Source organism: Ranitomeya variabilis, chromosome 1 (assembly GCF_051348905.1).
Source record: "Ranitomeya variabilis isolate aRanVar5 chromosome 1, aRanVar5.hap1, whole genome shotgun sequence".
NCBI lineage: Eukaryota > Metazoa > Chordata > Amphibia > Anura > Dendrobatidae > Ranitomeya > Ranitomeya variabilis.
In genome coordinates, this window is record NC_135232.1 from 741,966,245 (window position 1) to 743,022,003 (window position 1,055,759).

The 1,055,759-nt window shown below is 45.6% G+C and overlaps 7 protein-coding genes and 1 long non-coding RNA gene across 26 annotated transcripts; 4 read left to right on the forward strand and 4 right to left on the reverse strand.

The window, feature by feature from the left end:
* Positions 1-230,355: 230,355 nt before the first annotated feature.
* BEGAIN (brain enriched guanylate kinase associated) lies at positions 230,356-485,540 on the forward strand. 6 transcript variants are annotated; one of them, XM_077269311.1, is made up of 8 exons: positions 230,356-230,655; positions 318,629-318,718; positions 364,609-364,770; positions 368,104-368,170; positions 470,213-470,320; positions 479,658-479,741; positions 481,005-481,028; positions 481,125-485,540. In XM_077269311.1, exons 1-8 carry the CDS (start codon positions 230,642-230,644, stop codon positions 482,382-482,384), a joined length of 1,809 nt encoding a protein of 602 aa, XP_077125426.1. In that variant the 5' UTR covers positions 230,356-230,641; the 3' UTR covers positions 482,385-485,540. The 6 variants fall into 6 exon arrangements, with proteins under 6 accessions (XP_077125426.1, XP_077125397.1, XP_077125404.1 ...); XM_077269282.1 differs by having other exon boundaries at positions 481,005-485,540; XM_077269289.1 differs by having other exon boundaries at positions 364,612-364,770; positions 481,005-485,540.
* On the reverse strand, positions 458,265-503,639 carry LOC143782173 (uncharacterized). The gene is made up of 3 exons (XR_013216881.1): positions 503,005-503,639; positions 496,254-496,377; positions 458,265-459,241 (listed from the first exon to the last, which is right to left on the reverse strand). It is a non-coding gene; the product is annotated as an uncharacterized LOC143782173 (long non-coding RNA).
* Positions 503,640-524,584: 20,945 nt separating this feature from the next.
* WDR25 (WD repeat domain 25) lies at positions 524,585-702,169 on the reverse strand. Of its 3 annotated transcripts, XR_013216909.1 has the most exons (8): positions 701,948-702,169; positions 698,869-699,507; positions 622,717-622,864; positions 594,576-594,706; positions 541,621-541,791; positions 534,636-534,776; positions 525,756-526,045; positions 524,585-525,423 (listed from the first exon to the last, which is right to left on the reverse strand). XR_013216909.1 is itself a non-coding variant. In XM_077269513.1 (7 exons), the coding sequence occupies exons 2-7, from the start codon at positions 699,481-699,483 to the stop codon at positions 525,824-525,826; spliced, it is 1,428 nt and encodes a 475-aa protein (XP_077125628.1). In that variant the 5' UTR covers positions 699,484-699,507; positions 701,948-702,169; the 3' UTR covers positions 524,594-525,823. The 3 variants fall into 3 exon arrangements, 2 of the variants coding, with proteins under 2 accessions (XP_077125628.1, XP_077125620.1); XM_077269513.1 differs by having other exon boundaries at positions 524,594-526,045; XM_077269505.1 differs by lacking the exon at positions 701,948-702,169 and adding an exon at positions 701,838-701,916 and having other exon boundaries at positions 524,594-526,045.
* Positions 702,170-702,181: 12 nt separating this feature from the next.
* On the forward strand, positions 702,182-717,583 carry WARS1 (tryptophanyl-tRNA synthetase 1). Of its 3 annotated transcripts, none has more exons than XM_077269542.1 (11): positions 702,182-702,319; positions 706,534-706,717; positions 709,424-709,637; positions 710,219-710,327; positions 711,833-711,952; positions 712,219-712,401; positions 713,662-713,762; positions 714,061-714,173; positions 714,424-714,597; positions 714,993-715,133; positions 717,314-717,583. In XM_077269542.1, exons 2-11 carry the CDS (start codon positions 706,610-706,612, stop codon positions 717,470-717,472), a joined length of 1,422 nt encoding a protein of 473 aa, XP_077125657.1. In that variant the 5' UTR covers positions 702,182-702,319; positions 706,534-706,609; the 3' UTR covers positions 717,473-717,583. The 3 variants fall into 3 exon arrangements, with proteins under 3 accessions (XP_077125657.1, XP_077125667.1, XP_077125677.1); XM_077269552.1 differs by having other exon boundaries at positions 702,186-702,319; positions 706,549-706,717; XM_077269562.1 differs by having other exon boundaries at positions 702,198-702,319; positions 706,591-706,717.
* Positions 717,584-718,275: 692 nt separating this feature from the next.
* On the reverse strand, positions 718,276-734,257 carry LOC143782274 (cholesterol 24-hydroxylase-like). The gene is made up of 14 exons (XM_077269577.1): positions 734,044-734,257; positions 733,679-733,756; positions 730,484-730,565; positions 730,296-730,366; positions 730,110-730,196; positions 729,706-729,844; positions 722,713-722,869; positions 722,552-722,614; positions 722,391-722,463; positions 719,413-719,497; positions 719,231-719,341; positions 718,832-718,920; positions 718,641-718,707; positions 718,276-718,493 (listed from the first exon to the last, which is right to left on the reverse strand). The coding sequence occupies exons 1-14, from the start codon at positions 734,178-734,180 to the stop codon at positions 718,344-718,346; spliced, it is 1,389 nt and encodes a 462-aa protein (XP_077125692.1). The 5' UTR covers positions 734,181-734,257; the 3' UTR covers positions 718,276-718,343.
* A 51,786-nt stretch (positions 734,258-786,043) lies between these two features.
* On the forward strand, positions 786,044-799,282 carry LOC143782280 (extracellular tyrosine-protein kinase PKDCC-like). Its single transcript, XM_077269590.1, has 7 exons — positions 786,044-786,570; positions 789,872-789,994; positions 791,867-792,138; positions 792,336-792,415; positions 792,507-792,608; positions 795,201-795,380; positions 799,162-799,282. The coding sequence occupies exons 1-7, from the start codon at positions 786,070-786,072 to the stop codon at positions 799,266-799,268; spliced, it is 1,365 nt and encodes a 454-aa protein (XP_077125705.1). The 5' UTR covers positions 786,044-786,069; the 3' UTR covers positions 799,269-799,282.
* A 68,595-nt stretch (positions 799,283-867,877) lies between these two features.
* Positions 867,878-903,983, reverse strand: LOC143782260 (cholesterol 24-hydroxylase-like). Its single transcript, XM_077269530.1, has 15 exons — positions 903,754-903,983; positions 903,230-903,307; positions 902,898-902,979; positions 902,742-902,812; positions 902,540-902,626; positions 902,250-902,388; positions 899,960-900,070; positions 899,643-899,799; positions 899,200-899,262; positions 878,944-879,016; positions 878,648-878,732; positions 878,313-878,423; positions 877,745-877,833; positions 876,004-876,070; positions 867,878-868,112 (listed from the first exon to the last, which is right to left on the reverse strand). Exons 1-15 carry the CDS (start codon positions 903,888-903,890, stop codon positions 867,966-867,968), a joined length of 1,497 nt encoding a protein of 498 aa, XP_077125645.1. The 5' UTR covers positions 903,891-903,983; the 3' UTR covers positions 867,878-867,965.
* A 14,278-nt stretch (positions 903,984-918,261) lies between these two features.
* EML1 (EMAP like 1) lies at positions 918,262-1,026,917 on the forward strand. Of its 10 annotated transcripts, none has more exons than XM_077269377.1 (24): positions 918,262-918,390; positions 987,951-988,133; positions 995,815-995,935; positions 997,528-997,578; positions 998,141-998,275; positions 1,000,374-1,000,402; positions 1,001,778-1,001,804; positions 1,006,263-1,006,392; positions 1,006,699-1,006,848; positions 1,007,380-1,007,449; positions 1,009,768-1,009,878; positions 1,010,734-1,010,829; positions 1,011,711-1,011,845; positions 1,013,029-1,013,128; positions 1,013,343-1,013,494; positions 1,013,628-1,013,753; positions 1,014,609-1,014,740; positions 1,014,829-1,014,896; positions 1,015,953-1,016,041; positions 1,016,585-1,016,682; positions 1,021,388-1,021,475; positions 1,021,639-1,021,734; positions 1,022,649-1,022,779; positions 1,024,708-1,026,917. In XM_077269377.1, exons 1-24 carry the CDS (start codon positions 918,363-918,365, stop codon positions 1,024,831-1,024,833), a joined length of 2,472 nt encoding a protein of 823 aa, XP_077125492.1. In that variant the 5' UTR covers positions 918,262-918,362; the 3' UTR covers positions 1,024,834-1,026,917. The 10 variants fall into 10 exon arrangements, with proteins under 10 accessions (XP_077125492.1, XP_077125511.1, XP_077125455.1 ...); XM_077269340.1 differs by lacking the exon at positions 918,262-918,390 and adding an exon at positions 932,661-932,739; XM_077269357.1 differs by lacking the exon at positions 918,262-918,390 and adding an exon at positions 962,555-962,869.
* Positions 1,026,918-1,055,759: the final 28,842 nt, after the last annotated feature.

The window sequence follows — 1,055,759 nt, forward strand, 5'->3', positions numbered from 1 at the left end:
GGGTCGTTTATTTAATCTGTCTGTGCCTGAACACGCTGCTATGCGAGAATATATAAAGGAGTCCTTGGAAAAGGGACATATTCGTCCTTCGTCATCTCCCTTAGGAGCCGGTTTTTTCTTTGTGTCTAAGAAAGACGGCTCTTTGAGGCCGTGTATTGATTATCGACTTTTGAATAAAATCACGGTTAAATATCAATATCCGTTACCACTGCTTACTGATTTGTTTGCTCGTATAAAGGGGGCCAAGTGGTTCTCTAAGATTGATCTCCGTGGGGCGTATAATTTGGTGCGAATCAAGCAGGGGGATGAGTGGAAAACCGCATTTAATACGCCCGAGGGCCATTTTGAGTATTTGGTGATGCCTTTTGGTCTTTCAAATGCCCCTTCAGTCTTCCAGTCCTTTATGCATGACATTTTCCGCGATTATTTGGATAAATTTATGATTGTGTATCTGGATGATATTCTGATTTTTTCGGATGACTGGGACTCTCATGTCCAGCAGGTCAGGAGGGTTTTTCAGGTTTTGCGGTCTAATTCCTTGTGTGTGAAGGGTTCTAAGTGTGTTTTTGGGGTTCAAAAGATTTCTTTCTTGGGATACATTTTTTCCCCCTCTTCCATCGAGATGGATCCTGTCAAGGTTCAGGCTATTGGTGATTGGACGCAGCCCTCTTCTCTTAAGAGTCTTCAGAAATTTTTGGGCTTTGCTAACTTTTATCGTCGATTTATTGCTGGTTTTTCTGATGTTGTAAAACCATTGACTGATTTGACTAAGAAGGGTGCTGATGTTGCTGATTGGTCCCCTGATGCTGTGGAGGCCTTTCGGGAGCTCAAGCGCCGCTTTTCTTCCGCCCCAGTGTTGCGTCAGCCTGATGTTGCTCTTCCTTTTCAGGTTGAGGTCGACGCTTCTGAAATCGGAGCTGGGGCGGTGTTGTCGCAGAGAAGTTCCGACTGCTCCGTGATGAGACCTTGTGCTTTTTTTTCCCGTAAATTTTCGCCCGCCGAGCGGAATTATGATATTGGGAATCGGGAGCTTTTGGCCATGAAGTGGGCTTTTGAGGAGTGGCGTCACTGGCTTGAGGGGGCCAGACATCAGGTGGTGGTATTGACTGACCACAAAAATTTAATTTACCTTGAGTCTGCCAGGCGCCTGAATCCTAGACAGGCGCGCTGGTCGTTGTTTTTCTCTCGGTTTAATTTTGTGGTGTCGTACCTACCGGGTTCTAAGAATGTTAAGGCGGATGCCCTTTCTAGGAGTTTTGAGCCTGACTCCCCTGGTAATTCTGAGCCCACAGGTATCCTTAAAGATGGAGTGATATTGTCTGCCGTTTCTCCAGACCTGCGGCGGGCCTTGCAGGAGTTTCAGGCGGATAGACCTGATCGTTGCCCACCTGGTAGACTGTTTGTTCCTGATGATTGGACCAGTAGAGTCATCTCTGAGGTTCATTCTTCTGCGTTGGCAGGTCATCCTGGAATCTTTGGTACCAGGGATTTGGTGGCAAGGTCCTTCTGGTGGCCTTCCCTGTCACGAGATGTGCGAGGCTTTGTGCAGTCTTGTGACGTTTGTGCTCGGGCCAAGCCTTGTTGTTCTCGGGCTAGTGGATTGTTGTTGCCCTTGCCTATCCCGAAGAGGCCTTGGACGCACATCTCGATGGATTTTATTTCGGATCTGCCTGTTTCTCAGAAGATGTCTGTCATCTGGGTGGTGTGTGACCGTTTCTCTAAGATGGTCCATCTGGTTCCCTTGCCTAAGTTGCCTTCTTCTTCCGAGTTGGTTCCTCTGTTTTTTCAAAATGTTGTTCGTTTGCATGGTATTCCTGAGAATATCGTTTCTGACAGAGGGACCCAATTCGTGTCTAGATTTTGGCGGGCATTCTGTGCTAGGATGGGCATAGATTTGTCTTTTTCGTCTGCTTTCCATCCTCAGACTAATGGCCAGACCGAGCGGACTAATCAGACCTTGGAGACATATTTGAGGTGTTTTGTGTCTGCGGATCAGGATGATTGGGTTGCTTTTTTACCTTTGGCGGAGTTCGCCCTCAATAATCGGGCCAGCTCTGCCACCTTGGTGTCCCCGTTTTTCTGTAATTTGGGGTTTCATCCTCGATTTTCCTCCGGTCAAGTGGAATCTTCGGATTGTCCTGGAGTGGATGCTGTGGTGGAGAGGTTGCATCAGATTTGGGGGCAGGTGGTGGACAATTTGAAGTTGTCCCAGGAGAAGACTCAGCTTTTTGCCAACTGCCGTCGTCGTGTTGGTCCTCGGCTTTGTATTGGGGACTTGGTGTGGTTGTCTTCTCGTTTTGTCCCTATGAGGGTTTCTTCTCCTAAGTTTAAGCCTCGGTTCATCGGCCCTTACAAGATATTGGAGATTCTTAACCCTGTGTCCTTCCGTTTGGACCTCCCTGCATCCTTTTCGATTCATAATGTTTTTCATCGGTCATTGTTGCGCAGGTATGAGGTACCGGTTGTGCCTTCCGTTGAGCCTCCTGCTCCGGTGTTGGTTGAGGGTGAGTTGGAGTACGTTGTGGAAAAGATCTTAGACTCTCGTGTTTCCAGACGGAGACTCCAGTATCTGGTCAAATGGAAGGGATACGGTCAGGAGGATAATTCTTGGGTCACTGCCTCTGATGTTCATGCCTCCGATCTTGTCCGTGCCTTTCATAGGGCTCATCCTGATCGCCCTGGTGGTTCTGGTGAGGGTTCGGTGCCCCCTCCTTGAGGGGGGGGTACTGTTGTGAAATTGGATTCTGGGCTCCCCCGGTGGCCACTTGTGGAATTGAACTTGTGTGCATCATCCCCTCTGTTCACCTGCTCCTATCAGGATGTGGGAGTCGCTATATAACCTTGCTCCTCTGTCAGTTTCTTGCCGGTCAACAATGTAATCAGAAGCCTTCTGTGCTTGTTCCTGCTACTAGACAACTCCCAGCTAAGTTGGACTTTTGTCCTTGTGTGTTTTTGCATTTTGTTCCTGTTCACAGCTGCTGTTTCGTTACTGTGTCTGGAAAGCTCTTGTGATCAGAAATTGCCACTCTGGTGTTATGAGTTAATGCTAGAGTCTTAAAGGAATTTCTGGATGGTGTTTTGATAGGGTTTTCTGCTGACCATGAAAGTGTCCTTTCTGTCTTCCTGCTATCTAGAAAGCGGACCTCGATTTTGCTAAACCTATTTTCATACTACGTTTGTCATTTCATCTAAAATCACCGCCAATATATGTGGGGGCCTCTGTCTGCCTTTTGGGAAAATTTCTCTAGAGGTGAGCCAGGACTGTCTTTTCCTCTGCTAGGATTAGGTAGTTCTCCGGCTGGCGCTGGGCATCTAGGGTTAAAAAACGTAGGCATGCTACCCGGCCACTTCTAGTTGTGCGGCAGGTTTAGTTCATGGTCAGTATAGTTTCCATCTTCCAAGAGCTCGTTCTCATATATGCTGGGCTATGTTCTCTCGCCATTGAGAATCATGACAGTAGGCCCAATGTAATGTAAGGCCCAATTCCCCAATGTGGGGTCCTGTTTTTACAAAATAAAATAGTGCCTTCACCGCCCCCGTGCCAAAAATGCATCGGCCTATAACAGTACTGAGCACGTTCACCCTGGTCATCTAGTGGTTCTGGATGATGTGGATGAGGAGGATAAGGAGGAGGAGATCAACAAACAGACCAAATGTGGAAGCGTATACCCATGTGTGGTGGTGAAGAGGTGCATGAGAATACACCTCCCCAAAAGAGAGAATGTATTTGAGGTTTGTTATGATCCTGGTGGTAGGATCTCAAACTGACCTGACACATATACCCTGAATATATAGGACAAGTTCTGGGGATGTGGAAGCTATACTGACCGCAATCCTGATCCTATCCAAACACACTAAAGGCAGCTGTGGAGCGTTACCTGAAAACCGTCACAGCCTAAGAAACTGACTACCCCTAGAGAGAAAGCAAAGACCTCACTTGCCTCAGAGAAATATCCCCAAAGTTTTAGATAGCCCCCCACAAATAATAACGGTGAGTTAAGGGGAAAACACAAACGTAGAGATGAAACAGGTTTAGCAAATGAGGCCCGCTAATACTAGATAGGCAGATAAAGATAGGTGTCTGTGCGGTCAGTACAAAAACTATCAAAAGTAAACCACGCAGAGAATACAAGAACCCCCACACCGACTCCCGATGTGAGGGGCGCACTCTGCACCCCAGAACTAACCAGCAAGCAAAAAATCACATGAAAGCAAGCTGGGCTGAACTCATCATATAATGAGAAACGTTTTCAAGGAAATAATGAGAAACTGAACAAGCAAACTTAGCTTCTCATAGCAGGAGACTGGTCACAAGGAATATTCAGGAGAGCACAGGATCAGGACTGAATACACCGACAGCAGGCGACAAGTAAAGGTCCAGGTGAGTTAAATAGGCCCAGCCTAGCAGGAGATGAAACAGCTGAGCCCAGCCATATCGCTAAAGGCCACCAGAGGGAGCCCAAGAACAAACTCACACAGTACCACTCATGACCACAGGAGGGAGCCCGAGAACGGAATTCACAACAGTACCCCCCCCTTGAGGAGGGGTCACCGAACCCTCACCAGAGCTCCCAGGCCGATCAGGACGAGCCAAATGAAAGGCACGAACCAAATCGGCCGCATGGACTGGACATCGGAGGCGACAACCCAGGAATTATCCTACTGACCATAACCCTTCCATTTCACCAAGTACTGAAGTCTCCGTCTCGAAATACGAGAATCCAAGATCTTCTCCACCACATATTCCAACTCCCCCTCGACCAAGACCGGAGCAGGAGGATCAACAGAAGGGACCACAGGCACCACATATCTCCGCAACAATGACCTATGGAACACATTATGAATGGCAAACGATGTTGGGAGGTCCAAACGAAAAGACACAGGGTTGAGGATTTCCAAAATCTTATAAGGACCGATGAAACGAGGCTTGAACTTAGGAGAGGAAACCTTCATCGGGACATAACGAGAAGACAACCATACCAAATCCCCCACACGAAGTCGGGGACCCACACAGCGACGGCGGTTAGCAAAGCACTGAGCCTTCTCTTGGGACAAAGTCAAATTGTCCACCACATGGTTCCAAATCTGCTGCAACCTATCCACCACAGAATCCACCCCAGGACAGTCAGAAGACTCAACCTGATCCGAGGAGAAACGAGGATGAAAACCAGAATTGCAAAAGAAAGGTGAAACCAAAGTAGCAGAACTAGCCCGATTATTGAGGGCGAACTCAGCCAATGGCAAAAAGGTCACCCAATCATCCTGGTCAGCAGAAACGAAACATCTCAAATAAGTTTCCAAGGTCTGATTAGTTCGTTCGGTTTGACCATTCGTCTGAGGATGGAAGGCTGACGAAAAAGACAATTCAATGCCCATCTTAGCACAAAAGGATCGCCAAAATCTGGACACAAACTGGGATCCTCTGTCGGACACAATGTTCTCCGGAATACCATGTAAACGAACCACATTCTGAAAAAACAGTGGCACCAAATCGGAGGAGGAAGGCAACTTAGGCAAGGGTACCAAATGGACCATTTTGGAAAAACGATCACAAACCACCCAGATGACAGACACCTTCTGAGAGACAGGAAGATCCGAAATAAAATCCATGGAAATATGCGTCCAAGGCCTCTTCGGGACAGGCAAGGGCAAAAGCAATCCACTGGCACGAGAACACAAAGGCTTGGCCCGAGCACAAATCCCACAGGACTGCACAAAGGAACGCACATCCCGCGACAAGGAAGGCCACCAAAAGGATCTCGCCACCAAATCCCTGGTACCAAAAATCCCAGGATGACCTGCCAACACCGAAGAGTGAACCTCGGAAATAACTCTACTGGTCCATCTGTCTGGGACAAACAGTCTCTCCGGTGGACAACGGTCAGGTGACGGTCTATTGGCCTGAAACTCCTGCAACACCCGTCGCAGATGAGGAGAGATGGCAGACAAAATCACCCCCTCTTTGAGAACACCAGTCGGTTCAGAAACTTCCGGGGAGTCAGGTACAAAACTCCTAGAAAGGGCATCAGCCTTCACGTTTTTCGAACCCGGAAGATATGAAACCACGAAATTGAAACGAGAGAAAAATAACAACCATCGAGCCTGTCTCGGATTCAACCGTTTGGCAGACTCGAGATAAGTCAAATTCTTGTGATCCGTCAAGACCACCACACGATGCTTGGTTCCCTCAAGCCAATGTCGCCACTCCTCAAATGCCCACTTCATTGCCAACAACTCACGATTACCAACATCATAATTCCGCTCGGCAGGCGAAAACTTTCTTGAAAAGAAAGCACATGGTCTCATCACAGAGCCATCAGAGCTTCTCTGCGACAAGACAGCCCCTGCTCCAATCTCAGAAGCATCAACCTCAACCTGAAAGGGAAGAGAAACATCGGGCTGGCGCAAGACAGGAGCCAAAGAAAACCGATGCTTAAGCTCCAGAAAGGCCTCCACGGCCACAGGAGACCAATTCGTCACATCAGAACCCTTCTTGGTCAAATCCGTCAAAGGCTTAACCACGCTAGAAAAATTAGTGATGAAGCGACAGTAAAAATTAGCAAAACCCAAGAACTTCTGAAGACTCTTCACAGATGTAGGTTGAGTCCAGTCATGAATAGCCTGGACCTTGACTGGATCCATCTCAATAGTAGACGGAGAAAAAATAAAGCCCAAAAAAGAAATCTTCTGGACTCCGAAGAGACATTTAGAGCCCTTCACAAACAAGGCATTGGCACGCAGGACCTGAAATACCATCCTGACCTGCTTCACATGAGACTCCCAGTCATCAGAAAAGACCAAAATATCATCCAGGTACACAATCATAAATCTATCCAGATACTCTCGGAAGATGTCGTGCATGAAGGACTGAAACACAGAGGGAGCATTAGAAGGCCCAAAAGGCATCACCAAGTACTCAAAATGGCCTTCGGGCGTATTAAATGCTGTTTTCCATTTATCGCCCTGTTTTATGCGCACAAGATTATACGCTCCTCGAAGATCTATCTTGGTGAACCAACAGGCCCCCCTAATCCGAGCAAACAGATCAGACAACAGTGGCAAGGGGTACTGAAATTTGACCGTGATGTTATTTAGAAGGCGATAATCTATACAGGGTCTCAGAGAACCATCCTTCTTGGCCACAAAAAAGAACCCCGCACCCAAAGGGGACGAGGACGGGTGAATATGCCCCTTCTCCAAGGACTCCTTTATATAACTCCGCATAGCGGCATGTTCTGGTACAGATAAATTAAAAAGTCGTCCCTTAGGGAACTTACTACCAGGAATCAAATTTATAGCACAATCACAATCCCTATGAGGAGGTAGGGCACTGGATTTGGGCTCATCAAATACATCCTGGTAGTCTGACAAAAATTCAGGGACTTCAGAAGGAGTAGAAGAAGCAATTGACACCAAAGGGGCATCGCCATGAATTCCCTGGCAACCCCAACTTGACACAGACATTGCTTTCCAATCCAGGACTGGATTATGAGCCTGCAGCCATGGCAGACCCAACACGACAACATCATGCAAATTATGTAGCACAAGAAAGCGAATCACCTCCTGATGTGCAGGAGTCATAGACATGGTCACTTGAGTCCAGTACTGAGGTTTATTCTTGGCCAATGGCGTAGCATCAATTCCCTTTAGTGGAATGGGGAATTGTAAAGGCTCCAAGATAAAACCACAGCGCCTGGCAAATGACAAATCCATCAGATTCAGGGCGGCACCTGAATCCACAAAAGCCATAACTGAGTAGCATGACAGAGAGCAAATCAAAGTAACAGACAGAATGAATTTAGGTTGTACAGTACTAATGGTGACAGATTTGGTAAACCTTTTTGTGCGCTTAGAGCATGCTGAGATAACATGAGCAGAATCACCACAGTAAAAGCACAACCCATTCTGGCGTCTGTAGTCTTGCCGTTCAACTCTGGTCAGAATCCTGTCGCATTGCATAGGCTCAGGTTTCTGCTCAGAAATTACTGCCAGATGGTGCACAGGTTTGCGCTCCCGCAAACGCCGATCAATCTGAATGGCCAAAGACATTGACTCATTCAGACCCGCAGGCGTGGGGAACCCCACCATAACATCTTTAAGGGCTTCCGAAAGACCCTTTCTGAAAATCGCCGCCAGGGCGCACTCATTCCATTGAGTGAGCACAGACCACTTCCTAAACTTCTGACAGTAAACCTCTGCTTCATCTTGACCCTGAGAGAGAGCCAGCAAAACCTTCTCTGCTTGGTCTACCAGATTAGGTTCCTCATAAAGCACTCCAAGCGCCAGAAAAAACGCATCCACATTTAGCAATGCAGGATCTCCTTGCGCCAGAGAGAATGCCCAATCTCGGGGGTCACCACACAACAAAGAAATAACAATTTTAACTTGCTGAACAGAATCACCAGAGGAGCGAGGTCTCAGAGAAAGGAATAACTTACAATTATTCTTAAAGTTCAAAAACCTAGATCTATCTCCGGAAAACAGCTCAGGAATTGGTATTTTAGGCTCTGACATAGGACTGCGGACTACATAATCCTGAATGCACCTGTACCCTTGCAGTGAGATGATCCACACTAGAAGACAGACTCTGAATGTCCATATCTGCAACTGAATTCAGAACCACCCAGAGATTAAGGGGAGGAGAGAAGCCAAACACAGTGCAGAGGAAAAAAAAAATGACTTCAGAATTTCTCTTCTCCCTCTTCTGCTGCATTAACACTTTGTGGACTGCTGTACTGTTATGATCCTGGTGGTAGGATCTCAAACTGACCTGACACATATACCCTGAATATATAGGACAAGTTCTGGGGATGTGGAAGCTATACTGACCGCAATCCTGATCCTATCCAAACACACTAAAGGCAACTGTGGAGCGTTACCTGAAAACCTAGACGCCTCGTCACAGCCTGAGAAACTGACTACCCCTAGAGAGAAAGCAAAGACCTCACTTGCCTCAGAGAAATATCCCCAAAGTTTTAGATAGCCCCCACAAACAATAACGGTGAGTTAAGGGGAAAACACAAACGTAGAGATGAAACAGGTTTAGCAAATGAGGCCCGCTAATACTAGATAGGCAGATAAAGATAGGTGTCTGTGCGGTCAGTACAAAAACTATCAAAAGTAAACAACGCAGAGAATACAAGAACCCCCACACCGACTCCCGATGTGAGGGGCGCACTCTGCACCCCAGAACTAACCAGCAAGCAAAAAATCACATGAAAGCAAGCTGGGCTGAACTCATCATATAATGAGAAACGTTTTCAAGGAAATAATGAGAAACTGAACAAGCAAACTTAGCTTCTCATAGCAGGAGACTGGTCACAAGGAATATTCAGGAGAGCACAGGATCAGGACTGAATACACCGACAGCAGGCGACAAGTAAAGGTCCAGGTGAGTTAAATAGGCCCAGCCTAGCAGGAGATGAAACAGCTGAGCCCAGCCATATCGCTAAAGGCCACCAGAGGGAGCCCAAGAACAAACTCACACAGTACCACTCATGACCACAGGAGGGAGCCCGAGAACGGAATTCACAACAGAGGTTATCTTTCGCTGGTTTCACTTGGTGGTGTACAGAAGTCTTTCCCAATCCAGGCCTTGTTCATTTTTATAAGAGTCAGCCTGTCAGCATTTTCAGTTGACAGGGGGATGCGCTTATCTGTGATAATTCTACCAGCGGCACTAAAAACCTCCTCTGACAGAACGCTAGCAGCAGGGCAGGCCAGGACCTCCAAGGCGTAGAGAGACAGTTCATGCCACGTGTCCAGCTTGGATACCCAATAATTAAAAGGCACAGAGGAATCACAGAGGATGTTTGTATGATCTGCAAGGTACTCCCTCAGCATCTTCCCAAACATTGCACTTCTTGTGACAGTACCCCTTGCCTCTGTGCCGCCACGATGTGAGGGTCTGAGAAAACTGTCCCAGAACTTGGCCGTTGTTCCTCTGCCTTAGCTGGATTGTACTTCTGTCTCTCTCGCTTGGACTCCTTGGTTGTTCAACAAACTCTGACGTCTGCTGCCAGCATTCTCACATGAGAATTTTCTAAGTAATTCCGCTACAAGGGCCCTCTGGTACCTCAACATTTTAGTACACCTCTCTGCCTCAGGCAGAAGAGAATGAAATTTCTCCTTGGTGAGTGGGTCTAGAAGTGTCACCAACCAGTAATTAGTGTCACCCAAAATTTTGATAATCCGAGGGTCACGTGAAATGCAGCGCAACATAAAGTCAGCCATGCATGCCAGACTGCTAACAGGCAAGACTTCCAGGCCCTCACCAAGAGGACGACTGACCATGCTGTCCTCCTCATCCTCCTCCTCCTCCTCCCTGTCCTCAGGCCATCCCCGCTTAACAGAAGCTAATACAGATCTGTTTGTAGTACCGTCTATAGCGCATGAAAGTAGCTCCTGTTCTGCCTCCTCCTCATTGCCTACCAATCCACGTTGAGAAGACATGAGGCTGGGCTGAGTGTAATCCCCCTGTATGTTTCCTTGCTCCATGTCCTCGTGCTTCGCCTGCAATGCATCCTCTTTGATTGTGAGCAGAGAGGTTTTCAGAATGCTGAGAAGCGGGATGCTAATTATGGCATCATTGCACCATCTTGGTGCAGTCCTCAAAGTTTTGGAGGACGCTACATATGTCTGACATCTATGTCCACTCCTGAGGTCTTATGTGTGGAGTCTGACCTGAAATTCGACGGCCTTGTTGATGTTGGTAGTCAAAAACGGCCCTGCTCACAAATCCTTTCCAACATATGCAGCATAGAGTTCCAGAGCGTGGGGACATCACACAGCAGTCGGTGAGCTGGAATCTGAAAACGCTGCTGAAGCACGGCAAGGGCGGCTGAAGCTGACTTTCTAAAATGGGCAGACAGACGGCGTACTTTCACTAGCAGATCCGGCAGCTCCAGGTGGCTTTTCAGAAAATGTTGAACCACGAGGTTAAGCACATGGGCCAAGCAAGGTATATGTGTGCTCACCTTGCCTCAGAGCCGCCATCAGGTCACACACGACCATGCCTGGCTGTAGGTTCAGCGGTGTCATCCAAACATCTGACTGCTCTTTCAGCGCTGTCCACAACTCTTCTGCATTGTGCGGTTTGTCACCTAAGCAGATTAGCTTCAGCACAGCCTGTTGCCGCTTGGCTGAGGCAGTGCTTCCAGCTTCAGACAGATGTGTTGATTTCAGAGATGGAGGATGAAGAGGAGGAGGAGGCGGTGCAAGAGCTGTAGACTGTGGGGGCAACCCTGATTGACGTAGGGCCAGCAATCCTCGGCGTGGGGACGATGTGTCCCATCCCAAGGTCCAACTGGGTCCTGGCTTCCACTATGTTAACCCAGTGTGCCGTCATTGAAATGTACCGTCCCTACCCACAAGCACTTCTCCACGTGTCTGTGGTTAGGTGGACTTTCCCTGAAACAGCATTGTTGAGGGCACAGGTAATGTTGTGGGTAGGGTTGAGCAAAACGGATAGGACAAATTCAAAAATCGCCGATTTTCGGCAAAGTCGGGTTTCATGAAACCCGACCCGATCCCAGTGTGGGATCGGCCATGCGGTCGGCGATCTTCGCGCCAAAGTCGTGTTTCATATGACGCGTTCAGCGCCATTTCTCAGCCAATGAAGGAGGACGCAGAGTGTGGGCAGCGTGGTGACATAGGTCTCGGTCCCCATCATCTTAGAGAAGGGCATGACAGTGATTGGCTTGCTTTCTGCGGCATCACAGGGGGTATAAAGGGGCATGCACGCCGACCGCCATCTTACTTCTGCCGATCTTAGCATAGGGAGAGATTGCTGCAGCTTCGTCAGAAGAAGGGCTATAGTTAGGGAGGGAAGATTAACCCCCAAACTGCTTGTGCTGTAGCGATTTCCACTGTCCAACACCACCTTTTTTTGCAGGGACAGTGGAGGCTAGATTTTTGTGCATCAGCTCTGTAGCTTATTAGGCTGCCTTATCAGGCTCCCTGATAGCTGCATTTCTGTTTGCACGCTGCTGTGCAAACGAACTGCTTTTTTAAAAGCAAAAATCCTGTTGGTCCTTTCTGCACAGTTATCTTGTTTATTTGTCCACACTTTTGTGTGCAGCAGTCCTTTTTATTGCTGCCATACTTGTCCTGAGATCATTGTAGGGAGATTGAAATTGTACTACAGTCCTTTTTTTCAGATATCTTCCAGCCACTTTCTGCCCTTACATTGTGTTGTGTTACACACTGTGCCTGAGTTGTGGTGCTGTCTCCCCCCCAAAAAAGGGAGATTCAAAGTGTCACAAAGTGGATATACGTCAGTTCTGTTAGTTTGTCGTATATCAGCCAGCCACGTTCTGCCACTTACATTGTGTTGTAAAATACACTGGGCCTGAGTTTGGGTTAAGGTATAGAAAATGTCCAGCACAGCCTAGGAGGGGAGGTGCACAGTCATAGGTTCCCAAACCTTGATGTGTAAGATATAAGTGACTAGCACACTCCAAAGTGTTGTGATGCAAAAAGGGGGGGGTTTATTTACATACAGTGAATCACAAATGTTTCGGTCGATACTGGACCTTCATCAGTGTGCTAAAATTAGTAGTATGCTTGTTGGAGCCCCAAAGTAGTTAGTTTAGTTTGCATACAAATAGTGCCTGGAATTATAGGCGAGAAAAAGACAGTGGAGGCTGTCAAACCACTGAGACAGGATATACGCGGTATCCACCGCAAGTGTAATTACACTTTGGAGTGTGCTAGTCACTTATATCTGAGTTTGGGTTAAGTCTCCCCCCAAAAAAGTGAGATTGAAAATCTCACAAAGTGGATAAACCTCAGTCCTCTTAGTTTGTGGTGTATCAGCCAGCCACTTGCTGCCACTCACATTGCGTTGTAAAATACACAGGGCCTGAGTTTGGGTTCAGTCTCCCCCCCAAAAAAAGTGAGATTGAAATTCTCACAAAGTGGATATACCTCAGTCCTCTTAGTTTGTGGTGTATCAGCCAGCCACTTGCTGCCACTCACATTGCATTGTAAAATACACGGGGCCTGAGTTTGGGTTCTGTGTCCAAAAAAAAAAAGTGAGATTGAAATTCTGACAAAGTGGATATACCTCAGTCCTCTTAGTTTGTGGTGTATCAGCCAGCCACTTGCTGCCACTCACATTGCGTTGTGAAATACACTGGGCCTGAGTTTGGGTTCAGTCTCCCCCCCAAAAAAGTGAGATTGAAAATCTCACAAAGTGGATAAACTTCAGTCCTTTAGTTTGTGGTGTATCAGCCAGCCACTTGCTGCCACTCACCTTGCGTTGTAAAATACACAGGGCCTGAGTTTGGGTTCAGTCTCCCCCCCCCAAAAAGTGAGATTGAAATTCTCACAAAGTGGATATACCTCAGTCCTCTTAGTTTGTGGTGTATCAGCCAGCCACTTGCTGCCACTCACATTGCATTGTAAAATACACGGGGCCTGAGTTTGGGTTCTGTGTCCAAAAAAAAAAAGTGAGATTGAAATTCTGACAAAGTGGATATACCTCAGTCCTCTTAGTTTGTGGTGTATCAGCCAGCCACTTGCTGCCACTCACCTTGCGTTGTAAAATACACAGCGCCTGAGTTTGGGTTCAGTCTCCCCCCCAAAAAAGTGAGACTGAAATTCTCACAAAGTGGATATACATCAGTCCTCTTAGTTTGTGGTGTATCAGCCAGCCACTTGCTGCCACTTACATTGTGTTGTGTTATACACTGGGCCTGAGTTGTGGTGCAGTCTGCCCCCAAAAAAGGGAGAATTAAATTCTCAACAAGTTTATATACACCTTCTACCTTGTTTTACAGTACCATATAACGGTTGTTATTTTGGTTAGATTTTCCCAAAAATGAGGAAGTCTGGTGGAAGAGGCCGTGGGCGGTCGTTGCCAGCTGGTACTGATGGTGGTGGTGGTGGTGGAGCATCTGGTGGTAGTGGGAAAAGCAAAATAGCAGCTAAGGCTGGAGGTGTTGAGCCAGCGTCATCGTCTGCCTACACAAGGCCTCGAAGGCTCCCTTATCTGGCAGTAGGAAAACCGCTTTTAAAGCCGGAGCAGCAGGAAAAAGTTTTGGCTTTCCTTGCTGACTCAGCCTCTAGCTCTTTCGCCTCCTCTTCCAACAGTTCGAAATATAAAAGCAGTGAGTCATCAGTGGATGCTCCCGGTCAGGAACAAGTCGCTTCCTTGTGTCCTTCACCCAAACCTAAAGTGAAGGATGCGGCAGGCGACACTACAGTTTACTCCATTGAGCTCTTTACACATACCGTGCCTGGGTTAGAAAGGGAAATTGTTAACAGTCCATTACAAGATGAATCGGACATGGAGTGCACTGATGCACAGCCACAGCTAGATTATTATGCTGTTCCCTTGACTCAGATCACTACATTGCCCTCGCAGTGTACTGAGCCAGAAACTGACCCTGATGAGACTATGGTGCCCCGTCCCGAACGCTATAGCACCTTACACGGTGACACAGAGAAAGGTGCACATGACATTGAAAAGGAGGTGATAGATGACCCAGTTGTTGACCCAGATTGGCAGCCATTGGAGGAAGAGGGTGCCGCTGACAGTAGCTCAGAAGCGGAGGAGGATGATCCGCAGCAGCCATCAACATCACAACAGCTTTCATCTGGCAGGCCCGTCTCAGGCCAAAAAAGTTTGTCAACCAAAAAAACAGTTTTAGGACAGCATGGCCATCCAGTGAAAGTAGCACAGCATGCAATGCCTGAAAAGGTATTGCATAGTAGGAAGAGTGGAGTGTGGCAATTTTTTAACCAAGATCCAAATGATCAGTGCAAAGTTATCTGTAAGAAATGCTCAAAGACCTTTAGCAGAGGGAAGAATCCCCTAAATTTAAATACAACGTGCATGCGTAGACATTTAACCAGCATGCACTTGCAAGCCTGGACTAACTACCAAACGTCCTATACCGTTGGTGCACCTGCTCAGAATGAAGGTAGTCAGCAACGCTACATTGCTTCCCTCAGGGTATGTGCACATGTCAGGATTTCTTGCAGAAATCTCCTGAAGAAAACCGGAAATTTTCTGCAAGAAATCCGCGGTTTTTTTGCGTTTTTTTAGCATTTTGCAAGCGAAATTAGCTTGCAGAATGCTAAAGTTTTCCAAGCGATCTGTAGCATCGCTTGGAAAACTGACTGACAGGTTGGTCACACTTGTCAAACATAGTGTTTGACAAGTGTGACCAACTTTTTACTATAGATGCTGCCTATGCAGCATCAATAGTAAAAGATAGAATGTTTAAAAATAATAAAAAAAACAAAAAAAATGGTTATACTCACCTGCAGACAGCCGATCTCCTCAGCGGCGTCCGTTCCTATAGATGGTGTGTGTGTGCAGGACCTTCGATGACGTCACGCGACCAATCACAAGACCGCGACGTCATCGCAGGTCCTTCTCACACACACTCTATAGGAACGGAAGCGGCAGCATGCACCGCTGAGAGGCGGGAAGACTCCGGGGCCATCGAAGGTGAGTATATCACTACTGTATTTTTTATTTTAATTCTTTTTTTTTTACCAATTATATGGTGCCCAGTCCGTGGAGGAGAGTCTCCTCTCCTCCACCCTGGGTACCAACCGCACATGATCTGCTTACTTCCCGCATGGTGGGCATAGCCACATGCGGAAAGTAAGTAGATCAATGCATTCCTAGGTGTGCGGAATCCCCGCAATTCCACAAATTTAATGAACATGTTGCTTTTTTTTCCGCGATGCGATTTTTTCGCGGAAAAAAATGCAACATTTGCACAAGAAATGCGGAATACACTGTAAATAATAGGAGGCATATGTAAGCGTTTTTTTCACGTTTTTTTCGCGTTTTTATCATGTTTTTATAGCGAAAAAACGTGAAAAATACTGAACATGTGCACATAGCCTCACTGTAAGCCCACCAGTTAGGATACCACCTGCAGCAAATGTGGAGGTATCGTCGCAAGGCCAAAGCAGTCAGGGAATCACAAGGTTTTTGGTAGGAAACAATGTATGTAGGTCAACATCAAGAATACCATTACCAACCCTCTCTCAATCGGCCATGTCCACCACCACCACCACCTCTAGTTCCACCATATGCACCTCTCCAGTCCAGCTCACCCTACAAGAGCCTCTCGTTAGGAAAGGAAACTACTCATCCTCTCATCCACGTACACAGGGTTTGAATGCCTACATTGCTAGACTAATCTCATTAGAGATGATGCCCTACCGGTTGGTTGAAAGCGAAGTTTTCAAAGCCCTGATGGCCTACGCAGTACCACGCTATGACCTACCCAGTCGACACTTCTTTGCGAGACAAGCCATCCCAGCCCTCCACCAGCATGTCAAAGACCGCATTGTCCATGCACTGAGGCAATCAGTCAGTAGAAAGGTGCACCTCACAATAGATGCATGGAACAGTAGGCATGGCCAGGGACGATACGTGTCCATTACGGCACACTGGGTTAATGTGGTGGATGCAGGGTCCACAGGGGACAGCCATAGTGGGACAGTTCTGCCTAGCCCACGGTCTAGGAAACAGTTGGCTGTAGGCGTTTGCCCCTTCTCCTCCTCCTCCAGAAGCGAGAGCTCGTCCACAGAGCGCAGTCGCACGACCACTCCATCTGCAGCTGCCAGTGTTGCACACGAGGTGTCCCATTATGGAACAGCTAGTGGTAAGCGTCAGCAGGCTGTGTTGGAAATGAAGTGTTTGGGTGACAACAGACACACCGCGGAAGTTCTGGCTGAGTACTTGCAGCAAGAAACTCAGTCATGACTGGGCAGTGTGTTGTGAATTCTGCTCTTGGGCTCCCTCCGGTGGTTATAAGTGGTAGTGCTGCTGTCTCTGGATCGCAGCATTCATCAGGTGTGTCAAGGTTTTGCAATCCTGACTGGGCTATTTAGCCTTGCTTGACCCTTTAGTCAGTGCCAGTTGTCCATTGTTCCTGGAGGATTCACATCCTTGCCTGGTCTCTCCTGCTTTGCTGTTCATTTCAACAAAGATAAGTTCTGGCCTTGATTTTTGCTGTCCACATGCTGTGGCCTTATTGTTCAGTTCTTTTCCATGTTTTTGTCTTGTCCAGCTTGGTCTGTATAAGGATTTGTTTAGCCAAGCTGGTATCTCTGGAGATGCAGATATACCCTCCATATCTTTAGTTAGCTGTGGAGATTTTGTATTTTCTGTGGTGGATATTTTCTAGTGTTTTAATACTGACCGCATAGTACTCTGTCCTATCCTTTCTATTTAGCTAGAAGTGGCCTCCTTTGCTAAATTCTGATTTCAGTCTGTGTATGTTTTTTCCCTCTCCTCTCACAGTCAATATTTGTGGGGGGCTGTCTATCCTTTGGGGATTTTCTCTGAGGCAAGATAGTTTTCCCTTTTCTATCTCTAGGGGTAATTAGTCCTCCGGCTGTGTCGAGATGTCTAGGGAGTGATAGGTACATTCCACGGCTACTTCTAGTTGCAGTGTTAAGTTCAGGGTCTGCGGTCAGTACAGGTACCACCTTCTCCAGAGTACGTCTCATGCTGCTCTTAGGCCACCAGATCATAACACCTCCCCTTACAGAAAATTCACATTTGTCTGGTACTCTACTTGCCTCTTCATTCCTGGCACCGACAAGGCCTACCTACCTTTTAGTGGGGTTGCCTTTGGCTTTATCTGACTGAACTGAGACACAGTCCAAGTATAACTCAAAATGCAAAACTTTACTTTCGGATCCTTGCAGCACATCTAGATACATTCCATCAACAAGTTTCCATGTTACACGATACTGCATCTCTCCCTTCTCTTTTCTCCCTGTCACACGGCTCGAGATCGGGTCATACCTCTCTGTACGTTTTCCCGCCGTCCTCGTTGTGTACGCTCACTGTATGCAGGGGGTCCTTCATCCATTTCACCCTGGCACCAAGGGAGTCCACCCATGCTATCAATCTCCACATCCTGAGTGACCCGCCCATCTGTCCTGCCGTATTCTGTCCTGCAGTATTCTTCCTGGGAAACTCAATCCTTTGTTCCTTCAATCTCTTCTCTTTTTATCTGTCACTCCGCTAGGCTGTCTCTGGATGGCTGAGCTTCTGCTTCAACATTGCGGGGTGCTAGGTAGCTTGGGCATATCACCCACCCGAGCACTACAGGCTACCCGCCCCTGACTGACTAAATCTAGGAAGTCCTGTTACCTTACTCCCCAGCTAACCCCTCCTATGTTAACTATCTACAGGGTGGCTAACACTCAAGAACTCTGTGCCCCCATCTAGTGTCTAAACTCTAAACTACACTGTCCCTATAAAATACACTGTACAGCAGAAAATATCTTTTATATATATGGAGCGCCCCAGACGCAGGGCCGCGAGGTACTCGGTACCGGGCCTCTCTGTCTCGGTCCTGGGGTTGTCACGGTGGCTAGACCCGGTCCGTGACCCTGCTAAGGGGCGTCCAATGAAAGGTGTGATGATGGTGCTTGGTGCAAGGTGCGATGAATAACGAGGACACAGGGTTGCAGTCTCTTTACCTCTTTACTGAAGGCTTCAGGGTCCGCAATCCAGAGCACTGCTAACAGGGCTGGCTGAGACCGGCTGGTCCGAAGGCACATCCAGAGTTTCCTTAGCAGGTGGAAATCAGTGCCTACCTTCTAGTGCCTGTGTGTTGTAGTACCTCCCTGCTGAGCACCACGGGATAGTCCTCACAACTGTTGTGTCTGTTTCTGATGTTCTTTCTCACAACTCTCGTTTCTGTTCTGATGTTCTTCTCCGTCCCCCAGATGATTTGGCTAGGACGCACCCATATGACGGGTAGCCCTGGAGTTCTTCCGGGACCCTAGAGTCGCCCCTCTCCCACAATTGCCTCCTATGTCTGCTTAGGTGATTTAGGTGAGACAGCCAACCTAAAGTCAACTGCCCTGCCGCTGTTTGAAGTAATGCTTGGAGCCCAATACTTCCTCGGCGTTCCGGCCACCGGCTACGCGCCTCAGTAGGATGTTGCCACGATCTTAAGGCACGACTCCTACTGGTTCTATTCTCCTTTGTGCTGTGATCTCGTTTCTCACTTCTCCACAATAAACCTCGCTTCTTATCCTTTCTTAAGATACCGCCGCAATCAGGTGCAGGCGCGGCTCCGTAACGATCTGTCCTTTTCGCTAGGCCTCTGTCAGGATCCCACCCCTGACAGGGACCCCCCTGAATCCTCCCAAGCAACCCCTTCTCTCACTAGGTGTTGCCTTGGCAAAACCCAGTCAGCTTTCTCCCTAACTTCCTATCCAACCCCCAGTTTTACCAAATTGTGAGGAGTGGCCTAATACATAGAACCCTTTGCTCCCCCTGGAGGCCAGAGTGTGAAGTGTAATGTGTGACTGTGATACCTGGTCAGGTGAACTCCTTAAGTGCCATCAGATGTACCATCACTCCCCTTAGTGGCAAAGCAACAGTACTGCAACGACCAGGACTCTGGGGCGCTGCACTCCCTCCCGGTTAAATCCAGTACTCCCGGACTGGGAAGAAGAACAACAATACATGTTAGTAAAAGACATACAAAATTTTGAAATGCAATGAACAAGTAAATTTAACAGTGCTTCCCTTTATGGGAGGTGAGGACACTTGAACATTACAAACAGAAACATATTTCAAGTTTTTAAATAACACTTATTAAATGACTGACTATAAATAACCATCTTTACCCAGCCGGGTATTCTATCTACTAAGTGCAAATTCTGGAACAATAATTTAACTTTTCCTTTAAGGGCGTATAGGCTGAACCCACTAAAGGCTTACTATAAAACTCGAAAATGTAAATTAACTTTGTCTTTATTTTTCTTTTCTAAATGCAATATTTTCTCTTTACTCTCTGATTTTGGAACATGCAGGACCGCCTGGCTACTCGTCCGTGCCTACTGCCTCTTTTGTTTTTGCAAGCTTAATCTTTATTCACAGTATAAGGTCGATCAACCATCTCTCTATGGTTTCCAGGAGGACTCACTAACCCCTACGGGTTCACTTTCATTGAAATTCGGCTTTCAACTCTTTCCTGTCCTCAATCTCTAGTAACATCATTAAACATTTTCTATTTTAAATAACTACACACTATCTATTATCATTCAACATTCTCAAAGTAACATTATACTTAAGTGCAACATATGAACATTCCCTTTAAGAGGGACTCAAGTCTCTTTGAGGTAGTGCAGACTCTCTATCTGCAAGTCCGTTTAAGGCAAGAACTTCTGCGCTGTATTCAAGAACAGTCTCTTCAAAAAGTTCTCCCTCTTGTAAAACCAGTAGGGGGCACCTTTAAGAAGGTGCGAACTATTTACAACACAGTTTGTGAACCATTCACTGTCCATGATTCGGCAGTCTTTAAAACAGTGATGAACAAAAGCAAAAACAAAAAGCAAAAACAATAGGGATCCCGGGTAAACAAAGGGATCTGTTGTGAAATTGGATTCTGGGCTCCCCCGGTGGCCACTGGTGGAATTGAACTTGTGTTCATCATCCTCTCTGTTCACCTGTTCCCATCAGGATGTGGGAGTCTCTATATAACCTTGCTCCTCTGTCAGTTTCATGCCGGTCAACAATGTAATCAGAAGCCTTTCTTTGCATGTTCCTGCTACTAGACAACTCCCAGCTAAGTTGGACTTTCGTCCTTGTTTGTTTTTGCATTTTGTTCCAGTTCACAGCTGCTGTTTCGTTACTGTGTCTGGAAAGCTCTTGTGATCTGAAATTGCCACTCTGGTGTTATGAGTTAATACTAGAGTCTTAAAGTAATTTCTGGATGGTGTTTTGATAGGGTTTTCAGCTGACCATGAAAGTGCCCTTTCTGTCTTCCTGCTATCTAGTAAGCGGACCTCGATTTTGCTAAACCTATTTTCATACTACGTTTGTCATTTCATCTAAAATCACCGCCAATATATGTGGGGGCCTCTGTCTGCCTTTTGGGGAAATTTCTCTAGAGGTGAGCCAGGACTGTATTTTCCTCTGCTAGGATTAGTTAGTCCTCCGGCTGGCGCTGGGCGTCTAGGGATAAAACGTAGGCACGCTACCCGGCCACTGTTAATTGTGCGGCAGGTTTAGTTCATGGTCAGTTTAGATTCCATCTTCCAAGAGCTAGTTCTTATATATGCTGGGCTATGTTCTCTAGCCATTGAGAATCATGACAGGGATCCCTTTAAGGACAACCCTGGTCGGGTTTAAAGCAGCTAAACATCAGGAAACCAAACAGTTAACTATTTACATCCTCATGGCTCCGAGGTCTATTCTCACAGTAGGTTACACCGCAGCAGCTGGTGGCGAACGCCTCCTGACCGGTAGGGCTGCGGTTCTTTGTTCTCTGCTGATGCGGGGTCGGTGTCATTGGTTTGTCTTCCAGGTGCGGTCAGGTCACCCGGTGTCTGGATTCGAATGTTGGCTTTAGTTGCAAGTTCAGTAGCAGCGATAATGCACACCGTAGTGATAGTGGTAGAATTTGTCAAATCAGGGCTAGTCATAGTCGGGACAGCAGGTGGCGCTACTGCCGGCTCACATTGTTGGACGTCTCGAGCGCACCACCCCTGCGCACTCCGGTGGCGAGTGTAGGTCACCTGGTCTCCTCTGCATAGTAGCTGATTGTCACATCTATTGTGGAACGGGGTCTTCACATTGTAGCTGGTTAAGAAGATTTCAGTCGGCAGTCCCGGTTCTTGTATAGAGCCCCAACCCCGTTTCGGGTGAAAGGCTAGTACAGTCCCCCGTTTTACCAAGTCCTTCTTACCGCGTACAGTCTTTGGGTTTTGTACTTTCGGTGGGTCACTTTGTTCAGCCTCTTTTCGGTTTTTCCAGTGTAGAATTAGGCATTGTTTATACTGTTCCCAGGTGAGCACAGCAATGCTGATGCCCTCCTGTCTGGCCCCGTCTGGCCAAATCCTCGGGGTATCCCACTGGAAGATCACCCCCTCTGAGCTCACATCTAGCAGTTCTCCCATAGTCGTCGGTAGCAGAGGCACCAGCTTCTCCATAGTGTCGGGGGTTACCACTACCAGCTCAGCGGAGAGGAATCGGTCACTGTCGGGACGGGGAGCGGTCACGGGAACAGGATCGGTCGGGAGAGCAGGGGCGCTTTCCATACCTGCGTCTGATGTGGTTCCATCGATGCCGATCTGTTCCACTGACGAGGACACTGGAGTCGGCAGCGGAGCGGACCGCGGTTCCTCCCAGGCGTCTCTCTGGTACGGCTCCGCATTCCATTGCTTCACATCTGCCGACTCCGTGTTCGGGATAGGTTGACTCAGCTCCTCCGCCTGCGGCTCCGAGAAGTTCGGACCCTTCAGCTGCGGTGTGTCCGGAGCCACTTCTGACCGGTGGAGATAGTCCGGGATCACTTCGTCGTCGTTCAGGTACTCGCTGGTCACCTTCGCGGTCTCGAGGTCGGTAGCTGCACATGCACCTGGCTCCGCCATTTCTCCGAGGTGGGGCTCCTTCTTGTCTTGGTTCCCACCGTTGCAAATCAGGGGGCGGTTCTCCTCTGCTTCCGGGCAGGTCATCATCTTGCAGCAAGAGTCGGAGGGGGCGGTCGCCACTTTTGGCGCCGCTTTGATAGTCTCCTCCCATGGCACGCCCTTCTTCCTCTGCGCTGTAATGGCGGCGATTTTGGCGGAAATTTTTGGCGGCAATAGCAATACACAGTCTTTGCAATAAATCACGGTTCAAGCACAATTCAATCACAGTTCGAAGGCACACATGACGTGATTCTTCAGGCTTAAGTAGATCCTGTTCGTTACGCCAAATTGGAGCGCCCCCAGACGCAGGGCCGTGGGGTACTCGGTACCGGGCCTCTCGGTCTCGGTCCTGGGGTTGTCACGGTGGCAAGACCCGGTCCGTGACCCTACTAAGGGGCGTCCAATGAAAGGTGTGATGATGGTGCGTGGTGCAAGGTGCGATGTATAACGAGGACACAGGGTTGCAGTCTCTTTACCTCTTTACTGAAGGCTTCAGGGTCCGCAATCCAAATCACTGCTAACAGGGCTGGCTGAGACCGGCGGGTCCGAAGGCACATCCAGAGTTTCCTTAGCAGGTGGAAATCAGTGCCTACCTTCTAGCGCCTGTGTGTTGTAGTACCTCCCTGCTGAGCACCACGGGATAGTCCTCATAACTGTTGTGTCTGTTTCTGATGTTCTTTCTCACAACTCTCGTTTCTGTTCTGATGTTCTTCTCCGTCCCCCAGATGATTTGGCTAGGACGCACCCATATGACGGGTAGGCCTGGAGTTTTTCCGGGAGCCTAGAGTCGCCCCTCTCCCACAATTGCCTCCTATGTCTGCTTAGGTGATTTAGGTGAGACAGCCAACCTAAAGTCAACTGCCCTGCCGCTGTTTGAAGTAATGCTTGGAGCCCAATACTTCCTCGGCGTTCCGGTCACCGGCTACGCGCCTCAGTAGGATGTTGCCACGATCTTAAGGCACGACTCCTACTGGTTCTATTCTCCTTTGTGCTGTGATCTTGTTTCTCACTTCTCCACAATAAACCTCGCTTCTTATCCTTTCTTAAGATACCGCCGCAATCAGGTGCAGGCGCGGTTCCGTAACGATCTGTCCTTTTTGCCAGGCCTCTGTCAGGATCCCACCCCTGACAGGGACCACCCTGAATCCTCCCAAGCAACCCCTTCTCTCACTAGGTGTTGCCTGGGCAAAACCCAGTCAGCTTTCTCCCTAACTTCCTATCCAACCCCCAGTTTTACCAAATTGTGAGGAGTGGCCTAATACATAGAACCCTTTGCTCCCCCTGGAGGCCAGAGTGTGAAGTGTAATGTGTGACTGTGATACCTGGTCAGGTGAACTCCTTAAGTGCCATCAGACGTACCATCACTCCCCTTAGTGGCGGAGCAACAGTACTGCAACGACCAGGACTCTGGGGCGCTGCACTTATATATATATACACTCACCGGCCACTTTATTAGGTACACCATGCTAGTAACGGGTTGGACCCCCGTTTGCCTTCAGAACTGCCTCAATTCTTCGTGGCATAGATTCAACAAGGTGCTGGAAGCATTCCTCAGAGATTTTGGTCCATATTGACATGATGGCATCACACAGTTGCCGCAGATTTGTCGGCTGCACATCCCAAAGATGCTCCATACAAGGCAGGATGGATCCATGCTTTCATGTTGTTTACGCCAAATTCTGACCCTACCATCCGAATGTCGCAGCAGAAATCGAGACTCATCAGACCAAGCAACGTTTTTCCAATCTTCTACTGTCCAATTTCGATGAGCTTGTACAAATTGTAGCCTCAGTTTCCTGTTCTTAGCTGAAAGGAGTGGTACCCGGTGTGGTCTTCTGCTGCTGTAGCCCATCTGCCTCAAAGTTCGACGCACTGTGCGTTCAGAGATGCTCTTAGGCCTACCTTGGTTGTAACGGGTGGCGATTTGAGTCACTGTTGCCTTTCTATCAGCTCGAACCAGTCTGCCCATTCTCCTCTGACCTCTGGCATCAACAAGGCATTTCCGCCCACAGAACTGCCGCTCACTGGATTTTTTTTCTTTTTCGGACCATTCTCTGTAAACCCTAGAGATGGTTGTCCGTGAAAATCCCAGTAGATCAGCAGTTTCTGAAATACTCAGACCAGCCCTTCTGGCACCAACAACCATGCCACGTTCAAAGGCACTCAAATCACCTTTCTTCCCCATACTGATGCTCGGTTTGAACTGCAGGAGATTGTCTTGACCATGTCTACATGCCTAAATGCACTGAGTTGCCGCCATGTGATTGGCTGATTAGAAATTAAGTGTTAACAAGAAGTTGGACAGGTGTACCTAATAAAGTGGCCGGTGAGTGTATATATAGTATATATATATATATATACATACACACACAGCAGCATACATTAATACATTACACATAGTTTAAGGGGTTACATGTCTGTGTCTTGTAGGGTCAGTGTTTTTGTCTAAGTTATATATTGAGATGTAATCTTATTACATTGTGTCTACTTAATATTGATGACAAATTTGTTTATTATTAGAACTTGCATCCATTTTTGCTATCTTAAGAAATGTTCTTGTATTGAAGGATTTTGACTTTTTTGTTTCTGTAATACTATTTTGAAAGATTTAATAAAATGCAATTATAAAAAAAAAGTTTTGGAGAAGCGCACAGATGTGAGACATTCATGCCCACTCATCAGGTCTTATGTGCGGAGGCTGACCAGAATACTGACAGGCATGTTGTAGCTGGTATAAAACTACTTCTCTCTGCTGTTCACAAAGCCTTGCCAACATAAGTTACAACACGTGGTGACTAGTGTTGAGCGATACTTTCCGATATCGGAAAGTATCGGTATCGGAAAGTATCGGCCGATACCGTCAAAATATCGGATCCAATCCGATACCGATACCCGATCCCAATGCAAGTCAATGGGACGAAAATATCGGAATTAAAATAAACCCTTAATAAACTTGTAGGTTCATTCTACATGAAGGAAAACAACTAAGAATAATGTAGGATGTATTGGGGGACGTGGCGGAGATATTAAAGGGACAGAGGTTTAGCCCAATGTAATAGAATAGCAGGATTTTTTATTTTTTTTTATGAAGTTCGGCGTTAGAAAGAATTTGACTATGTTATTTTTTTTTTTTTTTATGTCAGATATTGATGTTTCACTACTTCCACGCCCTTCACCTTCTTTTTTACTTCTCCCACGCTTTCTTCTTAATTATCCTCATCATCAGCTTCTTTGACATCAACTTCTTCACCTTATTCATCTTCTTCTTCATCTTCTACCTATTATTTTTTGGGTTACATTGTTCATATTCTTTTTATTTTACTATTATCTTCATCATATTCAACTTCTTCATCATATTCTTATTTGTGACAGGCATTCCCGTAGTTGTTATCTATAAAAGTTTGAAGATTACACCTTCCGTTCTGCCTGTCACAAACCAGTTACATTTGTCCGCGTTCAGTTTGGCCTGCAGCATCAGGCTTTATCCAGGGGCACCACGAGGAGGAACGGACTCACCCCCATACACTGCTTAGTCTTCTTCTGCTTATAATTTACATAATATTTTTTTGCTCTGATATTTTGTGTTATGCTTAATGTCCTTCTGCTCTTTGTTCTGCAGCCTCTTGTTCTTCTGCTTCTCGGTCTTCCAGGTCGTCGTCGTCTCCAGGGTCGTCGTCTCCGGGGTCGTCGTCATCGGGGTGGTCTCCGGGGTCGTCGTCATCGGGGTGGTCTTCAGGGTCATCGTCTCCAGGGTCGTCGTCATCACGGTGGTTGTCGTCTCTGGTGTCGTCGTCATCTTAGGGGTGTTCTTCCGGGTCATCGTGTTTAGTCTCTTGAACTTGGAAATGTAGCAGAAGGTACAAGAAGGCTGAGAAAATGCCGAGAACCAGCTGATGGAACTGGAACTCGGATGGCTACCCGAAGGTCCAAGAGCCAATGGAACTACCGAGGACCAGCTGACGTTACTGGAACCCGGTTACTAAGCAGGAGGTACCCGTGCCTGAAAGCACTACCAAGGACCACCTGACGTTGGTGGAACTCGGATACCCAGAGGGAGGCACCTAAGCCAAAGGCTCTGCCCGGAACCAGCTGACGGTACTGGAACCAGGATGGGGAGCAGAAGGTACAAGAGCAAAAGACACTGCCGAGAACCAGCTGACGGTGCTGGAACCCGGATGGGTAGCCGAAGGTCCAAGAGCCAATGGAACTACCGAGGACCAGCTGACGTTACTGGAACCCGGTTACTAAGCAGGAGGTACCCGTGCCTGAAAGCACTACCAAGGACCACCTGACGTTGGTGGAACTCGGATACCCAGAGGGAGGCACCTAAGCCAAAGGCTCTGCCCGGAACCAGCTGACGGTACTGGAACCAGGATGTGGAGCAGAAGGTACAAGAGCAAGTGTCTGCGTGGCTTTTGCAGGACACGTTGCCGGCTGCACAGCAGGGGAACAGCTGGCGGTGCTGGACCCCACTGACACATTGGCGAGGTGTTTGGCTCTGTGCAGCCAGCACTTCCGGACAGCAACGAGCGGTGTTGTAGCCCGGGCTCTGCAGGGGGAGCAGAGTGTAGGCCGAAGCCTACTTGAACCAATTTCAAAGGTAACCTTTAACCCCCCCTCAGGGGTTAGAAAGTAGAAGAGCCACAGCTTATGCAGCAGTAGTGCTGCACAAGTCAAAGGTTGCTCTTTTAATTTCGCTCCTTGCACACGCTGAATGAAACACGTATAACATTTAGCCCTTTATACAGTCAAACTGTGTTGGAGGCGCGAGTTCCCTTTGTAATGAGACGCAGCACAGATGTCAAGAATCCCACCTTGGTGCTGGGTGCAGCCTCCTGAGCGTTGTTATTTGCTGTACAGGAGTCTGCGCTGTCGTGTTATCCCCTGGCCTAGCGCCGTTAGCGCTGCCCATCTTCTGACCTCATTTAATGTTGGCCGGTGCGGTTCGCGATGCCCATGAATCACAGCCCCGCAGTGTATTGACATAGTTTAAACACTGCGGGGCTGGGATTCATGGCCTGGCGCAGTACATATGTTCGCCTCTCGCTTGGGTTCTTACACCCGCTTCAGACTATGCGGCGTCATCTGATCCCTTATCGCATGCCACGGCCATGAAGCCGCACAGTCCGAAGAAGGCGGAAGGAGAGGAGGGACAGGCGAACTGATGCACTGATCCTGCCCATCAATCACACCCTCGCAGTCCCAATAAATAAGACACCGAGGGGCGTTGTGTGGGTCAGGGCGGCCGCAGAGGCGCAGGCAGCCAAACCATGATGCCAGAAGACGGGCAGCGCTACCAAGGGGGTTGCAGCGTGTCATTACAAAGGAAAGTCACACCACCGGGACGGTTAAATGGTCACACAGAGGACACATTGCAGACGTGTTTTCAGTTCCACATGTGCGAGGAGAATACGTTTCTGAGCCACCTTGCACACATGCAGCATTACCGCTGTACAAGGTGGCTGGATAACGTAAAAACGCCTGGGGGAGGGGGGACAGGTTCCCTTCAATTTCAGTTCTTGTGTCTGCGTGGCTTTTGCAGGACACGTTGCCGGCTGCACAGCAGGGGAACAGCTGGCGGTGCTGGACCCCACTGACACATTGGCTGGTGTTTTTCTCTGTGCAGCTAGCACATCTGGGCAAAAACTGGCGGTGTGTTAGAGCCCAGGGACAGCAGGAGGAGGAGCAGGAGGAGGAGGAGCAGGGGGAGGGGAGTGTAGGCCGAAGCCTGCACAGGCGGCAGCTTTGGGTGTGTTGTGTCTGCGTGACTTTTGCAGGACACGTTGCCGGCTACACAGCAGGGGAACAGCTGGCGGTGCTGGACCCCACTGACACATTGGCGAGGTGTTTGGCTCTGTGCAGCCAGCACTTCCGGACAGCAACTAGCGTTGTTGGAGCCCGGGCTCTGCAGGTGGAGCAGAGTGTAGGCCGAAGCCTAATTGAACCGATTTCAAAAGTCACCTTTAACCCCCCCTCAGGGGTTACAAAGTAGAAGAGCCACAGCTTATGCAGCAGCAGTGCTGCGCAAGTCAAAGGTTGCTCTTGTAATTTTTCTCCTTGCACACGCTGAATGGAACACGTATAACATTCAGCCCTTTAGACAGTCAAACTGTGTAATGGAGGCGAGAGTTCCCTTTGTAATGAGACGCAGCACAGGTGTCAAGAATCCCACCTTGGTGCTGGGTGCAGCCTCCCGAGCGTTGTTATTTGCTGTACAGGAGTCTGCGCTGTCGTGTTATCCCCTGGCCTAGCGCCGTTAGCGCTGCCCATCTTCTGACCTCATTTAATGTTGGCCGGTGCGGTTCGCGATGCCCATGAATCACAGCCCCGCAGTGTATTGACATAGTTTAAACACTGCGGGGCTGGGATTCATGGCCTGGCGCAGTACATATGTTCGCCTCTCGCTTGGGTTCTTACACCCGCTTCAGACTATGCGGCGTCATCTGATCCCTTATCGCATGCCACGGCCATGAAGCCGCACAGTCCGAAGAAGGCGGAAGGAGAGGAGGGACAGGCGAACTGATGCACTGATCCTGCCCATCAATCACACCCTCGCAGTCCCAATAAATAAGACACCGAGGGGCGTTGTGTGGGTCAGGGCGGCCGCAGAGGCGCAGGCAGCCAAACCATGATGCCAGAAGACGGGCAGCGCTACCAAGGGGGTTGCAGCGTGTCATTACAAAGGAAAGTCACACCACCGGGACGGTTAAATGGTCACACAGAGGACACATTGCAGACGTGTTTTCAGTTCCACATGTGCGAGGAGAATACGTTTCTGAGCCACCTTGCACACATGCAGCATTACCGCTGTACAAGGTGGCTGGATAACGTAAAAACGCCTGGGGGAGGGGGGACAGGTTCCCTTCAATTTCAGTTCTTGTGTCTGCGTGGCTTTTGCAGGACACGTTGCCGGCTGCACAGCAGGGGAACAGCTGGCGGTGCTGGACCCCACTGACACATTGGCTGGTGTTTTTCTCTGTGCAGCTAGCACATCTGGGCAAAAACTGGCGGTGTGTTAGAGCCCAGGGACAGCAGGAGGAGGAGCAGGAGGAGGAGGAGCAGGGGGAGGGGAGTGTAGGCCGAAGCCTGCACAGGCGGCAGCTTTGGGTGTGTTGTGTCTGCGTGACTTTTGCAGGACACGTTGCCGGCTACACAGCAGGGGAACAGCTGGCGGTGCTGGACCCCACTGACACATTGGCGAGGTGTTTGGCTCTGTGCAGCCAGCACTTCCGGACAGCAACTAGCGTTGTTGGAGCCCGGGCTCTGCAGGTGGAGCAGAGTGTAGGCCGAAGCCTAATTGAACCGATTTCAAAAGTCACCTTTAACCCCCCCTCAGGGGTTACAAAGTAGAAGAGCCACAGCTTATGCAGCAGCAGTGCTGCGCAAGTCAAAGGTTGCTCTTGTAATTTTTCTCCTTGCACACGCTGAATGGAACACGTATAACATTCAGCCCTTTAGACAGTCAAACTGTGTAATGGAGGCGAGAGTTCCCTTTGTAATGAGACGCAGCACAGGTGTCAAGAATCCCACCTTGGTGCTGGGTGCAGCCTCCCGAGCGTTGTTATTTGCTGTACAGGAGTCTGCGCTGTCGTGTTATCCCCTGGCCTAGCGCCGTTAGCGCTGCCCATCTTCTGACCTCATTTAATGTTGGCCGGTGCGGTTCGCGATGCCCATGAATCACAGCCCCGCAGTGTATTGACATAGTTTAAACACTGCGGGGCTGGGATTCATGGCCTGGCGCAGTACATATGTTCGCCTCTCGCTTGGGTTCTTACACCCGCTTCAGACTATGCGGCGTCATCTGATCCCTTATCGCATGCCACGGCCATGAAGCCGCACAGTCCGAAGAAGGCGGAAGGAGAGGAGGGACAGGCGAACTGATGCACTGATCCTGCCCATCAATCACACCCTCGCAGTCCCAATAAATAAGACACCGAGGGGCGTTGTGTGGGTCAGGGCGGCCGCAGAGGCGCAGGCAGCCAAACCATGATGCCAGAAGACGGGCAGCGCTACCAAGGGGGTTGCAGCGTGTCATTACAAAGGAAAGTCACACCACCGGGACGGTTAAATGGTCACACAGAGGACACATTGCAGACGTGTTTTCAGTTCCACATGTGCGAGGAGAATACGTTTCTGAGCCACCTTGCACACATGCAGCATTACCGCTGTACAAGGTGGCTGGATAACGTAAAAACGCCTGGGGGAGGGGGGACAGGTTCCCTTCAATTTCAGTTCTTGTGTCTGCGTGGCTTTTGCAGGACACGTTGCCGGCTGCACAGCAGGGGAACAGCTGGCGGTGCTGGACCCCACTGACACATTGGCTGGTGTTTTTCTCTGTGCAGCTAGCACATCTGGGCAAAAACTGGCGGTGTGTTAGAGCCCAGGGACAGCAGGAGGAGGAGCAGGAGGAGGAGGAGCAGGGGGAGGGGAGTGTAGGCCGAAGCCTGCACAGGCGGCAGCTTTGGGTGTGTTGTGTCTGCGTGACTTTTGCAGGACACGTTGCCGGCTACACAGCAGGGGAACAGCTGGCGGTGCTGGACCCCACTGACACATTGGCGAGGTGTTTGGCTCTGTGCAGCCAGCACTTCCGGACAGCAACTAGCGTTGTTGGAGCCCGGGCTCTGCAGGTGGAGCAGAGTGTAGGCCGAAGCCTAATTGAACCGATTTCAAAAGTCACCTTTAACCCCCCCTCAGGGGTTACAAAGTAGAAGAGCCACAGCTTATGCAGCAGCAGTGCTGCGCAAGTCAAAGGTTGCTCTTGTAATTTTTCTCCTTGCACACGCTGAATGGAACACGTATAACATTCAGCCCTTTAGACAGTCAAACTGTGTAATGGAGGCGAGAGTTCCCTTTGTAATGAGACGCAGCACAGGTGTCAAGAATCCCACCTTGGTGCTGGGTGCAGCCTCCCGAGCGTTGTTATTTGCTGTACAGGAGTCTGCGCTGTCGTGTTATCCCCTGGCCTAGCGCCGTTAGCGCTGCCCATCTTCTGACCTCATTTAATGTTGGCCGGTGCGGTTCGCGATGCCCATGAATCACAGCCCCGCAGTGTATTGACATAGTTTAAACACTGCGGGGCTGGGATTCATGGCCTGGCGCAGTACATATGTTCGCCTCTCGCTTGGGTTCTTACACCCGCTTCAGACTATGCGGCGTCATCTGATCCCTTATCGCATGCCACGGCCATGAAGCCGCACAGTCCGAAGAAGGCGGAAGGAGAGGAGGGACAGGCGAACTGATGCACTGATCCTGCCCATCAATCACACCCTCGCAGTCCCAATAAATAAGACACCGAGGGGCGTTGTGTGGGTCAGGGCGGCCGCAGAGGCGCAGGCAGCCAAACCATGATGCCAGAAGACGGGCAGCGCTACCAAGGGGGTTGCAGCGTGTCATTACAAAGGAAAGTCACACCACCGGGACGGTTAAATGGTCACACAGAGGACACATTGCAGACGTGTTTTCAGTTCCACATGTGCGAGGAGAATACGTTTCTGAGCCACCTTGCACACATGCAGCATTACCGCTGTACAAGGTGGCTGGATAACGTAAAAACGCCTGGGGGAGGGGGGACAGGTTCCCTTCAATTTCAGTTCTTGTGTCTGCGTGGCTTTTGCAGGACACGTTGCCGGCTGCACAGCAGGGGAACAGCTGGCGGTGCTGGACCCCACTGACACATTGGCTGGTGTTTTTCTCTGTGCAGCTAGCACATCTGGGCAAAAACTGGCGGTGTGTTAGAGCCCAGGGACAGCAGGAGGAGGAGCAGGAGGAGGAGGAGCAGGGGGAGGGGAGTGTAGGCCGAAGCCTGCACAGGCGGCAGCTTTGGGTGTGTTGTGTCTGCGTGACTTTTGCAGGACACGTTGCCGGCTACACAGCAGGGGAACAGCTGGCGGTGCTGGACCCCACTGACACATTGGCGAGGTGTTTGGCTCTGTGCAGCCAGCACTTCCGGACAGCAACTAGCGTTGTTGGAGCCCGGGCTCTGCAGGTGGAGCAGAGTGTAGGCCGAAGCCTAATTGAACCGATTTCAAAAGTCACCTTTAACCCCCCCTCAGGGGTTACAAAGTAGAAGAGCCACAGCTTATGCAGCAGCAGTGCTGCGCAAGTCAAAGGTTGCTCTTGTAATTTTTCTCCTTGCACACGCTGAATGGAACACGTATAACATTCAGCCCTTTAGACAGTCAAACTGTGTAATGGAGGCGAGAGTTCCCTTTGTAATGAGACGCAGCACAGGTGTCAAGAATCCCACCTTGGTGCTGGGTGCAGCCTCCCGAGCGTTGTTATTTGCTGTACAGGAGTCTGCGCTGTCGTGTTATCCCCTGGCCTAGCGCCGTTAGCGCTGCCCATCTTCTGACCTCATTTAATGTTGGCCGGTGCGGTTCGCGATGCCCATGAATCACAGCCCCGCAGTGTATTGACATAGTTTAAACACTGCGGGGCTGGGATTCATGGCCTGGCGCAGTACATATGTTCGCCTCTCGCTTGGGTTCTTACACCCGCTTCAGACTATGCGGCGTCATCTGATCCCTTATCGCATGCCACGGCCATGAAGCCGCACAGTCCGAAGAAGGCGGAAGGAGAGGAGGGACAGGCGAACTGATGCACTGATCCTGCCCATCAATCACACCCTCGCAGTCCCAATAAATAAGACACCGAGGGGCGTTGTGTGGGTCAGGGCGGCCGCAGAGGCGCAGGCAGCCAAACCATGATGCCAGAAGACGGGCAGCGCTACCAAGGGGGTTGCAGCGTGTCATTACAAAGGAAAGTCACACCACCGGGACGGTTAAATGGTCACACAGAGGACACATTGCAGACGTGTTTTCAGTTCCACATGTGCGAGGAGAATACGTTTCTGAGCCACCTTGCACACATGCAGCATTACCGCTGTACAAGGTGGCTGGATAACGTAAAAACGCCTGGGGGAGGGGGGACAGGTTCCCTTCAATTTCAGTTCTTGTGTCTGCGTGGCTTTTGCAGGACACGTTGCCGGCTGCACAGCAGGGGAACAGCTGGCGGTGCTGGACCCCACTGACACATTGGCTGGTGTTTTTCTCTGTGCAGCTAGCACATCTGGGCAAAAACTGGCGGTGTGTTAGAGCCCAGGGACAGCAGGAGGAGGAGCAGGAGGAGGAGGAGCAGGGGGAGGGGAGTGTAGGCCGAAGCCTGCACAGGCGGCAGCTTTGGGTGTGTTGTGTCTGCGTGACTTTTGCAGGACACGTTGCCGGCTACACAGCAGGGGAACAGCTGGCGGTGCTGGACCCCACTGACACATTGGCGAGGTGTTTGGCTCTGTGCAGCCAGCACTTCCGGACAGCAACTAGCGTTGTTGGAGCCCGGGCTCTGCAGGTGGAGCAGAGTGTAGGCCGAAGCCTAATTGAACCGATTTCAAAAGTCACCTTTAACCCCCCCTCAGGGGTTACAAAGTAGAAGAGCCACAGCTTATGCAGCAGCAGTGCTGCGCAAGTCAAAGGTTGCTCTTGTAATTTTTCTCCTTGCACACGCTGAATGGAACACGTATAACATTCAGCCCTTTAGACAGTCAAACTGTGTAATGGAGGCGAGAGTTCCCTTTGTAATGAGACGCAGCACAGGTGTCAAGAATCCCACCTTGGTGCTGGGTGCAGCCTCCCGAGCGTTGTTATTTGCTGTACAGGAGTCTGCGCTGTCGTGTTATCCCCTGGCCTAGCGCCGTTAGCGCTGCCCATCTTCTGACCTCATTTAATGTTGGCCGGTGCGGTTCGCGATGCCCATGAATCACAGCCCCGCAGTGTATTGACATAGTTTAAACACTGCGGGGCTGGGATTCATGGCCTGGCGCAGTACATATGTTCGCCTCTCGCTTGGGTTCTTACACCCGCTTCAGACTATGCGGCGTCATCTGATCCCTTATCGCATGCCACGGCCATGAAGCCGCACAGTCCGAAGAAGGCGGAAGGAGAGGAGGGACAGGCGAACTGATGCACTGATCCTGCCCATCAATCACACCCTCGCAGTCCCAATAAATAAGACACCGAGGGGCGTTGTGTGGGTCAGGGCGGCCGCAGAGGCGCAGGCAGCCAAACCATGATGCCAGAAGACGGGCAGCGCTACCAAGGGGGTTGCAGCGTGTCATTACAAAGGAAAGTCACACCACCGGGACGGTTAAATGGTCACACAGAGGACACATTGCAGACGTGTTTTCAGTTCCACATGTGCGAGGAGAATACGTTTCTGAGCCACCTTGCACACATGCAGCATTACCGCTGTACAAGGTGGCTGGATAACGTAAAAACGCCTGGGGGAGGGGGGACAGGTTCCCTTCAATTTCAGTTCTTGTGTCTGCGTGGCTTTTGCAGGACACGTTGCCGGCTGCACAGCAGGGGAACAGCTGGCGGTGCTGGACCCCACTGACACATTGGCTGGTGTTTTTCTCTGTGCAGCTAGCACATCTGGGCAAAAACTGGCGGTGTGTTAGAGCCCAGGGACAGCAGGAGGAGGAGCAGGAGGAGGAGGAGCAGGGGGAGGGGAGTGTATGCCGAAGCCTGCACAGGCGGCAGCTTTGGGTGTGTTGTGTCTGCGTGACTTTTGCAGGACACGTTGCCGGCTACACAGCAGGGGAACAGCTGGCGGTGCTGGACCCCACTGACACATTGGCGAGGTGTTTTTCTCTGTGCAGCTAGCAGTACCGGGCCCCAACTGGCGGTGTTGGAGCCCAGGGTCAGCAGGAGGAGCAGGGGGAGCGGAGTGTAGGCCGAAGCCTGCACTCGAGCAAGTTGAAAGGAAACCTTTAACCCCCCCCCCCCCCCAGGCGTTTGTAGCTGAAAGAGCCATTGTGTACAGCACTAATGCTGGAAAAGGTAAACTTAGCTCTTTTAATTATGGTCCTTGCACATGCGGAACCTAACAGTTATGAAATGTGTCCCCTCACAGCGTTAAACCGTCCGGTAGGTGGAACTTTCCTTTGTCGTGTGACGCAGCACAGCCATCATTTTTACCCCCTTGGCGCCGTGCGCCGCCTCCTCAGCGTTGTTTTAATCTGTCCCGGAGCCTGGGCTGTTAGGTTAGCCCTTGGCCATGCACACATTTTGCGCTGCCCGTCTTCTGACATCATTTGGTGTCAGGCTGGCTGCGCCTGTGCGGGTGCGCTGGCCGAGATCCCGCCTCGCAGTGTCGTCTAATGTAATCCCACCGCGGGCCTGTGATCCGTGCCCGTGCGCAGTGCATATCCTCTCCTCTCACTCCCCTCCCTACGGCTTTTTCAGACTGTGCGGTGTCACGGCCGTGGCATGCTATTAGGGACCAGCTGACATCGCACAGTCTGAAGAAGCCGTAGGGAGGGGAGTGAGAGGAGAGGATATGCACTGCGCACGGGCACGGATCACAGGCCCGCGGTGGGATTACATTAGACGACACTGCGAGGCGGGATCTCGGCCAGCGCACCCGCACAGGCGCAGCCAGCCTGACACCAAATGAGGTCAGAAGACGGGCAGCGCAACATGTGTGCATGGCCAAGGGCTAACCTAACAGCGCAGGCTCCGGGACAGATTAAAACAACGCTGAGGAGGCGGCGCACGGCGCCAAGGGGGTAAAAATGATGGCTGTGCTGCGTCACACGACAAAGGAAAGTTCCACCTACCGGACGGTTTAACGCTGTGTGGGGACACATTTCATAAGTGTTTGGTTCAGCATGTGCAAGGAGCATCACGAAAAGAGGCACTTTTTCCCTTTGCATCATTACTGCTGCACAAGGTGGCTCCTTCAGTAACAAACGCCTGTGGGGGGGGGGGGGGTCAGGTTCCCTTACATTTAACTTGTTGTGCCTGCGTGGCGGTCGCAGTACACGTTGCCGTATACACAGCAGGGGAACAGCTGGCGGTGCTGAACCCCACTAACACATTGGCGAGGTGTTTGGCTCTGTGCGTACAGCACTTCTGGACGGCAACTGGCGGTGTTGGAGCCCAGGGGCAGGTGGAGGAGGAGGAGGTTGGAGGAGGTAGGAGGAGGTAGGAGGGATTGCCACACACACAGCAGGGGAACAGCTGACGTTACTGAACCCCAATAACAGAGGAGGGACTGTTGACTGTGCGTACAGCACTTCTGGATGGCAACTGGCGGTGTTGGAGCCCAGGGGCAGGTGGAGGAGGAGGAGGTTGGAGGAGGTAGGAGGAGGTAGGAGGGATTGCCACACACACAGCAGGGGAACAGCTGACGTTACTGAACCCCAATAACAGAGGAGGGACTGTTGACTGTGCGTACAGCACTTCTGGACGGCAACTGGCGGTGTTGGAGCCCAGGGGCAGGTGGAGGAGGAGGAGGTTGGAGGAGGTAGGAGGAGGTAGGAGGGATTGCCACACACACAGCAGGGGAACAGCTGACGTTACTGAACCCCAATAACAGAGGAGGGACTGTTGACTGTGCGTACAGCACTTCTGGACGGCAACTGGCGGTGTTGGAGCCCAGGGACGGTTGGAGGAGGAGGAGGTTGGAGGAGGTAGGAGGGATTGCCACACACACAGCAGGGGAACAGCTGACGTTACTGAACCCCAATAACAGAGGAGGGACTGTTGACTGTGCGTACAGCACTTCTGGACGGCAACTGGCGGTGTTGGAGCCCAGGGACAGGTGGAGGAGGAGGAGGTTGGAGGAGGTTGGAGGAGGTAGGAGGGATTGCCACACACACAGCAGGGGAACAGCTGACGTTACTGAACCCCAATAACAGAGGAGGGACTGTTGACTGTGCGTACAGCACTTCTGGACGGCAACTGGCGGTGTTGAAGCCCAGGGACGGGTGGAGGAGGAGGAGGTTGGAGGAGGTAGGAGGGATTGCCACACACACAGCAGGGGAACAGCTGACGTTACTGAACCCCAATAACAGAGGAGGGACTGTTGACTGTGCGTACAGCACTTCTGGACGGCAACTGGCGGTGTTGGAGCCCAGGGACAGGTGGAGGAGGAGGAGGTTGGAGGAGGTTGGAGGAGGTAGGAGGGATTGCCACACACACAGCAGGGGAACAGCTGACGTTACTGAACCCCAATAACAGAGGAGGGACTGTTGACTGTGCGTACAGCACTTCTGGACGGCAACTGGCGGTGTTGGAGCCCAGGGACGGGTGGAGGAGGAGGAGGTTGGAGGAGGTAGGAGGGATTGCCACACACACAGCAGGGGAACAGCTGACGTTACTGAACCCCAATAACAGAGGAGGGACTGTTGACTGTGCGTACAGCACTTCTGGACGGCAACTGGCGGTGTTGGAGCCCAGGGGCAGGTGGAGGAGGAGGAGGTTGGAGGAGGTAGGAGGAGGTAGGAGGGATTGCCACACACACAGCAGGGGAACAGCTGACGTTACTGAACCCCAATAACAGAGGAGGGACTGTTGACTGTGCGTACAGCACTTCTGGACGGCAACTGGCGGTGTTGGAGCCCAGGGACGGGTGGAGGAGGAGGAGGTAGGAGGAGGTAGGAGGGATTGCCACACACACAGCAGGGGAACAGCTGACGTTACTGAACCCCAATAACAGAGGAGGGACTGTTGACTGTGCGTACAGCACTTCTGGACGGCAACTGGCGGTGTTGGAGCCCAGGGACGGGTGGAGGAGGAGGAGGTTGGAGGAGGTAGGAGGGATTGCCACACACACAGCAGGGGAACAGCTGACGTTACTGAACCCCAATAACAGAGGAGGGACTGTTGACTGTGCGTACAGCACTTCTGGACGGCAACTGGCGGTGTTGGAGCCCAGGGGCAGGTGGAGGAGGAGGAGGTTGGAGGAGGTAGGAGGAGGTAGGAGGGATTGCCACACACACAGCAGGGGAACAGCTGACGTTACTGAACCCCAATAACAGAGGAGGGACTGTTGACTGTGCGTACAGCACTTCTGGACGGCAACTGGCGGTGTTGGAGCCCAGGGACGGGTGGAGGAGGAGGAGGTAGGAGGAGGTAGGAGGGATTGCCACACACACAGCAGGGGAACAGCTGACGTTACTGAACCCCAATAACAGAGGAGGGACTGTTGACTGTGCGTACAGCACTTCTGGACGGCAACTGGCGGTGTTGGAGCCCAGGGACGGGTGGAGGAGGAGGAGGTTGGAGGAGGTAGGAGGGATTGCCACACACACAGCAGGGGAACAGCTGACGTTACTGAACCCCAATAACAGAGGAGGGACTGTTGACTGTGCGTACAGCACTTCTGGACGGCAACTGGCGGTGTTGGAGCCCAGGGACGGTTGGAGGAGGAGGAGGTTGGAGGAGGTAGGAGGGATTGCCACACACACAGCAGGGGAACAGCTGACGTTACTGAACCCCAATAACAGAGGAGGGACTGTTGACTGTGCGTACAGCACTTCTGGACGGCAACTGGCGGTGTTGGAGCCCAGGGACAGGTGGAGGAGGAGGAGGTTGGAGGAGGTTGGAGGAGGTAGGAGGGATTGCCACACACACAGCAGGGGAACAGCTGACGTTACTGAACCCCAATAACAGAGGAGGGACTGTTGACTGTGCGTACAGCACTTCTGGACGGCAACTGGCGGTGTTGAAGCCCAGGGACGGGTGGAGGAGGAGGAGGTTGGAGGAGGTAGGAGGGATTGCCACACACACAGCAGGGGAACAGCTGACGTTACTGAACCCCAATAACAGAGGAGGGACTGTTGACTGTGCGTACAGCACTTCTGGACGGCAACTGGCGGTGTTGGAGCCCAGGGGCAGGTGGAGGAGGAGGAGGTTGGAGGAGGTAGGAGGAGGTAGGAGGGATTGCCACACACACAGCAGGGGAACAGCTGACGTTACTGAACCCCAATAACAGAGGAGGGACTGTTGACTGTGCGTACAGCACTTCTGGACGGCAACTGGCGGTGTTGGAGCCCAGGGACGGGTGGAGGAGGAGGAGGTTGGAGGAGGTAGGAGGGATTGCCACACACACAGCAGGGGAACAGCTGACGTTACTGAACCCCAATAACAGAGGAGGGACTGTTGACTGTGCGTACAGCACTTCTGGACGGCAACTGGCGGTGTTGGAGCCCAGGGGCAGGTGGAGGAGGAGGAGGTTGGAGGAGGTAGGAGGAGGTAGGAGGGATTGCCACACACACAGCAGGGGAACAGCTGACGTTACTGAACCCCAATAACAGAGGAGGGACTGTTGACTGTGCGTACAGCACTTCTGGACGGCAACTGGCGGTGTTGGAGCCCAGGGACGGGTGGAGGAGGAGGAGGTTGGAGGAGGTAGGAGGGATTGCCACACACACAGCAGGGGAACAGCTGACGTTACTGAACCCCAATAACAGAGGAGGGACTGTTGACTGTGCGTACAGCACTTCTGGACGGCAACTGGCGGTGTTGGAGCCCAGGGACAGGTGGAAAAGCAGAGGAACACAATGTAGGCCGAAGCCTGAGAAAGTCGAAAGGGAACCTTTAACCCCCCCCCAAGGCGTTTGTAGCTGAAAGAGCCAGCTTGTGCAGCACAAAAGATGCAAAAGGAAAAGGTGGCTCTTTTCATCATGCTCCTTGCAAACACAGAACTAAACACTTATAAAATGTGTCCCCTGCAACCGTAAAACCGTCCCGGAGGTGGGACTTTCCTTCGTAATGTGACGCAGCCCAGCCGTCATTCCTACCCCCCCGGCGCCGCGCACCGGCTCCTCAGCGTTGTTTTATTCCGTCAAGGAGCCTGCGCTGTTATGTTATCCCGTGGCCAGGCACACTTAGCGCTGCCCGTCTTCTGGCATCATTTGGTGTCTGGATGGCTGCGCCTGTGCGGCCGCGCTGGCAGAGAGCCCGCCTCGCAGTGTCTTCTGATTTAATCCCACTGGGGGCCTGGGATCCATGGACATGCGCACTGCATATCTGAACCTCCACCTCTCACTCATCTCCCTATGGCTTCTTCAGACTGTGCGGTGTCACGGCCGTGGCATGCTGTTAGGGACCAGCTGACACCGAACAGTCTGAAGAAGCCATAGGGAAATGAGTGAGAGGTGGAGGTTCAGATATGCACTGCGCATGTCCATGGATCCCAGGCCCCCAGTGGGATTAAATCAGAAGACACTGCGAGGCGGGCTCTCTGCCAGCGCGGCCGCACAGGCGCAGCCATCCAGACACCAAATGATGCCAGAAGACGGGCAGCGCTAAGTGTGCCTGGCCACGGGATAACATAACAGCGCAGGCTCCAGGACGGAATAAAACAACGCTGAGGAGCCGGTGCGCGGCGCCGGGGGGGTAGGAATGACGGCTGGGCTGCGTCACATTACGAAGTAAAGTCCCACCTCCGGGACGGTTTTACGGTATCAGTGGACACATTTTATAAGTGTTAAGTTCTGCGTGTGCAAGGAGCTAAACAAAAATAGCTACCTTTTCCTTGGGCAGCATTACTGCTGCACAAGGTGGCTCTTTCAGTAACAAACGCCTTGGGGGGGGGGGGACAGATTCCCTTACATTTCAGTTGTTGTGTCAGCGTGGCGGTCGCATGACACATTGCCGGCTACACAGCTGGGGATCAGCTGACATTACTGAAACCCAATAACACTGGGTCGTATGTTTTGACTGTGCAGACGGCACGTCTGAGCCTCAACTGGCGGTGTTGGAGCCCAGGAATTTAAGTTCAGGTGGTAGAAAGATGAACACAACAGGAGACCTGGATAACGTATACAGTGACCTAATTATTCAATCAGGAGGAGGAGTGGCAAATTCCGGCGAGATCCAGGCCTTGTTCATTTTCAGGAAAGTAAGCCGGTCAACGTTATCGGAGGATAGTCGCATGCGACGGTCAGTTAGTACACCACCTGCAGCACTAAAGACACGTTCCGATAATACACTGGCCGCAGGGCAAGACAGCACCTCCAATGCATACTGGCTTAGCTCTGGCCATGTATCCAGCTTTGAGACCCAAAACTTGAAAGGGGAAGAGCCGTCTGGGAGTACAGCAAGAGGGCAAGACATGTAGTCTGTCACCATCTGACGGAACCGTTGCCTCCTGCTGACTGGAGCCGTCTGTGATGGTGTAGACTTTTGTGGCGGGCACAGAAAACTGTGCCACAGTTCGGCCATACTGGTCTTGCCTTGGGCAGAGGCACTGCTTCTGCTCCCTCTTTGTGCAGAGCCTCCACCACGGCCTGGACGCACTGAGCTGCTTTGGAATGCACTAGCAGCACTTCTCTCAGTTGGAATGGAGAAGATGATGGAATTGACCAGTGTGTCTTGGTACTCCCGCATTTTTCGCTCCCGGTTCAACGGTGTGATGAGGCTTTCTACGTTGTCCCGGTAGCGAGGATCGAGGAGGGTGAACACCCAATAATCAGACATGTTGAGAATGTGGGCGATGCGGCGGTCGTTTCTCAGGCACTGCAGCATGTAATCCACCATGTGCTGCAGACTGCCAACTGCCCAAGAAACGCTGTCCCCTGCTGGAGGCGTGATCTCTGCCCGCTCGTCATCACCCCACCCTCGCTGTACACACTGAGTACTGGACAATTGTGTAACTCCCTCCTCTGGACGGATGTCTTCCTCCTCCATTGACTCCTCCTCATCCTCCTCACAAACGGTCCCCTGCCTACGCGTTTGTGAGGAACCACGTGGCGCTGACTGTCCAGAAGATGATGGAAATGGTGAATCCTCATCCTCCACCTCTTCCACAACATCATCCCTTAGCGCTTGCAGTGATTTTTCAAGCAGGCAGATAAGGGGGACAGTCATGCTGACTAGTGCATCATCTGCACTCGCCATCCGCGTGGAATAATCAAAGGGACGCAAAACCTGGCAGACGTCATTCATAGTGGCCCACTCTGTGGTTGTGAAGTCTGTACGGCGCTGACTGCGACTTTTTTGCGCCTGAAGCAGCTGGTACTCCATTACAGCTTGCTGCTGCTCACACAACCGCTCCAACATATGTAACGTGGAATTCCACCTGGTAGGTAGGTCACATATGATGCGATGTTCCGGCAGGCGGTGTCGGCGCTGCAGAGCCGCAATGCGCGCTTTTGCCGTGCTGGAACGCCGCAAGTGAGCACACTCTAGGCGGACCTTGTGCAGCAGTGCATCAAGATCCGGATAGTCCCTCAAAAAGCTCTGCACGACCAAATTGAGCACATGTGCCAGACATGGGATGTGAGTGAGGTTGCCGAGGCCCAGAGCTGCCACCAGATTTCGGCCATTATCACACACTACCATGCCTGGCTGGAGATTCGCTGGCACAAACCACACATCGCTCTCCTGCTTGATGGCATTCCAGAGCTCCTGCGCTGTGTGGCTACGATTCCCCAAGAAAATTAATTTCAAGACGGCCTGTTGACGTTTGGCCACGGCTGTGCTCATGTCGGTCGTAACAGGTACACGTTCATCACGGGTCCATGTGGAGGTGGACTGTGACGGCTCCTGCAGCGATGATTCTGAGGAACTGGTGTAAGAGGAGGAGTCAATGCGTACAGAATGGATTCCTGCAATCCTTGGAGTGGGCAGGACACGTCCTGCGCCACTCGCACGGTCTGTACCCGGCTCAACGACATTAACCCAATGGGCAGTGAGGGAAAGGTATCGCCCCTGTCCATGTTGACTGGTCCACGCATCGGTGGTGAGGTGGACCTTGCTACTGACGGCGTTCAGTAGCGCGTGTTTTATGTGTCCCTCCACATGCTTCTGCAGGGCAGGGACGGCTTGCCTGCTGAAGTAAAAGCGGCTGGGCACTTTGTACTGTGGGACTGCCAATGACATGAAGTCACGGAAGCTGTCAGTCTCCACCAGCCTGAATGACAGCATTTCCAGTGACAGAAGTTTGGCAATGCCTGCAGTCAGAGCCTGTGCTCGTGGGTGGTTTGACGAGAAAGGCCGCCTTTTCTCCCATGCCTGTACTACCGATGGCTGTAGACTGGGCTGGGAGTGTGTGGATGACTGGGAAAGTGGCGCTGCGGGTGGAATTACAGCGGGTCTCTGGACAACAGGGGCAGAGGTTCTTCCACGGCGATCCTGGGAGGACGCCGAACCAGCTGCGTGTGAGGTAGAGGAAGAGGCAACACGAGCTGAAGAGGTGGTAGCTGCCGCTGTTGGTTGGCCTACCTCTTCAGTGTGTTTTTCTAACTCCGCCGGGTGCCTGTTGCGCACATGTTTCCACATGTTGGAGGTATTGAGGTTGCTGACATTTCGACCTCTTTTGACTTTTTGATGACACACGTTGCATCTGACATAGCAAATGTCATCTGCAACTGTGTCAAAAAAGGACCAGGCACTGCAAGTCTTGGGAGCGCCCTTTTTGGCTTTTGGAAGAGACATGCTCCTAACGGGTGCCAAAGCGGAGGCTGCAGGATCCGCAGTCTTCCCCCTCCCTCTCCCTCTTTGGGCCGTACGGGGAATCTCTTCCTCAGAGCTGCTCCCACCACCTTCCTGTCCCTCACGCCAAGATGGGTCGAGGACCTCATCATCTACACTACCCTCTGCCCCCAACTGCTCCTCCTGGGTAGTCTCAGCAGCAGAGCACGCACCAGTAAGTGGCACCTGAGTGTCATCATCAGCTGATGCGGCCTGCGATGTGGTGACCGGAGCCACTGGCCCACCCGCCTCTTCAGAGGAAGACAGAAAAAGCTGTTGGGCATCACTGCACCCTGCCTCTTCTTCCATTTCTCCAATGCTGCTTGGCTGGCCCCCTGTTTCCAAGCCAAGAGATTCAGAGAACAGAAGTAGAGACGGCTCCTGTCCTGGGCTCTCTGTCTGCCTGGGCAATTTGGCAGGTGGTGAAGAGACAGATGGCTGCTCTCCAGTGCTCTGTGTCTGAGAGGATGTGGCACTAATGGAAGTTGATGCATTAGCTGCCATCCATCCGACAACAGCTTCAATTTGTTCTTCACGCAGCAGCGGTGTACGGCGCTCGGACACAAAGCTTCGCATGAACGACTGTTGCCTGGTGAAAGTGGGTGCTGATGAGTCACCGGTGCCCGCAGCAGGCACAGAATCCCCACGTCCCCTCCCTGCTCCGCGACGGCTCCCACGCCCCCGTGCCTTACTCACTGCCTTCTTCATCTTGGTTGACTGATAAAGATAAGCAGAAAAGTACTAACGGATTTGTGTGCTTATTCCTGAGCAACTCCTCCTAACAGGTATAAGAAGCACTAATTATCTAAAGTGTGGACTAGACACAAATATGAGCTAATGTGGCCTACAGAAATGTAAAGTGGTGTAACTGGTGTGTTTGGTGAACTTTATTATTTATTTATTTTTTGGGGGCTGAACTGACAACAGATAGAGCTGCAGTCACACGGAGACCGTGCAGACAGACGTAAACGGCGCTACAAGGCCCAAAAACCCTCCTCTACTTTATCCTATGTAGTGTTTTTCCACAAATTAGCTGGAGACGGGTGGAAAGACACTAATAGGATTTTTTTGAATAAATTAGCAGCAGACTACACTATTTTGAAAAAAAAGAAAATTGATTTGGCGGTATGACGCAGTGAAAAACCCTGAGCTGGAGACAACCAGGCTATAGCTGCTCACAGATTACAGGGCGAGCTGCAGTCACACGGAGACCGTGCAGACAGCCGTAAACGGCGCTGCAAGGCCCAAAAACCCTCCTCTACTTTATCCTATGTAGTGTTTTTCCACAAATTAGCTGGAGACGGGTGGAAAGACACTAATAGGATTTTTTTAAATTAATTAGCAGCAGACTACACTACTTTGAAAAAAAAGAAAATTGATTTGGCGGTATGACGCAGTGAAAAACCCTGAGCTGGAGACAACCAGGCTATAGCTGCTCACAGATTACAGGGCGAGCTGCAGTCACACGGAGACCGTGCAGACAGCCGTAAACGGCGCTGCAAGGCCCAAAAACCCTCCTCTACTTTATCCTATGTAGTGTTTTTCCACAAATTAGCTGGAGACGGGTGGAAAGACACTAATAGGATTTTTTAAAATTAATTAGCAGCAGACTACACTACTTTGAAAAAAAAGAAAATTGATTTGGCGGTATGACGCAGTGAAAAACCCTGAGCTGGAGACAACCAGGCTACAGCTGCTCACAGATTACAGGGCGAGCTGCAGTCACACGGAGACCGTGCAGACAGCCGTAAACGGCGCTGCAAGGCCCAAAAACCCTCCTCTACTTTATCCTATGTAGTGTTTTTCCACAAATTAGCTGGAGACGGGTGGAAAGACACTAATAGGATTTTTTAAAATTAATTAGCAGCAGACTACACTACTTTGAAAAAAAAGAAAATTGATTTGGCGGTATGACGCAGTGAAAAACCCTGAGCTGGAGACAACCAGGCTACAGCTGCTCACAGATTACAGGGCGAGCTGCAGTCACACGGAGACCGTGCAGACAGCCGTAAACGGCGCTGCAAGGCCCAAAAACCCTCCTCTACTTTATCCTATGTAGTGTTTTTCCACAAATTAGCTGGAGACGGGTGGAAAGACACTAATAGGATTTTTTTGAATAAATTAGCAGCAGACTACACTACTTGGGAAAAAAAAAAAAAAAAGGAACAGTATGAGGCAATGAACCACCCTCCCTGAACTGAATACAACCAACTATGGATGGCCTATGTGGCTGCACTCAGACTGGAGACTGGGCTGCACTCACACACACACACACACAGACCCTGCAGATCGCTGTGAAAACAGCGCTACAAGGCAAAAGCAAGGTGAATAGTAGGTGAACACAGCGGTTGCTAAATTAGCCTTTGGAAAGCACAAAGAAGCAAATCGCTATCTCTAAACTGTCCCTCAGTCAGCAAACAGCGTCCTGTCACTAACTGAATTCACAGCAGAGTGATCGCAAAATGGCGCCAGCGACTTTTAAACTGCATCATGACATCATTACACCAGCCAATCACAGCCTTGCCAGTAGTTTCATGCCCTCCATGCTAAACAGGATGTGCCCACACTTGGAATCAATCTCATTGGCTGAATTTCTGCTTTTTGAATCTTAGAACTTCCGATTCCGGTATCCGATACGCGGCAAGTATCGGAATCCCGGTATCGGAATTCCGATACCGCAAGTATCGGCCGATACCCGATACTTGCGGTATCGGAATGCTCAACACTAGTGGTGACATCACACACCAGTCGGTGAGCTGGAAGTTGCAAAGGCTGCTGCAGCATTGCCAGGGCGGCGGCAGCTGTAGCTGACTTGCGGAAAAGGGCACTCATGAGTAGCTCAGATCTACGTAGGTTTTGAGAAACCACTGAACCACCAAGTTGAGCATGTGAGCCAGGCATGGTACGTATTCAAAGTTGCCAAGCTTCAGAGCTGCCACCAGGTTATGGCCATTGTCACACACGACCATGTCTGGTTGTAGGTTCATGGGCGAGAGCCACAGATTAATCTGGTGTGTTAGACCTTTCAACAACTCTGCGGCGATGTGAGGTTTGTGGCTTAAGCAGATTAGCTTCAGCAGAGACTGTTGCAACTTGGTGGAGGCAGTGCTGCAGTGCTTTCAGCATGAGACTGATGTTGACTTTTCTGAGATGGAGGAGGAGAAGGTGCAGGAACTGCTGTAGAAGGTGGGGGAAACCCTGATTGAACCAGGGCCCGCAATCCTTGGTGTCGGTAGCACGTGTTCCGTCCCAGGGTCAGACTAGGACTCATCAGGAAAATGTAGCGTCCCTGGCCATAAGTACTTGTCCTGGTGTCCGTGACTAAGTGGACCTTCCCACTCTCACAGCATTGGTCAGGGCACGGCTGATCTTATGGGACACATGCTTGTGTAAGGCAGCAACGGGACACTGGGAGAAATAGTGGCGGCTGGGGATGGAACACCAAAGGATGGACACCGTCATGAGGTTGCGGAAAGGTTCTGTGTCCACAAGCCTTAACAGCAACATTTCCAGGACAAGCAGTCAGGAAATGTGGCCGCTTAGTACTCCAATATGTGGGTGGGTGGCTGCGTATTTACGCCTGTTTTTCAAGGATTGGGGTAAGGACAATTGAACGCTGCACTGGGAAATGGACATGGACTTGGTTGCTGCTGGTGGTTGCAAGTCTGCAACAACCTGTGGAGGGTGGATGTCATATTCGCCTACATCATGGACAGGAGATTGGCTTGCACATAGAACAGGGAAGAGGCAGTGGTGTCACCTGGAGACACTGTCTCTGGACCCTGGCGTTCAGGAAGACGGGTGATTTGCTTGCATGTGCCTGAGCATGCTGGTAGTGGTCAGACTGTGGTAGTTGTGGTGCCCCAGCTGATGCTGGCATGGCAGATGTTGCAAATGGCCTTTTTTTGGGTTAACTGGACTGTCTTTCATCCCTTAACCCCCAGAGCTTTTTTCGTTTTTTCATTTTCACTCCCCTTCTTTCCAGAGCCATAAGTTTTTTTATTTTTCCATCAATATGGCCATGTGAGGGCTTATATTTTGCGGGATGAGTTGAGTTGTACTTTTGAACAATACCATTGGTTTTACCATGTAGTGTAACAGAAAACGGGGGAAAAATTCCAAGTGCGATGAAATTGCAAAAAAGTGCAATACCACACTTGTTTTTTGTTTGGCTGTTTTGCTAGGTTTAAATGCTAAAACTGACCTGCCATTATGATTCTCCAGGTCATTACGAGTTCATAGACACCAGACATGTCTAGGTTTTTTTTATCTAAGTGGTGAAAAAAAATTCCAAAATTTGCTAAAGAAAAAAACGGAAATTGCGCCATTTTCCGATACCCGTAGCGTCTCCATTTTTCGTGACCTGTGGTACGGTGAGGGCTGAGCTGATGTTTTTAATTATACCACTTTTGTGCAGATACGTGGCTGGCAGAAAGGGGTTAAAAAAGTGACACACTCGGGAACAACTAATCCTTTGCTCAGCATCTTCACCCGTGTTGGTGCTCTGGGGAACAGTTGCCCGCCTTGTGTCTCTGGCCATTCCACTGCCTCTTCCTGCCTGTTGTGGTGCTGCGGATCTCTCCCACTGTGCGCTGCTGTCTTCGTTCTGAATGTCACATTCTCATGTTACATTTGAATTTTATGTTCCAATTATTATTTTTTTTCATATACGGTACTTACATTTCCATGGTAATATTTCTTATTTTAATAAGCAGAATATAATTACATTTTAAGTAACGTAACAAGTCTGTAATTTACAATATGAAGCTGGGAAATTTTGATAAAGATGTGAAAGGTGATGTGTTTCCCTTTGACATCGCTGAGCCTTTCATTACATCCACATGGTTCTCACGTACTAATACAGATGGGTTTAAGGCACCTGCAGTGTATTTTATTCCAAACATTTATTGATCTGAAATTACCTAAATTGATCTTTAAATCCGTGTCTGTACTACCAGGATCAATATAGAAATACTGTATATCCATTGTTCACAGTATACAGCGCCAGGCCACTTTTGTGTATTATAACAGCAACATTTCCGGGACATGCAGTCAGGAAATGTGGCCGCTTAGTACTCCAGCATGTGGGTGGGTGGTTGCGTATTTACGCCTGTGTTTCAAGGACTGAGGTAGGGACAATTGAACGCTGCGCTGGGAATGAAATAATACATATTTGGACTTCATAAAACAATTACAGCTCAAATATTCACTCTTTCAATTAGTGAAAATAAATTATTTTTCACAGAACGAGAAAGTGTCACGAGCTCACGACAAGGTAAAAATAGATGTGATTAATTTGATAGCACTCGAGAAAAACAAATCAGAAGACTCTCTACTTCATCCGCCGAGAGGAATAATTTATCACTTACTATATAAAGTGTCCCTTGCAAACAACAAGCACAAATTTTACACCAATAAAGCCAAGAAGTGCCGAGTTCTCTGCATATACCAAAGAGTGGGACTGCTATGGCACGCTGCCGCCTGTCCCCAATTTACCTGGAGGCTTATTGGGTTTACTCGCTTACTGCAAGATTATTCACCATAAAATGTAAAATAGTAATGTATGGACCCTGAACAAAGATCTTTGCCATTCAGATGTCTGGAAAAGCTGGATATCTTTAGGAGTTACAATAGTGGCTATACTGACAGGGCAAGAAAACTAAGATTCCCCTAACCCTACCTGCCAAGTTTGGACATTTTTTTGTTTTATTTCAGACTATGATACACTGCCATATAGACAGTCAAGTAAATAAAGTTTTATGGACCCAGAGCCAAAATTTGGACCTGGACTCCCCCTCCTCCCCACCAGCCTGTTGCTCAGATGCTTGGCATTGCAATAGTCTATTTTTCTACCTAAAAGAAATAAATAAATCAAATCTGATATGTAAATATTAGAGTAAATGCAGCAAAAAGTTTTTTAACCCCTTAACGACCGCCGGTATGCCTTTTAACGGCGGTAGTTAAGGGTACTTAAACACCAGCGCCGTTAATTAACGGTGCTATGGAAAACGTGTATAGCACACATCAGAGGACAGAGAAATGGGGTCCCCGATCCCCCCCGGTACCTCCCGGTGCTCCTCGTGCTTCCCCCCCCATGTACACCGCCATCTTCTTCGAGGAAGAAAATGGCGGGCGCATGCGCAGTTCACCCGCCGAGATCTGCCGGCCGGCACCAGGCAACAATAGGAAGATTTTTCTTATTGGTTCATTTTGGTCACTATGATAGACCCTATTTTAAAAAATTGTAAATAAACCCTCCCTTTATCACCTCCTTAGTTACCTTAGTTATGAAAAAATAGTGAAATAAAGAAAATGTATTTATTTCTATTTTCCAATTAGGGTTAGGGTTGGGCTAAAGTGAGTTGGGCTAAAGTTAGGGTTAGGGTTGGGTATAAAGTTAGGGTTAGAGTTGGGGCTAAAGTTAGGGTTGGGGCTAAAGTTAGGGTTAGAGTTGGGATTAGGGTTTGGATTAGGGTTTAGATTAGGGTTAGAGTTGGGATTAGGGTTAGGGTTGGGATTAGGGTTAAGGTTAAGATTAGGGTTAGGGTTGAGATTAGGGTTAGGGTTGGGATTAGGGTTAGGTTTGGGGTTAGGTTTGGGATTAGGGTTAGGTTTGGGATTAGGGTTATAGGTACATCAGGGGGTCTCCAAACAGGACATGGCGCCACCATTGATTCCAGCCAATTTTGCGTTCAAAAAGTCAAATGCTGCTCCCTCCATTCTGAGCTCTGCAGTGCGCCCAAACAGTGGTTTACCCCCCACATATGGGGCATCAGGGTACTCAGGACAAATTGGACAACTTTTGGGGTCCAGTTTCTCCTGTTACCCTTGGGAAAATAAAAAATCATTTTTGTGGAAAAAAATGATTTTTTTTATTTTCATGGCTTTGCATTATAAACTTCTGTGAAGCACTTGGGCGTTCAAATTGCTCACCACACATCTAGATAAGCTCCTTAGGGGGATCTAATTTCCAAAATGGTGTCACCTGTGGGGAGTTTCTACTGTTTAGGCACATCAAAGGCTCTGCAAACGCAGCATGATGCCCGCAGACCATTCCATCAAAGTCTGCATTCCAACATTACTACTTCCCTTCCGAGCCCCAATGTGTGCCAAAACATTAGTTTTCTACCACATATGGGGCATCAGGGTACTCAGGACAAATTGGACAACTTTTGCGGTCCAATTTCTCCTGTTTCCCTTGGAAAAAAAAATTGGGGGCTACAATATAATTTTTGTGGGAAAAAAATGTTTTTTTATTTTCACGGCTCTGTATTATAAACTTCTGTGACTTGGGCATTCAAAGTACTCACCACACATCTAGATAGGTTCCTTGGGGGATCTAGTTTCCAAAATGGAGTCGCTTGTGGGGGGTTTCTACTGTTTGGGCACATCGGGGGCTCTGCAAAAGCAACAAGACGCCCACAGACCATTCTATCAAAGTCTGCATTCCAAAAGGGCACTCCTTCCCTTCCGAGCTCTGCCATGCGCCCAAACAGTGGTTCTGCCCCCCATGTGTGTGGTATCAGCATACTCAGGACAAATTGCACAACAACTTTCATGGTCCAATTTCTCCTGTTACCCTTGTGAAAGTAAAAAATTGGGGGTGAAAATATCATTTTTGTGGAAAAAAATGATTTTTTCATTTTCACAGCTCTGCATTATAAACTTCTGTGAAGCACTTGGGGGTTCATATTGCTTACCACACACCTAGATAAGCTCTTTTGGGGGACTAGTTTCCAAAATGGGGTCACTTGTGGGAGGTTTCTACTGTTTAGGTATATCAGGGGCTCTGCAAATGCAACATGACGCCCGCAGACCATCCCATCAAATTCTGCATTTTAAAACATCACTACTTCCCTTCCGAGCCCCAACGTGTGCCCTAACAGTGGTCCCCCCCCCCCCACATATGGGGTATTGGCATAACCAGGACAAACTAGACAACTTTTGGGGTCCAATTTCTCCTGTTACAGTTGCGAAAATAAAAAATTGTGGGCTAAAAAATAATTTTTGATGAAAATAAAAAGATTTTTTTTATTTTCATGGCTCTGCGTTATAAACTTCTGTGAAGCACTTGGGGGTTCAAAGTGCTCACCACACATCTAGATAAGTTCCTTAAGGGGTCTAATTTCCAAAATGGTGTCACTTGTGGGGGGTTTCTACTGTTTAGGCACATCAGGGGCTCCCCAAATGCGACATTGCGTCCGATCTCAATTCCAGCCATTTCTGCATTGAAAATGTCCCTTCCGAGCTCTGCCATGCACCCAAATAGTGGTTTACCCCCATATGTGGGGTATCGGCATACTCAGGACAAATTGCACAACATCTTTGGTGGTCTAATTTCTCCTGTTAACCTTGTGAAAATAAAAAAAATTGGTCCTGAAGTAAAATATTCATAAAAATAAGTTAAATGTTAATTTTTTCCTTCCACATTGCTTCAGTTCCTGTGAAGCATGTAAAGGGTTAATAAACTTATTGAATGTGGTTTTGCTCACCTTGAGGGGTGCAGTTTTTAGAATGGTGTCAGTTTGGGGTATTTTCTGTCTTGAACACCCCTCAAAGTGACTTTAAATTTTGTTGTAAAAATGGGAAATCTCTGGTCAACTTTTAACCTTATAACTTCCTAACAAAAAAAAAGGTTGTTTCCAAAATTGTGCTGATGTAAAGTAGACATGTGGGAAATGTTATTTATTAACTATTTTCTGTGACATGTCTCTCTGATTTAAGGGCATAAAAATTCAAAGTTTGAAAATTACAAAATTGTAAAAATTTTCACCATATTTACGTTTTTTTTTATAAATAAATGCAAGTAATATAGAACAAATTTTACCACTAACATGAAGTACAGATTCAGCAGGATCCATTAAAGCGCTCCAGAGTTATAACCTCATAAAGTGACAGTGGTCAGAATTGTAAAAATTGGCCTGGTCATTAAGTTGCAAATTGGCTCCGTCACTAAAGGGTTAATTAAGTGATACAGTTTTCCAAATACTATCATTATACTGATACTGTGAATAAAACACACTATACCAGGACCAATATTACTAATAATAATGCACAGAGTGATGTCACAGCACAGAGATGATATACACAGTGATGTCACAGTGTAGAGATAATACACAGTGATGTCACAGTGTAGAGATAATACACAGTGATGTCACAGTGTAGAGATAATACACAGTGATGTCACAGTGTAGAGATAATACACAGTGATGTCACAGTACAGGGATAATGCACAGTGATGTCACAGTGTAGAGATAATACACAGTGATGTCACAGTGTAGAGATAATACACAGTGATGTCACAGTACAGGGATAATGCACAGTGATGTCACAGTGCAGAGATAATACACAGTGATGTCACAATACAGGGATAATGCGCACAGTGATGTCACAGTACAGGAATAATGCACAGTGATGTCACAATACAGGGATAATGCGCACAGTGATGTCACAGTACAGGAATAATGCACACAGTGATGTCACAGTACAGGGATAATACACACAGTGATGTCACAGCACAGGGATAATGCACACAGTGATGTCACAGTACAAGGATAATACACACAGTGATGTCACAGTGTAGAGATAATACACAGTGATGTCATAGTACAGGGATAATACACAGTGATGTCACAGTGCAGAGATAATGCACAGTGATGTCACAATACAGGGATAATGCACACAGTGATGTCACAACACAGAGATAATGCACAGTGATGTCACAGTACAGGGATAATACACAGTGATATCACAGTACAGGGATAATGCACACAGTGATGTCACAGTGTAGAGATAATACACACAGTGATGTCACAGTACAAGGATAATACACACAGTGAGGTCACAGTGTAGAGATAATACACAGTGATGTCATAGTACAGGGATAATACACAGTGATGTCACAGTGCAGAGATAATGCACAGTGATGTCACAATACAGGGATAATGCACACAGTGATGTCACAGCACAGAGATAATGCACACAGTGATGTCACAGTACAGGGATAATACACAGTGATATCACAGTACAGGGATAAAGCACACAGTGATGTCACAGTACAGAGATAATACACAGTGATGTCGCAGTACAGGGATAATGCACACAGTGATGTCACAACATAGGGATAATGCACACAGTGATGCCACAGCACAGAGATAATACACACAGTGATGTCACAGCACAGGCATAATACAGACAGGGATGTCACAGCACAGAGATAATACACAGTGATATCACAGTACAGGGATAATACCAGTGATATCACAGTACAGGGATAATGCACACAGTGATGTCACATTATAGAGATAATACACAGTGATGTCATAGTACAGGGATAATGCGCACAGTGATGTCATAGCACAGAGATAATAACACAGTGATGTCACAGAAGGATAATACACACACTGATGTCACAGCACAGATATTTCACACAGCGATGTCACAGCACGCGAATAATACACAGTGATATCACAGTACAGGAGTAAAGCACACAGTGATGTCACAGCACAGAGATAATATACTCAGTGATGTCATAGCGCAGGGATAATGCACACCGTGATGTCACAGCACAGAGATAATACACACAGTGATGTCACAGCACACGGATAATACACAGTGATATCACAGTACAGGGATAAAGCACACAGTGATCTCACAGCACAGAGATAATACACACAGTGATGTCACAGCACACGGATAATACACAGTGATATCACAGTACAGGGATAAAGCACACAGTGATCTCACAGCACAGAGATAATACACACAGTGATGTCACAGCACACGGATAATACACAGTGATGTCACAGTACAGGGATAATGCACAGTGATGTCACAGTGTAGAGATAATACACAGTGATGTCACAGTGTAGAGATAATACACAGTGATGTCACAGTACAGGGATAATGCACAGTGATGTCACAGTGCAGAGATAATACACAGTGATGTCACAATACAGGGATAATGCGCACAGTGATGTCACAGTGCAGAGATAATGCACAGTGATGTCACAATACAGGGATAATGCGCACAGTGATGTCACAGTACAGGAATAATGCACACAGTGATGTCACAGTACAGGGATAATACACACAGTGATGTCACAGCACAGGGATAATGCACACAGTGATGTCACAGTACAAGGATAATACACACAGTGATGTCACAGTGTAGAGATAATACACAGTGATGTCATAGTACAGGGATAATACACAGTGATGTCACAGTGCAGAGATAATGCACAGTGATGTCACAATACAGGGATAATGCACACAGTGATGTCACAACACAGAGATAATGCACAGTGATGTCACAGTACAGGGATAATACACAGTGATATCACAGTACAGGGATAATGCACACAGTGATGTCACAGTGTAGAGATAATACACACAGTGATGTCACAGTACAAGGATAATACACACAGTGAGGTCACAGTGTAGAGATAATACACAGTGATGTCATAGTACAGGGATAATACACAGTGATGTCACAGTGCAGAGATAATGCACAGTGATGTCACAATACAGGGATAATGCACACAGTGATGTCACAGCACAGAGATAATGCACACAGTGATGTCACAGTACAGGGATAATACACAGTGATATCACAGTACAGGGATAAAGCACACAGTGATGTCACAGTACAGAGATAATACACAGTGATGTCGCAGTACAGGGATAATGCACACAGTGATGTCACAACATAGGGATAATGCACACAGTGATGCCACAGCACAGAGATAATACACACAGTGATGTCACAGCACAGGCATAATACAGACAGGGATGTCACAGCACAAAGATAATACACAGTGATATCACAGTACAGGGATAATACCAGTGATATCACAGTACAGGGATAATGCACACAGTGATGTCACATTATAGAGATAATACACAGTGATGTCATAGTACAGGGATAATGCGCACAGTGATGTCATAGCACAGAGATAATAACACAGTGATGTCACAGAAGGATAATACACACACTGATGTCACAGCACAGATATTTCACACAGCGATGTCACAGCACGCGAATAATACACAGTGATATCACAGTACAGGAGTAAAGCACACAGTGATGTCACAGCACAGAGATAATATACTCAGTGATGTCATAGCGCAGGGATAATGCACACCGTGATGTCACAGCACAGAGATAATACACACAGTGATGTCACAGCACACGGATAATACACAGTGATATCACAGTACAGGGATAAAGCACACAGTGATCTCACAGCACAGAGATAATACACACAGTGATGTCACAGCACACGGATAATACACAGTGATATCACAGTACAGGGATAAAGCACACAGCGATGTCACAGCACAGAGATAATATACACAGTGATGTCACAGTACAGGGATAATGCACACCGTGATGTCACAGTGTAGAGATAATACACTCAGGGATATCATAGTACAGAGATAATGCGCACAGTGATGTCACAGCACAGAGATAATATACACAGTGACGTCACAGCACAGAGATAATACACACAGTGATGTCACTGTACAAGGATAATACACACAGTTATCTCACAGCACAGAGATAATACACACATTGATGTCACAGCACACAGATAATACACACAGTGATGTCACTGTACAAGGATAATACACACAGTTATCTCACAGCACACAGATAATACACAGGGATATCACAGTACAGGGATAATACACACAGTGATGTCATAGCACAGAGATAATACACACAGTGATGTCAGAGTGCAGAGATAATACAGTGATGTCACAGCCAGGGCTGCCACTAGGAATTTTGGGGCCCCATTGAGACTCCACCCAGGCTCCACCCATCGAACCTTCCAGTCCCGAGACTCCGCCCAGGCTCCACCCCTCGAACCTTCCACAGTCCCACTCATAGAAAAACTCATAGAAAAACTCCACATCTGCACCACGAACTCCCACATTAACAGTTCCCATCACCAGATCACACATATAGCTAGCAGCATTAGCTTTGGCCAAAATATTTTTTAAGCCGCCACCACAGCAAGGTAGACTCTTTTGACTGGGCCCTACTCTACTCTAACCTATTAAACATTTGTTAAAATATGCAATATAATTTAGATATATTTTTATTTATTTTTCAATTTTTAAAATGACCAATAATATCACATACAAGGGACAAATACCATCACACCATGACAAGATCACATATTACCACCACAGTAAACGGATAACATCACATACAATGGACAAATACCACTGTACCATGTCCAGACCACACATTACCACCACATGGTGACCAATAATACTACATACAAGGAACAAATACCACCACACCATGATCAGACCACATATTATCACCACATAGTGACCAAATAATAGCACTGTGACGGGGTGTATGGCAGAGCAAGAAGGGACAACAGGCCAAGGGATGATTCAACAGATTTATTATCCAGAACGCTGGAGCAACACATGCAGGTAGATCTACAGAGTCCACAATTAGTCCAACGGAACAGATTCGGCGGCACCTCCCGATAATCCTTGTGCCAGCTAACAAAGCAATAGTCCACACGAGTCCAAGGGATCCCAAAACAATCTCACGAACGACAAGATGTCCTCAGCTCAAGTCTCGCCCCGTTCGCTTCCGCAGTCACAGATGGACGTGGGGTCTTGCCTCAGCTAAGAATCCCCACTCCTTCTCCTTTAAGGATCAACTCACATCTGATCTCAAAAATAAGAATGGATTGTCTGAGCTCCTGGGATCCGCCCATGAAGGGGGGTAGGGGTCACACCTTCTATTCAATGGTTGGGTCCATCAGAAGATTCTAGACTGGTCGGCTCCGCTTAGGGTACCGTCACACATTGAAATTTCCATCGCTACGACGTTACGATTCGTGACGTTCTAGCGATATCGTTACGATATCGCTGTGTCTGACACGCTACTGCGATCAGACACCCTGCTGAGAATCGTACGTCGTAGCAGATCGTTTGGAACTTTCTTTCGTCGCTTGATCACCCGCTGACATCGCTGGATCGTTGTGTGTGACAGCGATCCAGCGATGTCTTCGCTTGTAACCAGGGTAAACATCGGGTTACTAAGCGCGGCCCTGCGCTTAGTTACCCGATGTTTACCCTGGTTACCCGGGGACTTCAGCATCGCTCCAGCGCCGTGATTGCAACGTGTGACCGCAGTCTACGACGCTGGAGCGATGATCATACGACGCTGCGACGTCACGAATCGTGCCGTCGCAGCGATGAAAATTTCAATGTGTGACGGTACCCTTAGTCTATCTAGTATGTACATTTGACTAGGCACCTGCTGTGAGGAAGAATGGCTATTCTTTCACTAGTGGTGTTGACAAAGCTTAATTACATTATAGCTTAGGGCTGCAAGTATTGGGGGAAGGAGACATATTGTTAAGCCCCCGTCACACTAAGTGAGTTCGCTAGCGAGATCGCTGCTGAGTCACAAGTTTTGTGACGCAACAGCGACCTCAGTAGCGATCTCGCTATGTTTGACACGTAGCAGCGACCAGGCCCCTGCTGTGAGATCGCTGGTCGTGTCGGAATGGCCTGGACCTTTTTTTGATCGTTGAGGTCCCGCTGGGTAGCACACATCGCTGTGTTTGACACCTTACCAACGACCTCGTTGACTACAACGTCACACAGGACGTCCCTCATCGAGGTCTGAATTGTCATAATAGCTGCCATGTGACAGGGTCACAACGACCAACGACATCGTTGTACAGGTCGCTACAGGTCGCCGCATCGCAGCTGCGTCGTTGGGAAGATCTCACTGTTTGACATCTCACCAGCGACCACATAGCGACACAGCAACGATCCCTGACAGGTCGTATCGTTGTCGGGATCGCTTTAGCGTCGCTAAGTGTGACGGGGCCTTTACAGGTGAACTCCCAGCACAAGAAAATACATTAATTACAGCTAATAGAAACCAGAGAACAGTTACATACATCAAATGGCATATTATTCAAATACAGGACAGGGCAAAAGTACATATCATGACAATTCCTTCCCCTCCCAATTTGTGTACGTACTAGGGACCTCTACAGGTCGCTGGTTAAGTACACACAGGCAGAGTGTAACTTACATGTGGCTTCATGCAGCCACGAATTGGCATCGTAGCTCTCCCACATCATTGCCCAGGAGAACATCTGCAGGCAGACCACCCCACACCCCAACCACACATCGCCTGACCCCAAAACCAAAGTTCAGATCCGCAGTGGCTGTGGGAATAGTCCTCCATTGTCCACCAGCCAGTTTAATGACAATCCCAGGTCCTCTATGAATTGCCTCAGGCCGAACCACTCGGGGATCAGCCAGTGTGAGGAAAGCCCCTGAGTCACAAAATCCAATAAGTCTCTGTCCATCCAGCACGACCTCCTGCAAGTGCTTACCTCGATGAGCAGAAGTCGTCATAGCTGCGGGTCGCACACCATAAACTCCTAATGGTGCAACATGGGTGGGTGAGGCACTAGGCCAGTCCTCACGTAGTGGTGACACATCTTCCTCCATGGCACTTGGCTGTACATAATTAATAATATGACTGGGTACAGGATCAATCCTCATTTGAACAGCTGGGCAGGAGGCTTGCAGATGCCCCGGCTGCCCACATCGATAGCATCTGTGCTGGGTCTCACTCCATCCAAAGGCGTCCTCTTGGGCGAAGGGTAAGGGAATCTGGAGGCCAGCTCCCTCCTGAAGGTGCTGTAGGGGTTTGAGGACGACTCCTCCATGGGCTGGCTGGGCATGAGGCCTGCAGATGCCCCGGATGCCCACAACCATAACACCTGCGCTCTGCTACTTCCTCTCCTCGTCGTATTCCAGAAAACGCAGTAGAAGCAACTGGAGGCACATTTACACGGGTATCAGCATGAGGTGGTGGCTTAGAGGAACGGGGAACAATGGGGACAGAAGAACTGGGGGCCACCGGTGTTGTGGAGCTGGTAGGCCTCTCCCGATCCTCTAACAGAACCCTCCACTGAGGATTGATGGTGAAAGCCTCATCAGCGAGAGATGCAGCTTCTTCCACTGTCGCTGGTCTCCTCTCACGCACCCATTCCCTGATCTCAACGGGGCACTGGGCAAAGAATTGTTCTTTTAGGATAACCTGGAGAAAGGTGTTCCAGGTTAAGGCCTCCTCTGCCTCCAGCCAGCGATGACATATTTGTTTGAGTCTATGAGCATATATCTTAAAAGACACTTCCCCATCACAGGCTAAAGTACGGAACTGAGTCCTGTAAGTGTCTGGCGTCACAGCATAATGTTCTAGAATAGTCTGTTTAATCTCCGCATACTCACGGTTCCCCCGAGGGTCCATAGCTCTATAGGCTTCGGCAGCTCCACCCTCTAAGAGCCCCACAAGATGTCGGACTCGCTCCCTTTCCGGGACTTCCATTAATCGACACTGATGCTCAAAGTCCTGGAAGAAGCCCTCAATGTCGCCTGCAGCCTCATTAAAGGGCTTAAAGTCTTTGCGGGACACTCTGGGGAGTTCCCTCATGGTGGGTGCTGGGGTTACAGTCTGTCTGGAGCTTCTAGCTGCTTCCAAAGCGATCTGCCTCTCCAGCAATGCCATCTCCTGAGCTCTGTGAATGGCCTCCCTCTCCTCGGCTCTGTGAATGGCCTCCCTCTCCTGAGCTCTGTGAATGGCCTCCCTCTTATCATCTATGGTGGCCTCTTCTCCCAGCAATGCCATCTCCTCCTCGTACCACACAGCCCACTGACTTTTTTGGGTATTTACCTCCGGCTGCAGTCTTTCCTCCATTTGCTGTGAGGATCCTTCCTCAGCGTCATCTTGCAGGCGAACTCCTTCCAAAGCCTCAATTAGCTGCTCCTTGGAGAGTCCTTTAAAATGGACTCCTACTTCACGGGCCTTTGAATGTAGGCTCCCCAAAGTCCAGTTCTTGTACTCTGCGGTGCTGGTTCCCGATGTTGGGCCATTGTCCTCCATTCCTTCTGCTCTGATCCCACGGCAGCCAACCAGTTTGTGACGGGGTGTACGGCAGAGCAAAAAGGGACAACAGGCCAAGGGATGATTCAACAGATTTATTATCCAGAACGCTGGAACAACACATGCAGGTAGATCTACAGAGTCCACAATTAGTCCAACGGAACAGATTCGGGGGCACCTCCCGATAATCCTTGTGCCAGCTAACAAAGCAATAGTCCACACGAGTCCAAGGGATCCCAAAACAATCTCATGAACGACGAGATATGTCCTCAGCTCAAGTCTCGCCCCGTTCGCTTCCGCAGTCACAGATGGACGTGGGGCCTTGCCTCAGCTAAAAATCCCCACTCCTCCTTTAAGGATCAACTCACATCTGATCTCAAAAATAAGAATGGATTGTCTGAGCTCCTGGGATCCGCCCATGAAGGGGGGTAGGGGTCACATCTTCTATTCAATGGTTGGGTCCATCAGAAGATTCTAGACTGGTCGGCTCCACTTAGTCTATCTAGTATGTACATTTGACTAGCCACCTGCTGTGAGGAAGAATGGCTATTCTTTCACTAGTGGTGTTGACAAAGCTTAATTACATTATAGCTTAGGGCTGCAAGTATTGGGGGAAGGAGACATATTGTTAAGCCCCCGTCACACTAAGTGAGTTCGCTAGCGAGATCGCTGCTGAGTCACAAGTTTTGTGACGCAACAGCGACCTCAGTAGCGATCTCGCTATGTTTGACACGTAGCAGCGACCAGGCCCCTGCTGTGAGATCGCTGGTCGTGTCGGAATGGCCTGGACCTTTTTTTGATCGTTGAGGTCCCGCTGGGTAGCACACATCGCTGTGTTTGACACCTTACCAACGACCTCGTTGACTACAACGTCACACAGGACGTCCCTCATCGAGGTCTGAATTGTCATAATAGCTGCCATGTGACAGGGTCACAACGACCAACGACATCGTTGTACAGGTCGCTACAGGTCGCCGCATCGCAGCTGCGTCGTTGGGAAGATCTCACTGTTTGACATCATAAATTACAGCTAATAGAAACCAGAGAACAGTTACATACATCAAATGGCATATTATTCAAATACAGGACATGGCAAAAGTACATATCATGACAAGCACATACAAGGGGCAAATACCACCACACAATGACCAGACCACATATAACCACCACATAGTGACCAAATAACAGCACATACAAGGAAGAAATACCTCCACCCCATGAACGGACAACATATTACCACCACATAGTGACTGAATACTACAATACTGATCATTAATAAAAAAAACCACAATACTAATATCACCATAAGTGCCATTATACACAGGAGATTTGTACTTAGTATGCAGTGTCCTGGTACAGGTAATACAGTGATTACCGATGACATAATACAAAGGAGCTCTGTATACAGTATCAGTGTACAGGTTATACAGTGATTACTAGTAACATTGTACTCAGGACATCTGTATATAGTATACAGTGTATAGTGTCAGTGTACAGGTAATACACTGACTTACCAGTGACGTCTCTAGGTGAAGTTCTTCATCTTCATTTTTCATCTTCATCCAGCACAGACCACCATCACTTCTTTCAGCCAGGGCTTGTCTCTGCAGAAAATAACACAGTTATCTACAGAACCGCTTGCAGAACACATTACTTAATTTTTTCCCAACTTCCACACTACACCAGATGAAGAAAAAAAAGGCAACATAGTGTCGTTCTGCACGGTAACAGGACCGCCCCCCCCCCCCATTTTAAACAGTATCCTCAAAAAAAAAAAAAAATGCATGACTGCAGTAATAATATCCCTTAATTAGCCCCTATGATAATAATATCCCCCATCCTGGCCCCAATGTGTCTCATTCCTGGCTCCTGCCATATGTTCTCCCATCCTGCCCTCAAGAGTATCCATTCTGCACCCATGTAATGTCCCATCCTGCCCCATCTGTCCCATGATCCTGCCCCATGATCCTGCCCCATCTGTCTCCATTGTATCCATTCTGCCCCATGATTCTGCTTCCATTTCTGCCCCCTGTTTCCATTCCTGCCCCGTTTCTCCATTATGCCCTCTGTGTCTCCATTCTGCCTCCTGTGTTTACATTCCTGCTCCGTGTTTACATTCCTGACCCCTGTGTTTCCATTCTGCCCCGTGTTTCCATTCCTGCCCCGTTTCCATTTCTGGCCCCTGTGTTGCCATTTCTACCCCCTGTGTTTCCATTTCTGCCCCCTGTGTTTCCATTCCTGCCCCGTTTCTCCATTATGCCCTCTGTGTCTCCATTCTGCCTCCTGTGTTTACATTCCTGCTCCGTGTTTACATTCCTGACCCCTGTGTTTCCATTCTGCCCCGTGTTTCCATTCCTGCCCCGTTTCCATTTCTGGCCCCTGTGTTGCCATTTCTACCCCCTGTGTTTCCATTTCTGCCCCCTGTTTTTCCATTCCTGCCCCTTGTGTTTCCATTTCTGCCCCCTGTGTTTCCATTCCTGCCCCTTGTGTTTCCATTCTGCCCCCTGTGTTTCCATTTCTGCCCCGTTTCCATTTCTGCCCCCTGTGTTGCCATTTCTACCCCCTGTGTTTCCATTTCTGCCCCCCTGTGTTTCCATTCCTACCCCCTGTGTTTCCATTTCTGCCCCCTGTGTTTCCATTCCTGCCCCTTGTGTTTCCATTCTGCCCCCTGTGTTTCCATTCCTGCCCCGTTTCCATTTCTGCCCCCTGTGTTGCCATTTCTACCCCGTGTTTCCATTTCTGCCCCGTGTTTCTATTCCTGCCCCGTGTTTCTATTCCTCCCTGCTGTTTCCATTCCTGCCCCGTCTCTCCATTCTGCCCTCTGTCTCTCCATTATGCCCTCTATGTCTCCATTCTGCCCCCTGTGTTTACATTCCTGCCCCGTGTTTCCATTCTTACTCCTTGTGTTTCCATTCCTGCCCCTTGTGTTTACATCCTGCTCTGTCTCCTTTCTGCCCCGTGTTTCCATTTCTGCCCCCTGTGTTTCCATTTCTGCCCCCTGTGATTCCATTTCTGCCCCCTGTGTTTCTATTCCTGCCCCCTGTGTTTCCATTCCTGCCCCCTGTGTCTGCCATTCTGCTCCCTGTGTCTCCATTCTGCCCCAGGGCTGCTTTCAATGAAAAAAAACCCAACTTTCTCATTACCTGGCCGCACTCCAGTGCCGACATCCACCCCAGGAATTGCAACTGCATACGCACTGGTGAATGACAATGACGTCATACGCCGGCAACATGCATGCCACGGCAATAGAGTTTAACTGAACCTGCGTCTCGGACTCTCATTCAGAGTCCTTCGTCTCGTTCAGTTACCGCAGCGGCAAAAGCCTGCCGCTGAGGCCCGATGAGCGGAAAGAGAGGGAACCCGATGCGGGCCCCCTCTGTTCATCGGGCCCCATACGACAGTCAGGGCAGTAATGACCTGACGGCGGCCCTGGACACAGCACAGAGATAATACACACAGTGATGTCACAGCTCAGGGATAATGCACACAGTGATGTCACAGCTCAGGGATAATACACACAGTGATGTCACAGCTCAGGGATAATACACACAGTGATGTCACAGCACAGAGATAATAGACAGTGATGTCACAGGACTGCAGAGCAAGTGCGGAGCAGGGAACCAGTAGCTTTCTGCTCTGCAAAAGTTTTTCAATTGGAAGTGCATCTGAAGGCATATATGCAGCTGAAAATAACACTGGTATAGTTAGTTGTCAAAATCAATAAAAATACCCCTAAAAAATATTAACTTTATTAATAATAATTACACATCAATATATGTTTAAAAACACCCGATTAGAGATAATGACTAGGGAATCAGAGTAAGGGTCTTATGATGGCTGAAGGATGATGAGAAAATGATGAAAAAAAGGTTATAAATAAAATACTAACACTCCCCCTGGTAGGTCCTAGGATCTGATGGCCTACCAAGAAGTGGAGGTTGGCACTCTAATATTGCGATATGGCGCCTCCGCTCCACGACGGCTATCCCTTCAATCCCTATACCAGGGGTCCCCAAACTACGGCCCGCGGGCCGCATCCGGCCACCGGAGGCCTTTTACCCGGCCCCCGCCGCAATTCACATGTTCCTCTCGCTTCTGAGCGCCCGGCGCTATGCAGAAGCGAGAGTTCGGCGCTCATCTTCCAGACTGAGACTCCAATGCAGTAGCGTAGCTACTGGGGGGGCAGAGGGGGCCATCGCCCCGGGCCCTGTCACATGAAGGGGCCCACTGGGAGCCAGGGCCACTTCTGTGACGAGGCAGAACACCACATAGGAGCAGAGCAGTATAAGGGTATGTTTCCACGGTAAGTAAACGCTGCTTGTTTGACGCTGCAGCGTCAAACAAGCAGCGTCCAGGTGTTCCAGCATAGTGGAGGGGATTTTATGAAATCCCGTCTCCACTATGCGTGGAAACCCGCACGCGGCGGCCCTGCGACTCCGGACATGCTGCGCGTCTTTTCAGATCGCAGCATGTCCGTACACCTTGCGGGGACGCAGCGTCCCCGCAAGGCATATCACAGGGCCCTATGGCGAGGGGTGCGATGATGCCGGATGTGTACTGTACACATCCGGCATCATCGCGTCCCAGAAAGGGGGCGGGGCTTCGCCGCTGCGGCGATAACGTCGGCCGTACGGAACGTGGAGACATACCCTAAGGGTATGTGTCCACGTTCAGGATTGCATCAGGATTTGGTCAGGATTTTTCATCAGTATTTGTAAGCCAAAACCAGGAGTGGGTGATAAAGTGGTGCATATGTTTCTGTTATACTTTTCCTCTAAGGCTGGAGACACACTGCTGCGAGATACGGCCGAGTCTCGCTGGTTAAAAGCAAGCTGTGGCACCGGCACTCCGGAGCGGAGCGTGCAGCTGCATAGCAATACATGGAGCTGCACACTCCGCTCCACAGTGCCGGTGCCACAGCTTGCTTTTAACCAGCGAGACTCGGCCGTGTCTCGCAGCAGTGTGTCTCTGGCCTAATTGTTCCACTCCTGGTTTTGGCTTACATATACTGATGAAAAATCCTGACAAAATCCTGATGCAATCCTGAACGTGGAGACATACCCTTAATGTCTGCTCCCTTCTGATGTCTGCACGCTGCTAGGCTAACACCCTAAGCACAGTGGCCGGCTGCAGAGTCTCCCTCCTGCAGTGAATGGTTTCGCCAGTCTGACCTGATCATGAAGCTTTTCCTGGCTGCAGTTTTCTTCACTCTGTGCACGCTGGGATTGGCTCAGGCACGCTGGGTCCTAGTGCCCACCTGCATTTCACTCACACTTCCTGGTCCTGCCTGCAGTGCAAACGTTATCAGTAAGTGCTGGGGATGGAACTTATTAGGTTTATTAAATTCAGGTATGTCACTGTGAGACCGTTGGGGTATTGTGGGGGCTGAAAGTGAGTGAGGGGAGACAGAACACTGGGGGGTAAATGTGACATGTGAGACCATGGGGGTATTGTGGGGGCTGAAAGTGAGTGAGGGGGGACAGGGTACTGGGGGGTGAATGTGAGACCATGGTATTGTGGGGGAGGGGAGACAGGGCACTGGGGGGTAAATGTGAGACCATTTTGGGGTTGTGAGGGCAGAAGATGGGTGAGGTGGGACGGTATTGAGGTGGTGGATGTGAGATGATGGGGGCATTGGGGCTGAAGTGGGGGAGGGGGGACAGGACACTGGGGGGTGAATATTATAATATTTTGTTATGATGTTATATGTACTCCATCACGTAATATTTGCTGTCTGGGGAGGCTGGAGATGGGGGGGGTCGGGGGCTTTGATACGGACCACCTGGGTCTTTTATGAGTATTAGTATAAGGAGCCCGCATACAGTAACCAAGAGCTGCATCACATTTACAGCACCACTCCAGCATTATTTTTTATTTCATTGCTGGAGTGGAGCTGAAAATCCCCGTCCCCTGCCCCCTGTCTGATATTCACCTTCCGGCGTTTTCATCTGTTTTAGTCTCCGCTCGGCTCCGTCTCCTGCAGTGTGTGACCCATCCGAGGCTCCAGTGTTTCATGGAGCGGCGCAGAGGTCACTAATCAATGTAAGTCTATGGGAGCCTCGTTCTGGCCTCTTTCTCACTCTCAGGCTATGTGTACACGGTGCGGATTGGCCGCTGCGGATTTGCAGCAGTTTTCCGTCTGGTTTACAGTACCATGTAATCCTATGGAAAACCAAATCCACAGTGCACATGGTGCGGAAAATATCGCGCGGAAACACTGCGTTGTATTTTCCGGGCCCATCATACTGTGTATAAGGGAGGTGTGAGTCCATCATGCTGTGTATAAGGGAGCTGCGGGCTAATCAAACTGTGTATAAGGGAGCTGCGGGCTAATCATACTGTGTATACGGGAGCTGCGAACCCATCATACTGTGTATAAGGGAGCTGCAGGCTATCATACTGTGTATACGGGAGCTGCGAACCCATCATACTGTGTATAAGGGAGCTGCGAGTCCATCATACTGTGTATACGGGAGCTGCGGGCCCATCATACTGTGTATACGGGAGCTGCGGGCCCATCATACTGTGTATACGGGAGCTGCGGGCCCATCATACTGTGTATACGGGAGCTGCAAGCCCATCATACTGTGTATACGGGAGCTGCGGGCCCATCATACTGTGTATACGGGAGCTGCGAGTCCATGCTGTGTATAAGGGAGCTGTGAGTCCATCATACTGTGTATAAGGGAGCTGCGAGTCCATCATACTGTGTATAAGGGAGCTGTGAGTCCATCATATTGTGTATAAGGAAGCTGTGCACACATCATACTGTGTATAAGGGAGCTGCGGGCCCATCATACTGTGTATAAGGGAGCTGCAGGCCCATCATACTGTGTATAATGGCGAGTTTGTTGATTTAAATGTGCTAGTTCTTTATTTTGAATATTGTATTTGTTCCCTGTATGTTTTTTTTACTTTAAAATGAGATATGTGTAGTGTACATAGGGATTTTCACAGTTTTTGTTATAGTCCGGCCCTCCAACGGTCTGAGGGATAGTGAACTGGCCCCCTGTGTAAAAAGTTTGGGGACCCCTGCCCTATACTATACAAAAGGACACACAAAACAAAAAAACAGAAATACATTTGGGTCCAAATGGATCCAGTGTATCTGTATCAATTTAAGCACATCTAGCCTCTAAGCTTATAAATCTCTACTGATAATTACCCACAACATGGGTTTCCACTAGTGTGGCCTCAGTGAAAAAGGATTGATACTTGTTTAATTTTTGATGGATATATAGTGACAGCCTATCATCTAGACCAGTGTTTCCCAAATTCCAGTCCTCCCGGACCCCAACAGGTCATGTTTTCAGGATTTACTTAGTATTGCACAGGTGATGGAAGTATCAAGAGTAGTGATGAGCGAATATACTCGTTACTCGAGATTTCCCGAGCACGCTCCGGTGTCCTCCGAGGATTTTTTAGTGCTCGGAGATTTCATTTTTATTGCCGCAGCTGAATGATTTACATCTGTTAGCCAGCATAAGTAGCAACCAGGCAACCCCCACATGTACTTATGCTGGCTAACAGATGTAAATCATTCAGCTTCGGCAATAAAAACAAAATTTCGGAGCACTAAAAAATACTCAGAGGACACCCGAGCGTGCTCGGGAAATCTCGAGTAACAAGTATATGTAAGAGGGTGGTGCTGTTATGGACAGTAAGGAACACGCTGTCACTTTAAGAGGCTGCACCCCATTGTCTGGCGTGATGGAATGTTCTGCTTCTCCCCTGCAATAGTCGGCGTAATGAACTAGTCGGTGCAGAGTGCAGGTGTGGAGCTGGAGCAGCGTGTGTGAGCTGAGGCTGCTGCAGAGAGGACTTTTTGTGCTGATAGCTGAAAGAGAGAAGAACTGTGTCCTGATATAGCTGCAAGAGAGCTACGAAGATACAGAGAAAGGGATTTACAGTTTCCAGGAGCATCCCTAGGATCCAGAAGCAAGGAGAAGACCACGCTTCACAGAGCTGACAGCCGTGCTCACCACCATATTAGACTGCTGGGGGCCCCCCTGGGACTGGAGCTGATTCTCCAACATCACCGTGAGTCTGTTCCTGTTTGGTGCCCCTGTTAGGGCCTAGTGGAGGCTTCAATAGTCAGTACACGGCAGCCATGTGGCCTGCTTAGTAAAGGCCAGGGAGGTTATATGTAGAGTAGCATCATCACCTGTTTATTGTTTACATTTGCTTGTTAGACATATTTTGAGTCTGCAATAGTTGTAGCACCTTGCTGTTTTACGGAAAAGTTAAAGTTCATAACTCTTGTAAATTGTCTGTTGCCATTTTATACCCCTGTTTGCATCTTCCTCATTTCCTTCATTCCTTGCCCTCCAATAAATCTACCCTTTGTTGTTTGCACCTCATCTTGTGTACAGTAGTCTTCCTGCACCGTGGTGGTCCCCCGGCCATCACTTCAAGTGGCGCTGCGAGCAGGGTACTGTCACCAAGATGGAGGCAGCAGACAGTAATGGTGGGAATGCTAATGTTAATGGAGATGCTGTCGGCATTGGTGGAACCCCTGCAAGGACACTCCCTATGGGCACCATATTTAGTGTGCTACCAAAGTTTGACGGCAAGAATATGCCACTGTCTGACTGGGTGTCCCGGCTGCAAAGCACCCTGAAGATTTATAACATCAAGCCCAGACCTTGAAGTGGACATTGCGTTAACTGCCCTAGAGGGAAAAGCCCGTAGAAACGTCTGCCTACAACCAGAACTCACCCACAGTACCTTGAAGGAGCTAGTGAAGTTCCTGGAAGAGATCTACTGCGAGACTGCTAGCGCCGGACACCTTCGCGCCACATTTTTCTCTAGGCTGCAGCGGGAAGAAGAAGGAATCTCTCAGTATGCAACAGCACTGCAAGAAGTGTTAGCAGGGGTGCAGAGAAAGGAGGCGGATGGATTTGGCGGCATGGGCTCTAAAGACCGGATACTCCGAGAGCAATTCATTCTGGGACTGCACAGCACATCCTTGAGGAGAGCACTGTCAGAACGGGTCCGGGCAGATCCGTCTCTTACGTTTCGTCAAATCCTTGCGGAAACAGTGGCCCGAAGTAAAGAACAGAGCTACGCGTCTGGGGTGATGCGTGTCCAGGGTGCCAATACCAGAGAGGACCCAAACCATCAGGTGGTGCAAGACTTGCAGCGGTCCCTTGTCAACGTGCAAGAGAAACTGACCCAGATGGAACGAAGAGTCGGGGAATTACAACAGTCTGACCCACCGTACTCATGCAACCATTCTTCAGCCCGACCGATAAGGGATCAGTGGGAGAAAGCCCCCTCCCATCAGGCATCGGAGGCACGAGGACAGGCTCAAGGTACCCCCCGGCGAAGAGTAGGCATCCAATGCTGGGAATGTGGAGGACGGGGGCACCTTGCCAGAGTCGGAACTATACTCAAGGCCAGCGGAAGCCACCGTTAAACTACCAATCCCTGCAGTAGTGCGGCACTCTGCGGGGGAGGCGAGAAGAGAGGCCGCTCCATATCAAAACGAACACTTGATTGCTGGGAGCCCCATCCTACGTGCTGAATTCGAAGGAGTTCTAGTGGATTGCCTGATAGATACCGGGTCACAAGTGACAACGATGCCAGAAGCGTATTTCAAGCAGCATTTCCAGGACCTGGCCAAGCCAGAAAAAGAGACATTGATCCGGTTGTTTGCTGCCAACCAACAACCGATCCCGGTCACAGGGGTCGTGTGGATGAATATTCGAATCTGTGGGCAAGAAGTTGGGAGAAAAGGGATCCTGCTAGTCCCTGAGCCTATCAAGGAAGATGTGCCTGTAGTACAGGGAATGAACATCCTACGTGAACTCGATCAGATTATGTTTACCAAACGGGGACCTGGATATTGGAAGAAGGCTACTAAACATAAGCTTGCTCAAGAAGCCCTTCAACGACTGATCCGCGTCTGTGGGACGCAGAAGAATGTGCTATCTTATTAGATGGTAGGGGTCATCAGGGCTCCTGGTAAAGAACCTGTAATCCTACCTCCCGAGCAAGAAACTAGCAAGTATACCTTCCAGTGGGGACTCACCGCAACCTTGACGGGTTGGAAGTGGTTGTTCAGCCTGTGGTAGGTGGAGGAGTGGAACAAGAAGTCATGATAGCTCGTACAATAGCTGTGGTCCAGCGAGGACATGTCCCCATAAAAGCTTTGAATGTGGGCCCCGGGGAGGCCACCTTGCCAAGAGGGACAGATCTGGCCCTGGTGTACCTACATAAGGGTGAAGTGGTGAGTCAGAAGGAGATGTCTTTATCACTGAAAGAAGGCGCGGGGTGGACCCTAGCAGTTGCTGCGGGGGATGAAGAGACGCCATCCCCGGAGTGGAGTGGACGGGTCATCCTTGATCAAATGGAAGTGGATGTGAAGGCTCTGGGCCCTGAGCATGTGCAAGCAATAGAAACTATGCTGTGGGAAAATCAGGCCGCATTCGCCCGTCACGCCGAAGATTTCGGCTGTACTGAAGCCATCACACATGAGATATCGACTGGGGAAGCTCGTCCAATACGAGAACGATAACGGCAGATCCCGCCCAAGATGTATCAAGAGGTGAAAACATTACTGAGGCAGATGCTGGATTCAGGAGTGGTCAGAGCCCTTGGGCAGCCCCGGTGGTGCTCGTCAAGAAAAAGGATGGGACCATTCGGTTCTGTGTAGATTACAGGAAACTCAATGCCTGCACTGTTCGAGGCTCGTATCCGTTGCCCGCATCGAGGAATCCTTGACAGCATTGGGGAAAGCCAAGTACTTCTCCACCCTGGACCTAGCAAGCGGATACTGGCAAGTAGCCATGGCAGAGAAAAGACAAAGAGAAAACCGCCTTAATCCTCCCTATGGGGCTGTTTGAGTTTAACCGGATGCCCGTCGGGCTCTCCAATGCTCCAGGCACATTTCAACGGCTGATGGAAAAGTGTTTGGGAGACTTAAATTTTGAGGCTACCCTGATCTATCTGGATGACATCATTGTGTTTTCAGCCTCATTCGAAGAACACCTTGCCTGGCTTGGACAGGTACTCGGAAGACTGCGGACTCATAACCTGAAGGTGAAGCCAAAGAAGTGCAACCTCTTCAAAAGAGAGATCGAGTACCTAGGCCACATAGTGTCACAAGATGGAGTTCTACCCTCGCCAGAAAAAGTAGCTGCTATCCAGAAGTGGCCAGTCCCTCGAACAGTGAGAGAACTCCAGGCCTTCCTGAGACTCGCTGGGTACTACTGCCGGTTTGTTAAAGACTTCGCGAAGGTGGCGGGTCCTCTCAATGAGTTGCTGAGGGGGACCGCTGGAGTGCTGAAGACCCAGCACATCCCCTGGGCACAGGGACAAGACGAGGCCTTCCAGGCTATAAAGAATGCCCTTACCTCAGCCCCGATTTTGGCCTACGCAGACTTCGATCAACCGTTCCTGTTGTACACAGATGGTAGCCTTCATGGACTCGGTGCAGTACTTTCTCAGATACAGGATGGACATGAGAGAGTCATCGGGTATGCCAGCAGGTCCCTGCGAGACAGCGAAAGAAACCCTCACAATTACAGCTCCTTCCGGTTAGCGCTCCTGGCCCTGGTGTGGGCCATGACCGAAAAGTTTGCAGGCTTCCTGACAGGTACCAAGATTCAAGTTCGAACAGACAATCCCCTGGCCCACCTTGAGAATGCTAAATTGGGGGCCTTAGAACAAAGGTGGGTGGCTCGCCTAGCCAAGTTTAACTTTACCATTTGTTATCGCTCTGCTACCGAAAACGCAAATGCTGATGGGCTGTCAAGAGTGACTGTGGAGACTCCAGTGGGGGATCTTGATGAGCAACTCAAAGAGGAGGAAACCCCCGACTTTTGTAAGCTTAAGCCACCAATGGTTGCGGCCCAGTCAAGAAGGGAGGCCTGCGCATTACCCCGGTCCCTGGGGAGAACCAATGAGGAATGGGGACACGTTCAGGATGAAGACAAAGGGCTAAGACAGATGAAATGGTGGGTAACGCAAAAGCAGAAGCCTGGCAAACAAGAGAGACATGATCTGGACTCTGAAATGAGGAGTGTGTTACACCAGTGGGATAGACTGGAAGTGCGAGAGTCAGTGCTATATCGTAAGAGGCAACAGCCAAAAGATATGGAAGTAAGGTGGCAAGTGGTCATCCCAGTAAGAATGGCTCAAGAAGTAGCTAAAGAAGCCCACGAATTTGGAGCGCACTTCGGCCCCACAAAGACCTACCAATGGTTACAGCGGTATGTGTATTGCCCCCGGTTGGAGCTTGTGGTGGAAGGGGTTTGCCGGCAATGTCGAGTATGTGACCTCATTAAGTGTACCGAACAGGATGGGGCATTTCCTAGCTGGCCATGTGAGCGGACGCAGGGAAGAGCGCTCCCGCTGCTAAAGGGGCAAATATCCGGTGCAAACGCTGATTACCGGTCTCTTTTGCCACAAACCGGTTAGCTGAAGGTCTGGGGAGCAAAGCAGTGCTGAGTGGTGGATCCGGCATCAGAGGCAATGACCAGACGGCGGCAGATGGATGCAGGTGCTTGCGATGCAGAAGCCAGCCAAGATGGCGCCGAGGTCAGAGAAGAAGCTTACAGGGAGAATTCCACATGTCAACGGCGTATGGAGGTGGCGGCGAAGCTTCAGCAGTATGCCAGAGTGGAAGCTGCGGAGGAGGCAGAGCAAGGAACCGGAGCTGGAGCTGATAAGGAGGAGGAGGATACAGTCCTGGCTGCAAAGCATGAGGTACAGAGGGGGAAGGAGAGAGGCAGCATGGCAGGGGCAGGAGGGGGACCTGAAGGCTTAATGCAGAAAGAGGAGCCGACCCTCAGAGACGTTGTTGTGCTGATATCCTCGTGTCAGCAATCCTTGAATTCCCTGGCCCTGCAGATGCAGGAGGTAAAAGGGGACACAGCACAGAATAATGCAGCCCTGCAAAAGATGGACAGACGTATGGGAGCGGTGGAGGAGAGGGTGAGCATGGCAGAAGACCACATAGATAAACTGCAAAAAGCTGAGAAAAAGTTCGCCCAAGCAATATCAGAGCTCGCTGCCAAGAATGAGGATCTGGAAAATAGATCCAGAAGGAATAATATACGTATAGTGGGTCTGCCTGAAAAGACTGAGGCGAGAAACCCCACAGAGTTTGTTGAAAGCTGGCTGCTGGAGAAAATTGGGGGCACAGTGCTGACAAAAATATTTGCTGTTGAAAGAGCTCATAGGGTCCCGCCGCAGCCCCCTGCCCCAGGAGCGAATGCCCGTACCATGCTTGCCAAAATACTGAACTACAGGGACAGAGACATTATCCTCAGAAAGGCTATGAAATGGAGGATCTGACGGCTGGAAGTCAAAAGATTGCCATCTACCTGGATTATTCTGCTGCAGTTCAGAAACAACGGATGAAATTCACTGGGGTTAAGAGACGACTGAGGGAACTAGGAGTGCAATACTCTATGCTGTTCCCCGCAAAGTTGAGACTGGTGGCTTTTGATAAGATCCACTTTTTCCTGACACCAGAGGACGCTACCCAGTGGATTGATACTAATGCGAAAAAACTTAAGGGAAAGGGCGATTGACATTTCGGCGAGATCCGGATGGGAGTTGTTTCTCTGTTGCTGGAGGAGGGATTTGCGTTTAATGGCACATTGGTTAAAGGGCTGAGCAGCTGTTGAGGGCTCGGCTGTGCCATAATGAGTGATTGACCGGAGGGGATAGTAACGATTAATAAGTATGGGGGAGGTGGGTTATGCCGGGTACTGCAAATTGGTTTGGTAATTTCTCTACATGTTTATTTAAGTTGGAATGTTGGAAAAAACAAAAATTGTGGGAAATTCGGATTTTTACTGCAGCGGGAGGCGCATGGAGAGGCTTAAGAAAGGGAGAGTGTTCGCAATGGGTGGTGGAGCCCCACTCTTGATGAGAGGAAGAATGTGTTGTATTGGGTGGGTTAGGGGGGTAAGTTGGGAGTTGGTAGGGGGGTGGGAGGGGTTAGACAGCTCATACTTGGAAAAGTGGATACTATGAAGGATGATGAGCCATATGATGGGGGACCGCATTAAAATATTGAGTTGGAATGTAAGAGGCCTAGCGGATAAAACTCGGCGGGCGGCAAGTCTGCAGTATGTTCGAGAACAGAGGGTCTCAATGATATGCCTGCTGGAGACACATTTAGTGCGGGAAAAGGTGGATGTATTGAATAGGCGCTGGATACAGAGGGTATACCATTCTACCTTCTCTATGTACTCCTAGGGGTGTGTCGGTGTTGGTGCCTGTGGGAGTGCAGTATGAATAGGTGATGGTACAGGAGGATGTGGATGGTCAGTAAGTGGTGGTGCAATGCAAAATAAATGGAGTGTTGATGTGTATAGCGGCAATGTATATTCCGCCTCCATATTCAAGTAAGAAAATTAGAGAGGTGCTGGAGAGGGTGGAACGCTGGGGCCCGATACCATTTCTAATTATTGGGGATCTTAACCCTTTCACCCCCAAGGGTAGTTTGCACGTTAATGACCGGGCCAATTTTTACAATTCTGACCACTGTCCCTTTATGAGGTTATAACTCTGGAACGCTTCAACGGATCTTGGCGATTCTAACATTGTTTTCTCGTGACATATTGTACTTCATGATAGTGGTAAAATTTCTGTGATATTACCTGCGTTTATTTGCAAAAAAAATGGAAATTTGGCGAAAATTTTGAAAATTTTGCAATTTTCCAACTTTGAATTTTTATGCCCTTAAATCACAGAGATATGTCACACAAAATACTTAATAAGTAACATTTCCCACATGTCTACTTTACATCAGCACAATTTTGGAACCAAAATTTTTTTTTGTTAGGGAGTTATAAGGGTTAAAAGTTGACCAGCAATTTCTCATTTTTACAACACCATTTTTTTTTTAGGGACCACATCTCATTTGAAGTCATTTTGAGGGGTCTATATGATAGAAAATACCCAAGTGTGACACCATTCTAAAAACTGCACCCCTCAAGGTGCTCAAAACCATATTCAAGAAGTTTATTAACCCTTCTGGTGCTTCACAGGAATTTTTGGAATGTTTAAATAAAAATGAACATTTAACTTTTTTTCACAAAAAATTTACTTCAGCTCCAATTTGTTTTATTTTACCAAGGGTAACAGGAGAAAATGGACCCCAAAAGTTGTTGTACAATTTGTCCTGAGTACGCTGATACCCCATATGTGGGGGTAAACCACTGTTTGGGCACATGGGAGAGCTCGGAAGGGAAGTAGCACCGTTTGACTTTTCAATGCAAAATTGACAGGAATTGAGATGGGACGCCATGTTGCGTTTGGAGAGCCACTGATGTGCCTAAACATTGAAACCCCCCACAAGTGACACCATTTTGGAAAGTAGACCCCCTAAGGAACTAATCTAGATGTGTGGTGAGCGCTTTGACCCACCAAGGGCTTCACAGAAGTTTATAATGCAGAGCCGTAAAAATAAAAATAAAATTTTTTCCCACAAAAATTATTTTTCAGCCCCCAGTTTTGTATTTTCCCAAGGGTAACAGGAGAAATTGGACCCCAAAAGTTGTTGTCCAATTTGTCCTGAGTGCGCTGATACCCCATATGTGGGGGGAACCACCGTTTGGATGCATGGGAGGGCTCGGAAGGGAAGGAGCGCCATTTGGAATGCAGACTTAGATGGAATGGTCTGCAGGCGTCACATTGCGTTTGCAGAGCCCCTAATGTACCTAAACAGTAGAAGCCCCGCACAAGTGACCCGATTTTGGAAACTAGACCCCCCAAGGAACTTATCTAGATGTGTTGTAAGAACTTTGAACCCCCAAGTGTTTCACTACAGTTTATAACGCAGAGCCGTGAAAATAAATTTTTTTTTTTTTTTCCCACAAAAATTATTTTTTAGCCCCCAGTTTTGTATTTTCCCTGGGGTAACAGGAGAAATTGGACCCCAAAGGTTGTTGTCCTATTTGTCCCGAGTACGCTGCTACCCCATATGTTGGGGTAAACCCCTGTTTGGGCACACGGGAAAGCTCGGAAGGGAAGGAGCACTGTTTTACTTTTTCAACGCAGAATTGGCTGGAATTGAGATCGGACGCCATGTCGCGTTTGGAGAGCCCCTGATGTGCCGAAACAGTGGAAACCCCCCAATTATAACTGAAACCCTAATCCAAACACACCCCTAACCCTAATCCCAACAGTAACCCTAACCACACCTCTAACCCTGACACACCCCTAACCCTAATCCCAACCCTATTCCCAACCGTAAATGTAATCTAAACCCTAACCGTAACTTTAGCCCCAACCCTAACCCTAACTTTAGCCCCAACCCTAACTGTAGCCTTAACCCTAGCTCCAACCCTAGCCCTAATGGGAAAATGGAAATAAATACATTTTTTTTTTCCCTAACTAAGGGGGTGATGAAGGGGGGTTTGATTTACTTTTATAGCGAGTTTTTTAGCGGATTTTTATGATTGGCAGCCGTCACACACTGAAAGACGCTTTTCATTGCAAAAAATATTTTTTGCGTTACCACATTTTGAGAGCTATAAATTTTCCATATTTTGGTCCACAGAGTCATGTGAGGTCTTGTTTTTTGCGGGACGAGTTGACGTTTTTATTGGTAACATTTTCGGACATGTGACATGTGTTTTTGATCGCTTTTTATTCCGATTTTTGTGAGGCAGAATGACCAAAAACCAGCTATTCATGAATTTCTTTTGGGGGAGGCGTTTATACCGTTCCGCGTTTGGTGAAATTGATAAAGCAGTTTTATTCGTCGGGTCAGTACGATTACAGTGATACCTCATTTATATTATTTTTTTATGTTTTGGCGCTTTTATATGATAAAAACTATTTTATGGAAAAAATAATTATTTTTGCATCGCTTTATTCTCAGGACTATAACTTTTTTATTTTTTTGCTGATCATGCTGTATGGCGGCTCGTTATTTGCGGGACAAGATGACGCTTTCAGCGGTACCATGGTTATTTATATCTGTCTTTTTGATCGCGTGTTATTCCACTTTTTGTTCGGCGGTATGATAATAAAGCGTTGTTTTTTGCCTCGTTTTTTTTTTTTTTTTCTTACGGTGTTTACTGAAGGGGTTAACTAGTGGGCCAGTTTTATAGGTCGGGTCGTTACGGACGCGGCGATACTAAATACGTGTACTTTTATTGTTTTTTTTATTTTATTTAGATAAAGAAATGCTCAATACCCCTGATGAAGCCACTCTAGTGGCGACACGCGTCGGGCTTTCGCTTTTTAAATCATGTCTGGTACTACTTGAGGGATATTGGGTCTGTTTGTCTCACGGAGGTTTCTTGGACTTACTGGCTCTGGTCCTAGTTTATTTATGGGTAACTAACGCAGTTGGAATGCTACTTTCCTGTTATTTCTAAGTTGTATCCCCGCATGGGACCTGGTGGGCATTGATATTTGTCCTTTTGATTGTATTCTGGGGGTGCATCATATGCGTTTTGGTACCTGTGGGCACATGCACTTTATGGTTGCTCACTTGAAGGCCTTACAATAGATTGTTTTTCAATCTTTCCAAGAAATACTTATCCTTATACATATATGTATATGTCTTCCACACTTGTTAGGGTCGGGTGTTGACTATTCATGTCTACACAGCTCTGGTTTGAATAATATGCTGTCCATATGGATCCTCCATGATTAGATATATATGTGTATGTACTACTTATATTTCCTATAACATTGGTTCCAGGCATGTGCCTCATTTTGGGCTATGATTTTTCCTCTTTATAACTGGTTTTAAATGTTTTTAATATCTTCACCATCTATGTTAAACCTTAATAAAATTGTAAAATTTTCTTCATACCATCCTGCTGCCTGGTGATCCCCATTCTTTATGACCAATGCTTGTTTCTTTTGAGTTGTAGTTCCTATTTTTCATTGGTCAAGATTGGATCCCAGCATTATACTATCCTTGGTGCCCCCAAAAAACGTTTATATGTAGATAAAGAAATGTATTTATGGGAATAATATTTTTTTTTTTTTTTTTACACATTTGGAAAAATTTTTTTTTTACTTTTTTTCTTTGCCCCAGGGGGGGACAATACAGATCGGTGATCTGCCAGTTTGCATAGCACTCTGACAGATCACCGATCTGAGAGAAGTGCAGGCTGCTTCACAGTGCCTGCTCTGAGCAGGCTTCTGTGATGCCACCTCCCTCCCTGCAGGACCCGGATCCGCGGCCATCTTGGATCTGGGTCTGGAGCAGGCAGGGAGGGAGGTAAGACCCTCGCAGCAACGCGATCACATCGCGTTGCTGCGGGGGGCTCAGGGAAGCCCGCAGGGAGCCCCCTCCCTGCGCGATGCTTCCCTGCACCGCCGGCACATCGCGATCATGTTTGATCGCTGTGTGCCGGGGGTTAATGTGCCGGGAGCGGTCCGTGACCGCTCCTGGCACATAGTGCCGGATGTCAGCTGCGATAGGCAGCTGACACCCGGCCGCGATCGGCCGCGCTCCCCCCGTGAGCGCCGCCGATCGCGCTGGACGTACTATCCCGTCCGTGGTCATGGGGGCCCACCCCACCTCGACGGGATAGTACGTCCGATGTCAGGAAGGGGTTAATAATATATGTGATGACTTTTGGAATAAAAATAAAAACTCCCAGAATAGGACAGTGGGACACATTACTACGTTTGGGACTTATATTCGTGAAGTGGGTATGACTGATCTATGGAGAGTTAGGCATGTTGGGGAAAGGGGGTACTCATGTTATTCACCGGCTCATGGTACTCTATCCAGAATTGATTTGGCACTGGGCAACCGTCTGTTGGACACGATGGTAGGGGATGTGAGATATTTGCCTAGGGCCCTCTCGGACCATAGTCCAATTGAGGTGGAGTTTCGACCGATGGGGACATGGGCCGTGAACAGGAGAGAGTGGAAGATTCACCCTAACTGGCTGCACAGTATAAATCTAGATTAGATAAAACAGGAGTTGGTGGAATTTTTTGAGCTGAATGATGGGAGTGTAGATGCTCTTATTGTATGGGAAGCCATGAAGGCGTACTTAAGAGGGCTGTTGTTTAGAGACATTAGAAGATGTAAGCGGAAGTCGAGAGAGGCAGAGAAGGCAGCGATTGATGGGTTGAGGGCAGCGGAGGATGAGATGGTGACACTGGCTACTTCGGAAGCTGGGAAGAGATTAAAGGCAGCTCAAAGTCATCTGGAAGAAATTTTGCTGGGTAAAGCTGAAAGGAAGCGGGAATTCATGAAGCTGGCTTATTATCAGGAGGGTGAAACTGTAGGTCACATGCTGTCGCTGGTGGCTTCTGCCCAGAGAAGTACTTCGTTTGTCCATTCTCTGGTTTCCAGAAGTGGTACGAGTGTCTCTGAGACTCCAGAGATTTTGGAGGTTTTTGCGGATTTTTACAAGGACCTATATTCCTCTCAGGTGGATGGTGGGAGACACAGTGGCGTTCCTTGAGGGACTGGAGCTCCCGAGGTTGAGTAACGCAGATAGAGAGGGCTTGGAGGCTCCTATCAAGGAGGAGGAACTGGGTCAGGCATTACAGTCTATGGCTAATGGGAAGGCACCTGGAGTAGATGGGTTTCCTGCTGAGATCTATAAACATATAGGGGAAGTGCTAATTCCCAGATTAAAGGCGGTCCTAGAGGAGGCTAAGAGTAGGGGGTGTCTGCCTACATCCATGAGAGAGGCCATAATAGCGGTGATTCCTAAGGAGGGGAAAGACTTGGGGCAACCTGAGTCATATCGGCCAATCTCCTTGCTCACTATAGATGTCAAGATTCTGGCCAAGGTGTTGAAGATGAGGTTGACAAGTGTCATCTCCGGCCTGGTGCACCCAGACCAATCTGGCTTTATGCCTGATAGATCCACGGCGGTCAACCTACAGAGGCTATTTATGAATCTGCAGCTTAGGTCTGATAACTGTGGCCAGAGAGTTATTGCATCTTTAGACGCCCATAAGGCGTTCGACAGTGTGGAATGGGCATATCTCTGGCAGGTGTTGCAATATATGGTGTTTGGCTCGTGGTTTGTGTCCTGGATTCGGCTGCTGTATTTGCAGCCGATGGCCAGAGTCCGGGTGAATGGGGAGTTATCACGGACTATACAATTAGCTAGAGGGACAAGGCAGGGGTGTCCACTCTCTCCTTTTTTGTTTGCTCTGGCCGTGGAGCCATTGGCTCCTAAACTTCGACAGTCTGACGAGGTATCTGGGTTTAAATATGGGATGATTGAAGAGAGGGTGGCGTTGTATGCAGGCGATATTCTCCTGTTTCTAGCTGACCCGGTTGCTTCCTTGGGGGGGGCTATTGGGCTTATTGAAAGATTTGGCTCACTGTCAGGACTGACGATAAACTGGAGTAAGTCTATTTTGTTTAAAGTGGACGACGTAGGGGAGGAGCGGAGTGAGCCGCTGGAGGATGGGCGACTGAAGGTGGTAAGTCAATTTAAATATCTTGGGATATGGGTATCTATGCCGGTTACGGATTACATACATAGGAATCTGACTCCGATCTTTAGGTGTTCTTAAGGCAAAAGTGGATGCTTGGGTTAAGCTGCATTTATCTGTGGTTGGCAGGGTGAATCTTATCAAAATGATTTTGATGCCAAAGATTCTGTATGTTCTTCATAATGCGCCAGTTTGGATACCGCGTGGGAAATTTCGGCAGATTAACTCCCTGTTCAGGAATTTGGTATGGGGGAGACAACATCCACGTCTCAGACTGGAGACACTTCAGCGACCCAAGGAAGATGGACCCGATGGTGTGCTTGTTGGGGTGCGTGGATGAGATTGGAGTGGATAACAACCTGAAGACAGCTATTGCCAGATTGCTGTATATGGCCCGGAAGGTAATAGCGCGAAATTGGATTAAGGACGAGCCGTCTTCAAGAAGAGAATTCCTCCAATATGTGAAGCAGGGCCTGAAACTGGGAAAGGGGTTTTATCAGAAAAGAGGGAAAATTGAAATGTTCGATAAGTTGTGGTCTCCGTGGCTTGCCATGGGATAGGTTTGTTATAGAGAACGGTCGAATCAAGACCCTGAATTGGTGAAAACATAACACGTGGCCTATGGTCCTAACTGAGGGGATAGTCATCCTATAGATTTGATGGAGGAGTTATTAAACAAGGTGGGCTGTCTTATTGGGCGGGATAAGTTGGGATTGCGGGGTTCATTTGGGGGAAAACTTTGTACTGAAAACAAGAATGTAACATGTCAATTGTAATGTTATTCTTAATAAAAATTTATTTGAGTTAAAAAAAAAAAAAAGTACCGAACAGAGGGCACCCATCCAGACCATACAAACTAAGGAACCGCTAAATGTCTTGATGATCGACTATCTCCTCGTGTGACACTCGGCTCGGGGGCTGCAATACTGTTTGGTGATGACCAATCATTTCTCTAAGTTCGCAGTAGTCACTCCGACTAGAGATCAGACTGCGGAATTGGCGGCGCGAGCCGTCTGTCAAGGCTTCATCCGGGTGTATGGGTGCCCAAAGCGCATCCACTCCGACCAAGGCGCATGTTTCCAAGGCAAGGTAATGGAAGAATTGTATCGCATGTATGGCATCCATCGAGCAGTCCCGGACCACCCCTTACCACCCTCAAGGCAACGGAGCTTGTGAACACTTCAACCAAACCTTACTTCACATGCTGAGAACGTTGGAGGAGGATAAGAAGGCGTGTTAGCCAGACTATCTGCCGGAATTGGTCTGGACCTACAACAATCGGGTCCACTCCACCACGGGTTATACCCCCTATCTACTGTTGTTTGGAAGAGCTGGACGAGAGATCATTGAGCTGAATTTGGAACAGCCAGAGGAGCTTATGGAGCAAACTGTAACTTCATGGGTGAAAGAGCATCGGCAATGATTGCAAACGATACAGCGGTTGGCAGGTCAGCAGCTGCAAGAAAAAGTACACACGGGCCGCAAACCGACTCAAGAGTTACCGCTCCAACCTGGAGACCGAGTATTAGTCAGAGAGAAACGCCCCAAGGGAAAACTAAGTGAGAGATGGGAAGTACAGCCGTACAAAGTTATCGAGCTAGTGTATGCTAACGGCCCTGTCTACAAGGTACAGATTGAGACTGGGGCATCCACCCCTAGAGTACTTCACAGAAATATGCTGCGGCCTTGCCGGTCTGAGGACTGTTCTACAACATTGTTGCCCGAAGGCGCTACTCCACTTCCTGAATCTGTCATGCCTGATGGTGAAATCAATAATGAGTGGTGGACCGTCCCTGACACAGTAGGGGGTCCTCAGCCGCACAGAGATGGTAATCCCATGGATGTACCAGTACCGCCATGCAAGGACGAGACCAGACAAGAGCTCGCAATGTCTCCTGCAACAAGTGGTCCTCTGGAAGATAGTCAAGCCTTGCCTGACAGCCAAGAGCTTCGGAGATCTCAGAGGTGTTATGCAGGGGTTCCACCAGTCCGATATGTAGAAAAGTGTGCTCTGTCTGTTTTTACACCTTTGTTGCCCCCTCTAAAGGTGCTGTTTCCGCATTGCACGTTCCTCCATTACACTTTGACCCTGATGCTGTGATGGCCGCGGACGACCATCATTAAGAAGGGAGGCATGTAAGAGGGTGGTGCTGTTATGGACAGCAAGGAACACGCTGTCACTTTAAGAGGCTGCACCCCCTTGTCTGGCGTGATGGAATGTTTTACTTCTCCCCTGCAATAGTCGGCGTAATGAACTAGTCGGTGCAGAGTGCAGGTGTGGTGCTGGAGCAGCGTGTGTGAGCTGAGGCTGGTGCAGAGAGGACTTTTTGTGCTGATAGCTGAAAGAGAGAAGAACTGTGTCCTGATATAGCTGCAAGAGAGCCACGAAGATACAGAGAAAGGGATTTACAGTTTCCAGGAGCATCCCTAGGATTCAGAAGCAAGGAGAAGACCACACTTCACAGAGCTGACAGGAAGCCGTGCGCACCACCATATTAGACTGCTGGGGGGCCCCCCCTGGGACTGGAGCTGATTCTCCAACATCACCGTGAGTCTGTTCCTGTTTGGTGCACCTGTTAGGGCCTAGTGTAGGCTTCAATAGTCAGTACACGGGAGCTTTGTGGCCTGTTATGATCCTTAGTGGTTGAGGATCACAAATTACTCCAGCTAAGTAACAAACATAGGACAAGCTCTAGGGAGGTGGCAAACCTGGACTGACCGCAAATCTGAACCTATCCAACACACTAAAGGTAGCTGGTGAACGTGTCTAAAATCCTAGACGTCTCGAGCCAGCCTGAGGAACTAACTACCCCTAGAGAGAAAGAAAGACCTCTCTTGCCTCCAGAGAAATAATCCCCAAAGATATAGAAGCCCCCAACAAATAATAACGGTGAGGTAAGAGGAAGGCACATACAAAGGGGTGAAAGCAGATTCAGCAAATGAGGCCCACTAATACTAGATAGCAGAAAATAGAAAAGGAAATCTATGCGGTCAGTAAAAAACCCTTACAAAATATCCACTCTGAGATTTCAAGAACCCCCACACCAACTAACGGTGTGGGGGGAGAAACTCAGTCCCCTAGAGCAACCAGCAAGTGAGGAAATCACATTTTAGCGAGCTGGACTAAAAACATAATGAACGCTGATAATCAAAAAATGATCAAACAAAAACTTAGCTTGTCTTGGAGAGACTGGGAGCAAGGTAGACACAAGGAATCTGAAGAGCACTGAATACATTGATAGCAGGCAAGGAACTGAGTATCCAGGTGGGCTAAATAGGAAACCAACCAAGGATAACGAACCAGCTGATGCTGCAACCTGCAGAAAGACAACACTACACAGTACCGCTTGTGACCACTAGAGGGAGCCCAAAAATAGAGTTCACAACAGTGGCCTGCTTAGGAAAGGCCAGTGAGGTTATACGTAGAGTAGCATCATTACCTGTTTATTGTTTACATTTGCTTGTTAGACATATTTTGAGTCTGCAATAATTGTAGCACCTTGCTGTTTTACGGAAAAGTTAAAGTTCATAACTCTTGTAAATTGTCTGTTGCCATTGTATACCCCTGTTTCCATCTTCCTCATTTCCTTCATTCCTTGCCCTCCAATAAATCTACCCTTTGTTGATTGCACCTCATCTTGTGTACAGTAGTCTTCCTGCATCGTGGTGGTCCCCCGGCCATCGCTTCATATATTCGCTCATCACTAATCAGGAGCTCTCCGACTTGTGCAGCACTATGGGAATCCTGAAAACATGACCAGTTGGGAGCCGTGAGGACTGGAGTTTGGGAAATACTGATCTAGACTATCTGACAAACTAACACTTAGTGTGACAATCAATTTAGAACACTACTATTGTATGGAAATCAAAAAACTCATTCATCAGCCGCCGCCTGTGCTATAAATAAATAAATCCCCTGTACTTTTTGATAACCAGCCAGACAAAACTGACAGCTGTGGGATGCAACCCTCAGCTGTCAGCTTGAGCAAAGCCTGTTATCAAGAATAGACGGGTCCCAAAACTGTTTTGTTTTTTTTACTTATTTAAATAAATAATTTTAAAAAATGATGTGGGGTCCCCCCATTTTTGACAGCTAACCTTGCTAATCAGACAGCTGGGGGCTGGTATTCTCAGAACGTCAGACAGCTGAGGGATACTGGGTTTTTTTGTTTTGTTTTTTATTACAGGAGACAAGGACTTCAATGGAATGAGTGTTGTCATGTCGGACGCTGTTCAGACCAGGTCGTTCAACAGACAGCGGTAATTCCGCTTTTGACCACTATGTGCTCATTGGCATCGGCTAGATTTTATCTAGCTGGTCCGGGGTTAATTTACCTGATGCTCGGATTGCAAGCTGGGCCATGCCCATTGCCTTTAAATAGTTCTCCTGAACATTGGGCGTCGCCGATTATAGCTTCTGTCTTGTGCGTTGTTATCTCGGTCTGGAGTGGTGAGCAAGTAGTTGGAGTATCGTTGCTGGTGGTGTATTTCCCTTTGTCTTATTTACTCCTTCCTATATTTGTATTTATTTTGCCCTGCGTATTTATAGTGTATTCCTGAGTGACTGCGGTGTGGTGTATATTTTCCGTTATCCTTGTCTGTTCCAACTGTGGGTATTGGTGTATGATCTTTTCACTGGGTGGTGGGCGGTGGTTTCAGCCTAGGGTTGAAACAGGAGACAGGGCGAGGGTCGAGGCCTAGACATGCACACCATCAGTGTAAACTCTAGGTAGAGGGTCAGTCAGGATTTCCCTTGTCTGAGGGAAATTGCAGGGGCCCGGGTTATTAGCTCTTGCCCACCTAGTCTCCCCGTGACATTATAATCGGCCTTTAAAACAAAAAAAGGCATGTCATGTCGGACGCTGTTTGTACCGCTTCATCTCCGCTTAAAGGTTTTGGTGGAACATCATGATGCTGTCCTGGCTGGCCACCCAGGGGTTAGAGGTACCTTGGAGTTGGTGTCACGTCGGTTTTGGTGGCCCAAGATCCGACAGGACGTGGTCTCATACGTGTCAGCTTGTACCACGTGCGCTAGGGCTAAGACGCCCCGCTCCCGTCCTGTTGGCACACTACTTCCTCTTGAGGTACCTAGTAAGCCATGGACGGAAATCTCCATGGATTTCATCACTGATTTGCCCTCCTCAGCTGGGAACACGGTCATCTTGGTGATTGTTGATCGGTTTTCAAAAATGTCGCACTTTGTGTCTTTGCCTTCGTTGCCTAACGCTAAGACTCTGGCTCAGGTATTTGTGCAGGAGGTGGTCAGACTTCATGGGGTTCCGTCTGACATCGTGTCTGATAGGGGTACTCAGTTTGTGGCAAAATTTTGGAAAGCATTTTGCTCACGGCTGGGGATCAAGTTGTCTCATTCTTCGGCGTTTCATCCTCAGTCAAATGGTCAGACTGAGCGTATGAACCAAAATTTGGAACAGTACTTACGCTGCTTTGTCTCTGATAACCAGGAGGAGTGGTCTACGTTCCTTCCTTTGGCTGAGTTTGCCATCAATAATCACCGCCAGGAGTCATCTGGGGAGTCTCCGTTTTTTTGTGTTTACGGGCTACATCCTCAATTTTGTACTTTGAGTCAGAGGGGCTCTTCCGGCGTTCCGGAGGAGGACCAGTTAGGAGCACAATTGTCATCAGTCTGGAGGAGAGTTAAACAGCGCCTGTTGAGTGTGAGTGCTAGGTACAAACGTGTGGCTGACAGTAGGCGTGTGCCAGGTCCGGACCTGAGTGTGGATGACTGGGTGTGGTTATCCACAAAAAACATAAGACTCAAAATACCGTCCCTTAAATTGGGTCCACGGTTTATTGGTCCATTTAGGGTCACCGCCGTCATTAACCCAGTAGCGTACCGATTGGAGCTTCCTACGTTGTATAAGATACACAATGTGTTCCACAGGTCTCTTTTAAAGAAGGTGGTGGGTTCTGTGGACGCGGCGCCTATGCCACCTCCAGTCTTGGTGGATGGTAATTTGGAATTTGAAGTCTCCAGGGTGGTTGACTCTCGTGTAGTGCGCCGCACTTTACAGTACTTGGTACACTGGCGTGGTTATGGGCCTGAGGAGAGGTCCTGGGTACCAGCCTCGGACATTCATGCGGATCGGCTGGTCAGGTTTTTTCACCGTCGCCATCCAGACAAGCTGGGTCCTATAAGCCGTGAGGGCCCTGTGGTCCCTTGTAGAAGGCGGGGTACTGTCATGTCGGACGCTGTTCAGACCAGGTCGTTCGACAGACAGCGGTAATTCCGCTTTTGACCACTATGTGCTCATTGGCGTCGGCTAGATTTTATCTAGCTGGTCCGGGGTTAATTTACCTGATGCTCGGATTGGAAGCTGGGCCATGCCCATTGCCTTTAAATAGTTCTCCTGAACATTGGGCGTCGCCGATTATAGCTTCTGTCTTGTGCATTGTTATCTCGGTCTGGAGTGGTGAGCAAGTAGTTGGAGTATCGTTGCTGGTGGTGTATTTCCCTTTGTCTTATTTACTCCTTCCTATATTTGTATTTATTTTGCCCTGCACATTTATAGTGTATTCCTGAGTGACGGCGGCGTGGTGTATATTTTCCGTTATCCTTGTCTGTTCTAACTGTGGGTATTGGTGTATGATCTTTTCACCGGGTGGTGGGCGGTGGTTTCAGCCTAGGGTTGAAACAGGAGACAGGGCGAGGGTCGAGGCCTAGACATGCACACCATCAGTGTAAACTCTAGGTAGAGGGTCAGTCAGGATTTCCCTAGTCTGAGGGAAATTGCAGGGGCCCGGGTTATTAGCTCTTGCCCACCTAGTCTCCCCGTGACAAGTGTTAGGTGAGTATAACTGTGTTTGTTATTTTTAAATAAAAATTGAAAAGTGTGTTTTGTTTCTTTTGAATAAAGACTTTATACTTGCTGTGTATTTGTTTACAATAACTATAGGATTAGTAATGGATAGGTGTCTTATCACCACCTCTCCATTACTGAGTCATGGGCTTGATGTCACTGGACAATACAAAGGTGACATCAACCCTGCAAATATGAACCCCAACTTGCCACCGCTACAGGACAATAGATGTGCCTTTTCTGGGCGGCTGCGATCTGCTATTTTTAGGCTGGGGGAAAAAATAGCCCCTTATTAGCCTGAGAATACCAGCCCCCAGCTGTCTGCGTTAGCAAGGCTGGCTGTCAAAAAATTGCTGGGACCCCACACCATTTAAATAATTTTAAAAAACAGCATGGGGACCCCTCTACTCTTCATAACCAGCCTTACTGAAGCTGACAGCTGAGGGTTCGGATTTTAGTTCAAGTTCGGTTACAGTTCTGGTACCCAAGCAGAACTTAATGTTGGAACAGAACTTGGATGTTAAGATCGTACTGATTTGCACGGATGTCCGAATGAGGCCTAAATGGGGTCACGCCAAGTCATAATTGAGAGATTTGATCTGTATAACCTGAAGCTGGTAGTAGCTGATCGGTGAGGAGAGCAGATGTTGTAACCCTGCCCATCTGATATTAATTACCTCTCCTATTAATATGTAATTAATATCATAATGGTGAAAAAACCTTTTTAGGGCTAATTCATACTGTTTAGATATGCTCCAAAAAGTTGCAAACTTTGATTGTTGTGCAAAAAGTTTAGTGACTTCTTGACTTTTTAGGCTTTCACCATTATTTTTATTTAAAAAAATAAGGAGAAATGTATTATAATGTATGGCATTTTTCTAGCTGGAGGGGTCAATTCATCATTTGTTCTTTTTCTTAAGCTACTTTTCTTTTTGTGTCCAATTGTATTATCTGCCGGGTTTTTTTTCATACCAAATTCTTTGAAATGCTCATGTAACTTGTTGAACTTTGTGCACATTTTAAGATGCTCTTTTTTTCCACCTTTTTAGAGGAAAAAGTCACATGATCCTTGAAGAAGTTGCACTGCACAAAAGATAAAATTAGACAGTTTTCGTAGTTTTTGTACTTTTTATTGCACTGTGGGGGGTGTAGGCTGCCTTCACGTTGCTGCCCTGTTCACAGCTGATGTGGATGATTGCAGAGAGTATCGGCATAGCGCAGACCCTGGGAGCAGGTGAAGGTGAGGATGAGTCTCCTGCGGTGCAGGTGCGGGTGCAGGTGAGTCTCCTGCTGTGTGGGTGCAGGTGCAGGTGAGTCTCCTGTTGTGCGGGTGAAGGTGAGTCTCCTGCTGTGTGGGTGCAGGTGAGTCTCCTGCTGTGCGGATGCAGGTGAGACTCCTGTTGTGCAGATGAGGATGAGTCTCCTGTGGTGCGGGTGAAGGTGAGTCTCCTGCTGTGCGGATGCAGGTGCAGGTGAGTCTCCTGCTGTGCGGGTGCAGGAGCAGGTGAGTTTCCTGCTGTGCGGGTGCAGGTGAGTTTCCTGCTGTGCAGGTGCAGGTGATCTGCTCTGAGGGAACAGGTGAAGGTGAGTCTCCTGCTATGCGGGTATATAGTTTAGGTATGCAGCAATGTAATATATTAAATCTACGTATACATATTTGCATGCCACACACATGTCGTCGTTCCATGCCTACTAATCAAAAGAGGCACTAGTGATGCCTGCAGGTAGGAGACGGTCTGCGACGCTCCCACCCGGCCATCATGGATCACAGACAAGGCCACTGGACCTGGGTCTTTTGCTCATCTCTAAGGCATAAGGCAGATGGCACTTGCCTGTAATGTTACAGCTGTGACACACGGACCCCAACCCACATTTGATTATTAACTTTTTTTCCAAAGCAAATTGCAATTTATTTCCTCTCTTCAGTGGAGAGATAAATCCAACATTCCCAGTTAATGGTGCTGCTAGAAAACACAATGCGAGCAATTATAATAATGACAAGTGAGCAGAGGGGCGGTCGGTCCAGCAAACATTGATCCCCTGATGGATCAGTATGATCATTGCGGTGATGAGCGATGGCATCAAATAACCACGCTCTGAAGTGAGATGATGAACTTGTGTGAAGTCCTCCGCACTGTGATAATCATCCCACTCACTGGCATACATTGCTTCCTCCGCATGTGTTCACTTAACTCCTTACTCTCTGATATTTCAGTTCCTATGATCTAGGGAATCGAAATTGTCTTAGCACTGAGAAACCCCTGAAAATGTATCTTTGGGTTCCCCCCTAATAATATGGCAGGAGCTGGTCTGTTGTGGTCAATAAACATACCTGCCAACCAGGACCGTCTGGAAAATCATGCTGTAAAAGGGCTGGAGTGTAGGCACATTCTCCCCAAAAGTGATAATTTCTGGTGGCATTAGGAGGGGCAGGGATTAAAGAATTTAGCAATGTAAATATTTGCAAATATGGATGAGGCCAGAACCCCCACATACCCTCAGTAACACTCACTTTGAGTATTTTGTGTGACTCTGGATCACTTGCAGGTAACCTGGGTACTGCTCCTTTTGGGACACGTTTGGCAACATGCAGCGCATGCCACCCTTTTTCTCCCCAATGTCTGGTGTAGGTGGAGCGGCCCCCAAACGCAGGGCAGCGGGGTACTCGGTACCGGGTCTCTCGGTTCTGGGGATGTCACGGTGGCCTGACCCGGTCCGTGGCCCTGCTAAGGGGCGCCCAATTAAAGATGTAGGTGACGGTTTGTCAAGTGTTCGTGACGCCACCTGTCGTATTCGGTCAGGGTGACCGACGCTGCTAGGGGTCCGCTGGGGTGATGGAATGGCAGCTAGATGTTGTAACTTCCCACAGGTGAAGTATGTCCCCAGGGCTTCCCTTGATGAGTAGATGGTAATGGTGTAGGTCGCAGTAAATGACGAGGACACAGGGTTGCAGTCTCTTTACCTCTTTACTGAAGGCTTCGGCATCCGCAATCCAGAGCACTGCTAACAGGGCTGGCTGAGACCGGTGGGTCCGAAGGCACATCCAGAGTTCCCTTTGCAGGTGGAAATCAGTAGCCTTCCTACTAGCGCCTGGGTATTGTAGTACCTCCCTGCTGAGCACCACGGGATAGTCCTCACAACTGTCGTGTATGTTTCTGTTCTCTCTCCGTCCCCCAGATGATATGGATAGGACGCACCCTGTTGTGAAATTGGATTCTGGGCTCCCCCGGTGGCCACTTGTGGAATTGTACTTGTGTGCATCATCCCCTCTGTTCACCTGCTCCTATCAGGATGTGGGAGTCGCTATATAACCTTGCTCCTCTGTCAGTTTCATGCCGGTCAACAATGTAATCAGAAGCCTTCTGTGCATGTTCCTGCTACTAGACAACTCCTAGCTAAGTTGGACTTTTGTCCTTGTGTGTTTTTGCATTTTGTTCCTGTTCACAGCTGCTGTTTCGTTACTGTGTCTGGAAAGCTCTTGTGAGCGGAAATTGCCACTCTGGTGTTATGAGTTAATGCTAGAGTCTTAAAGTAATTTCTGGATGGTGTTTTGATAGGGTTTTCTGCTGACCATGAAAGTGCCCTTTCTGTCTTCATGCTATCTAGTAAGCGGACCTCGATTTTGCTAAACCTATTTTCATACTACGTTTGTCATTTCATCTAATATCACCGCCAATATATGTGGGGGCCTCTGTCTGCCTTTTGGGAAAATTTCTCTAGAGGTGAGCCAGGACTGTCTTTTCCTCTGCTAGGATTAGGTAGTTCTCCGGCTGGCGCTGGGCATCTAGGGATAAAAAAACGTAGGCATGCTACCCGGCCACTTCTAGTTGTGCGGCAGGTTTAGTTCATGGTCAGTATAGTTTCCATCTTCCAAGAGCTAGTTCTCATATATGCTGGGCTATGTTCTCTCGCCATTGAGAATCATGACAGCACCCGTATGACGGGGTAGGCCTGGAGTTATTTTATAGGGACCCTAGAGACGCCCCTCTCCCACAATTGCCTCCGTTGTCTTCATTAGGTGAAAAGGTGAGACAGCCAACCTAGAGTTAACTGCCCTGCCATAGTTTAAAGTAATGCGTAGAGTCTATTACTTCCTCGGCGTTCCGGCCGCCGGCTACGCGCCTCAGAAGGATGTTGCCGATCTCGGGGCACGACTCCTTCTGGTTCTATCGCCTTTGTGCTGTGATCTCGTTTCTCACTTCTCCACAATATACTTCGCTTCGTGTCCTTTCTTAAGATGCCGCTGCAATGAGGTGCAGGCACGGCTCCGTAACGATCTGTCCTGTGCTAGGCCACTGTCAGGATCCCACCCCTGACAGGGACCTCTCTGTGTCTTTCCAAGCAACCTCTTCTCTCACTAGATGTTACCTGGGCAAAACCAAGTCAGCTTCTCTCTAACTTCCTATCCAACCCCCAGTTTTACCAGAGTGTGAGGAGTGGCCTAATACATAGAACCTTTTGCTCCCCCTGGTGGCCAGAGTGTGAAGTGTAATGTGTGACTGTGATACCTGGTCAGGTGAACTCCTTTAGTGCCATCAGACGTACCATCACTCCCCTTAGCGGCGGAGCGACAATACTGCAACGACCAGGACTCTGGGGCGCTGCACTGGTAACACGGTCTCCTGGGTAGAGGTCCCTGTCCGGATGTCCTTCTAATAGGTGGGGTTCTACATCACGTTTGGTGACAAATACTTCCAGCTGCATGCCAGGTTCTTTAATAAATCCCCAGCCATATTTTCTACGGATCGCTACTAGAGTTCCCTGTCTCCATGGGCCCCGTTCCTCCTGTTTTGTCTTTCAGGCCTGAGCCTTTTCTTTCAAATTTCTTTCTTCTATGGCCCTGCGTCGAAGGTCCCGTTCTCTGTCCTCCTGCTCCTGTTTGAGCGCCTGCTGCCGGCAGTATTCCTTCTGGCTGAAGACCTCCAGACATTCTCCCTCAGCCTGGGCCTCCCCGGGGAACCCCATCAGGTTGGTGCTGGAGTGCTCCCACCGAAAGGTTACCCATTCTCTTTTTGACTCCTGGGTCCCCCTCGTCGGCTGCAGCAGGGCTGCGGAGGTATGTGTGATCTCCCAGGGCTGCTCCCAATCAATTATTCTGCACACCTGGCCGGGTGGTAAGGGTGGCGGAGCATCTATGGGCCCTATCAGAGTGTCCTCGGCTATCAGGGCAGGGTCGGTCTTCTTACCTGCCGCTGCGGCACCTCTGGTGCCGGATTCCTTCGCTACAGGCTGGGATTCCGGAAACTGCCTCCGTCGCTGCTCCCTCGCTTTTGCGGCTGCGCGGAACCAGCGCTGCCGGAGCTGACAGCACAGCTCTTCCACTTCGGCTCCAAGAACCTCCAGGATCATCGCTGACGGCAGGTCTTCTCCCATTGGCTGGGGCAGCTTCCTGCTTCCTCCCCTTCCTCCGGGTGACCTCCGCTCGCCATCTTGCCGGCTGGGTTCTGAGCCGCGTCTTACTGCTGTTCCTTCCACGCCTCCTTTTGTGGGTGGTTCTTTCTCTTCTCATTCCCGCCATCCCAGACTAGGAGGCAGACCTCCTACTGAGGGACAGATCTTTCGGACATAGTAATATCGATGAGGGGTGGCCATAACTTTCACGCTGTTCTTCCAAGCTCCGCCCATGACAACACACCCCACTCCTCCTGCACGCCACATGGTGCTGTAATGGCGGCAGTTTTGGCAGCAATTCACAGTTCAACAATCTCTCAGCACAACACAGTCTCTTAGGCGCACATGACCCACTTCAATGGATCGGTCCATCCTGTTCGTGACACCAAGTTTGAACGCCTGCCAGGGCCATGGGGTACTCAGTATCGAGTCCGGTACTTAAAAGGGATGTCATGGTGGTGGCGACCCGGTCCATGGCCCTGGGTGCCCAAGTAAAAGGGAATGTTCTTAAAGGGGTTTTGAATAAAGTTTGTGTTTGTGACGCCACCTGTGGTTCTCGGTCAGAGGTGACCGATGCTGCTGCTTAAAGGGGTCCATTGGGGTGATGTTATGGCAGCTAAGATGTTATAACTTCCCACAGGTGAAGCTGGGTCCCCAGGGCTCCTGGTCTGTAGATGGAGATAGTGAGTAGTGTAGAAAGAAACGGAGGACACAGGTTTGCAGTCTCTATACCTGGTTTACTGAAGACTTCAGGCAGCCACAGTCCAGGGCACCAGATCACAGGTACAGGCAGGGTCCGGCCGGCTTGGAAGCGAGTTCAGAGTCCCCTTTACCAGGTGGAGTTAGAAGCCTTCCTACTAGCACTGTGGTTTAGTCCCTTGCTGCCTGTGGCTTCTGTCAAGGTCCTCACTGTTCTGTGTCCTCCTTAAAGGTGGGACACTAACCCATATGACAGGCGGCTTGAGCCTTTTTACAGGGTCTCTATCACGACTCGGGCTGTATGCGCCATTGTGTCTCTAGGTGTTATGGCGGACAGGTGACGTGTAGTCCAGCTGTCCTGCCGGTTTCTGCTGTGAGTCTTGAAGTTCCTCACAACCTCGGTCTTCCGGCTACCGGTGTCTGCGCTCTGTAGGGAGGTAGCCCAATCGCAGCTGTCCTCCCCAGTTCTCACTGTCCTGTGCTTCACTTCTCCTATACGCTCTCTACAAATCATTCAGCTTTCTCTTTCTCTTTCTTTCCAGGAGCTGCAGCACTTCTCGTGGCTGCACGGGCCCTCTGCTCCCTTCTTCTCAGTCTCTCTGACAGGAACTCTCTCTCAGACTGGCTGACTTTCCCTCCAGACCAGAATATATATAGGGGAGCCACCCACAAGCTGGATCAGAGCTCCCCCTTCTGGCCTGGAGTGTGAACATGTTGTATGCTTGTGATACCCGATAGAGAAGATCTTCCCTCGCTTCCAAGCGTGGCATCACTCTCCCCGTGAGGAAAGCAATGCCACTGTGACAACCAGGAACCTGGGGTGTCACACTGGCGGCCAACTATCACAGTGGTATTTCCGTCCGGCAGGTTGTCCTCCGCAGAATAAAAAGGGGAAACTTGTGGAAGGGCTGCAGGATCAACCTATCTCAATAAGCAATGTCGAGACCTCAGGTGCAAGAGGAAAAAAAATGACTTTTACTGGAGCAGATGATGATGATGATGATGATGATTATGATTACATCTCTCTTGTCAGTACACTGAGCATACAGCCCCTCATGGCGTGAGGACCCCAGCTTTTCTCCAGAAACATGTAGCCGCTCCTCACTCCTGCTGCTTATAGCGCTATATCTGCACTACGATTTCTCCCCTCAGCCTGGACCTTCTTATCCATGGCACCTCTGGCTTACAGGAAAGAACCTAAGCTCTCCTCCCACTGCTGACAACTAAAGGTACCTTCACACGAAGCGACGCTGCAGCGATAGCGACAACGATGCCGATCGCTGCAGCGTCGCTGTTTGATCGCTGGAGAGCTGTCACATAGACCGCTCTCCAGCGACCAACGATGCCGAGGTCCCCGGGTAACCAGGGTAAACATCGGGTTGCTAAGCGCAGGGCCGCGCTTAGTAACCCGATGTTTACCCTGGTTACCAGCGTAAAAGTAAAAAAAACAAACAGTACATGCTCACCTGCGCGTCCCCCAGCGTCTGCTTCCTGACACTGACTGAGCTCCGGCCCTAACAGCACAGCGGTGACGTCACCGCTGTGCTTTCACTTTAGGGCCGGCGCTCAGTAAGTGTCAGGAAGCAGATGCTGGGGGACGCGCAGGTGAGTATGTACTGTTTGTTTTTTTTACTTTTACGCTGGTAACCAGGGTAAACATCGGGTTACTAAGCGCGGCCCTGCGCTTGGTAACCCGATGTTTACCCTGGTTACCAGTGTAAAACATCGCTGGTATCGTTGCTTTTGCTTTCAAACACAACGATACACAGCGATCGGACGACCAAATAAAGTTCTGGACTTTATTCAGCGACCAGCGACATCACAGCAGGATCCTGATCGCTGCTGCGTGTCAAACGAAACGATATCGCTAGCCAGGACGCTGCAACGTCACGGATCGCTAGCGATGTCGTTTCGTGTGAAGGTACCTTTAGGATTGTATCAAGACATCCATCATCTGATCCCTGACTGACATTGTAGTCCTGATAGCGACCACAGCAAAAGCAATGGCTGGCCTCCTTCATCTTCAGCACCATCTAATCCCAGGGGCACAGGGTTGCTTCTCTTGGGCTTATTAGTTCTTCTATGGGGGGCTGCAACCCAGCAGACTTCACAATAGCCCTTACACTAATTACATCTGTGACACCCCAGGGTCCTGGTTGTCACAGTGACATTGTTTTCCTCACGGGGGGAGTGATGTTACGTTTGGAAGCGATGAAGGATATCTTTTATCAGGTAATCACAATGCATACTGTTATGGATCCCAATGGCTAGGGGATCGCACGGACAAGCAAAAATAACTCAAATAACGGACGAGCTCTAGGGTGATGGAACCTGGGCTGACCGCTGCCCTACTCCTGACAAACACAACTAGAAATAGCCAGGGAGCGTGCCTACGTTGATTCTAGACGCCTCGCGCCAGCCTAAGAGCTAAATAGCACTGCAGAGAAAATTAAGACCTAGCTTGCCTCCAGAGAAATAAACCCCAAAGGTATAGTTGCCCCCCACATGTATTGACGGTGAAAATGAGAGGAAGGCACGCACATAGATATGAAAATAGAGTTAGCAAAACGAGGCCCGCTATAACTAGAAAGCAGAAGGATACAAAAGGGGTCTGAGCGGTCAGCAAAAAACCCTAATCAAAAACCATCCTGAGATTACAAGCACCCATGTGCCAACTCATGGCACATGGGGAGCACCTCAGCCCACTAGAGCTTCCAACTAGCATAGAGTAATATTTAGCAAGCTGGACAAAAAACAAAACAATTGAAAAGCATAACTTAGCTTATCCTGAGAGATCTGGAAGCAGGTAGTCAGAACCAAACTGAGCACATCTGAGTACATTGATAGCCGGCAAGGGAATGACAGGAAAGCCAGGTTAAATAGGAAACACCCAGCCTCTGATGGACAGGTGGAAACCAGAGACCGCAACCCACCAAAGTCACCCAGTACCAGTTGTAACCACCAGAGGGAGCCCAAAAACAGAATCCACAACAGTACCCCCCCTTGAGGAGGGGTCACCGAACCCTCACAAGAACCCCCAGGGCGATCAGGATGAGCTCTATGGAAGGCGCGGACCAAATCAGTCGCATGAACATCAGAGGCGACCACCCAGGAATTATCCTCCTGACCATAACCCTTCCACTTAACCAAATACTGGAGTTTACGTCTGGAAACACGAGAATCCAAGATCTTCTCAACAACATACTCCAATTCTCCCTCCACCAGCACCGGAGCAGGAGGCTCAACCGAAGGAACAACGGGCACCTCATACCTCCGCAATAACGACCGATGGAACACGTTATGAATAGCAAACGATGCTGGGAGATCCAAACGAAAAGATACAGGGTTAAGAATCTCCAAGATCTTATAAGGACCGATGAACCGAGGCTTGAACTTGGGAGAAGAGACCTTCATAGGGACAAAACGAGAAGACAACCACACCAAGTCCCCAACACGAAGTCGGGGACCCACGCGGCGACGGCGATTAGCAAACTGCTGAGCCTTCTCTTGAGACAACTTCAAATTGTCCACCACCTGATTCCAAATCTGATGTAGCCTGTCCACCACCACGTCCACTCCAGGACAATCCGAATGCTCCACCTGACCAGAGGAAAAACGAGGATGAAACCCCGAATTACAAAAGAAAGGAGAAACCAAAGTAGCAGAACTAGCCCGATTATTAAGGGCAAATTCAGCCAGTGGCAAAAAGGCAACCCAGTCATCTTGATCAGCAGAAACAAAACACCTTAAATAAGTTTCCAAGATCTGATTAGTTCGCTCCGTCTGGCCATTCGTCTGAGGATGGAATGCAGACGAGAAAGACAAATTAATGCCCATCTTAGCACAAAACGTCCGCCAAAATCTAGACACAAACTGGGATCCCCTGTCAGAAACGATATTCTCCGGAATCCCATGCAAACGAACCACGTTCTGAAAAAATAAAGGGACCAACTCAGAGGAGGAAGGCAACTTAGGCAAGGGTACCAAATGAACCATCTTAGAAAAGCGGTCACACACAACCCAGATAACGGACATTTTCTGTGAGACAGGGAGATCTGAAATAAAATCCATGGAAATGTGCGTCCAAGGCCTCTTCGGGATAGGCAAGGATAACAACAACCCACTGGCCCGAGAACAGCAAGGCTTAGCCCGAGCACACACTTCACAAGACTGCACAAAGGTGCGCACATCCCTTGACAAGGAAGGCCACCAAAAAGACCTGGCCACCAAGTCTCTAGTACCAAATATTCCCGGATGACCAGCCAACACAGAAGAATGGACCTCGGAGATGACTCTACTGGTCCAATCATCCGGAACAAACAGTCTTTCTGGTGGACAACGATCAGGTTTATCCGCCTGAAACTCCTGCAATGCACGTCGCAAGTCTGGGGAAACAGCGGACAATATTACCCCATCCCTAAGGATACCAGTAGGCCCAGAGTCTCCAGGAGAGTCAGGCACAAAACTCCTGGAAAGAGCATCTGCCTTCACATTCTTTGAACCTGGCAGGTATGAAACCACAAAATTGAAACGAGAAAAAAACAACGACCAACGAGCCTGTCTAGGATTCAGACGCCTGGCAGACTCAAGGTAAATGAGATTTTTGTGATCAGTCAAGACCACCACACGATGTCTAGCACCCTCAAGCCAATGACGCCACTCCTCAAATGCCCACTTCATGGCCAACAGCTCCCGATTACCCACATCATAATTGCGCTCGGCGGGCGAGAATTTTCTAGAAAAGAACGCACATGGCTTCATCACCGAGCCATCGGAACTTCTCTGTGACAAAACCGCCCCCGCTCCAATCTCGGAAGCATCAACCTCAACCTGAAAAGGAAGTGAAACATCTGGTTGACATAACACAGGAGCAGAAGAAAACCGGCGCTTAAGTTCCTGAAAGGCCTCCACAGCCGTAGGAGACCAATTAGCAACATCAGCACCCTTTTTAGTCAAATCAGTCAAAGGTTTAACAACACTGGAAAAATTAGCAATGAACCGACGATAAAAATTAGCAAAAACCAAGAACCTCTGAAGACTCTTAACAGAAGTAGGTTGTGTCCAGTCACAAATCGCCTGAACCTTGACGGGATCCATCTCAATAGTAGAAGGAGAAAAAATGTACCCCAAAAAAGAAATCTTCTGGACTCCGAAGAGACATTTCGAGCCCTTCACAAACAGAGAATTGGCCCGCAGGACTTGAAACACCTTCCTGACCTGTAGAACATGAGACTCCCAGTCATCAGAAAACACCAAAATATCATCCAAATACACAATCATAAACTTATCCAGATATTCACGGAAAATATTGTGCATAAAGGACTGAAAGACTGAAGGAGCATTAGAAAGTCCAAAAGGCATTACCAAGTACTCAAAATGGCCCTCAGGCGTATTAAATGCGGTTTTCCACTCATCACCCTGCTTTATCCGCACAAGATTATACGCACCGCGAAAATCTATCTTAGTGAACCACCTAGCCCTCTTAATGCGAGCAAACAAATCAGTCAATAATGGCAATGGATACTGATATTTGACTGTAATCTTATTCAGAAGGCGATAATCTATACAAGGCCTCAGGGAACCATCTTTTTTAGCCACGAAAAAAAAACCTGCTCCCAGAGGGGACAAAGATGGACGAATATGTCCCTTTTCCAAGGACTCCTTAATATAATTCCGCATAGCACTATGCTCTGGCACTGACAGATTAAATAAACGACCCTTAGGGAACTTACTGCCAGGAATCAATTCTATAGCACAGTCACAATCCCTATGAGGAGGGAGCGAATTGAGCTTAGGCTCCCCAAAAACATCCCGATAGTCAGTCAAAAACGCAGGGACCTCAGAAGGAGTAGATGAAGCGATTGAAATCAGAGGTGCATCATCATGAACCCCCTGACATCCCCAGCTTAACACAGACATTGTTTTCCAATCCAGGACTGGATTATGAGTTTGTAACCATGGCAGACCAAGCACTAGTACATCATGTAAATTATACAGTACAAGGAAGCGAATCACCTCCTGATGAACGGGAGTCATGCGCATGGTCACTTGTGTCCAATACTGCGGTTTATTCATAGCCAATGGTGTAGAGTCAATTCCCTTCAAAGGTATAGGAACCTCCAGAGGCTCCAGACTAAAACCGCAGCGTTTGGCAAATGACCAATCCATAAGACTCAGGGCAGCGCCCGAATCCACATAGGCATCGACGGAAATGGATGACAGTGAACAAATCAGAGTTACAGACAAAATGAACTTAGACTGCAGAGTACTAATGGCAAAAGATTTATCAACCTTTTTTGTGCGTTTAGAGCATGCTGATATAACATGAGCTGAATCACCACAATAAAAACACAATCCATTTTTCCGCCTATAATTTTGCCGTTCACTTCTGGACTGAATTCTATCACATTGCATAGTCTCAGGTGCCTGTTCAGAAGACACCGCCAACTGGTGCACAGGTTTGCGCTCCCGCAAACGCCGATCAATCTGAATGGCCATAGTCATAGACTCATTCAGACCTGTAGGCGCAGGGAACCCCACCATAATATCCTTAATGGCCTCAGAAAGACCATCTCTGAAGTTTGCAGCCAGGGCGCACTCATTCCACTGAGTAAGTACCGACCATTTCCGAAATTTTTGACAATATACTTCCGCTTCATCATGCCCCTGAGAGAGGGCTAATAAAGCCTTTTCAGCCTGAATCTCCAGGTTAGGTTCCTCATAGAGCAATCCCAGTGCCAGAAAAAACGCATCCACACTGAGCAATGCAGGATCCCCTGGTGCCAATGCAAATGCCCAATTCTGAGGGTCGCCCCGCAGGAAAGATATTACAATCTTGACCTGCTGAGCAGGGTCTCCAGAGGAGCGAGATTTCAAAGAAAGAAACAATTTGCAATTGTTCCTGAAATTCAGGAAGGTAGATCTATCTCCAGAAAAAAACTATGGAATAGGAATTCTAAGCTCAGACATAGGAGTGTGAACAACAAAATCCTGTATGTTTTGAACTTTTGCAGTGAGATTATTCAGGCTGGAAGCCAAACTCTGGACATCCATGTTAAACAGCTAAGGTCAGAGCCATTCAAGGGTTAAGAGGAGGTAAGAAGCAGCTAGACAGCAATTAAAGGCTAGGCAGCAAAACTCTGAGGGAAAAAAAAAAAAAAAAAATTCCCTTCAACACTTCTTTTTCTCCTGCTTCAGCCCAAACAATTAACACTTTGCAGGCCGGCTATACTGTTATGGATCCCAATGGCTAGGGGATCGCACGGACAAGCAAAAATAACTCAAATAACGGACGAGCTCTAGGGTGATGGAACCTGGGCTGACCGCTGCCCTACTCCTGACAAACACAACTAGAAATAGCCAGGGAGCGTGCCTACGTTGATTCTAGACGCCTCGCGCCAGCCTAAGAGCTAACTAGCACTGCAGAGAAAATTAAGACCTAGCTTGCCTCCAGAGAAATAAACCCCAAAGGTATAGTTGCCCCCCACATGTATTGACGGTGAAAATGAGAGGAAGGCACGCACATAGATATGAAAATAGAGTTAGCAAAACAAGGCCCGCTATAACTAGAAAGCAGAAGGATACAAAAGGGGTCTGAGCGGTCAGCAAAAAACCCTAATCAAAAACCATCCTGAGATTACAAGCACCCATGTGCCAACTCATGGCACATGGGGAGCACCTCAGCCCACTAGAGCTTCCAACTAGCATAGAGTAATATTTAGCAAGCTGGACAAAAAACAAAACAACTGAAAAGCATAACTTAGCTTATCCTGAGAGATCTGGAAGCAGGTAGTCAGAACCAAACTGAGCACATCTGAGTACATTGATAGCCGGCAAGGGAATGACAGGAAAGCCAGGTTAAATAGGAAACACCCAGCCTCTGATGGACAGGTGGAAACCAGAGACCGCAACCCACCAAAGTCACCCAGTACCAGTTGTAACCACCAGAGGGAGCCCAAAAACAGAATCCACAACAGCATACAACATGTTCACACTCCAGGCCACAAGGGGGAGCTTTTGATCCTATTCCTAGGTGACTCCCCTATATATATTGTGGTTTTGGAGGGAAAGTTAGGCAGAAAGTGCCAGGAAGCAGACTGGAGCAGTCTGAGGCAGGAAGAACGTACGAAGGGGCCGTGTAGTCTGAAGTACTACAGCTCCTAAGGAAAGAGACGTACAGAAAGCCGAACATTGTCCAGTGAGCATGCAGGAGAGTAAAGCACAGGAGAGTGATACCAGGGTGAGGACAGCAGCGAGCAGACTGTCTCCCTGGCAAAGCGCAGATAACCGGTAGCCAGAACACCGAGGTTGTAAGGGACTCTAAGACTTACATTAGAAACCATCAGGACAACTGAACTGCAAGATACCTGTCCACCACATACACCTGAGACACAGTAACATATAGAGTCTGGGGTGTGCTAGAGCCTGTAAAAAGGCTCGAGTTACCTGTCATGCAGGTATTGTCCTATCCTATATGGGGACAGAGAGAAGAACTGTGAGGACCTTACCTGAAGCCATAGACAGAAAGGGACTACAACACCACCGCAAAAAAGGAAGGCTTTTGAAGGGAACCTGTCAACCCCCCCCCCCCCCCCCCCAGACGTTTGAAACTAAAAGAGCCACCTTGTGCAGCAGTAGTGCTGCATTCTGACAAGGTGGCTCTTTTAGTTATTGGTGCTGTAACTGCAGAAATAATCCGTTTTGTAATTTGTCCTAAATACCTTTCTTCAGTCCTGGAGGCAGGCCATTCCCCCCCTGCTGCAGACGCCACACACCAGGCCACTCAAGTCTTCTTGGCGCTGGGCGCCGCCTCCTCAGCGCTGTTTTCAAATCAGCCGGCGCCTGCGCTCTTTTGTCATGCCTTGGGCAGGCGCAGTGAGCACTGCCCGTCCTCTGTCCTCATATGCAGTCTAGCTGACTGCACCTGTGCGGCCGCCCTGCCTGTGAATCCCAGCCCCTCCGTGTCTTCTGATTTATTCACACTGGTAAAGTTACTCCCTTTAACTCCACCTGGTAAAGGGGACTCTGGATTCACTTCCAAGCCGGCCGGACCCTGCCTGCCTTGTGATCTAGTACCCTGGACTCTGGCTGCCTGAGGTCTTCAGTAAACCAGGTAAAGAGACTGCAAACCTGTGTCCTTGTTTTTTACTGCACCATTCACCATCTTCCATCTACACACCGGGAGCCTTGGGGATATTCCTCACCTGTGGGAAGTTACACCATCTAGCTGCCATAATATCACCCCAGAGGACCCCTTAAAGCAGTGTCGGTCCCCACTGACCGAATACCACAGGTGGCGTCACGAACATAAACTTTATTCAATTTCCCCTTTTACATGGGCGCCCAGGGCCACGGACCGAGTCGCCACCGTGACATCCCCCTGTGAACACTGGACCTGGTACCGGGTACCCCACGGCCCTGGCAGGCGACTCATCTTGGCGTCACGAACAGGATGGACCGACCCTGAGAATCGGGTCATGTGCGCCTAAAAGACTGTTGTGCTAAGAGACTGTGCATTGTGAATTGCCGCCAAAACTGCCACATTATATCGCCACGAGGAGCACGAGGGAAGTAGGGACATACCTTCGTGGGTGGAGCCAGCCGGAAACAGCGCAAAGCAGGAGAAATGGGTGCTGCGCTGCGAGAGGAATGCCAGATGTGAAGGCACCGTGCAGCAGGGCCAGAAGTGAAGACGCTGCTAAGTGCTGGACGGAGGACCAGGAACCGCTGCAGACTGCGCACCGGAGGAATCGCTACAAACTCCGGAGGAGAGACGCCGGCCCCTATAAGGTTAGCAAGGGGGAGAAGCTATATCAGACCAGAGGAGAGAAATGGCGGTGGACGCTGCCGCAGCCCCTGTGATGCCCCAAGATCCTGCGGGGGAGGCAGCCGCCGGACTCCTGGCACCCCCGGGCCCCTCCGCAGACGCACCTGCAGGCCCCATATTGCCACTAGGCCCCGCAGCTCCCACCCGCAGGCCGGACCCTGCTGCAGGTACAGCAGGGGTGGATTAAGGGTAGCCAGGGCCCCGGGCTGTTCAGACACTGTGGGCTCCCCGGTCATATGATGGGGTCATGTGACGGGGTCATGCGATTGGGTCATCATATACCTGAACCAGATTATTCCAGAAAAATAGTTGCTGTGTGAAACTATAACCTGTCAAACATCCATTGATCTAGTCAATTTACCCTTCAGTTCAGTATATAGTATACAGTGTATAGTGTCAGTGTATAGGTAACACTGACTCACCAGTGACGTCTCTAGGTGAAGTCCTTCATCTTTCATCCAGCACAGACCACCATCACTTCATCCAGCCAGGACTCGTCTCTGCAGGAAATGACAGTTATCTCGAGCTCCGCTTGTAGAACACATTACTTAATTTTTCCCAACTTCTACATTACACCACATGAAGAAAAAGAGGCGACATAGTGTCACTACACAGTAACAGGACCACCCCCCCCCATTTAAAACAGTGTCCTCAAAAAAAATAAATACATCACTGCAGTAATAATATCCCTTAATTAGCCCCTATGGTAATAATAATATCCCCCATCCTGGCCCCGTGTATCTCATTCCTGGCTCCAGCCATATGTTCTCCCATCCTGCCCACATGAGTATCCATCCTGCCCCATATGATCGCCCCATCAGTCTCCATCGTATCCATCCTGCCCCATGATCCTGCACGATCTGTCTCCAATCCTGCCACATGTCTTTCATTCTGCCCCATGTCTCCAATCATGCCCCGTATCTACATTCTGCCCATGTCTCCAGTCCTGCCCCCAGTGTGTCCAGCATCTCTGCCCCCAGTGTCTAGCATCCTGTCCCAGTGTGTCCAGCATCTCTGCCCCCAATGTGTCCAGCATCTCTGCCCCAATGTGTCCAGCATCTCTGCCCCCAATGTGTCCGGCATCTCTGCCCCCAATGTGTCCGGCATCTCTGCCCCCAATGTGTCCGGCATCTCTGCCCCCAATGTGTCCGGCATCTCTGCCCCCAAAGTGTCCGGCATCTCTGCCCCCAAAGTGTCCGGCATCTCTGCCCCCAAAGTGTCCGGCATCTCTGCCCCCAAAGTGTCCGGCATCTCTGCCCCCAAAGTGTCCGGCATCTCTGCCCCCAAAGTGTCCGGCATCTCTGCCCCCAAAGTGTCCGGCATCTCTGCCCCCAAAGTGTCCGGCATCTCTGCCCCCAAAGTGTCCGGCATCTCTGCCCCCAAAGTGTCCGGCATCTCTGCCCCCAAAGTGTCCGGCATCTCTGCCCCCAAAGTGTCCGGCATCTCTGCCCCCAAAGTGTCCGGCATCTCTGCCCCCAAAGTGTCCGGCATCTCTGCCCCCAAAGTGTCCGGCATCTCTGCCCCCAATGTGTCCGGCATCTCTGCCCCCAAAGTGTCCGGCATCTCTGCCCCCAATGTGTCCAGCATCTCTGTCCCCAATGTGTCCAGCATCTCTGCCCCAATGTGTCCAGCATCTCTGCCCCAATGTGTCCAGCATCTCTGCCCCCAATGTGTCCAGCATCCTGCCCCCAATGTGTCCAGCATCCTGCCCCCAATGTGTCCAGCATCTCTGCCCCCAATGTGTCCAGCATCCTGCCCCCAATGTGTCCAGCATCCTGCCCCCAATGTGTCCAGCATCCTGCCCCCAATGTGTCCAGCATCCTGCCCCCAATGTGTCCAGCATCTCTGCCCCAATGTGTCCAGCATCTCTGCCCCAATGTGTCCAGCATCTCTGCCCCAATGTGTCCAGCATCTCTGCCCCCAATGTGTCCAGCATCCTTCCCCCAATGTGTCCAGAATCCTGCCCCCAGTGTGTCCAGCATCCTGCCCCCAGTGTGTCCAGCATCCTGCCCCCAGTGTGTCCAGCATCCTGCCCCCAGTGTGTCCAGCATCCTGCCCCCAGTGTGTCCAGCATCTCTGCCCCCAATGTGTCCAGAATCCTGCCCCCAATGTGTCCAGAATCCTGCCCCCAATGTGTCCAGCATCTCGCCCCCAGTGTGTCCAGCATCCTGCCCCCAGTGTGTCCAGAATCCTGCCCCCAGTGTGTCCAGCAATCTTCCCCAGTGTGTCCAGCATGTTGCCCCCAGTGTCTCCAGCTTATTGCCCCCAGTGTGTCCAGCATTGTGCCCCAGTGTGTCCAGCATATTGCCCCCAGTGTGTCCAGCATATTGCCCCCAAAATGTCCAGCATGTTGCCCCCAGAGTGTCCAGCATGTTGACCCCAGTGTGTCCAGCATATTGCCCCCAGTGTGTCCAGCATTCTGCCCTAGTGTCTCCAATATTGCCCCCAGTGTGTCCAGCAATCTGCCCCAGTGTCCAAAAGTTCAGCATCTTAATTGGACAATTGATAGGCACAGCCCTAAGAGAAGTGAAATCCTGGTCAAATATGGAAAAAGGAACTGTGCAGCAGATATTTGCTAAACTTAAAACCACCTTTGACACCCGCACCGCTGCAGAAATCAAAATGAAGTTCTTTGGGTGCAAGCAGAGAGCACAGGATAGCATACGAGACTATGCCCTTTATCTTCAGGAGGCACTGTGGGCCGTCAGACAGGTTGACCCTAACAGCGTGCAGGATGGAGACAACAGTTCATTGAGAGTCTCCTGCCAGCACCCACCGGACACAACTGCGCATCCTGGCCCTGCAAAACCCTGACCTGGACTTTGTGCAATTTAAGGACAGGGCCATCCGGGTGCTGCATGAACCTCAGCCCAGTCACCCAGTGCCCCATAGGTGTCCAGCTCTCACATGCCACCAAGAGGTGGCATCATATCATCAGGTCCTATTTGAGGCCGATGCACAGATCCTGGATGATGACTCTTCAACAGGACTACGCCTTCAAGTCTAGGAACTGACTAAAAGCGTAGCTGCGCTAGCTAAAACCGTGCAGTCCCTGCAGGAGTCGCTGAAAAAAAAGATCAAGCTGATTTCCAGAGTGGAGGATGTCCCCTGGCGATGACAAAAGAGGATCCCGCCGACCAGAGGGAGAGACGACAATCGCTTTCATCAGGACGGACGACCCATCTGCCGCCGCTACGACCAGGCAGGACATATCGCAAGGTACTGTCATTTAAAGGAGCGACACCTGGGGCAGAGGGACAACCCCCAGGAATAGGATGACCAGGCCCACAAAATTGGCGAGCCAAGTACGTTGGAGGATGACCAGTCCTCCTTATTGTGATCCACGGCATCCCGATGAACGCTTTATTGGACACCGGTTCTCAGGTGACAACTATGCCTTATATTCTATATAAACGGTACTGGGCTGATACAGACATTAATTGTGGCCCAGATGATGATTTGACAATAGTAGCCAGTAACGGTCAGTCGTTGCCACAGGTGGGGTACAAAGAGGTCACGATTAAGGTGGGGCAGGTAGAATTGAAGGCCCAAGGAATGGTGATTGTTGATATTGACCGTATTGACCGACGTGAACGTAACCCCATGATGACCATTGGTACTAATGTAATAGAAAATTGTCTTGCAGAGGTTATTGTCTTATTGCAACAGGTGGCCGAAACTGCTGGTTCCAGTGAACAATGTGTCCTGCAGAAAGAAATCAGAGCTCTGGTGCAGAGACAGCAGGTAGAACTGTCTGGTGGAGAAATTGGCCGTGCCACAGTGAGTGATTCGATCCCATCACAATACCCCCCAGGAGTGAAATGTTAATATGGTGTCGGGCAGCAATAGGCCTCAGAGGTAAAGACTACCAGGCCCTGGTAGAACCTGTGTATTCAGATAGTGGGCCCACGATCCTGACAGCCAGAGGGGTGGTTGAAGTCCGCAAGGGGAGGGTACCAGTACTTGTCCTTAACTGTGGATAGAAGGAGGCCCATCTAACCAGATATGCCACACTTGCCAAACTGTTTACTGTTGATAATAATGTAATACAGACAACAGAACCCTTGGTCCCATCCAACCAGGTGGAGGACAATGGCTCTGCAGGACAAATGGAAGATTGGTATCAGAAATTATACGTGGGCACTGACTCTACCCCATCACACCAAAAACAAGGGGCTTACCGGGTGGTCCATGAGTATGAGCGAGTATTCAGCAAACACCCACTAAATTTTGGGCAGGTAAAAGGGATTCAATATCATATCCCCACGGGAGATCATCCGCCCATTAAGGAGAGATACCGGCCTGTACCTTCAGCTCATTATCAGTGTGCCAAAGACATGTTACGAGAGATGAAAGAGGATGGGGTAATTAGAGACAGTTGTAGCCCCTGGGCAGCTCCATTAGTCCTCGTGAGGAAAAAGGATGGCACAATGAGAATGTGTGTTGATTATAGGCAAATAAACCGCATACACACAGATGCGTACCCATTGCCCAGAATAGAAGAATCATTAGCTGCTTTAAAATCTGCTAACTACTTCTCTACATTGGTTCTCACCAGTGGGTACTGGCAGGTTCCCGTGGCAGAGGCGGATAAGGAAAAGACGGCCTTCACCACTCCGATGGGTCTCTGTGAATTCAACTACATGCTGTTCGGACTGTGCAACGCACCAGGAACATTTCAGAGGATGATGGAGTGCTGTCTTGGGCACAAGAATTTCGAAACCATCTTGCTGTACCTGGACGATGTCATCGTCCGCTCCAAGACTTATGAGGACCATCTGAAGCACCTGGCCGAGGTGTTTGAAGCTCTGTCCAACTTTGGCCTAAAGGTAAAACCATCCAAATGCCATCTGTTAAAGCCCAAAGTGCAGTACCTGGGCCATATGGTGAGTGCCGAAGGAGTAGCTCCAGACCCTGACAAGGTCACCGTGATCAAAAACTGGTCAAAGCCCAGCAACCTCCATGAAGTCCGACAATTCCTCGGGTTGGTAGGCTACTACAGAAGATTTATTAAAGACTTCATCAAGATAGCCGCACCACTACAAGACCTGTTAGTGGGCCAATCTAAGAAAACCAAGGGTAAGAATACCCCATTTGACTGGGACGACGGGCTGGAGAGGTCCTTCACTCGATTGAAGTTGGCTCTCACGGGAGATGAGGTACTGGCTTACCCTGAATATGACCAACCGTTTGTGCTGTACACGGATGCCAGCAACATGGGACTGGGAGCCATGCTGTCCCAGGTACAGAAAGGCAAAGAAAGGGTAATTGCCTACGCCAGCAGGAAACTTCGCCCCACCGAAAAAACCCCGAGAACTACAGTACCTTTAAGCTGGAGTTCCTCGCTATCGCCTGGCGGTAACAGAGAGGTTCAAACACTACCTGGCCTCCACAAGATTCACCATCTTCATGGACAACAATCCGCTGACACACCTGGAAACAGCAAAACTAGGTGCTTTGGAGCAGCGATGGATGGCCCGGTTGTCCAATTATGAGTTCACCATCAAGTACTGTGCAGGGCTCAAGAACGCGAATGCCGATGCCTTGTCCAGGATGCCCAACTTGCCAGAGATGGGAGAAGATTCAGAAACACTCGAAGAAGTAGAGTTGCCAGCTTTCCATCGCCCTAAGGTAACTCAGTATTCCTATTATGTAAGGAACAGGTACAGGAACAAGCGAGAAGCCACGCTGAACCCATTGCCCCACCATGGGTGGGAAGAGACACATGACAGTGACCCCGCGGTCTGTCTGGTCAAGGAGCTGCTGACGCAAGCCAATTCGCACCCTGGTCCAGATGCTCCACAAGAGACTCAACAGCTGTGGAAAGAAAAAGGCAAACTGTTTATGTACGATGGTAAGCTGTGTCGGATGAGTATTGACCCACGCACTCACAAGCTGGTCTGGCAGATAGTGGTCCCAAGACAAGATGCGCCAATGGTTCTGGAAGTGTACCACAATGGAGCAGGACACTTCGGATGGAAGAAGTTAGAGACCCTACTTCGTGGAAGGTTCTACTGGATTGGCATGAGAAAAGACATTGAAAAGTGGTGCCGAGAGTGTGGTCCATGTAGCCTGTGCAGAAAGGACCATGACAGCCAGAGGGCTCCCCTACAGCCCATAGTCACCAAACAGCCACTTGAACTGGTGGCCTTAAACCATGTGAAGCTAACTCCTAGCCAGTCAGGCTATGTCTACGCTTTTATACATTACCAAAAAAGGGGAGAGTGGTCCAATAATAGAATAGTCACCTCCAATCACTAAATTCAACTCATCATCATCAGAATTTTAACTGACGAAGTACCGAGGCTAAGACAAATATAGGTAAAATAGATATATTTTTATTAACCATAACAATACATAAAAACTTACATAAAAAAGACAAGGGAATTTCAAAAAGTGCGAAATAACTAATGGTCACATCCATGTAAGGGTTCAATACTCCTGGAACCCGCAGATACAAAGCAGTATATATAGGTACATCACTATATCACAATGTGTTTCAAATATATATTCATTTCTATCTAAACGGACAAAACTGAGCACAATTGCTGACCATAATAGCATAACTGCATAGTCTATGTATATATGACACCAGTTTTAAAGTGCCTAATGCTGTAAAAAAATCTTTATACTACGTATAGATACTCAGTATATCTCTACCTAAAATATATAGATAAGGTGCATAATGCTACCTTATAATGCATTTTTAAACAAAAGACAGCAAATAATAGACAGGCATTATATAAAAGTGCTCTGTGCTGTGCAAAAAGTAAGGTGCTTTAGTGCTACATAACAATGCACTTATAGCAAACCCCAGCAAATAATACAGCAGGCACTACATAAAGTGCTCCGTGCTGTACAAAAAATGCATTTGAGTATATATCTATAACTCCGTAGGAACAGGTAGATCTAGCAAAGGTGCCGCAAAAGTGACCGTACCTCAGTATAAAAATCTTGCTACTTACATTTAGAGGACCATTAGTGACCCCGACAGCGCCGTTTCGCCATATTGGCTTCCTCAAAAGGGGGCGTATATGTGTGTTAACAAAACCGCGTTTTTAAGCCCACATGGGGCACAGATCCACAGCTGATTCAGGGGTCGGCGTTACCGGCATTCAATTGCGCATGCGTCGTTTCTCGGACTTCCACTCCCAGACATTGCCTCTTTAAAAACACTCCCAAGGCATTTTAAGTCCTTCCACCAATGTGATCCATCTGGCCTGAGGATTCAAGCCATTGACCAGGTCCATTTAGGACCAAGAGGAGGGAATTTAAGCAAAATCCTTGCACAGAAAGAGAGTAAATGGATTTACCTCTTAGGCACTATGGCCCCGGATGGCCTAAATGAAAACTTAGGATTTACGGCATTTTTGTAAAAAATAAAATAAAAAATATTGCAGGGGAGAAACCTCATAAAATAGGACATATGAATAGTAAAAGGATTATCTCCCATATTCCTGTCCCTTCTTTTAATTTGTTTTTATTTATGTGTGTTTGTGCGTTTGGATTTTAATATTTTTGTTGATGTGTTTTTTAGATAGTAAGAATTTTTCATTTGGAGCACCTGTCCAGTTGGAGATGATGATCTAGAGACGGTCTTTCTATCAATTATTTGGAGAATCCGAACTCTTGGTCCTTGGAAGTGTTCCACTTTGGGGAAGCCACGCAATTTTGTGATAATAAAGCCAATTTAAATATGTTTACCCACATGTGACAGTACTTTTACTGTTATATTTTATTCATTTATGTATTTATTTTCATTAAGGTACACATTTATATTTTGCGGCACGGACTTTTCTTTTCTTTTCACAGTATAATAATTTGTTGATAAACTGTATGTTATTTATTTCTATAGCAACTATTGTTAGGGCCCCTTCACACTGTGCAATCAAAGTCTGAACGAGCGTTCGATTTGTGACGTTTATCCGTCCTCGTTCCGAGGTTGCAAAGTGTGACATGGCGTTACGATCTGCGACGCAGCCCAGCATCGTACGATGTGAAAGAAAGAGCAGAACTTTCTTTCGTCGTAAATGTCTCGCTGTGGCGGTCGAAATCGTAGTATGTGACGGCGGTCATACGAGCTCGTAATGCGACTACGTGGGTTGGGCTTCCGCATACCTGTCTCCTGATTGGGCGTGACGTTTTAGCACGCCCATGCTGGTAATACGTCACGCTCGGAGTCGTAGGACTATGGCGGTGTGAAGGGTAGCGTACGATTGCGACGCGTGACGTTCACATCGCAACTACGTCAGAAAAAGCGTTAACATCGTAGAGTGTGACCGCTGGCTACGAGCTCGTACTGCGATGTCGAATATGACGCAAATGCGTCGTAATCGTAGCAGAATCGACCAGTGTGAAGGGGCCCTTATTGATTAACACTTAAACAATAATTGTAGGCAGACACATATTTTTATATGTTTATTTATTTGTCTATCCTTAAATGTGCCTGGCTAAATTTTATATGGCTATTTATCTGTCAATCTTTAAATATACCTGGATATGTCTTTTGTTCTATTAATATTCTATCCGGTTAGTGTACTTCTATGTTTATCATAATATAACAATTGGTAAAAACGAGTTGTAGGTGATTAAATTGATAGTAAATATCTACGTATATATAATCTAAATTGAAGGCAGGTAAATATTTTACATGTTGCTTCACTTATTAAATGTATCTATTTATATCACTTTTATTCTTTATTCTGCACTGTTCTCACTTTTTTTCGGCACCGGATAATTAATTAACATATTTGGCGTGACATCCCCATAGTATTTTAATTCCCCTGTCTTTTCCTTCTGATGTTCCTTTTGGTTCACTCGGCATACGGCTAGCGCATGCGCAGTTTGGGGCGACTCCGTGACTTCCTACCCCGCCCTCTGCTGGATGCAGTGCGTTTCACGCCTGCGTTCCAGGCGTGCGGCAAGGGAAGTCACTTTTCTGGGAGTGGAAGTCCGAGAAACGACGCATGCGCAATTGAATGCCGGTAACGCCGACCCCTGAATCAGCTGTGGATCTGTGCCCCATGTGGGCTTAAAAACGCGGTTTTGTTAACACACGTATACGCCCCCTTTTGAGGAAGCCAATATGGCGAAACGGCGCTGTCGGGGTCACTAATGGTCCTCTAAATGTAAGTAGCAAGATTTTTATACTGAGGTACGGTCACTTTTGCGGCACCTTTGCTAGATCTACCTGTTCCTACGGAGTTATAGATATATACTCAAATGCATTTTTTGTACAGCACGGAGCACTTTATGTAGTGCCTGCTGTATTATTTGCTGGGGTTTGCTATAAGTGCATTGTTATGTAGCACTAAAGCACCTTACTTTTTGCACAGCACAGAGCACTTTTATATAATGCCTGTCTATTATTTGCTGTCTTTTGTTTAAAAATGCATTATAAGGTAGCATTATGCACCTTATCTATATATTTTAGGTAGAGATATACTGAGTATCTATACGTAGTATAAAGATTTTTTTACAGCATTAGGCACTTTAAAACTGGTGTCATATATACATAGACTATGCAGTTATGCTATTATGGTCAGCAATTGTGCTCAGTTTTGTCCGTTTAGATAGAAATGAATATATATTTGAAACACATTGTGATATAGTGATGTACCTATATATACTGCTTTGTATCTGCGGGTTCCAGGAGTATTGAACCCTTACATGGATGTGACCATTAGTTATTTCGCACTTTTTGAAATTCCCTTGTCTTTTTTATGTAAGTTTTTATGTATTGTTATGGTTAATAAAAATATATCTATTTTACCTATATTTGTCTTAGCCTCGGTACTTCGTCAGTTAAAATTCTGATGATCATGAGTTGAATTTATGTCTACGCTTTGACTATTGTGGATCACTACTCCAGATTCCTGGTAGTTGTACCTGCCAAGGATCAGAGAGCAAAGACAGCGGCCAGAGCCTTCCAACAGCACTTCTGTAGACCACATGGATATCCTGAAAAAGTACTCAGGACCAGCCTTTGAAGCGGAAGTGTTTCAAGAATTCTGCAACCTGTATGGATGCAAAAAGATCAGAACAACTCAGTATCACCCGCAAACCAACGGAATGTGCGAAAAGATGAACCAAGTAGTGATTGACTTACTGAAGACCTTGCCTTTACATGAAAGAAACTTATGGCCAGAGATGTTGCCAGACTTGGTAGACTTGTACAACCACATTCCAGTGAATTCCACCAACTGCACTCCAGCATACCTGATGAGAGGAAGATCTAGTAAACTACCAGTTGATCTAGACATGGGAGTCCTAACCCCAGAAAATACCTTACCTGATGAAGATTGGGATACTGAGAGACAACAAAAGTACCGCCAAGTACAAGAGTGCGTAGAAAGAAGTCTATCACAGGCGAGAGAAAAACAAGAGAGAGACTATAACCAACGTGCCCCTGTAATTCCCTTGTCGCCAGGTGAACAAGTGCTAAAATGTAAAAGAAGAATGCACAAACTTGATGACCAGTTGGAAGCAGAACCGTATACTATCCTACCTTCAAACTTTGACAACACGGAAGTATGCCTTATAAGTAAAGATGGAGGAGAAACTTCTACTGCAGTATCCAGAGACCATTTCAAAGTATGCCCTGATAAACTGAGGAACAAAGAAACAGACCTAGGAACATCTCCACCCATGCTACGTGGGATGTTATATACTATATGGCTGTGTTATATGCTACGTGGCTGTGTTATATGCTACGTGGCTGTGTTATATGCTACATGGCTGTGTTATATGCTACGTGGCTGTTTTATATGCTATGTGGGCTGTGTTATATGCGATCATGAATCGTGGTATGTGTTAAAGGGGGCGGTCAACTGAGGCTCTTTCGCCCGGGGCCCTCAAAAACCTGGAGCAGGCCCTGCACATAGCATATAACACAGCCATGTAGTATATAACAGCCCACGTAGCATATAACCGCCCATATAGTATATAGCTCAGCCACATATTATATAACACAGCCCGCGTAGTATATAGCACAGCCCACGTAGTATATAACACGGCCCACATAGTATATAGAACAGCCATGTAGTATATAACACAGACATGTAGTATACAGAACAGCCCCCCCCCCCCCCAAGAATGGCCCCACAGTCCAGTCCAGCACTCACTGTTATAGTTAAAAAAAGAAAAAAAAAACACTCCTCACCTCTCAACGTGCCCCTGTTGCTCCCTGCTCCGGTCTTGGCCGCTGCACTGCCTGACACACAGCGAGTGAGCGATGACGTCATCGCGCACCCACAGTGTCAGAGGCAGAGCGGGGAATGATGGGAGAGGGAGCGTCAGGTGACGCTCTCTCCTCCATCATTTGCTTTGAACTTTACCAGCAGACGCTGGTATAGTTCAATGCAGCAGGGGTCCGTGTCTCTATGCTGTGGTTTCCAACTCACGTACGTGATGCTGTCCCCATGGCGACCATTGGTGTCCTGCTTCGCAAGCGCCAGGCTACACCTCCCTCAACCTGGCCTTCTGTTGCCGGGGACGCTGTTGCTGTCTGCTTGTTCTGGCCAGGTGTTCTTTGGTCACGTGTCATTCCGCGTGGTCTCAGCGCATCCGGTCTTGTGGGCTGGTTGCCATGGCAGTCCCTCAAGCCGCAGCATAACACTCTACACATGCCTCGCTTCGGGCTCACAACCGCTGGATATCCGCCTGGATCGCCTGTCTTTACACGTGGTCCCTGGATCTCCGACCACGTGGACCTGTTGCCGGCACTGGCGGCAGGCGGGCCCCCCTGCCTCACAGGGGCCACATAGCGGCTGCGTGATGTGCCGCTAGCTGAGGGCCCCCGGGGGAGCGGGGGCCCTAGGCACTGGCAGCTGCCTGCCCTTAACGCCGGCCCTGAATGGGCCCCGCTGTCTCGCCAGGGCCCCGGCGCTTGCCCAGGTACGCCGGGTGCTGACGCCGGCCCTGCTGGGGATACACTTCACCTGTGGGAAGTTACACCATCTAGCTGCCATAACATCACCCCAGAGGACCCCTTAAAGCAGCGTCGGTTCCCACTGACCGAATACCACAGGTGGCGTCACAAACAAACTTTATTCAATTTCCCCTTTTACATGGGCGCCCAGGGCCACGGACCGAGTCGCCACCGTGACATCCTCCTGTGAACACTGGACCCGGTATCGGGTACCCCACAGCCCTGGCGGGCGACTCACATCTGTGTGTGTAAAAGTGGCTGATTAGCCGGCTCCTCACACCGTCCGAATTCTCAGACATTTATGACGTCTGACTTTGCAGGGCGCACACATCCTTGTTGCCCTTTATGTACATGTGTGCTGGAATATTGTAGCTATGGGCAATTTCTCACCTTTACAAATATGTCACCCCGTCCCTCTATTTAACCTGAGGGGACAAGGGATACAGAGAATGCTGCCATGTCCCTGTGTACCGCATTGCTATATACATAAGCGTCTGCCTCCTGCGGCAGGGGTTAATTTCAGCGTCACGGATCCCTATAAGCCTGAATCCTGGAGTGATTCTGAAAACATTCTTCTTCACGGCTTGCTGCATGCGATTCCCCGCTGGTTATCCCTGTGCCGCCGCATCTGTTTAGTTTCCTCCGTGTTTCTCTCTAACAAACTGTTCCCAGGAACCATCATTAAACTGTTTCCAGACTTGCCCAAAAATCGCTGTTATCTCACATACAACAAAGAATGTCACGAACGACACGTTTGTTCTACTTTTGTTTTATAAGAGAAGGAAAGATCTGGACCCCAAACAAGGGAAGTTGGTGGGGAATAGATATTATTATTGTCTTTAGCAAAAACCCCTATGGCCCACCACTGTCACCTGGATGCCATGGGGGGTACCAGGGTGAGACCAGAGCCGGTGAGACTGAGCTCAGGGGTGGACATACCAATGTGCAGCCGCACAGGGGCCCAAAAGGTACGGGGGGCTACATCACCTCCAAAGCAGGTGGAATTGTGCATTATTGTGAGCTATTGGCCTGCAAAGGCCCCATATATTGTTCTTGTGTCCGCTCCTGACTGAGCTGCAGTATCAATACAACCACAACTGTATGTGTGGCGCTGTAGGAAGGCAATGCAGTAAACACAGTGATTGCTTGAGTAATCCATCCTTAAGTTGACTAATGGGTGCCAGGATCAGGAGATCAAAGCACAAGCGCTGTTAGTAATATTTTGCTTATTTGCATGCTCCATTTTTTTCACTGTGCACAATTTGATTTTTATTACAAATTTCGCAAGCTTTTAGCTTATGTTCTACATTATATAGGTGCATTAACAGTTTGCTGTCCAGTGGTACAGGGATACAGTGGCAGAATCATTGGCTTTTACAGTTTTCTTAATGCTTCTGCCCCTTGTGGTAACAATTGAAATTACAGTCTTATTGTGACTGGTGTCTCTACCTAAAGGCTTTAGGATTTTGTTCATATGCCAAAAAAATAAATAAAAAGCTATCCCAAAATGGTATCTATTAAAAATGTCAGCTTGACATGGAAAAAGATGGTCTTTACCCAGCTCCGTGAATAGGAAAGTATAACGTTATGAGCCCTGGAATGTAAAAATGTTCTTTTCCAAGAAGGAGGTGAATCACTTGTGGATATTTGATGTCATTTTTACCCCCACGTCTTACTAATGGGTACGAGTACTTTCTAGGGTAATTTCTATAATTTGGATTATTTGACAGTCCAGCACGTTTAACCCACGGATACTGGACAGAAAATCATGGTGCAATGTTTAGCTCAGCGGTTGAGTGATAACGGGTCTAATTCTCGGGTGAGCGAGTGTGATGAGCACAGAAGCTATGTTTCATGCCGTCGGTGCGCGCCAGGCTTCTGTATGCGGATCCTGTAACGGTGCCACAGAACAGGCGCTGTTATCTCTCGTTCTGCTGCTTCCAGGCTCCGGCTGACAAGTCGCTATGCCAACTGTTGTGTATTATCCTCCAAGTATAAAGGAATACATAGCGCGTCTCCGAATAAGAGATTACACAAGGCGTTACCGGCAAGTTGCAGATTACTGAAGCGTCTGTGATACAGGGAATGCGGCGTATTCTCCATCCGCAGAGACTTTAGCCTATTGATTGGTACGCTCTGTCCTGAAACTTTTACTAAATATTACTTTTTCTCTTTACAGTCCTTTCCACACTCATCCGTCTCCTGGTCAAATTCTATCACTTGTTTTTTTAGCTTACAAATACTTTTTTGTGGAGACAATTAGGAGAAAAAAAAACTTCACCCAACCAAGCCACTTTTTTCATGCCTCTTTTACGACCCTCTAAATATACAATTCTGCACAAGATACAGACTCTGCAAATTTGCCAAATCTTCAAGCGATCCGAGCGGTCTCACTCTTTTCCAAGGCCTCTAAGTCCTCTGAGCAAGTTAGCAAGTACTGTGTGTGTTTAGGGGTCTACACCACCTATCTTTCCTGCCCAAATCAGTTAGATGATAAATCTAACTATCAGTTACATTGATTAACTCTTTAAGTACATATTAATGACCTATAGCAACATACTCTCAGGAGTCAAGGCCTGTGTCCAAATTTAAATAGGCTCTAGAAATTAAAATCCGGACTCTTTCAGAAGTTCTGCTCCTGTTAGTCATTGTTCACATAGGTGATGCATACACTGCTCACCCATCCAGCACCAGGGGTTGTGGACATGGTGAATCCCAGGATCCTCCACCAGCTTAGCCTGGCCCCTATAAAGGTCTCTAAGATTGTGATTTCCATTAAATCTACCCTATAAAGGTTGGTGATACCTCTATCACAGCCTTAAAGTGGTTGTCTAGTGAACACAAGTTATAACCGATCCATTGGATAGGTGATGATTACTTATTGATTGGAGAGTCCCAGCGATTGGACCCCATTCGACAGAATGGGGCACTTTTTATCCCTGGTATGAAGCTAAACTGCGCCTGCTCAACCGCCGCTCCACCCATTCCCCATGGGGTTTCCAAGCTCCTCACTTGGCTTTTTCCTGCAGCTCCATAGAGAATGAATGGAGCAGTAATCAGGCATCTAATCTGCCACGCAACTTGTGAAGGGGATAAAAGTGCTCCATTGGGGATAACATTTCTTCTTTCTACCAGTTGGTGCAGTTCCCAGCTGTCGGACAAACACTGATCAGTAAGTTATGTCCTCTCCTAGGTGATGCTTTCGGTTTTGTCAGACAACCCCTTTGTGACACTATCTCTTCCGGGAGACTTGAATGTTTCCCCTTTTTCCAGGAGCCTACTTGGTTGCTTTGGTAGCATTGGTAAGTATAGGCACAAGAAGACTCATGTGTCCTTTCCTCCAAAGTCCCATTTAGAAAGTTAACACATGGCTATTATGTAATAAATTGGGTTTATGAATACTGTAAGTCCAAAAGTTAACAAAAATATGTATAGGTGGAAATGATCCTCCTGATTCCTGACTTCAGAATGCATCATTGTAAGAAACCAAATTACAGACAAGCAGAGAATTTGGTCTCCAAGCGGATTCGAATATATCCAAAAACGTTATGTGGCACAGACCTCCTGAGAGCTGAGATACCGCATCTATGGACATGTAAATCACATTTCACATGTCTCTGCAGGGATAATGTTCTTCTGTCTCTGGAGAATATTCTTCATCCTGTTCAAGGAGTGATAGACACAGGATAAGGTCACTTTATACGCCAGGGGCTTCTGTTTTCCGAATCGGACTGAATTAGACACACAGTGTTTACATGAGGGATACATGACGTGTTTTGCTGATGGATTACATCGGGACACATGAAGGAGTCACATAGTAAAAGAACAGCGAGAAAATACAGTAAATTATTCTACTAAAAAAAAACCTTAAGAGGATCCCTATGCAAAGACAAAAAAAAAAAATCAAAATCCCAAAACCAGAAGACATATCTTCTACATGTCATTCTCTGGTAGGCCTTTATAAGGAGCCACCAATATTATATCGATGCATGTGTAACAGCAAGGAAATTTGGGCCCTTGATCTATTAATGAGCTTAAATATCTTACAATGGTCTCGAGTAAAAAGTAGCAAAAATATATAGATTCTTGGGCTGGGACTAGTAATTTCACGCTTGCACACACTTAACTGATCCTAAATGGTTGTACAGAAGAGAAAAACTTAACAGTATCACACCTCCAATGGAGCTGAGCTGTCTCTGATACCAACCATGTAGTGATGATTTCTAATCACTGATATTGGCCAAAGACATCAAATTCAGAATGGACAAGAAAAAAAAACTCCAAATGCCCAGCCAACGCTTGTCAATGGCCAACAGAAGGAAATCTGCTTCTCTTAGGCTATGTTTCCACGGTCAGGAAACGTAGCGATTTGGACGCAGCGGATACCCCGCTCCACCCTAAGCGCCGCCCCCCTTTGTACACGCTGTGATTCCGAATGTGTTCATTGAACACATCCGGAATCACCGTATCGTACACATAGACGCACCGTCTCTGCAAGATAACTAGACATGCTGCAGTTTACAAAGACGCGCCGCATGTGCGTAAATGCAGGGCTGCCGGATGCACTTGTAGCGCCCCACTGCCGCAGGGCCGAGGGGTACCAGGTACCGGGCCTCTGAATCTCTGCTCTGGGGTTGTCACGGTGGCGAGGCCCCGGTCCGTGACCCTGCCGAAGGGCGCACTGTATCTGATAGATGTAGATGGTGGTGGTGGTGCGGTGCAGTAAATAACGAGGACACCAGGTTGCAGTCTCTTTACCTCTTTACTGAAGATCTCTGGGTCCTCAGTCCGGAATACGGTTCACCAGGCTACGCAAGTCCGGCCGGCCCAATGGCACCTCCAGAGTTCTCTTTGCAGGTGGAAATCTGTGCCTTCCCGCTAGCGCTATGTGTTGTGGTCCTCCCCTGCTGTGCTTACGGGATAGTACCCCACAACTGTTGTGTCTGTTTCTGATGTTCCCTCACAACTCGTTCGGATGATGTTCTTCTCCTCCGTCCCTCCCTGATGTTCTGGTTAGGACGGCACCCGTATGACGAGTAGGCTCGGAGCTCTTCCGGGACCGTAGAGTCGCCCCTCTCCTAGTGCGCCCCCCATGTCTTCATAGGTGATGTATGTGAGACAGCCCGCCTGAGACTGACTGTCCTGCCGTTGGTTTGAAGTATTGCTTGGAGCTAGATATATAAATACTTCCTCGGCGTTCCGGCCGCCGGTTGTGCGCCTCAGTAGGATGTTGCCTCGGTCTTACAGCACGACTCCTACTGGTATTTCTCCTCTTGCTTTGATCTCGTTTCTCACTCAGCACAATATATCTCGCTTCTGTTCCTTTCTTAGGGCACCGCCGCTATGCTGAGCAGGCACGGTCCCGTGACGTTCTTTCTTGTAGCCAGGCCTCTGTCAGGGTCCCAAACCTGACAGGGACCCTACCGAATCTTCCCCCACAACACCCTCTGCCACCAGGTGTTGCCTGGTTCCAACCCAGTCAGCTTTCTGACTAACTTCCTGCCTGACCCCCAGTTTACCCACACGGTGAGGAGTGGCCTAATAAATAGCACCCTTAGCTCCCCCTGGAGGCCCGACTGTGAAATGTATGTGATACCTGGTCAGATGAACTCCTTCAGTGCCATCAGACGTACCATAGCCCCCCTTAGCGGCGAAGCCACAGTACTGCAACGACAAGGACTCTGGGGCGCTGCACACACAGCGGAGACGGGATTTCATAAAATCCCCTCCACTATGCTGTAACATCTGGACACTGCAGATGTACACAGAGTCCAATCCGCAGCAAATCCTGATATATTACGCCACGTGGAAACATACCCCTATAGCTTCACGGGAGGGTGCACCTGTGACTGTTTAGACCCCCTTACAGGGGCGTAACTACTGCGGTCGCAAGTGCGACCGGGCCCGGCGGGTCAGGGGCCCGGCAGGTCAGAGGCACCCAACACCATGTTGCAGTGCAGGAGATTCCTCCTGCACGGCAACAGTCCGAGGCGTATCTAGGGGGAGGGGGAAGCCGGGGCACGTGAGAGACAGGAAGCAGCTCCAGTCATCACGGTGAGACAGCTTCTCCTGCTCTGCACTCTGCAGCCCCGGGACAGAAGGCGAGAGCAGGGGGGAGGTGCGGGACAGAGCCGCTTTAGTCAGGAGAAGCTGAGGAGCTGCAGCCGGTTTACATCAGCCACTCCTGTACCAGAGAGGAGATTGTGAGTTGTGTACATGAGCTGGTATCTGGTGTGTGTGTGTGTGTGTGTGTGTGTGTGTGCGCGTGTGTGTGTGTGTGTGTGTGTGTGTGTGTGTGTGTGTGATATCTGTATGTGTGTGTGTGATATCTGTATGTGTGTGTGTGATGTTGTGAATTTGGTTTCTGGGCTCCCCCGGTGGTTTCTGGTGGTACTGCACTTGTGTGCTTCATCTCCTCTGCTCACCTGTTTTCCATCAGTATGTGGGAGTTTTCTATTTAGCCTTGCTCCTCAGTCATTTCTATGCCGGCCAACAATGTTACCAGAAGCCTTTCTGTTGCATGTTCCTGCTCCTAGACTACTATCAGCTAAGTTGGACTTGTTGTCCTAAGTTTGTTTTGCATTTTTGTTCCAGTTCTCTGTGATTGAATATTTCTGAGGCTGGAAGCTCTTGTGAGCTGAAATTGCCACTCTGGTGTCATGAGTTGATGTTAGAGTCTTAAAGTAATTTCAGGATGGTATTTTGAAAGGGTTTTCAGCTGACCGTGAAGTTCCCTTTTCTGTCTTCCTACTATCTAGTAAGCGGACCTCAATTTGCTAAACCTATCTTCATACTTCGTATGTCATTTTCCTCTAAAATCACCGCCAATATATGTGGGGGCTACTGTCTGCCTTTTGGGGAAAATTTCTCTAGAGGTAAGCCAGGTCTGTATTTTCCTCTGCTAGGGTCAGTCAGTTCTCCGGCTGGCGCTGGGCGTCTAGGGATAAAACGTAGGCACGCTACCCGGCCACTGTTAGTTGTGCGGTAGGTTTAGCTCATGGTCAGCTCGAGTTCCCATCTTCCAAGAGCTAGTCCTTTTGTATGCTTAATTACGTTCTCTTGCCATTGAGAACCATGACAGTGTGATATCTGTAGTGTGTGTGTGTGTGTGTGATATCTGTAGTGTGTGTGTGATATCTGTAGTATGTGTGTGTGTGATATCTGTAGTGTGTGTGTGATATCTGTAGTATGTGTGTGTGTGTGTGATATCTGTAGTATGTGTGTGTGTGATATCTGTAGTGTGTGTGTGTGTGTGATATCTGTAGTGTGTGTGTGTGTGTGATATCTGTAGTATGTGTGTGTGTGATATCTGTAGTGTGTATGTGTGTGTGTGTGTGTGTGTGATATCTGTAGTGTGTGTGTGTGATATCTGTAGTGTGTGTGTGTGATATCTGTAGTGTGTGTGTGATATCTGTAGTGTGTGTGTGTGATATCTAGTGTGTGTGTAATATCTGTAGTGTGTGTGTGTGATATCTGTAGTGTGTGTGTGTGATATCTGTAGTGTGTGTGTGTGTGTGATATCTGTAGTGTGTGTGCGATATCTGTAGTGTGTGTGTGTGATATCTGTAGTGTGTGTGTGTGTGTGATATCTGTAGTGTGTGTGTGTGTGTGTGTGATATCTGTAGTGTGTGTGTGTGTGTGTGTGATATCTGTAGTGTGTGTGTGTGTGTGATATCTGTAGTGTGTGTGTGTGTGTGATATCTGTAGTGTGTGTGTGTGTGTGTGTGAGACGGGTGTAACTACCACGGTTGCAGCGGTCGCCGCTGCAAGCGGCTCTAGCAGGTCAGGGGCCCGTGTGTCCCCTTGAGCCTGTCTCCCTTGTCCCCTTATGCTTGTGTCCCTTGTCCCCATGTGCCAGTCTCCTTGCCCATTAGTCCCTGTGTGTCCCCATGTGCCTGTCTCCTTTGCCCCCTTGTGCTTGTGTCAGTCTCCTTTGTCCCCTTGTGCTTGTGTCAGTCTCCCTTGCCCACCAGTCCCTGTGTGTCAGTCTCCCTTTCCCACTTGTCCCTGTGTGTCCCCTTGTGCTTGTATCCCTTGTCCCCGTGTGTCCCCTTGTGTCAGTCTCCATTGCCCACTAGTCCCCTTGTATCAGTCTCCCTTGCCCACTAGTCCCTGTGTGTCCCCTTGTGTCAGTCTCCGTTGCCCACTAGTCCCCTTGTATCAGTCTCCCTTGCCCACTAGTCCCCGTGTGTCCCCTTGTGTCAGTCTCCCTTGCCCACTAGTCCCTGTGTCCCCTTGTGCCAGTCTCCCTTGTCCACTAGTCCCCGTGTGCCCCTTGTGTCAGTCTCCCTTGCCCACTTGTCCCTGTGTGCCCCTTGTGTAAGGCTCCCTTGCCCACTAGTCCCCTTGTGTCAGTCTCCCTTGTCCCCTTGTATCAGTCTCCCTTGCTTACTAGTCCCCTTGTAACCTTCTCCCCTGCCTCCTAGCCCCCATGTGTCCCCTTGTGCCTGTCTTCCTTGCTCCCTAGCCCCCCTATGTTACCCTTGTGCCTGTCTCCCCTAACCCCCTTGTGCCCTCTCCCCTGCCCCCTCGTCACCATTTGCTCGTTTCTTTCTCACTGCCCCTGTGTGGAGGGGCTGCATTATACTATGAGGGGGGCTGCATTGTATTCTATGGGGGTTACATTGTATGGCAGGGCTGCAGGGGGGGGGGGGGCATTTGGAAGTTCGCACATAACTTTGTAGTTACGCCACTGTCCCCTTACCCACTCTGATTGCTTCCATTGAATATTACATGGGTTTTACATCTTTCCCTTGACCTGTAGTTAGTTATTATTATGCTTTTTGCATGATAAACCTTTGGAGAAATGTTTGAATGTTAATAATTGTAGAACAACAGGCCCCATTTACTGACATCTCCTCGGCTACAGGAACTGAGCAGCAGGAATGTAGGTATTACATTCATCTTCTATGAAGCCCAGTTTGCTTTATCTGCTGCATGAAAGGAGAGCATTGCCTCGCTAAGGTAATTACATTTAGCAGAAGTTCAGAACGTAAATAGGAAGATAACATATAAGAGAAAAATGCGAGAGCTGCAGCGGGAATGGAAGAATTGACATCTTGGAGAGCGGAAAGGTCAAAAAAAGGGGTCAACAACAAGCTAAAAACTGTTAAAGTTTGAGGAGTATGTGGAGACTATCGCCTTTCTTAAAAGTGGAATTTTTTTGTAGGTCTGCACGATATTTCCAAAAGTTAATTTCCAGTTATTAATATGAACTCCACGGCTTTGGGGAAGAAAAAAGCAGGGGCTGTGCATTTCTGGGAACCCCGGGTAACTCTGTGACCTTAATTATTTCTCATGTTTATTATTTTCATTGCTTTCCCTCTTGACTCCTGTTTATTACTCATCTTCTTCTATAATGTGAGCATGTTTCTTTAGAACTAAGCTGTTTGAAACCAAACACTTATTTAACATTTTAGAGGCACCTATGGTAAGAAATTGACATTGTTTACATTAAGGTTTTATATATATATACTAGATGGTGGCCCGATTCTAATGCATCAGGTATTCTAGAATATGCATGTCCACGTAGTATATTGCCCAGCCACGTAGTATATTGCCCAGTGACGTAGTATATTGCCCAGTGACGTAGTATATTGCCCAGCCACGTAGCATATTGCCCTGTTACGTAGTATATTGCCCAGCCACGTAGTATATTGCCCAGCCACGTAGTATATTGCACAGCCCACGTAGTATATTGCCCAGTTACGTAGTATATTGCCCAGTGACGTAGTATATTGCCCAGTGACGTAGTATATTGCCCAGTGACGTAGTATATTGCCCAGTTACTTAGTATATTGCCCAGTTACGTAGTATGTTGTCCAGTTACGTAGTATATTGCCCAGTGACGTAGTATATTGCCCAGTGAAGTAGTATACAGCACAGAGCCACGTAGTATATTGCACAGCGACGTAGTATACAGCACAGAGCCACGTAGTATATTGCCCAGTTACGTAGTATATTGCCCAGTGACGTAGTATATTGCCCAGTGACGTAGTATATTGCCCAGTGACATAGTATACAGCACAGAGCCACGTAGTATATTGCACAGCGATGTAGTATACAGCACAGAGCTATGTAGTATATTGCCCAGTTACGTAGTATGTTGCCCAGTGACGTAGTATATTGCCCAGCCACGTAGTATATTGCCCAGTTACGTAGTATATTGCCCAGCCACGTAGTATATTGCCCAGTTACATAGTATATTGCCCAGTGACGTAGTATATTGCCCAGTGACGTAGTATACAGCATAGAGCCACGTAGTATATTGCACAGCGACGTAGTATACAGCACAGAGCCACGTAGTATATTGCCCAGCTACGTAGTATATTGCCCAGCCACGTATGTCACAGGTTAAAAAATAAAAATATACTCACCTTCCGAGGGGCCCCTTGTAGTTCTGTCGCCTGCGTTCGGTTCAGGCGGCAGCTTCCGGTCCGAGGGTGTGATGACGTCGCGGTCACATGACTGTGATGTCACGGCAGGTCCTTCTCGCGCAGGGCCTGCGATGGCGTCGCGGTCACATGACCGTGACGTCATGGCAGGTCCTTGTCGAACACCACCCTTAGCACCGGAACCTGCCGCTTGCATGGACCGGTCAATGGAGCGTCGGAAAGGTGGCGGAAGGTGAGTATATAATGATTTGTTATTTTTTTAAAATTATTTTTAACATTAGATGTTTTTACTATTGAGGCTGCATAGGCAGCCTCAATAGTAAAAACTTGGTCACACTGGGTTACTAGCGGCGGTAACGGAGTGAGTTACCCGCGGCATAACGCGGTCCGTTACCATTGGCATTAACCCTGTGTGAGCCGTGACTGCAGGGAGTATGGAGCTGGCGCCGGGCACTGACTGCAGGGGAGTAGGGAGGGACTAATCGGACTGTGCCCGTCGCTGATTGATCACGGCAGCCATGACAGGCAGCTGGCGAGACCAATCAGCGAATGAATATCCGTGACGGAAGTTGCCGACAGAAAGACAGAAGTACCCCTTAGACAATTATATATATAGACTAGATGGTGGCCCGATTCTAACGCATCGGGTATTCTAGAATATGCATGTCCACGTAGTATATTGCTCAGCCACGTAGTATATTGCACAGCCCACGTAGTATATTGCCCAGCCACATAGTATATTGCCCAGTCACATAGTATATTGCACAGCAACGTAGTATATTGCCCAGTGACGTAGTATATTGCACAGCGACGTAGTATATTGCCCAGCCACGTAGTATATTGCACAGCCCACGTAGTATATTGCCCAGCCACATAGTATATTGCCCAGTCACATAGTATATTGCACAGCGACGTAGTATATTGCCCAGTGACGTAGTATATTGCACAGCGACGTAGTATATTGCCCAGCCACGTAGTATATTGCCCAGCCATGTAGTATATTGCCCAGCGATGTAGTATATTGCCCAGTTACGTAGTATATTGCCCAGTTACATAGTATATTGCCCAGCCACATAGTATATTGCCCAGTGATGTAGTATATTGCACAGTGACGTAGTATACAGCACAGAGCCACGTAGTATATTGCCCAGCCACGTAGTATATTGCCCAGTGATGTAGTATATTGCCCAGCCACATAGTATATTGTCCAGTGATGTAGTATATTGCCCAGTGATGTAGTATATTGCACAGCGACGTAGTATACAGCACAGAGCCACGTAGTATATTGCCCAGCCACGTAGTATATTGCCCAGCCACGTATGTCACAGGTTAAAAAATAAACATACTCGCCTTCCGATCCGAGGGCCCCTTGTAGTTGTATTTCTAACATACTCACCTTCCGATCCGAGGGCGCCTTGTAGTTCTGTCGCCTGTGCGCGGTGCAGGCGGCAGCTTCCGGTCCCAGGGTGTGATGACGTCGCGGTCACATGACCGTGATGTCATGGCAGGTCCTTCTCGCGCAGGCGCGCAGGGCTTGTGATGACGTCGCGGTCACATGACCGTGACGTCATGGCAGGTCCTTCTCCCGTACCATCGTTGGCACCGGAACCTGCTGCTTGCATGGAGAGGTCACCGGAGTGTCGCGAGCAGCGGGAAAGGTGAGTATATAATAATTTTTAATTTTTTTTATTATTTTTAACATTAGATCCGTTTACTATTGACGCTGCATAGGCAGCGTCAATAGTAAAAACTTGGTCACACAGGGTTAATAGCAGCGGTAACGGAGTGAGTTACCCGCGGCATAACGCGGTCCGTTACCGCCGGCATTAACTCTGTGAGTGGTGACTGCGGGGAGTATGGAGCGGGCACTGACTGCAGGGGAGTAGGGAGGGACTAATCGGACTGTGGCCGTCTCTGATAGGTCGCGGCAGCCATGACAGGTAGCTGCCCAGACCAATCAGCGAATGAATATCCGTGACAGAAAGAAGGACAGACAGAAAGATGGAAGTGACCCTTAGACAATTATATAGTAGATATACGGTATATTTTTTATCTTTGCTTCTCTATGTCCATGAAATATTACATTTTGCACACCGCCACACTTTTCAGCTTGTGTAATATAAAGGCGTATTCTACAGTTTGAAGGTTATAGTTTATCTGAAGAATTGAAGTCCATTTTCCATTGGCTGCCAGTCCTGACTGCTGGGGCCACAGATCCGGAGAAGTTAATGGAGCAGTGGTCGATATTGGGCACTGCTGTTCCTTTCGCTCTCGCTCTAAGTTCTAGTGGGAAGATCAGCAAAGCGCAGCCCACAAGGTGGATTACAAAAAAGGTAATGCCACTACTATAAAGGTGGAGGCAGATGGCACTAGATCCACGATCCATAGACAATATGTGATGGGGATGGCTAAGCTTCGCACCTCTCTGCAGGTCATGGAGCATGCTGACCACAATCTCCCAAAGAAGTCAATGTTTTTGATCACTGAGGTTTCCTATATTCAGGTGATTGCTGTACTCCAGAGGTGGGGAATCTTTTTTCTGCCAAGGGCCATTTGGATATTTATACCATCCTTTGGGGGCCTTACAAACTCCGCCCACAAAGTACATCCTGACTCTGGCACTGGGGTCAGGATGTAATCTTTCATTGCATGCCTTTCAGTGTTCAGTAGAGAACACTGCGTGTGTGTGCTAAGGCTACTTTCACACTAGCGTCGTACGACACACGACAAATTGCGTCGTTGCGACGTACCGACGCAAGCAGTGAAAGCGCCGCACAACGGGGGCAGCGGATGCTGTTTTTCAACGCATCCGCTGCCCCATTGTGATGTGCGGGGAGGCTGGGGCGGAGTTCCGGCCGAGCATGCGCGGTCAGAAAAGACGGTATCGACGCACCAAAAAACGTTACATGCAACATTTTTTGGTGGCGACGGACCCACGCAACACGACGCAACCGTCGCACGACGGTTGCGACGTGTGGCAATGCGTTGCACTGCGTCGCTAATGCAAGTCTATGGAGAAAAAACGCATCCTGCAAGCACTTTTGCAGGATGCGTTTTTTCTACAAAACGACGCATAGCGACGTGCAGTGCACGACGCTAGTGTGAAAGTAGCCTAACAGAGCAAGAAGAAGTTAATGAGCTTGTGGCAATCAAAATACAGCTCCTTGCCCAAGAATGCGGTGCCTGAGAGTCTGCCCGGGGGGGGCCTGAAAAAAGGTCATCAAGGGCCGTAAATGGCCCTGGAGCCTGAGGTTCCCCATCCCTGCTGTACTCTATAAGCTAAAGCCTCCAGAATCCTTCTGATTTCCACAAAACAACTGTCTTACACACCAAGGTGCATATTTATTATGTGTAGTAGACATTTTTCTTGACATATGCGGCAAGAGAGCATGGCCTATCAGAAAGTAGTATTTAATTGAAAGGATCATTCTCTAAAATTGCACAAAAATTGGCGTAATTTAGGATATCAAAGAAATTCAACTAATAGGTGGTATAAACTCAGACATTAACAAATGTATTATTATCAAGAACCACAGAGATGAATATGGCACATTTTAGGACCGTTTAGTTGAAATTTGGTCTGTCTAAAAGCTAGGCAATTTTAGTATATCGGTGCATCTACCTCCAGCTCAGACAATCTTTGTTTCCCGACTAATTTTTTCTATTGCTACACCAAAGTCTTTGGCTCATATAGGTCTTATGTTGCATATTGCCTGGTAATCTCCTGAAATAATTGTCTCTTGGACTGCTAGCAAGGAAGACTATTTACACTCCAAAGGCGGCTTGCTGTCCCCACCAGGGTAGTTGGATCCATTTGTATGTTGTATTGAGGTGACATTTGCAGTAAGGAGTTTGATGGGGACTCTCCTGATTGGGACACGAGTGTGGCGGTGCTGCTGATGGGGACATGGGTTTGGCAGAACTCCTGGTAGGGACACAGGTGTGGCAACACTGTTAATGGGGACATTAGTGTGGTGGTGCTTCTGATGGTGACATGGGTGTGGTGATGCTCTTGATGGGGACACGCGTATGGCAGCACTCCTGAAGGGGACACAGGTATAGTGGCGATCTTGATGACGACATAAATGTGGCAGAACTCTTAATGGGGACATCAGTGTGGTGGCACTCCTGATAGGAACATGGGTGTGGTGGTGCTCCTGATGGGGACATGAGTGTAGTGGCGCTCTTGATGGGGACATGAGTGGCACCACTCCTGAGGGGACATGAGTGTAGTGGTTCTCCTGATGGAGACAGGGGTGTGGCGGGCTCCTATTGAGGACATGGGTGTGGTAGCGCTCTTGATGGGGACACAGGTGTGGCAGCACTCTTGAGGCCGGCCTCACACTGGGCGTAAGACAATACGCCACGTATTATACGTCCGTACTACGGCCGTAATACGGAGAAATGTTCCCAAAATATTGATCCGTAGTCAGGGTGTGTCAGCGTATTTTGCGCATGGCATCCTCCGTATGTAATCCGTATGGCATCCGTACTGCGAGATTTTCGCGCAGGCTTGCAAAACCGACATCTAATGGATTTATGTGCTCAAATGTTCGGGAAAACATATATACAGTATATATTTATATATATGTCATTGAGACACATATATATATATTCTGTATTTAGATTTCATTCAGCGCGATATGTGTTAAAAGTCGGTAATTCAATTACCGGCTTCTCATTTCTCCTGCACAAACCCGACATGATATGAGACATGGTTTTCATACAGTAAACCATCTCATATCCCCTTTTTTTTTGCATATTCCACACTACTAATGTTAGTAGTGTGTATGTGCAAAATTTCAGCTCTGTAGCTGCTGAAATAAAGGGTTAAATGGCGGACAAAATTGGCGTGGGCTCCCGCGCAATTTTCTCCGCCAGAATGGTAAAGCCAGTGACTGACAGCAGATATTAATAGCCAGGAGAGGGTCCATGGTTATTGGCCCCCCGTGGCTAAAAACATCTGCCCCCAGCCACCCCAGAAAAGGCACATCTGGAAGATGCGCCTATTCTGGCACTTGGCCCCTCTCTTCCCACTCCCTGTAGCGGTGGGATATGGGGTAATGAAGGGTTAATGCCACCTTGCTATTGGAAGGTGACATTAAGCCAGATTAATAATGGAGAGGCGTCAATTATGACACCTATCCATTATTAATCCAATTGTTTGAAAGGGTTAAAAAAACACACACACATGATTTAAAAGTATTTTAATGAAATAAACACAGCGGTTGTTGTAATAATTTATTGTTCTCTCAATCCATCAGGAACACCCTCGCTTGGAAAAATAATAAACGCACAAGATACATACCTTCTGGTGAACCGTCTCGTCCCACGAAGTAATCCATCTGAAGGGGTTAACTAATATTACAGGCAGGAGCCCTGCTAAATGCAGCTGTGCTCCGTGCCTGTAATCCCCGGCGAATCCCACAGCTGCATTTAGCAGGGCTCCTGCCTGTAATATTAGTTAACCCCTTCAGATGGATTACTTCGTGGGACGAGACGGTTCACCAGAAGGTATGTATCTTGTGCCTTTATTATTTTTCCAAGCGAGGGTGTTCCTGATGGATTGAGAGAACAATAAATTATTACAACAACCGCTGTGTTTATTTCATTAAAATACTTTTAAATCATGTGTGTGTGTGTTTTTTTAACCCTTTCATACAATTGGATTAATAATGGATAGGTGTCATAATTGACGCCTCTCCATTATTAATCTGGCTTAATGTCACCTTCCAATAGCAAGGTGGCATTAACCCTTCATTACCCCATATCCCACCGCTACAGGGAGTGGGAAGAGAGTGGCCAAGTGCCAGAATAGGCGCATCTTCCAGATGTGCCTTTTCTGGGGTGGCTGGGGGCAGATGTTTGTAGCCACGGGGGGGCCAATAACCATGGACCCTCTCCTGGCTATTAATATCTGCCCTCAGTCACTGGCTTTACCGCTCTGGCGGAGAAAATTGCGCAGGAGCCCACGCCAATTTTTTCCGCCATTTAACCCTTTATTTCAGCAGCTACAGAGCTGAAATTTTGCACATACACACTACTAACATTAGTAGTGTGGAATATGCAAAAAAAAAGGGATATGAGATGGTTTACTGTATGTAAACCATGTCTCATATCCTGTCGGGTTTGTGCAGGAGAAATGAAAAGCCGGCAATTGAATTACCGACTTTTCACTAACACCGCTGCGTATTTCTCGCAAGTCACACTGCTGGTCAGTGTGGAATCCGTATTTTTCTCGCCCCCATAGACTTTCATTGGCGATTTTTTTTGCGCAATACGTTGACAAACGCAGCATGCTGCGATTTTGTACGGCCGTAGAAAGCCGTATAATACTGAACCGTAATATACGGCTAATAGGAGCAGCCCCATTGAGAATAATTGTGCAGTTTATTTTGCGAGTTTTACGGACGTAGTTTATGCGCTCATACGTCCGTAAAACTCGCTAGTGTGAGGCCGGCCTGATGAGGACATCAGTGTCGTGGCACTCTTCATTGGGACATGAGTTTGTCAGTGCTCCTGATAGGGACCACAAGTGTGGCAGTATTCCTGATGGGGACACGGATGTGTTGGCACCCCTAATGGGGACACAGGTTTGACAGCACTCTTGATGGGGACATCAGTGTGGTGGCAATCCTGATAGACACATGGTTGTGGTGATGCTCCTGATGGAGGTGTTGTGGCGCTCTTGTTGCGCACACAGGTGCGACGGCACTCTTGATAAGAACATCAGTGGTGGCACTCTTCATTGGGACATGCGACACCCGTGTCCCTATGTCTTGTGGTGGCGCTCTTGATGGGGACATGCGTGTGGTAGTGCTCCTGATGGGGATACAAGTGCGGCAGTACTCCTGATGGGGACAGAGATGTGGCATCCTTTATTGGGACACGAGTGTGGTGGCACTCTTCATTGGGACCTGGGTGTGGTGGTGCTCTTGATGGGGATATTAGAGTGGGGGTGCTTCTGATGGAAAAACGGGTGTGGTGCCACTCTGTGTAAAGAAGGCTACTACTTATGACATAACGCAATTTGATTTCAAAGTACAAAATTAAAGGAATATTATGATTGCGTACACTTATTAACAGGACTCTGAACATTTTTTATTACCTTTGGTGCATTACTGCCCTTTTCCAAGATGGCGTCTTCCTGCTATAAAACTCCACCCCAGCCTTCAGTCTGTGCTAGAGTATTCAGCCTTGCATCCAGCTCCTGACCTCTGGTGACTCCCTGGCTATATACCTGCTCCTGTGAACCTGTGGGGTTATTCCTGCTACTCTGCTGAGTTCCTGCTGCATTCACCAGTTCCAGTAATCCTCCTTCATCTGCTGCTCGTGTTTGCTTCCATCTGCATTTGCTGGACATGTAAGCTGTTTCTGCTCTGCAAGAACTTGAGACTATTACCCAGACCTCCCTGGTTGAGCTAAGATATTATTTGAACTGCCTTATAAGCATATCTATCTGTGTTTTGGACTAAGCAAGGACTTATTCGTGTCAAGTATCCTCAAGAATAATTGTGCTTCATAGACTTTCTGCGTGATTGCATTTTCCTCTGAAGTTTACTATAGACTGCAGAGCTGCACTTGATATTTGTGCAGCGCCCCAGAGTCCTGGTCGTTGCAGTACTGTGGCTCCGCCGCTAAGGGGAGCTATGGTACGTCTGATGGCACTGAAGGAGTTCGTCTGACCAGGTATCACAGACACCAAGACATTTCACAGTCGGGCCTCCAGGGGGAGCTAAGGGTTCTATTCACTAGGCCACTCCCCACCATTGTGGGTAAACTGGGGGTCAGGCAGGAAGTTAGATCAGAAAGCTGACTGGGTTGGAACCAGGCAACACCTTGTGGCAGAGGGTGTTGCGGGAGAAGATTCGGTAGGGTCTCTGTCAGGGGTGGGATCCTGACAGAGGCTTGGCAACTTGAGCGAACGTAACGGGACCGTGCCTGCTCAGGATAGCGGCGGTGCCCAAGGAAGGATCAGAAGCGAGATAGATTGTGCTGAGTGAGAAACGAGATCAAAGCAATAAGGAGAGTACCAGTAGGGGTCGTGCTGTAAGACCGAGGCAACATCCTACTGAGGCGCACAACCGGCAGCTGGAACGCCGAGGGAGTATTACAATATTCAGCTTCAAGCAATACTCTAAACAGCGGCAGGACAGTCAGTCTAAGGCGGGCTGTCTCACCTAAATCACCTATGCAGTCTTGGGGGGCAACCTGTGGAGAGGAGCGACTCTAGGGTCCCGGAAGAGCTCCGAGCCTACCCGTCAAACGGGTGCCGTCCCAACCGTAACATCAGGGAGGGACGGAGGATTAGCAGAACATCATCTAATCGAGTTGTGAGGGAACTTAAGAAACGGACACAACAGTTGTGGGGACTTTCCGTAAGCACAGCAGGGAAGGACCGCAACACAGCGCTAGAAGGAAGGCACAGATTTCCACCTGCTAAGAGGACTCTGGAGGTGCCATTGGACCGGCCGGACTTGCGCAGCCTGGTTATCCGGATTCCGGACTGAGGACACAGAGACCTTCAGTAAAGAGGTAAAGAGACTGCAACCTGGTGTCCTCGTTATTTACTGCACTGCATCACTACAGCATCACTACCCGCACCACCACCACTACCTACATCTATTACTGTACGCCCCTCAGCAGGGTCACGGACCGGGCCTAGCCACTGTGACAACCCCAGAGCAGAGACTCAGAGGCCCGGTACCGGGTACCCCTCGGCCCTGCGGCAGTGGGGGCGCTACAACTTGGCGTCACGAACAGGATCTACTTAAGCCTGAAGAGTCGGGTCATGTGTGCCTTGGAACTGTGATTTATTGTGTCTGGACTGTATTTTATTGCAAAGACTGTGCCGTGCTGTTTGCCGCTAAAAGTTACCGCCAAAATCCGCCGCCATTGCAGCGCTAAGGAGAGCGCAGGAGAAGAAGAAGGGAGTGGAGTAGGCGTGGATAAGCTGCAGAGCGCGAACGATAATGGCCGCCCAGTCTAAATATTTCTGTGTCCTGAGGACGTGTCCGTCAACAGCCGAGGTCCGCCTCCTGATCCTGTTTGGAGGGTGGAGACCATGGAGACGGGGCCGCCCACGAAAGAGACCGCGGGAAGAGGACACTGGAGGAAAAACGAAAATGGCGACGCCGGAAACACCGCATGGGAATGATCGGACTCGGAGAGAGGTTGAGCAGCCCGATGCAGCCCAGGATACGCCATCACTGTGGGAGCTATCCCTGGCAGAGCCAACGATGGGTCAACCTCCCCGGCCGCCGTCAGAGAAGTGTATGGCCGCAGCCGAGGCCCGGCGGATAGCTTCCCGCTTAGAAGCCGATGCCCGCGTGATCGCTCGGCTGGGCCAGTCTACGGAGGTCCGCCTGTCCCCAGTGTCCCCTGCCTCCTCCATCCAGGCCGTGGCAGAGTGTGAGCTGCGTGCATCGGGCATGAGGCTCCTGCCAGAGGCTGAACATCTGCGGCGCCTCATGGCAGCTTGGCGGGACAGACCTCAGCCTGCCGCCCAGGTGGATCTAACGAGTGTGGAAGACACCCCGCTATCCCACTGGGGTGTGGTGGTCTCCTTTAACTCCCGACATGGGAAGGGAGTTATACAAGAGATCGGGGAGCCACTGCAGGTCCGCGTTGACCGTGAGGAAGTCGAGCCCTGTGGAAGAAGGTATGATGCCGACCTGGAGCCTGGAGATGCCGTGACCTACACCCGGTGGAGGAGAGAAGCGGGTGGAACCGGCTGGATAGCTCGGGGCGTCCAGCGGTGCGTCGCTCTCCAGGCTGCTGCCGGAACGCCAGAGGACGAGCCTTCTGCAGGGAAGGGGCCGGAGCCCGTCCCCGCGGAACCACAGGAGGTCCAGGTTCACCACGGGCCTCTGGGTCGCGCTCGCCCACAAGCAAGGAGGGCATCCCGGCGAGGGATCCTGTCGCTGCTGGAGACAGGACCGGCCCTTGCTACACCAAGGCGACCCGTTGGTCGGGTGAGGCCTGGAAGAAGACCACCCCCCACACTACAAAAATAAGTAAGCAAGAATGCTCTAGTATATGTATATAGTTACTGTTCTCCTGATCTTTGCTGCTAAACCCGTTCAGGGTAAACTCTTAAAGGGATCCCTTTGTTGACCCGGGATCCCTATTGTTTTGTTTGTTTTTTCTAAGTTTTGCACATGTTTTCAGAACTGCCGCAATCATGAACAATGCATGATACAAACTTTCTGTAAATAGTTTGCACCTTATTAAAGGTGCTCCCTACTGGTTTTACTTCAAAAAGGACTCTTTGTGAAGATACCACACTGGAACCTTTGCTGAGTACGGTCTGGTAGCTTGAGAAGATATGCTACCTCATAGAGACTTGGTCCCCTCTTAAAGGGGATGTTCATTTGTTGCACTTAAAGAATGGTATTGCTTTAAGACTAAGAGATAGCAATGATGTTTTGATAAAGAGAACGTGATGATAATGTTTATGTGAGAAAGTTATATGTATCCAACTAGTTAATTGTAGCGAAATGCTGATGATGTTCCTTGAAAGAAAGTGAAAGCTAGAGGAAGGATGCAGTGGGCCCGTAGGGGAAGACGTAGTGATCAGCATACATGTCAGTAAAGAAATAATGAGAAGGTTTGATGTTCTATAGAAAATGTTTGATAATGTTGATAGACAACGAGGATAGAAGGTGAACCCTGAGTCCTTCAAGGAGCCATGTAGAGATGGCTCGGTGCTCTTAAACTGGAAGTAATGTTATGTTCTATACTGTGTATAGTAGTTGAAAAGACAGAAGGCTCGGGCTGAAAGGAGCGGTCCTATAAGAAAGGAGAGGCAGTAGGTCTGGTGCCGTTAGGACAGGCGGTCCTGCAGATTTAAAGAAGGAGAATGTAAAAGTTAAATTGCCTTATAATGTGATTATAGGAAGGTCTTTAGCGGATTTAGAGTGTACATCCTTAAAGGCGATGTTAAGTTATTGTTCAAAAGTTTGTACTAGTAGAATACCCGGTTGGGTAAGGAAAGTTATTTATAGCATGTTGCTATGATATTTAACCACGTTTGTAACGTTCAAGTGTCCTCACCTCCCATAAAGGGAAGCTTTGTTCAAATATACTTATTGTTATCGCACTCAACAAAATTGTATGTCTTTTTGCTAACCTGTATTGTTGTTTTCTTCCCAGTCCCGGAGTACTGGATTTAACCGGGGGGGAGTGCAGCGCCCCAGAGTCCTGGTCGTTGCAGTACTGTGGCTCCGCCGCTAAGGGGAGCTATGGTACATCTGATGGCACTGAAGGAGTTCGTCTGACCAGGTATCACAGACACCAAGACATTTCACAGTCGGGCCTCCAGGGGGAGCTAAGGGTTCTATTCACTAGGCCACTCCCCACCATTGTGGGTAAACTGGGGGTCAGGCAGGAAGTTAGATCAGAAAGCTGACTGGGTTGGAACCAGGCAACACCTTGTGGCAGAGGGTGTTGCGGGAGAAGATTCGGTAGGGTCTCTGTCAGGGGTGGGATCCTGACAGAGGCTTGGCAACTTGAGCAAACGTAACGGGACCGTGCCTGCTCAGGATAGCGGCGGTGCCCAAGGAAGGATCAGAAGCGAGATAGATTGTGCTGAGTGAGAAACGAGATCAAAGCAATAAGGAGAGTACCAGTAGGGGTCGTGCTGTAAGACCGAGGCAACATCCTACTGAGGCGCACAACCGGCGGCCGGAACGCCGAGGGAGTATTACAATATTCAGCTTCAAGCAATACTCTAAACAGCGGCAGGACAGTCAGTCTAAGGCGGGCTGTCTCACCTAAATCACCTATGCAGTCTTGGGGGGCAACCTGTGGAGAGGGGCGACTCTAGGGTCCCGGAAGAGCTCCGAGCCTACCCGTCAAACGGGTGCCGTCCCAACCGTAACATCAGGGAGGGACGGAGGATTAGCAGAACATCGAGTTGTGAGGGAACTTAAGAAACGGACACAACAGTTGTGGGGACTTTCCGTAAGCACAGCAGGGAAGGACCGCAATACATAGCGCTAGAAGGAAGGCACAGATTTCCACCTGCTAAGAGGACTCTGGAGGTGCCATTGGACCGGCCGGACTTGCGCAGCCTGGTTATCCGGATTCCGGACTGAGGACCCAGAGACCTTCAGTAAAGAGGTAAAGAGACTGCAACCTGGTGTCCTCGTTATTTACTGCACTGCATCACTACAGCATCACTACCCGCACCACCACCACTACCTACATCTATTACTGTACGCCCCTCAGCAGGGTCACGGACCGGGCCTAGCCACCGTGACAACCCCAGAGCAGAGACTCAGAGGCCCGGTACCGGGTACCCCTCGGCCCTGCGGCAGTGGGGGCGCTACATTTGCACCAAGTGTTGTGGACTTGAGTTTCTCTCTGCACCTGTTTGAATCACCGTGTGATAATATAGACTTTACCACTTATAAAACTGTGTCCTGTAGTTGTCTTGTTCCACGCAAAGAGTCTCCTGAGTTATCCCCTATAATTATTACACTTATGCAGGTATCACAACACTGTAAACGTATAAGTACAGGTACCCAACTTTCCACTTTTATCCTAGTCATGTTTCTCTGGCCTTATATAGTGATTTGCACTTTGTAGTAAGTCTGGATAATTCTTGCCCTCCAGTGTCCAGCTTTAGGGATATGATGAATCAGAGATAGGAGGCAAACATCAGGCAATGGGGCAATAAACCCACAGAATTCAAAAGCTTCCAAGATAAAATAAGTCCACAGCAGACAGAGGTTAAATAAACTTCTATGTTTTGCTATAAAAAACAAAAACAGAGAACTATTTGTGAGGCCAGACAATGAAGTAAATAGTTCTCAAGATTGTGTCACTAAGAGAATTGTCTGTCTGTAAAGGTATGACCAGCAATGCTGCTCTGACATGGTCTGAATGCATTCTGTATATTTCAATATGGACTCAAAATATCCATTTTTATGTTCACACTACAGATGGGGATACAGGTATGGCAGCACTCCTGATGTGGACATCAGAGTGGCGGTGCTCCTGATGGGAACATGGGTGTGGTGGTGCCCTGTTATGTAAACACTGGTGTGACTGTGCTCTTGATTGGTACATGGGTGTGGTGGCACTCCTGATGGGGGCATGGCTGTAGTGGCGCTCTTGATGGTAACAGGTATGGCAGCACTCTTGATGGGGACATCAGTGTGGTGGCACTCCTGATGGATACATGGGTGTTGTGGTGCTCCTAAAGGAGACGCAGGTGTGGTGGCGCTCCTGATGTGAACACATGTATGGGGGGACATCAGAGTGGCGTTGCTCCTCATGGGGACATGGGTGTGGTGGATCTCCTGATGGAGACGTGTGGTGGCGCTCCTGATGGGGACATGGCTGTAGTGGTGCTCTTGATGGTGACACAGGTGTGACAGCACTCTTGGTGGGAACATCAGTGTGGCAGCACTCCTGATGGGATCATTAGTGTGGTGGTGCTCCTGATGGGGACCTCGATGTGGTGGCACCCTTGATGGGGACACAGGTGTGGCAGCACTCTTGATGGGAACATGGGTGTGGTGGCACTCCTAATGAGGACACTGGTGTGGTGGTTCTCTTGATGGGGACACAGGTGTGGCAGCACTCTTCATAGGAACATCAGTGTGATGGCACTCTTCATTGGGACATGGGTGTGGCAGCGCTCCTTATGAGGTCACAAGTGTGGCAGTTCTCCTGATGGGGAAACGGATGTGGTGACACCCTGGATGGGGACACAGGTGTGGCAGCACTCTTGACATCACTGTGGTGCCGCTCCTGATGGACACATGAGTGTGGTAGTTCTCCTGATGAAGACACAGGTGTGGTAGTGCTCTTGATGGGGACCCAGGTGTCGCGGCACTCTTGATAGGGACATCAGTGGCAGCACTCCTGATGGGGGCATCAGTGTGACAGCACTCATGATGGAGACATGGTGTGGTGGTGCTGCGATGGGGACATGGGTATGGTTGTGCTTTTTGATTGGGACATAAATTTGGTAGTGCTCCTGATGGGGACATGTTTTGGTGGCGCTCTTGATTGGGACATGGGTGTGGTGGCTCTCTTGATGGGATCACGGGTGTGGTGGTGCTCCTGATGGGGACAGGGATGTAGTGCCACTATTAAAGGGGACATGGGTGTGGCAACACTGTTGATGGTGACGCGGATGTGGCAGAGCTTTTAATTGGGATATGGGTGTTGCAGCGCCTTTAGTGAAATGTGACCAGAAGTAATCCATGATGCATTTGTTTAGTTTCTCCTTTATTTTCACTTTCCAATGAATTATTTGTGTTCCTGGGTTTGTTTGGGCCTGATGTTGTATTCTCACTGCAGAATCTCAAGGCAGCAATTCAATCAAACTTTCATTTATAAGAAAGCCGTCAGTTACTTTCAGGAAAACCTATTCTGACACGTCGGTATTCAGCACCACTGCATAGGAAATCACAAGATATTGTAAAAAAAAAAACCTAAAATTGTGATATATTTGCCATAACCTGAAATGACTCATTTAATTCTGCCCTTTAATGAAAGAACTCGACTACAATTTGCAAGAACACAATTTTCACATCTGCGGAGGGGAAAATAAAATAATTACTTTCCCGCTCATTTGAATCGTCTGTGATTTGGGAAAATAAAGTGCTCGGATTTCCACTTTAAATTGCAAATTGTAGCTTGACTACAGACGGTATAAGTACTAAATCACCTACACATCGCTTTTTTAAAATGTAATCAGACCATAGATGGCAGCGAACAGCGAGGCGCTTACATAATTATCTCGCATGCTTTCAATGGGCGGCTTTCTATAACGGTTGATTACCGGTTTGGATCAAAGGGTTATTATACAGCCCATAAATGTAAGTTTTAGGACCGAGCTGCTGACTTGTCCACAATACACGGTGTTCATTAGCACCGCACTGATGGACAGACTGGTTACTACATCACAGTGGCTGAAATGTGCCCTGTAATGATGGCTATGGTTTGGGGGCCAGAAAGTAGTTTGCTAAAAGTATACTTAAAAGGCATAGAAAAACATAGTTGCTTTTATTGCAAAAACAGCACCACCTTTGTCTACAGGTTGCATGTGGTATTGCTGCTCAGCTCTATTTACTTTACTGGAGCAAAGCTGCAAAATCAGATACAACCCATAGACCAGTGTGGTGCTGTTTGTGGAGGAAAGCAGCCACGTTTTTCTAATCCTGTATATATACCTTTAGTGCATTCTGGCAACAGATTCTGGGACAGGACTGCTCTTGTCTACTAATGACAACAGCACAATAGCGTTCCTCTTTAACTATGGTCATAATTACATACCGTAATTAAAGGGGTATCAGAGGACTTTTAATATTGATGATCTATCTGTAGGATAGATCGTTACTATCAGATCAGTGGGGTCTCTTTGCCAGCACCCCCCCCCCCCAATTAGATTAGTGATGCAGCTCCATACATTGTGTAGTCGCCATGAAAAGTACTACAAGCTCTCTACTATACCATTGAAAGGGACAGAACTTGACCTCGCAATACCTTTAATAGCCACTACACAATATATGGAGCTGTGCTGCAGTCCTTTCAATCAGCTGGGGGTGCTGGGAGTTGGACCCCTACTGATCTGATCTAATAAAGACCTATGCTTAGTAACAAAGTCTTGGAAAACCTAGTTCAGTTCGATTTCTCACTTCCTGATACCGGATAAACCGTGAGCTGCCCGTGTGCCACATCAGTACCACACTCACTGGCGGTGGTGACTGATGGGACTATTACTCCCATCAGACCCATTCACTTGAATGGGTCTAAGTGTGTCAGTGTTTGAATGAAGGAGGAGAAGGTGTCTCTGTATGCTGACGATATTTTGTTATTTTTGGGGGACTCAGGGGAGAATCTGGATAACACGGTGGCATTAGTTGAGGAATTTGGGGAATTCTCTGGACTCAAAATAAATTGGGACAAATCGTGCATTATGCCCATTGATGAGGTAGAAAGGGGTACTGGGGAGGTGGAAATGTCAGCAAAATTGAAGGTAGTTTCGAAATTTAAATATTTGGGGGTACAAATCGCCCTTCCTCTGACGAGGTTTGAAGAACTTAATCTAAGCCCTCTGCTACAAAAAATACGTACAAAAATTTCGGCGTGGAACAAACTACATCTCTCTGTAATTGGAAGAGTGAACCTTTTGAAGATGATTGTGATGCCACAGCTGTTATACGTACTGCATAATTCTCCAATTTGGATTCCACAGAGTAGGTTCCATAAAATCAAATCGCTGTTTGGTGAATTAATATGGGGGGGGGGAAAGCCCAAGGTTTAAACAAGAAACTTTGCAGAGGCCAAAGGCGGAAGGGGGCTTGGCGCTCCCTAACCCTTGGGTATATTTTTTATCAGCACAATGCCAGCATATTGGAGGATGGGGGGAGGAGATGGGAAAAGGGCAATCGCCCAGTAGTTTGAGATATTTGTTTGGAAAATGGCCTCTGGGTGAGAGTTTGGAAGGGGGGCAATTTTTGAAACTGGGTTCTCAGTTTCCTACTGTTCTCCTTATTCATAAGGTATGGGAAAAAGTTAAACAGATTAGGGGTGTCACGGGCCTTACCAAATACTCACCTATATGGGATAATATAAACTTACAAGAATTTAAGCAAATGGAAGGATATGGGCCATGGAGAGAGGCAGGAATTAGAAAGATGGGTCAGCTACTGGGTCAAGTGGGACTTAAGTCATTTGTGCAGTTACAAACAGAATTCCAGTTATCACATTTAAATTTATATCATTATAAAAGAATTCAGCATGCGTATCGGTCGCAATGTCGGAGAAAACTTATTGAGATCCAGATTGATATCACGCTGGCTTCCATTTTGGAGAACAGCGGGACAAGGGGGGCAATTTCAGAAGTGTATAGAGATTTATTATTCACCTTTCTAGTCAAACATCCCATCAAGTCTAGAGGGAAATGGGAAGCTGAATTGGGAGAGATAAATGATGATAGATGGGAATCTATTTTAGAATATGTGACTAAGATCTCTATGAGCGAACCTGGGAGGATGTCTCAATTATATGTGATCCATAGAGCTTACAGAACTCCCGATAGACTGTTCAAGATGGGTTTGAGGTCTGATTCCGAGTGTCCACGATGTTCGCAGGAACAGGCAGACATGTTACACATGCTGTGGCACTGTCCTAGATTGTCCGCCTTCTGGACAATTGTATTGAATCGGATTGAATTGGTATATAGATGTGTCATTCCCAGAGACCCTTTGGTCTGTATATTAGGTTATGCGGAAGAAATAGCAGTGGTATCTATGGTTAAACTGGCGATTGCTAGACTGTTATTCATAGCAAGGAAATTGATAGCTCGGTTCTGGATCAGGGAGGAGCCTCCGACTAGAAGAGACTTTCTTACGCAGGCGGACCATATAATTTTATTGGAAAAAAGTATTTATACTAAGAGAAATAAACTAGATGTATTTCAAAAGATTTGGCAGCCATGGATAGAATGGAATTAGAATTGTGGGGAGGATGCATAATGTTATAGATGATGTTCATACTATACAACTGTATTTGAATTGGGGAAGGAATATCGGATGGGAATTTGGCAAAGCATTAAAGGGGTCTCGAAGGGGGGGGATAGGGAGGGAAAAGGGCGGAGGGAGTTATGTTCATAAAATATATGATTATCTGTGAATAACAGCTTGATGTCATTCGTTATCATTGATTTTCCTTAATAAAAATGTATCTGATTAAAAAAAAAAGTGTGTCAGTGTTTCCGGTATGTGTGAAAATGGTCACCACACGAACCGGAGATGCGGATGTCTGAAAGAGACCTAAGATCGACGCAGAGGTGGGCGTTAGGCCTGAGTCCTGGTACACATAACCTTCTGAGGTCACATAAGAAGAAACCGGCATTAGGGTATACATATACTGGAGCAGAAACTGAGCAGAATCTCTAGAAATCCTCCCAAAATTCTGGAGTTTTTTCTCATTTTCTGCTCTAAAAACTCAACAAAAAGACAAGCCCCAATCCACCCTTGCTGTTTGTTCAGTTTTCTGAAGTAATTTGCTCTTTTTTAGTGGCTTTATTAATTCCCCTTTATTTTCTATAAGTTTTGTGCCACTTTTTAAGTTGTTGGTTTTTTTTTGTTTTATTATTATTATTATTATTATTTATGTTTTTTCTTGAACATTTTGCTTATCCAGATGTTTAGGCAGAATCATGAAATGTGACTTTTACCAAATGTCATATCTCACTCCATTTCATACCTGGTGTAAAAAAGGCTTCTGGAGGAGTTTTCGATTTGGCTCATATGACTATGCCTGCTTGGGCTCCCGTCATCTCCAACTGCTCAGCTGCATCTTAGATCTGCAAGACTTCCCCACCTCCATGGAAAATACATTCTTGAAGAAAAATGCCCACAAACACTTAGGCAGATTATTCGTTTTAGGCCGGGGTCACACTTGCGACTGCAATGCGAGAAACTCGCGCTAGTCTCTCGCCTCAATACCCGGCACTGCTGCCGGCACTCGGAACCAGAGTGTGCGGCTCCATGTATTTCTATGCAGCTGAACGCTCTGGTCCGAGTGCCTGCAGCAGTGCCGAGTATTGATATGAGTTTCTCGCATTGTAGTCGCGAGTGTGACCCCGGCCTTAGGTATAATGTTGGGTGTAAATGGCTGGTTAGTGTAGCTTTCTTTTTAATCCCTGTTTTAGAAGCACTCTACTCATCATCTGCTGAGGGCTCTTCTTCCTGGTGTGATGCTATCGCTCTGCTGTATGCACTCAGCCAATCAGCTGTCTCCTTCAAATGTGGTTACAGATGTACTGAAAAAAAAACCTTCAACTGCATCTCCTTCCTCTCCACCTTACCTCTCCTCTCCTCACTGTCTTTGCACTATATTTTTTTTTTCTGGTTGATTCTTTAAACATTTTTTGAAGGTCCTAATTAATGCTCGATCTCATCAGTGGAGATTGATCTAAGTACTGAGAGATAAGGCTCTGCTGACAGGATTCTGCCTTCATGTACATGGCGAGAGTCCAAAAGCCATATCTCATGAGGAAGATGGAAAATATCTGTAGAGCTCAGGACTGGATCTTACTGAAAGCTGCAAATGAAATAAGGCTTTAATATAGCAAAGATCCCAGCGCTTCCATGGTATTGTCTCCGCATACAATGCTTTTTTCAGTATGGCGGGTGTGTTTTTCCCCATTTCCGCCTGGCGATGCAGTTTCTGATTTGATATTATAATAATCGTGTTTCTCTTGGTGTCATTAGGGCATAGAAAGCGCATTTCTAACACTTAAGCTGTTTCGGGAGGCTCAGCAGGCAGTAATCAGCAGCTTCTTAAGCGTCGCCTCTTTGTGCCGCCCGCTCTAAAGACCCTTCACAATTTCTGTTGAGTAAAATCAAACCCATCACCGTATTAAAAAGATTAATTTCAAATGTTTCATAATAGGGCCGCATGCAAATAAAAATAGTCGTGTTCCCTCGGGTTGTGATTTCTATGGCGAACCATTAGCACTAATTATAGATGGGTTTTTATGACGCTGGCTTTGCTGGAAAGCGTGGCGACAGTACCGTCAACAAGGTGTCACATTTGTGATATCGCAGCAGTAACTAAAGTGTTGCATGGCTACAAATTATAGGCATTGATACAGGTGAAGGGTCATTACTGAGAATAGTGGTTTAATTATTACGTGTTATAATCCTATCCTGTTAAACTATAAGTGCAAATACCGGGCAATATTTACAGTGGGCTCAAAATGAGGTGCCCATTATTCCTTAATGTGTTTTTCCAGCTGTCAGTGCGCCATTTTTCATGTATAAATCATATCCCCCAGTATAATGTACCTATCTGAATCCACCACTAGGGGGAGCTCAGGAGCTTGCCGCATACAGGAAACAGCAGAAGCCTATTACGCTCCCTGCAGTGTTTGCTGCAAGCCCACCATTACTAATAAATATGAACACCTGGGGGGGGCAATTTTTTTTTCAAACTCAGATAAATGTATTGTATTTTGGGCTTAAAAAGTGTATTTTGCAAATGGATGTCATTAAAGATGTTGCAGTTTTCCTACTATTGCCCCTATACTGCTCAGTCTATTGTTTTCTGCAGAATGAGTTAAATCAAAATCCATCAGTGAGCTCGTTCATAGGGAGTTTGTAGCTCTCACCTGTTTATTTTTCTGAGCTCCTATTAGCTGATTTATGACCACATCAACGTTAACATCAACTTTTACATGGTCTGTGGACATACATCAGCACAGATGAGTTCAGAGATAAAAGATTTACAAACTCCCCATGAGAACTAGCTCACTGACAGATTCCCAGTTAACTCACTCTGCAGCCTGCAATATGCAAGGAAGCAAAAAGCCTGTAAAAGCTGAACGATGCAAAACTTTCAACAAAACCCAATTATAAATATTCATATTCGTCCACCCCCAAAAAGAAATCTGCTTCATCATGCACAGTATAGACAGTATATAGTCGCAAGATACTGTTGCCTGTATGGAAATGTGGCACCCTAGGAGTTTGGGTATCACAATGGAGCTGCTTTCCTTTCGGGGAGGGTAATGCCATGCCTGGAGACAGGAGGGATCCCTTTGGCAGCTAATCTCACATTCAACACATTCTGACTCCAAACCAGAAGGGGGAGCTCAAAGCCGGGTTTTAGGGGAGCTTCCGTGATACACATCCTGGTCTGGAAGAGGAGTTCGAAGTCTGGTAGAGATAAGAGACAGTGAAGGAGCAGAGAGGAACAGCGGAGCTTGAGGAGGCTACGATTGGGCCCCTCAAAGCTGAGTACAGAAACCGGGCACCAGGAGCCCTAGGCTGTGTGGAACTGCAAGTCCCACAGCAGAACCGGAGGGCAGAGAGCTGAAACAAAGGTTGAATTTAATATTTTTTCTTTATCATATGAGATCATTACTTCTAGAGGAGTCTGTAGTGGTTTATTGCATATGGTCGCAGAGTGGGGAATGTGTTAGGGGGATCGGAAAGAAGAGCTGTAATTGTCCAAAACAAAAAGAAAAGTGGTTGTTTTTTTCCAGTAAAAATCTCCCTTTCAATTGTGCACGCGTCCTGGTAGCTATCTGCCGACATACCATCATCAGCGCTGCCCGCGGCCACATCGGGAAGTGAGCCGGAAGTGAGCGGCACCTGAAAACCCCATTAAGGTAAAAGATCATTAGGAATTCTGTTCATTAATTCTCCCTTATTAAAAGAAACAGAAATGTGTGTAAGCACAATTATCGAATTTTCTATAGATTCCAAATGACTTGAAGCCAGCCGATATCACAGATCAGTATCGCTAATAAAGACCGGCTCTGATAACCTCCCCCTGAGGATTTAGGCCAGTCTCACACGTCCAGACAATTCCGGTACCGGAAAAATCGGTACCGGAGTTATCCGTGTCCGTGTGCTCACGTAGACTATCCGTGTGGGATCCGTGTGATGTCCGTGAGTACGTTTTTAAGGTCCATGTGCTGTCCGTGTGCTGTACGTGTGCTGTCCGTGTCCGTGTATTGCAACAATTTTTAATGGGTCCGTGTGATCCATGCACTCCCATGAACACTGACATGTCTCCGTGTTTTCCACACGGACACACGGTCCGCGAAAAATCACTGACATCTGCAGAGGCACATTGATTTTAATGTGACTACATGTGTCAGTGTCTCCGGTATGTGAGAAAACTGTCATCACACGTACCGGAGCCACTGACGTGTGAAACAGGCCTTAGGCCGGCGTCACACTCAGCGCATGTAAATACGGTCCGTTTTTTACGGCCGTAATACGCAGAAAAGTCCCCAAAATAGTGATCCGTTTGTCATCCGTAGGCAGGGTGTGTCAGCGTATTTTGCGCATGGCATCCTCCGTATGTAATGCCGTATGGCATCCGTACTGCGATATTTTCTCGCAGGCTTGCAAAACCGACATCTAATGGATTTATGTGCTCAAATGTTCGTTAAAACATATATACAGTATATATATATATATATATATATATGTCATTGAGACACATATATATATATATTCTGTATTTATATTTAATTCAGCGCGATATATGTGAAAAGCCGGTAATTCAATTGCCGGCTTTTTATTTCTCCTTCACAAACCCGACATGATATGAGACATGGTTTACATACAGTAAACCATTTCATATCCCTTTTTTTTTTGCATATTCCACAATACTAATGTTAGTAGTGTGTATGTGCACAATTTAGGCACTGTAGCTTGTAAAATAAAGGGTTAAATGGCGGAAAAAATTGGCGTGGGCTCCCGCGCAATTTTCTCCACCAGAGTGGTAAAGCCAGTGACTGAGGGCAGATATTAATAGCCTAGAGAGGGTCCATGGTTATTGGCCCCCTCTGGCTACAAACATCTGCCCCCAGCCACCCCAGAAAAGGCACATCTGGAAGATGCGCCTATTCTGGCACTTGGCCACTCTCTTCCCACTCCCGTGTAGCGGTGGGATATGGGGTAATGAAGGGTTAATGTCACCTTGCAATGGTAAGGTGACATTAAGCCAGATTAATAATGGAGAGGCGTCAATTATGACACCTATCCATTATTAATCCAATAGTACTAAATGGTTCATAAAACACACACACACATTATTTACAAGTATTTTAATGAAATAAAGACACATGTTGTTGTAATATTTTATTAGACTCTTAATCCACCTGAAGACCATCGTCCTGAAACAAAGTTAAAAAAACAAACAACAATATTCCATACCTTCCGTTGTTATGTCCCACGAAGTAAATCCATCTGAAGGGGTTAAATCATTTTACAGCCAGGAGCTGTGCTAATGCACTCGCTCCTGCCTGTAAAACCCCGGGTACTGAATGGAAAGCAGGGTGACCTGTAGTTACCTTGAGTCGCGGTGATGCGCCCTCTGCTGGATGTCCTCATATGAACTCGAGCGTGGGAACTTTTCCAACGCTCCAGTTCATGAGGACATCCAGCAGAGGGAGCATCACCGCAACTCAAGGTAACTACAGATCACCCTGCTTTCCATTCAGTACCTTGGGATTTACAGGCAGGAGCGAGTGCATTAGCGCAGCTCCTGGCTGTAAAATGATTTAACCCCTTCAGATGGATTTACTTCGTGGGACGTGACTGATCATCGGAAGGTATGAGATATTGTTGATTTGTTATTTTTACTTTTTCACAGAACGAGGGTCTTCAGCTGGATTAAGAGAATAATAAAATATTACAACAACCTGTGTCTTTATTTCATTAAAGGACTTTGGAATAATGTGTGTGTGTTTTATTAACCATTTCGTACTATTGGATTAATAATGGATAGGTGTCATAATTGACGCCTCTCCATTATTAATCTGGCTTAATGTCACCTTACAATAGCAAGGTGACATTAGCCCTTCATTACCCCATATCCCACCGCTACACGAGAGTGGCCAAGTGCCAGAATAGGCGCATCTTCCAGATGTGCCTTTTCTGGGGTGGCTGGGGGCAGATGTTTGTAGCCAGGGGGGGCCAATAACCATGGACCCTCTCTAGGCTATTAATATCTGCCCTCAGTCACTGGCTTTACCACTCTGGTGGAGAAAATTGTGCGGGAGCCCACGCCAATTGTTTCCGCCATTTAACCCTTTATTTTAGCAGCTACAGCGCCAAAATTTTGCACATACACACTACTAACATTAGTAGTGTGGAATATGCAAAAAAAAGGGATATGAGATGGTTTACTGTATGTAAACCATGTCTCATATCCTGTCGGGTTTGGGAAGGAGAAATGAAAAGCCGGCAATTGAATTACCGGCTTTTCTCTCTAACACCGATGCGTATTTCTCGCAGGTCACACTGCTGGTCCGTGTGTAATCCGTATTTTTCTCGCCCCCATAGACTTTCATTGGCAATTTTTTTGCGCAATATGGTGACCAAGGCAGCATGCTGCGATTTTGTACGGCCGTACAAGACCGTATAATACGGATCAGTAAAATATGGCTGATAGGAGCTGGGACATAGGGAATCATTGGGCCGTGTGTAATGCGTATTTTACGGACGTAGTTTATGCGCTCATACGTCCGTAAAACTCGCTAGTGTGAGGCCGGCCTTAGGTGGAGTCCCCATGATACTGCTGTATAGACAGTGTATAAACAATCACTGCCATATGACAACGCAGGGTTAATAAAACAAATATTTTTCCCCACGAACGGTAATGTGAGGTAATCATCATTAGGTCTATATGCAGGATCCCTCCTGAGTGATGTGAGTCACCATGGCCAGGAGCGGAGCACTGAGCTTTTTCTCAGTGACGATAACAGTGACATCTGGACTGTTGTTAAAAAAAGTGGAAAAAATAGAAATATGCCCCACATCAGCGCCTGTTATCTATCTGCACCTGGAAAATGAAGTGCAAGTAACTTGTAATGTAATACCACATTACCCCTGTAGGGGTCTCCGCAGAGCAAATGTACCTGGACCTGCAGCGATCAGATGATCACCTTCCTACCTTCTTTCTTTAAAGGAGCGATCATGGTGAGACAATGGCTTCAAACAAGTATGTTGTATTGTAAAAGGTGAAATCTGCTTTAGAAATTCATAGAACGGATTGACATCTTGCAGATTTAAAATCCACAACGCTGGATCCTTTACACTGGAGACTCTCTTCATAGCATCTTATCTACAATGTTGCTACTTTATAGGGATTGTGACCCCGACGCCCGATTAGCACTGTTGTCACTGTCCCTGCCTATGTATGGGTTTAACATGAAGAGAAAGTCAGAAAGCAGCTGCAGCCTGGACTTCCTCTTCATCTTCAATCAATATGTAGGTGGAGACGGTGACACCAGTGCTGATTGGGCGTCAGGGTCACATGTCAAATCACCGCACGAGAGCCCCGGGGAGAGCAAGTGCCGACACTGCGGAACGTCACCGGCACGGGAGGTATTAGGTTTTCTTATTTTATTGGGGCCAAACACTTTGTTCAAGAAGGGGTTCACCTAGTAGTGGAGAACCCCTTTAAAGAGTTTTGTTTTCTTTACTTAGGGCCTAAAGACTAACAGGCACCGGTTGTACCTAGCACCGGTTCAGAGTGGTCATTGACCGTTCCTACCGATGAGTCAACTGCTCCACATCAACACATCAGCTTTTCTTCTTCCACCTGCTCCGTTGATGGGGTCTGACTGCTGACGTCATGCTGACTGACAGCTGCCTGCAGGTAGGCAGTGGGGATCCAGATGTCAATCAGCACAACGTCGGCTTTAACGCCTCGTCAACCGAGAAAAGTGTAATAAAGGCGCTACGTGACATCAGCAGAAGCCACAGAATCGCAGGCAGGACGGTCTGTGACTGCCCTGTGGTGGTGCCGATAGGTGCTGGGCACAACAGGCTGGAAGTAGCTACTAACTGCCTATTTGTACTTAGGTCTAAAGTAAAAAAATATATAGTCCTGGATAACCCCTTTAATATACAGCTCATTTTCAGCCAGAAAAATCTGCGCTTCCGCCCTGTGTGCGTGCCAGTAAGCTTTCCTGGATGTCTGAACCCCAGCGCATTTACCATGTCTATTACCCTGGCAGTTGCACCCTACATAGATGAGCACAGGCATAAAATAAGTGTGAAATCTGGGCCAACATCTGCAGACTATTACGGACCATTCCTAGTCCTGCTCCCTGCTGAGGGTGGTGGCAATGCCAGGTTCCCATACAAGCTGTCTACTTCCAAGGCTAAGTTAACACTAAGCGTTTTTGCTGTGCTTTTTTTGCTAATTTCAGTTGTGTTTTTCACTACTAGAAAAGCCTATAAGATTTCGGAAATCTCATGCACACACATTCTTTTATTGTCATAAGTATTTTGTGCTTTGCATGTTTTTTCGGAGCATGTCACTTCTTTCAGCGTTTTTCACCCATTGAAAGCAACAGGTAATGAAAAAAAAACAAGTACAGCAGTGTATGAAACCCATTTGTTTTTGTGATTTTTCCAGGTTTACCATCTTGCCTTGGTCACCTGAGATGGCAGTTCGGATTAATATAGCTTAATTAAATTAGTGATGGATGAAAAATAGTGATGAGCGAGCATACTCGTTGCTCGGATTTTCCCGAGCATGCTCGGGAGTCCTCCGAGTATTTTGGTGGCATGCTCAGAGATTTACTTTTCGTCACCTCAGCTGCATGATTTGCAACTGCTAGACAGCCTGAATACATGTGAGGAATGCCTGTTTGTAGGGAATTTCCACATGTACTCAGGTTGTCCAGCAGCCGCAAATCATGCAGCAGAGGTGACGTATACTCAGGGGTGGGATTCAGCCGGTACGACCCGGTACGGGGCAGCCGTTTACTAAAATTTCTATCTGCCAGCGTTCCGGTAATTGAAAAATGGTTACCACGCCCCCGGACCGCCTCTGGTAAGTTGCTGTGTGGTCGCTGGAGAGCTGTCACACAGACAGCTCTCTCCAGCGACCAAGCGACTTCGGCATCGCTGAAACTGTCTTCAGCGATGCCGAAGTCCCCATGTAAAAAAAAAAAAAACACTACATACGCACCTTCTGTCGTCCTTCATGTCCCTCGGCGCTTGCCGCACTGACTGTGTCTCAGCGCCGGCCGGCCGTAACAGCGGTGCCCAGCGGTGAACCGCTGTTACTGCAGGTTCACCGCTGGGCTCTGCTTTACGACCGGACGGCGCTGAGACAGTCAGTACGGCAAGCTCCAGGGGACGTGACCGACAACAGACGGTGAGTATGTAGTGTTTTTTTTTTTTTACTTTTAGGAGGGGGCAGAACGCTGGACACAGGAGGGGGCAGAACGCTGGACACAGGAGGGGGGCAGAACGCTGGACACAGGAGGGGGGCAGAACGCTGGACACAGGAGGGGGCAGAGCGCTGGACACAGGAGGGGGCAGAACGCTGGACACAGGAGGGGGCAGAGCGCTGGACACAGGAGGGGGCAGAACGCTGGACACAGGGGGGGCAGAACGCTGGACACAGGAGGGGGCAGAACGCTGGACACAGGAGGGGGGCAGAACGCTGGACACAGGAGGGGGGCAGAACGCTGGACACAGGAGGGGGCAGAGCGCTGGACACAGGAGGGGGCAGAACGCTGGACACAGGAGGGGGCAGAGCGCTGGACACAGGAGGGGGCAGAACGCTGGACACAGGAGGGGGGCAGAACGCTGGACACAGGAGGGGGGCAGAACGCTGGACACAGGAGGGGGCAGAACGCTGGACACAGGAGGGGGGCAGAACGCTGGACACAGGAGGGGGGCAGAACGCTGGACACAGGAGGGGGCAGAACGCTGGACACAGGAGGGGGCAGAACGCTGGACACAGGAGGGGGCAGAACGCTGGACACAGGAGGGGGCAGAACGCTGGACACAGGAGGGGGCAGAACGCTGGACACGGGGGCAGAGCGCTGGACACGGGGGCAGAAAGCTGGACACGGGGGCAGAAAGCTGGACACGGGGGCAGAAAGCTGGACACGGGGGCAGAAAGCTGGACACGGGGGCAGAAAGCTGGACACGGGGGCAGAAAGCTGGACACGGGGGCAGAAAGGTGAAACGGCATGATTGGAGACACGGGGCAGGATGACAGACATGGCGGCATGACTGGAGACACTGGGGCATGACTGGAGACACTGGGGCAGGAATGGAAACAGATGGGGCAGAATTGAGACACAGGGGGCATGATTGCAGAAATGGGGGCCTGATTGGAGACGGGGCAGAATGGTGATACGGGCATGATTGGAGACACTGGAGGCAGGATTGGAGACAGATGGGGCAGGATCATGGGGCAGGATGGATACGATGGAGACAGATGGGGCAGGATGGGGAGATCATATGGTGCAGAAAGGATACTCATGAGGGCAGGATGGGAGAACATATGGCTGACGCCAGGAATGAGACACACGGGGGCCAGTATGGGGAATATTATTACCATAGGGACTAATTAAGGGATATTATTACTGCAGTGATGTATTTATTTTTTGAGGACACTGTTTTAAATGAGGGGGCGGTCCTGTTACTGTGTAGAGTGACACTATGTCGCCTCTTTTTCTTTATGCGGTGTAATGTAGAAGTTCGGAAAAATTAAGTAATGTGTTCTACAAGCGGAGCGCGAGATAACTCTGTTATTTCCTGCAGAGACGAGTCCTGGCTGGAAGACATGATGGCGGTCTGTGCTGGATGAAAGATGAAGGACTTAACCTAGAGACGTCACTGGTAAGTCAGTGTTACCTATACACTGACACTATACACTGTATACTATATACAGAGCTCCTGTGTATAATCTCACTAGTGATCACTGTATTACCTCTACACAGACACTGCATACTAAGTACAGATCTCCTGTGTATAATGGCACTTATGGTGATAGTGTGGTGCTTTTTTTTTATTACTGATCAGAATTGTAGTATTCAGTCACTATGTGGTGGTAATATGTGGTCTGGACATGGTGTTGCGGTATTTGTCCCTTGTATGTGATATTATTCGATCACTGTGGTGGTAATATGTCATCTGGTCATGGTGTAGCGGTATTTGTTCTTTATATGTGATATTATTCGATCACTGTGGTGGTAATATGTCATCTGGTCATGGTGTAGCGGTATTTGTTCTTTGTATGTGATATTATTCGATCACTGTGGTGGTAATATGTCATCTGGTCATGGTGTAGCGGTATTTGTTCTTTTTATGTGATATTATTGGTCATTTTAAAAATTGAAAAATAAATAAAAATATACCTAAATTGTATTGCATATTTTAACAAATATTTAATAGGTTACAGCAGAGTAGGGCCTCACCAAAAGAGTCTACCGTGTTATGGTGGCGGCTTACAAAATCTTTTGGCCAAAACAAAAGCTGCCGGCTAGATGTGTGATCTGGTGATGGGAACGGTTAGGGTATGTGTCCACGTTAAGTAAACGCTGCGTGTTTGACGCTGCGTGGGGCCACAGCGTCAAACACGCAGCGTCCAGATGTTCCAGCATAGTGAAGGGGATTTTATGAAATCCCGTCTCCACTATGCGTGGTAACACGCACCCGGCGGCCCTGCGACTCCGGACATGTGGCGCTTCTTTTAAGATCGCAGCATGTCCGTGTTCCTTGCGGCAGTCTTTGAATGACTTTAATACCGTATGTCACAACGTATTCTTGTCATTAAGGGAGACAAACTGCTTCCAAAAATATGAATCGTGCCACTGGGCGTGGCTTATTAGTATGGGCGGGGTTATTGAAAATGGGCGTGGCCAAAATTCCGGCCGCCGCGACTTAGAGGACCTGTTGTTAAAAATTTGAATCCCACCCCTGCGTATACTAAATCTCCAATCACGCCAAAATACTCGGAGGACAACCGAGCATGCTCGGGAAATCCCGAGCAACAAGTATACTCGCTCATCACTAGTGAAAAAGTAAACATTGGCCTACAAAGGTGTGGGATTGAACAATGCCTGTGGCTGACCAAGGTGTAACATTGCACAATGTGTGAGCAACTCAATGGCAGACCAAAGTGTGAAAGTTAAACAGTGTCCTACAAACGCATTGCACTGCCAGTGTATTAGGTAAATTATTCCAGACCAATTCACTTCCCTCAGCTGTTACATTTGTACGTGTATTTTTTCATGAATGTATGTCTTATATTGGTGACCTGTGTTCATGCTTCTGTGGTGGAAGCAAAACTGAGCTTTGAGATCCTGGAAAACGCATCAAAAATGCACCAAAATATACGTTTTTGATGCTGCTTCTTTTGTGCCAAGAGTGCAGGTTTTTTCTGCAGAAAGAAACACAACAAAAATGCCCAGTGTGAACTTAGTCCAATAGCTCCGTCATAACAGCTGCTGCTTAGTCTGCTGGTTCAGCAATTGCAAACAGACAAAAATATGCGCATGGGGCGAAATATCAGTGCATCGTATCCAGCCTGGATTATGCCATACACTTTTTGGTGCAAATAAGAAGACTCCTATTTTCTCACTGGGAGGCCCACAGCTGAATTATTGTAGTCTATTCTTTGAACAACAGATGTCACTGTTATCAGCTCCAAGATAAAGCAGAGGCTTCGTCGCTCTCCTGCCGGCCATGGTGAGGTTTGATGATTCCAGTCTCTGAAGAGGTTCAATGCTTGCTGCTAGTCCCACGTTAGGTTTCACATTCTTTTGAAGAATAAAATAGAAACGAGAAAAACTGCAGAATTTTCACAATCCTCAATATGACACATTGGCACTTACACTCCTTATTTTTTTATTTTTGTGATTACCTTTTCCGACCTGCAGTAGGAGAATTTTGCAGTGAATTTCTTGATGGCTCAATCTCTACTTTCCCACCTCTCAGCACATGATCAAGTCTGAACGCTAATGGACACTGATCAGACTGCTGGTGGGAACCAGATGTATTGGTTAATATATTGCTTCTCAAGCTACAAAGCCACCAGCTCCCTGGGCAGCTGTGTGAGGCTCACCAGCTTTCGTGGCTCTTTATCTGTCCACCTGTAAGTCTTTCTGACTTTCTTAGCAGCCAGATGGCCTCTGTGTCCGCTCAGACTAGTGTCATTCCTTGGCCTCTTTACCCAGGCCACTGGCACGTTCTGCCACATTTCACAGCTGCTGGTTACACTCAGACCTCTCTGCCCAGTCTCATATGTACTCATGCACACACAGAGGCAGAACACTAATATTTATGGATAAAAAGTAGGGTTGAGCGAAACGGGTCGATCATTTTCAAAAGTCGCCGACTTTTGGCTAAGTCGGCGTCTCATGAAACCCGATCCGACCCCTGTGCTTGTCGGCCATGCGGTACGCGACTTTCGCGCCAAAGTCGCGTTTCAATGACGCGAAAAGCGCCATTTCTCAGCCAATGAAGGTGAACGCAGAGTGTGGGCAGCGTGATGACATAGATCCTGGTCCCCACCATCTTAGAGAAGGGCATTGCAGTGATTGGCTTGCTGTCTGCGGCGTCACAGGGGCTATAAAGGGGCGTTCCCGCCGACCGCCATCTTACTGCTGCTGATCTGAGCTTAGGGACAGGTTGCTGCCGCTTCGTCAGAAGCAGGGAGAGCGTTAGGCAGGGTCCACTAACCACCAAACCGCTTGTGCTGCAGCGATTTCCACTGTCCAACACCACCTTCGGTGTGCAGGGACTGTGGAAGCTATTTTATTTTTTTTTTCCCCTCAGCGCTGTAGCTCATTGGGCTGCCCTAGAAGGCTCCGTGATAGCTGTATTGCTGTGTGTACGCCACTGTGGAAACCAACTGCTTTTTTCAAAGCACATATCCTCTTGTTCCTTCCTTTCTGCACAGCTATCTTTTTTGTTTGTCCACACTTTTTATTTAATTTGTGCATCAGTCCACTCCTATTGCTGCCTGCCATACCTGGCTTACATTACTGCAGGGAGATAGTAATTGTAAGACAGTTTTTTTTTTTTTTTTTTTGTGGGAGATTAAGATTGGCATTTCTGCTACAGTGCCATCCCTGTGTGTGCCATCTCTCACTGAGTGGGCCATAGAAAGCCTATTTATTTTTTCCGTGATTTGTGTTCTAAATTCTACCTCAACACAAAAACACTACATCAATCAGTGGGAGAAAAATATTGGCCTCAGTCAGGGCTTGTGTGCCACTGCTGTGTGTGCTATCTCTCATTCAGTGGGCTATAGCAAGCCTATTTTTTTTTTTTTTTAATATTATTTGGTTTCTAAAGTCTCCCTGAAAAAAAAAAAAAAACCTAAAAAAACAGTGGGAGAGTAATATTGCCCTTTCAGCTTGTGTGCCAGTCTTGACTCCTGGGTGTGCCACCTCTCTCCCTCTCATTCAGTGGGCCATAGAAAGCCTATTTATTTTTTTTTTTAAATATTATTGGGTTTCTAAAGTCTCCCTTAAAAAACAAAAAATACATAAAAAAACAGTGGGAGAGTAATATTGCCCTTTCAGCTTGTGTGCCAGTCTTGACTCCTGGGTGTGCCACCTCTCTCTCTCATTCAGTGGGCCATAGAAAGGCTATTTTTTTTTTGGTTTTTTTAATATTATTTGGTTTCTAAAGTCTCCCTGAAAAAAAAAAAAAAAACATACAAAAAACAGTGGGAGAGTAATATTGCCCTTTCAGCTTGTGTGCCAGTCTTGACTCCTGGGTGTGCCACCTCTCTCCCTTTCATTCAGTGGGCCATAGAAAGCCTATTTATTTTTTTTTTTTAAATATTATTGGGTTTCTAAAGTCTCCCTTAAAAAACAAAAAATACATAAAAAAAACAGTGGGAGAGTAATATTGCCCTTTCAGCTTGTGTGCCAGTCTTGACTCCTGGGTGTGCCACCTCTCTCTCTCATTCAGTGGGCCATAGAAAGGCTATTTTTTTTTTGGTTTTTTTAATATTATTTGGTTTCTAAAGTCTCCCTGAAAAAAAAAAAAAAACATACAAAAAACAGTGGGAGAGTAATATTGCCCTTTCAGCTTGTGTGCCAGTCTTGACTCCTGGGTGTGCCACCTCTCTCCCTTTCATTCAGTGGGCCATAGAAAGCCTATTTATTTTTTTTTTTAAATATTATTGGGTTTCTAAAGTCTCCCTTAAAAAACAAAAAATACATAAAAAAACAGTGGGAGAGTAATATTGCCCTTTCAGCTTGTGTGCCAGTCTTGACTCCTGGGTGTGCCACCTCTCTCTCTCATTCAGTGGGCCATAGAAAGGCTATTTTTTTTTTTGTTTTTTTAATATTATTTGGTTTCTAAAGTCTCCCTGAAAAAAAAAAAAAAACATACAAAAAACAGTGGGAGAGTAATATTGCCCTTTCAGCTTGTGTGCCAGTCTTGACTCCTGGGTGTGCCACCACTCTCCCTTTCATTCAGTGGGCCATAGAAAGCCTATTTATTTATTTTTTTAAATATTATTGGGTTTCTAAAGTCTCCCTTAAAAAACAAAAAATACATAAAAAAACAGTGGGAGAGTAATATTGCCCTTTCAGCTTGTGTGCCAGTCTTGACTCCTGGGTGTGCCACCTCTCTCCCTTTCATTCAGTGGGCCATAGAAAGCCTATTTATTTTTTTTTTAAATATTATTGGGTTTCTAAAGTCTCCCTTAAAAAACAAAAAATACATAAAAAAACAGTGGGAGAGTAATATTGCCCTTTCAGCTTGTGTGCCAGTCTTGACTCCTGGGTGTGCCACCTCTCTCTCTCATTCAGTGGGCCATAGAAAGGCTATTTTTTTTTTGGTTTTTTTAATATTATTTGGTTTCTAAAGTCTCCCTGAAAAAAAAAAAAAAACATACAAAAAACAGTGGGAGAGTAATATTGCCCTTTCAGCTTGTGTGCCAGTCTTGACTCCTGGGTGTGCCACCTCTCTCCCTCTCATTCAGTGGGCCATAGAAAGCCTATTTATTTTTTTTTTTAAATATTATTGGGTTTCTAAAGTCTCCCTTAAAAAACAAAAAATACATAAAAAAACAGTGGGAGAGTAATATTGCCCTTTCAGCTTGTGTGCCAGTCTTGACTCCTGGGTGTGCCACCTCTCTCTCATTCAGTGGGCCATAGAAAGCATTTTTTTTTTTTTTCCTTGATTTGTGTTCTAAAATCTACCTCAACACAAAAACACTACATCAATCAGTGGGAGAAAAATATTGGCCTCAGTCAGGGCTTGTGTGCCACTGCTGTGTGTGCTATCTCTCATTCAGTGGGCTATAGAAAGCCTATTTATTTATTTATTTTTTTTCTTATTATTTGGTTTCTAAAGTCTCCCTGAAAAAAAAAAATAAAAAATAAAAAAACAGTGGGAGAGTAATATTGCCCTTTCAGCTTGTGTGCCAGTCTCGACTCCTGGGTGTGCCACCTCTCTCTCTCATTCAGTGGGCCATAGAAAGGCTATTTTTTTTTGTGGTTTTTTTAATATTATTTGGTTTCTAAAGTCTCCCTGAAATAAAAAAAAAACTTAAAAAAACAGTGGGAGAGTAATATTGCCCTTTCAGCTTGTGCGCCAGTCTTGACTCCTGGGTGTGCCACCTCTCTCTCTCTAATTGTGGGCCATAGAAAGCCTATTTTTTTTTTTTTTTAAATATTATTGGGTTTCTAAAGTCTCCCTTAAAAAACAAAAAATACATAAAAAAACAGTGGGAGAGTAATATTGCCCTTTCAGCTTGTGTGCCAGTCTTGACTCCTGGGTGTGCCACCTCTCTCTCATTCAGTGGGCCATAGAAAGCATTTTTTTTTTTCCTTGATTTGTGTTCTAAAATCTACCTCAACACAAAAACACTACATCAATCAGTGGGAGAAAAATATTGGCCTCAGTCAGGGCTTGTGTGCCACTGCTGTGTGTGCTATCTCTCATTCAGTGGGCTATAGAAAGCCTATTTATTTATTTATTTTTTTCTTATTATTTGGTTTCTAAAGTCTCCCTGAAAAAAAAAAACAAAACATAAAAAAACAGTGGGAGAGTAATATTGCCCTTTCAGCTTGTGTGCCAGTCTTGACTCCTGGGTGTGCCACCTCTCTCTCTCATTCAGTGGGCCATAGAAAGGCTATTTTTTTTTTTTTTGTTTTTTTAATATTATTTGGTTTCTAAAGTCTCCCTGAAAAAAAAAAAAAAAACATAAAAAAACAGTGGGAGAGTAATATTGCCCTTTCAGCTTGTGTGCCAGTCTTGACTCCTGGGTGTGCCACCTCTCTCCCTTTCATTCAGTGGGCCATAGAAAGCCTTTTTTTGTTTTTTTTTTAAATATTATTGGGTTTCTAAAGTCTCCCTTAAAAAACAAAAAATAAATAAAAAAACAGTGGGAGAGTAATATTGCCCTTTCAGCTTGTGTGCCAGTCTTGACTCCTGGGTGTGCCACCTCTCTCTCATTCAGTGGGCCATAGAAAGCATTTTTTTTTTTTTTCCTTGATTTGTGTTCTAAAATCTACCTCAACACAAAAACACTACATCAATCAGTGGGAGAAAAATATTGGCCTCAGTCAGGGCTTGTGTGCCACTGCTGTGTGTGCTATCTCTCATTCAGTGGGCTATAGAAAGCCTATTTATTTATTTATTTTTTTTCTTATTATTTGGTTTCTAAAGTCTCCCTGAAAAAAAAAAATAAAAAATAAAAAAACAGTGGGAGAGTAATATTGCCCTTTCAGCTTGTGTGCCAGTCTTGACTCCTGGGTGTGCCACCTCTCTCTCTCATTCAGTGGGCCATAGAAAGGCTATTTTTTTGTGTGTTTTTTTTAATATTATTTGGTTTCTAAAGTCTCCCTGAAATAAAAAAAAAACTTAAAAAAACAGTGGGAGAGTAATATTGCCCTTTCAGCTTGTGCGCCAGTCTTGACTCCTGGGTGTGCCACCTCTCTCTCTCTAATTGTGGGCCATAGAAAGCCTTTTTTTTTTTTTTTAATATTATTTGGTTTCTAAAGTCTCCCTGAGGAAAAAAAAAAAAAAAATTAGGTGGGAGATTAATATTGACATTAGTGCTTGAGTGACAGTCCTGCGTGTGTGTCATCTCTGTGATTTTGTGCCACAGAAAACAGAGTGTGTAACATTGTGCCTGATTTTCCTTGTGGTCTCACCAACCTGTTAAGGGATATTGAAATCATACTGAAGTTATAGCTCACCGTGTAAGTTGTTTGACAGCAACAAATAAAGTTACTTTGGTTAAGATTTTAAAACAATGAGGAAGTCTGGTGCAAGAGGTCGTCGTGGGCGTTCATTGTCAGCTGGTAATGATGGTAGTGGTAGTGGAGCATCAGGTGGTCGTGGGGATAAAAATATTCCACCTAAGTCTGGAGCTGTGGAGCCAGTTTCGTCGTCAGGCTACACAAGGCCTCGAACGCTCTCTTTTCTGGGAGTAGGAAAACCGCTTTTAAAGGCGGAGCAGCAACAGCAAGTTTTGGCTTACATTGCAGACTCAGCCTCTAGCTCTTTTGCCTCCTCTTCCGAAACTGGTAAATGTAAAAGCAGCGCGTCGCTTGTGGATGTTCACGGTCAGGGACAAGTCGCTTCCTTGTCCTCCTCAGCAAAAACTACAACAAGAGAGAAGGATGCAGCAGGCGACACAACGGGTCACTCCATGGAGCTCTTTACACATACCGTCCCTGGCTTAGAAAGTGAAACATTTAACAGGCCATGCCCATTACAAGTATATTCTGACATGGAGTGCACTGATGCACAGCCACAGCCAGAGTACTATGCTGCTCCTTTGACTCAGACCACCACATTGCCCTCTCAGGGTACAGATCCACAATCAGACCCTGATGAGACTATGTTGCCCCGCCACGAACGCTATACCACCGACCGACACAGTGACACAGACGAAGTTGCACACGAGCTCGAAGAGGAGGTAATAGATGACCCAGTTATTGACCCCGATTGGCAGCCATTGGGGGAACAGGGTGCAGGCGGCAGTAGTTCAGAAGCGGAGGTGGAGGAGGGGCCGCAGCAGGCATCAACATCGCAACAGGTTCCATCTGCCGGGCCCGTATCTGGCCCAAAACGCGTGTCAAAGCCAAAACCTGTTGGAGGACAGCGTGGCCATCCGGTTAAAGCTCAGTCTGCAATCCCTGAAAAGGGATCCGAGTCTAGGAAGAGTGCAGTCTGGCATTTTTTTAAACAACATCCAACTGATCAGCGCAAAGTCATCTGTCAAAAATGTTCAACTAGCTTAAGCAGAGGTCAGAATCTGAAAAGTCTAAATACTAGTTGCATGCATAGACACTTAACCACCATGCATTTTCAAGCCTGGACTAACTACCAAACGTCCCTTAAGGTTGTAGCACCCTCGGCCAATGAAGCTAGTCAGCAACGCAACATCCCTTCCGTCACTGTAAGGCCACCATTTTCCGCACCACCGGCAGTATCTGTGCAGGTTTCTTTGCCAGCCAAAAGCAGTCAGGGTCAGGGAACCACCAGTTTTGTAGGAGGAAATATTGCATCTAGGGCACCGGCGGAAACAATACCGTCTCCAACCGTCTCTCAGTCTGCCATGTACACCGGCACACCCGAAAGTTCCACGATCTCCAGCTCTCCAGTCCAGCTCACCCTACATGAGACTCTGGTTAGAAAAAGGAAGTACTTATCCTCGCATCCGCGTACACAGGGTTTTAACGCCCACATAGCTAGACTAATCTCGTTAGAGATGATGCCCTACCGGTTAGTTGAAAGCGAAGCTTTCAAAGCCCTGATGGAGTACGCTGAACCACGATACGAGCTACCCAGTCGACACTTTTTTTCCAGAAAAGCCATCCCAGCCCTGCACCAGCATGTTAAACAGCGCATCGTCCATGCACTCAGGCAATCTGTGAGTACAAAGGTGCACCTGACTACAGATGCATGGACCAGTAGGCATGGCCAGGGACGTTATGTGTCCATCACGGCACACTGGGTGAATGTGGTGGATGCAGGGTCCACAGGCGACATCAATTTAGGGACAGTTGTGCCTAGCCCACGGTCTAGGAAACAGTTGGCTGTAGGCGTTCGCACCCCCTCCTCCTCCTCCTCCTCGTCCTCCTGCAGAAGCTACAGCTCTTCCACAGAACGCAGTCTGCCAACCACTCCATCGGCAGATGACACTGTTGCACACCAGTTGTCCCATTATGGGCCAGCTACTGCCAAGCGTCAGCAGGCTGTATTGGCTATGAAGTGTTTGGGCGACAACAGACACACCGCGGAAGTTTTATCCGAGTTCTTGCAACAAGAAACGCAGTCGTGGCTGGGCACAGTAGATCTTGAGGCAGGCAAGGTAGTGAGTGATAACGGAAGGAATTTCATGGCTGCCATCTCCCTTTCCCAACTGAAACACATTCCTTGCCTGGCTCACACCTTAAACCTGGTGGTGCAGTGCTTATTGAAAACTTATCCTGGGTTCTCCGACCTGCTCCTCAAAGTGCGTGCACTTTGCTCACATATCCGACGTTCGCCTGTACACGCCAGCCGTATGCAGACCTATCAGCGGTCTTTGAACCTTCCCCAGCATCGCCTAATCATAGACGTTGCAACAAGGTGGAACTCAACACTGCACATGCTTCAGAGACTGTGCGAACAGAGGCGTGCTGTTATTTATTTGTGGGAGGATACACGGGCAGGCAGTAGGATGGCAGACATGGAGTTGTCAGGTGTGCAGTGGTCTAAGATACAAGACATGTGTCAAGTCCTTCAGTGTTTTGAGGAATGCACACGGCTGGTTAGTGCAGACAACGCCGTAATAAGCATGAGCATCCCCCTAATGCGTCTGCTGATGCAAAGTTTGACGCACATAAAGGAGCAGGCGTCTGCACCAGAGGAAGAGGAAAGCCTTGATGACAGTCAGCCATTGTCTGGTCAGGGCAGTGTACAGGACGAGGTAGCGGGCGAAGAGGAGGTGGAGGACGAGGAGGATGATGGGGATGAGTATATTTTTAATGCCGAACCTTTCCCGGGGGCACAGGAAATTGGTTGCGTGTCACGCCCGGGTTCTGGTTTTTTGAGGGACACAAGTGACGTAGATTTGCCTGCAACTGCCCCTCAACCAATCACAACCGGAGATTTGACAACTGGAACTTTGGCCCACATGGCGGATTATGCCTTACGTATCCTAAAAAGGGACACACGCATTACGAAAATGATGAACGATGACGATTACTGGTTGGCCTGCCTCCTTGATCCACGCTATAAAGGCAAATTGCAAAATATTATGCCACATGAGAACTTGGAACTAATATTAGCAACCAAACAATCAACTCTTGTTGACCGTTTGCTTCAGGCATTCCCAGCACACAGCGCACGTGATCGTTCTCACACGAGCTCCAGGGGGCAGCAGACTAGGAGTGTTAGGGGTGCACACATCAGAAGTGGCGTTGGACAGAGGGGTTTTCTGACCAGGTTGTGGAGTGATTTTGCTATGACCGCAGACAGGACAGGTACTGCTGCATCAATTGAAAGTGACAGGAGACAACATTTGTCCAGTATGGTTACTAACTATTTTTCATCCCTTATCGATGTTCTCCCTCAACCGTCATTCCCATTTGATTACTGGGCCTCCAAATTAGACACCTGGCCAGAATTGGCAGAATATGCATTGCAGGAGCTTGCTTGCCCGGCAGCAAGTGTCCTATCAGAAAGAGTATTCAGTGCTGCAGGTTCAATATTAACCGAAAAAAGGACTCGTCTGGCTACCCAAAATGTTGACAATCTAACATTCATTAAAATGAACCACAACTGGATTTCGAAATCTTTTGCCCCACCTTGCCCGGCCGACACCTAGCTTTCCTATGAAAAGCTCTTGCCTGTGAATTACTTTTCTAATGTCTAATTTGCTGCAGCTGATTGTACAGCATATGACATGTTTACACCTCCCTAAATGGCAAAACTCCCCACACGGGGCCGTGGTATCGCGACTTGGCGCAAGCACCCGTGAGACTGCTGTTTGTCTGAAGAGGTGGGTGTGCTCGCTTTTGGTTGACGGCATTGCTACTGGGTCCCTCATAGTACAATGTAGTGTCTCTGGCGGTGGTGGTGCGCACCCAACGTCAGACACACCGTTGTAACATGAGGGGCCCTGGGGCGGTCCCGCCGGCCTCAAGAGAGTTCCCCCCTACCCCAGCTCAAAATGTGCTCTACCACGTGCAAAATTATGTCGCACAGCTCCACCAATCTTTAGTCTATTCGCTGACATCATTCAATGTCTGGCACTGACAATACAAATTTGTAGACATCTATGATGCAACTTAAAGTAGTCTGTGTCTGTGTCCTATATTGGCACCATTAAATAGTTACTGCCAAATTACTATGTCAGAAACTCAGCAGATGAGCCCACCCCTGTACCTAAGTATGCCACCTTTTTTTTTGTTTTGGTTGTTTTGCGAGACATTAACATCTATTTATATTTTGGGAGTACTGGGACAGACACTCCTTGCACTACTCCTCCACTCACCACCAAGCTGCCCGTGTATCCATGTAACCGCTGTAAAACTGCCATGAGCCTATTGTTTGTTATTTTAGGCCTTTGAAGCCTGTCTGCGGTCCCTCCTTCCACTAGTCCTCCACTGACCAGACCACTGCTGCCCGTGTACCCCTGGAACCAATTATAAAGTGCCTACAGCCAGCCCATTTTTTTATGTTAGGCCTTTGAAGCCTGTCTGCGGTCCCTCCTTCCACTAGTCCTCCACTGGCCAGACCACTGCTGCCCGTGTACCCCTGGAACCAATTATAAAGTGCCTACAGCCAGCCCATTTTTTTATGTTAGGCCTTTGAAGCCTGTCTGCGGTCCCTCCTTCCACTAGTCCTCCACTGGCCAGACCACTGCTGCCCGTGTACCCCTGGAACCAATTATAAAGTGCCTACAGCCAGCCCATTTTTTTATGTTAGGCCTTTGAAGCCTGTCTGCGGTCCCTCCTTCCACTAGTCCTCCACTGACCAGACCACTGCTGCCATACCTCCCAACTTTTGAAGATGGGAAAGAGGGACAAAGTTTGCGGCGCGCTTTGCGCGCCGCGGCAAATTTTAGGCCACGCCTCTGACCACACCCATTCATAATTAGTCACACCCATATCCACATCCCAACCACACCCATTTAGCACTGCCGATCACACTGTTTCATATACAATAATTATAAACAAAAAAATATGGCCACACAGTGCCCCATACTGTATAATGGCCACACATGATGCTCCATACTGTACGATGACCACACATGACGCTCCATAATATATAATGACCACACATGACGCTCCATACTGTATAATGAACACACATGATGCTCCATACTGTATGACCGCACATGATGCTCCATAGTGTATAATGACCGCACATGATGCTCCATACTGTATGACCGCACATGATGCTCCATACTGTATAATGAACACACATGATGCTCCATACTGTATAATGACCGCACATGATGCTCCATACTGTATAATGACCCCACATGATGCTCCATACTGTATAATGGCCGCACATGATGCTCCATACTGTATAATGACCGCACATGATGCTCCATACTGTATGACCGCAAATGATGCTCCATACTGTATAATGACCGCACATGATGCTCCAGACTGTATAATGACCGCACATGATGCTCCATACTGTATAATGACCCCACATGATGCTCCATACTGTATAATGACCGCACATGATGCTCCATACTGTATAATGACCGCACATGATGCTCCATACTGTATGACCGCAAATGATGCTCCATACTGTATAATGACCGCACATGATGCTCCAGACTGTATAATGACCGCACATGATGCTCCAGACTGTATAATGACCGCACATGATGCTCCAGACTGTATAATGACCGCACATGATGCTCCAGACTGTATAATGACCGCACATGATGCTCCAGACTGTATAATGACCGCACATGATGCTCCAGACTGTATAATGACCGCACATGATGCTCCATACTGTATAATGGCCGCACATGATGCTCCATACTGTATAATGGCCACACATGATGCTCCATACTGTATAATGGCCGCACATGATGCTCCATACTGTATAATGGCCACACATGATGCTCCATACTGTATAATGACCGCACATGATGCTCCATACTGTATAATGACCGCACATGATGCTCCATACTGTATAATGACCGCACATGATGCTCCATATTGTATAATGACCGCACATGATGCTCCATACTGTATAATGACCGCACATGATGCTCCATACTGTATAATGGCCACACATGATGCTCCATACTGTATAATGACCGCACATGATGCTCCATACTGTATAATGACCGCACATGATGCTCCATATTGTATAATGACCACACATGATGCTCCATACTGTATAATGACATACAGGCACGCAGCTCACACACAGGCACGCAGCTCACACGCACGCAGCTCACAAACACATGCAGCTTTGACACAAATGCATCACACACGCAGCCATCACACACACACGCAGCCATCACACACACACACGCAGCCATCACACACACACACGCAGCCATCACACACACACACGCAGCCATCACACACACACACACACGCAGCCATCACACACACATGCAGCCATCACACACACACGCAGACATCACACACACACGCAGCCATCACACACACACACACACGCAGCCATCACACACACACACACACGCAGCCATCACACACACGCAGCCATCACACACACACAGCCATCACACACACACAGCCATCACACACACACAGCCATCACACACACACAGCCATCACACACACGCAGCCATCACACACACACACAGCCATCACACACACACACACAGCCATCACACACACACACACAGCCATCACACACACGCAGCCATCACACACACGCAGCCATCACACACACACAGCCATCACACACACACGCAGCCATCACACACACACGCAGCCATCACACACACGCGCAGCCATCACACATGCAGCCATCACACACACACAGCCATCACACACACACGCAGCCATCACACACACACACGCAGCCATCACACACACACACGCAGCCATCACACACAGCCATCACACACACAGCCATCACACACACACACCCAGCCATCACACACACACAGCCATCACACACACACGCAGCCATCACACACACAGCCATCACACACACACACGCAGCCATCACACACACACGCGCAGCCATCACACATGCAGCCATCACACACACACAGCCATCACACACACACGCAGCCATCACACACACACACGCAGCCATCACACACACACACGCAGCCATCACACACACACACACAGCCATCACACACACACAGCCATCACACACACACACCCAGCCATCACACACACACACGCAGCCATCACACACACACACACGCAGCCATCACACACACACGCAGCCATCACACACACACGCAGCCATCACACACACACGCAGCCATCACACACACACACACGCAGCCATCACACACACACACACGCAGCCATCACACACACACACGCAGCCATCACACACACACACGCAGCCATCACACACACACACGCAGCCATCACACACACACACGCAGCCATCACACACATCACACACACACAATCTCCTCTGTGATGCAGGGGCGGCTGATGTCCATGTGCAGCTCTCTGCTGAAGTCTTCAGTCTCCTGCTCACAGCTCTGCACTATCCCGGCACCTCCCCTGTCTCTCCTTCTCTGCCGGGATAGCAGCTAAGAGCAGAAGCCGGAGCTCCGTGCACACACAGCCAGAGGTAGTGAATCGCTGACCTTTCTTCTTGATTGCTGCAGGCTCTCTCCTTCAGCGTGGCAGCGCCGCACAGGGGGCGGGAGGGGGGGGGGTGTTGCGCGGGCGGTCAGGAGGCAGCTTTTATAAAAAAAACAAAAAAACAGGCTCTCTCTACGTCCCGGAAGTGGGCGGGGCTTCACCGGCGGCCGCAAATTCGGGATTTTAAATGCCCGAAGCGGGACAGCGGGACCCCGGTGCCAAAGCGGGACTGTCCCGCTGAAATCGGGACGGTTGGGAGGTATGCTGCTGCCCGTGTACCCCTGGAACCAATTATAAAGTGCCTACAGCCAGCCCATTTTTTTATGTTAGGCCTTTGAAGCCTGTCTGCGGTCCCTCCTTCCACTAGTCCTCCACTGGCCAGACCACTGCTGCCCGTGTACCCCTGGAACCAATTATAAAGTGCCTACAGCCAGCCCATTTTCTTATGTTAGGCCTTTGAAGCCTGTCTGCGGTCCCTACTTTAAATACTCCTCCACTGACCACCAAGCTGCCTGCCCGTGTATCCATGTAACCGCTGTAAAACTGCCATGAGCCTATTGTTTGTTATGTTAGGCCTTTGATAGCCTGTCTGCGGTCCCTACTTTAAATACTCCTCCACTCACCACCAAGCTGCCTGCCCGTCTATCCATGTAACCGCTGTAAAACTGCCATGAGCCTATTGTTTGTTATGTTAGGCCTTTGATAGCCTGTCTGCGGTCCTTACTTTAAATACTCCTCCACTCACCACCAAGCTGCCTGTGTATCCATGTAACCGCTGTAAAACTGCCATGAGCCTATTGTTTGTTATTTTAGGCCTTTGATAGCCTGTCTGCGGTCCCTACTTTAAATACTCCTCCACTCACCACCAAGCTGCCTGCCCGTCTATCCATGTAACCGCTGTAAAACTGCCATGAGCCTATTGTTTGTTATGTTAGGCCTTTGATAGCCTGTCTGCGGTCCCTACTTTAAATACTCCTCCACTCACCACCAAGCTGCCTGCCCGTCTATCCATGTAACCGCTGTAAAACTGCCATGAGCCTATTGTTTGTTATGTTAGGCCTTTGATAGCCTGTCTGCGGTCCTTACTTTAAATACTCCTCCACTCACCACCTAGCTGCCTGTGTATCCATGTAACCGCTGTAAAACTGCAATGAGCCTATTGTTTGTTATTTTAGGCCTTTGATAGCCTGTCTGCGGCCCCTACTTGCAATACTCCTCCACTGACCACAATGCTGCCTGGAGTGCCTGCCTGTGTATCCATGTAACCGATGTAAAACTGCCATGACTGCCTACTGTTTGTTAATTTAGGCCTTTGATAGCCTGTCTGCGGCCCCTACTTGCAATACTCCTCCACTGACCACAATGCTGCCTGGAGTGCCTGCCTGTGTATCCATGTAACCGATGTAAAACTGCCATGACTGCCTACTGTTTGTTATTTTAGGCCTTTGATAGCCTGTCTGCGGCCCCTACTTGCAATACTCCTCCACTGACCACAATGCTGCCTGGAGTGCCTGCCTGTGTATCCATGTAACCGATGTAAAACTGCCATGACTGCCTACTGTTTGTTATTTTAGGCCTTTGATAGCCTGTCTGCGGCCCCTACTTGCAATACTCCTCCACTGACCACAATGCTGCCTGGAGTGCCTGCCTGTGTATCCATGTAACCGATGTAAAACTGCCATGACTGCCTACTGTTTGTTATTTTAGGCCTTTGATAGCCTGTCTGCGGCCCCTACTTGCAATACTCCTCCACTGACCACAATGCTGCCTGGAGTGCCTGCCTGTGTATCCATGTAACCGATGTAAAACTGCCATGACTGCCTACTGTTTGTTATTTTAGGCCTTTGATAGCCTGTCTGCGGCCCCTACTTGCAATACTCCTCCACTGACCACAATGCTGCCTGGAGTGCCTGCCTGTGTATCCATGTAACCGATGTAAAACTGCCATGACTGCCTACTGTTTGTTATTTTAGGCCTTTGATAGCCTGTCTGCGGCCCCTACTTGCAATACTCCTCCACTGACCACAATGCTGCCTGGAGTGCCTGCCTGTGTATCCATGTAACCGATGTAAAACTGCCATGACTGCCTACTGTTTGTTATTTTAGGCCTTTGATAGCCTGTCTGCGGCCCCTACTTGCAATACTCCTCCACTGACCACAATGCTGCCTGGAGTGCCTGCCTGTGTATCCATGTAACCGATGTAAAACTGCCATGACTGCCTACTGTTTGTTATTTTAGGCCTTTGATAGCCTGTCTGCGGCCCCTACTTGCAATACTCCTCCACTGACCACACCAATGCTGCCCGTGTACCCCTGGAACCTATTTAAAAGTTCATAGAGCCTAGTTATATATTTTATTTACTATTAATAAGGCCATGATGGACTACGCTGTACCACGCTACAAGCTAACCAGTCGACACTTCTTTTGCGAGAAAAGCCATCCCAACCCTCCACCAGCATGTAGAAGACCGCATTGTCCATGCACTCTGGCAATCTGTGAGTACAAAAGTGCACCTGACAACAGACGCATGGACCTGTAGGCATGGCCACGGAAGATTACGTGTCCATTACGGCGCAATGGGTTAATGTGGTGGATGCATGGTCCACAGGGGACAGCCTACTAAGTCTGTCTGCAGTCCCTAATTCAAATTGTCCTCCACTGTCTAAATCGGAGCTTCCACCTTCTGGCTTTCGGCCTATAGTATCAGAAATTAAACTGCATTTGGCCTTCAACTTTGGTTAGGGCCTACTAACGGCTTCTGCCCCTCCCTGGTGTTGCCCTCAACTAAATAAAGCTGAGCTTCAACCTTCTGCTCCAAATTACCATTTTAAAAAATGCAATAGGCTTTTCCGGCCTACTAAAGGTGTCTGTCTGTGTGCCCCTGCCTGGTGTTGTCCTCAACTAAATAAAGCTGAGCTTCAACCTTCTGCTCCAAATTACCATTTTAAAAAATGCAATAGGCTTTTCCGGCCTACTAAAGGTGTCTGTCTGTGTGCCCCTGCCTGGTGTTGCCCTCAACTAAATAAAGCTGAGCTTCAACCTTCTGCTCCAAATTACCATTTTGAAAAATGCAATAGGCTTTTCCGGCCTACTAAGGGTGTCTGTCTGTGTGCCCCTGCCTGGTGTTGTCCTCAACTAAATAAAGCTGAGCTTCAACCTTCCGGCTCTCATTAAGTGGTTTTAAAAAAAAAAATGGTGGTTAGGGCCTACTAACGGCTTCTGCCCCTCCCTGGTGTTGCCCTCAACTAAATAAAGCTGAGCTTCAACCTTCTGCTCCAAATTACCATTTTAAAAAATGCAATAGGCTTTTCCGGCCTACTAAAGGTGTCTGTCTGTGTGCCCCTGCCTGGTGTTGTCCTCAACTAAATAAAGCTGAGCTTCAACCTTCTGCTCCAAATTACCATTTTAAAAAATGCAATAGGCTTTTCCGGCCTACTAAAGGTGTCTGTCTGTGTGCCCCTGCCTGGTGTTGTCCTCAACTAAATAAAGCTGAGCTTCAACCTTCTGCTCCAAATTACCATTTTAAAAAATGCAATAGGCTTTTCCGGCCTACTAAAGGTGTCTGTCTGTGTGCCCCTGCCTGGTGTTGCCCTCAACTAAATAAAGCTGAGCTTCAACCTTCTGCTCCAAATTACCATTTTGAAAAATGCAATAGGCTTTTCCGGCCTACTAAAGGTGTCTGTCTGTGTGCCCCTCCCTGGTGTTGCCCTCAACTAAATAAAGCTGAGCTTCAACCTTCTGCTCCAAATTACCATTTTAAAAAATGCAATAGGCTTTTCCGGCCTACTAAAGGTGTCTGTCTGTGTGCCCCTGCCTGGTGTTGCCCTCAACTAAATAAAGCTGAGCTTCAACCTTCTGCTCCAAATTACCATTTTGAAAAATGCAATAGGCTTTTCCGGCCTACTAAATGTGTCTGTCTGTGTGCCCCTGCCTGGTGTTGTCCTCAACTAAATAAAGCTGAGCTTCAACCTTCCGGCTCTCATTAAGTGGTTTAAAAAAAAAAAATGGTGGTTAGGGCCTACTAACGGCTTCTGCCCCTCCCTGGTGTTGCCCTCAACTAAATAAAGCTGAGCTTCAACCTTCTGCTCCAAATTACCATTTTAAAAAATGCAATAGGCTTTTCCGGCCTACTAAAGGTGTCTGTCTGTGTGCCCCTGCCTGGTGTTGTCCTCAACTAAATAAAGCTGAGCTTCAACCTTCCGGCTCTCATTAAGTGGTTTTAAAAAAAAAAAATGGTGGTTAGGGCCTACTAACGGCTTCTGCCCCTGCCTGGTGTTGCCCTCAACTAAATAAAGCTGAGCTTCAACCTTCTGCTCCAAATTACCATTTTAAAAAATGCAATAGGCTTTTCCGGCCTACTAAAGGTGTCTGTCTGTGTGCCCCTGCCTGGTGTTGTCCTCAACTAAATAAAGCTGAGCTTCAACCTTCCGGCTCTCATTAAGTGGTTTTAAAAAAAAAAAATGGTGGTTAGGGCCTACTAACGGCTTCTGCCCCTCCCTGGTGTTGCCCTCAACTAAATAAAGCTGAGGTTCAACCTTCTGCTCCAAATTACCATTTTAAAAAATGCAATAGGCTTTTCCGGCCTACTAAAGGTGTCTGTCTGTGTGCCCCTGCCTGGTGTTGTCCTCAACTAAATAAAGCTGAGCTTCAACCTTCTGCTCCAAATTACCATTTTAAAAAATGCAATAGGCTTTTCCGGCCTACTAAAGGTGTCTGTCTGTGTGCCCCTCCCTGGTGTTGCCCTCAACTAAATAAAGCTGAGCTTCAACCTTCTGCTCCAAATTACCATTTTAAAAAATGCAATAGGCTTTTCCGGCCTACTAAAGGTGTCTGTCTGTGTGCCCCTGCCTGGTGTTGTCCTCAACTAAATAAAGCTGAGCTTCAACCTTCCGGCTCTCATTAAGTGGTTTTAAAAAAAAAAAATGGTGGTTAGGGCCTACTAACGGCTTCTGCCCCTGCCTGGTGTTGCCCTCAACTAAATAAAGCTGAGCTTCAACCTTCTGCTCCAAATTACCATTTTAAAAAATGCAATAGGCTTTTCCGGCCTACTAAAGGTGTCTGTCTGTGTGCCCCTCCCTGGTGTTGCCCTCAACTAAATAAAGCTGAGCTTCAACCTTCTGCTCCAAATTACCATTTTAAAAAATGCAATAGGCTTTTCCGGCCTACTAAAGGTGTCTGCCCCTCCCTGGTGTTGTCCTCAACTGAACAAAGCTGAGCTTCCACATTCTGGCTTTCGCCCTATACTATCAGATATTAAACTGCATTTGGCCTACTAGTGTGGTTAGGCCCTTGAAACAGTGTCTGCTGCTCTTGGGTTTGCTACTCCACTGAACAAAGCAATGCCGCCTGTTTAGTCCTGTTACCAATTTTGAACTGCATGTAGCCTACTTTATTCTTTGGCCCTATATCTGTTTCCTCCTCATCCTGCCCATTGCCCAGCCACTGCTAAATGAGTCTGCTGGTACATTGACCTAGACCACTACATTCCCCTTGTACTCTACACAGCCAGAATCTGTCCCTGCTGAAAGTAAGGTTCCCCTTCCCGCATGTTATACCACCTTACACAGGGACAAAGAGGAAGGTGCAGATGAAAGTGCAGGTTCCTTCATCAGGTGGGGGGGCATACTCGTTGGCGACGTCACTGGCACAGGGCCCCTCAGAGTACGCAAAAGTGTCGCTGCTGGTGGGAGGCGCCCCCGCCATGCAAACACACCGCCGTACTTTGAGGGGCCCTGTGCCAGTGGCAATGCGAACGAGTGGGCCCCCCCCCTGCTTGCTCAGGATCACAGCACTTGCAACTTTTAAATACTTACCTTTCCCTGCAACACCGCCGTGACGTAGTCCGCATTTCCTGGGCCCACGAAAAACTTGAGCCAGCCCTACTCCCCCCACAACTTTCCCCCAATTCCCTATGCCCAACTATTATTATACAGTTAATTAAGATTGGCAAGCTTCAGAAACAAGAATGGATGTTTTTGGCATTAAAATGGGCACTGTAGGTGTTTTCCTGGCCTCCACTCACTGCCGACTATGCTTCCCCATTGACTTGCATTGGGTTTCGTGTTTCGGTCGATCCCCGACTTTTAGCGATAATCGGCCGACTGCACTCGACTCGACTCTGGACAAAATCGGGTTTCCCAAAACCCTACTCGATCTTAAAAAAATGAAAGTCGCTCAACCCTAATAAAAAGTATGTTTCAGGTGGTTTAATACTTCTTGTACCCCAATATCTTCAGTACTTCTGGACTGGCCATTTTTAGAAGACCATGAGTGACTACTATTATTTCTTTGGACATGGTTGGGGATGACAGATACACTTATGTTGGTGTGCTCCCTCAGCACAAGCAAAATCATCTACACTTTATACAGAATATGTTCTTCCTGGATTTCCCTTCAGGCCTAAAGTTATTGAGGTGACCACTGTGGGTGAGAGATGCTCCTGTGAACCCTGGCAAAATGTTTTGTTTTGTTTTCTGAACATAAAAAACATAAAATGTGAAAGTTACACAAGTGGAAATTCCACCCATCTATGCACCACACCCTTGATTGGAGAAGATAACCTCCAAAGCTGATCGGGGTGGCAATTGGTTTTAGAGGTCAACATGACATCCTACTTAGAAACATGAGAATTAATAAGATGTGCCAGTCAAGCTAAAGAAAGAATCCAGGCTTGTCTGTAGTGTGCTCGCTGCTTCGGGCACTTCGGATTGATTAAACCCCATTACACAATTGTGCAATCAATGTTTCCAACCGTTATTGGTCCATTTTAAGAGGTCTGTGGAGATAAGTGGAAAAATACATCATTTATTGAACAAAAAACATTTTAACTATTTTTACTTGCAATGAACCCCACTTAACATATGACATACAGTACAGACCAAAAGTTTGGACACACCTTCTCATTTAAAGATTTTCCTGTATTTTCATGACAATGAAAATTGTACATTCACACTAAAGGCATCAAAACGATGAATTAACACATGTGGAATTATATACTTAACAAAAAAGTGTGAAGCAACTGAATTTATGTCTTATATTCTAGGTTCTTCAAAGTAGCCACCTTTTGCTTTGATGACTTCTTTGCACACTCTTGGCATTCTCTTGGTGAGCTTCAAGAGGTAGTCACCGGGAATGGTTTTCACTTCACAGGTGTGCCCTGTCAGGTTTAATAAGTGGGATTTCTTGCCTTATAAAAGGGGTTGGGACCATCAGCTGTGTTGAGCAGAAGTCTGGTGGATACACAGCTGATAGTCCTACTGAATAGACTGTTAGAATTTGTATTATGGTAAGAAAAAAGCAGCTAAGTAAAGAAAAACGCGTGGCCATCATTACTTTAAGAAATGCCTTCACTGTGAATGTACAATTTTCATAGTCATGAAAATACAGAAAAATCTTTAAATGAGAAGGTGTGTCCAAACTTTTGGTCTGTACTGTACATTCAATCCCATTTCATCCACGTGAACTTTACCTGTCAGTTTATTTGTCCCCCAATTTTATTATACTGACATTTTTTGTAATGTGTGATAAAGCAAGGCCATGTACAGTACAGAGCAAAAGTTTGGACACACCTTCTCTTGAAGCTCATCAAGAGAATGCCAAGAGTGTGCAAAGCAGTCATCAAAGCAAAAGGTGGCTACTTTGAAGAACCTAGAATATAAGGCTAGTTTCACATTTGCGTTTAAATCCGCAGCGTTTAAAACGCATCCGCAAGTGGAGGAAAAAACACATATAAACGTGTACAAACGCGGCGTTTTTTAGACGCATGCGGTATCGCATGCAGTTAAAAAAACGCTGCGTTTGTACGCGTTTATATGCGTTTTTTCCTGCGTTTGCGTTTTTGGTGCTCATGATGTGAAATTTCACAAGAGAAAAATCTAGACAACCAGACACCGCCAATGGGACTACAGAGGGCGTGTATTATGGGATCTCTATATATAGGCCCTTGAACAGCTGAAATCTTCAGATTTTGCTCCTGTATGCTGTGTCATAATGGATCTTCGCATGGAGAGCTTTTATTTCAACCTGGATTTAAGCATCATGCTGTTTCTTGCCTGTGCGTTTGCTTGGGAGCAAGACAGAAATCGCGAAAGATGGAGAAGGAGACAACGTAGGCGTTTTTGGAGACACCCCATTATCGAACTACGTGAGAGCCGTGGAGCCTATCACACGCTGTATGCCGAGCTTAATGCCAACCCGGAGAAATTCCATGAATATACAAGGATGTCGCAAGACTCGTTCCGGGATTTGCTTGCTCGTGTCCAAGGAGCCATACGGAGACAGGACACCCAGCTCCGTAGAGCAAAACCAATGACAGTCCAAATTTTGTGTTTTCTGACATGTATGTTTTTGGTATTTTCCTTTCTTTCTTTAGCGTAATCACACCATAAATAGAATAGATTGTAATTTTTTGGGGGTTTGTTTTTCTTACAGATTTCTGGCAACCGGAGAGAGTTTATCATCCCTCCACTTCCAATACCGGCTTGGAATATCCACCGTGTCCGGAATAGTTGCGGACACCTGCCGGGCTTTGTGGAATGTACTCCGGGATGAGTTTATACCCCTACCCACCTTGGACATGTGGCTTGAAATTGCGGAAAAATTCTGGAGTGTGTGTGATTTCCCCAACTGTTTAGGAGTAGTGGATGGAAAGCACATCCGCATTATCAAACCTGCCAGAACAGGATCGGAGTATTTCAACTACAAAAAATATTTTTCTGTTGTGCTCATGGCAATAGCCGATGCGAACTGTCGCTTCATCGCCGTGGACATTGGAGCTTTTGGCCGTGGCAACGATTCCCAGACTTTCAAGAACTCGGATATGGGCCGCCGTGTGTATGGCAAAAATTTCAATTTTCCACCACCACAACCTCTCCCCAACACTCAAGGTCCACCGATGCCATTTGTTATGGTTGGGGATGAGGCCTTTCAGATGTGCGAAAACCTACTGAAGCCCTATTCCAGTCGGGACTTGAACCACACTAGAAGGATCTTTAACTACAGACTGACCAGGGCCCGAAGAACAGTAAGTGTACCTTTGGCATTCTGGTCTCTAAATGGCGCATTCTTGCATCAGCCATAAATTTAAAAGTGGAAACAGTCGACAAGGTGGTCAAAGCTTGTGTGGTTCTACACAATTATATAATGGCTAAGGAGCAACCCAACATTGAACTGGATGAACCAGTTGCACCCCCACTGCCTGATTTCCAGCATCACCCGCTGCGGTCAACTGCAGCAGTTGGTCACATGCGGGACCAATTTGCTGCCTTTTTTGATTCAGATATTGGACGTGTGTCATGGCAGGACAATGTTGTGTAAATGTCCTGTTGTAATTAGATCTGTACCAGTAATTTTCTGATATGAAAATAATATTTCTCATTAATAAACTTTAGTTTTGGTTGTGTTGACCGTGTCTCCTATCTTTTTCCTCTCCAAACCAAGGCTGTCCTAAAACTGGCAGTATTTGATCTGTATTTAATATCAGTTTTTGTAATCCAAACCAGGAGTGGGTGATGAAGGCAGAGGTGCTAATTATTATGTTAATATCATAATTTATCTCTAATTGTTACACTCCTTGTTTTGGCTTACAAATACTGATATAAAACACTGGCCACATACTGCTAGTGTTATGGCAGCCATGTTGCTTTATTGGTAAGCTTGTTGACGTCATTGCGTCCTGATTCTGTTCTGCTTCAACCATTGGACACAGACTGAAGAGACAATGACTGTCACACTAAAGAGATCTATACTCATCAAGTCAGGTGTCAGAAATAATGTATTCATGATGCACATATAAGCTTCATGAATTCACTACTTCCGACACCTGTGCAGGTGAGCATAGATATGCAGTGTGTGACCACCATTGTCCCTTCAATTTGTGTGTAATAGATTATGTACAAAGAAGAGAAAATGGTGGTTATACAAGGCAGTTCTATACTCACCAGGTCAGGTGTCCCAACTAATGAGTTTTTTGACACCTGACCTGTTCAGTAGAGGTCTGCACTGTATTTCCACCATTTTCTCTTCAGACTGCCACACTAGTCACAGACTAAGCAGAAAGAAGAGATTATGGAGATAATACATCTAATATTTTTGGGCCCACCTCATATCTGTATACTAAAGACACACAAAGCTGCAGTCTTTTTTTTTATAACTACTGGAGATATGATGTGGCCCAAAAAGTAAGTGTGTGGCGAAGTTTCTTAGTTGGCGCACGGTGTGTGTTGCCGGTGGCGATAGACACAATAAACCTAATTTGGGCAAATCAAATTGTATTTATTTTTTTACAACCAAAAAACTTTATTTAATTGCGCCGGCTTGGGGTAGAGTGATGTAAACGTGGAGTGTGAAGCACTGAGGCCTGGCTAACCGTGGACGACGCAGAGGTGGCAGGAGAAGGGGCAATGAAACTACTGGGGTCTGGTAGTTCGGGGATGGGGCTTGACACATGAGAGGCTTGAGACGCACTAGAAGGGTGAGACAAACCTAACATTACAGACACATTGGTAAGTGAAGGGGGTGGAATGCTAAGAGTCCTCTGTTTTGTTTTTTTGTGTGTTTTTTTGGGGGGGTTTGCCTGGTTGTGGGAGGTCTTGGTGGGCTCATATGGCGTGGCGTGGTGGTGGGTGACCTTTCAGGGTCCGGCTGCACTGTGTCAGTCCATTGTGTCCATTGTGTCCATTGTGCTCGTAGATCGTGCCCCTATGCCAGAGTCCATAGTGCTCGTAGAGCGTGCAGCCATGCCAGAGTCCATAGTGCTCGTAGAGTGTGCAGCCATGCCAGAGTCCATAGCGCTCTTAGAGCGTGCAGCCATGCCAGAGTCCACAGTGTTATGATCCCTAGTGGCTGAGGATCACAAATAGATCAGCAAGTGATTAAACTAAGGACGAGCTCTAGGGAGATGGTAACTGGACTGATCGCAAATCTGAACCTATCCAAAACAACTAGAGGTAGCCGGTGAACAAGCCTAAAAAATTCCTAGACGTCTCGAGCCAGCCTGAGGAACTAGCTACCCCTAAAGAGAAAGAAAGACCTCGCTTGCCTCCAGAGAAATAATCCCCAAAGATATAGAAGCCCCCAACAAATATTAACGGTGAAGTAAGAAGAAGGCACATACATAGGGATGAAATCAGATTCAGCAAAAGAGGCCCACTAGTACTAGAAAGCAGAAAATAGAGCAGGGGTCTATGCGATCAATAAAAAACCCTTACAAAATATCCATCCTGAGATTTCAAGAACCCACACACCAACTAACGGTGTGTGGGGAGAAACTCAGCCCACTAGAGCAACCAGCAAGCGAGGGAATTACATTTTAGCAAGCTGGAACAGAAAACATGATAAACACTGCTGATCAAAAAATGAGCAAACAAAACTAGGCTTATCCTGGATGGACTGGGAGCAAGGTAGTCAGAAGGAATCTGAGTAGCACTGATTACATCGACAGCCGGCAACAAGTGGAAGTAAAACAGAGCTATATAGGAACCTCCCAGAGGATAACGAACCAGCTGATAGCCAGAGACCAGCAGGATAACAGGCAAAGCCACCAGGGGGAGCCCAAAGCAAAAGTCACACCATACCACCAGTGACCACAAGAGGGAGCCTGAACACAGAGTTCACAACAGTACCCCCCCCCTTGAGGAGGGGTCACCGAACCCTCATGAAAACCACCAGGGCGATCAGGATGAGCCACATGGAAGGCACGAACCAAATCGGCTGCATGAACATCAGAGGCGACAACCCAAGAATTATCCTCCTGACCATAGCCCTTCCATTTACCCAAATACTGGAGCCTCCGTCTAGAAATACGAGAATCCAAGATCTTCTCCACCACGTATTCCAATTCTCCCTCAACCAGCACCAGGGCAGGAGGCTCAACCGGAGGAACCACAGGCACCACATACCTCCGCAACAACGAGCGATGGAACACATTATGAATAGCAAATGATGCTGGGAGGTCCAGACGAAATGACACAGGGCCAAGGACTTCCAGAATCATATAAGGACCGATAAACCGAGGCTTGAACTTAGGAGAGGAGACCTTCATAGGAACGAAGCGAAGAAGACAACCACACCAAGTCCCCAACGCAAAGTCGGGGACCCACACAGCGACGGCGGTTGGCAAAGAGCTGAGCCTTCTCTTGAGACAGCTTCAAATTGTCCACCACATGATTCCAAATCTGATACAACCTATCAACCACAACATCCACTCCAGGACAGTCAGAAGGCTCCACCTGACCCGAGGAAAAACGAGGATGAAACCCCGAATTACAAAAGAAAGGAGAAACCAAAGTAGCAGAACTAGCCCGATTATTAAGGGCAAACTCGACCAACGGCAAAAAAGTAACCCAGTCGTCCTGATCAGCAGAAACAAAACATCTTAAATAAGTCTCCAAGGTCTGATTAGTTCGCTCGGTTTGGCCATTCGTCTGAGGATGGAAGGCCGACGAAAAAGACAAATCAATGCCCAATTTAGCACAAAAGGTCCGCTAAAATCTAGACACAAACTGGGATCCTCTGTCAGAAACAATGTTCTCAGGAATCCCGTGCAAACGAACCACATTTTGAAAAAACAGTGGAACCAACTCGGAGGAGGAAGGCAACTTAGGCAAGGGCACCAAATGGACCATCTTAGAAAAACGATCACACACCACCCAGATGACAGACATTCTCTGAGAGACAGGGAGATCTGAAATAAAATCCATGGAAATGTGCGTCCAAGACCTCTTCGGGACAGGCAAAGGTAACAGCAAACCACTGGCTCGAGAACAGCAAGGCTTAGCCCGAGCACAAATTCCACAAGACTGCACAAAGGAACGCACATCCCGCGACAAGGAAGGCCACCAAAAAGACCTGGCCACCAAGTCTCTGGTACCAAATATTCCAGGATGGCCCGCCAACACCGAAGAATGAACCTCGGAGATGACTCTGTTGGTCCATCTATCCGGGACAAACAGTCTCTCCGGTGGACAGCGATCAGGTCTATCCGCCTGAAACTCTTGCAGCACACGTCGCAAATCTGGGGAGATGGCAGACAAAATCACCCCTTCTCTAAGAATACCAGCCGGCTCTGAATCTCCAGGAGAGTCAGGCACAAAACTCCTAGAAAGAGCATCAGCCTTCACATTCTTCGAACCAGGCAGGTACGAAACCACGAAATCAAAACGAGAGAAAAACAACGACCAACGAGCCTGTCTGGGATTCAGCCGCTTGGCCGACTCGAGATAAATCAAATTCTTGTGATCAGTCAAGACCACCACACGATGCTTAGCTCCCTCGAGCCAATGTCGCCACTCCTCAAATGCCCACTTCATAGCCAACAACTCCCGATTACCGACATCATAATTCCGCTTGGCAGGCGAAAACTTTCTTGAAAAGAAAGCACATGGCTTCATCACAGAGTCATCGGAGCTTCTCTGCGACAAAACAGCCCCCGCTCCAATCTCGGAAGCATCAACCTCCACCTGGAAGGGAAGTGAGACATCTGGCTGACATAAGACCGGAGCCGAAGAAAACCGGCGCTTCAGCTCCCGAAAGGCCTCCACAGCCGCAGAGGACCAATTAGTCACATCAGAACCTTTCTTGGTCAAATCCGTCAAAGGCTTAACAACACCAGAAAAATTAGCTATGAAGCGACGGTAAAAATTAGCAAAACCCAAGAACTTCTGAAGACTCTTAACCGATGTAGGCTGCGTCCAGTCATGAATAGCCTGAACCTTGACTGGGTCCATCTCAATAGTAGAAGGAGAAAAAATGAAACCCAAAAAAGAAATCTTCTGGACTCCAAAAAGACATTTTGAGCCCTTCACAAATAAAGCATTGTCACGCAGGACCTGAAAGACCATCCTGACCTGCTTAACATGAGACTCCCAATCATCCGAAAAAAACAGAATATCATCCAGATACACAATCATAAACTTATCCAGATATTCACGGAAGATGTCGTGCATAAAGGACTGAAAGACTGAAGGAGCATTAGAAAGTCCAAAAGGCATCACCAGGTACTCAAAATGGCCTTCAGGCGTATTAAATGCAGCTTTCCATTCATCACCCTGTTTTATACGCACAAGGTTATACGCACCACGAAGATCTATCTTGGTGAACCAACTAGACCCCCTAATGCGAGCAAACAAATCAGTTAACAATGGCAAAGGATACTGAAATTTGACCGTGATTTTATTCAAAAGGCGATAATCAATACAAGGTCTCAGGGAACCATCCTTCTTAGCCACAAAAAAGAATCCCGCACCAAGAGGGGAAGAGGACGGGCGAATATGTCCCTTCTCCAAAGACTCCTTTATATAACTCCGCATGGCAGCATGCTCCGGCACAGATAAATTGAAAAGTCGTCCCTTAGGAAACTTACTACCAGGAATCAAATTTATAGCACAATCACAGTCCCTATGAGGAGGTAGAGAATTGAGTTTGAGCTCCTCAAATACATCCTGGTAGTCTGACAAAAACGTAGGGACTTCAGAAGGAGTGGACGAAGCAATTTACACCACAGGAGCGTCACCATGAATTCCCTGACAACCCCAACTTGACACAGACATAGCTTTCCAATCCAGGACTGGATTATGAGTCTGCAACCATGGTAGACCCAACACGACAACATCATGCAAATTATGCAATACAAGAAAGCGAATCACCTCCTGATGAACAGGAGTCATGCACATGGTCACTTGTGTCCAGTACTGAGGTCTATTCGTAGCCAATGGCGTAGAGTCAATTCCCCTTAGTGGAATAGGGAATTTTAAAGGCTCCAAATCAAAACCACAGCGCCTGGCAAATGACCAATCCATCAGACTCAGGGCAGCACCTGAATCTACAAAGGCATTAACCGGGTAAGATGACAGGGAACAAATCAGGGTAACAGACAAAATGAACTTAGGCTGTAAAGTACCAATGGTGACACATTTATCAACCTTTTTTTTGCGCTTAGAGCATGCTGAGATAACATGAGCTGAGTCACCACAGTAAAAGCACAACCCATTTTGCCGTCTATAATTTTGCCGTTCACTTCTGGTCAGAATTCTGTCACATTGCATAGATTCAGGTGTCTGTTCAGAAGAGACCGCCAAATGGTGCACAGGTTTGCGCTCCCGCAACCGCCGATCAATCTGAATGGCCAGAGTCATTGACTCATTCAGACCTGCAGGCGTAGGGAACCCCATCATGACATTCTTAATGGCTTTAGAAAGACCTTCTCTGAAATTTGCAGCCAGGGCACACTCATTCCACTGAGTAAGCACCGACCATTTCCGAAATTTCTGGCAGTACACCTCTGCTTTATCTTGCCCCTGCGAGAGGGCCAATAACGCTTTTTCAGCCTGGTTCTCAAGATTAGGTTCCTCATAGAGCAATCCAAGGGCCAGAAAAAACGCATCCACACTGAGCAATGCAGGATCCCCTGGCGCCAATGCGAAGGCCCAATCTTGAGGGTCACCACGCAAAAAGGAAATAATAATCCTAACTTGCTGAACGGCATCACCAGAGGAACGAGGTTTCAAAGAAAGAAACAACTTACAATTGTTCTTAAAATTTAGGAACCTAGATCTATCTCCAGAAAACAACTCCGGAATAGGTATCCTAGGCTCAGACATAGGACTGTGAACAACAAAATCCTGAATACTCTGAACTCTAGCAGCAAGATGATCCAGACTGGAAGCCAAGCTCTGGACATCCATGTCAGCAGCTGAACTCAGAGCCACACCAAGATTAAGAGGAGGAGAGAAGCTAGCACAGCAGCTAGACACACGGCAACAACAAGAAAAAAAAAAATTCTCAAGGCTTCTTTTCTCCTGCTTCTGCCATGCAATTAACACTTTGCGGGCCGGCTGTACTGTTATGATCCCTAGTGGCTGAGGATCACAAATAGATCAGCAAGTGATTAAACTAAGGACGAGCTCTAGGGAGATGGTAACTGGACTGATCGCAAATCTGAACCTATCCAAAACAACTAGAGGTAGCCGGTGAACGTGCCTAAAAAATTCCTAGACGTCTCGAGCCAGCCTGAGGAACTAGCTACCCCTAAAGAGAAAGAAAGACCTCGCTTGCCTCCAGAGAAATAATCCCCAAAGATATAGAAGCCCCCAACAAATATTAACGGTGAAGTAAGAAGAAGGCACATACATAGGGATGAAATCAGATTCAGCAAAAGAGGCCCACTAGTACTAGAAAGCAGAAAATAGAGCAGGGGTCTATGCGATCAATAAAAAACCCTTATAAAATATCCATCCTGAGATTTCAAGAACCCACACACCAACTAACGGTGTGTGGGGAGAAACTCAGCCCACTAGAGCAACCAGCAAGCGAGGGAATTACATTTTAGCAAGCTGGAACAGAAAACATGATAAACACTGCTGATCAAAAAATGAGCAAACAAAACTTAGCTTATCCTGGATGGACTGGGAGCAAGGTAGTCAGAAGGAATCTGAGTAGCACTGATTACATCAACAGCCGGCAACAAGTGGAAGTAAAACAGAGCTATATAGGAACCTCCCAGAAGATAACGAACCAGCTGATAGCCAGAGACCAGCAGGATAACAGGCAAAGCCACCAGGGGGAGCCCAAAGCAAAAGTCACACCATACCACCAGTGACCACAAGAGGGAGCCTGAACACAGAGTTCACAACACCACAGTGCTCGTAGAGTGTGCAGCCATGCCAGAGCCCATAGCGCTCGTAGAGCAGAAGGCCATGCCAGAGTCCATAGCGCTTGTAGAGCATTAGGCCATGCCAGGGTCCTGCTGCATCGTGGTGGTGGCGGTATGGAAGGCCATGCCAGGGTCCTGCTGCATCGTGGTGGTAGCGGTACGGAAGGCCATGCCAGGGTCCTGCTGCATCGTGGTGGTGGCGGTACGGAAGGCCATGCCAGGGTCCTGCTGCATCGTGGTGTCAGTGGAGGAGGTCCAAGCAGGAGCAGCGGTTGTCGTGGTGGCGGTGGGATGTCCAACTGCACTCGGCATGGTGGTGGTGCTGTAGTGGTGTCCGGCTGTGGAAGGAATTGAGGTGGCCGTGCAGTGGTATGCAGCAGAGGTCGGCATTGAGGTCAATCGTGACAGTGAAGGCACAGGTGGATATGCCGACACTGCTGGAAATACCGACTCTGCTGCATAGCCTGCATGTAAGCAGCATTGCAGGCCTGCATAACACTCAGCTGGAGATCAGGAGTAAGGTGTTCCGACATGCCCTGCTCAATTTGGTTAAAAAAATGATGTGCTGGCCTCTGGAGATCGGCTTTCACTTGGTCAAGGCTTTTGCTGACCTCCTGGATACGTGCATTCAAGAGGCTATGTGAAACATCCATTCGGTCACGCAAAGCCTTGATTGCTTCGTGTAAAACCGAGCTCAAGTGCAAAAACTCAGGCATGAGTGACCTGTCCGAAGCCCTCTGCCACTGCCAGGAGGAGCCCAAAAAAAAGGGGCAGTGGAAGAGGACTGCGAAAGGGGAAGACCTGATGGACCAGCTCCCTGGTCTCCAATTAGTGTGGAAGGCCCACTTGCTGCTGCGCTGCTGGATGGCTGGGACGGGTCCATGGCTGTCGGATGAAGGACCGCTCCAGAACCTGGGCCAACAGTAGTGCTGTATGTGCTGTGAAAAAAGGAAAAAGAAAATACCAAATATTAACCAGACGCAAAATCCTGTGGAATATAAAAATACAGATTATGGCAATACAATACAACCTAATGCACGTGATACTTACGTTCTCTGGGCAAGGACCGGTCTTAAAAATGCCAGAACTCGATGGCATTTGTATCTTCTGATCCTTGCTCCTGAACCACTGGGAACACGGCGCTCTTGACGCAGGTCCTTGTTGAAGGGGTCCTTCATCAAACGCCAACGTGTTTTGACTTTGGCCAATGTTAAAAAAAAATTGTGGTCAGAAAAAGGACTTTTGGCCATGCTCACACAACTGTGTGTGATGACAGAAACTCCTGAGAGTTTCTTTCATCACACACAGTCGAGTGAGCACGGCCAAGGTCTCTGCTGCTTCACACTGCAGTGCAATACTTACCAAATGCATTTCGGACCCGTGTCGAGGCGTTGTCCCAGCCATCCCACATCTCTTTAGCCACCTCATTCCATAAGCGCCGGATCGTGACGTTGTTTGAGTGCAGTGGATCCCGGGTGTCCCACAACGGGACTCGCTCCTGGACCAGCGAGATGAGGAGGTCATTCTCTGATGCATGTAGAAAGAAAGAAATGGCAGAAATTAGGACATGTAGAGAAAGAAAATAGAAAATAAAGGCATTGGCTAGGATATACTCACATTGTTCAGAGGCTTGTTTTCTCCAAGGTGCTGTGGTCTGTCTGCTCTGCTTGGCTGTCTGCTGAGAAGTGACCTGCAACTGTCCACACCCTCCCTTTATCACCTTGTATATGGGGGGTGGCTTATCAGTGTCTAGACATGTTTTTCTCTTGTGGAACGCATGCGTTCATAAACGCAACCAAACGCATGTGCTTGTAAACGCATGCGTTCATATAGACAGCAATGCATTTTTTTGTCGCAATCCTTGCGCAATCGACCGCATGCGTTTCCAGGCGGCAAATTGACGCCTCTAAAAATTACTACATGTTGCATTTCCGCGCCAAGCCGCAAACGACAAAACGACGCATGCGTCATCAAACACGGCAAAATGCAAAAAAGCAAAAACGCATGCGTTCCTAATGTTAAATATAGGAATACAAAACGCATGCGGATATATGCGGTACAAACGCTGCGGACACAACCGCAAATGTGAAACCAGCCTAAGACATATTTTCAGTTGTTTCACACTTTTTTGTTAAGTATATAATTCCACATGTGTTAATTCATAGTTTTGATGCCTTCAGTGTGAATTTACAATTTTCGTAGTTATGAAAATACAGAAAATTCTTTAAATGAGAAGGTGTGTCCAAACTTTTGGTATGTACGGCAGATCAAGACAAACCACCAACTCCTTGTAGTAAACCATGGGAGGGGCAGTCGGGGCTCCAAACCTACATTAGGGTCATTATTAGATTGATGTGACTGATGAATTGATGATTTAAGGGATTGTCTACTTTAGTCAATCACCTTCTTGTCAGAATCCCTTCTACTATATGTGGTCTTATAATTTTTGATTGCTGGGGCCCCCAGTGATCCAAGATAGTGCCACCAAGGGAAAAATGACATACTACACCACACTCATGGCAACAAATGGGCTTTCCAGCTAATTCTGGTATGTGTTGAGTCCTCTAGAGTTAGAAACGCATCTTGGAGCCTCTTGCCACTTGAATTACATAACGACAGCCCCTTTTCATGTAGATTTACAGATATCGCCAATGTTGGACCATATCTCTTAGGGCCCCTTCACACTGTGCAATCAAAGTCTGAACGAGCGTTCGATTTGTGACGTTTATCCGTCCTCGTTCCGAGGTTGCAAAGTGTGACATGGCGTTACGATTTGCGACGCAGCCCAGCATCGTACGATGTGAAAGAAAGAGCAGAACTTTCTTTCGTCGTAAATGTCCCGCTGTGGCGGTCGAAATCGTAGTATGTGACGGCGGTCATACGAGCTCGTAATGCGACTACGTGGGTTGGGCTTCCGCATACCTGTCTCCTGATTGGGCGTGACGTTTTAGCACGCCCATGCTGGTAATACGTCACGCTCGGAGTCGTAGGACTATGGCGGTGTGAAGGGTAGCGTACGATTGCGACGCGTGACGTTCACATCGCAACTACGTCAGAAAAAGCGTTAACATCGTAGAGTGTGACCGCTGGCTACGAGCTCGTACTGCGATGTCGAATATGATGCAAATGCGTCGTAATCGTAGCAGAATCGACCAGTGTGAAGGGGCCCTTATTTTCCTTGTTCTCGCCTACATGTTTTCTCATTTGGACAAATGCCAGACCCAATTGATTGCCTCTAGCACTGACAGCTAATTGCATTAACTCATGAAGACTAATTAAAACATGACCTTCTCTGATATCTGATTTTAAAAAGCCAAGTGACAACTTTTCCATGATGCGCCAAGGAATTGATTCTCGTCTAACGTGTGCATCTGCCTGCAGTTCAATCACTGTTGTGACGTTGCGGGTCTCTACGTTGACACTTTAGACCCCCTTCTTTAGGAGTCTTTCACATTGCACTGTGCCAAGTCTAAAAACAACAGCTATCTGCAGTGTTTGTTCTAGAAGACCACTGTGGAGATTAATGGTTCAAGACCCTATTTCATGAAGTTTATTAATGAGGTGTTTTGAGACAATCATAATCTCCTACAGCGATTTAACTTCAGTTTTCATATAGTTTTAGAATCTCAAAATTAAAGTAAAAACTTTTAACTTCAAGAATCTCAATTTACAACAAGATTGGACGTGTTACCAGGTTGTTCATGAAGATAAAGGATTCTGTTTTCTGTGATTGACTGGATCCATTTGTGAATCTTGGAACCTTCGAGATCATGACTTAATCTGCATCTGGACATTCATTTTCCAAAATTTCATCAACAAGATTGAACTAGGGAGGAGAGTCAAGCTTGTAATTATTACTTGAAATCTCCTAAAGCCAAATCAAATAGCAAAAATGTTTGTGAAAAAGGGAAAGCTTCGGTTCCGACTGAGCTCTTCTTCCTCAGACATAAGTCAGCCGGATACATCGAATTTCAGGGCGGAAGAGAATAGCACTAAACTCCCATTTTCAAAGTTCCTCAATGAGGTTACGGCCAGTGTCCTCAATCCAATCTGTCAGAACAAATTCAACTGGAAGTCTAGTGAAAAGGATGGAGGAAAAGCTGAAGAAACTCTAAGGTACAGCACAAAAAGCCTGGATGATGTACACAGGACAAAGAATAGTACAAAGTGGAAGGAGGATGCTACATGCAGAGGCCACCAAGAAACAGATCCAGATAGGAGGATGGACTATCCATACCAAGAGTCCTCCATGTCCCAGAACACAAAAGGGTTCAACAACGGCCCTACTTATTGCCATGATGGTTTCTTTTCAAAGAGTGGAAGCCTCTGCCGGCTGGACGGAGCATATGAAAGTGATCTCCCCATCTATAGTCATACTTTTATTACTGAAGGACCAGATATGGTGAGTCCATCTGTAATCATTTTAATGTCTCTGTACCCAATAATCAACCACAATTCAGAATCTATGTCTAGTATAAGATCAACCCACTCATTACTATTTCTTACTGGAACAATTTTCTATTCATGTCATCTATACGCAAACAAAAAACAAAGGCAGCACACCTGTTCAGGGTGAAAAAAATGTGGCTATTTAATTGCACAAAATGTCATCTGTAGTGATATATAACTATATGGTACAAGATTTTATTTTCCAGGTTCTCTCTGACTTTGTCTTACTCTCCATGTTATATTATGAGTTCTTAGCTGGTGTGTATCTAGTACATTTGTTTTTGCTGGGGGATGACCCTTTTTAATAGTAGAAGGGAATGCAGGAAGCTTTGTGATCTATCTTATAAGACAAATATGCTTCTTTCTCCACTTATGAGCCACTTCCCATCCCCAACCTCTTAAACTTATTGTTCAATCTGAAATAAAGCTAAAGTTAGCATTGCTCAAGACAAAACCGACTGCCAGCTTACAAAGTGATCAGACAAATTATGCTGCTGTGTTCTAGGAAGTGTTTTATCTTACCCCAGTTTTGGATTCACAGCTACACTGCTCAGTCAGCTCTGTAATGTCATCCATACTGCTGCTTTCTAGTAATTGCTTATCTTCCCTAAGTGCTGGATTCAAAGCTACACTGCTCAGTATTGTTGTATAATGTCCTGCATGCTTCTGCTTCTTAATATGTGCTACATAGAGACTGGAGAGTAGGAATCCCTCATGTCTGGGTTCATTGTGCAAGGGGCTAGTCTTCATCCACTAGCTCAGAGACAACTGAAAATGACAGTCTACAGAGGTGAAACCTGGTGAAAAATACAGGAGACAAGTCACATATAGAGCAGAGATAGTGTTGTTCCTCCTGTCCACACAGGACAGCTTATTCTAAGCAGTCACTTGAAACGACAGTTGGCGGGTGATCTGCTGCCGTGAACTGTATCATCAGATGTAAGAGAAAGTGCTCAGTCTCCCTGAAGTGTCTTCACCAAGAAAATGAATCATTGCTCACTTTCCATTAGAATCCAACAAATCAAGTTATTTAAAACAAGATTAAAAAAAAAATTAAAAACTCCATTTTCCTCCATTTTTAAGTATAAAAAAAAAATCTGACAAGCAATAGTGCAATCAAATACTTACCGGCTGCCCTGTGGATAAGTGATGCATTTTGATTAATTCAGTTATGTCTAGAGCTTGGCCTGAGCAATGGAGCATCACTAATATCTTGTCCTTGCAGCTAAGTGAAGACTGTGTTCCCCATTTCTTTCCATATAAAACGTCTTTAATTCTCCTATTTTCGGGTCTATGCCGAGTGGCCTCATTAATTATGGTTTTGCATAAGGTTGATGAATGCTGTACACTACACAGCTGAGCATCATCAAACGCTGCCACCTCCATCTAATTGGCTGCTCTCTGTTGTTTTCCCTTATGCCCATGAGGCAGCTTTATTTTCTAACAATGCACACAATTATTACCACACACCAGGATTTATAGAACATTGCAGTCATAGGAGGCTTCTATTAATTTCCCTTCTCCGTGGTTATCAAACTAAAGGAATAAAAAATCTGAAATGGCGTATGAGACAAGGAAAACATGACTGCTTTCTCCTAGAAATACAACATTCTTGTCCTCAGGTAGGATGAGGTGTTGAAGCTCAGACGAGCTCAAGTGAAAAGGAATAGCTGACGCCACGCAACGATGGCAATGTTAAATGGAGAAAAAAAGATTCTTGTCTATATAGAACAAGCCATCAAAAGGACTCAGGGTTAAGTCCCCTATGGGGACTAAATAATAAAGTGCCAGATACAAAAAGTTTTTTAAAAAATATATAAATGAAAAAACCATAGAAATAAAACAAAATAATACAAATTATAGCTTAGCACAGAAAAACAAGGTCAAATTTAAAAAAAGGTACAAGTCTGAAATAATATCAGCACAAACCTATATTTTTATTTTTTCTAAATTAAAAAAAAATTTGTTTTGTTTCGCCATATTGTGCTGAGCTGAAAAGTTATGTCGCCAGGCTCATTACACAATAAATGCCTTTAAAAATGGCGGAATTGGGGGGGTTATATTATTTACCACACTTGACAGTTTTTCAGTCTGTGATAAAGTGTTGAAAATCCAACCCATCTTGCAAATAACAAGCTCTCGTTATGGCTGCAAAGACAGAAAAAAAAAGTTATGACTTTTGAAAGAAGGGAAGGATAAAGGCAAAAGGGCAAAAATTATAATTGGCCATGGCGGGAAGGGCATAAGTGATTCCTTAGGTCATTTTGGTTAGATCGGAGATGGGCAGGGAACTCTCTATACCACTGGAGATATGTTCTATAGAAATATAAAGATTTGTGCTTTCCTTACATTGTCTTAACCAGAGGATAATTTTTACATGTGCTCTAGTTACATCCAAAGCTGCATTTAATATAGAGGCTTTTGTACTGCTTAAAGTTACCTCTCTCAAAACAGTCATAGCCATGGTCTTTACTCTCTCTGAAAAAGCAGGGGGAGCAAAGAAATGTGAGAACTATGACTGCTGCTCTGAAGGTCATGTGTCAATAAAGCTGGACTTTTTGGTGGAATATAAAATAATAATTGTATCTTCCATGATCAGTCTAAAGCTGGTAATGCACATGAATAAACATGTTGCCAAGTGGCATCAACTGATGATCCTATGTGTATGGAGGCCTTCCAAATTTCAAGGTAAAAATCAATTGACAATGTTAAATAATAATATTGTAGGAGAAGCATACAAGTCAGTTTATATTACTATACTGTGTATACAGCTCTTGTGCAGACTTATGTGTCTCCATGGTTACAGATTAAACAAAAACCCCTACCATGGAGACATGTAAGTCTGTATTCCAACTTTAGAAGAAAGGTAAAAAAAAGGGGTAAAACGTGGATTTAAACTGCACTGCTGAATGATTCAAGGTCCAAATATGTAGCCATTAGATCGTGGATTTATTCAACGCGTATTGTGGTGTCCTGATGAAGAAGTCTTGTACTTTGAAACGCGTTGAATAAATCCATGATCTAATGGCTACATATTTGGACCATGAATCATTCAGCAGCGCAGTTTAAATCCACGTTTTACCCCCTTTTTTTTACCTCTGTTGGTCAAATGTGGACCGCTGGATCTGCTGCAGCAGGATATATCTATGAGCCTTTCCTTCGGCTCAAATTGGTGAGTAGAATCTGATCTATCTAATCGATTGTATCTCGGATAAGACCCTATTGCGCTCTTTTCTCCAGCAGCAACTTTAGAACAAAAAATACTTTTTTCAAACTTGCTTTTTTATTAAAAAAAATTGAAAAAAATTGAAACAAAAATAAACCTCAAATCTGCATGCTTGAAAATCTTATCTAGAATAATAATCAGGTAAATTGTACCCATTTTCAGCTTGGACGAGCTGCAGTTTGTTGTATACTACACAGCAAGGCCGCATGCAGTTCCATTTCTCTGCTTCAGGTTGTATGTGTTAAGATTTGTCTGGCCCTAGCAAGAAAATAGTGCAAATGTCACGCCGGGAAGTTTTCCCATCTTGTAGTTTAAGTCAAACAATCATTCTCCAACAGATTCTATTAACAGTGATGACCAAGATGTCAAAATAAAGGTCATGAATTGCCAGGATGCCTAGAGGTACATCGACGACGTATGTACCCAACCAGTGAAAGCAGCCACAGCTCCACAGACGCACGACTCCCATTGAGAGCTCATTACTGAATTCTTCTAGGATAGAGAATGTACAGGAGCCGCAAGGATGTAAGAAACCTGAAAATAGTGAACCAATTTACAGGGTCCTGGTCCGATGGCCATGTTATTAGTCTGTGGCCACAAGACTGGAACCCTGTGAACTTCCTTCTACCTGCTGGCATTCCTGTTGCCTCCTGTACTTAGTATCTGTGGCACAACGTTATGCTTGCCCCATGCCTCAACAGTGTCATCACGCCAGAATGAGAAGAGGCACTGGGGCTTCCAGCAAGTAGAAGGCAGTTTGTAGGACTACTATCATGGCTCCTGGGCCAAGGCTCTGCAACTCCATTACCTCATCTGTAGTCACTAGATTTCACAATGCAAAGTGTATTATTAAATTACATTTATTGGACCTGATAAGGCTGATGAAATTAATTTAATAATTCATGTTGGATTGGCTGGATAATTTTTGAAAGTTTAAATTAATTCTCTGCACATTTAGCCTGATAGGCAGCTCCTCGGTGTCCCTCTTCCCTGTTGTTGCTGAATCTCTGCCCACCTAACCTCATAGCCCCTCATGTGTGTCCTCCCTCCTGCTCCTGAATCTCCAACAATCTGGACTATTTGACAGCACCACAATATGCCTCCTCCCTGCTGCTGCATCTCTGCCCATGTAACCTGATAGCTCCTCAGTGTCACTCCTCCCTGCTGCTGCATCTCTGCCCACGTAACCTGATAGCTCCTCAGTGTACCTCCTCCCTGCTGCTGCATCTCTGCCCACGTTACCTGATATCTCCTCCGTGTACCTCCTTGCTGCTGCATCTCTGCCCATGTTACCTGATAACTCCTCAGTGTACCTCCTCCCTGCTGCTGCATCTCTGCCCATGTTACCTGATATCCAGTCAGTGTACCTCCTCCCTGCTGCTTCATCTCTGCCCATGTAACCTGATAGCTCCTCAGTGTACCTCCTCCTTCCTGCTGCATCTCTGCCCACGTTACCTGATAGCTCCTCCCTGCTGCTGAATTTTAACCCACCAGTTTGTCCCCACCTCCTTGCTGCTTTATAGAAGATGCAGCTGTTGGTCAAACTGGGTGGTCAGAGACTGAATACACTTTCAGTAATGAGCTCTCTAACTCCATAGCAGTACTCATGAAATGTTCATTTTAATTTCAGGATTTGAAGCCATTCTGCTATGAATATTTAAAATAAATACACCAGCCTCATCAAGTCTAAGAGATCTATTTAATAATGTATGTAATTTGTACTGGGAAATTTGGTAAAAGATTCACTTTAGGAATTCACATACTGACTAAATACAGAAATTAAGCACAGTGATCTATGACCGTGGTGTTCCAGTCTTATACTACAGCTATAAAAACACCAGTAATTTGCCGGAGGTAGAAATAACCAAGAAACTAAAAATGAGTTCATGGCAAATATTTTTTTCTAAAACTTAAGAGCAGATACAAATGAGCTGACAGATCCTCTATATACTACACCACACAGGACACATCCTCTATATACTACACCACACAGGACACATCCTCTATATACTACACGGGACACATCCTCTATATACTACACCACACGGGACACATCCTCTATATACTACACCACACGGGACACATCCTCTATATACTACACCACACGGGACACATCCTCTATATACTACACCACATGGGACACATCCTCTATATACTACACCACACGGGACACATCCTCTATATACTACACCACACGGGAAACATCCTCTATATACTACACCACACGGGACACTGTTGTGAACTATACTTCTTGGCTCCCTCTTGTGGTCACTAGTGATTTGGCACTTGGATTGTCTTTTACCAGGTTGGTACTCACCTGCTTCGTTAGGCCTGGGGTGTTGCTAATTAAACTTCCTGGATTCTCAGTCCAGTGCCTGGCATCGTTGTAATCAGTTCATTTCTGTTTGCTCCTGTCTTCAGGTCCTGGTTCTTTGCAAGATAAGCTAAGTCCTGCTTTCTTATTTTTTGTTATTTTGCTTGTTCATATTTTTGTCCAGCTTGTACAAAATATGATTCCTGATATTGCTGGAAGCTCTAGGGGGCTGATATTCTCCCCCCTCACCGTTAGTCGGTTTGGGGGTTCTTGGATATTCAGCGTGGATATTTTGCAGGGTTTTTTGCTGACCATATAGGTCATCTTACTATTTTCTGCTATTAGTCAGTGGGCCTCTCTTTGCTAAAATCTAGTTCATTCTTACGTTTGTCTTTTCCTCTTACCTCACCGTTATTATTTGTTGGGGGCTGGTATTACTTTGGGGTCTTTTCTCTGGAGGCAAGAGAGGTCTTATTTTCCCTGATAGGGTTAGTTAGTTCTCCGGCTGGCGCGAGACGTCTAGGATCAACGTAGGCACGTTCCCCGGCTACTGTTAGTGTTTTGTGCTAGGATCAGGTATATGGTCAGCCTAGTTACCACGTCCCTATGAGCTGGTATTTATGTTTGCAGACTTTGCTGTAATCTCTGAGATCCTTGCCATTGGGATCATAACAGTATGCCAGGCCATGAATAGTTAATGCATTGCAGAAGTGGGATTAAAAGAAAAGGAGTTCTGAGGTTTTTTTTTCTCCTCTTTCTTCCTTCCCCTTTTTCTCAGAGTGGCTGTAAGCTTTGCTGCAGACATGAATGTTCAGACCTTGATTACTAGTGTGGATCAGCTTGCTGCACGAGTGCAGAGCATTCAGGATTTTGTTGTTAGCAGTCCTATGTCTGAGCCTAAGATACCTATTCCTGTTGTGAATTAGACTTTTTTGGCTCCCTCTTGTGGTCACTAGTGGTATGACTCTGAGATTGTCTTTCCCTAGTTTGGCACCCACCTGGGTCGTTAGTCCAGGGGTGTTGCTATATGAACTTCCTGAATTCTTAGTCTGGTGCCTGGCATCGTTGTAATCAGTCCTTTCTGTTTGCTCCTGTCTGCTGGTCCTGGTTCATGCAAAATTAAGCTAAGTCCTGCTTCCTTGTTTTTTGGTTATTTTGTATTGCTCTTATTTTTTGTCCAGCTTGTACTAAATGTGATTCCTGATTTTGCTGGAAGCTCTAGGGGGCTGGTATTCTCCCCCCGGGCCGTTAGACGGTTCGGGGGTTCTTGAATATCCAGCGTGGATATTTTTGATAGGGTTTTTGCTGACCGTATAAGTCATCTTACTATATTCTGCTATTAGTCAGTGGGCCTCTCTTTGCTAAATACCTAGTTCATTCTTACGTTTGTCTTTTCTTCTTACCTCACCGTTATTATTTGTTGGGGGCTTGTATCCAACTTTTGGGGTCTTTTCTCTGGAGGCAAGAAAGGTCTATCTTTTCCCTTCTAGGGTTAGTTAGTTCTCCGGCTGGCGCGAGACGTCTAGAACCAACGTAGGCACGTTCCCCGGCTGCTGCTATTTGTGGTGTTAGGATTAGCTATACGGTCAGCCCAGTTACCACTGCCCTATGAGCTGGTTTTTTGTGTTTGCAGACTTGGTATTTATTGCAGAGACCCTCTGCCATTGGGGTCATAACAGTATGCCAGGCCAAGGTTGAATGTTTAATGCATTGCAGAAGTGGGATTATAAGAAAGGAAATTCTGAGTTTTTTTTTTTTTTTCCTCACTTTCTTCCTCCCCTTTACCTCTGAGTGGCTTAAGCTTGCTGCAGACATGAATGTCCAGACTCTGATTACAAGTGTGGATCAGCTTGCTGCTCGTGTGCAGGGCATACAAGATTTTGTTACCAGTAGTCCTATGTCTGAACCTAAAATACCTATTCCTGAACTGTTCTCTGGAGATCGATTTAAGGAATTTCAGGAATAATTGTAAATTGTTTCTTTCTCTGAGACCCCGTTCGTCTGGAGACTCAGCTCAGCAAGTTAAAATTGTTATCTCTTTCTTGCGGGGCGACCCTCAGGATTGGGCTTTCTCGCTAGCGCCAGGAGATCCGGCATTGGCGAATATTGATGCGTTTTTTCTGGCGCTCGGATTGCTTTACGAGGAACCCAATCTTGAAATTCAGGCAGAAAAAGCCTTGCTGGCTATTTCTCAGGGCCAGGATGAAGCTGAAGTGTATTGCCAAAAATTTCGGAAATGGTCCGTGCTTACTCAGTGGAATGGGTGTGCTCTGGCCGCAAATTTCAGAAATGGCCTTTCTGAAGCCATTAAGAATGTGATGGTGGGTTTCTCCATTCCTACAAGTCTGAATGATTCCATGGCGCTGGCTATTCAAATTGACCGGCGTTTGCGGGAGCGCAAAACTGCTAATCCTCTGGTGGTGTTGTCTGAACAAACACCTGATTTAATGCAATTTGATAGAATTCAGACTAGAAATGAACGGAAAAATCATAGACGGCAGAATGGGTTGTGTTTTTACTGTGGTGATTCTACACATGTTATATCAGCATGCTCTAAACGCCTTACAAGGGTTGTTAGCCCTGTCGCCATTGGTAATTTGCAACCTAAATTTATTTTGTCTGTGACTTTAATTTGCTCATTGTCTTCCTACCCTGTTATGGCGTTTGTGGATTCAGGTGCTGCCCTGAGTCTTATGGATCTGTCGTTTGCCAAGCGCTGTGGTTTTGTTCTTGAGCAATTGGTAAATCCTATCCCTCTTAGAGGTATTGATGCTACGCCATTGGCGGAAAATAAACCGCAGTTTTGGACACAGGTAACCATGTGCATGACTCCTGAACATCGGGAGGTGATTCGTTTTCTTGTTCTGCATAAAATGCATGATTTGGTCGTTTTGGGTCTGCCATGGTTACAGACCCATAATCCAGTCTTGGATTGGAAGGCAATGTCTGTGTCAAGTTGGGGCTGTCAGGGAATTCATGCTGATTCCCCGCCGGTGTCTATTGCTTCCTCTACTACTTCGGAAGTTCCTGAGTATTTGTCTGATTATCAGGATGTATTCAGCGAGTCCAGGTCCAGTGCTCTTCCTCCTCATAGGGACTGTGACTGCGCTATAGATTTGATTCCGGGTAGTAAATTTCCTAAGGGAAGATTATTTAATCTGTCTGTACCTGAGCATACCGCAATGCGTTCGTATATCAAGGAATCTCTGGAGAAGGGGCATATCCGTCCATCCTCTTCCCCTCTTGGTGCGGGATTCTTTTTTGTGGCCAAGAAGGACGGATCTTTGAGACCTTGTATTGACTATCGGCTTCTGAATAAAATCACTGTTAAATTTCAGTATCCTTTGCCTCTGTTGTCGGACTTGTTTGCCCGGATTAAAGGTGCCAAGTGGTTCACCAAGATAGATCTTCGTGGTGCGCACAACCTTGTGCGCATTAAGCAAGGAGATGAATGGAAAACTGCATTGAATACGCCCGAAGGTCATTTTGAGTACTTGGTGATGCCTTTTGGGCTCTCTAATGCTCCTTCAGTGTTTCAGTTCTTTATGCATGATATTTTCCGGAAGTATCTGGATAAATTTATGATTGTTTATCTGGATGATATTCTGTTTTTTTCTGATGATTGGGACTCGCATGTAGAGCAGGTCAGGATGGTGTTTCAGGTTTTGCGTGAGAATGCTTTGTTTGTTAAGGGCTCAAAGTGTCTCTTTGGAGTACAGAAGGTTCCCTTTTTGGGTTTTATTTTCTCCCCTTCTGCGGTGGAGATGGACCCAGTCAAGGTCCGAGCTATTCATGATTGGACTCAACCCACGTCAGTTAAGAGTCTTCAGAAGTTCTTGGGCTTTGCTAACTTCTACCGTCGTTTTATTGCTAATTTTTCTAGCGTTGTTAAACCTTTGACGGATATGACCAAGAAAGGTTCTGATGTTGCTAACTGGGCTCCTGCAGCCGTGGAGGCTTTCCAAGAGTTGAAGCGCCGGTTTACTTCAGCGCCTGTTTTGTGCCAGCCTGATGTCTCACTTCCCTTTCAGGTTGAAGTGGATGCTTCTGAGATTGGGGCAGGGGCCGTTTTGTCGCAGAGAGGCCCTGGTTGCTCTGTAATGAGACCATGTGCTTTTTTCTCTAGGAAGTTTTCGCCTGCTGAGCGGAATTATGATGTTGGCAATCAGGAGTTGCTGGCCATGAAGTGGGCATTTGAGGAGTGGCGTCATTGGCTCGAGGGTGCTAAGCATCGTGTGGTGGTCTTGACTGATCACAAAAATCTGATGTATCTCGAGTCTGCTAAACGCCTGAATCCTAGACAGGCCCGTTGGTCATTGTTTTTCTCCCGTTTTGACTTTGTGGTCTCGTATTTACCAGGTTCAAAGAATGTGAAGGCTGATGCTCTTTCAAGGAGCTTTGTGCCTGACTCTCCTGGAGTCGCAGAACCAGTTGGTATTCTTAAAGAGGGAGTAATCTTGTCAGCCATTTCTCCGGATTTGCGACGTGTGTTGCAGAGATTTCAGGCTGGTAGACCTGACTCTTGTCCACCTGACAGACTGTTTGTTCCTGTTAAATGGACCAGCAGAGTCATTTCCGAGGTTCATTCCTCGGTGTTGGCAGGGCATCCGGGAATTTTAGGCACCAGAGATTTGGTGGCTAGGTCCTTTTGGTGGCCTTCCTTGTCGCGGGATGTGCGGTCATTTGTGCAGTCCTGTGGGACTTGTGCTCGAGCTAAGCCTTGCTGTTCTCGTGCCAGCGGGTTGCTCTTGCCCTTGCCTGTCCCGAAGAGGCCTTGGACACACATTTCCATGGATTTCATTTCAGATCTTCCGGTGTCTCAGGGCATGTCTGCCATCTGGGTGGTATGTGATCGCTTTTCCAAGATGGTCCATTTGGTATCTTTGCCTAAGCTGCCTTCCTCTTCCGATCTGGTTCCTTTGTTCTTTCAGAATGTGGTTCGTTTACACGGCATTCCTGAGAATATCGTGTCTGACAGAGGATCCCAGTTTGTTTCCAGGTTCTGGCGATCCTTTTGTGCTAAGATGGGCATTGATTTGTCGTTTTCGTCTGCCTTTCATCCTCAGACTAATGGACAAACGGAGCGAACTAATCAAACTTTGGAGGCTTATTTGAGGTGTTTTGTTTCTGCGGATCAGGATGATTGGGTGACCTTCTTGCCGTTGGCTGAGTTTGCCCTTAATAATCGGGCTAGTTCCGCTACTTTGGTCTCGCCATTTTTCTGCAACTCTGGTTTCCATCCTCGTTTTTCCTCGGGACATGTGGAGCCTTCTGACTGTCCTGGGGTAGATTCTGTGGTGGATAGGTTGCAGCAGATTTGGAATCATGTGGTGGACAACTTGAAGTTGTCACAGGAGAAGGCTCAGCGTTTTGCCAACCGCCGCCGCGGTGTGGGTCCCCGACTTCGTGTTGGGGATTTGGTATGGCTGTCTTCTCGATTTGTTCCTATGAAGGTCTCCTCTCCTAAATTCAAGCCTCGCTTCATCGGTCCTTAAAAGATATTGGAAATCCTTAATCCTGTGTCCTTTCGCTTGGATCTTCCGGTGTCGTTTGCCATTCACAACGTGTTCCATAGGTCTTTGTTGTGGCGGTACGTTGTACCTGTGGTTCCTTCTGTTGAGCCTCCTGCTCCGGTGTTGATTGAGGGCGAGTTGGAGTACGTGGTGGAGAAAATCTTGGATTCTCGTCTCTCCAGATGGAGGCTTCAGTATCTGGTCAAGTGGAAGGGCTATGGTCAGGAGGATAATTCCTGGGTGGTTGCCTCTGATGTGCATGCGGCCGATTTAGTTCGTGCCTTTCACGCTGCTCATCCTGATCGCCCTGGTGGTCTTGGTGAGGGTTCGGTGACCCCTCCTTAAAGGGGGGGTACTGTTGTGAATTAGACTTTTTTGGCTCCCTCTTGTGGTCACTAGTGGTATGACTCTGAGATTGTCTTTCCCTAGTTTGGCACCCACCTGGGTCGTTAGTCCAGGGGTGTTGCTATATGAACTTCCTGAATTCTTAGTCTGGTGCCTGGCATCGTTGTAATCAGTCCTTTCTGTTTGCTCCTGTCTGCTGGTCCTGGTTCATGCAAAATTAAGCTAAGTCCTGCTTCCTTGTTTTTTGGTTATTTTGTATTGCTCTTATTTTTTGTCCAGCTTGTACTAAATGTGATTCCTGATTTTGCTGGAAGCTCTAGGGGGCTGGTATTCTCCCCCCGGGCCGTTAGACGGTTCGGGGGTTCTTGAATATCCAGCGTGGATATTTTTGATAGGGTTTTTGCTGACCGTATAAGTCATCTTACTATATTCTGCTATTAGTCAGTGGGCCTCTCTTTGCTAAATACCTAGTTCATTCTTACGTTTGTCTTTTCTTCTTACCTCACCGTTATTATTTGTTGGGGGCTTGTATCCAACTTTTGGGGTCTTTTCTCTGGAGGCAAGAAAGGTCTATCTTTTCCCTTCTAGGGTTAGTTAGTTCTCCGGCTGGCGCGAGACGTCTAGAACCAACGTAGGCACGTTCCCCGGCTGCTGCTATTTGTGGTGTTAGGATTAGCTATACGGTCAGCCCAGTTACCACTGCCCTATGAGCTGGTTTTTTGTGTTTGCAGACTTGGTATTTATTGCAGAGACCCTCTGCCATTGGGGTCATAACATATTCCTGAGCTGTTCTCTGGAGATCGATTTAAATTTAGGAATTTTAGGAATAATTGTAAATTGTTTCTATCTTTGAAATCTCGTTCGTCTGGAGATTCAGCTCAGCAAGTTAAAATTGTTATCTCCTTTTTGCGTGGCGACCCTCAGGATTGGGCTTTCTCGTTAGCGCCAGGAGATCCGGCATTGGCGGATGTTGATGCGTTTTTTCTGGCGCTCGGATTGCTTTATGAGGAGCCTAATCTTGAAATTCAGGCAGAAAAAGCTCTACTGGCTATCTCTCAGGGCCAGGATGAAGCCGAAGTGTATTGCCAAAAATTTCGGAAATGGTCCGTGCTTACTCAATGGAATGAATGTGCTCTGGCCGCAAATTTCAGAAATGGCCTTTCTGAAGCCATTAAGAATGTGATGGTGGGTTTCACTATTCCTACAAGTTTGAATGATTCTATGGCGCTGGCTATTCAGATTGATCGGCGTTTGCGGGAGCGCAAATCCGCTAATCCTCTGGCAGTGTTGTCTGAACAGACACCTGTTTCAATGCAATGTGATAGAAACCCCGATCCAGCAATGCAATGTGATAGAATCCTGACTAGAACCGAATGACAAAATCATAGACGACAGAATGGGCTGTGTTTTTACTGTGGTGATTCTACACATGTTATATCAGCATGCTCTAAACGCCTAACCAAGGTTGTCAGTCCTGTCTCCATTGGTAATTTGCAGCCTAAATTTATTTTGTCTGTGACTTTAATTTGTTCATTGTCTTCCTACCCTGTTATTGCGTTTGTGGATTCAGGTGCTGCCCTGAGTCTTATGGACTTGTCGTTTGCCAAGCGCTGCGGTTTTGTCCTGGAGCCTTTAAAAATTCCTATTCCTCTCAGAGGAATTGATGCTACGCCACTGGCGGAAAATAAACCACAGTTTTGGACACAAGTGACCATGTGCATGACTCCTGAACATCGGGAGGTGATTCGTTTTCTTGCTCTGCATAAAATGAATGATTTGGTTGTGTTAGGTCTGCCATGGTTACAGACCCATAATCCTGTTTTGGATTGGAAGGCTATGTCTGTGTCGAGTTGGGGTTGTCGGGGAATTCATTGCGATTCTCCGCCGGTGTCTATTGCTACTTCTACTTCTTCAGAGGTTACTGAGTATTTGTGTGACTATCAGGATGTATTCAGTGAGTCCAGGTCCAGTGCTCTTCCTCCTCATAGGGACTGTGACTGCGCTATAGATTTGATTCCTGGCAGTAAATTTCCTAAGGGACGATTATTTAATTTGTCTGTACCCGAGCATGCTGCGATGCGTTCTTATGTCAAGGAGTCCTTGGAGAAGGGGCATATTCGTCCATCCTCTTCCCCTCTTGGTGCGGGATTCTTTTTTGTGGCCAAGAAGGACGGGTCTTTGAGACCTTGTATAGACTATCGGCTTCTGAATAAAATCACTGTTAAGTTTCAGTATCCTTTGCCACTATTGTCAGACTTGTTTGCTCGGATTAAGGGTGCCAAGTGGTTCACCAAGATAGATCTTCGTGGTGCGTACAACCTTGTGCGCATTAGGCGGGGAGATGAATGGAAAACTGCATTCAATACGCCCGAAGGTCATTTTGAATACTTGGTGATGCCCTTTGGGCTCTCTAATGCTCCTTCAGTGTTTCAGTCCTTTATGCATGATATCTTCCGTAAGTATCTGGATAAATTTATGATTGTTTATCTGGATGATATTCTGGTTTTCTCGAATGATTGGGATTCTCATGTAAAGCAGGTCAGGATGGTGTTTCAGGTTTTGCGTGATAATGCTTTGCTTGTGAAGGGCTCTAAGTGTCTCTTTGGAGTGCAGAAGGTTTCCTTTTTGGGTTTTATTTTCTCCCCTTCTGCTGTGGAGATGGACCCAGTCAAGATCCGAGCTATTCATGATTGGACTCAGCCCACGTCTGTTAAGAGTCTTCAGAAGTTCTTGGGGTTTGCTAATTTCTACCGTCGCTTTATCGCTAATTTTTCTAGCGTTGTTAAAACTTTGACGGATATGACCAAGAAAGGTTCTGATGTGGCTAATTGGGCCCCTGCAGCCGTGGAGGCCTTCCAGGAGCTGAAGCGCCGGTTTACTTCGGCGCCTGTTTTGTGCCAGCCTGATGTCTCACTTCCCTTTCAGGTTGAAGTGGATGCTTCTGAGATCGGTGCTGGGGCTGTTTTGTCGCAGAGAGGCTCTGGTTGCTCTGTGATGAGACCATGTGCCTTTTTCTCTAGGAAGTTTTCGCCTGCTGAGCGGAACTATGATGTTGGTAATCGGGAGTTGTTGGCCATGAAGTGGGCATTTGAGGAGTGGCGTCATTGGCTCGAGGGTGCTAAGCATCGTGTGGTGGTCTTGACTGATCACAAAAATCTGATGTATCTCGAGTCTGCTAAGCGCCTGAATCCTAGACAGGCTCGTTGGTCATTGTTTTTCTCTCGTTTTGACTTTGTGGTCTCGTACCTGCCTGGTTCGAAGAATGTTAAGGCTGATGCTCTTTCTAGGAGCTTTGTGCCTGACTCTCCTGGAGTCTCGGAGCCAGCTGGTATTCTTAAAGAGGGAGTAATCGTGTCGACCATATCTCCTGATTTGCGACGTGTGTTGCAGAGATTTCAGGCTGGTAGACCTGACTCTTGTCCACCCGACAGACTGTTTGTTCCTGATAAATGGACCAGCAGAGTCATTTCCGAGGTTCATTCCTCGGTGTTGGCGGGGCATCCGGGAATTTTTGGTACCCGAGATTTGGTGGCTAGGTCCTTTTGGTGGCCTTCCTTGTCACGGGATGTGCGGTCATTTGTGCAGTCCTGTGGGACTTGTGCTCGGGCTAAGCCTTGTTGTTCTCGTGCTAGCGGGTTGCTTCTGCCCTTGCCCGTCCCGAAGAGGCCTTGGACACACATTTCCATGGATTTCATTTCTGATCTTCCGGTGTCTCAAGGAATGTCTGTCATCTGGGTGGTGTGTGATCGTTTTTCCAAGATGGTCCATTTGGTACCCTTGCCTAAGTTGCCTTCCTCTTCCGATCTGGTTCCTTTGTTTTTTTCAGAATGTGGTTCGTTTACACGGCATTCCGGAGAATATCGTGTCCGACAGAGGATCCCAGTTTGTGTCCAGATTCTGGCGATCTTTTTGTGCTAAAATGGGCATTGATTTGTCGTTTTCATCTGCCTTCCATCCTCAGACTAATGGTCAAACGGAGCGAACTAATCAGACACTGGAGGCTTATTTGAGATGTTTTGTTTCTGCGGACCAGGATGATTGGGTGACCTTCTTGCCATTGGCGGAGTTTGCCCTTAATAATCGGGCTAGTTCCGCTACTTTGGTTTCGCCATTCTTCTGCAACTCTGGTTTTCATCCTCGTTTCTCCTCGGGTCATGTTGAGTCTTCTGACTGTCCCGGGGTGGATTCCGTGGTGGATAGGTTGTAGCGGATTTGGAATCATGTGGTGGACAACTTGAAGTTGTCACAGGAGAAGGCTCAGCGTTTTGCCAACCGCCGCCGCGGTGTGGGCCCCCGACTTCGTGTTGGGGATTTGGTTTGGTTGTCTTCTCGGTATGTCCCTCTGAAGGTTTCCTCTCCTAAGTTTAAGCCTCGCTTTATTGGTCCTTATAAGATTTTGGAAGTTCTTAACCCGGTTTCTTTTCGTTTGGATCTTCCGGTGTCGTTTGCCATTCACAACGTGTTCCATATGTCTTTGTTGCGGCGGTACATTGTGCCTGTGGTTCCTGCTGTTGAGCCTCCTGCTCCGGTGTTGGTTGAGGGCGAGTTGGAGTACGTGGTAGAGAAGATCTTGGATTCTCGTCTCTCTAGACGGAGGCTTCAGTATTTGGTCAAGTGGAAGGGCTATGGTCAGGAGGATAATTCCTGGGTGGCCGCCTCTGATGTTCATGCGGCCGATTTGGTTCGTGCCTTCCACGCTGCTCATCCTGGTCGCCCTGGTGGTCTTGGTGAGGGTTCGGTGACCCCTCCTTAAAGGGGGGGTACTGTTGTGAACTATACTTCTTGGCTCCCTCTTGTGGTCACTAGTGATTTGGCACTTGGATTGTCTTTTACCAGGTTGGTACTCACCTGCTTCGTTAGGCCTGGGGTGTTGCTATTTAAACTTCCTGGATTCTCAGTCCAGTGCCTGGCATCGTTGTAATCAGTTCATTTCTGTTTGCTCCTGTCTTCAGGTCCTGGTTCTTTGCAAGATAAGCTAAGTCCTGCTTTCTTATTTTTTGTTATTTTGCTTGTTCATATTTTTGTCCAGCTTGTACAAAATGTGATTCCTGATATTGCTGGAAGCTCTAGGGGGCTGATATTCTCCCCCCTCACCGTTAGTCGGTTTGGGGGTTCTTGGATATTCAGCGTGGATATTTTGCAGGGTTTTTTGCTGACCATATAAGTCATCTTACTATTTTCTGCTATTAGTCAGTGGGCCTCTCTTTGCTAAAATCTAGTTCATTCTTACGTTTGTCTTTTCCTCTTACCTCACCGTTATTATTTGTTGGGGGCCGGTATTACTTTGGGGTCTTTTCTCTGGAGGCAAGAGAGGTCTTATTTTCCCTGATAGGGTTAGTTAGTTCTCCGGCTGGCGCGAGATGTCTAGGATCAACGTAGGCACGTTCCCCGGCTACTGTTAGTGTTTTGTGCTAGGATCAGGTATATGGTCAGCCTAGTTACCACGTCCCTATGAGCTGGTATTTATGTTTGCACACTTTGCTGTAATCTCTGAGATCCTTGCCATTGGGATCATAACAGGACACATCCTCTATATACTACACCACAATGGACACATCCTCTATATACTACACCACACGGGACACATCCTCTATATACTACACCACACGGGACACCTCCTCTATATACTACACCACAGGGGACACTGTTATGATCTGGTGGCCTAAGAGCAGCATGAGACGTACTCTGGAGAAGGTGGTACCTGTACTGACCGCAGACCCTGAACTTAACACCGCAACTAGAAGTAGCCGTGGAATGTACCTAGCGCTCCCTAGACATCTCGACACAGCCGGAGGACTAATTACCCCTAGAGATAGAAAAGGGAAAACTATCTTGCCTCAGAGAAAATCCCCAAAGGATAGACAGCCCCCCACAAATATTGACTGTGAGAGGAGAGGGAAAAAACATACACAGACTGAAATGAGAATTTAGCAAAGGAGGCCACTTCTAGCTAAATAGAAAGGACAGGACAGAGTACTATGCGGTCAGTATTAAAACACTAGAAAATATCCACCACAGAAAATACAAAAACTCCACAGCTAACTAAAGACATGGACAGTATATCTGCATCTCCAGAGATACCAGCTTGGCTAAACAAATCCTTATACAGACCAAGCTGGACAAGACAAAAAACATGGAAAAGAACTGAACAATAAGGCCACAGCATGTGGACAGTAAAAAATCAAGGCCAGAACTTATCTTTGTTGAAAAGAACTGCAAAGCAGGAGAGACCAGGCAGAGATGTGAATCCTCCAGGAACAATGGACAACTGGCACTGACTAAAGGGTGAAGCAAGACTAAATAGCCCAGTCAGATTTTGCAAAAAGTGAACACACCTGACAAATGCTGCGACTCAGAGACAGCAGCGCTACCACTTACAACCACCGGAGGGAGCCCAAGAGCAGAATTCACAACAGTACCCCCCCCCCTTGAGGAGGGGTCACGGAACCCTCACCAGAGCCCCCAGGCCGATCCGGACGAGCCAAATGAAAGGCACGAACCAAATCATCAGCATCGGAGGCAACAACCCAAGAATTATCCTCCTGGCCATAACCCTTCCATTTGACAAGATACTGAAGCTTCCGCCTCGAAAAACGAGAATCCAAAATCTTCTCAACCACATACTCCAACTCCCCATCAATCAACACCGGGGCAGGAGGATCAACAGAGGGAACAACGGGCACCACATATTTCCGCAACAAAGATCTATGAAAAACATTATGGATGGGAAAAGAGGCTGGAAGGGCCAAACGAAAAGACACTGGATTGATAATCTCAGAAATCCTATAAGGGCCAATAAACTGAGGCTTAAACTTAGGGGAAGAAACGGGAAGACAACCAGACCAAATCCCCAACCCGAAGCCGGGAACCAACACACCGACGACGGTTAGCAAAACGCTGAGCCCCTTCCTGAGACAACACCAAATTGCCAACAAAATGAGCCCAAATTTGCTGCAACCTGTCAACCACAGATTCCATCTGTCAGGAACAAACAATTTCCCCACTGGACAGCGGTCAGGTTTATCAGCCTGAAATTCCTGAAGAACCCGTCGTAAATCAGGGGAGATGGCAGAAAGAATCACCCTTTCCTTCAGAATACCGACCGGCTCAAGGACCCCAGGAGAATCAGGCAAAAAGCTCCTAGAGAGGGCATCAGCCTTAACATTCTTAGAACCCGGAAGATACGAGACCACAAAATCAAAACGGGAGAAAAACAGGGACCATCGGGCCTGTCTAGGATTCAGCCGTTTGGCAGACTCGAGATAAATCAGATTCTTATGATCGGTCAAGACCACAATACGTTGCTTGGCCCCCTCAAGCCAATGTCGCCACTCCTCAAATGCCCACTTCATAGCCAACAACTCACGATTGCCGACATCATAATTGCGTTACGTGTTATGGTTCTCAATGGCAAGAGAACATAGCCCAGCATACATAGGAACTAGCTCTTGGAAGGATGGAAACTTAAACTGACCATGAACTAAACCTGCCGCACAACTAACAGTAGCCGGGTAGCGTAGCCTGCGTTTTATCCCTAGACGCCCAGCGCCGGCCGGAGGACTAACTAATCCTGGCAGAGGAAAATATAGTCCTGGCTCACCTCTAGAGAAATTTCCCCGAAAGGCAGACAGAGGCCCCCACATATATTGGCGGTGATTTAAGATGAAAATGACAAACGTAGTATGAAAATAGGTTTAGCAAAATCGAGGTCCGCTTACTAGATAGCAGGAAGACAGAAAGGGTACTTTCATGGTCAGCTGAAAACCCTATCAATACACCATCCTGAAATTACTTTAAGACTCTAGTATTAACTCATAACATCAGAGTGGCAATTTCAGATCACAAGAGCTTTCCAGACACAGAAACGAAACTGCAGCTGTGAACTGGAACAAAATGCAAAAAACAAACAAGGACAAAAGTCCGACTTAGCTGGAAGTTGTCTGGTAGCAGGAACATGCACAGAAAGGCTTCTGATTACAATGTTCACCGGCATGGAAGTGACAGAGGAGCAAGGTTAAATAGCGACTCCCACATCCTGATGGGAACAGGTGAACAGAGGGGATGATGCACACAAGTTCAATTCCACCAGTGGCCACCGGGGGAGCCCAAAATCCAATTTCACAACAGTACCCCCCCCTCAAGGAGGGGGCACCGAACCCTCACCAGAACCACCAGGGCGATCAGGACGAGCCCTATGAAAGGCACGGACCAGATCGGAGGCATGAACATCAGAGGCAGTCACCCAAGAATTATCCTCCTGACCGTATCCCTTCCATTTGACCAGATACTGGAGTTTCCGTCTGGAAACACGGGAGTCCAAGATTTTTTCCACAACGTACTCCAACTCGCCCTCAACCAACACCGGAGCAGGAGGCTCAACGGAAGGCACAACCGGTACCTCATACCTGCGCAACAATGACCGATGAAAAACATTATGAATAGAAAAAGATGCAGGGAGGTCCAAACGGAAGGACACAGGGTTAAGAATCTCCAATATCTTGTACGGGCCGATGAACCGAGGCTTAAACTTAGGAGAAGAAACCCTCATAGGGACAAAACGAGAAGACAACCACACCAAGTCCCCGACACAAAGCCGAGGACCAACCCGACGCCGGCGGTTGGCAAAAAGCTGAGTCTTCTCCTGGGACAACTTCAAACTGTCCACCACCTGCCCCCAAATCTGATGCAACCTCTCCACCACAGCATCCACTCCAGGACAATCCGAAGATTCCACCTGACCGGAGGAAAATCGAGGATGAAACCCCGAATTACAGAAAAAAGGAGACACCAAGGTCGCAGAGCTGGCCCGATTATTGAGGGCAAACTCCGCTAAAGGCAAAAAAGCAACCCAATCATCCTGATCTGCAGACACAAAACACCTCAAATATTCAAATATGTCTCCAAAGTCTGATTCGTCCGCTCGGTCTGGCCATTAGTCTGAGGATGGAAAGCAGACGAGAAAGACAAATCTATGCCCATCCTAGCACAGAATGCCCGCCAAAATCTAGACACGAATTGGGTTCCTCTGTCAGAAACTATATTCTCCGGAATACCATGCAAACGAACCACATTTTGAAAAAACAGAGGAACCAACTCGGAAGAAGAAGGCAACTTAGGCAGGGGAACCAAATGGACCATCTTAGAGAAACGGTCACACACCACCCAGATGACAGACATCTTCTGAGAAACAGGAAGATCCGAAATAAAATCCATCGAGATGTGCGTCCAAGGCCTCTTCGGGATAGGCAAGGGCAACAACAATCCACTAGCCCGAGAACAACAAGGCTTGGCCCGAGCACAAACGTCACAAGACTGCACAAAGCCTCGTACATCTCGTGACAGGGAAGGCCACCAGAAGGACCTTGCCACCAAATCCCTGGTACCAAAGATTCCAGGATGACCTGCCAACGCAGAAGAATGAACCTCAGAAATGACTTTACTGGTCCAATCATCAGGAACAAACAGTCTACCAGGTGGGCAACGATCAGGTCTATCCGCCTGAAAATCCTGCAAGGCCCGCCGCAGGTCTGGAGAAACGGCAGACAATATCACTCCATCCTTAAGGATACCTGTAGGTTCAGAATTACCAGGGGAGTCAGGCTCAAAACTCCTAGAAAGGGCATCCGCCTTAACATTCTTAGAACCCGGTAGGTATGACACCACAAAATTAAACCGAGAGAAAAACAACGACCAGCGCGCCTGTCTAGGATTCAGGCGTCTGGCGGACTCAAGATAAATTAAATTTTTGTGGTCGGTCAATACCACCACCTGATGTCTAGCCCCCTCAAGCCAATGACGCCACTCCTCAAAAGCCCACTTCATGGCCAAAAGCTCCCGATTCCCAATATCATAATTCCGCTCGGCGGGCGAAAATTTACGAGAAAAAAAAACACAAGGTTTCATCACGGAGCAGTCGGAACTTCTTTGCGACAAAACCGCCCCAGCTCCGATTTCAGAAGCGTCGACCTCAACCTGAAAAGGAAGAGCAACATCAGGCTGACGCAACACAGGGGCGGAAGAAAAGCGGCGCTTAAGCTCCCGAAAGGCCTCCACAGCAGCAGGGGACCAATCAGCAACATCAGCACCCTTCTTAGTCAAATCAATCAATGGTTTAACAACATCAGAAAAACCAGCAATAAATCGACGATAAAAGTTAGCAAAGCCCAAAAATTTCTGAAGACTCTTAAGAGACGAGGGTTGCGTCCAATCACAAATAGCCCGAACCTTGACAGGATCCATCTCGATGGAAGAGGGGGAAAAAATGTATCCCAAGAAGGAAATCTTTTGAACCCCAAAAACGCACTTAGAACCCTTCACACACAAGGAATTAGACCGCAAAACCTGAAAAACCCTCCTGACCTGCTGGACATGAGAGTCCCAGTCATCCGAAAAAATCAGAACATCATCCAGATACACGATCATAAATTTATCCAAATAATCACGGAAAATGTCATGCATAAAGGACTGAAAGACTGAAGGGGCATTTGAAAGGCCAAAAGGCATCACCAAATACTCAAAGTGGCCCTCGGGCGTATTAAATGCGGTTTTCCACTCATCCCCCTGCTTAATTCGCACCAAATTATACGCCCCACGGAGATCTATCTTAGAGAACCACTTGGCCCCCTTTATGCGAGCAAACAAATCAGTCAGCAGTGGCAACGGATATTGATATTTAACCATGATTTTATTCAAAAGCCGATAATCAATACACGGCCTCAAAGAGCCATCTTTCTTAGACACAAAGAAAAAACCGGCTCCTAAGGGAGATGACGAAGGACGAATATGTCCCTTTTCCAAGGACTCCTTTATATATTCTCGCATAGCAGCATGTTCAGGCACAGACAGATTAAATAAACGACCCTTAGGGTATTTACTACCCGGAATCAAATCTATGGCACAATCGCACTCCCGGTGCGGAGGTAATGAACCAAGCTTAGGTTCTTCAAAAACGTCACGATAGTCAGACAAGAATTCAGGAATCTCAGAGGGAATAGATGACGAAATGGAAACCAAAGGTACGTCCCCATGCATCCCCTTACATCCCCAGCTTAACACAGACATAGCGTTCCAGTCGAGGACTGGGTTATGAGATTGCAGCCATGGCAATCCAAGCACCAACACATCATGTAGATTATACAGCACAAGAAAGCGAATAATCTCCTGATGATCCGGATTAATTCGCATAGTTACTTGTGTCCAGTATTGTGGTTTATTACTAGCCAATGGGGTGGAGTCAATCCCCTTCAGAGGTATAGGAGTTTCAAGAGGCTCTAAATCATACCCACAGCGTTTGGCAAAGGACCAATCCATAAGACTCAAAGCGGCGCCAGAGTCGACATAGGCATCCGCGGTAATAGATGATAAAGAACAAATCAGGGTCACAGATAGAATAAACTTAGACTGAAAAGTGCCAATTGAAACTGACTTATCAAGCTTCTTAGTACGCTTAGAGCATGCTGATATAACATGAGTTGAATCACCACAATAAAAGCACAACCCATTTTTTCATCTAAAATTCTGCCGTTCGCTTCTGGACAGAATTCTATCACATTGCATATTCTCTGGCGTCTTCTCAGTAGACACCGCCAAATGGTGCACAGGTTTGCGCTCCCGCAGACGTCTATCGATCTGGATAGCCATTGTCATGGACTCATTCAGACCCGCAGGCACAGGGAACCCCACCATAACATCCTTAACGGCATCAGAGAGACCCTCTCTGAAATTCGCCGCCAGGGCGCACTCATTCCACTGAGTAAGCACAGACCATTTACGGAATTTTTGGCAGTATATTTCAACTTCATCTTGCCCCTGAGATAGGGACATCAAGGCTTTTTCCGCCTGAAGCTCTAAATGAGGTTCCTCATAAAGCAACCCCAAGGCCAGAAAAAACGCATCCACATTGAGCAACGCAGGATCCCCTGGAGCCAATGCAAAAGCCCAATCTTGAGGGTCGCCCCGGAGCAAGGAAATCACAATCCTGACCTGCTGAGCAGGATCTCCAGCAGAGCGAGATTTCAGGGACAAAAACAACTTGCAATTATTTTTGAAATTTTGAAAGCAAGATCTATTCCCCGAGAAAAATTCAGGCAAAGGAATTCTAGGTTCAGATATAGGAACATGAACAACAAAATCTTGTAAATTTTGAACTTTCGTGGTGAGATTATTCAAACCTGCAGCTAAACTCTGAATATCCATTTTAAACAGGTGAACACAGAGCCATTCCAGGATAGAAGGAGAGAGAGAGAGGAAGGCTGCAATATAGGCAGACTTGCAAGTGATTCAATTGAAAGCACACTCAGAACTGAAGGAAAAAAAAAAAATTTTTCAGCAGACTTCTTTTTTCTCTCCTTTCTCTGCCAATTAATTTAACCCTTTGTGGGCCGGTCAAACTGTTATGGTTCTCAATGGCAAGAGAACATAGCCCAGCATACATAGGAACTAGCTCTTGGAAGGATGGAAACTTAAACTGACCATGAACTAAACCTGCCGCACAACTAACAGTAGCCGGGTAGCGTAGCCTGCGTTTTATCCCTAGACGCCCAGCGCCGGCCGGAGGACTAACTAATCCTGGCAGAGGAAAATATAGTCCTGGCTCACCTCTAGAGAAATTTCCCCGAAAGGCAGACAGAGGCCCCCACATATATTGGCGGTGATTTAAGATGAAAATGACAAACGTAGTATGAAAATAGGTTTAGCAAAATCGAGGTCCGCTTACTAGATAGCAGGAAGACAGAAAGGGTACTTTCATGGTCAGCTGAAAACCCTATCAATACACCATCCTGAAATTACTTTAAGACTCTAGTATTAACTCATAACATCAGAGTGGCAATTTCAGATCACAAGAGCTTTCCAGACACAGAAACGAAACTGCAGCTGTGAACTGGAACAAAATGCAAAAAACAAACAAGGACAAAAGTCCGACTTAGCTGGAAGTTGTCTGGTAGCAGGAACATGCACAGAAAGGCTTCTGATTACAATGTTGACCGGCATGGAAGTGACAGAGGAGCAAGGTTAAATAGCGACTCCCACATCCTGATGGGAACAGGTGAACAGAGGGGATGATGCACACAAGTTCAATTCCACCAGTGGCCACCGGGGGAGCCCAAAATCCAATTTCACAACAGTTACGCAGGCGAAAACTTTCGAGAAAAGAAGGCACACGGTTTCATCAAGGAACCATCAGAATTCCTCTGAGACAAAACGGCCCCTGCCCCAATCTCAGAAGCGTCAACCTCAACCTGAAAAGGAAGAGAAACATCCGGCTGACGCAACGCAGGGGCAGAAGTAAATCGGCGTTTAAGCTCCTGAAAGGCAGAAACAGCCGCAGAGGACCAATTCGTCACATCAGCGCCTTTCTTCATCAAATCGGTCAGGGGTTTAACCACACTGGAGAAGTTGGCAATGAAACGGCGATAAAAATTAGCAAAGCCCAAAAATTTCTGAAGGCTCTTCACGGATGTGGGCTGGATCCAATCATGAATGGCCTGAACCTTAACCGGATCCATTTCTATAGATGAGGGAGAAAAAATGAAGCCCAAAAAAGAAATGTTCTGTACTCCAAAGAGGCACTTAGACCCCTTCACAAACAAGGCATTATCACGAAGGATCTGAAATACCATCCTGGCTTGTTTCACATGAGACTCCCAATCATCTGAAAAAATCAAAATATCATCCAAATATACAATCATGAATTTATCAAGATAATTCCGAAATATATCATGCATGAAGGACTGAAACACAGATGGAGCATTAGAGAGTCCGAATGGCATCACAAGGTATTCAAAATGGCCTTCGGGCGTATTAAACGCAGTTTTCCATTCGTCACCCTGCTTAATACGAACAAGATTATATGCCCCTCAAAGGTCAATCTTAGTAAACCAACTAGCCCCCTTAATCCTAGCAAACAGATCAGAAAGCAAAGGCAAAGGGTATTGGAATTTGACCGTGATCTTATTCAAGAGGCGATAATCAATACAGGGTCTCAAGGAGCCATCTTTTTTGGCAGCAAAAAAAAAACCTGCTCCCAATGGTGAAGAAGATGGCCGAATATGCCCCTTCTCCAAGGACTCCTTAACATAGCTCCGTATGGCGGTATGTTCTGGCACAGACAGGTTGAAAAGTCGGCCCTTAGGGAACTTGCAGTCTGGAATCAAGTCAATAGCACAATCACAGTCCCTATGCGGTGGAAGGGAACTGGACTTGGGCTCATTGAATACATCCTGGAAATCTGACAAAAACTCAGGAATTTCAGAAGAGGGGGAGGAGGCAATTGATATCAAAGGAACGTCACCATGAACCCCCTGACAACCCCAACTAGTCACAGACATAGATCTCCAATCTAATACCGGATTATGCACCTGTAACCATGGGAAACCCAGCACAATAGCATCATGCAAATTATGCAACACCAGAAAACGACAATCTTCCTGATGGGCTGGCGCCATGCACATGGTCAGCTGTGTCCAAAACTGAGGTTTATTTTTAGCCATCAGTGTAGCATCAATGCCCCTCAAAGGAATAGGACTCTGCAAAGGCTGCAAGGGGAAACCACAACGTCTGGCAAATTCTAAGTCCATTAAGTTTAGAGCGGCGCCTGAATCCACAAATGCCATGACAGAAAATGACGATAATGAGCAGATCAGGGTCACAGATAACAGAAATTTAGGTTGTACAGTACTGATGGTAACAGAACTAGCGATTCTCTTGGTACGCTTAGGGCAATCAGAAATAACATGAGCAGAATCGCCGCAGTAAAAACACAACCTATTCTGACGTCTGAATCCTTGTCGTTCAGCTCTAGACACAATCCTATCACACTGCATAGGCTCAGGACTCCGCTCGGAAGACAATGCCATAGTGTGCACAACTCTGCGCTCGCGCAAGCGCCGATCAATCTGAATGGCCAGAGACATAGAATCACTCAGACCAGCAGGCGTGGGGAACCCCACCATAACATCCTTAATGGATTCAGAAAGACCCTTTCTGAAGATTGCCGCCAAGGCATCCTCATTCCATTTAGTCAGTACAGACCATTTTCTAAACTTCTGGCAATATGATTCTGCCGCTTCTTGACCCTGAGACAGGGCCAACAAGGTCTTCTCAGCATGATCCCCTGAATTAGGTTTGTCATACAATAACCCAAGCGCCTGAAAAAAGGTGTCTACATTAAGCAACGCCGGATTCCCAGGTTCCAGGGCAAATGCCCAATCCTTGGGGTCACCACGCAGCAGAGATATAACAATTTTAACCTGCTGGATGGGATCACCAGAGGAACGGGGTTTCAGAGCAAAAAACAGTTTACAGTTATTTTTAAAGCTCAAAAATTTGGACCTATCCCCAAAAAACAAATCAGGAGTTGGAATTCTAGGCTCTAAAACCGGAGTCTGAACGATATAATCGGAAATACCCTGTACTCTAGCAGCAAGTTGATCCACACGAGAAGCCAATCCCTGAACATCCATACCAGCGCCGAACTCCTGAGCCACCCAGAGGTAAAGAGGGAAGAAAAAAAAACACAACAGACTACAGAAAAAAAAATGGCTCAGCACTTTCCTTCCCTTCTTCTGAGATGCGGTTAACTCATTGTTGGCCAGTTGTACTGTTATGATCTGGTGGCCTAAGAGCAGCATGAGATGTACTCTGGAGAAGGTGGTACCTGTACTGACCGCAGACCCTGAACTTAACACCGCAACTAGAAGTAGCCGTGGAATGTACCTAGCACTCCCTGGACATCTCGACACAGCCGGAGGACTAATTACCCCTAAAGATAGAAAAGGGAAAACTATCTTGCCTCAGAGAAAATTCCCAAAGGATAGGCAGCCCCCCACAAATATTGACTGTGAGAGGAGAGGGAAAAAACATACACAGACTGAAATCAGAATTTAGCAAAGGAGGCCACCTCTAGCTAAATAGAAAGGACAGGACAGAGTACTATGCGGTCAGTATTAAAACACTAGAAAATATCCACCACAGAAAATACAAAAACTCCACAGCTAACTAAAGACATGGACAGTATATCTGCATCTCCAGAGATACCAGCTTGGCTAAACAAATCCTTATACAGACCAAGCTGGACAAGACAAAAAACATGGAAAAGAACTGAACAATAAGGCCACAGCATGTGGACAGCAAAAAATCAAGGCCAGAACTTATCTTTGTTGAAAAGAACTGCAAAGCAGGAGAGACCAGGCAGAGATGTGAATCCTCCAGGAACAATGGACAACTGGCACTGACTGAAGGGTGAAGCAGGACTAAATAGCCCAGTCAGATTTGCAAAAAGTGAACACACCTGATAAATGCTGCGATTCAGAGACAGCAGCGCTACCACTTACAACCACCGGAGGGAGCCCAAGAGCAGAATTCACAACAGAACCCCCAACGTTGGTCTTGGGTGCGCTACAAGACGTGTAATCCTGACCCGGAATTCTGCCACACCAACGGGTTTTTCTTCAGGTCTGAAAAGCAAAGCAGTTTGTTTTTTTTACAATAATATTAACAGCAGTTTCTGTTAAGAGGCAGTCTCTGTAAAAGTCTCCTATGTAAAACCAGTAGAAAGCACCTTTAAGAAGGTGCAAACTATTTACAAGCAGTTCAGGAATCATTCACCGTCCATGATCCTACAGTCCTTAAGGCCATGATGAACTTGTGCAAACAAAAACATAGGATCCCTTTAAACAGGGGATCCCTTTAAGAGTTAACCCTGGATGGGTTTAAAGGAAGGAAAAAGGAAATGTTTGTGAAACTATTTACATTCAGTCAGTGTTTGGTTACTGGAACAGTTCTGGCGGTAGCACTGGTGGAGGTAGTCCTCTTGGATACCGACGGCCGTCAGGTGCTACATAAGAGGCTCTTTCACACCAGATGGGGGTCTGAGTGCCCACGGTGTTTCGTTCAGGGGTAAACTTAGCGCAGATTACCATTGGAGTTGGCTCTGTGGCCACGACAGTTTTGGTAGTGGTGACAGTACATACCGTGGTCCTAGTAACGGTGCAAGTTGGAGTGACGGTAGTAGTCGTGGTGGTTGTCTTAACGCATGGCGGCGCTGTGGTCACAGGAGACGACATAGCTGGAATTTTGGCATGATGTGTCACAGTGTCCCTTTACTTATGCACATTCAGGGCAAACCAGCCTTTTTCACCAAAATGTCTGGTGTAGGTAACAGCGTCTCCCGGGTACAAGTCTCTATCTGGATGTCCTTCCCAGAGATGTGATTCCACGTCTCGCCTATTCACAAAAATTTTGTTGTATAGTCCTGACTCTTTAATAAAGCCCCATCCTCCTTGGAGTTTGAAGGCTACGACTGTGCCCTGCTTACGCGGGGCCTGGTTTGTGGTGCGGTCTGTTGTGAATTCTGCTTTTGGGTTCCATCCGGTGGTAGTAGGTGGTAATGCAGTTGTCCCTGGGTTGCAGTCCTGGTCAGGTGTGTCTGCTAATTGCAGTTCTGACTGGGGTATTTAGGTGTGCAGGATTCATTAGTCCTTGCCAGTTGTCAATTGTTGTTGGGAGGTGTTGGACCTCTGCCTGGTTCCTCCTGTCATTCTGCCAAATCAGCAAAGATAAGTGTCTGTTTTTTTTTTCCTGTGGCACACATGCTGTGTGCTTCACAATTCAGTGCTATTCTTTGTGTTTTCTTGTCCAGCTTAGATTGTGCCAGTATTTTCTCAGTCTTGCTGGATTCTCTGGAGTGGCAGATATACATTCCATGTCTTTAGTTAGATTGTGGAACTTTTTGTATTTTCTGTTGTGGATATTTTTGGAAGGGTTTTAATACTGACCGCCTAGTAATCTGTCCTATCCTTTCCTATTTAGCTAGAGTGGCCTCTTTTGCTAAATCCTGTTTTCTACCTGCGTGTGTCTATTCTTCTCCTACTCACAGTCATTATTCGTGGGGGGCTGCCTATCCTTTGGGGGTCTGATCTGAGGCAAGATAGCATTCCTATTTCCATCTATAGGGGTATTTAGTCCTCCGGCTGTGTCGAGGTGTCTAGGGTTTGTTAGGCACACCCCACGGCTACTTCTAGTTGCGGTGTTAGTTCAGGATTTGCGGTCAGTACAGGTTCCACCGACTCCAGAGAAAGTTTTCATGCGGCTCCAAGGTCACCGGATCATAACAGTACAACTGGCCAATAATGAGTTAAATGCGTCTCAGAAGAAGGGAAGAAAGGTGTTGAGCCATTTTTTTTCTGCAGTCTGTTTTGTCTTCTCTTCCCTCTTTATTTATGGGTGGCTGAGGAGTCTTGTGCCAGCATGGATGTTCAGGAATTAGCTTCTCGTGTAGACCAGCTTGCTGCTAGGGTACAGGATATTTCTGATTATATTGTTCAGACTCCTGCTTTAGAGCTGAAGATTCCTACTCTTGATTTGTTTTTTGGTGATAGGTCCAAATTTTTGGGTTTTAAAAACAATTGTAAACTGTTTTTTGCTCTGAGACCGCAATCCTCCGGTGATTACATTCAGCAGGTTAAAATTGTCATCTCCCTGCTGCGTGGCGATCCACAGGATTGGGCATTTTCCTTGGAATCTGGGAATCCGGCCTTGCTTAATGTAGATTCCTTTTTTCAGGCTTTAGGATTATTATATGATGAACCGAATTCTGTGGATCAAGCGGAGAAAACCTTGTTGGCCCTGTCTCAGGGTCAAGAGGCAGCAGAATTGTATTGTCAGAAATTTAGAAAATGGTCTGTGTTGACTAAATGGAATGATGATGCTTTGGCGGCAGTTTTCAGAAAGGGTCTTTCTGAATCCGTTAAAGATGTTATGGTGGGGTTTCCCACGCCTTCCGGTCTGAGTGATTCTATGTCTCTGGCCATTCAGATTGATCGGCGTTTGCGGGAGCGTCAAACTGTGCGCGCTGTGGCGTTGTCCTTAGAGCAAAGTCCTGAGCCAATGCAGTGTGATAGGATTTTGTCTAGAACGGAACGACAAGGATTCAGACATCAGAATAGGTTGTGTTTTTATTGTGGCGACGCTTCTCATGTCATTTCAGTCTGCCCTAAGCGGACAAAAAGGATCGCTAGTTCATTTACTATCAGTATTGTACAACCTAAATTTCTGTTATCGGTGTCCTTGATCTGCTCATTGTCATCATTTTCTGTCATGGCGTTTGTGGATTCAGGCGCCGCCTTGAACTTAATGGATTTTGAGTTTGCCAGGCGTTGTGGTTTTCCCTTGCAGCCTTTGCAGAACCCTATTCCTTTAAGGGGGATTGATGCTACACCTTTGGCTAAAAATAAGCCCCAGTTTTGGACACAGGTGACCATGCACATGGCGCCAGCCCATCAGGAAGATTGTCGATTTCTGGTGTTGCATAATTTGCATGATGTTATCGTGCTGGGTTTCCCGTGGTTGCAGGTACATAATCCTGTGTTGGATTGGAAATCTATGTCTGTGACTAGTTGGGGTTGTCAGGGGGTTCATAATAATGTTCCTTTGATGTCAATCTCCTCTTCTTCCTCTTCTGAAATTCCAGAGTTTTTGTCTGATTTTCAGGATGTATTCGATGAGCCCAAGTCCAGTTTCCTTCCACCGCACAGGGACTGTGATTGTGCGATTGACTTGATTCCAGGCAGTAAGTTTCCTAAGGGCCGACTTTTCAACCTGTCTGTGCCTGAACATACCGCCATGCGGAGTTATGTTAAGGAGTCTTTGGAGAAAGGGCATATTCGGCCATCTTCTTCACCGTTGGGAGCAGGTTTTTTTTTTGTTGCTAAGAAGGATGGCTCCTTGAGACCTTGTATTGATTATCGCCTCTTGAATAAGATCACGGTCAAGTTTCAATACCCTTTACCTTTGCTTTCCGATTTGTTTGCTAGGATTAAGGGGGCTAGTTGGTTTACGAAGATTGACCTTCGGGGGGCATATAATCTTGTTCGTATTAAGCAGGGTGATGAATGGAAAACTGCGTTTAATACGCCCGAAGGCCATTTTGAATACCTTGTGATGCCATTCGGGCTCACTAACGCTCCATCTGTTTTTCAATCCTTCATGCATGATATCTTCCGGACTTATATTGATAAATTCTTGATTGTATATTTGGACGATATTTTGATTTTTTCCGATGATTGGAAGTCTCATGTGGAACAGGTCAGGATGGTATTTCAGATCCTTCGTGACAATGCTTTGTTTGTGAAGGGGTCTAAGTGTCTCTTTGGGGTGCAGAAGGTTTCTTTTTTGGGCTTTATTTTTTCTCCCTCATCTATGGAGATGGATCCGGTTAAGGTTCAGGCCATTCATGATTGGATTCAACCCACATCCGTGAAGAGCCTTCAGAAATTTTTGGGTTTTGCAAATTTTTATCGCCGGTTCATTGCTAACTTCTCCAGCGTGGTTAAACCCTTGACTGATTTGACGAAAAAAGGCGCTGATGTGGCGAATTGGTCCTCTGCGGCTGTCTCTGCCTTTCAGGAGCTTAAACGCCGATTTACTTCTGCTCCGGTGTTGCGCCAACCAGATGTTTCTCTTCCGTTTCAGGTTGAGATTTATGCTTCTGAGATTGGGGCAGGGGCCGTTTTGTCTCAGAGGGATTCTGTTGGTTCTTTGATGAAACTGTGTGCCTTCTTCTCCCGCAAGTTTTCGCCTGCTGAACGCAATTATGATGTCGGCGATCGGGAGTTGTTGGCTATGAAGTGGGCATTTGAGGAGTGGCGACATTGGCTTGAGGGAGCTAAGTACCGTATTGTGGTCCTGACCGATCATAAGAATTTGATTTACCTCGAGTCTGCCAAACGGCTGAGTCCTAGACAGGCTCGATGGTCCTTGTTTTTTTCCCGTTTTGATTTTGTGGTTTCGTATCTTCCGGGTTCTAAGAATATTAAGGCTGATGCCCTTTCCAGGAGTTTTTTGCCTGATTCTCCTGAGGTCCTTGAACCGGTCGGCATTCTGAAAGAAGGGGTGGTCCTTTCTGCCATTTCCACTGATTTACGGCGGGTTCTTCAGGAATTTCAGGCTGATAGACCTGACAGCTGTCCTGTGGGGAAATTGTTTGTTCCTGACAGATGGACTAGTAGAGTGATTTCTGAGGTTCACTGTTCTGTGTTGGCTGTCATCCTGGTATTTTTGGTACCAGAGATTTGGTTGGTAGGTCCTTTTTGTGGCCTTCGTTGTCACGTGATGTGCATTCTTTTGTGCAGTCCTGTGGGACTTGTGCGCGGGCCAAGCCTTGTTGTTCCCGTGCTAGTGGGTTACTTTTGCCATTGCCGGTCCCTGAGAGGCCCTGGACGCATATTTCTATGGATTTTATTTCTGATCTTCCGGTTTCCCAGAGTATGTCGGTTATCTGGGTTGTTTGTGACCGGTTTTCTAAGATGGTTCATTTGGTGCCTTTGCCTAAATTGCCTTCCTCCTCAGAGTTGGTTCCGTTGTTTTTTCAGCATGTGGTTCGTTTGCATGGTATTCCGGAGAATATTGTGTCCGACAGAGGTTCCCAGTTTGTTTCTAGGTTTTGGCGGGCCTTTTGTGCTAGGCTGGGCATTGATTTGTCTTTTTCTTCTGCATTTCATCCTCGGACAAATGGCCAGACCGAGCGAACTAATCAGACTTTGGAGACTTATTTGAGATGCTTTGTGTCTGCCGATCAGGATGATTGGGTGGCCTTTTTGTCATTGGCCGAGTTTGCCCTTAATAATCGGGCTAGTTTGGCTACTTTGGTTTCGCCTTTTTTTTGTAATTTTGGTTTTTATCCTCGTTTTTCTTCTGGGCAGGTTGAGTCTTCTGACTGTCGTGGTGTGGATTCTGTGGTTGACAGGTTGCAGCAGATTTGGGCTCATGTGGTGGACAATTTGGTGCTGTCTCAGGAGGAGGCTCAACGTTTTGCTAACCGTCGTCGGTGTGTTGGTTCTCGGCTTCGGGATGGGGATTTGGTTTGGTTGTCTTCCCGTCATGTTCCTATGAAGGTCTCTTCCCCTAAGTTTAAGCCTCGGTTTATTGGTCCTTATAGGATTTCTGAGATTATTAATCCGGTGTCTTTTCGATTGCCGCTTCCGGCCTCTTTTGCTATCCATAATGTCTTCCATAGATCTTTATTGCGGAAATATGTGGTGCCCGTTGTTCCCTCTGTTGATCCTCCGGCCCCTGTTTTGGTTGATGGGGAGCTGGAGTATGTGGTTGAGAAGATTTTGGATTCTCGTTTTTCGAGGCGGAGGCTTCAGTACCTTGTTAAATGGAAGGGTTATGGCCAGGAGGATAATTCTTGGGTTTTTACTTCTGATGTCCATGCTGCTGATCTGGTCCGTGCCTTTCATCTGGCTCGTCCTGATCGGCCTGGGGGCTCTGGTGAGGGTTCGGTGACCCCTCCTCAAGGGGAGGGTACTGTTGTGAATTCTGCTTTTGGGTTCCCTCCGGTGGTAGTAGGTGGTAATGCAGTTGTCCCTGGGTTGCAGTCCTGGTCAGGTGTGTCTGCTAATTGCAGTTCTGACTGGGGTATTTAGGTGTGCAGGATTCATTAGTCCTTGCCAGTTGTCAATTGTTGTTGGGAGGTGTTGGACCTCTGCCTGGTTCCTCCTGTCTTTCTGCCAAATCAGCAAAGTGTCTGTTTTTTTTTTCCTGTGGCACACATGCTGTGTGCTTCACAATTCAGTGCTATTCTTTGTGTTTTCTTGTCCAGCTTAGATTGTGTCAGTATTTTCTCAGTCTTGCTGGATTCTCTGGAGTGGCAGATATACATTCCATGTCTTTAGTTAGATTGTGGAACTTTTTGTATTTTCTGTTGTGGATATTTTTGGAAGGGTTTTAATACTGACCGCCTAGTAATCTGTCCTATCCTTTCCTATTTAGCTAGAGTGGCCTCTTTTGCTAAATCCTGTTTTCTACCTGTGTGTGTCTATTCTTCTCCTACTCACAGTCATTATTCGTGGGGGGCTGCCTATCCTTTGGGGGTCTGCTCTGAGGCAAGATAGCATTCCTATTTCCATCTATAGGGGTATTTAGTCCTCCGGCTGTGTCGAGGTGTCTAGGGTTTGTTAGGCACACCCCACGGCTACTTCTAGTTGCGGTGTTAGTTCAGGATTTGCGGTCAGTACAGGTTCCACCGACTCCAGAGAAAGTTTTCATGCGGCTCCAAGGTCACCAGATCATAACAGCGGTCCTTGCGGGCCTGAGCTTTGACTTGTAAATCACGTTTATCAAAGGCTCTACGTTGGGCCTGGTGTCTCTCTTCGGTTTCCTCCCACTTGCGGGCAAGCTGGGCCTGGTAGTCCTCCCAACTCAAAACCTCTACAGTCTCTCCTTTTTGTTGTTCTGCCCCGGGGAACCCCATAAAATCTGGTCTGGGATTCACCCAGCGGTATACAGTCTGCTCTGCATATACCTCACCCAGCAGGGTGGTAGGTGTCATTGGGGCAGTCATAAATCGTTCCATCCCCGTGGCCTGGTCCCAAGGCTCGAGACGCTGTAGTCGGTGAGTACCGCGGGGAGGTGGCGCTGCTACGGGGCCTACCAGTAGGTCTTCTGTCACCGGGGCAGAATCAGCGTTCTTACCTGCCGCAGCAGTGTCCTCGATGTTGGCCGACCTCACTGGCGGCGGCGGCACCGGGAGCGGTGCAGGAAGCGGTGGCGGTGCCGGTGGATCCTCTGCAGGCGTTATCTGGCATGCGGCCTTGGTGGTCACCCGCAGCTGCAGAAGTTGGTCGATCAGCTCGTCCACTCCAGCCTGCAGGAAATCAGCGCCAACTGTGGAGCCCTGGTTGCGGTGCCCCTCTGGGTAGCTGGGGGGGTCCTCTGCTCCGACCCCACGCTCTGGTTCTGGGCGACTGGCCATGGCATCCTCCACGTGGCTGGCCTCTTTCTCGTCCTTTTCCCGCTCTCTTCTTCTGGGGCGGTTTCGTTTTCGTTGTCTCCACCCACCATTGAGGATCAGGAGGCGGATCTCGGCTGCTGACGGACACGTCCTCAAGGTACAAAGATATTTGGACTGGGCGGCCATTACTTTTCACGCTTCTCAGTTCGTTCAAGCCCACCACGACACGCCCTTCTTCTTCTTCTGTGCTCCTCGTGGCGCTGTAATGGCGGCGGTTTTGGCGGGAATTTTTGGCAGTAAATGGCAATACACAGTTCTTAAGCAAATCACAGTTCAAATACAATTCTGGCACAGTTCTTAGGCGCACATGACCCAATTTTCAGGCTTAAGTAGATCCTGTTCGTGACGTCAAAAGATTGGAGCGCCCCCGTTGGACCGTGGGGTACTCGGTACCGGGTCCTTCGGTTCTCAGTGGGGATGTCATGGTGACTGACCCGGTCAGTGGCCCTAGGGAACGTCCGTTGTAAAATGGGGGAAAGGTCTTTAAAGAGATAATGCTGGTGACGCCACCTGTGGTATTCGGTCAGGGTGACCGATGCTGCTTAGGGGTCCGCTGGGGTGATGTGATGGCAGCTAGATGGTATACCTTCCCACAGGTGAAGTGTATCCCCAGGGCTTCCCAGAGTGAAGATGGTGAATGGTGTGAGGCGCAGTGAAGAACGAGGACACAAGGTTGCAGTCTCTCTACCTTTACTGAAGGCTTCAGTGTCCACAGTCCAGGGTACAGATCAGAGGGCAGGCAGAGTCCGGCCGGTCTGAAGGCAAATCCAAAGTCCCCTTATCCAGGTGGAAATCAGTAGCCTTCCTCTAGCGCCTGGGAGTTGTAGTACCTCCCTGCAGAGCTTCTCGGTAAGGTCCACACAACTGATGTTGGTGTTCTAGATGTTATTTCTCTTTCTCTCTGTCCCCCTGATAAAATGGATAGGACAAACCCATATGACTGATGGCCTGAGGCTTTTTACAGGGACTCTATCACGCCTCGGCCCCCACAGTTGCCACCGTGCCTCCTGGGTATGGGTCGGGCAGGTAATGTGGAATTACCTGTCCTGCCGGTCTCTGGAGCAAGGCTTGGAGATTATTACTCCCTCGGTGTTCCGGCTACCGGATTCTGCGCCTCTCAGAAAGGAGGCAGCCTTTTTACAGGACAGAACTCCTTCTGGATTCCTCTCCTTGTGCTATGACTTCGTTTCTCACCCTCTACAATACAATTCTCTTTCGTATCTTCCTTAGGATGCTGCCGCACGTGGGGCAGGCGCAGCTCCGTGGCTTTCTGTCTAGGCCTCTGACAGGATCCCACCCCTGTCAGGGACCCCTCTGTCTGCAGCTCTTTGATGTTCCTCCTTCCCCTCTGGCTGCCCAACAGGGTGCTGCCTGGGTGAAGCCCAGTCAGCTTCTGCCTAACTTCCTATACAGACCACCAGTTTTACCTAATTGTGAGGAGTGCCCTAATAGATAGGAGCGTAGCTCCCCCTGGTGGACTGGAGTGTTAAGTGTGGTGTATGGTTTGTGATACCTGGTAAAGAGATCTCCTTTATTGCCTTCAGACGTAACATCACTCCCCCTGGTGGAAGAACGACATTACTTCAACGACCAGGACTCTGGGGCGCTGCATATATACTACACCACACAGGACACATCCTCTAAATACTACACCACATGGGACACATCCTCTACATACTGCACCACACGGGACACATCCTCTATATACTGCACCACACAGGACACATCCTCTATATACTACACCACATGGGACACACCCTCTATATACTACACCACAGGGGACACATCCTCTATATACTACACCACACGGGACACATCCTCTATATACTACACCATACGGGACACATCCTCTATATACTACACCACACGGGACTCATCCTCCATATACTACACCACACAGGACACCTCCTCTATATACTACACCACATTGGACACATCCTCTATATACTACACGGGACTCATCCTCTATATACTACACCACACAGGACACATCCTCTAAATACTACGCCACATGGGACACATCCTCTATATACTGCCCCACACAGGACACATCCTCTATATACTGCACCACACAGGACACATCCTCTATATTCTACACCACATGGGACACATCCTCTATATTCTACACCACATGGGACACATCCTCTATATGCTACACCACACATCCTCTATATACTGCACCACACATCCTCTATATACTACACCACACAGGACACATCCTCTATATACTACACCACACATCCTCTATATACTATACCACATGGATCAAATCCTCTATATACTACACCACACATCCTCTATATACTACACCACACAGGGCACATCCTCTATATACTACGTCACACAGGACACGTCCTCTATATACTGCACCACACAGGACATATCCTCTATATACTGCACCACACAGGACACATCCTCTATATACTACACTGCACAGAACACATCCTCTATATACTACACCACACGGGACACCTCCTCTATATACTACACCACACAGGACACATCCTCTATATACTACACCACACAGGACACCTCCTCTATATACTACACCACACGGCACACATCCTCTATATACTACACTGCACAGGACACATCCTCTATATACTGCACCTCACAGGACACATCCTCTATATACTACATCACACAGGACACATCCTCTATATACTGTACCACATGGGACACATCCTTTAAATACTACATCACACGGGACACATCCTCTATTACTACATTGCACGGGACGCATCCTCTATATACTACATCACACAGGACACATCCTCTATATATACTACACCACATGGGACACATCCTCTAAATACTACATCACACGGGACACATCCTGTAAATATTACATCACACGGGACACATCCTCTATTACTACATCGCACGGGACGCATCCTCTATATACTACACCACACAGGACACATCCTCTATATACACCACATGGGACACTGTTGTGAATTCTGCTCTTGGGCTCCCTCCGGCGGTTGTTGGTGGTAGTGCAGTTGTCTTGGGGTTGTAATCCAGGACAGGTGTTTCTGCTTATTGCAGCTCTATTAGGTATTTAGGTGTGTAAGATCCATGAGTCAATGCCAGTTGTCCATTGTACTTGGAGGGATTGCATCTCTCTCTGGCTCCTCATGCCCTGATGCCAATTCAGCTAAGATAAGTGTCTGGTTTTTTGTCTCTGTGCACACATTCAGTGTGCTTTGCAATTCAGTGCAATTCTTTGTGTTTTTGTCCAGCTTAGACTTTGTTTGGATTTTTCAGTCATGCTGGATTCTCAGGAGATGCAGATATACTTTCTATGTCTTTAGTTAGATGTAGTATATTGGTATTATCTGCTGTGGATATTTTTAGGATTTTAATACTGACCGCTTAGAATTCTGTCCTATCCTTTTCTGTTTAGCTAGAAGTGCCTCTTTTGCTAAATCCTGTTTTTCTGCCTGCGTGTGTTTTTCCTCTTATACTCACAGTCAATATTTGTGGGGGGATGCCTATCCTCTGGGGTTCTGCTCTGAGGCAAGATAGAATTCCCATTTCCATCTATAGGGGTATTTAGTCCTCCGGCTGTGTCGAGGTGTCTAGGACGTGTTAGGTACATCCCACGGCTACTTCTAGTTGCGGTGTTAGTTTAGGGTTTGCGGTCAGTACAGGTACCACCTACTCCTGAGAAAGTCTCATGCGGCTCCAAGGTCACCGGATCATAACAGGACACATCCTCTATATACTGCACCACACGGGACACATCCTCTATATAGTAAACCACACGGGACACATCCTCTATATACTACACCACACAGGACCCATCCTCTACATACTACACCACCCGGCACACATCCTCTATATACTACACCACATGGGACACACCCTCTATATACTACACCACACAGGACACATCCTCTATACACTACACCACACGGGACACATCCTCTATATACTACACCACACGGGACACATCCTCTATATAATACACCACACGGAACACATCTTCTATATACTACACCACACAGGACACTTCCTCCACATACTACACCACACAGGACACATCCTCTATATACTGCACCACATGGGACACATCCTCTATATACTACACCACACAGGACACACCCTTTATATATGACACCACCCGGGACACATCCTCTATATACTAAACCACACGGGACACATCCTCTATATACTACACCACACGGGACACATCCTCTATGTAATACACCACACGGGACACATCCTCTATATACTGCACCACACGGGACACATCCTCTATATACTACACCACACGGGACACATCCTCTATATACTGTACTACACCACACGGGACAGATCCTCTATATACTGCACCACACGGGACACATCCTCTATATACTACACCACACGGGACACACCCTTTATATACTACACCACACGGGACACATCCTCTATACACTACACCACACGGGACACATCCTCTATATACTACACCACACGGGACACATCTTCTTTATACTGCACCACACGGGACACATCCTCTATATACTACACCTCACAGGACACATCCTCTATATACTAAACCACCCGGGACTCATCCTCTATATACTAAACCACCCGGGACTCATCCTCTATATACTAATACCACTACACCACACAGGAGAGCTGGTAGATCCTCAATATTCTCATCATTTCACTCTTGAAATCTGTGGTGCCAATTTAAAGTAATTGACTATGAATTTGTTCTCGCTACCTAATGTTACTTGCACCTCTGGAATTAGATTTTTTTTCTGATATTATCATTCCTTACTGTCCATAGAGCAGAAATATTATGCTTCTGCTGGGGTTCATCATCTTCATAGACAATATGATTCAACTTTTTTTTTTCCTCCAGCATCCAGCATGCAGTGAACCTGTTACTCGCCTTCTCTCCTTCTCCCTCTATCCCTTCCTTTCGCTCTGTGGTTTTTTATTCAGTCTTTGCTCTACTACTGAGTCATTGTGCTGCTTTTGGCTCGTGGCTCTTACATGGTTTTTCTGCTCAGTGCGGATTTTGCTCCAGAGTTAATCGTTCAATTTTATTTTCTGCTAATGCAGATGTGATTCCCTTCACTGTCGCTTTCTACACATTCGCTTAAAGAGAGACGAGGGAAAAAAAACATCAATAAGGCTTGGGCTATGCAGAAATCTCCAGATTGAAGCTCCTGACTATCATTCATATGAGACTCCTGTTTCATTTCTTTTAGGCCTCTGCTGCAGAGATGGAGAAAATCAGGTAAGTGACCCTTTATTTTCCTATTAAGTGTTGCAGTTCTCTTGCGAGTGGCATTTCTAAGAATGAACATTTGCAATGGGGGAGGGGGATTTATATATTGCGTTGACTTATGCAGTAGGTGATAGACTCTCAATGCAATGTAGTATGTGATATCTGATGTATGCATTTTATTCAATGAATGCATATCTGCAGAAGCCTTTCCATGGGGTCTCAGAGAATAATATCCTTTGCTAGAATGAGGCTTCCAGACCCCCTGCCCTGTGGTCTACTGCTGTCTTTGCTATTTGCTTGCTGCCATGTGTTGTGTGTATTTTTTGTATATTTTTGTAAAGCAGCAGTGTATATGTATCACTGTGTACAAGCGTCTCTTTGTATCATAGCTGTTGCCTTGTGTTTTGACTCCAGATATGATGCTCTATAGGCATAGAAGGCTCTCAGACCGTTGCTGTATAATGAGCATCCTGCATTCTAGCCACCGGAGCCTTCTAGGCTAAACTACTGAATCTACAGACCCTTGCAATGTACACTCATTAACTAAATAGCAGTTAGTGGCCTAATTCGGTGGCATTGATGCCTAAATCACAGTGATTTATAACTCCTGAATTTGGAGAATTTAATTAATTAAGTTCTTTAAAACACGAGAAGGCTGGAACTTTTAGGTTTGGTAGAAGTGTTGGAGTCACTTTGTAATTGGGGTGATTGGTGACTTGTTGGGCAAAGTGGTGAGGGTTGATAATTTCTGAGTTCATATCAAGAGTGATTACTGTGTGGGCATTGGTGTGGTTAATATAGAATGATGACCTGCGGCACTCTAAAAATTCACAAAAGAGTTGAAGCTTCAAATAATTTTCAATTTAATGAAGAGCCAACATAATGGGAAAACAAACATCAATCCACCCGATGTTTCGGCACCATTGCCTTTGTCGGCTGTTCATTAAAATGAAAATTATTTTAAACTTCAACTCCTTTGTGACTTTTTTAGAGTGCAGAAGGTCATTATTCTATATTGTATCTGTTTTCCTTTGAGCACCATTCTCCTATATATAGAGTGCACCACTTCTGACCGGCTCTATTGGTGTGGTTAAGACATGGTGGAAGACCAATGTGTTGGGCACATGGTTAATATGAAGAGTGATTACTGTTGGTGACAGGCTGAGTAATTACTGTTGGTGACATATGGGGGTTGTCAGTGTGCTGGTAAAATCTTTAATAAATGGTGAGTTTATTATTTGTGAGTTATGCCTGTTGAATTTGCAATTTCTTAGAGACAGGGTTGATAGGTGGTGGGCCAATATATGAGGGTGGTAAGTGTGCTCGGAAAAGGTTGGATAAAAGGTGGGTTTTTCCTGGTGAGTTATACCTGTTTGATGGTCAATCTCTTAGGGTTGATAGATGGTGGGTTCAAATTAAGAGTGGTCAGTGTATGTGGGTAATGTGTTGATAGGTGCAGGGTTTCTATGTGATATAATTAGTGTTGGGACAGGCTTGATAGGTGATGGGCTGATGCACGGGGGAGCTCATCGAGGTGGGAAAAGTCGTGATAAATTGTGCATTGGTTCTTGCTGAGTTACTCCTGTTGGAAAATCAATCTCTAGGTAAAAATGTTGATTGGTGGAGAGCTCATATCAGGGGTGGTCAGAATATGTGGGTGTGAGATATGGGAAAATGATATCTAATTGATATAATTTTGATATCTGATGGAGTTCTCTATCAGATACAGTTAGGCCCAAAAATATTTGCTCCAAACTCAGCCACCACCAGGATAAAAGAGAAGTCAAATACACATCAAACAATGGGACCTCATTACCCAGCGAAGGCCCTTCCTTTCTTTAGCTCAAGCAAATAGGCCTTTTAAACTCTCCCCGTGGGGGCCAAAAGGCATAGACCCTGTGTCCCTCAGCGCAAAGTCCAGCAATTATCACAGGGGTGTGAACTCTTGTGCGGTTACCAGCCAACTGGCTTCCTTTGTTGGACTCAAGCTGACACGCAGACATATTGGCACCACAGATTCCAGGCTCAACTGCACAAGGCTCTGAGATATTGAATCTAGAAAATGACCTATAATAAAGGAATGCAATATCTCTGACCCTAGCCGAGCATATAATCGGAATCTGCATTCCTTTCCCAACAAGCCCATACCATTCGGCCACCTCTAGGACTGCCTTATTGAGTTATAAAGCATAACTACCAGGAATTAAATACAGTTGCTGTATTTTGTCTCGATGCACAGATAATATAAAGCAGATCCCAGTAGCGCCGCCGACCCATTTAGAACTTTGGGCGGAAAGTTATGGGCATCCACGGTTCTGGCCAGTAAACCATGCACTCATATATGGGAGGAGAGAGGCTGCACAGCCCAGTGGTTGGTGCAGCATGTGGAAGGGAGAAGCCTAGGGGATTATAGGCAGCTCCTCATTTTGGACTGAGTTTTTTTCTACTGGCAGGAGGCCCGTTGGCTGACGTGGCCAGAGAATTACGTAACAAAGATTTGGACCTGTGATTCATCCGCGCCTCCCTGTGGTCACATGCTACATAATACGGTAATTGTGATCTATATGTATCCTACCCTTGTACTACACTCCTGACTGTTTAATTGTATATTGTTCTTGTATATATATACCTGTATCTTTCTAGTGCGCCTTCCGGAGATTAAATATAAAATTAATCTTGGGCTGCTCTTTTATCTTGGTTCACGAATCTCCACGTCTGCACACTTGGTTGGTTATTATACGCTAACCCAGGGTTGGATTCTGACCCGATATAAGCCGGTTGTCGGATGGGGCGTATATCTAATGAGGAACTGGTGGCAGCATACCATACTGTGTTAGTGAGGAACTCTGACAGTAACGGCCGGGAGGTTTATATATATATCCCCAGCCTCGACTGGTGATATATATTCTGAAAGAGGGAATATAAACCTGCTCACCCGTGATGCATAAGCCAAGTTTCGGGAACATGGACTCGCTGTGTCCAGGCGTGTAGAATCCAAGAGAAGAAAATGTCCAGCTTCACCGAATCCGTGAAAATTTTTTTTCTTTATTTACAAACTTAAACATGGAGGTTACAAACTTCAGCACAAACCATATGGGTAAGAATCTCAACGCGTTTCTGGAGACTAAACTCCCTTAATCCCTTAATCTCTTATATATTCCCCCTCACTGGGAGCGCCTCAATAACTCGTACCTATAAGGGAAGCCTTTCCAGTGCCTATTTGCCCTCAGTGCAGTTCCCTAACTGACCTGGGTTAAGTGGTGGTGCCAGAGAGCCAATCCCTGCTGGGTCATTCTCTCCCCTCCCTAGAGGTGAATGAAGTCGACACACCCCATCACCTGTACGATCCGTCACAGTGGGCAATGGCTAGATAGGCGTTGGAGCCATGGGTGAAGACCAGAGCATTGAGCACAGGGTTTATATGTAGAATCAGTGGTGTGGTTTGATATTTTGTGGGTTGATATCAAGTGTCATGACTGTGTGTGAGCATTAGGGTGAACGACCAATCTGATGGGCACAGGGTTTATATGAAGCATGATTATTGTTGGTGACAGACTTGAAAGGTAGTGGGCCAATATATGGGGGTGGTTGGTGTGCTGGGAAAAGGGGTGATACGTGACTGGTTCATATATGGGTTGATTCTTGGTCGTTTATAACTGTTGGATTATCCAACAGTTTCCTGTGGACAGGGTTGATAGGTTGTGGGTTCATATTTTTAATGATCAGCATAAATCAGTTGATAAATGGTAGAGACCAGTATTTTGATCACAGGGTTTATATGTAGAACAATTGGAGTTCTGGACAGTTTTGACAGGTTGCAGCCGATATAAGGTGGTGAAGAGGCTTGATAAAAGGTTGGTTCACATGTGGCTTAGTCATTATCATTGTATGCCCTATTCACATCAGGCTTTGCCTCCTGTTGAACGGTACTTTTTAGAAAAAGAAGTTCCTACAAAACACTATGCCAACATTGTTGCATCTTGATGCTATTGACTTCACTTTTTCTGAAATCTAGATCTGCCTGGGTCTTTCTCTCAAATAGGACAAAAAAATGAACTTGCCCTGGGTTGGTAAGTGATTGGTGTATATATGGAATGGTCTTTGTTGTCAGTCACATGCTTGGGAAGTAGTGGGGATCCCTAGAAAGGATGGTCAGTGATTTATTGGACACAGGGCTGATACCTAGTGTGTTCATTTGTGGGATATGACTATCAATGTGTTTGGCATAGCTATATGGGTGGCAAGTTTATATTTGGGATGGTTACTGTGTTCTCGGACGCAACGGTGATAAGTGGTGGACTAATATGTATAGGATACTATTGGGACAGGTCTGCTACATGGTTGGTTCAGCTAAAAGATGTGATGATCAATATGTTGGGCAAAGGGTTGATAAGTGGTGAAATCATTTGTGAGATAGTTACAATGTTAGTGGGTTGATGGAACTGGTTTAATATTCATGATGGATGATAAGTGGTGGGTGAGCAGGTTGTTGTATTATAACTGTATTGGACACAGGATTAACAGCTGGTGAGTTCATGTGTGCAATGGTCAGTGTGATATTGGGCACAGAGTTGGTAATTGAGGGGTTCCAATGTATAATTGTCATTTTGGTGTTGACCAAAGGGCATAGGGTTGATTGGTGGTTGATGTGTAAACTGGTCACTGGTGTTGAGCACATGGTTGGTACGTGGTGGGTTCATCTATGAGTTGGCCACAGATGAACCCACCAATTAGCCTGTGCACAAGGTTATGTGGTTAGATTGTCTGTCAGATATTAATTGTGGACATTTGATCTGTGGCATGGTCATTGTGGTGTTTGGAGTAGAATTCATAATGGTTGGTGCCTATGTGAGATGAACAATGTGTTTTTGGGCATAGGACTAATATGTGGTTGATATAATCAGAGTGGTTAATTCATCTCTGGCATAGTTATTGTGGTGATGGGCACAGAGTTACTTATGTGTTTGGTTCATCTGTGGGATGGTCAGTCTAGTGTTGGTCATAAGGTTGGTAATGGTGGGTCTTGGGTCTTCTCTGAGATGGTCATTAATGTGTTGGATGGTGAGTATGATCGATTTATCTGTAGGATGGTTGTGGTAATGATAGGCCGGAGGGTTACGTGTTTGGGTCATGTGTGACATGGTCAGTAATGTGTTGGATTTTGGGTTGGTAGTGGTGACTGTGGGTCATTTGTGGTATGGTCAGTAAGATGTTGGGTATTGGGTTGGTAATGGTGACTGTTGGGTCATCTGTGGGATGGGCAGTAAGGTGTTAGGTATTGGGTTGGTAATTGTGACTGTTAGGTCATCTGTGGAATGGTCAGTAAGGTGTTGGGTACTGGGTAATGGTGACTGTTGGGTCATCTGTGGGATGGTCATTAAGGTGTTGGGTACTGGGTTTGTAATGGTGACTGTTGGGTCATCTGTGGGATGGTCAGTAAGGTGTTGAAAATTGGGTTGGAGGTGAATGGACAGTGCTGCTAGACAGATGAAAGACCCATCAGACTAGGCGATTTTTGTTTTTTTGTTTTTCTTATATGAAATATGACTGTATGAGACTTTAGTAAGGATTTGCTATATCCTTTCAGCTTGGATGAGAAAATCTCAGCACACATACAAAAATGAAAGTACTGATCTCATGGGTCTGTATAGACACCTACCACCCAACCTCCAAAAATTGTTAAACTACAATTCCTTAAAGACTTCAGGGCAACCTGAGGGCTGAGGTTTTGCAACAGATGGAAAGCAATCAATTGTGGATATGTGCACATTTTCTTATATTCTGAAAATATCAAATATTACATTTCTGGTATTTTATTGTCAATTTTAAGCAATAATCTACAACAGAGAAAGGTTATAATCTGAGCAGGGTGCGGGGTGACTTTATAAATCCTTTACTTCATTTATCTCGTAGTGAAGCTACAGAATATCGGGACACCTGAAGTTTTCTGTTAAACGGAGCAAAGCATTGTGGGAAATCAAATGTGAGATACATTTTACTGTATACTGAGCAGTTCAGTCACATGACTGACAATGGGGTGGAGCTAAACAGTTGTCTGTTTCCCATAACAATAGGCAGAATTTTGGAAGCAGCTTTGGCTCTAGAAAAAAGGACGCAAGGAAAGCTCAACTTTCCTGAAATGTTCTGGTTTTCAAAATAACGGAAAGCTCTGCCACGATTTTGTGTACAGATTCTCCATCTATTATTAGAACCATAGATTTAATTTTGGTCCAGCAATTCCTTGGTATAAAGCTATTTAACCCCTTAACGACCAGAGGTATTTTTGTTTTTGCATTTTTGTTTTTTGCTCCCCTTCTTCCCAGACTCTTAACTTTTTTTATTTCTTGGTCAATATGGCCATGTGAGGGCTTGTTTTTTGCAGGATGAGTTGTACTTTTGAACGACACTATTGGTTTTAACATATTGTATACTGTAAAACGGGAAAAAAAAATTCCAAGTGCGGTGAAATTGCAAAAAAAAGTGCAATCCCACAGTTGTTGGGTTTTTTTTTACCATGTTCACTAAATGCTAAAACTGACCTGCCATTATGATTCTCCAGGTCATTATGAGTTCATAGACACCTAACATGTCTAGGTTTTTATTTAAGTGGTGAGAAACAATTCCAAATTTTGTTGAAAAAAATCTGGGCTTATTTTTTGTGCGCTGAAATTATGTTTTTAATAATACCATTTTGGTGCAGATATGATCTTTTGAATGCCTGCATTTTATTGCAAAGTTGTGATGATAAAAAAAAAACGTAATTCTGGCATATTGACTTTTTTTTCTCATTACGCCGTTTAACGTTTTGGTTAATTCTTTTTTTATATTGTTAGATCGGGCGAATCTGAATGCGGCAATACCAGATATGTGTATATTTGATTTCTTTTTATTGTTTTATTTTGAATGGGGCAAAGGGGGTTATTTGAACTTTTATATTATTTTTTAATATTTTTTTAAAAAACTTTTTTTGTACTTTTTGCATTCTTCAATAGTCCCCATGGGAGACAAGAAGCTGCAGTTGTCCGGTCTGCTCTGCTACATACAGGCAATGATCAGATCACCTGTATGTAGCAGAATTGCTCACTAGGGTTGAGCACCGACCACCGGGCGGCACTCATAGCAATCCAGCAGTGACAACCATAGAGGTCTGCTGGAGACCTATGGTTGTCATGCCGGCCCATCGGTGACCCGCGATAACGTGACGGGGTCACCGATGGGCAGGATTTCCGGCGCGCTTTCTGGAAGCGCAAGTTAAATGCCGCTGTCCGAGATTGAAAGCGACATTTAACTAGTTAACAGCCAAGGGTGGATCGCGATTCCACCCACGGCTGAACGGGCACATATCAGCTATATAGATCAGTTGTCATGTGTCTGGAAAGGTGCGGGCTAAGCGCCAAAGCCTGCACTAAACAGGGGGAATCCAACATCGGCGTACTATTACACCCGATGTTGGAAAGGGGTTAAAAATCATTACCCTTTCAAGTAAGAAGGTTCCAGAATGCAGCTGTGAATGTCTATACCTTCAAGTAGATGTTTGAACCCCATTTTAACTTTCCAAAATCTAAATAGATGATTCTTGCCTAACTCATTCTCAATATTTTGACAGTGATTTAAGCTTGACTTCTCACATGCAGGGCTCTAGGTCTCCTGTATAAATAAAGTGCTAACTGATAAGACTATGTCTGTCTGCCACCACCACTAGGGGGAGCTCAGCTCCCTGTATACAGAGATACATAAGATTCTGTCTGCAGCCACCACTAGAGAGAGCTCCCTGTATACAGAGATACATAAGGTTCTGTCTGCAGACACCACTAGGGGGAGCTCCATGTTTATAGAGATACATGATAAGATTCTGTCTGCAGCCACCACTAGGTGGAGCTCCCTGTATACAGAGATACATGATAAGTTTCTGTCTGCAGCTACCACTAGGGGGAGCTCCCTGTATACAGAGAGACATGATAAGAAACTGTCTGCAGTCACCACTAGGGGGAGCTCCCTGTATAGAGAGAAACATGATAAGATCCTGCCTGCAGCCACCACTAGGGGGAGCTCCCTGTATACAGAAATATATAAGATCCTGTCTGCAGTCACCACTAGGAGGAGCTCCCTGTATACAGAGATACATGATAAGATTCTGTCTGCAGCCACCACTAGGGGGAGCTCCCTGTATACAGAGATACGTGATAAGATTCTGTCTGCAGCCACCACTAGGGGAGCTCCCTCTATACAGAGCTACACGATAAGATCCTGTCTGCAGCCTCCACTATGGGGAGCTTCCTATACATAGAGATACATGATAAGATTCTGTCTGCAGCCACCCCTAGGAGGAGCTCCCTGTATACAGATTCATGATAAGATCCTGTATGCAGCCACGACTATGGGGAGCTCCCTTTATACAGAGATACATGCTAAGATCCTGTCTGCAGTCACCACTAGGGGGAGCTCCCTCTATTCAGAGATACATAATAAGATCCTTTCTGCAGCCACCACTAGGGGGAGCTCCCTGTACACAGAGATACATGATAAGATTCTGTCTTCAGCCACCACTAGGGGAAGCTCCCTGTATACAGAGATACATGATAAGATTCTGTCTTCAGCCACCACTAGGGGGAGATCCCTGTATACAGAGATACATGATAAGATCCTGTCTGCAGCCACCACTAGGGGGAGCTCCATGTATACAGAGATACATGATAAGTTTCTGTCTGCAGCTACCACTAGGGGGAGCTCCCTGTATACAGAGAGACATGATAAGAATCTGTCTGCAGTCACCACTAGGAGGAGCTCCCTGTATACAGAGATACATGATAAGATTCTGTCTGCAGCCACCATTAGGGGAGCTCCCTCTATACAGAGCTACACGATAAGATCCTGTCTGCAGCCACCACTATGGGGAGCTTCCTGTACATAGAGATACATGATAAGATTCTGTCTGCAGCCACCCCTAGGAAGAGCTCCCTGTATACAGAGATCCATGATAAGATCCTGTATGCAGCCACCACTATGGGGAGCTCCCTTTATACAGAGATACATGCTAAGATCCTGTCTGCAGTCACCACTAGGGGGAGCTCCCTCTATTCAGAGATACATAAGAAGATCCTTTCTGCAGCCACCACTAGGGGAAGCTCCCTGTATGCAGAGATACATGATAAGATTCTGTCTTCAGCCACCACTAGGGGGAGCTCTCTGTATACAGAGATACATAAGATCCTGTCTGCAGCCACCACTAGGGGGAGCTCCCTGTATACAGAGATACATAAGATACTGTCTGCAGCCACCACTATGGGGAGCTCCCTGTATACAGAGATACATGATAAGATTCTGTCTGCAGCCACCATTAGGGGAGCTCCCTCTATACAGAGCTACACGATAAGATCCTGTCTGCAGCCACCACTATGGGGAGCTTCCTGTACATAGAGATACATGATAAGATTCTGTCTGCAGCCACCCCTAGGAGGAGCTCCCTGTATACAGAGATCCATGATAAGATCCTGTATGCAGCCACCACTATGGGGAGCTCCCTTTATACAGAGATACATGCTAAGATCCTGTCTGCAGTCACCACTAGGGGGAGCTCCCTCTATTCAGAGATACATAATAAGATCCTGTCTGCAGCCACCACTAGGGGGAGCTCCCTGTATACAGAGATACATGATAAGATTCTGTCTTCAGCCACCACTAGGGGAAGCTCCCTGTATGCAGAGATACATGATAAGATTCTGTCTTCAGCCACCACAAGGGGGAGCTCTCTGTATACAGAGATACCTATGATCCTGTCTGCAGTCACCACTAGGGGGAGCTCCCTGTATACAGAGATACATAAGATACTGTCTGCAGCCACCACTAGGGGGAGCTCCCTGTATACAGAGATACATAAGATACTGTCTGCAGCCACCACTATGGGGAGCTCCCTGTACACAGAGATACATGATAAGATTCTGTCTTCAGCCACCACTAGGGGAAGCTCCCTGTATACAGAGATACATGATAAGATTCTGTCTTCAGCCACCACTAGGGGGAGCTCCCTGTATACAGAGATACATAAGATCCTGTCTGCAGCCACCACTAGGGGGAGCTCCCTGTATACAGAGATACATAAGATACTGTCTGCAGCCACCACTTGGGGGAGCTCCCTGTATACAGAGATACATAAGATCCTGTCTGCAGCCACCACTAGGGGGAGCTCCCTGTATACAGAGATACATAAGATACTGTCTGCAGCTACCACTAGGGGGAGCTCCCTGCATACAGAGATACATGATAAGATTCAGAAGATAAGCGCCTTTTAGTGCTGACTGAAGGTAGGCAGAGTATTTTTTTTCGCTCTGATTGCTATCAAACTAAATTCAGAAATGAATCATTACAGATTGCTAGATATCATCATGAGAAATGGTGAACCATATTTCAGAACCTCTTTATGGCCCATGATCTGTACGCTGCATATTTCCATTCAGAATATGGTATGTGGTAAATCTGCAGCCTCACCTTGTTCCTGCCTTGTCGTCCTTTTGGATGGAGCTGCAATAATGACGTTGTCTATTATTTATGCAGCCTGATTCACATGCCCCTGGCTGCATCTGTTTTCCTGCATTAAGTGAACAGTTTAACACCCCATTGGACTCGCCTGTCAGGCCTGTGCACAGTAAATCAAGCCTGATGCCTCTGGAACAAGACACAATTATTTTGTATGATCAAAATAGCCCTAAGATGCAATAAAGAGGAAAATAAGGGGAAAATATGGAAAATATAATTCAGGCAACAGGTCATGAAAAAGATGTTTCTAATGAACAATCCGGCTACAGGAGAAGCTTCATTCTTGAGTAATGATCAGCACGTAAGCTGGTGTGCACCATTACTATGGAAATAGCTGTCACTAAACAGTCGGGAGCGCTTGTGTATGGAGGGGAGAACAACGCCGGATAGCAATCATCACTGGGCAAGTGAGCTGACACTTCATCTATCCATCTATTGCTAGAAATCACATCAACCCCTGTATTATTGCTATCATCTATCTATCTATCATCTATATATCTATCTATTCTCTATCTATTGTCTATCTATTATCTATTGTCTATCTGTAATTTATATATTATCTATCTATTATCTATTATTTATCTATTATCTACCTATTATCTATTATCCATCTATTATCTATTATCCATTTATTATCTATCTATTATCTGTCTGTCTATTATCTATCTATTATCTATTTATCTATTATCTATGTTATCTATTATCAATCTATTATCCTCCTATTATCTATCTATTCTGTCTATCATCTGTCTATTATCTATCTATCTATTATCTATCTGTTATCTATTATCTATCTATTATCTATTGTTGATCTAGTATTTGTCTATTATCTTTCTATATATCTATTCTACCCTTTACTATGTATTTATCTATTCTATCATCTATCTATTTTCTACCTATTAATGTCTATTAATATATATATATATATATATATATATATATATATATATATATATATATATATATATATATATATATATATATATCATAGGAATATATGAGATCTGGAGGTGTGTAAAAAATGGGAAAGTAAAATAGAGATGGATATAGAAAGATAAACAAATATTAATAGTAGTATAAGTATTTAATTGTGATATGAGTAGATGTTATGGGTAGGCTGGTGGACAGGAGATGGGTAGCGAGAGAGAATGGGGAAATGAGAAGACAGATTAGAAGCAGATGAATATACAGATGGATAGGTATGCAGATAGGAGATGGATGATTAGGTAGATATGAGGTAGTCAGATGGCAAATCCGTGGATGGATGGATGGATGGATGGATGGATGGACGGATGGATAGATAAATGGATAGATAGGTAGATAGGAAATACATTGATAGAGAGGCAGATGTGAGTGAGATGCATGTACTGATAGAGGTATGCTGTGCAGGTAAAAGCTAGTGAGATAGGAAATGTAAAAAAAAGACAGGTGTTTCGTAAAATGTGAGTACGATTGAAATTTTCCCTTCTGTTTTTATGGAGTATAAGTGGGTAATTATATAAACAGTGAATGGATGAATCCTAAATTTAATGGACAGACGGTGATTGGGAGGGTAGATCGATATGAGTTGGAAGGGTGAATGGATAGATACCTGAAAAGCAGATGGATGGTTGGTGGATAGTCGGCAGATTTATAGGTTGATGTGAGGATGCTCTTTGTTCCTAGATACGTATATTTATCGGGTTTTGGTGATTATTGACATCCTCCTTTATGTTATGATTTGCTGATTACCTCTATATTGGGCGTACCGACCCTTGTACTCTGCGGGTTATTATGTTTTTGGTGTTAATAAGTATATTTAGCTTCCAGTAGCTGATAATCGGGGTACTGTACTGACAGTTCAATGCTATCATTCGGAGTAGTACTGTCTATCCTGGTCATTAGTGGCCATATTCGTGCTCAATTCCTAATGGTCATGGAGTCTACCGACAAACGATTGTAACTGCACAGGACCTCCAGAAGAGTCACAATGACAAATATGGAGATGTTGTATAGCAGACTGGATATCATTTGGCCAGTTGTTTGGATGAGTGGTCTTATGGAAGTTCGGGTCTTGGTACCAGACCGAACTTTCGTCCAAAGTTCAATTGAGTACCAGAACTGTGCCCTAACTTGATCCCAAACCCCTTTTAAATCAATGGAGGCCCGAACTTTACAGTTGGCAAAAATCTCCCTCTCTCCTTGGACTCCCGAGCTGTAAAAAACACTTCCAGGAGAAGTCCGTGTTCGATGTTCAGCACCAGACACTAGATGTCCGGTACGAACCCCGAACTTTACAGTTTGAGTTCGCTCATCTCTAGCAAGGAGTACGTGTTTCTTCCTTCAAATAAGGAAAGGTGGGCACTAGAAGGGATGTCATGTAGTTCATCGGCCATATGAAGTGACATAGTGTACCTTACAGAATACATGTACAGCGAGCTTCCAGTGGCCTCACTTGGGTCCAGAACATTTCTCATAATGAGCTTCTTGTGTCATACAAGAATTATCTGGATTTCAAACATGTCGCTGTATGAAGCTCAAACAGCGTGTGATCAGCAGTCTGCTGGACGCAGCCGTTGTTGATGAGTAAGACTCTGGTGCATCCCAGGTTGTGATGTCCTCACTGCCGCTGCTGTCATATTGGAATAGATGAATGAAAAGGGTGATTCCCTGCAGATCTAACCCACTCTTATTATATTAGCTACTTTCCATCCCTCAAACAGGGAAGGGCATAAAGGGCAAAGCTTGTGCAAATGTAAGGGTGGGGAAGTGTGTGATCATTCAGTTCCACACACAGGGCCGTATTTGCCACTAGGCACTTGAGGGCACGTGCCTAGGGCGGCGGGATGCGGGGGGGCGCACTTGAGCTAGGTTTCTTCTTTTTTTTTTTTTTTTATAAAACTCCGGGGTCAAGTGCCCGCCCCCCCCCTCCTTCCTGCCCCCCTCCCTCCCTCCTTGAAGATGTAATACTCACCTTCCTCCAGCGGTGGCTGCAACTGCGTCTCAGCACCGGCAGCGCGTCCTGTCTTCAGCGGTCACATGGTACCGCTCATTAAGGTGATGAATATGCGCATATTCATCACCTTAATGAGCGCTACCACGTGACCGCTCATACAGGAAGGAAGACGCTGCAGAGATGCCAGGAAGTTCTGCGCCGCGCGGTGAGAGGTGACCACACACCCTACAACCCGACTCTTTCTTCTATTGAATCAAACACCTGGAGCAAAAACTTGGATTTGCTTAAACTTTGAAGAGCCTTGACCCTTGCAGTACCTGAATGGTTAGAGCATAGGTTAGGAGCACTTTTTTTATCTGGACACTACCAGATATATCATGCCTGGCGATGCTCATAGGGAAGGATTTTTTTCCAGCATCAAGTCTTTGTCACATTGGCTTACAATCAGACCTTCTAGTATGGTCATCATCTTTAGAGAAATGGTAAAATGAACCACGAATCAGCGATATTTCTTGTACATGTTGGAGTGATGGAGTTAGGGACATAGCTGTGGTCCAGGAGGTGGACTACACTGAACAGCTATGTCACAAAGGGTCAATACAGAGGTGGGATAGCCGATCATGAGAATTGCACAGTAGTGCTAGACAGTCCTTCTATGTGGACTGTTAGGCTACTTTCACACATCAGGTTTTTGCCATCAGGCACAATCCGGCGAGTTTAGAAAAAACGGATCCGTTTTTTTCTCATAGAGTTGTATTAGTGCTGGATTGCACCTGATGGCCACACGTTTTATCCGTTTTTTGCCGGATCCATCAAAAATTATGTTTCCAGTGGACGGAGAAAACGTACAGAGGAACGTTTTTTCTGTCCAGCGAAAAAACGCACATGGACGCTTCCAGCGATAAACGGATGAAACATGAGGTGAAATGACTGGATCCGGCCACCGATTCCAGTATTTTTACACTGAGCATGCCTTGTACCTTCGTTTTCCATTCTGGAGTCTCCCTCTCTCTCTCCTGTTCCCGGAACAGGAAGTCCATATTCTAGGCCCGGTAAACAAAAACGGATCCAGCAAAGAAACGGATCCGGCACATCACTTTTTCACAATTTGCACCGGATCCGGTTTTTTCAAAAATAGCCGGATTCTACCTGAAGGCAAAAAACTGATGTGTGAAAGTAACCTTATATGACTGCTTGAGTCTGCCAGGATGGAAGTTGGTTTTAGCGAGTGGCATTACCTAGTGGAGGGGACCCTGGGTGGGAGAAGGAACTTGAGATATCTAGTAGTGAAGCCCCTAAAGGGACGTCTTGACTCTCTACTCTATGAGCTCTTTATGTCATGTTCGGACTTGGGTTGTCTTCATGAGACCCCTGTAAGACAAGCTCCTCCTATGTGTCATCCTACATAAATTATAGAATTGAAGGTAATATAAATTCTTATGAACATGTTTTTCGAATGTTAATCCAGTAAATCAACTCTCTGGATCAGGAGGGAAAAATCTGCTCTCTTCCACAGACTGGATCATGCATTATGGATGCACCTTTACCCCTTCCCTTTTCCCATCCTTTGGTGGAACCAGGACACGGGTCTTTTTTTTTAACTGTTCTCACTATGTAACTAAATGTTTTTGGCATTGCTTACTTTTTTACGATAGGGATAGTGGATTGTAGATGGTAGTACTAAGATCAAGGGAGTAGCAATTTGGAAGGTAGCGGTCACACCAGGGCACTAACGCCTGAGACAACAGTGAAAGCAGGACTGGTTGACCTCTGATGTGTATGGGGGCTTCTGACTCTCCCCTGACAGATGATGTCGAGGAAAGAGAAGGATCGGGCAGTTGGAATTTCGCTACCCGCATCATTTTTATTTTCAAGGCAAATGAGCTTTTCCTAGCTCCTCTCTACCTGGACTGTGGTGACCCACGCAAACACCCCCTGGTGAGCCCCCTCCAGTAACATCCAATCTAACAATAAGGAGGCAAACACAAAGAATTGATGGGTGAAAGTCGGTCACAGCTTTAATTTTTTCATAGAAATATATAACGATAAAAGGAAGCACTTGAAACTGAACAAAAAGAGCAGTAGCAACATCTACAGGGCAGTATCCTGTTTTCTCAAAAAATGACGTATCTCGACGGGAGTACAAAGACGGAAGTGTGAAAGAGGCCTAAACAGTGTCGTGCCATCCATTGAACACACATGAATGCTCTGGCTGAGTGCTCCTATATATGGGGGAGTTGGAAGAAATGGCTGCCTGACAACTATATATATGACCATCCTAAGATACCTACATGGGAGGTATAAACCACAATTATTTGTGTTTTTTTAGATTCATGAGCTTCAAGTTAGACACATGAGTTGCTTCATTATAGGGGTTGTAGAGTTTTGTACTGTCTGTACTCCGGTTTGAGGTAGGCACAGGAAGCAGTTTCATCAAAATGGCCAGGCAGGTTTATTAAGACTGCATAAACCGCTCAGGGAACCAAACAAAAGAATAGCCTTTCCGGCACATAGTGAAAACACAAAGTAAAAAGTCCATACAATATCGTGGGTCCACCCACTCAGGATAGTGTCCGGTTCTTTAGCCCTTAGCACAGACCAACACAGAGGAGATGCACACATCTCCAGCTCCAGATACTGAATGAGATACTCGGCCTCCATTTTATTAGCCAAACCACGCCCCTGGGGTTGGGATATGTGAGCAGTCATTCCCACCCATCTCCTATGACCGCTCATAAAACCAGGCCCTGGAATGGCCTAATAACTCTCTCAGCACTATATGTGCTGGAACTTGCTTTCGAGCTCACGTCACCGCAGCTAATAGCCGCAATGACACATAACTCCCTTCAAGGACTCGTCCAGCTGCCATCTTACAGGGTAGAGCAGTGATGTGAATCCGGTGGCTGTGAAGTTCTGCTAGGAGCTGTAGTTTGCCAACTGCTATAGAGCGGCGGGTGGCAAACACCTGTAGTATATAGAGGTCACATAGCTTTGGGACTTCCTTTGGTAATATTTCTTGTTTCATTTCAGTCTAATAAAACACTAACCACATGGAAACTTGCATCCGCTGTGAGCGAGATCCGCCATCCCAAAGCTCAATGAGCTACTTGCTTTCTCAAGAGGAAGTAAACTGTTCTGCTGCTTGCCTTACCATAGGGAAATCATGGAAACAATGACTAATTTGGTGGAAGGAAAGCTGAAGGCATGGAGGGGCTAGTGCTGCCCTTGGCTGTAATAAGCAGGGCCCCTCTATTGTAGGAGCGCGTGTACTGCTGCCACTCATCTCCATCCCCATATTGTGATGCTATTTTCTCCTTGACTGGGACATGCGAGGTCTCTCCGTACATTTCTGTAGGCGAATCACAAGAGGGATCTAATATGGAAGCGTGCATCGCATTACATAAGGATCGTGAAACAATATCATGGGTGTCACGGCTAAATCTCGCTTTTCTGGGTCATCTGTTTTAAAGGGCATCTGTCAATCCACAGAGAATCTTATATGGTAATAGTAACAATGTGTTTTCAACCAAATGATGAAGATGAGATACAAGAGAGGTTAGATGAGATAGAAGAGAGATGAGACACAGATTGATTCTGATGGATAGATATTGTATTGGGAGAGTATGAGTTGCAATATGGTTTTTCATTAAGAAAAGCATCCATGTTCAGTCTATGAGATCACATAATTCCATTTACCACTTGGCTAATAATTTGGTATGTACAGTCCTGTTCATCCTGATCTCCCTGGGCCATGTATTCAAAGTCAAACATCCAGAACCACTGCATAATGGTGACTACTATGAGCAGTGATTTGTATATATGTTTTCCCTTTAAGAGAAGGTTTTTGTTGCAGTTTGCACCCCATACATTGTTACAGATAGTACATCGGCTTCTGATTTCTAACAGTCTGACAGCAATGACGCTATTGTTGTGATTAGTGTATAGGGGTAGACAGTGCAGCTTGCATTGTCTTAGTCATCAGCGGCCGCAGCCTCAGATACGGCACAATGAATTCACATCAAGTTTCCGGTCATGTCAAGTCTTTTGTGTGGCCCTCAATGCTCACACGGCCTTCTGGAGAACATTGCATAGTTCTGTCCAAAACAAACACTATCTGCACTTCAGTAATGTCAGGATGAAATTCATCATGTTTTACAGAGACAATGAGGTATCCAGATTAATCTCCAGGCCAGGGCGTCCTCACTCTTCAGGGACATATTATTGTGCCACAGACCTGGACCCAAATGAGTCAGTCCCATAAAGCACATTTGCTTCAACCTCAAGTCTTAGTTTCCTAGGAACAAAATTATCATTATTTTGTAACCCAAGTGTTAGCATATTATTATCCTGTTCCCTCAGTGGCCATGTCATCAGCCCATCCCCCAGAGTCAGTGTCATTATACTGTTCCCCTAGTGTCAGTGTGTCATTATTCTGTCCCCCATTGTCAGTGTCATTATCCTGTTCCCCTAGTGTCAGTATTTCATTATCCTGTCCCCCAGTGTCAGTGTGTCATTATACTGTCCGCCCGTGTCAGCGTGTCATTATGCTGTCCCCCATTGTCAGTGTCATTATCCTGTCCCCCCAGTGTCAGTGTGTCTTTATACTGTCCCCCCGTGTCAGCGTGTCATTATGCTGTCCCCCATTGTCAGTGTCATTATCCTGTCCCCCAGTGTCAGTGTGTCTTTATACTGTCCCCCCGTGTCAGCGTGTCATTATGCTGTCCCCCATTGTCAGTGTCATTATCCTGTCCCCCACAGTGTCAGTATGTCATTATACTGTCCCCCAAGTGTCGGTGTGTAATTATCCTGTCCCCCAGTGTCAGTATGTTATTATCCTGTCCCCCATTGTCAGTGTCATTATCCTGTCCCACAGTGTCAATATGTCATTATTCTGTCCCCAGGTGTCAGTGTCATTGTATTGCCCCCCCCACCAGTGTCAGTGTATCATTATAATGTCCCCCATTGTCGGTGTCATTATCTCATCCCCCAGTGTCAGTGTGTCATTATCCCATCCCCCAGTATCAGTGTGTCATTATCCTGTCCCCCATTGTCATTATACTGTCCTCCACAGTGTCAGTATGTCATTATACTGACCCCCAAGTGTCAGTGTTTCATTATACAGTCCCCCCAGTGTCAGTGTGTCATTATCCTGTTTCTCAAGCTGCCATTATTCTGTACCCCAGTGTCAATGTTACTATCCTTTACCCCTACTGTCAGTAACATTGCCCTGTACGCCAAGTATCAGTGTCATTATCTTGTATCACAAGTATCTGTATCATTGTTCTATACCCCAAGTATCAGTGCCATTATCCTTTATTCAAATTGTCAGTGTCATTATTCTGCACCCAAGTATAGGAGTCATTATCCTAAACCCAAAGTCTCAGCGTCTGTCACGATTCATTTTTGGATTTGTGGCAGCTCTGCTCTCATTTAAATGTAGCTTTTTCCTTTCAGGCCAGCAAGGGTTAATGTCATTTTCTTTGCTGGCAGCTGCTTTGTTGTTGGTCAGCTGATGGGTGGTGACCACTCCCACCATCCTTTAAAGAGTCACATAACCCATCAGCTGACTGTCGGTAATAGAGTTTTCTTTGCAGACCAGCTGAGGAGTTTGAAGCTTCCTGGTGTCAGTGGTATAGCTACTGCTGGAGGGTTTTTGGATTTCTGGAGCCATATCCTCTGCTGTCTGGAGCTTGGCAGCAGAGCATGTCCTTGAGTATAATTTCCCTTTGAAATAGAAAAAAGTCCAAATCACCGTAATGGACATCCTTAGGTGTTCGGAGCACAGGAAATGCTGTGTCAAGGTGTGAAGCAATCAAACACAAGAGAAGTCCAGCTCAACGAACTTGTGAACAAACTTCTTTGTTTATTCACCAAAAGTGCTCAGCAGAGGCTGAAACAGCATCAGCGTTGACAGATACATGATATGCAGGGCCGTATTTGCCACTAGGCACTTGAGGACACGTGCCTAGGGTGCCGGGATGCGGGGGGCGGCACCTAAGCAAGGTTTTTTTATTTTTTTAAAGTCTGGGGTTGGCCCACCCACCTCAGTCTTCCGGCTGCTGCAGGGGTCTCAGATCCAGCGCTGTCACCGCTTTGGAGGGCAAGGCACAGGCACTGCTGAGGAGGAGTGAGGACCAGGGGCGCACCTATAATTGGGCAAGTTGAGCACTTTGCCTCAGGCGGTGAGTACCATAACACGGGGCGGCAGTGCGGCGCCGGCACCACCCCCCGCAGTCAGATAACGTGGTACCGACTCTCCCTGTAATCCCTGCTGTGTTGTGCCCGGTGCACGGAAGGTGACTGTTGCCAGGGCTGAGGGGCAGTGGCTGCGCCCCATCTCCCTGGGACACACACTGCTGGGACTCGCAGTTGCAGAGCAGTAAGTAAACATCTCCTGCCCACGCTGCTGCTGCTGCATGGCTCAATGGAGAATGGAGACACGGGGGTAGGATGGGAGGCACGAGGCATGATGGGAAACACAGGGGCGGGATGTGAGGCATGGGGCAGGATGTGAGGCATGGGGGCAGGATGTGAGGCATGGGGGCAGGATGTGAGGCATGGGGGCAGAATGGGAGACACGGGGGCATGATGGGAGGTACGGGGGCAGGACGGGAGACACACACGGGGCATGATGGGAGACACGGGGGGCAGGATGGGAGACACGGGGGCAGGATGGGAGACACGGGGGTAGGATGGGAGACACGGGGACATGATGGCAGACACGGGGTCAGGATGGGAGGCACAGGGTAAGAATGGGAAGCACGGGGTCAGGATTGGAGGCACGGGGCAGGATGTGAGGCACAGGGACATGATAGGAGACACGGGGGCAGGATGGGAGGCATGTGGTCAGGATGGGATGCACTGGGCAGGATGTGAGGCATGGGGCATGATGGGAGGCACGGGGTCAGGATTGGAGGCACAGGGTAAGGATGGGAGGCACGGGGTCAGGATGGGAGGCACGGGGGCAGGATGTGAGGCATGAGGACATGCTGGGAGACACGGGGCAGGATGGGAGGCAAGGGGCTTGATGGGAGACACGGGGCAGGATGTGAGGCATGGGGGCATGATGGGAGGCACAAAGGCAGGATGTGAGACACCCGGCAGGATGGAGACACGGGGCAGGATGGAGACACAGGGGGCAGGATGGAGACATGGTGCAGGATGGAGACAGATGGGGCAGGATCATGGTGCAGGCTGGAGATAGATGGGGCAGGATCATGGGGCAGGATGGGCACAGATGGGCAGGATCATGGGTCAGGATGGACACAGATGGGGCAGGATCATGGGTCAGGATGGAGACAGATGGGGCAGGATCATGGGGCAAGATGGAGACAGATGGGGCAAGATCATGGGGCAGGATGGAGACAGATGGGGCCGGACCTTGGGACAGGATGGAGACAGATGAGCCAGGACCTTGGGACAGGATGGAGACAGATCGGGCAGGATCATGGGGCAGGATGGAGACAGATGGGGCAAGATCATGGGGCAGGATGGAGACACATGGGTCAGGATCATGGGCAGGATGGAAACACATAGGGCAGGATCATGGGGCAGGATGGAGACACATGGGGTAGGATCATGGGGCAGGATGGAGACACATGGGGCAGTATAGAGACAGATGGGACAGGATCATGGGACAGATGGGACATGATGGGGAGATCATATGGGGCAGGATGGGACATCACATGGGTGCAGAATGGATACTCATGAGGGCAAGATGGGAGAACATATGGATGGATCCAGGAATGAGACACACGGGGGATATTATTACAATAGGGGCTAAATAAGGGATATTATTACTGCAGTTATGTATTTATTTTATTTTTTGAGGATACTGTTTTAAATGAGGAGGCGGTCCTGTTACTGTGCAGAGCGACACTGTCGCCTTTTTTCTTCACCTGGTGTAGTTTAGAATTTGGGAAAAAATTAAGTAATGTGTTCTGCAAGCGAAGCTCTAGATAACTGTGTTATTTCCTGCAGAGATGAGCCCTGGCTGGATGAAGATGAAAAGCAAAGATGAAGGATTTCACCTAGAGATGTCACTGGTGAGTCAGTGTGTTACCTGTACACTGACACTATACACTGTATACTATATACAGTGATTCTATGTACAATGTCACCGGTGATCACTGTATTAACCTTCACACTGACACTATATACAGAGTTGCTTTGTATAATGTCACTGGTGATCACTGTATTACCTGTACACTGACCCTATATACTGAGCTCCTGTGTATAATGTCACCGGTGATCCCTGTATTACCTGTACACTGACACTATATACAGAGCTCCAGTGTATAATGTCACCGGTGATCACTGTATTACCTGTACAGAGACACTGCATACTAAGTTCAGATCTCCTGTGTATGGTGGCACTTATGATGATATTAGTATTGTGGTTTTTTTTTATTTATGATCAGTATTGTGGTATTCAGTCACTATGTGGTGGTAATATGTTGTCCGACCATGGTGTGGTGGTAGTTGTTCCTTGTATGAGGTACTATTGGTCACCGTGTGGTGGTAATATGTGTTCTGGACATGGTGTGGTGGTATTTGTTCCTTGTTTGTGGTATTATTCTGGCACTATGGTGGTAATATGTTGTCTAGTCATGGTGTGGTGGTATTTATTCCTTGTATGTGGTATTATTCAGTCAGTGTGGTGGTAATATGTGGTCTGGACATGATGTGGTGGTATTTGTTCCTTGTATGTGGTATTATAGGTCACTATGTGGTGGTAATATGGTGTCTGGTCATGGTGTGGTGGTATTTGTCCCTTGTATGTGATATTATTGGTCATTTTTAAAATTGAAAAATACATAAAAATATACCTAAATTGTATTGGATATTTTAACAAACGTTTAATAGGTCAGAGTAGAGTAGGGCCCGGCCAAAAACGTCTACCTTGTCGTGGTGGTGGTTTAAAAAATCTTTTGGCCAAACAAAAGCTGCTGGCTATATGTGTGATCTGGTGATGGGAACTGTTAATGTGTGACTGGTGAGAAGTGGAGTTTTTCCAAGAGAGAGTGGTGGGACTGTGGACAGTTCGAGGGGTGGAAGCGGGGCTGGGGTGGAGTCTGGGAGGAGTCTCAAGGGGGCCCCAAAAATGTTGCCAGTTTGGGGCCCCAAAATTCCTAGTGGCAGCCCTGCCTGTGTTCACACGGGCAATGTTTGCTCCCAGGAAGGTGAGGAGTCGGGACAAAGCAGGAGGAATCTCCATTATTCTTACAGCATTTATTGCACTATTACTAAGCACTCATTTATAAGATTTATCATCAGTTTTATTCACAAGTAATTTTTGTCAGCAAAATGGCCCCAAATCCTACACCCTGGGTGCTGCTGATATATCCAGATTCTCTGCCCCCTGTGCCATGCGTTTTTCTATATTTCGTCTTTAATATCTGCTGCGAATGGCAAAAATCGCTGATGTGAAAGTAGCCTAAGTCACTGCCGACAGTGTCTGCATTAGTCATACTCGCCAATGGGGGAGGCTGCATGAAAAGTGCCTAGGGCAGCATAAACTGTAAATAAGGCCCTGATAATATGCGACATTATTTGATTTCTGCAGGAAATTCAAAAATTTCTCATGGATGATGGAATTGATTAATTAAAGAAACATGTTAGCCATTGGGTAATCTTATTCGTTTTCATAGATATGAGATGTCAGACACTGGTGTACGGGAGGTGGTCTGCATCAAAATCTCTGTTTTAGCTCATTTTAAAGGTGTTGGATGGGGGCGAGGTCAGGAATCCGTCTGGCCGGTCATGTTCTTCCACCAAACGCCCCCAACTGTGTGTATGGAGCCTGTACACTGGGCACATTCATGGGGGACAGAAAACGGCGAACCCCAAGCTGTTCCTACAGACATGGAGGCTACAATTATCCACTATCACGAATCCACCTATCAGTATGTCTGGGCGCAGTAAATGACAGTTATGCAGTCCAATCTAGGACAGGGGCGTGCTGAGCTGTATGACATCGGATGCTGGGTTATTAGTATTATTATACATTTTATAGCGCCAATTATTCCATGGCGCTTTACACATGAAAGGTGCAAATATAGACAAGTGTGATGGTGTGATAAGCTATGTGGGTATCATTTTTGTGTATATTTCTATTTTATTTTCATGGTGTTCTCTTGTAGAAGGAGTTATTTGCTAATTGATGAATGGCTGTTGCTGCCATCTGATATCAGCCCCCACAGTACTGTATTGTTTGCTAATATGCTAATGACATGTTGACCTAGCTTGTTGAAACAATGAGCCCCTGAGACCTTCCCCCTCCTGACCTGTGAATGAGGAGGGTGACTTTTAAAATATCAGTGAGGTGAGACACAGATCAGTCCTGTGTGGAATGATGATGTGTTCACAGCATCTCAGAGAGAAAGAAGAGTATATGGACTATGCTATCCTCTGTCTGCTGGATTGTTGGACTTTTATCCTGTTACTGAACTGCATTCATGTTCTGGACTATTTTATCCTTTGTGTGGTGGATCGTATATGGACCTTTCGTATTTTTGCCTAAATAAAGGTCTTGGAGGTGCTCACTATTCTCTTGCTCTGTTGATTGTGTGATACCAGAGAAGGCCCCCTTGACAACAAGTACGATAGACATGAGCAAAACAAGGCACACACAAGTACAGAAGGAGAGAGGACCCTGCCTGTGAGGGCTCACAGTTTACAGGGGATGGATGAGGATACACTAGGAGAGGGTTGTGCTGAGCTTTCAGTTTCTTGAGTGACAGTTTAGCCATCCAGTGAGAGCCAAAGTGTCACACACAGTGTGGGAAAGACTAAGTGCAAGGGGTAGGCAACCCAACACAAGGGAAGAGGGTCCCGACCCCTGTGCAGATCTAAAGTCACCTTGTCTGCCCTAAACATCCCTATATAGGTTCTGCACTTGTCGCCGAACAGTAACCTAATCACTGCCTAACCCTGGCAATAAACCCTGCTTAGGTAAGGACAGGGTGTGACACTAGTCAATCTCCACTGAAACTAAAGCAGATGGGGTAGCCAAATGAGGGGAACACTTACCGTATATACTCGAGTATAAGCCAACCTGAGTATAAGCCACGGAAAACTGGGTAAGCTTATTGACTCGAGTATCAGCCGGGTATGGTATGCATGGCTCCCAAGTCCCTGTCATTGAATGCATGGCTCCCTGGTCCCTGTCCTGCTATGCACGACTCCCCCATTCCGTCCTGGTATGCTTGGCTCCTTATCCCCTATCCTGCTCACCTTCCAGCGTACCCTCGCAGCATCTCGGTGGTCCCAGTGCCTTCGCAGCATCTCAATGGTTCCGGCTTCCAGCAGCTCTTCCTGTGCTAAGCGATCACATAGCGCAGGTCATTAAGGTAATAAATATGTGCTCCACAGCTATGGAAGTGGAGACCCGTGCATATTCATTACCTTAATGAGCGGCATCACGTGATCGTGCCGGAAGACCTGCTGAAAGCCAGAGCCATCGAGATGCTGCGAAGGCACTGGGACCACCGAGATGCTGCGAGAACATGCTGGTGGGTGAGTAGGATGTCTTCTGAAAGCTGGCGGCTGTCACTGTGCTTGCTATAAGAGAAATGAATATTCATTTCTCTTTAGCAGTGGGCACAGCGACAGCCGCCAGCTCCTGCCTCCTGTGACCTGCGGCTCTGCCACTCCCCCTTCCCGCCGGCTTTCTGGACAATTGACTCGTGTATAAGCCGAGGGGGGCGTTTTCAGCACAAAAAAAGTGCTGAAAAACTCGGCTTATACACGAGTATATACGGAATCTTGAGTTGACTCAGAGAGAAAACACAGACTCCTCCGACAGCACCAAAGAGGATGATAGCCGACTGCTATAGCTCCAACCAGGGGAAATGGAAATATCACTGGCAATTCCCAAAAGCAGCCAGGAAGTCTATAAACACACATGTCCAGGTGTGTCAATTAGAGCCGGAGGGAGGTTGCCACTGGGTCCAAGAGTCAGAAGGACTAGGAAGGCATCTGCAAAGCCAACCACAGAGACTTTCTGCAGCCAGATGCAGTGCAGTGCTGTTCTATCAGTGGCTCTTTACCACCAGCTGTCACATAGTACTAAAGGCAGAACGCATGGTGGGGGAGACAGTGGTTATACACTGGGAGCTGGATGTTATACATGGGGGGGCAATGAAGCCGGATGTTGTACACTAGGGACAAAGGGGCTGAATGTTGTACACTGGGGACAATGGGGCTGAATGTTATACACTGGGGACTATGGGGCTGAATGTTATACACTTGGGACAATGGGGCTGAATGTTATACACTTTGGACAATGGGGCTGAATGTTATACGCTGGGAGCAATGGGGCTGAATGATATACACTGGGGACAATAGGGCTGAATTATATACACTGGGGACAATTGGGTTGAATGTTATACACTTGGCAATGGGGCTGAATGTTATACACTGGGGCAATGGGGTTGAATGTTATATACTTGGGGCAATGGGGCTGAATGTTATACACTGGGGACAATGGGGCTGAGTGTTATACATTTGGGTCAATGGGGCTGAATGTTGTACACTGGGGACAATGGGGCTTGTCATGATCTCCATGGCTAGAGAACATAGCATAAGCCTATATAGGAACAAGCTCTTGGAAGATGGGAACTGTACTGACCATGAACTAAACCTACCGCACAACTAGAAGTAGCCAGGTAGCATGTCCTACTTTTTATCCCTATATGCCCAGCGCCGGCCGGAGAACTAAATAATGCTAGCAGAGGGAAATATAAGACCTGGCTCACCTCTAGAGAAATGCCCAAAAAGGAGACAGAGGCCCCCCACATATATTGGCGGTGATTTTAGAAGAAATAACAAACACAGCAGGAAAATAGTTTTAGCAAATTTGAGGTCCGCTTTCTAGATAGCAGAAGACAGAAAGAACACTTTCATGGTCAGCAGAAAACCCTAACAAAACACCATCCAGAAATTACTTTAGGACTCTGGCATTAACTCATAATACCAGAGTGGCAATTCCTGATCAACAAGAGCTTTCCAGACACAGTAACGAAACTGCAGCTGTGAACTGGAACCAAAAAGCAAAAACAAACATGGACGAAAGTCCAACTTATCTAGTAGATGTCTGGGAGCAGGAACAAGCACAGAGAGGCTTCTGATAACATTGTTGACCGGCAAGCAACTAACAGAGAAGCCAGATTATATAGCGACACCCAGATCTGACGAGAACAGGTGAACAGGAAAGATGATGACACAAGTTCAATTCCACCAGTGGCCACCGGGGGAGCCCAAAATCCAAATTCACAACAGTACCCCCCCCTCAAGGAGGGGGCACCGAACCCTCACCAGAACCACCAGGGCGATCAGGATGGGCCCTATGAAAGGCACGAACCAGATCGGAGGCATGAACATCAGATGCAGTGACCCAAGAATTATCCTCCTGGCCGTATCCCTTCCACTTGACCAGATACTGGAGTCTCCGTCTGGAAACACGGGAGTCTAGGATTTTCTCCACAACGTACTCCAACTCACCCTCAACCAACACCGGAGCAGGAGGCTCAACGGAAGGCACAACAGGTACCTCATACCTGCGCAATAACGACCGATGAAAAACGTTATGAATGGAAAAGGATGCAGGGAGGTCTAAACGGAAGGAAACAGGGTTAAGAATCTCCAATATTTTATACGGACCGATGAACCGAGGCTTAAACTTAGGAGAAGAGACCCTCATAGGGACAAAACGAGAAGACAACCACACCAAATCTCCAACACAAAGCCGAGGACCAACACGACGGTAACGGTTGGCAAAAAGCTGAGTCTTCTCCTGGGACAACTTCAAATTGTCCATCACCTGCCCCCAAATATGATGCAATCTCTCCACCACCGCATCCACTCCAGGACAATCCGAGGACTCCACCTGACCGGAGGAAAATCGAGGATGGAACCCCGAATTACAGAAAAACGGGGACACCAAGGTGGCAGAGCTGGCCCGATTATTGAGGGCGAACTCCGCCAATGGCAAAAAAGCAACCCAATCATCCTGGTCAGCAGACACAAAACACCTCAGATATGTCTCCAGGGTCTGATTAGTCCGCTCGGTCTGGCCATTAGTCTGAGGGTGAAAAGCAGACGAAAAAGACAAATCTATGCCCATCCTAGCACAGAATGCCCGCCAAAATCTAGACACAAATTGGGTTCCTCTGTCGGAAACGATATTCTCAGGAATACCATGCAAACGAACAACATTTTGAAAAAACAGGGGAACCAACTCGGAAGAAGAAGGCAATTTGGGCAGGGGAACCAAATGGACCATCTTAGAAAAACGGTCACACACCACCCAGATGACAGACATTTTCTGGGAAACAGGCAGATCTGAAATAAAATCCATCGAGATGTGCGTCCAAGGCCTCTTAGGAATAGGCAAGGGCAACAATAATCCACTAGCCCGAGAACAACAAGGCTTGGCCCGAGCACAAACGTCACAAGACTGCACAAAGCCTCGCACATCTCGTGACAGGGAAGGCCACCAGAAGGATCTTGCCACCAAATCCCTGGTACCAAAAATTCCAGGATGACCTGCCAATGCAGAAGAATGCACCTCAGAGATGACTCTACTGGTCCAATCATCAGGAACAAACAGCCTATCAGGCGGACAACGATCCGGTCTATCCGCCTGAAACTCCTGCAAGGCCCGCCGCAGGTCTGGAGAAACGGCTGACAAAATAACTCCATCCTTAAGGATACCTGTGGGCTCAGAGTTGCCGGGTGAATCAGGCTCAAAACTCCTAGAAAGGGCATCCGCCTTAACATTCTTAGAACCCGGTAGGTATGACACCACAAAATTAAACCGAGAAAAAAATAATGACCAGCGCGCCTGTCTAGGATTCAGGCGCCTGGCGGTCTCAAGATAAATCAAATTTTTGTGGTCAGTCAATACCACCACCTGATGTCTGGACCCCTCAAGCCAATGGCGCCACTCCTCAAACGCCCACTTCATGGCCAAAAGCTCCCGATTCCCAACATCATAATTCCGCTCCGCGGGCGAAAATTTACGGGAAAAGAAGGCACAAGGCCTCATCACGGAGCAGTCAGAACTTTTCTGCGACAACACTGCCCCAGCTCCGATCTCAGAAGCGTCGACCTCAACCTGAAAAGGAAGAGCCACATCAGGCTGACGCAACACAGGGGCAGAAGAAAAACGGCGCTTAAGCTCCCGAAAAGCCTCCACAGCATCAGGGGACCAATTAGCAACATCAGCACCCTGTCTAGTTAAATCGGTCAATGGCTTAACGACATCCGAAAAACCAGCAATAAATCGACGATAAAAGTTGGCAAAGCCCAAAAATTTCTGAAGACTTTTAAGAGAAGAGGGCTGCGTCCAATCACAAATAGCTTGAACCTTGACAGGATCCATCTCAATGGAAGAGGGAGAAAAAATATATCCCAAAAAGGAAATTCTCTGAACCCCAAAAACGCACTTAGAACCCTTGACACACAGAGAATTAGACCGCAAAACCTGAAAAACCCTCTTGACTTGCTGGACATGAGAGTCCCAGTCATCCGAAAAAATCAGAATATCATCCAGATACACTATCATAAATTTATCCAAAAAATCGCGGAAAATATCATGCATAAAGGACTGGAAGACTGAAGGGGCATTAGAAAGACCAAAAGGCATCACCAAATACTCAAAGTGGCCCTCGGGCGTATTAAATGCGGTTTTCCACTCATCCCCCTGCCTGATCCGCACCAAATTATACGCCCCACGGAGATCAATCTTAGAGAACCACTTGGCCCCCTTTATGCGAGCAAACAAATCAGTCAGCAACGGCAATGGGTATTGATATTTAACCGTGATTTTATTCAAAAGCCGATAATCAATACATGGTCTCAAAGAGCCGTCTCTTTTTGACACAAAGAAAAAGCCGGCTCCTAAGGGAGATGACGATGGACGAATATGTCCCTTTTCCAAGGACTCCTTTATATATTCTCGCATAGCAGCATGTTCAGGCACAGACAGATCAAATAAACGACCCTTTGGGTATTTACTACCCGGAATTAAATCTATAGCACAATCGCACTCACGGTGCGGAGGTAGTGAACCCAGCTTGGGTTCTTCAAAGACGTCACGATAATCAGACAGGAACTCAGGGATTTCAGAGGGGATAGATGATGAAATGGAAACCAAAGGTACGTCCCCATGAGTCCCCTTACATCCCCAGCTCAACACAGACATAGCTCTCCAGTCAAGGACTGGGTTGTGAGACTGCAGCCATGGCAATCCTAGCACCAAATCATCATGTAGATTATACAGCACCAGAAAACGAATAATCTCCTGGTGATCCGGATTAATACGCATAGTTACTTGTGTCCAGTATTGTGGTTTATTATTAGCCAATGGGGTGGAGTCAATCCCCTTCAGAGGAATAAGAGTCTCCAAAGGCTCTAAATCATACCCACAACGATTGGCAAAGGACCAATCCATAAGACTCAAAGCGGCGCCAGAGTCGATATAGGCGTCCGTGGTAATAGATGACAAAGAGCAAATCAGGGTCACAGACAACATAAACTTAGACTGTAAAGTGCCAATGGAAACAGACTTATCAAGCTTTTTAGTACGCTTAGAGCATGCTGATATAACATGAGTAGAATCCCCACAATAGAAACACAACCCATTTTTCCGTCTAAAATTCTGCCGCTCGCTTCTGGACAGAATTCTATCACACTGCATACTTTCTGGCGTCTTCTCAGTGGACACCGCCAGATGGTGCACTGGTTTGCGCTCCCGCAGACGCCTATCGATCTGAAAAGCTATTGTCATGGACTCATTCAGACCCGCAGGCACAGGGAACCCCACCATAACATCCTTAATGGCATCAGAGAGACCCTCTCTGAAAGTAGCCGCCAAGGCACACTCATTCCACTGAGTAAGCACAGACCATTTACGGAATCTCTGGCAGTAAATTTCAGCTTCATCTTGCCCCTGAGACAGGGACATCAAAGTTTTCTCTGCCTGAAGTTCCAAATGAGGTTCGTCATAAAGCAACCCCAAGGCCAGAAAAAACGCATCTACACTGCGCAACGCAGGATCCCCTGGTGCCAATGAAAAAGCCCAGTCTTGAGGGTCGCCACGGAGCAGAGAAATCACAATCCGAACCTGCTGTGCAGGGTCCCCGGCAGAACGAGATTTCAGGGACAAAAATAACTTGCAATTATTTCTAAAATTCTGAAAACCAGATCTATTCCCCGAGAAAAATTCCGGCAAAGGAATTCTCGGTTCAGATACCGGAGCATGAACAACAAAATCTTGCAAATTTTGTACTTTCGTGGTGAGATTATTCAAACCTGCAGTTACACTCTGAAGATCCATAATAAACAGGTGAACACAGAGCCATTCAAAGATTAGAAGGAGAGAGAAAAAAAAGAAAGACTGCAGCATAGACAGACTGGCAAATGATCCAATTAAGAGCACAAACAAAAAAAAAAAAAAAAAAAACTCTCAGCAGACTTCTTATTTCACTCCTTTCTCAGCCAAGGAATTAACCCTTTAGTGGGCCGGTCAAACTGTCATGATCTCCATGGCTAGAGAACATAGCATAAGCCTATATAGGAACAAGCTCTTGGAAGATGGGAACTGTACTGACCATGAACTAAACCTACCGCACAACTAGAAGTAGCCAGGTAGCATGTCCTACTTTTTATCCCTATATGCCCAGCGCCGGCCGGAGAACTAAATAATGCTAGCAGAGGGAAATATAAGACCTGGCTCACCTCTAGAGAAATGCCCAAAAAGGAGACAGAGGCCCCCCACATATATTGGCGGTGATTTTAGAAGAAATAACAAACACAGCAGGAAAATAGTTTTAGCAAATTTGAGGTCCGCTTTCTAGATAGCAGAAGACAGAAAGAACACTTTCATGGTCAGCAGAAAACCCTAACAAAACACCATCCAGAAATTACTTTAGGACTCTGGCATTAACTCATAATACCAGAGTGGCAATTCCTGATCAACAAGAGCTTTCCAGACACAGTAACGAAACTGCAGCTGTGAACTGGAACCAAAAAGCAAAAACAAACATGGACGAAAGTCCAACTTATCTAGTAGATGTCTGGGAGCAGGAACAAGCACAGAGAGGCTTCTGATAACATTGTTGACCGGCAAGCAACTAACAGAGAAGCCAGATTATATAGCGACACCCAGATCTGACGAGAACAGGTGAACAGGAAAGATGATGACACAAGTTCAATTCCACCAGTGGCCACCGGGGGAGCCCAAAATCCAAATTCACAACAGGGGCTGAATGTTATACACTGGAGGCAATGGGACTGAATGTTATACACTTGGGACAATGGGGCTGAATGTTGTACACTGGAGACAATGGGGCTGAATGTTATACATTTTGGACAATGGGGCTGAATCTTGTGCACTGGGGACAATGGGGCTGAATGTTATACACTGGAGGCAATGGGACTGAATGTTATACACTTGGGACAATGGGGCTGAATGTTATACACTTGGGACAATGGGGCTGAATGTTATACACTGGGGACAATGGGGCTGAATATTGTACACTGGGGACAATGGGGCTGAATGTTATACACTGGGGACAATGGGGCTGAATATTGTACACTGGGGACAATGGGGCTGAATGTTATATACTTGGGGCAATGGGGCTGAATGTTATACACTGGGGCAATGGGGCTGAATGATATACACTGGGGACAATGGGGCTGAATATTGTACACTGGGGGCAATGGGGCTGAATGTTAAACACTGTGGGCAATGGGGCTGAATGTTATACACTTGGGACAATGGGACTGAATTTTATAAAAGGGACTAAAGGAAAACACAAAATTCAATGATTAAGACCGGTGTCCCAATAATTTTCTATATACAGTCTAGATAATACTTTGGAGAGATATGAGATGGACAAATATGACAAGTCCTATGCATGTGCTGCTGTAAATAAGGCGTTCCTGTGAATCTTTCGGCCATGCTAGAGCTTTGTTCTTCTTGTGTAATTATTCGTACCTAGTGTGAACTGCAGAACAGAATGACTCATTGCTGGAGAACGGAGGCTTCCCTGCTGCAGAGACATCTCTGTAGTCACTGATCCATATCCAGAGCCAGCAGTGACTATCAGCTGCAGCCGCTCAGCATCCGTTCTGACACTTATTGAGTTATTTGGCCATAGTTATTGGTGATATACGTACAGGAACAACAGAGTAGGGCAGAGATCCAGCCTGTATTGGGCAGAGATCCAGCCTGTGTAGGGCAGAGATCCGACCTGTGTACGGCAAAGATCCAGCCTGTGTAGGCAGAGATCCAACCTCTGTATGGCAGAGATCCAACCTGTGTATGGCAGAGATCCAACCTGTGTATGGCAGAGATCCCGCCTGTGTAGGGCAGAGATCCAACCTGTGTATGGCAGAGATCCAACCTGAGCTGGGCAGATAGCCAACCTGTGTATGGCAGAGATCCAGCCTGTGTAGGGCAGAGATCCAGCCTGTGTAGGGCAGAGATCCAGCCTGTGTAGGGCAGAGGTCCAGCCTGCGTAGGGCAGAGATCCAGCCTGCGTAGGGCAGATATCTAACCTGTGGCTCTCCAGTTGTTGCCACAATTCAACTCCCAGTTTGCTGAGAGCCACAGACCGGAGGGCCTTCGTTTGGAGCCCAGTATTTGACCAGTATACAAGATACAGATTGTTGACCCAAAATACATTGATTGAGAACATTTGGTGCCATAACTACCACAGGACTATGTCTGCACCAGTGAAGTCACCGTGGGCGACGTGCCGCCACCAGCACTCGCTGTTCTCTAGAAATGAGTCTTTGCAGGTCTCTATTCTGGTTAATGGAAATGGTCTCTGATCTGAGCTCCCTCTCCGCAGAGTAGAACATGTGGAGCAGAATGGTCCTGATCATCCCTTCAAACTAGCGCCAAAATACGAGGTTTTTAAAAATAATATGTTAATTGAGAATATAGACGAGCAAAAGGATTCTGTACTTTGCAAATATTTTGGATATGGCCGGTTCACGGTCTTCTTGCGAAGTGGCTTCTGATGCTGTAGAGGCTTATCGCAGATTACATACACCCTCCACGGTATGTTTCGCAGTGGCTATTTTTACAAATTCCCCCCATCACACCTGCAAGAAGGAGTGTACAGAGGAATACTCGCTCTCACTAATGGCGGAGTTTTCTACTGTGAGACAACATGAATCCATCCCGCCATGCCGATATACTGTTTAAGTTTATGAGTTTGGGTCGGAAAAACTAGAGGTTTATTGACCAGTAAAAAAAACTGGTGAGAATTTAGGGATTGGTGATTATAAGACCTGAGATATCAGTTGAGATATCAGGTACCAGCAGGCAGATATTTGTGGGCTATACTACCATGCATGTGACATGAAACCAGGATCTGGGCATCCTCTGAACCACAGTAGAGATGGCTCTTGGAAAAAGTCATGGAACCAGGTGGGAACAAAGTAGGTCGTGTGTAATCTCTTAAAGGAAGATTCAGCCAAGCGGGTGATAACCTTTTGTAATTGTGGTACAGCAACACTGCCAACAATCAAGGTACATTGGGAGGCCCAGACACTGCTCCCATCGCAGTTTAGTATTAGTGTAGTATTATTTAGTTTAGTTTAGTATAGGCTGGGGGTTAGTTAATTGCTGTGTCTATGTTGGAGATATGACAGGCTAATTAGATAGATAATAGCTATATAGATAATAGAAAGATAATAGATATGGTAGATAGATGATAGATAAAATAGATACATAGATGATAGATAGATAAATGATAGATAAATATTTAGAAGTGAGAGTCCTCAGTGGTTGATACCTTTTAATGGCTAACTGAAAAGATGGTAACAAATTGCAAGCTTTCGAGACTGCTCAGGTCTCTTCATCAGGCATAGACTAATGCAAATGAATCTCACGTCTAAATATTTTTCTATTTACTGGCTAACATGGTGCAAAGACATATATCTTACATGTAGATAAATAATAGATAGATAATAGACAGATAATAGATAGATAGATAATAGTTAATAGATAGCTAGATATTAGATAGATAATAGATAGATAGATAGATAGATAGATAGATAACAGATAGATTGATGATAGATAATAGATAGACAATAGATAGTTAGATAATAGGTAAGTAATAGATAGACACATAATAGATATTAGATGATAGATAGATAATATATATATATATTAGATAGATGATAGATAATAGATAGACAATAAATACTAGATAGATGATAGACAATAGAAGATAGATAATAGATAGATAATACAGTAAATAGATAGAAAATAGATAATGGATAGATGATAGATAGATGATGGATAATAGATAAATAGATAGATAATAGATAGATAACACTGGTCAACAGCATTTTTGGTGCCAAAGATATTTCATCGAATTTGGGGTATTTTTGGGGTGCTGATTCTGAATATGTCATCAGTTTTGCCAGATTGGCTCAAGTTTTTGAGATTTTTGGTATCTTATTTATAGCACTTGTTGGTAAATGCGACGCATCATCTCATTAATTTCTTTGGATTAGTACTTGAACTGAGCAGTTCTCAATATAGTTTTGTGTTAATTAGTGTTCTAAAAGTTTGTTCATAGCTTGATTTTTGCACTAACTTTATGTTGTTGTCTGTTTTCCAGTGAAAAGCATGAACTCATCAAGAAGAAGTTGTCTTAACGATCCAGACTCATTCTGTTACATTTGTGGTGAATACATGCTGCCAAAACATAGAAGAAACATAACAGACTTCGTAAAAAAAGTGTATTTTGCCTATTTTGGGGTTATGCTTGGGGACCAAGACAAGTTTTGGGCACCACACATAGTGTGCAAAGCATGTATCGAATTATTACGAAAATGGAGCAAAGGACAAAGAAAAAGCTTCAAATTTGGTGTTCCAATGGTGTGGAGAGAGCCAAAAAATCATCATGATGACTGTTATTTATGGTAAACACAGGTACAGGCACATCTTCACAATGAGGGACAGGCCTTCTTGCAGATTCCATGTTACTCCCATTTTCGTTTCTTATGCTTATTGAATCCTTGCACTTGCACTGCACAGAAATAACAGTCATCATGATGATTTTTTGGCTCTCTCCACACCATTGGAACACCAAATTTGAAGCTTTTTCTTTGTCCTTTGCTCCATTTTCGTAATAATTCGATACATGCTTTGCACACTATGTGTGGTGCCCAAAACTTGTCTTGGTCCCCAAGCATAACCCCAAAATAGGCAAAATACACTTTTTTTACGAAGTCTGTTATGTTTCTTCTATGTTTTGGCAGTGTGTATTCACCACAAATGTAACAGAATGAGTCTGGATCGTTAAGACAACTTCTTGTTGGTGAGTTCATGCTTTTCACTGGAAAACAGACAACAACATAAAGTTAGTGCAAAAATCAAGCTATGAACAAACTTTTAGAACACTAATTAACACAAAACTATATTGAGAACTGCTCAGTTCAAGTACTAATCCAAAGAAATTAATGAGATGATGCGTCGCATTTACCAACAAGTGCTATAAATAAGATACCAAAAATGTCAAAAACTTGAGCCAATCTGGCAAAACTGATAGCATATTCAGAATCAGCACCCCAAAAATACCCCAAATTCATTAAAATATTTTGGACACCAGAAAAAAATTTTTTTTTTGTTGACCTGTGTAATAGATACTAGATAGAAGATAGATGATAGATAATAGATAATGGTTATACAGATGATAGATGAGAGATAATAGATAGATGATAGATAAATAATAAATAGGTAACAGATAATAGATACTAGATAGATAATAGATCGACTGATGATAGATAATAGATATACAATAGATAAATAGATGATAGATAGATAATAGATAGATAATAGGTAAATGATACATAATAGGTAATGGATAGATGATTTATAGCACTTGTTGGTAAATGCGACGCATCATCTCATTAATTTCTTTGGATTAGTACTTGAACTGAGCAGTTCTCAATATAGTTTTGTGTTAATTAGTGTTCTAAAAGTTTGTTCATAGCTTGATTTTTGCACTAACTTTATGTTGTTGTCTGTTTTCCAGTGAAAAGCATGAACTCATCAAGAAGAAGTTGTCTTAACGATCCAGACTCATTCTGTTACATTTGTGGTGAATACATGCTGCCAAAACATAGAAGAAACATAACAGACTTCGTAAAAAAAAGTGTATTTTGCCTATTTTGGGGTTATGCTTGGGGACCAAGACAAGTTTTGGGCACCACACATAGTGTGCAAAGCATGTATCGAACTATTACGAAAATGGAGCAAAGGACAAAGAAAAAGCTTCAAATTTGGTGTTCCAATGGTGTGGAGAGAGCCAAAAAATCATCATGATGACTGTTATTTCTGTGCAGTGCAAGTGCAAGGATTCAATAAGCATAAGAAACGAAAATGGGAGTAACATGGAATCTGCAAGAAGGCCTGTCCCTCATTGTGAAGATGTGCCTGTACCTGTGTTTACCATAAATAACAGTCATCATGATGATTTTTTGGCTCTCTCCACACCATTGGAACACCAAATTTGAAGCTTTTTCTTTGTCCTTTGCTCCATTTTCGTAATAATTCGATACATGCTTTGCACACTATGTGTGGTGCCCAAAACTTGTCTTGGTCCCCAAGCATAACCCCAAAATAGGCAAAATACACTTTTTTTTACGAAGTCTGTTATGTTTCTTCTATGTTTTGGCAGCATGTATTCACCACAAATGTAACAGAATGAGTCTGGATCGTTAAGACAACTTCTTCTTGATGAGTTCATGCTTTTCACTGGAAAACAGACAACAACATAAAGTTAGTGCAAAAATCAAGCTATGAACAAACTTTTAGAACACTAATTAACACAAAACTATATTGAGAACTGCTCAGTTCAAGTACTAATCCAAAGAAATTAATGAGATGATGCGTCGCATTTACCAACAAGTGCTATAAATAAGATACCAAAAATCTCAAAAACTTGAGCCAATCTGGCAAAACTGATGACATATTCAGAATCAGCACCCCAAAAATACCCTAAATTCGATGAAATATCTTTGGCACCAAAAATGCTGTTGACCAGTGTAATAGATAGATAATACAGTAGATAGATAGAAAATGGATAATGGATAGATAATAGATAGATAAATAGATGATAGATAGATAGATAATAGATAAATAGATAGATAATAGATGATAGATGATCGATGGATAATAGTTAGATAATAGATAGATGACAGATAATAGATACTAGATAAAAGATAGATGATAGATAATAGATAGATAGATAATAGATAAGGGATAGACAGATAATAGATGATAGATAGATAATAGATACTAGATAGATAATAGATCGATAGATTATAGATAATAGATTATAAATAGATAATAGTTAGATAGATAATAGATGATAGATAGATAGGTAGATAGATAATAGAATATAGATAATAGGTAGATGATAAATGAGAGATGGATAGATGATAGATAGATAATAGATAATGGATAATGGATAAATAAGAGATAGATTTTAGATAGAAAATAGATAGATGATATATAATAGATAGGTAATAGTTAAATAATAGATAGATAATAGTAGATAATAGATGGATAAAAGCTAGATAATAAGTAGATAATAGATGATAAATAGATAATAGATGATAAATAGATGATATACAGATAATAGATAATAGACAGATAGATAATAGATGATAGACAGATAACAGATTATAGACAAATAATACATAGATAATAGACAACTGATGATAGATAATAGATTATAGACAGCTAATAGATATAATAGATAATAAATACATAGATAATAGATAATAGGTTGATAGATAATACAAAGATAGAACACAAACATAGTGGGTGAGGTTGGGAGGTCCCTTGTGTTTGTGAGAGAATGATCAAAAATGATCAAAATGAAGAATCTGGTGCATCCTAAAATACTCTGCATCAGGCGCGGACATATTTTTCAATAAGATGTTCTGAAGATATACTTTAGCTGCCTGATGTAAAATATGTTAAAGATGCTAAACTTGTGCCTATCCAACAAGTAAAGTAAGAAATCTGGAGCCTTGGAGGAAATGATGTACTGGGGTGTTTTCTATATGTAGTGAAGGGTTGCTAATAAGTTGGCAGTATGTCTTAAGTGCCTCCACGTTATGCTGGAGTGGTGTGGAACGGGGCTGATTGTTTTTAGATTAAGTTGCAGAAGGTTTCTATACCAGGGAAGTGATGGAATATTTACCGACTTAAGTAGGGAAGCCTCTATATTTACCCACAGGGGATCTCCATATAACTACGAGCTGAGCCAACGGAGCTGCATTATAACAGCGGAGAATATGTGGGAGTGATATAATCCGCCCGGTGTTAGGTGGTAGAGCATTCATTGTTATTTGATTCAAGGTCTTTTATTGGCTCAAATAAATGTAAAGATCGCAGCTCGTTGGATTCAAATATCTCGGGGTTTTAGCGGAGTAGGGAGGCTGCGAAATAAATAGAATATTTTAGGCAAAATGTTCATTTTTACAGATTGGTACATATGCAAAAAAGTTAAAGCATTAGAACACTACATAGGGTGACACTACAGGTCATACAGTAGTGTTTATGCCAATTTTGCATGGACCATAAAATATCTACGACCACATGAGTAATCAGCGGCTACTGGACCACCTCCTTCTGATTGCTCGCTTGTAATTATGGTGTAAGTATGGGAAAAACAGAGGTTGTTAGTGGACACGTCACTCAGAGGGCTGGGGATCAAACGGCAACAAAGCTTCGTTCTGATTTTATTATTTAGCATACAACGCAGTTTGGTGACAAATCACCACCTTCACTAGGCTGAAAACCACTAAGGGTAAAGAGTAAAATGGCTAACATCCACAGACATAGCTATTATAAATTACCAACACAGGTTCGGAAAGAAGTCACCCTAGGGAATTACCACCACAGGTGTGGAAAGAGGTCACCCTAGGGAATTACCACCACAGGTGGGGAAAGAGGTCACCCTAGGGAATTACCTCCACAGGTGGGGAAAGAGGTCACCCTAGGGAATTACCTCCACAGGTGGGGAAAGTGGTTACCCTAGGGAATTACCACCACAGGTGGGGAAAGAGGTTACCCTAGGGAATTACCATCACAGGTGGGGAAAGAGGTTACCCTAGGGAATTACCACCACAGGTGGAGAAAGAGGTTACCCTAGGGAATTACCACCACAGGTAGTGAAAGAGGTCACCCTAGGGAATTCCCACCACAGGTGGGGAAAGAGGACACCCTAGGGAATTATTCCAAGCATCGGACACATAATACATGTAATATACACAATAAAACTACTGCCATCCTACCTTTGTTATATGTATTATGGAGCTGACACTTGGGATTATTGCGGGGAAGGCAGTACTGTCACCCTTGATTGACCTCTTCCCTCACTTGTGGTGGTAATTCCCAATCTTTGTGGATTTTGCTGTTTGACTATTAGGCTATGTTCACACGCTGTGGATTTTGCTACGGATCCGCAGCGTTTCTGCAGCTGCGGGTCTGCAGCAGTTTCCCATTCGTTTACAGTACAATGTAAACCTATGGGAAACGCAATCCGCAGTGCATATGCTGCGGAAAAAAACGCGCAGAAACACAGCGGTTTACATTCCACAGCATGTCAATTCTTTGTGCGGATTCCGCAGCGGTTTTACACCTGCTCCATAATAGAAAACCGCAGGCGTAAAAGCACAGTGGAATCCGCACAAAAACCGCGGTAATTCCTCAGGAAATCCGCAGGTAAAACGCAGTGCCTTTTACCTGCGGTTTTCACAAATCCGCTGCGGAAAAATCCGCAGACCTCAAGAATATGTGTGCACATACCATTAGTGTTTCCTAACCTGATGAAGATGGAATTTGTCCCCAAAATACATTGCCAAACACCTAGAAAAGAGGAAAAAATTAAGAAGTATGCTGACACATAGGGATCATCAATATTATTTTATTGTTCAAACATGGATAAGTAAAAACATTTGAAAGGCTAATAGGCTACAGATACCAGGTAATAAGTATATAAAGTCTTCTGCCCCCTCTGCCAGAGAAATCACAAATTACAAGGTACCTTGCATCATGTGCTGATCACCATCACATTAAAATACAAGTATAAGCACGGATTACAGCACTTATAGTAGATGATATGTAATCAATCGCGTGGTTTCGGAAATAGAGGAAAGCATTATCATAGAATAGTGATGATAAAGTGCACAATTCCCTGTGACATAATTACACCTGAAGTTGTGGTGTGAAGAAGGACACAAAGGACAGTGTTATATAGAACCTGATGTAGGATCAGCACAAGCGACAATCTGATTTGTAGCATATAAGGACCTGTAAAGTAAAGGCAGAGATGGGATGAGGAAACTCCTGTGTGTATCACCGCTAATCTGCTTCTTCAGGGGGTGCCTCTTCACATCATGAAATTACAGGTCCTGGTAAGAGTGAGAGTGTGCCCAGAATGACGGGTGTCGACGTGAAGGCTACCACAGAGGACAAGACTGAACTCCACCAGAAAAAACGCAAATCTTTTTGCTCAACATTACTTTCTTTAGTTTTTCTGTAAGTTCCAAATGACCTGATTGTTGGCACAAATGCATCTAGTATAAAAAGTCCAATGATTTTCTGACCTACTTTGAGAGGACCCTCAGCTTCTTGGCCCCAAGGCATCTAATAATGACTATGTCCCAAGAACAGTGTCACAATTTAGTGGGATAATACAGGGCAATCTGCACATAGCGTGGGCCAACATAGCACGGGCCACCTGAGAATTACCAGACTGGCTCCTGTTTTATGTATGCAGACTATACATTGGCAGAGTTTAGCGATCTGGCAGATACTCGGAGGCGCTGGGGATTTTTTAAATTCGCTTGCTTGTCTTGCTCTATTTTTAGATCACACTTAACGCAACCATTATTAAAATATCCTATTCATCTGCAATTTTACAGAGTCTGGAAACCTTCTAGATGCATTTTTTGTCTTAAATTTAAGCATTTGTTCTTTAAAAAATTAAAATTGTATTTTCTTACAAATTTTGCTGTGTTAGTCCTGTGCTTCCTCTGTGCATATTACATAGCGGACTGCAGAACGAGCTACTGGTGAGTCAGGGACATCGCCTGGGACTAACCTTCACCTCTCTCCTAGTGAACCATCTTGCAAGCTAATTTGTGACCACGTCAAAGTTCAGCTGGTCATAAATCTGCACAGAAGAAGGCTCAGGAGAGCTATAACATTTACATCTTCTCAGTCCAGGTCTATATCTCTCATCAATTTGCGTACATTGTCTGTCTATGACTATTCTTATCAATCAACACAAATGACTCTAATTCCTCTGAACACGTCCATTCCATCCCCTAGAACAAAATTGCCATCTCCAGCATTATTTGTGGCCAGCACCAGATCCCATTTTTCTTTTTCAGAACTGGGGCCCACACACGCTCCATTTTTGCATCCCCCGCTGGAAGTGCCTCCTCTCACCAATCACCCCAATCCTCACATCAACCCCAGAAAAAATTACTTTTTACCTTTCAAACCACTAACCACCAAAAAAGAAAAGAATGGTCAGAGGCAAACGAGGAAAAAGAAAAATGGCAATTTGGGTCCCACCCCTCCCCAAAAAGACCCAGACCATGAGGATATTCAATCGATCCAGATATCCAGTAGGTAATGATGAATTAACACTATTGAGTAACTGTCTACATTTTTGTCCCATCCAGAAAGCGAGTCAGTTTCCTCTATAATATATAGATCTCAATAGATTAATTCATAAACTCATCATTGCCAGACACTTTCAGATGAAAAAATCAAAAAGGATCCTATGGATACTGACACTGATCCATATACACATCAAGAGGATGCACCAAAATCACCCTTTTACCCTATACATCACAAAGGTCACCATCTAGGTACTTCTTATTCCGTAGTGATGGAGGGGTTCAAAAATATAAATGAAAAAACATTGACAATCTCAAAAAGAAGGAAAGAATAGCACTAAAACATTTACAAAATAATCATTAGCCAAGCAGACAAGGGGGGGGGGCAGTTGTACAAAATGGAGAAGAATACATCACAGAAGCTTATAATATACTATGCACTTCCAAATATTATAAACTTATTTCTTCTGATCCCACAGAACAATATTAGAAGTAATAACATTTATTTATACAGGAGGCATTTAAATCTAGAATAAGTAATAAAAAGGAAAATAATAAAGTTTTGAGAGTCCTCAGTGGTTGATACCTTTTAATGGATAACTGAAAAGATGGTAACAAATTGCAAGCTTTGAGAATACCAGCCCCCAGCTGTAAGCTTTAGCATGGCTGGTTGTCAAAAATGGGGGATCCCAGGTCGATATTTTTAAATTATTTATTTAAGTAATGAAAAAATATGGCATGGGGACCCCTCTATTCTTGATAACCATCCTTGCTAATGCTGACAGCTGAGAGTTGCAGCCCTCAGCTGTGAGTTTTGCCTGGCTGGTTATAGAAAATACAGGCGAATGCCACTTGTGACTTGCAGAGCAGCGCGCACGGCGCATGCCAGAATAATGAGCACACAGCACAAGCGCCGGGTACGTGAATACAAACAGAGGAGGCGGCGCCCGGCGCACTGAGGAGAGAATTGACGGCTGGGAGGCGGTTGAGTCCGGGGGAAAAAAACGTGTCCCCCAGACAGAATACAGGTATGGCGCGAAATTTATAAAACTTAATATTTTAGTGTTATTAGGGAGAACAAACATAAGAGCCACCTTCATAGAATGCAGCCTTAGTGCTGCAGAAGGTGGCTCTTTTACTTAAAAACGCCCTGGGGGGTGACAGGTTCCCTTTAAACATCCAGAAAAATCGACAAAAATTGAGGATACATCAAAGTGTAGATATAGTTTTGTTACTAGACTAAATAGGGGCAGTCGTACTATTCGCAATGTTTAACATAAATATTGGTATCTTCTCAAAAAGAATCCAATGCTATAAGATTGGGATCTTGTATATTGTAATATTGTATTCTGGAGGGGGAAAAATAGTAAAAAACTGTGTAGCACCCAATCTCTTACAGAATAAGGAAAAATCAAACAATGGCATACACTGTAAAAATAACAAAGTAGGAATGGCTAAATTGGGAAAAAACAGTCACTGTTGTAAAATCATCGATTGTGGGATCAAAACTATGAAGGTGAAAAATACCAGCAGAGTTTAGAACTTCACACAGGAACTCTCTTGCAGACCAGACTTTATGTAGAGACATGTGATTGCAGGATCCAATGTTGGTCAAATGACACAACCACTACGAACCGCATGGATGGTCACAGACATGATGTCAAACAAGGTTACTTGAAACAGTCTGTCCAACACATAACTTTAGTACACAACACTAATTTTGACTCTGTACGAGTCGCACCTATGGAGCCAATTCCCCCTTCTAGCAGAAATAGAAAAACGGTTCTCAATGCAAAGGAGTGCTCCTGGATGTAGAGATCGGGCAGTTTAAATCCAGATGGACCCAATGAGACGGAATCGTTATAATGGAAATCCTATATACTCACCAGTCTGTAGAGTATTTTGTGGGGTCCCCTTGGTTCCCTCCAGCCATCGGGGTCCAAGACCAGGGATTATCTGGGGGGACACATTGGTGCTCCAGCGGGTTTCAGATCACAGCAGATGTGGTCCATTTTACGTCAGCCGCATGTCCCACTGGTGGAGATGGCGGTGAGTGGCACCGGCGATGGGATAGTGCGGCGGCGGTTGTCTGATGCACCTCCTCTGTGTGGCCGCCCACAGTGGATCGTTTTCGGTGTTTTCTAGTTGTATATTGTGGTCAGTGTAATGGTCGATCACCAACAGCTCTGGTTGATCACCAATAGTGGATCTATATTCACTGTGGAATATTTTGGTCATTTAAGCAATTGATCACCATGATTTAACCCCTTAACGACCGCCGATACGCCTTTTAACGGCGGCAGTTAAGGGTACTTAAACCACAGCGCCGTTAATTAACGGCGCTGTGGAAAAAGTGAATAGCGCCCCCCAGAGTCGGATTTTCTCTGGGGTCTCGGTTACCGGGGGTAGCCGAGACCCCAGAGAACATGATTCGGGGGTTTTTTACTGACCCCCGAGTTGCGATCGCCGGTAATTAACCGTTTACCGGCGGTCGAAAAAAAACCAAAAAACGCGATTTTCCATTTAATTTCTCTGTCCTCCGATGTGATCGCACATCAGAGGACAGAGAAATGGGGTCCCCGATTGCCCCCGATAGCCCCCAATACTCACCTGTCTCCCCCGGTGCTCCTCGTGGCTCCCGATGGGCGCCGCCATCTTCTTCCGGTCAAAAAATGGCGGGTGCATGTGCAGTGCGCCCGCCGGCCGGCATCCGGAAGATCTTTGGGGTCTCGGCTGCCGGGGGTAGCCGAGACCCCAAAGAACATGATCGGGGTCGGTTTTTACCGACCCCTGTTTTGCGATCGCCGGTAATTAACTGTTTACCGGTGACCGCAAAAAAAAAAAAAGCGATGTGTAATTCTCTGTCCTCTGATGTGATCGCACATCAGAGGACAGAGAAATAGGGGGATTCGGGGACCCTGTTATACTTACCGGTGTCCCTGAGTCCTCCTGTGTCTCCTCCTGGCCGCCGGCTTCTTCCTCCAGTAAGAAAATGGTGGGCGCATGCGCAGTGCGCCCGCCATGATCTGTCAGCCAGCAGCTAGAGGAGTTGGGGCTAAAATTAGGGTTAGGGTTGGGGCTAAAGTTAGGGTTAGGGTTGGGGCTAAATTTAGGGTTAGGGTTAGGGTTGGGGCTAAATTTAGGGTTAGGGTTAGGGTTGGGGCTAAATTTAGGGTTAGGGTTAGGCTTGGGGCTAAATTTAGGGTTAGGGCTAAATTTAGGGTTAGGGTTGGGGCTAAATTTAGGGTTAGGGCTAAATTTAGGGTTAGGGTTGGGGCTAAAGTTGGGGCTAAAGTTAGGGCTAGGGTTAGGGTTAGGGTTGCGGCTAAATTTAGGGTTAGGGTTGGGGCTAAAGTTAGGGCTAGGGTTTGGGCTAAAGTTAGGGCTAGGGTTGCGGCTAAAGTTAGGGTTAGAGTTGGGATTAGGGTTAGGGTTTGGATTAGGGTTGGCATTAGGGTTACGTTTGGGATTAGGGTTAGGTTTGGGATTAGGGTTAAGATTAGGGTTGGGATTAGGGTTAGGGGTGTATTGGTTTTAGGGTTAGGTTTGAGGTTAGGGTTGAGATTAGGATTAGGGGTGTGTTGGATTTAGGGTTCTGATTAGGGTTATGGTTGGTTTTGGGGTTAGGGTTGTGATTATCGTTAGGGTTGTGATTAGGATTATGGATCGGGTTGGGATTAGGGTTAGGGGTGTGTTGGCGTTAGGGTTGGAGTTAGAATTGGGGGGTTTCCACTGTTTAGGTACATCAGGGGGTCTCTAAACGCCACAGCCAATTTTGCGCTCAAAAAGTCAAATGGTGCTGCCTCCCTTCTGAGCTCTGCCGTGCGCCCAAACAGTGGTTTACCCCCACATATGGGGCATCAGCGTACTCGGGATAAATTGGACAACAACTTTTGGGTCCAATTTCTCCTGTTACCCTTGTGAAAATAAAAACTTGGGGGCTAAAGTATCTTTTTTGTGGAAATTTTTTATTTTTTTATTTTCACGACTCTATATTATAAACTTCTGTGAAGCACTTGGGCATTTAAAGTTCTCACCACACATCTAGGTAAGTTCCTTGGGGGGTCTAGTTTCCAAAATGTGGTCACTTGTGGGGGGTTTCTACTGTTTAGGTACATCAGGGGCTCTGCAAACGCAACATAACGCCCGCAGATCATTCTATCAAAGTCTACATTCCAAAACGGTGCTCCTTCCCTTCCGAGCTCTGCCATGCACCCAAACAGTGGTCCCCCCCATACATGGGGTATCAGTGTACTCAGGACAAATTGGACAACAACTTTTGGGGTCCAGTTTCTCTTGTTACCCTTGTGAAAATAAAAATTTGGGGGCTAAAAAATATTTTTTGTGGAAAATTTTTTTTTTTTAATTTTCACGACTCTGCATTATAAACTTCTGTGAAGCTCTTGGGCATTCAAAGTTCTCACAACACATCTAGATAAGTTCCTTGAGGGGTCTAGTTTCCAAAATGGTGTCACTTGTGGGGGGTTTCCACTGTTTAGGCACATTAGGGGCTCTCCAAACGCGACATGGCGTCCGATCTCAATTCCAGCCAATTCTACATTGAAAAAGTAAAACGGCGCTCCTTATCTTCCAAGCTCTGCAGTGAGCCCAAACAGTGGTTTATCCCCACATATGGGATATCGACGTACTCAGGAGAAATTGCACAACAACTTTTGTGGTCTAATTTCTCCTGTTACCCTTGTGAAAATAAAAATTTGGGGGCAAAAAGCTCATTTTTGTAGAAAAAATGTGATTTTTTATTTTCATGGCTCTACGTTATAAACTTCTGTGAAGCACCTGGGGGTTTATAGTGCTCACCACACATCTAGTTAAGTTCCTTAAGGTGTCTAGTTTCCAAAATGGGGTCACTTGTGGGGGGTTTCCACTGTTTAGGCACATCACAGGCTCTCCAAACGCGACATTGCATCCGATCTCAATTCCAGCCAATTCTACATTGAATAAGTAAAACGGCACTCCTTCTCTTCCAAGCTCTGCGGTGCGCCCAAACAGTGGTTTACCCCCACATTTGGGGTATCGACGTACTCAGGAGAAATTGCACAACAACTTTTGTGGTCTAATTTCTCCTGTTACCCTTGTGAAAATACGAATTTGTGGGCGAAAATATCATTTTTGTGTAAACAAATGCGATTTTTTATTTTCACGGCTCTACTTTATAAACTTCTGTGAAGCACTTGGGGGCTCAAAGTGCTCACCACACATCTAGATAAGTTCCTTAAGGGGTCTAGTTTCCAAAATGGTGTCACTTGTGGGGGGTTTCCACTGTTTAGGCACATCAGGGGCTCTCCAAACGCGACATGGCGTCCGATCTCAATTCCAGCCAATTCTGCATTGAAAAAGTCAAACGGTGCTCCTTCTCTTCCAAGCTCTGCGGTGCGCCCAAACAGTGGTTTACCCCCACATATGGAGTATCGTCGTATTCAGGAGAAATTGCACAACAAAATGTATGGTTAAATTTCTGTTTTTACACTTGTGAAAATAAAAAAAAATGGTTCTGAAGTAAAATGTTTGCAAAAAAAAGTTAAATGTTCATTTTTTCCTTCCACATTGTTTCAGTTCTTGTGAAGCACGTAAAGGGTTAATAAACTTCTTGAATGTGATTTTGAGCACCTTGAGGGGTGCAGTTTTTAGAATGGTGTCACACTTGGTTATTTTCTATCATATAGACCCCTCAAAATGACTTCAAATGTGATGTGGTCCCTAAAAAAAAATGGTGTTGTAAAAATGAGAAATTGCTGGTCAACTTTTAACCCTTATAACTCCCTAACAAAAAAAAATTTTGTTTCCAAAATTGTGCTGATGTAAAGTAGACATGTGGGAAATGTTATTTATTAACTATTTTTTTGTGACATATCTCTCTGATTTAAGGGAATAAAAATACAAAGTTTGAAAATTGCAAAATTTTAAAAATTTTCGCCATATTTCCGTTTTTTTCATAAATAATCGCAAGTAATATCGAAGAAATGTTACCACTAACATGAAGTACAATATGTCACGAAAAAACAATCTCAGAATCAGCAGGATCTGTTAAAGCGTTCCAGAGTTATAACCTGACATAAAGTGACAGTGGTCAAAATTGTAAAAATTGGCTCGGTCATTAAGTACCAAATTGGCTCTGTCACTAAGGGGTTAAATATGTGCCAAGAGCAGAATGATACGAATATAAAACTAAAACCGATCAGAATTGGGGTTTGGGAACTGCACAGAATTACTAAAGGATAAGATTTGTGTTCATTGTGCAATTATAAGATGCCTCATTTTATTGTGTATTAGTTCTACCAATGGGGGAAGGTTCTTTTAGCAAACTCTGCTTAATCCTATTTTATGAGATCTCAGTAGAATAGTAAGAATGATTGGATCTCTCCTGTGAGAAACGCACCCAAAAATAATGAAGATAGGTAGAAATAGTGTTTATGGGCTACATGTCTCTAGGCACCTGGCGAAGACTGATACAGTAGAAACGAGATGTGCAATGATTTCTAATTAATTGCTCTAATTTTATTACGTTCCGCTTTATTAGTATGTGAATATTTTTTGCACCTTGAAATACAAGAACTTTTTTATAAGTTTGCTGGATTAATTTCTGTATCTTAAACACAAATTGGAATCCCTCCTAGAAACGGAGGCGCCTTTGGATTTCCATACCCTACAGGGGAGCAATAATAAGGGTACAGAGAATGAGCTCACTGATTTTTTTAGTAACTCCTTTTGCATTCTGTTATGTAGAGAATATGATAAATAAGGATGTGACACCAAACAGTCCAAAGTTTTTAACAAAACTGCCAAAAACGACCCTGAAATCGTCCTTATACTAAATAGTTTCATAATCTTCAAGTTGACTGTATTGATGGTGAATCTCCTGTAAGTACGGCATACACGGCATGGGGTCATTGGCGATCTCGTTGCATTTCTTCCAGTACTTGGCTGTGCTTCTCTTTTGTACAAGTTCCTCATTGTAAAAGAGCTTTAATGTGGCACTTGTGAGTCTATGGGGCCTAACTAATCCTCCATATGTCTCTGATTTTTCTTTTGGATTCATACAGAATTTAGCAGAAAAAGAATTGGGAGTGGGAGAATCTCTGAATGAAATAGTGCCATATGGTGCACACAGTGAGCCTCGGGCTGTATAGCGCTAGGCCATCAGGATTCTGACGTACATTTTCTGTGCACATGAGTCTTACGGTGGATCTGTTTTTCAGGGATTGTCCTTCTTTATTGAAGTTAGACTTGATCTGTCAGGCCAGCCTCTTACATAAAGGACACGGACATTCATAATTAACTTCCTTTAAATTCTCCAGACTGAATACTTTGCTGAAGAACATTTCCCCAATTAGACTAGCTGTAGTAATCTATGATGCGGAACAAGAATCAAGACTACATGGATTTCTAATTTGCTTTGTAATGACGGCCATAGTCATTATTTTCTTGAGATACAAAACAGACCCCATGCTAATGCAATAAAAAAAGACCAATATTACCGCCATACAGCGACCACGTAGTGGAAGATAACTCTGTAGACCAAATAAACAAAGACATACAAGTACAAGCAAGTCCAGGGACTCAACGGCTAACATTCTGTCTGATTGAAGTTGAGCACTCTTCCTCTGTTTTCTACTTGGCCCAGACCTCCATGATGACTTCTTCTACCTGGTTCATCTGTTGAGGAGTTTGCAACACAGAAACATTTTACTTCCCATATTCCCAGCATCATCCCCATTGATTAGAACTCGCTATCCTACTGCTACACCTAAAGATGCACTCCTCCTCCATCTCCTCCTCCTTCTTCTCCTCCTCCATCTCCTCCTCATCGTCCTCCTCCTTCTTCTCCTCCTCATCCTACCATCAATATTTGTATCCTTTTAATATATTGCTGTCATTATATTATACAGCCCTATGCACTTACAATTGCTCATTTTGCCTTTCTACCCAGTAAATTCTTCTCTTTTCCATTAGGTCTATGACATCACATGATTAAAAATTGATAAGCTGGATCCTTCTCAGCTCTATATAGAAACAGGAAGCCAATTTTCCCTTCATGAGTCCTCATCACTGCAAAAGTTCCTGGCAGGGCGAGGAGTGGAGCAGCTAGGTCTGGAGTTGAAGATGGGGATGACTCATGCAGGGAAAAGAGACTTCCAGTTTCCACACGGAGTAAAGACGTGAGAAAAAGAAAAGAAAATTGAAGAGATTGTCCACTGCTTTAACATGACCTTTCCTTAGAATATGTAATTAAACTGCTCCTGTCAGCAGGATTGAAAATAAATATTCCACAACAACCACAAGACGGATTTCATCAGCAGGTATCAGTGTAATCGGTATAACGGCGCCGACCTGATACTGCCTGTAGTCACTGAGCACAATCGTGCTGACAGGTTCACTTTAATGTCTGATCGGTGGGGATGTGACGCTTGACACCCCTGCTGATCAGCGGTTCTTGGTGATGGCAGCTGCTGGATCTTATCATTTATGGAGCTGCACAGCACAGCTTTACCTACTGTCTAGTGGCCATGGCTGGGCACTGCGCTTCTGCCTCCTATTGATTTGAATGATTGATGGAGGTTCAACTAGTGCAGTGTTCCCCAAGTCTGGTCCTCAAGAGCCACCAACAGGTCATGTTTTCAGGATTTCCTTAGTATTGCACAGGTGATAATTGCATCACCTGGACAGGCAAGCATTCAATGACCTGTGCAATATTAATGAAATCCTCAAAACATGACTTGTTGGTGGCTCTTGAGGATCGAAGTTGGGGAACACTGAACTAGTGGGACCCACTGATGATGAGAACAGATAGGACGCAGCGCTGGGGTAAAGCTGCATCCCTTTATCATTTTCCCTGCACAGCAGCACTCCAGCCACCAGCCAGCCTTAGCCACTTGAATGGGGCAACATTGCAGTTTTTCTCACTGCTGATTGGTTGGTGGTACTGGAAAGGGGAAAAACAGTGGATGGGATGCTGTGTTAAACCAATTCTGCTTCCTCTTCTTGTTCGGGATCACAGGTGTCCCAGAGGTCAGACGCTCATCACCATTCTTTAAGTGATAGCATATCACAGCACAATGTCATCTGTGTGATAGAAAAAACCAATATAGTTGCCGTTCCTGGAGTCACTTAAAAACATGGCCACCCAAACAGAACAGATCCGTCCTGTAATCCACTAAAAATACCCTCTTGAAAATAATTTTTTTTTTTGGGGGGGAAAGCCTGGATAAAACATCATGTTTTAGTTATACCAAATGGTCACCAAGAGCATCTTTATCTGTGTAGGACCTGGCATGGACATAAATCACATGAGGGCCCATTGATTTTTTTTCTAAACTGTGTAATACTTAAGTTCCTCTGTGGAGGCGCTGCAGGGAATACAACACCTGGTTGATTTCTCAACAAATCACAGCTGATCAAATAACAGTTTGTGATCAGAATGATTGTAATGTGCAAGTAATGCATAAGGAAAATAGTGAGAAAAGCTCCATAGAACTGAAGAATATACAGCTTTTCAGAACAAATGTGGGCTATCCTGAAACTCCTCATCAGAAATCCGGAGATATTCTTACAGGACGGCCGTTCCATGCCCCAGGGCGCAGCTCCCCTAATTACAATTACAGCTCCAGAAATGAGTCAGTCCTGACTAAATTAATTTGATTCTGGTTGGCCGGGCACTTAATTTCATCTTGCCCCAGAGGCTTAACATCAGCGCATGATCCGAGGCCTCGGAGGCGGCCATAAAGCACCCGGCAACGTGCGATACATCAGCCGCAGAACCTAATGCGCTGCTTTGTATATTCGCACCCGGGGACAGAAGTCACAATATATCGTCTTATTATATACTAAATCCTGAAGATGTGCCATCATGTGGGAGCCTGGAAAAAAGAAGCAAAACAATAAATATAAATGTGAAGATAATCTGTGATTTGTATCGACCTTAAAGGGTTATTCCCATCTCAGCAAGCGGTGGCATATGGCTCCCTCAGGGACTGATCCCGAGAATGAAGGGCTGCAGTGCGGGTCCTAATCTGCATACACTTCTCTTCTGCACAGAGGTATTCAGGGCCACTGAATTGAATGGGACTGTCTGCAGTTGGTGGCACAGCTAGGAGGGTGGAAATATCACAGAGTGGAAAAAACACATAAAGAGGGCGCAAAATCAGAGTCTCTTAATGTTCAGGAGCCGGGAAAGGGCAAGGAGCCCCGACGCATCCGCACTGCAGTACATTACTCTGCCTCGGCAGCAAAGAGAAGTGCGCCAGCGCAGGAGCGTGGATGCCGAGGAGCCTGTATGGATGACGTATGGTCGCATCGTCCACACGAAACAAGGAGGAGGACGACATCACAAGAGGAAGGAAAGCGCCAGACCAAAACCAGTGACACCCCCGGACCGAACCGCCCCGCCGGTGAGTATAATAAAAGGTCTTTTTCTTGTCTTGCAGGTCAGGTCGGGGGCAGATATACGCTATTATAGAATGGTAGAATCAGAAAGAAAAAAATGTACGCAAGAACCAATAATAATAAAAAGTACAAAATGTTATTTACCAAAAAAACAGACATACGATTGGTTGGGAACTATGGCACTCCTACAAACAATATAATTGTACACCCCCCGATGTGCTAGTGACGCCCCATAACATACGATTGGTTGGGAACTATGGCACTCCTACAAACAATATAATTGTACACCCCCCGATGTGCTAGTGACGCCCCATTACATACGATTGGTTGGGAACTATGGCACTCCTACAAACAATATAATTGTACACCCCCCGATGTGCTAGTGATGCCCCATAACATACGATTGGTTGGGAACTATCGCACTCCTACAAACAATATAATTGTACACCCCCCTGATGTGCTAGTGACGCACCATTACATACGATTGGTTGGGAACTCTGGCACTCCTACAAACAATATAATTGTACACCCCCCGATGTGCTAGTGACGCCCCATTACATACGATTGGTTGGGAACTATGGCACTCCTACAAACAATATAATTGTACACCCCCCGATGTGCTAGTGACGCCCCATTACATACGATTGGTTGGGATACATACGATTGGCACTCCTACAAACAATATAATTGTACACCCACCTGATGTGCTAGTGATGCCCCATAACACACGATTGGTTGGGAACTATGGCACTCCTACAAACAATATAATTGTACACCCACCTGATGTGCTAGTGATGCCCCATAACATATGATTGGTTGGGAACTATGGCACTCCTACAAACAATATAATTGTACACCCCCCTGATGTGCTAGTGACGCCCCATTACATACGATTGGTTGGGAACTATCGCACTCCTACAAACAATATAATTGTACACCCCCCGATGTGCTAGTGACACCCCATAACATACGATTGGTTGGGAACTCTGGCACTCCTACAAACAATATAATGGTACACCCACCTGATGTGCTAGTGACGCCCCATTACATACGATTGGTTGGGAACTCTGGCACTCCTACAAACAATATAATTGTACACCCCCCGATGTGCTAGTGACACCGCATAACATAGGATTGGTTGGGAACTCTGGCACTCCTACAAACAATATAATTGTACACCCACCTGATGTGCTAGTGACGCCCCATAACATACGATTGGTTGGGAACTCTGGCACTCCTACAAACAATATAATTGTACACCCACCTGATGTGCTAGTGATGCCCCATAACATATGATTGGTTGGGAACTATGGCACTCCTACAAACAATATAATTGTACACCCACCTGATGTGATAGTGATGCCCCATAACATACGATTGGTTGGGAACTATGGCACTCCTACAAACAATATAATTGTACACCCCCCTGATGTGCTAGTGACGCCCCATTACATACGATTGGTTGGGAACTATGGCACTCCTACAAACAATATAATTGTACACCCCCCGATGTGCTAGTGACGCCCCATAACATACGATTGGTTGGGAACTCTGGCACTCCTACAAACAATATAATTGTACACCCACCTGATGTGCTAGTGTTGCCCCATAACATATGATTGGTTGGGAACTATGGCACTCCTGCAAACAATATAATTGTACACCCCCCTGATGTGCTAGTGACGCCCCATTACATACGATTGGTTGGGAACTATGGCACTCCTACAAACAATATAATGGTACACCCCCCGATGTGCTAGTAACGCCCCATAACATACGATTGGTTGGGAACTCTGGCACTCCTACAAACAATATAATGGTACACCCACCTGATGTGCTAGTGACGCCCCATTACATACGATTGGTTGGGAACTCTGGCACTCCTACAAACAATATAATTGTACACCCCCCGATGTGCTAGTGACACCGCATAACATAGGATTGGTTGGGAACTCTGGCACTCCTACAAACAATATAATGGTACACCCACCTGATGTGCTAGTGACGCCCCATTACATACGATTGGTTGGGATACATACGATTGGCACACCTACAAACAATATAATTGTACATCCACCTGATGTGCTAGTGATGCCCCATAACATAGGATTGGTTGGGAACTATGGCACTCCTACAAACAATATAATGATACACCCATGAGATATATTGCTCAAGTACTTAATTTTAATTGAGGAGTGGTCTTTATATTCACGAGGCATTTGGATAGGTGAGGTGTTCAAAGATCTTATGGGTGTATATATAAACCACTCCCCAAACACTATGATCATCAACCCATTGATTTAAATATCAAGTTCCTCTTGTTGATGTTTGACCATTTAGAAGTGCTGTTAGTAAATTTCTCTTTGTAACCCGATTCATGATTGGTCCGTTGTAAACTATATAACCTTGCTCTTGTTGGTGTGATGCCATCCCCAGAAGAAGGCAATAGCCGAAACATGCATAGGGGCAGGCACCTTCACCCACCAGAGGTAATGTTTGTAGCATCTTGACCTTCTTTTATAGCTCTTCACACTCCTTCAGAATGTTTATCCACTAGGATTTTTTTTTTTCTTGTATGTATTACCTTGTGAAGTATGTTATCTCATCAATTCTTATGTACAACCTCTGTATAACGTGTGGTGGGTAGTTGGTGCCAGTTTTTTGGTTTCCCACTTTTTAATAACTTTGTCTGATTTTTTTTAATGGTAAATAAAATTTTGTAATTTTTATTATTATTGGTTCTTGCGTACATCTTTTTCTTTCTGATTCTATTATATTGTACTGAACCTTATACTGTATATGTCCTTTTAGCTTGGCAGTTTATTAGTATTTTTGACACATTGGATCTTGCTTATTTTGACTTGATGCTTTAATTTTGGACCCAACTTCCAAAGCAATTATAGAATGCTGTACATCAGGCCTGAAAGGTGGTGGTCGCATCTCATCTGGTGACAGGTTTGCTTTTAAACATGGCGCTTATGTAGAAGCTCCAAAATCATCACAAGTGAAAGTCTTCCCTGAGGCTCTGGGGCTTTAGGCCCTCATTCAGTAGCCATATATTTTATCCCATCTATACTGGATAGGGGAAGATACAAGTTATCACTTCCTGTTTCTTGATGGTTACATTTTTCCCTTACAGAACAAAGATGTTAGGAAAGGGGGCTGGAGAGAATGAGACACGAGCTAAACTCTTCAAGATGAGGACCCCGCTTGACTTTTGTCTTTCTACACACAGATTATCTGATCCAACAAGCATGCAATTAGTTTGCTCCTCTGGGCACTCTGAGGATGCAAATGTGCTAAACCAAAAAAAAAAAACACGATCATAAATCTGATGGATGCTTGTAATTAATAATGGAAACTTTGGGCAGCCAGAGGCAGAGCGATTCGGGTTCTGTAGCAAGGGATGTAAAGAAAGTCAAAATTACAGATAAAAAGTTCCACTTCTGGCCAGTGGTGCCTGTAGATTAAACTAACCCTAAAAACAAGTGATTGGATCCACACGGAGTGGTCTTCTGCTGGAAATCTCGTCAAAGAACCTTCACCCCCTCAAAGGATCCTCTTATATAGCAATCAGGCCATATAGTGGTGTGATAGCCCTGAAGTGTGAATATAGGGTGCTGTTCATTCTGGATGGAGCATAAAATCTTATTGAAAAACTGCTTTTTTGATGGTTTACATTCCAAAAATATGGCTGAACCCAAAGTAAGTGGTCAGCCATGCAAAGTGCAAACATTATATATCATAAAACATAAAGCTTATTATTACACCATTAAAAATATTAATCAAATAGGCTGACACCCTTAAACATTCTTAGCTATCATAAATTGCAGGGGGCATCCTAAAGTGATACAAAACGCGCGTTGGGGTGGAGGGACACCAGACCTGCTATACGTCTTATCTATATTTCGGACTTCATTATAGGTAATTGTGCTGTTTTTATGGGCTGTTTTATGCGTGCTATGCTCTAATGCATATCTACAATTTATGACGGCTAAGACTGCTTAAGGCTGTCAGTCGTTTGATATAGCATAACTTACAACTTTTTACATTATGTGTACTTAGGTCTTCTGTGCGTCCCTACTTACTAAGATGCCTTTTGATTTTATTGTTAATATTTTTAAAGGTGTAATATTGTATTGTATATAATGTGTTTGTCACTTTGTATGGCTGATCACTTACTTTGAGTTCAGACACTTTTGGTATCTATATTTATTACAAAGTGACTCTCTGACTCTTGGTTGAGTAACTGATTGGACCCCCAATATTGATTTCAAGGTGATGGTTTACATCTGTCATTGGTGGTGGGGATTAAGCACTATTTAAACAGAGCCTTCTCTGTGAAATCTTTGGGTCGGAGAATGCAAAAAGTCACCACTAGGCCTGAGCATCTGAATTAAGATCTATTCTCCCCCTGGTCAGGAGAGAGGTCTGACCACTGCGCATCCTATTCTAAGAATGGTACATCTGTAGGTGCTGTAACCACAAGTCTATTTCCTCTCTGAGATGGACGGTGTATCCTAGAAGTAAACAATGAAGTTTCTTATTTGATTGCCAGCAAGCAGAGGTCTTGAAAATTGTGTGTATTTAATAGTGAAGGTATGTTGGGAAAATTATATAACTTGTACAAAGACTATTACTTGCGGAAATTGGAGAAAGCTTTTAAGATAATGGCTGACTGGTTGGTAATGGGTGCTGCTGCAGATTTACTTGGATAATGTTGTTTTTGAAGCCCATTTTCTGGGCTGCACCACAGTTATAAAATGTGAACCTTATTCCGCTCTGTTATATCAAGAAAGATGAACTTATCAGGGTCTCTAATTGGTGTTAGTTAAAGGGAACCTGTCAGTAGGTCCCACCATGCTAATCTACTGGCGCCTGTTGTTTTCCCTCTTAACAGCCTTCTGAATGTGTCCTTTTCACTACTGCAAGCTGGTATAGTGTTAAAAACACTGCTTTGATACAGTGCCTTGGAAAGTATTCATACCCCTTGAACGTTTCCACATATTTTCACACTACACCCACAATCGAAAATATATTTTCTTAGGATTTTATGTGATATACCAACACAAAGTATCAAGTATTTGTGATGTCAAAATAAAATTGTGCAATTTAAAAAATATCAATCTGAAAATTGTGATGTGCATTTATAGTCACCCTCCTGTAGTCTAATGCCCCTAAATAAAATCCTCAGTGACCAATCAACCTCCAGAAGTCACATAATCAGTAACTTGAGTCCTCCTGTGTATAATTTCTTAGCATACAACTACAATTGTTCTGTGAAGGCCTGAGAAGTTTGAGAACATTACCTATCAAACAGCATCATGAAAACCAAGGAGCCCATCAGACAGGTCAGGGATAAAGTTATGGAGAAGAGGAAAGAAGGGTGAGGTTATGAAGAAAATAGCCCAAACTCTGAACATTTCACGGAGCGCCGTTAAATGCATCATCCAAAAATGGAAGGAGTATGGCACAACTGCAAACCTACCAAGACATTGCCGTCCACGTAGCCTGACTTCCCAAGCAAGGAGAGCATTAATCAAAGAAGAATCCAAGAGGCCCACAGCTCAGGGGGAGAACCTGGACACAGAACAACTATTAAGCTGGTAGAGACAGACCCCAAAAGACTTACAGCAGTAATTGTAGCAAAAGGTGGTCCTGCAAAATATTGACTCAGGGGGATTTATTATTATTATTATTATTATTATTATTATTTATTCAGATTTATATTTTTTAAATATTTAGAAAACCCTGTATAATTTTCTTTACCCTTCACAAATACTTGCTACGTAGTGTTAGTATCACATAAAATCTCAATAAAATACATTAAAGTTTGTGGGTGTAATGTGGAAAAATGTGGAGTATGAAGACTTTTTTAAGGCACTGTATTTGCCTTGAGCTGTATGTAAGGCTACGTTCACATTTGCGGCCAGCGCCGCAGCGTCGGGCGCCGCAGCGTCGCCGCATGCGTCATGCGCCCCTATATTTAACATGGGGGCGCATGGACATGCGTTGTGCTGCGTTTTGCGCCGCATGGCCGCAAGCGTTGGACGCAAGAAACGCATCAAGTTGCATTTTTTTTGCGTCCAACTTTCGGCCAAAAAGGACACATGCGGCGCAAAACGCAGCGTTTTAGCGTGCGTTTTGCCACGTTTTTGTTTGCGTTGTGCGCTGCGGCGCCGACGCTGCGGCGCACAACGCAAATGTGAACGTAGCCCGAACCATACACTGCGCCTTTTGTCCCCTTAGCAATTCAGCCAGTGATTTATGTAGATGACATCCAGGACATAAATCAGCCGCTCTCGTCAGTCACCCAGAGGTCGGTGCATGCGCATTACACATGTAAGGGGGTATGCAGGCGGCTGGTTTGAGCCCTGCATGCCTGTGCATGCCTACCTAATGAAACTGGGTACTTTTTGTGTTTGCTGTGTGCCCTGTGTAGTTTATGATATTTGACACTGTTTAATATGATAATGGCTGACACTGTTCCGATATCTGTGTGTTAGGGACAGGAATAGGGACAGTCAGTGGCAGTGGTAGGTCAGCATTGGTAAGGGTTATGGCAGTGTAGTTACAGGTTAGTGTTAAAGGGGGCGCTGTAGAGTAGGAGATTAGATTGTGTTGAGAACTGGTTTCAGTCAGAGTAGTGACAGTTGAGAAAGGGGCGGAGCCAGTGTAGTGGCAGGGAGAGGGCCTTCCTGAGGTAATTTTCAGTTAGTGGGAGGAGCTAAAGCTGTGTGAGGAGAATTGTTCTAGAAGGAGTTGTGACAGAAAGCTGAACAGAGCAACAGTGTAGAGTTAAGAGAGCGAGGCAGCCTGGAAGAATCAGTGGCTAGTCTGTGTGTCACCTCCTGTGACGTCCGGGACTTACGGTCCAAACAAGAATTGCGGAGGCAACCTGAATTTTCACCCAAGATGGGGAAAGTGGACGGGGAGCACTCAGTATCAGCTAGCTGGATGGTTCAGGAAGCTGCGGGCCTGGGAGCCATGGTGCAGGAAGAAAAGCTGAGGGAGCAGACCAGGGAAAACGCAGGAGATGGATTACTCATGTATTGGGAAAATGGATGGACTGTAACTGTTATGAAGATGCACGAGTTAAGTAAAGTTTTATTGAAAATGAACTCGGACTTTGATAACATTTGTGTGTGTCTGCGACGGATTAGAGCCTTATATGCTGTGAAGGATTCTGACTCACAGGTGGGTGAAACACGTGACACACACAGCACACCACAAAATGGACATGATATTTCCGTAGCGGAGTGTCGGGGTGTGATGAGGAAGCTGCAGCAATCCCTCGGTACGGCTACCACCCTGGCCACTGTTACACACAGATGAACCATTTTGGCTCAGCACATGCCCTAGCCTTTGGGTGAGCGACGACAAAGTGAAATTTGAAGTAGAGGACAGTATTCACATAAATTCAGGGGCAGGAAACCTGTACAGACAGATGTGTCCTTCCCTACCTTTACTCTTGGCTCAAACCATCCAGAGATGACTAGCATTGGAAAAAAAAGTTTTCAATTACTCTGCCGGGTTTTATTTATGCCACATGTGTCTGTGTGAGAATGTATTGTATTTGTATCCTGAGGAATTGGAGACCTTCATTAAATTAGCAGAAACAAGTCTAGAATTGTTCAGCTGAGTGTTTGTAACACTTGCATCCATCCTCTTTGTGCTTTAATGGGTTTTTCAGATTTATTTGTATTTTATGGGCACCCTCTTGTGCTGTATTATTCCCTGCAACTCTGTCCCAACCTGGTCTGCAACAATGATCAGTTGGCTGCTGAGCCTAGTAATCGGCTGCAGCGGTCACATGCAGTAGTCCTGAGGTCACTGATGTGAAGGTGCCAACAAAGCAGTGGAGCATGATGAAGGCTATAAAATAAAAAATAATTAAATGGAAAACCCCTCTAATAGTTGGGACTACACTACATTGATTCTCATCGAAGTGATACATTGTAACAAATTACTACGAATTTGCCCAGCTCCAATACACAGCTCACATAAGATCCTGAATGTTACATTGATAAGCCCACCGGTGAGTAGTAATGCATCTGTGCAGACTTTTCTGAATTGTAGTCATTGCTTCCAGTAACTGACAGATCCTAATAATTGCATTAATAGGTATATACCATATTATTCTATACAAGGAGCCCAGGCGCTTCCTCCTGTATACTGTCGATCTGGGGAAACTTCCATCTCCTGGGAGAACAGATAAGATCAATAACGTAAAACCTCACAGGATATCCTATGATGATTAAAAGTCGCAATAACCGCCCAGGTTTACATATCTCTTATTAAATCAATGCGGTTGTTGCAGCACATCGCCAGGTTGCAATAATTAAGATGATGTATTGCCTATGAACAGAGGTTTCCCAGCTTAGTATTCGCCACCACTTCTGCGGTGCCGCAAGATACCACATCTAGATGGAATCATAAATAGTTAATGAAGAAATCATTGGAACACCTGCTACGAAGCGCAGAATGAGCCAGCGAAGGGGATACCAGAAGTGGCGTTATCTATTCCGGCCATACATAATCACTGCATTATGTTCTGCATGCACCCAGGATCAGTAATGGCTAAAGATTTCATGGCTCTGGCCCTTGTGAGGCAGTGACCAGTGTCATATGTGAGGGTCGCTATGTGTCTCCCCAGGATGCGCACAGAAGCGTATTGAGGACGCGGGAGTGCATTGCAGTCAGAGGCATAGCTGTAATTGCAATGTAAAATAAAAGTAAGTGTTGGTCTTGGGCAAGCTATTTGTCCAAGGCAGATTTAAGAAAACCTGCTCTGGGCTTTTATTTTTGAAGCGGACTACAAGATGGTAGTGAGGCTGTCCGTTTCCTTCCCGGCCGGGTTTTCCATGTGGCCTACGGCCACAAGTTCCGTGTACAAACCACTGAAGCAGAGGGTTGGGTTTGTCAGTTTGGTTTTGCAAGCGTGCAGCGCTGAAAGCTCTGCAGAGCTCCACCTGTGTGAGGCAACACAGGGCCCAGCGGAGCCAAAGGGCCTAGCACCCCTCTCAGCGTAAACAGCGGTGCAGTCACCTTCAGCAACTGGTCTCGGATGCGGACTGTTTTCTTTCCCGGCTGCGATCCGGAGGATATTGTGTGCTGTGTATTTTCTGTGAGTTGAACATTAAAACTCGTTTTACTTTGAACTTTGCTGGCTCGCTGCCTCATCAATGCACAGTGTGGATACCGCTGCACTACACCCTTTCATTTACAGGTTGGTTGGAAATTCCTGAGATGCTTATTAGTAAGAACTTTTTGATGTTTTCAGGTCATTTTCTTATTTGCTTATGACTGCCTTGCTTTTCAGAAAAATTGATCTTTTGGGCAGAACTGATTCGAATGTGTCCCAATCTGGGGATTTTTGTAAGGAGCAGAGAGTTGAAATGTCCCAAAAAATGGGAATTTATTTATTTTGAAGATTTGGATCATGTGGACATGGTAAGATAATATATCCAGGGCTCCTCATTTACCCCATACCTTGGCGGGAGGATAGCGATAGCCTGTGTTGGGGCCTCGGCGCCTTGCAATGTAATAAAACATCAGTATTATACACATACTGGTAGGTTGATGCTTGTATGGCCATCCTCACCAACCCCCATTTTTCTGCCCCATACGTATGCATTTGGAAGCTGAAGATGGTGCATCCTGGTATCAAGCGCGGGGGATCCTTCCAGAAGTGTGGCTTTCCAGGACGTTTGGTAGACTTCTACAGTCATCGGTAGGTTGCCAACTATTCTGTGAGGTTTACTCTTTTTCCGATGATTTCGGAAATACATGTGGTAGGAGGAAAGTTACTTTACTGCCCTTACATATTCTACCACTCCACCCAGGAATACCACAAAATGACCTAGAATGGCCCCTTTGTTGCAAACCTGACACGTTACTTTGTGGCTATGAAGATGGTAAACGTTCACCAAGCTGCACTTTTGCACCTCGCTTGGTTTCTATTCAAATCTATGGGTGCTAGCGTTCCACCAGAAACATGCTTCATGTGCCCCAGGTAATGGAAAAGGGTCCCAAGATGGGGGTCCACCCCTTCAAATTGAACTTCACAGCCCCTTATTAGTATGAGCAAAGAGCATCTCCAACTAAGGGAGGTCAGATCCATAGGATTCAGCTTGCAGCTTTGGCTGGGATTGGATGAGAAAATATATTATTATGACCCAGAATTAATATTTACAAAGTCTTTGTGTTCATTATGTGCCAATCTAGTGGGATAAAAAACATGAGGAGGTTTCCTTTACTGAACCTCAAGCTTTTTATTTGCTGTCATCTATTGATCCATGGAATACACTGGGATAATGACAACCTGTATTATAGAAGATAATCTTGGTGTCAGTATCTGCAGAGATGTCACATGAACCCGGCAAGTCAGCCATTGTATTGAAAGAATATCTGCTGCTATGGCAACCATATATGATTCTTTCGCGTTTGTACAGTTGTGCTCAAAAGTTTACATACCCCGGCAGAATTTTTGCTTTCTTGACCTTTTTTTCACAGAATATGAATGACAACACCAGAACTTTTTCTCCACTCATGGTTAGTGGTTGGGTGAAGCCATTTATTGTCAAACTACTGTGGTTTCTCTTTTTTAACTCATAATGACAACCCAAAACATCCACATGACCCTGATCAAAAGTTCACATACCCTGGTGATTTTTCCCTGATAACATACACAGAAGTTGACACAAATAGGTTTGAATGGCCACTAAAGGTAACATCCTCACCTGTGACCTTTGACAAATGCCTGGAAAATTGTTCGAGATGCAAAGAAAAACCCACAAATAACATCAGCTGAAACACTAGACTCTCTGAAAACTAGCGGTGTGGCTGTTTCAAGACGCACAATAAGTAGGCACTTGAAGAAAAATGGGCTACATGGTCGAGTCACCAGAAGAAAGCCATTACTGTGCAAATGCCACAAAGTATCTCTCCTACAATACGCAAAATAGCTCAGAGACAAGCCTCAAAACTTCTGGAACAAGGTAATTTGGAGTAATGAGACCAAATGGTCCAGTCACCAGAAGAAAGCCAAATGACCCTGATCAAAAGTTCACATACCCCATTTATTAATACCGTGTATTGCCCCCTCTAACATCAACGACAGCTTGAAGTCTTTTGTGGTACTTGTGCATGAGGTTCTTTATTTTCTCAGATGGTAAAGCTGCCTACTCTTCTTGGCAAAAAGCCTTCAGCTCCTGTAAATTCCTGGGCTGTCTAGCATGAACTGCGCGCTTGACATCTCCCGAGAGTGGCTCAATGATATTGAGGTCAGGAGACTGATATGGCCACTCCAGAACCTTCGCTGTAGCCAATTACAGGTCAACATGGCCTTGTGTTTTAGATTGTTGTCGTCATGTTGGAAGGTCCAAGTACGTCCCATGCGCAGCTTCCAGGCTGATGATTACAAATTTGTCTCCTGCATTTGCTGATAGTATGCTGCATTCATCTGTCTTTCAACTTTGACCAAGTTTCCTTTGCCTTTGTAGCTTACACATTCTCAAAGCATCAGCGATCCACCTCCATGCTTTACAATAGGAATGGTGTTCCTTTCATCATGTTGACCTCTCTCCAAATGTAATGTTTATGGTTGTGGCCAAAAAGCTCAATTTTGTTCTTGTTACTTCAAGTTACCTTGTTCAAGAAGTTTAGAGGCTTGTCTGTGTGCTATTTTGCATATTGTAGGCAAGATACTTTGTGGCATTTGCGCAGTAATGGCTTTCTTCTGGCCACTCGACCATGCAGCCCATTTTTCTTCAAGTGCCTTCTTATTGTGCATCTTGAAATAGCCACACTGCTAGTTTCAGAGTCCAGTATTTCAGCTGATGTTATTTGTGGGTTTTTTTGCATCTCAAACTATTTTCCTGGCATTTGTCACAGGTCACCGGTGAAGATGTTACCTTTAGTATCTATTCAAACCCATTTGTGTCAACTTCTGTTCATTTTATCAGGCCAAAATCACAAGGGTATGTAGACTTTTGATCAGGGTCATTTGGATGTTTTGGGTTGTTATTAGGATTTAAAAAGTGAAAACACAGTAGTTTGACAATAAATGGCTTCACCCAACCATTAACCATGAGTGGAGAACAAGTTTTGGTGTTATCATTCATATTCTCGGAAAAAAGGCCAAGAAAGCAAAAATTTTGCCGGGGTATGTAAACCTTTGAGCACAACTGTATAAATCAGGGTTACCCTTGTGACTCGTATGCCTGTTCTTTGAAAACCTTCACTGAAGATGCAGATAGAAAATTACATTTTGGCTGGTTTTATTCATCTGTCAGGCTCATTGGTGGATGATGAAGAGACCTGGACAGGGCTGTATTTAGAGTTTCTGCTGCCCTAGGCACTTTTAGCGCTGCCTCCCCCTTTGGTGAGTATGACACTATCGGCAGTGACTTTGTAAAAAATCGCTGATGTGAAAGTAGCCTTTTGCAGCAGATCCGGCAGTTTTTCCGCATCTGCCACGTAACAGATCACTTACGGCAGCACTGCGTTCGGCCTCATTCATTCCCTATGGGATTTGCGGACATTTGCGGCACTCGCCGCGATCTGGAAACTGCGGTATCATACCTCCCAACTTTTGAAGGGAAAGAGGGACAAAGTTTGTGGTGCGCCACGGCAAATTTTAGGCCATGCCTCTGACCACACCCATTTCACAACTAGTCACACCCATATCCACGTCCCAACCACACCCATTTAGTACTGCTGATCACACTGTTTCATAAACAATAATTATGAACAAAAAAAATATGGCCACCCAGTGCTCCATACTGTATAACGACCCCACATGATGCTCAATACTGTATAATGGCCACACATGATGCTCAATTCTGTATAATGGCCCCACATGATCCTGCGTACAGTATAATGGCCACACAGTGCTCTATACTGTATAATGGCCACATAGTGCTCCATACTGCATAATGGCCCCACAGTGCTCTACACTGTATAATGACCACACAGTGCTCTATACTGTATAATGGCCGCACATGATTCTCCATACTGTATAATGGCCACACAGTGCACCATACTGTATAATGACCACACTGTTGTGAAATTGGATTTTGGGCTCCCCCGGTGGCCACTGGTGGAATTGAACTTGTGTGCATCATCCCCTCTGTTCACCTGTTCCCATCAGGATGTGGGAGTCGCTATTTAACCTTGCTCCTCTGTCACTTCCATGCCGGTCAACATTGTAATCAGAAGCCTTTCTGTGCATGTTCCTGCTTCTAGACAACTCCCAGCTAAGTGGACTTTTGTCCTTGTTTGTTTTTTGCATTTTGTTCCAGCTCACAGCTTCAGTTTCGTTTCTGTGTCTGGAAAGCTCTTGTGATCTGAAATTGCCACTCTGATGTTATGAGTTAATACTAGAGTCTTAAAGTAATTTCAGGATGTGTTTTGATAGGGTTTTTAGCTGACCATGAAAGTGCCCTTTCTGTCTTCCTGCTATCTAGTAAGCGGACCTCGATTTTGCTAAACCTATTTTCATACTACGTTTGTCATTTTCATCTAAAATCACCGCCAATATATGTGGGGGCCTCTGTCTGCCTTTCGGGGAAATTTCTCTAGAGGTGAGCCAGGACTGTATTTTCCTCTGCCAGGATTAGTTAGTCCTCCGGCTGGCGCTGGGCGTCTAGGGATAAAACGCAGGCTACGCTACCCGGCTACTGTTAGTTGTGCGGCAGGTTTAGTTCATGGTCAGTTTAGTTTCCATCCTTCCAAGAGCTAGTTCTTTTGTTTGCGGGGCTATGTTCTCTTGCCATTGAGAACCATAAAAGTTTGACCGGCCCGCAAAGGGTTAAATTAATTGGCAGAGAAAGGAGAGAAAAAAGAAGTCTGCTGAAGATTTTTTTTTTTTTTTTTTTTCCTCAGTTCTGAGTGTGCTTCCAATTGAATCACTTGCAAGTCTGCCTATATTGCAGCCTTCCTCTCTCTCTCTCCTTCTAATCCTGGAATGGCTCTGTGTTCACCTGTTTAAAATGGATATTCAGAGTTTAGCTGCAGGTTTGAATAATCTCACCACGAAAGTTCAAAATTTACAAGATTTTGTTGTTCAGGTTCCTATATCTGAACCTAGAATTCCTTTGCCTGAATTTTTCTCGGGGAATAGATCTTGCTTTCAAAATTTCAAAAATAATTGCAAGTTGTTTTTGTCCCTGAAATCTCGCTCTGCTGGAGATCCTGCTCAGCAGGTCAGGATTGTGATTTCCTTGCTCCGGGGCGACCCTCAAGATTGGGCTTTTGCATTGGCTCCAGGGGATCCTGCGTTGCTCAATGTGGATGCGTTTTTTCTGGCCTTGGGGTTGCTTTATGAGGAACCTCATTTAGAGCTTCAGGCGGAAAAAGCCTTGATGTCCCTATCTCAGGGGCAAGATGAAGTTGAAATATATTGCCAAAAATTCCGTAAATGGTCTGTGCTTACTCAGTGGAATGAGTGCGCCCTGGCGGCGAATTTCAGAGAGGGTCTCTCTGATGCCATTAAGGATGTTATGGTGGGGTTCCCTGTGCCTGCGGGTCTGAATGAGTCCATGACAATGGCTATCCAGATCGATAGACGTCTGCGGGAGCGCAAACCTGTGCACCAGTTGGCGGTGTCTACTGAGAAGACGCCAGAGAATATGCAATGTGATAGAATTCTGTCCAGAAGCGAACGGCAGAATTTTAGACGAAAAAATGGGTTGTGCTTTTATTGTGGTGATTCAACTCATGTTATATCAGCATGCTCTAAGCGTACTAAGAAGCTTGATAAGTCAGTTTCAATTGGCACTTTTCAGTCTAAGTTTATTCTATCTGTGACCCTGATTTGTTCTTTATCATCTATTACCGCGGACGCCTATGTCGACTCTGGCGCCGCTTTGAGTCTTATGGATTGGTCCTTTGCCAAACGCTGTGGGTATGATTTAGAGCCTCTTGAAACTCCTATACCTCTGAAGGGGATTGACTCCACCCCATTGGCTACTAATAAACCACAATACTGGACACAAGTAACTATGCGAATTAATCCGGATCATCAGGAGATTATTCGCTTTCTTGTGCTGTATAACCTACATGATGTGTTGGTGCTTGGATTGCCATGGCTGCAATCTCATAACCCAGTCCTCGACTGGAAAGCTATGTCTGTGTTAAGCTGGGGATGTAAGGGGATGCATGGGGACGTACCTTTGGTTTCCATTTCATCATCTATTCCCTCTGAGATTCCTGAATTCTTGTCTGACTATCGTGATGTTTTTGAAGAACCTAAGCTTGGTTCATTACCTCCGCACCGGGAGTGCGATTGTGCCATAGATTTGATTCCGGGTAGTAAATACCCTAAGGGTCGTTTATTTAATCTGTCTGTGCCTGAACATGCTGCTATGCGAGAATATATAAAGGAGTCCTTGGAAAAGGGACATATTCGTCCTTCGTCATCTCCCTTAGGAGCCGGTTTTTTCTTTGTGTCTAAGAAAGATGGCTCTTTGAGGCCGTGTATTGATTATCGGCTTTTGAATAAAATCACGGTTAAATATCAATATCCGTTGCCACTGCTGACTGATTTGTTTGCTCGCATAAAGGGGGCCAAGTGGTTCTCTAAGATAGATCTCCGTGGGGCGTATAATTTGGTGCGAATTAAGCAGGGGGATGAGTGGAAAACCGCATTTAATACGCCCGAGGGCCACTTTGAGTATTTGGTGATGCCTTTTGGCCTTTCAAATGCCCCTTCAGTCTTTCAGTCCTTTATGCATGACATTTTCCGTGATTATTTGGATAAATTTATGATTGTGTATCTGGATGATATTCTGATTTTTTCGGATGACTGGGACTCTCATGTCCAGCAGGTCAGGAGGGTTTTTCAGGTTTTGCGGTCTAATTCCTTGTGTGTGAAGGGTTCTAAGTGCGTTTTTGGGGTGCAAAAGATTTCCTTCTTGGGATACATTTTTTCCCCCTCTTCCATCGAGATGGATCCTGTCAAGGTTCAGGCTATTTGTGATTGGACGCAACCCTCTTCTCTTAAGAGTCTTCAGAAATTTTTGGGCTTTGCTAACGCTTATCGTCGATTTATTGCTGGTTTTTCTGATGTTGTTAAACCATTGACTGATTTGACTAAGAAGGGTGCTGATGTTGCTGATTGGTCCCCTGCTGCTGTGGAGGCCTTTCGGGAGCTTAAGCGCCGCTTTTCTTCCGCCCCTGTGTTGCGTCAGCCTGATGTTGTTCTTCCTTTTCAGGTTGAGGTCGACGCTTCTGAAATCGGAGCTGGGGCGGTTTTGTCGCAGAGAAGTTCCGACTGCTCCGTGATGAAACCTTGTGCTTTTTTTTCTCGTAAATTTTCGCCCGCCGAGCGGAATTATGATATTGGGAATCGGGAGCTTTTGGCCATGAAGTGGGCTTTTGAGGAGTGGCGTCATTGGCTTGAGGGGGCTAGACATCAGGTGGTGGTATTGACCGACCACAAAAATTTAATTTATCTTGAGTCCGCCAGACGCCTGAATCCTAGACAGGCGCGCTGGTCGTTGTTTTTCTCTCGGTTTAATTTTGTGGTGTCATACCTACCGGGTTCTAAGAATGTTAAGGCGGATGCCCTTTCTAGGAGTTTTGAGCCTGACTCCCCTGGTAATTCAGAACCTACAGGTATCCTTAAGGATGGAGTGATATTGTCTGCCGTTTCTCCAGACCTGCGGCGGGCCTTGCAGGAGTTTCAGGCGGATAGACCTGATCGTTGCCCACCTGGTAGACTGTTTGTTCCTGATGATTGGACCAGTAAAGTCATTTCTGAGGTTCATTCTTCTGCGTTGGCAGGTCATCCTGGAATCTTTGGTACCAGGGATTTGGTGGCAAGGTCCTTCTGGTGGCCTTCCCTGTCACGAGATGTACGAGGCTTTGTGCAGTCTTGTGACGTTTGTGCTCGGGCCAAGCCTTGTTGTTCTCGGGCTAGTGGATTGTTGTTGCCCTTGCCTATCCCGAAGAGGCCTTGGACGCACATCTCGATGGATTTTATTTCAGATCTTCCTGTTTCTCAGAAGATGTCTGTCATCTGGGTGGTGTGCGACCGTTTCTCTAAGATGGTCCATTTGGTTCCCCTGCCTAAGTTGCCCTCTTCTTCCGAGTTGGTTCCTCTGTTTTTTCAAAATGTGGTTCGTTTGCATGGTATTCCGGAGAATATCGTTTCTGACAGAGGAACCCAATTCGTGTCTAGATTTTGGCGGGCATTCTGTGCTAGGATGGGCATAGATTTGTCTTTCTCGTCTGCTTTCCATCCTCAGACTAATGGCCAGACCGAGCGGACGAATCAGACCTTGGAGACATATTTGAGGTGTTTTGTGTCTGCAGATCAGGATGATTGGGTTGCTTTTTTGCCTTTAGCGGAGTTTGCCCTCAATAATCGGGCCAGCTCTGCCACCTTGGTGTCTCCTTTTTTCTGTAATTCGGGGTTTCATCCTCGATTTTCCTCCGGTCAGGTGGAATCTTCGGATTGTCCTGGAGTGGATGCTGTGGTGGAGAGGTTGCATCAGATTTGGGGGCAGGTAGTGGACAATTTGAAGTTGTCCCAGGAGAAGACTCAGCTTTTTGCCAACCGCCGGCGTCGGGTTGGTCCTCGGCTTTGTGTCGGGGACTTGGTGTGGTTGTCTTCTCGTTTTGTCCCTATGAGGGTTTCTTCTCCTAAGTTTAAGCCTCGGTTCATCGGCCCGTACAAGATATTGGAGATTCTTAACCCTGTGTCCTTCCGTTTGGACCTCCCTGCATCTTTTTCTATTCATAATGTTTTTCATCGGTCATTATTGCGCAGGTATGAGGTACCGGTTGTGCCTTCCGTTGAGCCTCCTGCTCCGGTGTTGGTTGAGGGCGAGTTGGAGTACGTTGTGGAAAAAATCTTGGACTCCCGTATTTCCAGACGGAAACTCCAGTATCTGGTCAAATGGAAGGGATACGGTCAGGAGGATAATTCTTGGGTGACTGCCTCTGATGTTCATGCCTCCGATCTGGTCCGTGCCTTTCATAGGGCTCATCCTGATCGCCCTGGTGGTTCTGGTGAGGGTTCGGTGCCCCCTCCTTGAGGGGGGGATACTGTTGTGAAATTGGATTTTGGGCTCCCCCGGTGGCCACTGGTGGAATTGAACTTGTGTGCATCATCCCCTCTGTTCACCTGTTCCCATCAGGATGTGGGAGTCGCTATTTAACCTTGCTCCTCTGTCACTTCCATGCCGGTCAACATTGTAATCAGAAGCCTTTCTGTGCATGTTCCTGCTTCTAGACAACTCCCAGCTAAGTGGACTTTTGTCCTTGTTTGTTTTTTGCATTTTGTTCCAGCTCACAGCTTCAGTTTCGTTTCTGTGTCTGGAAAGCTCTTGTGATCTGAAATTGCCACTCTGATGTTATGAGTTAATACTAGAGTCTTAAAGTAATTTCAGGATGTGTTTTGATAGGGTTTTTAGCTGACCATGAAAGTGCCCTTTCTGTCTTCCTGCTATCTAGTAAGCGGACCTCGATTTTGCTAAACCTATTTTCATACTACGTTTGTCATTTTCATCTAAAATCACCGCCAATATATGTGGGGGCCTCTGTCTGCCTTTCGGGGAAATTTCTCTAGAGGTGAGCCAGGACTGTATTTTCCTCTGCCAGGATTAGTTAGTCCTCCGGCTGGCGCTGGGCGTCTAGGGATAAAACGCAGGCTACGCTACCCGGCTACTGTTAGTTGTGCGGCAGGTTTAGTTCATGGTCAGTTTAGTTTCCATCCTTCCAAGAGCTAGTTCTTATGTTTGCGGGGCTATGTTCTCTTGCCATTGAGAACCATAACACCACACAGTGCTCCATACTGTATAATGGCCCCATATGATGCTCAATACTGTATAATGGCCACACAGTGCTCTATTCTGTATAATGGCCACACATGATGCTCCATACTGTATAATGGCCACACATGATGCTCCATACTGTATAATGACCACACAGTGCTTCATACTGTATAATGGCCCCACATGATGCTCAATACTGTATAATGGCCACACAGTGCTCTATACTGTATAATAGCCACACATGATGCTCCATACTGTATAATGGCCACACAGTGCTCTATACTGTATAATGGCCACAAATGATGCTCAATACTGTATAATGGCCACACATGATGCTCCATACTGTATGATGACCCCGCATGATGCTTAACACTGTATAGTGACCCCACATGATGCTCCATACTGTATAATGGCCACACATGGTGCTTCATACTCCCCGTCCTCCTTCATCCTCCCCCTTCTCCTCCCTGGCTGTCATACTCACCTTTCCCACACCGTGCCGAACATCCCTCCATGATCTCTGTCCTGGCGCAGCACCTTCTTGCTGCGTGAGCGGTCCCGTGGTACCGCTCATTAAGGTCATGAATATGCGTCCATATTCATCACCTTAATGAGCGGTACCACGGGACCGCTCACACAGGATGACCTGCCGGCGCTGAGACCAGGCATCGCTGGAGTAGGGTGAGTATGATGTCTTCAAGGAGGCAGGGGGGCAAGCAGGGGTGCAGGCGGGCGGGCTTACGGCCGGGGGGCAGTCGGTCGGGAGGTGACCCCAGACTTCAATTAATTAAATCTTTTCAATAAAAAGAACATTGAAAGAAAGAAAGGAAATAGGTGGGATTCAAGTTTTTTTCAGAGGATATGTTGTCAGAATTGTAGTAAACTAATCTAGTCTTTTGGTAGATAGTTAGGGAAGACTAACTATCTGCAGTAGGGGAGTTGGCCGCTCTACTCAATGTCTCTAGGCTTCCGTCAGCCCCAAAGACATTTGATGAAGCAGCAGGGCACATGTATGACCATCTTTCTAAAAATGTCTTTTTTCTGTGATGGATGGGGGTATTGCCACTTGCCTACCTGATTGGTGGTGCCCCATAGTCTCCTATCAGGCATGTGGATAGGAGATGTCCTTTGTGGCACCTGTAATTAAGGACTAAGGTGCGTGAAGGTGACTGTATCACTTACAGCCTAATGCGAAGCCATAACTAGGCATCTTTCATCTGTGACAAAGATTCCTTTTTCTGCAGTAGCCAATTAACTAACTACCATAGCCAACGCAGTGGGGTTGCTAGCACTCCCGCTGGCACGTTACCCATACCTCCTGCCCATATAAACATATAGAGGGGAAGAACCTACTTAGGACCTGGTATGTTGTGTTTGCCTGCTATTCTTAGGAATTCCCCACATGTTCCTCTTTGGCATTCTCAATCCCAAGACTCCCATCTCTTACATTTTAGCTGTGTAAGCAGTTCACTGGCACCTGTGCCTGGAACAAGTCAGGAACCTGCCCAGAATGTCACCTGATAGCACAATACTTCAGCCCGGAGGAATTCTAAGCCTGACGCATTCATCAATGTGTCTGTCACTAATGAGAACTGCTCCATGTGACTCCATCCTATGGGGATAATGAGGCTTCACGCAGGAAAGCAGAGACTTCAGTGAGATGCATTGTACGCTTGATTTTGATTACAGATCTGGAACATTAAATCTCTTTGTCTACATAATTTGGGCACATTTCTCCATTTCTGTTTAATTTTAACATCTGTATAGACAAAGAACTCGAGAAGCAGCAACTGATGAGTCTACTTAAAGGATGTGTCCATCCAAGGATTTGCAAAGGATGTTCCTGCTCCATAACTAGTAGATTATGACCATATGTATCTACAGCTCTGGCAAAAATTAAGAGACCACTGCAAAATGCTCAGTTTGTCACAATTTTCTCTTCATAGGTATATTTTTGAGTAAAATGTAAATTGTTCTTTTATTCTATAAACTACTGACAACAAGTCTCCGAATTTCCAAGCAATACATTTTGTATTTTTTTTCTGACAAAGGAAAATGGTGAACATCTAAAAAAAACCCACAGTGCTTTCGGACTTCAAATAATGCAAAGAAAACAAGTTCTTAATCATTTAAAAGCAACAATACTAATGTTGTAACTCGGGAAGAGTTCAGAAATCAATATTTTGTGGAATAACCATGATTTTTAATCACAGCTTTCATGCGTCTTGGCATGCTTTCCACCAGTCGTTCACACTGCTTCTGGCGCAAAAATGTAAGCAGTTCTTCTTTGCTTGATGGCTTGTGACTATCCATCATCCTCTTGATTACATTCCAGAGGTTTTCAATGGGGTTCAGGTCTGGAGATTGGGCTGCCCATGACAGGGTTTAGATGTGGTACTCTCTTAATTTTTGCCAGAGCTGTATGTATCCAGTCCATCTGTATTCAGAGTGAAAATAAGGAGTAAGTGAGTCATTATGCTCTGTTGGTTTAAGGGTTAAACGAGTTATCCAAGGGCTGCACGTGCCACCACCATCTCCAGGGATTTGGCATGTGACCACTGAAGCCAATCACTAGCCGCAGCGTCCAATGCGTCATCTTTGCAGTCAGATATCTGTATGGCAGCCAGTCTCTCTCTATCTGGTTGTAACCTATGGTACTGAAAGAGAACCAGCAGGGGACCAGTAAAGGGAGCATACGCTATGCCAAGACTGTTTGTTTTGAACATTTTTTATAATATAAAATATTTTTTTAATATAACAATGAATGGACAAACTCTTTAACTGCTTAACAGCTCATTTACATATTAGGAAAAATGTGGATTTCTCAAGAATAAAATATCGGATCGTAGATATGAAGGAATTGTTTTATTCAGCTTCTTATGGCCTACATACCGATATAGACGGCTTGGGAGGTTCGATCCTACTGACAGATTCTCTTTAATTTCACCTATTTTGCCTCTTCAGTGAAATTGAACGCTTGCTGCCACAGTTTCTTTCAGATCACAACTGATTGCTGGGGGTCTGAGAGGCCCTTAAGGGTCCACCAACAATGCATTCTTCTATGGTTTGCTAGGTATTTTAAGGATACATTAGTATTCCCGGAGACCTTGGAGATGAAAATTAACCTCACACCCACTCGTGTCTCGATGCATTTACTGCTCACTCTCTCTTCTCTGCCAGTCAACGAGCTAAGACCAACAGCGATGCATGATCTCAAATGTCATGCCATTCTGGGGGGCGCAATGCTGAAATATGACTCAGCCCATGGATGCAGATCTACTATATAATTGTAAAAGGGGTACTTCCGTCTTTCTGTCTGTCCTTCTGTCTGTCTGCAACTTCCGTCACCGAAATCCCGCGTCGCTGATTGGTCTCGCCAGCTGCCTGTCCTGGCTGCCGCAACCAATCAGCGATGGGCACATGAGAATTGGTCCCTCCCTACTCCCGTCCAGTCAGTGCCCGGCGCCCGCTCCATACTCCCCTGCAGTCAGCGCTGACAAAGGGTTAATGGCAGCGTTAACGGACCGCGTTATGCCGCGGGTAACGCACTCCGTTAACGCTGCTATTAACCCTGTGTGACCAACTTTTTACTATTGATGCTGCCTATGCAGCATCAATAGTAAAAAGATCTAATGTTAAAAATAGTAAAAAAAAACACCTGCTATTCTCACCTTCCGTCGAGGCGCGCACGACTGCTACGTCATCTGGGTAATTTCGCAATGCATCCTGGGAACAGAAGATGGCGGCAGCCGCGCGCGCGCATCGACAGAGCTTCGCTGGATGACGGAGGGAGAGTATAGAACTATTTTTTATTTTAATTATTTTTTTAAACAGGGATATGGTGCCCACACTGTTAAATACTATGTGGGCTGTGTTATATACTGCGTGGGCTGCGTTATATACTACATGGGTGCTATATACTGCGTGGGCAGTGTTATATACTACGTGGGCTGCGTTATATACTACATGGCTGCTATATACTACATGGGCAGTGTTATATACTATGTGGGCAATGTTATATACTGCGTGTGCTGTGTTATATACTGCGTGGGCTGTGTTATATAGTACGTGGGCTGTGTTATATACTGCATGGGCTGTGTTATATACTGCGTGGGCTGTGTTATATACTGTTTGGGCTGTGTTATACTGCGTGGGCTGCGTTATATACTACATGGCTGCTATATACTGCGTGGGCAGTGTTATTTACTACGTGGGCTGCGTTATATACTACATGGCTGCTATATACTACATGGGCAGTGTTATATACTATGTGGGCAATGTTATATACTGTGTGGGCTGTGTTATATACTGCGTGGGCTGTGTTATATAGTATGTGGGCTGTGTTATATACTGCGTGGGCTGTGTTATATACTGTTTGGGCTGTGTTATACTGCGTGGGCTGCGTTATATACTACATGGCTGCTATATACTGCGTGGGCAGTGTTATATACTATGTGGGCTGCGTTATATACTACATGGCTGCTATATACTACATGGGCAGTGTTATATACTATGTGGGCAATGTTATATACTGCGTGGGTTGTGTTATATACTGCGTGGGCTGTGTTATATAGTATGTGGGCTGTGTTATATACTGCATGGGCTGTGTTATATACTACGTGGGCTGCGTTATATACTACATGGGCAGTGTTATATACTATGTGGGCAATGTTATTTACTGCGTGGGCTGTGCTATATACTGCGTGGGCTGTGTTATATAGTATGAGGGCTGTGTTATATACTGCGTAGGCTGTGGTATATACTGCGTGGGCTGTGTTATATACTGTTTGGGCTGTGTTATACTACGTGAGCTGTGTTATATGCTGCGTGGCTGCTATATACTACGTGGGCAATGTTATATACTACGTAGGCAGTGTTATATACTGCGTGGCCACTGTTATATACTGCGTGGCATGTATTAACGCATCGGGTATTCTACAATATGTCGTGGCCTGTGCTATATACTATGTGGCTGCTATATACATACATACATATTCTAGAATACCCGATGCGTTAGAATTGGGCCACCATCTAGTTTATAATATTTAATGATAAATGTAGCATAGGACATGAGAAAAATAAATATGGATTTTAAACAGAATAATTAGTCTGATGATTAATTCACTTATTATAGCTTCATAGTGACCAAGGCTCCACTTTACTGATACAGAGGTCAAAATCCCCTGCATATACTGTACCTAGTTAAACGGCAACGACTTGCTACCTGCAGCTACCACAAGAGGGAGCTTAGTAACACACTGTATACAGCTCACACATTGAACTCAATAGTAAAACAGTTTACAGTCAGCTCCCTCCAGTGGTGCTAACAGACAGTAAGAATTTGACATTTAGAAGGGTACTTCAGTTACAGGTGCTAACCAATAGATGGGTTTAGGGTGTCAGGCTGCTAGGAATTCCACAATCACAAGAATGAGGATGCCATGTATTCTGTTTGAATGTGTCCTGCTGCACCAAATAAATGAGATTATAGTTATATTATTCTATGAAGGAAGGGGGCAGTATTATAGTAATTATATTCTTGTACATGGGGGCAGTATTATAGTAGTTATATTCTTGTACACAGGAGGCAGTATTATAGTAGTTATATTCTTGTACATAGGATCAGTATTATAGTAGTTATATTCTTGTACATAGGAGCAGTAGTATAGTAGTTATATTCTTGTATATAGGAGCAGTATTATAGTAGTTATATTCTTGTACATGGGGGCAGTATTATAGTAGTTATATTCTTGTACATAGGAGCAGTATAGTAGTTATATTCTTGTACATAGGAGCAGTATTATAGTAGTTATATTCTTGCACATAGGGGCAGTATTATAGTAGCTATATTCTTGTACATAGGGGCAGTATTATAGTAGTTGTATTCTTGCACATGGGAGCAGTATTATAGTAGTTATATTCTTGTACATGGGGGCAGTATTATAGTAGCTATATTCTTGTACATGTGGGCAGTATTATAGTAGTTATATTCTTGTACATAGGAGCAGTATTATAGTAGTTATATTCTTGTACATAGAGGCAGTATTATAGTAGTTATATTCTTGTACATAGGGGGCAGCATTATAGTAGTTTAAACCCTTGTACATAGAAGCAGTATTATAGCAATGTTCTTGTACATAGGGCAGTGTTATAGTAGTTATATTCTTATACATAGGAGCAGTATTATACTAGTTATATTCCTGTACATAGGGCAGTATTATAGTAGTTATATTCTTGTACATAGAGGCAGTATTATATAAGTTGTTTTCTTGTATATAGGGGGGCAGTATTATAGTAGTTATATTCTTGTACATAGGAGCAGTATTATACTAGTTATATTCTTGTAAGTAGGGCAGTAATATAGTAGTTATATTCTTATACATAGGGGCAGTATTATAGTAGTTATATTCTTGTACATAGGAGCAGTATTATACTAGTTATATTCTTGTACATAGGGCAGTATTATAGTAGTTATATTCTTGTACATAGGGGCAGTATTATAGTAGTTATATTCTTGTACATAGGGCAGTATTATAGTAGTCATATTCTTGTACATAGGGCAGTATTATAGTAGTTATATTCTTGCACATAGGGGTCAGTATTAGGCTGTGTGCCCACGGTTTTTATGCGTTTCTGCTGCATTGTTTGTGGCGGCGGAAACGCTTAAAAAAAGTTTAAAAACGCATTCCAATGCAATCCTATGGGATTCTGCAGTTGCTGTGCCCATGCTGCGGATTTTCCCACTGTGGAATCGCATAGCGGTAAAATCCGCAGCATGTTTATTATTTCTGCAGAATCACGGCAATTACGCCACCATTGGATTGCATTGAAATGCTCACTTTACGCATGTGGCTATGCCCACCATGAGTAAAGTGAGCGCTTCATGTGCGGAGGGTACCCTGGGTTTGGAGGAGAGGAGACTCTCCTTTAGGCCCTGGGTACAATATTCCTATTAAAAAAAAAAGAATTAAAATAAATAATATGGATATACTTACCTTCTGATGGCCCCCGGAGTCCTCCTGGCTCTCAGCGGTGCACGCGGCGGCTTCCGTTCCAAGGGATGCATTGCGCGAATCACCTGAGATGACGTCGCATCACGCGACCGTGACGTCACAAAGATCCTTCGCGCAAAACATCCCTGGGAACGGAATGTTTCGGGAGCGCCGCTGAGGAGATCGGGGGCCGTCGGAAGGTGAGAATAACCTTATTTTTTATTTTGTTATTTTTAACATTCTATCTTTTACTATTGATGCTGCATAGGCAGCATCAATAGTAAAATGTTGGTCACACTTGTCAAGCACTATGCTTGACAAGTGTGACCAACCTGTCGATCACTTTTCCAAGCGATTCTTCAAATCGCCTGTAAAAACGCTTGCCAAAGGCTTGTGTTTTGTGGGAAAACGCATGCGAATTGCGGCAGGGAGTTGCGGAAATGCTGTGAACATTTCCGCAGCATTTCTGCAACTTGGGCACATAGCCTTACACTAGTTATATTCTTGACTATGTGGTTTGCATAGTTGTTATTTATTTTGTTATTGCAATTTATCAGTAGTTTCTTTTTTTTTTACAACATATTGCTTTCTCTTTCTTTACTGCAAATTCCATAACTCTGTAGGGGGTAACACTGAGCTTTGGTTAATGTTCTTACCATGGTAAAAATAACATCAAGTTTGTGCTTCAGAGCTTGGAGAGATGTACTTTGTAGATCAGACGTTTGTGTTTTTTTCATGGTTCAGTCATTTCTGTGTACCTCCCAGAGACCAGCACCTTTGTTTGCCTATTACATTTCATGTACTGCTGTGTAAATGTGTGTGGAGTACAATCCAGAGATGTCGATGCTCTTTACAGTCATCATTACGCCTAGTTAGATCAGCGTGTGCCGATGTTGTGTCTATGGACCAGCCTGCATCTCTGTTGCTTTGTGGCAGTTGCTTTGTATATCAATGTGTGCAAATTAAGGAAAGTGACAACAATGTATCACCTAACACTGTGCTTTCTCCTCATGGTCATCTATGGTTCGGGATTTTGCTCTGCAGATCTGTTCTATCTAACAGTAGAAATCTGCAAATGGTTTAAATTTGATGATTGCCATTTAGTAATAAATAATATGATGTTTGCAAATGTTTCAGTTTTGTTCTAAAATGTTTCTTTTAACCATGTTGTGAGCTGCTCTTTTAGGGAACCTGACAGCTGTTACTTGCTGCTGGATCCAGGTGCGCTTGTAGGGAAAGGGTAGAAGCCATCAGGGACCAGTCTGTCCAAATACTGTAGTCTCTTGTGTCGCTCCACTATTAAATAGTCCCGTGCCCTGTGGGTTAGGCAGCATGTATCAGTTGTCATATTCCCTTTAAATAGGAAGTAGCTGTCTGACAGCGATAATTGGCAGCCATAATTGTTCTCATGGAGCTACTTTGGTTGTCACTAGGTCGTATTAGGGTAAATGCACATGGCGTGTACTAGCTAAGGATTCTCCACAGCATTAAATTGTACCAGCTAAAAAGATGAGAATTAAAAAATTTCACCTGCACCTGATGGATGTTTTTTCTGCAGATTTTCATTGCAGATTTTATTAATCCTAATGCAAAGGGTAAAATCAACATGATATCTTCAGCCTATGGTATAGGGTTCTCTGCAACAGAGTTATTCATTCTCAATTTACTCTTAAAGGGCCTGTGCCCTTTCAATTAAAAATGCACTCCCGTCACAATTTTTGTCCTCTTAATATATTGCAGTCATCATATTGTACAGCACTGTCCTTGCAATGGCTCATTTTGGTTTTCTACCCAGATAATAATTCTCTCTTCCATTAGGTCTATGACATCTCGTGATTAATAACTGACGAGCTGAATCCTTATAAGCTTTATATAGAAACAGGAGGTCAATTTTCACTGTATGAGTCATAAGTCACTGCAAAAGTCCCTGGCAGGGGGAGGATGGAGCAGTCAGGTCAAGAGATGAAAGGGGAATGGTTTATGCAGGAACAAGAGACTTCCTATTCCTATTTCTACATATAGCAGAGAAAAGAAGAATTATCTGGGTAGAAAGACAAGATTAGCAGTTGTACGTACAAGGTGCTGTGTAATATGATGACTGCAATATATTAAGAGGATAAAAACTTTTATGGGAGTAGTGCGTCTTTAAACTTCGTCCCCTAGCACAGTTTGGTATAGAAAAAAATAGACAAGCTGTACTCACCTTGCCTGGATCCACCAGCAAGTCTCCACCGCTGCTTCTCATGTCTGACAATGGCTGTTGTCCTGACGTGACATTTACAGCCAGTCAGTAAGCTGTGTGTCTCTGTTTGGGTATTCCATCTACACTGGCAAGGCCACGAGCTCACTGATTAGCTCCTGCGATGTTGACGAGTTGTCAGCACCACAGATAATTATCCCAGACACCAGGAGCAGCAGTGAAAACACGCCGGTGGACCCGGGGAAGGCGAGTAAAGCATTGTTCATTTTATTTTATTCCAAGTTGCACCAGAAGATGAAATTTAACTGAAAGGGAGTAACCCCTTTAAATTGAATTCCCACTCTGCGAATTTTGTTGTGTAACGTTCTCCAACTGTTCCATTAATCTGAATGAACAATTTCAGTTGCAGAAATTTCTGTAACGTAAATTGACCCAGCATAAAAATGCTAACTTTACTGTGAAACTCAGCAGCAAAAGTAGTGCATTCATAACACAAAATTGACATGCTGTGGATTTCCAAATCCTCTCTGCATGGAAATTCCCCGTGTGTAGACGTATTTGGAAATCTTATGGACTTTGCTGGAACTATATTACGCTGCAAATTTCAGGTCCCCATACCGCATCCACCCCTTGAACCTTCCACAGTCCCACCGCCCACTCTTGGAAAAACTCCACTTCTGTACCACGTCCTCACCAATCACACAATAGCAGTTCACATCGAACACCAGATTACATACACAGCCATAATACAAGGGTCATACAAGGAACAAATACCGCCACACCATGACTGGACCATATATTACCACCACATAGTGACTAAATAATACCGCATACAAGGAACAAATACCACCGCACCATGTCCAGACCACATATTACCACCACATAGTGACCGAATGCTACAATACTGATCATTAATAAAAAACTACAATCTAATATTACCATAAGTGCCATTATGCACAGGAGCTCTGTACTTAGTATACAGTGTATAGTGTTAGTGTACAGGTAATACAATGATCATCAGTGATATTAAACACAGCAGCTCTGTATATAGTGGTAGTGTACAGGTAATACAGTGATCACCAGTGACATTATACACAGGAGCTCTGTATATAGTGCCAGTGTACAGGTAATACAGTGATCACCAGTGACATTATACATAGGAGCTTTGTATATAGTGTCAGTGTACACGTAATACAGTGATCACCAGTGACATTATACACAGGAGCTCTGTATAAAGTGTATTGTGCACAGGTAATAACGGGATCACCAGTAACATTATACACAGGAGCTCAGTAATTAGTTTGAGTACAGGTAATACAGTGATCACCAATGACATTATACACAGGAGTTCTGTATATAGTGTCAGTGTACAGGTAATACAGGGATCACCAGTGACATACACAGGAGCTCTGTACATAGCGTCAGTGTACAGGTAATACAGTGATCACCAGTGACATTATACACAGGAGTTCTGTATATAGTGTCAGTGTACAGGTAATACATTAAATAAAATAAATTAAAAAAGTTGCACTCTGTAGTGCTAAAGCATGTCTATGTGAAATATATGAAATATGAATAGCAATACTGCTTCTGGATACTAGGAAAAAAATGAGATGCCTAGCACATAATTTGGCAAATTCATGCATGCTCATCAACGAACGACAATGCTGCAATTAAAATCCACCATATGCTGATGGGCGGAGTGCTCGGCCAGAAAGCTAATATACAATGACAAAAAGACTGTCTGGAATTTCCAAGCTAATGTGAACAGGTGCCAACTAGGAGCAGCTACCTCCATATACAATATTGTATATGAAGGTAGCTGCTCCTAGTTTGCACCTCTTCACATTAGTTTGGAAGTGTCAGTTAGTCTTTTTGTCATTACAGGTAATACAATGATCAAGTGAGATTATACACAGGAGCTCTGTATATAGTGTCAGTGTACAGGTTTTACAGTAAATACAATAAAAAAAAGTTGCACTCTGTAGTGCTAAAGCATGTCTATGTGAAATATATGAAATATGAATAGCAATACGGTGTACAGGTAATGCAATGATCACCAGTGATATTTATACACAGGAGCTTTGTATACAGTATAAGTGTACAGGTAATACAGGGATCACCAGTGACATTATACACAGGAGCTCTGACACTATACACTGTATGATATGTACAGTGTACAGGTAACACTGTGACTGACCGGTGACATCTCTAGTTGAAGTCTTTCATCTTCATCCAGTGGAGTTCACCATCACTTCCAACAAGGACTTCTCTCTGTAGAAAAATAACACAAAAAAGCGACAGTATTGCCCTGCACATTAACACGACATCCCCCACTGCCCCACTGAAAACAGCATCCTCAAGTATAAAATACATCACAGCAGTACTAGTATCCTTTAATTAGCCCCCTCAGTAATAATGTCCCATAGCCTGGTCCCATATGTACTGCATTATGGACCCCACATGTCTCATTCCTGGCCCCTTGTGGTATCTCATACCTGGCCCCTTATGTTCTCCCATTTCTGGCCCCTCATGTACTCCCATTCCTGGCCCCTTGTGTGCTCCTATTCCTGCCCCCATGTCTTCTCCATCCTGCCCCCATGTCTTCTTCTCCATTCTGCCCCCTATGTTCTTCTGTTCTGGCTCCATATGTTCTCCCATCCTGGCCCAATGTGTCTGAATTCTTCCCCCATGTCGTCTCCATTCTGCCCCCATGTCTTCTCCATTCTGCCCCATGTTGTGTCCATTCTGCCCCATGACTGTCTATCCTGCCCCCATGTCTGTCCATCCTGCTCCCATGTGTCTCCATTCTGCCCCATGTCTCTCCATTCTGCCCCATGTCTCTCCATTCTGCCCCATGTGTCTCCATTCTAACCCACGTGTCTCGATTCTGCCCCCATGTCTCTCATTCCTGGCCCCTTGTGATGTCTCATACCTAGTCCCTTATGTTCTCTCCCATTCCTGGGCCCTTCCTTGTGTTCTTCTATTCCTGCCCCCATGTCTTCTCCATTTTGCCCCATATGTTCTCCTATTCTGGCTCCATATGTTCTCCCATCCTGGCCCCATGTGTCTGAATACTGCGCCCATGTCGTCTCCATTCTGCCCCATGTCGTCTCCATTCTGCCCCATGTCGTCTCCATTCTGCCCCATGTGTCTCCATTCTGCCCCATGTGTCTCCAATCTGCCCCATGTCATCTCCATTCTGCCACCATGTCTCTCCATCCTGCCCTGATGTCTCTCCATCCTGCCCCGATGTCTCTCCATCCTGCCCCCATGTCTCTCCATTCTGCCCCATGTCCCTCCATTCTGCCTCATGTCTCTCCATTCTGTCCCCATGTTTCTCCATTCTGCCCATGTTCCTACATTCTGCCCCCACATGTCTCCATTCTGCCCCATGTGTCTTCATTCTGCCCCATCTGTCTCCATTCTGCCCCATCTGTCTCCATTCTGCCCCATGTCTCTCCATTCTGCCCCATGTGTCTCCATTCTGCCCCCTTGTTTTTTCATTCTGCCACATGTGTCTACATTCTTCCCCCATGTTTTTCCATTCTGCCCCATGTGTCTCCATTCTTGACCCATGTTTTTCCATTCTGCCCATGTGTCTCCATTAGGTCCATGTGTCTTCATTCGGCCCCATCTGTCTCCATTTTTCCCCATGTCTCTCCATTCTGTCTCATGAGTCTACATTCTGCCAATGTGTCTCCATTCTGCCCCATGTGTCTCCATTCTGCCCCATGTGTCTCCAATCTGCCCCATGTCATCTCCATTCTGCCCCATGTCATCTCCATTCTGCCCACATGTCTTTTCCATTCTGCCCCATGTTGTGTCCATTCTGCCACCATGTCTCTCCATCCTGCCCTGATGTCTCTCCATCCTGCCCCGATGTCTCTCCATCCTGCCCCATGTCTCTCCATTCTGCACCATGTCCCTCCATTCTGCCTCATGTCTCTCCATTCTGTCCCCATGTTTCTCCATTCTGCCCACGTTCCTACATTCTGCCCCCACATGTCTCCATTCTGCCCCATGTGTCTTTATTTTGCCCCATCTGTCTCCATTCTGCCCCATCTGTCTCCATTCTGCCCCATGTCTCTCCATTCTGCCCCATCTGTCTCCATTCTGCCCCATCTGTCTCCATTCTGCCCCATGTCTCTCCATTCTGCCCCATGTGTCTCCATTCTGCCCCCTTGTTTTTTCATTCTGCCACATGTGTCTACATTCTTCCCCCATGTTTTTCCATTCTGCCCATGTGTCTCCATTCGGTCCATGTGTCTTCATTCGGCCCCATCTGTCTCCATTTTTCCCCATGTCTCTCCATTCTGTCTCATGAGTCTACATTCTGCCAATGTGTCTACATTCTGCCCCATGTGTCTACATTCTGCCCCACATGTCTCCATTCTACCCCCATGTGTTTCCATTATGCCCCCATGTGTCTCCATTCTGCCCCCATGTGTCTCCATTCTGCCCCCATGTGTCTCCATTCTGCCCATGTGTCTACATTCTGCCCCACATGTCTCCATTCTACCCCCATGTGTTTCCATTATGCCCCCATGTGTCTCCATTCTGCCCCCATGTGTCTCCATTCTGCCCCCATGTGTCTCCATTCTGCCCATGTGTCTACATTCTGCCCCACATGTCTCCATTCTACCCCCATGTGTTTCCATTATGCCCCCATGTGTCTCCATTCTACCCCGATGTGTCTCCAGGACCCACGCTCTGTTACTCAACCGACAGAATTCTGCAGTTGGGGCCCAGTGAGTAGAAGATGGGGCCCGGTCTGGGCCCCGTCTGCAAACCGGGCCCCATACGCCGTTAAGGGCAGTAATACTCTGTTGGCAGCCCTGTCCACATGCAAAACTGTGAAGGAAATCTGCAGTAAAAACACAACGTGTGCATTTACCCGTACAACTCTCCCAGCAGTCTGTCTCAAAAATGGAACGTCTCCCTTCTAAACCATGCAGTAAATCAGCCTCCGATGGATCAGTCAGAGGACACCACACCCTTGACCATTATTTACAGACTATGAATATTGTTACTTTTACTAAATTAAAATGAAGGAATGCTGGGAAGTGTAGTTCATAGATGACTGGTGTGGGAGGAAGTAGCTTGCTTCTTCTCCATTGTATAATTCGTAGACTTAAAATGTGCCACATTTATCATAGTGTTCCTTGCTGCTTGATAAATCTGGTATATCTTTTATCCATTCTGGACCAAGACCCAGATTCATCAATCTTTTTGTGCTTTTTTTTGTGCACCAACATTTAGATTTTAGGCATTTTTATTTTTAAACCAAATTCATTATAGCTTTTGTGGCATTTTTATGCTGTGATTTTTTCCCACCTCTTCTATTTTTTTTTCCGATTTCAGTGTTTTAATTTCACAGATGTTTTCATCTATTTTATCATTTACAAACTTTTAAACTGACGCAAAATTTTTGTGGAATCGTCTACCTTGGTGGAGTACAAAATCTATTTTTCACCCCGCAATTGAAGACTAACTTGTGCCTTATGGAAAGTATCATGCAATATTTTACTAAAAAAAAGGCATACGTAAAGCAAATGACAGACATCGCGTGCCATTTGGAAGTATTTGTCACAAGGTCCACTAGCAAAAACAGTGAAGACAAAAAAATTACTTAAAAGAAAACCAATATTGATGAATCGGGGCCCATATTTGCACCGTAATTTGTTGGCTTACCTTGTACCAGAATTTTGCAGCACAATTTTCATCTTGTATCATATTATAATTTTAAATCCAAATCACATAAAAATATGGTGCAAGTCTTGAAAAATTGGTTTTCTGCAGAGGGATTATTGATCATTCCCAATACTTAGAAAGCTGTGAAATTCCATCAGTCATTCAACCCATATAAATAATAATGGTCCAGCACACTGGGTGTCAATGATAGACACTGAGAGGTTTGCAGAGGTGGCCGTTGTACCTGGGTTCTCGTGCCTATGGCACCAGTAACATAACTGGCACATGGCATGTGGGGTCCTGGTAAATGTTTTGTATTGGGGGCCAGAAGTGACGCCTCTGGAGCCAAGTATGAGGCGTCATCCATCTGAGAGGTGGATAAATGTCATTCTTCAGGAGACTCTCAGAACTTGTGATTAGGAGAGTGCGGTAGGTCCAGTCCTGCCACCACATGCCCCCGCAGACAGAACACTATCCCAGTATACTCCATCACGTCATATGAGAGGCCTCATCATATATTTATTTACTTGCACTTTTTCATTGTGACCATGAATGTTACTGAAGTGCGTTGACCACCACCACCATCTTATAACATGATCTTTTCACTTGGGCCATTATTTTATTAAGGTGTCCCTAAACTGCACAAAGTGGAAGTTCTTGGGTTGGATTCTCTGATGCTGCAGAGCCATACCTGGAAAAAGTCACAATGGATTTTTTTTGTTATGTTTAAGCTAGAAATGTAATTTTGCTGCATGTTGTAATAGGGCTGATTATCCGATCTTGCTAGCTTCATGCAGAAAATACGGACTAGTGCCAAGTGCTTAGATCCGGACTCCACATCTGTAGTAGGGGGTCTCCCAACTATGAGTGTGGGGGAGAAGAGTCGTCACAGTGTGAGGAGGTGTAGTAGTAAGAGCGCTGTACAGGAGCCTGGGTCACTGAGCGCTTGTGGGGAAGGGCCACATCTATGTACTTGGTGATGCACACTTTAACACCTATTTTCTGCATGAAGGCACTAAGGTTGGGTGACTGACCCAATTACACAATGGAGCCAAATTACATTTCTAGTTTAAAAATGAAACCCAAAAATGACTGTGGAGCCAAAGCACAGTGATTAGGAGTCATTAGGAGGGCCTCCACCACCATTAGAATATTGGTGTCTTCTCGTGGTTGGTTTCCCCTTCAGCTCTGGGATCCAGGTGTAACTTCTAGTTCTACATCGGATTTACTTTGGTCTTTTCTTTTTGATCCACTTAAAAAAACTGCATGCCTGAATGCAGCCTTAAAAGGTGAAGAGCATTTCCTTTTAATGCAGGTTTCATCACAGTCCCAGAGTCAGAAATGGAGGCAATTGAAACCCAAGTAAATTTTTTTGCCATTTGCAGTAGTGTCCTTCCTTAGGAAAATGATTTTGGCCACATTTTTTTTAAAATAAGCTATCAAATGTAATTTTCCACTAAGCGAGTAAAGAATAGACCATTGCATTAGAAGTTGAAGTTTATGGTCTGTTACCTCATTAGCACCAAATCGATAAGATGGCCAGATTTATGGAGGACAGAAGTGATTTTAAAAGCCGTTATATATGGACTGATGTATAACACCCTCGTACTAACTTTTATTTTCATGATTTTTGGGACAAGCTTCCATTTTGTGTAAGTAACGGACCCAAAAGATGCATTACGTTATGTCATTTACATGGTGGATCCTGGTGATGGAGTTTGATACTGTATGAGCCATATCTAGCCATGGTTTATCCTTTATGCTGCAGGGTACGAAATTCCTGGGTACCCACCTGTCTGTGGCAACCTAAAATTCTGCAAGACAGTCACGCAAAATCTTCTCCTAACCTCTGGGACAGGTAACTACATGTAATGTTGTGTTGGTGAATTTTGTTGTGACCTTTGCGTTGTTTTTCCTTTTGATACCACTGATGCTTTGTATAAAGGGTGGCACTTGCTCTAGCGATATGTCTTTGTACACACTCATCTCATCAGTCATTATGATCCATGTCCAAGGTGTAGAAAAAGCAAAACCACTAGATCACAAGTCTGCCTGGATAAATGGCATTGTATAAGGTAGTGATCTGAAGTCTGTGGCTTCCATCTATTACTAAGCTGTTACAATTTGATATCCTATTGCTGGGAGAGGAATGTTAAAAAAGGGATTTCAGTTTATAATTTTAGAAAATTTTGCAGGCCAGAGCCCCAAGAAAAAAAGACAGAAGGCCTCTTAAAGAGAACCTGACACCGGATCAAAAGTGTCCAGCTTTTGCTCTTATTCTATTCCCATCACTTCCCTGACTATGCCTTTTTTTCTTTTAATCTACCATACAGTTCCAGAGATATGAGGCTTTTTATTTAGTGCAAATTTATAGTTATTATAATTAGAAATGTAATTTTATAATTTATAAATTTTATAATTATTTTTTATAGTCTTCTCTGGGGGCATTGCTCATAGGTTCCTCTGGGGCGGGTCTTCAGGCTGCTTTTCATTATTACCTTCTGAGCACCGCCCCTTGGTAAAGAGCATGAAATGAGCACAAAATTAAAAGCCATATTGCTATAAGCATGTGGCAAATACAAAAAAAACCCAACAGAATACTCAGGGGATTAGTGGGAGTAATATATAAGCAGAAAATGGTCACTTTTTACATGGCGAAAGGTCCTCTTTAAGGAGCAGTAATGGGGCCATAATTGTTGTCAATTTGAATTTCCATATAACGTATTTAAAATCATTTTACAGGAAAAAAGTAAGTTCAGACATGTAACAGAATCCAGAACTGATTCATGTACTCGCATTATCAGACGTGTCCTGAGGGGATGATTTAGCTTTTTAAATAAGCCAGTCATTTTGTTTTTGTGGACCTTTTAAAGCTGATCTCCTCTTTTAGGTGATCGTTATTAAAAACATTACATTTATTGACAATCAGTGGCCTTACCCAAAACCCATTTGTTATCATACCTCCAATCTGTGAAGAACAGGTAAAGGTGATTGCAGCTCGTCGCTGTAATTTTTTTTGACAGTTAAGTTACACCTCTAAACCAGCCCAGTTTTTTTCCCACACAAAAAATGCCCCTAAAGAAGCCCCTTAGTGTATACATGCAGTTTATGACCCTTTATGGTCTCCATGCAGTTAACACCCCAAAGATGGCCCAACACAATATGAAGTCCCTCCAGTGCCCCTCCACACAATGATGCCTCCACAGTCCCTCCATGCAAAGGTCCCCCTCCACACAACAATGCCTTCACAGTTCCTCCATGGAAAGGTTCCCCTCCACACAATGATGCCTCCACAATCCCTACAGGCAAAGGTTCCCCTCCACACAATGATGCCTCCACAATCCCTACAGGCAAAGGTTCCCTTCCACACAACGATGCCTCCACAGTCCCTCCATGTAAAGGTTCTCCTTCACACAATGGTGACTCCACAGTCCTTCCATGGAAAGGTTCCCTTCCACACAATGATGCCTCCACAGTCCTTCCATGGAAAGGTTTCCCTCCACACAGCGATGCCTCCACAGTCCCTCCACACAATGATGTACTCACATAGAATGAGACCCCTGCTGTAACCCTACAAGACATTATGGTGCCCTTAGAGCCCCCACACACTATAATATCCCCATAGTCCCCCACGCCCCCCTACACACACTCGCTCACTATGGTCCCCCACACTTCCTTTCCCATATTATGATGCCCCTAGAGCCCCACACACTGTATAATGTCCCCATAGTCTCCCACCGACCCCTACACACACTTGCTCACTATGGTGCCCCAGACTTCCTTTCCCCATTATGATGCTTTCACTGCCCCACAGCTGAGCGGAGCAGATCTCCACGCTCTGCTGTCTTCTCCAAGGGCCATGGTGATTCTCAGAAAGCACTGGAGAATGGTGGATGCTCCAGCATTATATTAAACTGCATCTGTGCCCAATAACAGAGCTATGACTGAGCAGGAGATGCACCAACCACCCCAAAAGTCTCTCCAAACTGGATATGGGACAGTTGATTGTTTTCAAGGCTCATTACCAGAGATCCATGATTACAGAGGACCAGGAGGGCGGGTGGATAATATTTGAGGGTTTTTTAATTCCAATATCAAAAATTTTGGACTTAATAAGGAGACATGGGTTAGTAATTGAGACTTTTGATTTTTTTTTTCCTCCCTTCACAATGCCAGAGTCCCTGTATCCTGTGGCCTTTCACAACTGCACAACCGTAGCTATTTGTTTTCATTTGTGTTTCTTTGTAGACTTACTTTTCCACCTCCTGTAAACTCCGTCTCTGGTACAACACAAACAAGATTTAATTGGTCCCGTTGGTGATCGGACTACTCCTGGTTTGAGGATATCTGTTTTATGATGCATCTTTCGATGCTCCATGTAACCGGATCAGTCATGTTTGCTGTCACAATTAAACTGATTCTGAGAGGCATATTTTATTTCTGCTGCGTACAAGATATATAATATGAAATGCCGGGTGTGGGCTCAGCAACATGAGAGACGTGCGGGTAGAATATCAAATCATCTTTCCATTGGTGCACTGGTCCTTTTCAAATAAACCTATGGATGTACATTTGCGCTCAAAAGTTTACATACCCCGGCAGAATTTTTGCTTTCTTGGCCTTTTTTCAGAGAATATGAATGATAACACCAAAACTTTTTCTTCACTCATGGTTAGTGGTTGGGTGAAGCCATTTATTGTCAAACTACTGTGTTTTCTCTTTTTAAATCATAATGACAAACCAAAACATCCAAATGACACTGATCAAAAGTTTACATACCCCATTTCTTATTACCGTGTATTGCCCCCTCTAACATCAATGACAGCTTGAAGTCTTTTGTGGTAGTTGTGGATGAGGTTCTTTATTTTCTCAGATGATAAAGCTGTCCACTCTTCTTGGCAAAAAGCCTCCAGTTCCCGTAAATTCCTGGGCTATCTAGCATAAACTGAGAGCTTGAGATCTCCCCAGAGTGGCTCAATGATATTGAGGTCAGGAGACTGAGATGGCCACTCCAGAACCTTCACTTTGTTCTGCTGTAGCCAATGACAGGTCGACTTGGCCTTGTGTTTTGGATCATTATCATGTTGGAAGGTCCAATTACATGCATGCGCAGCTTCTGGGCTGATAATTGCAAATTTGCCTCCTGTATTTGCTTATAATGTGCTACATTAATGTTTCCATCAACTTTGACCAAGTTTCCTGTGCCTTTGTAGTTGACACATCCCGAAAACATCAGCGATCCACGTCTGTACTTTAAAGTAGGAATAGTGTTCCTTTCATCATAGGTCTTGTTGACCTCGCTAAAAATGTAACGCTTATGGTTGTGGCCAAAAGTTCAGTTTTGGTCTCATCACTCCAAATTACCTTGATCCAGAAGTTTTGAGGCTTGTCTCTGTGCTGTTTTGTGTATTGTTGGCGAAATACTTTGTGGCATTTGCGCAGTAATGGCTTTCTTCTGGCGACTCGACCATGCAGTCCACTTGTCTTCAAGTGCCTCCTTATTGTGCATCTTGAAACAGCCACACTGCTAGTTTTCAGAGAGTTCAGTATTTCAGCTGATGTTATTTGTGGGTTTTTCTTTGCATCCCGAACAATTTTCCTGGCAGTTGTGGCCGAAATTTTCCTTGGTCTACCTGACCGTGGTTTTGGTTTACAGAGCCCCTGATTTTCCATTTGTTAGTCACAGTTTGAACGCTGCTGACTGGCATTATCAGTTCCTTCGATATCTTTTTGTATCCTTTTCCTGTTTTATACAGTTCAACTACCTTTTCCCATAGATCCGTTGACAATACTTTTGCTTTCCCCATGACTCACAATCCAGAAATGCTGGATGAAAGATGCAAGAGTCAGTCTGGATCCCAGAAACTCACTCAGCTTTTATGCACACACACACTGATTACAAGCAAACAGGCCACAGGTGAGGATGTTACCTTTAGTAGCCATTCACACCCATTTGTGTCAGCTTCTGTGCATGTTATCAGGCCAAAATCACCAGGGTATGTAAACTTTTGATCAGGGTCATTTGGATGTTTTGGGTTGTCATTATGATTTAAAAAGAGAAAACACAGTAGTTTAACAATAAATGGCTTCACCCAACCACTAACCATGAGTGGAGACATTTTTTTGGTATTATCATTCATATTCTCTGAAAAATGGCCAAGAAAGCTGGGGTATGGAAACTTTTGTGCACAACTGTATTTTGCGACTTTCTATGACCAGGTAGTGTTACTCATTTACCATGGAACAACTGCTTTGCTTTACTCTTCCTTTAGGGGCGCTGTTGGGATAGTTGTCTTTTCTAGTAGGCCATGGTTTATCTAGTCTACCCATGCAGGGGTTACGTTAGTGAATTCATTTCTTGCACCATAATTCATAAGTTTTAGTTGAGTATAAGTGTGTGAGACCACACTTAAAATAAAGACTCTACATTTTTTTATTGTGAATAACCTAAAATAAGTTTCATTATTTTAATCCATTATCCCATAATCATTCATGGCAGTGAGATGTCTGAGACTTCTCTTGTAGTTGCTCCAGCAAAGACAGAAACTACGATGTGTCAATGAATGAGCAACCGAGGATGAATGGAACGTGGGGAGCAAAACCGGTAACAAGAAGATGAGTCATTGATGCAGACATTGGTTTGGCCCATCGTGGGCCATTGCAATGCATCAATTTTAATACAATTTTTTTTAATACAATTTTCCTACAAGGATACGAGCTACTATTTGGTGTCAAATTTTGCTCGGTCTCTGCATTACTATAGTGCTTGTGAGGTCTGCAGTTTCCATGGAGCCTTTCGTGGCCCCTAAAGTCTTTTTGGACCCTATGAAAAGAGCAATATTATCAAAGACCCATGATAGTTTGAGGGTCTTGTTGGATATTTCACACAAGTTTTATTTTACGCCACAGCAGGCTGCTCTAACTTCTCCACCATATTAGTCATATTATTAGTGTCTACAAGAATATGTTGCGGTGCAGAATCCCTTTAAGAGTTTGAAGGCTCGAAGAATAAAAATGGAAAAAAACATTAGCACAGCAATTTCAGATGTGAATTGAAAATGCATGAAAAGGACTGACTTGTAAATGAAGTCTTTAAATTATAGTAAAGTTTCTGAAGTGCAAGACCGACAGAAGGCGAAGGCTCTGAAGGATTATTAAATCAAAGACCAGATGAATATTATTATTGAAGCTGGAGCTGATGTGCCCGAGCCTAAGAAACACGAGCAAACAGCAGCGCCTCCATTGTATGAGACTTGAGGAAAAGAACCGGATCTTGGCTCGTAAAGTCAAGAATGTGGGGGATTACTAAGACTTTAGGGCCCACACCCCGAGCAAGTCGTGGGTGATACCCATAAAAATAGTTTCTAACTCAGGTGCCTAATGACTACCCCTTAAAGCTACAATATTAGTGAAGTGCCATTTCTCGGCAGCGTACTGTGCTGTGAGCAGAGGAGTACAAAGAGGACAGAGTGTGGCACCAGATAACAAGGCAGAGGATGTCTGCCAAGAAGTCTCCAGAATGATTACCATCTGAGGAGCGCTCGCTCACTGTAATCATGCCATGTAAATAAAACTTTAGGCTAACTATACACATTGAGTATGTGCTTGCAGAAATTTCTGCAAGGTATCTGCATCTTTTGACAGGAAAAACGCTGTGGAAAAAAACGCTCGTTTTTGCCGCGTTTTTGTATGCGTTTTTGTACAGCAATGAAGGCTTTTTTGAGCTAAATACACTGCTCAAAAAAATAAAGGGAACACTAAAATCAAACATCCTAGATATCACTGAATGAAATATTCCAGTTGTAAATCTTTATTCATTACATAGTAGAATGCGCTGAGAAGAATAAAACATAAAAATGATCAATGTAAGTCAAAATTAATATCTCATGGAGGTCTGAATTTGGAATGATACTCAAAATCAAAGTGGAAAATCAAATTACAGGCTGATCCAACTTCAGTGGAAATGCCTCAAGACAAGGAAATGATGCTCAATAGTGTATGTGGCCACCAAGTGCCTGTATGACCTCCCTACAATGCCTGGGCATGCTCTTGATGAGGAGGCGGATGGTCTCCTGAGGGATCTCCTCCCAGACCTGGAGTAAAGCATTCGCCAACTCCTGGACAGTCTGTGGTGCAACGTGACGGTGGATGGTGCGAGACATGATGTCCCAGATGTGTTTAATCGGATTCAGGTCTGGGAAACGGGCGGGCCAGTCCATTCCCTCAATGCCTTCATCTTGCAGGAACTGGTGACACACTTCAGCCACATGAGGTCTGGCATTGTCCTGCATTAGAAGGAACCCAGGGCCAACCGCACCAGCATATGGTCTTACAAGGGGTCTGAGGATCTCATCTCGGTACCTAATGGCAGTCAGGCTACCTCTGGCAAGCACATGGAGGGCTGTACGGCCCTCCAAGGAAATGCCACCTCACACATTACTGACCCACTGCCAAACCAGTCATGCTGAAAGATGTTGCAGGCAGCAGATCGCTCTCCACGGCGTCTCCAGACTCTGTCATGTCTGGTACATGTGCTCAGTGTGAACCTGCTTTCATCTGTGAAGAGCACAGGGCGCCAGTGGCGAATTTGCTAACCCTGGTGTTCTGTGGCAAATGCCAAGCGTCCTGCATGGTGTTGGGCAGTGAGCACAACCCCATCTGTGGATATCGGGCACTCAGACCTTCCTCATGGAGTCGGTTTCTAACCGTTTGTGCAGACACATGCACATTTGTGGCCTGCTGGAGGTCATTTTGCAGGGCTCTGGCAGTGCTCCTCCTGTTCCTCCTTGCACAAAAGCTGAGGTAGTGGGCCTACTGCTGGGTTGTTGCCCTCCTACAGCACCCTCCACCTCTCCTCGTGTAGTGACCTGTTTCCTGGTAGCACCTCCAGCCTCTGGACACTACAATGACAGACACAGCAAATTTTCTTGCCACAGCTCGCATTGATGTGCCATCCTGGATGAGCTGCACTACCGGAGCCACTTGTGTGGGTTGTAGAGTCTGTATCATGCTGCCATGAGTGTGAAAGCACAACCAACATTCAAAAGTGACCAAAACATCAGCCAGAAAGCATTGGTACTGAGATGTGGTCTGTGGTCCCCACCTGCAGAACCAGCCTTTTATTGAGTGTGTCTTGATAATTGCCAATAATTCCCATCTGTTGTCTATTCCATTTGCACAAGGGCATGTGAAATTGATTGTCAAACAGTGTTGCTTCCTAAGTGGACACTTTGATTTCACAGAAGTTTGATTTACTTGCAGTTATATTCTGTTGTTTAAGTGTTCCCTTTATTTTATTGAGCAGTGTATATTTTAAAAAAGAGTTTTGTGATGTAATTCCTTGATTCAACACTACCTTTTTCATGCTGATGCAGTAGCATAAAGGTAATGGGATTAGGGCTTGGTGTCAGCAGCTGTCATTGACACCTAGCTCTAGGCTTAGTAATGAAAAGGTGTCAGCCTGACACCCTCATTACTAAGCCGATAAGTAAACACAAACACACATTCTCACCAGCCTATGTAGGAGCATTAACAGAACGAACATACATAGGCTGTAACCAGATAGCAACTGTTAATTTGAAAGAAAAAAAACGAAAAAAAAAATTGCGTGGGCTCCCACATAATTTTAATAACCAGCAGAGGGAAAGCTGATGGCTGATATTAAGATTCTTGGAAGGAGCCAATAGCCATAAAGGTTCCCAGGCTACTAAGAAGCCCACAGTTTAGTAATGGAGAGGCGTCTATAATATACCTATCTATTAGTAACCCCTTAGTGATATTGTATAAAAACACGCACACACACAGAAAAGTCCTTTTAGAGTTCACCGGAGTTCACACTGCTGTGTGGGAAAGTTCTCATGCAGCAGTGCCGTAAGTGAGAGCACCGGAGCTGATGAACTCCGGTGAACTCTAACGCAGCTCAGTGATACACTGCAGGAGTGATTATCTCCTGCCTGTGTATTGCCGGCGGCCAATTAGAGCAGTTACATGTCCCAATGTGACTGCTCTACACACGAGATTGCCGTGGGACACTTGGGATTACGTGGACTACAGCGGACAGGTGAATATATGTTAGTTTATTATTTTACATTATTTCTAGGAGACGAGGGTGTCTGATTTGGTGTTAAGGTGAGTATAATTTTTTTTATTTTTGAATTTGAATATGTATGTAATTTCACGTCTTTTTTTTTTAACTGTGAGCACAGGTGCCGGGCAGATGAGACTACATCTCCTATCAGCAGCACCTGCTGTCACTGTTATCAGTAACAGCAGATGTAGCCCAATGGGAGCAGAATTCTCATCGGCCCGTGCCTGCGGGTCACAGTCACAGCTGCAGGGTCACGCTGACATCTGACGCATAACCCCATAGCGCTCTGACCAACAGTCTGCGGTAGCATTACCATGGGTCACATTCAAAGCTGCGGGGTCACGCTGACGTCTGCCAGCATGACCCCACGGTGCTGTGACCGAAGGTCTTACCGGCGGTAGCGTTACCGCCGATAAGAACTACCGCATCAGTGTTTCCCACACTGTCACACAGATGACAGCATGGGAAAAACCATAGGAAGCAAAACTCAGCAAATCTGCAGCAAATCCGCAAACCTTTTTATACCAGCGTTTTTTGCTGTGGATTTGACTGACTCCATTGAAGTCAATGGGTCCGTTCCCCAAGTCAGTAAACGCTGCATACATCCGCAGCGTCCAACCCGCAGCTTGCAGATGTTACAGCATAGTGGGTGGGATTTCTTGAAATCCCATGTCCGCTATGCGTCCAGAGACGCCCACGGCTCACCTACGGAAATGGACATGTGGTTTGTCTTTCCAGACCGCAGCATGTCAATTTATCTTGCGGAGACGCGAGTTTCTGCAAGATAAATGTCACCGGTACAATGTATTGGATGCGGTGAATCCGCACGGTTCAATGATCAAATGCAGAATCGCCTGCGTTCAAAAGCCGGCATCACTTTGGACAGTGCGGATATGTGCGTCCAAAGCACTGCCAATAACTGACCGTGGGGACGTAGCCAATGGGTGCAGAAACGCAAAAAGAATTGACATGCTGCAGAAAAAAACTCACTGCAAATTCGCACGGAAATTTACTGATCATGTGTACAACACTTCAGGATTGTCATTGAATAAGCTTGCATAAGGATTCCATAGCGTTTTTGGCCCATTTACGCATGGCAAAAACGCATTAAAAATGCATTGCATGCACATAGCCTTAGAGTAAACATGCGTGGCGTTTTTGCAGTCCCACCTCCCTAATACAGCTCAGCCCTCTGCTCCTTCCATGCCCGGCGGTGCCTGGTACTGATATCGGCTTTACTTACTCAATATTGTAGAATTGTAGGTATATACAGTGATTTATGGCTTCTAGAGGTTTTTTATTCTTCAGATAATCAGCACAGTATCACATCTTTACAAAATGTGCTCCTATTCCCATCTACAATCTGTTCTTGCAGAAATCGCTTTCAATCCTACATTTTTTCGGGGGAAAGGTAACATTCTGTTAATGAGATTCTGAGGGTTATCAATGGCAATGGCTCTTAAAGATTAACTAAACTTTCACCATGTTTACTCATATTTCATTGCCTGCAAATTATTGGGGGTCCGAGTCCTGAGACCCCCACCGATCGCTCAATAGACCCTTGAGAGGTGAGCAGCTCAGAAGGCACACAGAGCAGAGAATGGATTCAGTAGAAAGTATATGCTGCGAGCTAGGGGCGGACATCTCATTGGTGCAACCTGAGCTGCCACAAAGGGGCCATGATGTGCGGGGGCCACATCACCTCCAAAGCAGGGGGAATTGTGCATGATGATGATCTATTGGGCTGCAAGGGGCTCATATATTGTTCCTGCACAGGGGCCCATATCTTGTTCCTGCACAGGGGCCCATATATTGTTCCTGCACAGGAGCCCATATATTGTTCCTGCACAGGGGCCCATATATTGTTCCTGCACAGGGGCCCATATATTGTTCCTGCAGAGGGGCCCATATATTGTTGCTGCAGAGGGGCCCATATATTGTTGCTGCAGAGGGACCCATATATTGTTGCTGCAGAGGGGCCCATATATTGTTCCTGTACAGGGGCCCATATATTGTTGCTGCAGAGGGGCCCATATATTGTTGCTGCAGAGGGGCCCATATATTGTTCCTGCAGAGGGGCCCATATATTGTTGCTGCAGAGGGGCCCATATATTGTTCCTGTACAGGGGCCCATATATTGTTCCTGCAGAGGGGCCCATATATGTTCCTGCACAGGGACCCATATATTGTTCCTGCACAGGGGCCCATATATTGTTTCTGCAGAGGGGCCCATATATTGTTCCTGCAGAGGGACCCATATATTGTTCCTGCAGAGGGGCCCATATATTGTTCCTGCAGAGGGACCCATATATTGTTCCTGCACAGGGACCCATATATTGTTCCTGCACAGGGGCCCATATATTGCTTCTGCAGAGGGGCCCATATATTGTTGCTGCAGAGGGGCCCATATATTGTTGCTGCAGAAGGGCCCATATATTGTTGCTGCAGAGGGGCCCACATATTGTTGCTGCAGAGGGGCCCATATATTGTTCCTGTACAGGGGCCCATATATTGTTCCTGCACAGGGGCCCATATGTTGTTCCTGCAGAGGGACCCATATATTGTTGCTGCAGAGGGGCCCATATATTGTTCCTGCACAGGGGCCCATATATTGTTTTGAATAGGGGCCTCTCCTGTCTTTCTGCTCCTGCTATGAGCTCCTGTCTCCTGAGCTGCATGCTTCTTGGAGGTCTATTGAGAATCTGTGGGGGTCGAAGGACCTGGACCCCACCAATCTACATTCAATTAAAGTGCCAACAAAATTTAAAAAAATGGTATATTGGCTTTTATCCTAAGTCATATTGCACGACTCGTTAGAGGGTTGATTGTGACTTGTAGGATCGCTACTTCCAACAGGTGGCGCTATAGAGTTAAGTCCTCTTCTTCTCAGAAGAGGCAATTTGCATAAAAAATGGTAAAAATTTGGTAACTGTACTCCAATAGTTCTTCATGGACGTTACGTAATAATGGAGTGTGAATCAAAAATGTGTTCATCCAATCGTCCTGTATCTGAATAGTTCATAAGTGGGAAGAAATGCCTTCATAATAGGGAAAAATCACATGATGTTTGGGATCTGTTCAAAACCATCTGACAACCATTATGGCTGTCACCCAGCATCTTCATGGGAAGACTCATGGACTTCTATGTGCAGGTAACCAAGGATCTGCTGTTTATTGGGACACACAGGCAAATTATAATTTCCCACTGTAATTAATTATTAGTCTCTAATTAATCTTTTTTTTTTTTCGAAGCAGCAACTGGAATATGTTCAGGCTTGTTGCCTAGCAACAAACACCGCTACAGGCAAAAAACAATGCTAGATCTCTGCACTTCAGATCCGATAGTAACACTCAGTGCGAGACAAGGGCCCTGCATGTTCATACATTATGTGTAAAGCGCGGCTACGTGCACACGTTGCAGATTTGTGTGCAGAATTTTCTGCTCAAAATCTGCATCTCCTGGCAGAAAACGCAGGTGCAAATTTGATGCGCATTTTTATGCGGATTTTGTGCGTTTTTCCTGCAGATTTCATGCGTTTTCTACCCCTGTGGATTTCTATTATGGAATGGGTGCAGAAACGCTGCAGATCCACACAAAAGAAGTGACATGCTCCTTCTTTCAATTCGCTGCGCTTTCCGTGCAGATTTTTCCACACCATTAGCACAGCATTTTTTTTCCTATTGATTTACATTGTACTGTAAATCACTTTGTGGATCTGCAGCGTTTCTGCGCGGAAAAAAACGCTGCGGATCCGCTTGCTTGTGATGACTCTGACGCTGCAGACGAGTCGTATAACGCTGGAGGAAAGAGGCGGAGGGAGATGGGGACACCTGCAGAGACTAACTGCGCATTCGCCAGATTCCCAGCCCCGCAGTGTGAATAAATAACACACTACAGGGCGGGATCTCTGTCCTCCGCTACACGCAGGCGGGATCTCGGGCCTCCACTTCACGCAGGCACAATATCAGTACATCAGCTGATGTGAGTTCCAGGGCAGCACGCACAGCGCATGCCCGAAAAATGAAAGCACAGGTGCCGGTAACTTGAGGAAACACAGAGGACGCAGTGCCCGGTGCACTGAGGGGATGATTGACAGCTGGGAGGTGGTTGTGTCAGGGGGAAAAACATACACCCCGGACTCATTACAGGTATGACGTGCAATTTATAAAAGTGAATATTTCAGCGTTATTAGGGAGCAAAAACATAAAAGCCACCTTCACAGAATGGAGCCTTAGTGCTGCAGAAGGTGGCACTATTACCTTAATAGGCCCTGGGGGGGGGGGGTGACAGGTTCCCTTTAAGCATAAAATCAATGTTTAAGAGACATAGGTAATATTTGTTGAAAGACAGTTGAAGCTTTGATCGACTCGTTCCTTGTAATGGACAATGAGATGATAGTCTTTGAATGTTTATATATTTTTTTGAGACTTGAATTACTCACATGGTGATGGTGAGGAGGCTTCAGTGACCATGGTATATTCTTCATTTGTAGGCTACATGGTCCAACAAGAAATGGCAAAGCAGGAAAAGGTTCCCATGAAACATTTTGAAAACTTCCCTCCCTCCACCAAAGGAAGTTAAAACTTAGTATTTAATCATATAGGGTAAAAAAATTGGGAAAATGTGCACATATTAAAAAAGAAAACCCAAACCCTTAATCATAGATCCGTGCACCACAGTCAGACCGTAGACCCTCTACCCTGAAAGTCTCCTGGGATACTTATCTCCAATACATACAGTGGGGAAAAAAATATTTAGTCAGCCACCAATTGTGCAAGTTCTCCCACTTAATAAGATGAGAGAGGCCTGTAATTGACATCATAGGTAGACCACAACTATGAGAGTCAAAATGAGAAAACAAATCCAGAAAATCACTTTGTCTGATTTGGCAAGATTTATTTTGCAAATTATGGTGGAAAATAAGTATTTGGTCACCTAAAAACATGCAAGATTTCTGGCTCTCACAGACCTGTAACTTCTTCTTTAAGAGGCTCCTCTGTCCTCCACTCATTACCTGTAGTAATGGCACCTGTTTAAACTTGTTATCAGTATAAAAGACACCTGTCCACAACCTCAAACAGTCACACTCCAAATTTCACTATGGTGAAGACCAAAGGGCTGTCTAAGGACACCAGAAACAAAATTGTAGCCCTGCACCAGGCTGGGAAGACTGAATCTGCAATAGGCAAGTAGCTTGGTGTGATGAAATCAACTGTGGGAGCAATAATAAGAAAATGGAAGACATACAAGACCACTGATAATCACCCTCGATCTGGGGCTCCACACAAGATCTCACGCCGTGGGGTCAAAATGATCACAAGAATGGTGAGTGAAAATCCCAGATCCACACGGGGGACCTAGTGAATGACCTGCATAGAGCTGAGACCACTGTAACAAAGGCTACCATCAGTAACACACTATGCCCCCAGGGACTCAGATCCTGCAGTGCCAGACGTGTCCCCCTGCTTAAGCCAGTATATGTCTGGGCCCATCTGACTTTTGCTAGAGAGTATTTAGATTATCCAGAAGAGTATTGGGAGAATGTCATATGGTCTGATAAAACCAAAGTAGAACTGTTAGGTAGAAACAAAACTCGTGTTTGGAGGAGACAGACTGTTGAGTTGCATCCAAAGAACACCATACCTACTGTAAAGCATGTGGGTGGCAACATCATGCTTTGGGGCTGTTTCTCTGTAAAGGGACCATGACAACTGATGCGTGTACATGAAAGAATGAACAGGGCCATGTATCGTGAGATTTTGAGTGCAAACCTCCTTCCATCATGTCGGGACCACACTCAGTCGGAGCAGCCTTTGGAAGTGGGGAATCACCAGAAATAATACACAAGACACGTCTCGTATAGTATATCACTGGGAAGCCTTTGAAGCACGCCTGCCTTCAAGGTGCTATCCCCTCTTTATATAGCTGTACAGGTAGTTTCAGTGGTTATACAAGTTTTGCTTGTTTAAACAAAGAAAGAAAAGAGAAGACAAAAAAAAAAACAGTTTCAGCTATGTGATAGTTTCACAACAAACAAGACAGTACAGTTTCGCCTAAGTGGCAGTTTCACAAACAAAGAATAGGATTTCACACTATAGCTAAAATGTCCTTGAATGGATAGGTCAATATTGATCACAAATTCTTTTTGGTTCATTGAGGTAACCATTTTTGTTCCGCTCTTCACAATCCCCCCTTTGACATATTCCATTCAAAACCTTGTCATATAGACGATTATTTTAGTCATTCTTTTTGTGATATTGCAAAAAAAAACTTTATATTCTCGCATCCATTACACAAAATTTATTTGTGCATACCGAGATACCCTTGATTACAACCTTAAATAATACATATATAATTACAATAACTATAACTGTATGTATTAGGCTTTGCATAATCCCGGTAACCCACCCACCGATCCCCCTGAACCAATTGGCCGGGTTAAGAAAAGAAAAGGTATCTGACCACCAGCTATCCTTATTTTGGTCATTGTCTTTGTCATACTGATCCCTGAGTCGTTGTACGTCTTCTAATTTAAATCTCATACTCATAGTACTATTCGGGTCTATAACATTATTAACATCAATATCATGAGTCTTATACTGCTTTTTTGCAATGGCTTGCATGTATCCATGATGCCTTTCCTTCAAGCTTGACTGCTGTTGGAGTTGTTAACAGGACTTGGAAAGGTCCGTCAAATCTCGGTTCCAGAGTCTTTCTGGTGTGTCTTTTCACGTAGATTTGATCACCAGGTTCCAACTTGTGGCCTCCTTCGAGGTTTTCTGGATCTGGAAGGGAAGCAAAAACTTGCGAATGCACTTTAGTTAAACGTTTTTGTAATTCTTGTACATAAGCAGTTAAAGTCTCAGTATTCAACATCAGTTGTTGTGGAAAATAACAACCCAAATTTGCTGCTCTACCAAAAAGAATCTCATGTGGTGACAGCTTAGCCTTCCCCCTTGGGGCGTTTCGGATGGAATACAGGGCAAGTGGTAGACACTCGGTCCAAGGCTTTCCTGTTTCTGCCATGGCCTTCTGGATTTTTAATTTTATTGTTCCATTTAATCTTTCCACTTTACCTGAACTCTGTGGGTGATACGGAGTGTGAAACTGGTTTTCTACTCCCAACATTTTCATAACATTCTGGAATATTTCTCCAGTAAAATGGGTACCCCTATCTGACTCGATCACCTCAGGCATGCCGTAACGGGGTATCAGTTCATGTGCTATTTTAATGGCAGTAGTTTTTGCTGAGGCTTTACGAACTGGATAAGCCTCTGGCCACCCTGAGAACATGTCCACACACACAAGCACATATTCGTATCCATTGTACCTAGGAAGCTGGATGTAGTCGATCTGGAGTCTTTGAAAGGGATACAGTGGTCTTACATGATGCTTGGTTGGGGTTTTAATGGTCTGACCTGGATTGTGTGCCAGGCATATAGCGCATGCAGCACACATGTTCCGAGCGAAATTACCAAAGCCTGGAGCCAACCACCTTTCTTTTACCTTGAGCGTCATACCGTTTGCCGATACATGCGTAGGTAGGTGGAGGTCACTCGCCACTGCGGGGTACCAGGCTCTGGGTAAACACAACAAAGTTCCTTTTTTCCATAATCCTTGCTGATCTTTTGCCCCTTTTTTCTGCCACTGCCCTCGTTCTTCGTCGTCTACCTGTTTCTGAGCTTCCTTCAATCTCTCCTCATCATCTTCAGAGCTATCTAGTGTGTGGGCATGATGTAAGGGTTTACGTGCTGCCTGTTTTGCTGCTTTGTCGGCTTTATCGTTACCCCTGGCTTCCTCGGTGTCGAGTCTCACATGTGCAGCTACCTTTATCACCGCTATTTCTTTAGTTTCTTGTGCTACCTCCAGAATCTGTCTAATGAGGGAGGCATGTTTAACAGGTTGGCCTGAAGCAGTCATATAACCTCTGGCTCTCCATATTACGCCAAAATCGAAAATAATGCCATGTGCATATCTAGAATCAGTGTATATGTTTGCTGTCTGATCTTTGGCTATTTTTAGAGCTTCAACTAATGCCGTAAGTTCTGCTTCTTGTGCAGACTGATTAGCAGGGAGAGGTTCTGCTTTCAGCACTTCATGCTGAGTTACTACCGCATAACCTGTATGAAATTGTCCATTCATATCTGCATATCTACTGCCATCTATGAAAAGTTCAAATGTAGCATTACAGAGTGGCTTGTCACGTACATTACGTAAGCCCTGAGTCTCTTGTTCCATTAATTGTACACAATCATGCATTGACTCTGATGGGTCAAAGGAGTTGGAGAGTGCAGTTTCCTCAGGTATGGTACCCCCCTCAGACTCTAAAGGGAGCAAAGACGCGAGATTAAGAGTCTGAACCCTGGCAAAGGAAATGTTGGGCGGCAGTAGTAGGGAACATTGGAGACGGAGGTGTCTGGCCATTGAAATATGTTTAGGTTGGACCTGGTTAAGAATGCCATGTACATCATGAGTGGTCTGAACTAGAAGTGGGTGATCAAGAACAATCTCAGAAGCTTTATCTAATAACAGTGAAATTGCGGCTACTTAACACCCTAGGAAAACTAAACTTTTAGCTAAGGTACACTGACTCTAGTTGTATCCTGCATCAGGTGAACGAAACCATGTTGTCCGTCCAAACTTCAAGGTCAGCACACTGTATAACATGACACTCCATCGTGTACATCCGTTATCTGTCCATGCTTACTCGCCTATCTTAGCTCACGTAACAACACCCTTTATCTAATCTAAGATGCACAGGAAAACAAACAAACAAAGTCAGTTTTACAGCTGAACTTCAAAGCTTAGGTGAACACACACCTCCCTACCTATCTTAGTTCAAGCAACAAATCAGAGCATCCATGGATGTGACTCTATTATCCTGTGATCTGTGTTACTCTTATCATTATGAATTCTATGGAAACCTGGAGTTAAAAACCACAGGGGGTCTGATAGAAAACAGCAAAAAAAAAACCAAAAAAAAAAAAACAACAACTAACAAATCCTATTATCATTGCAATCACATTGCACCTCAGATAAGGCCCTTCTGCCTCCTGTCTAAGGGTACCGTCACACAGTGCCGTTGCAGCGTCGTATAAGCATCGCTCCAGCGTCGTATACTGCGGTCACACGTTGCAATACACGGCGCTGGAGCGATAATTTCATGACGTATTTGCGATGTAGAAGCCGTTGGTTACTGTGTGAACATCGTATACAACCTGTGTCACACAATGCAATCATGCCGCCACAGCGGGACACTAGACGACGAAAGAAAGTTTCAAACGATCTGCTACGACGTACGATTCTCAGCGGGGATCCGGATCGCAGTAGCGTGTCAGACACAGCGATAGCGTAAATGCATCGCTGGAACGTCACGAATCGTGCCGTTGTAGCGATCAAAATTGCACTGTGTGACGGTACCCTAAACCACACTGGTCTAACAATTCATTTCAATAACAAAAGAGCAAACTTAGCAAATAGAAGCAGAATAAAAGGAGCTAAAACAAAAGAAACAATGAAAGACCAGAGACCAGATAGAAACTCTATAATCTGAGTTTACATCAAGACCTCACTATCCTCCCTGGTTGTAATTGGCCATTTTGAGGAGTTTGCCCGTGGCTTGGGACAGACTGAGAGAAAATGCCATTATGTCTGTGAAAATGCCTGTGCTCCCTGACAATATTGCTAGGCCCCTCACAATTACTTGTGCAGTAACAGTTCCTTGCAATATGTCCAAAGTGACCACATTTAAAACATTTCACAGAATAATATTTCCTCTCCTTCATCGTACCCGGCCATTTGCAGTACCTGGCAATATGGCCGGAGCCAGCACAGGCATAACATGTAACACATGCCAAGCCTGATTTATGGGCCCGGACAGAACATACCTCCCTCTGTCTGGAACTTTTAAACTCTTCCATTACTAAGGATGCACTCTTAACAATGTCACGTTTGAACTTTCTTTGTAATTTAGACAGCACATATCTGTCATTACTTTTTATTATTGGATCAAAATTTGATAAAATATTTGATATATCACCTTTTCCATCACTCCCCCCTTTTTGCCCTGCACAGGGCATAATTGGTCGGGGATCTGACCTTGTGTTCAGAGACAAAGAGAAGGCCGGCACCACATTTGAAAAATCATTGATGATATTTTTCAGACTAGTAATCAGTTGGGAACTAGTATCCAGCTCCACACTGCACTGATTAACAATGGCATCACTGGCTGCTGCCATTTCCTTCACAGCTCTGACCTCAGCCCCAGACTGAATCAGCTGGGCTTCCATATCAACACAATGATTTTTCATTTTCAGCAGTTGTGATTCAAGACTAGCAATCTGCTTTTCTCTGTCTACATTATACTGTTCATTCTCTGCCAGTTGTGTCTGTAAGGCACACACTCTCTGCACATTAGTCACACAACACTGGCAGTGGAAATTTGGGGAATCTGCATTACACAGGGATTCCTCATACACACAGATCAGTTTAGCTAGTGCAGCGCCCCAGAGTCCTGGTCGTTGCAGTACTGTGGCTCCGCCACTATGGGGAGCCATGGTGCGTCCGATGGCACTGAAGGAGTTCATCTGATCAGGTATCACAGACACCAATACATTTCACAGCTGGGCCTCCGGGGGGAGCTAAGGGTTCTATTCATTAGGCCACTCCCCACCATATTGGGTAAACTGGGGGTCAGGCAGGAAGTTAGAGGAGAAAGCTGACTGGATTGGACGAAGCAACACCTAGTGGCAGAGGGTGTTGTGGAGGAAGAGACAGTAGGGTCTCTGTCAGGGGTGGGATCCTGACAGAGGCTTGGCATTGAAAAGAACGTAACGGGTTCGCGCCAGCTCCGGGAAGCGGCGGGACCCAAGAAAGGACTAGAAGCGAGATAGATTGTGCTGAGTGAGAAACGAGATCAAGCAATAGGAGAATACCAGTAGGGGTCGTGCTGTAAGACCGGAGCAACATCCTACTGAGGCGCACTACCGGCGGCCGGAACGCCGAGGGAGTATTTCATTAGACAGCTTCAAGCAATACTCTAAACAGCGGCAGGACAGTCAGTCTCAGGCGGGCTGTCTCACCTAAATCACCTATGAAGTCTTGGGAGGCAATTGCGGGAGAGGGGCGTCTCTAGGGTCCCGGAAGAACTCCAGGCCTACCCGACAAACGGGTGCCGTTCTAACTGTAACATCAGGAAGGGACGGAAGATTAGCAGAAGATCAGTTAATCGAGTTGTGAGGGAACACGAGAAACAGACACAACGGTTGTGGGGGACTTTCCATAAGCATAGCAGGGAAGGACTACAACACATAGCGCTAAGAAGGAAGGCACCGATTTCCACCTGTGAAGTGAACTCTGGAGGTGCCATTGGACCGGCCGGACTTGCGCAGCCTGGTGAACCGTATTCTGGACTGAGGACTCAGAGATCTCCAGTAAAGAGGTAAAGAGACTGCAACCCGGTGTCCTCATTATTTACCGCGACCTGCACCCCACAACTGCACCACCAACATCCACACCTATCATTCACTGTGCGCCTCACGGCAGGGTCACGGGCCGGGGCCTAGCCGCCGTGACTACCCCAGAAGCAGAGACTCAGAGGCCCGGTACCGGGTACCCCTCGGCCCTGCGGCAGTGGGGGCGCTACAACTTGGCGTCACGAACAGGATCTACTTAAGCCTGAAGAATCAGGTCATGTGTGCCTTGGGACTGTGACTTGACGTGCTTGGACTGTACTTTATTGAGAGACTGTGTGCTGTGTCGTTTGCCGCCAAAAGTTCCCGCCAAAATCCGCCGCCATTGCAGCACTGGAGAGAGAAAGGGCGTGAAGTAGGCGTAGACAAGCTGGAGAGCGCGAACGGCAATGGCTGCCCAGTCTAAGTATTTCTGTGTCCTGAGGACGTGCCCGTCAACAGCCGAGGTCCGCCTCCTGATCCTGGTAGGAGGGTGGAGACCATGGGGACGGGGCCGCCCACGAAAGAGACCGCGGGAAGAAGACATTGGAGAAAAGGCAAAAATGGCGACACCAGGAACACCACGCGGGGCTGACCCGGTCCGGCCTGAGGCTGCGCAACATGACATAGCCCCAGAAACGCCACCGCTGCGGGGTCTGACCCTCGCAGGGTCACCGATGAGCCGACCCCCTTTGCCGCTATCTGAGGAATGTGTGGCTGCAGCCGAGGCCCGACAGCTAGCCCGCAGGCTGGAGGCTGATGCCCGCGTGCTCACTCGGCTAGGCCAGCCCACGGAGATCCGTTTATCCCCAGTGTCTCCTGCTCCTTCCCACCTGGCCGCGGCTGAAGGTACGCTACAGACGCCGGGCCTGAAGATCATGCCGGACGCCGAACATCTACGGCGTCTGATGGCAGCGTGGCGGAGCCGGCCCCAGCCTGCAGAGCAGGTTGATTTAATTAGCACCCCGGAGATCCCGCCATCACACTGGGGTGTAGTGGTGGCCTTTAACCCTCAGTATGGACGCGGGGTTATCCAAGAAATCGGGGAGCCGCTACAAATCCACGTGGATCGGGAGGAGGTGGAGCCCTGCAGCGGAAGATTTCCCCGCGACCTGGAGCCAGGCGATGCGGTGACTTACACCAGATGGAGGAGGGCTGCGGGAGAGTCTGGCTGGATGGCGCGAGGTGTGCAACGATGCATTGCCCTCCAGGCTGCTGCCGGAACACCGGAAGAAGATGATCCCAAGGGGAAAGCAGCAGAGCCCGGCCCCGCGGAATCTCGAGGAGCCCGTCCTCGCCGTGCTCCGGAGGAACGTGTGCACCTACCCGTGAGAAGGGCGTCCCGGCGAGGGATTTTATCACTGCTGGGACCGGAACCGCTTCCTGGCGCACCAGTGCGATCCGTTGGCCTGGTGATGCCAGACCGGAGACCACCACAGTAAGATTCTACTGTACTTTGTTACTTGTAAAATAGTTACTGTTTTATTGCCTTTTATGATTGCTGCTAAAACCCGTTCAGGGTAAACTTTTAAGGGGATCCCTCTATGGACCCGGGATCCCTATTGTTTTTGGTTACTTTTCTATTTTTTCTATGTTATTCAAAAACTGCTGAAATCATGAACAGTGCATGATCCGAACTTCTTGTAAATAGTTGCACCTTATTAAAGGCGCTCCCTACTGGTTTTACTTAAAGACTCTTTGCGAAGATACCGCACTGGAACCTTTGCTGAGTATGGACTGGTAGCTTGAGAAAATACGCTACCTCACAGAGACTTGGTCCTCTCTTAAAGGGGATGTTCATTTGCCGCATTTCGATAGAAATATTGCTTAAGACAAGTAGCAATAATGTTGATGAGAGAAAAGTGATGATAATGTTTGTACAAGAGAGTTATATGTGTTTAATTAGTTAAATGTGAAGAAATACTGATGATGTGCTCTGAGAATTAAAAGGTGAAAGATAGAAGAATGATGCAGTGGGCCCGTAGAGATAGATGTAGTGTCCAGCATGCAAGAAAGGAAGAAAGATAATGAGAAGGCTTAATGTTCGATAGAAAATGTTTAGATAATGTTGATAGATAGTTGGGATAGAAGGTAAACCCTGAGTCCTCATAGGAGTCATGTAGAGATGACTTAGTGCTCTTAAACTGAAAGTAATGTTATGTTCTATACTGTGTATAGTAGTTGAAAAGGCAGTAGGCCCTGGCTGAACGGGGCGGTCCTGTAAAAGAAAGGAGAGGCAGTAGGTCTGGTGCCGATAGGACAGGCGGTCCTGCAGATTTAAAGAAGGAGAATGAAAAAGTTAAAGTGCCTTATAATGTGATTATAGGAAGGTCTTTAGTGGATTTAGAGTGTGAGTCCTTAAAGGCAATGTTAAATTATTGTTCAACAATTTTGCACTTAAGTAGAATGCCCGGTTGGGTAACAGGAGTTATTTATAGCCTGTAATTTATAATGTTAACCATGTTTGTAACGTTCAAGTGTCCTCACCTCCCATAAAGGGAAGCCTGTTCAAGTATACTTATTGTTATTACACTCAATGAAACTGTATGTCTTTTTGCTAACTTGTATTGTTGTTTTCTTCCCAGTCCCGGAGTACTGTGTTTAACCAGGGGGGAGTGCAGCGCCCCAGAGTCCTGGTCGTTGCAGTACTGTGGCTCCGCCACTATGGGGAGCCATGGTGCGTCCGATGGCACTGAAGGAGTTCATCTGATCAGGTATCACAGACACCAATACATTTCACAGCTGGGCCTCCGGGGGGAGCTAAGGGTTCTATTCATTAGGCCACTCCCCACCATAGTGGGTAAACTGGGGGTCAGGCAGGAAGTTAGAGGAGAAAGCTGACTGGATTGGACGAAGCAACACCTAGTGGCAGAGGGTGTTGTGGAGGAAGAGACAGTAGGGTCTCTGTCAGGGGTGGGATCCTGACAGAGGCTTGGCATTGAAAAGAACGTAACGGGTTCGCGCCAGCTCCGGGAAGCGGCGGGACCCAAGAAAGGACTAGAAGCGAGATAGATTGTGCTGAGTGAGAAACGAGATCAAGCAATAGGAGAATACCAGTAGGGGTCGTGCTGTAAGACCGGAGCAACATCCTACTGAGGCGCACTACCGGCGGCCGGAACGCCGAGGGAGTATTTCATTAGACAGCTTCAAGCAATACTGTAAACAGCGGCAGGACAGTCAGTCTCAGGCGGGCTGTCTCACCTAAATCACCTATGAAGTCTTGGGAGGCAATTGCGGGAGAGGGGCGTCTCTAGGGTCCCGGAAGAACTCCAGGCCTACCCGACAAACGGGTGCCGCTCTAACTGTAACATCAGGAAGGGACGGAAGATTAGCAGAAGATCAGTTAATCGAGTTGTGAGGGAACACGAGAAACAGACACAACGGTTGTGGGGGACTTTCCGTAAGCATAGCAGGGAAGGACTACAACACATAGCGCTAAGAAGGAAGGCACCGATTTCCACCTGTGAAGTGAACTCTGGAGGTGCCATTGGACCGGCCGGACTTGCGCAGCCTGGTGAACCGTATTCTGGACTGAGGACTCAGAGATCTCCAGTAAAGAGGTAAAGAGACTGCAACCCGGTGTCCTCGTTATTTACCGCGACCTGCACCCCACAACTGCACCACCAACATCCACACCTATCATTCACTGTGCGCCTCACGGCAGGGTCACGGGCCGGGGCCTAGCCGCCGTGACAACCCCAGAAGCAGAGACTCAGAGGCCCGGTACCGGGTACCCCTCGGCCCTGCGGCAGTGGGGGCGCTACACTAACATTTGTAGTCGTTTGCTTGATTTATTCAAAACCGACCGTTTCTGTATGCACATGCTGTCATGCCCACATGCTTGTTCCAATAGGGCAGACCACAGCATTTCTGCTACCCTAGAGACATCAATCAACGCTTGGATCTGATCTATCCATTTCTTGTCTCTGATTATGCCCTTTTTTTTTCTCCTGAATTCCTTCCCATTTTTTTCTACTAAAGGCTTCTGCCTTAGTAACTCCAAACTTACTAAAAATCTTTCTCAGCCCCTTAGTGGCATCTTCACCACTTCTCTCCTTTATGATAGTATAGATATCTAATTCTTCTGGTTCCGACTTTGTTTGCTTATTCCCCATTTTCTTATCCTGAGCTTTCTTGCCCTAGGTGGCGTTTGGGTATGAGAATACCTCGTTACCTTCTTCCTAAGGAGCTAGGATGTTTAACGGCTTCTGCGTACCGTGTTGATGTAAGAAAATCCTGATTCCTACACCTATAGCAAACAACACAAATGCAACCAGACAGAGGATCAAAATACAACGTATCTTGTCCCAGGCTAATTTATCTGTCCTAGGCTCATACTATCATACACTTATCCGTCACCAGGTTTTCGTCAAAGACAGGATCAGAGATTGAACATAGGCGCGGAGGTCTCCCCGAAAGGACGCAACCACGTTGCCCAGTGGGACAGTCACTTCTTCTGTTTCAACACCCTGGGCGGCTTATAGGGCTATTCCCAACTTCCACACACCTTCTATTCACATTCACTCTCATTCAATGCCATACTCCATGAGGTGGTCAATTCCTAAGTAGTTCAAGAACCCGAGCTATAGGTATCCTCCTCTACTAGAACTACCCGCTAAAGGACACGACACAGAAAATCTTACGGACAGTGCAGGGCAGATATAAGAGATCTAACAGTGTCTCTTACCTGGCCAGGTTTTTATTCATCTGCCGTCCATTATCCCAGATTCTCTTTTTGTTCGTATTCTGCCGGTGTTCTTGAAGGAGTACACAGACCTCGGGTCCCTGTTCAGGCGCCAGGAAATGTCGGGACCACACTCAGTCGGAGCAGCCTTTGGAAGTGGGGAATCACCAGAAATAATACACAAGACACGTCTCGTATAGTATATCACTGGGAAGCCTTTGAAGCACGCCTGCCTTCAAGGTGCTATCCCCTCTTTATATAGCTGTACAGGTAGTTTCAGTGGTTATACAAGTTTTGCTTGTTTAAACAAAGAAAGAAAAGAGAAGACAAAAAAAAAACAGTTTCAGCTATGTGATAGTTTCACAACAAACAAGACAGTACAGTTTCGCCTAAGTGGCAGTTTCACAAACAAAGAATAGGATTTCACACTATAGCTAAAATGTCCTTGAATGGATAGGTCAATATTGATCACAAATTCTTTTTGGTTCATTGAGGTAACCATTTTTGTTCCGCTCTTCACAATCAGCAAGGGCATTGAAGATGAAACGTGGATGGGTCTTTCAGCATGATAATGATCCCAAGCACACCACCAGGGCAACGAAGAAGTGGCTTAGTAGGAAGCATATGAAGGTCCTGGAGTGGCCTAGCCAGTCTCCAGATCTCAACCCTAATGAAAACCTTTGGAGGGAGTTGAAAGTCCATGTTGCCCAGCGACAGGCCCAAAACGCCACTGCTCTAGAGGAGATCTGCATGGAGGAATGGGCCAACATACCACCAACAGTGTGTGCCAACCTTGTGAAGACTTACAGAAAACGTTTGGCCTCTGTCATTGCCAACAAAGGATATATAAAAAAATATTGAGATTAACTTTTGTTAATGACCAAATACTTATTTTCCACCATAATTTGCAAAATATATCTTGCCAAATAAGACAAGGTGATTTTCTGGATTTTTTTTTCTCATTTTGACTCTCATAGTTGTGGTCTACCAACGATGTCAATTACAGGTCTCTCTCATCTTTTTAAGTGGGAGAACTTGCACAGTTGGTGGCTGCAACCTCGGGCTGGCCCATAGGGTAACAGGGGAATCCCCCGGTGAGCCCCTGTGCAGATCTGGGCTCCCAAACCCACTGTATGGGCAGTACTTGGCATAATTCACTTGATTCACTCTGTACAGAAAAAAAGCAGCATCTCATCATTCACTAACCAAACTACCCATTTTATTATTATATAGAGATATAGGTAAATTTGTGAATGAGGGTAGTGTAATATTTGTATGCAGGTGAAAAGTGGGCCCCAAAGTCAATGTTACTGGTGGGCCCTCTCTCCCCTTTCTCATGCTCTCCCTTTTGTCCCTCTCTCTTCTTTCTCCCTCTCTCTTCCTTCTTTCCTCCATCCTTCTCTCTCCCATCCTCCTTCCCCACTCTGTACCTAACCCTCTGTCTCCATCTCCCTTCCTTTTTCCCTTCTTCTTTCTCCCTTCACCCTTCTCCTGTTTCTTTCTCCCTCTCTCCCCTTTCTTCTCTCTTCATTCTTCCCTCCATCCTTCTCTCTCTTCCTTCTTCCCCGCTTTATACATAACCCTCTGTCTCCCTTTCTCTCTCTGTTTTTCTCTTCATCCCTCCAGCTTGCTTCCTTCTTTCCTTTACCTTTCCATTCCATGTTTCATTCCTTTCTCTCTATACCTTTCTCACTGGGCAGTAGAGACAACATTTTCCTCCTGGCCATTTGACACTTTTCTCAGACAAAGAGTATTGGAGACATACAGTATACTGATGCTTTCTGTAATGTAGAGTCTATTGGAAGTCACTGGCTCAGCTTTAACCATAAGACCCATAAACCTTAGTTCATGTGCCAAGTTGTTATAATGGAGGACTAGAAGTTCTTTGTGCACAAAATGTTTCCTAATAAAGTGGTGAAGCTAAAAAGGAAAAGAAACACCCCAGATCTCATTTTCCTGGACTTCCTATCTGGTATGGCTACCTGGTTTCTTGACGTCTTCAGCCATACCTATCAATGTTTCAATCCAAAACTGCAGAAGACTTTTTACCCCACCACCAAATCTACCCAAGAATGCCCCTTCATCAACCCCAAAATGTCTCTTTTGTGTAAATATACATGAACCACACCCTGCTGAAGTCCTAGTAGTCCCATCAAAAACCACACGATCGTCAGGTAGGTGTATTTGATTAAACTTACAATTACAGGATGGATGTGGACATATTTTTCTAGCCTCGTCTATCCCCTTGTCCACAGTTATGACATTATTCCATAAACTGCTTTCTCTCTACCAACAGGTTGTGTGTTGTATGCTTCACTTTATGTAATTCAATGGACTTCAAGGGCAATGTCACACACAACCTGTAGGCAAGTGTGGCACTGTTTTGAAAGAACGCAGCCATGTTTTTTTCTAATCCTGGAAAACCTCTTTAAAGTTGGACTCACATATGCAAGACTTCAGTTTTGGAGCATGTTTTCCTAGGAAGCTAAGTTTCTCTGCTATTCCTCATGAAAATGAATGAAAAAAATAGTAGAAGTCTGGACGATACCACTCCCTGTGTCGATATGATGTGTCCCGACATAGTGTAACACTGACAGCACTGATTAGACAACGTCATAGAGAGTACGGACAGCCTGTAATAAGGGAGCACCCACATGAGGTGTGATCCTGAGGCTGCTCCATGATAAACAGCTCCGCAGTATAGATTCTGCTTTCAGATGTCTGTAATTTGTAGCGATTTCTTACACTAATCTTTTTGAATTTCGTGCCTATCAAGACCATCCTGAAATGAGTGTTACGTTGCCGATTATCCATGAAAGGAGGTGTCATCTACGGGAAATGGAGGAGGTTTGTTGACTTCCGAGGACGCACTGCATCTCCATTTCGCTACATGGTTCTTTTGTTTGGAGAAATTCCCAGAAATAGTTCTTCATATGACGTAATATCTGGATAAAGTGATTAGTTATAGGGGTTTTAAAGGGTTATTGCTCAAATCAAGTTAACCCCTACATCCTTGTGATGGAAGATAACTTGCTAATCGCTTGGGGTCCGACTGCTGGGAACTGCAGGGATCCTGAGAGTGGGCCTCTGCAGACCCATCCTGAACCAATTTACACATGTTTGGCCCCCACACCGCACCATTGTCTATAGAACTGAGAGAGATAGCTGAGACTAGCGCTCAACAGCCCCATAAACAATGAACGGAGCAGAGGCCAAGGATACACAGCTCCCTCTGCTCCATTCAGGACAAGGATGCAGATCTGCAGTTTTAGGTTTCCAGACCCTTATTTTCAGGAATTCTGGGGGTCTGACTGGTCAGACCCCCTGAAATCAGCAAGTTATCCCCGCTCTCGTAGAGAGGGGATAACTTGATTTTTGAAAATAAGCCTTTAACTTAGACTAGTGGTCAGGATAGAAGAGTGTAGGGGACATCAGCCTTGTCTCCCTGCCTACACAAGGGTGTCTCCGCTGCCTACACTAGGGTTTCTCCCTTGCCTACACAATGGTGTCTCCCTGCCTACACAAGGGTGTCTCCCTGCCTACACAAGGGTGCATTGTCATGCATTTGTAACACCCCAGGTAACCGGTTGTTACAGTGGTATTGCCTTCCTTTCGGGGAGGGTGATGCCATGCTTGGAAGCGAGGAAGGATCCCTTTAACAGGCAACCAGCACATACAACACTGTTCTGACTCCTGGCCAGAAGGGGGAGCTAGAGACGCGGATTCAGGGGAACTTCCCTATATATTCTAGCCTGGGGGAGGAGTTAGTCAGTAAGAGGAGTCTGTTAGAGGAGGTCAGTCTGTCAGAGGGACAGAGAAGAGAGTGGAAGCAGACAGAGAGAGTCTGTGAGAGGAAAGCTGGGGCCGTGCAGACCTGTGAATCTGAAAACTCCTGAAAGGAAAGAGAGGAACAGAGCAGTCTGTAGGAGACTGAAAGGGGAAGAGAAGCATAGGAGAAGTAAAGAGCTGGAGGGAAGCTGCGACTGAGCTTCCTCCACGCTGAAGCGCAGAATTCTGATAGCCGGAAGACCGAGGTTGTGGGGATAACTCTATGCCCCATGGCAGAAACTGGCGGACAGGAGATTGCAGGTCACCTGTCCACCATTAACACCCGAAGGCACAGTAACAGATAGAGCCCGGAGTCATCTGAGAGACACCTGTAAAAAGGCTCGAGTTACCTGCCATGCGGGTAGTGTCCTACCAACAAGGGGGACAGAGAGAACATGAGGACCTTGTGTGAGGCCTAAGGCAGCAAGGTATTACAACACAAGGCAGAAGGGAAGGCTTCCAACCCCACCTGGCTAGGGGGATTCCTGGGTCGCTTCCAACCTGGCCAGACCATACCAGTACCTATGATCCAGTACCCTGGACTGTGGCTGCCTTATACCAGTAAAGAGGTAAAGAGACTGCAACCTTGTGTCCTCTGTTTCTTATTACACCATCTTTAACTACTACATCGGGAGCCCTGGGGACTCAGCTTCACCTGTGGGAAGGCATACCATCCCAACTGACATAACATCACCCCAGTGGACCCCTTTAAGCAGCGTCAGTCATCCCTGACTGAATACCACAGGTGGCGTCCCGAACATTCTTATTCCTAAAAACCTCTTTAAAGACATTTCCTTTTAATTTGGACACCCAGGGCCACGGACCGGGTTACTGCCACCGTGACTACCCCTTTAATGACCACCGGACCCGGTGCCAAGTACTCCTAGGCCCTGAAGGGCGCTTCATATTTCTTGGGCATCTCCAGATTTTGTAAAACTATAACTTCCAGTATAATTTGACAGTTAAACACTGATATAAAATGGCAGCATACAGTGTCAGACGTTCTTGCTATATCCTCCATGGAGGACTTGACGTGATTTATTCGATTGGGCAACAAATACTACATGGACATCCTAAGTCTTCCAGGTCATTGCAGTGACTTTCCACTCTGGCTAATAGATGGTGTCCTAAATGATAACTGTATGATTGTAACATCTTGGGTGTTTCATTTATCCCCATAGGTGTTGTGCCCTCATCATTCTATCAGTCCAGGGTGGTCATTGATTGAGAGGATGAATCCCACCATTAATAAAGAGCACTATAGGAGTGGAGGTGATAAACTTTGCACACGTTTTATACTGAAACCTTGTTATGAAATCATTCAGACGTCTCAGCGGAGAAAGAAATTCATTTTCCTCACGTCATCTTATTGTTCTGTAATCAGAGAAAGACTGAAGAGCTGTTCACTTCATTGTTCTTTATTGTAAGCATTACTTCAGTCATTATTTATGCAATCTCAGCAGGGGAAAAGCTCGCTGAGCAGCCCCAAAATGAGATTAAGTGGCAAAAAAAAAACCAAAAGTGAGTAAAGTTTCCTAATTCCATTAATAGAGTTGGACAGGAGGTCTATAGATCCCCCATTGTGAGAAGGGCCCATATACCTCTGATGGGTCCAATGAATAAATAGGTGAAGGGTTTTGTTGTAGGTGATTGTCAGCCCACGGGTCAGCAGAGGTAATAGTGCAGATTAGGTGTGAGAAGTATGTGCTGTAGGGAACTCGTGGGGAAAGGCGTCTGCTACTCGGACGTTCATAAAGTAGTCTCCATTCAGCATTGCAGATGATTGCGATATGGGTTAATGGCGCTCCCCGACGGCACTCACTTTCACCATGGGAGGTGAGTGTCACTAGTGACATCGCATCTACTGTACACGTACCGGCCAGGATTATCAGCTGGTGTGTATATCAACAACGTCATAGGACAGGTGTAAGATACCTGCTGTCCGTGCATCCGTCCCAACCGTTATGTGTAGCCAGGGTGTCATCGGTGCCACTCCAATCCCAATGCTGAAGTGAATGGCTCTAGAGAACCCCTGTAGATTTGTATAGGGCGTATATTTTCCTGAGGGTTGAAAGGACCTGTAACATCCTGAGAGTTAATCCACGTTCGGTATAATAGAGGACCTACAGTATATGGTCCTGTATATTGTAATTACATAAGCACTGTACAGTACATCACTACACTGCCACCGCATATGTAATCCGCGTGCGTTATAATAGAGGACCTATATGGCCCTGTATATTGTAATTATATAGGTACCGTACAGCACATCCTTACACCGCTGCCAGTGCCGGACTGGCCATCGGGCACTTCTGGCAAATGCCAGAAGGGACGGTGCCAGGAGTGGGCTACTGCCGCTATCAGCGGCGCCAGGGCCAACTCCTCCCACCAGCGCCAACTCACCCCCCCGATCGCCCACCCCGTCCCCCATTTAACTATGACGCCGGTACAGTTGAATGCAATGATGGAGGAGAGAGTGTCCGCTGTCGCTCCCTCTCCCATCATTCCCCGCTCTGCCTCTGACACTGCGGGTGCGCGATGACGTCATATCATCGCGCACCTGCTGTGTGTCGGGCGGGCAGATTGCAGCTGCTGAGACTGATGCCGGGAGCAGCGCGGGGCATGAGGAGTGTTTTTTTTTTTAATATATCAATGAGCGATAACTGGATTGTATGACAATTGGGGGGGGCTGTATTACATTCTATGGGGGCTGTGCTGTATTACATTCTATGGGGGCTGGCGGCATTACATTCTATGGAGGCTGGCTGTATTACATTCTATGGGGGGCTTTATTACATTCTATGGGGGCTGTGCTGTATTACATTCTATGGGGACTGTGCTGTATTACATTCTATGGGGCTGGCTGCATTACATTCTATGGTTGCTGGCTAAATTACATTCTATGGGGGCTGTGCTGTTTTACATTCTATGTTGGGGCTTTATTACATTCTATGGGGGCTGGCTATATTACATTCTATGGTGGCTGGCTGCATTACATTCTATGGGGGTTGGCTGCATTGCATTCTATGGGGGCTGGCTGCTTTACATTCTATGGGGGCTGGCTGCATTACATTCTATGGGGGCTGTGCTGTATTACATTCTATGGGGGCTGTGCTGTATTACATTCTATGGGGGGGCTTTATTACATTCTATGGAGGCTGGCTGCATTACATTCTATGGGGGCTGGCTGCATTACATTCTATGGGGGCTGGCTGCATTACATTCTATGGGGGCTGGCTGCATTACATTCTATGGGGGCTGTGCTGTATTACATTCTATGTGGGCTGGCTGCATTACATTCTATGGGGGCTGTGCTGTATTACATTCTATTGGGGGCTTTATTACATTCTATGGGGGCTGGCTGCATTACATTCTATGGGGGCTGGCTGTATTACATTCTATGGGGGCTGTGCTGTATTACATTCTATGTGGGCTGGCTGCATTACATTCTATGGGGGCTGTGCTGTATTACATTCTATTGGGGGCTTTATTACATTCTATGGGGGCTGGCTGCATTACATTCTATGGGGGCTGGCTGCATTACATTCTATGGGGGCTGTGCTGTATTACATTCTATGTGGGCTGGCTGCATTACATTCTATGGGGGCTGTGCTGTATTACATTCTATTGGGGGCTTTATTACATTCTATGGGGGCTGGCTGCATTACATTCTATGGGGGCTGGCAGCATTACATTCTATGGGGGCTGGGCTGTATTACATTCTATTGGGGGCTGTTTTACATTCTATGGGGGCTACATTATATTCCATGGGGGTTGTATTATATTCTGTGGGGAGGAAGGCTGTATTACATTCTATGGGGTGCTGTATTATATTCTATGGGGGGGCTGTATTATATTTTATGGGGGGGCTACATTATATTCTATGGGGCTGTATTATATTCTATGAGGCATGATTGTATCATACTCTATGAGGGGGCTACATTATATTCTATGGGGAGCTGCATTATACTATATGAGGAGGGCTGCATTGTATTCTATGGAGGGGCTACATTATATTTTATGGGGGGCTGCATTATGCTCTATGAGGGGGCTACCATATATATGCAGGGGCTGCATTATACTATATGAGGGGGGCTGCATTATATTCTCTGGGGGGTTACATTATACTTAGGGGCTACAATATATTCTGTGGGGTGGCTGCATTATACTCTGGAGTGGCATCATTATACTATATGTGGGCTGCATTATACTGTATCGAGGACTATGGGGAATACATTATACTATATGAAGAACTATGGGGTGCATTATACTATGGGAAGTAAATTGTACTACATGGATGACAATGGCAGTGCATTATACTGTATGGAGCACTATGAGGAGAGTATTATACTATTTGGAGGACTGTGGCAGTACATTATACTATATGGAGAACTATGTGGAGTGTATTATACTATATGGAGGACTGAGGAGTGTATTATACTATATGGAGGACTGAGGAGTGTATCATACTATATGGAGAACTATGTGGAGTGTATTATACTATATGGAGGACTGAGGAGTGTATTATACTATATGGAGGACTGAGGTGCACATTATAATATATGGAGGACTATGGAGTGTATTATACAAAACAAGCAAAATGCTGCCTATTCATGGAGTGATTGGATTGTTTATGTGGGAACAGAAATCCTTGTTCTCAGCAGCACATCGCCGGTGTAAACTGTAGTTGTGCTGCTGATAACGTGATACTGTATGGGGACAGATTGATCTAATTGTGATTGTTCTGTCCCCATCATTCTTTCTCAGTTGGTGTAAAGAGGCCGGGAAACAAGCGAACGACTTCAGTATTGTCGATCACACTCGTTTAGCGGCCTGAGATCAGCGCATGTAAATACAGCAGAAGTGCTTCGCAGGGAGACCAGGCAATGATGACAGTTGTAGTTTGCATCCGACGCCTGGGAATAGGGCTAACTCTACTGCTTTTCCCAGCCGCCAAAGCATTTAATTCTGGTATGATTTTTAGGGTTGATGTCATCTGCGTAATGTCAGCTGCTATCAATCCCTGGTGTAAGTGGAGCGGCCCCCAGACGCAGGACGGCGGGGTCTATCGGTTCTGAGGATGTCACGGTGGCCCGACCCGGTCTGTGGTCCTGCTAAGGGGCGCCCAATAAAAGGTGTAGGTGGTGGTGTAGGTCGCAGCAAATAACGAGGACACAGGGTTGCAGTCTCTTTACCTCTTTAATGAAGGCTTCGGCATCCGCAATCCAGAGCACTGTTAACTGGGCTGGCTGAGACCGGCCGGTCCGAAGGCACATCCAGAGTTCCCTTTGCAGGTGGAAATCAGTGCCTACCTACTAGCGCCTGGGTGTTGTAGTACTTCCCTGCTGAGCACCACGGGATAGTCCTCACAACTGTTCTGTATGTTTCTGTTCTTTCTCTCCGTCCCCCAGATGATATGGATAGGACGCACCCGTATGACGGGGTAGGCCTGGAGTTATTTTATAGGGACCCTAGAGATGCCCCTCTCCCACAATTGCCTCCGTTGTCTTTATTAGGTGATTTAGGTGAGGCAGCCAACTGTTGTGAATTCCGTTCTCGAACTCCCTCCTGTGGTCATGAATGGTACTTCGGTGAGTTCTGTCCTTGGACTCCCTCTGGTGGCTGTGAGTGGAGCTGCTGGTTCTGAGATTCCTTCCCCAGCTGCCCTCGTTTAGGGCTAGGCTAGGATTCTCTATTTAACTCCACTCAGATCGTTACTCCATGCCAGCTGTCAATGTTCTAGTACTGGTTCAGATCTCTCCTGGATCTTTCTGAGGACCTGTCTACTCCAGCAAAAGCTAAGTTCCGGCTTGTTCATTTGTTACTTATGGTTTTTCTTGCTAAGTTCTAGTCCAGCTTGCTATCATGAAACTGCCTGGCTAGCTGGAAGCTCTGGGGGTGCAGAGTGGCACCACCGCACCGTGAGTCGGTGCGGGGGTATTTTTTGCACACTCTGCGTGGTTTTTGTAGTTTGTTGTGTTGACCGCAAAGATCCCTTTTCTATCCTCAATCTGTTTAGTTAGACTGGCCTCTCTTTGCTAAAGCCTATTTCATCCTGTGTTTGTGATTTCCTCTTAACTCACAGTCAATACTTGTGGGGGGCTGCTTTTACCTTTGGGGAAATTTCTCTGAGGCAAGTGAGGCTTTGTTTCCTTTCTTTAGGGGTAGTTAGCTCTTAGGCTGTGAAGAGGCGTCTAGGCAGAGTCAGGCACGCTCCACGGCTATTTCTAGTTGTGTTGATAGGAGTAGGGTTTGCGGTCAGCAGAGTTCCCATTTCCCCAGAGCTCGTCCCGATTCCGTGTTTAACTATCAGGTCATTCCTGGTGCACCTAACCACCAGGTCCATAACAGTACAGCTGGCCCACAAAGTGTTAATCCATCTCAATGTGATAGGACTTTGACCAGAGCTGAATGGCAAGAACATAGACGTCAGAATGGGCTGTGTTTTTACTGTGGTGACTCCACTCATGCTATCTCTGATTGTCCTAAGCGCACTAAGCGGTTCGCTAGGTCTGTCACCATTGGTACTGTACAGCCTAAATTTCTTTTGTCCGTTACTCTGATTTGCTCTTTGTCATCCTATTCTGTTATGGCATTTGTGGATTCAGGCGCTGCCCTGAATTTGATGGACTTAGAGTTTGCCAGGCGCTGTGGTTTTTTCTTGGAGCCCTTGCAGCATCCCATTCCTTTGAGGGGAATTGATGCTACGCCTTTGGCCAAGAATAAGCCTCAGTACTGGACCCAGTTGACCATGTGCATGGCTCCTGCGCATCAGGAGGATATTCGCTTTTTGGTGTTGCATAATCTGCATGATGTGGTCGTGTTGGGTTTGCCATGGCTGCAGGTCCATAATCCAGTATTGGATTGGAAATCAATGTCGGTGTCCAGTTGGGGTTGTCAAGGGGTACATGGGGATGTTTCATTGTTGTCAATTTCTTCCTCCACTCCTTCTGAAGTCCTTGAGTTTTTGTCGGATTACCGGGATGTATTTGATGAGCCCAAGTCTAGTGCCCTACCTCTTCATAGGGATTGTGATTGTGCTATTAATTTGATTCCTGGTAGCAAGTTCCCTAAGGGACGACTTTTCAATTTGTCTGTGCCAGAACACGCCGCTATGCGGAGTTATATAAAGGAGTCCTTGGAGAAAGGGCATATCCGCCCGTCGTCGTCACCATTGGGAGCAGGGTTCTTTTTTGTGGCCAAGAAGGATGGTTCTCTGAGACCTTGTATAGATTACCGCCTTCTTAATAAAATCACGGTCAAATTTCAGTACCCTTTGCCTCTACTGTCTGATTTATTTGCTCGGATTAAGGGGGCTAGTTGGTTCACCAAGATAGACCTTCGAGGGGCGTATAATCTCGTGCGTATTAAACAGGGCGATGAATGGAAAACAGCATTTAATACGCCCGAGGGCCATTTTGAGTACCTGGTGATGCCATTCGGCCTTTCTAATGCTCCCTCTGTGTTTCAGTCCTTTATGCATGACATCTTCCGAAAGTATCTGGATAGATTCATGATCGTATATTTGGATGATATTTTGGTCTTTTCGGATGATTGGGAGTCCCATGTGAAGCAGGTCAGAATGGTGTTCCAGGTCCTTCGTGCTAATTCCTTGTTTGTGAAGGGATCTAAGTGTCTCTTTGGAGTTCAGAAGGTTTCCTTTTTGGGCTTCATTTTTTCCCCTTCTACTATCGAGATGGATCCTGTTAAAGTCCAAGCTATTTATGATTGGACTCGGCCTACATCTGTGAAGAGCCTTCAGAAATTTCTGGGCTTTGCCAATTTTTACCGTCGCTTCATCGCTAATTTTTCTAGTGTTGTTAAACCGTTGACTGATTTGACCAAGAAGAGTGCTGATGTGGTGAATTGGTCCTCTGCGGCCGTTGAGGCTTTTCAGGAGTTGAAACGTCGTTTCTCTTCAGCTCCTGTGTTGTGTCAGCCAGATGTTTCGCTCCCTTTTCAGGTCGAGGTTGATGCTTCTGAAATTGGAGCAGGGGCTGTTTTGTCTCAGAGAAGTTCTGATTGCTCTGTAATGAAGCCATGCGCTTTCTTTTCGAGAAAGTTTTCGCCTGCTGAGCGTAATTATGATGTTGGCAATCGGGAGTTGTTGGCTATGAAGTGGGCATTCGAGGAGTGGCGACATTGGCTTGAAGGAGCCAAGCATCGCGTGGTGGTCTTGACAGATCACAAGAATCTGACTTATCTCGAGTCTGCCAAGCGGTTGAATCCTAGACAAGCTCGTTTGTCGCTGTTTTTCTCCCGTTTCAATTTTGTGGTTTCGTACCTTCCGGGTTCTAAGAATGTGAAGGCTGATGCCCTTTCAAGGAGTTTTGTGCCTGATTCTCCTGGGGTTCCTGGGCCGGCTGGTATTCTCAGAGAGGGGGTAGTTCTGTCTGCCATCTCCCCTGATTTGCGGCGGGTGCTGCAGGAGTTCCAGGCTGATAAACCTGACCGTTGTCCAGCGGAGAAACTGTTTGTCCCTGATAGATGGACTAATAGAGTTATCTCTGAGGTTCATTGTTCGGTGTTGGCTGGTCATCCTGGGATTTTTGGTACCAGAGATTTGGTGGCTAGGTCCTTTTGGTGGCCTTCCTTGTCGCGGGATGTGCGTTCTTTTGTGCAGTCTTGTGGGACTTGTGCTCGGGCTAAGCCCTGCTGTTCTCGTGCCAGTGGGTTACTTTTGCCCTTGCCGGTCCCGAAAAGGCCCTGGACGCATGTTTCCATGGATTTTATTTCAGATCTTCCTGTTTCTCAAAGGATGTCGGTCATCTGGGTGGTTTGTGATCGCTTCTCTAAAATGGTCCATTTGGTACCCTTGCCTAAATTGCCTTCTTCCTCTGATTTGGTTCCATTATTTTTCCAACATGTGGTTCGTTTGCATGGCATTCCGGAGAACATCGTGTCTGACAGAGGTTCCCAGTTTGTTTCAAGGTTTTGGCGGTCCTTTTGTGCTAAGATGGGCATTGATTTGTCTTTTTCTTCGGCTTTCCATCCTCAGACAAATGGCCAAACCGAATGAACCAATCAGACTTTGGAAACTTATCTGAGATGCTTTGTTTCTGCGGATCAGGATGATTGGGTGACCTTCTTGCCATTGGCTGAGTTCGCCCTTAATAATCGGGCCAGTTCGGCTACTTTGGTTTCGCCTTTTTTTTGTAATTCTGGTTTTCATCCTCGTTTTTCTTCAGGGCAGGTTGAGCCTTCGGACTGTCCTGGTGTGGATTCTGTGGTGGACAGGTTGCAACAAATTTGGACTCATGTGGTGGACAATTTGACCTTGTCCCAAGAGAAGGCTCAACGTTTCGCTAACCGCCGTCGCCTTGTTGGTCCCCGACTTCGTGTTGGGGATTTGGTTTGGTTATCATCTCGTTATGTTCCTATGAAGGTTTCTTCTCCTAAGTTTAAGCCTCGTTTCATTGGTCCTTATAAGATTTCTGAAATTCTTAATCCTGTATCATTTCGTTTGGCCCTTCCTGCTTCTTTTGCCATCCATAATGTGTTCCATAGGTCGTTGCTGCAGAGATATGTGGCGCCTATGGTTCCCTCCGTTGATCCTCCTGCTCCGGTGTTGGTCGAGGGGGAGTTGGAGTATGTGGTGGAGAAGATTTTGGATTCTCGTATTTCGAGACGAAAACTTCAGTACTTGGTCAAATGGAAGGGCTATGGTCAGGAGGATAATTCCTGGGTTGTTGCCTCTGATGTCCATGCTGCCGATTTAGTTCGTGCCTTTCATTTGGCTCGTCCTGATCGGCCTGGGGGCTCTGGTGAGGGTTTGGTGACCCCTACTCAAGGGGGGGGGTACTGTTGTGAATTCCGTTCTCGAACTCCCTCCTGTGGTCATGAATGGTACTTCGGTGAGTTCTGTCCTTGGACTCCCTCTGGTGGCTGTGAGTGGAGCTGCTGGTTCTGAGATTCCTTCCCCAGCTGCCCTCGTTTAGGGCTAGGCTAGGATTCTCTATTTAACTCCACTCAGATCGTTACTCCATGCCAGCTGTCAATGTTCTAGTACTGGTTCAGATCTCTCCTGGATCTTTCTGAGGACCTGTCTACTCCAGCAAAAGCTAAGTTCCGGCTTGTTCATTTGTTACTTATGGTTTTTCTTGCTAAGTTCTAGTCCAGCTTGCTATCATGAAACTGCCTGGCTAGCTGGAAGCTCTGGGGGTGCAGAGTGGCACCACCGCACCGTGAGTCGGTGCGGGGGTATTTTTTGCACACTCTGCGTGGTTTTTGTAGTTTGTTGTGTTGACCGCAAAGATCCCTTTTCTATCCTCAATCTGTTTAGTTAGACTGGCCTCTCTTTGCTAAAGCCTATTTCATCCTGTGTTTGTGATTTCCTCTTAACTCACAGTCAATACTTGTGGGGGGCTGCTTTTACCTTTGGGGAAATTTCTCTGAGGCAAGTGAGGCTTTGTTTCCTTTCTTTAGGGGTAGTTAGCTCTTAGGCTGTGAAGAGGCGTCTAGGCAGAGTCAGGCACGCTCCACGGCTATTTCTAGTTGTGTTGATAGGAGTAGGGTTTGCGGTCAGCAGAGTTCCCATTTCCCCAGAACTCGTCCCAATTCCGTGTTTAACTATCAGGTCATTCCTGGTGCACCTAACCACCAGGTCCATAACAGCCAACCTAAATTTAACTGCCCTGCCGTTGGTTTGAAGTAATGCGTGGAGCCCAATACTTCCTCGGCGTTCCAGCCACCGGCTACGCGCCTCAGTAGGATGTTGCCGATCTCGGGGCACGACTCCTACTGGCTCTATCGCCTTTGTGCTGTGATCTCGTTTCTCACTTCTCCACAATATACCTCGTTTCGTGCCCTTTCTTAAGATGCCGCCGCAATGAAGTGCAGGCGTGGCTCCGTAATGATCTGTCCTTTTCGCTAGGCCTCTGCCAGGATCCCACCCCTGACAGGGACCCCCCTGAATCTTCCCAAGCAACCTCTTCTCTCACAAGGTGTTACCTGGGCAAAACCCAGTCAGCTTCTCCCTAATTTCCTATACAGCCCCCAGTTTTACCAGAGTGTGAGGAGTGGCCTAATACATAGAACCCTTTGCTCCCCCTGGTGACCAGAGTGTGAAGTGTAATGTGTGACTGTGATACCTGGTCAGGTGAACTCCTTTAGTGCCATCAGACGTACCATCACTCCCCTTAGTGGCGGAGCGTCAGTACTGCAACGACCAGGACTCTGGGGCGCTGCACTAGTAATGGAGAGGTTTCTATCAGACACCCCCAGTACTAGCCCAGACCTGGCGAGACCCAGTGACTCTGAAGAGCGGTGACGGTAGTAACAATACCGCTCTTCACAGTTGCCGAGCTCAGCGCAAGACCCGGAATATCTGAAGAGCGGTGACGTTACTGATGTCACCGCTCTTCAGAGTCACCGGGTCTCGTGCTGCGCAGCGGAACCAAAAGTGGCTGTAGGCAAAGTGTATGGAGCATCAGAATGAGGTTTCACAGCCTTTGGTCGTCTCATCCCTTCATTATCTACGAGATCCAGTTATGTAGGTAAAGTAGCGGCTTTTCTTGGTACTGCAACTAAAAGCAATAAATAGGACTGAGCTGTAATAGTGGCTACAGCTGTGATTATTTGTTATATAGTCGTGTTACACTCCCCTCACTTCTTGTAACCTACAAGTGTACAAAGATATTATACAGTCACCACGTGACAAGTGGGCCTGTGTAACTTCAAATGCCAGGGCTGAATTTTAGTCCCAGTCTGGCCCTGGCCGCTGCACATGTAATCCGCATGCGGTATAATAGAGGACCTATATGGCCCTGTATATTGTGATTACATAGGCACCGTACGGCGCATCACTACACCTGTAATTTGCATTCTGCAGAAAAGTGAGCACTGTACGGAAATAGGAAAGAATGGAGCTCTGCACATAGACATGAACTGTCAGCTAAAGAAATGTCATTTGTAGCCAGGGAAGACCAATATTAGGCCTGAAATGTAGCTAGTAAGGAAGAAATGTATTGCCCAAAGCCAGTCATGGAGCAGGTAGCGTCTATTCACACACTGGCACTATACACTTTACCAGTCCAGCCTTTCCTGATAAATATTTTTGGGCATTATGCATCTTGACAACCTGGTGATTTACCCTCATGGTTTTCCTTCTGATGACGATTGCCGTACCGGTACGTGGTTCAGCTTTTACCCGCACCCTACCGTCATGTTGGGAGAAGACCTGCAGATTAATCCTTCAACATTATCAGCCAGTGGCCAACCACAGGCCGCTATCAAGGTGGTGAACACCCTGCCACCCGCACTTTCACTAGTGTACGATTGTCTGTACACTGCCCCATGTTCTGGCTATGGCTCACACCCATCAGTAATAATCTGGAGTAAAGGGAACAAGTCATCTCTCTGTACCAGAACACGTGTAACCGATGCTGACAACCGGCGTCAGGAGCCAAAGGCCTCCGCTGTCAGCGAGTCGCTGAGGATAATACCAGAACGGTATCACTGGTCATACACAGAGCGAATACTATTACTTGTGATACAATATATATGAGGACAGTTCCAATGTAATCAGGTCACGAATTATATCAACCACTACTGACTGATACAAAACATAGCAGAAGCGTCAGAACCTCTAAAATGATCGTGTCGTAACGTCATAAAAAACACAACACGTATGAAAACCCAAACCCCAATACACAGTCAAGCTGAATAATTTTCTGCGTATTTTTACCATGGCTCATGTGTGGGCTTTTTGTGCATGTGCAGCGCCCCAGAGTCCTGGTCGTTGCAGTACTATGGCTCCGCCACTAAGGGGAACTATGGTGCGTCTGATGGCACTGAAGGAGTTCATCTGATCAGGTATCACAGACACCAATACATTTCACAGTCGGGCCTCCGGGGGGAGCTAAGGGTTCTATTCACTAGGCCACTCCCCACCATAGTGGGTAAACTGGGGGTCAGGCAGGAAGTTAGAGCAGAAAGCTGACTGGGTTGGAACCAGGCAACACCTTGTGGCAGAGGGTGTTGTAGGGGAAGATACAGTAGGGTCTCTGTCAGGGGTGGGATCCTGACAGAGGCTTGGCAACTTGAACGAACGTAACGGGACCGTGCCTGCTCCAGGTAGCGGCGGTGCCCAAGGAAGGATTAGAAGAGAGATAGATTGTGCTGAGTGAGAAACGAGATCACGCAAAAGGAGAAATACCAGTAGGAGTCGTGCTGTAAGACCGAAGCAACATCCTACTGAGGCGCACTACCGGTGGCCGGAACGCCGAGGGAGTATCATAACATTCAGCTTCAAGCAATACTCCAAACAGCGGCAGGACAGTCAGTCTAAGGCGGGCTGTCTAACTTTAATCACCTATGCAGTCTTGGGGGGCAACTTGTGGAGAGGGGCGACTCTAGGGTCCCGGAAGAGCTCCGAGCCTACCCGTCAAACGGGTGCCGTCCCAACCAGAACAACAGGGAGGGACGGAGGATTAGCAGAACATCATCTAATCGAGTTGTGAGGGAACTTAAGAAACAGACACAACAGTTGTGGGGACTTTCTGTAAGCACAGCAGGGAAGGACCACAACACCTAGCGCTAGAAGGAAGGCACCGATTTCCACCTGTGAAGAGAACTCTGGAGGTGCCATTGGACCGGCCGGACTTGCGCAGCCTGGTGAACCGTGTTCTGGACTGAGGACCCAGAGATCTTCAGTAAAGAGGTAAAGAGACTGCAACCTGGTGTCCTCGTTATTTACTGCACTGCACCACTACAGCCTCATCACCACCATCTACATCATACCTATCACTGTACGCCCCTCGGCAGGGTCACAGACCGGGCCTAGCCACCGTGACAACCCCAGAGCAGAGACTCAGAGGCCCGGTACCGGGTAGCCCCTACGGCCCTGCGGCGGTGGGGGCGCTACACATGCGCAGGAGAATTCTGCTTACCTAGAAAGACAGTGATCCCGGGCCATCGTAGGATCTGGACTCTGGTTTGGGGATATTATTAAGAGGAGCCTGAAGAGCCAGGAAGTTTATATCTACAGGCGGCCATGATGATTTTCCAAAGGTTTGCAATTTTTGCAGAACAGAAGCTCACCCCACAGGGGCATAATTTATTAGCTTTTCTGACTTTGATAAATAGGTCACAATATAATCTAAAGTCAGCATTTCACCGTCTGACATCCTTTGGTGTCGTCCATCCTTGGTGATGAATTGGGGCCGTTTAGAGCTAATTCTCAGAGGTAGAGGGATTACTAACCTGTATGTGAGAACTCATGCCTAAAGTATCATCCCAGATCATGTTAGGGGGTCACAATAAAGGCATTGTCAGTGTGTGACGATAGCAGTTAAAGGACTCAGCCACCTGAATGACATTTATACATTGGGATGATGAAGCAAGACACCACAATTTGCTTCATCCTGTGTGTAAATTCCAGAATACCCTTTGAAGACATTACCTTAAGAGTGATGCTTTGCAAAAGAGAGTTTATTTTTATCTCTGCTCCATTAGCTTATGATCAGTGACTCTACCTTAGCTATATTGTCTTTTGGAGTCAAATCCATTTCCTGGCTCAAACTGTTACTGTATAGACCATGCCTTTACACCATAGCTCCCAATGGTTCCAAATTAGGACTGTCCCGATATCAGGGCTCAGACCTGCTGTCCCTGCTCGTCAGTGCTTTGTCCCGGCTTCTAAATACTCACCTCTCTCCAAGGTCTTTATCACTTGGTAGCTCCTCGGGGGCGGGTCCACATCTCACTGCAGCTATGCTTATTCAGATCAGCAGGAAATAATGCATGGCACGTCTTCTAAAGTAGTTGTAGAATTAGTCAGGTGATTTCTAATAACCAATCAGTAGTAAGAACCTGTGTCTCCCTTGCGATACACTTCTTTAAGTTCCTGCTAATCAAGTGTTTGAGGTACAGTTCGGATGTGGAATTTTACCCCTGTACTTCTTACCTTTCTAGTCTTGTAATATCTATTGAAAAATGTTACTCCACATTTCTTTACTTTGGAAGGGGGCACATACTCTTGTTTCCAGCACCATAATGGTTATAATTAGCACATCTAGAAATCTGAGCTGGATCGCTCTGAAAGAGAAGGATCCTCGATGACGGGTTGCCGATTGCTCATACGCTAAATTGATTTAAAGCCTTTTGGTGGATTTTATTGCTGCCTCTTGGGAGACCCAGGAAACTGTAATTATGAAAGACGTCACTATCCTGAGGATGTTTGGCAGTCAGAGTTCAGAAGGAGATCTGCTCAGGGGTCTCCTGTAAGAAGGTTAGCGATTATTACAGACCACCAGAGAGAGTGTTAGATTCTGCAGTCTCACTCTCCGATGCCTGCAGGTTATTCAGACCCATGTGTCGGTGCAGGTTATTCAGACCCATGTGTCGGTGCAGGTTATTCGGACCCACGTGTCGGTGCAAGTTATTCAGACCCACATGTCGGCGCAGGTTATTCAGACCCACGTGATGGCGCAGGTTATTCAGACCTACATGTCGGCGCAGGTTATTCAGACCCACGTGTCAGTGCAGATTATTCAGATAGATAAAGAGAAACAGGGAGCACCACTAATGGGCGTAAAAATAGCTGGAGTCATATATATAGGGGTGCTGAACAATGCACAGGATAAAGCCATGCATCAAAAACAAGAGGAAAGAACCATGCATATTAGGCGCACACCAAAGATATTGAAGAAAAATATATTTTTCTTCAATATCTTGGGTGTGCGCCTAATATGCATGGTTCTTTCCTCTTTTTTGATGCGGTGCAGATTATTCAGACCCACGTGTCGGCGCAGGTTATTCAGACCCACGTGTCGGCGCAGGTTATTCAGACCCACGTGTCGGCGCAGGTTATTCAGACCCACGTGTCGCCGCAGGTTATTCAGACCCACTTGTCGGCGCAGGTTATTCAGACTCAAGTGTCGCCGCAAGTTATTCAGACCCACGTATCGCTGCAGGCTATTCAGACCCACGTGTCGCCGCAGGTTATTCAGACCCAAGTGTCGCCGCAAGTTATTCAGACCCACGTATCGCCGCAGGTTATTCAGACCCACTTGTCAGCGCAGGTTATTCAGACCCACGTGTCGCCGCAGGTTATTCAGACCCACGTGTCGGTGCAGGTTATTCAGACCCACGTATTGCTGCAGGTTATTCAGACCCACTTGTCAGCGTAGGTTATTCAGACCCACGTGTCGCCGCAGGTTATAGATATGTGGCGTAACAAGAAAAAACCTCTGCCCATTGAAAAGTAATAGACCAGAATTTGCATAAATGACTGCATATGTGATTTTTATGTGACATAGTAAAAATATTGCAGTTTTTATACTAAATAATTATCTCATTATCATTAGAGGGTGGGATCAGCAGTCATCTCATTATCATTAGAGGGCGGGGTCAGCAGAGTCATCTCATTATCATTAGAGGGTGGGGTCAGCAAAGTCATCTCATTAGAGGGCGGGGTCAGCAGTCATCTCATCATAAGAGAGCAGGCTGAGCAGTCATCTCATTATCATTAGAGGGTGGGGTCAGCAGAGTCATATCATTATCATTAGAGGGTGGGGTCAGCAGCCATCTCATTATCATTAGAGGGTGGGGTCAGCAGAGTCATTAGCGGGCAGGGTCATCAGAGTTATCTCATTATCATTAGAGGGCGGGGTCAGCAGAGTTATATTATCATTAGAGGTCTGGGTTAGCAGAGTCATCTCTTTATCATTAGAGGGCAGGGTCATTAGGGTAGGGCTATACAGGGTGCAGCGACAGTGCAGCTACAGTGATAAGCTACACCAAGCCATTGCAGCTAGTCATAGCAGTGGGCAGAGTTTTGACCATACATCCGTTAGGCAGTACCATTACAGTCACATATTAAAGGGCAGGGTCTGTAAAGATGTTTTATTATTAGAGAGAGGAGTCAGCAAAGTCATCTCAGCTTCATAAGACGGCTGGAATTATCCCTTATAATAAAAGGGTGGTGTTAATAGTCACCTTATTGTCATTAGTAGGCATAATAGGCAGTGTCTTCTTATTTCTATAGGATGGGTCATCGGAGTAGTTTCATTAGGCCACATTCACAAGCTCAGTATTTGATCAATATTTTACATCAGTATTTGTAATTCAAAACCAGGAGACGAGCAATCAGAGGAAAAGTATAATGGAAACACGTCACCACTTCTGTATTATCATCGTCCTGGTCTTGGCTTACAAATACTGATGGAAATACTGACCTAGTACTGACGATGTGAACGTGGCCTTATCCTTAGACTTGGAGACTTAATGACTGATGATATCTAAATTGTACTGATAGAGGCGTGGATAATTCACTGTGTTACAGCCGTCATACAGCGAACACTCTCCAATATGGCTCTAATTACTATAATATGTAAGATTAGAAGAAACATATTCTTTCTTACATTTAATAAATTGGCTAGAATCCGATACCTGACATTCCCTTTAAGGTATCCATCTTAGTGGTGATTCTGTATTGGTATTACCTTGTACTGTACAAGTTAAGACCTAATGAAGGAATCTGCCACTTACAGCTCTGGAGCATTAATATTTAATGCTAATTTATTTGCATACCTGAGAATGTGCAGTGTCTGAGATCCGCTTGTGGAGGCAGCAGACAGCAGGCAGCAAGCAGACAGCAGCAGCAGGCAGCAGCAAACAGCAGGCAGCCTTTTTCTCGCGCTGCGTGTTTGCTTCGCTGCTAATTACACTTAGTGGAATAATTCTTCCTTCCTTCCAGCAGCTTACAAGACCAGAAGGAAGAGCTGCAGAAACGCCTGTCATACACAACACACAAGCTGGAGATGCTGGAAAACGAGTTTGATTCCACCAGGCAGTACCTGGAAACAGAGCTGAGGAGAGCGCAGGAGGAACTGGAGAAAGTGACGGAGAAGCTCAGACGGTCAGTCTTTAATTTCCTAGCAATCTCAGATATTGTGATACATTGTGGCTCATCCGTACTTCTTTTATAACGGTTTCTGTGCTGCTTGGTGCCACTTGGAGGCTTCAGTCCTTATAATAGGAGCTCTGTTAGGCCGAAAACTGCTAAGTAACAGGTTAATTACCCCATTGGGTCCCTATAAGATCTCTCAATTCATAGAAAAAAATGTAGAATTGCTTCTAAGACATGAGCACGACTTGGAATTTGTTATATTGAGCTCACGTGTTGCTCTAATTTAAAGTGACCCCAAAAGTCTCTAAGACCACGGTGTAATGACCTGCCCAGGAGGACGCCCTCGAGGGACGAAAACTGATACTTAGCGCAAAGAATTCTAGTTTATCAGTGAGCAAAAAGGAGCAAGTCTGCCCAGTGTCCATTAGACAGAAGAGGCCTGTGCCTAGGGGCAGCCACATGCATGAGGGCATGGGCCAAATTATAGTGCATGCACCATGTGGGGTGGGTGAAAAAGTCTCCAATACTTTGCCCCCTCCTGTACAGTAATTATTTCTACTTTGTTATTTTTTAAGAAAAGCTATAAACACCTTTTGGGACAATGTTCTTTTTTTTTTTCTTTACCTAAATGCAGGTATTGGGGGCGAAGATATTTTTTTTTATTTGAGTTTCATTAAAAATTTAGCATTGATTGTCTATTGTAGGCTCTTTGTTTCCTCATTGCTTTCTGCATAATGAGCTCACTAAGAATCCATCAGTGAGTTTGTTACTCTTACAGTGACATGTAAACTTCTGGGCACCCCTGGTCTAAATTACTGTTATTGTGAACAGTTAAGTAAGTTGAGGCTGAAATGATCTAAAAGACCTAAAGTTACATTTCCTGTGTATCTGAAGCAAAATACATATATTTTCATCTTTTACATTTTAAAAAATTACAAAAAGGAAAATGGGCCGATGCTAATATTTGGGCACCCTGCATGGTTAGTACCTAGTAGCACCCCCTTTTGCAGGTATCACAGCTTGTAAACACTTATTGTAGCCAGACAAGAGTCTTTCAATTCTTATTTGAGGGATTTTCCTCCATTCTTACTTGGAGAATTCCTCCAGTTCTGTGAGATTCCTGGGGCATCTTGCACCCTCTGCTATTTTGAGGTCTAGCCACAGATTTTCAATGATGTTCAGATCAGGGGACTGTGAGGGCCATTGTAAAATCTTCAGCTTGCCCCTTTTGAGGTCGTCTATTGTGGATTGTGACTTGTGTTTAGGATTATTATCCATTTGTAGAAGCCACCCTCTTTGCATCTTCAGCTTTTTACAGATGATCTTATGTTATTCGTTACATGTTCTTTTCCATACTTCTGGTGCTAAATTTTATGGTGAGGACACAGGAGAGGTGTTCTACTGATGACTTTTCTATGAAGGCCATATTTGTGCATGTGTTTCTGAATAGTAGAACAATGTAACAACTCCAGAGTCTGCTAAATCTCTCTGAAGACCTTTTAGGCTACGTGCCCATGTTCAGAAATAGCAGTGTTTTGGTTGCAGCGCACTTGCGCTGCATCCAAAACACTGCATTCTACATTAGAAGCACATTGGATGAGATTTATAGAAATCCCATGCCCAGTGTGACTCTATTTACCGCTGCGTAAACTCACCCACGGTGCGGGTTTACGAGCCACAGCATGTGAATTTTTCTAGAGGATTTTGACCAATTGAATGTCATTACATGCGGTGAATCCACATGTACTGACAAATAAGTGCAGCAATTAGACCGCAGCGTTTTGGATGCAGTGAAATATGCTGCTTCCAAAACATTGCTATTCTCGATCGTGGGGACGTAGCCTTGCAGTCAAGGGAGGATTCTGATTTGCCTCTCTAACAATCCTACAAGCAGCACTCAATGAACTTTTGCTTGGTCTTCCAGACCTTATTTTGACCTCCACTGTTCCTGGTAACGGCCATTTCTTAATTACATGTGCCGAGGAAAAAGGCAACTTGAAAACGTTTTGCCATCTGCTTATATCCTTCTCCTGCTTTGTGTGCCTCTACCATTATCGGAGTGCTCGGCAGCTGCTTAGAAGAACCCATGGCTGCTGGTTTTGGCACAAGGTTAGAGGAGGCTGGGTTTTTATAAAGCTGGCAAATTTGCATCACCTGACTTTTCCTAACGATGATAGTGAATGAGTCATAACCCTAACAGGCTAATTAAGGTCTGAAACCTTGGTCTAAGTTACCCGAGCACACAAATCTTCAAGGGTGCCAAAACTTTTGCATCTGCCCACTTTCCTTTTTGTAATTTTTAAAATGTAAAAATGACAATATATACATTTTTGCCTTAAATACAAAGGAAATGTGTCATCTGTAACTTTAGGCCTTTTAGATCATTTCATCTTCAACTTGCTTAACTTTTCACAATAACAGTAGTTTTGACCAGGGGTGCCTAAACCTTTACATGATAGTGTGTATTCCTTCTTCTCATGTCATCTAAGACCACATGAAAGTTCAGATCTACTCTGATGTGTTCTTTGGTCATCAATTAGCACAGAGGGGCTCTGAAAAAGACAGATAGAAGAGTTGCAAACTTCCTGACAGATTCACAATGGACTCGTTCTGCAACCAGCAATGTCCCAGAAAACAATAAACTGATTAGAGGTGAAGCCTGATGATTCCCGATGACTTTCTAGCCTAGTTCAGGACCATTTACCTTTAAGGATTAATCTTTTAGCCCCATTTTGGAAATTACTATATATGCAATTGTCTTTTCTATAGAACGTGGCTCACATTTAGTGTCTGGCTGCCACCTGTACACTTACACATCACATAGCTTCCGTGTTCATTGCTATAGTATAGAGCTGTATTAATACAGACCCCCCACCCCCACAACAAGTCTGTCAGCGAGACTCATCCGAGGCCCTAATGACTCCCGTCTGCCAGAATTTTTCGCCGCCTGACAAAAAACATCTCTGATTCATTGTTTCTGCAATATTAAGAATAATTAGCGGACACAGTAAGTCATTAAAGAGGCGGCGGGAGGTATCACTGCCATCACTCGCTGCGATTCACAAATGCATGATAAATATTCATAACCTGCAGGCGCTAGCTCTTAAAGGCACAGTACAGCCAATCCAGCTCATTCACTGTTCATTACAAAGTTATACAGCACCTCAGAATACACGCTCTGTGTGAGTTCTTCTTTTTTAAAATCTCGGCTTGTTGTCATCTTTTCTGCTCAACATTTTAGGTAGGTTTTATTTACAAACTAAAACAGTGTTCTGGCACTTTAAGAAAAGCACCGATCTGCCAAGTATCGATTCAATTGTTTTTGTATTTTTTTTTTTGCAGGATCCAAACCAATTACTTGTCATTACAAAGAATAAACCAAGAACTGGAGGAGAAGCTGCACAGAATGGTGAGTGCTGGAGGCTTTCATGTCAGCGGCATATAAACCATTTATCAGTGCACAGGTATGAGCGGTCTGCAACTACGGCTGCTGCCATCTGTGCTATTGTATCTGTTTATATTAACTAATGGGGCCATCACTCAGTGTCCGTACTGTAAGTGCTCTGTGACCCCTCTAACACTCCATGTATTACAGAGAAAGATGCAAGAAGAAATGTATATTATTTCCTGTAAACATTAGAGGGGTCTATATATGTAACCATGCACTGCTCTATAGAATATCTCTCCCATTATTCCCCAAAATTAAACTCAAATCTAGGTTCTTTTTTATCGTGCAGCATTTTCCACCACTCAGTGTGAACCTCTTCTGATTCATTCACTTTGCAAGTTGGCTAGAGTCATCAAAGCTGATTTAGGCATAATTGTGGCTTACAAACATGATTGTAACTGCTTAAGATGTGTCCAACTAGATATAATGTATCACTGTCCACTATAATATTGCCTCCTTTATACAAGAATATAACTATTCGTATAATACTGCTCCCTAGGAACAAGAATATAGCTACTGTAATACAGCCCCCTATGTACAAGAATATAACTACTATAATACTGCTTCCTATGTACAAGAATATAACTACTATAATACTGCTTCCTATGTACAAGAATATAACTACTATAATACTGCTCCAATGTAGAAGAATATAACTACTGTAATACTGTACCTATGTACATTAATATAACTACTATAATACTGCCTCATATGTACAAGAATATAACTACTATAATACTGTACCTATGTACAAGAATATAACTACTATAATACTGCACCTATGTACAAGAATATAGCTACTATAATACTGATCCTATGTTCAAGAATATAACTACTATAATACTGTACCTATGTCCATTAATATAACTACTATAATACTGCCCCTATGTACAAGAATATAACTACTAGAATACTGCACCTATGTACAAGAATATAACTACTATAATACTGCTCCTATGTACAAGAATATAACTACTATAATACTGAGGAAAAGCAGAAGTCCAGCGTGGGTAATGTCCATAAAAAATACCTTTTATTCCATTTTTGTTAAAAGCACATAAATCCAAAGTCCATCTTCATATCCATAGACACAAAAACGGGTGATTCCTACCAGTGACAGTCACAGGCTTAAAAGTGCATTAAAATCAAACGCGTTTCAACGGTCTTGCCGCCTTACTCATATAGCTACTTTAATACTGCTCCTATGTACAAGAATATAACTACTATAATACTGCCCCCTATGTAGAACAATATAGCTAGTATAATACTGCTCCTATGTGCAAGAATATAACTACTGTAATACTGCCCCTATGTACAAGAATATAACTACTATAATACTGCACCTATGTACAAGAATATAGCTACTATAATACTGCTCCTATGTTCAAGAATATAACTACTATAATACTGCCCCCTATTTAGAAGTATATAGCTACTATAATACTGCTCCTATGTCCATTAATATAACTAATATAATACTGCCCCTATGTACAAGAATATAACTACTATAATACTGCACCTATGTACAAGAATATAGCTACTATAATACTGCTCCTATGTCCATTAATATAACTACTATAATACTGGCCCCTATGCACAAAAATATAACTACTATAATACTGCTCCTATGTACAAGAATATAACTACTATAATACTGCCCCCTATGTAGAAGAATATAACTACTATAATACTGCACCTATGTACAAGAATATAGCTACTATAATACTGCTCCTATGTACAAGAATATAACTACTATAATACTGCTCCTATGTACAAGAATATAACTACTATAATACTGCCCCCTATGTAGAAGAATATAACTACTATAATACTGCACCTATGTACAAGAATATAGCTACTATAATACTGCTCCTATGTACAGGAATATAACTACTATAATACTGTACCTATGTCCATTAATATAACTACTATAATACTGCCCCCTATGTGCAAGAATATAAGTACTATAATACTGGCCCCTATGTATAAGAATATAACTACTATAATACTTCCCCCTATGTACAAGAATATTGCTACTATAATACTGCTCCTATGTACAAGAATATAACTACTATAATACTGCCCCCTATGTAGAAGAATATAGCTACTATAATACTGCTCCTATGTACAAGAATATAACTACTATAATACTGCCCCCTATGTAGAAGAATATAACTACTATAATACTGCACCTATGTACAAGAATATAGCTACTATAATACTGCTCCTATGTACAAGAATATAACTACTATAATACTGCTCCTATGTACAAGAATATAACTACTATAATACTGCCCCTATGTAGAAGAATATAACTACTATAATACTGCACCTATGTACAAGAATATAGCTACTATAATACTGCTCCTATGCACAAGAATATAACTACTATAATACTGTACCTATGTCCATTAATATAACTACTATAATACTGGCCCCTATGCACAAAAATATAACTACTATAATACTGCCCCATATGTACAAGAATATAACTACTATAATACTGCTCCTATGTACAAGAATATAATTACTATAATACTGGCGCCTATGTACAAGAATATATAACTACTATAATACTTCCCCCTATGTACAAGAATATAGCTACTATAATACTGCTCCTATCTACATGAATGTAACTACTATAATACTGCCCTCTATGTAGAAGAATATAGCTACTATAATACTGCTCCTATGTACAAGAATGTAACTACTGTAATACTGCCCCCTATGTACAAGAATATAACTACTATAATACTGCTCCTATGTACAAGAATATATAGCTACTATAATACTGCCCCCTATGTGCAAGAATATAACTACTATAATACTGGCCCCTATGTATAAGAATATAACTACTATAATACTTCCCCCTATGTACAAGAATATTGCTACTATAATACTGCTCCTATGTACAAGAATATAACTACTATAATACTGTACCTATGTCCATTAATATAACTACTATAATACTGGCCCCTATGCACAAAAATATAACTACTATAATACTGCCTCATATATACAAGAATATAACTACTATAATACTGCCCCATTTATACAAGAATATAACTACTATAATACTGGCCCCTATGTACATGAATATAACTACTATAATACTTCCCCCTATGTACAAGAATATAGCTACTATAATACTGCTCCTATGTACAAGAATATAACTACTATAATACTGCCCCCTATGTAGAAGAATATAGCTACTATAATACTGCTCCTATGTACAAGAATATAACTACTGTAATACTGCCCCCTATGTACAAGAATATAACTACTATAATACTGCTCCTATGTACAAGAATATATAGCTACTATAATACTGCCCCCTATGGCAACGAATATAACTACTATAATACTGGCCCCTATGTATAAGAATATAACTACTATAATACTTCCCCCTATGTACAAGAATATTGCTACTATAATACTGCTCCTATGTACAAGAATATAACTACTATAATACTGCCCCCTATGTAGAAGAATATAGCTACTATAATACTGCTCCTATGTGCAAAAATATAACTACTGTAATACTGCCCCCTATGTACAAGAATATAACTACTAGAATACTGCTCCTATGTTCAAGAATATAACTACTATAATACTGCCCCATATATACAAGAATATAACTACTATAATACTGGCCCCTATGTACATGAATATAACTACTATAATACTTCCCCCTATGTACAAGAATATAGCTACTATAATACTGCTCCTATGTACAAGAATATAACTACTATAATACTGCCCCCTATGTAGAAGAATATAGCTACTATAATACTGCTCCTATGTACAAGAATATAACTACTATAATACTGCCCCGTATGTAGAAGAATATAACTACTATAATACTGCACCTATGTACAAGAATATAGCTACTATAATACTGCTCCTATGTACAAGAATATAACTACTATAATACTGCTCCTATGTACAAGAATATAACTACTATAATACTGCCCCTATGTAGAAGAATATAACTACTATAATACTGCACCTATGTACAAGAATATAGCTACTATAATACTGCTCCTATGTACAAGAATATAACTACTATAATACTGTACCTATGTCCATTAATATAACTACTATAATACTGGCCCCTATGCACAAAAATATAACTACTATAATACTGCCCCATATGTACAAGAATATAACTACTATAATACTGCTCCTATCTACATGAATGTAACTACTATAATACTGCCCTCTATGTAGAAGAATATAGCTACTATAATACTGCTCCTATGTACAAGAATATAACTACTGTAATACTGCCCCCTATGTACAAGAATATAACTACTATAATACTGCTCCTATGTACAAGAATATATAGCTACTATAATACTGCCCCCTATGTGCAAGAATATAACTACTATAATACTGGCCCCTATGTATAAGAATATAACTACTATAATAATTCCCCCTATGTACAAGAATATTGCTACTATAATACTGCTCCTATGTACAAGAATATAACTACTATAATACTGTACCTATGTCCATTAATATAACTACTATAATACTGGCCCCTATGCACAAACATATAACTACTATAATACTGCCTCATATATACAAGAATATAACTACTATAATACTGCCCCATATATACAAGAATATAACTACTATAATACTGGCCCCTATGTACATGAATATAACTACTATAATACTTCCCCCTATGTACAAGAATATAGCTACTATAATACTGCTCCTATGTACAAGAATATAACTACTATAATACTGCCCCCTATGTAGAAGAATATAGCTACTATAATACTGCTCCTATGTACAAGAATATAACTACTGTAATACTGCCCCCTATGTACAAGAATATAACTACTATAATACTGCTCCTATGTACAAGAATATATAGCTACTATAATACTGCCCCCTATGGCAAAGAATATAACTACTATAATACTGGCCCCTATGTATAAGAATATAACTACTATAATACTTCCCCCTATGTACAAGAATATTGCTACTATAATACTGCTCCTATGTACAAGAATATAACTACTATAATACTGCCCCCTATGTAGAAGAATATAGCTACTATAATACTGCTCTTATGTGCAAAAATATAACTACTGTAATACTGCCCCCTATGTACAAGAATATAACTACTAGAATACTGCTCCTATGTTCAAGAATATAACTACTATAATACTGCCCCATATATACAAGAATATAACTACTATAATACTGGCCCCTATGTACATGAATATAACTACTATAATACTTCCCCCTATGTACAAGAATATAGCTACTATAATACTGCTCCTATGTACAAGAATATAACTACTATAATACTGCACCTATGTACAAGAATATAGCTACTATAATACTGCTCCTATGTACAAGAATATAACTACTATAATACTGTACCTATGTCCATTAATATAACTACTATAATACTGCCCCTATGTACAAGAGTATAACTACTATAGTACTGCACCTATGTACAAGAATATAGCTACTATAATACTGCTCCTATGTACAAGAATATAACTACTATAATACTGTACCTATGTCCATTAATATAACTACTATAATACTGGCCCCTATGCACAAAAATATAACTACTATAATACTGCCTCATATATACAAGAATATAACTACTATAATACTGCCCCATATATACAAGAATATAACTACTATAATACTGGCCCCTATGTACATGAATATAACTACTATAATACTTCCCCCTATGTACAAGAATATAGCTACTATAATGCTGCCCCTATTTACAAGAATATAACTACTATAATATTGGCCTCTATGTACAAGAATATAACTACTATAATACTGCTCCTATGTACAAGAATATAACTACTATAATACTGTCCCCTATGTACAGGAATATAGCTACTATAATACTGCTCCTATGTACAAAAATATAACTACTATAATACTGCCCCCTATGTACAGGAATATAGCTACTATAATACTGCTCCTATGTACAAGAATATAACTACTATAATACTGTCCCCTATGTACAAGAATATAACTACTATAATACTGCTCCTATGTACAAGAATATAACTACTATAATACTGCCCCTATGTACAAGAATATAACTACTATAATATTGGCCTCTATGTACAAGAATATAACTACTATAATACTGCCCCCTATGTCTGTCCCCTATGTACAGGAATATACCTGCTATAATACTGCCTCATATCAGGATACTTGGTAGGTGACAGAAGGAGAGCAGTATTCTATAGAGTATTGGATACAGTAGCAATAATGAGGAGATACAGCGATTTTCTGCAGGATTGTTCCCCATCATTTCCTAATGACTGTACACGCTGGAGAGAAATCCTCATTGTACATAATTACTTCACAATCCCGTCTCATTTCTTCCTCTTTGAGTAAGGTTGGGAAGTTGGCTTTAGGTAATGAAACTATCAAAGTGTAGACGTGAAATACAAAATCTTTGCAGGCCTAGAATCTGGACAGAGAATTATGTCGGCATGATGCGTTTTCAGAAAAAGTCAAGGATCATGAAAGCTCAGAGGGATCAATCTATATCTGCCTCCACGAGACCAGACATTCAGCTTTCATTCATCCTTGTCTCAGAAATTGCGCCTTCCCACAACTTTTTTCTACATAAAATGAAAAGTCAGAAATCCTCCACTCGTGATGGCGGCTCAATATTGTGTCTTGTTTGGCTTCATCAGGATATTGGAGTCTTCAACCAATTTATTAAAGCCGGTGTGTGGAGCAGGAGCGTTACACTCCAAGACGCTGTATTGTCTTATTTCCTGCGGCGCTGATACATTGTAGCAATTCAATACCACTCAAGGTGTAGTGGAGCCCCACCAGGGCCGGCAGGAGGCGGCTGTCTGCTCTGCAGCACTTCTAACAAGACGTGCATAATACCAGCTCACAAAGCGTTAATCAGCAAAATATAACTATAGTCAACTTGACAATTCGTGAAACATCCTGTGATTTATCTGATGATTACCGTGACTCCGACTGATGTTCTGTTTTAGAAGAACCAATATTCCTTATCGATAAAACGCTACATTATGATTGGTTCGGGCCACTATAGATAAAGGGAGGGTTAGAAAGAGACAGACAGAGAGATATTGGAGCAGATATAGACAGACTGCAGATAAATGGACAGAGATCAGATACTCTACAGGGTGGGCCATTTATATGGATACACCTAAATAAAATGGGAATGGTTGGTGATATCAACTTCCTGTTTGTGGCACATTAGTATATGGGAGGGGGGAAACTTTTCAAGATGGGTGGTGACCATGGCGGCCATTTTGAAGTTGGCCATTTTGGATCCAACTTTATTTTTTCCAGTGGGAAGACGGTCATGTGACACATCAAACTTATTGAGAATTTCACAAGAAAAACAATGGTGTGCTTGGTTTTAATGCAACTTTATTCTTTCATGAGTTATTTACAAGTTTATGACCACTTGTAAAATGTGTTCAAAGTGCTGCCCATTGTGTTGGATTGTCAGTGAAACCCTCTTCTCCCACTCTGACACACTGATAGCCACACCGCAGAAGAAATGCTAGCACAGGCTTCCAGTATCCGTTGTTTCACATGCTGGGCTCATATGAAGGCAATTGTCTATGCTGTGAAGATACGAGATGTGCAGCATCTGAAACAACGGATACTGGAAGCCTGTGCTAGCATTTCTTCTGCGGGGTTGCTATCAGTGTGTCAAGAGTGGGAGATGTTATAAGACAAGAAACACTGGCGCACTACTAATAGTATACTGTCGGTTGGAGGGGTGCAACAAGAGTGGTAGCGTAGATAGCACAAAAATGGATAGAGAGGACCACTCCAAAAGAGAGCACACCGCTATATAATTATGTATAAAGAGGCAAAACTTTTATTGATACAAAAATATAAAAACACTTAAAAAATACATGTATACAACATCCCCAGTGCAACTGCCAAAATACAAAAAGGTCATGGTATATATAGTAAAAATACAAAGATAATATGCATAGTCATAATGAAAAAACGACCTAGAATATAGAAAATACCATAAACACACACCCCGGGAAGGTATAGAACCGATGGGCAATAACCACCGATAAGACCAACCATGAAGCAACACTCCCTAAGGCAAATATACCCGAAATACCTGTAAGCAGACGCAAGATTACACTGTCAGTGGTCACAAGACAGCAGCATAGAGGACAGCAAAGAGAGGTAAGTATTGCAACAGAGGCCAAGGCACATGAAACAGGAGGTTCAGGATGAAAAATAGTGCCTACATCCACTACCGCAGCCTAGAAAAGGTAAAAATCAGCGGAATAGCCATATATCACAGCTGAAATAAAGGTGCTGCAGCCGGGGGGAGGTAAAGTCAGGCAGAGAGCAGCGTGGGGAGAAGCCCAACGCGTGTCGCCGTTACAAGGACGGCTTCGTCAGGGGAAGATGTTTCACATGCTGGGCTCATATGAAGGCAATTGTCTATGCTGTGAAGATACGAGATGTGCAGCATCTGAAACAACGGATACTGGAAGCCTGTGCTAGCATTTCTTCTGCGGGGTTGCTATCAGTGTGTCAAGAGTGGGAGATGGTCATAAACTTGTAAATGGCCGCCATGGTCACCACCCATCTTCAAACGTTTTCCCCCTCCCATATACTAATGTGCCACAAATAGGAAGTTGATATCACCAACCATTCCCATTTTATTTACGTGTATACATATAAATGGCCCACCCTGTATATACAGCTGGATAGTTGCTGTGTATATAGGGATGGATAGGGTTAAGCCGGCCATACACAATAGATGGCTATCGGCGGAATGATGCCATCTCGGCCGTCTCTGCCATACACAGGAGTGCTCTCTCAGCTGAGTGCCCCTGTCTTCTCTGTGAGAAGCCGCCAACACGTTTGCAGCTTATCACCAGGAGAACAAGGTGAATGGCAGCCTGAAACTGGACAAGCCCGTCCGGCAACCCCCAACCATCAGTTGACCAATGCCCCCATACACATTCGAGTGTCAGCAGAAACTTGGTATCGGCAGGTATAACGGACATTTGGCTAATGTGTATGGGGGTCTGTGGATGCAGACTGGTGTATGTGGATATACTGATAGAAGATAGATATGATATAGATATAAGGGATATAGGCAGGATAGATGGTGTCACGGGTTCCTTCTCCGGTATCACACAATCAACAGAGCAAGAGAATAGTGAACAATTCCAAGACCTTTATTTAGGCAAAACACGAAAGGTCCATATATACGATCCATCACACAAAGGATAAAATATTCCAGAACACGAATGCATTTTCAGTAACAGGATAAAAGTCCAACAATCCAGCACAGAGGATAGCAGTCCATATTCCCTTCTTTCTCTCTGATATGCTCTTCACATCATGGTTCCACATCAGACTGATCTCTGTGTCTCACCTCCCTGATATTTACAAGTCTCCCCCCTCTCATTCACAGGTCAGGAGGGGGAAGGTCTCAGGGGCTCATTGTTTGAACAAGCTAGGTCAACATGTCATTAGCATATAACATAGAACTGTGGGGAGAATATCAGATGGCAAATAACAACTCATCCTACAAGATACAGTAACCCCATGATAATCAGTAAAATAGAAATATACAGAAAAATGATACCCACATAGCATATCACCCCATCACAACCTCTCCCCCCTCATAGTAAGTGAGCACGCCATTAGGCCTACACAGACCACTGGCCTGCTCACTTTAGTCCACTTTGCTCCACTGTTTATAGTTCCTTGTACAGTGGCAGGGGTTGCAATAATCATGAGCACTTGTCCATAAATTCCTGGGTCCTGGCTTTATGGTCATACCAGGCTTTTTAACTGGACTGGGCCGTTCGCTGATGTCCATTAGCCAAGGTAGCTAGCTGGGCGAGACAGTCTCTGAACTCTAGAACGTAGGGAATGATGGGCATTCCGGTATCTGCGATATCTCCCTCCAATTGTTCTTTCAGAAGGGTGAGAGGCCCACGGACCTTCTGCTCCCTCAAAATGACTTTGCAACTCCCCAATGTCATTTCCAAGGAGGATATCTGCAGGAAGTCCTCCCATAACGCCAATCCAACACAGTTTTTCTCCAAAACCGAAATCCAAACGTACCAAAGCTCTCTGTATATATTTGCGGACACCCCCCGCCAGGACAATGGGAATTCCCGGGCCCTGGTGAATTGCCTCGGGTCGAACCACACGGGGGTCAGCTATAGTCAGGAATGCCCCTGTGTCTCTAAATCCCAACACTTTGTATCCATCAATTAAGACATCCTGCAGGTGGCAATGCCGTTGCTGTGTATTTCTGATGGACAAAGGCCGGAGTTTGTACACTCCAGGAGGGGTTTCTATGGTGCCATGGTCGGTGGTCCACTCTGGTGGGGGTGGTGGTTCCTCTTCATCAGGCGGGATGGAGTGCACAAGATGCACTGAACGGGGTGGGGCTGCGTGGGGCTCCCTCCGAATCCTTGAGGGACAGCCAGACTGCAAATGTCCAGGTTGCCCACACCCGTAACATCTCCTCTCTGTGATACCCCCAGGTCGTGGTCGGAACTGTTGGGGCCCAGGATTGTGAGCTGTGATTGTCATTGGCCTGCGGCTGGGTGGAGGGGCAGATATAATCGGAGGAGGACGGGGCGCGGTCGAAGGCCGGGGTTCCTTGTCCAGAAGCCTCCTCCATTGTGGTTGGATAGTAAGGGCTTCATCGGCCAGGGCTGCAGCTCTATCCACGGTGCATGGCGTGCGCTCCCGGACCCATTCCCGGACCTCTGCGGGGCACTTGGCAAGAAATTGTTCTATAAGGAATACCTGTATAACATCTTCCACAATAAAGGCATTTTCTGCTTCCAGCCATCTCCGACATGCCTGGGACATCTTATGTGCATACATCCTAAATGATCCCCCCGTAGTGCATGGGAGGTCTCAGAACTTGGCCCTATATGAGTCTGGGGTGATAGCATGGTAATCCAGGATAGTCTGCTTTACAATGTTATAATCCCGATTCCGCTGTGAGTCAATGGTTCGGTAAGCCTCCGCCAGGCTACCGTTCAGGAGTCCCACTAACAAATGCATCCAGTCAGAGTGGGGCACCTCCATCACAGCACACTGCTGCTCAAAGTCCTTGAAGAACCCCTCCACATCTCCGGAAGCCTCATCAAATGGCTTAAACTCTGTCCGGGTGATCCTTACAGGCTCCCGGATCGTTGAGTTTACATTCCACATTGCGTTACTCCCTCTTTCAAGCTCCATTGCTTCTTGTCTCCGCTGAGCCCGGCGGGCAGCCTCCTCCTTGTACTCCTGAGAGACGCCTGGGCCCAGAACCGCCATCTCTTCTTCGTACCACACCACCCACTGGCCGTTTGGGGTGGGGGTCCTCGTCTCCAGTGCTCATCCTTCAGACATATGGGAGTAGGTGGTCAGGCTAGCACCCACCAGTAGATCGATAAAGGCCTCTTTAGTAAGTCCCTGGTAGTTCAGGCCCAGGTCTCTGGCTCTCTCCTGTAAACTGGATACAGTCCAATTTCTGTACTCACTCTGTGTGTGGTTCTCCATTAGGTTATGCTCTGTTGATCCCTCTGCTTGCCACCAGTTGTCACGGGTTCCTTCTCCGGTATCACACAATCAACAGAGCAAGAGAATAGTGAACAATTCCAAGACCTTTATTTAGGCAAAACACGAAAGGTCCATATATACGATCCATCACACAAAGGATAAAATATTCCAGAACACGAATGCATTTCAGTAACAGGATAAAAGTCCAACAATCCAGCACAGAGGATAACAGTCCATATTCCCTTCTTTCTCTCTGATATGCTCTTCACATCATGGTTCCACATCAGACTGATCTCTGTGTCTCACCTCCCTGATATTTACAAGTCTCCCCCCCTCATTCACAGGTCAGGAGGGGGAAGGTCTCAGGGGCTCATTGTTTGAACAAGCTAGGTCAACATGTCATTAGCATACAATACAGAACTGTGGGGAGAATATCAGATGGCAAATAACAACTCATCCTACAAGATACAGTAACACCATGATAATCAGTAAAATAGAAATATACAGAAAAATGATACCCACATAGCATATCACCCCATCACAGATGGATACATAGATTATAGACAGATGTCAGAAGGATGGAGAGTAACTATACACATAGATAGACATAGCATTAAAATACATGTTGTGTTTGTTCATTTTCATTGTTTTATTTATTGAGAATCATAAGATAGTTGACATCAGCAATCAAAGAATCAATTAGGGTAAACTCGAAAAACAGAAGAGGCATAGAAAATTCACTTTTTTTTAAAAGCCATTGAAGTCTCAAAGGAATAAATGACATCTAGTAGAGTACCTAAAATGCCAGAAATAAGAAATAATTGCCTCCGTCAAAACATCATTTAGGCTACTTTCACACTAGCGTTTTTGGCTGTACGTCGCAATGCGTCGTTTAGGAGAAAAAACGCATCCTGCAAAGTTGTCTGCAGGATGCGTTTTTTCACCATAGACTAACATTAGCAACGCATTGCGATGTATAGCCACACGTCGCAACCGTCGTGCGACGGTTGCGTCGTGTTTTGGCGGACCCTCCGCACAAAAAAAGTTACATGTAATGTTTTTTTGTGCGTCGAGTCCGCCATTTTCGACCGCGCATGCGCAGCCGAAACTCCGCCCCCTCCTCCCCGGACATTACAATGGGGCAGCGGAAGCGTCGTAAGGTTTCTTTCGCTGTCCACGTTGGGCATTTTTTTCACAGCGAGACTGCCCCGTACCGACGCTAGTGTGAAAGTAGCCTAAAACAGAAAATGAAAGATTTTTGATTTCTATTAACAAATAAAGTTGGTTAGCTGAAGCTCTGGGGATCAAAAAGTCGCCATTAGATAGTTATGAAACCAAGTAGAAACAATGAACACATAAGGGGGAAAATGGAACTCAAGGATGGTGTCATGGAAAGGGGGAGGGGGGAGGGAAGATGGAAGGGAAATAGGTCCGCTGGTGCATCGGTCATGTCCAAAATCAAGGTATGGAATCCGGCACACATAAGGATATAAATTTATCCGAGTTCCTAAAAGTTACCCTAATTATGCAAATTGTCTCTTCAGAGCTAGAACTCTAGTGCCACCCATTGGAAGGTAGCAATCCTACAAGTCAATGTTGACCCTTTAACGAGCCTTGTCACATGACAGGATAATAGCCAAACCAGAATCTCAATTTGCAGACACTGTGTTTCGGGGTACTGCCCCTCGTCAGTGCAAAGCAGAGATCTGGTTTGGATGTGTGAGAGGCGTCAGACCGTTATCCAAGAAGTATTGTTTCTCCTTGCGTACATCGACATGCTAAGCATGCCGAGATGAGGAGCCTTAAAGCCGCAACGCTCCTCTGGGTAATATGCTAATTATGCAAATTGTCTCTTCAGAGAGGAAGAGGATTGCTACCTTCCAATAGGTGGCACTAGAGTTCTAGCTCTCTTCCTCTCTGATGAGACAATTTGCATAATTAGCATATTACCCAGAGGAGCATTGCGGCTTTAAGTCTCCTCATCTCGGCATGCTTAGCATGTCGATCTCTGCAAGGAGAAATGATACTTCTTGGATAAAAGTTACCCAGGAATTCCAGACACTTGTGAAGGAGGAAAAATTGTGTGTGGAAAGCGCTGCTAGTTCTTCAGTATAATACAGTTGGTCAATCTTAAGGAATAGCTGATTTTCACTTGGAATATTAGATGTGCGCCATAAAGTGGGTACTAGGAGCTTACCAGCTGTCAAAGTGAAGGAGGCCAATCTAGATATAAGTTTGTTATTTGGAACCGTGGGAAGATTTAGGAAAGCGTGTCCTGGTGTTAGATGAAGTGATATGTTTTCATAAAAAAATAACATTTGAGATATGATTTTCCAAAATTTTTGTATAATGTGACAGGACCACCAAATATGAAGATTTGAACCTCTGTCTTTTTCACATCTCCAGCATATATCAGGTGTCGTAGGGAACCACTTATGCAGCAGGAGAGGAGTTGTGTACCAGTGGGTTATTATTTGTAACTATTTTCTTGAGCTCTCACACATTGTGAAGGGCCGTATGTAGATTTGTAAATTAGGTTAATTTGAGAATTAGTAAAAGAGTGGCCCAATTATTTTCCCCCTTCAGCAGAAAAGCTCTTTTCAGGGGAATATCTTTTATGAGTAGCATATTATAGAGGACAGAAAGCACCTATTCCGGCACACTTGTTTCAGAGCACAAAGTTTCAAAGGTGGTAAACGTCCGCCTTAAGTCTCCACTAATCATGACTTAGCGCAGTGTCTTCCTGAGAGATTCATAGTGGATGAAGCTGTAATTAGACATAGTGGGGAGCTCCTTCATATCTTGAAATAACGGTCCCCTCCTTATATATCTGATCCAGCAGGGGTGACTTATCAGCTGAAACAGGTTTTGCTAGTTTGAGGGCTATTATGTCTGATACCCTAGTTAGTGGGGAGGGAGAAGGAGACAAGTAGGGTGCCACAGATCTCCAGCACCTGACCGCTGCCAGAGTGAGGAGGTTTGGAAAGGTAGTTTTGAGTGGTGTAGCGGGAAATAGGATAATAGATCGCAACTGAATTGGAGACATCTGCTCTTCTATAGTGAGCCAGGGTTTCTCTTTAGTCATCCTGACCCAATCAACCATCCTTGAAAGTATAGCGGCTGAATAGTAGAAATGGACATTGGGGCTCCCATACCTCCATTTCTCCTGGGTAAAGATAGCGTGTGGGAGTTAAGCCTTGGACGATGCTTATTCCATATGTAGTTAAAGAAAACAATTGACTCGGGTCAGGAACAAATACATGTTGTGATTAGTTTTTTATCTTGGGTTTTTCGTTGCCCTTAGTTTTGTTCTGAGTTTTGAGGGACACATTACCCTGCGGCAGTGATTCCCGGTGACGGGTACAATGTGTTATAACCGGTGACAGCGCCTGATTACGCGGTGTGAACTTGTGTTTGTAAAGAATTCAACAGGAGCAATTTAGAAATCCGTCAGTTCTGTCTGTTCTCGGCTTTGTGCTGCAGTTTACATATCAACACTAGAAGCAGGCAATTCTGCAGTGGGAATGAAGCGGAAGGCGCGGCGCTCCGGTCGGCAGTGACCCGCTGGGCCTGGCACTATGTAAAGTGCTTGGCTCGATGAATGCTAGTAACACTGGATTCGATAATTGGGCTGCAATACACAATGTCATAGTCACAATGCGGCCGCTGACGAAGTGACAGCAGATGTGACATCAGGGAATGGTGGAGGGTTTTCCCAATGCTGCCATTTCAATCGGGCCCAGCATGCATGTAGATCAGGGCTGAGAGAAACAGCTGTTGGATGAGAGCTTCAGCAATGGTGTTTGACCACCTTAAAGCTGTTATCCAGGATTAGGGAAAAAAGTATAGCTGCTTTCTTTCAATACAGCGCCACTCCTGACCACAGGCTGTTTCTGATATTGCAGCTTAGCTTTATTTAAATGAATTATGTTGACCTGAATTGTTTTAAACAACCTGTAGACAATGGTTTGCTATTTTTGGAAGAAGGAAATTGTTATTTTCTTTAAAGGGGTTTACGTCCTTTTGTTTAATTTTAATTTTATAGTGTTGCAGAAAAATAAGAAATCCTATACACTCACCTATCAATCCCCTGTCACCCCCGTCCCTGTGGCCATACCTCTTCTCTCCTGGTGTGGTCAGTCGGTAGTTGTGGCCACCAATTGGTTGCAGTTCTCAAATGTCGACAACGTGAGAAGATGAGACCATCAGGACACATGGCCAGAGGGACAGAGGAGCAGCACAGCATTCCTAGGTGACTGTATGCGCTACTGCGGACAACCTCTCTGATTTAAACCACAGGTGAGATATAAGGGGTCCGTCCTCTTTGGTACCCTCAGCTTTGATATTTGGGGTAAGAACTTGTGGGAGACTTCCCACGATAGAGTAACTGCAATACTGGCAGAAGAGTGTAGAGCAGTGTTTCCCAAACTCCAGTCCTCACGGACCCCACGGGTCATGTTTTCAGGATTTCCTTAGTATTGCTCAAGTAGTGGAAGTATCATCAAGGCATTAGGAATTGTCTCACCTGTGCAACACTATGGAAATCCTGAAAACATGACCCGTGGGGTCCGTGAGGACTGGAGTTTGGGAAACACTGGTGTAGAGAATTGATCCCAGGGACATCACATCATTGTAGAAGATGGAAACAATGCAGGCTCTAGTGCCCCGGGGTGCAAAGTTTGGCTCCATGTTGGGGGCCCAGTTTGCTATTTAAGTCTCTGTAATCTGTAGATGCCTGTGTCAGGAAGGTGAACAATTGAGTATTCAGTGGCTAATAAGGTGTTTCTGCAGACATAATCAAAACTATCACGGGTGTTTGCATCGTGTACTGCGGGGCTAAATGACTTCTGAAAAAAAATATACGGTATATATAAAGACACATCTGTATGTTTTTCTCAATATCTGACATGAAATCAGAATAAACTTTTCCTGTTTTAGGTCAATTAGGATTACCATAATTAATTATATTTGCCAAATGCCAGAATAATTCGAGATAGAGAGAATGTTTTTAAGCCTTTAAGGCATTTTTATTACTTACTGCAAAGTCAAAAGTTCCATCAATTTCATTAGTGTTTGGTACCATTGCTCAGTACCAATTTACCAGATCCAGCAGAGACGTGTATGTCACTTGCGCAGGCGCAGTTCGTGGCCGCCTGAGCAAGTGCCACTGTGCCTCATGGGATTCGGGGACAGCGGTTGGAAGTCCCAACTGGCGATTATTATATTAGATGAATTACCGTATATACTCGAGTATAAGCTGACCCGAGTATAAGCCGAGGCACCTACTTTTGCCACGGAAAACTGGGTAAACTTATTGACTCAACTATAAGCCGGGTATGTATTGTCTCCTCATCACTTTCCTGCTATGCGTGGCTCCCCTGTTCTGTCCTGCTATGCGTGGCTCTCCCGTCCTGTCCTGCTATGCGTGGCTCTCCCGTCCTGTCCTGGTATGCGTGGCTCCCCCGTCCTGTCCTGCTATGTGGCTCCCCCCATCCTGTCTTGCTATGCGTGGCTCCCCTTCCTGTCCTGGTATGTGGCTCCCTGTCCTGTCCTGCAATGCGTGGCTCCCCCATCCTATCCTGCTATGCATGGCTCCCCCCGTCCTGTCCTGGTATGTGGCCCCCCGTCCTGTCCTGGTATGTGGCTTCCCTGTCCTGTCCTTGTATGTGGTTCCCCCATCCTATCCTGGTATGTGGCTCCCCCTTCCTGTCCTGGTATGTGGCTCCCCATCCTGTCCTGCTATGCGTGGCTCACCCGTCCTATCCTGGTATGTGGCTCCCCGTCCTGTCCTGGTATGTGGCTTCCCGTCCTGTCCTGGTATTTGTCTCCCCCCATCCTGTCCTGCTATGTATGGCTCCCCGTGCTATCCTGCTATGCGTGGCTCCCCCGTCCTGTCCTGCTATGCGTGGCTCCCCCATCCTGTCCTGGCATGTGGCTCCCCCTGTCCTGGTGTGTGTGGCTCCCCCTGTTGCATGCATAGCTCCGTCGGTCCTGCATTGCTCGGCTCTCCGGGTCCCTCATTGCTCAGCTCCCCCGGTCCCGCATTGCTCAGCTCCCCCGGTCCGCATGGCTCGGATCCTCCCTTTCCCTGGTAATATGCATAGCTCACATTGCCCCCCCTCCCCATCATACTCACCCTCCTCATGCCTGCATCTCCGTTGTCCTGGCGGCTCTCCTCTCCTCTGCGGTCACATGGTACTACTCATTAAGGTAATGAATATGCACTCCACGCCTATGGGAGTGGAGATGCGTCCATATTCATGACCTTAATGAGCGGTACCACGTGACCTCTGAGAGGAGCGGCGCCGGGATAACGGAGATGCAGTGACGGAGGGTGAGTATGACGGGGAGGAGCGGCAATGTGAGCCATGCATACTACCCCTTTATAAATGATGTCCCAGCCTCTTCCTGCCTCTCTCCTCACACCAGTGTGATCCGGAGGCTGCATTGCCCCACGCTCCCTCATCCCTTATTTGTTCACTGTGTTTTGATTGATATGTAGTTTTTGTATTTAAGTCACAGCTGCGGTCAATTGTCATACCATAAGAGTTTTTTGTATGTACGAAGTCGGGAGTCCGGCTGGGCATATCAATTCGTACCTGTTCAGCTGGCCAATTGTGCCTTACCAGTTATTTTGATACTCACATGCTGTGCGTGCCCCTTTCCCTGTGACCGACCTTCACCCATTAAAAGAAAAAAAAAGTGTTTGGTTTAAATATGTGTCTTGTCGTTTATTACATGGGACACCCTGGGTCAAAAACATAGTTTTGGGAGTCTCACCAGTCTACTATATCGAGGACTATTTGTCCCCATCATTGTTCCTCAGCCGGTGTAAAGAAACTCAGGAACAAGCGTATTGTCGATCGCGCTCGTTTAACGGACTGAACTCAGCGCATGTAAATACAACCAAAATGTTTCTGTGTGATGGAACGATAAGCGAGCATTTGAGGCCCCACTTTAAACTTTTGCCCAGGGCCCACTTTGTCTAAAACCTTTTTTTTTCCCCTAGCATCAGTGTCATTCAGGGGTGGGGGCAATTTAACGTTTTACTTCACACTTTGGTTTTTCATTTCCTCTGTATATTTTCGGATCGATGTGTAATCACTGTTTGTGTGTTCATACAGGGACTATAATTCAGCAGCGACATTACAGAGCACACTTGGCCCAGGCTGTCCACAATCCACTTCAGATTTACTACAAGTCCAATATTTCCAATAATGCTGCGATATAACCCGTAACAATAATGATATTGTAATATAAGGTTACGTTCCCACAAGGACTTTCTGACGCTGCAGGTTTTCGCTGCACAACAAACGCAACGGTCTTACAGTTCCAGCAAAGCGGATGGGATTTAGAAATGTCGCCCACTGTGGGGTTTTCACACAGCGTAAACCGACCTGCGGTGCACGTGTGAAATCCGCAATATGTGCATTTCTCCTGCTGGTTCGCCGAGTTCTATGTATGGATTCCCCCGTAGAATTGCCTGAATTGCAGAACGTCTATAGGTAAAAACCGCCTGTGATCCGCACATGATTGTATCAATGAAGGTTAATCAAAGCCAAATACCAGGAAGAATCCAACACAACGAAGCTTTACTGACACACACGAGAAACCAAAAGAGACAAAAACCGCACTGAAAAAGCGCAATGAAATAACGCATGTAACCAAATTTACTTAATAAGTGCAGAAAATCTTCAACCTCAGAAACTCACTAATTCTCATGGTGGGAATGTCGCCTATTGTACAGATACTCCCAGTGGTGCTCACTGATTGTTGCCCCTTGCTTTTTCTATCCATACAGACCAGACCACCATGACCACTTCTTCCACCCGTAACCTGTCCCTGCAAAATGTAACAAGCAGACATCTTTGACTCACTGATTTGCAGCACCCTCCTCACATTAACTACACAAACCACATGGTGCCATAATCAGGACCCTAGACAGTAATAATGCCCCCTCTGCACAGTGATAGTACTCTCCTGCTATGCCCACCATAACAACAGCGCCCCTATGTACATCCTTATACTAATGTTCCCCTGCGCCTCCTTACAGTCATATAGCACCTCATAGTAATAACATCCAATAATGACCCCGCACCTCTTTATAATACAACCCCCCATGTGCTTATAATAACCTCCTCCTGTCCTTCCCTATAATCATAACGATTCCCCATTGTGCCTCCTTATAGTAATAATGACTCTCATTGCCTCCTTATAATGAAGACCCACAGTGCCTCTTTATAGTAATAATGACCCGCAGTGCCTCCTTATAATAATGACCCTCAGTGCCTCCTTATAGTAATAATGACCCGCAGTGCCTCTTTATAGTAATAATGACCCGCAGTGCCTCCTTATAATAATGACTCGCAGTGCCTCCTTATAATAATAATGACCCGCAGTGCCTCCTTATAGTAATAATGACCCGCAGTGCCTCCTTATAATAATGACTCGCAGTGCCTCCTTATAATAATAATGACCCGCAGTGCCTCCTTATAGTAATAATGACCCGCAGTGCCTCCTTATAGTAATAATGACCCGCAGTGCCTCTTTATAGTAATAATGACCCACAGTGCCTCCTTATAATAATGACGTTCAATGCCCCTGAGGGAGGACATAGAAATCACGAAGCCCCATAGCAAAAGTCTTATCATGGCACATAGGCACAGTCACAGAAGGACCTCCCAACTTTTTAAGACACAGAGACAGATATGTATTTTGGAATTCGCCGTCATTTTGCCCCTACTGAAGCTCCTTAGTGTTTTCTCCCACTATGATAACCTTAACATAGCCCTCATAAAGTATAATACCCCTTCCATGGCCGTCTTAGAGTATATTTCCCTCTCATGACCCTAGTAGTTTATGATGCCCCTTCCATGGCTCCCATACAGTATGATGCCTTTTGCATGGCCCCCCATAGAGTATGATGGCCCCCCATAGAGTATGATGCCCCCACATAGAATGATGCTCTCCACAGTCCTCCCTCCATACAGTATGATGGCCCCTTCACACAGTATGATGGTCCCTCCACACAGTAACATGGCCCCTTCACACAGTATGATGGCCCCTTCACACACTATGATAATTCCTCCATACAATATGATGGTCCCTCCACACAGTATGATAGTTCCTCCATACAATATGATGGTGCCTCCGCACAGTTTCATGATCCCTCCACACAGCATGATGGTCCCTCCACACAGTATGATGGTCCGTCCACACAGTATGATGGTACCTCTACACACTATGGTTGTCCCGCCAAACAATATGATGGCTCCTCTTCACAGTATGATGGGCCCTCCACGTGGTATGATGGTCCCTCCACACAATATGATATTCCCTCCGCACAGTCTGATGGTCCCTCCACACAGTCTGATGGTCCCTCCACACAGTATGATAGTCCTTCCATACAATATGATGGCTCCTCCACACAGTATGATGGTCCCTCCATACCGTATGATGGTCCCTCCACACCGTATGATGGCCCCTCCACACAGTATGATGGAGTAATGCTGCTGTAGTGCAGTATAGTGCAACCTCCACTAGGGGATGCTGATGAGGGAAGAGAGGTTGCACACACAGCATAACACCACTGGGCAGCAGCACCAGGTGCCATCAAGTGGCGAAAGAATAGTCAGACGAGCCGAGTCAAAAACAGTCGGGAACAGGAGTACCAGAGGTCACAGCAATACTCATGGTCAAATACAAGCCAGAGGTCAGAGCCAGACAGGAGCAGAGATAACCAAGACATGAGACAGTAGACCATGTCAGAAGACAAGCCGGGTCACATACCTAGAGGTCCAAGCACAGGGAGCAAACACTAATACAAGCATGGTGGCAGGAAAGGGAAGTCATGGGAACAGAGTAAACGGGCAGAGGACAAAACACGGTATCAAGGGGTCAGCTGCTCTAGCCTGGGAGCATGAGCTATTGCTGACATTGGTCTGCAGGCCACAGCAGACTGAAATGGCCACACAGAACCCAAAACGAGGCAGAGGTTAACCCCTGCATGACCAGACCGGGGGGAGAATTACAAGAAACAAACCTCGGCCTGGATCATGACAGATGGTCTCTCCACATGATATGATGGCCCCTCCACATCGTATGATGGTCCCTCACACAGTATGGTCATTTCTCCATACAATATGATGGCCCCTCACAGTCCATAAAAAATGTACACTTCCCTTATCCAGTCTCCCTCATCCCCGCAGCTACCATCTCTTCTTCTATCCTGCCTCACAGAGAATGTGGATGGCGTGATGCAGTTACATCATCGCACTGACCAATGACCTCAGCATGGTGTCAGCCTCCAACACGCCAGAAGTAGCCTGTGTCCTATTGGAGTAGGTGACCGTGGGTCTGTACTCCACCACAGCTGTTATTAGTACTGGCATTTTGAGGACAGTGGTACTGTCAGTGTTCACAGTGTCGCAATCAATGTGGCCCAAAGCCGGCCTGACCCATTTACCATTTGTAGACGGACAGTCTGGCCCTGATCAGTGGCATCTGGAAGAGGGAGAAAGAAGCATACACTGCACAGCACACCCCATGCCTGCAGAGAAGCATGGCAGGGTTTGCTCTTTTGCCACACAGTGGCTCAGTGATTAGCATGGTGGCTCAGTTGTCAGCGCTATTGTGGATGACTGTAATATTGATCACTTTGCAATGTAGTTACTTGTGCATTGCTGTATATTGGTGGTTAGCATTGGTGCTCTGCAACACTGATGTTCTGGGTTCAAATCCCACCAAAGTTGACGACTGCAAGGATTTTCTGTGGGTTTCCTCCCATGTTCTAAAACAAAAGACCTGTTGGGGATATGGCCCCTGATGGGCACAGTGATGTCTGTAAAGTGCTCAACAATCAATATGCTTATTTATTATGCTTCATAAAAAAGGTTTTACTTGGCAGACGTTATTGCCCCATCAGGACTCGCATCCTATCAGTATGTCTCTGGGAGCCGAGCTGCTCATACTTTGTTCCACTCATTGTTTATGAGACTGTTTGAGAATGCAGAGCTCCATTATTTCCAGACAGTCCCATAGACAATGAATGCAGTGGAGGATAAGCCTGTGCACCTCTACTCCATTCAAGAATGGGATGGATCCAGGATACTTGTGCACCGAGCTCAGCAGACCGTGTCATGGAGTTTATTACTTGATGTTTACTAGTACATGAACGTGTCAGAAATGTCCCGCAGTGAACGGCCGCCCTCGCCGGTCTCTGGTCTGAGAACACAGAGACTAAAAGACTTTTTTCCGATCTTCATAGATCGGTGCACAGCCTGCTGTTGTTGGTGGTTAAGCCCCTATGGGGCAGCATGGTAACACTGTTGCTTTCCTTTCCTTGTTGCTGTTTTTATTGGTTCAACTCTGACCAAGAACAATGAGACTCCTCCTCAGTCACATCTCAGAAAATGAAATCAGTGCCCACAAAGGGAACCTGCTCTTCATTTTCATGACCTGTCGGTGATACCTAGCCATCAATCAATGTTTGGGGGGCATGGTGGCTCAGTGGTTAGCTCCCTTAGGCTTCTTTCACACTTCCGTCTTCCAAATCTGCACAGGATCCGTCAAGACGTTGAAATGACGGATCCTGTACAGATTGTAGAAAACATGTGCACTGGGCCCGTCTTTCTGACGGACCCTTCGAGCCTATGTGCACCTGTTGTGTATGCGTCTTTGCAGAGGTTTTCCGCTGCGAAAATACATAGACAACACACACCAGGTTAAGAAAATAAAAAATCGCAGTATTCTCACCTACCGGAGTTCCCGCGCAGCGATGCTCCCGGCAGCTATTGTTCCTAGTAATACATTGTGAAATCTCGCGAGAAGTTGCAGTCTCGCAAGACCGCGACGTCTCGCGAGATTTCGCAATGTATTACTAGGAAGTAACGCTAGCTGCCAGGAACATCAGTGACGCTGCGCTGGAACGCTGGTATGTGAGAATATTGTGAATTTTTTTATTTTTTTTATTTATTTTTAACATTATATCTTGTTACTATTGATGCTGCATAGGCAGCATCAATAGTAAAAAGAGAAATAGAGCGAGCGAGAGAGAATTTCCCTGACGGGAAATTCTTCCACGCATGCTCTCTTTGAAAAGGCGGGAACCGTCGCTGGATTCCTGCTTTTCACAGGCAGCGACGCATCCTGCGCCCATAGGCTTCCATTGTAGCCAGTGACGGGCAGCGCAGGATTCTTCGCTGACCGATTTTCCGACGTGCAGAAAAAATGTTCCTCTGAACGTTTTCTCTGCCCGACGGACCGTTTTTTTTATGCAGGATCCAATGAAAGACGGATGAAATGGATGGCCATCCGTCACAATCCGTCGCTAATACAAGTCTATGAGAAAATGCAGGATCCTGCATTCTCAAAAAATGACGGATTGTGACGGGAGCTGAAAGACGGAAGTGTGAAAGAGGCCTTACCTTTCTATGCTTGGGTCCTTAGTTCAACTCTGACTAAAATCAAAGTATTTCCTCCTCTCATTGGTTAGCATTTATAGTCAGTGGCTGCAAATGGGACCTGCTCTAGTTTTTGAGAGTAAATGTTGAGAGTCCTATTGATGATCTGGCTGGAAAAAAAAACAGGCTGCACAGTGGCTCAGTGGTTACCGCCATTTGACACTTGGGTCCTTAGTTCGACTCTGACTGAGGTCAATGAGATTCCTCCTCTTACAAAATGAAAACAGTGACCTCAAATTAAACCTGCTCTTCATTTTCATGACCTGTCAGTGGTACTGCTAGGCATATTGATTACCTAGCCATCAGGTAATTATTGGGAGGCATGGTGGCTAAGTGCATAGCTCCCTTACTTTTCAATGTTTGGGGTCCTTAGTTCAATTCTGACTGAGGTCCAAGTAATTCATCCTCTCGGGTCTACCTTAGAAATTTCAAATGGACCCTACTCTGGTTTTTCCTGACCTTCCCATAGGTGCTGGTAGTAATATTGATGCAGGGGCGGACATATCATTGGTGCAACTTGTGTGGTTGCACTGGGGCCCAAGAGATAGGGGGGGCATTTCTATCTCCAAAATAGATGCAATTTTGCATTTTTAGGAGCTTTTGGGCTGCAAAGGGTCTATATATTGTTTTTGCACAGGAGCCCTTTTCTGTCTGTGTCCGCCAGTGTATTGATGACTTAGGTTGATGACAGAGGTTTTATTTAGAGTAGCCCAGTGACTCAATGGAAAGCACCAGTGCTTTGCAGAATGGGAGTCCTGGGTTTAAATCCCACCATGGATGACATCTGTAAGGAGCTTGTATGTTCTCCCTGTGCTTGACTGTGTCTCTGCCCATGCTCCAAAGACAGACAGGTAGGGGCTAGTGATGGAAGTGCTGTGGCTAATGATGGTGTTACCTGCATCATGGGCTTGTGCAGCATCCAGGAGGGATACTGGGCTGTTATTGTTTACTAATAATTGGCTACTGCTTGTATCATGACATTCATCCAATGAGGACAGACATTACTCAGGATACTTGCCCTTTTACTCAGGATACTTGCCTAATGAAGAAGTGCTATTGGGCTGTTTGCCTGTCCACTTCATTGGGCAAGTATCCTGAGTAGTGTCTGTCCTCATAGGATGAATGTCATGATACAAGCAGTAGCCAATTATTAGTAAGCAATTGATTTGCTGTAAATATTCAGCTCAGTTGCTGCAACTGAGATGTGAAAAATCATTTTTGGACTTTGAAAAATGTTAAAATCTTCCACCCTAAACATTTTCCTTCCCTTAAAACCTGATATTCATCCAATGAGAGATGACTTGAACAGAGAGCGACTCAGCCTCATAGCAGCTGTGTCCCTCCTGGATGCTGCACATGCCACACAGGTAACACCATCATTAGCCACAGCACTTCCATCACTGGCCCCTACCTGTGTGTCTTTAGAGCATGGCTGAGAACCAACTCAAGCACAGGGAGAACATAGAAACTCCTTGCAGATGTCATCCATGGTGGGATTTGAACCCATGCTGCAAAGCACCAGTGCTTTCCACTGAGCTACTGTGCTGCTCAGAAGATAACATCTTGCAAAGTCATCAATATTATTACCAGCACCTATGGGAAGGTCAGGAAAAACTATAGCATGTCCATTTGCAATTTCGAAAGTAGACCTGTGAGGAGGAATTACTTGGATCTCAGTCAGAGTTGAACAAAGGACCTAAGCGTAGGATGGCAATGGTGGTAACTACTGAGCCACCATGCTGAAAGTTTTTTTTTCTCTCCAGATCATCAATAGGACTCTCAGTATTTGTGGGAAAGTCAGAAAAAACTAGAGCAGGTCCCATTACAGTCACTGATTACAGTTTCTAAAATACACCTGAGTGGAGGAATCTCACTGTCCTCAGTCAGAGTTGAACCCAGGACACCAGCAGCACTAACCACTGCGCCATCATGCTGCCCGAGCACTAACCTATGGGTAAGTCATCTATATGACTCCCGGCACCTATGGGAAGGTCAGGAAACATAGAAATAGTTGCCCAACACATCTAACCAATTGGTTCATTGATTTCATTTTCTAAAGTGAGGTGGAGAATTATTGTCCATGGTTAGATCTGAACCAATAACCCGAGCAATGGAAACCTGCAATGCTAACCTGTCGGAATGATGTTTATTATTGCACATATTACAACTACTATGTACTACTGTTTAATAGCGCATGAGTCTCTGTCTCCAACGATAGTCTTATATTGTCAATGATACATTGTTTAAAAAAAAAAGAGAACCAGGACGTTCCCGCTCACTGTTCACACTGTGTGTAGCTGGAGCACATTCTGCTTTCACTTTACAAGCTGACAGACTAGAGGCTAAGATCACGAGCTGTAAGAAATACCAGTTGTAAGCTGCATTATCTTTGTTCATGAATAAATATATCTTCACTGTTGAACAGCTGGACAGCACAGAGATTAATCCGCTGCCAACATAACCATCCAGCCACTGTGCTGTCCAAGAGCTGTTTGCTGGCTAATTCATCAAAATGACTTCCAACACCTATGAGAAGGTTGTGAAAAGAGAAACTAGTTCCCTTTGCAGCCACTCACTTCAATTTTTAAAGTGTGCCTGAGAGGTGGAACCTCGGCATGCCCTGTCCGAGTTGAACCCATGACTTCAATAACGTTACTAATCACCGAGCCACCATGCTGCCCAGGAGATTATTTATAGGTAGGTTATTCATATGACTACCAACAGCAATGGTGAGATCATGTAAGGGAAAGCCAGATGCCCAACGCATGAAATCAGTTAATTGATTTTAGTTTCTGAAGTGTACCGAGAGGTGGAATTTCATGAGCATCAGTGCTAACCACCGAGTCACCATGTGGTAAAACACCAACCACCACCATGATAATGACACTGAAACTTGGGGTTCTCCTCTTTCTGGCTGGTTGTTCATCTAGTTCTCATCATCCATTAGTGACAATAATCCTGAGTGAAGAATGAAGCTACATTGTTTCTCGTCTTTTGTACCTCCCATACTAGTTTACGTATGGTGAATCTTCAGATTTTTCTTCTCTGTAGTTTATGCTCATCCTGGGGCCGGTCTTGCAGGAGATTTGATCATCTCATTTGTGCTCTTGTATGGAACATACAAAAGGTGCACAATGATCGCAATTATAAACAATCTAAATGTAGACAATGTTTTTTTGAGGTGTGATGTTTCTAGGAGGCCGAGATCTATACTGTCCTGCAGTCTGGAAAATGATCTAATATAACTATATGTAGTATAAAACCGCAGCTCACATACACAACCTGCACTGGAGAATAAAGATATGAGACCGGCCTGACACGGTGGTGACCGTCCACCCACCCAGTGTGAGGATGAGGCTGCCGCAGGGCACAAAGATCTGTATACGGCATTATACATGTGCATTTGCGGGACTGGATTGCTTGACATTAATATGGCAAAAATGCTTCTACTGGGAAGGAATACCCCTTTATTCATTTAATTATTGTGATATCATAAGGTCTGTAGCTTTCTTTATAATCTTTGCTTCAATCCTATCTATCCATAACGCTTCCATCACCAGCGACATCCTCTATCATCCATCCATCCATCTTACAGAGCACAGTGCGGCTGTAGAGGACCTGTCATCTCTCGGGGCCCGTTTTGTCCCTCTTTCTCCCACATGCATTTATACCAGTTTTCTCTTTGCTTCTCTTGGCACTGCTGGTCATGAACACGACTGATGGAGTAACGATCTGACGATCTCTTTGATTGGAATCTGATTGAGGTGTGATCGGAGTGTTTTCGGGGTGTAATCTGAGTGTGATCGGAGTGTGATCGGGGCGTGATCTGTTTTTCTCGGATGTGAGGAATTAAAAATAAAAACGCTTCTCCATCTTCTCCATTCAGTCTCTCCGTGAAGATTGGACTGCACTCGGATGTTATGTAAGTGCGGTCCGATGTTTTCCACGGTCCCATAGACATGAATGGGTGTGTGCTATCCAATTATCGGAGGCAAATTGTGCAATCTGAGGTCTCACCCTAAGTTCAGACATGTGCACGGCCTCAATGAAGAACACTGGTGCGATCTGAAGCTTTGACAGAATGCACTCAGACCAACACTATGGCCGTCTGCTCGAGCTCTTAGGCGCCATAAGCTCAGAATTTAAGGAATGTTTGCAGGTTATCCTTTACACATCTACAGCATCAGCAGCGCGTCTCCATACACAGGCTGGCGCATTATCTAATAGTGATCACGGCAGAAATGGCGGCATGTAATCTCCCCGGAATCATCCTCCTCTAATTGCGCTCACAAATGACACTTATCATACTACAAAGTGGCCAGACGTGAAGGAAAGGAGGAAACATCGCCTTCATGCACATCCCTTCCGTCCCAGGAGGGATTTATTTCTTGTAGTGGTCACTTCATGATGAGGCTGAAAATGATATTACATGAAGGTGTCTGGGGTCATGATACGTAAAACATGTCTGGCACTGAAAAGTCAGCGACAATTATCTGTAAAAAAAATAAATTCAAAATAATTGCTGATTTTTATTATTATGTTGCAGTGATTGGCTGCAGCGGTCACGTGTAGTAGTTGTGATGTCACCGCTGCTGCCTGTCGAAAAATACTGGGGGTGGCGGCAGAGAGTCTTTGTCATTTTTAACATCTGCAAGCATGTAGAATAAAAAGATTTTATTCTTGAAAAACCATTTTGATACATCTAAAATAAAAAAGATGAAGCTGCAAATCTTCTATTGTCGGATGTTTTCTCCGTCACTTTATCATAACAGTCCAAAACAGAAACGTAGAAACATCTATAATCTCCCATTTAAGGGAAAAGGAAAAAACAAAATAATCTGCTCCTCGCTTTCCTGCTGTCCATGGTGCTGATTTCCATCAGGGAAGCGAGTGAGGTGCAGATTTTGCCGTACTGATTTTGGTAAATCTGCAGGAAATCCACACTGCGGAATTACCGAGTTTTTACCACGGTTTTTCTGCTGATTTCACCTGCGGTTTTACACCTGTGGATTCCTATTAAGGAGCAGGTGTAAACCGCTGCAGAATCCGCACAAAGAATTGACATGCTGCGGAAAATACAACGCAGTGTTTCCTTGCTTTTTTTCTGCAGCATGTGCACTGCGGATTTTGTTTTCCATAGGTTTACATGGTACTGTACAGCGCATGGAAAACTGCTGTGAATCCGCAGAAGCCAATCCGCTGTGGATCCGCAGCAAAATCCGCAGCGTGAGCACATAGCCTAAGACTGACTAGAGTACATGTACGTAGCCCTGGGTGTGACTGGAGTATAGGACTGACTAGAGTACATGCAGCTCTGGGTGTGACTAGCGTATAGGACTGGACCTAGCAGCAGAACAATCTATAACTGGACACAAAGTAGCGCAGTTACCCATAGCAACCAATAAGTCCCCAGTTCTTAGAAGCAGCCACTCCTTGTACATCAGGACCGTGCTGAGAAGATTACGCCCAGGTTGTCCTTCGTGACACTTGCTGTTTTGAGCAGGAATGAAGAATAAAATTAAAACTTGTGTTTCGGGGGATGGAGACTCCTTTACAGTGATGTAGAGAACTGCAATTTCTTCTTGTGAAGCTGCAGTCAGTGATTATTTCTCCTCCATTGACAGCCCACTTTAGCTCCCGCGCTTTCTTCTCTGCATAGAAGACATTGGTGCAGATAGGAACAGCTGCCGCCATGTTCTCCTCTCCCGGGTGCAGATGGTTGTATGAAAGGAAATGAACGCAATCAATTCATATATGTGGTAAAAGTTGTACAAAGGCGCTCGCCGTATCCCAGCCTTCTGGAAGGAGCCCGAAAAAAGCTTTATGCAGAGCATACTTCATAATAAGGTTGGTGAACCAAGACCTGAATATGCGAGAAACCCAGAGAAGATGAATACCCCACTGGAGGATCCATCTCTGCGGAGAAGGTTGGTGCAGCTGTGCCGAGAAAAACCTTGTCACAACAAAGGCCGAGCAAATCACCGCCGCGCTCTTCAATATGGAAATATGATAATACAGCGACATGTTGTGTTCTTTGCTGAAAAGAAACACTCCTAAGAGAGAACCAAGATTTGTGACTCTGCATCTGGTCACATAACGATAAAATGGAGTCCACAGGGGTGCACTGACCACAGAGGACAGCGATGAGGCTATCAGGCCCAGGACGTAGCGGAAGATTCCAGTTACTCAAACGTAAATTAAAGCATTCCTATCATTTCAGGCAGCTTTCATGCTGTCCTGTGTGTACGTGAGAAATGACACTATGTCTGGCCGTTATACCACTCGTATCCTGCATTTTTTTCCATTCTTGATTTGTCAGTTGTCGCTGAGCTAGTAGGTGGAGTCAGCTGTGATATCTGCCCCACACACAGACATGAAGGATTCTTGCTCTCCCATATCTATGTAGCACATGTTCAGAAGTGAAGCATCGGCACCAAGCCGTGTCGCTCTAAATTTGGCGCTGGGGTGAGATAAAACACTTATTAGAAAGCTGCAGCGTAGTCCGTGTCTCTTGCTGCTCCTCACCTTTTCTATAGGCTACAATAAGCATCTGATCTCTCGGTGAATTTCCAGTGCAGTTTGTCTTGCGCGCTACTGATTTTAGCAGTCTTTCTGCAATTAGATATATTACAGGAGTTTCGTATATTCCTTTGTCCATTTATCCAGAATTTGTTGAAGTGACAATGACCATTTCCTAGCGGCTGAAAACTAGTACCTGAAAACTAGCACCTGGAAACTAGCACCTGGAAACTAGCACCTGAAAACTACCACCTGAAAACTACCACCTGAAAACTACCACCTGAAAACTAGTACCTGGAAACTAGCACCTGGAAACTAGCACCTGGAAACTAGCACCTGAAAACTAGCACCTATACTGCTCTGGTAAAATGGATTATCCAGTGAAAACAGGTTGTCACAGGATAGGTGATAACTTGATGATTGGGGGGTCTTACTGTTGGGACCCTACACCGGCTGCAGAACAAGGAGCTTTAATCCCTGCTAGGAAGGCGCGGCACTGCACATGCCCAACCGCTGCTCCATTCCTTCCGTATAGGACTGAGGAGCAATGTGCTCTTGTGCTTCCAGCAGAAGACATTCATAGACAATGACTAGAGCGACAGTCGGACATGGACATTGTCGCAGCATTTTGGAACGGGTGGGATATCTACTGAGCAGCAAGTCAGCACCTAACCAGCAGATACATGATAATGTGTTTTATATGGACAACCTCCATAAAGGGGTTGGCCACCATAACAACTTATCACTTATCCACAGGACACATTATCTGACCACTGGGGTCTGACCATTAGAACCTCCAGTAATCTGGAGATTGGGGGTCTGGAGTTGTCACCGCTTAATTGGAGCGATGGTTGAGCTTGCACAAATCAGCCATAAGTCATAGAGACAAGAAACAAGCAAGGACGTCCCCTGTCCAGATATCAGAGGAGAGTGGGGAAGGGGTGCAGGTATCAAAGAACACTCCTTGTAGCAGAGATTTTATTAGGACCAGAGAGCCTTATATACAGTATTTTTCTGTCATGTAATGGATAATAAGCAACGGCTTAAACTCAGTGTTACTGCAATCAGCTCGGACTTTTCCCCATAGAGAAACATTGAGGTTGTAGGACTTTCCTTTTATGTTGCAGCAGCATGAATGGGCTGGTGTTCCTTAATTTATGTGTTTTCGGGATATGGATCTACAGATATTCAATGAACACGATGAAAGACCTTTCTCGGTTTCGCTATTTTCTTCTGAAGCCCAAGAAATCTCAATTACTCTGGTGTGTGGGCGTTTTTATGCCAGCGCAGCATCTGAAACTGAGAAATCTCAAACTGCCACATTGGATTTATTTTTTCCTTTTGGTTTCAGAAAACATTTTAATTCCTGGAGCTGGAGGCGAGTGAGGTGGGGCCTCATCTGTCAGATTTCAATATGGCCTGAAGCACTATTCTCCTAGGACTGGCAGGCAGATGATACATTGTTGTAAATAGGGCAAATTTAATAAATGTTCAGTTCCAAGCGTCTGTCGTTCACTTCTATTTGCGTTCTTTCGCTGACATGTATGCGGGGCCTGTGTGGATATGTATGCTTTCATGGACGGCCTCAGTAGGGAGCTGGAGGGCGGTCAAATCAACGCTGTGCCTTTACCGTACATAGCCACCTTGTATCACGTTGTGCTTAGAGCCAAATTTCAGTATCAGTTGATTTCTGAATTTATGGTTTATAAATAAAATAGGATAACATTTTTCTGATATCGAGATCGAAATTCTCTGTATAACCATAATTACACTACTTACAAAAAGTAAGGGATATTGGGCTTTTGGGCAAAATTTCATGATGATCCTAAAATGCCCTGCAACCTTTTCAGGTGAAGTTAATGTGACCTTCTCTAAACTTTTGAATGCTCATATCCAACTGTTCAATGTCTCAGTACTTTTTGCACAACTTGCTGTTCTCAAACAAGGAGCTTCATGGAAAAATTCACAACAGATGCTTGATCCATGAATCGGCTATAAATTTTGGAGTTCAATTACAATTGGTAATAAACCGTCCTTCAAAACCATCCTTCACATCGTGCTGATCACATATTGACTTCATAAGATCAAGACAACACCTAAAAATTGATGAACAGGACCTCGCCATTGTGAGGCTTCAGGGAGAATGTTCTCAGATGGAAGAGGCCACTGAGCTCAGAGTGACACAGTCATCAGCAGGTGACGACAGAGAGACCGGAAGAGTCACAGACAGCAGAGACATGGACGTCTTTTGGCCACATACTACACTGATGATCACATCATTGTGAACGATGCCCTTCGGAACCAGAAGATGAATGCCATATAACTTTAGGCACGTGTAAGGGAGGTTAGAGGCACTGATGTGTGACATCAGACCATTCAAAACCATTTACATCAGTGTGGTCTGTGTGCTAGATGACGTGCAAGGTACCCTGAACACCACCAGGCACAGGTACATGGACCAGGAAAAATCCATGTTGAACAAGGGACCAATGGCCTCAGTGCTATTCACTGATGAAAGTCGATTCACACTGAGCAGAAATGATGGCGCCAACGATGTCGGAGACGTCAAAGAGAGCACTATGCATCAGCCACGTTGGTCACCAGTGGTGGTGTTACAGTAAGAGCAGGTGTGTCTAGCCAATACAGAAGTGCCCTACACTTTCTGAATGGACCATTGACAAGCCCCTACTACTGAATATCATCATTAATCCAGTCATTGTGCCCCTACATGAACAACACCGTCCTAATTTCATCTTCATGGACGACCATGCTCCAGCTCATCCAGGTCACATCATTCGGGAATGGCTGCTGTAGACAGAAGTATCTCAAATGGAGCGGCCGTATTTTTTGCAGAACTAAATCCCATAGAAAACCCAAGGAATCAGCTCAGTCGACGTGTATTGTCTCATAACTCTGTACCCCAGAACCTCAATGACCTGAGCGCCGCCCTTCAAGAAGAGTGGAGCACCATGTCTCAGTAGACAATAACTCCACTTATGAACAGCAGGAGACGTCATTGTCAGCTGTAATTGATGCTCAAGGCCATAGGACAAGTTATTGAAACATTGAAACAGTTTTGCTGGGGCATACCTACGACTGTTGTTGGCTTTTGTTTCAATCTTTTGATTGAGATGTTGAGATCACCATTGCTGCTTCTACTGAAATACCCTACTTTCATGATAAAATATCACTTTAGTGGCAACTGTTTAGGTTTTCCATAAATGTCGTCTGAAAGTCAAATGTCAAGTTTTTGTGAGTAGTGTATATAATAGCATTCTGTCTACAGCCACCACTAGGGGGAGCTCCCTGTATACAGAGACACATGAACAAGTTGGTTCTGTCTGCAGTCACCACTAGGGGGAGCTCACTGTATATAGAGATACATAATAAGATTCTGTCTGCAGCCACCCATAGGGGGAGCTCCCTGTATACAGAGATAAATGATAAGATTCTGTCTGCCGTTACCACTAGTGGGAGCTCCATGTATACAGAGATACACGATCAGATTTTGTTTGCAGCCACCACTAGGGGGAGCTCCCTGTATACAGACATACATAATAACATTATGTTTGTAGTCACTAGTGATGAGCGAATATACTCGTTTCTCGAGATTTCTCGAGCACGCTCGGGTGTCCTCCGAGTATTTTTTAGTGCCCTGAATTTTAGTTTTTATTGCCGCAGCTGAATGATTTACACCTGTTAGCCAGCATAAGTACTGTACATGTGGGGATTCCCTAGCAACCAGGCATGTACTTATGCTGGCTAACAGATGTAAATCATTCAGCTACGGCAATAAAAACTAAAATTCCGAGCACTAAAAAATACTCGGAGGTCACCCGAGCGTGCTCGGGAAATCTCGAGTAACGAGTATATTCACTCATCACTGGTAGTCACCACTAGGGGGAAGCTCCCTGTAAACAGAGATACATGATAAGATTCTGCCAGCAGTCACCACTAGGGGGAGCTCCCTGTATATAGAGATACATGCTAAGATCCTGTCTGCAGTCACCACTAGAGGGCACTCCCTGTATACAGAGATACATGATAAGATTCTGTCTGCAGACACCATTAGGGGGAGCTCCCTGTATACAGACATACATAACATTCCGTTTGCAGTCACCACTAGGGGAAGCTCCCTGTAAACAGAGATGCATGATAAGATTCTGTCTGCAGTAACCACTAGGGGGAGCTCCATGTATACAGATACATGATAATATCCTGTCCGCAGTCACCACTAGGGGGAGCTCCCTGTATACAGAGATATATGATAAGATTCTGTGTGCAGCCACCACTAGGGGGAGCTCCCTGTATACAGAGATACATGATAAGATACTGTCTGCAGCCACCACTAGGGGGAGCTCCCTGTATACAGAAAAACATAAGATTCTGTCTACAGCCACCACTAAGGGGAGCTCCCTGTATACAAAGATACATGATAAGATTCTGTCTGCAGTCACCACTAGGGGGAGTTCCCTGTATACAGAGATACATGATAAGATTCTGTCTGCAGTCACATCAAGGTGGAGCTCCCTGTATACAGAGATACATGATCAGATTCTGTCTGCAGCCACCAGTAGGGGGAGTTCCCTGTATACAGACATACATAACATTCCGTTTGCAGTCACCACTAGGGGAAGCTCCCTGTAAACAGAGATGCATGATAAGATTCTGTCTGCAGTAACCACTAGGGGGAGCTCCATGTATACAGATACATGATAAGATCCTGTCCGCAGTCACCACTAGGGGGAGCTCCCTGTATACAGAGATATATGATAAGATTCTGTGTGCAGCCACCACTAGGGGGAGCTCCCTGTATACAGAGATACATGATAAGATACTGTCTGCAGCCACCACTAGGGGGAGCTCCCTGTATACAGAAAAACATAAGATTCTGTTTGCAGCCACCACTAGGAGGAGTTCCCTGTATAAAGAGATACATGATAAGATCCTGTCTGCAGTCACCACTAGGGGGAGCTCCCTGTATACAGAGATACATGATAAGATACTGTCTGCAGCCACCACTAGGGGGAGCTCCCTGTATACAGAAAAACATAAGATTCTGTTTGCAGCCACCACTAGGAGGAGTTCCCTGTATAAAGAGATACATGATAAGATCCTGTCTGCAGCCACCACTAAGGGGTGCTCCCTATATAAAAAGAGATACAGGATAAGATTCTTCCTGAACTCACCACTAGGGGGAGCTCCCTGTATGCAGAGATACATGATAAGATCATGTGTGCAGCCACCCATAGGGGAGCTCCCTATATACAGAGATATATGATAAGATTATATCTGTAGTCACCACTAGGGGGAGCTCCCTGTATACAGAGATACATGATATGATTCAGTCTGAAGCCACGCACCCATAGGGGGAGCTCCCTGTATACAGAGATACATGATAAGATCCTGTGTGCAGCCACCCATAGGGGAGCTCCCTATATACAGAGATACATGATAAACCTATATAGGTAACAAGGCTTAATTAATGGCACTTCCCAATAAAACGGAAGCAAATGCCAATATGTAAAAAGATAAATGCTTTATTCAAAACAAGTTTAAAAAGTTTTTTTAACACATACATTTAAAAATGAAGATACAAGTGCACAATATAACTGCCCTACTAGGTAGTACACCCCCGCATATCTTGTAGTACGAATCCCCCAGGAAGAAGCGGAACGCGAAACGCGCGTCGGGGACCCACGCTGCCTAATTAGGTTGTATGCCCTCTTACATTCACACTTATGTTTATTTAGACTGTTCTCCCATTATTGCTGGTGCCGGTAACACTGCCACATTATATGCATATGTTTTTATTGTCTGATATATGCTATATTCCATTTAGCACGGTGCACTTTTTCCTTTGCTGTTATAATTGCATCATATATGGGACGTAACAACGTCTACCACCCTATTAATATATTGAGGCATCTCTGCCCTGTTAATATTATATTTGTATTATATGTGAGAGATTGCTAATCTAACACTATGCACTTTACTATATGCCATCAGTCTTGGTAAACAGTTTACGTTATGTATATATTATGGCAATTGCATATTCTGACAGTTTTTTCAGGCCTGAGAGATTGTTAATTAGCACTATGCACCTTAATATGTGCCACCTGGTTTGGTAAACAGCCTATTCTCTATATATATGCTACGGCAATTATTTTGACAGGTTTTTTTTTTTTTTTTTTTTTTAGGCTTATTAACCTCATATCCCTTATATCCCTGCAATATTGGCCTCACCGGGGCAGTAGACCAGGATTAGTTACCTAAGGGAAATTAGTGGGGCATGATTTGCATCTATAGGAGCTTCCTATGCCCTTATGATATGTAGCTCTATGGATGGCAATCTCTTGGTGGGAGAGTCAAGATATGCGGGGGTGTACTACCTAGTAGGGCAGTTATATTGTGCACTTGTATCTTCATTTTTAAATGTATGTGTTAAAAAAACTTTTTAAACTTGTTTTGAATAAAGCATTTATCTTTTTACATATTGGCATTTGCTTCCGTTTTGTTCAGGTTGGATTGTGAGAGATACATGATAAGATTATATCCGTAGTCACCACTAGGGGGAGCTCCCTGTATACATAGATACATAATATTATGTCTGCAGTCACCACTAGGGGGAGTTCCCTATATACATGATAAGATCCTGTCCGCAGTCATCATTGGTGGGAACTCCCTGTATACAGAGATACATGATAAGATTATATCTGTAGTCACCTCTAGGGGGAGCTTAGTGTGTTATGTTTATACATTGGACATACAGTTGTGCTCCAAAGTTTACATACCCAGGCAGAATTTTTGCTTTCTTGGCCTTTTTTCACAGAATATTAGTGATAGCACCAAAACGTTTTCTTCAATCATGGTTAGTGGTTGGGTGAAGCTATTTATTGTCAAACTACTGTGTTTTCTATTTTTAAATCATAATGACAACCCAAAACATCCAAATGACCCTGATCAAAAGTTCACATACCCCATTTTTTTAATACCGTGTATTGCCCCATCTAACATCAATGACAACTTGAAGTCTTTTGTGGTAGATGTGGATGAGGTTATTTTTTCACATGGTAACGCTACCCACTCTTCTTGACAAAAAACCTCCAGTTCATGTAAATTCCTGGGCTGTCTAGCATGAATTGCGCACTTGAGATCTCCTGTTGTGAATTCTGCTCTTGGATTCCCACCGGTGGTTGCTGGTGGTAATGCAGTTGTCCCTGGGTTGCAATCCTGGGCAGGTGTTCCTGCTGATTGCAGCTCTGACTGGGGTATTTAGGTGTGCAGGATTCATTAGCCCTTGCCAGTTGTCCATTGTTCTTGGAGGTTATTCATCTCTGTCTGGTTCCTCCTGCCCTGCTGCCAAATCAGCCAAGATAAGTGTCTGGTTTTGTTTCTGCTGCACACATGCGGTGTGCTTTACATTTCAGTGCTATTCATTGTTTTTTCTTGTCCAGCTTAGACTGTGTTTGGATATTTTCAGTCCAGTTGGATTCTCAGGAGATGCAGAGATACATTCCATGACTTTAGTTCGATTGTGGTATTTTTGTATTATCTGCTGTGGATATTTTTAGGGTTTTAATACTGACCGCTTAGAATTCTGTCCTATCCTTTCCTATTTAGCTAGCATGGCCTCTTTTGCTAAATCCTGATTTCTGCCTGCATTTGTCTTTCCTCTTATACTCACAGTCATTATTTGTGGGGGGCTGCCTATCCTTTGGGGTTCTGCTCTGAGGCAAGATAGAATTCCCATTTCCATCTATAGGGGTATTTAGTCCTCCGGCTGTGTCGAGGTGTCTAGGATGTGTTAGGTACACCCCACAGCTACTTCTAGTTGCGGTGTCAGTTTAGGGTTTGCGGTCAGTACAGGTTCCACATTCTCCTGAGAAAGTCTCATGCGGCTCCAAGGTCACCGGATCATAACAATCTCCTCAGAGTGGCTTAATGATATTGAGGTCATGAGACTGAGATGGCCACTCCAGAACCTTCACTTTGTTCTGCTGTAGCCAATGACAGGTCGACTTGGCCTTGTGTTTTGGATCGTTGACATGTTGGAACGTCCAAGTACGTACCATGTGCAGCTTCCAGGCTGCTGAGTGCAAATTTGCAGTGCAGTATTTGCTGATAACGTGCTGCATTCAACTTTCCTTCAACTTTGACCAAGTTTCCTGAGCCTTTGTAGCTTACACATTCTCAAAACATCAGTGATCCACCTCCGTACTTTACAGTAGGAATGGTGTTCTTTTCATCATGGGCCCATTTGACCTTTCTCCAAATGTAACATTTATGGTTGTGGCCAAAAAGTTCAATTTTGTTCATCATCACTCCTAATTACCTTGTTCCAGAAGTTTTGAGGCTTGTCTCTGTGCTGTTTTGTGTATTGTAGGCGAGATACTTTGTGGCATTTGCGCAGTAATGGCTTTCTTCTGGTGACTTAACCATGCAGCCCATTTTTCTTCAAGTGCCTCCTTATTGTGCATCTTGAAACAGCCACACTGCTAGTTTTCAGAGAGTCCAGTCCAGTATTTCAGCTGATGTTATTTGTGGGTTTTATTTTGCATCCCAAACAATCCGTTGACAAGTCTTGTGCTTTTCCCATGACTCCCAATCCAGAAATGTTAATGGCTGGATGTAAGATGCAAGAGTCTGTCTGGATCCCAGAAGCTCACTCAGCTTTTATGCACACACACTGATTACAAGCAAACAGGTCACAGGTGAGGATGGTACCTTTAGTAGCCATTCAAACCCATTTGTGTCAACGTCTGTGCATGTTATCAGGCCCAAATCACCAGGGTATGTGAACTTTTGATCAGGGTCATTTGGATGTTTTAGGTTGCCATTATGTTTTAAAAAGAGTAAACACAGTAGTTTGGCAATAAATGGCTTCACCCAACCACTAACCATGAGTGGAGAAAAAGTTTTGTTGTTATCATTCATATTCTCTGAAAAAAGAACAAGAAAGTAAAAATTCTGCCGGGGTATGTAAACTTTCGAGCACAACTGTAATAAAAAAAAATTGTGCTCCTCCTAGTGGTGTCTGTATTACTGCAATTCTGAGTGAGTTATTCCCTGGGGTATAATACATGATGTAACTAAGGAATAAAATAGGATAAGTAATGACTATGAGCAGAATAGTGAGTGCAGGATAATAATTCTGAATTGTTCCATCAAACCCCTAATCAGGTTAGAAATGGGCCAATTTATGATCTTTTTTTATAGTGGACTGCTTCTTTAAATTAAAACTCACTTCATTAAAAGAATAACCCAGAGAACAGAAAGCAGCAAATTATCTCTCAGTAGATAAACCCATACGGGATTAATTTTGTATTCTACAGGATTACTTCATTTATAGCAACAAAATAAATTACTGCCAGTGAGAGAGATTTCATGCTCGGTCAGGAAATGTTCTTGACAACGCTTTATTATAGTTACATTTCCCTCAATCTAATCTCACTGGAAGTCAAATAGATTTGAGAAGAGCGGCGTTGCACCTATAGATGGGGTACTAATTAACCTGTTAGATGTTTACTATGGTCCTGACACCTGGTAGAAGTTCAGTGTAGTCCGGACACCTTGTAGACATTTACAATGGTCCTGACACTTGGTAACATTTACAGTGGTCCTGACACCTTGCAGATGTTCACTATGGTCCTGACACCTGGTAGATGTTCACTGTGGTCTTGACACCTGGTAGTGGTAGAAGTTCACTGTGATCCTGACACCTGGTAAAAGTTCAGTGTAGTCCTGACACCTGGTAGAAGTTCACTGTGGTCCTGAGTCTGACACCTGGTAGAAGTTCACTGTGGTCCTGACACCTGGTAGAAGTTCACTGTGGTCCTGACACCTGGTAGAAGTTCACTGATATCCTGACACCTGGTAGAAGTTCACTGGGTTCCTGACACCTGGTAGAAGTTCACTATGGTCCTAACACACGGTACTGGCCTGCACAGGGCCAAGTGCTGGGTGTAGATGTAATGTGGGAAGGGGTAATTATGGAGTGCTAGCTTTTCCCTTTCCGATTGCCTTCATATAACCTAATACTCTATTTAGAAGATTGTTAAAGGAGAACACGTGGTCCCCTGGATCAGCCTCGTAATGCAGCCATTTCTCTATTTCTTCTGTACCTGGATGGTGCGGTTAACAGCCACCTCACTAGGATGTTTGGGGGACCCCCGTTCTCTGTGTACATGCAGGTCACAGAGAGGGGACAAGTATTTATCATATATTCAAATATCAGGGTAGGAATATTAGGGTTGAACAATTAATATAATGTTCAATTCTCTAGTTGCCTACTCCTGGCCTAATGGATATTGATCATGTGCACTAAAGAAATACACCAGACACAGTCAGCTGTAACTCTCCTTGATCAATGTGTGGCTCAGCTCCAAGAAGGGATTTATTAGTCAAACACAATGTTATATATCTCCTGTAAGGGGGCTCGGTTAGCTCTAAAATGGGAGTGATCGGATGTATTCCATTGGTTAGTGGGTTGGGCATGAGCAAGTCCATGGGCGGATCCATGAGGTCATCAAGGTGGGTTGGTCCGTGAGGTCATCAGGGTGGGCGTCGCTGTGGGTGGATCCATGAGGTCATCAGGATGGGCGTCATCTTGGATACCAGACCATGCGGCATGCTAAAACAGGAATGGCGGCCATCTTCAGTGTCTTCATTGTTCATCTTGGATACCAGAGCACATGGCTCTGGTATAGGAGATGGCAGCCATCTTAAGTGTCTTACTTTGTCTGAGGAAAACTTATGTAAGGTTAAACAATACATGTTATAGGTTGCTTCCCTCAATTACCTTATGTGTTGAGGTTAATTAAGTATTTGATCTTATGGCTCTCCTCAACAGTCCCCCCTAAATACTTTATTAACCTTTTCTTTTATCTTGATCCCACCGTGGTTCCCTAACCCATCGATGTTAAGTGTTATTATGACATCAGAGGCTTCATGACAATATGGATGCTATAGACACCAGAGAATGTGTGACCAATTACGGGTATACCGGAGCGTGTTACCCATGTCCTTGGGACTTTCCTACATGCTGGATCTATTACTCTCCAATCTCCCATCTTTATGGTTACATAAAATACACATGTGACTCACCCTGATGTACACATCCTAGATCTGACCGTCTTGCCCGGGAGGGGGGGAATTGGAGTTTTCACCAGTTTGAGACAAGTTTTCCCTTGTGGAAAACCTCCCTTTGTAGCTGGACTTTGACAAGCAGGTCAGATCCTACTCTGTCTGTTGTGAATTTGGATTCTGGGCTCCCCCGGTGGCTACTGGTGGAATTGAACTTGTGACATCATCTTCCCTGTTCACCTGTTCTGATTAGATCTGGGTGTCGCTATATTACCTGGCTTCTCTGTTAGATGCTTGCCGGTCAACAATGTTATCAGAAGCCTCTCTGTGCTTGTTCCTGCTCCCAGACATCTACTAGATAAGTTGGACATTCGTCCATGTTTTGTTTTTGTATTTTGGTTCCAGTTCACAGCTGCAGTTTCGTTACTGTGTCTGGAAAGCTCTTGTTGATCAGGAATTGCCACTCTGGTATTATGAGTTAATGCCAGAGTCCTAAAGTAATTTCTGGATGTGTTTTGTTAGGGTTTTCTACTGACCATGAAAGTATGCTTTCTGTCTTCTGCTATCTAGAAAGCGGACCTCAAATTTGCTAAAACTATTTTCCTGCTGCGTTTGTTGTTTCATCTCATATCACCGCCAATATATGTGGGGGGCTTCGGTCTCCTTTTTGGGCATTTCTCTAGAGGTGAGTCAGGTCTTATATTTCCCTTTGCTAGCATTATTTAGTTCTCCGGCCGGCGCTGGGCATATAGGGATAAAAAGTAGGACATGCTACCTGGCTACTTCTAGATGATGCGGTAGGTTTAGTTCATGGTCAGTACAGTTACATCTTCCAAGAGCTTGTTCCTATTGAGGCTTATGCTAGTTCTCTGGCCATGGAGATCATGACAGTTTGACCGGCCCACTAAAGGGTTAAAATCCTTGGCTGAGAAAGGAGAGAAATAAGAAGTCTGCTGAAAAATTTTTTTTTTTTTTTTTTCTCTAGTAGTTAGTGTGCTCTTAATTGGATCACTTGCCAGTCTGTCTATGCTGCAGTCTTTCTTTTTTTTTTCTCTCCTTCTAATCTTTGAATGGCTCTATGTTCACCTGTCTATAATGGATCTACAGAGTGTAACTGCAGGTTTGAATAATCTCGCCACGAAAGTACAAAGTTTGCAAGATTTTGTTGTTCATGCTCCGGTATCAGAGCCGAGAATTCCTTTGCCGGAATTCTTCTCAGGGAATAGATCTAGCTTTCAGAATTTTAGAAATAATTGTAAGTTATTTTTGTCCCTGAAATCTCGTTCTGCTGGAGACCCTGCACAGCAGGTTGGGATTGTGATTTCCTTGCTCCGCGGCGACCCTCAAGATTGGGCTTTTGCATTGGCACCAGGGGATCCTGCGTTGCGCAATGTGGATGCGTTTTTTCTGGCCTTGGGCTTGCTTTATGAGGAATCTCATTTGGAACTTCAGGCAGAAAAAACTTTGATGTCCCTATCGCAGGGGCAAGATGAAGCTGAAATTTACTGCCAAAGATTCCGTAAATGGTCTGTGCTTACTCAGTGGAATGAGTGTGCCTTGGCGGCTACTTTCAGAGAGGGTCTTTCTGATGCCATTAAGGATGTTATGGTGGGGTTCCCTGTGCCTGCAAGTCTGAATGAGTCCATGACAATGGCCATTCAGATCGATAGGCCTCTGCGGGAGCGCAAACCAGTGCACCATCTGGCGGTGTCCACTGAGAAGACGCCAGAAAACATGCAGTGTGATAGAATTCTGTCCAGAAGCGAGCGGCAGAATTTTAGACGGAAAAATGGGTTGTGTTTCTATTGTGGGGATTCTACTCATGTTATATCAGCATGCTCTAAGCGTACTAAAAAGCTTGATAAATCCGTTCCCATTGGCACTTTACAGTCTAAATTTATTTTGTCTGTGACCCTGATTTGCTCTTTGTCATCTATTACTACGGACGCCTATATCGACTCTGGCGCCGCTTTGAGTCTTATGGATTGGTCCTTTGCCAATCGTTGTGGGTTTGATTTAGAGCCTTTGGAGACTCTTATTCCTCTGAAGGGGATTGACTCCACCCCATTGGCTAATAATAAACCACAATACTGGACACAAGTGACTATGTGTATTAATCCGGATCACCAGGAGACTATTCGTTTTCTGGTGCTGTATAATCTACATGATGATTTGGTGCTAGGATTGCCATGGCTGCAGTCTCACAACCCAGTCCTTGACTGGAGAGCTATGTCTGTGTTGAGCTGGGGATGTAAGGGGACTCATGGGGACGTACCTTTGGTGTCCATTTCATCATCTATTCCCTCTGAAATCCCTGAGTTCCTGTCTGATTATCGTGACGTCTTTGAAGAACCCAAGCTGGGTTCACTACCTCCGCACCGTGAGTGCGATTGTGCTATAGATTTAATTCCGGGTAGTAAATACCCAAAGGGTCGTTTATTTAATCTGTCTGTGCCTGAACATACTGCTATGCGAGAATATATAAAGGAGTCCTTGGAAAAGGGACATATTCGTCCATCGTCATCTCCCTTAGGAGCCGGTTTTTTCTTTGTGTCAAAAAAAGACGGCTCTTTGAGACCATGTATTGATTATCGGCTTTTGAATAAAATCACGGTTAAATATCAATACCCATTGCCGTTGCTGACTGATTTGTTTGCTCGCATAAAGGGGGCCAAGTGGTTCTCTAAGATTGATCTCCGTGGGGCGTATAATTTGGTGCGGATCAGGCAGGGGGATGAGTGGAAAACCGCATTTAATACGCCCGAGGGCCACTTTGAGTATTTGGTGATGCCTTTTGGTCTTTCTAATGCCCCTTCAGTCTTCCAGTCCTTTATGCATGATATTTTCCGCGATTTTTTGGATAAATTTATGATAGTGTATCTGGATGATATTCTGATTTTTTCGGATGATTGGGACTCTCATGTCCGGCAAGTTAAGAGGGTTTTTCAGGTTTTGCGGTCTAATTCTCTGTGTGTCAAGGGTTCTAAGTGCGTTTTTGGGGTTCAGAGAATTTCCTTTTTGGGATATATTTTTTCTCCCTCTTCCATTGAGATGGATCCTGTCAAGGTTCAAGCTATTTGTGATTGGACGCAGCCCTCTTCTCTTAAAAGTCTTCAGAAATTTTTGGGCTTTGCCAACTTTTATCGTCGATTTATTTCTGGTTTTTCGGATGTCGTTAAGCCATTGACCGATTTGACTAGACAGGGTGCTGATGTTGCTAATTGGTCCCCTGATGCTGTGGAGGCCTTTCAGGAGCTTAAGCGCCGTTTTTCTTCTGCCCCTGTGTTGCGTCAGCCTGATGTGACTCTTCCTTTTCAGGTTGAGGTCGACGCTTCTGAGATCGGGGCTGGGGCAGTGTTGTCGCAGAAAAGTTCTGACTGCGCCGTGATGAGGCCTTGTGCCTTCTTTTCCCGTAAATTTTCGCCCGCTGAGCGGAATTATGATGTTGGGAATCGGGAGCTTTTGGCCATGAAGTGGGCGTTTGAGGAGTGGCGCCATTGGCTCGAGGGGGCCAGACATCAGGTGGTGGTATTGACTGACCACAAAAATTTGATCTATCTTGAGACCGCCAGGCGCCTGAATCCTAGACAGGCGCGCTGGTCATTATTTTTCTCTCGGTTTAATTTTGTGGTATCGTACCTACCGGGTTCTAAGAATGTTAAGGCGGATGCCCTTTCTAGGAGTTTTGAGCCTGATTCACCCGGCAACTCTGACCCCACAGGTATTCTTAAGGAGGGAGTTATCTTGTCAGCCGTTTCTCCAGACCTGCGGCGGGCCTTGCAGGAGTTTCAGGCGGATAGACCGGATCGTTGTCCGCCTGATAGGTTGTTTGTTCCTGATGATTGGACCAGTAGAGTCATCTCTGAGGTACATTCTTCTGCATTGGCAGGTCATCCTGGAATTTTTGGTACCAGGGATTTGGTGGCAAGATCCTTCTGGTGGCCTTCCCTGTCACGAGATGTGCGAGGCTTTGTGCAGTCTTGTGACGTTTGTGCTCGGGCCAAGCCTTGTTGTTCTCGGGCTAGTGGATTATTGTTGCCCTTGCCTATTCCTAAGAGGCCTTGGACACACATCTCGATGGATTTTATTTCAGATCTGCCTGTTTCTCAGAAGATGTCTGTCATCTGGGTGGTGTGTGACCGTTTTTCTAAGATGGTCCATTTGGTTCCCCTGCCCAAATTGCCTTCTTCTTCCGAGTTGGTGCCCCTGTTTTTTCAAAATGTTGTTCGTTTGCATGGTATTCCTGAGAATATCGTTTCTGACAGAGGAACCCAATTTGTGTCTAGATTTTGGCGGGCATTCTGTGCTAGGATGGGCATAGATTTGTCTTTTTCGTCTGCTTTTCACCCTCAGACTAATGGCCAGACCGAGCGGACTAATCAGACCCTGGAGACATATCTGAGGTGTTTTGTGTCTGCTGACCAGGATGATTGGGTTGCTTTTTTGCCATTGGCGGAGTTCGCCCTCAATAATCGGGCCAGCTCTGCCACTTTGGTGTCCCCGTTTTTCTGTAATTCGGGGTTCCACCCTCGATTTTCCTCCGGTCAGATGGAATCCTCGGATTGTCCTGGAGTGGATGCGGTGGTGGAGAGATTGCATCATATCTGGGGGCAGGTGATGGACAATTTAAAGTTGTCCCAGGAGAAGACTCAGCTTTTTGCCAACCGTCACCGTCGTGTTGGTCCTCGGCTTTGTGTTGGAGATTTGGTGTGGTTGTCTTCTCGTTTTGTCCCTATGAGGGTCTCATCTCCTAAGTTTAAGCCTCGGTTCATCGGTCCGTATAAAATATTGGAGATTCTTAACCCTGTTTCCTTCCGTTTGGACCTCCCTGCATCCTTTTCTATTCATAACGTTTTTCATCGGTCGTTATTGCGCAGGTATGAGGCACCGGTTGTGCCTTCCGTTGAGCCTCCTGCTCCGGTGTTGGTTGAGGGTGAGTTGGAGTACGTTGTGGAAAAAATCCTAGACTCCCGTGTTTCCAGACGGAGACTCCAGTATCTGGTCAAGTGGAAGGGATACGGCCAGGAGGATAATTCTTGGGTCACTGCATCTGATGTTCATGCCTCTGATCTGGTTCGTGCCTTTCATAGGGCCCATCCTGATCGCCCTGGTGGTTCTGGTGAGGGTTCGGTGCCCCCTCCTTGAGGGGGGGGTACTGTTGTGAATTTGGATTCTGGGCTCCCCCGGTGGCTACTGGTGGAATTGAACTTGTGACATCATCTTCCCTGTTCACCTGTTCTGATTAGATCTGGGTGTCGCTATATTACCTGGCTTCTCTGTTAGATGCTTGCCGGTCAACAATGTTATCAGAAGCCTCTCTGTGCTTGTTCCTGCTCCCAGACATCTACTAGATAAGTTGGACATTCGTCCATGTTTTGTTTTTGTATTTTGGTTCCAGTTCACAGCTGCAGTTTCGTTACTGTGTCTGGAAAGCTCTTGTTGATCAGGAATTGCCACTCTGGTATTATGAGTTAATGCCAGAGTCCTAAAGTAATTTCTGGATGTGTTTTGTTAGGGTTTTCTACTGACCATGAAAGTATGCTTTCTGTCTTCTGCTATCTAGAAAGCGGACCTCAAATTTGCTAAAACTATTTTCCTGCTGCGTTTGTTGTTTCATCTCATATCACCGCCAATATATGTGGGGGGCTTCGGTCTCCTTTTTGGGCATTTCTCTAGAGGTGAGTCAGGTCTTATATTTCCCTTTGCTAGCATTATTTAGTTCTCCGGCCGGCGCTGGGCATATAGGGATAAAAAGTAGGACATGCTACCTGGCTACTTCTAGATGATGCGGTAGGTTTAGTTCATGGTCAGTACAGTTACATCTTCCAAGAGCTTGTTCCTATTGAGGCTTATGCTAGTTCTCTGGCCATGGAGATCATGACATCTGTCCCTAACTGTCTAACAAATTTACAATGTGAGAGATGGATCCAGGAGGCGCTCAGCAACCCTGGCTGAAGTAGGAGTAGTCAGGAGCACTTGGTAGGGACCCTTAAATCTCGACTCCAGGGACGCCTTTTTTGATGAACTTCTTTACCAGCATGTAGTCACCAGGTTGGAAAGCATAGGTACCTTCACTGGAATCTGGACCTGGAATGGATGATAAAACTCGTACATGTGTTACTGACAGTTCTTTAGTAACAACAATTACAGAATTTACAAGAGTATCACTTCCCAAGGCTAGCTGTTGTGGAAAATATTGACCCAATCTTGGAGGCCCCCCCAAAAAGAATCTCGAATGGTGTGGGTTTGGTAGAACCCCTTGGAGTGTTTCTGACTGAGTATAAGGCAACGTGCAAAATGTCTGTCCAAGTCTGACCTCCTAACTGTCTTTCAGTATTTTATTTTTGAAGGTGCCATTCAGTGTTTCTACTTTCCCACTGCTGTGTAGGTGATATGGAGTATGTAAACCCAAATCAGCTCCCACCAATGTCCATAGTTCCTTAGCCAGTGCTGCAGTGAACGCAGGTACTTGGTCACTCTCAATTACCTCTGGGACCCCATATCTGCAGACTACTTCAGTCATCAGTCTCTTAACAGTCACTCTGGCAGTCATGTTGGTTACTGGATAGGCTTCGGGCCATCCTGAGAACATGTCAGTCACTTCCAGTACATACTCGTACTTCCCTACTTTTGGCATTTGAATGTGGTCAATCTGAATTTTCTGAAAGGGATAAAGTGGTTTAGCCAAATGTTTCTGAGTAACTTTCTGAGGCGGTGCTGGATTGCATGTTGCACACACAAGGCAGGACTTGCAATATTTTTGGGTAACAGTAGAGATTCCAGGTGCCATATAAGTCTTCCAAATTAGGTCATTCATCTGATTCTTGCCTCTGTGGGTGATACCGTGTGCCCATTCTGTCACTGAAGGGTACAGATTGCGGGGTAGACAGACCTTTTTGTTCATCCTCCAGACTCCATCTTCATCCTTTTTAGCTCCTCCTTCTTGCCATGACTTCTTTTCATCATCTGATGTCTTGTCTTGATGTAGATGGATGATTCTCATAAGAGAGCCTTTAGTCCCTTCTTCAGTGTCTTGTGACACGTACACCGCTGCTTTCTCTTTCCTAAATGGATCCACAGCATAGGTTTTTTTTCTGTTTTGTCAGCAAAGAAGTTCCCCCTTGCTTCTGGAGAATCCAATCTCCCGTGAGCTTTGATCTTGATTACTGAAACCTCCAAAGGTAGATCTAGAGCGGCCACAAGTTCTTGTATGATAGCAGCATGTTTTACAGGAGTTCCACTGGACGTTAGGTATCCTCTGGCTGCCCAGATACTGCCGAAGTCATGAGCCACTCCAAAAGCGTATCTTGAATCCGTGTAGGTGTTGACCACCTTCTCCGTCGCTTCCTGACAAGCCAGCGTCAAAGCTTTAAGTTCCGCTTCTTGTGCAGACATGTGCGGTGGTAGCGATCCAGCTGAGATGATCAGGTCATGTGTAACCATGGCATATCCCATGTGGAACCTTCCTGTTTCATCTGCAAATCTGGAACCATCAGTGAAGAACGTCATGTCAGCATGTGGGAGTGGGTCTTCAGACACGTTTTTCTGGGAGGCTACTTCTTCATGCATTTGTTCAAGACAGTCATGATCCTCTGAGTGTGTAGAGGCATCTTCTCCGAGAGCATCAGTATCATCCACATCCCCCCTGGAAAGAGGAAGCAGCGTGGACGGGTTTGAAGATGCTGCAGCGGACAAGAGTGACATTGTCCGGAACCAAGAGCAAACATTGGAGTCTCATATGATGCTGTACCAACAGATGTTTAGGTTCCAACAATAGCAATTATGTCGTGTGGAGCCATTAAGAGAACTGGATGTCCTCAGATGATATCAGGATTTTTGTCCAGAAGCATATGTGCAGCATGAACAGCTCTGAGGCAAGTCGGGGAAGCTTGAGACACAGAGTCCAGACGGGCAGAGTAGTAGCCGATTGGTCTTGTTCTTCCCCCATGTTTTTGTGCTAGGACTCCGGAAGCATGTCCTGCTACTTCACTGACAAACAAGTAAAAAGGTAGTTGATAATTTGGGATTCCAAGAGCTGGTGCAGACTGTATGGCCTGTTTAAGAGCGTAGAAAGCTTCCACGGATTTAGTACATAGTGGAAACGCTGACGTCTTGAGGTCATCGTACAATGGCTGCATCAGCTTTGAGGCATCTGGAAACCTTTGGCAACAATAATAATTGATAGGTCAGCCAACTCATCCGAGGCCCTTGTCTTAGGTTCTTGGCAGAACTCAACACCAGAGTCCCATGTCTCACCATGCTCCTGTAGAAAGGCATCGGCTGTTTTTCTGGATCTAGAACTTGGTTCAACAGAGTAGCAGCCTGCTGGGGTGTAAACTTGACGTAGAGGGTGGGCTCCTCAGACATGAGCATTGGCACTGTTGGCGGTGGCACCTGAGGCGGGAGTAGAGATGGCACCGGGAGTGCAGATGTAATCACTTGTGTATGAGGAGCAGGAGGAGTCTTGGAATGAGGAGCTCTATTTGGGCAGCTCCAGTATCATGGTGTGGGGTCCAGGTGACACAAGCAGTCTTAAAAGCTTTAACAGTCCTGTCCTCATTAATGCGAGTTATCGCTGCACGAAGTTGTTGAGCACTAACGTCTGGATGAATAGGGTCATAAGTAGGGGTCACAGCGTGTATGATCATTCTACATGGAAGATTGCCAGCTTTAGTCACCGCTATGTCCCCAACAGCTATCTGACCACGTGACTCAACAATGATTTGACTGTCAGCTTGAATAGTCGCCCCTCCTGCTTCCACTATAGCTCTAGCTACACCTCCATTGTGCTCTAACCGAGAATTGGCAGCATTAACAATAGCGTCTGTCTCCATTGTTGTTATGTCACCCTTTCCCACCACTAACAAGGGTCCCTCAGGAAGTTCTTTTTCAAAAATAGGTTGCCAACATTCCCTCCCCTTTGTGCTTCCTGTGCTATTGGTATCCCCCTCCCACATTGAGCCCCCCCTTGATACAGTCGCCACCGTCCCATACAGGTGTGCGCTTGGCTGTGAGACAGCCTGTGAGGTACCAGGTATAGGGTTATGTAGGCTGCGTGAGAGTGCTGTTGTGGAAGCATTGGGAGGAGAGGCCGCAGCTTGGAGCATCTCATGTGGGTGTGCGGCTAAATTGGCAGTGGAAGTGACAGTAGAAAGGGTAGGTGCTGGGGACGATCCAGGTGGGAGGACTGCTGGATTCACAACAGGAGTGATAGGGGAAAGGGTTGGTGCCCCATTGGAAACACTGAGATAGGAAACATGGGTAAAGCCTTTTTATTTCCTGAAGGAATATAGTATTGGCCATCAGTGGTCATTACTGGGTAACAAGGATTTAGCGAAGTGGTGTGTGGCCTTAGTCTGAGATGTTCACCACCAGAACCAGCACATTCGCCATCCACAACATGGCCGCCGTCAGAATTGTATTTACCACCAACAAGATGGCCGCCGTCAGAATTATATTTACCACCAACAAGATGGCCGCCGTCAGAATTGTATTTACCACCAACAAGATGGCCGCCATCAGAATTGTATTTACCACCAACAAGATGGCCGCCATCAGAATTATATTTACCACCAACAAAATGGCTGCCGTCAGAATTGTATTTACCACCAACAAGATGGCCGCCATCAGAATTATATTTACCACCAACAAGATGGCCGCCATCAGAATTATATTTACCACCAACAAGATGGCTGCCGTCAGAATTGTATTTACCACCAACAAGATGGCCGCCATCAGAATTATATTTACCACCAACAAGATGGCCGCCATCAGAATTATATTTACCACCAACAAGATGGCCGCCATCAGAATTATATTTACCACATGGCTCTGGGCCACCATTTTGGCTGCTATTACATTTAACACAATCGCCATTAACAAAATGGCCGCCATTACATTTACCACATGGCTCTGGGCCACCATTTTGGCTGCTATTACATTTAACACATTCGCCATTAACAAAATGGCCGCCATTACATTTACCACATGGCTCTGGGCCACCATTTTACGGTGGTGGCCGCTCACAAGATATATTTTTGTAATACACAACTCAAAACTCTATTCTTTCTATTCCTTTTCTCTTCTACCCAATTTCCATTTTTTTTTTTTTATATACAGACTTTCAGAGACTCTTTCTCCTGCCCTAGCAATAGACAACAATCCATTATCTTCTAGGATACCTTTTCTTTCTTTCAAGACAAGCTTACACTCCAGGAGCTGTAACCATCCCCCCTTCTGGCATTCCACACAATTTCCACTAGTGTGCATGAGTCTAACTTGCCATCTGAATTTGGCTTAGTGCCTATACGGCAGAACTGCATTAATTTCTCCATCTTTCTATAGATACACAGTATATATATATCTATCTATCAAGATAACAAACACCAAACAAACAATAAGACGGGGGAGATGACTCAAACCTGAGATTCTAAAGGGAACTGAGTCTGCAGTACTCAGTTCCTATTGCTTCTTGTCACGTGGTCCCTGTCTGACTTCCGTGCTCCGTACTTTACAAACCAATTATTCCCTACTTTGTCAAATTGCTCCCTAACTTACCGGTCCCCGTGCAGAGTCAACTCACTCGATGTCACGGGGCAAAAAAAAAAGAAAAACTATAAATTTAATTGGCTCGAACTGAGCCAATTCGCTCCAAGTTTCAATGAGCCGCTACACAATTTATTATGCCCGAACTGAGCCAATTCGCTCCAAGCTTTACCGGGCCTTCCTAGGCCGAGTCAATTCACTCCAGGTCCTAGTCTCTCTTGTACAGAACTGAAAATCTTATCACAGGCGACAACCGTATACCACAGACAAAAATTATTTTTCTACACTTGCTTGCTTTCCTTCCCTAAAAAAAAACAAACTTGTTTTTCCCGTCCTACCACATGCTTTTCTTTCTGTAAACACTTGCTTCCTAGAAACCTGTCCTGTTCCAAACACAATGCTTCTCCTAACTACCAGTGTAAAAACCCATTTTTCCTGTTTTATCACTTGCCTCTAGCCCTCTGTAAACACTTTTTTCTAACTACTATTCATCTCCCCTCTTCACAACATGTAACAGGCAGTAGGCAACTAAAACATGTGACGGTTCTTGCAATTAAATGACCAGCAGCGGAGATACCCTTTCTGCCGTCTTACAGATACCAAGAAAACCGGACACGGTCAGGCAATCTGCACAGGATACCCCGAAAGACACAGGTAAAGACTACAGATTATAAAAAATCAGCAGACTTACCGTGTTCTGTTAAAGAGGTGATCAGTCTCCAGATTCGGGGTACTCAGTGCATCCAGCCGTTCCACCCGCCGGTTTTACAGGGTTCAGGGCTCTCCTCTGCTGGCCCCAGGTTGGGCGGCCAAATATTAGGGTTGAACAATTAATATAATGTTCAATTCTCTAGTTGCCTACTCCTGGCCTAATGGATATTGATCATGTGCACTAAAGAAATACACCAGACACAGTCAGCTGTAACTCTCCTTGATCAATGTGTGGCTCAGCTCCAAGAAGGGATTTATTAGTCAAACACAATGTTATATATCTCCTGTAAGGGGGCTCGGTTAGCTCTAAAATGGGAGTGATCGGATGTATTCCATTGGTTAGTGGGTTGGGCATGAGCAAGTCCATGGGCGGATCCATGAGGTCAAGGTGGGTTGGTCCGTGAGGTCATCAGGGTGGGCGTCGCTGTGGGTGGATCCATGAGGTCATCAGGATGGGCGTCATCTTGGATACCAGACCATGCGGCATGCTAAAACAGGAAATGGCGGCCATCTTCAGTGTCTTCATTGTTCATCTTGGATACCAGAGCACATGGCTCTGGTATAGGAGATGGCAGCCATCTTAAGTGTCTTACTTTGTCTGAGGAAAACTTATGTAAGGTTAAACAATACATGTTATAGGTTGCTTCCCTCAATTACCTTATGTGTTGAGGTTAATTAAGTATTTGATCTTATGGCTCTCCTCAACAGGAATACCCCCTCTAAGGTTGGATCTGGTCAGCACAATCAGATCTCCTTACGAAGGTGTGTGCATATAAAAAATTCCAGATCCTATTGCACTTGGGAGCCATGCTGCCAGGGAGGGAATAATCTCTCGCAGTGGCAGGATACATGCCATATTCTTTGTTCGCATGACACACGCCGAATTTGTGGTTGGCATGATACATTCCGAATTCTTGGTTGTCATGGTACATGCCAAATTCTTGGTTGGCATGATACATGCCGAATTCATGGTTGGCATGATACATGCTGAATTCTTGGTTGGCATGACAGCTCTTCAATGGACAATCTTCTTTTGCCATAAACCCATTCAGGTCCTGCTCACAGTGTCTGTTACCAACCTGTCACTTATTAGTGTAATGGAAGGACGTTAGTGTAACCATGAAGGGCTCATCTGCCCGTAGGTCCAGATGTGATTTGGTCCATGGGTCGAGCCTCCCCCTTGATTATGTGAACGTTTCAGCACCTCAGTCTTGTTTTGGGGATTGCTCGGACAACCTCTGTGTACTTTTCTGAAATTTCAGAGGAAGTAAATTCCTCAGTTTGGATATTTTCTCTGCGACACATAATTATTTCTGAATCTCTAAATCATTCATGGACGCTCTAAATTATTCAGCTTAGATGACGTCAGTTTTGTACGTGAAATTCATCACGTCCTATAAAAACATGGAGGTTAAATATTCTGATATGTAATGTCTCTAGAAGTAATAACCTAATGCATAATATATAAAATTATGCAAGTTCTATCACTAAGCGTCCCAGCGCTTCCCACTCTGGGAAATGTCAATCACTGGACAGAGGGATTCATGTTTTTGTGATTTCTTTAAAATCACGTGTTTTGAGCTAAAAAAACTTTCACAATTGAGATTCATCAACATTTCGTACTGTTTGGGTTTTAAAGCTGTTTGTAGTCCTGCACGTCGCTGGCTGCAGAATGAGTCAAGCAAAAATTTGTCAGTGAGATCAATCTGATGAGGAGTTTGTGACTTATTTCTCTTGTCCTTCTAAAGAACGTGACAGCTGTTACATGCTGCCTGATCTATGGGCTTTATGAGTTCCCAGCCGCACAAGAGACTACTTGGCCCTCACCGGCTTCTCCCCGACCACTGCCCCTGCGTGTGTATATGGAAAGACCTGTCACTCCAGGTGAGTGGGCAGAGAGAATCCGCCGGGGACCTGATGTCTGACTAGTCTTCCATGGTGGCTGGTAAACCATGTTTCCCTATAAAACGTTGCAGTGTTTCAGAGTTCAACATATCTGGCTAAGATCGAGCCTCCAGTGCTCGATACACGCTGCCCATGGACTGATCAGCAATGCATCAGCTGTCAAGTTTCCTCTAACTCCTCTCAGATGAGTTATGACCCCATCAGAGTTGAGCTCCACTTCGGTGGGGTCTGTGGTTAGAAGTCTTCTGATTTTACCTCTTTTATCTGTCATTTACTAAACTCCTCTCAGCTGACCTATAAACACACATCCTATTTCAGTGGAGCTTAACTTTGATGTGGTAGTAACACATCATAAAGGAGTTCAGAAAAAGACAGATAAGAGTTGGAAACTCCCAGCCAGAATGTGCTAACTAACAGGTTCTCAGTTAACTCATTGTGACGGGGTTACCACGACAATGTGGAGCTAGAAGACCTCAGTGTCTGATTGCTCCTACAGCGGCGCTGAGAAGCATTTCTCCTTCATGTTAAATGTGTTTATTCCTTCTGGCAGAACAGGGGTTAATCGGCCATGTTGGAAATCCCTGTGCTAACAGCTGTTCTCAGTTAGCCATTCCCTTTCCCTATGTAATTTGGGCTCTGTTAATAATCCTTGTCAGAGCTAGTATTTGCTGCATGGCTAAGGGAGGGAGAGGAGTTCGTATGAGGAGAGATGAAGGAGTTATTAGTGACTGTTGTTTGTTTTGTATGCATGGTAATTCCTTATCCTTCTCTGTTTTGGTTTATTCCCCTACCTCCACGCCCCGATGCATTCCTCTGTTACATGTGAGTGAATATTTGTATGCCTGGAGTTTTGTGTAAACCCTTGTTTGTGTAGCCTTGTTTGTCGGTTTGGTGTCCAATAGTGCACAGTAGCGCCCCGCTTCCCTGGGTGAGGGAATAGAACAGACGGAGGGCTAACTCCGGAGATAAGGCAAGGGTGGCGGCCCCGGCGTCTTCACCTTCAGAAGTATCCTGGGGAGAAGGTGAGTTAGTGCATCCCCTAGTGTTAGGGACAGGGAAAGAGCCCCTGGTCCCGGGTCACCCAACAGCTGTGTAGTGACACTCATCCTTCAGCCGGCAATGTGCTGGAAAACAAGGTGCTTTAAAAGCCACCTTTCCTGGCTTATTACCGTATTTTGCAGATTATAAGACGCACCAGATTATAAGACGTATCCCAAATTTTGAGGAGAAAAATAGGAAAAAAAAACATTTTTAAATAAAATTGTGGTGCTTCTTATAATCCATACATCTTATTGCTTATCAGGGGGTGGTGGCCGAGGTGAAGTGGGGTCCCAGGGTCGCTGCTGGAGGAGGCAAGAGTGGAGCGTTGCAGAAGGCCGCATGCTGGGATGAGGGGGTGTTCGGTGGTGCGGGGACTCTGCCAACATTTTGTGAAAGCCCAGAGCCCCCGCACTTACATGGATTACTATGCATTTAGAATGCGAGCTGAATGCGCTGAGATCTCATCTCTCGAGATCTTGGTGCCGAGATCTCCATCTGCGCATGCGCCGCCCCCGGCAGCCATTTTCCCGGAGTCCACTGCATAGTAAACCATGTAAGTGCGGGGGCTCTAAGCTTTCACAAAATGTCAGCAAAGCCCCTGCACCACCGAACACCCGCAGCGGCTCAAATCCGAACACCCCCTCATTCCAGCCTGCGGCCTGCAGCAGCGCTCCACTCTTGCCTCCTCCAGCAGTGATCCTGGGACCCTGCTCCACTGCGGCCGGTAAAGTATATCCACATTATAAGACGCACCCCCATTTTCCCCCCAAATTTGAGAGAAAAAAAAGTGTCTTTTAATCCAAAAAAATACGGTATATTCTTCTTTACCAAAAATAACTGCTGTATTCATTCTTGGACATTGTTGAGAAGGTTATTTCAATATTTTGTTGACTGTAGAAGAATTATTAGCATGAGAATATCCCTGCCTACCCTAGCAAAAAAAAACTATTTGTAAGTGTGCAGCACAGAGTATTTCAGGAAAGTAACGTGTGCTCATCTTGTGGAGGCAGTGACACTTATGTGATGGGATTTGCAAGAACAAAGCTGTATGTGATAGCGGATGGAAAGATGATGGATGGTGCAGGGGGTTGTGACTATTCTTCAGGGGTGCACTGCTCCCCAGCATCCTGTTTGCCGGCGGTATCGGTGCTCTTCTGATGATTGAGAGTCGAAGCCAGCGACAATCACACCACAAGCCTGGATCCATCCAGTTTCAGAGCAGCGCTTGCAAGCTCTATTGCTAAGAGCCATTAGCACTGTGCTCCTTGCCTAGGAAACTTGCCATCACTGCCAAATTGCAGAGGTGGCCAGTAGCCTAGCCAATGTGCAGTAATCAAAATTAAAGATCCTTCTATTCTTGAACAGAGAGATTTTTTTAATGAGGCAAATTGCTTATTTTTAGCATCACTTTGCAATTTTACACCCATTTAAGATAATGACTAGTGATGAGCGAGTATACTCGTTGCTTGAGATTTTTCAAGCACGCTTGGGGGGTCTCTGAGTATTTGTAAGTGCTCGGAAATTTAGTTTTTGATGACTCAGCTGCATGATTTACAGCTGTTAGCCAGCATAAGTACATGTGGGGGTTGCCTGGTTGCTAGGGAATCCCCACATGTACTTATGCTGTCTAGCAGATGTAAATCATTCAGCTGAGGCAACGAAAACCAAATCTCCGAGCACTAAAAAATACTCGGATGACACCCGAGCGTGCTCGAAAAATCTCAAGCAACGAGTATACTCGCTCATCACTAATAATGAGACAATCCCTTTAAGGACAGAATTGTGGAGATACAGTGTTGTGACTGTGAGCACCCGGAACAATCCCAGTCACACAGCACAATACAGATCCCATCATGTGGAAAATCCGACTCCCCAGAGCTCTCTCTGCACGAGCCCGACAGCCGAGAATTAGAGCCTTTTTTTGGGAGCAGGTTTAATGCAGATTTCCAGGTAGAGTCTCTCTGATAACTGTATCCGTGTGATGCACATTTACAGCTAATGAGGGATTATAGCAGCGCCACGCGGAGAGCTGATGAGAGGAAGTCCATTTCCACCACATAAAATAGAGTCTGTTACTGCTCGGAGCATAAATGTGAATTAATAAACAGGATACTGGGAAGGAAGATCATTGTAACTGAAGATTGACAAGATTCCGGCAATAAAAAAAGGACAATTATTTTCAAAGTGTGAGACAATATATCAGTGACTTTAAGGATTCTCCACCTGGATGTGATGCCCTGTGCCATACTTAATACTGTGCTTGGAATGGGCAAATTTGCTTTACAGTGAGTCTCATATTATCCTGGGAAAAGGAACTTCTTCCTCACCTTCCTGCAATCTACATTTACTTATAATTGTTCAAATAGCAGCCCAGTCCTCAATATAAGCAATGCAGAATTGTGCAAAAAGATGACTTACTCTTAGCTGTGTGTTAGCGCTCTGTCCATCTTCGTTGCTGTACACTGCAGCACTGCTTCTCCAGACAGCTTACTGTGTATAAGCACAAACTCCGCCGGAGAGTAGTAGATAGAAATAAGGAGGGAATCATTACAAACTGCAACCAACTAAATAACCAGAGACCAAGAAAACTAAATTGTGTAACATTGGCGCACAAAGAGGAGGGGCTCAATATGAGGGCGGAGCTGTAGCCGTTTCATCAGTGGTTTGCTTTTCCCTGTGCGTCACGTTTGGATACTGGTTCCACCTCACTTGTCCTGCACCTTGGTCCAGAATATTGAAGATATAGAGCAGAAAATACGGATAATTTCCACAAATTTTACTTACAGGATGTAATCAGGTTACACTGTTCACATCCTAAATAAACACAGTCGCTCATTCTGCACGTGAATCATTTGCAGGTAATTATTTTCCCTTGAGAGAATTAGCTGTGACTTCAGTATCAAGTGCAAATTAGATTTTCCCTATTGAACAAATAATGTAGAAAATTCATATTTTTATTCAATTTTAAATAATCAGGTTAACGACTGTTTAGGATGATTGGAGCCTCTGATTCATGGCGTCAAGGCACTGCCTAATATCTGCTTCCACTAAAACAATATGAGATTGGCAAATTTTGTATTTAAACTGTTAAATATATCTACACGGTGTAAACCAAAAATATATGGAAGTAACCTGTACCATTACATAATTACTATAATATAGCCCCTATGTACAAGAATACAACTACTATAATACTGCTCCTATGTACAAAAATGTAACTACTATAATACTGCCCGTACATACAAGAATATAACAACTATAATACTGCCCCTATGTACAAGAATATAACTACTATAATACTGCCCCTATGTACACGAATTTAACTACTATAATACTGTTCCCTATGTATAAGAATACAACTACTATAATACTGCCCCTATGTACAAGAATATAACTACTATAATACTGTTCCCTATGTATAAGAATAAAACTACTATAATACTGCCCCCATGTACAAGAATATAACTACTATAATACTGCTCCTATGTACAAGAATATAACTACTATAATACTGCCCCTATGTACAAGAATATAACCATTATAATACTGCCCCTATGTACAAGAATATAAGTAGTATAATACTGCTCCTATGCACAAGAATTTTACTACTATAATACTGCCCCTATGTACCAGAATACAACTACTATAATACTGCTCCTATGTACAAAAATTTAACTACTATAATACTGCCCCTATGTACAAGAATATATCTACTATAATACTGCCCCTATGTACAAGAATATAACTACTATAATACTGCCCCTATGTACAAGAAGTTAACTACTATAATACTGTTGCTTTTGTATAAGAATACAACTACTATAATACTGCTCCTATGTACAAGAATTTATCTACTATAATATTGCCCCTATGTACAAGAATTTAATTACTATAATACTGCTCCCTATGTACAAGAATATAACCATTATAATACTGCTCCTATGTACAAGAATATAACTACTATAATTCTGCTCCTATGTACAAGAATATAACTACTATAATTCTGCTCCTATGTACAAGAATTTAACTACTATAATACTGCCCCTATGTACAAGAATTTAACTACTATAATACTGTTGCTTTTGTATAAGAATACAACTACTATAATACTGCTCCTATGTACAAGAATTTATCTACTATAATATTGCCCCTATGTACAAGAATTTAATTACTATAATACTGCTCCCTATGTACAAGAATATAACCATTATAATACTGCTCCTATGTACAAGAATATAACTACTATAATTCTGCTCCTATGTACAAGAATATAACTACTATAATTCTGCTCCTATGTAGAAGAATATAACTACTATAATACAGCTCCTATGTACAAGAATATAACTGCTTTAATACAGCTGCTATGTATAAGAATATAACTGCTATAATTCTGCTCCTATGTAAAAGATTATAACTGCTATAATACTGCTCCTATGTACAAGAAAATAACTACTATAATACAGCTGCCTATGTGCAATACTGAGGTCTAAGGGCTAAGGTTTCTCCTTGTGGAGAGTGACATACCAGCTCTGGCTTCTCAAGGTAAGGAGGCTTATTCGCCGTGCAATGCTCCTCTGGAAAATTAAATATGCAAATTCCCTCTTCAGAGAAAAAGAGGACTTGAACTCTATAGCGCCACCTATTAGAAGTAGCGATCCTACAAGCAAATAGAGAACAAAAAGTAGAGCAGCACAGCCTTAATGACCACACACGTCTGACATGTACTCTGGAAATCCGATGATTGTACGGAGGTGCTCGCATGATACACAGAGTAAACTCATGTGAACTAATAGAACAAATGCGGCAGCACTCACCGATCCTGGAGTCATAATGTCCTTTATTGAAACATGCAGGAAAACATCTTCACAGCTCGGGGGAGTGCAGCGATGAAAGGAGTGTGCAGGATGAGACGACGGCCGTTTCGCGCTACAAACAGCGCTTCCACGGGTCAATGTCGGAAGGAAGTGACGGCAGGAGAAATAGGTGAGTATCCACGAACTCGTCCCACGCCAACTCCAATCCGACATTAGAAAAAGTGCAAGGTGCATGTTAAAACCAATAAAACCACATATAAACACGAATACTGAAAAAATGGACAAACCGAACGTGAAAAAACACGCCCTATTCTTACAACTACAATCTTAAACTCCTTTTGCTAATAAATCACAAGTTAACATAACATGTGCAATATAAACGATAACCGCATGTCAAAAGGCCGCATTTATCATAAAGTGCGATATGAAAACATCCCTCAGCAAAAAAAGGGGGGGGGGGAGGAATGGAAGCAGAAAAAGAAGACAGGCAATTTGGAGAAAATACAAACAACCTCAGAGCAGAGCACTTAAACCGAAACGGAAGGATCTGATAAATCTTCAACTTACATAGATCACAAGAAGACAGACATATCTATTCTATCATTCATACCTGCCGGGCCCGTTGCCCGTGTCCGCATAATCCATCTGGCCTCCTGTTTTAATAGCATTTTATGCAGATCGCCTCCCTGTGCCGGTAATGTCACCTTCTCGATACCTGCAAATGTAAGGACGCTAGGGTCTCCTCCATGGGTTTCTCTAATATGGTTAATCAATCTGGGAACCCCTTTCCCGGAGAGGACCGACCTGAAATGCTCTCTAAACCTCATGAACAGCTTACGTATAGTTTTACCGATGTTAAACTTTCTGCAGGGACAAAAGACCACATAGACCACATATTCCGTTTTACAAGAAATAAACTGTTTTACATTATGTGTTATAGAGCCTACCCTCAATACCTGGCCAGGGGTATGAAACTGACAATACTGGCAATGTCCGCACCGATAATTACCTTTAAGAGCTGCTTGCTCTAACCAGGTAGTTTTTTCTTTCAATGTGCGATTGTGGACCAAAACATCTCTCAAACGTGTACCCCGTCTGTTAGAGATCAATGGTCCTTCAGCAGTCCTCCCTGCCAGATCTTTGTCTCTCTCTAAAACGTGCCAATGTTTCCTAATAGTGGATCTTATCTCCCTGTCCATTGGACCATATTGGAAACAGAAGGTAAACCGCTGCCCTAACACATTATGTGACTTCTCTCTAGGATTCTGAAATTGATTCTTCACTCGATCCATAGAGGTTTGTAGCAGATCACCAGGATACCCCCTGTCATGGAGTCTCTGGCAAAGCTCTTTCGATTGCTGCTCAAAACCGCAAAGAAAGGCAGAGAGATTACTTCCAGGTTTTCCTACGAGACCTCATTGGTATTATCTCCCCAAAATCCACAAGTCGGCCTATCGTGTCTGGGGTAGGGTCGCTCACTGAGCCCCTATCCCAGTACATTGATTGGCTTTTACGTCCTCTACTTAAAGACATCCCGTCCTACATTAAGGACACTAAATCCTTTTTGGGTCACATTCAGAATTTTGTTTGGCAGCCGGGGTTCTCCCTGGCATCTATTAATGTGGTGAGTCTGTACACTAACATTCCACAATTATTGGGCGTGGACACCATCAGATGCATTTTGGAGACCACTGACAAGAGTCAAGGTTATATAGACTTTGTCTGTGGAGGTCTTGGTTTCATTTTACCACACAATGCCTTCACATTCCTTGATGTTTGGTACAGACAGACTACTAGGACTGCCATGGGGACCCCGGCTGCATGTACATTTGCTAATTTGTTTATGGCCGTGTTTGAAGAGGATTATGTGTATGCAGCTAGTAATAACTTTCTGAAGCACATTAAGCTCTATTTAAGATATGTGGACGACGTCTTTGTGGTGTGGGATGGCACCGAAGATGATTTTATATCATTTGTGGGTTATTTGAATAATAGCAATACCATTGGGATGTCCTTTACTCACAAATTTGGGGGTGCAAGTCTTGAATTCTTAGATATATTAGTGGATATCCAGGATGACAAAGTTTGTACTTCTGTTTTCCGCAAACCCTCTGCGGTCAATTCGATATTGCATTTTAATAGTTTCCACCCTAACCATACCAAGAGAGCATTGCCTTATGGCCAACTTTTAAGGACACGGAGGGCCAACAGTACGCAGAGAGGTTTTGAGCAGCAATCGAAAGAGCTTTGCCAGAGACTCCATGACAGGGGGTATCCTGGTGATCTGCTACAAACCTCTATGGATCGAGTGAAGAATCAATTTCAGAATCCTAGAGAGAAGTCACATAATGTGTTAGGGCAGCGGTTTACCTTCTGTTTCCAATATGGTCCAATGGACAGGGAGATAAGATCCACTATTAGGAAACATTGGCACGTTTTAGAGAGAGACAAAGATCTGGCAGGGAGGACTGCTGAAGGACCATTGATCTCTAACAGACGGGGTACACGTTTGAGAGATGTTTTGGTCCACAATCGCACATTGAAAGAAAAAACTACCTGGTTAGAGCAAGCAGCTCTTAAAGGTAATTATCGGTGCGGACATTGCCAGTATTGCCAGTTTCATACCCCTGGCCAGGTATTGAGGGTAGGCTCTATAACACATAATGTAAAACAGTTTATTTCTTGTAAAACGGAATATGTGGTCTATGTGGTCTTTTGTCCCTGCAGAAAGTTTTACATCGGTAAAACTATACGTAAGCTGTACATGAGGTTTAGAGAGCATTTCAGGTCGGTCCTCTCTGGGAAAGGGGTTCCCAGATTGATTAACCATATTAGAGAAACCCATGGAGGAGACCCTAGCGTCCTTACATTTGCAGGTATCGAGAAGGTGACATTACTGGCACAGGGAGGCGATCTGCATAAAATGCTATTAAAACAAGGAGGCCAGATGGATTATGCGGACACGGGCAACGGGCCCGGCAGGTATGAATGATAGAATAGATATGTCTGTCTTCTTGTGATCTATGTAAGTTGAAGATTTATCAGATCCTTCCATTTCGGTTTAAGTGCTCTGCTCTGAGGTTCTTTGTATATCCTTCAAATTGCCTGTCTTCTTTTTCTGTTTCCATTCCTCCCCCCCCCTTTTTTTGCTGAGGGATGTTTTCATATCGCACTTTATGATAAATGCGGCCTTTTGACATGCGGTTATCGTTTATATTGCACATGTTATGTTAACTTGTGATTTATTAGCAAAAGGAGTTTAAGATTGTAGTTGTAAGAATAGGGCGTGTTTTTTCACGTTCGGTTTGTCCATTTTTTCAGTATTCGTGTTTATATGTGGTTTTATTGGTTTTAACATGCACCTTGCACTTTTTCTGATGTCGGATTGGAGTTGGCTTGGGAGGAGTTCGTGGATACTCACCTATTTCTCCTGCCGTCACTTCCTTCCGACATTGACCCGTGGAAGCGCGGTTTGTAGCGCGAAACGGCCGTCGTCTCATCCTGCACACTCCTTTCATCGCTGCACTCCCCCGAGCCATGAAGATGTTTTCCTGCATGTTTCAATAAAGGACATTATGACTTCAGGATCAGTGAGTGCTGCCGCATTTGTTCCAGCGATCCTACAAGTCACAATCAACCCTTTAACGAGTCTTGCAATATGACTTAGGATAAGAGCCAAATCAGTATCTCAATTCGCAGACACGGTGTTTCGGGCTGTTGGCCCTCGTCAGTGCGAAGCATGAGAACTGATTAGGCTAGGTGAGAGGCTAGGTTAGTGCCCTCCTACTTGCTTCATGGCTCCCCGGCATCACGTACTTCTCTGCCCTGTTGAGGGCAGAGCAAAGTACTGCAGTGCGCAAATCAGGGCCGGCGTCAGCACCCGGCGTACCCGGGCAAGTGCTGGGGCACTGGCGAGACAGTACTGTACTTGTTGAGAGTACTATTATGCTGCAGTGAGCTTGGACCTTTGCTATATGTTCTTATTGATGCATAAGGTTATGATTTATTATTTCTATCCCCTTTTCTCACATCGCATTGGAAAAAAAAGGGGGGGCCTTATATTTTGTTCATAGAACATCACATATGATCATATGATATTACAAGCCACCTGGCCTTCTTATTTCTGACTATATTCCTTATAGGGAGGAGATAGGAGATTAGGGACAGCCATCACACGAGCGGGGGCGCCATTCTCGTTTTTTCTTTCAGGGTGCCAACCTCCGCATCTCGGTAGGCATACATCTATAGGTCTTTTTGCAGCTTTTAGGGATACCTCACATATATCTGCACATCTTTGGTACTAAGTATAGGACAACACGTGTGTATCACTGATATTACCTAATATTTGAAGTAGGATACATATATTCCTCTTATAACTGAGGTTGTCTTTTTTCAGTCCAGACACACATTTTTTGGGGGGATTATATCCTCTATTAGTGTTTGACTTTTTCGTTACTTAGGCTATTTTTCTTGGTATAATATATTTTCTTTTGTTTGTCATTTAATAAAGTATACAATTTTACGGGGTTTTTTAATGCTGTATATCAGCCCTGAAAGGCGGTGGTATCTTATATCTGCCAAATATGGTGACAGGTTCGCTTTTCCCAAAGTACCTCTGTCATGGTTCCCAATGGCAAGGGAACGTAAGAAACATATAAGTAACGAACGAGCTCTCGGGTGATGGAAACTCGAGTTGACCGTGAGCTAAATCTACCACACAACTAACAGTAGCCAGGGAGCATACCTACGGCTTCCTATATGCCACGCGCCAGCCGGAGGACTAACTACGCCTGGTAGAGGAAGAAACAGACCTGGCTTACCTCTAGGGAAATACCCCAAAAGATGATAGCAGCCCCCCACATGTAATAACGGTGAATTAAGAGGAAAAGACATACACAGTATGAAAGTAGATTTAGCAAAGAGAGGTCCACTTACTAGATAGCAGAAGGATACAAAAGAGGACTTCACGGTCAACTGAAAACCCTTTCAAAAACCATCCTGAAATTACTTTAAGACTCCTGTGTCAACTCATGACACAGGAGTGGCAATTTCAGCCCGCAAGAGCTTCCAGCTACAGAGAATTACAAAAACTGCAAACTGGACAAAAGGTACAAAACAAAAGGACAAAGTCCACTTAGCTGATCAGCAGACTAGTAGCAGGAACATGCAACCGAAGGCTCTGGTTACAATGATGACTGGCAAGGAAATGACTGGAGAGCAAGGCTAAATAGGAAACTCCCAAACACTGATGGAAGCAGGTGAACAGAAGAAGCAAAGTGCAAACAAGTCACCAGTACCACCAGCAACCACCAGGGGAGCCCAAAAAGCGGATACACAACAGTACCCTCCCCTTAAGGAGGGGGCACCGAACCCTCACAAGAACCGCCAGGGCGATCTGGATGAGCCCTATGAAAGGCACGAACCAAATCCGAGGCATGAACATCAGAGGCAGTTACCCAAGAATTATCTTCCTGACCATAGCCTTTCCATTTAACCAGATATTGAAGTCTCCGTCTGGAAATACGGGAGTCCAAGATCTTCTCTACGACGTACTCCAATTCACCCTCCACCAGCACAGGAGCAGGAGGTTCAGTAGAAGGAACCACCGGTACCTCATATCTCCGCAACAACGACCGATGGAACACATTATGGATAGCGAAAGATGCCGGGAGGTCCAAACGAAAGGAAACAGGGTTAAGAATCTCCAAAATCCTATAAGGACCGATGAACCGAGGCTTAAATTTGGGAGAAGAAACCCTCATAGGGACAAAACGGGAAGACAACCACACCAAGTCCCCAACGCGAAGGTGGGGACCAACACGACGACGACGGTTAGCAAACTGCTGAGTCCTCTCCTGGGACAATTCCAAATTATCCACCACTTGTCCCCAAATCCGATGCAACCGATCCACCACCGCATCCACTCCAGGACAATCCGAAGATTCAACCTGACCAGATGAAAAACGCGGATGAAACCCAGAATTGCAAAAGAAAGGAGAAACCAAAGTGGCAGAACTAGCCCGATTATTAAGAGCAAACTCCGCCAACGGCAGAAAGGCAACCCAATCATCCTGATCCGCAGACACAAAACACCTCAAATAAGTCTCCAAAGTTTGATTAGTTCGCTCCGTCTGGCCATTGGTCTGAGGATGGAATGCAGACGAAAAGGACAAATCAATGCCCAACCTGGCACAGACTGCCCGCCAAAATCTAGACACGAACTGGGTACCCCTGTCAGAAACGATGTTTTCCGGAATACCATGCAAGCGAACCACATTTTGAAAAAACAGAGGGACCAACTCAGATGAGGAAGGCAACTTAGGCAATGGCACCAAATGAACCATTTTAGAAAAACGGTCACACACCACCCAGATGACAGACATCTTCTGAGAAACAGGGAGATCCGAGATAAAGTCCATAGAGATGTGCGTCCAAGGCCTCTTCGGAATAGGCAAGGGCAACAACAACCCACTAGCCCTAGAACAACAAGGCTTGGCCCGAGCACACACATCGCAAGACTGCACAAAAACACGCACATCTCGAGACAGGGAAGGCCACCAGAAGGATCTAGCCACCAAATCTCTGGTGCCAAAAATTCCCGGATGACCTGCCAGAGTAGAAGAATGAACTTCCGAGATGACTCTAGTGGTCCACTCGTCAGGAACAAACAGTCTACCAGACGGACAACGATCAGGTCTATCCGCCTGAAATTCTTGCAAAGCACGTCGCAAATCTGGAGAGACAGCAGACAAAACCACTCCATCCTTAAGGACACCAGCAGGTTCAGAATTCCCAGGAGAGTCAGGCTCAAAACTCCTAGAAAGAGCATCTGCTTTCACATTCCTAGAACCCGGTAAGTACGAGACCACAAAATTAAACCGGGAAAAGAACAACGACCAACGTGCCTGTCTAGGATTCAGGCGCCTGGCAGACTCCAAATAAATTAAATTCTTGTGATCAGTCAAAACTACCACCTGATGTCTGGCACCCTCAAGCCAATGACGCCACTCCTCAAATGCCCACTTCATGGCCAAAAGCTCCCGATTACCAACATCATAGTTTCGCTCGGCGGCCGAAAATTTTCGCGAAAAGAACGCACAAGGTCTCATCACTGAGCAGTCGGAACTTTTCTGCGACAAAACCGCCCCCGCTCCGATCTCGGAAGCATCGACCTCAACCTGAAAGGGAAGAGAAACATCAGGCTGGCGCAACACAGGGGCAGACAAAAAGCGGCGCTTAAGCTCCCGAAAGGCCTCCACGGCAGCAGGGGACCAATTGGCAACATCAGCACCCTTTTTAGTCAAATCCGTCAGAGGTTTAGCAACGCCAGAAAAACCAGCTATAAATCGACGATAAAAATTAGCAAAGCCCAAGAATTTCTGGAGACTCTTCAGAGAAGTAGGCTGCGTCCAGTCGTAAATAGCCCGAACCTTGACAGGGTCCATCTCAATAGAAGAAGGGGAAAAAATATACCCCAAAAATGAAATTTTTTGAACCCCAAAAACACACTTTGAACCCTTTACACACAAAGAATTCTCCCGCAAAACCTGAAAAACCCTCCTGACCTGCTGAACATGAGACTCCCAGTCATCAGAAAAAATCAAAATATCATCCAAGTACACAATCATAAATTTATCCAAATATTCACGGAAAATATCATGCATTAAGGACTGAAAGACAGAAGGTGCATTAGAAAGGCCGAAAGGCATTACCAAATACTCAAAATGGCCCTCAGGCGTATTAAATGCGGTCTTCCACTCATCCCCCTGCTTAATTCGCACCAAATTATACGCCCCACGAAGATCAATCTTAGAGAACCACTTAGCCCCCCTTATGCGAGCAAACAAATCAGTCAGCAAAGGCAACGGATACTGATATTTGACTGTAATTTTATTCAGGAGACGATAATCAATACAAGGCCTCAGAGAGCCATCCTTTTTAGAGACAAAGAAAAAACCGGCTCCTAAAGGTGATGAAGAAGGACGAATATGTCCCTTTTCCAGGGACTCCTTAATATACTCGCGCATAGCAGCATGTTCAGGTACAGATAGGTTAAACAAATGACCCTTTGGAAATTTACTGCCGGGAATCAGATCTATGGCGCAATCACAATCCCTGTGAGGAGGGAGTGAACCAATCTTAGGCTCTTCAAAAATATCACGATAATCAGACAAAAATGCCGGAATCTCAGATGGAATAGATGACGAAATGGACACCATAGGAGTGTCCCCATGAGCCCCCCGACATCCCCAGCTTAACACAGACATAGCCTTCCAGTCAAGGACTGGGTTATGAGACTGTAACCATGGTAATCCAAGCACCAAAACATCATGTAAATTGTACAACACAAGGAAGCGAATCACCTCCTGATGGTCTGGAGTCATACGCATAGTCACTTGCGTCCAGAACTGTGGTTTATTACAAGCCAAAGGTGTAGAATCAATACCCTTCAGAGGTATACGGACTTCCAGAGGCTCTAAATCAAACCCACAGCGCCTGGCAAAGGACCAGTCCATAAGACTCAGAGCGGCGCCAGAGTCCACATAGGCATCCACGGTAATAACTGATAATGAACAAATCAAGGTTACAGACAAAATAAATTTGGACTGTAAAGTGCCAATTGAAATGGACTTGTCAACCTTCCTAGTACGCTTAGAGCATGCCGATATAACATGAGTAGAATCACCACAATAGAAGCATAACCCATTTTTACGCCTATAATTCTGCCGCTCGCTTCTGGACATAACTCTGTCACATTGCATTTTCTCTGGCGTCTCTTCAGAAGATACCGCCAAATGGTGCACGGGTTTGCGCTCCCGCAAACGCCGATCAATCTGAATTGCCATTGTTATGGACTCATTCAGACCTGTAGGCGCAGGGAACCCGACCATAACATCTTTAACGGCATCAGAAAGGCCCTCTCAGAAATTTGTCGCTAAGGCGCACTCATTCCACTGAGTAAGCACAGACCACCTACGAAATTTTTGGCAATATATCTCCGCTTCATCTTGCCCTTGAGATAGGGCTATCAAAGCTTTTTCAGCTTGAATCTCCAAATTAGGTTCCTCATAAAGCAACCCTAAAGCCAGGAAAAACGCATCCACATTGAGCAACGCAGGATCCCCTGGTGCCAATGAAAATGCCCAATTTTGAGGGTCACCTCGCAGCAAAGAGATTACAATCTTAACCTGCTGGACAGGATCTCCTGAGGAGTGAGGTCTGAGAGAAAGAAATAATTTACAATTATATTTGAAATTCAAAAACCGAGATCTATCTCCGGAAAACACCTCTGGTGTAGGGATTTTAGGTTCAGAAATAGGAGCATGTATAACAAAATCTTGTAAATTTTGAACCTTCGTGGCAAGATTATTTAAACCTGCAGCCAAACTCTGAGGATCCATCTTTAAACAGGTGAGCTCAGAGCCATTCAAGGATTATAAGGAGAGAAAGGCAAAGGCTGTAATTAAAGCTGAAATACAACAGATCCAACTATGGAGCAAGAATAGAGGAAAAAGGGAAAAAAAAATAAAAAATTTACAGACTTCTTTTTTCTCTCCTTTCATCTGCCAATAAGTTTAACACTGGCCGGTCATACTGTCATGGTTCCCAATGGCAAGGGAACGTAAGAAACATATAAGTAACGAACGAGCTCTCGGGTGATGGAAACTCGAGTTGACCGTGAGCTAAATCTACCACACAACTAACAGTAGCCAGGGAGCATACCTACGGCTTCCTATATGCCACGCGCCAGCCGGAGGACTAACTACGCCTGGTAGAGGAAGAAACAGACCTGGCTTACCTCTAGGGAAATACCCCAAAAGATGATAGCAGCCCCCCACATGTAATAACGGTGAATTAAGAGGAAAAGACATACACAGTATGAAAGTAGATTTAGCAAAGAGAGGTCCACTTACTAGATAGCAGAAGGATACAAAAGAGGACTTCACGGTCAACTGAAAACCCTTTCAAAAACCATCCTGAAATTACTTTAAGACTCCTGTGTCAACTCATGACACAGGAGTGGCAATTTCAGCCCGCAAGAGCTTCCAGCTACAGAGAATTACAAAAACTGCAAACTGGACAAAAGGTACAAAACAAAAGGACAAAGTCCACTTAGCTGATCAGCAGACTAGTAGTAGGAACATGCAACCGAAGGCTCTGGTTACAATGATGACCGGCAAGGAAATGACTGGAGAGCAAGGCTAAATAGGAAACTCCCAAACACTGATGGAAGCAGGTGAACAGAAGAAGCAAAGTGCAAACAAGTCACCAGTACCACCAGCAACCACCAGGGGAGCCCAAAAAGCGGATACACAACATACCTCATTTGTGATGTTTCATTCTTCACTTTTTTTCATTTTGCACGACTCTTGAAAATTAAGGGAACCTGAAAGCGGATACATCCTGCCCGAAGCAAGAGCAGTATGTATCAGACACTGGCGGTTTGATCTCAGCCAGGTATGGTTGACTCTGAAATGCTTTGGCTTTTAACAATAAAACTTACTTTAAAAGCCACTAAATAAGGATCCGTGATGGAGACTAAATGTACAGGCGAATCCCAGGTGGTTTCTCACCGCCCGTTGCCCTTTACTGACTGGTTTCTCCTTATATGTTGCATCCAGAGCAGCTCAATCCCCAGCGGCTTTTAAAGTATGTTTTTGCGACATTTCAGAGTCAAACATACAGTGGGGAAAATAAGTATTTGATACTCTGCCGATTTTGCAAGCTTTTCCACCTACAAAGAATGGAGAGGTCTGTAATTTTTATCGTAGGTACACTTCACCTGTGAGAGACAGAATCTAACAATGAAATCCAGAAAATCACATTGTAGGATTGTTACATAATTAATTAGCATTTTATTGCATTAAATAAGTATTTCCTCACCCCACCAAATAGCAAGATTTCTGGCTCTCACAGACCCTAGTTTAAGAAGCCTCCTACTTGTTACCTGTATTAATTGCACCTGTTTGAACTTGTTACCTGTATAAAAGACACCTGTCCACACAATCACACTTCAACCTCTCCACCATGGCCAAGACCAAAGAGCTGTCTAAGGTCACCAGGGACAAAATTGTAGACCAACATAAGGCTGGGATGGGCTACAGGACAATAGGCAGGCAGCTTGGTGAGATGACAACTGTTGGCATAATTATTAGATAATGGAAGAAATTCAAGATGACTGTCAATCTTCCTCAGTCTGGGGCTCCATGCAAGATCTCACCTCGTGGGGTAAGGATGATTCTGAGAAAGGTCAGGAATCAGCCTAAAACTACACAAAAGGAACTAGCCAATGACCTGAAGAGAGCTGGGACCACAGTCTCAAACATTATCGTTAGTAACACGCTATGGCGTAATGGATTAAAATCCTGCAGGGCACGTAAGGTCCCCCTGCTCATGCCAGTAAATGCCCAGGCCCATTTGAAGTTCACCAATGACCATCTGGATGATCCAGAGGAGGCATGGGAGAAGGTCATGTGGTCAGATGAGACCAAAATAGAACTTTTTGGTATCAACTCCACTCGTCGTGTTTGGATGAAGAAGACTGAAGAACACCATGGTGGAGGAAACATCATACTTTTAGGGTGCTTTTCTGCAAAGGGGACAGGACAACTGCACCATATTAAAGGGACACAGGATGGGGTCATGTATCAAGATTTTGTCTAACCACCTCCTTCACTCAGTAACAGCATTGAAGATGGGTCGTGCCTGGTTCTTCCAGCATGACAATGACCTGAAACACACAGCCAGAGCATCTAAGGAGTGGCTCTGTAAGAAGCATTTCAAGGTCCTGGAGTGACCTAGCCAATCTCCAGACCTGAATCCAAAGGAAAATCTTTGGAGGGAGCAGAAAATCAATGTTGCCCAGCGACATCCCCGACACCTGAAAGATCTGGAGAAGATCTGTATGGAGGAGGGGGCCAAAATACCTGCTGCAGTGTGTGCAAACCTGGTCAAGAGCAACAGGAAACTGACCTCTGTAATTACAAACAAAGGTTTCTGGACCACATATTAAGTTCTGTTTTTCTATTGTATCAAATACTTATTTAATGCAATAAATGCTAATCAGTTATGTAAAAATCATACAATGTGATTTTCTGGATTTTTTTTTTCATGATTCTGTCTCTCACAGGTGAAGTGTACCTACGATAACATAACAGACCTTTCCATTCTGAAGGTGGGAAAACTTGCAAAATTGTCATTGTAACAAATACTTATTTTCACTACTATACCTGGCCGCAATCATTCAGCCAAAGCCTGATATGTGCTGCCTGCGGTACGGGTACATGTATCAGCTGTCAGGTTCCCTTTAATGGAGGTGGTAAAAGGAGCTTGTCGGTACATATGGAAGTAGTGGATGGCTGTATAGTTACTTATCCTCCAATAAAAATTCTCTACTGTATCAGTCATACATCAGACTAGTAGTGCACTGAGGGCGTGTCAAGAAGCAGACATACAGTGACACGCCTCCAGTGCACTTGCAGCCTGATTTACATATGGCTTTTCAACTCAATTTTTGCTGACTGACACATCAGATCTCTCATCATTTTTATTACGGGACAAGCAACAATAAAATATGCAACTGCTACTATATGTAAAATTGTCTCCTACAACAAACCACAGCGGACAAAAACCACTGTAAATGGCACCAGGGGGACAGGAGACAGCCGGTAATTAACCAGGACAGGTGAGTGTCATCAATTGATAATGTATCCTTAAAGTGCATAGTGCTGATGAGTACCACCTATACCTGGTAAATCACCATACATATCTGCATATCAGACACAGGGGTCAGTTAGAGGTGACAAAAAAAGTATTCCAATGTAATATATAGTGCAGATGGATGCCACCTATACTTGATACATCACAATATATATCTATAGGCAGAAGAGTATGGTCAATTTAAAGTAACAAAAAAGACTGAACCTGTCTTACCCAATTAAGTAAGTGCCAGTGATTGTCCGGCGGCCCCGACGCGCGTTTCGCGTTAGGCTTCCTCGGGGGGTCCCCCTGGTGCCATTTACAGTGGTTTTTGTCCGCCATACATGAACTATTTGTGTACCCTGTATGCAGGGCCGGACTGGCCATAGGGCACTTCTGGCAAATGCCAGAAGGGCCGGTGCCAGTGGTGGGCCGCTCAATCCGCCGCCCCCGCCGTCGCATTCAACTATACCGGCGTATAGACGCCGGTACAGTTGAATGCAATGATGGAGGAGAGAGCGTCTACAGACGCTCCTCTCCCATCATTCCCCGCTCTGCCTCTGACACTGCGGGTGCGCGATGATGTCATATCATCGCGCACCTGCTGTGTCCCGGGCAGACTGCAGCTGCTGAGACAGGAGCAGGAACCAGGAAGCAACGCTGGGCACGAGGAGAGGTGAGGAGAGTTTTTTTTTTTTCTGGACTGTGGGGCCATTCTCGGAGGAGGTGAGGGGAGGAAGAGAAGAGATGTGGGCTGTATATAGCTCTCTGTGGGCTGTGCTCTGTGCTGTATACTGCTGTGGGCTGTATATAGTTCTCTGTGGGCTGTGCTCTGTGCTGTATACTGCTGTGGGCTGTATATAGTTCTCTGTGGGCTGTGCTCTGTGCTGTATACTACTGTGGGCTGTATATAGTTCTCTGTGGGCTGTGCTCTGTGCTGTATACTGCTGTGTGCTCTGTGCTATATATAGTTCTCTGTGGGCTGTGCTCTGTGCTGTATACTGCTGTGGGCTGTATATAGTTCTCTGTGGGCTGTGCTCTGCGCTGTATACTGCTGTGGGCTGTATATAGTTCTCTGTGGGCTGTGCTCTGTGCTGTATACTGCTGTGGGCTGTATATAGTTCTCTGTGGGCTGTGCTCTGCGCTGTATACTGCTGTGGGCTGCATATAGTTCTCTGTGGGCTGTGCTCTGTGCTGTATACTACTGTGGGCTGTATATAGTTCTCTGTGGGCTGTGCTCTGTGCTGTATACTGCTGTGGGCTGTATATAGCTCTCTGTGGGCTGTGCTCTGTGCTGTATACTACTGTGTGCTCTGTGCTATATATAGTTCTCTGTGGGCTGTGCTCTGTGCTGTATACTACTGTGGGCTGTATATAGTTCTCTGTGGGCTGTGCTCTGTGCTGTATACTGCTGTGGGCTGTATATAGTTCTCTGTGGGCTGTGCTCTGTGCTGTATACTGCTGTGGGCTGTATATAGTTCTCTGTGGGCTGTGCTCTGTGCTGTATACTGCTGTGGGCTGTATATAGTTCTCTGGGCTGTGCTCTGTGCTGTATACTGCTGTGGGCTGTATATAGTTCTCTGTGGGCTGTGCTCTGTGCTGTATACTGCTGTGGGCTGTATATAGTTCTCTGTGGGCTGTGCTCTGTGCTGTATACTGCTGTGGGCTGTATATAGCTCTCTGTGGGCTGTGCTCTGTGCTGTATACTGCTGTGAGCTGTATATAGTTCTCTGTGGGCTGTGCTCTGTGCTGTATACTACTGTGGGCTGTATATAGTTCTCTGTGGGCTGTGCTCTGTGCTGTATACTACTGTGTGCTGTATATAGTTCTCTGTGGGCTGTGCTGTATATAGTACTCTGTGGGCTGTGCTGTATATAGTACTCTGTGGGCTGTGCTGTATATAGTACTCTGTGGGCTGTGCTGTATATAGTACTCTGTGGGCTGTGCTGTGTATAGTACTCTGTGGGCTGTGCTGTATATAGTACTCTGTGGGCTGTGCTGTATATAGTACTCTGTGGGCTGTGCTGTATATAGTACTCTCTGGGCTGTGCTGTATATAGTACTCTCTGGGCTGTGCTGTATATAGTACTCTCTGGGCTGTGCTTTATATAGTACTCTGGGCTGTGCTGTATATAGTACTCTGGGCTGTGCTTTATATAGTTCTCTGTGAGCTGTGCTGTATATAGTTCTCTGTGGGCTGTGCTGTATATAGTTCTCTGTGGGCTGTGCTGTATATATTACTTTGTGGGCTGTGCTGTATATATTACTTTGTGGGCTGTGCTGTATATATTACTCTGTGGGCTGTGCTGTATACTACTGTGTGGACTGTGCTGTATACTTCTACATGGGCTGTGCTGTATACTACTGTGTGGTCTGTGCTGTATACTACTGTGTGGTCTGTGCTGAATACTGCTGTGTGGGCTGTGTTATCTACTACGCGAGCTGTGCTATAGTATGCAGGCTGTGCTGTATACTATGCGGTTTGTGCTATATAATATGCGGGCTTTGCTATATACTATGGGGAGTATATTATATTCTATGGGGGAGGCCATGTTATGTACTATGTGGCTGTGTTATATACTATTGTGGGGGTATATTATATTCTATGGGGGAGGCTGCGTTATATACTATGGGGGGCTGCATTATATTCTATGGGGGGCTACATTATATATTATGGGGAGGTGGGCTGTATTATATTCTATGGGGGTTACATACTCTGGGGTGGCTGCATTATACTCTGTGGGGTGGCTGCATTATACTCTGGGGTGGCTGCATTATACTCTGGGGTGGCTGCATTATACTCTGGGGTGGCTGCATTATACTATATGTGGGCTGCATTATACTGTATCGAGGACTATGGGGAATACGTTATACTATATGAAGAACTATGGGGTGCATTATACTATGGGAAGTGAATTGTACTACATGGATGACTGTGGCGGTGCATTATACTATATGGAGCACTATGAGGATTGTATTATGCTATATGGAGGACTATGAGGATTGTATTATGCTATATGGAGGACTATGAGGAGTGTATTATACTATGTGGAGGACTGAGCAGTGTATTTTAATATATGGAGGACTATAGGGAGTGTATTATACTATATGGAGGACTATGGAGCACATTATAATATATGGAGGACTATGGGGTGTATTTTACTAAACAAGTAAAATGCTGCATATTCGGATTGTTTTTGCTGGAACAAAAAGCCTTGTTGTCAGCAGCACATTGCCAGTGTAAACTGTAGATGTGCTGCTGAAAACATGATACTGTATGGTGATCTATTAGTGATCGTTCTGTCTCATCATTATTCCTCAGCTGGTGGAAAGAGGCCGGGAAACAAGCGTTGAACAACTTCAGTATTGTCGATCAAACTCGTTTAGCGGCCTGAACTCAGCGCACGTAAATACAACAGAAAGGCTTCTGTGTGATGTGCAATATGTTAGCATTTGGGGCCCCATTTTAAACTTTGCCTAGGGCCCCACTTTGCCTAAAACCGGCCCTGCCTACAAGTGTACAAAGGTATTATACAGTCACCGTGTGACAAGTGGGCCTGTGTAACTTCAAATGCCAGGGCTGAATTTTAGTCCCAGTCCGGCCCTGCCTGTATGTCTAGTTTTATATACATCTGTTAAATAATATTTCTAATAAAGAGCTGTTACTATTTTTACCTAGTAGTTTTTGGCGTATCTTTACTCCGTGGTTTGTTGTAGGAGTTAATTAGCAGTGGAGTTTGCACCCCGTCATTTGTTGACGTCCATGATAGGGTGTATCCTGTTGTGAATTTGGATTCTGGGCTCCCCCGGTGGCCGCTTGTGGAATTGGACTTGTCATCCCCCTGCCTGATCCGCACCAAATTATACGCCCCACGAAGATCAATTTTAGAGAACCACTTAGCACCCTCTATACGAGCAAACAAATCAGTAAGCAATGGCAATGGGTATTGGTACTTAACAGTGATCTTATTCAGAAGCCGATAATCAATACATGGTCTCAAAGAGCCGTCCTTTTTTGAGACAAAGAAAAACCCAGCTCCCAAGGGAGAAGAAGATGGACGAATATGTCCCTTTTCCAAAGACTCCTTTATATATTCCCGCATAGCAGCATGTTCCGGCACGGACAGATTAAACAAACGACCCTTTGGATATTTGCAACCCGGTATCAAATCTATGGCACAATCGCACTCACGGTGCGGAGGTAACGACCCAAGCTTGGGTTCGTCAAAGACGTCTTGATAATCTGAGAGGAACTCAGGGACTTCAGAGGGAATGGACGACGAAATAGAAACCAAAGGTAAGTCCCCATGAATACCCTTACATCCCCAGCTCAACACAGACATTGCTCTCCAGTCCAAGACTGGATTGTGAGACTGCAACCATGGCAATCCCAGTACCAAATCGTCATGTAAATTATACAGCACCAGGAAACGAATAATCTCCTGGTGATCCGGATTGATACGCATGGTTACTTGTGTCCAGTATTGTGGTTTATTATTAGCCAATGGGGTGGAGTCAATCCCCTTCAGAGGAATAAGAGTCTCCAAAGGCTCTAAATCAAAACCACAACGATTGGCAAAGGACCAATCCATAAGACTCAGAGCGGCGCCAGAGTCAACATAGGCGTCCGTGGCAATGGATGACAAAGAGCAAATCAGGGTTACAGACAAAATAAACTTAGACTGAATGGTGCCAATGGAAACAGACTTATCAAGCTTCTTTGTACGCCTAGAGCATGCTGATATAACATGAGTAGAATCCCCACAATAGAAGCACAATCCATTCTTCCGTCTAAAATTCTGTCGCTCGCTCCTGGACAGAATTCTATCACACTGCATACTTTCTGGCGTCTTTTCCATAGACACCGCCAGATGGTGCACCGGTTTGCGCTCCCGCAGACGCCTATCAATCTGAATAGCCATTGTCATGGACTCATTCAGACCTGCAGGCACAGGGAACCCCACCATAACATCCTTAACGGCATCAGAGAGACCTTCTCTGAAAGTTGCCGCCAAGGCGCACTCATTCCACTGAGTAAGCACAGACCATTTACGGAATTTTTGGCAGTAAACCTCAGCTTCGTCTTGCCCCTGAGATAGTGCCATCAAAGTTTTTTCTGCCTGAAGTTCCAAATGAGGTTCCTCATAAAGCAAGCCCAAGGCCAGAAAAAACGCATCCACATCGCGCAACGCAGGATCCCCTGCTGGCAATGAGAAGGCCCAATCTTGAGGGTCACCCCTGAGCAAGGAAATCACAATCCTAACCTGCTGAGCAGGGTCTCCAGCTGAACGAGACTTCAGGGACAAATAAAGCTTACAATTATTTCGGAAATTCTGGAAGCTAGCTCTATTCCCTGTGAAGAACTCCGGCAAAGGAATTCTCGGCTCAGATACTGGAGCATGTACCACAAAATCTTGTAAATTTTGTACTTTCGTGATGAGATTATTCAAACCCGCAGTTACACTCTGAAGATCCATTATTGTCAGGTGCACACAGAGCCATACAGAGATTAGGAGGAGAGAGAAAAAAAAGACTGCAGCAAGGCAAACTGGAGGGAAAAAAAAAAAAAATTCCAGCAGACTTCTTATAACTCTCCTTTCTCAACCTGGGTCTTTAACACTTTATTGGCCGGTCAAACTGTCATGATCTCTGCAGGCAGAGATCATAGCAAGCCTATAGAGGGACAAGCTCTCGGAAGATGGAACTATACTGACCATGAACTAAGCCTGCCGCGCAACTAGAAATAGCCAGGTAGCATTTCCTATTTATTGCTAGATGCCCAGCTCTGGCCTAAGACCTAAATAGCTAGCAGAGGGAAATATAAGACCTGGCTCACCTCTAGAGAAATATTCCAAAGAAGACAGTAGCCCCCCACATATAATGACGGTGAGTTCAGATGAAACAACAAACGCAGCAGGAAAATAGTCTTAGCAAATTTGAGGTCCGCTTACTAGATAGCAGAAGACAGATAGTATACTTTCATGGTCAGCAGAAAAACACTAACAAAACACCATCCAGAGATTACCTTAAACTCTGGCATTAACTCATAACACCAGAGTAGCAATCCCTGATCAACGAGAGCTTTCCAGACACAGTAACAAAACTTCAGCTGTGAACTGGAACAAATAGGCAAAACGAAACATGGACAAAAGTCCAACTTATCTAGTAGTTGTCAGAAGCAGGAACAAGCACTGAGAGGCATCAGATAACATTGTTGACCGGCAAGAAACCACCAGAGAAATGAGCTTAAATAGCGACACCCACTACTGATGGAAACAGGTGAAACAGGAAAGAGGATGACAAGTCCAATTCCACAAGCGGCCACCGGGGGAGCCCAGAATCCAAATTCACAACAGTATCCCTATGATAGGTTTGCATTGATATGCATCAGTGGTATTTGTATATATGTAAAATTGTGCTGACAGGTTCCCTTTCACACCTCCATTGGTTCAGCTGTGCAGATTGAGAGTAGAATGTAAATTCAGTAAGCGGAAACCTTCCTGGCAATTGTCAGAGCACTTCATAATGAGTTTTGTGTCTTTCCCCGTGTATAATAATCCTCTGGATTCTGCTGCCTGTAGCCGGTGGATATTTCAGGTTTTCACCACATTAACATTCCGTTTTAAGCGTCATGGTGTCATTGTCAGACACAGATCTACCATAACGGCAGGACGGTGGCTGCTATGGGGCCCATTGCAGTGGGGCCAAGCTCTGTGCTGCTGACCCTGCTTGCTGTGACACTATCATGCTATATATCATGCTGACAGCTCACTTATATAGACGCTGGTGAATGGTGATCCTCTATGACTTAGATGTTCCCACATTTAACAGTACACATTGTATAAAGTTGTTTCCATAGTGTTCTCTTAAAGGTGCAGACCTGTTGTGAATTCCGCTCTTGGGCTCCCTCCGGTGGTTGTAAGTGGCACTTTTGTGAGTTCTGCTCTTGGGCTCCCTCCAGTGGTTTTGAGTGGAACTGCTGCTCCTTGGATTTAGCAGTCAGCAGCTGCTTCCACTGATCGTCTTTCTGGCTCGGCTATTTATCCTGGCTCTATCCTTCAGCCTGGGCCAGTTGTCAATGGTTCCTGGTTGGATTCACATCTCTGCTTGGATTTCCCTGATATTCTGACCAGTTCAGCAAAGATAAGTCCTTGCTTGTTCTTTTGCTGTCCACATATTGTGGACTTAATCGTTCAGCTCTTTCTATGTTTTTTCTTGTCCAGCTTGTCAATATGGATTTATTCAGTTAAGCTGGAAGCTCTGGGAAGCAGATTTACCCTCCACACCTTTAGTCAGGGGTGGAGATTTTTGTAAACTCTGTGGTGGATTTTTCTAGTTTTTTTATACTGACCGCACAGTATTCTGTCCTGTTCTATCTATCTAGCTAGACTGGCCTCCTTTGCTACATTCTGATTTCATTCTGCGTATGTCATTTCCCTCTCCACTCACAGTCAATATTTGTGGGGGGCTGCCTTTCCTTTGGGGATTTTCTCTGAGGCAAGATAGGTTTCCTGTTTCCATCTTTAGGGGTAGTTAGTCCTCCGGCTGTGACGAGGTGTCTAGGGAGTGACAGGAACATCCCACGGCTACTTCTAGTGTTGTGATAAGCTCAGGAACTGCGGTTAGTACAGGTACCATCTCCTCCAGAGCTCGTCCCATGTTGCTCCTAAACCACCAGTTCATAACAGTACAACTGGCCAAAAATGAATTAAATGCATCTCAAAAAAAGGAAAAAAAAAGTTCTGAGCCATTTTTTTTTTGCAGTCTGTTTTGTCTTTTTTTTTTTTCCTCTTAATCTCTGGGTGGTTCAGGATTTTGGCGCTGGCATGGATGTTCAGGGTTTGTTTTCTCGTGTGGATCAACTTGCTGCAAGAGTACAGAGTATCCAAGATTATGTTGTCCAGACTCCGGCTTTAGAGCCTAAAATTCCTACTCCTGATTTATTTTTTGGGGACAGATCTACGTTTTTGAACTTTAAAAATAACTGCAAATTGTTTTTTGCTTTGAAACCCCGTTCCTCTGGTGATCCCATTCAGCAGGTTAAGATTGTCATCTCTCTGCTGTGTGGTGACCCTCAGGACTGGGCATTCTCCCTTGAATCAGGGAATCCGGCATTGCTTAATGTAGACGCATTTTTTCAAGCGCTCGGATTATTGTATGACGAACCTAATTCTGTGGATCATGCAGAAAAAACCTTGTTGGCCCTATGTCAGGGTCAGGAAGCGGCAGAATTATACTGCCAGAAATTTAAAAAATGGTCTGTGCTCACTAAATGGAATGAGGATGCTCTGGCAGCAATTTTCAGAAAGGGTCTTTCTGAAGCCCTTAAAGATTATTATGGAGGGGTTCCCCACACCCGCTGGTTTGAGCGAATCTATGTCTCTAGCCATTCAGATTGATCGACGCCTGCGCGAGCGCAAAGTGGTGCACCATATGGCAGTGTCGTCTGAGCGGAGTCCTGAGCCTATGCAATGTGATAGGATTTTGACTAGAGCAGAACGGCAGGGATTCAGACATCAGAATAAGCTGTGTTTTTACTGTGGTGATTCTGCTCATGTTATTTCTGATTGCCCTAAGCGTACTAAGAGGGTCGCTAGGTCTGTTACCATCAGTACTGTACAGCCTAAATTTCCCTTATCTGTGACCCTGATTTGCTCATTATCGTCCTTTTCTGGCATGGCATTTGTGGATTCAGGCGCTGCCCTGAACTTAATGGACTTGGAATTCGCCAGGCGCTGTGGTTTTTCCTTGCAGCCTTTGCAGAGCCCTATTCCTTTGAGGGGCATTGATGCTACACCGTTGGCCAAGAATAAACCTCAGTATTGGACTCAGCTGACCATGTGCATGGCTCCAGCACATCAGGAAGATTGCCGTTTTCTGGTGTTGCATAACTTGCATGATGTTGTTGTACTGGGTTTTCCATGGTTACAGGAACATAATCCGGTGCTGGATTGGAAATCTATGTCTGTGACTAGTTGGGGTTGTCAAGGGGTACATTGTGACGTTCCTTTGATGTCAATTTCCTCTTCCCCCTCTTCTGAAGTCCCTGAGTTTTTGTCGGATTTCCAGGATGTATTTGATGAGCCCAAGTCCAGTTCCCTTCCTCCACATAGGGACTGTGATTGTGCTATTAACTTGATTCCTGGCTGTAAGTTCCTTAAGGGCCGTCTTTTCAATCTGTCTGTGCCAGAGCATACCGCCATGCGGAGTTATGTCAAGGAGTCTTTGGAAAAGGGGCATATTCAGCCGTCTTCGTCACCATTGCGAGTGGGATTCTTTTTTGTTGCCAAGAAGGATGGCTCCTTGAGACCCTGTATTGATTATCGCCTTCTTTATAAGATCACGGACAAATTCCAATACCCTTTACCTTTGATTTCTGATTTGTTTGCTCGGATTAAGGGGGCTAGTTGGTTTACTAAGATTGACCTTCGAGGGGCATATAATCTTGTTCGTATTAAACAGGGTGACGAATGGAAAACTGCATTTAATACACCCGAAGGCCATTTTGAATACCTTGTGATGCCTTTCGGGCTTTCTAATGCTCCTTCTGTATTTCAGTCCTTCATGCATGATATTTTCCGCAATTATCTTGATAAATTCATGATTGTGTATTTGGATGATATTTTGATTTTTTCCGATGATTGGGAGTCTCATGTGAAGCAGGTCAGGATGGTATTCCAGATCCTTCGTGATAATGCTTTATTTGTGAAGGGGTCTAAATGCCTATTTGGAGTTCAGAAGGTCTCTTTTTTGGGTTTTATTTTTTCTCCCTCGTCTATAGAAATGGATCCTGTTAAGGTCCAAGCCATTCATGACTGGATTCAACCCACATCGGTGAAGAGCCTTCAGAATTTTTTGGGCTTTGCTAATTTTTATCGCCGTTTCATTGCCAACTTTTCCAGTGTGGTTAAGCCCCTGACCGATTTGACGAAGAAAGGCGCTGATGTGACGAATTGGTCCTCTGCGGCGGTTGAGGCCTTTCAGGAGCTTAAACGCCGATTTACTTCTGCCCCTGTGTTGCGTCAGCCGGATGTTTTTCTTCCTTTTCAGGTTGAGGTTGACGCTTCTGAGATTGGGGCAGGGGCCGTTTTGTCTCAGAGGAATTCTGATGGTTCTTTGATGAAACCGTGTGCCTTTTTTTCCAGAAAGTTTTCGCCTGCGGAGCGCAATTATGACGTTGGCAATTGGGAGTTGTTGGCTATGAAGTGGGCATTTGAGGAGTGGCGACATTGGCTTGAGGGAGCCAAGCACCGCGTTGTGGTCTTGACCGATCATAAGAATCTGATTTACCTCAAGTCGGCCAAGCGGCTGAACCCTAGACAGGCTCGATGGTCCCTGTTTTTCTCCCGTTTTGATTTTGTGGTCTCGTATCTTCCGGGATCTAAGAATGTTAAGGCTGATGCCCTCTCTAGGAGTTTTTTACCTGATTCTCCTGGAGTCCTTGAGCCGGTTGGCATTCTTAAGGAAGGGGTGATTCTTTCTGCCATCTCCCCTGATTTGCGGCGGGTGCTTCAAGGATTTCAGGCTGATAAACCTGACCGCTCTCCAGTGGGGAAGCTGTTTGTTCCTGATAGATGGACTAGTAAGGTAATTTCTGAGGTTCATTCTTCAGTGTTGGCTGGTCATCCTGGGATTTTTGGTACCAGAGATTTGGTTGCCAGGTCCTTTTGGTGGCCTTCCTTGTCGCGGGATGTGCGTTCTTTTGTGTAGTCCTGTGGGACTTGTGCCCAGGCCAAGCCTTGCTGTTCCCGCGCTAGTGGGTTGCTTTTGCCTTTGCCGGTCCCTGAGAGGCCCTGGACGCATATTTCCATGGATTTTATTTCGGATCTTCCTGTTTCCCAGAAGATGTCTGTTATCTGGGTGGTTTGTGACCGGTTCTCTAAAATGGTCCATTTGGTACCTTTGCCTAAATTGCCTTCCTCCTCTGATTTGGTTCCATTGTTTTTTCAGCATGTGGTTCGTTTGCATGGCATTCCGGAGAATATTGTGTCTGACAGAGGTTCCCAGTTTGTTTCTAGGTTTTGGCGGGCCTTTTGTGCTAGGATGGGCATTGATTTGTCTTTTTCTTCGGCGTTCCATCCTCAGACAAATGGCTAAACTGAGCGAACTAATCAGACCTTGGAAACCTATTTGAGATGCTTTATGTCTGCTGATCAGGATGATTGGGTGGCTTTCTTGCCGTTGGCCGAGTTTGCCCTTAATAATCGGGCTAGTTCGGCTACTTTGGTTTCGCCTTTCTTTTGTAATTTTGGTTTTCATCCTCGTTTTTCTTCGGGGCAGGTTGAGCCTTCTGATTGTCCTGGTGTGGATTCTGTGGTGGTCAGGTTACAGCAGATTTGGACTCATGTGGTAGACAATTTGACAATGTCTCAGGAAAAGGCTCAACGTTTTGCTAACCGCCGTCAGTGTGTTGGTCCCCGGCTTCGGGTGGGGGATTTAGTCTGGTTATCTTCTCGTCATGTTCCTATGAAGGTTTCTTCCCCTAAGTTCAAGCCTCGGTTTATTGGTCCTTATAAGATTTCTGAGATTATCACTCCGGTGTCTTTTCATTTGGCCCTTCCAGCCTCTTTTGCCATCCATAATGTTTTCCATAGATCTTTGTTGCGGAGATATGTGGTGCCCGTTGTTCCCTCGGTTGATCCTCCTGCCCCGGTGTTGGTTGAGGGGGAGTTGGAATATGTGGTGGAGAAAATTTTGGATTCTCGTTTTTCGAGGCGGAGGGTTCAGTATTTTGTTAAGTGGAAGAGTTATGGCCAGGAGGATAATTCTTGGGTTGTTGCCTCCGATGTCCATGCCGCCGATTTGGTTCGTGCCTTTCACTTGGCTCGCCCTGATCGGCCTGGGGGCTCTGGTGAGGGTTCGGTGACCCCTCCTCAAGGGGGGGTACTGTTGTGAGTTCTGCTCTTGGGCTCCCTCCGGTGGTTTTGAGTGGAACTACTGCTCCTTGGATTTAGCAGTCAGCAGCTGCTTCCACTGATCGTCTTTCTGGCTCGGCTATTTATCCTGGCTCTATCCTTCAGCCTGGGCCAGTTGTCAATGGTTCCTGATTGGATTCACATCTCTGCTTGGATTTCCCTGATATTCTGACCAGTTCAGCAAAGATAAGTCCTTGCTTGTTCTTTTGCTGTCCACATATTGTGGACTTAATCGTTCAGCTCTTTCTATGTTTTTTCTTGTCCAGCTTGTCAATATGGATTTATTCAGTTAAGCTGGAAGCTCTGGGAAGCAGATTTACCCTCCACACCTTTAGTCAGGGGTGGAGATTTTTGTAAACTCTGTGGTGGATTTTTCTAGTTTTTTTATACTGACCGCACAGTATTCTGTCCTGTTCTATCTATCTAGCTAGACTGGCCTCCTTTGCTACATTCTGATTTCATTCTGCGTATGTCATTTCCCTCTCCACTCACAGTCAATATTTGTGGGGGGCTGCCTCCTTTGGGGATTTTCTCTGAGGCAAGATAGCTTTCCTGTTTCCATCTTTAGGGGTAGTTAGTCCTCCGGCTGTGACGAGGTGTCTAGGGAGTGACAGGAACATCCCACGGCTACTTCTAGTGTTGTGATAAGCTCAGGAACTGCGGTTAGTTCAGGTACCACCTCCTCCAGAGCTCGTCCCATGTTGCTCCTAAACCACCAGTTCATAACACAGACCCCTATTTAGCTGAGCGAATGTTGCCTTTACATACCACATCTGACAATTGTAATCATTTCGCAAATCTTAATTTACTGCTATGATTCATTTCAGCAAAATATGTACAAACATGTATGGATTTGGGACCCTTTAAGCTTAGGTAGGCCTCATCTGTCAGCTCCTACTTGGCATGGACAGGTCGGATGTTCCTCTTCCCGTCATTGTTATGCTTCTCATCAATCAGGCCTCTCCAATTTGTACTGTTCTTACTTGTTAGAAGGCTGCCTTCAAAATAAGCTGACCACAATGTGCCCTCCTTACTGCCACCCCATTGATTAACCATAATCTTTGTGGAAACCTGGTAATAAGTGTTCCGTTTCCCTGCAGCGCCCCCACAGGGAGAATAAAGCATTACACAGCAATCACATGCATGGGTTGTCTGTGTAATACAGAACAGGTGATGCAGAGCAAGAGTCGCCCTTTATAACTACTGACCCTGAACAGAAGCCCCTGAATGATCTACAAGTTCTCCAGTACGCTGTATATCATAGGGTTGCTTATACTGGCCTCCCTCTTGCATTTCTCTCTTTGTGTTACCTTGCCGTCCTTCTCACAGTAGACGACTGCTTGGATATGATAGTTTGCCTAAAGTGTGTATTCCGCACTTAGTAGAACCCCATTTGCTATGATAACTTGCTAATATTCTTGGGTTGTGAAGACAAAAGGTCCAAAAAATTTAAGGCAACCTGTTACCAGTTTTTTTTCTACCCCATGTGAGACCAGCATGATGTAGTGACAGAGACCCTGATTGTTGTCGTAGTGTTGCTAAAATTTAATTTCTATGCGGCAGATCTAGCAGTACTCTGTATGCTGAGCTTTGTACAACCCTACAACCCGCCAACACCACTGATTGGTAGCTTTCTGAGTACAGCTTTACTCGTCCTCTAAAGATTATCTTCAGTTTATAAAACAGTAATTTTATCAAAACTGACCCAAACTGCACAGTAAGAGACAAATCGCTGGAAACAGGGTCTCTGTCCCTTAATAATGCTGCTCTCAAATTAGGTGGCAAAAACCAATGACAGATTCCATTAAAGAGAAGAGATCATTGCCTTGCAATGCACAAACAAGAGAAAGGGTACAAAACCATACAAAGGAATTGAATATTTGTTCAGATACAGCAGAGATCACATAGGAGCACAGGCGACACTGCCAGAACGTGGCAGAAAGAAGAAGCGGTCATTAACCGTCATCAGATTCCTCAAAAGGCAGGTAGTCAAAAACCCTCGAGTCCCTGTAAAACACCTGCAGCAAGATTAGATGGCAGCAGGTAGTGAGGTTTCAGTTTGCACAGTACTAAATGATGAACTCCAAGACGCGAACCTTCACTGACTCAACAGCACAAGAAAAGTACGTTCCATATTAGTTAAAACTACAGAGCGGCCATTTACTGTATATGGATACACCTAAATAAAATGGGAATGGTTGGTGATATCAACTTCCTGTTTGTGGCACATTAGTATATGGGAGGGGGGAAACTTTTCAAGATGGGTGGTGACCATGGCGGCCATTTTAAAGTCGGTCATTTTGGATCCAACTTTATTTTTTTTAATGGGAAGAGGGATATGTGACACATCAAACTTATTGAGAATTTCACAAGAAAAACAATGGTGTGCTTGGTTTTAACGTAACTTTATTCTTTCATGAGTTATTTACAAGTTTATGACCACTTATAAAATGTGTTCAAAGTGCTGCCCATTGTGTTGGATTGTCAATGCAACCCTCTTCTCCCACTCTGACACACTGATAGCCACACCGCAGAAGAAATGCTAGCACAGGCTTCCAGTATCCGTTGTTTCACATGCTGCACATCTCGTATCTTCACAGCATAGACAATTGCCTTCAGATGACCCCAAACATAAAAGTCTAACAGCGGACTTTGATTAAAAAGTTTGTTGGAGAGTGTAAAACTTAAAGTGCAGACAATGATCAGCTGTTCAGCTAAAATGATCTCAATGCTTTATAACGGAAAGCCAAACCAGAGAGACGTGGAAGAAAATGGAAGACTACCATTCGAATGGATGGAAGAATAGCCAGAATGACAAAGGCTCCGCCAACGATCAGCTCCAGGATGATCACAGGCTCACGTTACCTGTGAGGACTGGGACAGGTAGAAGACCCTGGGTGACGCTAATCTCTTACCAAGAAGTCCCCGCAAAGTCCCACTGCTAAAACCACATGTACTGAAGGGAATACAATGTGCCAAAGAACACATCAACTGGCCTAAAGAGAAATGGAGAAACATTTTGTGGACTGATGAAAGTAAAATTGTTCTTTTTGGGTCCATGGGTCGCAGACAGTTCGTCAGAAGACCCCCAAACTCTGCAGCCACAATACACTCTGAAGACAGTGAAGCATGGTGGTGCAAGCATCATGATATGGGCATGTTTCTCTTACTATGGTGCCGGACCTATTTACCGCATATCAGAGATCATGGACCAGTTTGCATATATTAAAATACTTGAAGAGGTCATGTTGCCTTACACTGAAGAGGAAAGAGGATATGAAATGGGGGTTTCACCAAGACAACGACCCTAAACACACAAGTAAACCAGCAAAATCTTGGTTCCAGTCCTACAAAATTGAGGTTATGCAGTGGCCAGCCCGATCTCCGCACCTTAATCCAATAGGACACTTTTGGGGGTAACATTAAAAATGCCGTTTCTGAGGCAAAACCAACAAATGCAAGAAAATTGTGGGATGTAGTGTGACCATCGTGGGCTGGAATATAGGTGACACGGGACAGAAGTTGGTGACACTGTGCAACATAGATGTGAAGCCGTTCTAAAAAAAAAACTGTGGGTAATAAATATTAGGTTGGTGATTCACAGGAATGATAAATCCACAAAAAATACACATTGTGAGTTTGTAATGACAAATGCAGACACTGCTATTTATTAGAACAGCCCAATGTTTATTTTTTTGTTATTTTCTGTAAAGTACCGTAGTTAAAAATTATCTACATAACAGAGTGCAATGTTCTCAATGGTGGAAATAAGAACTAGGAGAAAGGTTGTGTGATAACTCATGTTTCTGAACACACGGCTATTATTTTGAACACCGCTGTATAATATTCATTGTGTTAGGCTATTTACATTGTTTTTGTTCTACTGGTTTATGGTAGAAAGATTGTACATTTTCCTATTCAATGTAAATGCAGTGGGGGTTGAATAATTTTGATTACAAGTGCAGCTGACTTTATATTGGAGCACCCCTTTAAATTCTTATGTTACTGCCTGTAATGCTTGTTTAACAAGTTGACACGTCATGCGACAGGAAGATCTCATTGTCACAGTGTAACATTGCATCCAATGAATGTCAGCGGCTGTGCGGTGTCCCACGGCTTATCACAATGCAAAAGTTGCAGGAAATCCAAACCTGGTGGCTCTGTGAATGAATACCATTATAGACCACAATGCAGCCTGCGTGTGACTGCGAGGCCTCGATTACAAAATTGGTGTTTTAATATTTTGGAGCAACATTGTGCACTGACAGTCTCTCCACCTCCCATCATCATCCTCCAGGCTCATGGCTCCCGTTCCGGAGTTTGGCGTTTATCTATCCATCTATAATGACAACTTATAAGTAAGAGAAGATGAAGAGTGATCGACTGCAGATGACCGGAGAGTGGATAAATACCGTTATTATTCTGATCTACTAGATCTCTGATGACTGTAGCAGCCGTGGTGAGATATATGATATACTGAGTGTTAGGCTGCAGCAGCGGCAGAAGATATTGTCTCTCAGGCAACCTAATCTACTACACATTAATTCTTGAGAACAGAAACCACTGATACATGTTCATACCAATGCCTTTTTACAAGGACTAGATCAATGCGATCACGGACACTCCAATACATAAAATTCCTACATAGAACCACAGAGTACACGTCCAAATGTGAAAATATAAAGGTAATTTATTGAGCAATATACAACACATAACATGACATAACACAAAAATATTAAAAACAGCCATTCAAAGAGGGCTTGTGTGTGAAACTACACGTGGACAACAAAATCACTGATACCATGCAGGCTGGGCAGGCTATAATAAGTGGGTTATGTACCCTATGAATAGGATGCAGAGGCATACGAAGCGCATAGTGCAAAAATCACAGTGAATGTCCAAGGGTAGAGGACTAAGTCAGGAAGAGCATACACCGCTCCTAGTGAACTCACTAGCCAGGTATCACTACCCCAGGGGCCAAAGACAAATTATCAAACAACCTCCTGCTTACCCATGTGGCCTGTCAGTGTGTGTCTCAGCAGCCCCGACGCGCATTTCCGTGGGATTCTTCGGGGGGGCTTTAGCTCTATGTGTCACCCCTGGATCCTTTAAGTGTGTATCCCAGGTGTCGGACATGAAAAGCGCCATTAGCGGCGCATGCGCGCTGAGTCCTGGGCCGTGATGAACGCCACTCCCTCAGCCTCTCACGTGACGCGGCGGGTCAGAGGGAAATCCCTCATGACGTCACAAACCGGCCACTTTACTACGGAAGCCAGGGAGATGCCTCCCCGGGCTGACAACAGCGGGCATATGCTAAGGAAACCATGATGGACGTGGGCAAACAGAAGGGAAGGTAAAGCCTGATAAAAGGTGGTCATAAGCTCCCATAGTAAAATACTAAAAACTAATACATATTATACACCCCTCAAATGACATAAAAGGAGATGTGTGTATAATACAAAAAGGTGGAGAGAATTGAAACCCAAACCTCTCACACCCGTAAGGGCCCCAAAATCATTACAGAGCCTTACATGTCACAGAAACAGTGTATATATAATAATAAATTACATAAATATCAATTAATGGTAACCTTAATATATCAATACAAATATGCAAACATTACAGATGTTAAACCGCAGGCTTCAAAATCCGATTCAAAAGGATGATTGATTCAAACATCAGATTAGGATTGGCTCTTCTCCAAGATAAAACATCAGAGTCCAATTTTTCAAGGACCAGGGGATGAGATAACGAATGTAGTGCGATGATGAGACAAACACCATTAACCTATGGAAAAGAGGAAAAGCTAAGTTGCTCGTTTAGACCAGCAGGGGTCATGGTATCCACCATGGTTATCCACCGGCACTCAAGTTGTGCCAAGGTGCGTTTCAGGTCGCCGCCCCTAATACTGCACCTAACCCGATCAATACCATGCACCTTAAAATCTTTAGGGTTACATCTGTGATGTGACTTAAAATGGTGAGGAACAGCCTTTAGTGAGGCAACATCATTCACCTCACTTGCGGCCATAAAATCTCAAACATGTTCGCGTGTATGAACACATAATTCACGTGATGTGAAACCAATATAGTATTTATTACATGGGCACTTTGCCATATAGATGACATATGTAGCGCTACATGAAATGTATTCAGTGATCTCAAATTCCCTTTGGCCATCAATAGAGGTGAAAGACGTTGCCCGCACATAATTCCGGCATGTCATACAGTCACCACAAGGATAGAATCCCCATTTCCCCTTACCAGTCCCAAATAAGTTGGGTTCTTTTGCCACATAGTGGCTCCTCACCAAAATGTCCCTCAAGTTTTTCCCTCTTCTTGCAGTCATGAGGGGTGAATCAGAGAGGTATCTTGCAAGAGTGGGTTCAGTTTTAAGAACTGGCCAATGTCTACTCATAGTTTTACGTATAGTCTCCCATTGATGATTAAAGGTTGTGATATACCTAACTTTTGATTCCTCCTGTTGTTTTATTTCTTTCTTCCCTATAAGTGGGTCACGTCTAATAGAATTCCTGGCATGTGTATAACCCCTTTTAATAGATCTTTTGCTATAACCTCGTACCAAGAATCTCTCCCCAAGGTCCACAGACTGCCTTTCAAAAGATTCTTCAGATGTGCACATCCTTCCAATGCGTAAAAACTGGCAAATTGGTATGGCCCCAATAGTCGAACACGCATGAAAAGAGGAAGCATGGAGAAGTGCATTCACCGATGTTTCCTTACGGAACACATTGATATGAATGGCTCCATCTTCCTGACCCAGCAAGCTGATGTTGAGAAAAGAAATAGCTTGAGAGTGGAAATTATATGTGAGCAGGGCCGGACTGGCCATCTGGCAAATGCCAGAAGGGCCTGTCTGGTTGTGGGCTGCCTTGTCTGCTACATTGTTAGCAGAATCGGGTGTACTCAAGACACCCATACTGTTAAGAGTTGTGACGGAGCACAAATTCACTGACTACATCCCTTACCCCAGCATGCCACAGGTATCATTAGAAATATTGGTCTTGTAGTAAATCTTGCTTTCCTCCATCCAGGGTAATATTAGTAATATATCCACATTTGGTGCTTGTTGGGGACGGGGACCGCATGGTCCTGTTTGATTTCAAATGCCAGTACTGAATTTCAGCCCCAGTCCGTACCTGTATGTGAGCCTGATGTTGAGGCTGCTGCGGTTCAGATCCTGCATAAACGTATGGAGTTCTTAAATCGGGCACTGCCAAATAAACAAAATATTATCTATATACCGGTACCATCTCAGAATTTGAAGGGCAGAGTGCATGCCCCCTTGAAATATGCTCCTCTCCCAGTGGCCCAAAAAGATGTTAGCATAAGAGGGCGCACACTCCGCCCCCATAGCTGTACCGCGACTCTGAAGATAGTACCCGTCCGTAAACGTAAAAAAATAGTGTGTGAGTACGAAGCGCAAGAGCCTCAACACCAGGCCGCTAGTCTCAGCATCAATGTTGCTAGATTCCAAGAAAAAGGCAGACGCCTGCATCCCATCGTCATGGCGGATGGAGGTATAAAGGGCCTCTACATTTGCCGTGACAAGGAGCATATCGGGGTCAAGGGTCAGTCCGTCCAAACGTCATTAATTCTTGCATTGCTCATAAACCTCAACACTGTATAGCAGCATACAGGCAGTGATGAAAGACACAAACCTAACTAGGCTGAAACTCCTGCTAATTTCTCCCTTTCAGCACCGAATCAGCATTGGACAGCTCCCAGGTTATTACTAGTAGAGTTGAGCAAATTTCTTTGGATTCAGTTCCGAATACGATCGGCATCAAATAGTTTTTTGCAATATTCGTCGACACAGCCAAACATCATTAGAGTCAATGTGAGTAGAAATTAATGAATATGTTCGGAACCGATCATCAAACATACATTCGGCACGAATAGGGTTCGAATATGGCAAATTAGATTCGGCGACCAAATCCGAACAAATTCACTCAACTCTAATTACTAGTAGGGCTTCCTATCATCCAGCAATCCCGGACTCCGCACCCTTGACTACAATGTTTGCTTAAATGAAGCTTTGATAGTAACTAGAGTATCACATAAAATGAAAAATGATTTTAAAATACAAGTGCTTCTCACAAAATTAGAAAATCATCAAAAAGTGAATTTATTTCAGTTCTTCAATACAAAAAAGTGAAACTCATATATTATATAGAGCCATTACAAACAGAGTGATCTATTTCACGTGTTTCTGTTAATGTTGATGATTATACCTTACAATGATATTGTAATTTAGTGAGAAGCACTTGTACATAAGAGATGCTGTGTGATTTTTCTTTTTTTTTGCATTGCTTGGGCTGTAGCAGAAAACAGTCTCTTAGGAAACATGATTAATTATTAAACATCCACATCATTTTGTTTAACTCGACATATAATGGAGTAACCCGAACTGTAGTGGGAAAATTACAGGCTGTAATAGATTAGAGGAAAACACGGCCACTCCGTCCCAGCAGAAAATCAGCAAAGTATACTGGGGAGGGGCAGGTGGTTGATCTCTGTGTATCGGGTAGTTTCTGGGTGGAGAACGGTGTGCGGAGTCGGCCTCTGCTCCAGTGCTCAGGAGTCCACCCAGAGACTGCCTCCGCACACAGTTCTTCAGACAGAAATTGCCCCATACACTGCACTCTTGCCAGTCTCTGGATATTCTGTGCTGGGTATTGTAACAATCTCTGAATGGAGTATTGTTTTTGTGGTCAGCCTCTGGCCATGTCTGGGGTACTAAATATGGGGCAATTTCTGTCTTGAGAACTGTGCACAAAGTCAGTCTTTAGCTAGGGGTGGTCAGTATGGCCATTGCCCATTGTATGGGATTAATATCGGACTATGTTCCTGTGTGAGGGAGTCACTAACAATGTATGGGGCAGTCTCCTTGAAAGCACTGCATGTAGGGGCAGGATCTTTGAGGGCTGTGTGTGTGGGGGCAGTCTCTGTGAGGGTGTTGTGTGTGGGACAGTCTTTGTGGGGGGCTGTGGGCTGCAGTCTCTGAGGGTGTTATGTGTGGGGGGCAGTCTCTATGAGGGTGTTGTGTATGGGAGGCAGTCTCTGAGGGTGCTGTGTGTGGGGGCAATCTCTGTGAGGGTGTTATGGGTTGGGGGCAGTCTCTGTGAGGGTGTTGTGGGTTGGGGGCAGTCTCTGTGAGGGTGCTGTGTGTGTGGAGCAGTCTCCATGAGGGCGATGTGTGTTTGGGGAAGTTTTGTGAGGGCATAGTGTGTGGGGGCAATCTCTGTGAGGGCGTTGTGCGTGTGGCCAGTCTGAGGGCATTATGTGTGGGAGGCAGTCTCTGTGAGGGTGTTGTGTGCAGTGGCGGTCTCTGTGAGAGCGATGCGTGTGTGGGGAAGCTTTGTGAGGGCACTGTGTGTGGGGGCAATCTCTGTGAGGGTGTTGTGGGTTGGGGGCAGTCTCTGTGAGGGTGCTGTGTGTGTGGAGCAGTCTCCATGAGGGCGATGTGTGTTTGGGGAAGTTTTGTGAGGGCATAGTGTGTGGTGGCAATCTCTGTGAAGGCATTGTGTGTGGGGGCAGTCTGTGAGGGTGCTGTGTGTGGGGGGGGGCAGTCTCTGTGAGGGTGCTGTGTGTGTGGGGCAGTCTCTGTGAGGGCGCTGTGTGTGGGGAAGTTCTGTGAGGGCATAGTGTGTGGGGGCAGTCTCTGTGAGGGCGCTGTGTGTGTGGGGAAGTTCTGTGAGGGCGTAGTGTGTGGGGGCAATCTCTGTGAGGGTGTTGTGCGTGTGGCCAGTCTGAGGGCATTATGTGTGGGAGGCAGTCTCTGTGAGGGTGTTGTGTGCAGGGGCGGTCTCTGTGAGAGCGCTGCGTGTGTGGGGAAGCTTTGTGAGGGCACTGTGTGTGGGGGCATTCTCTGTGAGGATGTTGTGTGTTTGGGGCAGTCTCTGTGAGGGTTTTGTGTGTGGGGACAGTCTCTGTGAGGGCGCTATGCATGGGGGGCTGTCTCTGTGAAGGCGCTGTGCGTGGGGGGCTGTCTCTGTGAGGGCGCTGTGCGTGGGGGACAGTCTCTGAGGGCGTAGTGTGTGGGGAAGTTCTGTGAGGGTGCTGTGTGTTGGGGTCAGTTTCTGTGAGGGAGTTGTGTGTTGGGGGCAGTCTCTGAGGGCGCTGTGTGTGGGGGACAGTCTCTGTGAGGGTGCTGCGTGTGGGGGGCAGTCTGAGGGCTCTGCGTGTGGGGGGCAGTCTCTATGAGGGTGCTGTGTGTGGGGGCAATCTCTATGAGGACTGTCTCTGACTCACTATTAGGGAGGGCAGATGGGAGCTGTAAATTAGGGAAGTATTGATGTTTTCACTGGGCCCATACCAGTACATTGCTTTGGATTTCTATGAACTCTGCTATCATACAATGGAAACATTAGGGAATTGCTCTTTATGCTCTTTTCTTACATATTGCATAGTTTCCTATTTGCATCGGCCATTTCATGTTTGTCAGTGTCCATTTACTGTAAATGCTGGATCCCGTCCACACGGCAAAACCGCCCTCTCCACTCAGATAATGTGAGCAAAGACAGAATGTGATTTCTCAGGCGGCTCAGGGATGGATTTGACTAAGTTTGGAAGTTGCTGTATTTTGAAGTAAATGAAAGGACTGCGGCTGCGAATGTTTTATTGTTCGTTCCTGAACCCCTGACTAATGATTAATCGTTATAATCCATTTTCTGTGTTGTTGCTAAGCAACCCGGAACCTCAGATGATATACATTTAACTCTGTGTAGCCGGACCGTATTCCTCACCATTATACATTTTATTATTCTGTGGGGTATATTAACGTGTCAAGAAGCTTTTTCCTTCTTAGACAAATATTCTTCAAATTCCTGCAAAACGACGAATACACCGTATTTCATTTCAACCTAAGGGGCTGATTCACATTGAAAGTTAATGATTTTAATGAGATTTGCTTGGTTGAAAATATAATGAATATGTGTAGGGATTTTCCATTGGGACAAGTTCTAACCTAAGCAGAAAAATGTGGATTCCAGCACAAGAGCAATTACCATAGACCCTAACCCTGAAATAACGACTTCAGACCAGACCCCAAAATAAACACAAAAACCGGACACTAAACAAACGCAGACCCTATTTCCAGATCCTTAGCTAAATGCAGACTCCATAGATTGGACACTATGCGAGTCACTACATGATAGTGTGATAGTGACAGACTCCCACAAATTTACACTACAGACATTTTTCGCAGCATGTGCATGAGATTTCTTAAGATTTTGTGCACTATGCTGACACAATAAGCTGCTGCGGATTTTCCACTACACATTCACTACGTGAGATAAGTTAGATTTTGAAGCAGATCCACATCTAAACCAGAAGCTCTTTGTGAACCTAGTTCACGTCTGTGTTCAACTCGTTTGCGATGCATTTTTTTGGTTGCAATGTTCCAAAAATAATATAAAAGCAGCAATTTTACAGAAAGTTGGAAAATTGTGGCTTGCATTGGAAATGCATCAGATGAAAAAGTCCTACACTGAGTTCACATGCTGTATCTGCATTACATTTTTTTCTTTGTGTTTCGTTCTACTATTGTGGCAAAAACCATAATGTGTCTGCAATGTGTGAACACAACCTCATTGCATGCACTCTTCTCAGTCATCATTGGCTATGCAGAGTGCAGCACTCAAATTGCCACCAGCTGCTGCACTCAACACTTATTGAGCTTGGCTTCATCAGTTCATCTCTGCAGAGCGCGGCAATGGAGACAGCTTTGTTACTGGCTACTGCGCTCTGTGAAATGAAGTTGAATGTGCAGAACACAGCAGTCGGTGACAAAGCTAACTCTTTTGTTGCACTCTCATCTGCTGCGCTCTCATCTGCTGTACTCTCATCTGCTGCACTCTCATCTGCTGCACTCTCATCTGCTGCACTCTCATCTGCTGCACTCTCATCTGCTGCACTCTCATCTGCTGCACTCTGTTGAGGCAGGACTTTAACTGATTCAATGTGCAGAACACACAATTGTTGATGATTTGACTGCTGCGCTCTGCACACTCTAGTGGTCCGTAGTGCGCCTCCTCAAGTGGTCCAAGGTGATCTCCTCCCTGCCCTCTCCTACTGTAGATTCCACTGTAAATGCATTTGTGAACCTAAGTTGCATATGATTAAGAAGATTAATTTCTGTGAGATGCAGAATTTCCTATAATGATATTAGTATTCAGTTATATAATTGCCTAGTTCATGTGCTGTGAGGTGGTCGCCTGCTCCCTGCTCTGTCCCTCAGCTTTGTATCACCCGCGTTCTAGATGAATCAGGTCTTAGCAGGAGACCAGGTGCAGTAACAGCCTCCCTATTTACTTCTCTTTCTGTGTCGAGAAGGACTCCATCACATCACAAATGACCTATTGTCAACCAGTGTAACACCAAGCAATTGTCTGTGCGGGCTGAAATCAAGAACACGCCGGGCTCTACAGCTCTGCAAACTAATGATAACGCAGGTTCAGTTAAGACCAAACCAGAAAAAAAGAGAAAGGTACAAATGCGGGAAAAACAGTATATTCTTTTTTTCTTTTCTCTTGCACCCTTCTAAAGACATCTTTTTGACAAAAAACTAAAATGGCAACTCAAATAAATGAGGATCCTACAGAAGTGACCATCAGTAAATGCATTTGCCCAGTGCATAAGCTGGCAGCACCAGGCTTCTTGCAGGCAGAATTGCTATCTTTGCACTTTGTATTGTTTTATATTAAATTATATTATACAGAGCAATGATATCACTTAATAGTAATATTATTTAACTAGATGGTAGCCCGATTCTAACGCATCGGGTATTCTAGAATATGCATGTCCATGTAGTATATTGCCCAGCCACGTAGTATATTGCACAGCCACGTAGTATATTGCCCAGCGACGTAGTATATTGCCCAGTTACGTAGTATACAGCACAGGCCATGGAGTATATTGCAGAGCCCACGTAGTATATAGCACAGGCCACGGAGTATATTGCCCAGCCCACGTAGTATATAGCACAGGCCACGGAGTATATTGCCCAGCCCACGTAGTATATACTCACCTTCCATCCGCAGCTGTCACCGCCGCATATGCTGTGCTGTTTCCTGCTGTCGCGGCCGTCATCAATGACCGCGGCCGCTAATTTAGTCCCCGGCTTTTGTCCACGGTAGGCCCAATAGCGTCCATGGTCCCAGCCGGCTTCGCCTTCCTCACGGCGACTCCGCCCCCTTTGCAGTGCTTCTGGCCGGGCCTGTACAGAGTGGGCGAGGACTTGCTCTGCATACTTCCTGGCCTCCCCTGCCCTTTTGTCTCTGCTCACTGGCTGGCCGCGACCCGTGGCCGCTAATTTAGTCCCCGGCTTTTGGCCACGGTAGGCCCAACAGCGTCCATGGTCCCGGCCAGCTCCGCCCTCCTCATGGCGACTCCACCCCCTTTGCAGCGCTTCTGGCCGGGCCTGAACGGAGTGGGCGGGGACTCGCTCTGCATACTTCCTGGCCTCCCCTGCCCTTTTGTCTATGCCCACTGGCTGGCCACGACCAATGAATATCCGCGACAGACAGAAAGACAGACAGACAGAAAGACGGAAGTGACCCTTAGACAATTATATTCTAACGCATCGGGTATTCTAGAATATGTATGCATAGTATATTGCACAGCCCACGCAGTACATTGCGCAGCCACGCAGTACATTGCGCAGCCCACGTAGTACATTGCACAGCCCACGCAGTACATTGCGCAGCCCACGCAGTACATTGCGCAGCCCACGCAGTACATTGCATGTCCACGTAGTATATTGCCCAGTCACGTAGTATAATGCTCCATGCAGTTATGGCCCCATAGATGCCCCATATAATGCTCCATGCAGTTCTTTATGGCCCCATAGATGCCCCATATAATGCTCCATGCAGTTCTTTATGGCCCCATAGATGCCCCATATAATGCTCCATGCAGTTATGGCCCCATAGATGCCCCATAGAATGCTCCATGCAGTTCTTTATGGCCCCATAGATGCCCCATATAATGCTCCATGCAGTTATGGCCCCATAGATGCCCCATATATTGCTCCATGCAGTTATGGCCCCATAGATGGCTTATATAATGCTCCATGCAGTTATGGCCCCATAGATGCCCCATATAATGCTCCATGCAGTTCTTTATGGCCCCATAGACGCTCCATACAGCATTGTGCCACATGTAATGCTGCTGCTGAGGCAATAAAAACAAAATATCACATACTCACCTCTCGTCGCTGCTCCTCAGCGTCCCGTCTCTCCGCAGACTGTGCCCGTCGCTGATTGGTCGAGGCCGGCTGGCCTCGACCAATCAGCAAGGCGGGATTTCCGAGACAGACAGACAATTAGACCCTTAGACAACACAATGGCGGCACTTGACAGCAGTGGAGGACAATGATGATTCCAGAATTCGCGGCAGACTGTGCCCGTCGCTGATTGGTCAAGGCCTCCAGGCCTCGACCAATCAGCGACGCGGGATTTCCAGGACAGACAGACAATTAAACCCTTAGACAATTATATATATAAATGAGGACCTGTCACCAGGTCAAAAGTGGGCAGTTTTTGATATTATACACTGTTCCCGAGTACTTTTTTTTCATCTGCCATGCGGGTGTCCTTAGGGTGCTCTGCATAATTGCCCTGTGACTCATAGGCCCTTGGAAAGATAATAAATACTAGCCGGAAACAAAAGGCCCATCTTTCTGGAACCATATGGGGGATCTGAAAACAAAAAGCCGAATACTCAGGAGAAGCAAGAGTGCAATAAGAGGAAAAACTGGCTATTTTTCACTTGGTAAATACGGTAGTCCTCTTTAAAGTATGAAAAAATTATCAGGTGCCAATCCTGAATAGTGGTACCCGTCGCCAATCCAATTTTTCAGAAAGTAGTAGTAACAGGAAGGTAGAAGAGTACTTCTCTGTTAGCCGGGATGTAGCAAGGCCAGAGCGCATTCTAGCCAAATACTGGATGTCCTGACAATACAGATGTTTGTGGTTCATCCCCTTCCAAAGGTCTATTACCATTTCTACAATGATGGTCCGAACCCCTCCACATTTACCATACAAGGTACTTGAGGATGAATTCAGATGAATGATATTGTCCATCTGAGTTGAATCAGTTTTCTTTCCTAGTGCATTAGGTTTCTCACTGATCCATTGACTAAGAAAGAGGAGACACATCCAAGAATCAGACCAAAGTACCATGAATTGTACAATTTGCCGATCAGGAAAAGTGCACATGTGAATTGGCCCCAGGTTATTCTTGGTCCATGTTCTGTCTGATCTATGCTTGTACAGAGCTCGCACATAACACTGTGTCCAGACGTCTGATCTCCTCTATATTATATTGGAAAGGACTGGATCCCACATACAGCATACTATGAGGGAAGTATTCAACTTGATTTTGGAAATTTTGGGCCTGCATTCTTGCTGAAGACCCGGTTTTAGTAATACATTCACCTGGAAAACTTCCTACCGTTTATTGCAGCGGTTACACATTATATCCTTATTGACAAATGACTGACGATTCCTAGTTTATCGGAGTCTCCCGTCTCTTCTTCTACCTAGAAAAATAGTCAATACCATTTTGAATCCACTTTTCTAATCTATTTTGATCTAATCCATCACATGGTAAAGATCTAGACTATTGGAAAACCTGGGGGGGAATACTTTCTAGAATGTTATTTTTTTTCCATATGAATAACTGGATACTTTAATAATTGGTTAGCGTCACAAGAATTAATTAGTTTTAATTCATTTTCATTCTTTGCCTGAATTACTCAATTTATAGCTCCTCAATTTATTTTTTTCTCTCTACTTGTGAGTATAAGCCGAGGCACCTAAGTTTGCCACGAAAAACTTAGTTTGGGAAAACGTATTGACTTGAGTATAAGCCTGGTATGCATTGTCCCCTAATCACTATTCTGGTATGCATGGTTCCTCATCCCTATCCTTGTATGCATGGGCTCATCATCCCTGTCCTGGTATGCATGGCTCCTTATGCCCATCCTTGTATGCATGGCTCCTTATCCCCGTTCTTGTCTGCATGGCTCCTTATCCCTGTCCTGGTATACATGGCTCCTCATCCCTATCCTTGTATGCATGGCCCCCCATGAGAACAGCATAAAAAAACCTCTTACTTACCTTCCCTGCGCGCCCTCACATCATCTTGTTGTTCTGGCTTCCTGCAGCTCCTGCGGCCGAGTAATAACGTGTCCCCGCTCATTAAGGTAATGAATATTCACCTCTCTCCACTCAGTTGGGACACATGATCACCCGGCTGCAGGAGCTGCTGGAAGTAGGAACACAAGATGCTGCAAGGGCGCGCAGGGAAGGTAAGTAGGAATTGTTTTGGTTTTTTTACAGCTGCTGGAAGCTATCGGCTGTGGCTGTAACTGTGGGCGCGCTATAAGAGAAATGAATATTCATTGCCAGTGCAGTGAATATTCATTTCTCTTTAGCAGAAGGCACAGTTACAGCCACAGCTGCCGTCACCTGCCTCCTGTGACCTGCTGCTACACCAGCTTCTGGGACAATGACTTATGTGTAAGCCGAGGGGGGTGTTTTCAGCACAAAAAAATGTGCTGAAAAACTAGGCTTATATACGAGTATATACAGTACATTGTATCTCTGTAATGAGTTTTCCTTTCTTTCCTCTTTGTAATCCTTTATTTTTGCTAATAGTAAGAAAAAAATTAATTATTTGATCCGTTCTCTTTTTGAATGAAAGAAGAAACGTATTCACTATGTATTTTCAGGGACAACATTATGAAGAGGAAAAGAGAGCGCTGGGTCACGAGGTGATTGCCCTGAATAACCATTTGCTGGAGGCCAAGGTGACAATTGACAAACTCTCAGAAGATAATGTAAGTATTCCTTTTGTGCATGGTAATGGAGTACTTCAATTGCCAAAACAGTAGAATGTGGCGCCATAAACTGGAAAAATCATAGTTACTTACAAGTAAAGGGATTGTCCAGAGCCCATGACGGCATCAAATGAGAGAGGGTGTCCGCCCATCAAGGACAGGAAACCTACTGCATAAAAGGGCGGTACCGCTCCTCCGCATCAGTTGGGTTTCAGAGCAGGAGAGACCTCCAGACAGTCATTAATACAACCATTCCCAATCAAAATTTCTAATTAAACACCCCTACGTAGTGCACACCAACTAGTGATAAGAAGGGAAGGAATATAATGGTGCTGTCATGGGCTCTGAAATCTCCTGTTACTGGTAAGTAACTAAGATTTTTTTCCCTTCTCTCATGAAAGCACCACCTGAGAGAAAAAAAAACAAGGGAGGGATCACAGCTTGTAATACATTTCTCCCTAAGGCCAGATCAGCAGAGAAGGATAGATTAAATCGATAATGCTTATAGAAGGTAGAAGGAGGAGACCATGTCGCTGCCTTACATATCCTGTTGATCAATATTTCCACTTTCTCAGGCCAGGAAGTCGCCATGGCCCCGGTTGAATGATCCTCCAAATTCTCTGGAACTGTTATGTTGCTATAGGAGTGGGCTAAGCTAATGGCGTCCCTGATCCATCTAACTATGGTACTTCCACCCCCTTGATACCTTGAGGCCTTTCCTAACTTCCTTTAAGGAAATAAATAAGGATTCACTCTTCTTCCATTGTTTTGATATAGCCAAATACTCTACAAGGACCCGTTAAACATCTATCGTATGAAGTCTCTGGTCCTCTGCATTCTTAGGATTATTAAAAATGGAATGGAGAACAATCTCTTGGCTCCTATAAAATTTAGATGCCACTTTCAGATGATAGGCTGGGTCTGGTCTTAATATGACTAGCTTCAGTGACTTCTGTAAATAGGTGGCTAATAGACAGAACTTGTAAGTGATTCTACGGGCAGATGTTAGGGCCACCAATATTATCGTCTTTAACCCCTTTGCGACCTCCGCCATCCTAGTACAGCCGAGGCCGCTTCCCTCCCTTTGATGTGGGCTCCGGCAGTGAGGCCACATCTTTCCCGGGACATTTCAGCTGTTTTGAACAGCTGGCATGTGCCCGGAACAGCCGAGGGTGGAATCGTGATCCACCCGTGGCTATTAACTTGTTAAATGCCGCTGTCAAACTCTGACAGCGGTATTTAACACGCGCTTCTAGCCATCGGGTTGGGACTCCTCCCACCGGTAACCCCTGTCACATGATCTCGGGTCACCGGTGGGTTGGCATGACAACCAGAGGTCTCCTGGAGACCTCTATGATTGTCAATGCCGGATTGCTATGAGCTCTGCCCGGTGGTCGTCGCTCATAGCAAGTCAGCAATTCTACTACATACAGGTGATCTGGGTTATGGCAGCTTCTAGTCTCCCATGGAGACTATTGAAGAATGCCAAAAGTAAAAAAAATAATGTTTTTAAAAATATTGAAAAAATAAAAGTTTAAATCACTCCCCTTTCGCTCCATTCAAAATAAAACAATAAAAAAATACACATATTTGGTATCACTGCATTCAGAATCGCCCGATCTAATAATGAAAAAAACATTAACCTGATCGCTAAATGGCATAGCGAGAAAAAAAAGTCAAAACGCCAGAATTACGTTTTATTGGTCACCGCGACATTGCATTAAAATGCAATAATGGGCGATCAAAAGAACGTATCTGCACCAGTAGTATCAATAAAAATGTCAGCTCGGCACACAAAAACTAAGCCCTCACCCAACGCGAGATCATGAAAAATGGAGACGCTACGGGTCTTGGAAAATGGCACAATTTTTTATTTTTTTTTTTAACAAACTTTGGATTTTTTTCACACCTTAAATAAAAAAAGGGCCTAGGCATGTTTGATGTCTATAAACTCATAATGACCTGGAGAACCATAATGGCAGGTCAGTTTAAGCATTTGGTGAACATGGTAAAAAAAAAACAAACAAAAAAAACCTTGTGGAAATTGCATTTTTTTTGCAATTTCTCTGCACTTGAAATTTTTTTCCCCATTTTTGAATACATGATATGGTAAAAGCAATGGTGTCGATCAAAAGTACAACTCGTCCTGCAAAAACAAGCCCTCACATGGCCATATTGAAAGATTGAAAGAAAAATAAAAAAGTTATCGCTCTGGGAAGAAGGGGAGAGGAAAAACAGAAACGCAAAAATGAAAATGGGTAGGGTCTCTAAGGGGTTAAGGTCAGTATCCTGACTGGTAATCCATCTAAGTGTTCAAAGGGAGATCTAGTTAATTCTTCCAAGACCAGGTTTAGATTCCAGGGAGGCATTCTTGGGGCAGGTATCAGTCTACATAGATCTGTCACATGTCTTAATGAATCTCATTATCCACCTATCTGCTGCCAAATTATAATTATACAACGCCCCTAAGGCTATGTGCACACGATACGGATTTGCTGCGGATCCGCAGTGGATTTTTCCACGCAGAAACGCTGCAGATCCGCACTGTGATTTACAGTACAATGTAAATCAACGTGAAAAAAAATAAGCTGTGCAAATGGTGCGGAAAAATCCGAGCGGGAACGCTGCGGATTTAAAAGAAGTGCATGTCACTAGTTTTGTGCGGATCTACAGCGCTTCTGCACCCTTCTATTATAGAAATCCGCAGTGGTAAAAAACACAGAAAATCCGCACAAAATCCGCATCAATTCCGCATAAAAACCGCACAAAATCCGCGGCAAATCTGCACCTGCGGATTCTGCCAGGAAATGAGGATTTTGTGCAGAAAATTCTGCACCCCATTCCGCAACGTGTGCACATAGACTTAGGCTGTCACCTGCAACTTAAGAGTGCTGGTGGCTAAGCAAAAAAAACACCTGTACACAGGCAGAGATGCTTACCTGTCCAGGGCCTCCAACAATTGCACTAACTAGTGGCTAAGCCCATCTCTAAACCTTTCTTAAGAAATTCTAATATGGCTTTTGTCAGAATTTTACCCTTCATGGATTGCCCTGAACTAGACAAGAATTTTGCTCCTGTTCTACCTTATATTGTAGTTGTTACTGACTTTCTGCTCTGAAGCAGAGTAGAGACTCAGCTCGGTGAGAAGCCCTTTTTGTATTAATAGTGCCCTTTCAAACTCCAGGCCATCAAATGCAGGCCCGACCTCTGAGGATGAAAAACTGGGCCTTGCCTGAGGAGATCCCGGACATCTAGGAGGACCCATAGATCCAATATGGACATCATCCTCATTGCTCACTCCTCCCAAGTCATCCTCAGTACTGCAGGAGTCAACATCAACGGGGGACTGCGTAAGCCAGGTTGAAGTCCCAGGGAATGTGCAGCATGCATTGCATAGGAATTTTCTCTAAGATTCAGAAAGCAGAAATTTTATGTTTTGTTAGCTCGTGAACAGGTCTATCTCTGGCTGATCCCTGCGTTCCATAATCTGCTGGAATATCACTGGATTCAGCTCCCATTCCCCCTGCCTTAGCACATTTCAACTGAGGAAGTCTCTGCCCTTTACTTTTCCTTCCTTCCTATGTGCAGTGCTGTCAGTACCAACTGATGTTGACCAACGAACGAAAGGATCTCTCCTGTTACCAACATCAGAGGGCGAGATCTTGTGCCCCCCTTGATGGTTGATATAGGTAACCATTGTCCAGTTGTCAGACTTCATGTGAACATAATGCCCCTGTAGGTGGGGAAGGAGCTTCACTACTGCATTCCTTACAGCCAACAACTCTTTCATATTTGAGGAATAGTCGCTGTCCTCGACCAGACTCCCTGGACTATGCAGTTTCTGAGATGTGCTCCCCATCCCTCTGAACGTACGTCTGTCATGATTACACCCTTGATCTGATAGGACCAAGGGACTCCCTGAAACAGATTCTCCAATTCCAGCCACCAAGTCATGGAATTGATTGTTACCAGAAAGTGATATCTTTCCCTCTAAACAGCCCTCAAGTCTTTTTTCTCCTTTTAGAATGTCCTGCTGTAAATATCTGGAGTGTATCTTGGCCCACTAGACCTCAGGAATACAGGAAGGAATTTTCCCTAGAAGTGACATTGTCTTCCTTAGGCCATGTGCACACGTTGCGGTTTTTACTGCGCATCCGCAGCGTTTTTGACGCTGCGGATCCGCAGCAGTTTTCCATGCGGTGTACAGTACCATGTTAACCTATGGAAAATAAAAACCGCTGTGCACATGCTGCGGAAAAAAACACGCGGAAACGCTGCGGTTTATTTTCCGCAGCATGTCAATTCTTTGTGCGGAATCCGCAGCGGTTTGACACCTGCTCCATATTAAAAAACCACAGGTGTAAAACCACAGTAGAATCCGCACAAAAACCGCAGTAAATCCGCGGTAAAAACGCAGTAAATCTGCAGGAAAAACGCAGTGTTTTTGCCCTGCGGATTTATCAAAATCAGTGCGGAAAAATCCGCACACCAGTTCGCAGCGTGAGCACATAGCCTTAAGGTACTGTTACACTAAACGACTTACCAACGATCACGACCAGCGATACGACCTTGCCGTGATCGTAGGCAAGTCGTTGTGTGGTCGCTGGGGAGCTGTCACACAGACAGCTCTCTCCAGCGACCAACGATCAGGGGAACGACTTCGGCATCGTTGAAACTGTCTTCAACGATGCCGAAGTCCCCCTGCAGCACCCGGGTAACCAGGGTAAACATCGGGTTACTAAGTGCAGGGCCGTGCTTAGTAACCCTAAGAGAGCTTCCCTGCACTGAATGTGTCAGCGCCGGCAGTAACAGCGGTGACGTCACCGCTGTGCTCTGCTTTATGGCCGGCGCTGACACAGTCAGTGCAGGGAAGCTCTCGGCAGCAGCGCGTGCATTAGCAGCGCTCCTGCCGAAAGCAGTTTTAACCCTGTGGACGCCGGGGGACGTGACAGACATCAGAATGTGAGTATGTACTGTTTTTTTTTTTTACTTTTACAATGGTAACCAGGGTAAATATCGGGTTACTAAGCGCGGCCCTGCGCTTAGTAACCCGATATTTACCCTGGTTACAAGTGAACACATCGCTGGATCGGCGTCACACACGCCAATCCAGCAATGACAGCGGGTGATCAGCGACCAAAAAATGGTCCTGATCATTCCCCAACGACCAACGATCTCGCAGCAGGGGCCTGATCGTTGGTCGCTGTCACACATAACGAGATCGTTAGCGGGATCGTTGCTACGTCACCAAAAGCGTGACGTTGCAACGATATCTTTAACGATATCGTTATGTGTGACTCAGCCTTTAGAATCATAACAGGTTTGGTAATTGCTGCTGATATAAGGGATATGACCTTGTTTTTCTTTTCTTCTGGTAGACGACAAGTCTGTTCTCTTGAGTCTAAGATAAGCCCTAAGAAAGACTGAATCCTTTGTGGTTCCAGTTTTGATTTCTCCAGATTTAGTAACCAACCTAGCTGGGTCACGCTGGTGCGGACCTTCTTCAGTTGGTAATTGCAGTGTTCTACTGATCTGCCAACCACCAGAAAGTCATCCAGATATGGAATTATTAAGATATTTTGTTCTCGGAGATGTGCTGTAACTTCCAGAATAATCTTCGTAAATACCCTCGGGCCCATAGATAGGCTGTACTGAAAGTGCCAGAGCCAGACTTGCTTGTTTATATACAAGGCTACTCTCAAGAAATATTCACATGGATTGGGACGTGATAATAAGCGTCCTTTAAGTCCAGGACACTCATATAACATTCTGGGAACAGCATTTTTATGGTCGATGTTATGGACTCCATCTTGAAGGGCCTGTAGATCAGAAACTTCTGTCCTTTCAGATTGACTGTGGTCCTGAAGGTGCCGTTGTTTTTTTCATCAATAATAGGGGAGAATAGAATCCTTTTCCCCTGCTGCGGTACCGCCACCTCCGTTAGAACTTGTTTCTATACTAAGCTTAAATACTTCTATCTCCAGGGTTAATTGTTCCCTGGGAGTCCTGGGAGATGATATCCTGAAGGTGTGCAGAGAAATAGATCTGAATTCTAGTTTCAGCCCTGATCGTATTATTCCCAGAATTCAGATGCTTGATTAAGTCTTCTCCCAGGCAAGCCAGAAGTGGGACAGCCTTCCTCCTACCTCGGGAAGCCAGTCACTTAGAAGGCTTTCTGGCCTCAGAGGAAGGGTCCCCGAACATGAAGCCTCAACTTCTTGGCTTCCTCTCCTTCCACTTTCCCTGTTCTCTGAAGGACTTGTTCCAGTTTGCAAAAGGAACTTTTATAATGTGGAATGGATACACTGGGAAATCACTTCTTCCTGTCTGCCACCTTGTCTAGAATATCATCAAGTGCTTGTCCGAAGAGATATTTTCCCTTGCATAGGACCGAACATAATTTGGCCTTAGGCTGGGTTCACATTACGTTATAGGCAGTCCGTTAGACGGACTGCGTTACACCGCGGCATAACGTGGTGTAACGCAGTCCGTTAACGCCGCCATTAAGCCCTATGTCGGACGGACGCATCGCTATCGCACGCCCAAAATGGGCATGCGCTAGCGATGTGCCGTCATTGATTGACGGACCCTGGGACGCGGGCTGCAGCGTTTCCGGGTCCGTCACCGCTAGCGCATCTGCTAGCTCTATCTGCGCTAGCGCGATCACATTTCGGCACTTGCATTAACACAGCCCGTTTAATGCATGTGTTGAACGGGCTGCTTTAACGCAATGTGAACCTAGCCTTAGACTGGACATTCCCAGGTCAGCTCTTGAGCCATAATGCTCTAGGGGTGGCAACTGATAAATTTGCTGACCTGGCTGCCAACCTGACTGAGTCCGCTGAAGAGTCAGCAGGGAAGGCAGCAGCCCCTTGCATTAGTGGGAGATTGGCTAAGATCTTATCTCTAGGAGTATTGTTCCTAACCTGATCCTTTAGTTGCTGTAACCAAACCATCACTGATCTGCCCGTGCAGGTTGCTGCTATTGCTGGCTTCAGTGCCTCCGCTGAAGACACCCATGTTTGTTTCACATAGGTCTCTGCTTTTTTGTCCAGGGGGTCCTTAAGAGTACCAAGATCTTCAAAAGGCAAGGTAGATCTCTTGGAGGATTTTGCCACTGCTACATAAATCTTAGGGGTTTTATTCCATATGCCTGTTTCTTCTTCATCAAGTTGGGACCTCTTCTTTAATGATGATGGTACTGGACCCTTTTTCTCAGGTTTTTCCTTTCTCTATCAATAAGCATTTTAATCTTCTCATTGATGGGGAATGTACGCCTTTCTCTTTTGCTCCATACCCCCGAACATAATGTCCTGAAGGGTTTTAGAGTCTGCCATGCCCATGGTTGTCCTGATGGCTCTTACTAACTTGTCCATGTATTCCGATGGAAAAAAAGGCCTACACCCAGCATCACTATCCAAGAAGGAGATAGAAGAGGAGTGATACATATCTATCCTCTAACATTACTGATCATCTGAATCAGATGCCTGTTTAATGAGTCTCTGACTTATAATTTAATTATGGATTTTAGATCCATAGCAAAGCTGGGGGTTTCTTCAGAGATGGTCTTCTGAATACAATCGGGACACAGTCTCTTTATATATGTGTCGGGTAGATTATACCTGCACAGTACACATTCTATATTATTCTGCTTGGCACTACGCTTCATGGGTGTTCCCTAGTAAAAAAAAAAAAAATACATAGAGAAAAAGGAACTGTTTAACCTGGTGAACTTTCACAGAGATCACTCACCATTCTGACGTTCAGTCTTGGGTACCGGAGATGGAGGCTGGATCGGTGCACATGATCGTTCTCCCCTGGAGGTGGTGGACTCATGACCTGCCCTGTTCCTCTGGTCCGTCTTGCTGCCACTTGTCCGACTGCTACTGCTGCGTCCCAGATGGTGGCGCTGTCTCTGTTGCTGCGGTGGCTGATGCTCCTGAATCACATCCATTATTAGGATGAAGCTGCTGCAAGGCACTACAATATTGTGACCATCCCTCTTATATTTTGCAGGATGGTCCTACCACACCTCCCTTCCGACCCTCACCTTTTACCGGGTCAGAATTGGTCCGGTGCATTGTGCGCGGCGAGCCTCAGTAAGCCCTACACATGCACAGACCCGGATCGCCGCATAATTTTCTGGCGTGCTGCGTCATCGGGGTGCACCAGATATTCCATCCTGCACCCTGCACGTGCTCAGACTTGGGTGGCCATGCTTTTCGGCACACTCATCACTGAGGCGCCCTTCTTCTACCAGCGCACCCCGAGTATACACAGACCTGGCAGCATGTCCGAACGCACTCAGCATGGGGTATTCCGGGTCATCGTGTCAGCAACAGATTTTTACCAAGGGGTCTCTGCCCGCACGCCCCTGCACACCCCAAGCTCCTGGCCAGCGGTGCATCTCCAGTCCAGAAGGCATCCCGTCCATGGACACCCTCCAGTCCTGGGTAAGTCCTAAATGTACTGCTTTTCTTAGGTTCCCTTATGGACAGGAAACCAAACTGATGCGGAGGAGAGGTACTGCCCTTTTATTCAGTGGATTTCCTGTCCTTGATGGGCAGATACCCTCTATCAGGTGGTGCTGTCATGGGAGAAGGGGAAAAAATAAATTTAATCTCTAGTTCTGTTCTTTAAGTTGTTCCAACAGTGATAACTGGTACCAAATTCTAACATGAGATGGTGTATCTAAGATGAGATATTGCAGCCGACGCCTAGTCTGAAGGCTTGATTCAACATTTGATATTGTTTTGGTTTTTTGTGTCTCTTATTTTTTGCTTTGATTGACAGGTCACTCCTCTGTGCGGGTGCCATTATTGCCTGGGGTTTGTCTCATCAGAAGAGGTAACACATGCGCAGTTAGCTCCTGATGGCGTTGCGTTGTCAGTTCACTGATCTCTCGACATCATTAGGTGTTACTGCGCATGTGCCGCCTCTTCAGAGGAGACAAATCCCAGTGAATGATGGCGCCGGCACAGGGTAGACAGATCACTGAGACAAAAGTCACCTGTCAATGTAAGGCCGGAGGACGGTGATCCGAAATGAAAATAATTTTATCACTGTAAAAATGGTATCCAGGTAAAACCATTAACATTATCTCTTTGGTGTATAACTTTTACTCTAAAGTAAAGGCAATTGTTCCTTTCATAATTTCATTTTTCTTCTTTATGAATTGTATGAGCTTGGAAACTTTCTATTACTTTTGCTTCATTGTTAAAGGAGCCGCACTTTTCTAAGGGATGAACGCAATGCCAGACACAACCCATAGAAAAGTATGGCGCTGTTAACAGTTACTACAATCTGATTTAACCCTGCTGTTCCATTTTTCCCTTAGGAATTGTACAGGAAAGACTGTAACCTTGCCTCTCAGCTGTTACAGTGCAGCAAAAGTTACTACAGAGCACACAAACTATCCGAGGTGAGACCCAAGTACCTTACCATACAGTAGGTTTATGTAGAGGAAAACACAAGTGAGTTTGGAGTTTAGCTCACAACCAAGGGGAATTGAATGGTGCATTGGGGGTCATGTATGTACCCAGCTACTCCATTCACACTGATGAAGAAAGCCGACTGCAGTGTCATAGACTTGGCTGGAGCAGTAGGGCATCCGGTTAGATCCAGCTGTTACAGCAATCGGTACGTGTCTCAGTCGTGGGACCCATGCCCGCCTATCTACCAGTTCTCACCTTTCCAATTTGGACTGCCTTTTTCATTAATATACACATTTAGAAGATGTGGTGTCCTGTATATATTTCTACATAATGGTTGTAAATAGGATGAGGCTGAAAAACTAACATTTCTTGGGGTCTGGCAGTACCGGGCAGTGATTGGGCTGACGATTCACAGTCCACTCCCTGTGAGAAGCTGCAGCACATAGAAAACTATTAGTTTGTGAGTAATCAAAAATTATCTGTATTAAATGTTGGAAATGTTCGTTATGGGTTTTCTGATTTCAGTTCATCTTTGGTTGCCTGCATAACGGGGAAACTCCCTGTCCATATTTCCTACGTGTGTGGGAAGGTGCATGAGAGATGTATTTATAGGGTATTCCCAGAATTGAAAATTTAACACCTGCCCACGGTATAAGGGAAAAATTACTGATCAACAGGGGTCCGACCACTGGTAACCCCATTAAACCCGAAAACGGGGCTATCCCAAGTTACGTTTTGCATTGAGCACAAACTGAGCATGCGCACCTCTGCTACTTTCTCCGACAATAAAACGAGTGGAAGTCAAGCATGTGCACTTCAGCTCCATTCAATATGTGGTTGGGCAGTGCCTTTTTTCTTAGGCTTGGGGTGGTCAGCCCTCATCTAGCAGTAGGTTACCCCCCCCCCCCCCCCCGTGGGTAGAGACTTTCAATTTTAGAAATTCCACTTTAGCACTGTCCACATTTCCATTTATTTGCCAAAATTTGGAGAGACTGGAAAGGGCAGAACCCACTGTGCTGGACTGGGTGCAGGCATGTATTAACTAGTCACATATTCATTAGTTGCAGCCCATAGCGGCTCCAGTTATTATTGACCAATCTCATCCCTAGGGCTACAACATTTAAAAAAGTGGTCGTCTAGTGGTTACAGCCTCGATAAAGATAACCAAGAAAGTATGATTGATTGGGAACTTTTTGGTGCATTGGTAAGTGAAGGAGTTAATTTCCTATATGTCTTCTCTTTTTCTGCAGCTCCCGGCTGACTTTCAGGAAAGAGTAAGTGAACACTTGGAAAATCATGGGTGTAAACTAAGTGTGCCCCTGTCTAACACCTCATATGCTGACAGCATTCCTATTTGTGTCATTGCTAAGGTGTTGGAAAAACCCGATCCCAGTAGCCTGTCTTCACATCTGTCAAGTGCATCAATGAGAGACCTTAGCTATGAGCAGGAGCGCATTCAAGAGCCTGAGGAGAAACTCCGGCAGAGACAGCAGTTTAAGTCTGAAATTTACTGCAGCGACACTGCTCTCTATTGTCCAGAAGAAAGGAGAAGGGATCGGAGGCAGAGCTTTGATGTGCAAGTTAAAGATGAAGCCTTCTTAAGATCCCAGAACTCTACGGACAGCACCGTAGAGGATGGATTCCACTCGAGCTTCTCACATGAAGCCTTCAATGAATATGTAGCCTCCTTACCCACATCCAGTTCATATTCGAGTTTCAGTGCTACCTCCGAAGAGAAGGAAAACAACCAAGCCAACACTTTAACTGCCTCTCAGCAGGCCATCTACATGGGCAACAGGGATGACCTGTTTGAACGGAAGTCTACCACAGGCTACGAGCATACCACGAGTCCAAGATTTGTAAAGTCCAAGTCTGTCCAGCACATGGAACACAGTCCAGAAAATACAGCATCTCCCCACTTCACCAGGTCCTCTTCCTATGTAGAGGAGCCTTTTCATTTCTCCAGAATCCGTACGCAACAAACACTAGGTGCTCACAAGTCGCACAGCGAGTGTAGAAGCTCCCATCTCTCCGAAGACGATTTGCCAACCAGGTGGAGGCAACTAAGTGTGGAAGATATCGGCGCCTACTCTTTCAGCAACGATGGTCGAATATCACAGTGCAGTTTCACGGAACAGTATTTTGCCCCCAGTCCGGTTAAACAGTTGGAAAGCAGGATGAGCCCATTGTACGCAAGCTATAAACAAGACAGCTTTTCGGAAGGGGAAGAAGTTTGTCAAAGCAGAATGGGAGACTCGTGCTTTCTCCGTACAGACTCTGGCTTGAAAATAGACATCAGTGCCAGCTGCAAACAAGAAATGCTTTCTACCTTTAAGTCAAAAGAAGCAAGAGACCAAATAAGCGAGATGATATCCGTTCAGATAGGGAATAAGAACGTAGACCCCAATGCCGCAGCCAAGAGGGAATATGTTGATGTTAGTCCCAATAGCTCAGCAGAATCTCTCAGTCAAAGCCCTATGGAGGTTTCGGACGTACACCAGTCTTCCATTGACCAAGGACATGCAAGCTTTCATGGCAAGCCCCAGCAATTCCAAAGAACTGGAAGCATTGGGTTAACGAGAAAAGATAGTCTTACAAAAGCACAATTATACGGGACACTGTTGAATTAGCGATCTTCCAAATTGCAATAAGATTGCCGAGAGCGGACAATGGATTCTGAGATGTTTATAGAGTTTCCATTGAGCCAGTATTAACATTTCTCTATTAAGTGTTTGTGTATCTTGCACTTTTGTGGAAAGCTTCCAAAATCCAACAAATGATCCTGTACATATGAGATTTACCTCGCTGCATATGTGCATAAGGCCATTCTATAAATATAAAGGGGGAGGGTGTCAATCACAAATTATAGAAGTGGCATAGGGTTAACACCAAAGTAAAACAAAGAAAAAAGTCAAGAAACAATGAAGTAGCCATTAATTCTAAGAATACCCAGGAAAAGTCACAGTCCTATAGCAGGAAAATCAGATGTATCAGGGTCCTAGATTACATGAGTTGTATGATACTGTATCTGCCACTGATTTAGCAGCTCATCTTTATCCCGGCCTTATCTTGCAAAACTCCATATTGACTATTCAGCCGAAAACTTGACCCCCTATTTCTTTCATTTTTTATATATAAAAATGCTTTGAACCAAAGCAAATCTTGACTATAATCATCACTCAAAATCCGCTTCAACGGGGGCCTCGTATTTTATGTGAAGGCACAATATGCAAATTGCATTCATTTTTCACACACTATGGCACATGAAGTACCGTAGGTTTACAAGAAATACACAGCCATGACTGGCAAGTAAGCAGAAGGGTTTAAGAGGTCAAAGTCATTATTTCTTTTATATCAAAATTAAGGCCACAATTTCTTAAGACTGGAGATTTGCACACCAGTGTTAATGACGGGTGCTTCAAAGTAAGATGCGCCAGATTCATAAGAGGCCTGTGCCCTCTTCCTGACTTTGGCGTATATTTGAACTGCCGTGCATCTTTGCCAGAAATATACAGCAGCCAGGGCGGAACATACATCAGTCACATTTACACCACCTTGTGTTATATATTGTGAAGAAGTTGTCTGGAGCACTTGGACTTGACCTGTCCGTGCTCCATCCATTTTTATACAAAACTATAAAAGTGGCAACATTTTTCTGCAACTTTGAGTTGTTGCACAAAATGTGTAATTTCAGAATTTTTCAGAAAACTGCTGGATGAATCGGTCACCAAGAGTGCACTGACAACTCTAAGATTACTGGATTGTGGTTGGGAGGACATTCTCCATGAATGAAGATATGGATAAGTTCAAATACAGTTTGATTAACGGTTAACTCCTCTACGGGGCTCATTGGTTTAGATTACCCATTTTTATAAGGTCAAAATGTTTTTCTAAAATGAAAAAAGTTGTTTCCCTTTCAGAAAAACTTAGTCCTCGGGTGCAGTTTGTTGTAAAAACATGTTAAAATTGCTTTACTCACTGTCCCTAGGTCCACTGGTGACTCTAGGCTGTTTCTCCTGGTATCTGATATCGACTACAGTGGTGACATCTTGTCAAAAGTGAGCTCTGCCCGTACAGACAACGCCCCACCTAGAGCTGCTAAGCTCACTGGATGCAGCCAGTACCAGACCTGGGAGCAGTGACAGAGAAGCAATGTTGGAAGGTTCTTTCTCTATATAACAAAGTGTGCTTGGGGACCAGCATTTTCTGAAAAAAGTTTAACCCCTGTAAATAGCAAAGTGTTTTATTGGCTACCTGAGTTTTGGTTGAAGGTAGTCAATTACTGAAAAGTAACAGTACCTAGGGGGAGGTCCTTGAATTCGCAATACCCCTTAGTCCAACCCATGGTTTAGTTCCAGCTAAGCAGATTTGGAGAAAGATAGGTAAAAGAAACACAAAGCGATAAGAACAAATTTAATTGGCTGTCACCTATGTTTAGTGGAAAATCTAAATTTTTTGTTCCTGAATTGTTTACAATGTTGATGAACATCTGACATGTTATAGTGCCTAGAGGGAGGTCCCTCAGCCCCTTGGTTCCACCCATGCCTTTGTCCCATCCTGACAGATTTAGGGGATAGGTGAAAAGAGCATAAAGTGCCCCTATTAATCAGTTGCATTATGAGCTATTGCGTGCATGTGATACAAGGCTACTAATTCAAGAATTTAAGTAGAATGCCCGTTAATTCTTCATACGATCAATATGAAGTTGGCCATGAGGCCTGCTCAGTTGTCTTGCAGGGAATCTTGGTATTAGTTCTGCCACTAACCACATTCTGTATTCTTCACGGCCAATGTCACAGCCAGTAGAGTGGTTTACCAAGATATTTAGTGGTCAGTGCAGGAGAGACGAGAGCCAAGACCCTAAGGCTCCTCGTGTGCTACCTCAGAAGTAATTGAGGAGCTCTTTGTGAATATGTTTTCTATAAGCTTGCATTTATATTGGTAATAACGCATGAACTGTCCTTAATGGTGTTGTGTTTTGCATTACTCAGTGAAAGCAACAAGTTGAAATATTCTCTTTTTTTTTCTTCTAATAAGGACGTGATACTAATTGATCACTTGGCTGCATATTAGGGAGGACGATGACTTGAGAAATTGTAGTTCTATAAAGCTCGACATCTTGGACTCTGGCACCGATGAAAGCCGAGCAGATTTAGTGCACATTAGCGTTCCTTTTTTTTATTTTTCTTTAAAGCAACCACTCTTTTCTCAGGAATACGTTCCCCGTAAGACATCCAGATGACCAACCGGAACATGAGCTTAAACTAACAGATGTTTTTCTGTCTCTTCCAAAACGCTGCACTTCGAAAATGGAGACAGAGGTAGAATGTTCATAAAGCTGGGAGGCTGCGCACATCCAATGGTCTCGCGATTGAGATATATGCAGTTTGCATTATCATAATTAGTACTTCTCATTAACAATCCTTGCCTTGTATACTGGACCATACCAGATGGGTTTAACACAGACACATTGTTGATTCTAGAGTTTTGCTGCCACTTTTTTCCTTCACCCTCTCCCAAATCATCCCTAATTTGTATATTCTTCTAGTCTTCTAACTGTGAAATACCCTTTTTTAGGGAGAAAAAAAAACATGAAGAATGCATTTTGAAATATTTTGTAATTTTCAATGATGAAAACTCTTAAATGAATAAAAAAAAATCTGAATTACCAAAAGTTCTTTCTGTTCCTACAATCATCAACTGCTTAAAGGGGTTTTCCAAGTTTAAAAAAATATTACTGCCTTCTTCCAAAAACCAGTGACACTCATGTCCACAGGTTGCCAGGACCCACCACAAGCCAGGAGGACATGATTAGAGCACCAGGTCACGCATAGCACAATCCAAATAAATGAGCACAGCGCTGTGCAGGGCTATCGTCACCAGTGTCATAGACACGAATGGAGAGGCAGGGCGCATGCACGACTCCCAAACTACAGGTGGGGCTCTTCAGAATACCGTTCTTGGGATTGGTGGGGTTCCCCTATCTTGTCACAAACCCTTTAACACTCTTAGACCAGGGTCAAACTTGCAAGTGCAATGCGAGAAACTCGAGCAAATCTCTCGCATCAATACCTGGCACTGCCGCCGGCACTTGGGACTGAAGTGTGTGGCTGCATGTATTTCTATGCAACTGAACGCTCCGGTCCCGAGTGCCGGCGGCTGTGCCGGTTATTGATGCGCGAGTTCCTCGTATTGCACTAGCAAGTGTGACCCCGGCCTTACACACAATGTTAACCAAAAATATTTGCATGTCCTGGTCCAGCAGCCATGTCTGTATTATGTGGTTGTCATGTATTTTTGCTTATTAGTGGCTTGGGGTGAGATTATGCATGTATGATGCTGCACTGATAACATCACATGGGGCCAGCTAATCAGAAGAGGCACTGGGGATACTGGCAGGCGGGAGGAGATTCATAGGGCTTGGGTCTGGTGGCCACAGACTACCAATGTGGCCACAAGACCAGGATCCTGTGAATTTGTTTGCCCAATTCTACTCCTTTAAAGGGAACTGGTCTTCAGGATTGTGCTCAGTGACTACAGACAGTGTCAGGTCGGCGCCGTTATACTGATTACACTGATACCCGGTGATGAAATCTGTCTTGTGGTTGTGGTGGAATCTTTATTTTCAGATATATATATATATCTTGGGGGGGGGGGGGGAAACTTCTGCAGGCAGGGGCCAGTGGTGGCACCTGCACTGGAGCCTGATCACATATGTAATGAATCATATATACACATTTGTTTGATGTAATTCTGAAGTTCCTAAAAAAAATCCATTTGAAAATGGCAGCGGCCGAGCCTGCACAGTTGCAGCCTTCGGTGAACCGATAGCTGCTACTTCGCATGAGGTGCCATCTTGGAGGAGGACTTTTTTTTATCTACAAAGATGGTGCCGCTGGCGTCATCTTTGTAGAGAAAAAAAAAAGTCCTCCTCCAAGATTGTGCCATCAAAAATTTGGAAAGTGCCAGGAATTTTTTATTTCTCTACAAAGATGGCGTCATTTTTTTAGGAACTTTAGGATTACATCAAACAAATGTGTATATAATTTATTATGTATGCGATCATGCTGCAGCACAGGCGCCACTGCCGATGCCTACAGAAGTTTTTTTTTTTTACCAAGATATAATTTTCATTATGTAAAATGGGGGGCAGGTCAGTGAGGGATCAGTGACCTGTTAGCAGGTTGCATTATGAATACCTAATCAGAGCTCCACATGTAGACCCCCATGGCACAGCCTCGCCCCGGAGCACGAGCATATCATTAACTCAAAACTGAAAATAAAGATTCCACAACAACCACAAGACGGATTTCATCACCAGGTATCATTGCAATCAGTATAACGGCGCCGACCTGACACTGTCTGTAGTTACTGAGCACAATCCTGCTGACAGGGGCACTTTAACAATAGATTCTGTGTATGCATGTAATATTACTTTTAATTTAAAGGGTGTTTCCACTTTTACAGAATTAGTGCCCAAACATTTGCATAGTTCCAAACCAATAAACACAGATGTTACTCACTCTCCCTGGTAAAGCACAGGGTTAGCGATTGACTGAAGCAGGGATATTCTGAACATTGTAGTCATGAAATCACAGCTGCTGTCAGAACACAGAAAGCAGTACAATGAAGAAAAGCCACCCTGGACCCGGGGAGGGTGAGAACCTTCGGTGTTTACATAGTAGCAAACCAACAAGCACCACTTCTGTGAAGGTGGAAACCTTTTTCATTTTCCGACTCCTTAGTCAGTGTATTCTACAGGCTGCTTTCCTAGTTGTCTTTTCTTTACCGTAAAACAGACCACCTAAAAAATCTAAATTGTACAAGCCAGATTTCAGTCTCTCTCGCTTCAACAATGGCAATTTGTAGGGATTCAGCTCTCTGGAGGGTAGTCAGATACGCACTGGCACAGGGCTTTTATATAAACATTAAGTTCAGACCAAATACAGACACTTAGAATAATAATAATAATAATTTTTATTTATATAGCGCCAACATATTCCGCAGCGCTTTACAAATTATAGAGGGGACTTGTACAGACAATAGACATTACAGCATAACAGAAATCACAGTTCAAAATAGATACCAGGAGGAATGAGGGCCCTGCTCGCAAGCTTACAAACTATGAGGAAAAGGGGAGACACGAGAATATATCAGTATAAACAAAAAAAAAATAGCAATTTAACAAATATAATCTTTATTAACAAAAAAAATCACACAGTGACATGAAACCGTACAAAAAAGCCCCTTAAAAACAGTTAGGGCAAAATGGTTCAGACAGTTATTATGACTAGCATATATAAATATAAGTCAATACATCCAATGTACATAATAGAAAAATGCGCAGCCATATTTAGAGTAATTACAGACAATGGAATGTGACTAAAGAGAGGTTTAAGCTGTCAGACATTAATAATCTGCAAAGAGTAGTATATCAAAAAAGTATCACAAAAAATCCAAACCATATGCCATTGTGACAGTTTGAAACACAATGCACAGTGTCCCAACGTGTTTCGTGTGTAGCTTCATCGGCACTCACTTGACTCCCTGACGAAGCTACACACGAAACGAGCGTTAGGCTATGTGCACACGTTGAGGATTTGCCTGTGGAATTTTCTGCACGGATTCTTCCTTTCTTGGCAGAAGACGCAGTTGAAAATCCGCACGGAATTGATGCATTTTTAAGCTAAATAAAGATCTACTATTTAACGAAAAAAAAAAAAAATTGTGATGTAATTTCTTTGTTCAAACTCTTCTTTTGCATACTCCATTGAATACCATTACATCATCACATACCATGTTCAAATATAATGTTTACACACACAAAACAAATATAAGTGACTATCTATAGCTATAGATAGATAGATATAGATAGATATATCTATTAGTGATGAGCGAATATACTCGTTACTCGAGATTTCTCTAGCATGCTCGGGGGTCCTCCGCAGGTACGGACTGGGGATGAAATTCAGCCCTGGCATGTGAAATCACACAGGCCCATGTTGTCCCCGTCCCCCAAGCACCAGATGGAATATATTACTAATATTACCCTGGATGGAGGAAAGGAAAATTTGCTACATGACAAATATTTCTAATCATTCCCGTGGCTGCTGGGGTAAGTGATGGAGTCAGCGACTTTGTGCTCCTTCACATATCTTAACAATATGGGTGTCTTGAGAACACAGATACTGTTAATAACGTAGCAGACAAGGCAGCCCAAGACCAGACAGGCCCTTCTGGCATTTGGCAGATGGCCAGTCTGGCCCGGATCCTCCAAGTATTTTTTAGTGCTCGGAGTTTTAGTTTTTCTTGCCGCAGCTGAATGATTTACATCTGTTAGCCTGCATAAGTACATGTGGGGGTTGCCTGGTTGCTAGGGAATCCCCACATGTACTTATGCTGGCTAACAGATGTAAATCATTCAGCTGCGGCAAGAAAAACTTAATTTCCGAGCACTAAAAAATACTCGGAGGACCCCCGAGCATGCTCGAGAAATCTCGAGTAACGAGTATATTCGCTCATCACTAATATCTATCTATCTATAGATATATCTATCTATTGATATATCTATAGATAAATAGATAACAAGAAAAAAAGGGAACAGCACAGAAATACTTATCTTCAGGTGCAAGGCCCCCAGATAACCAGTCCACCGATCATCCAAATTCCATACAATTTAAAAAAAAGAGGCAGCACTCCATTGTTCCAGTGAAAAAATGTGCAGGGTTTAATTTACCCACATATTCAGGCAACGTTTCAGCTCGCAATGATCCTTTCTCAAGCCTTGAGGAAGGCTCACTGCGAGCTGAAACGTTGCCTGAATATGTGGGTAAATTAAACCCTGCACATTTTTTCACTGGAACAATGGAGTGCTGCCTCTTTTTTTGAAATTGTATAGATAAATAGATAGATAGATCTATAGATAGATATATTTATAGATAGATATATAATACCAAGCCCGATGTTTTGTAATGAACATACTAAAATGGTACATAAAGAGTTAAATAAAAAGACACACACACACACAAAATCTGCGTTTAAACGCAATATCTGTTTACGTTTTTAAAAAAAAGGGGAAAAAAAATTCAAAACCAGAGAGGGAAAGCCAGCAATTGGGGCAGATGTTTATAGCCTGGAAAGGGGGTAATACCCATGGGGCTTTCCAGGCTATTAATATCAGCTCACAGCTGTATATTTAGCCTTTACTGGCTATTAAAATAGGGGAGCCCCCCCAAAAATGATGTAGGGTTCCCCCATAACTTGAAAAGGCTATGCAGACAGATGCGGGCTGATATTAATAGCCTAGGAAGGGGCCATGGATATTGCCCCCCCCCGACTACAAACGCCATCTCTCTGCAGCTCCCGAAATGGCACATCTCTAAGATGTGCCAATTTTGGCACTTAGCCTCTCCCCACTTGCCCTGTAGCAGTGGCAAGTGGGGTAATAGTTGTGGGGTTGATGTCACCTTTGTATTGGAAGGTGAAATCAAGCCCGGCTTAGTAATGGAGAGGTGTCAATAAGACACCTATATATTGCTAATCCTATAGTTGTTATAGGTAAAATAAAAACACAGCCAGAATAATATTTTAATGAAATAAAACACAACATAGTTTGCCATCTTTATTATCCAGCCAATGCATACGACGCCCTCGATCTCCGGTAATAAAAATAAAATAATAAACCAACACAAATACTCCCTGTTCGGATGTAATCCATTTAACCCCTTTCTGACAGCTGATGGAATAGTACGTCAGCTGGCAGTATCCCCCGGTTTGAGGTGGACTCCAGCGGTGAGCCCATCTCAAAGCCGCGACATGTTGGCTGTTTTCAACAGCTGACATGTGCCCGCAATAGGCATCAGTGGAATCGCGATCCACTCGCGCCTATTAACTTAAATGCCGCTGTCAAACTCTGACAGAGGCATTTAACAAGCGCTTCCGGCCATGGGGCCGGAAATACGTGCACCGCTGACCCCCGTAATGTGATCGGGGGTCATCAGTGCATTGCCATCACAACCACAGGTCTCCTGGAGACCTCTATTGTTGTTGATGACAGATTGCTATTAGTGCCACCCTGTGGTCGGCGCTCATAGCAATGCTGTAATTCTGCTACATAGAGGTGATCTGTGCATCACCTCTATAATGCAGAGGTGATCGAGTTGTGGCAGCTTCTAGCCTCCCATTGTGGCTATTGAAGCATGCCAAAAGTAAAAAAAAAAAAAAATGTGTTTAAAAAAAGAAAATAAAACATAAAAATTCAAATCACCCCCCTTTCGCCACAATCAAAATAAAATAACGAAAATTTTATATATATATATATATATATATATATATATATATATATATATATATATATATATATATATATATATATATATATATACACATATATATATATATATATATATATATATATATATATATAACCTACACATATTTGGTATCGCCGCGTTCAGAATCAATAAAAAAAAAGGATTAACCTGATCGCAAAGCAGTGTAGCGAGAATTACGTTTTTTTGGTCGCCAGCACCCCAAAACTCAACAGATTCTACACCGAGACATTGCATTAAAATGCAATAACGGGCAATCGAAGGAACATACCTGCACAAAAGCCCTCACCCAACCCAAACTGTGGATTTTTTTTTCACCACTTAGATAGAAGAGAACCCAGGTATGTTTGGTGTCTATAAACTCGTAATGACCTGAAGAATCATAATGGCAGGTCAATTTTAGCATTTACTGAACCTAGCAAAAAAGCCTATCAAAAAACAAGTGTGGGATTGCACTTTTTTCACAATTTCTCCACACTTGGAATTTTTTTTTCCCGTTTTCGAGTACATGACATGGTAAAACCAATGGTGTCGTTCAAAAGTCCAACTCGTCCGTCAAAAAACAAGCTCTCACATGGCCATATTGACGGAAAAATAAAAAAGTTATGGCTCTGGAAAGAAAAGGAACGAAAAACCGAGAAAAGCTCCGGGGGTTAAGGGGTTAATAACGAGTGTCCCACGACGATCTCCCGTCAGGAGAGGTGACCGCTGTACAGGGGCCTCCGATGACACTCCCACAGTGTAGGTCACCACGGAGTTTGTGCTCTCACTTTACGGCACTACTGCTGCATGAGAATTTTCTCACGCAGCGGTGCTGCAAGTGACAGTATGAACTCCAGAGACCTCTAGGCGGCGGAGTGATACAGTGCGGGGGGATACCTCCTGTCACTGTATCACCGAAGCCCCTGTAGAACGGTCAGAACTCTCGATGTGACTGCTACACACGGGAGATTGTCGTGGGACAGTTGTTATTAAATGGATTACATCGGAAACGGGAGTATACTGTTGGTTTATTTTATTCTTTTGCAGGCGATCGAGGGTGTAGGGGATTAGCTGTTTGGTGAGTATGTTGTGTACACTACCGTGTAAAAGTTGAGGGTCACTTAGAAATTTCCGTATTTTTGAAAGAAAAGCACAGTTTTTTCCAACGAAGCTAACATTAAATGATTCAGAAACACACTCTATACATTGTTAATGTGTTAAATGACTATTCTAGGTGCAAACGTCTGGTTTATAATGCAATATCTTCATAGGTGTATAAACACCCATTTCCAACAACCATCACTCCAGTGTTCTTATGGTACTTTGTGTTTGCTAATTGTGTAAGAAGGCTAATAGATGGTTAGAATACCCTTGAAAACTCTTGTGCTAGTATGTTAGCACAGCTGAAAACAGTTTGGCTGATTAGAGAACCTATAAACCTGACCATCCTTTGAGCTAGTTGGCAATCTGGAGCATTACATTTGTTGGTTCTATTAAACTCTCAAAATGGCCAGAAAAAAAGAATTTCATGTGAAACTCGACAGACTATTTTTGTTCTTAGAAATGAAGGCTATGCGAGAAATTGCCAAGAAACTGAAGATTTCCTACAACGGTGTGTACTACTCCCTTCACAAACAGGCTCTAACCAGAGTAGAAAGAGAAGTGAGAGGCCCCACTGCACAAAAGACAAGACAAATACCGTATTTTCAGGTGTATAAGACGACTGGGCGTATAAGACGACCGTCAACTTTTCAATATAAAATATGGAGTTTGGGATATACTCGCCGTATAATACAGGGGTCATCTTATAAGCTGGGTGTAGTCTTATACGGCGTGCGGTCCGGATGGTTCCCAGGGTCTGGAGGAGAGGAGAAGCGATATCATCTCCGGTCCTTCATGCAATGCATCCTTGGGAACAGAGGCCGCCGCTTGCACCGCTGAGAGCCGGGGGCCGAAGGAAGGTAAGTATAGGCATATTTTTTATTTTTATTCTTTTTTTTTTTACATGAATATGGATCCCAGGGCCTGAAGGAGAGTCACCTCTCCTCCAGACCCTGGGAACCATCCAAGACTGCTCCCTGCACACGCCGTACCCGGTGTATAAGACGACCCTCGACTTTTGAGAAGATTTTCAGGGGTTAAAAAGTCAACTTATACGCCGGAAAATACGGTACATTAGAGTCTGTAGTTTGAGAAATCGACACCTCACAGGTCCTCAACTGGCAGCGTCATTAAATAGTACACGCAAAACGCCAGTGTCAACGTCTACAGTGAAGAGGCGACTCCGGGAGGCTGGCCTTCAGGGCAGAGTGGCAAAGAAAAAGCCATATCTGAGACTGCCTAATAAAAGGAAAAGATTAATATGGGCAAAAGAACACAGACATTGGACAGAGGAAGATTGGAAAAAAGTGTTATGGACAGACGAATCTAAGTTTGAGGTGTTTGGATCACATAGAAGAACATTTGTGAGACGCAGAACTGAAAAGATGCCGGGAGAGTGTCTGACGCCATCTGTCAAGCATGGTGGAGGTAATGTGATGATCTGGGGTTGCTTTAGTGCTGGTAAAGTGGGAGATTTGTACAAGGTAAAAGGGATTTTGAATAAGGAAGGCTATCACTCCATTTTGCAACGCCATGCCATACCCTGTGGACAATGCTTGATTGGAGCTAATCTCATCCTACAACAGGACAATGACCCAAAGCACACCTCCAAATTATGCAAGAACTATTTAGGGAAGAAGCAGGCAGCTGGTATTCTATCTGTAATGGAGTGGCCAGCGAAGTCACCAGATCTCAACCCCATTGAGCTGTTGTGGGAGCAACTTGACCGTATGGTATGCAAAAAGTGCCAAACCAACGTGTGGGAAGGGCTTCTGGAAGCATGGGGTGAAATTTCTCAGGATTACCTCAGCAAATTAACTGCTAGAATGTCAAAGGTTTGCAATGCTGGAATTGCTGCAAAGCAGCATTCTTTCACGAAAGCAAAGTTTGAAGGAGAAAATTATTATCTCAAATAAAAATCTTTTTTTTGAACCTTGTCAATGTCTGGACTAGATTTTCAATTCATTTGGCAACTCATTTGATTAATAAAAGTATGAGTTTTCATGGAAAACACAAAATTGTCTGGGTGACCCCAAAATTTTGAACGGTAGTGTATATGTGTGTTTTGTTTGTTTTTTTTTACTATTCAACACAGTAGCCGGATGATGGGACCACTACTGTCCCATCAACGGCTAATGCGGTCACTGTCCTATGTGACAGCAGACATAGCTGGATGGGACTAGTAGTCCCATTGGACACAGCCACACACACACACACACACACACACACACACAGCGATACACACAGACACCTGCAGACAGACACGCACATCTTCTCTGCCCACACACAGTCTCCCCCACACACTCTTCCTCCACCCTATTTGCAGCATTTTTCGCATGCATATCCGCAGCACTTAATGGAAGTCAATGGGTGCAGAAACGCTGCATATCCGCAAAAAGAATTGACATTTTTCCGCAGCATGTGCGCACCAATTCTGGATTTCCCATTGACTAATATTGGTTGTGCAATACACCGCAGATTTAATGCAATTCCGAGAGTCCAAAAACGCTGCGGATCCGCATCAAATTCCACAATGTGTGCACGTAGCCTTAGGGTGCTGGACACTGTGGTTTAAACTGTCACAATGGCATATGGTCATTATTTTTTGTGATACTTGGTTGATATACTCCTTCTGCCCCACTTGGGCCTTTTTTGATACTACTTTTTGCAGATTATTAATATCTAGCAGCTTAAACCTCTCTTTAGTCACATTCCATGCATGTAATTACTCTAAATATGGCTGTGCATTTTTCTATTATGTACATTGGATGTATTGACTTATATTTATATATGCTAGTCATAGTAACTGTCAACCATTTTGCCTGGTTTTTAAGGGGCTTTTTTGTACTATTTCATCTCACTGTGTTATTTTTTGTAATAAAGATTATCTTTGCTTAATAGAATATATCAATATAAACAGAAATAATTTAGCTAAGTGGTGGTATTTGTTCTGTACTTAATTCTTATAGTGGTTACCCCCACATGGTATAATACTTATTGATGGATTATGGGTCTGCAAATCCTTTTCATTGCATTAATTTTTTATATAAACAGTATGAAGTTTTTTGTCCATTATAAACTTTACAGCTACAAAACAAAAACAGCTTTTCTCCAGTAAAATGAATAACATAAACAGTCCTTTCTTCAGGCACAATGAAACCAAGTAAATGTAGCAGCCTCACCAATCTCGAAATTCCAGACAATTTAAACGTGTTCAGACAAACACCTCTGTTCAGGTCCAGCACAACTTCACATTGCTGTTTACTGTAAATGATATCTATAACCCTGTATGTAACCCCTTTCTCATGTACAGCACCATGGAATTAATGGTGCTATATAAATAAATAATAATAATAATAATAATAATTGCTGAGCTAACTCAGCTGCTGTTATTAGGACTGTAAGCTCCTGGCTGGGTTATGGGAACAACCTTTTTCACCCAGACTCTTTTGGTTGATCCTAAATTCCAGAACTAAAATAGTCAAATTAACCCTCTCAGTAACCTAGTCTTACTGGTACAGATTTTACATTACTGAGGCCAACCACCTTGGTCGCACATATCTGCTATCCACGACTATATACATCCTGCTTTCTTACAGTATTAAGAAAAAATCCACAAATAAAAGTGGAGCTTTAGGATGAAAAACTGGCAAATGAGGAAACACTGTAAAGTTATGTATATTAGTATTATGTGCAAATATACACTGTGCAATACATCTTATAGGGTAAAAGTAGCATCTCCCTTACCTAATGTAGTCCCTATTAGAAGGGCTTTAGACTATTCAAAAAAGCTCAAAAACTCAATTTATAGCATTAAATTATATACAGGGAGGAAGACGGATCCCGCAGCTGCAGGCAGTGTACGCTGTGAGAGGGGAGGAGCAGCACAATTGTTAAGATATATGATAGGCTTTGAACACCAGGAATGACACAATGCCATTTTGACAATTATCATTTTCTGTAAAATGTCTTTGTTACACATTTTTTTTTTACGAATGTTTGAGCTTCACTTTAAAGACACTTGTCTGGGAATTTATAACAAAATAGTAGGTAAAGTTATAACATAGTAAAAATAGACTTCCTAACCTTTTAGAAGTTTGTAGTTTCACTTTTCCTTTCAATTGATGTCACAGAACACCAAAGAAGATCCTCTGGTAACTACAGTAGGGATAGGAGGGAGCTGCAGCTGCAGAATTTCTGCCTCAGTAACCTAGTGACTGTTGTGATTTTGCTTTTTGCTCCCTCTAGTGGTCATTAGTGATTTGACTCTGGAGCGTCTGTCTTTTCCTATATCCTCACCTGGGCCGTTAGTTCAGGGGCGTTGCTATATAAGCTCCCTGGACCTTCAGTTCAATGCCTGGCATCGTTGAAATCAGAGCTAATCTGTTGTGCTCTTGTCCTCTGATCCTGGTTCCTGTTTTTCAAGCTAAGTCTGCTTCTTTGCTTTTTGCTTTTGTTTTGTTTGGTATTTTTGTCCAGCTTGTTCCTATCTGTATCCTGACCTTTGCTGGAAGCTCTAGGGGGCTGGTGTTCTCCCCCCGGACCGTTAGACGGTTCGGGGGTTCTTGAATCTCCAGCGTGGATTTTTATAGGGTTTTTGTTGACCAGATAAGTTATCTTGCTATATTCTGCTATTAGTAAGCTGGCCTCTCTTTGCTGAACCTGGTTCATTTCTGTGTTTGTCATTTCCTCTTACCTCACCGTTATTATTTGTGGGGGGCTTGTATCTTGCTTTGGGGTCCCTTTCTCTGGAGGCAAGAGAGGTCTTTGTTTTCTTCTCCTAGGGGTAGTTAGATTCTCCGGCTGGCGCGAGTCATCTAGCGATCACCGTAGGCATGATCCCCGGCTACTTCTAGTGTTGGCGTTAGGAGTAGCTATTTGGTCAACCCAGTTACCACAGCCCTATGAGCTGGATTTTTGTATCTTGCAGACTTACACGTTCCTCTGAGACCCTGTCCACTGGGGTCATAACAGTATGCCAGGCCAGTATTAAATGTTTAATGCATTGCAGAAGTGGGATTATAAGAAAGAAAATTTTGAGTTTTTTTTTTCCCTCTCTCATTTTTTTTTTTTCTTTTCCCCTTTACCTCAGAGTGGCTTAAGCTTGCTGCAGACATGAATGTCCAGACCTTGATTACAAGTGTGGACCAGCTTGCCGCTCGTGTGCAGGGTATACAAGATTATGTTACCAGAAATCCTAGGTCTGAACCCAAGATTCCGATTCCTGAACTGTTTTCAGGAGACCGATTTAAGTTTAGGAATTTCAGGAATAATTGTAAATTGTTTTTGTCCCTGAAACCTTGTTCGTCTGGAGACTCTGCTCAACAAGTAAAAATTGTTATTTCATTCTTACGGGGTGACCCTCAGGATTGGGCTTTTTCGTTGGCGCCAGGAGATCCGGCATTGGCTGATATTGATGCGTTTTTTCTGGCGCTCGGTTTACTTTATGAGGAACCCAATCTTGAGATTCAGGCAGAGAAAGCCTTGCTGGCTATGTCTCAGGGCCAGGACGAGGCTGAGGTGTATTGCCAAAAATTTCGGAAATGGTCCCTGCTGACACATTGGAACGAGTGTGCACTGGCCGCTAATTTTAGAAATGGCCTTTCTGAGGCCATTAAGAATGTTATGGTGGGTTTTCCCATTCCCACAGGTCTCAATGATACTATGGCACTGGCTATTCAAATTGACCGGCGGTTGCGGGAGCGCAAAACCGCAAATTCCCTCATGTTGTTGTCTGAACAGACACCTGATGTGATGCAATGTGATAGAAAAACCGCAAATTCCCTCATGGTGTTGTCTGAACGGACACCTGATTTGATGCAATGTGATAGAATCCTGACTAGAAATGAGAGGAAAATTCATAGACGCCGGAATGGCTTGTGCTACTACTGTGGTAATTCTACACATGTTATCTCAGCATGCTCTAAACGTATATCTAAGGTTGTTAGTCCTATCACCGTTGGTAATTTGCATCCTAAGTTTATTCTGTCTGTAACTTTGATTTGCTCACTGTCATCTTATCCTGTCATGGCGTTTGTAGATTCGGGTGCTGCCCTGAGTCTTATGGATCTCTCATTTGCTAAGCGCTGTGGTTTTATTCTTGAACCATTAGAAAATCCTATCCCTCTTAGGGGTATTGATGCTACGCCATTGGCAGAAAATAAGCCGCAGTATTGGACACAGGTTACCATGTGCATGACTCCTGAACACCGCGAGGTGATACGTTTTCTCGTTCTACATAAAATGCATGATTTGGTTGTTTTGGGGCTGCCATGGTTACAGACCCATAATCCAGTCCTTGACTGGAAGGCTATGTCAGTGTCTAGTTGGGGCTGTCGTGGTATTCATGAGGATTCCCTGCCTGTGTCTATTGCTTCTTCTACGCCTTCGGAAGTTCCGGAGTACTTGTCTGATTATCAGGATGTCTTTAGCGAGTCCAGGTCCAGTGCATTGCCTCCTCATAGGGAATGTGACTGTGCAATAGATTTGATTCCAGGCAGTAAATTTCCTAAGGGAAGACTGTTTAATCTGTCGATACCTGAACATACCGCTATGCGTTCATATATCAAGGAGTCTCTGGAGAAAGGACACATCCGTCCGTCTTCTTCCCCTCTTGGTGCGGGATTCTTTTTTGTGGCTAAAAAGGACGGATCTTTGAGGCCTTGTATTGACTATCGGCTTTTAAATAAGATCACTGTCAAATTTCAGTATCCTTTGCCGCTGTTGTCTGACTTGTTTGCCCGGATTAAAGGTGCCAAGTGGTTTACCAAGATAGACCTTCGTGGTGCGTACAACCTTGTGCGCATTAAGCAAGGGGATGAATGAAAAACCGCATTCAATACGCCCGAAGGTCATTTTGAGTACTTGGTGATGCCTTTTGGGCTCTTTAATGCCCCTTCAGTTTTTCAGTCCTTTATGCATGACATTTTCCGGAACTATCTGGATAAATTTCTGATCGTTTATCTGGATGATATTCTGTTTTTTTCTGATAATTGGGACTCGCATGTGGAGCAGGTCAGGATGGTCTTTAAAATTTTGCGTGAAAATTCTTTGTTTGTCAAGGGCTCAAAGTGTCTTTTTGGTGTACAGAAGGTTCCCTTTTTGGGGTTCATTTTTTCCCCTTCTGCTGTGGAGATGGACCCAGTCAAGGTCCGAGCTATTCTTGATTGGACTCAGCCCTCGTCAGTTAAGAGTCTTCAGAAGTTCTTGGGTTTCGCTAACTTCTACCGTCGTTTTATCGCTAACTTTTCTAGCATTGTGAAACCTTTGACGGATATGACCAAGAAGGGCTCCGATGTGGTTATTTGGGCTCCTGCTGCCGTGGAGGCTTTCCAGGAGTTGAAACGTCGGTTTACTTCGGCGCCTGTTTTGTGCCAGCCTGATGTCTCGCTTCCCTTTCAAGTTGAGGTGGATGCTTCAGAGATTGGAGCAGGGGCCGTTTTGTCGCAGAGAGGCCCTGGTTGCTCTGTTATGAGACCTTGCGCCTTTTTCTCTAGGAAGTTTTCGCCTGCGGAGCGAAATTATGATGTGGGCAATCGGGAGTTGTTGGCCATGAAATGGGCATTTGAGGAGTGGCGTCATTGGCTCGAGGGTGCTAAGCATCGTGTGGTGGTCTTGACTGATCACAAAAATCTGATGTATCTCGAGTCTGCTAAACGCCTGAATCCTAGACAGGCCCGCTGGTCATTGTTTTTCTCCCGATTTGACTTTGTTGTCTCGTATTTACCAGGTTCAAAGAATGTGAAGGCCGATGCTCTTTCCAGGAGCTTTGTGCCTGATGCTCCTGGAGTCGCTGAACCTGTTGGTATTCTTAAGGATGGTATTATCTTGTCAGCTATTTCTCCTGATCTGCGACGTGTGTTGCAGAGATTTCAGGCTGATAGGCCTGATTCTTGTCCACCTGACAGACTGTTTGTGCCTGATAAGTGGACCAGCAGAGTCATTTCCGAGGTTCATTCCTCGGTGTTGGCAGGTCACCCAGGAATTTTTGGCACCAGAGATCTGGTGGCCAGATCCTTTTGGTGGCCTTCCTTGTCTAGGGATGTCTAGGGATTGTACAGTCCTGTGGGACTTGTGCTCGAGCTAAGCCTTGCTGTTCTCGTGCCAGCGGGTTGCTCTTGCCCTTGCCTGTCCCTAAGAGACCTTGGACACATATCTCCATGGATTTCATTTCTGATCTTCCGGTGTCTCAGGGCATGTCTGTTATCTGGGTGATATGTGATCACTTCTCCAAGATGGTCCATTTGGTTCCTTTGCCTAAACTGCCTTCCTCTTCCGATCTGGTTCCTGTGTTTTTCCAGAACGTGGTTCGTTTGCACGGCATCCCTGAGATTATTGTGTCAGACAGAGGATCCCAGTTCGTTTCCAGATTCTGGCGATCCTTTTGTAGTAGGATGGGCATTGACTTGTCTTTTCGTCTGCTTTCCATCCTCAGACTAATGGACAGACGGAGCGAACTAATCAGACTTTGGAGGCTTATTTGAGGTGTTTTGTCTCTGCTGATCAGGACGATTGGGTGACCTTCTTGCCGTTAGCTGAGTTTGCCCTTAATAATCGGGCTAGTTCCGCCACCTTGGTTTCGCCGTTTTTCTGCAACTCTGGTTTCCACCCTCGTTTTTCTTCGGGTCATGTGGAACCTTCTGACTGCCCTGGGGTGGATTCTGTGGTGGATAGGTTGCAGCGGATCTGGAATCTTGTGGTGGACAACTTGAAGTTGTCACAGGAGAGGGCTCAGTGCTTTGCCAACCGCCGCCGCGGTGTGGGTCCCCGACTACGTGTTGGGGATTTGGTGTGGCTTTCTTCCCGCTTTGTTCCTATGAAGGTTTCCTCTCCCAAATTTAAACCTCGTTTTATTGGTCCTTACAAGATATTGGAAATTCTTAATCCTGTATCCTTTCGCCTGGATCTACCTGTGTCGTTTGCTATCCACAACGTGTTTCATAGGTCCTTGTTGCGGCGGTACGTTGTGCCTGTGGTTCCTTCTGCTGAGCCTCCTGCTCCGGTGTTGGTTGAGGGCGAGTTGGAGTACGTGGTGGAGAAGATCTTGGATTCTCGTCTCTCCAGGCGGAGGCTTCAGTACCTGGTCAAGTGGAAGGGCTATGGTCAGGAAGATAATTCCTGGGTGGTCGCCTCTGATGTTCATGCGGCCGATTTAGTTCGTGCCTTTCACGCCGCTCATCCTGATCGCCCTGGTGGTCGTGGTGAGGGTTCGGTGACCCCACACTAAGGGGGGGGTACTGTTGTGATTTTGCTTTTTGCTCCCTCTAGTGGTCATTAGTGATTTGACTCTGGAGCGTCTGTCTTTTCCTATATCCTCACCTGGGCCGTTAGTTCAGGGGCGTTGCTATATAAGCTCCCTGGACCTTCAGTTCAATGCCTGGCATCGTTGAAATCAGAGCTAATCTGTTGTGCTCTTGTCCTCTGATCCTGGTTCCTGTTTTTCAAGCTAAGTCTGCTTCTTTGCTTTTTGCTTTTGTTTTGTTTGGTATTTTTGTCCAGCTTGTTCCTATCTGTATCCTGACCTTTGCTGGAAGCTCTAGGGGGCTGGTGTTCTCCCCCCGGACCGTTAGACGGTTCGGGGGTTCTTGAATCTCCAGCGTGGATTTTTATAGGGTTTTTGTTGACCAGATAAGTTATCTTGCTATATTCTGCTATTAGTAAGCTGGCCTCTCTTTGCTGAACCTGGTTCATTTCTGTGTTTGTCATTTCCTCTTACCTCACCGTTATTATTTGTGGGGGGCTTGTATCTTGCTTTGGGGTCCCTTTCTCTGGAGGCAAGAGAGGTCTTTGTTTTCTTCTCCTAGGGGTAGTTAGATTCTCCGGCTGGCGCGAGTCATCTAGCGATCACCGTAGGCATGATCCCCGGCTACTTCTAGTGTTGGCGTTAGGAGTAGCTATTTGGTCAACCCAGTTACCACAGCCCTATGAGCTGGATTTTTGTATCTTGCAGACTTACACGTTCCTCTGAGACCCTGTCCACTGGGGTCATAACAGTGACACAAATGAAGGTCAGTCACACAGCACTTACATTACTCTAGTAGAAGTTTGCAGATTAGACATCTACAGTGTGAGGGGTTTATTGCTATAGATACATGGTAAGCATTGTCTGGAATATTTTTTGTAATTGTTATGACTCATCGTAATGTTTTTCACATTCACGGTTGTTCTTGTGCTCCATGTCCGGGCTGTGCAGTGATTTAGGTGCTTCGTCTATCACCATTGTGATGGAGTAGATCACACAACATCGTAGATGATGTGTCCTCCCTGTGTCATATGTGCACATCTGATTTTCTGTGGGTGCAGAACTACAACTACAAAAAAAAAATTCTCATGCTAGATTTTTTTTTCCAAATCGCAAGTCACATACAATTTTGCACCCTCAAAAGGTCTATTAAAACTGCATCCTTCCCCCTTCATCCATGGGATTAACATGGGTCCCACACTGGTCATTCCCCCACATATCGGCCTTTGATTGTGTATCTCAGCCTGTAAAGTGCAATGTGAATTCAGCAGCGTTTAATTTGGATGCATGACATGACCGACACGGTGAGTCACGATGAGTCTGACACTTCATAGATCATAACATCCGGCAGCTGTGGCTGTCACCAGATTCTTGCTCCCATCTCCTGCAAGAAAGGCGATACTGCCAGTTTGCAGCTCTGATCACCTACGAGATGAAGTGAGCCATAGAAACGCTCCATCGCTCTCTGCGCAGCAAATGTCATTTACACTATGCTTGCAAATGTCATCAGCCGAGACAGCGCGAGTCACCCTAATCCTGAGCGCTGGTCTCCAGAGCAACCGCAGACACTGCTTTTTATAGCATCTGTCTACTCACCTGTCGCCTGACCTGTGCATTGCGTCTATTCTAATGATAATGTGATTATTGCCGTGCAGTGGCCGGGACTCCTCTTACTTATTCTGCTCCACTTTGCATTGTTACTGTTTCTTTATATCTTGGCATCTTGAGAATTTTCTATGGGCAGATGGTAACATGGTGAATCACTTGGCCCGATGCCGCATTCAAAGGGAGCCGTATCCGAGGAGGATGTGCACTTACTGCAAAGGAATCCCTGCAACTGAAACACCGGAAATAGGAAGAGCCCTATAATTACTGTAAGTAGAAGACACATACTGACTGCAACATCCAATAAAGGGGAAGTCTTTTGATCACCATTTTACATAGAGATTTATTCTACATAACAAAAAAACAATAAATTACATTATGTATCTTGTACTTATCCTGAGTTACCTCCTGTATTATACTCTAGAGCTGCACTCACTATTCTGCTGGTGCAGTCACTATGTACATACATTACATTACTGATCCTGAGTTATATCCTGTATTATACCCCAGAGCTGCACTCACTATTCTGCTGGTGCAGTCACTGTGTACATACATTACATTACTGATCCTGAGTTACATCCAGTATTATACTCCAGAGCTGCACTCACTATTCTGCTGGTGCAGTCACTCACTGTGTACATACATTACATTACTGATCCTGAGTTACATCCCGTATTATACCCCAGAGCTGCACTCACTATTCTGCTGGTGCAGTCACTGTGTACATACATTACATTACTGATCCTGAGTTACATCCAGTATTATACTCCAGAGCTGCACTCACTATTCTGCTGGTACAGTCACTGTGTACATACATTACATTACTGATCCTGAGTTACATCCAGTATTATACTCCAGAGCTGCACACACTATTCTGCTGGTGCAGTCACTCACTGTGTACATACATTACATTACTGATCCTGAGTTACATCCCGTATTATACCCCAGAGCTGCACTCACTATTCTGCTGGTGCAGTCACTGTGTACATACATTACATTACTGATCCTGAGTTACATCCAGTATTATACTCCAGAGCTGCACTCACTATTCTGCTGGTGCAGTCACTGTGTACATACATTACATTACTGATCCTGAGTTACATCCTGTATTATACCCAGGGCTGCACTCACTATTCTGCTGGTGCAGTCACTGTGTACATACATTACATTACTGATCCTGAGTTACATCCTGCATTATACCCCAGAGCTGCACACATTATTCTGCTGGTGCAGTCACTGTGTACATACATTACTGATCCTGTACTGATTCTGAGTTACATCCTGTATTATACTCCAGAGCTGCACTCACTATTCTGCTGGCGCAGTCACTGTGTACAGACATTACATTACTGATCCTGTGTTACACCCTGTATTATACTCAAGAGCTGCACTCACTATTCTGTCGGGCAGTCACTGTGTACATACAGTGGGGAAAAAAAGTATTTAGTCAGCCACCAATTGTGCAAGTTCTCCCACTTAAAAAAGATGAGAGAGGCCTGTAATTGACATCATAGGTAGACCATAACTATGAGAGTGAAAATGAGAAATCAAATCCAGAAAATCTAAGTGGGAGAACTTTTCCCCACTGTACATTACTGATCCTGTACTGATCCGGAGTTACCTCCTATATTATACTCTAGAGCTGCACTCACTATTCTGCTGGTGCACTCACTGCGTATATACATTATATTACGTAACCTGTATTATTCACCAGAGCTGCACTCACTATTCAGCCGTTTGTTAGTAGTGAAAATCAGCAAGCTTGTTGTCAGACACTCATTTGATAACAAAATATAATTTTTTAATGTAGAAAACAATTGTCTCCCATATGAAAAAGTCATTATCCTGTCAGACTGTTAGTAGAGAACAAGCCTGTTGTCCATCAGCAGAATAGTGAGTGCAACTCTGGGGTAAAACACAGGATATAACACGAGATCAGGATCAGTAATATAATGTATGTACACAGTGACTGCACCAGCAGAATAGTGAGTGCAGCTCTGGAGTATAATACAGGATATAACTCAGGATCAGTACAGGATCAGTAATGTAATGTATGTACATAGTAACTTCACCAGCAGAATAGTGAGTGCAGCTCTGGGGTATAATACAGGATATAACTCAGGATCAGTAATGTAATGTCTGTACACAGTGACTGCTCCAGCAGAAGGGAGTGCAGCTCTGGACTATAATACAGGATGTTACTCAGTATCAGTACAGGATCAGTAATGTAATGTATGTACACAGTGAGACCACCAGCAGAATAGTGAGTGCAGCTCTGGACTATAAAACATGATGTAACTCCGGATCAGTACAGGATCAGTAATATAATGTATGTACACAGTGACTGCACCAGCAGAATAGTGAGTGCAGCTCTGGAGTATAATACAGGATGTAACTCAGGATCAGTAATGTAATGTATGTACACAGTGACTTCACCAGTAGAATAGTGAGGGCAGCTCTGGGGTATAATACAGGATGTAACTCAGGGTCAGTAATGTAATGTATGTACACAGTGACTGCACCAGCAGAATAGTGAGTGCAGCTCTGGAGTATAATACAGGAGGTAACTCAGGATCAGTAGAGGATCAGTAATGTAATGTATGTACACTGTGACTGCAACAGTAGAATAGTGAGTGCACATCTGGGGTACAACACAGGATGTAACGCAGGATCAGTAATGTAATATATGTACACAGTGACTGCACCAGCAGAATAGTGAGTGCAGCTCTTGAGTATAATACAGGATTGCTTATTGTGTGACTATCATTACATGTATGAGTTATCCATCAGAGATCACATTGTATATACACTGTGTTCCAAATTATTATGCAGAAAGAGTTTAGGAGTGATAAGGTTAGAATTTTTTTGTTTGTCATTTAAACTCATTGATGGTGATGTGTGTCAGGGCTCTTTATATCACTGAAAGCAATTGCAGATACCTGTGCACATTAGTTTGGCAGGTGTGTCCAAATAAAGGCAAGACTACTTAAGAAGGCTGTTCTACATTATTAAGCAGCCTACATTTTTGGCCAAAATGGGAAAGAAAAAGGATGTGTCGGCTGCTGAGAAGCAACAAATTGTGGAGTATTTAGGTCAAGGTATGACTACAATCAACATTGCCAAGACACTTCATCGTGATCATCGCACAAGAAGTATGTAGCTGATTCCCAGCACACACGTGTGCGTGCTGATAAGGAAAAATTGAGGACCCTTTCCAACAGGCAATTGCGTAAGGTTAAAAGAGCAGCTGCAAAAATGCCTTGTCATAGCAGCAGACAAGTTTTTGAAGCTGCTGGTGCCTCCAACGTCCCCAGAACAACAAGATGCAGGGTCCTTCAGAGGTGCGTAAGCCATCTTGTCGACCACCTCTATCCACTGCACACAAGCAGAAACAGCTCCAGTGGGCCAAACGATACATGAAGACTGACTTCCAAACTGTTTTGTTCACCGATGAGTGCCGTGCAACGCTCGATGGTCCAGATGGATGGAATGGAGGATGGCTGGTTGATGGACACCCCATGAAAACACGGCTAAGGCGCCAACAAGGAGGAGGTGGAGTAATGTTTTGGGCTGGAATCATGGGGAGAGAGATTGTCGGCCCCTTTATGATCCCTGAAGGGGTAAAGATGAACTCCATAATCTATGTGGAGTTTCTAAAAACACTTCCTGCCATGTTCAAGAGGAAGAACCGTGCTTTCCGCAGCAAGATCATTTTCATGCATGATAATGCACCGTCTCATGCTGCAAAAAACACATCTGCATCTCTGGCTGCTATGGGCATAAAAGAGGACAAACTTATGGTGTGGCCACCATCTTCCCCTGACCTCAACCCCATTGAGAACCTCTGGAGCATCATCAAAAGGAGTGTCTATGATGGTGGGAGGCAGTTCACATCTAAGCAACAGCTCTGGGAGGGTATTCTGTCCACATGCAAAACAATTGAAGCAGAAACCATCCAAAAACTGACAAATTCAATGGACGAGAGAGTTCAGAAGCTTCTTTCGAACAAGGGGTCCTATGTGCAAATGTAACATCACCTAGAATAAAGTTTTCACTTGAAAACTGTTTGATTTCATTTTGTAATAAGCTGGTAATGCTTATAACTTCACAATTGACCATTTTTTTGTTCAAAATAAAATAAAAAAGGTTGAAAACTCTGCTGTGCATAATAATTTGGAACATGCATTTTGAGTGTTTATTTTTTTTTAAAGATACTGTTTTCATAGGCAGTTTGTTCCAAAACATTGCAATTATACTAGAATAGTAGATGACTGGAAAATAACAATGACTGCAATTCAGATAGGTAATTTAGAGAAAATATGAAGAAATATTATTTGCATAATAATTTGGAACACAGTGTAGTCTTTTTACTGACACTTTTATTTGCATAGAAACATTCTGTGATGCCCTATTACCTGCTCCCACCCCTCGCCCATAGACCAATAGTTTGTGACAAATGTATTAAAAGAGAACACAAATCTTCAATATCGTAAGCTCCTCCCATCCGACTTCTCTAAGCCAATCAGCAGAGCAAAAGTGTCATTTGACACATACAGGAATTACAGGAGGAGGGCACTTATTATTTTGTCTTGAATACAGGCCGTCCTAAAGACAATTCCCCTTTAACTCCTTATAGTCACCTATTCAATGCAATGCATGCATATACAGAGGTCAGTCTACGTAGACTGGGTCATCTGAAACATTTTATTATTTTGCACTAATTAGCCAATGTGATCATCAAAGCCTCCATTCTGGCGAGCTCGGAAACGCTTTCAATTTCTGATGACCTTTATGAGAAAGGAACATCTCTTCAAACATATATTTCCTACGGGTGTAATTAGAGACGAGGCTCCAGCTGCAGAGGATCTAGCTGATCTTCACATCCAGCGGTGCAGCAGGCCACATTACATCTTTACCTGCTCCGCAGTCGACACTGGTAAATTACACGCAGCGCTATGTCCCTGACACGTGCGCAGCTCCACATCATTGATGTTTTCATTACTCCTTATTACGGCTTATCCCTGGAGCTCACATTTCCAGACAATGTAACAAATAAGGAAACAATGGAGAACACCATTATTCTGAGGATATGACCTAGAGCCTCCACTAGTCTCAGTATTGTAAAAAGCTCTACATCTAGTATCTAATTGTCTGACTACTAATGATCCAACCACAAGGGAGGAGGCAAGACTCCCTAGTCTGACAGTGGCATATTTTATATGACTATCATATTATAGCACACTTAGATTTACGTTGAAAACTATCAGGGTGGCAATTTAAGAGGCAGGATATCCTAACCAGGGCCAGCGTTAAGAGCAGGCAGACCAGGCAGCTGCCTAGGGCCCCGCTTCTCCAGGGGCCCCAGCCAGTGGCATGTCGCTAATAGCGGCACACCACCCGGCCGCTATGGGGCCCGTGAGTATAAGGGACCCGGCACCGCTCCCCCATCGCTGCATTGTGCATTCTACTTATCGGTAACACAGATACCGATACAGTTGAAAGCAGTGAAGGAGGAGAGAGCGTCAGATGACACTCCCTCTTCCATCAGTCCCCCTCTGCCTCAGCGTGTGCCAGCAGTGGAGCTGATGAGATGCTCAGCAGAAGCAAGAGCAACGGGGGAAATGAGGAGGGAAGTTAAGTATTGTGTTTGTGTGTATCAGTGTGTGTTGCACTATACTGTGTATGTGGGGAGGCTGCATTATACTGTGTTTGTGTGGGGGGACAGCACTATACTGTGTACTATACAGTAGAGTGCAGTCCTCCACATACAGTATAATGCAGACTCCCCACAGTATAATGCAGCCTCCCAACATACACAGTATAGTGCAGTCCCCCACACAAACACAGTATAATACAGCCTCCCCACATACACAGTATAGTGCAACACACACAAATACACACACACACACACACAATACTTACCTCTCTAACTCATTCCCCCACTGCTCTGGCTTCTGCAGAGCTCTCATGAGCTCCACTGCTGGCACACGCTGAATCAGAGGCAGAGGGGGAGTGATGGAAGGAGTGTCATCTGACACGCTCTCCTCCATTACTGCTTTGAACTGTATCGGCATCTATGATGCCAATAAGTTGAATGCGCGATGCTGCAGGGGGGGCCGCGCCAGGCCCCTCTTACTTATGGGCCCCATAGTAGCCCTGTGGTGTGCAGCTTTTAGCCGCATGCCACTGGCTGGAGGCCCCTGGAGAAGCAGTGGCCCTAGGGCAGCTGCATGGTCTGCTTGCCCCTAATGCCAGCCCTGACTGTGTGTGGGTTGGCTGCATTATACTGTGTGTGTGTGTGGGGATTGTTCTATACTGTGTACATGGGGGGCTGCATTATACTGTGTGTGGGGGGGCTGCATTATACTGTGTGTGGGGGGTGCATTATACTGTGTATGTGAGGCTGCACTATACTATTAGGGTGGGATGGCTGTATTATACTGTTTGTAGGGGGACTGCCTTATACTGTGTGTGGGGGGCTGCATTATACTGTGTATGCGGGGAGGATGCATTATACTGTGTGGGGGACTGCATTATACTGTATTTGGAGGGGCTGCATTATTCTGTGAGTGGGGGTCTGCATTATAGTGAGTTTGGGGGACTACACTATACTGTGTGTGGGGTTGCATTATACTGTGTGAGGGGAGGTTGCATTATACTGTGTGAGGGGAGGCTGCATTATACTGTGTGTAGGGGCTCTGCACTATACTGTGTATGTGGGGAGGCTGCATTATACTGTGTACAGGGCCGATTTTAGACAAAGTTTAAAAGTTTAAAGTGGGTTCCCAAATGCTTACATATTGCACCATCACACAGAAACATTTTAGTTGTATTTACATGCGCCGAGTTCAGGCCTTTGAACGAGTGTGATCGACGATATTGAAGTCGTTCGACGCTTGTTCCTGAGTTTCTTTACAACAGCTGAGGAAGAATGATGGGTTCACATATTCCTCAACACAGTATAACGCAGGTCCTATATAGTATAATGCACTGACCATGGTTCTTGATAGAGTATAATGTAGCCTCTTCATAGAGTATAATGCAGGCCCCATCATAGAGTATACTGCAGTCCCCTCATACAGTATAGTACAGCCCGACACACAGTATAATGTAGCCCCCTCATACAGTATAATGCAGCCCCCTCAGAGAGTACAATGCAGCCCCAATCATAGAGTATAGTGCAGCCCCCCTCAGAATATAATGCAGCCCCTCAGAGTATACTGCAGTCCCCTTAGAGTATAATGCAGCCCCCCACATACACAGTATAATGCAGACCCCCACATACAGTTTAGTGCATTTGCCCCACACACAGTATAATACAACCCCCCACAGTATAGTGCATCCCCCACACAGTATAGTGCAGCCCCCACACAGTATAGTGCATCCCCCAAACACCGTATAATGCAGCCCCCCACTCACAGAATAATGCAGCCCCTCCAAACACAGCATAGTGCAGTCCCCCCACAGTATAATGCATCCTCCCCACATACACAGAATAGTGCAGTCCCCCACACACAGTATAATGCAGCCCCCCACACACAGTATCATGCAGTCCCTACACAAACAGTATAATACAGCCACTCCACACTCATAGTATAGTGCAGCCCCCACCCACAGTATACTGCAGTCTCTCCACACACAGTATAGTGCAGCCCCCTCACACACAGTATAATGCAGCCTCCCCACATACACAGTATAGTGCAATCTCCCCACACACAGTATAGTGCAGTCCCCCCTCACACAGTATAATGAAGCCTCCCCACATACACAGTATAGTGCAGTTTCCCCACACACAGTATAATGCAGTCTCCACACACAGTATAATGCAACATCCCCACATACAGTATAATGCAGACTCCCTACAGTATAATGCAGCCTCCCAACATACACAGTAAAGTGCAGTCCCTCACACACAGTATAATGCAGCCTCCCCACATACACAGTATTGGGCAACACACACAAATACACACACACAATACTTACCTCTCTTACTCATTCCCTGGCTGCTCTGTCTTCTGCAGAGCTCTCATCAGTTCCCCTGCTGCCACACGCTGAATCAGAGGCAGAGGGGGAGTGATGGAAGGTCATCTGACACTCTCTCCTCCATCACTGCTTTGAACTGTATCGGCATCTGTGATGCCAATAAGTGAATGCACGATGCGGCGGCGGCGCCAGGCCCCTCTTACTTATGGGCCCCATAGTGGCTGTGTGGTGTGCTGCTATTAGCCACATGCCACTGGCTGGAGGCCCCTGGAGAAGCGGTGGCCCTAGGCAGGGGTGGATTAAGGGTAGCCAGGGCCCCGGGCTGTTCAGACACTGTGGGCCCCCGGTCATGTGACAGGGTCATGTGATGGGGTCGTGACGGGGTCATCATATACCTGAACCAGATTATTCCAGAAAAATAGTTGCTGTGTGAAACTATAACCTGTCAAACATACATTGATCTAGTCAATTTACCCTTCTGTTCAGTATATAGTATACAGTGTATAATGTCAGTGTATAGGTAACACTGACTCACCAGTGACGTCTCTAGGTGAAGTCCTTCATCTTTCATCCAGCACAGACCGCCATCACTTCATCCAGCCAGGACTCGTCTCTGCAGGAAATAACACAGTTATCTCGAGCTCCGCTTGTAGAACACATTACTTAATTTTTCCCAACTTCTACATTACACCACATGAAGAAAAAGAGGCAACATAGTGTCAGTCTACACAGTAACAGGATCGCCCCCCATTTAAAACAGTGTCCTCAAAAAATAAAATAAATACGTCACTGCAGTAATAATATCCCTTAATTAGCCCCTATGGTAATAATAATATCCCCATCCTGGCCTCGTGTATCTCATTCCTGGCTCCAGCCATATGTTCTCCCATCCTGCCCTCATGAGTATCCATCCCGCCCCATATGATCTCCCCATCCTGCCCGATCAGTCTCCATCGTATCCATCCTGCCCCATGGCCCTGCACGATCTGTCTCCAATCCTGCCCAATGTCTTCCATTCTGCCCCATGTATCCAGTCCTGCCCCCAGTGTGTCCAGCATCTCTGCCCCCAATGTGTCCAGCATCTCTGCCCCCAATGTGTCCAGCATCTCTGCCCCCAATGTGTCCAGCATCTCTGCCCCCAATGTGTCCAGCATCTCTGCCCCCAATGTGTCCAGCATCTCTGCCCTCCAATGTGTCCAGCATCTCTGCCCCCAATGTGTCCAGCATCTCTGCCCCCAATGTGTCCAGCATCTCTGCCCCCAATGTGTCCAGCATCTCAGCCAACGTGTCCAGCATCTCTGCCCCCAGTGTGTCCAGCATCCTGCCCCCAGTGTGTCCAGCAATCTGCCCCAGTGTGTCCAGCATGTAGTCCCCAGTGTCTCCAGCTTATTGCCCCAGTGTGTCCAGCATATTGCCCCCAGTGTGTCCAGCAATATGCCCCAGTGTGTCCAGCATATTGCCCCCGAAATGTCCAGCATGTTGCCCCCAGTGTGTCCAGCATGTTGCCCCCAGTGTGTCCAGCATGTTGCCCCCAGTGTGTCCAGCATATTGCCCCCAGTGTGTCCAGCATATTGCCCCCAGTGTGTCCAGCAATCTGCCCCAGCGTGTCCAGCATATTGCCCCCAGTGTGTCCAGCATTCTGCCCCAGTGTCTCCAATATTGCCCCCAGTGTGTCCAGCAATCTGCCCCAGTGTGTCCAGCATATTACCACCAGTGTGTCCAGCAATCCGCCCCAGTATGTCCAGCATATTGCCCCAGTGTGTCCAGCAATCTGCCCCAGTGTCTGACTCCAGCAATCTGCCCCCAGTGTGTCCAGCAATCTGCCCCAGTGTCTCCAGCATTGCCCCCAGTGTGTCCAGCAATCTGCCCCAGTGTGTCCAGCATATTACCCCCAGTGTGTCCAGCAATTTGCCCCAGTGTCTCCAATCTTGCCCCCCAGTGTGTCCAGCAATCTGCCCCAGTGTGTCCAGCATATTACCTCCAGTGTGTCTAGCAATCTGCCCCAGTGTGTCCAGAATATTACCCCCAGTGTGTCCAGCAATCTGCCCCAGTATGCCCAGCATATTGCCCCAGTGTGTCCAGCAATCTGCCCCAGTGTCTGACTCCAGCATATTGCCCCCAGTGTGTTCAGCAATCTGCCCCAGTGTCTCCAGCAATCTGCCCCAGTGTGTCCAACATTGCCCTTAGCGTGTCCAGCAATCTGCCCCAGTGTCTCCAATATTGCCCCCAGTGTCCAGCAATCTGCCCCAGTGTGTCCAGCATATTGCCCCAGTGTGTCCAGCAATCTGCCCCAGTGTCTGACTCCAGCATATTGCCCCCAGTGTGTCCAGCAATCTGCCCCAGTGTCTCCAGCATTGCCCCCAGTGTGTCCAGCATCTCTGCCCCCAGTGTGTCCAGCATCCTGCCCCGTGTGTCCAGCAATCTGCCCCAGTGTGTCCAGCATGTAGCCCCCAGTGTCTCCAGCTTATTGCCCCAGTGTGTCCAGCATATTGCCCCCAGTGTGTCCAGCAATATGCCCCAGTGTGTCCAGCATATTGCCCCCAAAATGTCCAGCATGTTGCCCCCAGTGTGTCCAGCATGTTGCCCCCAGTGTGTCCAGCATGTTGCCCCAGTGTCTCCAATCTTGCCCCCCAGTGTGTCCAGCAATCTGCCCCAGTGTGTCCAGCATATTACCTCCAGTGTGTCTAGCAATCTGCCCGTGTGTCCAGAATATTACCCCCAGTGTGTCCAGCAATCTGCCCCAGTATGCCCAGCATATTGCCCCAGTGTGTCCAGCAATCTGCCCCAGTATGCCCAGCATATTGCCCCCAGTGTGTCCAGCAATCTGCCCCAGTGTCTCCAGCAATCTGCCCCAGTGTGTCCAGCAATCTGTCCCAGTGTCTCCAATATTGCCCCCAGTGTGTCCAGCAATCTGCCCCAGTGTGTCAAGCATTGCCCCCAGTGTCCAGCAATCTGCCCCAGTGTGTCCAGCATATTGCCCCAGTGTGTCCAGCAATCTGCCCCAGTGTCTGACTCCAGCATATTGCCCCCAGACAGTGTCCAGCATTCTGGCCCGGGCCCCCCGGATTGCCGTTCGCAAAAACAAAAAAAACGAGTTCTCCTCACCTGACCTGCGCTCCAGCGACGAAGCTCCCTCCAGCAGCGCGCACCCAATTGGCTGGCGGCTGTTGTTAACTATGCCCGCACGTCAATAGGTGAAACTGCCGCAGTGCCGGTAGGGGCCCGGTGGGCCCACCGGGCCCATATGCCAGTCAGGGCAGTAATGCCCTGATGGCAGCGGGCAATCTGAGCGGTAGCCCAGGGCCCCCCCACACCACTGGGCCCTGGGCTACCACCCAGATTGACCCTATTATAATCCGTCCCTGGCCCTAGGCAGCTGCGTGGTCTGCTTGCCACTAACGCCAGCCTTGACTGTGTGTGGGTTGGCGCATTATACTGTGTGTGTGGGGGATTGCACTATACTGTGTATCTGGGGAGACTGCATTATACTGTGTGGGGACTGCACTATATTGTGTGTGGATGGGCTGCATTATACTGTGTGTGTGGGGGCTGCATTATAGCGTGTTTGTGGGGGCTGCATTATAGCGTGTTTGTGGGGGGCTGCATTATACTGTGTGTGGGGGGACTGCACTATACTGTGTATGTGAGGAGATTGCACTATACTGTTACTGTGGGGTGGCTGTATTATTCTGTTTGTAGAGGCACTGCACTATACTGTGTATGTGGGTGACTGCACTACACTGTGTGTGGGGGGACTGCACTATACTGTGTATTCGGGGAGGATGCACTATACTGTGTGGGGGACTGAATTATACTGTGTTTGGAGGGGCTGCAGTATTCTGTGAGTGGGGGTCTGCATTATAGTGTGCTTGGGGGGACTGCATTATAGTGTGTGTGGGGGGCTGCACTATACTGTGTGTGTGGGGCTGCATTATACTGTGTGGGGGCTGCACTATACTGTGTGTGGGTGGGCCGTATTATACTGTGTGTGGGGTTGCATTATACTGTGTGGGGGCTGCACTATACTGTGTGTGGGAGGGCTGCATTATACTGTGTGTGGGGCAACTGCACTATACTGTGTATGTGGGGGGCTGCATTATACTGTGTGTGGGTGGCTTCATTATACTCTGAGGGGACTACATTATACTCTGAGGGGGCTACAATATACTCTGAGCGGGCTGCAGTATACTCTGATGGGGCTGCATTATATTCTATGAGGGGGCTGCAGTATACTCTATGAGGGGGCTGCAGTATACTTTATGAGGGGGGCTGCAGTATACTCTATCAAGGACCATGGTCAGTGCTTTATACTATATGTACTATATGGGAATGGGGCCTGTGTTATACTGTATGGAGGATAAGGCTACTTTCACACATCAGGTTTTCAGTGTCAGGCTAAATCCGGCGAATGTTGGAAAAACATAGGCTTTCATTGCAGCAAACAGCCGGAAGCGACGGATCTGGCACTTCAGACTTTTTCGCCGGAGACAAAAAACGTTGCAGTAGACGTTTTTTCCAGACGCCGGAATCGGAATTTTAGCCGGATCCAGAAAAAAAACGAAGGAACGCTGGGCCATGCGGCGTGATCCGGCGCTAATACAAGTCAACGGGGGAAAAACCGGTTCCGGTTTTTATTTTTTCCGGTTCCGTTTTTTCTCTAAAGAGCCAGATTTAGCCTGAAACAAAAAGACGGATGTGTGAAAGTAGCCTTATCTGTACCCATCATCCTTCTTCAGCCGGTGTAAAGAAACTTAGGAACAAGCGTCTAACGACTTCAATATTGTTGATTATGCTCGTTCAACGGCCTGAACTCAGCGCATGTAAATACAACCAAAATGTTTCTGTGTAATGGTGCAATATGTTATTGGGGCCCCACTTTAAACTTTTGCCCAGGGCCCAACTTTGTCTAAAACCGGCCTCGATCCTATCAAAGATACGTGGGCACAAAAGCACCAAATACTGCAATGTAAGGAACTGGAAAACGGAAATGTGACTTTGTCTAAAAGATGTGTCATGTGTCCATGATAAGCCCTAGTAATGCTGAGAGGGATCACACTGAATAGACACATAAAGGGAATGTGTCATCAGTAATCACCTATTGGTAAATTCATGCTTTATGTGGTGCTCTGTTTAGGTATTCATACTGATGGCTTATGACCGGTCCCGGATCCCTCACTGATCCGCCCCCTACTTTACATACTGAATATAATATGGTTTTAAAAGGAAATAAAAAATCATATTCAGCAGATAGGCGCCGGTGCTGTAGCATGATCGCGTCTATAATATCCATTTAATGATTTTATTTAGTGATATCAATTTCTTCAGAAAAAAATAATTTCAATATGGCGCCGGCGCCACCTGTGCAGTAGCGTCTATTGGACAGCACCATTTTGAGAAAGATTTTTTATCCTGAAGAAATTGATATCAGTAAATAAAATCACTAAATGGATATTGTAGATGTGATCTTGCTACAGCGTCGGCACCTGCTGCATGTGATTTTTTTTTCAAACCATATCATATTCAGTATGTAAAATAGCGGGCAGGTGACTGAGGGATCAGTGACCTGTCATAAGTCATAAAGATGAACATGTAAGCAGAGCAGCACATAAAGCCCCGCCCACAGGCCACCCACAGCCCATCCCCCACAGCCTCACCTAGAGCTCTGCCACGGAGCACAGGAACCTCATTAACTGAGAGCTAAAAATTTAGATTACACAACAATCACAAGATGGATTTCATCACCAGGTATCATTGTAATCAGTATAACGGCACCAACCTGACACTGTCTGTAGTTACTGTGCACAATCCTGATCACAGGGGCACTTTAGAGCATCCAATGAGTATGTTCAAAGGTCATACCTGAGGGGGGGGGGAAAGCATGTGACATCAACTCCTGTTATTAGAGGATCCCGTGTTATCAGCAGTGTAATAGGGTTGATCGAATATACTTGAATGAAACTGAATTAGACTACAATATTACAAAAATCTACATTCACAAACTTGCTTTTTATACCTTGAGAGAGGCACTGGTCCAGCGCTGAAACATGGTATTCATAATAATAACTGATTTGGTGCTATGAAAGTGTAGCAACTCACTTGGGAAAATAGCAACACAATAAAAACTGCAGCTGACCCTGCCAGGTTCCTGTACAGGCTAGAGATCTTGACCCCGCAGTCCCTAGAGGTTCCTACGTGTGCTGAGATAGCACTAAGCACAGACTAGGCGACGGCAACTGCCAGAAAGGCCATCAAGCGCTACACGTTCCTCCTAAAGAACCAGAGGGCAGAGCGGAATATACATTACCTACACAAGGGAAAGTGTGCTAAAAAAGAAAGAGGTCCAAGAGAGAGTAAAACAAACCACAAAATAAAAAAAAGGATTAAATACATACTTTCAGTGGATATGTCGCCTACTTCCTAAAAAGAAACAGAAGATGGGTGTAGGGTAAAGAACATAAACAGTAGAGAGATACACCCTAGCTGGTCTTTCACTGACTGGCTTAAACTACAGAAGTATGGCTGGACATCCACATGAGACGACCACCAGCAGGGGAAAAGTATATAAAGCCGCACCCGAAAGGTGATAGGGAAGACAAATGGGTAAATGAAAACACATGTTACGCTAAAATGACTGAAGCAAGAATGACAGAAACTAAATACTCAGATAAAAGATGTATGTGCTGTTGCTCGGAGAACAGTGAAGCTGGCACCAAAGCACAGGCTCAAGGGTTCAAACCCAGGCATATGACTTTTGGAATCCCAAGGCTCTTTATTTCCACAGAGCAACCCACCTAAACATGCCAGTTTCCATTTTTGCAATGATACAGCTACGTGGCAGCAGCAGTGTCTTTCTAGACATTTAGAGGTGTTGTGCCTGCACACAACACCTTTAGGTGAGTTCTACCATAGCTTCTACATATCCTTTACCACATGGTATTGCCCTACTTTGTGTGCGCTTGTTTCCCTCTCCAGAGCTTCTCAAAAACTACCTTGGCCATAATCCTTTCTTTGTAATTTCCTTCCATGCAGAATCATTAAAATGTTGGCCACAGGCGGACATTTCTGTGAACCACATATGACCATCAAAAGGTGAAAAAAATGCATATACTAAACTTACTGCTCACTTCTCTGGCCCCTACACTCTTCACCATCACCTGTAAAAAAGCCATGAAGTCACGAGGAGCACAGTGACCTTGCGCGTGCATGTGCAGAACCCTCCCTGACCTTTTCTGAGTCCTGGGCCTAGCATCAGGAGGTCCAGAATTCAGCACTCACAGTGGTGATAAAACGTTGCAGCGAGGACAGGATGAGCGATAGTGAGGAGCGAAGGGGTCAGAGAGGTGAACCGAAAGTGGTAGTATCAGAACTATTTTTTTACATTTGACGTTTATTATCCTCTGGGGTTTGGGAAGGTTCCAGAGATAATAATGGATATTTAATTCACAAAGAAAACTTCTCAGCTAATATAATTTTCCTGTGGGAACAGACAAATTTAGAATTTTGCCAAATCCGCTAATGTCTACTGTGTATCGTTACTTTTGACTATAAGGGAAGAGTCAGATGGCCATATAAATGGCAGCGAGATCAGAGCACAGTGCACGGACTGGCAGGCGGCTCTCCGGACCAGAGCGCGACAGCTGCATGTATTTCTATGTAGTGGTCACGCTCGGGTCTGGAGATCCGCCGGCCTGTCCGTACACTACGTTCGGATCTCGCTCTCGACCGTCTGACTGCGCCCTAATTTGGTCTGAGATAAGAAGATGCCTGTAAACTAGAAAGAACAGGAAATATAGGTGTAAAAAAATATCCACAATGGCCAGTGTGAAAATTGCAAGATTTCTAATTTTGTTAATAAAAGTCGTGATATGAAGAAAATAAATGTCAGATATATTTGAAACATATATGTGACACAAAAACAGGATTGAAACAATAGAACATTTTCTGATGATAGCTCCCATTTTCTTGCAACTGCAGTCTGTGGGTTAGTATTACAATGGTATCTGTAAGATACACTACTGAAAGTGTCGCCCCTTTAATGCATGGACAGACTCCTGTTAATTAAGGACCTGTTAGATGTCCTAGTTCAGCCAATACTGCTGTCCACAGATTGTGTGCTAATATAGCTCAGCAACATTAAAGGGAAACAGTCAGCGCAAAATGCATGTTCATCCCCAGCACAGGCACTCGGTGCACCCTCACAGTGGCTAAGGCGTTCAGTGCACCCTTGTAGAGGCCGACCGATTCAGTGCACCCTTGCAGTGGCTGAGCGGTTCAGTGCACCCTCGCAGTGGCTGAGCGGTTCAGTGCACCCTCGCAGTGGCCAAGCAGTTCAGTGCACCTTCCTATTTGTTTTCTTTCTATATCTGCCCTCTGGTTCCTGGAAAGCCAGAGCTGTCAAGTAATGAAGACAAGACCATAAAGAGATGCAAAACAAAGAGGTAGGAAGGAGCGTTGGACTACTCGACCAAGTCAAGGGTGCCCCGAGCACCTGTTTGTTTCCAATAGACCTTAGGCTGAGCTGTAATACACCTCATACAAGGGGCAGAGCTGCTTGTGGGCAGCATGTTGGCTCGGTGGTTAGCACTGCAGCCTTGCAGCGCTGGGGTCCTGGGTTCAAATCCCACCAAGACCAACATTTTCAGGAGTCTGTACACTCCCATTGTGTTTGCATGGGTTTCCACTAGGTTCTCCGGTTTCCTCCAGTGATTATGATGTCTGTAAAGCGCTGTGGAATTAATGGTGCTAGATGAGTAAAATAAAAAAGCCATGTGTCCATAATACAGATTGACCCCTTAACATTTGAATGTGCTACAACTATGGATGCGGACCTATTGCTTGCATCCAGGGTTCAGATTACTGGATGTAGACATTAGTGTGTGATGGTGAAGTTCCCTGGGACCCGCTTGGAGGAGACGGAGGCACATTACTAGTCACTGCCTGCAGAGCCAAGGTAGTGAATGCAGGGTTCCCACCAATCAAGCATTGACGGCTGATCCTCAGAGGAGAGCCCCTTTAAAAGGTAACTCACTGTGATGACAGCAAGTCCCGACCCATTGTAATTGCTGTTCTGTCTTTATTAACGGAGCCATAACTAAATAAACGTAACAATCACCTTCAATTATTATTACTATTTATTACCTTCAATATGACGATGTTCCGTGCATTCAGTAAGTGACTGGCAATTAGCTATGTAAAGTAGAAGCAACTCAGTTCAAAGCAACGGCTTTACAGCAGCCTCCAGAGGTCGACGGAGGTAAGTGGAGCAGAGCCTCACAGAGTCATCTCACTGCGTACAGTGCGGCTGATTACTGACCGTTCTTTGCGCCTCTCAGCACTCTGGAACCATAATTGCTTCTTCCTGTCAATCCATGGAGCATTCCCAAGAAAAATACAAGAAATAGACTGTGCTGCACTCCTGCGAGACAACTAAGAAAAGGCAAACAGATTCTGGGCCGTGCACAAGATGATTCATTAGTTTCATAGTTTAGTTAGATTGATATTTAGTTAGATTGATAATTATTTTTTAGTTCTCCAAATTGGATTGGTGCACAAAGTACAAAATAAAAGCAGTGTTTTTTTCTTACCTGCATTTGATTGGGGTTGTGATTCTTTAATTTCTGGAGCTTCACTACTGCTCCCCCAGGACCTTTCATACAGTGATGCCACCATGGTTCTTCACTTGAGAAGTCTAAAAATCCACCAAAAGCTTTGGCTCTTGTTTTGTAATCCATGCTTTACACTGCTGCTCTGCTCAGCAGGAAGTCATTACATGGAAAGATGACTAACCACTAAACCTCCAATGAGGAAATAGACGTTATAGGTAAATAGTGCACATATATGCAACCAGAAATCATTTTAATGTATCATTGAAAAAAATTCAAATTTTGACCTGTAGAGAAAAGCCATCCAGAGGCCGGAAGCGCGCACAGCCCTAATGCTGCCCACATCTGAGGGTTTATTACAATCGTGTCCAGTGTAGACAAGCCTCTGTGAGCTTCACAAATCTCTCATCCTGATTGTTTGCTACAATGTCTCAGTCTGGACTCGCTCCTTACCATTTAGCTCACAGAGGCTTGTTGATACATTGTAACGACCCATCAGCTTTGTACATGAGCACTGAGTACAGCCATTGGATGGCAACAAGAATATCCCCATTCACTTGCTCACAGCAAGCAGAGATCTCAAAAATAAAATGATGAGAAATGCACAAAAAAGATGTTACAAAATTTCATAATATTTCATTACACAATGATTCCTCAAGACTCCTTTAAAGGGAACTTGTAACACTAGTTTAGGCCATCCAAGCCCCTTTATTCAGGACGGTATATGGTGCTCAGTGATGTCGCATTACTTTCTTTTGGATGAAGGGTTGTGTAGTGTCTGTCAGAGGGGTGGCAGCGACCTTCTTAGAAGTGAAATGGAGTCTATCGCCTTCAAAATGCTAATTAAAGCTACTTATACAGATATGATGAAAAAGAATTTGTCCCCCAAAAAAATCATACTTGTGTTATAGATTTTATAGGCATAATTGCAAGGAAAAAAAAACGTTCTTATGGAAATGACAAGCATGACCATAGCAAGAGTGCACCAAAGCCCCTTCATGTACATACAAAAAAAAAATCTTTACTACAGGTATGATTTTTTATCCCTACATATACAGGTGCTTCTCACAAAATTAGAATATCATCAAAAAGTTAATTTATTTCAGTTCTTCAATACAAAAAGTGAAAGTCATATATTATATAGAGTCATTACAGACAGAGTGATCTATTACAAGTGTGTATTTCTGTTAATGTTGATGATTATGGCTTGCAGCCAATGAAAACCCAAAAGTCATTATCACAGTAAATTACAATAATTGAAAAACACCTGCAAAGGCTTCCTAAGCACTTATAAAGGTCCCTTAGTCTGTTTCAGTAGCTCCACAATCATGGGGACTTAGCAGCAGAAGATTCCACACCACTGTTGCAGCCGCATCAGGTTAACTGAACGTTTTCATCTCCTAAACGTGGGGTGCGCTACCCTTAGGCTTGAGGCTATTAGTCTGGTAACTGTTACTACAGAATCAGTTTATTAAACCTAAGACACGCTCAATAGTTACCTCATCCTGGTTACGTTTTTAGACATTGTGGTCATTTTTTAGTATTTTTAAACGGTTTATTCCCTACTATTGGTCTATAAAGGGGGTTAAGTACTGAATCTAGAAATTATATTATTTATTATATTTATAGACATTGATACAGAAGGGTGGCACTGTATCATTATCTGCTGCAGGACCCATAGGGTTTGAAGCGCTACTGGTATCTAAGTATCTATCTTTAAGTGTTCTGTTAATGTTGATGATTATGGCTTACAGCCAATGAAAACCCAAAAGTCATTATCTCCGTAAATTACAATAATTAAAAAACACCTGCAAAGGCTTCCTAAGCGCTTATAAAGGTCCCTTAGTCTGTTTCAGTAGCTCCACAATCATGGGGAAGACTGCTGACTTGACAGATGTCCAGAAGGCAATCATTGACACACTCCACAAGAAGAGTAAGCTACAAAAGGTCATTGTTTAGGAAGATGGCTGTTCACAGAGTGCTGTATCCACGCATAATGGAAAGTTGAGTGGAAGGAAAAAGAGTGGTAGAAAAAGGTGCACAAGCAACCGGAATAACCGCAGCCTTGAAAGGATTGCATTGCTTCAAGAGCCACCACACACAAACGTATCCAGGACATGGGCTACCAGTGTCGCATTCCTTGTGTCAAGCCACTCATGACCAATAGACAACACCAGAAGCATCGTACCTTGGTCAAGGAGAAAAAGAACTGGACTGTTGCTCAGTGGTCCAAGGTGTTGTTTTCAGATGAAAGTAAATTTTGCATTTCATTTGGAAATCATGGTCCCAGAGTCTGGAGGAAGAGTGGAGAGGCCAAAATCCAAGCTGCTTGAGGTCTAGTGTGAAGTTTCCACAATCAGTGATGGCTTGGGGAGCCATGTCATCTGCTGGTGTAGGTCCACTGGGTTTTATCAACACCAAAGTCAGTGCAGCCGTCTACCAGGAAATTTTAGAGCACTTCATGCTTCCCTCTGCTGACAAGCTTGTTGGAGATGGAAATTTCATTCTCCAGCAGGACTTGGCACCTGTCCACACTGCCAAAAGTACCAATACCTGGTTTACAAACAACAGTATCACTGTGCTTGATTGGCCAGCAAACTCATCTGACCTTAACCCCATAGATCTATGGGGTATTGTCAAGAGGAAGATGAGAGACACCAGATCCAACAATGCAGACGAGCTGAAGACTATCAAAGCAACCTGGGCTTCCATAACACCTCAGCAGTGCCACGGGCTGATCGACTACATGCCACGCCGCATTGATGCAGTAATTGATGCAAAAGGAAGCCTGACCAAGTATTGCGTGCATTTACTGAAAACACATTTCAGTAGGCCAACATTTTGGATTTTAAAATCATTTTTAAGTTGGTGTTATAAAGTATTCTAATTTACTGAGATAATGAATTGTGGAGCTACTGAAACAGACTCCTTTATAAGCGCTTAGGAAGCCTTTGCAGGTGTTTTTTTAATTATTGTAATTTACTGAGATAATGACTTTTGGGTTTTCATTGGCTGTAAGCCATAATCATCAACATTAACAAAAATAAACACTTGAAATAGATCATTCTGTTTGTAATGACTTTATATAATATATAAGTTTCACTTTAATAAGAACGGAAATAAATTAACTTTTTGATGATATTCTAATTTTGTGAGAAGCACCTGTATGTATAAGTGGTTTAATTAGCATTTTGGGAGTGACAGACCCCTTTTTAAAAGAGTTCTCTGGTCTTAAAGTACAAGTCTGTAGTCACTTTAGGTGACTGCAGATTTGGGAATCCTCACATTCTGCGCACTGCACCCTGACGATTCTGCGGAGCCTGCACGGGGAACAGCAGTCATGTGACCACAAGTATCTGTGTATTGAGCGAGGCAATCTAGTTGGAATATGGTCGGTACCGACTGCCATTCCCGATACCAGCACCGGAGAATCTTCACAGTGCACAGTGTGTGAGATGTAAGGATTCACATGTCTGCAGTCAAATAGAGTGACAGCAAATTCGTAGTATAAGACCGGACAACCCCTTTAAGTGGGCTGGTCCCCCTCCTGGTTTGGATGAAATCTTACAGACTGGGTACATCACCACAAGTCTTTTCCAGCACATGGAAGGAGATGGAACAGCCATTGCGTCTTCCCCAGAAAATGACTTGACCCATGTAAATGTATACAAGCTTGGGAATACAGTATTTTCTGCATGATGCTGCATCTGAACAACTGTTAAATAAAAAAATCTATATATTACTGGAAACCTCTTATCCTATAAAACAATATATATATATATATATATATATATATATATATATATATATATATATATATATATATATATATATATATATATATATATATATATATATATATATAATCTCAAGGTATAATAACAGCACAGTCCTAATGTCGTGGGTGAAATACTTTGGCAAGCAACCAGCCAAGGAGGCTCCAAATGTACAAAACATAGATTGGAAGCAGTACTCCAGTGGAAATCAGTGTAAAAAGTGGACTTTATTCACACAGATAAATGCGAAATTTCAGCTCCTCATGTGAAGCCTTTCTCTAGTACACACACATACCTACATATAATATATACATGCACATGTACACCTATAATACAGCTAATAATAAATATATTGGCCCATAATAAACGTGGACCAATAATGAATCAAAAGATGTGGTGCTCTGAACAACACTTGCTCTAAAGGGGGAAAAGACCTGACAATCGTCTGGATATCACGTAATGACCACAGTGACTTTTAGCCTGAATAGTTCTCTCCGTCACAATGACCCCACTGTAGACCAATAATGGGGCTATTCACAACTCAGTCTTTCGTGAGTTAATTGTGTCCCCTTATGGGCACGGGAGGTGAATCTTTGGACATGGGAGGTGAATCTTGGCAGAGCTGTGCCGTTCCCAAACCTCACAGAGAAATGAATACGAGTTACAGTAATAGTGGAGCTTAGCGGCTCTCGGCCATTTCCGTGGTGCCACCTCCTGTGGTCGGTGCTGGACAGTTATTCCTGTGTCAGCCATAAAAGCGGAGATGGGAATAGCCCCTTAGGCCGTGTCACCGGTGCGTGTGGTGACAGCTTCCACACGTACTGGAAACACACGTAGACCCCTTCACATCAACAGCTCTGCGCACATCAGTGTGTCTGCACGGACCACGTATCTGTGGGGAAAACACGTAGACGTGTCCATTTTTTTGTCGGCAGCACGGTCCGCAATATGCCCCGCACACGTGCACACTGAAGACACAAGAATAACATCAGTGTGTCAAGGACGAGGAGGTTGCAGTTGGATACAGACAAAATAGGTGGGAAGGTGCACTGAACTGTTTGGCCCATCCAAGATTGCGCTCAGCGCTTGTGCTTGGTTTGAATGGTCAGTTAGTGCTGACAGTCTCCCTTTAAGGCCTCTTTTTCCTATAGATTGCAGCTTGCGAGCAGGGCCCTCATTCCTATTGGTATCTGTTTTGAACTGTGATTTCTGTTATGCTGTAATGTCTATTGTCTGTACAAATCCCCTCTATAATTTGTAAAGCGCTGCGGAATATGTTGGCGCTATATAAATAAAATTATTATTATTATTGTGTGTCATCAGCATGACAGGTTCCGGCATCTGGGAAAAGCAGTCAGTGCACCTTCCCACCTATAGTGGCAATTAAGATTAATTTTCGAGTTGATAATTAGGAATTTAAAAAAAAAATGAATATCAGTCCATAGCTGCTCATTCCCAGATCCTGATCTCTCCGTCCCAATAGCAGGTTGCCAGCAGTGAGGGCAGCACCGAGTGGTAATGGACACCTACGCAGGGACTCCCCTGGCTGGGGAGAGTGTGGATGACTTTGGATGTGTGATAATTGTAGAAGGCGATGTTTCCTTCGGAACTTCCTGTTACGATGATGGATCCGTCTGGAGAAAACTCGCATCCCACGGCAAATCCCTCCACCTGTTTGTAAGAGATGGAGCACCTTAATGAGTTTTCCTGCATCGATAATCCTTCCCTCTCACTGGGGATCACAGAGAAACCATCTCTATTTTCTGGAAGGCGTCTCTGCCCCCTCATCTAGGCTCCTTACACCGGCAGACTCCTAATCAACGGCATAAATTTAATTTGCTCGACAACATTGTTGTTGTTTTACAAGCCGGTGAGGAGATTATGGGATACACAGAGGGAAACATTACAACAGTTTTTGTTACATCCTCCAGCATTTGTATCTCCTGCAGGGTTCCCCCCCCCCATTTCTTCATTTCCTACAAAAAACAGCTTAAGAAAAATAAAAAAAAATACAATGATTCACTTCTCAGAGCCAAGGCCATCAATCCAGCACAGAGGAAGCTGGTGGTGATCCAGCCGTGTGATCGAGGCTAGTCAGCCGGCTAAGCTCAATCACCCTATGCTTGGTGGGCATAGCACATGCGAAAAAAGAGCCATTATTAGGGCGTTATCACTTCTTTTTTTAACTCATTCAGTATATGCACGTGGAGAGCTCCTGGCGCCTACATGGAACATATCCTCATTGACTCATTCACTAATAGTATGCCAGAAAATTACCCTTCTGAGAGATGCTGGGCTGGATGGCCACAGAGGAACTATTTTTTTAAATGGTAACATCCTGAAGGGATTGTCTGTATCAGTATGTCATTATGTGCAAGAGCGGTGTAAAGGTGCGGGAGGTGTGGGAGCGGTGCAGGGGTGCGGGAGTGGTGCAGGAGTGCAAGAGCAGTGCAGGGGTGCGGGGGCAGTGCAGGGGTGCGGGAGCAGTGCAGGGGTGCGGGAGCAGTGCAGGGGTGCAGGAGAAGTGCAGGGGTGCAGGAGAAGTGCAGGAGTGCGTGGGCTGTGCAGGGGTGCGGGAGTGGTGTAGAGGTGCAGTCGCAGTGCAGCGGTGTGGGAGCAGTGTAGCGGTGCGGGAGAAGTGCAGGGGCAGTGCAGGGGTGCAGAAGCAGTGCAGGGGTGCGGGGGCAGTGCAGGAGAAGTGCAGGGGTGCAGGAGAAGTGCAGGAGTGTGTGGGCAGTGCAGGGGTGCGGGAGTGGTGTAGAGGTGCAGTCGCAGTGCAGCGGTGTGGGAGCAGTGTAGCGGTGCGGGAGAAGTGCAGGGGCAGTGCAGGGCTGCGGGAGCAGTGCAGGGGTGCGGGAGCAGTGCAGGGGTGCGGGAGCAGTGCAGGGGTGCGGGAGCAGTGCAGGGGTGCGGGAGCAGTGCAGGGGTGCGGGAGCAGTGCAGGGGTGCGGGAGCAGTATAGGGGTGCGGGAGCAGTATAGGGGTACGAAAGCAGTGTAGGGGTACGGAAGCAGTGTAGGGGTACGGAAGCAGTGTAAGCGTGTGAAAGCAGTGTAGGGGTGTAGGAGGAGTGTAGGGGTGCGGGAGCAGTGTAGGGGTGAAGGGGCAGTATAGGGGTGAAGGGGCAGTATAGGGGTGCGAGGGCAGTATAGGGGTGCGGGAGCAGTGTAGGGGTGAAGGGGCAGTATAGGGGTGAAGGGGCAGTATAGGGGTGCGAGGGCAGTATAGGGGTGCGAGGGCAGTATAGGGGTGCGAGGGCAGTATAGGGGTGAGGGAGCAGTGTAGGGGTGCGTGGGCAGTGTAGGGGTGCGTGGGCAGTGTAGGGGTGCGTGGGTAGTGTAGGGGTGCGAGAGCAGTGTAGGGGTGTGGGGGCAGTGTAGGGGTGCGAGAGCAGTGTAGGGGTGCGAGAGCAGTGTAGGGGTGCGGGGGCAGTGTAGGGGTACGAAAGCAGTGTAAACGTGTGAACAGGGTCGGTTTTAGACAAAGTGGGGCCCTAGGCAAAAGTTTAAAATGAGGCCACTAATGCTCACATATTGCACCATGACACTCAAACATTTTGGTTGAATTGACATGCGTTAAGTTCAGACCATTCGATGCGTGTGATCGACAATATTAAAGTCGTTTGGCTCTTGTTTCTCAGCCTCTTTACACTAATGAAGAATGATGGGGACAGAACACTAATAGATCAATCTGTCCCCATATAGTATCATGTTATAAGCAGCAGGGCTGGCGAGTCGGAGTCAATGTCCATTTTGGTAGAATTGGTATCAAATGGACAGACTCTGACTCCTTAAATACATTATATAATACATTGGGTGCAGGATGTGCTGTAATTTTTTCATAATAATGTGGGAAAGTTATGAAATGTCCTATAAATGAGCATTTTGCTAATTCATGAACGATTGCCAACATGTTTATATATATGAACTCTCGTCTGTTCAGCCAGTATTTAAAAATTTGCATGACACACAAAGACACACACACACACACACACTATCACTATGTGTCTATACCCAGCCATCTACATATACTAATAACAAATATTCAAGTTTTCATGACTATGAAAATTGTACATTTACACTGAAGGCAAAACTATGAATTAACACATGTGGAAATATATACTTAAAAAAGTGTGAAACAACTGAAAATATGTCATATTCTAGGTTCTTCAAAGTAGCCACCTTTTGCTTTGATGACTGCTTTGCACACTCTTGGCATTCTCTTGATGAGCTTCAAGAGGTAGTCACCGGGAATCGTTTTCACTTCACAGATGTGCTTTGTCAGGTTTAATAAGTGGGATTTCTTGCCTTATAAATGGTGTTGGGACCATCAGTTGTGTTGTGCAGAAGTCTGGTGGATACACAGCTGATAGTCCTACCGAATAGACTGTTAGAATTTGTATTATGGCAAGAAAAAAGCAGCTAAGTAAAGAAAAATGAGTGGCCATCATTACTTTAAGAAATGAAGGTCAGTCAGTCTGAAAAATTGTGAAAACTTTGAAAGTGTCCCCAAGTGCAGTGGCAAAAACCATCAAGCGCTACAAAGAAACTGGCTCACATGAGGACCGCCTCAGGAAAGGAAGAACAAGAATCACCTCTGCTTCTGAGGATAAGTTTATCCGAGTCACCAGCCTCAGAAATCTCAGGTTAACAGCAGCTCAGATTAGAGACCAGGTCAATGCCACACAGAGTTCTAGCAGCAGACACATCTCTACAACAACTGTTAAGAGGAGACTTTGTGCAGCAGGCCATCATGGTAAAATAGCTGCTAGGAAACCACTGCTAAGGACAGGCAACAAGCAGAAGAGACTTCTTTGGGCTAAAGGACACAAGGAATGGACATTAGACCAGTGGAAATCTGAGCTTTGGTCTGATGAGTCCAAATTTGAGATCTTTGGTTCCAACCACCGTGTCTTTGTGCGACGCAGAAAAGGTGAACGGATGGACTCTACAAGCCTGGTTCCTATCGTGAAGCATGGAGGAGGAGGTGTGATGGTGTAGGGGTGCTTTGCTGGTGACACTGTTGGGGATTTATTCAAAATTGAAGGCATACTGAACCAGCATGGCTACCACAGCATCTTGCAGCGGCATGCTATTCCATCCTGTTTGGACCATCATTTATTTTTCAACAGGACAATGACCCCAAACACACCTCCAGGCTGTGTAAGGGCTATTTGACCAAGAAGGAGAGTGATGGGGTGCTACGCCACATGATCTGGCCTCCACAGTCACCAGACCTGAACCCAATCGAGATGGTTTTGGGTGAGCTGGACCGCAGAGTGAAGGCAGAAGGGCCAACAAGTGCTAAGCATCTCTGGGAACTCCTTCAAGATTGCTGGAAGACCATTCCCGGTGACTACCTCTTGAAGCTCATCAAGAGAATGCCAAGAGTGTGCAAAGCAGTCATCAAAGCAAAAGGTGGCTACTTTGAAGAACCTAGAATATAAGACATATTTTCAGTTGTTTCACACTTTTTTGTTAAGTATATAATTCCACATGTGTTAATTCATAGTTTTGATGTATAATTTTCATAGTCATGAAAATACAGAAAAATCTTTAAATGAGAAGGTGTGTCCAAACTTTTCGTCTGTACTGTATATACATACATATATATATATATATATATATATAGATAGATAGATATATATATATATATATATATATATATATATATATATATATATATATACACATATATATACATACACACACACACACACACATATATCACACATTTAACACACACACCTACATGGCACATGCTTATACACACATACATTGCAAGCACTTATATACACACACATACATACATGGCACGCACATATATACACACACACACATACATGGCAAGCACTTATATACACACACATACATGACACACACTTATGCACACACACATACATGGCACGCACTTATACACACACACGCATGGCACACACATACATGTACATGGCGCGCATTTATACACACACACATACATGGCACGCACTTATACACACACATACATGGCACACACTTATACACACACACGGCAAGCACTTATACACACACGGCACGCAGTTATACTCACACACACATACATGGCACGCACTTATACACACACATACATGGCACGCACTTATACACACACACATTGCACGCACTTATACACACACATGCATGGCACACATACATGGCACGCATTTATACACACACATACATACATACATACATGGCACACACATACATGGCAAGCACTTATATACACACACATACATACATGGCACACACTTATTCATACATAAACACACATGGCACGCACTTATACACACACACACATACATGGCACGCACTTATACACACACATGCATGGCACACACATACATGGCACGCATTTATACACACACATACACGGCACGCACTTATATACACACACACAGCACGCATTTATACACACATGCATAAATGGCACACACATGCTGCACAACAAATTTGATACATGTGATTCACATAAACACATACACATAGCTCACAGACAGTACACATAACACACACTATACACACCACACATACACACACTGCACACACCTCAGATACACACACACTGCTTTATGCTGGAGGGAATGTTCCACACTATCCCATGCAGCTCCTCCTGCTCCCAGCAGCACTGTCCCAGCAGACACCTTCCTGCCCTCTCCTCTGCTGGGACTGCCGACAAGAGCAGGAGGAGCTGACAGCAGGACAGGAGTCATTTCCACCAGGAGCAGCACACAAAGTGCTGCACTACTTACCTCACAGCTCAGGTTGGTAGCTGCCATTTCTACGTCTCTCTCCCCTCAGAGGCTCCCTGCAGGAGGACAGGAGCACTGGCCAATGAGCACGTCTATCACTCTGATGGGGGAGGTTCAGTGGCCGCTGCTCCTGTGCTTCACTGCACGCTCTTTTTTCTTCACTGCCACTGTGCCAGAAACATCCAGACAGTCCCAGAGTACATGGCCTGTGGTGACATCACAGTCACATGGCAGGTCACCTGATCGTGATGTCACTACAGGTCCTTAAACAGTCTCTACATCGGAAGCTTCACTGATAATGCTTCTGCTACAGCTTCTGCTGTAGATGCTGGGGGCCTCCAAGGGAGTGGGGGCCCCAGGCAGCTGCCTATTCTGCCTGGCCCTAACGCCGGCCCTGCGTGTAAAAGCCGTGTAGGGGTGCGGGGGCAGAGTAGGGGTGTGGGGGCAGTATAGGGGTGCGGGGGCAGTATAGGGGTGTGGGGGCAGTATAGGGGTGCGGGGGCAGTGTAGGGGTGCGGGGGCAGCGTAGGGGTGCAAAAGCAGCATAGGGGTGCGAGGGCAGCATAGGGGTGCGAGGGCAGCATAGGGGTGCGAGGGCAGCATAGGGGTGCGAGGGCAGCATAGGGGTGCGAGGGCAGCATAGGGGTGCGAGGGCAGCATAGGGGTGCGAGGGCAGCGTAGGGGTGTTGGAGCAGTGTAGGGGCGCGGGAGCAGTGTAGGGGTATGAAAGCAGTGTAGGGGTGCGGGGGCAGTATAGGGGTGCGAGGGCAGCGTATGGATGCAAGGGCAGTGTAGGGGTGCGGGGCCAGTGTAGTGGTGCATGGGCAGTGTAGGGGTGTTGGGGCAGTGTAGTGGTGCATGGGCAGTGTAGGGGTGTTGGGGCAGTGTAGGGGCGCGGAGCCAGTGTAGTGTTGCATGGGCAGTGTAGGGGTGTAGCGGCGCGCGAGCAGTGTAGGGGCACGGGAGCAGAAAAAAAAAAACCTTAGGGTTAGGTATCAAAATAGGAAGTTGAAAGAATACTTATTATAAAATGACTCACTTGCAGTGGAAAATGGAGCAGAAAAGAACAGTAAAATAAAAAATACATTAGGAATTAAACCCACAGCCTGCAAGAAAACCTAAGAAACTAAATATTAACTTGTATTACTGAGCAGCACACAGGCACAAAGCCTCCTGATTTCACAGCCAAAGGTAAAACATTTACATTCAGACATCGAGCTTTGCATGAATAATATATGACCCAGACATGGATACAGAGCGCAGCGTACTGAATAACGGAGGTCTACTGTCTATAACCTTCGGAGCTCCCTTCATGTACACAGCCCAGGAAACTAACTACATATTACCTTTGTACCACCAAGCACCAGGATTTAAAGGAGAAACGCAAATGATACTTCTATACGCCTATCAGGGTACTACTAAGACCTCTGCTCAAAAAATGCTGCAGCAAAGGAAAAGAAACTTCAGTGCAGTGGTGCAAATTCAAGATCGTCTACTCAACACCTAAATCTGCTGCTACGTTTCACACAGAATATTGCAATTAAGAGTGACCATTTTTTTTCATTCTATACTCTAAGGATGAAAAATTGTTGGCAACGTCAATCCGTGTTGGGTAACGTAAGGTGTATAAACTGCAGAACAGGGGAAATAGAAAGACAATGTAGATGACTATAACTACTATAATACTGACGCCATGTACAAGAATATAACTACTATAATACTGCTCCGTATATACAGGAATATAACTACTATAATACAGCTCCTATGTACAAGAATATAACTACTATAATACTGATCCATATGTACAAGAATATAACTACTATAATACTGCTCCGATGTTCAGGAATATATCTACTATAATATATTCCAGTACATAGGTGGCAGTAACTATTATAACACTGCCCCCATGTACAAGAATATAACTACTATACTACTGCCCCCATGTACAAGAATATAACTACTATAATACTGCTCCTATGTACAAGAATATATCTAATATAATACCACCCCTAATGTACAAGAATATAACTATTCTAATACTGCCCCCATGTACAAGAATATAACAACTATAATACAGCTCCTATGTACAAGAATATAACTACTATAATACTGATCCATATGTACAAGAATATAACTACTATAATACTGCTCCTATGTACAAGATTATATCTAATATAATACTGACCCCAATGTACAAGAATATAACTACTATGATACTGCTCCTATGTTCAGGAATATATCTACTATAATACTGCTCACTATGTACAAGAATATAACTATTATAACACTGCTCCTATGTACAAGAATATAACTACTATAACAATGCCGCTATGTACAAGAATATAACTACTATAATACTGCTCCTATGTACAAGATTATATCTAATATAATACTGACCCCAATGTACAAGAATATAACTACTATGATACTGCTCCTATGTTCAGGAATATATCTACTATAATACTGCCACCTATGTACTGGAATATAACTATTATAACACTGCTCCTATGTACAAGAATATAACTACTATACTACTGCCCCCATGTACAAGAATATAACTACTATAATACTGCCTCCTATGTACAAGAATATATCTACTATAATACTGTTCCTACGTACAAGAATATAACTAATATAATACTGCTCCTATGTACAAGAATATAACTATTATAATACTGCCCCTATGTACAAGAATATAACTACTATAATACTGTCCCTATGTACAAGAATATAACTATTATAATACTGCCCCCTATGTACAAGAATATAACTACTATAATACTGACCCCTAAGTACAAGAATATAACAACTATAATACTGCCCCCCATGTACACTGTACACGAATATAACAACTATAATACTGCCCCCTATGTACAAGAATATAACTACTATAATACTGTCCCTATGTACAAGAATATAACTATTATAATACTGTCCCTATGTACAAGAATATAACTACTATAATACTGACCCCTATGTACAAGAATATAACTACTATAATACTGCCCCATATGTACAAGAATATAACTATTATAATACTGCTCCTATGTACAAGTATATAACTACTATAATACTGCCCCATGTACAAGAATATAACTACTATAATACTGACCCCTATGTACAAGAATATAACTACTACAATACTGACCCCTATGTACAAGAATATAACTACTATAATACTGCTCCTATGTACAAGAATGTAACTACTATAATACTGCTCCTATGTACAAGAATATAACTACTATAATACTCCCCCTATGTACAAGAATATAACTACTATAATACTGCCCCATATGTACAAGAATATAACTACTATAATACTGCTCCTATGTACAAGTATATAACTACTATAATACTGCCCCTATGTACAAGAATATATCTACTATAATACTGTCCCTATGTACAAGAATATAACTACTATAATACTGCCCCCTTAGTATATTCCGAAGTATACAGTAGGAATGGTAGAACTCTATATTATACATTTATTACCTTGTGACCTTCAAACCTTTTCTTCTTATTCATTTTGTAAGGGCGCTGAGTAGAAAATAAAGCAATGTAGTTCCCATTAGTCTGTGCAGCAAATACACTCTCCTTTGGGTGCAGTGCGAGGCTTGGGCAAGTGTATCGTTCCTAAAATAAAGAAAAACATCCAATTACATTTCTTTTCATTAGTGCATACATAAAAGAAAACCTAGTATCCAATGGTGACATGAGCAAATCAGACTAAACTACCACAGTTGTAAATCATCATGCTGTAAATGGTTCTATGACCTAAACATTAAGCGCTGCTTACACCATTGTGAAGGTTTGTTAATACAGTGTTGCAGGAAACTGCAGTCATGTGCTATATGAGCAAACATCACCGCTGTAATGCATGATTCAATGATGAACGTAATGTCATTGCTGAAGGGCTGCTGGGGACATATGCTAATCTATACTACAACTATTGTCAGGATACTGGGAGTTGTAGTCTAGCATACGTTTTTACAGACTAGTTGCATACAGCAGGATGTAGAAGCAAAGAACAACTTGGAAATCTTACTTTCTGGAAAAAATAAATAAAATATCTGTTTCAAGCTCCAGCAATAAGATGAAAGTCAAGTGTGTCTCATTGTGTACTTCACTTATGACACGAGCCGGACGCGTTCACATTTAATAAAATCTCACGAATTGCAATCAATAAATAACTGTGGCGCAGTATCAGGCGCGGCAGAGGTGGCGGGACAGGGAATATTAATAGGGTTTACTACAAGTGAGAGTTATTTTCCACATGGCAGGATCGGTGGAGAGGTTCATTATACCAGGACTATGAAGGTTTTATGGAGGTGGCTCTCAGCCCTGCATGAACTTACATTTCTCAATTTTCTGGCTTTAGATTTCTTTTTCTTAGTTATGTCACTTTTTTTCATTTGTTTTTTTTCCCCTGCAGCCAGTCCTTGAAAATGTACAATGTTGAAAAACTCTAGTATTGAACACGTGATATGCACCAAATGCTAAAAACAGAAGTGTAACTTTAAAGGGGGTGTCTGAGACCAACATTGATCGAGGTGTCCGGTGTTGAACCCAGTTATCTCCTGCGTACGGATGTTAACAATGTATGTGGTAGAACGGTGTGGCTCCATACATTTTAAAGTGGCAGTGTCACCTGAATAGTTGATAGGGTGCAGAACTCCTATCTAATATATAACATTGAATGTGCAGTCAGTCACTACTAGGGAGAGCGCTCACTGTGCACGGTGTTATTCCGGGACTCTATGCTGTAAACTCCCTAGAGTGATTGCTCTAGGTGGCCAGAATATTGTCATTTAACGCTACAGATCAGCAGGGGGTATGAGCTTGGAATGGGAAAAACGGAGTTCAAACGCCTGAGTAGATATAGGTAAAAAAATGACATAGTAAAAAAATATTAACCTTAAACACATCATAAGGAGGAAAAACATGCAAAGATCATATCCAAAAACACCTCTTGGTCCATAAGTAAATTCTTGTTCTCAAGCTGGTAAACACGCATATTACTTACTGGTAATGTGTTTTTACGGAACCCATGACAGCACCAATGAGAGAGGGGATACGCCCTTTAAGGACAGGAAACCTTCAAGACAAAAAGGGCGGCACCTCTCTCCGCACCAGTGGATTACAGAGCATGAGAGGACCTCCGAGTTAGTGCACACACATGTTTATAGAAATTATCCTTAACCCCACCTTAAGTGGTAAACCATATACAATAACCCACCAACCAGAAGGTGATGGCTTAGTAACGGGAGGGAATATAAGGGTGCTGTCATGGGTTCCGTAAAAACACATTACCGGTAAATAATATACGTGTTTTCTTGTCACCCACGACAGCACCAACTAGAGAATTACAGAGAATTACTCTATCAGGGAGGGACCACAGCCTGTAGAACCCTCTTCCCAAACATGAGATCAGAAGACTCAGAAAGGTCCAGTCTATAGTGGCTATAAAAGGTGGAAGGTGTTCTATGGACACATCAGATCTTTCAGCCCAAGATGTTGCTATCGCTCTTGTAGAGTGGGCCCTCAGGTCATCAGGGACCAGTCTTCTTGCGCCTACATAGACCAATCCGATAGCTTCCCCATCCATCTGGATAGAGTACCCTTCGAAACTCCCATCCCCTTCCTAGAACCCTGGAAGGAGATAAACAGAGCCCTATCCTTCCTCCAAGGTTTTGTTGCCGACAAATAATGAAGGCATCTTCTAACATCTAGGGTATGGAATTTCCTTTCACTATCATTCTTTGGGTTAGGATAGAAGGAAGGTAGCGATAGCGCTTGTGACCTATGGAACCTAGATACTACTTTAGGCAGATAGGCAGGGTCAGGTTTTAAAACTACTCTATCGTCCATTACCATGGTAAAGGGAGGATCTGCTGATAGGGCCTGTATATCGCTTACTCTCCGTGCTGATGTAAGGGCTACTAAGAGTATAGTTTTTATTGTTATGGCTTTATGGATCCTTCAGATAAAAGCTCAAAGGGGGGGTTCTGTTAAAGCATTCAAGACCAGTTTCAAGTCCCATGGAGGGACCCTGGCAAGTGGGACACGTCTGGATCTAGCGCATGCCCTAAAAAACCTGACCACCCATCGGTTACCCGTGAGGTTGTAATTATACAGAGCCCCTAAGGTTGATACCTGAACTCTCAAGGTAGTAACCACCATGCCCTGTTTCTGCCCCTTCTGATGGAACTCCAGGATTTATTTTAGGGGCACCTTTCCTTCCAGAGAACACTCTGTAGATGACAGAAATTTTTTCGAGGTCCTTCAGTAAATTTTTGTAGTGACCGGCTTCCTACTAGTAAGTGAGGTAGAGACCATGTTGGTAGAAAACCCCTTACCCGCTAGCACTGACCTCTCAAGTTCCAGGCTGTTAATTGCAGCCCAGTCACCTGAGAATGGAACACGGGGCCCTTGAGGTAAAAGAACCAGGGCCTCTTGGACCAAAAGGGGGCACCACTCTTGCCCTGTCCTGCCTGATCTTCCTGAGAACTGCTGGTATTAGACAGACAGGGGGAATGGCGTAGGCCCGAGTAAAGTCCCAGTTGATCCGAAAGGCATCTACCGCCTGAGGATTTTCTCTTAGTTTCATGGAGCAGAACCTCTCTACTTTGCTGTTCTGGCGAGTGGCAAAAAGGTCAATTTCCGGCCGTCTCCACATGTACACCAGACGCCTGAATATTGCCGTTTTGAGGGACCATTCACCCTGCAGAAGCGGTCTGCGGCTCAGAAAATCTGCTGTTATTGTCCTTTCCTCTGATGTGAAGACAGTGAAAGGATGTTTCTCTCCGCAAGGCTGAAAATCTGCTCGGTAACATACATTAGGGAGCAGGACCGTGTACCCCCCCGATGGTTTAGGTATGCAACAGTGACTTGGTTGTCTGACAATATCTTCACATGATGGCCTCGCAGGAACGGTAGGAGACTCTGCAGCACATTCTCTACCGCCAAAAGTTCCCACATATTTGAGGAGGCTTTCTTCTCTGCTGTGACCACGTTCCCTGAACCAGATGGTCGTACAGATGGTGCTCTCCACCCCCTGGGACTGGCGTCTGTGGTAACTACCCTGGTGAGTTGAGGAAACCACGGGATCCCCTCCCGAAAGGAATTTATTTGCAAACACCAGCGGAGCGAATGTATAACCTACTGAGGTAGAGTCCGTGTACCCTCCAGATACCCCTGCAAGGAATGTTGGCTTTCCAAGACAAACACCTGCAACTCTCGAGTGGATCTGGGCCCACTTCACTGCCGGGATACATTAGGTCAGGGAGCCCAGGAGGGACATAGCACTTCTGAGAGACATTACTGGATTTCGAATTGACCTGGAAAGAAGACTGAGCAACTTTTTTTTTCTTTTGCTCTGGCAGGCGACACTCTTGCTGGCAAGAGTCGAGCAAGAGTCCTAGAAACCTTGATTTTTCTATGTTCAAACACCACCCTAAGCCTTCTAAGATGGTGGTTATGTCTCTCACTTGATTGTGGCAGTGAGTGAAAGAACGGCCTTCTATCAGGAAGTCGTCCAGGAAAGGGATGACCAGTCTGTTTCTTTCCCTGAGGTGGGCCGTAACCTCCACTATTAACCTCCATAACCTCCGCTAGTATTGTGTTAATACACGAGGTGCCATTGCCAGGCCAATGGGAAGGGCCTTGTACTGGAGGTGCCTTGTGGTGCCCCCTACTGGTACCGCCACTCTGAGATATTTCCGGAATGCTACATGTATTGGCACATGGTAATATGTGTCCTTTAAGTCTAGGACGGCCATATAGCAACCCGGAAAGAGCAGTTGAATTGCTGACTTTATTGATTCCATTTTGAATTTTGGAATATTCAAGAATTTGTTCAGACCCTTTAGGTTGAAAATCGTTCTATACGAGCTGTCCAGCTTCTTTATTTGAAACAGGGGAGAATAAAAGCCTCCTCCTTCTGGTGGTGCATCTTGCAGATTTTCTTTAAGAGGCTCAGTACCTCTGCCCCTAATGCTTTTTGCTCCGAGTCGGACACTTGTGGGGCAGTCACGACGAACCTGTTTGGGGGAAGTCTCCCAAACTCCAGTTTCAACCCTGCCCCCACCAGGTTGAGGATCCAAGGACTGGATGATAATTTCTCCCAGGCTGGAAGAGGGAGAGCTTTCCTCCTTTGTGGGGCGGAGAGTCATTTGGAGGACTTTCTATAATTTCGGGAAGAAGCACAAAAGAGGAACCCTTGCTCTTTTTTGGTCTATCTTCCCACCTCTTATGTTCTGTGGATGTTCTCTTTCAGTTGTATCTTTTACCCCCTGAAAGGACTGCCTGAAGGATGAGAAGGGAGGTTTTGGGAACCCTTTCTTCTTATCGGCCACTTTTTCTAAGATATCATCCAAAGGTGAGCCGAATAAGTACTGACCTTCACAGGGGAGAGAGCATAGCTTCCCTTTTGCCTGAACGTCCCTTGGGCAACTTTTTAACCAGACTGCTCTCCTGCCTGCATTAGATAATGCGGCAGATCTTGCGGCCAGTCTGGCTTAGTCGGCTGATGCATCTGCCAAAAAGGCTGCTGCTCCCCTGATTAATGGGAGCGTGGCAAGAATGGAGTCCCTGGATGAATCCCCACACAGCTGGTCTTCCAATGTGCTCAGCCAGACCATGAGGGAACTCGCTGTGCAGGTTGCAGCGATGGCTGGTCTCAGCGCATCTGCTGATGACTCGCATGTTACTTTAAGGAAGGAGTAAACCTTCCTATCAAGAGGGTCTTTCAACAACCCCGAGTCCTCAAAGGGGAGAGATGAACTTCTTGAGGCCTTGGATATGGGAACATCCAATTTGGGAGCTTTATTCCAGGACGTAGTGGCCTCTTTCTCAAAGGGGTACTTCCTTTTGAAGGAGGTTGGCAGGGGGCCTTTCCTATCAGGCTTCTCCCATTCATTACTAATGAGACTCAACAATTTCTCATTAATAGGAAAAGCTCTTCTTTCTTTTTGTCCAACATGACATCTTAGATAGATTTTTTTTGGCCTTCTTTTCTACTAGTCTCATAGTGGACCTTACGGCTTTAACTAAATTGTCCACCTCTTCCAGAGGGAAGCAATAACCCGAGCTCGAGTCACTTTCTGACGACGATGATTCTGAATTATCTCGCAGAACCTCCTCGTCCGATGCCATCGACGATGAGGGAGACACTTCAGCCCTATCCCTTCTTGGTGATCCTGAGAGGGACTGTGACTTTTATGAGTTCTCCACCTCAGCTCTGATGAGAGTTCTTAAGGTGAAAAAGAAGTCAGGGGACTCAGAAGCCACCGTGTCATTGATACATGCCTGGCATAATCATTTGACCCATGTGTCAGCCAAATTCTGCCCGCACAGAGCGCTTCGACTTCCCTATGCACTTTCTAGGGGGCTCCTACCAGAAAGGCCAGAGAGAAAAGGCGAGAGAGATTTGCATTATTAAAATGGCATTCTCGAAACACTCACTCACCACTCAGAGGAAATTAGAGGGTGCCGGAATAGGAGGCAGGACTTCATCCAAAAGGTCTCCTTTAGGGACCGCGGAATCTTCCATCCTGGTAGAGCTGCGCCAGCTTGTCCTAGAATCTTTGGACCTGCACTGTCCCGCTGGAGTGTCTAGAACATCCATCCTGGTGAGGCTGGTGTCAGGGTCGCTACGGTTGCTGTCTCCCCATGTTGCTGCTGTGGCTGCAGATTCTGCAGCTGCTGCTGTGTAGAGGGCTGCTGTGCCTCCATAGCTGCACTAGTGCCCCAGCCTAGCCGGCGATCCACCCTTAAGTACTGTGCCTTTAGGGGATCTGCCGGCCGGCGTCTCTTGCAGCTTCCGGTACCCGCCCCCGGAAGTGCTCTGGGCGAAAGGTCCCAGCCGCATCATCAGAGCGTGACTTCCAGTTTCCGGCCGCTTTACGTCACCTCGCCGGTATGCAGGGCTGTCGGTTAACCATGCTGTGATGGCGTCACAGGCTCCTGCATGACTGGCGGTCGAGACCCCATCACCTAACCCCCCCCGTGGAGCTTCCGATATGTCTGGCGCCAGCCGAAGCTGAGACGGTGCCCTGCCGCAACCAACCGGCCCAGATCTGGGATCTTTGCCTTTTGTCTTCTTTTCTTCTGCCACCATGCCAGCAGCTCCTGCTGCTGACGACTGAAGGTTCCCCCATCAAGGACAGGAAACCACTGATGCGGAGAGAGGAGCCGCCCTTTTTATCTTGAAGGTTTACTTTCCTTGAAGGGCAGATCCCCTCTCTCGTTGGTGCTTTGATAGGTGACAGGAAAAAACAAATATTATTTACCGTATTCTTCTCTTAAATTGGTTTCTAAAAAAGCTGGGTGAGAACCAATACTCCTGCCATAAAAACTCAACAGTGACAGATACCAAACTTTTTCAAAACTTTTCACAGAAAATCCAACTAATCATCTGTTCTGTAAAGGTACACGTTTATACAGAAGTGCTGTTCAGACATACACACAAGAGTCATACATGAAATATCTGATTAGAGACTTTGGCAGTTGTGGCGAAATCCCAGGCGATGATGGTGCGGTCAGCGGAGTCTCGACTCACACAGTCTGTGGTGCTCAAAAATTCTTTACCATCAGGGAGGAAGAGGATATCAAAGTGTTGCTGTACAGAAGCTCTGTATACATGGATTACCTAAAATACATAAGATAAATATACATTAATAATAAGAATAAAACTACTGTAGAAGGGAAGTGCCCCAAAATGTACATCTTTATATAGAGATACGTATAGTGCCTGTTTTGTGTACATATACAGTACAGAGCAAAAGTTTGGACACACCTCGTTTAAAGATTTTTCTGTATTTTCATGACTATGAAAATTTTAAATTCACACTGAAGGCATCAAAACTATGAATTAACACATATGGAATTATATACTTAACAAAAAAGTGTGAAACTACTGAAAATATGTCTTATATTTTAGGTTCTTCAAAGTAGCCACCTTTTGCTTTGATGACTGCTTTGCACACTCTTGGCATTCTCTTGATGAGCTTCAAGAGGTAGTCACCGGGAATGGTTTTCACTTCACAGGTGTGCCCCGTCAGGTTTAATAAGTGGGATTTCTTGCCTCATAAATGGGGTTGGGACCATCAGTTGTGTTGTGCAGAAGTCTGGTGGATACACAGCTGATAGTCCTACTGAATAGACTGTTAGAATTTGTATTATGGCAAGAAAAAAGCAGCAAAGTAAAGAAAAATGAGTGGCCATCATTACTTTAAGAAATGAAGGTCAGTCAGTCCGAAAAATTGGGAAAACTTTGAAAGTGTCCCCAAGTGCAGTTGCAAAAACCATCAAGCGCTACAAAGAAACTGGCTCACATGGGGACCGCCCCAGGAAAGGAAGATCAAGAGTCACCTCTGCTTCTGAGGATTAGTTTATCCGAGTCACCAGCCTCAGAAATCGCAGGTTAACAGCAGCTCAGATTAGAGACTAGGTCAATGCCATAGAGAGTTCTAGCAGCAGACACATCTCTATAACAACTGTTAAGAGGGGACTGTGCAGCAGGCCTTCATGGTAAAATAGCTGCTAAGAAACCACTGCTAAGGACAGGCAACAAGCAGAAGAGACTTGTTTGGGCTGAAGAACACAAGGAATGGACATTAGACCAGTGGAAATCTGTGCTTTGGCGTGATGAGCCCAAATTTGAGATCTTTGGTTCCAACCACCGTGTCTTTGTGCGACGCAGAAAAGGTGAACGGATGGACTCTACATGCCTGATTCCCACCGTTAAGCATGGAGGAGGAGGTGTGATGGTGCTTTGCTGGTGACACTGTTCGGGATTTATTCAAAATTGAAGGCATACTGAACCAGCATGGCTACCACAGCATCTTGCAGCGGCATGCTATTCCATCCGGTTTGCGTTTAGTAGGACCATCATTTATTTTTCAACAGGACAATGACCCCAAACACACCTCCAGGCTGTGTAAGGGCTATTTGACCAAGAAGGAGAGTGATGAGGTGCTATGCCAGATGACCTGGCCTCCACAGTCACCAGACCTGAACCCAATCGAGATGGTTTGGGGTGAGGTGGACCGCATAGTGAAGGCAAAAGGGCCAACAAGTGCTAAGCATCTCTGGGAACTCCTTCAAGATTGTTGGAAGACCATTTCCGGTGACTACCTCTTGAAGCTCATCAAGAGAATGCCAAGAATGTGCAAAGCAGTCATCAAAGCAAAATGTGGCTACTTTGAAGAACCTAGACTATAAGACATAATTTCAGTTGTTTCACACTTTTTTGTTAAGTATATAATTCCACATGTGTTAATTCATAGTTTTCATGCCTTCAGTGTGAATTTACAATTTTCATAGTCCTGAAAATACAGAAAAATCTTTAAATGAGAAGATGTGTCCAAACATTTGCTCTGAACTGTATATATAATTCCCCCACATGTATTCCACATGATGCAGAAGCCCCCTCCTCCAGCATGTTGTCTTAATTGCCTTAAGACAAAGAAGGTCCAGCCATGTTCTAGCAGAACAGGTTTAATCAGGATGCCGGGGATGTACCTTAGCCAGTGGAGGATATACTGGTGACATCATCCCCCACACCTGGGGCTGGACACACTTCTTTTTACCTGGACATATAAATACAAGAGGTGTGCTTTTCTCTCTCTCTTTCTTCCGGACACCATGAGGATCATATAGCTGAGTTTAATCTATAATCCCTTTTCTTACTAGGCCCTATACGCAAGCATTACCGTATTTTTCGGACTACAAGACGCACTTTTTCCCCCCCAAAAAAGGGGGGAAAATGGGGGGGTGCGTCTAATAGTCGCAATGCAGGCTTACCGTGGCGGCAGAGGTACGGTGGCAGAGGTGTGGTGGCAGAGGTGCGGCGGCAGACGTGCGGGGATGAGGAGGCGCAGTGAGCGGGGTCCCTTTCCCCGGTGAGGTGATGCAGCAGCCCGGTAATCAGCAGAGCCGGGTGAATCCTGTTGTTAGCAGTGGTGGCGGCCATCTTCCGGAGGCCGCGCGTGCGCAGATGGAGCGCTCTGCTTCCCGGGGCTTCAGGAAAATGGCCGCGGGATGCCGCGCGTGCGCAGATGGGGATCGCGGCGGCCATTTTCCTGAAGTTCGTGGCTTCAGGAAAATGGCCGCCGCGATCGCCATCTGCGCATGCGCGGCATCCCACGGCCATTTTCCTGAAGCCCCGGGAAGCAGAGCGCTTCATCTGCGCACCCGCGGCCTCGGGAAGATAGCCGCCACCACCGCTAACAACAGTATTCACCCGGCTCTGCTGCTTACCGGGCTGCTGCATCACCTCACCGGGGAAAGGGACCCCTCTGACGCCACACCTCTCACTGCGCCTCCTCATCCCAGCACCTCCTCATCCCAGCACCTCCTCATCCCAGCACCTCCTCATCCCAGCACCTCCTCATCCCAGGACCTCCTCATCCCAGGACCTCCTCATCCCAGCACCTCTGCCGGTAACCACTGCTGCAACCCTCCCATGGACACCAGGCCGTGGCGTCGCCCACCTAAGCAGGAAGGGACCCTGCTCAGGTGCACGCCATACCGCATCACCCCACCTCTGCCGACACCATGCCTCCTGTGACCCTGCTCTGCCACCGCCAGCCCTCAGGTAAGATACTGTAAATTCGGACAATAAGACGGACCCCCATCTTATAAAAAATATTTTTTTCTGCAATTTTCACCCCAAATTTGGGATGCGCCTTATGGTCCGGTGCGTCTTATAGTCCGAAAAATACGGTATATACCCTAGCTTCTTAGGGATGTTGAGTGATAGAAGGGAGGGTGAATATGGCATGTGTGATTTGGATACTTCGGGCAGTTAATTGTAGGTTTTGAATGTGTGATACTGTTGTGATATTACTGTATTAGAGTTGCAGTATCCGTGTATATATATATATATATATATATATATATATATATATATATATATATATATATATATATATATATATATATATACATATATATATATATATATACATACACACACACACATACATAGTCGCCAGCTTGGGTATAAATATATATGGATGTAATAGACTGTAGACTTGTGTGTGTTATAAACATCCTTTATTGATACACTGTTTTGTCTCAGCTAGTATATATTATAAGGATAAAGATAACATTGAGGCATTAGTAAGTGGATATTAATTATTAATAGTCAAGTTCGGCATTAATAGTTAATGTCAGACCTCAATAGAGGTGCAGGGAGAGTTCCCGCTTAATAACTATACTTTAGTATTTGTTGGAGGGAAACGCATCCCTTAACTTCTAGAATACTGCCTCTTTGTACAAGAATATAACTACTATAATACTGCCCCTATGTACAATAATATAACTACTATAAATAAAACACCGGATTACGTACCGGTAATGCTCTTTTATAGAGCCACGACAGCACCCACTGAGAGAGGGGATCCGCCCCTAGGAACAGGAAACCCTACGGTTTGGGTTACAGAGATTGCGAGGAACCGCCTACCAGTTTTAGTAGGTCATTCTATATTAACATTTTATCTTAACTTAATTACGTATATTTACAAGTACCAATCACCCTTAATAGTGCTCATATGCAAACTAATATATAAGGGAGGGAAGTGAAGGGGTGCTGTCGTGGCTCTATAAAAGAGCATTACCGGTACGTAATCCGGTGTTTTCTCTTCGCCACGACAGCACCCACTGAGAGACTTTCAGAGATAGTTATTTGGGGGGGATTATCGTGTTAAGAACTGATCTACCGAAACACAAATCAGTGGAAGCAGATAGATCTAATCTATAGTGATTATAGAAGGTAACAGGAGAGGACCAGGTTGCGGCCTTACATATGAGTTCTATTGGAACCTCTGCTCGTTCCGCCCAGGATGAAGCTATCGCTATGGAATGTGCCTTTACAATCTCAGGTGGATTCTCCCCTTTAGACGAATAGGCAAGGTATATCGCCTCCCGAATCCATCGAGATAATGTGCCTTTTGTAACACCAGCTCCTTTTCTTTGACCCTGGAAGGAAACAAAGAGAGCCCTGCTCTTCTTCCAGGCGCTAGTCCTGTCTAAGTAAGTCATTACAGCCTTTTTCACATCTAAGGTATGGTATTTCTCCTCTTCCTGATTTGTAGGGTTATTATAAAAAGTAGGAAGAAGAATTTCTTGAGATCTATGAAATTTAGTACACATCTTAGGTAGGTAGGAAGGGTCTGTTTTCAGGACAATTCTATCTGGAAATATCGACAGAAAGGGAGGATCTACTGATAGTGCCTGTATGTCACTTACCCTTGTCGCCGATACTAATGCGACAAGAAGAGCAGTTTTGAGAGTAACGTGTTTAATGTGAGCTGAGTGTAGTGGCTCAAATGGGTGACCTGTCAAGGCTTCAAGGACTAGATTAACGTCCCAAGGAGGTATGCGGGGAATCTGAACTGGTTCTGACCTCTGGCAGGCTGAAATAAATCTAGCTATCCACCTATCACCCGCTACATTGTGACTATACAATGCCCCTAGAGCAGAGACTTGTACTTTTAAGGTATTAACTGAAAGACCTAAGTCACGTCCTCTCTGGAGAAATTCTAAAATGTTAAAAATAGGAATTTCTTTTGACAAGGCCAACGGATAAAGACTTAGAAACTTTCTCCATACTCTCACATATATAGAAGTAGTGGATCTTTTCCTACTTAATAACAAAGTATGAATCACTTGATCAGAGAAACCCCTTAGTTTCAACAATTGCCTCTCAAATTCCAGGCTGTCAACCGTAGACCCTTCACATGAGGGTGGTTGAAGGGTCCCTGGAAGAGAAGATCCTGATCCTCTGGGAGAATCCATGGATCTGAGATGGACATGGCTCTGAGCAGGGAGAACCATGGTCTCTTTGGCCAAAATGGGGCAATCAGGATTATATTGGCTTTGTCCTCCCTTATCTTCCTGATTACTGTTGGTAGAAGTATCAGAGGAGGAAAAGCATACGCTTTTTGAAATGTCCATGGCACCTGGAGAGCGTCGAGAAAATCGGGTTTGTCGGATTGGAACATTGAAGCAAACTTTTTTAATTGCCTGTTGTTTCTTGTAGCGAAGAGATCTATCTCTGGTAAACCCCATTTCATGGTTATCATTTTGAAGATTTGATGATTTAAAACCCACTCCCCTTGGTGGAGGGTATGACGACTGAGGAAGTCCGCTTTTGAATTGTCCACTCCTCTGACATGTAGTGCTGATAGAGACAGTAGATGTTCCTCGGCTATAGTTAGGATGTCTTCGGCTATAGACATGAGTGTTCCTGATCTTGTTCCTCCTTGATGATTGATATACGCTACTGATGTCATGTTGTCTGACAGAATCCTTGTATGTGTTCCGTGTAACTGCGGAAGGAATTCACATAGAGCGTGATGGATAGCTTTCAGCTCTCTTATATTAGATGAGTCGCCTGACTCCGTAAACGACCATAGACCTTGGGCTACCTGATCTCCCAAATGTGCTCCCCAACCACTAGGACTGGCATCCGTGAATATTGTGTTTGAGGGTTTAACTACCCAGGGGACCCCACTAACCAAGTGATCTGGTTCTAGCCACCAGGATAGAGATTTAATTACGTCTTCAGAAAGGGAAATTTTACCGTCTAGATGACCTTGTAATTTTATTTCCTCATGTAAAATTGCATATTGTAAACACCTTGAATGAAATTGAGCCCATGGTACTGCTGGGATACATGACGTGAAGGAGCCAAGGAGGGACATGCCTTGTCTTAAAGATATTAGAGGTTTATCTATTACCGACTGTACCTTATTTCTTATTGTCAATTGCTTGGATTGTGGTAGGAAACATTTTTGGCTTATAGAGTCTATTATAATTCCCAAGAATGTTTGTCGAGTAGTTGGAAGAAGTCTAGACTTTTCCCAATTTATCAACCATCCTAACCTTTGCAGGGACGAAACCATATCACACAATCGTTGGTGACATTGTGAAGGGGAACTCCCTACTACTAAAAGATCATCAAGGTACGGGATTATGAGGGTATCTCTTACTCTTAGGTATGACATTACTTCCGACATTAACTTAGTGAATACCCTTGGAGCTATTGATAGTCCAAAGGGCATTGCTGTATACTGAAAGTGTCGTATACATCCATTCAACACAATCGCCACGCGGAGATATTGTTGATGTTCTATAAAAATTGGCAGATGGTAATACGCATCTTTTAGGTCGAGTACCGTCATAAAGCAATGGGGAGACAACAGTATTATGGTGGACCGGATAGACTCCATTTTAAAGGTTTGATTCTCTAAGAAGGTGTTCAATTTTTTAAGGTTCAATATGGTTCTGAATGATCCATCTGGCTTTGGGATTAAAAATAGAGGGGAATAGAATCCCTTTTTTTGCTGAAGAAATGGAACTTCCACCAAAACTCCTTTGGCTAGAAGATTCATTACCTCCTGCTCCAAAGCCTCCTGTTGTAACTGGGTTTTTAAAGAAGTCAATAGAAATGAGTCCGGAGGGACTCGGGAAAATTTTAGTTTTAGGCCAAAGGCGATGATACTATTTGCCCAAACGTTCGAAGTTATTTTCTGCCATTGATCTGAGAAGGAAGACAATCTACCTCCCACAGGCAGATCTGTTCTAGCGGGGTTTTTCCTCAGTTTTGAAAGGGCGCTTCCCAAAGAATGCTCCTCTCTGTCTGGTGTCTCTAGTGGCCCAGCGGTCTTGGTTCTTGAAATCCTTCCTTTTGTTAAACACGGGCTTTCGGAACGCCCTCCTATAAGATGGAAGGTAATTATTATTAGGGAAGCCCTTTTTCCTCTCTCCTGCTTTAGTTAGGATCTCGTCCAGCTTAGTACCAAATAGGTACTCACCCTGACATGGAAGGCCACACAATTTGGATTTTGTCTGGGGATCGCCTTTCCAACCCTTAAGCCACAGGGCCCTACGTGCTGCATTAGTCAGCCCCGCCGACTTGGCCGCCAAACGTATTGAGTCAGCAGATGAGTCTGCCAGGAAGGCTGTAGCGCCCCTAATCAAAGGTATAGAGGCTCTCAACTTGTCTCTAGAGAGACCGTTTTTAAGTCCTTCTTCCAAGTCACTTAGCCAGACTAACATGGACCTAGCGGTGCATGTAGCCGACACAGCCGGTTTTAGGGCTCCCGCACAAGATTCCCACGCTCTTTTAAGGAGAGAGTCGTCTTTGCGGTCCAGAGGATCTTGTAGTGAACCTGAATCCTCCACAGGTAGCAGGGACCTTTTGGATGTGGAAGCCACTGCTGCATCCACTTTTGGGGCTTTTGACCAAGTCGAGAATTCCTCATCATTAAAAGGATAACGTCTCTTTGAAGATGGTGGTAATCCCATCTGCCCCTGGCTTTCCCACTCTTTTTTAATTAAATTTTTAACTGCTGCTATCACCGGAAAGGAGGGTCTTTTCCTTTCAGACAGCCCAGCGAACATTATGTCCTGCTGTGTTTTAGGGGTCTTAGAATCCTCAATGCCCATGGTGTTACAGACGGATTTCACCAGGTTATCTATACTATCGGTGGGGAAGCACGTATCCTGATCCTCGTCCGAGGAAACATTCTCTGGAAATATCCGAATCTGCATTCTCTAATTCGGAAGACTGGTCAGATATGGGTGAAACATATTCTCTTATCCCCTTAGTACGCGTTTCTTTTCCCGAACTATGCAGGGCTTGTAATTCCTCTCTAATCAACACTCTAATGTCTTCTGATTTAACCGAGGCCTCCTCCCGTAAGGTGGAATCAATACATGGTTTACAAAGTTTCTTTTTGTAACTATCCGGAAGGGGCTGAAGACATATCGCACACTGTTTGTGTTTCGTTTTTTCAGTGCATTTTGCCTAGAGTGTTAGAGGAGAGGGAACAGCAATCAGCATAATAGGGTAGATGTACACTCACCCCAGTGATGCTGTCTGTGAAGGTACCGGCTGACGAGGAGGAGACTGCAGAGGCTTGTTCTTCTTAGAAGATCCGCTCCGCTTGGAGCGGCTGCTGCTGCTGGCTTGGCTGCAAGGAGTAGTTGCGGTGGCTTCAATGGAAGACATCGCAGGGTCCTGTGCCGAATCCATATTGGACGCCGGAGCGTTACTGCCGGCGTCCTTTTCACATGGGGGCCGCCATCTTCTTCCTGTTGAACCCGGAAGTGCTAACCACTTCCGGGTCGCGGCCATATTCCATGTGCCCGCGCTGTCACCGGCACCAGCGCAGGCGCCGTCTCCTCCATCACCCCGGAAGTTTATTGCTGTACTTCCAGGGGAACATACTGGGGCTCCACGCCGTATGAGCGCTCGCCGAGGACGGCGCAGCGCTCACCAAACCACAGCGCTAACTCCCCGCAGACGTCCCGGATGAATTCCTGTGAGCCAGCCACTTTCCAGCCCTGGCCTCACGGCGTCTGCCAGCAGAGGGGGGAAGCGGACACCAGGACCCCCGACGCTGCCTCCAGCTCTGGAGCCCTTGCCGTCCTCACAGGTAAACTGCGCAAGCGGCATCCAGGCTAGGCATCCTCTTCTCCGTGGATTCCCATAGGAACAGGAAACCAAACTGTGGGAGCGAGGGGGACCGCCCCTTTTTTCTCTCCGTAGGGTTTCCTGTTCCTAGGGGCGGATCCCCTCTCTCAGTGGGTGCTGTCGTGGCGAAGAGAAAACTGCCCCTTTGTACAAGAATACAACTACTATAATGCTGTGCCTATGTACAACAATATAACTTCTAAAATACAGCTCATATGTACAAGAATATATCTACTATAATACTGCTCCTATGTACAAGAATATAACTACTATTATACTGCCCCTATGTACAAGAATATAACTACTATAATGCTGCTCCTATGTACAAGAATATAACTACTATTATACTGCCCATATGTACAAGCATATAACTACTATAATAATGCTCCTATGTACAAGAATATAACTACTATAATCAGTGGCGTAACTACAAAGTTATGGGCCCCGGTGCGAACTTCCAAATGGGGCCCCCCCCCGCAGCCCTGCCATACAACTCAAGGTAACCCCCATAGAATACAACGCAGCCCCCCTCATAGTGCTCCATACCGTTGATTATTGCCCCATAGATGCTCCATATAAAGCTGCCCCATATATAATGCTCTGCACCGTTCATTATGGCCCCATAGATGCTCCATAGAAAGCTGTGCCATATATAATGCTCTGCACCGTTCATTATGGCCCCATAGATGCTCCATAGAAAGCTGTGCCATATATAATGCTCTGCACCGTTCATTATTGCCCCATAGATGCTCCATAGAAAGCTGTGCCATGTATTATGCTCTGCAGCGGTCATTATGGCCCCATAGATACTCCATATAAAGCTGTGCCATATATAATGCTCTGCACCGTTCATTATGGCCCCATAAGATGCTCCGCACAGCCACTTGCCCCTTATAGTGCTGCACAAGTGTTATGGCCCCATAAGATGCTCCGCACAGCGACTTGCCCCATATAGTGCTGCACAATTGTTATGGCCCCATAAGATGCTCCGCACAGCCACTGCCCCTTATAGTGCTGCACAAGTGTTATGGCCCCATAAGATGCTCCGTACAGTCACTTGCCCCATATAGTGCTGCACAATTGTTATGGCCCCATAAGATGCTCCGCACAGCCACTGCCCCTTATAGTGCTGGCGCTGCACAAGTGTTATGGCCCCATAAAATGCTCCGTATAGCCACTGCCCCTTATAATGCTGCACAATTGTTATGGCCCCATAAGATGCTCCGCACAGCCACTGCCCCTTATAGTGCTGGCGCTGCACAAGTGTTATGGCCCCATAAAATGCTCCGTATAGCCACTGCCCCTTATAGTGCTGCACAATTATTATGGCCCCATAAGATGCTCCGCACAGCCACTGTCCCTTATAGTGCTGGCGCTGCACAAGTGTTATAGCCCCATAAAATGCTCCGTATAGCCACTGCCTCTTATAATGCTGCACAATTGTTATGGCCCCATAAGATGCTCCGCACAGCCACTGCCTCTTATAGTGCTGCACAAGTGTTATGGCCCCATAAGATACTCCGCACAGTCACTGCCCCTTATAGTGCTGCACAAGTGTTATGGCCCCATAAGATGCTCCGCACAGCCACTGCCCCTTATAGTGCTACACAAGTGTTATGGCCCGTAAGATGCTCCGCACAGCCACTGCCCCTTATAGTGCTGCACAATTGTTATGGCCCCATAAGATGCTCCGCACAGCCACTGCCCCTTATAGTGCTGCACAAGTGTTATGGCCCCATAAGATGCTCCGTACAGTCACTTGCCCCATATAGTGCTGCACAATTGTTATGGCCCCATAAGATGCTCCACACAGCCACTGCCCCTTATAGTGCTGGCGCTGCACAAGTGTTATGGCCCCATAAAATGCTCCGTATAGCCACTGCCCCTTATAGTGCTGCACAATTGTTATGGCCCCATAAGATGCTCCGCACAGCCACTGTCCCTTATAGTGCTGGCGCTGCACAAGTGTTATGGCCCCATAAAATGCTCCGCACAGCCACTGCCTCTTATAGTGCTGCACAAGTGTTATGGCCCCGTAAGATGCTCCGCACAGTCACTTGCCCCTTATAGTGCTGCACAATTGTTATGGCCCCATAAGATGCTCCGCACAGTCACTTGCCCCTTATAGTGCTGCACAATTGTTATGGCCCCATAAGATGCTCCGCACAGTCACTGCCCCTTATAGTGCTGCACAATTGTTATGGCCCCATAAGATGCTCCGCACAGTCACTGCCCCTTATAATGCTGCACAATCGTTATGGCCCCATAAGATGCTCCGCACAGTCACTGCCCCTTATAGTGCTGCACAATTGTTATGGCCCCATAAGATGCTCCGCACAGCCACTGCCCCTTATAGTGCTGGCGCTGCACAAGTGTTATGGCCCCATAAAATGCTCCGTATAGCCACTGCCCCTTATAGTGCTGCACAATTGTTATGGCCCCATTAAATGCTCCGCACAGCCACTGTCCCTTATAGTGCTGGCGCTGCACAAGTGTTATGGCCCCATAAAATGCTCCGCACAGCCACTGCCTCTTATAGTGCTGCACAAGTGTTATGGCCCCGTAAGATGCTCCGCACAGTCACTTGCCCCTTATAGTGCTGCACAATTGTTATGGCCCCATAAGATGCTCCGTACAGTCACTTGCCCCATATAGTGCTGCACAATTGTTATGGCCCCATAAGATGCTCCGCACAGCCACTGCCCCTTATAGTGCTGGCGCTGCACAAGTGTTATGGCCCCATAAAATGCTCCGTATAGCCACTGCCCCTTATAGTGCTGCACAATTGTTATGGCCCCATAAGATGCTCCGCACAGCCACTGTCCCTTATAGTGCTGGCGCTGCACAAGTGTTATGGCCCCATAAAATGCTCCGCACAGCCACTGCCTCTTATAGTGCTGCACAAGTGTTATGGCCCCGTAAGATGCTCCGCACAGTCACTTGCCCCTTATAGTGCTGCACAATTGTTATGGCCCCATAAGATGCTCCGCACAGTCACTTGCCCCATATAGTGCTGCACAATTGTTATGGCCCCATAAGATGCTCCGCACAGCCACTGTCCCTTATAGTGCTGGCGCTGCACAAGTGTTATGGCCCCATAAAATGCTCCGCACAGCCACTGCCTCTTATAGTGCTGCACAAGTGTTATGGCCCCGTAAGATGCTCCGCACAGTCACTTGCCCCTTATAGTGCTGCACAATTGTTATGGCCCCATAAGATGCTCCGTACAGTCACTTGCCCCATATAGTGCTGCACAATTGTTATGGCCCCATAAGATGCTCCGCACAGCCACTGCCCCTTATAGTGCTGGCGCTGCACAAGTGTTATGGCCCCATAAAATGCTCCGTATAGCCACTGCCCCTTATAGTGCTGCACAATTGTTATGGCCCCATAAGATGCTCCGCACAGCCACTGCCCCTTATAGTGCTGGCGCTGCACAAGTGTTATGGCCCCATAAAATGCTCCGTATAGCCACTGCCCCTTATAGTGCTGCACAATTGTTATGGCCCCATAAGATGCTCCGCACAGTCACTGCCCCTTATAGTGCTGCACAATTGTTATGGCCCCATAAGATGCTCCGCACAGTCACTGCCCCTTATAATGCTGCACAATCGTTATGGCCCCATAAGATGCTCCGCACAGTCACTGCCCCTTATAGTGCTGCACAATTGTTATGGCCCCATAAGATGCTCCGCACAGCCACTGCCCCTTATAGTGCTGGCGCTGCACAAGTGTTATGGCCCCATAAAATGCTCCGCACAGCCACTGCCTCTTATAGTGCTGCACAAGTGTTATGGCCCCGTAAGATGCTCCGCACAGTCACTTGCCCCTTATAGTGCTGCACAATTGTTATGGCCCCATAAGATGCTCCGCACAGTCACTGCCCCTTATAGTGCTGCACAATTGTTATGGCCCCATAAGAGGCTCCGCACAGTCACTGCCCCTTATAGTGCTGGCGCTGCACAATTGTTATGGCCCCATAAAATGCTCCGTACAGTCACTTGCCCCTTATAATGCTGCACAATCGTTATGGCCCCATAAGATGCTCCGCACAGTCACTGCCCCTTATAGTGCTGCACAATTGTTATGGCCCCATAAGATGCTCCGCACAGCCACTGCCCCTCATAGTGCTGCACAAGTGTTATGGCCCCGTAAGATGCTCCGCACAGTCACTTGCCCCTTATAGTACTGCACAATTGTTATGGCCCCATAAGATGCTCCGCACAGTCACTGCCCCTTATAGTGCTGCACAATTGTTATGGCCCCGTAAGATGCTCCGCACAGTCACTGCCCCTTATAGTGCTGCACAATTGTTATGGCCCCATAAGATGCTCCGCACAGTCACTGCCCCTTATAGTGCTGCACAATTGTTATGGCCCCATAAGATGCTCCGCACAGTCACTGCCCCTTATAGTGCTGGCGCTGCACAAGCGTTATGGCCCCATAAAATGCTCCGTGCAGTCACTTGCCCCTTATGCTTTTGCTGCCATAAAAAAAATAAATCACATACTCACCTCACCTCTCTCTCTTCACTCAGGACCCCCGGCACTTTCAATATTTACCTGGCTGCTCCTCGTGCGGCTCAGTCTTCGGCACTGACATTCAGCAGAGGGCGCGCACTGACTACGTCACCGCGCCCTCTGACCTGAGCGTCACTGCCAGAGGATGCTGATGACAGAGCCGCACCGGAACGAGGAGCGGTAAATATCGCGCAGCGCTGTATACTCACCTACTCCCGGCACGGTCCCTGGACGTCCCTGCTTCTTCCAGCGCTGCAGATTCTTCCTGTATTGAGCGGTCACAGTTACCGTTCAATACAGAAATGAATATGCGGCTCCACCCCTATGGGAGGTGGAGCCGCATGTTCATTTCTGTAATGAGCGGGACCATGTGACCGCTCAGTGCAGGAAGAATCTGCAGCGCTGGAAGAAGCAGGGACGTCCAGGGACCGTGCCGGGTGTAGGTAAGTATAATTAGAGAGCGGTGACGGCTCCCTGCTGCGGGTCACTCACAAATGGTGGATCATCATCAATCATGGGTCATTTCATTCTCCTTCACTCCTGTCCATGGGGCCCCTAAGTAGTCTGGGCCCCGTCGCAGCTGCGACCGCTGCGACCGCGGTAGTTATGCCCCTGACTATAATACTGCCCCTATGTACAAGAATATAACTACTATAATACTGCCTCCATGAACAAGAATATAACTACCTTAATACTGTCGCTATATACAAGAATATAACTACTATAATATTGCCACCTGTGTACAAGAATATAACTACTATAATACTATAATACTGTTCCTATGTACAAAAATATAAGTACTATAATCCTGCCCCCATGTACAAGAATATAACTACTATAATACTGCCTCTATTTACAAGAATATATCTACTATAATACTCCCCCTATGTACAAGAATATATCTACTATAATACTGCCCCCTATGTACAAGAATATAACTACTATAATACGACTCCCTATGGTGAAGCAGTGAGGAGGATCATATGTGTGGCTTGATATGTGTCCCCCAGAATGTGGATGGAGTCCTATTAAACCCACTGGAATGCCTTGTGTTCACATCAGGATGCCTGTGAGTCACAAGGCAAAATAAAAGAAAGAGTGGAAAGGGTCCAAGTAGTGACTCAGTCAGATTTGTAGGAAAACCCGTTAAAGGCTTTTTTTATTTTTAGAGTGAAATACAGGATGGTAGTGGGGAAGTTCACTCTCTGCAGCCGGGTCTTGCAAGTGGTTTATGGCCACAGATTCCATTTAAAAAACACTGCAGCAAAGGTTTGGGAGTGTCAGTGTTGTTTTGCAAGCTGCAGAGCAGGTGGCTTTGCAACATTCGGCTTATGTGTGCAGTAAACACAGAGCCAAGGGAAGCGAACGTCTGGCGCCCCCTCAGCGTGACGCGGTGGTGCAGTCGCCCACGGCAACCGGTCTCGGATATGGACTGTTTTTTTTGCCTCGGCTGCGATCCGGAAGGTACCGTTTGCTTTTCATTAGTAAGTTTTTGGACATTAAAGACATTTTGCTTTGAACGTTACTGGGTCACTGCCTCATTGCCACACAGTGTGAACACCACCGCCTACAACTTGGTGGAGAATGCGGCAGTGTGAACTGAGGCATATCCCAGCGCCTGTCGGTTATCAGGCCTGCGATTCTGCAGTCCAAGCCTGCTGACAAGATGGAGTAAATACGAAGACAGTTGGCCCTCTCTCAGGTGCAGCATAAGTTGCAGCAGCAGCAGACCAACAATTTGATTCTGAAACAGATTGCGGCTGTGCGAGAGACAGCCTCCCCAGCGACCACGGTCCGTTCAGAGGCCTGGTATAAAGTATGGTCAGCGTTGAGGAAGATGAGTCCTGAGGACGATTTGGAGGCTTCTTCACCGTGTTCGAGAGCACAGCAAAGCGGGAGAGCATGCTGATGTCCCAATGGGCTGAAGTGTTGGCCCCCTTCCGGACGGAAGATGCCCAGGGGGCCACTTGAACCTCAGTCGGGATGATGCATTGGACTATGAGAAGCTGAGAGGTAAGATCCTTGCCCGACTGGGGGTTAATACATATATGCGGGCCCAACGGGTGTTTCAGTGATCATTTGTGGAGTCTCGCCCCGCCAGTCTCAGGCATATGACTTCCTGCAGCTGGTAAAAAAACAAGTTCAGCCTGAGACCTTAACCCTATTCCAGATGGTAGAGAGGGTGGTGGTCGATCGGCTAGTGAGGACTCTGCCAAAATAAATTGAGCATTGGGTGGGACAAGGGGATCCCCGCACCCTAGACCAGGTGGTCAGTCTAATTGAGCGGTATACGGCCACTCAGGACTTTATACGGGACTCTGCTCCACTTCAGTTATCACGTCAGGCCTCGCCAGCCCAGGAACCTGAGAAAGGTCCACGATCAGGGGCGTAACTACCGCGGTCGAAGAGGTCGCAGCTGCGACAGGGCCCAGACTACTTAGGGGCCCCATGGACAGGAGTGAAGGAGAATGAAATGACCCATGATTAATGATGATCCACCATTTGTGAGTGACCCGCAGCAGGGAGCCGTCACCGCTCTCTAATTATACTTACCTACTCCCGACACGGTCCCTGGACGTCCCTGCTTCTTCCAGCGCTGCAGATTCTTCCTGCACTGAGCGGTCACATGGTCCCGCTCAATACAGAAATGAATATGCGGCTCCACCTCCCATAGGGGTGGAGCCGCATATTCATTTCTGTATTGAACGGTAACTGTGACCGCTCAATACAGGAAGAATCTGCAGCGCTGGAAGAAGCAGGGACGTCCAGGGACCGTGCCAGGAGTAAGTGAGTATACAGCGCTGCGCAGCGCTGCGCGATATTTACCGCTCCTCATTCCGGTGCGGCTCTGTCATCAGCGTCTTCTGGCAGTGACGCTCAGGTCAGAGGGCGCGGTGACATAGTCAGTGCGCGCCCTCTGCTGAACGTCAGTGCCGAAGACTGAGCCGCACGAGGAGCAGCCAGGTAAATATTGAAAGTGCCGGAGGTCCCGAGCGAAGAGAGAGAGGTGAGGTGAGTATGTGATTTATTTTTTTTATGGCAGCAAAAGCATAAGGGGCAAGTGACTGCACGGAGCATTTTATGGGGCCATAACAATTGTGCAGCGCCAGCACTATAAGGGGCAGTGACTGTGCGGAGCATCTTATGGGGCCATAACAATTGTGCAGCACTATAAGGGGCAGTGACTGTGCGGAGCATCTTATGGGGCCATTGTTATGGACCTGGTGGTTAGGAGCACCCGGAATGACCTGATGAGTAAACTAGTAATCGGAACAAGCTCTGGGAAAGTGGGAACTCTGCTGACCGCAAACCCTACTCCTATACCACAAACTAGAAATAGCCGTGGAGCGTACCTAACTCTCCCTAGACGCCTCTTCACAGCCTAAGAGCTAACTACCCCTAAAGATAGAAATAGAAGCCTAACCTTGCCTCAGAGAAATTCCCCAAAGGTAAAGGCAGCCCCCCACATATATTGACTGTGAGTTAAGAGGAAAGTCACAAACACAGGAATGAAACAGGTTTAAGCAAAGGAGGCCAGACTTCACTAAAATAGTCAGAGGATAGAAAAGGGAACTATGCAGTCAGCACAAAAGACTACAAAAACCACGCAGAGTAAGCAAAAAGACTCCCCACACCGACTCACGGTGTGGAGGTGCCACTCTGCACCCCAGAGCTTCCAGCTAGCAAGGGAATATCAAAATAGCAAGCTGGACTAGAAATTAGCAGTACTAAGAAATATATTCAGGAAGCAGTAACAACAAATGAACTAGCAAAGACTTAGCTTCTGCTGGAGTAGACAGGTCCTCAGAGAAGTCCAAGAGAGATCTGAACCAATACTGAAACATTGACAGCTGGCATCAAGTAACGATCTGAGTGGAGTTAAATAGGGAAGCCAGCAAGCAATAAACGAGAGCAGCTGACAAAGCCAACGTCAGTGACCAGCAGTTCCGCTGAAAGCCACCAGAGGGAGTCCAAGAGCAGAACTAACCAAAGTACCATTCATGACCACAGGAGGGAGTCCGAGAACGGAATTCACAACAGTACCCCTCCCCTTGAGGAGGGGTCACCGAACCCTCACCAGGGCCCCCAGGCCGATCAGGACGAGCCAAATGAAAGGCACGAACTAAATCGGCAGCGTGGACATCGGAGGCAACAACCCAGGAATTATCCTCCTGACCATAGCCCTTCCACTTAACCAGGTACTGAAGCTTCCGTCTCAAAATACGAGAATCCAAAATTTTTTCCACCACAAACTCCAACTCCCCCTCAACCAACACCGGAGCAGGAGGATCAACGGAGGGAACCATAGGCGCCACGTACCTCCGCAACAACGACCTATGGAACACATTATGGATGGCAAAAGAAGCTGGAAGGACCAAACGAAATGACACAGGGTTGAGAATTTCAGAAATCTTATAAGGACCAATGAAACGAGGCTTAAACTTAGGAGAAGAAACCTTCATAGGAACATAACGAGAAGACAACCAAACCAAATCCCCAACACGAAGTCGAGGACCAACACAACGACGGCGGTTAGCGAAAAGTTGAGCCTTCTCCTCAGACAACGTCAGATTGTCCACTACGTGAGTCCAAATTTGCTGCAACCTGTCCACTACAGAATCCACACCAGGACAGTCAGAAGGCTCAACCTGCCCCGATGAAAAACGAGGATGAAAAACAGAATTTCAGAAAAAAGGCGAAACCAAAGTAGCCGAACTAGCCCGATTATTAAGGGCGAACTCAGCCAATGGCAAGAAGGTCACCCAATCATCCTGATCAGCAGAAACAAAGCATCTCAGATAGGTTTCCAAAGTCTGGTTGGTTCGTTCGGTTTGGCCATTTGTTTGAGGATGGAAAGCCGAAGAAAAAGACAAATCAATGCCCATCTTAGCACAAAAGGACCGCCAAAACCTAGAGACAAACTGGGAACCTCTATCCAACACAATGTTCTCCGGAATGCCATGCAAACGAACCACATGTTGAAAAAACAATGGCACCAAATCAGAGGAGGAAGGTAATTTAGGCAATGGTACCAAATGGACCATCTTAGAAAAGCGATCACAAACCACCCAGATGACAGACATCCTTTGAGAGACAGGAAGATCTGAAATAAAATCCATGGAAACATGCGTCCAAGGCCTCTTCGGGACTGGCAAGGGCAAAAGCAACCCACTGGCACGAGAACAGCAGGGCTTAGCCCGAGCACAAGTCCCACAGGACTGCACAAAAGAACGCACATCCCGTGACAAGGAAGGCCACCAAAAGGACCTAGGCCACCAAATCTCTGGTCCCAAAAATCCCAGGATGACCAGCCAACACTGAGCAATGAACCTCAGAAATAACTCTGCTAGTCCATCTATCAGGGACAAACAGTTTCTCCTCTGGACAACGGTCAGGTCTATCAGCCTGAAACTCCTGCAGCACCCGCCGCAAATCAGGGGAGATGGCAGACAGAATTACTCCCTCTTTGAGGATACCAGCCGGCTCAGGGACTCCCGGAGAATCAGGCACAAAACTCCTAGAAAGGGCATCTGCCTTCACATTCTTAGAACCTGGAAGGTATGAGACCACAAAATCGAAATGGGAGAAAAACAGCGACCATCGAGCCTGTCTAGGATTCAACCCCTTGGCAGGCTCGAGATAAGTCAGATTTTTGTGATCCGTCAAGACCACCATGCGGTGCTTGGCTCCCTCAAGCCAATGTCGCCACTCCTCGAATGCACACTTCATAGCCAGCAGCTCCCGATTGCCAACATCATAATTACGCTCAGCAGGCGAAAACTTTCTAGAAAAGAAGGCACATGGCTTCATCACAGAGCCATTAGAACTTCTTTGAGACAAAACAGCCCCTGCTCCAATCTCAGAAGCATCAACCTCGACCTGAAAAGGGAGCGAAACATCTGGCTGACGCAACACAGGGGCCGAAGAAAAACGGCGTTTCAGCTCCTAAAAAGCCTCATCCGCCACAGAGGACCAATTCACCACATCAGCACCTTTCTTTGTCAAATCAGTCAAAGGTTTAACCACACTAGAAAAATTAGCGATGAAGCGACGGTAAAAATTAGCAAAGCCCAGGAATTTCTGGAGGCTCTTCACAGATGTAGGTTGAGTCCAATCATAAATGGCCTGAACTTTAACAGGGTCCATGTCGATAGTAGAAGGGGAAAAAATGAAGCCCAAAAAGGAAACCTTCTGAACTCCGAAGAGACATTTAGACCCCTTCACAAACAAGGAATTACCACGAAGGACCTGGAATACCATTCTGACCTGTTTCACATGAGACTCCCAATCATCCGAAAAGACCAAAATATCATCCAAATATACAATCATGAATCTATCCAGATACTTTCGGAAGATGTCATGCATAAAGGACTGAAACACAGATGGAGCATTTGAAAGCCCGAATGGCATTACCAGGTACTCAAAATGGCCCTCGGGCGTATTAAATGCTGTTTTCCATTCATCACCCTGTTTAATATGCACAAGGTTATACGCCCCTCGAAGATCTATCTTGGTGAACCAACTAGCCCCCTTAATCCGAGCAAACAAATCAGACAGCAGAGGCAAAGGGTACTGAAATTTGACCGTGATTTTATTGAGAAGGCGGTAATCTATACAGGGTCTCAGAGAACCATCCTTCTTGGCCACAAAAAAGAACCCTGCTCCCAACGGTGATGAAGACGGGCGAATATGCCCTTTCTCCAAGGACTCCTTTATATAACTCCGCATAGCGGCGTGCTCTGGCACAGATAAATTGAAAAGTCGGCCCTTAGGAAACTTACTACCAGGAATCAAATTTATAGCACAATCACAATCCCTATGAGGGGGTAGGACACTGGATTTGGGCTCATCAAATACATCCTGGTAATCCGACAGAAACTCAGGGACTTCAGAAGGAGTGGAAGCAGAAATTGACACCAATGGAACATCGCCATGTACCCCTTGACAACCCCAACTAGACACAGACATTGATTTCCAATCCAATACTGGATTATGAACCTGTAGCCATGGCAAACCCAACACGACCACATCATGCAAATTATGCAACACCAAAAAGCGAATTTCTTCCTGATGTGCAGGAGCCATGCACATGGTCAACTGAGTCCAGTACTGAGGTTTATTCTTGGCCAACGGCGTGGCATCAATTCCCCTTAATGGAATAGGATACTGCAAAGGCTCCAAGAAAAAACCACAGCGCCTGGCAAACTCCAAGTCCATCAAATTCAGGGCAGCGCCTGAATCCACAAATGCCATAACCGAGTAGGATGACAAAGAGCAAATCAGAGTAACAGACAAAAGAAATTTAGGCTGTACAGTACCAATGGTGACAGACCTAGCGAACCGCTTAGTGCGCTTAGGACAATCAGAGATAGCATGAGTGGGGTCACCACAGTAAAAACACAGCCTATTCTGACGTCTGTGTTCTTGCCGTTCAGTTCTGGTCAAAGTTCTATCACATTGCATAAGCTCAGGCCTCTGCTCAGAGGACACCGCCAAATGGTGCACAATTTTGCGCTCACGCAAACGCCGATCAATTTGGATGGCCAAGGACATTGATTCATTCAGACCAGCAGGCGTGGGGAATCCCACCATAACATCCTTAAGGGCTTCAGAAAGACCCTTTCTAAAAATTGCTGCCAGGGCACACTCATTCCATTGAGTAAGCACAGACCATTTTCTAAACTTCTGACAATATATCTCCGCTTCATCCTGACCCTGACACAAAGCTAGCAAGATTTTCTCTGCCTGATCCACTGAATTCGGTTCGTCATAAAGCAATCCAAGCGCCAGAAAAAACGCATCTACATTAAGCAATGCAGGATCTCCTGGCGCAAGGGAGAATGCCCAGTCTTGAGGGTCGCCACGCAACAAAGAAATAATAATTTTTACTTGCTGAATGGGGTCACCAGAGGAGCGGGGTCTCAAAGCAAGAAACAGTTTACAATTATTTTTGAAATTCAGAAACTTAGATCTATCCCCAGAAAACAAATCAGGAATTGGAATTGTAGGCTCTAACATCGGATTCTGAACTACATAATCTTGAATGCTTTGTACTCTTGCAGTGAGATTATCCACACAAGAGGACAGACCTTGAATATCCATATCTACACCTGAGTCCTGAACCACCCAGAGATTAAGGGGAAAAGAGAGACAAAACACACTGCAAAGAATAAAAATAGGTTCAGAACTTCTCTTATCCCTCTTTTGAGATGCATTAACACTTTGATGGCCAGCTGTACTGTTATGGACCTGGTGGTTAGGAGCACCCGGAATGACCTGATGAGTAAACTAGTAATCGGACCAAGCTCTGGGAAAGTGGGAACTCTGCTGACCGCAAACCCTACTCCTATAACACAAACTTGAAATAGCCGTGGAGCGTACCTAACTCTCCCTAGACGCCTCTTCACAGCCTAAGAGCTAACTACCCCTAAAGATAGAAATAGAAGCCTAACCTTGCCTCAGAGAAATTCCCCAAAGGTAAAGGCAGCCCCCCACATATATTGACTGTGAGTTAAGAGGAAAGTCACAAACACAGGAATGAAACAGGTTTTAGCAAAAGAGGCCAGACTTCACTAAAATAGTCAGAGGATAGAAAAGGGAACTATGCGGTCAGCACAAAAGACTACAAAAACTACGCAGAGTAAGCAAAAAGACTCCCCAGACCGACTCACGGTGTGGAGGTGCCACTCTGCACCCCAGAGCTTCCAGCTAGCAAGGGAATATCATGATAGCAAGCTGGAATAGAAATTAGCAGTACTAAGAAATATATTCAGGAAGCAGTAACAACAAATGAACTAGCAAAGACTTAGCTTCTGCTGGAGTAGACAGGTCCTCAGAGAAGTCCAAGAGAGATCTGAACCAATACTGAAACATTGACAGCTGGCATGAAGTAACGATCTGAGTGGAGTTAAATAGGGAAGCCAGCAAGCAATAAACGAGAGCAGCTGACAAAGCCAACCTCAGTGTCCAGCAGTTCCGCTCAAAGCCACCAGAGGGAGTCCAAGAGCAGAACTAACCAAAGTACCATTCATGACCACAGGAGGGAGTCAGAGAACGGAATTCATAACAGGCCATAACAATTGTGCAGCACTATAAGGGGCAAGTGACTGTGCGGAGCATCTTACGGGGCCATAACACTTGTGCAGCACTATAAGGGGCAGTGGCTGTGCGGAGCATCTTACGGGGCCATAACACTTGTGCAGCACTATAAGGGGCAGTGGCTGTGCGGAGCATCTTATGGGGCCATAACACTTGTGCAGCACTATAAGGGGCAGTGACTGTGTGGAGCATCTTATGGGGCCATAACACTTGTGCAGCACTATAAGGGGCAGTGGCTGTGCGGAGCATCTTATGGGGCCATAACGCTTGTGCAGCACTATAAGGGGCAAGTGGCTGTGCGGAGCATCTTATGGGGCCATAATGAACGGTGCAGAGCATTATATATGGCACAGCTTTATATGGAGTATCTATGGGGCCATAATAACCGGTGAAGAGCATAATACATGGCACAGCTTTCTATGGAGCATCTATGGGGCCATAATGAACGGTGCAGAGCATTATATATGGCACAGCTTTCTATGGAGCATCTATGGGGCCATAATGAACGGTGCAGAGCATTATATATGGGGCAGCTTTATATTGAGCATCTATGGGGCAATAATCAACGGTATGGAGCACTATGAGGGGGGCTGCGTTGTATTCTATGGGGGTTACCTTGAGTAGTATGGCAGGGCTGCGGGGGGGGCCCCATTTGGGAGTTCGCACCGGGGCCCATAACTTTGTAGTTACGCCACTGTCCACGACCCTCTGCTGGGGCCAATCAGGACCGAGTCCGTACTGTGGGGGTACCTCGAAGTGAGAATGACAAAAGACCTGCTTCCCCTAAACTGGTCCCGGGTCCAGTCGTACCACAGCTATTAGGTGTTGGCGGTGCCAAGAGCCAGGACATGTGGCTGCCAACTGCTCCCTGACAGCTGAACCCATGAACTGCGGGTTTACTCGGTGTGTGTCGATGTACGCCCAGGCCGTTTTCGCCGTGGATCCATTGTTTATGGTGGGTGAACTACATCTGTACCAGGTGTGCATAGACTGACACCAGGCTGAGACCCTCCTGGACTCAGGAAGCCTGGTGACACTGGTTCATGGGTCGTTGATCTCGGGCTTGGAACCCACTGGAAAGAAAGTGGGTGTGGTTTGTATAAATGGTAAACTTTGAGAGTACCTGACAGATGAGGTTACTTTTTTCACCCCATGTGGTGAGAGTAGTGAAAACCCTTCCATATGGGACTGTGATGGGAAGAGACTTGCCCCTGTTCTGGTCTCTGCGGGAGACCAGGGTTAACCCTCCAAGGTTAAATGCTATTCCAGAACGGAACCCGAAGATCCCAAGTCAGGGATTCCTGCCATAGGGGTCACCAACCTATAGAGGTATTGGCAGGAGAGGTCGAGGAGACCCCACCGATCCCCAAGCTGGAAGTGTCCCCTGTACATTTGGGACAGCTCAGCTACAGGATCTCACTCTGGCCCGGGAACGAGAAAGAGTGGTGGAAATAAATGGGGTGGCTCAGCAACCGGGTGCAGAGGCAGTATTCCTCCGCATGGCTGTCAACCAAGATTTGTTACACAGGGTTGATAAAATCCGGAATGAAGTGGTGGAACAGCTGGTGGTGCCCCAATCCTACCTTCATGTGTAAGCAGCAAGAAAAGAAACCATGCAAAATCGGGCGCACACCCAAAAGAAATACCAATTAAATAGCAAAAAATACAAAAATCATTTATTGAAACAAGAGACAAGTGCACAGAAATAAAAACATATTAAAATGCAACTACCACACCACTGGTCCCATAGTAAATACTCGTCCACAGACGGCCCAAATACAAACAAGGCTAAGTCCACATTTGCGTTGTGCGCCGCAGCGTCGGCGCTGCAACGCAAACAAAAACGCAGCAAAACGCATGCACAACGCTGCGTTTTGCGCCGCATGCGTCCTTTTTTTCATTGATTTTGGACGCAGCAAAAATGCAACTTGCTGCGTCCTCTGCGCCCGGACGCGGGTGCCGCAGGGACGCATGCGGCGCAAAACGCAAGTGCGACGCATGTCCATGCGCCCCCATGTTAAATATAGGGGCGCATGACGCATGCGGCGACGCTGCGGCGCCCGACGCTGCGGCGCAGACCGCAAATGTGAACGTAGACTAATAGTGGATAACAAAGACAAAAACACGCCACCAATATATTACTGAAACAAAAAAACAAATAATAATGTATACACGTGTACAATATAGCTCAAAATGCTTAAATAACCATAATATGACAATATATAGATGGATATAAATAAGCACATCAAGTGCGGGCGTCCCCAGACAGCCATATGATAAATGAGATGCCCTTATAAGGATATAGAGACAAATGTCATAAATGGGGCCCCAATAAGCCAATTGAAAAACAATGCCCTATGGGTATAATATTCCCAAAAGGAAAGATATAAAGGGAAAAGAGGCCGTCTGATGGAAGAATGACACCACCAAAGCGGCAGAAGGGTGCCAGAAAGAATAAGAAACCTATGGCACAATGGTAGACAAGAGAGAAGAATAAAGGATAAATCACCCAATTAGGTAATCCGGTCAGTGGCGTGAAACGTTGGCCGTCAGGGGTCACCAGTAAGGGGAATGATCCCGGGATCCAGAAGGTGTGGGGAAGGCCTTCAGCTATTTAGCCAACAAGACTAGATTTACATATAGGAAACGGAGTGGTGCAAGAACAAAAGAAACACAACTCCAAATTAAGGATAACAACGTCATTGATGCCAGGTAAAAAAAATGTATTTATAGCAAGTGGAAGGTTCTGTGTAACAGCGCAACATATAATACATCAGGACTGAAACCTATAATGAATTGTCACGACCCGGCCCCGGGGATCCAGCTGTAAACATGAGGCTGACCATGCACATTGTACGTATGTGCCTGGTGTCAGGATGATGCCTGTAAGCGGTTCTTGTACACAGAAATAGCCTTATATTCCCAGGGACTAATTTCTGCTTGGCTCTCGGGTTCACAAACAATTAAATGCCACTTCCACCTGGTATTTCTAGAAATAACTGCTTGGTTCAAGCCTCACGAGGGAAGGTGAGTGAAAATAATCTAGGAGAAAATAAAATTGCTGCTTATTGAGATTGTCCCCTTAATAATAATCCAGCTGCTCTGACATCACTAAGCACAGGTCAGGGCTCCCCACCATTATTAGTTAAAAACATCATTCTGCTGGATTACAACCATCAATGTTCATTCAATTTATTTTATTTTTTACAATTTATTGAGAACACAAAAAAAAACAATAAAAAAAAAAATCTCCAAGGGGATTCCCTTTTAATATAAAATATGAAACAGAAAATGTGTGAGAAATCTTTTAATGGTCTATTCTGCATTGCAGAAGGTAACTTATTGAGTTACAGAAGTTATTACAGTCATAGTATTAGTGGATAGTAGTAGTGGATTAGGGGAAAGGTCATTTTAAGGCTACCTGTGACATGTGACAGATATGGAGGCGGTACTATCTGTGTCTCCATAATTTACAGGGAGAGACAAGTGGGCAGTACTATCTGTACCTATTTGATTTACAGAGGCCTAACTAGAAGGCAGTGTTATGAACATTTCCTTCACTCATGCAGTAGGGAGGCACTACCATCTAGCTATATCATTTACAGAGAGACTGGGAGGCCATACTATCTGTGTTTGCATCACTTACAGAGACAAGAAGGCAGGGTCATCATTATTTGCATCATCTACAGGGGAATAGAGAAGCAGTACTATCTGTGCATACGTAATTTTCACACAAAGAAATGAGACAGTTCCACCCATGCTTCATTTACAGTGAAACACAAAGACGCAGTGCTATCTGTGCCAACAACAATTACAACAAGCGGGATGGGCTTAAGGAACAAGTAGCCTCTATTCATACATCATTTACATAGAAATAGAGATGCAGTAATATCTGTGCCTGCAACATTTACAGACAGAGCTAGAGAGGCATCATTTACAGAGAGTGACAAGGACGTATTACAATCAGTGCAAACCAATTAGGGGCAGACCCTACAGATACCCAGTCTTTCCTGGTCAACGTTACAAGAAAATTAGGTAATTCTGCTGTAATCTAAATCATTTATGCACAGAAACAGGGAGACAGTACTATCTGTCTACAGAATTTACAAAAAGACAGGGAGACAGTTCTATCTGTCTACAGAATTTACACAGATACTGGGAGACAGTACTATCTGTCTACAGAATTTACACAGATACTGGGAGACAGTACTATCTGTCTACAGAATTTACAAACATACATGGAGAAAGTACTATCAGTCTACAGAATTTACACAGAGACAGGGAAGCAGTACTATCAGTCTACAGAATTTACAAAGATACAAGGAGACAGTACTATCTGTCTGCAGAATTTACAAAGATACAGGGAGACAATACGATCTGTCTGCAGAATTTACAAAGAGACAGGGAAGCAGTACTATCAGTCTACAGAATTTACACAGAGACAGGGAAGCAGTACTATCTGTCTACAGAATTTACACAGAGACAGGGAAGCAGTTCTATCAGGCTACAGAATTTACAAAGATACAAGGAGACAGTACTATCTGTCTGCAGAATTTACAAAGATACAGGGAGACAATACGATCTGTCTGCAGAATTTACAAAGAGACAGGGAAGCAGTACTATCAGTCTACAGAATTTATAAAGAGACAGGGAAGCAGTATTATTGGCACAGGCAAGTTTTGCAGCAAGGGGCATGAAAGCAGTACAAAAAAAGGGAAGGCAACTACATGTCAAATACTTTTATTTCTATAGCGCCAACACATTCCGCAGCGCTTTACATTTTAGAAGGGACTTGTACAGACAATAAAAGACATTACAGCATAACATAAATCAACAGAGACCAAGATAAGTGAGGGTACGGCTGCTTAGAAGCTACAATCTGTTATGAAATAGGGGGGACTTGAAAGGTGGATGGTAACAATTGCTTGTATTGTACGGTCCAGCCATAATGTAATAAATCGGGTGTTCATGTAATGCTGCATGAGCCGGTTATCAACCAGTATGTGTAAGAGTACAGACACAGAGGGCTATTAAATGCATACAGCGTGTGAGGACATATGACTTTAAAGGGAATCTGTCCCCCCGGCAATTTTGAGCTATTACCATGGGCATACAGATAATTGAATGGTTAAGCCAGTTTTACCTTTATGCCTCATAGCTGCGTTGTAGATCTGAAGAAATCTATAATATAACGCTGGGAGCGTCACTCTGTCCGAAGCCTTTAACGACTGCGCAAGCGCCGGCGCAGTCTGGACCCCACAGAGCGACGCTCCCAGGAGATCGCGGTGTGCGTAAGCACTGAACGCACATCGCGATCTCCAACGGAGAAGCAGGGACGAGCCAGGAGGGTGAGTATGCAATATTTACCTGTCCTCCGTTCCACCGATGCGTGCTACTCCGTCCTCCACCTCCTCCTCTGCCTGCGACGTTCAGTTCAGAGGGCACGATGACGCGCTTAATGTGCGCCGCCCTCTGACTGAACAGTCACAGGCAGAGGACCCCGGAAGACAGAGAGGCGCGCAGCAGTGGAATGGAACGGGGGACAGGTAAATATAGCAAGTGCCGGGGGCCTGAGCTAGCGGCGACTCCGGCACCTGACCCCCACAGCCCGCCGGTGTCCCCGCTTGCTCAGGCCCCCCGCACTCAGCACAGCCCCCCGCACTCAGCACAGCCACCCGCACTCAGCACAGCCACCCGCACTCAGCACAGCCACCCGCACTCAGCACAGCCACGCACAGCCGCCGGCACTCAGCACAGCCACGCACAGCCGCCGGCACTCAGCACAGCCACGCACAGCCGCCCGCACTCAGCACCGCCACGCACAGCCGCCCGCACCCAGCACCGCCACGCACAGCCGCCCGCACCCAGCACAGCCACGCACAGCCGCCCGCACTCAGCACAGCCACGCACAGCCGCCCGCACTCAGCACAGCCACGCACAGCCGCCCGCACTCAGCACAGCCACGCACAGCCGCCCGCACTCAGCACCGCCACGCACAGCCGCCCGCACTCAGCACAGCCACGCACAGCCGCCCGCACTCAGCACAGCCACGCACAGCCGCCCGCACTCAGCACAGCCGCACTCGGGCAGTAGAGCCGGAGAGAGAAAGATGAGAGCAACATATGGCAGAATGGAAACAGGAACAGGCAGAATGGGTGCAGCACATTACAACAGAATGGGGGCACAGGATGGGAGCAGCACATGACAGAATGGGGGCGCAGGATGGGAGCACCACATGACAGAATGGGGGCGCAGGATGGGAGCACCACATGACAGAATGATTGCGCACGATGGCAGCAGCACATGACAGAATGGGGGCGCACACATGACAGGATGGGGGTGCAGGATGGGAGCACATGACAGAATGGGAGCAGCACATGACAGAATGGGGGCACAGGATGGGAGCAGCACATGACAGAATGGGGGCGCAGGATGGGAGCACATGACAGGATGGAGACGCAGGATGGAACAGCACATGACAGGACGGGGGCACAGGATGGAACAGCACATGACAGGATTGGGGCGCAGGATGGAACAGCACATGATAGTATGGGGGCGCAGGATGGGAGCACATGACAGGATGGGGGGCAGGATGGGAGCACCACATGACAGGATGGGGGCGCAGGATGGAGCAGCACATGACAGGATGGGAGAGCAAGATGGGAGCAGCACATACCAGGATGGAGACCATATACCAATATAAATGCTCGCCACCCGGGCGTAGAACGGGTTCAATAGCTAGTTCATTTATAATGTTATATGCTAATGATATCTTCCAGGTTTCAGGGCATGTGGTGCCTGGAAATAATCACTGCCTCCTGACATTATAATGGTCCCCCTCTGTTCAGAGTCACACTGACCTGGTCGGCGCTGTAATCCCGCACATGCGCTGATCGATCACGCGGTTATGTGAACCAAGTGCGCCTTCCTATGGGCAGTGTCATTCAATTACCTGTGTGCCCATAGTAATAAATCAAAATCATCCAGGGAGGGACAGATTCCCTTTTACAGTAAATTGGGGAAGGGGCTTAAAAGTTCTGATTTTGGGAGTTATCTAGCCCCATCTGTTCTCGCCTCATCATGGTGATCTCATTTCTAGCCACTCCTATATAGTGACCACCTAGCGCCATACAGTGCTATGCAGCCCTACATTAAGTGCTTATGCCTATAAAAACATGCGGTAATAGAAAGAAAGCAAAACTATGAAGGAGGGGGACTGCAATTTATGCATCACACTAGAATATTTCCACTGCCGGCATCAGTGGAAGGACTTGAGACGCCGCTCTATGGATTTCTTTTCTATATCTATATTTTTATTTAAACATTTTGATGTGTTTTCCAGCTGTGATTTTTACAGACAAAATTCAGTGAGTGCATCGCCACTCCACGGGGATCCGGAATAATAACACGGCAAGTCCATGGAAGTGGCTTGTGGATCACTGAGAAATCTGCTTCATTTGTTTTGCATGTGAAACGGCAGTAGCATATAAAATCCTCACAACGCTCTTGATGTTCGTTGCCCAAAGATCTATCGAAGGGGACACCTACCAGGAGCGAATACGAGGGTAAACAGAGAGGGGACTATAGGGTAACCAAATGTATCTAGCATTATACTACAATAGTAACACAGTGATTCACAGGAGTCCAGGGCACTAAACGCACTTCTATTCTGTGCGTACTATGGCGTCATCTAGCTATACCAGCACTGTATGATTACGTTGGCAAAGCATGGCACTTGTACGTTATTCTAGGTACAGTATGGGCACTGTTGGCACTACATGCACTATTTATCTGTCAACAGTATAGTACCATTTGGGCACTGTACGACTATATGAGCAAATAATGGCACTTTATGTGCATGCATTGGCTCTAGGTACTGTGTGGCACCCTCTAGGCATTGTACGATACTGTGGAAGGACCTGCATGGAAAATAGGGACTGAGAGTCACTGATGTTTGTACAAACTGTGCATAAATCCGTAGTACAAGACAATATATTATAGTATAGTCATGGCAAAAAGTATTGGCACCCTTGAAATTGTTCCAGAAATTGAAGTATTTCTCCCAGAAAATTATTGCAATTACACATGTTCTATTATAAACACTTATTTCCTTTTGTTTGCATTAGAACAACACAAAAAAACACACAAAAAAGGCAAATTGGACATAATTTTACTAAACCCCAAAAATGAGCCGGACAAAATTATAGCCATTCTCAAATTAAAATTTGGTTGCACTCCCTTTGGAATAAATAACTGCAATCAATCGCTTCCTATAACCATCCACAAGCTTCTTGTACTTCTCAGCTTTAATTTTGGACCACTCTTCTTTTGCAAACTGCTCCCGGTCTCTCACATCAGAAGTAGAGATGAGCGGTGTTCGAGTCGAACTGTTCGCCAAATTTGAGCTGTTTTGGGCGGTGTTCGAGTCATTCGACGAACCCGAACAATTTGCTTAAAATTCGGTTGTTCGAGTCTCTGTTCGATAACTGTTCGTTCACCAAAAGCCCAGCTTGATTTGCACATTAAAACTGTTTATCATTGTTAATGGACTGTTTTAGTGTATAGTGGGCGGGGGGGGGGGGGGGGGATAGATCTGTGCTGAAATAACGCCGATCTCCATTTTTTTTTTTCTTTCCCGCATTTACCAAGGGGCGGTGCAGTCTCTCAGCCTATCAGCAGTGCGCACACACACACAGCAATGTGCATGTGATGCAAACAAGCAAGGGCATGTGTCATTGGCTGTGTATGTCACATGTCACTCCTTGCCCAATGAGAACCAGCCATTTGCCCCGTCGTCACCATTTCCTCACTGCTGCAGCTTAGTGTTAGACGGCACCGCTGCTGCTGTGGGCGCTATACAGTCAAAGAGTCTTTTTTTGCCAGCGAATTTTCTGAGAGATAGGTTTAGGGAGTCGGGAGTTGGGACTAGTTGTAATATCAGCCCTTTTCAGGGTAGGTTACAGCAGTTCATAGCACTGTTCGCCAGGCAGGTCTGAGCCAGTGCTGTGCAAGTGTTAGTCACAGCATTTGGTGTAATCTAGCTCAGCCAATCCTTTTGGGCTAGTAGCATTGTCTGATAGTCATCTGAGTATCTCAATTTTTACGGCATCTAACCCAGTAAATCGTTTTGGGGTTTTGGGCTTAGTAGCAGTGTCTGTACGTCAGCAGAGTAGCCCGCCTGTGAAGCTAGCTACACCGCCTGTGTATCTCAATTTTTACGGCATCTAACCCAGTTGATAGTTTTGGGCCTAGTAGCATTGTCTGCACATCAGCAGAGTAGCCCGCCTGTGAAACAAACTATACCGCCTGTGTATCTCTATTTTCACTGCATCTAATCCAGTTGATAGTTTTGGGCCTAGTAGCATTGTCTGCACGTCAGCAGAGTAGCCCGCCTGTGAAACAAACTATACCGCCTGTGTATCTCTATTTTCACTGCATCTAATCCAGTTGATAAATTTGGGCCTAGTAGCATTGTCTGCACGTCAGAAGAGTAGCCCGCCTGTGAAGCTAGCTACACCGCCTGTGTATCTCTATTTTCACTGCATCTAATCCAGTTGATAGTTTTGGGCCTAGTACCACAGTTTGGCCACTAAGTTCTGCTCGGTTTTCATCCATCGGTTGTTGTGCCAACAACTTCAGATACAGAGTTGCCAATTAAGCACTAAAATGAGTGGCAAAAGGCCTGCTGGTGGTGGAAAGGGGAATAGGCGTGTTGGAAAGGGAAAAAAAGGTTGTGTCCGTGGGGCAGTTGGTAAAGCAACAGTAACATCTACAGAAGAAAGACCATCTTCCAGCCAAAGTAAGATGTCTACTTCTTTTCGTGGACAAACTGATATGATCTCTTTCTTACGACCATCGCTACAAGCATCGCCAAAAATTCCAGATGAGGCACAAAAACAGCAGGTGCTTGAACGGATATCAAGTGCTCGTTCAAGTGGGCTCTCCTCCACCTCAACTTCAACATCACAACTACTCCAGTCCTCAGAGTTGTCACCCCAATCACACTTGCTTCCTCACAGCTCCCAAGTCTCCAGCTGCCCATCTGAGCAAGGGGTAGCACACATGGTTGAGTCTGTAGAGCTGTTTACACATACTGTAGCCTGGGAATCAGAGGTCTGCTCCAGAGCTTCTGTGAATCCAGACGAGGAAATGATCTGCACTGATGCCCAGAATCTTTGTGAGTCGGATCCAGGCCCAGATGAAGAAGGTTCTGAGCATAATGTAGACCCTCGTTGCCAAACTGTAACTCCTGTTGGTGGAGACAATGAGGAAGATGATGATGAGACTGAGATACCTGATTGGAACGAAAACTTGACTTTTCGGTCGGGGCAGGAGGAGGTTGGCTCTGAGGACGACGGGTGTGAGAACACACAGGATGAATTAAGCTGTAAGACGAGGCGCACTGCTAAATTACCAGTAACTCTATAGAAAGCAATGAGTGTGATACGGGGTGCAAGCGAGTGATAAACAGACAATAATGCCAGAGAAGAGACAAGTATCACTCCAAAGATGCACACCACGCCAAAAATGAAAACATAACATATGGAAAAACACAGGAGTTTAATAACACACCACAATAAAACATACTTAAAAACTGTGAGCAGAGAGCCCCGTCCATGTAAATACATATACATATACAAACATAATACAATAGTACAAATAACCTAAAGTACATGTAATGATTAATAATGATTAGAACCTGCCTGCACCCTGGACAGAGTAAGAACCATATGGGGTGACCAGAAAGGCACCAAGCCATCCAATGTGCAGTTGGAAAACCTAACACCTGCCTGAACCCATATGTGGCTCATGGAACACTGGTATGAGTCTGGAAAACCAGCTGAAAGATGACGCCCCAGAGCACAACAAGTCGAACAGACAAGAAAGCTGCCAGGCACTACTGAAATGAAACGTTACCAGGCACGAGAAATCCGTGAAGCAGCAGGCAGGTAGACTGGACAGGGATCAATGCAGCCCAACGCGTGTCGCCCTTCAGAAGAGGGCTTCGTCAGGGGAAGTGTCAACACTTCGGTTTTCCAACTGCACATTGGATGGCTTGGTGCCTTTCTGGTCACCCCATATGGTTCTTACTCTGTCCAGGGTGCAGGCAGGTTCTAATCATTATTAATCATTACATGTACTTTAGGTTATTTGTACTATTGTATTATGTTTGTATATGTATATGTATTTACATGGACGGGGCTCTCTGCTCACAGTTTTTAAGTATGTTTTATTGTGGTGTGTTATTAAACTCCTGTGTTTTTCCATATGTTATGTTTTCATTTTTGGCGTGGTGTGCATCTTTGGAGTGATACTTGTCTCTTCTCTGGCAGAACACACAGGATGATGATGACGAGGTTGTAGACCTCACTTACTGTCAACCCCCAGTCCGCCAGTCCATGAGGTCAGCAGATGAGGTGGAGGAGGATGCTAGTGACGAGTCTGACGACGAGGTAATGGTGCGCCTTCCTGGACAGAGACGGAGTACTGGAAGCACGTCAACAACTGCATCCTCAACCCCAATTGTGCCTCAGACCAGAAGTCGTGGTGGCTCTTCAGGTCGCAAGGGCTCTAAGCCTTGCATAGCCTGGGCATTTTTTGACATCGCAAAGGATGACCCAACTCATGTTGTCTGTAAGATTTGTCAACAAAATCTCAGTAGAGGCCAAAAAAATCACTAGCTTGAGTACTTCATGCATGAACCGTCACATGGATATGAGGCATAAGTTGCAGTGGGAAGCTCACTGTGCCACAATGCGGCCTAGTGGGCCGGGTCAACCACCGTCTGCCCCATCAAGTGCATCCGCGTCCTCTTCATCCTCTGTGACTGTGGGGACAGCAGTCGCACATGGTTTTGGAAGCAGACCTTCCACCTCTTTACCCGCAACAGCCAGTGTGATTGGCAGGTCGTCAGGACATTTGCAAGTGGAAACACCTGCTGGTGTTGAACGCTCTCCGACATCGACACCACATTTTGATCAAGGCAACATAACATCTCCGCCTGCACCTTCCTCACAGACCAGCAGTTTGCCGGGGACACCCTACTCAACTCCGTCTAAGCACGGCAGCCAGCCCTCAGTCCCTCAGATGTGGACAAGTAAAAGACCTTTTCCTCCTAGCCATGACAAAGCTAAGAGGTTGAAATACTCCATCTGTAAGCTGTTGGCTACAGAAATGCTGCCTTTCCGCCTGGTGGACACAGAGGATTTTCGAGACCTTATGTCCGTCGCAGTGCCCCAGTACCAGATGTCCAGTCGCCACTACTTCTCAAAGAAAGCTGTGCCTGCGCTACACCAGCATGTCGCACACAACATCACCGCTTCCTTGAGAAACTCTGTGTGTGACAGGGTGCATTTCACCACAGACACTTGGACGAGTCGACATGGACAGGGGCGTTACATGTCGGTGACTGGGTACTGGGTAACTACGGCGACATCAGAAGAAGAGGCTGCTGTCCAAGTCTTGCCGTCCCCACGAGTTGCTCGTCGATCCTCTGTATCAAGAAGTTCCTCCACTGCTTCTGCCTCCTCAACCTCCTCTCGGTCCTCCACCTGCACCCAAAGCCTGTCTGGTAATGCCACCAGTGTTGTAACTGCGCAGAAGGAATCCTGAACACCTCCACACTATGCTGTCACCAGGGCTCAAGGGCATCAGGCAGTGTTTACATTGAAATGTCTGGGAAATGTGAGTCACACAGCTGAGGAGTTGTGGTCAGCTCTGGAGACCGAGTTCCATCAATGGTTGTCTCCACTCAACCTGCAGCCAGGGAAGGCCGTGTGCGACAATGCTGCAAACCTGGGTGCAGCCCTTCGCCGGGGCAATGTCACACACGTGCCTTGTATGGCTCACGTTTTGAACCTGGTTGTCCAGCAATTTTTATCCCACTATCCCGGACTAGATGGGCTTCTGCAGAGGGCACGGTCGCTGTGTGCCCACTTCCGCCGTTCGCATCCCGCAGCTCGACGACTTGCATCTCTACAGAAGTCGTTGGGCCTGCCAGTTCACTGGTTGAAATGCGATGTGCCCACACGGTGGAATTCAACTCTGCACAGCGACTGTGGCAGCACCGACGAGCCCTGGTGCAATATGTTATGACGTATAGCCTGGGCCAACGAGATCAAGAGGTGGGGCAAATCACGCTGCAGGAGTGGTCTCAGATCAGGGACCTATGCACCCTTCTGCACAGTTTTGAAATAGCAACGAAGATGTTTAGTGCTGACGATGCCATTATCAGCATGACCCTTCCGGTGATTTACATGCTGGAGCACACCTTACACAGTGTTCGGAGTCAGGTGGTGGAACAAGAGGAGGAGGAGGAACAGGAGAAGTCGTATGCGGAAGGGATCATATATCCAAGGTCAAGAAGGTTGGCAGCACCAAGGCGGCTGGCATTGGAGGCTGGGGGAGAGGGATTACTGAGGGCCCATGGTAGCAGCCAAACTGTTGAGGAAGGTGCAGGAGGCGAGGAAGAAGTGGAGGATGAACTGGCGCTGGGCATGGAAGACTCATCAGATGAGGGAGACCTTGATCAAATTTCTGTTGTGCGAGGTTGGGGGGGAGAGGGCAGACGATGGAAGCATGATTCTCACCTCACCACCACCAAGACAACAAGGACTTGGTCCTCCTGGATGCGCAAGACACATGAGTGCCTTCTTGCTGCACTACCTGCAACATGACCCTCGGATTGTCAGAATCCGAAGTAATGCCGAGTACTGGGTTGCCACACTCTTAGATCCCTGGTACAAAAGCAAATTTGGCTAAATAATTCCTGCCATAGAAAGGGATTCACGCATGCAGGAGTATCAGCAGAGACTGTTACAGGATCTAACATCTGCTTTTCCACAAAACACCAGTGGTGCACGTAGTCAATCTCTGAGTTCTAACTTGCCAACCATGGGACTATCGAGTCATCACTCAAACCGTAACAGTAACATCGTATCTGGTGGTAACAGCAATTTTTTCCAATCGCTTCAAGATTTTTTTAGACCATCCTTTGCAAGGCCACAGGAGACAAGAAGTCTGACGCACAGCCAACGCCTAGAGAGGATGGTACAAGAGTATCTCCAAGTTAACATCGTTGCCATGACTGTGGAACTGGACCCTTGCTCATTTTGGGCTTCCAATCTTGAAAAATGGCCTGAGCTCGCCACTCACGCCTTGGAGATCTTGTCGTGCCCCGCAGCCAGCATTCTCTCTGAATGTGTGTTCAGCGCTGCTGGTGGCGTGCTGACAGATAAGCGCACGCGGCTGTCCAGTGACAATGTAGACAGACTAACGTTCATCAAGATGAACAAATCCTGGATCCGCAAGGGCTTTTCTACCCCTGTGTCATCTTGGGGAGACTAAAAGCTTGTTGATTTTTGAAAATCACCTCACCAACCGTTTTAAAAAAACTCTGGCGAAATTGATGCCACTTAAGTGGTGTTTGTGGCCGAATTTTTGGAAAAAATGGAGACTCTTTGATTTAGTCTCCTTGCTGAGTTTTACATGACATTGCCATCGTCAATTCCAGGTGGGTGGGGTCATCTCCAGAGTTGTTTACTCATACTATGGCCTGGGATTCAGAGGTCTGCTCCAAAGCTTCAGTGTCTGCTAGTCAGCAGAGTAGCCCAGCCACCCACCGCCTGTTTACCTAAGTACTATTTTTAACAGCATCTGGCCCAGGAAATCCTTTGGGGCCTAGTAGAATTTGGTGCTACTCAGCAGCGTACTTCACCCATGAAACAAGCTACACCGCCTGTTTACCTAACTACTATTTTGTAACGGCATCTAGCCCAGGAAATCCTTTTGGGCCTAGTAGAATTTAGTGCTACTCAGCAGCGTACCCCACCCATGAAGCAAGCTACACCGCCTGTTTACCTAACTACTATTTTGTAACGGCATCTAGCCCAGGAAATCCTTCTGGGCCTTGTAGAATTTGGTGCAACTCAGCAGCGTACCCCACCCATGAAGCAAGCTACACCGCCTGTTTACCTACTACTATTTTGTAACGGCATCTAGCCCAGGAAATCCTTTTGGGCCTAGTAGAATTTGGTGCGACTCAGCAGCGTACCCCACCCATGAAGCAAGCTACACCACCTGTTTACCTAACTACTATTTTGTAACGGCATCTAGCCCAGGAAATCCTTTTGGGCCTAGTAGAATTTAGTGCTACTCAGCAGCGTACCCCACCCATGAAGCAAGCTACACCGCCTGTTTACCTAACTACTTATTTTGCAACGGCATCTAGCCCAGGAAATCCTTTTGGGCATTGTAGAATTTGGTGCAACTCAGCAGCGTACCCCACCCATGAAGCAAGCTACACCGCCTGTTTACCTAACTACTATTTTGTAATGGCATCTAGCCCAGGAAATCCTTTTGGCCCTAGTAGAATTTGGTGCGACTCAGCAGCGTACCCCACCCATGAAGCAAGCTACACCACCTGTTTACCTAACTACTATTTTGTAACGGCATCTAGCCCAGAAAATCCTTTTGGGCCTAGTAGAATTTAGTGCTACTCAGCAGCGTACCCCACCCATGAAGCAAGCTACATCGCCTGTTGAGCTAATTACTAATTTTTAACTGATCTAGCCCAGGAAATTGTTTTGTACCTAATAGCATTTTGTGCTACTCAGCAGAGTACCCCACCTATGAAGCAAGCTACACCGCCTGTTTACCTAACTACTATTTTTTAATGGCATTTGGCCAAGGAAATCCTTTTGGGCCTAGTAGCAATTTCTGCTACTTAGCAGAGTACCCCACCCATGAAGCAAGCTACACCGCCTTCTTTCTTTCTCAGTCTAACCCCTCAGCTCTGGGGTGTCCACTCTCCCTCCAGCTCTCTCCTACTCACAGGTGGACTACCGCGTGTTTTCACACTGTGGCAAATCTTTTGGGCCCAGGCATAAGAAGTCGTCGAGGTAATGGATAATATGTGCCGCCTTACAAACGTCCATGACGACACATTCGAGGAAGCAACTAAATGCCTCAAATAGTGAGCAGGATATGGAGCACCCCATGGGCAAACAGAGATCTATGTAGTATGCTCCTTCACAGAAGCAGCCCAATGGGAGGACACTATTCGGAGGCACAGGTAGTAACCGCAACGCCCCCTCAATGTCTGTTTTGGCCATTAGGGTGCCCCTTCCCAACCTCTTGATGCACCTGATTGCCTCGTCAAAGGAGGTACAGTACATAGTACTGTACTTGGTTCCGCGTCGATGTTGTCGTTTACTAACCTGCCCCTTGGATATGACAAATGGTGGATTAGTCTGAATGTATTGGGTTCATTTTTTGGCACAACTCCCACTTTCTAAGGAAAGTGTTCTGAATGGACCCGCAGCCATTCTACCTAAAGATATTTCTTTTTTTTTTTTTGTCCAGACGTCTGGGTGTTGGTAGAGTGAGTTTAGATTTTTACTCCAGCCTTTCTTAACTTTAGAAGGGCATGACATGCCTATATCTGTGTCTCCTCCTCCTTTTACTCCTCCACCTCTTTTCTTTTCGCATGACTATGTGTAGTTGTGACTTTTCCATGTGTTTGTTGTGTCTTCTGAGCAGTTTGTCAGCTTTTGGACACCTTTTAAGGTGTTTTCTATGTGTTTTCCATGTGTTTGTATGTGTTTGTCTGCCATTGGTTTCAATGGGGTTCGACGGTGTTCGTCGAACAGTTCGGCGAACATCTCCCTGTTCGACGAACCGAACTCGAACACTAGGGAGGTAGCTCATCTCTAATCAGAAGGCGTCTTCTCCCAACAACAATTTTAAGATCTCTCCACAGGTGATCCATGGGAATTAGATCCGGACTCATTGCTGCCACTTCAGAACTCTCCAGCGCTTTGTTTTCATCCATTTCTGGGGGCTTCCTGAAGTATGTTTTGGGTCATTGTCCTGCTGGAAGACCCATGACCTAGGACGCAAACCCAGCTTTCTGGCACTGAGCACTACATTGCCACCAAAAATCTTTTGGTAATCTTCAGATTTCATGATGCATTGAATACAGTCAAGGCACCCAGTGCCAGATGCCAAAACATCTTTAACCTCTTAGTGACTGAGCCAATTTTGTACTTGATGACCAAGCTAATTTTTACAATTCTGACCACTGTTAATTTATGAGGTTATAGCTCTGGAACGCTTCAAAGTATTTCACTTATTCGGAGAATGTTTTTTTGTGACATATTGTACTTCATGTTAGTGGTAAAATTTCTTCGATATAACTTGCGTTTATTTATGAAAAAAAGGGATATTTGGCAAAAATTTTGAAAATTTAGCAGTTTTCAAACTATTAGTTTTTGTGCCCTTAAATCAGAGAGTCGTACCGCACAAAATAGTTAATAAATAACATTTCCCACATGTCTACTTTACATCAGCACAATTTTGCAAACAATTTTTATTTTATTTTTTTGTATATATTCTTTATTTAGAAAACTTCAATAATATAACAGGAAAGGAAAAAAGGGTAAATATTTTCCAGAAATAGTAAAAGTATAGAAAAACAAACAAAAATACAATCGTAATAAGCCACAACGATAACGCTACAAGGCTGCGGATTTGCGAACCAAAATGGTTGTAAGAAGAATTTTAAAAAAAGGGGCAGTAACAATTTTTTTTTTGTCAGGACGTTATAAGGGTTCAAAGTTGACCAGTGATTTCTCATTTTTCCAACAAAATTTACAAAACCATTTTATTTAGGGATCACCTCACATTTGAATTTGACACCATTCTAAAAACTGCACCCCTCAAGGTGCGCAAGACCACATTCGGGTATGTGTCGACGTTCAGGATTGCTTCAGGATTTGGTCAGGATTTTATGCAGGTAAAATCCTGACCAAATCTGCACCTGAGGTCACTGGCAGGTCACCTGCGTTGTCCTTGAGTTTTTTCTGCTATGTAAGGACATGCTGCGTTCTTAAAAGACACGCCGCATGTGAGTTTTCTCGGGTATGCCGCATGCGTCTTTTACTGCATAGTGGAGACAGGATTTCATGAAATCCCCTCCACTATGCTGTAACATCTGGACGCTGCGTTTTTTATGCATGCTGCTCAACGCAGCGTTTCCTGAACGTGGACACATACCCTTCAAGTAGTTTATCACCTCTCCAGGTGCTTCACAAAAACTAAAACAATGAGGAAGAAAAAAAGAACATTTTACTTTTTTCACAAAAAATTTGCTTTGCAACCAAACTTATTTTCACAAGGGTATCAGAAGAAAAGGGACCACAAAAATTTGTTGTGCAATTTCTCCTGAGTACGCCGATACCCGTATGTGGGGGAAAGCTGGGCTCAGAAGGGAGGAAGCACCGTTTGACTTTTAGAAAGCAAAATTGGCTGGAATCAATAGCGACCGTTATGTCGCGTTTGGAGACCCCTTCATGTACCTAAATAGTGGAAACCCTCCAATTTTAACTCCAACCCTAACACAGCCCTAACCCCAAACCTAACCCCAACACACACCTAACCCTAATCCCAACCCTAACCATAACCACCACCCTAACCCCAACACCACAACCCCAACACAATCCTAAACCTAGCCCCATCCATAACCCTAGCTCTAACCCTAGCACCAACCCTAACCCTAGCCCAACCATAACCCTAGCCCAACCCTATCCCTAATGGAAAAAAATTTTTTTTTAATTTTATTACTTTTACCTAATTAAGGGGCTGATAAAGGGGGTTTGATTTTTTGATCACTGTGATAGGGTCTATCATAGGGATCAAAATGAATCAAAAGGAAAAATCTTCTACTGTTGCCAGGTAGCAGATCTTGGCGCATGCGCCCGCCATGTTTTCCCGGGAAGAAGACCCCAACGGCCGGTGAACAGTACCAGGGGATGCAGAAGGTGCCAGAAGTACCGGGGGCTCAGGTGACCCCATTTCTCTCTCCTCTGATGTCTTAGATCATATCAGAGGATAGAGAAATAAATGGGAAATCTGACTTTTTTTTTGCGGTTGCTGTTAATCGCAATACTGGGTACGGTAAAAACCGACCCACTCATGTTCTCCGAGGTCTCGGCTACCTGGAGATTTTCGGACACTGGTGGGCGCTATAACCTTATTTCTCAGCACCGTTAAAAAGCGAAGAATAAGTACTTTTACCTGCTGCCGTTAATTGGCGTATCGGCGGCCATTAAGGGGCTAAAGCAATGTGGAAAAAAAATGAACATTTTTACTTTTTTCACAAAAATATACTTTAGACCCAAACTTTTTTATTTTCACAAGGGTAAAAGGAGAAAATGGACCACAAAATTTGTTGTGCAATTTCTCCTGAGTACCGTATTTTCCGGCGTATAAGACGACTGGGCGTATAAGACGACCCCCCAACTTTACCAGTTAAAAAATAAAATCTTCTTAAAAGTTGGGGGTCTTCTTATACACCGTATGTCGTCTTATAGGGCCGGTGAATATGTGCCTTTTGGGGGGGGGGGGAGTGATCCTGATGAGGACGAGGGGGCGTCTCACAGGAAAGTGAGTATCCCCCATTACCTTATCATAGCGCTGCAGCGTGGGGTCTCTGTGCTGGGAGCGGCGGCTGCTGTGCTGTGGCGGCTCCTCTTCTGCAGTGTGGGGCCTCTGTGCTGTGGGGCAGTGGCGGCGGCGTATCTTCATGCAGTCGGGGCTCCTCCGGCATCTCAGCCTGGAAGCCCCGCCGGCAACTCCATCGGTACAATGCGGTCAGGTGGCCTCCGGGAAAATGGCCGCTGCTCAGATTCAGATCTCGTCCCGAGATCTCGGGAGACGAGATCTGAATCTGAGCAGCGGCCATTTTCCCGGAGGCAGCTCAATAGGTGCGATGCGGTGGCCCGGCCGCTGGGGGCTGTGCATGCTCAGATTCAGATCTCGTCCCGAAATCTCGGGACACGAGATCTGAATCTAAGCAGCGGCCATTTTCCCGGAGGCCAGCGCATTACACCGATGGAGTTGCTGGCGGGGCTTCCAGGCTGAGATGCCGGAGGAGCCCCGACTGCATGAAGATACGCCGCCGCCGCCACCGCCCCACAGCACCAGAGGCCCCACACTGCAGAAGAGGAGCCGCCACAGCACAGCACAGCAGCCGCCGCTCCCAGCACAGAGACCCCACGCTGCAGCGCTATGATAAGGTAATGGGGGATACTCACTTTCCTGTGAGACGCCCCCTCGTCGTCATCAGGATCACTCCCCCCCCCCCACCCACCATATACACCCGGCGTACAAGGCGATTCCCGGCGTACAAGACGACCCCCGACTTTTAAGAAGATTTTCAGGGGTTAAAAAGTCGTCTTGTACGCCGGAAAATACGGTACATTGGCACCTCATATGTGGGGAAAAGCCACTGTTTGGGTACATGGCATGGCTCAGAAGGGAGGGAGCATCATTTGACTTTTTGAACGCAAAATTAGCTGGAATCAATGGTGGGCACCATGTCACATTTGGAGATCCCCTGATGTACTTAAACAGTGGAACCCCCCAATTCTAACTTCAACCCTAACACAGCCCTAACCCCAACACACCCCTAACCCTAATCCCCATCCTAACTACAACCATAACCCTAAACCCAACACACCCCTATTGCTAATCTCAACCCTAACCGTAATCCCAATCATAACCACAACCCTAACCCTAACACAACAACCCCAGCACCACAACCCTAACCCCAACACAACAACCCTACCCCAACCCTAATCCTAGCTCTGATCCTAGCCCCAAACCTTACACTAGCCCAACCCTAACCCTAGCTCTAACCCCAACCCTAACACAACAACCCTAACCCCTAACAGAACCCTAATCCCAACCCTAACCCTAGCCCCAACCCTAACCCTAGCTCTGACCCTGGCCCCAGACCTTACACTAGCCCAACCCTAACTAAACCCAATCCCAACCCTAAGGGAAAAAAAACCTTTTTTTAGTTTATTACTTTTACCTAACTAAGGGGGTGATAAAGGGGGTTCAATTTACAATTTTTTTTTTATTTTGATCACTGTGATAAAGTCTATCACAGTGATCAAAATGAACCAATAGGAAAAATATCCGATTGTTGCCAGGTGCCGGCTGTCAGATCTCAGCAGGCGCACTGCACATGCGCTGGCCATTTTCTTCCAGGAAGACACCAAGGGCCGGGAGACAGAGCCAGGGACACCGGTATGCTAGATCATATCAGAGGAGAAATAAATGGGAAATCTGACTTTTTGCGGTCGATGTTATTTGGTGAATACCAGAGATCACAACACAAGGGACAGTAAAAACCGACCTGAATCATGTTCTCCGAGGTCTCAGCTACCCTCATTAGCCGAGACCCTGGATATTTTCAGACACGGAGGGCACTATAGCCTTATTTCTCACCGTCGTTAAAAAGCAGTGCTGAGGAATAAGTACCCTTAACTGCCGCCATTAAAAGGAGTATCGGCAGTCGTTAAGGGGTTAAACCTCAACCATATTTGCTTGTAGGTACTGTGTTCTTTTCTTTGTAGGTTTCATTCCATTTTTGGTACAGTAGAATGATGTGCTTTACCTAAAAGCTCCATCTTAGTCTCATCTGTCCACAAGGCGCTTTCCCAGAAAGATTTTGGAAAAATGGAGTCTAGCTTTTTTATGTCTCTGTGTCAGCAGTGGGGTCCTCCTGGGTCTCCTGCCATAGCGTTTCATTTCAATCAAATGTGGTCGGATAGTATGCTCTGACACTGATTCACCCTGAGCCAGCGGGGCAGCTTGAATTTCTTTGTAGCTTGATTGGGGTTGCTTATCCACCATCCTGACCATCCTGCGTAGTAAGTAATAACCTTCCATCAATTTTTCTCTGCCAGCCACGTTCAGTATATTAGCTACAATATCATGAGTTGTTAACCTCTTGATTATGTTGTGCACCGTGGACAAAGACATCAAGATCTCTGGAGATGGACTTGTAACCTTTAGACTGTTGATATTTTTCAACAATTTTGGATCTCAAGGTCTCATACAGTTCTCTTCTCCTCTTTCTGTTCTCCATGCTTAGTGTGGCACACACAGACCCACAATGCAAAGATTGAGTCAACTTGTCCCCTTTTTATCTGGTTTCAGATGTGATTTTCATATTGCCTACACCTGTTACTTGCCATAGGTGAGTTTGAACAAGTATCAATGGCTTGAAACAAAAGTTGTTTACCCACAATTTTGAAAAGGTGCCAACAATTTCGTCCGGACCATTTTTGAGGTTTAGTGTAAAATTATGGCCAATTTGCCTTGATTTCTTTTTTTATGTTGTTCCAATACAAACATAGTAAATAAACATATGTATAACAAAACGTGTAATTGCAACAATTTTCTGGGAGAAATACTTCATTTTCTGAAACAATTTCAAGAATGCCAACACTTTCAGCCATGACTGGATATCTTATCAGAGAAACCTGCTTGCTTCACTTATAAGCCACATCATCTTCGCCATCTGAACTCACCATCTACTCAGAAAAACTGCTAAAATCAGTCCTGCTCAATACAAGAAGGACTGAAAGCTCAAATAGGGATCAGATTACAGCTGTTGATATAGGACTTGTGGAGAAGCAGAGAGCAAAAGAAAAATCATGCTGTTGCTTTCTAGTAAAGTTTTTTTTTTAATCTCTCCCAGAGCTGGATTCACAGCTACACTGACCAGTACTTCTGTATAATATCCTACATGCTGCTGCTTTTGAACATGTGCGAGACAGGGGCGCAGGAATCCGTCATGTTTGTCTGTGCTGTATATTGGAGACATCAAAGCAGTTTGACTCCGAATACTTGCCCAGAGATATCTGAAAATAAGATAAAGAGCCTGTGGTGGGGAAAATTGTCGAAAAAAAGAGAAATATTGGTGTTCCTCGTAGTCATACACACTGTGGTAGAACGGCTCATTCAGCTATACACAGAGGTAGACATGTTAACACTGTTTCTTTAAGAGCTTCACTGGTTTATTGTATATGCGGCATAAATCATGGTGAAGTAAAATTAATCACATAACTTTAGGCAAAAAGAGGAAAACAAAACAAAATGGTAACACAAAGCATAGTCTAAGTGGTAGAGGGGATCCTCCAACTCAGGGTTAGCAAAACACACGATTCAGGTTAGCACAAACACTAACACTTCTCTGGATGTAGATTCTCCAGACACACAGAACACTGAATATGTCACAGGTTTATCGCGACAGACAGGAGCCAGAAGACCACAACGTCTGATTTCTCCTACTCCGGCACTGATTAGAAGCACTTCACCTTCTTATTAAACGGTGTAAATTTCTTTTGGCAGTGCACGGGGTAATCTGCTCTGTCGAGAGCTCCTGGAGCGTTTAGGCTCTCAGCTGTGCACTGTTAGCCACTCTCATCTTCTATATAATCTGGGTCCTGGTTAGCACTCATTGTCAGAGCGAGCTTATGTTGCATGGCTGATGATGATGATGGTTGTTGATGGAGAAGGTGTTTGGTGGATTTATCTGTGACTTGCTAGATTTTGAGAGTGTGATAAGTACCTTTCTTCTTCTACTTTGGTTTAACCCCATCCTCCACTCCCCAGAGCATTCCTCTGTTGTATGTGTGAGTATATTTGTATGTGTGGTAAATTTCGTTATCCCTGTTCATACTACCTTGTTAGTCTGGTTGGTATATTACAGTACACTACTACTCCCCTCTTCCCTGAGTGGGGGAAAGGTACAGACTGAGGGCGGATTCAGGAGCTAAGGCAAGGTACCTCACCATCAGAAGTAATCCAGGGAGCAAGGCGTTCTAGTCTGCCCCCTAGCGTTAGGGACAGTGAAGGTGCACCTGCTCCCAGAACACCAGAGTAATGACAGAATGCCTCAGAAGACTGACTATTTAAACCCCAGACCACACCCTCGGGTGGAGGTAAGGTGGACAACCTCCCATCCGCTCTATGGTTGTCCACAAAAACCCAGCCCTTAAAGTGGCTGATTCACCCTTCTCAACACACAGTGTACTGGAGCAAACTTCTGGGTTTTAAGTCACTGAAGCTAAGTCTCAGTGAAACACATCTCCCCTCCAGCTCTTTGCCAGTGACTTTGTCACAACACACAACTTATTCTGAAAGTCACCAGAAACACTTACATAAGCCAATCACCCTGCCCCTGCACACGAGAGCATCAGTTTCTACCTAACCACAAACTAATAGTCGATGTTCCTAGGTTATATTTGGGATGCTTGCTTATATTTGCTTGCAGGTTTACACTGGGGAATGCAATGCCCCCCTGCTTGGCACTATATTTAGAATACACAAGGCACAGATTTGGCTTTCTTCCATTTTTCCTCCTGCTGAGCAGAAATAAAACACCTTTGTAGAGATGAAAGCTTCTTCTCAGAAATGCTTTGTTCTGCAATATGTCACGGAGAAGCGGCTGCTAGGAGGGTGAAGCAAAACTGTCATCCCTCTTATGTGACGGCTGATTGCTGACAGCTGCTTGGGTTTATGACAATATGGAAGGATTTGTTGTATCCAACATTAAAGGGCCCCTGCCCCCAATGAAAAAGTTGTTTTAAATTCTTGGCTCTATTGGAGACAAAAAAATCATGTCCATCTTGTTATAGTGCAATAGTTCTAGTGGACAATGGATGGGGGATCTGCTGCAGTGTGGCAGGGAAAGGATGGGGAATCTGCCGCAGCGTGGCAGGGAAAGGATGAGGGATCTGCCGCAGCGTGGCAGGGAAAGGATGGGGGATCTGCCGCAGAGTGGAAGGAAAAGGATGGGGGATCTGCCGCAGGGTGGAAGGAAAAGGATGGGGGATCTGCCGCAGGGTGGAAGGAAAAGGATGGGGGATCTGCCGCAGAGTGGAAGGAAAAGGATGGGGGATCTGCCGCAGCATGGCAGGGAAAGGATGGGGGATCTGCCGCAGGGTGGAAGGAAAAGGATGGGGGATCTGCCGCAGGGTGGAAGGAAAAGGATGGGGGATCTGCCGCAGAGTGGAAGGAAAAGGATGGGGGATCTGCCGCAGCATGGCAGGGAAAGGATGGGGGATCTGCCGCAGAGTGGAAGGAAAAGGATGGGGGATCTGCCGCAGCGTGGCAGGTAAAGGATGGGGGATCTGCCGCAGAGTGGAAGGAAAAGGATGGGGGATCTGCTGCAGAGTAGGCATATGTGAATCCCCTTGGCAATAATATTTCAATGCAATGCAGGAGCTGAGTGACTACTTTAAAAGAGGTAGTACAGTACTAGGAAAACAGCAGCTTTCTTTCAGGAACTGCTCTCACCTGTACAAAGATTGGGTTTGGTATTGTAAGTCTCATTCACTTCAATGGCGCTGAGCTGCAATAGTAAACAACCTATGCACAGACCTGGCACTGTTTCTAGAAGAAAGCCGCTATGTTTTTCTAATTGCTGTTCAGTATATTATGACTGACCATTCTCTTACATTGTGCAGCCTTTTAAATGTAGGTTTATAATCAGGACAGCACCAGACTGTACTTCTATAATCAGATACAAGGCATTTACTTTGCACGTCCCCATGTGACAGGAAATAATTAAACGGACACGTATTGATTTGCAGTAATTGGAGGTCAGTGGTTTCGCTGCGTAGCTCCGGGCTGCAGGAATGAAAGTGCAACATTCCCTTGAAGGTGAAATGTCTCAGTAGTTTGATCAGAAATCTCCCAGATCTTGAATCTTTCATGGCCTCTTCCATACACAATGTTACTATGTATACATATCATGTGCCAGGCTTTACCATAGAAATGAGCGACAGACGGGGTATGATATTGGGTCCATCCAGTGGGGGATATTTTACAGGCCACTTGCATTAAATAAGCAACATTTAATTGACATCTTCCTCTTAATAAATTTCCTGCATCTTTTGAGCTGTCTGTATCAGAAAATCGACAGCAGACAATTTCTCTGTGTTGAAATTTTTCACTATTTTTGCAATCTTTGCATGCTACCAGTGAATGGAAACATTGATTGTTGCTGTCCAATGTTTGTAACAAAAAAACAAAAAGATAAACTCGCTGCCCTCTTCTCCCCCCAGCAATCTCGCTCAGATGCTCCACTGGTCCATCAGGCTTTGGTTGCGAGCAGCTGGCCACAGCGACCATGGGTGGTAATTTCATGGCATCGCTACTGATAATAGGGCAGGTGTTCGCTGAACCCCACTGAGGGGCAGCAGTCACCAGCTGGACACTTGTACGCACAGACTAAGGGCACTCTCGGAGCGTTACCTCTGGAGGAAAGAAGAGTTTTTTTGTTTTAAAACTTTTCTTTTTCCCAGTAGTCCGGTAATCTCTATCCTGAACATGTCAAAGAGATCCTGCCAAATGGCTCGTAACGGTGTGCTATGGTTGGGCTACTGTTCCGACGTGGACAATGGGCACATGATTTTATGGTTATAATTGGGCATTATCTTAAAAATCTTGGGGCCATTGCAGACTGCGTATGAACACGGCTTCAGCTGCAGGAAGCATGGAGACCGGCCCCAGGCAGAAGCGGGAGGCGAGAGGTCTCCAGCTTCTCAATGTCCTCGGTTGTTATGTTAGACACTGACATAAAGAATGAGTGGCGCGGTGGCACACTCCGAGGGGCCATTCTGAGACCAGCTGTCCGGCCCCCACTGATTCGCAGGTGGTCACGTATCCTCTGGATCGCCAATACATTTAGGTCCCACTCAGAGACATGAAAAATGGTGAAGAATTGAGCCACAGTGTCAATGAGGAAGTGATCTATTCATGGATCCAAAAATGGTGGCAGTAAGGCCCAGACCTGCACGACGTCTGATAGTCGGGCGGCCATTATTGCTGTATTATTGGAATATTAGTATTTCCTGTGTGTGTATACTCCATGAAGAAAAATACAAAGACTGCCAAGTAAATAGTCGCCAAGCTCCCGATGCTCTCAGGACACTTCGCAGACGTCTTGTAGAAGTGATGAGTGGAGCATTAACTCCCGTTACCTTGTTGGTAGATTTTAATGGCAAACGTAATTACGGTGAGAGAAGGGAGTGCAGGAGATAATAAGGTCAAAAATGGCCGCTCCGAGGGGTTTACTGTGGGCTCTTGAGCACAAACAATTACTGCAGGCATTCTCACCCCGGCGGTGGAGTAGTCGGTAACACTCGGCCCTAATGTGCACAAATGGTTACTATGGAAACTAAGGATTCGGTTCTCGCCTTAGTAAACCGGGATTTGGGTTTTTTGCTGAGGATTATTTCTGCATTGTATTATGAATGGGTGATAAATACATCAGTGTTCCTATAGGAATCATACATAGGCGGCTCTGGCACAGGCGTGGTGAAGGGCACAGGGCCCGGCTGCTCCACTGGCCCGGTAGAGTGGCTTTTTGGTGACCCTGACACCTGGGGCTTATGTGTCATCAGCTTCCCTACAGTGATGCCCCTGGCGTGTAGAGACAGATGAAATCTCGAGATCGGCTGCAAAGTCTGTGCTCACATTAGCTGCAGATTCCCCATAAATTTCATCCCTGTACATTGCAAGTTGTGGGGGACAATTCTGGGCATCCTCAGAAATGAGCTGATTCTATTAGACCAAGCGACAACACTGCACCATGATTATTAGTAAGATGGCGTGCAGGTACTACACGGCCCAATATAAACAGACGAGGCCGCAGCAATCACATGACCACTGCGGACCCCTTACACAGTTAATCACCGGGGTGAAAGGGGGTGGTGGACCCTTATCAATCTCATAATTATGTCCTATTAACCCCCTCCTCACATAGCATGCAATACTACATCTTATGTTATTAAATAAATACATTTTACAAGACAGAACAGGGAGGGTTGTCCTGGGGACAAACATAAAACCTAACTCGTTTCACTGCAGTCTCCACACTGGTTGAGTATTGAAAAATCTACATTTGCTGCAGTAACTGAAGGAGACTTTAGTTAATGCATATGGTAGGTCTCTTAAAGGGGTATTCCAATCTCACATATTTATGGCACAGGTGTGTGATGGATGTGGGTCCCACCACTTATCTAAAGCTAACACTAAATCATTCCCATCCAGCTCCAATATAACGCCCATCTACAGTATCTCCTCATATTCTACCTCTATCCTGTCCCTGACCTGGAGGGTTCCAAATTTTGGGCAAAACGCTAGAGATTAAGGGATGCCAGAAAAAGCTCAGGAGAGGCTGCAGACTGCGCTGGGTGCAGCCTCATCCATGTCACAGGCAACTGTGCAAATTTTTGTATTGAAGGGATTATGTGAGACCAGAGCCTGGTGGTGGCAATATCTTCTATTATCACCATATAAGAAGTGGAATTAAACAGACGACATTCGCTCGGTATCCATAACAGGAGCCCCTACTGGATCTATTAAAGGGGTTGTCTTTGTGTGATAATTGGAGGCCAATGGCTGGTCTATGGGTTATCCACTAATGTCAAAGTATGGGTGGTCAAATCCCCTCTGATCAGAGGGTCATCATCTATACAATGAAGATAAGTAGGGGCTCTCTTCCACTTGGGTTTTTTTGGAAGCTACGTGGTTGGACATTATGGCTAATGCAGCCACTCAGCAGGGCAAAAATAGGACGACTCGTCAGGGCACGTTCCTAAATCCAGTCACTTCTAGCGATTTGTGGGGGGACAGACCACCGCCGCTTGGATCTTGCTTGTACATGGTATTAATAGAACGTCAAAGTCTATGAGGAATCCACTGTAATGTCTTAATCATAAAGGATGCGGGATAGCCAGATGTGGCCAAAAATATCCACTTTATGGTAATCATGTAGATGGAGTCCCATCTTATGTCGGTGCCATTCTCTGCAAGATCCTCCCCTTCAGCATGATAAGATGGATGAGTTGGAAAAAGCATTCAACCCTTTAGTCCAAGAATGGTGGGGACAACATGGAGTCAGCCGACGATATGGGTCATCACGCCCCTATGTAACCTTTGCTCCACACGTTCCCTTCTCTAGCGTCTCTATACAATGTGGCTTGGCTACTAACGCACATCTTTTATGATTCAACCCTTGAGCATGATTGGGTATCTACAAATAGGAATAGATTAGACCCCAGATGGACTCGGACCCCTCCTGCCACAGCCCTCAGTCTGGAGGGGCCAAGTGTTCCCCAGTTTAACACGACTTATATAAAAAGGTGTTTATTTTCAGATTAGCAAAAAAAATGAACATACCATCACCAGAACAAGCGAGACCTCGGCCAGAACTTTATCTGGGTTTGTCAAGCCAACATGATGGTAATTAGTGGCGCGTCCACGGTAATTAATCAGGATTATTCCTGCCCAGTATAATTCAGCTCAGGACTGTGGCCAAATATTCCTCGCCTTTGATCATGAAATGCTTGTGATCATTCACCACACAACTGGCATTCGGCTCGTGGAGGATCCATGGCGCGGACAATTATGGAGGGATGAGCGGTGGAGGGGCATTTGGCGAGGAATCACTAATGTGAAACTTTAAAGCTGTTAAAAGAGTTAACGGTGTCTATGATCGGGTATGGGAGAATACAGAGGCAAACTGAAAAACCTTAGAAATATTGTAGCAAAAGAGACAAAAAAAATCGTACACTGTACAGGTAAGTCCTCCCTCTTCTGGCTCATGGATGATGGCTTCTCAACTACAAACTTATGACATTTGGGTACATGGAAAAGGTTGTCTATTGTATATTAAGGCCATCTATGGTATATCTTAGACCCTGCACCAGACCCCTACATTAATTTCAGACCTCAGACGAGACCGCTAAAAGAATTTGAGTCCGTAACCCAAACGCCTATTTTAATATCAGACCTCAAAAGTGACATCTGAGCCAGTGCTTGTCGCCTTTACTTCCGCATCGGTCGTTGAGGAACTATACGCTAGCCCTACGTAACTACCGGAACATGTCACAACCTCAGCTCACCAGATCCCCACAATGAAACATTATTTCTCCTGCCACATCGGATTTTGAATACAACTCGCAGCCGTCCCTGAATCATGAAGATACAAAGAACAAATAATGGAAAACTGAAAAAAAAAAGAGAATAAATAAATAAAAATGTAATCATTAGCAAAGTAGTTACTATGACGACGCCTCTGAAGTTACAATTTACCAATTTGCATATATTGCACAGAGGAGCGCGCCTTTGTCGACCCTTTTATTTCCTTGCGCTTCTTTTTTTCTTGCATAGATTGATATTGAAAGAAGTTCTAACAAAGCGGAAGAAAATGTCTCTGCTTTTATATTTAAAGGGGAACTAAAAAAAACCACAACAAAAAACGGTTGAACCAAGTTTTATGATGTGTAAATAATACAGATACTAGAAGGGTGCACAGACTTTATTTTTCCCACATATAACTTAACAATGCCGATACTTGGACAGGCGGCACAAATACTGTACTGTTTCTAGACTTGCAGCACCCTATAAAGTGGACCCAATGCCAGAAACAGGGCAGCAATTAATGAACCAATAACTTACCTTATCCACCCGTACGTCATAGGCCATTATCACAGGAGAAAATCCTCCACATAGGAACAGATTCGGGTCACATGGGTGAAACCGTACGGCACTAATTCTGCAGTCATTCTTGGCAGTGAACAGATCTTTCCCTGCAACAATAAAAAAGTGCAAATGACTAAATAACTTAACAGCTTCTTTAATTAACCCATTATTAAAATAGTAAGTGTATACATTCAGGTACATTTTTATTTTTTTTTCATCCATGCTTCAAATTAAGAGCAAATTGCATTCAATCCCGAGTTTTAATGTACAAAACTAAACGTGTGAACGGACTCACTTAATTTCCCCAAGGAAAATTGCATTGCGATATTAAAGAAAGGGGGGGGCACCGTTACCATGCCGACACTGCTTGAGATGTAATTATGTATGGAATTATGAGAGCACAGTTCGATACAAAAAGTTTATTAACAAAACCTTTAGCACAATGTCTGACAGCTGAGGAAGACTGCGCCATATAAACGGTGGTATAAGACTCGGCGCCCACTGTAATTTATAACGGCTTTCGAGCCTAATTACAGCTTGTGTTCGCTGCGACATGTTCTGATGTCACAATCCGCCCTCCTGGCAATTTTATTAACTACTTCCAACATCAGATTTACACCCTATACAGGGCTCCAAATCTCCTGCAAAGACAGAGGAAAGACTGAAACTCTAGTAGTTTGCAGCCACCCCTAGAGGGAGCTCATCATGGGCCCATGTGACATCATCACATCAAACACCACTAGAGGGAGCTCATCATTTGCCTATGTGACAACATCACATCAAACACCACTAAAGGGAGCTCCTCATGGATCCATATGACATCACATCAGACACCACTACAGGGAGCTCATCATGTGTCCATGTGACATGATCACGAGATACCACTAGAGGGAGCTCATCATGTGTCCATGTGACATCATCACATCAGACACCACTACAGGGAGATCACCATAGGTTCATGTGACATGATCACGAGATACCACTAGAGGGAGCTCATCATTTGTCTATGTGACTTCACATCAGACAACACTATAGGGAGCTCATCATGTGTCCTTGTCACATGAACACGAGATACCACCAGGGGGAGCTCATCATGGGTCCATGTGACATCACATCAGACACCACTAGAGGGAGCTAATCATTTGTCCATGTGACAACATCTCATCAGACACCACTAGAGGAAGCTCATAATTTGTCCATGTGATATCACCACATCAGAAACCACTAGAGGGAGCGCATCATGGGTCCATGTGACATCACATCATACCCCACTAGAGGGAGCTCATCATTTGTCCATGTGACAACATCACATCAGACACCATCACATCAGACACCACTAGAGGGAGCTCATCATGGGTTCATGTGACATCACATTAGACACCACTAGAGGGAGCACATCATGGATCCATGTGACATCACATCAGACACCACTGCAGGGAGCTCATCATGTGTCCAGACACCACTACAGGGAGCTCATCATGTGTCCATCATCATAACATCAGACACCACTACAGGGAGATCATCATGGGTTCATGTGACATCACATCAGACACCACTAGAGGAAGCTCATAATTTGTCCATGTGATATCACCACATCAGAAACCACTAGAGAAAGCTCATCATGGATCCATGTGACATCACATCAGACACCACTAGAGGGAGCTCATCATTTGCCCATATGATATCACCATATCAGAAACCACTAGAGTGAGCTCATCATGGGTCCATGTGACATCACATCAGACACCACTAGAGGGAGCTCATCATTTGTCCATGTGACATCACATCATACCCCACTAGAGGGAGCTCATCATTTGTCCATGTGACAACATCACATCAGACACCACTAGAGGGAGCTCATCATGGGTTCATGTGACATCACATCAGACACCACTAGAGGTAGCTCACCATGTATCCATGTGACATCACATCAGACACCACTAGAGGGAGCTCATCATGGATCCATGTGACATCACATCAGACATCACTACAGGGAGCTCATCATGTGTCCAGACACCACTACAGGGAGCTCATCATGTGTCCATCATCGTCACATCAGACACCACTACAGGGAGATCATCATGGGATCATGTGACATCACATCAGACACCACTAGAGGAAGCTCATAATTTGTCCATGTGATATCACCACATCAGAAACCAATAGAGGGAGCTCATCATGGATCCATGTGACATCACATCAGACACCACTAGAGATAGCTCACCATGTATCCATGTGACATCACATCAGACACCACTACAGGGAGATCATCATGGGTCCATGTGACATCACATCAGGCACCATTAGAAGGAGCTCATCATGGGTCCATGAGATATCATCACATCAGACACCACTAGAGGGAGCTCACCATGTATCCATGTGACATCACATCAGACATCACTACTGGGAGCTCATCATGTGTCCATGTGACATCATCACATGATACCACTAGAGGGAGCTCATCATGGGTCCATGATATATCACCACATCAGACACCACTAGAGGGAGCTTATCAATTGTCCATGTGACAAATTCACATCAGACACCACTAGAGGTAGCTCACCATGTATCCATGTGACATCACATCAGACATCACTACTGGGAGCTCATCATGTGTCCATGTGACATCATCACATGATACCACTAGAGGGAGCTCATAATGGGTCTATGTGACATCACATCAGACACCACTAGAGGGAGCTAATCATTTGTCCACGTGACATCACATCACATCAGACACCACTACTAGAGGAGGCTCATTTGTCCATGTGACATCACATCAAACACCACTAGAGGGAGCTCATCATGGGTCCATGAGATATCATCACATCACACACCACTAGAGAGAGCTCATCATGGGTCCATGTGATATCACCACATCAGACACCACTAGAGGTAGCTCATCGTGTGTCCATATGACATCATCACATGAGACACCACTGTAGGGAGCTCATCATGGGTCCATGTGACATCATCACATCAGCATCAGACTTGGATTTTTGTTTTGGTTTTTTTAAATTAACTTTGGCACTGAAAAAATGCAAGAAAGTTGAGTCCCATACACTGACCACCCCACATAGACGTCGACATCGGCACCATTCAGATAAACCTTGACAAAGGCCAGTGAGACTGAAGAGACCATCAACCTTTCTTGCATTTTTTCAGTGCCACAGTGACTCATACTTTTTACCTCAGGTCATCCTTTTGGGCACATATAATTTCCAGTTGATCAGACCATTTATTTCCCTATGGCTGATGTAAAGACAGAAAAAGCTGAAATATTGTTTTTTTGGGCTAAGCTTCATTTGTAAGCCAGTACATTCTACCCATTGAGACAGAATAGGGGGATGGCTTAGCACAGCGCCTACACAAATTGGAGAAGAAAGCTCTATGCCTAGATCTGGAGCTTGCGGGACTACAGGAGGGGCTCTGAAATTGGGCCATTGGTGCAGTATTCAGAATTTAGCTCATTACATTTGGTAAATGAAGAAGTTTTATGTCACAGATTTACCTCTAGAAATGCATAGGAGAAGGGGCAGCACCGATTACCTGCCAAGGTCTCTGAACAAATGCACTACAGGATGCAGCCAGCCCATGTAGCAAAAAAGTTGGCAACACAGGTGCAAAATACTAAATAGACAGCCACTCACAACCTACCAATTAATGGAGGGGGTGACTGCTTAGTATATGCTTGCACAATAAAGGCCTGTATGGGGCTCTGTTCTCATGCAGGTAAGGCCTCTTTCACACGTCCTGTTATTTCCGGTACCGGAGAAACCGGTACCGGAGATATCCGTGTCCGTATGTCCGTGTGCTCAAGTGGCACATCAGTGTGGCACACGTGCGGCATCCGTGTGCCGCCTGAGGACCACACGGACCGTGCAGGAGAGACAGCGCTACACTAAGCGCTGTCCCCCCCGCTGTGGTGTCAGTGAATATTCCCTGACTGTAATGAGCGGGCCCACGTGACCGCTCACACAGGAGAAGCTGCCAGCGCGGAGAGGACAGAGGAGACATCGCGGGAGCTAGGTGAGTATTTCTGCGGCAAGGGGCCAGGCGGCGCACTGAGGGGGGAGGCGGGGGGCACATGCAAAATTTATTTTTCACAAAAAAAAAAAACAACTTGATCTTTCATCTCTTCTCTCCTGCGGGGAGAAGAGATGAATTCCGCCTTCAGCACCACAGCGGGGGGGACAGCGCTTACTGTAGCGCTGTCTCTCCTGCGGGCGGTACGTGCACACGGAGGAGAGTGCACACTGTTCTCCGTGTGCACTAGTGTTGAGCGATACTTTCCGATATCGGAAAGTATCGGAATCGGAAAGTATCGGCCGATACCGTCACAGTATCGGAATCCAATCCGATACCGATACCCGATCCCAATGCAAGTCAATGGGACGAAAATATCGGAATTAAAATAAACCCTTTATACACTTGTAGGTTCATTCTACATGAAGGAAAACAACTAAGAATAATGTAGGATGTATTGGGGGACGTGGCGGAGACATTAAAGGCACAGAGGTTTAGCCCAATCTAATAGAATAGCAGGATTTTTTTTTTTTTTTTATGACGTTCGGCGTTAGAAAGAATTTGACTATGTTATTTTTTTTTTTTATGTCAGATATTGATGTTTCACTACTTCCACGCCCTTCACCTTCTTTTTTACTTCTCCCACGCTTTCTTCTTCATTATCCTCATCATCAGCTTCTTTGACATCAACTTCTTCACCTTCTTCATCTTCTTCTTCATCTTCTACCTATTATTTTTTGGGTTACATTGTTCATATTCTTTTTATTTTACTATTATCTTCATCATATTCTACTTCTTCATCATATTCTTATTTGTGACAGGCATTCCCGTAGTTGTTATCTATAAAAGTTTGAAGATTACACCTTCCGTTCTGCCTGTCACAAAACAGTTACATTTGTCCGCGTTCAGTTTGGCCTGCAGCATCAGGCTTTATCCAGGGGCACCACGAGGAGGAACGGACTCACCCCCATACACTGCTTAGTCTTCTTCTGCTTATAATTTACATAATATTTTTTGCTCTGATATTTTGTGTTATGCTTAATGTCCTTCTGCTCTTTGTTCTGCAGCCTCTTGTTCTTCTGCTTCTCGGTCTTCCAGGTCGTCGTCGTCTCCAGGGTCGTCGTCTCCGGGGTCGTCGTCATCGGGGTCGTCTCCGGGGTCGTCGTCATCGGGGTGGTCTTCAGGGTCATCGTCTCCAGGGTCGTCGTCATCACGGTGGTTGTCGTCTCTGGTGTCGTCGTCATCTTAGGGGTGGTCTTCCGGGTCATCGTGTTTAGTCTCTTGAACTTGGAAATGCAGCAGAAGGTACAAGAAGGCTGAGAGAATGCCGAGAACCAGCTGATGGAACTGGAGCTCAGATGGCTACCCGAAGGTCCAAGAGCCAATGGAACGACCGAGGACCAGCTGACGTTACTGGAACCCGGTTACTAAGCAGGAGGTACCCGTGCTGAAAGCACTACCAAGGACCACCTGACGTTGGTGGAACTCAGATACCCAGAGGGAGGCACCTAAGCCAAAGGCTCTGCCCGGAACCAGCTGACGGTACTGGAACCAGGATGGGGAGCAGAAGGTACAAGAGCAAAAGACACTGCCGAGAACCAGCTGACGGTGCTGGAACCCGGATGGGTAGCCGAAGGTCCAAGAGCCAATGGAACTACCGAGGACCAGCTGACGTTACTGGAACCCGGTTACTAAGCAGGAGGTACCCGTGCCTGAAAGCACTACCAAGGACCACCTGACGTTGGTGGAACTCGGATACCAAAGGGAGGCACCTAAGCCAAAGGCTCTGCCCGGAACCAGCTGACGGTACTGGAACCAGGATGGGGAGCAGAAGGTACAAGAGCAAGTGTCTGCGTGGCTTTTGCAGGACACGATGCCGGCTGCACAGCAGGGGAACAGCTGGCGGTGCTGAACCCCACTGACACATTGGCTGGTGTTTTTCTCTGTGCAGCTAGCACATCTGGGCCCCAACTGGCGGTGTGTTAGAGCCCAGGGACAGCAGGAGAAGGAGGAGGAGCAGGAGCAGGGGGAGGGGAGTGTAGGCCGAAGCCTGCACTGGCGGCAGCTTTGGGTGTGTTGTGTCTGCGTGGCGGTCGCAGGACACGTTGCCGGCTACACAGCAGGGGAACAGCTGGCGGTGCTGGACCCCACTGACACATTGGCGAGGTGTTTGGCTCTGTGCAGCCAGCACTTCCGGACAGCAACGAGCGGTGTTGTAGCCCGGGCTCTGCAGGGGGAGCAGAGTGTAGGCCGAAGCCTACTTGAACCAATTTCAAAGGTAACCTTTAACCCCCCCTCAGGGGTTACAAAGTAGAAGAGCCACAGCTTATGCAGCAGTAGTGCTGCGCAAGTCAAAGGTTGCTCTTGTAATTTTTCTCCTTGCACACGCTGAATGGAACACGTATAACATTTAGCCCTTTATACAGTCAAACTGTGTAATGGAGGCGAGAGTTCCCTTTGTAATGAGACGCAGCACAGATGTCAAGAATCCCACCTTGGTGCTGGGTGCAGCCTCCTGAGCGTTGTTATTTGCTGTACAGGAGTCTGCGCTGTCGTGTTATCCCCTGGCCTAGCGCCGTTAGCGCTGCCCATCTTCTGACATCATTTAATGTCGGCCGTTGCGGTTCGCGATGACCATGAATCCCAGCCCCGCAGTGTCTTAACATTGTTAAAACACTGCGGGGCTGGGATTCAGGGCCTGGCGCAGCACATATGTTCGCCTCTCACACGCGGGTCCTTACACCCGCTTCAGACTGTGCGGCGTCATCTGATCCCTTATCGCATGCCACGGCCATGAAGCCGCACAGTCTGAAGAAGGCGGAAGGAGAGGAGGGACAGGCGAACTGATGCACTGATCCTGCCCATCAATCACACCCTCGCAGTCCCAATAAATAAGACACCGAGGGGCGTTGTGTGGGTCAGGGCGGCCGCAGAGGCGCAGCCAGCCAAACAATGATGCCAGAAGACGGGCAGCGCTACCAAGGGGGTTGCAGCGTGTCATTACAAAGGAAAGTCACACCCCCGGGACGGTTAAATGGTCACACAGAGGACACATTTCAGACGTGTTTTCAGTTCCACATGTGCGAGGAGAATACGTTTATGAGCCACCTTGCACACATGCAGCATTACCGCTGTACAAGGTGGCTGGATAACGTAAAAACGCCTGGGGGAGGGGGGACAGGTTCCCTTCAATTTCAGTTCTTGTGTCTGCGTGGCTTTTGCAGGACACGTTGCCGGCTGCACAGCAGGGGAACAGCTGGCGGTGCTGGACCCCACTGACACATTGGCTGGTGTTTTTCTCTGTGCAGCTAGCACATCTGGGCAAAAACTGGCGGTGTGTTAGAGCCCAGGGACAGCAGGAGGAGGAGCAGGAGGAGGAGGAGCAGGGGGAGGGGAGTGTAGGCCGAAGCCTGCACAGGCGGCAGCTTTGGGTGTGTTGTGTCTGCGTGGCTTTTGCAGGACACGTTGCCGGCTACACAGCAGGGGAACAGCTGGCGGTGCTGGACCCCACTGACACATTGGCGAGGTGTTTGGCTCTGTGCAGCCAGCACTTCCGGACAGCAACTAGCGTTGTTGGAGCCCGGGCTCTGCAGGGGGAGCAGAGTGTAGGCCGAAGCCTAATTGAACCGATTTCAAAAGTCACCTTTAACCCCCCCTCAGGGGTTACAAAGTAGAAGAGCCACAGCTTATGCAGCAGTAGTGCTGCGCAAGTCAAAGGTTGCTCTTGTAATTTTTCTCCTTGCACACGCTGAATGGAACACGTATAACATTTAGCCCTTTATACAGTCAAACTGTGTAATGGAGGCGAGAGTTCCCTTTGTAATGAGACGCAGCACAGATGTCAAGAATCCCACCTTGGTGCTGGGTGCAGCCTCCTGAGCGTTGTTATTTGCTGTACAGGAGTCTGCGCTGTCGTGTTATCCCCTGGCCTAGCGCCGTTAGCGCTGCCCATCTTCTGACATCATTTAATGTCGGCCGTTGCGGTTCGCGATGACCATGAATCCCAGCCCCGCAGTGTCTTAACATTGTTAAAACACTGCGGGGCTGGGATTCAGGGCCTGGCGCAGCACATATGTTCGCCTCTCACACGCGGGTCCTTACACCCGCTTCAGACTGTGCGGCGTCATCTGATCCCTTATCGCATGCCACGGCCATGAAGCCGCACAGTCTGAAGAAGGCGGAAGGAGAGGAGGGACAGGCGAACTGATGCACTGATCCTGCCCATCAATCACACCCTCGCAGTCCCAATAAATAAGACACCGAGGGGCGTTGTGTGGGTCAGGGCGGCCGCAGAGGCGCAGCCAGCCAAACAATGATGCCAGAAGACGGGCAGCGCTACCAAGGGGGTTGCAGCGTGTCATTACAAAGGAAAGTCACACCCCCGGGACGGTTAAATGGTCACACAGAGGACACATTTCAGACGTGTTTTCAGTTCCACATGTGCGAGGAGAATACGTTTATGAGCCACCTTGCACACATGCAGCATTACCGCTGTACAAGGTGGCTGGATAACGTAAAAACGCCTGGGGGAGGGGGGACAGGTTCCCTTCAATTTCAGTTCTTGTGTCTGCGTGGCTTTTGCAGGACACGTTGCCGGCTGCACAGCAGGGGAACAGCTGGCGGTGCTGGACCCCACTGACACATTGGCTGGTGTTTTTCTCTGTGCAGCTAGCACATCTGGGCAAAAACTGGCGGTGTGTTAGAGCCCAGGGACAGCAGGAGGAGGAGCAGGAGGAGGAGGAGCAGGGGGAGGGGAGTGTAGGCCGAAGCCTGCACAGGCGGCAGCTTTGGGTGTGTTGTGTCTGCGTGGCTTTTGCAGGACACGTTGCCGGCTACACAGCAGGGGAACAGCTGGCGGTGCTGGACCCCACTGACACATTGGCGAGGTGTTTGGCTCTGTGCAGCCAGCACTTCCGGACAGCAACTAGCGTTGTTGGAGCCCGGGCTCTGCAGGGGGAGCAGAGTGTAGGCCGAAGCCTAATTGAACCGATTTCAAAAGTCACCTTTAACCCCCCCTCAGGGGTTACAAAGTAGAAGAGCCACAGCTTATGCAGCAGTAGTGCTGCGCAAGTCAAAGGTTGCTCTTGTAATTTTTCTCCTTGCACACGCTGAATGGAACACGTATAACATTTAGCCCTTTATACAGTCAAACTGTGTAATGGAGGCGAGAGTTCCCTTTGTAATGAGACGCAGCACAGATGTCAAGAATCCCACCTTGGTGCTGGGTGCAGCCTCCTGAGCGTTGTTATTTGCTGTACAGGAGTCTGCGCTGTCGTGTTATCCCCTGGCCTAGCGCCGTTAGCGCTGCCCATCTTCTGACATCATTTAATGTCGGCCGTTGCGGTTCGCGATGACCATGAATCCCAGCCCCGCAGTGTCTTAACATTGTTAAAACACTGCGGGGCTGGGATTCAGGGCCTGGCGCAGCACATATGTTCGCCTCTCACACGCGGGTCCTTACACCCGCTTCAGACTGTGCGGCGTCATCTGATCCCTTATCGCATGCCACGGCCATGAAGCCGCACAGTCTGAAGAAGGCGGAAGGAGAGGAGGGACAGGCGAACTGATGCACTGATCCTGCCCATCAATCACACCCTCGCAGTCCCAATAAATAAGACACCGAGGGGCGTTGTGTGGGTCAGGGCGGCCGCAGAGGCGCAGCCAGCCAAACAATGATGCCAGAAGACGGGCAGCGCTACCAAGGGGGTTGCAGCGTGTCATTACAAAGGAAAGTCACACCCCCGGGACGGTTAAATGGTCACACAGAGGACACATTTCAGACGTGTTTTCAGTTCCACATGTGCGAGGAGAATACGTTTATGAGCCACCTTGCACACATGCAGCATTACCGCTGTACAAGGTGGCTGGATAACGTAAAAACGCCTGGGGGAGGGGGGACAGGTTCCCTTCAATTTCAGTTCTTGTGTCTGCGTGGCTTTTGCAGGACACGTTGCCGGCTGCACAGCAGGGGAACAGCTGGCGGTGCTGGACCCCACTGACACATTGGCTGGTGTTTTTCTCTGTGCAGCTAGCACATCTGGGCAAAAACTGGCGGTGTGTTAGAGCCCAGGGACAGCAGGAGGAGGAGCAGGAGGAGGAGGAGCAGGGGGAGGGGAGTGTAGGCCGAAGCCTGCACAGGCGGCAGCTTTGGGTGTGTTGTGTCTGCGTGGCTTTTGCAGGACACGTTGCCGGCTACACAGCAGGGGAACAGCTGGCGGTGCTGGACCCCACTGACACATTGGCGAGGTGTTTGGCTCTGTGCAGCCAGCACTTCCGGACAGCAACTAGCGTTGTTGGAGCCCGGGCTCTGCAGGGGGAGCAGAGTGTAGGCCGAAGCCTAATTGAACCGATTTCAAAAGTCACCTTTAACCCCCCCTCAGGGGTTACAAAGTAGAAGAGCCACAGCTTATGCAGCAGTAGTGCTGCGCAAGTCAAAGGTTGCTCTTGTAATTTTTCTCCTTGCACACGCTGAATGGAACACGTATAACATTTAGCCCTTTATACAGTCAAACTGTGTAATGGAGGCGAGAGTTCCCTTTGTAATGAGACGCAGCACAGATGTCAAGAATCCCACCTTGGTGCTGGGTGCAGCCTCCTGAGCGTTGTTATTTGCTGTACAGGAGTCTGCGCTGTCGTGTTATCCCCTGGCCTAGCGCCGTTAGCGCTGCCCATCTTCTGACATCATTTAATGTCGGCCGTTGCGGTTCGCGATGACCATGAATCCCAGCCCCGCAGTGTCTTAACATTGTTAAAACACTGCGGGGCTGGGATTCAGGGCCTGGCGCAGCACATATGTTCGCCTCTCACACGCGGGTCCTTACACCCGCTTCAGACTGTGCGGCGTCATCTGATCCCTTATCGCATGCCACGGCCATGAAGCCGCACAGTCTGAAGAAGGCGGAAGGAGAGGAGGGACAGGCGAACTGATGCACTGATCCTGCCCATCAATCACACCCTCGCAGTCCCAATAAATAAGACACCGAGGGGCGTTGTGTGGGTCAGGGCGGCCGCAGAGGCGCAGCCAGCCAAACAATGATGCCAGAAGACGGGCAGCGCTACCAAGGGGGTTGCAGCGTGTCATTACAAAGGAAAGTCACACCCCCGGGACGGTTAAATGGTCACACAGAGGACACATTTCAGACGTGTTTTCAGTTCCACATGTGCGAGGAGAATACGTTTATGAGCCACCTTGCACACATGCAGCATTACCGCTGTACAAGGTGGCTGGATAACGTAAAAACGCCTGGGGGAGGGGGGACAGGTTCCCTTCAATTTCAGTTCTTGTGTCTGCGTGGCTTTTGCAGGACACGTTGCCGGCTGCACAGCAGGGGAACAGCTGGCGGTGCTGGACCCCACTGACACATTGGCTGGTGTTTTTCTCTGTGCAGCTAGCACATCTGGGCAAAAACTGGCGGTGTGTTAGAGCCCAGGGACAGCAGGAGGAGGAGCAGGAGGAGGAGGAGCAGGGGGAGGGGAGTGTAGGCCGAAGCCTGCACAGGCGGCAGCTTTGGGTGTGTTGTGTCTGCGTGGCTTTTGCAGGACACGTTGCCGGCTACACAGCAGGGGAACAGCTGGCGGTGCTGGACCCCACTGACACATTGGCGAGGTGTTTGGCTCTGTGCAGCCAGCACTTCCGGACAGCAACTAGCGTTGTTGGAGCCCGGGCTCTGCAGGTGGAGCAGAGTGTAGGCCGAAGCCTAATTGAACCGATTTCAAAAGTCACCTTTAACCCCCCCTCAGGGGTTACAAAGTAGAAGAGCCACAGCTTATGCAGCAGTAGTGCTGCGCAAGTCAAAGGTTGCTCTTGTAATTTTTCTCCTTGCACACGCTGAATGGAACACGTATAACATTTAGCCCTTTATACAGTCAAACTGTGTAATGGAGGCGAGAGTTCCCTTTGTAATGAGACGCAGCACAGATGTCAAGAATCCCACCTTGGTGCTGGGTGCAGCCTCCTGAGCGTTGTTATTTGCTGTACAGGAGTCTGCGCTGTCGTGTTATCCCCTGGCCTAGCGCCGTTAGCGCTGCCCATCTTCTGACATCATTTAATGTCGGCCGTTGCGGTTCGCGATGACCATGAATCCCAGCCCCGCAGTGTCTTAACATTGTTAAAACACTGCGGGGCTGGGATTCAGGGCCTGGCGCAGCACATATGTTCGCCTCTCACACGCGGGTCCTTACACCCGCTTCAGACTGTGCGGCGTCATCTGATCCCTTATCGCATGCCACGGCCATGAAGCCGCACAGTCTGAAGAAGGCGGAAGGAGAGGAGGGACAGGCGAACTGATGCACTGATCCTGCCCATCAATCACACCCTCGCAGTCCCAATAAATAAGACACCGAGGGGCGTTGTGTGGGTCAGGGCGGCCGCAGAGGCGCAGCCAGCCAAACAATGATGCCAGAAGACGGGCAGCGCTACCAAGGGGGTTGCAGCGTGTCATTACAAAGGAAAGTCACACCCCCGGGACGGTTAAATGGTCACACAGAGGACACATTTCAGACGTGTTTTCAGTTCCACATGTGCGAGGAGAATACGTTTATGAGCCACCTTGCACACATGCAGCATTACCGCTGTACAAGGTGGCTGGATAACGTAAAAACGCCTGGGGGAGGGGGGACAGGTTCCCTTCAATTTCAGTTCTTGTGTCTGCGTGGCTTTTGCAGGACACGTTGCCGGCTGCACAGCAGGGGAACAGCTGGCGGTGCTGGACCCCACTGACACATTGGCTGGTGTTTTTCTCTGTGCAGCTAGCACATCTGGGCAAAAACTGGCGGTGTGTTAGAGCCCAGGGACAGCAGGAGGAGGAGCAGGAGGAGGAGGAGCAGGGGGAGGGGAGTGTAGGCCGAAGCCTGCACAGGCGGCAGCTTTGGGTGTGTTGTGTCTGCGTGGCTTTTGCAGGACACGTTGCCGGCTACACAGCAGGGGAACAGCTGGCGGTGCTGGACCCCACTGACACATTGGCGAGGTGTTTGGCTCTGTGCAGCCAGCACTTCCGGACAGCAACTAGCGTTGTTGGAGCCCGGGCTCTGCAGGTGGAGCAGAGTGTAGGCCGAAGCCTAATTGAACCGATTTCAAAAGTCACCTTTAACCCCCCCTCAGGGGTTACAAAGTAGAAGAGCCACAGCTTATGCAGCAGTAGTGCTGCGCAAGTCAAAGGTTGCTCTTGTAATTTTTCTCCTTGCACACGCTGAATGGAACACGTATAACATTTAGCCCTTTATACAGTCAAACTGTGTAATGGAGGCGAGAGTTCCCTTTGTAATGAGACGCAGCACAGATGTCAAGAATCCCACCTTGGTGCTGGGTGCAGCCTCCTGAGCGTTGTTATTTGCTGTACAGGAGTCTGCGCTGTCGTGTTATCCCCTGGCCTAGCGCCGTTAGCGCTGCCCATCTTCTGACATCATTTAATGTCGGCCGTTGCGGTTCGCGATGACCATGAATCCCAGCCCCGCAGTGTCTTAACATTGTTAAAACACTGCGGGGCTGGGATTCAGGGCCTGGCGCAGCACATATGTTCGCCTCTCACACGCGGGTCCTTACACCCGCTTCAGACTGTGCGGCGTCATCTGATCCCTTATCGCATGCCACGGCCATGAAGCCGCACAGTCTGAAGAAGGCGGAAGGAGAGGAGGGACAGGCGAACTGATGCACTGATCCTGCCCATCAATCACACCCTCGCAGTCCCAATAAATAAGACACCGAGGGGCGTTGTGTGGGTCAGGGCGGCCGCAGAGGCGCAGCCAGCCAAACAATGATGCCAGAAGACGGGCAGCGCTACCAAGGAGCTTGTTGCGTGTGTCAATACAAAGTCAAATCACACCTGAGGGACGTTTTAATGGTCACAGAGGACACATTTTAGACGTGTTCACTTCAACATGGGCAAGGAGAATAAGTTTCTGAGCCACCTTGAACACATGCAGCATTACTGCTGTTCAAGGTAGCTGTAAAACATAGAAACACCTGGGGGAGGGGGGACAGGTTCCCTTCAATTTCAGTTCTTGTGTCTGCGTGGCGGTCGCAGGACACGTTGCCGGCTACACAGCAGGGGAACAGCTGGCGGTGCTGAACCCCACTGACACATTGGCTGGTGTTTTTCTCTGTGCAGCTAGCACATCTGGGCAAAAACTGGCGGTGTTAGAGCCCAGGGTCAGCAGGAGGAGCAGGGGGAGCGGAGTGTAGGCCGAAGCCTGCACTCGAGCAAGTTGAAAGGAAACCTTTAACACCCCCCCCCCCAGGCGTTTGTAGCTGAAAGAGCCATTGTGTACAGCACTAATGCTGGAAAAGGTAAACTTAGCTCTTTTAATTATGGTCCTTGTACATGCGGAACCAAACATTTATGAAATGTGTCTCCTCACAGCGTTAAACCGTCCGGTAGGTGGAACTTTCCTTTGTCGTGTGACGCAGCACAGCCATCATTTTTACCCCCTTGGTGCCGTGCGCCCACTCCTCAGCGTTGTTTGAATCTGTCCCGGAGCCTGCGCTGTTAGGTTAGCCCTTGGCCATGCACACATGTTGCGCTGCCCGTCTTCTGACCTCATTTGGTGTCAGGCTGGCTGCGCCTGTGCGGGTGCGCTGGCCGAGATCCCGCCTCGCAGTGTCGTCTAATGTAATCCCACCGCGGGCCTGTGATCCGTGCCCGTGCGCAGTGCATATCCTGTCCTCTCACTCCCCTCCCTACGGCTTTTTCAGACTGTGCGTTGTCACGGCCGTGGCATGCTATTAGGGACCAGCTGACATCGCACAGTCTGAAGAAGCCGTAGGGAGGGGAGTGAGAGGAGAGGATATGCACTGCGCACGGGCACGGATCACAGGCCCGCGGTGGGATTACATTAGACGACATTGCGAGGCGGGATCTCGACCAGCGCACCCGCACAGGCGCAGCCAGCCTGACACCAAATGAGGTCAGAAGACGGGCAGCGCAACATGTGTGCATGGCCAAGGGCTAACCTAACAGCGCAGGCTCCGGGACAGATTCAAACAACGCTGAGGAGTGGGCGCACGGCGCCAAGGGGGTAAAAATGATGGCTGTGCTGCGTCACACGACAAAGGAAAGTTCCACCTACCGGACGGTTTAACGCTGTGTGGGGACACATTTCATAAGTGTTAGGTTCAGCATGTGCAAGGAGCATCACGAAAAGAGGCACTTTTTCCCTTTGCATTATTACTGCTGCACAAGGTGGCTCCTTCAGTAACAAACGCCTGGGGGGGGGGGGGGTCAGGTTCCCTTACATTTAACTTGTTGTGTCTGCGTGGCGGTCGCAGTACACGTTGCCGTATACACAGCAGGGGAACAGCTGGCGGTGCTGAACCCCACTAACACATTGGCGAGGTGTTTGGCTCTGTGCGTACAGCACTTCTGGACGGCAACTAGCGGTGTTGGAGCCCAGGGACAGGTGGAGGAGGAGGAGGTTGGAGGAGGTTGGAGGAGGTAGGAGGGATTGCCACACACACAGCAGGGGAACAGCTGACGTTACTGAACCCCAATAACAGAGGAGGGACTGTTGACTGTGCGTACAGCACTTCTGGACGGCAACTGGCGGTGTTGGAGCCCAGGGACAGGTGGAGGAGGTAGGAGGAGGTAGGAGGGATTGCCACACACACAGCAGGGGAACAGCTGACGTTACTGAACCCCAATAACAGAGGAGGGACTGTTGACTGTGCGTACAGCACTTCTGGACGGCAACTGGCGGTGTTGGAGCCCAGGGACAGGTGGAGGAGGAGGAGGTAGGAGGAGGTTGGAGGAGGTAGGAGGGATTGCCACACACACAGCAGGGGAACAGCTGACGTTACTGAACCCCAATAACAGAGGAGCGACTGTTGACTGTGCGTACAGCACTTCTGGACGGCAACTAGCGGTGTTGGAGCCCAGGGACAGGTGGAGGAGTAGGAGGAGGTTGGAGGAGGTTGGAGGAGGTAGGAGGGATTGCCACACACACAGCAGGGGAACAGCTGACGTTACTGAACCCCAATAACAGAGGAGGGACTGTTGACTGTGCGTACAGCACTTCTGGACGGCAACTGGCGGTGTTGGAGCCCAGGGACAGGTGGAGGAGGAAGGAGGAGGTAGGAGGGATTGCCACACACACAGCAGGGGAACAGCTGACGTTACTGAACCCCAATAACAGAGGAGGGACTGTTGACTGTGCGTACAGCACTTCTGGACGGCAACTGGCGGTGTTGGAGCCCAGGGACAGGTGGAGGAGGAAGGAGGAGGTAGGAGGGATTGCCACACACACAGCAGGGGAACAGCTGACGTTACTGAACCCCAATAACAGAGGAGGGACTGTTGACTGTGCGTACAGCACTTCTGGACGGCAACTAGCGGTGTTGGAGCCCAGGGACAGGTGGAGGAGGAGGAGGTTGGAGGAGGTTGGAGGAGGTAGGAGGGATTGCCACACACACAGCAGGGGAACAGCTGACGTTACTGAACCCCAATAACAGAGGAGGGACTGTTGACTGTGCGTACAGCACTTCTGGACGGCAACTGGCGGTGTTGGAGCCCAGGGACAGGTGGAGGAGGAGGAGGTAGGAGGAGGTTGGAGGAGGTAGGAGGGATTGCCACACACACAGCAGGGGAACAGCTGACGTTACTGAACCCCAATAACAGAGGAGCGACTGTTGACTGTGCGTACAGCACTTCTGGACGGCAACTGGCGGTGTTGGAGCCCAGGGACAGGTGGAGGAGGAAGGAGGAGGTAGGAGGGATTGCCACACACACAGCAGGGGAACAGCTGACGTTACTGAACCCCAATAACAGAGGAGGGACTGTTGACTGTGCGTACAGCACTTCTGGACGGCAACTGGCGGTGTTGGAGCCCAGGGACAGGTGGAGGAGGAGGAGGTAGGAGGAGGTAGGAGGGATTGCCACACACACAGCAGGGGAACAGCTGACGTTACTGAACCCCAATAACAGAGGAGGGACTGTTGACTGTGCGTACAGCACTTCTGGACGGCAACTGGCGGTGTTGGAGCCCAGGGACAGGTGGAGGAGGAGGTAGGAGGAGGTTGGAGGAGGTAGGAGGGATTGCCACACACACAGCAGGGGAACAGCTGACGTTACTGAACCCCAATAACAGAGGAGGGACTGTTGACTGTGCGTACAGCACTTCTGGACGGCAACTGGCGGTGTTGGAGCCCAGGGACAGGTGGAGGAGGAGGAGGTAGGAGGAGGTTGGAGGAGGTAGGAGGGATTGCCACACACACAGCAGGGGAACAGCTGACGTTACTGAACCCCAATAACAGAGGAGCGACTGTTGACTGTGCGTACAGCACTTCTGGACGGCAACTAGCGGTGTTGGAGCCCAGGGACAGGTGGAGGAGGAGGAGTTTGGATGAGGTTGGAGGAGGTTGGAGGGATTGCCACACACACAGCAGGGGAACAGCTGACGTTACTGAACCCCAATAACAGAGGAGCGACTGTTGACTGTGCGTACAGCACTACCAGGCAACAACTAGCGGTGTTGGAGCCCAGGGACAGCAGTAGAAGCAGAGGAACACAATGTAGGCCGAAGCCTGATTGGAGAAAGGGAACCTTTAACCCCCCCCCCCAAGGCATTTGTAGCTGAAAGAGCCAGCTTGTGCAGCTCAAAAGATGCAAAAGGAAAAGGTGGCTCTTTTAATTATGCTCCTTGCAAGCACAGAACTAAACACTTATAAAATGTGTCCCCTGAAACCGTGAAACTGTCCCGGAGGTGGGACTTTCCTTCGTAATATGACGCAGCACAGCTGTCATTCCTACCCCCTCGGCGCCGTGCCCCGGCTCCTCATCGTTGTTTGATTCCGTCCCGGAGCCTGCGCTGTTAGGTTATCCCTTGGCCAGGCACACTTAGCGCTGCCCATCTTCTGACATCATTTGGTGTCAGGCTGGCTGCGCTTGTGCGGCCGCGCTGTCCGAGAGCCCGCCTCGCAGTGTGGTCTAATGTAATCCCACCGCGGGCCTGGGATCAGTGGCCATGCGCAGTGCATATCCTCGCCTCTCGCTCCCCTCCCTACGGCTTTTTCAGACTGTGCGCTGCCACGGCCGTGGCATGCTATTACGGATCAGCTGGCACCGCACAGTCTGAAGAAGCCGTAGGGAGTGGAGCGAGAGGCGAGGATATGCACTGCGCATGGCCACTGATCCCAGGCCCGCGGTGGGATTACATTAGACCACACTGCGAGGCGGGCTCTCGGACAGCGCGGCCGCACAGGCGCAGCCAGCCTGACACCAAATGATGTCAGAAGATGGGCAGCGCTAAGTGTGCCTGGCCAAGGGATAACATAACAGCGCAGGCTCCGGGACGGAATCAAACAACGATGAGGAGCCGGGGCACGGCGCCGAGGGGGTAGGAATGACAGCTGTGCTGCGTCATATTACGAAGGAAAGTCCCACCTCCGGGACGGTTTTACGGTATCAGTGGACACATTTTATAAGTGTTAAGTTCTGCGTGTGCAAGGAGCATAATGAAAATAGCTACCTTTTCCTTGTGCAGCATTACTGCTGCACAAGGTGGCTCTTTCAGTAACAAACGCCTTGGGGGGGGGGGGGGACAGGTTCCCTTACATTTCAGTTGTGTCAGCGTGGCGGTCGCAGGACACATTGCCGGCTACACAGCTGGGGATCAGCTGACGTTACTGAAACCCAATAACACTGGGTCGTATGTTTTGACTGTGCAGATGGCACTTCTGAGCCTCAACTGGCGTTGTTGGAGCCCAGGAATGTAAGTTCAGGTGGTTGAAAGATGAACACAACAGGAGACCTGGATAACGTATACAGTGACCTAATTATTTAATCAGGAGGAGGAGTGGCAAATTCCTGCGAGATCCAGGCCTTGTTCATTTTCAGGAAAGTAAGCCGGTCAACGTTATCGGAGGATAGTCGCATGCGACGGTCAGTTAGTACACCACCTGCAGCACTAAAGACACGTTCCGATAATACACTGGCCGCAGGGCAAGACAGCACCTCCAATGCATACTGGCTTAGCTCTGGCCATGTATCCAGCTTTGAGACCCAAAACTTGAAAGGGGAAGAGCCGTCTGGGAGTACAGCAAGAGGGCAAGACATGTAGTCTGTCACCATCTGACGGAACCGTTGCCTCCTGCTGACTGGAGCCGTCTGTGATGGTGTAGACTTTTGTGGGGGGCACACAAAACTGTGCCACAGTTGGGCCATACTGGTCTTGCCTTGGGCAGAGGCACTGCTTCTGCTCCCTCTTTGTGCAGAGCCTCCACCACTGCCTGGACGCACTGAGCTGCTTTGGAATGCACTAGCAGCACTTCTCTCAGTTGGAATGGAGAAGATGATGGAACTGACCAGTGTGTCTTGGTACTCCCGCATTTTTCGCTCCCGGTTCAACGGTGTGATGAGGCTTTCTACGTTGTCCCGGTAGCGAGGATCGAGGAGGGTGAACACCCAGTAATCAGACATGTTGAGAATGTGGTCGATGCGGCGGTCGTTTCTCAGGCACTGCAGCATGTAATCCACCATGTGCTGCAGACTGCCAACTGCCCAAGAAACGCTGTCCCCAGCTGGAGGCGTGATCTCTGCCCGCTCGTCATCACCCCACCCTCGCTGTACACACTGAGTACTGGACAATTGTGTAACTCCCTCCTCTGGACGGATGTCTTCCTCCTCCATTGACTCCTCCTCATCCTCCTCACAAACTGTCCCCTGCCTACGCGTTTGTGAGGAACCACGTGGCGCTGACTGTCCAGAAGATGATGGAAGTGGTGAATCCTCATCCTCCACCTCTTCCACAACATCATCCCTTAGCGCTTGCAGTGATTTTTCAAGCAGGCAGATAAGGGGGACAGTCATGCTGACTAGTGCATCATCTGCACTCGCCATCCGCGTGGAATAATCGAAGGGACGCAAAACCTGGCAGACATCCTTCATAGTGGCCCACTCTGTGGTTGTGAAGTCTGTACGGCGCTGACTGCGACTTTTGTGCGCCTGATACAGCTGGTACTCCATTACAGCTTGCTGCTGCTCACACAACCGCTCCAACATATGTAACGTGGAATTCCACCTGGTAGGTAGGTCACATATGATGCGATGTTCCGGCAGGCGGTGTCGGCGCTGCAGAGCCGCAATGCGCGCTTTTGCCGTGCTGGAACGCCGCAAGTGAGCACACTCTAGGCGGACCTTGTGCAGCAGTGCATCAAGATCCGGATAGTCCCTCAAAAAACTCTGCACGACCAAATTGAGCACATGTGCCAGACATGGGATGTGAGTGAGGTTGCCGAGGCCCAGGGCTGCCACCAGATTTCGGCCATTATCACACACTACCATGCCTGGCTGGAGATTCGCTGGCTCAAACCACACATCGCTCTCCTGCTTGATGGCATTCCAGAGCTCCTGCGCTGTGTGGCTACGATTCCCCAAAAAAATTAATTTCAAGACGGCCTGTTGACGTTTGGCCACGGCTGTGCTCATGTCGGTCGTAACAGGTACACGTTCATCACGGGTCCATGTGGAGGTGGACTGTGACGGCTCCTGCAGCGATGATTCTGAGGAACTGGTGTAAGAGGAGGAGTCAATGCGTACAGAATGGATTCCTGCAATCCTTGGAGTGGGCAGGACACGTCCTGCGCCACTCGCACGGTCTGTACCCGGCTCAACTACATTAACCCAATGGGCAGTGAGGGAAAGGTATCGCCCCTGTCCATGTTGACTGGTCCACGCATCGGTGGTGAGGTGGACCTTGCTACTGACGGCGTTCAGTAGCGCGTGTTTTATGTGTCCCTCCACATGCTTGTGCAGGGCAGGGACGGCTTGCCTGCTGAAGTAAAAGCGGCTGGGCACACTGTACTGTGGGACTGCCAATGACATCAAGTCACGGAAGCTGTCAGTCTCCACCAGCCTGAATGACAGCATTTCCAGTGACAGAAGTTTGGCAATGCCTGCAGTCAGAGCCTGTGCTCGTGGGTGGTTTGACGAGAAAGGCCGCCTTTTCTCCCATGCCTGTACTACCGATGGCTGTAGACTGGGCTGGGAGTGTGTGGTTGACTGGGAAAGTGGTGCTGCGGGTGGAATTACAGCGGGTCTCTGGACAACAGGGCCAGAGGTTCTTCCACGGCGATCCTGGGAGGAAGCCGAACCAGCTGCGTGTGAGCTAGAGGAAGAGGCAACACGAGCTGAAGAGGTGGTAGCTGCCGCTGTTGGTTGGCCTAGCTCTTCAGTGTGTTTGTCTAACTCCGCCGGGTGCCTGTTGCGCACATGTTTCCACATGTTGGAGGTATTGAGGTTGGCGACTTTTTGACCTCTTTTGATTTTTTGATGACACACCTTGCATCTGACATAGCAAATGTCATCTGCAACTGTGTCAAAAAAGGACCAGGCACTGCAAGTCTTGGGAGCCCCCCTTTTGACTTTTGGAAGAGACATGCTCCTTACGGGTGCCAAAGCGGAGGCTGCAGGATCCGCAGTCTTCCCCCTCCCTCTCCCTCTTTGGACCGTACGGGGAATCTCTTCCTCAGAGCTGCTCCCACCACCTTCCTGTCCCTGACGCCAAGATGGGTCAAGGACCTCGTCATCCACACTACCCTCTGCCCCCAACTGCTCCTCCCGGGTAGTCTCAGCAGCAGAGCACGCACCAGTAAGTGGCACCTGAGTGTCATCATCAGCTGATGCGGCCTGCGATGTGGTGAACGGAGCCACTGGCCCACCCGCCTCTTCAGAGGAAGACAGAAAAAGCTGTTGGGCATCACTGCACCCTGCCTCTTCTTCCATTTCTCCAATGCTGCTTGGCTGGCCCCCTGTTTCCAAGCCAAGAGATTCAGAGAACAGAAGTAGAGACGGCTCCTGTCCTGGGCTCTCTGTCTGCCTGGGCAATTTGGCAGGTGGTGAAGAGACAGATGGCTGCTCTCCAGTGCTCTGTGTCTGAGAGGATGTGGCACTAATGGAAGTTGATGCATTAGCTGCCATCCATCCCACAACGGCTTCAATTTGGTCTTCACGCAGCAGCGGTGTACGGCGCTCGGCGACAAAGCTGCGCATGAACGACTGTTCCCTCGTGAAAGTGGGTGCTGATGAGTCACCGGTGCCCGCAGCGGGCACAGAATCCCCACGTCCCCTCCCTGCTCCGCGCCCACGCCCACGTGCCTTACTCACTGCCTTCTTCATCGTGGTTGACTGATAAAGAAAAGCAGAAAAGTACTAACGGCTTTGTGTGCTTATTCCTGAAAAACTCCTCCTAACAGGTATAAGAAACACTAATTAGCTAAAGTGTGGACTAGACTTTAATATGAGTTAATGTGGCCTACACAAATGTAAAGTGGTGTAACTGGTGTGTTTGGTGAACTTTATTATTTATTTCTTTTTTGGGGGCTGAACTGACAACGGATAGAGCTGCAGTCACACGGAGACCGTGCAGACAGACGTTAACGGCGCTGTAAGGCCCAAAAACCCTCCTCTACTTTATCCTATGTAGTGTTTTTCCACAAATTAGCTGGAGACGGGTGGAAAGACACTAATAGGATTTTTTTAAATTAATTAGCAGCAGACTACAGTACTTGAAAAAAAATTAAAATTGATTTGGCGGTATGACGCAGTTAACAACCCTGAGCTGGAGACAACCAAGCTACGGCTGCTCACAGACTACAGGGCGAGCTGCAGTCACACGGAGACCGTGCAGACAGCCGTAAACGGCGCTGCAAGGCCCAAAAACCCTCCTCTACTTTATCCTATGTAGTGTTTTTCCACAAATTAGCTGGAGACGGGTGGAAAGACACTAATAGGATTTTTTTAAATTAATTAGCAGCAGACTACAGTACTTGAAAAAAAATTAAAATTGATTTGGCGGTATGACGCAGTGAACAACCCTGAGCTGGAGACAACCAGGCTATAGCTGCTCACAGACTACAGGGCGAGCTGCAGTCACACGGAGACCGTGCAGACAGCCGTAAACGGCGCTGCAAGGCCCAAAAACCCTCCTCTACTTTATCCTATGTAGTGTTTTTCCACAAATTAGCTGGAGACGGGTGGAAAGACACTAATAGGATTTTTTTAAATTAATTAACAGCAGACTACAGTACTTGAAAAAAAATTAAAATTGATTTGGCGGTATGACGCAGTGAACAACCCTGAGCTGGAGACAACCAAGCTACGGCTGCTCACAGACTACAGGGCGAGCTGCAGTCACACGGAGACCGTGCAGACAGCCGTAAACGGCGCTGCAAGGCCCAAAAACCCTCCTCTACTTTATCCTATGTAGTGTTTTTCCACAAATTAGATGGAGACGGGTGGAAAGACACTAATAGGAATTATTTGAAAAAATGTGCAGCAGCCTGCACTACTTCAAAAAAAAAAAAAAAAAAGGACAGTATGAGGCAATGAACCACCCTCCCTGAACTGAATACAACCAGCTATGGATGGCCTATGTGGCTGCACTCAGACTAGAGAGTGGGCTGCACTCACACACACACACACAGAGAGACCTTGCAGATCGCTGTGAAAACAGCGCTACAAGGCAAAAGCAAGGTGAATAGTAGGTGAACACAGCGGTTGCTAAATTAGCCTTTGGAAAGCACAAAGAAGCAAATCGCTATCTCTAAACTGTCCCTCAGTCAGCAAACAGCGTCCTGTCACTAACTGAATTCACAGCAGAGTGATCGCAAAATGGCGCCAGCGACTTTTAAACTGCATCATGACATCATTTCAGCAGCCAATCACAGCCTTGCCAGTACTTTCATGCCCTCCATGCTAAACAGGATGTGCCCACACTTGGAATCTTTCTCATTGGCTGAATTTCTGAATTTTGAATCATGGAACTTCCGATTCCGGTATCCGATACGCGCCAAGTATCGGAATCCCGGTATCGGAATTCCGATACCGCTAGTATCGGCCGATACCCGATACTTGCGGTATCGGAATGCTCAACACTAGTGTGCACGTGTGCTGTCCGTATTGTGGTCCGTGATGCCGGTAAAAAATGGACATGTCTACGTGTTTTCAGCACGGACATACGGTCCGTGTGAAAACACGCACATGTGCATAGACCCATTCATTTAAATGGGTCTACGTGTGTCAGTGTCTCCGGTACGTGAGAAAACTGTCACTACACGTACCGGAGACACTGACGTGTGAAACAGGCCTAATACATAGTGTCTGGTACACAGCCTATTGAGTCACGCCCATACTATTCAATTAGGCAGGCTGGCCAGCACTCTCTTAATACATCCCATGTGAACACCCCTGTATACAAGACTCAACATGCTGGGCTTGGCTGCACCCTAAAACATAAAGTGCACAAAATACATATAAATATGTGAGGTATTGGTCGATATTTAGGGCCAAGATATGCAAGCTAGCAACCCAACGTCAAGGGTCCTCATGCTTGCGAGTCCTATCACTAAACTAGTAGCAAAGCCACAAAAGAGGACTGAAAATCCTCCATTAATTGGTAGGCTGTGAGTGGCTGTCTTTTTAGTATTTTGCACCAGTGTTGCCAACATCTTTGCTACATGGGCTGGCTGCATCCTGTAGTGCATTTGTTCAGAGACCTGGGCAGGTAAGCGGTGCTGCCCCTTTTTCAGCTGTATTTTAGAATTTTATGCAGGATTTTCAGTCCTCTTTTGTGGCTTTGCTACTAGTTAAGTGCATAGGAGAATTTAATGTTACAACCCGACTGAGCATAGATGCATTGCTAAGTATACATGAAGAGCTAATGTCCGGCTTATAACTGGTCTGTATCGCCACAGGGGATCAAAGTAAAAAATACGGTTCTGTTTATATAGGATACAGCGCCATTTCATCTACTGGCTGGTTCTGGAAGAGGGGACAGAGCGGCGTCCTCCACAGCCTGGACGCAGATCTGCTCAGAAATCACAGATTGAGGAATATTGGATAAATTAAACACTCGCACAGATCAGATTTACATTTTTTGCTTTCCTATATACGGAATATATTTGGTATTGTGCACTTCCGATGCCACTGACACAATCACTGTGCATTACCTTGTATGAAATATATTTCAGCAGCGTACGTCAGTATTGCAAGTCCTGATGTCCTCTCATGTTTTCACACCCAGTATTGTACTGACAGCAAGTAACAAATTGCACCTGACTTAGTAATTAGCCTACCAGTGCCGCCACGCAGTAGCGAGGCGCCGAAATGGGGAAGGTAATTGTGCGCACAAAATCTGATGAGATCACAGTCAAGTAGAAATCACGGGAACGTCACAATGCCTCGGTGTTATATTAAAAAGGACAATGGGCAATAAATTACTCAGAGGATATGTTTCCCACGGTCTGTAAATGCTGCGGGTTGGACGCTGTGTACATCCGCAACGTCCAACCCGCAGCGGCCAGATGTTACAGCATAGTGGATGGATTTCAAGAAATCCCATGCCACTATGCATACTGAGACGCCTCCGGCTTACCTGCGGAGGCGGACATGCGGCATGTCTTTCCAGTTTTCAGACCGCAGCATGCCAATTTATGTAGCGGAGACGCTCATTCTCCGCTGCGGGAATTACCCATTCACTTTCATTAGATCTGGTAAAACAGTATTATCTTCCTAATCACATGTGTATTAAGTGCGGGAACGCAGCTTACTACGCATGTGTACTAACTTAAATAATGGTGTACAAATACACTCCAGTTCTCGCGATGAGCTGAGCTGATCACGAGACCTGCCGTACACATGACCACCGGGGACGAGGTTATCTTTGATCACTAGCCAAGTTCTCACGATCAGCTGATCACGAGAATCACAGTGCACTTGACCGCCGGGGATCGGGTTATCACCGGTCATCATCTTCACCATCTGTGTTCTGGATGTCAGGCTGAATGGTGGCATAATGCCACCGTTCAGCCAAAGACATCCAGATGTAGCAGAGCTGGACTCGTTGTGGGACAGTATGAGTATCTTCTCGGCGGACAGGTAACAATATTGTTGCTTTTTTATTTTAATTCTCTTCCAGGAGACAAGGGCGATGGTGGAATAGGCGATGCAGTAAGTATGGTTTAATTATGATCTATTAAAGGAGTCTGTGTCATTATTTCAATTAAAGGACTTTATTCTGGCTGTGCCTTTATTTACCATACAACTATAGAATTAGTAATGGATAGGTGTCTTATAAACACTTCTCCATTACTAAGCCGTGGGCTTGATGTCACCTGACAATACATAGGTGACATCAACCCCACAAATATTACCCCACTTCCACTGCTACAGAGCAAGTGGGAAGAGCTGGGTAAAGTGCCACAATTGGCACATCTATGGATGTGCCAATTGTGGGGCGGCTGCGGGCTGCTATTTTTTAGGCGGGTGAGGGCCAAAATCCATGGGCCTTGCCAGCCTGAGAATACCAGGACACAGCTGCCTGCTTTTTCCTTGACGGATTAAAAAAAAAATAGGCGGAACCCAATCTATTTTCTTTGGAGGGGATCCCACTATTTTTGCTAACCATCCAAGGTAAGCAACTGCTGCAGCCTTGTATTTATTATCAGAATGGTAAGATTCATGGATATTGGATCCTTGCTAGCCTGAAATTCCAGTCACAGTAGTCTGGTTTACTCTGGCTGGTTAACACATATAGGGGGACCCCGCGCTATTTTTTTTTTTTTTTTATTATTATTTATTAAAAAAGGAGGGGACCTCTCTCGGTGCTTTCTTCCACTTCCTGTGTCATGTACTTCTGGCTGTGTCCCAAAATTCACCATTATTTAAATTAGTACACATGCGTCGCACTACCGCACTTAATACGCATGTGACTAGGAAGATAATGCAGCTTTACTGCATCTAATGAAAGTCTATAGGTAATTTACGCAGCGGAGACTGAGCGCCTCCGCTACATAAATTGACATGCTGTGCTCTGGAAAGACACGCCTCATGTCCGTCTCTGCGGGTGAGCCGTGGGCATCTGTGCACGCATAATGGGCATGGGATTTCTTGAAATCCCATCCACTATCCTGTAACAGCTGGATGCTGCAGGTTGGACGTTGCGGATGAAGACAGCGTCCAACCCGCAGCGTTTACGGACCGTTAGAACATACCCCAATATATCTGCTAACAGGAAATCACTTTTTATTGTTCCTTCCCAGAAGCCAACTTTCAATTAGCTTTATTTCAAGTGACAAAAAAAATGCATGCAATGAAAAAAAACAGATCAAAAACACATGAGGAAAAACGCATAAAAAACGCAGGTGACCTGCCAGTCCAGATGCAGATTTGGTGCAGATATCACCTGCGTCAAATCCTGACAAAACACTGAGCCATTCCTGATTGTGTGCACATACCCTTAAGGTACCGTCACATTAAGCGACGCTGCAGCGATATAGACAACGATGCCGATCGCTGCAGCGTCGCTGTTTCATCGTTGTGTGGTCGCTGGAGAGCTGTCACACAGACAGCTCTCCAGCGACCAACGATGCCGAAGTCCCCGGGTAACCAGGGTAAACATCGGGTTACTAAGCGCAGGGCCGTGCTTAGTAACCCGATGTTTACCCTGGTTACCAGTGTAAATGTAAAAAAAAACACTACATACTTACATTCCGGTGTCTGTCGGGTCCCCCGGCGTCCGCTTCCCTGCACTGTGTCAGCGCCGGCCCTAAAGCAGAGCGGTGACGTCACCGCTGTGCTCTGCTTTACGGCCGGCCGGCGCTGACACAGTGAAGTCATCGCTGAATCCGTGCCACACACGCCGACTCAGCGATGTCAGCGGGTGATCCAGCGACGACATAAGGTGCTAGCCTTCTAGCTCCGACCAACGATGTCACAGCAGGATCCTGATTGCTGCTGCGTGTCAAACACAACGATATCGCTAGCCAGGACGCTGCAACGTCACGGATCGCTATCGTAATCGTTGTTAAGTTGTTCAGTGTGAAGGTACCTTTAGACACCAAGAACCGTGGGTGAAAAGCAACAAGTAACCACTGATACAGCAATCATTGACGGAGCTTCACTAAAAAACTTTATATTCCCAAACACCTTCTGTTGTGTGTGTCATTCATTACTGCATTTAGTATTATATTCATAAACCCTGCAAGGTGGTACATGGAGGATTCTCTGAGAAACAGAGGAAGATATTTACCTCAGCACCATGAATATGGTACAAATATAGAAACCAAGAAACATTGTGATCGATTGTTACATCCAATTCAACTGACCTGTTTCTACATCTGTTAAATGCAAGAAGGAGTCAAAGCCCCCAGTAAGGATTTTCCTTCCGCACAGTGACCACTGTGCATCTCGGACTGCGGCCCGGTGGCAGGAGAGTGTACATAAAGATTTACCAGAGTCCACTGCATCCCACACCTGAAATACAACATAGCACCATAAAAAAACAACTCAATGAGATACTGGTGTGACAAGAATATAACTACTTAAATACTGCCCCTATGTACAAGAATATAACTACTATTATACTGCCCCCTAGGTACAAGAATATAACTACTATAATACTGCCCCTATGTACAAGAATATAACTACTATAATATTGCCCCTATGTACAAGAATATAACTACTATAATACTGACCCTATGTACAAGAATATAACTACTATAATACTGCTCCTATGTACAAGAATATAACTACTATAATACTGCCACCATGTACAAGAATATGTCTACTATAATACTGCCCCTATGTACAAGAATATAACTACTATAATATGGCTCCTATGTACAAGACTATAACTACTATAATACTGTTCCTATGTCCAAGAGTATAAGTACTATAATACTGCTCCTACATACAAGAATATAACTACTATAATACTGCCCCTATGTACAAAAGTATAACTACTATGATACCGCTCCTATGTACAAGAATATAACTACTATAATACTGCTCCTATGTACAAGAATATAACTACTATAATACTGCTCCTATGTACAAGAATATAAGTACTATAATACTGCCCCTATGTACAAAAGTATAACTACTATAATACTGCTACTATGTACAAAAGTATAACTACTATAATACTGCTACTATGTACAAGAATATAACTACTATAATACTGCTCCTATGTACAAGAATATAACTACTATAATACTGCCCCTATGTACAAAAGTATAACTACTATAATACTGCCCCTATGTACAAGAATATAACTACTATAATACTGCCCCTATGTATAAGAATATAACTACTATAATACTGCCCCTATGTACAAAAGTATAACTACTATAATGCTACTCCTATGTACAAGAACAGAGCTAATATAATACTGCTCCTATATACAAGAATATAACTACTATAATACTTCTCGTATGTACAAGAATAGAACTAATTTAATACTGACTTCCAAGGTACAAGAATATAACTACTATAATACCGCTCCTATGTATAAGAATATAACTAATATAATACTGCTCCTACAGTGGGGAAAAAAAGTATTTAGTCAGCTACCAATTGTGCAAGTTCTCCCTCTTAAAAAGATGAGAGGCCGGTAATTGATATCATAGGTAGACCACAACTATGAGAGTCAAAATTGAGAAAACAAATCCAAAAAAATCACCTTGTCTGATTTGGCAATTATGGTGGAAAATAAGTATTTGTTCATTAACAAACGTTCATCTCAATATTTTGTTATATATCCTTTGCTGGCAATGACAGAGGTCAAACGTTTTCTTTAAGTCTTCACAAGGTTGGCACACACTGTTGGTGGTATGTTGGCCCATTCCTCCATGCAGATCTCCCCTAGAGCAGTGATGTTTTGGGCCTGTCGCTGGGCAACACAGACTTTCAACTCCCTCCAAAGGGTGGATCTCTGGGGTTGAGATCTAGAGACTGGCTAGGCCACTCCAGAACCTTCATTTGCTTCTTACGAAGCCACTCCTTCGTTGTCCTGGTGGTGTGCTTGGGATCATTATCATGCTGAAACACCAATCCACATTTCATCTTCAATGCCCTTACTGATGGAAGGAGGTTTGCACTGAAAATCTCACAATACATGGCCCCTCATTCTTTCATGTACACTGATCAGTTGTCTTGGTCCCTTTGCAGAGAAACAGCACCAAAGCATGATGTTGCCACCCCCATGCTACCCAGTAGGTATGTTGTTCTTTGCATGCAACTCAGCATTCTGTCTCCTCCAAACACGATGAGTTCTATTTTTTTTTTTTTTCATCAGACCATATGACATTCTCTCAATACTCTTCTGGATAATCCAAATGCTCTCTAGCAAACTTCAGATGGGCCCGGACATGTACTGGCTAAAGCAGGGGGAAACGTCTGGCACTGCAGGATCTGAGTTCCTGGCGGCGTAGTGTTACTAATGGTAGCCTTTGTTACAGTGGTCCCAGCTCTACGCAGGTCATTCACTAGGTCCCCTGTGTGGTTCTGGGATCTTTACTCACCGTTCTTGTGATCATTTTGACCTTACGGTGTGAGATCTTACGTGGAGCCCCAGATCGAGGGAGATTATCAGTGGTCTTGTATGTCTTCCATTTTCTTATTATTGCTCCCACAGTTGATTTCATCACACCAAGCTGCTGGCCTATTGCAGATTCAGTCTTTCTAGTCTGGTGCAGGGTTCCAATTTTGTTTCTGGTGTCCTTCGACAGCTCTTTGGTCTTCACTATAGTGAAGTTTGGAGTGTGACTGTGTGAGGTTGTGGACAGTTGTCTTTTATACTGATAAGTTCAAGCAGGTGGAATTACTACAGGCAATGAGTGGAGGACAGAGGAGCATCTTAAAGAATAAGTTACAGGTCTGTGAGAGCCAGAAATCTTGCATGTTTTTAGGTGGTGACCAGATACTTATTTTCCACCATAATTTGAAAAATAAATCTTGCCAAATCAGACAAGGTGATTTTCTGGATATGTTTTCTCAATTTTGACTCTCATAGTTGTGGCTTACCTATGGTGTCAATTACAGGTCTCTCTCATCTTTTAAGTGGGAGAACTTGCACAATTGGTGGCTAACTAAATACTTTTTTCCCCACTGTATGTACAAGAATATAACTACTATAATACTGCTTATACGTACAAGAATAAAACTACTATAATACTGCCCCTATGTGCAAGAATACAACTTCTATAATATTGCCCCATATGTACAAGAATATAACCACTATAAGGCTATGTGCATCTGATCACTCTAGGAATAAGCAGCCTATTAGAAAAATACAACCTGGCAGGGTCGCCAAGAAACGAAATTTCAACAAGAACAAATTTACATCAGCAGCGACATATGACTGCAAGTCCAAATCCTCCGACTTGGAGGTAATTAACTTATCATCCCATCACCTCTCTGAAACACAAGTAGAACTGTTGAAATTAGGTTTAAATTTTGTACCTTGTAACAATTTCGACTTTTTTACAGTCTTAAAGGACACTCATTTGTTCTGTCGAAAGCTGATACTTAAGAAATTATACAGCCAAAGGGACTCTAATCAAGATATATCCATGGATGTGGAACGTGAGGCCTTGGAGGCATTGGAGGATTTGTTGAGGGAACAGGAGTCTGAATCCCCAGGTAAATTTCCTATGTCGGTTGTGTCCAGATCTCTCTCCTTCCCTCCCTTGTCTCTGTGTCCACAAATTGAGATTTTTTGTAGACTTGTAACAGAGGATCTCAAGAAGATATCAAATTTTAGATGTAACGATAATCTTACGTATACACAAAGAAGAGCTCTGAGAGAATTACAGGCATTAGATTCAGTGGTCTTCAAGCCAGCAGATAAGGGAGGGAATGTGGTTATCTGGCCAACCGACAAATATGAGAAAGAGGCATTTCGCCAGCTTAGGAACAAAACCACGTATCGTGTTTTGCCTCGTAACCCCTTACAATCCTTTACCAATGAACTGGAGGTGATCCTATCTTATGCCGGGGAGTCAGGGATGGTCCCTAAGAAGGTCCTTGATGGCCTCCTTCCAAAATATCCTAAGATAGCCACTTTCTATTTACTGCCGAAGGTGCACAAAGACGCTGTTAATCCCCCTGGCAGACCAATTGTCTCTGGCATGGGAGGTTTGTGTGACAACGTGTGTAAATTCATTGATTACTACTTAAAGCCACTCGTGGAGACGCTTCCCTCCTATGTCAGGGACACCACTGATGTTTTAACAAGGGTCGATGGCCTGTCCCTCGAGGCGGGTATGCTCTTGGTTACTATAGATATTGAATCACTATACACGTCAATTAGACATAGTGATGGACTGAGGGCCGCACGCTTTTTTTTTCTCGAGACGGCCAACTGGGATGGACATTTTTCGGAATTTATTTTAGAGTTATTGGAATTTGTTTTGACACATAACTTTTTTGTTTTCAAGGATACATTTTTTTTACAGTTACAAGGTACTGCAATGGGCGCGGCGTGTGCTCCGTCTTATGCTAACCTATTTTTGGGGTACTGGGAAAGAACCATCTTCCAGGGGGACGGGGCGCACGCCGCGGACCAAGTGGTGGGCTGGTTTCGTTACATCGATGATGTACTTATGATCTGGAATGGTGACGAGACCAGCCTGACCCAGTTTATGCAGTACCTTAATCAAAATTGTTTTAATTTGAAATTTACCTATTGTTGGCACAAAACTCGGATTAACTTTTTGGATATTACACTTTGTGTTGCCGGGGATGGCTCTATAGAGACGGATCTCTATCGTAAAGAGACGGCTGTCAATTCTTTGCTTCATGCATCCTCGGCACAGAATTATTCAACTATTAAGGCCATCCCAGTTGGCCAATTCTTGAGGAACAGGCGTGTCTGCTCCACAGAGGCCCGCTTCGAGGGACAGTCCGCGACTCTTTCAGACAGGTTTAAAGCCAGGGGGTACAGTCGTCGGTGCATCAAGGCAGGTTATAGACGGGCAAAACAGACCCGGAGAGAGGATCTGTTAGTACCATCTAAGAAGACTCAGAAAGTAGGGGACCCTGAGATACGGTTTATCTCCACAGCAAACTGCCGGTGGGATCGGATCCGTGATATTTTGACCAAACATTGGTCGGTGTTGATGACGGATAATGTTTTGGCCAAATACTTGTCTCCAGCCCCATGCATGGTACAGCGCAGGGGAAGAAACCTTAAAGACAGTCTGGTGAAGAGCCATTATGTGGCAAAATGTGATACTTTCTTGGCAAGGATGAATCCCAGACTGGGTTGCTTCCCCTGTGGGTCATGCGTCGCGTGTCCTAACATCCTTAGATGTGGGACCTTTTCATCATCTGATGGGAGCAGGGAATATACAATTCGTGAATACATCTCTTGTAATTCCACCCATGTGGTATATTACGCTACATGTCCCTGCTCCCTGATCTATATTGGTCTCACGTCTAGGGAGTTGAAGGTTAGGACGCGCGAGCATGTTCGGGATATTTTGGCCGCAAAGGAGACGAAAGATATTTCAACTTTGAAAACCCTACCAAGGCATTTCCGCGTCCACCACGGATCCGATCCCGCCGGTTTAAAAGTGAGGGGCACTGATCGGATTCACGGGGGTATCAGGGGTGGCAATCTTAAACAACTTCTTGCGCAATGTGAATGTAGGTGGATTGTCACCCTTGATACCATGTCCCCCAAGGGACTCAACGAACAACTAAGCTTCGTTCCATTTTTATGACATAATATTTTACCCTCTATGGGTAATTTTTATGATTGACCCGTGTTCCAACGCAGCTTGGTCCTTACTGGAGTATTTTGGTGCTGTTTATTTCATCCAGTTTTTCATTCAGTATTCTGTGCAATTTTTGATTATCATTACACATCCTCTTCCCAGAGGATTCCCCTCCATATTTTTAATTCCTTATACTAATATGTTTGTCTTTCTTGTTTTTAGTTATTTTATTTATGGGACGCTGCCATAATGTAATCCACCATGTGATCACCTACCGGACCTACTTGAGATCCTTAGATGTACTGGAATAATGATCATATGACATTATTGGAGATAATATGAATATAATAACTGCGTGTTGTATTATGTGCAATACTATTGTCATTTGTGTAATGTTTTATATGTGTTTGCTTCAATTTTCATTATTTCTTATTTTTTATATTTATTATTTTTTATTTTTTATATATTTATTTCTGCAATATATGCACGTAGTGTTCACTGTAATTTTGTGGTATATACATTTCAATTATGTATTGTTCGCTCCTCTTTTTAGCATATCGTTATGGTTTCACTAAGTATGTGTTTTTAATTTATATTGTGGTTGGGGAAGTTTCATCACCTTTGACTACACTTTATTAGAGTTGATCATGCATCACATTTTGAACGTTTAGGTCATTACTTTTCAGTCACCTCCATGGTTTCCCATGGATCTTTATGGTGTGCATTTAGGTATAGTCAGCACATCTTCTATGGTCCTTGAATAGGACATTTTGAGATTTAAATACAGTAGTCTTTAACACCGTTTTGTATGCGGTCATTTATGTCTTTAATGGTTTCTGGTTGCAATTGTTTTTATTTTTACTCATTATTTATTATTATTTTTTTTTTTTTTATTGTTATTTGTTATTTTTTATTCTTTATTTATTTATTATTTTTTATTATTATTAATTATTATTTTTTATTTTTTATTATTATTTATTATTTATTATTTATTATTCTTTATTTTCTCTTATTTTTTTGAGTGTTTATCAATTATTTATTATTTTTATTTATTATTTATTTATTTATTTATTGTTTATTTATATATTAGCTATCCGGAATTTTATTTATTAGAGATTTCTCTGATAAAGGCAGCTAGTATTGTCTTTTGTACTAGGTTGTTGGCCTGTGTGCACACGCAGCTTCCAACATGACTTAATATGCGGTGTTCTCAATGGCTTTTGATCATTGCCGTTTTCTAGTTAATATATGCTAGGTATATGGTATCTTACCCATTAGATTTCACCTTGAAAATGGCGGCCTTCATGGTCTCCGGTGGGAGGACTTAGGGCTGTGCGCGCACGTGCTCTGGCTTCCATGCTTCTGACTTCCTGGGCGGTTATCATTACACGCCGCACACACACCAGGTGACGTCATTGAGCGGATTTCCGCCCCCTGTGTGTGCGGCGTTGACGATCGCCGGGTACAATGGAGCCGGATCCCAGGCAGGTGCGCGCCGTTATGCCTGATGTGATTTCCGGTCTGCGTCCTATTTTAATTGGTGAGAGAGCAAGCTACTAACAAACCCCTTTTGAGAAAGCGACCGCGAAACGTGCGTCAGGGGGTAGCGTGTGGAGCACGGTGGGACATCCAGATTCAATGGGTAAGCTGCTGCATATGATCTGAACTGTTTGACCGGGGTAGCACTGCGGCACCTTAGGTAACTATGTTAAATTGCACTACCGCACTTTTGTTCAGTAATTGATGTATGGAGATTTGGGCAACTGCCATAGAGCATTCTTACATTATGATCCCCATACAGCAGCACCTGTGAGGTGATGTGATAGGTCTCCTACCTGCTCCGCCACTACTTTTTGTTTTCCTCCTTTTCACTTTCTGTTATAGATGTATTGTATTGATTATGGATTATTTGTATTGAGATTTATTATATGAGATCAATAAAATTATATATATATATTTTTTAAAAAATGTGTATTGGGACTTTTATACTCCGTTTCTTTGTTTTGTATGTGCACACGTTGCGGATTTTGATGCGTTTCCCCTGCGTTTTTTGAAAAGCGGAATTGCATCATATCTGCAATGTAGTGCACAACCAATGTTAGTCAATGGGAAATTGAGAATTGGTGTACACATACTGCGGGAAAATACGCACAGATTTGCAGTGTAATATTTTCCGCAGCATGTCAATTCTTTTTGCGGATCTGCAGCGTTTCTGCACCCAATTGACTTACATTGAGTTAGGCAAATCCACAGCAAAACTGCAGGTTTAAAAAGATCTGCAGTTTTGCTGCAGAGTTGCGTGCAGGAAACACTGCAGATCAGGAGGAGGAAGAGTCTGTGTGCGGAGTCTGTGTGTGGGCGGAGACTGTGCGTGTGTGGAGAAGATGCGCATGTCTGTGTGCGGGTGTCTGCGGGGCTGTGTGTGTGTGTCTGTATGTATGTAGGCAGGCATCGTCCGATGGGACTACTAGTCCCATCCGGCTATGCCTGCTACAGTGACAGCTAACCGATGATGGGACAGTAGTAGTCCCATCATCTGGGTACTGTGTTCAAATGTAAAAAAATAAAAAACCCACATACACACAGATACAGTACACATACTCACCATACAGCTAATCCCGACGCCCTCGATTACCTGTAAAAAAAAATAATAATAAACAACCAACAGTATACTCCCTGTTCCGACATAATCCATTTAATAACGAGTGTCCCACGACGATCTCCCGTGTAAAGCTGTCACTTCGGGAGATGTGACCGCTCTCCAGGGGCCTCCGGTGATACAATGACGGCAGGTATCCTTCCGCAGTGTTTCACTCTGCCGTCAGAGGTCAATTGAATTCAAGATGTCACTTGTGGCACCGCTGTGTGGGAAAATTCTCACGCAGCAGTGCCGTAAAGTGAGAGCATTAACTCATTGAACCCTCAGGGATAACACTGCAGGAGCCATTATCTCCTGTCAGTGTGTCACTGTAGGCCCTGTAGAGCGGTCACATCTTCTGATGTGACAGCTCTATAGGGGAGATCATCGTGGGACAGTCGTTATTAAATGGACTACGTCGGACAAGGGAGTATTTGTGTTGGTTTATTTTTATTTTTTTTTTACAGGTGAAAGAGGGCGTCGCTTGGATTAGGAGAACAATAAAGATGGCAAACTGTGCTTAGTGTTTTATTTCATTAAAATACTTTATTTTGGCTGTGTCTTTATTTAACCCTTTAACAACTATAGGATTAGTAATGGATAGGTGTCTTATTGACGCCTTTGCATTACTAAGCCAGCTTAATGTCACCTTATAATACAAAGTTGACATCAACACCACAAATATTACCCCATATGCCAGCACTACAGGGCAGTGGGAAGAGAGAGGCTAAGTGCCGGAATTGGCGCATCTTAGAGATGCGCCATTTCTGGGGCAGCTGTGAGCTGGCGTTTGTATATCCATGGCCCCTTCCTAGGCTATTAATATCAGCACGCAGCTGTCTGCATAGCCTTTTCAGGCTACTAATTATAGGGGGACCCCATGTTATTTTTTTGTTGGGGGGGGGGCCTCTATTCTAATAGCCAGTAAAGGCTAAATATACAGCTGCGGGCTGATATTCATAGCCTGGAAAGATCCATGGGTATTAACCCCTTCCTAGGCTATACACATCGGCCCCCAGTAACTGGCTTTCCCTCTCTGGTGCAGAAAATTGCGTGGGTTTTTTTCAATTTTCTTTTAATTAAACAGATATTGCATTTAAGGCCGGGGTCACACTTGCGAGAAACTCGCACCTCAACTCCCGGCACTGCCGCTGGCACTCGGGACCGGAATGTGCGGCTGCATGTATTTCTATGCAGCTGAACGCTCTGGTCCGAGTGCCGGCGGCAGTGCCGGGTACTGAGGTGTGAGAGTCGTGCGAGTTTCTCGCAAGTGTGACCCCGGCCTAACGCAGATTTTGTGTGTGTCTTTATTTAACTCTTTATGTACCCTTTTATTATATTTATTACTAAACATCAGGCTTGGTATGATCTATCTATCTATAGATCGTTCTATCCATCTAGCTATCGATCTATCTATGTATAGATATATCTAATCTATCTATCTGTGTGTGTAAACATTATTCTTCAATGGAGAATGTAAAAGAAGAGGTTGGACAAGAAATTACATCAGAATTCTTTTTTTTGTTGTTAAATAATAGATCTTTATTTAGCCTACAAAAACGAATACAAATCCGCGTGAAAAAAATGCAAGAAAATAAGCATAAAAACGCATCAAATCAGCATGGATTTTTACTTGCGTTTTCTGCCAAGAGATGCAGAATCTGCGCAGAAAATTCCACAGGCAAATCTGCAACGTGTGTGCACATAGCCTAAAACTGCCCATTAGTTACATGACTAGCATTAGTTTGTATATAGCAGTATGACTATATATTATGGGGCATAATAAGTTTTGATGAACTGAACAAGGGATATTTGTTTTTATTCCACATGATGGGCGTCTGCTATCTGTGGCTTGAAAGCAGTGCAGGGCTGCAACCGTTCTTGCGGGACATAAATAATGTAAACACTTATTTGGTGCAATTAGCTCCCTGTGGTGACCCCATGAAGTGGTGGAGCTACTTTTAAAGGTCTGCCCCATTTTGTGGTGAGTGCCATTTCTCTTAATTTTGCATTCTACCGCATGAAGCTTTCCAAACACTCCGGGCAGCATTGAATCTGCACCAATTCTTAAAGGGGCCATATGTATTAACCCTCTTTGATGGTTAATTTGTAGTAACCACAATTAGAAACTCAGTGGTATTGCTGCAAGGGGTCTTCATTGTGGAGTACCATACTGTATCACTAAGTGGGCACTGGTCGTGTCTATCTAGGTGTTCTTGCTGACCATTCATCCTTAAGCGTGGTATCATCTATTATCACTTCTAAGCTTTTCCAGTGGCAGAATTGGCACTTTATCTGTCTTGATCCAAGCTGATGGACTATTTTGTTGGGTGAGCGCCAGTGTTTTTAATAAAAAATTTTTTTGTGCAGTATGGCTACATATTATGAGGCATAATAAGTTTTGATGAACTGAACAAGGGATATTTGTCTTTATTCCACATGACGGGCGTCTGCTATCTGCGGCTTGAACGCAGTGCAGGGCGTGACATAAATAATGTAAACACTTATTTAGTTTCTCTGGTTGTGTGAAGTACAGAGTGTTCTGCAAGACAATAAAAAATTCTTAAGACTAAAATTAAATTATTTGGCGCTCCGCTCAGAGGGGATGCCGCTGGAATATCAACGCTCAGTCGCCAGCTTCCTCTCGAACACAAAAATAAAGCATTGGGTCTGATGTGCCGATCCATGACGGCTTGACAGTTTGGTGAACTATTTTTATTCCTTATCAAAACTGAATCAAACACAGAAGGATTCCACAAATTGGCGTCTTCCGACGGCTTGTAGCAGCAGGAGACGAATCCTTTGTAGATACTGGATAAAATCTGCAGAAGGTAATATGAACAGCACGAGGCAGGATACAGCCAGCGCTCTATTGTTCTACATTCTTACAAATGTCACAGAATTTTGTAAATACTTTGCTGATATTATGTTTTACTCTGGTCACATCTAAAGCTGCATTCAGTATTCTTCCAGGTTGTTTTATCTATTTTTTTCCCCAAGACATTAGGCCAAAGATATTATATCCCACAGCAACTCCTGCTATGTCTTGCTATAATATAGAGCTTCTGTTATGCAACTGCTACACCCACTTGCTGCATGCCGTCCCCTGCAGAGCATTTAACAGCACACTGCTGGGGACAGCAAACATGCCTATTTGTTAGAATTACTTTATTGGCCCTCCTGAACGGAACAACAGCAAGACATACATTGGGGAAAATGCCCAGTGATCACATGACCTGAAAAAAGAAGAACAGCGACACTTTACAAACTGTAAGTAAATTATGAATTATATACAAAAAACACCAGAAAAAAGGCAGAGACCTTACCTGCCCAGGCCTCCAAACAAATGCACTATCAGGGTGCAGTGGACCCGATTAATGATGGCAGCAACACAGGTGCAGCAATACCGATAAAACAGCCACTCTCAGCCTACCAATCCATGGAGGGGGTGACTGTTTGGTATATTAGTGCACAAAAGATACTATTCTGTATGCAGGGTGCAGTTGGGCCCAGATGGCTCTGTAAACTGTGGCCTCTGTTCACACACGATGCTTTTGCTTAGCACTGGGCAGCCCCCCTGATCTAGGAGTATGGGCGTCACTCATAGGCTATAAGCCAGATGCTCTGCATCGCCTGTATGTGAATAACGCCGCATAGAGAATAGTATCTTTTGTGCACTAATATACCTAACAGTCACCCCCTAAAGTCATATCAAATAAATGTTACCACTATCATGAGAAAATCTCAGAATCAGTGGGATCTATAGAAGCGGTCCAGAGTTATGATCTCATAAAGTGACAGTGGTCGGAATTGAAAAAAATGGACTGGTCAGGAAGGTAAAAACAGGCTTCAGGGTGAAAGGGTTAATAGGCTGGAAAGGAGATATTGCCTCCCTCCCAAACTAATAACACCAGTCATCAGCCACCACAGAAATAGCGCCTCTGCTCTTCCCAATGGCGCGCTGGTGCCTTGGCAATTAGGGTAATGGTTTTGGGGTTAATGTCAGTTGTGTAATGTCCGATGACATCAAGCCCAGGGGTTAGTAACGAAGAGGCATCTATAAGACATCCCGAATTACTAACACTGCAGTCAAAAGGAAAAAAAAAAACACACAAAGTCCTTTGATTGTGAAAGGCACTTTCCGACCCTCTTTTACCCATTTAATAATATTCAAAAATAAAATAATCAAAAGGGGTCTACCGTAAATAAATAATAAGGAGAGCTACCAACGATCCCCACCACAGTCAAAAATAAAGAACACGTACTAAGGCTGGTTTCACATTTGCGGTTGTGTCCTCAGCGTTTCTGACGCATATATCCGCATGCGTCTTGATTTCATATCTTTTACACTGTGGACGCAGGTACATGCGTTTGCATGCGTTCGCCAGCATTTGCCTACGCATGCATCGTTTCGCGGTGTGCGGCGGGCGTGGCTAACGCACCAAGTTTTGAGGTGTCAAATTTCCATCACCATACGAATGCGGACGCTTGCGGAAGGAGTGCGTAAAAAAACGCATTACAGTCTATGGGAACACATTGGTACGCGAGGGCATGTGTACGATTGCGTTTGTGTATGAATGCGTTTTTATGAGTAAACATGTGCAGGAACTGGTTTTAAGCCACCCCCCCAAAGAAAGCTTTTAAAAGCAGGTATGGGCAATGGAAATCCATTTCTCTCCAGACTCTGGAAGCGAATCAAGGCATTGCAGCATCTTTTTTGGAAGACCCTGACTATCAAAATGTGAGTATACAAGCTATACGTCAGCCTGTCTGTTTTTCTCCCTGCAGTCTGTAATCACTTCTGTCTCTCTTGCAGCATTCCTCATCATGTCCTCCAGTGCAGAGCAGACAGGAGACTGAAGTGAGTACATTTGCTACTGATTGGTAAGTATTCAATGTCACTATTACACATGTGGTAAAATATTTATTTTTCTTTACGGAACCATTCCAGTGCAGATGAGCAGGAGCAGCAGACTCAGGCCCACGTTCCGGTGGCAAGACGACGTGTAAGTATTCTTGACAGTTTTTGGTTATTCTTGACTGTTTTGGGTTATTCCTGACTATTTTTGGTTTAAGTGTTTTATCTTTACAACATTAATGTCTTTATTTCATTTCTAGGCTCCACAACGGGAGGAAGAAGCAATTGACAATGACCTCCTCATCACACTTGTGCAGGAGCAAGTTGCGTTATGGGATTCGGCGGCTGTGGAATGAGGTGGCCGAAAAGCTGATGGATGACTGGGACAACGCCACACCATGAGTCTGAAAGGAATCTCGGAAGTATTGCAATGTGGTCTGATGCAGCAGTGAACCGGAAGGCCAGGATCACACAACGATAAACTCCTGCCTCAAGTGCATTGCTTAACAATTTTTTTTCCCCCTTCACAGTGAACAAAGTCAAAACCCGTTGGCGTTCGATGAAGGATCGCTTCAACAAGGACCTGAGACAGGAGATCCAAGTTCGCAGTGGTGCTGCAGCAAGGATAGGGAAATACAAGTACCACCGGATGCTGGCTTTCCTGAGGACTGTCCTTGCTCAGAGAACGTAAGTATTTTTGTGTTGTATTCCATTGTGTTGCATTCCCTAATCTGAATTTTTGTATTCCACAGGAGTTGGCGCTTTACAATTGTTATTTTTTGGTAGTAATGCTTTACTTTTCTTTTCACAGAACCTGGAGCAGCACCCTCGAACCTGGATCGTCCTCTGGAGCGGTCCCTCATCAAACAGCCATGGACCAATCCCAGCCATCCACCAGCGATGCAGCAAGTGCGCCGGCATCACAGGCTGGAGAACAGGCAGCTGGTCCTTCAAGTGTTCCCCTGTCCCAGTCCTCTGCTTCTTTTTGAGGGGGATCTTCCCGCCAGCGGCAGAAGGCCTCGGACAGGTCACTCATGCAGGAGTTTATTCACTTGAGCTCGGTCTTCCAGAATGGCCTGAAGGCGCTGGGAGATAATATAGGTCAGACCACTTTCCAGTCTAACACACTTTTCCAGGATGTCAACCAACGCCTTGACCGTCTGGAAGCCGACCTCCAGAGACCGGCACACCATTTTTTTTAATAAGATAGAGCGGGGCATGTCGGAAAACCTTACGCCTGAACTCAAGCACAATGTGATGCAGTCCTGCAATGCTGCTTACATTCAGGCTATGCAGCAGACACAGTACTTACAGCAGCCACAGGTGGTATTTCCACCTGTGCCACCAATTACACACTTTACCTCAATACCAAGTTCTGCTGCAGACCACTACACCGCCACCACCATGCCAAGTGCTGCTGAAAGCCACTCCACCACCATGCCGAGTCCTGCTGCTGCATGGTCATCCACCGCCACCACCATTGCGGTTCAGCAAACTGCATGTCCGTCCACCGCCACCACCATGGAGGTTCAGCAAACTGCACGTCCGTCCATCGCCACCACCATGGCGGTTAGGCAAACTGCACGGCCGTCCCGATCCACCACCATGCCGGTTCCAGATCCGCCACTCCTACCCTCCCAAGGAGACGAAGAAGCCACCAGCGCACTAATGGCAAACCGAAAAAGAAGAAACGGGCACCAAGAACTGTCGTACTACCTCCACCCTCACCTCCCAATGTGTCTGTGTTGTCCAGTTTGTCTCTCCCGTCCCATGCTTCTACTCCAATGTGTCTACTTCCATCCTTAACCTCCCAGACACCACAAATTTACTAGGCCCTTCCCCTTGAACCCCTTCATCATCTACACCTAGTCAATCATCCCAGCTACACCCACCCAATATTGTTAAATACATTTGTGCTGTTTTTCCTTTATCACTGTTTGTTCTTTGTCTTTTTCGTCGCCGGCAACACACAAGTCACAGTCTACACACACTGTGCTTTTGCCACCTCATAGCTCCATGACACACAATCTGCTGCCCCTCTTCTTTATTTGCTTTACACTGCAGCTTTGCTTCTTGTGTCTGTCATGGAGCTATGAGGTGGCAAAAACACAAAGAGGACTGGAAATCCTCCCAAAAAATTATTAATACAGCACAAATGGTCAGGGGTCAGCAATGCTCAGGGGTCAGCAATGCTGGGTTTTCTGCATCCTGAGTACACTAGTTCTGACATACGGGCAGGTGAGTCAAGATAGGAGGTGGATTAGCTACATAATCTCTTCAGTCTGCATTGATCTATTGGACTATAGAAATGCTGACTGAAGAGACGAAGGAGCTAATCCAAGGTCACCTACCATAGCATTGACCTCAGGGAGAAGAAGTGTAGTGTAAAGCATGGGTGACATAACCCAATTTGGGTTATGTCTCATGCAATCTGCATTAAACAGGGAGTGGATTTTATAAAGACTGTAGTTGTGAACCAGTGATCACCTTATTAAATAATATATATATATATATATATATATATATATATATATATATATATATATATATATATATATATATATATACATATATAAATAACAGAATTGTCACATAGAGGGCACTTGGAACAGGTGTTTCACTAGAGGTGTTTTATTTTCAGCAAACATTAAAGGTACATTTAAACATTCCAGGTACCTAACATTACAAGAACATTTTACTAAACCATTTCATCTTGCCATGCCACATGTCCATTCTCAGAAACAAAGTAGGCCGCAAATGTATCCCTCATTTGGGCAACTTCAACTGTTGTCCTCAGAGGGTGATGATGGTAATCTGGCAATGGGTTACTAACAGGTTCATCAAGTTCAATGTTGGGTCGCTCTTTAGAAATTATGTAGTTGTGCAGAACCACACATGCCTTGACCACCTCATCGACTGTCTCAATTTTCAGATTAATGGCTCTCCCTAAAATGTGCCATTTCGAGACAAGCATACCAAAGGCACACAACAGTTCTTCGTGCCCTGGTCAGTAGGTAATTAAAAATCCGTTTTGTGTGGTTGAAGTCCCGACTGGAGTATGGTTTAAGGTGGTTTCCACACATCTGAAAGGCCTCATTCCGAACCACAACAAATGGCATTGGCGGGCCTTCAGTGTTGGGAAGAGGTTGTGGCAGGGGAAATTAAAATGATTCCCATACAACCGTTTGCCCATGTCCGAGTTTTTAAATGTCTGGGAGTCATTACCACGGCCAAAAGATCCAATGTCCACGGCGACAAACCTACAGTCCGCCGCAGCTGCTATCGCCATGAGCAGTATGGAAAAATATTTTTTTAGAATTAAAGTACTCGGATCCACTTCCAGCCAGTTTAGTAATCCGGATATGTTTTCCATCCACTGCTCCTAAACAGTTGAGGAAATTACAAAACTTCAAAAAAAAATTTCTGCAGTTTCCTGCTAGATTTCAGTGGTGGGTAGGGGGATAAATTCCTCACGTAGAACATCCCGCAAAGCCTGGCAAGTGTCTGCGACAATCCCAGATAGTGTTGAAATTCCAATCCAGAACTGGAAATGGAGCGATGATCGGCAGATTCCTGGCTACCGGAAAGAACCTAACAGACAAAGAAAAAACAATTCAGAACAATAATATTTATGACAGGGGTTTTCCAAAACAGAGAAAGAAAAAAAAAAGAAAAAGGACAAGGACATAGCTTCTAGAACAATAATATTTAGGACAGTTTTTTTGCAAAACAAAAAAAGGAAAAAAATGAAGTACATTGCAGAATATTACGTACCTTAGTGTCACCAGCAGACGTTTCTCAGAAGAAATCGCTCTACGGAGCTGGGTGTCCTGCCTGCTGATGGCTCATTGTACACGAAGCAGCAAATCCATGAAGCTCTCTTGAGACATCCTTGTGTACTCAAAATATTTCTCCAGGTTTTCACGGAGCTCACTGTATAAGGAGTAGGCTCCACAGCTCTGTCAGAGTTCAACAATGGGATGCTGCCAAAAGTACCGACGCCATCTTCTCTGTCTTTCTCGTTTCCGTTCTTGCTCACAAGCAAACGCAAGAAACAAGTTGACATCCAAATCCAGATTCCGATAGAAACTCTGCATGCGAAGATCCATCTGGACACTGGATACAGGAGCAAAATCTGAGGATTTCCTCTGTAGAAGGGTCTATATACAGAAATCCCATCAGATACGCCGATTTGGCTTGGCTTGTGTCTACAAAATTCTCCTGGAAAATCTTTTTCCTATCGAACGCATGTGCATAAAAACTGCAAAGTGCAAACGCATGCAAAAACGCATGAAAATCCAGCGTTTTTTTTCCCGTCATGCGTAAGCTGATGCGGATAAAAAATGCTGCGTTATCATGCGTTTGCATGCGTTTTTGCATGCGTTTGCAGTTGTGGACACGACGTGCAGACTCAACCGCAAATGTGAAACTAGCCTTACAGCCTCGGCCGCTGACAATGAGGTCATTAATGGTTGTCTGAGGAAGGTGCTGCTGCTGAATGCACTTGGGTAAATCATCAAGATCTGCTGCTGGCAGCTCCTGTGTAATCACCGACGTTCTCAATACCAGACAAGTCCAAAGATGCTGCAGGCATGATAGCAGGTTTAGGCCACACAGGCTGCTAACAGTAGCACTAGCAACATGCAGCTTGGCGTTGCACTGTTGAAAAACAGCTCTTGAGACACTGGAGAAATTCCTGCATCACTGGCTCCATGAAAATCAATTTAACACCGAGCTGTTTGTTTACCTGGAATAAAGACTAGATGGGTCCATCTATCGTACGTTATGCCAACCCACACCTTATTCCCGAGTGCAAGTCTGATGTGAGGTTTCTTAGTGCAGGCCTCTTCATGAAATTGCATATGCGAACTCCTGGAGGCTGAAACGGAGTAATAAAGGCTGGAGTTGGAGGTCTGTCTTCTTCAGCGATTAATCCAAATCTTGTCTTGGATGCAATGACAGACGAAGATTGGTCTAGAGACCCAGTGCAACTCAAAATACTAAAGTTTCATCCAGAATATACCAGATCCATCAGTACCAGCTTGATTATTGTTTCCAGTTCACAACCCATTTCATTATATATATGTATAACCATTGTGTATATTGTGTTTTGTCTAGTGTGCCCTTAAGGCGATTAAATAAATAATTTTACGTTGGGCAGCTCTTCTATCTCGATCCACGAATCCACACGTCCGTATTCTCGACTTAACTTTCCTTGCTACTAGGCCTGGTTACTGGTCTGATACCACCCTGTTATATACCTAACGAGGAACTAATGGCAGTCCTACAGGGCTGACCAGGCACTGTTTCACTGGTGCAAGTGAAAGGGGCCTCTCAGCCTGTCAAGGTTGTGAGCGAGGGTGGTGCCACATCCGTGACTGCATGGGCCACATCTCCTCACTTCCCGGGCCTCCTTGGCCTGTGGGGACAGTGGGTGTCTGTGTAAAACTGTACCAACCTGACCTTGCGTGTCCCCATGGGGAGCGGGACGTCAAGTTGGCACGAGTGGGGAGACAGCATTACGTGATCTGTCTGACGTAATAGTAACGTCAGGCGGGGTGGCGAAGTGTGGGTTCATCAAAGGTGGTGGCGGAAGGGGGATTCTGTGTGATCTCTCTATTGCCATTCTTCACAGTTGGATTTTACATTTTCTGACCAGAATAGTGAAGTTCCTCTTTAAATATGAAATGAAATACTTGGAAAAAATATATATATTTCTGCAAAACTAAGATAATGAGTGTGACACTCCAGAAAGTTAGACTGTCTGCAAAAGTTTAATTAGAAAAAGTGGATGTCACTAGTGAAAACCTAAAATATGGTTTTCCCCTGCAAATAAATATGCCAGTATCGACATCCACTTGTGAGTGACAACTTGCAGGAAGGTCGTTAGGCATAAAATAGCGATTCATAAATTCACAGGTGGCTGCCACATTGGACAGGTAGTGAAGGTCGCAGATTGTAGAGACAGAACATTGTCATCTAACGCTTACGTATTAAAATATAGAATTTAAGCGAAAAAAAGATAAAATCATGTAAAAAGAAATCTGGAATGAACAGGACTGCACTTTTTTTCTCCCCTCAACCTTAAATGCCATAGACAGTTTTCATTTTCGCTTTTTACTCCCCTTCTTCGCATAGTCATAACATTTCTTTGAAGTTTGTTCAAAACAAAAAAAATCAGTTCGTATCACCGTTTTCTGGAACTGGTAACTGTTTTATACTTCAATCGATCGTAAATTCAAAAAAGTTAATTTTTTTCCCATTAATGTACACTCTGCACCCCATTTTGACTGAAAAAAAAACTGAAAAGTAGAAATTTTTGCAAATTTAATAAAAAAAAAAATGAAATATCACATGGTCATAAGTATTCAGACCCTTTGCTCAGACACTCATATTTAAGGCTACGTTCACATTTGCGTTGTTGGGCGCAGCGTCGTCGACGCATATGTCATGCGCCCCTATCTTTAACATGGGGGGCGCATGGACATGCGCCGGTATGCGTTGTACTGGGTTTTACGACGCATGCGTCATATAGACACACAAGACAGGGAGCAGGGGACGCTACTTGTAGCGTTTTCCCTGCGCCGAAATTCCCGATCTGTAGAATCTTATGACAACGCATGCGTCGCAAAACGTTGCGTCGCCGACGCTGCGCCCAACAACGCAAATGTGAACGTAGCCTAAGTCACATGCTGTCCATTTCCTTGTGATCCTCCTTGAGATGGTTCTACTCCTCCATTGGAGGCCAAATTATGCCTGTACTAGCTCAAAAGGGGGCTTCTGCTCAATACTGAGCAAAGGGTCTGAATACCATGTGATATTTCAGGGTTTTTTTATTAAATTTGCAAAAATGTCTACATTTCTGTTTTTTTCAGTCAAGATGGGGTGCAGAGTGTACATTAATGAGAAAAAAATGAACTTTTTTGAATTTACCAAATGACTGCAATGAAACAAAGAGTGAAAAATTTAAAGGGATCTGAATACTTTCCGTACCCACTGTATATCTTTAAAAGGGGGAAACAGGGATGATTCGAGTTTGTTATTTTAATATTTAACTACTGTATTTTATTCCTGTCCACTTAGGGATTTGAACCAACAGCAACCAATTGGCACCTTGTGATCATTATGTGGTCGAAGAGCACCTGAAACTGCATGGCCCCAGGATCGCACCTTAAGTAACGCAGTGAAACCTTGACAATGCCATTTAACTGGCTCAACGTCAGCGATCGGAGCTAGCTCCAGTCACTGGCAGATGCTAGCTGTAAAATACAGCCAGCATCTGCTGAGAATGGCGCAGGTTCAGCCTGAGTGAGCTCCATAAATCCGCACCCAGTATGCACGGTACATATAAGGGGTATGTTAGGAAGGTTTAAAAAAGCTCTAACTTTTGCTTTTGTCATGAACAAAACCATAAGAAGGCTTGTTTCTTTTTACAGAAAAAAAGTTGCAGAATGTTTTAATGGCACCATTTTGGCATACAAAAAAAAAAAAAGTATTGTCTGGATACTCTCCATGGTGAGAGGGATTGGAAGGGAACACCTATGAATAAAACCAGAAACAAGTAGGGAGCCTCTGGGTGACTAAGAGACTGCATAGTCAGCCATTTTGGCTATCAGAAAGCTACGTCCAGTCCTAGAAGCTGAAGTTAGGAGAAGTCTGGAGAATAAACATCTCAGCTTACATAACAAAGAAAGTACGTTCAGATATTACAGGCAGTGGTGGGATCCAGTAAATTCCTTCCAGTTTTACCTAACCAACCATTAGAGAAAAGGAATTAGACAGCTTGACTCAGTCCTACCTAAACACAATTGTATCTCTGCCTTTGGGATAGGGACAAGACTGAATAATCAGTTGACGGTGATCACAAAGAAGTAGCCAGCTGCCTGTCCCACTATTCACCACCAGTGTTTCATGAATCGTACTGTGCAATAATGTCACCTCCCTATAACAGGCAAGGACTATACAGGACAGCTGAGTATAAGGGGGTGGGGGGAGGGGGAGAGTATCCTCATTTTCCCAAAGTGGCACATTGTGCATTTTAATTTTGGGGTGCAGCACTGTGGGGATTTTTATTAAAGGTTGTATAGTTATATTAGGTTTTATTTCAGAAGGCATAGTGTGTTTTCAGATGAATTTCATGAGGCAGGGTGTATAATTTAATTTCTTTGGTACACTGCAACTTTTTCACTTCTGGGGTCAAAGTGTAGATTAAACTTTTCTTTTAGGGTACCTGGTGCTAATATTTTCAGAAGGCACAGCTTATGCCACTATTGTCTCCAAAAGGAGCACAGTATGTGGCAGCATTATTTTCAAGGGGCACTGACTATAAGACGTCTCCATTATATTGGGTAGACATTGGCTGAAAAAGTGAAAAGCCAACATTGTCTCAGCGACAAACTATTCAGAAGCAAAACGTGGCTGGAAGAAGTAATGAATATCTGGATCAGACGGAGAACAAAATTATTACTCCAAATCATAAAAGGGGTCACCCGTGGATCACTGGATGTCACTGTAAATTCTACCTCTGACTCCATAGGTTTAGTACTAGATGAGAATGTATCACAAGTTCTCTCAACATCCATTACAATTATTCAGGTCTTACTGGGAGCTGTAATCTCACATGGCAAAAAACATCTATGGTGAGAAGGTGGACCTATGGTCAAGGACATTGCTGGGGAAAATTAAGTGGGCACCCGTGAAGACAGCATAGATACATGGACAGACTGCTTTCAGACAGTCATGGCCAACAGATCCATCATCCATCAAAAATCCAAGTTACAGATCTGTCTGATCCTTCAGTAGAGTGTCTGAAGGTTTTTCTTGATATAATAATTACCAAAATATGAATGGTCGACTCACAAGACGAGGGCTATCACCTCCCACGGGGAACATCAAGATATAAATCTCTTAACAGTTGAAGCATTGAAAGAGTTATAAACTCTCCTCAGCACTGGAGAGATAATGACAAATGAAGAGCTGACCCCTGCTTAAAAAGGAATCAAGATCTGCAACAATGTATCTACCGATAATACACTACTCACACTATGTAACAAGGTGACATACATCACTAAGCAATATTTGGGTAATCATTTAGTTAATTTGTGTTACAAATCTGTAGTGTTGAATACATGATGTGAAATGTTTTTATGTGCAATATAATCATTATGATTTGTTATAACTAACCACAGTTTGTTACTATGCCCGGGCAACACCGTGCTCTTCAGCTAGTGTATATATATATATATATATATATATATATATATATATATATATATATATATATATATATATATATATATATATATATATATATATATATATATATATATATATATATACACATATACACACACACACACACTCATATATATATATATATATAATATTATAGAAAGTCAAAGTAAAGAAATGCAGAATAAAACTGTAAAAGAGGTGAAAATATGAAAAGCCTCATATTAGATGCATATTTTGTAACTAGGAGCAGTATTCTAGTAGATATATTCTTATACATAGAGGCAGTATTATAGTAGTTATATTCTTGTACATAGTGAGCAGTATTATAGTAGTTATATTCTTGTACATAGGAGCAGTATTATAGTAGTTATATTCTTGTACATAGGGTCAGTATTATAGTAGTTATATTCTTGGACATAGGAGCAGTATTATAGTAGTTATATTCTTGTACATAGTGAGCAGTATTATAGTAGTTATTTTCTTGTACATAGGGGCAGTATTATAGTAGTTATATTCTTGTACATAGGGGGCAGTATTATAGTAGTTATATTCTTGTACATAGGGGAAGTATTATAGTGGTTATATTCCTGTACATAGAGAGCAGTATTATAGTAGTTATATTCTTGTACATAGGGGAAGTATTATAGTGGTTATATTCCTGTACATAGAGAGCAGTATTATAGTAGTTATATTCTGATATATAGTGTGCAGCATTATACTAGTTCAATTCCTGTACATAGGGGGCAGTATAATAGTAGTTATATTCTTGTACACAGAGGCAGTATTATAGTAGTTATATTCTTGTACATAGGAGCAGTATTATAGTAGTTATATTCCTGTACAGAGGGCAGTATTATAGTAGTTATATTCTGATATATAGTGGGCAGCATTATAGTAGTTCAATTCCTGTACATAGGGGGCAGTATTATAGTAGTTATATTCTTGTACACAGAGGCAGTATTATAGTAGTTATATTCCTGTACAGAGGGCAGTATTATAGTAGTTATATTCTGATATATAGTGGGCAGCATTATAGTAGTTCAATTCCTGTACATAGGGAGCAGTATTATAGTAGTTATATTCTTGTACAAAGGGTACAGTATTGTAGTAGTTATATTTTTTATTAATAAGGGGCAGTATTATAGTGGTTATATTCTTAGACAAAGGGTCAGTATTAAAATAGTTACATTCTTGCACATAGGGGGCTTTATTATAGTAGTTATATTCTTGTACATTGGGAGCGGTTTTATAGTGATTATATTCCTGTACATAGAGGTCAGTATTATAGTAGTTATATTCTGCTATATAGCGGGCAGTATTATAGTAGTTATATTCTGCTATATAGCAGGCAGTATATGTATTATATATATTACAATATCATCAATAAGTTCATTTATTTCAGTTCTTCAATACAAAAAGTGAAACTCATAAATTATATATAGTCATTAAAAACAGAGCGATCTATTTCAAGTGTTTACTTCTGTTAATGTTCAGGATTATGGCTTACAGCCAATGAAAACCCAAAAGTCATTATCTCAGTAAATTAGAATACTTTATAACACCAGCGTGAAAAAAATGATTTTAACATCCGAAATGTTGGCCTATTGAAATGTATGTTCAATTCCTGCATCAATGTGGCGTGGCATGGAGAGGATCAGCCTGTGGCACTGCGGAGGTGTTATGGAAGCCCAGGTTGCTTTGTTAGTAGCCTTCAGCTTATCTGCATTGTTGGATCTGGTGTCTCTCATCTTCCTCTTAACAATACTCCATAGATTCTCTATAGGGTTAAAGTCAGGCAGGTTTGCTGGCCAATCAAGCAGAGAGATACTGTTGTTTATAAACCAGGTATTGGTACTTTTGGCAGTGTGGACAGGTGCCAAGTCGTGCTGGAGAATGAAATTTCCATCTGCAAAAAGCTTGTCGGCAGAGGGAAGCATGAAGTAATCTAAAAATTCCACGTAGATGGCTGCACTGACTTTGGTCTTGATAAAACACAGTGTACCTACACCAGCAGATGACATGGCTCCCCAAACCATCACTGATTGTGGAAACTTCACACTAGACCTCAAGCAGCTTGGATTGTCTGTCTCTCCACTCTTCCTCCAGACTCTGGGACCTTGATTTCCAAGGTCTAGTGTGAAGTATCCACAATCAATGATGGGTTTTGGGAGCCACGTCATCTGCTGGTGTAGGTCCACTGTGTTTTATCAAGACCAAAGTCAGCACAGCTGTCTACCAGGAAATTTTAAAGCACTTCATGCTTCCCTCTGCCGACAAGCTTATTGGAGATGGAAATTTCAATCTCCAGCAGGACTTGGCATCTGCCCACACTGCCAAAAGTACCAATACCTGGTTTAAAAAGTATCATGGTGCTTGATTGGCCAGCAAACTTTACCTTTACTCCATAGAGAATCTATGGGGAATTGTCAAGAAGAAGATGAGAGACACCAGACCCAACAATGCTGACGAGCTGAAGACTGCTATCAAAGCAACTTGGGCTTCCATAACACCTCAGCAGTGCCACAGACTGATCGCCTCCATGCCACACCGCATTGATGCAGTAATTCATGCAAAATGAGCCCCGAACGAGTATTGAGTGCATTTACTGAACATACATTTCAGTAGGCCAAGATTTTGAACAATAAAATCATTTTTTCAAGCTGGTGTTATAAAGTATTCTAATTTACTGAGATAATTACTTTTGGGTTTTCATTGGCTGTATGCCATAATCATCAACATTAATAGAAATAAACACTTGAAATATATCACTACGTCTGTAATGACTATAGAATATAGGAGTTTCACTTTTTATATTGAAGAACTGAAATAAATTAACTTTTTGATGATATTCTAATTTTGTGAGATGCACCTATATTACCGTATTTTCTGGTGTATAAGACGACTGGGCATATAAGACGACCCCCAACTTTTCCATATAAAATATGGAATTTGGGATATGCCCGCTGTATAAGACGGGGATCATCTTATACGCCCAGTCATCTTATACAGCGTGTGGTTCCCAGGGTCTGAAGGAGAGGAGACTCTCCTTCAGGCCCTGGGATCCATAGTCATGTAAAAAATAAAGAATAAAAATAAAAAATATGTATATACTCACCCCTCCGAGAAGCCTGGCTGTCACCGCTGCAAGCGTCTGCCTCCGTTCCTAAGAATTGCAGAGCGTGAAGGACCTTCGATGACGTCACGGTCTTGTGATTGGTCCGTGACCGCGACGTCATCGAAGGTCTTTCTCGCTCTGCAATTCTTAGGAACGGAGGCAGACGCTTGCAGCGGTGACAGCCAGGCTTCTCGGAGGGGTGAGTATCCATATTTTTTATTTTTATTCTTTATTTTTTACATGAATACGGATCCCAGGGCCTGAGGGAGAGTTTCCTCTCCTTCAGACCCTGGGAACCATCCAGGATCGCTCCCGGCACACGCCGTACCCGGCGTATAAGACGACCCCCGACTTTTGGGACAATTTTTAGGGGTTAAAAAGTCGTCTTGTATGCCGGAAAATACGGTGTGTATATATATATATATATATATATATATATATATATATATATATATATATATATATAAAATATTATAGAAAGTCAAGGTAACGAAATGTAGAATAAAACTGTAAGAGAGGTTAAAATATGAAGAACCTCATATCAGATCCATATTTTGTACATAGCAGCAGTATTCTAGTATATTCTTGTACATAGGAACAGTATTATAGTAGATACATTCTTGTACTAAAAGGACAGTATTATAATAGTTATATTCTTGTACATAGGGGGCAGTATTATAGTAGCTATATTCTTGTCCATAGATGGCAGTATTATAGTAGTTATATTCTTGTACATAGGAGCAGAATTATAGTAGCATATTCTTGTACAAAGGGAATAGTATTATAACAGTTATATTCTTGTACATGGGGCATTATTATAGTGGTTATATTCATATACAAAGGGTCAGTATTATAATAGTTATATTCTTGTACATAGCCGCAGTATTCTAGTAATTATATATTTGTACATATGGGGCAGTATTATAACAGTTATACTCTTGTACATAAGGAGCAGTATTATAGTAGTTAAATTTGTGTACATAGGAGCAATACTGTAGTAGTTACATTCTTGTACAAAGGGGACAGTAGTATAGTAGCTATATTCTTGGACATAGAGAACAGTATTGTAGTAGGTATATTTTTATACATAGGGGACAGTATTATAATCCTTATATTCTTGTATATAGGGACAGTATTATAGGAGTTATATGCTTGTACATAGGGGCAGTATTATAGTAGTTATACTCTTGTACATGGGAGCAGTATTATAGTAGTTATATTCTTGTACACAGGGGCAGTATTATAGCAGTTATATTCTTGTACATAGGGGACAGTATTGTAGTAGTTATATTTTTATACATAGGGGCAGTATTATAGTAGTCATATTCTTATACAAAGGGTCAGTATTATAATAGTTATATTATTGTACATGGGGCAGTAGTATAGTAGTTATATTCTTGTACATAGGAGCAGTATTATAGTATTATCATTATTATTATAGTGCCATTTATTCCATGGCGCTTCACATGTGATGAGGGGTATACATAATAAAAACAAGTACAGTAATCTTAAACAATACAAGTCACAACTGGTACAGGAGGAGAGAGGACCCTGCCCGCAAGAGCTCACAATCTACAAGAGATGGGTGAGGAGCAGTAGGCAAGGGTAGAGCTGATTGTGCAGTGGTTTGGTTGATTGGTGGTTACTGCAGGTTGTAGGCTTGTCGGAAGAGGTTAGTCTTCAGGTTCTTTTTGAAGTATTCCACGATAGGTGAGAGTCTGATATGTTTGTGGTAGAGAGTTCCAGAGTAGGGGTGTTGCGTGGGAGAAATCTTGTATGTGATTGTGGGAAGAGAAGATAAGAGGGGAGTAGAGAAGGAGATCTTTTGAGGATCGGAGGTTGCGTGCAGGTAAATATATGGAGACGAGGTCACAGATGTATGGAGGACACAAGTTGTGGATGGCTTTGTATGCCATGGTTAGGGTTTTGAACTGGAGTCTTTGGGTAATGGGGAGCTAGTGCAGGGATTGACAGAGGGCAGAGGCCGGGGAATAGAGGGGGACAGGTGGATTAGTCAGGCAGCAGAGTTTAGAATAGATTGGAGGGGTGCGAGAGTGTTAGAGAGGAGGCCACAGAGCAGGAGGTTGCAATAGTCAAGGTGGGAGATGATGAGGGCATGGACTAGGGATTTTGCACAATCTGGGTTGAGGAATGTACGGATCCGGGAAATATTTTTGAGTTGAAGTTGGCAGGGAGTGGAAAGGGCTTGGATATATGGTTTGAGGGAGAGATCATGGTCAAGGATTTTCCAGAGGCTGGGGATCGAGAGCAGCCATTTACTTTAATGGATACATCCGTTGGGGAGGTTGAGTAGGATGGGGAAAAGATGAAGAATTCTGTTTTGTCCATATTAAGTTTTAGAAATCTAGTGGAGAAGAAGGATGAAATAGCAGACAGACACTGTGGGATTCTGGTTAGTAGGGAGGTGATATCTGGTCCAGAGATGAAGATCTGTGTGTCATCAGCATACAGATGATACTGAAAGCCTTAATATTATATGAGCTGTCCGAGGCCGTAGGTGTAAATGGAGACGTTAGGGCCCTAGGACTGAACCTTGCGGGATTCCAACAGATAGGGGTCGAGGTGAGGAGGTGGTGTGCGAGACGCTGAATATCCGGTCTGTTAGGTATGACAAGATCCAAGATAGGGCCAAGTCAGTGATGCCAAGAGATGAGAGGGTCTGTAGTAATATGGAATGGTCCACTGTGTCCCACTGTGTCAAAGGCAGAGGACAGGTCCAGGAGGAGGACAGAGTAGTGTCACTTGGCTTTGGCAGTTAATAGGTCATTGGTGACTTTAGTTAGGGCAGTTTCAGTGGAGTGATGCAGCCGGAAGCCAGATTGTAAGCGATCGAAGAGGGAGCAAGAAGAGATGTGGGAGGACAGTTCCACATTCACGTGTTGTTCCAGCAATTTTGAGGTATAGGGGAGAAGTGATACGGGTCGATAGCTAGATACAGAGGATGGGTCAAGAGAGGGTTTTTTGAGGATGGGTGTGATTGAGGCATGTTTAAAGTTTGAGGGGAAAACATTAGTTATTAGTGATAGGTTGAAGAGATGGGTTAGGGTTGGGATAAAGACTGTGGTGAGGTTTGGGATGAAGTGGGATAGGATCGGGTCAAGTGCTTTGTCAAGTGGTTGAGAGTCGATCTTCTCTAACGGTGGTGTAGAAATTGGTTTTGGAGGGGGAGGGCTGAGCAGTTAGGAGGAAGGGTTCTGGGGATTGTTGACCAAAACTGTCTCTGATGTTATCAATCTTCTGCTTGAAAAGTGAGGCAAAGTCTTCAGCTTAGATGAGTGGAGAGGGAGAGGGTGCTGAGGGATGGAGGGGAGAATTGAAATCGCTGAATAACTGTTTAGGATTGTGAGACATGGAGGATATGAGAGAAGAGAATTAGGTTTCTTTTGCTGCAGCAAGTGTGGCCTTGAAAGTAGTGAGAGATTGATTGAATGCAACAAAGTGCTCGTCGGAGTGGGATCTTTTCCATCTCCGCTCAGCAAATCCGGTAGCCCATCTCAGTTCTTTGGTCAGGCTGGTGTGCCAGGGCAGTTGTTGATTTTACGAGCTTTGGTATGTGTGAGAGCGGCAACAGATTCCAGAGCTACAGCTATTGTTATATAAAGCGGCATCTGAATTGTGTAGGGAACTTATGTCTGTCAGAGGGAGAAGGGATTCAGGCAGCGAGTGTAGATCAAGGTGTTTAAGATTTCTACGAGGGTGTGCAAGTATTCACATGAGGGTTCAAGTGAGGTTGTTAGGTCACGTGAGCCCTACGCCCAATCAGCGCCAGTTCACTGTCTCTGCCTTCGGACGTATTAAACATCAAAAGGAAGCCAGGGCTGTGGCTGCTTTCGCATTTCATCTTGATGTTCGACTTGTCCAAAGGCGGGGACAGTGATGGCAGTGCTGGTTGGGCGTAGGGCTCACGTGACATAACTTCACATGAGTCCCGGGAACACGAGTGCTGATATGAAGCATCATATTATATTATTATAGAGGACATTATATTATAGAGGACATCCTTTGTAACACTATACATAAATAAAACATGTGATGTGTAGCTTTCAGCCTTTGTATATGACTGCCACTTTAAGAAACAATCTTCACCTTTTTCCCTGCAGCAATCTTAGAAAACACAAGCCAGCGTAAAGAAGAAATATGGGTCTTCACCACCCAATAATCCTGGCTCGGCAGTGGTGGATTAGGCCACTGCTCTTAATATCGCTGGAGTGGTTACATACTATGTAATGATCATTTACTTTTTCATTGTGAATTACAGGGACAAAAACAATCCTGCCAGTGACAGGTTGTAAGCGACTGTTCTCTATAATAGGAAAAATAGCTGGTATTTACCTGGCAAGCTGAGATTTAACGGGAAACAGACAAGTCCCAAAATAGCTTGAAATAATAAAAGCTCTACACCATGCAATAGAACACCTATTAATTTAAGATACTGCCATCTTCTCTGGGGAAAGAGGAGTTTTTGTACCCCTCTGGCATAAGGGTCAGGGGTATCACTGCACCCCCTATAGCTTTACATGGGTGCGTAATTGTGCTCCAAACCATTGTTATTCGATATTGCACCTAATGCCCACAATCCTGCAATCTATTACTCAATTTCTCCATATTCTTGGCACAAACCAATTTCACCCTGTAATATTTGTTAATGTTAGAGATTCCTTTCCCAGATTTCTATGGCACAAGACAACAAAACAGACCTAATAATTGGCATGACTTCATTGCAAAATTTTATAATTAGATTTTTTTTGCAAGTTTACCCACTTGTAAAGAATGGAGAGGTCTGCAATTTTTATCATAGGTACACTTCAATTGTGAGAGACAGAATCTATTAAAAAAAAAAAAAAAATCACATTGTATGATTTGTATATACCGTATATACTCGAGTATAAGCCGACCCGAGTATAAGCCGACCCCCCTAATTTTGCCACAAAAAACTGGGAAAACTTATTGACTCGAGTATAAGCCTAGGGTGGAAAATGCAGCAGGTACCGGTGAATTTCAAAATTAAAAATAGATGCTCCATAACGTTCATTATGGCCCCATAGATGCTCCACATAAAGCTGTGCCATATATAATGCTCTGCACCGTTCATTATGGCCCCATAGATGCTCCACATAAAGCTGTGCCATATATAATGCTCTGCACAGTTCATTATGGCCCCATAGATGCTCCATAGAAAGCTGTGCCATATATACAATGCTCTGCACCGTTGCCCCATAGATGCTCCACATAACTCTGTGCCATATATACAATGCTCTGCACCGTTGCCCCATAGATGCTCCACATTAATCTGTGCCATATATACAATCCTCTGCACCGTTGCCCCATAGATGCTCCACATTAATCTGTGCCATATATAATGCTCTGCACCGTTGCCCCATAGATACTCCACATCTGTGCCATATATACAATCCTCTGCACCGTTGCCCCATAGATGCTCCACATTAATCTGTGCCATATATAATGCTCTGCACCGTTGCCCCATAGATACTCCACATCTGTGCCATATATACAATCCTCTGCACCGTTGCCCCATAGATGCTCCACATTAATCTGTGCCATATATACAATGCTCTGCACCGTTGCCCCATAGATGCTCCACATTAATCTGTGCCATATATACAATGCTGCTGCAATAAAAAACAAACAAAACACATACTCACCTCTCTTGCTTGCAGCTCCTCAGCGTCCCGTCCCGGCGTCTCCCCGCACTGACTGATCAGGCAGAGGGCGGCGCGCACACTAAATGAGTCATCGCGCCCTCTGACCTGCACAGTCAGAGCGGAGAGACGCCGGGAAGATGGAGCGGCGCCCGGCGTGTGGAACGAGGACAGGTAAATATGACATACTTACCTGCTCCCGGCGTCCCGCTCCTTCCCCCGGACAGCTGGTCTTCGGTGCCGCAGCCTCTTCCTCTGTCAGCGGTCACCGGCACCGTCATTAGAGGAATGAATTATGCGGCTCCGCCCCTATGGGAGGTGGAGCAGCCTATTCATTTCTCTAATGAGCGGTCCCACGTGACCGCTGTACAGGGGAAGAGGCTGCGGCACCGAAGACCGTGGAGACAGGGGGAGCGACAGGAACGCCGGAACTAGGTGAGTATATAACAGTCCTCACCCGCCGACCCCACCACCGATCATGACTCGAGTATAAGCCGAGAGGGGCACTTTCAGCCCAAAAATTTGGGCTGAAAATCTCGGCTTATACTCGAGTATATACGGTAATTAATTTGCGTTTAGAAATAGAAAAATAGAACTTAATGTTTGGTACAGAAACCTTTGTTTGCAATTACAGAGGTAAGACTTTTCCTGTAGTTCTTGACCAGGTTTGAACACACTGCAGCAGGGATTTTGGTCCCCTCCTCCATACTGATCTTCTCCAGATCTTTCAGGTTTCAGGGCTGTCGCTGGACAACATTGAGTTTCAGCTCCACCAGAGATTTTCTATTGAGTTCAGCTCTGGAGACTGGCTAGGCCACTCCAGAACCTTGAAATGCTTCTTACGGAGCCACTCCTTAGATGCTCTGGCTGTGTGTATAGGGTCATTGTCATGCTGGAAGACCTAGCCACAACCCATCTTCAATGCTGTTACTGAAGGAAGGAAATTATTGTCCAAAATCTCACGATACATGACCCCATCCATCCTCTTCAATACAGTGCAGTTGTCAGGGCCAGCTCCAAGTTTTCGTTGGCCCCGGGCGAAAGAGTCTCAGTGGGCTCCTTTAATACATATCACAATTGATGATGCACAGATACGGCAGATAAATATAGGTATAGCACAATGTCAAAAATTTCACTTACTTCTTACATTACATGAGTGATAAGAAAAGCTCAGAAACCGAACAGTATAGTCCTCCATACTGTATTATGGGCATCACATAGTGCTTCTTACAGAATAATGGACCCCATATAATGCTCTATAAATATAATGAGCACCATAAAAAGCTGCATACAATATAATGGGTCCCATATAATACTCCATATATAATAATGGACCCCATATTTTGCTCCATACATAATGGGCCCCATATAATGCTCCATACAGTATATGATGGGTTCCATACATTGCGCCATACATAATTAGAACCATACAGTTGTGCTCAAAAGTTTACATACCCCAGCAGAATTTTTGCTTTCTTGCCTTTTTTTCAGAGAATATGAATGAGGACACCAAAAATGTTTCTCCACTCATGGTTAGTGGTTGTGTGAAGCTATATTGTCAAACTACTGTGTTTTCTCTTTATACATCATAATGACAACCCAAAACATCCAAATGACCCTGATCAAAACTTTACATACCCCATTTCTTAATACCGTATATTGCCCCCTCTAACATCAATGACAGCTTGTGGTCTTTTGTGGTAGTTGTGGATGAGGTTTTTTATTTTCTCAGATGGTAAAGCTGCCCACTCTTCTTGGCAAAAAGCCTCCAGTTCCTGTAAATTCCTGGTCTGTCTAGCGTGAACTGTGCGCTTGAGATCTCCCCAGAGTGGCTCAATGATATTGAGGTCAGGAGACTGAGATGGCCACTCCAGAACCTTCACTTTGATCTGCTGTAACCAATGACAGGTTGACTTGGCCTTGTGTTTTGGATCGTTGTCATGTTAGAACGTCCAAGTACCTCGCATGCGCAGCTTCCGGGCTGATGTGTGCAAATTTACCTCCAGTATTTTCTGATAACAAGCTGCATTCATCTTTCCTTCAACTTTGACCAAGATTCCTGTGGCTTTGTAGCTCACACATTTCCAAAACATCAGTAATCCATCTCCGTGCTTTACAGTAGGAATGGTGTTCCTTTCATCATACGCCTTGTTGACCTCTCTCCAAATGTATCGTTTATGGTTGTGGCCAAAAAGTTCAACTTTGGCCTCCTCGTTCCAAATTACCTTGTTCAAGAAGTTTGGAAGCTTGTCTCTGTGATGTTTTGCGTATTGTTAGCGAGAAACTCTGTGGCATTGTGCAGTAATGGCTTTCTTCTGGCGACTTGACCATGCAGCCCATGTTTCTTCAAGTGCATCATTATTGTGCATCTTGAAACAGCCACACAGCTAGTTTTCAGAGAGTTGTGTATTTCAGCTAATACTATTTGTGGGTGTTTCTTTGCATCCCTAACAATTTTCCTAGCAGTTGTGGATGATAATTTTGTTGGTCTACCTGATCTTGATTTTGTTTTTCCAGAGCAGAGCCCCTACTTTCCATTTGTTAATCACAGATTGAACATTGCTTACTGGCATTATCAATTCCTTGGATGTCTTTCTGTATCCCTTTCTTGTTTTACATAGTTCAACTACCTTTTCCCGTAGATCCGTTGAGAATTCTTTTGCTTTCCCCATGACTCACAATCCTGAAACGTCATTGGCTGGATGACAGATGCAAGAGTCTGTCTGGATCCCAGAAAATCACTCAGCTTGTAGGCACACACACTGATTACAAGCAAACAGGCCACAGGTGAGGATGTTACCTTTAGTAGCCATTCAAACCCATTTGTGCCAACATCTGTGCATGTTATCAGGCCAAAATCACCAGGGTATGTAAACTTTTGATCAGAGTCATTATGATTTAAAAAGAGAAAACACATTAGTTAGACAATAAATGGCTTCACCCAACCACTAACCATGAGTGGAGAAAAAAGTTATGGTGTTATTAATATTCTCTGAAAAAAGGCCAAGAAAGCAAAAATTCTGCCGGGGTATGTAAACTTTTGAGCACAACTATATAAGGCTCCATACAATATAGGCCCCCATATAATGCTCCATACAGAATGGGCCCCATATAATGCTCCATACAGTATATGGGTTCCATATATTGCTACATAATAATGAGCCCCATATAATGCACCATGCAGTATTAAGATGGTCCCCATATAATGCTCCAGTATATAATGGGCCCTATATAAAGCTTCAGTATATGATGGGCCCCATATGATGCTCCAGTATATAATGGTCCCCATATGATGCTCCAGTATATAATGGGCCACATATTGCTTCAAACATTACAAAAAAGAAATACTCACCTGTCTTTGCTGGCCATTTGCTCTGCTCCAGACTCCTCAGAGTCAGAAGAGGCGGAAGACAATGAAGAGGAGGAACAAGGAGAGGTAAGTGGTGCGGTGGGGCCCACTTGCGGGTGCTGGCCCTGGGATCCCATAGTGCACTGTTGTGGCCTGATGGCGAGTGTGCTCCCCGCCTGCTCAGGGCTCCGGCACTTGCCCGAGTGTGCCGGTTGCTGATGCCGGCCCTGGCAGTTATCTTGTCCCCTTTGCTGAAAAGCATCCCCAAACTATGATGTTTCCCTCATGCTTCAAGAATTGGAATGTATTCTTGGGGTTGGACACACCCTTCTTCTTCCTCCAAATATGGCGAGTGGAGTTGATACCAAAAAGTTCTATTTTGGTCTCATTTGACTACATGACCTCTGGATCATCCAGATGGTCATTGGCGAACTTCAAACAGGCCTGGACATGTGCTAGCATGAGTAGGAGGTCCTTGTGTGCCCCGCAGGATTTTAATCCTTGATGGCATAGTGTGTTACTAATGGTAATATTTGAGACTGTGGTCCCAGTTCTCTTCAGGTCATTGACCAGGTCGTCCTGTTTTGTTCTGGGCTGATTCCTGACCTTTCTCACAATCATCCTTACCCCATGAGGCGAGATCTTGCATGGAGTCCCAGAGCGAGGAAGATTGACCGTCATCTTGTGTTTCTTCCATTTTCTAATACTTGTGCCAACAGTTGCTGCATTCTCACCAAGCTGCTTGCCTATTGTCCTGTAGCCCATCCCAGGCTTATGTTGGTCTACAATTTTGTCCCCGGTGTCCTTAGACAGATCTTTGGTCTTGGCCATGGTGGAAAGGTTGGAGTGTGATTGATTGTGTGGACAGGTGACTTTTATACAGGTAACAAGGTCAAACAGGTGCACTTAATACAGATAATGAGTGCAGAGTAGGAGGCTTCTTACAGAAAAACTAACAGGTCTGTGAGAGACAAAATTCTTGCTATTTGGTGGGTGATCAAATACTTATTTCATGCAATAAAATGCAATTTAATCATTTAAAAATCATACAATGTGATTTTCTGTTTTTTTTTTTTTTTTAGATTCAGTCTCTTACAGGTGTAGTGAACCTACAGTAAAAATTACAGACCTCTGCATTCTTTGCAGGTGGGAAAACTCCAAAATCGCCAACATATCTAGAAGATTTTCCGTAAGTTTTTTAAAGCACGGAAAGACACAGTGTTGCATAGGCTTTATATGCACTATACTATTCCATGTTTGCAATATGAAACCTTGTGGTCCAATTGCCACATCCATGTCCTGTTATGGTGCAGTATAACATTTGATGCATGGAGCAACAATAACTTGGCAAAATACGGTAATTGCCAACATTGGTGGAGCCTCCTATAGGGGTCCACCCTCACCCATCCCCACAAAGGCCCTTGGCTACAATTTGCCTTTTATAACATTGGTGTTGTCTTATGTGGCAGAAGAGGTATTGGACCCCCTAAAGCATTGTTCCCCAGATCCGGGCCTCAAGAGCCACCAACAGATCATGTTTTCATGATTTCCTTAGTATTGCACAGGTGAGAATTGCATCACCTGCACAGACAATAATTCCATCACCTGTGCAATACTAAGGAAATCATGAAAACATGATCTGTTGGTGGCTCTTGAGGACCGGAGTTGGGGAACACTGCCCTAAAGCAACAGGTCCTAGGTGCACCTGCCACATCTGGACATTCTGGTTACCGAACCAGAAATCTAGTCAACACATTTGGTGAAGTGAATAATGGCAGCTGTAGCGCTCTTTCTTCTCTTTTGTGAATGATACTTTAGAATTGCAACCGTTCAGTGGCACAAGCTACGAGCGGGTGAATTACAAGCAATTAAAATGGGACATTTAAAGAGGAATGCACAGTTCCTGCCAATGAAAATATGTTGAATTGCCTTCAAACACAAAAAGAAATGAGCCTAACGTTTCCCAAGAGATGAAAGAAGCCAAATCCATTTAAACTTGAAGGTTTCAGATTAGGAATAAATTCCCCTCAGCATTGTGATGCGAACCTTATATAACCGACTGACAATACAAAAAAAAAACCTCCTACCAGTTATCGGCCACTGCTTCTTTTACTGTCAATCGGCATTAATTGTTGAGCGGTTTAACATAATCTTCAAAAGTATCAACTCATGTAGGTGCAGGTTTCTTAAAGGAATACGATGTAATATCTTAGTTACAACTAAATAAGAAAATTGGATAAATTCCATCATTGTAAACAATCATCAAAAAAGATCCAAACTGTAAGAGGGCTACTTCCTCTTTATATATCTTTATTGAGGTACAATTAACAGACCCAAATCCCCTGCGTAGCCACAGATTTAAAGCGTACCTGTCAATTCAGAATAAGCTGTTGTGCGTGCATGAGGAATAACGGCATCTATGGCCATTATGACTTGCATCTTGCATTTTGATTTTACCAGTTTTCGCCTCTGCAGAGTACCTTCAACTTCAGCTGTCTCTGAGCTAGTGGGGGAAGACCAGCTGCTAAGAGGTCTCCCATATACAGCACACACAGACATGAGGGTTCCCTTTTCTCCTCTATGTAGCACACAGACATGAGGGATTCCTTGTCTCCTCTCTATGTAGCACACAGACATGAGGTATACCTTGTCTCCTCTCTCTATGTAACTCACAGACATGAGGGATTCCTTGTCTCTTCTCAATGTAGCACACAGACATGAGGGATTCCTTGTCTCCTCTCTATGTAGCACACAGACATGAGGGATTCCTTGTATTCTCTCTATGTAGCACACAGACATGAGGGATCCCTTGTCTCCTCTCTATATAGCACACTGACATGAGGGAATCCTTGTCTCCTCTTTATGTAACACACAGACATGAGGGATTCCTTGTCTCCTCTCTATGTAGCACACAGACATGAGGGATTCCTTGTATTCTCTCTATGTAGCACACAGACATGAGGGATTCCTTGTCTCCTCTCTCTATGTAACTCACAGACATGAGGGATTCCTTGTCTCCTCTCTATATAGCACACTGACATGAGGGATCCCTTGTCTCCTCTTTATGTAACACACAGACATGAGGGATTCCTTGTCTCCTCTCTATGTAGCACACAGACATGAGGGATTCCTTGTCTCCTCTCTCTATGTAACTCACAGACATGAGGGATTCCTTGTCTCCTCTCTATGTAGCACACAGACATGAGGGATTCCTTGTCTCCTCTCTCTATGTAACTCACAGACATGAGGGATTCCTTGTCTCCTCTCTATGTAGCACACAGACATGAGGGATTCCTTGTCTCCTCTCTATGTAGCACACAGACATGAGGGATTCCTTGTATTCTCTCTATGTAGCACACAGACATGAGGGATTCCTTGTCTCCTCTCTCTATGTAACTCACAGACATGAGGGATTCCTTGTCTCCTCTCTATGTAGCACACAGACATGAGGGATCCCTTGTCTCCTCTTTATGTAGCACACAGACATGAGGGACTCCTTGTCTCCTCTCTATGTAGAACACAGACATGAGGGAATCCTTGTCTTCTCTCTCTATGTAGCACATAGACATGAGGGATCCCTTGTCTCCTCTATGTAACACACAGACATGAGGGATCCCTTGTCTCCTCTCTATGTAGCACACAGACATGAGGGATCCCTTGTCTCCTCTCTATGTAGCACACAAACATGAGTGATCCCTTGTCTCCTCTCTATGTAACACACAGACATGAGGGATTCCTTGTCTCCTCTCTCTACGTTGCACACAGACATGAGGGATCCCTTGTCTCCTCTCTCTACGTAGCACACAGACATGAGTGATCCCTTGTCTCCTCTCTATGTAGCACACAGATATGAGGGATCACTTGTTTTCTCTCTATATACAGTGCCTACAAGTAGTATTCAACCCCCTGCAGATTTAGCAGGTTTAATAAGATGGAAATAAGTTAGAGCCTTCAAACTTCAAACAAGAGCAGGATTTATTAACAGATGCATAAATCTTACAAACCAAAAAGTTTTGTTGCTCAGTTAAATTTTTATAAATTTTAAACATAAAAGTGTGGGTCAATTATTATTCAACCCCTAGGTTTAATATTTTGTGGAATAACCTTTGTTTGCAATTACAGCTAATAATCGTCTTTTATAAGACCTGATCAGGCCGGCACAGGTCTCTGGAGTTATCTTGGCCCACTCCTCCATGCAGATCTTCTCCAAGTTATCTAGGTTCTTTGGGTGTCTCATGTGGACTTTAATCTTGAGCTCCTTCCACAAGTTTTCAATTGTGTTAAGGTCAGGAGACTGACTAGGCCACTGAAACACCTTGATTTTTTGCCTCTTGAACCAGGCCTTGGTTTTCTTGGCTGTGTGCTTTGGGTCGTTGTCTTGTTGGAAGATGAAATGACGACCCATCTTAAGATCCTTGATGGAGGAGCGGAGGTTCTTGGCCAAAATCTCCAGGTAGGCCGTGCTATCCATCTTTCCATGGATGCAGACCAGATGGCCAGGCCCCTTGGCTGAGAAACAGCCCCACAGCATGATGCTGCCACCACCATGCTTGACTGTAGGGATGGTATTCTTGGGGTCGTATGCAGTGCCATCCAGTCTCCAAACGTCACGTGTGTGGTTGGCACCAAAGATCTCAATCTTGGTCTCATCAGACCAGAGAACCTTGAACCAGTCAGTCTCAGAGTCCTCCAAGTGATCATGAGCAAACTGTAGACGAGCCTTGACATGACGCTTTGAAAGTAAAGGTACCTTACGGGCTCGTCTGGAACGGAGACCATTGCGGTGGAGTACGTTGCTTATGGTATTGACTGAAACCAATGTCCCCACTGCCATGAGATCTTCCCGAAGCTTCTTCCTTGTTGTCCTTGGGTTAGCCTTGACTCTTCGGACAAGCCTGGCCTCGGCACGGGAGGAAACTTTCAAAGGCTGTCCAGGCCGTGGAAGGCTAACAGTAGTTCCATAAGCCTTCCACTTCCGGATGATGCTCCCAACAGTGGAGACAGGTAGGCCCAACTCCTTGGAAAGGGTTTTGTACCCCTTGCCAGCCTTGTGACCCTCCACGATCTTGTCTCTGATGGCCTTGGAATGCTCCTTTGTCTTTCCCATGTTGACCATGTTTGAGTGCTGTTCACAAGTTTGGGGAGGGTCTTAAATAGTCAGAAAAGGCTGGAAAAAGAGATAATTAATCCAAACATGTGAAGCTCATTGTTCTTTGTGCCTGAACTACTTCTTAATACTTTAGGGGAACCAAACAGAATTCTGGTGGGTTGAGGGGTTGAATAATAAATGACCCTCTGAAAAGACTTTTCACAATTTAAAAAAAAAATAAACAAAGAAATAACATTCTTTTTTGCTGCAGTGCATTTCACACTACCAGGCTGATCTACAGTCCAAATGTCACAATGCCAAGTTAATTCCAAATGTGTAAACCTGCTAAATCTGCAGGGGGTTGAATACTACTTGTAGGCACTGTAGCACACAGACACGAGGGATTCCTTGTCTCCTGTCTATGTAACAAACAGACGTGAGGGATCCCTTGTTTCCTCTCTCTATGTAGCACACAGACATGATGGAGTCCTTGTCTCCTCTCTATGTAGCACACAGACATGAGGGATTCCTTGTCTCCTTTGTACATATCACACATATGAGGGATGGGATCCCTTGTCTGCTCTCTCTATGTAGCACACCGACATGAGGGATTTCTGCTCTCCTGTCTTTATGTAGGTTATGTTCAGAAGCAAAAGCATGAAGGTTAAGGCTATGTGCACACGTTCAGGATTTCTTGCAGAAAATTCCTGAGAATTCCGGACATTTTCTGCAAGAAATCCGCAAGAAAACCGCATGCGTTTTTGCCGCGATTTTGCCGCGGTTTTGACGCGTTTTTGCCACGGGTTTTTCCGGACACTTCCCAATGCATTTTGGAGGGGGAAATCCGCAAAAAAAACGCAAAAAGATAGAGCATGTCCGGATTTTGTGCGGTATGCGTTTTTTTTTGCGGAAAAAAACGCATCATGTGCACAAAACATGCGGAATTCATTAAAAATGATAGGATGCATAATGTATGCAGATTATTTGCGGTTTTATAGCGTTTTTATAGGGAAAAACCACAAAAAAACCGCGAATAATCTGCAACGTGTGAACACAGCCTAAGAGTCGGCAGGAATCTGATCTGCCAACTACATTTTCCTTGGGGGGGGGGGGGGGGGGGGGAGGGGAACAGCCATCCAGCAACAGCTGTTGGTTAGAGCAGCACACCTGGAAGCAACCTCATGAATTGTAGACACTAAAATACAATATACCAGTACTGACCTATTTGTGTTTAGTGGGCGGTTTGCTTGAAGTTAGTGCAATATTTCCCAGCCAGTGATCCTTCAGCCCTGATTAGGATTTTCTCAGAACACAGCAACAAGATCTGTCACATTACAGCCTGTTCAAAGATGCTTTTCAAAGCAGTAAACATATCTAAGTTGAATTATCAATGTTGGGCATGAATTATATTGAACACTTTGGCCACCCATATACCAAGCTTCTCTAAAATAGGGGCTGGCACTGGGAGTTGATAGGAGTAGAAAACTTGTTTCAGGGTTTCTATAGACCACCATCATTGTCCAGACATAAATTGTCTATTTTCTATGATCTTAGATTTGGGACAGCACCTGTTTACATAACATACATAAAGTAGAGAATTGTATAGATCTGCGTTTGATGATGAAACAAACACCTCCATAATAAATGGTTTAGAATCAGCCAAAGACCAAAGCAAAGAACACCCCTTTAGGTTAAGCCCATCTACAATGTGCATGTATGCAATTTTTTTTTAAAGTGAATTTAAAAAACAAACAAAAGAAGTTAAGATTTGGTCAGGAGGGGTTTCAATCTCCGAATGAAAAAAATAAATAAATAGAAGTTTCCATTCACTTACAGCAATCAGAGACCTTGAGCAATTCTTCATGAACTTTCAATAACTTTTTTTTATTGTAACATGGAGAAGCTTTGTGGAAGAAGTGAAAAGCGACCTCAACATCCGTGGCCACTGCTGGAGATGGAAATCAGGCAAAAGTGACAGAAGGACCCCAAATATCGACACTTTAATGGGGTTTCACATGAGATTTCTATAACTGATTCACAGCCACATGTCCAACCTGGTAAAACAGCATCATAGAAGGTTTTTTCCATTAATGGCCTCTAATTCAGTATTTAATCCGACGTTATAAATAGATTTTTCTTCTCTCCGTACGAGAGGGGAGTTGCGATACCAGCACGGCAGCTATTATCAACTTGCCACTAAGTTTCCTATAGACTCAGTACCAGTGTGTGTTACACAAGCCTCTATTATTCGCAGGTTTTATTTTCGAACGTGGGTCAAAAGCCGCAGAGAAAAGAGAACGTATCCGTGAGAAATAATAATGGATTACCACCGTCGGATCCCAAGTCCAAGGCTAATAAAAAGTGAAAATTAAGCCCTTCGTGCTGCGTCCTTGTGTGTTACAGGTTCAGTTTTCCCGTCCACCGGTGACACATGTACCCAACAGCATCCCCCATTGTTTCTGCTCTTAGACTTGCTGTACATCAGTCCCTAGATATTTTTGCAATTTTTTTTTCTACATTTACTCAGCTTAGCCCCGAACCCAATGTTCCTGCGTGGGCAGCTCAATCCATTAATCATTTTGCTCTTAAACATTCATCATTAGCCCCTCTCTCTCCAGTTTGGCAGGTGCTCGATTAATGCTGCATGTCAGGTTGTCTCCACCTTTGCAGTCAATGCTAAAATTAAAATGGTCTTAATGGTAAGTTCTGCTATTCTGTGTCTATAGCACGCTTGTGCATCTTCATGGTAACAGACAAGTCAGCCCTTTGTAGTCTGATCCTGTGGTCATATTTCCCACATCTAATTTGACTGCATTTGCAGAAAGAAAGAAGTTTGACTGCAGGATTGTTGCACGGTCACTTCTCTAGGACTTAAATATCTGGAGTGTTGTCACCACGTAATGTGGAACGCTCTGAGACACTGTAAAATTCAAATACATGCACGAAAAAACTACGCTGATACTTTGAGCATCAAAGCAGATCTCTCTTTAGGGAATCGTTCGGTCAGTCTTTATAGAGGTTATTAGTATTCATACATTGTAACAATATAATTGGCTCAGATTATCTCTAAATATGTGCTGGCATTAGCATAAATACTTCTAATTGGCTAAGTTAACATTATTGACACCCAGCTTTTCGGTCCTACCAAACCCTTAGTTTCCTTTTTCTCTGTTATCTCTATGTCTTTAGACAAAGACATCCCTGAGACCACCTTATCTGGTCATAGACCCCATCTTGCAAGGAAACATGCATGTAGAAGAAGTCCCGCTGTCACAAGAGGAACAAAGACAGGTGGGGCATCACAGAGCTGCAATGGTAAAAGGGCAGAGCCGAAAGCAGTAAGGTATTTCAGAAAGAGGGCTGATTTCACCTTGCACTTATAATAAGCTTTTCCTGAACAGCAGAAAGTATTTTGCTTCCATTTCTACCTGCCGTGACCCAGCTCCTCCCAAAACATACTTGTATGTGAGCTCCCACTAGCCCGGATGACCTCTTTTTACACCCTGATACTAATGTCCTCATTGACATCATGAGTGGTCAGATTGCTGCTTACCATCAGATTTGAACATCCCTTTCCTGAGACTAGTGCACAGTGAAGTAGTAGGGCCTCGTTGGCCCCCAGGGGCCATATGCTCTGATATCTAACAAGATGATCAGAAATTGGAGTGAGAAAAGTGAATCCCTAACCTGACAAGTATGGAGTAGAGGAACAAAGCTGCATTTGGGGATACGGATCTCCTTGGAGAGCGCAGAACTTGATGTGGGTCCAGGAACCTGCACATGAACCTGCAGCATTAGAGGAAGCGGCTGCTTAGACTGTGATACAATGCTCAGGGCTAGACATGATGATACGAGTGACATTATGGGGATGGGACTGCTGCTCTATATCGCACTGCAGAGGTTATCGCCGGCCAGATTCACAGATCTGTACAGACCACTTACTGCACAGTCCAGTGGGACCACAGAAATGTGTAATACAACAGCTGCACTCATGCAGCCTTTCACAAGGCCGACGGTAGTGGGTACTACCAATTTGAACATTTTTAAAGACCACAGCAGCAACTCAGCCACAATATGGAGTTAACGTAAAGTTACAGAGTGAGTGTGGAGGAGCAGAGGGCATTAAAGTCACCAACGATATACTGACCCCACAACTGCAGAGTCCAGACCTCCTCTGGGATTAAGATCAGCACAAATACTGCTTCATGGCAGAGTAGCTGCATGCAGCCACACATCACCAAGCACAATGCCGAGCATCGGATGGAGTGGTGTAAAGCAGACACCACTAGACCACTAGAGCAGAGGACTGCATTGTGTCCCCCGTACAGTTTGGTGGAGTACAGATAATACAATGGACTTATTTTGCAGTGGTCGACCTCGACCCCTTAATTCACATGAAGGAAGATCGTAATTCCTCAGTATAAGACATTTTGAATAACTGTAGCTTCCAGCTTTGTGGGAACAGTTTGGAGAAGGACCTTTTTTTGTCCAAGATCAGTAAAAACATGGTTGAAGGAGTTTGGGGGGGGGGTGGAAGAATATGATCGGTTGCTCAGAGACCTAACTAACCGCAACCCAATTCAACACCTGTGCGATTAACTAGAATCAGGATTATGGGCCAGACACTCTCTGTGTCTGACCTTGCAAATATTCATGTGGATAAATGGCCAACAATTCTCACAGACTCCTCCAAAAATCTTGTAGAAATCCTTCCCAGAAGAGTGGAAGCTGTTAAAGCTGCAAAGGGACCAACTCTGTATTAATGCCTATGGATGTAGAACAGGAGGTTATAAAACCTCCTGGGAGGTGGAATATGTGGGGGGCACATATTTTTTGCTGATATAGTGTGTAATGCACTGAGACTATCAATAAATACAATACCACGGATAGGTTGTTCTCCGCTGGACAGGAGTATTGAGCATACAAGAACTGAATTGTCATAGAAACTGGACAACTACGGTATTTATAGATAAATTGGGCAAAATTTCCGATAACGGTCCGCACAAACTGATTAAAAAGTGTGCCAGGTTGTATGTGTATACTCTGCCGAAACTCCGCCACTTTCCCAGGATAAATCATTTCAAAACTAAACGTTCTGTAACTTTCTAAATTCTTTGGCACTTTCCAGATCTTGCAGCCACAGCAGCCAACCATCTATAATCTTATATATTCTGTTTACAGGCGTATGCATTTATAAACTGGGTGGAATCGCTGTTTGAAAAGACTTAGAGGCAGCGTCAGAATTTCATGTCTCTTTTGACACTGCCGGTAAATGCAAATTTAAACTAATTAGACGCTACCATGATTGCCCCGAGACCGGAAATTAAAATACCACGCATCATAATGAAATGACAGGCTGTCACTGGAGATGAGCGGCTCCTGACACTTCTGACAGCTCGGCCTTGATAATCTGTATACTGGCTGCTCACATTGAAGTCGTCTCGTTGACCAACATCACTCAACCAGCTTGGAATATTACATTAGAGGATTGCAATATACAAGTGACTCCCCAGCGTGATACTAGTAAAATAAGCAGGTTACCCCAAGACAGTTTTTCAGCTGTTGGAGGCTGGATCATACGATCACAGCGAACATCACATCCTGCAGCAAAATTAATCACTGGTCACAGGTCAGCATGTTTTTTGGGTTGCTGGGGTCCAATTGTGCAGACCCCCAGAGATACCAAGGACGGGATTGACTATGCACACCACTTTCCACCAATTCATTGCTCATGGGACTGCTGGAAACTATGGAGCTCTATACTCGGCTTTCTATGGCAGCACCATATGCAATGAATGCAGCATTAGAGGGCATGTCTTACTAAATTTGAAACAGGTAAGATAAATGAAAAAAAACAAAAAAAAAAAACTACATTTTCTTGAAACTGAAGATTGGATCTGATGGGCTCAATTCATCCATGCATTACAAAGTGGGGCATTGTCCCGGTTGTAACAGCTGATGGTCGCACCGTCCCTTCATTTACAAGGGGTTGTCTTCAAGATAAATAAGAGACAACAGATAAACATGTAAATATCTCCAGACAAATTGCACACCAATCCCCGTAACTATGACAACAGCATCGCCGGAGAGAACGCAGGACCACCACAAGGATATTATTCCACCGCGGCAGCACTATGTGGCATATGGTCGGATTGGAGGCATGTTCCCGCATATTCATTATACATTTCCACTTCGCTTCAGGCAAATTAAACACAATTTTAACCCTTAGAGGTCTGGAGCTTATCATGGTATCATCAATATCTGCAATGACAACCTGTAACCATCATTAATTAAAGAAATCGGGAATTGAAAGAGCAGTTGACTTTTAACCCCTTTATCCCCAAAGGTGGTTTGCACGTTAATGACCGGGCCAATTTTTACAATTCTGACCACTGTCCCTTAACGAGGTTATAACTCTGGAACGCTTCAACGGATCCTGGTGATTCTGACACTGTTTTTTTTCAGGACATATTGTACTTGCTGATAGTGGTAACATTTTTTTGGTATGACTAGCGTTTATCTGTGAAAAAAGGGAAATTTAAAGAAAATTTTGAAAATGTTGCAATTTTCCAACTATGAATTTTCATGTCCTTAAAATCACAGAGATATGTCACACAAAATAGTTTATATCATTGAGCGGTGAAGAAAGGATAAATTACATTTTTACCACTAAAATGTTGTTTTAGCCCCAAGTTTTTATTTTTTCTAAAGGCTAATAGGATTTTTTACAACAGACTGAGGTCCACTTTTTCCTGAGTGCGCCAATACCCTACATGTAATCGGGAAATATTTTTCATACACAGTGCAAAGCTCAGAAGGCGATGAGCGCCAGATTTTACGGTTATGGTTTGCAGGTGCCATGACCCACAAGGAAAGCCCATAAGGTGCTATAACAGCAGAACCCCCCATAAGGGACCCCATTTTACAAACTACACCTCTCAGTGAATTCATCTAGGGGTGCAGTGATCATATTGACCCTACTGGTGTGTAACAGAATTTTATACCATTGGGCAGTGAAGACAAAATAACTACATTTTTACCACCAAAATTTTGTTTTAGCCCCAGATTTTACATTTTCACACAATATGTGGGTAAAAATGGCACCAAAATTTGTCCCACAATTTTTACTGAACGTGGCAATACCCCATATGTGGCTGTACAGTGCTACTTAGCCATATGGAGAGACTCAGGAGGGACGGAGCGCTATTTGCCTCCTGGAGCGCAGATTTTCCTAGAACAGTTTGCGGACTCAATATACAGAGCCTCTTATTCCTAGAAGAGCAGAATTCCCCCTCAAGTGACCCCATTTTGGAAACTATACCTCTTGGGGAATTTATCTAAAGATGTAGTGATGATTTTGACTCTATGGGTGTTTTCCCGAAACAAGCAGCAATGACTGTTGGCGAGTGAAAATTGCAAACTGCCATTGTAGTGTCCAGTACACTGTAGTGACCAGTGTGTTGCAGTTACCAGTACTTTATGCCCAGCCCGTGCTTCTGGAGGCATGCATTCGTAAGTTAGGCAGGCTCTCATTGCTTCAGAAATGCCAAAAGTGGATGCTATATGTGGTTTGGGTACACTGTGGGGCTCAGAAGGGAGGGGGGGCATTTGGATTTGGGAGCAGAGAATTTGCTGAATTTTCTTTTGGTGGGTGAGGAGCTATTTTGCTTTTCCAGATCCTTTGTGCTACCAGTAATGTGGAAGCCCCTATATTTTCATTAACAGATGACGGACCTGAGTGGGGACTTGCTTTTTTTTGTGGATTGAGTTGAAACTTTTATTGGGAACAGTTTACATAATGTTTGGGATCACATTTATCCAAAGTTTTGCGCTGAGCACTTACTTTGTGGTTTCCATCTCCGAGTGTCATGATTCAGATGAAACTCCTGTGCGGTCCATTTACTATATTGAGGCAGCAGAGTTACTCTGTTCATCGGCGCTTTCTTTTCAAATGTGCTCAAAGCTGTGACAGACGGCACTTTTATGCAATCCTGAAAAGGACAGACACCGCCGGATCACTGGTCAGACGGCATCCACTGTGCCTCCATCTGCCTCATTATAAGAAATTTTCCGCCGGGCTTTCTGTCTGAATCAAGTATTTCAGAGATTTAAACCGAGAACCAGGGGAACGTGCTCAGTGCAGAGCACAGGATAAATGTGCGCCGAGCCTTACTGCGATATTTGGGAGGTAGAATGAAAAAAAAATCAACAGCAGGTGAAGAATTGGTTTTATTTATTTTTTTACGCCGTTCCTCATGCGGTATAAGTGACTTTACTCCATAGCTCCCATCCATCCCGCATTGTGCGGGACTGTCCTGGTTTGGAGCCTGTGCCCCGCTGTCCAGCGCAGGACGCTCTGATCCCGCACCCGCAGACAGCAGGACCGACACGCCCCCTTGTGTCAAGCCATGCCCCGGGCCCTTACCCTTCCGTATGGCTGCCTGCTTTCTGCGCACAGGACCTGTGATGAGGTCACAGGAGGGGAGGAGTCAGGGGTCACATGATCGGGACCTCCGAAGTTGTGCTGGTTGCCAACTTGCCGCTGCAGGATGAGGTAAGTAATGCTGTCTGTGGGGTCAGGAGGTGTACAGTGTGGAAGTAGCAGAGCCGTGTGTGTGCGAGGTGTACCGAGCGGAGCCGTGTGTGTGCGAGGTGTACCGAGCGGAGCCGTGTGTGTGCGAGGTGTACCGAGCGGAGCCGTGTGTGTGCGAGGTGTACCGAGCGGAGCCGTGTGTGTGCGAGGTGTACCGAGCGGAGCCGTGTGTGTGCGAGGTGTACCGAGCGGAGCAGTGTGTGTGCGAGGTGTACCGAGCGGAGCCGTGTGTGTGCGAGGTGTACCGAGCGGAGCCGTGTGTGTGCGAGATGTACCGAGCGGAGCCGTGTGTGTGCGAGGTGTACCGAGCGGAGCCGTGTGTGTGCGAGGTGTACCGAGCGGAGCCGTGTGTGTGCGAGGTGTACCGAGCGGAGCCGTGTGTGTGCGAGGTGTACCGAGCGGAGCCGTGTGTGTGCGAGGTGTACCGAGCGGAGCCGTGTGTGTGCGCGAGGTGTACCGAGCGGAGCCGTGTGTGTGCGCGAGGTGTACCGAGCGGAGCCGTGTGTGTGCGAGGTGCACCGAGCGGAGCCGTGTGTGTGCGCGAGGTGTACCGAGCGGAGCCGTGTGTGTGCGAGGTGTACGGAGCGGAGCCGTGTGTGTGCGAGGTGTGCGGATCCGTGTGTGTACGAGGTGTGCGGAGCCGTGTGTGTACGATGTGTACGGAGCCGTGTGTGTGCGAGGTGTACGGAGCGGAGCCGTGTGTGTATGAGGTGTACGGAGCGGAGCTAAATGTGTACGAGGTGTATGGAGCGGAGCGCGTGTGTACGGAGCGGAGCCGTGTGTGCAAAGTGTACGGAGCGCAGCCGCGTGTGTAGGAGTAGCTATGTGTGGCCATTATATGGTACGAAGTATCATGTGCGGCCAATATACAGTATGGAGCATCATGTGGGGTCATTATACAATATGGAGCATCATGTGCAGCCAATATACAGTATGGAGCATCATGTGTGGTCATTATACAATATGGAGCATCATGTGCAGCCAGTATACAGTATGGAGCATCATGTGGAATCATTATACAGTATTGAGCATCATGTGGGGTCATTATACAGTATGGAGCATCATGTGGGGTCATTATACAATATGGAGCATCATGTGCAGCCAATATACAGTATGGAGCATCATGTGCGGTCATTATACAATATGGAGCATCATGTACAGCCAGTATACAGTATGGAGCATCATGTGGGGTCATTATACAGTATGGAGCATCATGTGGGGTCATTATACAGTATGGGGCATCATGTGGGGTCATTATAGAATATGGAGCATCATGTGCAGCCATTATACAGTTTGGAGCATCATGTGCAGCCATTATACAGTATGGAGCATCATGTGGGGTCATTATACAGTATGGAGCATCATGTGGGGTCACTATACAGTATGCAGCATCATGTGCGGTCATTATACAATATGGAGCATCATGTGCAGCCAGTATACAGTATTGAGCATCATGTGGGGTCATTATACAGTATGGAGCATCATGTGGGGTCACTATACAGTATGGAGCATCATGTGGGGTCACTATACAGTATGCAGCATCATGTGTGGCCATTATACAGTATGGAGCATCATGTGCGGTCATTATACAGTATGGAGCATCATGTACAGTCATCATACAGTATGGAGCATCATGTGTGGCCATTATACAGTATGGAGCACTGTGTGGCTATATTTTTTTGTTTATAATTATTGTATGTGAAACAGTGATCAGCAGTGCTAAATGGGTGTGGTTGGGACGTGCATATGGGTGTGACTAATTATGAATGGGTGTGGTCAGAGGTGTGGCCTAAAATTAGCCGCAAACTTTGTCCCTCTTTCCCATCTTCAAAAGTTGGGAGGTATGTTTACTCTTCGGGTTGGTGCAATTACAGCGATACCAGATTAATATTGGGTTTTTATGTTTGGCTGCTGTCACACACTAAAAGACGCTTTTTATTGCAAAAACTAGTTTTTGCATAACCATATTTTGAGAGCTATAATTTTTCCATATTTTGGCCGACAGTCATGTGACTGCTTGTTTGTGGGACGAGTTGACGTTTTTATTGGTACCATTTTCGGGCACGTGACATTTTCTGATTGCTTTTCATTTTGATTTGGGGGAGGGGGGCTATGCTGTTCCATGTGTGGGGAAATTGATAAGGCAGTTTTTATTCTTCAGGTCAGTACGATTACAGCAATACCTATTTTATATAGAAATAATTATTTTTCCACACAGCCAATAGTGACCAGGAAAGAGAACGTATCTCTCCTCAGTATGTATATACACACAGCCAATAGTGACCGGGAATGAGAACGTATCTCTCCTCAGTATGTATATACACACAGCCAATAGTGACCCTTTATTCTGAGAGCTATATCTTTTTTTATTTTTCCACTGATGGAGCTGTATGGCGGCTGTTTTTTTGCGGGACAAGATGGTTTTCAGTGGCACTATGTTTATTTATATCTGTCTTTTTGGTTGCGTTTTATTCAATTTTTTTGTTTTCAGCAGTATGATAATAAAGCATTGCTTTTTGGTTTTTTTTTATGGTGTTCACTAAAGAGGTTAAATAGTTGGACAGTTTTATAGGTCGGGTCGTTCCAGACACGGCGATACAAAATATGTGTAGTTTTATTGCTTACTTATTTTTATTTATAGAAATATATTTTATTTATAGATACAACATATTTGGATTTTTGTATTATTTTTACAATTATTTAAAAACATTTTTTTTACTTAGTCCCACTATAGGACTATCCTTTTTTGCAGGCTGATCTCCTGTATAGCATGGGGATGCAGCAGCATCCCCATGCTATGCAAATTGTCAGCTCTGCACGGACAGAGAAAGTTGGTGATCATGCAATGAAGTGGCTTCACATCTACATAAACATTTTGTAGCGGGCTTTCCTTGACGTGAAAAATCTCAACAATGATCCTTTCCCTGATTAGGTCATTATTGTGGTGGTGCGATAACATATGTTTCCACCTCGCTGTAGCCTTGTATTTCTCCATCCGGTTACTGCTTAGTCTCTCTTCATAGATTTGAAACATTTGTGAAACTTGGACCGCCATATGGTGCTGACAAAAGGCATTGACAAACTGTTTTAATCAAGCGGCACAAATAGTTGACAGCAAGGAAGTGTGATGTTTAACTGTTTGCGTTCCCTCATTACTTTCCATAAGATTTAGGGTAGAAGTGGCATTTCTAATTTCTATGGAGAAAGTTATAAGTTTTAAACATTACACAACAATTTGGGAAAAACAAACAATTTCGGCATTCATTTCCATTAAATCGTTAACCTTTTGGCTTCTGCAATAAGCAGGAATTACGATACACTGCAAGCTGCTCAAGACTGTTCAGTGTCTATTCAGGTAGCTGGCTACCTGTGCAGCTCAGTCACCAGTCCTTTATCTTTCCTCAGGAATGCAATTCTAAACTCAACTATGACTTGATAAAATCAAAAATGAACTTAGAAAAGTATCTTGTTATCAAAATTTAAGCTGAATTGCACCAAGCAGATAAGATTGTATTGTAATGCATGCAGGCTGCAGAAACAAAACAGTTCAAATATTTAAAGGAAACCTGTCACCCCCAAAATCGAAGGTGAGCTAAGCCCACCAGCATCAGGGGCTTATCTACAGCATTCTGTAATGCTGCAGATAAGCCCCAGATGTATCCTGAAAGATGAGAAAAAGGGGTTAGATTATACTCACCCAGGGGCGGTCCGGTCCGATAGGCGACGCGGTCCGGTCCGGGGTCTCCCATCTTCTTACGACGACGTCCTCTTCTTGTCTTCACGCTGCGGCTCCGGTGCAGGCGTACTCATCTGCCCTGTTGAGGACCGAGCAAAGTACTGCAGTGTGCAGGAGCCAGGAAAGCTCAGAGAGGCCCAGCACCTGCGCACTACAGTACTTTGCTCTGCCCTCAACAGGGCAGATGAGTACGCCTGCACCGGAGCCGCAGCGTGAAGACAAGAAGAGGACGTCGTCGTAAGAAGATGGGAGACCCCGGACCAGACCGCGTCGCCTATCGGACCGCAGCGGTACCACCCCTGGGTGAGTATAATATAACCTCATTTTCTCATCTTTCAGGAAACATCGGGGGCTTATCTACAGCATTACAGAATGCTGTAGATAAGCCCCTGATGCTGGTGGGCTTAGCTCAACTTCCATTTTGGGGGTGACAGGTTCCCTTTAATGAAAACAAAAAAAGTGCAGCAATCCCCCCACACACTTATTTACAGACCCAAGACCAGAGCATTCAATTTAGACAAGAGACCCTAGAATACCAATTCTGGACACATACACCAGCCTCTACTGTATAACATGACAGATGACCATCCCCACTCATAGGCTGCAGACTAGAAACAACCATCATAGTTTACAAACCCCAGACCAGAACCTGCTCCATTTACAGACCCCAGACCACAACCCTCCATTTACAGCCCAAAGACCGCAACCCTCCATTTACAGACCGAAGACCACAATCCTCCATTTACAGCCAAAAGACCGCAACCCTCCATTTACAGAGACAACACCGCAACCCTTCATTTACAGACCCCAGACCACAACCATCCATTTACAGAGACCATATCCCTCTGGTTACAAACTCCAGATGCCAAATCTCACTAGTATACAGACTTAGGACCTATCCTCGCCACCCCTCCTTATTAACAAACCACAGACAAGAACCGCCATCTCAACAATTACAGACTACAGATCCAAACAGTGCCTGCACCCCCTTAATCCCGGAAGCAGAGTGATTTGCAGACATAAGGATTGATGAATGTCTGGGTGTACAGAAGACAGGCCAGCTCTTCAAGGTGGCAAGGAGATTTCTTTTTTTATTGGGATACTTCGGGACATTTCATGAGTTTTTTGGGGAGGGTATAATTACTACATAACACTCAGGTAAAGCTGAATGCTACTAACTGGGTTATAATGACTTCAGTGATGGCAGCATCAAAGATTTTCCAGAAACTGATTCAATGAAGAACCAACGGTAATGGAATAGTGAGCGGCGGCTGGCAACTTCTGTTTACAGAGGATTAATTTATTCTATGGGGAGATGATCTTTATTTCACAGAACAAGATAAAAGAGAAGTTGGAGAAAATATAAAAAACTACGCTCAGGGTGCCGACTAGAGGACAAACCGGAGCCCAACATATTCCTCCGTTCCCACCTCTGCCGCCACAGCTGAAGGAAGCTTGTGTTGCCATAGCAACACAGAATCAACATCAATCCAGAACGAAGATAAAAGAAAAGAGATTTTGTCATCATTTCCACACGGCTGCAAATCAATGAGCAGCATTAAAACCACACAGATATAACGTGCGCTGCTACGGGGTCATACAAGATAACTTCACAGAGTAGCAGCTACCGTGATCACATGTTGGGAGGTCAAGGTTTGCTTTAAAAATGATCATCTCAGCATGTAATACTACATCTCCTCAGTATATATATACACACAGCCAACGGTGACCGGGGAAGAGAACGTATCTCTCCTCAGTATGTATATACACACAGCCAACGGTGACCGGGGAAGAGAACGTATCTCTCCTCAGTATGTATATACACACAGCCAACAGTGACCGGGGAAGAGAACGTATCTCTCCTCAGTATCTATATACACACAGCCAATAGTGACCGGGGAAGAGAACGTCTCTCTCCTCAGTATCTATATACACACAGCCAATAGTGACCAGGGAAGAGAACGTATCTCTCCTCAGTATGTATATACACACAGCCAACAGTGACCGGGGAAGAGAACGTCTCTCTCCTCAGTATGTATATACACACAGCCAATAGTGACCGGGGAAGAGAACGTATCTCTCCTCAGTATGTATATACACACAGCCAACAGTGACCGGGGAAGAGAACGTATCTCTCCTCAGTATGTATATACACACAGCCAATAGTGACCGGGGAAGAGAACGTCTCTCTCCTCAGTATGTATATACACACAGCCAACAGTGACCGGGGAAGAGAACGTATCTCTCCTCAGTATGTATATACACACAGCCAATAGTGACCGGGGAAGAGAACGTATCTCTCCTCAGTATGTATATACACACAGCCAATAGTGACCGGGGAAGAGAACGTATCTCTCCTCAGTATGTATATACACACAGCCAACAGTGACCGGGAAAGAGAACGTCTCTCTCCTCAGTATGTATATACACACAGCCAATAGTGACCGGGGAAGAGAACGTATCTCTCCTCAGTATGTATATACACACAGCCAACAGTGACCGGGGAAGAGAACGTATCTCTCCTCAGTATGTATATACACACAGCCAATAGTGACCGGGGAAGAGAACGTCTCTCTCCTCAGTATGTATATACACACAGCCAATAGTGACCAGGGAAGAGAACGTATCTCTCCTCAGTATGTATATACACACAGCCAACAGTGACCGGGGAAGAGAACGTCTCTCTCCTCAGTATGTATATACACACAGCCAATAGTGACCGGGGAAGAGAACGTATCTCTCCTCAGTATGTATATACACACAGCCAACAGTGACCGGGGAAGAGAACGTATCTCTCCTCAGTATGTATATACACACAGCCAATAGTGACCGGGGAAGAGAACGTCTCTCTCCTCAGTATGTATATACACACAGCCAATAGTGACCAGGGAAGAGAACGTATCTCTCCTCAGTATGTATATACACACAGCCAACAGTGACCGGGGAAGAGAACGTATCTCTCCTCAGTATGTATATACACACAGCCAACAGTGACCGGGGAAGAGAACGTATCTCTCCTCAGTATGTATATACACACAGCCAACAGTGACCGGGGAAGAGAACGTATCTCTCCTCAGTATGTATATACACACAGCCAATAGTGACCGGGGAAGAGAACGTATCTCTCCTCAGTATATATATACACACAGCCAACAGTGACCGGGAAAGAGAACGTCTCTCTCCTCAGTATGTATATACACACAGCCAACAGTGACCGGGATAGAGAACGTACCTCTCCTCAGTATGTATATACACACAGCCAATAGTGACCGGGGAAGAGAACGTCTCTCTCCTCAGTATGTATATACACACAGCCAATAGTGACCGGGATAGAGAACGTATCTCTCCTCAGTATGTATACACACACAGCCAACAGTGACCGGGAAAGAGAACGTCTCTCTCCTTAGTATGTACAGTTAGGTCCATATATATTTGGACAGAGACAACATTTTTCAAATTTTGGTTATAGACATTACCACGATGAATTTAAAACAAAACAATTCAGATGCAGTTGAAGTTCAGACTCTCAGCTTTCATTTGAGGGTATCCACATTAAAATTGGATGAAGGGTTTAGGAGTTTCAGCTCCTTAACATGTGCCACCCTGTTTTTAAAGGGACCAAAAGTAATTGGACAGATTCAATAATTTTATATAAAATGTTCATTTTTAGTACTTGGTTGAAAACCCTTTGTTGGTAATGACTGCCTGAAGTCTTGAATTCATCTCATGGACATCACCAGACGCTGTGTTTCCTCCTTTTTGATGCTCCGCCAGGCCTTCACTGCAGTGGTTTTCAGTTGCTGTTTGTTTGTGGGCCTTTCTGTCTGAAGTTTAGTCTTTAACAAGTGAAATGCATGCTCAATTGGGTTGAGATCAGGTGACTGACTTGGCCATTCAAGAATATTCCACTTCTTTGTTTAATAAACTCCTGGGTTGCTTTGGCTTTATGTTTTGTGTCATTGTCCATCTGTAGTATGAAACGACGACCAATCAGTTTTGATGCATTTGGCTGGATCTGAGCACACAGTGTGGGTCTGAATACCTCAGGATTCATTCGCCGGCTTCTGTCCTGTGTCACATCATCAATAAACACTAGTGACCCAGTGCCACTGGCAGCCATGCATGCCCAAGCCATCACACTGCCTCTGCCGTGTTTTACAGATGATGTGGTATGCTTTGGATCATGAGCTGTACCACGCCTTCGCCATACTTTTCTCTTTCCATCATTCTGGTAGAGGTTGATCTTAGTTTCATCTGTCCAAAGAATGTTCTTCCAGAACTGTGCTGGCTTTTTTAGATGTTTTTTAGCAAAGTCCAGTCTAGCCTTTTTATTCTTGATGCTTATGAGTGGCTTGCACCGTGCAGTGAACCCTCTGTATTTACTTTCATGCAGTCTTCTCTTTATGGTAGATTTGGATATTGATACACCTACCTCCTCCTGGAGAGTGTTCTTCACTTGGTTGGCTGTTGTGAATGGATTTCTCCTCACCATGGAGATTATTCTGCGATCATCCACCACTGTTGTCTTCCGTGGGCGCCCAGGTCTTTTTGCATTGATGAGTTCACCAGTGCTTTCTTTCTTTCTCAGGATGTACCAAACTGTAGATTTTGCCACTCCTAATATTGTAGCAATTTCTCGGATGGGTTTTTTCTGTTTTCGCAGCTTAAGGATGGCTTGTTTCACCTGCATGGAGAGCTCCTTTGACCGCATGTTTACTTCACAGCAAAACCTTCCAAATGCAAGCACCACACCTCAAATGAACTCCAGGCCTTTTATCTGCTTAATTGAGAATGACATAACGAAGAGATTGCCCACACCTGTCCATGACATAGCCTTGGAGTCAACTGTCCAATTACTTTTGGTCCCTTTAAAAACAGGGGGGCACATGTTAAGGAGCTGAAACTCCTAAACCCTTCATCCAATGTTAATGTGGATACCCTCAAATGAAAGCTGAAAGTCTGAACTTCAACTGCATCTGAATTGTTTTGTTTAAAATTCATTGTGGTAATGTCCATAACCAAAATTAGAAAAATGTTGTCTCTGTCCAAATATATATGGACCTAACTGTATATACACACAGCCAACAGTGACCGGGATAGAGAACGTACCTCTCCTCAGTATGTATATACACACAGCCAATAGTGACCGGGGAAGAGAACGTCTCTCTCCTCAGTATGTATATACACACAGCCAACAGTGACCGGGAAAGAGAACGTCTCTCTCCTCAGTATGTATATACACACAGCCAACAGTGACCGGGATAGAGAACGTATCTCTCCTCAGTATGTATATACACACAGCCAATAGTGACCGGGGAAGAGAACGTCTCTCTCCTCAGTATGTATATACACACAGCCAATAGTGACCGGGGAAGAGAACGTATCTCTCCTCAGTATGTATATACACACAGCCAACAGTGACCGGGGAAGAGAACGTCTCTCTCCTCAGTATGTATATACACACAGCCAACAGTGACCGGGATAGAGAACGTATCTCTCCTCAGTATGTATATACACACAGCCAATAGTGACCGGGGAAGAGAACGTCTCTCTCCTCAGTATGTATATACACACAGCCAATAGTGACCGGGGAAGAGAACGTCTCTCTCCTCAGTATGTATATACACACAGCCAATAGTGACCGGGATAGAGAACGTCTCTCTCCTCAGTATGTATATATACACACAGCCAATAGTGACCGGGATAGAGAACGTATCTCTCCTCAGTATGTATATACACACAGCCAATAGTGACCGGGGAAGAGAACGTCTCTCTCCTCAGTATGTATATACACACAGCCAATAGTGACCGGGATAGAGAACGTCTCTCTCCTCAGTATGTATATATACACACAGCCAATAGTGACCGGGATAGAGAACGTCTCTCTCCTCAGTATGTATATATACACACAGCCAATAGTGACCGGGATAGAGAACGTATCTCTCCTCAGTATGTATATATACACAGCCAATAGTGACCGGGGAAAAGAACGTATCTCTCCTCAGTATGTATATACACACAGCCAATAGTGACCGGGATAGAGAACGTATCTCTCCTCAGTATGTATATACACACAGCCAATAGTGACCGGGGAAGAGAACGTCTCTCTCCTCAGTATGTATATACACACAGCCAATAGTGACCGGGGAAGAGAACGTATCTCTCCTCAGTATGTATATACACACAGCCAATAGTGACCGGGATAGAGAACGTCTCTCTCCTCAGTATGTATATACACACAGCCAATAGTGACCGGGGAAGAGAACGTCTCTCTCCTCAGTATGTATATACACACAGCCAATAGTGACCGGGAAAGAGAATATATCTCTCCTCAGTATGTATACACACAGCCAATAGTGACCGGGGAAGAGAACGTCTCTCTCCTCAGTATGTATATACACACAGCCAATAGTGACCGGGGAAGAGAACGTGTCTCTCCTCAGTATGTATATACACACAGCCAATAGTGACCGGGGAAGAGAACGTATCTCTCCTCAGTATATATACACACACAGCCAATAGTGACCGGGAAAGAGAACGTATCTCTCCTCAGTATGTATATACACACAGCCAATAGTGACCGGGGAAGAGAACGTATCTCTCCTCATTATGTATATACACACAGCCAACAGTGACCGGGGAAGAGAACGTATCTCTCCTCAGTATGTATATACACACAGCCAACAGTGACCGGGGAAGAGAACGTATCTCTCCTCAGTATATATATACACACAGCCAATAGTGACCGGGAAAGAGAACGTATCTCTCCTCAGTATGTATATACACACACAGCCAATAGTGACCGGGGAAGAGAACGTATCTCTCCTCAGTATGTATATACACACAGCCAATAGTGACCGGGGAAGAGAACTTCTCTCTCCTCAGTATGTATACACACACAGCCAATAGTGACCGGGGAAGAGAACGTCTCTCTCCTCAGTATGTATATACACACAGCCAATAGTGACCGGGGAAGAGAACGTATCTCTCCTAAGTATGTATATACACACAGCCAATAGTGACCGGGGAAGAGAACGTATCTCTCCTCAGTATCTATATACACACAGCCAATAGTGACCGGGATAGAGAACGTCTCTCTCCTCAGTATGTATATACACACAGCCAACAGTGACCGGGGAAGAGAACGTCTCTCTCCTCAGTATGTATACACACACAGCCAATAGTGACCGGGGAAGAGAACGTCTCTCTCCTCAGTATGTATATACACACAGCCAATAGTGACCGGGGAAGAGAATATATCTCTCCTCAGTATGTATGGCTGAATAAACCCAGTGATCACATGAAAACTCTTATGCTCCATTCAAACATCCATGTCACACAGTCCGAGGATGGGCTGTGACATTTACTGCAGCCACAGGTCTTCTGACCCGAACGTCACAGCCTCATATGTGCCAAGGGGAGAGCATTGCTCAACTGGGTTTTGTTTTTTATCAACTCCTTAATGACCGCCAATACGTCTTTTTACTGACCTGAGACATTAGACTAGCATCCTCATACAGGTGACAATCCAGTAGATGTCGGCTGTACGCTATAGCTGACTTGCTGCATCAGCCACGATCAGTGTTGGCGCCGTCCATATCTGTTTAACCCCTTAGATGCTGCTGTCAATAGTGACTACATCATACAAATGGTCAACAGAGTGTGGAGGCTTCCTATTTATCCCCATCGGCACCCTGAGATCATGATTGTGTCATCCTGATATTTGCCATGGTAGTTCATGGCCAAATAGCAGCCTTAGAGTCTGCCGGCTGTAGTGACCTGTTCAGACTTGGGTATACTAATAGATCATAGACTGAACATGAGTCAACAGTGAGGTGCAGCAGCAAAAAAAGGCAAATGCAATTCTGGGATGTATTAACAGAAGCATACAGTCTAGATCACATGAAGTAATTATTGCCCTCTACTCCTCTTTGGTCAGACCTCATCTGGAATACTGTGTCCAGTTTTTGCACCACATTTTAAAAAAGACATCAACAAACTGGAGCAAGTTCAGAGAAGAGCGACCAGAATGGTGACCGGTCTGCAAACCATGTCCTACGAGGAACGGTTGCAGGATTTGAGAATGTTTAGGTTGCAAAAAAGAAGACTGTGAGGAGACTTAATGGCTGTCTACAAATATCTCAAGGGCTCTCACATTGTAGAAGGATCATCTTTATTCTCATTTGCACAAGGAAAGACTAGAAGCAATGGGATATAACTGAATGGGAGGAGACACAGATTAGATATTAGAAAAAACCTTTTGACAGTTAGGGTGATGAATGAGTGGAACAGGCTGCCACGAGAGGTGGTGAGTTCTCCTTCCATGGAAGTCTTCAAACAGAGGCTGGACAGACGTCTGTCTGGGATGATTTAGTAAATCCTGATTTGAGCAGGGGGTTGGACCAGATGACCCAAGGAGGTCCCTTCCGAGACTCTACCATTCTATGATTCTATGGCTATGTGCACACGATGCGGATTTGCTGCGGATCAGCAGCGGATTTTTCCGCGCAGAAACGCTGCAGATCCGCACTGTGATGTACAGTATAATGTAAATGAATGGGAGAAAAAAAATAGCTGTGCAGACGTTGCGGAATAATCAGTGCGGAATTGCTGCGGATTTCAAAGAAGTGCATGTCACTTCTTTTGTGCGGATCTGCAGCGTTTCTGCACCCCTCCATGTTAAAAATCTGCAGTGGCAAAATCCGCACAAAATCCACAGCAATTCCGCATAAAAACCGCACAAAATCTGCATAAAAACTGCGGCAAATCCGCGGCTGCGGATTCGGCTAGGAGCTGCGGATTTTGTGCAGAAAATTCTGCACCTCTTTTCTTACGTGTGCACATAGCCTATGATATTTAGGTGGTAAAAATACACTTTTTCATTCCTGCCATGCCACTTTGCATTAATTCCTGAAAAGCACCTGAAGGGTAAATAAACTACCTGACAACAATTTTCAATACGTTGGTTGGAGCGGTTTTTAAAATGTTATCACGTTTGGGGTTTTTCCAATATATAGGACCCCCAGAGTCGCTCCGGTCTGAGCCGCCGGCGGCAGTGTCGAGTATTGATGCGAGAGTCTCGCGTGAGTTTCTCACATTGCACTCGCAAGTGTGATTCCGGCCTTAAAGGGATAATAATTCAAAGTTTGAAAATTGCAATTTTTTTTACATTTCTGTCAATTTAATGATATTTTTATAAATAAAACACAAAAACATATCAACCTAAATTTATCATTATCATAAATTATAATGTGACACAAAAGAACATACATTCTCAGAATCACCAGGATCCGCTGAAGCATTCCAGAGTTATTACTTCATAAAGTGACAGGTTTCAGAATTGTAAAAATTGGCTCTGTTACTAAGGGATTAATCCTTATCTGGACAACTGGGGAGAGGGGAGGAAGAAAGAAATTAATTTGACACATGCTCCACCCATTTCTAAATAGACCACACCCCAGAATGCCTACAACCAAACTAAGCAGACCTTAGTCCCCTAGTTTAACCCCTTAGTGACACATCACATTTGAAGTGACTGAGGGGTTTATATGATAGAAAATACCCAAAAGTGGCACCATTCTAAAAACTGCACCCCCTCAAGGTACTCAACACCACATTCAATAAGTTTATTATCCCTTCAGGTGCTTCACGAGAACTAAAGGAATGTGGAAGGCAAAAATTTACATTTTTCACAAAAAATTACTTTCGACTCAAACTTTTTTATTTTCACAAGGGTAACAGTAGAAAATGGACCCCAACATTTCTTGTGCAATTTCTCCTGAGTTCAACGATACCCCATATGTGGGGTAAATCCACTGTCTGGGCACATGGCAGGGCTCAGAAGGGAGGAAGCACTGTTTGACTTTTTGAATTCAAAATTGGCTGGAATCGATGGCTGGTGCCATGTCGCGTTTGGAGACCCCTGATGTACCTAAACAGTGGAAACCCCCCACAAATGACCCTATTTTGGAAACCAAACTCCTCAAGGATTTTATCCAGGGGTATAGTGAGCATTGTGAGCCAACTGGTACGTCACAGAATTTGATAACATTAGGTCATTATATTGAATATGTCGTCATTAGTGTTCAGCCAAGTACTCGATACTCCAGTTTCCATCGGGTGCTCGGATAAGCACCAAATATCGAGGGGGCTCGAGTCTCGGCTCCGCATGTTTCCTCCCTGTTAAGACACCCAAAAAAAATATGCGGGGATCTGCAATACTCGGTGCATACCTGAGCACCTGATGCAAACTCGAGTAGCGAACACTTGCGCTCAACACTAGCCGTCATATTGTCATCTTTTTTTTTTTACTTTTGAAAATCCACCAATTCTAACTCCAACCCTAACACATCCCTAACCTCAACCCAACCCTAATCCCAACTCTAACACAACCCTAACCACAAACAATGGAAAAAAGGAGATTTTTGTGTACTCACCGTAAAATCTCTTTCTCTTAGCCTCTAATTGGGGGACACAGGACCATGGGTGTTATGCTGCTGTCCACTAGGAGGCGACACTATGCATAATCTGAAAAAGATTAACTGTGGCTCCTCCTGTGCAGTATACACCCCTGGACGGCATCAGCCTACTCCAGTTTTGTGCAAAAGCAGTAGGAGGAACGTAACATGAATAACATAATTATGCCTGTAAGAAGGCAACTATGTAACATGAATAACATAATTATGCCTGTAAGAAGGCAACTATGTACGAGCTCAAGCAAACAATATGAGAACTCAACAGTTACAACGGCCCGGAAAGGGCAACAGGGTGGGAGCTGTGTCCCCCAATTAGAGGCTAAGAGAAAGAGATTTTACGGTGAGTACACAAAAATCTCCTTTACTCTGTCGCCTCATTGGGGGACACAGGACCATGGGACGTCCTAAAGCAGTCCCTGGGTGGGAAGCAATGGACGAATATTGTGCAGACAGGCCCCTATACTTAGGGCACCGCCGCCTGCAGGACACATCTACCCAGGCTCGCGTCCGCTGAGGACTGGGTATGAACCCTGTAGTGTTTAGTAAACGTGTGTAAGCTGGTCCAAGTGGCCGCCTTACACACTTGTTGTGCCGAAGCCTGGTGCCGAATGGCCCAGGAGGCCCCTACCGCCCGTGTAGAGTGTGCCGTAATACCGGCTGGAAGAGGAGAATTCTTAAGGCAGTAGGCCTCTTGTATGGTGGATTTGATCCACCTGGCAAGGGTAGCTTTGGAAGCTGGCAGACCCTTGTGGCCGCCTTCCGGAAGGAGGAAAAAAGAATCAGACCTCCGGAAGGACGCAGTCCTAGACACGTATATACGCAATGCCCTGACAAGGTCAAGCGTATGCAGAGCCTTCTCCACTCTATGAACCGGAACCGGACAAAGGGATGGTAGTGAAATTTCCTCATTGAGGTGGAAGTCGGACACAACCTTCGGAAGGAAGGATGGGACCGTACGAAGAACTACCTTGTCCTGGTGAAAAGCCAGGAAGGGCCATCTGCAGGAGAGTGCTGTCAGTTCAGACACCCTGCGTAGCGAGGTGATTGCCACCAGGAAAACCACCTTCTGGGAAAGAAGGCGGAGCGGGACCTCCTTAAGGGGTTCGAAGGGTGGTTCCTGCAATGCTGTCACGACCAGGTTGAGGTCCCACGTTTCTAGTGGTCATCTGTAGGGGGGAACCAATCGGGAAACCCCCTGAAGGAAAGTCCTTACTTGCGGCTTGGTAGCAATGCGCCTTTGAAAAAGCACTGAGAGGGCTGACACCTGGCTCTTAAGCGAGCCCAATGACAGCCTGGCCTCCAGACCCGATTGGAGAAAACCAAGTACTTTGGGTAGGGAATAAGGAAGTGGGATCTGGCCAAGAGATTTGCACCAGGTAAAGAAACCTTTCCAGGTACGGTAATAAATCTTGGCAGAGGCTGGTTTCCGTGCTCTGATCATGGTTCCAATGACGTCCGTCGAGAGCCCTGCCTGGGTTAGAACCCAGGTCTCAAGGGCCACACCGTCAAATTGAGAGCCCCTGAGTTCTGGTAGTAGAACGGGCCTTGTGATAGAAGATCGTGGCGGTCGGGGAGACGCCAGGGGGCGTCTGCTGTGAGTTGTACGATGTCGGCGTACCATGTGAGTCTGGGCCAGTCCGGTGCAATTAGGATGGTTGGAACTCCCTCTTGTTTGATCTTCCTCACCACTCTGGATATCAGGGGGAGAAGTGGAAAAATATACAGAAGCTGGAACTGGGTCCAGTCCTGAACCAGAGCGTCTGCTCCGAGCGACCGCGGATCGTGTGTTCTGGCCATGAAGTTGGAGACCTTGGCATTGAAGTGGGATGCCATTAGGTCCACATCCGGGGTCCCCCAGCGGACAGATCTGTTGAAAAATTTCGGGATGGAGAGACCACTGTCCCGAGTCTATTCCTTGTCGGCTGAGGAAGTCTGCTTCCCAGTTGTCCACACCCGGAATGTGGACCGCCGAAAGAACCGACCCTGTGTCCTCCGCCCAGCGGAGGATGTGTGACACTTCTCGCATCGCCTGGGTACTGCGGGTCCCCCCATGGTGATTCACATATGCCACAGCCGTGGCATTGTCCAACTGTATTCTGATGTGAGAGGCTGCCAGTAAGTGATGGAAGGCCCTCAATGCCAGAAGGATGGCACGAATTTCCAGGATGTTGATGGGCATGGTCGCTTCCACTGGGGACCACTTGCCCTGTGGTATAGGTGCACCGCACCCCAACCCGTCAGGCTCGCGTCGGTGGTCAGAACCTTCCATTGACCTGTGAGAAAGGATTTACCCTTTGCTAGCGAGGTTGGCTTGAGCCACCAGTGCAGGGACCTCCTGGTTGACGACGTTAGCTAGAACTCCCTGTCGAGAGAAAAAGGATTCCTCTCCCAGGACTTGAGAATGGGTAGTTGGAGAGGTCTGAGGTGAAACTGGGCAAATGGGACAGCTTCTATTGCTGCTGCCATCTTGCCGAGGACTCTCATGGCAAACCGGAGAGATCGAGGGGGTTTGCGGAGGAGGGTACTAGTCGGAGAGCCAGTGCCTTGTCCTTGGGAAGGAGCACTAGACCCCTGGAGGTGTTGAATAACATTCCCAGGAAGGTCAGGGACTGACTCTGGGTTGGTGATGACTTTTGTAGGTTGATTAACCAGCCCATGCGACTGAGAGTATCGGTTGTGATTGAGACGCTGAGCTCGCAGTCCTTGAAGGTGGGAGCCTTGATGAGTAGATCGTCCAGGTATGGAACGACTACTATGCCTCTGGAGTGCAGGACGTCCATGGTGGCTGCCATGACCTTGGTAAACACTCTGGGAGCCGTGGCGAGTCCGAAAGGGAGAGCCACGAATTGGTAGTGGTCCTGGCCTATTGCGAACCTGAGAAACCTCTGATGGGCAGGTGCAATGGGTATATGCAGGTATGCGTCTTGTATGTCTATGGAGGCGAGATATTCTCCCTTCTCCATGGACGCAATGATGGACCGAAGGGACTCCATGCGGAAATGACGGACCCGTACATATTTGTTGAGCTGTTTTAGGTCTAGTATGGGCCGTACACTGCCTCCTTTCTTGGGAACTACGAACAGATTGGAGTAGAACCCTCGGAAGCGGTCGGTCGTGGGTACCGGTACTATGACTCCTGCTTGAAAAAGCGAGGAGACCGCTTGGTGGTAGGCATGAGCCTTGGCTGGCGGTTTTGGAGAGGAGAGGAAGAATCGGTCCGGTGGGTTGGAGGTGAAGTCTATTTTGTATCCGGAAGACACTAGTTCCATGACCCACCTGTCTTCTGTAATAGGCAGCCAGACTTGATGAAAGAGCAAAAGTCGGCCGCCTACTGGTGTGGAGTCTTCCGGAGTCCGTGAGTCATGATGAGGAGAAAGTCTGAGATTTTCCTCCTCTGGGCTTAGGCTGGCCTGCTTTTGACTGCCAGGTCTTGTCCGACCTTTGCGTCGATCGTGAGTTGTCCCTGCGTGGGGAACGGTTACGATTTTGTGCTGGACGCGAGACGGACCAGCCGGAGGAATTCCAAAAGGATCAGAATCGAGTTTGGTTACGCTTCTTGTAAGTGCGTTAAGGTTTCAGTTGGGGAAGAGAAGTACTCTTACCCCCGGTGGCGTTGGATATCATAGTGTCCAACTGTTCACCGAAAAGTCTCCCACTGAGGTAGGGGAGGTGCGTGATGGACTTCTTTGAGGCTGCGTCCGCTTTCCATTCCCGCAGCCAGAGGATACGCCGAATCATGATGGCGTTTGATGCTATCCCCGCTACTCCCCTTGCTGAATCCAGAGCTGCATGGAGCATGTAGTCTGCTACAACTGCTATTTGAACCGCTTGGTCCGACAGCTCAGGAGCGGATGCTTGGAGAGCTTGTAAATTCTTTGCCCAGGCCAGAATGGCCTTGGCAGCCCAAACTGAGGCGAACACGGGAGCCAAGGATGCCCCTGCTGCCTCGAAAATTGAACGAGCCATGCGTTCTACCTGCCGGTCTGCTGCGTCCCTGAGGGTTGAGCTATCTGGCAGTGAAAGGAGGGTCTGTGCTGCTAGCCTAGAGACTGGGGGGTCCACTTCAGGTGGATCTGTCCATTCCTTGGTGTCCTTCTGTGGGAAGGGGTACCTCGCCTCCAGATATTTGCGATTAGCGAATTTTTTCTCAGGCTGTGAGAGCTGCTTTTTAAGGATCGCCTTAAACTCTGGGTGGTTAGAGAAAACCTTAGGCGGCTTCAGAGGTCCTTCAAAGGAAATCTTATGTTCTGGGGCCTCTGGTGGCGGATCAGAATTGTCCAGCACCCGATGGATGGATGAAATTATGTCCTCAACTAGCGCTGTATTGCTAGGAGGGATTGGGATCAGGGACCCCTCCGTTTCTCTGTCTGAGTCAGAGTCGCAGATGCCGTCCGAATCCTGTGTATCACTGAGACGTCCCCTGCTGAGTGGGCCGGGGAGGAGGCCTTCTCTGGTCGGGGATTGCGGAGATCTGCATTGTCTGTCCCTGGAATGGGATGGTCTAGATGACCTGGAGCTACGGTGTCTATCCCTAGAGGGGGATGACCGTGTGCTATGGGATGACGCAGATGGACTTGATCTATGGGACCGCTTGCGTCCTGACCTAGACGTGGATGTGCCAGGATCATCTTGTTCCTGAGTCAAGCTCTCCCTTTGCTGGGTAACGGTCATAGCCAGGGCATGACCCTGCAGAGCCTGAAGCAATGTGGAGGTTAGGTTATCTATAGACTGCGTCATAGATTGCGATATCTGAGTAGCCCATTCCGGCGTGGCATTAGACACCGAGGCATTGGCAGGGGCTTCTTGGGGCTCTGACACATTAGTTTGTATACAGTTCTGACAATGCGGGTACGTGCTACTACTGGGGAGAGCGGTCCCGCAGGCTGTGCAGAATGCATAGTAGCAGTTCTGCCTGGTTCTCTTGGACCTTGAGCCCGGCATAGTGCACAGAGTGCAGAAGTGCTGCCAGCAGAGGACCTTACAGGGGTAGAGAAATGTATAGGGGAGCCTTATAGGTAATATGGATTCACAGCTGAGTAAAAAACCCAGCTGTAATCCCGTCGGAAAAAACGGAGTAAAAATCTTTTAGGTGTGCCTCCTATGCGACACTAAGCAAAAACTGGAGAAGGCTGATGCCGTCCAGGGGTGTATACTGCACAGGAGGAGCCACAGTTAATCTTTTTCAGATTATGCATAGTGTCGCCTCCTAGTGGACAGCAGCATAACACCCATGGTCCTGTGTCCCCCAATGAGGCGACAGAGTAAATTAAAAAAATTTTATTTTCTTATTTTTAACTAAGGGGGTGACAAAGTGGTCTTGATATATTATTTTTATTTTGATCACTGTGATCATGGGCCCACCACTTACTTCCAGGAAGATGATGTGGAGGGCCGGGCAATGGAGCAAGAGGGTCCAGGGAAGGTGGAAGTACGGGGGCATTTGGGTTACCCCAGTTCTTTTTTCTCTGATATGCTAGATCATACCAGAGGAGAGACAAATGAATCAGTCCTTTCCTTTTTTTTTTTTGTGATCGCCGTTATTTGTTCTTCAGGTTCTCAGCTATTCCCTGTAGCTGAGATCCTGGAGATTTTCCGACGCTGCTGGGCACTATACCCTTATTTCTCAGCACCGTTAAAAGGCGTATCGATGGTCGTTAAGGGGCTAAAGGGATTTGGCCAACTTCTTTAAATAAGTCGAATCAACAGGTTAGAAGTAAGGAAAACTGGGAAAAAAAAGAGCGCACAGTATGGTTTTAAATGTTAAAACAATACAGAAACCAACATGGATCTGCTCACCTGGTGGTGTTGCAACAAAGCAACATGTAACAAACGCATATATCATCTACTGCAGGACAGCAGTCAAAAGGACTTAGAGAAAGAACATATCCAGGTGAAGAGACACTGGATGCGCTGCTGATAATTACATTCAACGAATAATTTCCTTGAAAACTTTATTTTTAGCAGGTTTACAAAGTCAACGCGTTTCGAGGTCAATACATGACCTCTTCTCCCGGTGAACTCACCTCTGTACTTTGAGACATTTTTCTCACTGCGCTAGCGGTGAGCTCACTGAGGTCACCACAGTTCAGGGGTCCACTTGGGAACACACCTTTAGTGACCTGCAGTAACCTGGATGACGTCACCAGGTTCTCAGCTTGGACGGTCACATCTCAGCACAGTCTAGGTTAAAAACTATCCCGTAGACATGGATTACAGAACGACCGACAGGTGAGGGATATTATTGTTTTTTATTTTTTTGAAATGGGCATTAGGTGAGTATAACGGTGTTTGTTATTTTTAAATAAAAAAGGAAAAGTGTGTTGTTTTCATTTCAAATCAAAGACTTTTTGTGCTGCGTCTTTATTAACAATACAACTATAGGATCAGTCATGGAGAGGATATTATAGAGGCCTCTCCATTACTAATCCATGGGCTCCAATAGATGCACCTTTTCTGAGTAGTTGCGGGCTGCTATTTTTAGGCTTGGTAGGGGCCAATATCCATGGCCCCTTACCAGCATGAGAATACCAGCCCCCAGCTGTCTGCTTTAGGCTGGTTTCACATTTGCGGATGGAGGTGCTGCGGACGTCCTTCATAAAGCTCCGCCCACTGCCGCACCTCCTCCGGTCAGCTCTGCCTACGTCAGCGAGCGTACCCAATCTTTACCATTAGGTACGCAGGCCATGCCGATATATGCGGATGCCTCCGCATGCGTCGTTTTGCATCAAAACGACGCATGCGGAAGCATCCGCATACATCGGCATGGCCTGCGTACCTAATGGTAAAGATAGGGTACGCACACGGCATGCCGACGTAGGTGGAGCTGACAGAAGGAGATGCGACGGTGGGCGGAGCTGCACGGAGGACGTACCCAGCCCTCTGCAGCACCTCCATCCGCAAATGTGAAACCAGCCTTAGCTTGGCTGGCTGTCAAAAATGGAGGGGACCTCACACCATTTTTTTTGCTACCTTGCTACAAATCTTACTCTCTTTGGGGACTGGAATAAGATTTGTTGTGCAACAAACAATGACACTCATCATGAATTTGACGAGCAGTGGTTGCCACACCCCTGTTTTGCCTACTTTGTTGGAGTCGAGTAGAAATGGCACGAGAACGCCAATATTTGCAAAATTTTATAGCAGTTGCGCACTGCACCTAAACTTTTTGATTTTTCAAAACTTTTCACACCAGAATTCTGGCACGCGTAAAATCTTTGATGAATCTGGCCCTTTATCTCTAAAAGCTAGTAACAACCATTTAAGTAAGGTGGCCGCCAGATCATCATGTACATAAATAATAATGATAAAAATAATAATTAGAAAATAAAAACAGATACTATATGTGATACATACAGTATTAGAAAGTGCCCATAACTTGTTTAACCTTCGGCTTCTGACGTAAAGCACTAGTTGTAAAGAACTTATCCCAAGCCTAAATACAAGCCATGTATATCCGTATATTCGGCACACCTCACACCTCTTGTGATTTCTCAGCCTCGGTTTATTAACAGTTGGCGTTCTATCCGCTAATTGCAAGAAATTATAGCTTCATTGTCAATTCATAAACAAGCGGAAGATTTGCATACGTCTGCTAACAAAGTCATCAAATGTGACACAGTGACTGGCAGGCAGCAATCCCCCCTGGCACGATCTAAGGGCATAATTGAGTCTCATCCGAGAGTTATAATAATGGTCTGTTTTAATTACGTTTGGAAATCCTGCGCTATCATTTCTAGACTATAGAGCTGAAAATTAATGAAGTCTGCCCTTGTTTGTGAAACTGGCAAGGGAACTTCAGTTCCAAAAACGGATTTTTAACCCCTCGCCACTCGGGAGTCATTACATGTCAGCAAGGATGTTCAGGGGGTCATAAAAATAAAAAAAAAAAGCGTGAGCATTGCAATCCCTCACCTTGCCAGAGTGATGAAACGTTTAAAGAATAATAAGGTGTTACTTGCCTCTCCAGTCCCACATCACTCTAGTCCCAACACTCCAGTGGTCTCCTCCGTGATTGCATGTGGTGATGTCTCATCTGTTTAGTCACCTGATAGCTGAAGCTACCGATTGGCTATAGTAGCTGTCAGATGATCGGGGAGTCCCCCCACCTTAGCCTGGAGTCAATCAGTAGCCTTAGAGGTCTCTAAAAGGATATGATTAAAGGGAAATTCCACTTGGAAGCAAACGTAAAAGATGATTTTCTCCTGATCTGACCTAATGTTACTGGCTCCAGTGCTGGGCAATGCACCTTCCTGTCATGGTTGGATTCCAATGCTCTTCTATGTGTCAGGTGGCAATGGCAACCTTGCACATATGTGTGACATGACTAACAGGCCATATAAGCGAGCTCGTCCAGTTGGTGCGCACACCACTTCTCTATGCCAGTTCTGCATATGCGTCCTAAAAAATCCTGCTATATATCTTGGTACCTTATATGGCTGGCCAATACTGCCTTGCACTGGCTGACAAACCCAGCTCTGCTATATCACGGAGTACTCTGCTTTAAGGCTGCCAGTTCTGCACTGGTCCATTACAACCTCATCTCTGCTACATTGATGAGTCAACCATGTGTCGCTGCGGTAATGCGCAAGAGTTCAGGGCCCTGTGCTACTCACGACTTTCACCGCTCTGCTCCTCCCCATGTCAGGCAGCGGCACTGAGTCCTCATGCATGATTTTCAACTCGGTTTCATATCCCTGCCGTCTCCACCTGGCTATAAGGAGGAGTGTCAAGATCCTGCAAGAATTTAACCCTGCTGTGTCCTGCAGGCTTTGCCTTCCCCAGTCTATCCCCTGCCAGCAGTGGATATATTAGGCTGCTCCTCTTCCAGATCTTGGCATGAACTTAGGTTCCTGTCCATCTCCAGCGCTCTGTCTGTGTGTTTTCTTGTCTCACCTCAAATGTTTCTGCCCCGGCTCGTTTACCTGTTCTGCTTGACCTCTCCATTCATGACCCCAGCTTTGTATAGTAAACCCGTGCTACCTGCCCCCAACCTCTGGCAGTGTAACTACGCTTCTGTCTCGCCCTTTTTACCTTGCATACCTGCTCTGACCTGAGGGTCAGATGCTGCAGGTGATGCCTGGCGACTAGCTGCGGCCAAGCCCATCCTCACCATCAGAGGCTGTAGCGAAAACCAGGCAGTCGCTTAGTCATGCCCTACCTTTGTAAGCCTGGCCCGTCATCCTATGCTGTATCACTGCTGGTTCCGCAACTTTGTATCAAACTTAGCTCTGCTAGAATAACATTTTTCATAGTTTTGCAAAAGAAAACAACCAAAAGATTTATATTTGTCTGGTAAGTTTTGGGCATTTCTGTATGAGACAGAAATTACGACACAGAACCTGATCTCCATATTTATATCAAGAAAACACTTGAGAAGAAAAGTAACGATTATTCTGTTGCAAACAAGCAATATTAACAGTCAGCAATTCAGCCATCATTAAGACTAAGTGTCCTGCAAGTGCAAAATAAACAGTAGATAAATTATTTGGATGGCTTAATTTCCAGTGATCCGCACAACACGCAAGTCAGGGAAGGCAGGGAACAAGGTATTAAACGGCTGATTAAAGGGGATGTCCAACCACAACCAACCTCACGTCCTCACAAATGGTAGCAGTTCTCCTATGAGTGGACTGATCGATGGCGATTCAGTTGCTGAAATACATACTAAAAGCTCCTGGGCTTTGGGAATAGAGGAAAAATATGGGTCAATTATCAGAATGACTGCAATTGGGTCTTGATTTAGGTCTGCATTAGTTTGGGGGGGGCTGTTCTGAGATTTTTAGAGGGTTTTGTTGGAGGTTGTATGTTTTTTATTTTAGGGAGACTGCTCTGCGGTCTACCCTTTTTAGAGGGTGTGTATTTTTACAGTGGTGGGGTCTGATCTGTGTTCTCTTAGTTTAATGGATCTGGTCTGAGGAGGATTTTTGAGGGGTGGGCCGATATGGAGTGTGTAATTTTAGAAAGTCTTGTGATTGTTCTCTTTGTTTAGGGATCTAGTCCGAGGGTACGGTTTAATGGGATCAGGTCGGTAATTATTTATGGGACTGTATTTCTTTAGGGTGTCCGATCTGGGGTCTGTATTTCTTCGGTACGGATGGATACAGGGTCTAATTTATTAGGGTATCTGTTCTAGGATCTCTATTTAGGGGGTCCGATCACAGTTGTTAGGAGAACTCCCTGTGTGGTGTTTATTTAAGGGGTCTGTGCGTGTTTAAGACATCTAATATGCAAATTGCCTCTTCAGAGAAAAAGAGGACTTGAACTCTATAGCGCCACCTATTCATTTTTTGATGTTACATGCCTTTTGTCAGAGACGTGCCCTATATAAATAGGTAGGACATATAGCCTTATTTCACCCTGTGGAATCTCTCAGACGTCCCTTCTGTATAAGGCTTCTTTCACACTTGCGTTGGTATGGGCCCGTCGCAATGCGTCGGGCCGGCGTACCGACACAACCTGTGAAATTTCTGCAAGCGGTGGGCAGCAGATGCAGTTTTACAACGCATCCGCTGCCCCACAGTAATGTCCCGGGAGGAGGGGGCGGAGTTACGGCCGCGCATGCGCGGTCGAAAATGGCAGACACGACGCACAAAACATGGAACTTTTTTGTGCCGACGGTCCGCCAAAACACGACGCATCCGTCGCACGACGGATGCGACATGTGGCAATCCGTGGCAATGCGTCGCTAATGCAAGTGTATGGAGAAAAAAAAATAAATCGCATCCTGCGGGCAACTTTGCAGGATGCGTTTTTTCTCCAAAACGACGCATTGCGACGTGCGTCACACGACGCTAATGTGAAAGCAGCCTAAGCTGACTTAAAAAAATACACCTCCCTGTCATTATCTGCACAGGGCCTCATGTACAGAGAGAACGCTGGCCTCATCACCCATAGCAACCAATCAGAGCTCACATTTCATTTTACAGATGCAGCTTACAAAATGAAAGCTGCAATCTAATTGGTTGCCATAAGCAACAATGTCCCAGCTTTTCTGAGGTAATTCAGGGAAGCTAGGCCCAAGATGTAGGCGGCCACACAGCCTTAACTAAACGTCACCATGCTGTGCCCGACTAATAAGAACCAACATAGTATTTTCCGGAGAAATGTGCGACATGTTAACATTTTTCAAGCAAAAAAAAGGAAATGGGACACTGGTCCAAAGTTTGACCATGATGCACGGTCAGGGTCACTAATGCAGAACAGTAAAAAAAAATACCAATTTTATTTTAAATGAAATGTCGCCCTCTTGAGGTAAAAGATAAACACCCCAAATTCATCATAATTTATACCATAAAAGCGATGTAAATTTCATCAAAAGTGTTCTCCACTCCTGACTTACGTACATTTCTTCCACTGACGCCCCAGAACTGGGCAACGGGACAAATTCATCAAAAGGCGCACTTCTAAACAATTTGGTGCATCTTACTGCGGCAGACTTGATGAATCAGGGGCATTCATTTGGGATGAATAGGAAAGATATTCAATAGACTGAAGTGGATTTTTATGTGGCTTTTAGGACAGAATTCACTTTTAAATCCAAGTGAAAAAAATCCCTTTAGCATGGTAATTAATACTGTGGCTGTCAATCAGCACCACAGGTTGGTTTATAGGACAAGGGGTTTAGCAGCTGTTAGATAACTCTGGCGGCAGCTCATCTCCCCTGAAGATAAAGAAATATTAAAAAAAAAAAAAAAAAAAAAAAGATCAAGCATGTTGAAATTGAACATGCCCAATCTTTCTTTCCTTAGACGTCTGCCATTAAGGGGGGGTTAGGAGGCATTAGATGGCCGGCCAGCCTCTACACTTTGGTGGGTGCTGCCAACATTTAGGAGCACATGAGACAGCCCTGAGGATTTTTCAATGCTTCTACAAATCCTGACGATTATGCCATCAAGAATGACGACTACCACTACAAAAGGGGCTTATTCAAGAGTACAGCGCTGCAATCATGTTCTTAGTATTAGGGGTGGTGCAGAAAAGTAGACACTCGTCATCTCTAAGAGGTGGAATGACCAATATTTAATTTGGGGCTACTGTTTCGCCAAGAGTTTTACAATTTATTCTCCAATTTATGGCATATTGCAAAATTATGGGGGTGGCGTTACCTGTAATCTTACATCATACATTCTGTAATGCTGTAGATAAGCCCCCGATGTATCCTGAAAGATGAGAAAAAGAGGTTAGATTATACTCACCAAGGGGCGGTCCTGGTACGATGGGCGTTGCGGTCCGGGGCCTCCCATCTTCTTATGATGACGTCCTCTTCTTGTATTCACGCTGCGGCTCTGGCACAGGCGTACTTTGTCTGTCCTGTTGAGGGCAGAGCAAAGTACTGCAGTGCGCAGGCGCCGGGCCTCTCTGACCTTTCCCTGCTCCTGCCCTCAACATGGCAGAAAAAGTACGCCGGAGCCGCAGCGTGAAGAGAAGAAGAGGACGTCATCTGATGAAGATAGGAGGCCCCGGACCGCGACGCCCATCGGACCGGGACCGCAGCGGGACCACCCCTGGGTGAGTATAATCTAACCTCTTTTTCTCATCTTTCAGGATACATAGGGGGCTTATCTACAGCATTACAGAATGCTGTAGATAAGCCCCAGATGCTGGTGGGCTTAGCTCACCTTCGATTTTGGGGGTGACAGGTTCCCTTTAATATTCATTATGTAAACTAGGGGACGGGTCAGTGAACTGTCAGCAGGCTGCATTATGACTACCTAATCAGAGCACCACATGAAGACTCCCCCACAGCACTGCCCCACAGCCCCGCCACGGAGCACAAGCAGATCATTAACTCAAAACTGAAAATAAAGATTAAACAACCACAAGACAGATTTTATCACCAGGTATCAGTGTAATCAGTATAACGGCGCCAACCTAACACTGTCTGTAGGTTACTCAGCACAATCCTGCTAACAGGTACTGAAGATAGCGGTGCAGTACAAACGGGGCAGACAGGAGGGAAGTACCAAGCAGAAGGTCAGAGCCAGAAACAGACAATAAGCACAGAGTCACAAGGCAAAGCACAGGACGAGAAAACAGGCCGAGTCATACACAAGAAAGCAATCGGACTAAACAGTATGCAAGCACACCAGGGGGTCAGACACACAGCCAAGACAGACGTATCACTGACAAGGATCCCCAGATGAAGGCGGGTAAATATAGCCCTCCCCGAACCAAAAGAAGGCTATACAAATTAACCCCAAGAGGACAGGCAAAGAACCCTGTCCACAACCATAACAGGAGGGTACAGGGACAGGTCGGAGAGCACGGTTGCCTGATCCACAATTCATATTTGAAGCTTCTACAAAGTGCATCACTATGTTAGGAAGGTTCCAGTGTCCATGCAGGGGGTGCAGAGACACCGATTATCATATCTTGATTGACAGCGCTGAACTCAATCAGTGGCTCTGCATCACCGCATGGACACTGGAGCCACACTCACGTAGCGTTATTGCGGACTCTCATCGTTGCCTTTCAACGCTGCCTCCTGTCAGTGACCAACGCTCGATACAGTACTGCAGACAGGAGCCAGCACTAACACTATATGAGTACGGCTAGAGAGTTGAGGCATCAGCAATCAAGATAGGACAGTGCTCAGCATTATAATTGAGGGGGCGTAATGGTGCACTGAACTCTTGGCCACACCAAGGGTGCACCAACATCTACACTATAACACAGGTTATTAGTCAGCATTTTGGGTGTGACACACTCCCTTTAAAATAGTCAATATGACTTAAAAACAGTATTCTCATTTCAAAGTAATGGCAAATTCTAGATATCTAGAATTTATGATTGAAGGGGGTCTAACCTCATCAATCCTGAAAATGAAGGGGCGACACCATTTTTTCAGGACTGCAGCCCCTTGGTTCTCAGGATCAGCGGGGGTCACAGCTGTCAAACCATCACCATATCCTACTGATATGCCATCCCTTTGTAAGATGAAATACCCCTTTAAAAAGTTATATAATGTATCTAGAAGGCGTTAGATTGTTACCTTGCATGTTCCGTCCATGGATGCGGAGAGCAGTAAATGACTGGATGATTTTACCGGACACCACTGGACCCGGTTCACCGGACCCGTGTGCCCCTTCATCTGGAAAATCACCTTTTTAGGAATTCCACTGCTGCTGTACTTTAGAGGTAAATGAGGTCCAAGATAATCAGAGACTCTGTAGATGTTCCTAGCAGAGTGGCTTATGTGGTCATGAGATGCTGTGGATGCATCACTTTCAATCTCTGCAGCCATATTGGATTGTTCCGATCTCAGTCTTTTGGGAACGTAAGGCTTCACCACCCTTCCACCGCTGGGCAGAGGTCTCTTCTGAGAGGACAGAACGGAGGTCTCCATTGCAGAATTACTCAGTCCCTTCTTATATGTAGGATTATAATTTGAGCTGTGCGAAGAGTTATGATGTGTCAGGATGAAGTCTGTACCACAAGAAGAGGAGTCACGCAACCTAGCAAAGCTTGTGGGGTGCACAGAAGGGTCACCTTGTGTCTGGTGATGCAAAACATTCATGCAAGGAACTTCAGTGACTTGGGGTGTATGGGGGCGTCCCTCATCTTCTGTCTCCGAATCGGAGTCGTCATAAGCCACTAAAGAGTTCATTCTTGGAAACAAGAAGGAAAGGCCCTGATGATATAAAGATACAGAGAAACATAAGTATATATACACACATATACAGAAATATATGCATATACACAGGATAGATCATCACACGTAATGACATTCTTATAGTTCGGCATCAGGGGCCCGATAGGTGTATTAAAACCTACTGCAGCTTTCTAATGCATATCCTCTCCATTATCAAGAGCCATGTTTGCAGTCAGTGCATGAAATAAGTCTACATATTGATTCACAAATGGTATACTTGACCACCCTCATCACAGTAAGAAATTACTGCAGACCGTAAGCTGGCACAAACCTTACCCTCCACCCTAAACAAATACAGACCCCAGACCAGGTCCCTTAACACAATACAGACCCAGGTAAGCCCTCTAAACAAAAAGAGTCATTGAGTCAGACCTTGCACAAACACCACTAGACATATACAGACCTGCATGTCAGCCCATTAAACATATAATGCCCTGTTCCAATCCACAAGGACATAGCCCCAAGCCAGCAAAAAAAGTGAGCAGAACCTGTAAACAGATATAGACGCAAGGTCTTCCCCACTGCGGCAAGGTTTGTGCTTTCCAGGCCCCAGAAGTGTGAGAACACAATTTGTAAAGCTCCAGTAATGAGAGACCACCACTCTGCAGGCACCTGTAATGAGAGACCACCACTCTGCCGGCTCCTGTAATGAGAGACCACCACTCTGCCGACACCTGTAATGAGAGACCACCACTCTGCCGGCACCTGTAATGAGAGACCACAACTCTGCCAGCACCTGTAATGAGTGACCACCACTCTGCAGGCACCTGTAATTAGTGACCACCACTCTGCAGGCACCTGTAATGAGTGACCACCACTCTGCAGGCACCTGTAATGAGTGACCACCACTCTGCAGGCACCTGTAATGAGTGACCACCACTCTGCAGGCACCTGTAATGAGTGACCACCACTCTGCAGGCACCTGTAATGAGTGACCACCACTCTGCAGGCACCTGTAATGAGTGACCACCACTCTGCAGGCACCTGTAATGAGTGACCACCACTCTGCAGGCACCTGTAATGAGTGACCACCACTCTGCAGGCACCTGTAATGAGTGACCACCACTCTGCAGGCACCTGTAATGAGTGACCACCACTCTGCAGGCACCTGTAATGAGTGACCACCACTCTGCAGGCACCTGTAATGAGAGACCACCACTCTGCCAGCACCTGTAACGAGAGACCACCACTCTGCCAGCACCTGTAACGAGAGACCACCACTCTGCCAGCACCTGTAACGAGAGACCACCACTCTGCCAGCACCTGTAACGAGAGACCACCACTCTGCCAGCACCTGTAACGAGAGACCACCACTCTGCCAGCACCTGTAATGAGAGACCACCACTCTGCAGACACCTGTAATGAGAGACCACCACTCTACCTGTAATGAGAGACCACCACTCTGCAGGCACCTGTAATGAGAGACCACCACTCTGCCAGCACCTGTAATGAGAGACCACCACTCTGCAGGCACCTGTAATGAGAGACCACCACTCTGCAGGCACCTGTAATGAGAGACCACCACTCTGCAGGCACCTGTAATGAGAGACCACCACTCTGCAGGCACCTGTAATGAGTGACCACCACTCTGCAGGCACCTGTAATGAGTGACCACCACTCTGCAGGCACCTGTAATGAGTGACCACCACTCTGCAGGCACCTGTAATGAGAGACCACCACTCTGCAGGCACCTGTAATGAGAGACCACCACTCTGCAGGCACCTGTAATGAGAGACCACCACTCTGCCGGCACCTGTAATGAGAGACCACCACTCTGCAGGCACCTGTAATGAGAGACCACCACTCTGCCGGCACCTGTAATGAGAGACCACCACTCTGCAGGCACCTGTAATGAGACCACCACTCTGCCAGCACCTGTAACGAGAGACCACCACTCTGCCAGCACCTGTAATGAGAGACCACCACTCTGCCAGCACCTGTAATGAGAGACCACCACTCTGCAGGCACCTGTAATGAGAGACCACCACTCTGCAGGCACCTGTAATGAGAGACCACCACTCTGCAGGCACCTGTAATGAGAGACCACCACTCTGCAGACACCTGTAATGAGAGACCACCACTCTGCAGGCACCTGTAATGAGAGACCACCACTCTGCAGGCACCTGTAATGAGAGACCACCACTCTGCAGGCACCTGTAATGAGAGACCACCACTCTGCAGGCACCTGTAATGAGAGACCACCACTCTGCAGGCACCTGTAATGAGAGACCACCACTCTGCAGGCACCTGTAATGAGAGACCACCACTCTGCAGGCACCTGTAATGAGAGACCACCACTCTGCAGGCACCTGTAATGAGAGACCACCACTTTGCCACCACTGTACATTACATATGCAGCCACTGACAGGTAGGAGAGACACCATCGCCCCTCACTGTACACACACAGGACCCCACTCACTCAGTGACAGCTGCACTGCATGCTGGGAACGGCTCTAATCCATCACTGACACTGCACTGATCATGTCCAGATGCAAATCCATTCCCCGGAAAACAGAGCTCTGAGCAAAGAGTTCCGATCTGCAAGCACCAAGCTGTGCACTGGGAATCTCTTCCGTTCTAGCTCAGTTCTCTATAACGCGGTATATGCTTTAGTTCTTTCAGCAGCTGTTCCGCTATGAAGGGTTCCTGGGAGAGAGTAGGAACCTTTGTCATCGCTATGTTTCCGCAAGGACGTATCGCAGGGTGCACGGTGGGCGGAACCTGGGATTGCAGCATCCAGACACCGGCTGCTTGTGTCACACGGGGAAGGCAAGGTGGCGGCTGATGAGAGGTAAAGCGGCTTCTATAGGGGCAGCCTGCCGGGGTCCGGGTGTTATACGGGGGTCACGGGTCTGATCCTGTCTATTCGGCCACGTTCACACGGATTCAGAAAGATCCGAGGCCCCAGAATATTCTCACAGGGATAAAACAGCTTTTATTCCAGTTCTAAAAACATCTGGCGAAAGTACAAAGATGAGACGAGGCTGAAGTTGGCTTCTTAACCCTCCGTCAGGGGCAATATGTTTCATAACGAGTTTAGGGGCATTGCGCCTGTCCGGCACAGGCTAGAAAATTGGCTATATTTTCCTTTTTGAAAAATTTCAATGCTCTAAAAGTGATCAGTTACCTTAATAGGAATGTAATAAATGAGAATACTTATAATCAGGTGGGAAAAAAAATGTTTAATAACCAGAAAAGTAATATGTTTCTATGTCTTGAGCATCCTCCTCACTCTCTCCATCTTGACCTGTATCAGACACATCTGGACATTCTTCCACATCATCTTCTGAAGCAATGTCACTTTCTTCCCCTAAATCTTCTAGCTGTAAGGGGTCTGTCTCATCAGCAAGCAGTATATTTTGCACTTGCTCAACATGAAGGGCATTGGACAAGTCAAATATTCTCCTCGCCATTTCAGAAGAAAAGCTGAAGCAAGAGAGAGAATATGTGTTAGGGCGCAATGTGCCTGAGAAACACACTCTTATTTCTAACAAAACCTTCTATGACAAATCCACAAATTTAGCACTAGCTATTCATAAAACAAGCTAAAAAAACAATTGGGATGAATAAAAACAGCAAATTCTAACCATCAAAGGTGTGACGCATTCAGGGGCAATGAGCCGGAGAAGCCAAAACACTGATATCTGATATCCTGCAGCTCTGCAGCACAAGAGGCTTCTCAGGTTTCACACAGCCTTTAAAGTTAGGAAGGTACTGGGAGGAGGGTGATTCCCAGACAAACCACTGAAAATAGAGAAATGAAACTAAGTGAGCTGTGCCTGTCAGGTCAGTTGCCCCTGACGGAGGGTTAATCGTTCAGTTTCTTATTCGGCAATTTTTTCTTTTCTGTTTTTTTATAGGTTTAACAACAAAAAAATAAGCATCACAATAATAAAAGACAATGCAGTGAGGTGCCCTGATGTGAATACACTTAAAAAAGGCTACAAAAACAATAAAACTGGCACAAAAATGGGCATCAAAGTGGGCACCAAAGAGTGCTGAAGAAAGGGTAAAATGCCTTTGGGCCACTGATCTCACACTGCAGACATATAGAACAGAGCACCCCACATCAAAATCAGTTATCTCCAGACTGGCCCAAATGGGTTCTGGGCATCAGAACTGGCATCAAAGTGGGCAGACAGTCAATTTTGGCCATTTGAATAAGTAACGGATGTTTTTAAGGAGTTAAATGACTTTGGGCCACTGATCTGATACATAAAATACACAGATAGTGATGCCCTGCATCAAACCCAGGTCCCTCCAGCCTGGCCCAAATGGGTTCTGGGCACCAGAACTGGCATCAAAGTGGGCAAACAGCTCATTTTCACAGATTACTGTGAAACTGAATGAATAAGAAACCAACTTCAGCCTCGTAAAGATGAGGCAGATAATGCGACCTAAGCGGCCCAAACCAGGAGAGGAACAATCAGAGGAGTGTAATAAGACATGTCACCACTGCTGTAATATTGTCACTGCCGCTATATTGTCACCACTCCTGTATTGTCACCGCTGCTGCATTATCACCGCTGCTGTGTATTGTCACCGCTGCTGTATTGTCACCACTCCGCATTACAAATACTGAGGGTGTCACTGTGGCCTTATGGTGCACACAGACGGCTGTATAACTCGTGCGAGGGTCACGGGGCTCGGACTGGCTGTCTGCTCTCCTGACCTGACCGTGACAGCTGCAGAGAAATACATCACGCTCAGGTTAGGAGAGCCGCCGGCCAGTCCGAGCATTGCGATGTGACCCTCGTGCGAGTTATCCGACCGTCTGTCTGCACCATTGAGGGGTCCGTCATGTCAGCACAACTCCCATATGGCAGCGATGAATCACAGGTCATTATCCACATCGTGCAGTACAGTCATTAGTGGGAAGGAAAAGTCGTGACAGGACGGAGACGTCACTGATCTGCAAAAGGTGAACCCGAGACCTGTGCAAGAGATGCCGCCACCTCCAGCCTCGGCCACTGACAATGAGGTTATTAATGGTTGTCTGAGGAAGGTTCTTCTGAATGCACTTGGGAAAATCATCAAGATCCTCTGCTGGCAGCTACTGTGTAATCAACCAATGATGGGCCAGATGTGCTCGATGGGAGACAAGACTGGAGAAGCTGCAGCCATGGGAGCACGTTTAGGCCACGCAGGCTGCTCACAGCATCGGCAACATGCAGCTTGGGGTTATCATCTTGGAAAAGGGCTCATGGGACACTGGAGAGATATCCACATCTCTGGTTCTACCAACACATTAATGTAACACCGAGCTGTTTGTGCATCTGAAAAAAAGACCATACATTATGCCTCCTGCACCGTAATCCCGCGAGTAGGCCTCCCGCACCGTAATCCCGCGAGTAGGCCTCCCGCACCGTAATCCCGCGAGTAGGCCTCCCGCACCGTAATCCCGCGAGTAGGCCTCCCGCACCGTAATCCCGCGAGTAGGCCTCCCGCACCGTAATCCCGCGAGTAGGCCCTTTGTGACGATCCCTCGTGAAGGTTTCATCATGGTGTTGCCACATGGTCTCCAGACCAATTATAGGCTGTCATTGCTGAACAGGACAGACCTCCATGCCACCTCTTGTGGTCATTCCAGTTCATCATTGTTCTCCAAAACACTGCAAAGCTGAGCATTGCGGCCTCCAATGCGTGGTGTGTGATGAACCGAGGGGTCTCTGTACAGGAATTCTGTCCCTCTCAGTTTGTAGTAAATAGCGGTAACTGCCACCGAAGAGAAGGAATCACACAATCATCCTGCAAGACTTGATCTGAAATTTGATATTGCATGTGACCAATAATAATTTGGTTCAATCTGGCCTTTATGTCACAGAGTAGAGGGGGTGCACACACTTATGTCTATGAAGTACGTAGCGGAAAATCTGACAGTGTTATTTTTTCATTGGGAGTCGGTCAAGTATTGATAATTCTACAGACATATAGAATCATAGAATGTTAGAGTTGGAAGGGACCTCCTGGATCATCTGGTCCAACCCCCTGCTCAAAGCAGGATTCACTAAACCTTCTCAGACAGATGTCTGTCCAACCTCTGTTTGAAGACTTCCATTGAAGGAGAACTCGCCACCTCTCGTGGCAGCCTGTTCCACTCATTGATCACCCTCACTGTCAAAAAGTTTTTTTCTAATATCTAATCTACATCTTCTCCCTTTCAGTTTCATCCCATTTCTTCTCGTGTTTCCATGTGCAAATGAGAATAATGATCCCTCTACACTGTGACAGCCCTCAGATATTTGTAGACAGCTATTAAGTCTCCTCTAAGGCTACTTTCACACAAGCGTCGTACTCGGCCCGTCGCAGTGCGTCGGGCCGACGTACCGACGCTAGCGTTGTTTGCGCTGCACAACGGGTGCAGCGGATGCTGATTTTCAGCGCATCCGCTGCCCCATTGTGAGGTGCGGGGAGGTGGGGGCGGAGTTCCGGCCGCGCATGCGCGGTCGGAAAAAGCGGACACGTCGCACAAAAAAACGTTACATGTAGCGTTTTTTTGTGCCGACGGTCCGCCAAAGCACGACGCATCCGTCGCACGACGGTTGCGACGTGTGTCAATGCATCGCAATGCGTCACTAATGTTAGTCAATGGGGAAAAAACGCATCCTGCAGACAACTTTGCAGGATGCGTTTTTTCGCCAAAACGACGCATTGCGACGTATTGCAAAAAACGCTAGTGTGAAAGTAGCCTTAGCCTTCTTTTTTGCAGCTAAACGTTCCCAAATCCTTTAACTGTTCTTCATAGGACATACTTTGCAGTCCGCTCACCATCCTGGTCCCTATTCTCTGAACTTACTCCAGTTTTTCAATGTCTTTTTTTAAAATGTGGTGCCCAGAACTGGTCACAGTATTCCAGATGAGGCCTGACCAAGGAGGAGAAGAGGGGATAATTACTTCATGTGATCTAGATATATATTCTACAATAATAGATTATAGATCATTAGATAATAATCATAAAATCATTATAAAAGCTGAGATGTGATATTTTTTTTTTTTTTTTTTAAGTTTTCTTCCGTTTAGGAAGAATCTCCAGTGTTGCTAATTTATTTGACATTTGATCAGATTCTCTCATCACACCATCATGGCCGACCCTGGATCAGGTAGCACACTCCCACCCCTGGAACTGTATAACAGGGTGTCAGAACAAGGGGAGAAAGTCCGAGTATTGAAAACAGAAAAGGCTACAAAAGCAAGTATTGTTTGTCTATAAGTTCTGTATGTGTGTAATCTATGTGTCTATAGGTTGTCTAATATGTGTAATATATTTTCAAAGGTTTTGTATGCGTGTACTGCATCTGTCCATAGGTTCTGTATGTGTGTACTGCATCTGTCCATAGGTTCTATATGTGTGTAATGTGTGTGCTGCGTCTGTCTATAGGTTCTGTATGTGTGTAATATGTGTGTGTGTGTGTGTGTGTGTGTGTGCTGCGTCTGTCTATAGGTTCTGTATGTGTGTAATGTGTGTGTGCTGCGTCTGTCTATAGGTTCTGTATGTGTGTAATGTGTGTGTGTGCTGCGTCTGTCTATAGGTTCTGTATGTGTGTAATGTGTGTGTGCTGCGTCTGTCTCTAGGTTCTGTATGTGTGTAATGTGTGTGTGCTGCGTCTGTCTCTAGGTTCTGTATGTGTGTAATGTGTGTGTGCTGCGTCTGTCTCTAGGTTCTGTATGTGTGTGTTGCGTCTGTCTATAGGTTCTGTATGTGGGCTGTGTCTGTCTATAGGTTCTGTATGTGTGTAATGTGTGTGTGTGCTGCGTCTGTCTCTAGGTTCTGTATGTGTGTGCTGCGTCTGTCTATAGGTTCTGTATGTGTGTGTTGCGTCTGTCTATAGGTTCTGTATGTGTGGGCTGTGTCTGTCTATAGGTTCTGTATGTGTGTAATGTGTGTGTGCTGCGTCTGTCTCTAGGTTCTGTATGTGTGTGCTGCGTCTGTCTATAGGTTCTGTATATGTGTTGCATCTGTCTATAGGTTCTGTATGTGTGTGTGTTGCATCTGTCTATAGGTTCTGTATGTGTGTGTGCTGCGTCCGTCTATAGGTTCTGTATGTGTGGGCTGCGTCTGTCTATAGGTTCTGTATGTGTGTAATGTGTGTGCTGCGTCTGTCTATAGGTTCTGTATGTGTGTAATGTGTGTGCTGCGTCTGTCTCTAGGTTCTGTATGTGTGTGTGTGTGCTGCGTCCGTCTATAGGTTCTGTATGTGTGTGTGCTGCGTCTGTCTATAGGTTGTGTGTTGTGTCTGTTTCTAGGTTCTGTATGTGTGTTGTGTCTGTCTATAGGTTCTGTATGTGTGTTGTGTCTGTCTATAGGTTCTGTATGTGTGTGCTGCGTCTGTCTATAGGTTCTGTATGTGGTTGCTGCGTCTGTCTATAGGTTCTGTATGTGTGTGTTGCATCTGTCTATAGGTTCTGTATGTGTGTGCTGCGTCCGTCTATAGGTTCTGTATGTGTGTGCTGTGTCTGTCTATAGGTTCTGTATGTGTGTGCTGTGTCTGTCTATAGGTTCTGTATGTGTGTGTTGCGTCTGTCTATAGGTTCTGTATGTGTATGCTGCGTCTGTCTATAGGTTCTGTATGTGTGTAATGTGTCTATAGGTTCTATATGTGTGTAATGTGTCTATAGGTTCTGTATATTTGTACTGTGTGTACTGAGACCCCACAAATAATTAGAACAGGGGTCACATGCTATTGCTGATCCATTCTTGAGTATGGGACTGACGGGGATAGCAGTCCGTCTCGTAGATATTGGATAGATTGCACACTCAACTGTAGATGCCTTCAAATAGGAGAGATGGGACCCTTATTTTCGTGATCGAAGGCCAGAAGCGATCAGCAGCTTACCATGTGTCCTGTATGATTGGGGACAACCCTTTTAAAAGCTAAGTACATCAGAAACTTTTTGACCTATTAAGAAAACCTCTGTGTAAATCCTCATTCCGCATAAAGACTCCCCACAACCATGAGTGACCAGACGTCCGTTCCATTTGACTGCGTGTGATGTAATACCACATCTCTCCTGCAGTGGGCACTAATGGCTCTCAGTACAGTTCCATCATTGTGATCGCTTTGACTGTAAAGGTACCTTCACACGAAACGACTTTGTAACGATATCGCTAGCGATCCGTGACGTTGCAGCGTCCTGGCTAGCGATATCGTTTAGTTTGACACGCTGCAGCGATCAGGATCCTGCTGTGATGTCGCTGGTCGCTGAATAAAGTTCAGAACTTTATTTGGTCGTCCGATCGCCGTGTATCGTTGTGTTTGACAGCAAAAGCAACGATACCAGCGATATTTTACACTGGTAACCAGGGTAAACATCGGGTTACTAAGCGCAGGGCCGCGCTTAGTAACCCGATGTTTACCCTGGTTACCAGCGTAAACGTAAAAAAAAACAAACAGTACATACTCACCATCTGATGTCCGTCAGGTCCCTTGCCGTCTGCTTCCCACACTGACTGAGCGCCGCAAAGTGAAAGTGAAAGTACAGCACAGCGGTGACGTCACCGCTGTGCTCTGCTCTCACTGTATGGCGGCACTCAGTCAGAGCAGGAAGCAGATGGCAAGGGACCTGACGGACATCAGATGGTGAGTATGTACTGTTTGTTTTTTTTTACTTTTACGATGGTAACCAGGGTAAACATCGGGTTACTAAGCGCGGCCCTGCGCTTAGTAACCCGATGTTTACCCTAGTTACCCGGGGACCTCGGCAGCTCTCCAGCGATCAAACAGCGACGCTGCAGCGATCGGCATCGTTGTCGCTATCGCTGCAGCGTCGTTTCGTGTGAAGGTACCTTAAGATTCGCTCCTCGTCACTGAGGGTCGCCTCCGCCTTCTCCCCCCCCATCTCTCCTATCTGAGCCGGAGGGGCTTATTGAATAACCTACATTGTTTTCTCTCTGAAGGCCGAAATCGATGCTGCAGTGAAGCTTCTGCTGGCGCTGAAAGTCGAATATAAGAATGCCACAGGAGAGGACTACAAGCCGGGCTCCCCACCCACAAGTGACGCCCCCAATACCTACAACGGGCTGCCTGCCACAAGTGATGAGAGCGACTTTGTGGATCCCTGGACTGTGCAAACCGGCAGCGCAAAAGGGGTGGACTATGATAAACTTATAGGTAAGTGAGAGTCAATACACGTCAAGTGCAGGTACTGTCCATATTCTCCTGCTCTGTAACTTGCCATCTGTCCTTATTCAGGGGCCACTTCCTGTTTATCAGCATTCTGCCAGCACTATAGGTGCTGTGCCTTCCTGGCATGCATTAGTCCTTACATTGACCAGTGGTTTACTGGAGCTGAACTGAAAGCTGCCTCTGTGTATGACTCTGACAGGAGAGATGGAGCCAAGAGTCCGAGACTTGATGACAGGCAGTGGGCAACAAGTTACTGTAGACAGAAAAGAGCCACCTAGTGACCAGCACTTCGGAAGTTTTTTTTGGGGGGGAGTAACAGTGATCTGCAGATTGCCTGTTTATCACATTACCTATCAAATGAGGTCAGGTTGTCTTAAAGTACACAGCCCATTTAATTTGGCATCAGCAGGTGCTGGGCTATCAGATTCTGAATTGTGAAATGATCATAGAAAATGTAATTGGATGCCAGATTACAGGAATTTCAGAGGTTTTTTTTACTTTCTCATGAGTTCCATGCTACTTCGGTACTTTATACCCTGTACTACATAGTTATAACTTTTCTGCAGTTCGGTTTGGAAGCAGCAAAATCGACAAGGATCTGATTGATCGAATCGAGCGAGTTACGGGGAACAAGGCGCACCACTTCTTACGGAGAGGAACCTTCTTTTCACACAGGTACGGTAACCACCTTGTCATTAGGGGTCTGACCTCTGGGGTCCCCATTGATTGGGTGGCCTTCAGTGCTTGAGGTTTTTCCTCACAGCGGCGTTTATGACCGATCTCTGCAGTCCTCCTCCTTCGCCTGTATTGAGCCGCTCTGCACTTTCTGGCACACTGTGTTTGCAGGAGCGCTGCTCTGAAGGGGGTCCAGCATTAATTCTGCGCTTCTGCCCCTTCACGCTCAAGGAAATAAGTGATGGCAAGTCCCAGTCTTCTTTATCATCTATGTATCAGATAAGAATACTTAATTGGCAGACTCAAGGCTTCTGTAAAGGTACGGTCACACTCAACGAGAACGACAACGATCCATGACGTTGCAGTGTCCTGGATAGCGATCTCGTTGTGTTTGACACGCCGCAGGGCCGCGCTTAGTAACCCGATATTTACCCTGGTTACCATTGTAAACGTAAAAAAAAAACACTACATACTCACCTTCTGATGTCTGTCACGTCCCCCGGCGTCCACGCGCTGCTGCAGGGAGCTTTCCCTGCACTGACTGTGTGAGCGCCAGCCGTAAAGCAGAGCACAGCGGTGACGTCACCGCTGTTACTGCCGGCGCCGCTGACACATTCAGTGCAGGGAAAGCTCTCTGCAGCAGCGCGTGGACGCCGGGGGACGTGACAGACATCAGAAGGTGAGTATGTAGTGGTTTTTTTTTTTACTTTTACAATGGTAACCAGGGTAAATATCGGGTTACTAAGCGCGGCCCTGCACTTAGTAACCCGATGTTTACCCTGGTTACCCGGGTGCTGCAGGGGGACTTCGGCATCGTTGAAGACAGTTTCAACGATGCTGAAGTCGTTCCCCTGATCGTTGGTCGCTGGAGAGAGCTGTCTGTGTGACAGCTCCCCAGCGACCACACAACGACTTACCAACGATCACGATCGCTGGTCGTGATCGTTGGTAAGTCGCTTAGTGTAACGGTACCTTTAGCGCCAGCCTGTGCTCTGCTTACAGCTCTGAAGGAAAGGTGGCAAACTTGTTATTGGCGCATTGTATTATGGGCTGGCTCCACAACTAGGATTCACTTCAAACTTTACGTAGAGTTTTGCAACAGTTTAATGAAGTGACTGTAAACTATCCTATGAAAATGATAAACCTGCAGAGTTTTGTGTATACAGCTCCAGTGCAAACTATTTGTCTCTACGGTTACAGACCAAGCCTGTACTGTCTGATCCTGTGTAGTCACGCTGATACTCCGCAGCTTCTGGAAAGAGCGTATTTAGAAGCACGTGACCACAGGATCAGACTACATAGAGTTTGTAGTCTGTCACCATGGAGACGCATAGGTCTAGGAGCTCGGTACCTAAAACAACTGGAGATTTTTACTAGCGACTGGCTATAGAGTTTCTGAATTTGTTATCTATGGATCGCTTGAAGCAAAAATGAAATAATTGCAAAAGTCTACACACCCAGCACACTTAGTAATAATTATATATGCGATTATTTTTATACATCAGAGACATGCACCAGATTCTGGATGCTGTTGAGAAGAAGCAGCCGTTTTACCTCTACACAGGAAGAGGCCCGTCTTCAGACTCGATGCACGTCGGTCACCTCGTTCCATTCATCTTCACCAAGTAAGTAGCGGACCCTTACTTATTAACCCTTTATGTAACATCTGGACAGCGGCAGCAGAGATTTTATACAGGCGCCATCTGCCAGTTAAACTCTGCAGGTAATGTAAAGCTGTTGTTCTCTGTTTTCATCCAGTTTTTAATTGTGATAAGCACCATAGTTTTTATAACTGAGTTTAGTGCCCCTTAAAGGGGGGAAGGGTCCCCAGGCCTGTATATGTTAGGTTTAAGGTCTTGTTCGGATGGTACCAAGCTTTTTCTTTTTTCAGGTGGTTACAGGACGTCTTTAATGTCCCGCTGGTCGTCCAGATGACCGATGATGAGAAGTATCTGTGGAAGGACTTGACCTTAGAGAAAGCCTATCAATACACTATAGAAAACGCCAAGGACATTATTGCATGTGGCTTCGATGTTAATAAAACCTTCATCTTCTCCGACCTGGAATATATGGGGTGAGCGAGTCCTTAGAATAAAACTTAAAGGGATATTAACCCTACAACCTTATAATCAAGGAGGGACTGCAGCCACTACTAGGAAGAGCTTCCTGTATACAGAGATACATTCTAAGATCCTGTCTGCAGCCACCACTAGGGGGAGCTCCCTGTATACAGAGATGCACAATAAGATCCTCTTTGTAGTCACCACTAGGAGGAGCTCCCTGTATATAGAGATACATGCTAAGATCCTGTCTACAGCCACCACTAGGGGGAGCTCCCTGTATACAGAGATACATGATAAGATTCTGTCTGCAGCCACCACTAGGGGGAGCTCCCTGTATACAGAGATACATGCTAAGATCCTGTCTGCAGTCACCACTAGGGGGAGCTCCCTGTATACAGAGATACATAAGATTCTGTCTACAGCCACCACTAGGGGGAGCTCCCTGCATACAGAGATACATAAGATCCTGTCTGCAGCCACCACTAGGTGGAGCTCCCTGTATATAGAGATACATGGTAAGATAATGTCTGCAGCCACCACTAGGGGGAGCTCCCTGTATACAGAGATACATGATAAGATCCTGTCTGCAGCCACACCACTAGGGGGAGCTCCCTGTATACAGAGATACATGAACAGATCCCGTCTGCAGTCATCACTAGGGGGAGCTCCCTGTATACAGAGATACATGATAAGATCCTGTCTGAAGTCACCACTAGGGGGAGCTTCCTGTATACAGATACATGATTAGATCCTGTCTTCAGCCACCACTAGGGGGACCTCCCTGTATACAGAGATACATGATAAGATCCTGTCTGCAGCCACCGCTAGGGGGAGCTCCCTGTATACAGAGATACATGATAAGATACTGTCTGCAGCCACCACTAGGGGGAGCTCCCTGTATACAGAGATACATGATAAGATACTGTCTGCAGTCACCACTAGGGGGAGCTCCCTGTATACAGAGATACATAAGATCCTGTCTGCAGCCACCACTAGGGGGAGCTCCCTGTATACAGAGTACTGAATTATTATTGGGTACAATGCAGAATCCGTATTCAGGAAGCTCCCCCTGGTGGTGGCTGCAGGCAGATAGAATTGTATTATTAACCCTTTCTGAACATCCACTGTACACGTAGTTAATTCTTTCCATCGTTTCTCCGTTAACAATAATAATAAGCGCAGCAGAGTATGGGGAGAGGTGGAGGAGTCATAGAGAATTAGCCGACGGCTCGTGAACACTTTATAACATTCTGCATTCATTGGTTCAACAGGATGAGTTCAGGTTTCTACAAAAATGTTGTCCGAGTGCAGAAACACGTGACGTTCAACCAGGTTAAAGGGATATTCGGCTTCACAGACAGTGACTGCATTGGTAAGTGAAAGTGTGAATACCCCAGATCTGACCTGTCTGCTGAGAGTAGTTGTCCTGGCCTGCAGTGCTCGGTAATAATAATAATAATTTTTTTATATAGCGCTAACATATTCCGCAGCGCTTTACAGTTTGCACACATTATCATCACTGTCCTCATTTGGGCTCACAATCTACATTCCCTATCAGTCCATGTCTTTGGCATGTGGGAGGAAACCCACGCAAACACGGGGAGAACATACAAACTCCTTGCAGATGGTGTCCTTGGTGGTAATTTGTTCATTGTCCCATTGTCTTTCAGGGAAAATCAGTTTCCCAGCCATTCAGGCCGCTCCATCCTTCAGCAGCTCCTTCCCACAGATATTCAATGGCAGAAAGGATATTCAGTGTCTCATTCCCTGTGCCATCGACCAGGTAGGGCGCTAGTTCAAAAAGGGTAAAATGCTCAGGTCTTGGCCCACACGAGCCACCCCTATTGGTGTGCAGTGGTTTGTTCCTCTATTGTCTTGTATGTTGTGGAATTGCCTATAGTTCACACATAATGGAGGGAGGAGGGGTGGATGCTGTGAAAAAGTATATTATAAGAAAAAACTTTTCTATTGTACTACAAAGTAGGATCAGTCTGCAAAAAAACTAAGCCTTAAAATACTGTCTTTTTTTCCAGGATCCATACTTCAGAATGACCCGGGATGTGGCGCCCAGGATCAATTACCTTAAACCAGCTCTACTGCATTCAACCTTCTTTCCCGCGTTGCAAGGGGCACAGACAAAAATGAGTGCCAGCGATGCCAATTCATCCATATTTCTCACAGACACCCCCAAGCAGATCAAGAATAAGGTGCAGCTCCGAGAATGGGGCGAATTTCATTTTCAGTTCCAGGGGGAATCTGTGATGTTGAAGCAAATATTACCAAATAGAAGTGATTTAGTAGCGTGATCACGGTGCCATTATCGCCATTTCTGGAGCCATGTCCCCTTCATTGGCTACGTAACCAGACATTTCCCTCTGCGTCTGCACTAGATCGCCAGCTGTGCAAGCGCAAATCATAGGTGCTGCGCTTGTAAAAGCTGTCGGTAAAATCCTCCAGCGCAAGCTGCTTTGTACCACTGTTCTCAGTCATATGGCATCAACTGATCGGGGCACGCTATGTACCCATCATCACTTGCAGACAGCATGGAGGAGCCAGATTTCTGCCCTATTATATCAGTAACCCCTTTTCCTCCCTGTTACAGATCAATAAACACGCATTTTCGGGGGGTAAAGATACAATTGAGGACCACCGGAAATATGGCGGCAACTGTGAAGTCGACGTCTGTTATATGTACCTGACCTTCTTCCTTGAAGATGATGAGAAGCTGGAAAAAATCAAGCAGGTGGGAAGAAAGCAGATTATATGTACCAGTCACAATACAGACCCCACTAAAACATGTAACCCCCTCCTCCTACAACACTGGTTTACAATAAGCAGTTCTCCATCTGGAACTACAGTTCTCAGCATGCACTGATAGACTGCACCTGTCAGTGCTGCATGGGACTTATGGTTTCCAGCAGAGGTGTATCTAGGTTTTCTGGCATCCGGGGCAAGAATTCAGTTGTTCAGAGTAAAACTGAGAGAAGCAGTAGAGGAGCTTGTTGTGACCCTAAGTATGAAAATCGCATATGAGTGACTTGGCCATGTGATGACTGCTGGAACCTGCAGAGCTGAATCCTGACAGTGAGGATATTACACACTGTTGGGATTGGCTGCAAGGCTTCATATTATAATTAAAGGACATGTGAAGGTCTAAAGTCACTATAGCTGGCTGCAGGCTTCTGAATTCTCACAGTGCATGCACTGCACACTGTTAGGATTTTCCCTTGCACAAGCATGCAATTTGTTTACTTCTGACCACATTCCGATGAGACGTGTCCGGCCTCACTCAATTCATTTTCATTTAGTGAGGCCACGCATGTCTAGTCAGCATGTGAATGTATGTATACAAATCACCAGTGCAGGGCGCACTGTGAGAATCCAGAAGTCTGCAGTCACATGGAATAACTGCAGAATTATCACAGACTTGAAATACCCCTTTAATGCTCCTAACAAAAATATCAGAATTAGTCAGTATCACAAATAAGGTCACCTTATAGATGACGTCGTCTCTGGAGTCGTTCTTCTTTTCTTCATCTTTTCCAGACTCCTTGATGAGTTTTCTCATCTACAGCTCGTCGCTGCAGACTTCCATCTTCTCCGGTCTCCTGCAGCACATCCCGATGTTGCCCTTAAAGATAGCAGTGTTATTATAACGCTCTTGAATAAAAGTATCTGCCCTACGCTGAGCCCCTGAATAAATATTGCCTCTCACTATATTCCATGCACAAAATATGACCCCACACTGTGCTACTAATGGCACATGCTCTCTACACTGCCCCCTCTACATACTGTGTACCCCCTATAGAGTCCATTCTCTATACTGTGACTCCTCATCACACTGTCCCCTCCTGGCTGTGCCCTTATACCTTTCCCCACATGCTACTCCCCACACACTACTCAGTCTTATTCTGTACCCACTCACACTTTTCTTCCCCCATACTGTCTCCGCACACTATTCCCTTCAATAGTCTCCTCACACGTTTCCCCTCTCACATTCCATACTGGGGCTGCACTCATCCCATCGCCCTCGCTTCCCATACTGTGTCCACATATATTTTCCCTTAGTTCCTCTTACCGTGTCCGCGCCCATACCGCCATTCTGTCTGCCTCCATCTCACACCTTCCTTTTATTGTATCTTCAAATTTCTCCCACTCCCCATATTGTGCCTGCACCTGTCTCTTTGTTTGCTCCTTAAACTTGTGTCCTCAAATCATCCCCCTCGTTACACTAAAACTCGCCAACACAGTAAATAGACAGGCAGTAAATATCATCCCAAGCAATGAATACACTAAATCTCTCCCCCCATCTTCAATGTCTTCAGCTCCACGAATGTGGAGCACTTACCACCAATGCTCTCTGCGCCAGTGAGTGACGTCCGGAAAGTGATCACGTGACCTGATCACGCTGCTGACGTCACTCTGACCCAGCGGTCAGAGCTCCAATGGTACTCACATCTAAAAGACGCAAGCACAATTATTGCGTGGGGGCCGGCGCGCTGCAGCTTTACTTAGCCGGCACAGAGAATGGCTCACTCCCAGTCTGGGTGAGCAGCAGAATGCAGTCGTCAGGGGAAGCTCTTCGGACCACGCATTTGGCGGTCTGACTGCGCCCCCCTGCCGGCTGATGCCTCCCCTAGATACGCCTCTGATTTCTAGCCTGAAGCACTTAACACTATTGATGAGCGAGCATGCTCAAATACTATGTATTGCAAACAGGCGCGAGACATACAGCCACTGGGTCTCGAACAAAGTATTAGAGCGCGCCAAAGACACTCTAATCGCACTTGAGCATGCTCGGATAACACCTTATCAGAGCACCCTCGCTCATCTCTACTTCTCACCTACCCGCTGGGATATCACTGATTGCCCCGTACTGAATTTCTTGTCACACCGGCCCCCTTTCTGTGATCTCTTCCTCAGGATTACACCAGCGGAGCTTTACTCACCGGAGAACTGAAGAAAATCCTGATCGAAACCTTACAGCCAATAATCGCAACGCACCAGGAGCGGAGGAAAGGGCTGACAGAGGAAGCGGTTAAAGAGTTCATGACTCCCAGGAAACTGGCTTTCGATTTTTAGTGACTTTTCCAATCTCTGTGACAGTGCAGATACAGTCTGCAAAGTTCTCTTCCCTCACAATCCATTACTGGACTCCACTGTAAATTCCTGCAATAAATCTGCTAGATTTATTTATACATGTATACATGTATGTATTTATACATAGAGGTCGGGATAAAGGGGAACTTTGCTGAAGAGCAGCCGGTAGCCATTGTAAGTATTAATTCAGGTGTCATGTTGTAAATGCTGCTTAGTTTCCAGGCTGCGTGACTCCGACTGTTGTGAGACTACTATTCCCAGAGACAGCCATGGACCACTTCATGTAGCGCAGCGAATCCCTGCCCCTTAATCAAAAAAGTAAGAACCCACTCTCTGTAAATACAAATCCCTCACCCCACTTACTGTAAAAGAGACAAGCACACTTAATTTCCTATAGAGTGATGTATCCAAGCTCCTACTTTTTTGTAAAGTGATACATTCAGCCCCGCCACCACTTCCTGCAGATGTGCCAAGCCCAGCCCTCTTCATTCAGATTTTTCAAGCCTCGCCCTTCATACAGATGTGCTAAGCCCTGCCGTCTCTTCATGCAGCTGTGCCAAGCCCTGCCCTTTCTTCATGCAGATGCTCCAAGCCCCACCCCCGCTTCCTGCAGACCTGCCAAGTCCCGCCCTCTCTGCAGATGTGCCAAGCCCCGCCCTCTCCTCATGCAGATGCGCGAAGACCCGCCCTCTTCATATTGCCACACTAAGCTCCGCCCCCACTTCCTGTTATCCATCCTACCTGCTAGCTATAGATTACCCTTGACAAAAAGAAGGCAGACTCCATTATTAATGCCATTGTCTGTTTATCACACAGCTCATCCTTTAATAGTGTGATAAAGTACAGGGTTTCCTTAATTCTTGGTACTTTGTGGCCGCACCCGGCACATGACTCCATCTTTAGGCCGCAGGGTCCCGCTGTCTACCATGTCAAAGCTTTGCCCGTCCGTCAACTGGAACTCAAATCTTTGCAGAAGTTTTGCCATCACCACTTTCGCTTCCATCTGTTAGAAGAAGAACCCTCTTTAGCCTTCATTTCCCAGCAACCAGTGGCGGTGACCAGCCGACTGCTGGGCCGTAGTGGGAGACAGTCAGCAGGTCTGCGGCCTGGACGCACACTACATGGCTCACACATACAGGTGTGTCCTTACCTGTGAGAACACCTGTCCTGTACACGACCGCGGCCCCAAGGAAAACGGGAAATAGGTGAAGTGCGGCCTGGGAGCAATGTGATACATGAATACCGGGTCTTGTTATATGCGGGGGACTGTAGTTGGAGACCCCCGTACTCGGGGATAATGACGAGGACATGTCAAGCATGTGTATTGTAGGGTGCACTCACCTCTCAGATTCAGGAGCAAATCGATCTGGGTCAAAGCTGAGAGGATCCTGAAAATGCTGCTCCATTCTCCCATAGACATAGGAGTTAAACTGTGGAGCGGATGACACCAGAGACCAATAACGGGAACGCCAGTTAGTAGTCTATCATATCATGTATCAGGTGTGTATCTACAGGGGATGTGGAGGTAGAAGTCGCACAGGACCCCTATACCCGAGGGGGCCCTCCCACCATATGTACTACACGTGGTCGGACGGAGGGACTCATTTTGCAGCCGCTGTTTGGGAGCCATTAAATTCTAGAGTCAGAAAATCATCTGATACTATTGTTCCAGAAGATAACTGCTAACCAGCGTGCATGGATGTGTGGCAGGAGAATGGGTGGAGTAGTCTACCCACTTACCACTAAGGAGACATTAGGTGGGATGCGGAGCCCCTCAATCACTAATTCTTTATCCAGAAGACGTGATGTGCCCGGGGCCGTGGGATATAATCGGAGGGTCTCTTTGAGAACCTAATGGCGAGATTAGAAAGCGGTTAGAAATAGAAATGATTAATTCAATAGAAGCTGCAATTCACACTGACCTGGGACAGGTACTGCAGCTTGTGCAGGTCGTCATATGTAATGTCTCTATGTGATCCGAACACGTCGTCTATTTCACCCCGGACCCTAATTATAAGAAAGGAAGTTATAAGTGTAGAAACTGTCATAATGTCACTGCAGCAGAACGTGAGTGCCGCTCTGGGGTATAATACAGGATGTAACTCAGGATCAGTAATGTAATGTATGCACACAGTGACTGCACCAGCAGAATAGTGAGTGCAGCTCTGGGGTATAATACAGGATGTAACTCAGGATCAGTAATGTATGTACACAGTGACTGCACCAGCAGAATAGTGAGTGCAGCTCTGGGTATAATACAGGATGTAACTCAGGATCAGTAATGTAATGTATGTACACAGTGACTGCACCAGCAGAATAGTGAGTGCAGCTCTGGAGTATAATACAGGATGTAACTCAGGATCAGTAATGTAATGTATGTACACAGTGACTGCACCAGCAGAATAGTGAGTGCAGCTCTGGAGTATAATACAGGATGTAACTCAGGATCAGTAATGTAATGTATGTACACAGTGACTGCACCAGCAGAATAGTGAGTGCAGCTCTGGGTATAATACAGGATGTAACTCAGGATCAGTACAGGATCAGTGATGTATGTACACAGTGACTGCACCAGCAGAATAGTGAGTGCAGCTCTGGGGCATAATACAGGATGTAACTCAGGATCAGTAATGTAATGTATGTACACAGTGACTGCACCAGCAGAATAGTGAGTGCAGCTGTGGAGTATAATACAGGATGTAACTCAGGATCAGTAATGTATGTCCACAGTGACTGCACCAGCAGAATAGTGAGCGCAGCTCTGGAGTATAATACAGGATGTAACTCAGGATCAGTAATGTAATATATGTACACAGTGACTGCACCAGCAGAATAGTGAGTGCAGCTCTGGAGTATAATACAGGAGGTAACTCATGATCAGTAATGTAATATATGTACACAGTGACTGCACCAGCAGAATAGTGAGCGCAGCTCTGGAGTATAATACAGGATGTAACGCAGGATCAGTAATGTAATGTATGCACACAGTGACTGTACCAGCAGAATAGTAAGTGCAGCTCTGGAGTATAATACAGGATGTAACTCAGGATCAGTAATGTAATGTACAGTTAAGTCCATATATATTTGGACAGACACAACATTTTTCTAATTTTGGTTAGACATTACCACAATGAATTTTAAACAAAACAATTCAGATGCAGTTGAAGTTCAGACTTTCAGCTTTCATTTGAGGGTATCCACATTAAAATTGGATGAAGGGTTTAGGAGTTTCAGCTCCTTAACATGTGCCACCCTGTTTTTAGAGGGACCAAAAGTAATTGGACAACTGACTCCAAGGCTATTTCATGGACAGGTGTGGGCAATCCCTTCGTTATGTCATTCTCAATTTAGCAGATAAAAGGCCTGGAGTTGATTTGAGGTGTGGTGCTTGCATTTGGAAGGTTTTGCTGTGAAGTAAACATGCGGTCAAAGGAGTTCTCCATGCAGGTGAAACAAGCCATCCTTAAGCTGCGAAAACAGAAAAAACCCATCCGAGAAATTGCTACAATATTAGGAGTGGCAAAATCTACAGTTTGGTACATCCTGAGAAAGAAAGAAAGCACTGGTGATCTCATCAATGCAAAAAGACCTGGGCGCCCACGGAAGACAACAGTGGTGGATGATCGCAGAATAATCTCCATGGTGAAGATAAACCCCTTCACAACAGCCAACCAAGCACTCTCCAGGAGGTCGGCGTATCAATATCCAAATCTACCATAAAGAGAAGACTGCATGAAAGTAAATACAGAGGGTTCACTGCACGGTGCAAGCCACTCATAAGCATCAAGAATAAAAAGGCTAGACTGGACTTTGTTAAAAAACATCTAAAAAAGCCAGCACAGTTCTGGAAGAAAATTCTTTGGACAGATGAAACCAAGATCAACCTCTACCAGAATGATGGAAAGAGAAAAGTATGGTGAAGGCGTGGTACAGCTCATGATCCAAAGCATACCACATCATCTGTAAAACCCGGCGGAGGCAGTGTGATGGCTTGGGCATGCATGGCTGCCAGTGGCACTGGGTCACTAGTGTTTATTGATGATGTGACACAGGACAGAAGCAGCCGAATGAATTCTGAGTTATTCAGAGCCATACTGTGTGCTCAGATCCAGCCAAATGCAGCCAAACTGGTTGGTTGTCGTTTCATGCTACAGATGGACAATGACCCAAAACATAAAGTCAAAGCAACCCAGGAGTTTATTAAAGCAAAGAAGTGGAATATTCTTGAATGGCCAAGTCAGTCACCTGATCTCAACCCAATTGAGCATGCATTTCACTTGTTAAAGACTAAACTTCAGACACAAAAACGGGCCACAAACAAACAGCAACTGAAAACCACCGCAGTGAAGGCCTGGCAGAGCATCAAAAAGGAGGAAACACAGCGTCTGGTGAGGTCCACGAGTTCAAGACTTCAGGCAGTCAATGCGAACAAAGGGTTTTCAACCAACCAAGTACTAAAAATTAGCATTTTATTTAAAATTATTGAATCTGTTCAATTACTTTTGGTCCCTTTAAAAACAGGGTGGCACATGTTAAGGAGCTGAAACTCCTAAACCCTTCATCCAATTTTAATGTTGTTACCCTCAAATGAAAGCTGAAAGTCTGAACTTCAACTGCATCTGAATTGTTTTGTTTAAAATTCATTGTGGTAACGTCTAGAACCAAAATGAGAAAAATGTTGTCTCCAAATATATATGGACTTAACTGTATGTACACAGTGACTGCACCAGCAGAATAGTGAGTGCAGCTCTGGAGTATAATACAGGATGTAACTCAGGATCAGTACAGGATCAGTAATGTAATGTTTGTACACAGTGAAGGCACCAGCAGAATAGTGAGTGCAGCTCTGGCGGATAGGATAGCACCTGATACGCAGGACTTCGTGGACATTTGGCCTCACCTTTTCAGTACATCAGGATACTGTGCCAGCTCCATTACAGCAAAAGCCAGCTGGTTTGCTGTGGTCTCTTGGCCTAGAAGCACAGAACAGTGTGTTGTCACGCAGAGGTCAGGTAATAGCAATGAAAACTTGACACCTCCAGAAATGGCTTAAATACCGACCTGCTATGAAGAAAGTCACAAAATTATCCAGCAGACTTTCCAGGTTATATGAATCTTCTGTGGCTGTAAAGATTCAGAAGACACCACACTTATTCTACACCCTTTGTCTTCTTCCTGTATCAGCCACTTATCACCCACTCCCTCCTCCTACGGTGTGGTACCTGCCCCTGTAAGTATCTGTGACAGTATATCTGCAGGGATGTCGTCTCCATCTTGTATCGCCTTTCGTCTCCTCTCTATGCAATTCTTCCCTGTTTGGCGCAGCAGTCTCACGCTCTCCCGCACGTCTCTGATGAAAGCTCGTCGCCCCGGGGTGTACTGAATAGTGAACACACCAATCATGTTCAAGAATTGTATCCCACAGGATAGGATTAGATACACGGCTCAGCAGACAGTATCACACAGGATAGGATTAGATACATACCTCTGCAGACAGTATCACACAGGATAGGATTAGATACACAGCTCAGCGGACAGTATCACACAGGATAGGCTTAGATACACGGCTCAGCAGTCAGTATCTCACAGGATAGGATTAGATACATACCTCTGCAGTCAGTATCACACAGGATAGGCTCAGATACACTGCTCCGCAGACAAGATCACGCAGGATAGGATTAGATACACAGATCAGCAGACTGTATCACACAGGAGAAGATTAGGCACCTGGCTCAGCAGTCAGTATTACACAGGATAGGATTAGATACATACAGTGGGTATGGAAAGTATTCATACTCCTTTAAATTTTTCACTTTGTTTCATTGCAGCCATTTGGTAAATTCAAAAAAGTTCATTTTTTTCACATGAATGTAAACTGATAGGACTTGATTTGGAAAGGCACACACCTGTCTATATAAGACCTCACAGCTCACAGTGCATGTCAGACCAAATGAGAATCATAAGGTCAAAGGAACTGGCCAAGGAGCTCAGAGACAGAATTGTGGCAAGGCACAGATCTGGCCAAGGTTGCAATAGATTTTCTGCAGTACTCAAGGTTCCTAAGAGCACAGTGGCCTCCATAATCCTTAAATGGAAGAAGTTTGGGACCGCCAGAAGTCTTCCTAGACCTGGCCGTCCAGCCAAACTGAGCAATCGTGGGAGAAGAGCCCTGGTGAGAGAGGTAAAGAACCCCAAGATCACTGTGGCTGAGCTCCAGAGATGCAGTAGGGAGATGGGATAAAGTTCCACAAAGTCAACTATCACTGCACCAGTTGGGCCTTTATGGCAGAGTGGCCTGACGGAAGCCTCTCCTCAGTGCAAGACATATGAAAGCCTGCATAGAGTTTGCTAAAAAAACACACGAAGTATTCCCAGACTGTGAGAAATAAGATTCTCTGGTCTGATGAGATGAAGATGGACCTTTTAGGTGATAATTGTAAGCGGTATGTGTGGAGAAAACCAGGCACTGCTCATCACCTGCCCAATACAATCCCAACAGTGAAATATAGTGGTGGCAGCATCATGCTATGTTGTCATTGAAGGACTGGTTGTCATTGAAGGAAACATCAAGTACAGAGATATCCTGGATGAAAATCTCTTCCAGAGTGCTCTGGACCTCAGACTTGGCCGAAGGTTCACGTTCCAACAAGACAATGACCCTAAGCACACAGCTAAAATAACAAAGGAGTGGCTTCAGAACAACTGTGACCTTTCTTGACTGGCCCAGCCAGAGCCCTGACCTAAACCCAACTGAGCATCTCTGGAGAGACCTGAAAGTGGCTGTCCACCAACGTTCACCATCCAACCTCATGGAACTGGAGAGGAATAAAACAACCTAAATACCCATTAAGTGAAGGTGAAGAAGGTGTGCACAACAAGGAAAAATTAAAAAATCATTTTAAGGGGCTAGTTTCCGCCCTAGGAAGTAATAAAAAATAATGAATGATTTACTTCCTTGGGCTACAAATGGTGCTATACAGGATATTTAACTCACATAAATAGATAAGATATTCCCTAATATAGCTGCATGGTGCTAAGTAGTCTGCTGATATCTCAGTACTACTTAGCACCATGCAGATATATTACTAGATACAAAAAAATATATAATATATACACTGTGCAAAATTATTAGGCAAGTTGTATTTTGATCACATGATACTTTTTATACATGTTGTCCTACTCCAAGCTGTTCAGGCTTTAGAGCCAACTACCAATTAAGTAAATCAGGTGATGTGCATCTCTGTAATGAGGAGGGGTGTTGTCTAATGACATCAAAACCCTATATAAGGTGTGTTTAATTATTAGGCAACTTCTTTTCCTTTGGCAAAATGAGTCAGAAGAGAGATTTGACGAGCTCTGAAAAGTCCAAAATTGTGAGATGTCTTGCAGAGGGATGCAGCAGTCTTGAAATTGCCAAACTTTTGAAGCGTGATCACCGAACAATCAAGCGTTTCATGGCAAATTGCCAACAGGGTCACAAGAAGCGTGTTGGGCAAAAAAGGGCAAAATAACTGCCCATGAATTGAGGAAAATCAAGCATGAAGCTGCCAAGATGCCATTTACCATCAGTTTTGCCATATTTCAGAGCTGCAACGATACTGGAGTAACAAAAAGCACAAGGTGTGCAATACTCAGGGACATGGCCAAGGTAAGGAAGGCTGAAATACGACTACCTCTGAACAAGAAACATAGGATAAAACGTCAAGACTGGGCCAAGAAATATCTTAAGACTGACTTTTCACATGGATGGGCCAGAGGCTGGATCAGAAAAGGGCAGAGAGCTCCCCTCCGACTCAGACGTCAGCAAGGTGGAGGTGGGGTACTGGTATGTGCTGGTATCATCAAAGATGAACTTATGGGACCTTTTCGGGTTGACGATGGAGTGAAGCTCAACTCCCAGACTGACTGCCAGTTTCTGGAAGACAACTTCTTCAAGCAGTCGGTATCGTTCAAGAAAAACATGATTTTTATGCAGGACAATGCTCCATCACATGCCTCCAACTACTCCACAGCGTGGCTGGCTAGTAAAGGTCTCAAAGAAGAACAAATAATGACATTGGCCCCCTTGTTCACCTGATCTGAACCCCATAGAGAACCTGTGGTCCTTCATAAAATGTAAGATCTACAGGGAGGGAAAACAGTCCACCTCTCGGAACAGTGTCTGGGAGGCTGTGGTGGCTGCTGCACGCAATGTTGGTCGTAAACAGATCAAGCAACTGACAATCTATGGATGGAACGCTGTTGAGTGTAATCATAAAGAAATTTATACACTAATTTTTACACTAATTTTGGGGGGTTTTGTTTTTGCATGTCAGAAATGTTTAGTTCTAAATTTTGTGCAGTTATATTGGTTTACCTGGTGAAAATAAACAAGTGAGATGGGAATATATTTGGTTTTTATTAAGTTGCCTAATAATTCTGCACACTGATAGTTACCTGCACAAACAGATATCCTCCTAAGGGTCCCTTTCCACTTGCGAGATAAAAAACGGTCCGTAATCTGGACCGAAAAAACGGATGGAACGTATGCGATTTTCATGCGAGTGTCATGCGAGTACAATGCGATTTTTAATCGCATCATCCGTTTTTTATAATCGCATCATCCGTATGACATCCGTATTACTGTCCGATTTGTATGCACCGGTGTCCTTTGAAAAGCCGGCAATTCAGCGCGGTGTACAGTAAAATCACACTGACAGGTTAGAATAGAGTAGATATATACACATAGAATAGGTATATATACATATATATATGTCAGTGAGACACCTATATATGTATATTTATATTTAATGCAGCGCTAGATAGCATAAAAGCCGCTAATTCAATTGCCGGCTTTTAATTTCTCCTTCACAAACCCGACATGATATGAGACATGATTACATACAGTAAACCATCTCATATCCCCTTTTTTTTGCATATTCCACACTACTAATGTTAGTAGTGTGTACGTGCAAAATTTGGGTGCTGTAGCTATTAAATTTAAGGGTTAACTCGCGGAAAAAATTGGCGTGGGCTCCCGCGCAATTTTCTCCGCCAGAGCGGTAAAGCCAGTGACTGAGGGCAGATATTAATAGCCAGGAGAGGGTCCATGGTTATTGGCCCCCCCATGGCTAAAAACATCTGCCCCCAGCCACCCCAGAAAAGGCACATCTGGAAGATGCGCCTATTCTGGCACTTGGCCACTCTCTTCCCACTCCCTGTAGCGGTGGGATATGGGGTAATGAAGGGTTAATGCCACCTTGCTATTGTAAGGTGACATTAAGCCAGATTAATAATGGAGAGGCGTCAATTATGACACCTATCCATTATTAATCCAATTGTAGGAAAGGGTTAAAAAACACACACACGTGATTACAAAGTAGTTTAATGAAATAAAGACAGCGGTTGTTGTAATAATTTATTGCTCTCTCAATCCATCAGGAACACCCTCGCTTGGCAACATAATAAACGCACAAGATACATACCCTCAGATGTCAGATCACGTCCCACGATGTAATCCATCTGAAGGGGTTAACTAATATTACAGGCAGGAGCCCTGCTAAATGCAGCTGTGCTCCGTGCCTGTAATCCCCGGCGAATGAATGAAATGTAGGTCATTGACCTACATTTCCTTCAGTCGCGGTGATGCGCCCCCTGGTGGATGTCCTCATATGACCTGGAGCGTGGGGAAAAAGTTCCCAGGCTGCAGTTTATGAGAACATCCACCAGAGGGCGCCTCACCGCGACTCAATGTAAGTACAGATCCTGCTTTCCTTTCAGCACCCGGGGATTACAGGCACCAGTGAGTGGTTTATCGCAGCTCGTGCCTGTAATATTAGTTAACCCCTTCAGATGGATTACCTCGTGGGACATGATCGGACATCAGAAGGTATGTATCTTGTGCGGTTATTATTTTGCCAAGCGAGGGTTTCCTGATGGATTGAGAGAACAATAAATTATTACAACAACCGCTGTGTTTATTTCATTAAACTACTTTTAAATCATGTGTGTGTGTTTTTTAACCCTTTCCTACAATTGGATTAATAATGGATAGGTGTCATAATTGACGCCTCTCCATTATTAATCTGGCTTAATGTCACCTTACAATAGCAATGTGGCATTAACCCTTCATTACCCCATATCCCACCGCTACAGGGAGTGGGAAGAGAGTGGCCAAGTGCCAGAATAGGCGCATCTTCCAGATGTGCCTTTTCTGGGGTGGCTGGGGGCAGATGTTTTTAGCCACGGGGGGGCCAATAACCATGGACCCTCTCCTGGTTATTAATATCTGCCCTCAGTCACTGGCTTTACCGCTCTGGCGGAGAAAATTGCGCGGGAGCCCACGCCAATTTTTTCCGCCATTTAACCCTTTATTTCAGCAGCTACAGCGCTGAAATTTTGCACATACACACTACTAACATTAGTAGTGTGGAATATGCAAAAAAAAGGGGATATGAGATGGTTTACTGTATGTAAACCATGTCTCATATCCTGTCGGGTTTGTGCAGGAGAAATGAGAAGCCGGCAATTGAATTAGCGGCTTTAATGCTCTCTAGCGCTGCATTAAATATAAATATACATATATAGGTGTCTCACTGACATATATATATGTATATAGACACATTCTATGTGTATATATCTACTCTATTCTAACCTGTCAGTGTGATTTTACTCTACACCGCGCTGAATTACCGGCTTTTCAAAGGACACCGGTGCGTAAAAATCGGACAGAACTCGCATGGTGCGAGTGCTGTGCGATTTTTTTCTCGCACCCATTGACTTGCATTGGCGAGTCTCGTCCGAGAATCGCAGCAATACGCAGCAGGCTGCGATTTTTTTCTCAGCCGATCCAGATTTTTCTCAGTCCGATTTCGGCTGAGAAAAAAATCGCAAATCAAAAGACACCTATTAACTAACATTGGTCCGAGTGCAATCCGATTTTTTATCGGATTGCACGCGTCCGTTTTCCTCGCAAGTGGAAAGGGACCCTAAGAGGCTCAGTAGACAGTGTCACAAGTGACAGGATTAGATACAGGGGTGTAACTACAACAGGTGCAGGGGTTGCAATCACACACGGGCCCTGAAGCCTGGGGGGCCCTAAAAGTCCCTTTGGCTTATAGAAAAAGACTACTGCTATTAAAGATTTACAATATTTGGGGGCCCCGTTGGCGCTTTCGCATCAGGGCCCATGAGCTTCAAGTTAAGGTACCGTCACATTTAGCGACGCTGCAGCGATCTAGACAACGATGCTGATCGCTGCAGCGTCGCTGTTTCGTCGTTGTGTGGTCGCTGGAGAGCTGTCACACAGACAGCTCTCCAGCGACCAGCGATGCCGAAGTCCCCGGGTAACCAGGGTAAATATCGGGTTACTAAGCGCAGGGCCACGCTTAGTAACCCGATGTTTACCCTGGTTACCAGTGTAAATGTAAAAAAAAAAAAACACTACATACTTACATTGCGGTGTCTGTCGGGTCCCCCCTGCGTTCTGCTTCCCTGCACTGTAAGCGCCGGCCGTAAAGCAGAGCGGTGAAGTCACCGCTGTGCTTTGCTTTATGGCTGGCCGGCGCTGACACAGTGCAGGGAAGCAGAACGCCGGGGGACCCGACAGACACCGCAATGTAAGTATGTAAGCCCTGCGCTTAGTAACCCGATGTTTACCCTGGTTACCAGTGAAGACATCGCTGAATCAGCGTCACACACGCCGACTCAGCGATGTCAGCGGGAGATCCAGCGACGAAATAAAGTTCTGGCCTTCTAGCTCCGACCAACGATGTCACAGCAGGATCCTGATCGCTGCTGCGTGTCAAACACAACGATATCGCTATCCAGGACGCTGCAACATCACGGATCGCTAGCGATATCGTTAAGTTGTTCAGTGTGAAGGTACCTTTACGCCACCGATTAGATACACTGACAGGCGGTATGATAGCGATCAATAGTCCCTGCTGTTCGTGCTGATACCAACCTGTGCCAGTGGGTTTCGTGTCGCCGCCACTCCCTTCATGATCAGTGAGATTGCTCATGGGAACGGCGTCTGATCATCCTGCAGAGACTTTAGGTCCATCCCAAATGCCACCTGCAGTTCATAAGACAGTTATACCGGGGCTATGACCCCAACATTTAGCCCTCGGGTCTCCCCAACCTACAGATCCTCCTCAGTATGGTGCCCCAGCAGGACCAGCACCGGCCCAGTCTCTTCTCACTGTTTGGCCCATGTGATGCCCGGCAGGATTTACCTTTGCGATGACATCCAGCGTCACTTTGCTCATCACCTCGTGGATGGAGATCTCACATTTGCCGTCCGCCTTTTCTGACAATCTCTCCATCAGCTCCTCCGCCTCCTCATTAAAGGTCCCCATCAGTCCCATCAAGTATCTGCAGATTTGGAAGATGGAAGGCGACTATAATGTAACTAGGGAAGATCGACATTAATATGGCCGATTTTCATCTAGAGGTCTGATTGTACAGCGCCCCCTGTATGCTTCCCTCCATATTGCATCTGGTTATCCGGCATGGTTACAGCACATTGCCTGATAATCCAGAAACATCCGACACCAGATTAATCATATATCGCCTCCGACAAATAGTCCTCTTTTTTTACACTGGACTGCCTGTTTCCCTGAGGATACTGTTAACCTACGTTCTGCTGAACGCGGGGTCCATGATTCTCCTCTGCTTGTGCCAGTGGTCATAGTCGCAATCAGTCAGCAATCCGGACCCCAGAAACCTGGAGAGAAAAGGGATAAAACAAAGCGGAAATTTCATAAGGGAGCTTCATCACAAGATGGCGCCATCCATCGTCCATAGGAAATACTAGTTCACCAACCTTACACCGAAGAGGCTGAACGCCCGCCGATAGGTGTTGTCCTTTGTGTATTTTGGTGACATCAGAATTTCCTGCGTACCATTATAATAAAAAAAAGGGGTGGCGCTGTTTATGGAGGAAAGCAGACATGTTTTGTTATTTTATTCCTGGGCAACCCCTTTATTGACCCATCATTGTTCGTCCAGTACCTTTACTCCATTAGGACTAGTCAGAAGAATCATCACATTGTGCAAGGCATTTATCCGAACGACGGCGCCATATCTCTGAGCCCTGGCAAGTAAGTACAATGATAAACCATTAATTGGCTCAATACCCTAGTGGACATATAACCTATATTTCCACTGACTCTCAGAATTGCCATCTCTGCTCCTCGGGGGATGGGTTTGTGGACAGGGGCAGGACTTAAATATTCCCAGAACAGTCAGTGATCACATAGCTGTATTGGGGGGGCTTGTTTTTATTTGGGGTTTTTTTAATGAAAAAATGTGTTGTATCTTTTAATGGATCAAAATAATCTACTGCATAATATATAATAAAAAATAATAAATTGAGGTGTAATGGGAAAAAAAACAAAACAATCCCACCATAATTTGGGGTTTTGTTTTTTAATGGCATCCAAATGACATATTATGTTATTCTATTCTTATTACTTTCAAAAAAAGCTAACAAAACATAATCCGTCCATGGATCGAAAATGTAAAAAAAACACAGTAACCAAAGAAAAAAATCCCTGTTATATGAATGAAAGTATCAAATACTTTTATTGGATAGATATTAAAAACACCAGAAAAAAAATATAGCATTGGAAAGTTAATAGAGGAAAAAGTAATATAAGGGAAATTGGCTGACAATTTTTATGAAAAAATAATGGCCCTACCTGTCCACAGAGGTGAGCACCCAACAGGCAACAGGAGAAAAGGTGCCCGCTCAGAGTGGTCCGACCTTAGGAACCTCTGTAGACCCTAAATAGATACTAACAATAATAATTTCCTGTAGCAAAAAGGAAAATATGCAACAAAAATATGATAGAAAAATGAATCAATAATCGCCTCCTAGCGGAGAATATATAATGATAAGAGAACAAGCACATGGATAGCGGCAACGATAAACCTAGTGACCAGAAACAAACTGTACTGGTCATAGTAAGGCTATGTTCACATGTTGCGTTTTTGCTGCGTTTTTTTCTGGAGGCAAAATCTGCTCTCCTGGCAATAAAGAAGCAGCTTACAAAAAACAGGTTTTGCTGCGTTTTTATCAGGTACGTTTGTCTCCTGTGTGTGTTGATAAAGTTTAGTAAGAAGAAATATCAGCCAGCTCACCCATGATGCAGAAACCAAACCTCGGGAGCACGGCCCCGCTGTGTCCAGGCGTATAAAGTCCAAAAGAGAAGAGAATGTCCAGCTTCACCGAATCCGTAAAAAAGAATTTTCTTTATTCACAAACTTTTAAGCATAGAGGATACAGACTTCAGCACGAACCATATGGGTAAGAATCTCAATGCGTTTCTGGAGACTAAGCTCCCTTAATCATGACCATGACCAGCCCGCAGCTGCCCAGAAAAGGTGCATCTGTAGTGGTGGCAAGTGGTGTTAATATTTGAAAAAGGTTGCTGTCACCTTTGTAATTTGTCAGGTGACATCAAGCCCACGGCTTAGTAATGGAGAGGCGTCTATAAGACACCTCCGTTACTAATCCTATAGCTATATGTTAAATAAAGACACAGCCAGAATAAAATCCTTCATTTGAAAAAATGACACAGACTCCTTTAATATTCTAAATTAAACCATACTTACGACCTCGCCTAATTCCCCAAAGCCCTCGATAATAACAAAGGTGACATCAACCCCACAAATAGTAACCCCACTTGCCACCGCTACAGGGCAAGTGGGAAGAACCGTGCAAAGCGCCAGAATTGGCACATCTAATAGATGCTCCTTTTCTGGGCACCTGCGGGCTGCTGTTTTTAGGCTGGGGGGCTAGTATCCATTGCCACACTTACCAGCATGGACACGCGGTCCGTGGAAACACACTGACATGTGCACAGACCCATTCATTTGAATGGGTGTACGTGTCTCCGCTACGTGTGAAAACTATCACCACACGTACCAGAGACGTGTGTGCAGGAGATGTCTGAAATCTCATAGACTTTGCTGGTACTGTAAAATGCAGCTTAAAATTTGCATTAAAAACCCAGCAAAACGCAACGTGTGAACATAGCCTAAATGTAGCTACACAAAATAAAGACAACTAAAATGTGACAAAAATAGGGCAACGTACACTCCACATTCCCAACAGATCAAAGAAAAGTGCCGAATATTTCTAGGGAGCTAAAAAGATGGAGTACTGTACTACCCTTCAAGGATTGTCCAGGATCATGGCCTTTTTTGGTGTTTTTAATGTATATCCATCCATGTTTTATTTATACAAGGCCACATTCACACCTTCAGTATTCGGTCAGTATGTGTAACCAGGAGTGGGTGATAATACAGAAGTGATAACAAGTTTCTATTACTTTTCCCCTGATTGTTCCACTCCTGGTTTTGGCTACAAATACTGATGTAAAATACTGACCAACTACTGACTGTGTGAACGAGACCTAATAGTGATGGTTTTCTTTGGTTAGTCTACCTTTAAAAATATATATATATAGACATTTAAAAAATAATTTTGAAATACTTGTATAATCAGATTAGTTGTGTTCTGTAACGGGGACCTGCATTTCTTATTAGTACCATTTTGGGGGAACCAAATTACAGTACATATCTGTTAATATTTTTCTATTTTTTTCTACTTGACAAGTAGGAAAAGGTGAAAAATTTACACTTTTATAGTTTGTGATTTAAATTTTTTTTTTATGTAAAAAGGTTTTTTTTATCATGGGACTCAAATCTGCGATCCTTCGATCACTGGTACAATATGTCTAAATAGTTCTGCATGGTCCTGTAATCGAACTCTCCCTGACTGGCCACTCAGCCGCGTTTCCTATTACTGGCTGCATCTAAAGAGTTAAACTGTTTTGATCACAGGTAGCTCCAATCACGGCTTCAGCTAATGCGCCCGCTCCATGCGACTACTTCTGACTTACCGTGGTGCCCGGACGGGGTTAAGCATTGTATAATAAAACTTTTTTAAACTTCCCAACATAATTTGTGCTGGCATTTACAAGATCTCTGCTTCCTGGCAGTGAACAAAAAAAGAATTGTTTTCATCCAGAGTAAAAATCTGTACAGACCAACCTCTAATATTCCTCGATTTTACACCATCCCCAGCAAAACAACCTGCCTGCACTGACACATTGTAGCAAACTATCAGGACAGATGCATGGATTGTAGTAATGTGATAAAAGGGTTAATATGCCATCCACAATAAGGGACCGGACTCACCAGCGCAGGAACAGTTCATGCACCAGGCTATCATCCTTCATTGATCTCATCAGAGTGGGTAAACTACCCAGAAGAAAACTGCAAGAAAAAAAAAAATCATTAAAATTACCTACAGGGTAGATAATAAATGTATAATTGCTGGGTACGGAGACCCTCACTGATCTCCAGCACAGGGGTCTCAAAGATCCCCTGTGTGAATAAAGAGGTACTGAGCATGTGCGTCCCCCAAAGAGCAGTGGTCGCACATGCTCACTTCTACCCGGATCTCGTGCTCAGTGGGGTTCCCTACACTACAAAGTAATGGAGAAGAAAGAGCCCTAGGTTATTCGCTTTTACAGGATGTACAGGAAAGCTTGTGCCCTCACCTGTCTCTGGGGGGTCCAGGGATGTGGTCGTACTTCATGTGGATGTACTGGATGTAAGCACAGTAAAGTAGGAAGAAGACCACAGCCAGGCCCAGCAGCAGCAGAAGGGCCCCTGAGATCAGAGACCACAGGGCCATGGCGAGAGGCCACAGGCTGCAGCACAGGGGAAAATACTCAGGATATAACGAGGAGGGGACGGCTCTGTAGGAGCAGGAAGAGGCTGATGTTTATGGGGAAAGGAGGGATGGTCGAGCTCACTGTATATAGGGCTGAAGTCCTCGCGCAGTAAAAGCAGCAATAATCCAGCTAATCCCCCGATTATACCTGAAAGTTAGAAAGCTCAATTCCATGTCACAAAATAGCCGTCTGCGCTGCTAATAATATATCCCCTAATGTTCTCCTACGTAACGAGGCATCATAAAATGCGGAGCTCCTTCCACAAAGATCTGACGATGGGTCACCTTTTCACTATTGCATACATGTATTGTACTTTTTTTAGTTTTTGTATTTAGGTGCAATTTGTGACAGAGTTCATATCCATAAAATGTATTTTTCCATGGTCAAGCATAATAACATATAGTGCATAAATAATACAACCACACTATACTGAAATAATGCCGCCACAAAATGCATAAATACAACCACACTATACTGAAATAATGCCGCCACAAAATGCATAAATACAACCACACTATACTGAAATAATGCCGCCACAAAATACATAAATACAACCACACTATACTGAAATAATGCCGCCACAAAATGCATAAATACAACCACACTATACTGAAATAATGCCGCCACAAAATGCATAAATACAATCACACTATACTGAAATAATGTCGCCACAAAATGCATAAATACAACCACACTATACTGAAATAATGTCGCCACAAAATGCATAAATACAACCACACTATACTGAAATAATGTCGCCACAAAATGCATAAATACAATCACACTATACTGAAATAATGTTGCCACAAAATGCATAAATACAACCACACTATACTGAAATAATGCCGCCACAAAATGCATAAATACAACCACACTATACTGAAATAATGTCGCCACAAAATCCATAAATACAACCACACTATACTGAAATAATGTCGCCACAAAATGCATAAATACAACCTCACTATACTGAAATAATGTCGCCACAAAATGCATAAATACAACCACACTATACTGAAATAATGTCGCCACAAAATGCATAAATACAACCACACTATACTGAAATAATGCTGCCACAAAATGCATAAATACAACCACACTATTCTGAAATAATGCCGCCACAAAATACATAAATACAATCACACTATACTTAAATAATGCCGCCACAAAATGCATGAATACAACCACACTATACTGAAATAAATAATGTCGCCACAAAATGCATAAATACAACCACACTATACTGAAATAACTTATTTAAAAAAGGAGGGTTATTCCAGGCACCAAGTCACTTTTTTTCTGTGTGTCATTTCAACCCAAATCCTCAGAAATAGCCTAGTCAGATCTCTTCTGGGTGGTGCACTCATAAAGAACATGTATTATATCGGGAAAAGTAACAAGAAAACAGCATGCACCCGATCCTTCTTTCAAGATGTGATTTTAATCTTCTCTAAGGCTGGAGTCACACTAGCGAGTTTTACGGACGTAAGAGCGCAGAAAATACGTCCGTAAAACTCGCCAAACAAACGGCACAATTATTCTCAATGGCCCAGCTCCTATCAGCCGTATATTACGCATCCGTAATATACGGTCTTGTACGGCCGTAGAAAATCGCAGTGTGCTGCGTTTGTCAGTGTTTTGCGCAAATAATACGCCAATGAAAGTCTATGGGGGCGAGAAAAATACGGATTCCACACGGACCAGCAGTGTGACTTGCGAGAAATACGCAGCGGTGTTAGTGAAAAGCCGGTAATTCAATTGCCGGCTTTTCATTTCTCCTTCCCAAACCCGACATGATATGAGACATGGTTTACATACAGTAAACCATCTCATATCCCCCTTTTTTTTGCATATTCCACACTACTAATGTTAGTAGTGTGTATGTGCAAAATTTGGTTGCTGTAGCTGCTAAAATAAAGGGTTAAATGGCGGAAAAAATTGGCTTGGGCTCCCGCGCAATTTTCTCCACCAGAATGGTAAAGCCAGTGACTGAGGGCAGATATTAATAGCCAGGAGAGGGTCCATGGTTATTGGCCCCCCCCTGGCTACAAACATCTGCCCCCAGCCACCCCAGAAAAGGCACATCTGGAAGATGCGCCTATTCTGGCACTTGGCCACTCTCTTCCCACTCCCATGTAGCGGTGGGATATGGGGTAATGAAGGGTTAATGCCACCTTGCTATTGTAAGGTGACATTAAGCCAGGTTAATAATGGAGAGGCGTCAATTATGTCACCTATCCATTATTAATCCAATTGTATGAAAGGGTTAAAAAACACACACACATTATTAAAAATTATTTTAATGAAATAAACACACAGGTTGTTTTAGTATTTTATTGCTCTCTCAATCCACCTGAAGACCCTCGCTTGGCAAAATAATAAACCCACAATATACATACCATCCGAGGATCTGTCAGGTCCCACGATGTAAATCCTTCTGAAGGGGTTAAATCAATTTACAGGCAGGAGCTGCGCTAAAGCACTCGCTCGTGCCTGTAATCCCCGGGTGCTGAAAGGAAAGCTGGGTGTATACTACTACTTGGGCTGTGCTGTATACTACTATGTGGGCTGTGCTGTATACTGCTACATGGGCTGTGCTGTATACTGCTACGTGGGCTGTGTTATCTGCTATGTGGGTTGTGCTATATACTATGGGGGTGTTTTATATTCTATGGGGGAGGCCGTGTTATATACTATGTGGCTGTTATATACTATTGTTGGGGTATATTATATTCTATGGGGGAGGCTGTGTTATGCTATGGGGGGCTGCATTATATTCTATGGGGGCTACATTATATATTATGGGGAGGTGGGCTGTATTATATTCTATGGGGTGGCTGCATTATACTCTGGGGTGGCTGCATTATACTCTGGGGTGGCTGCATTATATTCTGTAGGGTGGTGGCTGCATTATACTATATGTGGGCTGCATTATACTGTATCAAGGATTATGGGAATACGTTATACTATATGAAGAACTATGGGGTGCATTATACTATGGGAAGTGAATTGTACTACATGGATGACTATGGCGGTGCATTATACTATATGGAGCACTATGAGGAGTGTATTATGCTATATGGAGGACATAAGGAGTGTATTATGCTATATGGAGGACTGAGCAGTGTATTTTAATATATGGAGGACTATAGGGAGTGTATTATACTATATGGAGGACTGTGGTGCACATTATAATATATGGAGGACTATGGGGTGTATTTTACTAAACAAGTAAAATGCTGCATATTCAGATTGTTTTTGCTGGAACAAAAATCATTGCTCAGCAGCACATCGCTGGTGTAAACTGTAGATGTGCTGCTGATAACATGATACTGTATGGCGATCTGTTAGTGATCTATTAGTGATCGTTCTGTCCCATCATTATTCCTCAGCTGGTGGAAAGAGGCCGGGAAACAAGTGTTGAACAACTTCAGTATTGTTGATCAAACTCATTTAGCGGCCTGAACTCAGCACTTGTAAATACAACCGAAATGCTTTTGTGTGATGTGCAATATGTTAAGCATTTGGGGCCCCATTTTAAACTTTGCCTAGGCGTAGGGCCCCACTTTGCCTAAAACCGGCCCTGCCTACAAGTGTACAAAGATATTATACAGTTACCATGTAACAAGTGGGCCTGTGAAACTTCATATGCCAGGGCTGAATTTTAGTCCCAGTCCGGCCCTGGTGTCCTCTCTTGTTATATACTGCTCTGTCCCTTATATATCGGATTATATAGAGCCCTGTTCTTTATTACATACCATCCTGTCTTGCTGGATTTCTAATGCAAAAATGGCTGATGGAGCATGGGAAAGCTTCTGTGACGCTAGTCACAACCCACAGCCAGGCCGCGAATCAGCAAAGTCAGATGTTTCTGTGTCAATACCAAAAGAGCACATAGAAAACCAAGGGAAAATGTAAAGTTGTAAGTCCGGTCACATGCCAGAGTCAGAATACCAGAGAAATAGTGGATAAGCAAAAGGGCAATAACAAACAGGTAGTCAGAACACGGTCCAAAGGACAGCAGCAGCAGATCAGAACTTACAGCACAGGGATCAGGCGAACACACACCAGAGAGCAGCGCCGGACTGGCCATCTGGCAATTCTGGAAAATGCCAGAAGGGCCTGTCTGGTCGCGGGCTTCCTTGTCTGCTACGTTGCTAACAGAATCAGTATTCTCAAGATACCCATACTGTTAATGCGGCGCGCCCCCACACCGCCGCAGGGCCGAGGGGATACCCGGAGCCGGGCCTCTGGGTCTCAGTCTCGAGGTTGTCACGGTGGCTAGGCCCGGTCCGTGGCCCTGTCCGTCAGTGGGGGACGTCCGGTGTAATAGGTGGTAGTAATGATAGCGGTGGAGCGGTGCAGTTGTGGGGTGTAAGTCGCGGTAAATAACGAGGACACCAGGTTGCAGTCTCTTTACCTCTTTACTGGAGATCTCTGAGTCCTCAGTCCAGAACACGGTTCACCAGGCTACGCAAGTCCGGCTGGTCCAATGGCACCTCCAGAGTTCTCCTCTCAGGTGGAAATCTGTGCCTTCCTTCTAGCGCTATGTGTTGTAGTCCTTCCCTGCTGTGCTTACGGAAAGTAACCCCACAACGGTTGTGTCTGTTTCTTAAGTTCCCTCACAACTCGATTTGATGTTCCTCTGTAATCCACCCCTTCCCTGTATTCAGGTTGGAATGGCACCCGTTTGTCAGGTAGGCCTGGAGTTCTTCCGGGACCCTAGAGTCGCCCCTCTCCCGCAATTGCCCCCCAAGACTTCATAGGTGATATGTGGTAGACAGCCCGCCTGAGACCGACTGTCCTGCCGCTGTTTGGAGTATGGCTTGAAGCTGTATTCTAATCCACTCCCTCGGCGTTCCGGCCACCGGTATTGCGCCTCAGCAGGGTGCTGCCTCTTTCAACAAAACCCCTGCTGGTATTCTCCTTCTGCTTGATCTCGTTTCTCACTCAGCACAATCTATCACGCTTCTAGTCCTTTCTTGAGTCCCGCCGCTTCCAGGAGCCTGCGCGGACCCGTTACGTTCTTTCAATGCCAAGCCTCTGCCAGGATCCCACCCCTGGCAGAGACCCTACAGTCTCTCCCTTCACAACACCCCCTGCCACAGGGTGTTGCTCCGTTCAATCCCGTCAGCGTTCTCTCTAACTTCCTGCCTGACCCCCAGTTTACCCACTATGGTGGGGAGTGGCCTAATGAATAGCACCCTTAGCTCCCCCCGGAGGCCCAGCTGTGAAATATATTGGTGTCTGTGATACCTGATTGGAGGAACTCCTTCAGTGCCATCGAACGTACCATGGCTCCCCTTAGTGGCAGAGCCACAGTACTGCAACGACCAGAACTCTGGGGCGCTGCACTCCCCCCTGGTTAAACACAGTACTCCGGGACTGGGAAGAAAAACAACAATACAGATTAGTAAACAGACATACAATTTTGTTGAGTGCAAAACAATAAGTATACTTGAACAGGCTTCCCTTTATGGGAGGTGAGGACACTTTTAACGTTACAAACATGGTCAACATTATAAATTACAGGCTATGCATAACTCCTGTTACCCAACCGGGTATTCTACTTAGTGCAAATTCTGGAACAATAAATTAACATTGCCTTTAAGAAACATACACTCTTAGTTTACCAAAGGCCTTCCTATAATCACATTACAGGGTAAGGTAACTTCACATTCTCCTTCTTTGAACCTGCAGGACCGCCTGTCCCTATGGCACCAGACCTACTGCCTCTCCTTTCTTTTACAGGACCGCCCCGTTCAGCCAGGGCCTACTGCCTTTCGCTACTATACATGGTATAGACATAACATTCCTTTCGTTTAAAGAACTCTGAGCCAGCTCTACTCGGCTCCTTTAAGGACTCACTCTCTAACCCCTACGGGTTCATTCTCTGTCCTTAGTAGCAAAGTAACTTTCAATGGGGACGCGGGGTTTACCTTCTATCCTCACCTTCATTATTACTTCGCTTACTTTCAACTATGCAGACCTCTATCTCTACCCCTACGGGCTCTCTGCATCTTTTCTTTCTGCAAAACATTATTTAGACATTTCAACAATTTCAACACATATAACTTAGCATGTAAAACAGTTACATTTCTTTTCAAAGCATCATCATGGCATTACTGTTCTGCAACAGTATCTTTCTCAAGTTCAGTTTCTCACATCCCCTTTAAGAGGAGACCAAGTCTTTCTAAGGTAGCTCGTCTTCTCAGCCTACCGGCCCATGCAAAGGTTCCGGCATGGTATCTTCGCAAAGTGTCTTTAACTAGAACCGGTAGGAAAGGTATCTTCACAAAGTGTCTTTGACTCAAACAAATAGGGCAAATATCTTCGCAAAGTGTCTTTGGCTAAAACCAGTAGGGTGCACCTTTAAGAAGGTGCAAACTATTTACAAAGGAAGTTCGAATCATGCACAGTCCATGATTTCTGCAGTTCGTGTAACTTTTGTGCAACAACTTCAGAAAAGGAAAACAAACAAAGAGGATCCCGGGTTAACAGAGGGATCCATTAACCCTGGGCGGGTTTAGCAGCAACTCAAAAGAACAAATAGTAACTATTTACATTTTCACAAAGTGACTCTTCTTTCAGAAGTTTCCATGAGGCGCCACCTGGCGGGCGGACCCCTGCAATCCAGGTTTCAGGTCCACTCCCGCTGCCAGATACACCCCATGGGTTCGGGTCTGTTGCACGACCAGGTCGTGCGCGGCGATCAAGGTCTGTGTTCCCACTTCTCTCTGTGCTGGCACATCCGGAACATCGGTCACTCGAAGGGGCACCTCCTTAGGCACGACAGTGGTGGCGGCGATCGGGTGGCAGATCGCAAGTTCTGTGGTCAGGCAGGTGGGGCCGACCAGGGTGGTTACAGATCGGTCACACGGCGGCACCTTGGCCACAGGGGCTGGTTTCTCTTTCTTGTAGACGTTCAGAGCGAACCACCCCTTTTCCCCAAGGTGCCGGGTGTAGGTAACACTGTCTCCCGGATAGAGGTCTCGATCGGGGTGACCCTCTCTAAGGTGTGACTCGACATCCCGTCGGTTAACAAAGACCTCTGCGTATAGCCCCGGTTCTTTAATGAAGCCCCAGCCTCCTTGGAGTTTAAAGACGGTGATGATGCCCTGCCTGCGCGGGGCCTGGTGAGTGGTGGGGTCCTTACGGGCCCGGTCCTTGACCGCCAAATCTTTTTGATGATAGGCCTCCCGTTTAGCCTGATGTGTTTTCTCTTCCTCTCGCCACCGCTGTTCTAGCTGGATCTGGTATTCCTCCCAGCTTAGGGCCTGTACCATTTCTCCCTTCTGGGTCTCCACCCCGGGGAACCCCATGAGATTGGATCCAGGGTTCACCCAGCGGCACACCGTGCGCTCCGCGCTGACCTCACACGGCAAGGGAGTAGGGGTGATTGGGGCTCGCATACGGTGTTCCATGCCCGTGGCTTCCTCCCATGGTAACAGGCGCTGAAGTCTATGGGTCCCCGGGAGAGGTGGTGCTGCTACGGGACCCACTAACACACCCTCTGCTAGTGGGGTAGGATCGGCGGACTCACCCACTGGTACGATTCCACTTTCCGCGACAGGTCCCACTGGTTCTTCCAATGTCCGGGAATCCACTGCCGGTCCCACCTGATGCGGGGCCTGGACTCTTACATGCAGTTGGAGGAGCTGGTTATATAAATCCTCCATCTCGGCTCTCAGGAATTTGGTGTTATCCACGGAGGACAATCTGCTGGGCTCAGCCGGGTAGTCAGGGGAGACTTCCACTTCAACCCCGCTGTCGGGTTCGGAGCTGCTGGCCATAGCGTCCTCCACGTGGGTCGCTTCCTGGTCTTTTTCCCGCTCTCTCCTGCGTGAGCAGTTTCGTTTTCTCTGCCTCCGCCCCCCATTAAGGATTAGGAGGCGGATCTCTGCTGCTGACGGACACGTCCTCACTGCACAGAAATATTTAGACTGGGCGGCCATTATTCTTCGCGCTCTCCAGCTCGTCTACGCCCACTCCACGCCCCTCTTCTCTTCCTGCGCTTTCCTCAGCGCTGCAATGGCGGCGGATTTTGGCGGCAAATGGCACAGCACACAGTCTTGCAATAAAGTACAGTCCAAGCACAATAAATCACAGTCTCTAGGCACACATGACCTGATTCTTCAGGCTTAAGTAGATCCTGTTCGTGACGCCAAGTCTGCGGCGCGCCCCCACACCGCCGCAGGGCCGAGGGGATACCCGGAGCCGGGCCTCTGGGTCTCAGTCTCGAGGTTGTCACGGTGGCTAGGCCCGGTCCGTGGCCCTGTCCGTCAGTGGGGGACGTCCGGTGTAATAGGTGGTAGTAATGATAGCGGTGGAGCGGTGCAGTTGTGGGGTGTAAGTCGCGGTAAATAACGAGGACACCAGGTTGCAGTCTCTTTACCTCTTTACTGGAGATCTCTGAGTCCTCAGTCCAGAACACGGTTCACCAGGCTACGCAAGTCCGGCCGGTCCAATGGCACCTCCAGAGTTCTCCTCTCAGGTGGAAATCTGTGCCTTCCTTCTAGCGCTATGTGTTGTAGTCCTTCCCTGCTGTGCTTACGGAAAGTAACCCCACAACGGTTGTGTCTGTTTCTTAAGTTCCCTCACAACTCGATTTGATGTTCCTCTGTAATCCACCCCTTCCCTGTATTCAGGTTGGAATGGCACCCGTTTGTCAGGTAGGCCTGGAGTTCTTCCGGGACCCTAGAGTCGCCCCTCTCCCGCAATTGCCCCCCAAGACTTCATAGGTGATATGTGGTAGACAGCCCGCCTGAGACCGACTGTCCTGCCGCTGTTTGGAGTATGGCTTGAAGCTGTATTCTAATCCACTCCCTCGGCGTTCCGGCCACCGGTATTGCGCTTCAGCAGGGTGCTGCCTCTTTCAACAAAACCCCTGCTGGTATTCTCCTTCTGCTTGATCTCGTTTCTCACTCAGCACAATCTATCTCGCTTCTAGTCCTTTCTTGAGTCCCGCCGCTTCCAGGAGCCTGCGCGGACCCGTTACGTTCTTTCAATGCCAAGCCTCTGCCAGGATCCCACCCCTGGCAGAGACCCTACAGTCTCTCCCTTCACAACACCCCCTGCCACAGGGTGTTGCTCCGTTCAATCCCGTCAGCGTTCTCTCTAACTTCCTGCCTGACCCCCAGTTTACCCACTATGGTGGGGAGTGGCCTAATGAATAGCACCCTTAGCTCCCCCCGGAGGCCCAGCTGTGAAATATATTGGTGTCTGTGATACCTGATTGGAGGAACTCCTTCGGTGCCATCGAACGTACCATGGCTCCCCTTAGTGGCAGAGCCACAGTACTGCAACGACCAGAACTCTGGGGCGCTGCACTAAGAGTTGTGATGGAGCACAAAGTTGTAGAAAAGCTTCCTTTCCTCCATCCACGGTAATATTAGCAATATATCCCATCTGGTTCATGGAGATGGGGACAACATGGGCCTGTGTGATTTCAAATGCCAGGACTGAATTTCAGCCCCAGTCCATACCTGCCAGAGAGCATTATCTTTTGACTGGCAGTGATCTGGGCCAGACAGCGCACCTAAATAGCAATTACCAAGAACAGGGAGCACCTATGGAAATCTCTGCACCTCCCAGTCACAAAGGTCAACTGAGCTGTCAATCAAAGCAGCAACAGCTCCACACGCCCCAGCACAGGATAGGATGACAGAGCTGTCCATCACTGAGTCCCAGACACTCCGAGCGGAGGAATCGAGACACTTCTTTTCTAATGGAGGAGCTGATGGACTGGTCGTCTGGTCACCGGCTGCTCCATCAGCAGTCATTTTATATTCTAACAAGAGAGGACTATGTAATAAAGAGAGGGTGCTGTGATTAACACTAACAAGAATAAGCTATGTAAGGGACGGTGCTGTACATAGCAGCAGAGGAAGTTATATAATAAGGGATGGCACCGTATATAACTAGAGAGGATGGTACCTAATAAGGGACGGTGTTATACATAGCAAAAGAGGAAACTATGTAACTAAGGATGGCGCTATACATAATAAGTGAGCACACTATATACTAAGGGACTGTGCATTTTTATAATAAGTGAGTACAGTATATACTAAGGGACTGTGCTATACATTGTGAGTACACTATATAAAAAGTGACTGCTATATGTAGCAAGTGAGTACAGTATATACAAAGGGACTGTACTATACAGAATAAGTAAGTGCACTATATGCTAAGGGACTGTGCTATACATAAAAAGTGAGTATGCTATATATAAAGGGACTGGGCTATACATAGTAAGTGAGTACAGTAAATACTAAGGGACTGTGCTATGCATATTACTTGAGCACACTATATACTAAGGGACTGTGTGTAGTGAAATATGTATAGGTATGATTGTGTGACTAGCAGTAATTTAACATCTGTCCTGAGACTGCAGGTCTCACAGGGGTCACAGCATATGTTTTCCAGAGGAAGCAGTCTATTGTCTCCAATATCGCCAGGGGGCCTCGCTAAGAACCAAGAAGGGGAAGCGTTACACACCTTCTGTCTCTTTTGAAGAGAGATGTCAATTACAGCCTGACACTATCTATCTGTGAGAAACTTACACAGAGAATTTCAGACAGAATAATATATTCATTGATGGAGTGGCCATGGTCCAATCAGAGACAAGCAATTATAATATCAACCTGAGAGGCTGGTCTAGAAATCTGACCTCCAGGGTGACTCTATAAATTAGGCCTGTATACATAGAATTGGGTTCACAGATTGAGGGGCAGCCAAGCTGATGTGTTCCATTCCATATTCGTCCCCCCCTCAGGGAGCAGAAAGCAGACTACAAAGTTAGATATTTCTGTAAGTTTTCTCATGTTTATTTTATAACTGTTTTGCATATTCGTATGTCTTTTTATTACCATATTTTTATACCTTTTTTATTGCAAGCAATGTACCTTTTCTATTAAAGCATAAAACTTTAATTAGTTGAACCTTGCATGTTCTAAAGAATCCATAGCCTTAAGGTGTGTGAAGCCTTATGATTGGCAGACAGTAGTCGTAATATTCCCGGGACCCATCACCCGTGTGTTCGGTGAGTGGAGGCAGCATGTATGAGCGCGTATGTGGCCTGGGTCGGTGTGTGATTTATGCTCCCATTACAGCATAGGACAGAGGTTGAATGCTGCACTGAGAGAGGGAAGATAGATTAACCCTTGCAGGTGCAACCCCAAGTAACGTGCTGAGAAGTGGGTACGTGACACTGTGCTATACATAAGTGAGTATACTACAGGGTGGAGCGCGGTAATTTGCTTTTTTGCACTGCATGCTGTGGCGGCACTGTCGGTCGAAGAGAGGGGAGAGTGGGTGTGGCTTACAGTGGCTGATGGGAGATTTGTATTCCTCCGCCTTTCAGTTGCCATCATGCAGTGGACACGTGAGGAGAGGTCATTTTGTGTTGAAGCGTATTTTTCAAATGCCCACTCGATCATTGCAGTGCAGCGTGCTTTTCGTTTGCAATTCGCTGTTCCTCCACGCAGACGTGTTCCTGGACGGCAATCAATTGTAAATTGGGTGAATGCATTCAGAACAGCAGGGAATGTGTCATGTGTACGAAGGGGACCTGAGAGAAGGATTACAACACCACAAAACATCGAGAGAGTTAGAGCAGCAGTACAGCAATCTCCGAAACGCTCTGCTCGGAAGCAATCATTTGCTCTTGGCATTTCAAGACGTTCTCTCCACCGGATTCTTCATGATGAACTGAATTTTCACCCGTATAAAATGTGCGTGGTCCAACAATTGTCAGCACGGGACTATTTGACACGGCGGACCTCTTGTGAAGACATGTTAGCAATGATACCCCGTGACGCAATTGTGTTTTTTTCTGATGAGGCACATTTTCACCTCAGTGGGTGTGTAAACAAACAAAATATGCGTTACTGGAGTGAAACAAACCCCAGAGAAGTTCACGAGAGACCTCTGCATTCGGACCGCGTCACTGTGTGGTGCGCCATATCACGAGTAGGCATCATTGGTCTTTACTTTTTTCAGGAAAACGGTCGTGCCATAACTGTGAACTCCGAACGGTACTTGTCTATGATACAGGATTATTTTCAGCCGGCTCTTGAGGCAATGGAACTAGAGGATACATGGTTCCAACAGGATGGTGCCACTGCACACACAGCGAGGGTTACCATGAATTGTTTGAGGCAAATGTTTCCTGGACGGCTTATCTCTTTGAGGGGAGATGTGAACTGGCCAGCACGCTCACCAGATTTAGCCCCATGCGATTTTTTCCTTTGGGGTTATCTGAAGTCTAAGGTGTATATCAACCGTCCCAACACCTTGGAAGACCTAAGGAACAATATTGAAGCTGAAATTGGCAGAATACCAGTGGACATGCTTGTTAGAGTTCATGAAAACTTCAGAAAACGTATGCAGCAGTGTGTGGATAGCGAAGGTCGACATTTGCCAGATACACTATTTAAAACCATGTAATTTAAAAATTCCATTACTGTTCAGTATAATTAAAATATAAAATAAATTTTTCTAATGATCATAATTTTTTTATTTCATTCCCAAATCAGCAAATTACCGCGCTCCACCCTGTATATACTAAGGAACAGTGCTATACATAAAAAGTGTGCACACTATATGCTAAGGGACTGTGTTATACATAATGAGTATACTATATACTAAAGGACTGTGCTATACATAAAAGGTGAGTATGTAGCGCCCCCACTGCCGCAGGGCCGAGGGGTACCCGGTACCGGGCCTCTGAGTCTCTGCTCTAAGGTTGTCACGGTGGCTAGACCCGGTCCGTGACCCTGCTGAGGGGCGTACAATAGTGGATGTGGATGGTGGTGGTGGTGCGGTGCAGTAAATAACGAGGACACCAGGTTGCAGTCTCTTTACCTCTTTACTGAAGGCTTCTGAGTCCTCAATCCGGAATACGGTTAACAGGGCTGCGCAAGTCCGGCCGGTCCGATGGCACCTCCAGAGTTCCCTTCGCAGGTGGAAATCTGTGCCTACCTGCTAGCGCTTGTGTGTTGTGGTCCTTCCCTGCTGTGCTTACGGGATAGTACCCCACAACTGTTGTGTCTGTTTCTCGTGTTCCCTCACAACTCGATTCTGATGTTCTTCTACGTCCCCCTGATCTTACGGTTAGGACGCACCCGTATGACGGGGAGGCTCGGAGGTTCTTCCTGGGCTCTATCGTCACCCCTCTCCTGTTGTTACCCCCCCCTGTGTCTTCCTGGGTCTGTGTGAGACAGCCCGCCTGTGACTGACTGTCCTGCCGTAGGTTTGAAGTTTGGCTTGGAGCTCTATACTTCCTCGGCGTTCCGGCCACCGGTTATGCGCCTCAATAGGATGTTGCCTCGATCTTACGGCACGACTCCTACTGGTATTCTCCTAGTTGCGTTGATCTCGTTTCTCACTCAGCACAATAAATCTCGCTTCTTGTCCTTTCTTGGGGTACTGCCGCTATATCGTGCAGGCGCGGTCCCGTAACATTCTCTCTGGTTGCTAGGCCTCTGTCAGGATCCCACCCCTGACAGGGACCCCTCCGAATCTTCCCCTACAACACCCTCTGCCACAAGGTGTTGCCTGGTTCCAACCCAGTCAGCTTTCTGTCTAACTTCCTGCCTAACCCCCAGTTTTACCAGACTGTGAGGAGTGGCCTAATAAATAGAACCCTTAGCTCCCCCTGGAGGCCAGACTGTGAAATGTATTGGTGTCTGTGATACCTGGTCAGATGAACTCCTTCAGTGCCATCAGACGTACCATAGCCCCCCTTAGCGGCGGAGCCACAGTACTGCAACGACCAGGACTCTGGGGCGCTGCACTCCCCCCGGTTAAATCCAGTACTCCTGGACTGGGAAGAAAACAACAATACATGTCAGCAAAAAGACATACAATTTTGAAAATGCAAGTACAAGTAAACTTTTTAGCAGAGCTTCCCTTCATGGGAACGTTACAAACATGGTTAAATACTTTCAATAACAGACTATGAATAACTCCTCTTACCCAACCGGGTATTCTACTAAGTGCAAAATCTTTGAACAATAATTTAACATTGCCTTTAAGGACGTACTCGCTAAATCCACTAAAGACCTTCTTATATCACATATAAGGCTAATTAACTTTTATGCATTCTCCTTCTTTATATCTGCAGGACCGCCTGTCCTAACTGCTCCAGACCTACTGCCTCTCCTTTCTGTTACAGGACCGCCCCTTTCTGCCTGGGCCTACTGTCTTTCCACTACTATACACAGTATAGAACATATCATTTTTCTTTCAGTTCAAGATCTCTGAGCCATCTCTGTATGGCTCCTAGGAGGACTCACTAACTAACCCCGTACGGGTTCACTTCCTGTCCTCGTTCTTTTATCAACATCATTAAATATTCCTTACAACCAACTAGTTAGCTATATATAACTTTCACATGTCAACATTATCAGTACTTTCTTTCAAAACATCATCATTCTTTAAGTGCTTTTGATGAACATCCCCATTAAGAGGGGACCAAGTCTCTATGAGGTAGTACAACTTCTCAAGCTGCAAGTCCGTACGCAGCAAGGACTCCAGTGCAGGTTCCAAGAACCGTATCTTCGCAAAGAGTCCGTCTTTTATGTAAAACCAGTAGAGAGCACCTTTAAGAAGGTGCAAACTATATACAAGGAGTTTGTATCATGCATTGTTCATGATTCAGCAGTTCTTTGATAACTTGTGCAAAACGTAGAAAACAAACAAAAACAATAGGGATTCCGGGTCAACAAAGGGATCCCTTTAAGAGTTAACCCTGGACGGGTTTTAGCAGCAAAATAGCAGAGAAAAACAATGAAAACAATTAACTTATTTACAGTCATTAAAGCATTTTTGTAGTGTATGAGTTACTTGAACCACTCAGGAGGTAGCACCGGCGGAGGCAACCCCCTAGGGTATTGCGCACCGCCTGGTACTGCATAAGGGGACGTGTTGTCCCATCTGGGGGTCTGCGTACTCACTGTCTTCAGTTCTGGGGCAGCACGGGCACCACCCACCTGAAGAGGTGCCTGTTATGGTTCTCAATGGCAAGAGAACATAGCCCAGCAAACATAAGAACTAGCTCTTGGAAGGATGGAAACTTAAACTGACCATGAACTAAACCTGCCACACAACTAACAGTAGCCGGGTAGCGTTGCCTGCGTTTTATCCCTAGACGCCCAGCGCCGGCCGGAGGACTAACTAATCCTGGCAGAGGAAAATATAGTCCTGGCTCACCTCTAGAGAAATTTCCCCGAAAGGCAGACAGAGGCCCCCACAAATATTGGCGGTGATTTAAGATGAAATGACAAACGTAGTATGAAAATAGGTTTAGCAAAATTGAGGTCCGCTTACTAGATAGCAGGAAGACAGAAAGGGCACTTTCATGGTCAGCTGAAAACCCTATCAAAACACCATCCTGAAATTACTTTAAGACTCTAGTATTAACTCATAACATCAGAGTGGCAATTTCAGATCACAAGAGCTTTCCAGACACAGAAACGAAACTACAGCTGTGAACTGGAACAAAATGCAAAAACAAACAAGGACTAAAGTCCAACTTAGCTGGGAGTTGTCTAGCAGCAGGAACATGCACAGAAAGGCTTCTGATTACAATGTTGACCGGCATGGAAGTGACAGAGGAGCAAGGCTAAATAGCGACTCCCACATCCTGATGGAAACAGGTGAACAGAGAGGATGATGCACACCAGTTCAATTCCACCAGTGGCCACAGGGGGAGCCCAAAATCAATTTCACAACAGTACCCCCCCCTCAAGGAGGGGGCACCGAACCCTCACCAGAACCACCAGGGCGATCAGGATGAGCCCTATGAAAGGCACGGACCAAATCGGAGGCATGAACATCAGAGGCAGTCACCCAAGAATTATCCTCCTGACCGTATCCCTTCCATTTGACCAGATACTGGAGTTTCCGTCTGGAAACACGGGAGTCCAAGATCTTTTCCACAACGTACTCCAACTCGCCCTCAACCAACACCGGAGCAGGAGGCTCAACGGAAGGCACAACCGGTACCTCATACCTGCGCAATAATGACCGATGAAAAACATTATGAATAGAAAAAGATGCAGGGAGGTCCAAACGGAAGGACACAGGGTTAAGAATCTCCAATATCTTGTACGGGCCGATGAACCGAGGCTTAAACTTGGGAGAAGAAACCCTCATAGGGACAAAACGAGAAGACAACCACACCAAGTCCCCAACACAAAGCCGAGGACCAACCCGACGCCGGCGGTTGGCAAAAAGCTGAGTCTTCTCCTGGGACAACTTCAAATTGTCCACTACCTGCCCCCAAATCTGATGCAACCTCTCCACCACAGCATCCACTCCAGGACAATCCGAAGATTCCACCTGACCAGAAGAAAATCGAGGATGAAACCCCGAATTACAGAAAAAGGGAGACACCAAGGTGGCAGAGCTGGCCCGATTATTGAGGGCAAACTCCGCTAAAGGCAAAAAAGCAACCCAATCATCCTGATCTGCAGACACAAAACACCTCAAATATGTCTCCAAGGTCTGATTCGTCCGCTCGGTCTGGCCATTAGTCTGAGGATGGAAAGCAGACGAGAAAGACAAATCTATGCCCATCCTAGCACAGAATGCTCGCCAAAATCTAGACACGAATTGGGTACCTCTGTCAGAAACGATATTCTCCGGAATACCATGCAAACGGACCACATTTTGAAAAAACAGAGGAACCAACTCGGAAGAAGAAGGCAACTTAGGCAGGGGAACCAAATGGACCATCTTAGAGAAACGATCACACACCACCCAGATGACAGACATCTTCTGAGAAACAGGAAGATCCGAAATAAAATCCATCGAGATGTGCGTCCAGGGCCTCTTCGGGATAGGCAAGGGCAACAACAATCCACTAGCCCGAGAACAACAAGGCTTGGCCCGAGCGCAAACGTCACAAGACTGCACGAAGCCTCGCACATCTCGAGACAGGGAAGGCCACCAGAAGGACCTTGCCACCAAATCCCTGGTACCAAAGATTCCAGGATGACCTGCCAACGCAGAAGAATGAACCTCAGAAATGACTTTACTGGTCCAATCATCAGGAACAAACAGTCTACCAGGTGGGCAACGATCAGGTCTATCCGCCTGAAACTCCTGCAAGGCCCGCCGCAGGTCTGGAGAAACGGCAGACAATATCACTCCATCCTTAAGGATACCTGTAGGTTCAGAATTACCAGGGGAGTCAGGCTCAAAACTCCTAGAAAGGGCATCCGCCTTAACATTCTTAGAACCCGGCAGGTAGGACACCACAAAAATTAAACCGAGAGAAAAACAACGCCCAGCGCGCCTGTCTAGGATTCAGGCGTCTGGCGGACTCAAGATAAATTAGATTTTTGTGGTCAGTCAATACCACCACCTGATGTCTAGCCCCCTCAAGTCAATGACACCACTCCTCAAAAGCCCACTTCATGGCCAAAAGCTCCCGATTCCCAACATCATAATTCCGCTCGGCGGGCGAAAATTTACGCGAGAAAAAAGCACAAGGTCTCATCACGGAGCAATCGGAACTTCTCTGCGACAAAACCGCCCCAGCTCCGATTTCAGAAGCGTCGACCTCAACCTGAAAAGGAAGAGCAACATCAGGCTGACGCAACACAGGGGCGGAAGAAAAGCGGCGCTTAAGCTCCCGAAAGGCCTCCACAGCAGCAGGGGACCAATCAGCAACATCAGCACCCTTCTTAGTCAAATCAGTCAATGGCTTAACAACATCAGAAAAACCAGCAATAAATCGACGATAAAAGTTAGCAAAGCCCAAAAATTTCTGAAGACTCTTAAGAGAAGAGGGTTGCGTCCGATCACAAATAGCCTGAACCTTGACAGGATCCATCTCGATGGAAGAGGGGGAAAAAATATATCCCAAAAAGGAAATCTTTTGAACCCCAAAAACGCACTTAGAACCCTTCACACACAAGGAATTAGACCGCAAAACCTGAAAAACCCTCCTGACCTGCTGGACATGAGAGTCCCAGTCATCCGAAAAAATCAAAATATCATCCAGATACACAATCATAAATTTATCCAAATAATCACGGAAAATGTCATGCATAAAGGACTGAAAGACTGAAGGGGCATTTGAAAGACCAAAAGGCATCACCAAATACTCAAAGTGGCCCTCGGGCGTATTAAATGCGGTTTTCCACTCATCCCCCTGCTTAATTCGCACCAAATTATACGCCCCACGGAGATCTATCTTAGAGAACCACTTGGCCCCCTTTATGCGAGCAAACAAATCAGTCAGTAGTGGCAACGGTTATTGATATTTAACCGTGATTTTATTCAAAAGCCGATAATCAATGCACGGCCTCAAAGAGCCATCTTTCTTAGCCACAAAGAAAAAACCGGCTCCTAAGGGAGATGACGAAGGACGAATATGTCCCTTTTCCAAGGACTCCTTTATATATTCTCGCATAGCAGCATGCTCAGGCACAGACAGATTAAATAAACGACCCTTAGGGTATTTACTACCCGGAATCAAATCTATGGCACAATCGCACTCCCGGTGCGGAGGTAATGAACCAAGCTTAGGTTCTTCAAAAACGTCACGATATTCAGTCAAGAATTCAGGAATCTCAGAGGGAATAGATGATGAAATGGAAACCACAGGTACGTCCCCATGCGTCCCCTTACATCCCCAGCTTAACACAGACATAGCTTTCCAGTCAAGGACTGGGTTATGAGATTGCAGCCATGGCAATCCAAGCACCAACACATCATGTAGGTTATACAGCACAAGAAAGCGAATAATCTCCTGGTGATCCGGATTAATCCGCATAGTTACTTGTGTCCAGTATTGTGGTTTATTGCTAGCCAATGGGGTGGAGTCAATCCCCTTCAGGGGTATAGGAGTTTCAAGAGGCTCCAAATCATACCCACAGCGTTTGGCAAAGGACCAATCCATAAGACTCAAAGCGGCGCCAGAGTCGACATAGGCATCCGCGGTAATAGATGATAAAGAACAAATCAGGGTCACAGAAAGAATAAACTTAGACTGTAAAGTGCCAATTGAAACAGACTTATCAAGCTTCTTAGTACGCTTAGAGCATGCTGATATAACATGAGTTGAATCACCGCAATAGAAGCACAACCCATTTTTTCGTCTAAAATTCTGCCGTTCACTTCTGGACAGAATTCTATCACATTGCATATTCTCTGGCGTCTTCTCAGTAGACACCGCCAAATGGTGCACAGGTTTGCGCTCCCGCAGACGCCTATCGATCTGGATAGCCATTGTCATGGACTCATTCAGACCCGCAGGCACAGGGAACCCCACCATAACATCCTTAATGGCATCAGAGAGACCCTCTCTGAAATTTGCCGCCAGGGCGCACTCATTCCACTGAGTAAGCACAGCCCATTTACGGAATTTCTGGCAGTATATTTCAGCTTCGTCTTGCCCCTGAGATAGGGACATCAAGGCCTTTTCCGCCTGAAGTTCTAACTGAGGTTCCTCATAAAGCAACCCCAAGGCCAGAAAAAACGCATCCACATTGAGCAACGCAGGATCCCCTGGAGCCAATGCAAAAGCCCAATCCTGAGGGTCGCCCCGGAGCAAGGAAATCACAATCCTGACCTGCTGAGCAGGATCTCCAGCAGAGCGAGATTTCAGGGACAAAAACAACTTGCAATTATTTTTGAAATTTTGAAAGCAAGATCTATTCCCCGAGAAAAATTCAGGCAAAGGAATTCTAGGTTCAGATATAGGAACATGAACAACAAAATCTTGTAAATTTTGAACTTTCGTGGTGAGATTATTCAAACCTGCAGCTAAACTCTGAATATCCATTTTAAACAGGTGAACACAGAGCCATTCCAGGATTAGAAGGAGAGAGAGAGAGAAAGGCTGCAATATAGGCAGACTTGCAAGAGATTCAATTACAAGCACACTCAGAACTGAGAAAAAAAAAAAAAAAAAATCTTCAGCAGACTTCTCCTTTCTCTCCTTTCTCTGTCAATTAATTTAACCCTTTTTGGGCCGGTCAAACTGTTATGGTTCTCAATGGCAAGAGAACATAGCCCAGCAAACATAAGAACTAGCTCTTGGAAGGATGGAAACTTAAACTGACCATGAACTAAACCTGCCACACAACTAACAGTAGCCGGGTAGCGTTGCCTGCGTTTTATCCCTAGACGCCCAGCGCCGGCCGGAGGACTAACTAATCCTGGCAGAGGAAAATATAGTCCTGGCTCACCTCTAGAGAAATTTCCCCGAAAGGCAGACAGAGGCCCCCACAAATATTGGCGGTGATTTAAGATGAAATTACAAACGTAGTATGAAAATAGGTTTAGCAAAATTGAGGTCCGCTTACTAGATAGCAGGAAGACAGAAAGGGCACTTTCATGGTCAGCTGAAAACCCTATCAAAACACCATCCTGAAATTACTTTAAGACTCTAGTATTAACTCATAACATCAGAGTGGCAATTTCAGATCACAAGAGCTTTCCAGACACAGAAACGAAACTACAGCTGTGAACTGGAACAAAATGCAAAAACAAACAAGGACTAAAGTCCAACTTAGCTGGGAGTTGTCTAGCAGCAGGAACATGCACAGAAAGGCTTCTGATTACAATGTTGACCGGCATGGAAGTGACAGAGGAGCAAGGCTAAATAGCGACTCCCACATCCTGATGGAAACAGGTGAACAGAGAGGATGATGCACACCAGTTCAATTCCACCAGTGGCCACAGGGGGAGCTCAAAATCAATTTCACAACAGGTGCCTCCTCGGCCACGAGGGTGGTGGAGGTGACAATGCTGCATGTCGTGGTCTTGACCATAGTGCACGTGGGAGTGACCTCGGTGGTCCTGGTAATGACCATGGGCTGACCACAAGGGGGCACCTTTGCTACAGGGGTCAGCTTCACTGGCACCTTAATCGGGGGTATCACAGGGTTCTGCCTCTTGCGGACATTCAGGGCAAACCACCCCTTTTACCCAAAGTGCCTGGTGTACGAGACTTCATCCCCCGGGTAGAGATCCCGGTCTGGGTGTCCCTCTCTGAGATGCGACTCAACATCCCTTCGGTTTACAAACACCTCCGCATACAGGCCCGGCTCTTTAATGAAGCCCCAGCCTCCGTGGAGCTTGAAGGTGGTGATGATGCCCTGCCTGCGCGGGGCCTGGTGAGCGGTGGGGTCCTTGCGGGCCCGGTCCTTGACCGCCAGGTCTTTTTGATGGTGGGCCTCCAGCCCGGCCTGGTACTCCTTTTCCTTGTCCTCCCACTGCTGTTCCAGCTGGGCCTGGTATTCCTCTCAGCTCAGGGCCTGCACCATCTCCCCTTCCTGTGTCTTCACCCCGGGGAACCCCATAAGATTGGATCCTGGGTTCACCCAGCGGCATACCGTGCGCTCCGCACGGGTCTCACACAACAGGGTGGTTGGCGCGATCGGGGCCTTCAGGCGGTGTTCCATGCCCGTTGCCTCCTCCCATGGTAACAGGCGTTGGAGTCTATGGGTCCCAGGGAGAGGGGGTGCCGCAACGGGGCCAAGTCCTCTGCTGGCGGGACAGGGTCGACGGACTCACCAGCCGATGCAGGTTCCCCCTCCGTAGCAGGTTCCGCTGGCGGTGTCGGCGAGGGCCTCAGCAACAACTCCGGTAGTGGTACAAGATCCGATGTCAGAGGACCTCCTTCCGGCGCCACCTGGTGCGGAGCCTGGGCCTTCGCGTTTAGCTGAAGGAGCTGGTGGATCAGGTCTCCCATCTCAGCCTGCAAAAGATCAGCACTGTCCGTGGAGAATGGGCTGCGGTACTCGTCCGGGTAGTTGGGGGAGACTTCTGCTTCAACCCCACATTCGGGTTCCGAGCTGCTGGCCACGGCGTCCTCCACGTGGGTCACTTCCTGATCCTTTTCCCGCTCTCTCCTTCGTGGGCGGTTTCGTTGTCTCCGCCCTCCATTGAGAATTAGGAGGCGGATCTCGGCTGCTGATGGACACGTCCTCACGGTGTAGAAATACTTAGACTGGGCGGCCATTGTCTTTCGCGCTCTCCAGCTCGTCTACGCCCACTCCACGCCCCTCTTCTTCTCCTGCGCTCTCCTCAGCACTGTAATGGCGGCGGATTTGGCGGCAAGTAGCAACACACAGTCTTTGCAATAAGTCACAGTCCAAGTATAATAAATCACAGTTCCAAGGCACACATGACCCGATTCTTCAGGCTTAAGTAGATCCTGTTCGTGACGCCAAATTGTAGCGCCCCCACTGCCGCAGGGCCGAGGGGTACCCGGTACCGGGCCTCTGAGTCTTTGCTCTAAGGTTGTCACGGTGGCTAGACCCGGTCCGTGACCCTGCTGAGGGGCGTACAATAGTGGATGTGGATGGTGGTGGTGGTGCGGTGCAGTAAATAACGAGGACACCAGGTTGCAGTCTCTTTACCTCTTTACTGAAGGCTTCTGAGTCCTCAATCCGGAATACGGTTAACAGGGCTGCGCAAGTCCGGCCGGTCCGATGGCACCTCCAGAGTTCCCTTCGCAGGTGGAAATCTGTGCCTACCTGCTAGCGCTTGTGTGTTGTGGTCCTTCCCTGCTGTGCTTACGGGATAGTACCCCACAACTGTTGTGTCTGTTTCTCGTGTTCCCTCACAACTCGATTCTGATGTTCTTCTACGTCCCCCTGATCTTACGGTTAGGACGCACCCGTATGACGGGGAGGCTCGGAGGTTCTTCCTGGGCTCTATCGTCACCCCTCTCCTGTTGTTACCCCCCTTGTGTCTTCCTGGGTCTGTGTGAGACAGCCCGCCTGTGACTGACTGTCCTGCCGTAGGTTTGAAGTTTGGCTTGGAGCTCTATACTTCCTCGGCGTTCCTGCCACCGGTTATGCGCCTCAATAGGATGTTGCCTCGATCTTACGGCACGACTCCTACTGGTATTCTCCTAGTTGCGTTGATCTCGTTTCTCACTCAGCACAATAAATCTCGCTTCTTGTCCTTTCTTGGGGTACCGCCGCTATATCGTGCAGGCGCGGTCCCGTAACATTCTCTCTGGTTGCTAGGCCTCTGTCAGGATCCCACCCCTGACAGGGACCCCTCCGAATCTTCCCCTACAACACCCTCTGCCATAAGGTGTTGCCTGGTTCCAACCCAGTCAGCTTTCTGTCTAAGTCTACGTTCACATTTGCGGTCTGCGCCGCAGCGTCGGGCGCCGCAGCGTCGCCGCATGCGTCATGCGCCCCTATATTTAACATGGTGGCACATGGACATGCGTCGCACTTGCGTTTTGCGCCGCATGCGTCCCTGCGGCGCCCGTGTCCGGGCGCAGAGGACGCAGCAAGTTGCATTTTTGCTGCGTCCAAAATCAATCAAAAAAGGACGCATGCGGCGCAAAACGCAGCGTTGTGCATGCGTTTTGCTGCGTTTTTGTTTGCGTTGTGCGTTGCGGCGCCGACGCTGCGGCGCACAACGCAAATGTGAACGTAGCCTAACTTCCTGCCTAACCCCCAGTTTTACCAGACTGTGAGGAGTGGCCTAATAAATAGAACCCTTAGCTCCCCCTGGAGGCCAGACTGTGAAATGTATTGGTGTCTGTGATACCTGGTCAGATGAACTCCTTCAGTGCCATCAGACATACCATAGCCCCCCTTAGCGGCGGAGCCACAGTACTGCAACGACCAGGACTCTGGGGCGCTGCAAGTACACTGTATACTAAGGGACTGTGCTGTACATAATAAGTGAGTAATTAAGTAAAAAAACACCCTAATATGGCACTCCAAACAACAAAGAACATCAAATCCCACATACAACATAAATATGAGGGTATAAGAAGAGATCCAGCAAGGTAATAAAATAATAATTTTATTTAATCCATTTAAAGCCACAATGTAAAGACAAAAGCAGAAATGCTGTATAGGCGATGCCGATCAAAGCGAGGGAAGAGTGGTGAAAATAAAGGATAAAGACAAAAAATGACCAATAAATAATAGTACAGTGACCCCCTTAACCCCTTCACCCCCCAGGGGGGTTTGCACGTTATGGACCGGGCCAATTTTTACAATTCTGACCACTGTCCCTTTATGAGGTTATAACTCTGGAACGCTTCAACGGATCCTGGTGATTCTGACATTGTTTTCTCGTGACATATTGTACTTCATGATAGTGGTAAAATTTCTTTGATATTACCTGTGTTTATTTGTGAAAAAAATGGAAATTTGGTGAAAATTTTGAAAATGTCGCAATTTTCCAAATTTGAATTTTTATGCAATTAAATCACAGTGATATGTCACACAAAATACTTAATAAGTAACATTTTCCACATGTCTACTTTACATCAGCATCATTTTGGAACCAAAATTTTTTTTTGTTAGGGAGTTATAAGGGTTAAAAGTTGACCAGCAATTTCTCATTTTTACAACACCATTTTTTTTTAGGGACCACATCTCATTTGAAGTCATTTTGAGGGGTCTATATGATAGAAAATACCCAAGTGTGACACCATTCTAAAAACTGCACCCCTCAAGGTGCTCAAAACCACATTCAAAAAGTTTATTAACCCTTCAGGTGTTTCACAGGAATTTTTGGAATGTTTAAATAAAAATGAACATTTAACTTTTTTTCACACAAAATTTAATTCAGCTCCAATTTGTTTTATTTTACCAAGGGTAACAGGAGAAAATGGACCCCAATAGATGTTATACAATTTGTCCTGAGTACGACGATACCCCATATGTGGGGGTAAACCACTGTTTGGGCGCATGACAGAGCTCGGAAGCGAAGTAGCGCCATTTGACTTTTCAATGCAAAATTGACTGGAATTGAGATGGGACGCCATGTTGCGTTTGGAGAGCCACTGATGTGCCTAAACATTGAAACCCCCCACAAGTGACACCATTTTGGAAAGTAGACCCCCTAAGGAACTTATCTAGATGTGTGGTGAGCACTTTGACCCACCAAGTGCTTCACAGGAGTTTATAATGCAGGACCGTAAAAATAAAAAATCATATTTTTTCACAAAAATGATCTTTTCGCCCCCAATTTTTTATTTTCCCAAGGGTAAGAGAAGAAATTGGACCACAAAAGTTGTTGTGCAATTTGTCCTGAGTACGCTGATACCCCATATGTGGGGGTAAACCACTGTTTGGGCGCATGGGAGAGCTCGGAAGGGAAGGAGCGCCTTTTGACTTTTCACTGCAAAATTGACAGGAATTGAGATGGGACGCCATGTTGCGTTTGGAGAGCCACTGATGTGCCTAAACATTGAAACCCCCCCACAAGTGACACCATTTTGGAAAGTAGACCCCCTAAGGAACTTATCTAGAGGTGTGGTGAGCACTTTGACCCACCAAGTGCTTCACAGAAGTTTATAATGCAGAGCCGTAAAAATAAAACAAAAATTTTTTCCCACAAAAATTATATTTTAGCCCCCAGTTTTGTATTTTCCCGAGGGTAACAGGAGAAATTGGACCCCAAAAGTTGTTGTCCAATTTGTCCTGAGTACGCTGATACCCCATATGTGGGGGGGAACCACCGTTTGGGCTCATGGGAGGGCTCGGAAGGGATGGAGCGCCATTTGGAATGCAGACTTAGATGGAATGGTCTGCAGGCGTCACATTGCGTTTGCAGAGCCCCTAATGTACCTAAACAGTAAAAAAAAAACACAAGTGACAACATTTTGGAAAGTAGACCCCCTAAGGAACTCATCTAGATGTGTTGTGAGAGATTTGAACCCCGAAGTGTTTTACTACAGTTTATAACGCAGAGCCGTGCAAATAAAAAATATTTTTTTTTCCACAAAAATTATTTTTTAGCCCCCAGTTTTGTATTTTTCCAAGGGTAACAGGAGAAATTAGACCCTTTATTTTGTTGTCCAATTTGTCCTGAGTACGCTGATACCTGATATCTGGGGGGAACCACCGTTTGAGCGCATGGCAGAGCTCGGAAGGGAAGGAGCATCATTTGCAATGCAGACTTAGATGGATTGGTCTGCAGGCGTCACATTGCGTTTGCAGAGCCCCTAATGTACCTAAACAGTAGAAACCCCCCACAAGTGACCCAATATTGGAAACTAGACCCCCCAAGGAACTTATCTAGTTGTGTTGTGAGAACTTTGAACCCCCAAGTGTTTCACTACAGTTTATAACGCAGAGCCGTGAAAATAAAAAAATAAAAATTTCCCCCCAAAATTATTTTTTAGCCCCCAGTTTTGTATTTTCCCAATGGTAACAGGAGAAATTGGACCCCAAAAGTTGATCTCCAATGTGTTCCGAGTACGCTGATACCCCATATGTGGGGGAACCACCTTTTGGGCGCATGGGAGGGCTCGGAAGGGAAGGAGCGCCATTTGGAATGCAGACTTAGATGGAATGGTCTGCAGGCGTCACATTGCGTTTGCAGAGCCCCTAATGTACCTAAAAAGTAGAAACCCCCCACAAGTGACCCAATATTGGAAACTAGACCCCCCCAAAGAACTTACCTAGTTGTGTTGTGAGAACTTTGAACCCCCAAGTGTTACACTACAGTTTATAACGCAGAGCCGTGAAAATAAAAAAATAAAAAATTTCCCCCCAAAATTATTTTTTAGCCCCCAGTTTTGTATTTTCCCAATGGTAACAGGAGAAATTGGACCCCAAAAGTTGTTGTCCAATTTGTCTTGAGTACGCTGATACCCCATATGTGGGGGGGAACCACCGTTTGGGCGCATGGGAGGGCTCGGAAGGGAAGGAGCGCCATTTGGAATGCAGACTTAGATGGAATGGTCTGCAGGCGTGACATTGCGTTTGCAGAGCCCCTAATGTACCTAAACAGTAGAAACCCCCCACAAGTGACACCACTTTGGAAAGTAGACCCCCTAAGGAACTCATCTAGATGTGTTGTGAGAGCTTTGAACCCCCTAGTGTTTCACTACAGTTTATAACGCAGAGCCATGCAAATAAAAAATATTTTTTTTTTCCACAAAAATTATTTTTTAGCCCAAGTTTTATATTTTCCCAAGGGTAACAGGAGAAATTGGACCCCAAAAGTTGTTCTCCAATGTGTTCCGAGTACGCTGATACCCCATATGTTGGGGTAAACCCCTGTTTGGGCGCACGGGAGAGCTTGGAAGGGAAGGAGCACTGTTTTACTTTTTCAACGCAGAATTGGCTGGAATTGAAATGGGACGCCATGTCACATTTGGAGAGCCCCTGATGTGCCTAAACAGTGGAAACCCCCCAATTATAACTGAAACCCTAATCCACACACACCCCTAACCCTAATCCCAACGGTAACCCTAACCACACCTCTAACCCAGACACACCCCTAACCCTAATCCCAACCCTATTCCCAACCGTAAATGTAATCCAAACCCTAACTTTAGCCCCAACCCTAACTTTAGCCCCAACCCTAAATGTAGCCCTAACCCAAGCCCTAGCCCTAACCCTAGCCCTAACCGTAGCCCTAACCCTAACCCTAGCCCTAACCCTAACCCTAGCCCTAACCCTAGCCCTAACCCTAATGGGAAAATGGAAATAAATACATTTTTTAAATTTTTTTAATTTTTCCCTAACTAAGGCTACGTTCACATTACCGTTCTGCGCCGCAGCGTCGCCTGTTGTGTATCCGCTTTTTGGGCTCCCCTGGTGGTTGCTGGTGGTACTGGTGACTTGTTTGCACTTTGCTTCTTCTGTTCACCTGCTTCCATCAGTGTTTGGGAGTTTCCTATTTAGCCTTGCTCTCCAGTCATTTCCTTGCCGGTCATCATTGTAACCAGAGCCTTCGGTTGCATGTTCCTGCTACTAGTCCGCTGATCAGCTAAGTGGACTTTGTCCTTTTGTTTTGTACCTTTTGTCCAGTTTGCAGTTTTTGTAATTCTCTGTAGCTGGAAGCTCTTGCGGGCTGAAATTGCCACTCCTGTGTCATGAGTTGACACAGGAGTCTTAAAGTAATTTCAGGATGGTTTTTGAAAGGGTTTTCAGTTGACCGTGAAGTCCTCTTTTGTATCCTTCTGCTATCTAGTAAGTGGACCTCTCTTTGCTAAATCTACTTTCATACTGTGTATGTCTTTTCCTCTTAATTCACCGTTATTACATGTGGGGGGCTGCTATCATCTTTTGGGGTATTTCCCTAGAGGTAAGCCAGGTCTGTTTCTTCCTCTACCAGGCGTAGTTAGTCCTCCGGCTGGCGCGTGGCATATAGGAAGCCGTAGGTATGCTCCCTGGCTACTGTTAGTTGTGTGGTAGATTTAGCTCACGGTCAACTCGAGTTTCCATCACCCGAGAGCTCGTTCGTTACTTATATGTTTCTTACGTTCCCTTGCCATTGGGAACCATGACAGTATGACCGGCCAAGTGTTAAACTTATTGGCAGAAGAAAGGAGAGAAAAAAGAAGTCTGTAAATTTATTTATTTTTTTTCCCTTTTTCCTCTATGCTTGCTCCATAGTTGGATCTGTTGTATTTCAGCTTTAATTACAGCCTTTGCCTTTCTCTCCTTATAATCCTTGAATGGCTCTGAGCTCACCTGTTTAAAGATGGATCCTCAGAGTTTGGCTGCAGGTTTAAATAATCTTGCTACGAAGGTTCAAAATTTACAAGATTTTGTTATACATGCTCCTATTTCTGAACCTAAAATCCCTACACCAGAGGTGTTTTCCGGAGATAGATCTCGGTTTTGGAATTTCAAATATAATTGTAAATTATTCCTTTCTCTCAGACCTCACTCCTCAGGAGATCCTGTCCAGCAGGTTAAGATTGTAATCTCTTTGCTGCGAGGTGACCCTCAAAATTGGGCATTTTCATTGGCACCAGGGGATCCTGCGTTGCTCAATGTGGATGCGTTTTTCCTGGCGTTAGGGTTGCTTTATGAGGAACCTAATTTGGAGATTCAAGCTGAAAAAGCTTTGATAGCCCTATCTCAAGGGCAAGATGAAGCGGAGATATACTGCCAAAAATTTCGTAGGTGGTCTGTGCTTACTCAGTGGAATGAGTGCGCCTTAGCGGCAAATTTCAGAGAGGGCCTTTCTGATGCCGTTAAAGATGTTATGGTCGGGTTCCCTGCGCCTACAGGTCTGAATGAGTCCATGACAATGGCAATTCAGATTGATCAGCGTTTGCGGGAGCGCAAACCCGTGCACCATTTGGCGGTATCTTCTGAAGAGACGCCAGAGAAAATGCAATGTGACAGAGTTATGTCCAGAAGCGAGCGGCAGAATTATAGGCGTAAAAATGGGTTATGCTTCTATTGTGGTGATTCTGCTCATGTTATATCGGCATGCTCTAAGCGTACTAGGAAGGTTGACAAGTCCATTTCAATTGGCACTTTACAGTCCAAATTTATTTTGTCTGTAACCTTGATTTGTTCATTATCAGTTATTACCGTGGATGCCTATGTGGACTCTGGCGCCACTCTGAGTCTTATGGACTGGTCCTTTGCCAGGCGCTGTGGGTTTGATTTAGAGCCTCTGGAAGTCCCTATACGTCTGAAGGGTATTGATTCTACACCTTTGGCTTGTAATAAACCACAGTTCTGGACGCAAGTGACTATGCGTATGACTCCAGACCATCAGGAGGTGATTCGCTTCCTTGTGTTGTACAATTTACATGATGTTTTGGTGCTTGGATTACCATGGTTACAGTCTCATAACCCAGTCCTTGACTGGAAGGCTATGTCTGTGTTAAGCTGGGGATGTCGGGGGGCTCATGGGGACACTCCTATGGTGTCCATTTCGTCATCTATTCCATCTGAGATTCCGGCATTTTTGTCTGATTATCGTGATATTTTTGAAGAGCCTAAGATTGGTTCACTCCCTCCTCACAGGGATTGTGATTGCGCCATAGATCTGATTCCTGGCAGTAAATTTCCAAAGGGTCGTTTGTTTAACCTATCTGTACCTGAACATGCTGCTATGCGCGAGTATATTAAGGAGTCCCTGGAAAAGGGACATATTCGTCCTTCTTCATCACCTTTAGGAGCCGTTTTTTTCTTTGTCTCTAAAAAGGATGGCTCTCTGAGGCCTTGTATTGATTATCGTCTCCTGAATAAAATTACAGTCAAATATCAGTATCCGTTGCCTTTGCTGACTGATTTGTTTGCTCGCATAAGGGGGGCTAAGTGGTTCTCTAAGATTGATCTTCGTGGGGCGTATAATTTGGTGCGAATTAAGCAGGGGGATGAGTGGAAGACCGCATTTAATACGCCTGAGGGCCATTTTGAGTATTTGGTAATGCCTTTCGGCCTTTCTAATGCACCTTCTGTCTTTCAGTCCTTAATGCATGATATTTTCCGTGAATATTTGGATAAATTTATGATTGTGTACTTGGATGATATTTTGATTTTTTCTGATGACTGGGAGTCTCATGTTCAGCAGGTCAGGAGGGTTTTTCAGGTTTTGCGGGAGAATTCTTTGTGTGTAAAGGGTTCAAAGTGTGTTTTTGGGGTTCAAAAAATTTCATTTTTGGGGTATATTTTTTCCCCTTCTTCTATTGAGATGGACCCTGTCAAGGTTCGGGCTATTTACGACTGGACGCAGCCTACTTCTCTGAAGAGTCTCCAGAAATTCTTGGGCTTTGCTAATTTTTATCGTCGATTTATAGCTGGTTTTTCTGGCGTTGCTAAACCTCTGACGGATTTGACTAAAAAGGGTGCTGATGTTGCCAATTGGTCCCCTGCTGCCGTGGAGGCCTTTCGGGAGCTTAAGCGCCGCTTTTTGTCTGCCCCTGTGTTGCGCCAGCCTGATGTTTCTCTTCCCTTTCAGGTTGAGGTCGATGCTTCCGAGATCGGAGCGGGGGCGGTTTTGTCGCAGAAAAGTTCCGACTGCTCAGTGATGAGACCTTGTGCGTTCTTTTCGCGAAAATTTTCGGTCGCCGAGCGAAACTATGATGTTGGTAATCGGGAGCTTTTGGCCATGAAGTGGGCATTTGAGGAGTGGCGTCATCGGCTTGAGGGTGCCAGACATCAGGTGGTAGTTTTGACTGATCACAAGAATTTAATTTATTTGGAGTCTGCCAGGCGCCTGAATCCTAGACAGGCACGTTGGTCGTTGTTCTTTTCCCGGTTTAATTTTGTGGTCTCGTACTTACCGGGTTCTAGGAATGTGAAAGCAGATGCTCTTTCTAGGAGTTTTGAGCCTGACTCTCCTGGGAATTCTGAACCTGCTGGTGTCCTTAAGGATGGAGTGGTTTTGTCTGCTGTCTCTCCAGATTTGCGACGTGCTTTGCAAGAATTTCAGGCGGATAGACCTGATCGTTGTCCGTCTGGTAGACTGTTTGTTCCTGACGAGTGGACCACTAGAGTCATCTCGGAAGTTCATTCTTCTACTCTGGCAGGTCATCCAGGAATTTTTGGCACCAGAGATTTGGTGGCTAGATCCTTCTGGTGGCCTTCCCTGTCTCGAGATGTGCGTGTTTTTGTGCAGTCTTGCGATGTGTGTGCTCGGGCCAAGCCTTGTTGTTCTAGGGCTAGTGGGTTGTTGTTGCCCTTGCCTATTCCGAAGAGGCCTTGGACGCACATCTCTATGGACTTTATCTCGGATCTCCCTGTTTCTCAGAAGATGTCTGTCATCTGGGTGGTGTGTGACCGTTTTTCTAAAATGGTTCATTTGGTGCCATTGCCTAAGTTGCCTTCCTCATCTGAGTTGGTCCCTCTGTTTTTTCAAAATGTGGTTCGCTTGCATGGTATTCCGGAAAACATCGTTTCTGACAGGGGTACCCAGTTCGTGTCTAGATTTTGGCGGGCAGTCTGTGCCAGGTTGGGCATTGATTTGTCCTTTTCGTCTGCATTCCATCCTCAGACCAATGGCCAGACGGAACGAACTAATCAAACTTTGGAGACTTATTTGAGGTGTTTTGTGTCTGCGGATCAGGATGATTGGGTTGCCTTTCTGCCGTTGGCGGAGTTTGCTCTTAATAATCGGGCTAGTTCTGCCACTTTGGTTTCTCCTTTCTTTTGCAATTCAGGGTTTCATCCGCGTTTTTCATCTGGTCAGGTTGAATCTTCGGATTGTCCTGGAGTGGATGCGGTGGTGGATCGGTTGCATCGGATTTGGGGACAAGTGGTGGATAATTTGGAATTGTCCCAGGAGAGGACTCAGCAGTTTGCTAACCGTCGTCGTCGTGTTGGTCCCCACCTTCGCGTTGGGGACTTGGTGTGGTTGTCTTCCCGTTTTGTCCCTATGAGGGTTTCTTCTCCCAAATTTAAGCCTCGGTTCATCGATCCTTATAGGATTTTGGAGATTCTTAACCCTGTTTCCTTTCGTTTGGACCTCCCGGCATCTTTCGCTATCCATAATGTGTTCCATCGCTCGTTGTTGCGGAGATATGAGGTACCGGTGGTTCCTTCTACTGAACCTCCTGCTCCTGTGCTGGTGGAGGGTGAATTGGAGTACGTCGTAGAGAAGATCTTGGACTCCCGTATTTCCAGACGGAGACTTCAATATCTGGTTAAATGGAAAGGCTATGGTCAGGAAGATAATTCTTGGGTAACTGCCTCTGATGTTCATGCCTCGGATTTGGTTCGTGCCTTTCATAGGGCTCATCCAGATCGCCCTGGCGGTTCTTGTGAGGGTTCGGTGCCCCCTCCTTAAGGGGAGGGTACTGTTGTGTATCCGCTTTTTGGGCTCCCCTGGTGGTTGCTGGTGGTACTGGTGACTTGTTTGCACTTTGCTTCTTCTGTTCACCTGCTTCCATCAGTGTTTGGGAGTTTCCTATTTAGCCTTGCTCTCCAGTCATTTCCTTGCCGGTCATCATTGTAACCAGAGCCTTCGGTTGCATGTTCCTGCTACTAGTCTGCTGATCAGCTAAGTGGACTTTGTCCTTTTGTTTTGTACCTTTTGTCCAGTTTGCAGTTTTTGTAATTCTCTGTAGCTGGAAGCTCTTGCGGGCTGAAATTGCCACTCCTGTGTCATGAGTTGACACAGGAGTCTTAAAGTAATTTCAGGATGGTTTTTGAAAGGGTTTTCAGTTGACCGTGAAGTCCTCTTTTGTATCCTTCTGCTATCTAGTAAGTGGACCTCTCTTTGCTAAATCTACTTTCATACTGTGTATGTCTTTTCCTCTTAATTCACCGTTATTACATGTGGGGGGCTGCTATCATCTTTTGGGGTATTTCCCTAGAGGTAAGCCAGGTCTGTTTCTTCCTCTACCAGGCGTAGTTAGTCCTCCGGCTGGCGCGTGGCATATAGGAAGCCGTAGGTATGCTCCCTGGCTACTGTTAGTTGTGTGGTAGATTTAGCTCACGGTCAACTCGAGTTTCCATCACCCGAGAGCTCGTTCGTTACTTATATGTTTCTTACGTTCCCTTGCCATTGGGAACCATGACAGTCGCCGCATGCGTCATGCGCCCCTATATTTAACATGGGGACGCATGGACATGCGTTGCACTTGCGTTTTGCGACGCATGCGTCACTGCGGCGCACGCGTCATGGCGCAGAGGACGCAGCAAGTTGCATTTTTTGTGCGTACAAAATCAAGCAAAAAAAGGACGCATGCGTCGCAAAACGCAGCGTTGTGCATGCGTTGTGCATGCGGTGTTCCTGCGTTGTGCGTTGCGTCGCCGACGCTGTGGCGCACAACGCAAATGTGAACGTAGCCTAAGCGGGTGATGAAGGGGGGGTTTGATTTACTTTTATAGCGGGTTATTTAGCGGATTTTTATGATTGGCAGCCGTCACACACTGAAAGACGCTTTTTATTGCAAAAAATATTTTTTGCGTTACCACATTTTGAGAGCTATAATTTTTCCATATTTGAGTCCACAGAGTCATGTGAGGTCTTGTTTTTTGCGGGACGAGTTGAAGTTTTTATTGGTAACATATTCGGGCACGGGAGATTTTTTGATCGCTTTTTATTCCGATTTTTGTGAGGCAGAATGACCAAAAACCAGCTATTCTTTAATTTCTTTTGGGGGAGGCGTTTATACCGTTCCGCGTTTGGTAAAATTGATAAAGCAGTTTTATTCGTCGGGTCAGTACGATTACAGCGATATCTCATTTACATCATTTTTTTATGTTTTGGCGCTTTTATACGATAAAAGCTATTTTATAGAAAAAATAATTATTTTGGCATCGCTTTATTCTGAGGACTATAACTTTTTTATTTTTTCGCTGATGATGGTGTGTGGCACCTCGTTTTTTGCGGGACAAGATGACGTTTTCAGCGGTACCATGGTTATTTATATCCATCTTTTTGATCGCGTGTTATTCCACTTTTTGATTGGCGGTATGAGAATAAAGCGTTGTTTTTTGCCTCGTTTTTTTTTTTTTTTTTTTTTTACGGTGTTCACTGAAGGGGTTAACTAGTTATGTAGTTTTATAGGTGGGGTCGTTACGGACGCGGCGATACTAAATATGTGTACTTTTATTGTTTGATTTTTTTTTATTTAGATAAAGAAATGTATTTATGGGAATAATTTTTTTTTTTAATTTATTTATTTAGGATTTTTTTTTTTTTTTTTTACACATGTGGACATTTTTTTTTAACTTTTTTACTTTGTCCCAGGGGGGGACATCACAGATCGGTGATTTGACAGTGTGCACAGCACTCTGTCATATCACCGATCTCACTGACAGGGCTGCAGGCTTACCAGCGTCTGCACTGAGCAGACACTCGGTAAGCCACCTCCTTCCCTGCAGGACCCGGATGCCGCGGCCATCTTGGATCCGGGACCTGCAGCGAGGAAGGAGGTAGGAGACCCTCGGAGCAACGCGATCACATCGCGTTGCTCCGGGGGTCTCAGGGAAGCACGCAGGGAGCCCCCTCCCTGCGCGATGCTTCCCTATACTGCCGGTACACCGCGATCATGTTTGATCGTGGTGTGCCGGGGGTTAATGTGCCGGGGGCGGTCCGTGACCGCTCCTGGCACATAGTGCCGGATGTCAGCTGCGATAGTTAGCTGACACCCGGCCGCGATCGGCCGCGCTCCCCCCGTGAGCGCGGCCGATCGTGCTGGACGTACTATTCCGTCCTTGGGAAGTAGGGCCCACCCCACATGGACGGAATAGTACGTCCAATGACAGAAAGGGGTTAAAATAACAAACTACAATACATTACGGTAATTAATTCACTCAAAAGACCTATATTAAAGTGGCAAGAGTACAGGCAATTCTAATAATGAGCCAAAGGATGAATACCATAGTATGTCTTCTAATAGCATAATGAAGATGAGGCTGGATCAGAGAATAAATGCTTACATCAGTAATGCTATATGATCAGCCAAGTACAGAGCTATTCAAGGGACACCAATTAAATAGTTATCTGTATAATGGAAAATTGCCACAGGAGGTCAGCTCAGGCATGCCCTCACCCCTCGGGGCAGTGAGGAAGCCAACGCAAAACGCGCGTTGGGACAGCGTGTGTGGCACCATATATAGGAACATGGGTAAGAGGCAGTGAATTGTAGGATTCATGTCACCGATATCAGTGCTATTACTTTTGTGACGTTTTTGATCTGATCGTGTACAGACTAAACTGTCTTCATCGATGTGATCTCATGAATTTACTATAACACTATTTTTGAAGTGGTAGCACTGTTACTTTACATAGAAACTGATTCCAATACTAGGCTCTCCCTGATCACACTATATCTGTGCTACACCACATTTTTACTTGTGCATCCGATCTCTGTTCTACACAGCTCTGCTATTGATAGGGTCTTTTACTAATGTATTACCTTGTATGTATTTAATTATCTATTAAAGATTTCTTACTCTATTTTGGATTGTATGCTCCATTCCTTTTGTATGCAATATGGGGGATGTGCTGGTATTTCAGTTAACTCTTTGTTGATATTCTAATTTTGTTAGAAGCACCTATAGCCAGAGGTGGAGTGGGCCATTGCAGGGCGGTAATAATGAGGGCAATCTGGCCTGTTGCTTGGAGTCCGAGGCACTGGGGACCTGTGGCCAGATTGTCATCATATGCGGTGTGCTGCCTACAGGAGAAAATGGCAGTGGAGCCGCAGGAATCCGTCCTCTGCTTCCTGCTCGGTGCTTTCTCTGACCCCGGCACAGACGTGTTCTGGGGAAAAAAAATAAACAACACTCACCTGTCCATCTGTTCTTCACATCACAGCTTCTTTGTTCCTCGCCGGCAGCTAAAAACACAGTTGGGCATCGTGTGGTGTACCTTCATCAGTTTTCTCAATTCAATTTTTACTTAAAACAGTATTTTTTCCCACTATTGTTGTTTTTAATGTTTATTTGTTTTAATGTTTGTCTGTGTAACAACATTTGCATCTGTCCAATTCAGGTTTTCACTACGAAATGAGGAAGAATTCCAAATAATTCCACATGCAGCCAAAGGTGTCCGTACAAAATACTGACATTATAGGTAGGTGATGCTTGAATTTAAAGGGGTTGTCCACTACTTTCAATTATCCCCCCAATGTATCCCCCCGGGGCCCCTGACGAATTTTGTAAATACCTTGCGTTGCCTTTTTCGCCTGTGAGCGGCGCTATGCTGGTGGATGAGTCCGGGTCACGTGACCCCGAGGCTGCAGCCACCGCTAATTTCCGCCGACGTCACGTCAATTTCCAGACTCTGGAAATTGACGTGACGTCAGTAACAGGCGTGTCCCAGCCGCACAGTCAGCAGTCACTCAAGAGTGACTGGGCTGTGGGTGGGACTGTGGGCTGCCTGTGCTGTGCTGGGGGCGGACGGGGCTGTGCACTGCAGGTGTCTGGTGCTGGGATGGGATCTGCTTGCCGAGATGTGCGGCGGCTGGTCCCTTGGCGGCCGGTGTACTGCACTGTACCGGCGGCGGCCGGCGCGTGGGCGGCGGCGGCCGGTGTACTGCACTGTACCGGCGGCGGCCGGTGCGTGGGCGGCCGGTCCCGCCGCGGTGGCCGGTGTACTGTACTGTACCGGCGGCGGCCGGTGCGTGGGCGGCCGGTCCCGCGGCGGCGGCCGGTGCCGTGGTGTCGGCGGCGGCCGGTGCCGTGGCGACGGCGGCGGTCGGTGCCATGGCGGCGGCAGCCGGTGCGACGGCGGGGGTCTACGTGGTGCTGAAGGTGGCTGTGCGGTGGTGGTGGCGGCGGCGTTGTCTCTGCGTGCAGGCAGTTCCGATTGGACTACAAGTCCCATCGGGCTCTGCCTGCTACAGTGACAGTGAGTGACACATTAGCCAATGATGGGACAGTAGTAGTCCCATCATCCGGCTAATGTGTTGAATGTAAAAAAAAAAAACAAAGAAAAAAAAAACACATATACAGTACATACATACATAGAACACATACAGAACATGCGACATGCGCCATGCGACGACATGCGCCATGCGACGACATGCAGCATGCGACGACATGCGGCATGCGACGACATGCGCCATGCGTCGACATGCAACATGCGACGACATGCGGCATGCGACGACATGCGGCATGTGACGACATGTGCCATGAGTCGACATGCGCCATGCGACGACATGCACCATGCGTCGACATGCGCCATGCGACAACATGCGCCATGCGACAACATGCGCCATGCGTCGACGTGCAGCATGCAACGACATGCGCCATGCAACGACATGCGCCATGCAACGATATGCGGCATGCGACGACATGCGGCATGCGACGACATGCGCCATGCGTCGACATGCAGCATGCGACGACATGCGCCATGCGACGGCATGCGACAACATGCGGCATGCCGCATACAGTACATACATACAGTACGTACATACATACAGACATACAGTACATACATACATACAGTACATATAACATAGAGTACATACTCACCATCACTTGTCACTTTGATCCCCGAAGCCATTGTCATCTGTAAAAAATATTAAAATAATAAACAAACACTATACTCCCTGATCCGCAGAAATCCAATTAAAACGAGTGTCCCTCGACGATCTCCCGTGGAGAGCTGGAGCATCTGCTGATGCAACCACTCTCCAGGGGCTCCAGGAACACAATGAGGGGAGGAAGGTATCCTTCCACAATGTATTCCCCACAATGTATTCCTACGCCCCTGTGAGAAAATAGTCCCTAGTCTCACTTTATGGCATTGCTGTGTGAGGAAGTTCCCACGCAGCTTTTTGCCATAAAGTGAGACCAGTGAACTTTAGTAACCTCAGTGATGCACTGCAGGATCCATTGTCTCCTGTCAGTGTGTCACTGAGGGTCCTATAGAGCAGTGACATCACCCGATGTCACTGTTCTATAGGGGGGATCGTCGTGGGACCCTCGTTATTAATTTGACTACGGTGGACAGGTAGTATGCGGTTTATTATTTTACGTTTTTTGCAGGCGCTGAAGTATGGTAAGTATGGTTAAATGAAGAATATTAAAATACTTTTTCCTAATGTGTGCGTGTTGTATTAACCCTTTTTTAGTATTGGAATAATAACGGATAGGCGTCTTATTGACGCCTCTCCGTTATTAACCCGGCTTAATGTCACCTTACAATAGCAAGGTGACATTAACCCATTATTACCCCATATCCCACCGCTACACAGGAGTGGGAAGAGAGGGGCTAAGTGCCGGAATTGGCGCATCTTACAGATGCGCCATTTCTGGGGCGGCTGCGGACTGGTATTTGTAGCCGGGGGGGGGGGCCCAATATCCATGGCCCCTCTCTAGGCTATGAATATCAGCCCGCAGCTGTCTGCGTAGCCTTTCTGGCTATAAAATATAGGGGGACCCCACGTCATTTTTTTTTGGAGGGTCCCCCTATTTTAATAGCCAGTAAAGGCTACGCAGACAGCTGCGGGCTGATATTCATAGCAGGCTACAAATATTGGCCCCCGGCCGTCGGCTTTCCCCCTCTGGCGCAGAAAATTGCGCGGGAGCCCATGCCGTTTTTTTCCGTTTTTTTATTAAATTAAACGCTCATTAAGGCCTTTTTCACCCTTGCGTCGGTACGGGTCCATCGCTATGCGTCGGGCCGACGTACCGACGCACGTTGTGAAATTTGTGCACGTCGTGGGCAGCGGATGCAGTTTTTCAACGCATCCGCTGCCCATTCTGAAGTCCGGGGAGGAGGGGGCGGAGTTTTGTCCGCGCATGCGCGGTAGAAAATGGCAGACGCGACGGACGTGCCAACGGTCCTCCAAAACATGACGCATCCGTTGCACGACGGACGCGACGTGTGGCCATCCGTCGCGATCCTTCACTAATACACGTCTATGGGTAAAAAACACATCCTGCGAGCACATTTGCAGGATCCGTTTTTTTCCCAAAAAGACGGATTGCTAAAAACGCAAGTGTGAAAGTAGCCTTAGGCTGCTTTCACACTAGCATCGGTAAGGGTCCGTCGCGCTGCGTCGCTAATAAAAGTCTATGGAGAAAAAACGCATCCTGCAGACAACTTTGCAGGACGAGTTTTTTCTCCACAACGACGCATTGCGACGTGCAGTGCACGACGCTAGTGTGAAAGAGGCCTTAGAAACATCGGCTTTTCTATTATATATCTATGGATATATCTATCCATAGATATATTTATAGATAGATACAGTGGGGCAAAAAAGTATTTAGTCAGTCAGCAATAGTGCAAGTTCCACCACTTAAAAAGATGAGAGGCGTCTGTAATTTACATCATAGGTAGACCTCAACTATGGGAGACAAACTGAGAAACAAAAATCCAGAAAATCACATTGTCTGTTTTTTTATCATTTTATTTGCATTTTATGGTGGAAAATAAGTATTTGGTCAGAAACAAAATTTCATCTCAATACTTTGTAATATATCCTTTGTTGGCAATGACAGAGGTCAAACGTTTTCTGTAAGTCTTCACAAGGTTGCCACACACTGTTGTTGGTATTTTGGCCCATTCCTCCATGCAGATCTCCTCTAGAGCAGTGATGTTTTTGGCTTTTCGCTTGGCAACATGGACTTTCAACTCCCTCCAAAGGTTTTATATAGGGTTGAGATCTGGAGACTGGCTAGGCCACTCCAGGACCTTGAAATGCTTCTTACGAAGCCACTCCTTCGTTGCCCTGGCAGTGTGCTTTGGATCATTGTCATGTTGAAAGACCCAGCCACGTTTCAACTTCAATGCCCTTGCTGATGGAAGGAGGTTTGCACTCAAAATCTCACGATACATGGCCCCATTCATTCTTTCATGTACCCGGATCAGTCGTCCTGGTCCCTTTGCAGAGAAACAGCCCCAAAGCATGATGTTTCCACCACCATGCTTTACAGTAGGTATGGTGTTTGATGGATGCAACTCAGTATTCTTTTTCCTCCAAACACGACAAGTTGTGTTTCTACCAAACAGTTCCAGTTTGGTATCATCAGACCATAGGACATTCTCCCAAAACTCCTCTGGATCATCCAAATGCTCTCTAGCAAACTTCAGACGGGCCCGGACATGTACTGGCTTAAGCAGTGGGACACGTCTAGCACTGCAGGATCTGAGTCCATGGTGGCGTAGTGTGTTACTTATGGTAGGCCTTGTTACATTGGTCCCAGCTCTCTGCAGTTCATTCACTAGGTCCCCCCGCGTGGTTCTGGGATTTTTGCTCACCGTTCTTGTGATCATTCTGACCCCACGGGGTGGGATTTTGCGTGGAGCCCCAGTTCGAGGGAGATTATCAGTGGTCTTGTATGTCTTCCATTTTCTAATTATTGCTCCCACTGTTGATTTCTTCACTGCAAGCTGGTTGGCTATTGCAGATTCAGTCTTCCCAGCCTGGTGCAGGGCTACAATTTTGTTTCTGGTGTCCTTTGACAGCTCTTTGGTCTTCACCATAGTGGAGTTTGGAGTCAGACTGTTTGAGGGTGTGCACAGGTGTCTTTTTATACTGATAACAAGTTTAAACAGGTGCCATTACTACAGGTAATGAGTGGAAGAAAGAGGAGACTCTTAAAGAAGAAGTTACAGGTCTGTGAGAGCCAGAAATCTTGATTGTTTGTTTCTGACCAAATACTTATTTTCCACCATAAAATGCAAATAAAATGATAAAAAAACAGACAATGTGATTTTGTGGATTTTTTTTTCTCAGTTTGTCTCCCATAGTTGAGGTCTACCTATGATGTAAATTACAGACGCCTCTCATCTTTTTAAGTGGTGGAACTTGCAATATTGCTGACTGACTAAATACTTTTTTGCCCCACTGTATATCTATAGATACATAGATGTATCTATCCATATATTTGGCTGCTTTCACACATCAGATTTTTGCCGTGAGGCACAATCCGGCGAGTTTTGAAAAAAACGGATCCATTTTTTTCAGCCGGATCCGTTTTTTTCTCATAGAGTTGTATTAGCGCCGGATTGCGCCTGATGGCCACACGTTTCATCCGTTTTTTGCCGGATCCATCAAAAAAGCTGTTTCCGCCGGATGGAAAACACATACAGAGGAACGTTTTTTCTGTCCGGCGAAAAAACGCACAGCGACGGATCCGGCAAAAAAATGTATGAAACTGAGCTGTGAAATGATGAATCCGGCCTTGGAATCCGTTTTTTCAGGCATGTTTCCATTCAAATCATGCACATTTTCCGTTTATTTACTTATTTCCAAAAACGGCATTAAATCCGCGCATAAACCGCACCAAAAAAAGCATCAAAACTGCACCAAAAACTGCATCAAAACTGCACCAAAAACTGCATCAAAACCTGGTGCAGTTTTGCAGTTTTGGTGCGGTTTTGATGCAGTTTTTGGTGCGGTTTTGATGCAGTTCTTGGTGTGGTTTTGGTGCGGCTTTTTCCGCAGCATGTGCACAACAAGTCTGCGGCTCCCATAAACTTACATTGGTTGTGCACTACACTGCGGATTTGATGCAATTCAGTGCGGCAAAAAACGCTGCGGATCTGCAATCAGATCCGCAACGTGTGCACACAGCCTTAGCATTTAGTGAACCTAGCAAAAAAGCCAAGCAAAAAAGAAGTGTGGGATTGCACTTTTTTTGCCATTTCATTGCACTTTGAATTTTTTTCACATTTTCTGTTACACGACATGGTAAAACCAATGGTGTCGTTCAAAAGTAGAACTTGTCCCGCAAAAGATAAGCCCCCACATGGCCATATTGACGGAAAAATTATGGCTCTGGAAAGAAGGGGAGCGATAAACGAAAACAAAAAAGCTCCAGGGGTGAAGGGGTTTAGAAACATGGATATGGACATATCTATGGAAATAGACATAGATATATCTGTATCTATCTATCTATCTATCTATCTATCTATCTATCTATCTATCTATCTATCTATCTATCCCTCTATCTGTGTGTAATGGAGTGTGGGTTGGACAAATGTAAAAGAGGAGGTTGGACAGAAATGACATCACAAATCTTTTTGAAGCTAGAGGAGGGAGAGGAGGGAGGGGTTGGGGTGTGTTTTGGAGAGGGTGTGGTAGATTCGTGCTTAGTAGCAGTGCAATGCATCATGGAACTTGTAGTATTAGAGCACAATAACTCAGGAGAAAGGAAGTTGTCGATTAACCCCATGAGAGCTGAATCCAGCACTAAAGATGTGCTGCTACAGCATGATAAAAGGTAATATTGCTAAAATAAACACAGTAGATGTTTTCAGTGGCACATAATAGCAAGATTTATGAAAAAAAAAAAAAAGGTTATAGTAGTGGACAACTTCTTTAAGAAGTTTCAATCTGAACCACAATGGTGATAAAGCAAAAAGTGTCAGGAGTCAATGATAAAACAAACTGTGTTTTAGTCCACATTCACACTAGCAGTATTGGGTCAGTATTTGTAGCCAAAACCATGAGAAGAACAATCAGAGGAAAAGTATAATAGAAACATATGCACCACTTCTGCATTATCACCACTCCTGGTAACAAGTACTGATGGCAAATACTGACCGTGTGAATGTGATCAAAAAATGATAAAGATTTAAGAGGGGATTCTGCACAGTAATCTGCAACACCTCAGGAGCCAATCCACATCCCATACATGTGAGGCCTGTCCCACACGTCCAGATAATTCCGGTACCGGAAAAAATCGGTACCGGAGTTATCCGTGTCCGTGTGTCCGTGAGCTCACGTAGGCCATCCGTGTGGCACACGTGCGGCAGCCGTGTGCCGCCTGGGTACCACACGGACCGTGCAGGAGAGACAGCGCTACAGTAAGCGCTGTCCCCCCAGCATGGTGCTGAAGCCGCCATTCATCCGTTCTCTCCAGCGTTCGCTGGGGAGAAGGGATGAAAAATCTTTTTTTTTTTTTTTTTTATGTGTTTAAAATAAACTTTAGGGCATCCTCCCCCCTCCCAACCCCTGTGCGCCCGGCCGCCGGCATTAAAATACTCACCCGCCTCCCTCGACGCTTGCTCTCCGCCCCGCAGCTTCTCCTGCACTGAGCGGTCACGTGGTGCCGCCCATTACAGTTGATGAATATGCGGCTCCACCTCCCATAGTTACAATCTTGATTTTCCTGATGGATGATGCTGCAAAATTGTCCTAATATCCCTATAGAAAATATTGACAGATCTCATGAATTAGAATCCACCAACAGCAAGCTTGAGCAGCTTTAGGCCGGCGTCACACTCAGCGTAGGGAAATACGGTCCGTATTTTACAGGCGTAATACGCAGAAATTATCCCAAAACAGTGATCCGTATGTCATCCGTATGCAGGGTGTGGCTGCGTATGTTACGCATCTCATCCTCCGTATGTAATCCGTATGGCATTTTTTTCTCGCAACCTTGCAAAATGGACATCCATGTATCTATATGTATGTATATGTATGTATATGAATGGATCCATGGGCTCAAATATTCGTGAAAACATATATACAGTCTATATATATATATATATATATATATATATATATATATCAGTGAAACACACATATATACTGTATATATTTATATTTCATACAGCGCTAGATAGCAGAAAAGCCGGTAATTCAATTGCCTGCTTTTGCTATCTCCTTATCAAACCCGACAGGATATGAGACATGGTTTACATACAGTAAACCATTTCATATCCCTTTTTTTTTACATATTCCTCACTACTAATTTTAGTAGAGTCTGTGTGCAAAATTTGGAGGCTCTAGCAGTTAAAATAAAGGGTTAAATCACGGAAAAAAATGGCGTGGGCTCCCGCGCAACTTTTTCCGCCAGAGTGGGAAAGCCAGTGACTGAGGGCAGATATTAATAGCCTAGAGAGGGACCATGGTTATTGCCCACCCCAGGCTAAAAACATCTGCCCCCCTGCCACCCAGAAAAGGCACATCTGGAAGATGCGCCTATTCTGGCACTTAGCCTCTCTCTTCCCACTCCCCTGTAGCGGTGGGATATGGGGTAATAAAGGGTTAATGTCACCTTGCTAATGTAAGGTGACATTAAGCCTGGTTAATAATGGAGAGGTGTCAATGAGACACCTATCCATTATTAATCCAATAATATTAAAGGGTTAATAATATACACACACATTAAGAATAAAGTATTTTATTGAACTAAAAACACGGGGTTGTAAAATCTTTATTATACACTTAATCCACCTGAAGACCCTCGTTCTGTAAAAGAACAAAAATAAAAAAGCAACAATATCCCATACCTTTCCGGCGCTCAGTCATGTCACACGCTGTAAATCCATCTGAAGGGGTTAAATAATTTAACAACCAGGAGCCTGCTAATGCAGCTGTGCTCCTGACTGTAAAATCTGGGGAATGAATTGAATGCAGGGGAACGTAGCATCGTAGACTTGCGGTGCTGCGCCCCCTGCTGGTATAAATGCATATGAACTCTAGCGTGGGAATTTTTCTGACTATTTTCTCACACTAGAGTTCATGTGAGTGAGTCCCTCTCTAGGCTATTAATATCTGCCCTCAGTCACTGGCTTTCCCACTCTGGCGGAAAAAGTTGCGCGGGAGCCCACGCCATTTTTTTCCATGATTTAACCCTTTATTTTAACTGCTAGAGCCCCCAAATTTTGCACACACACACTACTAACATTAGTAGTGAGGAATATGCAAAAAAAAGGTTATATGAAATGGTTTACTGCATGTAAACCATGTCTCATATCTTGTCAGGTTTGATAAGGAGATAGCAAAAGCCGGCAATTGAATTACTGGCTTTTCTGCTATCTAGCGCTTTATGAAATATAAATATATATACTGTATTACTGTATATATATATATATAAATATGTCTCAATGACATATATATATATATCTCCCTATACTATGTGTAGACATTTATTTGATCTATTCTATTCTAACCTGTCAGTGTGATTTTACTGTACACCGCGCTGAATTGCCGGCTTTTCTCTAGAACACCGGGGCGTATTTCTCGCAAGTCACACTGATGGTCTGTATGTAATCCATATTTTTATCGCCCCTATATACTTTCATTGGCGGATTTTTTGCGCAATACGCTGACAAACACAGCATGCTGCGATTTTCTCCGCACGTAAAATACGGCAGAGAAATATACAGCAGATAGGAGCTGCCCCATAGAAAATCATTGGTCCGTGTGCAATGCATTGTTTTTGTGTACCTCTCATACGTCCGTAAAACTCTCTAGTGTGACGCCGGCCTTAGGCCTCGCTTAGTATTTGGTCAGTATTTTACATCAGCCAAAACCAGGAGAGGAGCAATCAGTGGGAAAGTATAATAAAAAGATGTCACCACTTCCGTATTATCACCCACTCCTGGTTTTGGCTTACAGATACGGATGTAAAATACTGACCAAATACTGATGGTGTGAGCGTGGCCTTAGGCTATGTGCTCGCCATCAGGGAGTAGCAGCGTTTTGGCTGCAGCGTATTTTCGCTGTGTCTAAAATGCTGCGTTCTAATCACGCAGGTAAATCCGCATGTGATCACTGAAGAAAGTGGATTTACCACATCCAATACATTCTATTGTGACATCAGAAATTGACATGCTGCGACACAGGTTTATGAGCATACGTTTCAGGAACATTAAATAGAAGCACAGAGGGTGTGCGATTCCTATAAATCCATCCACGGTGCTTGTAATATAGAACGCAGCGGTTTGGACGCAGTGCTTCACCCCTGGACAAAGCTTTCCATAGTGAAACGCGCGTTGGGTGTGCTGGGTCCCTGGTACGTTGCACTGCTGGTAAATTCATTTTGGACATTATTTTCTGTCTTATGATGCCTGTATACTTTTGTTATTCCTTTTGTTCCCTCTAATATGGTCTCATTTTGGATATCTTTTGACTGAACTATCCACTTAGGATTTTGCTTATATTACATTTTGTGGTTATATATTTTACTGTACCTGATTTTCAATAGATTTATCACTAACTTATTACTTTAATATTAGCACTAGTTCAAACTCATTACTATGAGTACTAAATATGAGTCCTTTTGATCATTTACTAGAGTTTTATTTATAAGTAGCCGAGTTACCAGTATTGCAGGGCCTCACACGCCACTTATTTCCAGGTATTCTCACCCTCCTTTCCTGTACTAGTATTCCCCAATTTTACTTTTTTCGTTGTTTTTATAATTATTATAATCTATTTATATAATTTCCTTGTAATGTTTTAATTTCCTGTTCTGTCCAGATGTCACCTATCCCCGAATTCCAAGTGGAAGAAGTTCACTGACCGCCATATTGGGACACCCAAGTGATGGATGTCTCAATATCGAAATTGCTGCTGGTACCAACCTATTGCGCGGTACAACCAGTGGAACACCATCGCACCACACACACACACATACATACACACACTCACACCCTCAAACACACACTCACACACACACTCACACACACACACATACACACACTCACTCACACCCATACTCACTCACACTCACGCAGCCTCTTGCACGGTACCACCAGCGGAACACCATCGTCAACACGTCGCCGCCGGGATCAGCCGAATGATTCACTGACTGCCGCCATCTTTGTACAGAAGGAGTGCATGCGCAGTTTTAATGTGACCGCCATTATCTGTCTGCACAAAGATGGCGGCGGTCTGATTTACTGTGCCTGCGCGAATTATGCGCAGTGAATCTTTCGGCTGATCCCGGCAGCAGATGCGCGATGTGTCTACAGGCAGAGGAAGCCGGTCACATTAAAGGGGTTTTCCCATGAACGAAAGTTAATTTTAAAAATTGTCTGTGTCTGACCGTGTACAGAGCATACCACATCTCCAGGGCAGGGGAGGAAGCAAAAGACAATACTGACATTACAGCAGGCATACCTCCCAACTTTTGAAGATGGGAAAGAGGGCCAAAGTTTAGGCCACACCTCTGACCACACCCATTCATAATTAGCCACACCCATATCCACGTCCCAACCACACCCATTTAGCACTGCTGATCACACTTTCATAAAGAATAATTATAAACAAAAAAATATGGCCACACAGTGCTCCATACTGTATAATGGCCACACATGATGCTCCATACTGTATAATGGCCACACATGATGCTCCATACTGTATAATGGCCACACATGATGCTCCATACTGTATAATGGCCCCACATGATGCTCCATACTGTACAATGGCCCCACATGATGCTCCATACTGTATAATGGCCACACAGTGCTCCATACTGTATAATGGCCCCACATGATGCTCCATACTGTACAATGGCCCCACATGATGCTCCATACTGTACAATGGCCCCACATGATGCTCCATACTGTATAATGGCCACACATGATGCTCCATACTCTATAATGGCCCCACATGATGCTCCATACTGTACAATGGCCCCACATGATGCTCCATACTGTATAATGGCCACACAGTGCTCCATACTGTATAATGGCTCCACATGATGCTCCATACTGTACAATGGCCCTACATGATGCTCCATACTGTACAATGGCCCCACATGATGCTCCATACTGTATATTGGCTACACATGATGCTCCATACTGTATAATGGCCACACATGATGCTCAATACTGTATAATGGTCACACATGATGCTCCATACTGTATAAAGGCCACACATGATGCTCCATACTGTATAATGACTGCACATGATGCTCCATACTGTATAATGGCCACACATGATGCTCCATACTGTACAATGGCCCCACATGATGCTCCATACTGTATATTGGCTGCACATGATGCTCCATACTGTATAATGGCCCCACATGATGCTCCATACTGTATAATGGCCACACATGATGCTCCATACTGTATATTGGCCGCACATGATACTTCGTACCGTATAATCGCCACACATAGCTACTCCTACACACGTGGCTGTGCTCCGTACACACACGCTCCACTCCATACACCTCGTACACACACGGCTCCGCTCCGTACACCTCGTACACATTTAGCTCCGCTCCATACACCTCATACACACACGACTCCGCTCCATACACCTCATACACACGGCTTCGCTCCGTACACCTCATACACACAGCTCCGCTCCGTACACCTCATACACACGGCTCCGCTCCGTACAACTCGTACACCTCAGCTCCGCTCCGTACACATTCAGCTCCGCTCCGAACACCTTGTACACATTCAGCTCCGCTCCGTACACCTCGTACACATTCAGCTCCGCTCCGTACACCTCGAACACATTCAGCTCCACTCCGTACACCTCATACACACACGGCTCCGCTCCATACACCTCGTACACTCACGGCTCCGCTCCATACACCTCATACACACACGGCTCCGCTCCATACACCTTGTACACACACGGCTCCGCTCCATACACCTTGTACACACACGGCTCCGCTCCATACACCTCGTACACACACGGCTCCGCTCCATACACCTCGTACACACACGGCTGCGCTCCATACACCTCGTACACACACGGCTCCGCTCCATACACCTCGTACACACACGGCTCCGCTCCATACACCTCGTACACACACGGCTCCGCTCCATACACCTCGTACACACACGGCTGCGCTCCATACACCTCGTACACACACGGCTCCGCTCCATACACCTCGTACACACACGGCTCCGCTCCATACACCTCGTACACACACGTGTTGTGGATTCTGTTTTTGGGCTCCCTCTGGTGGTTACGGCTGGTACTGGGTGACTTTGGTGGGTTGCGGTCTCTGGTTTCCACCTGTCCATCAGAGGCTGGGTGTTTCCTATTTAACCTGGCTTTCCTGTCATTCCCTTGCCGGCTATCAATGTACTCAGATGTGCTCAGTTTGGTTCCTGACTACCTGCTCCCAGATCTCTCAGGATAAGCTAAGTTTTGTTTTTCAGTTGTTTGGTTTTTTGTCCAGCTTGCTAATTATGACTCTATGCTAGCTGGTAGCTCTAGTGGGCTGAGGTTCTCCCCATGTGCCATGAGTTGGCACATGGGTTCTTGTAATCTCAGGATGGTTTTTGATTAGGGTTTTTTGCTGACCGCTCAGACCCCTTTTGTATCATTCTGCTTTCTAGTTATAGCGGGCCTCATTTTGCTAAATCTATTTTCATCTCTATGTGCGTGCCTTCCTCTCATTTCACCGTCAATACATGTGGGGGGCAACTATACCTTTTGGGGTTCATTCCTCTGGAGGCAAGCTAGGTCTTTATTTCCTCTGCAGTGCTAGTTAGCTCTTAGGCTGGCGCGTGGCGTCTAGAATCAACATAGGCACGCTCCCTGGCTATTTCTAGTTGTGTTTGTCAGGAGTAGGGCAGCGGTCAGCCCAGGTTCCATCACCCTAGAGCTCGTCCGTTATTTATGTTATTTTGCTTGTCCAGTGCGATCCCCAGCCATTGGGATCCATGACACACACGGCTCCGCTCCATACACCTCGTACACACACGGCTCCTCTCCATACACCTCGTACACACACAGCTCCGCTCCATACACCTCGTACACACTCGGCTCCGCTCCGTACACCTCGTACACATACGGCTCCGCTCCATACACCTCGTACACACACGGCTCTGCTACATTCACACTGTAACACCTCCTGACCCCACACATAACAGGCAGCGCATCACCAGGGCACGTGCTTCTCTCCAGAGAAGGGGGTGTGTGAGCCCTGTGCCAGTGCTGCATGGAGCTCACCTGCGGGTGCCCTCACCAGGGCATGTGTTGCTTCCCTGGCAGTGATGGAGGGGTAGCGACAGCACAAAGCCTCATTAGGTGCAGATCAGTAAATCTGGAGACATTTCTCTGCACGGTGAGAACTAGTTTCCTTTGTTACAAGCAGAGCAACAAGCAGCCTGCTGCAGCACATGGCTACCGAGCACGCCCACTCCAGCTCATTATCCTGCTGGCACCTACCTGGCACCGCACACACCGGGGACATGAGGGTCGGTGTGCCTGCTCGTCCTGCACAACATCCAGCTGAGCTCCTCATCCTCCTCGCCACGTTCGTGTCCTGCGGATCATGACCCCGTGCCCAGCGCTGGCAGCGCCTCCTTCATGCCACAGGAAGCCCTAAGAGTAAGACTCAGGAACATGGGGAAGGGGTGTGGCCTAACACAAGGGGGTGTGTGACGGCTAATTCTCCTGTGTTGTTTTCGGGAACAGAGTGTCCCGGGCAGGACAACGGGGAAAAGCATCAAATGCGGGACAGTCCCGCACAATGAGGGACGGTTGGGAGCTATGCAGCAGGGGATCACAGTGGATTCATGTTGTGAGGTAAAATATTTCACTGACTGTTTTTTAAAAATATTTTACCTCACAAAATGTATCCTCTGCGATCTCCTGTTGTAATGTCAGTATTGTCTTTTGCTTCCTCCCCTGCCCAGGAGCTGTGGTATGCTCTGTACACGGTCAGACACAGACAATTTTTAAAATTAACTTTTGTTCGTGGGAAAACCCCTTCAAAAAGCAAATATCAATGCCAACATGGCTCCTCATAAAAAGTATGCCAATGACAATGAAAGGAAAGCATCAAAGGCACAACATCGAAGACAACAAAGGGCAAATGAGACCCTTGAAGAGCAACAGCATCGCTGGGACAAAAACAATGCATATAAGCGTAGGCGCCAAGCACATGAGACCCCTGATGCAAAAGTCATTAGATTATCACAGGATGCTATTAGGCAACAACAGCGCCGCATGCCAGCCCCCATCGTGACATTACCGTCCTCCTGATGCGATAGCATCGGGCCTCCATCTAGTAATAAAATATTAATTTTAACCTTTCTAAAAACAAAGCTTGTCATTTTCTTCATCTTTTATTTCACATTTGCTTTTTTTTTGGTGTAAATACATAGGATCAAAGATATTGGTGTTGTCACATAACCTAAGAAGGTAAATTTTCATTTGTAGTACCTAATAAATGCCACCAGATGGCACTACCACATCATGGTCAATCAGCATATTGGCAGAATTGTTGCAAATACTTATGCCTCAAAAAGACAGAAGTATTTTAGGAGTGAAACATTTACTGGCCAACCAGAAAAATTGGTAGATTTCGTATGGTCTGTTCACACAGCTGAGGTTTGTTACACTGTATCTGTCCAGGAAATTCTCTGTGGACTAAATGCAGCAGCACATAACTGAGTCCGCATGCTTTTGATACATTGTAGCAAACTCTCAGCTGTGCCAGTAGGTCTATGTTAGGAGGGGGAGTTCAGCTTCTGGATCAGATCAGATAAAGTATATTACAAAGTACATTTAAAGTTGCAGAACTTTTTTAAATTATGCAATAGTTAAGCTTTGGATTTTTCATGTGCAGGCTGCCTGATGCCTGATATTTTATTGCACTTCTGTTATATGTAAACTATTTATATTAATTGTAATGTGATTAACAAACTTCTTATTGGCAGTGAAAAACCTTGTCACATACATCACAGAGGGATGAAAATACTATAGGTTTGTGATAATAAAAGTGTGCAAATATTTGCCTGTCCTGTGTGTTTTTCAGGACAGGGGAATGTTCCTGCTGCATCTTTGCCATTGCTGTTTCTGCATATAGCCACCAGGTGGCAGCATAGAGTTGCCTGTACCCAGGGATGTAAAGTTTGCAGTGAGGTCAGGTGAGGGATGAGTTTCATCAGACCCTCCTCAGTGGGTGTCCACAGTCCCATTAACCCACCCCATTAAACCAAACAGGGGCAGGCATTCCTTTCCTAATGAACTCATTTACAGTAAGAGGACAGAGGTGACAATTTGCCCAGAAGAGCACAATGAAAGGACAAATCATCTTCCCTGCAGCTGCCCTCACTCTCATAGCTTTATATCTGAAGTTCTCCTTCCCTGGAGGATATTTCTACGAGCCATTCCTTTTTTCCCAACGCAGCCGGCAAATGAGGCGAGAAATTATGGAGAGACACAAGGATTTGGTATTTTTGCATCAGACCCTATTGGAAACTAAAGGGACCGGCCCAAAGGAGGCCATGAGATTCATGGAGGAGGCAGTGGAGGTTCCTCAGAGACTCACCTGTCAGGATCTTGCCCATATTACAGGACTGGATTATATCGGATCAGGTTTTACCAAGGTTGTTGTAAAAGGAACTTTACAGAATGGCAACTCCATCGCCCTTAAGTCCGTCCACGGGGGAGGCAGTGACGTGCAGCAGTGTGTGCGGCAATATGGGGACCACGCTGGGTGCCACCGACTGGCCACATACAAGCTGCAGAAGGAGATTGCTCTATTGCAGATCCTCCGCCATCCGGGGATTATCCAGGTAAATAAGAATCATTTTTACTTATATAGGGCCAACACATTCCGCAGCACCGATGGCCACGTCCGGGAGGTCAGTATGTAGTCGCATCCCGTAGAGAAGGTGCAGAGAGATCCAGACTGGATAACATCTGCATTGTGCCCCTATTAATTGTGGGGGCTTATGTGCTCGGGTGCAGGGGGCACTGGTTTGTAGAGATGTCGTGGCTGATCGCTGCCCGACCGCCAATGGGATCTATAGGTAAAGTAGTGTCATCAGTAGTGGCACCAGGAGCAGAAAATAAGGCTACGATCACGCTACGTTTTTGGGGATTTTCTTGGAGCAGATCCTCACCAAAATCCTCCTCAAAAACTCATTCTATTCATTTCTCTGGGAAATCCACTTTGCTGTTCATTTGAGTTTTTTGAGCCTTTTTTCACCTGGTGGAAAAAAAGAAAGTGCATGAAACGGGTCCAGATGTAATCTACCCCAAAATAGGCACCGTGCGTCCAATCAGAAAACTGCAAGACAGGCTTCAGAAAATAAAACATTGTTCAAAAGTTTTCAGGAAAAGAGAAACTTCTACAAGGAAAGAGAGTTTCTGATGCGGTTTCTACAGTCATCATTTTCGAAAGACAAATAATGTCGTGAAAATGGAGAGATCCAGACTGGATAATAATCTGCATTGTGACGATATTAAATTGGGGGAGGGGGAGTTTTTAAGAGCTAATAAATTAAGAGAAAATAAGGTACCAAGGAAGTCAATTTTGGGCATATATGATTGAAGTGAAAATTTGTACATTTTGTTTCTAGATTTACCCAAATCTGTAGAAAATGAATGAAAAACAAAATATAGACTTATAAATAAAGATACAGATGCTTCTCAGGAAAGTAACATGATGAATGATTGGAGCTGAACTTGGTCACCCGAGTGATGAGATGAGACCCCCTTATTTCAGATCCATATACTGGGGGGATCCGCTGCTGTCTCTTCTTGATATTACAGATGATTAGAGCATCCACACATCAAAGCCGCCCCAAAAAGTAACAGATGTAGCTACATGAGAGAAGTCATTAGTGGTTCACCTCCCTGCTGTCATCTTTATACTCCCCCATCCCCCGAGTAGCTCTGGACAGGGGGGCTGTAAGTACAAGACAAGAGCCAACCATGGATTTCACATCTAGTTCCATCTGCGGGAGCCTTCCGATGAGTTTTATTGACATTGATGAGATTGATTGGGATCAACATTAATTCCCAGAAATGCTTGGAGTTCTGGGTGGATGGTCCAATATTGATTTTCCTAACACCTTTGCCATTTAGGGGGCTTGGATCTCGTAGACCCGATTGGTGGCCCTAGACATCGCTCAGGAACCACCACCTTTAACTGTGGTTGGTGAGAATGTGGAGTCCTCTCCTACCAAACTGTGTGGTGTCAATCACTTTGACTTTCAAGTTGCCCTAGAGGGTATGGGGTGGGAGCCTTCTTGCAGTGGTGAAGCCCCATAATGATGGTCATCGGCTGAGATGTTAACGCCATGTCCACTTCTGGTTGACAGAGTTTGAACCTTATTAGAAGAACATTTGCTTTTGAGGTTGACGCCATAAGAAATATAAAATCAATCCACTTGGACTGTTGGTCGGTTCTTGGCTTTGGGAATCAAATACTTTTTGGGATTGTTCTTCGTCTTGCAGGGAACTTTTTTATTTTTTTTACATGTAGCTTAATGAAATCAATAGGTGAGCATGTATTACATGATAAGACCCCCAACATCTGTATGACATCCATAATGTACCCCAACCAGAGCGACAAGGCCTGAAGTGACCCAAGATTGGATGTCAACCTCATGGCTCATCAGGACACTTCCTTAGATAAACATGGCTTCTTTACACTTTCTAAGGGCCACTGGTCCACCCAATGTCGAATATATCACATACATAGTTTACAGCCCCTCCACAAAGCATTGAAAATTACCAGGATTACGGTATCTGCCTGGGACAGCTGTGTGACTACTAATATCGCCACAATTACTACTTTTATAGGCGTTGTCACCCAGCTTTCCCAGCCTTTTCATAAGGCCTTTCACCGTCTCAGCACAGGATGAGTTGTTATATCGCTATAAATTAACAATACAGGAATACTGCAGTAGCCGCTAACTATGTTTAATGGCCGTTACATGGGGTGTCCACCAGCTTTCCCGGGTATAGCTATAAAAACAATATGCATAAAAACATATATACATCAAATAAATAAAAAACAAATCTAAAAACTAAATAACATGAATAATATGTCTAAAATAAATAAAATATCTGAAAAATAATATAAAATACAAATATAAACATAAATAAATCAAAATGGAATAAATAAAATAAACAAAAATCTAAAAAAAAGTCTAAAAAGCCATAATAAAAATATAACATAAAAATATATAAAATATAACACATAAAACTGATAAAAGAACTGCAAATATTCTAAAGTTAAATAATCTGAAATAAAAAATAATGACCAATATAAAATAAAGAAGAAATAGAGATATAAAAACAGATTTAGAACAATCTATCAGACCTTCTATTTATTGTGGGTTTCTTGAAAAATATTGGCATGTGCTTTGCTCTCCTATTTTCTAATGGTGTAAAAAAATGATGTGAATGATCTGAGGACCCAATCTACTTCCCACGTTTCATTATTCGTGTTATATGTAGACTTTGGGCCCGATTCCTCAATTGTATATTTTTAAGTCACTATTCTTTTATTTATCTTGTATTCATTTGTGTCAAACTCTTCATAAAACTTGGTCTGTGAATTTTGTGCAAAGATTAAAAACACCGTACTCTTTACGCTTGACTTTTTTATGTTTTTGTGGGTTTTTTTGCATTTATTTAAAGCAAAAAAAAGTGGCTTGTTCTGTTAAATGTTGTAAAATTTGTGCCCCCGAAAAATTCAGGCTTAAATTAGGGGACTAGAGCAAAAAGAAAAATGACTTTTTAAAAAGTCACAATTGATGAATTGGCCACAAAGATCTGGAAAACCAAAAAATGAGCCAACATTGGCGAACATTTAAAAAAAAAAGACTTAAAGGCACAATTTAAAAGAAAAATTTGGAACAAAACCCCCAAATGCAATAATGAATCGTCCCATTGTGACTGTGTAGCGCGGCGGAGCCTTTCTTGTAGGAGGATGTTCTGCATCACAGCTACAGATATGGATTCACTAGCAATGAGTCTATTGCAGATCCATCATTACCAACCAGGCAGGTCAGGCCACACAGATGAGGCATCTACTCATGGCCGCCCACCTCTTTACAGTGTGTTTTTCTCTCTTTGCAGTTGCATGGCCAGTGCTATGTTAATAGCGCCCCCTCTGACATCAGGGTCACAGCAATGCTGGAACTTGGATCTCCCCTGGAGATGATTCAGCTCCTGCAAACCCCCTGGGAGGAGAGATTTAAAGTAAGTGAAGGCACAATGGTGATTGTTCCAGTGGCCATGCATGGAAGGTGATAGTACCCATCCAAACAGGGGGGACTGCAGGCAGCACATTGCACCTCTGCCCAATGCAATCTGCCTCCAGCTGTGCAATGGTTAATGAGTCAAGGAAAAGGGATTACCATAGAGGTGTGTGCAAACAGCCTGCAATGTCCCCTCTGCAGGACACAGGGGCTGGGGGGCTGCCATTTACAATTCACAGCTCAGATCTGTGTTTGTGTAAGTGGCCTGTAAACAGGTCAGAGGTCACGGGGAAGCCATTATACTGTACGATGCAGAGGGCAGAAAGGGTATTTTTATGGCGCCACATTCCTCATATTAACTTATGGAAACCGAAGCGTGAAACTGAGGCTACTTTGACACTGTGTTTTGCAATGTCCTCTTTGCAAGCCTCAATTACCACCACAGGGAATCCTGCCAATGTTCACCTTTGCCCGGCAGACCCTGACCAAGAAGGCATCCGTTCACTGACAACAAGCAGAGATCTTTAAAAATGAAGAAGGTTGCAGAACATTTCACATTGCATTAATTTTTATGAGCCCCTTAAGGTTTGGGCTCCTTTCTTCCTCCACTTTGTCCAAGTGCCATGTCAGGGTTTGATGTTTTGTGTAACCAGTCATAGTGCTGAATAACACCATTCAATCCATCATATAATCTACTGAAAAATGGGGAAAAAATCCAAATGGGAAAAAACCAACAGCACAATTTCTTTCCAATTTTGGTGAGGTTTCGTTTTTTAAAGCGTTCATTATGCGGTAAAATGACCTGGTTACACGATTCCCCGGGTTGTGGTGATTACAGCGATACCAAACTTGTAGAGTTTTCTTTTTCTATCTTATAGGTCTTTAAAAAAATTCAGAACTTTGTTAAAAAATAATTTTTGTTGCTATTATCGAGACTTGTAACTTTACCCTTTGATGGAGCCACGTGAGCGCTTGTTTTTTTGCACATCAATCTCTAATATTAGTATAATTTTTGCTTTTGATTAATTGCATCTTGTGGGGAAAGTGTGGTGTCCAAAAATAACGGGGAAAAGCTGGCAATTTTATTTATTTTTTATTCACTTTATGGGATAATTATTTTTAGATTTTATTAGTTTACTTTTTATCCGTTTTTTACACTTCTAATTCATCCCCTAAGGGGACTTGAACCAAAAATCACTTGACCCCCTATACAATGCAAAGGCTGGGCTCCATAGTTCTAACATGGCAAATATAGGGGTCTTCAGTAGACCCCCTGCTGGCCTGGCAACCGATTGGCACACCATGATCACATCAGGCAAGGGGCCGCTATCACACTTGACTGATGGGATCGGAGCTGGCTCCAATCAGTGACCCTCGGCTGCCGACTGTGTCGCCCCCAAGGCCATTCCATACAGTTGTGGCACCGTGCATGTATGACGACCATTGCAAACGCGTTAAAGCTGTAACCGCCAGGCCAGAGGTTGAACTTCTGTATTTAAATGGCTAAATAATGATTGGTCAAGAAGAATATGAACTTTTTATATAAACATGTAACATTTTTCTTGGCCGGCCATTTATAAACTCTCTATCCATTGTAATAACCTGTATGCTCAGCTGAGCTGAACGTGCATATGTATGGGGGAGATGAGAGGCCTTTGTTTCCGGAAACCATGGCGATTCCTGTAACTCGGTTGAGTTGTTGTTCTTGGCAGCCAATCACATTTCAGCTTTAATTTAAGCAAAGACCTCTGGAGAATGAGAGCTAGAAGATGATTGGTTGTTATGGGCAGCTGCCCCGCGTCTCTCCTCCAGCACTTCTTAGTCAGCAATGCCATAATAGATTTATTCTGACATTTTAATTGTTTTTGAACAGGTCTGTTGGGAATTGGTGCAGTTGCTGCATTATTTGGCAAATTCCCCCATGGGTTCCATTGCCCTCCTGGATTTCCAGCCCCAACAGTTTGTCCTGGTGGATGGAGGCCTAAAAGTGACTGACATGGACGATGCCAGTAGCGAGGAGCCGGCGTGTAGACGGGATGCAGACTGCGCTCTCACCTTCCCGGCCAGAACATTTTCCATGAGCTGCTCAGAGGCCGGGCAGTGCCTGGGGTCCAACGAGAAGAGGAACCTCTATAATGCGTACAGGTATGACGCTGACCCCTAATAAACAGTCTGGGAGCAGCAAACATAACCCTAAATTCTGTAATAAACACATCTTTAGCATGTGACGCTGTGCGGTGCCGCCGCTGATCACCAGAGTTTTCCGCCAAGCCCTGGCTATCGTTATTTGTACATTGCGGTCATTCACTCCTCGTAGGTAACGGTGATTTTTGATATTTCAGATTTTTCTTCACTTACCTCTTGCCTCACACCGCTCCTCCGGCCCTGCGGCCCCTCCTGGAAGACATCATGAATGTGACAGGTATTGCTGTCTCTTCCATAGGTGCAGGGTGGGCTACAGATGTCTGGGGATTTTACAGGTTCTGACGCTGTTTTCATTGTTGTTATTGCAGGGAATTTACATGTCGGGATAAATGAGACCCTCGAGGCTTTTGAAGACGTATTACACATGTACAAATCGGGAATGAATCAAAGCATAAACCATCATTTACATAGTGAGTTACTTCTCCGGTACCTTTCCAGAATAACGGCACAGCTGTGGCCAAAAATATAGTATGTGTCACCTATTAGTGCCAGCCATAGTGCCCCATCAATGTGTCCTCCACATGCCACATCGATAATGTTCGCCACATGCCTCATCAAAAGCATCTACCTCATGCGTCATCAGTAGTGTCCTCCACTTGTCTCATCAGTAGTGTCCTCCGCATGCCTCATCAGTAGTGTCCTCCGCATGCCTCATCAGTAGTGTCCTCCGCATGCCTCATCAGTAGTGTCCTCCGCATGCCTCATCAGTAGTGTCTTCCACATGCCTCATCAGTAGTGTGCTCCACATGCCTCATCAGTAGTGTCCTCCACATGCCTCATCAGTAATGTCCTCCACTTGCCTCATCAGTAGTGTGCTCCACATGCCTCATCAGTAGTGTCCTCCACATGCCACATCAGTAGTGTCCTCCACATGCCACATCAGTAGTGTCCTCCACATGCCTCATCAGTAGTGTGCTCCACATGCCTCATCAGTAGCATCCTCCACATGCCTCATCAGTAGTGTCCTCCACATGCCTCATCAGTAGTGTCCTCCACTTGCCTCATCAGTAGTGTGCTCCACATGCCTCATCAGTAGTGTCCTCCACATGCCTCATCAGTAGTGTGCTCCACATGCCTCATCAGTAGCATCCTCCACATGCCTCATCAGTAGTGTCCTCCACCTGCCTCATCAGTAGTGTCCTCCACTTGCCTAATCTATAGTGTTCTCCTCATGACTCGTGTATAGTGTCCACCACATGCCTCATCAGTAGTGTGCTCCACATGCCTCATCAGTAGCGTCCTCCACATGCCTCATCAGTAGCGTCCTCCACATGCCTCATCAGTAGTGTCCTCCACTTGCCTCATCAGTAATGTCCTCCACTTGCCTCATCAGTAGTGTCCTTCACGTGCCTCATCAGTAGTGTCCTCCACTTGCCTAATCTATAGATCTATAGTGTCCTCCTCATGACTCATGTATAGTGTCCTCCACATGCCTAATCTATAGTGTCCTCCACTTGCCTAATCTATAGTGTTCTCCTCATGACTCGTGTATAGTGTCCACCACATGCCTCATCAGTAGTGTCCTCCACATGCCTCATCAGTAGTGTCCTCCACTTGCCTCATCAGTAGTGTGCTCCACATGCCTCATCAGTAGCGTCCTCCACATGCCTCATCAGTAGCGTCCTCCACATGCCTCATCAGTAGTGTCCTCCACTTGCCTCATCAGTAATGTCCTCCACTTGCCTCATCAGTAGTGTCCTTCACGTGCCTCATCAGTAGTGTCCTCCACTTGCCTAATCTATAGATCTATAGTGTCCTCCTCATGACTCATGTATAGTGTCCTCCACATGCCTAATCTATAGTGTCCTCCACATGCCTCATCAGTAGTGTTCTCCACATGCCTCATCAATAGTGTCCTCCGCATGCCTCATCAATAGTGTCCTTCAAATACCTCATCAGTAGTGTCCTCCACATGCCTCATCAGCAGTGTCCTCCACTTGCCTCATGTGTAGCGTCCACCACATGCCTAATCTATAGTGTCCTCCTCATGACTCATGTATAGTGTCTACCACATGCCTAATCTATACTGTCCCCTACATGTCTCATGTCTAGCGTCCTCCACAGGACTCCTGTATAGTGTTCAACACATGTCTCATTAGTAGTGTCCTCCACATGCTCATCAGTAGTGTCCTCCACATGCCTCATCAGTAGTGTCCTCCTCATGACTCATGTATAGTGTCCACCACATGCAACATGAATAGTGTCCTCCACATGTCTCATGTGTAGCGTCCACCACATGCCTAACCTATAGTGTCCTCCTCATGACTCATGTATAGTGTCTACCACATGCCTAATCTATACTGTCCTCCACGTGTCTCATGTCTAGCATCCTCCACATGACTCCTGTATAGTGTTCAACACATGTCTCATCAGTAGTGTCCTCCAAATGCCTCATGAGTAGTGTCCTCTATATGCATCATGAGTAGTGTTCTCCACATGCATCATGAAGTGTCCTCCACATGCCTTGTCAGAAGTGTCCTCCACATGCATCATGAGTAGTGTCCTCCACATGCATCATAAATCGTGTCCTCCACATGCCTCATGAGTAGTGTCCTCCACATGCATCATGAATACTGTCCTCCACATGCATCATGAATAGTGTCCTCCACATGCATCATGTATAGTGTCCTCCACATGCCTCATCAGTAGTGTCCTCCACATGCCTCATCAGTAGTGTCCTCCACTTGCCTCATGTATAGCATCCACAACATGCCTAATCTATAGGCATGCCTACAGTATATCTAGTCTACTCTTTTGGCCTGGTGATCATGCATTAACCCTACTGGGTGGTTACCCTAAACTATCAATGTTGATACGACGGCAGTGCACCCCTGGTTGTTGCTATGATTTGGTAATAATGCAGCGTACACAGATGCCGAATACTGATGGACTCTAATGCTGTCACATCCTCCTCAACACTCTGCGTGCGCCATTGATTGTAATATATATTATACTGTTACACTTCATACATGACCCTAATCCTCTCCTGCTCTGTATTCCAGACTTCACAGTGTTGAGAGGATTCCGCATGAGGGACACAGATGGAGATTTCCGGTGCTGGCCATCCTATAACCACCAGGGATGTCTGCTGTCCATGTACAGTGCGACAGAGGCTGCCGACTTCTGCAACAGTCGTCCACAGTGTCACAACTTTGTCATTGGTCTGCAGAAGACATGGACTGGTATGTAGTCTGGGACTGGTATTTCATTTCCTCCATATAGTGTACTGTCATACAGTGTACAGATAACCATACAGGGCAAACCTATAAGCTTCATACAGTTTGGTGCCCAAATAACAGGAACATACACTGGCCTAAATATACTGTCATACAATGTCTAATACAGTGCCACCACCATATACTGCAAAAATAATAGTATTGCCTACAATGCTTAGGTATATACCACCATACAGTGCTAAAAGTATGCCATCTAGGGACCAAATATCAAATCCATTCATAAAGTAATCTAATAATAATGCTATTTATTGTGTAAATAATACCGCTATGCAGCGAGCAAACAGCATCATACATAAAGAAAATAACAATTCTGCGTAATGTATAAATATTATCGTCATGTAGTGACCAAGTAACAGTTTCACAATCAGGAAACTAACAATAATGTTATATAATGTATGAATAATATTGTTTTACAGTCAACAAATAACATAACTGGTCCGTGCATAAAGTTCCGTAATCTAATAACAGTGCCATATAATGTATAAATAATACCATCATACAGTGACTAAATAACAGATCTGTACATAAAGTAATCTAATAACAGCGTTATATAATGTATAAATAATACCATCGTACAGTGACTAAATAACAGATCTTTGCATGAAGTAATCTAATAACAGCATCATATAATGTATAAATAATACCGTCATAGAGTGACTAAATAACGGATCTGTGCATAAAGTAATCTAATAACAGTGCCATATAATGTATAAATAATATCGTCGTACAGTGACTAAATAACAGATCTGTGCATAAAATAATCTAATAACAGCACCATATAATGTATAAATAATACCGTCATACAGTGACTAAATAACGGATCTGTGCATAAAGTAATCTAATAACAGTGCCATATAATGTATAAATAATATCGTCGTACAGTGACTAAATAACAGATCTGTGCATAAAATAATCTAATAACAGCACCATATAATGTATAAATAATACCGTCATAGAGTGACTAAATAACGGATCTGTGCATAAAGTAATCTAATAACAGTGCCATATAATGTATAAATAATATCGTCGTACAGTGACTAAATAACAGATCTGTGCATAAAATAATCTAATAACAGCACCATATAACAGCACCATATAATGTATAAATAATATCGTCGTACAGTGACTAAATAACGGATCTGTGCATAAAGTAATGTACCGTAATAACAGTCCAATATATTGTATAAATAATACTGTCATACAGTGACTAAAGAACAGATCTGTGCATAAAGTAATCTAACAGCGCCATTTAATGTATAAATAATACCGTCGTACAGTGACTAAATAACAGATCTATGCATAAAGTAATCTAATAACAGCACTATATAATGTATAAATAATAGCGTCATACAGTAACCATATAACAGCGTCATACATAGAGTAATCTAATAGCAAAGCTATATAATGTATAATTAATACCATCATACATTGACCATATAACAGGTCCGTGCATAAAATAATAAGATAACTGTGTCATGTAATGTATGAATAATATTGCCTTACAGTGGCTACATAAAAATGTCATATATAACCTCATGACAATACCAAATAATGGATAAATAATACCACCATATAATGACCAAATAAAAGCTGTGCATAAAGTAATGTAATAATGGTGCCATACAATGTATAAGTAATACCGTTCCCCTATATTTTAGCCCTATTTCACCCGCCATTTCCCTTTTCCTCCAATTTCCTGTTATTTTCCTATAGTCCTTCACTTTACGAGGTCTCAACGCTTAATTACTGTAAATTCTCATTTATCGTAGCGGCGTTTCCCAGCATCTTGCTGCTCTTTAGATCCCCATCCCGGCAGTTATCTTGGTAATTATATTTGGGGTGTGCGATGGCTCTTCAGATACGTGGATCCTGGCAGCGGCACATTTTGATTACATTACGGAGGCTTTTATTACATGCCAGCACATAATGTGCCACAGGGCTCATGGTGTTCACAATATCTCAGAACTCTTTGTATACACTTTTAATCTGTGGAAAAGTGCTCAGCAGAGAAACTCTACCTTACTTACGCCCCGTGTCCCCAAGTGAGGGTTACCTGCTTGGAAATGCACTGATTGGGATCTCGGCTCGAGGCCAGGCTGTTTGTGTTTGGAATACCGCGGTTTAGGAACACTTGGAGCCTCTGTTTCCATAATCCTGGTGGGGAAGTCTTCCAAACAGCAGGTGTGGTCAAAACAGCTGGACTTAAAAGAGTATTCCCATCCCCAAGATCCTATCCCAATATCTAGTAGGTGTAATAATAATAATATTATCAAATACCTCCAATTAGAAATGGTGTATAGTTCTCCTGATCAGCTATACCGCTTACCCCATGTGCAGGGCATTGCAGTAGCTCAGGTATCCATGGTACGACCACTATATAGTGACAGTTAGTTAGTTGTTAGTGGTTGTAACCATGGATACCTAAGTTACTGCAATTCCTACACATGAGGTAAGGGACATAGCTAATCAGGAGAACTATACTGCGTTTCTAATTGGAGGTATTTTATATTATTATTATTATTATTACACCTACTACATATTGGGGTTGGATCTTGGAGATGGGAATGCCCTTTTTAAGAGAATGGATGGCGACAGGACATGCATAGACTGTTTCCTTTGCTGGCGGGAGGCATATTTTGATATACATTTCATTTGTATTTATTTTATTTGTTTTCTATTTTCTTTCTTTTTTCAAATGAATTAACCCTTCACTTTGATGTAAAGGGGTTGTTCTTGTTTTACAATCCCGCTAAAACATAGTTGATCATACAATGTCTGTGAGGGAGCCAAAATGTTCCAAATGTTTCATTTTTCTGCAGTGCCCCTGCAGGAGAAGCAAAGGATTGCATTGTGACCACTGAAACCTACTAGCCTGCCACGTAATGCATAGGCTGGCCGGGTCCTTGAGAAAGGTAGACTGTACTTCACTAGATATACTAAATCATAAATGAGGATCCTGAATTTTACACCCCACCACTCTGAACTCATACTTCACCACAATTAACCCTTTAATTCCATTTAAAGGGGACCTGCCACTTGCCATATATTTATAATGATATTTAACTGGCGTAAATGCGGCTGTTCTCCCGAATCGGACGTTATTTTTCTTTTTTTTCATGTACCTTTCTATTCCTAAGATATGGCTCCTTCTTCGCTGCACAGAAATCTAGTGTTTCAAGCAAAATGGGCGTGGTGTTCCAATCTCCTCGTGGGCTGTCTTCTTGAGCATCACACCCACTTGGTAAAGAAAAGGCTAGATTTACGTACAGGAAAGATGGGGCCATATTTCAGGAGTGGAGAGCAGCAGGAGCAAGAGAAAAACAATTCCAGATCCAGGAGAACAGCGGCATTTACACCAGGTAGTAAAAATTATATATTTATGGCAAGTGGCAGGTTCTCTTTAATTTAAAGGGGTCATTTAGTTTTAATAAAGTAGATCACACAGTCAGCTGTAATTGCAAGGGAGCCCTCCAGCAGCATGTGCCTAATTTCCCTGCAGCGCCCCCATAGGTCAAAATGAAGCATTACATTGAGCCCATTGAAATCTAGGAGAGTGCCATTAAATTATGAGCTAGTTGGGTCCTAAACGGAGAGCCCACCACCTGCTATGGTTAGTAGATGGGGATGCCTAGTCCGGCAGCCACTTTCTGAATTCATTAATTACTAATAGGTGATTTCTTTTACCAAAGTAGACACTCCCTTTAATATTGTAATTTTTTTCCCACAGGACGCTATCTTACAGCTTTCACCAAGAATTCCCTCCAGCTTGTACCAGATGAGAATTACAGCATCTACGTGAAGAGATCAGGTCACAGCGACATGCAGGAGGGATGAGGCAGAGCTCCACACTGTCACCAATGTTATGTCCAGAGCGTGAAGCTCCTGGGCCCCAACGTCAAATCTGTAACCTGTCCCCTCACTCACCACGGGCTATTCAGATGGGGCAGAAAGGCTTTTGGGCCTGCTCGGGAACCAGGGCTCAGGTGCAGCTCATACCGCTGCACTCCCTATAGCTTCACCTCTCGAGGTCAGAAGGAAATGGAAGCCGCTCAGCCACCGACCTATAAGACGAGATCAGAAAGAATTATTATTATTATTATTTATATAGCACTATTAATTCCATGGTGCTGTACATGAGAAAGGGGTTACATACAGGGTTATAGATATTATTTACAGTACACAAATTTACAATGACAGACTGGTACAGAGGGAAGAGGACCCTGTCCTTGTGGACTTACATTCTACGGGAATGAGGAAGAGTTCAAACAACTAAACAGCAACTGTCATGTTTTGGGAAGAGCGGCCATTAGTGATTGCAAACTTAAATTATTGCCAGTAAAGTAGGAATATTCTTATACATAGAGGGCAGTATACTACGTGGGCTGCGCAATGTACTACGTGGGCTGCGCAATGTACAACGTGAGCTGCGCTATGTACAACTTGGGCTGCGCAATGTACTACGTGGGCTGCGCGATATACAACGTGGGCTGCGCAATATACTACGTGGGCTGCACAATGTACTACGTGGGCTGCGCAATGTACTACGTGGGCTGCGCAATGTACTACGTGGGCTGCGCAATGTACTGCGTTGGCTGCGCAATGTACTGCGTTGGCTGCGCAATGTACTGCGTGGGCTGCCCAATGTATTGCATGGGCTGCGCATTGTACTGCGTGGGCGGCGCAATGTACTGCGTGGGCTGCGCAATGTACTGCGTGGGCGGCGCAATGTACTGCGTGGGCTGCGCAATGTACTGCGTGGGCTGCGCAATGTACTGCGTGGGCTGTGCTATACACTACGCATACATATTCTAGATTACCCGATGCGTTAGAATCGGGCCACCATCTAGTAAATAAATAATTGGAAAAAAAAGGCGTGGGATCCCCCTTATTTGTGATAACCAGCCAGACAAAACTCACAGCTGGGGGCTGCAACCCCCAGCTGTCAGCTCAACAAGGCTAGTTCTCAAGAATAGAGGGGTCCTCACACTTTTTTTTAATTATTTAAATAAATTATTTTAAAAAAACGGCGTGGGGTCCTCCCCATTTTTGACAACCAGTCTTGCTAAAGCTCACAGCTGGGGGCTGGTATTCTCAGGCTGGTAAGGGGCCATTGATATAGGCCCCCCCCAGCCTAAAAATAGCACTACAAATGCAACTTCTCCCGGCTGTAAACTACTGGGGAATGAATGATACGCAGTGGGCGCAGGCACAGTAACTAGCGGTGATGTCACTGAGTCACCGAGCCTGCGCTCCCTCACATCCTGACCTGAGGTAACCTCTGGACCATGGGAAAATGCCAGTGAAGAGGTTACCGCAGGTAATCTATCTATTCTATCAATCTATCTATCTATTTTTTTATTATCTTTTAATTCTATCTATCTAGTCATTCTGTCTATCTACAGGAAGTTTTTTTTTTTCTCTGGGGCACTCAACTTTATTGGCATGCACAAAGAGAAAAAAAAACGCATGAAAAAAACGCACCAAAAACACGACGAAAAACGCACCAAAAACGCCTCTAAACCTGCATTTTTGATGCAGCTTCTTTCCTGCCAAGAAGATCAAGTTTTGCTGCAGAAAAAAAACAGCAAAAACGTCCTGTGTGAACTTACCCTTATAGTAGTTATATTCTTGTACATAGGGACAGTATTATAGTAGTTTTATTCTTGTACATATAGGGCAGTATCATAGTAGTTATATTCTTGTACATAGAGGACAGTATTATAGTAGTTATATTCTTGTACATAGAGGGTAGTATTATAGTAGATATATTCTTGTTCAAAGGGAGCAGTAATAGTCTTCTACATATAGGGCAGTATTATAGTAGTTATATTCTTGTACATAGGGGGCAGTATTATAGTAGTTTTATTCTTGTACACAGGGGGCAGTATTATAGTAGTTATATTCTTGTACATAGAAGGCAGTATTATAGTAGTTATATTCTTGTACATAGGGAGCTGTATTATAGTAGTTATATTCTTTTACATAGAGGGCAGTATTATAGTAGTTATATTCTTGTACATAGGGAGCAGTATTATAGTAGTTATATTCTTGTACATATAGGGCAGTATTATAGTAGGTATATTCTTGTACATAGAGGGCAGTATTATAGTAGGTATATTCTTGTACATAGAGGACAGTATTATAGTAGTTATATTCCTGTACATAGAAGGCAGTATTATAGTAGTTATATTCTTGTACATAGAGGGCAGTATTATAGTAGTTATATTCTTGTACATAGAGGACAGTATTATAGTAGTTATATTCCTGTACATAGAAGGCAGTATTATAGTAGTTATATTCTTGTACATAGGGAGCAGTATTATAGTAGTTATATTCTTGTACATAGGAGCAGTATTATAGTAGTTATATTCTTGTACATAGGTGGCAGTATTATAGTAGTTATATTCTTGTACATAGAGGGCAGTATTACAGTAGTTATATTCTTGTACATAGGGGGCAGTATTATAGTAGTTATATTCTTGTACATAGGTGGCAGTATTATACTAGTTATATTCTTGTACATAGGAAAACAGTATTATAGTAGCTATATTCTTGTACATAGGGGTCTGTATTATAGTAGTTATATTCTTGTACATAGAGGGCAGTATTATAGTAGTTATATTCTTGTACATAGGGGCACTATTATAGTAGTTATATTCTTGTACATAGGGGCAGTATTATAGTAGTTATATTCTTGTACATAGAGGGCAGTATTATAGTAGTTATATTCTTGTACATAGGGGGCAGTATTATAGTAGTTATATTCTTGTTCATGGGGCAGTATTATAGTGGGAATATTCTTGCACATGGAGGGCAGTATTATAGTAGTTATATTCTTGTACATAGAGGACAGTATTATGGTAGTTATATTCTTGTACATAGGGGCAAGTGTTATAATAGTTATATTCTTGTACATAGGGAGCAGTATTATAGTAGTTATATTCCTGTACATAGAGGGCAGTATTATAGTAGTTATATTCTTGTAGTACATTGGAAGCACTTTTGAGAACCAAAAATGTGTTCAGTCTAGTTGGCATTTCTCTTATACTACTATCTCAGCAGAGGGCTAAACTAGCATATAGGGGAAGCTACCACCCCACCAATATCCCTTTTGCCCTATTTTTTATGATTCAAGTGGGTACTGATTTTTTATCTCATCCCTTATTTATGCTTAAAAATTAGCTATTATATTTTAAAATTCCACTTTTATTGTATTTTAAAGTGAGACCATTATATTTTTAGATATTTTAGTACTTTATTGATAAATACTGTTGTAGGTGCTAGGTGCATTTCAATTCTTAGGCTGTGTTCATATGACTTTTTTCCTGGCATTTTTTGAGCATATATAAAACCAAGTTGCTGTTCATACATTCAGGCTGTTAAGTCTCTTTAAAATGAACAGGCCATTATACTTTACAATATAAGTCAGCAGAAAGGCTAAAAAAAGCCCAAAAGATGCCTAATGGATGGCAAAAAAACTTCCAAAAGCAGATGAAAGAAGGCAAAAAAAATGCAAGAAAAATGGTCACAAAACACTGCAGGAAACGTTGACAAAACCCCTTGAGGGAAAAAAGAAAACCGTCTGCATTTCAACAACCAGTTTCTACTTGAAAACCTTGATTTCTGATGGGGAAAAACTGTGGTAAAAACACACGAAGAAATATTGAGTTGTGTTTTTTGACACGATTATATCCACATATCATAAATTTATGGCTTGTGGTTGTGGCGGATGTATGGAGCAGCCGAAGGCTGGGTTCACATTACGTTATAGGCAGTCCGTTAGACGGCATAACGCGGTGTAACGTAGTCCGTTAACGCTGCCATTAAGCCCTATTTCTGACGCATCACTAGCGCACGTCCAAAATGGGCGTGCGCTAGCGATGTGCCGTCATTGAGTGACGGACCCTGGGACACGGGCTGCAGCGTTTCCGGGTCCGTCACCGCTAGCGCAGATAGAGCATCTGCAAGCTCTATCTGCGCTAGTGCGATCACATTTCGCCACTTGCATTAACCCCTTCCCGACATGTGACGGTATAGTACGTCACATGTCGGGACCCCCGCTTTGATGTGCGCTCCGGCGGTGAGCGCACATCAAAGCCGGGACATGTCAGCTGTTTTGAACAGCTGACATGTGCCCGCAATAGGCGCGAGCAGAATCGCGATCTGCGCGCGCCTATTAACTAGTTAAATGCCGCTGTCAAACGCAGACAGCGGCATTTAACTACCGCATCCGGCCGTGCGGCCGGATATGAGCGCATCGCCGACCCCCGTCACATGATCGGGGGTCGGCGATGCTCCTCCATTGTAACCATAGAGGTCCTTGAGACCTCTATGGTTACTGATTGCCGGTGGCTGTGAGCGCCCCCCTGTGGTCGGCGCTCACAGCACACCTGCAAATCTGCTGTGTTGCAGCGATCTTATGATCACAGCTGCATAGCAGAGCCGATCGGGCTGTGCCTGCTTCTAGCCTCCCATGGAGGCTATTGAAGCATGGCAAAAGTAAAAAAAAAAAAGTTTTTAAAAATGTGAAAAAAATAAAAAAAATATAAAAGTTTAAATCACCCCCCTTTCGCCCCAATCAAAATAAATCAATTAAAAAAAAACCCAACCTACACATATTTGGTATCGCCGCATTCAGAATCGCCCGATCTATCAATTAAAAAAAAGCATTAACCTGATCGCTAAATGGCGTAATGAGAAAAAAATTCGAAACGCCAGATTTACGTTTTTTTGGTCGCCACGACATTGCATTAAAATGCAATAACGGGCGATCAAAAGAACGTATCTGCACCAAAATGCTATCATTAAAAACGCCAGCTCGGCACGCAAAAAATAAGCCCTCACCTGACCCCAGATCACGAAAAATGGAGACGCTATGAGTATCGGAAAATGGCGCAATTTTGTTTTGTTTTTTGCAAAGTTTGGAATTTTTTTTCACCACTTAGGTGAAAAATAACCTAGTCATGTTAGGTGTCTATGAACTCGTAGTGACCTGGAGAATCATAATGGCAGGTCAGTTTTAGCATTTAGTGAACCTAGCAAAATAGGCAAGCAAAAAACAAGTGTGGGATTGCACTTTTTTTGCAATTTCACTGCACTTGGAATTTTTTTCCCGTTTTCTAGTACACAACATGGTAAAACCAATGATGTCGTTCAAAAGTACAACTCGTCCCGCAAAAAATAAGCCCTCACATGGCCAAATTGACGGAAAAATAAAAAAGTTATGGCTCTGGGAAGGAGGGGAGCGAAAAACGAAAACGGAAAAAGCTCCGGGGGTGAAGGGGTTAATGCAGCCCGGTTAACGCATGTGTTGAACGGGCTGCTTTAACGCAATGTGAACTTAGCCTTAGAAACTAAGACCTCACCATAGCGTGATTGCTGGTGCCCGGGCGCACTCCTTCCCATAGGCCCCCTAAAACACTGTCGCAGGGAGCCAATGGATTATCGTGGCCTACTAAAGGTCCCTATAAGTGCCATCTTGGTTTTCCTGTTATCCCCCAACTTTTGGTTGAACTTCAGTGTAAAGTGAAAATAACGTTCTCCCTTGAATTCCTGTAGTATTTCAGTATCAAGTATCCGCAATGAAATGTACCCTAAGAGGAAAAAAAAGTAAAAAGATTTAGAAAAAAAGGTTTTATATAACTTTCAATCAAGTGAATTGGGCTTTTATTTTGTTTCCATGGGGGGAGGTGCTAGTGCAGTGACATATTGATTAGACAGGTGTTTTGGTGCAGGGTGGAAAATTAAATTACATTTCTGAACCCGTGAGCAGACACCCAGCCCTCTGCTTAATGGTAACGTTTCAAAAATAATAACTTATAAAGCGAAGCTGAGCAAACCTTCTGTAAGGAGTGAGGGACACACAGGTGATGATGACGCATTTCAGTCCGGCACAAATATTCTTTCCGTGAAAGATGTTTCTAACCATAAAAATATATATATGTATTTTTGTAATTTATTTTATTTATTTTTAGTCATTTCTTATAGTTTGTGATATTTACACAATGGATATTAAAAAATTAACACACACTTTCTGTTACTGCATTTTTTTTATTTTTTATTTTTTATTTAATTCTTTATTTTTAATGGATGTAAATTGGGATTTTGCCCGTTTTTCTATACTTGTTTTTAGATAAGTTGTGGGTGAGTGTTACATTTTGAATCTTTCAAAATAAAATTAATTGATGTAATTTATTTAAGTAAAACCAGGTTTAATTAAATTGGAGAACGTGATGGAAAGACTGAAGCGTGTGAGAATTTGCCAGCTGGAAACATTGGCACGCAGTGTAAGCGATTGATAGGTAACGGTTCACACTACAGACTACAGTGGCCATTTTGTTATATTGTTGAGGCGGCCATTTTATATCATGTTCTCGTCATACAGGAGTCAGGCTGTATATAGCGAAGCAGCTGTTTGTAAGATAAACTGAGGCAGCCATTTTACATTATCTTCTGATCATAAAATTGATTTTGCACAGGGAAGTCAGCCATTTTTAAGAAAAGTTAAAGCTACGATTTTACTTCATGTTTTCGCCACACTGGAGTCTGTCTTCATACAGCGAAGTCAGCCATGTTGAAAGATTAGCTAGGCTGCACCACTTTGTGTCATGATCTTTTCATTCAGGAAGTTGACTTCATACAATAAAGTCAGACATATTTTATGTGCGCAAAAGTGGCCATTTTACTTCATGTTCTCATCATTCATAAGTCAGACAACTTACATAAGAAGAAGGAGAGAAGCCTGCCGTCTGTACATAAGGAGGGGGGGAGAAGCCTGCTGTCTGTATATAAGGAGGGGGGAGAAGCCTGCCGTCTGTACATAAGAACGGAGAGAAGCCTGCTATCTGTATATAAGGAGGAGAAGAAGCTTGCCGTCTGTATATAAGGAGGGGGAAGAAGTCTGCTGTCTGTATATAAGGAGGGGGGAGAAGTCTACTGTCTGTATATAAGGGGGTGGATGCCTGCCATCTGTATATAAGGAGGTGAGAGAAGCCTGCCATTTGTGTATAGTGAGGTGGGAGAAGTCTGCCATCTGTATATAAGGGGGTGGATGCCTGCTGGCTGTATATAAGGAGGTGGAAGAAGTCTGCCATCTGTATATAAGGAGGGGGGAGAAGACTTCGGTGTGTATATAAGGAGGTGGGAGAAGCCTGCCGTTTGTGTATAGTGAGGCGGAGAAGACTGCCATCTGTATATAAGGGGAGGGGGTGGATGCCTGCTGGCTGTATATAAGGAGGTGAGAGAAGTCCGCCATCTGTATATAAGGAGGGGGGAGAAGACTGCCGTCTGTATATAAGGAGGGGGGAGAAGCCTGCCATTCTGCTATCAGTGGTGGTCGGTCTAGAAAGGCCGTACTGGGCCCCTGGCCATCAAGGGAGGCTGATATGATGGGGTCATAGCGATTATAGGAGCCTTGGGGCTGAGTGGGTCATAAGGGGTTAAATTTGTGCAGCTATTTGAAAAAGGGGGCGGGATCGAAGGGGGTTAGGTAGGAGGAGTGAGAAGTGGGATATAGGGACAGTTAACAGAAAACCGCCATTTTGCAGTACACTAGCAGAGCACTCACTCACCTGCCCGTGAGCGAGCGAAGCTTTGCGGTCCACAGTTATGGAGGTTGATGCTTTACTCCAGAGTCTGAGGGAGGCAGCGAACACGCAGGGCACTGAATGGCTGCAGTAGTCGGTGAGCAGCCTTCTAAGCGGGGTCGTGACGGGATCTGCCCAGGTTTCTCCAGAGGGACGCCGGCCGCGGAGGTCTAGGCCTCCGGCGCGCCTGAGCCCTGAGGTCACCCCCCGGGCTCGGCGCCGAATCAGGAGCCCCTCCAGGGACCCTCTGGCTGGTGGTGGGTGCCGCGGGACGGCTATGTCTCACTGCAGAGCTGGGAGGAATCCGACTACTCGCGGGGCCTGCGTCAGGGTGAGGCGTCGGCTTCTCCCTCATCTACCGGCACACGAGGGGTGTCTGGAGCAGGAACGGCAGGCTTCACCAGTTCAGGTGAGCCTGCTCGGCGCGCGGTGGCAGGAGGAGCCAGGAGATGGGGGGCTTTATCACCAGGTCTCCCAGCGAGGAACACAACACGGGCGACGGCATGCCGGCCTAGACAGCAGCGCTCTGCCTGGGACAAAGCAGGGCATATCAGGGATGAGTTCGGCGCAGGCGCACAGGCCAGTAGAAAGTTCTGCACTTGCCACATTGCCCTTTCAATGCAGCAGGGATTCCCAGCGCGGGCAACCTTTGGTTGGCCCAGATACAATCACCACTGCAGCGGCGGCTATAGGGGCTTCCGTTCCGATGCTGGGGGCGACACAAGACAGCATTCGGCTGGCTAAAATATCCGGTGAACAGCATGGAAGGAATACAGAGGGGGAACAACAACGCCAGGCTTCAGGATCTTCGGCTGCCGGGTCCACAGCACTCGGGCAGCTTGGTGAGAACAATCCTTTTTTCCCTTGCCCCCCTTTGTTAACTTCACCTGTGGGTGGTGGTCGGGATATGCTTACAAGGGGGGTTAGCGGGGGGTTAAGTTTACTTATGCATGGGCTTAGAGACCTAGCTTCTTTGTGGGGGTCCGGAAGTGGGCAAGTAGGGGTGGCCCCGTCCGCTGCGTGGATGGGGAACACTGGGAGGATTTCCGGTTTTGGGGGTCTTTTAGGAGAGTGCAGTAATGTGAATGCAAGGGACGTAATGTTGGAAAGCATGAGGAATGATAATGTAGGGGCAGGTGCCGCCGCACCCTCGGCTACGATATCTGTGGCTAGTCAGGCAGGGGATGGGGAAAAAGAAAAAGATGATTCGATGAGATTGGACGATTCGGCACAGGGCGAGGCATATGTATGTTTTGAAGGCCCGTTAGGGGCACATTTAAAAAATAAGACGAGGGAGAAGATATGGAAAGGGGAATACATTGAAATATTTTCTTTATTACCCTTGGAGCGATTTAATTTGGATAGATTAAGAAAAGATGATTCTAAAAAAGATGAGGAAAAGAGGAGATATAGATTAATTCCCAGAACTTTTGCGAATTGGCTACAGGCATTGGCCATTTTGGCTAGCGTAATTGGTGAGAGGGCCCCTGAGAATTGTTCGGGCCTTTTCTGTTATATGGATGCTATAGGTGAAGCTTACCGAGTGTACGGGGGACAAGGTTGGTTGAGATATGATGAGCAATTTCGCCAACGGAAGGCGGTTAGGCCTAGTATTCGTTGGGACCACAAAGACATAGCTCTCTGGATGCGGGTGATGGTCCCATCGCGTATAGGGTATGGCACTCAGTCCTTTCCAGGAAGCGTTGGGGGTTCAGGTCAGTCGGGACACTCAGCGGCTATACAGAGAGGACTGTGTTTTGCATTTAACGAAGGATCTTGTAAATTTGGAGCAAAATGCAAATTCAAACACGAGTGTGCAGCATGCGGGGGCACGCATGGATCATCAAAATGTTTCAGGGGAAGCAGAAAAAAAGGGGGAGATGGAGTTGAGAAAAGGAATGACAACAATTCGACTGGACGAGATGGTGCATTTCCTAAATAGGTATCCAGATGCAGCAGCGGCTGCTTTGCTTTCGAATCCCATCTGTTGAAACAACAGTTAATTTTAATAAGAAGAATTTGAAATCAGCTTTGCAGTTTCCTGAGGTAGTAACAGAAAAGTTGGAGAAGGAAGTTAACCTGGGTAGGATGGCTGGTCCATTCCCAATACCTCCCATGCATAATTTGAGGATGTCTCCTTTAGGGATAGTCCCAAAAAAGGAACCCAATAAATTCAGGCTGATATGGAGCGCCCCCAGACGCAGGGCCGCGGGGTACTCGGTACCGGGCCTCTCTGTCTCAGTCCTGGGGTTGTCACGGTGGCTAGACCCGGTCCGTGACCCTGCTAAGGGGCGTCCAATGAAAGGTGTGATGGTGGTGCGTGGTGCAAGGCGCGATGAATAACGAGGACACAGGGTTGCAGTCTCTTTACCTCTTTACTGAAGGCTTCAGGATCTGCAATCCAGAGTACTGCTAACAGGGCTGGCTGAGACCGGCCGGTCCGAAGGCACATCCAGAGTTTCCTTTGCAGGTGGAAATCAGTGCCTACCTTCTAGCGCCTGTGTGTTGTAGTACCTCCCTGCTGAGCACCACGGGATAGTCCTCACAACTGTTTGTGTCTGTTTCTGATGTTCTTCTCTCTCACAACTCGTATCTATTCTGATGTTCTTTCTCCGTCCCCCAGATGATATGGATAGGACGCACCCGTATGACGGGTAGGCCTGGTGTTCTTCCGGGACCCTAGCGTCGCCCCTCTCCCACAATTGCCCCCTATGTCTGCTTAGGTGATTTAGGTGAGACAGCCAACCTAAAATTAACTGTCCTGCCGCTGTTTGAAGTACTGCTTGGAGCCTAATACTTCCTCGGCGTTCCGGCCACCGGCTACGCGCCTCAGTAGGATGTTGCCTCGATCTTACGGCACGACTCCTACTGGCTTTATCTCCTTTTTGCTGCGATCTCGTTTCTCACTTCTCCACAATAAACCTCACTTCGTTTCCTTTCTTAGGATGCCACCGCAACGGGTGCAGGCGCGGTCCGTAACGTTCTGTTCTGTTCGCTAGGCCACTGTCAGGATCCCACCCCTGACAGAGACCCCCTGAATCTTCCCCTGCAACACCCTCTGCCACAGGATGTTGCCTGGATCCAACCCAGTCAGCTTCTGACTAACTTCCTATCCAGCCCCCAGTTTTACCAGATTGTGAGGAGTTGCCTAATATATAGAACCCCTTGCTCCCCCTGGTGGACAGAATGTGAAGTGTAAAGTGTGACTGTGATACCTGGTCAGGTGAACTCCTTAAAGGGAACCTATCACCCCGTTTTTTAAAGATTAGATAAAAATAGTGTGAAATAGGGGCAAAGCTGGGCTTTACATTAGTGCCTTTTTGGTGCCTTTACACCCCCGTTAGGCTGCCGAAATACCTTTGTGAAGTGGCCGTTTTGTCCTGTCACTCAAGTTGGTCAGGTCGGATGGGCGTGGTCACAGCGCTGTTTCTCCCCCAGAATCCTGCTCATCATTACGTTGGTGGCGTAGTGGTGTGCGCATGTCCAAAGAGAAGATCCACTGCCCAGGAGATTCAAAACAGCGCGGTCTTCGCTATTCGCCGTTTACCGTGGGCGCGGCCATCTTTCCTGTGGCCGCGCGTGCGCAGATGGAGCGCTCTGCTGCCCGGGCTTCAGGAAAATGGCCGCGGGATTCCGCGCGTGCGCAGATGGAGATCGCGGCAGCCATTTTCCTGAAGCCCGGGCAGGAGGATATTTTGTTGACCGCTGTCTTCCCATGGGTTGTTCTCTCTCTTGTGCGTATTTTGAAACCTTTAGCACATTTTTTGGAATGGGTGGTGAAGGACGTGTCAGGTTTAAAATCATGTATCCATTATCTTGACGACTTTCTGTTTATAGGTCCGACTCAAAACGCTGACTGCTCATTGCTATTGCATTCAATGGAAAAGGTGGCTAAGAGTTTTGGGGTTCCGTTAGCGTAAGACAAGACAGTGGGACCAGTTACTGTTCTGAGTTTTTTAGGAATCGAAATTAATACGGCAGAAATGGTTTGTAGATTACCCGACGAAAAAGTTAACGCCTTGTGTGAGGAGGTGTTGAAGGCATGTGATGCAAAGAAATTGAGGTTACACGAGGTATAATCTTTGCTAGGCAAATTGAATTTTGTTTGTCGGATCATGCCGATGGGCCAGGCATTTTGCAAGAGGTTATCGTTGCCAACTGCGGGCGTTAAATCTCCGGTTCATTTCATCAGGTTGAAAAAAGAGTTACGGGAAGATTTGGCAGTCTGGGCAAAATTTTTGGAGAATTACAATGGTAAATCCATATGGATCGATCCGGTGGTGGATGCGGTTGCTTTAGGCTTGCTCATTGCTCTAGTAGACGAACGCGGTTTCGGTTTGTTTTTCCAGGGCAGTTGGTTGTTGGCGGAATGGCCTTATTTTTGGAGAGAACGGGACGGTTGGCGAATCGGGTGCTACTTCATTTGTTTCCTATTGTGGTTGCACTATCGTTGTGGGGCAAGGAAGTCTCGAATAAGAAAATCCACTTTCCATGCCTGTCGGAAGGGGTAGCAGCGGCGATAAATTCTTTGTCAGCAGATTCCCCAGTGGTGATTAAAATACTGCTGCGTCTGGTGTTCTTGGGGTTATCATTTAATTTGTGGATTGTGGCGGAAGTCAGGTCGATGGCATGTAACCCCGTCATTATTGCTCTTTCTCATCTCCAGGGGGACCGTTTTCGAGAGGTGGTGCCTCAAGCGGATTCAACAGGCCTGGAATGCCCGGCGGAATTGTGGAATCTTCCTGGCGGGCAGTAGATCATTTGTTGGCAAACTCTGTCAGTTAGGTCCTGGAAGCAATATGATCAGGCATGGGGTGTGTGGGAGGACTGGAAGGGGTCTTTAGGTGAGGGACTGCAGGACGAGAGTAGATTGCTGTTGTTGATCGGGCACCTTAAGGAATCGGGCTGGTCCGTGTCAAAATTGTATAAGTTGTTAGCTGGGCTGGCTTTTGGTTTTAAAGCCCGTGGCATCAAAGATATGACAAAGTCCTTTTTGGTAATTCAAACGTTAAAGGCTGGAGATAAGGGTGGACGGTCAAGGATATGAGACGCCCGGTTTCCTATGAGGTTTTACTAATTTTGGGTAAGCAGCTGACAACGGTGTTTCTATCACAAGTGGAGGTGGACCTTTTTAGGGCGGCTTTTGCGCTAGCTTTCTTTGGAGGATTTTGCTTAAGGAAATTGGTTAGCCCCTCTAAAGTAAATAAAGGGGATGTGCGGAGGGAAAATGTCAATGCGTATAGTGACAGGGTGGAGATTTTTATACAGTCCTCTAAGACCGATGTTCAAGGAAAAGGTTGTAAGGTGGTTTTGTTTACAGTAGCGGGTTCCCCCATGTGTCCAGTTTTGTGTGTGAATAATTTTATGAGACGTGGTGGCATTTTATCCAATCCTTTTTTGGTTCATGAAGACGGTTCATTTTTATCCCGGTTTCAATTCATCGCGGTATTCAAACGTTGTTTGGTATCAGGAGGAATTTCGCCTGTGGCCTACAGCGGGCACTCATTCAGGATCGGCGCGGCGACAGAGGCAGCTAAGAGGGGCTTGGGCGAAGATGTGGTCAAGAAAATTGGGCGTTGGGAATCGATAAGATTTAGATCTTACATCCGCCTGAATCTAGCTTAAGAAGTGTTGGCTTGTTATGAGAAGTTTTCGGCTTAACAATTTGCTATTTGTTTCAGGCTGCGAGCACCGGCTGGTGTGGATTATGGGCCATTCCTTCGTTTTTTGGGCTGCACTGATGGCAGCGGTTTGGCCTGACGGGCAGCAGCTGGAGTTCCCGAGAGACACAGCGATCTTGTGCTGGATTGGAAAGCGCGGGATGGTCTGGAGTCAGTTTTTGCCGAAGTTTCACCAATTCGTACGTTTAGATCGGGCTCCGGATGTGGTGGTAGTTCACTTGGGAGTGAACAATTTGGGTAAGAGGCCCTGTAGAGAATTAATAAAGGACGTGAAGTTTGATATGTTAAGGTTGTGGGTTTTGTTTCCAAAAGTTCTAGTTATTTGGTCTGACATTATTCCTAGGAAGGTATGGCGAGGGGCACGCTCTATTGAAGGCATAAACAAGGCAAGAATAAATGTGAATAGGGCGGTTTCACGTCTTATGTCACGAAACGGAGCATTGGTAGTGCGCCATGTGAATTTGGAATCGGGAAAGGGGGAATTTTGGAGATCAGATGGTGTTCACTTGAACGCGATCGGCACCGACATGTGGTGTTTGGCCATTCAGGAGGGCATCGAAACAGGCTTGAAAGTGTGGCGGGACATAAATGTTTGAGGGGTCAGAACATTTATGTTGGTGGCGGGGGAGGGAGGTCCTCGAAGTTGGTGGAAAGGGGGATGGCGGATTGTAGTGGGGGGATCTCTATTGGTCCTGGACTCCCCCTGAGTGGATTTCGAGTGGATGTGGTACATCATTCCGTGGAAGGGATGATTAAGGGGCTTGGTATTCAATTGGTTTGGCCGGGTTGGTCACTATCTGCCTCTGAGCTGGTGCTTAGTGGCTGGGGGTAAGACTAAGCCTGGAGGCCAAGGTAAAAGAAATTTGCATATCTGCAGTGCTGAACATGTGGCTTCGAGGACCACCCCTTCCTGGGTGGGGAATATTGTTGATTTGTTGTAATTTTATGTTAATAAAAGGCTGCTATGGCCATTTAATCCAAAATTTGGTCTAATGTCATTCTTTTGGGGTTTTTTACTTCAATCTCTTTTAGGTTGAGTGGGTGGTCAAAAAGGTGGGGGAATGTTTAAACAAAAAAGAGGCCGTTATGAGTCAAGTGTACCCCCTCACGTCACGAAGGTGACAAACTAAGCAAAAGAAAGTATAAGCTTCAGTATGTGAAGACTGACTGCCAATTTGGAAAGGCAGTAATCTACAAAAGAGCTTCCATTTAGTATTACCTGACAATATCCATCTATAGAGGGGGAATGATCTATATGTGTCTGTGGCTCCATGCTGACCCTCGAGAATGGGTTAAAAAGCAACGATCTGGTGCTCTGTTGAATTATGTTACCCATGATTAGATTACACATTTTTATTTGGTAACGTCCCACCATGTTTACATTTCACTAGACAAATATTTTTTCACTAGTGGGAAAGTGATGAGAGAAGCTCGGTGATATGAAGAATGAACAATATGATGATCCTTAAAGTGCCTTACACACCTTCATCCTGATTAATCTCTTCGCTGCCAAATTCCTGGAACACTTTGTCTTAATCCAGCATTTACTTTTAAGAAAATTAATCTCCATAAAACAAAAATCTGACGCTGCTTGAAAAGTGCAGCAGAAAGTTACATGTGGTCACCACCATCCTTTCATGTGAGGTCCCACCTCTATACACCGCTATGTCCAGCTAGAATGACGTTAATTGAAGTCGTTCAGTATATATCACACGGTTGGCATTGCTGGGTATTTGCCAGATGCTGCACGCTTGCAGGAAGGTAGGCAGTAATATTAGCAATTTCAGGGCAGAACTTCTTCTGGCCAAAAAAACCATGTGATTGGCAGCGTTATTCTGGACACTTGCTGCCAACCGCGGGGTGCTATGTACCTCTACAGAAATATATATAAAACCTCAGCAGCCCAAGAAGCAACACGAATAATCCCTGGTGAATATTAATATTCTGTAATAATACAGGACACAAACCAAATATGCCCCCTTACTTGTGATTCAGGTAAGGGGCTCCTTTAAGAATCCTATATACAGTGTATATATATATATATATATATATATATATATATACTAGCTGTACTACCCGGCTTCGCCCGGGTTAATGACTGCTGTTAGCAAAATAGAATGTGTTAACAAAAATTTATTCTGCACACAAAAACCACAAAACAAATAGATAGAAATGTAATTATTAAAAGGCAAAAACTAAGCAAATAGAAGCATTTCACAACATATATTAGCTTTGTTATACTGAGAATGTCTTTGTTGCCTATATTAACCAATCAGAGCTCAGGTTAATTAACTGTAGCAAAATAGAAGCTGAGCTGTGATTGGTTGCTATTGGCAGCCTGATAAATCCCCAGCCAACAGGAAGCCCTCCCCCCTGGCAGTATATATTAGCTCACACATACACATAATAGACAGGTCATGTGACTGACAGCTGCCGTATTTCCTATATGGTACATTTGTTGCTCTTGTAGTTTGCTTATTAATCAGATTTTTATTTTTGAAGGACAATACCAGACTTGTGTGTGTTTTAGGGCGAGTTTTATGTGTCAAGTTGTGTGTGTTGAGTTGCGTGTGGCGACATGCATGTAGCGACTTTTGTGAGATGAGTTTTGTGTGGCGACATGCGTGTAGCAACATTTTGTGTGTTGAGTTGCATGTGACAGGTTAGTGTAGCAAGTTGTGTGCAGCAAGATTTGTGCATGGCGAGTTTTGCGCGTGGCGAGTTTTATGTGTGGTGCATTTTGAGTATGTGCAAGTTTTGTGTGAGGCAACTTTTGCATGTGGTGCAACTTTTGTACATGTGGCAATTTTTCTGTGTGTGCAAGTTTTGCATGAGGTGAGTTTTCCATGAGGTGAGTTTTGCACGTGTGGCGAGTTTTGCGTGAGCCTAGTTTTGCATATGGCGAGTTTTGCATGTAGCGAGTTTTGAGTGGTGACTTTTGTGTTTCGACTTTTATGTGGCGAGGTTGGTGTGTGTGTGTGGTGAAATGTGTGCTGAGGGTGGTATATGTGTTCAAGCACGTGGTAGTGTGTGGCGCATTTTGTGTTTGTGTTCATATCCCCGTGTGTGGTGAGTATCCCATGTCGGGGCCCCACCTTAGCAACTGTACGGTATATACTCTTTGTCGCCATCGCTCTCATTCTTTAAGTCCTCATTGTTCACATCTGGCAGCTGTCAATTTTCCTCCAACACTTTTCCCTTCACTTTTTCCCCATTATGTAGATAGGAGCAAAATTGTTTGGTGAATTGGAACGCGCGGGGTTAAAATTTCACCTCACAACATAGCCTATGACGCTCTCGGGGTCCAGACGTGTGACTGTGCAAAATTTTGTGGCTGTAGCTGCGACGGTACAGATGCCAATCCCGGACATACACACATACATACATACACACATTCAGCTTTATATATTAGATATACCTGTATGTAATCTCCTGTATATAGTATATACCTGTGTGTCATCTCACCTATATATAGTATATATCTGTGTGTCATCTCCTGTATATAGTATATACCTGTATGTCATCTCCTCCTATACATAGCATATACCTGTGTCATCTCCTCCTGTATATACTATATACCTGTAGGTAATCTGCTCCTGTATATAGTATATACCTGTGTGTCATCTCCTCCTGTATATAGTATATACCTGTATGTCATCTCCTCCTGTATGTAGTATGTACCTGTATGTCATCTCCTCCTCTATATAGTATATACCTGTGTGTCATCTCTCCTGTATATAGTATATATCTGTGTGTCATCTCCTCCTGTATATAGTATATACCTGTGTGTCATCTCCCCTGTAAATAGTATATACCTGTGTGTCATCTCCTGTATATAGTATATAGCTGTATGCCATCTCCTCCTGTATTAGCCCTCGTTCACACGTTATTTGGTCAGTATTTTTACCTCAGTATTTGTAAGCTAAAATGGCAGCCTGATAAATCCCCAGCCAACAGTAAGCCCACCCCCTGGCAGTATATATTAGCTCACACATACACATAATAGACTGGTCATGTGACTGACAGCTGCCGGATTCCTATATGGTACATTTGTTGCTCTTGTAGTTTGTCTGCTTATTAATCAGATTTTTATTTTTGAAGGATACCAGACTTGTGTGTGTTTTAGGGCGAGTTTCGTGTGTCAAGTTGTGTGTGTTGAGTTGCGTGTGGCGACATGCATGTAGGGACTTTTGTGAGATGAGTTTTGTGTGGCGACATGCGTGTAGCAACTTTTTGTGTGTCGAGTTGCATGTGACAGGTTAGTGTAGCAAGTTGTGTGCAGCAAGTTTTGCGCATGGCGAGTTTTGCGCGTGGCGAGTTTTATGTGTGGTGCCTTTTGAGTATGTGCAAGTTTTGTGTGAGGCAACTTTTGCATGTGTTGCAACTTTTGTGCATGTGGCAATTTTTCTGCGTGTGGCAATTTTTCTGCGTGTGCAAGTTTTGCGTGTGGCGAGTTTTGCACGTGTGGCGAGTTTTGCATGTGGAGAGTTTTGCGCGTGGCGAGTTTTGAGCGGCGACTTTTGTGTTTCAACTTTTATGTGGCGAGGTTGGTGTATGTGTGGTGAAATGTGCACTGAGGGTGGTATATGTGTTCGAGCACGTGGTAGTGTGTGGCGCATTTTGTGTGTGTGTTCATATCCCCGTGGTGGTGTGATTATCCCATGTTGGGGCCCCACCTTAGCAACTGTACAGTATATACTCTTTGGTGCCATCGCTGTCATTCTTTAAGTCCCCCTTGTTCACATCTGGCAGCTGTTAATTTGCCTCCAACACTTTTCCTTTCATTTTTTCCCCATTATGTAGATAGGGGCAAAATTGTTTGGTGACTTGGAAAGCGCGGGGTTAAAATTTCACCTCACAATATAGCTTTGACGCTCTCAGGGTCCAGACGTGTGACTGTGCAAAATTTTGTGCCTGTAGCTGCGACGCCTCCAACACTTTTCCTTTCACTTTTTCCCCATTATGTAGATAGGGGCAAAATTGTTTGGTGAATTGGAAAGCGCGGGGTTAAAATTTCACCTCACAACATAGCCTATGACGCTCTCGGGGTCCAGACGTGTGACTGTGCAAAATTTTGTGGCTGTAGCTGCTACGGTTCAGATGCCAATCCCGGACATACATACATACATACATACATACACACACACACACATTCAGCTTTATATATTAGATATATATATATATATATATATATATATATATATATATATATATATATATATATATATATATATATATATATATATATATATATATATGATCAGGGGGGTCTGGGGGATTAGGGGGTCTAGTCTGGGGATTGCAGTTGTGTGGGGTGTTTGGTCTGGTGTCTCTGCCTGTCAGGAAGGATAGTCTTAACATATGAGTTCTGTTTTAGTTTAAGGAGCATGGTCTGGGGGTCCGTATTTATGGGGACCAGAATTAATTTTTAAAGTGGTCTGGTCTCCCCTCCCCATTGATATCTATATCCCCCACCCTCCCCAGTTATATCTATACCCCCAGCCCTCCCCAGTGATGTATATGCCCCACAGTGAGGTCTATTCCTCCCAGCCCTCCCAGTGATGTATATAACCCAAGCATCTTTTGTGATGTATATGCCCCCAGCGTCTCTTGTGATGTGTATATACTGCAGTTTCAGGGTCTCCTATGTGATGTATATACAGCAGCCTCAGCATCTCCTATGTGAAGTATATACAGCAGTCTCAGCATCTCCATTGTGATGCTTATACACCAGTCCCAGCATCTCCTGTGTGATGCATAATGTCGCGCACAATGTAGGACAGACTAAGTGCAACACAAAGGGATAAGGGGAAGGGGGGCCCAACACTATGGAAGCAGGAAGTGGAGACCCCCTAGTCAGTTCTAACATCAACCTGTCTGCCTTAAGAGACCCTAAATAGGTTCCGCGCCTATCGCCGAGCAGGATGCCTAATCCATGCCAGACCCTAGCGGTAAGCCCTGCTTAGGGAAGGAAGGTGTAAATGCTAGTCAAACCCCACTAACACTAAAGACAGCTAGGATAACCAAAACCAGGGGGACACTTAGCTTAAGTAGACTCAGAAACTTTGACGCCCTCCAAACTCCAAAGAGGACGCTAGTGCAGCACCCCAGGTAGCCGGTTGCTGCAGTGATGTTGCCTTCCCTTCTGGGAGGGTGATGTCACACTTGGAGGCAAGGGGGGTTCTTTCTATCAGGTAAGGCACTCGCATTCAACACATCTGAATCTAGGCCAGGAGGGGGAGCTCAGGACCCGGATTCAGGGGAGCTTTCTTACACTTTATGTATCCTGGTCTGGAGGAGTAGTCTTAGACAGTCTGAGGGAGACTTTGGAGGGAGACAGTTGGTCTTCAGGAGAGTAGAAGGACGTCTGGAGCATACGTAGGGGCCGAGCAGCCACGAGGGAGCTGCTACCCCTGGAAAGAGCGAGAATTAGAAGGAGAGTTGAATTGTGAAGGAGCTGAGAGGGAAGAAGCACAGTGGAGGAAAGGGCTCAGGAGGGGAACACCGGAAGGACACCCTCAGAGCCAGAGCGCAGAAGCCGGGTACCGGGAGCCCGAGGTAGTGTTGTTCTCCAGGACGCGCGACAGAACCGGAGGACATAGTACTATATGTCAATTGCCTGTTACAAGTCTGAGGTGAAGCAGTGACCTTAAGAGCCGGGTCATCTAAACTGCCTATCGTACAGACATCTGTCTTAGGACAGGAGAGAGGGGACCCTGTCAGCAAGCTTTAAGCCGCAGGGACCTCGCCATCTGGCGCAAGTAGAAAAGGCTTACGGACCTCACCTGAAGTGGGACCCCTTATTGCCTCCAAGCCGGCCGGACTACAGCTACCCTACACCTGGTACCCTGGACTGAGGACTGCTACCATCAGTAAACCTGGTAAAAGACTGCAAACTCTGTGTCCTCCACTTATTCGTCGGCATACACCATCTTTGCCACACACCTTGGGAGCCCTGGGGATCCTGCTTCACCTGTGGGAAGTGTTACCATCTTGCTGCAATGACATCACCCCAGAGGACCCTTTTAAGCAGCGTTGGTCCCTACTGACCACAGGTGGCATCACGGACATAGACTTTACAAAACCCCTTAAAAGACCTTTCTCTTTAATTGGGCACCCAGGGCCATGGACCGGGTCGCAGCCACCGTGACATCCCCTTTAAGACCAGACCTGGTACCGAGTAGCCCGCTGCCCTAGCAAGTGCTCCACTAGCAGACTGTTATAGCTCCAAGCCTCAACAGAGAAGTGCAAATAGAAAATATCACCAGCAACTCCCAACAGCAAGTTGGGAGTTATAAACACCCAGATCCTGATGTGACCATTTGAGTCGGGGAGGTGGCCACTGGGTCCTAGCGTCAAAATGACCAGGCAGAAGTCTGCAAAGCAAACTGCTCAGACCTTCTTCAGACAAATGCAGTGCAATGGTCTGCAGCCTTTGACACATTTGTGACACATATACAGCAGTCCTAGTGTCTCCTATGTAATGCATATACAGTAGTCCCAATGTGTCCTGTGTGATGCATATATAGAAGTCCTAGCATCTCCTGTGTGATATATATACAGATGTTCCAGTGTCTTCTATGTGATGTGCATACAGCAATCCTAGCGCCTCCTATTTGATGTATATACAGCAGTCCCAGCGTCCTCTATGTGATGTATTAACAGCAGTCCCAATGTCTCCTATATGATATATATACAGCAGTCCCAGTGCCTCTTATTTAATGTATATATAGAAGTTTCAGCATCTCCTGTGATGAATATACACCAGCCCCAGCATCTCCTGTGTGAAGCATATACAGAAATCCCAGTGTCTCCTGTGTGATATATATACAGCAGTCCCAGTGTCTCCTATGTGATACAGCAGACCCAGCGCCTCTTATTTGATGTATATACAGCAGTCCCAGCATCTCCTGTGTGATGCATATACAGCAGTCCCAGCATATGCTGTGTGATGCATATACAGCAGTCCCAGCGTCTCCTATGTGATGCGTATACAGTATTCCGAGTGTGTCCTGTGTGAAGCATATACAGAAATCCCAGCATCTCCTGTGTGATATATAGTATAAAAAAGGGAACAACGCAACACTTTACTTATCTTCGGGTGCAAGGCCCCCAGGTAATCCATCCAATGATTACACCAAATTCACAAGATTCAAAAAAGAGGCAGCACTCCATTCCTTCAGTAAGAAGATTTAATCAACCCACATGTCTGGGCGACGTTTCGGCTCCATATGCGCCTTTCTCAAGCAGTGGGTACCTCTACTTAGTACATATTTATATGTGTCTCAACAATCATCAATTAATGCTATTTTAAATTTTACATTACATAAAGTGCATTGAAAAAACAGTGCATTATACAATATTTCCTTATATTAACATAAAGTGCACATGTGCAAAGTGCTTAGTGCTTTTACATTCATTCATATTAATGATAAACACCACATTGCCTGTCATGGTTCCCAATGGCAAGGGAACGTCAGAGAACTTAAATAACAGACTAGCTCTTGGGTGATGGAATCTCGAGCTGACCGTGAGCTAAACCTACCACACAACTAACAGTGGCCGGGTGACGTACCTACGTTTTATCCCTAGACGCCAGCCGGAGGACTAACTAACCCTAATAGAGGAAAAGACAGACCTGGCTTACCTCTAGGGAAATTCCCCCAAAAAGGAGACAGAAGCCCCCCACATATATTGACGGTGAGTTCAGAGGAAAAGACATACGCAGTATGAAGGTAGGTTCAGCAAAGCGAGGTCCGCTTACTAGATAGCAAGAAGATACAATAGGGAACTTCACGGTCAGCTGAAAACCCTATTAAAATACCATCCCGAAATTACTTTAAGACTCATGTGTCAACTCATGACACCGGAGTGGCAATTTCGGCCCACAAGAGCTTCCAGCTACAGAAAAATAACATAACTGTGAACTGGAACAAAAATGCAAAACAAACTTAGGACTAAGAGTCCAACTTAGCTGATAGTAGTCTAGAAGCAGGAACATGCAACAGAAAGGCTCTGGTTACATTGATGGCCGGCACTAGAATAACTGAGCAGCAAGGCTAAATAGGATACTCCCATATCCTGATGGAAACAGGTGAACAGAGAAAGTGAAGCACACAAGTCCAGTACCACCAGTGACCACCGGGGGAGCCCAAAAACCAAATTCACAACAATTGCCCTTCAGATCATATTCCATAATATACGCAGTGGCGTATCCAGGGGGGGGCAGCCGGGGCATGTGCCCCAGGCGCAGCCGACAGGGGGGCACCAGCGGGCCGCCTGATGATGTGGCGGTCCAAGGAGGCTCCTCGTCGGCGGCATTCTGCCTCCCCCACACTGGGATACTCACCTACTCCTGGCAGGTCTCCGGTTCCCCGGCGCCCCAACTTCTTCCTGTACTGAGCGGTCACATGGTACCGCTCATTACAGTATTGAATATGCGGCTCCACCTCTCATAGGGGTGGAGCCGCATATTCATTACTGTAATGAGTGGTAACGGTGACCGCTCAGTACAGGGAAAAGCTGCAGCGCCGGGGAAGCAGGGACTGCACCGCGCCAGGAGCAGGTGAGTATAACGGGGAGGGGAGCGCTGCGCGATATTCACCTGCTCCTCGTTCCGGCATCGCTCCATCTTCAGCAGTGACGCTGAGGTCAGAGGGCGTGGTGACGTGGTTAGTGCGCGCCCTCTGCCTGAGCGTCAGTGCTGAAGATGGAGCGGCGCCGGAACGAGGAGCAGGTGAATATTGAAAGTGCCGGGGGCCTGAGTGCCAGAGAGGTGAGTATGTGATTTTTTTTTTTTTATCGCAGCAACAGCAAATGGGGCAAGTGTCTGTATGGAGCATCTTATGGGGCATAATCAACGTTTCTGCAGCACTATATAGGGCGAATATATTTATGGAGCATTTTATGGGGCATAATCAACGTTTCTGCAGCACTATATGGGGCAAACATATTTATGGAGCATCTTATGGGGCATAATGAACGTTTCTGCAGCACTATATAGGGCAAATATATTTATGGAGCATTTTATGGGGCATAATCAACGTTTCTGCAGCACTATATGGGGCAAATATATTTATGGAGCATCTTTATGGGGCATAATCAACGTTTCTGCAGCACTATATAGGGCAAATATATTTATGGAGCATCTTATGGGGCCATAATCAACGTTTCTGCAGCACTATATGGGGCAAATATATTTATGGAGCATCTTATGGGGCATAATCAACGTTTCTGCAGCACTATATGGGGCAAACATATTTATGGAGCATCTTATGGGGCGTAATCAACGTTTCTGCAGCACCATATGGGGCAAATTAATTTATGAAGCATCTTATGGGGCATAATCAACGTTTCTGCAGCACTATATGGGGCAAACATATTTATGGAGCATCTTATGGGGCCATAATTAACGTTTCTGCAGCACTATATAGGGCAAACATATTTATGGAGCATCTTATGGGGCCATAATCAACGTTTGTGGAGCACTATATTGGGCAAATGTGTCTATGGAGGATCTTATGGGGCCATTATTAACCTTTATGCAGGATTATATGGGGCTCCTGATTCAATATGGATATTCAAAAACACTTAACCTACTGATGTCTCAATTAATTTTACTTTTATTGGTATATATTTTAACATAATGGGGATTCAGGAATGTACATTGGCTTGATCATACAGTTTCAATAGAGTTAAGGTTCAAATGGGGGAGGTTGAGGGGGAGGGGGCGCCAAACTGATTCTTTGCCCCGGGTGCAGGAAAGGCTAGATACACCTCTGAATATACGGCTAATCGCTGTATCAATTATTATATTGGTTATTGCTTTATATTTATGCAGCGCCCCAGAGTCCTGGTCGTTGCAGTACTGACGCTCCGCCACTAAGGGGAGTGATGGTACGTCTGATGGCACTAAAGGAGTTCACCTGACCAGGTATCACAGCCACACATTACACTTCACACTCTGGCCACCAGGGGGAGCAAAGGGTTCTATGTATTAGGCCACTCCTCACAATCTGGTAAAACTGGGGGTTGGATAGGAAGTTAGAGAGAAACTGACTGGGTTTTGCCCAGGCAACATCCTGTGGCAGAGGGTGTTGCGGGGAAGATTCAGGGGGGTCTCTGTCAGGGGTGGGATCCTGACAGCGGCCTAGCGAAAAGGACAGAACGTTACGGAGCCGCACCTGCACCCGTTGCGGTGGCATCCTAAGAAAGGACACGAAGCGAGGTTTATTGTGAAGAAGTGAGAAACGAGATCACCGCACAAAGGAGAATAGAACCAGTAGGAGTCGTGCCTTAAGATCGTGGCAACATCCTACTGAGGCACGTAGCTGGTGGCCGGAACGCCGAGGAAGTATTGGGCTCCAAGCATTACTTCAAATAGCGGCAGGACAGTTAATTATAGGTTGGCTGTCTCACCTAAATCACCTAAGCAGACATAGGAGGCAATTGTGGGAGAGGGGCATCTCTAGGGTCCCAGAATAACTCCAGGCCTACCCGTCATACGGGTGCGTCCTAGCCAAATCATCTGGGGGACAGAGAAGAACATCAGAACAGATACGATAGTTGTGAGAAAGAACATCAGAAACAGACACAACAGTTGTGAGGACTATCCCGTGGTGCTCAGCAGGGAGGTACTACAACACACAGGTAGGCACTGATTTCCACCTGCAAAGGAAACTCTGGATGTGCCTTCGGACCGGCTGGTCTCAGCCAGCCCTGTTAGCAGTGCTCTGGATTGCAGATCCTGAAGCCTTCAGTAAAGAGGTAAAGAGACTGCAACCCTGTGTCCTCATTATTCATCGCACCTTGCACCACGCACCATCATCACATCTTTCATTGGACGCCCCTTAGCAGGGTCACGGACTGGGTCTAGCCACCGTGACAACCCCAGGACCGAGACAGAGAGGCCCGGTACCGAGTACCCCGCGGCCCTGCGTCTGGGGGGCGCTCCAACTACACTTACCCTAAAGAGACATGTGTACCCATGGAGGACGCCATGCGAGGTATACGGCGTTCCATACAACCTATTGCGCATGTCCTTAGCGCGTCATTACAATGGAATGGATTGCCAACCAATGATCAGTCCTGTGTGGCATTTTCTTAATCTTTTGAATCTTAATTTTTGAATCCTGTGTGATATATACAGATGTCCCAGCGTCTCCTATGTGATGTGCATACAGCAGTCCCAACGTCTCCTATGTGATACTGTAGCGCCCCCACTGCCGCAGGGCCGAGGGGTACCCGGTACCGGGCCTCTGAGTCTCTGCTCTGGGGTTGTCACGGTGGCTAGGCCCGGTCCGTGACCCTGCTGAGGGGCGTACAGTGATGGATATGATGGATGATGATGATGGTGAGGCTGTAGTGGTGCAGTGCAGTAAATAACGAGGACACCAGGTTGCAGTCTCTTTACCTCTTTACTGAAGGTCTCTGGGTCCTCAGTCCGGAATCCGGATAACCAGGCTGCGCAAGTCCGGCCGGTCCAATGGCACCTCCAGAGTTCTCTTCACAGGTGGAAATCTGTGCCTTCCTGCTAGCGCTATGTGTTGCGGTCCTTCCCTGCTGTGCTTACGGAAAGTCCCCACAACTGTTGCGTCCATTTCTTAAGTTCCCTCACAACTCGATTAGATGATGTCCTGCTAATCCTCCGTCCCTCCCTGATGTTACGGTTAGGACGGCACCCGTTTGACGGGTAGGCTCGGAGCTCTTCCGGGACCCTAGAGTCGCCCCTCTCCACAAGTTGCCCCCCAAGACTGCATAGGTGATTTAGATGAGACAGCCCGCCTTTGACTGACTATCCTGCCGTTGGTTTAGAGTATTGCTTGAAGCTGAATATGGTAATACTCCCTCGGCGTTCCGGCCGCCGGTTGTGCGCCTCAGTAGGATGTTGCCTCGGTCTTACAGCACGACCCCTACTGGTATTCTCCTTGTTGCTTTGATCTCGTTTCTCACTCAGCACAATCTATCTCGCTTTCAATCCCTCCTTGGGCACCGCCGCTATACTGAGCAGGCACGGTCCCGTTACGTTCGCTCAAGTTGCCAAGCCTCTGTCAGGATCCCACCCCTGACAGGGACCCTACCGAATCTTCCCCCACAACACCCTCTGCCACAAGGTGTTGCCTGGTTCCAACCCAGTCAGCTTTCTGTCCTAACTTCCTGCCTGACCCCCAGTTTTACCAGTGTGTAGGGAGTGGCCTAATGAATAGAACCCTTAGCTCCCCCTGGAGGCCCGGCTGTGAAATGTATTGGTGTCTGTGATACCTGGTCAGATGAACTCCTTCAGTGCCATCAGACGTACCATAGCTCCCCTTAGTGGCGGAGCCACAGTACTGCAACGACCAGGACTCTGGGGCGCTGCAATACAGCAGCCCCAGCACCTCCTATATGATGCATATACAGCAGTCCCAGCATCTCCTGTGTGATGCATATAAAGCAGTCCCAGAATATCCTGTGTGATGCATATACAGAAGTCTCAGCATCTTCTGTGTGATATATACACAGGCATACCTGGGGTCTCCTATGTGATGTGTATACATCAATCCCAGCGCCTCCTATTTGATGTATATACAGAAGTCCCAGCGTCTCCTATGTGATGTATATACAGCAGTCCCAGCGCCTCCTATTTGATATACAGATGCATCTCACAAAATTGGAATATCATCAAAAAGTTAATTTCAGTTCTTCAATACAAAAAGTGAATCTCATATATCATATAGAGTCATTACAAACAGAGTGATGTATTTCAAGTGTTTATTTCTGTTAATGTTGATGATTATGGCTTACAGCCAATGAAAACCCAGAAGTCATTATCTCAGTAAATTAGAATACTTTATAACACCAGCTTGAAAAAATTATTTTAACCCCTTCATGACCTTGGGATTTTCCGTTTTTTCCGTGTTCGTTTTTCGCTCCCCTCCTTCCCAGAGCCATAACTTTTTAATTTTTCCGTCAATATGGCCATGTGAGGGCTTATTTTTTGCGAAACAAGTTGTACTTTTGAACGACATCATTGGTTTTAGCATGTTGTGTACTAGAAAATGGGAAAAAAATTCCAAGTGCGGAGAATTGCAAAAAAAGTGCAATCCCACACTTGTTTTTTGTTTGGCTTTTTTGCTAGGTTCACTAAATGCTAAAACTGACCGGCCATTATGATTCTCCAGGTCATTATGAGTTCATAGACACCTAACATGTCTAGGTTCTTTTTTATCTAAGTGGTGAAAAAAAATTCCAAACTTTGCTGCAAAAAACCCAAACAATTGCGCCATTTTCCAATACCCGTAGCGTCTCCATTTTTCATGATCTGGGGTCGGTTGAGGGCTTATTTTTGTGTGCCGAGCTGGTGTTTTTAATGATACCATTTTGGTGCTGATACGTTCTTTTAATCGCCAGTTATTGCATTTTAATGCAATGTCGCGGCGACCAAAAAAACATAATTCTGGCGTTTCAATTTTTTTTCTCTCTACGCCGTTTAGCGATCAGGTTAATCCTTTTTTTATTGATAGATCAGGCGATTCTGAACGCGGCGGTAACAAATATGTGTAGGTTTGATTTTTTTTTTATTGATTTATTTTGAATGGGGTGAAAGGGGGGTGATTTAAACTTTTATATTTTTTTTTATTTTTTTAACATTTTTTTAAATTTTTTTTTAACTTTTGCCATGCTTCAATAGCCTCCATAGGAGGCTAGAAGCTGGCACAACTCGATCGCCTCGTCTACATAGCAGCGATCATCAGATCGCTGCTATGCAGCAGAAATGCAGGTGTGCTATGAGCGCCGATCACAGGGTGGCGCTCACAGCTAGCCGGGATCAGTAACCATAGAGGTCTCAAGGACCTCTATGGTTACTATGCAGAAGCATCGCTGCCCCCCCGATCATGTGACGGGGTTAGTGATGCGCTCATTTCCGGCCGGATGGCCGGAAGCGCCGGTTAAATGCCGCTGTCAGCATTTGACAGCGGCATTTAACTAGTTAATAGCGGCGGGTGAATCGCGTTTTCACCCGCCGCTATTGCGGGTACATGTCAGCTGTTCAAAACAGCTGACATGTCCCGGCTTTGATGCGGGCTCACCGCCGGAGCCCGCATCAAAGCAGGGGTTCTGACCTCGGACGTACTATCCCGTCCGAGGTCAGAAAGGTGTTAAAATCTGAAATGTTGGGCTACAGAAATGTATGTTCAGTAAATGCACTCAGTACTTGGTCGGGGCTCCTTTGGCATCAATTACTGCATCAATGCGGCATGGCATGGAGGTGATCAGCCTGTGGCACTGCTGAGGTGTTATGGAAGCCCAGGTTGCTTTAATAGCAGCCTTCAGCTCGTCTGCATCATTGGTTCTGGTGTCTCTCATCTTCCTCTTTACAATACAGTATACCATTGATTCTCCATGGGGTTAAGGTCAGGCGCGTTTGCTGGCCAATTAAGCACAGTGATACTGTTGTTTTTAAACCAGGTATTGCTACTTTTGGCAGGTTTTGGCACCTGTCCACACTGCCAAAAGTACCAATACCTAGTTTAAAAACGACAGTATCACTGTGCTTGATTGGCCAACAAACTCATCTGACCTTAACCACATAGAGAATCTATGGAGTATTGTCAATAGGAAGATGAGAGACACCAGACCCAACAACGCAGACAAGCTAAAGGCTGCTATCATAGCAACCTGGGCTTCCATAACACCTCAGCAGTGCCACAGGCTGACTGCCTCCATGCCACGCCACATTGATGCAGTAATTGATGCCAAAGGAGCCCCAACCAAGTATTGAGTGCATTTGCTGAACATACATTTCAGTAAGCCAAGACTTCAGATTTTAGAATAATTTTTCAAGCTGGTGTTATAAAGTATTCTAATTTACTGTGATAATGACTTTTGGGTTTTCATTGGCTCTAAGCCATAATCATCAATAGGGTTGAGCGAAACGGGTCGATCATTTTCAAAAGTCGCCGACTTTTGGCTAAGTCGGCGTCTCATGAAACCCGATCCGACCCCTGTGCTTGTCGGCCATGCGGTACGCGACTTTCGCGCCAAAGTCGCGTTTCAATGACGCGAAAAGCGCCATTTCTCAGCCAATGAAGGTGAACGCAGAGTGTGGGCAGCGTGATGACATAGATCCTGGTCCCCACCATCTTAGAGAAGGGCATTGCAGTGATTGGCTTGCTGTCTGCGGCGTCACAGGGGCTATAAAGGGGCGTTCCCGCCGACCGCCATCTTACTGCTGCTGATCTGAGCTTAGGGAGAGGTTGCTGCCGCTTCGTCAGAAGCAGGGAGAGCGTTAGGCAGGGTCCACTAACCACCAAACCGCTTGTGCTGCAGCGATTTCCACTGTCCAACACCACCTTCGGTGTGCAGGGACTGTGGAAGCTATTTTTTTTTTTTTTTCCCCTCAGCGCTGTAGCTCATTGGGCTGCCCTAGAAGGCTCCGTGATAGCTGTATTGCTGTGTGTACGCCACTGTGGAAACCAACTGCTTTTTTCAAAGCACATATCCTCTTGTTCCTTCCTTTCTGCACAGCTATCTTTTTTGTTTGTCCACACTTTTTATTTAATTTGTGCATCAGTCCACTCCTATTGCTGCCTGCCATACCTGGCTTACATTACTGCAGGGAGATAGTAATTGTAGGACAGTTTTTTTTTTTTTTTTTTTTTTTTTTTGTGGGAGATTAAGATTGGCATTTCTGCTACAGTGCCATCCCTGTGTGTGCCATCTCTCACTGAGTGGGCCATAGAAAGCCTATTTATTTTTTCCGTGATTTGTGTTCTAAAATCTACCTCAACACAAAAACACTACATCAATCAGTGGGAGAAAAATATTGGCCTCAGTCAGGGCTTGTGTGCCACTGCTGTGTGTGCTATCTCTCATTCAGTGGGCTATAGCAAGCCTATTTTTTTTTTTTTTTTTTAATATTATTTGGTTTCTAAAGTCTCCCTGAAAAAAAAAAAAAACCTAAAAAAACAGTGGGAGAGTAATATTGCCCTTTCAGCTTGTGTGCCAGTCTTGACTCCTGGGTGTGCCACCTCTCTCCCTCTCATTCAGTGGGCCATAGAAAGCCTATTTATTTTTTTTAAAAAATATTATTGGGTTTCTAAAGTCTCCCTGAAAAAACAAAAAATACATAAAAAAACAGTGGGAGAGTAATATTGCCCTTTCAGCTTGTGTGCCAGTCTTGACTCCTGGGTGTGCCACCTCTCTCCCTTTCATTCAGTGGGCCATAGAAAGCCTATTTATTTTTTCCGTGATTTGTGTTCTAAATTCTACCTCAACACAAAAACACTACATCAATCAGTGGGAGAAAAATATTGGCCTCAGTCAGGGCTTGTGTGCCACTGCTGTGTGTGCTATCTCTCATTCAGTGGGCTATAGCAAGCCTATTTTTTTTTTTTTTTTTTTTTTTTTTAATATTATTTGGTTTCTAAAGTCTCCCTGAAAAAAAAAAAAAAACCTAAAAAAACAGTGGGAGAGTAATATTGCCCTTTCAGCTTGTGTGCCAGTCTTGACTCCTGGGTGTGCCACCTCTCTCCCTCTCATTCAGTGGGCCATAGAAAGCCTATTTATTTTTTTTTTTTAATATTATTTGGTTTCTAATTCTCCCTGAAAAAAAAAAAAAAACCTAAAAAAACAGTGGGAGAATAATATTGCCCTTTCAGCTTGTGTGCCAGTCTTGACTCCTGGGTGTGCCACCTCTCTCCCTCTCATTCAGCGGGCCATAGAAAGCCTATTTATTTTTTTTTAAAAATATTATTGGGTTTCTAAAGTCTCCCTGAAAAAAAAAAAAATACATAAAAAAACAGTGGGAGAGTAATATTGCCCTTTCAGCTTGTGTGCCAGTCTTGACTCCTGGGTGTGCCACCTCTCTCCCTTTCATTCAGTGGGCCATAGAAAGCCTATTTATTTTTTTTTTTAAATATTATTGGGTTTCTAAAGTCTCCCTGAAAAAAAAAAAAAAACCTAAAAAAACAGTGGGAGAGTAATATTGCCCTTTCAGCTTGTGTGCCAGTCTTGACTCCTGGGTGTGCCACCTCTCTCCCTCTCATTCAGTGGGCCATAGAAAGCCTATTTATTTTTTTTTTAAAATATTATTGGGTTTCTAAAGTCTCCCTGAAAAAAAAAAAAAAAACCTAAAAAAACAGTGGGAGAGTAATATTGCCCTTTCAGCTTGTGTGCCAGTCTTGACTCCTGGGTGTGCCACCTCTCTCCCTCTCATTCAGTGGGCCATAGAAAGCCTATTTATTTTTTTTTTTAAATATTATTGGGTTTCTAAAGTCTCCCTGAAAAAACAAAAAATACATAAAAAAACAGTGGGAGAGTAATATTGCCCTTTCAGCTTGTGTGCCAGTCTTGACTCCTGGGTGTGCCACCTCTCTCCCTTTCATTCAGTGGGCCATAGAAAGCCTATTTATTTTTTCCGTGATTTGTGTTCTAAATTCTACCTCAACACAAAAACACTACATCAATCAGTGGGAGAAAAATATTGGCCTCAGTCAGGGCTTGTGTGCCACTGCTGTGTGTGCTATCTCTCATTCAGTGGGCTATAGCAAGCCTATTTTTTTTTTTTTTTTTTTTTTATATTATTTGGTTTCTAAAGTCTCCCTGAAAAAAAAAAAAAAACCTAAAAAAACAGTGGGAGAGTAATATTGCCCTTTCAGCTTGTGTGCCAGTCTTGACTCCTGGGTGTGCCACCTCTCTCCCTCTCATTCAGTGGGCCATAGAAAGCCTATTTATTTTTTTTTTTAAATATTATTGGGTTTCTAAAGTCTCCCTGAAAAAACAAAAAATACATAAAAAAACAGTGGGAGAGTAATATTGCCCTTTCAGCTTGTGTGCCAGTCTTGACTCCTGGGTGTGCCACCTCTCTCCCTTTCATTCAGTGGGCCATAGAAAGCCTATTTATTTTTTTTTTAAAATATTATTGGGTTTCTAAAGTCTCCCTGAAAAAAAAAAAAAAACCTAAAAAAACAGTGGGAGAGTAATATTGCCCTTTCAGCTTGTGTGCCAGTCTTGACTCCTGGGTGTGCCACCTCTCTCCCTCTCATTCAGTGGGCCATAGAAAGCCTATTTATTTTTTTTTTAAAATATTATTGGGTTTCTAAAGTCTCCCTGAAAAAACAAAAAATACATAAAAAAACAGTGGGAGAGTAATATTGCCCTCTCAGCTTGTGTGCCAGTCTTGACTCCTGGGTGTGCCACCTCTCTCTCTCTAATTGTGGGCCATAGAAAGCCTTTTTTTTTTTTTTTTTTAATATTATTTGGTTTCTAAAGTCTCCCTGAGAAAAAAAAAAAAATAAATTAGGTGGGAGATTAATATTGACATTAGTGCTTGAGTGACAGTCCTGCGTGTGTGTCATCTCTGTGATTTTGTGCCACAGAAAACAGAGTGTGTAACATTGTGCCTGATTTTCCTTGTGGTCTCACCAACCTGTTAAGGGATATTGAAATCATACTGAAGTTATAGCTCACCGTGTAAGTTGTTTGACAGCAACAAATAAAGTTACTTTGGTTAAGATTTTAAAACAATGAGGAAGTCTGGTGCAAGAGGTCGTCGTGGGCGTTCATTGTCAGCTGGTAATGATGGTAGTGGTAGAGGAGCATCAGGTGGTCGTGGGGATAAAAATATTCCACCTAAGTCTGGAGCTGTGGAGCCAGTTTCGTCGTCAGGCTACACAAGGCCTCGAACGCTCTCTTTTCTGGGAGTAGGAAAACCGCTTTTAAAGGCGGAGCAGCAACAGCAAGTTTTGGCTTACATTGCAGACTCAGCCTCTAGCTCTTTTGCCTCCTCTTCCGAAACTGGTAAATGTAAAAGCAGCGCGTCGCTTGTGGATGTTCACGGTCAGGGACAAGTCGCTTCCTTGTCCTCCTCAGCAAAAACTACAACAAGAGAGAAGGATGCAGCAGGCGACACAACGGGTCACTCCATGGAGCTCTTTACACATACCGTCCCTGGCTTAGAAAGTGAAACATTTAACAGGCCATGCCCATTACAAGTATATTCTGACATGGAGTGCACTGATGCACAGCCACAGCCAGAGTACTATGCTGCTCCTTTGACTCAGACCACCACATTGCCCTCTCAGGGTACAGATCCACAATCAGACCCTGATGAGACTATGTTGCCCCGCCACGAACGCTATACCACCGACCGACACAGTGACACAGACGAAGTTGCACACGAGCTCGAAGAGGAGGTAATAGATGACCCAGTTATTGACCCCGATTGGCAGCCATTGGGGGAACAGGGTGCAGGCGGCAGTAGTTCAGAAGCGGAGGTGGAGGAGGGGCCGCAGCAGGCATCAACATCGCAACAGGTTACATCTGCCGGGCCCGTATCTGGCCCAAAACGCGTGTCAAAGCCAAAACCTGTTGGAGCACAGCGTTGCCATCCGGTTAAAGCTCAGTCTGCAATCCCTGAAAAGGGATCCGAGTCTAGGAAGAGTGCAGTCTGGCATTTTTTTAAACAACATCCAACTGATCAGCGCAAAGTCATCTGTCAAAAATGTTCAACTAGCTTAAGCAGAGGTCAGAATCTGAAAAGTCTAAATACTAGTTGCATGCATAGACACTTAACCACCATGCATTTTCAAGCCTGGACTAACTACCAAACGTCCCTCAAGGTTGTAGCACCCTCGGCCAATGAAGCTAGTCAGCAACGCAACATCCCTTCCGTCACTGTAAGGCCACCATTTTCCGCACCACAGGCAGTATCTGTGCAGGTTTCTTTGCCAGCCAAAAGCAGTCAGGGTCAGGGAATCACCAGTTTTGTAGGAGGAAATATTGCATCTAGGGCACCGGCGGAAACAATACCGTCTCCAACCGTCTCTCAGTCTGCCATGTACACCGGCACACCCGAAAGTTCCACGATCTCCAGCTCTCCAGTCCAGCTCACCCTACATGAGACTCTGGTTAGAAAAAGGAAGTACTTATCCTCGCATCCGCGTACACAGGGTTTTAACGCCCACATAGCTAGACTAATCTCGTTAGAGATGATGCCCTACCGGTTAGTTGAAAGCGAAGCTTTCAAAGCCCTGATGGAGTACGCTGAACCACGATACGAGCTACCCAGTCGACACTTTTTTTCCAGAAAAGCCATCCCAGCCCTGCACCAGCATGTTAAACAGCGCATCGTCCATGCACTCAGGCAATCTGTGAGTACAAAGGTGCACCTGACTACAGATGCATGGACCAGTAGGCATGGCCAGGGACGTTATGTGTCCATCACGGCACACTGGGTGAATGTGGTGGATGCAGGGTCCACAGGCGACATCAATTTAGGGACAGTTGTGCCTAGCCCACGGTCTAGGAAACAGTTGGCTGTAGGCGTTCGCACCCCCTCCTCCTCCTCCTCCTCGTCCTCCTGCAGAAGCTACAGCTCTTCCACAGAACGCAGTCTGCCAACCACTCCATCGGCAGATGACACTGTTGCACACCAGTTGTCCCATTATGGGCCAGCTACTGCCAAGCGTCAGCAGGCTGTATTGGCTATGAAGTGCTTGGGCGACAATAGACACACCGCGGAAGTTCTGTCCGAGTTCTTGCAACAAGAAACGCAGTCGTGGCTGGGCACAGTAGATCTTGAGGCAGGCAAGGTAGTGAGTGATAACGGAAGGAATTTCATGGCTGCCATCTCCCTTTCCCAACTGAAACACATTCCTTGCCTGGCTCACACCTTAAACCTGGTGGTGCAGTGCTTATTGAAAACTTATCCTGGGTTCTCCGACCTGCTCCTCAAAGTGCGTGCACTTTGCTCACATATCCGACGTTCGCCTGTACACGCCAGCCGTATGCAGACCTATCAGCGGTCTTTGAACCTTCCCCAGCATCGCCTAATCATAGACGTTGCAACAAGGTGGAACTCAACACTGCACATGCTTCAGAGACTGTGCGAACAGAGGCGTGCTGTTATTTATTTGTGGGAGGATACACGGGCAGGCAGTAGGATGGCAGACATGGAGTTGTCAGGTGTGCAGTGGTCTAAGATACAAGACATGTGTCAAGTCCTTCAGTGCTTTGAGGAATGCACACGGCTGGTTAGTGCAGACAACGCCGTAATAAGCATGAGCATCCCCCTAATGCGTCTGCTGATGCAAAGTTTGACGCACATAAAGGAGCAGGCGTCTGCACCAGAGGAAGAGGAAAGCCTTGATGACAGTCAGCCATTGTCTGGTCAGGGCAGTGTACAGGACGAGGTAGCGGGCGAAGAGGAGGTGGAGGACGAGGAGGATGATGGGGATGAGTATATTTTTAATGCCGAACCTTTCCCGGGGGCACAGGAATTTGGTTGCGTGTCACGGCCGGGTTCTGGTTTTTTGAGGGACACAAGTGACGTAGATTTGCCTGCAACTGCCCCTCAACCAATCACAACCGGAGATTTGACAACTGGAACTTTGGCCCACATGGCGGATTATGCCTTACGTATCCTAAAAAGGGACACACGCATTACGAAAATGATGAACGATGACGATTACTGGTTGGCCTGCCTCCTTGATCCACGCTATAAAGGCAAATTGCAAAATATTATGCCACATGAGAACTTGGAACTAATATTAGCAACCAAACAATCAACTCTTGTTGACCGTTTGCTTCAGGCATTCCCAGCACACAGCGCACGTGATCGTTCTCACACGAGCTCCAGGGGGCAGCAGACTAGGAGTGTTAGGGGTGCACACATCAGAAGTGGCATTGGACAGAGGGGTTTTCTGACCAGGTTGTGGAGTGATTTTGCTATGACCGCAGACAGGACAGGTACTGCTGCATCAATTGAAAGTGACAGGAGACAACATTTGTCCAGTATGGTTACTAACTATTTTTCATCCCTTATCGATGTTCTCCCTCAACCGTCATTCCCATTTGATTACTGGGCCTCCAAATTAGACACCTGGCCAGAATTGGCAGAATATGCATTGCAGGAGCTTGCTTGCCCGGCAGCAAGTGTCCTATCAGAAAGAGTATTCAGTGCTGCAGGTTCAATATTAACCGAAAAAAGGACTCGTCTGGCTACCCAAAATGTTGACGATCTAACATTCATTAAAATGAACCACAACTGGATTTCGAAATCTTTTGCCCCACCTTGCCCGGCCGACACCTAGCTTTCCTATGAAAAGCTCTTGCCTGTGAATTACTTTTCTAATGTCTAATTTGCTGCAGCTGATTGTACAGCATACGACATGTTTACACCTCCCTAAATGGCAAAACTCCCCACACGGGGCCGTGGTATCGCGACTTGGCGCAAGCACCCGTGAGACTGCTGTTTGTCTGAAGAGGTGGGTGTGCTCGCTTTTGGTTGACGGCATTGCTACTGGGTCCCTCATAGTACAATGTAGTGTCTCTGGCGGTGGTGGTGCGCACCCAACGTCAGACACACCGTTGTAACATGAGGGGCCCTGGGGCGGTCCCGCCGGCCTCAAGAGAGTTCCCCCCTACCCCAGCTCAAAATGTGCTCTACCACGTGCAAAATTATGTCGCACAGCTCCACCAATCTTTAGTCTATTCGCTGACATCATTCAATGTCTGGCACTGACAATACAAATTTGTAGACATCTATGATGCAACTTAAAGTAGTCTGTGTCTGTGTCCTATATTGGCACCATTAAATAGTTACTGCCAAATTACTATGTCAGAAACTCAGTAGATGAGCCCACCCCTGTACCTAAGTATGCCACCTTTTTTTTTTGTTTTGGTTGTTTTGCGAGACATTAACATCTATTTATATTTTGGGAGTACTGGGACAGACACTCCTTGCACTACTCCTCCACTCACCACCAAGCTGCCTGTGTATCCATGTAACCGCTGTAAAACTGCCATGAGCCTATTGTTTGTTATTTTAGGCCTTTGATAGCCTGTCTGCGGCCCCTACTTGCAATACTCCTCCACTGACCACCAAGCTGCCTGCCCGTGTATCCATGTAACCGCTGTGAAACTGCCATGAGCCTATTGTTTGTTATTTTAGGCCTTTGATAGCCTGTCTGCGGTCCCTACTTTAAATACTCCTCCACTGACCAGACCACTGCTGCCCGTGTACCCCTGGAACCAATTATAAAGTGCCTACAGCCAGCCCATTTTTTTATGTTAGGCCTTTGAAGCCTGTCTGCGGTCCCTACTTGCAATACTCCTCCACTGACCACAATGCTGCCTGGAGTGCCTGCCTGTGTATCCATGTAACCGATGTAAAACTGCCATGACTGCCTACTGTTTGTTATTTTAGGCCTTTGATAGCCTGTCTGCAGCCCCTACTTGCAATACTCCTCCACTGACCACCAAGCTGCCTGCCCGTGTATCCATGTAACCGCTGTGAAACTGCCATGAGCCTATTGTTTGTTATGTTAGGCCTTTGATAGCCTGTCTGCGGTCCCTACTTTAAATACTCCTCCACTGACCAGACCACTGCTGCCCGTGTACCCCTGGAACCAATTATAAAGTGCCTACAGCCAGCCCATTTTCTTATGTTAGGCCTTTGAAGCCTGTCTGCGGTCCCTACTTTAAATACTCCTCCACTGACCACCAAGCTGCCTGCCCGTGTATCCATGTAACCGCTGTAAAACTGCCATGAGCCTATTGTTTGTTATTTTAGGCCTTTGATAGCCTGTCTGCGGCCCCTACTTGCAATACTCCTCCACTGACCACAATGCTGCCTGGAGTGCCTGCCTGTGTATCCATGTAACCGATGTAAAACTGCCATGACTGCCTACTGTTTGTTATTTTAGGCCTTTGATAGCCTGTCTGCAGCCCCTACTTGCAATACTCCTCCACTGACCACCAAGCTGCCTGCCCGTGTATCCATGTAACCGCTGTGAAACTGCCATGAGCCTATTGTTTGTTATGTTAGGCCTTTGATAGCCTGTCTGCGGTCCCTACTTTAAATACTCCTCCACTGACCAGACCACTGCTGCCCGTGTACCCCTGGAACCAATTATAAAGTGCCTACAGCCAGCCCATTTTCTTATGTTAGGCCTTTGAAGCCTGTCTGCGGTCCCTACTTTAAATACTCCTCCACTGACCACCAAGCTGCCTGCCCGTGTATCCATGTAACCGCTGTAAAACTGCCATGAGCCTATTGTTTGTTATTTTAGGCCTTTGATAGCCTGTCTGCGGCCCCTACTTGCAATACTCCTCCACTGACCACAATGCTGCCTGGAGTGCCTGCCTGTGTATCCATGTAACCGATGTAAAACTGCCATGACTGCCTACTGTTTGTTATTTTAGGCCTTTGATAGCCTGTCTGCAGCCCCTACTTGCAATACTCCTCCACTGACCACACCAATGCTGCCCGTGTACCCCTGGAACCTATTTAAAAGTTCATAGAGCCTAGTTATATATTTTATTTACTATTAATAAGGCCATGATGGACTACGCTGTACCACGCTACAAGCTAACCAGTCGACACTTCTTTTGCGAGAAAAGCCATCCCAACCCTCCACCAGCATGTAGAAGACCGCATTGTCCATGCACTCTGGCAATCTGTGAGTACAAAGGTGCACCTGACAACAGACGCATGGACCTGTAGGCATGGCCACGGAAGATTACGTGTCCATTACGGCGCAATGGGTTAATGTGGTGGATGCATGGTCCACAGGGGACAGCCTACTAAGTCTGTCTGCAGTCCCTAATTCAAATTGTCCTCCACTGTCTAAATCGGAACTTCCACCTTCTGGCTTTCGGCCTATAGTATCAGAAATTAAACTGCATTTGGCCTTCAACTTTGGTTAGGGCCTACTAACGGCTTCTGCCCCTCCCTGGTGTTGCCCTCAACTAAATAAAGCTGAGCTTCAACCTTCCGGCTCTCATTATGTGGTTTAAAAAAAAAAAATGGTGGTTAGGGCCTACTAACGGCTTCTGCCCCTCCCTGGTGTTGCCCTCAACTAAATAAAGCTGAGCTTCAACCTTCCGGCTCTCACTATGTGGTTTAAAAAAAAAAAATGGTGGTTAGGGCCTACTAACGGCTTCTGCCCCTCCCTGGTGTTGCCCTCAACTAAATAAAGCTGAGCTTCAACCTTCTGCTCCAAATTACCATTTTAAAAAATGCAATAGGCTTTTCAGGCCTACTAAAGGTGTCTGTCTGTGTGCCCCTCCCTGGTGTTGTCCTCAACTAAATAAAGCTGAGCTTCAACCTTCCGGCTCTCATTATGTGGTTTTAAAAAAAAAATGGTGGTTAGGGCCTACTAACGGCTTCTGCCCCTCCCTGGTGTTGCCCTCAACTAAATAAAGCTGAGCTTCAACCTTCTGCTCCAAATTACCATTTTGAAAAATGCAATAGGCTTTTCAGGCCTACAAAAGGTGTCTGTCTGTGTGCCCCTCCCTGGTGTTGTCCTCAACTAAATAAAGCTGAGCTTCAACCTTCCGGCTCTCATTATGTGGTTTTAAAAAAAAAAATGGTGGTTAGGGCCTACTAACGGCTTCTGCCCCTCCCTGGTGTTGTCCTCAACTAAATAAAGCTGAGCTTCAACCTTCCGGCTCTCATTATGTGGTTTTAAAAAAAAAATGGTGGTTAGGGCCTACTAACGGCTTCTGCCCCTCCCTGGTGTTGCCCTCAACTAAATAAAGCTGAGCTTCAACCTTCTGCTCCAAATTACCATTTTGAAAAATGCAATAGGCTTTTCAGGCCTACAAAAGGTGTCTGTCTGTGTGCCCCTCCCTGGTGTTGTCCTCAACTAAATAAAGCTGAGCTTCAACCTTCCGGCTCTCATTATGTGGTTTTAAAAAAAAAAATGGTGGTTAGGGCCTACTAACGGCTTCTGCCCCTCCCTGGTGTTGTCCTCAACTAAATAAAGCTGAGCTTCAACCTTCCGGCTCTCATTATGTGGTTTTAAAAAAAAAAATGGTGGTTAGGGCCTACTAACGGCTTCTGCCCCTCCCTGGTGTTGTCCTCAACTAAATAAAGCTGAGCTTCAACCTTCCGGCTCTCATTATGTGGTTTTAAAAAAAAAATGGTGGTTAGGGCCTACTAACGGCTTCTGCCCCTCCCTGGTGTTGCCCTCAACTAAATAAAGCTGAGCTTCAACCTTCTGCTCCAAATTACCATTTTGAAAAATGCAATAGGCTTTTCAGGCCTACTAAAGGTGTCTGTCTGTGTGCCCCTCCCTGGTGTTGTCCTCAACTAAATAAAGCTGAGCTTCAACCTTCCGGCTCTCATTATGTGGTTTAAAAAAAAAAAATGGTGGTTAGGGCCTACTAACGGCTTCTGCCCCTCCCTGGTGTTGCCCTCAACTAAATAAAGCTGAGCTTCAACCTTCTGCTCCAAATTACCATTTTGAAAAATGCAATAGGCTTTTCAGGCCTACTAAAGGTGTCTGTCTGTGTGCCCCTCCCTGGTGTTGTCCTCAACTAAATAAAGCTGAGCTTCAACCTTCCGGCTCTCATTATGTGGTTTAAAAAAAAAAAATGGTGGTTAGGGCCTACTAACGGCTTCTGCCCCTCCCTGGTGTTGTCCTCAACTAAATAAAGCTGAGCTTCAACCTTCCGGCTCTCATTATGTGGTTTTAAAAAAAAAAATGGTGGTTAGGGCCTACTAACGGCTTCTGCCCCTCCCTGGTGTTGTCCTCAACTAAATAAAGCTGAGCTTCAACCTTCCGGCTCTCATTATGTGGTTTTAAAAAAAAAATGGTGGTTAGGGCCTACTAACGGCTTCTGCCCCTCCCTGGTGTTGCCCTCAACTAAATAAAGCTGAGCTTCAACCTTCTGCTCCAAATTACCATTTTGAAAAATGCAATAGGCTTTTCAGGCCTACTAAAGGTGTCTGTCTGTGTGCCCCTCCCTGGTGTTGTCCTCAACTAAATAAAGCTGAGCTTCAACCTTCCGGCTCTCATTATGTGGTTTAAAAAAAAAAAATGGTGGTTAGGGCCTACTAACGGCTTCTGCCCCTCCCTGGTGTTGTCCTCAACTAAATAAAGCTGAGCTTCAACCTTCCGGCTCTCATTATGTGGTTTTAAAAAAAAAATGGTGGTTAGGGCCTACTAACGGCTTCTGCCCCTCCCTGGTGTTGCCCTCAACTAAATAAAGCTGAGCTTCAACCTTCTGCTCCAAATTACCATTTTGAAAAATGCAATAGGCTTTTCAGGCCTACTAAAGGTGTCTGTCTGTGTGCCCCTCCCTGGTGTTGTCCTCAACTAAATAAAGCTGAGCTTCAACCTTCCGGCTCTCATTATGTGGTTTAAAAAAAAAAAATGGTGGTTAGGGCCTACTAACGGCTTCTGCCCCTCCCTGGTGTTGTCCTCAACTAAATAAAGCTGAGCTTCAACCTTCCGGCTCTCATTATGTGGTTTTAAAAAAAAAATGGTGGTTAGGGCCTACTAACGGCTTCTGCCCCTCCCTGGTGTTGCCCTCAACTAAATAAAGCTGAGCTTCAACCTTCTGCTCCAAATTACCATTTTGAAAAATGCAATAGGCTTTTCAGGCCTACAAAAGGTGTCTGTCTGTGTGCCCCTCCCTGGTGTTGTCCTCAACTAAATAAAGCTGAGCTTCAACCTTCCGGCTCTCATTATGTGGTTTTAAAAAAAAAAATGGTGGTTAGGGCCTACTAACGGCTTCTGCCCCTCCCTGGTGTTGTCCTCAACTAAATAAAGCTGAGCTTCAACCTTCCGGCTCTCATTATGTGGTTTTAAAAAAAAAAATGGTGGTTAGGGCCTACTAACGGCTTCTGCCCCTCCCTGGTGTTGTCCTCAACTAAATAAAGCTGAGCTTCAACCTTCCGGCTCTCATTATGTGGTTTTAAAAAAAAAATGGTGGTTAGGGCCTACTAACGGCTTCTGCCCCTCCCTGGTGTTGCCCTCAACTAAATAAAGCTGAGCTTCAACCTTCTGCTCCAAATTACCATTTTGAAAAATGCAATAGGCTTTTCAGGCCTACTAAAGGTGTCTGTCTGTGTGCCCCTCCCTGGTGTTGTCCTCAACTAAATAAAGCTGAGCTTCAACCTTCCGGCTCTCATTATGTGGTTTAAAAAAAAAAAATGGTGGTTAGGGCCTACTAACGGCTTCTGCCCCTCCCTGGTGTTGCCCTCAAGTAAATAAAGCTGAGCTTCAACCTTCTGCTCCAAATTACCATTTTAAAAAATGCAATAGGCTTTTCCGGCCTACTAAAGGTGTCTGCCCCTCCCTGGTGTTGTCCTCAACTGAACAAAGCTGAGCTTCCACATTCTGGCTTTCGCCCTATACTATCAGATATTAAACTGCATTTGGCCTACTAGTGTGGTTAGGCCCTTGAAACAGTGTCTGCTGCTCTTGGGTTTGCTACTCCACTGAACAAAGCAATGCCGCCTGTTTAGTCCTGTTACCAATTTTGAACTGCATGTAGCCTACTTTATTCTTTGGCCCTATATCTGTTTCCTCCTCATCCTGCCCATTGCCCAGCCACTGCTAAATGAGTCTGCTGGTACATTGACCTAGACCACTACATTCCCCTTGTACTCTACACAGCCAGAATCTGTCCCTGCTGAAAGTAAGGTTCCCCTTCCCGCATGTTATACCACCTTACACAGGGACAAAGAGGAAGGTGCAGATGAAAGTGCAGGTTCCTTCATCAGGTGGGGGGGCATACTCGTTGGCGACGTCACTGGCACAGGGCCCCTCAGAGTACGCAAAAGTGTCGCTGCTGGTGGGAGGCGCCCCCGCCATGCAAACACACCGCCGTACTTTGAGGGGCCCTGTGCCAGTGGCAATGCGAACGAGTGGGCCCCCCCCCTGCTTGCTCAGGATCACAGCACTTGCAACTTTTAAATACTTACCTTTCCCTGCAACACCGCCGTGACGTAGTCCGCATTTCCTGGGCCCACGAAAAACTTGAGCCAGCCCTACTCCCCCCACAACTTTCACCCAATTCCCTATGCCCAACTATTATTATACAGTTAATTAAGATTGGCAAGCTTCAGAAACAAGAATGGATGTTTTTGGCATTAAAATGGGCACTGTAGGTGTTTTCCTGGCCTCCACTCACTGCCGACTATGCTTCCCCATTGACTTGCATTGGGTTTCGTGTTTCGGTCGATCCCCGACTTTTAGCGATAATCGGCCGACTGCACTCGACTCGACTCTGGACAAAATCGGGTTTCCCAAAACCCTACTCGATCTTAAAAAAATGAAAGTCGCTCAACCCTAATCATCAACATTAACAGAAATAAACACTAGAAATACATCACTCTGTTTGTAGTGACCATATATCTCTGAACTAATCTCCCGATATCTTCCCTCACATAATCTCCGGTCCTCCCAAGACCTCCTTCTCTCCTCCACACTTATTCGCTCCTCACCCAACCGCCTCCAAGACTTCTCCCAAATATCCCCCATCCTCTGGAATTCTTTGCCCCAACACGTCCGACTATCAACCACATTCGGATCCTTCAGACGGAACCTGAAAACCCATCTCTTCAGGAAAGCCTACAGCCTGCACTGACCCCGCTGCCTCATCACCACTACCGGAGCTACCGCCTCACCAACATCGGAGCTGCTGCAATCTTCAACCTATTGTCTCCTTCCCCACCATCCAGTAGAATGTAAGCTCACAAGGGCAGGGTCCTCATCCCTCTGTATCAGTCTGTCATTGTTAGTTTGCTTACTGTAAGCGATATCTGTAATTTTTATGTAACCCCTTCCCTTCTTTTATGTCACAATGGTATCAATGATGCTATATAAATAAATAATAATAATATTATCTAATATATGAGTTTGACTTTTTTTATTGAACTGAAATAAATTAACTTTTTTGATGATATTCTAATTTTCTGAGATGCACCTGTATATACAGCAGTCCCAGCATCTCCTATGTGATGTAAATACAGCAGTTCCAGCACCTCCTATTTGATGTATATACAGCAGTCCCAGCATCTCCTATGTGATGTATATACAGCAGTCCCAGCACCTATTTGATGTATATACAGCAGTCCCAGCATCTCTTATCTGATGTATATGATTACAAAATTTATTATCACAAAAAGTCCACTGCACTTCAAACCTTGAAAAGCAGTTGTGTGAAGCAACATGCTTAATATCACCTAACATCAAAGCCGCATGAAAGAGAAGCCACCACACTAGAGGTGAATTAATTGTTTGACCAAATTTAGAAGGGAAATTTTCAAGTTGATCATTTTGTGCGTCCCCTGAATGATGGTAAAAATTTCCAATTGGCCCTTGGCAGAAAACAGGTTAAAAAAAAAAAACTAAACCACAGAAAAACAAAACCCTAAAAGCATTTTTTATTCATAAATAATTAAAAATACTGAATGATCAACACTAGACAAATACATAACTTACCATCACCAAACTGAAATTGGGTATTGGTACAAGGGTACTAATCTGGAAAGTGCCAGATTAAAGATAATGGGACACAAACCTAATGTGGCCCTAATAAAGTCCTACACACGCTGTACCTTCCTGACAGTGGAGGTTGGCACCCTAAGTTCAACTCGGCGCCCCCACTCCGCGACGGCTGTCCCTTCTATCCCTGAAGGCCCTGTCAGCTACCCAACCCAAAACCCACCACCATGCACACAAATAGCTAATTCCTTTGGCTATAAAAATATATAAAATAGCCTCTCCTAAGATAGAAATAGAAATAAACCCTCTAGTATTCACTAGAGTTTATTGGGAGTTGCCAAACAGTGTCCATTCAAAGGACTACAAGTTGCCCTCATATTAAAGGCTCATGCTGTAATTGTCATTAGCATGACTAAAGAAAAAGAGCAAATCCAAAATGACTATGTATATAATATCCTCTAATTTAAATCTAACATCCAGATCTACTCTTTAGTAAATTGTGAGCCAATGGAATAGAAATAGTTTCATGGCAAGCTCTGGTACAGTCCAATAAATATATGCATTCGCCAAGTTCTCCTGGTACCGCTGTGCCACATATAGTATCAAATCTATTGCCATAAATGTTTGTGGCCAGCAAGCTATAGAAACTAAAACAAGTTACTTATCTGAGTCACGTAAATTGTTTCCTAGTCCACGTCCCTACGCGTTTCACCCCTTCCTGATATAGGGGCTCATCAGGGGACCATCAATAGAGGCAAAGCCATAGTGGCCTAAAGTGCATGTGGCATGTGGCAATAAACAGGTTCCCCACCCTGGGTCTAGAGTCTTATTTATGGGGTCTGTATTTATTTAGAGGGTCTGATCTGGGGTCTATACTGATTTGGTCTGTATTTAGTTAGGCGTAGGTGTGGCTTTGGCTATATTTGTTTTAGGGATATCTAATTAGTAATCATGTAGGGGTCCGGGCTAGGATCTCTATGTATTTTGGGGGTATGGTCCATATTTACTTAGGGTATTGGGTCTATTTATTTATTGGAGTATAGTCAGGGGTCTGTATTTATTTTTGGGGCTAGTAAGGGGTTTGTATTTTTTCAAGGTCTAGTTTGGAGGGTCTATATTTAATAATGGAATCAGGTTTGATGTTTATTTATTTAGGGGGTTTATTCTGGAGCTTCTATTTATTTAAAGGGGGTCTGGTCTTGGGTATATATTTTTAATTGAGCTTGGTTTGGTAGGTCTAGTTTGAGGTTTTGTATTTTTTAGGGGTCTAGTTTGGGGTCTATAATTGATAATGATATCTGATTTAGCATTTATTTATTTAGGGGATCTGGAGTCTAATTTTTCAAGGGAGTCAGATTTGGGGTCTGTATTTATTTTGGGAGCCATGGAGGGGATGCCCTATGTACAAGGGCAGGTCATATATTGAAGAGGTTTGCATATTTTGTGTGATTTCTGTGATATTTGGACTTTCTATAACATTTAACACACAGTCAGTGGCGTATAACTAAAGGCACATTTGTATTCTGTAAGCAATTTCACAATGGGAACTTTGGGGAAAATTGCCCTGCCCATAGCGACCATCATTGCTTCCAGCTGTTGAAGAGATTGTCTAGTGAATGGATCCCACTAAGGAAGATAAGTGACAGGTTGTTATCTTATCCCTAATCTGAATGATCCATTAAATTCCCCCCTCACAGTCCACCTCCCCTGCAGGTATAGAATGGGGACAATAGCCCACCCCTCCCCCATTACCTCCCTAATCAATATAAAAAACTAATTTATATTCACTGAATACATTTAGACACCACCAAATTCAGGTGCTAAGTAGTTAATTAATCACGTCAATAGAGCTCTTCATGACTTTGTCATGTAAAGATAATGGTGGGACCTTGGGGTAATGAAGGATCTTGATTGCTTTGGGAGTGAAGATGGTGGGCCTTGAATGAACTAATAAAAGTAACTCATAATCGGGGGAGTCATGGTTATATTTATTACACAAAAATGGGTACAAATTGTCTCCCAGTACATGTCCCATCAGCTTCTGTTGGTGTCTATAGGGCGACCATAGAAATGCAGGTGTTGGTACCTGCTCATCATTGGATCCCGCAGGTGGACCTGTTCAGGAAACTTCCACCTTTCTCTACAGCTATAAAATAAAGCCTTAAAGGGAATCTGTCACCCCAAAAATCGTATATGAGCTAAGGCCACCGCCATCAGGGGCTTATCTACAGCATTCTGCAATGCTGTAGATAAGCCCCCGATGTAACCTGAAAGTTAAGAAAAACAGGTTATATTATACTCACCCAGAGGCGGTCCCGGTCCGATGGGCGTCACGGTCCGGCTCCAGTGCCTCCCATCTTCATACGATGACGTCCTCTTCTTTGCTTCTTAGCTTCATGTCGTGGCTCCTGCGCAAGCATACTTTATCTGCCCTGTTGAGGGTAGCGTAAAGTACTGCAGTGCGCAGGCGCCAGAAAAGGTCAGAGAGGCCTGGCGCCTGCGCACTGCAGTACATTGTTCTGCCCTCAACAGGGCAGACAAAGTACACCCGCGCCGGAGCCGTGGCAGGAAGGCAAGAGGAGGACGTCATCGTATGAAGATAGGAGGCGCCGGACCCGGACCGTGACGCCCATTGGACCCGAAACGAACCGTGACCGCCCCTGGGTAAGTATAATATAACCTGTTTTTCTTACCTTTCAGGTGACATCGGGGGCTTATCTACAGCATTACAGAATGCTGTAGATAAGCCCCTGATGCCGGTGGCCTTAGCTCCTATACGATTTTTGGGGTGACAGATTCCCTTTAATCATGGTCTATGTAGTATGTAAGAAGTAGTGGAAGAGTCTCCTGACTTATTTGGGTCTACATTAGATGGATCATGCAGATGAATGGGAATGAATAGGGAGATGGACATGGGGAATCTCAATTTTGGACAATAAAGGGGCAAGTTCACTGGGGCCTCTACATTTCAGCAATTGGTGGTGGTTTTAGTTCAGGGACACGTCTCTATGACAGTGATCTCCATCCCTTCTTTCTCCAGATGGTGTCAAACTATAACATCCCAGAGGATCAGTGACATGGGAGTTGTCATTCTCGAGACCACTGTCATGTCATAAGATCTAAAGGTGTTTTTAGTTGAGTAAGAAGGATGATGATAAAACTACCAATACACTCTATGAAAGGATGGGAAAACTGGAACTGAAACTAGGCACAATTGCAGAGAGAACTCCCCAAATTCCCCCCATACATCTTAGATAGCATGGAGGGGGCGATTGTTCGGCAGCTATCTCTCCGAAATCTCCCATGCAAAGAGTGCTGGCCTAGCACTCCTGTGTTCTCTATGAGAAAGCCGCCAATTGACACATTGGCCAGCAATTATCTCTGTGTGCGATCAACCTCTCTCCCGATCATTAGTCGGCACGTGCCCCAACACACATTAAATTGTCTGAACCCGTCAATATCGGCAGGTTGTGCGGACATTAGTTTAATTTGTATGAGGCCCTTAACTCCCCCAACAATCATCTATCTGTTGGGGGGTCTAATGTGTATTGGGGCCTTTACTCGTGGAGTAAGTCGTAGAGAAGAAGTGGTGGAAGAGTCTCATGACTTGGCTGCGTCTACATTAGAAGGATCATGATGATATAAGGGCATAAATAAAGTCATGGTGGGGAGGAAACTCCATTTTTTTACCATCAAGAGGCAAGCACAAGGGGGCATCTAATTTTAGCAATTGGTGGTTTTCCTCGCTTATTGACATCTCATAGAGAACTCCCAATTCTTGACTCCTGTGCCGCTGTCATACTACAACTTCCCAGTGGGTGCAGAGAAACGGTGACATTGGAGTTGTAGTTTCAAAACTGCTGAGAGGATGGAAATCATTGACATGTGAGGAGATCAAAATCTTTTTTTGGGTTGATCGGGAAGGATGATGCCAAACACTACCATTCAATTCTACAAAAGCAAAAAGACCTTAGAACTGGAATAGAAAAATCCAACTTGTCCAAAAGATGCTCCCTCAAAAGTCATATTTGGGCATGATTGTGGTCTATGGCCCATAGGCCCATGGCTACTGCTGTGTGGTCCAAGAGGTCCTATCTGCCTACTTAGAGCACCTGCTGGTTTTAGAAGAGTTGATGTTTCGTCTTATGACGGTGTACTTATATAAATCCGTGTTTGTGTAGGTGAGAGGCTGTGTTTGCCGAACAGCTTACAATGTTCTCCCCATGGTACACAGAGATGATCTCGACAGCAAACAAGTAAGATACAAAGTCCATAAACCTCGATAAGGACTCCAGGTCCCATTTGTTTGCAAATCAGGTCGATGGACAGTGATGGCCGCCGCTCATTTCAGGATTAATCAGCGCTCCATCTTTCAAGGGTTTTACAAACAATATCAGAAGAGACTCATTTTATCTTGTCCGGTAATCTTGGTGTTTTTGGATCCTTTTTGGGTGACCTCATCCCATGCTCTAATATAAGCATTACATGAATTTGCACTATCAGTATATATTTGGAGAAGGCTTGGGATGTGAGTAGATGTTTTTACTGGATCAGTCAACAGTCTAATGTTGAATTAGGCAGGTTAGACTTCTGATCTACCCAATGGTTTTCACCAGTGGTGATGTGTATGGTAGCTACTCCGGTGGCTATATGTCCACCATAAGTACCCGAAATTTAATCTGATGTTTGATGTTATTTCTACTTGTCCCCCTCTTTTTATTTTCTCTGTTCTCTCCTGCTGCTGTGCTAACCAGAACATAAACATTTCAAGAAAAGATTCCAGCTCGGGCTGAAATTCTGTTTGCCACCTCTAGGAGGAGCTCACTGCAGACATTGTATTATTGAGTTCAAAGACATCTTAAAAAATCCCCATGCAGCTAGCTCCCCCTAGTGAACGCTGCAGGAAGTCACAATTGTATCATGTTACGTCTCAACCCCTAAATCACTCCATGAAAATTGATAAATATATAAAAAGTTGGCAAAGTCTGTTTATTTAAGGAATTTTGCAATTAATGGCAGGACCAACCTAATTACGAAACTTCCTTTAAAACCCTGTGCTCCTTCCTGGTCCAATCGATCCTGTTTGCATCTCCCACTTTCTCAGTTTTTTTTCCTATTTGCAATCATGTAGAATTTTCCAAGCGGCGTTATTAGTGTTCCAGATGCACATAAACCCCCGGCTAATCTGATAAGGAATTCATGTATAATCTCAATTAGATAACTGTAGCTTCAGGCGTAATATGTCCCGACCTGACTCATTACATGGATTTTTAATTATATTATCTGGTTTATTTGTATAATTCACTTGTCTGTAATGAAATAAAGTATATTATAATGGGATAAAGGAGGAAACGCCCATCCCTCGGATTTACAGTATGGTTCATCCTGTGCCTCCTGGTTCAGGGACAGACTATAGAGACACTGAAAAATAAATGAATATTTACGATTTTCACTCATTCTTACACGTATAGGTTTGCTGAGTGGCAGATTTACGTTCTTTTTACCCCATACCCCTTTCTTTACCTTAATGACCTTTCCTGCACTTTAACCCTAAGGCAATAGTCTTGTGACCCCCCCAAAAAATCCAGGTGTTCCCTTTCTTAGATCGGACAAAAAATCTTGCATTGGTCATTCACAGCGTGGACTAAATCTAATCTGTGGCATCACTTATCTAAAAGAAAAAAGGGATCAGACAAGTAAAAATGGACTCCTACAGATGTGAATGTACTTTTAGTTGTGGCTCAGAGTCATTTTAATGTGTATAGATTGCCCCCTAGTGGTGTGAAAAAGCTGAAAAATAAATTAATGATGGAGAGAACTGAAGAAAGGTCTATCATATGCATTAGGAAATGTATGGGAGCCGATGCGGTAGGTGGGTCTCAAGCCATCGATCACTTATACATGAAAGCACTAGCAGACGTCCCATTCCTGGATCATTTAACCATCTGTTGTATGTTAAAAAGTAAATTGTGGATATTTTCTGCAGATTCCATCAGACAGTGAAGAGTGAAGAAGAGCGCGGATACTTCACAGAGCTGATTTTATCGGATATAGAGCAGGGAGTCTCATGAAAGAGCCGTGAGCTGTTCGTACCCTACGGGAATGGATGCCGCCATATGGGACGGGAACTGGAATTTGATAGTTGAAGCGTCAAGAAGAACAATGAGTAAAGGATCAGTTCATACACGGCTAACGCCAAAAATTAGACGCCGCGTGTTTGAATGCCACTGTTACCTCCGAATATCAGCAGACAGTAAACAGAAGCAGCGGCATTGTAGGGTTGTAGGCAGCCATTTACACTCCCATCATCTCCTGTTAGTCAGCCCGTCATTCGCCTATTTTCCTGTACAAACAGCACAGTTCTGTTTTTCGTTGTTCGCCATGCATATTGCTCATGTGTGATGATTGGGCAGCGCCACCTGGTGGCTAATATTTTGAGAAACATTTTCTCTAGGTTTTTTCAGTTTACAATTTCTTTTAAAAACGGAAAATTTAAATTCTTAGATCCGGCCACTGTAATTCCCTTATTTGTGCCAGATCAAACACAGATAAAGCTGGGCTGTAATATTCCCATATAGAGCATAACTGTATACAATGGTATCATTTGGGCCGCACTAGTTGTAAGTAAGCATTATATAGTATTTACTCATTTTATGGAAAGAGCAGTGTTACTTGGATGCTGAATGCTAATATTGTGTACGCACTGTATGGCAGTTTTTATGTGAAAACTGTATGGCGGTATTGTTTAATATCAGCACATGACATGTGACATATGTTTTATAAAACAATGAAGGTAAAAACTGACGATGAACGGATTGTACAAAGTGGGTTAAGGTCACCGGTGCTATTTTGGGAGTGCTCGCTGCCCTGAGCAGCACCAGCTGTACTTACAACCCCGATGCAGGTGGCGGTCCATCTCTGCATTCGCCAACTGAGTCTCACAAGCCAATACTGACATGACAAAGCCTTTTATTTGCTGCTGTCACTGTCCGCTGTGCATGTGAGGACCTGATGCAAGGAAACCAAGGAAAGACAAGTGGGAGGTCATAAACTGATAATGATGAGGCTTTCCCCTCAGAGCAGAGTATTTCAGGAGAGCGGAGCATGATGAGCTTGCTCATTCATGTACAACCCCTGGCAAAAATTATGGAATCACCGGCCTTGGAGGATGTTCATTCAGTTGTTTAATTTTGTAGAAAAAAAGCAGATCACAGACATGGCACAAAACTAAAGTCATTTCAAATGGCAACTTTCTGGCTTTAAGAAACACTAAAAGAAATCAAGAACAAAAAATGTGGTAGTCAGTAATGGTTACTTTTTTTTAACCAAGCATAGGGGAAAAATTATGGAATCACTCAATTCTGAGGAAAAAAAATTATCATCCAGTAAATTTTCATACCCAAAAATAACACCTGCATCAAATTAGATCTGCTCATTAGTCTGCATCTAAAAAGGAGTGATCACACCTTGGAGAGCTGTTGCACCAAGTGGACTGACAAGAATCATGGTTCCAACACAAGAGATGTCAATTGAAACAAAGGAGAGGATTATCAAACTCTTAAAAGAAGGTAAATCATCACGCAATGTTGCAAAAGATGTTGGTTGTTCACAGTCAGCTGTGTCTAAAATCTGGACCAAATACAAACAATATGGGAAGGTTGTTAAAGGCAAACATACTGGTAGACCAAGGAAGACATCAAAGCGTCAAGACCGGAAACTTAAAGCAATATGTCTCCAAAACAGGAAATGCACAACAAAACAAATGAGGAAGGAATGGGTGGAAAATGGAGTCAACGTCTGTGACCAAACTGTAAGAAACCGCCTAAAGGAAATGGGATTTACATACAGAAAAGCTAAACGAAAGCCATCATTAACACCTAAACAGAAAAAAACAAGGTTACAATGGGCTAAGGAAAAGCAATCGTGGACTGTGGATGACTGGATGAAAGCCATATTCAGTGATGAATCGCGAATCCGCATTGGGCAAGGTGATGATGCTGGAACTTTTGTTTGGTGCCGTTCCAATGAGATTTATAAGGATGACTGCCTGAAGAGAACATGCAGATTTCCACAGTCATTGATGATATGGGGCTGCATGTCAGGTAAAGGCACTGGGGAGATGGCTGTCATTACATCTTCAATAAATGCACAAGTTTATGGTGATATTTTGGACACTTTTCTTATCCCTTCAATTGAAAGGATGTTTGGGGATGATGAAATAATTTTTCAAGATGATAATGCATCCTGCCATAGAGCAAAAACTGTGAAAACATTCTTTGAAAAAAGACACATAAGGTCAATGTCATGGTCTTCAAATAGTCCAGATCTCAATCCAATTGAAAATCTTTGGTGGAAGTTGAAGAAAATGGTCCATGACAAGGCTCCAACTTCCAAAGCTGAGCTGGCAACAGCAATCAGAGAAAGTTGGAGCCAGATTGATGAAGAGTACAGTTTAACACTCATTAAGTCCATGCCTCAGAGACTGCAAGCTGTTATAAAAGCCAGTGTCAGGACTCTGAACATTTTTTATTACCTTTTTGTGTATTACTGCCCTTTTCCAAGATGGCGTCTTTGGTCTCATGTGCACTGTGTCTTCCTGCTATAAAACTCCACCCCAGCCTTCAGTCTGTGCTAGAGTATTCTGCCTTGCATCCAGCTCCTGACCTCTGGTGACTCCCTGGCTATATACCTGCTCCTGTGAACCTGTGTGGTAATCCTGCTGCATACACCAGTTCCAGTAATCCTCCTTCATCTGCTGCTCGTGTTTACTTCCATCTGCATTTGCTGGACATGTAAGCTGTTTCTGCTTTGCAAGAACCTGAGACTATTACCCAGACCTCCCTGGTTGAGCGAAGATATTATTTGAACTGCCTTATAAGCATATACACTCACTGGCCACTTTATTAGGTACACCTGTCCAACTTCTTGTTAACACTTAATTTCTAATCAGCCAATCACATGGCGGCAACTCAGTGCATTTAGGCATGTAGACATGGTCAAGACAATCTCCTGCAGTTCAAACCGAGCATCAGTATGGGGAAGAAAGGTGATTTGAGTGCCTTTGAACGTGGCATGGTTGTTGGTGCCAGAAGGGCTGGTCTGAGTATTTCAGAAACTGCTGATCTACTGGGATTTTCGTGCACAACCATCTCTAGGGTTTACAGAGAATGGTCCGAAAAAGAAAAAAAATCCAGTGAGCGGCAGTTCTGTGGGCGGAAATGCCTTGTTGATGCCAGAGGTCAGAGGAGAATGGGCAGACTGGTTCGAGCTGATAGAAAGGCAACAGTGACTCAAATCGCCACCCGTTACAACCAAGGTAGGCCTAAGAGCATCTCTGAATGCACAGTGCGTCGAACTTTGAGGCAGATGGGCTACAGCAGCAGAAGACCACACCGGGTACCACTCCTTTCAGCTAAGAACAGTAAACTGAGGCTACAATTTGTACAAGCTCATCGAAATTGGACAGTAGAAGATTGGAAAAACGTCGCTTGGTCTGATGAGTCTCGATTTCTGCTGCGACATTCGGATGGTAGGGTCAGAATTTGGCGTAAACAACATGAAAGCATGGATCCATCCTGCCTTGTATGGAGCATCTTTGGGATGTGCAGCCGACAAATCTGCGGCAACTGTGTGATGCCATCATGTCAATATGGACCAAAATCTCTGAGGAATGCTTCCAGCACCTTGTTGAATCTATGCCACGAAGAATTGAGGCAGTTCTGAAGGCAAAAGGGGGTCCAACCCGTTACTAGCATGGTGTACCTAATAAAGTGGCCGGTGAGTGTATATCTGTGTTTTGGACTAAGCAAGGACTTATTCGTGTCAAGTATCCTCAAGAATAATTGTGCTTCATAGACTTTCTGCATGATTCAATTTTCCTCTGAAGTTTCCTATAGACTGCTGAGCTGCATTTGATATTTGCACCAAGTGTTGTGAACTTGAGTTTCTCTCTGCACCTGTTTGAATCCCCATGTAATAATATAGACTTTATCACTTATAAAACTGTGTCCTGTAGTTGTCTTGTTCCATGCAAAGAGTCTCCAGAGTTATCCCCTATACTTATTACAGGATACTCTAGCCTAAAAAAAAAAAAAAAAGGAGACTGCTGGAACAATGACTGCAGAAAGCAGACTAGAGCAGGTGTTTTCCATAATTAGATCACTGCAGAAAGATGTGGAAGGTCTGCAAAAGAAGTTTGGAAGCTTTGAACACACCAAGTGTTTGGACAGACTTTGCAGGACTTAAGCACCCGCATGGCAGCCCAGGAAAACAAACTTGCTGGCATAGAGTCCCAGTATGGATGGGCTTTTCAGGACATAAGCACTCAAATAGCTGCACAAGCGACTTTTCCCTCTGGGCAACCGCCACCAGCTAGCCCACCTAAGTTGCCCCCATTCAGATTTAATGGTGATCGCGACAAATTTTGTGGCTTTGTGAATCAATGTATGCTATATTTTGATGTGCATGCTGACCGTTTTCCTAATGATAGATCCAAAGTATTGTGTGTAAAAATGCTGCTGACTGCACGAGCGCTCGCCTGGGCGAATCCGATGATTGAGTCTCGTGACCCACGGTTAAATAACTTGGATGATTTCTTGGCCGCTATGGCATTAATGTTTGATGATCCTAATCGCCGTGCAACCGCTGAATCTGCTTTATTGTCTTTACGCCAGGAAAAACGTTCTGTTATTGAGTATGCTACTGAATTCAGGAGATTAGCGGTAGATACCAATTGGGACAGTTATGCACAATTGCCTATTTTTAAAATGGGTCTGTCTAGTATTGTAAAAGATGAACTAGCTCGCTCTGAGTCACCACAAGAGCTAGAGACATTTATACAGCATTGTGTGCGCATTGACATTCGCCTTACTGAGCGTAGGCAGGAGAAGTTTGCTGCATATAACCGTATTTCTAAGGCTACTTTCACACTAGCGTTTACCTGATCTGCGGCAGGCTGCGGACTTCCTCCGTGAAGCCCCGCCCTCGGTCGCACCTCCACTGCTAGCTCCGCCTACTTCTGCATGCGGCCCGCATGCGACCTCCGTACCTATCTTTAACATTAGGTACGCAGGTCGTGCGGCTGTATGCGGATGCTGCCGCATGCGTCGTTTTGACGATGCGGAAAAAAAAAAAATGCTACAGGCTGCGTCCTACGCTGGTCGCCGCATCATCAAAACGACGCATGCGGCAGCATCCGCATACAGCCGCACGACCTGCGTACCTAATGTTAAAGATACAAGAGACCAACAAGAAAAAGCCTACTGCCAAAGTATGCACACCAATAATACTACATGAGGTTATAAAAATACAAAGCTGATTTTATTGAACAATCCAAAACATCACAAACAATTAAAACATAATTAAAAGATACACACCATCCATAATACACAGGAATAGAGATCAAATAACAATATGCAATACAGCCCCCCCACACAAAATGCCCCAACCCCAGACTAATGGCTCATGGGGAAATAAAGGTACATATAGAAACGGGCAACATCTAATGTAATTGGTAAACACACGCCAACAGGCTGTGTAAAACATATATGAAACTGTTACCCAAGATAACATGTATTAGGTAAGCCAAGAAAGGGGAAGGGGAGGGGGGAAAGAAACAAAAGGGTTAACAATAACCCATGAGTGAAAATGCCAAGCTGGATCTCAAAGCTATATAAGGAGGAAACCCTCCATAAAATACAACCTGGTATAATGGAGCGATGCCCACGCGTATCGCCTGACAAGCAGGCTTCGTCAGGGAAGATCTTCCCTGACGAAGCCTGCTTGTCAGGCGATACGCGTGGGCATCGCTCCATTATACCAGGTTGTATTTTATGGAGGGTTTCCTCCTTATATAGCTTTGAGATCCAGCTTGGCATTTTCACTCATGGGTTATTGTTAACCCTTTTGTTTCTTTCCCCCCTCCCCTTCCCCTTTCTTGGCTTACCTAATACATGTTATCTTGGGTAACAGTTTCATATATGCTTTACACAGCCTGTTGGCGTGTGTTTACCAATTACATTAGATGTTGCCCGTTTCTATATGTACCTTTATTTCCCCATGAGCCATTAGTCTGGGGTTGGGGCATTTTGTGTGGGGGGGCTGTATTGCATATTGTTATTTGATCTCTATTCCTGTGTATTATGGATGGTGTGTATCTTTTAATTATGTTTTAATTATTTGTGATGTTTTGGATTGTTCAATAAAATCAGCTTTGTATTTTTATAACCTCATGTAGTATTATTGGTGTGCATACTTTGGCAGTAGGCTTTTTCTTGTTGGTCTCTTGTATATTTATTACTACTGACCTTGCACCCATTATTTACCCTATTACAATATGGCGGTGCACCCAATGTTTTGTTTATTCTCCTAATGTTAAAGATAGGTACGGAGGTCGCATGCGGGCCGCATGCAGAAGTAGGCGGAGCTAGCGGCGGAGGTGCGGCCGAGGGCGGGGCTTCACGGAGGAAGTCCGCAGCCTGCCGCAGATCAGGTAAACGCTAGTGTGAAACTAGCCTAACTTTTCCCTTCCTTCCAAAGAGCCTGCAGGTAAAACATCTTGGGAGGTGGAGGAGGTGCCCATGCAAATTGATTCCGTTCAGAGGCGCGAGATCAATGAACGCCGGGAGCATCGCCTTCATGAAAGTCTATGTTTCTACTGCGGCCAGTCTGACCACTTCTTGATCAAATGTCCTAAGTGTCCTAGACGGCCTAACAAGGTGCTAGCAGCAGTAGGGGAGTATGACAACTGTGATGATGAATCTGACATCTCTGAATGTAGCCTGCCTTTAAACGCTGTATTCCATTCACTTTCTATGACTTCACCCCCCAAGGAGCTTAAGGAAAAGAACTCTCACTGTTCTCTCCCTATTAAGATCCTGTGTTCAGGACAGTGGATTTCCAGTGCAGCTATGGTTGACTCTGGTGCAGGTGGCAATTTCATGGATATCGCATTTGCCAAGGAACATGGTATTGAAATTCAGCAAAGAGCCTCTCCAATTACCATGGAAACAGTGGATGGGTCACCTCTAATCTCTGGGCCTGTGGATCAGGAGATCGTACCCCTTGAAATTTTGTTGGAGCCTAATCATCAGGAGCAACTTTCTTTCTTGCTAATTTCTTCTCCTCATTTTCCTGTGATTTAGGCATTCCTTGGTTGCGTTCTCAGAACCCAATTATCAATTGGGAGACCAAGGAGATTATCTTTCCAACAAGGAGCAACTCAGCGTTAACAGAAGCTGTCCCTGAGTCCACGGCTACGGAACCACATGTACAGGTATTTTCTTTACCTCCAGTATATAAAGAGTTCTCTGACATCTGTGACAAGAAGAATGCAGATCAGCTTCCTCCACACAGGCATTATGACTGTCCCATTGAGTTGTTTCCTGGGGCAGCTTTTCCTTTTGGTAACGTATACCCTTTGGCGATACCTGAGCTTCAAGCCTTAAAGGAGTATATTGATGAAAATCTGGCCAAAGGCTTCATACGTCCTTCTTCCTCACCAGCAGGGGCACCTATCTTTTTTGTAAAGAAGAAGGATGGGACCCTGAGACCCTGTGTTGACTATCGGGAACGCAATAAGGAAACCGTACGAAACCGTTACCCTTTGCCTCTGATTCCCGAATTACTGGAAAGAGTCCTCCATGCTAAGGTGTTCTCTAAACTGGATCTTCGTGGGGCTTATAATTTGGTGCCTATTTGTCCAGGGGATGAGTGAAAGACAGCATTCAGATGCCGGTATGGACACTTTGAATCTCTTGTGATGCCCTTCGGGCTTTGTAACGCCCCTGCAACGTTTCAACACCTTGCTAATGACATTTTCAGAGATTTGTTGGACCAGTTTGTAGTGATCTATTTGGACGATATACTAATCTTTTCTGACTCTCTACAGGAACATGAAGAACATGTCAAAACTGTTTTAAGACGTCTGAAAGAGAACCATCTGTATATTAAGCCGGAGAAATGCGAGTTCCTTCGTTCTGAGATACAGTTCTTAGGTTATATCAATTCATCACTCCCCAGGGGCTGAACATGGAATCTGGTAAGATTCAGGCTATCCTTGACTGGCCGGTACCCAAGAACGTTAAGGAGGTCCAATGTTTTATTGGTTTTGCAAATTTCTGCAGACGCTTCGCTCGAAATTTTTCTGATATTGTCAGTCCCATTATTTCCTTGACAAAGAAGGAAAAGCCCTTTAAGTGGTCATCACAGGCTCAAGAAGCTTTTGATTGGCTTAAGATCTGTTTCACATCAGCACCGCTGTTGATACACCCAGATCCAACACTTTCTTTCATTATGGAGGTGGATGCTTCTGATAATGCTTTGGGGGCTATTCTCTCCCAAAGAACTGGAGAGAAGGGTCTGCTACATCCTTGTGCTTTCTTTTCCCGTAGACTAACCTCAGCAGAGAAGAATTACGACGTGGGAGACAAGGAATTGCTGGCTATTATTGCGGCTTTCAAAGAATGGAGGCATCATCTGCAAGGAGCTGCACAACAGATCATAGTGCTAACTGACCATCGCAATTTAGAGTTCCTTAGATCCGCTAGATGTCTTTCTCCTCGTCAGGCTCGTTGGAACTTATTTTTAAATCAATTTAACTTTGTTATCTCGTACCGTCCAGGTTCTCATAATGGGAAGGCTGATGCTTTATCCCGAATCCATGCTGCGGATTCCGTACCTGGAGCCCCGTCCAAGACCATTCTATCTGATGCCAATTTCATTGGAGTTATCCACGATCAGGACTTGTGGAAGGAGTGTAGGGAGGCCTATGACGGTGATGTATTTCTGGCCAACCCACCTGTGGATATTAATCTTGTCTTTAAGGGTGGCATGTGGTTCAGAGATCGACATATCTACGTCCCTGAGGTCGTCCGTCTGCAGATCCTCAAGTTGGTACATGACTCCAAGTTGGCTGGTCACAGGGGGGTACAGAAGACACAAGAGTTCCTGAGCCGATTCTTCTGGTGGCCAACTTGCCTGAAGGATACTAAGGACTATGTTCTCTCTTGCGAGGTATGTGCTCGTTACAAGACTCCTCATGTGGCACCTACGGGTCTTCTACAACCATTACCTGTTCCGTCCCGACCTTGGGGGTCTATATCAATGGACTTTATTGTGGAGCTGCCTACATCAGGGGGCATGAATACAATCATGGTGGTAGTTGATCGCCTGACTAAAGCTGCTCATTTTGTTCCGTGCACCGGCCTCCCCTCAGCTAAAGATACAGTGAACTTGGTTATACAGAATGTCTTTCGGTTGCATGGGGTTCCGGATGAGATCATCTCTGACCGTGGAGTGCAGTTCACTTCAAGATTCTGGAAGGGGTTTTGCTCTGCACTCAATATTAATGTCTGTCTCTCTTCCGCTTACCATCCCCAGACAAATGGTCAGACTGAGCGTACCAACCAGACGCTGGAACAATATCTAAGATGCTATGTCAGCCATCTCCAGGATGATTGGTTGGAGTTGCTGCCGTTAGCCGAATTTTCATATAACAATTCTCAGAGCGCCTCCACTAAATTTACACCTTTCTTTGCCAATCTGGGTTATCATCCGTGTATCTTACCTAGGTCTCCAATTAATTCTCCGGTTCCGGCAGTGGAGGAAAGGCTGACTGCGATGAGGCAAAATCTGGAGGTTCTGAAGGAATCCCTGACCACAGCTATTATTATTATTATTATTATTATTTATTGTTATAGCGCCATTTATTCCATGGCGCTTTACAAGTGAGGAGGGGTATACATAATAAAAACAAGTACAATAATCTTGAACAATACAAGTCATAACTGGTACAGTAGGAGAGAGGACCCTGCCCGTGATGGCTCACAATCTACAAGGGATGGGTGAGGATACAGTAGGTGAGGATAGAGCTGGTCATGCAGCGGTTTGGTCGATCGGTGGTTACTGCAGGTTATAGGCTTGTCGGAAGAGGTGGGTCTTCAGGTTCTTTTTGAAGGTTTCGATGGTAGGTGAGAGTCTGATATGTTGCGGTAGAGAGTTCCAGAGTAGGGGCGATACGCGAGAGAAATCTTGTATACGATTGTGGGAAGAGGAGATAAGAGGGGAGTAGAGAAGGAGATCTTGTGAGGATCGGAGGTTGCGTGTAGGAAAGTACCGGGAGATGAGGTCACAGATGTAAGGAGGAGACAGGTTGTGGATGGCTTTGTACGTCATGGTTAGGGTTTTGTACTGGAGTCTCTGGGCAATGGGGAGCCAGTGAAGGGATTGACAGAGGGGAGAGGCCGGAGAATAGCGGGGGGACAGGTGGATTAGTCGGGCAGCAGAGTTTAGAATAGATTGGAGGGGTGCGAGAGTGTTTGAGGGGAGGCCACAGAGCAGGAGGTTGCAGTAGTCAAGGCGAGAGATGATGAGGGCATGGACAGCTCAAGAACGTTATAAGAGATCGGCTGATAGATTCCGTAAACCTGCACCCATGTTCAAGGTAGGAGATTCCGTGTGGTTAGCAACTAAGAATCTGAAGTTAAACGTTCCTTCACAAAAACTTGGACAGAAATTCATTGGCCCTTTCAAGATCAACGGTATTGTGAGCTCTGTGGCCTGCCGGCTAAAGCTGCCTAGGACTATGAAGGTACACCCAGTTTTTTCATGTATCTTTACTAAAGCCTGTATCTCCTAATACCTTCCAGGGACGTGTTGTGCCACCTCCGCAGCCTGTGGTGATTGATGGGCAAGAACAATTTGTGGTGGAGGAAATTGTGGATTCCAGGATTCGCAGGAATCGGCTCCAATATCTGATAAGATGGCAGTGATATCCCCCTGAGGAAGACTCTTGGGAACCTGTGGAAAACATCAATGCCCAACAGAAGATTTATCGTTTTCATCAGAGATTCCCTGAGAAACGAGGTCCAGGATCGTCCTGAGGCCGTTTCTAAGGACGGAGTATTGTCAGGACTCTGAACATTTTTTATTACCTTTTTGTGCATTACTGCCCTTTTCCAAGATGACGTCTTTGGTCTCATGTGCACTGTGTCTTCCTGCTATAAAACTCCACCCCAGCCTTCAGTCTGTGCTAGAGTATTCTACCTTGCATCCAGCTCCTGACCTCTGGTGACTCCCTGGCTATATACCTGCTCCTGTGAACCTGTGTGGTGATCCTGCTACTCTTCTCTGAGTTCCTGTTGCATACACCAGTTCCAGTAATCCTCCTTCATCTGTTGCTCTTGTTTACTTCCATCTGCATTTGCTGCACATGTAAGCTGTTTCTGCTTTGCAAGAACCTGAGACTATTACCCAGACTTTCCTGGTTGAGCTAAGATATTATTTGAACTGCCTTATAAGCATATATATCTGTGTTTTGGACTAAGCAAGGACTTATTCGTGTCAAGTATCCTCAAGAATAATTGTGCTTCATAGACTTTCTGCATGATTGAATTTTCCTCTGAGGTTTCCTATAGACTGCTGAGCTGCATTTGATATTTGCACCAAGTGTTGTGGACTTGAGTTTCTCTCTGCACCTGTTTGAATCACCATGTAATAATATAGATTTTATCACTTATAAAACTGTGTCCTGTAGTTGTCTTGTTCCACGCAAAGAGTCTCCTGAGTTATCCCCTATAATTATTACAGCCAGAGGTGGTGCAACAAAATATCTTCCCTATTCTTGGTTAAAAAAAAGTAACCATTACTGACTACCACATTTTTTGTCCTTGATTTCTTTTAGTGTTTCTTAAAGTCAGAAAGTTGCCATTTGAAATGACTTTAGTTTTGTGCCATGTCTGTGATCTGCTTTTGTTCTACAAAATTAAACAACTGAATGAACATCCTCCAATGCCGGTGATTCCATCATTTTTGCCAGGGGTTGTATGACTGGCTGCAGGATTAATAATATAAAGAAAGGAAGCAAACATGGAGAAGGCCGCAAGATAAGTTGCTTAGTGTGAGAATCAGCAACCCCCAGAAGCACAGAGCATTTAAGCAATGTGAGAAATAACAGACACAATCTGTCTCATCTTGGACATAGTGAGATACAATCTTTGTCAGACTGGTACCAGTCCAGCTCCACTATGGGTGTCCGGTGGCAAAAATCTACAATTCTCACTTCAAGTGCAAATAAACCAAATTGTGATATGAAGGAGATGAATAAATGGGCGCTGTGGACGTCTCTGCCTCGACTCACCGACACGTCCATGATGCACAGGAAGGTGCTGCAGCCTCTGACTTCACCTCAGCACAAGCCGCAGGTGATTCATACGGCAACACCCAACTTTCCTGGCAGATCGTCAACTGGAATATTGGTTTGGAAAATGTTCATGGCCCCGGGAACGTTTGGGTTGGAGATAAATTAATCCCAGTGTCAGCGATGATCTCATGGGGTGAGAAACATTTACCTTAAAGTCCTGGAAAGTCGAGCCGAGGTCCCAGAATAATACTTCTACAGGGGGTCAGGACTCTCTGCTGCTAATTATGCCATTACGGGCAGCGATTACAGTAGTATGTGGGCACTATATGGAGGTATTATTTGTGTACTGTATAGGGGCATTATATTATTAGGACACTATATGGAGGAATTATTTGTATACTGTATAGGGGCATTATATTATTAGGACACTATATGGAGGAATTATTTGTATACTGTATAGGGGCATTATATTATTAGGGCACTATATGGAACAATTATTTAGGCATTATATTATTAGGGCACTATATGGAGGTATTATTTGTATCATTTACATCAGTATTTTTGAGGGACTATTTGAAGATATGAGTCCATATTATTTCAGGGGGTTAGTTGGATTTCTATCTTAATTTTAGGATATGATAAAGATGATTATATTTTTCTTTAGCGCCAGAGTACTGTGCTGTATCACCCCACTAGGATGTAGTCCTTCACAGTCCTCTCTCCGGAAGGAGAAGGGCCTCCAATAAACTGTCCCTCCGAGCCAGAAGGCCACAATGAGTGTCTAAGACTAATCATCTCTCATAGCCAAAGCTTGGGGAAACCCAAAACTTGCCCCAGGATCAACCCGGGCTGTCACCGAAGCTGAACTAGGACCCAGTGTAGTTTGTCTCCCCTCCCCAGAGAGGAGACCCTGAGGCTTGCAGGGGAGTGTAGAACCTGATGGCCACACACTGCCCTCCCAGACAGATCAGGAGGGAGACCCCGAACAAGCCCTAGTGACACGGACACATAGTGAGAAAAGGTGACACACAAGTGAAAACAACCAATTATGAATTTCCAAACTCCACATCCTAGCCAAAAGGCCCAGAAAACGGTGCGTGCAACCCGAAAATGCAAAAAATGTAAAATGATGTGCAAATGTGCCAAAAAAACAAGTGTGTTTCCCACACCCAGTGAGTTCGGGCACCACTCCTGGGGAACATTGTGCCTCGGGATGAACTGTAATCTTCTAGCTGTCACTTTATATATCCATCACCCACCATGTACCTCGCACAGTCTTAACGCTACCAATCTACCCCACCAGCATCCCCAAAATATACACGAAGTACCACAAGAAATTATGCTATAACCTCAGCATGTGCCACCCATAATCCTTAGGGGTAAACTTTCTCCGGGTGAAGTGCGCAAATGAACGCTATAGGTCGTGCAATGCTTCTCTGGCAATTCACATATATAAATAACCTCTCCAAAAAGTAAGAGGGCAGGATCTCTGGTGCCACCCATCGAAGGTAGCGATCCTAAGAGTCAATATTGGCCCTTTAAAGAGCCTTGCCCCATGAATTTGATTCCTGTACACGTGCCGGCAGCCGCAGCTCCACCTGTTTAATGTGCTGTACAGATGTTCATTTCAGAAGATCGCCAGTGGTTGTTGATGTAATGAATTGCTAGGTGTGGAGAGAGCGGTGGATTCGTGTTACAGCCTGTGACAGCAAAGACAATCCGCAGCACCTGTTTCCTGCGGAATCTCTATTCTTTCCACTGGAGTCAATAAGAGACAAAATGCGACATCAAATACAATCCATAAAACCGCTGCAGTGAAAAACCCCAGGTAATTACACAGTAAGCGCTGCTTACTGGTGGCTGTATATATCCATATATAGTGAGTGCTCCCTAGTGGTGGCTGTACATATCCATGTGTAGGGAACTCCCCCTAGTGGTGGCTGTATATATCTATATGTAGCGATCTCCATCTAGTGGTGACTGTATATATCCATATGTAGTGAGCTCCCCCTAGTGGTGACTGAATAAATCTGTATGTAGTGACCTGCCCCTAGTAGTGCCTGTATATATCCATATGCATACCTCCCAACTTTTGAAGATGGGAAAGAGGGACAAAGTTTGCGGCGCGCGAAGCGGCAAGTTTTAGGCCACGCCTCTGACCACACCCATTCATAATTAGTCACACCCATATCCACGTCCCAAGCACACCCATTTAACACTGCTGATCACACTGTTTCATATACAATAGTTATAAACAAAAAAATATGGCCACACAGTGCTCCATACTGTATAATGACCACACATGATGCCCCATACTGTATAATGGCCACACATGAGGCTCCATACTGTATAATGAACACACATGACGCTCCATACTGTATAATGACCGCATGCATACTTACTGTATAATGACCGCACATGATGCTCCATACTGTATAATGACCGCACATGATGCTCCATACTGTATAATGACCGCACATGATGCTCCATACTGTATAATGACCGCATGCATACTGTATAATGGCCGCACATGATGCTCCATACTGTATAATGAACGCACATGATGCTCCATACTGTATAATGACCGCACATGATGCTCCATATTGTATAATGACCGCACATGATGCTCCATACTGTATACTGGCTGCACATGATGCTCCATACTGTATAATGACCGCACATGATGCTCCATATTGTATAATGACCGCACATGATGCTCCATACTGTATACTGGCTGCACATGATGCTCCATACTGTATAATGGCCACACATGATGCTCCATATTGTATAATGACCGCACATGATGCTCCATACTGTATAATGACCGCACATGATGCTCCATACTGTATAATGACCGCACATGATGCTCCATATTGTATAATGACCGCACATGATGCTCCATACTGTATAATGACTGCACATGATGCTCCATATTGTATAATGACCACACATGATGCTCCATACTGTATACTGGCTGCACATGATGCTCCATATTGTATAATGACCGCACATGATGCTCCATACTGTATAATGACTGCACATGATGCTCCATACTGTATAATGACCCCACATGATGCTCCATACTGTATTATGGCCACAGTTCTCCATACTGTATAATGACATACAGGCACGCAGCTCACACACATGCAGCATCACACACACAGTATCACACATACACACGCAGCATCACAAACGCAGCTCACAAACACATGCAGCTTTGACACAAATGCATCACACATGCAGCCATCACACACACACACAGCCATCACACACACACGCAGTCATCACACACACACACGCAGCCATCACACACACACGCAGTCATCACACACACACGCAGTCATCACACACACACGCAGTCATCACACACACGCAGCCATCACACACACACACGCAGCCATCACACACACATGCAGCCATCACACACACACACACGCAGCCATCACACACACACACACACACACGCAGCCATCACACACACACGCAGCCATCACACACACACACACACACACGCAGCCATCACACACACACACACGCAGCCATCACACACATGCAGCCATCACACACACACGCAGCCATCACACACACACACACACACGCAGCCATCACACACATGCAGCCATCACACACACACACACACGCAGCCATCACACACACCCAGCCATCACACACACACACACCCAGCCATCACACACACACACACACCCAGCCATCACACACACACACCCAGCCATCACACACACACCCAGCCATCACACACACACACCCATCACACACACACACCCATCACACACACACACCCATCACACACACACACCCAGCCATCACACACACACACCCAGCCATCACACACACCAGATACCTCATACACACATGACACACACACAAATGCAGCATCACACATCTCACACACACATCACACACACACAATCTCCTCTGTGGTGCAGGGGCGGCTGATCTGTCCATGTGCAGCTCTTCAGTTTCTCCGGCTGCTCACAGCTCTGCACTGTCCCGGCACCTCCCCCATCTCTCCTTCTCTGCCGGGATAGCAGCTAAGAGCAGGAGACGCCAGAGCTCCGTGCACACACAGGAGGAAGTGAGTCGCTGACCTCTCATCTTGATCGCTGCTGGCTCTCTTCCTCAGCGTGGCAGCGCCGCACACACAGAGGGCGAGGGCGGGGGCGGGGGGGGGGGCGGGATCGGTCGGGAGGAGACCCCGCATGTATAAGAAAAAAAAAACAGCCACAAACCTAAGCTACTCAGGTGCCGCCCCGTGCATTGTCCCTGCCCTAGGCACGGGACATTAGTGTCCCGCCCGGGATCCCGGGGCTGGCTGTCAAAATCAGGACAGTCCCGCGGGATCCGGGACGGTTGGGAGGTATGATATGTAGTGAACTCCCCCTAGTGGTGGCTGCACACATCCATATGTAGTGAGCTCCCCCTAGTGGGTACTGTATATATCCATGTGTAGTAAGCTCCCACTTGTGGGGACTGTATATATCCATATGTAGTGAGCTCCCACTAGTGCTGACTGTATAAATCTGTATGTAGTGAGCTCCCCCAGTGGGGACTGAATATATCTGTATGTAATGAGCTCCCCCTAGTGGTGACTGAATATATCTGTATGTAGTGAGCTCCCCCTAGTGGTGGCTGTACACATCCATATGAAATGAGCTCCCCCTAGTGGTGACTGAATATATCTGTATGTAGTGATCTCCCTCTAGTGGTGACTGAATAAATCTGTATGTAGTGATCTCCCCCTAGTAGTGGCTGTATATAACAATATGTAGTGAACTTCCCCTAGTGGCGACTGTATAAATCTGTATGTAGTGAGCTCCTAGCAGCAGCTGCATATATATATATATATATATATATATATATATATATATATATATATATATATATATATATATATATATATATATATATATAAATCTATTTGTAGTGAGGTCCCCCCTAATGGTTGGTGTATGTATAAATCTATATGTAGTGAGTGCCCTCTAATGGTGGCTGCATAATTCTGTATGTAGTGAGCTCCCCCTATTGGTGGCTGCGAAAATCCATACATCTTTGCATAAACCTCAATACTTTGCCCCAACTGTGCTCAATTCTCTGCCCCACCAATAGAGAAGTGTTTGGCACCTTCTGGTCTTCCTTTCTCCCTGAAATAAACATTCACCATAAGGCACATTTATGGGGTTCAGAGGGACCAGCTAGACTACTAGTCCAGCAAAGATTCAACCTACTGGTACAGTACCACTGAGGATGAGGAAGAGTTAATGCCGCCTGCTCATTGGAGTGAAACATCAAAGTCCTGACAATAATTCTCTGTAATTGTTTAACTAGCGGCTGTTAGGGAAAGTATTACTCCATCACCTAGCAATTAGCTGCAGAATGGCTTCTGGCCGCAGTGGAGATTTCTGCAAGACCTAACCCAAGCCGGAAATGGCACAAAATGCACTGACCTGGCAAATCATACAATGAAAAATTACAAGTTCAAGTTCCTGGGGCAAAGAACCCCTGTGGGCCATGGCTGAGCTCACAGACATTCAAATAAAGATAAATAAATTAAAAAGTGCAAAATATGAAGGAACACTCCATGAAAAAGTGATATTTTGTGCCAGGGTTCGTGTCCTACTGTATACTAGCTGCATAGTACAGAGCCACGTGCCCAAATTCAGGCTCTGAGGGCACATACAACCTGGTGACACAAAAAGGAATTCCTCTGTCAAGCCCCTCCCCCACAGACCCGGAAATAGGTGGTAAGTGGTGCATCCCTTCATAGGAACAAAAGAAAACACAGCAGAATACTGAATGATGATGGACGGATATTTACAATTTGGGGAATTTGTAATTTTGGTATACAGAAAAATAAAAATAAAAACACACTTTTCTGCTGGACTTTACTGCTTCTCTCTGACTCTGAGGCGACACTTCGTACCATCCATGGGGCGCAAAGTTCCTGTATCCTGGATCTTAAACGTCTGCCCCTCCACCAGCTGGAAGTCGAATCTCTGCACAAGCTTCGCCATCACAACTTTTGCCTCCATCTGCAGTGAAAAAAAATATATACAACTTTTCATCCTCCAAAAAGTTTTAATTGATAGATAAATAAATAGATAATAGATAGGTAATATATATAATGTCGCCCCCTCATAGAATCTAATGTAGCCCCCTCATAAAATAATGTAGCCCCCCTCATAAAATATAATGCAGCCCCCTCTCATAGAATATAATGCAGCACCCCACAAAATATAATGCAACCCCCTCAGGTAAAAAGCAGTCCCCACCATAGAATATAATGTAGCACCCTCATAGGTTGTAATGCAGCCCCCCTCATATAGTATAATGCAGCCCACCACAGAATATAATGCAGCCCCCCACAGAGTATACTATAGCCCCCTCATAGGGCATAATGCTGCCCCCCTCCTATAGTATGATGTAGCCCCCCAGAATATAATGTAGTCCCTGAGAGAATAATGCAGCCCCACGGCAGAATATAATGCAGCCGCCCATAGAGTATACTGTAGCCCCCTCATATAGTATGATGTAGCCTCCAGAATATAATGTAGTCCCCTGAGAATAATACAGTCCCCCACAGAATATAATGAAGCCCCTTCATAAAGTATAATGCTCTTCACCCCCATCATTGTCCTCATCACCACCTCCATCATTGCCTTCTCCCCACCACCCTTATCATTCTCCCCACCACCCCATCACTGCCCATTCCACCACCTCCATCATTGCCTTCTCCCCACCACTATCATTGTCCATTTCATCATCTCCATCATCACCTCCATCATTGCCTCCTCCACCACAATCATTGCCCATCACCTCCATCATTGCCTCCCCCACCACCATCATTGCCCATCACCTCCATCATTTCCTCCCCACCATCATTGCCCATCACCTCCATCATTGCCTCCCACACCGCCATCATTGCCCATCACCTCCATCATTGTCTCCCCCCACCGCCACACACACACACACACACACACACAGCATCACTCTCTCACACTCACACACAAAGCACCGCACTACATACACACAGCACAGCTCACCACCCCCCAGAGGAAGCACATCCCGGCAGCCTCTTCCTCACCGGCAGCTTTCTGTCTGAGACAGCGCGCTGGATGATGACGTCATCCAGCTGGGCTGTCTCAGACCAGGAAGCAGGACAAAGAGATGTGCTGCGCTGTGGGTCTGTGTGCCTGCGTGTGTGTATGTGGTGAGGTGCTTTGTGTGTGTGTGGTGCGGTGGTGGGGCTTTACATTCGGGCAGTATTGGCTATTTGTAGCCAAAACCAGGAGTGGGCGATAAATACAGAAGTGGTGCATATGTTTCTATTATACTTTTCCTCTAATTGTCCCACTCCTGGTTTTGGCTTAAACATACTGATGCAAAATACTGACCAAATACTGCTAGTGTGACGGCAGCCTTAAAGAGAAATGGTATTCACGCCACTCCACACCCATATGGGCGTGGGGGAGCGTGAATATTAATTTTGCTTTAGCAGCGGGGACAGGATCCTGTCTCTAGCTGCTGCTAGGCTGGCACAGGATGGGCCCCTTTGACTCAGGGGCCCCATATCCACTGGCTGGGGGCCCCTGGAGCAGTGGGGACCCTTGAAGCAGTGGGGGCCCTAGGCAGCTGCTGGCCAGTATGCCAGCAGGTGTCAGTGCCTGGGCCCACCGGAGAATCCTCTGTTTTTTTCCGGTGGGCCAGTCCGAGCCTGGATAGATAGATAGATAATACATAAATAATAGATACATAAGATAGATAATAGATAATACATAGATAGATTATAGATGGAGTAAAAAAAACCTGGAAACAGCACTCCATATGGCAGTAATAAGGTGCTCTTTATTGGCCCATGTGGCGACGTTTGGGTCCTGGATGCAGACCTCTCACCTTATTACTGCCATATGGAGTGCGGTTTCCAGTTTTTTTTACTCTACTTACAAGGTTTGGTATATGCTTATGAGACTCTGCACCCAGTTTTTTACTGTGCTGTGCTTAATTCTTTTTTTCTAGATTATAGATAGATAATAGGTAGATAATACATAAACTAGGAGTTAGACATACCGGTAACGGTATTTCCAGGAGTCCATTATGACAGCACCACAAGGAGGTTGCTCTTCATATCCTTGATAGGGACAGGAACACAGAGGAGGTTAAATAGCCCCTCCCCACCTCCACCCTTCAGTGATTTTACAAAGTACCACACCAGGATGGATACAACGCAATTTTATTGAACTTCCTCTCTATACATGTTTATATCACTCATCAGACAGGAGTTCAAGGGAGGGTAAATAATGGGTGCTGTCATAATGGACTCCTGGAAATACCGTTACCGGTATGTCTAACTCCTAGTTTCCAGGTCGTCCCTTATGACAGCACCACAAGGAGAAATACCAAATAACTCCTACTTAGGGCGGGATTACAGCTTGGAGGACCTTCCTCCCAAAGCCGGTCTGTTGTTTTGACAGAACGTCTAGTTTGTAATGTCTACAAAAGGTATTTGAACTAGACCAAATTGCCGCCCGGCAAATTTGGTCCATGGATGCACCCGCGCTCTCTGCCCATGAAGCAGATATTGCTCTCAGAGAGTGGGCTTTTAGATGTTCTGGAGGGGATTCACCGGCTGAAGTATACGCAGCGCAAATAGTAGATTTAATCCATCTAGCTAGAGTCGCTTTTGAGGCTTTTTTGCCTCTATTTTTCCCCGACATCTGTATAAAGAGATTTGGATCAATTCTCCAGCCATCTGTAAGTTTCAAATACTGCAAAACTGTTCTCTTAACATCCAGGGAATGGAGAGAACGTTCTTTTTCATTGTTAAAGTTCTGACAGAACGTAGGCAAAATTATTTCCTGGCTTCTGTGAAAGTCCGTCACAACTTTTGGAAGAAACGAAGGATCCAACCTTAGAATGATGCAGTCTTCCTGTATCTTTAAATATGGATCTGTTATGGACAAGGCTTGAATTTTGCCTATTCGCCTTGCTGTCGTTATTGCGACCAGAAAGACAGTCTTGAATGTTACAGATCTTAGGTCTGACTGATCAAGTGGCTCGTATGGAGCCTTCCGTAATTCATTAAGTACCAATGTGAGGTTCCATGAGGGTACTGAACTTCTTATTGTCGGTCTGATACGTTGCGTAGCTTTGATGTATCTCATTATCCAGGGATGGTTTGCTAATGGATAATCATAAAAGGCACTTAACGCTGAGATTTGTACTTTTAGCGTACTAGGCCTCAAGCCCATATCAAACCCTGTTTGGAGGAAATTTAAGATTTGGGAGATATCTGGTTCTTGTAGAACGGATATTGGAGTATTGGTTTGAGTACAAAATTTCTTCCAAATTTTTTGGTATATAGCCGAGGTTACCGGCTTTCTGCTTTCCTTCATGGTCGAGATAACCGAGTCTGACAGTCCTTTTGATCTCAAGATTTCCCTCTCAAGATCCATGCTGAGAGTTGTAACATTTTTAGATTTTGATGGACCAGAGGTCCTTGCGTTAGAAGATCCCGCCTCAGCGGTAGTAACACTGGGTCTTCTATCGCCATCCACTTCAGCAGAGGAAACCAGCTCCTCTTGGGCCAATATGGCACTATTAGGATCACTACCGCTGGACTTTCCTGAATTTTTCTCAGAACTCTGGGAATTAGAGCTAGGGGAGGAAACGCGTATGCAAGTTCCATGTCCCAATGTTGAGCCAAGGCATCTATGCCAGTTGGATTGTCTCCTGGATTTAATGAGAAAAATTCTTTTGTTTTTGTATTGTCCTTTGTGGCAAAGGAGTGCCCTATTGTTGGATTAGCTGAGCAAAGACTTCTCCGTTTAGAGACCACTCTGTCGGCTGCAATTTCTCTCTGCTGAGAAAATCCGCTATTTGGTTTTGTGAGCCTTTTAGATGAATTGCTGTGATGGACTTCACAGTATCCTCTGCCCAGGAGAATATTGTCTCTGCTAGCGCTTGAAGTGGACGTTGCCTCGGTCCTCCCTGATGCAGGAGAAAGGCTACCGTGGTCGAATTGTCTGAGAAGACTCGGATATGGTGTCCCTGCACCTCGTATTGGCACCCCTTTAGTGCTTCCCAGACCGCTCTGAGTTCCCTGTAATTGGAGGAACTGTTGCGTACCGATGGTGGCCATGTCCCCTGAAGGTATCGTCCTTCTATGTGGGCTCCCCAGCCACTTGAGCTTGCATCGGTGGTTATATTTACGCATGGAGATATTCTCCATGGTTTTCCTCTTTTCAGATTTTTTATGTCGATCCACCATGAGAGGGACCGTTTTACCTCGCTGGGTAACCGCATCTTGTTGTCTAAAGAATTTTCTTTCCCGTTCCATACGGAAAGAACTTCCCTTTGAAGCGTTCTGGAGTGAAATTGACTCCACTGTACGCTGGGGATACATGAGGTCATCAGTCCTAGAACCCTCATAGCCTTCCTGACGGAAATGAATTTGCGTTTCTTTATCGTCTGAAGTTCTTTTTTGATTGACCGTTGTTTTTGGTCTGGTAGGAAGGAGTATTCCAGTTCGGAATCTAGTAGTACTCCCAGAAATATTTTCCGTGTCTCTGGTTCGAGACTTGTCTTTTTTAGATTTATTATCCACCCCAGACGCTTCAGGAGGGCCATGGTAATTTTTAAGGATTCTTCCATCTGTTGAGATGAATCTGCTATTAGCAACAGATCGTCCAGGTATGGTGAAATGAGAACTTCTTTTTCTCTTAAATGGGCCATGACCTCCGTCATGAGCTTTGTGAATATCTTCGGGGCAGAGGAGAGACCGAATGGTAGACACTGGTATTGGAAATTAAGGATCCCCTTGCGGCTTCTTATTGCAAATCTGAGGAATTTTTGATGTGAGGGATGGATGGGAACATGATAATATGCATGTTTGAGATCTATCGTGCACATTACCGAGCTCTTTTTTATTAATGGTATAATTGACCTGAGAGATTCCATCTTGAAGCGTTTGTATGCTACCCATCTGTTTAATGGCTTTAAATTTATTATTGTACGGTATTCTCCGTTTGTTTTTTTTATAGAGAACAGACTGGAGTAATGCCCCTGAAAATGCTGATGATGGGGTACCGGAACTATGACCTGTAACTCTACGAGTTCCTGTATGTCTGTTAGCAGCCTTTGATGTACTGCTGACGACTCCGTCTGTGTCAAACAGAATCTCTTGGGGGGTAGATGAGTAAACTCTATCTTGTACCCCTGTGCAACTGTCTGCAGAATCCACTGATTCTGAGAAATGTTCTGCCATCCCTCTAGGAAGTATTGTAGTCTTCCTCCTATGTTGTTGGCGTCATTGTTTGCTGGGTCCTGCTGACTGGTCTCGAAAGGAACCTCTTCCTCTACCCCCTTTAGGGTAGCTCCATCTGCCGGACTTCCATTTCCCTCTGTAGTCCTGTCTTGGGTGGGAGCGAGTTTTCCGAAAGAATTGTGTTTTCTTTGGCTTCTCTTCAGGGAAGCCTTTTTTCTTATCGGACGCTTTCTCAAGAAGCTCGTCGAGCACTGGACCAAAGACGTGAGATCCTGAGAATGGAATCGAACACAGCTTATTTTTTGATTGTGTATCTCCTGTCCACGATCTCAGCCATAAGGCCCTTCTTGCTGCGTTTGAGAGTGCATTATTCCTTGCAGCAAAACGTACTGATTCCGCTGAAGCGTCCGCCATGAAATCAGTCGCCATTTTTAGAACTGAAAGAGATTTCAGGATTTCTTCTCTTGGAGTTCTGTCTTTAATATGGCTCTCCAGCTCGTCTACCCAAAGACACATGGATCTTGCCACGGAGGTAGCCGCTATGTTCGTCTTTATAATAGCGGCTGAAGACTCCCAGGCTTTCTTGAGAAGATCCTCTGATCTTTTATCCATTGGGTCCTTTAACCCTGACGAATCCTCAAAAGGAATAGCTGTTTTCCTTGTGACTTTGGCCACAGGAATATCAATTTTTGGGACCGATTCCCAAACTTTAGTTTCTTCCGGGTCAAAGGGAAGACGGTACTTGAAGTCTCTTGGGACTATTAGCTTCTTTCCCACGTCTTCCCATTCTTCCGTTATCATTGCTGTTATGTGGTTGTTGACCGGAAAAACTCTATTTCTGCGAGTTCTTAGTCCTCCGAACATTTCATCTTGAACTGATAATGGCTCGGACGAGTCCTCTATTTTCATAGTGCTCCTAACTGCTTTTAGCAGCACGTCTGTATTTTCGGATGAGAACCGGTATTTTTTCCGTTCTTCTGGGAACACAGCCGACGAATTATCTTCTTCGTCTGAGCCCGGATCAGAGTAACCTGAGACCTCGCCTTCCTCAGAAGTTAAGTCCATATCCCATCTAGATCTTTTAGGCCGCGGAGACTGGGGTGGCACCATTGTAGATACCGTAGCTTGGACTTCGTCTCTGATCATTGTTTTAATACTATCTAATAGCGAAGACTGTTCGTCTTTTAGGAGTTTAGCGATACATTTTTCGCATAACTTCTTTTTATGGCCATCCGGGAGTTTGGTGTTACATATCGGACATCTGATGGTCCTTTTCTTAACCGTTGGCCTTTCAGGAATGTCCTTATCCTGTAAAGGTAAAGGAAATCCCTGTAGCTATGGCTCTAGCCTGTAAAAATATCCCATACCACGTACTACTCACATGGTCCGTGGGCGGCTCTAAGGACTGGACGTCAGGACGACTAGCACCTTCCATCTCACTGAGTCAAGTGTGCTGTCAGTTTGTCCGTCATTAAATAGTCAGTCTTACCCAGCTTCAAGACATCTGATTCGTCCTCCTTCCGAGCTCAGCTGCTGGCCTCCATGGTGATTCCAGGTCCTCAGCTGTAGTGCGCATGCGTTATCCGGAACGCACGCCGACCAGCCTGGGACCTAGATTCTGGCGCACAATCCGGACCCCATTCTGTTCCGGCCGCTGCTTTCCCCTGTGGCTTTCCGGCGTACCCGGAAATGCACCGGCGCTGCCGACCCCAGGATTCTGGCCACGCCTCCCGGAAGTCGTCATCGGCGTCGTCCGACCCTGGAGCCTGGGCAGGAAGTTCGGGGAACGATGTCAGCGCCGGCCACACATGGAGCCCTGAGCAAGCGCCGGACACCGCGGCCGCAGCTGCCGCCCCAGAGCCCCTTTGTGAAGGGATGGGACGACCCTAAGGGAGCGCACAGCTCTACCTTCGTCGCGGAGGGACCTCCATCGGTATCCAGCGACCTGGGGAGATTTCCACAACGGGAATCCCGCGGCCAGAGCCCCCTCCAGGGGGATAGGGCCGCCTTCGGGAGCGCCTGCTCTCCGAGACTTGACTCCGGAATCAGGTAAATTCAATCTTCTGGAGAACTCTCTCCTGCATCTGTCCCTGATAGGGACAGGAAAAACACTGAAGGGTGGAGGTGGGGAGGAGCTATTTAACCTCTTCTGTGTTCCTGTCCCTATCAAGGATATGAAGAGCAACCTCCTTGTGGTGCTGTCATAAGGGACAACCTGGAAATAATAGATACATAGATAGATAATACATAGATAGATAATAAATAGATAATTAATAGATAACAGATAGATACTAGATAGATAATAGATGGAAAATAGATAGATAGATAGATAGATAGATAGATAGATAGATAGATAGATAGATAGATAGATAGATAGATAACAGTCTATTGACTAAGAGGTGGAAACAGATATATAGAAGTTTTCATCAGTATCAGATATTTGACCGCTGAGGGGTTTTACATTATAAAAAGCTCAATCATTCTTTTACGAAAAGTTCTACAACTTTCCAATGAACTTTGCTTTACGATTCTTAATTTTTCAGATCTCTGCTTACTGCAAGTGAATGGAAACATTTACATTTAACAACCAGCCACAATGCCTCTGAAATCTGTAGGATGAGAATGAACCATACCAGTATAAATATTAAACATTTGTGTACCTGCGCAAACACTTGTCCTATACAAGAGCGCGGTCCGAGGGAGAATGGGAAATAGGTGAAGTACGGTCTATAAGGAGGAAAAAGGAAGGAATTTAAAACATTTCATACACCATCTACCGCTATCATGGCTTAAAGGGGAAGTTCACTTAGATAAACAGATCCCCTGTTTGTGAGCTGTTAGTCAGAGCTTTGGCTGCTGTAACCTGCTCCCCCTGCAGGACAAATGTAGAATTACACAGTTTTCATTGAAGTCAATGGGCAATAAAAGCTTAGTCCTCCACAGCCCTCTAAACAGGAGACCCCCGTCCTCTTTGAGGTAATAGGAACCAGTTTTGCCTTGAATGGACAACTCCAATTTCTGCAGTGGACAATCAAATCTTGGGACGAGTTGGAAGCTTTTTTTGCACAATGCAATCCACAACTTGCAGCAGGCCAGGGGGTATAACCCATACCTCCCAACTTTAGGGGAAGGGAAAGAGGGACAAAGTCAGCGGCGCGCGTAGCGCGCCGCGGCAAATTTTAGGCCACACCCATTTCACAACTAGCCACGCCCCAACCACACCCATTTAGCACTTCTGATCACAATGTTTCGTTAACAATAATTATGAACAAAAAAATATGGCCACACACGACGCTCCATACTGTACAATGGCCATTGGCCACATTATGCTCCATACTGTATAATGGCCCCACATGATGCTGCGTACAGTATACTTGCCCCACGTGATGGGGCACGTATAAAATGCCCCATAGCATAAAATACGCTGACACACCCTGACTACGGATCAATATTTTGGGGACATTTCTCCGTATTACGCCCGTAGTACGGCCGTATAATACGTGGCGTATTGTCTTACGCCGAGTGTGACGCCGGCCTTACTGGTATAATTATTATAGGGGCCAAGTCCCTTTTGTATATATCTCCCTGATATACACCGAGCACCATTTTGTGTTCATGTAATTTGTGTTATGGGTTCGACAGGGCTAAAAACATAGTAACACCCACGGAGCACATCTGCCCGGCACCAGGTCCTCCTGACCCCCGGAGTGCGCATACGTGAAGTGCGACCGAAGATTCCTGAGGCGGTGGAGTCAGAGGTGAGTAACGGGGTGAGGGGTCGGCATGCTGCTGCCGTATTTAGCATTTTGGGTGACAATACCCCTTTAACGATAACCATGGGGAGAGGGGTGCTGCACCAGGTTGGTGGAGAATCCGATGGATGGGTACCAGGGGGAGAGTGGGAGCGGGGTGCGCTGCATGGGGAGACAAAGTTTGTGTCAGTCCTCCTAATGCTGTCAGATCAGAGTCTCTGCTGTAACGGGCAGCGCTGCATGGAGAGGGGGAGAGACACATTCACTTACAGTCAGTCTGCAGATCCCCGCTCGCTGCTCCCGCGGTCACGAGAAACCAGTCCGGGTGCTGGCGCTGCCGCTCTAGTGTCCTCAGAGTCCGCCCACGTTGAGGAGGAAGCCGGAGGCGGGCGGTGAGGCAACTCAAGGGGGCGTGGCTACAACGCAGACAGTCCCAGGCAGGGAACGGAACGAACAGCTGCGGGTACAGTAATCGGGCTCTCTCTACGTCCCGGAAGTGGGCGGGGCTTCACTGGCGGCCGCAAATTCGGGATTTTAAATGCCCGAAGCGGGACAGCGGGACCCCGGTGCCAAAGCGGGACTGTCCCGCTGAAATCGGGACGGTTGGGAGGTATGTATAACCAGCTATGATATCCAGTGCATCACTCACTTTGGGGAGTCACGGCTGAATCTGTCGGGGTCAAAGGTCAGAGGATCCTTAAAATATTGCTCCATCCTCCCGGTCACATAGGAGTAGACCTAAAATAAAGAGTGCTGAGATATCAGCTGCTGCTGTATGATATGTGTTCTGCTTCATTATGGTTTACTAATTCATTCTAACTTTGCTGTTCAAGATCTCCGCTTGCTGGCAGTGGCTGAAAACAGAGGATGAACCCTATACTGACGCCATGATATAAATAGCGCTATAAAAATGAATAACAACAACAATAATAATAATTATAATAATAAAACTGGCCTGATTAGTTATTAGAGTGTATCACTCTTGGCAATAACCACAGCGGGGCTCACAGGTAGCAGCGGCAACACAAAGACTTATAGATGACACCAGGTAGGTGCGGACCTGTTACAGATCCTCACGTTACATCTCTGACAGTAGCAAACATCCCTCTCCTGTTTTGGACTCCATCCTGCACTGATACATAGTAACGAACCCATCAGGATGAAGTAAAACCCTCCAAATATAAACCAGAGCTCATTTGGATAAAATGCAGAAATACCAGCACTGGGGTGTTTTTAGGAATCCTGACACCCTCAATTATCATATCCTCTTCCAATAATCTGGAAGTTCCAGGGGCAGGGGGGTACAGCCGTAGAGTCTCTTTCAGTACCTGGAAAAGATACAAAAAAAAGAAAAATGGCACCTAAATGATTTGCAGCATAAGTTGAGTTATTTATAGTGTTCTGGTAATACAGTAATCATGAAATACAGCAGGAGCTGCGTTACATTGTGCAAGCAGCAGGGGATGCAAAACATGGGGAGACATCACCACCTACTGGCCCGATCTGGTATTACAGCATGTATGGTTTGACTACAGGTTACATCCTCCTTTACCTGGGAGAGGTACCGTAATTTACCAAGGTCGTCATACTCAATGTCTCGTCTCGATCCAATGACCTCGTCCACCTCGGCCTGGACCCTGTGCATTAAACGAAAAGACTGTGCCGTTATGTGATCCGGGCTCATAGCCTTGGTGATTATGATCGATTATACTTTCCCCTCTTTATTTTCCCATTTTTGCACATGAACCTCATGTGTTTAGATATTCCAATATTCTCATAGCTGGACTGCAGTGATCACCCGCTAGTTCTCACCCCCAAAGTTTACTTTTAGCAAAATAAATAACTCACTTTTGCAGAATCTCAGGATTTTGGGCCAATTCCTGGACAGCAAATGCCAACTGATTGGCCGTCGTTTCTTGTCCTGAGCAAAGAGACAACATATATTCACCCTTTCATGAAGGTCCATTTTTCATTTTTCAAGAGACATCACCTTTTTTTCAATTCCTCCCTTGACATACAGGTCCTTCTCAAAAAATTAGCATATAGTGTTAAATTTCATTATTTACCATAATGTAATGATTACAATTAAACTTTCATATATTATAGATTCATTATCCACCAACTGAAATTTGTCAGGTCTTTTATTGTTTTAATACTGATGATTTTGGCCTACAACTCCTGATAACCCAAAAAACCTGTCTCAATAAATTAGCATATTTCAACCGTCCAATCAAATAAAAGTGTTTTTTAATAACAAACAAAAAAACCATCAAATAATAATGTTCAGTTATGCACTCAATACTTGGTCGGGAATCCTTTGGCAGAAATGACTGCTTCAATGCGGCGTGGCATGGAGGCAATCAGCCTGTGACACTGCTGAGATGTTATGGAGGCCCAGGATGCTTCAATAGCGGCCTTAAGCTCATCCAGAGTGTTGGGTCTTGCGTCTCTCAACTTTCTCTTCACAATATCCCACAGATTCTCTATGGGGTTCAGGTCAGGAGAGTTGGCAGGCCAATTGAGCACAGTAATACCATGGTCAGTAAACCATTTACCAGTGGTTTTGGCACTGTGAGCAGGTGCCAGGAAGCATGAAGTGCTCCAAAATCTCCTGATAGCTAGCTGCATTGACCCTGCCCTTGATGAAACACAGTGGACCAACACCAGCAGCTGACATGGCACCCCACACCATCACTGACTGTGGGTACTTGACACTGGACTTCAGGCATTTTGGCATTTCCTTCTCCCCAGTCTTCCTCCAGACTCTGGCACCTTGATTTCCGAATGACATGCAAAATTTGCTTTCATCAGAAAAAAGTACTTGGGACCACTTAGCAACAGTCCAGTGCTGCTTCTCTGTAGCCCAGGTCAGGCGCTTCTGCCGCTGTTTATGGTTCAAAAGTGGCTTTACCTGGGGAATGCGGCACCTGTAGCCCATTTCCTGCACACGCCTGTGCACGGTGGCTCTGGATGTTTCCACACCAGACTCAGTCCACTGCTTCCTCAGGTTCCCCAAGGTCTGGAATCGGTCCTTCTCCACAATCTTCCTCAGGGTCCGGTCACCTCTTCTCGTTGTACAGCGTTTTCTGCCACATTGTTTCCTTCCAACAGACTTACCATTGAGGTGCCTTGATACAGCACTCTGGGAACAGCCTATTTGTTGAGAAATTTCTTTCTGGGTCTTACCCTCTTTCTTGAGGGTGTCAATGATGGCCTTCTTGACATCTGTCAGGTCGCTAGTCTTACCCATGATGGGGGTTTTGAGTAATGAACCAGGCAGGGAGTTTTTAAAAGCCTCAGGTATCTTTTGCATGTGTTTAGAGTTAATTAGTTGATTCAGAAGATTAGGGTAATAGGTCGTTTAGAGAACCTTTTCTTGATATGCTAATTTATTGAGACAGGTTTTTTGGGTTATCAGGAGTTGTAGGCCAAAATCATCAGTATTAAAACAATAAAAGACCTGACAAATTTCAGTTGGTGGATAATGAATCTATAATATATGAAAGTTTAATTGTAATCATTACATTATGGTAAATAATGAAATTTAACACTATATGCTAATTTTTTGAGAAGGACCTGTACTCTATACGGGGGCTTGTAAGGCTTCTTTCACACTTCAGTTGTTTGGCGTCAGTCTGCTCCGACATAGTGACGCATCGACGGATCCGTCACAATTGTTGAGAAAACGGTTCTAACGGATCCGTTTTTTTGACGGATCCATTACTTGGGGGTTGTCTGGGAAAAGTATTTACTTTTTGGGGCATGCGCAATTGAAAAAGCCGATTGGGGCGACGGATCCGCTGAAAAGGCGGTCGCGACGGATCCGTCGCCCTTAGGCAGCCATTCTATGGAATGGCGGACGCGACGGATCCGTCGCAAACCGCCATTTCGGCGCAGACAAAAAACGTTATAATGTCCGTCTATGTCTAGATGACGTCCGCCAAATTTCGACGGATCCGTCACATGGCGGATGGAACGGAGGACCATCCTCCACAATCCGTCGCTAATGCAAGTCTATGGGAAAATAGCGGATCCGCCCCCAAAAAAATGGCGGATCCGCTATTTGATGAAAACGGCGGATTCAAACTGACGCCAAACAACTGAAGTGTGAAAGAGGCCTAAGTTGTAGTTTTCAATGATGCCACTCACTTCACCATACAATAATCTCCTATGAAAGCCAGTCTACTATGGAGCAGAGCCGCTGTGACCACCCGGCACACCCGAGCAAGTGCCAGGACCCTGTGCAAGTGCACAGTCAGAAGAGGCTGACGGTACCGAAGCTGCGGCTAGGGGGAACAAGGAGAGGTAAGTTTGTGATTATTAATTTTTTTATGTATGGAGCATTATATGGGGCCCATTCTCTATGGAGCTTTATATGGGGCCCATTCTCTATGGAGCATTATATGGGGCCCATTCTGTGTGGAGCATTATATGGGGCCCATTCTGTATGGAGCATTATATAGGGCTCATTCTGTATGGAGCATTACATGGGGCTCATTCTGTGTGGAGCATTATATGGGGCCCATTCTGTATAGAGCATTATATGAGGCCCATTCTGTATAAAGCATTATATGGGGCCCAATCTGTATGGAGCATTATTTGGGGCCAATTCTGTATGGAGCATTATATGGGGCCCATTCTGTATAAAGCATTATATGGGGCCAAATCTGTATGGAGCATTATATGAGGCCCATTCTGTATGGAGCATTATATGGGGCCTATTCTCTATGGAGCATTATATGAGGCCCAATCTGTATGGAGCAACATGGGGCCCATTCTGTATGGAGCATTATATGGGGCCCATTCTGGTTGGAGCATTATATGGGGCCCATTCTGTATGGAGCATTATATGGGGCTCATTCTCTATGGAGAATTATATGGGACCCATTCTGTATGGAGCATTATATGGGGCCCATTCTGTATGGAGCTTACAAACGAAAAATAACCCCCGTAAAATGGAATACTTTATTCAATCATATATTATAAAACCATACCCCTATCTAATAGGTCAGTTTAAAGGGGACAATAATCCCGACATACATAAATAGACACCCTAATGCTGGTACAATACCGAAAATGGGTCATATAAATGTCCTGTAAAGGTGATATAACAATAGTGGTATACAGTATTTAGCTGAAAGGGTGTATGGATGTACGTGCACTATCCCTAATAATAAAGCAAATATTCATTTGCGACCCTAAGGTCTGTTCCTACCTAGGTGCGGAGGTTGGCACCCTGAGAAAAATGCGAGAATGGCGCCCCCGCTCGTACGATGGCTATCCCTGGTCTCCTATTCACTCCTTATAAGGGATAGAGTATGAAACAGAAGGCCAGGTGGCTGTAAATAACTTGTAATAATATGTGATACCACTAATACAGCATATCCGGCCCACCCCCCACAATGTGATGTAAGGTAAAGGATAGATGTAAAAACTTCAATATCACTAGAAATAGAAACCTTAGGACAAGTGACACCTAATACACACATAAGGTATATCCAGCACTATAATGGGCTGACAAATATACAATCATAAAGGATACTAATGCCATAAGAAATACTAATGCCATAATAAAAAATGACAAAAAAGCCCCCACCATATATCCCTGGATATGTATAGAGTCTGGTCTAAAGGGAATGCAGTAAGTAGTAGAGAAACAATGATTATAATATACTCATCTGCTGCATTAATCAACCTCAGCCGATCATTCATCCAGTAATAGTGGCTCACAAGGTGAATCGGGGCAAACACACTCTGCAGAAAACCTCTCGACGCGTTTCCCCCAATATGACTGGGTTCATCATGACCGCGTATGCCGAGTACGGTCTTTTCCTACGTATGTAACCTAACCACCAAAAAACTGCCCACCGACCCAACCTTTCCTTAAATAAAACATAACCAATTATTCTTTTGGATATTTTGGCCACAGCGGCCAACTTTTTATTAATAAAATTAACATAACATAAATACAACAGTATAAATTCGAGGGGAGGGTTCTTGGAGCTAAAAAGATCTGGCAAAACCCCACAAGATAAGATCGACCACCATATTACCCTCAGCCATGAAAAACCAGCTCGAGGGCACCGTACATCCCGTTCCGGGAAGAGAAAAAACCACCAACAGCTCCCAGGGTAAAACCCCGTCCAGAGCCCATACCAAAATGCCAGATCCAACCCCACCACATTTTAAATTGCCTGTAATTATGCTCCAATTCCTTCCCCCAAACCAATCAGCGTCAACTCCAAGAACCCCCACCCCCCCACCACACACGAACAGCCCTGACCATCTCAGGCTCGTGAGTGCCCCAACGCCACCAACGCCCGTTCAACTCCTTCTTGCAATGCTAAAGTCCACAAATCAATCCCAATCGCGTTTAAGTGGACTCCATCTTCCAACCAGTAGTTACCAAGCCCTGACTCCAATTCAAAATGTCTAACACTAATCCCCCCGTTCCTAGAAACAAAACCCGCTATTGCCCTATTCAACTTGACCCTAGCCCTATTAATACCCTTCAAAGATCTAGCCCCCCTCCACCGTTTTCTAGGCACAATATTTGACCACACAATCAACACCCCAGGAAATGATACCTGCAACCTCAACAAATCGAACCGTATGTCCCTAATCAATTCCCTAACAGGCCGCACACCCAAGTCATTCCCCCCCAAATGCACAATTAAAATGTCAGGTTGTCTATCTAACCGAACCGCCTTAGAAAATTCAGGAAGGGCCCTGCCCCACACCATCCCCCTATATCCCAACCACCGAATGACAACTTGACGCCTACTAAAGCCCAGTTGCCTACCGTCCGGCCTGACCTCGGCCCGCAGCGCCCCCCAATGAACGAACGAATGTCCGAAGATCCAGGCTAAGTAAGGGGACATACCTGCAACAAGATGCATGAAGAAAAAACACTGGGGTCAAATACGAAATCATAATCACACCACTAAATTAATGACGGACGTAACTTAAGTAACGATTGGAAGTCCACCTGCCAATTCTACAAATATCTTCCGCTCCCAAACCCAAACTATCAGCTTCTGATGCCGCCCCGATATGAAATGAATGCGACCCAAACATATCCGGAGAAAGGCCCAACTCCTGCAATCCCCTTCTTAACACTGCAATAAACTGAAAGCGTGACAAAAATGACCCCTCTGCGTGACACAACAAAGGGCCAGATCTGCCTGACCATAACTGCCAGTATGCTTCCAGACAACCTCTAGGACACATCAGAGACCCGTTAACCCTCCCCAGCACGACACGTCTCCCTCTTCCAATTTGGTCAGTCTTTGAACGCCGAATCCAAAAAACGATACCCCCCGTCCAAACTTCCACATCCTCCGCCAACAAACCCCCAGCTCTAACTTTGGACGCAGACACCAGTTCCCCAACGCGCATGGCCCCAAAAAATGCTAATGAAAAGGCAAGGCGGAACAACGCCAACTCAAAACCCGAACCACAAATAATCTCCAAGACTCCACCCAACCGCTCCAAAAGGCTAAACAAAATGGGGCGGCGACGGTCAATCGTCTGATTACCTCTCCTGAAACCCCTAAGTGCCTGTCTGACCAAAAAATGTTTTGTCGCATCAACCAACCCCTGCAACTTAAAAGCAAAAGCCAATCCAGCAACAAATTTATTAACCTTCGAAACTGACCAACCTTCTTCAGCCGCCTTCCCGATCAAGAATAATACTGCCAACATCCTGTCTTCTTCAGACACCAACTGGCCCCACACCGACACCCAACTTTGCCATACGCGCCAAGATGCTTCATATGATGCCCATGTTTGGCTCGTAACAGACTCCTGGATCAACCGGCCCACTCGTCCATAATCACGCTCCAGATATGCAAAGGGCATTCCTCTCCCGAGATCTCCGCGTCTGGTGCCAATTCCCGAAAACGGTCCCACTGGAAACGAGACAATGCATCTGCTATTGAGTTCTGCACACCCGGCACATGTACCGCCGAAATACAAGCGTTCAGCTCCAAGCACCGAAAAACCAACTCCCTCACCAACTTAATCACCGGGGAAGATGAGGCCGACAAACTGTTAATCACCGACACAACGCTCATGTTATCGCAATGAAAACGAATCCGTCTGTTAGCAAACATTTCCCCCCAAATGGAAACCGCTACCACAATAGGAAACAATTCCAACAGGACCAGGTTTTTTGTAAGGCCCAAGTCTCTCCACTGGCTTGGCCACCGTCCGGCACACCAACGACCACCGCAATAAGCCCCGTAACCAGCCGAACCGGCTGCATCCGTGAATATCTCGCAATCAAAGTTTGTCAAGACCTCCTGCTGAATCAATGACCGCCCGTTGTAAGTGCACAGGAAACGTTGCCACACTAGCAAGTCATCTTTGTGTTCTTTTCTCAGGCGAATAAAATGGTGCGGCTCCTTCACGCCTGCCGTCGCAACCGACAACCTGCGACAAAATATCCTGCCCATGGGTATGATCCGACATGCAAAATTCAATCTACCCAAAAGAGACTGCAACTCTTTCAAAGTCAACTTCCGCTTTCTTCTAGCTCTTTCAACCTCCTGCTGCAGCATGGCCAACTTATCCTCCGGCAACCGACACTCCATTTTTTCGGAGTCAATTAAAATTCCCAAAAAACTCAACGCCGTGCTGGGACCTTCTGTCTTATCCGCCGCTAATGGAACTCCGAAAAGCTCTGCGACCCAAAACATAGCCGTTAACGTATTACGACACACTGCGGAATCAGGCGGCCCAATAAACAAAAAATCATCCAAATAATGGATAACCGACTGAACTCCCGCCACGTCCCTAACCACCCACTCCAGAAACGTACTAAATGTCTCAAACAACGAACAAGAAATGGCGCAGCCCATTGGCAAACATCTGTCCAAATAGTAACCACCATTCCAAAAACAACCTAATAACGGAACACTGTCCGGATGCACCGGAAGCAAACGGAAGGCCGATTTAATATCCGTCTTTGCCAACAGCGCCCCCGGGCCATGCCTTCTCACCCACTGCACCGCTGCATCGAACGATGTATACTCAACAGAGCACAGCTCTTGGGCGATGCCATCATTTACCGACCGACCCTTTGGATACGACAAATGTTGAATCAACCGAAACTCATTCGGCTCTTTCTTAGGCACTACCCCCAAGGGGGAAACCACCATACCCTCAGTCGGCGGGTTCAAAAACGGCCCAGACATCCTTCCCAACTCCACTTCTTTCTTGAGCTTAACATCAACCACTTCGGCATGCAACATTGCCGACCTCAAATTCTTAATCGAAAAAGGAACCTCGTGACTCGGGGGAGGAATCCTAAAACCATCCGCAAAACCATTAAAAATAACACCTGCCTTCACCCGATCAGGGTACCTATTTAGAAAGGGGGCCATCTCGTGAAGCCTCACCGGGCTCTCCCCCTTGACCGGCACCCAAAACTGACTTTCCTTTTCCCTTCCTGAAACACTTTGAAGCCCCGTGTGAACTTCCGTTACAGTGGGAACACACATGCTTAAATTTACAGGTGTTACCATATTTACACTGCCCGTCATTAAACTGCCAGCAGGTTCCAGATTTCTCTTTTGCTCCCTGTGCACCCTGACTACTGCTTCCGTGTCCCGCCTGCTGGCTGCCACCACCCCCGGACCCATGAAAGGACTGCCCATGTCTAGCTGGGGCCATAACCTTCAGCCAAAGGCCTATATCCTTCTGGTCCCACCTAATTTCCGGCCTCACCGCTTTTCTCTGCCTAAACTGCTCATCATACCGCAGCCACGTCTGACCGCCGTATGTACGATGCGCCTCCCCAATCGAGTCTAGGTAGCAAAACAAACCCGAGCAATTCTCGGGCGCCTTCTCCCCCACTACGCTCGCCAATATTGCGAATGCCTGTAACCAATTCACAAATGTCTGCGGAATTAACCGCCACCTCCGCTTTTCTTCCTCCTCCTTTTTGCTATCATCTTTTTTCCCTTTATCCAAGTTAAACTTCTCCAACGGAAGCAAAGAAAACATTTCCACATACTCGTCTCTCCAAATCTTCTCCTTCACCTCCTTTTTTAAATGCTCTCCCAACGGCCCTTCAAAGCACACATAAACTTCCCCTTTCGCTCTGTCATCTAATTTGACCGTATCACCTTTCTCCTTCTCTGTCTGAACCGAAACTGATACACCTGCCGATGCCACCTCCAATACCCGACTAGGGCTTACCAAACCACTCCCCAACTGAGGTTCCACCCCCCGCCCAGCCAACCACGCCTCCACCGGCGATGCGGCAACCCCAGTTGCCGACCCCCCCTCCAATCTACGCAAAATTTGCGACATACCCTGCAATAAATCCTGCATACCAGGCACCTCTGCCACAATCGACCCACTCCTCTGACGTTCCTCACACACCGCCACCCGACCTCCCCTAGCTTCCTGCAACCCGGCCCCTGCGGGCGACAAACCAGACGTAGACTCATACTCACAAAGCTGCGCGGGTGCTGTGTCCCCGCCAGCCGGACCTCCGGATCCCTGTCGCTCAGACCTCCCTTGACGATCACCGCTGGACTCCGACACCTCCTCACCGCGTCGATGCCCTGGGCCCGCGCCCCTGGCCTCCTCGTCACCAGGGGGGACCCGAGCGTGCTGGAACTGCTGCGCCGCTATCCCTCTCTGCCCCAGGCCCGCGCCCCTGGCCTCCTCGTCACCAGGGGGGACCCGAGCGTGCTGTAGCTGCTGTACCGATCCACTCCTCCGTCCGCCGTCAGTATCCCCCGCCACCTCACCGTCCGATGGGTAACGGGTAAACGCTGCTCTATGTTCCGGAGATCTCCTGGGCGACCGCGACCGATCCCCGCGTTCCAACCCGGGCGAGCCCGCCCGGTCGTGTAACGATCTTCGCTCCCGGGCAGGCAGCTCGACACTGCTGCCTGCATCTCTCCCTCCGCTGCGCCGTTCCGTACAGGCGGGACGCAGAAGAGCTCCTGACCGCTGACCGTCCGCCACCTGTGTACTCCTTGTGGTCATCCCAGCAGGCACCCTGGGAGGTGATGGGCTGTGGGTGCCTGCCGCAGGAAAAAGGGCCGAATTCCTGATTGTTGCTTCCGCTGCTCGTCCTAGCCATGCTGCTCCTCCTGGACGTGCTGCTCCTCTTGCTGCTCCTCCTGGCTGTGTCGCTCTGCCTGGCTGGGCTGCTCTTCCTGGCAGCGTTGTTCTCCCTCTCCCTGCCGCCGCGCGCCCCCTGGGCGCTGTGGATCTGGTGTGAGCAGGAGAAGCGGGGGGAGGGGAAGCGGCGGCCGCTCTGCCCCTGGACGCCGGGACACCGGATGGAGCTGGTGGAGCGGCGGCCGCACGCCCGCCGTTAGATGGGGACCTGCCAGGAGCGGAGGAAGCTGCGGCTGCGCTCTGCCTGGATCGCGCAGGCCGCACTTCCAGTCCGGCGCTCCCGGCAGCAGCGGCGGTGTCCTGAGTCTGACGCCCGGCGCGTGCAGGCCAGGTGCTTGGATTCCTGCCGGAGCGGGAGCGGCCGGGGGAGGCAGCGCCGCTGGACTCACCGCCCGCAGGGTCCCTGGAGGGGCTCCGGAGCCTGCGCCTGCCACGCGCCGGGAGATCCGGAGATAGTCTCTCTGGGGGCCTGGTCCTCCTGCCCCGTGAGCTCTGCCCGGATCCTACTGCGGCACCAATGATGGAGGCCAGCTGGGCCTCAAGCCAGCCCCCTCTTCTGGATCTGGCCATCTCTCGGAGCTGGGCCAGCATGGACTCCGCCGATGCCATCCTGGACTTCTTCCTTCTTCTGGAATAAGGTAGGGAATGGCGGTTTTCCCGCACTTTCCCTACTACCTCCCCCTTCTAAACCCCTCCCCCCTTTCCATTCTCCTATCCCCAGCCGGAGCATCATTTAAAAAAGACCGCCCGGCTCAAAGCAGTCATGGGGGGCCTCCTCCCAGCTGCGCTTTGTTCCAGCCCCCATCTGGAGAGTCCGGATAACAGCATGGCAGTAAAAAGATATGCAAAAAGATAGGGCTGCAGCGACATACCTGAGAGTCATGCTTAAATAAGTGATCCACCAACAAAGAGAAAGAAGTACTTCCTGTTTCATGATTACAACATGTAGCCGTACCTTAGTCCAGAGTATATACATAACAAGCCCAGGTAAAGCCCTATGCATCGCCATGTTGATGAAGAACAAAGCGGCCCCACACGGAAGCAGGAAGCGCTGAAACCCTCTATCGATTATCAGACCCCGGAAGTGCGGGTAAAGGTGCTGGTTACAGCGCATGCGCCGGACTAAAACAATTAGAAACGATAGAGCCCCACAGACCGCCATGTTGCTGGAGTCCAAGAGCGACCCAGACAAATAATAAAGAAAACACAACACCAGTTCAGGCGGTAAGGATACGGAATAAAGATATCCATCATAGTGGGTACGCCGGCAGGCTGAAGGAGGGGGGGGGGGGGAATTACGTAATGGACGCACAAACGTATGCGCATCCCATACACCCATTATGCATGGAAAATAGGGCAATGCATCAGCGCCCCCAAGCAAGAGGGGGAGAGAGGGCTACACAAAATAAATACGACAAATATAAAGATTATTAAAAAGATGAAATAATGCTGAAACAACAAATATAATGCATCATAAGTGTATAACCTTATTAATAATGAAATTAATAAAGGGATACAGAGGAAAATTATACATAAGACACAGGAAACGGCAGAACAGGTAAGTACACAAATAAAAAAGGAAAATATACCAGTACACAATCACCATCCATTACCATAAACAAAATAATAAACAATGGGGACCTTATAATGAAGCTGCAGAACAAGGTATATGATACACTAAAATAGATAAACTAAAGTAGATAATATAGGGCGGGTAGAATAACCCGATAAGGAAAGCTAGCTAATAATGATGGATTACCAAGTCACAAGAAACAGCAATAATTTTGCTGCTCATTCAAGCCATAAGGTACAAGAGTACGTAGCCTAAAGATCCATTGACACTCCTTTTGAAGGAGCAATTTATCCAAATTACCACCTCGTGGGTTACGTCGCACAACTTCAAGAACACAAAAGGAGATAGCTCTACTGTCATTCAGATGAACACATCTAACATGTTTAGCTATTGGTGTATCCCGGTTATGTTTAATATCCCCCAGATGTTCGCCGATACGTCTCCGCAGCTCTCTTTTGGTTTTACCAATATAGTTAAGTGGACACAAACAAGTCGCCATATACACTACTCCCTCCGATTTGCAATTGGCGAAATCCCTCATATAATAGATCTTATCTAATGTGGTACTCTTAAAAGTTTTTTCCTTTCTTATCCATGAACAAAATTTACAACTACCACACCTAAACGTGCCACACGGTTTCCGGTCCAACCAAGTACCAGATGTCTTAGGGCGATCATAGAAACTGTGGACCAAACGGTCCTTGATGGACCTACCCTTCTTATATGTAATTTTAGGAGTAGAGGGGACAAAGTCCTTCAAATCCGGATCTGCCCTAAGGATCCCCCAGTGCTTTTTCAAGATATTCTGTACCACACTCGATCTATTATCGAACATACCAATGATTCTCGGAATTTCAGGTATGTCCTCCTTAGGTGGCGGATGAAGTAATTCATGCCGAGTACAGCCAGCTGCATGTCTCAATGCCCCATCCAGGACCATCCCAGGGTATCCCCTCTGGCCAAATCTACATCTAAGGTCATAGGCCTGTTCAGTAAAATCATGGTTATCCGAACAGTTTCTCCTGATGCGTAGAAATTGACCTTTGGGGATCCCTTTACGTAGGGTGCCAGGATGGAAGCTATCCCACCTGAGGAGACCATTGGTGGAAGTGGGTTTCCTAAAAGTTCTGGTGGAAAGTCTACCCCTCTGATCCTTCCTTATATTAAGGTCAAGGAAGTTGATGGACTCTTCCTGTATCTCCGATGTGAACCTCATAATAATATTATTCTTATTGATGCACAAAATGAATTGGTCAAACTCGACAACGGTACCTGACCATAACATGAACACATCGTCGATAAATCTCGACCAAAATAATTCTGTATGGAGCATTATATGGGGCCCATTCTGTATGGAGCATTATATGGGACCCATTCTCTATGGAGCATTATATGGGACCTATTCTATATGGAGCATGATATGGGGCCCATTCTCTATGGCGCATTATATGGGGCCCATTCTCTATGGAGCATTATATGGAGCCCATTCTCTATGGAGAATTATATGGGGCCCATTCTCTATGGAGAATTATATGGGGCCCATTCTCTATGGAGAATTATATGGGCCTATTCTGTATGGAGCATTATATGGGGCCCATTCTGTATGGAGCATTATATGGGGCCCATTCTCTATGGAGAATTATATGGGACCCATTCTGTATGGAGCATTATATGGGGCCAAATCTGTATGGAGCATTATATGAGGCCCATTCTGTATGGAGCATTATATGGGGCCTATTCTCTATGGAGCATTATATGAGGCCCAATCTGTATGGAGCAACATGGGGCCCATTCTGTATGGAGCATTATATGGGGCCCATTCTGCTTGGAGCATTATATGGGGCCCATTCTGTATGGAGCATTATATGGGGCTCATTCTCTATGGAGAATTATATGGGGCTCATTATTCTGTATGGAGCATTATATGGGGCCCATTCTGTATGGAGCATTATATGGGGCCCATTCTGTATGGAGCATTATATGGGACCCATTCTCTATGGAGAATTATATGGGGCCCATTCTGTATGGAGCATTATATGGGGCCTATTCTCTATGGAGCTGCGGAGCGCCCCCACACCGCCGCAGGGCCGAGGGGTACCCGGAGCCGGGCCTCTAGGTCTCAGTCCTGGGGTTGTCACGGTGGCTAGACCCGGTCCGTGGCCCTGTCCGTCAGTGGGGGACGTCCAGTGAAATAGGTGGTGATAACGGTGGTGTAGCGGTGCAGTTGTGGGGTGCAGGTCGCGGTAAATAACGAGGACACCAGGTTGCAGTCTCTTTACCTCTTTACTGGAGATCTCTGAGTCCTCAGTCCAGAATACGGTTCACCAGGCTGCGCAAGTCCGGCCGGTCCAATGGCACCTCCAGAGTTCTCTTCACAGGTGGAAATCAGTGCCTTCCTTCTTAGCGCTGTGTGTTGTAGTCCTTCCCTGCTGTGCTCACGGAAAGTACCCCACAACTGTTGTGTCTGTTTCTTAAGTTCCCTCACAACTCGATTAGATGTTCCTCTCTTATTCCATCCCTCCCTGTTATTCAGGTTGGAACGGCACCCGTTTGTCAGGTAGGCCTGGAGTTCTTCCGGGACCCTAGTGACGCCCCTCTCCCGCAATTGCCCCCCAAGACTTCATAGGTGATATGTGGTAGACAGCCCGCCTGAGACTGACTGTCCTGCCGCTGTTTGGAGTATGGCTTAAAGCTGTATATTATTCCACTCCCTCGGCGTTCCGGCCACCGGTAATGCGCCTCAGCAAGGTGCTGCCTCTTTCAACAAAACCCCTGCTGGTATTCTCCGTCTGCTTGATCTCGTTTCTCACTCAGCACAATCTATCTCGCTTCTAGTCCTTTCTTGGGCACCGCCGCTATGCTGAGCAGGCACGGTCCCGTTACGTTCTTTCTAATGCCAAGCCTCTGCCAGGATCCCACCCCTGGCAGAGACCCTACTGTCTCTTCCTCCACAACACCCTCTCTCACTAGGTGTTGCTTCGTTCAATCCAGTCAGCGTTCTAACTAACTTCCTGCCTGACCCCCAGTTTACCCACTATGGTGGGGAGTGGCCTAATGAATAGCACCCTTAGCTCCCCCCGGAGGCCCTGCTGTGAAACATATTGGTGTCTGTGATACCTGATCAGAGGAACTCCTTCAGTGCCATCGAACGCACCATGGCTCCCCTTAGTGGCGAAGCCACAGTACTGCAACGACCAGGACTCTGGGGCGCTGCACTCCCCCCTGGTTAAACACAGTACTCCGGGACTGGGAAGAAAAACAACAATACAGATTAGCAAAAAGACATACAATTTTGTTGAGTGCAAAACGATAAGTATACTTGAACAGGCTTCCCTTTATGGGATGTGAGGACACTTTAACGTTACAAACATAGTCAACATTGTAAATTTCAGGCTATACATAACTCCTGCTACCCAACCGGGTATTCTACTCATTGCAAATGCTGGAACAATAAATTAACATTGCCTTTAAGAAACATACACTCTTAGTTTACCAAAGGCCTTCCTATAATCACATTACAGGGCAAAGTAACTCTTCATTCTCCTACTTTTGAACCTGCAGGACCGCCTGTCCCTATGGCACCAGACCTACTGCCTCTCCTTTCTTTTACAGGACCGCCCCGTTCAGCCAGGGCCTACTGCCTTTCTCTACTATACATAGTATAGACATAACATTCCTTTCAGTTTGAGAACATGGAGCCCACTCTGCCTGGCTCCTATAAGGACTCACTCACTAACCCCTACGGGTCTACTTTCTGTCCTTAGTAACGAACTAACTTTCTATGGGGACGCAGGGTTTACCTTCTATCCTCACCTTCATTATTACTTTCTTACGTTTCTATCCATGCAGAACTCTAGTCTACCTCAACAGGCTTTCCGCATCTTTCCTTTTGAAGAACATTATTCAAGCTTCACATTTCAAACATATTAAACACATATAACTTTTCATGTAAAACGGTTACATTTCTTGCAAAGCATCATCATGACATTACTGTTCCAAGACAGTATCACTTTCAGGTTCAATTCCCACCTCCCCTTTAAGAGGAGATCAAGTCTTTCTGAGGTAGCTCTTCTTCTCAGCCTACCAGTCCATACCAGAGCTCCGGAATGGCATCTTCGCAAAGTGTCTTTAACTAAAACCAGTAGGAAGCACCTTTAAGAAGGTGCAAACTATTTACAGGAAAGTTTGAATCATGCACAGTCCATGATTTCGCAGTTTGTGTAACTTTGTGCAAAACTTCAAGAAAACAACAATAGTGACCCCGGGTCAACAAAGGGGTCACCTTTTTAAAGTTTACCCTGGACGGGTTTAGCAGCAACTTAAAGAACAAACAGTAACTATTTACATTTTAGAAGCAATAAAATCTTACTGGGGTTCTGCAGAAGGCGACCTCTTATCCGGCCTCACCAGGCCAACAGATCGCACCGGTGAGCCAGGACGCCGTTCCGGTCCCAGTAATGATAAAATCCCTCGCCGGGAGGTCCTCCTTGTCGGCAGGTGCACCCGTCCCTCCGGGGCACGGCAAGGCTGGGCTTCTCGGGGTTCCGCGGGGCCGGGCTCTGCTGCTTTCCCCACTGAATCAGCTCCTTCTGGTGTTCCGGCAGCAGCCTGGAGGGCAATGCATCGCTGCACGCCCCGCGCCATCCAGCCAGCCTCTCCCGTAGCCCTCCTCCAACGAGTGTAGGTGACGGCATCACCTGGCTCCAGATCGCGAGCGATCCTCCCGCTGCAAGGCTCCACCTCCTCTCGGTCTACGCGGACCTGTATCGGCTCCCCGATCTCTTGGATTACTCCCCTTCCGCACTGGGGATTAAAGGCCACCACCACACCCCAGTGTGATGGCGGGATCTCCGGAGCACTAACTAGGTCGACCGGTTCTGTAGGATGGGGCCGGCTCCGCCATGCTGCTATCAGACGCCGTAAGTGCTCAGCATCCGGCATGATTTTCAGGCCCAGTGCGGGTAGCGTACCTTCCGCCGCGGCCGGGTAAGCAGCAGCAGGAGACAACTTGATCTCGGTGGGCTGGCCCACCCGGGTGAGGGCACGGGCATCAGCCTTCAGGCGGCGGGCCAGCTGTCGGGCCTCGGCTGCAGCCACACGTTCTGCAGACAGCGGCAAAGGAGGTCGACCCATTGGTGGCTCTGCGAGGGTCAGGCCCCGCAGCGTTGGCGTCTCGGAGGCTGTCTCGGGTTGCGCAGCCTCGGGCCGGGCCGGGTCAGCTCCGCGTGGTGCCCCTGGTGTCACCATCTTTATTTGTCCTCCAATGTCCTCTTTTCGCGGTCTCTTTCGTGGGCGGCCCCGTCCCCATGGCCTCCACCCTCCAACCAGGATCAGGAGGCGGACCTCGGCTGTTGACGGGCACGTCCTCAGGGCACAGAAATACTTAGACTGGGCGGCCATTACTGTTCGCGCTCTCCAGCTTGCCTACGCCCACTTCACGCCCCTCTTCTCTTCCTGCACTCTCCTTAGCGCTGCAATGGCGGCGGATTTTGGCGGCAACTGGCGCAGCACAGTCTTTTCAATAAAGTACAGTTCAAGCACAGTAAATCACAGTCTCTAGGCACACATGACCTGATTCTTCAGGCTTAAGTAGATCCTGTTCGTGACGCCAAGTTTGCGGAGCGCCCCCACACCGCCGCAGGGCCGAGGGGTACCCGGAGCCGGGCCTCTAGGTCTCAGTCCTGGGGTTGTCACGGTGGCTAGACCCGGTCCGTGGCCCTGTCCGTCAGTGGGGGACGTCCGGTGAAATAGGTGGTGATAACGGTGGTGTAGCGGTGCAGTTGTGGGGTGCAGGTCGCGGTAAATAACGAGGACACCAGGTTGCAGTCTCTTTACCTCTTTACTGGAGATCTCTGAGTCCTCAGTCCAGAATACGGTTCACCAGGCTGCGCAAGTCCGGCCGGTCCAATGGCACCTCCAGAGTTCTCTTCACAGGTGGAAATCAGTGCCTTCCTTCTTAGCGATGTGTGTTGTAGTCCTTCCCTGCTGTGCTCACGGAAAGTACCCCACAACTGTTGTGTCTGTTTCTTAAGTTCCCTCACAACTCGATTAGATGTTCCTCTCTTATTCCATCCCTCCCTGTTATTCAGGTTGGAACGGCACCCGTTTGTCAGGTAGGCCTGGAGTTCTTCCGGGACCCTAGTGACGCCCCTCTCCCGCAATTGCCCCCCAAGACTTCATAGGTGATATGTGGTAGACAGCCCGCCTGAGACTGACTGTCCTGCCGCTGTTTGGAGTATGGCTTAAAGCTGTATATTATTCCACTCCCTCGGCGTTCCGGCCACCGGTAATGCGCCTCAGCAAGGTGCTGCCTCTTTCAACAAAACCCCTGCTGGTATTCTCCGTCTGCTTGATCTCGTTTCTCACTCAGCACAATCTATCTCGCTTCTAGTCCTTTCTTGGGCACCGCCGCTATGCTGAGCAGGCACGGTCCCGTTACGTTCTTTCTAATGCCAAGCCTCTGCCAGGATCCCACCCCTGGCAGAGACCCTACTGTCTCTTCCTCCACAACACCCTCTCTCACTAGGTGTTGCTTCGTTCAATCCAGTCAGCGTTCTAACTAACTTCCTGCCTGACCCCCAGTTTACCCACTATGGTGGGGAGTGGCCTAATGAATAGCACCCTTAGCTCCCCCCGGAGGCCCTGCTGTGAAACATATTGGTGTCTGTGATACCTGATCAGAGGAACTCCTTCAGTGCCATCGAACGCACCATGGCTCCCCTTAGTGGCGAAGCCACAGTACTGCAACGACCAGGACTCTGGGGCGCTGCAGAGCATTATATGAGGCCCAATCTGTATGGAGCAACATGGGGCCCATTCTGTATGGAGCATTATATGGGCCCATTCTGTATGGAGCATTATATGGGGCCCAATCTGTATGGAGCATTATATGGGGCCCATTCTCTATGGGGCATTATATGGGGCTCATTATTCTGTATGGATCACTAAATAGTGCCCATAATACTGTATGGAGAATTATATTATCCGGTTTCTGAGCTAGTGTAGAATTTACAATAGATATCACTCGTGTAATGGAAGAAGTGAAATCTTTGACATTGTACTATACCTATATTTCTCTGCTGTATCTGTGCATCATGTATCGTAGTACGTGTTACATGAGCCACTGAGACTCTTTGGTCCGGGACCCACGAAAGCTTGGAGCCGGCCCTGCTATGGAGTAAAAAGATGGCGGCGATGGCAGAGGGGTTACAGCTGCAATTGCATCCCATCAGCATCCCCAGTAGCCACATAGGGCCAGAACGGTAGCATGGCATCATTAATGCACTAAGGCTATGTTCACACATTGCGTTTTTGATGCGTTTTTCCTGCAGGCAAAATCTGCTCTCTTGTCAGTAAGAAACTTGGTACAGAAAAGCAGCTTTTACTTATTTTTTGCTGCGTTTTTGTCAGGGTACACTTGTCTCTTGTGCACGCTGGTAAAGGTTAGTGCATAAAAAAATTCTACTTTCAGCAGATTTTTTTCAAAAACACAGGAAAACCTGACACCTGCATTTTTTTTCAGTGTTTTTTTCCAGCATTTATTGCACCGCCCATTGCTTTTAAGGGGTTAAAAACACTGAGAGAAGTGGCAATCTGCATTTTGCCAAAACCAAGATATTGCACAAAATAATGAGAACAAAAAAAGCAGTGCACAAGAAATTTCTGAAATCTCATAGAATTTGCTTGTACTATGAAACGCATGAAAAAAACACTGCAAAGATGAATGAATGAAGTGAATATAGCCTTAAACACCACTGTCAAAGATTGACAGTGGCATTAAAGTAGCAGAGGTGTATCTAGCCTTTCCAGCACCCAGGGTAAAGGATCAGTTTGGCGCCCCCCCCCCCCCCCCCAAACCTCCCCCATTTGAACCTTAACTCTATTGAAACTGTATGACCAAGCCAAGGTACATTCCTGAATCTCCATAATGTTAAAATAGATACCAATAAAAGTAAAATTAATTGAGACATCAGTAGGTTAAGTGTTTTTGAATATCCATATTGAATCAGAAGCCCCATATAATCCTGCATAAAGGTTAATAATGGCCCCATAAGATGCTCCATAGACACATTTGCCCAATATAGTGCTGCAGAAATGTTGATTATGGCCCCATAAGATGCTCCATAAAGATATTTGCGCCATATAGTGCTGCAGAAACGTTAATTATGGCCCCATAAAATGCTCCATAAAGACATTTGCCCCATGTAATGCTGCACAAATGTTATGGCCCCATAGATGCTCCATACAGACACTTGCCCCGTTATAGTGCTGCACAAACGTTATGACCCCCATATAGTGCTGCACAAACATTATGGCCCCATATAGTGCTGCACAAACATTATGGCCCCCATATAGTGCTGCACAAATGTTATGGCCCCATAAGCGGCCCCATACAGATATTTGCCCCATTTACTGTTACTGCGATAAAAAAAAAAAAAAAAAATCACATACTCACCTCTCCGTCGCTCAGGCCCCCGGCACTTTCAATATTCACCTGACTTCGTTCCACCCGCCGCTCCATCTTCCGCCTCCTCTGCACTGACGTTTAGGCAGGGGGCGCGCACTAACTACGTCACCGGGCCCTCTGACCTCAGCGTCACTGCAGAAGACGGACCGGCGGCGGGAACGAGGAGCAGGTGAATATCGCGCAGCGTAGCACTCCCCTCCCCGTTATACTCACCTGCTCCTGGCGCGGTGCAGTCCCTGCTTCCCGCGTGCGCTGCTTCTTCCTGTACTGAGCTTTTACCGTTACCGCTCATTACAGTAATGAATATGCGGCTCCACCCCTATGGGAGGTGGAGCCGCATATTCATTACTGTAATGAGCGGTACCATGTGACCGCTCAGTACAGGAAGAAGCCGGGGCGCCGGGCAGCCAGGGACCTGCAGGGACTGTGCCAGGAGTAGGTGAGTATAACCAGAGTAGGTGAGTATAATTAGACAGCCCCCGCTCCCTGGCTCTGCCAACCCCCTCCTTGGACCGCCGCATCATCAGGCGGCCCGCTGGCGCCCCCCTGTCGGCTGCGCCCGGGGCACATGCCCCGGCTGCCCCCCCTGGATACGCCACTGTAAAGTAGTTAAGCAGAAGCTCAGCTGCTGCTATTAGATGCATCATCTCTAGAAACTAAGGATAATGGCCAACAATGGCCTCTTTCAGTTTCTTCTCTAGTGCCCTCCTGGACATTGCAGGCAGAGAAGTAACAGAAAGATAGGCAAAGACTAATATTCAGAAACAGGGGAGGTAAATCCAGGGCATGGAGGAAATCCTTAGGGGTAAGAGTGGTAAGTGGCCCATGTAATGCTGACCCCTGTCTTGGTAAAGGGTAACCCCTCCTTTTCTGGCTACTATATTACGGTACATTAAATATTTACGGTATTATTGATTCTTACCAGCAATGAAGAAAGTGACAAAGTTGTCTATTATCACTTCAATGTCGCATTCACCTTCCAAAGCTGTAAAAATAAAGGAAATTGAAATTTAGCGAAGTTGGGAAGATGCCCAGACCATAAGAGTTCCATAGTCAGTGACTAAAGCCCAAGGCCAGCATTGCCTCTTTATATGCGTGGGCACTTCGGTGCAGAACAGAACTGCCTGCAATGAAGAAAATCAGTTAAAAGAATGATAACAGCAGCACAGAGGACTTCAGGAGAGTAGTGTGCTGGCCTTGTAGGACCTGCTTACTCATGTGATGATGTCCTTAGGATAAGAGGCCAGAGACAAACATTGGGAAGAGAAGGGCCCACAGCAGCACAGAGCATTTCAGTATGGAGTTGTACTCATCTTACAGGGCAGTGGTCTGTCCATGGAAATATATGGTATGTGACATATTTACCTCCTCCTTTGAGTATCTGTGTCAGTATATCAGTGGGGACCTCCGCTCCATCTTGCACCATCTGCTGTCTCTTCTCGATGCATTCCCTCCCCGTCTTACGCAGCAGCCGGATGGACTCTCTGGTTTCTTTAATAATTTTTTGTTTCGAAGGCATAAGCTGTCCAGAAAAGCAGAATATTAATGTCACAGAACAAAATATTCTGATCATACACCTGAACAAAAAAAGAGAATCCGAGTGCCATACACCGCCATCTCTACCCCATCACTAGACATACCGTGTTTCTCCAATCACCTATTCTACATACTCACATACTCACCCGTGCAAGAGGATTTCTTATCTCAACAAAGCCCTTCAAAGCCATGAAAATGGCTCGTGGGAATGGTGTCTGGTTGTCATGTAAAGCGTTCAGGTCCATATCAAATGCCACCTGTAACACAGATATAGGAGAACAAGCTAAGATATTGTCATACAGGAGGAAAAGACAAGTGTATATCCATACCAAGGCAGTATTATAGCAATGATATTCCTGTACATAGCAGGCAGTTTTATAGCAGTGATATTCCTGTACATAGGGGCAGTATTATAGTAGTTATATTCTTGTACATAGGAGCAGTATTATAGTAGTTATATTCTTGTACATAGGGCCAGTATTATAGTACTTACATGTATATTCTTGTACATAGGAGCAGTATTATGGTAGTTATATTCTTGTACATACGGGCAGTATTATAGTAGTTATATTCTTGTACATAGGATGGAGTATTATAGTAGTTATATTCTTGTACATAGGGGCAGTATTATGGTAGTTATATTCTTGTACATAAGACAGTATTATAGTAGTTATATTCTTGTATATAGGAGCAGTATTATAGTAGTTATATTCTTGTACATAGGAGCAGTATTATAATAGTTACATTCTTGTACATAGGGGCAGTTTTATAGTAGTTATATTCTTGTACATAGGAGCAGTATTATAGGACTTATATTCTTGTACATAGGGCCAGTATTATAGTAGTTATATTATTGTACATAGGCAGTATTATAGTAGTTATATTCTTGTCCATAGTGGCAGTATTATAGTAGTTATATTCTTGCACATAGGGGCAGTATTATAGTAGTTACGTTTTGTCTATAGGGGCAGTATTATTGTAGTTATATTCTTGTACATAGGAGCAGTATTATAGCAGCTATTTTCTCGCTCATAGGGGCAGTATTATAGTAGTTATATTCTTGTACATGGGGTGCAGTATTAGAGTAGTTCTATTCTTGTACATAGGGGCAGTATTATAGTAGTTATATTCTTGTACATAGGAGCAGTGTTATAGTAGTTATATTCTTGTACTTAGGAGCAGTATTATAGCAGTTATATTCTTGCACATAGGAGCATTATTATAGTAGTTATATTCTTGTACACAGGAGCAGTATTATAGCAGTTATATTCTTGCACATAAGGAGGCAGTATTATAGTAGTTATATTTTTGTACATAGGGACAGTATTATAGTAGTTATATTCTTGTACATGGGGTGCAGTATTATAGTAGTTCTATTCTTGTACATAGGGGCAGTATTATAGTAGTTATATTCTTATACATAGTGGCAGTATTATAGTAGTTATATTCTTGTACATAGCGGCAGTATTATAGTAGTTATATTCTTGTACATAGCGACAGTATTATAGTAGTTATATTCTTGTACATATGAGCAGTATTATAGTAGTTATATTCTTGTACATAGGAGCAGTATTATAGCAGTTATATTCTTGCACATACGAGCAGTATTATAGTAGTTATATTCTTGTACATAAGGGGGCAGTATTATAGTAGTTATACTCTTGTACATAGGAGCAGTATTATAGTAGTTATATTCTTGTAGATAGGGACAGTATTATAGTAGTTATATTCTTGTACATAGGAGCAGTATTATAGTAGGAAAAGCAGAAGTCCAGCGTGGGTGATGTCCATAAAAAATACCTTTTATTCCATTTTTGTTAAAAAGCACATAAATCCAAAGTCCATCTTCATATCCATAGACACAAAAACGGGTGATTCCTACCAGTGACAGTCACAGGCTTAAAGTGCATTAAAATCAAACGCGTTTCAACGGTCGTGCCGCCTTACTCATTGTAATGAGTAAGGCGGCACGACCGTTGAAACGCGTTTGATTTTAATGCACTTTAAGCCTGTGACTGTCACTGGTAGGAATCACCCGTTTTTGTGTCTATGGATATGAAGATGGACTTTGGATTTATGTGCTTTTTAACAAAAATGGAATAAAAGGTATTTTTTATGGACATCACCCACGCTGGACTTCTGCTTTTCCTTCGTACTACTTGCAGCACTGCATGATCCGTGCGCTGGGACTGAGAGGAGGTGAGCTGATCTTCGTTGCTTTTTCTTTCCAGTATTATAGTAGTTATAATCTTGTACATAGGGGTCAGTATTATAGTAGTTATATTCTTGTACATTGGGGCAGTATTATAGTAGTTATATTCTTGTACATAGGTGGCAGTATTATAGTAGTTATATTCTTATACATAGGGAGCAGTATTATAGTAGTTATATTCTTGTATATAGGGGCAGTATTATAGTAGTCTGGGTTTATCAGACCTTGGCGATTACATCCAGGGTCATTCTGTTCAACAAGTCATGCATGACAACTTCTGATTTGTTATCGGCTTTTTCATTCAGACGCTCCATCAGCTCTTCTGCCTTTTCATTGAATGTTCCCATTAATCCCATCAGATACCTGGAGAAGATTGTCAAAATAGCTTGTTTTAGGTTCATGCAAGCTCCAAGACCCTGACTGCTGCGACTATTTTACTTGTACTATTTGTTTGTTTCTATCTAGACAATCAGATATTCAGGAATATACATCAATGTGCCCCGATTTTACTTACGGTCTACTGAAGGCGGGATCCATGAGTCGGCGCTGTTTGTGCCAGCGGTCGTAATTTCTGTCAGTCAACAATCCATTTCCTAAAAATCTAAAATGACAAAAATAAGAAAAACATTTATAAAATTTTATATAATAACAGAAAATAAGACTTTTTTTTTTTTTTAAAAAAGTCATAAATAATTGGTTCCATCATTAGCACTCACCTGACGCCAAATAAATAAAAGATATCTTCATAGAATCTGTCCTTTGGGTGTTTTGTGGACATCAGAAGTTCCTGCAACAAAGCAAGCAGACATGTTTTTTTTAATCCTGGAAAACCCCTTTAATATTTGCATCCCAGTTTTACCAACAGAATTTACCTTTATTGCTTCAGGACTGGAGGCAAGTACAATGACAGTGTGGAAGCCATTAATACGCACAACAGGGCCATATTTCTCTGCCCTGTATAGTAATAAATCAGCATATAATAACAGTAGTGGGTACCTAAGAGGTACTGCACATAATTGAATAACTGAATTTTAGTGTCCACCTTGGTGCTTAAAATGAGGCGGTCTTTATTTCTAGGTTTCAAATTCTTCATGTATTATTTGCAATGTAGTTTTTTCAGCCACTTGCAGTACCTCTTTTCACCATCAGTTTTAGCATAGACTTTTATATAACAGCACCCCCCCCCCCCACATCATTTACTTACCAGTCTAAGAAATAATCAAAGATAAGTTCATTGTTTTCGGTCAGCTTCACTACTGTAGGGTAATGGCCCATTAAAAAGCTGTGAAGTTCAAAAGCAACATATTAACTATCATGTCAGTAGTAAAAAAAAAATAGAGAAAAAAATTATAGAACAGTTCAAAAGTGGGAATTCTAGAAAGTGCTAAAAGTTTTTGTACCCACACATCCTGCGTCCACCAATCAGTAATTTTTGGCATGTTTAATATTTGCCATTGTGCTGCTAGAAATACGGGATCTGAATATTCTGGTGACAAGGTCCCTTTAAGAAAAACAGCTTTGAAACAGATTGGTTTATTGTGCTTCCCTGCTGGTACTTGTAGTTTCGCAATAGCTGGAAAACGCTATTTAATTTCTATTGATATCATAATATTTTATCTTAAATTCATATCGATTGCCCTTTTCACCTGTACTAACAGTCAGTACTAGCGTTATGTACATCACTGTGATGTGTCAGTAAAAATACATAATAATGCCTTGTGACCTCACCTGTCTCTGGGGGGTCCGGGGATGTGGTCGTACTTCATGTGGATGTACTGGATGTAAGCGCAGTAAAGTAGGAAGAAGACCGCAGCCAGGCCCAGCAGCAGCAGGAGGGCCCCTGAGATCAGAGACCACAGAGTCATGGTGGGGGGTCACAGGCTGAGCGCAGAAGTCAATGGGTTATCTGCTGCAGCACAAGGTAAAATACATGAAATATAATGAGGAGGTGGAGATGCAGCGTAACCAGGAAGGGGCAGGTGTCTATAGGGAGAGGAGGGGCGGTTGTGCTAATTCATACTTACTCTGGAAATCTTTAAGGTTTAGACACTCCCCACTTTGCCCAAAACGAGAGTCGATACAGTGTCCAAAGTATCTTGCAAAAGTCTGAGGCACTGTATGTATATTATTTTAGGATTTGGACCCTGTGTGGCACCATTTCCACTTTAATATATATTTTATATTCATAATATTCATAAATTCATATTCATAAATGTTGCATATATTTTTATAGATATTGATATGCGACTCTGGTATTGCAGATCTTGATTAGTATATTGTGTCACAGAGAAGTAACCTCACGAGTCTCTGAGTCACATAACTTTTTTTTATCTGTTCTTCTGTTTGGACAAATAACATTTCCTTATATAGCTATGCTGTCCAATTTACAACCATAAGACACAGTTCTGTTATTACAAAAACAAGATATGACATTTTCCAGTGGATATATGTATCTTTTATATGCCATTCTTTATAGAATAAAGCAACAATAGGTGTATGCTCTTTTAATAGGAATCAGAAATAGATTTAAATATATATGGCCTTTGGTATGACCCATGGCGGTTCCCTATGTCTGTATGAAATCTATATTACGATGCAAGATAAAGTAATGATCAGGAAAACAGACATTATATAAACTGTACATTAAGGGCCCAATTTTTCATTTGCAGTTTTTTTTAAAGTAATGTCTCTTTTTTTGTCTTGTGGTACTTATTGCAATTTTTTGTGCCAAGTTGTTCAAAATCGTACATATTTTTGTCATTAACCCATCTTCCTCCTTTTTTTTTTTTTAGTAAAAAGGCATGTTTTGTTACAAAGTCACATGCAACTCTAACATTTTTTGGGGAAAAATTTGCATGCAAAAAAAAAAATCACTTGTGGGGAGAGAGGGAATGAAGTATATTGAATCGTTCGCAAACATCTAGAGTAAAACAACCATGCCCACAATTACGAACAGAGCAAAAGAAAACAGAAGAGAAAACAGACTTTAAAACAGGTGCAACTTTAAAGATGCACTGCAGACCAGACTGTCAATCAAAGTGCCGATGCGTGCTTACAGCCGCAGCTCATAGTATAGTGGGTAGTGCTATGAGCAGTGTTTGGAGCAGCTCTGTGGTCATCCCCATGACTGAAAGTTGGAGACTACTTCATTTTCTCCAGGTAGCCACACTTTAAGTACTGCGGCCAGGCAGCATTATAATGCTATTAACTTGCAGATTAATTGCATATCTGCAGGTAAATTGCATTCTCGGGGTTGACAGCTTCCCTTTAAGGATGCTGTCCATAGTATTCACAGTAACTTCTGAACTTGTCTGTTCATTTTAGCACTTAGTGACTGATTGTATCATTGTTGTAGCAGCTGCTTCCTTTGTGCTCTCACTGTGTTAACAAGAATTCATCTAAAATAATGTTATCTGGCTACACACCTTAAAGCTCCTATTACTTTGCATGAAAGATCAAAAGTCACAGGGTATTACTGATGACGAAAAGTAAAGCATTCAGGTTATGTCCATAAATGTCGCTGCTGCACTTTGGCTCCTCGCCAGCGCTCTACTAACCCTATCAGAGAATGATATATTTAAGTAGCAATATATAGCTATATATTGGCACAGAAGGTGCATCCAGGACTTTACCCTGAGCCTGCAGTGTAAGAACAGCTGTGACTGCAGTAATTATGTTACAGGATAACTCCACAGTGAATGAGGATGTCGCCCTCCAGCAACTCAGGAGACCATGCCAAACTAATGGGATAACGTCACCATCCTAGCAGGGCAGAGATGCCGTCACCATCCATCACTTGTTACATGTAGTGATAGATCGAGGTACACATAATTTTAAAATAATATTCAAGAATGTGTAAAAATTTTCAAAACGTTAATAAATATTTTTTTACTTACTACTTCCACTCTTTGGGCTCATACTCACTTGCGTGAAATTCGGATGAGTCTCGCACGGCAATACCTGGCACAGAGGAGCGGAGCGCGCGGCTGCATGTATTGCTATGCGGCCGCACGCTCCGCTCCTGAGTGCCGGCAGCAGCGCCGCCGGGTATTGCCGGGCGAGACTCATCCGAGTTTCGCGCAAGTGACTATGAGCCCTTTGAGTAAGAATTCTATCACCTACTTTACTGTTTCCTAACCTGTGGCATGTTTCAGAAGAGAGGGGAAACAGAAATGTAACATACTTTCCACTAAGAGCCGGGATCATGTACAGCACCATGGAATCAATGGTGCTATATAAATAAATAATAAATAAAATAAATAAATCACAGTAATCCGAGAGTGAAATCAGCGCAAAATAAACATGTAAAACATGAAATCACTAATGTTCAGTGTCGCCATCTGTTGGCCAACAGGGGAACTGAATCAACATAAAAACTTAGATTATAAACTTACAAGATGTGCTAACATATAAATATGTATCTGGAGGATTAACTACTTGCATGATTGCACCCACTGCTGCATAGTCGGTGATACCAGAAGATCTGGAGTTATAGTAAAGCTATATAATGAGGTGGAGGAGAGATAAAGGTGGTTGTCCAGGATTTTAAAAACATTCTTGCAAGAAACAGCGCCACACCTGTCTATGGGTTCGGCCTGGTATTACAGCTCCATTCCATATATGTGAGTGAGGATGAGCTGCAATACTGGGCACAACCTGTGACCGGGGTGGAGCCGTTGTTGGAAGAATACAGCAGGTCTCCAGATGAAGGGCCCCATGCAGCTAATAAATGCTGGCCAGGGCTTGGCAATGGGGGCCAGTGCCGTACAACAGGTGCAGCTGGCTCTTTAAAGGGGCTGTGCAGGAAGGTGTGCTCAGGGCAGCAGGACTGTATGGGTTATGCACTACAGGTGCCTTATGTGATGTTTTTGGTGTGTGGATTCCTTGCAGGACCCTTACATCGGGTCAGCACTTATAGGGTTAATACACAGACCATTGGGCTGAAATTTGACTAACAAATCGAGGATATATTCAGGACTGTGTGGAGAGACTTCAAGGACTTTCTAGAAGGGGGCAAATGGGCGGCAACTGGCACCGCGAGCCCACGCTGGGCAGCGACCTATGTATCTATTCCTATCCTGTGTGATACTGTCTGCTGAGCCGTGTATCCAATCCTATCCTGTGTGATACTGTCTGCTGAGCCATGTATCTAATCCTCTCCTGTGTGATACTGTCTCCTGAGCCGTGTATCTAATCCTATCCTGTGTGATACTGTCTGCTGAGCCGTGTATCTAATCCAATCCTGTGTGATACTGTCTGCTGAGCTGTGTATCTAATCCTGTCCTGTATGATACTGTCTGCTGAGCCGTGCATCTAATCCTATCCTGTGTGATACTGTCTGCTGAGCTGTGTATCTAATCCTATCCTGTGTGATACTGTCTGCTGAGCCGTGTATCTAATCCTATCCTGTGTGATACTGTCTGCTGAGCCATGTATCTAATCCTATCCTGTGTGATACTGTCTGCTGAGCCGTGTATCTAATCCTCTCCTGTGTGATACTGTCTCCTGAGCCGTGTATCTAATCCTATCCTGTATGATACTGTCTGCTGAGCAGTGTATCTAATCCTGTCCTGTATGATACTGTCTGCTGAGCCGTGCATCTAATCCTATCCTGTGTGATACTGTCTGCTGAGCTGTGTATCTAATCCTATCCTGTGTGATACTGACTGCTGAGCCGTGTATCTAATCCTATCCTGTGTGATACTGGCTGCTGAGCTGTGCATCTAATCCTATCCTGTGTGATACTGTCTGCTGAGCCGTGTATCTAATCCTGTCCTGTATGATACTGTCTGCTGAGCCGTGCATCTAATCCTATCCTGTGTGATACTGTCTGCTGAGCTGTGTATCTAATCCTATCCTGTGTGATACTGACTGCTGAGCCGTGTATCTAATCCTATCCTGTGTGATACTGGCTGCTGAGCTGTGCATCTAATCCTGTCCTGTGTGATACTGTCTGCTGAGCTGTGTATCTAATCCTATCCTGTGTGATACTGTCTGCTGAGCCGTGTATCTAATCCTATCCTGTGTGATACTGTCTGCTGAGCCGTGTATCTAATCCTGTCCTGTATGATACTGTCTGCTGAGCCGTGCATCTAATCCTATCCTGTGTGATACTGTCTGCTGAGCTGTGTATCTAATCCTATCCTGTGTGATACTGACTGCTGAGCCGTGTATCTAATCCTATCCTTTGTGATACTGTCTGCTGAGCCGTGAATCTAATCCTATCCTGGGTGATACTGTTTCCTGTGATCCTATCCTGTGTGATACTGTGCTGAGCCATGTATATAATCCTATCCTTTGTGATGCTGTCTGCTGAGCTGTGTATCTAATACTATCCTGTGTAATACTGTCTTCTCAGCAGTGTATCTAATCCTATCCTGTGTGATACTGTCTGCTGAGCCGTGTATCTAATCCTATCCTGTGTGTTACTGTCTGCTGAGCCGTGTATCTAATCCTATCCTGTGTGTTACTGTCTGCTGAGCCGTGTATCTAATCCTATCCTGTGTGTTACTGTCTGCTGAGCCGTGTATCTAATCCTATCCTGTGTGATACTGTCTGCTGAGCCGTGTATCTAATCCTATCCTGTGTGATAATGTCTGCTGAGCTGTGTATCTAATCCTGTGCTGTGATACTGTCTTCTCAGCAGTGTATCTAATCCCCTCCTGTGTGATACTGTCTGCTGAGCCGTGTATCTAATCCCCTCCTGTGTGATACTGTCTGCTGAGCCGTGTATCTAATCCTATCCTGTGTGATACTGTCTGCTGAGCTGTGTATCTAATCCTCTCCTGTGTGATACTGTCTGCTGAGCTGTGTATCTAATCCTCTCCTGTGTGATACTGTCTGCTGAGCCGTGTATCTAATCCCCTCCTGTGTGATACTGTCTGCTGAGCCGTGTATCTAATCCCCTCCTGTGTGATACTGGCTGCTGTGTGCTTGGCTTAGATACAGGCTGTTCCCACATAGGCCGTGGCTGTGATCTCTATTGATGTGGGTCAGACATGGGTGCGGTGTGACAGGAGGATCCGTGCGATGTGTCCGCTCCCTTCAGCCCTGGTCAGTAAGGAGCGGCCGCCATAGGAGGATCCATCTGTAAGACGTAGAGGGGATTAGAGTCCATTATCCGAGCGAGAGGCCGGAGCGCGGCTCATCCCCGACCCTGGAGTCAGTGACGTGGTGGACATGTTATTACCCCGGATATCTATCGTGCATCCTCCGAGTACACAGGACCTGTGACACATTAACCCTTTACCCCTGCACGAGGGGCGATTTTTCTTTCTTGCTTTCGTTTTCCGCCTTTTCTTACAAGAGCCATAACTATTTTTATTTTTCCAATGACAAAACCTTAAGTCATGCCCTTTTTTTTGAGGGACGAGTTGTAGTTTTGAATGACAATGACACCATTCACTTTACTGGGTAATGTCCTGAAAAACAAGAAAAAACTTCAGAGTGCTTTGAAATGGTGAAAAAAAAATAACCCACAATGCGGCCAAAAAGGATCTGAACACCGGATTCTCCAGTATGATTACGGCGACACCGAACTGTCTCATTTTCTTTTATATATTTATGTATAGTTTTAATGGCTAAAATAGTTCAGAACTTTGTAAAAATAAAAAAAAAATGTTGTTCGTGTCACAATTATCTGCAACCTGTAACTTTTTTACATCCCCGGTGCTGGAGCTCATTTTTTGCATGACGAGATGTAGTTTTTTTTTTTATTGCTACTATCTTTGGATATATTTGATCTTTTGATCGCATCTTATTGCATTTATTTAGCAGGATATGGCGACTGAGAAAAAAGGCGATTTTGGCATTTCGATTTGTTATTTTACGGTGTTTAACCTACGGTTTAATAAGCTTTACATTTTGATGGATCAGACTTTTTTAGATACAATGATGCCAAATAGATTTATTTTTTACTTTCCTTTATTTCTAACTAGGTCAAATTGGGGATTCAAATTTTATACATTAACTTATATATTTGTTTTACGGTAGTTATTTTTTTTAAACTTTTTTTTAGTCCCCCTAGGGAAATCCAAGCTGTGTTCCTTTGATCGCTTGCTATTTATATTGCCATATTATTTCAGTATTCATCAATGGCATAACCAGAGGCCCATGGATCCAAGTCTAAAATCTGCAACTGGACCTGCCCCCCAAATATTGGGCCATTGTAATGTTCTAGATTATATAAAGACACACATCTCATGTAATAATCCTGGCTCTTTCCTGTAATAATGTCCTCTATCCTTGCACCCTTCCAGTAATAATGTTCCCCGTACTGAACCCCATCCTAAATACAATGTCACACATCTTGGGCCCCTTCCAGTAATAATGCCCCCATCTTATAACAATGTTGCCCATCTTGGACCCCTTACAGTAATAATGCCCCCATCCTATAACAATGTCCTCCATCTGGGGCCCCTTTCAGTAATAATACCCTACATCCTATAACAATGTCCTTCATCTTGGGCCCTTCCAGTAATAATTCCCCCCATCCTGGGCCCTATCCTATAACAATGTCCTCCATCTTGGGCTCTTCCAGTAATAATCCCCCCATCCTATAACAATGTCCTCCATCTTGGGCCCTTCCAATAATAATGCCCCCCATCCTGGGCCCCATCCTATAACAATGTCACCTATCTTGGGCTCTTCCAGTAATAATACCATCCATCCTAAAACAATGTCCTCCATCTTGGGCCCTTCCAGTAATAATGCCTCCCATCCTGGGCCCCATCCTATAACAATGTCGCCCATCTTGGGCTCTTCCAGTAATAATGTCCCCCGTCCTGGGCCCCATCCTATAACAATGTCGCCCATCCTGGGCCCCATCCTATAACAATGTCGCCCATCTTGGGCCCTTCCAGTAATAATGTCCCCCATCCTGGGCCCCATCCTATAACAATGTCCTCCATCTTGGGCCCCTTCCAGTAATAATGCCTCCCATCCTGGGCCCCATCCTATAACAATGTCCTCCATCTTGGGCCCCTTCCAGTAATAATGCCTCCCATCCTGGGCCCCATCCTATAACAATGTCCTCCATCTTGGGCCCCTTCCAGTAATAATGCCTCCCATCCTGGGCCCCATCCTATAACAATGTCCTCCATCTTGGGCCCCTTTCAGTAATAATGCCCCCCATCCTGGGCCCCATCCTATAACAATGTCCTCCATCTTGGGCCCTTCCAGTAATAATGTCCCCCATCCTGGGCCCCATCCAATAACAATGTCCTCCATCTTGGGCCCCTTCCAGTAATAATGCCCCCATCCTATAACAATGTCGCCCATCTTGGGCTCTTCCAGTAATAATGCCCCCCATCCTGGGCCCCATCCTATAACAATGTCGCCCATCTTGGGCTCCTTTCAGTAATAATGCCCCCATCTTATAACAATGTCGCCCATCTTGGGCTCTTCCAGTAATAATGTCCCCCATCCTATAACAATGTCGCCCATCTTGGGCTCTTCCAGTAATAATGTCCCCCATCCTATAACAATGTCGCCCATCTTGGGCTCTTCCAGTAATAATGTCCCCCATCCTGGGCCCCATCCTATAACAATGTCGCCCATCTTGGGCTCTTCCAGTAATAATGCCCCCTGTTGTGAATTTGGATTCTGGGCTCCCCCGGTGGCCGCTTGTGGAATTGGACTTGTCATCCTCTTTCCTGTTTCACCTGGTTCCATCAGTAGTGGGTGTCGCTATTTAAGCTCATTTCTCTGGTGGTTTCTTGCCGGTCAACAATGTTATCTGATGCCTCTCAGTGCTTGTTCCTGCTTCTAGACAACTACTAGATAAGTTGGACTTTTGTCCATGTTTTGTTTTGCCTATTTGTTCCAGTTCACAGCTGAAGTTTTGTTACTGTGTCTGGAAAGCTCTCGTTGATCAGGGATTGCTACTCTGGCGTTATGAGTTAATGCCAGAGTTTAAGGTAATCTCTGGATGGTGTTTTGTTAGTGTTTTTCTGCTGACCATGAAAGTATACTATCTGTCTTCTGCTATCTAGTAAGCGGACCTCAAATTTGCTAAGACTATTTTCCTGCTGCGTTTGTAGTTTCATCTGAACTCACCGTCATTATATGTGGGGGGCTACTGTCTTCTTTGGAATATTTCTCTAGAGGTGAGCCAGGTCTTATATTTCCCTCTGCTAGCTATTTAGGTCTTAGGCCAGAGCTGGGCATCTAGCGATAAATAGGAAATGCTACCTGGCTATTTCTAGTTGCGCGGCAGGCTTAGTTCATGGTCAGTATAGTTCCATCTTCCGAGAGCTTGTCCCTCTATAGGCTTGCTATGATCTCTGCCTGCAGAGATCATGACAGTTTGACCGGCCGGTAAAGTGTTAAAGACCCAGGTTGAGAAAGGAGAGTTATAAGAAGTCTGCTGGAATTTTTTTTTTTTTTTTTTCCTCCAGTCTGCCTTGCTGCAGTCTTTTTTTCTCTCTCTCCTCCTAATCTCTGTATGCTCTGTGTGCACCTGACAATAATGGATCTCCAGAGTGTAACTGCGGGTTTGAATAATCTCATCACGAAAGTACAAAATTTACAAGATTTTGTGGTACATACTCCGGTATCTGAGCCGAGAATTCCTTTGCCGGAGTTCTTCACAGGGAATAGAGCTAGCTTCCAGAATTTCCGAAATAATTGTAAGCTTTATTTGTCCCTGAAGTCTCGTTCAGCTGGAGACCCTGCTCAGCAGGTTAGGATTGTGATTTCCTTGCTCAGGGGTGACCCTCAAGATTGGGCCTTCTCATTGCCAGCAGGGGATCCTGCGTTACGCGATGTGGATGCGTTTTTTCTGGCCTTGGGCTTGCTTTATGAGGAACCTCATTTGGAACTTCAGGCAGAAAAAACTTTGATAGCACTATCTCAGGGGCAAGACGAAGCTGAAGTTTTCTGCCAAAAATTCCGTAAATGGTCTGTGCTTACTCAGTGGAATGAGTGCGCTTTGGCGGCAACTTTCAGAGAAGGTCTCTCTGATGCCGTTAAGGATGTTATGGTGGGGTTCCCTTTGCCTGCAGGTCTGAATGAGTCCATGACAATGGCTATTCAGATTGATAGGCGTCTGCGGGAGCGCAAACCGGTGCACCATCTGGCGGTGTCTATGGAAAAGACGCCAGAAAGTATGCAGTGTGATAGAATTCTGTCCAGGAGCGAGCGACAGAATTTTAGACGGAAGAATAGATTGTGTTTCTATTGTGGGGATTCTACTCATGTTATATCAGCATGCTCTAGGCGTACAAAGAAGCTTGATAAGTCTGTTTCCATTGGCACCATTCAGTCTAAGTTTATTTTGTCTGTAACCCTGATTTGCTCTTTGTCATCCATTGCCACGGACGCCTATGTTGACTCTGGCGCCGCTCTGAGTCTTATGGATTGGTCCTTTGCCAATCGTTGTGGTTTTAATTTAGAGCCTTTGGAGACTCTTATTCCTCTGAAGGGGATTGACTCCACCCCATTGGCTAATAATAAACCACAATACTGGACACAAGTAACCATGCGTATCAATCCGGATCACCAGGAGATTATTCGTTTCCTGGTGCTGTATAATTTACATGACGATTTGGTACTGGGATTGCCATGGTTGCAGTCTCACAACCCAGTCTTGGACTGGAGAGCAATGTCTGTGTTGAGCTGGGGATGTAAGGGTATTCATGGGGACGTACCTTTGGTTTCTATTTCGTCGTCCATTCCCTCTGAAGTCCCTGAGTTCCTCTCTGATTATCAAGACGTCTTTGACGAACCCAAGCTTGGGTCGTTACCTCCGCACCGTGAGTGCGATTGTGCCATAGATTTGATACCGGGTTGTAAATATCCAAAGGGTCGTTTGTTTAATTTGTCTGTGCCGGAACATGCTGCTATGCGGGAATTTATAAAGGAGTCTTTGGAAAAGGGACATATTCGTCCATCTTCTTCTCCCTTGGGAGCTGGGTTTTTCTTTGTCTCAAAAAAAGACGGCTCTTTGAGACCATGTATTGATTATCGGCTTCTGAATAAGATTACTGTTAAGTATCAATACCCATTGCCATTGCTTACTGATTTGTTTGCTCGTATAGAGGGTGCTAAGTGGTTCTCTAAAATTGATCTTCGTGGGGCGTATAATTTGGTGCGGATCAGGCAGGGGGATGAGTGGAAGACCGCATTTAATACGCCCGAGGGCCACTTTGAGTATTTGGTCATGCCTTTTGGTCTTTCTAATGCCCCTTCAGTTTTCCAGTCTTTTATGCATGATATTTTCCGCGATTTTCTGGATAAATTTATGATAATATATCTGGATGATATTCTGATTTTTTCTGATGACTGGGACTCTCATGTCCAGCAGGTCAGGAGAGTTTTTCAGGTTCTGCGGTCTAATTCTTTATGTGTGAAGGGGTCTAAGTGCGTTTTTGGGGTCCAGAAAATTTCCTTTTTGGGGTATATTTTTTCTCCCTCTTCCATTGAGATGGATCCCGTCAAGGTGCAAGCTATTTGTGACTGGACTCAGCCCTCCTCTCTTAAGGGTCTTCAGAGATTTTTGGGCTTTGCCAACTTTTACCGCCGATTTATTGCTGGTTTTTCGGATGTCGTTAAACCACTGACTGATTTGACCAGACAAGGCGCTGATGTTGCTAATTGGTCCCCTCATGCTGTAGAGGCCTTTCAGGAGCTTAAGCGCCGTTTTGCCTCTGCCCCTGTGTTGCGTCAGCCTGATGTGAATCTGCCTTTTCAGGTTGAGGTTGACGCTTCGGAGATCGGAGCTGGGGCAGTGTTGTCGCAGAAAGGTTCCGACTGCTCCGTCATTAGGCCTTGTGCCTTCTTTTCTCGCAAATTTTCGCCCGCAGAGCGGAATTATGATGTTGGGAATCGGGAGCTTTTGGCCATGAAGTGGGCGTTTGAGGAGTGGCGCCATTGGCTCGAGGGGGCTAGGCATCAGGTGGTGGTATTGACTGACCACAAAAATTTGATTTATCTTGAGACTGCCAGACGCCTGAATCCTAGACAGGCGCGCTGGTCTTTATTTTTTTCTCGCTTTAATTTTGTGGTGTCATACCTACCGGGTTCTAAGAATGTTAAGGCAGATGCCCTTTCTAGGAGTTTTGACCCGGACTCTCCTGGTAATTCTGAACCCACAGGTATCCTTAGGGAGGGAGTAATTTTGTCGGCCGTTTCTCCTGATCTGCGGCGGTCTTTGCAAGAGTTTCAGGCGGATAGACCGGATCGTTGTCCGCCTGATAGACTGTTTGTTCCGGATGATTGGACCAGCAGAGTCATCTCTGAGGTACATTCTTCTGCATTGGCAGGTCATCCCGGAATTTTTGGTACCAGGGATTTGGTGGCAAGATCCTTCTGGTGGCCTTCCCTGTCACGAGATGTGCGAGTCTTTGTGCAGTCATGTGACGTTTGTGCTCGGGCCAAGTCTTGTAGTTCTCGGGCTAGCGGACTGCTGTTGCCCTTGCCTATTCCTAAGAGGCCTTGGACACACATCTCGATGGATTTTATTTCAGATCTGCCTGTTTCCCAGAAGATGTCTGTCATCTGGGTGGTCTGTGACCGTTTCTCTAAAATGGTCCATTTGGTTCCTCTGCCCAAGTTGCCTTCTTCTTCTGAGTTGGTTCCTCTGTTTTTTCAGAATGTTGTCCGATTGCACGGTATTCCTGAGAATATTGTTTCTGACAGAGGTACCCAATTTGTGTCTAGATTTTGGCGGGCATTCTGTGCTAGGATGGGCATAGATTTGTCTTTTTCATCTGCTTTTCACCCTCAGACTAATGGCCAGACCGAGCGGACTAATCAGACCCTTGAGACATATCTGAGGTGTTTTGTCTCTGCTGACCAGGATGATTGGGTTGCTTTTTTGCCATTGGCAGAGTTCGCCCTCAATAATCGGGCCAGTTCTTCCACCTTGGTGTCCCCGTTTTTCTGTAATTCGGGGTTTCACCCTCGATTTTCCTCCGGTCAGGTGGAATCCTCGGATTGTCCTGGAGTGGATGCGGTGGTGGAGAGATTGCATCACATCTGGGGGCAGGTTATGGACAATTTGAAGTTGTCCCAGGAGAAGACTCAGCGTTTTGCCAACCGTCATCGTCGTGTTGGTTCTCGGCTTTGTGTTGGAGATTTAGTGTGGTTGTCTTCTCGTTTTGTCCCTATGAGGGTCTCTTCTCCTAAGTTTAAACCTCGGTTCATCGGCCCTTATAGAATATTGGAGATTCTTAATCCTGTTTCTTTCCGTTTGGACCTCCCTGCGTCCTTTTCCATTCATAACGTTTTTCATCGGTCGTTATTGCGCAGGTATGAGGTACCTGTTGTACCTTCAGTTGAGCCTCCTGCTCCGGTGTTGGTTGAGGGTGAGTTGGAGTACGTTGTGGAGAAAATTTTGGACTCTCGTGTTTCCAGACGGAAACTCCAGTATCTGGTCAACTGGAAGGGTTACGGCCAGGAGGATAATTCTTGGGTCAATGCATCTGATGTTCATGCTTCTGATCTTGTTCGTGCCTTCCATAGGGCTCATCCTGGTCGCCCTGGTGGATCTGGTGAGGGTTCGGTGCCCCCTCCTTGAGGGGGGGGTACTGTTGTGAATTTGGATTCTGGGCTCCCCCGGTGGCCGCTTGTGGAATTGGACTTGTCATCCTCTTTCCTGTTTCACCTGGTTCCATCAGTAGTGGGTGTCGCTATTTAAGCTCATTTCTCTGGTGGTTTCTTGCCGGTCAACAATGTTATCTGATGCCTCTCAGTGCTTGTTCCTGCTTCTAGACAACTACTAGATAAGTTGGACTTTTGTCCATGTTTTGTTTTGCCTATTTGTTCCAGTTCACAGCTGAAGTTTTGTTACTGTGTCTGGAAAGCTCTCGTTGATCAGGGATTGCTACTCTGGCGTTATGAGTTAATGCCAGAGTTTAAGGTAATCTCTGGATGGTGTTTTGTTAGTGTTTTTCTGCTGACCATGAAAGTATACTATCTGTCTTCTGCTATCTAGTAAGCGGACCTCAAATTTGCTAAGACTATTTTCCTGCTGCGTTTGTAGTTTCATCTGAACTCACCGTCATTATATGTGGGGGGCTACTGTCTTCTTTGGAATATTTCTCTAGAGGTGAGCCAGGTCTTATATTTCCCTCTGCTAGCTATTTAGGTCTTAGGCCAGAGCTGGGCATCTAGCGATAAATAGGAAATGCTACCTGGCTATTTCTAGTTGCGCGGCAGGCTTAGTTCATGGTCAGTATAGTTCCATCTTCCGAGAGCTTGTCCCTCTATAGGCTTGCTATGATCTCTGCCTGCAGAGATCATGACAGCCCCCATACTATAACAATGTCCTCCATCTTCGGCCCTTCCAGTAATAATGCCCCTCATCCTGGGCCCCATCCTATAATAATGTCCCCCATTTTGGGCCACTTTCAGGTATAATGCCCCCCCATCTGATTATGCTTACCTTCACCTGCTCCCATGACGTGCGGCGTCCTTCTGTATAGGACACACATCCAGGTGAAATTGGAGCTGGCATCAGCGGGCCCCCTTTCTGCACGGGCCGCACCCTCTGTGACCGCAATCGTTATGCCCAATATTCAGTACAAATCAAGGTCTTCTTTGAAGCCGTGGGTGTGGAAGCGTTTTATAGCTGTACAAGATGGCAGGTCTTAAGCACGACCCCATGACAAACCATTGGCATCTTGTGATCACATCATTATGGCGCTTATTAAATGCCAGTGTCAGAGACTGACATCAGCATTTCATGGTTAAACAGCAATAGAAGATATGGATTCCAGAACCGTGGCAGCATTGCTCCAGAAACAGCGCCACTCCTGTGTACAGTTTGTGCCTGGTATTGCAGCTCGGTTCCATTGTACGGAATAGGGCTGAGCTGCAATACCACACACAACCTGGGACAGATGTGGCGCTGTTTTAGAACAAAGCAGACATGTTTTTCTAACCCTGTGCTAAGTTCTTTAGCCATATTTTTCTATAAGTTTTAATATTTTTATCTGTTCCGTGGAAAGTTGGGTGGCCACCATTACAGCTACCACAAGATCTGCAGCGCTAGGTATATAAAACATGATGCCCAGAGCCTGGAAAAGCTGGGTGCCAGCTGCCTCGGCTGGCGAGGACAATATTACTTTGCACAGACATCTGTCACCGCAGCAGACGCCGGATCCTCCATGAACATTTAGGTCCCACCACTATTAATATTACATTTGTCTGCTGCAGTCTAATGGGAAATGGAAAACCCGAGGGGAGGGGAGATCAAATAATATCCTCCAATCCCCGCGCCTCCCGTGCGAGTATCGTCCTTATCTGCAGCCCGGACCACAGCTGTTTGTCAGGCAGAGAAAACACGCAGCGTTCCACCCAAGCTCTGACATTTTCCTGCAGCGTCCATTCCCGGGATGTCGGACAGTGAAGGGATGGCCGTGGGTAAGTCACAAAATTATTTTTACTTCCGCCAGTTTCACGTTTCACAGTTATGTTGGGCCTGGAGTCATCAGAGCAAGGGATCGGACGGGCGGGAAAGTGAGTCCAAATGAAATGAATCACGGGGACGAGGCTCCTTTAATAGCCGCCTGTATACAGACATTAAAGAGAATCGATCCAATCGTAATCTACTTTATCGGGAAATACATCAATAACTAGTCATCATCTGGGTAGTATCACAGTATGCATTTGTGTCTCCTTCCGCCCTTTCATTCTTTATTCTACAGTAATAATGCTGACCGATAACGAATTCTGCGCTTTAATTATGCCGCCATATATTGGTGGTTGTTAGCAGAACCCACATAATATTACCAAGATAATAACATAAAGTGCTCGCATAAATAAAATCTACATCATGATGTGAACATACAATACTCTATACAGTGGGTACGGAAAGTTTTCAGACTCCTTTAAATTTTTCACTCTTTGTTTCATTGCAGCCATTTGGTTAATTCCAAAAAGTTCATTTTTTTCTCATTACTGTACACTCTGCACCCCATCTTGACTGAAAAAAACAGTAATGCAGTAATTTTAGCAAATTTATTAAAAAAGAAAAACTGAAATATCACATGGTCATAAGTATTCAGACCCTTTGCTCAGTACTGAGTAGAAGCACCTTTTGAGCTAGTACAGTCATGAGTCTTTTTGGGAATGATGAAACAAGTTTTTCACACCTGGATTTGGGGATCCTCTGCCATTATTCCTTGCAGATCCTCTCCAGTTCCGTCAGGTTGGATGGTGAACGTTGGTGGACAGCCATTTTCAGGTCTCTCCAGAGATGCTCAATTGGGTTTAAGTCAGGGCTCTGGCTGGGAAAGTCAAGAATGGTCACAGAGTTGTTCTGAAGCCACTCCTTTGTTATTTTAACTGTGTGCTTAGGGTCATTGTCTTGTTGGAAGGGGAACCATTCGGCCAAGTCTGAGCTCCAGAGCACTCTGGAAGAGGTTTTCACCCAGGATATCTCTGTACTTGGCCGCATTCATCCTTCAGTGACAACCAGTGATCCTGTCCCTGCAGCTGAAAAACACCCCCATAGCATGATGCTGCCACCACCATGTTTCACTGTTGGGATTGTATTGGGCAGGTGATGAGCAGTGCCTGGTTTTCTCCACACATACCACTTGTAATTATCACCAAAAAGGTCTATCTTCGTCTCATCAGACCAGAGAATCCTGTTTCTCATAGTCTGGGAGTCCTTCATGTGTTTCTCAGCAAACTCTATGCAGGCTTTCATATGTCTTGCACTGAGGAGAGGCTTCTGTTGGGCCACTCTGCCATAAATGCCCGACTGGTGGAGGGCTGCAATGATAGTTGACTTTGTGAAACTTTCTCCCATCTCCCTACTGCATCTCTGGAGCTCAGCCACAGTGATCTTGGGGTTCTTCTTTACCTCTCTCACCAAGGCTCTTCACCCACGATTGCTCAGTTTGGCTGGACGGCCAGGTCTAGGAAGACTTCTGGTGGTCCCAAACTTCTTCCATGTTAGGATTATGGAAGCCACTGTGCTCTTAGGAACCTTGAGTACTGCAGAAATTCTGCTGTAGCCTTGGCCAGATCTGTGCCTCGCCACAATTCTGTCTCTGAGCTCCTTGGCCAGTTCCTTTGACCTCATGATTCTCATTTGGTCTGACATGCACTGTGAGCTGTGAGGTCTTATATAGACAGGTGTGTGCCTTTCTAAATCAAGTCCCATCAGTTTAATTAAACACAGCTGGACTCCAATGAAGGAGTATGTCAAGGAGGATCACAAGGAAATGGACAGCATGTGACTTAAATATGAGTGTCTGAGCAAAGGGTCTGAATACTTATGACCATGTGATATTTCAGTTTTTCTTTTTCATTAAATTTGCAAAAATTTCCTTATTTCTGTTTTTTTTTTTCAGTCAAGATGAGGTGCAGAGTGAACATTAATGAGATAAAATGAACTTTTTTGAATTAACCAAATGGCCGCAATGAAGCAAAGAGTGAAACATTTAAAGGGGTCTGAATACTTTCCGTACCCACTGTACAGTGCCCACATATTAGTGCCATACAGTCAGACCATAATGGTGCCATATGCTACGAGATGCCTAATGGGTAAAGACCTTGACATCATTTACAAAAATGGTCATGAAATTCTGCTATATAGAATCTACATATCAGTGCCATATAGTGCTTTTCTCTAGAGTCCATATTATACTACCACCTGTGAAGGGTTGACACACTTGGCTGCTTCCCCAGGTCGACACAGGAACTGTTCTGGTAAAGAATCACCTGCTGGTTTATTGGGGATGACATAAACCTTAGCAGGGTTCAGCAAAATAAACAAAGCCTTGCTGGCATAACGATAAAACAAACAAAACACAGTTCATATGAGTCCTTTCTCTGCTATGTGGGAGTTCCTGCTCTCCCAATACACACCACAGACTGAACCACAGGTCTAGGTATATTACCTGGGCTGGTCATGTGATTGTGACATCACTGCAGGTCCTCAAACACCTGCAGGTCCTGCAGGGAAAAGGGATATGGTGAGCACCCTCCCACCCACACTGCTGATGCTCACATAAAACCAGCCCATTCAATTCTGTACACAGCTTCTCAGCACATAGTGTGCTGGAAACACCAAACACTCCGGTTTCATATCACTGACCGCTGCATGAGTACCTCCCTTTCTCTACAAAGCCAGTGACTCTGTCACACAGCATATAGTGCCTACACGGTAGTACTATAATGTGTCCATATGATAGTATTATGTAGACTCTATGTAACATACATAGTCTACATAGTAATACCATACTGTGTCAACATTATACTGTCATATAGAACCTAAATAATATTACAATAAAGTGACCACATATTACTGTTACATAAAATCTACATATCATTCAGCGCCCTCATAATACTTCCATATAGAGCATAACTAACTGTGCCACATATTGCCCACAAAAACTGCTCTTACACTACTGCAAAAGTGAACTCACCAGTGCCGTACAGTGCTCACATTACACTGCAATACAGTGCCCATATAATTTTTGACATGCAATACCTACATAATAATGTCCCACTCACATAATACCCCACCATGGACAACATCTACAAGGAGTTTGTATGTTCTCCCCGTGTTTGTGTGGGTTTCCTCCGGGCACTCCGGTTTCCTCCGACACTCCAAAAACATACTGATAGGGAATCTAGACTGTGAGCCCCATCAGGGACAGCAATGATAATGTCTGTACAGTGCTGCTTAAAGGGAACCTGTCACCCCAAAATCGATGGTGAGGTAAGCTCACCGTCATCAGGGGCTTATCTACAGCATTCTGTAATGCTGTAGATAAGACCCCGATGTATCCTGAAAGATGAGAAAAAGAGGTTAGATTATACTCACCCAGGGGCGGTCCCGCTGCGGTCCGGTCCGATGGGCGTCACGGTCCGGTCCGGCGCCTCCTATCTTCATTCCATGACGTCCTCTTCTGTTCTTCACGCCGCGGCGTGAAGAACAGAAGAGGACGTCATGGAATGAAGATAGGAGGTGCCGGAACGGACCTGAGACACCCATTTGACCGGACCGCAGCGGGACCGCCCCTGGGTGAGTATAATCTAACCTCTTTTTCTCCTCTTTCAGGTAACATCGGGGTCTTATCTACAGCATTACAGAATGCTGTAGATAAGCCCCTGATGACGGTGAGCTTACCTCACCATCGATTTTGGGGTGACAGGTTCCCTTTAATTAATGGTGTTACAGTAATAAAGTGAGTAAAATAAATAATACTGTTACACAATACCCATATAATACTACCATTCAATACCCACATAATACTGCCTTGCATTACACACATAAAATTGCTAAACAATACCCATAAACTGTAATATTGCCATATAATAAACCTATAATACTGCTTTACAGTATCCATATTACACTTCTACACAATACCCTTATAATGCTGCCATAGAATACACCCATAATACTGCATACAATACGCACATAATACTTCCATACAATACCCACATAAAACTACTACACAGTACCCATATAAAACTGCCATACAATACCGTGCTATTTGGTGCCGGAACATTGCCGCTATAGAGTGAGCAGATCACAGAGCAGATCACATATTGTGGGGGCAGGGTAATGTTGCCATTATTCTCTCCAGAGTTGGCATTTACTCCAAAGTATTGTTCTCTGTTATCAGCCATGACAGGCTGGGGGATGACCACATTTTTCCTGGCTGTCATTCATTTTGAGGAAGTCTGCTGTGTGCAGAAACATTTCTTTCCGCCATGACACCTGTATATCTGACATTATACTTGCAAACTCGGCCAGTGTTTTGCAAACCGAGATGATTTACCCGTGAGCTCTCTGCCCCTCTGGGTAAAACTAGGCACTTCTGTGCTGCCAAAAGTTCTTTAGTTTAAAGGGGATCACTGAAGAAAAGCCGCCCCCTCTTCCCCCCAACCCCACCCCAAATCGGCCTCTGACAGAGTGTGACAGCGCCCCCCACACGAGGTGTAGACTAATGGTATATATACAGGTGTATACCCCATGCCATTATACAGTCGCACATGCCCAGGTTTGAGCAAAACTTTGTGCCTTTTTCCAAATGTAGGCATGGTGCCCATGTAAACGACGTTCAGCCATGTTTATGAATTGTGACTTTTATGTAAAAAGTCGGCAAAATGAATTTACTCCAGTAAGGGGAGCCCCCTGTCCCTTTTTCTCTCCCTTCCCAGACATAACTGAATTATGCCAGAAACAGTGCCACCCCTGCCCACAGGTTGTTTCTGGCATTGCAGCTCCATTAAAGCGTCTGGTTCTAAGCTGCTATACCACAACCTGTGAACAGAAGAGTTACAGAGCACCACGTGTAATCCGTGATTTCCTGAGATTTCTCCATTAAGGACCATTATGGGAAGGAGCTGAGAAGCAGCCTCCATTAATAATTCAGCCTCCATGCTTCTGCGGTCCTGCCTCCCCCGGGTGCTGACACAGCATAGATTTGTTTTGCACATATTACATTTCATTCCCATAAATGATGGATGTTGGGGGCTGTGAGCACTGGTCGGGGAACACACCGCCTCTGCCCTGTGTAATGGGGGTGAATCAGTCCCTGTGTTAGTGCCCGAGGTGACATGGAGGAGGGACAGTTTGTGACACAGGAGCCGCTCTACAAGGGGTCGTTCTATATAGCACCTATGTGTAATACCCCACCCTCCCCGTATTGTAATACACAGCTTAATGATCACAGGGCGGCCCCATTACTGGCAAGACCATGCACATTATAATGGCAGCACGTGTAGGAGCTCCACTACCAAAGGTGGTGCAATAAATACAACCATGGAAGAAGGGCACTCATTCAGAGGAAAAGTGCAGGAAGAAAGATACTGTAGATAGATAATAGATGAAAGATAATGGATAGATGATAGATGATAGACATATGATAGATAGATGATAGATAATTAATGATGGATAATAGACAGATAATAGATGATAGATAATAGATGATATATAGATAATAGATAGATAATAAATGGTAGATGTAAATGTCATCACAAACAGAGTGATTTATTTCAAGGGTTTATTGCTGTTAATGTTGATGATTATGGCTTACAGCCAATGAAAACTCAAAAGTCATCATCTCAGTAAATAAAAATATTTAACAAAAAACACCTGCAAAGGCTTCCTAAGCATTTAATAAAGGTTCCTTAGTCTGTTTCAGTAGCACCACAATCATGGGGAAGACTGCTGACTTGACAGATGTCCAGAAGGCAATCATTGACACACTCCACAAGTAGGGTAAGCCACAAAAGGTCATTGCTAAAGAAGCTGGCTGTTCACTGAGTGCTGTATCCAAGCATATTAAGTTGAGTGGAAGGAAAACTGTGACTATTGTGATAATGACTTTTGGGTTTTCATTGGCTGTAAGCCATAATCATTAACATTAACAGAAATAAACACATGAAATACAGTAGATCACTCTGTTTGTAATGACTCTATATAATATACAAGTTTCACTTTTTGTATTGAAGAACTGAAATAAATTAACTTTTTAATGATATTCTAATTTAGTGAGAAGCACTTGTAAATAATGGATGACAGACAAATAATAGATACTGGATAGATAATAGATAAATAGAAAAACCTGACCAGCGCCTCCTAAATGGTTGATATCTATATAATGCAGCCATCACAGCTTGCACACTTAGGAGGTGCTGGTCAGGCTTTTTCTCTATATTTTACTATTTGGGGTGTGACTGCCTCCAGCCTGACTCTGCACTCCTCCCATTGACCAACAGGTGATGTTCATCAGTTCCACTTACCCATTTGAATTGCAGGCTCATGGCCCGGAAGAGACACGCTTGTTCATTTAACCATAGGCTGATAGCTCAAAAGAGGTATGTACAGTAGAATAGGACCCCTCAGAGGGAGGTTACCTTGCCCTGGTTGATGGGAACACATGAATTGGCCAATTTATGAGCTAAGAACCTTCATTTTTGTAAGTACATCTTTTTGAGTAGTAACATAGAATAGATTTAATATTTTCAGTGTTTTCACATAGCTTGGCTTATGCAGAGTGCTGCTGTGTTTTCTTTTTCTAAATAGGTAGATAATAGATATAGTTGAAACCAGAAGTTTACATACACTATATAAAGACACATTTGCATGTTTTTCTCAATATCTGACATGAAATCAGAATAAACCTTTCCCATTTTAGGTCAGTTAGGATTACCATAATTATTAATATTAGCCAAATGCCAAAATAATGAGAGAGATAGAATGTACTAACTGCAAAGTCAAAAGTTTCCATCCATTTCATTAGTATTTGGTACCATTGCCCTTAAACTGAATGACTTGGGTCAAACATTTGGGATATCCTTAAACAAGCTTCTCACAATAGTTGGTCGGAATTTGGGCCCATTCCTCCTGACAAAACGGGTGTAACTGATTCCTGTGTGTAGGTTGCCTTGCTCGCTTCTGCCTTTTCAGCTTTTCCAATAGATTTTGGTTTCAATTGTAGATAGATAGAGAATAGGTTATATGGAGAAACATAGTCATTAATGTGGATTTGCCCCTCTGCAGATATTACTGCTCCTGCTCTTCCGGGAAGGATTCCTATTCCTATGATTTGGAGGGGTTTGTGGATTTTTTTGAGTCTTTGTCCAGGAGAGTATTTCTGGGGTCAGACCCTGATGTTGGGGAAAGGGGGGGAGTTCCAGGCTCACAATCTCTGTTTTGGATGGAGCTGAGGTCCAGGCTCTGTGCGGCCGCTCATGTTCTCCTCCTTCATGTCTGTATGGAGCTTGTGCACTGGGTACAGTCATGGGGAACAGAAAAGGACGAACCCCAAACTGTCCCTACAAAGCTGAAGCTACAATTGTCCACAATGTCTTGTGCTGATGGATTTAAGATTTCCCATCACTGGAACTATGAGGCCGCCCTCTGATAACAGCCCATAGAATTATCCTTCTGCACCATCTGTACAGGGGGCACAATGCAGTCAGGCAGTAACGTCCTCCTGGAATCGCCAAACCCAGACTCCTCCATCAGATGCAGATAGAGAAGTGTGATTCGTCCCTGCACAGAACACGTCTCCTCCAGAGCCCAGTGGTGGCCTCTTTACACCACTCTCTCCAACGCTCAGTATTGTGCTGGGTGATGTATGGCTGCATGCAGCTGCTCGGCCATGAAGCTCCAGGAGGGGGGTGCAGTTTTTTTGCTCATGTTAAACCAGAGAAGGTCTAGACTCTGCAGTTATGGGGTCAGCAGAGCGGTGGTGACTTTTCTGCCCTCTGCTCTGCAGCACTCAGCCCCCCATTCTGTAACGTTATTGGGTCTCCACTTTGTTACTGTGGTTCCTTCTGCTTTTCAATTATATCAATCACAGGTGATGGGGGAAGATTCAGAAGGTAGAAATGTTGGTTTTGAGTGATGATTAAAACAGATGCCCCCATACTTTTCTCCATATAGTGTAGATATATACAACCCCTGGCAAAAATTATGGAATCACCGGCCTTGGAAGATGTTCATTCGTTTAATTTTGTAGGAAAAAAGCAGATCACAGACATGGCACAAAACTAAAGTCATTTCAAATGGCAATTTTCTGGCTTTAAGAAACACTAAAATAACTCAAGAACAAAAAATGTGGGAAAAAATGTGGGGAAAAATTATGGAATCACTCAATTCTGAGGAAAAAATTATGGAATCACCCTGTAAATTTTCATACCCAAAAATAACACCTGTATCAAATTAGATTTGCTCGTTAGTCTGCATCTAAAAAGGAGGGATCACACCTTGGAGAGCTGTTGCACCAAATGGACTGACATGAATCATGGCTCCAACACAAGAGATGTCAATTGAAACAAAGGAGAGGATTATCAAACTCTTAAAAGAGGGTAAATCATCACGCAATGTTGCAAAAGATGTTGGTTGTTCACAGTCAGCTGTGTCTAAAATCTGGACCAAATACAAACAACATGGGAAGGTTGTTAAAGGCAAACATACTGGTAGGCCAAGGAAGACATCAAAGCGTCAAGACCGGAAACTTCAAGCAATATGTCTCCAAAACAGGAAATGCACAACAAAACAAATGAGGAACGCATGGGTGTAACCTGGAGTTAACGTCTGTGACCGAACTGTAAGAAACCACCTAAAGGAAATGGGATTCACATACAGAAAAGCTAAGCGAAAGCCATCATTAACACCTAAACAGAAAAAACAAGGTTACAATGGGCTAAGGAAAAGCAATCGTGGACTGTGGATGACTGGATGAAAGTCATATTCAGTGATGAATCACGAATCTGCATTGGGTAAGGTGATGATGCTGGAACTTTTGTTTGGTGCCGTTCCAATGAGATTTATAAAGATGACTGCCTGAAGAGAACATGCAAATTTCCACAGTCATTGATGATATGGGGCTGCATGTCAGGTAAAGGCACTGGGGAGATGGCTGCTATTACATCTTCAATAAATGCACAAGTTTATGTTGATATTTTGGACACTTTTCTTATCCCTTCAATTGAAAGGATGTTTGGGGATGATGAAATCATTTTTCAAGATGATAATGCATCCTGCCATAGAGCAAAAACTGTGCAAACATTCCTTGAAAAAAGACACATAAGGTCAATGTCATGACCTGCAAATAGTCCGGATCTCAATCCAATTGAAAATCTTTGGTGGAAGTTGAAGAAAATGGTCCATGACAAGGCTCCAACCTGAAAAGCTGATCTGGCTACAGCAATCAGAGAAAGTTGGAGCCAGATTGATGAAGAGTACTGTTTGACACTCATTAAGTCCATGCCTCAGAGACTGCAAGCTGTTATAAAAGCCAGAGGTGGTGCAACAAAATACTAGTGATGTTTTGGAGTTTTTTTTTTGTTTGTTTGATTTTCATGATTCCATAATTTTTTCCTCAGAATTGAGTAATTCCATAAAAGTTTCCCTTATGCTTGGTTAAAAAAAGAAACCGTTACTGACTGCCACATTTTTTGTTCTTGATTTCTTTTACTGTTTCTTAAAGCCAGAAAGTTGCCATTTGGAATGACTTTAGTTTTGTGCCATGTCTGTGATCTGCTTTTTTTCTACAAAATAAATAACTGAATGAACATCCTCCAAGGCCGGTGATTCCATAATTTTTGCCAGGGGTTGTAGATGTCATGTTTCCTGCTGCTTTAGGGTATGTGCACACGCAGTGGATTGGACGCTGCGGATTCGCAGCAGTTTTCCATGTGTTGTACAGTACCATGTAAACCTATGGAAAACCAAATCCGCTGTTCCCATGGTGCGGAAAATACAGCGCGGAAATGCTGCGTTGTATTTTCCACAGCATGTCACTTCTTTGAGCGGATTCCGCAGCGTTTTACACCTGCTCCTCAATAGGAATTCGCAGGTGTAAAACCGCAGGTGAAATCCGCACAAAAAACGCAGGAAATCCACGGTAAATCCGCAGGTAACATGCAGTGCATTTTACCTGCGGAATTTTTAAAAACGGTGCGGAAAAATACGCACACCAATCCGCAACGTGGGCACATAGCCTTAGTGTCCAGTGTTGATGTGCTTTACACCGATCAAGCTCCCTCCTGGCATTGTGCGTGGTGCCAAATGTGAAACAGCTCTTCAGCACCAGCCATACAACTACCAGTGTTTGTTTATGGAGAAGACATGGCTGTGTGCTGGATTTCATACTGCTACTTGCATTTTATATGCAGTATCTGCCCCAGGTTGTGGAGCAGCAGAGTGGGCACCCAGGACTTCCAATGCATATAATATGCATAAGCACCAAAACATTAGAAAAAAACACATTTTTTTTTGCTGACATATTTGCCACGTCAGCCTCACTTATCATGGGGTAGAAATCATGATTAATAGTGACGTTAGACAGGAGACCACATCTGCCCATATTAAATAATCCAAACTGATGAGATTTGTGGATTTTCAGACAAATGCCTTTTTAATGGTGACTAAAACCCCCTTAAGAATTAACACTTCCGGATTAATTCCTCCATTAGCCGATGTCTGGATGGTGTCATCCCCCCACCACGGTTCCCCATCTGTTGGAGGAAAACCAACTCAGTCATCATGTTTTATGAGGGAATGGGACAGGACAAGTTGTAAGATCAGGACAGACATGACTATAGGGGGTAATTAGCTAAATGAAAGCGCCTCTGATTGGACAAGTCATTATCAGGTTAGGCACACAATGAGGCCCATCACAGTTCCTTCCTCTGCACTAACAGCTCCAGGGTGTTGTCCTCAAGTCACATGAAAATCTTGGAATTAACACCACCTCCTGTAGGAAAAGTCACTAGAGGGTCCACCTTATCCCACTCAGATCCTTTATTGATGTTCTGGGTAATTAATTTTGGACTGAGTTTGAGGACAACAGCGAAGGCGGAAGGATTGCGCTCTTATCCATTACTCCGTGGCCAGGATACACAGGGTCGCCCATCTGTCTCCTACCATAATAACGAGCATCAGCGAGAACCTGTCATAAGACTATGGATTAAGGACAGGGTCAATTACCTGTGTTAAACACTTGATGAACTACAACTCCCAGCATATTTAAAGGGTTTATCGAGTTCATAAAACCCATTTCCATGCACCGTTTTAGGAGTTCTGCATTAGTAGAGAGGTTTTTTGAGTGAAGATAATTTTTTCATAGCGTCTCTTATTTTAGAGGACCCCGTCCTGTCCGACATTACACAGACATCCCATTGATATGAATGGACGCTGTGTAATGCTTCATATTCCCTGTGGTGGAGCTGCAAGGAAATTAACACTTATTCCCAGATTGCATCTAATTTCTGGGGATCCCAGCAGGGGGACATAGGGAATTAGTATATTGTCAAGGGACCCTTGTAGCATAGTTCAGAGCTCTCAGTCTTTTCGTCTGACCACTTTGTACTTGGTCGTTTGCAAAATCCATGTTTGCTGTCAATTAATGAAAACACTGTCACACTCCAGAGGCTACAAACCTGTAATAAGTTGTAAAAAATGTAAAAAAGCTGAGGGTGTGCTACAATGTATCAGTCTAGTTAACCCTCTATGATCCAGTGCTTACAGACAAGTCCAGCACTACTTGGGCAGGTTTAGAGCAGTAGGGATTGTCAGTTTCTCAACATAAACTTATTCACTGACAGCAAGCAGAGATCTTTACACAGAAATAAGTAATAAAAATGCAGAATATTTAATAATGCAATGAATAAAGGGATTGCATCATGGAGTTAACCTATTAGGGAATATAGGAGGGTTGTCTGCTGCAAATGTAAGATTGTGGCTTTCCCTAGCGGCTGCAAATGGAAAGGAAATGTTTCTGTCCAGACAATCCCTTTAAGTTGTATTTATAAAGGAAAGGACAACCCCTTTAAGGGCAGTTTCACATGTCCAGATAATTCCGGTTCCTGAGAACACGGTACCGGAGTTATCCGTGTCCGTGTGCTCACGTGGTACATCCGTGTGGCACATGTGCGGCAGCCGTGTGCCGCATCAGGACCACACGGACGGCCACCGGGAAGCACTGTCCACTATGTGTGGTGCTGAATGCGGCTTTCATCCATTGTCCCCTGCTCTGCCGGCGAGCAGGGAGAAGGGATGAAAGAAAAAAACGACGTGGGGTCCCCTCTATATTTTACAACCAACCCGGCAAAACTAACAGGTGCGGACTGCTATTCTCAGGCTGGTAAGGGGCCATGGATATGGGCCCCCCAGACTTAAAAAAGCAGCCCGCAGCTGCCCAGAAAACGCGCATCTATTAGATGCACCAATTCTGGAGCTTTGCTTGGTTCTTCCCACTGCCCTGTAGCATTGGCATATAGGGTAAAAAGGGGTTAATGTCACCTTGCTATTGTAAGGTGACATTAAGTCGGCTTAGTAATGGAGAGGTGTCAATAAGACAACTATCCATTACTAATCCCACAGTTGTTAAACAGTTAATAAAACACACACATGCAGAAAAAAGTATTTTAATGAAATAATGAAACACACAGGTTTTTAATGTCTCAATTGCACCCTCAATCCAAGCAAAGCCCTTGTTTTCCTGTAAAAAATTCTAAAATAAAAAAGCAACAATATCCCATACCTGTTCGCCGTACAGTCAAGTCCCACGCAGTAATCCACGTCTGGGGGCATTTACATTTTACAACCAGGAGCGCTGCAGCATGAACTCATATGAACTCTTGTGCGTGGGAAAATATTCAGAAACTTTCCCATGCTCAAGAGTTCATATGAGCTCATGCCGCCAGGGGGCGCAGCTTCGATGACGTTACTGCTAGTCACCGAAGCTCCGCTCCAAGCATTTCATTCATTCCCCAGTAGTTTACAGCCGGGAGCGGCTGCATTGGCAGCACTCCTGATTGTAAAATGTAAATGCCCCCAGATATGGATTACAGCGTGGGACTTGACTGTACGGCGAACAGGTATGGGATATTGTTGCTTTTTTATTTTGGAATACGAGGACTTCGCTTGGATTGAACGTACAATAAAGATATTAAAAACTTGTGTTCCATTATTTCATTAAAATACATTTTTCTTACTGTGTGTGTTTTATTAACTCTTTAACAACTGTGGGACTAGTAATGGATAGGCATCTTATTTACACCTCTCCATTACTAAGCCAGCTTAATGTCACCTTACAATAGCAAGGTGACATTAACCCCTTATTACCCCATATGCCAATGCTACAGGGCAGTGGGAAGAACCAGGCAAAGTTCCAGAATTGGGGCATCTAATAGATGCGCCTTTTCTGGGCAGCTGTGGGCTGCTTTTTTAAGGCTGGAGGGGGCTTTACCAGCCTGAGAATAGCAGCCCGCACCTGTGAGTTTTGCCGGGTTGGTTGTAAAATATAGGGGGGACCCCACGTCGGGTTTTCTTTCATTCATTCTCCCCTGCTCCCGCTGCTCGCCGGCAGAGCAGCGGACAATGGATGAAAGCCGCGTTCAGCACCACACACAGGGGAACAGCAGCGTACAGTAGCGCTGCTTCTCCCGCGGCCATCCGTGCACACGGAGGAGAGTGTACACTGTTCTCTGTGTGCACGTGTGTGGGACGTATTGCGGTACGTGCTGCCGGAAAAAATGGACATGTCTACGTGTTTTGCAGACGGACACACGGTCCGTGAAAACACACTGACGTGCATAGACCCATTCACTTGAATGGGTCTGCATGTGTCAGTGTCTCCGGTATGTGAGAAAACTGTCACTACACATACCGGAGGCACTGACGCGTGAAACCGGCCTAAGAGGGACTTATTGCCACTTCGACTGCTAGGAAATTAAGGTACAGCTGTGTATGGATCATGCAAAATGTTTCTGACAGATGCTGTAAGGCCCAGGGTCCCTATGATAAAACTAGGAGGGTGAGGAAAGGAAATGTTGTCTTAGGGACACATGAAATTGTAACTTTTAATGAAGGTATTGCTATTTGACATTTGAAATTTTCTGGTTGTTCCCCTTTGTGGACTCGGCAGTGATTGGTGATAAGATTACATACAGCATTTACTTCTCAGGCTAAATAAAGACCCGACCTGATCTGAGATATTTGTCATGCAAATGAGATCGGTGATACCATGTAAATGTCCCTTCCCAACGACCTGTAATCCTAAGCTGCTTGAGTGACATCACCATAATACTGCGGCTTACAGGAGCATTACTCCGAGGAACAGGCGTGTGAGAAGTGACTACCCCGGCTCCATCCTCCCTGGGAATACAGGTCCATGAATTCCGTAACCAGCCAGCCTCACATACATGACCCTGCCCGGACCACCATGAAGTCCATTCCGGAGGAGACCTTCCAGACCAACCAAGGAGGAGCCCATGAGCCCCGAGCAGGTTACCAGCCATAATCCCAATGCATCTCCCTGGTTGTATGTCATTGTATAGAAATATATTGAGGAGAAAAAGGAGATGGATGTTTCTCGTTGACAGCGCTACTGGAAAAGTAGTCATTCCGCGTTGTGGTAGTATTAATAGTAGCTTTGTTACGCGTTTCAAGGTTGTACCGAACACTTTTTTTTTTTTTTAAATAGACTACTAATATTGTACAGAAATATGTTGCGGAGTAAAAGGAGATGGATGTTTGCAACGGATTGCGCAGCTGCTAATGGAAAAGTAGTCGTTCCACGTTGTAGTACTATTTAATAGTAGCTTTATTATGCGTTTCAAATTCATTAACTTAAAAAATAAATAGAAACTTATATTGTACAGAAATAGACCTGTATAAGGGTATCCTGCCTTAGGCTTCTTTTACACTTACCAGGTTTTTTGCGGGCCGTTATTGCGGGCTGTATCGCCGCAATTTTCACGGTCTGCCACAATAACGGACCGCAAAAAACTTGCGGATTGCTGTTTTTCGAGTTTCCAATACTATGGAAAAAGTATTGGAAATAAAAACGGCGGTGCGCAAAACCGGAAGTCACGGTGCACCGCAAAAACAACCTTACATTGTTTTTGCAGCCCCATTGATTTACAATGGGGGCCGTGTCCGTAAGCCTGTTTTTTCAGCCCCATAGAAATCTATTGGGGCTGCAAAAACGGAACGTAAAACCACGTTAAGTGTAAAAGAAGCCTAAGAGATGTCGCCTGTATGTCAGGGTCCAAGACTCCCACATTTCTGACTGCTCTCATTGACTTGAAATGCTTTTCTTTTATGAGTTCAGAGTTTGTGACAATGTACAGCTCTGGCAAAAATGAAGAGACCACTGCAAAATGTTCAGTTTGTCTGATTTTTCTCTTTATAGATATATTTTTGAGTAAAATGTAAATTGTTCTTTTATCCTATAAACTCCTGACAACATGTCTCCGAATTTCCAAGCAATAAATTTTGTATTTTTTTTCTGACAAGGAAAAATGGTAAAAAAAACGTGCTTCCAGACCTCAAATAATGCAAAGAAAACAAGTTCATAATCATTTAGAAACAACAACACTAATGTTTTAACTCAGTAAGAGTTCAGACATTAATATTTTGTGGAATAACCATGATTTTTAATCACAGCTTTCATGCGTCTTGGCATGCTTTCCACCAGTCTTTCACACTGCTCTTGGTGCAAAAATGTAAGCAGTTCTTCTTTGTTGGATGGCTTGTGACTATCCATCATCCTCTTGATTACATTCCAGAGGTTTTCAATGGGGTTCAGGTCTGGAGATTGGGCTGGCCATGAAAAGGGTTTTGATGTGGTGGTCTCTTAATTTTAGCCACAGCTGTATCTGAGTAATAAAGGATACATTCTGGAGTCCAGGACGGGAGCAATCTGTGCTTATTCATTTACCCAACTTTTATATACCACAGCACCTTAGAGACATCACTGTCCCCATTGGGGCTCACAATCTAAATTCCCCACCAGTCTGTCTTTGGGGGTAGTAAATTGATGATTAGTTATACTGATAAACAGAGGTCAGGAGAGATTTTTTTTCAGGCTATAACTACAGTATGAACAAGAGTGTTTCTAATCACTGACAGCAAGAAGAGAGCTTTCAAAACATTGATGAGTTAGAACACTATATACCAGAAAAGAAACAGTGGAATGTTTTATTATGTAATGATTAAGCTTTATACGCATAAAGATGGATAGTCCCAACAGATGGCAAAATAAAGAGCTGCACAGTACCACTGCTTCACTAGTCCTGCATGAAGGATTGCACAGCACCTCTGCTTCACTGCTTCTGTATGAATGACTGCACAGTACCACTGCTTCACTAGTTCTGCATGAAAGATTGCACAGTACCTCTGCTTCACTGCTTCTGTATGAATGACTGCACAGTACCTCTGCTTTACTAGTTCTGTATGAAGGATTGCACAGTACCTCTGCTTTACTACTTCTGTATGAAGGATTGCACAGTACCACTGCTTTACTACTTCTGTATGAAAAATTGCACAGTACCACTGCTTTACTACTTCTGTATGAAGGATTGCACAGTACCTCTGCTTAACTACTTCTGTATAAAGATTACACAGTACCTCTGATTTACTACCTCAGCATGAAGGATAGAACAGTGCCTCTGCTTTACTACTTCTGTATGAAGGATTGCACAGTACCTCTGCTTTACTACTTCTGTATGAAAAATTGCACAGTACCACTGCTTTACTACTTCTTTATGAAGGATTGCACAGTACCTCTGCTTTACTAGTTCTGTATGAAGGATTGCACAGTACCTCTGCTTTACTACTTCTGTATGAAGGATTGCACAGTACCTCTGCTTTACTACTTCTGTATGAAGGATTGCACAGTACCTCTGCTTTACTACTTCTGTATCAAGGATTGCACAGTACCTCTGCTTTACTAGTTCTGTATGAAGGATTGCACAGTACCTCTGCTTTACTTCTGTATGAAGGATTGCACAGTACCTCTGCTTTACTACTTCTGTATGAAGGATTGCACAGTAACTCTGCTTTACTAGTTCTGTATGAAGGATTGCACAGTAACTCTGCTTTACTAGTTCTGTATGAAGGATTGCACAGTACCTCTGCTTTACTACTTCTGTATGAAGGATTGCACAGTACCTCTGTTTTACTACTTCTGTATGAAGGATTGCACAGTACCACTGCTTTACTACTTCAGTTTAAAGGATTACACAGTAACACTGCTTTACTTCTGTATCAAGGATTTCACAGTACCACTGCTTTACTACTTCCGTATGAAAGATTGCACAGTACCACTGCTTTACTACTTCTGTATGAAGGATTGCATAGTACATCTGCTTTACTACTTCTGTATGAAAGATTGCACAGTACCACTGCTTTACTACTTCTGTATAAAGGATTACACAGTAACACTGCTTTACTTCTGTATCAAGGATTGCACAGTACCACTGCTTTACTACTTCTGTATCAAGTATTGCACAGTACCACTGCTTTACTTGTGTATGAAGGATTGCACAGTACCACTGCTTTACTACTTCTGTATAAAGGATTACACAGTACCTCTACTTTACTACTTCCGTATGAAAGATTGCACAGTACCACTGCTTTACTACTTCTGTATGAAGGATTGCATAGTACATCTGCTTTACTACTTCTGTATGAAAGATTGCACAGTACCACTGCTTTACTACTTCTGTATAAAGGATTACACAGTACCTCTACTTTACTATGCCTGTATGAAAGATTGCACAGTACCACTGCTTTATTACTTCTGTATGAAGGATTGCACAGTACCACTGCTTTACTACTTCTGTATGAAAGATTGCACAGTACCACTGCTTTACTACTTCTGTATAAAGGATTACACAGTACCTCTACTTTACTATGCCTGTATGAAAGATTGCACAGTACCACTGCTTTATTACTTCTGTATGAAGGATTGCACAGTACCACTGCTTTACTACTTCTGTATGAAAGATTGCACAGTACCACTGCTTTACTACTTCTGTATGAAGGATTGCACAGTACCTCTGCTTAACTACTTCTGTATAAAGATTACACAGTACCTCTGATTTACTACCTCAGCATGAAGGATAGAACAGTGCCTCTGCTTTACTACTTCTGTATGAAGGATTGCACAGTACCTCTGCTTTACTACTTCTGTATGAAAAATTGCACAGTACCACTGCTTTACTACTTCTTTATGAAGGATTGCACAGTACCACTGCTTTACTAGTTCTGTATGAAGGATTGCACAGTACCTCTGCTTTACTACTTCAGTATGACGGATTGCACAGTACCTCTGCTTTACTACTTCAGTATGAAGGATTGCACAGTACCTCTGCTTTACTAGTTCTGTATGAAAGATTGCACAGTACCTCTGCTTTACTGCTTCGGTATAAAGGATTGCACAGTACCTCTGCTTTACTAGTTCTGTATGAAAGATTGCACAGTACCACTGCTTTACTGCCTCTGCATGAAGGATTGCACAGTACCACTGCTTTACTACCTCTGCATGAAGGATTGCACAGTACCACTGCTTTACTACCTCTGCATGAAGGATTGCACAATACCACTGCTTTACTAGTTCTGCATGAAAGATTGCACAGTACCTTTGCTTTACTTCTGTATTAAGGATTGCACAGTACCACTGCTTAACTACTTCTGTATGAAAGATTGCACAGTACCACTGCTTTACTAGTTCTGCATGAAGGATTGCACAGTACCACCGCTTTACTACTTCTGTATGAAAGATTGCACAGTACCACTGCTTTACTACTTCTGTATAAAGGATTACACAGTAACACTGCTTTACTTGTATATGAAGGATTGCATAGTACCACTGCTTTACTACCTCTGCATGAAGGATTGCACAGTACCTCTGCTTTATTACGCTTACAGTAGTGTTCAAAATAATAGCCGTCCAATATGACTAACCAGATGAATCACTGTTTTTGGTATTCTTTATATTCCCACACATCACAGAATTTACCAGTTGGTGCAGTAGATTCCAAGGAAACCACCAGACTCCGCATTCATGATCTGCAGGTTTCTGAGTCTGTGTATTAGAATAATTGACAGGGGTGTTCACAATAATAGCAGTGTGGAGATCAATTAGTGAGGTCAACGAGTCTGTGAAGAAACATGGGTGAATCCGGTGGCCCTTATCTAAGGGTGAAGCCAGGACATGTTGTCCATGCATTTCTCCTGGAAAGCCTGAGAAATATGGGTCGTTCGAGATATTGTGTTCAGAAGAACAGCGGACTTTGATTGGAGATGGTTAAACGTATAAAGTGCAGACAATGATCAGCTGTTCAGCTAAAATGGCCTTCAATGCTTTAGAATGGAAAGCCAAACCAGAGAGACATGGAAGAAAACTGAAGACTACCATTCGAATGGATGGAAGAATAGCCAGAATTTCGAAAGGTTCAGCCAACTATCAGATCCAGGATGATCACAGACAGTTTCACGTTAACTGTGAGGAATGGGGTAGTTGGAAGACGCCTGTGTGATGCTAATCTCTTACCAAGAAGTCCCCGCAAAGTCCCACTGCTAAAACCACTTGTACTGAAGGGAATACAATGTGCCACAGAACGCATCAACTGGCCTAAAGGGAAATGGAGAAACATTTTGTGGACTGATGAAAGTAAAATTGTTCGTTTTAGGTCCAAGTGTTGCAGACAGTTCGTCAGAAGACCCCAAAACTCTGCAGCCACAGTACACTCTGAAGACAGTGAAGCATGGTGGTGCAAGCATCATGATATGGGCGGGTTTGTCTTACTATGGTGCTGGACCTATTTACCGCACACCAGGGATCATGGAACAGTTTGCATATAATAAAATACTTGACGAGGTCATGTTGCCTTATGCCCTTGAAATGGGGGTTTCACCAAGACAACGACCCTAAACACACCAGTAAATCAACAAAATCTTGGTTCCAGTCCAACAAAATTGAGGTTATGGAGAGGCCAGCCTAATCCCTGGACCTTAATCCAAAAGAACACTTGTGGGGGTGACATGAAAAATGCCGTTTCTGAGGCAAAACCAATAAATGACAAAAAATTGTAGTCTGGGCTGGAATAACAGGTGACAGGGGCCAGAAGGTGATTACCTTTATGCAACATAGATGTGAAGCAGGCCTAAAAATCTGTGGGTAACAACTGAATATTAGTGCCATGGTTACACCCATCTGGGATGCAGCTACTGCCAGCACAGCTGTTCAATCTAGTTTAGGGGTGTGCTGAAGCAGTCAGTATGTTGATTGACAGCTTGGCCATCCAATCTGGTACAGGGGCGTGTTGATTGACAGCTCAACTATCCAATCTGAGACTGTGAGGCATCAGCTGTCTCCATGTGTTCATTATTCCAGTTAATTGCCATGCTTCTTAACTGAGCTGTTTCTCCAAGAACTCTGCCAGACGTAAATTCAACAAGGATTGCACAGTGCCTCTGCTTTAATTCTACATGAAGGATTGCACAGCACCTCTGCATTACTTCTGCATCAAGGATTGCACAGTAAGGGTATGTGTCCACATTCAGGTTTGCTTCAGGCTTTGGTCAGGATTTTATGCAGGTAAAATCCTGACCAAAAATGCACCTGAGGTCACTGGCAGGTCACCTGCGGTGTTCCTGCGTGTTTTGCGCATTGTAGCAACATGCTGCGTTCTGAAAAAACGCAACGCATGTGCGTTTTTGCGGGAAAAACGCATGCGTTTTTTAATGCACAGTGGAGACAGGATTTCATTTAATCCCCTCCACTATGCTGTAACATCTGGACGCTGCGTTTTTGTCGCTGCGGCTCAGCGCTGCGTCAAAAACGCAGCGTTTCCTGAACGTGGACACATACCCTTATACTGCTTTACTTCTGCATGAAGGATTGCACAGTACCTCTGCTTTACTACTTCTGCATGAAGGATTGCACAGCACCTCTGCGTTACTTCTGCAAGAAGGATTGCACAGCACCTCTGCTTTAATTCTACATGAAGGATTGCACAGCACCTCTGCTTTAATTCTACATGAAGGATTGCACAGTACCTTTGCTTTATACTCAGTTGCACATTACAGCTTGTCTCTGTATTCTGGAAGAATGGAGACTTGCACAGTGCCACGTTAGTTGCTTTACCTCAATGTATAACACAACTATAACATAGCACCACTTATTTTGTCTCCTATGCCAGATGATTACACATTACCACTTCTTTAGCAGAAGTGCATGAGGGATTACACAGTACTACTGCTTTTGTGCTATATTTTGGATGCAGGTAAAAATACACAGTACCCCTTAGTTTTTCCTGTAGTCTGGTTGAATAGAAACTTGCACAGACCCAACGTTTTATTTTTGTGACCTCAAGGTACCACTGCTTTTCTCCTGCATTTTGGATGAATGGAGACTTGCTCAGTACCGCTTCTTTATGTCTGTTGCTGGACATATAAAGGATTACAGCATAACATTGATTTTGCTTTGTATACTGGATGCATGAAGATTTGAACAGTACCAATCACTCAGTTTGTTTATCGACCTGGATGAAGGTAAAAAAAAAACATTTGGAAAATGACTCAAATGGTTCATGGAAAAGATCACAGTGTATGTGTCTGCCCCCTAGTGGAAGTAGTGTGGTACCACATATTATAGGAGACGTTAGGATAAACCGTAACTCTAGCGTAGTTATTACAATAATCCGGTACTACTTCTCTGTAGTGGGTCTTATTATCGGTCTTATTATTATGGCACATCTGTCCATTACAGGGGCAGACATAGCTTTCCTGGTGATGAAAGCTGATTACTGGAAATTGTATCCTGTGAATAGTTATAGGGGTCGTCTGAGGTTAGAAAAAAGGATCGATTTTTGTAATTGTAGAGGTAGCGCCCCTTCGTCTATGGGCTGTGTGTAGCACTGCAGATTATTCCCATCCCATAGACAATAGTAGAGTATTTTATGATATATTATTGAACCATTAGGATGTTATAAATGGCAGTGGGTTGTATGAGGGGATCAAGCTGTAACAAACAATGGCATTGTGTATTGTCAGCATAAGGTGGCATTATAGATGTACAAGGCGGCTGAGCAGATGGCTTATAAGTGAGGGCTAATGCCATTATGGCTTCACGGGATGATAAGAGCGGATTGTGCTTCTGTGTTCTCTGCGGACTACCAGCAGATCGCCCTTCCTGCTGCACAGTATATCCGCTTTCCAGGGCACTTGACACGTGCTGAACCCGTTATGTGATTAAATGTATAACAGGAGAAAGGGCTTCACGTTTTATTTCTGAGGTCTGAAGTCCCCTGAGGACAAGAGATTCATGATATGTCTCCTATTTAAAGGGGATGTCCACATAAAAAAAAATCTTCAAATGTGTTTAGAATATAAATACATACAACTTACTAATATACTTTAATTTTTACATACAGTACAGACCAAAAGTTTGGACACGTTCTCATTTAAAGATTTTTCTGTATTTTCATGACTAAGAAAATTGTACATTCACACTGAAGGCATCAAAACTATGAATTAACACATGTGGAATTATATACTTAACAAAAAAGTGTGAAACAACTGAAATTATGTCTTATATTCTACGTTCTTCAAAGTAGCCACCTTTTGCTTTGCTGACTGCTTTGCACACTCTTTGCATTCTCTTGATGAGCTTCATGAGGTAGTCACCGGGAATGGTTTTCAATTCACAGGGGTGCCCTGTCAGGTTTAATAAGTGGGATTTCTTGCCTTATAAATGGGGTTGGGACCATCAGTTGTGTTGTGCAGAAGTCTGGTGGATACACAGCTGATAGTCCTACTGAATAGACTGTTAGCTGCTTTTTTCTTGCCATAATACAAATTCTAAGTAAAGAAAAACGAGTGGCCATCATTACTTTAAGAAATGAAGGTCAGTCAGTCTGAAAAATTGGGAAAACTTTGAAAGTGTCCCCAAGTGCAGTGGCAAAAACCATCAAGCGCCACAAAGAAACTGGCTCACATGAGGACCGCCCCAGGAAAGGAAGACCAAGAGTCACCTCTGCTTCTGAGGATAAGTTTATCCGAGTCACCAGCCTCAGAAATCGCAGGTTAACAGCACCTCAGATTAGAGACCAGGTCAATACCACACAGAGTTCTAGCAGCAGACACATTTCTACAACAGGAGGAGACTTTGTGTAGAAGGCCTTCATGGTAAAATAGCTGCTAGGAAACCACTGCTAAGGACAGGCAACAAGCAGAAGAGACTTGTTCGGGCTAAAGAACACATGGAATGGACATTAGACCAGTGAAAATCTGTGCTTTGGTCTGATGAGTCCAAATTTGAGATCTTTGGTTCCAACCACCGTGTCTTTGTGCGACGCAGAAAAGGTGAACGGATGGACTGTACATGCCTGGTTCCCACTGTGAAGCATGGAGGAGGAGGTGTGATGGTGCTTTGCTGGTGACACTGTTGGGGATTTATTTAAAACTAGATGGTGGCCCAATTCTAACGCACCGGGTATTCTAGAACGTAGTATAGAGCACAGCCCATGCAGTATATAACACAGCCCGCGCTGTAGAGAGCACAGCCACATAGTATATAGCACAGCCCACGCAGTATATAGCACAGCGAGGTAGTATATAGCACAGCGAGGTAGTATATAACACAGGCCACGGAGTATATAACACAGGACATGTAGTATATAACACAGCCCACATACACTGTGTTCCAAATTATTATGCAAATTACATTTTTCTCAGATTTTCCTAAATGGTCGGTGCAAATGGCAGTCAGTCTAATGAAAGTCATCACCCGTTAGAGTATACATCAAATTTTATTGAAGAAACCTCCCAATGATACCAGTATAATCCCCAAAATGAATAAAAACTCAAAATGCACTGTTCCAAATTATTAGGCACAGTAGAATTTCTAAACATTTTATATGTTTTAAAGAACTGAAAATGCTCATTTGTGGAATTGACAGCATTAGGAGGTCACATTCACTGAACAAAAAAAGCTATTTAACTCCAAAACATCCTAACAGGCCAAGTTACATGTTAACATAGGAACCCTTCTTTGATATCACCTTCACAATTCTTGCATCCTTTGAACTGGAGTTTTTGGTGAGTTTCTGCTTGTATTTCTTTGCATGAAGTCAGAATAGCCTCCCAGAGCTGCTGTTTTGAAGTGAACTGCCTCCCACCCTCATAGATCTTTTGCTATTCTCTATAGGGCTGAGGTCAGGTGAAGATGGTGGCCACACCATGAGTTTATCTCCTTTTATGCCCATAGCAGCCAATGACTCAGAGGTATTCTTTGCAGCGTGAGATGGTGCATTGTCATGCATGAAGATGATTTTGCTCCTGAAGGCACATTTCTGCTTTTTATACCATGGAAGAAAGGTGTCAGTCAGAAACTCTAGATACTTTGCAGAGGTCATTTTCACACCTTTAGGAACCTTAAAGGGCCCTACCAACTGTTTGCCCATGCTTCCGGCCCAATACATGACTCATCTACCTCCTTGCTGACGTCACAGCCTTGTTGGGACATGGTGGCCATCCACCAACCATCCACTACTCCATCTGTCTGGACCATCCAGGGTTGCTCAACACTCATCAGTAAGCAAGACTGTTTGAAAATTAGTCTTAAAGTATGTCTAGGCCCACTGCAACCGTTTCTGCTTGTGAACACTGTTTAGGGGTGTCCGAATAGTAGGTTTAGGCACCACACCAAGCCTTTGAAGGATCCTATACCTTAAGGCTCGAGGGACTCCAGAGGCACCAGCAGCTTCAAATAACTGTTTGCTGCTTTGTAATGGTATATTTTGGCAGCTGCTCTCTTTATCCAATGAATTTGTCTGGCAGAAACCTTACTCATTATGCCTTTATCTGCATGAACTCTGTCTGTGCTCTGTTTCAGTCACAAATCTCTTCACAGTATGATGATCACTCTCAAGTTTTCATGAAATATCTAATGTTTTCATACCTTGTCCAAGGCATTGCACTATTTAAGGCTTTTTAGCAGCAGAGAGATCCTTTTAATTTCCCATATTGCTTGAAACCTGTGGCCTGCATAATAATGTGGGACATCATTTTTAAGTAGTTTTCCTTTAATTAGAATCACCTGGAAAACTAATTTTCACATGTGTTTAAGATTGATTTCAGTGATCCATTGAGCCCTGAGACACAATATCATCCACGAATTTTATTTGTAAAACAAAAAAATTAAACCTTAAAGACACCTAAATCCAATTTGCATAATAATTTGGAACACAGTGTAGTATATAACACAGTCTAGGTAATATATGGCAATGTGGGCACCATATCCCTGTGACAAAAAGATTTAAAATAAAAATTAGTTATATACTCACCTTCCGGCGGCCCCCGGATCCAGCCCAGGCCTTTAGCGAAGGTCCTTGCGATGCTCCGTTCCCAGTAATGCCTTGCGTCAATAACCCGTGATGATGTAATGGTCTCGCGAGACCGCTATGTCATCTGGGGTAATTGCCGCAATGCGTTCTTGGGACCGGAGCATCGCGAGGAGCAAGAAAGGCTGGTTCGGATGCCAGAATGTGAGAATGTTTTTTTTTTGTTTTATTATTTTTAACATTATATCTTTTTACTATTGATGCTGCATAGGCAGCATCAATAGTAAAAAGTGAAGCGGTGTTTAAATCCCGCCCCAATATCGCTGATTGGTCGCGACCGGCCGGGCGCGACAAATCATTGACGCGGTATTTCCGTTACAGATGGAAGTTACAGACAAACAGACGGAAGTGGACCTTAGACAATTATATATATAGATTGAAGGCATACGGAACCAGCATGGCTACCACAGCAGCTTGCAGCGGCATGCTATTCCAACCAGTTTGCGTTTAGTTGGACCATCATTTATTTTTCAACAGGACAATGACTCCAAACACACCTCCAGGCTGTGTAAGGGCTAATTGACCAAGAAGGAGAGTGATGGGGTGCTACGCCAGATGACCTGGCCTTCACAGTCACCAGACCTGAACCCAATCGAGATGGTTTGGGGTGAGCTGGACCGCAGAGTGAAGGCAAAAGGGTCAACAAGTGCTAAGCATCTCTGGGAACTCCTTCAAGATTGTTGGAAGACCATTCCCGGTGACTACCTCTTGAAGCTCATCAAGAGAATGCCAAGAGTGTGCAAAGCAGTCATCAAAGCAAAAGGTGGCTACTTTGAAGAACCTAGAATATAAGACATAATTTCAGTTATTTCACACTTTTGTTAAGTATATAATTCCACATGTGTTAATTCATAGTTTTGATGCCTTCAGTGTGAATGTACAATTTTCATAGTCATGAAAATACAGAAAAATCTTTAAATGAGAAGGTGTGTCCAAACTTTTTTGTACTGTATGTCCTGACCTGAAGGTGTCACCGCTGCTTCTGGCTGCTCCCTCCTGTTTTCATGTGTCAATACATGATCAGTGTTGTCTGTGAAGGGGTCTGGCGGACTGCTCATTTCACTGGCCAAGCCAGCCTCCTTCTCTTGTCTATACATTGGCTGTTATGATGAAGGGGGCTCACTTACATATGGAAGAGTAGTTTGCCAGCCTCGTTAACCCATTACTTCAAATTAAAATTTTTACAAGTACAAATTTTTCAGAAAAGGGCGTCCCAATATTCAATTAAAAATGACAATGACATGATTTCCTATTTTGAAAACATTCATTTTACAAACACAACAAAAAAATTGGACCTAATTATAAAAATTATAAAATCTTAGTTGCTAGAAGCTAAAGATTAGGCATCCCCAAAAAAGGACATTGGTAGATAATGGGTTAACAAACAACACTTATCATGTACTCACATAGGAAATTCTCCACAACCTGTGTAAATATTTTTATAATCTGATTTGTATGTAATGCATCAGCACTAAATAGTCTAAATTGGTGAAGTGAGAAAAATATAGGCATAAATTAAATGTATAGGATCAAATAAACTAAAAATTGGCATGTGCATATGTATTCACCCCTTTTGCTACGAAGTTCCTAAAAATTTCTGGTGCAAGCAATTACCTTCATGCGTCACATGCTTAGTGACAGGACATCCACCTGTGTTCAATCTAAGTGTCACATGCCTGTCAGCATATACACTTTACGTTTTCTGAAAGCCACAGAGGCATTAACACCATGAAGACCAAGGCGATCTCCAAACACCATGAAGACCAAGGAGATCTCCAAACACCATGAAGACCAAGGCGATCTCCAAACACCATGAAGACCAAGGCGATCTCCAAACACCATGAAGACCAAGGAGGTCTCCAAACAAGTCAAGGACAAAGTTGTTGAGAAGTACAAGTCAGGGTTGGGTTATAAAAAAAATATCCCAATCTCTGATCCCCTGTAGCACCATCAAATCCAATATCAAATGGAAAGAACATGGTACGAAAAAAAACCTGCCAAGAGAGGGGGCATCCACTTAAACTCTGAGTCTGAACAAGGAGGACATTAATCAATCAGAGAGGCAATACAGAGTCCACAGGTAACCTCAAGGAGCTGCAGAGTTCCCAAGCAGAGACTGGAGTATCAGTCCATACGACCACAATAAGCTGTTCACTCCATTGAAGTGGCATTTATGGAAGAGTGGCTAGAGAAAAGCCTTTACTTACATACAAAAATTGTAAAGTTCATTTTTAGTTTGCCAAAAGACATGTGGGAGACTCCCCAAATGTATGGCGGAAGGTGCTGTGGTCATATGAGACCAAAATCATACTTGTTGTCCACCAAGGTAAATGTTATGTCTAGCACCAAACCAACACAGTCCATCACCCCAAGAACACCATCCCCACAGTGAAACATGGTGGTGACAGCATTATGCTGTGGAGATGTTTTTCGGCAGCAGGGACAGAGAAAATGGTCAGAGTGGAGAAGATGGATAGTGCGAAATACAGGGATACTCTTGAGCAAAACCAGTTTCAGTCTGTCATTGATTTGAGACTAGGACGGAGGTACACCTTCCAACCAGACAATGACCCAAAGCAACACTTGATTGGTGTAAGGGGAAACGTATAAATGTTTTGGAGTGGCCTAGTCAAAGCCCAGACCTTAATCCAATTGAGAATCTGTGGTCAGACTTGAAGATTGCTGTTCACCAGAGGAAACCATCTAACCTGAAGGAGCTGGAGCAGTTTTACCTTTACGAATGGGCAAAAATCCCAGTAGCCAGATGTTGAAAGCTCATAGAGACTTGCAGCTGTAATTGCTGCAAAAGGAGGCTCTACAAAGTACTGACTTTTTTTGGGGGGTGAATAGTTATTCACACTGAAGTTTTCAGTGATTTTGTCCTATTTGTTGTTTGCTTCACAATAAAAATAAAACCAAATGTTCTCAGTTATAGGCGTGTTCTTTACATGAAATGAAGCAAACCCTAGAAAAAAAAAAAAAAGTGAAATTCCCGTGTGAGGTAGCAAACCACGAAAAGTGCCGGGGGGTGGGTGTGAAATACTATCGCAAGGCACCGTATATATGTATTACTTTCTTTTTTTTTTAATGGGCCATCTTAGAATCTAAGAAACCCCCTAATTAACTTTGATTATAGTCTATATTTGACAATATATTTAAAGCGATTGTCTGTCTATTTTTGTGTAAATTAAAATGAAAGGGCTATCCTCATCATCACATTTGGTTACAATTGCAAAGTGAATGAAATAAGAAGCAACTTTTGTAGTTTTCTTGTTACAGAAAATTCTTTCTGTTCTTGAGAATGGATGGCTTTTTAATTTTATTCTTTACTTCTCATTGCTTAGATTACCAGCCATCACAGCAGGTCTAAGAAATGCAAGCATGAAACATTCTGCTGATTAGCTGCAGTGGTCGGTCTCCATGGCAACAAGCTATAAAGAAAAGTGTTCATATCTCAAAGACGAATGAAGCTGTGAATTGCAAAAATTGCTTGTATTTACAAGCTCCATAGGATAATATTCATTCATGAAGATGGTGATATCACTTTAACATGTGAACTATATAAAAGATTATCACATGTCCGATGTTGCTTCAGCCTCTGCTTGCCGTAATGGAGACTGCACACTTTAGGCGAACAGGTAGTCAATGCCCCTGGTTTGATCTAGTGATCAAGCCAAAGCGAACGGAACCTCTGGCAAATAGGAAGCCACAAGGCAGGGGAGTAGTGCGCTCCTGCAGAAGTTGAGAAAACCCCCTTTACATTTTTTTTTTCCCGATTGAATGTACAGGATAGGTGATAAATGCATGATAGCTGGGGGTCTGACTGTTAGGACCTCCACCGATCCCATGTGCAGATGCATCACCTCTGCTCCATTCACTGTCTGAGAGTGGTGGTCACACATGCGCACAACTGCTTCTATGAACTGTGATGCAGTGACCCATGTTACAGCCAGGGGGCGCTGTGCTTCTCAAGTTACTCATGTAGGCGTATCTGTAATGGTGATAACAACAGTGTCCGGCATGATTGTAAAATGGCCGGTATGTGTCGAGGAGGGAGTCTGTGCTGTAAGCCTGTAGTATTGTGGTTCTGGGACCTGTAATCCCACAAGTATTTGTATAGTTAAAAGGGAGGCTTACAGGGTTAGTTGGAGAGCTGGGTAGGACTGGCTAACCACACACACCTCCCACCTATGGGGGTGGTTACAGGTACATAATGTGACCAGGGTTTGGGTCACATGTTCAGAGTGTATGGACCTGAATGGTCAGAGTGTGAGTTCCTGTATAGCCAGTGTGTTGGAATGTCCTGGAGTGGACTGGATTCCTGGAAGCACATGGTGAGGCCATGGACTGAGGGCCTGTGTGTTGGAAGTGCCTGGGACTGAACTTCCTGAATAGCGCACAGAGAGGCCGTATCTGCAGAGCCTGTGATAGCTTCTGTGTTGGGGAAGCTACAGTTCTGTCTGCGGGTCTGGACTATCTGAAGTGCCCTGGTCACAAGGACGGTGATCCCAGTTCAGCAGCTTCCCTGGGAACCAGGACTGACAGGAGTCAGTGTGTGGAGCTCCTGTAAGGTAACTCCAGATAAAGGGATTATGGGCAGAGAAGTATCTGCCATTGGAACAGACTGTCGGTGGTTAATGTGTTTCGTTGATGTATGTAATGAACTGTTTGTGATGCGGTTTATGAGTCTAAATAAACCGGATAGACTGCTTTTGTGAGAAACCGTGCCTGAGTGCTTTAATCCCATTGCCAAGCGAGTGTCCCCCAACGCACTCAGGGAGCGCTATCTCACAGAACCTAGAGAAGTGAATGGAGCTTTGGTCACACATGGACACTACCTCTAAATCCACAAGGAAAACTCCGGGAGCCCTTTCTTGGAATCAATTGGAGTGGGTCTAGGTAAGTCCGTCCCCCTGCAAACATTTATCATCTTTCCTGAATCTTTTTTATGCAGGCTTTATTCTATTTTAATTTCTTACCATTTTCATGATGTCAGTAAATGGAAACAGTCATGCCTTCGTCTTTGGCGCTCACCTTGTTACAGAGCAGCAACACACAGCTCACTTAGACTGATACATTGTAACAATTCGAGGACTGGACTAGCTTAGCACCAGTTTGCAGACTGACTGCAAGCAAAGAACATGAAGATAAATTACTGATCACCCTGCAATTGGCAAAGCTTTATGGACAGAAGACAATTCCAAAACACAGAAATCTGTTATATGATACAGCACTGCTACATGTGGTTGGCTATGTTGGATGCTGTTTACTTTCCATTAAACAGTCACTGTAGCATTGGGGGGTAAATTAAAAGATAGATATCGTGATTTCAGCAGCGGTCCTATATAAATTGGCTGAAAACGGGAAATGTTTTATAATGCAGTACTGAAAATGGCCACTGGGCGCTGCACAAACGCCTTCAGTATAACATGGGATCCAGTAATTTGGGAACTTGACAGAGCAGAGTAATATATACCAAGTTATTGCAGCACTATTAGTACATAGTATACTGTCTATGGGAAAACCACCCACACCCTACCATCACCGTCACCATCCAGTTTCCATATACTGCAGATTATATGCATCTATTTACATGTTACACTGAAAAAATATACACAAAATTATTATTATTATTCATTTTTTATAACGCCTTTGTTCCATTACCTAAGAAACAGACAATCTCAGCATGTGTTGCGGCTGTCTAACAGCTGCAGGGACTCCTATTATTCGAGCATGCCAAAGACACTCTGCTAGCACACGAGCATGGAAACACCTTATCCGAGCACGTTCGCTGATCACTAACAGGACAATTATTAATGGGGTGCCTGGCTTTAGAATTCTGACCCCTGTTCAGGACCCTCATCTAATAGCCTGGCTACTAAGAGGGTCTCATGCCCGAGAAGTTCTGGTTATATTTGAGCAAAAAAATTTGCAGGACCCTGGTCCAGTGGCCAGGTGGGATGAATGATAAATTAAGTCCCATGGACCATATGTACAATCCAAGTGAAGCATCTGTGTAGTCTTTATTATTATTGACAGGGCCTGGTCTTGGTTTACGGAAAAAACAGCGCCACCACTTTGCAAAGGTTGTGTCTGGTACTGCAGTGCATTCAAGTGGATACCAAGCAAAGCATACCTTGACTGACAAGAGTGGTGCAGCATTGAGAGTTCAGCTCTGGATGTGGCTGCGGTGTATTTGCTGTGATCTTTTCTACAAAATCTTGTCAATTCTTATAAATCCCAAAGAAAGTAAAACAGACAGAAAAGAGATTAAACTTCCTGCTGTTCTGTAAAGTGTCTGATGGCGACATCCAAAAATATCCAGTTTTATGAGATGGCGAAGGAGTGAATGAGCCAAGTTCTCAGCTCTGCAAACTGCAGGAATCAAAGGGATTTTCTTGAGCACAAAGCTGCGTTTTCTATCCACAGCTCCTCGGTGACCCCATTTGTAAGTGGCCTGAGAGCTGCGGATATTCACACACAGCAAACCATTGTTTGTAAAAAAATAAAAAAAATAAATAAATAAAATTCTGATACAAAGCTCCAAATCCCCTGCACACACAAGGAGTTAAAGGGAACTTGTTATTAAGGCTATCCATACGAAACTGCTGTCACCCCCCACCTTGCAAGACCTCTGAAAAGCTTACTATATATGCAAGGTAGAAATCAGATGGAAATCAACATTGAGCAATCCAATGTGCCACAGATCAGTAGATTGATGGAGCATCCTCACAGCAACGCCAAGGGGCCCTTCGGTCTACCTATCAGTTAGGGTCCCAAATAAGAAGACCAATTATACAAGGATGCAGCAGACATGCAGTCCGAAATACTACTGGGGAAGTGCACAGAGTCACAGGGGGCTTATACTTCATTAACTAATTAGGTTGTGGCCCATTGAAAGCCCTGGAAGAGGGTGCAGGATTCTTATTTCCTGAACGGGTCAAATGTTCACAGGTGACAAATGAGCCAGAAGATCTATCAGCCGACACTCGTAGGACTAGAACTGGATGATCCGGTTACAGGAGCGAATTCTAAGACCATAAAATGACATCACTGATGCAGTATAGCACCTCATACTATACATCCGCCATATGTTCTATCTGCCAATATCTAATGTCGACACCTGACTGCACGAAGAACTGAGCCCTGAAGGTTGTATGACAAAGTGTGAGAAACCCAATACAGTGCAGGAAGTCACTGTGAAATATTACCTCTTTAGGCCACGTTCACACGCTGCGGGTTCCTCTGCGGGTTAATCCCGCAGCGGAATTGAAAATCTGCAGGGCAAAACCGCTGCGGTTATCCCTGCAGATTTATCACGGTTTGTTCCGCGGTTTCCGCTGCGGGATTACTGCTGTACTATTGATGCTGCATATGCAGCAATATGCAGCATCAATAGTAATGGTAAAAATAATAAAAATTGGCTATACTCACCCTCTGACTTCGCGATCTCCCCGGCGCTGCAAGCGGCTGTGCCGACAAGGACCTTCGTGACGTCACGGTCATGTGACCGCGGCGTCATCACGGTCATGTGACCGCGACGTCACCACAGGTCCTGTTCGGCACAGCAACTGAGACCGGACGCCGCGGGCAGCGCTGAGAGGTGAGTATAGCATGATTTTTTATTTTAATTCTTTTTTTTACACCCAAATATGGTTCCCAGGGCCTGGAGGAGAGTCTCCTCTCCTCCACCCCGGGTACCATCGGCACATTATCCGCTTAACTTCCCGCAACGTGGGCACAGCTCCATGCGGGAAGTTAGCGGTTCAATGCATTTCTATGGGTGCAGAATCGCTGCGATTCTGCACCAAGAAGTGACATGCTCCTTCTTTTTTTCTGCAGAAAATCCGCGCGGATTTTCCACAGAAAAAAAGGATCGTCGGCACAGCGGGTTTTGTTTTCCATTAGGTTACATTGTACTGTAACCTACATGGAAAAAGGATGCGGACCCGCAGCGTGTGAACATAGCCTTATACATTCAAGTTACAATTTTAATTACTATATTTTTGTACATAGAGGCAGTATTATAGTAGTTATATTCTTGTACATAGGAGCAGTATTATAGTACTTATATTCTTGTACATAAGGGCCGTATTATAGTAGTTATATTCTTGTACATAGGAGCAGTATTATAGTAGTTATATTCTTGTACACAGGGGCAGTATTATAGTAGTTATATTCTTGTACATAGGGACAGTATTATAGTAGTTATATTCTTGTCCATAGAAGCAGTATTATAGTAGTTATATTCTTGTCCATAGGAGCAGTGTTATAGTAGTTATATTCTTGTACATAGGAGCAGTATTATAGTAGTTATATTCTTGTACATAGGGGCAGTATTATAGTATATTCTTGTACATAGGAGCAGTATTATAGTAGTTATATTTTTGTACATAGGAGCAGTATTATAGTAGTTATATTCTTGTACATAGGGGCAGTATTATAGTAGTTATATTCTTGTACATAGGAGCAGTATTATAGTAATTATATTTTTGCGCATAGGGGCAGTATTATAGTAGTTATATTCTTGTACATGGGGCAGTATTATAGTAGTTATATTCTTGTACATGGGGCAGTATTATAGTAGTTATATTCTTGCACATTGGGGCAGCATTATAGTAGTTATATTCTTGTACATAGCGGGCAGTATTATTATAGTAGTTATATTCTTGTACATAGCGGGCAGTATTATAGTAGTTATATTATTGTACATAGGAGCAGTATTATAGTAGTTATATTATTGTACATAGGAGCAGTATTATAGTAATTATATTTTTGCGCATAGGGGCAGTATTATAGTAGTTATATTATTGTACATAGGGACAGTATTATAGTAGTTATATTATTGTACATAGGGGCAGTATTATAGTAGTTATATTCTTGCACATTGGGGCAGCATTATAGTAGTTATATTCTTGTACATAGGGAGCAGTATTATAGTAGTTATATTATTGTACATAGGGGCAGTATTATCTACTATATAATTGTCTAAGGGTCACTTCCGTCTTTCTGTCTGTCCTTCTGTCTGTCTGTATTTCTGTCTGTCACGGATATTCATTGGTAGCGGCTTCTGTCATGGAAATCCAAGTCGCTGATTGGTCGTGGCAAAACGCCCACGACCAATCAGCGATGGCCATAGTCCGGCGGCAAAATGGCCGCTCTTTCCTCCCCGCAGTCAGTGCCCGCTCCATACTCCCCTCCAGTCATCCAGTCATCCCTCACACAGGGTTAAAGCCAGCGTTACCGGAGTGCGGTGTAACGCACTCTGGTTACGCAGCTATTAACCCTGTGTGACCAACTTTTTACTATTGATGCTGCGTATGCAGCATCAATAGTAAAAAGATCTAATGTTACAAGTAAGAATAATAAAAAAAAGGTTATTCTCACCCTCCGATGTCGCCCGCTGTCCTCGCCAGTGCAAGCGGCAGGTTCCGGTGCCAAGGATGCTATGCGAGAAGAACCTTCCATGACGTCACGGCCATGTGACCGCGATGTCATCACAGGTCCTGCGCTCATACCAACCCTGGGACCAGAAGCTGCCGCGTGCACCGCACACAGGCGCCAGGACTTCAAGGGGCCTTCGGAGGGTGAGTATATGTTTATTTTTTATTTTAAGTCTTTTTTAACCACGCATATAGTGCCCACATTGCTATATACTCTGTGGACTGTGTTACATACTGCGTGGGCTCTGTTATATACTACATCTCTGTGCTATATACTAACGTGGATATGTTATATACTGCGTGGCTGCTATATACTGCGTGGGCTGTTATATATTACGTGGCCAGTGTTATATACTGCGGGGGCTGTGCCATATACTGCGTGGCTGCTATGTACTGCGTGGGCTGTTATATATTACGTGGCCAGTGTTATATACTGTGGGGGCTGTGCTATATACTGCGTGGCTGCTATGTACTGCGTGGGCAGTGCTATATATTACTTGGCCAGTGTTATATACTGTGGGGGCTGTGCTATATTCTGCGTGGCTGCTATATACTGTGTGGGCTGTGCTATATATTATGTGGACAGTGTTATATACTACGTCGCCTGTGTTATATACTGCATGGCTGCTATATACTGTTTGGGCCTGTGCTATATACTATGTGGCTGCTATATACATACATACATATTCTAGAATACCCGATGCGTTAGATTTGGGCCACCATCTAGTAGTAGTTATATTCTTGTACATAGGGGGCAGTATTATAGCAGTTATATTCTTGTACATAGGGGCAGTATTATAGTAGTTATATTCTTGTACATAGGAGCAGTATTATAGTAGTTATATTCTTGTACATAGAGGCAGTATTATAGTAGTTATATTCTTGTACATAGGAGCAGTATTATAGTAGTTATATTCTTATACCAATTAGACAAACAATACACAGGGTTATCCTTAAATAGGCCCTGTGTCCATCAGGAGATATATACACCCTGTGATGCAGTGACCCCTGTGGCAGCTAGGGCGCGCTGTGTGTGCTCCTTGGGATATGCATGGAGGCATATATGTTGTTATAATGGTGGTGAAACAGTGACTGGCAGAATTGTGAGTGGCCGATATGTGTCGCAGAGGGAGTCTGCGTGGTAAGTCTGATGCAATGTTGTTGTTCTGGGACCTGTAGTCCCTCGAGAGTTTGTATACTTATGAAGGGAGACTTACTAGGCTAGTTATGAGAGATGGGCGGGTCGAACTAGCCACACCCACACACTCCCACCTGTGGGAGTGGTTACAGCTTCATAATGTGACCAGGGTGTGGGTCACATGTTGTTCGCTGAGTGTGGACCTGAATGGTCTATGCTGGAAGGTCCTGGAGAGCCTATGTGCTGGGAGTGTCGTCTCCCTGAAGAGCACATGGTGCGGCTTTAGACCTGGTGGCCTGGGGTGTTGGACAGATGTCCTGAAAAACACCCGGACAGGTCACATGCCTGTGTGTTGGACGGTCCCATGTGGGATGGATGTCCTGAATAGCACACTGAGCAACCTGTGTTGGAAGACCTGGGAGTAGGCTTCCTGAAGAGCACAACCTGTGTTGGATCTCCTGGGAGTAGGAATCCTGAAGAGCACATGCCAGTGTGTTGGATGGTCCCATGTGGGATGGACGTCCTGAATAGCGCACAGTAAGACCATGGTTCTAAATGGTCTGTGTTGGGGAAGCTACCGTCCTTCGGTGGCTCTGGACTGACTGATGTGTGCCGGCCAGGCAAGTTGGTGAACCACGTAAGGCAGTTTCCCCAGGAGGACTGAAGAGGAGTCAGCAGGTGGAGCAGGAGCTCCCATAAGGTAACACTGACTGTTGGTGCTTGTGATAGTCTATGAACTGTGTGGTCTCCCACGGTAACTGAACGAAGTTAGAGACCGCGACCCAATGTCATGTGCGCTATATGACTAGGGACATTGGTGAACTGTTCGGCGTACCGACACCCATGGTAACTGGAAGAAGTGAGAGGTCCAGCATGTTTAGTGTGTGAGACAAAGCCGTATATGAAGTGTCTAAGATGAAGCTGCAAGTTAATATCACCAGTTGGTGCCTATTGTGTTCTATGAAATGTACAGTCATGGCCAAAAGTTTTGAGAATGACACCAAAATTATATTTTCACATGATCTGCTGCCCTCTAGTTTTTATTAGTGTTTGTCTGATGTTTAAAACACATACAGAAATATAAGTTCAATCATATTATGAGTACCAATAGGTTATATTGACAGAATGAGTTAATGCAGCAAGTCAATATTTGCAGTGTTGCCCCTTCTTCTTCAAGACCGCTGTAATTCTCCCTGGCATGCTCTCAATCAACTTCTGGACCAAATCCTGACTGATAGCAGTCCATTCTTACATAATCAATGCTTGCATTTTGCCAGAATTTGTTGGTTTTTGTTTGTCCACCCGTCTCTTGATGATTGACCACAAGTTCTCAATGGGATTAAGATCTGGGGAGTTTCCAGGCCATGGACCCAAAATCTCTCTGTTTTGTTCCATGAGCCATTTAGTCATCACCTTTGCTTTATGGCAAGGTGCTCCATCATGCTGGAAAAGGCATTGTTGGGCGCCAAACTGCTCTTGGACGGTTGGGAGAAGTTGCTCTTGGAGGACATTCTGGTACCATTCTTTATTCATGGCTGTGTTTTTAGGCAAGACTGTGAGTGAGCCGATTCCCTTGGCTGAGAAGCAACCCCACACATGAATGGTTTCAGGATGCTTTACAGTCGGCATGAGACAAGACTGGTGGTAGCGCTCACCTCTTCTTCTCCAAATAAGCTATTTTCCAGATGTCCCAAACAATCGAAAAGGGGATTCATCAGAGAAAATGACTTTGCCCCAGTCCTCAGCAGTCCACTCCCTGTACCTTTTGCAGAATATCCGTCGGTCCCTGATGTTTTTTCTGGAGAGAAGTGGCTTCTTTGCTGCCCTCCTTGAAACCAGGCCTTGCTCAAAGTGTCTCCGCCTCACAGTGCATGCAGAAGCACTCACACCAGCCTGCTGCCATTCCTGAGCAAGCTCGGCACTGCTGGTAGTCCGATCCCGCAGCTGAAACAGTTGTAAGATACGGTCCTGGCGCTTGCTGGTCTTTCTTGGGCGCCCTGGAGCCTTTTTGACAACAATGGAAGCTCTCTCCTTGAAGTTCTTGATGATGCGATAGATTGTTGACTGAGGTGCAATCTTTGTAGCTGCGATACTCTTCCCTGTTAGGCCATTTTTGTGCAGTGCAATGATGGCTGCACGTGTTTCTTTAGAGATAACCATGGTTAACTGAAGAGAAACAATGATACCAAGCACCAGCCTCGTTTTAAAGTGTCCAGTGATGTCATTCTTACTTAATCATGACTGATTGATCGCCAGCCCTGTCCTCATCAACACCCACACCTGTGTTAATGGATCAATCACTAAAACGATGTAAGCTGCTCCTTTTAAGGCAGGACTGCAATGATGTTGAAATGTGTTTTGGGGGTTAAAGTTCATTTTCTGGGCAAATATTGACTTTGCAAGTACAGTAATTGCTGTTAAGCTGATCACTCTGACATTCAGGAGTATATGCAAATTGCCATTAGAAAAAATGAAGCAGTAGACTTTGGAAAAATTAATATTTGTCTCATTCTCAAAATTTTTGTCCATGACTGTATAATATGAACTGTGCATAACCCGGTTTATGACACTTTAATAAACCGCATGGACTGTTTTGTGTGAAAAACCATGCCCGTGTGCTCGAATCCCGTGCCAAGTGAGTGTCCCCCAATACACTTAGTAAGTGCAATCTTACAACCCTAACGGTCCCGTACAAAGAAGCGTATATAACCTATAATTAATTGCACATATGACCTCAAAATATAAGAAATTCCAAAATTTTATTGAAAATACAAATATAAAAGACAGCAGTGATGAAAATGGTACCAATGTAGAGGCACCCCAGGCCAGAGGTAAGCTTATTACAACAATGAAACCCACCGCCACATTATCCAATCATCTTATGGGTAAACAGTCTCTCTCACAACATGGCGTAGTTATATTATACTTCCCTAGATACATCATGATAAATGCGGCATAGTAGAGAATACAAATAAGTAAAGTATATAGCGTTTATATTACCTCTGGTCTGATGGTGCCAAGACCCCTACGCACGTTTCGGCCGCGTGTGCCTTCTTCCGGGGGAGCATTTGGATTATCCAGAAGAGTATTGGGAGAATGTCATTTGGTCTGATGAAACCAAAGTAGAACTGTTTGGTAGAAACAAAACTCGTGTGTTTGGAGGAGGCAGAATGCTGAGTTGCATCCAAAGAACACCATACCTACTGTGAAGCATGAGGGTGGCAACATTTTGCTTTGGGGCTGTTTCTCTGGAAAAGGGACGAGAACGACTGATCCATGTACATGAAAGAATTAATGGGGCCATGTATCATGAGATTTTGAGTGCAAACCTCCTTCCACCAGCAAGGGCATTGAAGATGAAACATGGATGGGTCTTTCAGCATGATAATGATCTCAAGCACACCGCCAGGGCAACAAAGGAGTGGCTTCGTAAGAAGCATATGAAGGTCCTGGAGTGGCCTAGCCATTCTCCAGATTTCAACCCCATAGAAAACCTTTGAAGGGAGTTGTTGAAAGTCTGTGTTGCCCAGCGACAGGCCCAAAACATCACTGCTCTAGAAGAGATCTGCATGGAGGAATGGGCCAACATACCACCAACAGTGAGTGACAATCTTGTGAAGACTTAGGCTAGGTTCACATTGCGTTAGTGGGTGATCGCTAACGGACAGCGTTGCACGGCGAAAATGTCGCAATTAACGCCGTGCAACGGGTCCGTTAGCGCACCCATTGACAGCAATGTAAATTTCGCCTGCAGCGCATCACTAGCGCGTGCCTTTTTCGGCTCGCGCTAGTGATGTGCCGTTCTTCTGTGACGCGCCTCGGACGCTGCTTGCAGCGTCCGCGCCGCGCCCGAGGTCCGTTCCCCGCTGTTGCAGATCAGGGATCTGCGAGAGCGGGGACGTTAACGTGACCCCTGAACGCGGCCCCTAAATAAACATTGCGTTAGCGCAATCCGCTAGCGCTAAACGGATTGCCCTAATGCAATGTGAACCTAGCCTTACAGAAAACGTTTGGCCTCTGTCATTGCCAACAAACGATATATAACAAAATATTGAGATGAACTTTTGTTAGTGACCAAATACTTATTTTCCACCATAATTTGCAAAATAAATCTTGCCAAATCAGACGAGGTGATTTTCTGGATTTGTTTTCTCATTTTGACTCTCATAGTTGTGGTCTACCTATGATGTCAATTACAGGCCTCTCGCATCTTTTTATGTGGGAGAACTTGCACAATTGGTGGCTGACTAAATACTTTTCCCCACTGTATGTAACATTGCTGCAATCCTGTAATATCCATGTTCATCAGTCCATAGTTATTATTGAATCAGCTTGTTTTGCATGTATCAGGTTTAGAGGGGTGAGGTGATTATCCTAATTAAAGGGGCAGTGTGGGATCCTGCTAGTGATTAATGAAAGAGCAAGTTAATTTTCCACACCAGAAAGTTTTCTGAATGGTTATTGTAGGATAATCTGTAGCTTCCTGCATGTGAACCTCAGAGGATGGGTATCTGAGCAGTCACCACGGCAGTTCCCAGGCTACGCCTCAGGCTCACGGGGCAGACAGAACCCCTGCAGTGGTCTCGCTCCTGTTTATTTTACCTGATGAGCGCTTTGGGGTGTTTTATTTTGTAAAGGGATCCCAGTTTTGGTCTACAGTAAGGGTACCGTCACACAGTGCCATTTTCATCGCTACGACGGCACGATTCGTGACGTTCTAGCGATATTGTTACGATATCGTTGTGTCTGACACGCTACTGCGATCCGGATCCCCGCTGAGAATCGTACGTCGTAGCAGATCGTTTGAAACTTTCTTTCGTCGTCTAGTGTCCCGCTGTGGCGGCATGATTGCATCGTGTGACAAAGGTTGTATACGATGTGCGCACAGTAACCAACGGCCTCTACATCGCAAATACGTCATGAAATTATCGCTCCAGCGCCGTGTATTGCAACGTGTGACCGCAGTATACGACGCTGGAGCGATAATCATACGACGCTGCAACGTCACGAATCGTGCCGTCGTAGCGATGAAAATGGCACTGTGTGACGGTACCCTTACTCCTGATGAGGGCAGATCAGTATCACGTATCAGGTTCCAGTCCTGGATCAGGTGTCTCCTGCAGGAATGGCCATTGTTGTCCTCAACCCAGATGCCATGCAGCGATACCACCCGGATACATATAGAGTTTTTGGAGGAGGGTGACTGTCCTAATATCAGATCCTCTAGTCCAAACTGTTTACACGCTGAAGTACGGTAGCTTAAAAAATGGTTTGTTCCTTGAAACCATCAGCAAGCAGGTTTCATTTTCACATTGAAAGGAATTATAGGCAAGTTATGGGGTGGGGATGCTGGTGTACTGTCACTTTAACTTTCATAGTGATGGTTTTCATTACCAAAGTAAGTATACAATATTTTTTCTCAGATAAAATTTGAAAAATAATAATTGTATTTTACAAACAATGTAAGGGTCTCCAATTGTCCAGAACTGAGATCGGAGACGCTGGCGGTGTACACACACACACACACAAACACATTTTATGACATTCAAAAATGATTTTTTTTTTATTTAACCAGAAACCAAATCAGAAGGCGTTCCTTTTTGGGGAAGTTTTTCTTTACGGCATTTTTTTGAAAATGTGGAGTGGAAAAAAATGAAAAAAATTCCAAAGATTCCTCATATGAACAGCAAAGTGGATTTCCAAAATCTTTTGAAGCATTTTTTTTTTAAAGAGTTTAGAGAAGATCTGTTCCAAAAAACTTCTCAAAAAAGTCAGCGTGCACAAACCGAGAGGTCTATTGGAGAAGAAATTTATCAGAAACTCACAACTCTTCAAAAAAAAAAAAAAAAATTAGTATCTGCTCCCAAATTTCAGCAAAAAGACTCGACCTTCAGGAATCTGCCTGAGAAAGCCGTGGTGTGTACATGGCCTTAGTCTTCAGTAGCACGGCCACTTCAGAGATGCTTGAAAAACTCCTCCTGTTTATTTTTTTGGTTCATATCAAGAGTTGTTTTCCCCAATCACATTTAAAAAAAAATGTCACGAGGAAAAAAAAAAAAAAAAAGACAAAGCCCTGTCATCATGGAATCAGCTCCAAACTCCACACATCAAGTCAAAACGCTGCAAGATGTCATGTTGGAAAAATCTGCTTCAGAAAGAGGTTTTGGAGACTTTTTTCCCGCATGTTTTCTTACAGCCTTTTGGAGCTAAGTTTGGAGTGGAAACGTCTCTTTTTTATGAGATCAAAAGAAAAAATGTAAAAAAAAAAACAAGCCCTCGACGTCTGAGCAGTTAGGCCCTGTGCACACACAATCTTTTTGCTGCGTTTTCTGTGCAGAAACTCCGTATCTCACTTCCTCCAGACTGGCGCAGCGCTCACTCCAGAGTACACCGCCACGGATTCATTAAGAGGCGCCCCCACCTTATGGATTCAGCGCCTCCGAGCCTCATGTCACAGGTTACACCCAACTCCTCCAAAGTGGCCTACAAAAGGCACAATTTGTAACATTCTGAGACTTTTCAAAGTTTTGAGGCCTCTTTGAGCGTCGCTGAATCGGGGAGGTTTGAGGTTTCTGCTCTGAAAACTCCACAAAAAGACTCCTGGGATTTTGTATTTTCAGGGTTTTTCTTTGAGATGGATTTTTGTGAGGCAGAAGCGTTTCCTGATTACGGGCTGTGGACACACGTGTGCAGCAGTTTCTGCTCCGTCATCCCCTCCCCCCACGGGGCAGAGGCGGCTTCTGCTCCGTCTCCCTCCGGGGCAGGGGCAGCTTGTGCTCTGTCTCCCTCCGGGCAAGGGAGACTTCTGCTCCATCTCCTCCTCCAGAATTTGTTCCATCTCCCCCCGTGCAGGGGCAGCTTGCGCTGCGTCTCCCCCGGGCAGGGGCAGCTTGCGCTGCGTCTCCCCCCGGGCAGGGGCAGCTTGCGCTCCGTCTCGGAAGGGCAGCTTGCGCTCCGTCTCGGCAGGGGCAGCTTGCGCTCCGTCTCCCCCCAGGCAGGGGCAGCTTGCGCTGCGTCTTCCCCCCCGGCAGGGGCAGCTTGTTCTCCATCTCCCCGGGCAGGGGCAGCTTGTGCTCCGTCTCCCCCCCGGGCAGGGGCAGCTTGCGCTGCGTCTCCCCCCGGGCAGGGGCAGCTTGCGCTGTGTCTTCCCCCCGGGCAGGGGCAGCTTGCGCTGTGTCTTCCCCCCGGCAGGGGCAGCTTGTTCTCCATCTTCCCGGGCAGGGGCAGCTTGTTCTCCATCTCCCGCCGGGCAGGGGTAGCTTGTGCTCAGTCTCCCCCGGGCAGAGGCATCTTGTTCTCCGTCTTTCTCCGGGCAGGGGCAGCTTGTTCTCCGTCTTCCCCCCGGCAGGGGCAGCTTGTTCTCCATCTCCCCGGGCAGGGGCAGCTTATTCTCTGTCTCTCCTGGGCAGGGGCAGCTTGCGCTGCGTCTCCCCCCGGGCAGGGGCAGCTTGCGCTCTGTCTCGGCAGGGGCAGCTTGCGCTCCGTCTCCCCCCAGGCAGGGGCAGCTTGCGCTGTGTCTTCCCCCCCCGGCAGGGGCAGCTTGTTCTCCATCTCCCCCCGGGCAGGGGCAGCTTGTGCTCCGTCTCCCCCCGGGCAGGGGCAGCTTGCGCTGTGTCTTCCCCCCGGGCAGGGGCAGCTTGCGCTGTGTCTTCCCCCCGGGCAGGGGCAGCTTGCGCTGTGTCTTCCCCCCGGCAGGGGCAGCTTGTTCTCCATCTCCCGCCCGGCAGGGGCAGCTTGTGCTCAGTCTCCCCCGGGCAGAGGCATCTTGTTCTCCGTCTTTCTCCGGGCAGGGGCAGCTTGTGCTCCGTCTTCCCCCCGGCAGGGGCAGCTTGTTCTCCATCTCCCCGGGCAGGGGCAGCTTGTTCTCTGTCTCTCCTGGGCAGGGGCAGCTTGCGCTGCGTCTCCCCCCGGGCAGGGGCAGCTTGTTCTCTGTCTCTCCTGGGCAGGGGCAGCTTGTTCTCCGTCTCCCCCCGGCAGGGGCAGCTTGTTCTCTGTCTCTCCTGGGCAGGGGCAGCTTGTGCTCCGTCTTCCCCCCAGGCTGGAGCAGCTTGTGCTCCGTCTTCCCCCCGGCAGGGGTAGATTGTGCTCCATCTCCCCCCGGGCAGGGGCAGCTTGTGCTCCGTCTTCCCCCCGGGCAGGCGCAGCTTGTGCTCCATCTCCCCCCGGGCAGGGGCAGCTTGTGCTCAGTCTCCCCCGGGCAGGAGCAGTTCTGCAGACCCCCCTGCTCACCTCTCGCCCGTCCTCGCTGTCTCCGCTCTCTAGTTGGGAAGTGTGGGCGGGGCCAAGCAAGTTCAAGTCCTCATCCCAAAATCCCGGCGCTCAGGCCACTCCCCCTCAGTACGGCGGCGGAGGAGGCAGAGGACTCGGAGACCGGGCTGTCTACGGCCGAGGGCGGCAGCTCCGTGCACTCTTCTTCACACCCTCATTTTAGGCGCCATGAGAAGCCCCTCACAGCTGTTGCCATGGTAACTGGAGGGCTGCTACAGGCCGGAGACAGACTGCTGACCCTGCGTGGTCTCTGAAGGAAAAAAAGACATATCACCGACATTGTGAGGAGGCTGCAGAGCCGCCAGGATGGAGGACGGCTTCTCCAGCTACAGCAGCCTGTACGACACCACCTCCCTGCTCCAGTTCTGTAACGGTGAGTCAGTGGAACTACACATCCCAGCGTGCCACTGCGCCCCAGCGGCGCTCTATCCACAGCCGGCGCCACTGGAGCATGCTGGGAATTGTGGTTCTTTATCTAACAAGTCTGTAAATGATATAATTTTTTTTCTTTCTGTAGCCATGTGGTACTACATATCCCAGCAGGCATTAGGGGAGCTTGCTGGGTATTAAAGCTGGTAGCCCTTTACATATTCTCTGTATGAGAGGTGAGCTTTTAGGACTACTGAGCCCAGCCTGCCTGATCAGGTCATGCTGGCATTTGTAGTTCAGGGTTTTATTATTTTTTGCATTTGTGTCCATTATCACTTGCAGTTTTTCAGCTTTCTAGCAGACTCTGTATCAGTTCTCCTCTGCTGTCTGTCAGGGAATGGAGACTGGATACCTGTGACAGCTGAGGGTTTGTTACAATTGGACTGGATCATGTCCTAGTGGTGGGGCACGCTGGGACTTTTAGTACTACACCGTTCCAGGGTTATGTCTGCCTTCTTTATGGTGTCAGCAGCATTTCTGAGAGCATGTAATGGGGCGCAGATAATGGCTGGTGGCTCAGCAGTGCCCTGATCTGGCGCCTTGAAGCGTTGCAGTTTGTACACCCGGGGGCGCTCCTGGTCCCACTCCTCAGTTTCTGATCTAGTCTGAACAGAGGTATAGATTTGAAGTGGCTGTCCAGGATTAGATGTGCATGTCTGCTTTATTTCAGAACCAGCGCCACCACTGACTATGGTTTGCATCTGGTATTGCAGCTCAGCCTCAGTGACGCAATCTGAGCTGTAATACCAGGCACAACCCATGGTCAAGGATGGCGCTCTTTCTAAAAAAAAAAAAGGCTTGTTTTTTTTAAATCCTGGACAACCCTTTTAAGACCGGATGTTCACCTGATGTTTGTGTACTTTACAGCCACAAAACTGCCTGAAATGGGGACTCTCCTTTTAAAGCAAGTACAGTTCTTCCTTGCTGACCCCAAGGATAACAATGTGATCCCTCCTGACCAATCAGCAGGCAGGATTGTGGTACATGATAATAAACATTTTGGGGGGCATTCTATGGTCGCAGTAGCACCACAGCCTCCATTTAAAAGAATATGCCAGGTAAAATGTCCAGCAGCCTGACTTCAGTTCTGGGGGTCTCATGCTCCATAGGAACACATTGGTGTGCCCCCCACCAGCTGATTGCCGCCCTATGCCATACAGCACTGTCCTCCATCCTGAAACTTCATCTTCCTCCATCCTCTGACTCTTCCATTGAGTTTTATGGAAAGAGCAAGTGTCATTGCGATCCTCCCCCTGGCATCACAGTGGTCCCACCCTGGCAGCGCTGGGTGTTTGATGCCAGTGTGTGGGCTCCGTGCATGGAAGTGATTGCATTTGTTGGTAAACTTCGGCACAATAGCAGACTATGATCCTTTGGCAGGAGCGGCAGCGGGCATTGTGTAATAATTAATATTCTGTCAGCCGCTCGGCTGCAGTGACTGGAAACGGGGGAATCTGCTTTCACTTTGTGCCAGGATTGTGCACGGTGTGCTGGGAAATGGCAGCGCAGACTGTACGTCTCTGTAGACCTGACTGATGGCGGCTGTCACCCCGGGAGGGGCTGTCACACATTTATGATGTGACGTTATCTCGGCGCCTGTCAGATATCTCGGTATTAATATCATGCAGCGCGTCATTAGCGGCACAGGCCCTGGCATCAGTCCTGGCATTACAGGGACTTGTGGCTGCGACTGTGTAGGCCAGGATGGTCAATGATTAACTCTCATCTGTGGAAATGACAGACCAGGCGCCTGACTATATGGAGCCTGGAAGGACGGCTGTGGCTAGGACAGTGTACCCCTGTAAGGGCTCGTCTGCCCCTCAACTGCTGCTCATGGCGATATGATGTGAAGTTTCCATAGTCCAGCGGCCAATGTTTGGAAAGTCTATGAATCCCGTATTTGCTTCCTTGCCATAGTCTATCCAGGAACGGCGACATACAGCCGCTTGGTGGCGCTTCTGGGGTCAGGTCATGTCTCCATCGCTCACACATTGGGTTCTCATCGTCCTGGACTCCCACGGCCTTCCCAGAGGACGCCTATTTCCCAATTCAAAGCTGATTCTCCCATCAGAATCAAGGTAGAGTTGACGGTACTGGTCTGCGGCTCTATTAATGGCCGTGGGACTTGGGTCTCCTTCACATGTCCGTTTCTCTCATGTACGAGGAAAAACTGTCCGATTATTTCCATAGACTTACATTGATCCAACCCTTGGACCAAAACTGAACATGTCCTTGTGATTTTCCGTGGACTGCACAGTCTGGAAAACCGCGGACATGTGAACGGCCATATAGACTATCACGGTTACCAGTGCTATCCCTGAATACCATGGCTTCATATCTGAAAAATGGGCATCCGAGCCCATTTTGGGGAAAGAGAGAACAGTGGTAATTCCCCTTTCGTGTCCCAAAGCTAAACTTTTTTTTATTACAGTATCAAGGGCAGAATGTTGACTGCTGTTAATGAATGTCTTTATTCTGCAGACAGGATCTAGCTTTCTTCCCTTTATTATTGGTTTACTGCTTTGATGGAGTTTTCTCCCTTGTGATGTCCTTGGGCAGGGTTGTCCGTCCGTCCGTCCATCCATCCATGCTGTGCCTGGATCTTCCTCCATAGCTCGTGTCTCTTCCAGCCCAGGGCGTTGGTAAAGGAGATGCGGAGTCCATGTGGGAAAGTTTATCCAACACCTTCCTGTGAATGTAGCCAGGACTCCAGTGACTCTGCCGGCCGGCCGCCTTTTACTGGGATTAGAAGGAGGTAGGGGCGACTTCGTATTGGAAAAAGGGGGGAAGCGCACTGTGTATTGTCCTACCGGCTATAAGATGCCTATTGTCACTAGAGAAAGGCACTGTCTTTAATTGGAGTTGAGGTGAGGGAGCGGCGGACACTGGGATGCCGAGTGAACAAACCAGTTTGATTAACCATTTAGGCCACAGGAATGGGCTGCTGTTTGTGATGGCAGTGACGTATGACACATTGGAAGGCGTCTGGGGCCCATATATAGCACAGGCTTAGTGGATGTCAGTTATATTCTACGACATTAATATTGCAGCATGTTTTCATTTAAGGCTGTAGAAATTGCCCCCCTCCTCCCCAAAACAAACCCCATAGCTGAGTACTGTCTGCTGTTGTGCAGTAGAAATGCCGAGCTTCTGAAGGTCCTGTTTTGGTTCTGGGTCTCTTTGACAGCATAAACTTTAGTAAAAGTTTTTACAGACTTTTATTTCAACTCCCTGCTAATTGGAAGAATTCTGAGGAAATCATCCAGCACTTGTTTTTAAAACCTTTTATAGCGTCGGCCATTACTACCTTTTGTGGTCGGCGTTCCACAGTCTGACTGCTCTAGCTGTTAGGCTATGTGCACACGTTCCGGATTTGCCTGTGGAATTTTCTGTGCGGATTCTGCATCTCTTGGCAGAAAACGCAGGTCACAATTTGCACGTTTTTTGTGCATTTTTCCTGCGGATGTGCTGCAGATTTTGTGTGGATTTCATGCGTTTTTACTCCTGCGTTTTCCTATATTGGAATGGGTGCAGAAACGCTGCAGAAACGCACAAAGAATTGACATCGTCCTTTTTTTAATCCGCTGCGGATTCCTTGCGGAATTTTCCGCACCAGTAGCACAGCATTTTTATTTGCCCATTGATTTACATTGTACTGTAAATCATATGCGGTTCTGCAGCATTTCTGCACAGAAAAAACGCTGCAGATCCACAGTAAATCCGCAACATGTGCACATAGCCTAAAGAACCCTTTCCTATTTAGCTTCCGGAATCCTCTTTTTTCCACCGGTAATGAGTTGCTCCCAGACCTTAGTATGGTCCTTGGAAGGGATAGGTAAAAGGTGGATTTTTTTTTTTTAATTTTTTGAGTATGAGAAAATTGAAGTGATTATTCTGATCAGAGTGTGGTTTGAGTGTCATCTGATTTTTCTCATACATGATGAAATTATAAAAAAAAATAAATCTCCACCTTCAATCTGTGAAAAATAGAATAGAACGAGTGCAGCCCTATTTTTGTCACATGGACGTGTCTCCCGATTTTTTTTATTTTTTATTTTTTTTTTTTCCCATGGACCACTTGGTCCAAATAAAAAAAGATGCTCCTATTCTGGCACTTAGCCTCTCTCTTCCCACTGCCCTGTGGCATTGGCATATGGGGTAATAAGGGGTTAATGTGACCTTGCTATTGTAAGGTGACATTAAGCCTGGTTAAAAATGGAGAGGTGTCAATATAGACCCATCCATTATTAATCCAATAGTAGGAAAGGGTTAAAAACACACACATTAAGAATAAAGTGTTTTATTGAAAGAAAGAAACACACAGATTTGTAATATCTTTATTGTACGCTCAATCTAAAGCGAAGCCCTCACTCTTCTGTAAAAAAACCAAACAAAATTAAAAGAACAACAATATCCCATACCTGTCCACCGTACAGTCAAGTACCACGCTGTAAATCCATCTCAAGGGGGTTAAATGCTGCTAATACGGCGCTCCTGGCTGTAAAAGACTGGGGAATGAATGAAATGCAGGGAATGGAGCTTCGGTGACTAGCGGTGCCATCACCGAAGCTCCGTCCCCTGGCGGCATGAACTCGTATGAACTGTAGCGTGGGAAAGTTTCTGGATATTTTCCCACGCTACAGTTCATGAGTTCATGCCGCCAGGGGGCGGAGCTTCAGTGATGTCACCGAAACTCCGTTCCCTGCATTTCATTCCTTCCAATCGTTCCTCATCCATAATCTCTTCTTATCATTAGTAGCATGTGTCATGTCACAGATTATATTGTCGGGCCTACTAATCCAAAGAGGAGCCGGGGATTCCAGCAGGTGGGAGGCAGTGTGCAGGGCTCCTTCCGGCAGCCACAAAATCCTGGCTCCATGTCCGGACCAGGGTTTGCAAATTGATATGCTCTGTTTTCTGCCCAGAGGAGTAATATAATTGTAACAAACCCTCAGCTGTGAGAAGTACGCTTTGCTGTCTTTGGACGTTTCCATTCATTATCCGCATACTATATTATGATGACCCGTTGAGACGAGCTCTGTGCTGCTTTGGTATTTGCTGGCCATTATGTTATGATGGATGGTCCCACTGACCACCCACATCAGTCAGATGCATAAATCAGCAGAAAGCAATCAGCTGATGTCAGAGCCTATTACCTAATTGCAGCCGGGAGTGCTCTGTACTTATGTGCTGTGTAGTATAGAAATGTCCCCATCTAATAAGACACTTCCCAGTAATTGCTTCTCCATGGCAGCCTGAGCGCTGGATGCAGGACCTTGCTCAATGCCCACTGGAGTTCAGTTTCACGGGTGGATGGTGCAGGGAGTGACGTAGCTACAGGTATAGGATTTCTTCGATAGAAAACTGACCCGAGCTATTTTAATCATGAATGCGGGCCGTGCCAGGCTTCTCTCAGGTTGTCTTCTATGGAGGAAGCTGAGATGTGAGGAGCTGTTGCTAGGGTCCTGTCGATAATTTTGGTGCTTTCTGATTGCATCTTTTGTGAGTGTTTCTGCACCTTCCATTGACTAATATTACCAGTGATAATTTGCAATGTTGCACTGCCGTCCTCTGGGATCTGACTGTGCCGTATTTGTGTCAGCGCCATTAGCTAGAGCCTGGACTTCAGCTTTCTCTACCAGCCGGAGACATGTATGATCACTGTAGTCCCAGTGTGCTATCCATGTCGGGAGCAGTACTGCCCTGTAGAAGAAGCGTGGCAAACAAGTGTCACATTGGTAGAGTTGGAGATTGAATTTGGCTACATTCACATTTTGACATTGCTATTGGCATCTAGAGGTGGCCTTATACATATTATTGGTGGCTACTATTATGTTAAAGGGGTAGGCAAATTTTTGTTACCTTATCTAAATTTTAAGCTAAAAATCGATTTTTTTGCAATTTTGTGTCGCTCTGACTATTGCTGGATGGAGAATGAGTTAACTGAGAATCCATCAGTGAGCTCATGCTGACAGCTCAATGGGAGATTTTGTAACGCTTATCCATCTTTTTTTGTGCTCCTCTCCGCTGATGGATGACCACAGACCACATCAAAGTTGAATGTGGCGGGAAACAATGGGCCAGTAACAGCCAAACAGTGCAACATTTTAATTAATCTGAATGGCCAGAAATGATTTTGTCCCCAAATACAAGCATTTTTTTTTTTTTCTTTTAAAAAAAAAAGGAAAAATTATCCCTGGATCAGACATTTATGACTGCATTTTGGCTATGTTGTTCATTGCAGTCTGTGTCCAAAAATTCTGCCTCCTGGCCTTTCTATCTGCGCTGTCCTTCCTTCATGCTTTACACTGCAGCTGTTCTTATTCAGAAATATCCAGGCACAGGCTCAATTTTTTTAAAATTTATTTCAACTGAAAAATGATTACGATACATTTTGTGTCAAATTAAAGGGAAGGTGCCACGTTTTTATATTAAAAAAAAAAATGTTAAATTCCTTATTTTTATAAAATATTTTCAAGTGCACAGTATTTATATTTTGGGGGTTTTTTTATAAATTTTTTTGCAGCCACTGGGGGCTGCCATTTTGCTTTGCAGGAGTGTAAGAGTCGCTGCACGTCTAAGGCCTTGTTCACACCATCCTTTTTTTCCTGCGGATTTTTCAGGTCCTGATTTGGGAATCCCGCAGTGCAAAACCGCGGTGGATTTCCCTGCGGTTTTTTGTGCGGTTTCTTCTGCGGATTCCACTGCGGTTTTCCAACTGCACTTTCCTATTGGTGCTGGTGGAAAACAGTTGCGGAATCCGCAGAAAGAAGTGACATGCTCCTTTTTTTCCGCAGAATCAGCGCGGATTTTCCAGCGGAAAAAAGCAAAGTGGGCACAGCGGATTTTGTTTTCCATAGGGTAACATTGTACTGTACCCTGCATGGAAAACGTCTGCGGATCCGCAGCTGCAAATCCGCTGCGGATCCGCAGCAAAAACCGCAGCGTGTGAACATAGCCTTAGGCTACGTTCGCAAATGTAAACGCATGCACAACGCAGCGTTTTGTGACGCATGCGTCCGCTTTTGCATGGTTTTGGGCGCAGAAAAAACTGCAACTTGCTACGTCCTCTGCGCCCTGACGCATGCACCACAGTGACGCATGCGTCACAAAACGCAAGTGCAACGCATGTCCATGCGCCCCCATGTTAAATATAGGGGCGCATGACGCATGCGGCGACGCTGCAGCGCCCGACGCTGCGGCGCAGAACGCAAATGTGAACGTAGCCTAACTATGGCCTCTGACGTCTTGGGTAAGATGAGTAGTGGCGGACGGGTGTATTGATTACCGTAGATGAGAGCACCACTCTCCATTATTACTGTGCAGCCAGCAGACGGGAGATAACTCTGGGACTGACATGATGATGAGTTTCCAGCCTCTTGGAGGATTGGACGTTATTCCAGCAGTGGCTCTGGTCCTTCTGGGGGTCCTCGTCCTACTCCTGCCTTTTCTGGATGCAGGACCCCTGTCTTCTGGACATATGCAGCTCTGCGATTCGTCGCACTTGACCCGCGTCGTCCGCTTGTGCCCTCTTATTTATTGCAACGTTGTAGAACTCAAACACGTCAGTGAAAACCATGAGCAGCTCTCATGCCGACCTTGCCAAACGTTACCATTCCTGCCCCCGTCAGGGCTCCTGTGGGCACCTGATGGTGATGCATTTCCACAGGTTTACGGTCCTGTCATGATCTCAATGGCAAGAGAACATAGCATAAGTATATATAGGAACTAGCTCTTGGAAGATGGGAACTGAGCTGACCATGAACTAAACCTAACGCACAACTAGCAGTGGCCGGGTAGCATGCCTACGTTGATTCTAGATGCCCAGCACCAGCCGGAGGACTAAATAATGCTAGCAGAGGAAAATATCAGTCCTAGCTCACCTCTAGAGAAATACCCCGAAAGGAGACAGAGGCCCCCCACATGTATTGGCGGTGAGTTAAGATGAAATAACAAACGTAGTATGAAAATAGGTTTAGCAAATTTGAGGTCCACTTACTACATAGCAGAAGACAGAAAGGACACTTTCATGGTCAGCTGAAAACCCTATCAAAACACCATCCAGAAATTACTTTAAAACTCTGGCATTAACTCATAACACCAGAGTGGCAATTCCTGTTCACAAGAGCTTTCCAGACACAGTAACGAAACTACAGCTGTGAACTGGAACAAAAATGCAAAAACAAACATGGACAAGAGTCCAACTTATCTAGTAGTTGTCTAGGAGCAGGAACAAGCACAGAGAGGCTTCTGATAACATTGTTGACCGGCAAGCAACTAACAGAGCAGCAAGGTTATATAGCGACTCCCACATCTTGATGGGAACAGGTGAACAGAGAAGATGAAAACACCAGTTCAATTCCACCAGTAGCCACCGGGGGAGCCCAGAATCCAAATTCACAACAGTACCCCCCCCTCAAGGAGGGGGCACCGAACCCTCACCAGAACCACCAGGGCGATCAGGATGGGCCCTATGAAAGGCACGAACCAGATCAGAGGCATGAACATCAGATGCATTCACCCAAGAATTATCCTCCTGGCCGTATCCCTTCCACTTGACCAGATACTGGAGTCTCCGTCTGGAAACACGAGAGTCTAAGATTTTCTCCACAACGTACTCCAACTCACCCTCAACCAACACCGGAGCAGGAGGCTCAACGGAAGGCACAACCGGTACCTCATACCTGCGCAATAATGACCGATGAAAAACGTTATGAATAGAAAAGGATGCAGGGAGGTCCAAACGGAAGGAAACAGGGTTAAGAATCTCCAATATCTTATACGGGCCGATGAACCGAGGCTTAAACTTAGGAGAAGAGACCCTCATAGGGACAAAACGAGAAGACAACCACACCAAATCCCCAACACAAAGCCGAGGACCAACACGACGGTGGCGGTTGGCAAAAAGCTGAGTCTTCTCCTGGGACAACCTCAAATTGTCCACCACCTGCCCCCAGATCTGATGCAATCTCTCCACCACAGCATCCACTCCAGGACAATCCGAAGATTCCACCTGACCAGAGGAAAATCGAGGATGAAACCCCGAATTACAGAAAAACGGGGACACCAAAGTGGCAGAGCTGGCCCGATTATTGAGAGCGAACTCTGCCAATGGCAAAAAAGCAACCCAATCATCCTGGTCAGCAGACACAAAACACCTCAGATATGTCTCCAGGGTCTGATTAGTCCGCTCGGTCTGGCCATTCGTCTGAGGATGGAAAGCGGACGAAAAAGATAAATCTATGCCCATCCTAGCACAGAATGCCCGCCAAAATCTAGACACGAATTGGGTCCCTCTGTCAGAAATGATATTCTCAGGAATACCATGCAAACGAACAACATTTTGAAAAAACAGAGGAACCAACTCGGAAGAAGAAGGCAACTTGGGCAGAGGAACCAAATGGACCATCTTAGAGAAACGGTCACACACCACCCAGATGACAGACATCTTCTGAGAAACAGGCAGATCTGAAATAAAATCCATCGAGATGTGCGTCCAAGGCCTCTTAGGAATAGGCAAGGGCAACAATAATCCACTAGCCCGAGAGCAACAAGGCTTGGCCCGAGCACAAACGTCACAAGACTGCACAAAGCCTCGCACATCTCGTGACAGGGAAGGCCACCAGAAGGACCTTGCCACCAAATCCCTGGTACCAAAAATGCCAGGATGACCTGCCAACGCAGAAGAATGAACCTCAGAGATGACTCTACTGGTCCAATCATCAGGAACAAACAGTTTATCAGGTGGGCAACGATCCGGTCTATCTGCCTGAAACTCCTGCAAGGCCCGCCGCAGGTCTGGAGAAACGGCTGACAATACCACTCCATCCTTAAGGATACCTGTGGGCTCAGAGTTACCAGGCGAGTCAGGCTCAAAACTCCTAGAAAGGGCATCCGCCTTAACATTCTTAGAACCCGGTAGGTATGACACCACAAAATTAAACCGAGAGAAAAATAATGACCAGCGCGCCTGTCTAGGATTCAGGCGCCTGGCGGTCTCAAGATAAATCAAGTTTTTGTGGTCAGTCAATACCACCACCTGATGTCTGGCCCCCTCAAGCCAATGGCGCCACTCCTCAAAAGCCCACTTCATGGCCAAAAGCTCCCGATTCCCAACATCATAATTCCGCTCAGCGGGCGAAAATTTACGGGAAAAGAAGGCACAAGGCCTCATCACGGAGCAGTCAGAACTTTTCTGCGACAACACTGCCCCAGCTCCGATCTCAGAAGCGTCGACCTCAACCTGAAAAGGTAGAGCAACATCAGGCTGACGCAACACAGGGGCAGAGGAAAAACGGCGCTTAAGCTCCCGAAAGGCCTCCACAGCGTCAGGGGACCAATCAGCAACATCAGCACCCTTCTTAGTCAAATCGGTCAATGGCTTAGCAATATCCGAAAAACCAGCAATAAATCGACGATAAAAGTTAGCAAAGCCCAAAAATTTCTGAAGACTCTTAAGAGAAGAGGGCTGCGTCCAATCACAAATAGCTTGAACCTTGACAGGATCCATTTCAATGGAAGAGGGAGAAAAAATATATCCCAAAAAGGAAATCCTCTGTACCCCAAAAACACACTTAGAACCCTTCACACACAAAGAATTAGACCGCAAAACCTGGAAAACCCTCCTGACTTGCTGGACATGAGAGTCCCAGTCATCCGAAAAAATCAGAATATCATCAAGATACACAATCATAAATTTATCCAAATAATCGCGAAAAATATCATGCATAAAGGACTGGAAAACTGACGGAGCATTTGAAAGACCAAAAGGCATCACTAAATACTCAAAGTGGCCCTCGGGCGTATTAAATGCGGTCTTCCACTCATCCCCCTGCCTGATTCGCACCAAATTATACGCCCCACGAAGGTCAATCTTAGAGAACCACTTGGACCCCTTTATGCGAGCAAACAAATCAGTCAGCAACGGCAATGGGTATTGATATTTTACAGTGATTTTATTCAAAAGCCGATAATCGATACATGGTCTCAAAGAGCCGTCTTTTTTTGACACAAAGAAAAAACCGGCTCCTAAGGGAGATGACGATGGACGAATATGTCCCTTTTCCAAGGACTCCTTTATATATTCTCGCATAGCAGCATGTTCAGGCACAGACAGATTAAATAAACGACCCTTTGGGTATTTACTACCCGGGATTAAATCTATGGCACAATCGCACTCTCGGTGCGGAGGTAATGAACCAAGCTTGGATTCTTCAAAGACGTCACGATAGTCAGACAGGAACTCAGGAATTTCAGAGGGAATAGATGATGAAATGGAAACCACAGGTACATCCCCATGAGCCCCCTTACATCCCCAGCTCAACACAGACATAGCTCTCCAGTCGAGGACTGGGTTGTGAGATTGCAGCCAAGGCAATCCTAGCACCAAATCATCATGTAGATTATACAGCACCAGAAAGCGAATAATCTCCTGGTGATCCGGATTAATACGCATAGTTACTTGTGTCCAGTATTGTGGTTTATTATTAGCCAATGGGGTGGAGTCAATCCCCTTCAGAGGAATAAGAGTCTCCAAAGGCTCTAAATCATACCCACAGCGTTTGGCAAAGGACCAATCCATAAGACTCAAAGCGGCGCCAGAGTCGACATAGGCGTCCGTGGTAATTGATGACAAAGAGCAAATCAGGGTCACAGATAGAATAAACTTAGATGGTAAGGTGCAAATGGAAACAGATTTATCAAGCTTTTTAGTGCGCTTAGAGCATGCTGATATAACATGAGTAGAATCACCACAATAGAAACACAACCCATTTTTCCGTCTAAAATTCTGCCGCTCGCTTCGGGACAGAATTCTATCACACTGCATACTCTCTGGCGACTTCTCAGTGGACACCGCCAGATGGTGCACTGGTTTGCGCTCCCGCAAACGCCTATCGATCTGAATAGCCATTGTCATGGACTCATTCAGACCCGCAGGCACAGGGAACCCCACCATAACATCCTTAATGGCATCAGAGAGACCCTCTCTGAAAGTCGCCGCCAGGGCGCACTCATTCCACTGAGTAAGCACAGACCATTTACGGAATCTTTGGCAGTAAATTTCCGCTTCATCTTGCCCCTGAGATAGGGACATCAAAGTTTTTTCTGCCTGAAGCTCCAAATGAGGTTCGTCATAAAGCAACCCCAAGGCCAGAAAAAACGCATCCACATTGAGCAACGCAGGATCCCCTGGTGTCAATGAAAAAGCCCAGTCTTGAGGGTCGCCCCGGAGCAAGGAAATCACAATCCTGACCTGCTGTGCAGGGTCTCCGGCAGAGCGAGATTTCAGGGACAAAAATAATTTGCAATTATTTCGAAAATTCTGAAACCCAGATCTATTCCCCGAGAAAAATTCCGGCAAAGGAATTCTCGGCTCAGATACAGGTGCATGACAAACAAAATCTTGCAAATTTTGTACCTTCGTGGCGAGATTATTCAAACCTGCAGTTACACTCTGAAGATCCATTACAAACAGGTGGACACAGAGCCATTCAAAGATTAGAAGGAGAGAAAAAAAAAAAAAAAAAATTTCAGCAGACTACTTATTTCTCTCCTTTCTCAGCCAAGGATTTTAACCCTTTAGTGGGCCGGTCAAACTGTCATGATCTCAATGGCAAGAGAACATAGCATAAGTATATATAGGAACTAGCTCTTGGAAGATGGGAACTGAGCTGACCATGAACTAAACCTAACGCACAACTAGCAGTGGCCGGGTAGCATGCCTACGTTGATTCTAGATGCCCAGCACCAGCCGGAGGACTAAATAATGCTAGCAGAGGAAAATATCAGTCCTAGCTCACCTCTAGAGAAATACCCCGACAGGAGACAGAGGCCCCCCACATGTATTGGCGGTGAGTTAAGATGAAATAACAAACGTAGTATGAAAATAGGTTTAGCAAATTTGAGGTCCACTTACTACATAGCAGAAGACAGAAAGGACACTTTCATGGTCAGCTGAAAACCCTATCAAAACACCATCCAGAAATTACTTTAAAACTCTGGCATTAACTCATAACACCAGAGTGGCAATTCCTGTTCACAAGAGCTTTCCAGACACAGTAACGAAACTACAGCTGTGAACTGGAACAAAAATGCAAAAACAAACATGGACAAGAGTCCAACTTATCTAGTAGTTGTCTAGGAGCAGGAACAAGCACAGAGAGGCTTCTGATAACATTGTTGACCGGCAAGCAACTAACAGAGCAGCAAGGTTATATAGCGACTCCCACATCTTGATGGGAACAGGTGAACAGAGAAGATGAAAACACCAGTTCAATTCCACCAGTAGCCACCGGGGGAGCCCAGAATCCAAATTCACAACACGGTCCACATTGGAGAATTTGATTTCTGTACACCCTGCACATAGAGGCAATGGAGAACAGAGCAAACATCCTAGTCCTGCTTACACAGCTTAGGGGTTTGTTACGTTGCAGGTGGGCTTTCCTTCCATTCTATAATATGGCTGCACTGCCTGCGCCACGGCATTGTAGGCTTCTTGCCCCTGCTGGGCACAGTTCCTGCCTTGGCTCTTCACTACACTGATACATTGTAACCCATGAGCTGTCTGTAAGCAGCACTAATTCAGGGCAAGCCACTGAATGGAAACAGGAACGTTTCTATTCCATGACAACAAGCAGAAATCTTAACATTGAGGATGATTTGAAATGCAGAGTTATGAGAAGCCCATCATCCGCACTGAATCCTCTCTCCATCTAGGCCTGGTGGTGCTGAAGCATAGCCTCTGTGCATTTCCCTCCAGTCTTTCCAAGCTTCGGTGGGCAGCTATGGAGTTAGCTCTTGGCACGAGCGCTGGCGTCTTGGTATAAGGGGATTGGAGCGCTCGTCTCCTGCTCCGCTGCCAAATAGTTTATCTATAATGATGCGGTAAAAGTGATCAATCGTGCACCTCCAGCAGCACATTAAGACGCGCCAGCGTGTGTCTGTGAGGAGATACCAGCTTCTGCCAACCTTGCCAGTCCTGTAATGTGATAACCGTGCCCAGCTGACTTCTTTTTTTTTTGTTCTTCTTTATAACCCAGATATGTTCCTTTTTCAGATGAGTTCAGTGTGGCACCATTAGATTGTGTATATGAAGCATTGCCCGACTGTGCGGCATCACTGGGCTGTTTCCGTATCTCCCAGTCTCTGTAATGGAAAGGGATGTGCGCCCGCACCTCTATGTATCTGTTGAAAGTGGCCAACCTGACACCTTTGGAAGTGATGCCATGTTCCAGCAGCCAGATATAAGAGTGAAAAATGTAAAAATATATTGTGCCGTACAAACTTTGCATGGCTCATTGCTACCATGTTAAAAGTCAAGAATTATGTATGACCCTGTACACATTACATAATCAGTGAAGTGACAGGCCGGCATGTGCCCCCCCCCCCCCCCCCCACATGCACACATGGACTGAATACCGCCTATGGCTCCCTGTAACATATCGCCATCCACCGAAGCCAAATTCCTCCTGTTCTATACATAGTACAGCTTGTTCTTCTCGCTCTGGTTCAGTGACACAGGGGATGAGTAAATCGCTCCATTCTCTCTGCTGCTGGAACACTTGAATTTGGACACAGATCATAAGGCAGATTCTCATGTCTCCATTCATCATCCATGACTGTGTAGCGGGGGAGGCTTGTAAAAGGATTTCTGTACACGAAGGTCATGGCTGAGTATGGGATCTGACGGGAGATCAAATTGGAGCTCTCAGTGGCCTATTACCTCACCTTTCATCTGTCATCCGATCATCCAGAAAGCTGAATCTTTTTAAGGATGTCCTGTAACAATGGGGGTCCTTCCTGTAAGACCCCAACAGATCATGTTGACAGTCCCAAAGTGTCCTGTGTGCTTTAACACTAGCGTTAATAGGAGTGGGGGTCGGACATGCTCCCTATCATTCTAATCTTATAGGGTAGTCAGAATCAGCGGGGGCCTACTCTCCACACCCAAACCCTATTTTGCAGATACCGTTGTGCTCAAAAGTTTACATACCCCAGCAGAATGTTTGCTTTCTTTTTTTTTTTTCAGAGAATATGAATAACACCAAAACTTTTTCTCCACTCATGGATAGTGGTTGGGTGAAGCCATTTATTGTCAAACTACTGTATTTTCTCTTTTTAAATTAGTATGACAACCCAAAACACCCAAATGACCCTGATCTAAAGTTTACATACCCTGGTGATTTTGGCCTGGTAACATGCACAGAAGTTAACACAAATGGGTTTGAATGGCTACTAAAGGTACCATCCTCACCTGTGACCTGTTTGCTTGTAATCAGTGTGGGTGCATAAAAGCTGAGTGAGTTTCTGGGATCCAGACAGACTCTTGCATCTTTCATCCAGCCACTGACATTTCTGGATTGTGAGTCATGAGGAAAGCAAAAGAATTGTGAGCGGGTCTACAAGAAACGGTAGTTGAACTGTATAAAACAGGAAAGGGATACAAAAAGATATCCAAGGAACTGATAATGCCAGTCAGCAGCGTTCAAACTGTGATTAACAAATGGAACATCAGGGGCTCTGTAAAAACAAAACTACGGTCAGGTAGACCAACAAAAATGTTGTCCACAACTGCCAGAAAAATTGTTCGGGATGCAAAGAAAACCCACAAATGACATCAGCTGAAATACTGGACTCTGAAAACTAGCAATGTGGCTGTTTCAAGATGCACAAAAAGGGGGCACTTGAAGAAAAATGGGCTGCATGGTCGAGTCATCAGAAGAAAGCCATTACTGCGCAAATGCCACAAAGTATCTCGCCTACAATACACAAAACAGCACAGAGACAAGCCTCAAAACTTCTGTAACAAGGTAAATTGGAGTTATAAGACCAAAAGTGAACTTTTTGGTCACAACCATAAACTCTACATTTGGAGAGAGGTCAACAAAGCCTATGATGAAAGGAACACCATTCCTACTGTAAAGCACGGAGGTGGATCGCTGATGTTTTGGGGATGTGTGAGCTACAAAGGCACAGGAAACTTGGTCAAAGTTGAAGGAAAGATGAATGCAGCACGTTATCAGCAAATACTGGAGGCAAATTTGCACTAATCAGCCCCAAAGCTGCGCATGAGAGGTACTTGGACGTTCTAACATGACAACAATCCAAAACACATGGCCAAGTCGACCTCTCATTGGCTACAGCAGAACAAAGTGAAGGTTCTGGAGTGGCCATCTCAGTCTCCTGACCTCAATATCATTGAGCCACTCTGGGGAGATCTCAAGCACCCAGTTCATGCTACACAGCCCAGGAATTTACAGGAACTGGAGACTTTTTGTCAAGAAGAGTGGGCAGCTTTACCATCTGAGAAAATAAAAAACCTCATCCACAACTACCACAAAAGACTTCAAGTTGTCATTGATGTTAGAGGGGGCAATACATGATAATAAGAAATGGGGTATGTGATCTTTAACTCAGGGTCATTTGGATGTTTTGGGTTGTCATTATGATTTTAAAAGAGAAAACACAGTAGTTTGACAATAAATGGCTTCACCCAACCACTAACCAAGAGTGGAGAAAAAGTTGTTGTGTTATCGTTCATATTCTCTGGAAAAAAAGGCCAAGAAAGCAAAAATTCGGACTGTGTATGTAAACTTTTGAGCACAACTGTAAGGCTGTTCATGGGACAACTCCTTTAAGACATACAGGCGCTATGGCAGTCATTCCCATCCTCAATATGTATGTAGATATCCGTCTCTGAGCTCTGGATGATGCAGCTTCACACTTAGAAAAGTGTCAGTTGCAAAACCCGCTAAATATTTTCCACTTTTCCTTTCCAGCAGAGGAGGAAGAGCTGTGAAAAAATGCAGATTGTACTGTGGAAATTCCGAGTGGTCTTGGAGTTAGTTAATATTTGTCCCCGTCTGCATGGGTCTTACATCAGGGGCATATTGCAATCTGTGTCCTATTACCCAAACTATGACCCTGGGGTCAGATCTGTTGTTATTCCTCATTTCTGCTAAAGTAAACCATGAGAAACAATGTCCCTCCATATGTATTCTAGTCCAAGTACGTGGTTCAGTGCCCTTGTGGTTAATGATCCCACATATCTAAGGTGCCTGGTCAGTGGTGGATGATCCCTACTGGAATACGAACAGGAGCTGCTGGGTGCCTCCATAGATTGCTGTAGAAGTGGGAGATCTCCAACTGGGGGAACCCATAGTGATCTGATCCATAGAGCTTACAGTCTCCATTAGTCTCATTGAAGTGAATGAAGCGGCGGCAGAACATGTGCGCTACCTCTCCATTTGCACGGGGCATCTTAGAACGTCTTCTCTCAGGTCGCAGTGGTTGCACTACCAGTGATCCTACATTTATCCACAATAGTGTGAATAGATGATAAAGGTATTTAGTGGATGAACTCTTTTTTTGAAAGGATATGGACACATAACGTGTATTTTGATGAAGTTAAATACATGTGTTTTGACCTAAAATGGTTTTTACAACTGGGTCTTGTTACAATTATTGAGCCATCTGGCTTCTATAGCCTTTGTTTTGCACTGTCAGTGGATGGATGCACTGTGAGTTAGCAGAGAATCCATTAGTGAGCTCTCCTCCTCCCTCTTCTATGCACCTTTCATCTGATTTATGATAAAATCAAAGTTTGGCTCAGATGAAGGAAGATGAGAGGTAGAAACTCACTGTCATTTCCTACGACAACTCCTCCTGCAACCAGCAATAGAGAGGTGCAACCTTTTTAATGAAACCTAAGGCTACGTTCACATTTGCGTTGTGCGGTGCAGCGTCAGCGACGCAACGCATGCAAAACGCAGCTTTTTGTGACGCATGCGTCCAATTTTGGCATGATTTTCGGCCCAAAAAAATGCATCATGCAGCGTCCTGTGCGCCCTGACGCTTGTGCCAAAAAAGACGCATGCGTCACAAAACGCAAGACAACGCATGTCCATGCGCCCCCATGTTAAATATAGGGGTGCATGACGCATGCGCCGCTATGCGTTGCCGAACCTGCGCCCGACGTAACGCAAATGTGAACGTAGCCTAAACATTTTGAGCAAATACATGAATTTTAGTAGAAAAAAAAGCACCAAAGGAGAAAAAGAGGAGAGGAGACCGCAGGGGCTGTGCATTGCTATACAGTCTGGCTGGAACTTAGTTTCACTCCTGAACTGTTCATCCACTTGTGAACTGAGCAACCTTGGAGGAAAACGCAGAATAAGAACCCAAGCCAGCCCCGTCCTAGCAGGACTGAAGTTGTGTGACACGTGAAGCCAGAGCCATGGCCGCAGCGTATATCCGTGTGGGAGTCGTGTAACACTCGGCACAATGATCTGCTGTCTGAGGTTTTTACACATTAGGTCACATCGCTGAAATGTCACTTGTACAGTAGGGCAAAAAAGTATTTAGTCAATCAGCAATAGTGCAAGTTCCACCACTTAAAAAGATGAGAGGCGTCTGTAATTTACATCATAGGTAGACCTCAACTATGGGAAACAAACTGAGAAAAAAAAATCCAGAAAATCACATTGTCTGTTTTTTTTAACATTTTATTTGCATATTATGGTGGAAAATAAGTATTTGGTCAGAAACAAACAATCAAGATTTCTGGCTCTCACAGACCTGTAACTTCTTCTTTAAGAGTCTCCTCTTTCCTCCACTCATTACCTGTAGTAATGGCACCTGTTTAAACTTGTTATCAGTATAAAAAGACACCTGTGCACACCCTCAAACAGTCTGACTCCAAACGCCACTATGGTGAAGACCAAAGAGCTGTCAAAGGACACCAGAAACAAAATTGTAGCCCTGCACCAGGCTGGGAAGACTGAATCTGCAATAGCCAACCAGCTTGGAGTGAAGAAATCAACAGTGGGAGCAATAATTAGAAAATGGAAGACATACAAGACCACTGATAATCTCCCTCGATCTGGGGCTCCACGCAAAATCCCACCCCGTGGGGTCAGAATGATCACAAGAACGGTGAGCAAAAATCCCAGAACCACGCGGGGGGACCTAGTGAATGAACTGCAGAGAGCTGGAACCAATGTAACAAGGCCTACCATAAGTAACACACTACGCCACCATGGACTCAGATCCTGCAGTGCCAGACGTGTCCCACTGCTTAAGCCAGTACATGTCCGGGCCCGTCTGAAGTTTGGTAGAGAGCATTTGGATGATCCAGAGGAGTTTTGGGAGAATGTCCTATGGTCTGATGAAACCAAACTGGAACTGTTTCGTAGAAACACAACTTGTCGTGTTTGGAGGAAAAAGAATACTGAGTTGCATCCATCAAACACCATACCTACTGTAAAGCATGGTGGTGGAAACATCATGCTTTGGGGCTGTTTCTCTGCAAAGGGGCCAGGACGACTGATCCGGGTACATGAAAGAATGAATGGGGCCATGTATCATGAGATTTTGAGTGCAAACCTCCTTCCATCAGCAAGGGCATTGAAGATGAAACGTCCCTGGGTCTTTCAACATGACAATGATCCAAAGCACACCGCCAGGGCAACGAAGGAGTGGCTTCGTAAGAAGCATTTCAAGGTCCTGGAGTGGCCTAGCCAGTCTCCAGATCTCAACCCTATAGAAAACCTTTGGAGGGAGTTGAAAGTCCGTGTTGCCAAGCGAAAAGCCAAAAACATCACTGCTCTAGAGGAGATCTGCATGGAGGAATGGGCCAACATACCAACAACAGTGTGTGGCAACCTTGTGAAGACTTACAGAAAACGTTTGACCTCTGTCATTGCCAACAAAGGATATATTACAAAGTATTGAGATGAAATTTTGTTTCTGACCAAATACTTACTTTCCACCATAATATGCAAATAAAATGTTAAAAAAACAGACTATGTGATTTTCTGGATTTTTTTTTCTCAGTTTGTCTCCCATAGTTGAGGTCTACCTATGATGTAAATTACAGACGCCTCTCTTCTTTTTAAGTGGTGGAACTTGCACTATTGCTGACTGACTAAATACTTTTTTGCCCCACTGTACATGTCCAAAGAAGGCTGAAAAATGCTCCGTCGTGTCCAGAAGTTTCCATTTTTCTGCCCATTCTCTCATTGTGTCACTGAACTTTTCTAGGAAGCTACAATGGCGTCTTTCAAATCATCATCCAAATCTGAGATTGTTCCAGGGCTGCAATTATAAGATCCCATCCTTGCCTTGTGGGACCATGGACCATGATTTCCCTGGCCTTTACCTTTTTTTTTTTTGCCTTGTTCCAGTCTGCATAAATTGGGGTTGTCCTTGCATAAAGATGCCTCTAGATGTGTCTTCGCTGATGGACAGAGAAGGGGGCTGGCTTGGCTACTTCAATGAATCACTTCACCGACCGAGAGGACAGAGAATGGCGTTCTGTGCCAAAGACTAATCAGACCTGTGGGTGCGGAGCCTACGGTTCTGTGCACGGCTTCGATAGACGTTTTATAATCATATTGTATTAATTTCAGATTTCCACACATCTAGAGGCTTTTATTTTCCAGCTGGACATTGACTTTATAGGAAATCATAGACAATCCTCTTTCATGAGACTGCTTTCCTGATGGTGAGCCGATCGCCAGGGGTCTGGCTACTGAAACCCAAAGTAATCAGTTTTTAGGGCATATGGACAAGCATTATCCTGGTGATCCCCCTGCAAAGGTAATTTACCACCTGGCCCGTCTCTATCCATCCCAATGTGCCTCTTATGACTAATACTCTCATTATACTGACCCAGATAATTGCATATCCCATGCTCCCTTTGTTATGCTAAAGGAACGTTATTGAAAGGAATAACCCCTTTCACGTTGCTTGGGAAATCCATGGTCAACAAGGCACATCCACGGCGGTGGCCCCTGCAGGGGACGTGTATATCACATGGGGGCCATTGTATGATGGGGCAATTAAACAGGCTCCTTCTTGGACAGAAATCGCCGCTTGCTGTAAAGAGCAATATTGGGTCATAAAGGGCAGTCTCTGGGTAGGGGCTCCAACTCTGTGATGTCCATACGTGCTAATAAAGACATCCCCTTTAAGAAGTTATATGCCTGCTAGTGCTATAGTTCTGAGGAGGCTGATGTCTTATTATTCGACTTTTTCCGTCTTTTTTCTGGGTCACAAACAGCAACGGATTTCTTTCTGGATTTTAATCCTCTATGTAGTGTAAAATGCCGCGGAATATGTTGGCACCATAGAAATAAAATTGTCATCCACAGAGCAAATCTACCGGCGCAGCTGATTTCACTCCTCCTGTAAGGAGCGGCCATACAAATGAGCACATGTCCTAAATCCGGGTGCTTCATCAATATTTATAGGTGCCCAGAAGGTGTCTTACTTCATGTAAAAGCTGAAAATAGAACAGATGCAAATATCTGGTGCTGATCTGTCGCCTGCATGGGGTTAACTCTTTTATGTGTTGTAAGAGCTTGGATCCTCATCTGGTAAACGTTGCAATATGCAGATTACTTAGTAATTATTCCCACTGGTGCCTGCCAGTCACTGAAGGTTTTAACCCCCGGGAATTCGGCATGTAATACAAGGTAGTGATATGCACACTATAGATTTCCACTTTTTAAAGGAGACACCGGACAGGGGCATCTTTGGTGCAATCGTACGGAGCCCAAGAACTAAGGGGGCCACATCACCTCCAAATCGGCAAGCAGCTTCTGTCCAAGCCACATAAAGGGCTGCGTTCTACCGTACTGTTTTTGTGCAGGGGCCTTTTCTATCCGTGTCTGCCCCTGCCGCTGGAATAAAGTAGCAGGATGACCGTAAACTGCAGCTTTGTAAAGTAACAGGAGGGTGTACTCAATATAATGAAGTGCAGGAGCAGTGCAATACTGTCCCCATAGGGATAGTCCATGAATACTATATGAATGTCTTTTTATTTGCAGCCACCTTGTATTTGAGGCTGTTGTCAGAGTCACCAGATCTTCCTTTGACGTCTCAGCCCCCACAATGAGGCCCCTCTTGCATTAGTTGCCCAGCGTGGCGGCTCAGGAAGTCGAATTGAAGCTGTTTACTTTCGGCTTTGCACATACCATACAGCTTGTATCTATTATGGCCTCCGCCAGCCGGCCAGGTCACCACCCTGTCTATTTAGTCACATCTCTGAAAACCTACCGGTCACCCAATTAGTAATCAGAAGCGAATGGTTCAGGAACCGTTCTACCCTGAACATGATGAGAACCTTCTAAACTGCTTCTATGAATCCATGGTTTTGTCGATCAAGCCATAAAAAGAGCCAGATGTTTGATGTAGAGGGGGTACTGTTTCCCCTTCCTATAGTGTTTGCTTTCCTTGGCCTTAATTCTCCTTTGCTTGTTCCTCCACCAAATGGTGCCCACACACATTAGCAAACCCGAAGATCGTGGTGGGAACATGGATGATCTGTCTCGGGGGCTCCCAGCTCGCAGCTTTTCACTCCTCTTCCCAATGAAAGCACATGAACACTTAACCAATTCACTGATTCTCAAAAATTGACAATCTCGTGTGTATGGGCACCTTTACCGGCTATAGCACGTGGCACAATTCTGTATAATGTCCAGCGCAGCTTATACTTTTTACCTGAGAAGCCGAAGCTTATGGACTGTCCCCTTAAGAGCGACGTATCCGGATGTCCCTTTAAGAGTGACCCCATTGACAGTGCCACTTATAGAGTTTGCAGCAAAAAAATGACTTTTAGGCCTCTTTCAAACTTCAGTCTTTTTGTTTCCGTCACAATCCGTCGTTTTGTGAAGAAAAAAAAAAAAAAAACGGATCCAGCAAATGTTGGTGCTGGATCCGTTTTTTTTCTCATACACTTGTATTAGCGATGGATTGCCTTTCGTTTCATCCGTCGTATGACGGATCCGTCGTAAAATCTGTGTCCGTCGGGCGGAGACAACGCACATAGAAACGTTTTTGTGTCCGTCGGAAAATCGCGCAGCGACGGATCCTGCACTGTCCGTCGTAGGCTATAATGGACGCAGGATCTGTCGCCGTGTGTCAAAAGCAGGAATCCAGCATGCCTGGAAGGATTTCTGATGCTTTTCCATTCAGGGATCTCTCTCTCCCTCTCCTTCTCTCTTCCTAAAAACTCAGGCAGCACCTGCTTCGACGGATCCGTAAAAAAAAACGGATCCAGTGCATCAGTTTTTTTTATAATCGGCACAGGATCCGTCTTTTCAACATTTTGACGGATTGTGACTGATTGTAAAAAACAGAAGTGTGAAAGAGGTTAGATCCCGATGAAGCTGCCAGATCCATAGACCCTCAGTTGGCCAGGACTTCCATCCATAATACGGTCGCGCTACGCCCAGAATACCTGGGAGCTAATGATCATCGACGTGGACTATGGTTTATGCCATGCAATATATTCAAGAAGTGTCAGGAAAAATCTCCATGAAGCCTCAGTAATCTCATGTACCTTGTAAGGAATGCAGGGGAACAAGTCAGGTTTCTAAATATACATCATGTGTTGACTATGGTTATAAAACATTGTATTCCTCCGGAGCAGGAAAGCAGATACAATGTATCACTGATATCAGGTGCCATGTAATAACTGACCTGGATCAGGCAGATCCTAAGCTGCAGAAAACTACAACTCCTAGCGAGGCGGATAGTGACCCTGTAGTCACAGCGTATTACAGAGGGAACGATTCTGCATTAGGGCTTTACTGCACAGCGATGATCAATTGCAAGATTCATTTCCAAAGTGACTTTACTAATGGGATTTCCAGAAAGCGTCTAAGTGCCGGGTGAATATTAAGCAAGCCAGCGAGAAGATAAGTGTAATAGATGCAGAAGTCGAGGAGAATAGATAATGACATGAGCAGAGATGAGATGGAAGCTACTGGAGATAAAAAGCCGAGTGATCTAAGGGCTGTAGGGTGTAAAATGAATTATAGGGAAGCTGAAAGGGAAGTTGGCTCGATAAGGTAGAAGAGGATGGAGTCAAGATCGGGAACAAGTGATGTTCCGATGGGGAAGAAGTGCAGAAGGGCTTGGAGGTATCCGGCTGTAAAACATTACAAGTCACGTCTCTATTATTAAAGGAGAAATCCAGCTCTGTCTCAGCAGATCTAACTTACAGCGGGGTGTCTCGCTATTAATTAGAACACCTCTTGTAGAAGCAGCCCCTTTATTTTGTGAACCCCAATACTGAAGATATAATCATGTGGACTTCCCCCTTCCAAGTAGAGCTATCTGCACCCCTGACATGATGATTGTTTTTTTTTTTGTTTGTTTGTTTCTTAAATCCTTATAACATCTTAGAATTTAACCTTGTGTTATTCCTCTTGGAAACTTGTGAATAAATTGACAAGTTGGGAGGGGGTGTCCCTATATATTTTCACATTTGTGGGAGGAATAACAGAGGAACAGTAAAAAACAGCTCGAAGGGGAAAGATGCTCCAGAATTGTACAAGCATTTGGTAAAAATGACATGTTAGGAGAGGTAGCGTGTGCCCTGCACACAAAGCAAGCTCCATTGCTGCCGTGCCCTTCATGTGACATCATCTAAGAAATGTCACCTTCATTTTTTTGCTAAAGATTTTTTTTTTTTTAAATTATAATGAAAAACAATTATTCAGTATGCGCAATAAAAATTGGCTTTATAGAACAGTTTTCTAGTTCGATAGATGTTGCCTGCAGTGTAAAGAATGGAGGATTTTATGGTCTGGTTATAATGGAGTCACATGGTAAAATAAATGTATATATTAGTAAGGAAAAAGCTCTAAAATCAATTGTCCTATACATCCGCCCCTTTTGTAACCGGGATGAAAACCTCCATTCTTTACACTGCATGTTGCATTCTAGATGAGAAACTGTGAAAAGTGAGCACTACAACAGTTTCCCGCACGACCTGGTTATAGGTGTCGACCAAGGAGCGATTGGATTTGGGCTATTTGCCAAGGCAGCAAATTGCATTGCCATTATTAGCTTTAGTAGGTCATCATTTAATTAACAGCGTAGTGGCGGTGTACACCCCGAGCAGATTACGTTCTTTCATCCCTAATGTGCCACCCCTGATACCGGGATAGTTCTGCGGTGTGTCATCATGCATTTCCAGCTGTCTACCGGGTCCTGAATATCTGCTTCTGTTCCAGATGACAGCGCCTCCGCCTCCAGCAGCATGGAGGTGACCGATCGCATTGCATCGCTGGAGCAGCGGGTGCAGATCCAAGAGGATGAGATCCAGCTGCTGAAGTCCGCCCTGGCCAACGTAGTGCGACGACTCAATGAGTCCGAGGAGCAGCACGCCCTGCAGAACCGCAAAGGGCCCACCAAAGGTGTGTTGTGCGCTATTTGAGCATAATACCAAGGTGATAAGTGGAAATACACACATCTAAAGGAACACAGCTGTCTATATAGATACTTCATAACATGATTGTATAGGGCATGTTATTTTAACCTGATACTGATAAGATTGATCACCACATAAATATGTGAATCTCACATTCCTGTTGGGAAAATAAACTAGTCCTGGCATTACGTTTATGGTCCTCAGGTATCTGCTATAGACTGCGTTCACAAGCCATATCAGAAGGTCATGAAACAGCCAACCATAAGTGCCCCCTGTATGCTGTTATCATGATGTCTATGCATCACTGGTATATTGTATAGGACCATTTATCTGGTTAAAGTTTGTTATTATTCCTACACTACTTTCAGGGATACTTATCCTGGGGATGCAAGCATGTTTATCCTAGGGACTCCTAGGGTCAGCTGCCGTGGAGCGTGGGCGCCATATCTACTGACAAGAAGGGTGCCAAACTCCGCTGTTAGGTAGGATTCGATGTAGCAGGGATCAGCACAGTGCCTGTCTTTTTAAGCACCCTGCCTGACTCATCAGTATAGGGACATCTAGGACATTCCGGGACAGCCATTGATTAGCGGGAGCACCATCACTCGTATATCTGTTTAGGGTGCCTGACTCACCAGCATAGGGACATCTAGGACATTCCGGGACAGCCATTGATTAGCGGGAGCGCCATCACTCGTATATCTGCTTAGGGTGCCTGACTCACCAGCATAGGGACATCTAGGACATTCCGGGACAGCCATTGATTAGCGGGAGCACCATCACTCGTATATCTGTTTAGGGTGCCTGACTCACCAGCATAGGGACATCTAGGACATTCCGGGACAGCCATTGATTAGCGGGAGCACCATCACTCGTATATCTGTTTAGGGTGCCTGACTCACCAGCATAGGGACATCTAGGACATTCCGGGACAGCCATTGATTAGCGGGAGCACCATTACTCGTATATCTGTTTAGGGTGCCTGACTCACCAGCATAGGGACATCTAGGACATTCTGGGACAGCCATTGATTAGCGGGAGCGCCATCACTCGTATATCTGCTTAGGGTGCCTGACTCACCAGCATAGGGACATCTAGGACATTCCGGGACAGCCATTGATTAGCGGGAGCGCCATCACTCGTATATCTGTTTAGGGTGCCTGACTCACCAGCATAGGGACATCTAGGACATTCCGGGACAGCCATTGATTAGCGGGAGCGCCATCACTCTTATATCTGTTTAGGGTGCCTGACTGACCAGCATAGGGACATCTAGGACATTCCGGGACAGCCATTGATTAGCGGGAGCACCATCACTCGTATATCTGTTTTGGGTGCCTGACTCACCAGCATAAGGGACATCTAGGACATTCCGGGACAGCCATTGATTAGCGGGAGCGCCATCACTCGTATATCTGTTTAGGGTGCCTGACTCGCCAGCATAGGGACATCTAAGACATCTAGGACATTCCGGGACAGCCATTGATTAGCGGGAGCGCCATCACTCGTATATCTGTTTAGGGTGCCTAACTCACCAGCATAGGGGCATCTAGGACATTCCGGGACAGCCATTGATTAGCGGGAGCGCCATCACTCGTATATCTGTTTAGGGTGCCTGACTCACCAGCATAGGGGCATCTAGGACATTCCGGGACAGCCATTGATTAGCGGGAGCGCCATCACTCGTATATCTGTTTAGGGTGCCTGACTCACCAGCATAGGGACATCTAGGACATTCCGGGACAGCCATTGATTAGCGGGAGCACCATCACTCGTATATCTGTTTAGGGTGCCTGACTCACCAGCATAGGGGCATCTAGGACATTCCGGGACAGCCATTGATTAGCGGGAGCGCCATCACTCGTATATCTGTTTAGGGTGCCTGACTCACCAGCATAGGGACATCTAGGACATCTAGGACATTCCGGGACAGCCATTGATTAGCGGGAGCGCCATCACTCGTATATCTGTTTAGGGTGCCTGACTCACCAGCATAGGGACATCTAGGACATTCCGGGACAGCCATTGATTAGCGGGAGCACCATCACTCGTATATCTGTTTAGGGTGCCTGACTCACCAGCATAGGGGCATCTAGGACATTCCGGGACAGCCATTGATTAGCGGGAGCGCCATCACTCGTATATCTGTTTAGGGTGCCTGACTCACCAGCATAGGGACATCTAGGACATCTAGGACATTCCGGGACAGCCATTGATTAGCGGGAGCGCCATCACTCGTATATCTGTTTAGGGTGCCTGACTCACCAGCATAGGGACATCTAGGACATTCCGGGACAGCCATTGATTAGCGGGAGCACCATCACTCGTATATCTGTTTAGGGTGCCTGACTCACCATCATAGGGACATCTAGGACATTCCGAGACAGCCATTGATTAGCGGGAGCGCCATCACTCGTATATCTGTTTAGGGTGCCTGACTGACCAGCATAGGGACATCTAGGACATTCCGGGACAGCCATTGATTAGCGGGAGCACCATCACTCGTATATCTGTTTAGGGTGCCTGACAGGCGGGTACGGAGTTCAGGGAATCTATCCCAGTAAGTACTTGGAGAGCACAGTATATGTGCACGGTGTTTTTGTCTTTTTTTAATAGATGCATTAAAAGTTAAATTTTATCCTTCATATCTAAAATTGCGGTGTTTTCCCCCGTTAGTCCTCTTTAATTTATAACCCCCACTAGCTAACTGTTTCAAAAATTTGTTTGTCTCAATACAACCCGTTACATTAATATGAAGCTCAGATACAGCGTAACAAGCCGCACCTCTGCTTCCACCAGATATTACCGGTCCTTTACCATTTTTAGTATCTGTGTTGTCAGTGAATGGAGACCTTCCTGATCATGTCCAGCTGAGAACAAAAGGGTCAACCACTGAAATCCAACAGGCTGGACCCTTTCCCTCCAGACACCATCCATCGGGGAGAGTCAGGAAGCCCCCATATACAATACTGTTGGGTTCAGTCCTCTTTAGTCTAATGTGCTAATGTGTATGGATGCCTTAACAAGTCCTTCACCTCTGTCACTTGATTGCAGCTGCAACATTAAGAGTGTGCTACTCCCATAGCTCGCGGGTTATCAGATTGACCCGTGGACCTCGTCTTCGAGATCTATAGTTTGTGGCGTCATTTCTCCATATTGAATGAGTCAGAGATGAGACCGTCTGCAGCTCTGGATCATCGTTTATTTCACTATCCACCGTAGAGCAGAATAATCGTCATGTAATACTACATGTATGGCCCACCGGCCACAGCTTCTTCACAGTAACAGCGGCTTCTGGCTTTTGAGGATCCCTCTCCCCTTTTTTTTTTATCTCCCTCCACTCATTTCGGACACTTTTTAGAAAACCTTGTCATTTCTAGCACAGATATATGGGGTGTTGTCTCTCAGTAGCCCCTTTTACAGGGATAGGAGACTGGTGACTAATTTTCGGGGTGTCCTATGATGAGCTGTCACAGAGCCAGGGTGTACATTGGTTTTATGAGCCTCTCGTTGTCCTTTTTAATGGGAGATTTCCACAGGCGTGAGGAAATAGGGTGGAGATGAACGAGGAGACCTCGTGGCTTGTAAATCCTTATGTGGCCTATAGATGGCATCTGCTGGCAGCTCCTCATCGTCGCCACAATCTCCATCCTGCTGCTGCACAATGATATCATGCTGCAGCCCTGACAGCGGCATTCTGGGAGCTGTAGTTTTGCAGCAGCTGGAAAGTCGCAGGTTGGGATTGGGAATTGCTTATTTTAAGGGTCAAACATGGACTTGTAGGATAAGGGATTATACAGTGATTGGACTGGAAATGTAATCACACCGGATACAAGAATGCACTATTATCCCACTTCATCCACATCCTCGTTGGCAGGTTACTGGCACGGCCCGGCTCCCTCATAGCTTTTCCATGCAAATCACTCACTTGTCCAGCTCATGCAAATATTTTAATGGAGGAGATGAAAATAGAATAAAAATCTTGTCCTTTATTAGAGCATCATAAAAACAAGCTGACGCGTTTCAGGCAGTACTGCCCTTAGTCATCGCATAATAAAATCACATTACAGCACAGTATATAAAGGCACATAACAAAAGGCTACAGCCAATCACAATACATGTCAATTAACCATATATCAAACACCTGAGTACCCATTGGACAAAGACACACACCCCGCCCAACCTGAGTGTTATACAAATGTTATAGCCACTAAACCTATACACAATATTGCAAATACAGATTGTAAGAATGTAACAATACCCTTCACCAATATATGTAAATACATAAAATACCCCCATATATATATAAACCACATACCTTTATTATATTTGTACATCAGATCTGTTTTATAATTCCTTCCCTTGGGGAAACAAGTATCTAATTTTCAGATCCCAGCTGCCTCTCTGGCTCGGAGAGTAGATACTGTATCCCCTCCTCTGACTGCCCTCTTTACTTGTTCAATGGCAGTTACCCTCATGGAAGTCGTGTCACCAGCATGAACCTCCGTGAAGTGTCTGGACACTCCTGACAAAGAGCGCTTATCATTGCGGTTACCTGTATCCGCTCCTGATACATGTTCTTTAATTCTCTGCTGTAATTTTTGTGTGGTCGATCTCGCACATTACATGCCTGACAAGAAACCAAATATATTACAGATCTGGAATTACAATTAGCAAAAAATGTGATAGTATAATCACGCTGTGCATCTTTTGCTCTAAGTTTGGTGGTTTTTTTTGCATATATTGACACAATCCACATCTACTCATGCCGCATTTGTAGTTACCCGTGCTTTCTAACCAGGAATAAGCGCTTTTTCCTGAATTATTTGGCCCCACATATATAAACTGGGTGACAACATGTTGGCTAAAGTCTTGGATTTTTTGGCTATAAATCGCATTCCATTATCTAAAATGGTGTTAGTTTTTTTTTATCCTGCCTCAAAACTGGAAGATGCCGTTTTATGATATTGACTATTTGTGGACATTCAATGGAAAATGGTGTAGAAAAAACTACCTGTGACTGAGAGTCCCGTATACTGCGATCCATTAAACATTGTTCTCTGTTTCTACTATAGCTTTTCCATGCAAAGGGATCATGGAGCAACTGTATGTTGTGACCTGCAATGCCTGTTAAAGGGTCTGACATTGATTTACAGGGTAGCTACTTCCAGTAGGTGTCACTAGTGAGTTGGCTTTCTTGCTCATTTGCATACCTTTTTTCCTTGGGGGCACTGCCCGGCCTATAAGACTTTCCTATATCAGCTGGCAGGCTCCTCAAGGAATGATATAGGTCCTAATGTAGAGGAGGAGGATGGGCGTTAGGACTGTTGTGTCCCACCCTCTAACATAAAATCCCCCTTTAAACCCATAGATCAAACTATACATAAGAGGTCAGATATTGACCGACATTGCAGCTCTGCAAGATCAGGTAAGCCATTAACCCCGTGTGGAGGGTGGTACATGCTTTTAACCCAATTTGCATCTGCTTTGTTTCAATACCAGAATTATCCTTGTAGCTCCATTATCTTAATCCAAAATCACAAGCCTGCGGGATAGAACATAACTTGGGTATTGCTGCGACCCCCAGCGATACCAAGATTGGGGCCCTTGCCCTGCCATTGGCTCTGTGGCCCTCGCCGTGCCATGGGCTCTGCAGCACACGTAGTTCTTCCTTCACTCCATTCATTGTTTGGTGGGACTGCCTGAAATACAGCTGTCAGTCCCACAGGCAATGAATGGAGCGAAGCCAGAGCCGAAATCTCTGGATCACTGGGGGTCCCAGGGGTTCGAGATGGGATAACTTGTGATTTTGGGATTAATCCTATAGATTTTGTCCACATGTAGCTTTTTAAAAAAAAAAAAAAAAAAAATGTTCTTGCTGCGTGAATGACGCCGTCTATGGTCAGCTGAAACTATGTGCATTTTTGATGCATTTTGCGTTCTTTTCGGTGCTAAGCCATTTTGAGCTCAATTGGGGGATAACTCCTGTAACAAAAAAAACGCTGAAACATAAACATGATGCATTTTGTAATGACGATTCACTGTGGTACGATAATGAAAGGACGCACTATGTGAATGAGATTTTGGAAATCTCATTCATTTTGTGATTACTGTAAAATGCTGCGTTTTTCCCTGCACGGGAACACAAAAAAAATACAAAAAATGCAACATTTGAACAAAATGACTTGGATGCATCAGGGGCCTTTGTAGTCTCGTTGCTGTGATCTCCTTTGGTCAGGAGAGGCTGCACATGGGAACACTTGATCCTTCTCCCAGTACAGATCTCCTTGGTGTTTGCTACAATTGTATCCAGTCTTAGCCCATACTGAGTGAGCACAGGACAGATCTGCCACAAGGTGTTGGCTCTCTACTTGATTACTGCCTATAGATACGGATATTTTTGATCTATTGACATATAAGGAATGATACAACATTGCTCAGCCGTGTTTGATTACATGGGGCCATTTGCTGCACATAGAGATAAGCAAAAAGATTTGCAAGATCCTTGTCAGGTGTCCAAGTCTGTGGCAGCCGGACCAGGGTCTTGCGACCTTCCACGGCCAGCAATCAAATGCTGGCACCTCTGGTAGTTACAAGTCCGCCATGACGTCATGATGTAATGTGAAGCTTTGAAAATGCCAGAGGTGCCCAAGATGCCGGCTTTGGGATGCTGTCCAAGGAAGGTCGCAGTGCTCTAGTCCCGGATGCCATTGTGCAGGAAAAATATTTTCAGGATTGCAGATTGCGGAGGTCGACCTTCGTCAATAATAAAGTGATGGCATAGCCACAGAAGTCCTCTGGTGCGGCTGGCTCTGCATGGCAGAGTGTATTAGGTGGGCTGTGACCATCCACAGGACTTGCTGCTTTTATACAGCATCCTGCCTGGGAGTGTGTGTGTGTGTGTGTATGTATGTGCAGTGTCATCCATTGCAATGCATTTTGTTTAAAGGGGTATTCCTACCTTCAAGCTCTATGGCACATCCACAGAGTATGCTATTATTGTGTGATAGCTGCAGGTCCCAGACCAACATCAGGTGAATATGGTATGTGCTGTGGATAAGCAATAAATGCATTAGGTGGGAATACCCTTTTAATACATGCTAGCCCTGAGCACTTTATAACTGTTGTCCTTTATACAATGCATAGTGAGAGGTTTGGTAGTGCTCTAATACAAGGGTCAGAAACCTGCATCACGACAGCTGCTGTGAAACTACAACTCCCAGCATGCTCTGAAAGTTTGCTGCTCTAATCTATGACCTGGCATCCAGCAGTGTTCACACTGGTATGAAAATCAGGTGACCTGCAGTCATTATACAGGCTGCTAACCAGCCTTTCCCTTGGTGAACTGCTCTTCTGTTTCACTATAAGCGATTTCTCTGATGTCAGGATCTCTGCACATTGGGGGGGATCTTATTTTCTTGTGCCTGTTGGGGCGACTTATCCTTGTCGTCCCCCCCCCCCCCTCCCCCGCAGACATTCCTCATTCTGGCTGGTGTCCGTGCTGCCAGTGTGAACGCGGCCTCATCAGTTTTCATACATTACCATAAATCACCAAATTGCATTTTTCAAATGTTTTTCATGAACACACTTTATTAACCAAGCATGCCGTTGTGAGGAAACCGTGGAAGCCCCATTCTAGAAAACTAATGCTGCCTCTCTTCCCGCAGTTCGACCATTACCGCTGAAGACTATTGTTAGCAGTGACACCATCTTACCAAAGAAACCGAGTACTTCTCTCCCATCACCTTCCGGGGCCAGGAAAGATATCGTTCCTCTTGGATCCAAAAGGTGAGCGCGTTGTCCATGTACGACCAGGGCTTTATTTATCAGAATAGCATAGATTGGGGGAGCCATAGGCAGCTCGATCAGTCTTCTGTTATGGGCATACAGGCAGACTGCTCTGTCAGTCAGGGGCGCTCCTGAGCCATTCTGGTGGTGCCACTAATTGGAATATTGAAAAATGACATGCAGGCAGCAGTTTTGGAGATGTGGGTTATGCCAGCCCTGAACTCTGCTCTTCTAACTACACCCCAAGTGACTGTGGTATTTTAGAGGATTACTTTCGGAATGCCAAATGCTACCACTAGGGGGAGCTCACTGGATACAGATCTTGTACGGCTGTACCAATCCCTTTGCATTGCGCTCCCTCTAGTGGCTGCTGAAGGTAGTCAGAAATATATAAATATACTCTTTGAAAAATGTTCCCTGAAATGAAAAGGCAGAAGAGTTTAGCTGATATTTAAAAATGTAAACAGAGCAGATAATGGATTGGTAGACAACCCCCCCCCAAGAGGAGCAAAATGCCATGCGTGAGGGGAATAGCGGAGCGATGGGCCATGCATGAGGGGAACAGCGGAGCGATGGGCCATGTGTGAGGGGAACAGCGGAGCGATGGGCCATGCGTGAGGGGAATAGCGGAGCGATGGGCCATGCGTGAGGGGAACAGCGGAGCGATGGGCCATGCGTGAGGGGAACAGCGGAGCGATGGGCCATGTGTGAGGGGAACAGCGGAGCGATGGGCCATGTGTGAGGGGAACAGCGGAGCGATGGGCCATGTGTGAGGGGAACAGCGGAGCGATGGGCCATGTGTGAGGGGAACAGCGGAGCGATGGGCCATGTGTGAGGGGAACAGCGGAGCGATGGGCCATGTGTGAGGGGAACAGCGGAGCGATGGGCCATGTGTGAGGGGAACAGCGGAGCGATGGGCCATGTGTGAGGGGAACAGCGGAGCGATGGGCCATGTGTGAGGGGAACAGCGGAGCGATGGGCCATGTGTGAGGGGAACAGCGGAGCGATGGGCCATGCGTGAGGGGAACAGCGGAGCGATGGGCCATGCGTGAGGGGAACAGCGGAGCGATGGGCCATGCGTGAGGGGAACAGCGGAGCGATGGGCCATGCGTGAGGGAAACAGCGGAGCGATGGGCCATGCGTGAGGGAAACAGCGGAGCGATGGGCCATGCGTGAGGGAAACAGCGGAGCGATGGGCCATGCGTGAGGGGTTACAGCGGAGCGATGGGCCATGCGTGAGGGGTTACAGCGGAGCGATGGGCCATATGTGAGGGGTTACTGCATTTATAGCTGTGGTAATGCTGTATCTGTGAGAGGGGAATGAGGATGGGACCTGTAGTCCTTCCAAATAATGTCACTCGGGGCAATAAAACAAAGGTGCTGTACTTTTATGTATTTTTACAAACCCGGAGAACCGCTTTCTCTCCATGTCTTTGTGAAAGGATAGAGCCGCCCTGGATGTCTGTGCATTCTACTCCTATTCCAGGATAATGACCGGCGAGATAATCTGCTTGTCATCTGTCTGGCGTTGTCTGTTCTCTCACCCATGTTCACTCACTCTCTGCTTCTTTCCTGCTTCATTCTGGCTGTAGCAAGTCTGTCCGTCTTTTGAATTCATGTAAAATTACTAAAACCACCACCAGGTAAATCATTTTTCACTTATTATTTTCTTGTTAAAAAAAAAAAAAATGAACAGAAAGACATAAAACGGGCTAAAAGTACAGGAATGAGAATCACTGCCGGTTTCCCGGCATTTTGGCTCTTTATTTATCTTTCTGATTCTCTTGTGTTCGGCTTTTGTCTTTTTTTTTTACCTGTAATCTCTTTTTATTGTGAGTTTCTTCTGTTTCTGTTCATTTGTAGTTGACGCCTCTATGTATTACTATTAGGCTTGTGTCGAGAGCCTGTGCAGTACTGCTGGATATCACTGGAAACAGTCAGCAAGCCTGTCGTCACACACCCGTAATGGCTCCGCTGAGATTCTATAATGCAGAGGGGGCTGTTTTTTCTTTTTTTTCTTTTCTGAATGATATTGCTGTACAGTCTCGGCCCTCAGTAGGATTCAGAGGATGCTCTTAGCAGGCACTGATCAAGCAGGGATGCCTGCAGAACTGTGAATACCGCTCTGGGGCATGATGCATAATAATCTGTCACACATGCGGAGCCTTTTGTATCGGAGCCAATTATTATGCTCTTTGCTTTTAGTAATGTCAAAAGAACAAACTCTACCGAGCGCATCTCTCCCGGTGGCCGCAGAGAAAGTGGCGTGGACGCCAAAGGCAGCAGGAACCGCGCCGGATCCACCAGCAGCTCGTCCAGCGGAAAGAAGAACAGCGAGAGGTAGGAGACAAGTCAATTATTTCCATTAATACACTGCACCCCAGAGGTAACAAATAAATGGATAACAGCAAGCAGAGATTGTGACTGCACGAGGAGTCGATATACGAAGTATGGTGGAAAATTGTAGAACATTCATTATACAGAGTTGCATTGATTTTTGGAAAAAAAAATAAATTTTGTTTTTGTTTTTTTTACCCCTCTCCCATAATTTTTTTTTAAAAAAATAGTTTGATCTTTGATCCCACTGCTGGATCCCCAGAAATCTGCCTTAATATGCAGTGGAGCCGGCAGGAAAAAGTGCAGGATCTAATAATACATATTAATTTCCATTTAAATTCACATTTTTATTTTACTTGATAAAACGGCATTTCTGATCCCAGCCCTAATGCTACAATGAGATATTTAATAAACGGGACAACCCCTGCTATAAATAAATAAATAAATAAAAAGGACATGAAACGTTTGTTAGGACGTTTTGAGGAGCCATAAAATTTATTTTTAGTCTGGAAATCTCCCTCCTTCTTGCAGAACTTCCTGTGAACTTCTTTGAATTTGACTTTGAAATAACTTGACTTTGTGTCCCGGCCTCATCACAGACTCATGTCATGTAATCAGGAAACCAGTTATTTGCATGGTTGTGAAGTGGCGGCCGCTGGTACAAATGTCCCCTCCTGTGTGATAACAATGAGACGGAGTGCAGCTCTGGAGTGTAAGAAAGTATGTACACAGTGACTGCACCAGCAGAATAGTGAGTGCAGCTCTGGAGTATAATACAGGATGTAACTCAGGATCAGTAATGTAATGTGTGTACACAGCGACTGCACCAGCAGAATAGTAAGTGCAGCTCTGGGTATAATACAGGATGTAACTCAGGATCAGTAATGTAATGTATGTACACAGTGACTGCACCAGCAGAATAGTGAGTGCAGCTCTGGAGTATAATACAGGATGTAACTCAGGATCAGTAATGTAATGTGTGTACACAGTGACTGCACCAGCAGAATAGTGAGTGCAGCTCTGGGTATAATACAGGATGTAACTCAGGATCAGCAATGTAATGTATGTACACAGTGACTGCTCCAGCAGAATAGTGAGTGCAGCTCTGGAGTATAATACAGGATGTAACTCAGGATCAGTAATGTATGTACACAGTGACTGCACCAGCAGAATAGTGAGTGCAGCTCTGGGGTATAATGCAGGATGTAACTCAGGATCAGTAATGTAATGTATGTACACAGTGACTGCACCAGCAGAATAGTGAGTGCAGCTCTGGAGTATAATACAGGATGTAACTCTGGATCAGTAATGTAATGTATGTACACAGTGACTGCACCAGCAGAATAGTGAGTGCGGCTCTGGAGTATAATACAGGATGTAACTCTGGGTCAGTACAGGACTAGCAGCTGATGTGCTGTAGCTACACATCTTGTCATCCATCCTCTACAACATGACTGTGGAGGGATGTGAGGTGCATGGCCTCGTGCTCCTGTCCTGCACATTATGGTTGCTCTGAGGTCGCCCCTTGCAGTAAAGAGAAGAGACGGCCATTATCTGGGATATGCCTCAGAGCATATTTCTGTGTGTGAATTATCCAGGTGAGCGGGCCGCTTCTGGGCGGTGTTGGCTTTGCCTCCTGGGCTGCATTCTGCCTTGTCATAACCCATTTCCTTGCACACATGGAGAGGAGTTAATGATGTGAACGACGTTCCTCTCCAGCAGTCTCGTCCATGGAGCAGTCGTGGTGTTCGGCCCTGACATGTGCTGCTTGGTGGCGGAGATCGTGGTTGGTCCTCAGTCCGGTCACTCACAAACAGTCTAATGTTCTGTACAGGCCAAACTGGCACACGGGTCTCCGCTCGCTGCGTCCGGGGTTCATAAGGTGCCAGAGGGCTTAGATACATGTAGCCGAGCACTCGTATAGTGAGAAGCTCTGCAGCTTTCTGTTATAATGCTCCATAGTTTAGATCTCTGATTGCTGTCAGTGAATGGAATCCTCCTCTTCCACATTATACCCCTGTAAAGCTTAGGTTCTGCTGCAATGAACATGTCGTCCACTTCTGTGAATTATTTATATAATTTTTCTTTTCTTTTTTTTTAGCAAACCCAAGGAGCCCATATTCAGCGCCGGTGAGTCTGATCCTCCTGTCATCTGTGATTGTCACGTTGTTGGTGGCTTATGAGACGCCCATGTGGTCCCCTGTAGTACACTCTCCTGACCTTTAGTAGGCGCTCTTTCCAGCAGTATAACATGGTGCTATACCTAATGGACTATGTGGTATGTGCTTCGCCTTGTCTGGCAGGACACTCTGTACTTGTATTTTACAGGGAGGTGGTAGAAGGGTCTCCTTTCATGGGAAAAATATATATATTTCACACTGTGTGAGGATGTAAGAGCGCAGAGATCAGGGGTCGTTAGAAGCGAGTGAGGCCGGGTATAGACGGAGAGATTTCTGCCCATAATGGGCACCGGTCGGTGATGTCACCTGCTGTTGATGAAGAGCCTTTTACAATGGGTGGGGACCGTGTGATTGGTAAAATGATCGCTCTGTCCCCCAGTTATTGTTGGCAGCATGTCACCTGTTTATACCGGGAGATGTGTTTAGGGCGCAGCTACATGCCGTGGCCAGCCACGCAGCCCAGTCTCTGCCCACCATTACAGAGCTAGAGGGTGCACTAGTTTTCGCTCGACCATTGGCTTGCTGTGGGTGAGCAGCACGTCGGCCATAGTGTGACCGCTTCCTTACAGAGGCTGATGATCACAAGTGAGCGCTATGAATGTAGATTGTCTAACGTGGTAGGTTCCTGAAGAGCTTTTCCACTTTCATGAGTGGTAGCCACACTTTTCCCTAGTTGTAAATGAACACCCACAAATGGTGCTCGCTATTCCTGGGTGCAGTGCTGACTGCGCTGATGCTCCGGCCTTAGTGGTTCGGCTGCAGCAGTGACGTCAGGTCGACAGGGCTCCTCACCGCTGCAGCCAACCACTGAGCTTAGCAGCTTGTGCCATCTAATTTTGCAGGGCCGCTGAGTTCAGAGATAGGGCGCAGAGCTAATTTGCGCTGTAGAACTAACTTCATCGCTGCAGAAACATTTGTGTCTGGAGCAGTGGAGTGGAGCCAGGGCTGGGCCGAGGGAGGACCATTTGAGGACCACTTTAATAAAAGTGGATAACCCCTTTAAGGATGTTCTATCTATCTAGTCTGATCAGTGCTGGACCTCCTGCCCAGACCCGTGATGACTAGAATGGTGTCTTCTGCTTCCATAGCAGTGGGGGGCACCATGGTCACTCTCCATTATAGTGGTGGGAGACAATCACACGGCTATGGCCGCCATGGTATACAAGGCCTCCATCCGCAGGACTGTGGGGATCACACTTTGCCATGTCCTGTTGATGCATAGTATTGGGTCCATTGTGGAAGGTAGGGGGCGCTAGTGAGGTGTGACTGTGCTGCCATAAACACTTCTTTACCTCGACTTCTGTTTCTGTCTCTGTAATCACAAGGGAAGCGGCGGGTGACCCATTGTAAAGGTAGGACCCTGGCACCAGACCCCACAAGCTCTCTGAGCAGCACGCTTGCCAAGTGGCTGGAAGGTTCACCACCGAGACCCTTCAATGTGGCACTTTGCACCCCAATGTCAGACACTGAGCGGCCGAGCGGTGACCGGCACCCTCCCATCACTCGCATCACGCCTGCAGGGCAGGGAATCATTTTGCAGCCGCTTCCCAGTGATATTCTCTTACTGAGCACCAGCTCTGAACTAATACATGGGCTGCATTCTGCAAAATGGTTTCCTCCACTGCTGAAATCTAAATTCTTATATATTTTTGTTTTTGTGTACTTTTTACAATACACTGCATAGTCTTGGCAAGCGAGAAGCGGTGTCTGCACAGGGACGTGTCTGTGTGTGCGGTATATACTGACTGTGCATAGTGCCTTCACCCCCTAAATGTAGCTGCACCACCCCTTGCCTACCTGTAGTTTTTATTAATCTAGTGCCTTTTGTTTGCTTTGCTTATTGTGTTTTTTTTTTTACTGTAGTGCCTTGATTTCCCGCACACATTCAGGCATTTCATTCTTAGAGAGGCAGAGTAATTGCATTTGTTTAATTAAATCCCTGTGTGTCGGCACCAGACATAAAGTATTGCATATGATATGGGGAGAAACCAAAACCGGCCCGACCCCGGCAATGACTGAACCCTCCCTGTAAGCCTGCAGAACATGAATGTGGATTTACAGCGCGTTCCTCCTCCTAGACTGGTGCTTTAGCGCCCTCTTCTGGACACTGTGGAGAATTAGAGCGCCACTCTAAGATGAAATGCCGCCCTGTAGTGCTTCAGTATTGCCCTATATCGGCCTCGTCAGAGTAGTGCGGTGATTTATAACCAGCCTTCATTACTCTTCATTATACGATTTGTACTTTTATGCTTTCATGTCCCGGGTGTCATTACTTCTGCACTTTCTAGCCATAGTTTCGGGCAGCCTTTTTAACCTATGGCTCCCTAGCTGGGGTGAAGCTACAAGACCCCCTATGTAGAGTTGTAGTTCGACCACTGGAGGGAACAAGCGGTGATCGGTAACTAAAAGTTCATGCAGTGAGTTCAATGCCTTATTTTAAGAAGCTGCTCAAGAGGCGATTATCATGTACTGTCTTTCTAAGTTTCAAGATGGAAATGCCCTTATAATTAAAGAGAGATCCTCGGGACATGTCAGGGTCTAATGGATAAAGGGGGGCACCTATGTGGAGAACTGGGGTCTGACCTGTCTGATGATGGAGGTGCGGACCACTGCATCCAGTCGGATAATGGAGAAGTGACTGCATGTATGTCTGGCTCTAATGACTACAGTGTGAGTCACAGAAAAACATAGTTTATTTCTAACTCCCATACATTTAGTGGCCAATACCTGCCTTATCAGGTTGGGTAAAGGGTCACCTGTTCTCCACAGAGGCGCAAGGAGTCTGGTGTTATGCATGCCAAGCTTGTCTGGAGAGTGCAGCTCTGGAGTATAATACAGGATGTAACTCAGGATCAGTAATGTAATGTATGTACACCGTGACTGCACCAGCAGAAAAGTGAGTGCAGCTCTGGGGTATAATACAGGATGTAACTCAGGATCAGTAATGTATGTACAAAGTGACTGCACCAGCAGACTAGTGAGCGCAGCTCTGGGGTATAATACAGGATGTAACTCAGGATCAGTAATGTAATGTACGTACACCGTGACTGCACCAGCAGAAAAGTGAGTGCAGCTCTGGGGTATAATACAGGATGTAACTCCGGATCAGTAATGTATGTACACAGTGACTGCACCAGCAGAATAGTGAGTGCAGCTCTGGGGTATAATACAGGATGTAACTCAGGATCAGTAATGTAATGTATGTACACAGTGACTGCACCAACAGAATAGTGAGTGCAGCTCTGGGGTATAATACAGGATGTAACTCAGGATCAGTAATGTAATGTATGTACACAGTGACTGCACCAGCAGAAAAGTGAGTGCAGCTTTGGGGTATAATACAGGATGTAACTCAGGATCAGTAATGTAATGTATGTACACTGACTGCACCAGCAGAATAGTGAGTGCAGCTCTGGGGTATAATACAGGATGTAACTCAGGATCAGTGATGTAATGTATGTACACAGTGACTGCACCAGCAGAATAGTGAGTGTAGCTCTGGGGTATTATACAGGATATAACTCAGGATCCGTAATGTAATGTATGTACACTGACTGCACCAGCAGAATAGTGAGTGCAGCTCTGGAGTATAATACAGGATGTAACTCAGGATCAGTAATGTAATGTCTGTACACAGTGACTGCACCAGCAGAATAGTGAGTCCAGCTCTGGGGTATAATACAGGATCTTTACACCTATACAATACAGCTTGTGTTGTGGAGGATGTGCGGATATTTGCCTCTTGTGTAGTACTAGAATAAGCCCATTGTTATATGAAGGGAATGTCACAATAACAGGTGACGAGGACCCTTCTCTTACACACATGAGCTATACATGTTTGCGCTTCTTAATATTTGTTTCCGGGGTATACAGAGGGGTCCTGAACAATGAGATGATGATATTATTTCACCCACAGAACGGTAGATGAACTATTTTAGAGCATATTGTGCAACTACCGCGACTTCTTCCAATTACAGCAGCCACCAACCCCTGATACTACAGCTCCGCTGCATTGAAGGGAATGAGGCTGAGCTGCAGTGAGACACACAACCTGTAGACAGAGGTGGCGCTGTTTTTGGAAGAAGACAGCCATGGTTTTCTAATACCGGATTGTGTGGTGAGGAGTCCTAGTGTCGGCTCAGCCTGGACATGATCCATTGGTCAGAGGTCTCGGGGAATTACGTGGTGAAAGGTAAGGGGGGCATTAATCCTTTAATACCCGGATGTCATCAGAGCACACTATTGATTTGCCCAGTGTAGCGTTTGTCGCTTTTATTTTCCGTTTCTTCCATTAATCTGTGCCTTGTGCCCTTCCATCCTGTTCTTTTCTTCCTGTTTGTTGTCCGCTCCGTCACGTAGTAACCGTGCAGGTTTTGATGGCTTCACAACTGCCTGACGCCTGTAAGGACAAGGCCGAATCAGTTGAGCAAGCGCAAGATTTCACTTCTGACTGTGGACAGTTGTCGCTCGTCTCCCCCAGGAATTTCTCTATGCCAATGACTAAAAGTCCCAGCCAAACCAATGTGCCCCTGCCCAGGTCGCCCAGCTTCAAATGCTCCCGCTCGCCCAGCAGCTACTTCCAGCTTTGCTATTAACCCCTTCTTGTGCATGGCAGCTTTGGCCGGATTTATCATGCGCACCCGGTATTTGTTGTATCAGTTTTTGGAAATGTTGAAGTATTTTAGAAAAAGTGATGGTTCTATTCCTCTTTGGCTACTGGATTACAACTCCCATCTTCCATTCTGCATACCATCGGTTGTAAATATGTCAGTTTTGCATATATCTTCTATCATTAAGGGAAGTAGTTGCACATACAAGAGAATGGTCCAGGGTACATGTAAGATCACATGATTGACAGCTATAGAGGATCGCAGTCAGGGCGCGTTTACATTGGCCATGAATCTAAACAGGCAGGCAATCGCCCGGTGAACGAGCCTTTTTCGAAACTCTTGTTCGTAGGGTGAAATGAGTTGGATTAAAAATGTTTGTTTTCGACAGCACATCACACCATGTAACCAGTATGTGCTGCCGAGAACAATACTATTATATCGAAAGAATAAAACTGGCTACTAAATCTTTGTACGTGGTCAGTGGTCCTTTAGCAGCCACAGTCGACCAGTGTCGTTGCACCTTTACTCTCTCCCATCTGTCTAGTCTTTCTAATATATAAATTGTGTAAAGGAGAAATCACAACTGCAGGATCAGACTACACAGAGTGTCTATTTGTAGTCTGTAACCATGGAGATGCATAGGAGCTGTATACACATAGTGATGAGAAATTAGTAATCAGGAATAAAACAGAAAAGCAGGAGCTCTACCCCGGAGATGATGAGTAGGAGCACTTCATCAGGTCCCTCACATCAAACCTCTAAGGTCTCAGTATTCCCATCTGTCCTAGAGTTAGTGCCCCGTTACGGAGTTGTAGTCCAGGAGCCGGTGTCAGGACCCGTGTGTTCTTTCTGCTCTCTATTTTGCTTTTGATTTCTGTTTTCTATTTTTATTTGAATTTTTTTTGCATTTGTACCAAATGTCCCTGATTTTAGGTGATGACACTGTGATCCTGTATGTGCATGCTGGTACTAAGTGGATTAAAGAATTGCTAAACTCATTTACTGGTCTTGCGTTTTCTTTTCTTTCTACTCATAATAAAAAATATTTTTCACACTTTTTTTTTTTTTTTACATTTTTTTTTTTTTTTTACATTTTTAAATCTGACATTAATGTTTTTTTTTCTTTTGCAGATGAAATTGATCTATTCAATGTTTTGGGGTTATAGATTCCAATTTTTTATTTATTTATTTTTTCCCCAGAGGAAGGTTACGTAAAAATGTTTCTGCGAGGACGTCCGGTGACCATGCACATGCCCAAAGACCAAGTGGAAACGTATAATCTGGAGGCAAAAGTGGATCTTCCTGCCAGAAGGCTGAAGCTGGACTGGGTGTATCCTTTGAGTCGGTGCTGAGCCGCCCTAGGTGGTTACTATTTCACTTTATCAGGAGGCTTTTCAGTTCTTTGCATTTAGTCATTTGCAAGCACTAAGAGACTGATTGACATGAGCCAAGAATGTTTGTTCCTTTTTTTCCATGCGATCTAATAATTTGCAATGGGGGTGCATTTGGTCATCTAAGTCTCCTCAGTGCCCCGAGGACCAGGCAGCCCCATTGTCATGACTTAGAGGTTGGATCAGGCATTTACCCATGTAGCGCCTACTATTTTGTCATTCCCTTTCCTTTACTAATCTCCCAGCTATGGCTACCGAGGTCGAGACTGTCGCACCAACCTGTACCTTCTGCCCACCGGAGAGACTGTGTACTTCATTGCTTCCGTCGTCGTGTTGTATAATGTTGAAGAACAGCTGCAGAGACATTACACCGGCCACAACGATGACGTCAAGTGGTGAGTTTGGAGCATGACCAGGGGGTTTAATGGGCAGCTATGATGGTGCATACCTCGTAAGATACTAGAAGTTCTGTTCATCATTGGCATTCCTAAACCTATACGACATGTTCCTCGGATAAGCAGAACTTGTCTGGAACAGTAGAGCTGCTGACACTCCTGCTCTATTTGCACTGCAGCATGCTGGGACTTGTGGTTTTGCAACAGTGGAGGGCCACAGATTGGACCGTAGTTCTGTGGGCTCGAGTTAACTCTTGTGCTCCTCTAGTAACATCTGAAGTGGTCTCTGCTCTGTTCGTGGCCACAGCCGCCAAACTTTTTGAAAGTTTTAGAAAGCTTTGTGACTTTCTGGCACATCCCTCCTTGATATAATCGTGATGCAGACACCGTACTCTCCATAGCTGATGCTTGTCCGGCCGTGCGTCTTTTACCACCTTCTAGGCCTCTACTCTCTCAGAAGCCCATGTGAATTATTAACAGCCTCAATCACGACTGCAGTACTTATGGGTTTTTTTCCTCCTCATCTTGCAGCCTTGCTGTCCATCCTGATAAAATTACCATTGCGACTGGCCAAGTTGCCGGTACATCGAAGGACGGAAAAGTAAGTGACCTTAAGTGTTATTAAATCCAAGAATAAGATCAGGCGAGAAAATCGACACATTCCGTGCAGAAAAATATTAGTTTTATTGCAATACACAAGAGCCCTGGAGCTCGTTACATGTTCTCCATCCACAGTAATATACAGTTGTGGCCAAAAGTATTGACACCCCTGCAATTCTGTCAGATAATACTCAGTTTCTTCCTGAAAATGATTGCAAACACAAATTCTTTGGTATTATTATCTTCATTTAATTTGTCTTAAATGAAAAAACACAAAAGAGAATGAAGCAAAAAAGCAAAACATTGATCATTTCACACAAAACTCCAAAAATGGGCCAGAAATTTTTTTTGGCACCCTCAGTCTAATACTTGGTTGCACAACCTTTAGCCAAAATAACTGCGACCAACTGCTTCCGGTAACCATCAATGAGTTTCTTACAATGCTCTGCTGGAATTTTAGACCATTCTTCTTTGGCAAACTGCTCCAGGTCCCTGATATTTGAAGGGTGCCTTCTCCAAACTGCCATTTTTAGATCTCTCCACAGGTGTTCTATGGGATTCAGGTCTGGACTCATTGCTGGCCACCTTAGAAGTCTCCAGTGCTTTCTCTCAAACCATTTTCTAGTGCTTTTTGAAGTGTGTTTTGGGTCATTGTCCTGCTGGAAGACCCATGACCTCTGAGGGAGACCCAGCTTTCTCACACTGGGCCCTACATTATGCTGCAAAATTTGTTGGTAGTCTTCAGACTTCATAATTCCATGCACACGGGCAAGCAGTCCAGTGCCAGAGGCAGCAAAGCAACCCCAAAACATCAGGGATCCTCCGCCATGTTTGACTGTACGGACCGTGTTCTTTTCTTTGAATGCCTCTTTTTTTCTCATATAAACTCTATGTTGATGCCTTTGCCCAAAAAGCTCTACTTTTGTCTCATCTGACCAGAGAACATTCTTCCAAAACGTTTTAGGCTTTTTCAGGTAAGTTTTGGCAAACTCCAGCCTGGCTTTTTTTATGTCTCGGGGTAAGTAGTGGGGTCTTCCTGTGTCTCCTACCATACAGTCCCTTTTCATTCAGACGCCGACGGACAGTACGGGTTGACACTGTTGTACCCTCGGACTGCAGGGCAGCTTGAACTTGTTTGGAGGTTAGTCGAGGTTCTTTATCCAACATCCGCACAATCTTGCGTTGAAATTTCTTGTCAATTTTTCTTTTCCGTCCACATCTAGGGAGGTTAGCCACAGTGCCATGGGCTTTAAACTTCTTGATAACACTGCGCACGGTAGACACAGGAACATTCAGGTCTTTGGAGATGGACTTGTAGCCTTGAGATTGCTCATGCTTCCTCACAATTTGGTTTCTCAGGTCCTCAGACAGTTCTTTGTTCTTCTTTCTTTTCTCCATGCTCAATGTGGTACACACAAGGACACAGGACAGAGGTTGAGTCAACTTTAATCCATGTCAACTGGCTGCAAGTGTGATTTAGTTATTGCCAACACCTGTTAGGTGCCACAGGTAAGTTACAGGTGCTGTTAATTACACAAATTAGAGAAGCATCACATGATTTTTCGAACAGTGCCAATACTTTTGTCCACCCCCTTTTTTATGTTTGGTGTGGAATTATATCCAATTTGGCATTAGGACAATTCTTTTTGTGTTTTTTTCATTTAAGACAAATTAAATGAAAATAATAATACCAAATAATTTGTGTTTGCAATCATTTCCCAGAAGAAACTGAGTATTATCTGACAGAATTGCAGGGGTGTCAATACTTTTGGCCACAACTGTACAGGGCCTAAACGAGAGAGATCGTTTTGGAGAATACCACCAGTATTTGCACCGTTAATGGCGCTCTAGACCTTCTTGTTTCATTTTTTGCAAAGTTGTTTCTTATTTGCTAAAGTGCTTCTAAACCAACTTAAAAATCTCCTACCGTTTCATGTCTACAACTCTGATGACCATCCCTTGTAGTCCGATCCTGCAGCTACATTGCCACCCATCTGTCCATAAATGTAGGAATGGTGGACAGCATAAATGTGAGTTAGACTGCTGGATCAGACTAAGGGGGTTTGTTTGCAGTCTGTTATTATTGAGACACATAGGTTAATTAGGACCTGTAGACTTACCTTAATTATCATTAAATAAAACTAACTCAAAGAATGTTCCCATTCACTGACTGCAATCAGAGATCTTAGTGAAAACGGCAGAGAATTGAAAAATCGTCTTTTAGAAAGTTGAGACTGGAATATGATGTTCCTTACTAAGCGCAATCTGCAGAAACTGATGTTTGGAAGTCGTTAATATGATTTGTTTGTGTTTTTATAGCAATTGCCCCCTCATGTCCGTGTCTGGGATTCTGTGACCCTCAACACGTTACATGTCATTGGCATGGGCTTCTTTGATCGCGCCGTAACATGTGTGGCTTTCTCTAAGTCTGTAAGTAATAGAACCAAGTACTGATTCATTAAATGTCCCTTGTGAGATACATAAGGTTCTGTCTGCAGCCATCACTAGGGGGAGCTCCCTGTATACAGAGATACATAAAATCCTGTCTGCAGACACCACTAGGGGGAGCTCCCTGTATACAGAGATACATAAGGTTCTGTCTGCTGCCATCACTAGGGGGAGCTCCCTGTATACAGAGATACATAAAATCCTGTCTGCAAACACCACTAGGGGGAGCTCCCTGTATACAGATACATGATAAGGTCCTGTCTGCAGCCACCACTAGAGGGCGCTCCCTGTATACAGATACATGATAATATTCTGTCTGCAGCCACCACTAGGGGGAGCTCCCTGTATACAGATACATGATAATATTCTGTCTGCAGCCACCACTAGAGGGCGCTCCCTGTATACAGATACATGATAATATTCTGTCTGCAGCCACCACTAGAGGGCGCTCCCTGTATACAGAGATACATAAGATTCTCTGCAGCTACCACTAGGGGGAGCTCCCTCTATATAGAGATACATGATAAGATCCTGTCTGCAGCCACCACTAGGGGGAGCTCCCTGTATACAAATATACATGATAAGATCCTGTCTGCAGCCACCACTAGGGGGACCTCCCTCTATATAGAGATACATGATAAGATTCTGTCTGAAGTCACCACTAGGGGGAGCTCCCTGTATACAGAGATACATGATACAATTCTGTTTGCAGCCACCACTAGGTAGAGGTCTCTGTATTCAGTGGTCTGACAATCACAGTAACAAGGTTTTTCAGGGTTTGTTTTTTTTTGTTTGCTTGTTTTTTTTCTGTTGATCGCCTGTTGCATCTTTGTGTAGAATGGAGGAGGGAACCTGTGCTCTGTGGACGACTCCAATGACCACGTGCTGTCAGTCTGGGACTGGCAGAAAGAAGAGAAGCTGGCCGATGTGAAGGTAACGCCTGCTGTTGATTGTCTGTAGGCCCAGTGCTTCAAGGTGACGTTACACTGATTATCGCGCTGTCTATAAAGGCAGCTAACATCTAATATCTGCCTACAGGGGGCATTATTCACATATCCATGCTGTTTTTTTGCCTCTCTTACTGCAGGGGCATTAAGACTTGTGATGTTGCATAATGACCTGCTGTGATTATACTGTGCAGTAATATGGCCCTAGATTTAAAGGGCTAAACATTTAAGGGTTTCAGTCATTCCTTCTAAGAAAAAAGTCTAAGCAACCTAAGACACATGGAGTACTCCCATCTCATAAAGTGGAACCACATCAATTATATGCCTTCATTTTATGATTGTTGGGGTTCCATCTGAGACCCCCACTGATCCTGATCCTGATCCTTATTTGGTGCTACACCTGTTCCTTTTTTCCTGTACAGCGACCCCTCCAGTCACCTGTGTGAAATGCATTTTGGCTTATTACGTACATGGAACTCAATGGGTGACAAGGGAAAGACTAAAAGGGTCAGTAGCACTCCATCAACACTGTGACCCCTTCATTCTTAGGATCAGTGAGGATCCAGGGGGTCAATCATAAAATGATGGCATGAGATGGGAGTACCCCTATAATTAAATTCTGAAGCTTAGAATTAGTGGGGTTATGTCAATGGTCTGTGGTCCTCCAGCTATTAAAAACTACAACTCCCAGCATCCAAATGCATTCTGGAAGCTGTAGTTTCACATCGTATTGGAGACCACAGTTATAGGCAATGTACCTCGGGGAGGTGTTGGCCTAATTCTTGGCTCCAATCCTGTTTAGTGATATTTGCTATAAAGAAATTGATCCTTTGGAAGTCTATGAATTGTCGACTTTTTACTCTTTAGTGCTCAAATGAAGCTGTGTTTGTGGCTGACTTTCATCCCACGGATACAAATATCATTGTCACGTGTGGAAAATCTCATCTGTACTTCTGGACGCTGGAGGGAAATTCTCTTATCAAGAAACAAGGATTATTTGAGGTAATAGCAGCGTTACTGTTAGAATCAATTCCGTTGACTATGGGGGAGAGTCACTGCTTTTGTATGTACACCTTCCTCTTTGCTTGGAGGGGGTATCGCCATGGGTCCATCATATGGTCCCTAGCTGCCCACAGAATTGTGATGTTCACTATGAATCTTGTCTGGGACTTTGATGTTGGTGGCCTGTCCGTGCAAGAAGTCATCCATATAAGATCAGTGGTAGTCAATCAAAAACATTTGCGGAATCCTGGTCCAATGAACCAGATCCTTGTGAACTGCTCCAACCTGCTGGACTCAACACATGGCGTCACACCGGCAGTACAAATTAGACGAGGCACTGGGGACTCCGGCAGGTAGAAGGCTGTTCTCAGGTCTCTGGTCCAGTGGCCACAGATTACTGACATCTTTTTGTTAATGTTTTCGATCATATCTAAGCAGTGTGAGCTGAACACTCTGCACCCCACCCATGTGCTGTTAGCAGATCCCACAGCTGCCGGATGTACCCAGTGTATAGAAGCAGAGCAGCTCTGTACTATGTAGCCACCATTTTTTAGGTACTGCAGCTCCTATCACAGGTGTTGGGGCAGGTGGCTGTCGGACCTGTCTAGTATTGATAACCTGTCCTAATAATACAGCTCTGGCAAAAACTAAGAGACAACCACATCTAAACCCTGTCATGGGCAGCCCAATCTCCAGACCTGAACCCCATTGAAAACCTCTGAAATGTAATTAAGAGGATGATGGATAGTCACAAGCCATCCAACAAAGAAGAACTGCTTAAATTTTTGCCCCAGGAGCAGTGTGAAAGACTGGTGTAAAGCATGCCAAGACACATGAAAGCTGTGATTAAAAATCATGGTGATTCCACAAAATATTGATTTCTGAACTCTTCCTGAGTTAAAACATTAGTATTGTTGTTTCTAAATGATTATGAACTTGTTTTTTTTGCATTATTTGAGGTCTGAAAGCACAGTTTGTTTTTTTAAATTTTGAGCATTTCTCTTTTTCAGGAAAAAAAAAATAGAAAATGTATTGCTTGGAAATTCGGAGACATGTTGTCAGTAGTTTATTGAATAAATCCATCTAAAGTTAATTTATCCACCGGATTTTTCTGAATTGTTACTTTTATCGTTGGTTATGATTTTTTTTTCTCCTGTCTATATTCTCATGTCTGTCTTCATAGAAACAAGAGAAACCAAAGTTTGTTCTGTGCGTCACTTTTTCGGAAAACGGAGACACAATCACCGGAGATTCAAGCGGAAATCTTCTAGTTTGGGGAAAAGGTAAGTCTGATTAGGATAGCTTGTGAGTTCGGATATAATGGGAAAACCATCATCAGGTAGTTATGGGACTACACGGCTGGACTTCCTGAGATTAGAGGGGCTGTAGGTCTATTTGGGCTCTATCAATTGTTAGGTGTCGCTTGCAGATGTGTTCTCCGTGAGACCACTGAGGTCATGATCTTTGTTTTCTCACTTTCTTGTGTTGCATCTATAGGTACTAATAGGATCAGCCACGCAGTGCAAGGAGCCCATGACGGCGGTATTTTTGCACTTTGCATGCAGAGAGATGGCACTTTGGTGTCCGGAGGTAAAGATCGGAAGCTTATATCCTGGGGTGGAAATTACCAGAAAGTGAATGTAGCAGAGGTAAGTTGGCACATGGGGGGCATGAGCTATAGCAGGAAACGCACAAATCCAATGATCTGGTTATTGACTAAATAATTACTGGAAATGTCAGATTTTCATGCACTTGACGACTTGTGGATGTTTCCCTTGTAAGATTCCGGATCAGTTTGGGCCAGTGCGGACTGTTGCAGAAGGAAAAGGCGATGTTGTCCTGATCGGAACCACAAGAAACTTTGTCCTTCAGGGAACATTGGCCGGAGACTTCAGTACAATCACACAGGTAAGTGTCAGATTAAATAACAAGATTTTACCTAAGGGTACTGTCACACAGTGGCACTTTTGTCGCTACGACGGTACGATCCGTGACGTTCCAGCGATATCCATACGATATCGCTGTGTCTGACACGCAGCAGCGATCAGGGACCCTGCTGAGAATCGTACGTCGTAGCAGATCGTTTGGAACTTTCTTTCGTCGCTGGATCTCCCGCTGTCATCGTTGGATCGGTGTGTGTGACACCGATCCAACGATGTGTTCGCTTGTAACCAGGGTAAACATCGGGTTACTAAGCGCAGGGCCACGCTTAGTAACCCGATGTTTACCCTGGTTACCGTCGTAAAAGTAAAAAAAAACAAACAGTACATACTCACATTCCGGTGTCCGTCAGGTCCCTTGCCGTCTGCTTCCCGCTCTGACTGACTCCCGGCCGTAAAGTGAGAGCAGAGCACAGCGGTGACGTCACCGCTGTGACCTGCTTTCACTTTACGGCGGCACTCAGTCAGAGCGGGAAGCAGACGGCAAGGGACCTGACGGACACCGGAATGGGAGTATGTACTGTTTTTTGTTTTTTGTTTTACTTTTACGACGGTAACCAGGGTAAACATCGGGTTACTAAGCGCGGCCCTGCACTTAGTAACCCGATGTTTACCCTGGTTACCCGGGGCCTTCGGCATCGTTGGTCGCTGGAGAGCGGTCTGTGTGACAGCTCTCCAGCGACCACACAACGACTTTCCAACGATCACGGCCAGGTCGTATCGCTGGTCGTGATCGTTGGAAAGTTGCAGTGTGACAGTACCCTAAGAGTTCTGCTGCTTTGCATCAACGCCTTTGATATTATCCACTCTCTCTGGTACGCAGGGTCACACTGATGAACTTTGGGGATTAGCTTCGCACTCCCAGAAGCCTCAGTTCCTGACATGTGGGCACGACAAGCAGATCACATTATGGGATGCCATCAGTCATCGGCCAGTCTGGAGCAAGTCCATAGAGGTTTGCATATTGATGGTTGCCCAGCATTCCTAGAAGCTAATACGAAACCATTGGAATAACTCATGGATTCCCACTTTATTTATTCTAGGATCCAGCCCAGTCTGCCGGCTTCCATCCCAGTGGTTCTGTTGTAGCAATTGGGACACTGACGGGCAGGTATGTACAGAAATCCTAAATAGCTCACTGTCTTTTAGGTTATATCTGCACTTTAAGGAGAATTCCCATTAATCCATTCCGAGCCTGCATTTTAATGGCTGTTCAAGCAAACCACTGTACTATCACGGTGTCAGGATGGTGCAGACATAGAAGTTGTGCTTCCTCCAGCACTTGCTGCATTAAAAACCAATATCCTGCTCCAACAGGGGGGTCGCTGCCTCCCTGCTGAGGGGATCGCTGCCTCCCTGCTGAGGGGGTCGCTGCTTCCCTGCTGAGGGGGTCGCTGCTTCCCTGCTGAGGGGATCGCTGCTTCCCTGCTGAGGGGATCGCTGCTTCCCTGCTGAGGGGATCGCTGCTTCCCTGCTGAGGGGATCGCTGCTTCCCTGCTGAGGGGATCGCTGCTTCCCTGCTGAGGGGATCGCTGCTTCCCTGCTGAGGGGATCGCTGCTTCCCTGCTGAGGGGGATCGCTGCTTCCCTGCTGAGGGGATCGCTGCTTCCCTGCTGAGGGGATCGCTGCTTCCCTGCTGAGGGGATCGCTGCTTCCCTGCTGAGGGGATCGCTGCTTCCCTGCTGAGGGGATCGCTGCTTCCCTGCTGAGGGGATCGCTGCTTCCCTGCTGAGGGGATCGCTGCTTCCCTGCTGAGGGGATCGCTCCTTCCCTGCTGAGGGGATCGCTGCTTCCCTGCTGAGGGGATCGCTGCTTCCCTGCTGAGGGGATCGCTGCTTCCCTGCTGAGGGGATCGCTGCTTCCCTGCTGAGGGGATCGCTGCTTCCCTGCTGAGGGGATCGCTGCTTCCCTGCTGAGGGGATCGCTGCCTCCCTGCTGAGGGGGTCGCTGCCTCCCTGCTGAGGGGGTCGCTGCCTCCCTGCTGAGGGGGTCGCTGCCTCCCTGCTGAGGGGGTTGCTGCTACTCGCGGTTTGTGCACGAATTGAGCGATTGGTCCCCTTTAATACTAATTGTCACCTCTATCCCCCACTAGTGGTCATTTATGTAATAATCAGCTGTCATTATTGCTAAATGGAATATTTCTCTGTGGATTTTTTTTTTCTGGCAGGTGGTTTGTGTTAGATACCGACACCAAAGACCTGGTGACTGTACACACTGATGGGAACGAGCAGCTCTCCGTCATGTGCTACTCTCCAGGTTCGGATTCCTTTCATCTTGGGCTTCTGATTGATTGAGCTGTTCCATTTCTGCCTTTCCTAGAAGTATGTTATTCTGCTTATGGGGGAAACTCTCAGCAGAGCAATATGGCTGCTCACAGCCGCGGCTCCCTGCTGTTCATTCTTACATTAGATCTGAGGTCACTGACCTGAAATTAGTTTATAGCCGCAGTAATAAACCCAAATGTGCAATTGTGATCTGTGCAGAAAATCTGTACAATCTGATTGCATCAATCTGCCAGTGCAGGCCAAGTTTAGCTGGGGCAATGAATGCTTAAAGGGACAGTTGCCCAAAATTCTCCCGTGTTTTGTGCTTTGCAGATTATTGCATTCTTTTGCTCCCTGCTATCAGCCACATCTGTGTGCTCTTGTATTGTATGGCCGGGGACATGTTGAACTTCCAGAGGCTGATGGGAAAGTAGTTGCACCCAGATTTCCTTCTGACGCTCCTCAGCTTTCTGCTGACTCCTATCCGGGAGTGTTGTCTCCATTTTTTTTATTCACCTTCTCTCTTACTGAACAGATGGAAATTTCCTCGCAATCGGTTCCCATGACAACTACATCTATATTTATGCCGTTAATGAGAATGGGAGGAAATACAGTCGCATTGGCAAATGCTCGGTAAATTTTGTTTGTTTGTTTGTTTTTTACTTTTTTAGGCTACTTTCACACTAGTCCGTCGGTACGGGCCGTCGCAAACTGTCGGCCCGACGTACAGTGTGCTAAATGTAGCACAACGTGGGCAGCGGATGCAATGTTACGACGCTTCCGCTGCCCATTGTGAGTTCCGGGGAGGAGGGGGCGGAGTGTCGGCCACACATGTGCGGTTGAAAATGGCGGACTTGACGCACAAAGAAACGTTACATGGAACTTTTTTTTGTGCCGACGGTCCTCCAAAACACGACCCATCCGTCACACCACAGATGCGACGTGTGGCCATCCGTCGCAATGCGTCGCTAATGTAAGTCTATGGGGAAAAAACACATCCTGCGGGCAACTTTGCAGGATGCGTTTTTTCTCCTAAGCGACGCATTGCGACGTAGGCAAAACGACGCTAGTGTGAAAGTAGCCTTACTCATGCATAAAATTGTTGTGTCTCAACTTGTAGATTGTGAGCCCCCGCTGGCAGGGTCCTCTCTTCTCATGTACCAGTCTGACTTGTATTGTCTAAGATTATTGTACCTGTTTTTTATTATGTATACCCCTCCTCACATGTAAAGCGCCATGGAATAAATTGCACTATAATAATAAATAATAACAGAACGGAAAAAAATAGCGCAATGTATATCGGAGGCAATAAATGCAAAACAATATTTAATTTTTAGGTATTTTATGGCGTCACATTCCTTTTTTGCTGAGCCTGATATTTTGAAGGCACACTCCATGCAGAACGGACTCCGTGTCATGTGACTTGGGGTAGGCACCTAAAAAAAAAACCTATCCTACAGGATCACGCACTGCTGGGAGAGGCCCACAAGTCTGGCTGCTAGAGATCTGCAGCCTATACGGGACCGATTCTGAGATTTTCTCATGACATATTTTACTTTATGATAGTGGTAACATTTCTTCAATATGACTTGTGTTTATTTGTGGAAAAATAAACAAATTTGGGGATAATTGTGAAATTTTTGCAATATTCAAACTCATGCCCTTAAATCACAGAAATATGTCACGCAAAATAGTTAATAAATACACATTTCCCACATGCCTACTTTACATCAGCATATTTTTTTTTTTGTTAGGAATTTATGAGGGTTAAAATTTGTCCAGCGATTTCTCATTTTTCCAACAAAATTTTCCAAACCATTTTTTTAGGGACGACATCACATTTTAAGTGACTTTGAGTGGTCTACATGATAAAAGATACCCAAAAGTGACACCATTCTAAACACTGCACCCCTCAAGGTGTTCAACACCACATTCAAGACATTTAGAAGCCCTTCAGGTGCTTCATAGGAACTGAACAAATGTGGAAGGAAAAATTAACATTCAATTTTTTTCACAAAAAAATGTACTTTGGGCCCAAATGTTTTTACTTTTACAAAGGTAACCGGAGGAAAAAAAAACAATTATAACCCTAGCATAACCCAAACCCCAACTGCAAAGATTGGAAATAAAAAAAATTATTATATAATTTTTTAATTTTAATCACTGTGATCGGGTCTATTACAGTAATCAAACGGAACCTATAGGAAACAAGTCTGGGTACCGGCTGGCAGATCTTGGCGGACACACGCCATTTTTTTCCCATGAAAGTGACTGCGGGACGGCTCAGTAGGGCCAGAGAATGGCAGAAGTATCAGGGGTTCTCGGGGGGCATGATTTCTCTCTCCTCTGGCATGTATATCATGTCAAAAGAGTGAGAAATCAATGTAACATCCAGCACACTTTTTTTTTTTTTGTAATTGCCGTTATTCACTCAATAACGGCGATCACGTGATTAGAGACTGGAAAATCCGGCACTGATCATGTACTCCCCGGGAGCCGAGCCAAGACCACAGATATCTTCTGGCTCTTGGGGGCTCTACAGTCTTATTCACGATTGCCATTTCAATAGGGCGATGAGGGTCTAAGTACCTTTAGCGGACGCTGTTTTAATGCGTATCGGCGGTAGCTAAGGCTTTAAATTATCATTTAAAAAAAGTCTGATATTTCGAGCAATACTTACAGTGAAAAAGCTATGCAAATTAGAAATCTTCCAGGACGAAGAAAGTGCACATTCGAATGCCACCTCTGCAACATCTGAACATTTGGAAACATTACCTAGGACAGTGATGGCGAACCTTTTAGAGACCGAGTGCCCAAACTGCAATCCAAAACCCGCTTATTTTTCGCAAAGTGCCCTGAATACTGAGGTTTTAGATTAGAAAGACAACTGGTACATTAGCACGCTGTAGAGTCAATATCAAAGAGCTTGTAAGCGCTGCACTCCAAGCTTAAGATACTGACCACCAATTGTAGGGAAGGTCTGTTCTTGAGAATGAAGAGTATTTTTAATTAAAAGGAAAATTGCAAAGTTGTTTGTTTTTACAATCTCTTTGCAATTGTAACCCTTTATCATGATGAGAAGAAACCCTTTAAGGCAGGGATATCAAACTCAAATACACAGAGGGCCACAGGTAAAAGCTTGCAAAAAGTTGTAGGCCAACCTTGATATTTGTTTAAAAAAAAAAAATGTCTACAATTGAGAGAGTTTTTCCTTAACAATTCGAACTCTTAACTTTTGGAATTATAGTGGAATAATATAATATGTTCTATAACAGCAGTAAAAAGCATTATGGCCCAGTGGCCTAATTTAAATATGTAATAACAAAGGATAAAAAACCTTGAATAAAGCAGATAATAAAGTATGATGCAAACAAAAGTGCTCACAAACACAGTATACAGTGACCTCCTCCACACGCACAGTATGATGGCCCTACTGTACCCCCCTCCATCAGTTCCCCCAACAAAGAATGATGACCCCATCACAGTATGATTCTCCAACTGTAATCCACACACAGCCCTCCATACAGTACAACGGGCAGATAAAGTCCTCTATATAGTACAATGGCTCCACATTACGTAGTTCTCCATAAAGTATAATAGCTTCACATAATCCTCCATACAGTGTAATGGCCCCCACATAGTCCTGCATAAAGTGTAATGGGCCCCACATAGTGCCCCATGCAGTATAATGGCCGCACACAATGCTCCATACTATAAAATGGCCTCACATAGTGTTCCATACTGTATAATGGCCCCACACAGTGCTCCATGCTGTTGAAAGGCCCCACACAGTGCTCCATACTGTTGAATGGCTCCACACAATGTTCCATACAGTATAATGGCCCCACACAATGTTCCATACAGTATAATGGCCCCACACAATGCTCCATACTGTATAATGGCCTTACTTGATGCTCCATACTGTATAATGGCCACATGATGCTCCATTCCGTATAATGACCCACATGTTGCTCCATACTGTATAATGTGCCCACGTGATGCTCCATACTGTATAATGGCCCCACATAGTTTCATACTGTATAATGTGCCCACATGGTGTTCCATACAGTATAATGGCCTCACATTAAAAAACAAATACCGTATATACTCAAGTATAAGCTGAGGCCCCTAATTTTGCCACAAAAAACTGGGAAATCTTATTGACTCGAGTATAAGCTGGGTATGCATTGTCCCCTAATCCCTATTCTGGTATGTATGGCTCCTTATCCCCGTCCTTATATGCATGGCTCCTTATCACCTTCCTTATATGCATGGCTCTCTATCCGCATCCTTGTCTGCACGGCTCCTCATCCCCGTCCTTGTCTGCACGGCTCCTCATCCCCGTCCTTGTCTGCACGGCTCCTCATCCCCGTCCTTGTCTGCATGGCTCCTCATCCCTGTCCTTGTATGCATGGCTCCCCCGTCCCGTCCTTGTATCGATGGCTCCTCATCCCTGTCCTTGTATGCATGGCTCCTTAATCCGTCCTTGTCTGCATGGCTCATCATCCGTGTCCTGGTATGCATGGTTCCTCATCCCTATCCTTGTATGTATGGCTCCCATGAGAAAAGCATAAAAAAATCCTACTTGCCTTCCCTGCGCGCCCTCGAAGCATCTTGTTCCTGTGTCTGCAGCTGTAGCGGCTGGACGATCATGTGTCCCCGCTCATAATGAATATTCAGCTTTCTCCACGCCTATGGAAGTGGAGAGAGGTGAATATTCATTACCTTAATGAGCGGGCACCCGTGATAGCCTGGCTGCTGCAGGAAGACGGCGGCTGTAACTCTGCACACTATGAGAGAGATGAATATTCATTGCCAGCGCAGTGAATATTCATTTCTCTTTAGCTGCAGGCACAGGCTTTACCTGCAGCAGCCGGCTCCTGCATCTGTGACCTGATGGGATGGCAGAGAAGAGTGGCCACAGTGCTACTGATGAGGGAGATAACCATGGGGCTGAGAAGAGTGGTGGCCGCACTAGTCCTGAGGAGATGGTGCACGTGCCCACTGGGAAGGCTCGATGTGCCCCCTCTGGCACGCGTGCCATAGGTTCGCTGCCACTGGCCTGGAACATGAGTAACTACCTCCAATAGGAGGCACTAGAGACTGCTTTATTCCTCCTGAGAGCTAATTTGCATACCTTCTTCCCAGGGAGCATTGCCTGGCCTGTCAGTCTTCACAAACAGAACTTGTACTCCCTGACACTAATGACAACACATCAACAATATGGTTGCAAGTGTTTCTTAACTTTTGGAGAAGTTGTTTTTTTTTCTTGTCTTCTGATGCCCACGCTGCTCTGTTAGCTGTGTGTATTCATTTTCCCCCCTTTTTTTTTTGTTAGGGTCACTCCAGCTTTATTACTCACCTGGACTGGTCAGTGAATTCACAATATCTGATGTCTAATTCCGGAGATTATGAAATCTTGTACTGTGAGTGCTTTCTGCTTTGTGCTTCTTTTTTTTTTTTTTTCTTCCAGTCTGAGCCCTGGCAAAAATAAAGTAAATAGCGCCACCTGCAGGAATTATTACTGAGCGTTGTCAGCTGTCGACATGTTTTATACTTTGTATTCTCCTAATGTCCCCTCCATTCCAGGGATTCCCTCTGCCTGCAAGCAAGTGGTCAGCGTGGAAACCACCAGAGACCTGGAGTGGGCGACCTATACCTGCACACTCGGATTCCAAGTTTTTGGTCAGGAAAACTTTATTAAGAATGAACGATCTATACAGAAGCAGAATGCTCAGCCTGTGGGGCGGAGGGGTGTATATAGCCATATATGCAGTGAAGGCTTGGGGAGAATCATTACTTGTATGTATAAATATAGACAGGACAAGCATAACACATTATTATGGGGCTCCATGTGGCCGGCTTCAGCAGGTAGGTCAAATAATGCTTATAATTATTGGGACTCCATAGTGGGCAAAAATAATGCACACAGTGACATCACAGCTCGGGGGGATAATGCAAACAGTGACGTCACAGCTTGGGGGGATAATGCAAACAGTGACGTCACAGCTCGGGGGGATAATGCAAACAGTGACGTCACAGCTCGGGGGGATAATGCACACAGTGACATCACAGCGCGGGGGGATAATGCACACAGTGGGGGAGGGGATAGTGCACACAGTGATGTCAGTGCGGGGGGGTTAATACCACTGATGTCACAGCTGGGGGATAATGCACACAGTGACATCACAGCGGGGGATAATGCACACAGTGTCACGGCAGGGAGATAATGCACACAGTGTCACGGCAGGGAGATAATGCACACAGTGACGTCACGGTGGGTGAGGGGGTTGTTATTGCATACAGAAAATGTCACCATGTGCAATTTGACATCACATCACAGGAAAAACAAGATATGATGATGTCACAAGCAGTTATAATAGAAAAAGGACTGCTGTAGGGAGAGGAATAACCATAATAATCCATATTAAAATTTGACAAACTGCATCCTTTGTCTGGAGCAAAGCGAGGGTCCGCCAGATGTCGCACTGCCCTGGTAACTGCCCCCGTCCAGGGCATCCATAAAGTAAACCCTCCTGCATTCTGGAGACGTATTGCCAGGAGGCTTCTCCACTTATTCTATGACTTCTCCTCTCCAGGAGTGTGGCCAGAGGGATCAGACGGGACCGACCTCAACGCCATCTGCAGGTCGTCTGATCAGAAGCTTCTGGCTACGGGAGATGATTTTGGCAAAGTCCACCTGTTCTCATATCCCTGCTCACAGTACCGGGTAAGTGATAGTAAACGGGTACAATTATGTAACTTCCACCATTCACTCCGTTCCTTGGCTTTTACGCCAATGTACCTGCCGTTTGTGTATACAGCTCCTTACCAGACCTTTGTGTCATCACGGGATAACAAACAATCCCTGCATAGACAATGGTGCATGTTTTAGTGCCGCCATACACATTACATGGAGTTCTGGTCTCTAAAATGGCCCCCGACACATGATTCGGGAAGAGAGAAGGACCCAGCCTGTTGGATTTCCGATGGCCGATCCTTTTTTTCTCCCCCAGAGGAGTCTGTGCTGTGCCCTCATGGAGCACACAAGGGTGGTCCTGTGTATGGAGGAGTCTGTACGGTTCCCTCATGGAGCACACAAGGGTGGTCCTGTGTATGGAGGAGTCTGTGTGGCGCTCTCATGGAGCACACAAGGGTGGTCCTGTGTATGGAGGAGTCTGTGTGGCGCTCTCATGGAGCACACAAGGGTGGTCCTGTGTGTGGAGGAGTCTGTGCGGCTCCCTCATGGAGCACACAAGGGTGGTCCTGTGTATGGAGGAGTCTGTGAGGCGCCCTCATGGAGCACACAAGGGTGGTCCTGTGTATGGAGGAGTCTGTGCGGCGCCCTCATAGAGCACACAAGGGTGGTCCTGTGTGTGGAGGAGTCTGTGCTGCGCCCTCATGGAGCACACAAGGGTGGTCCTGTGTATGGAGGAGTCTGTGCGGCTCCCTCATGGAGCACACAGGGGTGGTCCTGTGTTTGGAGGAGTCTGTGCGGCGCCCTCATGGTGCACACAGGGGTGGTTCTGTGTATGGAGGAGTCTGTGCGGCTCCCTCATGGAGCACACAAGGGTGGTCCTGTGTATGGAGGAGTCTGTGCAGTGCCCTCATGGAGCCCACAGGGGTGATGCTGTGTATGGAGGAGTCTATGCAGCACCTTCATGGAGCACACATGGGTGGTCCTGTGTATGGAGGAGTCTGTACGGTTCCCTCATGGAGCACACGGGTGATCCTGTGTATGGAGGAGTCTGTACGGTTACCTCATGGAGTGCACAGGGGTGGTCCTGTGTATGGAGGAGTCTGTACGGTTCCCTCATGGAGTGCACAGGGGTGGTCCTGTGTATGGAGGAGTCTGTACGGTTCCCTCATGGAGTGCACACGGGTGATCCTGTGTATGGAGGAGTCTGTGCGGCTCCCTCATGGAGTGCACAAGGGTGGTCCTGTGTATGGAGGAGTCTGTGCGGTGCCCTCATGGAGCACACAGGGGTGGTCCTCTGTATGGAGGAGTCTGTGCGGTGCCCTCATGGAGCACACAGGTGGTCCTGTGTATGGAGGAGTCTGTGCGGCGCCCTCATGGAGCACACAGGGGTGGTCCTGTGTATGGAGGAGTCTGTGCGGCGCCCTCATGGAGCGCACAGGGGTGGTCCTGTGTATGGAGGAGTCTGTGCGGTGCCCTCATGGAGCACAGGGGTGGTCCTGTGTATGGAGGAGTCTGTGCGGCGCCCTCATGGAGCGCACAGGGGTGGTCCTGTGTATGGAGGAGTCTGTGCGGTGCCCTCATGGAGCGCACAGGGGTGGTCCTGTGTATGGAGGAGTCTGTGCGGCGCCCTCATGGAGCACACAGGGGTGGTCCTGTGTATGGAGGAGTCTAAGCGGCAGCCTCAAGGAACACACAGCTCTTCATCGGCTGAACAATTGTTTGGGTAACAGATCTCTATTGTGTCTGGGGGGCTTTACGCCCCTCTTCTTCTCGTACTATTAACCTACAGACTGTAGAAGAGGCAGCAGATTAAATAACTTTGCATAGGAGCTGTGTACACTAAATGGTTAAATATTTTTATTAGTCAAAATGCAATTTCACAAGTATTTTTTTCTTATAAATATTTGAAACTTTTTTTTTAATTCTCTCCTACTATGCGCACTTGGTTTATTTTGCAGACATCCAGCCACGCTTACTGTGGCCACAGCAGCCACGTCACCAATGTCAGCTTTTTGCTGGAGGACAGCCATTTAATCTCTACCGGCGGCAAAGACATGAGCATCATGCAGTGGCGCGTTCTGTAGTTGCCTCGAAGACGCCAAGAGAATCCCGTAAAACACCGACACTTGCCTTCCGCTGCACGGGCTGCTTAACGAGTCGTGGAGACCTCAGGAACCAAATCCCCAACACCGTCACCCCATATTACCGCCAATCCGACCTCCCGGTATTGTCCGTCAGCTTTTTTAGGGGTAGGGAAATCTCGCTGTGCAGCACACGACACAATGTAACGCAGGAAGCGCCGAGGTCCGGTACTCGCTGTGTGTAATGTCAGTTTATTAAACTCGCCTCGTGTACTCCGTGTTTTGCCATGAGCAGTATTGGATCCATGATGGTGATCCAGGCCGGTACGTTGCATTAGTCTTCACACCCTAGGAACTGTTAATGTGAATGTTTCTTATCCGGCTTCAGTACTTTGGTGCTTGTACTTATCTGTCGTCATTCTTATTCCCCCCCAGATATATAGGATTGTTCATGGCATCTGGGCACTGCCGTCGTCTCATTCCCGTGTGTTTGTAACCTCGGTGTGCGTTTTGGATCTGGTGAGGTGTATACGATCTGCAATAATTTTTTTCCTAGGGTTATTTTTTGTTTTGTTTTTATATACTTAAATCTGTGATTAACAGCTCTCGTGCTAAATTCTCAAATTGTCTCCTGGTTTTAATAAGGGAAAAAAAAACATTTTAACAAAAAATCACTTCCGCCTCCCCTCTACAGACTGTGGATGATATTGCAGAACTGCCGTATTCACTTTGGTGGAGCTGAGCTGCAATACCAAATACAACCTATAGTCAGGGGTGGCATTGTTTGTTTGTTTTTTTTTGAAGGAGGCAGATATGCATTTTTTTTCTCTTCTTTTAAGGAGAGAGGTCACTTTCGGGGGCCGGTTGTGGAGCAGCAGTGGATTTATATCCGAGCAGATCAGGTAGAGATTTTACATTAGAAGGAAAGCTGCTTGTTAAAGGGGCTGTCCAGGATTTGACAAACATGACAACACCTGATATGCGTTGTCTGTTGTTGCAACTCAGCTCAACTGAACTCAATGGCGACTGAACTGCAATGCCTATTACGAGGGATGACTCTTTTTTTTTTTTTTTTTTTTAAATAAGAAATCGGCCATTAGAGTTGAGAAAAAGATTTGCCGAACCACTGTGTTAGTAGAACATAGTTACCGAACTAGCTCCATTCCTTGCCCTTCTTCTGATTAGTAGGCAGCCGTGATGTCATCCTCCCGTTATGACACAGCTATGACATCATGCTGGGCCTGCAAATCAGAGGAAGTGCCGGGGATTCCAGAACGCGGCTCTGATCGTCGGCCATGGACTACCAACGTGTACCATGGAAAAGGGTGTTGTGGGAATCTTTTTGATAATCTCTAGCAGCCATTTTTTGCTATTCCTGGATGACCCCTTTAAATGACTGCATTCGGAGAAGGTAGGGGACGTGTGAGGGTTTGAGGAAGGTTTTTGATCCAGAACTAATAGTCCAGTCTGCAAGAAATAAAGCGTCATCATTCTATAACAGAAAGACATTAAACTTTCTAATATTTATTTTCACATTTCCCCAAGATCTCTGCTTGCTGTCAGTGGATGTAGTTTTTCACCTTTTACCTATAGAAGCTTAAAAAAAAAAAAAAAAACATAAAGACCTTGTTGGAAGTTGCAGAACTTATTCTGCTCCACCGTCTATTATAACCTTATAATGATGACGCTTTATTGAAAACTTGTAGATGCGGAGGATATGTGTATTGCCCAGGGGATGAGGAGGAAGATGCTGTGATATTGGTTGGGTATTATAATATGGAGCCAGTACAGACCTAAAGGCTAAAAACCAAGGACGGGACCTTTGCTGGTACCGCAATACTAGGTGTGCCCAAGGGGTGGCGCTCAGTTCTGCTCCCTACAAGACCCCAATATTGGTTGGACTAGAATTGTAAGTTATCACTTGTACTTTTTTAAGACTCTGGAAACAAAATTCCTGCTAGAACCCCAAGTGATCAGCTGTGTGGAACCTTGAGAACAAGTGTTTCCCTGCGGCGCTATCACAGGAGGAAAGAAGACCTGCATAGTTCTCATAAATGGGCAATCCAAGTATTGCATAAAGTGCTGGGTCCTCCAGGGAAAAAAAAAAAACCTCTTCTGAATGTGGGACCCCCATCCATTAATAAGGGATCTCACAGCAGATTTAACCAAGTCGACCACCCGCCTAACTTATAAAGTGTTTACTGTAGACTGTGATCTTCAACTTATGCTTGCCTAGCTCCGGTGACACTACAACCCTCAGCACGCTGGGAGGCGTAGTTCCACCATAATGTAGCCACATAGGCGTTTAATGAAGGATACGTAGCTGTAGAGCCAAGTGCCTTTTCTGTTTTACTGTTCCAATGCTTCCCGCAAGCGGCACCTTGAGGAGCAAAACTTGCAGTAAAGTCATGATGCAGCGAGGATGCGCTCACGCAGCTTTATGCTTTTTATACTGAACATATCGAGCGCCGCGGATCCCACTTATCTTTTAGTTTCCGGCGACTTATTGTGAGTCTGTTTTTTTTTTTGTATAGTGGTTTTATTGTGTCAGGTTACACCTGCATGGAAGGGAACACTTATCTACAAATTATTTAATCTTCCGGTCTATGAGAAGGATCCCGTTCACGCGAACCGGAAACCCGTATTACCTTATGATTGTTTAATTAAAAGGCTTGAAACGCAATGTTTACATGGGGAGGGGGGAGCCGAGAAATAAATCTGAAACTTGTTACAAAATCCTGTCTGTTTTATTTCTTCTATAGATTTATCATTTATGACCATTCAGCTCTCTGTTATTCCTCCTGGAGCGCTGACAAATTGTATACGGTATTGTTTGAAAGTTTCTGAACCCATTAGGATATGTTATGCATAAATTTGCATCACATTTTCACACAAGTCCTAATTGTAGAGTGGATGTAAAAAGTCTACACAACTGTTAAAATATTTTTTTAAAAACAGGTTTTTGTATTGTAAAAAAAATTATACCAATCTTTTCGAGTGGAAAAATATAAAATGAAAATCTGCTCTAAATAAATCTCCACACCTTTACACTAATGCTTTGTTAAAGTCCCCTTTGAATTCATGACCACGTTCCATTTTTGGGTAGGAATCTGTGTGGCACATCTAGAATTGGTGATTGTAGCCCGTTCTTCCTTGTAGCTCCACCTTTGTCAGATTGCAGGAGCATCTCTGGTCTACAGCACCCTCTTAAGGTGACCAACAGATTTTCTGGGCTTGGGCTGGGCCATTACAAAACTTTTAATTTTCTTCTGCAAAGCCGTTCTTTAATGATTTGGAGGTCTCTTAGCCCCTTTGTTGTGCTGGAAGGTGAAATTCATCTAAAGCTTGAAGGTTTTAATGCAAAATTGACTAGTATTTGGAACTGTTAATATTTTCCTCCAATTTGACTAAAGTCCTAGTTCCAGCTGCTGAAAAATGGCCACAAAACACAATGCTTCACCACCATGCTTTACTGTGTGTATGGTGCTCTTTTGGTGATGCACAGTGTTGGCTTTTTACCTTTTAGAATTATAGCCGAAAAGTTTAAAACTTGGTCTCCTCAGACCATAACACTTCCCGCATGCTTTTGGCAGACTTGAAGTAGGTTTTAGCAAAACGTAGTCTGATGTTTTTCTTTGTAAGAAAAGGCTTGCCACCCTATCCCATAGGCCAGACAGATAAAGCATACAGGAGATTGCTGTCACATGCAGTACACAACCAGTACTTGAAATATATATCTGCTGCTCCTTTAATGCTGCCTGTATTTTGTGCAGTGTCATAGAGAAAATGTAAAATGCATCAAGACCTCTCCAGAGAAGGGACATATACTCCTCACTTTAAACATATGGGATTCATTGAAGTATGGACTTTCTCCAGTGACCAGGTAATTAAAACATGATATCTTCTCTGGGAACTAGCCACTAAGACTGGGAATTGTTTATTTAGGGGCGGAAAAGTACACTTCCAAGGCAAGAGCGTCCTCTGTTCAAATAGCTTTGTCTGAGACACTTTGGAGCCAGTGGTAAGGTATGAATATTGGGGTTTGCATCGATCCGATATTTGTGGGATATATATTTTTTGCTTTGTAGCCAAGGGACAAACCTAAAGATATTGAAATAGTTGGCACCACCCAATAGTATTGGGATCAATATTAGTCAAATATGAAACAAAAGAAAGAAAAGAAGTGTGCATATACTGGGATTACCATAATAATGCAAGTATCTTTATTTAACACATCAAATCACATGTGAAAGACCATACATTTAAAACCAATTAAAAACGCCTTATGGCTGTAAGGCTAAGTACACACGTTGCAGAATTGTCGCGGAAACTTTTTACTATTGATGCAGCCTATGCAGCATCAATAGTAGATGCTTTGTGTGCAGGACCTTCGATGACGTCGCGGTCACGTGACCGCGACGTCATCGCAGGTCCTTCACACACAGCATCGCTGGGAATGGATGCCGCCGCGTGCACCGCTGAGAGGCGGGAAGACTCCGGGGCCATCAGAGGGTGAGTATATCACGATTTTTTATTTTAATTTTTTTTTTTTTTTTTTAACAATTATATGGTGCCCAGTCCGTGGAGGAGAGTCTCCTCTCCTCCACCCTGGGCACCAACCGCACATGATCTGCTTACTTCCCGCATGGTGGGCGGAACCCCCGCGATTCCGCAAATTTAATGAACATGCTGCGTTTTTTTCTGGAATGCGATTCTGCTCAGGAAAAAAAAACAGCATGTGCACAAAAAATGCGGATTGCATTCTATTAAATAGGATGCTTAATGTGAGCATTTTTTTCGCGGTGTTACAGCATTTTTATAGCGAAAAACCGCGAAAAAAACACGAAAAATCTGCTACGTGTGCACACAGCCTTAAGAATCCTACCAGAACAAGCCGATATGGTTCTAATGGACTCTGAGACCAGGATAGTGTGTGCAATATCAAAATAAGAGGACAGATAAAAAAAGGCAAATGTAAAAACACGTAGTAGTATTATTGCTTAATGAACATACATTAGCCAAGCTGTATCAAAAATCAAATCGGCAACATGCTGCCAGCACAGAACCTATGCACGATAATCAAGGGACAAAGGTATGCCAGAATAGAGAACCCTTATAGATCAGATATGAGCATAGTCCAACCGCACAGAATCGACTATATACAATTACAGAAGAGCCAGCATATATACTTATCACTCCATGATCATCAGCCCCTATACACACACTGGTCAAAGAAGCCCCACAATGTGTCTTCCTCAGAGGTACGTGTGCTAGACGATGGTTAGTGCATACATATATAAATGAGTACTAGCTGGCGCGCGGCAAGTCAGAATGGCGGCAGATGTCCAGCATCTCCCATGTCACGGTGCGCATGCGCCACCTATGTGTGGACCGGAATTCACAGTTCCCCGGCGTACGCCGGTCGTCGGTGCACAAACGTCTGTTCAAGTGCTGACCGAAATTCAAAGCCTGATAGATAAAAATGTCTTAGTGAAAATTCCAAAGGGGCAAGAAGGAAGCGGTTTCTACTCTCCATTATTTCTAATCCCTAAACCCGATGGTTCATTTAGAACAATTATAAATCTTAAAAAGCTTAATACATTCATTCAAAACCATAAATTTAAAATGGAATCCATTAGATCCACCATTAAGCTCCATTTTCCAAACTGTAAGATGGGTGGTATTGATTTAGATTTAAAAGATGCATATTACCATCTCCCTATCCATAACAGACACCAAAGATACTTCATGGTCGCAGTAACACTCGAAGGGGAAATCCATCATTTCCAGTACACGGCCATGCCCTTTGGCCTCTCCATGGCACCAAGGATCTTCACAAAAGTGATGTTAGAGATGATGGCTTACCTTCGTCAAAAAGACACTTTAATCATCCCCTACTTGGATGACTTTTTAGTTGTTGGAAATTTGACTGTTCAGTGTGCTAACAGTTTAGCTTACACTCTCTCATCTTTACTGGATATGGGCTGGATCATCAACTTCGAAAAATCCAGACTCATCCCACTTTCCCTCCAGACATTTTTATGGTTTCATCTAGATTCTACAAAACAAAGATGTCTACTCCCTCAGGTAAAAATATCACTAATAAAAAAATAAAGTAACTGCTGTGATTAATAAACCTCGAATGTCTCTAAGGGAAACAATGTCCTTGTTAGCATCCCTTTCTTCTTGTACTCCAGCTGTCCAGTGGGCACAATACCATACCCGGACACTGCAACATCAAATTCTTTGGGAGGAGAAACAACTTGGCCACCTCGAATCAAAGATAACTTTATCGCAGGGAGTCCTAGCTTCCTTAATATGGTGGTTAGATAGTAAACATTTAGCGGGGGTGTCCCTTGGGTAATAACACCATCCCATACTTTAACTACTGATGCTACTCCCCACGGATGGGGCGCACATATGGGAGATAAGTTTTGCCAGGAGATATGGAATAAAGCGGAAACCCGATTTTCATCCAACCGAAAAGAACTAAACGCAGTAAACTATGCATTACGTCAATTTCTTCCACAGCTTTGAGGAAAACACTGGTCAGAGTTTTTTCAGACAACACTACGACAGTGGCATACCTAAACAAACAAGGGGGTACTCGATCAGACGCTCTAATGTCTTCAGCAGAAAAGATCTTGAACCTGGCCAAAAAACATCGATCTCTCTGCCCTTCACATCAAGGGAGAGAACAATCAACAGGCGGACTTCCTAAGTCGATACATTCTACAACAGTACAATGGTGCCTAAAATCCTCGCATTTTCCACAAGATAGTGTTACTATGGGGCCATCCTCAGATAGACCTGTTCGCTACGAGACAAAACAGACAAGTGCAGAAGTTTGCATCTCGGTCCTGTGCAGACCACCCAGACATTCTAGATGCTCTTCAAATACCTTGGAAATACAATCTAGCATATGCCTTCCCTCCGATAATTCTACTTCAAGTCATACGGAAAATCAGAGAAGAGCAGGCCAGGATATTATTAATAGCACCATTTTGGCCCAAAAGACCGTGGTTCTCGTGCCTACAAACAATGTCGGTGACAGACCCATGGGTCCTTCCCTCAATCCCAGACCTACTCTCTCAGGGACCTTTCTTCCACCCCCAAGTGGACAACCTCCACTTGACGGCCTGGAATTTGAAAGGCAAATACTAAGTTCTAGGGTTTTTTAAAGGGGCTAATCGATACACTCCTGCATAGCAACTACTACAAAGATCTGCCAAAATATGGAAAAAAAAAATCTTCAGTTTCATACAAATTACGACCCCTCAGAGATCCCGATAAGAGCTATCTTAGAATTTCTACAAAAAGGGAAAGAGTTAGGTCTTTCTGAAAATACACTGAAAGTCAAAGTATCCGCTCTAGGCGCCCTCTATGGCCATAATGTTGCAGGGAATAAATGGGTGTCCCGTTTTATCATGGCCTGTGAACGAGTTACTCCTGTCCACATACCTAGAGAATCTCCCTGGGATCTAAACCTAGTCCTACACTCTCTAACAGAACCTTCGTTTGAGCCTATAGACAGGGCACCTCTAAAACACCTGTCGCTAAAAACGGCCTTCTTAGTAGCACTGACATCGGCAAGGAGAGTCAGCGACATTCAGGACCTATCAATAGGTCCACCCTATTTCAGGATAGGTTAATTTTAAAACCAGACCCCTTATACCTCACTAAGGTAGCAGGGAAATTCCATAGATCACAAGAAATTAATCTCCCCACTTTCTTTAAAGACCCCTCCACTCCGCAGGAACAAAAATTTCACACTCTCGATGTCAGGAGATTAGCTTTACAATATATTGAAAGAACTAGTAGTTGAAGGCAGTGTAGGGCTCTGTTAATATCCTTCCAGGGCAAAAAGGGAGTATGGAGTCACGAGGGGCACCTTATCACGGTGGATTAGAGACACTATCAGGCTGGCCTACTCCATGAAAAATAAGGAACCTCCAGAAGGCATTAAATCACATTCCACCAGAGCTATGGCATCTTCTTGGGCTGAAAGGGGAAACGTTCCAATTGAGGACATATGTAAGGCGGGCAATGTGGTTGGCTCCTTCTACCTTCTATAACCACTATAGGCTTGATCTTTCATCAACTTCTGACCTAAACTTTGGCAGGACTGTCCTCAGCACGGTGGTACCCCCTAGGTGATGGTCTCTGGAAATCTCTCCAGTGGGTGCCGTCATGGCGAAGGGTAAAAAGCCGGATTACTTACCGGTAATGCTCTTTTAATGAGTCCACGACAGCACCCAGTCACATCCCTCCCTAATGATTAATATGATATATACCAATTGAATTACTTCCTTTGTAAAGTAGATAAGTTTTAAATGTAAATGATAAATACTTGGTCTAATACTGGCTGTCCTCTGGGTACTCTGAAATCTAAACTGAGGAGGAGAGGCGGACCATCACTTTTATTCTCTTCTGTAGGTTTCCTGTTCCTTGGGGCGGATCCCTCTCTCTCCAGTGGGTGCTGTCGTGGATTCATTAACCCCTTTCTGCCATTGGACGTACTATTCCGTCCATGTGGGGTGGGCCCTAATTCCCAAGGACGGAATAGTACGTCCAGCGCGATCGGCCGCGCTCACGGGGGGATCGCGGCCGGGTGTCATCTGATTATCACAGCTGACATCCGTCACTATGTGCCAGGAGCGGTCACGGGGCTCCCTGCGTGCTTCCCTGAGACCCCCGAAGCAACGCGATGTAATCGCGCTGCTGCGAGGGTCTCTTACCTCCTATCCCTGCAGGCCCCGGATCCAAAATGGCCGCGGGGCTGCATCCGGGTCCTGCAGGGATTACTTCCGGGTGCAGACCAGGCTCTGGTAAGCCTGCAGCGCTGGAACTGAGTGCTGTGCAAACTGTCAGATCAGCGATCTGTGATGTCCCCCCCGGGACAAAGTAAAAAAGTTAAAAAAAAAATTCCATATGTGTAAAAAAAAAAAAAAAAATATTCCCATAAATACATTTCTTTATCTAAATTAAAAAAAATCAAACAATAAAAGTACACATATTTAGTATCGCCGCGTCCGTAACGACCCCACCTATAAAACTATATCACTAGTTAACCCCTTTAGTGAACACCGTAAAAAATAAAAAAAGGCAAAAAACAACGCATTCTCATACCACCAAACAAAAAGTGGAATAACACGCGATCAAAAAGACGGATATAAAGAACCATGGTACCGCTGAAAACGTCATCTTGTCCCGCAAAAAACGAGCTGCCATACAGCATCATCAGTGAAAAAATAAAAAAGTTATAGTCCTCAGAATAAAGCGATGACAAAATAATTATTTTTTCTATAAAATAGTTTTTATCGTATAAAAGCGCCAAAACATAAAAAAATTGATATAAATGAGGTATCGCTGTAATCGTACTGACCCGAAGAATAAAGCTGCTTTATCAATTTTACCAAACGCGGAACGGCATAAACGCCTCCCCCAAAAGAAATTCATGAATAGCTGGCTTTTGGTCATTCTGCCTCACAAAAATCGGAATAAAAAGCGATCAAAAAAATCTCCCGTGCCCGAACATGTTACCAATAAAAACGTCAACTCGTCCCGCAAAAAACAAGACCTCACATGACTCTGTGGACTCAAATATGAAAAAATTATAGCTCTCAAAATGTGGTAACGCAAAAAATATTTTTTGCAATAAAAAGCGTCTTTCAGTGTGTGACGGCTGCCAATCATAAAAATCCGCTAAAAAACCCACTATAAAAGTAAATCAAACCCCCCTTCATCACCCGCTTAGTTAGGGAAAAATTTTAAAAATTTATTTCCATTTTCCCATTAGGGTTAGGGTTGGGGCTAGGGTTAAGGCTACAGTTAGGGTTGGGGCTAAAGTTAGGGTTAGGGTTGGGGCTAAAGTTATAGTTAGGGTTTGGATTACATTTACGGTTGGGAATAGGGTTGGGATTAGGGTTAGGGGTGTGTCTGGGTTAGATGTGTGGTTAGGGTTACTGTTGGGATTAGGGTTAGGGGTGTGTTTGGATTAGGGTTTCAGTTATAATTGGGGGGTTTCCACTGTTTAGGCACATCAGGGGCTCTCCAAACGCGACATGGCGTCCGATCTCAATTCCAGCCAATTCTGCGTTGAAAAAGTAAAACAGTGCTCCTTCCCTTCCGAGCTCTCCCGTGCGCCCAAACAGGGGTTTACCCCAACATATGGGGTATCAGCGTACTCGGAACACATTGGAGAACAACTTTTGGGGTCCAATTTTTCCTGTTACCCTTGGGAAAATACAAAACTGGGGGCTAAAAAATAATTTTTGTGGAAAAAAAAATATTTTTTATTTGCACGGCTCTGCATTATAAACTAGTGAAACACTTGGGGGTTAAAAGCTCTCACAACACATCTAGATGAGTTCCTTAGGGGGTCTACTTTCTAAAATGGTGTCACTTGTGGGGAGGTTTTACTGTTTAGGTACATTAGGGGCTCTGCAAACGCAATGTGACGCCTGCAGACCAATCCATCTAAGTCTGCATTCCAAATGATGCTCCTTCCCTTCCGAGCTCTGCCATGCGCTCAAACGGTGGTTCCCCCCCCCCCCCACATATGGGGTATCAGCGTACTCAGGACAAATTGGACAACAACTTTTGGGGTCCAATTTCTCCTGTTACCCTCGGGAAAATACAAAACTGGGGGCTAAAAAATAATTTTTTGTGGGAAAAAATTTGTTTCATTTTTACGGCTCTGCATTATAAACTTCTGTGAAGCATTTGGTGGGTCAAAGTGCTCATCACACCTCTAGATAAGTTCCTTAGGAGGTCTACTTTCCAAAATGGTGTCACTTGTGGGGGGTTTCAATGTTTAGGCACATCAGGGGCTCTCCAAACGCAACATGGCGTCCCATCTCAATTCCTGTCAATTTTGCATTGAAAAGTCAAATCGCGCTCCTTCGCTTCCGAGCTCTGTCATGCGCCCAAACAGTGGTTTACCCCCACATATGGGGTATCGGCGTACTCAGGACAAATTGTACAACATCTTTTGGGGTCCATTTTCCCCTGTTACCCTTGGTAAAATAAAACAAATTGGAGCTGAAATACATTTTGTGTGAAAAAAAGTTAAATGTTCATTTTTATTTAAACATTCCAAAAATTCCTGTGAAACACCTGAAGGGTTAATAAACTTCTTGAATGTGGTTTTGAGCACCTTGAGGGGTGCAGTTTTTAGAATGGTGTCACACTTGGGTATTTTCTATCATATAGACCCCTCAAAACTACTTCAAATGAGATGTGGTCCCTAAAAAAAATGGTGTTGTAAAAATGAGAAATTGCTGGTCAACTTTTAACCCTTATAACTCCCTAACAAAAAAAAATTTTGGTTCCAAAATTGTGCTGATGTAAAGTAAACATGTGGGAAATGTTACTTATTAAGTATTTTGTGTGACGTATCACTGTGATTTAATTGCATAAAAATTCAAAGTTGGAAAATTGCGAAATTTTCAAAATTTTCGCCAAATTTCCGTTTTTTTCACAAATAAACGCAGGTAATATCAAAGAATTTTTACCACTATCATGAAGTACAATATGTCATGAGAAAACAATGTCAGAATCACCAGGATCCGTTGAAGCATTCCAGAGTTATAACCTCATAAAGGGACAGTGGTCAGAATTGTAAAAATTGGCCTGGTCATTAACGTGCAAACCACCCTTGGGGGTGAAGGGGTTAAACAGCATTACCGGTAAGTAATCCGGCTTTTTCCCACCAACCCATGTAGAGATTGGCATATGCTGGTGCACAACTTGCCCCCATAGCTGTACCGGACACTTGCCTGTAGAAAGCCTGGTCAAAGGTAAGACCAAATCTCAATAGATCAAGAACGAATTAGTCGTGCTTTCTATCCTTGCTTGTTTGTAGGATCAGGAAATACATAAGTCTTTAGCCCCAGGTCATGCCTGACAGTGAAAAGGACTGCCATGTCGAGAGTAATGAGGATGATGTCCGGTATTAGATTTTCCAATTGTTGTATAAGGTGTGAAGAGTCTCTTAAATAGGACCCTAAAGCCCCCGTCACACTAAGCGAGGTCGCTAGCGAGATCGCTGCTGAGTCACAAGTTTTGTGACGCAACAGCGACCTCAGTAGCGATCTCGCTATGTTTGACACGTAGCAGCGACCAGGCCCCTGCTGTGAGATCGCTGGTCGTGTCGGAATGGCCTGGACCTTTTTTTGATTGTTGAGGTCCCGCTGGGTAGCACACATCGCTGTGTTTGACACCTTACCAACGACCTCGTTGACTACAACGTCACACAGGACGTCCCTCATCGAGGTCTGAATCGTCATAATAGCTGCCATGTGACAGGGTCACAACGACCAACAACATCGTTCTACAGGTCGCCGTATCGCTGCTGCGTCGTTGGGAAGATCTCACTGTTTGACATCTCACCAGCGACCACATAGCAACGCAGCAACGATCCCTGACAGGTCGTATCGTTGTCGGGATCGCTTTAGCGTCGCTAAGTGTGACGGGGCCTTAAAGAGTAAACAATGGTTTGTAAGAAATGGTCCAAATAGATGCACGGACTTTCATACAAACCACCAATCTCCAAAACAATAGGCATACCTGGGAGGGGGGTCTCTAAGGACTTATGGATCTATGGGTAAAATGTGGGCACCACAGGTTGTGCAGTGAAGAGAAACTCCTTTTTTTTTTAATCAAGAATACCATGTTGAAAAGCCGTTAAAGTAGTCTGTCCATTGAAGCTTTGAATACTGGAGTTGAATCGGTTGGGAGTACCGGGAAATGAGAGGTATTTAGGAGTTGGCGTTTCGACTCTACAGTACACAAATCTTTTGGCTATACAGCAATATTGCCTCCTTATCTGCTTCCTTTATGACAAACAAATCATTAAGTTTAAGATTAAGAAGAGCATCTTTCTCATCCTTTGGTAGATTGTTATATATTTTATCCAATTTGAGTCCCTGGAATTTCTCTACCCTGTGTCAAAGATTATTTGCATCACAGGGGGAAGGGAAAAGTTAGGTGTGGCTTGTGATGGTAACCTCATAATCAAGTAGTGTGTTTCTTAATGATGGTTGGTGGTAGAGTAACTTAAACGTCTGTTGCCTTCAGAAAAGGTATAGGTCCTTAGTAAGTTCAGATTTGTCTAGTTTGTTCATTGGAGAGAGGATTTTTGACATCACAGATTTTTCTGCAACTATAAGAGTATAGGCGGGAAGGTTAATAATCTGTAACTCATCGGACATGGGATCAGAAATCTCACTCAGTTCTTGTATTCGCGCCTCCTGTTGTTTCGTCTTGTGTCCCTCTTGTATGTGGGGGACCAGTCCCTGAATCTTTTGTCTCTCTTTCTGATGTTTTGGGGATTTTTGTCTACTTTTCCTTGAACTCTTTCTGGGTCGCTTACATCTGAGAATAAAAAATCACTTTCTGTTGAGATACAAACAGCTGGTATAGTGTCAGCTTTGTTGTCAACTATTCTCATCCATCTATTTCCATGGTGAGTCCATTTTAAAATTCTCTGGTTCTCAAAATCCATCTTATAACTCTGGAATTTTTTATTTCCTTTCAATGATTTCTTTTTCAGAGCGATCATTTGTTAATTGGGTTGTTATTTAAATGGAACAACCAGACTCTGTTGGTCAAACGTGCTTAGTTTAGCCTCCTTGTTTTTCATATCTTCTCGGTGTACTCAATACTGACCGGTCATGCTCAATCTGCAGGCCTTGCCCCCAGACCAACTTATACTCCGTATCTACTTCACATGCTGTGAATGTTTGTATTCTCAAACCACGGGGAATCAATCCAAATTTCTTACATTCCTCCAGACTCCTGATGTTCCACCAAATTTTTGTCAAGGATTTAGTAGAGGGACTAACATAACACATTCACTCACATTACAGTAAGGCCATTCTAACCCTCCAATTTAATTTCGGACCAATGGATGATGCTATCCATGCCATGTTTCATCTCTATAGTTAGGTAAATTTGCAAAAGGAAACATAACAATTTCTCCTGCCAGGGAAAAGATATCATGAAAGTTGGGGATCTCATAAACTTCTAAAAGACCTAGCATATCCCACAACCAACCCCCCATATAAGCTCACCAAGGGGAGGTATGTTGGCGTGACCTTGATCTAATCATAAGTAGAACTTGGGTTTTTGTATTTTGTCAGTCCTGGAAGGTGCAGCTTACTGTAGTTTTGTCTGTTTTTCTTAAGGAGTACCTCCCTCTGCTAAGCTCTGAGCCATTTCTGTGACATTGGTTTAGTAATTTTCTTTTTTTATCCCTTTATTATATGTAGTTGTATAGACCATTTTGTTTTGTCCCAATTTTGTATCCTCTTTGTACACTTGTTATAAACACTGCCTACTTTTTTGGCTTAAATATATAAAATGTACCGGTAATAGTTCTGTACCCTTTGCTCTGTAAGCCGCACCCCTGAAGCCACACATTACCTGTAACTGGTGTCCAATCGGCCTTTATAAACGATTCGTGGTGGCAGCTATTGGTTCCTTTTTGTTATTGTGGAGTTGGCAGTCACCATACCATGGTGTGTGTGTGTGTGTGTGTGTGTGTGTATATACAGGTCCTTCTCCAAAAATTAGCATATAGTGTAAAATTTCATTATTTACCATAATGTAATGATTACAATTAAACTTTCATATATTATAGATTCATTATCCACCAACTGAAATTTGTCAGGTCTTTTATTGTTTTAATACTGATGATTTTGGCATACAACTCCTGATAACCCAAAAAAACTGTCTCAATAAATTAGCATATTTCACCCGTCCAATCAAATAAAAGTGTTTTTTAATAACAAACAAAAAAACCATCAAATAATAATGTTCAGTTATGCACTCAATACTTGGTCGGGAATCCTTTGGCAGAAATGACTGCTTCAATGCGGCGTGGCATGGAGGCAATCAGCCTGTGACACTGCTGAGATGTTATGGAGGCCCAGGATGCTTCAATAGCGGCCTTAAGCTCATCCAGAGTGTTGGGTCTTGCGTCTCTCAACTTTTTCTTCACAATATCCCACAGATTCTCTATGGGGTTCAGGTCAGGAGAGTTGGCAGGCCAATTGAGCACAGTAATACCATGGTCAGTAAACCATTTACCAGTGGTTTTGGCACTGTGAGCAGGTGCCAGGTCGTGCTGAAAAATGAAATCTTCATCTCCATAAAGCATTTCAGCATTTCCCCAGGTCAAGCCACTTTTGAACCATAAACAGCGGCAGAAGCGCCTGACCTGGGCTACAGAGAAGCAGCACTGGACTGTTGCTAAGTGGTCCCAAGTACTTTTTTCTGATGAAAGCAAATTTTGCATGTCATTCGGAAATCAAGGTGCCAGAGTCTGGAGGAAGACTGGGGAGAAGGAAATGCCAAAATGCCTGAAGTCCAGTGTCAAGTACCCACAGTCAGTGATGGTGTGGGGTGCCATGTCAGCTGCTGGTGTTGGTCCACTGTGTTTCATCAAGGGCAGGGTCAATGCAGCTAGCTATCAGGAGATTTTGGAGCACTTCATGCTTCCATCGGCTGAAATGCTTTATGGAGATGAAGATTTCATTTTTCAGCACGACCTGGCACCTGCTCACAGTGCCAAAACCACTGGTAAATGGTTTACTGACCATGGTATTACTGTGCTCAATTGGCCTGCCAACTCTCCTGACCTGAACCCCATAGAGAATCTGTGGGATATTGTGAAGAAAAAGTTGAGAGACGCAAGACCCAACACTCTGGATGAGCTTAAGGCCGCTATTGAAGCATCCTGGGCCTCCATAACATCTCAGCAGTGTCACAGGCTGATTGCCTCCATGCCACGCCGCATTGAAGCAGTCATTTCTGCCAAAGGATTCCCGACCAAGTATTGAGTGCATAACTGAACATTATTATTTGTTGTTTTTTTTGTTTGTTATTAAAAAACACTTTTATTTGATTGGCCGGGTGAAATATGCTAATTTATTGAGACAGGTTTTTTGGGTTATCAGGAGTTGTATGCCAAAATCATCAGTATTAAAACAATAAAAGACCTGTCAAATTTCAGTTGGTGGATAATGAATCTATAATATATGAAAGTTTAATTGTAATCATTACATTATGGTAAATAATGAAATTTTACACTATATGCTAATTTTTTGAGAAGGACCTGTATGTGTATATATGTGTATATATATGTATATATGTGTGTATATATATATATGTATATATATGTGTGTGTGTGTGTATATATATATATATATATATATATATATATATATATATATATATATATATATATATATATATATATATATATATATATATTATACACTCACCGGCCACTTTATTAGGTACACCATGCTAGTAACGGGTTGGACCCCCTTTTGCCTTCAGAACTGCCTCAATTCTTCGTGGCATAGATTCAACAAGGTGCTGGAAGCATTCCTCAGAGATTTTGGTCCATATTGACATGATGGCATCACACAGTTGCCGCAGATTTGTCGGCTGCACATCCCAAAGATGCTCCATACAAGGCAGGATGGATCCATGCTTTCATGTTGTTTACGCCAAATTCTGACCCTACCATCCGAATGTCGCAGCAGAAATCGAGACTCATCAGACCAAGCAACGTTTTTCCAATCTTCTACTGTCCAATTTCGATGAGCTTGTACAAATTGTAGCCTCAGTTTCCTGTTCTTAGCTGAAAGGAGTGGTACCCGGTGTGGTCTTCTGCTGCTGTAGCCCATCTGCCTCAAAGTTCGACGCACTGTGCGTTCAGAGATGCTCTTAGGCCTACCTTGGTTGTAACGGGTGGCGATTTGAGTCACTGTTGCCTTTCTATCAGCTCGAACCAGTCTGCCCATTCTCCTCTGACCTCTGGCATCAACAAGGCATTTCCGCCCACAGAACTGCCGCTCACTGGATTTTTTTTCTTTTTCGGACCATTCTCTGTAAACCCTAGAGATGGTTGTGCGTGAAAATCCCAGTAGATCAGCAGTTTCTGAAATACTCAGACCAGCCCTTCTGGCACCAACAACCATGCCACGTTCAAAGGCACTCAAATCACCTTTCTTCCCCATACTGATGCTCGGTTTGAACTGCAGGAGATTGTCTTGACCATGTCTACATGCCTAAATGCACTGAGTTGCCGCCATGTGATTGGCTGATTAGAAATTAAGTGTTAACAAGAAGTTGGACAGGTGTACCTAATAAAGTGGCCAGTGAGTGTAGATATATATATATATATATTATATTCCATGAGCTAGAGTTCCCCAATAACCGGCCTAGTAGTGGAAGCAGCCGAGGCCATGTACAACACTCGGCAGTCAATTGTGTAATTGTCCCGACGACTGGAAGCAGCGGAGTTGCGTCTCCTGACAAACTGGTGGCAGCAGTAGGATCTGTGAAATCTTTCTAGTGTCATCCTTGACAGACTGGTGGCAGCGGTGGTATCTGTGCCATTTTTCCCCCCTGCTGTTATCCTTGATGGGCAGCAGCATGAATTAGATGACCGGTTCTCTTTAATTGATTGTGGTTTTCTCATTTTGATCTTGTGTAATTAACAGATTCCTAATTCCTTAGGAGTGGGGGAATGTCTGCCTTGTACTCCCTGATCGTCTGTCACTGCGCTGATCCAGTGTGAAGCCCAAACACAAAAGATTTGTAATACAGTTATATGAATGTTATACTGAGGACAAACACTCCACCCATGTAATCACCACTGTGCGCAGCTGACCCCATCCCTGTGGACTGTCCACGGCTGCCATAGTCTCGCTGATCTCCAGTCCTACTTAAGTTTGGGTGTGCTCTAAACTACACATCCAGACTGCTGTTATAGGCGGGCTCCAGATTACACATCCAGACTGCTTTTATAGGGGGGGGGGGGGGTGGCTCCAGATTACACATCCAGACTGCTGTTATGGGGGGGCTCCAGATTACACATCCAGACTGCTGTTATGGGGGGGGGGCTCCAGATTACACATCCAGACTGCTATTATAGGGGGGCTCCAGATTACACATCCAGACTGCTGTTATAGGGGGGCTGCAGACTACACATCCAGACTGCTGTTATAGGGGGGTCCAGATTACACATCCAGACTGCTGTTATGGGGGGGGGGGCTCCAGATTACACATCCAGACTGCTGTTATAGGGGGTCCAGATTACACATCCAGACTGCTGTTATGGGGGGGGGGGCTCCAGATTACACATCCAGACTGCTATTATAGGGGGGCTCCAGATTACACATCCAGACTGCTGTTATAGGGGGGCTCCAGACTACACATCCAGACTGCTGTTATAGGGGGTCCAGATTACACATCCAGACTGCTGTTATGGGGGGGCTCCAGATTACACATCCAGACTGCTTTTATAGGGGGGGTGGCTCCAGATTACACATCCAGACTGCTGTTATGGGGGGGGGGGGGCTCCAGATTACACATCCAGACCGCTATTATAGGGGGGGTTCCAGATTACACATCCAGACTGCTGTTATAGGGGGGCTCCAGACTACACATCCAAACTGCTGTTATAGGGGGGTCCAGATTACACATCCAGACTGCTGTTATGGTTGGGCTCCAGATTACGCATCCAGACTGCTGTTATAGGGGGGCTCCAGATTACACATCCAGACTGTTGTTATAGGGGGCTACAGACTACACATCCAGACTGCTGTTATAGTGGCTCCAGACTACACATCTAAACAACAATCAAATTAGATGTGGTTTCCTTGTGACTCTCACTTTGCACTGACACCTTATTTTCAATGAATGCAGTGAATTTAGATTTCCTGCGACTTGCAGGTGGCAGCGCGTCCACAGTTATTTTCCTTTATGCTGCAAAGTCTTTTGGGCGCAAAGGAATATCTCATCTTTTTATTCCCTGTATTTTTTTTACACTTTGCGAAAGTGAGAAAAAGTATCAATGTGGCATATAGCATAATTACTGATACATTGTTGCCACAAATATGGCAATAATTCATTTTTGCTAAAACCTGGGGAAGAAGTGCAACGTGACACCCAGAAAACCTGTTATTATTGTTATTCTTATTTATTATTATAGCACCATTTATTCCATGGCGCTTTACATGTGAGGAGGGGTATACATAATAAACACCTTCAGTAATCTTAAACAATAAGTCACGACTGGTACAGGAGGAGAGAGGACCCTGCCCGCGAGGGCTCACAATCTACAAGAGATTGGTGAGGATACAGCAGGTGAGGATAGAGCTGGTCGTGCAGTGGTTTGGTTGATCGGTGGTTACTACAGGTTGTAGGCTTGTCGGAAGAGGTGGGTCTTCAGTTTCTTTTTGAAGATTTCCGCAATAGGTGAGAGTCTGATATGTTGGTGGAGAGTTCCAGAGTAGGGGGGACGTGCGGGAGAAATCTTGTATGCGATTGTGCGAAGAGGAGATAAGAGGGGAATACAGAAGATCTTGTGAGGATCGGAGGTTGCGTGCAGGTAAGTACCAGGAGACGAGGTCACAGATGTATGGAGAAGACAGGTTGTGGATGGCTTTGTATGTCATGGTTAGGATTTTGTACTGGAGCCTCTGGGTAATGGGGAGCCAGTGACGGGATTGACAGAGGGGAGAGGCCGGGGAATAGAGGGGGACAGGTGGATTAGTTGGGCAGCAGAGTTTATAATAGATTGGAGGGGTGCGAGAGTGTTAGAGGGGAGGCCACAGAGCAGGAGGTTGCAGTAGTCAAGGCAGGAGATGATGATTGCATGGACTAGGGTTTTTTCAGATTCTTGGTTGAGGAATGTATGGATTCGGAAAATATTTTTGAGTTGAATTCAGCAGGAAGTGGAAAGGGCATGGATAACGGGGTTTGAAGGAGAAATCAGGGTTACCCCGAGGCAGCGAGCTTGTGGGACTGGGGAGAATGAGCAGCCATTTACTTTAATGGATAGGTCTGTTGGGGGAGTTGAGTGAGATGGGGGAAGACGATGAATTGTGTTTTATCCATATTAAGTTTTAGAAATCGAGCAGAAAAGAAATCTGAAACAGTGGACAGACATTGTGGGATTTTGGTTAGTAAGGAGGTGATATCTGGTCCAGAGAGGTAGAACTGTGTCATCAGCATAGAGTTGATGCTGAAAGCCATGAGATCCTATGAGCTGTCCTAGGGCGAGGGTGTAAATGGAGTAGGAGGCCCTAGGACTGAACCTTGCAGGACTCCAAAGGTACCTTCACACTAAATGATATCGCTAGCGATCCGTGACGTTGCAGCGTCCTGGCTAGCGATATCGTTTAGTTTGACACGCAGCAGCGATCAGGATCCTGCTGTGATATCGCTGGTCGTTGAACAAAGTTCAGAACTTTATTTGGTTGTCAGACCGGCGTGTATCGTCGTGTTTGACACCAAAAGCAACGATACCAGCGATGTTTTACACTGGTAACCAGGGTAAACATCGGGTTACTAAGCGCAGGGCCGCGCTTAGTAACCCGATGTTTACCCTGGTTACCAGCGTAAAATGAAAAAAAAACAAACAGTACATACTCACCTTCGCGTCCCCCGGCGTCCGCTTCCCACACTGACTGAGCGCCGTAAAGTGAAAGTGAAAGTACAGCACAGCGGTGACGTCACTGCTCTGCTGTTAGGGCCGGCGCTCAGTCAGTGCAGGAAGCGGACGCCGGGGGACGCGAATGTAAGTATGTACTGTTTGTTTTTTTTACATTTTACGCTGGTAACCAGGGTAAACATCGGGTTACTAAGCGCGGCCCTGCGCTTAGTAACCCAATGTTTACCCTGGTTACCCAGGGACCTCGGCATCGTTGGTCGCTGGAGAGCGGTCTGTGCGACAGCTCTCCAGCGATCAAACAGCGACGCTGCAGCGATCGGCATCGTTGTCGCTATCGCTGCAGCGTCGCTTAATGTGAAGGTACCTCAACATATAGGGGGCACAGTGAGGAGGTGGTGTGCCAGTGGGAGACACTGAATGTCTGGTCTGTTAGATATGATGCAATCCAAGATAGGACTAAGTCTGTGATGCCAAGAGATGAGTCTGTAGTAATAGGAAGTGGTCCACTGTGCCAAAGGCAGAGGACAGGTCCAAGAGGAGGATGAAAGAGTAGCGTAGAAGGCGGAGGACGGAGTAAAGTAGGAGGCAGAGGACAGGTCCAGGAGGAGGAGGAGGACAGAGTGATATGGGAGGCAGAGGACGGGTCCAGGAGGAGGAGGAGGACAGGTCCAGGGGGAGGATGTGAGAGTAGTGTACAAGGCAGAGACAGGTCCAGGAGGAGGAGGACATAGTAATATAAGGCAGAAGACAGGTCCAGGAGGAGGACAGAGTAGTGTAGGAGGCACAGGACAAGAGGAGGAGGACAGAGTAGTGTCGCTCGGCTTTGGCAGTCAGCAGGTCATTGGTGACTTTAGTTAGGGCAGTGTCAGTTGATTGATGCAGTCGGAAGCCAGACTGTAAGCGGTCGAAGAGGGAGCAAGAAAAGAGGTGGGAGGACAGTTCAAGATGGACATGTTGTTCTAGTAGTTTTGAGGCATAGAGAAGTGATATTGGGCGATAGCTAGATGCAGAGGATGGGTCAAGAGAGGACTTTTTGAGGATGGGTGTGATTTCGGCATGTTTGAAGCATGACTGGAAAACACCAGTTGTTCGTGATATGTTGTAGAGATGGGTTAAAGATGGGTTAGGGTTGGGATGAAGACTGGTGAGGTTTGGGATGAAGTGGGATGTGATCAGGTCAAGTGCACAGGTGGTGAGATGTGATCTTGAGATTAGGGCAAAAGGTTGATCTTCTGTAATGGTGGAGAAGTTGGTTTTGGAGGATGGCTGAGTAGTTAGGAAGAGGGGTTGTAGGCTAAAGCTTTCTCTGATGTTATCAATCTTCTGCTTGAAGAATGAGGCAAAGTCTTCAGCTGAGATGAGTGGAGAGGAAGGAGGTGCTGGAGGATGGAGGAGAGAATTGATATAGTTGAATAGATGTTTAGGGTTGTGAGACAGAGAGGATATGAGAGATGAGAAGTAAGTTTTGTTTTGCTGCGGCGATTGTGGCCTTGAAAGTAGTGAGGGTCTGTTTGAATGCGATGAAGTGCTCATTGGAGTGTGATCTTTTCATCTCTGCTCAGCAACCTTGGTACCCGGTCTCAGTTCTTTGGTTAGGTTGGTGTGCCAGGGTTGTCTGTTGATTTTGCGAGCTTTGGTATGTGTGAGAGGGCGACTGATTCCAGAGTTGCAGCTATTGTGGTTTTAAATAAAGCGGCAGTGACATCCGCATTGTGTAGAGAACTTACAGTATGTCTGTAAGCTGGAGGAGGAATTCAGAGAGTGAGTGTGGATCGAGGTGTTTAAGATTTCTGCGAGGGTGTGTAAGTTTGTGGAGCGTGGATTGTGGACATGGAGAGGAGAGGAAAGAGAATGTAAGTAGGTTGTGGTCAGAAAGAGGGAGAGGTGAGTTACAGAGGTTAGATAGGGAACCGAGGCTGGTGAAGATGAGGTTCAGTATGTGGCAATCTTTGTGAGTGGCTGCGGAAGACCATTGAGCGAGGCCGAAGGAGGAAGTGAGATATAGAAGTTTAGTGACAGCTGAGAGGGAAGTATCAATGGGTATGTTGAAGTCACCCATGATAGTGTGGATGTCAGTGGAGAGGAAATGAAGTTGCCAGGTGGTGCAGTGGTCGAAGAAGGTGGTGGCTGGCCCTGGGGGGGCGGTAAATGACAGCCAGTTGGAGGTTGGTGGGGCAGTAGATGCGCACAGAGTGCACCTCAAAGGAAGGATGGCAGTGGGATTTGGGTGAAAGAACAGTTACCGTAAAGGAAATAAGTCTTTCATCCCTTGTGATTTTGTAAGTTTGCCCACTGACGGACATGAACAGTCTATAATTTTAAGGGTAGGTTAATTTTGACATTGAGAAATAGAATATCAAAAATAAAATCCAGAAAAGCACATTGTATACATTATATACATTTATTTGCATTTTGCAGTGAGAAATAAGTATTTGATCCCCTACCAACCATTAAGAGTTCTGGCTCCTACAGACCAGTTAGACGCTCCTAATCAACTCATTAGTTTCATTAAAGAGAGCTGTCTTACATAGTCAACTTTATAAAAGACTCCAGTCCACAGACTCAATTAGTCAGTGAGACTCTAATCTCTACAACATGGGTAAGAACAAAGAGCTTTCCAAGGATGTCAGTGACAAGATCATAGACCTGCACACAGCTGGAATGGGCTACAAAACCATAAGTAAGATGCTGGGTGAGAAGGAGACAACTGTTGGTGCAATAGTAAGAAAATGGAAGAAATGCAAAATGACTGTCAATTGACATCGATCTGGGGCACCATGCAAAATCTCACCTTGTGGGGTATCCTAGAAGGAAGGTAACAGATCAGCCTAAAACTACGGGGGGGGGGAGAACTTAATGATATCAAGGCAGCTGGGACCACAGTCACCAAGAAAACCATTGGTAACACATTACGCTGTAAAGGTTTAAAATCCTGCAGTGTCTGCTAGGTCCCCCTGCTCAAGAAGGCACATACGCAGGCCTGTCTGAAGTTTGCCAGTGAACACCTGGATGATTCTGTCACTAAAAGAGAGAAAGTGCTGTGGTCAGATGAGACAAAAAATTCAGCTCTTTGGCATTAACTCAAATCGTCGTGTTTGGAGGAAGACAAATCTACTTCACTGCATCAATGAGAGAATGAATAGAGCCATGTACCGTAAAATCCTGAGTGTCAACCTCCTTCCCTCCGCCAGGACATTAAAAATGGGTCGTGGTTGGGTCTTCTAGCAAGACAAGGGCCCAAAACGTACAGCCAAGGCAACAAAGGAGTGGCTCAAAAAGAAGCACATTAAGATCATGAAGTGGCCTAGCCAGGCTCCAGACCTTAATCCCATAGAAAACTTATGGAGGGAGTTGAAGCTCCGAGATGCCAAGTGACAGCCTCTAAATCTTAATGATTTAGGGATTATCTGCAAGGAGGAGTGGATCAAAATTCCTCCTGACATGTGTGCACACCTCATCATCAATTATAAAAAAGTCTGACTGCTGTGCTTGCCAACAAGGGTTTTACCACCAAGTATTAAATCTTGTTTGTCAGAGGGATCAAATACTTATTTCTCACTGCAAAATGCATATAAATGTATATAATTTATACAATGTGACTTTCTGGATTTTATTTTTGATATTCTGCCTATGAATGTTAAAATTAACCTACCCTTAAAATTATAGACTGTTCATGTCTTTGTCAGTGGGTAATCTTACAAAATCAGCAAGGGATCAAATACTTATTTCCTTCACTGTATCTGAGAGGAGAAAACCAACTCCTCCACAATGCTTACTGTTGGGGCATGACAGAGGTGTATCTAGGTTTTCTGGCACCCGGGGCAAGAATTCAGTTTGGCGCCCCCCCCACCCCCCCAAATATGCGATTTGCACACTTAGTCATGTACCCACGAGCTCCAGTCCCAAATGCTCTCAATGATCAGTGAAAAACTGACAGAAGCAGGAAGAGACGCTCGTTGTCAAAGGACCATAAGTATGAAAATCGCATATGAGTGAAGTGTCCATGTGAGGACTACTGGAAACTGACATTGCAGGCTTCTGAATTCTCACAACTAATGCACTGCACACTTTTTAGATTCTTAATAATACTAATAATAATACTAATATTATTATTATTATTATTATTAGTATTATTATTAATAATAATTTTATTCTTCCTTGCCGGTGGACAGTCATGTCAGCACAAGCATGTGATTTGTATACTTCTGACCACGTTCTGACTAGATGGGCCTTGCCTGGCTCAGTTAATTTTCATTGAGTGAGGCCACACATGTCTAGTCAGCACGTGATCGCATGTATGTAAATCACCAGCATGAGAGAATCCTGACAGCGTGCAGTGTGCACTGTGAGAAGTCAGAAGTCTGCAGTCACAAAGAATGACTGCAGACCCATTACAAACCTGGACAACCCCTTTAATGCTTCTAACATAAATAAAAACATGAGAATTAGTTAGTATCACAAATAACATTTACTTCCAGGTACCTTATAGATGATGTCGTCTCTGAAGTCGTTCTCCTTCTTTTCTTCATCTTGTCCAGACCCCATGATGAGTTTTCTCATCCACAGCCGTCTCTGCAGACTTCCATCTTCTCCGCTCTTTCGCAGAAAATCTCCACATGATGCCCTTAAAGATACAAGTGTCATTATAATGCTCCTGAATAAAAAATTGCCCCTCATTATATTGTCTGTATGAAATATGCCCCCCACATTGTCCCTCTTATGGTACATGCTCTTCACACTGACTTCTCCTTTCCATACCGGCCCCCTCTTCACACTGTCCTCTCATACTGTGTCCCACTATAGGGCTCAGTATTTATACTGTACTCTCATCACACTCCCCCACTTGGTATACTGTCCTGGCTGTGCCCTTACACTGTCCCCCCATGCTACGCATGCACACATCCCATCACCCTCACTCCCCGTAATCTGTCCACATACATTTTTCACATCGTTACTCATACTGTGTCCGCATACATTCCCCCGTTCGCTCCTCATACTGTCTGCACCATTCCCCCATACTGTTTCCTCATACATGCCCCCCATTCCCCTGTACTGTTTCGTCATACATTCCCTCCATTCTCCTGTACTGTTTCCTCATGCATGCCCCCCATTCCCCCGTACTGTTTACTCATGCATGCCCCCCATTCCCCTGTACTGTTCCCTCATACAATCCCCCCATTCTCCTGTACAGTTTCCTCATACATGCCCCCGTTCCCCTGTACTGTTTCCCCATGCATTCCCCCCATTCTCATGTACAGTTTCCTCATACATGCCCCTGTTCCCCTGTACTTTCCCCATGCATTCCCCCCATTCTCCTGTACTGTTTCCTCATACATGCCCCCCATTCCCCAGAACTGTTTCCTCATACATGTCCCCATTCCCCCGTACACTTTTCTCATACATGCCCCCATCTCCCCCTTTTGCTGTTCATTTTGTGTCCTCAAATCTCCCCCACACAATAAATCCCCCTTCCTCACTCCAAATCTCCCCCACACATTAAATCCCCCTTCCTCACTGCAAATCTCCCCCCACACATTAAACACCCCCATCCCCATGACAAATTTCCCCCTCACACACATTAAATCCCCCCACACATTAAGTCCCTCATTCCCACTCCAATTCTCCCCCCACACAATAAATCCCCCATCCCCACTCAAATTCTCCCCCACACAATAAATCCCCCCATCCCCACTCAAATTCTCCGCCCACGCAATAAATAATAATAATCTTTATTTATGCAGCGCCAACATATTCCGCAGCACTTTACAGTTTCAAACACAAGTCATAAATAACAACATTAACAATACAATAATTAAAGCACAATAAGACAACCCTGCTCGTGAGAGCTTGCAATCTACCATGAGGTGGGGAAGATACAAAGTACAGGTATTTACACTGATGGTCCAGCCATCTTCAGAGGGTGGGGGATAGATGGAGAAAGTGAATTGGGCTATACACACACAAACATAATATGACTTTGATTAGGGAACGTGATAGGCCGCTCTGAACAAATGTGTTTTGAGGGCACGCATAAAACTATGTAAATTGTGGCTGGTCCTAATATCTTGTGGTAGAGCATTCCAGAGGATTGGTGCAGCGTTGGAGAAGTGTTGGAGTCGGGAGTGGGAGGTATGGATTAATGCAGAGGTTAGTCGAAGGTCGTTTGCAGAGTGCAGCGGTCGGTTAGGCCGATAGACAGAAATGAGGGAGGAGATGTAAGGGGGTGCCGCACAGTGGAGAGTTTTGTGGGTGAGAACAAGTACTTTGAATTGGATTCTATAATGAATGGGCAAGCCAATGTAACGATTGGCGAAGAGTGAACGTGTCCGAGTACCGATTAGCCAGATGGATGACCCTGGCTGCTGCATTTAGAATAAACTGGAGAGGGAAAGTCGAGTAACGGGGAGGCCAATTAATAGAGCATTGCAGTAGTCCAGGCGGGAGTATATGAGGGCGACAGTGAGGGTTTTTGTTGTTTCCATGGTGGGATTCTAGAGATGTTCTTTAGGTGTAAGCGGCAAGAGCGGACAAGAGATTGTATATGGAATGTGAAGGAGAGATCGGAGTCAAACATAACATCCAGACAGCGTGCCTGCTGCCGGGGTGTTATTATGGTGCCACCCATGGAAAGGGAAATGTCAGATTTAGAGAGGTTAGTAGACAGGAGCAGAAGAAGTTCAGTTTTGGAGAGGTTGAGTTTCAGATCGAGTGCGGACATGATGTTTGAGACTGCGGACAGACAGTCACTGTCATTCTGTAGTACAGCGGGGGTAAGGTCAGGGGATGACATGTATAGTTGTGTGTCCTCAGCAAAAAGATGGTACTGAAAGCCAAATCTGCTGATGGTCTGTCTACACCATGTTTCAAATTATTATGCAATTTGGATTAAGTGTCATAAAGATTTAATTGTTTTGTTTTTTTCAAACTCATGGATGGTATTGTGTCTCAAGGCTCAATGGATCACTGAAATCAATCTTAAACACATGTGATAATTAGTTTTTCAGGTGATTCTAATTAAAGGAAAACTACTTAAAAATGATGTTCCACATTATTAAGCAGGCCACAGGTTTCAAGTAATATGGGAAAGAAAAAGGATCTCTCTGCTGCTGAAAAGTGATAAATAGTGCAATGCCTTGGACAAGGAAAGAAAACATTAGATATTTCATGAAAACTTAAGAGTGATCATCATACTGTGAAGAGATTTGTAACTGAAACAGAGCACAGATAGAGTTCATGCAGATAAAGGCATAATGAGGAAGGTTTCTGCCAGACAAATTCATTGGATTAAGAGAGCAGCTGCCAAAATACCATTACAAAGCAGCAAACAGTTATTTGAAGCTGCTGATGCCTCTGGAGTCCCTCGAACCTCAAGGTGTAGGATCCCTCAAAGGCTTGTTGTGGTGCTTAAACCTACTATTCGGCCACCCATAAACCGTGTTCACAAGCAGAAACGGTTGCATTGGGCCCAGACATACATGAAGACTAATTTTCAAACAGTCTTGTTTACTGTTGAGTGTCGAGCAACCCTGAATGGTCCATATGGATGGAGTGGTGGATGGCCACCATGTCCCAACAAGGCTGCGACATCAGCAAGGAGGTGGAGGAGTCATGTTTTGGTCTGGAATCCTGGGGAAACAGCTGGTAGGGCCCTTTAAGGTTCCTGAAGGTGTGAAAATGACCTCTGCAAAGTATATAAAGTTTCTGACTGACAACGTTCTTCCATGGTATAAAAAACAGAAAAGTGCCTTCAGGAGCAAAATCATCTTCATGCATGACAATGCACCATCTCATGCAGCAAAGAATACCAGTCATTGGCTGCTATGGGCATAAAAGGAGATAAACTCATGGTGTGGCCACCATCTTCCACTGACCTCAACCCTATAGAGAACCTTTGGAGTATCATCAAGCAAAAGATCTATGAGGGTGGGAGGCAGTTCACATCAAAACAGCAGCTCTGGGAGGCTATTCTGACTTCATGCAAAGAAATACAAGCAGAAAGTCTCCAAAAACTCACAAGTTCAATGGATGCAAGAATTGTGAAGGTGATATCAAAGAAGGGGTCCTACGTAGTCAGGGCCGGTTTTAGGCAAAGTGGGGCCCTAGGCAAAAGTTTAAAATGGGGCCCCAAATGCTAACATATTGCACCAACAGAAACATTTTGGTTGTAGCTACATGCGCTGATTTCAGGCCACTAAACGAGCGTGATCAACAATATTGAAGTCATTCGCCACTTGTTTCTAGCCTCTTTACACTGGCTGGGGACAGAATGATCACTAGTAAATCAATCTGTCCCCATACAGTATCATCTTAGCAGAATATCTGCAGTTTTAACTGGGCGATGTGCTGATGAGAACAATGATTTTTGTTCCGGCATATACTGTACATACATACACCGTACATACACACAGATACACATACCGTACATACACAGACATACACCTTACATGCATACACACATACAGTTATATACACAGATAGTATACACATACCGTACATACATATACCATACATACACACAAATACACATACATACACCGTACGTACACACAGATACACATACAAATACAGTATATGCAAACACATACATATACCATACATACACACAGATACACATACATATACCATCATACATACACATACCGTACATACACACATGCATATACCGTACATTCACACAAATGCCGTACACACATATACCGTACATACACACAGATACACACACATATACCGTACATACACAGATACAGTTATATACATATAGTACACACATACCGTACATACATATAAAATACACCCAAATGCACATACCGTACATACATACATATACCGTACATGCATACACACATATACCGAACATACAGATACACATACACGTAGCGTACATACACACATACAGTATATACACATACCGTACACACATATACATACACATATACTGTATGTACATGCACATAAACATACATATATACCATATATCCATACAAATTTATTTCACATACACAGATACACACATACTGTACATGCATACACACACAGCCATACAACTATACCATATACATACACACATATACTGTACATACACAGATACACACAGATAGAAACATACACATAGATACACACAGATGCACACATACATATACAAGCATATACATACATACATACTAATCTTGTATAGGTGATCAGATGAGCCCTGCAGGTCAGTTCAGCTGGAGAAGGCTGCAGACCCCACTGTGGGGGATGGGGCGCAGAGCAGACAGCACCTGATGATAAATTCCCAGTAAGGGAGGAAAAGACTCAAATTCAAAAAGTTCCATGACTAAAATTATAAAGAGATAAGTTATAAAGAGCACTATAACTGCACATTACTTTTCAGGTCACTTCACAGCATACATTTTGCTGCCATGCTGTCCCTGCAGTGAGCTCCTCCCCCATCTCTTCTCTGTGAGGAGACGCTGCAGCCTGCTCTGAACAGAACAGTGGAGGGAGCAGAAGAGGTAAGTCCTGCTCTTCCTCCACTGATGTCTCTATTTGCTGTGAAGCCGGGGCCCCTGACTGTAGGCGAGTACTCACGATTGGGACGCTCCATGCAGGGGGACAGACGGCAGCCAGTGAGCGCTCTCCTCAGTCTGGTCACTGTGAGGTAAGGAAAGCGTTCATTGGCCAGCGTCTCTCCCTGCATGACACGCCCCCTTTTTGATCTCCTGCACTTCGCGCCCCGCTCTCTCCCCGACACTCGGTGTTCCATGATTACAGGAGGGAGTGAGAGGGGCCCGACCCTGCATGATACCGGGCCTGCCTGCAGGGGCCCCCCTCCACCTCTGGGCCCCGGAGCAGTGCCATCAACAGTATGTCTGCCCCTGGCTGGGGGCCCCTAGGGCAGCGGGGGCCCCAGGCAGCTGCCTAGTCTGCCTGCCCCTAACGCCGGCCCTGTACGTAGTGATGAGCGAGTGTACTTGTTGCTCAGGTTTTCCTGAGCACGCTCTGAGTATTTGTTAGTGTTCAGAGATTAAGCTTTCATCGCCGCAGTTGAATGATTTACAGCTATTAGCCAGCCTGAGTACATGTGGGGGTTGCCTGGTTGCTAGGGAATCCACACATGTAATCGAGCCGGCTAATAGCTGTAAATCATTCAGCTGCGGCAATGAAAACTTAATCTCCGAACACAAACAAATACTCGGAGGTCACCCGAGCGTGCTCGGAAAAACCTGAGCAACGAGTACACTCGCTCATTAACATGCAACTTGGCTTGTTAGGATGTTTTGGAGTTAAATAGCTTTTTTGTTCAGTGAATGTGACCTCCTGATGCTGCAAATTCCACAAATGAGCATTTTAAGTTCTTTAAAACATATCAAATGTTTAGAAATTCTACTGTGCCTAATAATTTGGAACAGTGCATTTTGAGTTTTTATTCATTTTGGAGATTATACTGTTATCATTGGGAGGTTTCTTCAGT

Bases quoted from the DNA above. Each gene is read 5' to 3' on its own strand.
- EML1 (XM_077269357.1), top strand. From the start codon at position 962,803: ATGGAGGACGGCTTCTCCAGCTACAGCAGCCTGTACGACACCACCTCC. The intron at 1,007,450-1,009,767 runs GTAAGTGACCTT...GTGTTTTTATAG, and splicing joins GTACATCGAAGGACGGAAAA to CAATTGCCCCCTCATGTCCG. The intron at 1,013,754-1,014,608 runs GTAAGTGTCAGA...TCTGGTACGCAG, and splicing joins ACTTCAGTACAATCACACAG to GGTCACACTGATGAACTTTG.
- WARS1 (XM_077269542.1), top strand. From the start codon at position 706,610: ATGGCCGACCCTGGATCAGGTAGCACACTCCCACCCCTGGAACTGTAT. The intron at 710,328-711,832 runs GTACGGTAACCA...TTTATACATCAG, and splicing joins GGAACCTTCTTTTCACACAG to AGACATGCACCAGATTCTGG. The intron at 712,402-713,661 runs GTGAGCGAGTCC...TTGGTTCAACAG, and splicing joins TCCGACCTGGAATATATGGG to GATGAGTTCAGGTTTCTACA.
- LOC143782260 (XM_077269530.1), bottom strand. From the start codon at position 903,890: ATGACTCTGTGGTCTCTGATCTCAGGGGCCCTCCTGCTGCTGCTGGGC. The intron at 899,800-899,959 runs GTGAGTATGTGA...TTTTCTGGACAG, and splicing joins TAAGAAATCCTCTTGCACGG to CTTATGCCTTCGAAACAAAA. The intron at 899,263-899,642 runs GTAAATATGTCA...TTATTTTTACAG, and splicing joins ACAGATACTCAAAGGAGGAG to CTTTGGAAGGTGAATGCGAC.
- WDR25 (XM_077269505.1), bottom strand. From the start codon at position 701,912: ATGGTGTCTCTCCTACCTGTCAGTGGCTGCATATGTAATGTACAGTGG. The intron at 699,508-701,837 runs GTGCCTGCAGAG...TTATATCATCAG, and splicing joins GTGGTGGTCTCTCATTACAG to GGCCTTTCCTTCTTGTTTCC. The intron at 622,865-698,868 runs GTAACAATCTAA...GTTGTATTTCAG, and splicing joins CCATGGACGGAACATGCAAG to GTGTGGGATGCAGTGGACTC.
- LOC143782280 (XM_077269590.1), top strand. From the start codon at position 786,070: ATGAAAGGACAAATCATCTTCCCTGCAGCTGCCCTCACTCTCATAGCT. The intron at 786,571-789,871 runs GTAAATAAGAAT...CTCTCTTTGCAG, and splicing joins GCCATCCGGGGATTATCCAG to TTGCATGGCCAGTGCTATGT. The intron at 792,609-795,200 runs GTGAGTTACTTC...TCTGTATTCCAG, and splicing joins CATAAACCATCATTTACATA to ACTTCACAGTGTTGAGAGGA.
- BEGAIN (XM_077269282.1), top strand. The intron at 318,719-364,608 runs GTAACTACATGT...CCTTCCTTCCAG, and splicing joins TCTCCTAACCTCTGGGACAG to CAGCTTACAAGACCAGAAGG. The intron at 364,771-368,103 runs GTCAGTCTTTAA...TTTTTTTTGCAG, and splicing joins GTGACGGAGAAGCTCAGACG to GATCCAAACCAATTACTTGT.
- LOC143782274 (XM_077269577.1), bottom strand. From the start codon at position 734,180: ATGGCCCTGTGGTCTCTGATCTCAGGGGCCCTTCTGCTGCTGCTGGGC. The intron at 733,757-734,043 runs GTGAGGGCACAA...TTTTTCTTGCAG, and splicing joins CCTGGACCCCCCAGAGACAG to TTTTCTTCTGGGTAGTTTAC. The intron at 722,615-722,712 runs GTACCACACCGT...GAATCTTTACAG, and splicing joins ACAGATACTTACAGGGGCAG to CCACAGAAGATTCATATAAC.